This window comes from Cygnus olor, chromosome 17 (genome assembly GCF_009769625.2).
Source record: "Cygnus olor isolate bCygOlo1 chromosome 17, bCygOlo1.pri.v2, whole genome shotgun sequence".
Lineage (NCBI taxonomy): Eukaryota > Metazoa > Chordata > Aves > Anseriformes > Anatidae > Cygnus > Cygnus olor.
This window is the reverse complement of record NC_049185.1, coordinates 4,013,284-5,121,147: the sequence shown is the minus strand read 5'-3', so window position 1 is coordinate 5,121,147 and position 1,107,864 is coordinate 4,013,284. Positions and strand designations below refer to the sequence as shown.

General features: G+C 43.7%; 42 protein-coding genes, 6 long non-coding RNA genes and 2 other non-coding genes across 170 annotated transcripts; 22 read left to right on the top strand and 28 right to left on the bottom strand.

Moving 5' to 3' along the window:
* Positions 1-8,466: 8,466 nt before the first annotated feature.
* ADORA2A (adenosine A2a receptor) lies at positions 8,467-40,423 on the bottom strand. 7 transcript variants are annotated; one of them, XM_040577679.1, is made up of 5 exons: positions 40,387-40,423; positions 38,294-38,423; positions 37,414-37,498; positions 21,420-22,306; positions 8,467-14,607 (listed from the first exon to the last, which is right to left on the bottom strand). In XM_040577679.1, the coding sequence occupies exons 4-5, from the start codon at positions 21,767-21,769 to the stop codon at positions 13,647-13,649; spliced, it is 1,311 nt and encodes a 436-aa protein (XP_040433613.1). In that variant the 5' UTR covers positions 21,770-22,306; positions 37,414-37,498; positions 38,294-38,423; positions 40,387-40,423; the 3' UTR covers positions 8,467-13,646. The 7 variants fall into 7 exon arrangements, with proteins under 7 accessions (XP_040433613.1, XP_040433609.1, XP_040433612.1 ...); XM_040577675.1 differs by lacking the exons at positions 37,414-37,498; positions 38,294-38,423; positions 40,387-40,423 and adding an exon at positions 37,172-37,313; XM_040577678.1 differs by lacking the exons at positions 37,414-37,498; positions 38,294-38,423; positions 40,387-40,423 and adding an exon at positions 37,023-37,131.
* A 9,480-nt stretch (positions 40,424-49,903) lies between these two features.
* On the bottom strand, positions 49,904-115,424 carry SPECC1L (sperm antigen with calponin homology and coiled-coil domains 1 like). Of its 3 annotated transcripts, none has more exons than XM_040577134.1 (16): positions 115,242-115,424; positions 102,438-102,627; positions 96,840-96,999; positions 94,288-95,921; positions 92,618-92,825; positions 85,968-86,041; positions 85,288-85,463; positions 83,318-83,481; positions 81,532-81,623; positions 76,210-76,300; positions 74,191-74,274; positions 72,212-72,368; positions 69,236-69,338; positions 56,394-56,510; positions 55,437-55,496; positions 49,904-53,011 (listed from the first exon to the last, which is right to left on the bottom strand). In XM_040577134.1, exons 2-16 carry the CDS (start codon positions 102,588-102,590, stop codon positions 52,922-52,924), a joined length of 3,363 nt encoding a protein of 1,120 aa, XP_040433068.1. In that variant the 5' UTR covers positions 102,591-102,627; positions 115,242-115,424; the 3' UTR covers positions 49,904-52,921. The 3 variants fall into 3 exon arrangements, with proteins under 3 accessions (XP_040433068.1, XP_040433067.1, XP_040433069.1); XM_040577133.1 differs by lacking the exon at positions 115,242-115,424 and adding an exon at positions 114,607-114,965; XM_040577135.1 differs by lacking the exon at positions 115,242-115,424 and adding an exon at positions 114,630-114,945.
* LOC121079618 lies at positions 115,378-121,953 on the top strand. The gene is made up of 3 exons (XR_005825108.1): positions 115,378-115,621; positions 117,810-118,008; positions 119,875-121,953. It is a non-coding gene; the product is annotated as an uncharacterized LOC121079618 (long non-coding RNA).
* A 2,539-nt stretch (positions 121,954-124,492) lies between these two features.
* On the bottom strand, positions 124,493-219,774 carry BCR (BCR activator of RhoGEF and GTPase). The gene is given in 26 exon segments (XM_040577132.1): positions 124,493-126,363; positions 126,924-127,086; positions 128,118-128,223; positions 128,838-128,972; positions 130,505-130,644; positions 131,359-131,468; positions 131,621-131,680; positions 139,803-139,934; positions 140,623-140,720; positions 141,438-141,512; positions 142,343-142,447; positions 143,021-143,096; positions 143,869-143,988; positions 145,415-145,583; positions 145,842-145,963; positions 155,267-155,407; positions 155,762-155,814; positions 156,718-156,778; positions 158,552-158,659; positions 161,139-161,324; positions 161,837-161,941; positions 172,842-173,026; positions 217,235-217,648; positions 217,651-217,829; positions 217,831-217,900; positions 217,903-219,774. Coding segments are annotated over 26 exon segments (4,047 nt in total). The 5' UTR covers positions 218,747-219,774; the 3' UTR covers positions 124,493-126,273.
* Positions 219,775-224,180: 4,406 nt separating this feature from the next.
* On the bottom strand, positions 224,181-240,730 carry RAB36 (RAB36, member RAS oncogene family). 7 transcript variants are annotated; one of them, XR_005825107.1, is made up of 12 exons: positions 237,725-237,847; positions 236,926-237,014; positions 235,728-235,816; positions 233,060-233,125; positions 232,438-232,539; positions 230,289-230,353; positions 229,639-229,690; positions 227,950-228,031; positions 227,232-227,322; positions 226,574-226,693; positions 226,198-226,339; positions 224,181-225,289 (listed from the first exon to the last, which is right to left on the bottom strand). XR_005825107.1 is itself a non-coding variant. In XM_040577145.1 (12 exons), the coding sequence occupies exons 3-12, from the start codon at positions 236,992-236,994 to the stop codon at positions 226,275-226,277; spliced, it is 801 nt and encodes a 266-aa protein (XP_040433079.1). In that variant the 5' UTR covers positions 236,995-237,014; positions 239,347-239,480; positions 240,590-240,730; the 3' UTR covers positions 225,451-226,274. The 7 variants fall into 7 exon arrangements, 6 of the variants coding, with proteins under 6 accessions (XP_040433079.1, XP_040433082.1, XP_040433078.1 ...); XM_040577145.1 differs by lacking the exons at positions 224,181-225,289; positions 237,725-237,847 and adding exons at positions 239,347-239,480; positions 240,590-240,730 and having other exon boundaries at positions 225,451-226,339; XM_040577148.1 differs by lacking the exons at positions 224,181-225,289; positions 237,725-237,847 and adding exons at positions 239,384-239,480; positions 240,590-240,730 and having other exon boundaries at positions 225,451-226,339.
* On the top strand, positions 240,594-332,871 carry RSPH14 (radial spoke head 14 homolog). Its single transcript, XM_040577149.1, has 6 exons — positions 240,594-241,388; positions 242,138-242,240; positions 242,434-242,552; positions 329,389-329,613; positions 330,439-330,570; positions 331,283-332,871. The coding sequence occupies exons 1-6, from the start codon at positions 241,190-241,192 to the stop codon at positions 331,522-331,524; spliced, it is 1,020 nt and encodes a 339-aa protein (XP_040433083.1). The 5' UTR covers positions 240,594-241,189; the 3' UTR covers positions 331,525-332,871.
* On the bottom strand, positions 251,704-316,886 carry GNAZ (G protein subunit alpha z). Of its 5 annotated transcripts, XM_040577140.1 has the most exons (4): positions 315,801-316,044; positions 309,367-309,441; positions 291,374-292,644; positions 251,704-252,116 (listed from the first exon to the last, which is right to left on the bottom strand). In XM_040577140.1, exons 3-4 carry the CDS (start codon positions 292,094-292,096, stop codon positions 251,772-251,774), a joined length of 1,068 nt encoding a protein of 355 aa, XP_040433074.1. In that variant the 5' UTR covers positions 292,097-292,644; positions 309,367-309,441; positions 315,801-316,044; the 3' UTR covers positions 251,704-251,771. The 5 variants fall into 5 exon arrangements, with proteins under 5 accessions (XP_040433074.1, XP_040433073.1, XP_040433070.1 ...); XM_040577139.1 differs by lacking the exons at positions 309,367-309,441; positions 315,801-316,044 and adding an exon at positions 316,368-316,886; XM_040577136.1 differs by lacking the exon at positions 309,367-309,441 and having other exon boundaries at positions 315,801-316,043.
* A 6,600-nt stretch (positions 332,872-339,471) lies between the features above and the next one.
* On the bottom strand, positions 339,472-369,242 carry SLC5A1 (solute carrier family 5 member 1). The gene is given in 18 exon segments (XM_040576837.1): positions 339,472-340,521; positions 341,375-341,476; positions 341,791-341,837; positions 341,840-342,005; positions 344,715-344,883; positions 345,445-345,595; positions 346,662-346,769; positions 347,644-347,779; positions 348,797-348,990; positions 348,993-349,016; positions 349,396-349,476; positions 349,724-349,829; positions 354,798-354,814; positions 354,817-354,901; positions 355,278-355,337; positions 357,764-357,868; positions 365,427-365,498; positions 367,747-369,242. Coding segments are annotated over 18 exon segments (1,839 nt in total). The 5' UTR covers positions 367,834-369,242; the 3' UTR covers positions 339,472-340,392.
* A 1,158-nt stretch (positions 369,243-370,400) lies between these two features.
* On the bottom strand, positions 370,401-389,505 carry LOC121079484. The gene is made up of 4 exons (XR_005825042.1): positions 388,888-389,505; positions 380,671-380,728; positions 375,624-375,772; positions 370,401-370,675 (listed from the first exon to the last, which is right to left on the bottom strand). It is a non-coding gene; the product is annotated as an uncharacterized LOC121079484 (long non-coding RNA).
* Positions 389,506-400,075: 10,570 nt separating this feature from the next.
* Positions 400,076-410,199, bottom strand: YWHAH (tyrosine 3-monooxygenase/tryptophan 5-monooxygenase activation protein eta). Its single transcript, XM_040576836.1, has 2 exons — positions 409,697-410,199; positions 400,076-401,507 (listed from the first exon to the last, which is right to left on the bottom strand). Exons 1-2 carry the CDS (start codon positions 409,781-409,783, stop codon positions 400,851-400,853), a joined length of 744 nt encoding a protein of 247 aa, XP_040432770.1. The 5' UTR covers positions 409,784-410,199; the 3' UTR covers positions 400,076-400,850.
* A 6,588-nt stretch (positions 410,200-416,787) lies between these two features.
* On the bottom strand, positions 416,788-430,932 carry ANHX (anomalous homeobox). Of its 3 annotated transcripts, none has more exons than XM_040576994.1 (9): positions 429,818-430,932; positions 429,056-429,329; positions 428,612-428,736; positions 428,242-428,365; positions 426,715-426,901; positions 425,650-425,782; positions 425,086-425,384; positions 420,682-420,769; positions 416,788-418,727 (listed from the first exon to the last, which is right to left on the bottom strand). In XM_040576994.1, exons 2-9 carry the CDS (start codon positions 429,302-429,304, stop codon positions 418,697-418,699), a joined length of 1,236 nt encoding a protein of 411 aa, XP_040432928.1. In that variant the 5' UTR covers positions 429,305-429,329; positions 429,818-430,932; the 3' UTR covers positions 416,788-418,696. The 3 variants fall into 3 exon arrangements, with proteins under 3 accessions (XP_040432928.1, XP_040432930.1, XP_040432929.1); XM_040576996.1 differs by having other exon boundaries at positions 430,617-430,932; XM_040576995.1 differs by lacking the exon at positions 429,818-430,932 and having other exon boundaries at positions 429,056-429,734.
* A 28-nt stretch (positions 430,933-430,960) lies between these two features.
* DEPDC5 (DEP domain containing 5, GATOR1 subcomplex subunit) lies at positions 430,961-477,982 on the bottom strand. Of its 16 annotated transcripts, XR_005825072.1 has the most exons (44): positions 477,218-477,349; positions 475,929-476,048; positions 475,369-475,456; positions 474,592-474,638; positions 474,023-474,108; positions 473,161-473,244; positions 472,463-472,512; positions 471,728-471,797; positions 471,284-471,362; positions 470,280-470,341; positions 468,673-468,742; positions 468,230-468,302; positions 467,478-467,581; positions 467,131-467,205; positions 466,123-466,257; positions 465,582-465,643; positions 465,404-465,477; positions 464,157-464,226; positions 463,618-463,654; positions 462,767-462,887; positions 461,481-461,704; positions 459,694-459,897; positions 459,110-459,245; positions 457,319-457,416; positions 455,148-455,213; positions 453,650-453,833; positions 452,249-452,409; positions 451,119-451,236; positions 450,787-450,954; positions 449,671-449,890; positions 448,631-448,764; positions 447,736-447,844; positions 444,873-444,932; positions 443,149-443,300; positions 442,306-442,383; positions 441,758-441,890; positions 440,635-440,743; positions 440,122-440,346; positions 436,047-436,216; positions 434,917-435,088; positions 433,758-433,818; positions 432,632-432,714; positions 432,008-432,084; positions 431,604-431,751 (listed from the first exon to the last, which is right to left on the bottom strand). XR_005825072.1 is itself a non-coding variant. In XM_040576943.1 (43 exons), exons 2-43 carry the CDS (start codon positions 475,984-475,986, stop codon positions 431,456-431,458), a joined length of 4,806 nt encoding a protein of 1,601 aa, XP_040432877.1. In that variant the 5' UTR covers positions 475,987-476,046; positions 477,788-477,982; the 3' UTR covers positions 430,961-431,455. The 16 variants fall into 16 exon arrangements, 15 of the variants coding, with proteins under 15 accessions (XP_040432877.1, XP_040432875.1, XP_040432884.1 ...); XM_040576943.1 differs by lacking the exons at positions 432,008-432,084; positions 477,218-477,349 and adding an exon at positions 477,788-477,982 and having other exon boundaries at positions 430,961-431,751; positions 475,929-476,046; XM_040576941.1 differs by lacking the exon at positions 432,008-432,084 and having other exon boundaries at positions 430,961-431,751.
* Positions 477,402-495,321, top strand: PRR14L (proline rich 14 like). 3 transcript variants are annotated; one of them, XM_040576938.1, is made up of 9 exons: positions 477,402-477,434; positions 477,979-478,485; positions 479,964-480,045; positions 480,697-485,818; positions 489,179-489,247; positions 490,016-490,184; positions 490,476-490,582; positions 491,553-491,624; positions 492,294-495,321. In XM_040576938.1, exons 2-9 carry the CDS (start codon positions 478,024-478,026, stop codon positions 492,610-492,612), a joined length of 6,402 nt encoding a protein of 2,133 aa, XP_040432872.1. In that variant the 5' UTR covers positions 477,402-477,434; positions 477,979-478,023; the 3' UTR covers positions 492,613-495,321. The 3 variants fall into 3 exon arrangements, with proteins under 3 accessions (XP_040432872.1, XP_040432874.1, XP_040432873.1); XM_040576940.1 differs by lacking the exon at positions 477,402-477,434 and having other exon boundaries at positions 478,024-478,485; positions 480,697-480,762; positions 483,016-485,818; XM_040576939.1 differs by lacking the exon at positions 477,402-477,434 and having other exon boundaries at positions 478,024-478,485; positions 480,697-480,762; positions 482,143-485,818.
* LOC121079545 (melanotransferrin-like) lies at positions 489,517-518,478 on the bottom strand. 9 transcript variants are annotated; one of them, XR_005825077.1, is made up of 22 exons: positions 513,220-513,517; positions 512,450-512,506; positions 511,098-511,275; positions 510,877-511,013; positions 509,447-509,610; positions 508,194-508,293; positions 506,926-507,102; positions 506,299-506,461; positions 506,126-506,190; positions 505,312-505,469; positions 504,070-504,256; positions 503,746-503,894; positions 503,432-503,522; positions 503,053-503,118; positions 502,563-502,745; positions 501,459-501,615; positions 501,091-501,173; positions 499,650-499,834; positions 499,082-499,268; positions 498,189-498,323; positions 497,891-498,048; positions 489,517-489,646 (listed from the first exon to the last, which is right to left on the bottom strand). XR_005825077.1 is itself a non-coding variant. In XM_040576974.1 (20 exons), the coding sequence occupies exons 4-20, from the start codon at positions 510,926-510,928 to the stop codon at positions 498,274-498,276; spliced, it is 2,217 nt and encodes a 738-aa protein (XP_040432908.1). In that variant the 5' UTR covers positions 510,929-511,013; positions 511,098-511,275; positions 512,450-512,506; positions 513,220-513,517; the 3' UTR covers positions 497,257-498,273. The 9 variants fall into 9 exon arrangements, 7 of the variants coding, with proteins under 7 accessions (XP_040432908.1, XP_040432913.1, XP_040432912.1 ...); XM_040576974.1 differs by lacking the exon at positions 489,517-489,646 and having other exon boundaries at positions 497,257-498,323; XM_040576979.1 differs by lacking the exon at positions 489,517-489,646 and having other exon boundaries at positions 497,257-498,323; positions 510,877-511,010.
* PISD (phosphatidylserine decarboxylase) lies at positions 513,526-539,844 on the top strand. 11 transcript variants are annotated; one of them, XM_040576982.1, is made up of 8 exons: positions 513,526-513,691; positions 516,059-516,153; positions 520,417-520,592; positions 533,672-533,908; positions 534,054-534,186; positions 535,097-535,243; positions 536,614-536,774; positions 537,085-538,722. In XM_040576982.1, the coding sequence occupies exons 1-8, from the start codon at positions 513,642-513,644 to the stop codon at positions 537,307-537,309; spliced, it is 1,224 nt and encodes a 407-aa protein (XP_040432916.1). In that variant the 5' UTR covers positions 513,526-513,641; the 3' UTR covers positions 537,310-538,722. The 11 variants fall into 11 exon arrangements, with proteins under 11 accessions (XP_040432916.1, XP_040432915.1, XP_040432920.1 ...); XM_040576981.1 differs by having other exon boundaries at positions 513,527-513,691; positions 534,054-534,192; positions 537,085-539,844; XM_040576986.1 differs by lacking the exons at positions 513,526-513,691; positions 516,059-516,153 and adding exons at positions 529,213-529,630; positions 531,495-531,660 and having other exon boundaries at positions 520,456-520,592; positions 534,054-534,192; positions 537,085-539,844.
* Positions 535,150-569,602, bottom strand: SFI1 (SFI1 centrin binding protein). 6 transcript variants are annotated; one of them, XM_040576958.1, is made up of 32 exons: positions 569,494-569,602; positions 567,724-567,807; positions 565,821-565,997; positions 564,747-564,818; positions 562,553-562,660; positions 562,159-562,253; positions 560,559-560,676; positions 560,211-560,313; positions 559,610-559,766; positions 558,671-558,832; positions 557,873-557,943; positions 557,361-557,453; positions 556,879-556,976; positions 552,114-552,195; positions 551,038-551,216; positions 550,731-550,806; positions 549,983-550,078; positions 549,511-549,587; positions 548,689-548,791; positions 548,118-548,214; positions 547,287-547,447; positions 546,782-546,856; positions 546,411-546,485; positions 545,851-546,027; positions 544,852-545,093; positions 543,670-543,765; positions 543,217-543,478; positions 542,397-542,544; positions 541,532-541,658; positions 540,755-540,857; positions 540,092-540,228; positions 535,150-535,257 (listed from the first exon to the last, which is right to left on the bottom strand). In XM_040576958.1, exons 2-31 carry the CDS (start codon positions 567,741-567,743, stop codon positions 540,121-540,123), a joined length of 3,558 nt encoding a protein of 1,185 aa, XP_040432892.1. In that variant the 5' UTR covers positions 567,744-567,807; positions 569,494-569,602; the 3' UTR covers positions 535,150-535,257; positions 540,092-540,120. The 6 variants fall into 6 exon arrangements, with proteins under 6 accessions (XP_040432892.1, XP_040432893.1, XP_040432894.1 ...); XM_040576959.1 differs by lacking the exon at positions 535,150-535,257 and having other exon boundaries at positions 539,980-540,228; XM_040576960.1 differs by lacking the exons at positions 535,150-535,257; positions 569,494-569,602 and adding an exon at positions 568,422-568,670 and having other exon boundaries at positions 539,980-540,228.
* A 217-nt stretch (positions 569,603-569,819) lies between these two features.
* Positions 569,820-591,959, top strand: EIF4ENIF1 (eukaryotic translation initiation factor 4E nuclear import factor 1). 11 transcript variants are annotated; one of them, XR_005825074.1, is made up of 20 exons: positions 569,821-570,013; positions 570,354-570,477; positions 574,291-574,364; positions 575,172-575,299; positions 575,842-576,137; positions 576,676-576,877; positions 578,484-578,659; positions 579,949-580,084; positions 580,419-580,598; positions 582,686-582,915; positions 584,148-584,219; positions 584,576-584,759; positions 585,783-585,862; positions 586,181-586,320; positions 586,519-586,603; positions 587,491-587,623; positions 588,793-589,137; positions 589,348-589,512; positions 589,671-589,819; positions 590,075-590,208. XR_005825074.1 is itself a non-coding variant. In XM_040576973.1 (19 exons), the coding sequence occupies exons 2-19, from the start codon at positions 570,358-570,360 to the stop codon at positions 589,712-589,714; spliced, it is 2,703 nt and encodes a 900-aa protein (XP_040432907.1). In that variant the 5' UTR covers positions 569,820-570,013; positions 570,354-570,357; the 3' UTR covers positions 589,715-589,819. The 11 variants fall into 11 exon arrangements, 10 of the variants coding, with proteins under 10 accessions (XP_040432907.1, XP_040432899.1, XP_040432903.1 ...); XM_040576973.1 differs by lacking the exon at positions 590,075-590,208 and having other exon boundaries at positions 569,820-570,013; positions 589,435-589,512; XM_040576965.1 differs by lacking the exon at positions 589,671-589,819 and having other exon boundaries at positions 584,151-584,219; positions 590,075-591,959.
* Positions 591,960-593,247: 1,288 nt separating this feature from the next.
* On the bottom strand, positions 593,248-597,851 carry DRG1 (developmentally regulated GTP binding protein 1). The gene is made up of 9 exons (XM_040576993.1): positions 597,693-597,851; positions 597,408-597,531; positions 596,626-596,801; positions 596,150-596,219; positions 595,432-595,601; positions 594,852-594,982; positions 594,458-594,625; positions 593,840-593,962; positions 593,248-593,362 (listed from the first exon to the last, which is right to left on the bottom strand). The coding sequence occupies exons 1-9, from the start codon at positions 597,732-597,734 to the stop codon at positions 593,263-593,265; spliced, it is 1,104 nt and encodes a 367-aa protein (XP_040432927.1). The 5' UTR covers positions 597,735-597,851; the 3' UTR covers positions 593,248-593,262.
* A 3,455-nt stretch (positions 597,852-601,306) lies between these two features.
* Positions 601,307-605,459, top strand: LOC121079622. Its single transcript, XR_005825110.1, has 3 exons — positions 601,307-601,382; positions 601,567-601,659; positions 603,736-605,459. It is a non-coding gene; the product is annotated as an uncharacterized LOC121079622 (long non-coding RNA).
* A 714-nt stretch (positions 605,460-606,173) lies between these two features.
* On the top strand, positions 606,174-624,501 carry PATZ1 (POZ/BTB and AT hook containing zinc finger 1). Of its 4 annotated transcripts, none has more exons than XM_040577563.1 (6): positions 606,185-607,970; positions 610,367-610,430; positions 613,758-613,826; positions 616,863-617,034; positions 621,442-621,579; positions 622,924-624,501. In XM_040577563.1, the coding sequence occupies exons 1-6, from the start codon at positions 606,679-606,681 to the stop codon at positions 623,340-623,342; spliced, it is 2,154 nt and encodes a 717-aa protein (XP_040433497.1). In that variant the 5' UTR covers positions 606,185-606,678; the 3' UTR covers positions 623,343-624,501. The 4 variants fall into 4 exon arrangements, with proteins under 4 accessions (XP_040433499.1, XP_040433497.1, XP_040433496.1 ...); XM_040577562.1 differs by having other exon boundaries at positions 606,186-607,970; positions 613,755-613,826; XM_040577565.1 differs by lacking the exon at positions 613,758-613,826 and having other exon boundaries at positions 606,174-607,970; positions 621,507-621,579; positions 622,924-623,055.
* An 11,355-nt stretch (positions 624,502-635,856) lies between these two features.
* PIK3IP1 (phosphoinositide-3-kinase interacting protein 1) lies at positions 635,857-642,865 on the top strand. Of its 2 annotated transcripts, XM_040577553.1 has the most exons (6): positions 636,105-636,365; positions 636,489-636,608; positions 636,716-636,832; positions 638,822-639,007; positions 639,140-639,218; positions 641,223-642,865. In XM_040577553.1, exons 1-6 carry the CDS (start codon positions 636,287-636,289, stop codon positions 641,428-641,430), a joined length of 789 nt encoding a protein of 262 aa, XP_040433487.1. In that variant the 5' UTR covers positions 636,105-636,286; the 3' UTR covers positions 641,431-642,865. The 2 variants fall into 2 exon arrangements, with proteins under 2 accessions (XP_040433486.1, XP_040433487.1); XM_040577552.1 differs by having other exon boundaries at positions 635,857-636,365; positions 636,489-636,832.
* A 772-nt stretch (positions 642,866-643,637) lies between these two features.
* Positions 643,638-674,053, bottom strand: LIMK2 (LIM domain kinase 2). Of its 2 annotated transcripts, XM_040577550.1 has the most exons (16): positions 673,990-674,053; positions 671,585-671,684; positions 658,280-658,415; positions 656,971-657,080; positions 656,525-656,713; positions 656,073-656,178; positions 655,011-655,207; positions 654,224-654,410; positions 651,728-651,814; positions 650,817-650,948; positions 650,481-650,537; positions 650,228-650,293; positions 649,227-649,401; positions 647,737-647,792; positions 645,793-645,950; positions 643,638-645,614 (listed from the first exon to the last, which is right to left on the bottom strand). In XM_040577550.1, exons 1-16 carry the CDS (start codon positions 674,003-674,005, stop codon positions 645,458-645,460), a joined length of 1,929 nt encoding a protein of 642 aa, XP_040433484.1. In that variant the 5' UTR covers positions 674,006-674,053; the 3' UTR covers positions 643,638-645,457. The 2 variants fall into 2 exon arrangements, with proteins under 2 accessions (XP_040433484.1, XP_040433485.1); XM_040577551.1 differs by lacking the exons at positions 671,585-671,684; positions 673,990-674,053 and adding an exon at positions 663,007-663,409.
* An 809-nt stretch (positions 674,054-674,862) lies between these two features.
* Positions 674,863-688,279, bottom strand: RNF185 (ring finger protein 185). 2 transcript variants are annotated; one of them, XM_040577559.1, is made up of 7 exons: positions 688,150-688,279; positions 682,815-683,046; positions 681,222-681,240; positions 680,453-680,565; positions 679,862-679,916; positions 678,033-678,150; positions 674,863-676,569 (listed from the first exon to the last, which is right to left on the bottom strand). In XM_040577559.1, exons 2-7 carry the CDS (start codon positions 682,994-682,996, stop codon positions 676,472-676,474), a joined length of 585 nt encoding a protein of 194 aa, XP_040433493.1. In that variant the 5' UTR covers positions 682,997-683,046; positions 688,150-688,279; the 3' UTR covers positions 674,863-676,471. The 2 variants fall into 2 exon arrangements, with proteins under 2 accessions (XP_040433493.1, XP_040433494.1); XM_040577560.1 differs by having other exon boundaries at positions 682,815-683,005; positions 688,150-688,268.
* Positions 688,280-688,709: 430 nt separating this feature from the next.
* On the top strand, positions 688,710-721,001 carry C17H12orf43 (chromosome 17 C12orf43 homolog). Of its 6 annotated transcripts, XR_005825180.1 has the most exons (9): positions 690,530-692,147; positions 692,470-692,515; positions 693,397-693,495; positions 694,171-694,244; positions 694,566-694,656; positions 695,004-695,375; positions 714,483-714,610; positions 715,347-715,427; positions 718,059-721,001. XR_005825180.1 is itself a non-coding variant. In XM_040577556.1 (7 exons), exons 1-6 carry the CDS (start codon positions 691,841-691,843, stop codon positions 695,350-695,352), a joined length of 966 nt encoding a protein of 321 aa, XP_040433490.1. In that variant the 5' UTR covers positions 690,528-691,840; the 3' UTR covers positions 695,353-695,375; positions 696,314-696,386. The 6 variants fall into 6 exon arrangements, 4 of the variants coding, with proteins under 4 accessions (XP_040433491.1, XP_040433490.1, XP_040433489.1 ...); XR_005825179.1 differs by lacking the exon at positions 718,059-721,001 and having other exon boundaries at positions 715,347-716,480; XM_040577556.1 differs by lacking the exons at positions 714,483-714,610; positions 715,347-715,427; positions 718,059-721,001 and adding an exon at positions 696,314-696,386 and having other exon boundaries at positions 690,528-692,147.
* HNF1A (HNF1 homeobox A) lies at positions 696,497-714,486 on the bottom strand. The gene is made up of 10 exons (XM_040577561.1): positions 712,443-714,486; positions 705,612-705,811; positions 704,694-704,880; positions 704,139-704,377; positions 703,229-703,386; positions 701,248-701,449; positions 699,723-699,914; positions 699,444-699,565; positions 699,001-699,142; positions 696,497-698,390 (listed from the first exon to the last, which is right to left on the bottom strand). The coding sequence occupies exons 1-10, from the start codon at positions 712,775-712,777 to the stop codon at positions 698,263-698,265; spliced, it is 1,905 nt and encodes a 634-aa protein (XP_040433495.1). The 5' UTR covers positions 712,778-714,486; the 3' UTR covers positions 696,497-698,262.
* Positions 721,002-721,444: 443 nt separating the features above from the next.
* SPPL3 (signal peptide peptidase like 3) lies at positions 721,445-778,179 on the top strand. Of its 2 annotated transcripts, none has more exons than XM_040576543.1 (11): positions 721,445-721,724; positions 754,124-754,201; positions 760,932-761,020; positions 763,954-764,073; positions 767,203-767,281; positions 768,034-768,146; positions 772,881-772,987; positions 773,966-774,129; positions 775,398-775,597; positions 776,678-776,787; positions 777,549-778,179. In XM_040576543.1, exons 1-11 carry the CDS (start codon positions 721,702-721,704, stop codon positions 777,618-777,620), a joined length of 1,155 nt encoding a protein of 384 aa, XP_040432477.1. In that variant the 5' UTR covers positions 721,445-721,701; the 3' UTR covers positions 777,621-778,179. The 2 variants fall into 2 exon arrangements, with proteins under 2 accessions (XP_040432477.1, XP_040432476.1); XM_040576542.1 differs by having other exon boundaries at positions 760,932-761,026.
* A 6,065-nt stretch (positions 778,180-784,244) lies between these two features.
* LOC121079387 (short-chain specific acyl-CoA dehydrogenase, mitochondrial-like) lies at positions 784,245-797,619 on the bottom strand. 3 transcript variants are annotated; one of them, XM_040576539.1, is made up of 13 exons: positions 797,361-797,619; positions 796,798-796,911; positions 796,169-796,280; positions 795,759-795,931; positions 790,327-790,490; positions 788,656-788,805; positions 788,335-788,446; positions 787,776-787,927; positions 787,327-787,497; positions 786,636-786,773; positions 786,273-786,368; positions 786,007-786,063; positions 784,245-785,639 (listed from the first exon to the last, which is right to left on the bottom strand). In XM_040576539.1, the coding sequence occupies exons 1-13, from the start codon at positions 797,569-797,571 to the stop codon at positions 785,487-785,489; spliced, it is 1,803 nt and encodes a 600-aa protein (XP_040432473.1). In that variant the 5' UTR covers positions 797,572-797,619; the 3' UTR covers positions 784,245-785,486. The 3 variants fall into 3 exon arrangements, with proteins under 3 accessions (XP_040432473.1, XP_040432474.1, XP_040432475.1); XM_040576540.1 differs by lacking the exons at positions 795,759-795,931; positions 796,169-796,280; positions 796,798-796,911; positions 797,361-797,619 and adding an exon at positions 790,718-790,830; XM_040576541.1 differs by lacking the exons at positions 784,245-785,639; positions 786,007-786,063; positions 786,273-786,368; ... (4 more) ...; positions 788,656-788,805; positions 790,327-790,490 and adding an exon at positions 794,167-794,848.
* A 6,240-nt stretch (positions 797,620-803,859) lies between these two features.
* On the bottom strand, positions 803,860-810,598 carry MLEC (malectin). 2 transcript variants are annotated; one of them, XM_040576929.1, is made up of 5 exons: positions 810,398-810,598; positions 807,396-807,574; positions 805,831-806,007; positions 805,608-805,665; positions 803,860-804,915 (listed from the first exon to the last, which is right to left on the bottom strand). In XM_040576929.1, the coding sequence occupies exons 1-5, from the start codon at positions 810,588-810,590 to the stop codon at positions 804,686-804,688; spliced, it is 837 nt and encodes a 278-aa protein (XP_040432863.1). In that variant the 5' UTR covers positions 810,591-810,598; the 3' UTR covers positions 803,860-804,685. The 2 variants fall into 2 exon arrangements, with proteins under 2 accessions (XP_040432863.1, XP_040432864.1); XM_040576930.1 differs by lacking the exons at positions 805,608-805,665; positions 805,831-806,007.
* A 4,142-nt stretch (positions 810,599-814,740) lies between these two features.
* CABP1 (calcium binding protein 1) lies at positions 814,741-840,724 on the bottom strand. 6 transcript variants are annotated; one of them, XM_040577318.1, is made up of 7 exons: positions 839,965-840,721; positions 822,934-823,110; positions 819,326-819,356; positions 818,502-818,645; positions 817,144-817,253; positions 816,587-816,734; positions 814,741-814,867 (listed from the first exon to the last, which is right to left on the bottom strand). In XM_040577318.1, exons 1-7 carry the CDS (start codon positions 840,562-840,564, stop codon positions 814,842-814,844), a joined length of 1,236 nt encoding a protein of 411 aa, XP_040433252.1. In that variant the 5' UTR covers positions 840,565-840,721; the 3' UTR covers positions 814,741-814,841. The 6 variants fall into 6 exon arrangements, with proteins under 6 accessions (XP_040433252.1, XP_040433254.1, XP_040433253.1 ...); XM_040577320.1 differs by lacking the exon at positions 839,965-840,721 and adding an exon at positions 827,763-828,965; XM_040577319.1 differs by lacking the exon at positions 822,934-823,110 and having other exon boundaries at positions 839,965-840,724.
* Positions 840,725-860,615: 19,891 nt separating this feature from the next.
* POP5 (POP5 homolog, ribonuclease P/MRP subunit) lies at positions 860,616-870,052 on the top strand. 2 transcript variants are annotated; one of them, XM_040577324.1, is made up of 6 exons: positions 860,616-860,620; positions 868,117-868,151; positions 868,227-868,369; positions 868,954-869,103; positions 869,525-869,608; positions 869,786-870,052. In XM_040577324.1, the coding sequence occupies exons 2-6, from the start codon at positions 868,132-868,134 to the stop codon at positions 869,887-869,889; spliced, it is 501 nt and encodes a 166-aa protein (XP_040433258.1). In that variant the 5' UTR covers positions 860,616-860,620; positions 868,117-868,131; the 3' UTR covers positions 869,890-870,052. The 2 variants fall into 2 exon arrangements, with proteins under 2 accessions (XP_040433258.1, XP_040433259.1); XM_040577325.1 differs by having other exon boundaries at positions 869,722-869,862.
* A 355-nt stretch (positions 870,053-870,407) lies between these two features.
* Positions 870,408-890,350, bottom strand: RNF10 (ring finger protein 10). Its single transcript, XM_040577317.1, has 17 exons — positions 889,946-890,350; positions 884,200-884,402; positions 882,976-883,175; positions 881,857-881,947; positions 880,665-880,849; positions 880,441-880,577; positions 878,714-878,874; positions 878,016-878,144; positions 877,600-877,858; positions 877,239-877,372; positions 876,078-876,195; positions 875,641-875,742; positions 875,024-875,155; positions 874,199-874,296; positions 873,912-873,972; positions 873,605-873,763; positions 870,408-872,734 (listed from the first exon to the last, which is right to left on the bottom strand). Exons 1-17 carry the CDS (start codon positions 890,106-890,108, stop codon positions 872,658-872,660), a joined length of 2,409 nt encoding a protein of 802 aa, XP_040433251.1. The 5' UTR covers positions 890,109-890,350; the 3' UTR covers positions 870,408-872,657.
* Positions 890,351-891,261: 911 nt separating this feature from the next.
* LOC121079710 (dynein light chain 1, cytoplasmic-like) lies at positions 891,262-892,190 on the bottom strand. The gene is made up of 2 exons (XM_040577312.1): positions 891,926-892,190; positions 891,262-891,645 (listed from the first exon to the last, which is right to left on the bottom strand). Exons 1-2 carry the CDS (start codon positions 892,055-892,057, stop codon positions 891,508-891,510), a joined length of 270 nt encoding a protein of 89 aa, XP_040433246.1. The 5' UTR covers positions 892,058-892,190; the 3' UTR covers positions 891,262-891,507.
* Positions 892,191-892,516: 326 nt separating this feature from the next.
* LOC121079712 (dynein light chain 2, cytoplasmic-like) lies at positions 892,517-894,488 on the bottom strand. Its single transcript, XM_040577313.1, has 2 exons — positions 894,233-894,488; positions 892,517-892,882 (listed from the first exon to the last, which is right to left on the bottom strand). Exons 1-2 carry the CDS (start codon positions 894,362-894,364, stop codon positions 892,745-892,747), a joined length of 270 nt encoding a protein of 89 aa, XP_040433247.1. The 5' UTR covers positions 894,365-894,488; the 3' UTR covers positions 892,517-892,744.
* Positions 894,489-894,672: 184 nt separating this feature from the next.
* On the bottom strand, positions 894,673-897,970 carry LOC121079709 (dynein light chain 1, cytoplasmic-like). 2 transcript variants are annotated; one of them, XM_040577310.1, is made up of 3 exons: positions 897,917-897,970; positions 896,590-896,727; positions 894,673-895,282 (listed from the first exon to the last, which is right to left on the bottom strand). In XM_040577310.1, the coding sequence occupies exons 1-3, from the start codon at positions 897,953-897,955 to the stop codon at positions 895,145-895,147; spliced, it is 315 nt and encodes a 104-aa protein (XP_040433244.1). In that variant the 5' UTR covers positions 897,956-897,970; the 3' UTR covers positions 894,673-895,144. The 2 variants fall into 2 exon arrangements, with proteins under 2 accessions (XP_040433244.1, XP_040433245.1); XM_040577311.1 differs by lacking the exon at positions 897,917-897,970 and adding an exon at positions 897,183-897,338.
* Positions 897,971-898,104: 134 nt separating this feature from the next.
* Positions 898,105-905,391, top strand: COQ5 (coenzyme Q5, methyltransferase). The gene is made up of 7 exons (XM_040577306.1): positions 898,105-898,445; positions 898,861-899,010; positions 899,451-899,675; positions 902,488-902,594; positions 904,253-904,341; positions 904,551-904,662; positions 904,777-905,391. Exons 1-7 carry the CDS (start codon positions 898,292-898,294, stop codon positions 904,876-904,878), a joined length of 939 nt encoding a protein of 312 aa, XP_040433240.1. The 5' UTR covers positions 898,105-898,291; the 3' UTR covers positions 904,879-905,391.
* Positions 905,392-906,085: 694 nt separating this feature from the next.
* On the bottom strand, positions 906,086-907,797 carry LOC121079714 (dynein light chain 1, cytoplasmic). Its single transcript, XM_040577315.1, has 2 exons — positions 907,515-907,797; positions 906,086-906,463 (listed from the first exon to the last, which is right to left on the bottom strand). The coding sequence occupies exons 1-2, from the start codon at positions 907,644-907,646 to the stop codon at positions 906,326-906,328; spliced, it is 270 nt and encodes an 89-aa protein (XP_040433249.1). The 5' UTR covers positions 907,647-907,797; the 3' UTR covers positions 906,086-906,325.
* Positions 907,798-913,011: 5,214 nt separating this feature from the next.
* On the bottom strand, positions 913,012-914,767 carry GATC (glutamyl-tRNA amidotransferase subunit C). The gene is made up of 3 exons (XM_040577571.1): positions 914,280-914,767; positions 913,789-913,892; positions 913,012-913,372 (listed from the first exon to the last, which is right to left on the bottom strand). The coding sequence occupies exons 1-3, from the start codon at positions 914,765-914,767 to the stop codon at positions 913,317-913,319; spliced, it is 648 nt and encodes a 215-aa protein (XP_040433505.1). The 3' UTR covers positions 913,012-913,316.
* TRIAP1 (TP53 regulated inhibitor of apoptosis 1) lies at positions 914,688-915,913 on the top strand. The gene is made up of 2 exons (XM_040577314.1): positions 914,688-914,912; positions 915,292-915,913. Exons 1-2 carry the CDS (start codon positions 914,766-914,768, stop codon positions 915,373-915,375), a joined length of 231 nt encoding a protein of 76 aa, XP_040433248.1. The 5' UTR covers positions 914,688-914,765; the 3' UTR covers positions 915,376-915,913.
* A 2,573-nt stretch (positions 915,914-918,486) lies between these two features.
* On the bottom strand, positions 918,487-919,774 carry LOC121079708 (cytochrome c oxidase subunit 6A1, mitochondrial). 3 transcript variants are annotated; one of them, XM_040577307.1, is made up of 4 exons: positions 919,585-919,774; positions 919,356-919,495; positions 919,190-919,278; positions 918,487-918,738 (listed from the first exon to the last, which is right to left on the bottom strand). In XM_040577307.1, the coding sequence occupies exons 1-4, from the start codon at positions 919,682-919,684 to the stop codon at positions 918,579-918,581; spliced, it is 489 nt and encodes a 162-aa protein (XP_040433241.1). In that variant the 5' UTR covers positions 919,685-919,774; the 3' UTR covers positions 918,487-918,578. The 3 variants fall into 3 exon arrangements, with proteins under 3 accessions (XP_040433241.1, XP_040433242.1, XP_040433243.1); XM_040577308.1 differs by having other exon boundaries at positions 919,190-919,263; XM_040577309.1 differs by lacking the exon at positions 919,190-919,278.
* LOC121079715 lies at positions 919,751-926,051 on the top strand. Of its 2 annotated transcripts, none has more exons than XR_005825144.1 (3): positions 919,751-920,397; positions 921,695-924,836; positions 925,891-926,051. It is a non-coding gene; the product is annotated as an uncharacterized LOC121079715 (long non-coding RNA). The 2 variants fall into 2 exon arrangements; XR_005825145.1 differs by having other exon boundaries at positions 921,695-925,103.
* A 36,563-nt stretch (positions 926,052-962,614) lies between these two features.
* Positions 962,615-992,737, top strand: MSI1 (musashi RNA binding protein 1). Of its 2 annotated transcripts, none has more exons than XM_040576594.1 (15): positions 962,615-962,852; positions 963,133-963,173; positions 963,314-963,395; positions 963,510-963,594; positions 968,271-968,312; positions 969,894-969,986; positions 980,241-980,289; positions 982,281-982,363; positions 982,930-983,047; positions 984,629-984,709; positions 985,894-985,950; positions 988,667-988,735; positions 988,842-988,996; positions 989,432-989,521; positions 990,460-992,737. In XM_040576594.1, exons 1-14 carry the CDS (start codon positions 962,794-962,796, stop codon positions 989,495-989,497), a joined length of 1,080 nt encoding a protein of 359 aa, XP_040432528.1. In that variant the 5' UTR covers positions 962,615-962,793; the 3' UTR covers positions 989,498-989,521; positions 990,460-992,737. The 2 variants fall into 2 exon arrangements, with proteins under 2 accessions (XP_040432528.1, XP_040432529.1); XM_040576595.1 differs by having other exon boundaries at positions 962,616-962,852; positions 989,456-989,521.
* LOC121079407 lies at positions 991,015-997,819 on the bottom strand. Its single transcript, XR_005825011.1, has 2 exons — positions 997,465-997,819; positions 991,015-997,363 (listed from the first exon to the last, which is right to left on the bottom strand). It is a non-coding gene; the product is annotated as an uncharacterized LOC121079407 (long non-coding RNA).
* A 129-nt stretch (positions 997,820-997,948) lies between these two features.
* Positions 997,949-1,004,110, top strand: LOC121079405. Of its 3 annotated transcripts, none has more exons than XM_040576602.1 (6): positions 997,949-998,041; positions 998,534-998,762; positions 999,971-1,000,094; positions 1,002,377-1,002,534; positions 1,002,956-1,003,029; positions 1,003,890-1,004,110. In XM_040576602.1, exons 2-6 carry the CDS (start codon positions 998,541-998,543, stop codon positions 1,004,056-1,004,058), a joined length of 747 nt encoding a protein of 248 aa, XP_040432536.1. In that variant the 5' UTR covers positions 997,949-998,041; positions 998,534-998,540; the 3' UTR covers positions 1,004,059-1,004,110. The 3 variants fall into 3 exon arrangements, with proteins under 3 accessions (XP_040432536.1, XP_040432537.1, XP_040432538.1); XM_040576603.1 differs by lacking the exon at positions 997,949-998,041 and adding an exon at positions 998,112-998,407; XM_040576604.1 differs by lacking the exons at positions 997,949-998,041; positions 1,002,377-1,002,534 and having other exon boundaries at positions 998,414-998,762; positions 1,003,890-1,003,942.
* Positions 1,004,111-1,005,005: 895 nt separating this feature from the next.
* SIRT4 (sirtuin 4) lies at positions 1,005,006-1,010,855 on the bottom strand. 4 transcript variants are annotated; one of them, XM_040576597.1, is made up of 6 exons: positions 1,010,805-1,010,855; positions 1,010,577-1,010,707; positions 1,008,633-1,009,138; positions 1,007,671-1,007,965; positions 1,006,319-1,006,522; positions 1,005,006-1,005,781 (listed from the first exon to the last, which is right to left on the bottom strand). In XM_040576597.1, the coding sequence occupies exons 3-5, from the start codon at positions 1,009,130-1,009,132 to the stop codon at positions 1,006,370-1,006,372; spliced, it is 948 nt and encodes a 315-aa protein (XP_040432531.1). In that variant the 5' UTR covers positions 1,009,133-1,009,138; positions 1,010,577-1,010,707; positions 1,010,805-1,010,855; the 3' UTR covers positions 1,005,006-1,005,781; positions 1,006,319-1,006,369. The 4 variants fall into 4 exon arrangements, with proteins under 4 accessions (XP_040432531.1, XP_040432535.1, XP_040432534.1 ...); XM_040576601.1 differs by lacking the exon at positions 1,010,805-1,010,855 and having other exon boundaries at positions 1,010,581-1,010,794; XM_040576600.1 differs by lacking the exon at positions 1,010,805-1,010,855 and having other exon boundaries at positions 1,010,577-1,010,793.
* Positions 1,009,078-1,010,454, top strand: LOC121079406. The gene is made up of 2 exons (XR_005825010.1): positions 1,009,078-1,009,167; positions 1,009,270-1,010,454. It is a non-coding gene; the product is annotated as an uncharacterized LOC121079406 (long non-coding RNA).
* A 17-nt stretch (positions 1,010,856-1,010,872) lies between the features above and the next one.
* PXN (paxillin) lies at positions 1,010,873-1,059,728 on the top strand. 19 transcript variants are annotated; one of them, XM_040576574.1, is made up of 12 exons: positions 1,010,873-1,011,015; positions 1,013,794-1,014,138; positions 1,040,398-1,040,624; positions 1,041,102-1,041,217; positions 1,043,144-1,043,283; positions 1,043,652-1,043,853; positions 1,044,365-1,044,500; positions 1,054,693-1,054,863; positions 1,055,208-1,055,381; positions 1,055,939-1,056,020; positions 1,056,391-1,056,539; positions 1,058,093-1,059,728. In XM_040576574.1, the coding sequence occupies exons 2-12, from the start codon at positions 1,014,048-1,014,050 to the stop codon at positions 1,058,357-1,058,359; spliced, it is 1,755 nt and encodes a 584-aa protein (XP_040432508.1). In that variant the 5' UTR covers positions 1,010,873-1,011,015; positions 1,013,794-1,014,047; the 3' UTR covers positions 1,058,360-1,059,728. The 19 variants fall into 19 exon arrangements, with proteins under 19 accessions (XP_040432508.1, XP_040432509.1, XP_040432512.1 ...); XM_040576575.1 differs by lacking the exons at positions 1,010,873-1,011,015; positions 1,013,794-1,014,138 and adding an exon at positions 1,015,665-1,015,725; XM_040576578.1 differs by lacking the exons at positions 1,010,873-1,011,015; positions 1,013,794-1,014,138 and adding an exon at positions 1,016,090-1,016,179.
* Positions 1,012,109-1,012,249, top strand: LOC121079895. Its single transcript, XR_005825206.1, has one exon. It is a non-coding gene; the product is annotated as a U4 spliceosomal RNA (small nuclear RNA).
* Positions 1,012,756-1,012,896, top strand: LOC121079894. Its single transcript, XR_005825205.1, has one exon. It is a non-coding gene; the product is annotated as a U4 spliceosomal RNA (small nuclear RNA).
* Positions 1,059,729-1,060,655: 927 nt separating the features above from the next.
* On the top strand, positions 1,060,656-1,064,039 carry RPLP0 (ribosomal protein lateral stalk subunit P0). Its single transcript, XM_040576596.1, has 8 exons — positions 1,060,656-1,060,903; positions 1,061,097-1,061,200; positions 1,061,358-1,061,533; positions 1,061,626-1,061,713; positions 1,061,992-1,062,138; positions 1,062,630-1,062,815; positions 1,063,261-1,063,401; positions 1,063,836-1,064,039. The coding sequence occupies exons 2-8, from the start codon at positions 1,061,147-1,061,149 to the stop codon at positions 1,063,998-1,064,000; spliced, it is 957 nt and encodes a 318-aa protein (XP_040432530.1). The 5' UTR covers positions 1,060,656-1,060,903; positions 1,061,097-1,061,146; the 3' UTR covers positions 1,064,001-1,064,039.
* Positions 1,064,040-1,064,303: 264 nt separating this feature from the next.
* Positions 1,064,304-1,107,427, top strand: GCN1 (GCN1 activator of EIF2AK4). Of its 2 annotated transcripts, none has more exons than XM_040576571.1 (58): positions 1,064,304-1,064,370; positions 1,066,214-1,066,316; positions 1,066,954-1,067,017; positions 1,067,573-1,067,704; positions 1,068,922-1,069,030; positions 1,069,751-1,069,849; positions 1,069,934-1,070,068; positions 1,070,561-1,070,629; positions 1,070,716-1,070,824; positions 1,071,241-1,071,315; positions 1,071,573-1,071,701; positions 1,071,913-1,071,963; positions 1,072,341-1,072,439; positions 1,072,707-1,072,880; positions 1,074,412-1,074,564; positions 1,075,348-1,075,440; positions 1,076,896-1,076,971; positions 1,077,135-1,077,294; positions 1,078,229-1,078,418; positions 1,078,551-1,078,675; positions 1,079,032-1,079,210; positions 1,079,377-1,079,470; positions 1,079,906-1,080,019; positions 1,080,101-1,080,299; positions 1,080,795-1,080,950; positions 1,083,950-1,084,131; positions 1,084,397-1,084,477; positions 1,084,999-1,085,142; positions 1,085,779-1,085,906; positions 1,086,091-1,086,280; positions 1,086,698-1,086,768; positions 1,087,581-1,087,746; positions 1,088,755-1,088,949; positions 1,089,126-1,089,372; positions 1,090,031-1,090,152; positions 1,090,459-1,090,573; positions 1,091,438-1,091,617; positions 1,091,960-1,092,180; positions 1,092,904-1,092,972; positions 1,093,120-1,093,258; positions 1,093,368-1,093,564; positions 1,093,929-1,094,071; positions 1,094,837-1,094,954; positions 1,095,096-1,095,311; positions 1,095,642-1,095,806; positions 1,096,219-1,096,380; positions 1,096,827-1,096,919; positions 1,097,168-1,097,311; positions 1,098,318-1,098,587; positions 1,098,887-1,099,000; positions 1,099,521-1,099,751; positions 1,100,365-1,100,558; positions 1,101,260-1,101,374; positions 1,102,513-1,102,609; positions 1,103,523-1,103,668; positions 1,104,323-1,104,427; positions 1,105,868-1,106,086; positions 1,106,713-1,107,427. In XM_040576571.1, the coding sequence occupies exons 1-58, from the start codon at positions 1,064,353-1,064,355 to the stop codon at positions 1,106,836-1,106,838; spliced, it is 8,010 nt and encodes a 2,669-aa protein (XP_040432505.1). In that variant the 5' UTR covers positions 1,064,304-1,064,352; the 3' UTR covers positions 1,106,839-1,107,427. The 2 variants fall into 2 exon arrangements, with proteins under 2 accessions (XP_040432505.1, XP_040432504.1); XM_040576570.1 differs by having other exon boundaries at positions 1,103,520-1,103,668.
* The last annotated feature ends 437 nt before the right edge of the window (positions 1,107,428-1,107,864 follow it).

The window sequence follows — 1,107,864 nt, the reverse complement described above, 5'->3', positions numbered from 1 at the left end:
CTCCCATCTGTTGCACGTGGGTGTGACACCGAGCTGCCCGCGAGGCTGGGAGACCTCTCTGGACAATCGCTGGAGACGAGATGGGTGTTGTGGGAGCTGACTCCAATCGAGTTAGTAACTGAAACATCACTGTAAATACCAAATGTTAAGGAGCTAAAGAAAGAAACAGGCAGGGGTGAAATGTCAAGTTTGCACTACTGAAAGACACGGCAGATGCTTCCTAGTCTGTTCACTGGCACATCAATGGTAGCACGGTGACTGTGGTTCTGGCAGCCCAGAGCTTCTAGATCTGTGAGGAGAAACCCAGTCCCCCACCATGTGCTTCCAACATTAGAGCAATGGCTTCTACTCTGCAAGTCCAGCAATCCTGCTTAGAAGATGAGCCCTTCGGACAGCCCTTCTCTACCCCCCAGGCAAGCCGAAGGAAATGCTGCAAATCAGTGGAAAAGCTCAGTGTTGCTGCTGCTTCCTGGCTCCCAGCACCTACTGAGCACGGGTCTGTGCCTGAGGAGAGCAGTCACACACAGAAACTGTTGTAGGAGCCAGGCCGGTGGCCTTCCCTCCACTTGACCAATGTGCCGCCGCTTCCTTCGGCTAAAAAGCTGCATATGTAAAGGAAAAGTGGGTGTACTGAAGATTTAAGGTGTGGTAGCACCTGGAAAGCTAGGAGGAAGCCATCTTCTGAGCTGACTTCACCCTGATTTTTGGGAACAAGGATCCACTGAGACTGGCATGTGCTGGTGGGATGGACACAGCTGCACCAGTGGGCAGCTGGAAGGGACCATGGGGAGGGCAGCTGGTGGGAGTCATGGACACAGCAGAAAATGGCACCACGGGAGTGCTGGGGCTGCTGTGGCATGGAGAGCCTGCCAGAAAGGGCTGACAAGTGCTTTCAAGCTGGTACCATTTTTTTCTTTACATCTTTCAAGATGTGATTTTGGGGTGAAAGGTAGGAAAAAAGAGGGCAGGAAGGAGCAAAGCATCAAGCAAAGGAGCAATTACCTCTACAGCTGTGCTCTGCTGCCTCTTGGAAACTTCTCGAGATGGCCCTGCCTGCCTCCACACCCCCTCTTCACCCAGCTTCTCAGTCTCTGAGCCGGTTTCTCTCAGTGGTGCTGTTCCCTGCTCCCTCTCCCCTTCTTGCTCCTATATGGGTCCCTCAAAGACATAGAGAATCAGCTGGAATATTCCAAAAAGTTGAACAAGGCCCTGTGCAACCTGATCTGTGGGCAGCATCCCTGTCCATGGTGGGGATTTGGAACTAGATGGTCTTTAAGGTCCCTTCCAACCCAAGTCGTTCTGTGATTCTATGAATATAACAGGGTGCTGGTGCAGACAGATATGGCCAGTGCCTCTCCTTCACACACTGCAGCAATCAGTTTTTCAGGAAGCAGGAGAACATCAAGGGGAAGAAACAAGCAAAGAAATGAAAAGCCAAAAGAACAAAGCAGCAGAACAGACACATGAGATGAAATGGTAAAAAATACCTCAAAAAAAAAAGAGGAAAAGAAGAGTGGAGCCACCTTCAAGACATGGCACAAGTAGAAGCTGGGTAGACAGGGAGTGCAGAGAGACACAACAAACTCGGGATTTACAGGAACAAAAGGGTTTTTTTCTATTCCTCCAATTACCTCTGCCAGCAGTCCTACCCTGTTCTCCCCCTCACCCATGCAACCTCACCTTCAATTACCTCAGGAACGTTCATTACAGGAAGATGCCCTGAGTGTATCGAATTAGTGCGTTACAAAAGCTCGTCCAGGAAATATTCATGTGATCCTTATTCAGTTAGCAGGAGGGGATGGAGTGGGGATGCCAAGCGAGAAGCGGTGGAGGGGGTTGAATACAAGCACACACCTTCAGGACTGAAGGGCTGGCAGTGCTCTGCAGGCACAACTCAGAGGGACCAGATCCAGTCTGTTCTGAATACTGGTGCAGCTTCAAATTCCTTTCATACAGCAATATCATCATATTCTATAGCTGGAAAATTTCTAGCCCTTGATGGAAAGTGCCAGAATGACCTGGGCCAGGAGCCACCCATGGGGGACATCCCATTTTCATCCACATGGTGCAAAATTCAGGGTTGGGAGACCAGGGACAGTGACTAGGTTCAGTGAGCCTCAGGTGCCCTCGGAGGATGTTTTAGCTACAGAGCTTTGGTGTGAACTTACAGCATCGGAACAAGCAGTCAAGTCACCTGGAGCAGCAGTGAAGATCAAAGAGCTCCAAAACATTCTCCCTGTAGCTAGGGTTGGAAAAAAAAAAAAGTGAAATTTCCATGTGCAATACACAGATCTGCAAAATCTACTCATCAACCAGTTGAAACCTCTGCCCATGACACACTGACATGACTTCAAGGCAATTCCTCAGATGCCATACAGAGATCTCATGGAGAAGACACAGGCTGACTCACGGCAAGGAATGGCAGAGTTTGGAAACACAGCGTCTCACAGAAACTCCCCACTCTCCTGCCTGCACTGCCCCAGGGAAATGGGATGTAACATGCTGCCAGCAGCTGTGTGCAAACAAGATTGTCCACATGGCAGCTGTAGGGGGAATGGGACTGAAGAGAGATAAATTCCTGTCTCTGACAATAGCTAATGGGCTCCAGGTGGACTGGCAGCTGTAAAGCACCCAGTTCCCTGCTCTGGTTCAGATGACCAGACGCCTCTGGGACTGTATGGGTGAAGAAAGGAGGCAGAACAAGTCTGTTTCAATCTATTTTTATACTGCAGATCCATCTGCTCCTCTCCACAGCTGGCAAGGCCTGGAGCTCTGCTTAGATCCTTCCAACAAAAGCCTCTTTATGAGGCATGGGAATCCCCCACCACTATCAACACCATTTGGATTGGGTTGCCCAGGCAGAGGCTATTTTGGGCATCACAGGTGGCTTCTCCATCTTGCTGAGCACAGGATGGAGCCAGCAGATGCCTCACCACACCACCACCCAGCCAAACCACCAGGGATAAAGCTCTGATAAACCCCCAGGATCTGTGGGAACAGGGCACAGCAGAGGTCAACAGGAGGAACTTGGGGAATGGGTTTTACAGGTGAGACCAATAGTGTCCACCAACACAGTGACCTTCAGAACTGCTTTTGGGACAGAAAGATGAGTAACATCCAGGTGGAGACTGATCAGCCCCTGCCCTGAGCAAGCACTAACTCACCCCAAAGGCCCAAGATCTTTGTTTCACAGACCCCGTCCCTAGAGGGCAACCACTGCTCTGCCTGGCCAAAGCAGAAACTCCTTTTTTCCACTTTCCTCTCCATCCATAATGTAATTCCTTCCTTCATGTTAAGGCCTGATATTTACTTGCTCCTGGTAGAGAGCTCCAAGCTCTGCGTGTCCCCTGACACACAGCAGAAAGCTCTCCCAGCCTCTTGTTTCTCTGTTATCTTACTGCATGGATGCTATTTCCTGTGTTTATTTTTCTTGTCTGGCTAGCTGGCCTGGAGGGTCTCACCTGCTGGAAAACTGCCATTACTTCTCCATCTGCAGCAGTGACCAAGGCTCAGCAAAAACAGCCTTAGGTCACTTCTGGTTTCCTTAGGATGCCTGACTACCAGGAGAGGGCAAAGGCCACAGACGCTGAAAGAGAGCAGGTTCCTGTATGTCCTACCTGGAAGCTGACACCAGCAGATGCATCTCTTGAGGAAGCAGAAGAGGGACACACGTTTTACAGCACTGGCATACATCCGGTGTAGAGAGAACGCAGCCACCTGGAAAACACCAAACACGTGGCTACGTGCACAAGGACCTCCCTTCGGAGAGCGCGAACGTGTCCACGCAGCAGACGGAGCACAGCCTCTTCCAAGACCTAATTCACATGCAGGCTTCAGCGTTCGGTGTCATCCATGTCACTGACATCCTGACCCCCAGAACGCAGCCTCATATTTTTGATGGGAAGGAAAGCATTGAACTCTTCCTGGGAGGATCATGTCCCACATGGCGCTTCCAGATCAAATGCTGATCTAAAAATCCCCCTGCAAGGGAATCAGAGACTGCTGTTAGCCTGCAGAGAGCACCCCTAGTCCCCCTAAAGTGAAAATCTACAGGAATATTGATGCCGCACTTTTTAAATTATTATTATTTCGAAAGTCCAAGTAGTGCTGAACCATGGGAAAGGGACAGACAGCCCCAGCATCTTAAACTTTTTGTGCTGCCTGGGTCTTGCATACTGCAAAGGTGGGATTGTCTGCAAACGGAGAACTTAGGACAGGAGGGAACTGGCATGGGAAGCAAGTGCTCAGAGAAAGCAGGATGTAAAGATTTGTTATGAAAAGCCTTGATTTCCAAGCATTGTTTCAATCCATAAGGAAAAGAAGATCTTGGGTTTAATTCAGTTACAGATGAACATTACATGGGTTAGTTCTGCAGACTGGAAGGCCTCAGTGCAAGTTCGGGATATTACTGTATATTTCCTCTGGAAGGAAATCAAAATGCTATTTCTCATGAATTCAGAAAGGACACAGCTGTAGAACAAGCAGCTGACTCTCAGCTTTAGTTGTGGCATTGAGTTACCAATGGTGGGAGAAAAGACTATTTCTGTTTTTCTAATGCAACCTTTAGCATTTTGATCCTTCTGGAATTAGAGGATGATCTTGAGGAGGGTCTGAGATTTTTTGTCTCCACCCTATTTCTCTTAGTGCTTTTGGCATGAATATAAAGAAAGGCAGGAAACACTTGGAATACTGGACTGCTCCCAAATGGCAGGCACCTCAGAAATGAAGCAACCAGTTGTCCCTTACTTTAAGGTGCTGAGTGCTCATGCAGCCCACCCAGCACCTCGGTGCCAGTGCTGAGTGCTCCCCTCCTGAGGCTCTGCATTTGATACAGCCATAATCTTTGTGATTTAACTGCAGCTCTCCCCCCGTGGTCTCTCTGGAGCTGGGAACACACACATTCATCCCTTTCTTCCCAGTGCATTTTGGCTCTGCAGAATAACTTCACAGTCTGATATGTTGCTATCACAGAACAGCTTCAGTTCAGCAGCAAATGAATCCCAGTTGTCTTCAGAGGAGCACTGTGTATCAGCCCCTGCCACCAGGGCTAGCTCAGAAAACCTGACCGATTGCTCACAGCCACAGTTCAGTGATGGTCCGGCAGGGATTCGGCAGGCAGCAGGCAAGTCTCACACCTACCATTCCCATCGACCTGCAGAATTGGCCACATCCTCTGGATGATGGAGATGTTTAATATCACAGGACCCAGTGCGCATGGCAGGGCTGCTCTGAAGACATTACCACAGGAAGCAATACTTTTCAATGCTGACGGAAATGCTTGAAGGGTTATAAAGTAATGTGAAATGATGGAAGTCCTCCTTGCCTCAGGATTCACCCCACTGCAAACAGCGTTCTTACTTTGCAAGACATTCCTTTTCCTTCTCTGGCCCAGCAGCAAAGGGTTGTATCAGCATGGATTCAAAACGACCTTCATCCAGCCTGGATCAGCGTGGCCAGAGATGCTGGGTCCAGTGCACCTGCCTGCAGAAGGCTTTCAGCATCTGCCACTGTTCAGCCTTTCAGCACACCTCCAAAATAGGAACTTGGCAAACAAAGCTAACAGAGTGCATTGCTAAGCAGAACATTCTGCCGAGTCCCGACACCAGGACTGCATGTTATAGGGCACTTGCCAATTCCTGAGTCAACTTTATTTATTATACACTAGAAAGGTCATGACGAATCTCAAAAGATAAAATCTGTGTCTGTCAAGCCGCCTTCCTTGTTTTCATTGGCCCAGACCCTTATGTTCCACACCAACAATAACAGGACATGGGTTCAAGAGGCACTATGAGTGCAGCTTACCCTGAGATAGCCCAAGCTTGTTTTGCATTCTTCATAGAACTGATCCAGGCTGCTCAGTTCTCTCTTTATTAGGCTTTTTCCCCCTCTCTCCCCTAGATATGATCCCCACACCACACAAGTTTTTCACCCCTTGAAACTGCAAAGCACAGGCACATGAGACTGTCACAGCCCAGATGATGCCAAATGCCCAAATGATGCAGCTGCAAGTGTGCCAGCAACATGAAGCATCCAATCAAGATATGCCTAATCCCACATTTGGAAGTAATATCCCAGACTAATACCAACCCCAAAGACCCCATGACTTCACCAACAGCTGAGGCAGCAAGATACGCTGTGCACATGGGCTTTCTTCACTCTCATTCTGAGCTGCTATCTAATCTCCTTGCAATAGGTAAGAAAAATTCTGAGCTGCCTAGGGCTCCAGGTAAATCCTTGGCAAACACAGCCTGAGTGATTGCAGCTCCAGTGCTGTCAGTGTCCATGCCATCAGGTTTAAAGACTGCCCAGGGCTCTGCAGAATTTGCAGTCACCTCTCTGGAGTGCAACTGGACAGTCCCCAGGAGGACAGTCCCCAGGAGATCAGTCCCAGGTTTGGAGTTCAGTGCATTGAGCTCAGACCACACAGTATGGATTTGCACTCCAAATAACCTAATCTTTACACAGTTTACTCTGAACCTGCAGATTGAAACCTCTTTTCCGAGTCCTTGCCTTTCACTTTCTGAGAAATCACCACACTACTCTCAGCCCCAGACTTGGCTTATATCATTTGGTTTGATGCATTGCAAGGATTCCACTTTTCAAAACAAATTTCTGGTTTTCTGAGATGTGGGTAGTATTTTACTGTCACCCAGCAGAATCTCACTGATGACTGCTGCAGCCTCACAGCAGAGCAATGATGCTGCTTACAAGAGTGGTGCACCTTCCAGCCCCAAACCTAACAGTTCCATCCCCTGGGTCATATCTGAGGAAACCTCTCCGTTATTCAAGCAGCATCCCATTTTTTCTTAGAATGGCACTGAAGAGGGGACAGGGAGTTAGGAAGAATACAGCTCCACTTACTATTCAGCGAGACTCCAACCTGCAGTGAGTCACTTAATCTAACTTCGGGGATCAGAGGGGGATTCCTCCCAGTATCCAAGCTGGCAGAAGTCTCTCTCCCTGACCTGAATGAATACATGGGGAATCTCACTCAGTCACTTTAGTCAAATGCAAGACATTGGGAATCTTTCCTATGAACATAAATTGTGAGGTCCACAGGGCCACAGAAAAGATCCTCAGAACTTTTAACTCATCAACATTTCTCCTTGAAATACATGACTACAAGCACAGCAGGCACTTGTATGCACTATTCTTAGCAGCAAAGGCTTCCTGTTTGGGGGCAGAAGTGAAAAGGAAGATCCTGCTGCTTTAAATGCTGAAAAAAGCCTTTTAGCCAAAAAAGATTATCCACCCATTTGCAGGAAAATCACCATCCTCCACTATTCCATCCTACTTCAACATTCAGAAGCATCATCAATTCCCCAGTACTGCAGTAAGTATTTCACTATTGAGTTGTATTGTCCCTCAGCTCAGACTATAGCAAAGGCCCTGAAAAGTCTAGTTTCTCTGGGTGACCAAGCCAAGGTATAGATCTCTGAACTTAGATTTCCAGATGAAGCCAATTGTGTAGTTAAACTGGGAGCTCTCTCTGTTCTTCCAAGTGCTCGCTTTCTTCCCTGGGCCAGGTATGGCCATTGTTCCCCCACAGCTCCTGCAGACACCCATTGTTCCTCCCAGCTCCTGGCGTTTGATGCTGCAGAACAAAACGCACAGTGTTTGTGAAAGAAGGGAAAAAAATCAAAAAGCTTTTCAATTACACAGTTGGTTGAACAGCTCAGGCACAGCTGGCTGCAGAGCACCAGGGTGCCAGCACCTCTCCACAAACCAGGGCCTCCAGCCCAGCTGCAAAGGGAACTGAAAGAGGGAATGACCAGTAGCTGATGGTTATCTGGTGAACTTTCATTTCAATGTTTCCCAATTCCAAATGCTCCTGGATCACACAGTGGATCACACAGACCTTCACTAACCTCCCCACACACATTTAGTAGCTGACAGCTGTGAAAAGCTGGAAATTGTTCCTGCTGCTTCTTGTCAACATTGGCCTGAGAGGCACCACAGTAGCATTTAAATTCACTGCCTCCATTTCCAGACTAATCTGGCTATCAGGCTGGGGCTAGCTCAGTCTGAGCAGCATTGGCAGACAGGACAGAGGGCTGAAGTAGCTGTGGTGTTACAGTGATGTCTGATGTGTGGAAGGAGAGCCAAAGGGATGAGAAGTTCCAGTCACAGCTGGCAAGGCGGTGTTGTGCTCCAGGTATCTCCTCCAGGTCCCACTATGTAATGCTATTGTTTCTGCTGCTGCAGTGTTCAGGGCAAACACAGTGCTCTACCTTGTGTTCAGTACGCAGCTGTAAACTTTTATGGCCAAGATGACAGATCCCAGGATGTCAGGGATGTTGCAGGGCTTCCAGTTACCTGAGTTGATGTTAACATCTTCGGCAAAAGAACAGGTAGTGCCAGGGATAGATCTATGGAAAAAAGCTAATAAAATAATAAAAAAATATTTACAAAACAGGGTCAGCCAGCAGAATCTTCCTTGGACAAAGACACTCACACTCTCTTTTACAAATATATTTTATTATTTTAATGCTTATTAAGAAATGTAACCAAGACAGACTCAGCAGCACCAGTGGCTCCTCACTGCCCAGCAGTCTGATGACTTCACAGATATGAAAATTTCACAGATTCAAAACAAACAAATAAAAAAAACAACTTTGGTCAACGCACTTTAAATACATATGCATGCACAGATTCTCCCACCCCTTTCCCTCCCCTCCCACTGGTAACTGACAAACCGAGGGAAAACAACAACTATATTCATAAAACATTTAAATTAAAAGAGTGTTTCCTAGTGACAGCGTGTGCAGCAGGGTGTTCATAGTGTTTTGACTCACAGACCACAGAGACAACTGCTCCACAGGACGGGGGCAGGAATACCAGCTCCTGGGACAGAACGAGGGAAGCAAAGGATGTTCTCAGATCAACAGGTTCCAGTCTTGAATTCAACGCATGCTTGTGTTAAGAGTCCCAGCAGACGAATAAGACAGGGAGTTACACAGAACACTGTCCCCTTTTGGGGATTCTCAATCTGTTAGGTTCAGTCACCTCTCATGCAAACAAGGAACTGGTGTGATTTTAGTTACTCTTGATGTGCTTTACTGCAAAGAAGGCCAAAAGCTCAGGGCTAGAAAGACAAAGCTCCTTGGTCTTTCTCAGAGCAGTCTGATGCCCAGAACAGATAAGGAGAGAACTGACTGTTAGGCAGCTAAACCTACCAAACACCACTAGAGAGTATCATGCAGATTTAATGCATCACAGCAATTACAGCATGCTTGTCCTTCCCACAAAACACAGCTGAACTGATGAGGGGGAGAGGGGGGTGTTACTGCTCATGTTCATGAAAGCAGAAGGGCTTTTGTTACACCCGAACGCACTCATGAAATGAGACAATGCATCTGAAAATGAGATAATCCAGGAAAAATCTCTCTACCTCAGTCATATATAGACCAGACAAAGTCAACCCTCTGCAGATATTGGGGCAAGGCTGCCTCTCTGCCGTGACCCCGAGGAGCCATGAGACCACACATCCCTTCCAGAGTCGTTCCTCAGCAAGTCGTGCCCTGGGCTCATGCCAGCCCCACTCCCCTGAGACCATCTGTGCAATCCCCAGCTCCTCCCAGCACATTCCCACTCCCCCGAAATCCTCCCAAACACATACCCTACAAATCCTCTTTCCCCACCAATATTTCCCATCTAACCCTAACACTCCAGTCTGCTCTCACACCTTAAGAGACTTTCCTACATCCTCCAGCATCCTCTGGAGCTTCTTTTCAAAGAATGATCAAAGATTCAGGCTACTCCATGTAACTCCAAAGCTCATCTGCACAATAAGCTCACAAACACCAGTTGGGTCCAGTGGCAACTCCTTTCTGTCTACAGCAACCCCAACTGTCCTACTATGACCCTTTGCTAGTGCCCTCTGTCAAACAAGCATCAGCCTCTTTCTCCTCCCGCTCAGCTCTGTTCAAGAGCTGCAGTCCAAGCTTGCACAGAGCTTTGAGATACTGCTGATCCAAGAGGAAACTGCAGGACAAAGCTGTAAGTGCATTTGCACACACAAAAAGCAGTTCCCCATAGAGAAGACAGACCTAAGAAGAACTCTTGATAAAATTACTCCTGGCAACTGATCAGAATTTTACTTTCTCCAAAACCCTATAAAGCAAATAAACCCTGGAGCCTAAGAGTCTCAAGGGAATGCTGAAATTCATGGAATGCCCTCACACCAAATGAGGAACCACGTCTCTCTATGGGTTGTGAGCCATTTTTAGTAACATGTTCCAATTCAATGAAATTAGCCTCTTCTTACCCCAGCTCTTCCTTTTTGGACCCACTGCACCTTGGATTCCCAAAGAGATCTTCTCTAGCCTCTCCTGATGGTCACCTCATTCTTCCTTTCGTCTTGTTACCGTCTTTGCTTATCGAGAACAGTTATTTCATTAGCTACATCTTCAGCTAGGAAGAAAATGGGGATATGAGTGGGAGGTTAGGAAAAAATTATTTAACTTTTTAAAATGATCCTTGCCCTGTGTGGTTTGGCAGAGGTACTTTTCTTAAGACTGGAGGGCACTGGCAGAAGGAGAAAAGAGCAGACTTCATTCATAGGACCTTAAAACTTCTTTTTTTAAAAAAAGAATGGAAGCCTTGAAATCATGATCCCTAGGAAACAAATAAGAATTCCAAAATTCTGTTCAAAAGGTTCATGCTCCCCCTCCAACAACTGCTTTGGAAACATCTTCTGAAGGTCCATCTCAGACATATGTTTGCCAGAAGGCACACAGCACGTGGCGCAATTGGCCATTCTTTCTTCCTGTGACTAGACTTCCAATTCTATATAAAACATGCTGCCTCCTTACACCCACTGCACTTCCTCCTACACACATCCCCTGGCCCCTTCACATACCCTTTTCATTTCACATCTAGATCACTACTATTGAAAGGGACTGGACACACTTGGGGGGCACACCAATCAGTGAGACAGAAACTGATTTCAAGACATCTGGAAACGCAAAGTAAGTGAGCATGGCGATCCGGTTGGGCAGGAAAGTTTTGCAGAGAGACAATCTTAAGTGTGTCACATCAACATAGATCAATTTGATTCTTGTGGCAAGCAAGCAAGCAACTCCCATAATTGAGTGCGAAGAAGCCCAGGAAACAATAGAAAGCAACCAACCTACATCAGCTGTTGAAAGTCTGATGCAACATGGCATAAAATATCCCTTTACAATGGCAACTAAAGCTCAACAGGAGACACTTCTGCACTCGCGTGTGTTCCAGCACATGAGCAATGCCGGTATTTTCCCACACTTCCTTCCCTGCTCTGCTTCTTTGTGGACCTAATTGTTATTGACATGAATACCGGATGTAATCTTGTGTTATTCTTAGAAACATTTCAGCTCCCAGCTGAGGCCCAAAGAGTTCAGACCCCCACTTTTCTGACTGAATTCCTCTGCTGCTGTTTCAGGAGGCCAGAGGAGTCATCCCGCACACAACCTACAGAAATATTCTATCAAGACCGAGAGTAACAAGACTCCAAAACACCCTACAAAGGAACTACCTGCAATGTCAGTCACAGAGAAATAGCTTAGTGTTTGTTAGCGGTGCTGGAGTGATAATCCACTCCTCTGACGTTAAGACTACGTGGAAAAGCCGTGCCAAGAAAGCAGCGATTCAGCTGAACTGTGGAGTCTATTGTTCTTCATACTTGCCTGTCTTCCTGCTAAGGATGGGGGTGGCAACCACATCTTCTTATCCATCTCACAGTAAGCTTTGTGCTAGCCTAGAGCAGTTACATACTTGAGCACATTCAACATTCTAAACCACTCCCCACCTTCATGAAGACAGACTGGTAAAAAAGAAAAGCTTCTTCAAATAAAACTGACTTTCATTCTAATACTTCACAATATTTAAAATAAACATGAAATGAGAACACACAAACCTAATGTGCCCTTCCCCAAATATCAAAATTCAGTTCCCCTTTCCTTCCTGAAAATGAGATTATTTGGGTTCTGAAACATTAGTGGAGGGACATGAGGAGGACCCAGGGCTGTGGGCTGATAACTCTGATGTTTTCAGCTATGGAAAAAGTCCAGATCCCTGGAATTACCAGACTTCTAGCCTTCTTGTAGGACCATGTCTAGTAGGACTTGCCTGTCTCCCCAGAAGGCTAGTGGCATTGGGCATGGAATATTTGTCCTTGAAACAAAGACTGGACAAGATTTAGGTAGAATACAAGCTAGCATGGCACTCTGCCATCCTTGAGCTACCACAAGTGATACTGATAGAGCTAACAAGTGATAAAGGAAGTTACCAAACCGCTGTGAAACTGCTCTACAACAAAGCATATCAGTGCATACCTTTGCTGCAGAAGATTTGCCTCCCTCTTACACAGACTACTGTAGTTTCTAAGCAGATTTCCACTACTACTGATTGCTGCCAGCTCCTCAGAGTAGGAGCATCTTCTAATCAGACAGACCCAGATCTGCTGGCCTCTGCACATCAGGCTTCACAGTAAAGCACATCAGGAAACAACTGAAATCACAGGAGAAAAGGTGTTCAAATAGAGCTCATGGGGATTCCAGAAGTAAGTAATAGGTATGTCCCGTCCCACGTTGCCTTCCTCCCCCCTACCCCTTCCACCCCCTACCCTCAAAAAAAAAAGAAAACAAATCCCATCCCACAGCATTTTGAGTGAGGATGAAAACTTAGGACCACGGAGATAATTTGCATTCTGGGATCCCAGGACAAGCACAGACACAGAGGGTAAAAGCAGTAGCCAGACAGTGCCCACCGGCCTGTGGACACCTCCCTCCTGATAGCTCCCCACACCACCTGGGGGCATGACCAGCCCTGGTAACACAGCCCACTGCAAGGTCGAGCACCACATCCTGCTAACAGCCCTTTTGCTAAGGGAACTCCATATTACGGTCTCTGTTTTCATTATTTGTTTGACAGAGTGGAGAGCTATGAGGTTATATTTGTCTTGTGCATCTGGAACACTGAGCGCTCAGGGAATGAATATGAGTTCTTGCCCATCTTTATAACTTAACATAATGGAATCTAAACAAGACAAGAAAAAATGTCCAAGCAACCTGTTGCAGTGTAAGCTTTAAAAACACAAACTGAAAGACAAAATGTCATAGTTGAAGGTATCCAAAGTTCCTCTCAGGTAAATTCCTCCTCCAAACAGCTGCTGGCATCCTTCCTGACCAATAGATGTTGCTATCCTCCTTCCATTTTTTCAGGGCCAAATAATTGGAGGCCCCTCCCTGTTGCTCCTTGCAATTAAGCGAATACTTCCAGCCATGGTTTTATTTCTGTTGGTAAAGACAGCAAAACTGACGTACAACCACAGACACACAGTACAGCATAACGTTATGATATGCTCTGCATCATGAGAGTCTCCCAGTGCTGACCTTGGAATGCCATCTTTGACCTTGGCACTGCTCTTGATGAAAAGGTCAGCAATGGGTAGCGTGTCCCTCCTTTCTTAGTCCACTTCGATGGTCTCTTGGCTTTTCTCCAGTCTAGTATTTAGGGTCCTCCCAAGAGTCCTGGGTAAGGACCTCTTTCTCCACAGCAATCTGAATACACACCTCTCCCCCCGCCCCCCAGACTCCCTTTCTGCCATGGCAGAGGCCACCCATGGAAAATAAAATAATTCTACCAGGAAGACTTCGAAGGACTCATCAGGAAACATCAGCTGCTGTGAAGGCTGTGCTTTCTAGATCCGAGTAAGACACCTGGGCATCGATTAGCTCTTCGCTGTGAAGCTGCCTGTTCATGCATGCATCTGAGAGAATTCCATTTCTGCAGGAATGTGGGAGATGCCCATTTGTCTCCATGTCCAGAGCATTCCCATTCTGGTGCCATTCCAAGACAGCTTTGCATTTGTTCAAGTCCTGCTTTTCAGGATCCCTGTGAATCTCTCCATTGGTGTATACCTCTAACGCATACTCACTGATTCGTATGCTGGCGTTCTCGCCGTCCCCGCCATGGGTCGAAGTCCTAATGCTGGCTGTTCCTGCCTTGAACTGCTCCTTCCTGCCCAGGATATGCTGGCTGATGATTTTGCGGAAGGTGTATCGGAACTCTCTGATCCGGTAGGCATAAATTAGAGGATTTACCACTGAGTTGGCATGAGACAGGATAATGGCCAGATACATCAGCCAGAGGGGAGCATGGGCACAATTAGGGCAAAAAAGGGTGAAACAGTTAATAATATGGAGTGGAAGCCAACAGACTGCAAACAATCCAACAATGATGGCTAAAGACTTGGCTGCGTGGACTTCCTTCTGCAAAGTGGAGCGTGAGCGCTCCCCGTGTACCATCTTGTTCTCCATCTGTTTGAGCTGTCGCCGGGCTGCCATGAAGATTTTCAAGTAGATACCAAACATGAGGAGGAGGGGCAACAATACGCAGGCAAAGAAGTTGTAGTAGACCATGTACTCCATGGTGACCACTGCCTCAAATAGGCACACCACCATACTGTTGCTGCAGTTGATGGGAGAGGACTTATTAGTACCCAGCTCTTCAATCTGGGAGCGCTTGTGCCACCCTAGCATTGGTGTCAAGCCAATGATGAAAGATAACACCCAGCAGATGGCAATGATACCTTTGGCTCGAGAGCCAGTCACCAAGCCATTGTACCTAGAAAGCAGAGGAAAAAATGGGAATTACACCAATATCATTCAACAAGCCCCTGACACCCAAACAACGGCCCAATGCCCCAGAAGACAGCAAGAAAGGCACATGCTTCTTCAGATGGGCCTTTGAACTATGCAGAACCCACCCAGCACAGCATGGACCACTGCATGCCATCTATTTCCCTCCTCTTTTCTTTAGGCAGTGACTAGGCTACAGAAAAGCAAGGAAATTAATATAGTTTTCATCCGTGTACCTCCAACTCCACCATCCCACTTGGCTATGCACATGGATCTCACAGCCTGGATAACTGGCAGCACTGCTCTGACTCTTGGTGGTAAAAATTGCCCTGGCTCCTTCACCAAAGGCTGAGGTAGCTCCTCCTTTGTGCCAAGGGAACAGGCTTCTAGCAGAGAACTGCTCGGCCTGTCTCGCAGTTGATCTGCAAGCCAACGGCACCAAAGAACTTGGAGGCACGGTGCTGCTGGCCCCATGTCCACGTTCAGGTGGGCTCTGAGGAAGTATGTTGGTGAGTGAACTGCAGAGGCCAGGCTGGCGTTCCCTTGCACAGCACCTCTGCCCTACAACAGCACCTTCAAGGAGTCCAAGAAGTCATCACTAAACTTCCTTAAAGAACAGAGACAAGGCCAGCAGTTTCCCTCAGCAGCCCAGAAAGCTGATGCTATGTCAGTTCCTCATAAAGGAGAAATCGAGCTAAGGACAGTGCTCTGACTACTGCAATGCATGCACCAAAGGCAACCTCAGTGATGAGGATATTGACATGCCTGGCTCAAGCCTGTGCTCCTAGCAACAAATCCTCCAAGATCTGCTGAAAGAGCTGGCAAGCAACACGGTAAGAACCTGACAGTGCAGCCAGAGACCTCAGTTTGTTGCAAACATCAGCCAGTTCCCAAGGTCTCACAGGTTACCGTGAGCCTTGAGCCAACTCCACCAGTTCTTCTCTCTAAAAACCTAAATCAAGGCAACAGTTTGACATTTCAATGCAATTTCCTTTACTTGGTAATGCTCAGCATGGAAAGCAGATAGCTGGATTCCCACATTGTCCAGCGTGGGTCCCACACTGTGTTTGACCCCATGCGTCTGCAGGCAGACCACAGCAGCTCCGGGCTCCCAGTGTTTATCCAGCACTCCTTCTCCCTCCGTCCCCAGAATCCTCTCAGCAAATAAACATTTTTTCCCTCCAACAAGCCATAGAAATCTTTCCGTCTCTCAATGAAATAGCGAATCCCACAGGTTCATGCTCCTACCCCAATGCCAGTTCAAAACAAAGGCGGGGAGGTGCTGCTTTCTCTGGGCACAGCACAGAACGGAGATCACACACACACTTTAAATCCCTGCCGAAGGACCTTGGGAACAGCTTGGCTCCACACATGACCTGGCAGGCCTGAGTCTCCTTTCCGCAACTGCATTTCCAAATTGGAAAAGGAGGAGCGGGTGAGGGAGTCAACCACACAATTCCCAGCACCCAAAATACATTTAAATCCACCTTCCCAAAATCAGGCAGGGATTCAGCCAATCCTGGGAAACGAGAAGGTTTCTCCAGCAAGTGGTGGGTCCTGATCAATGCCTAGGGGTGGCTCAGGGCAAAGCATGGATGGTAGCAGAGAAGCTGCTTACATTCAGAGCTAATCAACACAGCAAAACAGCATCTGTGCTTTGAAAAGAACACTTGGGGAGCAAGAGGTTGGCCGAAGGCACTTGAAGCTTGGAAAAAAAAAAAAAATCACAAAACCATGCAGCCCTGGAATTGGCTACATCTTGTCAGAGGAATTTTGAAATTGTGCAGCTGTTATCCCACGACTAGAGATGTCCCTTCCCTTCCACTAAAAATACATTCATTACTGCTCCAGGCAAACAACCCCCCCTGCCCCCCCCCGCCCAGCTTCTCCCTCTCTCTTACCCTCTGGGGATTCCCATGCAACAAACTTTACAGAGCTTAGGAACAGCACTTAACCCAAGCAGCCTGCTGCTTTCCAGCTGCGGTGTGTCACGCTGACAGAAGGAACTCTCAGCCCATCAGTGCATTTCCATAACGCCTTGCTCAGTATCTCCAGGAGTTAAGAGTGAAAGCTCACAGCATCTAGTGACAGTGTGTGGCACTATGCTGGACAGGAACCCACTGAGGAGTGTCCCTTCACTTGGGAGAGCTTCATTTCTAGGACCTGTACTAGACACTGCCGACTGACCTGGCTGAGGTTGGGTTACTGCTGGACGGACTTTCCTGGCTGCCTTCTGTCTGCTCACTCAGAGAGCTCCCCAGGCTGGCATTGAGGAGTTTGTGTTCTTGGTTAGATGTCTGCCCAGGCTCACAGCAGCCAGGTCAAAGCTGCTGTCTGTACTCCCAGTGCTGCACAGCTCCACATGGTAAGCGCAGGGCTTTCGGGAAGCTTCACATATAGTGTGGCACCCCTATGGAGGGGGTGCAGCCTGTCAAAAGGAGCTGCTCACACCTATAGCCCATGTTCTGCATAACTGGTGAGCGGCTTTGTAGCATGTCTGATGTGTCCAGACAGCACTGGACTGTCTGTGCACGAGCACTTCTTGCGCTTCATGGTTTTTAACAAATCATTATGAACGCTGTTCACTGGGCACATCCCCCCAGTGCCCCACGCAGCTGCAGTCACAGGGGACAAACAGGAGGAGGATATTCTGTCCCTACTACATGTATCTGGAAATGAGATGCTGACAGTCGCAGATCAACTAGGAAACCTTGAGCAAGAAACCAAACCCAGACCTTCTCACGCACCAGCTAAACAACTCTTTCCCACGACTCTCAGTCAAGAAGCTTCCTCCCATTATCAGGTGTAACTGATACTGGTGCATGACTACACTGGGGGGACAGGCTAGGGGGGGGTCCCACAGACAGGCCCGGGGCTCCCAGCAGCAGCAGGCAGGCACTGTGCTGTTGCTCACAGCACAACCAGCTCCCAGACTAAAACCTTGGCAGCAGTAAGATCCACTCGAAGCCACAAACAAATAACACTGCTTTCAAAGCCATGTCCATGGTTGCTCAAAGGAAGAAGTGAATTATTCTTTCATATTAGGCTGGATCTGGCCAAAATCTGCTTGACAAGATATGAGCACATGTAGGAAATGCTTGGTGGAAGGTCAAAAGGCTTATGGTGAGCAGGGAAATACAGAAGTCCAGTGGCACTCAAAGCAGCAATGAAACATTAAGTCACCAATTCACCGAATCAGATGCTCAGATAGGCCCATTTGAGAAAGCAACCCCTGAGAATTAAAGGAACTGCTGAAACAGACTGTTCTCAGTACAAAGGTCCCTTCTGAGTCCTAGACTTTGAGGCTTTTTATCCATCTCTCCAGTTCTTCCCACCCGACTTAGAGAAGGCAATTCTTCACGTCCAGCTCCCTTAGCCCCTGGGAGAAAAGCAACCTGTCACCCCACTGCCAACCCAGGGCTGCAATTTCAGTCCCCAATACATGGGATAAATCTGACCCAATGCTCCAAGTGTCAGCACCTTAACAATGCTTTCCCAGACAAGCATCCCAGAGTCATCTCTGAAGTACCTTCCAACAGAGGAAAAGCTCTCCACGTCAGCAAGTTACTGTAGCTGGCACCAAGCAGCAAGCGCATGGATTTATGCCTCAGGTGAGCACCTGAAGCCAGCACACAGAGCAAAAGCAGCAACCTAAGAAAACTTTTCCATTTGGCTGCAGGAAGAACGACTCCTCTCTTTCCAGTGCATCAGAGCTACCTGTCCTTCACCACGGGAGTATCTGCACCGCAAGTGCATGCACGAGAGCACGTGGCTGGGCACAGTGCCCTCGCAGCATTTCCTGGCACCAAAGAGCCTGGAAAGTGGCAATTGTTCTCAGCCTGTGACTTCATCCTGGAGCTCCGACTCACAGCCAGTTTTGTTCAGAACACCCAGGGGTTTTATATCAGCGACTGCAGATTTTCAGGTACCTGCCATGTTAGGGAGACACTTTGTATTTAATCCTACACCGAACAATGGCTCGGACTCACTTCCTTGGGAGCGCTTTATTGTCACTTTCAGAGTTCTACACTTGTATTAAACCTGGCAGCATTCTGCAAAGCATTTGAGAACTTTCAGAAAGTTTTTCAAATTCTGCACAACGTTTTAATTATTTGAAAGGCAGAACCCATAAGACATTCACTAAATAGTGTTTTTGGGTTTTTTTTTGTATGTTTACATTTTTAGCTATGCATTTTTACCTTTCCTCTCTGCAATTTTTTGGGAAAGGTTCATTTTATCCACAGAAAAATCATTCCAAACATAACAACAGTTATTTACTGAGGTATCCAACACTAAGCAGAATCAGAAATCCCACTCTTGTTTCCTTAATACTTACAGTTTATTTGTGTGGGAATTGGTATCCACTGAGACGTGGTTATCTTTCTTAGGACAAATCAGATATGAAACAGTTAAAGAAGAAAAAAATAGGTTTGGCCCTTTTTCGTTTCTCTAGAATACGCAAAGGAAGTCTGTCTATTTCTAAGAGCATTTATCGAATGAATATTGGGAATGCCTCTTGTTACCTTTTCTGTCCTCTGTAAAGAGAGAAGTATTCCCAGACATTAAAGGATGGGGCAAAAGCATTGCATCCTTAGTGGCAGAATTTTCCTTCCAATCATTTGACGCACTTTTGAGACAATCAGGTGTTAGAAAAAGAAAAAAAAAAGAAGAGGATGTGAGCAGTCTGAATCATACCACATTTCCCTCTTCAGCTAATCAGCTTTCACTTTCTCAGCATGTCAGAACCTATAAATCTAGCGTTCGTTCATCCATAAATTCTTCTGACGAAAACGGAATTGACAACTTATTCGTTCCTACTGTAAAAGGACAAACCAGTATGGGACAAAGAGGGGGAGGAACCCATGGATCTACCTGTCGGTTTCTGCATCCAATAAACTCCATGATTTCTGGGGTGGAAAAGGGTGTGTTCTGTTTTTTCAAAAACAAAATAGTGAAACAGGTACACTGCCCAGCACTGGTGCAGTCATATTTTACTAAAAGACTCTACTGTGTCTATTCCAGGAAATTAAACTGCAAAGACAATATAATTAGAATAGTACCAAAAACGGGCAGAAATCCAGATTTTTAAAATCCTTTTCCTGGCAAGTCATCCTCTTAACAATACGAATGCTTAAACCATCAGCAAAAGTTTTCAGAGTTAACTTCTGAGAGATGAATTAAAGACATCAGACCTTTTCAAAATTATTTCAGACGCAAGCTACTAAAGGCTTCTCTACACATGCTTCTTTGTACTATTTATCAGTGGTGTATGAACTGAAAATGTCTATCTGTAGAAACGCAAAAAAGTGGAGACAGTCCAATTTATAGGTATATTGATAGAGCTTTCCTCTGCAATGGAATGGAATTGTTATTCCTTACAACTGCCCTAAAGCAGAGGCTGTAACACTTAAAACTGTAAGCTTGGAAGCCAACAATTAACGGTAACGTTAGAGCAGCACGAGCATGCTGGGACAAGCCTTCAGGAAAGACTGTGCTGCACTGGTCCACATGGAAAGGTAATCTCCGCAGCCCTGGGGAAAAGAATGTTTTCTATTTTTGAATGGGAGGTCTGTGTTCATCAACATAAGTGCTGGATGACCAAAATATTCACAGGAGACAAAACCAGACTGGACAGCTTGACACACGTGATTTAAACTTGACAAGAGCAAGGAGATCCAAAACCTCAAACTTGAAAGCATAATAATCAGAAATTTGTTCTGTTTTTGCAGCTACATTTCTTTTTCAGCAGGATAGGAAGCAAGTCTCTCCATTTGTGAGAGCACGCTGCATCCTCCTAAGGATGAGAGAGGAAGGAAGGAGACTCCTGTACACTCTGCCAGCGCTGGCCTCTCCTGGGGCTCTCTCTGCATCTTTCAAGCTTGTTGAACAACTTGCAAGCGTTGTCACAAAGCCTTCAAACCCAACCCACAACACGCAGTGCTGCTCTGCACCCACAGGCAGACGTACCCCATCACAAAGTGCTTCTGGGAGACGGAACTGAGTAGCTGCCCCTCTGCATGCAGCAAGACTTCCCCTTGTCCCACATCAGCCTCCCTGGTTGCACTCCAAGTAGTAGCCAGTCTTATTCAGCTTTCAAGCTCTAGTGTTTAAATGTCCTTCTCTTCCTTTAAACTACAGGGTGGAGAGCACAGAATAACCACCTTCAGGGCTGGAGTGGGGACAAGCTCCTGCCTAGGCCTAACACACACTTTGCTTGCAGATGCAGCTGGAGTTAGTCCAAGTCTTCCTAGCTTCCTCATGGCATGCTGCCTCTCCTCCCTTCACATTTAATGGACCCAAAGGGAAAATCCCCATCCATACCCTCCTACAAGCCTGCTCCACCAGCTGCAGGCAGTCCCCTGGTCTCCCCAGTAGGAAGAAGACAAGCTGACCTCAATCCCCTTTCTGTCCTCACCACGTATTGTTCTAGCTCCACTTTCCCACTGCGATCCTTCTGGTGCTGCTGGCCCTGGCTCAGAGCACAGGTTATTGAGGTTATAGCACGATCCTGTCTAAATATGGAACAGCAGCTCCTAGGCAGCGCCATTGCAAAGCCATGGACACAGGCTATGTGAGATCAGAGAATAGCAGGAAAAAGAAACAACCAGAAAATCCAGCAACCAAGGTAGGCCCCTAGAAACATGGGTTTTGCCCCCCGCCCACCAAATTACAAGGGAAAAAGCAATGCTGCTCATTTAACTTTCCCCTCCTCAGCCCACCTCCAGATCTGCTGCTTTTACTGATGCTTGTTCCTCACCACAATGCCCCCCTCCGCCTCCCAGCCCGTCCCGTGCTTACCTGAGGGGTATGCGGATCGCAATGATTCTGTCGATGGCGATAGCGAGGAGGCTGAAGATAGAGCTCTGAGTCAAGACCAGGACGAAGCAGGCAATGAAGAGGCAGCCATAGAAGAAGGCACAGAAGCCAGTGCTGATGGTGATGGCAAAGGGGATTGCCAGCACTCCCACCGCAATGTCAGCAGCAGCCAGGGACACCACGAAGTAGTTGGTGACGTTCTGCAGGTTGCTATTCAAATAGACTGCCCAGCAGACCAGGATGTTGCCCAGGATGGCCAGCACCGCAATGACCAGTTCCAGGATGATGTAAGCTATGTCTGAGAGGAAGTCTTCTTTCCCATGTACTAGCATGGTGAGAGTGACCAGGCCAAAGTGAGAACGTGCCAGAAAAGCTCAGCGTTCATATCTGCAGAGCACTGAACAGCCAAGACACCTCAAAGCTGTCCAGGGTCTGAGGAGCACTCAGCTGCCAGCCAGCGAGGGAGGCTCACCCTCACACCTTTCTCCACATGGCTGCTGAAGATCTTGGCAGGAGCAGGTGTAAAGAGAAGAAAACAGGGCCTGCCAACTCCAGCCAAGTAGATTAACCAGATGTAGAGTAATTCAAACTCCAGCAGATGAATGTACAGGAGAATACCTCATGTAGACAAACACTGCTTCCCAGGCCACAAAGTCTGGCAGGCAACACGACACAGCAAGTGTGCTGGATGGCAGCGTCACATCGGCTGGGAGTTTTTGCTTCCTGTTGACAATCACGCTGCTAGTCATGGCTTCCTGTCATACCCACCTACCAGCAACATCCTCTGGTTCTCTTTTCCCTTCTTCTGCCCAGGACTTGGGAAACGTTCTCTTCAGCTGAAGCAAACATTCGACTTCTTCTGTAGTTTCCTTTAAAAAATAATAACAACAATAAACAAACAAAAACCACATACGCTAAGTAATCAGCTCCACGGCGGAGATGGAAAAAGCAAAATCTCATTAAAGTGGCACATTAAATTGATAACGGATATTAAACAGACCTAGAAGAATACATCATTGACAAAAGTCTCACATTTTGTCTATCCTGAAAGCTGCAGGGCCAGGCCCAAGGTTCAGGAAGGCAGTATTTCACAGTGGTGATGAGAAACAAGGGATGTTTTGTTTTCGAGGCTACCAACTGAGCTGGCACTTCAGCAGCTGCTCACTAGTCTGCCCTGAAACATGAGAGCCCCATTAATTATGCCCTGGCAAGCGCCGTGGCTGCACGGAGGAAAGGTGGAGGAGCCTTTGTACATACACCTGTCTCCCTCCGGTCCCAAACCCAGGACGCGGGCCATCACGTGCTGCCCACCCTCATGTACATTGCCACAAAGGCGTGCTGCACAAATATGCTGCTCTGCGATGACACGAACATTTGTTCATTCACAAGATGACGACACTGCTGGCATGTGTTCACTCTGTTCTCGTACCTGCTTTTTCCTCCGAGTCCACAGATAGTGAAACGCAATCAGCAGCAGGGAAAATAAATAGTTCAAGGCACCCCAGAGAGTGCTTATCAGTACTCTCCCACTGAGAACGGACACCCTCTACAATGGTCTCTTTAGGTTCCTCTCCTGCAACACCACCTTTTTGCTCACATAAATACTTACCCTACAGGCAACCATTTTATTTGCTATGCCTGCATTATACACAGTGTTTTTTTTGCATCCACACATTCTGATACACTTTATAGATAAGGTCAGCTTGATTCTTCGACTACAACCAGCCAGAAACACACCCAAGACGTACCCTTACCAGAAACACACACACAGGCACAATGCCACCAGCATCTCCTGGAGTACACGTTCACGTTCCTGCATCATACAAACAAACCTGGACTAAACGTGGTGCTGTCTGCAGGGAAATCCAATCCCTACAGCTGCCATTTCACAAGAAGATACACATCGTCTACATGTGCATGTGCCTCATCTGCACACTGATCTTGTGGGTCACCTCGCATCTCTGCTTTCAGACATGGGTGCGTTTCACCCCAGTTTCAGGTAAAAATATAGCAAGAGAATACAGTGCCCTAAGCTTCGTTACACAGTCAACAAGAGAATTGTTTGCTGTCTTATCCTGTCATTCCAGAGCAGGTTTTAAACCTCGTTTAGCAGACTTTAGTAGAAATATTTTCTCACTAATTTAAGAGAACAGCAACTTGAAACATCAGAGTTGGGAGAGAGAGACATAGCGCTAACTGAAAAATGACTAACTCAGTTTCAGAAGCAACATGCGCCTCCAAACCGAGAGCTTTTTGGTACCTCATCCGCAGGTGACCTGCTGTGGTCTAACCCAGCAGAGTTTCATGCCTTCACAGTTCACTGTTTTGAATTCAGAAACCTAATTTCTCAGGACAAAATAAAAGGGTAAAGACAGCGATAATAAATGAAAATATGATTAGCTTGTGATTCACATCTGATCTCAGGAATATAATCTAATTTTAGACCTTTCATTGATTTAGAGCTCTATTGCTAATGCTGCATTTGAAAGGAAAGTGAATGGCTCTTGGTGGTTTGCAGTGGGATGCATTTCAAAAACCTAGCTTCTCTCCACCTTCAACAATCTTTTGTATGTGTTTTGTTTGGTTTGTGTGGAAGAAATGAACAGATTAGTTTGTGATATAGCTATTAAGAGGGAGATAATGATCATCCACTTAATCTTTTCTAAAGAACAACAACAAAAAAAACAAGTCTCTATATTACCTTTTTATCAAAAACCCTGTTTGTCACTGACCTTCCATAGATTGTTTCTACCTTCTGAAATTCCAGGGATATCAGTGATGTGCTCCTACATCACTTCTGCAGCATCTGATTGTCCATTTCAAATCCCAATAGGTTTGTTTCAAGGCAGCAATAATGAAAACTCTCCAGCCTGACTTCCAGAGAAGGAGATTAGAATTAATATCCGATAGAGACAAAGAAAATTGGGAGGGAAAGAAAAAGGGCAAGATGAAAGCTAAACTACAACACTTTGTGTGTGAGAGCAAGAAAGGGGCTGGTGGGGGAAAAGGCAGGAAAAAGGGGGCAGAAACCAAAAAAACAAACAAGGGAAGCAGTGGGGAAAAACAAGTCCGTAAGAGAAACACCGTGCGTGTCTGTCAGATGGGTGACACGCGGCTGTGCCTGAAGGCTGTAAGTGGTTCGGGTCCCATTTTGTTTAACCTGACTCTTTCAGTGGCTCATCTCAAACGTGTTTTCCAACAGGACATGGAGTGAAGCAGCAAACCTACACTGTAGAGGTCCCCCTCATGCCAATCATTCAGCACAAAGAGGAATCTGAATTACTGACAGCTCTCCATTTAACCTGAAAAAGCATGCTGCTGGCATCTGAAATTTGATGACCGCATCACAAACTGTTCTCTGGCACTGCAGTTTTTAACCTTCTACTTCAGCTGTGTGCTTCATGGTCTGATTTTAACTTTTTAATACAGCTTTGAAGTTGTTTGGTCCCATTTCCCATCCCCCTTCACAAACAGCAGCCTGATGGTTAAGCCCCAGCTCCAGCTATTTATCCTGAGGCAAGCTTTGAGATGTTATGTCCAGAAGAGGACAACATGTCCTTCCACCCCACTCTGCTCCCAGATGGGCTGGAAAACACTTAAGAGTTCTGCAGAGCCAGCACATCTCAGAAGAGAAATGACCAGAGCTGAGCAGGTGTCCCAGCCACAACTGAACAACATTTTGTGTCCGCTTCACTTCAGCGCCAGAGCTTCTGCAGAAGCAACTGCTGTTAGAAGCAGGAATTATTATTATTAGCCACCCAACGCAGCACGTCAGGGGCCTCACTCGCTACTTACAGAAGGTGTCACCACCCACGAGGTTCCCGTATTTGACCCAAACTTCCCTCTCTTGTTTTATTCACCTCTCACAATGTCAGCCTGCTGCAGCTTTTACCCAACGTGATGAGTCTTAAATTGCAGACATTTGCCACTTGCTTTTAAACAAGTACAGGTCCAGTCTTTCTGTGTATACGACTAGAAATTTACTGCACAGCGACAAAATAAAATGCAGACCACCTAGAAAAGAAGACGTATCCAGAGGCAATACAAAATTTATTATAGAATCATCTACTTCATGCAAGACCCGAAGGCTCAGCAACCAGGTCTGACAAGGCAAAATTAATTAACAACTTGCTTTACTCACTGGGGAAGTGTATATTTAACAGCTCAGGCCCTTAAGGGATCAATATGGCAAACCTCCTGAAACTTAAGAAGAATAACCTGTATCACACAACATGCTGGACAGCTACAATTAGTATTTCTTCTCAAGCTCATGTTTTGTTTTGTTAATTGGATTAATTCTTCCTTGATACCTTGGGCTATGTTCCGGCTTTCTCCCCATTATTAAATAAACCTTTCTTGCCACTCACAAACCAGTAAAGCTGTTGCTCTGTTCATTTTTAGTGACTTGGAACACTCTGTTCTCTCCCATATTTCAGCCTCAGTGAAAAACTGCTCCTTGAAAATTCAATAAAGCATCTGAACAGCATGTTCCCATGGAGCAATTCAGCACTGGAGACCAAGCAAGCTTTTGTTTGGCATCTCCAGTTGGCTTTGGACAAAGGTGTTGCCCCTTCACTCTCCTGAGCACCAAAAGATCAAGATCAGCTTTTGGCCACTGCTTGCTTCCAACCACCCACCTCGAACAAACTCCTTCCCAGCACTTGGCCTCTTCAGGCTGAGCTCAGTCACCTCAGCTTTGGCTTCACGCTGGGAAGACGACGCACCCTCCACACCACATGCCAGACAGACACACGTGACATGTCTGTGACACTTCCGTTTGACAGCTATTCTTACATATTAGCAAAATCTCCTGGGGTACAACAGCCCACAGGGCACTCAAGACATCTATGGGCATGTAGGTGACAGGCTGCAGTGCCCCCAGCCTTCAGAAAGGATTGGTTTCTCCTCGTCTGCTTCAGGATGGGGCTAGCAAGGCAGCAGCACAGCAGGCAGCTCAGGAGGCCATGAGGGAAGTCTTCACCAAGCCCCATTCCACAGATCACAATCTACATCTCCTCCTGACAACATGACCCTTCCCAGGTACCAGCCACATACAGATTACCTAACTCCCTCAGGGAAAATCCTTGCATTCACACATGGCTGCAGGCAGTAAAGTAGTGCTGCTCCCTCATTTGTTTCCTACTTTCTAAGGCCTGGAGGGGGAGATGCTTGTCAGTTTTTATGCTCTCAAAGCCCTTCAGCTCAAAGAGGATCTCGCTATCTTTTAAATCCAAGTTTTCAAGAAAACTTGTCTCTCCCCATTTCTTCGGAGGATCAAGCCACAATAAACAAGTCCATGTGCACACAGACACTACACAAAATGCTCACTGTAAACATAGTGAAAATAGCTGTCCTTTAGGGGAGAATGATGTGAATGGCTGCAACAGCACTTTCCAGCATTGCCCACTGATTTGCTTTCTGAAGTTTGGTATTTTCTAGTTCAGAGAAGCTTCCCCATATCCCTACCTGGTCGCATGAGCCCAGTGTGCTGGGAGCTGTTGGAGAGCAGCCTTGCTGCTTCCCTGCCCTGCTGAAGGATGGAGGGACATGACGGTGTGTGACAGGAAAGAGGGCAGGATGGAGGCATCACCCTTCTAACCATGACGCAATTTTTCTGGTTTCCCTATTCGCTTTATTATTGGCTGCTGGCTACACGACCTTTAGGTCATCTGCTTCCAGTAATAGGAGGAAATTAAATATTAATAATAGACTATTTCCCTCTAGACTGTTCTTTGTTAACAAAGAATACAAGTGAAACAAAGCAGGCAAAATTATCATCGCTCCATGCTCTTGGTTTTCAGGTACCTGGAGCACTTGCAGTTTCCCTCAGGCTTCCCTGGAGTTAGAGCCACCCAATGTCCTGGCACACCTGCCTGAGGGACACCCACACAACGGCAGATCATGGCAACAACCAAAAATCCTTGTTCTATCCCTTAGTCTTACCCTTGCTGAACATCATTTCAGACTTCACCCAAAATATTCCAAGTCACTAATGCTCTGAGGAAAAATGCAGGGCCAAGTACCTTTTGAAGTGCAGAGCTTGTCTTCCTTTGGGGAGTGAAGTCTTCCTCTGATGTAAACCCTACAATAGGGCAACGGAACAGCTTTGCAAATTCTCCAGAAATACTGGACAAAATGAAGGCTTCAGCTTTGCTGAACTCAGTCTGATCCCATCTTACAGGAAAACAGCAGCCCTCCAAGACTTAGAACTTGCACTTCACATACTTGTGAAAGGCAAAAGAAATGGCTTTTCAGATCTGTACTGCCCCAGATGGGGAAGAGAGACATTTCTCCTTATGGTTCCACCTCTGTTGCAGTTCAGGCCCAAAAGGGAGTCTATACTCACACCAAGAACAAGCACAGTGAATTTGGGTGCAACGTTTTTATCAACGAGGGGATTACTGGATACACCCATGCTACTGCACCTGTGACAGCAACAAACCTCATAAGCAATCATACCCCTGAAGCCTGTCCTGTGTCTCTCCTCTTCCTGTTTATTGCCAATATAAAGTCACGGAACAAAATAGCTCAGAAAGAGAAACCCCACTGGACAACGAGCAAAGGTCATAACACCGATGAGCTGGCTAACAGAAATGGCTAATCTGAAACCAACATTTCAGCTTCGCCTCCTGCCCTCCAAGTGCTAGGAGTGGATTAATTTTTATTGCAGTAGCGGAAGAGAAGACTGGAGCAGAACACATTTGACCATTATTTTTTCCTAAGTGGATGTTATAAATGTTTAAAAGCAAGCAGGGAAAAAAAAACTCACAGTAATTATTCCCATTCTAATGGTCACAAAAAGCCAGGGAGGGCAAAACTAAGTAAGGCTGAATGACCAGCAGTTAAATAAGCCAGATCAAACAAACAAACAAACGGCAAAAGACTCTCCTGTGTCCACTAGAATAAAGCCTTACTGGGCAGCAGGCATCATGACTTCCCACCAAAAGGCACAGAAACATGCTTGATTTTTGAGCAAACCACTTGCATCCAGGATTGGTGATACTAATTTACCTACAGTGGCATTTCAAAAAAAATAGCATTCAAGTAAACTTTCATAAAACTGACGTGTAAAAAAGCATAATTAAAACAACCAACCTTGGCCAGAAAAAAGTTACTACTGCCAATATCATCCACAATGTCTCTGAGGATCCATTTTTCTTTTCCTGTGTGAGGAAAGAACTCAAAAGCAAATTTTGCCTCCCCACAGCCCCACCAAAACCAGCTGTGTTCACACACAAGGAGCATTTCCTTCAAGAACAAAATAAGAGAAATGAGGAAACAGGATTTCAAGAAGAGGTGACCCACTGAGGAATACAGACTAGGGAGGAATTTGCTCCAAAAATATTTGTCATATTGCTAATGCATCCATTCTGGTATACTTTAAAATAATTCAGTGGACTTCTCTCCAGATGTGACTTCATCTCTCATTTTTATATGAAGTTTCCAGACAGGCAGTTCCAAATTAGGTACATCTGTTGATTTTCCTGTATTTTTATCCAGTTCCCAAAACCTATTTGCCTTCTCTAACGACAGGCTTGCTCCCCGCCAGGCCTCACGAGCCCCCCTTGCTCCCTGTGAGCTCTGTCCCTGTGCAGGTTGCAAGCGGCGTTTGCCCAGGCTCTGCCCCTAAACCCCACCGCAGTGCAGGGACTGCTGCTGTACCAGGTCAGCCAACATCCTGTCTTCCACCCTAGAAGGAATAAAGCTCTTTCCATCTCCCCTTTATGTGGCTGAAAACAACTCCCCAGCTGTCCTTCCCTATCCCAATAAAGGCACCGCACACTATGAACGGAGATGAGCAAAACCTACCTACCTCTGAGCCAAGCAAAGCTCTCTCATCTGTGGCTCATTCACTGACCCCTCGGAGCAAGGGTTATAGCTGAGGACCCACCAGGAAGCTCCGTTCCCACCCAGGTGGTTTGACTCATCTACCCAGAGCACAAAAAGCAGCCCAGCCTCCATTCGGTTGCTCACACAGCCCATCACATCCTTCCTCCCAGCTCACCCCCTTCTCTTATCGTTTTGAGCCGTGACACAGCGGCAGCACTCGGCCCGTGCCCCGCAGAAACAGCCGAAGTGGGTGCCCGAGCAGCCCCGGAGCTCCCCCATCCCCACTGACCACTTCTGCTACATGGGCTGCTCGCTGCTGGCTCCATCACAGGGATCACACGTGCAATCCTCGTGCCCTGCAACACTGGCTGGGTTTTGGCTGACACAGGCTCCCTGCTTCCTCCCGTGCCCTGGACCCTCGCACACCCGGGCTGTGCACCAGCATGCTTCACCCCGCTCGTTTCACCTCAGCTCATCAATCAGCTACCACTGAAAAAGCATTTAAACTGATGAGGCCGGTGTTGTGTTCATCCCAAAAACCAGACAAATGACAAATTTTCTGCCTGCTTAGTTTGTTTCCAGCAACTTTCCCTCTTCCTTTTTTTCTCCCTCCTTTTTAAGGTGCTTACCCTGCCTCGCTAATCCCCGTTTGCTCTGTGTCACACCTCCCCACCCCCTTAGTGTTTCTGCCTCATGGTCTCAAAGCTATTCAAGACTTTTTAGGGCTCTGCCATCCTCTGTTGGTAAGGAGGAGTTGATGCTCTGACGACGTCTCAAGGCCACGTCTCAAGGCCCTTGTCCCTCCCTCTTCTGTTTGCTATGACTTGCACCACACTTCTGTCACTCTTGCAAAATGACTTGCATTTTCACTATCAGTCAGCCCCAGCAATACAACAAGCCCTTCTAGAGGTACTCCTCAAAGCAAGCTGTTTTTTTTTTCCCCTCAAGTCCTTGATTATAATCCGATTTACGAAGAACTCTCCAGTGTTGCTGCTCATTGATCCCAAAGTCTCAGCGTTTAGCTGATGCTCTGAGGACCCTGACGAAGTCCTTCCTTCATTTCCTAAGTCCTTGTGCTGTGGTAAAAACACATCCGCTGGCAAGTAACAGCCTGCTGCTTCTGCTTGCTTCCTCCTCCGACTGCTCGGGCCAGAGACACCCAGTTCTGGTGGAGAGAGCATACGCTGCTATGCAAAATGACATTTCTACAATTTCTTTCCTTCTACATCAAACCATAGCACTGGAGAACCAGTAGCCATTCATAAATCACTTTATAAAACATTTTACTGGACTGAGCAGCTTGGTAGCTGCTTATGAGTTAGCATGCTTGTCTACAGGAAGCAGAAAGACAACCAGCAGCAAGCAGCCCATTACAATACAAACAGCTCTACTGCACTTGAGAAGTGGTCCCTCTCTTCTATGAGAACAGAAGGTATTTTACAGTTTCTGCATAACAAGAGACGATAAAAAGCACCAGCTGTAAAGGAACCTACAACCACCATCACAAACAGCTGAACCAGGATAGACAAAAAAAGGAACGGCAGCATTTGACTTCAAATACAAAAGATGTGAGTCAAGCTGAGATGGAAGCCAGGGAGGCACCCAGAGCATACATCCCCAGACTTTTAGTCTCCTGAGAGGACTGTGTCCACCTCTTGCTCGCTGAAATCACACAGCTTAGCTGCATGGTGGCTACACGGAGTAAAAGGAAGATCTCCCTTCAAGAGAGGGGTAAGCAAAACAACAAAAACCATCAATGAGTCCTCTTTCCAGTCTTCAGTCCACAAACACAGCTTCTTACCTTCTTGTATCCTGAAGAGCTGGCACCACACAGATGTACCAGAAAAAAAGAATCCCCCTGAATCTTCTAGGTCTACCCATGTTACAACCCTTAATGCATCATAATGCTCAAGCAGAGTTTGGATCAGCATTTAAGCAAGCTGACAAAGTCAGGTGCCTCAGTTTTAACAGATGCAGCTAAAGAGGCCTGATTTCTGAGAGGGGAGCACTTTTTGGAATCAGGGTATTTTAAAGAACCCCTGACCAGGCAACCCTTAGCACAGATCAGTTTTGCCCAAAACCAAAGCTGTAGAACACTTAACTTTTAAAAAGTCAGTGTGCTTCCCTGCACATGCTCCAGGAACTATAATGGTGCTGGTGCCTGCCCAAGACAGTCTGATGTTATTTTCCACCGTCCCATTGAACCTGGGCACTGATCTGTGGATTGGACGTATGTGGAAACTGTAATTATTCAAATCAATTTCAATCACGTGTCTCTCTTCTGAAGATTGTACTAAACAACCACATACTTAGCTGTCTTTTATCCTGGGAAATGTTTCCTATGGAAAATGCCAGCCTGTGCCCAAGTATACAGATCTAATACTGAAACCAAAGCTGTTATCAACACAGAATACGATACTTAACGGCCTACTTCCCTTAACTCCTTAACCTTAACAACTGATTCATACCAGGATCTGGCAATCCTATTCTGGGGAAACCTCAGCAACCGAAATGACGGGTCAGTGTGTAGAGGACTTTGTTGGTGCGAGAAGGGAGATGTGGATAACAGGGCAACATAACAGAACGGACAAGGAGAACAGAAACACTCAGGCTCCCCTCATAAGAAAAAAAAGAAAGAGATAAGAAGCGAGAGGAGGCTTTGTAAAACCAAGCCAAAATAACCCCAAAGAAGCAAGAGCAGGAGAAGAATGGCAGACACATTGAGATCTGAATACTAAACAAGGAAAGAAACTACTTCTAACAGGGAAAATAGTGCAAACTTCACACCCACAAAAAGATGCATTAAAAGCGCAAAATGAGACCAAATTACACTTCCCTGTGTTCAACAGCATTACTCACTCAGATGCACAAGGACTCTGGTGCAGAGAGATATGCAGACATGACCCCCAGCTGGTGCTGGCTCGGGCTCAGCTGAGTGAACGATCCCTCTCCTGCCCTCCTTGACAAGCTGCTGAACAAGGAGCCACAAGTGTCCCTGTGACAGGAGGCAGAGAGCACTGTATCTCAGCTGGCTGGCAGATAAAAGAGCCCCAATCTGCAAGTACCGGAGGCCTCCTGAGAATGGCTGAGTGCCTTCCACCCTGGATCTGAGTGTAATCACAAATGCTAATCGACGTAAAGACAGGAGCCCAGCATGTCATTCGTCACGTCTCCAAAGCTGCAGGAAAACCCCCCTTTCCTCTCCTTGAAGCAGCAAGGGACAGGAAGATTCCCTCATCCTCTGTACAAGTGAGCCTTTCCCTCCCCCTGTCCCTGGCTCAAACCATCTCTGCAAGTTTCACCCCCCACTAACTTCTCCATTGTCTCAGATGCATTGTTTGGAAATGTTCCCTAAAAATGCCATGGAAAGTATTCAGTATTCCTGTTTTTAGGTCTTTCCACATCCCCATGTAACACCTGGCCTTTATCTTGTTACCTGTCAGATAGTGATAAGCCTGCTGCATGCAACCTCTGACCTATCATCTAAGATAAACATGATCCATCTTGTAGCTGTCATTTCTTTTCAAATCCTGCCTTCCACTGCAGTAGTTGTAGCAAATTACTTATTTTATTTGGGCTTGAAATCGGTAACATTTCAAAACATATAGAGATAGATAAAAATAAAAATAACACTAGCTATAGCCTCAAAACAAAATTTCAAGCCTGACCTTCCTGGCACTGGATTTACTGCTGCTTTGAGAGCAAGGAGGTTCCAGTACTCCTGCTCTTGTATATCTTTTGTGATGGCATTTGCATATAATTTCTGTAAGATTCGTTGTATTTTATTCTACCTTTTTTTTTTTCTTTCTTAATTAGTCAACTAATAGGCCCAATGATGGAAAAGCAACCGTTCTCCAGAGCAAGTCAAAATAAAGTGACGGGGTTTGAGCTGATTGCTTAAATGTAAGTGGATAGGGACATCTAAAGAGCTCCAAACCATCACCAGAGCCTCTGCCATCGCTTCAGAAAGGTACGTATCTCCCTTCGGTACTGTCCTATTCTCTGCCAGCCCCACTGAGATGCCACACACAGCACTGACGTCTGCTTAAAGCACTGAATTAAACCCCGGGTGTCCTGAACAGGAAGGGACAACGCTTGTGCTCAAACGTGTGCCAAAGCTTTGTTAACACTTTTGCCTAACACCAGCGATCACCCTGAACACAGATGTTTTACAGAAGCCATCTTGATGTGCTTGGCTTTTCTCTGAACTTTCCAAAGCATTCCTTTAGTGGCTCATCAGTTCTTTTCATAAGCTCATCGCTGTGTGTTTATCTGAGCAACTTTATCCTCACTTTGCAGTCGTGCCACCATCCGGAGATGTAGCGCAGCCTACTTACCCCATCCTTCCCACGCTACTGCCGACCTCCAGCCATACAGACACAAGTTAGCCATGTTTCGTATGGTTTGCTCCTTACACAACTCAGGTGGAGGAGGGAAAGAGATCACACCCTTATGAACCGCCACTTAACAACTACCTGCATTTGCTGAAGGAGTTGTAAATTCTCTTCGCTGGTTCCTCTGTGGTTTGCCCACCATGGACAAATGAGTTACTGCAAAGGAAATTGAAGCTGGACATCAGGGTGTTTCCTGCATTGCAGGAAAGCATGGAGACTCCACCGCAGGTCTTAAGGAGCAGGATGGAGAAATAGCTGTCACAGGAAAGGCACAAGCACAGTTGATCCTGCCTTTGGGCAGAGGCATGGATTAGATGACCTCAAAGCACCTCCTGAGGATATTTTCCATAATTGAGAGTTGTATGCGCCATCTGGCCATTCCGATCTACAGAGGTTTACTTTAGAAAAAAAAGTGCAATACAACCAATAATTATTCCTGACTCAGATGCAACCTTAGTGAGGGGAGAGGCACCTTCTGATTCTACAGAAGAAACTGAAGCCTTCAGAGGTTAAACCACCTTCAGTGCACCTGCCCGGATCCACTTACCCTCCTGAGGCAAAACGCTGCCGGTTCTTTACTCCTAATGGACCAAACCACAATCCAGACGCATTGAGCATCACATTAAGCAACTTTCTCTTCCTTTTTAAAAGGAAAAGAGAGGCAAGGAACCAGTGCTGTTGTGTGCAGGTCGTTTGCCAAGGCTGTTCAGATGCTATTTCCAGATGTCAAACCCGAAGGTGATCCATGATGAAACCAAGCCTTCTGCTCCTAAGTAACAGACCCCTGATGAAAGGGGCTGACTGGCTCTCCACTGATGTGTGAGAACCCTCACTGATTCCTTCAATCACAGCTCAAGATCTCTAGTTTTTTAGCTTAGAGTCCAACAACAAAATAAAAAGAAAAAAAAAAGCTTCAATAGCCCATCTATTTTCAGATGGAAAGCATACAACATGGAAGGACCTAGAGAGTTATTTACCATCCACAGAGGATGAAGAGAATCCAAGAGCTGTTCAAAGTGAAGGACAAACTTTGCAGTACAGCAAGAGAGAGATGCCGATGCCAGCCTTTGGATGAAAAAATACCTCATGCTCGCAGCTGCGCAGAACTCTCAGGCAGAGCTTAGCCACAAAATGCTTCATTCCATTTCACATGCAAAAACATGGGTGGAAACATCAAACCAAAGTGAAGAGCTGAAGCACAGTGAAAACGTTTTGGTCGAAATATCTGTGAAACCTTAAGCATTGTGTATAGACAAGATGACACAATCTACAGCCACCATGCAGAAAGGAAGCGGTGAAGGTAGGGGTTTTCCATCCACACCAGATGGAAAAGCCGCCAGGCTCAAGACCAGAGGGGACATATATGGCCGGCCAGCCCAGATCCTTCAGAGAAACACAACTGAAAGGAAGAGTGAAGATTCACAACAGACCCTCCAAACCTCCTGCTGGACTGAGCTTTTCCCAGTGGTTCTTAAGAGGGCTTAACCACATGGCTCAACATCAAATCCACTATTGAAGATTAAACAAAAAGATGAATAGCTTTCAAAAGTTGATTACATTCAAATGCAATAGTGCCAGCAGCCCTTATGGAAACATCCTATTAAAATATCAGCAGAAATAGAAATGCAAATACAGGAGACCTGGTGGGAGGTTTTTGAACCCACTGTCAGAAGGACAGAGGCTAAAAACATCATTACTGGGCTGACATCCCCTGATCTGGCACGGGATCATGCTGATTCCAGTTTTTTAGGTATAAAAATATGTACGGAAAGAGAGACAGATTATGTACGTGTGTAAATTGCAGACTTGTCCCAGGAACTGCACTAAAGAGGAGTCTGCTTGCCTTTTTTTTTGTGTACCCTGAAATAGGTCATTTTTATTTTATATATACACATACATGTTTGCAGTGTGTACCCATGTGTTTCCCCTACAAATTCAGAGGTTCATAGCTTTCCTAGAATTTAATCCATTTGCCACATTAGACAGGATTTCGTTTTCATACTATTTGTGATTACAATTACATTTATATTGATTTTTTAAAATGGAAATTCAAAATACGATATTTTTTCCACAGGTCTAATTCAATTTAAATATTTCTCATATGCCTGTTGGTTGTTATCTTTTTGGCAATATGCCTGGGGGGGTGTCCCTCTGTAACAGCAGGAGCTGGCCATGCTTTCTCTCATGCAGAAGAATGGATTTATCAATTACTACAGTTCTTGTGTTACACAGGTCTGAGACTTGCCAGCCAGATAAGAAACCTGAAAACAAATACATCCAAAGATAGAGTTATCTAATAGTTGACCATCTGCTTAGGAAAATAATTTTAAGTAGTTAAGGCAATTCTATTAACTAGTATTTGCCAAATGAGTCATGTTGCTTAAGTTAACCCTTCCTTTCTCCTCTGTGACCCCTCTGCCCAAAACAGTTTGGGAGAGGGTGCTCGGCCACCTTTACTATTTTTAAGCTAGCAACAAAGCCAGCAGTACATCTGCACTCAAAATCTACCCAAGCTCATACCACACCAGTACATAAAAGAGCATTAAGGCAACCGAGGAGCTTCTGGACAACTCTTACACCACACACTCAAAACGGAGAAAGATCTCCTCCCAGGAACGTCCCTGCAAAGGCACCGCACACCGGGAACGCACCTGCTGCTCGACGCTCTCCTCCACAATGGGCTGCAGCACCTCCGCGAGGACAGGTCACCCCAGCAGGGCCCAGGAGCCCCGTCCCGCGGGGCAGAAAGCCTTCTCGCACATCCTTCCCGCAGTTCTGGCAGCAGCCAGCACCATGAAGCCTGATACCCCTTTTCTTCAGCAGCCCTCTCCCCGTAACGCAGCACCACCGGGCCCCTCGGGGCCTCGCAGCTCCGCCGACATCCCCGCCATGTACCCACGCCGAGGGAGCACCCGGTCACGGTGGAAGTGCCACTGCCCCAAAACTGTTTTGGTCACTTCGCACAGACGAGCCAGGGTCAGGGCTTGCGGAGTGAGGAGCGGGATAAACTGCGTGCGGTTAGTGCCGTCTACCAAGTCCCTGCCCTTTTTCCCTTTCGCCTGATTGCAAAGTGCGTGGAAATCTCCCTTGATAAACGCTACAGAGGAGCTTACAGGATGCAGGGTGCTCCTAGGGAATCGCTATTTTACAGCTGATTGCTTTCGAGCACGAACAGCAGCCGAAGAGCCAGGAGGAGGAGGAGGAGGTCTGGGTGCAGGGGAACAAAGTCCAGCGCCCGCTGTCTGGACGAAGAGCCGCGGGGCAAACAGCTCCGGGTGCGGGGGTGTGTCGGGGAATGACAGCTGGGAGCGAGCAAGGCGCGAAGAGCCAAAAAAAACCCACGCGGGCCGGGGCAACTTACAGCCAAATCTCCCCGGTCTCGTGGGCAGCGGAGGCAGCAGAGCTCCGCTCAGGCGCCGCGGGGGAAGTTGAACCTCTCCCGGCAACGGCCGGGGCCCGGCAGCTACCCCCCGCCGCCCCCCAGCGCGGGACCGGGCCCGCCTCACCCACCTGCCCCCAGGGCTCCGGCTCCGCTCCGCGCCGCTCCGCACCTCACGGCCGCGGCCCCGCTCCCGGCCGGCCGCTGCCCCACTCCCGTTCCCGCCCCGCGGCGCCCTCCGCCTCAGGACGCGGGCAGCCCGGCGGCCAGGAGCCGGCGGCTCCCCCTGGAGGGCGGCGCGGGTGGAGCGGGGCGGAGCGGAGCCGAGCCGGGCCGGGCCCCCCCGGAGCCCTCTCAGAGCCCCCGACATTACCTGGCGGCTCCGGGAGGGCAGGCGGAGGGGCAGCACCGCGAGGTCGCCGCTTGCTTCAGGAGGTCCAGGGCTTGACTTGAGGGACCTGGGAGTGACAGAAAAAGGGGCTTTTAGAGCCTTTTAGCCGAATGTAATGACAGGCAGGGAGAGGAGGGCTTTCCCTATAAGCAGCCAGGTCTTTCTAGGCTGAACTACCGCTGAAGCCCACCGCTGGACCAAGTGGCACCACACAGTACTCCCAGGATTATACACAAACAGGGAGAAATCCCAGCTCCCTCCTGTCTCAGCTTCCCCTCATCACCACCAGCAGAATGGAAAGGGGATCCCTGCACACCAACTACTCTGGAAGCGTTTAAAAACTCACAATGAAGATATTTAATATTTCACAGAAGTTTTGCGTTTCCCACTGGGCAGGCTGCAGTGCAGGCCACAGCTGTGCCCGCGGGGCCACATGTGTCCCCCGGCATCCCCTGCTCTGCCCCTGCCAGCCATCGCTCAGCTCTCAGCCATTCTGAAGCTGGGAGAGAACCTCTCAAGAATATGCACCCGCTGGTCTTTGCAGGCATCTTCTAAGCTTCTTTTTATTTCTTTTTTTTTTTTTTTTTTTTTTTTTTTTTTTAAACTTTGCATCCTAGTGAGTAATTTATCCACATTGTTCCTATTTGTTTGACTTTATGAACAGGAAAAGCCACTAGTGTGACTACACAGACCCCATAGCAGACCCCAGCCTTTTCAGACGAGGTTCATTTCCACAGCAGTCAGCCCTGGCTCCTCTTAGCAGGGGACAGCTACAGCTGTGTGCTTGCACCAAGCTTTTTTTGGTGCATCAAGACAGTAGAAAAAAAGTAGCAGACCTGGTACAAGCCACTTCAGCACCAACCTCAGAACCTGTGAGCCTCGAAGCATCAAAGGTTTATTGCTGGCAGCAGCATCAGGCACCCGTGCTGTCCTCTTCTCCACTCTCCTGGACAGGAAGGCAGGCTGGCACACTGGCTGCCTCAGCCATGCAGCTGTGAATTACAGAAGTGACAGAAAAAGACTGGAGCACCACAAAGTGACACAAAGTGATTTTAAGAACCATATATACTGACAAACCAGTTCAAGAGAAAAACAAGAACGGGGGAGATTATGAGAAATTTAGGAGCCTCATCAAAACATACTGCAATATTGATAAATTTAGAAATGCTGCCTGCCTACATGAAGTTTGCCAGAGCTTTTTGGAAAATGCAGACACCAGAAACAGGTACTGTTCCCATAATGGTCTCACTCTTGCCCTGTACAAGAGGTAGTGTTTTCCACAAAGATTTATGCTGTGCAACTGTATTTGAAGTGGGGGTGCAAGTGCCGTGCTGTAGCAGTTAGCTGCCTGCCGGGATCTGCTGTGCCTGTTCAGTGTTGCTCCTTTCCTGGGTAACGATTTCAGTTTTGTAGAGATGGCCTCTGGTCTTTGGCCCAGATCCTCAAAGCCATCCAAATGACTCTCTCCCATTGAAATTAATGAAAGCTGAGAATCAAAATACAGGGAGCAAGGCTGCAGTTTCTAAATATGATTTTGCTCCTGAATACATTAAAAACGAAGTTGTTGCAGTCAGCTCACTTTACTAAGCCATGGGGTTGGTTTCTTCCAACAGCCTTATGTTCAACGCATTTTACAAGTTTCCTGAGTCACCAATGTTGATCAATGTATCTTTGAAAGAACCCAAAAATGCTTCATTAGATGTTTTCTCCCAGTTGCAACTATTCTTTTGATTTTTTTAATCAATTTTAAGATTACGCTGATTTTCTTTTAAATCAGCAAGTCACAAAAGATGTAAAGCAAGTATCTGAGTGATTTCACAGGGCTGGCTGATAATGGTACCATAAGCTTCTAGTGTTAGAAATTACTTCTTTTCCATAAAATCATGCTGATGGATATTATTCAGTCTACCACTACCAACTATATTTGGATGGAATATTAGGTTCCCATTATCACACACTGATTTTCTCTGTGCAGCTGGGAAATCTGCAGTGTTTCAAGATTTGTTAAAATCAATATTAACAGCTCCTGGAGCTCCTCAGCCAGTTCTATTACTCTTGCTTTTACTTGCTCGTTTTTTTACTTCTGCACACGAAGTGTTTACAATTAGCAGCTGCTGTTTTATATCCCATTTAGCAGCTGGATAGCTTATCTTTCATTACTACAGTAATATTTGAATAGATGTTCCCTTCTTTTTGAATTATGAATTGCTTATTATTAATGCTATTGCTTCTGTCAAGTAACAGAACCACACCATTCTTCAGATCATATTTCTTGTGTATATTCTGTGTGTTGTCCTTCCTGTAGATTTTCTGCTTATGTCCTCCTTTATCAGCGGTCAACAACGGCAATAAATTGAGGGTTAAGGAATACAATCGGTTTTTGTACTAACTATAAAAGGTTATATTAATCATCTCTGAGGTGGGGGGCAGTAAAATAGAGCACTAATTTTCTTTCCCTTCTTTGCAACACTTGAAGGCAAAAAAACAGCATTGCTATGACTGCTATAGCCAGGCACAGTCTGAGAAGGGACTACATGAAGAGGAAGGCTGAAACTACCTGGACACGTGAGAGCTTCCAGCAGCCTCAGCAGCTACACTGAAGGTACTGCCACTCGTCTAGAGCAGGCTGCTGGCTTGAGCTGAAAGAAGTCCCGGACTGCAAGGAAAAAAGGAAAATTTCCAGTTCTCCCAAATGCAGCCAAGAAAGCTTTTGCATTCCTAAAAAGCAGAGTTGCAATAATATACAGGACACTGTCTCCTAACTGAACAAGCCAAAATTCTGAATTTTGGGCAGCTGAAAAGCAGTGATAAGACTATTTGCCCTCCTCAGACTTAGTAACTGAACTAAAGCAGTAAAACCTAGAAATACAGTGTAGAATAAAGCTTGGAAAGCTTCCCTCAAAAAGATGACAGCAAAATAAAGACTTCCCACTTGAGGCCTATCATGAAGCTCACCATTCACTTTGCTGATACTGCATTAGCAACAGCCTGCTTGGGCACATCATCAAGGCCACTGTAAACACAAAACAGACTAATATAATGACTGTAACCAAAACCAGCCCCCCACCTTTGTATGTAGCAAGATAGCACAAAAGTCACACACACGTACTGAGGTTGCTGTATGGAAAACTGCCTTACAGAAAATGATCATCAGTTTGTCTTGAATACAATCTGGAAGAATTAATGTGTTTATGTAAACAGAAAAAAACTATGTCTAATAATTCTTTTTTTTTTTTTTGGAGGACAAAATGAAGTACTTCTGCATCACACATACTCTAGCTTCTAGAAACTGTCCCCAAACAACCAGCTCTGCTCATTAAACCATAAGCTAGGAGTTGGCTATACACTTTTGCTAGATGTGACAATTTTAAATGGGCCAGTACTTGAATCGCAGCAGACCAACATAAAGCACTGACTGGATGCCACTTCAGGGTTAATGGATAAGTGACAACAGCAAGGTTGTATATCAGTGCTGCATTGAAGCTAAGATGATAGTCAATGCTTTACTCTTACAGCACGAATCCTGTATGCTGTGTACACCAATCAGCAACAAACTCTTATTGCCAGCCTTTCACATCCATGCAGGGATTATTCTTTACCAGTTTTGGAGCTGGATACTGGATTGTGAAACTTCTAACCAGACACAACCATCTGATATATGCACAACTGCATTTAAGAGATGCCTATTTTGTAAAGATGCATCAAACTGAGCATTAGCAAACATAAGTAATGTTGGTATAGAAGACACTTAAAATGACATGTTCAGACTTGTACATAATCCCATACCTACAAATACTGCCTGCAACTCCTCAAAAGCAGTGAAAGGCACTTGGCTTAGTCTAAGAGAAGAGACTGAGGCAGGGTTATTTGAGGTCCTTTGGAAACACTAGCAAATCCTTAAATACTAAATATATATTACATATATATCTAATTATTTCTCTCACCTTGTTCAACATGAAATTTGTTAGCAATTTTAAAATAAACCTAAGAAAAAAATTTTCTGAGGAGGGAGTCCTTTAAAAAAGTTACATGTGGAAAAACATGGCTGTAAAGGCCCATCACTAGCATCTTAACTAAAGGATAATCTTCCATGTCAAAGACCAAAGCCTTCTCACAAATGGTTAAATTCCAGCATAGAGTTTAGCTTAGGGAAAACAAGCCACAATTAAGGTAAGATTTGTGCTCACAAGGAAATGTAAACCCATATCCACAACCCTGTTTAAATTCTGCCATTTGCACTTACATCAGGAACCAGTGAAGGATCTTCAGTAGTTTCAAGTCAGGAATTGGACTAGTCTCCATAAAAGGCACTCCCCAAAGAGATTGGCTTCATTTCTTCAAATGCTATTCAGCGTGACAGAGAACGAGATGGAGTTCAATCTAAATTTAAGCATTCTTTGTAGACTATTAATAGAGGAAAACTGGTAGCATGAATCATCACGTGGGAGCTGTAGAGCAACAGCTATTTATTTTCTATAATAATATATAGAAGTTACCTTTATACAATACACTGTTGGAGCTCAAGGCCCAGCAAGAAGTAGTCAGATGATTCCTCTTCACTTAACACTATTCTCATTTTTTTCTAAGGAGCAATGAGAGGGCAACCCTTATTTAACTTGACAAAATCCACATTGTGTACATCCAAGCTCCTGTTACAACACAGAAGAGACAGAAAGTAGCTACTGACCCTGCTTCACACCACTCCCTCCTCAGGCTCAGAATGACTGACCTGCTCGAAGTGTTTGTGCAAAATGATAGAACTTGATACCTTTATAAAGTTCAGTTAGTGCTTTAGCACTTGTTCCAATGCTTTTATAATGTTTGTACCTCTGGCCATAAACAAAATTGCTGCATGCCTTCCCTTTAAGTTTCTTCTCTGCTGAACAGAAGAATTCCAGCTACATCATTGTTAGACCACCCATCCTCAGGAAAGATTTTTTGAAAGGACTGAACGCTTTAACAGCTCCTGAAGTGCAAAACTACAGATGTTCAGCACCCCTCACACTCAAACCTTCCAACATTGTGATTTTATTTTTAAAGCAATAGGACTGGTTACATGCACTGCAGGCTCTACCCTGGGCTAACTCCATTGCAGTCTATGGAATCTGAATTTGCCCCCCCCCCCCAAGACTCACAGTGTTAACATGCTGGCATTTCAGTACTCTGTGGGTTATTTATTTTTTGAAAAATATGATATCATCAACAGCTCAGTGAATTTGTCTCCAGACTGTTATGTCTCCTCCTCAAGTTTCTTTCATTTTTAAGAGCTTAACTTTGAGGCTTCTGGCGTGAAGAGTCTAAAATGGTTTAAGAAAAGGAAGCATAAACAAGGGAGCGAGCTGTGCACAGCACTGGAAAGAAGCACAAGTATTTCCTCACACTACGTAATCAATGCAAAAGTCTACCTGTAAAAATACTGTAAGTCACTCTACTGTGTTCGACCCAATTTTCACAATGACGGTAAGAAGGCTCCAAAGAACTGGGCCAAGAACATCTAAGAGAAGTTGAGATCTTATTTTTCAAACAGGGCATTTCATATACAGAAATTCACCTCTATAAACAGACTTCAACAAAACCATGGTGATATAGAGGGCAACGGCAGATGAAGACTAGTAAAAACCTTAACATGGAACAGGACTGATGGCATCAGTCATTTATCTACTTTGTCTTTTTAAATCATGATTTTTTTTTTCAAAACAAAGACTTGCACAGGAAAATTTTCAGAGCAACCTTTCTAAGAGAAGAGAGTATAATAACAATTTATTTAGATAAATAATTAGATAAATAAATGTTCCTCTAACCTTGAGCTGCCAGGAATGGAGAGGCTAACTAGCTAACTTTTCTGTTCATACCGTTGGGTTACAGCATCAAGCACTAATTTATATGGAAGGTACTGGAGCTTTCCACCCTATATTCACTACTTTTTGAACAATGTTAAAGAATATTATACCTTACTCAACCATTAGGACTGATAATGAAAAAGAAAACATACCAAAACATACCAAAAAAAACCAAATGCTGGGCCCAAAGGAAGATACCGTTGATACTAGCTTTTATGAAAGCTAGGCAAAACACTAAGAGAGGGAAGCTAAGAAAGGGTGAACAATGGTAAAGGCACTGCAAAGAAGCGCAAAGAATTCAGGATTATTATTTTTCTGTCTTAGCAGTAGCTGCTGGCTATTAATAACTTCCCATCTGGAGAAGGGAGTAAGCTTTTTGTGCTAAATTAGTATCTGTGTTTTGAAAAGAATTGCATTTGGGAAAAATTGACATCCTCATGAGCCCCTCTTGAATACGTGCTCTGTGGAACCACAAACAGGAGAGGGGTGAGTCCAAGTACTGGGACTTTGTAACATACAATATAACCCAAGTATCTCTCTATGGTCAAAGTCACTGTGAAACTCTTTTGATAAGAATTTGAGTTGCAAATTCTGTAATACTAACCTACTTCCTGTACAGAATTTAAGTGACGAGCAACCATGACTCCAGTCTAAGCTTTTCTGATATAATACAACGCGATATTATAATGCTGTTGCTTCTGAGGTTTTTATTTTACTACTCCAGATAGCTGCAGTTCATTACAGTACAACCTTCCAAATTATTTAACTGATTTTATTACGTTCAACTTAAACACACTTATGGCACTAGTTCTACATTTTTAACAAAATTATCTAGTGACAGCTTGTAAGACAATTGGTAAAAAAAAAAAAGCCACAAAACTCTCGTTAGGGAATGCTATTTCAGTGATTACGGGTAAGAAAAGTTGCAGCCCCACAGATCATGCAGACACTATTGTTTCAACATACCTCAGGCCTGGCCTACATCCTGCTCGCTGCTTCTGTCTTGACCTTCACGTTTCCAAGTGCAGGTGTACAAGTCACTTCTACAATGCTGTCACACACTTGCTACAGAGAAGAAAAACATCTACTTTCTGACGCAAGATTTTACTACACACTAAAACGTTTATTCTTAAGTACAGAACTGAAGACCCATGCTTAAAAACAAGATATAGATAAATTGAGAACTAAGAAGAGTTCTCTTAAATCACTCAAAATTCAGTGAGAATATTTCACCTCAAGAAAAAAGCAAGACATTTTCTTGCAGAATAACATTACTGAGTGAAAGGCATTTCTGAACAGAGAACACATCAAACCTTAAAAAAAACCTTTAAGGAACAGATATATTGAAACACATCCACTAACCAGTGCATTTAAGAATAAAGTTCAAAATAAAAGGATCCCAGCCCAAACCTCTGGATCCAGTTTATTTCAGAGCGCTCAAGACTAAAGCTCTGTAACTGTTTTTACACCATTTCAGATAAAACTGAATTTAAAAACAGTTACCATCCAGGATGAATGAGAACAAATTACATTTAAGGTGTTCTAATATTTATTTTCACCTAGAAATCTTACTTTTAGGCATCTGTTTTAAATGCACTGAAGTGTTCAAGTGATAAAATGCCCAGCTCCCCTCCAGCCCCCCTGATTTCCTGTGAGATAGAGAACACATTGCCTTACTTGGTAGGACTAAATGTTTAAATAATTTTAATCCTGCATTATTTATTCTATATTAAAGAAGTTGCCTAAATTGAAAATATTTGCTAGAACTCTCTTCTCTGTTGCTCATATTTAATCCAGACTAGGCAGATGCCTTAAATACATACCTCATACACAGAGTATTCGCCATGTTATCATTTAAAATTCTTTGGGGGTAGATATCATAAAATATGCTGATATACTGTAACAGAGATGATTTCCAGAAAATCGTGCAGTTATAGGCATGCAAATCATTGGTCTGTACTTCTCATCCGGCACATAAACCTCCACAAACTACTTCCTGTCACGTTTACTCCTGAAAAATCAGTGTCAGAAATAGTGTTAAAATATCCCTTTTTGTAGCAGCCTCACTCAAGAAAACAAAGACACATTTTGCTATTTGCAATCTTTATTTCATGAATAATTAAGAAGAAAACATGGCAACATTGGCAAATTGAAGGCATACATACTAAATACTTATACAGAATACATTATGTAGAAAGTAAATGCCCAGATCTTTAGTGGTCCTTGCAAACTAAAAGTATATTGGTCCTCCAAAAGGTTTAGCTTCAAATACGCTTGCTGACCTTTTAAGTTCCAATACCTAACAGGTTGTGCCTTTCAAACCAGAAACAGAGTGAAATACAATTAGAACACACTTACAATTTTTCCTCAAAACTATATTTCTCAGATCTAACCAGAAACAAAATACTTTTTTCCTCCTTACCTTTTAAATGCAGAAGCTACTACACCATCCTAAGTATTAAAGAATCAAGCACTTCTTGAAAGATGTTCAGTTTTATTAAAAATCTGCATATGTACATATACACACACAAACAATTGCATGTGTGTATTTATATGTACATATAAATACACATTTATGTAAAACAATGTATGTGAATGTGCAAGTAAACCATTTGCAAGGGTTTTGGAATAGAGAAAAGTGCTTGTTTAGAATGAGAATTATTAAACCCATAGACGTGCTGTTAGGTCAGTCTAACAGTTGTGTTTCAAATGAGTATAAAACCAACACAAATCAGAAAAGCAGGATGGAAGAGAAGAGCTACTGTTTTTTTATGTTATCTTTAAAGGCCATGGAAAACGAGCTTTAAATTAGTTATTTAGGAGATATTAGTACTGGCTGTGGTGTCTATTCAAACAAGGTTAGTCCTTATCCAATATAGTGCTGTGAAGTTAGACTGAGACATCGATAAAATTTTGTTTTTTTTTCATGAAGTCCAAAATTCATCACACTGTTCTGTCAATTCTGCCTCACACCTGAACTGAAAGTACCCTCACATCCATGAGCTAGAGGGTACCAATTAATGCCCTTCTGACTTTGATCTGGAGAGTTGCCCAATATTAAATGGGATCACTGATATATTTCATACACATTGAACAACTCTTGATCATTACTGACCTAAAGTGAACTGATGGTCTGGAAGCTAGCTATTCTATGTTTTGTTTCATAGTGTTATACTTTCTTTCCATTAGATAACATACAGAAGACATTTCTGTTCAAAAAACCCTTCAGATAAGTATAAAAGTGCTACTTAAAAATAGTAAAAATGACCCTACTATACATGTAAAAACAATTTCCTAACAAACTGAAATGTTGCAAGTTATGAGGATTAATTACTTGAGTATGTTACGTGTACTCGTGCCCTCTTTACTGAGCTGATTCCCAAGTAATCATCCTAGCTGAACACATGCAATCATTGGAAACCAGTAAAAGCCTCCAGAGAAACTTCAACAATGGAACAAAAAAGAAGAGCCTCTTCTTCCCCATTTATTGAAAGAGTTCAGGAAAAAAATAATCAGCTATTCCGTTATTGCAAATGCAGTCTACTGTCAAAACAGGTCAGTTCATGAACTGTGGAACCAGGACTGCCAATGGCTCCTCTGCAGCAGGAAATGTCCACTGGGCTTCGGAACTACCATATAAATACCCATGTCACATGCAATTGAAATAATACATACGCCACTAGAATAAGAATGCACATAATACATTGCTAAGCTGGGGCAGAGTAAGTTTCAAACCTTAACTTCCCCAAACAACTTGTTCATATTCTAGAACACTATGCAAAATACAAAAGCCTTAGAAAAGTGCAATAAAACTAGCTTCACAACATTTTTTAGTTTTCATAAATACAATCTCATAAAAATATTATTAAACAGAAGCATACTTCCCAGTGGAGAAAAAATGTGCCACATTTCAGCTTTGAGTAAGTGATGTTGACTAAACTGAAACCCCCTAAAAATTGGGAATTAAAATGAAACAAGCTTACTAACATCAGGCTGCCATAATATGCTGCAAGTAATTTCCCCTACCATTTTGGATCCACAAGTCCTGCTGGAACTGATGACAACTTTATCTGTAACTCTGGCAGACAGTGGCCTAAGAGTAAGGAATATTCCAAATAAAAGATGAATGTCAGTGGGAAGGAAGTCATCTAGTATTCGTAGGTGTTACTGAAGTCTCAGTGTGAGGAAACACGTCTATTTTCACAGAATGAATTCATTTATGGAGGCCAGGATAGTGGCCTCGTCAAACTGAGTTCAGGGGTGTTGTGGCCCAAAAACTGGCAAGCACATAAGGAAAAAAAGACATTCTTGTCAACATTAACAGAAATCAGAAGTGTACAAAACTTGAACTTTAGTTATTTAGTACTAATTATCAAGTGTAATTGCTACATATTCCAGATGCTCAACATAATCGATTTGACAATTACCAAGCATACTTCAACACTGATGTTGAAATCATAGGGAACATACAGAAAAAAACTTAGCTGAACGAAGGACTGGACAAGCTCAGTAAGCCAAAGAGTAATCCAAAACCCAGCTAGTCACTCTCCTTTGAAGGCAGAAACACTATTAGAGGTACCTTTCTAAATGGAGACAATTAAACGTTCTGAAAGATGCCTATGAACCCGCAACACATCTAAGGTGTTGGTAAATTTGGAGCAGGAACACCTGATGGATCCCCTGGGGTGAGGCAGACCATATGGGAGGTAAGGAAGTAAAAGAAGAGTTGAGCAGTTCTAATGTATTTTGCCAATCAACACACACTAACCTGGGAAAGCACAGCACCATGTCTAAAACCCATAGATGACTACTCTGCTTTAACAGCACTTCCCACCAAATCACTTCTCAAACTGGTTAATTTTATTAAGTATTCATACACTACTGCTAGCTTAAAGGGATTGCAGAAATAGAGCTTGGCAGAACATAAAAATAACACAGAAATAAATATTTGCCAAGTCAAGGGAAGGACCACAAACAAACTATATAGTTAAATCAACCTGTACACAAACGCTATTTTAAAATTCCATTTCTTAGGCCACCTCAACAGGAGTATTTCTCATAATAGGCAAAAACTGGTGTCAGGTATACAACTGGCCTCCTTCCCAGAAGAATTGTGCTCTCTAATAGCTCCTGCTCAAGGCAGCCTGCAGCTCGACTGTGACTGTGTTAGTTGTAATAGGCAAATAAGAGGTAAAGTCACCACATGAGTCATACAAACACAGTATTAAAGGCTTAGCTTTAGCCTGTGCATAACTTCTTGCCAGCCAGCCAGTCAGGAGGGGCAGCTTTAGAAGAGACTGTCACATATCAGTTAAAAACCAGACAGCATTCCCAAGCCGGTCACAAGCAGAACAAAGTAAGAAAAACACCCAGAAGTTTTCCATATCTCCAACTTCCCAAATGATCTTGTTTGGAACTAGGCTAAAATAAAATTTGTACTTAGGTGAAAACTGTATAGAAATTGATAGATTTGAGAAAAAGTACTGTTTTGGTCATGCAAAAGATGCAATAGAATCCAAACGGTCAGTTTTTAACTGTCTAAAGTGTTCAATCAGGGAACTGGAAAAAACAAACAAAGAATTTAACACTGAGATCATTAGCAGAAGGGAGACACCAAGGAGAACTTTTTGCCTCAGCTATAAATTGCTTAAGGCAGATCCTCAGCAGTTTAAACCACTGCACCGTGCGCATCATCAGAGCAAGTGTTTGTTTCTCCTTGAGCAGGTACGACCGGAACCTGCCAGCAGCATTAACAGCAGCTGGTGCATTAATAACCAACATATCAAAGCTGAGTTTGTTTTGCTCTGGCAAATAAAGGAATGAACAAAAGCATGATAACAAATTTCCCATAAACACAAAAACAGTGGGAATATTTTACAGAACTGGAGAGAAATCATCAATAATTATCCAATAAGTGATAAGTGTAACTTGAGGAACATATTTTATGCAAAAGAGACAGAAAACTACTTTTAAATCAGAATACGTAGTGAATAAATACTATATTCTGGATAATCTATCCACAAACACAATTTTAAAAGGGAAAATTTTGTGCACAATTTTTCAGGCATAAGAATGAAAGGTCTTTGTGACAGTCACTGAGATTCACAACAGAGGTACTGAATTAGTGTTTCCATTTAAATATACAAGACAACCACATCAAATCAAATCAAACCAAACCAACTGAAAACCAAGTCAAGTATAAATCATTCTGAAGTCACCGCAATTTCATTATTGTTAGACACTCTGTACCAAAACTTCATTCACTGACAGGAATTTTCCTGAATTACCAAAATTTATCTTTTCTTTCCATCCCTTCTTTTTGGTAAAGAAAACCCCACAAGTGTTTGCTCAGTTCATTGTTTATGATCTTGCATCAGGATGACATCTAGCCAACCCCAATGCACATCTGGCTCTAACCTGACATCTCTGTAGTCTGTGAAAGTGTTTCAGTAAACAGGATCCAGAAGATTACATAGCTGTATCTACATCAATATGCTTGACAGATCAATTTTGCCCCCACCCCTGCAGCTGGCAATGAGTAACCCTGATATACTACAGCACAGGCATTTGCAAGGCACATATTAAAATGCAGTAATATAAACAGATGATAAAATATATATATATATTTTTTAAAGTACATTCTGAAATATTTTCTGGACTGAAAAAGAGAGGAAAGTAAATCAGCAGAAACCTCGCTTTGTATGTAAAAAACCAACAGGCTGTTTCAGGATTAAGTGTAAGTAGGAACCAAGTAGAACAGTATCACCCACATCCAGAAGGACTACAGCTATCCTATTTGAAAAATTAAATGCTGTTTGAACCTTTAGAAAAAAACACGTAGTAGAATGCAGCAGGGTATTTTGTTTGTTTGATATCTTTCATTGCTTCATTATGGTCACTTGGACAGCTGTATGGCATCTTATTTGTAAAGGCTCAGATATATCTTTATAAAAAAAAATCTACTTATGGAGCCCAGTATTCCTTTACAGATAGAGGTTTAATCAGACAGACCACACCAAGAAGAAGTTTGCAGAGCTATGAAGTTCAAAATAAGATCTTTTCTATAATTACTCATAACTTCTCTCTCTCTCTCTCTGAAGACAAGCAGCTCATCTTTTAAATGAAGGTTATCTGAAAAATGCGATTTCCCCTTCTACAAATGGCTATACCATTAAGTGTTATTTTGGTTAAAGACTAGTACAATATTTTGGGTAAACGAAGTTGACAATTAGATAGAAAAAAATCAGCTTAAAAATTCAACTGGTCATTAGTGGATTTAGAGAAAGAAATGTTGTCCTTTTCATTAGAAAAATATTTTCTTAAAATATATGGCAATGAATAAGAATCACAGACAAGGATGTCTGTTCAAGGGAAGAGCAGAGATTTTTAAGCACAAATGTGCACAAACTGGAATTTAGTAGACATGCAATGTGAAACAGCAAGAGTGGGTATTTCTTATAGGACTATTCTTACTGAGACTAATTTGAAGAAGTAAAATAAAAATATTAGAAGAAACGTACGGGAGAGGGAATTGTATTTCAGACTTTTATTAAAATCTGTTAATGAAGATTCTTCATTTGAAGCCTCTCTTGCAACAATTGTCTTTAGACAATGTTGGCTCTTCAAGTGCACCAACTGATAATCTGAGGGTATCTAGCTACTTTTAGGGACATTCGGTCTAAAGAACTGTAAGGATGTATGAGACACTGCTGCTCTGAAAACTTCTCCAACGACCCTCATTGTGGATTAAGTAGTTATTTATCAACTTTTCATAATTCTCACAAGCACATTTTTACTGTGTTACAGACCTGTCAGTGCAAGCACTGTAAGAAGTAATTTTATCTAATGCTAACTGCTGAATTATTATTTTTCACGTGGGCTATGTTCTTCAAATGATAGCTTTTGAGATTTGGCAATAATTCTGAGTTAAATCTGTGCTTTTATACCATGATGAAGTTTCACAGATACCAAGCAGGGGTGCATTCACTGGGTTAACATCCATGACATTCAAACTGTCCTTAACAGTCATAAGAGCACCACAGGAATGGCAGATTAATTTTCTTAATAACAGGGTTACTGTGTTGAAAGAGCATGTGCTTATAAATAGCAGTTGTTACAGAACTCACTTCTAAAGTAGGCTTCTGCTTAATATTAATAAGACATGTTCAACTGTGGCTTAACTGCTGCTAAATATTCCAAAAAACAGGAGGCAGAAGCAATGGCAGAGTGAAGCCTTCCCTTAATTTGACAAACAAGGTTACAACAAACATTTAACAGCTTATGACAAATGGATAGATGAAATCATTCTGAGCCATTAACATTCTTCACAAAGCCCTGAAGTGCCAGGATGTATCAATTCAATGATAGCTAAGGCACTTACTTGGACTCTTTTGCCCGAGAGCTGTTACATGAATTCAGGTACATTTTAGGAAAATAAAAGCTGATCAAGACTAAAGTTTCTCAATTCCCTCCTGTGACAGTGAGTCTTTTCCACGCAATATTCAAGACTACTGGGTCTTCACACATTTCATTAGTTCCTCCACAGTTCTTGTCAGAGAACATCTCACCTTCTGTCAGTCAGATAAAGATGTGCGACATCAACGAAAAAAACACACAGGAAACATGGCAAAGCTGGATTTTGAGACAAATTACTTCATTATTACATCTTATTGAAAGTATCTTCTCTGCAGAGGAAATGCTATCCCAGTTCCAAAATTCTACCACAGATATCCATGATGTTTGCTTGTATTGCTGCGAAGTAAAGCCTGGGGTAGCTGTGCATGCTATACAGGCAAAGAAGGAAGAGGGGAAAGAACACGCCATACAAGGGTTGATTATTGATTCATTTCTGTTATCATGGAAGCACAGGGAGGTTGTGACAGATCCGTTTAAGTACAGCGTACCCTGAAAACCAGGAGCTGTACGTGGCTAGTCTTTACAATCCATAAGATCAAGTTGGAAGCCACATCGCTGTGACAGAGGTAGGCTTATAACGAAGCTTTAGAATGAAGAGTTCTTCTGTGCCAAATTATTCGAGGTATCAAGACCACTCTTCCACTCAAGTTGTCGTTATGGAACAAAAGCTTGTTTTCCTAGAATATCGTGCACATTTTGAAGGAGGGAAAATAGCAGTAAAGGCAATAACTAAATCATCATTAGAACTCCACTGTCTTGGGGTGCCATAGGCCGTGGGTGGAAGATTCAGACTCTGTGGTATCAGGACACTACAGAAAGTTCAGTAATATGATGCCATGTTATCCTTTTCCTTCTCAAAGCATTAGCTGTACATTTAGTCTCCTATATGCTACAGAATCTATTCACCTCACTCTCTTAGGAAAGAAAGCTTCAGGAAGTCTGGCTGGAAAGGCAGTACATCAGTAGTCCAGGCTCTTTAGGCTACATAATTAATCTGAATAGCTTAATAACTTGGGTTATTCCAAGCAGCGTGGCAACAAGTTCTTGCTTTCGAACAGTTGTTTCCAAGCTTAGTAGCTGAAGCAATCTGAAGCAATCCAGAACAGTGTCACTGAAGTTTGAGGGGACTCAAATGTTGCCAGTTTTCAGTGAAATGGGGATTAGCATTTCAGTAAGATTTCGATCTGGTAGCTAATGTTGGTTCTATCCCATGAATCTTTTGAATTATTAGGGTTTCAGGTTTCAAAGTATTTGTAAATTGCTGTAACATACAGCATGACATTTTGCCAGTCTGGACGTTCAGTTCGCACCATTTCATTGATGTCCTGTCACAGAAAACAGATTGGTCAAAATCAGGAATAACAATCTCGTGAGGAACATGGTAGTATTTTTACAAATTCATGTTAATGGCAAATCTGTAAAGTCTCTACAATTTAAAGTGCTGATGAAGAAAACGCTCATGCATCTGGAAGAAAATTCCTCCATATAACTTTATATTACCTTCAAAATGTAAACAGCTATGAATAGGACATCTGTGGATAGCCATTTCAATCTCAAATCAGAAAAACAGCTAACAGTGAATACTGAGCTGTGCCCCTTTTAGTACAACTAGCCATCACGACTCTACTGTTCACCAACCCCTTACATCAGCCTCACAAGCCAATGCAATCTACCCAGGAACTGAGAGGCACGGAATCAAAGCCCAGATATTAACTGAACCTAAAGCTCAAAATTTGTACCAGGATAAGAGTCAATAAATGATGATCTCACTTTACAGTAGACCTCTGAACTTGAGGTTACTTTGATAGGTATTTTTGAGTAAATAGGCAAGGAAGAGGGAAGTTGGCTTTACTGCCAGTTCAGTACGTGCAAGATTCAAAGCATCAGTGCGTGTTTAACTGATAGGCCAGTTCATGTGTTTCTTAACAACAGTATGCCAGACTATCTGGGAATAAGCCAGGCAAACACAGCCTCACTTACCCTTTTCAGCACATGTACAAAGGATAACAGTGATGTAGTTCCTAAGTGTTTTTATTTACTGTAAGGAACTGTTTTGTAAGCTTTGGTTACAAGAATCTCCAGAATTCTAGAAAGAGAAAATTTGTTTGTTTTTAATTCTGCACACGAAAGTAGTTGAACACTTTCCTATTCTGTGAACAAATAACTTCCCCTTGCATTACCACTACTATTTGCATACAGTAGTTTTCAAACCCTTGTTCACACTCCACTCATGGTCGAGGAGGAAAATGAAACAAAACACTATGCACACTACTTATGTAGGTATGTAAATAAATACTAAATCCTTAAGATGGACACAATTTGCACAGAGGATTTAATTCCTTTTAATTTGCCTTTTCAGGATGCCTGTAATTAAGTACATGGCAAAAATCAAAAGGACAAACAGCAATCACTTAGTCTAAAGCTAAATTATGTAAGAATTACACAGGTTATTTTCCACAATCTAATTCTTACATCAGTACTTGGTAAGAAACTTCCAGATTTCAAATCTCTGACAAAGCTGAAGTAGTAATACCCAAGAGCTGCATTGCCATTGTGAGCAAATACAATGGTGGAGTAAAGGCTCTGATAAGGATCAAGGAAAGTGGTATTTTTAAAAATGTCTGACTTTATTCTTAGTTGCTAACTATGGCAGCTTTGTTACAATCTAGGTTCCAAAAGTATCACTTGAGTATCATTCTGATCCTGGCAAATGCACCCAGGATCAGAATTTCTGCAATTAATCACAAAGGGCTTGGATACTCCCAATTCCCTACTTCAGGAGTCTTCCAGTAAATACTATCATATTAAAAACGAATTCCTTTAAGCTGAAATTTGTGTAAGAAAGCTTATAATGAACAATAATTGAAAAAATCTTTCAGTAACTTACAATCCCAACAAATTAAATCTAAACATATAGTTAAAATCTTGACACTTATATTACACTGAGCAAAAGAACAACTTACATAGCTTGATTTATAACTCTGGAAGTCCAACAGAGGCAAATAATTTGAAAGCAGGTTAGGGATGGGAGAAAATTAATTTATTCTTGAAGACGGTATCACTTAACTATTTCTCAAAGTATTCTAAAAAAATACATTACCTTTATTATTGTTTCTTATTATATTGAGAGATAAGTTTTTTTGAATCTTCCTTTTATAAGAGTTTATCTCATAAAACCATAGAATACACTGAATTGGAAGGGATCTGCAAGGATCATGGAGTCCAACTCCTGGCTCCACACAGGACTAATCTGAAAATTAACCGTATGTCCGAGAGCATTGTCTAAACACTTCAACTCGGTCAGGCTTGGTGCTCTGACCATGTCCCTGGGGAGCCTGTTCCGGTGCCCAACAACCCTCTCAATGAAGAACCTTTTCCTAACATCTAACCTGAACCTCCCCTAATACAGCTTCATGCCATTCCCTATTTGTCATTGGTCATGCTGCTGCTTTTGCTGCAGCAGCTTGAGTACAGATCTTTATCTCAGTCACTGTTTTAGTGAAAAAAACAGTATTAAGTTGTTGACCACACTGGGTTTATATTAGACCGACAGAGATTAAACAAAGCCAATAATGTATGGGCGTATCATTGTTTTTTCAGTCAAGTCTGATACAGGGACTACAACATCTAGCTGAGCTCATCTGCTGTTATTTTTAAGTAATAAGCATCAAAATCTTTCAAAAGTACAAAATAGAATCATTTGATTTTACAAATGGGACGTAATTCATTCAGTACGTATTTCAAACTTACCAGAGTAGATTTGATACCAACACTTTCAGCTGCCTGAAAAGCCAAAGTAAAATTTCTTCTCTGCATGAAATAAAAAAACATATTAGAAGGAGATACTACTTCAAACATAATAAAGTGGTGTTAAGAATGTTTATAGTAAAGCTGCTACTTTTATTTCAAATGGAGTCTATAATTTGACACTATTGGTTTAAAAAGAGCCATAGGAATGAACATGTCCTAATATCACCTAAAAATTTGAGTTTTTTTAAATTTATTAATTTCTTACTCATAAGATAATGCTGAAAAAAATCACTGTTAATGAAGAATACTGACTTTTTAAATGCTAAACAATAAGTGGTTTAATCTTTAAAAAAGAATAAATATAAAAATCTCTGCACATGTTCATGAAATACTATTTTATGGTTTTGGAATTACCAATAATACATTTCCAGATCGCATACCAGTAGGTATCAACAACAGCACACTACGATACAGACAGGCTACTCTACAGTCTTGACATCTTCAAGTTCTCCTTCAGTTCGCACATCCAACTTGAGAGCATAGTTACTTAGGAGTATGATAAAGTCAGATAAAAGAACATCCTTGTGATAGTTAGAGAGATGGAATAAATACTGAAAGATAGAAGTTTGACAGATTTCAAATCTTTAGGTTTAAATGCTCCTTGCTGCCAAAAACTTTAACTGAAAACATTTCCCAAGTGTTAAGGTTAAAAAAAATAAAAAAAACTCACTTAAATTTATGATCTTCCTTTTTTCAAAGATCTTATAATATTAAAAATAAAAGGGAGAGTTATAAAAAGAATAGCAGTAAGGTATTCTGAAGTGTTTCAAATATGATTCTTAGTAAGATTGCTTCTGTTTTTTTTTTTTTAGAGCTTAAATTTGCTCATTTTTCTTTATTAGCCCACATAAATTATTTAGCCTCAGTCCCTGGAATGGGATTTTTTTAATGTCATACCTTGTCCTGGCTGTTTAGCTCTTGATAGGGAATATGAGCTGGGAGGTACGTGTGGAGGACGGCACAGAAAGCTAAGCCATCATTCCAGCTGCTGCTGAAGTTTGTTATGTCGATATTCTTGAAGGGAAAAATACAAACAAAATAAAAACAACATTAAAATCATAATCTAACAAGTATCAGTTCTATCAACACTTATTTTTTTAATTAAGCCTTTGAAGAAATCAGCACACAAAGCAAACAGCCTAACATCAAAGTTATGTGGTAACAACCCAAAACACACTACTATGGCAAATAAAAAAAGTCACGGTAAAAATGTCAGTTAACTTATATATTACTTACACAAACTAGGTAACATTAAACTTCAAAAATGTGCAAACACTGTTAAAAGATGTACAAAGATATGCTAAAGAAAGTGTTAAAAGAATAGATTTGGTATAATTGTACGCTGCAAGATATAAAAGCAAACGTGTAACAGACACGTGCCAGGACTCTTTCTAAAATCCCTGAAATGGATCACGTGCTAGTATTTCTGTTAGGATAAGGTTTTACTTCTATGGTTCACCTGCATTAATATCCAGGTAAAATTTCTAATCAATGTGGAAAAGATTTTCTCTTCTAAACAAACCATTTCTATACAAAAAAACTTGCGTGTACAACATCGCAAACAAAAAATAAGTTGCCATTGCAAATAAAGATCTTCCAACAGATTTAACAGCAACAGTAGCAGGGAATCATGTTTGGGAGACTGAAACCGAAAATGAAAAATGCAATCTTGCACTCCTCATCCTTTGGTTCCAGTAGGAAACTCAGTGCTACTGGTAAATCAACCTCCTGAGACTGCATACAAGGTTACTGTAAAAAGAGGCAGCCTTGTCCAAACGAGTTATGAACAAGATGCCTCAGTGACCTTTTAAATTACTGTACACTTGGCTGTTGGCAGTCAAACAATGCTAGAGCAGCTCAGTGGATAGCAGTCAGTTTAAACTTTAATTAAGAACCAACCAGTGGCAACAACTCTTTTTTTTTTTTTGAGACCTCTATGGAGAAATATAACTATGCTTTAATATCTAACTCTTATTTGGGTTTAAGCAGAAGCTAACCAGCTGCCCTACCCAGTTTTTTAAACTTAAGCTTTAATATAGCAGGAATTATTTATAACCTCCCATCACAGAATCACAGAAATGTCACCTTTTCACAAATCACCTTTTCAGCTGACACAAAATTAGCAGGCATCACCTGCCTTTGACAGGACACCAAACTTTTCATCCCTCTAGCAGAAAAATGCACATGGGATCCATTTTAAGGCACCAAACATGCTGATGACTGAGGCAGTCACATTTCTTGTGAAACTGATGATTCGGATTACAAATGGAAGACAACTGCAACCCCCCTCCAACAGAGGAAAAAAACAACACTAAATGCAATTTCTAGAAGAATGCGAGGGAAATCTCTATTTCCTGCTCAGCTTTAGCACTTTTAATACAAAGTCCGCAAAATGCAGGTTCAGACTATGGTGACGTACGCGTACGTGCTCGCACTCACAATGCCCAGGGCAGTGGTCTGAGCCCTGCCTGCCGACCAGCCGCCTGCTTGCGAACGGAAATGTCATTGTTGGAGACCCCCAGTCTGTGGGAACGTGTTCTTCACACAGCTTCCTCAAGCCACAGGGATGGGAAAATAATAATAATAATAATAATAACAAAAAAGGAAAAAAAAAGAAGCTCTCCCTCCTTTCTCCTCAAGAGACAGGAAACTGGATTTAAATCAATGCACGTTTAAAACTTTTTTGATGTTACTTAAATTAGGCAAACAAATGCAAGACACAGTGAGTGACTGGGGAAAAAGGGAAAAATATCAGCAAGGAGGGATGCTGAAGCATTGCTGAATCTGATTAACAGTTTCTAACACACCGGTTCCCAGTCTTGTGACTTAATGCTGCTTATAGTTTCAATGAGTACCTAACGAATTGCTACTACGACAGTACATACTCTGTTTACTGTAGACTGGGAATTCATAAAGCCTGTCACTGTACAATCAAAATAAAGTTTGATAGTACCTCGCCTCTCAAAGCTTACTATTACTTTATTTATTTTACATTGATTGGCTATGCACAAAGATAACTGAGCAACTACTAGCATGATAAATACTACCTACAGCTCATCACCTGATGTTGTTTACAGCTTATACAGCACAGCAAAGGAGAATTGCAATGAGGATTCTGAAGAAGAATGAGATTTTGTGACTGGCTACAGGGAGAAACTCTCCCAGCCTACTCCACACATTTCAGAGGAGGCACAGCAATATTTATTTGAAAATGCAAGAGTTTGAGCAGGAACACCAGCATCACTGAAGCACAGAGGAGATCCCAGTACTGAAAGAGAGATGAAAGAATACGTAGCCTTCAAAGCAAAATAATCACTAAGATTGGAAATTCAGGAGTACAGAGAAAGAAAAAACAAAAAATACAGTGCTGTTAAAGCAGCGAGCTAGAACAGTGGTCTCTGCAGCAGAATTCAGGATGGGCATCAACAAGCAAGAGCTCATTCATCAGAAAATAGGATGCCTCCATGATGTGTATGAGAACAGAACCTACACCTGAGGTTTAACCCTGTGGATGAAAAAAGACTTGTGCCCAGACTATAAGAAGAAAGAAATTGACAGGTATCAAAATAGTCTGCAGGCAGTACAGAATAGACCTACAGAACAACAGTGCTGAAGACAGAACTTTTCACACAATTAAAAAAAACAGGAGGAGTGCTCAGCTCCAAACTGAAGACTTTTTTTTTTTGTAAACAGTTCTGTAAGTTTACTCACTCACCCCCACACGAGTGAGAAAACGGGACAAAATTGTGCTGAAAATAGCAAAGGAAACTAAGAGAAATTCATTTTTCCTTAAACATTATAGCTGTATAAGCAAAATATCACTTCAAATACTATTAACATCCACAGAATGTTGAATTCTGAAAATAAACATTGGAAAAAAAAAGGCTATTTAAAAAAGTCCACATGCAAGTTTGGTTAGTACTCAAGAGGAACTTGGAAAACCCCATTTTCCTAAATCTTCCTGTAGGGTCCAGCTTTTATTACTAAGACAACAAGCAGAAAACAAATCCATCATCCAAGAATCTTAATGTATCCAGAGAAGCTGAATTAAATACAACGGAAGGAAACAATTAAAAGGGACTGGTTTCTGTTTCCAATTGCTCCAAGCATTACGAATGATTATTACCTCTTAGACTGAAAAATTGTTATATTGGTCAGACACAAATCTAGAAACTGGACAAACTTAAAATTTAATCTTTTACATAGGGCTTTGAGCACATAACTGGCACTTTTAAATACAGCATAATTTTATTTCCCAAATGCTTTTAACTACTTGTGGTTTTTTGAAAAAGCGTGGTCAGTATAATGAAATCAATCTTGCATTAAGCTCTTATTTCTCAAAGACTTGACGCTAAACAGAACATCAGCCTAAGATCTCTGACATAATTTCTTCTTTGTTACTGCTTTTATTAAGTAATTGGCTCTATTAAGAGAATTCTGCTGGAATCTAGTCCGGAATTTTTCTTCAAGCCATTTCAGACCACAAAATATTAAAGCAATTGAAGGGCATACTTTCAGATAAATTTTCAAATGAGGAATAAGCCTTGCTGGAGAGAGGTGAACCAGGAGGAGTTTTATCAGTCCTTGTCCATTAACTTTTAATACTTAGCGTGGGAGTGAAATCACTTCTAGAATTATGGAGAGATTTTTCACAAAAAGCAATTCTAACAAAGAGTTAAGCAACAAGCTGTTGTGATAAGATCCATGGAAGACATGTGCCAACCAGGAATTGCAAATTGAGTTATAAGAGTTGTTTTTCTTTTCTAGAGACAAAGTATAAGCAAGAATATAACATTTCAAGTAATCGAACAGACCAAACGCTATAGTCCACCCTACAGCTCTGACAAAGTGGGAGAACAGCCAATGGCAAAGGAACACACTGGTGGACCCACAACCAAAAACATTTCAAGCGTGACTCAAGATCCTGTTAAGACACAAAGAGCACAGTAGCAGAAGTCAACATAAATGAAATAAATGAAATAAAATTCCCTTGTGCTCACAAAGAAAAAAAAGAAATTTCTTCCTGAAATAAGGTTGAAAATGTAATAGGAACAAATGGTCCATCAGCTTAGGCTGAAATATGATAGTGGTTTAACCGTAAATGAACTGAATTTGAAGATGAGTCAGCAGTGTGCGGCAATGAAGGCGAACCATGTCCTGAGCTGCATCACTAAGGCTGAGGGATGGGATTATTGCACTCTACTGGGCCCTTGTCAGGGTATACCTGGAGTGCTGGACAGAGTTTTGTCCCCCCAGCTCAAAACAGTCATTGAGAAATTAAAGAATGTCCAGCAGAGTGTTACCAAGATGATTACAAGGTTGAGGAACTTGACCAATGAAGAAAGGTTGAAGGAAGCAGGTTTATTCAGCCTGAAGAAGAGAAGTGATCAGTCTGCCAAGGCATTATAGAGAAGATGGAGCTACCATCTTCCCATGGCTTCATGGTGACAGGACAAGAGGCAATAGGCACAGTTTGCTTCCAACGAAATTCTCTCTGGCTGTAAGAAAAAGGTGTTCACCATAAAACAAACTTCAGAATAGGGTGCCCAGAGAATGGAGGAACCTCCCTCACTAGAAACATTCAGGACTGCTCAACAGGGTTCTGTACATCAGTCGAAGGGCTCTTCCAACCTATGACTTTTCTAGAATCCTCAATTCTAAAATGTTTTTTAACCAGTGTAATAATAATTTTGAAATTGTCCTATTGTGTTTTTTTTCCCCTAAATTAAAAATACAGGCTCTTTCACAATCAGAGAAAGTATTTTTTTTAATGCAAGATACAAATATCAACTATAATTCTGATTCAACTCCCCCCCCCCCCCCCCGAAAACGTTGCTGCTAAAAAAGCTATAGAAGCCATGGTTTCTAACTTACAGTTATAAACTAAGGACAAAGTTTCCTTAATTATCTCTTCAGCGGACATACCCACATCTGTCTTCAATCTCTCTGAACTACAAACATTACAATTTGGGCAGAGAAGCATACCACATAGCAACTATTTCTCCAGCCCCTGCTCTGCAAAGTAAAGGATGTTCCCACAACCTAAGTCAGGCTGGCTCGCAAATGAGTTAGGACATAAAGAAAATAAAACCATGTGTCTATGTCTCTGTTGTATTAGTTAATGAAATAAGTGGGCTGAGAAAGCAAAAGCATTAATATGATTCTGTACTATAATATATTAAACCATTAAAACGAGATTTGAGGTTTAATTTTACAGACCTTGGCAGGCTTTTTACCATGGCAGAAAATTACTATTAAAAAGCTTTTAAAAGCTTTTAAAGACACACAAAAAAAGAAGAGCATCCATAAAAAATTGGAGGTAAACTACTAAACAAGTCTTCCCGTTAAGCTTTCAGAAGACTTTCTAGAGTGTATTTTCCCTGTAGCCTTCCCATGGTATCAGTCAGTATCACCCTTCCTTTAGTAGGTCCAGTGAAACAGCATCTGGTAATGCCTCCAAGTTACAAAACTTGCTACTGGAGACATCCATCATCCATCTCCTACTAGCTGCTGACCCTTCCCAACAACACAGCACCACACACCTGTGCTTACAGGCTCGCAGCAGTGCCCTGCACCTTGTGCCAGACACTCTGCAGACTATAGGGAAGCTGTGATAGAATCATCTGAGCCATGCTTGCTCTCTGAGTTTCATCCATCTTCCTCTCACGTAGGGTTGGCTTTTCCACTGGGGAGAGGCATGTCTGTTCCCATCTACCCCATGCCAAAGCTCACCTTGGAAAAGTCTTCATGACTGCATGTGCCAATGGAAAGTGAGGGCTGCAACCAGACTTCTCCCCTGCGCCTAGGAGATCAGCATGTCTCTCAGTGGAAGCCTCACCCCACAGTCAGCACTGGGGTTAGGCAGGCCGGGCTCTTATGCTGGGAACAGTTGGGTCCATCCCTACCAGATGGTTTCTTCTAAAGCAGGGAGATCAGCTCATGTTGGAGGAAAGGTAACTATGGTGCCGCGTAGCGGTGTGACCAGCAGTGCATCCCGCTCCCACTGTCCTTCAGCTGTACCTTCTGCAGGCAGTACAGCACAGCACACCACAGAATCCACCATCTGGAAACCAAGTCTTGAAGACTTCCCCTTCCTTTCTTACTTGGTGTTGTTCAAACCAGGGTCTGTTTCCGATACTAGCACTGGACTCAGCTCGTCACCGGGCTTGAGGTTACAGACAGCAAAAGCCTGATTGCAAGTGTTGAGGAAAAGACTGGGATGTGCAAACTAGTGGTAACTCCCTGGTTTTGTTTCCTGGACCCCGCACCACATCAGACAAATTTGACTGTCTTGCAGTCAATCAGTGAAACTGATTGCCATACTAATTCTCAAATCCTGGATTAGTGCTGAGGCTGTGGGTGACACTGTGAAAGTATTTCTGGAGTAGACTCAATAGCAGTCCTGACCACTGATTCTTCATTTGCAGCTCTGAGAAGGCAGTAAATGGCAAAAATAAGCCATCAAGAGCCTTAAATATTGACTGTTAATGTTTTTTTCCATACCAAGACATGTTATTTTTCAATTTTGGCACAAAAAAGACCATAAAAGCAGCAGTCATCCTCAAAAAAACACAATAATAGCTTCAGACATTAACATTTGAAGCATTTACAGAGATAAAGACAGCTCCATAATTTGCTCTAAATTTTGTCATAATTAAGTCTAACAAGCTGACATTTCTCTTGTATCAGAATCCAAACCAAACAGAAAAAGGAAGTATATACTTCCTTAATTCAATAATTTTTGGCTAAAGCATCACAGCTTAAACCAAGGAGAGAAGTGTTTTGGCAGCCTGACTGCTTTGATGAATCAACCAGACAGCACCAGGGAATGCATGCACACCCTGGAATCGTTATTTCAGCATGGGCTTTTGTGTGCACAGCATCTTGTCCTCTTTCTGTGCTTCTTTAAAGTCAACAGAATAGTTTGAGTAGAATATAATATTGGTGTTTACAAAGACGTTTATAAAAATAATTTTTTTAAAAAGCAACCTGAAGCATCTTCTACCTTTAACTTTGTTACTCTACATTTACAATTTGAAAAGAAATTAAAGCATTTCTTAACTGAAAGGTGCATTCAACATAACATTAAGTACACATGGATGCATAATCACACTGCTCAATCACTACAAATACACAAAATACACAGAATATGAAGTTTGTATTATTATCATGTTTGAATGACAAAACTAACTATTCTTTTGGATTACTTATTGAAGTCTAGGATTGTTATGCGGCTGAAATCCTAAGTACATCCTATGCTAATCCATTTTTTTTTTTTTTTGTTCTGGCCTCTTCGGGATATTCATCAACAAGAACACCTAGTGCTGTAACTGAACAATAAACCACACAACTACCTGAAGATCGCCTGCATGCTTATTCCAACCAGCTCATTTGCAACTTATCCTCAATGGAAGCAAAACACTAACTCCAAAAATAACCTGCCAAATCTTAGCCTTAGGTAGAATCCTAAGCCTTTACTTTCTTCCATGAAATTGAGGTGAAGAAAAAGAAAACAAAGCATGTGCATATAAGAAAATAATAAAATAATTATTTTGACTGATGCACACTGAATAAATGATCTTTTGATATACTAATCACCTGTTTCTTTCCCCTCTACAGGGCAGAAATAAGGAACATATTTTAATTAGGTGGAAGACAGGTACCATTCAGTTGTCAAGAAATCTTCCACCCCCCCCCATATCGGATACTTCTCAAGGTTTACAGAGACGGTGCTCTTTCCAAAGCAAATGTTGGACTTATTTTCATAGAATCACAGAATGGTTTGGGTTGGAAGGAACCTTAAAGATCATCTCATTCCAACCCCCCTGCCAGAGGCAGGGATGAAACTTCATTTTAAAATGCAGTTTCCATTTCAGAAACAAAATATATTTACAACTACAGATACATATCAGCAATTTCATGTTACATAGTCCGCTACAGCAATAAAGGCCTAGAACACTGAGTTAACTGAGTTAAAGCCCTATTTCTAACATAATTCACCCGAACAACCTCAATTTGGTCCCACAGTAATCGCCTCTGGAAAGTCAAACTCATATCCTCCTACATAGCCAGTTTCATTTTAAAAGTGACCAAGAAATGCCTGAATTCTAACATGTTGACTAAATATAATGGAGTCTTTAATAGTGTTAGTCTATAAATAATTTTATACCTTCCAGATCAAAAAAATTTTTTTTCAACAAAGGCTCAAATCAGATGTATTCAGTGCACACAATCATTTCAACAGGTAATTATCCTATTGTGACCAAGTACAGTACTGTCACCGAATTCTCTATGTCACCAGAGTATTTAGAATACAAAACTTAGCTTTTTTTTATTGCTGCCATGTGGATAAAAAGTGTGGCTTTTTATTTTTATTAAGACATGATTTGATCTGTACAGGTTACAAGAATTAGGTGGCCTTCCCAGAAAAAGCATCATTCCATAATTAAAGGACAGGTACTTCAAGGCTACCATACGGATATCTTACAGTGCATCTGTCATTAGAAGGCATGGAAAACTTAAAGAAAGCTATTTTTTTTTGTATATTCTTGCAGCAACCTTGTGACAATTGTTCTTTTGTGTTACGCTTCTGAAAGTGAATCCTCTCTCAGAATGCTGACAAAAATGGAAAATAAATTGCTGTAGATAAGAATGGGTAAAGGATGCATGTATCCTGTTTATTGGTCCCATTCTTAACATGAAACATGCATGCTCACATCCTTTTTTGGACTTTTATTAGTTATGTACTCAAAATGAAAGTAGCTGTGTTTCAGCTAGGGTAAATGCTCTATAACAGCTGGATGGGATTGTGTTGTGCTTTGAAGATATCTGGAATTTACGACAGTTTTATGACACTGCACATATTTTAGAGGAGCCAGGAGGATTCTCTTCTCTCTGGAAAATGCAGCACTTGGCACTGAACTCTGAATCAGTATGTCAGGCCCTGAATAAAGCTAACACACGATCAAATTTCAAGTATTCTGTGCCCTCTTCATCTGAAAACTAATGGAGATTTGCTGCTCCTTTATCGACGTGCTAAAAAACAAAACAACACATACACACACACACACACCTTATCTTAAGAGACCGACTCCGCTCTTTCATGGCTTAGCGATCTGTTGAGTCCTGAATTAAACTCACACTATCTTAGTGAGTGCAATGCTGCCTGGACTGAACAGCCTCTAGATAAAAGTTGATAGGGAACCTGCCTGCTGTTAGCTCTGCAGTGACCTTCTGCAGAGTGCCAGTCTCAAAGCAAAGTGTCAAGGAGCATTCTTGCTTGCAAACAGCATTCAGACTGCATGGGTATTAAAAACAACAATATCAGATAAAGTCATACAGTTTCTTACATCAGGAAGAATTTCTTATTCTCATTGGCTGTTTTAACCTTTTTTTTTTTTTTTATTGAGGTACTCCTCAAAAGAATGCTAGGTTTGGAAATACAGTTAAATATTGTTTCATGACTACAACCTTTCTATTAATCAATTTCCTTCCAAATTTGCTTGAATATATCAAGAAAACTGCACAATTTGGTAATTTATTATAGTTTTTAAACAGAGTTAAGTACTGGTTTGTTTTTTTGTTTGTTTTTTTTTTTTTAAATCTTAAGTTTCTCACCTCTGTGAATGCATTACAATTGCTTTAAAAAATCGTATGCGGAACTATGTATTTGTCAGAATTGGAAAGTAAAGTTTGGCATAAAAGTCTATGAATGTGTATGAAGGGTTTAAAAAAATCCCCCCACTATAATGGGCTGAAATAAGAGCTCCACAATGCTATTGTCTTTGAATTATTTAGCATTCACAAAATTTCAGGCTTCTAAAACAGATACTTAAGACTTTTGATTAAATGCTTAAAAATAATTTCCTGGAGGGATAGGAGAGCAGAAGTAATTCTTTCTTTCTATTCGAGCAGACAAAAAAATACTGGTTGCTGCAAGCAATTAAGTAGTACTGTATTCTACAAAAGTACCTTATGGATACAGGAAACCTTCTGTCTACGAAACAGTACAGACCTGGGATGGTTTTTTTTCTCCCCCATTAGGATTTTCAACAAATGGAATAAAAAGCAGCTCAAGAACTACAGCTTGTCTTCGAAGAGAGTAACATTTAATCATATGCTGCTACTCATTAATAAGGGTAAGCCAACTACATCACATCTTGTTTTTAAAATTTTAAGCAACTGGCAACTCACCCATAACTCTGTATACTTTAAGCTTTTTTTTTTAATTTTAATTAAGATTTATATCTGGCTATTTGATTACTATTTGTTAGCCTATTCAACTGTTTTCCAATATCCAGTGCATAATACGATGCGTAATACAACTTTAAATACATGTATGCATAGAAAATTACACCCGTGAGACAGTCTCCAGATGAGACTGAGAAAACAAAACTGAAGTGTTTGCAGGTGGCAACTACTGAAGACATACACATCTTTCCACGGGTGCAAAGACATACTCAAATATTGGCTTATGAAGCTGAGTTTTCCTTATCAATCTAATAAGACTACTAATATGTATTAAAACCATTGAAATAATTCTGTTGTCAATTTTGTCCCACCAATAGCATGCAGAAACAAAAGCCTTCCAGGACTCCCTTTTACTCCCCCCTTCTGCATCCCCATCTTCCCCCTCAAAATCAGGGTTAAACTCTTCCAGGTCATTTTAGAACTTGTTAAATGAAAAATATGTACAAGCTGAGTCTGTAACACTGTTTTTATAACTAGCTAGAATCTGGTAACTAGCTAGAATCTGGACCTACAGCTATTCCTAGAGAACAGAGGCAGGGACATTGAGGACTTCTCTGGGCCCTCTGGCTCACGTGGTAGCTCAGAGCCAGGTGCCGGCTGGTAGCCAGCATGCAGGTAGCCCTGACAAGCACGTGCTGGCTCCTGCCCAGATGGCAATCCAAACACAAGCAACCAGTGACATAGGAGAAAGGCAGAAGTGGTACCAATGGGAAATGCTGGGTATAAAAGGGATTTTCACAGAGTATAGGACACTAGGAGGAGCTGGAGGTGTGAAAAGGTACCCTGGTGATATCTGGGGAGAGGGAAGGAGGAAGAGAACTAGAATTGAATGAGGAAAGGAGATGTTCATTATTCTGATACCTGTTTACTGCCTGTCACTTTTGAATCCACACTTTTAACACAAAATTAAAACTCAAAGCTTCTATTTCCAAAAATAGATCTGGTATTGATAATGTTTTTGAGATGTCAAAAAGGTGGATAATCACCATTCAGAAAGAATACAGTATTAGATGTATTTTTAACATTAGAACACCACTTACATGATTTCAATCAGAACTGAAATTCAGGTGATGCTGAAAAAAAACTAAATTCTTTACAACAAAGACAAAAAATGAGTATGCTTGAAGTGGAAGACATTCTTCTCCAAAAACTAACATCATGTAACCTCCTTGTATTATCCCACTCCTTCAAAAGAAGGCATAAATTAGTTCTACAGACGTTATATGCTATGGTTTCCAGTAGCGACAATCAGTGAACAATATTACAGTTGTTGAAGCAAGTACAGTAAGTGTCAAAACCTATTCTTCTACTAGCATCTATAAAGTTCAAGAAGAGTAGTTTTAAACAGCAATCTACACAAAAAAAGCTCTTGTACGTGCATACAGCTATAGAATGAAAAATTTGGATTTTTTTTTCCTATTACTTTTCCTAATCAGGTAAGGAAGCTGTCAAATTTGTATTTCATTTCAAGACATTATGGGAAAATATTTTTGCATTCTGTTTTACAGGATTTATACAGAAATATAACATCCTGCCTTTTCTGAAATGTGGGGAAGGAGAAAGGCTCTTTCCACAAAGAAGCTTATCCTCAGAAATAGCACAGTTTAGCACTAGACGTGCCAGAGGAAGAGGGGGGAGGGATTATACCACAAGCGTCTCCATTGTACTGAAAGACGACTTTTCCTATGGATGGGCGATCATCCTGTTATGCGGCTCTGAACTTCCTCCTGCATTGTGAGTCTCAAGTCATGGAAAGAGTAAAGTTCTTAAACTGAGGATTGTGTTGGGAATTCCAACCACTTTCAATACAAGTTAACCAAACAAATACATCACGGTCAGACTATTAACATCCTGGTTTAGTTTGCTGAAGCCACTATTCTTTTGAAAAAATAATGTAATCAGGAGAACTCTGGATAGTTATCTTGTTACTTCTTTCAGGTTCTGATAACATTTGGACCAATTGAAAAAAATCTGGAACTGTACTAGAAAGCCAAGTACAAAATGCAAGACAATGCAACCTTCACAAAACAAACTGTCCCTAAATAGAGACTAAATGGGAGCACATTGACAGATCCAAATACAACCAGACTAATTACCTTTCAAAAAAAAAAAATCTTTCTAAAATCCAAGAAACATTACTATACCTCCATTGGGGAGACATTAACATTTAAATTGCTGAAGTTCCAACTGTAACTGAAAGTTACAGTTTCCAAAGTGCAATCTGTAAAAGGCTGTTGTGAAGTGCCTCAATAGCAGGACAGCTGCCCCCTTAAGAAAAAAATCATTAACAACGTGGAGCAAAGTGACTAAGGAGCTATTAATGTTAGTTAGGTTAGGACTCGTAGCATGTGTTCCAAGAAGAGAGTACAGTACATACCAGTGCCATTGCAATCTATGCAGTCAACTGTGGAGCAAGCTGGCTTATGCTATTGGCAGCTTCTAATTTGTTGCAGCTACAAGTATGCTATGTTAAACAACTCTGCAGTTACCTGATAGCCTTCTGTTTTTTTCTGGCACCACTTCAGCAAGGCATTTCTCTTGGATCCTCCATATTCTCTTGCTAGGGCAGACAAGGGATCTTTCCTTTCTTCCCTAGTAACGAGAGAGAAGCACAACTTATAGCTAGTAACATATCTTAGACAACAGAAATACATATTGCAAAGTTCAAAAAAACCCAAATTATTGTCATAGTGAAAGTAGCAAGGTGCAGCATTACTGAGTGAAAAATGGAATACACGAATACCTGTAGACTTAAGAATTATTTTGGAGAAATTCTTTCATTAGCAAATCCTTTTTTCCTGAAACTAAACTTTTTTCTAGGTATTTCATTCTCAATGATATTTTCTTAAGAGTTTAGAAAATTCAACTCAAAACATGTCAAGTTCCAGCTTGAACCATTAAGCTAACTCAAGTGACTTTATTTTGTATTTAGAAAGAGAATAAACTGATGCTATCTCTTCTGCATTTCAAGGCTGATTACAAATGTCACCTTGAAACAACAGGTTTGCATATTAGCTGCACGTTGTTACTAACAGAACACTTGCCTGAGAACTGGAGTTCTCAAAAAGGCGGGGGCAGATCTGCTAGGCTGATCTGCTATTTGATACATTGGCACAACAACGATTCACTTTTTTTGAAAACCACTGCTCAGTTCCCAATAAAAGCTATCAATTAATTTCACCTCCAGTGTCAAATTATCTTAAGTCATTTCTTCTCGAAGGCAAGACTGGGGAAGGGAAGAATGATCATATCCAGGTTGGCCATTTTCTTCCACTTGGGTCTTATATTACAAAACTCTTTTAACCAGGCTTCAGAAATGAGCACTTAGATTAATATGTGTGTGTATATTATATTATATATATATATATATATATATATGTATATATATTATTTTAGCCCATTCCTCCAGCCTGTCGAAGTCCTCTGGATTGCAGCACAACCCTCGGGCACATCAGCCACTTCTGATTTTCTGTCATCCACAGACTTGCTGAGGGTGTACTCTGCTCCATCATCCAGACCATTATTGAAGATAGCAAACAGAACTGGACCCAGTACTGACCTCTGGGGTACTCCACTAGTAACTGGCCTCCAAGCATACCCTAGGCTGCTGATCACCACTCTCTGGGCCCAGCCGTTCAGCCAATTTGTAACCCACCTCACTGTCCACACACCCATCCCAAACATCAACCGCTCATCCCTGAGGATCTATGGGGCACATGTCAAAGGCCTTACTGAAGTCCAGCTCAGAGGAGGTCGAAGAAGGTAATCAAAACAAATAATGATGGGACTGCATATTTAATCTACAACGAGAATTATGCAACACTACAAGAACTTCAGCACAAAGGTTTGGGACTACCTATTAGACCTCAAATTTCAAGCTCCCTTTCTATGCTAAACCTTACTGTTTAGCCATGGAGGAGCTGTACAGCCTGTTCTCAAATTCCAGTAAATGCACATGGTTTATATCAAGTTCTCTCAGTTATGAGAACACAGCTAAAGGAAATAAATTAGCATAAGTTGTATGGAGACAATGAAAAATAGTTTGACATACAAATCTTATAAGTTAGTGTATTAGGTTAACTTAATTCGAAATCAACAGAGCCAATAAAGATTCAACTAGAACAGGAACAGTAAACTTCAAATATTTGTTTTAGTGTACTATAGCAATAACTGTTTATTTTACCATGACTTTCAGAAAAAGGTAGGGGAAAACAAGAAACTCTATCACAAAAACACACTCAAGTCCAGCAGCAGCACTGTGAGCAGTATTCCAGAGAGCCCATTCACTGCTATGCACCCACTGCTGCAGTGTGCACTGCTCCTCCTGTTATAGGGCTTGGCATTTCAGGCAGTGCTTGGGCAACATATTATCATGACTACAACTGTACAGTTACATCATGAAACGTCACATTTTCTACAGTCTTCAGGCTGCCATCAATGAATTTTATGCTACCAGTTCAAAGTTCATATATAGGTGTTTTAGTCTTTTTTATTTCTGCATGTACTTGGTCTACACTTAAGTGCTAACATAGACAATATATGTTGCTGCTGATAAAGTAACCTGTTGATAAAGTAACAGATCCAAACTCGATTTAATTTATGCAAAGTGAAAAGAGCAACACAGAGACACGTTGCAACTGATTTCAGGAAAACATTTTCAATATCATCCACAGCCGTAAATAACTTCACAATTTTATAATGCAATTATTACATATTGTAATGTCTCAGAACATTAAGGATTTAATGTTTCTGCTGTACAAAAACTCTCAAGAAGTTCTGTGTCAAATAGGCCTGAAAAAGTCATTTTACCTTTGTCTGTCAGTTTCCCAATCTAAGAGGCAAGACTATGTACATACTTCACTTGCATAACATAAAGCTTAAATACTCTGAAGTCCTTGTAACTGATAAGACTGATAAATTTAAACCTTTTCCTATCTTTAAAGGTTTATCTTTTTATCATACTAATAAGAGAGGGGTGCCTGGCCATTCTTACTTAGATTTACATTACGATTTCAAGTGTGGTACAAATAACACAGGCCCATTCAGTCCTGGCTATTCAGAAGTGTCTGGAATTAAGACCCAGTCATACTACTTTTTGTCCTCAGCCGTGATTAATAAATTTAAAGTTTATCACATTCTCTCCAAGTGCAAGCCACTCTGAAAGGCTTTTACAATACGCTGTAGCTCACTTCTTGGATTTGGTTTCATGGTATATTGAACTGATGTGATATTATTTAGTGACATAATTTAGCTTGGTTTTCTAGTGGAGCATAAAATCGTAGCATTGACCATATAAGCTCTAAAAAGTATACTGAGTTGCAGGAAGCACTTTGTTTCCAAAGATTGTTGTTGCATGGGTGGCAGTAAAATCTGCAGTCTTGGTGCCAACATTATATCCTAGATATACGCAAACAGATAGCTATGAAATTAACACTTTTTGGTTTATAACAGAAAAAGGCTTTTACCTTATTCGACTTCTGGTTGTAGGGGTGACTGATGCTGTAGGGGAAGATGAGAGCGATAGCTGTGGGGAGGTGGTACCCATTGCCATGAGAGATGCTGGAGATGCTCCATCAGGTGCACTGATATCCCGTTTGATTTCTTCACTACTTCTTCGAGACACTATACAGTGAAAAATGTCCATATATTGATCATTTGCAAACAATAAAAGCTTTTGAACTTATTCCCGCTCTCTAACAAGTGTTAGTTCAGAAACCATGAAAGGAAATCCATATACAGTCCTAGGCTTTGACATTTTTCTTGGTACTTGCCACTTAAGAAGTATCAAGTATTTCAAGTGCACTACCAACATTTTGTTTTGACATACAGGCTGTATCATAAGATAATTCAATGAACACATCTAATGGCATAATGATATTTCAATACTTCCATTTGGAAGACTTCATGAATGAAAATAAATTTTAACATCAAACCATATACTTTTTCTCTAGTCCATGCAGTTACGTAGCTAAGAAAAAATAATTTAGCTAATAGCTGCTTTGTTTCCATTTAATTTTAATCAAGAATTGACATCTATGTGATGCTCTGGACCTGAATTAAATATCAGCAGGCAAATTAAAGATTGACCTGAGACCACCCAACAACACTCCACAGAGAAAAATCTGCCTTTTTTTTTTTTGTTTTTGTTTTTAATCACAGGACAAAACGTTTTTGTCAAAAAAAAGCAAGCATTACATTCTGTAGAATGGTCACGTTTTCTCTACATGGAAGAGATCCCAGTTAACAGTATGAGGTTTACCTTTTATATCTACACAGTCGCTATTGTTTGTACGTTTGCAAACCAAATGTGTGACTCTCCACATATTTCAGAGAGTTATTTTCTAATGACTTATGGCAAGTAAATTAGTTTATAAATACCAGACACAAGAGTTGAGAAAAAATAATTTTGGGTGGAAGTTTTCAACACAAATCAAAATAAACTAAACTGCTTTTTCCCCCTGAAACCATTTATTCAAATACAGGGATTTTATATATATATATATATATTTGTGTGTGTGTGTGTGTGTGTGTGTGTATATATGTATATATATATGTGCCTCTCAAAGTGGTTCTGCCTAGTTTAACAGGAAGTACCATTTTCACATTATCCCACTATTTGTGTTACAAAACTTAAAGATTTGTCTCTAGAAACCTTTTAAAACTTACATTTTTCAATTCTTAAAAAAAAAAAAGGCAAAATGCAGAAACCACGAAGAGTAAAAACTGTAAATATTTGTAGGTTCTCCAGTCACCAAATAGACTACTGTAAAATGATTTACTACAAACTCTCTTTTGTCCTAGAGAATGGGTAGAAGTTTTGCTAGGTAACATGGGAAAATATTTACATGCATTAGGTAAGATACAAATATGCATTTGTTACCTAAAAAGAACAATCCTCCAATTTTCAAGGAGAGACCTTCTCCAGCCATTGAAAATAATTCTTCTCACAAACAAAAATGGAATAGCTCAGCTAGAGAAGGACAATATGTTTCTCTGTCTCCCTCGCTCTCTTTAAAATAAATCCTACATTCAAGCAGTAAAAGGTAACAGCCAGGTAGAATTTCTTGGAACATATAAGTCAGCTGTTACGTGCATGATTGACACTCAACCATACAGTATAGTATCTTGGTGCAAATCCGTATTTGCAACAATACTGACACTAGAAAAGCAATTAAAAAAAAATCTGTTCTGTTCCACTTGATGCAATGAAATTGCATTTCTTTATTTATTAAACCATCAGACTTAACTCTCCTTCCTCATATACTTCAACAGAAAACTCAAACACTGAAAAGTAAGCTATTCTAAATATCCAAACAATCTTTTGACAAGACCTTGATGGTCTGAAAACAAAAGGTCTCTCTTGAAAAAGTAAAATAGATCTGTAAGTACAGCACTGAAATGAGAGTTCCTAATTTTATTAATCATCTAGAAAACGTGGTATTACCCGAAATAGATTTGGCACTTTCCATAGCGGGTACTCTTGGCAAAGATGCTGGTCTGCTGGTAGAAGACGTTCTCAACAAATGTTCTAGACAAAGAAAACAAAGACAGAACACCATTAACAAAGATTCCAGTTAAATGTAAGACATTTAGGCATGCATCACGAATATTGCCTACCAATGCCAGAGTTTGGTTACTTTAATGAGAGCAATAGATTTTATCTGTACAAAAGAAAAGGCCTAAAATTTGTTCGTTACCATTGAAGTTCACTATGAACATATCATGACCTTCTTAATCCTTTTTCAGTAAGGCCTCTCTCACAGCTGTCCTGTTCTATTAAAAATGAATTGTACAACCCAAAGTCCAAGCAAGGAATCCCCATTTAGCACACCGGAAAAAATGTCTGATATGCCATTCACAGTTTGGAATGGTAAAGCAGATTGATTTGTCCCTGTTGTGAACTGTTTGGTGTCATCCTCCCCTCCTTTTTTGGTCTGTTTGGTAGACTTTTTTTTTTTTTTTAATAAAAACTTGCTTTCCTGACTTTCCCATGAATTGGGGTCAAAAAGGTGCCTTCACTTTTAGTAAGGAAAGATTGGTTCAGCCTTCTGACAATGAGTAAAATCAAGCTTCAGCAAAACTAATTTTATGTAGCATTTAATCGAAACTACCTTTTGTTAGTTACTATTTAAAATTAGTATTCCTTCAAATAAAACCTTTAAACTCCATGTATAAAGTTTACATACTCATGTTGCTGTAGATACAATTACAAGCCAGCAATTTGAGTACAAAAAATATGACAAAGGTGAACAAGGATTCAAAATCAAATGTTAAACCCACTTCACTAGTTGAAAACATGACATAAGGAACATACATTGCTTTTATATATATATATATATATATATATATATATACGTGTATATATATATATATATATACACACACACACACACTTGTGAACAGGAATTCTGTCAGACACATTCTCTATTGGAATGCTTTCCTGCTTCTGCATTTAACTAATCGTAATGAAAACACAGAAACTACATAAAGCGTACCACTCATTTTGTGTTTAAGCTTATGTCTACCCATGAACTCTGTAACAATGAAAGAACCCTAAACTATCTTCTTGGAAAGGCATTTAAATATTCCTAAAAATATCAATGTTTCTAAAATTAAAACGCCAGCTGCATTGAACAAAACCTCAATATGCATTCAACAAAAGCAAAAAGGAAATCTGGCACGAACGAACTATTACAAAATGCTACCGAAAGAAAAAAAGCACCCTTTATAAAACATCAGACTTCAGGAATACCAAACCAAGAGGAAATATTCAGTCTGGAGTCATATGGGTATTATCTTAAGAAACATCTACAAAAAAAACTAAAACAGGCATAAATCAGAGAGCTACGCCCAACACATGATAGCCATTCACTCTCACAGGAAGAGCACATTGTGAACATTTTGAGAGACAAAACAAAGTTCACACAACAGGGAAATATTGGAAAACAGATAAATCAACACTCAATTCCATTCAATTTTTTCACCTGGCTCCTGAAGATTCAATACTTACTAAGTTTATATTTTGTTATTCATGTGCAATACAATGAAAACTATCATCCCAGTTTCAGTTTGAAACACACACACACAACCCACAATACATAATGAAGCCCCAGAAGTGTGTATTTTTAAAATCTAGAAAGCAGCAGCATGATAAATCCCTAAAATCATCTCATCTTGATTTTGCAAGTGATCTCAGTTTATATACACACATTAAAAGCAGATTAATGCCCAGTTATTAGAATATAATCGTGGTTCTGTTGAAAACTCAAAAAAGCATCTTTTTGATATGTCACCATGTGTGATGAAAAGTGATGAAAAAAGTAATAAAAATATTTCTTATTTTGCATTTAGTAGTCAAAATATTTTGCCTAAAAAGCACCTAACATGATAATGATCTGGATATTACATACAATAGAAAAATTACTAGCATTGCTGAGAAGTTTAAATGAACTTGAATGAATACCTTGAACAGGGATTTCAGCGTAGCTCGGTCTTTTGTCTGTCAGTGTAGCAAGGGGTTTTGAAGTAGAGATCGGTCCACTTATGGAATGCCTCTGAAACAGAAAAATCCTTGTGTCAAACAATTTGCTACATATAAACCAAGCAGAACAACAAAACCTCTACAAAATACAACTTCTAAATATTCTTTCCGGGGGGGAGGAAGGAATAAAACAAAATACCATTTTTCATTTGTCCACATCATTGCTAGAAATTTGTTCCATTTTTTTTCACGACATGGTTCACCCTGGGGACCGTTTAATGAAGGCTTTCCCTCTCATTCTGAATGAGAAGTATCATTCCCCTCAGCTTTAACTATTGCTAGGAAAGCTGTACAAACCACCTTCTTAATATTGTCTTTTCAAATTTTACGTAAAATGTTTAGCAATTCATAGCTTCTGGCAGCTTAAAGTGTAAGTGTATGACCACAGATGCATCTTGCACACAATGTAATAACCACTGGATAACACTGAAACAAGCTTTTTACCATCACACAAATAAAAAGCCACACAAATAAAACCTGCACAATTCAATAATTACCCCTACACTTCCTGAAATTTATATCCAAGTGCTGAAGACTTAAGGAAGACTGTCAACAGATGTTTTTTGTGCTTTTCTGGTTTGCTTTCTTTTGAAAAAAGAATGATTTCAAAGAGCCTATGGCAAGTTACATTACATTCTTTACTCACCCTTTTACATTAGGTTCCTATATTTAATCATAATAAGTCCAGTAATGTGTTTATCCTGAAAACTTTCAGCTCTCCATCTGGCCCAAGATTAGGTGAGAAGGTTAAATGAGCCTTATCTTCATAAAATAACAAAGCTCAGATGTTTCTCATGCCAAATCATGTAGGCAAGACAGACATATCCAAAACTGCGATAAACAGAAGTTCACAGTATATACTTTGCAGCATCCTGTAGCACAGGCAGGATTATAGGACTACTTATTTGTCATTTAGGGCCAAACTAGAATTATGTTTTTGTGCTAGTAATCAAATGGAGAAAACAGCTATCAGCATCTAAGAACCAACTACAAAACACAGCGTGAAGAATTTTATTGCTTTATATATCAAAATCCGGAGGTATACTACAGATTTTTCCCTTAAACATGTAAATAAAAGCGACAGCAACTGTGAGCCTTGCACAGTGCTCCCCACAACAGCTTACCACGAGGGTTGCTATTTCAAAGTTTCAATACCTTTGTATTTCATTTCACCCTCTTAGGATTTTTATTTATTTTTATTAATAAAGGACTGTATCAAAATGAGAGTCTTTGTTTCTAATAAATAAATAAAGGAAACAAATACAATAATCAATGAGGTTAAAAAAAAAGTTTTCATTTTGGCTGGCTCTGGGATTGCCATAAAGACAGAGCAATATAGAGCCTTGGCCAGGAAAGGAAGGTACACACAGCACAGGCACGGTACTGGATCACCGTATAGCTTTATCACTTTCTCAGCTTCCGGGTATCACTTAAAAACAAACATCCTTTACGGATATTGTCAGAAAACGACCGTGGTACTCAACTGATAACTTGCTATATATCAGTCTTGTCTCCTTGTTATAACAAGCTGTTTTTCTGCTTTTTGCTCCTGTTGACACTGCAGTCTGGGCTTAACTTCGTTGTTGCTAGTTCCTTATTAAACATCTTACTGTTACAACTACCAATAGTAACGCAGTGACTCAGGTAATTCGAGGAAAACGATCCAGCCAATACATTCACGTATCAAGTTCCACTTGGCAGTATCTTTACCGTAGTAGAGCACAAGTGTCTCTTGGGAGAGTAATTTTTCCTGAAACATTTTACAAGTGTTAAAGACATTTTTGCTTGAGTGATCTGCTGAACTTGCAGATTCGCCACTCGCTTCATTTACAAAACACATCTGATGTGCAATGAAGCAAGTATGGATGCTACCAATCCCTTGATATATAGCTTTTTTCCTTCAACTGCAAACATACTCAAACTCGTTCAGTTGCTCAACACCATTTGGCCATTACACCAGTGTTTAGATTCCTCAACACTAAATAAAACAGGATCACAAGTTTAAAGGAATCATATGCTTTTGAGGCTACTCATTGAAATTACTAATGGGAAAGAAATTACTAAAGATGCTTTGCCATCTGCGTTCCTGGTTCCCATTCCTCCTACACTGAGGTCTAGCAGAAGGAAATGCTAGAACCTTTAAGGAGTACTTTAGATGGGATGTAATGAAGAAAATTGTTTGGAGTTAAATTAAATGTTTTTATGTTGTAGTCTCGGTATAATGCAATTTCAGTAACCGATACAATTAAAGATGTTAAGATTATCAACAGTTACTTGCCCACAGCCATTCTTAGCTTCTGCTAGCTAGCTACTAGTCATTAGATTTTTTTCTTTTTCTTTTGTAAGACAAGTAACAGCCCCAGAAGAGGAACAGGTCAGAAAAAAAAGAGAAGAACAAACATCTGACACACTAAATTTGAGGCCGAACCATGACAGGATGAATTAATCCCTTTAACTCCAAATATTTTGCTTCTGACTCTTAATTGTTGCATCTGCTGTTGGCTATGGAAAGAAACATGACCTTCAACCACTATCCAGGTACCTATTCCTGATGGGTACTTTGCACTTCACTGTGTACTTAAGTACTTCAGTAAGATATTTATGCCAATGTACCTACACACGGCAATTTCAAAACAAACATGGCTTTTTGCATATTAAGTAGTTACTATGTGGAAGTCTGACTCTGAATGGCTTGGAGCCTGAATGTTTGTATGCTCAAAGCAAAGCTGGACATCCACTGGTGAGCAGGGAATCCGAAACTACGTCTGCTTCCAAGAATCTTCCAACTACGAAACTGAAAAAGAAAGTACTCAAAGTTGGGAGTTACACCTCCTTGTCCTTACACTCCTTTCTAGGCATCTGCTTTGGACACTCCTAGAGGAATACCAGACGCAAACTTTTTCACTAAACATTTGGATGAACCCAGAAGGGTTATTTTATATTCTGAAAAGCAATCTCCTTATACATCTTTTCCTAACTGCTTTGCAATATTACTAAGCTATGGTAAATAACCTCTATGCTCCACTACAGGCTTGGACCCGAAGCCAGAAAGGGGTTTTGCTTGTTTTCAGTTGCAAAAATGTATTTAAGAATGTCTCCCCTTATCCATGCACACGTTACTGTGAAGATAAACAAATCAAGCAAAACCTCTGTAGATTGAGGAAATTCATGTCACAGTCCAATTCAAAAATGAAATGATATGCATCAGAGACCACATATCAATGCATCTGTGCTTGGAGAATCTTCTTGGCAGCCAATCCATCTTATTGCGATATCAAAACTAAGTCAGTTTCTCAGTAGGTGCCCACTTCGTATTTCCCATGTGACTGCATTTAAAAGCAGCTGAGATTAATGATAATAAGCATGGTAACACTCATACCAAGATCATCTCTTCCACCTTTACTCAAGATCTTAAACCACAGATGAGTTCTGTAAGATGAGAGCCTCTACATCAACTCATACGGTAACTACTTATAAAAATACTGCTTTTCAATTACAAGAGAGCAAAAAAAAAAAAAATTGCATAGAAGACAACAGTAGAAAACAAAGCAGTAATATGAAAATGAAGAAAAGGAAAAGATGAAAATTGTTTTTGAACCTGAACCCCTTCTTGATCAGAAAATATTCTTTAAATGAAGTTTACGTGACAGAGATCATAAATCCCAGTTGCCTTCAGGATAATTACAAATACTTCCAAGAAAACCACCTATCATCAAAAAAGACAATAGAAGCTGTTTTCATTTACATGCCTTCCCCTTTGTTTTTCATTCAATGTTTCCCAGTAATGAGTATCCAGCTATTAATGACTTGGTTCTATAACAGAATTCAGGATTCAAATAATTCTGGCAAACAGTACAACAAAACAAGATCAGTAAATTTGAGCAAGTTTGCAGTATTTTAAGACATTTTGAGTCATGGTTAATTTTCAGGTAAATAAAGTTAAATAAGCCTTAGGCTTGGTCAAGAAGTCCTCTGTCTGCCAAAGCTGTAGTCTAGCTTTTTAGAACATGAAATTAAGTGTGCTTCTTCCTACAAAAGCACAGAAATAAACAGAAATATAGAGACGGATCAATAGAAACAATGCATGTCAGAGAATATCACATTTAAATAATTTTGAAAATTGTTGCCAAGAGTTACTGAACCACAGAAAATAGCAGAAGCTCTCAAAAAGTCATTCAAGCAATATCTTGAAGGCAACGGGAGAATTACTGACATTAAAGGAGTAAAACAGAATTATTTTTTTTTTGAGAATCTGGTCCCATCTTTGTCCTTATGCTTGTTTGCTTTTGCTGAAGTCTCTCTTCATGCAGAGAGTGAGATCATAAAAACAGCAGTGATCTATAAAGCTGAGCATTACTGATGATGCAGTCTTAAGTGTACCTAGACTCCTGTAGCAGCTGAATAAATGGACAAAGCTTCAAATGGGACAGCACAAAATAAACAGTACAATCAGCAAGTGGACAAAACTCACAGTCTGTACAAAATGAACAAAGATAATCAATTTACAATGATTTAATTCCTCTCTGGTCAGGTCTGATATCAAAAGCCCGTGCAACATGGGATACATTTATACTGATGACTACTGACAGATTCTGCACAGATCTGAGTCCGTTGCCTGAAGGGGATTACTGCTGTTTCCATTCCAGGCACAGGAATGACAACTGACGAACAGCAAATCTAAAACTAAGGAATGTAGATGAAGTTTTCCTTGCAGTCTTCTCAGTACTACAGGAATAGCAAGGGTTGGGAATATTTAACAAGAATTTCCAAATTATGCCAAATCTTGTATTTACAACTTGGTTCTCCACAATGGACTCCAAAGGAACTCAAGTAGTAGGCGAGTGTTTTGTAACTTTTTCTTCAATTGCAACGCTTAAACAGAAGTTACACAAACAGGACATGTTACAAAACATACCTAAGTTATAATAACCTCTTACAAGAAAATAAGAGTTGAAGGAGATATTTCCATGTGGACCCTAGGTGCAGTGATCAGGAAGGAAGAGACATGGGCTGTATCTGTATCAAAACCAAGGGGTTTTTACATTTCTAATACAGCTGTCTAAGTGTCATTTTCTCTAAGGTTTCCTTGGGGAAACATCCTTTTGTTAGACTGAACTTAGTAGCTACTTACTTGAAGAAGCATTTTATCATTATGTCCCCCCAAAGCCAAACAATAGTAGTGGCTGTAGTTTCACATGCTCTTCTTCACAAAGAAGGATTAAACGCAGTCACAAAAACACCTACCTGCATAGGGGATACAGCAGCAGCTGGGGGCGTTTTCATGGGACTTGGACTCAGCGGAGTGCGAGGAATTGTGGCAGCAGCAGGGCTTGGAACTAGCAGGAACACAGAAACGAAACCATCGTGAGCACTGCACCATTTTGCAATGAACAAGGAGACTGACTGGCTGCATATGGCGAACACTCTCCTTGTATTTTACATTACTGGTTTTACCAGATCACATCTTTAAAAATTTCAATTAGTAACTGTCTGCAAAATCATTTAGAAGTTTACCTACACGTTCACTCCTCTGTAATTACATTCATTTTCTGTGTTGAATATATTATCCATGGTAAAAACATATTTAAGTTTACTGCAGAGTGGACACAGCTAAGGTGCAGGATACTATTACCCTGGCAGATGTAAACGATAGCATTGCTAGTTCTCTGATCTCCAGATAATTAAAGAGATGGTAGCAGGCTCCTGGGACAGTAAGATAGGAAAGATATCCACTGTCACCTGCTTCTCCTTTCTCATTTTCAATCCAAGGCCATCAGTACTACATAGTCCACAGCTAATATAGGCCTACTGTTATGTAAGAGTCTCCAGAATTTTGAATTAAACAAGTACCATGATTAGAAAAGTATGAAAACAGACAAATACTGAGCTGGTTGAGTCAGTCATCTGATTCCTTAACAGCATGATTAGGCATGAGTGCTGAAGACAACAGATACCAGCTTAAAATAAAAGGTGAAGAAGAAGGTAGAGGGAATTTACTGTTTTACCAAACTCTGGCAAGAGAGAACCTTATTCAAGAACAGATTGGAAAACCTTCTAAGTTAACTCTAGGAAAATTAAAAACTAAATACATATGAAATAAGAAAATATGCAAGGAAATAGAATCATTTACAGAATCACCAAATAATACAGAGATACTTCTATAGCATACTACATTTTCAGGCTTTAAGTGTGTAAAAATTGATTTGCCACGCACAATACAGGTACTGTAAATCTCTCTGGTAATATAGGCTACTTCCAGCAAGGTCTTTTTACTTCAGAAGCTCACAGCAACATTATCATAAGTGAAATTCAAGTCCAAAAGGCTTGGTGAGGAAAATGTTTTAATCCATACAGCATCTCACATGCAATCGAACCTAAAACCTGTTTCTCATTTCAGAAGAAATGCTTGGTTTCCTTATTCTACTCATCTATAGAGAAGGACAACAGAACCTTTTTTTCACAATCAGAAAGTTACAGTGAACTCCACTGTCTCAACAGTGAGATCCCTTTCATTTCAGAAAATACTCCTTATATCTTCTAATAGTGATGTTGGTTGGACCTTATTTTTAACTTTCATAAGCACTTTGTCTATGAAAACATAAGTTATTAAAAGAAACAAACTTGGCTCTAGCTATTCCATAGCTTTTAGAATGCTTACTTTGGCACATTATGTACACAACTTAATAGGAAGGTTGAAGTCAGCTGTGATTCCAGCTACAATTATGTACTGTGTGTTTATGTATTTCCAATATATGGGAGCACTGAATCAAAGCATCTAGCATACGAAACACTGGCACTGCAGCAGTGAAGATAAAACACAAAACAAAGAATGATGCTTGCCCTTAACCACAGTGAACAAGCTGTTGTGCAATCAAGTTTAGGTTAATTTGTTTTAGCCATCACTTATAAATCATGATGGTACAATAAAACAACTTACCTTTGAATTTAGCTAAGCCATTAGAAATGTCCAAGTCAAAATACCCAAAAAACATAACATAGTACAGACACTACATTGGTTGAAAATAATTACCTTGGGAGGCACTATCGAATGACTTGATGAGTGTTTTTACAGTAGGAGTTGGCTCTGAGGAGGTGGATGATCTGCGACTCAGGCCCATTCCCTGTCTCAGAGCTGCCAAATCTCTCTCTACGGCATTCATGTAATTGTATACTCGGCCACGTTCCTCTTCCTGCCTGAAATCGATATGCAGCCTGTTTAAGGCATTTAAAAAACATCTTAACACGCAAAGTGTTACAAAATCAACACAAATTTGAAGTCAAATTAAAATCTATGGTCAAAAAAAATCAGTCATTAACCTAGTTTTCTTTCCACTGTAATTTAGGAATAGATGATCACCCTAAATTACCAATGTAAGAGTTCTTACTATTTGTCAGCCAGACAGCTTAAGCACCAGGCAAAAAATCTATCAAATCAATACTCTAAGGCTAAATTTCTGTTCCTCTCTCAAATACATACATACGTACAAACATACAGATGCATGCATGGAAAAACTGAGGCTTAAAGATTTCACCACATGAAAATAATCAGCTCAGAGGGGAGATTTTTTTTTCCTGCCTGCACAAAGAGAAAACAATTTAAATCAAGAGTAAGGAGATGAGAATAATATATTTCTGGCATTAATCTCTAGGCAGCATCCAAATCTGTTTTGAAGCAAAACTTTAGAATTTTAGAACAGAATACTTACTGTGGTTATGGTATTCATAGTCACTCACAAGACAAAAAATAGATTTGAAGCAACCTATTTTCTATAGCCTGAAGTAATTCAACATTGTCTGATTTTTGCTTCAGATGTTGTAATACAATTTCTCACCACCTTCCCTCCAATACAGTAATTATATCATTTTCAATTCCTATGTCAATTGCCTCCTTGTTCTTTGCCTACAGTGATTCAAACGTCAAATGTTGTGTGTTTGTAGACAAGTAAGGAATATACTGACTAGAGTCAGCAAGCCAATTCTACCTTCAAAACTGCAACTGTAACCTCAAAGGTTCATTTTTGAGGAGTAATTGAATAATTACAGTTCTTGCCAAAAGGTATTAATATTCACCCTTCTCACTTTGGTGATCCTACTTCAGATAAGGAGGCTTACACACCACCCATCCATTCAGATAATTTTCTACTTTCAGTGTAACCAGTCTGCTCTTCCTACCCCTATCATGTTTTTCCTACACTTTTCTCCTAGCCTACATAGGAAGTAGGATTGGAGGTAAGTATAATGTATCCTATAAATAGCTCAAACAACAAAAAAAAACGTTTAACACATACACATTGCAAACATCATTACTGTACTTGTAAACTATTCAATCTTTAGAGACAATGCAGTCAGGATTACAATGGTGCTGCCCAAGATGTTGCTATTCTATGGAGTTACTGAGGACTAACACTCCTGAAAGACATAGGATTCAGTTTTTAACTAATTGTATGACCTAATTCAAGCTGTAATACGTCATAATTTGAAATGTTTTATTTAAAAAGTTAATTTTTATACAAAACACCTCTAATTATTCCCAGAAACAATTATCCGTGGAAAGAAAACATTACAAGATGCATGCAGAGAAAGGTTTCTTCTCAGGTAAAGATACAGTTGTATTTTCAATTGCACCAAAAGCCCTGGCTACTAAAAGGAAGTATTAATGATGGTACAGAAAAGCTAATTCTGCTTGTTTTTCATGCTGAGGAAAATTAAATCAGGTCTAGATGTTAACTGGGAAAAATCCTCCATCACAACCTGATTTACAGAAGTGCCAAACTAAATATTCGTAAAGAAATAGTATACAAAATAAAGAAACAAATATTTTTCTTCTAAGCTTACCTATTTTGACCCCCTGAAAGCCTGCATAAAGCAGCCTGTTGAAATACACATCTTTACAGTGACAGAATTTACAAACGTCCAGAGCCTCAGTAACAGTTAATATATTGGATTTCCAAAACTGTATCCCCTACAAAACAGACAATATCCCTGTTGTCTTATGCATACTTGCGTGACTTTATTTCCTCCAACTCTTTAGTGAGCTTCTCATTTTTTTCCTGAGCTTCATGTAATCGACGCTTTAGGTCCCCTATCTCTTCCTGGGCCTCAGACTTGATATCATTTGCTATAACCACTGCAGTCTGTAGATCGGCTTGGAACTGACGCCATTCTGCTGACTCCTCCTAGAAGTAAATAAAACTTCACAATGAAAGCAGCAGCAAGAATTGTCAAATTAAAGTTATCCATATTATTTATACTTTCCCTCTGCTGTTACAGGAAACAATTTAGAGGATTTATAAAGGCACTCATCTCTGGTATTATGCATAACCTAACTTACAAGTTTCATTGATCAAGTTTTGCTAGCAACTACTTCAAAGGTCATGAATTTCTTTTCTAGAAACAGAGATAATGTTCCTTTATCTTCTCATGCATAGTTTAATGCATATTTGTTTTCTTCACTATGAACATTTTCTCCCAAGCCCAACACCATATTTCTATGACACAGGATTTTTTAGAATTAGTCTTTAGTCTCTGTAGGTTAGTAAATGTATTTCCCTATGATGCCTTTCTCCTCAGAATTAACTGTATTGGTATTACATCCAACCATACCACTTTTTCACAATTTCACATGCAGGTCTTATGACATTTCAAGTTTTTACTTATTGAGTTTTTAGGTTTTAACCTACCCGGAGTCTCCTGTGAAGATTCTTTATCTCTCTTTCCATGTCATGCTTTTGGTCCTGAAGTTTTTTAACTGTATCTGAAAAGAAAGTAAATTCCCCGTACGATCTTATTTAAGGATCTATTTACTTAAGAAATAGTAACTGAAACAATCTGTAAATGTTTTTAAAAACTTACAGAATGCATTTTTTATAACCGTAGCCATCTGGAGAAAAATCATACGATCAGAAATAATTTGACAGAAGTCGTCAGTAAGTATATACTGCTCTATGACTGGTAGGGAACAGCATAGATCGATTCTTATACAAATACCAGTCTCTTCTCTGTGTGTCAGAACATTAAAATGACAATGCAATAAACTGCGAACAAAAACAGTATATACAAGGTAGGTAGATTAACATGGAAGGATCCTAAAACCATGGATATCCAGGGGCTTTTCCTCTTCAACCACAAGCTGCAGATACATTAAGCCTTTTGATTTACAATTTACTCCTCCGCCACAAAGCAGCTGGCATAACACCCACTGCTATGCCTTCAACGGGGGTAAAATCCTTACATTCTTGTCTATCAAGCTATTGTATGAAGTTGAAACAAGCTATATTTACAGCAAAGGGACAAACAGTCAATGAGATCATGTTATGAAAGAGATGGTCCCTTAAATCTGTCAGCAGCGATACAAAAGGGAATGCAGCTTGATCAGCACCAAACCCTAATGCGGCGTCTGACAGACTGGCAACTGCAATTATTATTCATTTGTTACTTGATTCAATACACAAGAACAGTGTGATTGATTACTCCATTCTTATAACTAAGCAACTAATGAAGAAGAACACAGCATAAATTTCTAATTAGCATGTCACTTCACTGATCCTTGGATTCTAGGGCGTTTCATCTCCACAGCATTGTTCAGTTATTTCCAAACGGTAAAAACGATGGACCAATTAACTGGTGGTTTTAGTTCAGGTTCAAGATCTGCTTAGAACCAAGTTTTTTCACCTTGTATTAGCAATGATCTTTTCACAGTAAGACTGAAGTGTGCCCAACATATACAGACCAATTGACACAGGTTGGGTATGTGTCTGATTTTCCGAGATGAATCACTTTCCAGTATTTGTACTTGGCTGTCAGGCCTCGGGAAAAGCACCAAATCCAGGGTTTATTCAAAGTCATTGTTCTGCCAATACCCATCAATACCAGTATCTTCCCAAGTAAGCCTATAACTTCAGTACTCCTTGTCTTTTGTCAAAGAGCTTTTCCTAACAATAAAGATGAAGCTGCTGCAGACTAACTGGAAGACAGTAAGCACTTCCAATTGTTCAAATCAAAGGCAACAAACTGATGTATGCTGATGTGTACATTTAAGAGCCTCAACTACATTCATAAGAACATTTTAACTTTCAAGTGATGGAATTCCTTCTCATTTCTTCATTAGAAGAACTTCTTGAACTTTGCCTCAATGGTCCCAACTTCAGAGGCTTTAAGTGCCACGGTTGATTTCTTTACAAGAATGATACAAAGCTCAGCTGGCCTGATAACATGATAACCTCTCAGGCTTGCAAAAGCTGAAACACTAAAGTTAGACATATGTCTTTACATATCTCCTTCTTACAAGACTGCCCATTTTAAGATGCATCCAACTGATCTTTGAGTTCTGAAGACAAGCCCAAGAGTGGGCCAACCAAACCACATGCTACCATAATATTCAAGCAGAGCTTTCCAATTTTTAGCTTCTCTCTTTATATACAACTTGGCTGAGCTAAAGTCAGCATTTAGATGCCAGCTTTAGGTCAAACTTACAAAAGTTGCTCCCCCTCCCCAGCATTTTTTCCTTTAAACAAATGTTTAAAAAAAAACACACACTGAAAATTACGTAATTTTCAACAGTGATAGCAAGTCAACATAACCTAAAGAGCTTCCAGTAGCACTTTGAAATGAAATCTAGAGCATGAACATTTTCTCTTTTACAGATAGTTCACAGACAATGTTTTTAAAAATAAAATCTGTTCTACTAACAAGAAGCTGCAGCTCGCCTAAAAATAACTACAAACCAGAAACTATAACTGCATTCAGAGTTAAAGCTTATATAATACCATTGTTTTGAGCTTTTGTGAGATATGAAACGCACCATTAAGTTTTAGTATATTTATGCTTTGAAGTAAAACACAATGGTCTGAATATTCTGCAGTTACTATAAACAATACAGAGCATTTGACAGCAGTTGTTGGAAACAGTCATTCCCCTACCCCAAATCTATCAGAGATTAAAAAAATAGGACTGGACAGAACTACCAATTAGCAACTGCAAGAATTTGAAACCTAGTGAGAAATTACGACTGAGATAGGTGATTTCACCCCGTCCAGTCTGAACTCTGTTCTTAGCACTGTGCCACCAGTCACAGCCTGAGAACTCCATCAGTCAGAGCAGGCAGAGAGGCAACAGCCTCTGCACACCTGCTTTATGGTATCCGTCCTTTGTGCATCTTCACAGCCTCCCTAATTCTTCTCTAATATGCACAACCCCGTAACACCTGTATGCACTGCAGTTTTCAGTATGGTGGGACAGGTACTTCCCTTCTACCATTATCCAGTGTCCTCCTTTTAAGGAGACAAGAAAGAGGACTGAGATAAAAGGAGAAGTAACTATTGTCTGGAGGTAAGTAAAGAACAAGGGATCCGTTGTGATAAATGAGTAGGATAATCAAAGATAGCAAATACACAAATCAGCAAGCTGCTTATGTTTTACTGCAGGATTCAATTATGTCTGCATTTTAAATCACAGTTTGACAAGTCCTTGCTTTTTGAAAGGTAGCAAAATAACTTACATGAAATGCAGACTACAAGTGTTAAAAACTACAAACTAGGGCTGGAAGCAGGAAGAAGGAATAGGATGCCATCCTAATTTTATAAGGATGCCATAGATAAAGTATCGCTGCATACTGTACCTCTTACTAGTTACAGTTAGCAGCTAGAATCCCTCACTACAAGGTGAAAATTAGCATGAACATTCAATCATTTAATTTCAATAGTCTTTGTAAAAAGAAAGAAGAAAAAAGAAAAGTTACAATATGCAGATATGTTTCTTCTGTATGTTTGTTTTTGTGTTTTGGTTTTTTTTTTAACATTTACAATATGGAGCAGTTTCACAAAATGACATTACAGTCCCTGATAGGCAATGCCAAATCAATTCATCCTGACACAGACAGATCCACAGAGGCATTTTCAAAAAGTTTTTGTACTAGCTACTTTGTTTTGCTTTGTACTAGGAGCACAGAAAAGGCTATCCCAGTATTAGGACATCTATATAGAGTTTTATCAGCCTAGCAGTTACTAGGAACTGCAGCTTCCTTACAAAGCAAGAGGCACCAGTCACAAACATACAGAGGCTCAGGCTATTTGTTTATCCGCTGAGCTTTTGAGCTCACCCCTGTCAGCCAGGAGGTCTATACAGCAAGACAAATGAACATCTCAAGTGTCCAAAGTTAGCCAAAAAAACAATTAAAAACCAACACTCGATTGACCTTTCCAACGTTATGGTAGGAAAGGACAAAATGCCATTTGTAAGAATTTCGTTTCATAACTCTTGTCAAGATCCTTTTCAAAATGAGATATAAAGCATTAAAAACAATTTCTGCCAGCCCTACAACAACTGCTTATTCACTGACCATTGGATATATCAAACATTTCACTCACCTACCCCTGTCCAAAAAAATTTCTGGCTTAAATCCTTATGAATAAAGAGAACCGCTATGTTGAACACAGTGCTAAGAGAACATGCAACAAGTGCTTTCAGGCTTTGGAAGAACCATCTGACAATTGATGAGCTAACCCATAAGCATCAATTTTCTGCAAACCAGGATACAAAGTTTTCCCCACGAATTCGTTTGTTAACTTATTGGAAGAATAAAAGGCTTCCTTTCCACCCCCTTACTCACCGAAGATGACAAACTGACAGCTTTGCTACCTGACTACTGAAAATTTTCCAAACCACACATGAAAACTTGAGCAACCACGCCACCTAGTGCAGTGCCCGGCCCCCTCCTGCTGCCATCCTCCCTCCCCTGCCCTCTTCCAGCCCCTCACCACCACCCCAGTACCCCCTGGACCCATCTCCACCACAGGCTGCTTCATCTCAGTGTACTTACAATAACACAAAACATTATGTTTTGTATTTAATGTTAATGTTTAAAATGTTAAATTTCTTAAAAAAGAAAGAATTTTTTTTTCATGTTAATGTTTCTTTTTTAGATATAACACAGAATCACTTTGCTTGCAACTCCTAATCCCACCAGTAACAAGTTCAGCTGCACTGACCACAGGTCCTGCCGCACATGGACTGAGCAGGAGCACACTGTGTGCTTTCAATCAGCACAGCCAAAATTCTGCTGTCCTTACTGGAGAGATCACCGTTTTTACAGGCACACCTATAGTAAGAGCTAAAATGTGGCAACTTCATATTCCAATCACTGTGAAACATGTTTCCTTACCCGTCCCTTGGACTTCTTCCTAGCATTTGGAAAGCCAGCGATGAAGCACTCCCTAAGTCGCAGCACTGGGGCATTCATTCCATGTTCCTGCACTACCATGTAGTGTTGATTAGCCACTAAACTGAATGCCAGCTCACCTATGAAGCATCTTACCCCCATTGTAAAGTCTGTCTTCTGGGAATTCTTTCGGTGGTAATTTTCTATCATTGAATACCTGTCACTTATCAGTTGTCTTACCACCACTTTCATTCACCCAGTGACTTTGCCATTAGGCAAACTCTCCCAGATTCTCCCGTATTTGCCCCTAGGCAAATGCAAGATTTTGTCATATTTTACAAGGTCACTGTTTAAGAGACTACCACCAAGAAATTCCTGCCCAAGCCTTAACTGAGAACCCATAATAAACAGCGTTTTCAAGCTGTCCAAGACAGTTGTGGATTTTTTTTCCTACATTTTTTTTCCCTCATTTTTGTTTTTTTGTTTAAGTTTAGATTAATACTATTTTTCAGGTGCCATCCTTTCCTATGGCCACTAGATGCCACTCTCCTTCTTGCCTACAACTACGCTGATTTCACCCCTAACCAAATCACACCAGGCTATCAGTCCAGCTGATTTTTCTGAACTATTTCTAGAGAGATGAGTAACAGACTATTGCAATTTTTGCTGAAAAATTCAGCACAGATAGAAGTTCTTCCACCAGCTTTTTACCCTTTTAAGGGAAATATCTGACAGCTATTTTGTGAGACTGCAGAAACATTCCTACAAGACATCTCTCAAAACCATTTGTCCTACCCCCAAGGCAAAAGCATCTAAAAATTAGGGCTGCCTTGTAATTAGGTATTACTAAGTAAACACCTAAATGTTTACTTGACTGTGGTGCTCTTTCCTGTATGAATGTATTTCAGTTAAGACAAAGAAAAAAAAGCAAGTAGAAAAAAAACCAAGTGTCCCATCTTTAAGTGTTTGCTACAAAATGACTTCCAATGTCGGAGCTGTTGACCATGCGCCTCAGATCCGGCTCCCAAAAAGGACCTTGCTTTCGTGTTGGCAAAGAAAGGGGGGAAAAAGAGCAGAATAAAAACCTAAACCGATTTTGTAAAGAGAAACAGTGATCGTCTTTCAAGATAAGGAAGTATTGCTTGGGGAAACTACGCTGACAGCCACATGTCTGAAGACACTGGTCTGCAGATGAATAATCAGTTTAGCTTGCTTTAAAGACTACCTTTTCTTTGATAGCAGACAAATTTAAAATACTTTCTATGAACATTTCACTCGCTGTGAAAACAAATAATGCTTTGTTTTTTCACTGTCTTATTTAGCATAGCACATATTTGAACCCTGTAAGTAGTATTGTGCAAATACAGCTCCCACAGGGTACAGTTGCCCAAGTTCTTGTTTAGATGGAGACTAATTGCAGAATTCCAGCCTGCGGTAGGAATGTCTGAGCAGGTCTCAGATCAGAGAAGGAACTAAGGCACAGACAGATAGACAAGTATACAGTAAACATGAATTTCATTACAGGCTCCAACAGTTTCTTCTCCAGTGAGTCAACAGATAATGTCTTATTTTGACTTGCTTGAAGTTTGTTAGATTCATTTTTATGTTCACAGATCAATTTCATGACTTGAGCAAACCTATGCAGAAAAAGATGCACAATACATCCCCACTGTCAAGTCAGCTCTGATATTTCCAACTTTCAGGACTTCCATTTATCCATTTCTCAACTAAAAAGATCTTTCTTCAGGTGGGAGAAATCACTTTTTAAACATTCTCAAGCTACCTGGTAAATCCTGATATTTGGACACTTGAAAAAGAGAGCATTCTTAAAAAAAATAAATCAATCATCTAGTCTCCAAAATACACAAGTAGTACACTATTATTAAGCATGTAATTACACGTTCTCCTACTTTGAAAAACACCTTGAAAACAGCATTGTCAGATTACATGTTTCTTCTCATTTCACAGGTTTTTGTTCCCACACCAACTACTACTAGGACTGGAGAAGCAAAGCCAACTTGATTTTTTTTTCTAGCATTACAAGAGCTCTGTAAAGCCCAGTCTGACTTGAATTCAGACATACAAAATACAAGTGAGAATATTTTCTCTATTTCAACATTCTGTTTCATCAGTTCTTAAATTCTCATTTCTCTCACAAGAACTCATAACACTTACTCTCTAAATCAGATATGATGAGATTGTCATGAAGCTTCACAGCACGATGCTGCTCTACTTCATCCTCCAACTCAAAGATAGTTTCTTTCATGTCACTTCTCTCAGTCTCTTTTTCATCTAGCTCTGTCCGAAGTTTTTCTAGAGTCACATTAAGATCCTCAATTTGTTTTTTGGCTTCTTCTTGGAACACTCTGTATTCATCTTCAACCTGAAAAAGAAATACCATGTGTCATAATTAAATTGATTGCATTTTAAAACACACTGAATTCTGTAACTAGCATACTTTTTTTTTTTTCAACCATAAGAAGTCCACTCCTTTGTGTATCAGTTTTAGTGCTTGCTGGATCTGAGAGGATTCATTTTATTAACCTAGTAGCAAGTTTCACATTTGTGTGTATGATGCGTGAGTTGAAGTATTACCAAGAAGAGTCTTAGAAGCCACTGATCTGCTTAGTTAAAAACCAAAAAAACAACGCACAGGGAAAGGTAGTAGACTTCTTTTCAGAAGCAGCAAGACCGTTTTACCCTGCCTTATGAAACTGCAACTTAAATAACAAGCTGAGATCAGAGTCTCTAACATTCACTCCCATGCCCAACAGGAAAAATTAGGGTCATGCCTTTGGGCAGGTCAACACAGGCAGCAATTTTAATCCACAAAATGCCCTATTTTAAATCACCTGTTTTGGTATTTATTTTAATAGTACTACCCAAGTTTAATTATTAAAATTTTATTTTAGTTTTTTAAATCTCAAATTAAGGTTGATTCTAATTGGCTGTTGATCATCATGAGTAAAATGTTGATCTGCAACTAACATAAAGCTCAGACATTAAACAAACTTTCTCATCAGGAAGATATACCTTCAAATGCATAAGAAATACGTTTGCTAGACAAAATTAGTTTCATTTAAGTCCAAATAGCTGTTCTAGAACTCAAACATTTTCATCCAAAATGCAATTAACACATAAGCTGTTCCTGAACGGATGATTATCAAAAACCTTTATGTATTTGCCATACTTAAGGATCACTTAAAAGCTTATGTATTTTTTTTCCAATTAAAACTAAAACCTTTATTTAGTAAATTAAATTACATTTGGTGAAATACCTGTCTCCCTCAATTAGTCCTTTCTCCATTAGAAAAAGACAACACTTCTCTGCCTTCTTTATCCTTAGTTTATTCTAAGTTAACTGAACCAACCTGAATAAGCTGAAACATTAAAATATTATCTCTACATCTGTGAAAGGCTCTATAAGCCATCAATAGCTGGGTTACCACCTCAAAGCTTTACTCCAGGCACTCTCTCAGTGACGTCCACCAGTTTGGCACCAACTCCTTGAAACTCTTGCAAAAGGCATGCAATTTAAGCACAAAATTCAAACAGTATTTAAGATAATGTACAAGTTTGACCCTGGACATAAGCATTGGTGTTTAAATACAGGTATTTTAAAAAGTAACGAAGCAGTTACGCTGCGGCTGAACGCACCCATGCACTTTTTTTTTTAAAAAAGCCTTCAGCTTTTTTATAATAAAAGTTAAGAAAGTCACTAATCCTAACCATACCATAATCTGATTAACCTTGTCACTAATCCTTTACTTCTGAAGGAACTACAATGTTCAACAGTAAGAGTCATGATATACAGGTGATGTTAAAGCACAGGATGTAAACCCTACCTTAGCAATGGCATCTTGCAACCGGTTGGCATCATTGCGAGTATGTGCCAGCTCTTCTTGCAGGCTGCTGGCCAATGTCTCTGCTTTTTCTTTATCCAGCCTGACACTCTCCAGCAAATCTTGTATATCTGATTTATCTCCAGAGTTGTGTATAGAATACAGCTCAGCCACTTTCTGCTTTTCGTGCTCTAACTGAGCTTTCAGCCTGTTCATCTCAATCTGGTCACTGGCAACTGTGGCTTTGTACTCCTCTAAGGTAGATGCTATTGCTGTTTTGCTTTTCTGCTCTGACTCAATAATCCGTTCCATGTGGTGATTTCGTTCTTTTAATGCCCCTATCATTTCTTGGGCCTCCTTGTTGTCTTGTTCTGCCATCTTCAACGTGTTGCTCAAGTGCTGCTGAACACCTAGCAGCTGCTCTCGCTCAAAGCGTGCATTCTCTGCGAGGTCCATGTAACGTTGCTCTAACTCCATGTAGCGACCGCTTTTCATATCTTCATCAATTACATATGAAATATGGTGTTCATCTAAAAGGGACCGAAAATACTCAATCTGACGGCTGAAGTGTTCTAACTTGTCACTTTGCTGGCACAAAGATTCCATGAGGATTACTTTTTCCTCTCCCAGTCTTTCATTCTCACTGTTTAGCTCTTGTGTTATTTGTTGCAAATCTGCAAGCTCTTGAAGCGTGGCTTGGAGCTCTTCAGCTGTACTGTGTTGGTTCTCTTCCATCTGATGTATCCGTTCTGTCAGACAAGCTACGGACACTTCACTCGCATTGCCACTGCTTCCTTTCCTAGATCTTTCTATGCTTGGTACACCTTCAGACTCTGAAGATGATGGAGCATCTAAGGCATCATCGCTTGATGTCAGTGGCTGATAAACTTCACTGCACTCACTGTCTAAATTATCCATGGAGTTACTATGTTGATTGTCCATCAAAGTGTTTTCATCCTGACTCAACAAGTCTTCCATTGATCCAGGGGCAGAACCTTCCACTGAAGACGTCAGAGTGCCACCACCATCGCTGTGGTTGCCAGCTGTAATCTCAGGACTCAAAGACTGATAGCCAAAGAGTTTCTCAGAGTTGTCCAGCCTTTGTTCCAAAGAAAAGCCTAATGCATTCAGTCTGTCTTTTAACATTCGATTCTCATTCTTCAGCTGGTTGAGCTCTTCTCGGATGGCAGTGTTTTGTTCCTGTAACTGTAGCAACGTAGACTCTACATCAGTTGGCTGATGGACAACAATGGCCTCTTTTTCTTCAGATTTTTCATCACCTTCAACTTGATCTTCATTAAGTCCCAGCTGGGCACGCATGTCCCTTAGTTCATTCCTCAGGTGCAAGATTTCCACATCTTTAGTTTTTGCTAATGTCAGAAGATCATTCACTTTTGCTTCCAATGCAGCTTTGTCACTGATTTGACTGTCTGATTTGGACTTACTCATTCGAATATCCAATTCTGGATTGGTGCGACTACGGGAACGTTTTGCCAGTACTGTATCATTGGTCCCCTGTCCAGTCAAAGGTAATTTTTTACTCTGGCTTAAACGGGAACGATCACGTATTCTCTCTCTAGAAGAGCCTGAGTCTTTATTTCCAGATGAAGTGCTACGCTTAGTTGTGGAACTTGTACCTGTACATTTTTTGAAAGTTAGGAACATTCATTTAAAATGTAGCACTGTAACGGGAGACTCTGTATTTTGTATCAGCTCTATAATGGCTGTTTTTTTAAACCATGCTGGCAAACATACTCCATAAAATAAATTTACAGTTAACATTTAAATGATCTTACTTATGAATCAATACAGTTATATTTTAATTGATGCATGCTTTTCCAGTTGCTGTATTTTACCAATATTTTGAAAATGAGTCACATCTTAGTTTAACTATAAGAGTTGCTAGGTTTTTTGTTTTCAAAAGTTTCTGACAAATTGTACAAAAACTACAGCAGTGCTATTCCTGAAAGTTCAAGTTTTTCTCTTTTCAGTAGATTTGAATACAAGCTTTTAAGAGATGAATTGTTTACTGTGATTCCTCAAATTAAAAGATTTTTTTTTCCATCACATTTCATACAGACAAGGATGAATTACTGTTACTTTATTTCCAGATGATTTATAGCTTTGCAAACATTATTGAATCCAAAACACAGCAACAGAAAGCAAGACATATTTCATCTGTATTGGTAACATACTAAATAACCGTACCTTTCTGAACAGTTTATCAAAGATCTCTATTTTTATAAAAACAATCAAGAATGTTCAAAACGTTGACTGTAACGAACAATCACATCTTAAAATTTTAATGCCTGTGCCATGGATTTTTTTTTTTTTAGACAAATTAAACTATAATTCTTTAGATTAATTACATTGTCTGATATTATACAGTAGTTACATAATCAGTACTAAAAAAAGTTAAAAGGAGCAGCCTCCAAAGAGGCAATTACAATATTACAAAACAGGATACTTCATTAGGCAGTCTGAATCCACACTACACAGCAGGAAACTAAAAATCTACCCAACTACTGTCTTTAAGGACCGATATATCCATTTACCTGCAACTGTTTTAGGCTTATTTTCCAGACTGTTCATGGCTGTCCCTGCAGCTGAAGACATTGTTGATACACAAGTGCTCTTCTTTGCCTTGACACCATTGGCCATTGTCACTCCACCGCCACCAGCCATCCCTGCTAAGAGGTCATCGTTACTCTTAGTCTGAAAGAAAGGCAAGATGTGGCTTTAAGACAGCTGGCAGAGAAGTCTGCATAGCCAACATTTCTCCTGGTAAAGATTCCACAAGTTTAACAAGTACATATTTGACTAGCCCTGTGTCTAGTTGAGTATGGTGAAGTGTAGATGCACTGCACAGTAGGGGAGTTGAAATTGAACTTCAACTACTTACATACGATTGACCATAGAAAGAAACTGCCTCCCCTCTCCCAGACAGAGGGAATGATTAATGTTTTAATACCAAGGTGAAAAAACAATTATGAAATCACAGTAATAACGCAGCCTAACACTTCTGAATTTTGACTGAAAGGTTCCTTAATTATAAAAATGAAAACTATTTTTAGGCAATTAAAACAGCAAATACCAGGAAGTAACCATAATGTCCTTCAAGAAAGTATGATCAAGCATCTTCTGGTGGACAAGTTCACAACAAAAACCAAACCAAACCAAACCGAAATCAATCCAAGATTAATAAAATACCATTTCTAGCTCAAAATGCTAAGCTACAAACCACCAGAAACAAGGACAGTATTCGGAGGGGAGGGAAGAGCCACCCTCACCGCATATCTTTGCCTTGTTTTCATGCTCCTTACTAGGCACTCTTAGAGACAGGATGTTTGGTTGATGAACTTTTTGTCTGACCTCCCAGCATCATTCCTGAAACTACTGTTAGCCACAAAAGCTGCCTGGAATGTGACAAGAGTAAGCAAAGGGACCTCAAGAGCCAGATTCCCAAACAGAGAACACATCTTTCACTGTAAAGCAAACTCTAAAAACTCTAAGTTCCTAAGTACGAATTGGCAGACTGTACCACTCTTTAAAATGCAATTTGTTAAATGGAGAAACAATCAAAATATGCTAAACATTCTTCCCATCATAAGGACAAAAAAGTTTAAAGAAAGCATCTGTGTTAGAAGCATTCCCTGAGTGACTGTATTATTCAGCTGGATAAAACATTTGAAGTCTCAGAGCCCAACTAAAAAGTAGTGCTCAGGACCTAACCAGTTGCTTTACATAATGGCTTACAAATTCTGCAGGCTTGTAACTTCTAGCTTACATACATATTTATATTAAAGACTATATGCCAGACATTATGACTTTATACATTACGAAAGAAGTTACACGGTTAAAACCAATGTTGCATCTCAAACCATTCTATAGCTTTTTACAGCTGAGTTACAGCTGAGGATTTGAGAACAGTTAGCAACATTGATCACAGTGATGTGCAAAGGTCATGGATGGGATCTGTGCCATTTACAAAGAGCAGCTGCAAAACAAAAGGGAGCTTGGGAAGATAATGTATTTGTTCTGCATGCAGCCATTAGAAATACAGATAATCATCAGACAGAAGCAGGTATCAGGAAGGGTAAAATCTGCTAGGACAAAGGTGTTTTTATTAAATCATGTAGGATGTGATATAGCCCTCTGAAGTGGATCATGAAAGGCTGGAGGAAAACATATCACTCCAAAACTGTACTTTGATGTGCATTTAAAATGCCTTTCTGCTACAAAAGAGCCACTGTTGTTCCATTCTGCTTTTCTCCTTGCGCTGCCACATGGCACTGCTTAAGCCGAAGCCTTTCCAAAGGGTTCCCTCTGCCCAGGAGCCCGATTGCCGCCGGAGCCCCGAGGTTGCACCCTGCAGACCGGCAGCTCGAAGTCAGGAGGATGGAGCTGCTGCAGGGCTACCAGGTCAGCAAAGCAGGCTCTGTGGACAGCAGGGGGGAGCGAACACAAACTGTCACCGGCTGGCAATCCCGTAACCTGTAATCCAATCAGACGTATCTAATCTAAACTTCATTTTCTGGGTGTGGGGGCAGGAAGAAAACCATTTTGTGATGCAACTGTCACCTAGAACAGTGTATTACAGAAAGACATAGATTGGTGCCTTGTCCAATTTTCTACTGAATCTGACATCAGTCGGCAAACAAGAGAGTTCAAGCGATGAGCTGTCAGCCCTTTTACCTTGTTAAAAGAGTGGGGAAATTAGATTAAGGCTTTAGACGCTTATAGTACATGTTATCAAGCCAAACAGGTCAAGATGTGACTCAGCTTGAAGAAAGAAAACAGTACATAAAACACACGCTTTCTGACATTAGTCACCTCCAGTCCTTGCTGAGCAATGGGATTTAAGACAGCCCTTCTGCCTTAGCCATACCCCATCTCTAGCCTAGGTTGGAAGGCACAGCCTCCTCCGCAGCCAGTTCGTAAACAGTTTCTCAAACCTGTAACACTACACTCTTGGCAGAGAAAACTATTTAGCAAAGCTCTGGAAAACTTACAAACCAGCAGCTCTCTTCTGTACACTCATAAGAGCAACTGTGCTTGACTGTAGAAATCAAAGTATTTTTTATAGTATTTTTATTGGAACGGAAATCAATGTCACATGTTTATCAAACAGTTTATTCTCAAGGAAGAACAGTTTCACCCATTTACGGAAAACAATGCAATCCTACTTAGCAATAAAAACTCTTCTTTAAAAATCTGAAAAATCAGAAAATTAGAAGTGCTCATCTAGACATATGCTGATTTTCCGTATAAAAAGTAAACCCCTTATAATTATAAAATTAATATACCATTTTCCCTCCACAACTTTATTCTTTTAATACAATGAAACTTGAATGGTCACCTCTATTAATTCATTTCATGTTAGTTTCTCAACATGTATATACTATTTACTGCACCTCATTCAAATCCCATATATACGTATATAATTGTTCCTACGTGGGATTTTCTTTGATGCTCACTGTTGCTATATTTGAGAGCTTCAAACAGTAAACTTCACAACAATCTGTAATTAAGTTACTGCATTTTTCAAACAGAATACTGAAGCCTAGACAGAGGAATACTGAAAACACATTCTAATTTTTAATATTCAAATGTCCATGTCCAAACCCTGACTCCTCAGGGACGCTGGATTTTGCAGTTCATTTGCATCAAGTACAGCGCCTGTCTAATTAGTTGTGTTAGTATGATCACAAGCTCATTAGCTAAAAAAAGCCTAAAAATACTGATCTTAAAAATAAGAATACATTGTTATTTGCCCAAAGTATTTTCTGACAGATTAAAAACTAGAAGTGGCGGGCAGTTAACCTTCTGCTGTAACGACACGTGGGGAGGTGCTGAGCATCTACCAAAGTCTTGGGCAAACCAATACTAACTGCAACTAGCTTCTGAAATAGTTCCTTGATATATAACCAGGCATTAATATATATACAGGCATTGCTAAGCAGACAGACCAACCCCTGGAACAGTATTCAGCTGTATAGAAGGGTAGGTCTCACATTTCTTCCTGTACTCACTGTCCAGACACTCTGGAAACTTCCCAGAAAAGGACAAATCTATGGAACAACTCAAAGCTAAAAGGTCCCCCACAGCTAAACACCTGCCTATGAATGAATCGTGAAGGAGACAAAAAAAAAAACATGCTGTAATTAGAAAGTCATTTTCAATTGCAAAGCATTATTACTGACTGAATTGAAGGTTGGTATAGTATTGTACCCATGTATTTCTATTTCTTAACAGCTACAGCTACCTTTCATTCAAAAGCCAAAATTTTTGTGTATCTCTATGCACACTTACTTTGGGGATTGAATTAAGTTACTGATTATCTACTGCCAGCCATGTTTCTCCCTCCCCTCCATGAGATGATAAATGAAATTTATAAAACACACACTAACTCATCATGTCTAAGAGAAGATCCTAAAAGCTTCTATGAGGAAAACAATATGCCAAAAGCTTAATTGACAAGATCAAATATTGAACTATGTGAAAAATGATTTTAAAAATAATACAACTGGTTATTGACACTTCTTTCAAGCCAGGAATTATACATGTGATTTGACAGTATCTATAAGCCCCAAAACATAAGCAACTAACTTTGTTGTGTAAGTACAGAACACTCAAAGGAGATAAAGTCGTCATTAAGTCACACAGCTGGCACAACAGCAGCTTAACAAGTAAAAGAAATCCAACTGTATGAGTAAGCCTGGCTGTAACACAAAGCAGAGATAAGTCTTAGTAATTAAGGGAAAATTTTTTATTGTACCTCAAACATACAATAGTCATAAATTCTAATCCAACATGCAAGCATTGCCAGAAGTGTTACTAATATAAGAAGTGAAATTGTGAAAGCATACTGGGTCAAATTTCTGTAGCGTTAGATCATCCTCCTCCTTTACCTCACCGAGAGGCATCACATAAACCCAGTAAGTACACTACACAGCATTTTTGCTTCCGTATTCTTTGGGAGATTTCTAGAAATGCAAAATGAATAGTGTCATCAACCACCAAAAGATGATTTCAAGTTCAGCAAAATTGGATGGCAGGGGTAGAAGGGGCACACAGGGAGAAAAATCTAGCCAAAACCTGGCTCGCGAGTTCATCAGCTGCAATATGAACCACCACTAACCATAACAGAGAAGCAAGACTGTAAGAAAGGGACACACCTTTTGACTTTGGTAACTCTGCATAGCTATTACAGAGAGACCTCAACTATTACCACTTCTTTAATTCTAGGTCTTGCCAGTTATTTAAACAGCCTATCTGCCTTCCTGTAGCTGATGGAGGCTCCGGCCCCAGTTGCAGACACCAGCCCTTCTGCTCGTCCTGTTGGCTCTCTCCAGGGCAGCAGAACTGCCGTAGCTCTGCACACTGGGCTGCAGAAGGGCAGGAGAAGGTGAGTCCAGCCACGTTTCCCTGCCAGGAGCAGGGGGCAGACCAGGCAGGCTCATAACATCATCCAACCCAGCAGTGTGTGCTCCCAGGTTTTAAAAAAAAAAAAAAAAAAAAAAACACACCTTGGTATGTCTTATTTTATTTGGTTGTTGAAAACGATATGCTCCTAAATCCACTGCCCTGTTTTGGTAATATAAGAGAAAACCTCTACCTTTGAACCTGTTCTAGGAGCAAGAACCAACTTGTGCAAATTGAGCCCAAGCATTACTTCTCACAAAGAAAGCCCAAAACAGCTAGAAGAATGCAGCTGCGCTGACCTGACACGGATCACCGAAGTCAAGAAGCTTCTCATGTTAAATACCTCATTAGTTCTTTTTTCAGAATTAGTACATAGCTCTTATCAAATCCCATTAGTCACAGACACACCATTCAAGCATAACACATGACACCACTAATAATGCTCATCTGAATGCAACTTCCACTCTGCTCCTTTTGCAGAACGACTAAGTTCTGCAAAGTATATTGCTTTCCATCATCGTATCACACATTGCAAAGTGAAAAATACAGCACCAACGCCACACAAGATCTTATCACCCTGCCCAGCGCTGTGTAGCTAGCCAATTCCCTCCGGTTACCTGTGTAACAAATCTCTAGCTTAAATTGCACTAAAGACATGCCTTAAAATTCTACTCTTAACTCTTTATCATCAAAACTACGAATTACCAGAATGTTCTATTAGTTATTACCTTCAAAAGGGATGCTGATGTCCCGGTTTTGGAGAGTTTTGTTACTGCAGACAATGAGGAGCCGTTCTCTGGTTTGTTTTTTTCAGTTGTTTGAGTTTTATTTACTCCAGGCACTTTGGGCACTGAGCCAACACTCCTGCTTGCTTTCTTCATTCTGGGTTGTCTGTTTATGATGCATTTACAAACAAATCTGCAAACAGAAAGAAGTGTTAAATATAAAACACATACAAAATGCAACATAGTTTTATAACACTAAGTTCAGAATAGCAGTAAGGACCACAAACTAGAGCCAAACAGCATATGTATGTGACTGACCAACTTTTTTTTTTTATTGTTGTTGTGGCTTTTTTTGCCTTTTTAAAAAAGGATCTTTTTTGAAATTTTACTTCATTTTTTTCTAGTTCTTTCCACAAATGGCACTGAACCAAGGATATTTTATAAGTGACCCGTGTTACTAAGCTCGCTCGTTAGCTAGCAAAAGCAAGGCTTATTAGGACTGCAATGTTCCTTATTTCTGACTGTGGGAAAGAAAATACCGTGGGAGCATTCAGGCAACAGACTGACTACCAACAACACTGGATCTGAGAAAAGATTACCAGCAGCTTGATAACTAAAGTACTGAGAGAGTAACAGCAGTTGCAGAGAAAGGTGTTATATAGAAACTAAAAGATGAAAAACTCAGATTCCCTGAAATCAGTTACTATTAGCAGTCACGTTAATAAACACATAGGAGTTCACGTGTATTGAATTCAAAATTTAATACTATTCAGATGATCATGAGGGCTCTCTCCAAGAAGAAACCAGAAGGAACCCAGCGTAGTCCGCAATCAGGTCACTTGCGTGCCTTTGCCTCCTTGCCTTCAAGTGTTCTGCAGCAGCAGACAACTGCCAATGCCGGCATTCCAGCCATGACGAAATAAACTAAAGCATCAAAACCAAAGCTGACTTTACACAAACTTGGAGCAGCTGCAGCAGACATGAACAGGGCAGTTGTCCCAATAACTGCTAATTCCGGAAGGCAGCCGAAGGAATGGCAGAGGAGCTGGCAGCCGTTGCTTGAAGCATGGACTACAAAAAGGACTGGACACATCAGGCTCTTCTTCCCTCTTGCAAGAGTGGGACAGCTGGCAGCTGCCTTCTTCATCTCCCTGCTGCCAGAAGGCAGAGGATGGAAGATTAAGAGAGGAAACTTCCACTCCCCTTTCAGTCTGACAGACCCTGAATGGAAGCAAGTGATCCAGTTTCTCTGAGCCCCATATCCTGTGGCTGATTAGAAACACAAAACACATCTAGTTCTTTCCATCTCTTAAAAAGTGAAGCATTTCGAAGGCATGAAAAACAGCCTGATGACTGAGTGCAGGAGAAGTGCTCCACGAACACGGTGATCAGGACTAATTCATTATGCTAAGATAATTACACTGCACATGCTCCTCCCTCCCCAGCACCACCTCAGCTGCACACAAGCATATTTTAAGCCTGACTTTTCTCAAAGTCAGTAAAACTCCAGCTTTGCATCTTCAGACCCCTACGTGCCATTAACGCAAGCAACAAGAAGTCTCATTTTAAGGCACTGAAAATATTTGTTTATAGCTTACAGACTCCCTTTAGCTCTGAAAGCTGACATGAACCAACACAGAGGACTTTGCCTGCTGCTGTAATTTCATCATCAGAATGTCAAAAATGCACCAGTCCTGCCATCCTGCTACTGGTAACCAGAACGCCTTCGCAGAAGATTAAATAACAGAGATTATTTGAAATGAGACACTCTAAAAAAGCACCGCTATACACAAATATTTCTACAGAAGCTAATATTTATAGGTAAGTTGCATTACAAATGTAAGTTGCACTTACATTTCTTGCCTTTTTCATGTTTAAGAGTCGAAAACTTACATGTGCTTTTGATCTTACTCAATTGAGAATTAGAACTGGAAAGACCAAAGAGGATGGCGAGTTCAGTAAAACCAGCACCATCACTAACAATGAAGGGTATTTTTAATGCTCTACAGACTACATAAAAACAATTGCCCATAGCACACTTGAGAAATAATTGAAAAAAATTCAGTGCACAGCTTGTTGCGAAGCTGACCGCACTTAAAAAAAAAAAAAGTTACTTCAAAGAAGAAAACCTGCATAGAAGCAGGAAATCAGAGCCCTTGCTTTCGGGCAGCCCTGAGAGCTGGCAGAGCAGTGCCACAGCGTGGGGGGCGGGGGGGCACTCAGATGGTAAAAGAGGCTCGGCCGGGGCTGGGCACAGGGTCACAGAACAGCCTGGGCTGGAAGGGACCTGCAAGGGACCTGCCACAGGCAGGGATGTGACCCACTCGGTCAGCGGCATCCAGTGGTTTAACTCACTAGCATCCAGTGATGTCACCCAGAGCAAAGCAATTTAAATAAGTGAAACTGAACACAGTAACTAAGTGTAATCCTAATGTTTCACCACAGTGTTAAAATAGCCATTAAATATCCCAAACTCTGACACTGGAAAAGACTTCTTGTGATTACTGAAACTCAAACTTGGAAGACACTAGAGGACAAGAAGGGTCAGTACCCCTGCCCCTCTGTTTCTCCCAGAGAACTGAGCTCTTATAGTTACTTTCTTACTGAAAGACAACTTTGTAATTATAGCTGAGTAACTGCAAAACAGAATGAAATGAGTCCAGACCCTTACCCTCGAATAGGGACAAGGCATCAATTAGTATGACAGATTCTAAAAGCGTTTGCTCACTCAGGCTCCTAAGTGAACATGTGACCTCCTGGTGCAAACTTCTCCTATCCCTCCTTCTCCATGAAGGAAAAAAAGGAAGGGTTTCAGTACTGAAAGCAAAGACACCAATGTTGTTGAACTGTAAGGGAGAGAAGCCCTGCTTCACCCCATTTCTCAAAAGCCCTAAGCAGCACTGCAGGCAAAGACCACCTTCACGCTCCCAAAGAAGAAAGCGTTGTTTGGAAAGCACAGCATTAAGAACCAGCAGCAGATCTGGCTATCAGCACAAAGCAGTTGCCCAACGCTACATTTAAAATAAGAAATAAGACGCTCACCGCCCAACTCAAATTTTCTGAAGATTACCACACAACACTAATAATTCAGATCAGAGCTAAAATACTATTTCACTGTTGTTTTAAAGAGCCAGTACTGCATACAGACCTGCAGCCTGTAACATGCCCTAGGGAGAGAGGAGGAGAGACTTCCTCTGCCTTTACACATGCTCCCTCCCACCTCTAAAAAACAAACACACAACCACCACTACCCAAAAACAAGAATGCAAAAGTTTAAGACTAGAAAGCTGCAGTGGCATTAAGACCTGCATCTCCACGGGAGTCCTGAGAGACTTGGGGGAGCGCACCTCACCACACCGCTAACCGAAATACTGATCCGTCAGCAGACACGAGACGTTTCTGTGACACATTTGATTAATGCTGCCATTACAATACCAATTACAGAATTAATCGGGCTGGAAAAGAGCCAAAACAAGCCCAAACTATCAGACAGAAAGACTGCATTCCTGAGCTGCAGTGTAACCGTTGCCTCTAACCTGTATCCTTTCCCGGAGGTCTCTCTTTCCACAGCACACATGGCAGAGGAAACGGCAGCCGGGCTGGCTCAGGAGCGTGCTCCCATTGCTCTGGTGAGGCATGGGAAAGCAGCCCTACGTTTTATACCGAGAGCAGCACGGCTCCATAAATAATAATTTGAAAGTGTTTTGCCCAATGGCACAGCTCTGCTCTTCCCTGTAAGCTGATCTGAGGCAGCCTCCCCAGCAACGCCAAGTGCTGTCGGGGTTACTCTTACGCACGCCCGGGGTTTTTAGCAACCCCAGCGCTGGAGGTAGTGGCAGGGGTGATTTCTTCCTGGGATCATTTCAACCTCATCCATTATTTAATAAGCTTATTTATGCAAATCTTGTTGTCACAAAGATAAGGCTTAATTACAACAGAAAAATAAGTTTCCTGTGCCTGTAAGGTAAGAGAGCATTAAACAGCACCAGCCTCTTGCCACTCACTGAAAATGCTTCATCAAGAGGCATCAAGCAGTTTTATCTATTAAAAAACTCTGATTTACTAAGAAAATGGTAAATAATCTCAGAATCTCCTTCAAGAATTCCATAAAACTACAGACAAGTGATCCACAAATTTGAGGATAACAAGCCTTTTTGGAAAAAATGAAGAACAAAACAGATATCCAAAATGCAGAGGAAAATATGTATCTTCAAACCCAAGAGCAGCGGACTCAGTATACTCACTCTCTGTTTGTACAAATTCTTTGGTTTTGATGTATTTAGGCTGACAACTTTTGCCCAAATAATTAGGGAATGACATTTTTAGGCCACTTCCACAGTCCCAAAAGGCAGAAACGTGAAGAAAAGATTACGCAATATAACCCTTTCAGCCTCCTGTAAAATACAGATTCAGAATTTCTTCAAGAAAGCACAATCGCCAGCAATTCAATGCCTGGACCATGAAATAAGCTATGTACCACGAGGCAGAGTTTGCTGCATTCACAACGTCCCCAGCTCTAAGTCAGCCTGCAAGCTGCACGTGCCACAGCGATGCCCCTTGCTCAACGTTTCCAAAAACACGCTCCTTTAACCACTGGATTTCACAAGCCCAGAGCAAGCAGTGCGTGTGTTTTACTGCTCAAGCTGGATTCGAGACTCCATTTGCAGGGAGATGAAAGTTTGCTGATGCTAGGGTTACTTAGGATACCAAAGGTAAGAGGACACTGTGTGGAATCAGACACGAGACTAAATAAAACCAGCAAGTAAAATCAGATGTAGGTATCTGCCTCCTGGGGAAGAGCAACCTCAGCTTCGTATAAAAATATGCTCTGAACTAACCAAAACTGCTCAGCGAGACTTTGGTGTTTCGATTCACAGCTTCATGAAAGCGTCGGCACAGCATTTGGGGTAAGCCAAAAGAGTAAAGCAATTCCCGGAATTACTGAGGACGTAGTACAGAGCCCTAAAGCAAACATGGCACTCAGCAAATCCATCTCTTGCCCATCTGCCCACGCTTCAGTTGGTATGTGCGGTTCTGGTCCCCTAACCTCAAAAAAAAGGATTTCTTACATACCTGAAAGGGGTCCAGCAAGGGGCAAAAATAAGATCAAAGGCACCTAACAGCTCCCATGAGACACCTCATGGCGAATATGACAAACAGCCTATCGAGCCCCCAGTGGCACCGAGAAGGCGGACGGGGGCTGGCTGCTGACTGTCTCCTCCACTCCTAAAGCTAAGGAGCAACTGCTGAAGAGCCAGGCTCAAAGAGAAACAAGCTGTATTTTAGTGCAGAATGAAAGGGTGCTGTGGCTGCAAGAAGCACAAGTAGAAGGGGAGACTGGACAACACAAGGAAGAGAAATGCCCTAATGGATGCTATGCAGCCAGAGCCCAGAAGGCTCCGAGGGCATTCACAAGTCCCCCCGGTGGGAAAGCAGCCAGGGCAGGAGGGAGGACAGAGGGCTTTGGGTTTTTTCCTTCTGCATCCACCCGCAACCTCGGCTGGACCCAGAGCACCAGGTGGGATGGATCCCTGCTCCCGTCGGGGCGGTTCCTGCTACATTCTTATGCCACGAGGAAAACAAAGATGTCAGTGATTTATGGGTGCGACAATTTTGGACTAACTGCTGTAGGTAGTTATTTAGAGAGGAAACATTTTCCTTTTACTTTCTATCTTAAAAATTCAAGAGAGTCTTTAGAATTTTCCATTACAAGTCGTGGAATTGAAAAAAAAAAAAAAAGAATTCTACCTTTAAGCTGCATTATACTTATCCTTCACTGTTTTCAAGCCACATTTACTATTGCTATTTTTCTTTTAAAACAGAAGGGAGGAAAGAAGAGAGCTTTGGGGAAGAATTGGCTGTAATATACCTCAATCCCTCTGCTCCTTGTTTGGAGAAAACTGCAGGACTTTAACTGCTGTGAGCAATGTGTAACCGTTGCAACGCTTCACATTCCAGACAAGTGACAGGAGCAGCTACAGAAGGACTCCCAGCTTCTGAAGCGTGCTCTAAAAAAGCCTTTTCATAACAAAATTAAATGAAGTCTTGTTTTCAAGCTCCTACTTTAAACAGACATTATTTCAAGCCACTGCTGAGGGGAAAAAACTGTTCATCAGCTAAATACAGCTGGTTCTTCCCAGTGGTAAAAAATATTCCTGTATCTGAAGGTGGTGGCCTGTGTGTCCCTTACAGTGCAAGCCGTAGGCTTCAGTGGGCAGAACATGATAAAGGACAGAAGGAGGGAATATAATAGGTAGAATATTAGTACAATAGTTTTGGCTACGTTGTCATTTTTCACACCTTTTTGTGAAATTCACAGCTGCATCCCAATTTTAAGCTGTGCGTGAGCTGATGATGCAATAGGTACCTATTTCCTGGAGAGCAACTACACCTCTGTGTCAGATGTTAAAGGTTTAAACAGACTTCGCAGAAATACCAGCCTTCTCTGTAAAACTCTCAGGTTAGTATCCATTAAAATACAACTATTATTTGGGCACTGTACGTTTTACGGGGAAATAAATTAACAAACACAAACTTCCTGGCCAAAGGACTGGCCACCTTTAACTACAAAACCAGCTGGTCTGAAAAGTGATACTTGGTCAGTTGTCTGCTATCGCTCCCAGCATGCTCCGGAGTTGACTGTTATTACAGAAATCAATGAGCCTCCAGTTACAAAGGGGCACTTCTGGCCACGTAACCTTAGGTATAAATCACGTTCTTTAACCAACAATCATGTTCCCCTGCACACGTGGAAGTTTTCCTCCTGCTGCCAAGGAAGTGCTTTCAAAACCAGCAAGGAGCTATCTTAAAAGCCCAGCATTTGGCAGAATGGCACAACAAAAGGTGCACGACTAACACAACAGCTTCATTTTGTTCCAAAGTGACTAGCTCAGAGGACATTTCATTGCAGCGCGCTCATCTCCGGCACAGCTGTACCCAACAGTGCAGGCTACAGGAGGTGACCAGTGGTGGCCTCTTCCCTTCTCTCTGCTCAAACCAGCTGAGCTCTGGCATTAACAGCTGCAGCAAAGCCTTCAGCAGCATAAAGGCCATCGGGAGAAGGACAAAAGGCAATGCCGTGGCTCCCACTAGAAAAAGGGGGACAGAACGCTACAGGATGTGCAATCAGCTGAGGAGCTACATCAGTGACTCCCAGCACAAGTATATTACAGGAAAAACCTGTAAGAGAAGTGAACGAATTCGACCAGATCCCATGTTCATCCAAAATACCAAGTCTTGAGTTTGTGCAAAACCAGTTTCCAACTTGGTTACAGCTATAAATCTGTTCCTACCAGCTGCTGCCTAACGCAGCCCCATCGTGGTGGTTTTCTATTGCCTCCGTTTCGGTAACTGGGAGGTGACTGGGTGCTCTCCACATCCACTTCACCGCTGCCCTGGTCTGGCAACATTCCTGAAGGCACTGCCCCAAGAAAAATAGAGCAGGACAAGCATGCAGAGATGCATCACCTGAAGGCCTTCACAGCCCCCAGGGGCTCACAGCTGGATTCCCAGCCCAGGACTGTCCTGGTCTTGGCTGGATCGAGAGAATGGCCCTGATGGGAACAGCCCACCCACAAGCCAGCCCTGCAGAGGCTGGGGGAGGGAAGTGTCTTCTGGGGATTGCTTAAGCCAGTCGTGAAAATAATTTAATTGCACCCTGCCACCAAAAGAGACAGTCCCACCCCTTCCTCAGTCCTCTCCCTGGTTTCTAGAGATCGTAACTCATTTTGGATGAGCTCGTTTTTCATCAGATCAGGACTGATCTGACTCACCTTATAATTGCTAGGCATTATGCAAAGGAAGCAGCGGGACCGTGGAACTGGGAACAAGGAAGACTCACCCCTTCGAGGACAGTAGCCCCAGACTGTTTTTAATTCAGTCTCAGGCTGCTGGGCAGAGCAACAGTCCTGGTGGAAGTGAGCCTCTTGCTGGTGCCCAACCACCACATCCCGCGTCTCACTGTTCTGTGGAGCCACACAAGAAGCTAGATGAGGAAAGAGAAGCACCAAAAGACAAAACAGAGACCACCAGAGGGTGCAAAGACCAGCTATGTGTAGGCGTGAATTCTGTGCTCCGACCCACGTCCTCCCTGTCTCCGAGACCCAACGGCAGCACACTCATCACTTCGTTTTGAAACCTTCAGGCTTGCCACACAGAGATGAGACAGAAATGCATGCAAATCCTTCCTAAACAGCCCGGTACCACTGGGACAGGAGCATTTACCTACCTCTGAGTGGAGGCCTGGAGACATGCATTTGAGTCATACAGGAGAGAAGTGTTTGGGACAGGTTGGAGTCCCCAGTCTGCAGCCACTCTTTTCCCCCACACCCGGAAAAGAGGATCAGATACTGTTTCTGTTCTACGTTTTTGTTCCAAGCCTTCTGGAAAAGGGTGAACACTGACCGGTTCACGGAGTCCTGCTTCCCCGGACAGTTTGCTCGGCGGAGCAGCGAGGCACTCTGCACAGGGACGGCAGCTGTCGCTGGCAAAAGCACTGAACAGCCACCATCAGCGGGGCATCCCTAACTGATGTGACTGCTGGCAAGCCAAAACACCACCAAATGGCAAGTGCCTGGCACTTCAGCACTCTGCTTTGTGAAACACTTCCATGCTAGTTCATAGAGAATCTCCTACACCTCCGCTTTCTGTGGCAAATCTCTGACGTTTGGCTGAAGGCCTCAGAAGAGTTTCCCCATTCCCTCCAGTTAACCAAAATAATTTGAAGCATCTAAATACTGCAAGATCAGCTAGGGATATCTTAAGTGGAGACCCTTCCACCTAAAAGGTGGCAATCCCTGTTTAAGCAATTTGGAATAAGGACATTGCTGCTGGCTTCACCAGTAACTGAAGGCCTCTGTCTTGCAAGATGCAGTCTTTCTATTCAAAAGTCTATCCTGATGTCACTGTCATTTTTTTTTTTATCACATTTACAAATCATCAGTCAAGAAATTTCATGACAACTTCCAGCAACTATACCTATTTAATGCATCCACACGTAACTGTCCATTTCACCCCAGCGACTGCAGATAAAATGAGCCCTGCATGACTCTGTCACTACCATGAAAAAGATCTCTTTTTGGGAAAAAAACCAACAAACAAGCAAAACAAGAAGTTCAAGTGAGCACAGTTCCTCTGCGATTGCTACCACAAAGGAATCCTGTCGCATCTATTCCTCCAGGGATTTAAAGGAAATATTGACCATTAACTAACTATTCACAATGCTGGGTACATTTTAGAGAAAATCAAAATGAAAAAGGAAAACCAATGTCTGCAGAGAAAAAAAAAAAATTAACTGCACCACAGATACTACTTTAAATCCATACCCATTATCAAATCTCAGTATCATTTACCTTGCTAATTAAAATAAAGTTTGAGCTCAGTACAACTTGGCAACTCGGTGAAAATAAATATATGAAATCCTATGGCTAACTGGAAGAAGCCAGGCTCCGATACATCACTCCCGTAAGCGTGTCTGTGTCAGTTAAGGCTTGTCCATATGAACACTGCCAATGTTTTAGCAACGCAGAGGAGCACGCTGCAGGACTCTCTCCAGCACCAGCTCTCACACAGCAAAGAAATTCTGCAGCCGAACTTTCAAGAAGGCTCCCTCTGCCAAAACCACCATGTGTGCTTTTAATTAAGATTGTATAGCGAGTTGTATTGAGCACACAGAAACTTTCAGGGAGTGTTATATGAACGTCAACCTCTCGGTCAAGCTCTACGTCCCCCCAAAATGCATCCCCATCGGAAATCATTATTCATTGCATGTGTACGTGCAAAATACGTATCCTACACTGGGTAAACAGCCAAAGTCCAGAAAGTATTTTCAGCATCAGAAAAATACCAATACTTGCAGGGTGATGTCATCAAATACATTCACTTTTAACACTATCTGAATACTGGAAGGTAGATGTTCAGTTTATTTTCCTAAATAAAAGTGTCTCTATATATACCAGTTAGCTTGATCATTAGCAAAAATAAAATTAGCTCAGAATAAAGTAAGCCTGATCTTTCCTAAGTGTCAAATCAAGTCTTAATGTAAAAGTTTAAAGAATATTTTCTCTCTTTAAATTTTGATTGAACGTATTTACTACCGTTTCATAAGTTAAAAAAAAAAAAAGAAAGGTAGCTCTAAGTTCAGATTTTCGTTTTTATTATTTTAAGGCACCAAAACCTTGTAGACTTTTCAAAATCCCTTTAGAAAGTCTCTTTTTAACTAATTTCACCATTTGTTTGTGAACTACTCTTCCTTTTTGTCATTTTGGAAGCTGCTGGTTCTGCCTTTTGTGTCTGTTCTTTGCAAAATTAAGTTATCCTGAGACATTTATTTACAACAACAAAGATCAAAAGTTCCAGTGTCCTTACATTAAGGGAGTCGTCTTTCCCCAAGAAAATCATGCATGTGTGTGAACACCCTAACGATGAATTATTTATCTGCTAAGAGATAGTATCCTAGGATTACTTTCTGGCTGCATTAAACTGGTAAGTGCTCTAAATGGTGGCTTTCTCTGATCGTTTCAGTTGGAATAAGCTCAAAAGAAACAAGTAATATGTTCCTTGTGACTAGTCACTTCAGGCTACGATTAAGCATATAACTCAGCCTCTTACACCCGCTTATTTTCCCTTTTTCAGTATAAAGACTAAAAATAAGATCAAATGGGGTGATTTTTAAAGTTGGGAAGTAGAAGCATAACATTTCTTATGCTGTTTTTCCTACTGAGCAATAGGGATTCCGTCATATTAATAGTATTATACGTTCCTAAAACTGGATCCTAGTTGGCAAGACAGGCTCCAAGGCTGCAAGATCAAGGAAAAAAAAAACTTCTGAAGTACGTTAGTGAAAGAAATTTCCAGAATGTGTTTTTTCTCTCTCATGGTACCACTAGAGCAAAAAGGGCATACGTTTATTTCCCTTCATCATGTTATTTGTTAGTATTTATTTATTCATACCTAAAACATTAATTGTACTGAGTAATAGATAAGATGATGTACAATGACGTTTTTGAAGCATAAAAATAACAATTCCAACACGAACTTAGACAGAAACTTATCAAACTCATTGGCTATGCCTACGTTAGTAATTAAAAGAGGCCAGAGATCGTTTTCCACTCCAAAGGAAAACTTGCACAGCTTGATCTGTGACGTGCAGCCAAAACCCTTCCCCCTGCCCCATCCAGGAAAGGGTGGCTGCGTCCCACACCCACGTGGAGAAGCCCTGGTGCATGCCACCTGTGAATGATGCCCAGGCAACACTTAGGAAGATACTGGCAGCCCTGGTGCAGCCACGCCAGTGACCAAGCTGACAATTTACCAGCATAAAGATCATGTGCCAGACCTCAGCCTAACACCCAAGTCATCTTTGATGGGCTACCATGGCCATACCAGCCATTAAGGAGAACATCCGTGCAAGCCTCTCCTCAGGCCTGATGGAGAAGCTGCCTTTGGCAGCGGTCCTGGAAGGCCACAGGGATCATCTGCCTTTGAACAAGGAAGGAAAAGGGGAACAGCACTGCGCTGCTACGCTGCAAAGTGCAACATGAAGTGCAATCCATGAGAGCCGCAAATCCCTGCGGAGGTTTGCCCACTGTGATGCTCCACCATCGTCAGGTTCTAATAAAACAGCCCTTCATACCTCTCAGGTAAGAACACAGACATTTTATCAACGCCCAAACCAAAATTTGCATCCACACATTGCTCCACGTCTTGAGTAGATAAAAGGATTGGGAAATGTGGACTGCAGGGTTTAACTAGATGGCACTGTATTTAACAGAAAATGGGTAAGTTTAAACAATTCAGATGAGATGTTTTGTTCTCCACAACCATGTCTTGTATTCAATAAACAAAAAAAAAGACATGCTTTTTCAGACATATGAAGACATCTGAAAAACGTAAGTCTTCCTTTCTCTTCCTTCACACCATCCACCAGCCTAGAAGCTGATTTTTCCACTAACAAAATTAAGCAGCATTGTTACAGGGAACAGAAGAACACTCCGGTCTCAGTTTCTCACTTTTAATCTCAGACTGTTTAAAATTAAGTGCTCTTTCCCTTTTTATTAGTTACTACCTAATTACAATCCACTGGAGGAGGGAGGAGGAACTGTACTTTTGAGCTACCGGACTACGTTACGACCCACGGAGCGTTAAAAGCAGCCACTGGGTTCAGCTCGCCTACCTTTCAGCAGCCAAAGTCCATACCATTAAATGAGCAGGAAGCACCAGGTCTGTGTTTGTTTTTGGGGTGAGCAGGGCTTGCTCAGGCTACATCCTCCGGCGGAACCTCCGGCTCTTCCCGACACTCTCCTCCCGGAGGAGCCGCAAGCAGCGCGCATTTCTGCCCCAAACCAGCAGCTTCTCGGTCCCCGGCCCAGCCACCCCCCGCCGGCAGGGCGGCGAGATGCTGAGGGAAGCCCGCAGCTCCCGGAGCGGCAGCACCGCGTTATCCCCCCGCGGACACGGCCCGGGGAGCTCAGCCCGCGGCTCGGTAACACCGCCCCGCGCCCGGCCCTCCCCCTCCCCCGCCGCCCGCCGTCACCTCACGGCGCCCGGGGGCCGGGCACAAAATGGGCGACGGGGAGGGGGCGGCGGGGCTGTCACAGCCTGGGGGCGGCACGGCAGCCCCTCAGGGCACGGCAGGGAGGAGGAGGAGGAGGAAGAAGAGGAGGAGGAGGAGGAGCCCGGGCCGGGCGGGAAGGGTCTCCCCGCGGCGCTGAGGCGCGGCCCGAGCCCGCCCCCCAGGCCCCGCCGCGGCCGCCAGAGGAGCCCCCCCCCCCCCGGCCGGGCTGGGGGCCGTGTGGGCCCGGCGCTTACCGGGAGCCGCCGCCTCCTCCCCGCTGCTGCGTGCCGCGGGCCCGGCCTGAGGGGAGCGAGAGGGGAGGGGGGGATGGGAGGGGGGGGGGGGTCCGGGCCGCGCGCGCCGCCGGTGGGAGGCGGAGGGGGCGCGCAGGGGCCGCGCGGGCACGGCACGGACCCCTCCGCCCCGCCCCGCCCCTCCCCTCGCGGGCGGGGACGCCGCACTGCGCAGGCGCCAACTCCCCCCCCCCTCCTGCCTACTGCCCCTCCACTCCGGCGCCAAGCCCCGGCTGGAGGGGAGGGGGCGCGCGGTCAGGGGCGGCGCATGCGCGCTGCGAGCTTCGCGCCTCTTGAGGGGGGGGGGCGCTGGGGTGTCTCGCGCCGCACCTGAGGGGCAGGTGGGAACGGGGTCTGGGGGCTTCACCCTGCGCTAGCCCGACGGGACAGAATTACGTTAATTGCGTTAATTACAGCCTTCCCTAGGAGCGAGGAGTAAATGGAGGCGGTTGTAGGGAATGGCTTTGTCTCCTCAGATTACAAGAGCTGTGTGAACGCAAACTTCCAGGCTTGTAGCTCCTTCCCAAAGGCCGACGTTTGTGGCTCATGGCTATGAGGGACGTCTGGTTGTTGTGAATACCGAGTGGCTGCAGTTCATAAACTCAAATTACAGCGTTGGCGCTTTGGTGGGAGGTGTAGCACGGTCTGTATTTACGGGCATTGGCTGGAAAGCGCTATGAGCACAGCAACTAAGAAAATGTGCTGATGGGACACATCCCTGTGAAAGCTTCCCCGTCAGGAGTTCTGTTTAGCTCAGACCATGGTGTAAAGCCTCTCTCCCACCAGCAATTCAGCTGTTTTATCAAAAGAAACACTTTGGTACAAGATTGCATCACAGCCTCTCCCCTGAGGTACATTCCTTCCTCAAATTCGTAGTGCTGCAGATCAGTGAGGACAAGTATAATTTACAGTCCCCTTGTTATCATGGGTGAAATTTAATTTTTAATATTGTAAATCAAAGTAAATGACATCTAGATTTCATTAGAGTTCCCTTTAAAATTGAGATGATGTTTGCTTCCAGATGTTACAACATAGTTTGATTTACTTTGTGAGGAAAACGTTCCTATTTATCTATTTATGAAACCGGTCTTTTATTTAGATGCCCTTCCCAATCCATTTCTCTCAGTCTGCCCCTCCTTAGCTGGCAGGGATTCCCTTGGGAGGTTGCTGCACGGACATGGTTTGCTTGTTTGACATTAAACAGCTCCTTTACACTTCAGTAATATTTCCGATTTGGGGTTGAAACGATATGACCAGTGCCATTCCCGTAGGTTTTTCTGATCCATGACATGTTCCAAAAACTGTTGTTCTATGTTTCTGCTTTTGGAATGAATCTCAAGGGTTATTGGGGCCAGCAGGACTAGAAGTGATTGTCCTTTTTTACATGACACTGGTGAGGCCACAGCTCGAGTGCTGTGTTCAGTTTGGGACCCTCACTATGAGAAGGACACTGAGGTGCTGGAATGCATTCAGACAAACAACGGAGGGTCTAGATGACAAGATGTATGAGGAGCAGCTGAGAGAAGTGGGGTTTTTTATAGACTGGAGGAGGCTGAGGGGAGACCCCATTGCTCCACAGCCACCTCAAAGGAGGTTGTAGCAAAGTAGGGGGCAGTCTCTTTTCTCAGGTTACAAGTACTAGGGTGCCAGGAAACGGCCTCAAGTTGTGCCAGGGGAGTTTTAGATTGTGTATTAGGAAGAATTTGTGGAGAGGATGAGGCATTGGACCGGACTGCCCAGTGAAGTGGTGGAGTCACCATCCCTAGGGTTAATTAAGAGTTGTGTGGATGTGGGGCTTAGGGTCATGGTTTGATTGTGGACTTGGTGGTGTCAGGTTGATGGTTGGATTTGATGACCTTAAGGATCCTTTCCAACCTAAATGAGTCTATGATTCCAATGACAGCATTACTTCTGTATTAGGGAATGTGAAAAATGTCTGTAATTGTTTTGTGCAATGTATTTCTCACAGCCCACAAAGTTCTGCTTTCTGTTTTCTAGCAGGAAACAAAATGTGGTTCATTCAGCTCAATGAATTAATGAGCAAGCTGCTAAATGACAATGCGTATACCTAATATCTAGTTCAGGAACTTAAAAGGACACTGAAAAATAAAATAAAATAAAAAGAATAATACTGCAGCACTATATCCTGTAATGTGTGCAAGAGCATTCCAACTGTCTGTTAGGAAAACTTTCTCAGTGTAGTTATGCAGTGGATTAGATTGCCCAAGAGGATTACAGAATCTCCATAATTGGAGGCTTCTAACAAAGAGCAGACAAATGCCTCTCTCGGGAGCAGGGCAGGTACAGCCGATCCTGTCTCAGACCGATAGCTATATGCTGCAGGGCTTCTGAGCAGCAGCTACCTCAGGGCAACCTGCTCAAAGCCACAGGAAGCAATACAAGTGCTGCCTGGAAAATGAAAAGCCACCTGCTTAGGAGTGGACTCTGCAGCGATTTGCAAGGAACATCCACAGTTAGGCACTCCTGTGTTGTTCCCCACCCTGAAGTCTTAATTCTTTCTTGTTACAGAGAAGCAGTTACTGTAAATAGCTACCAGGTGAATTTGCTCAAGCTTGTGCCCTGAGATTCAGCTTACGCTAGTAGCTGTGCTGCTCACCCAGGGTCTTCAGATGGCAGAAAGGAGCTAGGAGCAGCTGAGAAGCACACACCTGGTAATCAGTGAAGAGCTTAATGCAGCACGAGCATGGCTGTGTAAGCAAAGACCCTGGTAAGGAGCCAGCACTAGGGGTAGGATGCAACACCTTCCAGGCTCGCTCAGGGGTATCCTGGTAATATTCAGTGTGGTAGAACTACAGAAATAGGCTTTCTAATTGAGTGAGGGTCATTTTGCAGAACAATTCCACGTTGAAGCTATGTGAAAACTGTTTTGAAATTATATTACACAGATACACCATGGGCAAGAAGTATTAGTAATACTCTCTGAGTTTCCCCTTCTTTTCCCAATTTAGGGGTGGGCATGATGCATTTTTTCTTGACTTGCATCTCATTTCAGTGTAGCTTTAACAACTTTTTTTTTTTCTCTAATTTGGATATTGCATTTGAGACATGACCTTGTGATCCCAACTGGATGAGAATCAGTTTATGAACTTTCAATCAGATATTTATTTTAGAGGGGTTTATATTTTAAACTAATTTGGACTTTATTAAAACATAAATGTACTTTAATTACACTAATTATTTTAATAACATTTTATTTAAATAAAGCACAGAGAGAACTTGATTTAAATAACAGATTCAGTTTCCACATTGGTTACTACCAAACGCTAATTTAACGTAACATTTAAAGAACCGGAGGCTGAAGCTGATTTCTTAGCAAATATGTAACTACAGCTAACATGCTCTGCACAAAGATGTAAAGTGATGGGGTTTGAGACTGGCTGCATTTTGAGGGAGTACTCCTACAAAAGGATTGATACAGACCTGATAACATACCATTTTGCCCCGCTACTTCCTCCCTTCCACACAAGCTGTTTGTGTATGTCATAATTGCTTTAGTCTAATTCAGCAAGAACCCTGTACTAACCTGTAGCTTTTACTTAAGTAAGACAGCTTTTACCCTGTAAAACATAAAATAGCTTTCATTTTGAAACACCAGTGGTAATTTCCTTACCTCTAGCAAACTCAATCAAATGCAATTGACACATTCAGTTTAATGTAGGCCCAGTTTTTAATTAAATAAGACCCAAAGAACCTGACAAACATAGATACAGGAGATTTTATTTAACATTGTGTACAAAGAAAGGCTACAAACGCCTTAGACTTTTTTCCCCCAAGTACAGTTTTTGTGTCCCTTTCTCTTACCACTTATCTCAGAATATTAAAAAAAAAATAAATCCTGAATTACTATTTTTTCCCCTTTTTTCCCCCCTTCCTTTTTTCCTCTCTTCGGGCCTAAACTGAAAGATGTTTAGCAGTACAGTTTCAACACCTTTCTGGATTAAGCTATTAGGATTAGGTTTTCTTTTCAAAAACAGAGCACTATGATACTGAAGCACTGACAACAGCAGTATAAAATGTCAAAAACAGACTCTGTAACGTGGTAGAGTTAAAACAATGCCAACAATATTAACTCTGAAGAAATCCAAAATTATCCAAACAATAACAAGTTGCTTTTCTTCTACACCTGATAATTTAGCACTAATTATATAATTTAATTGTATTTATATTTAAATAAATAGTCTTATTATCTCCTTTCATTGGAATTCTTCATGGATTATAAACACTTGTAATACTAGAGATAAGAACAAACTACACAACCTACATAGGCAAGAGAAGGCTTAGTTTTATGGTTTTTTGCTAGACAGACACAGAAAGGACGACATTTCACAGTGTCCTGCTGTGAGCTCGTACTTAAATTCACCATTTCATTGTGGTGTTCTCAGTCATCTAACAGGAAGATTCCTTACCCTCTTTTTGCTGCCTTGGATAGTTCATTACCACTTTTAGTACTGATATCCCACCTTTTGAAAGATCTGTTCCTGCACAGGTAAGTTTTATCCAGGATTCCAAATTACTTAGCAATTCTACAAGTTTTTGCATGTTACTCTGAAGCCTGATGTAAGATTTCTCCTAGGCTGTGAGAAGCAGTAAAGAAGAGACCAGGGAGTGAATACATTGGAAGAGGCTGTTGTGAAGCAATGTTCTTCTGCTATGGCAGCATTTACATCGCATTACTAGCATATGGGAGAGTTTTAAGGTATACATCAGTTTTCAGCAACTTCTGTGATTCCTAAGGTTAGCGTAATCCCAATTTCTCCCAAAATGGGACTAAAATGGAGGAAATTTGAGCTTGTCTATGTAGATTGGGTTTTGATAATTCAATTAGGCACTATAAAGAAGGAACTGGATGAGTCTTATCCCATAATTGCCTTCTGGGCCTCACTCAAACTGCCCCAGGGGAGACACGAGCCTCTAAGGACCAAGGCCATCTGCTCACTGGTGGGCTCCACCCATTGCGACACTCCTTTTGGGTTATCTGCGGGAAGCTGCTATATTCTCTTCCATACATTCACGGTGGCATAAACTGGTCTTGTAACATAAATCATTTTGCAGATTAGAGAAATGATTAATCTGTAGAATGCCTTGGAATCTCAGAACATCTTACCACCGGGGAAAGAGATTGTAATTATTACGCAAACAAAAGTTCTTGTGGAAAATCCAAAAATAATTCTCCATTCTGATGAACAATTTTGACAAGATGATTTGAGCATGATTGCAGTTACAACCAAGCAGTAAAGCAAACACTTCTGCTAGGCTTGGGCACTCTGTAATCATATTAATTGAACAGGTGGAAAGAATAGAATCTTATTTATACTTGCAAAACAGGCCTGCACAAGCCCAGAGCTTTAGCAGTACTTGGTACATTCTGAACCAGAAGACTGGAAATATTTTAGTTTCCGTAAGGAATAGCCCTGCTATAAACTGAACCTCCCGCTGCGGTGGCTGTTTCTACAGAATAGAAGACATGGTTGCTGTTGGAAAAGGAGGGGGTCTTTCCTACTGAAAAGTGAAATCTGATAGTAGAAAGTAAGTGACAAGACAAGTATTTACATGGGTCACCTGCATGCTTTTACAGTTGTCTCCTCCAATTCTGCTATAACGTGGAAACACAAGGAGAATCAACAGTGGCGACAAACTAAGCCATTTAATAATTTTCTAATTCTTGGCAGTAGCATTTATGTATTTGCTTCACCTAGAAGGCCTAAATCGAGCAAAGGAGGAGAATCAAGATAACACATACGCTCCTGTTTGCTTTGGTCCTTCTGTTTCAACCACTTTATCACTATAGTATGTTGTGGTATTCTAGCCTGCAGCCCAGAAGCAGACTTTAGCTTAAACTATAGTATAACTTCCTGGTTTTGTTAGCATTTTCCTTTGCAGTGGTGTTTCACCTTTGCTAATACATGGACTCTATTGCTCCTCCCTATCTATTTCCACAGGCGAAAAAATGCAGAGAGCAGGTGATAAGCTTTGCTTTCTTAGCACTGAACTGTGAATTTTCAGTAGCAAGAAAGGGCTTGCAGCACGTCAGAACTGGGAGGCTACAGTGGCTGAATTCCTAGCGTTCCTATATTAATGTTTATTTACTGGCAAGATAGTCTTTGCTCACAGTTATCTGGGGCACAGGCCTTCTTCTGTAACTTGAAAGGAGAATTTGTGCTCTATACAGTTCCAGACGATGTAATCCGAGTGATTCCTAATTATATTTTTTTCCAGTTGTGCTTCGTTTAGAGCTTCTGTTGATTTTAAGGATGATGCATGTACTTAATTCTGAACATTCATTTCATTCTAGTTCAGAATGGAGAATTGCTAATACTCATTTGAAAGCTCCAGCATCTCAGTTGCACGTACCCTACGTTAAAGGGAGCGGACAGTATCAGATTTATTTTTCAGACTACAGTACTATCAGAATGTTAGCAAAGCTTACAAAGAAAAACATACCTGGACTACAAATTTTAAATGGAATGAACAAGTTTCTGACTTACTAACTACACCAAAAATTTGATTTGTCTGATCATATCTACTTGTCTTTTCAGATTTTTCTTCGAATGAAGCAAATCCCTTAAATCTAGCATGAATGTATGAATCTTCTGTTACTGTAAGTCCCTGCATTCTTGAAATAAAGTCAAAAGGGAATGGGTAGAGGCCGTTCTTACAAGATTTTCCATTTCTTCCTAAAATTTTTGTAATAACAATGCCACATCGTACAATATTGCCTCAGTAGATCAACAAGCACTGAAACAAAAGGAAGGATTAACAAGTGAGGAATCAGAGAGGGTTGGTTTGTTGTTTTTTCCCATCATATTTTAAGTATCTTTAAAAGCCATGTTGGTCAATTTACATTTTATACATATTTGAAAGAATGGCACATTAAGATAAAGAACACGTTGTCATGCCTTCCAGTGTTACAGGGGTGACAAGCAAATTTGGAAATCCATGTATGCTTTACAGAACAGTACATTTGTTTAAATAAACTCATAGAAAACTAACAAACAACTGTAAAACACATTTTAAAACAGGTAAAATGAATAAACTGTAAAAATACTGCATCTCCCATAAACATACTTTGTGGTTCCACCACCTAGTGGCCAACAAAAAATGTTGCAGTTTTGCTTCATATGGTGCACGCTGATTGCCTTCGATTAGTAAGTGAAAGTCACAATCAAGGCAGGCAGTGGGCATCAGCAAATATAGTGAATGCACTGCTGTATTTCGCCCTTAGCTGATACATTAAAAAATAGCAGCATTAAAATACAGCCTGAAATAGCTTAGCTACTACCTCAACTTGTTAAAATTGTGCAAGAATAAAGAACACCAGCAGCATTTTAATGGATGTGTTTCGATTTGGTTTCAGACACTTTCCTCCCATAAAAAGCACACACAACACACAAAGCTGAGACTGACCTAGTAATTGTTATTTCTTGACCATCTTTAAAACTCTTTCCCTTAGTTTTTTTTTTTTTTTTAATTTAAAAACCTATTCAGTGTTAAAAAAAATCCCATGAGAGCTTTAAAAGTTTTTAAATGCCAGGAAATGGATGCTTACTCCTCTCCTTAAACTGGAGATACACAGACTATCCTAATCACCTGAAAATTTTTGGTTGAAAGTTTTAATGTTTCACATTGACGTAGCTGAAAGCTACATTTTTAGAAAGGTCTCTCCAATACACTAGAATCAGAGCGAATATAAACTTCCAGTGCACATTTAAAGGGTAATGTTTTGCTGGTTTGCTCATATGTTATATTGTACCTTTTAATGCAGAAAAAGGAAGAGTTAGGTTTTCTGACACAACTCAGAAGTGAATACACAAGCATAGAAATCAGAAGGCCTTCTCTAAAGCCAAGTGTTGCAAGTCCCTTTATGTTTAAATATGATAAGGCTTATTAAAAACACAACAAAGTTAAAAAAAAAAAAAAAAAAAAGCACACCCACAACATCCCTGGGAAAAGGAAAGCCTTTTGGAGATTCTTGATTTCTGAAAACGTAAGTCTATTTAAAAAAGCTTGGTTGCAAAATTAAAGGAAATTCAAGAAATCAATTCTCGTATTTCAAATCAGTCCATGATTCCATCATTAGCAGTAAGATGTGCTATCTTTTCCAGCCCAAAATTACCAGCTTTGGGGAAAACATATTCATACTTAACAGAAATAATTAATGGGTTAAGTTAAATTAACTTTTTTTTCCCTGATCCACATGCCTGCATGTTAGATAATGTTACATTAGAACTGAGCATTGCAATGAGAGACTAAAAGCAACAACCTGTAACAGTAACCAAAGCAAAAGCTATTTTCTCATGGTTACATACTATAGATCAGTAATTTAATATTAAAATTAACTTCCTATATAAATAAAAATTAAAAAGTTGGGCAAAAGTAAATTGGCACAGTCATTATGGTATTGCTTTCCAGTTTCAACACTGCAAAGAGCAGCCACAAATTCTAAACACCAAAAGGAAAAGGCTATCACCCAACCACCTGGTGTAGTTTGTTGTTTTTTGTTTGTTTTGTTTGTGTTTTTTAATTTTTATTTTTATCTTTTCTTTTTAATGAAGTTAAAAACAGTGCTACTGTGTCAAATATACCAAACAACAGCTTGGAATGGGTAGGTATGCAGCTAGCAATCAAAGGATTGTTACAGAACTGCTATGGAAAAATGAGAACAAATACATAAAACCCAAACCACTGAGCATGGTTTCCTGGTCTGCATGACTTTTCTTAAGTCAAAAATTTGCAAGATTGTGACTAATTTTTACCTTCAAAAAGGCAAAAAGAAATTAAATATAAAAAATTTAAGCCTTCAAGTTTCCTTGCCTTCATTCCCTCCCCCAAAAAGCACCTCCTACTATAAACATTTTTTCTGTTTTCTGGGTTCAGAAGTTGGAATGTAGTGGAAATACATACAATAGAGAAGGAATTTCTAGTTGTACATTACATTACGAAGAAGTTTGCTCCCAGACCTAAGAAGGGATACTAAGCAATATTAAATTCCTATAAGGATCCTTACAAAGCATGCAAAATGTTGATATACTCACAAAATTGGAATTTCTATTTGTTCCTTTTTGAATTTGCAACTTCACAGTACAATAGTTTCTAATATTATGCAGCAGTCAGAATTACATTGACTACAAAACCATTTCCCTTCCATTATTTTTTTCTTTCCATTTGTTTGAAAGACTTTTTTTTTATTATTATTATTATTATATTGTTGTTGGTTTTGTTTGTTTTGGGTTTTGTTTTTCTAATTGAGAGATTGCAGATTACTCATCATCAGAAAACGTGAAATTCAGCATAACGAGGGTTGCTTTCTTCATGGTATTTCCACTCAAATGATGTTGACAACCTAACTATACCAATTACTTCTTTCAAAATCCGTCCCTCCCTCCTTCTTCCCTTGCTGATTCCTTCCCTCATCTTTGAGCTGCACTTTTCTTCTTGCCAGGATGATGGATGGTTGCCGCTAACTGGATGCTGCATAACCGGGTAGGAAGTAAAGGGGGCTGGATTACTTTATGAAAATGGAATAATTCCCACCTCCCCCAAGATGTTTGGCACAACTGTTTCATAGCCAGAATACTTTGCTCTGGATTAAGCAATTAGATTATGCTTTCAATTCCCTAGACAAATACTGCTGCCCTTTACGCCTATGTAACCCCCGTGGCTTTGACCAAGTTAGGCAGGAAAACACAAAGCTAGTATTTAGCTAGACCTTTTGTACTGCTGTATGTAGTTCCACAGAAATTTCTTCCCTGCTCTTATTTAAAACAAGGTTGAAGTTTCTGAAGAATACACATGCATGCTACTGGCTAGGTTGTCCATAAAGTACATTCTGACATATTTTATCAAAGTATTTATATCTATCAGAAAAAGACTCTTGTAGAAGCAATGTACAAAGCCTCCAAAAATTCAAGTATCAAAAGAAACAAACAAAAAGCTGTTATGACAGAAGTTTGGAGTAAGCAGCCAGCCAACCTGATAGCCACTAATAATTTGTTTTGTCCAGAAATGCTTCAATTATTTTTGCAATGATAACATCATTTCTTTGGAGTGTTGGAAATTAACAGCCTTCCCAATTAATTTTCATTAAGTTTGGCAGGGTCTAAGGAATTCAGCAATCCTCTCTGGATAGTATTGCTCCTGCTTTTATATGCAAACAAACAACACAATCACAAAGCACTGACTCAAATCCTCCCTGCCTTTCTCTAATTTGCTGTATTTATTTATACTGTAACCTTGTTGGGTCTGGGTCCCTTAACCCCCCCCAACCAAACATCTGAAGTGCAACATAGGCAAGAGCAGGGCATCTCCTTCCCTAGAGTTTGTATAAACATTTGCAGGGGAGGGGGTGGGCAAGACAAAAAAGAAAAAGTTCTAGTTGTATGCAAAACTGTTCCATTTCTTTAGAACCCTGTTCAAATCAAGATTTGAATTTCTGAGGAGGTAATCTTAGATCCCAGACCCTTCCCTTCTCTCCTCTTCTTGCAAAGCAATGCTATTTTTGTGGCCTAGAACAGTACTTTAAAAACAGCAGTTATTAAAGACACAGTTGTGATAGATCTTTTAACTCCCCCTCACCCAAAAAAGGGTATCCTAATCAAGTGGTCCAGTAGAAATCTTGAAGTTTCTTTATGATAAATCCATAAAATGAGGAATACCTTCTGTCACATTCCCAACAAGAATAACAGCCACACTCTGTGGTGCATTTGTTCAAGTGTCTATTGCTCCTTCTAGTGGAGATTCCGCACAGCTCTATCTCCAGTTCAATTCTTTCTGGTTCTACTGATCAAAAGTAGAGATTTTTCTCCTTTCTCTTCAGCTTGTCTCTGGTTAACAAACAACAGAAGCACTGAGGGCCATAATTCCCCAGGACAGGAACTGGCCAGAAATGTCTGAAGAAACACCAGTCTTCTCTTTCTCCGGAGAGGCAGATTTATGCCAAGAGCAGTTTTTTGAGTCCTGTTGGTATCACAGGCGTTTATACCTCTGTGGAAAAGAGAATGCTTTGTCTCTTGCTGTCTGGGGTAGGGATGGTCTCTAGCTGCAGGAAGTACAGAAGGACTTGAACCTGAAAAGAGAATGAAAGAGGTAAAAATAAAACCCTTTTAACTCATTCTCATCCTGGCTATTTTGGATTTGCTATCACTCAATAAAGAAAGTACAAAACTTGCTGATGAGCTAACAGCTCTGTGCTCCAATTCTCTGCACTGCCTTCAGAAGCAGCAAGGGCCAAAGCTGAATCTATCAAGGATGGTTTTTTTGTGTATCAGTGAAGATGGCTTATGTGTTGAGGAGCATTGTGGAAAAAAACAGACCATCCCTTTATCCTAGGCTAGAAATACAGCACTGTGAGACAGTTCTCAAAAATCTTACTATGTGCTAACAAAGAATGCAGGATGTGTGTGTTGTGACATTTTTTCACGTAAAGCTCTATTAGTACAGATGCAAACTGAACTGCCTGAAAAAACACAGTTCTATAAACAGTCTAAAATGTCTGTGTTGAGGTGAAAGTTGTTTATGAAAAAACTTCATTGAAACACAAAAGACAGCTGAACTACGCCTTGCTAGAGGACTGCAGTTTCCCAGCTACTGTCTTCAAAATATTCAATAGCACATTTAGCATTTTACCTGGGACATGACTTCTAGTGACCAACTATCAGTCATTGTTATAGGCTGGGTTGGGTTAGCAGGAATTTTACTGTCCTTCTCTGAAGGTCTGAGCAGTGTTGGTCCAAAGACAGTTGCAAGATTATGCAGGGACATCTTGTTGATACTTTCCCTCTCAGCAACCCTAGGAGAAGTAAAAACAGGCAAGGTGGATCTTTATAAATATCTAACTTTGGAAGTGTTCTTAAGTACAAAAACATATTTATTCCTTTTGTAAAAATTTTTGGTATAGACATTGAAGCAAGCACTCTCTCTGTATGCCCCCAAATTAACTGTATGCATAAGCATTTCTTTGATCTGACAGCCAGTCTTAGGCACTCTACAGACACAGCTTACTTGGGAAAGAGACTGCTGCTTATCGTCTGGTCAGACAAAAATGGGATAGGAATAAAGGAATGTTTTTCATGCCAGTTTTGTAAGTGAGCAACTGAGGCACATAGGGTAAAAAATTTACCTAAGGGCACAAAAGTCCACAGCAGAAACAAGTTAAACCCAGATTTCCTGGAATTTAATCCAGAACCTCAGTTACAAGATCGTCTCTCATCTTTGCAGTGACAGTCTCTGGTGTGTACAATACAACGTAAATTAAAATGCTGTGTATATATTAAACACATTTATTTTATTATTATCAAACGCATGGAAATTTTTTTCACAGTTACAACCAAATTACAAAGACATAGACAAGATCAGAAAGACTAGTCTAAGCAAGGAACTGACAACTCCAGTTAGCAGAAGGATAAAACTGGAATTGTAAAGACATACCATGTTAGATTGCGACACCTTTTGAGACAGGACTCACAAGTCCTTAAACACAGACAAAGCTTCCCAGTTTACACTAAAACCTTTCCAGATGCAGGTGCAGTTTTGTGGAGATATTGCGGCAGGAATTTGCATTTGCACTAGATAAGCCCTGAGACTTTTTTATTACCCCTTTCCTTCAGTTCTAATCTTTCTGGTTTCAGTGAGAATGGAATTCAAGATTTAGTGCTTCACTAAATGAGCATGAGACAATAGTTACCTGATGAGCATTCATAGCAAATCTGCAAATGCTTCTTTAATTTGCCTGATTCAGTGCATGTTCAAGGAACAGGCTCCACTTTCCAAAATAAGGTTGTTTTATGCATTAAATAGGTATTTAAAGGATCCAAATATTACCTTTTTAAATGGTCCAAAAGGAAAAGGAATGTCACAAGGTTGGGTTCTGGAAGTGATAGCAATAGATTCAACATGCAGCTTTCCTTTGCAACAGGATCTGAAAGTGCTACAAGACAGAAAATAATAAAACATCACCGTAGGCAGTGAATGAGAATTTGACTGACTGCATAATTTACCAAACCAACAGATATGGATGGTCCTGAATAGACTGTACTTGCATCACGGGTTGGAAGGTCAGAGTTGCACTGGATCTTTTCCTTTTATTTCTTAGAGGGGTAGAAAGAGAATCCTTTTCCCTCAAGCACTTCAAATACTTTCAGACATTTCATTAGGATCTTTTCATTAGGATGTTTTCCCCTGCATTAATATATTGCAAGGTATATCCCCTCCAAAAAGGACTTCCCTGGAAGACCGAATGAGGAAAAACCAATACGCACAACCTCAACAAGTAGGCTGTCATTCTATTCTTAACCCACCCTTCAGAAACCTGGACATTTTTGACTTATAAAAAAGCATGGTGATCGCCCATCATCAAACTTGGTGCAAGACATCATTCCAGAGCTCATTTCTGAGCTCCATTTCATTTCCCTTACAGCTTGTTCCAGGCTTCTGTCCAACATTATCAATATGTTTTTTGTACTGCTTCAGAAGCAGCCTCCTACAGGAGAGTGTCTTTAACACAGATGCTGGTTATCAAAGGTTATTTCTGCTACTACCTACCAATGCCCTCCGCAAAGTTGGGGTACAGTTCATCGGTAAAGAGCGGTTCAGGTAGTTCTCGGAAGTACAGTTTCAACGTGCCTGCAATGGCATTAACATCCATCTCGCTCATCATCACTGACACATCCTTGTTATCTGAAAGAGGGAAGAGGGGAAGTAGGGTAAATAAACTGCTGGCCTTGCATTCACTCTTTTGCTTGCTTTGACTCTCTTTGTTTATCCATTGTCTTTGCCCAAACAGCTGAGATTTTTCCTGTTTACATTTCTCCGGATTAAATGAGCTAACTTCTGATAACTGAGAAGTGCTGCACAAATGACTGCAAACAATTTCCAGCTTAAAGTTAACTAGAGAGAAGTTCACACTACCCAGGGTTAGTTATGCTGCGCCAGCAATGGGCCTGATCTGGAACAGGCTCTGCATGACTGTATTTATATGCACTTCAACTTCTTGTTAATGACCACAGTTGTTATTCCAATTCCCTGCCTCAAGCAGCTTAGAATAAGAGACTCTTAGGCTGTCTAACTCCCCACTGAGTGTAGCTAAAGAACACAGGCAATTCAGGGCTTGCATTTCAGTTCTGATGCTATTAAGAACAACAAAACCACCTCCTTTGCCAAAAACAAACAGATCAACCAGCAGAGCCAGTGCTGGTTTAATGAAGGTTAGTGCAAAACAGCATTTAATGTAAATGCACATAAGTTGTTTTTCAAAATATGAAACACCCTTACTTTACTTGCACTACTGAGGATTCATAAATCAATGTTTTTAGTAGCTTAGGGAGATTGAAACGAAAATACAGGAATGAAGAAATTTCACAAACAAACAAACAACAACAATGAACAAAGTGCAGAAAGGGTGAAATCAGGCACCAGGCCTAGACCTCATGACCATTTGCATCAAAACAGAGCTCAGTGGTCCTTAGGTCACCATGTGGGGACTGGAAGTAAGGCAGAAATTTCACTTTTTGTACCACAGCAATCTGGAGGTGTTTCATCTGCCTGGTTTTGGATGCCTTTTGGGACACACATGTCATTCCTTTAAATGCAGAGCACTAAGGAGCACTTTTCTGCACAAGATCAAGTAAGGTTTTACAAATGCTGGTATCTGATTTTATAGTCTGCACACATCAACCTAGCCACAGAGTCAAGAAAAAAAAAATAAAATCAAGAGCCCTGACCTTATATCTTCAATTTGGTAAACACCCTGTTCTTCCCAGCCAAGCCTAGATTTTTTTAATATTATTTTTTTCTGGCCTCCTTTCACAAAACGTTCTCAAACAATTTCAAGTACTTCTATTAATTTGGAGACCTCGCAGCAATAAGGAAAATTACAGCTTCTGATTGCTGCTGCTTCCCCTGAGGAAGGTATCTGCCATTTACAAAGCCTTGGCAAGGCATGCAAACCCACCACGTCATGTCTGCTGGGAGGAATAACAAATGTGTTATTTGGTATGAGGATCCATCCCGTTGTATGTCTTGGGTCATATCTGTAGCTGAAGAATATTAATAAAACATGTAGCCAGGGTTAAAATGATTCTCTGTGAGAGAAAATCTCTACCTCTTAATGCTTCTTGGGGAACAGAAGATTTAAAATAGCACAGCCATCTGACATGGAGCTCATGCAGGTTCTCACAGCACAAAGGAAAACATCAGACGCAAATACTTACTGACATCAAAGGCAGCTTTCAGAGCCTGGATATCGGTTGCAACCCCAGAGACACGGTAGATGCCCACCTCCTCCATCCCACGTCGCTCTATCTCCTCCACACACTGGCGCACTATGTAAGGCACCTTTGATCTCTCTCTCCTTAAGAAAGCCAGATAGAAGAGTTCAGTACAGCCCATGCCCTCAATTCCTGTTACCTCAGCCAGCCAAGCTGGCTGAAATCACCCTGAAATCACCCATCACTTTGCTGTGCAGACCTCTTCTGAACAACAGGGTGGGAGAAAGTCTGAGCAGGTAGTCAAAACTGAGCTGAAAAACTCCTTTTAAACTCCCTGGCCACATAGCAACACTGGTGCTTTCAGATTAATGCAGTTCCAGAGGGAGGAAATACCACACTTCCCAAACTATTTGATGGAACAAACAGGTTTCTTCTGGCAAACAATTCATGACAAAAGATCAGGGGTTAAAACAATACAACAGGATCCAAAGAACTTGAACGTTTCCGATTATGGAAAGGAAATATCACTGTTTAGTGGCTCTGGAAATTTGTGACCAAGTCAGCTAACTACTGACTAAAAGGGCAAGGGGCATTTCCAGAACTCAGAAAAGTGATATGCTGAAAGCAAACAACCCTGGGTTTCCAAGCCTGTGCGCATGTTGTTTTTTGACCCATGCAAAAAATGAAGCTCACAAAACGTACGCCATCTCCCTTCTGCAGCAACAGCCATCTGCACTACTACTCAAGTGAAGCAGACTGTACTGACAAATCCCTCAGTGGGGTAAAGACAGGTGCAACCCGCTGGCTAATTGGCTTTCTAGAAAAGCAATAAGGAGAAATTCAACCCATCAGCTCACTTGGTGACAATAGCGATCTTGACCCCAAAGACCCCTGTCTGTTTCCGTGACGGCATCCTTTTCAGGCTAAACTCTCGACTGGTAAACTTCACCGACAGCTTCACTTCAACCTGAACAAAAGAGAACAGCTGTTACATTTCAAACAACATTTTCTTTTCTTTTTTTTTATTTTTTTATTTTTTTTAATGTTGCAATGAACAGCAAAGAAATAAACCACATCAAAGGTGCAGAAGCAGTACTAACTTCTGCTTTCTGTACTTACCCCATTCATTGAGATGACTGTGCGCTGCCAGTCTTTGTCCTGCAAAGCCTGTGGGTCCAGCTGAAAAACATGGAAGTTACCATGAGCTAGGAACAGTTTTCTGAGAAGTCAGCTAGCCTGGAAGGCTTCTGTAAGTGAGCAGTGCTCTACCACTTTCAATGTGTTATTTCATTTCCACAGAAAAAACAAACATTCCAAGGTTTCTCAAGTTTTGAGTAACAGGATACTCAGATACCGTGCCATTCTCTAAGCAGGCTGATAACTCATTTGCATGGAAAATCCAGCAACGTGTGCAGTATCTGCTCAACAACATAGGAAAGTTCAGTGAGAAAAATCAATATATGAAAGCTAATAACCTCACATTTCAGAGACAGGAAGACTGCATTTATTGCTGTAGTACATGAATAGACAGCCAAATTTGTCCCATCCCAAAGGGCTAGGGGTCAGAAACGGGGAAGCAAGATTTTTGAAAATAAGGCTGATCTGAAATAGAGGAAAACTATTTGTCTTCCTCTCTCTCAAGGAGCTGCGAGTCCCCATAACTCTGAGGGAATCTCATTTGTTTTCCAATTTCTTTCATAAAAGACGCTTTGAAACTAATTTTCAAAGTTCAGAAATGGTATCAGAAATTGAGGTATGTACATATACACAGGAAACCCCTTGTCTGTCCATGCATGTGTACTTGTATGCTTTACTTCAGTTTGGGAAGCCTTCTCATAGTTTCAACAATCAAAAAAGTTCATTAAATGTAAGCACCGAAGCATTCAAAGCTGACAAGAAAAGGCTATGACCTTGTGTATCAGTTCTCTTGTACTGAAAAGCAGAACTTTTGTGTAATTTGTTAGTTTAAAAAAGCACAAAAAACATCCACAAACATCTGCTCCAAAAGAGCAACTTGGTTTAAAAAACAACTTTGTCTTTTTCACTAAGTCTAATTCTGTCTGACCTGTCTAGGCTTACAATAGAATTACCACAGGAATGTCAGACAGACACATAGTCAAAAAAAACCCACACCTTACGGTAGACACAAAAAGAGCTCTGTATTAAGCTCTCACATTTTTCGATTCTGTAGTAATTTGTAAGCTTTAGATATTGGGCATTTAAAAAGTTTGAATTCATTCAAACTTCATTCCTCACAGGACCATTCAAAATTCATTCTTCACAGGGCCAGACGCTCTTTGCCCCTTGCGCACAAGCCTGAAGGAAGACAGAAGTCTGCTACACCACAAAAAGGAGACGGTGAAGCTCACAGGCATCACGCATGAAAGAGATCACGGCTGCTGAACAGCATCTCCTGCAAGAGCTGCTCCTCCCACAGTACCATACAAAGTTCCAAATACATGGCAGAAATCAGATGCTGCAGTCTGGTCTCAACTGGGGAAAGTGGACTGCAGTCTTCTAGGGACAGCTGGGGTTGGATGAGTGTGAAATTATTGTACTGAAATAAAAAGCCAGACTTAAGAACTTTATAGCTCTTGGCTAGGAAGCTAATAGCTTCCAAGAAGGACTGTGTTCCACTGAATTCGGAAGACATAACGACCCTACAATGAGACAAAGAGAAATATAAAGTGATCCATACAGAGACGAGTAACTTTAAACAAACCAAACCTGCCAGGTTCTGACAGCGAAGGAAGCCAGCTGAAACAGAGAAAGTCAGCCCAGGAATCACGGCAAGCTGTCCCACTTTGACCTGCCTATTATTTTCACTTCACTTTGAGCACAGAGGCAGGAATAACACCTGGCCCTGCTATTGCAAGAATTCCCTAACTAGAAACGTGTTGTGAAGCAAAGCCCTGAGCTCCCATTTTCAGCCTTGCTTGACCTCCTTGGAGTGGCCAGTTGCAGGCTGGGGAGCAGCTGGCTCAAGTACTCAGACTTAACCCAGCAATTCCAGTGCTGGCTGAAGAGTCCAAACACATCTGATTTTGCTGAAGAGTGGTACTCTGCTCAAGCTATGCTGGCAAAAGAGAGAAAAGAGTTTCCTGCATGGGGGACTGCTATCAGCAACCAGAACCCAGCCAAAGCAAGCAGACTTCAGCGCCTCCTGAGATGGCTTTGGGATCCTTGGCTCTGGAACACCTGAGGCACAGTAAGAGTGGACGGAGGCAGCTGCTCTGGGCTCTGTGTTGGGAATTTACTGTTATCAGCAAGCAAAGACACCAGGGCTATTTCTGCAGCACAGTTCCTCCCTCTTACAAAATCCCATATAAAAGCAGAGTTCTCTGCAGGGCAGAAGTAAAAGTTGAAACAATGGCAGCTCCTGTATATTCTGGGAGAGCTTAGATGCAAGCACGCATCTTTCTTTCAATTCTTCAATAAATGAGCCCGGTGCTGCTGTCAGCTACAGAGATGACACATCCCACCACCCCTGCACCACTTCCCCCAAAAGACAACCAGCAGAGAGAAAAGTTTCTCCCCACGTGCTCACACCACAGAACCCCCAAGAAGCAACAGATGAGCGAGTCAGGCCAACCTTATCTCCACGCACTTTGTTACGGACGTGAGCCCACAGCGGGATGCTGCCAGCACACACATGCCTTCCTGTTGAATTGGACCGGTTCCTGTAGGTGCAATTGTGGCAGAAATTCCTGAAGACCTCTTGTAAGGAATAGTCTGCAACCAATAGCTCCCACATTTTGGGACTGCAGAAAGGTCTCTGAGGCCAACGGGCAGCAGCGCTTAGCTTCAGTGCCTCAGCAAACCCAAATAACAGACTGCTTGCCAAGAGGGTTTGCTTTTAACTCTGGCGGAACAGATCCGCCCCCGCCAGTGTGACTGGCCAAGGTCCCTACAAGTTGGCTAGAATCTAGGCTGTTCTCCCCTGAATTTCCGTGCTGGAAGTTTGGTTCCTTTCAACTACTGCATTCTTTCCCAGAAGCAAGAGGAAACCATTTCTGAAGTGTCTGGTTTCCTATGAAGAGGAACCATGCTCAGTATTCCTGAAAACTTGACCTGCAGCTGCCTAAAAAGTCATCCTGTTAAGCTGCCAAAATGGCCCTGCTGATCATGCAGTCACAGCTAATCCTCCAAGTCAGAAACAGTTTTCTATATGCTTTTAGAAAGGAGTCACCAAGAGTGTTTTATTTGTAGCAGAGACTGCTTAAGATTTCAGGGAAAGGAGGGTTTTGAATATTTGCAAAAAAGTATAAGGAAGATTCCAGCATGGCCTGGGTTATATGGCTAGATTATGAACAGGGAACTCCTACCACTGTGCAAAACAAAAGTAAGCCAATAAGACATTAAAAATATGAGTCAAAGCCCAGCTCTGTCCCCACAGTGAATGTCGTATGGCTGCAAAGAGCGAGCAAAAGCAGTGCTCTGAAGCTGAGAGCTCACAGAGAGACACTTCCTTGCTGGGTAACAACCGAGGCTGAGCAAGGACTGCTGCTATACGTGCTGCTACCCCTTGCTCCCTGATCTCTGCACTCTGTTTCAGGGCCAGAGGGACCCCTGCGCTCCCCTCCTGCTGGCTGACTCTTGGTAGAGAACAGCTTGTTCCGAACGGAGCCAGGTGGGGAGAATGAGCACTGGGCAGGGGGTCTGGCTGACCTGAGACAACCCTGCATAAAGCACTGGCAAGAGCAACAATAAAATATTGTACCTGAGGTGTTTTCTAAGTAACAAAGCCAAGTTAATCGAAACTAATAAAAGAACAAAGCTTGAGTAAGTTCTCAGCAATACTGAGTGAAACAGGAAGATCAGGTCTAACAGTCTGATAAAATCACAGTCGGAAATAACAGAGTCAACAGGAAGCACAGAACGTCATTTACACTTGGAGCAAGCTTTTGGTCCTGCGCCCTACAGATGACCGACCTTCTAAGGCCAGCAAGAGCAGCAGCAGGAAAGGGCTGCTGGAGCAGACAGGTTACAGACCAGACTGGAGACAAAGAGTTAGCGAGCGTGATGCTCCAGCATGCAGAGGGCCAGTGACAAATGGGGTCATGCTGTCTTTTGGCCTGATTTGGAGAGCGGTGACCTGGAAGAAGGAACACCGAGTGGGAGAATGCAATCTACAGAGTGCCAAAAGGAGGCTGCTCCGAGCGAGCGAGCACACAACGCTCGCTTTACCAGCCCAAAGAGCAGGGAGGCACTGCGAAATGGCTGCCTCTGCATTAATTTGACAGTGAAATTTACTGCACCTCTAAACATTTCCTTCAGTTACTTGGTCTGAGTGACGAAAGGCCCTGTCTCATCTCCACTGAAACCGTGACAGATTGTGTTGTGTTTCTACAACCTAGGCAAATAGGACAGACCTGCTAAGAGCCTCGTGGGCTTGTTCGTGCAGTCCCCACCACAAGCACATGCTGCAAAGGAAAAATACAGACTAGGCTGAGCTCCCCTGGCACCTCCAGTCCTCTTGTGGCCTGTTTTTTGGCATTTGCAGTGGCAAGCTACAGCCCCAAATTCACTAATGAATCAAGCAAATGGCTCTCTGTATCCTGCACAAAACACAATAGAACAAAGTGGCTTGGCACCACAGGGATTTCTGAGTGCAAGGTTCTAGCACTCATAGCAACTTAGCACTGAATTAAGACAGACAATTAGTGTACAGAAGTCAGCAGAGGCTGAGCGTGCAGAACACAAAGTGATGGGGACCTGGGAAAAAGGCGAACTGAGGACACTGGTCAACAGCAAATGCAAGCCAAGCACTAAGCAAGCAGTCTGTGCTCTGCCTTAAGAAACCACCACAGAGAGCTTGCTGATTTTTTTTCCCCCAAAAAAAGAGAAAAGATAACACACAGAAAGAGGGAAAAAGAAAAAAAAAAAAAAGAGCAAAGATGCATCAGTGGAAGTGAAATGCCTGGCAGCAAGAACTGAGGCAACCTTAAAGTTAGTGTGTTTTATGTTATTTACTCGCATTACTTCCTCCCTTTATTAAATCTCCCTGGCAACTTTACACTCCATCAATTTTTAAGTGTAACTGATGCGACATACATGTTGTCAGAGTCTCATTGCTGCTGGAAACTCCCAGTCCAGCCACAACCCCATTCTTCTCAAAGCTCCCCACTGACATGTTAATCTTTTCTGCCATCACCCTTTAGATATGACCCATTGCCTTCTTCATTTCCACCCAATTTTATTGCTGGAATACTGTTCTGCATGAGCAAACTGTTCAAATGAACTCAAGTGTGTAAAAGGTTTTCTGAGTTGACACTTCAGAGGTACTGCAAGTGACTGTTTTACATGGAAAACAACCTAGATGTCTGCAATTGCCATGTGCGCTGCTATGAGACATCCCAGATAATTAAGCAGATAAGAGTGATTGTTTTGCATGGCAACAGAGGAATGATGGCGCATTGCTACCACTGAATGACTGATCTAAGCTCATATCCTCTCTGATTTTCCAGCACTGCTGCGAGAGAGAAGGAAACAATTTGTCTGAGCTGATCATGCAGAAATAAAAAAAAAAAAGTAACAAAGGAAGCCGCATATCTAGGAGGCACCAACTGGAGGAGATTGATCACAGGATGAAGCATCAGTTTACTCATGCAGTCTGTTCCCAGTGCTGAGGCCAGTTTTGCTGACATATGTGCTCGCCTGGATGCAGAGTCTCAAGACCAAACAAAAGGCTGCTACACTCAAAACATGGGGAGGTGCCTGCCACAAGAAGTACAAAATTCAAAGAGCAAAAGGGCCAGCCACCCAAGTACCAAAGACAGATTGCAAGGTAACAACAGAAAGAAAAATAGTTCAAAATGAGAGGCAAACTGATGCGTAAAACTGAACTAAGCCTCATGCTTCCTGCTATAAAATGATACCTGTTTCCTCCCCCTACCCCAAACTCCCCAACAATCTCGGTTTCAGTGTACCCAGCAATGGCACCTTCTCCCTGTATTTCTCTGAAATATAAGAGAAGCCCCCATCCATGAATACACACTAGTGAAACAGCTGCGCATCCAGTGCTGCCATTCCCAGGTCCAACAAGGATTTTACTTCTCTGTGTACCAGAGGTGCTCCCATATTAAAACTTTGTGGTTTTACTTTTGAGGGGAAAAAACTTGCAGATTGGCAAACCTCGACCCTCTTAAATGTGTCTATAAAAACAGGTAAACAAAACATTCCATAGAAAGAAAAAATAGAAGCAATGGGAGATATTAAAATCACTGCCCATTCCTGGAAGCTTCTGACTACACGGACCAATTTTCAGTTTTCCTTCCTCCAGTGCCATTATGTAATGGAGAGATTCAGTAAACGTTTCACAGCCAAAACAGCCCTCATCTCCTTGATGCATTGTCTTCATCTTTGCAGCCCAGAAAACTTCATGAGTCAGAAATCCCAGAGTAGGAAGTTGCAGATTTACAATACATGGCTTAACAATACATTGCAATTTAGCCAACACAGAAATTTTCCTGTTTTAATAGCAGGAAGATGCAGACACGATTATTGATATTCTCAGAGTTTTTAACTACAGGGAATTCTGGAAAAAACTCGCCCAGCTTCACAGACCTTGCCTTTACGTAGGCTGGACTTTGGCTGAATAACAACAGTGACAACAACAAGAAGCCATGGATAAAAACAAAATGGAAAATCCTACCTACACTAGAAATTCTCAATAAAACAAAACTTAATGTAAAAGCGCCTGCGAAAATCCTGAAAGAAAATGAATATAAAACTAATGACAGGAAAAGACGATGACAGCATTAATACCGCTAACTCTAAGTCACAGATTAACTTAAGCATAAAATGCTTTAACACAATGTACACGTTTTGTGCATAGAAATGCCTATTCTCGTGGGGAAAAATGTTCAAAAAATTAAGATCTTATACCACTCTATGTAAAACATTTGAAGAATTAACAGGGTCAGTGATTCCAGAGTTCTCTAATGAGAACACACAAATCTCCAGGGCATTTTAGGGCTGAAAACTTGCTTTTTTGTAGTTGCTCAGCTCCACAGAAAATCAGCTTTTATAAGCAAAAGGGACGTGCTTATCTCTGATTAGCCTGAGAAATGTACATAGAAGTCACCCTATACTTGAAAATGTACATACAAACCAAGACATTATTTCAAACACCCACCATGCATTTGGTGGCAAGGCTCTCCCTGAAAATAGCATGGCAGCTTCAGGGCTGCAAGTAGGGAGGGAAAGGAACAGGACTCACGAAATTCATTTAGACAATGAACCCTTCTAGAGAAACAGTGAGATATGATCCTGCAAGCCACCCTCAATCAGCACTGTTTCTGAAATCCCACAAATGACAGCCTATGTGATCATCACTCAAACACTGGAGAAAGCTGAAATACAAGAAGTGGTGAAGAGCTAAAGGTAAATGCAGGAGAACTGGTGATATTTTTCAGTGTGCCAATAAGGAAAAGATATCTGGGCAGGGTCCCCGCTGCTTACAACAGCCAGTCCAGTTTAAAGAATGCATCCTCAGAGCAAATGTTCAAACACTCCCCCTAAACCTGTGCACAGACAACGCAACAATCTGGAGGAAGAGCAGGAACACATGTTCACCATGACATCCTCCACTGAGGGGCCCGATTTCTCCTGCATGGTGCTTTAGCTCTTTATCACACAGCAGCTCCCTGAGAGCAGCATCCGCTTGCAATCATCTCATTGCCTCCCCTATCATATTGCAAATTTGCCACAGAGACAAAGTGTCCCATGCTGATTCACAGTGGTGGAAAAGTTCAAATAATCCATTTATTTCAGAGGCAGCCTGTTGTCATGGACACTAAACTCTGGACACGGCAGTTATCAGGACAATAAGCCTGTCCTCCAAGGCCTCGCTAGCACATCAATCAAGTTCTAGCACATAGGGAAGATAGCGTTTCTTCAGCATGTTTTACAGAGGGGATACTATATTCATTACTTCCTCTTTTGTCACAAATGGAGTATTCTCAACAGAGCCCAGGGCTCAGTGACCGTGTAGTTACTGTATACTCTGCTAGACATTTTGAATATAACAGAGAAATCAGAGATTCTCTGATTTAATTTTCTTCTGAAAAAGCATCTTTTCTACAAGGATATTGAAGCAGACATGGGGACAAGACAAGAGGGAAAAGGCTGCTGACTTCCCACCTGTGAATCACACTGTATTCCTCACTGTTTGGAGGAAAAAATCTCCATGATTCTCAAAATCAGAAGGCGGAAAAAACCTCTCTGGGGCACTCCAGGACTCAAAAGCCAATTACGATTTGCAGTAAGGATAGCAGGAATGAGTTAAGCACAGTCTTACCTGGATCTGTCCTTTCCCCATTATGCGATCTGTGCTCTCTCCGTCCTCTTTGGTGAGCTTCATTTTGTTGTAGCACTTTTCATAGCACAGAATCCGCAGAGTTTGTGAGCCTTCCAGCTCAATTTCAAACTCCTGCAGGGTACCAGGAAAGGAGAGAGCAATGAATACACCACAGCATGACACCAGTCTCTTAATAATCAATTGAATCTCTTTAAAACTCATCAGGAAGGAGCACTTAAGGTCTGACAAAAACCTCCTCCCTAATGCAGGCAATCCAGGATTAAACTGGAATTGTATTTTGTATATACAAGATGGCCAAATCAGAGACTAAGATGCTTGACTCCTTAGCCAGGTTTCACTGAGTTTCAGTAACACATCATTCAAAGAAACAAATTCATCCATGTTCCTTATATTTAATTTTGCTCTCCAGCAGGTTTGCAAGTTGGCAATAAACAGGTACAATGTCTAATTCTTCCTGTTCAGAACAAATAAACAAGAACACCTCCAAAGAAACCTCCTCCTTCAATGTATTTTCACTGATGTCTTAAAAAATAATCATACTTACCTTTTTAAATGATGAAATGCTGGACAATGCAAGACTCAGTTTGTACTGAAATGTTTGTTTAGCTATCCAAGAAAAATCTGCCACAAGACCTGAGAGCCACGTGAACCTGCTAAAGATGTGCTGAGAGGCAGCACATGCAGCACAAGTCCAAAACAAGCAGCATGAGCTGCAGACAAAATGTTCTTTCATTTGTAGTTTTTCTGCTCATGAACTGATGGCACATGGAACAAGCCACATTAAGAAAATCCAACCTACCTCGTTCCAGTTGGGCTCCGTGGTGTCTCTGTAAACTCTAGTTTTAGCCTTGTTCACGAAATACCCAAAAGAATCCACCTCTAATGTGCAGTACAAATCTGAGGAGGGGGGGCAGATGCAGAAACTTTGTAAAAATTTCTAAAACTCGTACCTTTTCCTAAGTTTTAGGGCGTTACTTCATTTATATCTTCTCTGTATTCGTACCTGTAGCACTGGCCAAGGCAAATTTTGTCATCTGGACCAGCAGAATTACTTTTATGCAGCTGAAGTACCAGTACAGTGTTATAAATAACCTCATCACAGACAAGCCCTTCACCTATAACATGAGTCTGTTGTTTGCTTCCATCCAATATTTCCCAGATCAATCCACAATGAGCAGATGGTGTACACCAATGAGAAATGAAACTTCCTCAGGTAGATATTGGATCTCATCAACACATCAGAGCTGATTTCACTGACAACAGCATTAGCATAATATCCCTCAGAGACAAGGTTAGGGGCTAGCCATCAAAAACTCATTATCTCCACAAAGTGATTAACTATGTGGTACCTAGTGTTTTTGAAGAACTAGTAGTAAGCTGCAGACATTGCCTCTATTTGTATGTTTTAAGTTATGTTAGCCAGCTCCATTGCATTCCCCTAAATTTATACCAATATCCTGATTTCACTTCCAGTTCTCCAAATCACCTCCTCACCATCATCCCAAATGCTGCAATCCTAAATCAATCCACGACCAGCTGTCACAGCACCTGAATTACCTCACCCCTACTATCTAACCTCCGTCAACACCTCTGTATTAAAGAACTGCAACTCACTTGAACTTTGTTTGAATCCTGTGGCAGAGTGGACAATGACATTCAGGAATCCGTAGAGACCTGGGGATTCATCATCTGCACAAAAGAGGCAAGGAATTCCGTTAAGTTCACAGAGAAGTCAAGAGAGAAGGACAGTGATGAGCTGATTTTACACAAGTTTATGAGCACAGGTTTACACAGGTTTATGTTCCTAAAAACAAATGGGGCAGGAGCATTTAACCTAGCTGTTTTAGTAAAAGAGAGGGGGATACTGTTCCAGGTTCAGTGTCTATTTCACCTGCAGTATCTTCTGGCAGTTGTGGGGTTTTACAATGCCACTTTTGGGGTCAGCATGACAGCATGGAAGAGATTCAAAGGAGAAAAGTAAAAATAAAAATGCCATATCTATACTACCAGGTTACATAGTAATAAACGATGGCCTTTGACAAAGTTTTGACCTAGGCTAACCAGAATTCTTCCAAAGGATTCCCAGGCATAGTTCAAAGGTGTCCCAAGCCAGGGCTCTAACAGGCATGCACATCCCTGGCATGATGGCTGCGTGCAAAATCAGTGGACACATATTGGAGGATGTCCAGGAATATTTTACTGATTCAGATGAAGCCATATAATTTGGAGCTTGTTTCTTCTTTTTTGTTGTTGCAGCAAACATTGGGATCACTAATTGCTTTCACTCCTGCTGTTCTCTTTTCGTATGCTATCATCTGCTTCAACTAAGCTACAAAAGTTGGCTACATAAGGTCTCAGCTTTTGATTTACAGGAACCATCAGTTTGTAAATCATCACCAGGCTGAAGCCTGTAGCAGATAGAAGCAGTAAAAGCAACTCTAGGGGAAATGCACAAAGGCAGACAGAGACAGATTTTCTCTGCAGATATACCATAAGAAAGCACAAACTAGAGGTCTCACCTTCCTTGTTGATAGTGAGGGGAATGTTGTGGACTGTCTGAAGTTTCACACAGGAGTTGGTCAGCATCTGAAGCTCCACTGATGTGAGCGAGAAGCTTTTAAAGCCTGCCAAGGAGATTCAAAGGAAGAGGAATTAAAATTCAAAGCAAAAGCTGGGCTCTCCCGTTCTGGACAGGACCTGCTCCCTAGACATTGCTCGGCAATCGTACCACAGCGTTCAGGTCTGCACTGCCGCTGCAACCCATCCCCATTTAGGGCATATTCAGCTCTGTTTAGGGCATATTCAGTTACTCCTTGGAGTGAAATGTCTCAATGGTTCACAGGAAGCAAGGGGCACTCATATTCTTGCAAAGCCAAAAACCACCCATGCCAAAATAAAAGTTTCTTTGGACTGAAGCCAGGTAAAAGGGTGCAGCTGTTCCCTCCACCTGGAGCTGCACAAATCTCTGAGCTCTGGGGTAAATTGGACAATCTCTCCCCACGCATTCCCTACATGGTACTACAGTCAAAGTTCCCCTAGAGAGGCTCAGATGTGCACAGACAAAAGACATCCATGTTGCACTATAAGTTTCAATGCGTGGTCCTCTTTTCTCAGGAAACTCTGCCCAGACCTCACCCTCTGGACTCCTGCTCTTGGATCACAGTATTTGTACCAATGCCCAGCTGAGGGTCACTCACATTTCTTCTGCTGCTCCCGGATGTTCTCCCTCCACTCTGCCCTTTCATAATCCGATGAAATGAGGAACGTGTAACTCTACCCAGGAAAACAGAAGAACATTAGTCTGACACGCCATTGAGAGCAGACCTGCCTCCAACATCTCCTCCAGTGAAAATTCTTAGCTATACTGTCCTTCTAGTACTACTGCCACTTGCCCTACATCACAGCTTTGTCAGTGACAGGCAGGACTCTGGCAACGTGCCTTCTCAGCAGTGTGCCAGTGGTACCAACATGGACTCCTGCAGTCAGAGCTTTCACAGAGCTCCACCCTGCAAAGAGCAGCTGTGTCCCTGGCAGCATGGGGTCCCATGATATTCCTTGTACCAGTTGCACCATGAAACCCCAGAGTCTCTACAGCAGGCCAAGAGGCTGATACAAGCTGAAGAAGCATGCACCAGCTTGTGAATTTTAACTGACTAGTAACAGGATCTTGGGAGCATCCTTTGTCTTTGTGTGTGCAAAGGCCACAGTGAAAAGCTCCAGTACTGCCAGAGCAGGTGATACCTTTGGCACACTGAGCATCCTGTGGAGCTAAAAGGAGATTGTTCACAACCATTCAGCATCCCCGGTGCCAAGTGTAGCATACAGTTCTGAGGAGACAGCCCTGAATGCACTAAGCCTTGAGCTTGAAGGGGAGTCTGAAAGGGAGTTGCTGCAGAGCTTTTTGTTAGATGAAGAGAGCATTTCCTATTGCTCTGCCAGGGCAGGTCCATTTGTATATGGCATATACAGGCACACAGACACACACACAGTCCTTTGACAACTATCTTGTACACAAGGCCTGAGGCAGACCAGAAAAGCCACTCACCTTGCCATTGCGATTGTGTACCCGGAAGGCCATGTTGGGCGACATCAGCAGTAGGAGTGATTCCTGCTCTGAGAGCTTCTTTTTCAACCTCTCAATGACCTTGCTGCCCTTATTGGCTCTCTGAAGGGTGGGGGAGAGAGGGAGACAGAAGACATAAATGTCATTCTCCTGCACTTGCCCCCATTTACATCAACATACATTTTCAGACCCATGGTCCCTTCCCTCTGAGAGTAGCAAAAAGGCCCCAGGCAGGAGAAACGCTGTCAATGGGATTCACAGGGCTCCAGCTGCTCAGGAAGGTGTTATCTCTGCAATATCTCTGCAGCCAGACTTTGTGCCCAGTTCCAGCTGCCCCAGATGAAGGTGCAGGGGTACATACCCACTGCCCCAGTTACACCCTGTATTTTCTGTTCTAGAGGCTGCAGGCAGCATCCCATCACTGGGCAGCCATAGCACTGCCAGGTCCTCCACAAGCATCCTTAGTCAAGCAGAGTGAAGGCAACTTCTCTAAAAGCAGCTCGGAACTCTATCACCAAAATTCTCTCCCATCTGCTACTCACCAATGCATTTTCAGAGGTCACCTAAAAACAAGTTTTTTTTTCTTGGAAAAAAAACAGCCCCAAAGCCAACCACGTACATTGTTTGGCACTGATGCACCAAAGCGTGTTTCCTAGACACCTGCACCTTGTGAGTAAGAGGCTTCCACACAGTGTTCCTCCTAGTATCTCACATTTTCCAGGAAACCCTCTCTGAAAGCTATCCAGGGCAGAGGCACAAGAACCATGTTCTTTGGAAGTGCGGGGGATTTTCTTCTCATGGTACAAGCAATTTTATTCATATCCTTCTCTATAGACCAGCAGGCTTTTAGCTTTCAAAGCCTTGTTTCTCATTTGGGTGGCAAAATGGTTCAAAGTCTAACAACTCGGAGAAAACATGTCTTGCAGGCAAAGACAAGCCTGGGCCAGAGACACCATATCTGTGTCAGACTGTCCAGTCAGAATAATTTGTATGCTCTTTGTATACTTGCTGTTGCTTTGACACTGGTTAAGTCAGAAAATGCTAGAAAAGCATAATTGAGCCTGAAAAAATTCCAAAGTACACGCTTCTGACCAAAATCACTTGCAGGATCATACTCAGACAGCTAGAAGTCAGACTTCCTAAAAAGTGGTATGCCACACTCCCAGTCCTTCTCGTGTCTACAGCATAAGAGCTCCACTCTCCACATGAGTGCCTGGATAAAGCAGTTACAGGTGGTCCCATGCAAGTAGGGAAGCTACTGGCTACCATAAAGCATCTTTTGCAGTTCCTGCATCCTCAAAGGACACCATCATTCAAGTGGTGCAGTAGGATGAGCAATGATGGGCTGCGCAGCAGTCTAGATATCACTGCTAACAGAGCTGCACCACAAATCTCCGCTGGGTGGTCTGTCTCTGCAGGACTCCCCATGCTGTGTAGGTCTGGGAATGCTGCTTCTATCAGCATCTCATGTCAGCAAAGATACTGAATCTGTTCTATACTTTGGATGGAGCGCTCAACCCCTTTTTACCTTTTCACGCTGGATGTCATTCTTGATCTGGGATATCTTGATCTTCATGGCATCCAGCTCCTCATCAGGTACCAGTGGGATGTTGGGCACTGCCTCAGACTCATCCACCATTTGGAAACTAAGGTCCGTGAGTGGGATGTACCATTTACAGTCATACTGCTGGCTTTTTCTGAAAGACAGAAGTTCCAAGCCTTTACTATTACTGGCGCTTGGCAACACCCACTCCCCCTTCCCACAAGCCCTTCCTCATTATAGTTCAGAAGATACAGAAATGGGCACAGCTTCAGTGTGACTTCCAGGTGGAAAAAATCTGGTAAAAGGCTGCTCTCCAGTAAGAAACTGGAGTATTCAACTATGATTGCTGGCTAAACCGAAAACTCTGCTGAAGCTGAGATGCAAAGTACATAGTCCAGAAGGGAAACCTCACCCTCCAATCTGCTTCTTGAGCTTGGCACAGAGGAATAGATCAGTAAAAAGAAAGACATGACGTAGTTTGCGAGCCCCCTCAACTAGCTCCACCATGAAGCTGTCCTTCAGGAGCTGCCGGTGCTGGTGAAAAACAGAGAAAATGTTTTGGTTAGTGCAGGAAGGGCCCAGGTAAGGCACTGAGCCCCCTCAGCAACACACTCCATACTCCTTATGTATGACTCCTACCAGAGCCAATTCAGTAAATTGTTCCAATACAGAGGGGAAAAAAACAACAACAAAAAAAAGGCTGTTAAATGCTCCTTGTTGCAAGCTCTGCTCCCTACTGCTGCCTTCTCTCCCAGGGGCAACAATGGCCAGGCACCTCCTTCCTCGTCTGGTTCCAGGTCAGAGCTGAGGCTTGTTTCCAGCACCTGTCTCTGAGCCCGTATAATTTATGGTGAGTCATTGCCTGGCTTCTACATACCCGAGGGCCACGATTGCTCACAGCACGTCATCCCCCCCACAAACCAGTAGAGAGCAGCAAACACCACTTTTCTATCCAGGCTTTCCCTGCCCTCCCCAGGAGTCACTTCCCAAGCCACTGGATCCAGCTGAAGCTACCCCACCACTGAGAGGAGCCTACCAACACCTCCATTCCCAGCAGCAGTTTGTCAGCATTAACAGGTGAATGCCATTGCTGCTTCTTTATTATAACTGCTGTTAAGGGATGATTCCTGACCAAAATGTGTACCTAGCAAACTCCTCAGTAGTCCCTTACCAGCCTGTGTTTAAACAGGACCATCTGGATATGTCCCCTACCCCATGCCTGTTAAAAGCCTTTTTTTTTTTTTTTTTCTCCCCTCAAGTCAAATATACATTCCTCAAACCCAGATGATGTAAAGAAAGTGCCTAACACTGATGCCATTATGTCTGCCTCTGGTTCCAAGAAGCTTTACAACCTTCTACATAAGAGACACACACTGGAGGGCAGAAGCATCTCTTTCCTATTTCCCTTACAGGGACTCTGCAGACAAAAAGGCTGGAGCGCTGGCACTGAGGCGGATGGGTCTATGCTGTCACCAGCGACCAACGCAGGAGTTTCAAGCCCTGCTCCACGCTCAGACCTTCTGTTCTGATGTGTCAGGATCAATAAGAGTTTGAGTGCACATCTGGAAGAATAAACATCTCCCACTGATTTTCAAACAGAAGTCAAGGATATGAAACTCAGGGCAAATTTTATTCCCACAAATTCGGATAACTGTCCGTTTTGCCTCGCTTCATGGCCAGTATAAGCAGGCACCATCAGTGTATCCACGCAGGTCTGCTAAGACACTTTTTCCTGACTCACAGTATTTTTCCTTTCTATTCCAGCTAGGTAGGAGGATGCTCCCCTGATACCAGTGAGTGACATGGCACTCATGCTGTACACGCCATGACAACGTCATGGCTGGAGATTGGAGAGATCTAACACTGCCCAATGCTTGCCAACACCCCTCCTGCTGTTTCACTGCCAGCTTTCTCCAGGCCCATGCACGACTTGTCAGTAGGACTCGCTGCTGGCCTGCAGCATCTCTGCAATCACCACACATGCAAAAGCCATCCTCCTTTTCCAAAGGCAGCTCTGCTCCGGTGTGCAGCAGTGTGCAGTAGGAAAGCAGTTAACCTGAGCAAGGTCAAGACATCCAAAGCAGAACTGTACCTCAGTTTCTCTGGGTTACACCTCATGGGTTTTATTTGCTGCATGACATAACAAGCCTTGAACACATTTACTGCAGAGAGTGGGAGTGCAAACCCCCGCACTGCCTCTCCTTCCTCCTACCATCCTTCCCATCTTGGCTCTCCAAATGAAAACAAACCACATCAGTCCCGAGCCCAGTACACATCATGGCAGGAAACACAAGGGAGAGAAATGTCCTTGCAGACATAATTCTTGTTTCCACAGTCTGTCCTAGAGCACCCCAAACTTCCTGACATGGGCTAAGAGTCTACATTTTACTGTCTGCAGCTGCACTAGCACCACAGCAAGCTGCTGAAGCACAGATAGTGTCAGCATCTCATCTTGGGGCCACCTGCCAATGTACAGAAGTCCTGGGAATCTGCAAGCAGCAGCAACCAAAGCTGCACCTTCCCCATAGTGCCAGGAAGTTAATGCTGCTCCCTAGCAGACTCTTGCACCATCTCTGGGCATGAGCCTGTGGAGATCTGGTATCCAGCAGTGATTCAGGCTCTGAAAGGCCTGTACATATGTTAATGTTTATTTTTAGGTGGGCGTGATCCTCCTGGCTTCTCCTCGTGGTTTTGGAGAGAATGCCTGCCTGCATTGATGTCTCTGCTAATGATGTGCACTTGTGCATGCCTCCCCGCTCCTGCCCAGTCAACAAATCCCAGGTAGGCAGGAAACTAGAAACATCCAGCTTTAAAAATAAGTAAATAAGAAGGAGGTATGTTGTCAGTAATAGAAACACTCTCCACAGCTGCAAAGAATTTCATTTGGGGGCAGTAACAAAGCAGGGAAAGAGATTTTCTGAACAAGCCAAAACCCTGATCCCAGGTTGGTAGATCTGATGAATATTAATTATGCTGCAAATCAGCTCAGCTCCTCCGCGGCAATGAGAATAGCTGCATGTTGCCAGCCCAACCTCAGCCCATTGTTCTTAGGTGTAAAGATGTTCTCTCAACTCACTCACCTCTGCTACCCAGGCAGGCATGTGCCACAGTCCTGACCTGCTTTGTGTCCCCCTTTTGCCAGGCACTGGCAGTGTGTTTGGTTTTGGCAGTATTCCTCTACCATCACCTAGACCACAGTATTTTGAAGATAAGCATGTCTTCAAGTGAAGGGATGCCCATAAAGAGGCACCAGTGACTGGAAGTCCTTGTGTCAAGCCTCCACAAAGTGAGACTAGAAGAGCCCATCGCTGTTCCCTGCAGCAAGGCCACAGACCTCCTCACACAGCCTGCCTGCTCCACCCAGACGACCCCTTCTCCTGTGACTAAATTTGCACCTAATCTGCCACTGCACAGGCCTTGGCTGTCATCATCCGAGAAGAATTTCGCCAAGCAGCCCTGCTCTCTGTCCCACATCTCCCCAAAACCCAAGCAGAAAGCTCAGCTATACAATGCCAAAACAGGGGTGTGATTTAACAGCCTTCGCACTTCCCATCTGGGACTTGGGTACCCCTCCTTTGCACTGAGTTTATTTTGGCTGGCACTCCTGGGTACAAATTACCCAGATTGACAAGACACAAGTTTTGGCAGCAGGATCTCTCAGAAAGAGAGCTGGGTGGGAAGAAGACAAGGGCGTATTTCCTAAGCTTGACTGGACGAGAAGAGGTGAAAGGGATGTATTCCAGTCATCCACTCGGAGGAAAACACTAAGCTTCCTTGAGCTTTCATTCTTCATTTTGTCTCACTCCTGAGCTAGGTGGGAAGGTCTCCCACAGGGAGCAGGGGTACACTGCCACAATGAGCAACCAATGATCCAGGAAGAAGAGGACAGGAGAAAGGGTTTGCGGATCAAGTCATAAGGGCATGGAGCTTGATATTAGGTCTAACTACCAGCTTCTCTGGGAAAACAGGATTTTCATTAGGGCTGGCCACAACAGGCATGCACCAGGCTGCGCAGCATCAGTGGAGCAGAGGAAGAGCACTTCCAGCAAAGGGTCACATCCTTTGTTGCAGATGATTCATCTTGCCGGGAGGGTTCAGTAGGTCAGTGGGAAACAATAAAAGCATTTCCCAACTGGCTTACCAGATCCCTGCCAAACCCCACGGTGAGGGAGCGCAGGGCACCTTCCTGACCTCCCAGCATGAGTCAGCCCATCCTATCCCGCCCTGGGGGAGCCAGCAGCCCCCTCAGGCAGCACGTGTGCCCGTCAGGTGCCCAGGCCACCTTAGCTCCACTGGTCCTCTCTAGCATTTTGGGCACCAAAGCCCACTTTGGTCAACTCCCACCTAGGGGCAGCAACAGCTGTTCTTTCAGTGGCCTCTTGCTAGACAGGGTCTCCTGAAACACGAAGTCTTTTGGCTTGGTGATCCTGCTGTATGAGATGTACAATACCTCATGTGTTTCTTAAAGTACCCTGAAATAACATACAGGCTACAAAAACACCAAACTAACATCAACAAAACAAGGGTTTAGTATCAGAGTGGCAGTCTGGTGGCAGAGTGATTCCCTCTCTTCCACAAACGGCCCCAATACTAGCAGATGTCCAGCCCAGGAGATTAGCTCAGCTACAGAAAGATGTTTGTGGAGGCCTAGAGGAAAACCTCCCATTTCGTATCAAAATTGAGTGAATTGGGATCACCTTTAATCTCTTACACAGGGCCTGGGCAGACTGTCACCTCCACGAGGCTGTTGCTAAGCTCCTGCATTGGTGCAGTAAAATTCCCAAGTCTCCCTTCTAGACCCTGCTTTCCTTTTCATGTTTTTACCTGCTGCTTCTCCCACCCATTTCAGTGCTCTGGACAAAAGAGCTCTCCCTCTACATCCTTCAGTGCCTGGATACCTCTTTGGATTACCTACTGCTGTCCTCCTCCTCTTACCTCCATTAACAAGCATCTCCCCCTTCTCTGCTACCAACCTCACGACTACCTATGTGCTCATCTATTCATCCTACAGTGTTTTTGTGCTGTTTGCACATGATAAATCCTGCTGCTGTCACGTACCACTTAACTCCAGGAAGTGTGGCAGAAGACCAGCTTGTCTGAGACACGTTACAAAAAGTGGAATGTAAAAATATACTCATCCAGAACCACAGCTGTACAAAGAGTTGTCTCCTCACGTGAGTGCCAAGGAAAGAGCTCATCCGATGTGGTGACAGCAGAGGCCTGCAGTGTGCGTGGGTGAGAGCCCCGGGAAGGACTGGAACATGTGTGATGCAGGAGGAGGAGGGTAAGAGCAGGCGATGGGTATTGGCATATGTCAGCGAGGAAGAGGTGGTTTGGTTTTCTGCAGAGCGTAGGAAGAAAATGATTCCTCGTGTGTGTGTGCATGTGTTGCAAGACCAGCATTGCAGAATAAAGGGATTCTCTGCCTAGGGAGCTAAATTGGCTGCTCTTTGAGCATTTTAATAGCCTTTTTTTTTTTTTTTCTTTCCAAAGCTTCTGTCACCAGGAGCTCTCTGACTCCAGCTGCGAGAGAGTGTGAAGCATCCAAGATCATTTTTGAGTGCTCTATTGCCAACATCTGCCCAAGGCAGCAGGAGCAGTAGGCACCAGGCCTCAAGCTGTGCATGCCTGCCTGGGTCTAAGCTTAGCCCCCAGCTTTCCAATGGCTTTAGTTTGCACTTCTGTTCCCTTGCATAGCTCCTTTGCCCTTTCTTGTTCCTACAACAGCCTCTGCTAAGTCGAACAGGAGCCTAAAACAATGACACCCTGTCCCTTGATTGCAGTTACAAGCCACATTTAGATACACAGTATAGCAGTCTGCCAAGCAGCCTCTTCTCCTTAGTGCAGACATGGAAGGTCCACAGTAGCATAAGCTGATCCAAAATGTGATCTAGTGGACTTGTTCCCAGAAGGAACTGCCTGTCTGCCCTCTTGTGTGCTGAGGAGATACGACACTAAGCCAAGGTTTAGCTTTCAGGCAGCTCCATTCCTCCATACCACTGTGGGGTCACACTAATACCAGTACCAACACTTCAGAGAGGGTGGGACTGAATGGCCATGGGCAGGGCAGAATGGCAGCCACCACCACTCAGATTGGTTTGAACTACCCTGAAACAACACACTGCAAAGAGCACTGGATGAGCTGCAGCCAAGGGAGGGCCCCAGCATCTCCCAGATTAACTCTGTGATTTGCTGCAGTTTTAACAACTCCTGCTTTACAAGAATGGGCTGAACTATCTGGAAGCACAAGACAGCACCAGCTTCACGGTCATTTGCATCCAGGTTCAGATGAGAAAAAATACACAGTCCACATCGGCGATCTGTTAATCAGTCTCGCGGGGCTATCACTCCTTCCCTTCTAGCTTATCTGGCACATCCTTCACCTCAAAGCATACATTTTCCTGTTTCTCCAGGGGACCACCCTCTGTAAAACCTTAAACAGGTTCCCTGTTCAAGACCAGAGGATAGCAGTAAAGAAGAGTCAGTAAGCAAATAAGGTGCCTGCTCCATGCTCCTAAAAGGTGGAAGATTTTTCACCACTCCCATTCTGAGTCAGAAGATGCTGTGCTACTCAGACCCCCCTTTTCCTTCCCTCTGTGAATGTGTTTGATTATTTAGAGAGTCAGTGAAGTGGATATCTGCAGATAACCCATCAAAAATGTAAAAAATAAATAATAAAATAACCAAAGTAGAAAGGTAGGAAGAAAAGAAGCAGTAAGATAAAGGAACAGTACGGGCTGAAGGGAGACAGATCCAAAAGTCTGGAAAAAGCCCTCCTGGCTTCCTTGTGTTGTCATCTACCAAGGGCTCAAATGCTTCCTCAGAGGTACGGGGACAGTGCTGGGCCTGAAATTCTTAGGACAAGACCAGAAAAGCTGTCAAAAAACTGCAAGGCCTTCACTCCTCCCATACCCTTTCCTTTGAGTCCTACTGTGAGGACACATCCAAACCCTTCTGCAGATCATGGAGAAAACATCCTCAGCTCAAGACCTCTATGCTCTGCTAGCTAAATTCAGCCTCAGGGCCATTCCTGCCTTTTCAAACCCCAACCAAGCACACTGAGTGAACCACTCACAAACCAAACAGGCTGGGGTTGGTGCTCTCCTGGCTCGTCTGTAGCAGCAGTCCCCAGCAAACTACAAAGCAGAGGCTGGCCAGCAGCAAGGGCCAAGCTAGGTGTAGCATTCCCTCAGCCCTGGTTTGTAGGTTCAGCCCACCAATACGGTCTTCCCTGTTGTAGCTCCTTCTGTCCCTGAGTGAATGGTTTTACTCCCTTTGTACCCACCTCCTAGCACTAACTGAAATACTCATTCAGCTCCAGCAGATTAAACCATGTCCACGAATCACAGAAAGCTTTCAGTTTACATGCATTAACCTAGAATTATGAAAAATAGCCTGCTGAGCCAAGCAGAACTGGGGGGCTGGTGTGCAGGAAGAACATCTGGCATCCTGCAGGAAGATAGCAGGCAGGTCAGACCGAGCCAATGCCCCCAGAGCAGGGAACCACCTTTTGCAAAAGGGATGAAGACTTGTACTGCCTCCTGACCCACACCTCTTAGCAGCCCATCACTAGGGAGATTAGCCACTCACTTCTTCCCACAGTTCAAAAAGATCCTTAAAAAAAAGAGCTGGAGCAAAGCAGATTCAACTCCTCCCGACAATGCACTCAAAGGGGAAAATATTCTGCATAAAAGGCGAGGACTGGGGAAAAAAGATAACTGCGATCAGCACCTAAGCAATACATGAGGGGAAAAGGCTGTTTTCCCTCCTTCCCTTCCACCAAGGAAATTTCAAAGTGGTGTAAGACAAATAATGAGAAAAGCCATCAAAGCAAGCTGGTGATTCATTAAAATAAAAAAAAATGCATTATGCATTAAGAGTAGTCAATTAGGAGATGCAAACTGCACACTGTCCTGTCACCCCAGGGGAAGCACAAGCAAGGGGAGTGGGAGGAAAGGATAAGCAGAAAAGGAAAAATTTACAAGCATAAACAAAACCCAGCTATGACCCCAAGGTGAATAGCTTGTAGGAAACAGCAGCCATCACTAACCCACCCAGAGTAGCTGGAAGCTCCCTTTGTCTTTGGATTACTATGAAGAGAATGAATGTAGCTACTCTCCAGACAGAGTGGTGTCAACCAAAGCATTACTGCTTTGAAAAATGATGGCTATTGGTGCCAAATGATTGAAGAAAGTATCCTCATTCAGATTTCCAGAGTGGAAGGCTGGGAAGCATCAGAAGCAAGTACTTTTCTTCCCTGGGCTCAGTGCAAGCCACGTGTGGTGTGGGAGAGAGCACAAAGGGTTCCCAGTTCCCTCCAGCACACCTACAGCCCTCTCCTTGGATATGTAGTCATCTTTTCCTCCCCACATCATACAAGAAGTCACTACAGGGCCAGTGAGAGTGTGAGCAGGCCTGCTGAGCCCAATGCTGACAGGCCTCCCCCTTCCTGCTTCATAAGATCTGACAAACATACTGCTCCAAGAAGAGATCATCAGGATTATCCTCCTGAGCCTGCCCCTCCGCCTGGGCTCTAGCACTTCATTAGGATTCTGCATGACACTTTCCAAAGCCTGCATCCCTCATTGAGATGCTGACAGACAACCAGAGAACACAAAGTGCTCCCTCCCCTCCGAGGGGGCATTCCAGCCTGTAATTTCTGCTGTGACTCAATCAGCATCCACTTTAATGAGGCCATCTACTATCTCCAGGCCTTGGTGACTGATGTTTGAGCTTGTACCTCAGTCTCTGATTGCTCAATCCTCCCTCTTCTCAGCTGCAGTTTTCCTCGGTTAACAAAATAAGAATATGACCAAGAATTGTAAGACAAACAGTACACCCAATTCCCAGTACTGCAGCTTCTAGCAGATCTTTGTCGGCTGATAATCCGTTTAGCAGCTAAAAGCAAGCATGTTCAGCTGACAGGATCTGGGAATATATCTTGAAGGTTTGTGTACGTTAACAATCTCCTGGGCTTTGTAGGAGATGTTTTTGCATTGGCTAATTTGGGTCGCTTTTGATCAGCCAGTGTCTTTGGCACGCTGCCACAATGCCTCTTATGAATTTACTCTCCGAGCTGCACCTCTCTTTTGTCCAATCTCCTACATCCTTCTGTCTCTTAGTATTTCTGTCAGTCCTGGTGTGTCCTCATCAGGAAGGACTGAACTGCCTCCTAATGAAATTACGAGGCAGATGAATCAAGCCCAGTGAGGCACATAAGAGTTTACTATTGTGTAGGTCTATGTCCTCCTTGCTCGGCACCACATGCAGGTAAGGGAACTTCACAACTTCAAACGTCTTGGGCACATTTCAACTCCTAGCAGAGCCTAGAAGGGCTTCATCACACCCTCAGGAGTTAAATATCCCCCTTATTTTTCCCAACTCATTCCATTTGTTTTGCTTCCTAGCCCCATTTACAACATTATTCTTTAGAAATAAGGATGCAAAACTGAGTTTTATAGTGCAAATTAATATTCTGGAAAACAGCTTTTCCTGTTATGATTTCTGATGTTTTCCTTACCTTTTTCCCCTCCTAGACTTCCTGTTTGGTTTGAGTTTGCAGGTAAAATACAAATCCATTTAGTACATAACTACACATCGTAGAAATGATGTATGACAAATTATTATAACACCACTAAGGACAAAACTCTAATCACACTTTTCCTCTGGGTTTCCAAACAGAAAACAGAGAGGAGCTGTACTATATCCTTTAGAGAACAAGGACACTGCATAAACTGTTTCTTAGCAACAAACGAATACCTCAAGTTCCCAGTCTGCCTCACAAAGGCACAACCAGTATTTAGGAACCAAGAAAATAATGGAAGCAGGAAGACTCACCTCCCCCTTCTTTACAGTCATGGACTGCCGACGAGGAGTGATCTCTTCATTGATGCTGGAAAGGAAATTCTGCGAGATCCGCAGGGCATCCTGCAGGAGTGGATGATCAGGATGGCTCACTGGAGTGTGCTTGAGCAAATCCTGCCACCAGGAACACAAGCAAAGAAGAGAACCATGAGCACCACTGGAAAGCAGAAGGGTCTGAAGGCCCCTAACTAGAGCCATGGGACAAGATGGTCCATGACTTCTTACACAGTAGAATAAGGCTGTATGTGTAGAGGAAGAAGAAAACGATCCTCTGCATTTTGTAACACCAATGGAGAGGTACCATCCATGGGCTCTTCCCCCTCTGTGTAAAGTGAAGAGGCTCCTGTGCAGCATAACAGCTTAATTTTTGCAGTCCTGCAGCTCCATGGAAAATTTAAAGGGACATTAAAAGGGCGGGGGGGGGGGGGGAGGGGCAAAAAGTTTGAAAACTACCCTTCAGATACTTACATGCAGTACAAGTGTGCTGCGAGTCACTCGATCCACTGGTTTGTATAGGAGAGCTGTGGAAAAAAAAGCAATGGAAACATAAAAAAGAGGTACCTAAATACAGCCCCTACAGAGCAACTTGTCCAATGCCACTGAATGTACAGGCCCAGGTTTATTAACCAACGAGCTACCAGAACCCCTTCTCTAAGGTTAATGTGCTACACAGCCAATTAAACACACACAAACACAGAGGAAATAAACATGCTCCACGGGAAACAAATGCCCACTTGTGAGCACACCCTGTCAGACAGTGGATGAGCATCCAAGGCAGTACCGAACAACTGCACACAGCATGGCACACTCCCAGCAATTCCCTGGCAACCTGCCTGGTCCCACAGGTCAGAATCAGGCCTTGCACTCTTAAAGTTGCCAAGGAGGTCCCTGAAAGGTCGACAGTGCATCCCTCCTTCTGGAGTTCAGCATGAAACTGTTGAGTGCTTCCAAACCCTGATAACAGGCCAAAAAAGGAAGGGGATTGGCTTTTACATTAGTCAGTATGGAATCTTCATATAACATGGCTTATCTTCTACTATGTGCATGTATAAAGACAAGCACAATGAAAGCTGACCTTGACCAGGCTCTCTTGAGATGGCAAAAAACCAATTACTTGCAGGCTGACGTTTGTGCTATCACTGTGTAGGAGTCGTTTTCTTAAGAACACAGCAGTCCTTTGGTTAGCCTGGTTTTGCCCAAAGGGACTCATCAGGTTTTAAGCTGGGGCAGAGGTTTGCCCATGCATGCATGCAGTTTACTATGCACAAGCTCTACTACTTAGCAAAAGGGAACCGATTTCCTAGGTAAAGCCAGCAGAGACTCCATAATCTTCCAGCATTTAAAAAGAAGTAGTGAGAGTGGAGGTTTGGCAACAGCCCCCACACAGTCCTGACAAACCAGTCTCCTCTGCATGGATCACTCACTTTCCAAGGAATTTTTCGTCGTCTGATCTTTAGATTCCTTTGTGCTTCTAGCCTTTAGATTCTAAAAGAAAAAGAAAACCCACGTAGCAGGCAGTCAATCACCTTGAAATATCACATGGGAATGTAAGAGTCTATCTGCTCCTCCAAAGAAGGGCCTAAGTGAAAATGGAGGACAGCCCTCTCACATTTCAAGTCAGTGAAGGAAAAACATGCTTTCCTTCTTGATAACTTCACCCTTGCCATGTCACAGGCACCCACGCATCTCAAATATTAATCAGGTTTCTTAGGAGTGTATGTCAATAGAGATGCAACAAAGCAGGGAACCACCTACAGCAACAGAGGATGGTGGAATTTTTAATCACCTGTAAGAGAAAGGCATGTCCATAAGGATGCAGCCATTGTCACAGCATGCACATGCCACCAATAAATAAAGTACAGGACTGGGATTTAGCACCCCCTGGTTATACTTCCTTATATGTGCTCTGAGCTGTGCAACCTTGGCCAAGTCATTGTCTTTCATGGCCAAAAACGAACGATATCTGTGACACTTTTTTTTGCACATGGACTATGAAGCTGCACGTATTAATGTGCTGAGTGCTCTGAAATCCTCAGCAGGACACTAACACAAATGCAAAAGTATCATTACCATCATTCTAAATGCAGCAGGTACTGGCATAATTTCAGCATTATCCTTCAGAAAAAAGGAAGACTGAGGGATTGCATTTGCACAGAGCCCAGCACCCTGCTGCCCTAGTCTCTATCTTCTAGGTGTTACTGGAACACTTTCTATACACAGTACTATTAATAAATAGGAAACTCTATGGAATGCATTTTAGTACTGAAAGAAAAGTAAGCACAGGGGAAGCTACTCTACTAATGAGCTGACACCACTGGAGCACAGAAGTGATAGGGCAAAGGACCAGAACTTGGTGGAAACCCTCAGTAAAGGAGAGAATAGAAGGCACTTGCACTCCAATGAGTAGCACAGCAGATCCCAATAGGCAAGCCTTGCTTCCCTTGTTTCACAGAGGGACTGTTTCACTTTATCTCTTTATTATAAAAATCTAAAGGGACATGCAACATTGAATGTATTCATTAGCTTTTTCAGAGCAATAAGCACTCCCAGTATCATTCAGCTCTGATTATTTATTTGGTTGTTTTTAAGGACATAGATATGAAGTTCCCATTCTCTTGGCAACTGAGTTCTTCAAGATATAATTACTGCAGTGCAAACAGTCAATGAGACCATGCACTGCCAGCAAAGCCGGTGGCCTGGGAAGCCTGAAAAAGCCTTCAAAATGCTTTGACACAAAGTACTCCTCTTAAAGAGAGGAAATCAGAGCGGCCAGTAAATAATCTAGATTATGCTTGACACACTTGCCATTTTAAACAGAGTTTTCCTGTGCTACTCTCATCCTCTCCAAGACAGTGAAGTCTGCAATTCCACAGATAGCCATAACACAAGCCATTAAGGATGGCTTTTTACATCACAGTCAGCATTATCATTAACAAGAGAAATATTTGAGAAGCTCAAAAACAGCTTTCCCTGCTAGAAATGCATGCAGGTGGCACAGAGCTGGGAATTTCAAAGTAATGCCAGTTATGACAAGATTCCTTGGGCAGAAACAGCACATAAAGGCTGTCCATAGGATAAACTCTATTAGGCCAAAGTGCAAATTGCTGTAAGAACACAAGCTGAAGCAGTGAGTCTAGGGGAGTTCATAACTCCTTCAGAAGTCAGGGTGGCAAAGATACTTGGAGAATAGACAGGAATGACACTGCAGGGTACTAGTCAGATTCAGACGTCTCGTGTGTCTGAATACCATGACATTACCTCAGAGATTTCAGCAAACTGAGCATTGGCTTGGCAGCATTTCTCTGCTGTCTCCATAGCAACTTCATAGTTATCCACAAAGGCCCGGTACACTCCCAGCTGGCTGGCCTGCAGGAAGCAAAACAAAATAAAATAGTATAAACGCTAGGGAAGAAGACGGTTTGGGATGGCCAGCATTGGCATCTAAAGATCAGGTCATGTTCCTTCACAACAAAGAATCACAGGGAATGCTGAGCAGGCCCAGAAAGACAGCTCTGACCTGTGAGCTTTGCTTAACCAAGGCAGGTGTCCTATGCATCCAGCTCCATCTACCCTGAATAAGTTCACTTACTGGCCTGTGAGGATGACACACCCTTATCACTGCCATCTATTTTTCCCTTCTGAACTGCCAGATTAGTATCTATTAATATTTTAGCTCATTGATGCAACTGGAACTGCTGGCTGTTTGCCACAAAATATGAATCAGACAGGAATGATTCAGCCCAACAGCACAAATGTGACCGCAGTAAGCTACTTGTTGGCTTTTGCACGCGTGCTGGTCACACTAAAACAAACCCAGATATTAACCTATATCTGCATCAGCAAACATTGTTGTAAAGGGCAGCAGAGTGCTGAAAATACAGAAGAGATCCAGAGCACGATCTGTTTGGAAGGCACTGACTGCAGCACTTAGGTGACAGAGAATGACAGTTCAAGCAGAAGGAATACACCGTTGGTCTGGATGAAGACACAGTAGGCCTCAGAGTCTAGCAATAAACCACTGTCATCACTGAGCCCTAGCGCTGATTCTGTTTGCTAACTTATTTATTAATTGCAGCGATATTCATGCCAGAGAACATAAGATCCAGCTCAAGAAACCCCTGGGTAGCTTCCAAGCTTGTCTGGACTGCAGAGCAGTTCTTATGCTGCAGAGCTCCACAGACTGTGCTGCAAACACCTCAGCAGCTTGAATGTGCTTGCAGAAGTGTGGTCAGTACTGAGCCAACAGGTGGAGTGCTGAAAAAGACTTCTTTTTAATGAAGTTGTGTTTTTTTTTTCTCCCCAAAAAAGCTTACACTTATGATTTCTGCACCTTCCCTACCACCTCTGCCCCACAGAGGCACCAGGCAGAGCAGTAGGTGCTCTTTTCCTCTCCTGCTCTGTCATAACCATTGTGTTTCCCATTCTCTGTGGAGCTTTGTGCAAGAAATGATGGAAGAGAAAAAGGCACTCCCCAAAGAGTGCCTTCCGATACTAACCCAACAGAATCATCGGGTTACATATGCACAAGAATCAAGGGAACACAAAAATACAGTGCTACAGAAGGGCCTGTGATCACCGTCAGCAAGAAGCGGTCTTAAACAAAGGCCTAAGAAGCTGCACAGTGAGTCAAAGCTTGCTTGACAGCCAGCAGTGGTAAATAATATATTCAGCTCTTCTTCAATTAGCATTATGTTCATTATTGCACTACACTTTCAATGCAGTGAGAGGTTTCCACTTTCAGCAACCTTCTATATCTTTGCTTCAGCAACCAGCAAGAGGTGGCTTTGTCTTCTTAAACCAGTTGCTCAAATGGCATATGCAGAGCTGCTCACCAAGGCACCAGTTCAATCCCTGCTGGCTAAAACAAGCTGCCAGTGAAAAGTAGGTTCATATATTTTCATCAAGATGCTGGTGTGCATAGAAAACATCATCTTCCTGGCCTTTCTCTCCCTGCTCCATAGGCAATGGCATTGGTACTGGGCTACACAGCTGCTAACAATTGAGTGACCTTGGTAAAGTGTACTCCCCACCCAATAAACCCCTCACCGGAATGTAACTCCTACCCTGAGAATCAGAAGCACCTCAGGAATGCAGAGATTCCTTTCTTTTCTAAAAGGCAAAAAACAGCCCCTTTAATCCTTTGCTCTCTGCACATGCTAGGGGAAAGGCTAAAGGGGCCACAGGAATTTCCTAGAATGTAAACAATTTTTCATCTGACTCAGAAACTCAGCATTTTTCATTCAGCCACAGGAATATAGTTGAAATGACTTTGTCCTGTTCTGCACTCAGAGAATTTTGTTGAAGTTGTTTGAAGGAGTCTTAGTAGCAGATTGAGTGCATCATCAGAGCAGCAAGGGGAATCTCAAAAAGTGGGCTGGTAGAAATGCAAAGCTGAAGGTGACAACCATAAAAACAGAGAAACTCAGCACAAGATAGAGGAAAGCATCACAGAGAGAATGAAGTATGTGCGAGGGAGCTCAGCAACAAGGAGAAACACTTATCTTTCAGCGTTGAAAAGTAGGGATTTTTAAACACTGCCATTGTCCCATCTTTCTCTAAAGTAAATGGCTTGATGACACTGTGGACACCCTGGAGATTCAACATTTCTGTAAAACTGTATTTGTATTAGTAGCACAGCTTGTTGGAGCCTTTAAGTAACAGCAACGAAAGAGCCACTTTTGCTGTAGGCCCTTCACTGCAGTGAGGCAAAGCTATAAGCCTGTCATCTACTCCAGCTATGGGCTTTCATCCCTTTAGTCTATGCAATGTCACCATAAAGAATTAGAGCAGCACCTGTGAGATGAAGAAGAGATAAGAGAAGCTTTGGCGATAGTAACAAACTCACCAGCTTTTGGAAGAGGTCTCCTACGCGTTGCTGGTGACTCCACTGCTGCACTCGGGGAAAGAGCCCATCATAGAATTCTTTGTGGATCTCATAGAGCTCAGGCACTTTGAAGAATATTGTCTCAATCTGCTGACTAGTCAGCACAGGCTGAGATGTGGTGGCAGCTGCTTTCAAAGGCTTCATAGGCTGAAATGAGGAATGAAGGAAATCATTACCATGCAAACCGAGTACATCCACCCTTACCACATTACAACACATCCTTCCAAAGAGCTGTCCTATTAATAAGTGATATTTGCATTCATACAACTCCTGAAAGCTAGACATTAACAAACCCTCTCATGGTAATCAGCCACCCCTGGTATATGGATTTCCCCAGGATATTTGAAGGTGATTAAAATCCCTTTGCACTCAGTTTCCTCAATCTCTGTTGAGCTGTAGAGCACTGTGTCTAATAGTTAGCACTGAATACTGAAAGACGGGGCTCCTGTATGCGAGCACACTAATAACTCCTTAGTTGTGCCATATTCAGTCCTCTCCTTAGGCTTCTCTTTCTGTACTGGAGAAGAGGGGTAACAGGAACCTTTTGCACTGAGCAACTGATAAGCCAAGGTACCTGAAGTTCTGGGAAACTCTGGGCAGAAGCAGCAGTGAAAAGGCAAGCACCGATGTTTGAAATGGTGTCTGTCACCAGTGCTTACCAGCAGCAGAGCCTCCAGGTGGCTCAGGTAGGTTTCCTCACTGGCCAGGATTCCTGACAGGACCCATTTTCTCATCTCCAGGCCTTTCTCCAGATCTGGCTCACTCTATAAAGAAGTTGTTAAAAAAAAAAAAAAAAAAAAAGAAGTAGGAAAAAAAAAAAGAATGAGGATGGGGGGAAGGTATAATTCAGCTGACCACAGCATACTCAGTTATTTGATTTACTTAACAGACTAATAAAAAACAACCAAAATAAAACACCTTTGCTTAGTGTCTAGTTTCTAGAAATATACATTAATAAAAACATCAAGGAAAATTTTTATTTACCAGAAACTGATGCCACTTAGATTGTTTATGGGCGTTAGCCTTAGTCATCCAAATTTGGTGCCTCAGCTAGTTGCCTGGGATTCTTCACATAATTTAAAACTTAAAATTTCAAAACTCAAAATTTATCTTTTTAAACAAATTTTAGGGACCCTTGGTTCTGTGCAGTTCACCCCCTCCTCCCATGAGAGTTGTCTATGATCCTATTCCAAAGCCATGTGTTTCTCTATGCAGACAGGATCACCTCCCCTGTATCTACACAGATGCACGTGAATATAGAGCAGTTACAGGCTGACACTGCTGTTAAGATGGCTGTTCCTTCTCCCACTCTCTACTATTCACCAAGTTATTTTTCAGTGCCAGCATGTATAATGTCTATTTTTAGTGAGAAGATGGAATAATCAGCATTGCTTGGAATGCACATGCTGATTTTCTTATCAGGATTCCACAACGCTTTTCTTAACCAAAACAATTTAAGAAGGAGAGAGAAAAAATAAATAAGTTCATGAGCTAATGTACACACCAAGGGAAGATTATTACTTCTCTTAACACTTGATGTTAATCTCTTCTTTTGCATTTCAACTATCCATCTCAAAATTGCTACCTGAAAAATGTTTAACCTGATAAAATGAAATTGAGTATTTCCACAAACTCTGAAAATAAATTGGCCAGACAATGAAGATTAGAAATAATGAGAACACATCCCCACCCCACACTTTTACAGAACCTTATTTCCATTTCTTTTTATTTCTGCCATTCACAGAAATGGCTTTTTACAATTTTTGCACCATTATTATGTTGTTAAATATCTCTGAGAGTAGAGTCAATAGTTAGATCTGAAAAAGTAAATACTTTTCAAGGGTTTTGGGTAGGTTGTTTGGGGCTCCATCCTACTCCTGTTAATATCCAGAGGAATCTTTGGCTATTGATTTTAGCAGCAGGGAGATTAGGAAACATAACAGCTAACAGCTTGTTCCACTCTACTGGCTGAACATAAAGCCCTTCTATAGCTGATTTTAAAAAGCTCCAGTTAATTTAGGGTCCTATGCTTTGAACTCTGCAAATGTATAGATGAGGTTCATTATGGAGAGAAGGTACCTTGGCTCTAGGTAAGCTTACAGCAGCCATCACACTGAATGTGACTTTGAGCCCACGCACCACACTAAGAACGAAACATATCCTCACGCTCTCAGATATTTTTGGATTCAATCTCATCAGTAACTACCCTGACTTTCGAACGCTTTCATTAAATTTCACAAGCTATTTTCTAGGCTAAAAGACTTTGCAGCAGCTCCTTTATAAAAATTTTGTGAGGTGCCAAATAACACCAACACCTCCTAAGTGAAAGTGGCAGACAGAAGCTGTTCTAAGGAAATGAATAAGATTTACATGTATGTCAGGTACTACATGGAAAGAAGAACTTGTCTTTGCATCCTGCCTTTCAGAGAGGTTCAGTAAGAGCCACAGTGCCTTTTAAAATCTTGAAAGGGCATCTCAAAGGAGCTAGGAATTTGTACTTCAGCAGCCACATTCAGAAAATTTAAGAAAAACATCAGTGCAAAACTACATGGTAAAAGGAACACTGCAACAGATTCTGTGCATTACAGAGCACTTGTTACAGCTCAGTCAGAAATTTGCAACAATATTATGACCATTCCTTTTGATTTCTATACCAGTAGTGCCTGGATGTCCACCCCCAGGTTAGGCATGGTGCACACAGGTAATCAAGAAAGACAGCACCAAGACGTCTAACAAAGATTTCTTTCATTTAATGGGGCAAGCACTCAGCTGTCTCTGTGAAACTCCCAGGAGCTCTGATACAAGAAAAACACAAATCTCTTGGCTTCCAAAGATTTCTTACAACATTTACAAAAGAAAAATGCAGCTTCACAAAGAAGCATTGAAAAAAACTAACAGTGCTCCAAAGTCCCCACTGCTGCGGATGAGGTAAGCGGTCAATATTGACACAGCACTATAATTATGTCTAGCAGGTTCTCTTGGAGGAGGTGAGGGTTTAAAAACCAGCTGGGTATGTTTGTAACATCTGTAAAGAGCAGCACATGATGACGAGTCGTTTAAATGATTCAAACTTCCCCATCACAACTGTGACACAACAGTTTTCATTATAGCACTGAGAACAGCTTTCCTCTTCACAAATAAAAGCTTTAATTTATAAGCCAGTTCTTGCTGGGCATCGTCAGCTGACAGAGATGACATTTTCTGTCTGAATGTTAATTTCCTCTTTTAAAGAGATTTGCTTTCAGGGAGACAAACATCTCCCAGGACACACTACAGACCTTCCTTCCTGGCCATTACCACAAGGTCACATTGAGAAGTCCACAGCGTTGTCCTAATCCTTTTTATAGGAGCATTTTCCAAGTGCAATGCTTGCAAAACTGTAGCCTCAGCACCAGCCAGCCAGAGCAGGGCCTGGCTGCTTTAAGATATAGGGCAGCAGTTGCTGAAGAAACCCTCTGGGGAGTTTATTCAACAATCACAGAGCACACTGCAAGGTTTCCAGAGCAATACCTCCAATTTACATACAGATTCCTGAAATGTGGAAAGATGATCTCCTGCTGCTCCTGCTGTGTCAGGGATCAATATGCTACCATGCTGCTGCTGTCTCCATTGTGCTGCCACTCTGCATCTCCTCCTGAGAACCAGTGCCCTGACATGAGTTTCCTGCTGAGGAAAGCCTTTTCTGACAAAGTCATCTGGGGCTGCACTAGGCAGCAGCTCTTGCTGCTAGACGAACTTCTGGAGACCAGTCCCTGTTCTTCTTCAGCCTCAGGGTGCTTTTTAAGTCATGCTTGTTACGAAACTCACTCCGGGACTGAGAAATTCACTGGGAGCTGGTGCCAAAACCAGGAAGATGAGAAACAAATTTATTATTTGGTATTACAACATTTCTCACTTACAGAATTGGGAACAGGCTCACCTGCACACCCGAAACAAGTTAGAACAATTAGCAGGCAAAGATACTGTGATACTGTCCTTCCACTCTCCCCTTAAAGTACACAAAAATGTGATGCACCCAGTGCCAAGGGCATTTTCTGCTTTGGCCATATCTGACAAAAAAAAAGAAAAAGAACAAAGAACAACCCCGTGACCACAAAGCCTCACTGACTGCTCCATTCTGCACTCCAGGCATTTAAGAGAGGGAACATCCTGGGCCTAGGAACCAAGCTCCCCAGACACACACGGTGTCAGGGAGACCTGCCAAAGCTGGACGCTCACTTCCCTTACCCTGGCAGGAAGGAAGCAGTATGAAATCTTTGAGCTGTTTGTGGCAAGGGGAGGAGCTGCTACCATGTCCACCACACCACATCAGTTAGGGGAAAATAACCTATTAACCTGCTGGGATGTTCCCAGCAGGATGTGGGAGAACCCCATATTGGCAAACTCCAACCGCTCAGCAGGGAACGCCAGGTGGTCAGCAGTCCATCCATCCCAAGCTTCCTGCCTAGCTTGGTCAGCCTGTTCTGCACTTGTACAAGTCTGACTAGTATTTCATGTTCTGACTCTGTCCCTACCTCTTTGACGCAAGCATCTGTTTCTAGCCTTTCTTCGTTGACCTTCCATCTTTTGACTGCCCCTCTACCCACATGTTTAGGAATAAATCTGTCTTACAAGACTACCTTGGGGCAACAAACAGCATTCCTGTATGTGTGCCATGGCAGCTGTGAGGACCTAACAACCAGCCAGTTCTGAAAAAGAAAGCTAGAAATCAGTGCTTTGCTCCCACCCCTCATGAACTACATTTAAAAAGGTAAAAAGAGAGGCAAAATAAAAGGAAGGTGGAATACAGTAATAAAGGAAATTGCATGGATATCTCATGCCTACAGTGTTCTGCTGTTTTCTTCTCAACTGGGTGGTGCTTCTTGGTATTCCAAGGATTTAAAAACCAAAAGACTGAGTCACAGTCATAAATGCAATCTTGCAACCTGAATCAAGGCCAGTCAGAGTGGATAGAAGCACTGAAGATTTTAGAAAGTGTGCATACACTTACCTCAAGCCATGGCTGTTATGAACATGTTTACAGCTTGTCAACCTAACTACTTTTGTTTACTAACCAGGTTGGCATTGCATGTTGAATTCAATTACTGTGAGCCTGAGATTCACCAGCTCCAAGGATTAGACAACGTCAGCTCTTCCCAAGTCTGTTTAAAGAACTCAAGGCTTTCTGGTTGTTGTTTAAAATAACAGCAAGAATTGTTTTATTGCAAATGTTAGAAAAACACAGATTAAGAATCTTGAAACCACAATGTGTAAGATTTTGCAAAGTGGTTGCTGCTGGAACAGCTCTGTAAAGGGAAGCAGTGCTTCAAAGTGGGCGTATAAAAGGCACTTTAACTCTCAGACCTTCCTTTGGTACAGTGTGTTCATATGCTGTGCAATGAATGTGTTCAAAGAAGAGGTTTCCTGTAAGGACAGCTCAGAATCTCATAGAGAACATGACAGACTATGAAAGAAAAAAAACATTCATTTTAATTTTTAAAGTGTAAATATCTTTGAAAGCTTCCACTAAACAGGCTGGAGGTGTCTCATTGTCTAGGTGATATTAAACAGGGCAAATTCTGCAACCGAGCCATATCATGCTCTACACAGGGAGGGGAAGGAGCAGGGAGAGGAGCCAACTTTATTTATAACATCAGTACTGGTGTGCCAACTCTCCTCAGGAAGGGCTGTACATCCAGGCAGAAACCTTAAGCAGCACAGAGTTGGAGAAGAAAAAGGAAAAGTTGCATCTGTTGGGGGTGGTGAGAAAAAAGTAGCAGTAAATAAAGAAAAAAATAAATACAAACAAATATGGAGAGGGAGAAAAGAGAAGGATTCAGAAATGCTGGAAATGGGAGGAGAAGCCAGCATCAGCAGTAGTAAGCAGAGCTGTGAGAGAAGTAACCCCATTTATTGATGTAGCTTCAGAGGTCAACTTTTCTCCCCAGGTCTGTCAGGACTCAACCCCAGTAGGATAAGCAGTGCATATCCCTCCTGTTTTGCAAGGAAAAAAGTTGGATGAAGAAAAATTTGACTGCTTTGCTCCAGACTTGTCCCCATAGGAAGCTTACACAGAACCTTAGGCAACCATGCCAGATTTCATTCCTCTCCATGCTCTGGGGAGCCTCAGTCCCCACCCACCCTGCTAGACCCAAGCGTTAAACAACAGAGCAGATGACAACAAAAGGTACACCCTAAATATTTATTTTTTAATTAAAGCAGCACTTAACATCTCAAAGCATTCAGAGGAGCGTCATTTTATTTTTGTTGGAGCAGTTAAAATCCTGACCAAAAAAAAAAGGAAATCATCAAGGTGCCAAGGACATTCTTATTGGTTAAAAGCCACACAACAGATTTCTAGACATGTCCAAGACAGGCACACAAAGGACACTAAAAAGGCTCCTTCCATGAGCAAGTGGACCGAAGGAATGATGCTTACTATGAGGCAACAAGCCAGAGATGGCAGAGAGTCCTGGGCTGTATTTAAGAGAGCCAGTAGGGCAGCATTGCCTGCAAGTTTAAATGACACTTCAAGTTCCCCCATGGTCACAGCTTTGAAGGACAGCAGGAGACAGCTAGAAGATGCTGGACATTTTGGTATCACTAGAATGGTGAGGAACAAGAAGGTAAGTCACTGAGCCAATGACTGTAAGCAGGTTGAATTTACAACTACCAAGCGCTGTTATCCTGGAGCTAAAATGCAGCTTCCCCTCCTTGGGAACAAGCTAGGAGAAGAGTCCACAGCCTGTTGTGCTGCAGCCCTGCTTCCCAGATGGCTGCCAGGTAGTGGGAACAAGAGAATCTAGGCTGAGGACTGGCAATAGCTGCCAGTGCTGTGCAAACCAGTGGACTGCGCAGCAGAATTCTACCTGGAAAAAAAAATTCTACCTGGAAATCTCTAAGAATCAGCCAACTTCCCTTCCAAACAGAATATAAAGTAGGAATTAGTTGCTCAGAGGTGATGAATACAAAAATTGGAGAGATCCATTTTGGGAAAAAAAAAATCACCTCTTAATCTCTAGATTAATCTCTCTCATTTCCTGGTGGTGTGGGTGGGGGCATGGAAGCAGCCTTTCCACAGGCTGTCCTGCTCCCATCTCCACAGAGCCCAACACCCTCGACCCACACATCTCTGGGCCTGGCTTTGTTAACAAGCAGATCTTGAAAGGCCTTCTCATCTCGACTCTTCCCATTGCTCTAATCTCTCCTCACATGAGTAATAGCAACAGGACTATCATGACTGATGCTTCCCATTCCCTCTAAATGTCTTTAGCCTCAAAGCAACAAGCTACCTACTCCAAAGCTCTTGGCAGTAATTCTCCTCTAGTGAAGGGTGTCAGTCACTAACACTGCCAGCTGTCCCAACACCTTCCCCTGCCCCGAAAGCACTGGAGCAAGCTCTCCCTCTGTCCTTTTCTAACTACCCAAGTATCTTCTCTACTTTTTCCCCTAACTATATGAGGAGGACAGAAAGATTCTTGTTCTTTCTGCTCTAAGGGATGGAATTAATACTACCTATTACAAACACTGTCTGGCACCTACTGAAGCTACCAGTTCCGTCTTATTTGGCAAATGTACAGGTTGACGTTTTCCAAAAGGTTCCAGAATTTTGGGGAATTTCAATAACAACAGTTCAATTGTTACAAAAAGCAAGGTTCAGGAAAATTAAATAACTTCTCAAGTTCAATAAACAAACAACTTACCCTTACACATTAATGGAACCTATTTCTCCCTTTTCCTCTTTCCCCTGTAGGCTTGCTTCAGAGCAACAGTTTGGCAGAAGCACTGGCTTTATGCCAGGATATGCTTCAGCAGCTCAGCATGAGATTCTGGAAGAGCCAGAAGAGGGGGTACAGCCTAGATTGCTCAATGCAAACATTTGTTAAAGCCTCCTTACCACAAAAATGATGAGTTGGGATGTTGAGATACACATTAAAAATGCCCATGCTGTTTATGTCCTCTCCAGATCAAAGAGGAAACAGGCTGGTGCACCACCTCTTTTCACCCTCCCTGGATAGCAGGAGATGTTTGTGTGACAAACAAAGCAGCCACTTTTTATGTATTTATATTCCACCTGAAGTCCTACAGTTTGGAGGCAGACCAGCCAGTGTCTTGTAGTCTGCTTAGATGGTACAGGTGAGAGGGGAATTGGAAAACAGATCCCAAACGACAAAGTTTACGAAGTACACAAACCTTCTGGAAATCAACTTGTGGCCCTCACTTCCTGGAACACAGAACATGAGGTGCTGGGAGCTGGTCACCCCACACACTGAGGGAAATTAAGCCCCTCTGCAAGCACTCCAGGAGGTATCCTCTCATTCACTTTAGGAACAAGACACTGCTTTTGTCACTCTGCACCTTCTCCACGTTGGTGAGGTAGACCAAATGTAGACCAGCTTGACACACTATCCAACCAAATTATATAGCTGCTATCAGAAGATGGAGGGATTTAGTCAAAGACTTTGCAAAAATTATAAGGCCCCCCACAAAATATGTCAAAGCAAAATGCCCTCAATGTTCAGATATCAATGATCCAATCTCCAAAAGCAAGGCTGGTCTCATGGATAAGGCAGATTAACATCACCAGAATGCTGTTGTGTCTGGTGATGATAAATGAATTGGTCAGAATCACCTTTTTTCCCTTTTTTTTTTTGGTGGGGGGGTCATGCTTTCCATCTTCTGGGTGCCAGACTGGAGTGCTGTTAACTCTTGGTTGCAAGTGATATTAAAGGGACTTCCCTTGGATGTTAAGAACGCATTAAAAGTCAGAACCTGGTTTTGTAGAACATTAGGCATCTCACATTAAGCACCCAAAATTAGCAGATGCATTTCCTATAATCTCTCTACCTTCGTTACCTGTGGTTAGTGAACATACTATCCTCTTATCTCACAGGAACATTGCAAGGATAATTAAGACCTGTGTAGCATTCTAATAGCATTTGGAATTAATGGTCATGTCCAAAGGAAATGAGTACTTCTGTACTCAGAGCAGAGTGTGAAGTGTCCTGCAGGTAAGTTGTACATGTAGCACTAGAGATAAAACATTGAATCCGGTGAGTATCATTGCCTATATACACTAAACAATGCAGAAAGCCCATACAAAAAATAAAATAGGACACAACTCTATAACTGAAAATTATCATAAAGACTCAAGGCAAGGCTATAGGCAGAAGGCAGAAATGAATAATCAGCCATTTCTTAACTTCTGAATGACTTTACAATGTTAATATTTTGACAGTGGTATATATAGCACAAGTGTCACATTGCTGCATAATGTAACTGTTCATTTCTAGACTCTGGTCACAAAGATAATTACAATGTTCTTAACTAATTGCAGGCACTTAAGACAAGTAAGGGGACAGGGGACAACTATAAAAGCAAGCACATGTAAAGAAAAATGTTTTCTGCTAATCAGGTGTAGTGGGAAAAAAAAAAAAAAAAGACCTGCATCCTGCAATTTGAGGCTTCTGTTCCAACACATTTTTTGTGCTTGGCTCAGCACAGTGTGTTTGACACTTAATTTTGTTACTGATGTCTTTTCCACTACAGTTGAAAACATAAGTAGAGTAAAACTTGTCTAACAACTTGTGATAACAAAGTTTAACTTGTTTAGGAAATAACGTAACCATATATAAGCTAGTCTCTTCCTATTTGTTGTAGACCCTCCTTCATGAGTGGCATTGTCATTTGTGGACTAATTACAGGCAGGATCAGCTGAAGCAGTTGAGGTTCACGATTAGAAGTCTAATCTGTATCAAGACACTTCTACTGGAAACAGTAAAACATCTTTTTATAGTTAAAGAGAAGAAAGCAGCCATTTATGTTAAAGTAATTTTTTTAACGGGCAATATTCTAGCATTATTAAGATGACTCTAAAATTAACTACTCTAAAAGGTTTTGAGAAATATTCAAACAAACCAAGAAAAAGGTGGAATATTAGGTAGTGTCTCTTCCAGGCCTCCAGTTACAGACACTATGACAACTGGTTCTTTTAAGACAACTCTCAGCCATATGAAGTCACATACCATTTTTGCCTTAACCTAAGAAACATAACCTGAAAGTCTCAAGCCAATATTAAAACATTCTTGGAGTTTTTGAAATTATTAATGATCATTTCTTCATTCAAAAGGCTCTTGCATATCACAAGAATTCTCATCCTGAGAGATAAAGAAGCATATCAGAGTTAATAGGCTAAAGCAGAAGCAGCTAGCTAGATTCCATGCACTATATTCAAATAAAATAAAGCAAACCAACAATATATGTACTTCATAATGCTTTAAGAGATCTTGACAAGAACAACAACGTCTCAAGTAGGCTTCTTAATCTAACAATCAACTGCAAAAAGTAAGGAAACATATGATATGACACTAACGAATAAAGCGTTATAGAAGGATGTATACAATGAATGCTAAATAGCAATGATCTGTGAAACTCATCAGGCTCCTGAAATCTTTTTGATGTAAGATAAATAAGTGTCTGATACAGGTGATGGTGTTGATTTACATGTACATTGATATCTATAAAATACCCATCATCTTCTCCCATGACACCTTGATTAATAGGACAGAATAATACAAAGTCAACACAAATTAAGCTACTTAACAACTACTGCAGATTTCAAAGCATCATTTATAACGTGGGAATTCAAGGTTGGTTAGCTACACTGTCTTAGAAATATAGCAGGAAGGAAGTGACAGTTGTCCTTGTGCTCTTAAGCATTTTTATGAATGACTTGGGGAAAACAGAAGTCTGCAGATGACAAATAAATTCAAAGAAATAGCAGTTTGGGATTGAAGTGCTTTGCAGTTTAGGAAGCAAAAGGATAAAGATGACAAAAGGTAGAAAGGTGAACCGATCAATTCAAGCTAAATATAAGACATTTTGGACTGAAGACAGTAGTGTTTGTTTTTTTAAACCGAACTGAGTGGTAGGCTCTTTATCAAGACCAAAAAGCAACAACAACAACAAAAAAAAGTGCCAAGCTATAGCCATGCTAGTGAACCTAAAGCAAAAATAAATAATGCAAGATAGCCTGAAGGGCCACATGAAAACAGAAGTCACGCTAAGTGGTCCCTTCTGAGCTTGTAATTAATTATATAGATAGGTATTTGGTGAATAGTAAGTAAACTTCTTTATGAGAAGTGGCCATCTCCCACCCAAAGTCATCATACTTCAGAGCTTGCAATTTTAATTCCTCTTATTCCGTTTTCACAGGGCAAAGGAAATGGATTGTATATTCTGGATGTTTTATCAAAGCCATTAACCTACCAGAAAATAATCTGAATTTTCCTTGTGAAATGCAAGGACAACCCACAGGCACAGATGCACACATTGAACACACCCCCTTAATGCAACTATACTTTAGGATGTTTGGTCCAGAGTTTCCTGCCTGAAATATCTTATATTTAGAGACCCTCTCAGCAGCAATTAAGCATCATTTTACTCCAATAAAATTCAGAAGGGATGAAAACCTGAGTCTTCAAAATCATATGCACAACACACATCCCTGAAGTTTATGTTTAGCACTTGATTTTAAATACACAATATCAACCAGGACCCACTATATTGTATCAGCTAATCTGTCCTACCATGCTAGTAGCCCCTAACTTTGCCCCCTGTTAAAGCAGCCTACCCTTTTCAACTCTACAGGGCTTAGCTGACTCCAAAAGGCAGGAAAGGACTCACGGACTTTGTAGATTCCAGAGACCCTGAAGATAAAGTGTCTCGGCTGCCCCGACTCTTGGAACTGAGATGAGGTGAAGATGAAGGTGAATCATCAATATAGGGCATCATATCATGATGTCGCCTCTGTTCTTCAGCCCGGTCTGCATCGTACGCATAGCTAGGTGGTGTGCCACTGAACGAAGCATCTGTAAAACACAGGAGAAAAATCTGTCTGGTCAGAGTCAAGCTGGACAGGAGATGGGGAGACAGACTGGTCAACCACGGCACTGCCGGCCTCCCACCTATGATGATTACTTATCAGTAAATCCAGAGTCAGTGATAGTTAAATATAGACCAAGTGGAGGCGTAAATTTAATTAAACTTCTGTTGTCACCAAACATTCAATCATTTTAAGTCCTAAAAGATAAAGTCCTTTCTAATGTCTAATACTGGTGTTCATTTAAATTGCAGTTCTTTTCCCCAAGTTCTACTTCAAAAGCATTAGCAAAATTAAATCCTTTTGCAGGCTCCATAAAAGTTACGTAGGTTTAGGAATGCACTGGGTTAGGGTAACAAACTGTTTTTTCTGTGGAACAAGAACAGATGATGCCCCTGCCAGTTTAGTAATCATAGGTAATACATAGCTCAAAAGAGGAATGGCTGGACTTGATAACCTTGAATATCTTTTCCAATCTAAATGGTTCAATGGTTCTATGACTCTGTAACTCTTTTCAGACCTCTCAGAACAAGAGGACTATGAAAGAAAGGTCTTGCGTGTCAAGTGAAGCGGCCCGCTGCCAAAAATAAAATCTTAAAAGGCCCTCTTCTATTGCCTGCTGCTCCTCCTCAATTTGGAGACTAATTCCTTAAATCAACAACCACTCTGCCCTCCACTACCCCCTACCCCACCCCAAACCAACCAGCCAAACAAGAAATTGACAGTGCTATGAAAAGCCAAATTAACCATTATTGCATCAGATACCAATGAACTACTGAAGGAAAGATGAGTATCTTTGGTAGGGGCATACTGAGACTGTTTCTGCAGAAATCTGTATTGAAGACACACATTGAACAGAACAGCTCCCTTTACCATAAATTAAAAAGATCTTTTACTTCTCTGCACAAATACATATGGAAGAGGTAATTTTGCTTTCTGCACAGGGGCACAGCAGCACTTCAATCTTGTCTGGGGGAAGCTGGAGACAACCTTTGAGGGGCCTGCTGCTGCTACCGTGCACGTGAAGCACTTCCACCCACCAGTGCCCAGAAGTGGTGAGCGGTAACAGCCGTGCATGGGTCACTGAACACAAAATGGCACGGTTCCTCTGCCTCTTTCAGTTACAAGTCACAAAATGTCACTCTTCTCCCAAAACTGAAAAATAATTATAGCAGATAAGCTAGATCCACTTTTATTGTGGCAGGCAAGTCTTACAGAAGACAAAGCCACAAACTATTTTTTTTTCTGGTCTTGAGTCTAAAATTTTGTATTAATTTCACACTGGAACACAATTTTTACTTGTAGAATTAGTTTTTAGTTGTTTTCACAAATATCTAGGTTCTGCAAAACTAATAAGCAGCAGCTGCCAAGCATACTAATAATCCTGTTATACATCACTAAGGCAGGGTGGAGGAGTAACATTTTAAAGCCCACTTTCCTCCCTCACAGCAAACTTAGTTAAAGCATGACTCATTCCAGTAAAGGATGTGAACTTTGTGTGGAACAGAATAAAACTTGATCCATGTGGCTTATTCAGGAGGGAGAGCTGGTCGAGGGAATTTATGCAAACAATATACTGAAAACCCAACAATAAACTCACTGTAGAAGTGAGCCTCTGTCTCAGTTTCTACCAAATACCACCCAGCTAAATTACAGCTGTATATGAGGCCTTCAGGCTGCTGAATGCCCGTGGCAATATTATTTTAACAAACTCAATGAGTTTTATGTCACCAACCCCCTCATGGTATTACCTTGTGCTCAAGCCCTCAGAGTTCCTCAGAAGACTTTTAGATTGTGCAAGACCACAGGAATGGGGAAGGTAGGGAGAGGGGAAAAAAAATAAAAAAGTGGCACATGTTCTCTGGAATGGACTTTTATTGAGATGTTAGAGGCTTTCCGGAGTTTCTCAACTATTTGGAATACACCCTGTTAAGTTGTTTTGGTAAATGGAGGCTTGCAAGGGAGTTGCTGAAGTAAGGATAATCAGTCACAAATAAAAGTATCTAAAATATTTTTAGATATCCTGAAGTTGGATAATGCCTACAAACCTGCAATCCAACCAGATCTCATTCTTGAATTGTCAAGAGCCCTTTGGCTAAAAGAATACGGAAGAGAAGACAGCATGGCCCTCGCCTTGCACTACCCAAACAGGCAACAACACCCTGTTGCTGTGCAGAAATTAAGGCAGGAATATTTCCACTCCCAGTGTTCGCTTTCTAATTTTATAGTTTGCTCCATTTCTGTTAATGGGGGAGTGAACTCAATCTGAAACATATTAGCAAAAAAGATTGGAGTGAATCACAGTATTTTCACTTTCCTCACTTTCTCCTGCTAAGAAGTAGGACTTCATACTTCTTGTGTAACACATTCTTCTTCCTACTGCACAGGGAAACCTTTACCTGAAAGGGAAGGAAAGGGAAGGTTGGAAGACTTGGGCTTGGAAGAAGAAATTTATTCCTAGCTTTACAGAAAGATTCAGTCTACCTTTGAAGCATTCACTTTGTCTTCCTATCTATAAAAATGAAAATAAGACATCTCAACAGGGAATGAAGAGTGTCAACCCAGTGTCACCATCTGCCAAGAGATCCATACCAAGAAAGCTCCAAATACAATTTAAAATTTTAATACTATATCCTCCAAACATTAAAAAGCTTAGAAGCAGTTATAATCCTTCTTCTTTCTATTATTGCTGCATACAGCACTGAAATCCACCCCTATGGAGATTTTAATTATCTCTGAGGCAGATGGACTTTCTTGCTTTTATTCCACCATTTATTCCAACAGAAGCAAAGTATTACTGTAGCCAGATACACTATGCAAGTCCTAATACAAGTAACAGAGGTAGACTTGGATCCCTCTGATTAAAGAGACCACTGTTGCTAGGGAAACGAGGTTATTCAGCTCTCCTAAACCCAGCACAATGCTGCACAAGCTGTTCGGGCTCTACCTGGGAGCAAAAACACTGCTGCAAAGAGGCTGGAGCCAGGAGCTCACCCAACACTTCCAGCTGTGCTGGGTGCCACTCTTGGAGGTGGCAGGTGGAGACAGCAGCTAGAGGAAGATGAAACACAGGTATGACAGACAGTTGCTGACAAGGGACAACTAAGATAAAAAGGGGAGGGATATGAGGATGCTGGGCTCATGTGAGAGAGCACCAGAAGGAAATACTCAGGACACCAGCCCATGCATGCCCACTGCACCAAGGAAGCATCTGTGGAACTGGCAGATGCCACTCGGGGGGCTCTGCTCAGTTTGGTGAGCAGAGGAGGGAGCAGAAGTAAGAAGACAAGCCATCTCAGATGGTGCAAAGCACCAGCGCTGCTCTGCACACTGGGACCTGACTTAGCAGCACGGCCATTTAACCCTACAAGGCTTAACCCACAGAGCTTGTCCTCTGATAGCCAATGGGCAACAAATGCTCACACTTCTCTCACCTGGCCAGCAGGATCCTCTCCTCTATCAGAAGCTCGTAAGAGATCCCACCCCATAAAGAAGAGTGGCAGCTGTGACTCCGGTGTCGAGAGAACTCGTTTCCGTAAGAGTAGCTATTTCTACCATTGGCCCTCTGATGATCCCTCTCAGTACCCTCCTGCACCAGCACAATCTTCAGGTGCAATGAATTACTTGGGACTACAAAGGCTCTACATCAATTTTGCAAGCACTGCTAAAAAACTCAAGCAGTTACCTTCTGGTTCTGATTGCAATAGCTTCCCTGGCCTTGCTTTGGTCCAACTTTTATAAGCCTGCCTCACTAACCCTCTCTTCTCTTACTGCTTCCATCCTCTCACCTCTCTTTATTTCAGTATGGTTTGCTATAATTCAACATTCCTTTTCTCCATTTTTCTGTTCTTTCTCTCTTCTAAACTGCTCCCTTCCTTCACTGCATCAAAATTCACCTGGAGGGGGAGAATCTAACAAATCTGCAGTTAGACACAAATTCACTGCACTCAGTGACCACACAGCAGGACCGTTCCTTTGTCCTACTGCCTACACTCCTCCTGCTGTGTGTCACATTCATTCTTCGGGAGTATGAGATCAAGTTAGAGATCTACCTTGCAAGCGGAGAGGAAAAAATAAATTAACTTCTAAGTTACAAAGAAAGATTAGCTGCATCTAATCCACGGCCATGTAATAGTTCAAGTGTGTCATATTTTGCAGCATCACAGCATCCATAGCTGCTTGAAAGGCTTAACAGCAGCACGCAGAACTGCTTCCAGGCTAGCTGTGCTCCAGCTAATCTCACTAAGAGAGCGGTGAAGCCACAGCAGCACAGACCTGCCAGCCTAAGTAAATACCTAGCATCCTGAAGGGGGTGGAAGTGTTGCACCTCGTGCCAAAGCCCCACATCACTGTGGCTTCATTGTAAATGGTATCAAGACTTACACAAGTTTGCAGTGTCTATACTCACTCCAAAAACATTCCCTCAGTTGCAGGGCAGAAGAGAGCTAAGGCAGTTTGCATGCTCTGCCCATGCATTTCTGCGCCAGGGAATGTGTAAGGCCACAGTTTGACAATGCATTGTCTTGGCAGCAAGAAAGGTCTAAGGTTTCCACCACTGAGCCATAAACCACAGCATGACCCTTTGCCTCTTATCCCCTCAGCTGTACAGCCCCACAAATGGCTGTGATCCAGATAAAGAACTCAGCCAGCTCAAAGAAAAATATCTTGGGCAATTCCCTTCTAAGCTGGATCAGCTCTCTGATCTAGTTCATGGCACAGAAATCCCAACTGCGAGGCTATAGGCATGGTAGCTACCGAGTAGGCATACTTGAAGCTTGTATGGCTTTATGTAGAGCAGCTGAAAACAATGCATTAGCAAAGCACTGCTTCAGTTTCCTTTAGGCAGAAGTTCAGTCAATTCCTGGATTTTAGACCTGATTGGTTTGGTAACAAATTACCAGCATGCAACACTTTTCTTTTTCTTTTTTAATGTAACTTTTTGACAACTTTTAAGTTACTGATATACCTTGCTGTTCTTAGCTCCAGCTTTTACACACCACCATTTGCTTGGTGATAAACAATGCAGGTTCATGTAATCGTATTTCTTAGTGCTGGCCAGGCTGCTTGGAGAAGGATCAGGGATTCAGTCCCAGCGCTGAGCACATGCAGAAGTACATCTGTGTGGATGGGCTGTGAATGCAGTTGCCTAGGGAATACAGCAGCATTCTCCAAAGAATAAAGAAGTTAAACTATGGAAAACTGAGCATTTTGCTTATTTTCGTGACACCTTCTGAGTTATCTTCGAAACCAGGATGTAGCGCACTTGTACACTTTTGCACAAAACTGAGATCCACAAACAATAATTATACTGCCTACCTATAGCAGGAGCTTGTCCCAGAACAAAGGTCAGGTATGGATAAAAAACGCTCCATTTTCCATGTCATATCCCTATGGCTTTATTCTTCTCAGACTGATGAAGCAAAGGCTCTCCTAGGACACTAAACAGATTCAGAACAAATTTTCTTCTTATACGGAACAGAGACGCAGAGCTAGAAGACAGCACACCTGCATATAAAGAGGTCTAGTGGAACCTGAAGTCCCCAGGCAAATATAAAACCAAGTTCATGTAGCAAACAAACAACCAAAAAGCATTATTTCATTATTTTGCAAATCCTTTCTTCAGTGTTAGATGAGCACAAAAACAGAGAAGCAAATATAACAAAAGCTAGCTCCAAGCCTGCCTATGGCCTCAAGCATTAGTCCTCTCTCGAGCAGATGAAGAGAATCCAACTTTCTGTGCTAATTGATAGGCTCCTATTGTATGCCATAGGAAAAAAAAAAATCCACACAGGATGAGCTTCCTTCAGTGGTGGCTGAACAACCTGTTAGGGAGCACGGGTTGCAGAAGTAAAGCTGTAGTGAAACAGAACACAGCCCAACCACAGGAAACACCCATCAACACCCAGACAAGGCCGAGCTAAATGAGCACTCCCATACAACAGAGCCAAGCTGGAGTTTCCCATCTGCGGGCAGACATGAAATGGGCTCCGAAAGCAAGCTGGGTGTTGGCAACTTGCAGTGAAACATTCTTCTGGGAATAGGATGAGGGGAGCAGTACCCCAGGAAAAGAGGTTTCTAAATACAAGCCGGACCCTGAAATAACAACTTCAGCTTATACCACAACCAAAAGCGGAGTGCTGTGAACCCAAAAACTGAGCAGATTTTCCTCAAATCACCATATTAATTTCAGGTCTGTATCCTCCTCTCTCCCATTGTAATAAACCATCTTCCTGCAGAAACAACTATTTGTCACATGTAAAGTTTTACCTGATGCCTCGTTTTCTTTTAAGGATAACCATGTGCATGTGTGTGTGTATGCATGTAGAGATTGAGAACTGCATCAATGAAAACTGTATTTTTGAAGTGGAAGACAGAAAAAGCAATACTGAAGCAGCAAGACAGCTGGTGGCTCTGTCTCTACCCTCCCTCCCACAGGGGATCTCAGACTATAGACTTTAACCAGCCCCCAAGAAACTTATGTCTCTACCACAGACGAGCTTTATCCTTATAGCAGACAGTGCCCTTAAGTCGTTAGGAGATGAATTAACTCCAGTCCACTTTTAATCTTTTAGGTGTGTCAAACCCAGATCATTAGATGTCTACGAAAGAAGACCAGAGATATGTAACCCGCCCGTATGTTCTAGGAGTTCATGCAGAGACTAGAGGGGAGGACAGTTTGTGGCCGCCTGTTACTTAGACACGCTGTTTGTTGCATTTTGCTCTGATTGGAATTTTCCTGAAGACAGATTTAGCATCCACACAGTCCATGCAGACTGAGGTTCCATGATCCAGCCATGAGCCACAAGCTGGGAATACTGAGTTTTGGTTGGTTTTTCAGTTGTGATCAAGCTGAAACACCAGGAGGGAATCACAATCATTGCACACCACAAACTGGACAGGGGAGCCCAGCAGATGACAGGAGCTGTGATTAGGAGGAAAACAGGCTACATGTTTTGAAGATGTAGCCTTTCAAATACAGGGTGTCTCCATGGCAATTTGTAAGTTTTGGGATACACTACAAATGCGCTGTGTGTAACTAACATTGGAAAAGAAAGTTACCCACAGTTACTGCAGAAGGCAAGACTTGAACACTTCTCTGACAGCTGACTCTGCCTATGACCCAGTGGCTGCTACATGCCCCCCAAGGCATTTAAGGGGTTTAATCACTGTCACTTAAAGCCCTAAACATCAGTCAGTAAACACACATATGTATCAATGAGGTCTACATTCAGCATCACTGGCTACAAATATGCTGCCAAGAGCAAAAGACAAATTCTGATCCAAACTATATTGTATTCCATTCAAGGAAGAGTGTGAGAATACTTAACTTACAGGGCAGGCCACAGCCCCCCCCAAACAATGAAATTCCCGATGCCTTTTTTCTTTTCTTACTGTTTCTCCTAAATGTTTAGCACTAGGTCATATGGCACAATGTAACACCCTGTAATATGGATGAATACCTCTTAGACTCCTGCCTTGGAGACAGCACAAAGCGAATCTGTTTCCATCCAGGGTCTACATCTCCAGATTCCTCTCCTGTTCTGTGTTGTCCCAGGCAGGCTGGAAACGTTTCCATGTTCAGTTCATGTTGGCAGTCAGGCCACTAGATGTTCTTGGCAAAGCAAGTCCCAGAGCAAACTGGAATGCCTTCCCAGTTTTTCTTTTCCATTCCTCACTCAGGATTGTGCACAAAATTTATCTGCTTTGATTCACTGCAAGCCTAATAGGCAGAAAATAAATTCTAGTTCTAGTCCTTCAGAATTAAAGCCTTTTTTTCCACTACGAAAATACAAGGACAGGTAGATACATCCACAAGCACACACAGGTTTGCATGAAAGGCACCAGAAACTTTAGCACTGACTCAATCAGAGGTGCAAGCTGACTACACTGGAGAAAAGGTTTCCATGAAAAATAAGGTAAAAAAGCAAAGCAAGGCAATATAAACAAGAACAAACCACACATGGCTATAACGAGAAGAGCCAAGAAGTCAGACTAATTCCCAACAAAAGCTGGAAGTGCATTAGGAGAGGTAAAGTTTTTAGGATCCAGGCAGTTTCCATTTTCTTTGTAGGCTCCTATCCACGTCTTCCCCATTGTCCCATAACAGACCTGTTTGCAGGGAGCACAGCAAACCACAGCAGGACCTCGCCAGACTAAAAATAACTGGAGAAGAGTATTATTTTGTAACACAGAGCAGCTCCTTATTCCATTTCGCTGATTGTCTCCACAAAATGCACCAGCATAAACTGAGCAGAGAGGTGGGATGGAGCAAATGTGACTGTTCAGGTCAGTACTACTGCTGTGCTCAAACTACAACCTTGGTTTCCTTGCTAAAAAAGAAATCTAGTAACAAAGCCTAAAAGAAAACTGTATGTACTAACTCCATCGGGGGGGCTGCTTCTCCCTCACCTACTGGGGTGCTGTCATTTGTCTCATGAATGGTAAAAATTCCAGCAATGATCAACACACTATTTACTATTATGTTCTCAAGGTTGTTTCAGAATTTTGCAACCACTTCAAATAACGCTTGGCAACAGGATAATCGAGAGAAGTAGAAGGGATTAGAAAATTAATAGAAACAAAATGGACTAAATTGTCACAGTACGGTCTGTTAGAGGAAAAAAAAAAACCAACCACCAACCACAATGTATATATTCCATTTCCTGTATTTACCAAGAGCAGACCAAAAAGTACTGCCATGCAGAGAGGAAAGCACCTGTTAAAACACGGATTTAACTGAAGTGACAGGTTTGTGAGAAGGAAAGGGAGGACCAAGCCTAGGCAGCAGGGGATATTTAAAGTCTATTCAAAAAAAAGAAGTAAACATGCCTGATAAGAATATTGGTCTGTGGCCAGATCTTCATCCTCTCTCAGGATGAGCTGCTTTCATTTTTTTTCATATTGTTTTGTTTTCTCACTACTGCAGCATGGACACTAAGAAGCCAATAAAGCCGGCTGCTATTTTCCTGTTTACACTGTAAATCACGGACATCTTTCTTTTTACACTGTAAAATATATCGAGAGAGATTGATTTACCATCTTGGCCTGGAACAAGCAACCCAAGCTTCCTAGGCAGATGGCTCTGCCTACACCACTAACAACCTTTTCTGAACACAGCTGCTGCCCAAGCTCAGTGTCTTCCTGTCATCTGGCTGGAGAAAACAACAGTTTCGGTGTAGTTTATAACCACAGCAAGATAGTTACTTTTTGGTTTTGTTTTTTAAAGGGTGCTGAAGGTGAAACACAGCTCCCCACCACCATTAATAAATACCATCTTTTCCCCACCTCTTTTCCTTTGAACCTACCAGATAAGATGAAGGTAGTTGGGGTCACACGTCAAGGTTCATTCTGGGCTAGTACGTTCTCCCCTGACATACCATACCATCTTTTCTCCTAAACTGCCTGTTGTTGCTTTATTTTTCTTCAGAATCTGCTTTTGGAGGGGAAATTCTCCTCTAATTATGAGAAAAATCTAGAAAAACAGGATTCAAGCACAAGAAGTACAGCAGTGCCGGTCAAAGCTCTCTGAAGAGTGGATGAGAGGAATGGCCTCTCAGTCTGAGCCTGTGGTGTTCTCCATCAGACACCAACAATGCTGTTTTACACTTCAGCATCACCAACTTCATGGCTGTTCACATTTGGAATATGGCAGGATAAGAGGGAGCTTATTTTGGTAACACAGATGTGTTACACCACCAGTTCATTGAGTCCCACCATTCCCCAACATGAACGAGCTGACAAGTACCACGATTGTGAAGCCATGCCAAGGGGAAGCGCCACTGAACACCACTGAACTCGACCCACAGGGAAACAGGACCACACTGGTCCCAACTCAGGTGCGCCAACCTCTACAGATGATGGCCTCCCCAACAGCTTTCTTCTGCATGCAGATTGGTACCCACAAAGCAGAGCTCCTGCTTGGACAGTAGCTCCCAAAGCAAATGACCAGAGGCCCTCTCGCCCAGCAAGTCACAAAGTTGTTCCACAAGGTAACTTTGCACCAAGTGCTGAGCTCTTGTGACTCCCTGTTAACTTCACGGAGAGCTGCTGGAGGTGCAGAGGCACGCAAACCTGGGCAGTATCAGAGCCCAGCTGCTGGGGCAGACAGCTGCGACCGCCACACAGGCACTTCTCCAAGGGCACTCAAGCTGTAATTCACATCAGCTGGTGTGGGAGAAGAGGGCAGAGCAGAAGAGGAACTTGCCTGTGAAAACGGCTTCTCTGGAGCCTGCAGCAGAGAGCTTTTGCACAATGCTGCACTGCAGATGAGGTGCTCTGAACTTGAACTCAAAGGTGTTTGAACTTGAAGGTGCTCTTGAACTGTCAACAGTGAGGACTCATTCCCAGACAAGTCACACACAAAACAGGGTTTCAGGTTGTATCCCACCATCCCCACTTTCCTGCACAAGGCCTTCTCTTTCCCTAGTGCTGATGGAAGCTTGTTAGGAAAACACTTTTACCGGATACAAAACGCAAAAAAACCACTAAATACATACATCAAGTGTATACATATACACCACAGTAGAAGAAAGATGAGTTGTCCCAACTATCTAGGCTGCCCTAAAACAGGCTGAACCCAAAGGATCCACACCAGACTCCTGCTGAGCAGTCTGCGCACCAGGGTAGTTTAAAAGGTTAACCAGTGCAGCATGGACGCTCACATACAGAGCAGACACAGCCAGTGAAATGCTTGCTTCTGTTAATACTTTCATTTCCAAATTCCATTGCTTAATAAAACTGGTAAAGAGAGCAGCTGAGTAGCTAGTCACAGAATCACAGAAAGGCTTGGATCGAAAGGGACCCCAAAGACCAACCCCCCTGCCATGGGCAGGGATGCCACCCACTAGGTCAGGTTGCCCAGGGCCTTGTCCAACCTGATCACCTTGAACACCTCCAGGGATGGGGCAGCCACAGCTTCCCTGGGCAGCCTGTTTCAGTGCTTCACCACCCTCTGAGTGAAGGATTTCCTCTAACATCTAATCTAAATCTGCCTTCTTTTAGTTTAAAACCATTCTGCCTTGTCAGTGTAAAAAGTTACTCTCCATCTTTTTTTTTTTTTTTTTTTAAGACCCCTCTAAGTACTGAAAGCTGTATATGTACTTAATACTGAGCATCTACAGGGCCACCTATAGCTACAAAGATAAAAACCTCAAAATGAGGCAAAATCTAAAGTTTTCAAGCCATCGACACAGGGGTTCAAGAAGTCTTTTGTATGATGCAAGAGAACTGAACTTTGTGTGTAAGTGCATTGCAAAAACACACATATTTCTCTGGTGTGTGGTCTAGATGCTGAGATAATAGAAACCTAAATGATTCTTTGGCCTCAGTCTACTGAAGTTAACAGAGGTGGGAAAATATAAATTCAATTTCTGTTGCACTGGAAGATGGTTTTACCCCACCTACTTTCAAACAACTGACTTAGCAACGGTGTCACTCTAAACTCCTCATATAGCCCAGAGGTATTCAGACAAAGATGTTAGATAGGATAAATTGCTTACAAGAACGATCCCTCACTTGAAAACAGAAGAACTTGTCAGTTATGCACTCCCCATCAGAGGGAAAGGATCCAGGCCACGGTTTCTGTCTCGACCAAACCATTTTTGTATGGAAGAAGATTAGCCAGACACAGATACTTACTTGGAGCTAAGTTGTACACACAGCTAGTTTTTGTGCCAGTAACAGAGCACACACCCAGAAGCATGGCTGCACTCTTCCATGCAACACAGCTGCGGCTCCTGGCTGCTCTGAAGCTTCACTGCCTCCTATATTCACTCCTTTTAAAAGGAAATGTGTTTATTTATTTTAATCACTTGCCTTTCATATCATGTTTGTAGGCAAACATTTTGAGTGAAAACATCAGAGCAAAACCTAACCCTCTTTAAATGGAGCAAATGTACAACCAGAAGCAAGTAAAACACAACAGAGAAAATAAAGGAACACTTGTACATCAGTACTATATTTAGATACTGCTTTACTAGGACTTTTACAGAAACTTGGAAGACATGTTGTGTTGATGCTTGGTCCAGCCTTAAAAAGCTTCAAGCAATTTCACACAGCCCTGAAATAGAAGTTCTGACGTTTTAGACTGCGAGCTGCACAAAACAGACACTGTTCAACAGCACAGTAACTGTTTTCTACACAGCTTCTGCACACAACTACGTACCCTGGATTAATTCTTCAGTTTTATTTTCAGTAGCATTTTTAAACAGCAGCTACGCTGCCTGACAGACTAATGCACTTTGATAGGTTTGAGATAACTCAAGAATTAATGGGACAAGACAAGACTCCTGTCAATATTACTACAGCAGAAAAACAGAAATACTACTTTTGAGTCTCTGTGTGGGACTGAGGTGCCAAACTTGGGATCTGCTTGCATAAAGTGGGAAGCTGATCCCTGCCTCCAGAGTTGGGTTTGCCCAAAATGAAAACCAAAACAAAAACAAAACTAGTGAACAAAAAAACAAGACGTTTAACATGAGATTTATTTTACTTCCTCATAACGGTGCATACCACAGTACAGATTTAACACAGTTCCTACAACGCACCCACCCAGCAATATGGGCAATATGGTTTGGTTACAAAAGCTTCACGTGGCAGCAGAAATCCTGTTCAGAACATCTCCACCACAAAACAACCACCACCACCTTCCAGTCTCCTATTCTGTCTCAAATACTAATTTCTGATCCAAAACAAACAAACAAACACGTTTAAAATAGGAAAAAAAATGAAGGTATCTTGGGAAAGCGAACTAAAAGGGGAGTACTGGCATAGAACATGGGCTTGATTTTTTGGTACCACACTGGTGTCTCATAAACCCAAGTAATTCAGGAAAATAAAAATTTAGACCAAGCTACTTTTGCAAATTTTAGTCAAGATCCCTGGCCAAGAAGCTTTCAATCAAAGCAGTGTAGGTCATAAAACCAGCAGGTGTTAAAGATACTACAGAAAAGGACAGCAAGTAGCAATGGAGGAAACAGTTCACAAAAAAACAGACGACAAACATCCTTGGGTACTTTCTTCCTCTTAATGATCACAACCGTTTAAGTTGTTAGTTTCACATCAGCAACGCAGGGCTTGTGGACCACAAGTGGCTAGACAGAAGGAACTACAGGAAGTGAAACGTGCCTCTTCTGTCCTAAAATAAAAATGGGCTGGAGCTCAGTACCAACTGATCATTTCATAAAGGGCAAGCTGTCTTTTAGCAGCAGCCTGCTAGAGATGAAAAATGATGGAATAGCCACATTTTTATTTATGAGTTTGTTTTCAACAGATGGGGATGAGAGGAGAAAAGAAACAAAACAAGCACAATTCATCCCCTTTACATATTAGTGCAGAATGCAACCACCATAAAAAGCCTGCGAAGACTTCATAAACACCTGCACCAATGACCCATGTGCACTAATGGGTCTTAATAGGAGGCTGTCATGAAGCTGGAAGCAGAATTCAGGGAGCAACATGAGAATTTCTTAGGTGAAGCCAGCATTCCCTTGTGCCCACCATCTACCTTTCAGATATTAAAGTACTCAGTCCTCAGTTTTGTGTCAAGCAGATCTGGTCTCTTGCCTTTGACTAGGATGCGCCTGTTCAATAGGAGCGTGAGGATCCATACGGTGCCCAACTCTATTGCAAGATTAGGAACACTTTCTCCTCTGCCTATGACTAGCAGCAGACATTGGCAAATAGAAGGGGAATAAAAAAGAGAAAAAAAATACAGTGGACCCTTGTCATAGGGTATGACAATTCTATAATTCTAGGGTAGCCGCATGATAGCCTAGACATCACATAAAGTGGATGTGAACCAAAGGACTTGGTTCCTTAGTCACTACAACTCACTACAGGGCCTTACAACAGCCAGGTCCCTCTTCCCAAGTCTGAAGTCATGCACACTCGCTGTTCTGCCACAAAGAAGCAGAAAGGGCCACAGGAGCAAAGGTGGTGAGAATCTGAGGACCTGAAGCACTCATGTAAGGGACACTGTACCACAAAGTACTGCTGCTGTTGTTGTTCTTTGGTTATAAGGACTTGAGCCCACCACGAGCCTCCTTTCCATGGCCACCTCGCTCCCACTGGGAAGGATGAGCGCTGACAAGTCCCTAGAGAACAGGAGCCACTACTCCTTTTCTGTGACTGCTTCTTGGAAACCAAGTTCCCCATGGGACCTGACAAAAGGCCAAGGTGAAACAAAATTTAGTAACAGCAGGATCTGCAGCCCAGCAGTCTCCCAGCACACAGACTTTTCTAAAGGGATTACTGGCTATCAGCCAGCCTCGGAGGGGGCTCTTCAGATGAGGCTGGCACTTCTCCCAGGAAAAGGTGTCACGGGATGACACCGACACTAGGTAACAGAGGCATAACAAGCCAGCATGCACACACTGCATATCAACCCCCTTCAAGGATTAGAGAAAAGTAGTTACTGCAGCAGAGCAAGGGGCTTGCCAGATGACAACATTAACTCTACAGCTACTAGCAGGGCACCAAGCTGCTTAACACTTGAGCATCCCTTAAACAGGAAGCTTATGCCTTCCTCCTCCACTCCAGGGCAGGTAGATGGCACAAGTGGAACCGGTGCTGACTGGAGACCATGCCATGTCTTGGCACCCCTATGGACTAGTCTCACAAGGGCGTTACTGATGGATGCTGTGTCTCACCAGGTGAACAGAAACAACCAGCAGGTACTGCTGGCCCATGAGAGTGCAGGCAATCACGCTGTGTTTCATGCTGGGGAGCACAGGGACAGGCACAAGCAGGTATTAAGAAAGTTTGTGCATTCAAAACACAGGTGTTCAAAACCCACCGCTCAGCAAAAGCTTGGAATGATCATTCTACAAAATACTAAGCTTCCCTCTGGGTATACGATCTCTTATCCAAATCCATACTCACCTTTCAGGAGTACAAACAGCCCAGAGTTAAATGTCCCTTTCTTCCATTAAAGGCGTTTTCACTCTAATCTGCCCTCTGGACAGGCCAGGTTTGCCTTTCCCCTTTGCTTCTCCCTGACCAGAACATAAAGATTCTTCTTGCCTGGTATCCTCCAAGAATTTCACACTTTTCTCTCTTAGCCCACAAAGTCTGCTGAGATGTCAAGCCTCAAAAAGTTTTTGCATGTGAGTATTTCACTGTCCCCAGCATTTTCTCGAGACAAGACAAATGCTACCGTGTACAGCTGTCCAAGTGCCAGGATGCTTGGCATGCCACACAGCCAGTTGCTCTATGCAGCTTGGTAAGAAACAGCAAAGATTTTTACCTCAAATCCTGTTCATAACCCACGGTTCCTACTGAATGCTGCCCATCCGTTACTGAGATCCTGAGAATGCAGCAGCACGGGTCATGTACACAGCCCTCGCTCCACATCTGGAGGCCTGCAGACAACGGGAGGCCGCGGCTGCCACATGTGCCAGGAACCTTTAGGCACCGTGCAATCAACTTAGCTAGCTTTGTGGTTTAGTGCCTAGCCTCAAAACACCACATTACCATTTTGAACCTACCAAAAACAGCTCAACTAATGGGCCCAAATGCTGCACATAAAATGTATGTATTTAAGGGAGGAGAGAAGGGGGAGGAAAAAAAAAAGGCATGAATAGAAACCTTTATGTCAGGAGTTACTCCCCATCTGGTTGTTGTGTATTTTAAATCTCTCCCTTCCCACTGCCCATGGTTACTGAGTTTAATACAAGGGAACCGCCTTGGACATGCCCATCCTGCTTAGTTTCTTTAAATGGTAAGAGGTTCCCATTTAGTTTTACCACATGCACCTGAAAACTAGCATAATCCACTACCATGGCTAGTTATTTTATGTATTTAATTATTACAACACAATAACTGGGCTGGTCAAAGCTATCTCCCTGTTGCCAGTGCTAGTCTTACCCCTGATCTCGTGCTGAATATAAGAAATATGGCAGTAATATACAGTGGCATCCGATGCCAAAAACTCTTCCATTCTTTATATAGCAGAGCCCATGAAAGCAATCCTACAGAACAAAGCTCTCAGTTGGTGTTAAGAAGTGCTCACACATGGAAAAAGAAGTGGCATTTCTTGGGATGTCATTACTTGCAAGAATTGGAGCACAGACATCCTGTAGTAGTGTCCAGAAGAAATGGAAGAAAAAATTGAAGGCTTGAAATTGCAGTTATAAACAAGCAGTTGCTATAAAGGGAAACCCATCAAAATTTTTTTTTTTTTCTGCAGAAGCAAAACACTTCCAATAATTTCTGAATGCTCCTTCAGTACTCCATTCAAAGGGTCATAGTTACAGAGACTTTTACTGCATTAGAAGAATCGAAAATTTTCTCCTGCTTAAATGGCGAACATGTGTAATGTCAGCTGTGTAATAGATTATGCGTGTGAGTTAATGCCTCTCCTGGCAGTAGTTAATGGATGATCCTGGTAACATAAGAATTATATCAAAATTCCACCACAAAGGATAAAACTAACTTACATGGAAATAGCTTTGCACAGACAGAGCTAGAACTGCAAATTAGGAGGACTAAAACTTAGTTTAGGTAAGTTTCTCTCTGCAAGGGTAGGGACAAAAATTCAAAGAAGAGCGGAGGAGCTGGTCACAAACAGAGAATTCAGTCCAAAATGACAGGCCAGCAAAGAGAAGGTGGCTTCTTTGAGAATGACAGCTGGAGAAAGGAAGTCCTGGCACGCAGGAAACCCAAGGCAGAAAGCACTTCACTTTCCACACCTTCAGGACTGCTGAAAATTAGGAGTATTCCAGTAACTTAAACTCAATTGCTTATAACATTACAGCCATCTGAATGCAATCAGAGTGTTCTAGAAACTGACTAAACTTACCACTCCTTACAGTATCACTTGGGCAGCACAACAAACTCACAATTCTCCATATCTTGCATACGCACAATGTCTGGCTAAAAATCATAACAGCCGGTGATTCACAGCAATCACTGGAAAAGTGTCTAGGAAACTCTCTTTTGCAAGGTTTCACGGTGTGGCACCATGGTTACTGAGACAATACAAGGCACAAAATCCTGCTGTATATCTAATCCCTTTGTGTTTAGCCATCTGGGATAGCAATACCTTTCATGGAATAGGGATGAGCCCTAGTATTTTAGAAATATTGCTGTTCATCCAAGAATCCTCTCTAACTTGTAAAGATGTGCTAGATTTATTATTTTATTCATTACTATCAGGTCATGCAATAAAGACAACCACTAAAATTTGGGTATTTTGTTCAGCATGAGAATCGTTCAGACTCTAGGAAGAAGCAGAATAGTATCCAGAAATGTCTTGATTTCCTCCACTTTAAAATTGAGATAACAACTGCTTATAAGCAGAACTTTAAAGCAAAAAAAAAAAATCACAAAATAATTGGAGATCTTTGGGCAAAAGCTCATTATTACAGGTTAACTAACTCAGCTACTCATTACTTAGGCTAGCCACTTGCCAGGAAGTATGCACACAACAAATCCATTTCCAAAGAGGACAGGCTTTGGTAAGTGGATCAGAACAGGCTACACAGCTAAGGGGTGAATTATCCAATTGCAAAGAGCCGAAATTCCAAAGCATCAGACAGGAACAGATTTTTTGAGACAAGGAAAATTAGACACCTTTCGGTTACTATAGGAACAAGCAAAACCACACCCAACAACAGGATTTCAAAATTCCTTACATCCAAGACCCCCAAAATCTACGTGCATCCCTATCATCACCAAGCCAAAATGCACTAGTTTGTAATCAAGCTGTTATGGACACCACTCTTCAGTGTATAAAAATCAAATAGTGTATAAAATCAAAGTGTCTGCAAGGGCATGTAGGCAAACCTACATCAGTCACCAACTCATAATGTTTATGTTTTTACCCCCACATACTCCCTTAAGCTGTGATTTCACAGATACCAGTCCCAGCAGCCATTCTTGGGATGAGTTTATGCAGTAATTGATTTGGCATCTTCTTGAACACTTACACATTATTTTGTGAGCTTACAGGTATGAAGGTCACCCTATGAGGCATTCCCCTCTCTTACACATCCTCCTCTTCTCCTAAAATCATGCTGTCATAGAACATCACATCCACTGTCACGGGTGCTGCCACAGGAGGAAGCTTGACAAAGGCAAAGCCAGCTGTATGCATCCCACCACCCCCCCTCCACTCACACAGACAGGCAGCATAAAGGCATAAGTAAATGATTAAATGTGTAGGATCTGTATGCCCTGACCTCCAAGACACACAACCAGACTGCTCGCTCAGCCTGAGTGGGTGCCACTGCTCCAGGAGCCCTGTATTTTCAGTTGGGTCGCTGCCATACTGCAGCAGACCATAAACATAGCTTTAGTCACCTGACACCAATCCCAATTATTTGGTGACTTTTTTTGTTTTCTCCAATCAATCATTCCCTTTAAGTCAAATTCTGGGTTTTCCTGTTGTTAAGAACTGGGATTCGCTGCTTCAGCCTGGCTTCCTCTAGGACACATGGGGAGGAGAGATAAGCCCTCCCTTTCAGGCAGTGCTGACTACAGATAAGCACAGGGGCTTTATTATTTTCCACCTGGTCTCTACCACCAGAACACGAGCAAGGATAATCTGCAAACTTGACAGTTGAGGAGTGGAAGAAGCAACTGCTTCTTCAGCAAGTCCCAGGCTCACTAACAAGGTCTAAGCAACAGGGCACATTATTTTAGGCTCAGGAAGTAACCAAATCTTTTAATTCCACAGGAAAGAAAATTAGTTCTCCTCCCTAGCAAAACTGAGGACAAATAGCTGACATGCATCACCATTCTTCGGAGAGCAACAAGTACTGGCGAAGCTTTTTAAGCCAGCCGTTAGCGACACTAATTCCCTTTAAAATTCCCTTTAGTACATAAGAATTTGAAGACCACAGCCAGAAAGATGATGAAGCTTTGCTGTCTCATGCTTTGCAGTGAGGCATAGGTAGCAATGCTTACAAATGCCAAGGAGGGGAGGGGAAAAAGGGGGGCTGAAGGGCAAGGATTTAAAAAATATACTGTAGTTCTAGTGCTTCAACAAATGCCAGGAAATTGCAAGTCCTGCCTCCTGTTTCGTCCCAAAATACAATGGCATGATTTAAGAAGGGTGTGTAAAAAGTTATTTGGTGTACCTTAACTCTGTATGCTGTTGCCCACATGCAGAGAAACTGCACTCCATACAGCATGGCAGCATAAACTCTTCATTCCTTATTACCTCTTAACTACATTGAGACGAACAGGTTTTAGATTTGCTTTTGTTTTATAACTTGTACCCATGTCATGCTGAAGATCCTGACTGAGAAAAGTTTTTCCCCGGGGGTAAAAAAAAAAAAAAAAAAAAAAAAAAAAAAGAGACCACTGTAAGAAATACACAGGCAGATTAACTGAATTCCTAAACCCATTTCAGCAACTGTGCTTTCACTTATGCTCACGCATTGCATTCTCCAACGCTTTTAAGTTTATTGCCACATTCCTAAAGACAGCTATCAGCATGGCAATTGTCATTATAAAACTGGAGATCCCTCTTTAGACTTAAGATGAAAAAGTCTTCAAAACGAGATACAAGAAAACAAGCCAGTACTATCAAACATTTGGAAATTCTTATTCAAACAGCTGAGACAATATTTCCACACTGGAAGAATGTGCTCTGTTCATCAAAACGCTGCCTTGTATTTTATGTGGATAGAGCATTCCTCTACGCTGCCACTTCCAAGCTGGTTTCTCCTGCTAAATCAAATCCTGTGTGGATGCTCTTCAGCACTGATCTAGTAGATAGTCTGTACTTCAGAGACATTTCTAATCTGAACTCCCGTGGTTATCCCTACGCATAACACATCAAAATATTTACTGTGGGCTTAAACATTTACAGGTCTGGTCTCTCCCTTAGAATTTCCCTTCCCCCCTAATGAAAGGCTTATGATATTTCTGGGCCAGGACGAAGAAATACTATAGAGACTTATTAAAAATATATATATATTCTTGTAATTCATTTGAGAAAATTCTTTTCAATGAAGCCACTGGGACTATATTTCAGAACACACAGAAGAAACACAGAAAGACTACTACTCTGGTACTTAGGAGCACATGCCCCTTAAAAGACAAGAAAGTAATTTGCAAAATAATCCAATTTAAAACACAACAAAACCACTCCTCCAGATAAACAAATATAAAGCAAGATGCTCTCGGTATGTACAAGCAGGCACTGCTAGGATCTGCAGATCATTTGACTTAATTTGGTTCTTTATAATGTTTCTATAAAATCAGGCACTTAGGCAAATCCAAATATTTTGCTTAATCAGCGCCCCCCAACAGTGTGCTACAAGACTGCCTGTCAATTTAGGAAAAAATAAAAGTAAAGGATACACTATTTTATTTAAAATAGAATGAGGAAATGCTCATAATTAAAATAAGCAGGGAAGTACCCTTCAGTAAGAAAAAGGAGTAACCCTGGGGCAAGTCATTGAAAAGTGGTTTAGATTTGACAGGCTACACAGCATGCTCAGGGGCTATACAAGCAGCACACTCTGTGCAGCACACACAGATAAGGAAGACCACACTGCACACACATCAATGAATAGCCTACACCATGCAATTAAATATTTAGTGAAATTAAGGCCTGCATGAAGCTCTGAAGGAGCCCTTGCCTCCTTACACTGTGACTCTGGAAGAGAAGGTACACATTAGCCTTTACATAGACCCTGCACTGAGTAAGGATAACCTCCATGCTCCTGATAATGTTTTCATGGTAGTAGTGGCAGAGGAAGATGTGATGCTCCAAGTGGCCAAACCATTCCACTGATGTCTTGCACACACTGCAAGTAAGAGAAAGTTACATGGTCCCAAAGACTTATAGCGTCAGAGCTCTTACGTAGACTAGACAATCCCATTTGCATTATAAGCACGGGGGCAACACTGGATAGGAGAACATCAGCATGCCAATAATTAGGTAGTCCATCTTGTCCTGAAACAAGAGGTTTGAAGAAACCCACACTACAGCCACAGCACAAAAGTGAGATGGAAAGGCCTTTCCGCTGAACCACAAGAAAATTTTCCACATTGTGATATACAAACAAAAAGTTACCAAATATTTAAAATGTCTTACAGTGTGTGATAATGTGTGCATGGCAAACTGCAACATCAGAACTACATCTTTGATAGCATCTGTGAAGGAGCGTTTCTATCTTGCATTTAGACCACTATAAAAGCAGATTTCCTTGAGAATGAGCCTCTCAACATTGCCACGGCAGAGCAAGTAAGACCAGACTGCAAGAACTATCCAAAAGAATACAGACAAGGACATTGTGCATGCACAAAAATGGTGTGGGCCACCAACTTGCACACACGTTTGTCTGCAACTACAGCTTATTACGGCAGCAGCAGCAACATAGCTATTCAACAACTCCTGAAGACATCAGCCTCCTGGAGAGTATGAAATAGTTTCTGACCACCACAAGAACCAGCTGCCTGAGGATTACTGCAGCAATAAAACCCTTTTTCCCTATGCATCCCCTTACAGTGACAGTAAGGGCATCGAGCTGTAGGGACAATGGCCAAGCCACGAGGCTGTTCGAGTAGACATATATGGAGTGGGATGGAGGTGCAGAGTGGTTCTGAAAACAATGACCCCAGAGGCAACACAGATGAAAAAGGTTGGATGCCAGATCAAATGAGGAATCCTGCCTGATGATAGCTCCCTACATATCTACAGGTTACATGTAACAGAAAAGGAAGTGGTAACACTCCATCTTTTATATGCTGCTTCTCCGACACGTGGAATTAAATTAGGAAATCCTGTAGGTATTTCTACAGCCTTAGTTCTGAGCAGAGCAGAACTACATTCCCAGGGAGAAAACTGAACACCAGGAGACAGGAGAGGTCACTGTGTGCTGTTCCCATCAAGCTATTCCATTAACTTCCATGTATAAAGCCAGCTTTGCTGCTAAAAGAGGACACGCTCTCCCTTGAAAAGGGTATCCCTAATCAACCATCATCATTCAGGAACTTCCTGATTCAGTTGCAACAATTCAGCTTTAAAACACTCTGGAATCAAACTTAAACAAATGTGTCGTACTCTGCAGAGCAACTTCTTTTGAACAAAAAGGAGCTTATTTCTTTTTGCCTTATGTTCACATGTGCAAGTCAACATGTGAGACATGAACAGCTTTTCAGAGCTGATACTCCAAGGCTTTTCTAAATCATAAGTGTATGTGACAGATTTGGATTTTCAAGTACACTTCCAGGCACTTCAACTCATGCAGAAAAACCATACCCCCCAAAACAAATTTATTGGCACTCTCTGGCCTGTATTTCAGCAGTTACAGAATTAGGAATGTAAAGTGTGCTAGGGCTTGAATTCTGGGTGTGGCTACCATCAGACTGAAGGGAAGAAACAAGCCAATGCAAGAACCACCATCTGTTTTGCCAGTGAGATGGAAACAAAACTAAAATCAAAGTAGTAAAATATGCTACAAGGTACTAAGTGTCATCCTAAGAGGCGCTGATTTCAGATGTGCAAAACTTATAGAACCGATTGTGCACCAGAGGAAAATAAGCCATCATTCTTTCCCTGTTAACTAGTAATTTCTTGGCAGATCACACATGAAGCTTCTCGGCAAAAACATAAATGCAGTAAAAGAAAATTCATTTTTGTTTCATATTCAGAGCTTTCATTGAAAGTCTGTCCAAGCAGTAATTTTCTCCAGCTTTATAAATCCAAAGTATATTCACGTAATAAGGTAACATTTTTCTTCTTAAAACATAAGCAGATTTTACACTATCCTTAGCTCACCCCTTTGTAACCTGAGACAGCACACGCTGCAGTGCCTGAACACAACTGTAGACAGAAAGTCTTTCTGTTTTCCAAAATGATTGCTCTTTTACACGAGCCTTTACAGAAAGAGCTCCTTTGCATCCTTATTGTAACCAAAAATACTATTGTCTTCTGTACTCCTTTTCTCTACTTCTTCTCCCCAACCTCCAGCCTTTCCTATCTAAGCAAATATGGAAGAACAAAGCTTCCCCATACACTTTAATTTACAATAGATTCTAAACTGATCCAAGGGGCTGTTAAACAGAGCTGAACTTGCAGCCTCCAAGGCATTTTCTGTCTATGAGCAAATCAACTTCCTCGTATGGAACAATTCACAGTGTTGCTGTTCTTCAGAATGTATAACTTTGAAAGATACGCATTTTGATGGCAGGTTTCTCAGGAGATGCTCAGAATTAACTTCACTCTAATCCCTTCAAAAGTGACAAAAACTTATGAGTGACAGAGTACCACTGAGACAATGCAGAGTACTTCTGAAAAGCTGACCAGACCCCCAAATCCTACCCTTAAAAAATAAATAACACTTGTTACAGACAAGGCTGGCAGAGGAAATCCCATCCTGCTATGTTAGGCAGAAAACCTCTGAGGATCCAAAGGCGTTGTAGTGTATGTGGGGGGGGAAGGAACCCCTCCTGCTGCTCCTCTCTGTAGCAGATAAAAATCCAGAAACTCCACCTAGCCCCCAAGAAAGCAGCACCAGAGCATTCCCCCCCCTCCCCAGCACCTGTAGCAGCAGTATAAGTTTCTCCACTCTGGCTGAGCTGTCAGCTGTGCCCAGGAAGCGAGCAGACAGACATCTTTTGTGCATCTCTCAGCTGGCAGCTGCAGGGGAGAGGTGTGGGGGCAGGGAGGAGGGTGTTCTCCCCAACACACCCAGGGGAGAGCATCAGCAAGCATGGAGAAAAGGACTCAAATCAGGGCAGGCAACAGAAGAAGCACACTTATACCCATGTACTGACTGCTCTCCTTCCTTTCCATTTACTTATTCCAGATGCTATTTTGTTTTTAAATGTTGGGGAAATTCTAAGTTCACCTACGGTTGGGGAGTTTACAAAAGAAAAAGTGAAGCTCAATACAACCATGTCTGTCTGCAGCCTTTCTGGGATAAAGAGGAGAAAAGCCCTTTGAGAAAGCATTTTAGCCACAGTAACCCACAGCTTCCACTAGCCAGCCTTTGGCAAGATGCAGGTGATGAGTGACTAGAACAAGCCAAAGAAGCCCTGGCGTGTCCTGCAAGCGCTGGCATGTTGCCACAGGATCTCAGTCCTGCCCCACAGCTGGGCAGCCAGCAAGCAGATACCATGGTGGGGCGTGCAACAGGCCCCCATACCACAGGCAACAGGTGGATCAGAACAAGTGGCAAGTTAAAAAGCCACAGAAAGGGAGCAGCAGCTGAGCAGGTGAAAGCTCTCAGCTGACCGGAGCTGGAACCGAATTCAGCAAGTGTCCAGGGCAGTGGCAGCCGCAAATCATCTATGCAGCAGGGAAAGCTACAGTTTTCCCAGAGCCAAGTCTCCCAAGCTCAGTCCTTAAAATGAAATAGCAAGCAAAACTAGCCTGGTAACCATGGGAGGGGCAATACAAGAATCAATACAACATGCTCCGTAACATTTACCAATTTCTGTAAAGGAAGTGTGCTCCCTTTTGTAATTTTTCTGCACCTTCCCCTAGTTCTCTGTGTTCCTCTAGCTAAACAAACATTATCCCTCTTTAGAGTAACCAGTGAAACTCAAATGTATACATACCACACTCCTCTCAGACACTGGCCCATCCTGCAATTTACAAGCTAAGTACAGTTATACTCTATAGCACAGCTCAGTTAATTAACACCAGATCAGCTTTGACAGCACCTTCTGTTTTTTAATGCTGTCAGCTGGTTTACCAGCTGTTTTCTGCATGTACCCTTGCAAGCTAAAGAGTCAGGCCATGCAGCAGAAGTTTGGGCACTAAACTCTTGGATTAACAGGGGTTAAACGGGACAAATACATAAGCAGCAGCACTCTGGAAAAGTCGAGAATGGAAGCAGAGCTGCACAGAGGCCAGAGTGCAAGAACCACCCAACCTTACAAACAGACTGTGGCTGAAACTGGCAGAAACTCCCTAAAAATATACACAGGTAAATCTCTCCATCACTGACCTCATTACAGTTAAACAAACACTGCTACATAACCATACTCTACCAACCTAAGACTTAAGAAAACAAGAAATAAGCAGGCAAGTCATTCAGTTCTTCACGTGCCCTTCTGGTATCCTGTTATCAAGCCCAGACTCCCCAGCTTCCAAGGCCCTGCGGCCACATCCCATGCACCTGCCATCACCAGGCTTCGTGCAATAGTCAACGCACACAGGTGTGGGCCACTTCTATTACTACAGGTTCCAGTTTGGAACAAAAGGCTCAAAGTACTGATCCTTGTAACTTGTTTTCTCCCATTAGATGTTACACAGCTGCTTTTGGGCTCTTCATTTTCATTATCCTTAAGAATTTCCCACTGCAGACATTCCATCCAATATCCACTGAAAACTATGGTATGAAAGGAATGACAATATAAACCACCTGAACTGGCAGGATGTTTCTCCCTTCCTGGCATCCATTATCCAGTTTTCTTGTGCCCTTTAGCCTTTACCGTTGCCAACCAACAATGTGATGCCTCCTGAAATACTCCGGTGTCCATCATAACTTGCTGCCCCTCCCCTGCAAACAGTAATTCTGCTGGTGTGCTCTCAAATGACTGAAAGACAAGACGGAAGCAATGCTCAGTTCTCCCAGCCAGAGAAAACTAGGGCCTCTACAGCCTATAAATAATAAGTGAATATAAGTGAAACAATAAGCAAATATAAATGACATCTGGTCCAAAACTTAACACCTGTAGACAAGTGTTTTGTTGTTTGTTTGTTTAAAAAAAACACTGTTCAGACCACAGTTCTCCAACCACTCAGCCTTCCTCCCCCTACCAGGAGCTAGACAACCCCTTGGTAAGCTCAGAGAGTAGCAGGTCCTCCTCCTTGCCAAACCACTAGCTCTTCGTGGGGCAGCCCCATGAAAGCGGGGATTCCTTTATTTACAGTTTCTTCCCTCCCTTTCCCACCAGTTATTTTTGAGGGATTATATTTCCTGTTTTCACTGCTCTGCCTCTATTTGTCATTCATCACAGCCATTAAAGTAGGAAGGAAGTGCAGGAGAGCAGACCAACACAAACTTTATGGTTCAGCGAGCAGGATTAAATGTCACCCCTTCTCCCCCTCTACCTCGCCCTCTCTCACACACCCTCCAAGATGTGATGTGAATATGGCTTATCCTCCAGCGCATACCCAGATTCTGACAGCTTTTGCAGGTCAGAGCTTTCAGGATGGATCAGACAGGCAGCCTATTCATCCCAGTCTGCGACAGCTATTTTCCCTCCCTCTGGCCAGTCCATTTTGGATCAAGCACAGCTTGCTGCTGAAAGCCCCTGCCTATATCTTCTAGCTGGAAATGGTACCACAGCAGTTGCTGAGATGAAAGCAGAGCAATAAACCTAGATACCCTTTCTTGTTATGCTGCTGAAGACACCCCTTCCTCCCCACTCCCTACCCCCTCTTTTTTTTTTCCCCCAAAAAGGGGTCAAAAAATAAAAAGAAAAATGCTGGTAACAATTTAGAAGGACACAATCCACAGAACTTCTGCCCTTTCCTTCAGTCTTGACTTGTACCTTCCTTAGCAGCAGTCTCACAATCTGTCTTAATGAAAGCAATTCTTACTCAGCGATATAGCTGCAGTGTAGCTGCTGCAACTCCACTGTTTCGCGGTACGCTTGCAGCAATTCTGCAGCTGTAGAAGTAATCCCTGGGGACAATAAACACATGGGGCACCAAAGGTTAAGGGCAGCAGAACAACTGCCTTAGAGCAGATAAAGGGTGTTTTTACTGTTTAACACCTTTTCAGCTATTTACTCTCTCTTCATACATTCTTCTTTACCATAGCCCTACTCCTGTCAGTCACCTGAGACTCTCAAACTCGGTTGCTACCTGTGTAAGACAAACTATAATCATTTTAGCAAAAAGTGGAGCTAGAAGCAAGCCCCCCAAGTCCATTAGCTCCCTTCACCAGTTCACTGCTTCTATTCCTATGCTGCACAGCTTCCCCAAGGCTGCTGCTACAGATGCAATCTTCCCCCCTCCTCCCTCCCAGCCGCACTGCAGGGCTGCCCCAAAGGTAATAACGCATTGCATCAGCAGCAGATGATGGCCAGGGGATGGATGGAAAGGAAAGACCAAAAAGCAAAACGTAGAGTCAGAAATAAAGTGCACTTAGTTTTTGAAAAGAGCTGAGGGTATAGCTCAATTATATGGCTGAGATAGTCTAATGAGTGAGTATGCGTTTGTGTAGCAGCAAATCATACGCAGAAAGAATTCTTACCCAGGCATCAGCTAGCAATTAGGGGATCTAACTAGGCTAAGGATAGAGGAATCATCACCAAAGAGGAAACTAATCACAAGTGAAACTGACCCATGGATGTAGGTAACATGTACAGACAGGACACCAGTAGAGACTGGAACAGGAAAGAGTACTGAGAGGGGAGAAAAACACCACAAACGACTCTCAAAGAGGCAAATCGGAGTCTGAGATGACTGCAGCCAGTTCTAAGGCAAATACATTTCTGTTCCCAACTGCAGGGCAGAAGTAAACTTCACCTTATGGGCTTGCAAAAATGAACAATTCAGCAGTCAAGGAAAAAGCTACTGAAAACACAGCAAAAGATCAGGAGATGGATTAGAGTCAGTATCTGACAGGTCAGGTTGTACATCTGGGCAAGAAGAATAACACTGAAAATAAAAACAATTTCCCAGTGCAAAAATCAAGTTTTCCCTCTCATTGCATTAGCAAGGCATAGAATCCTACCAACACCAGCTCAAAACAAATGCTGAGTGCTCTCTAACAAACTGCACCATTCTGGAAGACTGTCACACCTGTAAGTCAAGGCACCCTGCTGCCCCTTACTATGATGAGTAAAGGGTGGTGCACACGCAGGAGGGCTCGCCATTGCAAAGTTAACTGAGAAGAGGTAAGAGCTGCACTCCGATGGTACATTCCCTGAAGCCTGGGTATTTCTTTTCCCTTTGAACAGTACCACCTTATTTCTTGACACTACTGTAAACAGACTCACTGCAAAGAAAGGCTTAGGGAGCTGGCGATTCAGAGCATTAGGAACTTAGGATGTTGAAGTTTTCCTTAAGAGACAGAACAAGCAGAGGGCCTGAAGAAAGCAGCTTTAGGGAAAAAACATGTACAAGGAGTACAAACAGACCACTAGATAGTGAAAACCTAGGCAAAGCTGCTGCAAGGAAGATATTGAAAATATCTAGGCTTCACTAGTGTATCAGAGTCAGAATGCAGTTGCATTCCTTTGCTGAGTAAGTACACCAGCTTCTCCCACTGATCTTACAAGAGAATGTTAAGACCTACCTGGAAGGCTTTAAAATTTAGGGGGAGTAGTGTTCTGGCAGGAACTTACCAGTTAGTAAGTCAATCTGAAACACAAATGACCTTTGCTGTAAATGCACCTTTCCAAGAAGCATAAAAAAACCACCACCAACAAAAACACACACCTCCAAAAATACCAACGTGCAGATCTGCCTTTGGACAAATGTAAATAAGAAAAGCCGGTTAGTCTGGAAGTCAATCCTGTAACAGGAAGATGAGAATTTGTTTAATTCCTGTCTCTTTCATTGTTGCCCGCTAGAGGCTGTGTTGATTTCTTACGCAAACTTGGGGGGGAATAAACTACACTTCCCTGGAATATTCTCTTGCCACAAATTTAATTTCTGTATTGTAAAGTATCATTTACTTAAGCAAAAAGTGTTGCTTGCACTGTAATAAGTGAATAAAAGCCAAAACCCTGGATTCTACTGCACTAGGTGTCATCGAAATGTTTGGAGAGAAAGACAAACATGCAGGAGCTTCAGAGGAAGGAGTCTAATAATAAACACAAACTACTTTATAGCTTCAGTCCATTTACATTCATTAGTAATTAAAAAATAGCTGTTTGTCGGGTTACATGAAAGAAGCTGTGGTCATCAGTATGGTTCTTTATCATTTAAGCAACTGTGGAACAAGCCAGTAAAACACATCAATAATGGAAAGACAAGACAGTTACGTGGATTTAACTAGCTTTTTCCCTTTAGGCCCTATCCACTGCAGGGTTCTAGCAGGGCTGGTGAAAACTACAAAGATTCAACCATACTTATCTAACCACCACAGACAGAGATGAGCCAGGATAAAGATTATTTAGCATCCATGTTGCCACCTCAGTTCACAAATGAGATGTATGTAAGTGCAGACTCAGAGATTAGGTTCTAGATTTGAGAACAAAAGCTCAGGGTCCACATACCAGACTTATCACCTTAGATGATCTTGGACACTTTAATTGGAACTATCAGTGCCTAGGTTTACCTGGGTGAATGGGGCTATTAACAGTTTAACTTCTCCATGTTCCTGAAACACCTGCAAATCCAACGAGCAGATGAGCTCCTATCATTATGAGAACACTATTAAAGATCTGGAAATTAAAATACAAATTTAATAGCACATATCCTTCTTCTTTGTTACAGATAATCTTAGACCGAGTTTTTTTTCCTCCTCACTCTTTGGGCAGATACTGGATGCTTAAATGCATTTTTAAGCCAGCCTCCAAAACAGTAATTTGCAATGCTAGAATGACAAGTTATTTATTTCAAAAGCTGGGCAAAAAAAAGTGAACCTAATCACAAGTTTCATACAGACTTTAATTATATTAAAGCTTAATTTCAATATATTTGAAACAAAAGATTAAAAAGTAAAAGGGGGGAGGGGGGTGCTTCTAATGTCTTAAACAGTGTTCATTTCTACAGGCCTCCTTCTCTGAAAAACGTTCACCCACCCAATTTTTGCCTTATCAGGAACCTGCTACATTCCTAAGGGCTGTGCTCAAGGTTGTAATGTTCTTTTCCAGGCATTTCGCTGACTATTTCACTGCCAAATACGGCACTTTGCGGGATGCACTTGTTTGCAAGAATTGAAAACCTGAGACATTAGAACAGGGCCGCACAGTATGCTGATGGGAAGAAGTAGACTCCTGTTTACTTCAGTCTAAGGGAAAAAGCATGTCACTTTGTGTATTTGTAAAACCAAGAATTGGTAACTGACATTTCCTTTCACACAATGCTTTGATCCAAAAGCAAAACAAAGTAAAGGGATACATCCTGAAGCATATCTGCCCCTGGGGTAAGCCACAAGACAACTGCATACTGGTAAGGTGGAGAAGGGAAAGAACATGAGTTTGCCCTTGGAACAGGGAAATAACTTCTTGCAAGTCATGGCAGAGCAACTAGACTTTCTGAGTATTATCTGAGACACCAAGTTACAGACAGCACGATGGTAAACAGCAGAAGTGGCTGGCTACTCCTAGGATTCCCCTATAAATAGCAAGCCATCCACTCTGCCTACGGCACTGCCTGACATCTCCCAGGCACACTTGGTATGCATACAGAGATATGACAGAATTTGACAGCAGCAGGTTTCATTTGGAACCATCTTCAAGGACATGCTAAACTATGCAGTTAAATCCACTTAAAAACCAGCAGAAGTATCTGAATAAACCTGTTAAGAGGATTATTCTACATACTAGTTGATTTCTACAACAGTTGTATTTGTTGCAAAAGCCCTTTAAATGATTATGAGATAAGGAAATCACCTTGGGGCAGAGGCCTGATAGAGCACAGAGACAGGATTCACGGGCCTAGGAGAAGAAACCAGCTGTTTGAAAAGGGGTTTGGCAGAAGGGAATCAGATCCATCTACGCTGAGTTGTTCAAACTGGCTCAGATATTAATCCTATTTCAGGAATATAAGGAGTGCTCTGGGCACAGTGAGTCAGCAGGGTGGGCATTCTTTTCCACATTTGTGGGCCAAGCAGGAACAGAGAGAGAGAAGAAAAAGCAAGCTGCAAGCCAGAAACCTAGCACCTGGATGCACCAGAGGCAGGATTAAAGCAAGCTAAAGCAGAAGAGCTCACAAACCTGTGGAGAACCTGGTAACCTTTACTCACAGGTAAACACACAACTGTGAATCAAGTAAACGTCCTCAATTTCATTGAGAAAACTTAATGATGTTTCAATGCTATAAGCTACCTGTATTTTTCCAGAGGACCCCAGCTCCCTCCTTGTTCTAGACTGAGCTTTTTAAGCGAATCATGCTATTTGATACAAGTCTTATTGCCTTGTTAGGCCAGGAGAATGAAATTTTATATTTCAGAACAAATCAGTGCAAGAGGGCTAGCAATAACCTCTAAAACTCCCCTTCCCCAAAACATTCATTAAGGGAAAATATTTACATAATACATAGTTGTAAGAGACTACTGTATACATCTTGTTACAGCAATTACATCATAAAAACAGTATGAAATCTGAGTCCATGACCACTCATGCACCATGTGAAACCACAGGCAGGTTACCCAGGTGATCCGGTCCCCTCTAAAAGCTGTGCTAATCTGACAAACACAGTCTTTCCTGATGAGTTAGCACCTGAACAATCTGCTAGCAGAAGCCAGTGGTTTTAGTTCTAGGAAAAGGAACTATTGATTTTCTTTTCTATTTTCTTCTGGCCATAAACAGTCAATGTATTGGTGAAGTAATAATTAAAAATATGTAGTACTTACAAAGGCAACTGAAGGGGAAGTCATTCACATGGACTAGGATGTCATCAGGTCTGTTTTGCAAACAACGGTAACTGTAAATGTCTTTCCTCTCATTTTCAGTTCTAGTACTCTACTTAGTGTCCATTTTGTAGAAGAAATGTATTTCAAACAGCAGCAAACCCTTAGGCAGTCGTTCCCCTCTCCCCCCCACCCAGCTGCAGAAACAAAGCATCTGACTAGGGAAAGAGGTACTCTGCTCAAAGGATACTCCAAATCTCTTCCTGAAATCCCAAAGCAGCTGCCTAATCAGAAGTGAAATTGCCGAAGTTAAACATGACTTCTCAGCAGTAATGTTTCCCTTGTTATTTGAATTACCAGCCCAGAGTCCCAACAGACGGGGGTTTAAACATACATTGTCTATCACAGCCTTACACTCTCTCCCGTTCATCACCAACCAATCGGCGGCTGCTGCAACGCAAACATCTGGGGGGGATGGATGGGATCCATGGCTAGAGGGGTTTTGTGGTATGGTTTGGGGAGGGGGAGCGATTTTTGTTTGGTTTGGGAAGAAGAGAAACAAAAAGCAGACGAATTCCCTGATTCAGTTCTCAGCACAAACCTACAAATGAACAGTTGTTGGCAAACTGACAGGGCAGCACGTCACAGCATGAAGCATTATCACCAAAGACGATTTAAATCAAGACAGCCTCAAGGGGCACAATATGAAAATACTGCAAGACGTATACAAATATATGTTGTCAGCAAAGCAGCCCTTGCTTCAAACCTTAAAAAAAGAAGAAGAAAATAGAGAGCAGAAAAAAAAAGACATCAAAACATAAGCAGACCCAAACAGCCATAGGTAAGCAAATGTAGCCCAGATTTTGAACTTAATTACTTAGTGGGGAAAACCTGTATGAGTTAATAGGAGCACACAATTAAGAAGAAAGAAATGAGAAAAAAAGCACTGGAAGAAAGCGTATGAATTGTAGAAATCAGTGGAAGGACAAATCTCCAGCAGAAGTGTGTTCAGTGTGTTTTCTTTTTACAGTATTTTCCTTTAAAAGTTATATATGAATATAAACAAATTTCTAAACAGGTACATACAGAGGACATTAATGCATTTCCCAGTTAAAAGACGTGTGGTCAAAGTTGGATTCCAGGACACTAGGGCTCACCCAAATCCAGCTAGAAGCCTGAACTTCAGCATCTCAAAGACTAATTGAGCTGCATACATCCTTGGAAATTTTCTTTCAAGTGTTTGAAAAATATTGCAAATATGACTGCTTCCCTACCAATGACAAGAAAAAAAATAAAAAAGAAAACAAAACAAGCTTGTTTAATAGTATTTGGTAGTTGGTTGCAACGTGCAAATGTCCATTAATGGGAAAAACAGTTTTTAGCATCGGAATCCTTAACCTGCTGTTGACATAAGGAAAAAAAAAAAAAAAAACACTTGCTGCTGCAAAGTTTAGGTGGAACCTTTATAAGGGTGCTCGTGTTCTTGCATCACTTCATATTTGCACATACACTGAAACTACTCTGAAACATCTGCATACAGAATAAAAGACTTAGGTTCAAAAATTCTTCCTTTTTAGATCTTTCCTGCGTACATGTAGATGCAGAACACATTTACATAAAAAAATAATCACGTCTCCTTCCTTGCTTTAAGAGGAGATCCTGAGATTTCATACAATTACTGAAATGGAGGACAGGCACTAACTATGGGAAGGTGCACAACCCTGTACCTGCAGTACAAATTTTGTTACGTTTAAATATTCGATGTAAAACAAAGCAGTCCTTAGATCATATTAGTACATATTTTAGTTTGACCAGACGTTGAGTCCACAACAAATTATGTATAGGTCAGTGCTCAACACTGAATAAATTGGGGTAGTCAAGGTCAGGGCTAGGGCATGTTTGCTGAACACAAACATGACAGGTCAGTCACATTCAAACAGCTCCCATTACACCCTGGTGTAAGAGGACTTCAGTTTGTTACAGACAATTGTCCAGCTGAGCGGATGGCACCTTGTTCTGTTGTCTTGGGTACTTTAAATATGTAACAGACATTTATTTCTCTATGCATACTAAAAAACCCTACCTAACCAAAATGCATTTTGACAGAGACCTATCTCAGAGGACTGGTCAAACTGAAAAAAGCGTATCTGATGTTTTGGTGTAAACAAGATTTTATCACTTTCTCTTCTCTTTTTGCTTCTTAAGACAGCAGAGTTAAAGTGGTGCTAAAAAAATTAATAAAGTAAAAATGCTTTCTAAACCACATTAGTGTTTCCGTAGCACCCATCCAGGAGGCACAGCAGATGCACATGTATAGCTGACACTGTTCTCTAAAAGGTAAGAAAAACTTTAAATCAGAATTATGTTTTCGAATTGCCTGTCCAGTGCAGCTCTCAACCACATCTGCAGTACTGCTGCTGAAACTGGACAGCATAGGCCGCATGCATATAAAAGTTTTTAAACATTTATAACTAGGCCTGTGAAAAGCCTATCAGCTCTTTGAAGTCAAGATCAAGACCACACCTGAAAATCACGGTATCTTGGGAAATTCTGGTTCAGGTAGCTAGGAAGAAATATACAACTCATGCTGTTTTGTCACAGCAAAACAGTCACTAGAAATCCCCTGACATCAGCAAGTCCTGGATCAAGCCCTTCATGAAATACTGTTATATCACATACTGTTACAGCACAGCCAGTTCTTTATTTACTTTAGGAGTGCTGGATTTTCTCCTCCACTGGGGTCAGCATTATTTCACCTGTTCACCTCCCAGGTGAAACTTTTCAGTATAGAGCAGAATTTCTCAGTCCTGTTAGACACTGAACACGAACAGGAATATAACAATGAAACCAATGCCAAATAGAAGACATTGTCAGGGAGCTCTCAAGCTACTAGTGGGGGGTACTTACAGAAACACTGTGATACAGCCACTGCAATATTAAGACATTTCAGTAAGAGGACAGTAAAACTTTTTAGTTCGTCTCTCTCTCTACTAAAACTCAGTTGAGATGAGATAGCCTGAGATTTACCCCTCACTCTGAGCTGCAAGTGCCACAGGTCCTTCTGTCTCATACATCTTCCTGGGATAGGTATCCCCCAACTTTGATGCTGTCTCCTCCCCAGCCTTACAGATGCTACTGCTCTGTTCCGGGGTGCTCCCCTGCGCTGCATCACTCCCCCACACATTCTCCCTGTAAAAAAGACAAGGGCTACTACTGGAGAAGAAAACCATCTTCTGTAATACTGGAGCAGAAGATGATCAGCATCAATGTGAAGTTTCTGGTATGTTTACACAGTAACCAGTGCCCAAGCCCCCACTCCTGTAGCTCAAATCTTTTGTCTACTTTAACCATCAATTCACACCAATTCAAGCAAGTAATTAGCTTAAATGGCCAAGACAAGCACACGTATCCAAACAGCAAGATTTCCCTGAAGACCAATGACAGAACATTGCCAGACTGAGGCACTATTCTGGGGTTGGGTGCCTTTTGTTTGTTTGTTTGTTTTAAACGAGTGATGACAGTGGTTTCATCCCTATCAGACTGAGAGATCCAGTGAGCATTTCAGGAGAATGCCAAGCAAGAATGTATTAGACACGAAGGGGGAGCAAGGGAACTCCCACAGTCAAACATTCAACCTAGAAGGACTGAAAGAAAGGAGATAGCCTGCAGTAGAGCTGAAGAACAAGGTGGGGGGGGTGAGTGCACACAGAAGTCTACCAACAACGATCAACTCACTTTCTCAGCATATTATTTTCTGAAACTTTCAATGATAATATCAGTGCTGACCACTATAAAAAAAGAATTAAAAAATTCAGCCACAGGAGCTAGACTAGCAGGAAACAAAAATGAAGGCTGCTCTAACTGAGAGATCTGCATGCTAACAGTCACAGGAACATGCTTTTCTGTCTTGGCTCCTACTAAGCACCATAATCTAATCTCTTCTGGGAAGCCCTGAGCCCAGCGAGGCTGACAGGCCATTACTATCATCCTGGGCAAGATCACGCAGTGCTGTGTAATTGTAGACTGCAACAGATACAGTTCTCTGCTTGCACGTTACACCTCCCTAGTGACAATAGACCAATCACACCTACTTTTTAGCAGCTCAGACATGTTTGTAGCCTGATGCACCAGGGAATGAGGTATTTTTCTTTAGAACAGATTATTCCAGGAGGCTGCTGGCCCTTTTCAGAAGAACACACAGATGAGGCAACGTCGGTAACTGATGGTTGTTTTTTTCCTTTTTATTTTTTTAAAAATAAAACACCTATCCTAACAACTAGAGCCTTCTACAGTCTCACATTGTATTGCGCGCTGAAAATGGATGCTCCTTACCCAGCTTTGCAGCCAATGCAGTATGGGATTTCTAATAACATAATAGCTGGTATATGTCCCATCAGAGAAAGTAGCTGCATTTCAGTGTTGAGAGCAGATTACTCTGAAGTCCTTAAGAAAAAGTAAACAGACAAGTGAGCCAAGGCCGCAAGTGCACTTCTCCACACATCATGGAGAGGTCACAAACACGGAAGAGCAGCCACGTCTGTAACTATGAATTGCTCACTATAAGTAACTACTGCAAAAGCTGCTTTCTTGATTGCAGACTAATGCTGTTGGATCCCAGCAGTCGCAGCAGTTGTTACTATCTGTTGTCACAGGCCAATCTGCAAATAATCTGGGGTCTTTGAATACACACTGAGAAAACCAAACATGTGCAGAAGCTCCCGAAGAGTCCGATTTGGTTTTTTTTGTGTGTGTGTGGTTTTTTTTTGTTGTTTGTTTTATGCGTGTGTGCGCCTGTGTGGTGTGTTTTGTTGTTGTTATACTTAAAATGAGGAACGGTAGTGGCGGATTTATTCTCCCTATAAAACAAGCCCTCCCTCCACAAAACAACAACAAAAAAAAGAAGCAACAAGATTGGTGAAATGGCTGCAGACAACAACAAAAGAAACAGATACTACAACTAGCCAAGGGCCTCCAATACCACAGAGACAATTCAGTAATATAAAACCAACAGACTGAACTTACCCGATTCACTCTTCCTACAGGGCAATCATTGTGGATTCTCACCACACATACTCCTCACGCGTTCACGTAGCCATGAGCAACTAATTCAGCTCCAGCTGCCACATTTGGGCAGAGCTTTTCTGAAACAGAGATTCCAATTACATTTGCAATAATTGTATTACTACATTAGCCATAACCTGGTAAGAACGGGTCTGAGAGATACCATTTCGGCAGCTGGGAAGAAGACAAAAGAGACATGCTTTTGTTATTTCAGTAACCAGGAAGATTTGCAAACCACAAACAGATTTTGGGACAGAAATTCCACCATTGCTGGTCCTGTGCAGGCCAGTTTTTACTGTTTAAATACATACAGTACAACTCAGAACAAGTTTAAATAAGTTATGAACTTGTCAAATATCTTTCCTCAGCAGTAAACAGACCCACATTTGAGGATTTACTTACGATTTATGGTTACCTTCACATACATATAATTTAAAGATATGATCAGGAAAGCAATTGACTTCATTATCAGTGAGCTGACTAAACCTGCTTTGTAACTTAAGACACTTAAATGGTTATTTTGGAAGTACTTGATTCACATGCAGTTCACCCAAGCTAATTAATCCTGCCAGCAGTTCTGTTGTCACTTGCAGGTCTATCCCTCTATCTGCACAGCAAAGTTTGCAATTCAACTTGTACCAGAACACCATTTCTTTTCCTACATGTGCAAGCAAAGAGATTACTGAAGTCAAGATATTTCACCAGGGACAGGGCAGGAATCAGGCCCTTATTGTTCTCTTCATGCTTATCTGACTGGGCAGAACAAATCAAAGAGGGGACAGTCAAACAACATGCTAGCCTTGGTTTCTCTGGGGAAAAGCAAGCTCCAGATAGGCTGTGCAGCCTGCTTTTCATGAACCGCAATATGCTTCCCTCCGGTAATTGAAATGGAGCAATTCTCCATAAACAGCTTGCCAAGCCTCACCTCATTAACCTTTATGAACTGACCTCCAAAATTCCTTGAAGCTGAAATACAGGTCTCCCTTGCCTCTGCACTATGTTATCCTTAACAGGTTGGGGAAACAGGGAGGGCACTAGGGAGAGAACTGCAAAATATGCTATAACTGGATGGTAGATACCCACTTCCAGGCTGTTACTGGCTCCCAAACCCTCACAGGCTTCTTCTCTGTCTCCTGTGCTGGGCCGTATTTCAGACAGCCTGCAAAGCCAGATGTGGATTATTAACCACCCTCCACTCCCCACAACAATTCTTTTAAGAGCCGTAAGTTAGAGCACGCTGCCCACTATTCACATAACTATTTCCTAACCCACACTTGAAGGTTTAGCAAATTTGGGAATTAAACCTTATTTGTTCCCCTTCCAAGTCTGTCACTTGGGATGGTCTACTCCCCATTCCAATCACTTTATACCTTCGTTCACATCTCAGTGACATTTTCTAGTGACAATGAGGCTAGCTGCATTTGTAGTGACAAAGGGCGCAGCTGCGTTTTCTGCAAGCAGTGAAAAAAAAAAAGCCAAGAGTCCAACAAGGCAACAAGTCCAGAAGTGACTGGATACAATAATCAGCACTTTATACAAATATCCAAACTAGAAGCATCACACAATGGAATGGAAGCACTTATGGAAGATGCAATTAATTGCACAGATCAGTAGCCACACCAACTCTCTGAAACCCCCTAGATTTCTTTGCCCTCAACATTAACTTCAGGAACATGACTGTAAGAATCAAAAGGAACGAACTTTCTGGTTGGCCTCCTCTGAAAGTCTGTATGTGGAGATCATGCCAGCTGCAAGAATCATCTGCACTTATGCCAACCACCAAAAGTCTTCAAGGTTAAAACCATACACGTGTGCTATTGCTTTGCTAAAGACAGCAAACAGAGGAGACCAAAGTATCTCATTCCCCAATGCATTTCACTGCTTTGGAAGTCCATCCCGCAAGTAAATGGCTTCATAAGCCATGGTCAGTGTTCACATCAAATATTATGACAAACCCCACCTTCTTGCCATGTTTGACTATTCCTCTACACAGCAATAGTTGTTGTTGCACAAGCACAATCCCTAACATTAGTTCCAAACCCTGATCTATGTCTGCCATCCTCCTATCCATCCTCATTTCCATCCTCTTGCTGACCTTTGGTGCTCCCTCTTTTCTTATTTTTTCCTTCAGCCACCCAGAAACAAAGCCTCCATCTGCACAGGTAGTGCACCTGCAGCAGGCAGATGCTCCCACCTCTCCCTGCCAATTCTTGGGGCAGGGATCAAAACATTGTGCCAAACAAACATCTCTCTGTTTTTCATCTGAATGCATTGGGACTGATGCTGACACCAGTGAAGCACAATGGATGCACAATACATGCACATCTGTCAGTTTGACTGTTTTGGCCATAAACTGATGCTTGTTTCAGTACTTTGAACAGAGTCAACAACATGGACCAGAAGAGCAGCTCACTCAGCCACAGACTTAATATTCTGGCTCCACTTGCCTACACATTTCCTGCTCAGATCAAAGGCATTATCACCTGTTCTGTGGCATTCACTGCAATACTTTAGGCCTCTAGTTCTGTGAAATCACCAGTTTGAAAATACTTAGCTCCAGTTGTTTAGGCATACAGAAAAAGCATTCGATGTCTGTGGTCATCACATCACAATATGGATATCCATATGGCTCTGTTGCAACTTGGTCCTACTTTAAGTTCCTGTAACACTCCCAAACTTGAAGCATGCACTGGTATTATATTTAACCAGCCCATCTGCAGGTCACTGCCTGCCTGAGAGGCCCTCATGCAGCTATGGCAGCTGCACAGAGCAGACTCATCTCTACTGCCCATAGACCACTTTAAAACTGTGGTAATTAAGCAGCAATGACAAGATTCTTTATACCCAATGCATTACTCCCAGATCTATCTTTGCCAGAATTCGTAACTCTTGGTCTACTTCCTCCATGGGAAAAACAGCCCCAAACAGAAAAAAGAGCTTTATACAGGCAGATCAAGTCACATCAGCACTTTTTAGAGTTTCCCAGTATCAACCAACTACTATCTGGGTTGGTTTGCCCTCTATTTCAAAGCAGGTGCTTTGCAACTGCAGAAGAACCTGAAGGTTGGGGTGGGAGGAGTTCCATGATCTAGGGTGAACCTAAGAAAAGCAGAAATAAATCCGTCTACATGTCATTATTTATGGAGGGCCTGAGGGTAAGGGTCAGCAACTGTTTGTGGAAGAAGGAACAAACCAAACCAAACGGACTAAAGAATACACTACAGCAGAAGCTTCACAGACCTCCCTTAAACTCAGCTGGAGGGAAAAAGAAATCTGGCAGAAAAAAGAGAGAGGGAGAATTCTTCATTCCCCTGGACTATGAAGAGGGGAGTGGTAGTGCAAGCAGCTAGATAACCTCAAAAGCTATTAAATCTCTGGAAAGCACTGGTGGCGGGAAGCATTTAAACAGCATCTTGTCTTCAGTGCTCCTAGGAAATCCATTGACCATCAGAGCAAAGGAATCAAACGTGTTTTAAAAAATAATAGCAAAATGAACTAATCAACTGTCAGAGAAAGTTTAAACTTCTTTCCTGACCCCAATGCAGTCACAGACTGACAGCAGGACCTGCAGCCAGTAGCCCTTAAAACCAAACACGTGACTGCACATTATGAAAGCTCCTAATTTCAGATCCTCAGAAAGAAGAATTGCTTACATGGGGGACTAGGAGTCTGCCTCTTGCTCAAATACACTGATTTAACAGCAGCAACAGCAACTGCATTGCCCCCATGAGTCGCCTTTATACTGCTGAAAGATTGCAAAGCACTTTTCAAACTGCCATCTTGTAAAATCCACAGAAGACAATAGTGGGCGGAAAAAAAGTGCATAATTGAGAAACTTGTCCACGATCCTAGAACTGCAGGTAACTCAGGAACAGAGCCCTCGCAGAAACTGATACAGAGCAGCGTCCTTTCATGACCATATAATGTATGCTTCCTTGGGCTTTACCAATTAAATAAGGATGATCTCAAAAGTAGGAAATTCAGATGCATGTCTATCTAGTCAGGCATTTAAGACCACATAAAACTGAAGAATCTACAGTTCTAAGCAAGTATGCACTTTAAAATGGCATTCTGCCCAGCTAAGATAACAGGAGTTTCTAGTCTTACAGTTCACATGCATAGATAAATACCCGTGCTCTTTCCTCTGTACACATCAAACTCACTAAAAGCACCAAGAACAACTGCATGCCCTTCAGAAAGGGACACTCCTGCACTCCCACACTTAGAGGCTACAATAAGATAAAAGTTACTCCCAATGAAATTAATTACACATATCCACAAACTGACTTTATATTGAGCACTATGGCTGTCGGCAGCTTTACTACAGCCTGACAGTTTCAGGAGAGCACCATCCTGTCCTCTCAAGAGGACAGAAGTCACTTGGGGCATCTACAGTACTTACCTGTAAAGCTGCTTCCTTATCTATGTGGACTGCACAAAGAATTTGCATGTTGTTATGCAGATAGATAAATCTGCTCATACACAGACCTGAGAGAGCAAGCACCAGTTTTATGAAGCAAGCTCTAATGGCAAGCAGCAACTCGAGTGTGCTCCTCAATGAACAGACTTCTACTAGCAACCAAGGCCTCTTCACTGCCTAAGGGCACTACACAGCTCTCACCTCGATTATGTGCAGAAAAGCACAAGGGGGTCTCCAGTGGGTCTAAAACTACTGTTTAACAGTAGACAGAATTAAATAAATATATGTAGAGAGAGGGGAGATTATATATATATATATATATATTCATATATTGCTCTTCCTCCAAAATCACAGTAAAATATCAAGGTTCAACGCAGAATTAAGCATTCCCACTGTAGGAAATTAATGTAACATAATTTATCTAACATAAATATCTTTGCCAGACTCCTTTTTAAGTATATTTAATAGAAAGTACAGTTATTACCAAAGCTCACCCCTCAAGCTCTCATTCTGCTCCTGGAAAAAACTGAAAGCCTACTACCTTGGTCTCATTTAAGGTTTTTGATAACCCATCTCTAAGAACCCGGATACAAATATTGACTTAGATTTCTTTCACTCCAGTTAGGTTACTTTCTTCTAGTCCTTTTTGTAATGCAAAGGCAACAAAAGTCATCACTTGACTGTGAACTCAACCAAGTATTTAGATAAAACAGCACGGTCTGCAAGCCAGCTCAAGATGCACTGGCAGGGCAGATCCAAACAGAAAGTTTGCTTTGTACCTGTCACCGCCACATTCAGCATTATTATTGGCAGCATTCTGAAGAGCAAGGCCAGCAAGCATACATAAATCTGAATGCACAAAGAAGCCAAACATTGGTGAACAAATCCCACTTGATGCTAATTAATATTAAGGCTGGCCAGAACCTGATGGGATTTAAACTTGCACTCTCTGTCCACGCACAACTTCAGGGAAGACTGAGAGAAGCAGTGACTGAACCACAGGTGCAGAAAGGCTTGGCAGATATCTGTGAACTGCCTTTGTATCATATGGTGATGCAGAACAGGCCGCATCAGTGCATGATAGTTGGGGACGGTAGCCAAGCAGCTAATCACACAGCGATTGCTCGTGACTTTTGTTTATGAAAAGGAGGTTTCTGTCAATTAGATTTGATCAAACTTCTTTCAAATCAGGAAAAAAATAAAAATAAAAAATAAAATGATGCTCAGTAAGAATTAATCCGAAATACAGTCCTCCTCAAGTCACACAGCCTTCTTGGTTAAGTAAAAAATTGCCACCAGCTAACAGGCAAGACAATACTGATTAGCCATCTGGGTGAAGGCTCCTGCTAAGCATGTTACCCCCTATGCTGCAGAAAGCAGAAGGGGCATCAGTTACATTCTGTCCTTGCCTGCAATTGTGTGGCCCACCTCAGGAACAGGCACTAGGCTTTCCAGCACAAGCAGAAATTTTAGCAACTCTGAGTTTTCAGCAGGCCCTTTTACTACCGTTGCATTCCATAAAGCATAAGCTGAACTATTTAAAAACATGATCTACTGCCTTCTGAAAGCTGAATTTGTCCTCGCGCTTCATCGACCTTTGTTGTTTTGCCCCCTTTGTTTCTTTCTGCAAAAACTGCAACTGCCAGGAGGCTTCCCAGTCATCTAAAGAGCATCAGTAAACAAGAGCAGAGAAGATGGCCTGCAGCTCAGTTTAAACAGCACTCAATCCAGCCTCGCTCCTGCATTGCAAGTGCTCCCCACAAGATACAAACATATGCATAAGCTCAAACTAGAACGCAGTAGTCCAGATAGAAAGCAGGTATGTATATGCCATCTGATAAAGAAGTCGCGTGAGACAGGATGCTGAGGTTCCATGTACAGTGAAAATCCACTACTGTACAGTTTCCCACTAATAAACAATAGGTTGCAAGGATGGCAGGGGTGGGAGGAAGGAGTTCTCCCTCTGTTGTTACTCCCAGAAGTGCTGCTGGCAAAATAACAAACAAACAAACAGCATGGAAAGCAAACCCAGCAATCTCCTTTCAGCAAAGTTGCTTTATGCCAAACTCACACAACCTGGTGCAGTGGATGGTGTCCCTGCCCATGACGGGGGGGGGTGAAATTATATGATCTTTAAGGTCCCTTCCAGCCCAAACCACTCCGTGATTCTATGAACCTGGGAAAGTAACATCTCATAGACCTCTCATTCACCTACTACTTCAGGAATTCAATCCTTTTAACAAACATTATGTTAACCCCCTTATTAAAATGACAGATTCAAAGAAAAAGGAAAAAAAGAACACAGAATAACTCACAGATTTAGAATGAAAGTCTATCAAACACCCATACCTGCTTTTTCATTCCTTGATTTAATCACTTTTCATTTACTGCACAGAAGGCTAGTGCTGGTGTTGATACAAGAAATCGTCTACAGTATGTACCTTGCCTTGCTAGATAGATTCAGATGTCCACATATATTCAATAAGTCTACCTGAATAAACATAGTTCACCTCTTCCACCAGCTGTAAATCCACTGCAGTTCCACACAGACATCTGCGTGCCTGAATAACTCACACAAGACTGAGTTCAAACATGGCCCATTCTTCCCCAAACAAAAATTTTGATTCTGCTAAAATTAAATTAAGAGCTCTCCCTCAGGGCTTCCTGATATTCAAAGTTATTCTCTCACTTAGCGATAGCAGAAAGCTTCGACAGGGTTGCACAATCATCGCCTCCAATCAGTTTAATTGAAGGATGACACAAAACAGAATGAGAAACTAGCAATCCAATTAATACTGGCAGGAAAAAAACAAGACTGTGGGAAGAGCATCGTTTCTGGTAAAACTCCAGCAAAACCTTCAAGTTGGAGCATGTTGCCATACTATCACCTCTGAGGGAGGGTTTAACTACTCAATGCAAGAATAAGAGGGAAGGAATGATCGCTTTACAACCCTGAGAAGTTCTGGCCCCTATTTACGTCAGTGTTGACACTGAAACTTTGAGAACTGATTAACGTAGGACTCGGTTGATCCTCTCAAGAGAAGCCTGAACCGACCCTTTTGGGAATCCAATCTGTTTCCAAAATGCAGTCTCTGGTGTACTTCTGCAGGACCTTCCTAGAACAGGACAACTACAAGGTAAACAGACTTTTCACATTAAACACTTGCCCCCTTTGGGTGATTCACCTAGGGTAACCTAGAAAATCTCTCCCATTCATTTCCATGATGCCACTTCCTGCTCTGTACATTAAAAAAAAAAAAAAAATCTGGTACACCTGCATCCCCGTGGAAGCAGCTGTCCTGGTGACATCTCCCAGAAGGCAAATCTCCGTCACTTGGCCATATCTGTCCTGTTTTTCGTACACCCACAATAGTAGCCTCAGACACAACGACCTGCTGCTGCCGGTGCCGTTTTTGAGACTGGGGGGTCGGTGGACTGCTGCTGTCAAAGGACTGCTGAGAGTTCTGGGATGGAGAACGACTTTTATCCCGATACATGCGGTAAGTGGTGGGGCTGGGGGAGACATGGCTGGACTGCCCTGAAGAGAAGTCTTCCTCGCTGGAGGTAAGGTTCTCATTAGAGCTACAATCAGGAGTATATCCTCCTCCAATATCTTCAAAACTCCTTGGGGAATAAGATCTCCTGGGCCAAGTGAGGTGTTTTTCCTGGTCGGTTGTACTCTGATTCTCAGGATAGGTCCTTTCCCTTCTGCCTCCCCCATCATTCCACCAACATAGATACTTTGATAGGGCTGAAAGTCCATGGGCTGCCAAGGTGAGCGGTTGCTGCCATTGGCATTAATCAGATTATCTTTGAGAAACCTGGGGTTCAGTTCAGCATCCTCGTATTCTCCATCATAGCCAAAACTGCTCTGAGGACCTTCCCCTGTAAGCAGGCCTCTGGAATTCATTGAAGCTGGGTACCACGGTAGAAGGAAGGAGTGCAAGGATTTTTTGCGTTCCATTTGCATGGCTTGGCTACCAAGAGAGCTTATTTTATCAGAAACATCTTTATCATTGACCTTCACTAGACCCTTCTCGTGATGATACTCCATGTTCACATAGAAGGGCTTTTCAACAACATCCTTGTTATCTCCAGAATGATGTGAATTCCCCTTTTTAATCCTCTCGAAGTTAGACCTTAGGGCTGCCACACTGGTGCTGTTCCCTCTGTCCTTAGAAATAGGTTCAAAAGATGCCTCCTTCTCAGCAGATCCCGCTAGCCTGCGAGTGGAAGCCGATCTGTGTTTTGAAGGAGATCCATCTGTATCGCAGCGAGTCTCTGTATCTTCTACAACTCTCTTCAGTTTCTCTTCGCCATAGTACTTACACCTGTCCTGCTCTCCCTCCCCGTGATGGGGACTGTCCAAAGGCGACAGGTCTGACCCGTCGCTCTGGGTAGACAGCTTCCGCAGAGAAGGTATCCTGGGTTTGAACTTTTCCTCCCCGTGGTGTGACTTGCTTTTTTCATATTCATCTTGGTCAGCAGACTGGTGATGATGCAGGTCCTGGATCTGCTGCTCTGCACCCCCTTCAGGCAACTGAGAAACACGTTTAAAACCCCATCTCTGTCTATCATAGCTTTTTTTTCCTCCTTGCCAAAGAGTCTGCAGGTAAATCATGCGGAACCTCTCCTTGTTGACCTCCATCTCCAGTCTCCGGATAGATGCTTTGCACATCTCCAGCTCCTGTTCAATATCTCCCACAGATTTCAGCTCCATTTTAGGAGGCTCAGAGTCTGCAAATTGTGCTTTCCAAGCCTCCACAAACCCCACAGGGTCCACCATTTTGCATACAGGAGTAAATATGTGGAGAATAAGGGAGGGAAGCTGGAGAGAGATAGCCGAAGAGAATAAAGCAACCGGATCTCACATGTAGAAGCAGAAACAGCTCCGGCAGGGTCAACTCAACGCGTCTCTTTTGCGGTCCATGCGGAGGAACTGGGAGACAAACGGCAATCCTCGGAACAATCTCTGCTCCTCGCCTCCTCCACCTCTCGCCGGCCCCAGCCCCCGTGCACTCGCTACTCTCCCCCCTTCATGACCGCTCTTTTGCTAGCGAACAACAACGCTCCCACCCGGCGATTTCAGAGCACTTCAAAGGGGAGGTGGACAAAGGAGCAAGCTCAGGGTGGGGGAGAGAAGGTAAATATCGCCCCCCACCCACCCACCTCCTGCCGCTGCCGTCCCGGCCCTGCTGCTCAGTGCAGCCGCTCTCGGCAACCCTCCGCTCCGTCCTCCCCCGGCCAGCCCCCGTGTTGTGCTTTCTCTCTTCTCTCTCCTCCTTTCCCCCTGCCCCTTTCCCTGTCTCCTCCTCCCAGCTATTGTGCTGGCCTCCAGGCGCAGGGCGGCGAGTCCGGCCGCTACCCGGCGGTGCCGGAGCGCCCCGCGGCCCCGCAGCAGCCTCCCCGGCGCGGCTCTGCAAGCAGAGGCTGGCGGCGAGGCTCCGGAGGCTGCCCGCGGCCGCCCATCGCGGCCCGGCTCCGGCGGCGCCCCGAGCCGCGGCGCTGCGGAAGGGGAGGGAAGGAGGGAGGCAGGGAGGGAGGGAAGGAGGCAGGGAAGGATGGAAGAAGGGAGGCAGGCAGGAGCCCGGCTGACACGGTGCTGGGGCCTCTTAAAGGGACAGCCCGGGCCCCCGCTGCCTTTGGAGGCCCGGCCCGGTGGAGGTGCTGGTGAACAAGGCAGCGGTGTGCGAAGCGGGGACACGAGGGAGGAGGGCGGCGAGGTGTGAGCACGGAGGGGGCTGTTCTGGCCCTCCTGAGCTCCCAGCTGCACCCCTCAGGCCCCGCTAAGGGTTTTGGGGATGTTTAAGGAGAGGCTGGACTTGGCGGTTTGGTGGGAGGCATGGGTAGTAGGGTGATGGTTGGACCAGATATCTCGGAGGTCTTCTCCAACCTTAATGATTCTACGATTCACCTCAAACCTAGGTGCTGGGTACTAGCATAGCAGACTCGTCATTCATTTGGTCCTTGCTGTGTTCAGTGCCCAGCTGGTGCTCCGAAAGCACTCTGATATTGGGAATAAAGTCTGCTTTGTTCAGAGATTAGGTGTGCTTTTGTCCTGTATGTTAGTCTAGGCAGAACAAGCGGGAGCCCTGCTCTCCGGCTCTGGGCAAAGGGGGGCAAACAAGCTGAACAGGGGCTGGCTGCTGACTCTCACTCCACCTGAAATCGGGGTACACAGCTGTGTTTAAGCCCTGTACCCTTTCCACATACTAATTCAACTTCCGAAAAAGCAGCAATGGACACACCTGAAATTGCAGTTTTCCTGTCTGAATGATGGGAAAAGTGAGATATTGTACACCTCACATCCCTCAGAAGACTGCTTCTTTCATGCCTGAGGTAGAACAAATCCCCAAAGTGAGGAATACCTTTTCTCATGCATTTTATGAGAAAAGATTGTGGAATATAGCCCCAGCAATAACTAATATAGTTCCTTAAGCATGAAAAGCACAAGTCCACAGAGCAGTACTCTTACCTTCAAAATATGCAATGTTTCATAATCCACTAAACCATTTTCCTCTTCATTCTTTTTGATATGACATATCAAATATTTTCAGACATCACAAATGGCTAATCATGCATTCAGCTTTGCATAGTTCATCTCCTTTGCTGTTCGTTTCCTGGCTTTAACCTCTTTTCCTGCACTTGTTTCCTCAGCTTCTAACACACTGGCTGATCTATGTGGAAAACAGATTATAATCAAAATCATAATGAAATCTGTATACTTAGTAATATCTATAAAGCCTTCCAGGGAATTTCCATCTTTCACAGAAAGAAATTGGCTTTTCACCATTGATACTGTTTGCCGTCATGCCGGTTTGAACAATGACATTATGACACACAAATATTTCTAGTAATATGACATTTAAGATTTTACTAGCATGATTAAAAATGACATATTACATGATAAGGATATGTTATGAATTTGTTTCCCCCATTTGTTCATAGTTTTTTTTTTTTTATTGGTTTGTTTTATTATTTCTAGGGTGTTTTCTCACACTCACTGGGCTCACTTTTTCAGAGACAGCAAGAATTCTGATGAGTCAGAGGGACTTCTGTATGCACGCTCAACTTTTGGTGAACACTATTAAACAACTGCAGCCTCTGTATTCATTGAGGTAGTACAGCATCAGAAGTTCTGGTGGCCATTGACGGGGTCTCTGAATTTTTGCTTATACTTTCTACATTCGACTGAGTATAGTTTTATCAGGATACAAAATTTCATTAGGGTTCTGGAGGCAGACATGTATCTGGGATTGGTGACAGAGCATGCTGTGACAAGGGGGCTGAAGAGCCAGCCCATCCAGCTCACGCCCTCCTGGCCCACAAGATTGCCAGTTCTTGCCAGTTGAAACAGAACTGGAACTGAACTGGCCATGGAGCTCCCTCCTGTGGGAAGAAGAGCTAGTCCGCTTAGCCTTAAAAGCGGAGCTCCAGGTTATGAACTTTATCATGATTGCACACAGGAGAATCAAGAGTTTTGTAAGAAAACAAAAAACGAAAAAAAAAATGGAAGCACATAACCAGAGTCTTTCTAAGGAGAAATAAAACATGATTTGTCATTCATATGTGGCTGAAATTAAGAAATCGTATTTTTGTATTACAAGGCAGCACACTGTGGTAGAGTCTGGCTAGGCCAGTTATCTCCCATAGTCCTGTCCAGCCTAAATTATTCTGTGAGACCAGGAACACGGGAACCCCATTTCTTAAGATTCAGAGAATGGCAATTTGTTGCCTTGAGAACAACCTTATGGCCCAAAATAAAGGAAACCCATCAGCCATCTCCATTAACTAATGCAGATTCTGCTACAACTTTAACCTGCCAAACACTTCATTTTAACTCACATCCTATGAGGATGAGATACAGTGAGAAGTTTATTGCATTTCCACACTGGTAGGCTTTGTTATACTCCCCAGAACAACTTCTGACTATTGATGAAAACCTGAAAACACAGAATACAACATCTACTCATGAAGATGAACTCTGGTTGTACCTCAGTGAGATGAGCCTGAGCTGAGAACCAACAGGAAAGGTCTGAATCACATGTGACATGATCACATGAGAATATAAAGAATAACACCCTAAGTGTCAAATAGTCACTCAAATGGCAGAAACAAAACCACTAAAGATTAAAACGAAAGGGGGTTTTATAGTAAAAATGAAATTTGCCTGCCAGGTGACTATTTCTTGAATGGCTTTTGATCCGTTATCAGTTTTTCCTCAAAGAGATATACATGCTTATTTAAACAGAAGCTCATTAACCATTTAGCTTGTACTTATTAAGACAAGAAACAGCATAACACTAATACATCTTTGTGAAGATTATTACACCTGTTCTTTAACTTTGCTTCAGACTCTCTCTGAATTTCAAGTTATCCAACTTCTCACCTGCAAATTCCACAAGGAAGCCGGTGCTGAAACCAGTGCCATGATCGCTATGAAGTTTCCAACTGGTATAAAATTATGTTTTAGCCTGCTTGTGTTTAGAGTTAATGTCAGTTGTTCTGACATTGTTTTCAATAATATTAAGGCTTCTTCAAAACAAATGAAGTTGCTGATAGAATGGAATAACATGCATAGAATACAACACAGACCAGACAGGAACATTTAAGAACTTGCAAACTGATGTTTATTTTCCCACTAAAGTTAGGTTTCCTTTGTGCTAATATGATCTAAGATTCATTTTAGATTATCAATTATTAATACCTAGTTCTTTGCACGGGAAGTCCCACTGGGACTTGAAAGAAAAAAATCTCAAAGCATCTGTCATAGATTGGATGGAGTCAGACCACTGTCAGGGGATAGTTACTGATTGACAGTTTTGCATAAAGTTTTTGGAACTACAGACGATAAAAACCAATAATGACATCAAGCAATGCACTGAATCATTAGAAAAACTGTCCCAGTTGATTTTCCAAGCAACATGACTGCATTGCTGAAGAAATTACACCTCTGATTTTCTACAAGAATTGCAGTCAGCGACAGAAGAAACCCTTGGGAGATATTATTTTATTTTTTTGAGAAAAATATAACCTGATTTTTTTTTCCTTTATTTCTGATTCATTTTGCAGCTGCAGACACTGACACCGTGACTGCACCAAAACCTAGCACCTAGCCTAGACAAGAAGACAAGGCATGCTATCCTAAAACCTATCTTTTGGCCTCCAGGACCATTATCAATGGTTCCAGGAAGGAACCAGAGCAGTTTGTCTGCTCAGTAACAGCCACGTGAAACTGCCAGAATGCGCTGTGGGTATAGGCAATTCTCAGCTGAAGGAGTACTGCTGCAGCAACGCTGAACTTGTCCACCTACAGGTACATTATTGTCCTCGGAACACCACTATCTGGTAGTGTGTGTTCAAGTTTTCTTCTCTGACATGCTCAAGGCATGTTCAAAGTGCATGACAAGACACCTGCTTATGTCCAAGAAATATATATGAAAGCAAAATTTGGTCTGAAGCTCAGGCCTATTCATCATAAGTAGCAGACAGAAGTTCGAAACCCAGTTCTAGAATAATAACTATTTTATGAATCATTTACTCATACAAGAAAGTCTTTAATAAAGAAATGAACTGAGAATAACTGAATGAAAGAAAGACAAAATTGTGAGTTTCAAATTACTTCAGAGAAAGTTTTCCATATGAAAATAGAGGACTATACTATTTTTTTAAAAAGTCACAAATACCACTTCTGTGAGTTTCTATTTATCTATCATAACCCAAGGACAGCAGTACTCATCCACAGCACAGTACACAGGAGTGGTTATGCGGCTCCACCGTGCTTCTAAAATTGCTTCTGAAAAGCATTATTCAAATGCAAGATGTTTCATATACATACATAATACACTGCAGTAGAACGATCTATCTTTTTCTACTCTCATTCAAACTCAGTGAACACAAAGATCATGGCTATGCTGGCCACTCAGTGGAAAGCATGGTACAAGCAGAGTACATGCTCATCATCTTGTGAAAGAGATTTGTGAGATGAAATACACAGAACATCAGAAGGTCAAAATATCACACATTCGGATAAATAGCTCCTTACATACCCCCACATATTCACCTTCTCTACCAAATGCTACATTTGCATCTTTGCCAACAGAATCGGTACAATTGCCAAATAGGAGATTGTCTGATTAAAGAGAGAGAGGGAGAGAGAGAGAGAGAGAGAGAGAGAGAGAGAGTGTTCCCAGATCTCTATTCATTATATTCTTTGAAGCTCCTTCATTAACAAATAGTTATCTTTATTTTCTCAGTTTTCCAGATACTGTAGTTTTTGTAATGATTGAACAAACATCTTCTGAAACTGTAACTTGTAACCATCCACAGGTTTCTTTCTGTCTCTCCACATTTAAAACAGTTGCAGTTAAGAAATCTAGAACATTACAAAAAACATTTCACTCTTTCTTATGCCAGTATAGCATGTAATGCTGGATTTGAATTTTAGAATTATAAAGTCATAAGCAGCTGATAAAGAGTTTTCTAGAGAAGCAGTCTTTCTGTTTAGTGAGATGCATTTATTTCATTTCCCTATAACTTTTATGGGATTTTTATTTATCCTTTTAACTTCTTTTCTACTTTTTGCAGTTGAAACCTAATTACCAAAATCAATCATACTAACACCGTTTCACCATATACTGAGCAAATAGTTATTACAGTAATTTCCAACAATGTTATTTGTCATTTCATTTCTGGCAATGTCATTTGTCAGCAGGAACGACTTCTAAAACAGCAGAATCTTTTGGCATCAGTCATTGCTGCCCAAGAGCGGAAGAGTTTTCTAAAGCTGCTTTACTTATGTAAAATTAAGGGGTGCCCAGAGATAATCTCTCTCTATTAGACAATGATTGCAATTTCTAAATAACTGATTGCACAAGGTTATGTTAAAGGGTATTTGAAAAGCCATGAACTGGGGCAATGATTTTGATCCAGCCGCACACCAAGTACACGCAGATGTCCAGATAGCAGGTTCTACAGTAGCATTCAGTAACGACATCTTCATACAGCAATACTGTAGGTCTTACTGAGCACGTGTCCTTCTTGGGAGAACCTCTTTTCCCACCTCTCTAAACGCACACGTACTTTTAAAAACTTTTCACAAAATGGCAAAAACTATTCTCTACTATTACAGCTTCCAGTATGCAGTGGGAGCAAATTGCTCCCAGCATAACGTGATCAAATTAATCTTGTCCAGTAAAAAGCAGAAAGAGTGACTACAAGTTTAGCAGCAGCACTGAATCTAACCTTACCAGCTCAGAGTTCCTACCACAGACAGAGATGAACAGTTCATGACTGAGACTGCATATGGTTCCAGAATCATGTTACATTACTACAAACAAACAAAAAAAAAACAATTAGAATAAAATGCCAATAATTACTCTTAGCAACATAATAGAACTGCAGTTCTTGTAGACAACCTTCAAGAAGATTAATGCAGAAAAGGATTCTGCGTCTTCTTTGGAAGACGGAATTCATGAACTCTATTTTTTCCTCTGCCACTCACTGTTACACAATCTGTTCTTCTTATTCAAGAAAGTGGAAAACTATAGCATTCTTATCTGGTAGCACTTTCAAAATATTAGGCAGCTGGGATGAAACAACAAAGTTCCTATCTGGACTTCTCCCAGCCTTGAAAATATTGAAATAACTGGGCTCTGATTCTCAAGTGGAAAAGACAGAAGCACAGATTTTTCCTGGATGGAGAAATCACAATGAAAACTATGCAGCCTGCATTTGTGTACTTCCATACCTGTTCCTTACTGTAAAAAAAAAGAAGAAAAAAAAAATTCTGTAACTGTTTTATACATTTGGAATACATAAAAACAAGTCAGAGTAACATTATGCTATGATCTAATAATATTTTTAGAAGTCAAAAAGATGGATAGCAACCTTTATTCTGAACTGCCATTTGTTTCTGCTCCCACGAGAATGCAACTTCAGTACTCAAGATTTCTAGAGAATTATCAAAACCCAACACAGTAAAGTTACCTAACATTTGACTACAAGTTTTTCTGGCAGACAGGTGAGCACATGGTGCTGGCAACATCTTCTTGCATTAAGACAAGCATGTCATGTTTCCACTACAGAGAGAAAAGCTTATCTAACGATCATACCATCCAGCACAAGTGAACACTCAGAAAAAAAAGCTTGGATAAGATTTTCCTCCCTCATTTCCAAAAATACAACTTTTTACTTCTGATTTACTTTCTGATTACTTTACTTTACTTTCTGATTTACTTCTGAGAGCTTTTGTTGTTGCAGGTGCTCTATGCAGGACTACAGAGAAGTAAGGCACTTGCAGAAGCAGTTGACAGTCAGCAGCAACTTGGACTGGCTTGAGTGTTGCCTTCTGGGATTTCCATCAGGTTCTTTTCCAGTTCTGTAGAAACCAAGAAGTTATAAAAATCAATTCACAAGAAATGATACCATCCAATATTAAGGGTAAGAACAGCTGGATGCATCCCAAATCACTCCTACATGTCAGAACTCAGGAAGACACCGAAGTTAATACGCTTGCAGCTCTGTGAGACAGGCTTTGATGCTCAATAAAATCTGCCCAGTCCTTGAGAGCATAAATGTAGAAAATACACACAAGAAGCAAAATTTAACATACTGATGAGGTTTCCCGTCCCAATTTGAGCCACATGCCCCACGGTCTTTTCCAGCTCCTTTATCATGGACTGTTCAAAGGCCAAGGCAGCAACTCGGGAAAAGAACTCGTTGACATTTTCCCCTAGGAAACAGGACAGAAATGATACATTTTTGCAACTGCACATCAGTGCATGTTCAAACATGAACAAGCGTATCTGTGAACACACCACCGATCAATACTGTGAAGGATCAGGCATTTCCAACAGTCTTTCTCTGATCACTGCAGACAGAATGTCTCTTTCTTTTCCACTCTGGAATACTGTATCCTCTACTGTACCTTTTTTTTTTTTTTTAATTAGCAACAGGGAGAATTCAGTTTTCGGCATAATTGTTTCATTCCTAATGTATCTAGCAGTACACACACGTGTTTATGTAACTATCCATGAATTAAACTTGCCTAGACATTGCACAGCAACCTAAGTAGTCCTTTCTGTAAACACGACAATGTAAGCACACATACAGATGCTCAAATAAAATCAACCATCTGAAGTTTCTAATAGCAACAAAATGCAACACAATAAATAAATAAACTGTATTGAAATAAGGAAATTTTAACTTCCTCCCTCTTTAACACTAGCCTCTGTGGTTACTTTATTTTTATATCCTTTGCAGTAACTTACCTGTTTTGGCTGAAACCGACCAGTATTCTGCCTGCATCTCATTGGCAAAGCGGATAGCATCTATCTCTGTCCTTTCACACACAGCATCTGACTGAGTAAATACCAAGAAATATCTTTAAGATAAGAAGTATACCTGTGCTAGTAATAATACAGAGGTATCCTGTGAGGTGGACAGTTTTCACAGTGGCCTTTCTGTCCTTGCCTCGTAACTTGTGTAATCATGCGTTACTGCAAAAATGTTCTAATACTTGAAAAGAAATTACTTAGTATTGCTTCTAAAATGGAAGACTCTGTCCACCTTCTACTGCATTGAAACAAAACAACAAGAAAGTTGACCACTGTATCTAACTATATAGTGCAGCAGAGAGCTGTAAAGAAAACAGCCTGGTTATTGATCTTCAAATTCTTGGTACTCTATCTTTCTCAGCAGAAGAGTTACAGGACCAAATAATCATAATGGTTCTTTTTGCTTAATCCTTGCCTCTGTCTTGGATCCTTTTCTTCTATTCTATCTATTTTTACTGTGCTCAAACACGAGCTTCTCCCCAACCCTTTTTTAATATTTTTTTCCCCCTCTTTCTTCTCTCTTCTTCTTGTTCTAAGACTACAATTTTTCCCCCTTCCACAAATTTTGCTTTCTTGTGTGTTATTTTAAGACCATTTTCCCTCTCATTTGTTTTCCATGATCAATCATACCAGTATCTTGCTATTTGCTTACCACCAAATCTTTTTTTGTTCCGACCAGAAATATGAAGCTGGAATCTGGCCCATTCTCCCTCAAAGCATCTTCCAGCCACTGTCTGAAATGCAGAAAAGAGATGAGAGTGTCAGAGGAAGTATGGAATATCAGAGGTAGATAATAGGGTCACAAAAAAAGAAAGAGGATGAACTTCTGTGAGAGTGTCAAAAGCTTCTTTTTCTAGACAGGAGGGGAACAGGAGCTATTCCAGCTCCTTTGAATATATGCCTTCCACTAATGAAAAGTTCAAACATGCCCGCTGTAGAGTGCAAATTCACCCATAATATTAACACCCAGACATGTTATTTATCAGTATAACGGGAGGGGGCAGAGTTTTGATAGAGATAAGGAATAAAAAACAAGAAGTAGAGTTAAAAATATGAACAACACAGCAGATTAGGTAAGAAATGAATAAAGAAGAGTGAAATAATCTATTCAGCAAGATTACAAGATATCTCCCTATGAAGGCTGCATGACTCTTGTCTCATAAGCTTTTATATTTTTGTTACTCTGGCAATCAAGTTCCTCTTGAGTCATCCAACACAAGTCAAGGAAGGAAGAGAGTGTGTGTGGGGTGGAAATCAGGTTCACAGGTTTCAATTATTTTCAACCAAGCAGAGACACTAATATATATATAATTTTACAAAGTCCTATGTAAATGATTTAAATACCACAACAGTACTCTAAGGGAATACACACATTTAAATAAGACAGAGTACAGATTGTAGAGAAACACATACCTGCCTTACAGTCATAACAGTATCTTAGAAATATATAAGCTCTGAGTCCGGTAACAACAGTGTGGATCACAGATCCACATTGGGTTTTGCAGCCTGCACTAAAAGCAGAACAAGTTTGCTCACATCAGTTAGTGTGCTGCTATACCCAAAACATTTCAAGTACTTAAACTAGCAAATTTAGCTATACCTATATATACACCTTGAGTTTTGTTTTATTTTTTTATTTTTTGACAGATGTATGGGACAGTGCACAGCTGTGCCAGGGAGGTTCACACTGGACATTAGGAAAAAAAAATTCTTTACTGTGAGGGCAGTCAAATACTGGAACAAGATTCCTAGAGAGGTGGTTGATTGCCCATGCCTGTCAGTGTTGAAGAGGCATTTGGATAATGCTGCCAATAATATGCTTTAACTGTTGATTAGCCCTGAAATGATCAGGCAGTTGGACTAGATGACCTTTGAAGGTCCTTTCCAACTGAACTGTTCTATTATAACAGAATCACTACAGAAACTAGAGAAAGAAAATAATATTGAGACTCTTGAGACTTTATGCATGAGATGCATCACATTGATTTCATTATCTACATCAGATGCAAACCTGTTACTCTGTTTATAGCAAATGGAGGAAAAAAAGATGCTTTTGAGATGCTCTTCATCTCTTCCTGTGTGTCTAGTTTTGGAAGGATCCAGCTCTTAGTGACGTGCCTTTTTCTCTACACTGACTACAAAGCAAGTCAAAGATGATGTTCAAATTTATGCTCAGCATTTTTCTCAGAACTATTCCAAACACATGCCTATCACCATTCATTTCATATCTCAGCGGAAAACACACTCATAATCCTACAAGTCCTCAGCAACTACAGGCCAAAGAAGGCAATTAAACCCCCTGTGAAAGCTGTAAAGGCTAAGCCAAAATACAGAAACTTACTTGGTGTGATCCAAAGTCTGGATATCAGCCAGATCAAACACTGTTATTATAACTGCAATAAAAGAAAAAAGTAATTAAGTTAAAAAGTGTATCAGAAGTCTCTCCAATTCAACTCAACTTGTGAAACAGAAAGAATGCTTAAATACAAAGTGCAACAGTAGGTTTAACATAGAGGAGGTGGGAGACTACTGATTTGTTTACTCCCCTTCCTTCTCTAGCACCCAGTAAGACTGCCATCCTCAGCCTTCAACTTTAATAGTGCTATCTGCAGACTACAGGTAAAGATCAAATAATCCTTTTATTTTAGGACCCCTTTAATTCCTGAAAAAAATGCCTCTTATGGGAATACTAGAGGTACACACTTCTCAGTCTAGCAAAAATTTTACCCAAAATTGAAATTCTTTCCCCTCTAGACACAGTTGCCATTTTTTACTACTTCATCATCGTAACATTCAGAGCTTGCAGGTGTGACAAGTAATCTATTCATGAGGTTTTTCAGTCTTTTCCTCTCTCCAATAATGGAGAGCCCATTCCATCATATTGTATCTCCAGGTACCTGTCCAAGGAGCACATATAGGTGTATGTATATATGTTTCTGTATAAAGTACAATATCCTGTCACAGCCAGGATCAGATTAATATTGTTCTCACCCTCTGCTCCTCGGTAGTAAGCAGATGCAATGCACTTGAACTTTTCCTGACCTGCTGTGTCCCATCTGTGCAATGGGGAAAAAAAAAGAAACTCCAGGTTAATGAAACCTAGCGCAACCTGAGTAAACATGCTAATGAAGCAACAGACTGGTACACGTTGGAGAAGAATGATAGCAGAGAATTGTTGCCATCTGGAACATGTTATTCATTAACTACTGATAGAAATACAGTAAAGGCCTATTATTTAATGAAGCCATTTTAACGCTGGTTTTATCCTTATTTATTTATTTTAATTTTTATTTTTTTTTCTAACTGGTCATTTTGGAGACCGTTCTTTGAAACACGATTCAAACATTCATATTTGCACGGTAAAAAAAAAAAAAAAACTTTTATTAAAGCATCATTTCCTCATCTATGTCATTGCTATGTATTCCTAGGGCAATCTAATTTTGAAACTATTTTCTGGGCTAATACTAGCTAAATTACATATTAGCCCACACTAGAATCTTGTAACTTATGATATGATACCTCTCCATTAATGACACCAATAAAGAATTAAAAAAAAATAAATAAGAAGGACAGACAGAAGGGCTTCTTAATAACAAAGATGATATACACTTCTGCCAGCTACTGCCAGTACTACAGACATTTGGGTTTTTGCTATAGCATAGCACTACCAGTCATTGGTAGTTGCAATTTTAGCATGTGTGTAAACCTCTCAGCTAGAGGGGGCACCAGTGCTTATCATACGGAAATGTTTTACCCAGCCACTGAAGAATCTGTAGATAAGGCAACCTTCAGGTTAGTAGGCTATGAACCTTCTTGCTTCAGCTGACGAAGTACTGATGTTTCAGTGTAGATTTTTAAAGGCACTCAAATTCCAAAAATCATAGAATGGATTAGGTTGGAAAGCATCTAGTTCCAGCACCGCTGCCATGGGCAGGGACACCTCCCACACCAAGTTGCCCAGGGCCCCATCCAACCTGGTCTTAAACACTTCCAGGGATGAGGCATCCATGACTCCTCTGGGTAACTTTTTCCAGTGCCTCACCACCCTCTGAGTGAAGAATTTCTTCCTAATATCTAATCTAAATTTACCCTCTTTTAGTTTAAAACCATTACCCTTTGTCATATCACCACACTTCCTGACAGAGTCCCTCCCCAGTTTTCCTGCAGCCCCCTGTACGTACAGGAAGGCCTCTATAAGGCCTCCCTGGAGCCTTCTCTTCTCCAGGCTGAACAACCCCAGCTCTCTCTGCCTGTCTTTGTAGAAGACAGTGCCTGACAGAATTTTCAAAAACAGAGTGGCACTGAAATCAGTGGGAAATTGAGTGTTTTCCAATAAATCCCACTAGCCATCTATTTGCATATTTAGGCACTGAGATTTCAGAGAAAATGTTTCCGAGCAAAAAAGTTTTAAGATTCATGCACTAAAATACTTCATACAAAGCATCTTATTTCTGCTCTACATCACACTACAGCGTAGATTCAGTAACATTCTTTCCAGAAAAAATATAGCTAGATGCTTAAAATACCAAAGGACGTCCTTAAGCAGAACCAAAGCAGGTAAGAGAAGGCCAGGATTCCCAATAGGCTGGTAAACAAAGGTGAAAATCAGAAAGATTTTTGGACTCACTTGAGCCTTCTATGTTTTAAGGAAAACCACTTATTTTGCAGTTAGGAGACAGTGAAGCCACTGGACACATTACAGTTGATTTCAATTGCTGCAGGAATAAACCCTCCCATTAAAGTCAAGTTCCATGATCATAACACACACTAAACCCAAAGGACAGAATGGAACAACAATAGCACTTGACAAAGTTTGTTACAAGAGCTTCTGCTTCTCTTCCAAGAAACTTGAGTAAAAAAGGCAGAACTGTAATGAAATGGAGCAAGACACCCAAAATTAATTTTCATTGACAAAATTTTAACATTTTTAGGACTAAGAGATCCAAGACAGGATTACGTATGTATTTATTTGTTTATTTATTAACTTAAACTGCAAGTCCAGTTAGAGAACCTGTTTTTCGTATCATATTATGCAATGGGCATTTTTTTTTTTAATCTTTATTCCATTAGAGCCTGCAGCAATTCAAACTCCACCTAGACTGTACTCTATGTGATACTTAACCACAATGTTTCAACCTACATCTGGAGATTATATGGTATTCCTACTATTTCAAAACGTTCAATTTCAAAATCCACTCCAATGGTCGCCTTGTAATGTCGGTCAAAATTATCTTTACAAAATCTGCAATGAAGAAAAAAAAGGATGAAAGGATGAAATACTAGCAACACCTAGCTACAAATAGCTGCAAAACTAACACTAGCTAGGGTAAATTATATAGAAAAGCATGAACTAACTGTGGAGTGGCTATATATTGCAGAAGCATACATAAAAGCACTGAGAAACTAATTACCAAAAAGGAGGTAACATTTTGGGTCATAAATACAAAAGGAACATGTGATTAATCGATAAGATTAAAAACTTACCAAATTCTCTTAGAAACATGGAAGAATTAATCGAAAATGTAAAGATAAACAGAAGGCTGTCATGGTGATCACAAGCTACAGAAATTCAGTGCTCTGTTCAATGGACTTGGGACACAAAATGCACAAGAGCTATTTTTAGCATCTGGCAAATACTACATTGTATTATATTTGACTGGATACATACTCAATTTAGAAAACTGAAAGCTTTACTGCTACAAGTGATACACTTTGAACTTGTGAAAGAAAAGATGCAAACCATTTGCTGAGATATACTGTACCTGTTTATGAGGCTAGTTTTCCCAACATACAGGTCTCCTACCACAACCACTTTGGATATTTTCAGCCTGTTAGAAATATTTGAAAACACTAAATGCTTTTAGTAACAATTTCAAAATTCTCACTAAAACAATTCTGACTTAGATCCTTAAATAGCAAGTGACGAATATGTGCATCTGCAACTCCAGTTTAACTAAATGCCACAGTGCTGCAGCAGGATCTTAAATTGTAAGAAAGAAAAGGTCACAAAACAAAACTCTGGAGAAGAAATAGTCCATTTCTTACTCTGTTTCTTAATATCGTTTCTTAAATATATTCCTATGGGACAGAAGCTCTTGCAAGTATATACACTTGGCAGTTTGCACACAAGACCATATAGTATCTACATCCTTATCAGCCCTTTAAAGAGTAGAAGTTTAGACTCTTCTGCCATTAAAATTAATTACAAGTTTCTCATTGACTTTAATACTACAGAATCAAGTCCTAAGTACACAAACAAGAAGTTACTGATAACAAAATAACCCACTGCAAAATTAGTCTCTTGGGAAAACAAACAAACAAACAAAAACACACAACAACCTCAAGGCTAGAGCCAATACACTTCCTGACTATCTGGAACAATATTAATCTGAAGCTGGCTTCATACAAATAATCCTCTTTGTTCTGGGTCCTCCCACAGAATACAGCAGATGGGCTTGAGGTGACTCAACCTGCGTTCTTGAAATTGAAATGTAGTGTATCTGTTAGGAGATACAGGCGGATAAGTGAATGTAACGTTATTTGTTGACTGAAACTTGGATTGACATCTCCCATGCACATGCTACAAAAATGCTTTAAGAGGTTTACTATACTATTGTATTAAGAAATAGATTTTTAAACAGGGGAAATAATCTTCTATTGAATGCTATCTCTGGTTATATCAGGCTTCCATGCGATGGTGATTTCAAGTTAGTGATTCTAAGCAGTCTAAATCTTGACTGGTGAGCTACACAGCTTATATTTCAGAAAAAGGAAGGCATGTTGTGTGCTAGTCAATGCAAATATGGTAGCCACAGGCCCCTAACCTGCTGATGTCTCTGTCTAATTAACTGTTAGTGATACAATACTGAAGAAAATCAACTAGCTTAAGGGAAAAGCAAAAAAAAGCAAGTGGTGGTTTGAAGGTATATGTTCCATTAATTCTTTCTGGAAAAGAAAACACTCCCTAGATTAGACATTTTAACACACTGATGGAATATCAAGAGTCTTAAAAATAGCCATTAGCTACTGAACTTCTCAGAGTACCTTTCCAAATGACAAAGAACTATCCTATTACTTGGAATAATGGAAAAGGAAAATAACGGTAATTCGTGACAAGTTTCATAATTCCTGTACCAAATACTCAGTTGTCTGTCCCTTCTACCACCATGCCCTGCCAAAAAATAACCTAATAATAATCATATCTAGATTGGAAAAGTGGCAGGAAAGTACTTTCATTTTATTCACAAAGCCAGAATGGAAAGCTTTTTAGCTATACTGTACATATAGAAAATAAATTAGTCGGTGTTCCAGTTTACTCTGAGGAAAAAAAAAAAAAACAGATACATCTTGGTTATGGAGGGGAAAAAATGCCTTGATTCACTAAAACAAGCCTTGCCAGCAGAATTGTCCTGACACTTGTAACAAATTTAAATGGAAGTAAAACAGTGGCTGTGCTTCTAAAAGCTATTAACTCATTGATGTCTCTCAGACAGACATATTTTGGCTTTTTTTTTCTTCAAGTAAAATTAATGGATAGTGAAATGAATAAAAAATTCCATTTAAAGATGGATATCATGACAAGTCTCATGGTAATTAAGAGCTCTAGATCTAAGAGAATAGTGAACTAACTGTCAGTATTCATAGATCTTTCACTTTATGAAAGATCTTTTACACTGGAACACAGGAGCATTTATTACTAAAACATACAGTTATGTACTTTAATGGAATAGGAATAATTTCTAACACAGTTCAGATTTCTTGCCTTGCTTCAGGAATTAAATGAGTACAAGTATCTGTTCTGGGAGAGAGATGACATGAGAAAACAAAGAATATGAAAAAGGCATAAAACAGAAAAATCTGTTTTTCAGTGCTATATATTTACTCCAGAATTTGGATCTAGTTTTAAGGAAACATTTAAAGAAAACTTCTCGGCATGTATACTATTAAAAGATTAAAACTAGATTCTTATGTGCTTCAAGGAACAAAACTGCTATGTTTAAATCTGTCCAAAGCCTTTATCAAGTGCTCATTTGGTACACTCTGTATGGAGCCTGTTTTCTCTGTTGGTGTCAGTATATCTGCCCTATTCCTTCTAACTGCTCTAGCACTTGCTTTTTGTGCTGACTTACACAGGCTCAACACTAAACAGTTGGTTAACCGTTAAAATCGTTCCAACTAAGGGTGCAGCTATTTGTTGCTAAATAACAACCTTATTTTTTCCAACTCTACTTATTCCAGCAGGAAAAGAAGAAGAGGTACTTTATTCATTCACTGTCAAACAGTACAGAACCATCATGGGGATGGGCTCAGCTGTCTTTAAATGCACTGGAGTAAGGAACATGAGGAATCAGGAAAAGCCTATAAAAGAAGGAGTCTATAAAGAGGTTAAAATACGTGCTTCATTGCACACTTGGTTTCTTACCAACTTACCCAACTGTTCCAGTGCTCTGCTGACAAGCAGTTCTGACCTGTGCATGGAAGTGCTCTTTAAACTGCAGACAGGCCTCGGGTGTGTACCACTGAAGACAGGAGAGAACAGTGACTGGAATAAACTATGTGATGTCTACTTTGCAACAAGTCAGATCAGCAAGGAAAAATAGAAAAGGAGACTACTTCAAAGAGCTTGTCAAACACAGAGGTACCATGGATTAAGAAAAGGGATAGTTTGGGCTAGAAGTTTATACAGCTGCCCCACGGGTATGCTTGTAAAAATTCCTTTGAACAGCTCATTTGACCACCTTCGAGTGTCAGCATCCGAACCCTAGCTAAACTTCCACAGCAAATAGATTTGTTCACCACTCTTTATAATAATAACTATCTTAAATTATTCCAATAATCCAAGGCACACAAGATAAACAGAGGTGAGAGCATGCCACAAGCAAATCATTCTTACTGCAAAGTCTTTAAAATCTCTTACTTGCGTGAAGCACTGATTTTATTACTAGTTTTCAATTAAGGTTAGCAGGTTAAAAATGAGGAAAACAACAGTGATGGTTTTCATAAAACAAAAAGTAAAATATGCAGCTGAGATCAAGCATGAAAAAATGCTAATTCCTATTAAAATGATCTTTTGAAAAAAAATATATATCAGAATGGTAATACTTTGTCCTTCCCTGTCCTCAACCCTTCTGTTACACTTCAAGTATAAAACTCTTTGGGGGCAAGAATGATTTTTTCTGTGTTTCTATAGTACATTTGATCTACAGTATGACTAAGGTTCCTGCACACACAGAAAATGAAAATTGCCTCAAATTCTTTAACCAAAAACTCCACATAGATCTAATTAGTCTTTCTGAATATTAATTACCAGCTATGGCTCTCATTTCCTCTCAGTGGAGGAACTTTTTAACCACAGTAATTATTAACGTTTGGCTGAAAGAACGGGTATTATAAGATAACACTTCTGTTGCAAGAGTCACTTTCTGTTGAGGTTAGAAGAAAATATGATTATTAAGTATATTAGCACTGAATGGGAAAACAAGGTCACATTCACCTCTGAAAGAAAACCTTAAAAAATCTGCAATTCTAGCAAAAGGCATCAACTGTACATTAAAATAAAATACAAGGGAAATATAGTTTAATGTGGGAGGTGCTACAAACTCTGAGCACAGGGATAAAGAATGCTTACCTTAGGAAACTGGGAGATTATTCTGTCCCTACTCACTGGGGGAACCATATGCTTTAGGCTGGACTTCATTCTCCAAATTCGATTCAATCCTACCAGACAGAAAACATGTAAAGAGAAACAAGATATTTAGAAATTGTCTTAACACAGGGAAAACATGATAAAAAAATTAACCATCCTTATGGACTCATCACCTTTTTTTCCTTTCAGTATAACTGGCAGCTCTGTGACTTTGTGTTAAAGAAAATTGATTCTCGTGTAAAAAAGGCAACTTCTGTGTGCACAACTGTAGTAAGAAATAGTGGTTTTCTCTAACAACAAAGCACTGTCTAATTCTGCAGTTGGGCAGAGAACTGTATACTTAATTAAACCTAAGTGCTAGCAGTTAAGTCCCCAAATAATTTTGCAATGTTTAGTTTAAAAATCCTGCTCATCATTATTTTAAATGCCTCTGCATAAAGCACATTTATTTATGTGAGGGGATATCTGATTTCACTAGGTCAGAAGAGGAAAGGAGGAACAATGAAGTTGCCACATTTCTTGGCGTGAAACTTTCATCCAAGATCACCTCAGAAAGAACTACATCAGTAGACAGTCTGACTTGGAAGAGTAACACACAAAAGCCACAAATGCATGAAGATATCCCACTCGAGACACTGTGTGTTGGTTATGCAATGAAGCCTTTTGGGTTGTTAGGGGAGAGGACTCTTAATAAGGTACCAATACCAATTTCTTACTGGCATTCAAAAGCATGTTTCTAATAAGAACATTCATCATGCAGCAAAGTGTAAGGAGGACTCACCGTGCAGCAGCTGATGCGGCAGGATCCCAGCCACACGACCAGCTCAGCCTGCTGCTGCGTGCCCATAGCAACAGGCTTGCAACAGTTCCCTTCCTCCCCTTCTCTCACAGATCAGAAGGCGGGGTTGGAATGGAGTAACTGAACTACACGCAGTTTGTTTTAGAACAAACTGGTCTTAGCGGTCATTCGAATACCTCTGATCAGAAAGTACTCCTTAGTAAACTCAACAGTCCCCTCATCCTAATAGCTTCATTTTCTTCTAAGGTAGTTGCATATATGGATACAAGGAGAAGGACTAACACAGCAGAGAAGGAACTAAAGGAGTAAGGAACTGTTACAGAGCTAATATTAAGCAAAATAGCAATTATAAAGGAATTCCTAAGGGATTTTTTTCAGTATTTCAACTGGATTCCATCTCCGGTTTAGAGTCAGGATGCACATGCCACCAATGAGCCATCTAGAATTATATAAATGTCTTTCTAGTCATTAGTAATCTTGGTTCCTGACATACCAAACAATAAAAACAAGAAGTAAGAAATCTCACCACTCTTTTGTATTGCCTAAGTATTGTTAATCAACTCATTACTTTAGACTGCATTTAGTATGCTAGACTGTAATTTAGGATGTTAAACAATTTTGCTGTTTGTTTCATTAGTATTTAAGCTCCCAAATTTCAGGAAAAAATAAAAACTCTCACATTCAAAAAAAAATAATCCTATTTTGATAATGCTGGAACAGGCTTGGATGTCCTAACATCCAAGAAACAAGCCTCTTCTATTCCTGCAGCACACTAAAAATTTTAAAGGTCAAATCGGTGTGGACAAGTAATTAAAAAAAACAACTGTGAAGTATATATATATAAAAAAAAAACACTCCTGTTGTTTTACAACCATAAACAAAGAATTATGCTCAACAAAATTGCCAGTCCACTACTTAGAATCAATGTTTTATCATCTTTTGCAAGGAATTACTTTGGTAAGGGATCACTTCAGGCACTCATGTGATCTCAACCATACTGAAAACAAAACAAAATATCAGATTTGTAGCTGATGAGTTATTCAGCAAAGAAGGCAGCATTACAATTTATTTTAACCATATATATATAGCTCCAGCCATCATGCTACTTTTGACTATAAAACCAGACAGACCTAGATGCTTTTTATGATGTGCTCCTGCCCTTTTGGCAAGATTGAATGATTTTAAGACAACGTTAATTTCTTGAAATAGTAATTCTGAAAACAAAAAGGGAAACTCTCCCAGCTGGTAAGAACATCACATTGTCACTTGCTTTCTCCATTTTCTCCTAGTTCTGGTTCAACACATCCTAGGCACGTAAAAATCTGTCGTGTACATAGGATGACTCACTGTTCGTCTACTAGAGCTCTTTCACAAACTAAGCTACAATAAAAAAAAAATCAATTCAAAAATCTCAGTGAATCCAAAGTCCAGGAGGGACCAAGGTAATCAAAGAGAAACATTTTAAAATTGAAAGGCCATTTTTACTTACTGAGTGTATTTAATCTTTCTCTCACACATTGAATTACCAAACCAACAAGTTAACCACACCATTAGAGGAAAAAGACCAATGATTTAAGAAACACAAAGGTGCTGAAAATACTGACAATTCTATGTACTAAGATCCACATTTTCTCTTCTTACAGAGCTTGGTCACCAAGGAGTACTGGGAATATACTGTTTCCATGGCATCATACCCCTTCTTACATCAATGATGCAGGAACAGTATCAGCTGCAGATTCTGTGAATAGACAAATGATTTAAGAAAGCCTTCAGAAACTGTGTATAATATTAGTTAATATCATGACCACTAACTAGGATCAGTATACCAAGCTATGGTGAGGGACAAGCCAGAACTCACACCAAGAGGATAAGAACAGAGTTAAAACAGGGGGACGTGAGAAGTCTTTTTTCTCCATCCCTTCTACATTGAGAAAAGTTCACATTCTTCTACTGAAATAGGGTGAACCTTTAAAAATATTTAGTTAGTAAAAGTCAAATCTAGTCTAGGAAAATAAACTCTACTTTAAATAATCTGCTCTAAAATGATACTGAAAAAAATGCATCCTTTCCTGAAGATACTTTAATTTAGTCATACTTTTTGTTCTGTGGATTTTGATGATCACCCAATGAGAATCTATTCCTCCGTTTTCTTTTAATCCGGCTGATCTGATTGACTTTGGCTTTGTAAAATCTAGTTTAAGAACTTCGATTATGATAATTGTAACTCAAATATAATGAAAAATATGAGTAACTTCTCTATTTGCAGAGAAATAACCTTTCATAGCTCAAGCTGTTCAGTTTATTGCTGTCAGGCCACACTGACAACACAGAGCACCTCGAAGCTCTGCTATAAACACTACGATATGTGCTCCCTCTGTAGTGCCCTCTGAACAATACTATTTCACTGAATCGTACTAAAAATATGACTAAACAGTGAATACAGTTATGTGAGCTTACCTAATTACAATGAAAACCCCTGGTATGCAGTCTAGCTGTTTATAGTGCCATACTGTAGAGACTAAGAAAAAAAGCTACCCAAAGCTACTACGCTCCCCTGCCTCCTTGTACCTCATGTCACTAGCCTACTACGTCACCGCCACTAACTTGATTGCCATTTGTTCAACCTGAATTTTTTCCAATTTTGTCAGGTGAAAATACTTTATGATCTGTGGGCAGGGAACGAACCTCCCTCCCGGTTTTGCAGAGGACACGGGTGTGGAGGGACCCCACAACACCATGGCAGCGCCCACGCCGTTCCCCCACGCTCTCCCGTCCCTCAGGGGCCCGCGGCGCTCCGCAGCAGCCCGCCGCCTCCCACGCTAGCAGAGACCCCAGCTTTCTATTCACCAACTACGCCGTTGACGCCACTCATTCTCAACAGCCACCGTCAAACGCGTTCGTTACGTTATTGACGCAAGGCCAAAAACAGGAGAGGGAGAGGAGCGCTTGGCTGCGTAGTGTCTATTCACGGAGCAGGGCGTACGCAAAGAGCCGGTTGCTGTGGCAACCAGAGCGCGGCCGCGAAAGGCGCTGAGGCGGCGGTGGGGGGTGGGTGGCGGCCGCCTTACATTCTGTGGTGTGGGACGGAGGTCCTTTCGTTATTTAGACATTTGGCTTGTTCTTCAGAGAGAGAAGCTGTTGTTAGGTAGGGTTGTTTTTTGTTTTCTTCACCGTGCAGCTGTTTTTTTTTTGTAGTTGAGCAGTTTTCAGTATTCAAAGCGGCGTGTTTCTGTCAGCAGCCCCGTTCCCTTGCCGAGGAAGGGGGGAGTCACTGGTCCTTTCGCCTCTTTCATAGCTTCCTAACAACGAACGTGTACTAAAATTGCACTTTCAGGAGTCAGAACAGCATTCAGTCAGTCGTTGTTTTGGTTCATTAGCTGTCTTGTCACCAGGTGCAGTCATTTTGGAGTATTTTTAGGGATAAGGACAATCCCAGGAAAATTAGGGATGGCGAGCACTCGTATCTCAGCCCGGCTTCCCCCTGATATAGACCCCACAAAAGCTCCTATTGCATTTGGAAGGAGGGCCCTTTCTAAACTGAACAAGGAGATCCAATCTCCTGAGCTGCTGACTCAGCAGCGTGCATTGATGGCACTCTGTGATCTGGTGCATGACCCAGAAAAAGTCTACCAGGCAATACAAATAGGTAAGTGGTCTGGTATCAAAAGCTTTGACATGGCGTTGGTGGCTGAGGGGAGGGACACTTTACTCTGGTGCCCTATTTCTTTCCCTGTGGTATCCTTGATGACAGAAAATAGCCATAAAAATTTTGGGGGTTAGATCTCTTACTTGTTTTACCTTAAAAGATAAAGTATATTATAATACCATATACCCAGCAGTTATTTTAAGAGTATACTCACTTTAGGATTTATCAGACGCTCACTACAGGGTCTATTACTCCCTAAATACAAAAGCAGTGCAGAATCACTGAACCTTTTTTCTTGTTGTCTAGCTAAATTTTAAGATAGACTAAATAAAATAAAAAAAATATTTGGAAAGGAGAAAAAAGTTTTTAGTTATGGTGGAGCGGAGAAAAAATGGTAGCCCTTCTCCTCCCCCCCACCCCCAGGTTGTTTGCAGCATTATCCAACACAAAATTAAGTCAATGGGAACTTTCTTCTATCCTCATCAGCTGTCAAACCAGCCAATTATTTGGGGGTAGTTATATACATTTTATTTGAATATTAAGATCATTGAGGATTGATGGCGTGGCATTTTGACAGTAGGTCTTTAAGGTTCTGCCATACTTGTAGTACGACATTGAGAGTTTCACCTGCAGGACAAGATGAAATTTCTGATTGCTTGCACTTCAAATTGTGAGGTAAAAACAAGTGTTGCTCTTTTAAACTAATGCTGAAGGTAAGAAATACTAAAATCAACTATTGTGTCTCAAAGGATTCGTGGAGAACCTGAAGACTTTGCTGCTGCATCATGACAGTACTGTACGACAAAAAACAACAGAAATCCTCTGTATAATGGCCATGCATAATGTTGGCAGGTAGGTATAGTTCCAGAATTTACTGAATGGTGTGGGAAGCAATAAAGAAGTTTCTGTAAGAAATAAAAACAGAATTTCTAAGTTTTTTTAAAGATAAGTGCGATGTAAATAAAAGTATTCAATTAACATTATGCATCTAGCAAATATTTGAGTTGTATTTTGCTTAGTTAAATCTGTCTTCCAATGCTTGTAGGCAAGAGTTGATACAAAAGGGAGTAATACCTGCCCTCGCTGAGCTCTTCGATGATCCAGTAGATATCTGTCGGAAGAACATGCACCAAATTTTTGAAATGATGGCAAAGTTCCCTGAAGGTAGGGGATTAATCTGTAATTAACTGTTCAAATCAGCAAAGGAGATAGGTAGGTGAATTTACCTAAGTTTTTCTTTTCCAGATTTATCTTACCAGTCAATTGCACTGTGCATTCCACAGATTCTCTATTAATGTCTCTTTGACCACAGGCTTGTAGGCACTGTTTCTTAAATGTACTCTTTGATATTGCTTTTAGGTGGTAAATTAAATAAAAAAGACAAAAAACAATTGGGGATGATTCAAGGAACACTGAAGTTTGTATTTTCCAATATTCTATTCAAATATTGTTTGCCCTTCAGTACCAAAAGCTAGATAATACAGTTAAATGGCCTGAAATGGTAAGATAAAAAATATGATAAATATCACTTAACTTCAAGATGCCAAATTGAGCTAGTCATCCTGTACTCCCTGCGCAGGAGACAAATCAGCATCTCCAGGGGCAAAAGGTTTGACCTATCATAGGTGGAAAGCTTAAGATTACATGAATTCTGCTCTGTTGATGTCCGTTTATTTCCAGTGAGATAAACAGAAACTAGGCTGATTACATCAGGGTCAGATGTCTAGTTTTTAAATGTTTCATGCATAGATCAAGGAATTCAAGCTGAGAATGTCTAACTCACCACAAGAATAGGTTATTTTACCTATTGTACATTATTATTTTTACCATATACATAGCTTATAGTTTTCTAAATCTTTTGTACACTAGTGGAGTTTATGCAGATTTGTTTCTTTTATATCCAGTTTCTACAGTTAATAATCCAAACCTTAGTGTTAAGCCTTACTATTCTAGTTAATGAAAATGTTTGTAGATCAGTAGTAGTTATTAAGCATTCATCCATACAGGTTATCACCTCATAATTCAGTTATAAGCCTTATTGTTATTCCCTGCTGTACTGAACTTTCTGCATAGCTCTAACCTTCAGACTACTAGATATCTAGCCACATCTAATGTAGGAGCTTACCACTTGTCTCCTTTTACTGGTGAAAATTTCAAATGTGTGCACAACGTAAAATTTAGAAATTTCACGGTTTGGGAACTGCTGTACAGAAGATTTTTAAATATGAATTTGAGACTTAAAATGCAAAGAACAGCTAATGTTCTATGTAAACACCTGCACACCTTTAGGTTCTTAGACTTAATGGAAAAAAGTTACGTTTTAAATGTCCTTTTCTAATAAAGTTTAACAATTTTATGCTGGCTTTTTGAATGCACTGCACTGATTTGATCTGAAAGTCTATGACAGCATAGTCAAAGCTGAGAGGTGCAAGCTGGAATTTTGATAGCTGGGAGTTGATACTCATTTTGGCAACAGCAAGGGATAAAGAATCATAAACTAATATTTAATCTTTAATCTGTTATCCCTAAGTCCACTATTACAAGTGTATACTAGCAATATTTAAATGCTTACTCTTAGATTTTTGAAAATGTTTTCTTTAGACTAGTATTTCAATTTGTAGTACATTTTGAAGCTACTGAAGTTAAGGACAATCAACACACATTGAATTCTGAAGCGGCTAAAATTGAAATACTTTAGAAATGTGATTGATACAGTCTGGGCAGAGTGGGAAGACTTGTTCTTTAATCCTTTTAAGGATTTACTTTTAATATTTTAATGGAAGTTGAAGGTATTTTGAAGCTTACCTACTTTTATCTTTTCTAAAATCTACTATACTTATTATTATATGGAACTATTCATTAAGGATGTCTTAGAATGCATTTTTAGCTAATAATTTGATAGTTACCACTTGTGTGAAAGTTTTGGCAGCAATAACAATAACTAGTTTCAGTTCACAGTTTGCTGGAATTTTTATACGGTAAATCTGGTAAGATAATGCAGTGTGTCAGACATTAGTATTAATTTAAGGTTGCAATATAATAGCAGAGTCCTGTTTTAAAATAATAGTATTTTATGGGGAGACTGCCAGTTTAAGTAATTTTTAAGAAAAAGGGTTACATAGAAAGCATTTTATTAAAACCATCATTTCTGTTTAGAGATGTATTGTAGCAGTAAGCAATATTCGCTCTTGGTGGTGCCAAAACATAAAACATTGCTTATTAAGAATTCCACAGAAATCAATGCTTTGTCCAAAGTAGAGGACACATAATGGAGCATCATACTGCTGCTTAGGGATCAAGGACAGGTCTATTACCCTTGTTCCATCTGTGTCCCTGCAGACATCTGAATATTTCAGCTTAGTTCAGGAGCCACTGATAGGAACTGTCATGGCTATAAAGCACTAGTTTGGTGATAAGGGGGAAAATACAAGATAATACTGTACGAGGAGGAATCATGTTGCCTACTGGAGTGAAAGGATTATCAATCTCTGGTGAGCTGAGAACTCAGTAAAAGCTGAGAGCCGGCTACAACTCTCTCTCCCCTCAGGACACTGCCTTTGGTTGAGTGCAAAAGATTCACAGCAGCTGAGGTGAGCAGAAGCCTCTGCCACAAAAAGAGCAGCTTCCAAATCCTGTTACAGTCCCAACTTAGTGCAAGCTGCTTATATTTAAAAGAAAGACTACAATTCTGAAGGGCAGCTGATTTTCAGTGACCTTTCTCATGAGCTAAGACTGATAGCTGTTTCCCTATTTTACCTTTACCACTTCAGGTACTGGTGGCAGATAAGAATCAGTTTTTTCAAATCAAGTGATCAATAACACAAACTTGTTTGAGGGAGCAGTTTCCAGGAAGTAGCAAAGGGTAATTAGTAGTATGAGGAGAGGAAAAAAAAAGCATTTAACTAATTTTTGAATTAGTTATTTGGTAAATTCTGTACATCAGTGCCTTCATTACAGTTTCCTTCTAACTGTAAGTAATGAGTTACTCTGTTAGAAACTCGGTATCTTTGTTTCGAATACATTTCTTTCCCTTCATTAATCCTCAGCATTTAGTATAATCCTGATGTATTTGCAGTGCTTATGTACTGCATGTTTATGTGGGCCAACTTATCCCCTGTATCCTCCCCGCCCCCTTCTATTTATGAAGAAATTTAAAGTGGATGTAGAGGAACTATTTACATCTGTGACGCAGGTAGAACTTTATCTTCTGATCCCATACTCAAATCTCTCAGCAAATGTGATACTGCTCACATTCTCTTTACACTTGGCTTGAATTATTGCCTTTTTAGGTGAAATTCTCTTCCAAAGCTTAATTTCTTCAGCTGTGAAATGATTGCAAGTTTTGACCATTTACTCTGTCAACTTCTGTGCTACTAAAAGCTTTCAAGACACATTCAGAATAGAAGTCCTTGCCTAGATTAAGTTAGTCTTGCATAGCATTCTCCAGACCAAATTCTTATAGAATACACTTGGACATTTTTGGAGGGGAAAATAGAAAAAAATGTGCTTCTCAGCCTGTCAGCTACATACAGTCTGTAAAATGAGTGGTGTAGATGTTGAGCTAGCACAGTGTGTTTGAAAGCATCTCTGAGCAGTAACTCTGTACTGGAGATGTTGTTCTGAGGCATGTATCCTTGTTTAGCTACAAAATATAGGACATATGCATATGTCTGTATTTTGTACGTTAAAAATATACATGCCTGCGTTTAAGGGGTGGAATATAATTCCTTGAGCAGAATTTTTATTATGGGGTGGAATCACCTACAGATGGTTTCTTACACGAAGAACAGGGAAGTGCTTAAATTGCTTCCTGTGCTATGAGGCAATTTGAGGAATTATCAGGGAGAAGAGCAAATATTTTCCAATAGGTAATAAGAGTCATTATTTCTTTATCTGTGTAATATGTCAAATGAATTGCCTCTGCCTGGTAATTCAGCCATCTTCAGCCAGTCTAGAAGCCATCTGGCTTCCTCTCTTTGTATTTACTTCTATGCTCACATCTAGGTAGTCTTGTAGCAGCTGGAGGAAGTTAGCAACTAATAAAGCATTCCCCAGCTAAATTTCTGATGTTTCCTACAACAGAGGAAATTTCCAGAGCCAAAAATCAGTATGCTCCATAGTAGCTGAAAAGGAACATAAGCTGTACATGCATTTGGCATGGAGTAAAGTTAGTTTTGTTCACTGGAAAGTGGTCAATGACTCCAGCTAGCTCTGTGCCAGGCCACCTGGTCTTTCTCCAGATAGGAGTAATTTAGGAAAATGTGGTTATCTTAAGTGAATCCACTTATAGACTACTTATGATTCCTAAATTTAAAAGTGTATAGCAGCATCCTCCAGTAACAGTGAAATTGTTAAACACCAAAGAATAGGAAACTCCACCAAGATTGAGAAAACACTGAAGGGTAGAGTAGCATTTCCAGAGGAAAGAACAACTTAATGGCAAGAAATAACAGCCAGAACAAAGACAAAAATAAGATACATGTATGTATTCAATAGAGGATGAAAGAGGCAGCAGAACCAGCGGCAGCAGAAAATTAAGAACATTGGCCAGGAAAGATTACTAGCAAAACTTTCACTCTGTGAGAACAGTTAGTTGAGATTCAACATTACTGAGTGTTATGCAATAAGTGACCTGAGCAATAACAACAAAAAAAAAAGCTGTGAAAAAAAAAAATCTTTTGCCCAAGGTGTGTTTAATAGTAGAAAAGTTTAATAATTCTTAGCCATAATCCTTTTACGGGTACTTAACCCTTCTAGGCAGAGATTGAGGTGGGTTGGATGGCACAAGAGATTTTTCAAGCTTGTCGGAACATCCGTTTGGGAAGAGTCCAATAGATTAACATTTCTCCTATTTTACTCACCCTCACTATCTCCACTATTCCACCCTTGTAAAATTATAACCAACCAAATCTGTGGATAAGGACTGTTTAAGGATACCTTTTTACCTTTGAAACCTGTTTTGTTGTATGGAATGCAAATGACAGAAGGACAGATGGCATTCCTATTGCAGCAGATGGAACATCTCTTCTGTGAATGTCATTGTTGCCCAGGTGAAGTGAAATCCCAGCTGTATTAATACTTTTTTCAGGTGGCAGTGCACTGCATCACTGATAAACCTGAGAACTGAGGATGTAGATGCAAATTTAGTTGCATCATTTGTCTAGGTGAAAGACTGAGAGCCAAGGGATTTCATTTCAGCACCTGTTCACTGTACAGACTTTCTATTTTTAACCTCCCTATACCTCAATTTTTTCTTACATAATTGAAAAATATTTTTTTCTATGTAAAACAATTTAACATCTTGAATTCTTCAAATAGAAAACAGTAATCAAACAGTAATCATGAATTACTCAGAACATCAAAATCAAAAACTTCATAGGAATTAAATTATTAGAAAGTTAATAGCAAGCCATTGCTCTTCAGAGAACATGATTATATGAATTGATTATTTAATTTATTTACTACTTTATTCCTCCCCATTCCTATGTTTTTCTTAAGCTAGATAGGAACATGTGATCAAATGCACTGCTTCACTTTTTCTTTTCCCTCCCAAAATAATCTTCATTTAATGATAAATCAAGGACTGACTCTTTTTCTTTAGGAAATATCTTTAGTCCTTTGACAAAATAACCTAGGTTCTCCACTTCTGTTGTAGGTTGCCTGTAGTACTTATGTTCTAAGGACCTTCTCAACTGAATAAAGATTTTTATACATAAAATCTCTCTTACCCTCTTCAAAATTAACTACGCTTCAGGTTCTGCTTTTCTTACTAAGCTTTCTTATCTTGAAGCCATGCTCTAACAAAGGCCAGTATTTTTCTTGTTTTTTCTTTAACCAGTCCAAAACGACCACAGTACCGCACAAGCCAGAGGTGAAGGAGACATACCATCCCATAGTGCAAACATTGAGAAAAGGAAGTCCAGGCTCATTTTATACCTTTTTCACAATTATCTAATGATAGTACATTACACTATAGCAAGCAATTTAGACTAGGAACACCACATAAGATCTCAAGTACTTTAACAGTAAACCAATATTAAGGGATTCTGGTCTTGCTCTGTGGATTGTACTATCAATTATCATATTTAGCTTTTAGTAAACTCACCAAGTCGAGCAGCCTAACTACAAATACCACAAGCAAGTAATAGTACCTCCTTATTTCCAGGAAGAGCTAAATACTCCCTACCTGGCATACCAAACCTTTTATACCCCTGAGGTGCAGCCTCATTGGCTCTTTTACTTCTGTCCTTCAGGTGTAACTGTTAACAGGGCTTAAAGGAGCTCTATGACTTCAGTACAGGGATAAAATACCTCATTACAAAATTAGATGGATTTTTCCCATTACTGATTACATCTGGACTGAAGACTTTTCAAGTCTTAACCCATGACTTGAGCCTCTGAGAACCTTTTTGGTTCCGGTTGTATTCTCTAGTAAGGTTGAAAATGATTACCGCTTGAACCACTGCCTTCAAGTGAGTTGTAGTTCTCTTGGCAGTCACAGCTCGCAACTAACTTAATACTTGATGTCACTTAGAAAAAGGCTAGTTTGAATTTAGATATCCTCAAACAGTTCAAAAGGAGGATTCTTAAATACAAGGTGAGAAAGGTTAGGACTTTTTGATGTATTTTGTAGAAATACTGAGAAACAAAGGAATGAAACTATCCAGGCACTGTAAAGTACTTTCAGCTGGTCTCAGAAGCCATTAGTGGGGTGAGGGTTTTAAGTCAAATTCTGTTTAAACTCCAGGGATATTATTTGCCTAGCGCCTTCTAACAAGTGAAGTTAAGCGAATAAAACAAGAAGCCTCCTATAAGACTGATACGCTGTTTCTACAAGAGTTGCAACTTTTCTTACATCCAGAGTTTTAAAGATTTCAGTTAGAGGATGTTCGTAAAGAACCTTGTTATACTCTGAATTGATGGAATTTTCAGGAGAACTTCAATGACAAAACATCAATGACCTTATATAAGCACTTTTAAAAACAAAAGTTGTTTTTTTTAAGTGCCCATAAAAAATACTTATATGCTTTAAAGCCTATCTTTCAAAAGTATGTGCCAGACAGAAGTTCATATTGGAGTTTGGAGGCATACAGAGTTCAGTAGTACAAAAATGTGGACTTACCATATTTTTCACTTTTTAAATAGAGGTTTAGGAGACTAACTTCATGCACTATTCAAAAATTTATATATATATATATATGCTTATACCTAGACTTGTATTTCTAAGCACAGAGATTGTGAAAATCATCAGTGCAAAGTGCCTGCTTGTGTAAGACAATATGTGGGTAAGCTTCAGAAGTTTCTTTCCTGTAGCTTCATCTTAATCTTGATCTATGACTTCTCTCCTAAAATTGCTACTAACTCCTTAAAGTATCCAACAAGAACAACATGCAGTCAGAATTTGTGAAGATATTAAGTGGGAAGACATCCCCTAAAACTATCTGAGTTGCTCAAGATTGAAATTTGCTGGATGTTAGTGAATAAATTGAAGAAAACATTCTAGAGCAAATTAACAAAATTCAGCAGTCTGTCACAGAGGAATCAAAGGTTGGCAAACATTACCCAATTAAGGAACAGCTGTATCATAACACTAAGTAATGAACACACTATAGACAAGTTGGGTATCATTTGAATTATTTATTTTTTAAGTGGACAGTTTAAATGTTGATGTTATTAACCATTTTGTTTTAAGTTTCTTGGAGCCCTTGGCTGAGATTTCTTGCACTAATCATAGTACATAGGGGGAACAAAAGTAGAAGGATATTTTCCAGTGTGCATGTGTGTCTGTGTCTCTGTATACGTATGTGCTTTACAATTATCAAACATATATTTACACACCAACTTTACACTGAAGTCTTAAAGAAGTCTTTTCTATGGCAGGGGAAAGAATCAACTGACCAAAGACTTGGGTCTATATGATCCATTTGAGATTTTCCAGTATAGTCCCACAGAGCTTCTTATGCATTCAAACCTTTGCCGGAATGTTACTCCATCCAGTAGTGTTTCTTTATGAGATGAAACCTGGAGCTGAGGAATGCATCTCTTCAGTTTCCTTGACTTCACTAAACTGTAAATAATTTAAATTATTAAATTGAAATATCAAGACATTTAGTTATTGTTCGTATCGCTCATCTTTAACCTTCTAATAATACATCACATTTTAAAATAATTAAAAACCCAACAGAAGACGACTTTGGAGGCTATATACTACACAGTCACCATGGCTCCTGCTTCTTGGGAAATCTGTTACAATAATACGATTCCCATAAGTTATTTGGAGCAGTGGAACAGAATTGTCTGTTGGCAACTTTCACATTCAGCAGTCCAGACACTACAACAATAATTTAAAAAAATGCCTTGTGATTTGTTTTTATTATCTGTATTAAAAAAGGAACACTAACCTACTTCTTAAATATAGTTTTTTTAGTGAAACACCACAAGATTTGGCAAAAAAAGATGTAAAAGAAGACTGTTTCGATGTATAAAACTCCCTAGCAGTAGAAGAAACACTGACCTTAATTTGGCCTATTCATAGATTCATTTCTTGTAGTTTTGCTGCATATTTTGAAGCCTTAAAGAGCAGAAAGGGCTGATAGTCAGTTTGGAAATCACAAAACAGTTGCACACCAACAATTCCTTTAACAGGCAAGGTGTCCATGAAAAAGTAAAGCAGAAGTGTGTACATAGTATATGCTGTGAGTCATGTGCATACATGATGTACATGTGTTTAGTTTGGCTGTGTGTACCAGTACTGTGGGTACATGCCCATTCTCTACAACTTTAAGTAGTATTTTGCTTAAGCACTCTTGTTTGTAGTTTCTGATTTGAACTAGTTTTTCTCCCCAACACAACCATTCTGCTCCACACCATGCAAATGAGTTCATCTGTCACTCACCAGCTTTATATCTTCATGTCAGTAAAATTTTAGGACAACTGGATGAAGAATTATTTCTTACACAGAACATGATAACACTCCCACTGTAGGAAATGGAATGAAACAAATGGAATAAAAGTGCAGTGACTGTGGTGAAAACATCTCCACAGAGTTAGGCCTCAATCTCTTTTTTTCTTTTTGTTTGGATTTTTGTGTGTGTGTGTGTGTGGTTTATTTTTCATTTGGGGGGGGATTTGTTTGTTGTTTTTTTTTTTGTGATGGTGTGTATGTATGATTTTTTAGAGAGGAGACTTTCACTCTCCAAAACATATATTTGTGAAAAATAATGTAACAGGCTAAGGGGGCATAAGAGGAACTGTGTACATACATCAGATTTCCCCTTTTTTCTCCTTGGGCTACTAAGCATTGCCCCATTTTTTCCACTAGAAGTGGAAGTTGTTAGCCTCTTATTTAATCGCTTCGGTAAAACAGATTAAGCCCAAGGATTCTTAGCAGAGGCCAATATATTTGAGATTGTTCTGAATGATGACATCTGTCACTGCATCAAAGACAAATTGGATGTTACTGGTATCAGTGGCGCAGGTGAAGTGTGAGTAGATCTCCTTGGTCTCCTTGTTGCGATTCAAGTCCTCAAACTGGCGCTGGATGTAGACTGCTGCCTCCTCATAAGTGTTTTGGCCTTTATATTCAGGAAAGCAGACTGTTAAGGGGATACGCCGGATTTTTTCTGCCAGCAGATCTTTCTTGTTCAAAAAAAGGATGAGGGAGGTGTTGATAAACCAATTGTTGTTGCAGATGGAATCAAAGAGACGCAAACTTTCTGCCATTCGACTCTGTAGGAGAGAAAACAAGGTCAATAATAGTCTTGTAGCATAACTGTGGAGAGCACATGGAGTGCATTATTATGCCTGTTAATGTGCAAAATCTGCTTATAGAAAGAACTTTGTTCTGTTTGGTGACTGTCCATCTTACCTGAGCGTGAAATTTCAGGAACCTTAATTCACTTATTTTGTTACAATACATTTCACAAGAGACTGGCTCTTATTTATTTATTTTAATAATTGATAACTATGAGGGCAAGTCTAAAACTAAATGTTTTGAAACAATAAGTGTAACTTGGGAAAAGATGGTTGAGTTCAAAATCAGGTTAGCAATATAAACATTTTTTTAAAATAAAAGGGATAATTAATTTCTAAGATTTTCACACTACTGAAAGATTCTGTGGTTGAAGTTTTAAAGGCTAAAATACTATAGCACAATTATAACACTACATCATTAGATGTGTGGTTTAGCACACTGTACACACTCCAACATTTTCCTGGCCTCACTTCTCTCCATTGTAAAATAGTAAACTTGGAAGAGTACATGAGAAAAGGAACCACATTCTAGTATGGTGAGAAAACTTGCATGGTGTATTCTTAAAGGTAAAAGCTGAAATTGGCCAGACATGTTTAACATCTTTCTATCTGCTGCCCTGAACAGGCATTTCTATTGATGACCAATGTAGGATGACCAACACAGTTGCATATTTGGAAGTAACAATTCAATGCTGCTCTAAACTGAAAGCAGAAATTGCCGGAAATCATCGGCTGTTTTGGTACTTCCTGAGCACCGCTCCTGCCGGTACTGCTGGTGCAACTGGAGCTGTCCATGGTACTTGGTGCTCTCAGAAGGCTGAGGTTATTGGGAACAGAACGTTTTGAAAAGTATTTGAGCTGAATAAAATAAAGATCGTTGTATTGTCAAAAGTAAATACAGAAATATCTCAATCAAGCATTTTTGCTAAAGGTCGGTGTTTTCCAGCATGTTCCAATATTTAGTCAGATATTTGTCTACATGAAACATTTCTAAGGCATGCACTCATATTTTCTCTCTAAAGGAAAGCTATTACAATTAAGCAATAAGATTTCATTCCAATCTTTTTCAATATCCAGCAATAGTTTTTCTTAATAAAACTATACACTGGAATAAGTGGACCTTTATTCTTTCCCAATTCAGCTTTTTTCCTGTACTGCTGAAAGTAGGAAAAGGCTGTATTCATGAAAGGGCTTAAAATAAATTCATATTTTTATTTTTTTTCTGTACAGCAAATGCATTAGGAAAAAAGTATAGAAACATACACAAAACAACGTATTTTAGTAAATCACTCACGCTGTCCTGGTTACAAATCAGAATAACTTCTGCCTAGCAATAACAGTTGATCACATAAATTAATATCCTTCTGGAGTTTATTATGGTTCCACAAAAACAAAATGAGAAGATTAAGTAAAATCACCATAGTTATATTTCTTGGGGATTAGCGTATCTAAAATGACTAAATGACTTGACAGAACGATTCCCTTTACCTTTCAGTGCTCCAACCTGAATCATAAATGAAAATGGTTTCCATGGGTAGGTCCTTACGCTGTTGTGTGGAGGCTTATTCCTTTTTCTGTGACATTTCCATACAAATAGAAGTCTTGAATAAAAATTTTATAGTAATTACTTGTGCTTTCCTCAGTTACACTCATTTTTATATTAGAGAAATGTGTAATGAATGTTTATTTGATACACTTCCAAACAGGCTTGAAATTCTCTCTTAAACCCATTATAAAGGGCTTAAATAGCTTAAGGACACACAAGTTTGTCCACAAACAAAACAATCTGAGAGGACATCATAGGTAGAGCAAAGGCAAAGGGTCTTCATTTTGATAGCTTAATAAAGTTATCCTTCTGAATTAAAGTCTGGGAGGGAGAGACAGTTTAGCTTTTATGTTAGCCTTAGATTTTCCCTGAGAGACTATAGATCAGATGTAACACCAGTAATATTAAACTGGTATATTTTTGTTGCATTTACAGGCCTCATAGATTTATATTCATATGCAATTCAAGCAATGCAACAGTGACCAGATTCTGTGTTTCACATTTGGGGATTTGATTGTGATTAGATGTTATCTTTTTTTTCTTTTTCTAATAAATACGTGCATTTAAGAATAAATTGCTACAGTACGTATGATAAAGAACTGTAATAGTACAACAAGGTACAATTTAAGAAACTATTACAGAAATTATATAGATTTGGAAGGTATTACAGGTTCTGAGATGTAGATAACAGGCTGAAAATTTGAATTCTTTCAGTAACGTGTTTAATTTCTTCTTCTTTTTATTTTAACTATTTTATTTTAACTGTTTATCTATTTGCCAGTTATTACTTCTTGAAAGTTTAGGTCAACTAATTTTTCAGCTTGATGATATGCTGTTAGTTATTTTAAACTCCATGTGCCATTTTCATATCAGTTACCAAAGCATGAGTTACGCTTTTTCAACATTCCCTTCTTAAAAAAAAATAAAATAATAATTAAAATAAGCTATAAACATCTATGAATTTACTGACTTCAGAGGAGTCATCACAGGAAGAGCAACTCTCTGCTTTTAAACTTTTTATATAGGGATATGCCTTGCTATCTGAAAGTAGGAGCAGATGATTTGATATTTTTTAAGTAGGAGAAAAATAATACTGCAAATGTCTAGTAAAAATCCTAGAGATTACTGAAACCTGATTTCCCAGTTTTTCCAAAAGGCATAATGAATCGATTTATACAGAACTTACATTTTTCAAGAAGTGCAGTTTCTTGAAAACAAACAAACAAAAAGCCTCGAACCAACTCAAGCCTAACAGTTTTACTGTGGTCAAAAGTATTTTGAATTGGCAGAAACAGAGCACTGTAGGGTTCCTCAAAGGATCATGTATAGCATGTGTTACTCCTAACATATTTTTATATTATTCTTTAGTCTTTTTCTCAGACCCTCTCCATTTATATCTGTTGACTGATCTCTCAACAAACAAAATACATTAATCAAAAGCTACAAATAGGTAGACACTGATAATTTTCTTAGAATCACATAGATTTTTAGCTGAATTCCTCAAAGCACAGAAGCAGTATTAACTTAAGACTGATCAACTGGTGAACCACAGACACATTTCAGTCTGTGGAATGTTTTGGTGTGTCCAGTTTTCAAGCCCTTCTCATGCATCTGTCATGGACATGGGCTGTCATACATGCCCAGATCCTGGCATTAATTTTGGAAACTGTTGCCAGATCTATCTCATTCCACAGGAAGCAACTTGTTTTCAGAAATCCCTCTTGTAACAAACAACAGAAGAAAAATTAATTTGACTTCTTGCATTTATCCCTGATATAAAATACAAGCATTCTTTCCAACTGAAATAGAAAACTATTTGCTTTTTGATGGACTTCTATGCTCAGTATTCGTTTATCATGTTGATGCAAAGAACATAAATTTTGCAAAAGTGCACAATGCTATTTACATTCATCTATCTTTGTATTTATTGTATTTCCTGCAAATAAGAAGACTGAACTGGGCAGGCTAGAAAACAGCTATGCATTTTATCACTCTTTATAAAAACACATTATGTCAGATATATTAGTCAAGTACATTTAGAGAATCAACATGGTTTCTTTTTTATAATTTACTAACAGAAAGCAGTGAAAATAAGGAATCAGAGCCAATACACAGAATTATTTGCAGATTTGTATTGTGTATAATGTAATATATTCCTCCTACCAAATGAATGTGCCATAGCATACAGTGGCAGTGTTCTCACTGTGCCAACAGATATGATACGTTGAATGTTTACGTACTTTGGATACTGGTTCTAAAACCACTATAATACTTCACTAATTTCTAGCATTCCAACCTGTTCTTCTGCAATAATTAACTCTTTTTTTCTCTTATAATGTCAACCTGTAATTAATTTACTGTTTAACTAGTATTAGCTGCCCATTCCATACAGATTATTCTCCAGGTATTGCATTCCTTTTTATATTCAACAATTTTTGCTTCTAAGGGCAGACAGGCTTCGTGATACAAAAAAAAAAAAAAAAAGTAAATTTTGTTTACAAGATTATTAGCAAATATATATGTGTTCCATCTGTCTGGCTTGTGCTTGGGGGGATGAAAATAATCTAGTCTCCATGTTGTTTTTGTTGTTGTCTGACTGTGAAGTATTGTGGCCATCATTTCCGTTCAGAAATTTGGAGGCGAGAGGCTGATTTTGGCTTTTAATAGAAGAAAGGATACGTTAGGCCTGAAAAAAAATTTGACCCCTTAAAAATGTATAGTTGCTGAAACACAAGGAGACTGTTTTACTTGAGCTTTTCATATTACCTCTTTCTTATACTTTGCTCATTTTATTTCTGTTACAATTCCTTGTCATTTGCTGTGGATCAACTTGGTCAGAACCACTTCCTCTATTCTCCAAGTTCCATTAAGACACTGATTTAGTGATTTTAATTAATAGTTCTGTGTTTATAGATGAAACCAAGGACTTTTGTCAGTTTCTGGTTATTTTAAAAGCCCCAGGAGCACAGGGGGCATCCTATGATGGCTGACACTGCCACAGCAGCAGTGTATAGCCATGTCAAAGTCTAGATCACAGGCCTTTTAAGACATACAGAAATGTAAGCAAAATTATACAATTTCTACATTTGTTTTTTGTTTGCTTCTTCCTTTGTAAAGGTGGGATCATTTGACACTTGAACCTACTTTACATACAGATAGATCTATAGATGTAAAAATGTGACTTAAAAAATCTGTTTGAGGGTTTGTGCTTTACTTTCCACAATGCAAATCATGACACAATACATAATCCACAAAAACATCACAGCTCTGTTTCCAAAGAATCATGTTTTTCTTTTTTTTTCTGAATCTGTATCTGATAAAACCTTACAAGAATTTTTTAGCTCACTTGAAATGCTTTTGCTACTAATTGTCTGGAAGAAAAAATGTTTTAGAGCTAGTGTAGGTTTTTGGCAATCTCTCAGAACATTCATGCCAGCAGGATATTGCATTTTAAGAGGTTTGTGTTTATTGCTTTATTTTGTAGTGAATCATAATACTGACACTCTACTACCAAATCTTCTGTTGGAGTTCAAGGACAAAATTACAATTTATGGAAGAGTTTTAATTCTAAAGCGTAACAAATGCTTACAGGGGCACTGACAGTTTTAAGCTAATGTAAACCTGACAATGTCATTAGAAAAAAGAGCAGTATATGTTAGAATGTGTTAAAGAATGTGCATATGCATAAGAAGGAAGAAACTGAATTTACAGACATTTTGCTTTATCTCCTGTGAAATTTTTTGCATAGACATATCTGAGCTATAAAATCTTGTCAATAAGCATAGGAGTGCATCAATATTAGCCAGAACGCATTAGTAAGAGAGACTAAAAAGACAGGAAAATTCTAGTTGCTGAAAAGACAACAAAACACGAAAGTGGTAATAACCACTTCTAGCCTTACACATTCAACCTTAATTTGTGCATGGATGTTGCAGGGCTGGACATTGTAATTATTAAAGGTGAGAATTTTTTCACAACTTGCATACAAAAATATTTTAACTATGGATTAAACTCTTAGTGTTCTTACTGTTCTTCAGTTTGTCCCCTTTCTGCATAAAATACTCATGCTCTTGTCCCTGGTAAAGTAACTATCTCACCAATGAGGTGAATGCTTACTTTTGTCTCTCTTCTTGGAGACTACATTCCAAAACATATCATCCACTCTTCTCTCTTTTTCTTATTTGAGAAATACTTGCTTAGTAGCATCAGTATGTACAATTCCAGGAAATTCATACCAGAATTTCTGTTTGAAGAGTATGCAATGTAAATTAAGCAGACCACAAAGGCAGACATAGAACTAGATATGGAAATAATTTCAGGAAACTAGATGTTTCAGAGAGAGGGAATGATGTAAACAAATACAGTTCAAAAGATGGAAAGGATAAAGAGGGAGCTACAAAGAACTGGACCAGAGATAAGTACAGATGTAAGTTTGTAAAGAGCTACAAAATTATTTTGCAAATTTTGATAGCTAGTGGGTACAAATAAAGGGATTCTGTCAACAACGAAGGGGTGTCTCAGTTGGAGTTTTGGAAAAGAAAGAAATTTTCTTGTTGAAATTTGACTTTTTAGGATGTTAGGAAGCTTCTTGTACATAAGAGAAGCCAGAAGGAGAGAAGAGTTGAAACGTAACTGAGAAAACATTGAGGATTACTCAGATACAAGTTGATCAAAAATGCATCCCTACAGTAAGGAGTAGTGTAGGGAAGCTGAGGACAAGATTTGCTCTAGCAGTAGTAGCAGTTCAAATAACCCTACCCCACCCAGCCTACTTTTCTGTCTATGCTGCATCCTCTGTTTTGCTGGCATAATTCCTGTCATGGCCACCGAGGGAGTCTGTTCATGCAATTTACTGGAACAAAGAAAAGTCTAACAAAAAAATAAAACAAAAAAAAAAAAAGGAAAGGAAAAGAAAAGAAAAAAGTAACATTGTTACACTCCCTCTTTAATCCTCAGCTTTTGCAAGAAAAAAGCACCTAGCAGTCTATCTTGTTCCTAACAGCCTTTAGAGAAATAGTCTTGTAAATACCTTTGGTACACTAAGCTGATATCCTGTCCAAATGACTAAAATGTCTCATCAAAATGGAAACTACCCTGTGTCAGCAGGGTCTTTGTCAGAATTTAGCTGTGTGTACTCAAGGTCAGCTCTGCCACAGGGCAGCTTTGTAACCCTCAAAAAGAGCTGTAAGACTTGTTGGAAGCCTGCACTTTTATCCTGCAGCTACTTTGAAGCTGAGGCGCTCACCCTTGGTCTTTGCCTGAGTTATGTTGCTGCTGTGTCTATACCTGACCACGTCCCTCACTGATCCCCTGACGTGACTTTCTGGCTTGATTCCAGACCTGCCTCATTGCTTTGGAGTTACCTAGCAGTCTGGACTGTTGGTTGAATCTGATACCTCTGATGGACCTGCTCTGCTCTTCTTTGGGTACTGGGGAACTGCATCATTCATCAGAGGTTACTGCCTGCCTTCCTGTCACCCTTGGCTCATCTTCCCTTTTAGAGGAGCTCATTCTTGCTGCTTCTTTACACCCTTTTACGCCTCAGATTTTATATAACATCCTGTGTAAGGGAGAAGAATGCTTATTAGAGCTGGCTGCACAATATTAAGACTAGAACGTAGGGGCTTAGGGGCTTTTTTAATTCAAACTTAAGTTTAATAAATCTAAAAGGGTGTTAAGATCTTAGTGATTCCAAGGGAGACCACCTGATTCATAGAACCTTTCTGTTCTACAGTACTAGAGTTGCAATTCAGACAATCCTCCTGCTCACCTACGAGGAGGATATATCCTTAATTCCTCTTATTTACCTGAATGTCCTTCTAAACACACACACACGGCCACTTAGTAAATGTAATTATATTTCTCAAGTGCAACCACAGTGGCTGGAACAAAGCTGAGAAGCGAATAAGCAGAGGCTCTTGCTAACACCACGCCTGAAATTACTTTCCAGCTAAACTGATGATGAACCACTTTATAGATTTTTCAAATGGACCTAGAAGTGCAGTTAAGAGTAATTTAAAGACAGGGAAGATGAATAATTTTTCATCAACATGAGTTCTAACAGTAAAACACCAGAGACAGCAGCCATTATCAAGGAAGGTAAAAACTCACAGTAAAGAACCTTAGCTGAAGGTTTTTCTTAGTATCACTGGAGAAAAGGGAAGGCTAATTTGGTTAACAATGTAACAATGTTTGTGGATGATTAGAAAAAAATACATTTACGAGGAAAGGAAAACTAGCAGCAATGCAAAAATTATGTGAAACAATCTAAATATGTATTGTTATTGAGGATAAAACTATTCATAAAGGGAATGGGATTCGGGGTCAGGATTCAGACAGGACAGAATATCAGAAAATTCTAGAAGAAATCTCTAATAATCTTGGGAGGAAGATGGTTGCCGAGTTGTGGGAGTTGCTGAAGCAATAAAATTCAGCAGCATGGTTCTGAGCAATTAAACAATAAATTGCTGAAAGCACAGTAGAATTTGTGTGGAATACTGAAACGTCACTCAACCATTACTGTAATTAGGTCAGATAGTGTAAAAGTCTACAGTACAGAGAAATCAAAATCAGCTGACATGTTTTAGGTAAAGGGCAGTGATTAATGAATATATATCCCTCCCAAATTTGAAAACCAAATTTCTAGAATTTTAACACTAAAATAGATTAGCCAGAACAGTGATTAAGATAATAGGATTTGGATTTTGTTATGATAATAACCTTAATCAATGCTAACAAACTTACTCAATGGAAATTAAATTTAAAGATGTGGCATTGGTAAAGCACCTTTTGCACATAACTGGTTTTCAGTAAACTGTCTGTCCTGCTTTCACAGGCAAAATGATTGTAACAGTTACATTTTTTCCAAAAAGGAAAAGTGGAGGATGTTAGTCTGAGGTGGCAAATACAAAATCTGTTTTGAAACCCAAGTACCAGGTAACTCACAGAATTTAGGTATTAAAGTTGTTGTGAATCCACTGTAATTCAATAAGGAATTGGAGAAGTAGGTCTCTATTCACCTGCTAGATATTTCTTACAAGCAGGAGTTATTTTTTAAAAAGGATTCAGCGTTATGTAGTACGAGCAAATGGATATGCTAAATGCTGAACTGCAGGAAAATGCTTAAACACAAGCGGATGAAGTTAGACTACTGCTGTCTACCCCGTTAATAATGGAAACATTAACGCATAGTTTGATTTCACTTTCCAAGTGCAATTAAATGACAAACAAGTAAATACAAAGCTAACAGAAAACAGTATTCATGGCAGTACAAGGCCTTTATAAATTTTAAGTGCTGGCTTACGATTTGTGTAGTGCATCTATCACATTTCAAAGGGCAATGCATGACATGGCTCTTTGTTATAGCCAGATGACATCTTGATGTATCTGGAAATTTTAAATAGCAAGTGAAATGTCCACAGTTCTAAGGTGAAGGCTAACGCTCTGCATCTGAGCCTAAAGATATGTGATGTATCCACTCACATACTCCTATACGCAACAAAGGTATTTCTAGTTTCGACAGTATTGCAAAACTACGTATTACAGGAAAGGGAACTTGAGAGGATTATGGCTTATGACCATTACAAAAGTAGAATAAATTACTCTACTACTCCCAGAGGAGTTATGAAAAATTCTGTTAATGTGGAGGGAAAATAATGGTTAAAAAAGGCATTTTTCTTCTCTGCAGTGTCTTGTCCAGTTCAGGAATCCTGAGGGGGGCAGATAGCTAGGTGATTAGAAAAAAATGTACTCCTGTAATTTCATAATTACACACAGGATAAGCAAGATAATGCCAATGTCTTTTCCAGACGGCCTTGTTGGGGTCTAATTGCAAACTTTTCTCCAAGCATGAGAACAAGAAATTGGCTGCTTAAGGGGAAGAATGTGCTAAGGAACAGACGGCTGCTTCTGTTCTTCCAATAGTTTCCAAACACACAAATATCCCTGGTCATCCTCTGGAACAGGTGTGCTTTGCAGCAAAGAGTTCTAGAACAACGAAGATTTTTCAAAAGGGAAGACCTTGTTACCAAGATAGCAAGTAATTAGAAAAAACCCTTGTTAAATAGACCCTAACTGGAATATGGCATCTCCTCACAGCTTTCGTGTGAAAGCTTTCTGGTCAGAGCTCGGGGAGAGACAGACTTGAATTAAAAAGGCTATTGTATGATTCATTTTTTGCAATAGCACATAGGATCAAGTAGCTATGGGTCTAAAATGGGGAAAGATGATAATTTCATGAATTACAAAGAATTATTACTTTCATGTAATAATCAAAAGGAAGAAACTACGTTTCTGTTGGAGAGAAGTAAATAGACTTAATCCACCTTACCCTCTAAATCTCTCAAATCAAGAAATGAGGAACCTCACTGAGGTATGATAAAAGTAGAATAAAACTCTATCTTTGGCATCTCCTACAATGGAGAGTGTAACCAAGAGGGGTTTGACTAGATGGAAGTGTTTTGCCTTTCTAAATCCTTTATTTCCAATCCTAGGATCCCAAACCTTTTCTGGAAAATGTTGGGAATTCTAAAATTTCAAAATTAGAAAGGGTGACTTAGAAGGGCTAAGTCCCACTGCGAATTTATTAAGACATGCTAAGTTGCTTACTTAGCAGCTTAACTTACTGTACAAGCAAACTCATTATTCCATCACCAAAGTAATATGTTACATCAGTCTAAAAGCCTGCTGGAAATCCTGACCGGTTATGTGGTAAATAAAGCAGGAAGGATGTCAGGATCGCTATTTCAGTAGTAATCAGCCATGTCAGCACAGCTGATTGCTATATGTCAAAGGCATATATACATGCGTATGCTTCCTATTTCTGTCCTTCCTATCAGAATTCCCTTCAGTGTCATGCATGTATGAGCCATGTGAAGTGCAGTAAGGTAGAAAACTAGTATGACATTTTATTTGTATACATATACTTTATGCCACTGCAAAACAGGGAAATTGAGGGATGATAAAAGAGAGATTTATGTTAGAGGAATTTCTACTACCAAATGAGCTGAGAAACTCCTGGATTTTATGAAGTGGAGCCCTGAAGGAATCTTGTGTGATTTTGGATGTGGAAAAATACATTTATACAGCGAGAACAAGAAATGCCCTCACTCAGTGTGTCTGAAACAAACTTACCTCTATTTCTTTTTTTAAAGAAATCCAACCTCAAGTCAGGAGGAAAAAATATACTTGCAAACAAAATGTGAACTACCAAATTAATTCCTCATTATTTTATAGAAAATGTCCTGTCATTGTTTCTATCTACAGATTGTACATGAAAATGTAGAACAAGTGCAGAAGGCAATAGGCAACATTTGATGCCTCTTTTTCAGAGAAGAAAGAGGAAGAAACCTGACCAAGTAGTACCTCAGCATACTGTCTCATTTGATGATTTCCTGTGGGGTATTACACCTGTCATTACAGAAAACTCTGCAGATGATAACAGAATCTGGCAGTATGAAGGAGAACTGCATTGGGACCTTCAGTCTTGGCTATTATATAGGATGACAATGAAAACATTATGAATATTTTATCGCATATGATCTCTGTGACTTGAAAAGAATTATAGTGTTACTATATAGACTGGACTAAACAAAACAGATTTAATTGGGATAATTATTTTAACAGTTCTGAACATTTATCACAGAATTTAATTTTTGCAGCTTTTCAGGTGTGCAGTTAACAACAAGTCACATATGTAAGCGTGCATGATAAGCTAAGCATTGTTACATAGTAGTTAACGTATTGGTGCCAATGATAGAATGGGATAAACTCCTCTTTAATACTATCTAAACTGTTTTATATTCCTAGACACCAGGAATAATACAGATTTATTAATCCTACTAAGTACAGTCTGACACCAAGCTATGAATATGATAAGGAGAGTGCCTGAGCTGGGGAAGATGTTTGATTAAATTTCTTGACAGGTGGATTAGATTTTGGGCTGGTGGAATTCCAAGCAATAGAACAGAACAATGGGTGCTTGTGCTAGGACTTATAGACTAAAGGGATCCTAAAGAAAGGATATAGAAACCTCTCATAAGAATAGATGAAAAGGTGACTGAGGTTCAAGGATCAAAAAGGATGAGGTGCTTCATCATTTAATAGAGGTGTTAAAAGATACAAATGAAGGCTAGTCCAGAATGTCTGGCCAAGGTTGGAATGGGGCAGAATAAAAGTGAAGATATACATGTAGATTGAGCTATTGCTTGTGACTAGCTGTACATATCTTCTAAGCAAGCTAAAGCAGGAAAATTATATTTGGAAATGATAAAATGTCATATGTATCACTTCTTTTGGAAGAATGCAAGTCCAAAGAAAAGCTACAGAAAAAGGTGTGCCCAAGATAGTAGAAATATGGGCAGTCAATATTGGTCCTGTGCCTGGTAGAGCTGAAACATAAATCAACATTTCTGGAAAGGAGTAATGAGGATAGAATGGCAAAAGAAAGACACAAAAGACACAACAGGCCAAAATATTAAAACCTGCACATAACATAGATATTGTCCAGCTAAGGTAGCACTGCCAGGCCTGTAGTAAAAGTACACAAGCTAAATTGTATCATGGAACATACCCCTTTTCACAGGACTTCATTTAATCATCAGTCAGCTGATAGCTTGTTTTTTTTCTCCTTAAAGGAAAGCTTGCAATGTTTCAGTTGCTCAGCAAACAATTGTTAACTCTCTCCTTTTACCTCCTCAAAGGTCAACAAAGCTTTACATTACATAAGCCTCTTGACATAAGAGCTATGAGACCTTGCACTGTGCTTCCCTGTGTATTATTTTTGGGGGCAAAAAGTTTTAAGAGAGCAAACATGCCATAAAAGGAACATAAAAATAAAACTTCAGCATTTTTGAGTGCAAAAAAAGTTAAGATTTCCTGAGTACAAACTAAGCTAGTTCTTAATATCACAGTTCTTGGAAATAGATGTAAAGCACCATGAAGATCCATACTTTAATTGTAAACACCTGGATGTTTTACCCTTAGATTGCATTTTATGTATGCGTATATACATATATATATAGCCAGCTTTTTTATTAGAGGACAGATTTATTTTTTTTTATATTCTTGGTAATATATTTCAATTGATTTCAATTGAAATTGTTTCATATTGTTTTTTGAATTTGGGGGTGTGTGGTGTTGTTTGCTCGTGTTTGGTGGTTTTTCTCTTTCAGGCCTTTAGATTATGCTTGACCTGAGGATAAAAGGAATGTTTCAAGTACATATTCAGCATAGCTGAAATGTTGCACTGTTTTACACATAAAGTGGCCCAGGACTTCAGCCATCCTCATTTGAGACCTTTAAGCTTAAATATCTTAGCCCTCAGTGCCTAAGCAGTAAGTAACTTAACACTGCACTGCACGGAGAGGCTGAGGAAACTGCTCCTAGTTAGGCTGGCAGAGAGGAGAGTAAGTGTTGATCTAATAATAATAAAATTGAAAAAAAATCTACAGTTACTTGAAGCATAGTTGAAAAGGTGATGAGGATAAACTCTTCTCAGCAGTATCATATTAAATACTAAGTGGCAATGAATGCTAATTGCAGCTTGGGAGGTTCAGATTAGACATCAGAGGAAAAAAACATCACTAGAAGTTTTGTGAAATCTCCATTTGTTGAGCTTTTCCTCACCTCACCAGATAAAGGTATAGCTGGCCTGATTTACTGTTGGCAATAGTTCAGCTGCAGTTGGGATGTTATACATGACCTTCAGAAATCACATCTGGCCAATCTTTCTATAGTGCTGTGAATTATAAAGGATGGAAAGGAAATGGTCAAAGAATGGAGCTATGGCCTTTCTGGAATACCCATTCTTGATTGCTTTTTGTTCTTTCAAGTTCTCTGGACCTTAGGGTAGCCCTAGGGTCCATCACCCAGACAACTGTTTGCCTTAATAGAAGTGGAACAATATATTACATAAGAGTAAATCCACGTTTTTTTCTAAAATGAGGAAAATTCATTAATTTTTTGGCATGAAATATGCACTAGTAAGCATAATAACTTGATGTAACAGAAGGACAGATTGAAAAATCTGGTGCCTGTGAATGCTCTTTCTCTGGATAAAAAAAAAAAGGTTTGGAGTATGACACATCAGTGACAAGGGTCCAACCAAAGATATAAAGAAAGGAGGACTTGGAGGACTTCTCGAGTAAGTAGGTTTTCATTTCAACACCATCAACCTAGCTTTAAAAGGCTGAATCCTCCAGGATTTTCTGGATACTTAGGAAAACTGATAGATGTGTATGAGAAGAGGGATCATTTGTAGCAACAGAATTAGAAAACATACAGAAAATGAGCAAGAGCTATCACAAGTACGGAATGGCTGTTGTATGAAAAAAGTACATATATTGTTCAGCAGAGAAAAAGAAATAGCTGACAGAACAAAATAGAGCTCATAAAATTGTGAATGGCACAGACAGGGTAAGTAGTGAATGATTTTTGCACCATTTCTTACAATGCAAACAAGAAACATCAAATTCAGTTATCTGACAGCAGATAAATATTCTTCCCATGCAGTGCATAATTAATGTAAAACTGTATCATGAGATGCTAGAGAATAATAATAATAATAATAGTCATAAAAGTGTAGTTGGGTTCAAAAGGCAATTAAAGAGCAGTTGAGCAGAAAGATCTTGATGTAATCCTTAGTTCAGTTTTCTGGTAGGATATATAGCAGGAGATATCAGTGTATGCTTGATCTGTTCCCATATTCTTTCCTAAATATCCCGTTGCCCACAGTTGGGCATCGGCTATTGGGCTACACAGATATTTGCTGTGACCCAGTACAAGTGTTTTGTATGTCATGACTGTCAGAATAGCTCATCAGCTGTTACATTCCATATTGGTGAAATCTTCTCCTTTACATAACCAATGTAAAATTGCTGCAGTTCCTCAGCAATTTTTCCTTTCCCCTTAGTCATGTCCAACTTCAAAAACTGTTTGTTTGTTTTACAAACTTTGCCATCATTTGAAGCAGTGAGTGTTTCTCACCGAAAAGGTAGGCAAAGGGACTTGGAACTAGAGGTGCTGACCTCTAGTTACTGGCATTGCCTGAAACCAGAGCATAATGCATGATGGGAAGATGATGAGAGAAATCTTTTTTTGGGAAAAACACACCACCAGAAGAAAACTGGCCCAGATTGAGGCTGAACAATAATAAACATTAAAAGCAGCCTGTTATGTGATAAAAAAGGTGAATGAGTATTTATACTGAGAAAATCACGGGGGGGGGGGGGAGGGAGGGGGGGATGAATACCCACAAAACCTGAGACTATTTATGAGATTGTGTGACATCTGGAGAAGAACACTGTCTGCTGTCACAGCTTAAACAGATGAAATTCTTGCAGGAGCACTAGCTTGCGTTTCATTGCATCTTTGAAGATATTTTAAGCAGGATGCTTACAGAGTTTGGTGCAGCTGGAGCTCATGTGGGAACAATTGGCTATCTTCTCTTTTTATCCCATCTATGTTGCAAGATTAGCATAGCATACTACAGGAGCAAGATTTTTTAGCAGCCTTGCCTACAATTCCAACAGTTCTTGCCATCATGATGGTCTTGAGGTTGCCTCCTACTAACCTAGAAGATATAAAAGACTGTAGGGCACATAAATCAGTGTTCAGAGTCAAGAATGAAGAAGAGGAATAAAACTAAAAGAAAAGATGCAAAGCAACTTCAAAGAGAGGGTCTTTATCTGGGTCTGGTCTTCGCTCTGTTTACATAAGGTGAGAGGAGCACTCAGGAGTGCAAAAGCTGCACGTGTTGTGCAGCATGAAGAAAGAATCTTGTCTTCACTTTCAGTAAATTCTTCTAGTTTTATGCAGCATTACTGGAGTTTACATCAAATCACTTGTAAGAGATGATTTCCGTGAAGTTACTAGAGTAAATTGAGAGGTTGATAGATTCTGAAACAATGCTTCTCCCATATTTTTAATGGAAGTTATAGACTGCTGGACTGCAAAGAAGTAAAAACAACTTTGGTTGACCAAGATTGAATTAAAAAAAAAAAAGCGGTTAAATGATACAAATCTCCTTTGTTGGTATAAATTACTATTGCTAAAGTTGTTCAGAAAAAAAAAAAAATTGATGTGGATGTGGAATTTGTTTAGCATTTTTTGGGATCATCTCTTCCACTTCTTGTGGACATTGAGACTGATCCACAGACTCTCTCATCAGACCATGTTTCTGATCTCTAATGGTCCAATGCTAGGCTCCCCAGGTGTCTCAGTTCTTATTTTAAGTAATTTTTGCATAACTACAGCCACCTCATTCTCCATTCTCATTGGCAAAGTTGCAGTGATCATATATTGCATAAAATGTAGTTCAGCTTATCAAAAAATCTAAACGAGCATCACCTTTTTCAGCCTTTTTCTTTTAGTGCTGATTTTACAATGCTGGCTGTGTGATCTGCAATGACTTACCTTTACTTTCAAGTTTGACAAAGGTATAGGGACCAGCTCTACTGACATGAGCTTCTTTCCCTCCTTTCATCATTTGCCTGAAACACTGACACTAATACGGATTTTTTCTTGGCTTGCAGACTCTGAGGGTTATGAAATTCTATGCTAGGGAAGTTCATATTGTTCCTTTACTAGGTTTTCCTTGAAAACAAATTAACCAGCGATCTATAGCAAAAGAAGGACAGATGCTACACTGTGCTATATGCCTGTGGCTTATTTATTAGGAAATGAATCCCAAGAGAGTATGAAAAAATAAAAACAGAAACAATGTTTGTCTCTAGGTCAAGGGCCTGCATGGGAAATTCAAATGTGATTCGCCAGAAGAAATGACCTACACATTTTACCTGGGTATTCACCCAGCAGAGGGTTAGCTACAGTACCATCTGAGTTATCAGGCCACCTCCCTTCTTTTGATGCCATTTCATAATATGCAAATTTTATGAAATTCAGCTGAATTGAGCAATGAAGTAATCATATCTACAGATCTCTCTTTTTTTTTCACCTGCAAAATGGGAGAGATTCACTGTTACCATCTGTCTAACAGATTTTGAGTCTGCAAAATAGGTGGAAAGACTACATCCGTTAAAGGGAAAGGCTGAAAGAGTCTGTTTTTGTTTACAATTATGCTGCTGTAAATTTAGAGCCATTCTAGTGATGTTACCAGGGCACTGTGAAATTGTAAACATCAGAACATAGCTCTGTGTCATACCAACAATTGCATTATGGATCTACGAATCACAGTGATTTCTCTGGTTCATTTACAGTCACCATAATATATACTAGAAGTATATTGGAAAGAAAAGTATAATTTTAAAGAACATTAAATAATTCTATCATAATGACAGTTTATGAATGAAATGCAAATATATTTAAGAACTAATATTAGACAGCGAATTTAAAACGTGACCCTTCCCTCCATTTCCATGGAAATTCTATTGTAAACAAGTCCTTGTAACAGAGATGTAAGTTTACAGTCATGTTAGAAATCTGCTATCTACTAGCTATTCAACAACGCATCATCCAGTCCAAGTTAGCAGAAGAAAAACTGCAGTAGATTTCAGTAGTATTTAACAGAAAACAATGCAGGAGATTTCTCTTAACACCACCTTAACTTTAAACACTGAATCATGCTCAAGATTCTCAGTGTTGTCTGTTTTTTTGTGAGAGAGTTAGAAATGAACTTGCCAGGAGCTAGTGACCACCACAAAACAAATACACAGAAGTACACAATATGGCACAAAGAGAGAATGAGACAAAATGAATTATACATGACATACCACTGTTGTTTCTTTGATGTATTTCTAAAAGTAATTACAATTTCAGTAAGAACCTATTTATTTACCAGAACTTACTAGAGAATATAAGTCAAGAAGGTTCTAAGTTAGAAGAACATCAAAGGTGCAAACTTAAATGTTCAAACATCAAATGCTGAAACCATGGCTGCCTATATAATGTTATTCATGGAACTCACATGTTACATCAACACATACTTTTTTCTTCATGTGCCAGTCAATATTTTCCTTTACTGTCACTACTCAATTTATAGACTCATGCTTTACTATAAAATTACTATTTATGAGCTACTGAAAAGGCAGAATTACTAGTTTCTTCTCAAGCTTATAATTATTGTATCTGAGTATTTTATTGTCTATATTTGTTTTCCCAGCATGTTGTCAGATGAAGAGGTACTGCTACCAGCAACTTATAAATGGGAAACTACACAATGAGAAATTATTTAGAAGGAACCCAGTAATTCTAGATACCCAGTGTAGCTAGTTAGAACCTATTTTTTCAGCACATGTATTTATTTAACAGTTTTAATAGGTTTTTGAAGTTGACATTGAGCTGGTGTAACAGCTCTGAGTAATTGGACCTACTACAAATCAAATCACAAGGTTTCAGATTAGGTCCCTTAGAGAAAAGTAAGGAAGAACATGGGACTACCTATGAAAATTTTCATTTAAGAAACTGATTGGGAACCAAGAAGGTCCACAGACATACACAGGAATCTAGTATAGTTATTCAGAATAGCATTCAACTCCTTTAATCACATGAGCATTCTCTATTTTCCTATAATCCTATGTTTCATTCGTTTCACATTTTCCTCCCTCTGTAGCAGATGATGGCAGTGTTCCTACAGTTGACAGTCTTATTTATCACATTAGTCCTCATTAATCATACAAAAATCATTATATTCATTGAACAAGGCCAGAAAACCCGTGGAAAAAACCATCATCACTACAGTCTGAATCAAAATATAAAGAAACAAGACATTCAAAATAAGGTTAAACCAACAATATTCTGTCATTTACTCACTGAAAATCCAGTTTAAACTAGCAACACTCACAAACTTTACAACTGATGTCACCCCCCTTTTAACATATACATTATTTAAAAAAATAAACTGTTGACATATTTCGTTGCTGTGAGTTGAACAAAACCTCTGCTACTTCTAGAGCCACAGTCTGTCCAATACCTTTGGCTTCCTAGGGCATAAGGAGTTATTTTTGCCATTTCAAGTGCATGGTAGAATCATCAAAAGAATTCACTTTTGACAGGCAAATTTGTGAATTTGTAAAGAAGTATGTACGTACATGCAGAACAAAAGATTGCCAACAGTTTTTTCAATAAGTCAAGGTTTATCTGATCTAATTCAAAGCAAGAACACCAGACATGTTTAAATACTTTGTTGAAGCAGAACAAATTCTTCTTGTTTAGAAAGTAAAGGATATGCCCTGGGCCATGATTTTTCTAGGTCTCATAACAGATTCCACAGTAAAGTTTAATAATACTTGCCTACTTTATGCTACTCAGCTTAAAGAAGCTTCTAGAAAAGCACTGCCATTCCTTGTAGTCCTTGATTCCAGAGAAATGGTTTACAGGAAGGCTTACAATCACCCTGTCTCCAGAGATAGCAATGGTACAAGAACATCTCTGCATATTTCATTACCAAAAAAAACACTCTTAATTTTTGCATACTGTATCTTATGGAAGACCAGTCATTTAACCAGTGAAGTGGACCTCATGGGATGAGCGCTGATTTGCATCTAGATCTGAAACAAACATTTGGATGGCAATTATGCAATCTTTGTTTAGGCAGAACTAAGCTCCGGTATCGCCAATCAGGCTCCCAAGACTGAAACTTTGTACTTTTTTTTTTTTTTTTTTTTTTAGTTTTACACAAGGGTAATTCTCAAAAATTTGATTTCTTCAAGTGCTCTCTTCACTTATTCACATCATCAACATTTTTGTCAATGCACTTTTCTATTTTAAATATTCATGTTTTGAGGAAGGAATAGAATGATTTGAATACAGAATGGCTTTTGTGTTCTCAGAACAAGGTGACATTTCTGTGATTCACTATGGCCTTTTTTATGCTAAATTTTCTCTTGAGCAGAATAGCAGTGGTAACATTTTAGAACAGCTATCTTCCTTCTTTTTACCCAGGAGTAAACTGAGCAAACTCCTTTTTACCTCCACCCAACTTTTATTTAACTATCACCTCAGGGAGAATTTGTTGAAGGACTGCTTTGCAACCACCATGTATCAGTGTGCAGCTGAAATCTCATCTCAGACTGGACCACTGGATATTCTGGGGAATTTAATGCCTGAATGTGAAAGACCCACTCTAGACACTGTATCCCACGGATTAGCCAATGTAGCAGATAGTACCAGGAGAAAATTCTAGTAATTTCTATGTTTTACTCTTTTATTGACTACTGTGTCTATTTGTTGGGGATGGACATGGTTTTGGGTTTGTTCATTTTTCAATAGATGCCCTCATCTTTTGCATTATTTGTGAGGGGAGGAGAGAGGGTGGTATCTAATAGTTGCTGAAGTGTTCAGCTTATTTTGTGACCACATAGATTAGAAATGTGAACACACTGTGTTCTACAGTTTCTCTTTCCTCTACTAGTAGAGGGAAGGTGTAATTACACTCAGGGTAGTAACAGCTCCAGTCCTGACTGCAGATTAAAACAGCAAGAGCTCTTTAAACAAGATAACAGGATGAAGGTGAAAATATAACTTAAGCCTCTAATATTTTTATAAAATGGAATTTTTCAACTTGACTGAGAAAAGTTGTTTTCCACTGTATACTACTTTTTTTTTTTTTTTTTTTCATTTTGCAGTTAACTTACTATGTCATTTGCTCTCTTGGAATTGCAGAGAGATATTAACCCAGTAATCTACATCTAAACATCCCCAGAAGCAAATATACTTCCTGTATTTCCATGTCCCATTCACAACCCAGTATTTAAATTTGCTATTTAAATAGTATTTGTTGGATACATTCTGCGTTTTCCTCTAACCTTTTTCATTTTATTCTGTGATATTGTACTTCATCTTGTAATCTTTGGAGATGAAATCCATTACCCTAACATGGAAATACAGATACACAACATTCACATTCTCAGTGCAGAAGATTTCTACAAATCTACAGTCACAACTGCTCCTTAGCAAGGACACATGACTTTGATTCAACATCCTCATTTTCATAGCATAATAAAAAATAATCTTGCATTGCGAGGGTACTGGCAAAATTCTGTGGATGCATGTTTAGTATTAGGCCAGCTGCTGACCAATGACAAAGTGTAATGATGCAGCTCCCTGGTAAGTTGCACATTGCCATAAAGCTCAGAAAGGACTTACCCTACTTGTGATTCAACAAGGCACTGTTGAATGGCCCTCCATTGTGCCATCACATCTGTTTGTGATGTCACATTGTAAGTGAGATCAGTAAGCTGATCCAGCAAAAAATAGCTTATTTTGGAGAATGTGAGTGAACAGCACAGGAAAAAAAAAAAGGGAGGGGGTTTGGAACTTGAACTTAGACTTGTTGCCAAGGCTCTGCTAACATTGGGCTACTGCTAAGCAATGCATGAAACAGATTGCTACGTAGTAAAATTAACAAGGGATTCAAATCAGGTCTCTGCTATTTTGTACGGTGAGGACATAACAGCATTATGTAAATAGTCAGCAAAGATCACAGGAAAAAAAAAATCTCACCTTTCCTCTCTTCCACCCACACAACCAACAGGATTTCTTCATACTCTGAAAATAAATTCTGGTGAAGAAACAGCCTGTATCCCTATTCTCCCTTGCACTAATAGAAAGTATCTATTTGAGAACTCCAGGGTGGTATCCTGAGATCCCCTAGCAGTGCCTATATGCGCTCGCTGCCAGGGACATGCTTCTTTTCCCTTCTCCCTACCCGCAGTATTCAACATCTACCAGCTCTGTATAATGCAGCCTGCTGCAGTCAGGCAGATTTTGGGTTTCCTCATTTTGATAATTCTGTTGTAATATTTGAGAGCAGTTATGGAATAACTGTATACCTCAGTGCACAGACAAATGAAACAAAAACTAAGACAAGGTTGAAAAATGGAAAACTAAACGTAGTTATTTTCTTGTTTTCTTTATCTTGACCTGTAGTATTCAAATATAGGGTTTTGCCTGATATTTTTACACAATCTCTACTTACATTCAAAGTCTTTACAACAGTTGCATGGTACTTAACAGTGCTTGTTATTGTGACAGTTCATTTTATTCCATGACACCTTCTTTAAGTCATGCTGATGCTACTATAAGCAATGAAATTGGTTCATCAGAATCTGTGAGCATTAACACCTTTTAAAATATATTTTAAAATAACATTTTAGAACATGCTAATAGAATTATCTCCAGAATAATATTGCAGAATTCCAAGCTATTTAATTAAATTTTAAAATGTCGCCTTTATAAAGTTTCCAATTTCTTTCACTTATTGCAAATAGAACATCTGATATGAAAGGCAATTAAAATTTCACCCCCTCAAAAAGACTCCCATATTTGAACTGTGAGTACATTTAATGAACTGAAATAGCCATAAAACCTCAACATTTTTTTAATCATATAAAATATAATTGGAAGCAGGAAATATATGTATTTATCTATATTTTTATTCATGACTCTTACTCAGAGTAGCTATTTTGGTTATTTTATTCATTACAGGGAGAACTAAATCCTAAGCACTACTGAAATCATCCTAATATAATAAATGGACATTTATATCCTAGAAGGTCAGCTTTTCTGATTAAAAATACAAGGCAAAATCCTTCAGTGGCCACTGTGTGCCCAGATTCCACTATGATACTTTGACCCTTGAGGAGAATGGAACACTGTATTTAACATAAGGACAATTTAAAAAAAAAATTATACAGTGGACAGACCTTTTTGAGGTATATACCTCACTATTAAAATGTTTGCTATGTAGAGACTTAGTATTTAAAAAAAAATACTCAAAACCAAATACTTCGGTATGTCAAAATAACAGCATTGTCACTTCTAGCTGTAGATGTCAAGAACATTGTACTGACGTGTACATGAAGTTACTCTCAAAAACTCAAAGCATAAAACAGATGACCAGTGCATACCAATTAAGAGCTGTCAAAATGTTTGTTAGTCTTTGCTATATAAAATCAGCATTTTTTTGGCATGTTTAACAGTAAAAATTTTTTGAAAGGCATTTGGAAAGAAGGTAACATACCACTCTGTTAAACCTATTATCTCAGCTCTGCATGCAACAAATATCCTGAGACATTTTTATGATGCAAAAAGTGTTTAAATAAATATCTCTTTCAAGAAGATTTCTTTTTATAAGCCATACATCTGTAGCTGAGAAAAGCAAGACAGATCAAGGAAGATTAAGCCACTGACGCAAGATGATAGAACAATCAAGGAAGCAGCTGAGATGAGGGTTTTATAACACAGAAAAGAAAAATTATAATACAGAGAAGTTTAAAAACTTGTAAAATCAGTACAGATAAGGTATTTTTAAAAGCATCTTTCTGTGATGTTTAATAATTAAAATCAAAAAATAATGCTTGCTGTTTCATATACAATTCTGTATTGTAATGCTGCAACTCTGGACTCAGCTCTGGGAGCTGGGATCTGTAATGGGAATATGTGATATAAATGCCAACAGTGAATTAAGAGCATTTCATAAGTAGGAACATTAAGACTTTAGCTAAACTATGTTTTATGCATAGATCTGGTGAACGCAGAAGATGTCAGAATAATGTTAATATCTATTTAATCTCATATTTTTTGTGTTGTTCAATGTAGCAACCCAAAATTAAATCAACAAAGTTGGCAGGCAGAACAGCAGGACACACACGCAAAAAACAAACAAACACAAAAACCCTATTAGATATAAGATACTTCAAGTAAACTTACTTGAGGATTTATAGAGTAACGGCTAGATTGCTTATTCTGGAAGATGCATTTCCAAGTGTCCATCGTATTACACAGCTGTTTGCAAAGGTTTGGTTTTTTTTTTTTTAGACACTATCCTCTGTGTCATCAGAGATACCACATGGCCTAATCATCAGCTGCATGGGGATGACGACAGAAATAACTGCTTTACATTTACATCTTTACTTTAAAGAACAGTAGGGATATTTTATCTCTAGGACTTATTTTCTAGGGAAACCCTTTTGTTTCCAGTTTGTACTTTTGGATCATAGAATCACAGAATGGTTTGGGTTGTAAGGGACCTCAAAGATACCTAATTCCAAACCCCCTGCCACAGGCAGGGACACCTCCCACTAGACCAGGTAGCTCAAAGATAACTAACTGTGAAATTTCCCTGTTGTTCAGAGGAGGATCATCATCTTAACAGGGAAACAGTAGGAAAAAGAAGCATTTGTCAAGCCATTTCAAAATCACTGATTGTTTCATAATGAATATGCCCTAGAATCTTAAAAAGAATTACCTATTTTTATGGCAAAATGAAAAAGCAACTGGCAAAAGCCCTCAGTGGAGAGAGGATTATAATCTGAAGATTTTAGAGGAATTAAGTTTGATTTATAACTGACTGAAATTATACTATTCGTCAATTCCACATTCAGAACAGTTTTCAGCCAAATCTGACTAACCACTCAGTTACCTTCCAGTGAAGCAAGATGCTATCAGCTTTGAAGTAAATCCTACCTCCAAAAAAAATTAAGGGCAGAACTCTTTCAGCAAAGATACAGTTGTGTAAATGCTAAATTCAGACCATGCATGAATCTTACTGCTTTTGATGCAAACTTGAAAACACTTATGTGAGCTAACTTTAATAAATAATACTTTAAAATGGGAGAAAATTAAAGGAAGAATCAAGATTTGTGTAAATACTTTATGTGTGGGCAAAGAGTTCAGATGCCAGGCAATGAACAGTGGGAAAATATTGTCTGTTATCCATATAGTAGACTGCTAAGTTCAATGCATAATCGTTTTGGGGAGCCACAACTGTATCTTCCATCTCTTTACTTGATAGCTTCACTTTGCTTGGCAGCACATTGCTGTATAACTGATGCACTCTTGGCAGAAACTGTTATCCTTCTACATCCACTAAAAATAAAGTGATATAATGATGATGTTCAAGATTAGGGATTAATTCAGTGAAATGAAAGCAATCATATTTGAGAGCAAGATTGACTTTTCCTAGTTTGATAGATAGATCAATTTTTATCTTCATAATTTCTTAGCCGTCCAATATATTTTCCCTGATATCTTTATTTTTGATACATACTTATGACCTTATGACACACTAATGCTTTTGGTTATAACTTCCTTTACTGTAAGGATTTGATACTATTATATAAACACGGCAGTTTTGCCTCTTAGCTTAATCACTTCTTGAACAAGTGACAACGAACTGGGAATTATAAGGTGCATGACATGAAATATATCTTGAACCATTATCCTGGATAAATGCATGATAACTAATAAATGGAAGTTAGAAGAAGTGGGACATTATACTGGGTTTTTACCATTAGCTAGATGAAAACATATATTCTCAAAGGATTTTCTAAAGGAGATGCTGATTTCTCCAGTGAAAATGCTGCATAGAATTCTCTAATGAGGCTTTTACAGTGAGTTGTTATTGTCCTCCCCTAATCAGTCTCTTTTAGAGAAACAAATGAATTCCTTCTTTCTATGGGCATTATTTTATATAGAAATCAGGCAAGACTGTTGCAGGACCTATAGTAGGAAAACCTCCCAAGGTATTATTATATAACATTATTTTATGTTATTTCTCATGAATAGATGGGCAGCACAACAGATTGACAAATCACGTCATTCTAACTGAAGGCATCAGACCATGTCACTTAATCAGTAAGCAAGAAAACTGATATACCATGTTAGGGCTGTTGTAAATTTTTTTACAAACTATTGGATTTTTTAAAGTTCATTTTAAAAGTATTAACACATTGGAAAGGAACTCAATTACTATGACAATCTCTGTTGTCCAAAAGAAAAACAAATTCCAATAAGAGAAATGTACATGAAAAATAGTATCTGAAATTAGCCATATACTTCAAAATTACAGTTTGATTTAAAATCAAGCTTTTTTGTCAAAGAACATTTACATTTGCATAACATGAAATTTAAAAATCTGATTACTTTAAATAAAATTTGAAGACGTTAACATCAGGCATGCCTTATCAGAAGGTGATGTTTTAGGAGGTGTTGTGATATGTGATACAACGTCTGAAAAGCTGGAAAAGCTTTGTGTAACGGACTGCACAGAAACTGACAGTTTTAGAAGTTTGTTGTGTTCATGAAAACTGTTCATAAAGCCAGTAATCTATGATGCATAATGAAAAAGTGCGATGAAGAAGGACTGAGGAGAATACAAGAAGGAAAAAAGAGGGGACTGAGGAAATAATATGCAGATGACCAAAAGTAAAGAATTCTCTACACAGAAGTGATTACATTGTAAGATTGTAAATTGGTAGTCTTGTTCCAATGTGCTTTCCTGTGAATCTGTTTTCTGTGCTTTCAAAGTGGAGCAATCTTGCATTTTGGTTATCTGTTCTCTTTGTAAATATGTTTACAGGTGATAGCTCCAGTGTTTCCTGTAGAATTATGTGACGGTTCAATTTCTCTTTCAATTTTTTGTAAACCCTGCCTCTGCTTAAACCATTCTCCTACAAGTCTGCATCCTCTTACATTGTACAAGAGCTTCCCTATCTATATCGTTCTAACGCGCATTTGCTTGATATAGAACTAGTTCCTAAATAGGAAAGTCATCTTTATGAATCAGAAAGCAAAGACTTCCAACAAGGTATCATCCAGGATCTATGCACCAATGAAGGAAACAATTGAGGAAGTGCAGGATTAGTAAGGAGAATGAACACCATTAACAGTTAGCAATTTCCTCATAGCAAATGATGTAGAAATATTGCAGGAAAGCAAAACAAACAATTAAAATATGGATCCTGGCTTTGCTCATATTAAGATCAGTGGTAATAGTATTCTCATTCACTTTATTTGAAAAATATTGTTATTAAAATTATGTCACCATCTACAGCCCAATCCTCTGGAATTCTATAGCATTTCTCTTATTCCTCAGTAAAACAAAGGCTTCAAATATTTAACCACATATATGATAGTATAAAAATAATAATTTTCGGAATCGAATTTTATATTTTGCAGAACTGTTTACTACACCATTCTTACTTATACTATTCTTAATCTACTTGTAGAAATAAAACTATAGCTGATTGTTCTAGTATGTCCATTGGGCATTTATGACATTCAGTATTTCCTACAATTTGTTATACTTCTGTCAAGCACAAGCTTTTCATTCCTTATCTGTGAACCACTGTTCTAGCATCTTCTAAGATAATGAATAATTCACTGTGATAAACATAACATAAAAAAGAGCACCAAAAAGCAGCTGCTAATAGATACTGGAGTGATGGAGAGGGCAGGAATAAGAGTAAGAATTAAAGTTAACCACATCCTACCGTGTATGCATGATCTTTCATACTTGAAAAAATATAACAAATCAACTGAGGACCTAATTCCTGTCACAAATAATTTTATGATTCTAATATATAAAGCAATCCCATTTAGAGAAGAAATTATTCATATCCTAGTGGCCTATTCTCTGACTTCTGCAGAAGAAAAAAAATGTAGAAGGTAACATTAATACTTAACCATTTGCTAACAATGCCCCAAATAGCTCATAAAAATCTAGCATTCAGTCAAATGCAGATACAGAGGTTTTGTTCCTTGTAACAACAGTGTAGATTTCCTACTTTTATTACCCAAATACACATATAACAGATCTTATAGCAAGGTTTAGTTATGTAGGATGACTTCAGCTGCTCTAACAGTTGATATATCAAAATACTCATCTGAGTCATCTACTCTTTGATTTTTCTCTCATTGCTTCTGAACATGTGATCCAACTGCATACCTTACATAGATCTGGAACTTACTGGACTCCTCTATGAGGGTAAAAATCAAAAGAATTTCAATCTGGAATTTATCTAACCTACCCTCTAGCTTTCTGTACTTATTTTTATTGAGCCTTTTGCCTTTTTTTTTTTTGGTCCTTCAGATACTCATGTAATAATCAGCTACTTAGCAATCATTTTTTTTTTACTTAACAAAACAAATTAACCTTTTGAAATGCTTTAAGTCTCAGTCTGGATTTCTGGATAGCAATGACAGCCAGATGCTCTGCGGCACACTGCCTCCAGGACATTTTAGACACAGCCACATTACATTTAGTTTTGTCAGCCTTGGATTTTTTTTCCTTTAACTTTTAGGATCCAGTTAATTTTGATTGTTTTCCTTATTGCAAGTATGTTTTGTTGTTGTTGTTGATTTAAAATTTATAATAACTGCTTTCCTTTGAAATACGAAGAACAGCAAAGGCACAGTGCAAACTGCCATTAGAACCACTGCCAGAATTCATGCTATTGGACTATACCTAATATTAAAAGGCATTATAAAATTTAGTCTATTCTGGTAAGTGCAATGACATCCCTAGCCAATATGATCAAGGCACTACTGCATAAATATTTACAGCAATGAAATTCTAACTGATTTTGGCAAACATGAATGGAAAGAAGCTCTCATTGCTATGTCACAGTTGCTGTGAGAAAGCTCAGCTTGCTAGAAGCACTGCTAGCTTTGGCAGGACCCAGCTGAAGCAAAGCTCATTGTCGACTGGTATGACACTCTACCATGCCATGTTGCCAGGGAAACAGCAGAAGAAGAGAACATAAGGTTGTTAAACTGGAGGGGTTCTGAAAAAAAATGCTCAGAGCCAGGCTGTCCTGAAGTAGATGTGACATACCTATGAGATACCATGTTATTCTATAAAATGAGTTTAGTCATAAGCCTTCTCCCCCAAACTGATGGATAGCGTGATGGATTCTTGCTTCTAAAAATGCCACTTCTGTTACATGGATTTTATGCTAGCTAGTGTTAAACTATTATCAGTAGTTTGTTTCTACTGATGATAAGTGGTTGGGGGTTGGTTCCTATTTATAAATTACAATATGACCAATCAGTAAGTAATGAGAAAAAGCACACAGTGACTGGACTGTGTATTTCGAAAGCAAGTTGTTTCAATCAGTTTAATAATGAAAAGAAAGGACAGCATCAAGAACAAATAGCTAAAAAATTAGTGACAGGAGTTTGAGAACTGAATTAATTGGAGGAGTTATTCATTGTCTGCTAATTTTGAAGTATAATCAGGGGACACTGTCATTGGTTGACAGGTCTGAAATTCAACTAAGCCTATTAATAGCTATAAAAAAAATGAATTTTGATGCTCAAAAATCTATCCCAAGAATCAGGCTTAAGTCTTTGCAATGCACAATAAACATACATATGTATGTCCATGACACATGCATATGCTGTCTCATCCATTATTTGTCATAAGAAAGAAAAGAACAGTCATCTAATGACAAAAATCTGTATAACCCCAAATCCAATCTGTGGTGGGCTGCAATTAAGATCAGGGGAAACATAAACACTTCCCTACTATTTTATCCCTCTTTTTCAAGATCTGAACTCAGAACTTCCAAGTTGGAAGCTTCTCATGTTGTAGCGTCTTAGTAGGCTTTTTTTTTTTTTTTTTTTTTAAGTGTTTAGTCAAAAAGCTTATTTGTATAAATATGCCATGAAACTATTCTCAATAGCAGTAGACAGAGTTAATGGTTAAGAAACATACAAGAAAGAAAACACACACACAAAAAAAAATGAAGAGGAGAGAAAAAACAGTCTTATAGTGCTCCACAGAACAACAATGGTCAGTGACTGGTCCATGGACAACGTTGCCCTGACAAGATGGTTCATTTGGCCCACAACTCCTCCACCCCAAGTCATTCTGGTGGTGGCAGCACTCTGCTGCCATGAGCTCTCTTATTCTCTAGTTGGTCAGCTGTGCAGGCAAGGCACCATGCACAAACAGAATGCCTGTGCTGCAGGTGTCCAGTAAAGCCAGTCACTGCTGGGAACACACAGGGCTTACTACAAATACACAGTGAAGGCCTTCAGCACACCCAGAACTATGATCTCTAAGAAGAAAGGAAGGACACTTACCAGCTGCTGCTACTCCCACCAAATAAAAATAAAAAATAAAAGCATACCTGACATGGCTAGAAAGCATTGTACATGCCGATATACAGTGGAGAATCCTTTAGATAAATATTTTCAACAAGAACACAAATACATATTCCATAGGAGAGAAGTGCTGTAATAAAGACTGAAGATACATATTTTGTAAGAATACGTATAATTCTCTCCTATTACTGGTACTACAATAATAAATTCTCAGAAAAAAAAAATAGATTTGTTAAGTGGAGTTGATCAAACACCCAGGAACCTGTATCTTGACAAAGTTTGTCCTATTATTAAATTTAGTATTCTTATAAACTCTTACTTGACTATATTTCCCTAAAAACAAAGATTACTTAATACTAAGATCTCTTCCTTTTTTTTTTTTTTTTTAATAAACCATATTTCTGTTGCTTTTCTCACCACAAAATGAAAAGCTAGAAATATATTTAATACTTTTAAGAAATAACGACGTGAAATTCCAAGAGTCTATGCACCGAAGCCATGGCAGATAGCTGACACTCATGGTTCCACATTAAGAAGACCCAAAAGAACTATGAAGACTGGAGAAGTGGATACAGAAAAACAAACCATTCCTTATGCAAGGCACGTCACCTGGGATGATAGTCATACCCAAGATAAGTTTATCCAAGGATCTAGTCCCCCAGCATGAGAACAAATGAAATTTCCTATTAAAGGATAGTGTAGCAGAATAAATATCAGAACTACTACTGAAAATATCAGTAGCAGGTCAGACTAAACAGCAGCTTTTTTATATCATTTAGAAATATATTAAATAGTGTAAGTTGCTGAGCATCTACTGCTCCTCTGCTGCCTCCTTCATTTGAAGGAGTTGTCCATCAAATCCTGCTCCTTCTATCTCTAATTAGTTGTTCACTCACAACAAACCTTCCTTTCTGTGGAAGCCTAGTTTCTCTTGGAAAGGCTTTGTCAAAATCCTTTTCGCAAAGTAAAATAATTTCATAATCTGGATTCACTTCCCTGTATGCTTCTTGATCCACTCCCTCATCTCCATCCCCCCAAAGAAACCAAACCCCAAAAAACGAAACAAAGAAATGACCACACAATCATCAACTCTAGAAGGCATGACTTCACTTTGTAGGAACTATGTTGATTTATTCCCACTATGTTTTTGTTTTTTTTTCCTCATGCGCTTGTATATCCTAGTCAACATTACCAGTTTCTCCCAGCTTTTGTCCTCTGCAGGCAGACTACCAACAAAAGCTATTCATGAAAGCTATTTTAAGCGCAGTTACAAGGAATGCGATGTTAGTAGTAATACCTTCAAGATGATTAAGTATTTGCTACACACCTTGTAATGCTTTTCAAAGAACAGGCACTTACTATTTATAGATTTCATACATGATTTTGTCTTCTCTATAATTTAACTTCCTTGTTACTAATCCTATCAAACCTTGTAGGGCTTTTAGTATTCAAGACCACTTCTTATTTTTTTGTCAGACAATTTTCTTAGCTAAAGCTCGTCAACTGTTTTGCAAGTTCTTCCGTTACCAGCTTCCAAAGTAGATAGTTTTAGTAAGTGAATGCCACAGGGCAGACGTACCCCTTTGGTGGCAAGAACAGTGAGTACTGTAGCAATTTGGGAGTAAAATTTCAGATCAACCTTTTCCCCTGTCCCCCTTACTCCCTAAAGAATGAGCAGCTCCACTAAACAACAGCAACAAGAAGAGTTCTCTACCACACTCCATTTCAGGAAGCAGTGCCTTCCTACACTCACAGGTCCAGGAGCTACATCTAATGTCTCTGTTCTCCTTTTAAGTTACAGAGCCTTTCAAATTTGCACATTGACAATAATGCATGTAAGCTAATTCACGTTAGTTATATATTTTCTAACCAGATAAGGCCAGCTGTCTACCAAGTCATCGAGGATTTCAGACACCCTGTTAAATATGTATTGGAAATACATACTGGAGAAGTGTTCTAACATCCTGGAGGGTTTTTGGATTGGCATCCCAACAGTATAGAAAGCTCAGGCGTATGCAAAGTTACACTTCTACTAGTAGAAAAAAAAGATGATAGAAGAATATATTTACCTAAAATGAGATTTTCTAATAATAGAACAAAATTCAACCACACCACCACACCAAAACTCATTGCAAAGTTGCACAAACAGTAAGAATCCTCCTTGGTTGTTCCAATCTCTGCTAGTTTTTAAGGCTAATTGGACTCTGCTATTCCCTCCAGGCCTAGCATACCACAGAGAGTTCTTACAGTTTTTAATCTATTTTTTGTTCAGCACAGTTACCAAAATAACCCAAAGTTGCTGCTTTTCCAGATCAAGATGGATTTTTTCTTTTTCTCTTAAAGTACTTAGTCCCTGCATTTATTAAGTAGACATTATGTAGTATTATGAAAATATACAAATGCTTCTCTGCCCACTTGAAAACTACTGCACATATGTTCTGAAAGGCTTGGTCATGATTGGTATGTATGTCCCACAGTCCTTAATAGTTGTTGAATTTCTTACTGTTCAAGAGGTTCTGCAAGGACAATTAAAGAATATTTTATTAAAAATCACTTATTAAAAAGCAAAATCTTGAGAGTTTCATGTAAAGATGGCTATTTGCTATAGGAGAAACCTTTATTGCTCTGGTATATTCTCTAACTCCTATATTTGCCTTATGACATATGCTCTAACTTCACTTATTTTCTGTGAGAATGTATTTTGGAAGATCTTAACTTTCCAACCCCGTTCAGTTGAGCAAGGCTGAGAAATTCAGTTCCTTTCCTTCACAAGTTAATTTCTTATTGACAAGATGCTGTCCAGATCATACAATCACCTTCTCTAGCTGTGAAACAGAAAGAGGTGCTTTCTGTTCATGCTGACTAAACTAACCAGACAGTGGCAATGGCTTTGCTACTGACTCATTACAATTCTGCAAGTGCTTGACAGGTGTCTCTTTGTTCAAACACACTACTCTAGTGGCTAGTATAACTCATTAGAAAAAAATTACCTGCACACTAGATTGATAGGCATTACTGAAATTAGTGTTTTGTTGGGTTGTTTGGTGTGTTGTTTTGTTTTTTTGGTTGCCTTTTTTTTTTCCTTTTTCTTTTATAGTTTGGGGGGTGGTAATGTTACAGAACAATGTATTTTTTACTTAAGTTCTTTTTATTTACCTGACAGTATCCATATCCCTCCACCTCCACCATTCTGAGCTTGAAGCTCATAGAATATTCAGTAGTATTCTGTCCTGTGTGTTCTGTTCTGTAGGTAGATAACCACATCAGAAGCATATGATTTTCAGTTACATTATTCAGCATAATTCATCTTCAGACTTGCAATAATATATAGTAAAAAGCATTGCAACTTAGATCTTAAGTGATCATTCTTTTACATACTTTCAATAATTCACAGATATTTACATATTTTACAATATACATGCTTGGTAGAAGCCTTCAAGCTGGAGTCTTGAATATCTCTATGTAAACTTAAACTTTTATAAGGAAAAATATATATTGCTTTCAAACAGAAAAAAAGGCAAGGCTACAATTCCATTTGCAATGCTGAAAGATTACACATATGAATGCTGAAGTTATCTAGGCTTTGCTCCCACGCAAAATTCTCTGTGAAACATCTTGAAATGGAAATGCTTTGCAAAAGCAAGAACACCTGAGCAGTTTAAGTCAATCTTTTTTCTCAGGTTCCCAAGAGACTTAGTTTGTCAGAAGGATGTTTCACTTAAATCAACATTGGCCAATATGGATTTTTACCACTGATAAAGAGTGCTGTTAACATATATATGGTCTTTATTACAATTCCCTCTCAGTGTATTCGAAGTTCAAACAATTGGCCTATGACAGAAGACCTTCCAAGCAAATTACCAGTAAATACTTGAAAGGTTTAATTATGATCCCAGAAATTTGGTTTGCATAAGGCCTGCTGCAGTCTGAACTATTTGCTGCAGTATTTTGTCATCTTTCATCTGCATCCGTCTTCCTTTGAAGATGCTATACTAAAAACATAACCTCAAAAAGGCTAAAGTTTAATTTTTTGGCTTGCAATGGCTGTAAGAAAGGGAATAAAAATTAACTAAACCCTAAGCTTCTTGCAAAAATTTTTAACATTCACATTTGTAAAGTTACTGAACTACTGCCATTTTTAGAAAAAGGAGACGTGCATCGTGTGAATTTTGTAGAATTACTGATCTCAGGAATTAAGTCATACATTCGTATTTAACTTATTCCATTATTTACTGTATTACTGTATTCTTGAACAATCTTTATTATCTAGAATGCTGTTGCAGCTATACACTGTACAAGGAAGTTGAAAAGTATCCATCATATGTAGTAGATATGAAACAAATCTGAATGCACACAAATGGAGACTTTCAAAGAAACTGCAAAACTACTTTTTATGATGAGAAGCATGTGTAGTGTAACATCAGAGAGTAAAGATTATTTAACATTCTCTAGCATCACATTAACTTAAAGAGAAAAGTTTGAGTAAAGATGAGACACATATTAACAGGAAACTCCTCCTAAGTACAGGATTCAAAGGGTAAAAGCAAAAAGATGATCACTGGAAAAGTCTAACAAACAGATGGTGGATGCTAACATTATCAAAGGCCAGAGATGACATCTTACTATAGAATAAAAAATGGAATAGGTCAAGCAGCTGTTATGGACCTTGGAAGTTAAGACAGGTAACATGTCTGATATAATAGAGAAGGAATTAGTGTGGGGATATAAAAAGCCCTTAAGGCAACCTTCTCAGAGTGCTGGTCAGGAATAATAACTTTGTTATAAAAAAAAAAAAGAATTTGCAATCATGTCAAAAAGAGGCAGCACCTGTACCTGGTTGAGTCATATTAGGTATGTGCACAGAAAGATAAAACTACGCTTGCTACATGTTAGGCAGAAAAGCACGTGTAAATTGTGGGACTGAAAATGGACACAAATCAGATTTGCAGATAACCCTAGATAAACTGGAAAATACCGTTATTCTGATGAAAAAAACGAAGGGTTCTGTTTTCCACTCATTTTTTGTCCTCACCCCCCAATTTTTAACATATTTCATAGTCATTATTTTAACACATCTTCAAAGACAAGGCTTGTTTATAGGTTTTATCCAATTATGTCAACAGGAAACATCGAAGTTACCATATTCTTATAGATTGTTTGCTTAATTGTCACTGTAAGTTATGTTTGACAGTGGATGAGTTTCATTTGGTAGTTCTCTTCACCATAGTCAGTACACTAGGAAGCATTTTAGGAACTCAGCTACCTTATTATTTGTAGGACTTCTTTTCACGAGTCTCCATATTGCAGTTCAAGTGATCTATCAGCATAGGTTCTCGTATAGTTTAGCTATCAGAGCTGTTTAACACTATTGAGTATTCAGCACACCTGGAACATGCAGTGCTCTCTCGACAGAGAAGTTATGGTTGTGTTTGGATTAAAAAAAAAGTAGATGGGCCAAATGTAGCTTTTTTTTTTTTTTTTTAAAATGAGTACACAGTCAAGTTCATCATGAAATGCTGTTAGTATCCCTCCTCCTCTTTGCCACTTAAGTGGGAGTTTCAGGAAGACAACTGTTCTCACATTTTTCATCTGTGCTCTTATTTCTCCACAGGTCAAAAATGTCTGCAGATTTTTATTTTTATATCAGCAAATACTTGGACAGCAGTTACGTACACATGAGAGCTGAGACAAAATTCTGAATTTCGTAGTTGATTACTTCTGTAAGTAGCAGCAACAAAAAACATCAGATTGTTGAAAAAGATAAAAACAATCATAGATTAGCTCTCCAGGCTTTCAGAAAATATTGATTTTTCTCCCCGTGGTTTACTTCTTTTTGATTTTTAAATCTGAAATGCAAGGCAGGAAGAGTCTGAAGAATTTCAAAAAGCCAACTTAGCCCTAGTCAGTGTCTAGATTTAAATAAGAGATGTTTTTCTCAGTCCCTCTGAAAATGAGTAGTAAGAATTAGGGGCAATGTTTCTCATGTCAAGAGGAGGAGGTTACCAAACAACAAAAAAAAATCAGATACAGTGATCTGTTACAATAGGAAGGCAGTGTCAGTACCAAGACAAGGACACACAGACAATGAAGTGCGTGTCTGCATGTAGGACAGCAAATGGTGAATCAGTTAGTACAGTACAGAGAAAGAGATGGAAGTGCAGTGGATTAGCTGTAAAAAAATCAGTACAAAAGAAAAGAATTGGGAAATACTACATATGGGATAAGCTATACCAACAACAGCAAATAAAAAGAAGCTAATTCAAGCAAAGCTGACAAGGAATTTGCAGAAATTCTTCACACACACACACACCAAAAATTTGCAAAAATCACTTAGGGGATAAAATATTCTTTGAATAGCCTAAGACACGTGGACACGATGGAAGTACAACAGAAATCTAGACAAACCTGAGAATGCCACTAAAAATTATTTAATCTTTTTCCCCTATTTCTCCCTAAAGCAATTTTCTTTGATCTGATATTTCTCATTGCCTCTTATTTCAGTCGTATGATATATAAATGGAGTTGAAGATAACTGACTCCCCTAATCTATTAAATATTATTTCAGATCTAGCTTTAAAATAAAAACTTAGCAGGATTCCAATTCCTTTTTACATCAAAGTCCTGTGCAATCAAGGCTCTTACCAGCAGTCAGTACAAACTGAATCATAAGAAAAGCTCAAAAAGAGTACCAGAAATGACTCTGTATATGAATTTCAGATTCAGACACTGGACTTATTCATCTCTCCGGATTCAGTGCATTTACTGCTAACATAACCCAGTGGAAATCTGGGATATGATATTTCATTTGCAAGTCAAATTCTATGATTAAAACATAATAAGATTAATTTATTTTCTAGCCACTAGCTTGGGATGTCTGTAGACCTTGCTGAAATGCAAATACCAACACATCTATATACTTCATTCAGGTTTTATGCCTTTTGATTAGCCACATAACGCTCTAAGTTAATTGTTTTTCCATATCTGATTGCCTTCATTAGTTTAACTGCAGATCTGCCCTGTCACACTCATTAGGAATTGTTCCTTCCTACATTCCTTCCAGAGCACTATCAAAAGACACTGTTGATCTCAGTGTAGTAGTCAAAACGTTACTGTGATTAACAAACTAAATATTAGAACTTGTCTTAGGGATGAAGAGGAAGAAGGGCTTATCTGTATTTAAATTCAATTTCCCTTTAATAGTGGTTAAGCCTATGGGTAAAGAATAAGGTGTTTTATAAAGGAGAACTTCTTAGTCTTCAATTTGAGAATTCCAGAAAATTCAGTCTAGCACATTTTCCCCCAGTCTAAGTGCTTTTCAGACCTGCTATTCATGGATACCAACAAATCGCAGCATTGGTCAGCAGAATGTGAACTTGAGAGTGCCTGCAGTGCTCTCTGCAAAAGCAAAAGTTACTACAGCGTACAAATCCAAACGGATCCCAGCATCGCAACGTCCCAGGCATGCTCCCCAAGGCAGGCAGTTAGACACAATCTATTGTGTAAGCAGTGACCAAAACCAAGACTGTTAAAGATAAGAGAGTAGTATTACGCCTCCACACAACTGAAACTACATTGCCTATTTATTTTCAAAGCATTCTTTTTTATTTCCCCTTTAATTTTCATAGGTATTTCAGTAGCAGACCTCAGAACAGAAGCATTTGAAGTTACTCATATCACGCGGACGTTATATTTCTCCCTCAGAAAAGTTGTTACATTGTAGTACTAACAGATTTTGTTCTTTCCCTGCAGACTGGAAGATGAGTGTTACATAATCCTGCACGATGTTTAATTTAATGACTGTACGTTTTTTCTTAACATGTAGAAATGTGAAGTTGCTGGAATGTTCAGATACTTGCAGCAGAATGCTCAAAATGGAACATATAAAGCAGACCATTTTACCTAGGGTAAGCTAAATTGAGCATCCAAATGCCAGATTAGGTCCTCAGTAAATATCCTACCTTCAGATTTAGAAGCATTATTTACCATTTTTTCTGGAAAGGAAACATGAAATCGTAAAGAGTTACTTATATCCTATGCCAAATAGTATTTAGAACTAGCATCTGCTGCTAAGTCTAGAATACATTTAATCATGAATAGAAGAGTTTCACATTAGTGCAGTTTTCCCCTTCTCAACCGTTATTCATCAAGTGGATTGTTGTGCACGTTTCTGTTCTGGAGAAGTACGATGGCTTAATGTGTTTGCAAACAATTGGACTTTGCCTGCAATTCTAAATCACGAGTTTGGGAAATTGAGGAAAAAAAGTACAGAGCATCTTTAGGTGTTTCTACAATAGCTTATTTTCTTACCAAGAAGAGAAGGTCAGCTGTTATCTTAAATCTGAAACTGCCCATTTTTCTTCCACAGCATAACTTTTATTCACTAAAATGTTTCTGTTTCCTTTTCTAAGTCTATTCATAGCTACAAACGTTTTCTCTGGTAAGATAGAATGTTACCTAGTAGCTCATAACGAGCATTCCATTTGGAATAAATTGGAAGCAAAATTCAGCTTAGGCAAACAATCTTGACAATAACATTTTTTTCCTTGAAGAATCATAGAAAGTGCATGCAAAAGGGATTCAACCATATAAGGCAAGCTTGTAAAACAAAAGGATTATTTCTGGAAACTATTCTGTAGTCTTGGTTCAAACCTAAGTATAATTGCTTCTCAAACTTATCACTTAGCTCCTTTTAAATAAGAAAAAAAAAATTTTTGTAAAAAACTATATTAGCAACCAGAAACTGGCAACCTAAAACCTTGACAACGGAGTTAGAAGTACAAATGGATTGAAATAATTTCACATCACTGTATGAATAATTATAATAGATTGTATAAAACGGTACTTTAACAACCAATTCCCTACATGCATGGGATGTGAAGGGAATAGTTTTATGTATTATCTTCAGTGATCTTCTCATCTTTTGCTGGTTTGAGGGGGAAAGGAATTGGTTTGTAGAACTCAGATCTTAAACAGACAAGACTTCACAGAAGAGTAAAAAATAAGCAAGCAACTTTTTAAGTTAACTTTTTGATTTTACAGTACAGACTTTAATTCTTCCTAAGGGTGGCTATTTTCAAACGCAAATAGAACATGTTTAGGAACCACGAGATGATAAAAATCATTCCATGTTCCTAGCTGACAAACTCCCATCTCTTAAGCACATTTTACAAGGCTGTCAAAAGAAAGTTTAAATAAAACCCTATAAAGTTCAACTCAAGCAAACTAAATGTGATAGCAAATACGTAGCTGCGTACATGTAAGTGTGCTTAAATACTTCCATAGTTACTGTATTTGCATGCTGTGCAAACCAGAGACTAACAATAGCATTAAAGGGGAATTAAACAGAAGTAGTTATTCATTGGACAAGGCAAATCAGCCATATAAACAAAAGCAAAGAACATTTTATATTTAAGGTTCCATTCTAATTAAAAGCTGTATTTGATTTTTTTTTAAAAAAACACTAATTTCATGTTATCCCAAATCCTGATAAAAAAATCCTAGAGACAAAAAAGAAGAAACAACTTTCACTATTTTAGATTCAAAGTTTCCTAGGACTCACAAAACAATGCCCAAATTAATCATCCTGTACACAAGGATATACACTGTTATAAGTATTATTTGAAATAATGCTTAACCAGATAAACTTGAACATTTAGCAAAAAGCACAAACCAAAAATTTCTGCTGTCATTTGAGGAGCACCTCAATAATAACATTAAACAATTACATTTTTAAAGCCTATCCAGTGGGGATAACTCTCTCAACAAAGAGAAGAGTCCGAACACTGGGGAGCGGGAATGGAAAAGGAATATCAAGGGAGTAAGGAGCAGAAGATGCACTTACTGTTTGGTTATCTTCATACAGCTTCAAGTCATATCCACTCAGCTCCACACAGAAAATTATTGCTGTAACCCCCTCAAAACAGTGGATCCATTTTTTGCGTTCAGATCTCTGTCCACCCACATCCACCATTTTGAAAGTCAGCTCTTTGAAGGTGAACTTATTTTCTACAATTCCTGTGGTCATGTCCCGAGAACGCAGAATGTCTTCCACTGTAGGGATGTAGTCCAGTGCTGCGATCCTTTCTAGGTCATTTAAGTAGTATGCAGCATTATCCTCTAGGTGGTACTCGTTGGAGCGACAGAAGCACTCCTGCACGCCAGGGTCTGCCCAGAGCCGTTTCATGACTCCCAGAAGCTCAGGGGTAATCTCGCCTTTGCTCTCAGCTGGGCCCGTCAGGGCAAAGAGCTGCACAGCATCATATGCTCTGTCAGGATTGTGAAATTCTATCTTAAGGGTGGCTAGAGCCCGAATGATGCGTGTGAGGGAGTCAATTGCATTATAGATAATCAGAGGTTTGTATTCCTTGCAAGCCTCCAAGTTAAAGCCACCACTGTGAATGATTTTCATCTGCTTTACAATAGTACTCTTCCCAGAATTGCTGGTACCCAGGAGAAGGAGCTTAATCTCTCTTCGTTGTCGCTGACTTTCAGAGCGCAGGTGGCGGTCAATCCTCCGAGACCGCCGCGCTGCCTCTTTCTCCTCAGAGCTTTGCCTACATCCCATGGTATAGCAGGCTGTTACAGAAGGGAAGGGCCAGAGACTGTCTCAGTTTATTCACGTCTCCAAGAAAGATCTGTGGCGTCTTCCAGCTCTCGTGCCAGGTACACCTTGTACGGAAAAAATCCAATACCTACTGGTCCAAGAGGCCTGTACCACCTAATTCAGTTCCAGCAGGGATGCAAACACGTGTAGATAAGCAACCACAGAAATAGTCTCTTCAGTAGATCTCATGGCACTCCCCTTTCCAGTGCATAAACAGTGGCACATTCCTGTTACTGAAGGGACACTTCCCTTTGCCACAGTTTGGCTTGGTCCATCCAATATTCTTCTCTGTTCTGCATAATTATTTTTCTGCCTTCTGTCCAAAGGTAAGGAGCCGCACTTTCACCTTCTCTGCTCTAGCCCTCGTCTTCTAATCGTATTTTCTGGTTGCTGTGGTGATGCTGCTAGATAGCGCTGACGCTCTTTTCAGTGGTGCTGTACTTGTTTTGTTTCTCTTCCCCCACTTCTTCAGCTGATCCAGTTCAGCTCAATAAATCTATGCTTTCCACCTGCCAAACAATGAGAAGAAATGAATGAAGCGAGCAACTTTGCTTCCTTGCTACTGTTTCCCAAACAGAAACTACAGATAGAAAAATACGTAAAGAAAAGCAAAAATTCAAAATCCCAGCAAAAATGTAGTGACAGCTGAAACTTGCAGACCTAAGAAAATGTGGTTTCTGAACAATAGTAAATCAAATCTTGTTTTCAAGCCTTCTGCGTTTTATTATCTAAACCTACATGAAAACAAACAGTGCTGAGCTGTGTCCCAATTTCTCCCTCAGCAAGAGTTTATGGCAGTGCTTTTCCTGCACAGTCCTGTTCTGACTGGTTTTCCTGAAGTAGAAAAATGAAACAGTCACAACTGCTTTTCCCAGTCTCTCTATTTATATCAATATCTTGTACTCAGATGTCCTCCTGAGTTTTCTTTCATCTTTACTGTTTTGTTTGCACTGAACATTTGAGCAACTAAATTAGGAAGCAAAAGGAGGTGATTTAGTTTGCTTCATGATTTTGTAAGAGTTACTGATCTTTGCAGAATTCCACAACATATCTTCCTTCCCCTTGGAGACTGGTACAGTTAAATATACTGCCTCCACCTTACATAATCAATCAAGTGATATACTACTTTAACAAACTTTGTAAGGTTCTTTCCGTAGCAATAGTGTTATTAGGCCTCTTCTCCTCCATTTTTACTACACAAGCTCTGAGAGGTAGTGAAAGTGAACAATGACCAGAAGGCAAAAGTTTCATACAAAAAGCACAGGAAATGCCATCCAAAGCAAGAGGTGAAAGCTTTGCAGTGACTGTTAGAGCAATTATTCTTTCCCAAATTAGGGTTTAAGCCTACTAGTTGGAGCTCTGCAGAAGGGAACAGCAGGAAGCAGTTACCTCTCACAGAGGAAAAACACATTGCTAACAGCTGATTGGTGACAACTTGCCTCTTTTCTAGGAAGGGCTTGCTACTCCCACTGAGCTCTGAACATGCTGGGCACCAGAAGTCATAGCTTCCAGCTCTTCATCATATGCCGACCCCTGCCCACTTTGGCACCTATCCTGCTGTCTGCTTACTTGCGTGTGGAGGGTCTTCAGTGGGTTTTGTTGTTGTTTTTTTCCCCAAACTAGACTACATGCCATTGACATACCCTCAGAGTAGGTTTTGACCCTTTTCTTAAATCTACTAAAGGAATATAATTTCCATTACATTTTAATAAGACTGTCTCTCAAATTCCATTTTAAATGTTGCCCTAGAAATTCTTCAGAAATTTTTCCTACATTCACTTACTAGCATTTCAATGTAAATGGGACAAAGCATCAAAATCCATACTGAAAAGGATGATTCCACACAGCAGGAAAGGGAGAAAATGATCCAGGCCAGATGTTTAATAGCTAGCTTTCACGAGGAAAAAAAAAAAACAAACTAACACTACTTGCAGCTTCACATACTTTGCTTTTACTTTCTTAAGCATAACGACAGAATTTTTAGTGGGCAAAAGATATTTCAGCACTCAAAAATAATCATGTGTACTTAAGTATTTGCAATGGAGCACTGGATTTAACAATATGTGTTTTTCCTTTTCTGACATCAGTTACATTGTGGGATACGAATCACTTTTATAGATATACCTTCTGTCTGCCAGCCTGATGCATCTCATTCTTAATTGGCCACACTGCCATAGTTAGAAAAAAAAAAAAAAAAAAACAGTTTTATAGCACATGCTTTCTAGGATACTGTTTTACTATTGAGAATTCCAATTCTGCATTTATCTTCCCAAAAATCAGCCATGGATTTCAGCAAGATCTTGCTTTACCCTTCCCTGAAGTGCCACCATAGTAGAGGAGTTACGCCAAATAATAGTTTAAGCTATATTTAAATGATATTAATCAAGATACAGCACAACAGAAGAGCTTCTGCAGGGCAAGAGGGGAGGGGGGCTTCACAGAAATAGATAAGGACAATTACATCAGCTACAGTCTGAAGAAGGGTTGTATGGTTAAAATAGAGAATAAAGCTCAGCTGTTTTAGTTTCCTAGCATCTTACATTTTCATGAAAAAACATCTTTCTTTGAACATTTATAGAGGGAGAGGGGTGGGAGAGTGGAGGTAGTCAATTATATATCTAGAATTTCACTCCTCGGGTAGTAGGAACAAGTGTAATGATCTCAGGCTGTCCCATTTAACAAAAGGTATTACTCTTCTTCTGCCATTTATGCATTAAATCATTGTCACAGTGGGCTATCCTAACCTTAGTTTCTGTCTTTTGCATAGCTTTCTCCCTAAAGCTTTTTAAACTTACTGATCTCTTCTAGTTTATGATGGGCTGGCAGGTGGGAATTAGAGTCTACACATCTGTTTTCAGATCTAAGTCCTCACAGTTATGCATTCCTGGGGTCTACAGTTCTGTAACAGCATCTTGGCACCAGGCAGGTTCTCCCAGCACAATGCATCCCTCTTCAGCAGTTTTCAGTACATATATAACGTGAAGCATGTGTGTACAAAAGGACAAGCAAAACAATCATTGTTAATTCCTTAGCATCAGAGAGAAAGGTGTAAAGACTAGGCAGCTTCAATGGATGAGTTTTATGGATTTGGTCCTAAAGATTCTTGGGACATTAGCCTGGGACAGTTGAGCTTGCTATCACTCACTCTTAAATACTTTCACTGATTCTATATTTATCTTTAAATCCCTTCCTAACTCTAACCCTGCTTAAGGCAGATATATAGTTGAACCAGTGTAGACCTGGATGAAACTCATGACTACCAGGATGAGTCAGCACAGGTCAGAATTGGTACCATTGTACTGAGAAGAGCATTATATTGTTGAAAAAGATTAATGGAACTCTGAGTACAAAAAAAAAAAAAAAAAACACGAACACAAGAAAATCTTCTTCCTTGCTGCCTTCCTACCATGTTTCTTTTAATTTCCATGCTCTAACACCTGCCTGCAAATCCGTCCCAAATCCACGTGCATGAAATCAGTTATGCTACAACAAGCCTTTTACAGCAGCCATCTCCAAAAATGAACCGTGACAATCTTACTCTCAGTTGTTCTAAACTAGCTATCCAATCCATACATAAGGTTACCTCCACATGACAGCTCAGAGTGCTTATATATGGACCACAGTGCATGGGCAGGCTTGTAATTTAAGGATTTTGAGTACCTTCAATTTAAAGAGGTTTAAGTCTTTTGCTCTAAATGCATTATTACCTGGTCTAAAATGCTAGAAGTCTTAATATCAGCTATGGTTATTTAACTAGTTACAAAATTTACTTCCCTTCGCACTTCAGAATGAAATTAAAATATGAAGAACAGATTAATAAGTAGAAAATTAAAATAATAGCATGCATATTAGTAGAATGGTTATTAGTACAACTTTATTCAACTGCATGAAAGAAACTGAAAAGAATACACACACACACAAAATGAGGAGCTATACTTTCTTCACATAACTGTCTTTTTCCAACGGTCAGGGGAGATGAAAACAGTTGAGGATGCTGTTTCTTGAGTAACTTTCCAGCCACACAGAAAGAATGAAATGACTGTATTAAAATAGGAATTTGGCCCAATATTTAATTATATTAGAAATAGAGCTGGATATTTATGAAGTAGTTTAACATTATACCCTCAGAGGCCTTATTTTCATGTCATTAATAAGACCATTGGTCCAACCTTTTGTTACATTTCCTACATCTCAATGATCAAAGTTGAAAAATTTTGCAAGAAACACATGCAACTCTTCTTCCACTACATTGATATTTTATCTGGGAAAGAGAGAGACTTGCCAGAGATAAGAAGCAAGTAAACACACATCCTAAAACACATAAATAATTATCATAAAACTTGACATTTTATGCCCATATAAGGTGAATAGATCTTTTTAAGAATTTGTTATTTGCTTCAAGAATTGCCCGTGACAAACTGTTTCGTAGAAAGTCACTTTCAAGAAAAAAAAACTTTTTTTTTTTAAAAGACTTCTCATACATTCTATGTATTAGTCCCTAACACACATTTCTACAGCACATTCAGATGTGTTGTTCATATCTGCATGGTGTTACATATCACTTATTTTATTTGGCATTAATAAATAAGCAATAACAGGAAAAGATAGAGTGGCACCTCCTTATTGTAGGGACGATCTGGAGTATGTAAACATTGTGTAAAAGTTTCACAGTACTGAGTTTCCATTTTCTTTACTTCTAGTCTCTCCTATCACATATATTCCTATGATTTTTGTCACTATTTCAAGTAGGAATACAATGAGGTGATTATTAAGAAATAGTATCACTGCTCCGGTTTTACAAGGCAATAATACAGTTAACTACAATAAGAATATTAAGCTTTCCCACAGGCACTGAACAGCGTCTTCCACATTCATAGTTGCTACTTCATAAAGTTTTTCTTTTTTTAAAAAATAAACTATTGTGTAAACCACATTTACTGTCCTGGCTACATGCAGATGAACTCTCTTTTTTGCTATTTCTTGGAATATGCTTGTAATACAGGAAAATAAGTAGCCTAGATTTTGTTGTTTTAAATCATATTTCATATTAAAAATGCAAGTGTTTAATGGCTGCAAGTTCCTAATTAGATAAAAGCCTTTTCAGTTACTTTAATGGAAAGCGATATTGTCTCCTTTCACAATGCACACGTCTGTCTAAATTTGGTTTAAAAGCCTTTAGTCTTTGAATGACCACATTGTGCTGTATATGAGCATCTAAACCAACATGTTTTGTCAGTGGAAGGCATATATATTTGTTCAATCTGATGATATATGTGGGCTACCTTGTCATAGCTTAATGGGTATCTCTTCCCACAAGAGAAAATTAACATGCCTTAGACTAACAGGGATCTATTTCAGTTAGTAAAGTTCATTTTTGGAGTGGGAACACTACTCAAACAGAATTCTGCACTGGTCAATTATATAAATCTATTGAAGCCCATTTAACCTAGCAGACTAGCATGCACTTCTGTCCATACTTTCACAGACAATAAAGCAGGCATTATTGTTGCTTTCATACCTAATGTTCCTCTTTCTCCCCATCCATCACTTCTGTCTTGCTCAAACCGATCTGTGTTTGCAGCCTTACCCCTTATCCCTTCTCTCAGCATGTTCGTAAGTAATTGGGAGGAGTGGCACCACAACTACAGCAAGTTGTGAGAATTTCCCTAAGGAAAGAGCCAAATACTGTCTCTTGTTGCATTAGCTACTGGCACATTAGTAGAATGTCGAGTTGTAGAATCCACCCTGAAAGATGCCCCTTCCCCAGGATTTTATTGGAAGGAACTGGTTCCTAGGCTTAGGATAATGCCAGCAGCTGTTACTATCATAGTCAATGTGGAGACTGTGCACTGTATGCAGCTAGCAGCAGGAATTTCAGAGGACATTACAGACACAAAGCTATATTCTCTCAAACGCAACCAGTACCAGTAGTATAATAATTTAGCTTTATACCACCATCCCTCCATACACACACACACACAGAGTGTGTGGAGGTAATCTTATTCAGCTTTTTGCAATATAACAAACCTAGTAAACCAGATGATGCATAAGATTTTTCCCATTAGTATGTAATTTAATAAAGTTAATTGAAATTCAGAAAGTTGTGGCAAAACTTTTCTCAGCCATTTTAGTTATAATTGCCAGCAATCTTTTTTTAATTCAGGACTGATATTCTATTTGGTGTTTCAGAATGTACGCTACCAGAGCGAAGAGAAAAAAAGAAAAACACATAGCCAAGCTATACTTTCCCAGTTTATTGGTTCTTATTGCTTCTTCTTTATCTATGCTCAGAAGATGTATTGGTTTTAAACAAAGTACTGCACTGAAAGTTTGGAGGTAGCAGACCTGCCTGTTTGAGCACTTACCCATTTAAAAGCAAATGCAGGCAAATCTAACAAAAGGTAGCACAGCACATATTTAAGACTTACAAGTGTAAGCTAACCTAATGTAATCAGTTTCTAATGATTACACACATCCACAGAGGATTCCAGCACATTAACAAAACCTTATTTTTACTTGTTTTACTTTCAATCACTTCTTACACTATTAAGGAAAGAATAAGACATGAGTATGATATATAGGGAAATACTCAAGGTAGTTCACAGAGGAAGAAGCAAGAATTCTATTAAGCAAGCACCACTTTGATAGGAACCAAAGCTAATAAAGAATGGGGAAGTCAATTCAGAATTTTAAATCCAGAACAGGTGTCCTGTTCTGTGTCCTGAACATTTGTACTCATGCAGTACAAATCCAGAGTTGAAATAATTTCACAGAAGTTAGTTTACTATTTAATGTAAGTAATTCAAGTCCATTTATTTCAGAATAAAGTTGTTTTTAACAACTTTTACAATTTTAACAATAAATTTGTTTTTAACTTTACTAACATTCTCCTTTGACAACTTTCAAAATCTAAAAGAAAAGAAAGGAGAAAAGCTAAAGGAACAAAAAATACAGATTTTTTTTTTCCTTTGTGAATCCTCTTATTTGAGGATGTAACTTTTTGCAGTTGACTGCAATATGATTTAGGTTGCTGTTTTCAGTTGAAGCCTTGGTTAAAAAAAATGGATTTGAAAGTATTTGCATCAGATATCTACCCTTAAATAATTATGGAAAATTCTCATAAAAAAAAAAAAAAAGGCTTGGGCACTTTTGGATGGAGGGCCTGGGAAAAAAGTTAATTGTTTTGTCTGTGCTGAAAAAGTTAAGACCTTATCTTTAAAACCTTTCTAAGCCTCCAAACTTTGAGACAGGAATATGACATTACGGAAGGTGAGCTTTATGGTGTGGATGTGTGTTTGCTATTCTTAACAAGCAAGAAGTTAGAGACCTTCCAAAAGTTTAGTTTTAACTGGATTAGATTCAATTCCAAATAGAACATGTACAACAAGAGAAATTGGACTAGACAGTCTAGAATGTTAAGAAAAAAGGAGAGAGAAGAAAGGGAAAGGAAAAGACATTATACTAAGGAAAAACAGAAATATTTCATATCCACTAGAATGCCTTTGTCTCCAGAGCCAAGAGCATAAACCAGTCCGATCATGCACTTCTTGCCTGCAAGTATTTTTGAAAATCCCTGATATTCTATCTTTCCACACAAAGGTAACATCCTCTTATTAATGATATTCACCCTTTCCTTTGAATCCAAGAGTTTCAAATTGAAACTGAGCTGTACAGATATCAGAATGTCATCTTGTGGTAGAATCCAGTTTAGTTTTATTGGAGAAAATCCTTTGTGAAATTTAAGATATCTTAGAAGAATATTAAGGATTAATATTCAAGTACCAAAAGTTGTATATATTAGTTATGGCAAAAGTTTTAATTACATATTCATACACTATAGTCCCATCCAAAACACAGGTTGGATCGGATCTAATGATCTAACAAGAGAATGCAACAGAGAAAGCTGTTGTCTTTGGTGGTTTGTTACCGCAGTTAAAATGCCTATCCTATCAGTCAGACAACTGAAGAAAGAAGTGATAGTGTCATGATTTAATTAGCCCTTTGTTGAGCTGGACTACTGAGTTCTACCTTCCTTTGCCATGGTGGCTCTTTGTGATGTTAATTCACTCAAGCCCATTTTTTCAAAGATGGTCATAGCTTGTGATTTTTGTTTCTTAGATGCCCAACAAGAGGTACTGCTTGTGATCAGAAAATACAACTGTAATGGTAGCTGTTTTTAATATATATGAACATATTAAACGAAGTCATCTTTTTTCACTCGATCCATCATGATCTCTAAGAAATTGAGCCTCATCTCCCTACTATCTCCCAACAGTAGGAACTACTGCTCACAGGAATTCCATTAGGTTCTCATCTGCTAATTCTCATTGTGATTTTATATAAATACTCAGACCTGCTAGAATTGCCACCTGGGCATACATGTCAGAAGGAAGTGTTGCAGGGAACTAGGAGAGAACCCAGAGAAAGCGATTACTCCATGCAGTCCTTGTGTACCTATCAGTATGTAGGCTTCACTAACAGAATACAGCATGTCACTGCATAAAATCTCTTATTTATTTGTAAGTGTAAACATCCCACATACTTCAGCAGTATCCAAATACAAGTTATGCTAGTCAATGGTATCCACTAGCTAAGCATATCAATCCTGTCACAGTTTAGCATGTAGTCTCGATCCAAGTTTCAGGGAAACATAAGAGTTGATAGTGAAAACAAAGTATATTTTATAAACCAAGTATTCAACCCCTTTTTTTATAAGGCTAGATTGTAATCTGTAGTTAACAGCATTCAAGTTTGCACCAGTGCAGCTAAGATCAAGACCACATTAGAGTACAAATACCTGCTAGTTATTTTCCCTGATAACTACACATACCTCGTTTCCTTCAGGAAGTGGGAAACAAACCATCTAAAGCATTAATATCAAAAATACTATCACCACCTTGTAGACATTTTAAATCATGACCTGTTTTAGCAAGTCCAAACAACCCCAAACTAGTGTGAAAAAGTGAGAAGCAGCATCAACACAACCAGTATGTAACACCAGCTGCTTCCTGGACAGAGCCAAAAATACAACAGTTCTGTTCTGAGTTGCGTTGATGAAAGTAGTAGTGTCAGTGACTGCGTACAGAATCTCCTGTGCTTCATAGTGATTTAACTAAGACCAGAATCTCCCACAGCAGTCATTTTAGAATTGACCTTTAGACTTCCATAAAGAATGAAATATTACAAGAATATTACAGTGTGTCTAACAGTGGGTGTGCAGGAAATGCTGGCTGCTAGACAAGGGAGAGAAGAAACAGCACACATAGCAGCTGCTTTAGGGACATACAAACATCAGACCCGTTTAAAAATTTGTAACACAGCAACAAATGAAAAGCAGCACCCACTCAGTGCTAGCATCAGTGTTTTGTAAGCAGCTCGGGTGATGACAGCAGTGTAGTTTATGGCTTCATTAGAGTTCTTACGTAGCTTTTATCACCTGTGTTATTGTAGTTGAGGTGGGCTATTCATGAACTAAGACTCATACACCATTGGAAAAGGGGGTTGCTGTTTAGGAGTCTTACAGAGCTTAAGGAGATGACTTTATTACATAAAAAACAGTAAACATCTAGTTTGGTCATGAATACAGTAGCAAGTTTGCTATTACTTGCTCAACCTTACTGCATGCAATACTTTTTGAAAGCAGGAGGAAATTGTGTTATAGCAGAAGAAAATTAGAGGGATTTGAAACAAGATTACAATATAGCCTTGTAAAGGGAAATTTCTCTGCCTGTGCATAGGAGGCCACATACGAGAGCAAAAACATGTTTGTAATAAACTGTTCCAATGACAGACGCAACCTAGCAAGGGGTCAAAATCATAATCTAGAATTTAGTAAGAACCCGAGAGCCTGGGTGCATATAACAGTGTCCTGAAAAGAAGTGGTTTTGTTTGTTTGTTTTGAAAGTTATAGGATTTAAACAGCCAGTGAGGAGTCAAAGATTGAAGCTCTAGTCTGAGCAAGAGGCAAGGAGAAGGTGCTCCAGTAAGTAGGAGCCATGGAAACAATAGATGAATTTTCTGTCATGATGGTTAGGAAAGTATCTTTGATAACACCATACAGAAAAAAATCACAGTTGTGCTTGTATGTTTAAGAGAAAGAAACCAGACAAGAGGCAAAAATTAAGGCAAAGAATGGGAGAGAAAGTCACAGAAGCCAAGTAAGATTTATAGGGCAAATTGAAAACAATATATAAACACATAACAATATATAAAACAATATGTAAACACATAAGCCAAGAAACTTCCATGTCTATGAAAAGAACAGGGAAGGGATAGCAAGAGAAGGAAAGGCGCGCTGAGAGGAATGGATGGATACATCTTACTATGTCATATTAGACAAAATCAGCAGGAATCTGTACTGTGAAGAAAAAAAGCTGGTAGAAAAGGATTGACTCAGAAGTTGTAAAGATGGATCTGCACATATGGAATTTAATTACATTAGAAAAATAAAAGGAGAGAATAAATCTACAGTGGAAAGAGTCAGTTGGGTCATCAGCTTTCTGCCAGAATGGTAGAAAAGTCAGAAGAAAAACCATTGCCCAGAGTGAATAAAGGCTGGTAGCTGGCAATGCGGACGTTGCAATGAGAGACAGAGCAAAGTTTTGGAAGGAGGAAGGTGAAATAGGAAAGTTTCAGTAGAAACTATCAACAATGAATTCACAAAAAAGCTGAGTGAAAGCATGGAATGAATGGACTGGAAATGTGATAGTTAAAGTTGGGAACCAAGCAACAGAGAATGAGTAATGTTTCACAGAAAAAAAACAGACATAGGTTGAATGAGTATGCAGGAACAGCAAATTATCAACAAGAGATGAAGTCAAAAAAAGAATATGGGAGATATGAGGAGAACAGCATACAGGAGTTCAGAGAGCTTAAAAAGCATGAGAAGAAAGAGCAACGTGATACAGGAAGGGCAAAGAGCTGATCCAAATGGAAAAGAGTAGAAGAGGAAAGCAAGACCACGAAAGAATAAAGCCAATAATTCTCATGATAGCCTGATTGAGGGAAGAACGTAAAGTAAACCTGACAAACATGCTGAAGCTATCATCCTCACAGCAAGACATAACATTGTGTAAAAGTGCCGTTTCTCACTCAGCATGAGAAAGAAATGAAGAAATAGTGCAAATATCAGCATAAGGGACAGGGCTGTTATCAAGAATCAATTTGGTGGGTAGGTTAGAGAGCAATTTCCAGCCTTGTGCCACATATGAAGTTAATCACATGAACTACATCAGAAGGGAATTGTTGATTTCCTAGGTTCCATCTTAACAATTCAAATTAAACATGAGTTTATCCTTAGAAGGGGAGATAAGGCGTGGAAAAAGTATTAGATCACAGCCCAGCACAACAACAACAAACACATGCATGCACACACACACGAGGCTAAACAGAATCCACTGTTCTATAAAATGTGACTCATGGGAAAGGACTCGTATGCTACCAAGCACAGATTACAGCTGCAGCCTACGCATGGTCTCATTCTGCTTCTCTTTTGAAATTCAGAAGATTTGACAGCCTTACAATCCTGCTGCATGCAAGAGCTTCAGCAGATACACCTCAGACTGCTGAGCCCTTACCATAGTTACGCTCCCTCTAATCCAAAGGAGCTTTTATTTGTTTAAAACAAGCTGAATGAAGTTGTCCATGATCTGGGTGCAAAACAATTTCATATCAAACACAATCTAAAAAGCAGATGTACCTCTACATCACAAAACAGAGCTCTGCAACCAGAAGCGTTTAACATACCAGTACAGCATCATACAATGCCCAACTAGCTTCTGGTTTAAAAATCTAAGCTAGTAGTTTTTGTACATTTTGCTTTGTCATCTAGATGCATAACATTTTACATATGAGGCGGTACTACAAATGAGTTTAGCCTTGAATGATGAAGGACAATGAGCATTCTTATGGCTTAAATTCAGTGCAAACAATTCTAGCAATACTCTTAGCACATTTTTCACAGCTCATCCCCTGGAGAGATCTAAATTTCTTAAATATGTTAGGGTTTTTTTTCCATATTCAACCTCATTTTTTCTAGAAGATCAAGAATATTCCTAGTTGGTACTAAATGAGGTTGCAATAAGAGCTAGAGGAACTCTGCTTAAGTAGCTGTGCTGCAACGGCAGCCTATGAGAAGCGATACTTTGGGGTGAGAACACATTCCTATTTCTTCCTCAGCAGAATAAATATCACTGCCATTGTATAAGGGAAAAATAAGAATAAAGGTCTGTGGTTATGATCTACCAATCATAAAAGGAAGGATTTTAGTTGACTTCAGTGGGCATCGATACGAGCCTGTACCTTGTTTTGACCAACAGGACAGAAGTAAATGTATTGCTTTGTATTTTAAAATATTGCTGGCAGGTTACTGAACTGCTAGCAATGAATGGAATTTTACTGATGAAAAATTACTATTTAGTGCATGATTCACACTCTTCTTGTGTATGAATATCCACAGCTTAAAATTTTTGTAAGAATAGATATGAACAGTCAAACTTTCAGCTCCAACTTTCTATATGATCTCATCATTTACTGTATTATTAGGAGATATGAAGCATGATCAGTATCATCGCATTTTAAGATTCATTTCTATCTACATGCACATGTTCCAAGCCTGGCTTCTGTTGGTATGTATTCTGTAACATTTGTTCTTATAAGATTGACTAGGCCTAAACAAATCTGACCATAGAAAGTTTGGTCATGCGATGACAAAAACAGCCAGGATATTTTCACACATTCTTAGGGCTATACACTCTTCATCGCTATCACGTTGATCACTTTCATGTAATTTCAAGTGTATGATTTTTGTCTACAACAAAAATAAGAGAGTAGATATTGTCTATTAGTTAATATTCAGTATTTTTAAACTACATAGGTAGCAAAATGAGCTGATAAGCCTAATCATCATATCATAGAAGCAGAGAACAGCTTGGGTTGAAAGGGACCTTAAAGACCATCTAGTGCCAACCCCCTGCCATGGGCAGGGATGCCACCCACCAGATCAGGTTGCCCAGGGCCTTGTCCAACCTGGCCTTGAACACCTCCAGGGATGGGGCAGCCACAGCTTCTCTGGGCAGCCTGTACCAGTGCCTCACTGCCCTCTGAGTGAAAAATTTCCTCCTAAGCCTATCTTCTGAGGAAGCTTGCACAGACTCTTTATCTGGGTAGTTGTAGCAACGTAGGAGTGCCATGGTTTAGATTTGGCTGTACAATGCTGTCTTTTTCAGCCTCAGGCAAGCCTATAAACACTTTTCCCCAAACCTAAAACATACAGTGGATTTTGGTTCATCTCTAATAACAGAAAAAATATATATAATCACATTTTTTCTCGACCATATATTTTGTTATTCTTCACCTGCGCACTGGTAACTGGACTACTACTATTAGCAGTAGCAATTTTAGTTCTAGATTTTTTAACACACAGGATTGTTTTGGTGTTTTATTAACACAAAACAAGTGGTAATTACTTCTGCTATTCAAGTTTGAGTTGTACATGAGCATGTTTTCAGCATTCAGATATTTTTCGCCCACTACAGTTTGCTTTTCTTCTGTCTGAAAATCATCTCTCTCTCAGTGTACAAGTTGTCCTATGTTGAGGTCAGAAAAGTTTCCTTTTGTCTCACATCTCAACCAGTGTTATCTCCTCTTCTTCCAAGGTACTTAGTTATCTCACCATTTTGTGATCCGTATTTCATTCATTTTGTTTAAAATAAGCTCTTGAATCAAGTACTAAGAACTGATCTACTGCTACATTTAACAATCATAAGGACTAATTTGCAGTTTTTTTTCTGTATTTAGCATTATGAAGAGCTTAAGTAAGAGTTTCACAAGCCAGACAAAGACATGACTGTAAGCACACAGTACCAGTCTTAACAGCAAGATTTCAAATGGTTGTTCTTCTTGCTCTTTATGCTCAGTGACATCTCTTTTTGACTCAAATAGCTGTGATACTACCTAAAATTATCTTAAAGCTGAAAGGTGCTAATCTAGCCTTTATTCATTATTCAGCAATAAATCCTTAGTTTTTCAATTCTCATTTCTGGTATTAGTAGTAGGCATAGTAGGTCAAAACAGTACAAAAACTACTGCAGCTGGATGGATTCCAGCTTCTAAATTCACTCTAAACCCCCCAAAGCAAGTTTACCAAAAAGGGGGCAATACCTACAATGGATAACAGAGTAATAGTTTGTCTTAAAAACTTTGGTCTCAGAGCTATCCTTGTGTTCTTCTACCACTCAGATTACTCAGCTGGGGGCAGGGTGGGGAGGTTGTCTACATTTACAGTTGTCTGCTCTCAGCTACCCCTGGTTACATATCACACCAGTTCTTGCCTGATAACCACTCGTAGCCTTTCAGGTAATTGTGCTTAGAAGTAAGAGCATAGATGGTGGTATGTAGTTCATTTACAACATACCTCAAGACCTTTAAGTTGAGATATTGAAGCCAGTATCATAACTAGAAAAAGATGAATACTGCCTTTTGATGCCTTCAGTGACTCTTAACAACAGCTTTTGCACCTTTACTGTTGCAAGACTGAAAATTCCTCACACAATTCTTCTTACAAGTAATAAGTCCTTATGTAATATCAACCCAAAAAGCTAAAAGTATTCCAGAAAACAAGAAATATAAAATTTCTTACCTCTCAGCACTAGGAAAATGCCTGATGAAATATCTTCCTACCTCCCCCAAAGGCAGACAAATGAAAGAAATAGCTGAACACTTCACCCACCTTAAAGCAATTGGAATTTTATTTCAAGTTCTACCAGCTGGCAGCAATCCCATTAAGAAGCAGTGCCACTGAAATCATACCCACTAGCAGTCTCCTCCTCCCAAGCTATCTTTTGCACCAAGTACTTCAGGAGGAAAACTAGAAACAATTTGGGTCATTCCTTTGCCTACTGAAGGTTCCACACATTAGGGAAATATCCACTATGAGTTTTAAATACTTCTGTTGTTTTAGAGATACAGGAATGGCATAGAAGTAACAGACTGTAGATGTGTCATCAAAATACAGATTTTGTCACCTTGACTTTCTGGAGATGTTTTTTGTCAGTCCTTAAGAAGGAGGTACAATTTTGGTTTGTGTTCCTCATATCTGCCATGAGGTAGTGTAAATGAGTGCTCTGCGTATGAATAGCTTTAGCTGTCCCTTCACATTTTTGGGGTTGGTTGCAGAATAGAGTCTGTCCATCAAGGTGAAATACTATTTTCTGAAATCTTTTAATATGAACCTTGTACTGCTTGTATTCTGTAGATCTCCACCTGCCTCTGGCCAATTCTAATACAAGCTGGAGAAATTATTTGTAGAAAAAAATAATATTCATAGGGATTTTGTAACTAGATAACTCTGAAATACCATTTTAAGTTATATTTAAAAAAATACGGAATCTATAATTGATGATTCTGACAAAACAGATGCAGACACCAAGTGAACCAGGTGATGAGGTTGATGGCTCTTAATCTAACTCCATCAAATATAAGTCTTCTTCACAACTTAACGTAAAGACAGATAATAAACAATATGTCTAAAAAAAATTCCATTTGCACATCATATTTCATTGCTGAATATGAACAGTGCTGTTATAGATTGACAGCTTTCCATCTGGCCTCCTTTACAAAAACATTTACAAGCGCTTTATTATTTTCTTCAATTGACTTGTTTATGTAAGCTTTCGATGAGCTCTGTGAATAATTCTTGACTGATAAATCATGAGAACATTAAGTATCCAGAATCCAAAATTAGTCATATAGATAAGCTTGGATTAATCACAGACTACCTATATATGGAGACAAGCAACACCAAGAGTAAGATACTGTCCAGGTATATCAAAATGATGTGTTTGATCGAAACAATATGTTCGAAATTCTCTCTGATATTATCATCATGTTTCACCATAAAGTAGGTGAAAACAGATCAATTTGGGGGGACTGTACACCTTCTATGTATCATTTACTTTGACATACAAATCAAATACAAGCATATACAAAGTAAGTTAGAATTTTATTTTTAAAAATACTTTTCAAAATAATTAAGATATTTGCCCAGTGTTAATCTGTATTATTTTGCTGACCATGTAACATGAGAAGCTTTTAATGGCATTTTTATTAGTTGTGATCAGAGGACTGTTATTCAACAAGAATTTGACAGCAGGAGGAAGGAAAACGCCTCAATTATTTTACTCCAAAGTTATTTTCAGTGAGGACTAACAAGTCGTACCCCCAGCAAGAGTTCTTACATTCATTCAGATTTTTAATCAAATTTAGCCTTTCTTGGTTCTGACAGCCAAACTTATCATTTGTCTCCAGTCAGCTCATTTGGTAAGCTTATTCAGGATAGCACAGGAAGGCATTCCTAGCCTAATAAAAGCTCTCTAGTTCAGAATTACAGGCTGAGTATAGAATGAGATCTGCATAGGTTTTCATTGGCAATGTCCTGTGCTTTCCCACTAATAGAAAAGAACAAGAATTCTTGCCTTTTCAGTTGGCCGCTGCCCTGATAATATCAACCAAAATTATTTTTAAGCATTTAAATACAAATGTTTTTGTGAACAGGGTGTTTTTGTTTTGTTTTCCTGTATTTAAAAGGTAGTCCTATAGATGATACTGGGTAATTGTTAATTGCTTGTCCATCTTAGAGGTGCTTTTTTGTGGGGTACTATAAACTTCCATTTAGTCAGCCTTTTCCGTTTGATTCTTATGTAAGACTGGTGGAAAAGTACAGAAGCAATGTAGACTATAGGGTTATGGAAGAGCACTTTGCAGTCTTTGTACTCACTTGAATGTGACTTCCATGAAATTCTCCCAGAATAAAATAATGTTATTAGTAGAATCATTCTAAGAGTTTGGTAAGAAGGAAGATGATTGTTCTGCTTACTGAGAAGTTCACCTATCATTTGTTAATTAACTTCATAGTATAATTCTAGAGTTCCATGTAATTGTGTCCAACTTTCCTTTTAAAGTATATTTTTGATATAATAGGCATTACACATTTCTTTCAGATCAGTTCTTACAAAAATTATCCTGCCTAAATGATTTCTGAATTAGGATATTGCAGTATTTTCTATTCGGCATTCACTGTTTGCAGGATCAGAAGACATGACTAGAAAAGCAATATGAATAAGTCAAAAATACAGAGAATCTCAGATAGTTCTAGTCCACCATGCTTAGTTTAAGATATGAATTCGGGAAAATGTTTTTTCATGATCCAACCTTCATTTTAGAGCTGTCTGTACCTGAGCGTGAATTAGAAGTTTCCAGGTATGATCCCAAGAGGCCATGATAGCAGTGGCTGTTCTTGGTTTCCTTGGCTGCGGAAGTGAGAAAAAGTGAAGAGTTTCTAGGCCAACAACACAACATGGAGAGACAAGTCTCTTGTCACAGACCAGGGGAATATTCTCTGTAAGCGTTTAATTTTCCCATATAATAACCCACCTGCACTGGCAGAGAACGGGACTGTATCAGAACCAGTAATTGAGTTCTTTTTCTCAGTGGTAGGTTATCACTTCAGCAGTGCTTTAACTTCTATTACATAGAATTGCTCAGGATGGCAGTGTAAAATCAGTCCTCTTTGCAAAAATGGAGAATTGTCATTTGCACTGTTAAGACAGAGATTCCTACCCCTTGTTGATGCTGATGCCTGATATTTTCATGTTTTTAGACCACTATATATTTAATCGACCTGTGGAATCAAAGAATATTGTACTGATATAGGAACTGTGCATTTCAGCCTAAAATCTGACCATATTTGAAACAACAAAAAATTGCTAATCCATTGAATTAATAAATTGTTGAAATTAGCATCCAAGTATTTTTTCCCATAACTTACAAAAATTGTAGAAAGGCTTCGGTATTCTATGTCTATTTGTGAACACGCTTGCAAAGAAAACAAACTTTACACATACGTAATCACAGTCATGAGGCAAAGTTCAGATCTGCTTTTGGGAGCATTCACAGCAAGAAATCAGAGGACTTAATGCACATCAAGTCAGGGAATGGAAATAATATGATAATAGAACAATTGTTCAAATTCAAAGTAAGCTAAACTTAGAATTTGAAATACCATCATAAATGTCACTGAATTACAAATTAAGGTAAGTTTATCTGTTCATGGACATAAGTGGATTGAAAAGGAGGTAAAAACATGTCTCTGAAATTAATGTTTAAGGAGAGAGTCTACCATTACTGAGCAATACAAAATGAAAGCACAATACCTTCTTACCAATTGTAAAAATATAAAAATATCTGCCAGTTACAAAATGGCTTCTATTTTAGCTCTCTGACTCTGCTAAAATTAAAAGGCGAGGCACTGAAAGGCATCTTGAGAGAAAATCTTCCTACCAAGAACCAGTTGCAGTAAAGGTATTTTGAAGGACACTGTCAACTCACTAGCAATACAGGGAGATGCTCTAGCGCAACAGAATTTATTCTTGTATATTTTAGTTTAGAATGGATTTGATTAATATCATATGCATTACTTGTCTTAGAGATTTTATTTATTTAAATTATATAAAAAAGTTATAAGTGATATCAGTTTGAATCTTCTGCCAGAGCATAAATACTAGGGACAGTCAACAGCTGCTATACTTTCTTTCCTCATAAAACATCCAATCAGAAAAATAACACTCTAATTTACATATATGTGTAAATGGTTATTATATATCTTTATCCAAATAAAATAGTATTTTATTAATATAATGTAAATATTCAAATTTTATGCCTTGTGCTGGTAGGTACCCAGAGGAAAAAATGTAATTAAAAAAAAAAACAACAACAAAACTGTAACATGAACTGTATTATTTTCAGCAAGACATCCCCTGCATAATACTTAAGTACTCTTTTGAATCATACGTATATTTCTCTTTTAAAGGAAGAGGTATAATAACCAGGTACTTACCCTATCCAAACAGCAAGCCCTCTCAGAGCTGAACATCCAGCTGTGTTTTTGTTACCATGCCATGACACTTTCATCTGAATTGATTACAATTCAGTTTCATTGTGTTTTTTCTTTCCACAACACAACTGTGTCAACTGTGTTTGTGCATCAACATTTGATATGCTGTCTGTGTTTGTGTCATTGTATTTGGGGAAGGTAAAGGTAGTTATCCCAAATTGTCTCAATAAGGTTGGAAAATACAGAAAGCAGGCATGCAAAATAAGGGTTGAAACACATCGGGAACGCACGCTACAATTACTACCTGTAGTAGTAGGAAAAACTGCGTAAAAGACCTGTGTTACTATACTATTTGAGTGGAGTCCTTCCTGCACAGTAAAATAGCATTGTTAAGATATGGTTAGAGGAAGAAAATAGTCTGCTAGCCTAGGTACTATCAAATAAAACAGGGTTGTTAGGTAGGGGTAGGAATACTACTATGTTATTACTTACAAATATTTGTGGTGAAACATGAAAATGTCATCATAATTATCTAGTTAAAATTGGTTAATGCAATACAATACAGACAATAAGAGTGGCACTCATCTGTCCAGATTTAGCATATGCACGTAGGTGGCTACCTCTCAGCTAGTCACCCTGCTTCTTTTGTAGCCAGTGGGACAAACGGTCATTTCCAGAGGTCAGTTCATCTCAGTCTAAGATAGTGATCGAAATATAGTTTGGTAAATTGCACTGTACAAATCTGGTTTTTTGCTCCACCAAATCTATGGAAAGCCTAACCAACTACCCCATACGTACATGACCCATTGTAAGTATCTAAAAGTGATGAGAATCCTTCCAACTGCAAAGTCCAGGGAATTACTATTGCATAAATCCACTATAAAAAAAGATTAGATTAACAAGTTGTAGTTCCTAAGAAATGATCTTCTACTTTCTGGTTATTATCGTTCTTTTTTGCATCTCACAACTTTACATGTATGCTAATCTCATTCTATTTTGAATGGACATATAATGACAAGTTTTGTTTGTCCCCCCACTGTATGGACCAGCTTTTTTAATTGCGTACACTTACTGGTTTCCAGGTGTGCAAAATACGCAGAGAAAATAATTTGTTAACTTTCCTATAGGCACAGTGGTATAACAGTATAATGAATACTTAGACTTTGAATTCGGTTTTCCAAATTTGCCTCTTTATGTTTTTCTATTGGCCAACATCATCACTGGTAATTTCACAGGCTATTTCTGTAGCATGGAACTGTCTGGAAATGTTATCACACTTGTCTTTTTGATGTGATGACTTAGCAATCCAGACCAGAAACAGGCTTCTGGTGTAAGGGGCTTAGAGAGAAAACAAGGGCAGAGGAAAATAGGATTTGTTGGATAGAACTATATTCTCTAGATATACATTACATGTCCAATGCTAAATAATAAAATGGGATTCTGGGGAGAGCTGAGTTTCTGCTGAACAACAGATAATGTTGTGAGCTACAGAAGTCTAAAAAAAAAAAAAAAAAAAAAAAAAGGAAAGCTGTTAACTTCTGAATTTTTTCCATGTGTTTTGTTAGTTGTGATTTAAATTTTTTTGATATTAACAAGTGTTTGGAGTCTAGGTAACATAGAAATGATGGCCATTCAATAATCTATTCCTTCCATCCTATTTCACCAATGCCCTTCAGTGTTAATGAAAAGCAACAGTTGAGAGAGAAGCCTATTTTCTCTCTAGCTTTCATTTCAAGACTTAAATTATGTTCTTGATTACACTGGCATAAAGCTAGGATGACTTACATTACTAATTTGTGGCAACTCCAGATTTAGTAGGAGAATAAATAGGGGCTGAATTTCACCATTCTCTGTCGTGTTCCGTGTATTCCATGGACCTGAAATTGCAAGGGGAGTTTGAGAAGGGAGTCAATTTTATTTGTGTTGAATCGGTCTAGTTTTTCCCTTTTGTTATTTTGAAACAAAATTTGTTATTTTGTTGAAATTTGGACTTCTTAATCACCATTCTTAGATTCTGTAAAGTTTAATAAAAACATGGACTTTGAATATAACAATTGTAAATCAAGTTCTCCTCTCAGGTAGACTGGAGCAAATCTATTGTGACTATTAATGTATGTGGGTTTACTCTGGCTACCTCGGGGATCACAAGAAACATAATTTAATCTTGTTTTTCAAATAAAAATAGGACAACTTATCTCACCAAGTATAAATAATATTATATCTAATTATGCCAGTATTTTGATTTTGAAGGGTTTTGGTTTAAGAGTTATCTTACATAAAATAAAATAGTTAACTGCTCCTGTAGTAGGCTGTTACTGCTAGAGGTGGGTAACATCAGCATTACCAGCATTTATGGGAGGCCAGTGTTTTAGCAATGACCCTACAGTTTTCTCAGTTACAAGAACATGATTAATAATCATTGATAATTTATAAATTAAAGCTTGTGATGCCGGTAAAGAGTTACTGAATTTGTCATTGAGACCATGACCTCACTGAAGTCTGCCATAAAACTGTTCAACATTGTTGATCCTAGAGGGCATGGGAGAATCTGATTGGTGAAAGTGAGTGCTTGTATTGAGCCTGGGCTCTGTCCCACTGACATTAGTGACAAAACTTCCAATGACTCCCATGAAAGCAGGACCAAACCTTTACGCAGAGTTACTCAGACTCAGTTCTTATTTTCAGTTACAAATATCTGGAGAATATCTTCTGAAATAAGTGGAATTACGGTGATTTAGCCCAAAAGAATAGAGGGAATTTTTCTTTAATTCGGGAGAAAAGGGGAGACACAATTCCTTTATATTGCCTCACTACTACATGTCACCCAAGACTCTATGTGCTGTCAAAATCATTATCTGCTTAGGTTGGAGAGGAAGAGCTGACTTCACCATTTAAGGATTTAAGCTGTTATTGGCTACTGAATTTTCTGTTATCCTTATCCCTCAGCTTATCCCCTTCCCCACATCGCAGCAGGTAGATTCCTTAAGAAGAAGGGAGAAATTACTGTCTTCTGCATCCGCCTAGATTTCTTAAAATGTAATATACCTTATTCCATTAATATGTAATCCAAACTGAGACAACCAGAACTCTTTCACTTCAGTCCTCCAGCACTACCTGGCTGGTGATTTTTAGATTATCATAGCTAAATTCAAACCCAAGGCCTGTAGCTGAAACACTGAGCTGCGCAAAAAGCTTCCGAAATCTGCCTTCAAAGCAACAATGCCTCCAGAAGAGTCCTTCAACTTGGTCCACCAGTGGTCAACGCAGTGCCAAGACCATACTCCTCAGACGGAGGCGGCACATTCTTTATGTAGCAGAGTTTATTCACCTCTGCAAGGCCCATTGCCAGAATGAAATCTCTGTGGCCTTACATGGAATTCGTCTGCCTTTTTTCTTTGTGTGCATACATATACAGGCAAAACGGGGTTCTCTGAAAATGCAAATCAGTGCTTTTGTAATGGGAGATACGAGATTTTATTCTAAATGCTCCATATAGCTAAGATGTTCTCTTGATTTCACTCATCACTGGCTTGCTGAAGACTGGAACTTCATCCTTCTGTACACACAGGCCTAGCTTGTAATAATGTCCTCTACCCAAGGACAGGCATCTGTGCTTCTGGGTGACAGCTTCCAACCAAACGATTTGATGGAGACAGACAAGTTAACAGCAAAAACCTCCCTGTTCTGCAGAGCTGCATCCCTGTACCTGTATCTCTTCAGTTAGCAAATATGTGCCCTGCTGAAAAGCCACTGCTTCTGCCCATGACAGCACTTAAGGCATCGACTTGGACTTCAAATGTCTCCATCCACAAAGTCAGCCACAATTTTCCCTAAGGAAGCACAAAATACGTGCTCATTTTTATTCCTTTATGATCCACAAGTAAGCATTCATGATACTGTGGCTTTCTACCTGACCTGCTGCTGTAACCGTTGCAGGAGAAATTCTGACAGCTGCCCGAAGGGTGTGACCCACAGTGGCGCGAAACGTGGAGCCCAAATAAAAAACAAATCGTGGGCACAACAGTATGGGCGAGTATAGAGATATAAAGAAATGCTGAATGGCAATCCAGCAAGTTTTTCACCAATCTTGCACAGGAAAACGTTGCTGAGATCGGTCAGTAGCCTCCAGAGCAAATACTGCTAGAACACATTACAAGCAGCTTCTGCAGTGAAACAGCCAAACCCGGATCAGATCAGTGGCAGTACCAGAAATGAAGCGGCCACACGTTTGCTGTCGGTCGGCAGGCTGACATCGAGGTGCCGGCTTTGCGTGCATCCCTCGCTCACCAGAAACGCAGAAGCGAACGTACCAAAAAAACTTGTGCTTGGCAGCTGCGGCTGCAGCCATCCACAGGTGCAGGTTAACGGGCTGCAACCTCGCCCTGCTCGGCACGGGGGGCGCAGGACAGAGGCAGAGCCCCGGGCCCCACCGAGCCCCCCGAGCATCCTCTCGGCACCAGCCGGGGCCGTCCCCGGCAGCTCCCGGCGGAGGTTCCCGGGGGCTGCCAGCGGCCCTGGAGCCGGGCTAGGGCAGGGCGACGGCAGCTCTACGGGGAAGGGAGCGGGCTGCAGCAGCAGCAGCCGCCGAGGGGAGGCCGGTACCCCCGGAGAAGGTCATCGGGCCGGACCCGCCACCCCAGCTATCGCTCGCCGCCTCCCCGAGCTGCGCCTTCCCCCGCGGGAGCCCCCTCGCCTTTCGGAGCCGCCCGGAGAGGGAGGCTTGGAGCACCAACCTGACGGGTAGGGGAACAGGACCGCGGCCGCTCGCTCACCCACCTCTCCTCGCCTCGCCTCGCCGCCGTTCAGTCCATCGGGGCGGGCGCTCGCCCCCGCCGCCGACTCCCCGGCCCCCCGCACATCCGCGGCCGCAGACGCTACCCCCGCGGCCCGAGCAGGAGGCAGAGCCAGCGCCTCCCCGCTTTCCTCCAGGAACACAACATGCAAAATCCTCTTTTTTTTTTTTTTCCTCCCCACTTGCCCTCCCAAAATGCGGCAGCGGGCGCGCTCGCCGTGCCCCGGCGGCAGGCAGGAGGCGCTCGGGGCTGGGGGCGCGGGGAGGGGGAGGAGAGGAGGAGCCGGGGGCGGTGAGCACCCGTTGCCGTGGCAACGGCGGGGCCCCGCGGGCGGCTCCCGGGGCGGGGGCGCGCGTCCGGCGACGCGCGTGCCCGCGGGGGCCACGCCGCGCGTATCCGCGGGGGGCGAGCACCCGGCGCCGCGGGGCCCGTCCCTGCTCCCATCCCGGGCCCAGCACCGGGCAGGGGGCTCCGTACGCGTCCCGCACCGCGCGGTGGGGCTTTTCCAGGTAGCGCTGACCGCCCTCCTCCTCCTCCTCGGCAGATTTACCCTCTTCGCGTCCTGCGTCGTCTTCACCTGGCGTCTTTCTCCTCCGAGCCGCCTTGCCACGCTGGCTGCGCTGCGGAGCCTGCAGCCCCAGCCACGCAGCGATGATGCCTCCCTGCCCCGCCAGTTTCATAACCGCGATTTATTGCTGATGCATTTCTGCTGGAGACGGCAACGGAGGCGCTCAGGCATAGGTGGAACGCAGGCGTTTTTTCCACGAGTCTAACACAGTTCAGAAAGCATCCAATTCCTGTAAATGATACTACTTGCAGTGCTGAGATTATCAGGAATTATAACAATGAAATGTTTTAGTGTAAAACACAAGGTACCAACATTATTTTTCTTGCACAGAAATAAGAGCTAGGAATCGGTGTACCGTGTGGTTCCACATGTGTGGTAACACATCTGAGGTCTTCTTCGCACCACGCGAGTACCCCACTGGCAAAATTAGTCTGGTGAACTCCTAGCATTCTGCAAAGAAATGTCATGCACATAACTGGCCTTGTTTTCCCAGCAAAATGGCAGTGTTCAAATCATAAATGTGCCCCATCGTAATAAAAAAAAAAAAAAAAAAAAAAAAAGGTGATCGATCACCTTTTCATCTCTACAACTTAATTTTGAAATTTTAGCTTCTGATATCTCACAATGTGTCTACATCCTTTGACACTTTCATATGATCAGGCAGTGGTCAGTTACATTCCAAGAACGCTGTGCGTCCCAAAGGCACTCTTTGCTTGCAGGTGCATAAAGCCCTGACATAGTTCCGTTGGCAAGGGAATGGAACAGAGCAGCGCATCTGTGGTAGCTGAGTAGTCTAGATAATGGGATGAAAGAACAATAACAAAGTGTACAGGTTTAATCTGCTCCTCCATAAAGAACAAGTAGTTACTATAGAAACTGTCGCATTACGTGTATCTTCAGTATAGTACTTCATATCTGAGAAAAGCATATTCCACACATTTACCAACTTCGGTAGAAAAATCAGCATCAACTGCCATCATCCTGGGTAGGACGGTCTTCGTTCACATGCTCTCTAGAGCTTTCAGCACTTTCAATACTTTTGACTGATATAACAAAACGCTTGCTATCTTGCAGTTTTGTGGGAGGCACCTAACAGTAGATCAGGTGTTGTACAGGAAGGATCATGAGCACACAGCACGCAAGTAACGGGGTGGGTTGTCTTCTGAGAAGTTGGATGGTTTTGTTTCAACGCCACAGTAGGGGAGCTTGCTGTTCATTAATGGCAGAGTTAAAACCCAACTCATCCAAAAAACAGAGCAACAGATCTGTCTGTTTTCTTCAACTGCACCTTGTCCTGCACCCAGAACTTCTCACTCAGGGCCTTTCAGCTCATGTTGATTGCACTACATGTTGCTAAGCCCCCAGAGGAACTTGAAGGGAAATATATGGCTCAAAATAGCATACATCCCAATGTCAGATGGGGTGTCAAAACATATTTCTTTAGCTCAGTGCTCTAAGTGGTATTCTTCTATATAGACAGCCTGAAGATATACACATATATACTGAAAATGAATAGTTTATGTTACCTTTTTTTGCCTGGAAGTAGTGATTTGCCTAGTAGTTTGAAGAAACAGTGATGAGCTGACAGGATCTCTGCTCTCTCTTCCATGTCCGTCAGATCGCACATTTTTTGCTGTTTCAGAGCAGGTTTTAATGTGAAGGGAGCAGCGTTTGGCTGTTGGTGTGCAGCTTCTAGCATGCAGCCTACTGGAACCCCCAGCTGCACAAGGATCACTCAGCCTGCCAGTGCAACTCATTGACCAAAAGCCAAGTCCTTGCCTGTTTACTGTTGCTTTCTGGTTGGGATCAATCAAAATAGATGCATTCGCACACGCTTAGTTTGAAGACAATAGTGCTGGAACAGAAACGTGCTCTTAAGTGCAAAATCCCATAGGGATTTTTCTAATCAATTACCCTTATTATACCATGACAACATCAAAATATTTATAAGCACACATACAATGTTCTTGGTGAATCTACATCTCCAAATGATAGAGGGAAAACTGAGAGGCCACATCTGGTCTGTAATAAAAATATAATAAAAGACGTTTTCTATTTCATTCAATTTTCTACCAAACACCCTCTTTTTAACAAGCAATTGTATATCTGGGTTAGATATTTATAGGCAGGTCTGTGATTCTCTTTGAGCATGAAGGACTGAACAGAACATTTAGAGAAGAATAAAAAGGCTATATTTTTATTTCTAACCCTTTTTCTCACCTGGAAGATGTTAAAATAGCATCAAGTGCAGATGACTGGAATCTGATATTTATAAATATCTGGCAAATTGTTGCTTTGTACCAGTGGCTGTGAGATGGGGGGAAAAAAATCATGAATGCACCTTCCAGGAAGTGGTATCAGCCTGAACTCCTTGCACGTTATCACTTAGGATGAAAATTCACTTTCTACCAGGTTTTCGCCTTTTTATCTTGTTCTCATATCCTTCAGGTAGCAGAAGGCTTCACTTCGTATCAACTGTTTAATCATCCTATCTCCTTCATGGGAGATACTTGAGAATGTGAGCCCAGATAATGGATTACAGCTGACGCCACAAACAACTAAAGAGAAGGACTTCTTTAGTTTTCCAACAGACAAAAAAATAAAAAAGAAAAACCAACCAAACCCTAAAAATGTAAGTGCCTCTACATTCTTTCATGGCTTTATTATACCTACTGTATCTGCAGTTCACAGTCATTGGCTTGGCTGCTGAATCAGCACTTTCCACTGAAGCCAAGTCTAGAAAAAAAAGCATTAAATCCAGCAGCTGGTGGACAGCTGCTTGGAGACTTGCCTAGAGCCCTGAAAGATATGCTGGCTTTCCTGTGCACTTAACTTCACAGCAGTTCTCGCTTCTCATAAGCATTGTGCTGGGTACGCGGGCCCTGACTCCTCCAGAACCTCCATGTGAAGAATGCTACAGAGATACCATGAATAAGATGAAGGCGTTAAGAAAAAAAAATATATATATTCTTTCCTCATTCTTTGTTATCAAGGGTAAGGGAAGGGGGGGTGGAACACAACATCTCTAACTTTAACCCCAAAAGAAACAGGGGATCATTTAGTACAGCACAGAATGAAAGATCAGTGAAATGTGAACAACTGACAAAATCACTTGAGATTGAAACATACAGATCCTTAGGGAATTGCACCCAAGGAGATGCAATTAAAGAGTGCCAGAATTATTTTAGCAAAGAAATTTTCAACAGAAAAAAAAAATCTTTTTTTGAAACCAAAGCTTTTAAAACAAAAAATACCAGCCTCAGATGTCCTATTAAAGTGCTCTGAGCAACAGGCTCTAGGTTACTCTTGGGATACCCTTTTCCCTCCTCCAGTCTTCCTGATTGAAGGTTTTCCACTTTGCATGAATGATTAAATATTCATTGAAGCAGTGAGTGGAAAGTAGGTCTCTCCCACCTGAGGTTACAGGCAGGCATTTAGGTTTTGTTTATTTTTTACAATAATAAACAAATAAAAAGAGGCAATGTCTTGATTTCAGTTTATTTTTTTCACTGACGTTTTTGCCCCTACTTCAAAAAGCATCAAACTGGGGCCTTAAAAGAATTGTTTATATATATATATATATATATATTTTAATAGATGCTTAGAAAAATAATTTTAATCCAATTTCATATTTCTTTATATCCTTTACAGATGATAGTTTTACTTCATGTAGGAACCACGAGCTGTAGCTACAACTTCAGCAGGCACTATTTTTTTTCAATTGCATTACCTTGTAATATCTGATTAACAGGAAAAAGAAGTTGGTAGTTTAAAAAAGGCTGCAAATTTTGTTTGAGGACACAGAGGTAATTCTGGGAAGCTACGGAAATGGAGCTGTGGACACTTGGGTAGCTTTACTGCAGGGGCTTTAGATGCCAGAGCAGTTCTGTAAATAACTGGATGGCTGCAGTCAGGTTTAAGTAATGGAATTTAAATAATTGTACACCTCCATGTTAGGCCATGGCTAATTTTGTATCTCCATAAAGATATCACATACATACCCCACCACCAACCGGTGGTCACTGGCAGAGATGCACAAAGCAGTGCTCTCAGCTGGCTGTAACTGGTCACTGCCCCTCGCAAAGTAGTTTCAGAGAGGGGTGAAAAACTGCACAAAGGCCAGTTCGGTCTAGGACTATGTTGGTGATAAACTAATAGAGAAATGAGTAAATGTGACTTCTGATTTTTGTGATTTGCCACTCCTACTTTAAAAGAGAGCTCTTGCTCTCTCACTGGCATGCACAACATCGATTCAACAAACAAATGGCAGTGACTCAGGAAGCAATTCGGTCTCCAGACACAAGTCTCCGGGACAGGTCCAGACACAAGTCTCTGGGACCACTTTCAGCTTTCAGGGGTATCCCATCCGCTTCCTGCTGCACCTTAGAAACGGCCCAGTGTCCTGCTGGCCTTATGTCATACCCAACAGTCCCAGACAGATGCCTCAGGTACCCAAGGATGGCTGAATTGGTGTTAGATGCCTACGTCTGGCCACCAGAATCCCTTACTGACTAACTGGGTGATGGAGCCAGCACAGTGGGCAAAGCACATTGTGCTAACTTTGCCTGAACTGACTAAATGGATAAACACCCTCTCACATCTTTCAGTTAACATAGCTTTCAGAGTTACTTGTATCAGTGTTGGTTTTAAAAACATGGTATTAAAATGGCAGTAATTTCATCAGCTGATTAAATAGCTGCTGCTATCCCTTATAACTGCTGCAAGTATGACTGTCCCTGCTTCAGGTCGTAATGTTTTGAATACACTGTATGTAATGTTCTTAAATGTAAGCACATTAGTAGCACTACCCAAGTGCATACCTTTTAATCTGGCATGTTTCCACATGATAAAAAGGTCATTTTACAGGAACACCTTTATGCGTTCACTTGGAGATCGTCATTCAGGAAAACATCTCTAGGTAGAAAGTGTATTTACTGTTAAGTCATGTTCCTATTTGTGACAGACTCCTTTCAGCCAACATCTGTGATTCACAGCTCACTGGAGGAATCGGGCTCTCAACCCAAGAGCATCCTTTACTGGGGATCACTTCAAAGCACAAATCACCCCCAGAGCAGCCCATACCTTGGTACTCAATTAAGACTTAAGAATTTTTCATTGCCAGAACTAAAATATGCACTAAAAAAATGGAAAGCCCTATTGTAGAACCTCACCCAGAATGGAAGAAATTTTCATTGAGTAGTATAAGTAGTTTTCCTTAAGAATGTGGCTTTCCACAGAAAAAGTGGAATCTGCAAGGCAGCAGGCCTGTGTGGGAAGCGGAGCGTTATCTGCCTTTCCATACAGCTGCACTCATGTTGTGCAGCCATCTGGGCCTACCGGTCTAATCGAGATGCATTTCCTCCAGCTTCGTTTCGAACAAAATTGCCAAGCTAGACCATTTGAAGCAGAAGAGGATTTCACCCACCTACAGTACTGCAGTCTTCTTTACCTAGAGATTTTATCAGTTTTAACCATTCAATTGTGCTCGTCTGGGCACAACTGCTCGCAGTGTGAACTGTAGGATAAAATTCACTTATTGCAGCTTTGCCAGCATGCTAGATCAGGAAACACAACCAGTGGGTTTGTCGGTGCTACAATTTCACCAGTTTCTTCTTTGAAATTCTCTACCATTTTTTAAAGTAGAAAAAAAAAAAGATGGAAGAAAATAGACAAAAAATGGAAGAAAATTGTAACAATGAAGAAAATGGAAAAAAGGAAGTCCATACAGTAATGCAGAATCAGAATACCAGCTCCACAGATATAGCCTTACAGAAACAGAAATTTATGATAGTTAATAAAATTATTTCTTGAACTTTATTAATATTGCTTTAGTCTTTCAGCTTTCTGTCTGAAAAGAGAGGACAGTGTGTTGTTTTTTTAAAAAAACAACAACTATTCTCTCAGCAGAAGTTCTGAAAATGGAAAACCCGCAGTTGTGTATTTCTCTTGCCTTAAAGCCTTGTAAGACAGTTAGCCTTAAAAGTTTAAAACCCTTTTTACCAGTGTAAAACCACAGTCCACCAAAGGGCAACCTTCCAAACTCTCAGGAAGCGTTAGATGCCACAGTAACGCGACCAACACCAAGACCTGCCGTGGCCCTGAGGAAGCCACCTGCCTGCGCACCGCTCCCCACTGGCCAGCCAGCCTCGGGCCCAGCCAGCCTCCCCGTCTCCCTCCACAGCAACAGGGGCAGCCCAAGGGTCGGAGCAGGCAGGGCTTCAGCAGCTTGTGTCTGCCCTCTGGCCACAAGACTCTGGCTGGGGAGCCACAAGAGCACATTGGGACCATGACACTAAACCGGATCTTTGTTATTTCTCAGCTGTTCAACCTGAAGAATTAAACAGCTTTCAGCCTCTTTCCTTCCCACCCACTCCTTTTGCCCCGTCCATAACCCACTTGGGAAATGAGCTCTCTCTCACATTTCTTTACAACAAGCCTCTGCGATGCAGCAGACCTTCCTTCTCCATAGGAATCTCTAAAGCTTACTACAATGTAAGTAATAATCACATGAACATTTGTCAAACTGATAATTGTGTTCACCTTACAGTATTCATTTTTCTGTGATTGAAACTTGCTATTGTAATTGTTAACACTTTCTGCACTCTTGGTATACTTTATTGGTATTAAACATAAAATCTGATATTTAAGTTAGTGCTTGCAGATGTGCCAGTCCAGGTTACCTTCTGAACATATTGACTGTGTCATATGTACTAAATCTACTGTTTTCTGTGAGTGATTGAATTCATAGCCAGTATTTGTGGAAGCAGTGAATTCACCAGAGTCTCTTACGGTAAAAGGTTGCACTGGTCCCTTTAGTCTTATTCTATCGCTTCATGTCTCCATTCCTGACCAGAAGACAAAAAAGGAGAAATTTTCATTTGGAAAATGCGAAATTGGGTAGGAATTCATGGCTAAGGCTCAGCTTTCTGAGAGTAGTTATCTCAAGGCTTTAATTTTCTCTCTCAGTAATTGATCTGAGGACTTTGGAGCAAGTAGTACATATGTCAGACTGTTTTCCTTCCCTCTTGCATTTTGGCAAAGTCTTCCCTGTGGAGGAAATTAATAAATTTCAGGATGCCATTTCCTTCTTTATCCAAAAGAACAAGGAAAAAAAATCCTCTGGGTTATTTTCTGTCTTTACTTTTAACAATTTATAAAAATCTCTCTCTGAATAAAGGAAATGTACTTTACCAGAGAAATAAAATATGAGAAATTTCCTCATTTGTCATCGATATGCATTGTGATCAGCTGAACCCCTATGTGCATATGCATTCGCACACTTAAGTATGTCAGATGATCATGAATATAAGTTACAAACTTAGAAAACAAAAGATTAATTATATGGGAGGTGCAAACAGCTAGAGTTCTGATGGGGAAAAAAAAAACACCACTGTAGGAAATACCAATGCTTGTACTCCAACATGCAAGAATATGCAACAATTATAGCTAGAAAAATCTTTATAAGTCAGCATTGGTTCTATTTTACCATCATTTTGACTGTTTGCTTTCTTTTATATGGTAATGTATGAATACAGATTTATTAAAAGAAGGAAAAGTTGCTTTTATTTTAGACACTACATTCTGATGCCGTGCGAATGACCAACAATCCACATGTGGATCATGGATTATTCACTACTACAACAGAGAGCATATTTCATAATTACCACCGCAGTGGTTTTGGTGATTTTCACTACAGGAGAAGCTGACAACCATCAGAAGTAGGGTACTTGTCTTAGTCAATTATTGATTTTACCCTGTAGATAATTCTTGTACAAAATCAGAATCCAATATTTATTTTTCAATTTGGAAGCTGTCTCTATGTGAAACACAGTCAACTCTGTCTAATTCATTTCCAGGGCTTCCAGAGGTACTCTGACAAAGACACTCTGTAGACCAGAATCTCCAAGGTATTTAGACACTAATCTTCTCATGGGGCATAAATGACTTAGGTGGTTAAGCCCATTGCTTTCAAGCAGAATGTCACAGGCAGTCTTATTTAGTACCAAAATGACAAATATATATGTTTTAAAAAAAAGATCATCTGTTTCTTGGATTTCTAAATTATAACAGCAAAACTAGTGCAGTTACATTAGCTGTAGGTTCTATGTTAATTATTGTCTGTGCTGCTTTGATATAACAATTTCACACATACTAAAACAAACTTTCTAAAAACAGAAACAAGATGGCACAGGAGTCTCTTTATTCTTTGCTGAGAATTAGTTACCACTTATTTATCAGACCAATCTTATCTATTCCTTGTTGCTGCTTGAAAGAGGTTTTTCAAGGACCCTGCTGACATTTTAATATTTTTATAACTTGTTTGTTTGTTTGTTTGTTTTTCATACACATCACATCCCCAAATCCTCAGTACTGGAAAAATTCTCAGTAGCTCCAACAAGAGCAGATCCCATAATGCTTAATATGGTTATACAGCTATTTACACAGTTACACAGCTATTGCATTTTTAGTTAGAATATGACAGACACTATTATTGAGGTTGTGATTTTATACCTGGTACGTCCCTAGGGCTGCCATAAGATAAATGCATTTAGCTGATGCACAGATGTGAAATAGTTTGAAATAGAAATGCTTACTATTTCTAGTCAGATCCCAGTATCTGCAGTATTTTCCTCAGGTCTCTAATGCCCAAATAGCTCTTCAGTTTATTTAAACAGGGACTTTCCACCTATCAGTCCTTGATGAGAGATGATTCTTTGCCTCCAGGCACAGGCATCCTTTGGGACACTACTGTTTATTCCTGTTTAACTTACTACAGAAAGACAGAGAATAATTGTTGCAAAGAAGAGGAAAATATTCTGACTTTCAAAGATACCAACAGAGTTTTCCTCTTTAATTGGAAGACTTGATAAAGCTGATGGGGTGCAGGCAGGTAAGTTTTATTTCATTTATTGTGGTCTATCTCCTGCTCCAAACATACTGGAAAGAAATTTTTCAAGTATTTTCATCTTTAATGTATTCCCTGACACAGCCTTAATGCCTGAAACACTGCAACTCGACATACTGAATCTTATCATTAAGTTAGCTACTACAGGGTTCTCAAACTATGCTCTTGTGACTGGTGACTCAGAAGTCTTCTCAGGGAGTCTAAAGAATAAAATATTTTTTCAATTTAAACAGTAGCGAGCAAGGAGTTATTAAGGAAGGTATGCCAGGGAGGGATCTGCTGCTGTCATCTTGGCACTCAGAAAGGCAACACTAAACCAGCACTGCCTTGTTCAATGTATATCATGTATGCTAGCACTTACTAGTTTAATAAACACGTTGTTACCTCTAAAACCGTGCTCAACTGCCAGCAAGAGAGCCACTAGGTGTAGGAATTTTGTCAGGATCATTTGGCTACTTGCAGCTCGTGAGCTCCCACGCTGGGATTTCACAGCTGCTGTGCACTGGACGCGTTGCTGGCACACCAGGATGCAGGGCGGCGTTTTTCGCTCCAGCTGCGCCTGGCTCTGCTTTTCTTTTCATTTTCTGTCTCTTCCTATGTTGAATCATTTCAGATAGTTTCTGTACGTCTCAAAGAGACCTCTGAGGAATTAACAAAACATCCACATTATATGGAATCTGTGTTTACGTACAATTTCACTATGTGGTGCTACACTGTACATCTCTCTGTGGCCATGCTTCTTATTAAAACAAACATTTAAACAACTTTGATTTGAAAACTGACATTTGTACTGAAAAGAATTTGTAATGTGATTTAAGTGCTCTATGTAATTGAAAAAACAAAACAAAACACCACTGTTATGTGCTATAAAGGACTCCTTTGTTTTCTCCAAAATTTGATTTGTTTACTTGCCCTGCAGCCATACTGAGAGGACAGAATAAATGGCAACACCTCTTTGGGTCTATTTTAAAAAAGAGTCAGGAAAGGGAGAATGAGAGTGGCCAGAGGGCTATGAGGAAGAAGAGATGAGTGCTGAGATAAAAAGCAGCCCAAAGGAAGATTACAAGGTCTCAGAGAAAGAGATCAATAATGGTGTTAACAATGGAGCTGCAAATACAACTATTTGCATTTTGAAAACTTTTTTTCCCTCCTGCTTCACTATGTCCAGAGTATCTGGAACACTCTCTGCATAGATAAAGCACCTCTGAAAGGACAGCATTTCAATGAAAAGTCAAGACCCTGAGGATGCCAGAATAGTATATGACTACTGGAAACACCAGCTTACCTTCCCTGCCCATTGCTTGTTCTGTAAGAAGTGAGGATCTGAGACTGCTCTAATTTACAAGCAGCTCTCAAACAACTCTTCACCGATTCTGTCTCCTCCCTTTTCCTTTTCACCTCCCTAGATCTTTCACCGTTTGGTTCCCTTGAGAAAACCATGACGAATTTCCACCTGGAAACTTCAATCTCACTGTTAGGTAGTCTCTTTTTTTTTTTTTTTTTTTTTTTTTTGATGGCCCTTCCTCTCCACCCTCTTTCTCTTGACACATTGAGACTTTTGACAAGGTCAAACAATCCATCTTAGTTTCTGTATTTATATCTGGGAAGCTCCCTCCAGCCGCACAATAGCATTTTGAATAGGACAGTTTGACGAAAACTGTAGATAGGAAAGATGGCCTGGTTATAAAAAAAAAAAAAGAGAGAGAGAGAGCAATTAAAAAAAAATGAAAACAGCCTGAGTGTTCATACAAAATAAGCATCCACTAGGTACATAGGGATTTCTGACCACAGAATAAACACTGCTTAATGGCTCCACAGAATAAAAGTTTAGACAATGCTCTGTACATTATTTTGCCAGCTTATGGGAACAGAAAGACATAACATGTCTTTGTTATATATTTGGCACTTGAGAATGCAGTGCAATAGCAAAGGCTAGCACCAAAAGAAGCTATGAAGTGCAAATGCAATGAATGAGAGATGGCTGAGTCAAAGAAAGTCAATAAACATTAAATGGAAGGAATAAACTCAAGGGCCAATGAAAGCAGGCCTGTCTAGTTGAATATATTAATTGAACATATTAGAAGATAAGTGAAGGACACAGACACAGAGACGTGAAACCAGAATGCTGAATACTTACAGGGAACATGCTGAAATAGCAATCAAGGGAATTGAAAAAGTCAGCAAGGAAGGCCTGTAAAAGAGGGAAGTGCAGGAAAGAAAAAAATGAAATAAAAAATGATGGGTTTAAAAAAAAAAAAGCCTATTAAATATTCAAAACCAAATGGAAAAAATAGTAATGGGAACCTCTCTAGGAAAGAAAAAAGTGTATCTACAAGCATGAGAACAGTCAACAATGCTATAGCAATAGTAGAAATGGAAAGGCAATGGTTTCTTTTGACTCAAGGTGGAATGCTGACTACTCTGTGCGAGAGCTAGCATTGGCTTATGAAATGATATGATGAAACTTGTTGTGCGACACTGTCCCAAGACAGATTGGTGTCGTGTGAATTACAGGTACCCAAAGCTCTGGAGGAGCATGGAGTTCTTTGCCACTCTTATTTACATTTACATTCAGCATGTTACTTTATATGGAAAGAATGAAATTACGTTAATGTCAAATTGTCCAGATGTAGTTGGATTTGAAAATATCACAAATTATCTGGAAAGCACCTACACAAAAAAAATCAGTCACTGGAAGGAGGGAATGTCATCTTATAACCACCCCCAGCCCTTCTATACCTATAGCCTATAATCCGAACACCTATGATACTTGTTAGTTATTAGTTAATGAGAAGTGATGGAGTCAGCTGTGCAAGCTTTGCTTCCTTCTCAGGGACCTCCCTTGGAGTCTCTTGCCAGAGCAATAGTGCAGGTTTCCTTTAGCACATCTTGTATGGGGACAGTGTGAATGGCACCTTGAGAATGTTCTTCTTTTTGTACCTCCATGGAAAATAAATATATAGTTGGGTTTTTCTACTAAAAGCTGTAATAGTACCAGCCCTGGGCATTTCTTTGCACTGGCATTAGAAAAATGGATCCTAATAAGTTAGTAACATAAGAAATTATTCAATGTCACCAAAACCTCAGATATGTGTACAGCAGAATAACCTCTAGATTAGGTCAAGAATCATGTTTTTCACCTGGTTGTCAAGTTGAGGGATTTCTCCAGTGCACCACAAAAGGCCAATAAGATCTCTTTCTCACTCATCCTTTTATCTCTAACTGGGGAGATTCATTTGAAAACACCTCGATGACTCTTACCCACAAAACTTCCTTATCTAACTGCATGTGAATCACTTCAAAAGGAGACACGTTTCTGTTGGCAACCAAAGAAGCAGCCTTAGCAACAAGACAGCTGGAGAATTTTGTTTTCAGAGAGTTGCTTGTGGACAGGTATGTTCTGCTTTCTGCTTCCCCATGGCACTGCTCCTTCGGTGTTGACTTAGTATTGTGTAAGGGTCAGTCACTGGTTCATAGCAAAGACATCACTTGCAGGGCAGATGACGATCGTTTTACCTTTGATGCTGTTCCCTTTACGAAATAGTGCATGTGTACTGACTGATGGAAAGCTCAAAATGTGATTTCCCCCATAACAGAACTACCACAAAGAAATGTGTGAGGAAGCTGATGGTTTCCAAAACCTTGACTTCCCCGCAGAAACCATAGTGGAGAATTGTATCAAAGTATTAGCTCTAAAGGCTCACATCTCAGCCTGTCTTAGCATCTGTTGTTGTTGAGAATAGTTGTATATAAGGTGTAGATAACAGTTGTTAATAAGGTGCCTTACATCTGTCTTCTTAGCAGGAATAATTCTGGGAAGAATGTTACGGTGGGGAGAACTGGAAACACAGAGCAAGTGGGGGTGTTATTTGGGCTGATGTCTTCATAGAACCGTTGGGGAAGCTCACTGAGAAAGCAATGCTAAGACGGCATTCATGAACAGTCTGGTGTTGTAATAGTTTCCATGTCCCAGTCCCACATCTGTGTAAGGAAATGAGTTATCATATATATTTTGATCCTATTAAAAATTCAAAGTACAGGCAGAAATAGAAAATGCACTCATACCTTCACCTGTGTCCCTTCTGTCTCCTCCTGCAGGGGCTGCTGACATACTGCATGCTGGTTTGATTCCCTTACTTATGTTCAAACTGAAGTCTGAGTTGGATGAAATCCAGGAGCTAATCCTAAATACACTCTCCAACTGTCTGCGTGTGGAAGCTTCCGAAGCTCTATCAAGTGGTGCCATTACCATCCTGAAGGAAAAGCTCACACATTCATCGGTGACCATCAGAAGCAAAGCAGCTCGGGTCCTTTTAGCAATGGGTAAAAGAAATCTATCTGTAACACTTAAGCCCAAGAAAATGCTAATGAACTCAATCAAGTCTACTACTGTACAGTGGGTATTCCACTATACATTGAAGCTGTTATATTTCACAAGGAAAATAATATCAGCCTGTATGCACACACAGGTTGAAGACCTCTAAAAATCCTAACTGCTACAAATCACTCAGGAAAGCAGAGGCTGATGAGAAGTCGTTCCTTCTCCTCCTATTTTTTTCTGTATTATTTGTCTTCTGGGCCATGTTAAATATTCCCCATATTTAAGAAGCTGGAAAGAAAGAGACAGAATTGACCTGAAAGAATGATTCCTTGCAGACCCCTAATATAGCAGTTGGTTTTGAATCTGTTCAGGGTTCAACAAACTGGTTTCTAACTAAATTGCCATTAGGAGCACCAGCACACTTCTTCCTACATCCTGTTCCTTGCTGCTGCCATCAATCTCCAGTGTATCATAGAAAGTAAAAAGAGAAAATCCAACCACCACCTAAAAATAGCCTTAAAATTATTAAGCCCACACACATAGGTTAATATGATAATAATCAGTATTTTATCAGCAAGTAGACTTAATAGACACCACGCATAAACAGACATCCCTCTCTTTTCTTTGCGGCTGGGTAGTGGGTGCTTGCCATCTGTCTAACAGTCAGAACATATCGACTCCAAAGAGAACAGAGAGGAGGACCGTGTCAGCACCACTGTCATGAAACGAAGGAGCGCTGCAGGGGGCCAGACATGGGGAGAAGCTGTGGGTAGTTGCATGGTTAGCAGACACAGTTCAAGAAAGCATCTTAACCATTTTTCTGCACAGTACCCATCCAGAGGGAAAAGTCATGGTAGGTGAAGTTATTCCTGTGCTGGTGAGCCTGTTAGAAGACACAGATCCTGAAGTCCAAGCCAGCGCAACAGGAGCACTGATGTTTGCTACCGTTAAACCTCAGGGTAAGAGAAAGAAGCAGTTCTGTTGGCTGCTGTCCAGAAATCCAATTTTAAGGCAACTTAATACCTGTGCCCTTGTTCTCTTCCCCCCAAAATCCTCTGTTTTTAGTAGCATAAAGCTGTGCCAGAAATTGTAAGATCAGGACATTTCATAGGCAGTTTCTCACAGCTAAAAGAGGAGTGAATATTAATAAGGCTGGTTGTTCTCTCAAGTAAGTTACAAGACGCTGAAATACCAACTGCTAAATTTTCAGTGTGATGAGTGATAATTAGATATAAAGACTCTTAATATAGTAGTTGTATTCCAACCCTCCTCTGCAACTGTCCCCCCCATCTTCCAAAGACAACACAGGCGTGGATCTCAGTGTTTGAAGTGTCTTTAAAAATAGAGGAATGGAGGATGTTCTTAAGGGCATCTAATCCCCCAAAAAATAGCTCATCCTATCACTTGGTGTCTCACACCCTTCTCAGATAATTTGTTGCAAATGAAATAATAATGTGCAAGGCAGATAAAGTCAACTAAGATCTTTTCTCTTAAAGTAAAAGCTAGCGGGCAGCTAGCTTTGGTTTTCAAGAGAAAAGCATGTCCTACCTCTTCACACTGCACAGTCTGGGTGTTCAGAGCTGTAACTGGGCAGGGAGTCAAAAGAAGAAATTCAAAATCTTGTTGATTACATGCAATAACACATTTTAAAGCCAGTTTATTTTTCCACAGGGAGATTCTCAGCCCTAGGTGCTGAAGCCATTCCACCTTTACTGAAGTTGGTTGCTGGGGAAACCAGCAAAGCCCGTCTGAGCGCAATCAAAACCCTCACCATGCTGGCTGAGCTACCGGAGGGCCGCAGGAAACTCCTAGATCATACAGACATGTTTCAGCAGTGTCTGAATGATCCCTGTGAGGCGGTGAAAAGAGCTGCCAAAATTGCCATCTGTGTCATCAAATGGAAACCTTTCTGAAGATGTGATGTTTCATAGAGATCTATTGCCCTCTGTTGTTGTCTTGCTGTAAAAGTTGCATGATTATGCGACCTTCAAAAACAAAGCTCTTTCTCAGTTACTCAGAAACAGTTACTCCTGAAAAGTCATTTGTCAACTGTTTCACATCTGTCTTACAGGTCACAAGCAGAGCAATGGGGAAAAAGGAAAGGTAGCAAGTCTAGAACTCTCCACCAGGAGTTATTTCCTGAGATACAAAGTTTTTTCTGTCATACAAGAAACTGATACTGTGTGTAGTCTTCGTATTCTCTCTTTTTTCTGTTTCTTTTTTAATCTCAGCCTGTCAGACACCATCAATAACTAATTATATTAGAAAGAAAGGTTCATAATTAACCTCTCCAGCAGTCTTGGCTGTGGTGGGAAATTGACCTAGCAAAAAGCATTTACATGAGTTTTGTTGCAAACATATGTTGAACACAGGATTAGAACCATTTAGAGCATCATCATTGAAAAAATCAATGGCAATGTCATAGAAAAGCTTCCCCTAGGGAAGTCTGAGGCTTTCCCAGCCTGAAGTATAGCCAAATTCTTTTCAGCACCGTTCTAACAAATTCTGTCACTGACAAGACTTGCCAGCAATGAATCTGGTGCAGGGCCCCAGTGTCCTGTGCTAAGAGCACCTCCACCCATCCCTCCCTGTGATGAGGTTTATACATGGGATGCTCCAATGCCCCCAGCTGATAGCAGCCACCACTGTACCTCAGTGGCCCCTTCTGAGCCCCCTCTTGCTGTGTGCCTGCAGCCCCTCCCTCAGCCTTAGCTCCAGCCATGGCCCATGTTCTTAACCTGCTGGGGATCTCAGCAGGCAGCCTTTCCCATTCCATGTGCTTGGCGCCAGGCTCGGGGTCACCATGTGCAGCTATCCACACTTACAGTAAGGAGAAAATAAGCCAGCAAGGCTTTACTGAGGTAGCCCTTGGAAAGCGTGGCTGGGGAACCCAGTGCCTCCAACAGAAGAGGGATCAGCCCCGATCTGAAGTTGGTTAGATTATGGAACAAACATGCCTCTGCATTTGGCTATTACTTGGTGTTTTGTACTTTTGTAGAGCTGTGGTCTACCCTTTGAGTAAAAAAAATAAATCAACAAATATAATGAAAATGGAGGTGTTCTGCCAGAATGGAAGAATTTTGCTATTGTGGCTCATTTTGGGGGGAGAGGGAGAGTTTGAGAGGAAAGCCAATCCTAATATTATGGTCTAGTCCAACAGAAGTTGGACAAGACAGTTTTCAGAGGTCCCTTCCACTCCACAGTATTCTATGATTAATGGCTGTCTAAACAAAGAGATGAGGAGATAAACAAAACAGAGAACTGAAAATGTCACTTCCCTAGTTGGAAAAAAGTTTTTTCTAATGAATTTTACTTCACAGAATTGAATATAACATCGAAAGTTCAAGCTGTCTGTAACAAGCCTATCCAAGAAGACATAAATTGCCTGAAGGAAATACGGTAGTTTCTGATTTTAGAGCTGATGAGCAGATGAAAAGGGAAGTTCAGTAATATTTTGCTCACTGTGTAGTCAAGGCAGGTCACTACTGATATTGTGAATTCCTCTGTCTGCAGTTGCTAGTGTGTAATTTAAGAGGCATCAAGAGAAGGCCTGCGTGAAGAAATGAAGCAAGTTTGCAGGACAATTTCTGGCCATTAGAAGCGCCCACGACAGCCGTCATGGTGCAGGTGACTCAGCTTCACAGGAAATCCCATTTATTTTCACTCAGGTATTTGCTCTCACGTGGTGTTCTTCTAGACAGAAGTTACCAAGTTGTAGTTAAACAGAAGCTGCACCTTCGTTACACAGGAGTTATCTGTCAGGGCTGCTTTTTTTTACTGCAGAAACCCAGTGTCCCACTGCAAATCATAAGCTTATTCTAGCCACTGCAGGCATGATTAAAGTTAAAAGGTTCTCTTCCATAGCTTAACCAGAAGACGACTTCCATGTCCTATAAAGATGTGATTTAAAAAGCATTGAGTCAGTTGGATTTGTTCCCTCTGGGCAGGGTCTTGGAGGAACTCTGCCTTTTCAGCACACTTATGTGCACAATAGACATAAGGCACTCACGTGTAAAACATATCAATGCCTGAGTGCATCCAGTCCGATAAGTGCGAGACAGAAGAATGGAAGTCTCACCTACACTTACAGAACTACAGTAGGAAAACACAGTAATGATAATTTTGGCTCTATTTCAAACATCTGTCACAGCCTTTGCCCTGATAAGTCAGGTATTGCATTTCAATGAGTTAGCAAAATAATTAGTTTGTTCAGATGTAGGAATAAGACCATCCAGACTGAACTGCTCTAACAAGAAAAAAAATTAGCCGACTTGGACCTTAAGCACTGCACTCTGAACATCTGCCTGATTGTTGCTTTAGAGACAATATAAACTGTTTCCAAATCAGGTTCTAACATGGCATCAGCATTCTTGTCTTACACACATGCACAGTACAAAAGTGGAGCAAAGCCTTAACTGAGCTCTGAAGTTTGGACGCTAGTGTATTTCTCAATCTCCCTCTTAAAACAGCACCTGTAAGATGGAAGATCAGAGCCCTGAGATAGTAGTGGGGAAATCAAAGCAATCAGGAAAAAGTCCTTGAAAAGTTTTTACAAATAGAGAAGATAATGGTGAAAAACTGAAAGAGCCAGGCTGACCCAAAATATATTTGAAAGAGAAAAGGAAAAAAAAAACACTCAGCGGCATAAACAGAAATTATAGGGTAAGAAGAATTAAGTAGAAAATACACAGAACAATCCCAGATTTTTAGGTTTGGAATTCTCAGAATTTTATTCTCCATTGTTAAATTAACTTAGATTCTCTAATTTAAGCATATAATCACTTAATGAATTTTCATACCTAAAAAGAAAATAAAGTCCTTATGATGAAGGATTTGCTTTCTCTTCTGAGATACCACAAAGTCTTGAAACAAAGGAGAACAAGATGTATGAAGTTATACTAATGCTGATTTATAGGTTAACCCAAGATATCCTCTGATCCTAGCAATATTTTGATTTCTGTCAGTTATTACTTAATTGCTGAGTACCACATTGCCCTTAAGACAGTGAACAAAATGAAAAACGCATCCTAGAATTCTAGTACTGACATTCCGATAAAATGAAAAGACCCCCTGTAATAGCAAGTCCAGGGGCAAGAACAGGTAGGGTTATATGCCCTAGGAACTTCCCCAACAAGACAATGACCTGATATTACGTGATTCTAAATGGATAACCTGGAGAACTGAGAGTGTTCTATGAGCATTCTCTCCTTTCTCAAATGAGGACATGCCTTTCCATCCTGCCTGCATGATTCTACATCATAGATTTAGCCCTAGACACATGTTTTTGTCAACACACAGCTGAGGAGTAGCGCCAGTTCTGAAATACAGTGCGTACAGGGAGTGCCAGGGCTGTCCACAGTTATCTTCCCACTTTGGAATGAGAGACAAACAGCCCTCAATGTTTGAGGCTGGCCAATTAGTTAGCACTCTAGGTGTCAGTAAAACAATCAGGTGGATCAAAGAAACACAGCAGAATGACTGACAAGTGCTTCCCCTTGCACTGACTTAGCTTCCAGTTAATTAGACTCAGTAATAAAGCTGCAATAGACTTCATCACAAAAACGCTAAATATCCTTTTGTATTGCTTCATACATGCTTAAATTAACATATTAGTTATATACGCCTAGGATCTGACACTATCACATACTATAATTAAATAATTGTTCAAAAGAAATGCTTTGTATAGAGCAAGTCTGCCTTTAGCACTACATGCTCTACTAACAGTGTTCTACGCTATGACAGCATCAGCACCTCAGCAGATTTTAACACATCATGGAAACAATTAGTCTTTTGGCTCGAAGCCAACAACGATTAAGGTCCCGATAAAATTAATGTGGTCCTCGGTCAATACTGGAATTAATTCGCTTACGTTCTACACAGATCAAGTTTTCAAATCAGCTGCCCAACAATTCTGTGATACCAGGAGGAGAACATGGGAGTTTCCAGGAGTTCATGGAAGTGAGACCCTCATATATACCAGCCTGGTATGCAACATTCCTCACAGGTAGAGCTCATTTTGAATGCAAAGTTTAACATCATTTTTTCCCGATAAGTTTCCAGAAAGTTAAGAATATCATACCTTTCTTCTTGCAACTACAGATTCATTTCCCTGTCCGCATTTGTTTTCAAAAGTCCAGGAGCTAGAAACCATTCTGTTCTCATATAAATCCTGTTTTGGGAAATAGCTACATTTAATCTCTCCATGTCCCAAAGCAGGGAGTGTTTTTGCTTGCCAAAACTGTATTTTGTATTAAAAAAAAAAAAAAAAGATCAAATTCAAATTAAAAATGCATAGAAGTGAGAGATTTGTCTAAAGAGCCCACAAATTTGGCTGTTATTACATTAAACCAGAAGGGGCAGAATGTGTTTTTTGTGACTACATGCAAAACTCATATGCTGAAAAAATTCAAGCCCAGGATCTATTTCTGTCAAAGTTTGTAAACTCGAGTGAGTGAAAAATGATTATAATAGTTTGTTTTAAATGTAACTTGAATAAAGTTTCTAGTCATAAGCTCTGATACTGTAAGTAAAAATGCTACATGGAGTAAGGATGAGTTCACACTTACCTGAGCTTGAATTTCTCCCAGGTACCCTAAGGAGAGCAGGGGAGCTGGCTCCAGCTGCTCTAGCCCTAAGCACTGCCAGGTGAGGAGAAGGCAGGTGTGGTAACTTCATGGAAACTGCTGCTCGTGCAGCTGGCTATGGTAGCTGACAACAAGATGTAGTGTTCCTCACCAGGAAAAATAAGCCACCTGCTTTATTAATAATAAGGGTAATAACCTGGGCACTACTGCTCATTGTACTCTTTCCATCGGAACAACGAGATGTCGGAGTGAGTCAAGTTTTACTCCAAGCCTTTAAGTTCTCTAGAACAGGCAATACACACTCCATTAAAAAATGCTGTGAATCACCAGAATTGTTTGTTGGTCCTGGAGTTGCTCATCTGGCGATGTATCGCCCTCTGTTGTTAAACCTGTGATGCTGCATTTCAGGTTAAACAAGGGAAGCTGAAGCGGCTGCTCTCTTCCTCGTTTTTTTTGCTGCCTCACAGTAACCTGCACGTGCAGAACACCTGCAGAGACCTGCAGCTAGGCAGTAGAGCGTTACATTAAAAACAAACAAACAAAACAACCACAGCAGCCCTCCTTCAGAAGAACTTACCTGTGACCACAACCTTTGAGTCACCCTTCTCTCTGCAGCGTGACCCCTGGAATATCGGTTTGTAATGCTCCTCCAATCCAGTCCTTCAAACAAATGAACTCAAGAGTTCTTCAAAGACAATAACCAAGGCTCTATAGCATTTCTCTGAATGTCAGCCAACACTAGTGATAACACGTATTATCATTTCTCTTTGCTCCCCATTCTGTGTCAGGTTTTAACTTCACATGAACATTCCTATTTTGCCAGTGGAGAAAGTGACCCAAGCAGGGTCGAGCCAATTCACAGTCGCAGCTGCTGATGTTACTCAGTTCACCACAGTCACTTGCACCTAAAGAACTCAGCCTTGGGCTAGCCTTTATTCACCATGGGCATTTTGGTCAAAACAGGCGGTGATTACTGCACATCTGTTCCAAAGTCGGTGCTTGAGCTTTTCCCTTAACAAAACAGGAATAAGACCAAGTTCTGAGTTCTAAGAGCAGAGAGTTCTCATAACCAAAGTAATTAACATTTGCAAGGTACTTGGATACATTTGTTGAGTAGTACAGAAAAATGAAATATAATGAAGAGTGGTTACCCTTTCCAGGATTGGCTTGGAAATAAATGATATAGTCGTTCTTAAATTAAAGATCTGATTTGTTTGGAATGTGTTCTTTACATAGCAGTGTTGCAATTGACTTACAGTGCTACTATGTGATTTTTTAATTGTATTTAATTTCTTTTGTATTGCTCATTTAAAATACTTTATATCTAACTAAAAGCCGTTAAAATAAGTTGTAACCCTACATCTAACCTGACAGCGTAAGCCAGATGTCTCAGGATCACCCAAGACAGAGTGTGTATTATGCTGATTTTTTTTTTCATTTACGTTTTACTATTAGCCAGGGCTACATCTGGAGTCTCTCCATTAACTATAAGTACTTCAAAATTTACAGTCATTACATGGAACAAGTATGCACTTACTATTTGCATTTCTAAAGCATGAGAAGGCCCAGGACTGTGTAAGCTACTTTTTGGGTTTGTCTGAGAGTACCCCACAGCAACAGCTACAACACAGACACAGTTCCACTGAGAACTGAAGAAAAGCCACTTTCTTCCTTAAAATCATGAAGCTGCTCTTGAATGCAATACCTACCAACCTGAGGTGGCATTTAACTGTTAATATAAAGTAAAGGTTTTATCAATTGTCCACAGGAAAACTGCCCTGCATTGTGCAATTCTACAAAATTAGAGGACTACCCTAAAGAGTAAGTCAAACTCCACATAAATATTTGAACCCTGGCCTCTAACAATATCCAGTTTTCAGGATCTGAACCAAGCAGGTTGATGAGGATGTACAATGAATGTCCGTATTAAAATTAATTTTTCAAAATACTTTACCCTGGAAAGAAAATGAAGTGACAGTGACCAATTAACAAGGAGGTCATCTAAAGACTGTTCAGCCTACTAGGATTCATTTGTGCTGTTTGTCTTTAGCCAAATGGCCATGTAATTTCACCATATTTTATTTTTGTAACAGAGCATGAACAAAGAGGGATCTGGGCAATCTCTTCTGGAAGTTTTCTTATTTGCTGTCCATTACTATTACCCAGAGCCAAACCTAGACACCAAATAAGTTTCTCTGTCTTCCATTACATATATAACAAATCCATCATTTTGTGGACACCAAATGCTCAAAACATACAAATCTTTAAATACATACAAGTCTTCATAATCCATTAATATGATTAAGTCCATGGTCTTTAAAATACTATATTACTGTATTAACTGTAAGAAAAAGGTTTGCAAGTGGTATTTATAACAGCGATGATTTAATCTGGCCTATGCAAACCCTTTCTGTATACTGCAGACATTATACAGTGAAGAGCAGCAGATCATTTGATTTTAGATCCAAATGAAGAAAAAGACACTGTCAGAAGATTACAAAGTAAGAGTGATCAAGCTGCAGAGTTAGCAGCGATGTGGTGTAGCATGGACAGAGATGATCCTGGCTTCCTATTTAGATGCACCTATTGCAAGTCTGATGCATCCTGCTATAGAATGCTGTGGAAGACACATCACACTGAGATGCTTTGCAACAATGCAGCAATGTGCAATAGCAACAAGGCATTGTGCTGTAGCTTGACTACAGCAACTGTCGTCTTCTTTTTGTACTTGATTTCCCAAGAAGCTGAATTAGATGATAAGATCTATTGCTTTTGCCTTGAAGAGTTACATCTGCCTTCTCCTGTTTATCCAGCTGGTTTCAAACTTACCAATTGGAGACAATCAGACTGATTTGGCTGTGGTCCCACAGGTGTGACTGTTCCTCCTTCAGGAACTGTTTATGTTAGCTCATACCGTCCTACTGAAGTTTCATACAGCATGAATTATATTCTTATTGAAAAGTCTTCGGAAGAAAGATTCACAGTTTTTCAGAGAAATAGTACAAAAGCTCTCAAAGGCACTGGAAAGCAAATGCAAACCAGCATTCTGATGCTTTGAGCTTTTAATGATGTTTATGGATTGTTTTGTAGTACAGTTCATAGAGAGGCAATATATTAACACCATCTCCAGGATCAAGAGGTCCTAATAACTGTAGGTAGAGATATCAACTTGGACATTCCAAGACAGGAATCAATCAGTAATAAATAAATAAATATATACACACATACATATATTTTAATACATAATATATATGTGCATATATATAATGTGCTGTATGTATATAGATATATGCATTTTGTAGTAAAAAAAGCTTCACATTCAAGTACAGTTACATATTAAAATATACAAGAGGGGGACCTTTGAAGTTAACGTTAAACAAAGAATCTATCATAAGTAGAATTCTTATTAGGATCATTGAATTAATGTTTTGCCTAATTTCAAAAGGCATCATTTCAGATGGTTAGTGTTCCACTCATTACTGAGAAACACAGCAGAATGAAAAATGATCATAGAACGTGAAAGTGGAAAAAAGCGATAATGGAAAGTTACGGATAGTGTCAAATATATCAGTATATACATAAATCCTTTACTTAAGATATTCTGTACTTGGAGGGAACAAAAGTGATTTTTTAGCTTGAATCCATACAGTCCCTCAGTTGTTTGTTTGTCTTAGTAATCAAATTATTGTAGGAAAAAGAAAAAAATGCATGATCAGAAGAGAAATGGTTGAAAATTAAAGTAGTATCAAAGATAAAAGTAGTTCAGATAGTTCACAAACCCTGATATATGGGCTCATGAATACAGTTCAAGCAACCTTGGTTCTGCACCTAAAATATGAAATGTATCACAAGAAGAGAGAATACTGGATGGAAAATTTCTGAACTTGGAATGATTCAATTTCTAAATGGAAATTCTCTCTCTTGAAATCTCAGTAGTCCTTGATCTTTAGAGTGTTGAAATTATGATCACAAAATCAGTGAGTAAATCACCCTGATTTTAACAAATTTAGACCATGAAAATACTAAATGTGTCTAACTGTAAATTTTACAAGTCAGTGTTTTTGCTTGACAATACAGTACAATTTCAGAACTGTAATCAGAGGTTTATGGCAAAAAGGCATGGCAAAATACAGCCACAGTCAATAGGATATGCCATTGACATTCACAACATTCCTCCAAAGTGGCACTTCTGTTGTGTCAGTCAGTTTCCTCCTTCAATGCTTCCTCTTCCTCCTGCTGAGTTTGGGTCCTTTTTGTTGGTCTAGAAGCCACAGAACCATTGTAAGCTTTCTTTAAGCATCCTGGTTCTTTCACCTGCCTCTGAAACTGGAAGGAATAACACACTGGTCATGAACATAAGCACAGACCACTGCATGCACTAGAAGTTCTCTATGACTGAGGACCTTCCTATATTTAATATAGCAGCTCTGGTTATGGTCTTAGTTGCATGGAAACATTTATATGAGGCAGCAAGAATCAGATAATGTGTTTTTACAGCTCAGCCAGAAAAAAAAAAAAGTGATTTTTCTAAAATGGTGCAAGAGGGCCTTTTGTAGCATGGAGACTTGATCAGGTATTTGAGAAGCAGACCATGCTGCAAAGCTTAACCTGTTATCTCCATTTTTCAGTACTTTCTACACTTCAAATTAAAAAGCCAACTAAAAATTAATTTTAGGATACTTATGAAAAAGAACTTGACCGCAGATCCAAAAGCCAAGCAAAGAAAGCTGATGGTTTTCCCAGATGGATGTCTGGCAATTCACTTTCATTTTTCCTCCCCACCACATCTTTACACCTTCGATCCTGGCTACTACGCACTATTTCCAAAAGAATTCTCTTTATTTCATTCCAACTGCTAGAGTCGTATGCAGTGTCTGCCAAGGTATACCACTTCTAACCTAAAGCATCTCTACTGTTTTAGACATAGGACTACCAACTAGCTATCTAAGAATAAGAATTTCTCCCTTTACTTCTGAATCTACACTAAGATTGATAGATTGGTAGAAGGCACCTTACTAGTCCTTTAAATATGCGGGGTTGTGTTTTTGGTGTTACTGGAGGTAGGCATGTTGTTCTTTAAATACCGTGCACGTTATTGTCCCTTCAGGAATAGAATAGGGATTCTCAAGTATATTGATAGCATCTACAGATATTGCAACATAAGTTATTTAGCAATTACCTGACTCCTCATCTTTTTCATCAGGTATGTCCTCCTCATCATCTGCATCAAGATCAATACGTTCCTCTTTGCTGTTCCGCAAGGACCAGCACAAGCGTAAAGCTGCCATGAAAAAGAAAAAAAAAAAGAGTTTACAAAGGTACAGCCTTGTACATAGAAACAAATCAGTCTGTCCAGCATACAACAAGCTGTAGGATCACGGCACCCCAGATGTCTGTGAAGTCAGCATCTAAGATTATTAGTAGTCACTGAAGGTCTGTGACAGATAAATGAAGACTATTTCCTTCGCTTTCTTACAAGGACTGTATGATTTGATAGCTGAGATGCCAGGCAGTAATAAACCAAGTAACAGTGCTTAAAACTAGTGATTTCACTTATTTCCATGTCTCTAGGAGCAGGAGTGCAATAATACTCACATGTACATCAGGAATGGGCTTAGTCATGAAGGAGACTGCCAGGATACGATGACAGAAACTCCAAAAAGAATTATTGCAAAGTAAAGATAATGAATCCCACAGATAATGAATGGACAGTTGGAAGGTGTCACACAGCTGCCAGTTCCGTAGGCAAACTCTGTAATCATTCTGCTGAGTCCAGCTAGCAGCCCAAAGATCAGGCCCCAGAAGGCACCCTGCAGACAAAGTGATAGAAGTTATCAAAATGCATAATTTCAGGCACGGAAATGAGCTCTAAGCTGTTAATAGTTGCTGGAGGAAACAAAGAGGTAGAATCATAGAATCACAGAACATCCTGAGTTGGAAAGGACCCACAAGGATCATCAATTCCAGCTCCTAGGTCCACACAGGACCACCCAAAAATCAACCCTATGTCGGAGAGTGGTGGTTCAAAGACTTGCTTGAACTCCAGCAGCCTGGTGCCCTGACCACTTCCCTGGGAAGCCTGTTCCAGTGCCCAACCACCCTCTCAGTGCAGCCAACCTTTTCCTGACACCCAGCCTGAACCCTACCCCTGTCCCAGCTCCATGCCGTTCCCTCGGGTCCTGTCACTGTCCCCAGAGAGCAGAGCTCAGCGCCTGCCCCTCCACTCCCCTTGTGAGGAAGCTGCAGGCCGCCATGAGGCCTCCCCTCAGCCTGCTCTGCCTGCGCTGAGCAAACCAAGGGACCTCAGCTGCTCCTCATACCTCTTGCCCTCTAGACCCTTCACCATCTTCATAGCCTTCCTTAAGACACTCTAATAGCTTTATGTCCTTCTTATATTGTGGCACCCAAACTGCACACAGTGCGCGAGGTGAGGCTGCACCAGCACAGAGCAGAGCAGGACAATCCCTTCCCTCAACCACTAGCAGTGCTGTGCTCAATGCACCCCAGGACATGTCCCTTTTGGCTGCCAGGGCACACTGTTGACTTAGACTCACTTGCTGTCAACTAAAGCCCAGATCCCTTTCCATGGGGCCGCTCTCCATCCTCTCATCTCTCCATCTGTATGTACAGCCAGGGTTGTCCTGTCCCAGGTGCGAAATCTTGCACTTGCTCTTGTTAAACTTCATGCAGTTGGCGATTGCCCAGCCCTCTAATTTGTAAAAATCTCTCTCCAAGGCCTTTGCACCCCTGAGGAAGTCAACAGCTTCTCCCAATTTAGTGTCATCCACAAGTTAGTATACATTCGAGTCCTGTAGTCAAGTCATTATGAAAACATTAAGGAGAACTGTCTCTAAAATGGAGCCCTGTGGAACCCCACTAGTGACTGGCCACCAGCCTGATGTAACCCAATTTCTACACCATCTGAGCCCAACTCAACAGCCAATTGTTCACCCATAGCATTTTGTATCTATCTAGCCCTATGCTGGACAGCCCTAACAAGGCTAGCAGTTCAGAGACCAACTTGAGCATCTCAAGCTCAGACTTAGAGCCTCAAGAAAGTGAACTGGAAGTGAGTTAAGGCTGATCATAAGCATCTGTTTCATTTACAGCTGCATGTCCTGGAAATAACAAACACAAAGCCAAATCATAGCTGGAAAAATAATAAAAGGTTCCAGTAATTTCACTGAAGTTACATTCATTTGGCTGTGGCTTTAGCCCAAAGTATAAAAGACACATATGTCTGGGCACAAATTCAATACAGAAAATTCTGTTTAAACGGATGATTTATTTTTATTTTTTTTATTGGAAGGGTGATTCAGCATTGGAACAGGTTGCCTAGATAGGCTATGGAGATTCCATTCCTGAATAATTTGAAAACCTAACTGACAGGACCTGAGCAACCTGCTCTTATTAATCTTGCATTGAGTTGGGGGTTGGACTAGTTCATCTGTGCTTTCCGATTTCAACCGTTCTGTGACTTTGTAAAGTCACGTAACTGATGACAGTACACAAACTTACAAATCCCAATTTAAAAATATTCGACTTTTAATGCCTGGGTTTAAGAACAAAAAAGTTTAATTATTCAATGGTCAAAGTCAGAAAGACAAGATAGTTAATCCCATTTCTAGCTAAAAGAAGAACGATTCTCAACAAGAAATACTGATATATCATATAACTCCAATGCTGTAAATTGCTTATCTTATGCAAGGCCCCACTTCTCAAAAGCTCTGATGTTTTCCTCCCCTATTTATCCAAATCGAAAGCGCGCAGTATACACAACCATGAGGATTATACTAAATTCTTACTCAGGCAAAATTCCAGCTAAAGTCAATGACAGATTTCCACGAAGGACACAAAGATTTAATCCGTTTGTGAGATATAGCCATATTGGAATAGGACATAGGACATCCTTTAGCGTATAAACCATTTTTTTTTTGGATATACACAAAAATAACCACTGAACTGGTCTTGAGGAAAAACAGTGAAAAAAGGTTTTCAGCCAAATTCAAAAAACACAAACTACATTCTCTCTGTTAGCGTTCCTCATGAAAATCAATCTCCTCAGAGCAACTCAAACAATTGGCAAGTATTGCTATTCCTAGAATTATAGGAAAGACACTGAATTCCTGAGTATGGAGTTTCAGAATGTTACTGAATGTTATAATGTATTGAGTTTTCAGAATGTTAATTGCCCAATTACTGTGACTGGCCCATGGTCCTATCAAAACACATACCAGAACCTCATGCCTTCTGAGTTACTTACTTAAATATGGATTAAGTACACATTTCTCAGTTTACTGCTCTAAGAATCAAAATAAATTCCCAGACTGAATCCTAAATGCAATTGAAAACAATGGATGGAACAACACCATGTTTGTTGAAAAAGTTTGTTGACAAAAGTATACAGTGTTCAAGATGAAGGTGAAAGGTGAGATGTTTGGTAAAATAGTTTGATGACCAATATCATAAAAGATTACTAGAGCAACATGCAGCATATTTCTTTCCGAATTTGTACTTACCTGCTCATTGACCCGCTTGCAGAAGATGCCAAGCAGGAAGACGGCAGCAATGGGAGGTCCCAGGTAGCTAGTAACTGACTGAATGTAATCAAAGAGCTGCCCACTTTGAGCTGACTGCACCACAGGAACCCAGGCAATGCTGATGCCAATTAAAAGTAACATAAATGCCCTGTAAACATAGCCAGATATTCAATTAGCCATCTGCTTTGAAGCATCTATCAACAACTAAAAAAACACATCAATTAATCATAACTTAAATACCCATTTTTGTATTTCAGCCAGCAAATCAACGAAAATGGTCAAGAAATCCAAGCTGGATTTGTCTGTCAAGTATCGGTCGGCATATAGCTAAACATGCAATCGAAACACAGGAAAACACTTCTTTCCTTGTTTGTCCTTTGAATCAATAACAAATCGGCTAGAAGACTAGTTCATTGATGCCAAGTATGGTGTAGTGTAAAGCTACAAAGATATCTTAAATAGTGTCCTTTTGAATAGCAGTAGGAAGTAAGCGCTGAAAATTAGCCACTGTCAATTAAATTGGAAAATAAGGTCTGGAATTTATTGTCTTACAATATCCAAAAGGGAAGCGTACATGGGACTGCCTGGATGGCCACAGGAGGCCACTGCTGCACTGCCTGAACACTGCAAATGCAGGTTTTTCACTCAGGCACTTTTTGGAGACTTCAGTCTGTAACGCATCTAGTTGTTTGCTACCTTTCCACCTTACCTTCCAGCCAACATAAGCTCTTTCTCTGATGGTCGTTTTCGAATTTTGGTGTAAATGTCCATAGTGAACAATGTACTAGAACTGTTAAAAATGGAAGTCAAGGAGCTCATAAGGGAGGCCAACATGACTGACAACCTCAGACCTCGCAGACCTGAAAAATGAAATATTCCATACATAAACTGAGACAGGCATTCGGTGAAGAATCTCAGTATGTGTCATAGAGCTTGTCTGACCCTTTCAAGTCAACCAGCTGTGGTTATATTTATGTGCTGATGCCTGCCTGCCACTCTCTTGCAATACAGAGCGATGTCTGCTGAGCTTTGTAAAAGCTATTTACAGCAGTGATAAGAGCAACACTTGAGCTTTTAGAACACAGGTACTTCTTTTGTGAATGCTTTCTGATTACACGCTGAAACAAAAAAAAAATACTAAGTAGATTTTCCCCAAGAGTTATAAATATAATTTCTCCAGTGCTAATTTTGCCTGTAAGCACAATTTGTAAACCAGTGTACTTGACAAAAGTTTCTTTTACTGATTAAAAATCAGGGTAAACAACTTTTCCAAACAGTATGATCTAGTCAACATAGTATGGGGAAGTACTATAGCATACAGTACAACACATTGTACAATACATTATGTACAATGGTTATTATAATACAATGGGGAAGTACAAAGAAATCAGGGAAGTACTATGGTTTGCATAATACATAATCTGTTTTTTCTAGCCTTATGAATCAGCTCTGGGGTTTTCTGCAGAAGTTTTTCTTCCCTGTATGTATACTTAGTCCTCTATGGATTGGTGCCTTATTCTCTCATTGAGCAGGCGTTATACGGGACAATGTGGATACAGGATATCTTCTCCTCCCACCTCAGTGGGTTTAGCAGAAGTCCTACAGGTGTATGCCTCCAGCTCAGAAATCCTGACAGTGACAGTCTTCTATAAACCACTGGCAAAGTAGGTTACTTTTAACCTTCACAGAAAGGGAGCACAATTACCATTTCATCACCCAGTGTCTGCCAACTGAAAGGTGATATTGTCAGCAAGTATCTATATTGCACCTACAGCCACAACTAATAAAGACTACCCCTTTGATTAATAGTAAAAATTTTTAGAAAAAAATAAAATAATAAAATAAATCTGAGATTTGGGCTCTGTTACCTACATTTACAGTCTAGCACCTTCACCTTTCCTAAAACAAATAGAGACAATGTCTTACCATTTGGCATAAGTTCTACTACCATTTTTGGATAAGCAATATTGGTACAGCCAACTGCAGTGCCACAGGCCTTCCGGCAGATATCAGGAACAACACAAGCCACCACATCTGAGAAGAGGAAAATGAGACAGGGTTAGACAAGATTATATATTAACAACAGATTGCTTCCAAATTAGTAGTTTCTAAAATTTATCTGTGAAAAACCACTGGATTGACATGCTCTATATCATTCTTAGTCTGCTAGCAGGGAAGAAGATGATTCTAAGCCCATCCTCCCTTTCCTCTGTCTAAAAAATAATAAAAAAAAAATACTAAGAAGTGCTGCAGGTCAAAAAACATCAGGATTAATTTGTCAGACCAGGACTGAATAACACAAAAAGAGCAACTCAAAAAACAAACAGAGGAACACAAAGACACTTCCCTCTAACCTGAACATCTCTCCATTGCCCTGCTGTTAAACAAACGGATGGTTACAAAAAGAAGAGAGACTGGCACTGTCCCCACACTGCACTCAGGACTATCCATGACAAAAAATATATATATATATTACAGAAAGAAGAGAGACTGGCACTGCCCCCACACTGCACTCAGGACTATCCATGAGAAATATATATATATTTTTATATATATATTAAATATATATATATATATATATGCTGTGACTGTGACCCTCTTCTTTCTATTGCCAGAGTATCAATCCTGGACATTCCACTCATTCAGCCAGAATAGGGCTATAGCAGACAAGTGGAGAGGGACACTATGGAATTTCTCTTTCCTAAAATGGACAATAATAGCATTAGCAGAACCCTTGAATCCGAGAAATGAGAAAAGCCTGTGGCTTATCACAGGGTAGTTAGTATTTGTGCACACATGTGCCTGGACAATTTGGATGACAAAATGACAATATAAAGGGACGGAGAATAGGAAATTGAGAGAAATTGGTAGCAAGAAGAAATTTGCATTCCTGTATACATATGCATACCTGTATACAAAATTCGGCTGATCATTCCAGGCATCACTATGATAAACATGGGCAAGAGCTTCAGGTATCCACACATGACACATCCAGCCTTCACATGGGACATGTTCTTGCCGGAGAGACATCTTTGGACAATAACCTGTCAGTGAGACATAGCAAGTACATCTAACTCAATCAAGAATATCATTTCCATTTCCATAAACACACTATGCCAAATTCCAGACACAAGGTACTTCTTAACCTGTGTGATAGTGGAAGAGTCTGTTTACAATTCCTATCACTAGAAAAAAACACAAGCTACATAAAAAAGACATTTAAAATAAATAAAGGAAATATAATTTATTCAGGATATATTTAAGAGCTAAGGCTCTTTCTCACAAGATGTTCTTAAAGCAGACTAAAAAGCCAAAACGGAATGAACAGTTAATTACATTGCCTTTTTAGATTTATTTGTTTTATAAATATGAAAGATTATCTTTCCCACAATTTAGAAGGCAGATGGATCACTTCCTAGAGACTGGGCACATTCACATGTCATAGCTGCAGGAGCATACTTTCCTATTCTTATGTCAGTGTGATCTCCCAGGGAAACTGGATGGTAGTCTTAGGGACAAGGAAGAAGGAGAGGGAAAGAGACTCCAGACTGAAAAAAATGATATATAAAGAATATCCTCCCAAGACTGTGCATGCAAAGATGGAAGCTGCACAAACAGAAAACAAAACTAGGATTACTGAATGGAGAATCATCCCAGTCCAACTGAGATCATTTAATGCATGGTTTCTTAAGAAAATGTTCACATTGCAACCTCTCTTCTTGGTTTTGTACATGGTCACATAGGGAGGAAAAAAAAAAAAAGGAATTATATACTGTATCTGCTGGGCATTGTATAAGAAGAATTGAAAGAATACAATTCCATTTCTTGCGTACATATGGAATAATATCCTCAAAATTGAGCCATTTAGTACACGAGGAGTGTAGAAAACAGAAGCTGAAAAATCACTGACTAGTCTATTCACTGACTAGAACTAACTGCCATTTCTGTAACCTGGCTTTGAATTACAGTGGGGAAGAGAAGAAATAAACAAGACCCCTGGATCAAACTAGACTGCAGAATTTTGTGTTCTGCATTTCCAAGGCATTTAGCTTCCACATTACCTGATCTGTGCACCAGTACCACAGAGCAATGATGCTCACACCAAAGACCAGTCCTGGCCATGGCAGATCTCCAGTGACAGGATCTCGGAAGATGTGAAAGGCATCCTCCCGAGGTGTGTAGCATGACCTATTAATTGTAATGTTTCCATCGGAGATATTGGATGGAATTGCCTCCATATACTTCTGCATAAAGCATCATACCCTCCTACTTCTTTAAATGCTGAAAAGTAGAAGTAAAAGTAGCAATAAGGTATATAATACTGAAATCTCAAATAGAGCTAGAGAATGTGAGGAGAAAAATGCTGTAATATAGATGTAAAAAAACCCTAACCAGTATGCATCAACATTTTCAGAAAACAGTACACAATGAAGGTGTCCCTTATTTCTACAGATTTTATACATTCCCCTGTACTTTGGAATGTAGTGGTCTCGATAACTAAAGGGCTTGACAACATGGCTATTTTATTCCCTGATAAATAGGTGTATGAACTGAAATCTGCTGGTTAAGATAATAGGGTTCCACACTGCAGGATACATTTCCATAGGCACTGTGGGATTTGTGGTTGAACATTCCAGTTTAATTCATCTGATTTACTTACCAAATCCCATAAGAATAAAAGATCCCACAACCATGATAAACGTTTGCAAGGTATCTGTGTAAATCACAGCTGCAAGGCCACCTAATGGCAAAGACATGTCAAAACAAATAGGTTAGTCCCTGTGCAAACAACTCAGTGAAAATCCTTTTTAATTCGTTTAAATTATTTTTATTTTTATTTTCTCACCACCTGTCTCTTTCAGACAAAGACCACTGTAAACACACACCCCTTTCAGGTTTTCATTTCTCCCCTCTTACCCACCTTTCCTGTTTTCTTTTTTCTGGATCCCCTAACTTTTTTATTTTATCACACTGCTCTGCAAACTCACCTGTGATGGTATAAAGAGCAGTAATAGTAAGCAGGATAATAATGGCCAAGTAAAGATTCAGTCCTATGGCCAGCTGTATAAATATAGCTCCAGAGAATATGTCTGCCTAAAAGATAAAAATGACAGATTAGGCAAGGCTTAAGTTCTACATGATGGCACATTACACGTTTGTGATTATGGTACTGAAATACACAACTACACTACCCTCTTAGAGTACTGCACAAAAAAAGTACAAAATAAAAACTGAGGCCATTCTACTGCAACTGCCAGTCTCTTCTCAGTACTATGGTCCTTTCGGTGAAAGAACTGTAACACTTCTCTAAGAATCTCCAAATATTTTGCAATGGCTCATTTTAGCTAGATATATTTACCTCCTCTACTGTGTGAGCTTCCATACTGAGAAACTGTTTAATAAAGAATTACTTAAAGCTAGGATTACACTTACTGCTATGTCCAAGTTATGGACTCTGTGACACCTCCAAGCCATAGCTTGGTTCTCTTCCTTTAATGCTAGTAAGTCTCTCAAATTGCCTTTATTGCTTACATACGTGTAGTATAGCCAGTTTCACTGGTTCAGGACAAATGGAATTAAAGGCAAAAATTTTATTGCTATTTTTAAGTTCCTGTCGGAGTAATTGACATGCAGTTCGCTAACAGAAGAGACCTTTAGCTCTTGGGTAAAAATGGGATTGTTCAGGTTTCAGAATAACACTATTTACTGGGATATTAATCACAGGAAGTAATTTCCTGATTTGGACATAATTTGCATCAAGGCTATTTACCTAAATTTGCAGTCAGAATAATCTACCCCAGTGCACTTCTAATACATTACTGTTAACCATCCTTTCATTAGAGGTTTGCATCTCCTCCTGAGCGTCTAGCACATGGACTCACATCCAATCCCACCTGAATGCCTTCTTTCTGTATAGCACACCTCCCAGTGCGGCTCTACAAAGGGTCATGTCCTCACTTAACAGGACAAGTCCTCAGGAAGGTTCAGCAAGCTCAGGAGCTACAAAACACTGCTTCAACCAAGGAACAGAAATTGTCCATGTGCAGGCTCTGTGAGACAAAGATGTGTGCACTCTGGGATAAGGCCTGCACACACAATTACTTCAGGGCAGATGCCAGATGGCAGCTTGCTGGAAGAGTGGGAGATTCCAAAGGCCTGGTGGTGGAATCGCAGAGCCTGTGATCACAAAAAAGTGACTCGGACTGGTTTTGTCCACAGCTAGGCTGAGGTAAGGCAGGGCAGATATACTAATAAGCGGTTATCCAGCCTGGCTAGCTGGGAGATGCTGGAAGAAGAAACCCTCTTCGTTCCAGAGATGCTGAAGCTATGTCGTGGCAGGTAACTGAAACCGAGACCGCATTGTATGACCTCACCCTCGGTTCACTTTGGAGAATGAGGAAGTAGTACAGACCTCTGCAGCAAGAGATCCCCAGCTCTGCTGCCCCAATGTGCAGAAGACAACTGAGAAGCAGCGTGTGAATCATAACACTTTGATTGCCAAAACCCTGCCATTGGAGCAGCTTGAGATTATTTGGTTTCTTATGTTTCAGTCTCAAAGTAGGAACCAGGATTTTTTTAGATCTGATCCCCCCAGTGGCTGCTAGACTGTATACTTTGTCCTAATTTCTATGGGAATATTTTTTCTAGCTTTTCACAACACTGATCAGCGTATGTCCTGGATAAGTCCTGCCTTTATTGCTCCTGGCTTTAGTTTAGCCTACATAGCATTAAATATTAATGGTTCTAAAATGACCCCCAGAAAGAAATGCGCAGTTAATTATTTAGTGTCCTGAGCAATGTATCAGCTCCTCTAAATTGCTGTTACCTTCCAGCTTCACTGCTCCTCCCTCCCAATTACATTATTTCCTTCCAATACTTCCTTGTTTCTCCATTAATACCCTTTTATAGATACTATTTAATCCTTATCTTATCTTTGATAGAGTAAATCTTTCCTTTACATTACAAGCTCTCTTTCCAAAGCCATGCACAGAGCATGCAGGAACAATTGGTAGAATGTATTATAACTAACTTGGAGACTGTGTATATCACTAGTGGATCCAGCTGCAATGTTAGTGCACCCCCACACTCCACTATTCATTCTACACTCTGCAGTTCTAAGAGGAGCTTATCTTTCTTCCTGCCCTTCCCCTGGTAAATAGATGCCCTGATTTCTGATAAATCTAATTTCTGATTTCTTCAAAAGCATTCAGATCTTCATTCCCTTGTTTTTGTCATAATTTAGTTAATTACTCTTCATCAAGATTTGTTTCACTAGACCATCTTCACTGGCATAATGGCCAATATCAGCAATACTGTTGTTGAGCAAGGTTCTGAAAGCTGCCAGGGGCTCTGCGCACACAGCACTGCATGCTTAGGAAGCATGTACACGTGATGCCTGTGCAGCAGAAATCATTTGGGCTGAATGATCACATGTCCTGATCCCAAAGACTGACACCTTGCAGCATGACCTTGCCTGACAAGCAACTGATTAGCCATGACACAAGGTAAGATGACAATAAAAATACACGGAAGATGCACAGGAAAAGACAGAAGCAGTAATGACCTTGCACAAATGTGTAAAAAGATAATCTGATCATTACACAGTGGTGGGTAGTGTGACAGAAACAGCATAACAGAAGTTACATGACCCAACATATTATATTATTCATTGGAAAGCACCCTGATAATAATATTACTAAGAGCATTAGATAATATTATAATAAATCAAGGGAGCAGCACATGAAATAACTAGCCTGGAAACAAGATGTTGTTTTTCTAGAAGGATAAGTGGCAGTAAGTATCACTGCTAGTCAAACTGCTAGGTGTGACTGCCTGTCAAGGGCAGGGCAGAAAGCCATCCTTCTATACCAAATCTCGATAAGCCCCAGTGACGACAAGGGAGTGTTTGCAAAGGCAGCAAGTCAAGGAAGTAAAATGCAAATCTCCAGGCTGGATAGGGCACAGATTGTCAACACGTGGGTATGTCTGGAGATGCAACGTGTCTCTGGGAAGAGAAACTTGCGCTAGCTCCACATAGCATACATATCTCTACACAGCACAAAGAAGCAACCTATGGTCCAGGATGGAACAGCCCTTACCTCTGTGCTCCTAGAGTTGGTTCATCTGGAGACAATTTAGGCCTGGTGTTGTATAGCACGTTATAGAAAAAACTATTTTTACTTTCTCTGACAGTACCTGAAACCTCCAAGGACTTTGACTGTTCTGCATATTCTGAATAAAACATGACAAGTAAATCAGACCTAGGCAAATCCTGCCCTACCAAATATAGTGACATAAGGCAACATAAGATATGTTGGTATACTACAGAAATCACAGCCATGTTTATGCATGGAATTGACACTGTCAGTGTTGTTCTGGGCAGATGGGAGAAATGATGGAGACAGAGGAACCTGTGCACCAAATCTTCCACTGCATAGCACAGAGACACAGTTCTGTGGCAATTCACCATGCACGGCTGGAATAACTGGGTTCATTCGAAGCTAGGATGGTAGAATGGGGCCCAGGCATTCTGCTGCTGTATGGATCTCTTGACTATTGCTTTGCTCCCTAATAAGACAGGACCAGAAGCGCAGGAGAAGGTGTTTCAGCCTCATGACCACACAGGAAGCTTAAATGGAGAACCTGTCTTGCCTGAAAGTAAGACACCCTGAGTGAAACGGTGAAATTTCATGACCAGATCCTTAAGCATGATAGAGGCTGGAAATAAAAGATGGTACATTCAGAACCTGCACAACACCTTAATGGGCTTATTGCAAATGTGTTTGCAGAATAGGACTGTGAGTCATCAGAGTGGAAGTGTTTCTCATCTGCTAAAGCTGCCAGAACTCTGCGGCATGTGCAACATAACTAGCATAATCAGAAATCCCAGGTAAGCACAACAACAGTAAATTTAACTGATCCTTTTAAAATATACTGAAATCCAGCTCTGAGGACAGCCCCACAGTACCAGCCTGTTTAATTTATAACCTTTGCAAGGATCAGTTATCATGAAGATGTGAGAATGAGAGCAAAAGGCCAATCTTTTAGCTTAAATTGCACTATTATCACTCAGCTCCCATTCAGAGGGCAAAGAGTAATCTGCCATGGCAACTTCTGAAAAACAACAGATTGAGGTATGCCTGAACTGTGGACTTCTTCAGAGGCTTGGTAGTTTCAAGATATATGGAAAATACCAGCTCCCTTCACCACTTCACAACCACATACTTAATAAACATTAACTTTTCAGCACCTTAAACTTTATAGCAACCACTTACCCATTAAAAGAATCTCTCCTCTACTCTCCTTTCACCTCAGCTATTATCATTTCCTTCCTTTGCATTTCCCTACTCCCTTATTTTCTAATTCCTATCATTCTCTTTTTTTAATTGCTCTTTTGTTCTTTTCCCTCAGCTATATTGCTGATGACATGTTCACCAGAGGATGCTAAAATGGGTAAATATGAACTCTGGAGACAAAAAAAAAATATGTTTCTTGAAAACTTAAGAGCATTCTTTTCCATCTAGAGCCAAAAAGCATTGCTAATTCTCCTTAGCCTAAGGGCCAGGGGGTTGGAGTGGGATGTTGTGTGCCCAAAGCAATGCCAAAAAGATACTGAAACTAGATGGTTAAACAAGCAGCAGCTATTATTTCTCAGAGGATTAAAGCAGAAAAAAGGTACAATCTGACAGTCTGTGACCTTTTCTTCCATATGTTTCACAGATCCCTAAGGCAGACTAATACAGTACAAGGCTCCCTCCAGTCTGACCTATTCTAGATTACACCTTAAAAAAAAAATGAGAAAGAGAAAGCCCAACAAGTATCAAGAGAAAGGCTTCTTGTAGACATTCCAGGAAGCCAAAATCTCAGACTGCAAAACAGATCTGAATACATTATCTCACTAGACAGAAGAAAGAAAACACACCATATTTTTACCACCGTAATTTGACCAAGGACTCCAAATCAGAAACAATTGAGCCAGTTTTGTGAGTAATAATGTAAATGGGAGTTTCTCTTCTCTAGATCAATGTAGGATGGAAAAAAAGTTGTAAAAGTTTTACTTACTGAGATCTTTGTGAAATATACACGATCAGTGAAAGGACTGATAGGTAGACCTGAATCCGTTTCCCACCAAAACGCTTCCTCAGATACTCTGGCATTGTCACCACCTGTGGGGGGGGTAGGCAAGGTTTCAGATAATGGGGCACAGATACACACAAGTTAGAGGAAGCTTTTGCTACTCAGATACTGCAAGAGGGTAAGGCAAATGGAGAAGAGCTGCAAATGAAGTTGCAAGGAACAGCAGCTCTAGGAATCACAGAGGACAAGGAGAGAGTATCAAATACTTCTCACCTCAGGTCTTGGAATTGAGAACCACCATTATTTAAATACATACAGAAAACATTGTACAGTTCTAACATACTCAGATCTCTTGTACTTGTACTCATAATGGCTTTGCAATACTCAAGACCTGATCCGTAATCAAGAGGAGAGAGGAAGATTAACAGGCTGCAAAGAAAAGCATAACATGCTGTTTCGACTTACCCCAGCTTTGATGTAGATGGGTACAAACAGCCATCCTAGAATAACCACAAATATCAGAGCCTGCAGTCAAGACAAGATCAGCTGAATTAGCCTCCTCTCTCTAGACAGCACTCCTTAAATCCATTTATCAGACCCACGAGCAGCTAGAGACCATTGAAACCACTCAAACCTGGCTACTGCGGGGCTGGGGTGTGCCCTGGTCTGTCCTTTGTCTTACAGTTGAAAATCTGGGAATGAAATCCTGGCCAAGCAATTTGCCAGGTATTATGGAGCATGAATTTCATGCTAGATTTCCAAAAGAAGCACAAAATATATTTTGTAGAAAAAAAAAAAAAGGATGATTTCTGCTCACTGGTTTGCCTTCTAATATCAAAGTGCTACTCTACTAGCAACACCAGGCTATCCTAGCCCTCCTCAGAGCAGGCTCAGGGATCCTGGTTGTTAAAACGTGACCAGCCCATAAGACTGCAATTTCTGGGAAATATTAAGGAAGGTGAAGTCTAATACCTGAGACCTATTTGCTAGCTTCATCCCAGAGCCACTAATGCAGAATACTTTCCCTCTTAGAATTGGGTATGCTGCAATGGTATGTTGTGATATCAGCAAACTTAGGTACTAAGAAGAGTAGCACTTCTTTTGATATCTCATTAACTGCCTTTTGCACTGGGTTTCTGTGAGATGTCTGTGCTTTTTTACAAGACTGAGTATATTACAACAATCCCACATACTGTACCACATGCATTTTGTAAAGTATTTTTTATTTCCACATCACCATTTCACATTGTATTTTGTATTACCACGTGCATTTTGTGAACTATAGATCTTACTGTATTTCAGTATTATTTTTCTGACTTAAATGGCTGGCAAATGCTGTCTGACACAGAATTGTACATAATTAGACAGACAAATATAGATTTGTATATTTTGAGCAAAAATTCTGTTCAAAATCCTGCAACAAAATGCAAAGCCACACTCTGCATTTTTTCTGTCCACACAAGAGTTGGGTGTTTTTGTTTGTTTGTTTGTTTGTTTTTAATAATATTATCTTTTAAGTTCTGCTTAGATCAAAAACATACAATAGACAAGAAAGACTGATTCAGCTCGTGCTGTCTCACTAATATAATTTAGGAATAATTTCAGTGGAATATTACTGATACACAAGCACTACAACAGTCAAACTTAGTATTTCTTTCAAGAGGAGAATTGGATTACATAGTCAAGAGCAATATTGCAGTATTGTGTCTATTAACCTGTACATTAGTCCTCTCTCCGTCATAAATATTTAAAAAACTATGTAACATATCACCCCAAATACAATCATGCATCATTGCTTCTTCCTAACAACAATTGTACGCTATATACTGATATTAGTCCATGGAGAATCTCCCAGGAGATGAAGTGTTAGAGATGGGTATATTTGAAGAAGGATATGGGTCCTAGAGCTTTGAATGCCATGAAATTTCAAGCAATGTTTGTTCTGTTTTGTTTTGCTTAGTTTTTGTGCAAAGAAAAGGGGAATCGGGTTTGTTACAGCCCTAGTGTAAGCAAATAGAGAAAGATCACAGATTAACTGTGCATGTCTCACAGAACTCATTTTAGCCTTTATCTTTCTCCTTAAATATTTATAGCACAAGTACTTGAGTATTTGCAGCAACCATCTACTTGTTAAGGAAAAAAACAAGTCCCTCATAGCAGTACGTTTCTTTCGCTGCACAGAATTAAATGCAAGGAAAGTATGAACCTATGTAATGCTCATTGAGTTCTTTGTGTCATGTAATAATCCTTCCATGAAGGTGAATCAAGCAGCATAAGGCCACTGTTATCCAGACCCACAGTGCCTGAGAATTCAGGGAAATGGACTGAATTAGCTCATCTGAACCTTTGTGCTGTTGCAGTTAACACTGCTGCTGGTACACCAAGTACACCAAGTAAATCATTTAAAGTCAGATTGAATATCTGTACTCCATACTGCAACCATAAGTGGAATATACAATCAGAAGAAGGAGAAACAAAAAAGGAAATGATTTTGGAATGGACACTGTGAAGGATATCCCAAATTTCCTACAACTTGTGAAAAAAATCAAAGCCTCTTCAACCATTTCTATACAGCAAACTGCTGTAAAAAATACTGTGGATTATAAATCTGCTTATTTCTTCCAGACATTCTACAGTCAGAGATTATTCTTTATAAATAAAAAGTAATCAAAAGACATGTACAGAGAAGAGAATCCACTGATTTATTTGGTTAAAATGCTCTCTGAAAAGCCTCATTCAATAGAAAAGTCATCTTAGTCACTTGGACAAGGACCAAGTAAGACAACTGCACCAAAATAGTAGATAACATTGGCATTTATAGGGTCTGTACAGAAACAAGTGTTGCCAAGCACAAACTTTGGCAGCCTAAAATTATTAGTCAATGTTATCTTGATTAACCTCTGCAGATAATCCTGATATCACAAATGTTCACTCATATGCATGCCACTTACATTCCATTCATATCCTCCGATGGCAATTCCTCCAGCTGCTGCTGTTCCTGCTATGCCCACAAAATGTCCACTGCCAATGTTACTGGCAAACAGAGAGGCACCAATCTGGAAACAGAAAGAACAAGATTTGATTCTTCATCCCTGTTTTGAAAAAATCACATTCATTTGGCATTTTTGACTCAGGCCTACCTATCATCAGATGGTGATGATAAGAACAATTGACAACCAACTGCCTTGACTACTTTCAAGAGTCCATCTTATTCCCCCCTGCCCTCCATTCCCCAAAATCTGAGACTCCAGCCATCGTATCTAAAACAAGAAGAATGAATACAATGCTGCACAGGAGATGATCTTCCAGATGAGGCAAACAGGTTATGGCACCAATACAGATTTTCAAATATTTGCAAAACTTGACTGACATCTGGTGATACCCAAACAATTAGACAAGAGGACTGTGGTCTGACTTGCTCAAGGAGGAAACAATAAGTACATGCCCACTTGCCAAACCAGCACTCCCAGCACTTCGTGTTAAAGTTCTGCAAACTACGTGACTAAATGTGTAATCAGTAAGAGTTGTGCAGACTTCGTAGTTGGTACAAGTTTAGTCAGAAGATATTGGATTAACTTAATTAAATTCTTCAACTTGCACGGCAGAAATATCTGCTGAGAAAAGTGTTTCCGGAAGATACAAAATCCAACAAATTACAAGCTATATTTAATGAATGCTGGATCTCTAATACCCCCAGATCTTGTACTGATCCAGCAGAGAGAACGCTGGGGAGAACACAAGAATTGCTGATTGGAGAAAGACCAAAGCCAGCAAAGGTTTATGCTAAATTAAGCCACTCAGAGCCATTCAGAAAAGAGGTTAGCCTGAAAGATCTAATTTTTCATCAAATAGCTCAGACTATAGTAAAAGATGAAGAGAAAAGGTATAAAGTTCCCTTCATTTGAAATGAAAACATCAAAGGCAGTATAAATACCAAATGATAATTTTCAAGGCCAGAAACTGAAGGATGCAGGATAAGAACTTGAGGGAAAAAGGAAGTTGGACTGGATATTGTAGGCAGAAGATGTGAGCTGAAGTAGTTCTAAGAAGAGAAGATGTGAGTGAACATTTTTAATTCACTTCTATTTGTTCTCTGTGTCCTATGAAAGCTACAAAGAAAAAATGAAACAGGATTAAAAGAAAAAGCATATAGAAAGCAGGTGAAAGAAGCTCTGCTGACTGGCTTCTAATAATGCTCTCCTTTGAGGTAGATCCCTCAAGCTGAAAAACCCCAAAATGCTTTAAAATGTTTTTAGAACCATGAATGCAGGACCTGCACCTGCACATTCTCCTTATGCAGTTCCCAAATACAGGCACTTGGAATATGCTTGGAGTTACCTTACAAGACATATCCCTTGTCTGCAACTCACTGAGGGATTCTTAGGGTCCTAAAACATATGTGAAGGGAAAAGTTACAAATTTCCAGGTCTGCAGTCACTGCAGTGAGCTCTTTGTGTAGCAGTAAAAATTAAGTCAATCTTTCTGAGAGCAGAGGGACGACTGCCTGAAATTCAGGAGGATAAAAGGGATTTCATCATTGAAATCCATCTCTGAAGATCAGATTTATTCTATAGAACTATGCCATAGCCAGGAATAGCATCCACACTCTATCTCACGATCCTGATCTCTAATCACAAAATAGATTTTCCTCCCCCATTTTTTTATATGCAACAAGTAAAATTCATCCATCTACTGCTTTCTTTTCCAAGCTAACTTTTTGCTCTTTTCCTTTGTTTGGTCTCCTAATTTCTTCTGGTCTTAGTGTAGACAAACTGTTCTTCTGCTGTGACAGGGAGCTTCTGTCTCTAGTCCACTCAGTTCTGGACTTTTTTTTTTTTTTTTAAGTCAGTTGTGCCCTGCAGAAATGTAACCAGTTTGTCACATGAAAGATGTTTCTACAGGAATCGCAAGTCTTGCAACAAGCATTAGCAAATAAGACAGAGATTTTTGGTAATAGAAAAAAACTTTTGCTTTTAACCTTTTTGTGACAGGAGCAGTATTTTCTCATCAATGATCGTGAAGAAATAAATACCATTAACAGTAGCATTAGTACTGTTGTCCAGTGCTTTTCCTGGAGATGAATAATTAAACTTAAATCTAGATTACCAGAAATGCAATCACCAGTAAAGATTAACTACATTAATCCCTGATCTTATTTAATGTGTTCCCTTTCCTGTTTCAGAAGCCTAAAATGTGCTGCAAACAGATCCAACTAAAGCAGTTAATGAAGAACTTGAAGAACTGACGGCTATAGTAGGCTTTGGCTCAGCACCTGAAAACATGGGACCTACTGTAACATTTGCTGGTAATTCTGTGTTCCCAACTTCATCCAGGGCACAGCTGTATTTTAAGAAAAATGTGAAACGCACCCAAAGCAATGCAAGATTACCACTATGTTTAGGGCCAGTGCAAGGACAAAACAATGTGAATGCACATATCAACTTCATACTGGGGAAATGTATATTACTCTGAAAACTGCAGCACGGTTAAAGCAAGAGGAGTGTTTACCAAATATGCTTATGCCCTGGCAGCTGCTGATGCCAGAGTGGAAGAGAAATTTCCCACCTGCCATTGCAGTACTTTAAGGAGGAAGGAAGAAGGCAGATATGTGGTGGGCAGATGTGTTGTGTGCAAAGAACTTACTGGTGAAACATTTCTATACTGAGGAGGCTGATCATCGGAATTGTTTGATTTGCAATTGGTACATGCTGCAGTACACCTAACGCATGACATAAAGAATGCTCTTTCTCAAAAGACTCCAAGTAAACATTTACACTGCTCCCTCACCATAGGGCCAGCATTAAAGGTGTCTAAATTCCCAGAAGTTATGTGGCTAAAATTTCTTCTCTATGATCTAAGTAACAGAGATGCATCAAGTTGATAAGATGGTCTTTTTGCCTTTGCTGGAGTGACAACAGAGCACTTAGAGGTGTAACAGGCTGGGTGTTCATCTCTGGCCTGCCTCTTTTCCCTGGGGAGCACCACTGAGAGAGCAGGTCTCCATATTTGATTTCTTTCATGTGCATGACTGTAAGTCAGAGGATGGCCTGAAGTTGGGGGAGGAAAGAGGGAAAAAAATTCAGGGATCGTTAACCATTCTCAGTGAATGCATTAGTGAACTGATTTTAAAAACAGATATAAGAGGAAAAGTAAAGAGGAAAGTTTATTGAAAGGAACAAAACCTCTTAAGAGGGAAAGAGAGGGCAAAAAACTGAACTAACCTGGAACGTGGAACATTAACTCTTTTAAAATCTTTTAAGAGGTCAGGTTTTAACAAGAGTACTCTGTTCAGGAAAAGTACCATCACACTGCAGGCAAGTGATGATCACTATGTTTTTTCCATGTTATTCATTAACCGATTCACCTTGCTCTTTTCATTAACTTTAGGATGCACTGACATCCTGGCACTTGCTGTTCCAAACCATATGCAACATACTTTGCAAATCAGTGACCACTGCAGTGATAGTGTGCAGACTTTGCAGCTTATGCCTTTCCTCCCTCCCAGGACCTGCTAATAGATATCCTATGTCCCTAATGTCCTCTTTCCCTTCTGAAAGTGTTAGCTCAGTATCAAACTCTTTTCCCCAACCCTGAGCACACCTTTCCTGTGGCAAAGAGAGGACCCACCGTTAGCCCCTCAACTGAGAATAGCAGAAAGGCTCCATCCACAAGCCTTGTTGCATGGTATAACTTCTCGCATGTGTCACCTCCAAAAGATGCTCCTCAAACCCCTCTTCCCTGGACAAATTTCTCATTCCTTTGTTCCTTCAAGGCTCTGAAACCCAAAGAAGGAAGCATAGAATTTTATTCTGCTCTCTTACTCTGCAAGTTTAATGGATTGTATTACTGCTGAACCAAACCACATTTATATACATACCTCCCACTTCACTGACAGAGAGATGGACATACAATACATGTCAAGTGAGGTGTCTCTGTCTTCTGACAAGCCTGACGGCTGTTGGAGCAGCACAGCCGCAAGCAGACTAGTCTGATACCCTTCCACTTTTGTCCTCGGAGATGCAGGCTCAGAGGTGTTCTCCAGGCTGGCTGGAAAATTCTGACAGGTTCTATAGTAATCTTCTTCATTTAACTTCTCCTTTTCTACCAAAGCTTTGCTCTGATCTTTTATCATTCTTTTTACTCTGACAACAATTGCTTTTACACTATTTTTTTTGTATGGAACTTGAAAAAATAATTAATTTCTTATTCCACTTCATCTAAGGAAAGGAAGTACACTTCTTATTCATACCAGGGTTGTCTTTACTGGCTCCTCATAACAGTGTCAGATTCAGCAAATGGGGAGAATTCTGAGAATAAGTAAAATTTAACTGGCTGCAGAGATCAGAGAAATTGTGCCAGTGATCAGTTCTGATGAAAATAATCCATGCAGAGCTGAAACAAAAACCTGTATTTTTCCCTTTAACTCTTACCTTGCTCACAAAGATCAACGCATCAATAACATTAAATAAACTGAAGGACATTTCTTTTCAAAGTGCATTATGCTCTCAAGTCTAAAATGCTTCCCACTTACTATTCAGTAAATCTTTCCAACCACAGCTGAACTTTGGATGCCCACCAGGTACTACACTTTGCCTTATTAGCTTTTATGCCTCTGGAACTGAGGCATATCAGGTAACTCATAAGTGTGCAGACAGCTTTGTCTGCAAAACTGCAGAACCTGAAAAACAATATTCAAAAGCAAAAAAAGCTTCAAAATCAAAAGGGTTTTTTGTTGTTAATGGTAGTGGGGTTTTTTGTTTGTTTTGTTATTGCTGTTTTTTAATTATTATTGTGCATGAAGTCCTGTTAATGCTTAGGGACTGGCTACTACTGAAGCTGACTGATTTCCAGTAACAGACACCTCATTTCTTACAATGCTAGAAAGTATTTTAACAAAAGAAGTTAAAAATTCAGTTTGCAATGCCCAGTGTTACAAAGCAGGCACTTATTTTGAGCTACTCCATGACTCTTTGGAAAAAGTACAGTTGGTTATGAGTATTTAAAGAGCCATACATGCCTTTCCTAAAGACATTCCCGTCAGAGCATGAGAGACCAAAACCAGTTTCTTGAAAATTCTTCCCTCATTTTCTCTAAAAACACTGTGTAAAGGGCACAGCATTCCTACCATGCAATTAACTCGTGATGGATTTAAATTTCTGGCAATCAGCGAGAACATAATTATATATCTTGATCCCTAATTACTACTGGAGCTACTGAGTTGAATCATCCACTGCATCAAGGACAGTGATTTCAGTGAAATAACACAGAAGTGACCCATGCCCTCAGCAGAACAGCCAGAACAGACAAGCTAAGGGCTTAGTTCTGTGAAATACCAAGCAACCTTTACGGACTCTGCTGGAGTGAACAGAGACAAAGTTGGACAGATTTGGCCTATGATAACTGTATTGCTTCTACTTTATACATTGAGAAATTGAATCACAATCAGGCCAAGCGACTGACAATCACATGCAAAATCGATAACAAAAGTGGGACTAACCTCCCACCCTTGAGTGCCAGACCTCCTTAGTCTAAACCACATCTATTAGATCATTTAGGTGAACAGATTCCCTTTCCCAGGCTTGCCAGTAAGAGATCCTAATACACTGCTAATGAGTCTCTTTCCCTGTGGAATCAGAAAAGCTACTTATGGCTGCCTTGTAGCACATAGAACACAGCACAAACATGGAAAAATACAATTAGTATAATGGAATTAAATTTATAACAAGTTAGTGGAAGGATTGTTTCCTTTCTCTCTGTTTCAGAAAGCAATCAATTGCATGGCAAGAGTTGTTATGCTGAAATTACAGGGAAGGAATTTGATAAGTAAGAGATCACTTACAAAACTTCCCTTACCCCTCAACCAAATCAGGTTAGCCCTGATGTGATGCAAAAATAAAGTAAAATAAAGTTTAAAAAAAAAAAAAACAAGTACAGCACTAGCTGTCACAGAATTAAGATCACATCTTTGACTGAACTTTCTATACTTTCATTGGTTTCCTAGTCACTCCAGCCCAGTTTGCATAGGTGTTTGGAATCTCTTTTCATCCGAGGCAAACTCTCCAAGGTGGTGCTGCTGACATAGTATTTAGCTTGCAGTTTGAGTGCTGGTCATTTGTTTATTTTGAGTCATATCAGGAAGAAAAGCAAGAAGGGTTTGTTTTTGTGGTGCATAAAGACACTCCTGGCATTCCAGAAGGAAGGATCGAAGGGGTGATCTTAAGACTGCACTGATGACTAGCACTTCATCCGTGCTGAGCTTGCATAGTTTGGTCAGGACAGAAAGATGATCCTAGCAGCAACTGCTGCACCACAGGGTCATCCCTTTTGTCTTCCTACTGGAGGAAGGGAGCTGAATCTGTTGTTTTTGTGTTGCCAGAGAACTCAGTGTTTGTTAACCTTCCTTGGGTCTTAGAGGAATCATTAGGAGTTTTCTATGCCTCTGCAGCAAGATAGAAAGTTCTCTTGGTGAGTTTTTCCTGCCTTATCTCTTCCATTTTCTTTTATGTCTGCACAAAAAGGTATTCATATTCACCCTTGACAGGCAGACAGAATTGCACAAGGTTAAAACCAGCCCACTGATTAAACTGACTGTTAAGCAAGTTTATTTTTCCTGCTAAATTTATGGGATATCTCTTATAATAACTTGGAAAGAAGAGAAAGGAAGCTTTACTCTATCCTCAAGCTTCCAACAGAACCTGAATTTTCTTAGATCTACTCTACCAAATGAAGACACCTTTTACTGGCACCACCCTTTAATCTTTTTGTGTCATTAAAATGGCAGCCCCAAGTCCTTCTAAAGGCAGATTGGAACTCCTTGAAGTGAAGGTGACTGAAATAGGTCTAGGTATTTGTGCAACCTACTTTAAGAAAATTCCTTAATTTTTTACAGAACAAACATTTACTCTATCTCCCCCTGGATCCTGTAACTGAATCCATGTGGGTGAATCTTAAATGAGAAGTCTTAATAATGTGCAAAGATATTTTTTGAGACCAAGCTCAAAAAGACAGCTCCAAAGACAACAGAAGTCATAGATAATATTTAAATAAATTTTAAACTACATTTTACCAATATTTTATCATAATTTTCCCAGGATTTTCTTTTTGTACTGACCAGAACTTGTTACCAAAATTGCAAACACTAAAGCAATATAAGGGAAAAAAAAGAGTATATTAACTTTTCTCTGTGATAACCTCAATATGAGTCAGTTTATTTGAGTGCAGTGAAAATACTAAATTCAAAATATTATTATTTTTAAGTGGGCTGAAAGACAAAGCATAGAATTTATCTACACTGACATCACCAATGTATCTATGTTCAAGCAAGCTGGCAACACAACCAAGACAACTCAGAGCTCAACACAATTTCCCCAACAGTTTACCCTGCCTGTCATGTGGGTTTTGTTGTGCAGTTATCACTGTATCACTGTGGCTAGAAAAAGAGTTTGAAATTGAGCAGGGTGCACCTACATGACATAGCTATCACAGTCTCCAAACTAATGTAGAAATACTCTGTATTTCTATTTCTATTATATATTTAAAGGCTAGACATACTCACATGAGGGGGATGCACATACACAAGCATCTTTCATATACACACAGAGTATTTGAACTCACCGGCCACCAAACCATGTTCCGTCCAGCCAGGAAGAATCCTCCTACTGTCCCTCGGTTGGTTGAGTACATAGCCTGGAAAAAAAGAGAAAGAAAGAACGATTGAATCAAATTCTAAGTATATTAGGCAAGCTATATACAGACTAATAACAAACTGCTAGGACAGAGGGATAAAATACACGGGGAGGGTAAAGTGGAAGAAACAAACAAAGTGGTTAGATAGAACAAGCTTACAATGAAGAAAACAATACAACTGAACAATGATTTTGTATCTAGGTCTATGTTAACCCTTGAAGTTTCATTGCTTCACTTTTTGTTACACTACAACCAAAACATCAAAGTAGAATTAAATGCAATGATACAACTGATCACAACTAAAAGTTCAGTGTACAAATTCAAACTCATGTGAACACTTTATCAAAGCAATGATCCCTTTGATTTTAGGCACCAAAGAAGACTGATTTTTAGGTTGCAAGTTCATGGAATAGAAAGTATGCAGCTTTTCTATCCAGTATTATCCATCCCTAGCAGATAACTACAAAAATCTATTTTCTTGTTGTGGTATCAACAGTGCACTCACTTCTCTCTGAAGATCAAACATAGAAGTCAGCTAAAATTTCCTTTTCACAGACTGATTTTATATTTGTCTAAGGATGGGCTTTAGAGGAAAGCTTCCTCCATTTTTCTTCATGAGCCTGATCCAAATATTGGACTCCCATTGTATCCTCTGATGGACTTTGAACAGGCAAATAAAGAAAGAAGACTTGAAGAAAATTGGCCATATCTTTTACTCTGATGCAGAAGAAAGAAAGTATACAATAGATTTCCATTTCACTACACACAGGAGCATTTGTCCAATAAAGAAAGCATTGTTGCTGGAAAGAAATGATTCCAGGCATTACTCAGAACACAATTATCTGACCTGATACAGATCAGCCCTTTTCTGTCACAGACCTTTAATAGAAAGTTCAACTAAACCAATAGCTAGACTTCCATGGAAAAGACCCCACAGACAGTTCCCTTGCATGAGACAGCAAGGTGTTCGGCTACACTGAGGATTCACGTTTTATCCAATGTTTTTGACATCTACTACCACAACAAAAAGATAAAGACTGGGTTGTGGCCATTTTGTGTACACTCCAAAATTCTGGTGCTCCTCAAAACATTGCCAGACTGCTAGGAAGGAATGTTTTTTTGGTGTTTGTTTGTTTGTTTGTTTGTTTTTTGTTTTTGGCAGCTGATTTTTCTGTTCTGTGCAATGGACCCCTGGGATGTTCCTGGCAAGCACAGGATTACAGAGGGACAATGCCTTCTCTCAGCTTGTTAATGGTCAGGCGTTCAGTTGACCAGGAGTGCTTGCCCCAAGGAAAAAGAGTATGCCTCAGAATAGCAGCTTCGAAATTCAGTGACATTCCATGGTTTACAGCTTTGTAACTCATGGTACTGGCCTATTATCTCCAAACACCTCAGCACTGAGGTTATACCAATAGGATAGTATCTGCCTTTCTCCATTCGCTGTGAAAGCATTGTGCTTTGTTTTAGGATTAGGCACCGACTTTTCCCTTGCAGCCCTCAGCATATTCTGCATTGTCTGGGAGGGAGCAAGAGGCACAGCTCTGCTTAGATCACAAACAAAAAGTGATCGCCATTTCTTGTGACCCCTGAAACTGTCCCTTCCTCATAGTTTGAATGGCACTGCTCCCTGTAGTCAACGTCCTGCTGGCAAAAAAAAAAATAGCACGAAAATAATACTGCTCTCAAATGGCAGCTACAGCCTTGACCCAACTCACTCCACTGCTGAGAGCAGTCTGTGGTCCTCGGTCTGTCACACAGTCATAGCAGCAGTTTCACACCACAGACATCAACACATATTGCCCTCCTCACACAGTGACTCCACCTCCACTATTCTCCCCACAACTCTCACTTCTCGCTGTTTCCTACAGCATCACCTCACACCACCAATTCTCACTGCAGTCTCCTGCGTTCCTCAGTGCTACACACCCTCGACTCCCTACTAGCCTGCTTTCTAACAGCAACCCTAGTTGGCCTGGTCTTTACTGATCCGATCTCTCAGCTCCTTCCCCACACAAACCCTCCTTCTCCACTAGCTCTATTCATCCACCTAAATAAATGCCTCTCCAGATCATCCTTCCCTCTCCAGTAAATACTCACATTTTCCCCACCATCTCCATATTAACTATCTCAATTAAGCACCAAGATCTTTATACAATTACACATTTGTCATTAACTGAGCCATTTTCCTAGGACTCTATAAACTACCTGCTCATCAAGCACAAAAAAGAAAAAAAAAAGCCCAACCTACCCATAGTCCCACTGCCAGGACTACCAAAAAATAGATGACAATAACAGAGATGTCCGCAGCATTGTTGATCTTTATGATGGTTTCCATCCTGGCTGCTTCTCTGGCTTTCTTCTTCTTTCTCTCCTTATATGCTTCTTGCAGAGTTCAGGTTAATGATAAACTGCTGTCATCCCCCTACGTCTTATATAATATATAACTTCAGATTCACTTGTCTCACATGGGACACAAGTTGAAGCTGCTGCTTTTCCCTGGACAATGCTTCCTTCTCAAATATTGCTCCCCTGCTACAGGTGCTGCAGATTTCAGAGTTCACTCCCCTTGCCAAAGGTGCTCAGGGTTTTAACATCAACGAGCAGATGTCTAAGAAGGAATGAGCACCGAAAGGAGTGGCTTGGCTGCAATAAACCCGCATATTTACCTCACTGTGAATACTTTTTTTTTTTTTTTTTAAGTGGTTGTACCTGTAAATCTAGTCATGGAAGACATAGTTCTTTTAGATGATGATGGTAAACAATTATCTGTGAGGAGGAGTGACTTGGCACTTGGGGAAAACCCAGGGGTCCAGGAGCTGGGACACCCTGTGTCATCTCTCAACTCAGCAGGATTACACAAGGGAGAAGCAGCCCTGTGTTTCTGGGAAGGAGACAACTTGAAGCTGCTTTTATCTCTCACATGGATGCAGGTAAAGATGCATGTGAACCACGAGACTCAGATCCAGGAGTTTCCTGTGCTGAATTTCAGGGTGTTCAGACTGGGGTTTTGTGCTCTCTGAATTGTAGCTAATCAGCTTCACATTCAAATAAGTTCAAAGTTCATCACTGCTTTGGTCTGCTCTCCCTTTATTTGTTCCTCTGACTTCAAAATAAAGCTAAGCAAAATAACTGGTCACAAGATATGAGACACACTGATTATAGACAGATCTTCACAATGCATAATAGGGAAGCTTTCCTAAACAATGCCTGTTTGAGGTAGAAGAAATCTGAAAAATCCAGGATATTTAGAACCATAGCCACTAGTGCCAGGCATGTTTCTGGGCTCTGAGGACATTCAAAAGTCCTACTCTTTGCTAGAGAATCAGTATTTATTCACAGCTGCCTTTTGGGATTAAAGTGTGCGGTATGTTACTTGAAGTCACACTGAGCAGAACAAGCAGTACAGTACATAGAAAACACAGTGGGTTTGATTGATCTTGGAGTGCTTATTTCCTCAGGAGTTGAAACTGAGGTCTGGCAATCTGTTGGCAACGAATTTTTCTCAGGTAAACTAGCCTTCTGTAATTGTGGCTAATAAAGAGCATCAAAGTCTCAGAAGCTGTAACATTTCCTTTAAGAATAAAATTAAAATATTAGTATTGTTTGATCTTCGGTACTCATAAAACAATCCTGTACTCTGACAGTTCAGGCATCTCTCCCAAAACACCTTCTTCAGTTTGTTCTGCAGGTCTGTGAAATGTTAGCTATAAAGCCAACAGAGAAAAAAATTAACCCTGGAAGCTGCTGAGCATCCAGAACTCTCATTAGCTGCAACCTTCCCTACTGTGTATTTCAGAGGAGGAGAAAAAAAAAAAAAAAAAAAAAAAAAAAAAAGGACTTATTTACTAACCTTAATTATCAGGAAACAGTTTGCCTAAGATAGGCTGTAGATGGCTCTTCTTTACAAAGATTACCAGATTCCTATGTGTTCTTGCAACTAATAAGTTTGATTTTCAGGAATTTCATTTCTGCTTCAATCTACAGAGGTAAAGGAAAGAAAATATTAGACAGGAGCTTATCTACAGTAACATATCCTGTGTTCTCATCCAGACCTCTGCAAAAAAAAGAGCTCAGAAACGCTAGGAAACATTACAGCTTCCTGTCCATAGATACTATTGTGGCTGTATCAAGACTCCAAGGCTTGAAACAGTAATAGAGATCAAATGTCTAAAAAATAACAATCATGCAACTCCCATCATTACACAGAGTGGAACCATTGACTTAATTCTGTTTTCTTTCTGAAGGCCACAAACATAAACTAAACTTTCTCTACAAGAGTACTAAAAAGAGACGGCAGCTTTGCCAAGGCTCTTAATATCTGGTCTCCACATCCTCATATCTGCAGTCCAAAGAGAATCCTAGAAGTGTTATACTCAGCAGATTACTGGTCTACTAAATGAATCACTTCATGAATTGAATGCATATAAATGGTTTCTGAAAGGTCAGCCAAGTTTCCAGACTTGAAAAAGGCTGAACCTAGCCTTGTATGAAAGCTTTTGGAAGATAAGCATGACTGTACCTCCTGATGTGAAGCACAACCTTTGCATCAGGAGGCAACAGTTTCTTTTTCTCTCACCCAGACTAGCAACATGCTTCAGTGCATGTGTTCATCATACCCAAGTATCTGGTCTAGTACAGGGCTCCAGTACTGGACAAAATGACAAAATAATTTGATATACTGTGGAAATTTCTCTACTCTCTGTTGTGAGCCAGGCCAACTCATTTAGAAGAGGTTTTAACTGGAGCAAGAATAACAATGTGTCTAAGTAGCATAACACAGGGATCCAAGTCTACAATGATTACTCTCCTCTGACCAAGTCTGACAACACTAGCATATCATGAATATCTCCATTCCTACCTGAATAGACAAAACAGACAAAGGATAAAAGCAAAAAACATGTAGTAAATTGTTCAAAATCACATACCAGATCACTGATGGAGCCTGAATGGAATTAATTTATAGATTTATAGAAGTCTTAGGTTGTCTCTATGCAAACAGTTACATATGTCACTTCCTCTGAAAACTTATTGTGTCTTTCATGACCAATATTGTTTCTGTCTAGTACCATACTGGCAACAAATGTTCTGCTTGCAAGAAACTGTACCACAAAGGCTTGAAACAGCTGCCACCCTCTGATCACAATGTCAGAATTCCAGCTCCCATGTAAGTCTTCCTCCTGATGATGGCAAATGATAAAGCAAATAGTAAAACAAACAAACCACAAACAAAGAGAACAATGCATTAGTATGCAAACTACCTCCCACAGAGGAACTGTCTAACATTCCTCCAAATTTCATTATAAAACAAGAAGATTTCTTTTGGGGATGCTCCTCTGAAATGGTAGTTTATACATCAGATAGCCTGTACAATTGATAAAGGACAAAAACAGATAAAAAATTTGCATTGTAAATAGTCACATACTATGTTAGCAAAGTCTCTCCTCCTCCTTTGCTGGTTTCCCACCCACATCCTATAAACATAGTGAGAAAAGAAATCATATTTGCAAGTGGACAACTGCATATGATATCATATTTTGCTTTCAGCAATGTTTTCCTAAGATGGTCCTAATAATACAGTACAGCAGAGCAGGAGACAGAAGGATTATTTAGTGCTTTTTTGATGCATAAGAACATTTTCTATTTGTGCAATCTTCCTTAAGTGAGCAAAATTTGTATCTAATTAGAAGAATTATTCACAGAAGGATGACAAAGATGTTGGAAACTAAAAAAGTGGAATCCATAAAAGAGGAAATGCTTACAAGGAAAAAAAGACTCAAACTCCAGTAGTGAGGTGTAGCTAACAGTAGGAACACAGTTCCCTTGCTAAAAGGATACCAGAAAGACAGCAAGGTCATTCTATTCCTATTCATTTAGAGGATCAGATCAAGAAACATGAAAAAAAATGTGGTTTTTGAAAAAAATAAAATGAACGGTATTTCTAGACTAATTTTCTACTGAGCATCTCTACTGAGGAGAAATGTCAGAGGACATAAAAATAAATTTATATGCAGATAGCTCAAGAGAATTGAAGTAAATATAGTCAGTCCTTCAGCAAGTGATTAAATTATCTCTGTATGATCACTAAATATGCCCAGCCCTGTGGTATCTTTGCCAATGTTATCAAAGCAACAGTCCAAGGACTGTACTCCTCCTACAAGATAACAAATAAGTTAACTTGATTTTATTTTTATTTTATCAATGCTTTATTCATTTTTATAATTCACGCCATCAATGCAAGAGAGTTTATGACACGAGATGCATTTCAAATTTCCCTTTGGACTATTATATTTGAATAAATTCCTTAGCAGATTAAAAAATCCTCCCCAGAACCAATGCAGGCTGTCACCAGATTTAGCCATGTGACAGCTGGGCAGACTGTTCTCCACAAGCAACTTCTTAATTGAGTAGCACTCTCATAAAACAGAAGTACGACTTTTATCTCAGGAACTGTGTAACACGACATATGCATTATTCTCATGATCCAATTCCTCTTATTTGGTCTATGTTAGAAGCTTGTTAATCCTTCTTGGGAGCTTCCTACCTGTCCCCTAAAACAACATTTTCTGAGAGACACAAGCCGATTTACTTTTACTCTAGCTAAAATTAAAGAGTAGAAGAAATTATCTAGACTGCCCGCACAATCATGACCACAACTCTCACGAACATTTTTGCCACTCATGTTTCAGAGATGCTTTAGGAACAACCATGTCTCCATTCCATAAAATGCAGGAAAGAAATGAACAGGGGATGAGCTGTTGAGGCCTTTTCCACTGAAATCATTCTCCAGTTGTTCAAGTGACCTAATGAAAACCCTGGTTATTCATACTCCATTTTGCTTGAAATAAATGTAATCACTCTCGAGCAACAGATAGCTTCAGCTTTTGCAGATATGCTTTGATTTCCCTTGAGGAATAACAAATACGTTATTATTTATTGTATTTGACAGGTTAATTTGATTAAAGAAATCCAAGTAGGGGAGGAAAAATATTATAATCTACTAGTGTAATAGCCTCATATATTACGTGTGTGTGTGTGTGTGTGTGTATAAAAATATATATGTCAAGCTACATCACCTTGCTCTACAGGGTTCCTAGTGCTCTAGCGCACTTCAGTTAAGCTTGTTTGTACAATGTTTGGTCAGGAAATTAAATGAGGAAAAAATCTGACTAATACGTTACCACTGTACGAAATACATCATGAAGGTTCTGGAAAATTGGTAAAAACAGAAAACATAGTAGGAAAGAACCCAGAAGAAACATTCTTTTAGGAATTTGAACTGAAAGACATTGTATTCATATTTGCAACAAACCAACTGATTGCTTAAACAGCAAAAGATTATCAGAAACAGGGAACAGTAAGATGTGCAGAGATCTTTTGGTCAGACTGAGTTCTGACAGAATCTTGAGCAGAACAAAGAGGACAAATGTTTTCTCTCAATTTCAAGGTTCTGTGGAAAGCAGCATTAAAAATATTAACCTATAATCCAGAATGACACAAGAGGTTTAAGGCTAAGTAAGTTAAATAACTTGATGGCTAGGACAAAGTTATCACTCAACTAATATTCGAAGCTTTGATTTAGATTATTAACTCAGAATATACATTTTTGCTAGCATATTCTTTTTATTCCAATCATAACTATAAAAGGGGAAATGGTTTTATACTAAAAGTGAGCAGATTTAGATTAGATGTCAGGAGGAAATTCTTTACTGTTAGGGTGGTGAGGCACTGGCACAGGCTGCCCAGAGGAGCTGTGGCTGCCCCATCCCTGGAGGTGTTCAAGGCCAGGCTGTACGGGGCTTTGAGCAACGTGGTGTGGCGGGCGGCATCCCTGCCCATGGTAGGGGGCTGGAACTCAATGGTTTTTAAGGTCCTTTCTAACTCAAGCCGTTCTATGATAATTTTAGCTCTACATCTCTGATTAAAGTGACATCTTGAGTTTAGTGGTAGTCTGGTAAACAATCAAATTCAGGTAGCAATATATGTTCTGTTCAAAATACTTCACACAAAGCCTTCTGATACTTTGCTGTCAGTCACCGCAAAATTCTGTCACTACTAAAACTGCAACCTCAATATATATAAATTTTATAATCTTGTTTTCACAGCCAAGACAGATGTGAAGATTTATTAAATTGATATAATTTAAAAGATTTATCATTTAAATCTCCTCCATAATATGAAAGACCTATCTGATGCAGTCTTTGGGTAAATTTTAATCATAATTTTGAAGAAAGCAGAACATTTCTAGAAGGGATTTTAGTTTGTGGACCTCCCAGGTTAACAGTTTTATACATTAGGTCTAAACAGGTATTATTTCTGTCTGTGGTATATGTGCATACCAATACATACGACATTTATTTATGTGAGGATTTAGCTGCGTATATAAGACAGTGCATGATGACAATGATGATGGGTGTGGGTATTTCTGGGAATTTGACTGAGACATGAGTTGGTCACTTACATCTTTATGAGTGTTTGATGATACCAGCACATAAAAAAAATCTTCATCTTTACAGGTGATGTAAAATTTGCTACCGTGCATTCTGCTGTAAGGAGATGAACTAGAATGTCAGACAAGCTGATGATTGCATGTAACAGTCAAACTATTCAAACTCTTCAAAGTATCCAACTCTTGCTAAAACAAATCTGCTCTTCCAGTTTTGGCACTGCTAAATCCCTAGGGTAGACAGATTGCGGATGTTTTAGACGTAGTTAAAATTGTGCTGAGAGAGCTTTTAATTTGAAACAATGCTTAAAGGCAATAGTCAATAAGACATCAGCATTCTCAAGGTTATTGACACTTGCCTTCTTTGTTAAAGGGAAGAGAACACGGGCTGATTACCACCTAAAGAATGCTCAGGCACAAGAAGGAAAATATTTAGGAATACACTGGCTTCAAAAGCCATATCTTTCCTGTTATCTGACAACTCAAAACACCCAGAAAGCCTGACTAACTGGATGAACAGGTATTCCCCAAACCGCTACAGAATACAGAGAATAGAAGTGATACTCAGTTATGGATGTTCTCCATTAGAAGAAATCTTCCTCAGGGAACAAATGTCCTGAAGCTCTTCTATGCATTCCTGAACCATACATCCCAGGATCAGCACAACAGAAATAAAAACCTAGCCATACATCTTTCTCCTTTTCTCTTCAGCAGTGTTGGGCTCTTGCTCTGTAATGTTTGTATTTATTAAAAATTGAACGTTTTTACCAAAAATAGTCATTACAGTAATATTTTCATTCATTCAATCCACTGCACAGACTGCAGCTGAAATCTAGAATACAAAATTATGCCAATACTGAAAGAAGGGGAGACAGACTCCTGAAAATCTTTTTTTTTTTTTTTCCTCCTAAAAGCCCAGAGTTTTTCCCCAAGGTTATCATATTAGTTCTATGGGGATTCAACATTTCAAGTTTTGCTCTTTGTAGCCAGAGATGAAAACAAAGTGGAAAATCAATAAGAGCATAATAAGGCTTTTAGCATCAAGACACATCAACTTCTCTTATTACCCAAGCAACTCTGCTGAAAGAAAAAACTCCCATGGCCTTCAATAGTCTTTGACAGCCCCTTTAACTGCCAGAAACCTCAGGACTCAGCATCATTGGTAATGAATACATAGAAGAGGCCGTAACTAAATCCACCTAACTCAGCAGCGATACTTATTCTATTACTTATACTTGTGGCAATAATTACCATGCTTTTAACATCATCATCGCTTGTGTCAGTAATCCGATTCCCAAGAAGCTTGCTACACCTAACACAGTATGTAAAATCCATATGTGAATATCCACCAGAAACGAAGATCGTTGAGTAAATTCATGATAACCTAGGACATACTAAAGATTGTTAATGTGAACTGGGTGGTAACTGGGCAAGGAAGTGAAGTACTGATGACAGGTTCTCTACATATGCTTACAGCAATATGTTTGTTAGCTTTAAACTAGTCTTTACTTTCACAATATTTCAGGTGTGGAACTTGTGATTGAGGTGCTGTTGCAAAGTGCAGTACACTATGTTTAAGAAGGGTGTGTTAAATTTGGAACATTTATAATTGTCAGTTAAGAAGTTTCATATCTTCAGGATGTTGCTTTACTGGAAACTTTTCTGAGGACATTAAGACTTACCTGTGTAGATCAGGTTGAATACCAGAGTCACCCCAGATAAGAATGTAGCTTCCACTGCGATCCAAACAGAACACATCCAGAGGGGCTACATAGCATTCGAGTACAAGCTCACAATCTCCTCTCAGTGATTACTCCCAGAATAGCAAGATCTGCTTATGCAAAAGAAGTGTAAATGTTTTAAGAACATCAGGCAAAGATCACTGATAGAATGAGAGATTAACATTCCAGGACATTCTGGGTGTAGTGCTGAAGGGTCAGTTAAGAACTTGAGTTTCCATTTGTACTCACAGATAAAATTTGATCTGAATTCTTTAAAGAGTAAGCAAACCACAAATTTATGTAAAAAATATGGTGAAGATTTTGTGCTGGAAAACACCTCTGTAGCTTGTGGGAATTCTTTTGTCATCTAGAAACATTCATTTTTATATTTCATTTTTATTAATTTATATTTCATTTTTATATTGATTTATATGTTGCAACTTAGAAAAATTCTAAGAGATTTCCTGCATATCAGTAATAGGATTTTCTCTAAAAAAGCTGAGTCTCCAAACATAAGAGGCTACTTTCACATGTTCATTCACTACAAATTACCTTTCTTGGCTTGAATGGTACTTTTACATACCCTTGTTCTGAGAGATCACAAGGGGTAGAGAACACTAATTGTTCTGTACAATCACAGGACACAACTGATTAAGAGTGGCTATTATTTTACTGCTTGTTAATAATTCATTCAAGTCCAGAACAACTGGCAATAATAGAAGGGTGACTCCTTTTACCATGTAAAGGCTCTTCTCATCATGATCAGATGCTTCAGTGAATCTGAACATGTTATCTCAGACCATGTCAAAAGTAAGCAGTGACCCCATAATGTCCAGTAGTTTGACAGAAAAAGTATCACTCTTGTCAGTGAGAATCAAGAAAAGCTGTGGCCAACAGTAAAGATAATTCTCTCCAGCTGGGGCAAGCTACATGAAGAAAGCCTACCACTAGCACCTGTGCATGCCTTCATACCAATGGGCCAAGAAACTTCCACTCGGCTGATGTCACTTCTGAAATTGCAACAGTAGGTTTTAAGCCCCAAACTGCCTGAAAACAGAACAATGGCAGTCACAGGTTCCAAGGCTTCCCTTCTCTCTGCTTAGTGCCAACATTGCCAAATCATCAAATAACATAAGCAATGTCTCTCCCACTCCAAAATCCTCTTTCCACTCAGTTTCTCCACATTTGAAGAAAAATCACATACTCTGGACGCTCTAGTCAGACCAAGACACTGCATACACTGAGAAATTGAAGCCCTTCAACCTTGACTTGCTTGTCTTGTCAGCATCTGAAGAAAGGTGCAGTTGTGCAGCCTTCTCCACCCATTGCACCTCCCTGTCTGTCTTTTTTTCACTAGGCATATTCCATGATAAGCAGGCACTTGTGTTCTCAGCAAAGGGAGTCTGCATGCATCTCGGTTGCTTGCTTTCAGAGGAAAAGAGCCACTTATGGGTGAGCTCCTAGGCAGTTTGATGCTGCTTTTTGCGACAGCCTGGCAAATGGTGTTTGGGAACGGTAGGTCAAAAATGGCACAGTATTCAGGCATGCGTGAAACACAAGTGTCCTTATAGCAGCCCAGTGTTTTTTCCTGATGTTGAACTTGGAGAAGACTAGTCTCAAAGAATAAACTCCTCCACAAACTTCCACATTTTTTATTTCATAGGGGGACATTCGTGAATATCAAGATGCAGCACATTTGGGTGTATCCTTTAGTATACCATGCTATCAGCGAGTATAAATACGACATCTGTGCTGTCAGACATGTACAGCTGTGAGATCATGTTTATAAGTAGAAGCCACATCAGACTTGAGCTGCTAGCAATCCAGCCTTCCCACAGATCCAACTTGCAAGACAAACAATGTTTTCTTCAGATATTAAGGCACAATTTTCTCAGTACTTTGGCCAACTTGCTGCTGCAACAGTAATTTCTGCTACTGAAATCGACTGTGTGCCCCTCGAAAGTTTCAGAATTCTCCATATTTGAAGAGGAACACATCCTCCCAGAAGCCATTTCCAGGCGCACAAGGAAAAAAAAGCGTGACTGGGAACAGTTATTGCAGATTTACCAAGGGAAAACTATGCCTGATAAATCCAACTGCCTTCTACAATAAAATAACTGGTTTTGTGAACATGGAGTAGCAGGCTTTTGCCGTTATTGTAACCAAATTGGGGCCGTATGGACTGGATGAGTGAGCGAAAGGGTAGGTGAAAAACTGGCTGCACCATTAGGCTCAAAGGCCAATGGTTCAAAGTCTAAGCTGGTTACAGGTTGTATCAGGGTCAATATCGTTTAACACCATCAGTAACCTGGGCTTGATGATGGAACAGAATGCACCTTCTTCAAGTTCACAGATGACATTAAGTTAAAGGGATCAATTCATACACTGGAGGTCAGGGCTGCCATTCAGAGAGATCTCATCCAGCTGCACGAATGGGTCAACAAGAACCTTGTGAAATTCAGCACAAGCAAACACAAGTCCTGCACCTGGGAGAGAAAATCGCCATAAAACAGGCTAGAGGATCATGGTGAAAACCAAACTAAATATGAGTCGGCAAATGCAACATTTCTTGGCAAGGGCTAAGGACATAAAAGGTTGCATTAGCGAGAGCACAGCTAGCAGACTGATGGAAGCAAACCCTGCTTTATACTTGTGAGGCAGCACCTTGAACACTGTGTCCAGTCTGGGACCTTTCAGCACCAAAGAGATGCTGATAAATTGAGAGAGTACAGTGAAAGGTCACTGAAATATTTAAGTGCCTGGACTGCATGATGCATGAGGAAAGGCTGAGGGATCTGAATTTGTGTAGCCTCAAGAAGAGAGGCTTTGGGAGGGGAATTGAATTGTTGTCATCAAATATCTAAAGGGCAGTTACAGGTAAGACAGAACCATTCTTCTTGGAGGTACACACTGAAAGGACAAGATATGATGGTCACAGATTGCAGCAGGAGAAGTTATGACTTAATATACACGGAAAAAGCAATCAGTGTGAGTGGTTAAGCCCTGAAACAGGTTGCCTAAAAAGACTGAGAAATCTCTATTCTTGAAGATTTTCCAACAGCTGATTGGACAAGGCCCTGAGCAATCTGATCTAACTTCAAAGTTCAACCTGTCCTTCATGATCTCTGGAGGCCCATTTCAAGCTAAATTATGTTATCTGGAGATCTCTGATACAGTGTTTCCTGTTCTTCAAAGACCACCCTGCTACACAAGGCTGTTTTGCAGGCTTATCCCTGCATTCACATAGGTTGTCAAAGGCTCACAAACCAGAGTTTTGACGCAGATTCTCACAATTATGCCACTAAAAAAAGTCATCAGTGTCATATGCTCATTTCTTAATATTCACTCACTGCCAAATCCTTGAAGTTGCTATCAGGCAAAGTCCCATAAAACCCAGGAGAAAGCAGAGTATACTCCAGTGCTACTATTTCATTGTGACTTATCTGAACAGAAACTGCATGCGAGCTAACTGAAACTACATTAGAGCTGTGGGGGCAAAGTCTGGAAGCACCTAGTCACTATTTGTTCAGTTCTCATATAGACCTCTCTTTGGAGCCACAGGTATGGTGCCTGAATAAAGTCTGAGCAAAGCTAACAATGGACTTCAATTTACTATAGTTGATTTATTGTATTAAACTCTAGATGACTTGGAGCCTGAGGTTACAAATCCCATTTTTTTGCTAGCTTTACCCCAATATGGTAAAATCAACACTTTTTTTTTTCCCCAGACAATGTTAATTCTCCTCTCGAATACATAAAGGATGGTTCGAAATCAATGGGACAGCTGAGAGTAAAGGGCAGTAATGACTTTGAATTCCTGATCTTCAAGCTGAACAAAGGTAGCCACAACATATCAGTAACACAAGCCAGCTTTGGGGTCCTGACTATCCATGGTCCTGGATGGCATTTCAGGAGAGGCAACTGTTTAGACCAGTCAAAAATTAAGCCAGATTCACTCCCCTCCTCATTTTTTGCTAGAAATATTTCTCAGAACACAAGCACAGTGGAAGTTTGCCACAGAGTGCCTGCGTGGCTACGATGAATTCTTCACAAAAAGTTATCATGTGCTTTGCAGAATATTAAAAAAGTAATTAATCCAATACAATTACCAGAAAGAGAAAGATGAAGAGGAAGAAACCAGCTTCTAGACTTTAAGATCAAATTGAGATTGACCAAAAGAACATTAAAAAAAGCTATAACCACATTGTGTTAATTAATTATAATGGAATAGAAAATGGATATTACATATTAAAGGGGATACTAAATCCATAAGGCAAATTTAAAATGATTTTAGTATTAAAACTTAAAACAATAGAAAATACTTCCCCATCCTCCTTCCCACATCTAGTTTTTATTTTCATATTCCAGAAAGACTCCTGGGAAAAGTAGACCTGTTCTTTCTTTGCTTGGCAAAGGCTTGCTTTCAACGTGAGCCATAATATTCAATAACATGAGCAGGATAACCAGGTGCTCAGTGGATTATCAACATGAGAGAAGAAAACATGCCCAGTCCCACATTCTCATTACTCTGTCCATACTTAGAGCTCAGTGAATTATAACTTCTCATTTCACCTTTTCATTCTCCAGTTATGTCATTTCCATTAGCTAGGAGACTGCAAGGCTATTTCATATAGGTTTCATGGCACTAATGGAGAAAGTAGATGTTAATAGCTAATATTTGTTTCTTATGAATTATGCTTCTAGAGCTTAATGGCTTATGTTTCCCTGGCAACAAACACATCATGTGCTTTTTAATAAGGTTTGCATGTGTGCTGTGTACAGGGCTATGCCAGAGATCCCAGCTGACAAGGTTTCTAAAACATTATGAATTACCCTTTGACAATGCAAGGACCACAACGGTAATTTGGCAGAAGACTGAGAGCCTTCCCTAGTGTTTATAAAATTGCTCAAACTGCAGTCTCCTGCTTTGAGAATCTACAAGGTTCACACTGCACATAAGTCAGTGATTGGTCTTTCTTCCATCAAAAGGAAACATTGTGTGACTAACCTCACTTATTTTACATCACTGTGATTCCATTAAGTTCCTGGTTGTCCACCTAAATTTCCTACAATGAAAAAAAAAGCAGGATTACAGTCCTGGAATTAAGTTTAGCCAGTAAGTCTGCACTTTGCTTTACCTTGAAGAAACCAGAGAAAAAACAAGCTGCTGATTTTGTTTCATAGTTTTCTACAGAACAATGTGTTGTAGGAAATAGGCTGCAGTCTCTTTCTTTCAGAACTTTCAACATGCTTTGGCAAATCTAAAGATCACAAGAGGGTATCCCACATCCATGACAAAGCATATGTAAAACTACATAAACCATACCGACAAAAAATCACTCTTCTGATGAATATGCATAGGCATAACTAACTCACACGTCTGAAGCCAGCAGAGATCACTAAGTTGCCTCTCTTAAGTGCATCTAACATCCTATTTCACAACAAATATAAAACCTCCCCTTGTAAATCTGAAAAGAAAAAAAGAAAAAAAGAAAAAAAAATGGACTGGGAGTTTATAGTGCCAGAAAATTCTGCTAATTCTGCTAATTTCTGGTAAGATTTTGAATTATCTCGAAACATTATTTTGAAGTGGTAATTGCACACATTTTCAGATTTTCCTCTTCATCAAAAAAATACGGCATTACAGATTTCTTATTAAAATTGTCCATATCCTTCTTGTGCAATCAATACTGGAAAAGACAATCACTTCTTTATTCTAAAAAGCAGTCCTCTACTCCAATATATAAGCAACTACTGCTTTCTCCTTCCGCCCCACGAATGGTCTCAAACCCACTGTAGATGGTAGCAATCCTGGCAGAGAGGAGAAAACTCATTTTGCAGGACTTTACAGCCTCAGGGAGACTTGAAGTGGGATAGTTTTAGTGATGGGAGTTGAAAGTTCTTGGTCATGAAGGGATGTGGATGCCTACCTCTTTATCAGGCATTCACCAGAAATTACTCACTCATTGCATGCATTGTTTACAAAATACTGATAAACCAATCACTTCACTGATTGGGCAAAGACTTCATATCTTTCTAGTACTTTCAACTAAATCAGTAGAAAGCGAAAGGCAGGGAACTCCACTTTATCATCATATACAATGCAGTACTTTCTGACTTTCGCATGCATTCCAGAAAAGCTACAAACTTTTTCAAAAAGCTCACTCTACAAACAGTTCGCCTTGCAAATGTTCACATTAAGTGGTCTTCAAACAATTTCTGTTTGTTCACCACACACACACAAATATATATATATATATGTATATATAAAAATAAAATGTCTGCAAAACAAGGCATACACTTGGAAAGAAACAAGCATGAAAGAACTGTCCACCTTCCCAGAAAACTTAGCTTGCAATTATAAAGAAGGAAAAACCAGCATAAAAACTGCGTCAACACCAATCTTTAGCAGGGACTGAAGGTGGGAAATGACGTTGAAAAGGTCACATTCTTTGTCGTGTCCCTGGAAATAAGTAATATAATTAATACCACGTAAATCTTGACTGACTCCAATCTTCATAACGCTATAAAAACAGCAACAGACAAAAGGTGGCAGGATTCTGAAACTCTAATACAAAGTGCCAGAAAATTAATTTGTTTATATTCTGAGACAGTCACTCACAGTGTGTCTAACGTAACTAGTGAAGAGTATAACCACATGATCCATAAGTACCTTGAAATATTTATAGACAAGTAATCTACAGGGCTCAAAGTTAAGGGAAGCTACCGAAAACTGTACCCCATTTTGTCATTCATTGGCAGCAGTACCAGAAATGAGAGGAAAGAGAGCTCTGTAGGATTAGAGTTAGCTTCTACTTTTTACATTTTCACTGTGGATTCAGACACATGTAACAAGCCCTTATTAACTAAGGTGAAGTTACATATGATTTACCAGTCAGCATAGACTCCTGTGCCACTGAGACTATTTGTGGAGCCAGGGACAGAAGAGAGAAACAGATTGGTGCTAATGATCTGCTGCATGGTGACATAAGAGTCGGGTTTATTCTTCAAGTGTCATCTCTAGAGCTTCAAAAGCAAACATGAAATTTTCAGAGCTATGAAATGCTCCAAAATCTACAACATGAGGAAGGAAACACCGACACAGTTCTAGAGACGTTCACTCACACAACCTGGAGAGACTCAATAAAATAAAAAGAAACTTTCTTTCCTGGCTTGGGAGTTAGTTTTGGTGCTATAACACTGCAGATAGCAACAGAGGTTCTCGGGATGATGCTGAACACATCCCACTGACAGGCCTGGAGTGTTCCTGAGAGGACACCACAGGTCCTTTCTTTCTCCACCATGTCCTTTTTTAGGGGGGTGAGGGGGAGGTGGTTTATGTTCCAGGAGACCCCTCTCCCCTCTTTCCATTGTTACAATTGGTGTTTGTCCATTTGGCTTGTTTACCCAAAGCAATCAAAACCTTCAGGAAGAAATAATTCCAAACACAGAAAGAGTTCTCTATTGTTCCTTTTGAACATGAGAAACACAGTGAAAGGATTAATAAACACATGGAAACAAGATCTAATAGATAGGGAGAAGAAAAGAAGGTGGAAGTAGCACCAAAACATACAATGGAACAATTGGCATGAAAGATCTCTCTACAAACCTTATTGAACAGAAGAGAAATGAGTAAATAGATATGTATGCAACCACTACAGCTGATATAGGGGAAAAAATAGCAAAACTGTTAAAACAGACAAGCTTGTGTAAACAGATAACCCTATTTCATTTCTCTTGCTTGTTCAGTCAGAGCACACCAGGATTGACCACTGTAACCAGGACTTCCCAACTGCTGTTGTGCTAAGTTGAGTATAACTGGACATCAAGAACATGAAAATGAATTCACATCTGCTTGCCACTTGACAAGATTTAATAGAGTTATATTCAAAACCAGCACTGACATCATACAACTGAGCATCATGAAAGTGATGAAAGGCAGCAACTTCTGTAAAGCTTGCAAAATGATGCATCAGTCACAAAGTTTCACCAGTGAATGTTGCTGTCATTGCACCATTCAGCCATTTGAAAGAAATCACCATTCCCTGTTTAACAGAGCAGCCAATTTGTAGGATCTTTCTACTTCAGAACAGAAGCGCTCGCTGTTCCATCAGTGACAGGTAGAAAGCATACAACACAACAATAAATAACCAGCTGCAATGCTCAGTTTCCAGGAACTGAAAAGTAAATTGATTTCCATATGACTCAACTGCTCAGATCAATAACTCCCCTTACTTCTTCCTGTACATACACACTTTTCTTCCTCTGAAATAACCAATATTATCTTCAGATTTAAGGAACATCTTACTGTGCTTATGATTGCACAAATAAGTTCTTCAGGGAAAAACTACCTTGAAACATCTTCTGCCTGTTAATTTATCCAGTGAAAACTTTCTTATGAGCTTTTGTGATTTCGTCACAGACAACTGTGGTGCAACAAGCCTGTATTCATATTCTTTACCCGATAGGAAGCTGGTTCCAAAAAAAACAAAACAAACAAACAAAAAAAACCTGTTACTGATTTATTATTTGAATCACGTCCATCAATATATCACAACCTCTCTTTGTTTTCTTCACCTCTTAGGACTGCAAACTTAATACAGTTTCTCCAAGATATGTCACTGTCTAAAGTTACAGCCACATCACATGTGAGGCAACTGAGGCCGCTATGAGTAAATTCCTAAAGAACATTATAAGTTGCAATTTGACTGACTAATAAATTCTTAGTAACTTCCTAAGAAAATTGAAGCAGCAAGAGCACATATATCCATTGACACTGACAGTGAGTCATCTGAGTTCAAAGGTAGTAAAAAGAATTTTTTTTAATTAAAGCTCAGTTCATAATGCACAGACTCGCCTGCACAAGTCACAATCTGCTAAAGCTCTAGATAGCATGTAAGCCATAAAGATATTGATAGTCAGAACACCCCTAGGACGAAAGCACGTACATCAGCAGTGGAATGTGCTCCCGCATGATTACTCAAAGAAAAGAATTCCTTCCATCTCTAGGTGCCTGTATATTGTGGGTATATGATGGACTGTCAAGTGGGGTTTTTTGCTTCAGTTTGGTTTCTTTTTCACCTCCAAGAAAATGCTTCTTATTTTAAATGACTACAAATGGCAGCTTCTGAAACTGCTGCTACTACAAATGAACTAACAACAAAAGGAAAACTAAAAACATTTACGTTTCTGCCTCTGGGCTCCACGTAATCTCTTTAATTGCACATTCAGCTCAGTTATTTCTACTCAGCTTCTGATGGCTGCTAAGGTGAACAGTAGTTCTTTGTCCACATGAATTATCCACTTGGGACACAGGCTATAGTGTTCCTACCATTTACAGACTCATTTCCCCCACATTCTCAACACTTAGGTCAGAATATGTGCTACCTAGAAATCTGGAGCTGTTTACTTTTACAAAAGCACAGAAACATCCCCACATAGGATCAGTTTACAAATAAAACATGGAGTGGAATACATCTTGAACTATTTTTTCCTTAACAGTGGAAGAACAACCAATGCAAATCTAAAGTCTATACTTCCTACCATTCTAGTCATTTTAAAAAATCTTATAGAACACAGCATATATTTTAATCCCTAAAAAGCCATTCCTGTGCTTTGGCACATCTTTCCAACTCCCTGCCTCCTGGCTACTGCATAATGAAGTTAAACACGTGAACAATGTAACACCTTATCAAGCACAGGTATTTCAAGAAGCTTAAAGGTAATGTTAAATTCAAAAGCTGATGTATTCTACAAAGTTAATTACTGAAGGCCAACATGGGGAGCACATCAAGATTTCACGTGAACAAATGAAGATACTTATCTCACTGTAATAATGATCCCAAAGGGCACAGAACTGCATAGATTGCGTGTAGGTGGGGCAAGGTGCACTGACATTACATCCTTTTTATAGAGGCACTGTGCTAATGACCATTTATTTATATTTGTAACTTTGTATGTTATCATCATGTGATTATGCTGTATACACACTGATATAGTTTATATACAATCCTATGAAATTTATCTAGTGCATATAAACTTGTAAATTTTGTGTATAATTTACATATAAAAATGTTATATTTAGTGTAATGATAGCATGAGAGGTAACTAAAAGGGCAGATTTAGATTAGATATTAGGAGAAAATTCTTTACTGTTAGGGTGGTGAGGCTCTGCAACAGGCTGCCTAGAGAAGCTGTGGCTGTCCCACCCCTGGAGGTGCCCAAGGCCAGGCTGGACGGGGCTTTGGGACACCTGTTGTGGGGGGAGGCATCGTGCCCATGGCAGGGGGCTGGAACTAGATCCCGTTAAGGTCCCTTCAAACCCAAGCCATTCTGTGATTCTGTGATTTGTAACAGTACTGTATCAAGTCCAAAGGTGTTCTGATATTATTACTTTTAACAACGCTGTCATAAATAACAGTAACACAGAACCAAAACTATTTATTCTCTGTACATTTTACAGTGTTCTTATTTGTACAAAGCCTGATAAGAATAATAAATATCAAAGGGATAATAATTCCATGCTGGTCTTTCAACAAACCAGTGGATTTGCAGGGAGGAATGAGAAGAATCACACAGAGAAAGGCAGGCTGGGAAGTATTATCAGCTGTGTTACAGGTAAGTTCCTCTAGAAACTAATTTAGTCCTAAATTTTCTTATCAGTCACTTCAAGGTGCTTAAAGAATCAGGGAGATGCTAACAACAAAACCAAAATGCACTATTTGTGGCGTTTCTTTTCAGCCACCAGAAGAAAAAGCCTTTCATTCCCCTAAAAGGCAAATCAGTACTGATTACAGCAGTGTCAATTGCCTCCCGCAGTGACCCTTATGAAGCACAGGCAAACTCTCATGTACTGTAGCAGCATAAGTAACACTGAGTCTACTTTTCCAGTCTTGATACTAAAATACTTCATCTCTCAATGGACATCGACCCCAATCCTGTTTGCTCCTAAAGCGTAAAGGGCCAATCCTGCAGGCTCTGAAGTCTCCTCCTGAAAATACTGTATTTCATGTCAAATCACACAACTACCCAACCAGCAAGGTAGTTTTAAATTTTCTACCTTTATTTATATTACTACTGTCTTAAATGCTGCATTTCAGGAAAAAAAAAAAAAAAAAAAAAAAAAAAAAAAAAAAAAAAACAGTTTTGATTCAAGATAGGTAGACAATTACACATCTTTCAAATGTAAAGAGCATGTAAAAGCATTTTGTGCTAGCTACTTAATATCACAAGAGGAACTATTTTTATTACATACTGTAATTTATACATGATAAATATTTGGGGGATTTTAACTATCAAGACTGGATCTCAGAATACAGCACAGAGTGAATATTGTGAGAACACAGATCTCCAGTAGATGGAAGCATTGGCCAGCAAAAGCTGAGATCATGTTGCTCATGGGATTGTCATTCCTGCAGCACTGTATGGTGCCTCCCCCTGCTACACACAGGATTTTAACATACAGATATCCCAGCTGGCTGACAGTGGTAGAAAACAAATCTGTAATTCTTTATCAGTATGTAGTCTCTAGTATTGCTATATCACAGCATACAATTACTATTTAAATATTTACAAAAAACTCATGTTGAAAGATGAGAGACAGACAGATGGATAATGAATCATGAATCTGACTGCCAATTCCAGGCAAAATTTAGAGAGATATAAGCTCCACCAACCTTTTCATGAGCTCTCTGACAGTTAGAAAGACTCAAAGTTCTTAATTTTTCTCATATTTTAACAGAAAATATGACCCCAATGTAAATGTTTACAATGTATTTAAAGATAATAATCTCATGTTGTTTGGTATAGTGCTGAAATGAAACAAACTCAAGTTCATGGTCCATTCTGAAGCTCATTTAACAGGAAAAGTAACACCAGTGTCCATTAATGGCAGAAATTAAATATCGCTTCAATATCAGATTCAACAGTATCCTAATTCTAGCAACCATAAAACCGTTATAGTCCATTAGAGTCCAGGAAAGTTGCATAATTACTGACCCACATTTCACAGTGATGCAAGTCCCTTAGCTCAAAATGGACAAAGAGACCTGATTTCCAAACACCGCTGTTGCATGTTGATTAACTAAACACTTATCAAGTTATAATTTAAGAATTTACACATAGGTCAAACACTGGCTAGTGATTATTCATGTCTCTCACCTGCCTGTTATGAACCTCTCCACACTGACTGACTGCTGCTTTCCACCTCCATTATCTGTTTTATCTCATTACCGTCTGATCTCTTATAACTTGTTTCCTGCAGCCCTACCTAGATACAGATGTGAAACACGATTTCCTTTTAGTTACTTTGGCAGAGAGGTTGAGATTACTTTTTGCAGTACACTGAGCATATCTACATTTATACAAATAGTACTTTCAAAGTATGAGGAAAGGAATACAAAATTAAACTCTAATAAAAGGTCTTTACTACTTCACCCCAAACATCAAAAAATCCCTGTTGCCACTTTGCCACCCCCTTGTTTTCCCCCATAACTAAGCCTGGAAATTCTGCTTTCTATACCCCCCTCCCCCCCAATGAAGTTAAAAAATTATATTCTCTCTCCCCTACTCCTCACCCAGTTTTACCAAAACTTAGCTGCTACCTCAATTCCAGCCTCCTCCCAACATTTCAGGAGCCCTGGCTTTCAGTCAAGATTCCAGAACTCCAAAATTTCTCAGTCCTGATATCTGGCCTGCTACCAGCACTCTGTATCTTCTTTGACAGAATTCTTGTTTTCAGCTCTGTAGTAATTGGAAGTTAACCCAAATTAGAATTTTCAACTTGAGGATCTTAAAACACAGGAGCACCACAGAATGACCCATTTTCTGGCTAACTAATGGCAAGCTTGTAAGCACAGTTTTTAGTGAACTCTGGAGCATCTGCACAGGTACTGAGAGCACAGACTCTACTGTGTGGGGACAATCACTCTTACCCATGTAGATTTTGTCTAATACACCTTTGATATGTAATTCATTCAAATTGCAGTAAGTCTTGAGAAGTTGTTTTTGTAAAAGCTTATCCACAGAGCAATTATATGTATGTTTATACACATATACAACACTCTGCCAGAGCTACTGATCTACACATCACATGCACAGACTTAAGACACATGGTTACCACTACTTACATTCCCACATCCTTACACGAAACATCATCAGCCACACACACATGCTTACACATTGTTCTGTGCACTCAATGAGGGCTAACAAACTTGTTCTTGCATACCTTTCTTCATCTCTAATGGCTGCTCCTACTTTTTATTTAACTTCTGCTTCACCTTTTGCATTGGATATTTCCTGGAACTCCTGCAATTACTAAAAACAAAAACAAAAAGCAGGTATATTTTAACAATGATGAAACAAAAGTTGGTAAAGGCAGGAAAGAAGTGGAAAACAAATTATAGCTTGCCCTTTAGAGAAACAGAGCCTGGGGCAGATGAAGCAAGCTTAGAGATGTAACATTCACTGCTAGTGCACCTCTGACATCTGCCGGGCTAACAGCTGGGCTGGGCTGTTCATCACAGAAACAAAAGAAACTGAATAGGAAAAAGCAAATAGCAACGACAGGTGGGAAAACATACTACACAGAAGCACTGGACAAGGTAGGTTTTTTCCCATTTTATTGTGTCTTGATGTTCACAGTAACATTCAACGGTAGAAATAGGTGAGCAGAATCACACAGATCAAATGAAAACCCAAACTAAGCACACTGTATCAGGAAAGAAACGGGGACTTGGAATCACAGGCAGCCCTCCCTGGAACAGAAATACATAAATAAAAGCATCTTTTTTATTGCCATTAACGGGAGCATTTCCTGCCATCCGTGAGATTACAACCCCTTTTCTCCCAGTTACCTCAGTAACCATGGCAACTGTCTCCGGTGCAATGACATCACGCAGTTTCCTGGGCAACAGTTCCCAGTGCAGTGACATCATGCAGTCACCATGGCGATGCTCCATGAGGCCAGGCAGAAAGTATTTGAAGTGGGAAGAGAGGTCAGGGAGGACACAAGGACTCAGGAAATAGAAGGGGGATAAAAGATAATGGCAGTAAAAATATGAGCTTGTGAGAAGAGGAAAGGCAAGGGACAGGAACAGAGAAGGAAGACAGGAAGCTGAAAGAAATACAGAAGGAATAAGAAAAAATTTAGGAATCTGAACTATTATTTAATTGTTTTAAGAAAAAATCTTAAATCCATTATCTGCTTTGATATTACTTTATTTAGGTTAGACTTGCTGAATGAGAGTGTGCATGGTCATGTGAAGTTTAGGTGCAGCATGCATGGCTTAAATGCTGATTTAGACGGTGAGACTTTTAACAGTCTGTAAGAAACTACCAGAAGTCTCCAGAGGGACATTAGCTGAAATCATACTACATAGAATATTCTAGCTACTTTTTCTGATACAAGGTACTTTTTCTGATACATTTCCATTCTCTCGGTGACTCAGGTGCTCATTCACAGCAATGCTAATACCTTGATGGTACAGTCATGCCTGTACAGGGCTTCAAAAGAAAATTAATTTGCCTTCTTCTTTCTTTTTGCTGTTGTTTTGTTGGTTTTGTTTGTTTGTTTTGCACTTGAGTATAAGACAACAATAACCTGAATAACTTACAAATAAAAATGCTTAACATTGAAAGCTCCTTCACCAAGATGGAAGTAAAGAGCATTGGTTCCATCTTTTTAATTTTCCAGATCTTCCAATATTTTCAAGTGTTTCAATTTACTGAATACAAATGTCCTTTCTGAATTCAATTGTCTTTGCTTCTAGACAGTCTCAGCTGGTGGGCAATGCTAACAGCAGCTTTATGTTAAGTAGCTCAAAAGCTCTGGGAAAAAGGCTTCTTGGCAAGGAAACTCTGACATTATTGATACATAACGTTTTATCAGGGTACACAGCCTTGTGTGAAAGATAAATTAACAAAACAGAGCCTTTTGAGGACAGTTTGCAGTCTAAAAACTTAGGACAATGGTGTTGAAGAAACTTCAAAGTCAATCATGCAGTATTTTTCTATCTAGCAAGGCATATTCACATATTTTCTCTTATGCAAAATCTTTAGTTTAATTTCCCCAGATAATTGTCCTCCACCATTCATTTCAGGAGTTAATGTTGAATCAGATGGAGCAACTGTCTTTGTAACATAGCAATTAAGCAATGTAATGTTGTAGCTATGACATTTTCCACCAAAAGTGACTTTTTTTTTTTTTTTAATACAGCTGAAGCTAAGATGAACCTCAGTAACACTATTCAGAACCAAATTTCAAATATCAGGCTTTAGAAAGCTACCTAACTTGTGCATAGCAGTAGTTGCAACTCTTCAGGCCAGCCCTCCAAAAGCAGAATCTCAAAAATCAATGGTAGTAGAACGTCAATCAGTTCAGTTGTCCACATATTTCAGCCAAAAGGAAGATAGTTTTCTGGGGGAAGGATTTTATACAGTCTGTAATAATGAAACAGTTTCCTACTATGAGGCCTCTGCTATTCAGATAGCAACAATGCATTTAGTATGCTGAGCACTTTCAAAATCTATACAAAGACGAGCATTAGAATACAGAAAGTCTGACTCCTTCAGAGCAATGCATTTCAAGAGGCAGCCTTACTGCAGCAAATCCCAAAGGAGTTTCATTGCAAAACTCTGCAGTCATCAGGCTGGAAACGTTCCAGGTGTTTAATCACAGGCAGCAGGGTGAGAACAGAGAGAGAGAGAAGAAAAATCTCAGTGATAAGCAGCACTAGGAAGGATGTGGTGACTGAGGGAGAGAAACAGGAAAAGGGGAGGAGGAGAGGAAAGGGAGAAAAACATCTCACACCACTGATGAACAGAAGCACAAACATCAAGAAAACACATAAAACAAGGCCAGCATCAATTCCACAAAGTTATTCTTCAGTTCTCATATTCCTCCGCCTTAAACTAGAAGATACTCAGAGAACAGCTAACTGTGTGCATCTCAAGCAAAATTCAGGCTACAATGGGCATTATCATACAGTCAAGTGGTACTACCCACCAGTTACATCTTCATGTAGTTACCAAACTGTGTTTCTTCAAGGAGAGTGGGGGAGGAAGGAAATCTTGTCAGGGACAGCACAAAATGAAGAAAAAAAGACTGCTACAGAAGAAAACAAATAGGACCGTGTGTGAGTGTGTGTGTGTGTCTTTTTCTCTTTTTTAAAGAGGCTTAGCTATGAGACTGAAATTATCTGCATTAATGAAGCAGTGTTCAAGCTGCAGTCTTATTTCAAAAATACAGGTATTTTTAAGGAACAGCGGTAAAAGGTGAATTAGTAATGCCCTTTGAGTTCTGATAAAGCCCCTCAATGAACACTGATACATACTAACAGTGAGTCAAACAAAAAAATGTTGAGAGTTGACTTAACAGTGGGAAAGGGAAAAAATGAGTCACAAGTTACACCCAAGTTAAACAAAAGAAATCTACTAGCCATTTTAAACTGTGTACCCTAAAGTCAAAAATATTAGTATGTAAAAATGTCTAATGCCTTCATTAATGTAGCAAATGCTATGGTTTACAATTCCACATTCGGGTGTTCTGCATTCATTAAAAATAAGACAAATTCAGCTCCTGTTAATATCACACAATAAAGCTTACAGGTAATAGAAGAAAGGGGAAAACTACAAAGTAATTTAGTGACAGCAAGGAAAATGTGCAGATGTGTTTCTTCAACTTAATCTGAGAACTTCAGCTCTCAACCCACTTTAATCCTAAAAGTATTATTTTTTTTAAATAAATGTTGAAATAACTAAAAGGGTCCCAAAGTAATACCTGTTTCTATTAAATAAGGAGTAAATTATAAGAGCAGAAAAGATATTTACCAGCAAGAATTAGAATAACTGTTATACAAAATATCTCCTGGGTGTTCTTGACTTTGTGTCAGCCCATCACTTGCTAATTAGCACCAAGACATTATTGTGATTACACCAGGATAACAGGATGAATAATTCATAATACCTGTACCCAGCGATCTGGCACCATTAGCAGATCTTAATTCCTAACCCCAGGAGTCAGTATACATCTTATGGCAGAATTAACAACACATATATACGTATTATATATTTTGTGAATATTTTAAGCAATTGTTTTAAACACAACTAGTACTGGGATACTAAACTAAGCTAAAAATTTCATCCACTCTTAGATTTGTTAAAAATGGCATTTCATAGCACTACGATTGTGTCAGATCCCTCAAATCTTGAGTTTTGCTTCCCCAGTAAGATGGCAATAGACAGTTTACTGTAAACTCCAAAATTCTTGCATGTCTTCTGAAGAAAAGACAGTGCAATAGAAGCTTATAGCACATAACAGATTATTGAAGATGTGATTCTAGCTCTACTTACACTACACTAGGGTTTATCTACACAAAACTTCATCAAAAAAGCTCCTTTAGAATAGTTGTTCATTCTAATCACAAGGTGAACTGTTACCTTTTTCTCAAAGAAATACTCTGGGACAAATGTACCATAAATTTCCAAGCATAGGAAAGTTCTCTTAGTATGGACTGACAGCATTCACCATCAGAGCTGGTGAACTAGACATCAATGATACAATTACTCAAGGAAAAGATTCTGGTCTAAATCTATCATTTCAAAGCCCAAAGAAAAGAGCAAGAATAAATAAATTAGTCTGAAATTCAGAATCTGTCACTTATCTATATTAAAAGTCATTAAAAATTAATTTATCAATCCACCATATTTCCTCTTTTTTTTTTTTTATCTCCCTTTGGATGAGGAGAATTTGACTTGAAATAAGTTTATCTCATTTTTATAGCTCACTTAAATCAATTTTCCTTTACCTTGTCAGATTTACAATAATAATGTAACAATTTGGGTGGAAAAATCTTTTACAAGTTGAGATTAAAATTATCATTTTTTTTAATTTAGTTTTGTGGAATATTCAGTTTGGTTTGTTTTGTTTTTAATTAAATACTGAAATCAATGAAAGTCCATGCAGGACAAGCAAACCACCTAATAGATGATTTGAAGGATGAGAAAATATTTAACGGAAAGAACTATTCCCACTGCTAGGATTTTAACTTTCCTCTTTAGTGAAATGATGCTCAGCTGTCAAAAGAGAAGAAAGAAAACCTTCAAGATGAAATTTAGATGAGCAGTTTATGGAACCTGCACATTTTTTTCTTAGCAATATAAAACATTAAGTCAAAATAGACTTCTACTGTGGCAGGTGGCAATACTAAAAGTGTATCAAGAAATCTTATAATTTGCTGACAAAGTGAAATGCTTCCCCCATATTTTCCAAATCAGCCTTGCCATGACTTACTAGAAATTCCACTCCAGTGGCTTGTAAGAACTTGCAAATGAGGTATTTTCAAACTTGGAATACCATTTACTTTTTCTACTAAACAATTTTAAACACCTGTACTTAATGATTTTCATTGCAACATTGTATACTTTACAGTGTACAAAAATGAACATTTTTAACACAGAAGTGCAGGGACAATCCCAAAGCAAGTCTCAGCTGTGAAAAGCAGGGGAATGAATCAGCAACAGCACGAAAGCGTTCTCATGTATTAAGAACACTGTACTCTGTCGACGCCAATGACGGCAAACATCTCAACTCCCCGATGCTTCTGTTTGCATGACGTTGCATGCATGACATTTTACAGCCCAAAGAGGCTTAACAGGACCTGTTTCAGAAGAGGCAAATAGCAGCCCTTAAAAAGCTTGAGGTGACAAGTGAGGAAGAACTATTCCTGCCCTTTAAGGACATGCTGGAATTTCAGCAGAAACACACTGACCCATCATGGTGGCCAGCCAGCAAACATTTGGAGTGAGCTGTGCCATTTCATGCCAAACACGGGCTTTGGCCTTCGGCTCCCATCTCCGGATTTGGGCCACTGGGACAGCGATGGGGATCATTGCTCCAGGATAGCTCTGGTTGCCACAGAGGCAGGAAGCTGCTACAGATGGTCCCCAGTTGTCCTGGATTGTCTGCATGGCACACAGACCTCCGCAACACACCCCAAATATTCATTTATTCAGGGTCAAGTTTCAAAGTTCTAGCACCCTTAACTCTCAGGTTTTCCTGGGTATCTCACTGAAGTAGCTAGGATTGTATTTAAATAAAAAATAAGCACCTGGGCTTTGTTTTTTCAGTGATTTAAACCCAAGTAAACATGAGATAAACATCAGTTTTTAATTACAGAAAGAGAATACTCTCTGTTTGACTCAGAGGGGACACCAGTTGGTTGATTACTACGTTACTACAGACATCCACTAGTCTCTGCCCTCTGCAAGAGTCAGATGTTCAAAAAAAAATTCTCATTGATTTCTACAGTGACAAAATATTTGCTGATTAACAGAACCTTACTTCAAAATATTAGAAAAATAATACTGTGTTGTCTTCCACCCAAGAACAGAGTGATCTACTGCAGCAGCTGGTTGACACTAATCACTAAAGGCAATCCCTTTCAATAGCCTTAGAGAGCAAATATTTAACAAATTGCCTTCTTCTTGGCCTTTGTTATGCTAGGGCGGAACCACAAATACATCTATATGCTTTTAGTTTATAACTCAAGTCCTGAAATCAATTCCAATTTCACTCCAAATGATGGCGTAATGGCAAGACAGAGCTTACATTGCAATGCACTTCTGCATAAATTGATTTTGATCTCATTCTACTGACAGTATTAAGAATTAGTTCAGATCTTGATTCTCTGCATCAAAATCTGTTGTAAATTGTCCATCAATTTAAGGACCGTTCAAGGTCTCAAGGAACTATAAGATATATGTGTATGTATATACTTTATTTTCTACTTTCACTTACTATTATTTAATAGATATATATAAATAACAGATTTTAGAGTATTTTATTATAATAATTATGTAGTAAAACTTCATTGTCAATCCTTTAGTTTATCAATGACATTTTAAAAAATGTATATATAATTATAGCTTATACCATTATATTTTTAATGTGCAATATTAAAATAATATACAGTATATTTCTCTGTTGGGAACTCATTCACTTACTTTCCGTCTACCGAGTCTCCCAGAGTAGATACTGGGCAAAATTTGCATTACATATGCATTTTAAAATACGCTTGTGTTCAAGGATGTGCAAAGATAAATTTCCATGGGGTATTAAATTAGCATGTGGTATGGAACATAGTTTCTAGAATTTTAAACGTAGATTCTAAAAACTCATTCTAAAATGATAAACGAAAGGCTGTTCATTTCAGCTCTAGAACAATCTTTGCTAAAAGCAAAAATATAAAATGTTTTTTAAACTTTATTTTTTAGGATACTAAATGAATGGTCCAAAATAGATTGGTTATCCTGTAAGTAGCATAACAGATTTAAGGCCAAAGTCTACTAAGTGTGTTAATTCAACCCTCAAACTGTGTAAGGTAAAATTATCAAAAGACGATCAAAGATGAGAAAAAAAGAACAGCTCATTCTGTGTTTTTGTTGATCCCATTGCTACGTAATTGTTAATGGAAATATTTTTCTTAAATGGTATTGTGTTCTTCTGTTTTTTCCTTCAAAAACAGTAATAGCAAGATAGTATTTTTTTTCATTTATACTTATCTAGCTAGTGGAAGATGGCTATTACAGTACTTATGATCTAGAAGGCTGCATATTCTAAATCAGCTTATAGTCTTGAACAGGACACATTTCTTTTTACTTGTGTTTGACACTTCATTACTGAAACAAGATACAGAGCTACATTACAAAAGAACTTCTACATGTTTTCCATAGCAATGTATGCTTTCATGGAAACCTCGTCTTGAATTTATCATAGTCTCACCTTAAGCATTTTCATCTCACCTGCTTTCAAAAACGTTTGTCTGAAATAGATTTTCTGAAGGTATTTTACAATATTCCAGTACTTAAATCTTGCACTTTCACATGTAGAAGATACACCTCCTTAAATTCAAAGCTCTCTTGCCTTCTGCAATACTTCCAGGAATATTTTACTTTTATCTGTCATCTTCATACTCCTTATACACAAGCATAAAAATGAGTCTGAATAATTATACCTATAGATCATTTTCTTACAGACATGACAATAACCATAACCAATATGGAAGACCAGTTCATATAGGACCAGTCTGGGAAAGCAATTCTATCAACTAAGTACTTGATCGCTTTTGGGGCACGCAGGTAAAGGTAGCCAGAAGCCTGGCTTACTTGATTTCTGAAAGATTATGTGATTTCTGACACAAACTAAAAAATCTACCTTGGCCTGACCTCAGTGTTTAGAATACATCTTTGTTTATCTCATAATTTATTAAAACTCAGAAGCTAAACTGCCCTAAGTTCAGCTAAACTGAACTTCAAGTACTTTGGGCTTCTTCAGAACAAGTTCTAAACACCCTGTATTGATTATACATATAAATTAACCTCACACACTGATTCAGATGCCACTGATTTCAATGAGCTTCTTCAATAAGCCTAAAAATGTATCCAACAAGTTGTTTTACTGAAGAGCATTCCTGCCATGGACTTCAGTTAATTTCTCTTGAGCAGCTGTTAAATTAGTTCAAATATATAGCATGGATAGGATCAAAAAACAAGAACACGTTAAGTTCTTGTTCTTTCTTTTTTTTTTTAAAGTTTTTTGTCTAAACTTTTATCTTTTTTCTCTGTCCTTAAACTCAAACAGATTTGCTGAAGAATTTCAGACCAGCCCCATGATGACAGAGAATATTTGATAATGTATATTGACATTAGTTTTCACCCTTCTGACTTTTGCTATTATTCTCAAGTCATTTTCATGTATGACTTAAAATACGACTGGTCATTTCATTTCCCTCCACCTGAAGTGTACTGCCATAAAGTCTTTTCTAGGTAATTGTATAGCAGCCTATTGCAGCTGCTGAAAGCAGCACATGGAGTAGGTCAGTAAGTACTCCTATGCTCCTTTGGAAATACATTTGGCTCTAAAATTCAGTCCTTCCCAGCCTAGGCATTTGGGTCACAAGTAGTGGTATTAAGGATGGCAAACAATAAACAAAAGTTATATACAACGGAAAAAGCAACACGAATCGCTTTCAAAACCATAGCCAAAGAAGTAGCCAACCATAGCCAACCAAAACCAAAGAAGTTGCTAGAAAAACATGATTACTTACCAGAGTAACTGTGGTTCTTTGATGCATGTTAACCATAATGATCTCAATCTCACTTTTTTTTCTTAAAGCTTCTTTTTGCTTAAAAAGTCAGTCTTCTGCAATGCTATAAATGCTATCGTATAATAAAGCCCTTATTACACACAGTGTAAGAAGTTTAGTTTCCTGTTGTAATGGCACATTTTGTTTTAATGTGGGATTCAAAAAGGAGGGTGGGAGGTGGTGATGGAGAACTCTGCAACAAATGCAACTATATAAAATGTGAACGCATTGAAGCAGAAGATTAGGACACAGACTGAATTTCTGTTCCTATAAAGAACATTCTATTGATGTTTGATTATCCTGTAGCTTTCAAGCTCATACAGAATCATATAAAACGCTGCTTTACCATCAGCAGCTATCAGGTTGCTAAAAATTCAAGGATACCCATATACCTTGCTCATACTACATAAATTAAGATCCTCCGAGTGACTTAATCTTTCAGCAAAGTTTGCCTGTGAAAGGCATGTCAAAGATCAAGCAAGCATTACTCCCATCCAGAACCAGCTATCTGGTAAGCAGGTAAGCATCTTATTATACCTGAAATAAGGCAGTGTAAAGAGATACAGATCCCGGGGATAGGGTGGCATGTTCTGATGTTTTTACTCCTTCCACTCCTGCTTCAGAGAGGAATGCTGTGAACTTCAGCTAAGCATTTTTGGTGAATACCTCTGGTGTCTACAGAGATGGGTGCAGCCTAGGGTTTGATTTTAGAGATTGAAACACAATAGACATGAGTTGGGGGTCACCTAAGACAAATAACCAATTGGAAAATATCTGAATCCCACGGCTCACTGAGGAATATTGCAATAATCAATATGCCCTAGTCATCTGTCTTGTTTTCATCCAGATCATTGCTATGATAAGGATTACAGAAAAGCATACAGTAATTCCATGGCCCAGAAAATTAAAATTGCTGAAATGGTAACAATATGGACTGCATCAGAGCATTTCTTGTTCTTACACTATAGAAAATGGGCCCACTGACTCAGCAAAAAACACTGACAGGAAAATGCCCTTTGTGACACTGGATCATTAACAGACAACTGCAGAACATGGGAGAAGTATCTGCTCTCCTACTGAAAAACTAACATATTGCTATACTGCTGGTGGCAGAAGCAGGTGAAAGAATTTTAACTCAGAAGACTTCCTAAAACTCGTGGTCATTAACTTATGCAGAGCAACCATGACTGTCAACACTTGGTTTATGAATTCTTAACAAAGACAGAAATGGTTTTTATGCCACAGAGCACTCAGTAATAAGACATTTAAGTTTAAAGAACTTCCTTAGCTGAAGAATTCACCTTGCCCTTAGGGAAGCATCCACTGCTATAAAGCTAATATGCAGATCACATATTTAATGAAACCAGTACAACTTTTGTGTCTGTTACCCTGTGCACACTTACCCGAACACACCCAATACTTTCACTCACCTGCCTTTAAGTTCATCACCCTCAACAGAACTTGATCATCACTTCGATCTCTCCCAATATACTGAGATGGCAGCTTGAGTAATCATATGAGTCAGCATGCAGTCCAGCACAAACACATGCCACCCATTTGCAGGAAAACAACCTGCCAGCTGTTCCTCATTAGGAATTTTAACCTTCATGTTTCAGAGGAAGTTAATCTACAAACTTAAGATAATCTTCTGCTCACCAAATTCTCCTTTGCTAGGAGCACTTTGTAGTAAGTTACCTGCATTTGACAGTTCACTGACAAACTCTACACCATTTTGTGAGTTTTATCTCAGGACATTCAATAAGGAAATGCTCACTATTCCTAAGTATTTTTAAAAAAAAAACAAAGTAAGTTTGAGGACTAGATTTAAGTTAGCTACAACAGAGAGACATTCTTTAAAAATAAATACTGTATTGTAACTGGGACTTAAATGTGTAAAGGTGATTTTTGGTTAGTACTTCAGAAAAAAGGTTTAGTGTGGACAGAAGTAAATAATACAAGTCTCTGCACCTGTGTAACAATTACTATTGCTTACTACTTTTTAGCTCCTCAGTAGAATTGCATTACAACTGCTCTACCAAGCAAATTAACTAAAACATAGCTCTGGAAACTTCATTTTTAACACAGGTGAGCAGTATCATTTTAGTTTGCTGTGTTGTGTTTTTTCATTTTAGCATACTGTTGTTTGTTCATTTGTTTTTAGCATATGAGGCAACTTCTCATTACACTTTTGATTAAACATGCTTTGACACATCAATGATATGGTAAGTAACTCAATCTTTACTCTGAACAAAAGACAGGACAGCTTATGTAGAGATAATAACCCCGAAGCAGCATTTTATTTTATTCATTTATTTCCAAAACATTTAATTTAGAAGTCCGGCATCTCAGTCATCCATCTTAACATGGGCTAATAATGACAGTGTTGTCAGAATACACAGACAACTAAACAGCCAGAATTTACAAAAAAATAAATTCATGATTCTTCAAAACAACTGCAAAAGGTTACAAGTATCAAAACTCTTAGGTAGATGCACTCCATTAAAAGAAACTGTGCACATAAGTTAGAGGCAAAAAAAATTGCTACTGAAACCTCACATTTCAAACAGTTTATTGTAAACTGATGAACAGGGCTGTCATTTCACATCAGCTTAACTGCTTTCATTGACTGGAAAAAAAATTGAGGTGGCTAATTGACTTTGCATGCACAAAATGTACTGCTTAACAGAACTGTCAGCTCATTTCAAATGGCAAAAAATTTAACTGGAATCTAATCATCCTCAACCGCTTTCCATTACTCTTCCCCTTATGTTCTAATCAACAGGCAAACTAAAAATGCCTCATTTAATACGCATCTTTCTGCACTGTTTAAGTGCACCTAAGATAAATAGGGCCAATAAACCAATCGATCCATCAATGCCCACGAAGACTCATCTGAAACTGCTTCTTGATAAAGTGGACAGCAGATCTGAACAGCTGTACAATACAGATATGCTTAGCACTAGATATTTAGTGTGACTGTGGCAAGGTAATATTGGTGATGACGGGGATTGTGAAGTGGATGAAAGACAGATCAGAGGAAAGCTTTTTAATTATTGCCCTCTCCTGCTTCTTCATCTTGCTGGTCACTCGTCCACAGAGTGAGGTTATCTCGAAGTAACTGCATGATGAGAGTGGAGTCCTTGTAGGAATCCTCATTTAGTGTGTCCAGCTCTGCTATGGCATCATCAAAGGCTTGTTTGGCTAAAAGGCAGGCTTGCTCAGGGGCATTCTGGATTTCATAGTAGAACACCGAGAAATTGAGTGCCAGCCCAAGCCTAATTGGGTGAGTGGGCTGCATGTGCTCTTTGCTGATTTCAAAGGCCTCTTTATAGGCAGCTTCTGAGGCTTCCACGACACTGTTCTTCTTCTCTCCAGCAGCAACTTCTGCCAAGTAGCGGTAATAATCTCCTTTCATTTTCAGATAAAAGACCTTGCTCTCATACTGGAAGTCATTGCAGTTCTTGATCAAGTACTTATCGAGGAGAGCCAAAACATCATTGCAGACCGTCTCAAGCTCCTTTTCTATCTTCTCCCTATAGGCCTTGACCTTCTCCAGCTTCTTCTCATTTCCATCCGCCATAGTCTTCTGCTCTATGCTGCTGATCACACGCCAGGAAGATCGTCTAGCTCCAACTACATTCTTGTAGGCTACAGACAGCAGGTTTCTGTCCTCATTTGAGAGAGGCTCATTCAGCTCAGTTACCTGAAAACACAGACAAAGATCAAATTTAAAGGGTTTGTCTAAAGAGCATGGAAGCTTGCATCATGTAGTACAAGATTCAAAATTCCTTCTAGACAGGAGACAGTTTGTAACTTTGAAAATTTAAAACTGGTTTTGCAGTCAAGACGTAACGAATACCCCCAACAGTTCTGCTGTAATAGAACTGGTATTTAAAACCCATTACAAAGCATATTCACTGAATGAGAGTGAGTCAGACTGGTGTATAACAGAGAAGCATTTGCAGGAGGGCTCGGTTCTCAGTAAGTCTTTGCTATAATTATGCAGACTACATTATTTAACAATGAATTTAAATGTACCTAGAATACCAGTTTTACGAATCTGGAACACAGCACAGACACTGGAAACTGATGCAGTTCTTGCATTTCTTTTCCCCTGCTGGTTGCTTTCATTCTACAGCAGAGATGGAAGCGCTGAAGTCATTATGATTAAGCTCTGCATAGTACAAATGGAATTAGTGTTTCATACTATCTTTCACTTAGTGAGCAATTATATAATGTAATGCAAAAATTATCTGGATTTCTGTAGACTGATGGGTGCTGACAAATTTCTGGGATAGACATGGAAGAAATTTAATACTGCATTTAGGCCTTTTTCACTCTGATGATTAGGGAAAAATGCCTTTCAAACTTAGTCACTTCAAGTTGTTCAATTTTTGCACATTTAGAAACATGAAATTAAACTGAGGAATTAGATTGAAAAACACAGCTCCACTACTTTAAGAATACTGCTTTAGCTGCATTGAAAGAAGTCACTAGAATTCTAAGGATACATACTTCCATGTGAAAGTAAGCTCGACGCTGATCACACTGCTAAAATCATTAACTACTTTCAAAAAATGTGCATATTTACACGACACATCAGAACATCTGCAAATACTTGTACACTGCAAACAACTGTCACAAATATTTACACTATTTTGAGACCTTTGGTGTAACCAGTGTACCATCCAGCGAACACATCTTTTCTAGTCTAAAGAAATAGTTTATATTATTTATACACCTTCTAGTGGAAGGTATCCCTGCCCATTGCAGGGGGGGTAGAATTAGATGATCTTTAAGGTCCCTTCAAACCCAAACCACTCTATGTTTCTATGATTCTATGAATTATCTGTTTCCGTAAGAGAGCTTACTTTTAAATTTAGTTGTCTCCAAAATGCCTCTTCCCAACAGCTCAAGGGGCCTGAATTCCCACAAGACACTGCTCTGCCTGGCCTAATATAATGACAGATCGTCTACAAAGGGTAAAATGCACAGGAATCAACTCTAATGTAGTTGTCACAAGCTTCTTCATAGCTTCCACTCAACATTCCCCTAGGCACAATCTCCACTATGATCCACCTGTATTACCTTCTCTAGTAAAGATATCAACTCCTCCTAGATGTCAAGGCTCAACTAAGAGATTTTTATTCCCTACAGTCTATTAGAACAGCATTTCCTTTTACAGAAGTAGAATAAAAACCACCACAGATTATCACTTGATTCTTGGTCTTTGATCACTTGGTCTTTCCTGCACTACTGGAGAGCTTCCCTTGAAAGGTCTGCGCTTGAAAGAACTGCAAGTTCTCTGATAATGGCTAATTTAAAGGAATCAATGATGCTTTGTTAAAACTTCAAACACCCTTTAACAATTAAACTTTTTTCCCCACCTGTCTTCATTTACATATCAAGCATTTTTCTAGTACTTTTTAAGTACTGTAAAGATAACATACTATGTTACCCATATGTTGAGTATGAAAAACTATACAAGACAAAAATAACTATGGATGCACAAAACTAACTTGAGTCTTGGTGGTGCAATAGTAAGAGATGTGCCACCTCTTGCCCTTTTAACCCAGACTCCATGTGATAGAAATGAAATCTGAAAGACTTCGACCACAGCTACCCTAATTCTTTATCTGATGCATCATCATCACAATTTTTCACCTCATCCTCCATTTATCACCTGTTTCTTACCCTCAGCTAGGTGCTACTACCTTCATATTCAATCCCTTTCCCTCTGCTTCAGATTAGGGACCCTCCTAAAGGCTAGTGTTTATCTACTAACTCAGTTATCTGAGATATACAGTCACCCTAACCCTTATTTATTTCTTATACCTCCTTAAGGGAATCTTTTAACCCTTTAAAAATAGTTATCTTCTGTGTAGTCAAGACACCAAAATGGTATTTTACAGTTTCTAACAAATACCCTGTGAGCCACTGAAAAAAATGGATTACTAAAATCTGAATTTTTACTATTCCATTCAGCTGGTGTATTTACTTACGGGGATGTAAGTTGTCAATTTTCAAAATTTCATCTCATTTGTCACAAGAGACACAATACAATCTTACAGCAGTACCACTAGCCTTGAAAGAGTATTCCAGATTTTTCTAGTCCATTCTCTCTCTGCAGGTGTTACTCATTTTCAAATGCAGAAAATGCATCACAACACCCACCCTGAAAATGCCAATTCATAAAGCCCACTTGCACAGGAGATGCAACATTTGCAAATAACCTACACCTTAAAGCCCTCCCAGCTTCCCTTCCTTAACCACTACTCAAGTTCAACGCAGGTGTTGATAAACAGCGTATTTGCAGGAATTTCTTATGTTCAAACTCTTAAATTGCACATTAATGGAGGGAGAAACTTGTGAAGTCTAGCATAATCTTTGGTAATCTTGGTTGGTTTTTATTCAACCTTCAGTATTAGAAGTGGGTCTACAGTCATTTTAACTTTCAGAAACTGCATACATGTTAACTTTCAACTGGCCAGCTGAGGTTTAGCTTGCACTAAGAAAGGTTGCTAAAACTCTCTGTAAGCACCCAACTAACAAAACTTAACCTGACATAGCAAGATTAAGAAATAGCAGGGAATACTCAAGATACATTCATGTAGAACAGTTACAAACAAGAAATAAACCATCCCTCACGACTAACTACAAAGCAGTTGTTCATATGTAGAAAAAATGCTAACTACTTAGAATATGAAAGTATCTAAGAGAAAAGATTCTTAATAGACTTTTAATAATTTAAGAGACTATTTCAGATTACCCCTAGACTGTAGGGTTTAATATTCAAGATGGCCATAAACTCACCTTGAAAACATTCCTTAAATAAAAAAGGAAAAAATAACAGAAGCTGATTCAACATGCTTAGGAGATGCTTAATAGCTTTAATATGTATCAAAAGTTACTCAGGGGTCTTGGAGAATCAGCAAAAAACATCAGTTCAAGCCTACGTCTAAACAATTGTGGTTTTTTTGGTAATAAGTACTGTCTTTTTAGAATACATAAAACTAGGGAGAAAAAACGCTAGAAGATTCTGGTCTTCCAACAAAGACTTTCAAAAATGTTTTCTAAACAATTAGTGACAAATTAAGAAACTGACTTAACTAAAGTTTTGGAGAACAGAGCAGAAACTTTCAACAACTACACATCCCGTTGTCAAATATACTGCCTTCCCAAATGCAAGCCAACAGTCAGATGGCAAAGCATCAGTCTTCCACAACAAAACTACTCAACCCTAGCACAAAATACAATTAGCTTCAAAAAAGTCAATACACTGAGGATCACCACTCAAAGTTAACTGAGAAAGGTTTGAAAGCAGATTAGTCTTCCTTTGTTTCTTCAGAATTTCCACACTTCCAGTTAGAAATAAAAATGGACATTCATATTTAATCTGCTTTAAAAGTTTTTGAAGTGAGGTTTTAGCACTTTATCAAAGGAATTAAATACTGTAATACAAAAATGAAGCTTTTAGACAGACAATACTTCTCATTTGTGAGCATCAGCCACAGCTGTAACAGATGCAACATAACATAATCAGAAGACTACACAGAGCACTGCCACAAGTCTCGAAGCACAAAGCAAATTAATTTCTCAGGTAAGGTACAGTTCAGATATCAATACCATACCATTTCTGAGCAGATCGTGTTAACAATCTAAAAACTGATAACCATTTCCAAAGCGAACAGCACCTAACGTAGAGTGCAGGAACGTGGCACAACAGATGAGTAGCTGCTCACTAGTGATTCTTCCCGGGGCAGAAGTTGCCAATGCTCGGAGTGAAACTCATTCCTTTCCAGTGTCACCTTTCAACATGCCTCAGGATGTCAGTGTCATTTCCACCTCACCTCCCTCATTTTTATTTCATTAGTCCTGAGCCATTTCCATCTCATGCCAAAGGTGATTTCTGAAAGAGAAATGGCAAACTATTCCCTATCCTAGTTGAAAATGTTGGTATTCTACATCTACTTAAAAAACACATCTGCCTTCCTCATATAGTGGTTATATTATAAGAAACTAATCTCAAAGAAAATTATTTGACCTTTAGGGATCTATCAACTGTTCTATCAATTTCAGATACATTATGAAATTAAATAAAACCAGACATTTTTGCCTTTACATGTTGGAATGTAAAGAAAAGCTTAGAATGGTGAAGGATTTTTTTTTCCTGTCCTCCATTGTACCTATAACCTTTCCTTAATAGAAAAGATCTTTGGCTCCAGCAATGTAGTTTTACTTTTTAGACCTAGGCTTTCTGTAATGGTTGTTAGAAAAAACAATAGCACTTAATAGAAAAACCTCTGTGTAGCATGACTTCTAAGTAGTAACAACTTAGGTGTTGCCCCATACTTTTCTTACACAAGCACACCTTTCACACCTAAGTTTAAACCAGAACAATTTCTTGCATCGCATAGCTTCAGTGTTTTATACCAAGCACTGGAGGCTCTATAGCTACATTTACTGTATAAAACCACAGTAAGGAAGTCATCTCAAAGCAGGGGAGGATATTGTTTATATTAAAGGCATCTCACTCATCCTACACACTTATTTCATCAACCCAAAACCAGACACTAATATGAAGAAGCTGGTGATACAGTATTAAAAATTTGGAACACCTCAAACTTAAGTCCCTTCACATACATAGATAAAGCCTACAAAGTAAACTAGAACCTCATGCAATTAGGCTTTAGAAGCTCTAGATTATACATAGACTCAATACTTCTCAGGGTGAAATAAATTTATTTCATATGACTGATTTTAAAATTACTTATCTCACCTGAGATCCATCTCCATTTTCAATTGAAGTATAAATGTCTACACCTGCTACATACCTATACTAGAAAAGCAGTATAGATTAATGAACCTTCCAAGCACTACATATGGGAATTAATACTGACTGAAATATTAAGAGTTAATAGAGCATAACTGTTCAACTATTTAGTATTTACAACCAACATTTCAACTGCATTTCTGGAATGATCTAAACCCATAAGGATTCAATGCAGTATTCTCAGTGTCTTAAAGCCTTTGTTCCTACAAGCAAAAACCTTTAATACTCTATGCCAAAAGCTTGTTTTTTTCCTATTATGTTTGGAAGCAAATTTTTACCTACCATGCAGGGTTATTTCAAATAGTTGGAATCCTAAAGCAGTATTTAATGCAATGGGACTGCCACTGCCCTTGGACAAATGCCATTTCGCAGCAGCACATTTACACATGCATGTATTTGCTATTAAAACAATTCTGGCTGAAAAAAAGAGTTAATTAAACCCATTACTTTGTAACAGCTATTTAAGTGAACACTTCACTCTCTACACATTATAAGTACTGGAACCCTTCTAAGGAAAAGAAAATTCAATAGCAATGAAAAATGTATTATTGAGCAGTGATTTCCTTACTTAAGCTACAACTGCTACATCATCTACCTTTTCTACAGAATAGTGAACTGATAGGACTGAAGAATAAGTGTTTCTCCAGCTTTATAGCAACAGCTGAAATGACAGTTTTGTCATACTTCTTCAGTGGCAGTCTCAAAGACAGCGCATATATGCTTTTGTTAAAATAGTTTTTGTCACTTTACGTTTTAGGAGCAACTATAAGGCTGCTGGCTATATTGTGGACTGTAGAAGTGTGGTGATAAGTACCTTGAACCAAAACTAACCACTTTCATTTCTGTTATACTGGAAACACGTTATTTTCATACAGGACCTTTAAAAAAAATCATGTGTTATATGCAGAGATTTTTTTAAATCAAATCAAAATATATTGAACTAAGAATAGATATCCAACTTAGAACACTAATTTCCTGTTGAAAGAAGCTTAACATCACTGGATTGCAAGATTATTTGAATATTCCTCTATTTAGAGAAAAAGTTCTCCAAATACTTATTTACAGTCATTAAAATTGAAGGAAACATTAGCTGTGTGGGAACAGAACCCATATCATATTTGTTTCATAGGTGCTTAAGCTCACGCCTATAAAATCTGCTCAATCTTAAAAGAGCATTCTGGAAACTACCATCTTAAGAGTTAACACCTGTGAAAGCCAAGCAACCAATCGATGCTACATTATTAGCACACCACATTACATGAACAGCTTCATAGGAGGAACTCACCTTTCTAATGCAGCTTTGTTTTTTGTATTTAAGTGTCTATAATGTAATGTACCATAAATGCTTAAGGCTCAGCTCACCTACAAAGCACTAACAAGTTCCCAATTATGGAAGCTCATCATTATACAATTTCTTAAAGAGCAAAAGCAGCATTACAGAAGAGAATACTATGACACAAAATGAATGAAAACTGAACAGTAGTTAAGTCAGTTTAAGAAAACAACTAGACATACACGCTAGTTATTTTTATTTATGCATTTCTGGAAGCGTGGCAAACATTCTTTTTGCTTCACGTGTTCAGAGAGCCATACATACACTATAGTTCAGCAATACTTGGAAAAATGAAAAGCCACTGTCTACACCTAGAAATTGTGTCTTGTAGACCAGCAGCATATTTTAATGACTTTTTGGTTGCATCCTTTAGAAACAGCAATGGAAAACGTTCTTGAGATGAATGAAGCTGTTACAACATTACACATATCAGAAATTCTAGTAGTAGCATTAAATACCATTCATTTTAACGTCTAGTACATCTAATACTGAGATACTCAAGGTTTATTACTGCTTCAGATCTAGATTGATCCTAATATTTATTATGCCACTGTAGGGGAAAGTTACTTGAACATTAACAAAATAAAATACAAGAGCAACAAAATAGATGTCTCTTTCCTGCCCTCATTTAAGGAATGTGACATACATCCCAGTCCCTGAAAAAGAATATTTTTGTCACAAGAATCAATTCATTTAATGTGAACTCGATTTGAAGCTGCTCTTTCAAACCAAAACCCTCTGATGTCTTTAAACAGCACTACTCTCAAGGGAAATCTGAATCCTCTTGGGGCCTTCTAGTGTTCACAAAAAAGAGATTAACAAGACTAAACCTGTTATAAACAGATACAGCAAAGATAATACAAAACGTTTACCAGCATTAACATTACCTGTAACATTCAGATTTATGTTTTATGTTTTTTTTTTTTTTTTCCAAAAAAGAAGGAACTAGACATAATAAGTTTGTTCATTCTCCGATTTTATTGGGTACTAGTACAGACAGGTCAGTACAAGTAATTTTCATTGCTTGGTTTTGAAAGGAACTGAGTTGCAACTGCAGCTTACTGTTTAAACACGTGTCAGTATTCAACTGTGTAAGGAATGCACTGAGAACGTTACCCTACAAATGAGAGGCAAGAAGGCAACGTTAAAGCTTATGAAACCGTGCCCCGAACAGCCTTTATACCCGGATGCAGCCACTATACCATCTCCGAATCGGAGCACTCACGTTTGCGGCCGAGGCCTGTGTTTCATGCCTTTTATCGCCGAAGCGTCTAGAAAAGGAAGGGGCTCCCCTTGCCGGGCGCGGCTCTCCCTGGCACCCCCGCCCAGCGCCCCCAACCGCTGGCGTGGCCCGGACTGCCCTGGAAGGGGAGGCGCACCCCAAGGTCAGACTCGTCTCCCCCTGCCCTGGTCCCCACAAGCCGGGGGTGTGGGGTGGGGTGGGGTGGCGGCAAGGGGGTCCCCATGTGGGGCAGCGCCCCCGAGGCCTCGCCCTGTGCTCCCGCGGCTCGGCGGGAGAACTGCAGAAGAAGGCAGGGGCACGGCCCCACCCCCGGGGCTGGGACCGCAAGGGGGGGGGGCCGCGAGGGAGCGGAGGAAATGAGGGAGGAAGAAAATGGCAGAGGCGGCCCCAGGTGCCGCCCGGGCCCCGACCCCGCCTCGGGGCAGCCCGGCCTCCCTTCCGCACCCTCCCCGCGCACCGCCGGCCCGGCCCAGCCCCACTCACCGACTTCATGGCCGAAGCCATATCGTCGTAGCGCTCCGCCTGCTCGGCCAGGCGGGCTCGCTGCAGCAGCTGCTCTCGGTCCCCCATGGCCGCTTCCGTGGTGGCTGCCGGGCTGGGCACTCTGCACCCCTCAGAAGGAGAGAGACGGGGCGGGGGGGGGGGGGAAGCTGCGAGCCGCGCCTCGAAACGCGCTCCTGGGGGCGAGCGGGGGCGAGAGCGCGGAGGGGACCGAAGCGGAGCCGCCGCCTCACGCCCAGCCGCCCGCTCTCTCTGTCCCTCTCTCTGCGACTGTTGGGCTTCGCCTCAGCCGCGGCGGGTCGGCGCCTCGCGCTCGCCGCGTCCCCTCACAGGCAGCGGCGTGTGAGCTGCCCCGCTCCGCCCGCCTCGGCGCCTCGCGCTGCCGCTGCTGCTGCCGCCGCCTGCGCCTGCGCGCTGGGAAGGCAACGAGGGGGCGGAGCCGAGGGGGACTGCAGGGGAGGGGAGGGGGGCGCCGACTCCCCCGCGTTCTATTTCTAGGTGACGTCACTTGCTATAAATAGCTACCCCGGGGCGCCGGCTAGGGAGGGGCGCTGGGGAGGAGGGCGCATGCGCGCTGCGAGTGCTGCATTTTACTGCTGCAAAGGTGGAGGTGGGCGCTGGGCGCGGGCACTGCGGCGCCGGCGCGGGGTTGCCACCCGCAGCGCGCGCGCGCCGCGGTGGGGAGGGGGGCAGGAGCAGGAGCGAGCGCGCGCCCAGCCCAGCCCAGCGGCGGGAAGGCGGCGGCGCGCGCCGTGAGCGCGCGAGGGCTGGCTGCAGGGAGCGGGCGCGTCCCGCCCTGCTGCTGCGCGGCGGGGCCGGGTGCGGGGTTTTAGCGTGTGTTTGGCCGGTGCCCGCCCCGCTCGGGCCGTGGGCTGCATCGGGCGTGCTGCAGCACTGGCCCTGCCGGGACCCTGCCGGCCGCCCCCGCCGCACAGAGCCCCTGGGCTGCAGCACCCACGCCCGTTTGGGCTCGCTGCTGTCAGCCCCACGGGTGCAGGGGCAGGGGACCGAGCCTGGTCCCGCTACCGCCGCTGCTGCTCTCCGCTTAGCCTCGGTGCTAATGCAGCGGAGTAGCGCCAGGGGCAGCCCTAACTCTGCCCGTGCTTTGGGCAGCTTGAGCCAGTCGAGTGTCACTGTCATTTAAGATAAATGCTGCAGTTGGGTTTTAAAAGGGACCGGAGGAATGTTTCAAAGAAATCCTGTTGCTAATTTTTAAGGAGATTGATAAATATTGATAAAAACAAGTGTTAGCTATATGTAGTAAAGTATGAAGATGAAAGGCACATGTAGGGGATTATAAGCCGATTGCCAGAACAAGGAAACAGCTCCTGCAGTACCATGAAGTACACGGTGGTACATACACAGATGCAAGCTGAATGGTGCCTTTTTCCTAACTTAATTTTATTCTTACTTTTTCTAAGAGAAGGCAGAGACATATAAAACCTTAACTGAATGGATCCCACATATCAACCCAATTCATTATCAGAATGGATACAACACTTTTAATTTGAATGCAAAACATTGAATTTACCAAAGTATAAAGGTCTTTTATCTAAAGAAAGCAGGAGCAGGTTCTTGAAAAGGAATGATTCAAAGTTAAAATACAGATTTTAACATGAAACATGCAAGAATAGTAAGAGATGGGCCAATCTAAAATCCCCTGTTCAGTTCTCCAATTTGGAAACTCTGCAGTTCAGAGTAACTCCTCAGCAGAGATTAGTCAGCCCACAAAGTGTTCCAACAGCTCTGAAAATTTGTAGGGTCTACGAAATCGAGTCTGGTGCAGCAGTTTCAGATTCCCAAGGGAAACATCACAAGTATTTTTAAAACCAGTTATTCACCCACTGAACCAAAGAATGTGCATTAATCCACCAAACATATGTGAATATATCCACACATGCACAAGAACATTCTTTTTTTGAAGTGAAGCATCTGTATAATGGCTATTTCTGAGCCTAAAGCATCTCAAAACCTCTTAATATTGAATCCACAAGGTGATTTGTAACATCATTGCTGTAAAATCGGATACATGTCTAAATCCAACACTTGCAAGGAAACCTGCTAAAATAAGGCAACCTTGTACGTAGCATCCCTAGAGCTTGACCTTAACCTAAAGAAAGTGACGAGATTGCATTTCAGACATACAAGGTCTGGGGGAGAGTACCTATATTCTCCTGTGTGGACAGCGTCTAGTGTTCTGATCTTCAGCTGTAGATCCTGGGAGCCACTGCTGCAAAGGTACAAATGCAAACAAATTAGAGCTCAGGCAAAGAGCTTTAATTCTGCTATTTTATTTCTGCTGCGGTATTTGTAAACTGGGTTACAAAAAAATAAATAGAAATTGAAATGTCAGCAGTCCTTTTACTGGAGTGCTGAATGTAGCGCCGAACACTGCCCAGCTCTGTCTCCCCTGCTAAGCTCAAATGCCAGGCATCAGGCATGGTGTTGCAGAGCCCCGCGATCCCAGCTGAGCTCAGGAATACTGCTCCCAGGAGGCAGGATTTAGAGCTGTTGGCACGGTGACCACACCCTGCAACAATTTGTAGATGGAGAAACTTATGGCACTGCAAATTGCACCATGACCTAAGGCAGTGGCTCCGCTCCACAGGCATATCTGATTATTGGGCAGCACCGACGTTCCGCAAATAGCTCCCTGCTGAAATGCCGTTCCAGTTCACTGCACGGCTCCGCGCAGGGGCACCAGGGACAGCAAAGCAGTCTCAGAGGGAGTCTCCCAGGGCTGATGCTTAGCTGAGGGGACTGAGCTACAGGGCACACTGATGAAAAGGAAACGTGATGGGGGAACAACCAGACAGCGTACCAGAGCCTTCCCGGCCCTACACCGCTGCCCAAAGCCTCCCTCTTCGATTGCTCAGTAGCAGGGGGGAGCACACGCCTTTTGAATGCACTCTTCCCGAGACACACGGAACTAAAGCAGTGGTACTGTGACGTCCCTGCCACTAACATCCACCTCGTTCCTGCAGCAAGTCATCTCCCCTCTCTTCTTCTGCAGCATGGGAATGTTTTATTTAGGGAACTGCTAAATGATACAGCCTTGGGGACAAGACACTGAAAAACTGAGAGAGCAGAGGCAACTCCACTGAAGTGGGAGTTTAACCGGCTTCCCCAGCACAGTAAAAGCAGTAGAGATGGGGACGGTAGACAAAGATGGAGAATCTGTGGGCATCTGATCTTGGAAATGGTGGGACTGGCACTTACATGGGGGCACGATGTTCAAATAGTGCTGTAAGGACAGATTGTTTCACAGGCTCAGGACTATCCATATTTTTTATTGTTAGAAGCCTGGCAGCACATCCCCGCAATGAAGTGAGATAAGTGCACATCAGGGAGGGAAGGTGTTGTAACCAATGACAAGATCAGAGCAAAAGATAGGAGTGGGTGTAGCTGAAGTGTGATGATTCTTTCCCAAACCACAAGAGACTATAATTTCAATTATATATTTCTGGCCAAACCATACACCACAGTTTAACAAGCAACAGAACCCTCTAGGCTGTCACAGTGTGTGTAAAAATATTCTACTACTTGTCATATTTCAATTTCATATTAATCTTCAATCATTCTCACAGAACCTACCTCATAACTCAAAGGTAAAAGCTAGAGTGAAGAGAGAAAGATTACACCACCTTAGTGCTGCTCAGAAGCAATGGGGTTCACGTTGTGAATTGTGATATATTGTACATCTATTCACCAACAGGAGAGCCCTAAAACAAAAGAGCAACAATTTGTACAAAAGCTCTGAAACTCTCATGCCCTCAAGGGAGAGGTTAACCCAAACCTATTTTTTGGTAGTGTCTTTAATATCAGTCAGCATTCACACTCAGTAGCCTTTTGCATGTTCAAAACCCTGTGCAGACATGAGTTGATAAATCCTCAGAACTCTCTGGCAAAATGTGCTATTTCCAAGCATTTGCTCATTTCAGAGTCCAGTGAAGAATGAGCACTATGTCTGAATAAAAGATTATGGCAGTGTTTTTACTTGCCAGAATGATTCAGGGATATGCACAGGAGGCTGAAGCATGCTCAGTTGTGGGGGTTTCTGTAAGTGGCAAGAACACAGGAGCTAACTGAAAGCAGCTTTAACTCTTCATGAGCTGCTTCAGACTACAGTTTTTGCCAGTCCTATGCAGATACAAGAATGTATTTTTGTCCTTTATGTAAAGGGAAGTAAGCAGAATTTACAAGCATAAACAGGGAAACATGAAAAAGCCTGCTTATCAGAAGCCTTCACCACAGCACCATACTGAAAAAAGGCCCTACACTTGAAAGATAAAAGGCACCTATACTAAATAAATGCTGAAAGTCAAAAATAAATAAATAAATAAAAATTCTGCTAAATCCCTGGGCTTTTCAGAGGTGCTGATCATTTGCAACCTAGAGATAAGATCAGAATTCAGATGCCCATCACTTTTGGAACCACCCCCAAGACACCTCATCATACACAATTCAGATTCAGCATCAGCAAACACATTTCAAAAATAAGCCCAGATCTTTCTCAACAAATGAATTTTTACTCTTCTTCAAACTTTACCTAAGTGGATTATCTTGACATAAAAATGGATTAAATCCTACTGAAAATGATTGATCTGAAACAATGACCTTTCACTGCAGAACATAACACGAAAGACTTTGGGGATAAGACTAACGGAGTGCAGAGATAAAACATAATGCCTTTGCCAACATTTGCAAAAGTGGCCTCTTACTCTAGGTGCCCTACTTGAGCCTCTGCATAAGTGCTCACTTCCTCTGAAAACGAGGCCCTAAGCAAGTTGAGCCAGGCGTCCAGAAGAGACTTCCTGAAATTACTGGCCTTGAAGTTCGCTCTCCTGACATTTGTGGGCCTCGGATGAGCCCATTCAGTAACCCCGAGAGCAGGCAGGGGCTGTCAAGGGGGACGAGAGCGGGGAAATCTGCTGCTCATGTCATTAATCCTCATTAGTGCTGTAGTGGATTAGTTCAGAGAAGTCATTCACAGGCAGCTGCCACGCAGGTCCTTTGTGCTGCCACTTCTATACCACATTTGTAGCTCAGAACTGCTGACAAGCATCAGCTCAGTCTGACCTCACCAGGCTTTGGGCCCATCCACCAAAGTGCCAAGAGGAAAGCTGCCCGCTGGGACGGTGTCCTCACCTCTGAGGCAGCTGATTAACAGAACTTCTGAAAATGCTCCCAGATCTCCATCCCCTTTCTGTGACCAATTAGCACATGCGAGCACTGTTCTTTGGGCCCTTTTATGAATTTTGAAATTAAAAATATCTTTGTTATTTCTATCTAGGACAAGCTCCTTTCTTTGCTAGGGCATGCTATGTTGAGGAGGAGGAGGAATGACAACAGCAGGTACAGCACACTCAGTTCAGGGAAGGTCAGTCACATGCTCAGAGTACTTCTAATTACAGCTCCACAGAAAAACAACAAACACATCCAGAGCTTGTTACATATGGCAGAATAGGCAATCCGGATCATGATGGGGATGCAGATCACAACTAGGAAATAAGAACAAGGTAACACGCAAACCAAACAATTCAAATGATGGCACGGTGTAAATACAATGTGAAGAACCCCACTGTCCCTCAAAGGACCAACTCCACCCAGCCCCACAGGCAGAGGAGGCCAGATGCTAAGTGGCACCAGTGCTCAGCAGAGATTCCTTTGCCACATGGCTATACATCCAGCCTGTGCTTGCTGACAGGTGAGGAAGCAGCAGCCTACCTCTGAACTCTGCTCAGCTACCTGTAACTCTGGTTGGTCAGATTCTGTGAGATCACCTGCAGGTACACCTGGCAAATTCTCATCCAAATGCAACTAACTCCTCAAGTGTTCTGTGCCGATTCTGTACCCAGGTGGTATGTGGCAAAGATGCTGGTGGGCTAGAATACACTGTACTTCATCCACGTGGCTTTACATCTCTTAAAGAAATGCTTTTAATTTGCTGGATTTCACTTATCAAACTTTGATTCATCTAATATAAGTTTACAAAGAAATAATAAGTTATTTCATCTGGGAAATGACCTAGAAAATTCAGTTGTCCTCAAGAGAGCAACTGTGCCAAATCTGGAAATGAAACTCATTAAATGAAGTATGAGAAAAAGCTGTTATTCTGCTTCAGCTGCAAAGCCTGGCTCAGAGTTAAGTTTGGTGAGGACACTTGTTCTAGCACTCCTTAGGAATGGTGCTGGAGTGACACCTCTTTAAAATTACAGTCAAAACACCTGTATTCTTGAACTATTTAAAAACTTAAAAGGCCTAAGGACAGTGGTATTGTTAAGGCAGTAGAACAAAGGTCAGTTATCTCCAAACCCAAAATACCTGCATTCCCTAGCATGGGCCGTTTCTTTAGAAAACAAATTATTAAATTGAGACAGGCATCTAAAGTTTCTGTACAGGTGGAGAAATATTCATCTAATCTGCATCATCTTCCTGACAGACAACAGCACTACGTATTTGAAAGCAACTGAAAGCAGTTCATGAGAGCATCGCTCCTGTACTTGAATATATCAATCTTCAACAGCAGGGAAGCGTAAAACACAGGCTTTCATCCGCATGTATTCTAATATACGATTGACTAGCTCAGTCATAATAACGGCAGTGACATGCCCTGTCATTAGCGGGGAGAAACAAAGTACCTTATGCGGCACCTCACACAAAAGTCTGTCAGGATGCCGTGTGAGGGCTGCTCACAGGGGCTCCCTCAGCACGCCAGCCGCCTCGCTGCTTGGCGCACGGCCGCGCCTTAACTCTTTCTGCCACAGGCAAGCAGAGAAGCCGCAGCTCTCGCCCACCACAGCGCCAAGCCCTAGGGGACGGATTTTACTCAGCGTGGCTGGGATGGCGCCAGCACCTCCGGCCTGCCCTGACCAGCCTCGGCCCCGGCCCCAGCCCCCCCGGCCCCTCAGCCGGTGCGGCCCCGCTAGCTGCCCAACCCCTCCCGCCCCGCCCCTGCCGCCAACGGTCGCCGCGCGCCCGCTCCGCTGTTGCTATGGCTCGGCGGGAGGCGGCAGCCAATCAGGAGGCGGGGAGATAAATTTGTCGCTGTTGCTACGGCCGCGGCCGGCAGGGGGGCCTATGGGGAGGAAGCGGGAAGCCGGCCCGCGGCCGCCATGGCGGCGGGAGCAGCGCGGCGGGCTGAGGGCTCCTCAGCGAGACCCGGCTTGACGCAAGCGGCCGGGGAGCGGCGGCGGCGGAGCCGGGAGGCCCTGCTGCAGTGCAGGGGCGGGGTGGCGAGGAACAGAGCTTTAAAAGGGAGGCAGCCCAGCAGGGCTGGGAGGGCTGGGATAGCACAGCCCTCACGGGTTGAGGTCCCCCAGCGCAGTGACGGCGCCTTTCCGCCCCGCGTTCCAGCCCCGGTTCGCGCAAAGCCCCATTGTTTAAGGAGATAAAAGTGTGAACGTATATATAAGCATTCCCCTCACCAGTGTTCTGAGCACGAAGCATCCACCAAGAAAAGGGCATTTTAAGCCAGATCCAGAGAAATGAGCGCTAGAAGTATCAGGGTCACAGCCTGAGTGCTGGGGGGTTTAAGAAATACCGTGTGTGAATAATCACCTCATACGCTTACCTTGAAAATGAACCCTTGAGAAAGAGTCATTCATAACCTTTATTTGATAACTATTACAAACAGTTCTGGAGGCATCTACTTTGTTCATCTCAGGGCAGTAGATTTGACAAAGATTACCCCTTTCAAAATACCTTGCTATTTAAAAAATACCAGCAATAGTTACAGAAAGTACCCAAAAGGCTGCCCAATGACTTAGAGCAGAAATTTTAAACCTGCATCAAAAGCCTGCTTTGCTACTCATACACAATTCTGCTTTTTAGTCTGAAAGCGAAAGAAAAGGAACAGGACTCCTGATCTGTGAGCAGCACAAGGCAGTGAGTGCAACAGGAGGCCTCCAGGCTGGGTTAAACATGGAAAAACACCGGGCAAAAAGCAGAGTTGCGCACATACCCCAAGTGGGTTGCAGCTGGAACTGCCTAACCCTGTGGAGTAAGTAGCCTTCAGCCAAATACAGCGTTAGCCCCTGCTCAAAGATGCCTACTACAGTGTGCAGGAAACAGTTCGCACAACTCACACTGCGTTGCAGGGCGAATAGGATGCACTCACCTGCCTCTGCTGAGCGTCACACTGCTGCAGACCACCTGAAGGGTGACACAATTGCCTGTGCAGTTTCAGCCCATCCAGATCAGGACACTGAAACGGATCAAGAGGCTCCCACCCTCTCCATTTATCCACCTTTTGCTGGCAGTCAGATGCAGGCAGCGTTAGCTACCAATGCACTTGTATGCCCCCCTCCAGTCCTGCAACTCTAACACTGTAATTTCTGCCATGCTCCAGTCTGTCACCCACAGCACTACAGAGCATGGAACATTTCAAAGTGATGCCCAGCAGCACAACACAAGTGCAGAGATGAGGAACAGCAGTGTTTTACCAGCACTTAGCTGAGTCCTTATTTTCCATGCCTGAGATAACCTTTATCTCATATCCAGTATCCAACTGTTGGGCAATGTAACTAAGATTTTATTCCTTCTGAGTAGAGTTTCACATGCCTTCATGGTGTAATGAAGGACTCTCACCTGACCAGTGCTATAGGTAGAACTATGCAACTGCCACAGAATCAGTGACTTGATATTTTAACGTTTACAGAGCAGCTTCAGACTGCTCTAGTGAAAACCTACAATCCACAATGTACCTTTGGTTTCTTATATTCTTTGCAAAATTCTTCATAAAACTAAAACCAACTTCATAACTATTAGAAAAGGCCTTCATCCATCTACCTCATTCTTTCTGTTCCTCAACTCCATGTCAAACTCCTCATTCATTAAAAAAAAAAATGAGAGAAAAACAGGAAAGAATAGGGTGTTTCCTGGAGAAGTGCAGACCACATTGAGCATTGCTGTAGGCAGGTCACATTTGTCCCCCAGCTGAGAATTCAAAGAGTAGCCGTGCTGCCCAGAATGTATCATCGGTTAATGGGTCACCAACTGGATCCTCCAGCACCTGAAAGACACAGGAGAAGAATGAAAGCTTCACCACATATGACCTTTAATGACACATTTGCTCAGTGTGGAAGAGCTCTTTAGGGCAGATGTACAGTGGCACAAGACTGTGAGAGGGGAGGGAATGTCAGTAGTGAAAGCTGTGTGCATGAAGTGACAAAGTCTTCATCCCCCTCTAAGTTCAGGTGGAGTAATCCATCTGCACAGGGCACGAGGGGGTAAAAATGGCAAGCACAATCTCTGTGCAATTCGACCCTTCATAATTCAGAGAAAAGCAACTGCCTTCCTTCTGCCCAAGACATTGGCTTCTATAAAAGCAAGTAAACAACGGAGGGCAAAACCAGGATGAACTAATTAAGAAGGGAATGATCACCTGGACAAGGGAGTTCTATTCATGAAGGGAAAGGAACATCTCCAAAATCGGTTAACTGGTTTTTGTTGTTGTTTTGTTTTACTCTCCTTTTAATTTTGATGGGATATATGACCCACAAAGAACAAATTGAAAGTCATGTGTGGTACAGGGAGTGTACAGCTGTGGTTCAGACATGGGAACCAAATATCCGCATATCCCTGTGACAAGCCCAGGGAAAGGTGATCCTGTAAGAAGCAGAGCACCCAGGAAGCCTGTGGAATGTTGTAAAAACATTTACCCATTCAAGCTCTTCCTTTTCCTACAGCACATATTAAAATTTGCAAAAAAAAATTGCTCTTCTGAATTCCTGAACTGAATAGCTATTACAAAGATTTGAAGATGTTGCCTTCTGACATCTGCAGGCATCACATGGTATCTTGTTCCCCATACCATATTGCACCTAGTGTCATGTTTCTATGCAATCACAAAATCAGTGCCTAAATCCAAAATATCAAGAGGAAAACACTAGCTACAGAGACTGCATACTCTGAAAATCTTAGAAAAGGCTCATTCATTATTAATGCCCAAAGCTTTCCTACTCATCTGGCTCCCATTATGGCTGGTAAAAAGGCCACTTTCCAAGATACGGATCTTTATATTGATGCTTTCAAAGGCTCAAAAGAGGTTCTGTTACTGCCCTGAGAGCTGCAGCCGCTTCCCATAATGAGGCCAGCAGATATGGTCTCCTGCTTTTCAAAATCTCTTTCAAAAAGGTTTTCTCCAGCAGCTGACATTGCAAGAGAAACAGAAATGGATGCTAACTTGTTGGTAGACCAATAGATTTGAAGCCAAAAAATAAACTTAACGAATAGCTTAAGCTACAGTTTAGATAAGGCTTTCTTGAGTCCTATTTTTAAGTAACAGTTAATTCATAGATGTGCTCCCATTCCCTTGAAAGCAGAACATTTCTAGTTTCTATTCTCTGCTGCCTTAAAAGCACCAAAAGAAGGCATACAGTTTGAATCCTGATCATGGAAGGGAAGTTGCTTCTTCTATCATTTCCTATAACAACACTGCTCTGTACACTACTCTCAGCCATCTCAGAGAGTAGTGTACAAAATCTCTTTTCCTCAGTAGTAACACAAACTCAGAAGTTTAAATTACATTAAATATTTTAACAGGTTTCAGAGAGCTGAGTCTAATTCTGCAAAACCTCTCAGAAGGGAAGGACCCACAAGAAACCATCTTCCCATCTTCTGCTTTTCACAGTGCTAGGTGAATCCTCCGTTGCTCAAAATTTAAATGATACTTTGGATCTACACAGGTTGATTTGGCCATCATTGCAATGACGTGTTTAGTAAAATCAAGGTCTGATAAGCAATTCAAGTGGCAAAACCAAAAAAAATCATCTTCTCCTAGCATCCCAGCATCTGCTGGATGGTACTCAGAGAATGCCAAGCTTACTGATTCCAAAGATATGCTTAGATCGTGTACGTTTCATACGATATATGATGTGAGATTTCACATCTCCTGTGAGAATGCTACAGCAGGAAGGTGTGTGTGGCTGAGCTCTCTTCTCTGAACATTAGGTGCGTTCTCTTACCTGGCCTTGTCCCATGGCTTGGCTTTCTTCCATGTGGGGTGCAGAAACAGGTGGGCACTGAGGCTTGCCAGCCACAGTCTGATGGGAACTGGAAGAAAATATGATTATTTACAAATGCATTTGTATCTATGCCCTACTTACTGCAGTCTGGCAGCAGGACAAGAGGGGCTGCTGACAAGACTATTCATTGAAAAGATAATGAGTTCTGTTGACTACAAACCTGTGTCATTTCTTCAAATTGTCACAGACTGAAAAAACAGATTGTGCAATGAGAGGACTAGCCTGACCAGGAGCAGTATACAGGACTGACAGCTCCATTTGCAACTTGCCTTATGCCCCTAGAACATTCTCCATAAACAAAGAGATGTCTACCAAAATGTCTCTCTCCTGGAACATATTTTAAAACCAGAGGTCCTCAGAGTCAAAACATACAAAGGTGGCTTTAGACGTAGCCACAACATTAGCTATAATTCTACTACAGATTTTCAAGGCCATCAGCCGACAGTCTGGGGACATGGCTTCCCCATCCACACCTCTCCAGGGGCTCTGCCAACGTCTGAAAAGAGTCTGCAGGCACTGGGCCAAGTAGGAGACACTGGGTACTCGATGATGGGATGCCCTTTGTCACCAACTCTGTATCTGTACTCCAACAACACTGCCCATACCACAGCCAGGAATACCCCAGGGTATGAATAGCCATACAAGCCCAGACCAAAGGAATCAGCTAATAGAACTTTGGTAAAAAGTACAAGGAACAGGGTTGTTTCTTGTCAAGTTGCCCTTCCTTGGGATCCCCTCCAGGTTTCAGCGATCAGTCTCGGGATTCCTCTGCTGGAGGCTGCATTCATGCAGTTACATTTATTAATGACAAACAGACTCAGCCCCTACCCCCACAAATTCCTCTCATCCTTTTTCATTGCCCACTTACACTTTCACATGCACAACACCCTTAGCAACAAATTCTGTGATTTAATTATGCAACATGCCAAAAAGTAGCCTCCTTTTGCACATTTGAAACTTGCTGCCTGCCAGCGTCATGCATTTGGGGTTATCTGGGGTGTGAGCCTAATGGCAGGAGGATTCCTACTGTACTGAGCTGTCATTCCAAAATGCAGGAAGAATTGGTAAGCTGCAACGAACGTCTCAGCACTGGTATTTTCTAAATCAATAAGCTGGCTCATAAACGCAGTCTGTCTTGCTCTACAGAGTTCAGTGTGCTTTGTCTGCTTGAAATGTGAGGCACAGGAGAGCCATATTCTGCATGAACCATTAGCCGGGCTACATTCCACCTGTTCCAACCAGAAGAATGAAGAGGATAAAACAACACTATCTGTAGAGGCAAGCATCTGTTTGGTGCCCCACCGGGCCCTCCAGTTCACTAGCTGGATCACACTCTCCTGTCAGGCAGCAGGAGCAGATGGAGACAGTCAGCTCCCAGCCTGGCTCCCCCTCACACTCCCACCTCACAGCCCTGCGGAGTGTGAGAGGTTTGGATACAGCCCAAGTGCGTAGGACCAACTGGAAAAAGCCCATAAAAGAAATAAACTGAAATTGGTCTAATAAGCTTTCAGGGCAAGTCCTTTCCAGATGAGCACCTTTAAAACGAGACATGCAGATCAAGGTTCCTTCGGCTGACTTGCAGCTCTACCCTGGCACTTACAAAGCAGACCAACACAGGCACTGGCGAGGCAGCGACTGTCATAGTCGAAGTCCACTCCAGATGGGTGACCCTGAATAAATAATTTCCTTCTGTCTGCTTTACTTTTATCACCAAAGCAGGGATAGTTTCACTGCCCTGTCTTTCCAGGATAACACCACTCATCTGCCTCACAGATTAAGCTGTTGGCTCCTTCTTAAGTCCCTAGATGAGTGATGCTCATTGCAACATTACTGCTAAAGATGACTCGGGTGACACAATACTCCTCTCTAATCCAATAAGTCTGTTAGAGGGCACTGCCTGATAACAGAGGTGATCCTCAGTCATTGCCCATCATTGCGCAGTGATCTCACCCAAGACTTCCCGCCCAAGGTCTGCTGGCTCTCTAGAGAGAAACTGCAAAAAGGTCCGGGTGAGGTTGCAGCCTAAGCCTCACTCACTCCTGAAAAGATTTAAGTTCCATAGCGTGAATGGTATTTTGGGGAGTTCAAGGTTCTGAGGGGAGATGGACCAGGCCACTAAACTAAGTAGGGCCTACAGAGTTCAAATAACTGTATCCTCACCAGAAAGTGTCGATGAAGCAGCAAGTCCTGCCCCTGCCAGGAACATGATAAAGGGTGTATGGATTCCTGGCACAACTGACATACCCAACAAGGAGACATTCACCATAGATTTCTTCTAGTGGTGGAACATACTTTAAAAATAAACATGAGCTCACTCTAGAGTCAGAACATGCAATTTTACATCCAGCCAAAATATTGCCAGCAATTCCTCACTCATCTTTCATAATCCTTAGCCACAGTTTAAAACTGCAAATCCCAAAACACAGGCTGAGGTGGGCTCACAATACCTCGACCTGGGTTCACCCCAGCAATTCCGAGAAGGGAGTCTGACATGAATGTGAACAACTGTAGGCACCAAGCCAACTGGGAAACAGAGGTAAAAGGCAGAAATGTTTATAGCAGGGAACTAACTGGGAGGCAAAAAAAAAAAAAAAATCTACTGATCTCTATCTCCAGTGAATCACTGCCTTCCCTTGTTGCTTTGACAAGCCACAAAGCCTCTCCCTGCCTCTGCTTCCTCATACGTAAAGCTGGAATAAAACTGCTTTTTCTGCCTACCTCTTTGACACATTATTGACAGTGTCACACTAGCACAAATGCTGGACCGGGTCAAGCAGAAGGGTTACAAAATGGTACTACTACTCCTGATCTGTCTTGTAGATCACCAGATTAAAGGAACTTTATAATCTCTGTTTTGCAGTGTTTATTTTTATGTAACATTATGGAAGTTGTGTAACACATGGAAGATGGCACGGATTTTTGTTGTTTTGCGTTCTGTGAATTTATCTCAAGTCCCAGAGAAAACCTGCTGTCTGAAACATTTGGTACAGGTGGAAAACAAAAAGGCAGAACAGTGCCTGTCTTTCTGTCTTCCAATTCGGAAAGCTTGCGCTACGGAATAATCTTGTCATGAGGTTATGAAGCTACAAAAAACTATTTTAGGATTAAGTACAGGCCCTACCAACCCAGCCTGCAGGGTCAGCTCTCACAGAGATCAGTGTAAGTTATGATTTTCTGCCAAAAAGAAAGACAGACAAATGGCTTAGATGCCAAACCTGCTTTTAAGAGAGGGGTTCGTGATGCTGGCCCTGAATCGCCTTTGTACTAACTACACTGTAAAACACAAATACATTTATGCAGCATCTCCCATTTCCAACACAGAGATAAAAATATCTTCAGAATCTGATGAGGACGAGCGTAGAGTCAGGCCCCTGGAACGAGATGCATTACCACACTGTCTGCAGCCCTCTTCAATAGGGGAATCAGGACAAGGCTAGATTCACAACATCATTGTTAGTCCTGCCTTTGAGAAGCCCTGTGCTTTCCACTCCTTTACCTGTGGGGAAGAATAGTCTCCAGGGTCCCTAGCTGTCCTTCTCTAAAGGTGAAGCTTTCAACCTCTAAATCTGACTGCCGAATGATTCTTCCTGAACTGGCCTCAATAAAACCACCTTGAGGGACTCTGCTCAAGGGAGCTCTGATACCTGCTGAAATAAACGTTCGTATTAAAGACAATTACAGATAACATGACCTCAACCTCTGACCCAGCTAGTCCCCCCCTCTTTGCTGCGCGTTCACCAGAGGTTGTGCAAGTAACAGTCACAGCACCTTCCATTCTGTAGACCTGTAGCAAAAGCAGGTGTTAAGTATCCTATCAAGGCTATTCTGAAAAACAAGGACAAGAAAAGAGATGGTGGGAACGCTGAACAAGACAGGATAGGAAGCAAACAGAGGGAGAGAGAAAAAGCAGGAAGAAAGGCAAGTGAGAAAGCGTTGCTGAAGATGAGCACCATGCTTCCAGCATCTGCTCAGGCAATCAGCACTTGCCTCTGAAGAATTGTCAGGGGTTTAAAAACCCAGAACCCTGCTAACTGGCAAGGTGAGCAGACAGCAGCTGAATGGACTCCTCCAATGGAAAAGCTAAAAGAAAGTGCTTTTCCACCTTGCTGGAAAAGCACTATCTTAAGGAGGAGTTACAGTCTTAGCAAGATAGTAGGCAAGAATGTCCGGTTCAACACCTTAAATCAACAGGTTTTCTATGCTATTATGGGAGCTGAAGATAAGCCCTGCTCCCACTTGTCATGACATGGGAAAGCCATGTAATTGAACAAGCATGTTTCCAACAAAGGGAAGAGAAGCTTGAAAAACTCTTAAGGGCCATAATCTGGGTTCATTTTTACTAACCTTCCATATTTGGGGTCCACATGGAGCCAGAGACTCCTGTGGTGCTGGAAGGGGCCTGCCACGTGGCCAGACGTTCACCTGGGAAGATAAGGGACCCACAAGAGCACACAACAAAGTTATCCAGCTGGGGGCCAGCATCAGTACTGCTTGCTGCTTCTCTGGGCTGCAGGACAGCAGAGTTAAAGCAGGTTCCTGGTTCCAGCACAGCCTCACTGAAAAAAGCTACGGGTTGTTCAGTGACATGAGTCATCAACGCCTTGCTTGTCCTTGCTTCACACAGTGCACTGCTCTGAATAAAGCTGTAGTGATGGAGGAAACAAATTAGCCAGACATATTGCTTTTCAAAGAGAGGAGACACCCCAGCTCAACCTTTGATTCCTGCCCTTGGCAGGTGGGAGATTAACTACAAGATGCTCCACCTGCCTGAAACTGGGCATGGACCATTCCCATCAAGACTCCCCAAATAACGTCCCCTGAGAACTGAAATGGAAGTCAGTTCCACGACCAAGTTTAAGGGATGCTTCATCTCTGAACTGTTATTGTAAAGACTTTTTCATACATCACCTGGATTCCAGCATCTTTAAATACATTCCTTCTGGAGACTTATCCAAATCTGTAGCTGACTGCTCCCACCCTGGGTCACAGGGCATGAGGTTTATCCCTGTCTGCTCAGAGCTGATGCCTACATAAGATCCACCTGAAAAACACAGGCCAGGCAGGCAAAGGAACACTAACAGTTACTCCAAAAAGCAATTAAATAACAGTCGAATTTGTGAAATGCAGCAAGGCCCTCTTTTTCCCCATGACTGAAGTTTGGTCAAGCTTCTGTGAAGGGGCACAGAAATACGGGGTTTTACAGGAGTGAACTGGAGCTCAGAGTGACCTATCTGTATTGTAATAATCCCCTTCATGTTCTGGGGAAAAGCTTATGAGCTATTATTGTGTTCCTTTAAGCCATCGGTGTTTGTTGGCTTTGAAAGGCACTCTGCATCCAATCCAACATTGAGAAGGCTACAAGACAGACAGAAGCAATGTGAAAAAGGCCAGGCAGGCAGAAGGCAAGGTGCTGTGGCTGTGATGCACTGGATCCCTGCTATATGTAGAAAAAAGCAGGTGTCAACATCATTACATGAACACACCGGCATCTCTTTCATCCTCTTCAACAGACAGTAGTAAATGCTGCTAACAGTGGTGATCGTTGAGATCAAAGACAAAACAGCAAGTTGTGAATTATTGCTAGTCAGTCACTAAAAGAAAGATGTGACTGATACACAGAGCGCAATCATTTTGGTCCCAAATCAATCTGCAAATTCACATCCTGATCCCAGAGGCTGAGATCTAAACCTACTGCCTGACATGTATTTGTTTTCATTTGGTGCCCCTTCTGAGAACAGCATATCTTTTCACCTGCCCTTGCGCAAGCCTTGTCAAAGCTTACTCCTCCTACAGTGACAGCCTCGAGCCAAGCGATGAGGCACTCCACTGAAGCAGAGTTCTCCAGTGGCCACTTGATCCCTCAGCATATAGATGCTGTTTCTGCAGAAGGAATATCCTTCTCTTCCTGAAGAAGTTTAAAATTGTTTTTCAGCTTTCTGGACCACATCCCAAGCCCATTAGGAAGAGACAAACCTGCAGTTTGTGGAGTGTAGGATCCTCTATCCTGCTGCTCCTTTGCATGGTGTGTCAAGGTCCCCTCAGGGCACAAGTAGTTAAGCTTTTCCTCACGATGGATACGGGATTTTTGACGTCGTCGATAATTTGCAAACCAGTTATAGACCTGAGCTGGCTGCAGGTTCATGTTCTGAGCCAATCTCTCCTGCAAACCCAGGTGGGGGGGGGGGGGATCAAAAAAAAAAAAAAAGAGTAAACCACATCCAAATAATCAGGCCTTTCCCTTCAGTTCCAAAGACAGCCAGACAAATGAGCTTTCAAACACACCGGAGACATTTGTTCTCTAGGTCTCCAATAAGTCTATGTGGATGCCATTAAGGAGGCTGATTTATAAACTCAAAAGAGTTGCTGGAAAACAGATTTCACCCTGCTCTCCTAGACAATCTGTTTGTTAAAGGAAACCATTTACTGTTATTTTATATTGCTATATTTAAACACGCAACATACTGCAAAAACCTCAGCAAAGTATGCTCTTTCCACAGAATGACAGCTTCACATCACTTGCACGACACTAATGGCATCAACATTAATGCATTTACCACATTAAGTAGTTTTCACAAACCCTGAGCAGCATAAACATCTGCAACACATTCACAGAAATAAATTCTGCTGTATTAAACTACTTGTTAAATAATGAGATGACATAAATGAAGAATGTATTGGGAAATTAACATACAAATTATTATTATAACCTGTGCTATTAAGTCCCAGAAGGTCAATCTCATTATGCTCCCAACTCAAATCTACATTTTTTTTAATGAAAATTTGGAAGTTGTTGCTGCTTTGTGAAAAGGGTATGAAATAAACCATCTTCACATTGCAGAACAATTCACCAGGTCATCCTGCATCATGTAAGAAGGGTATTGGAATAACTGAGCACCACAGGAGCAGACTTTAAAGGCTTAAGCTTTTACCTTGCAAAATAGTAACAAACAAGGGTTACTAAATAAATTCACATGTCACAGGTCACTTTCATTATATATCTACCTTTCCTGAACAGGGACAGATTACTGCATACATCAACACTGCCTTTTTTTTTCCCGTCCTCAAATTCTATGAGTTTAATGTGATAAATCAGTACAAATATACTGGCGAGCAAAATGCAATTGCATATAGGCTACAACCCAGTCAAATCAGAACTACATATCACTATAATATAGCCCTTCTGAGTGATGGTTATTTCCCTGCCTATGTTCAGTCACTACAAGATTAGACCTGCTAAAAAGCCCAGCAAAGAACTTATTTACCCTAATCTTTTTGTCCAAGGCAAGCAAAGTTACTTAGGGTTAACTTAATTTGTTATTTTTAATTTTTATTATTACTATTTTTTTGAAGGAAACCTTTAGGGAAAGATCAAATATGGGGAATTCCAGCCCCACTGGGCTTCTGAAAACAGATCTAGAATGAAACCAGCTATAGATCCCTGATCACAGAACACTGTTTTTCTGTGACAAGGACACTTGACTGGAAGAAGCATATCCTTACCCGTTGTTTCTTATTTGGATTTGTTGTCACCTCTGCAGCAAATTTGTACAGTTGCTGGCGTACTTCATCTGAATAGTTTCGATTTTTCAAGCCCTCAGGACAAAGGGAAATAGGTGGAGGATTCCTGTGCACAAGAGAGAGGAAAATAAGGATTCCTGTACATACAAGAAAACAGGATCAGGAAGGACCCCAAAAGATTCATTCATATTCAAGGGAAATATTCTTACATTGCCCCACGAGGTCAAAACCCCAAGAAAAAACCAACTCCCAGATGCAGTCATTTTGAGATGTGCAGCCTCTGAATCTCTACCCCCTACACATAAATATTACAGCAGAGAAGAAAAAACTGCTTTCTCCCATGGCATGGTACCTCTTCCTGCAACGAAATTTCTGCAGTGGTGTCAGAAAATCTCTGTGGTGTTTCTCCATAACCCTACGATAGTGAATCTCATGCCAAAGTTGCACCAGCTCCTCCTTCTCTTCTGCCCTGCAACACTAAATCGGAATGGTATGTTATAAGCCTCTATCACAGTAGTCAGAACAAAATCCTGCTTTCACAAACTACAACCAACTGCACGATAACCCAGTTACCTTTTTCCTCTCGACTGTTTAATAGTAACTGCCTGTAGCAGAGGCCTTACCCTGGGTTTCAGGTCAACCCATCCACACACATCACCTTCCTCTACTGGACACCAGCTGGAAATGCTCCACACACTGCAGATTGGGAACTTCTGTTCTAAACCTAACAACTCTAAACCCTATTTTTCTGACACTGCTTTTTGTTTCCATGAAGCAAGGAAGAACACATCCCTACCTCCAGGAGCTTGCAGGCTGTGTCATGCTGCCCGCTACGGATGTGAACAAACACACAAGCTCGGACAACGTGGATGTTAGTGAGAAAATGCATCTTTTGTTTGCATCGCATCATGGCTCCAACCAGCTTCTCCAGATTAGGGGATGAGCTCTGGAGGTCCTGGCAAAGCTGTCCTGCTAGCTCCAGCAGCTTGGTGGGTGGGGGATCCTTGTGTTTGTTTCTGCTTAACATGGCCATGAACCGCTTCATCCTGATGTCCTGCTAGAAGCCTTTTCTATGCAATGCAGAAAATTGTGGTTAGATAAAAACTATTATCTCTTATTTTTAGCTCCTATGGTATGCATTAAAAAATAAAAAAATAAAAACAATAAAAACAAAACCCTCTCGGAGGCCAGCGCAGGAGGGCTGTAGGAAGCCAGACTCTAGGCTGCTCCTGCTCAGCTCTTACTTGTGGTGCACCCTGGGGTGCTGGGAGTGTTGACAGCTCTCCACTGCCCCCAGGTCCCTGCTCTAATCCCCATCCTCAAATTGGGCACCCCCCTCCAAGCTTCGACAGGGAACACTGAGACTGCTACAGCTGAAGCCCGGAGCCATTCTGGGGAAACAAAGCAGGGTGTTCTCCAAAACAAGGCCAGGCATTACAGCACAGCCTAACTCGGACCATCGGGGCTGCTTTTGCCCCGTTTTCCTTGGGGAAAGGAGACCAGTACGATGCCCCCGTGCCCCCATCCTCCGGGCCAGGGGGGAAAAGTTGTTAAATACCTGCGAGCTTAAGGAGCAGGGCGAGGAGCAGGGACACCCCTGCGCCCTCCCGAGGTGGTGGGGAGCGAGTGGCGGCCCCTGCCTCCCGCTGCAAGGCACCGGGCCCCGGGCCCGGCCTGTAGGTAGCGGAGGAGCCTCCCCTGCTGTCAGCCTCCCCTCCGCCGGCAGCCTCCCCGTGCAGGCAGGGGGAGGCTCACCTGGGGCCGGCCTCCCGCAGGCGGGGAGAGCCTCCAGGACCCCGCTGACCTCGAGGGCCCCAGGCACGGTCTCCCCCTCCACTTCCCTCTCTCCCCCAGCACTCGCTTTGACAAAGCCACGGCTGCCCGCACAGCTACGTGCTCATAGCGAAGTGGGGGTAGAATAGAGGGCAGCAAGATATTTTTATAGGAGGGTTTCTTTTTTTTTTTTTCCCCCTTTTTTTTTTTTTTTCCTCAAGCTGTTAATGGGGATCAGACATGCCCGGATAATTTTCACACACTTAAAGGAACTAAAAGAGGAATGCAACTCAAACCCATCTTTTCTAGGTGGGTCCCATCTAATAACAGATGAGTCATTCCGTGAGATGAGCCAAAACTGAAGCAGCCATGATTTTCCTTGAATCAGGTCTGAACAGCAGTGTGAATGTGCCAGCCCTCTGCTGACTCTGCTACAGTGAGCACACAGCCAGGAGCACTGCCAGCAGCAGCAACCGCTGTGCAGCAGGAATGAACCACCACCCACACACCGTGCTGCCAGCCGCAGGTCCCAAAGCCAACCCAAATCCACATTTCAGTATCTGGCTCCATGGGACGTATGCTACCTTTCTCTGTAAAGACAAAGACTGCGTACTTGACTGCAGGCATCTGCATTTCGCTGCATATAGACATCTTAAAAAAAAACAGAATCCCCCTTTTCCTCCCCTCAGTTGCCTGTGAATCCTCCTTTGGCTCGGATGCCAGCCTAGCAGGATAGTAACCGGCTCCTTGCTCCTGCTGCGTGACACCGTTCTACATCCTGTGCTGGAGAGGACGAAGTCCCACCACCGGACTCTGAGCATTTCGTTATCATGCAGGACTTAAGAAGCAGTATTTCCTTTTGGTGATGTTCTCCTTTACACCCCAGTTCTGTCCTGCTGTCTGGAGTTACAACAAAACATCAGGTCACTTGGTTTTCTGTACTTTTACTTATTTACATGTATGAAATTTAACAGGCATCTCTTCACATTTTATCATACATATTCACACAACCAGGTACACCTCAAAAGGGAAAGATAAAGGCTGCCGTCGGGCATGGCAGATGCCAAGAGCACCCGTCATTTCCAATGATGACAAGCTGCTACCACCACACAGTGCTGAATGTAACTGCCCTTGCAAACCATTTGCACTCTCCTTTCTCTAACCGAAGTTTTGGCAATCAAGGACAGGAGCTACTTGATACCAAGCTGAGGTCAAGTGATAGGTACTGGCAAGCCAAGAGCTCAGGTTCTTTTTCCAAGGGCCTAACCAAATTCTGTTGAATATCAACAGCAATATTGATCAGGTCCCACTGGAGCCTCAAAATGAATCCAACAGAGAGGCTCTTTTCCAGTCATTCTCCCCCTCTATTTCCTTGCCACAAGGTAAAGCTTCTAGCTGTCTCCTTAAGAGATACAACCCTATTTCATGGAGCACTAGCGTGCATCTTATCTAGGCAGTCAGTCCAGAACAACACAAGCCGGCTATCTTTGTTCCAGCAAAAATCTGTAAAGTCTTTCAGCAACCGATCAGCAAATTTCTCATCCCCAGTGGCACTAGACCGCCACGTTTTCGTCAGCATGGTGTTGTAAGCCCAGTTGTAGCCAATGCGCTCTTCACAAAACATGTTCTGGTTGGTGGAGCTAGTGGAGTTGCGCCGGCGTCGCTGCTGCCCACAAGAAAATTTCCGCTTTGAATATGGCAGCTGCAGAAACACCGTCCCTGGAGGAAACAGACAGGACTTTAGCCTTAGGCAGACCTGAGTCCCTATAACTGGTAGCTGATGCTACATTCTGAAAAGGAAAATGGATTGAGTTCCCTGCCATTGCCTTTTAGCAAGATAAAATGGAATACATTTTTCCTTTCACATGCTATTTCTTCCCGCAAATTACAGCGCTGGGAGAGAGCACTTAGTCTTGCCTTTCTCTTGGTAGAAGGGAACGAAGCAAAGGGGTAGGCTCTAATCTATCTTTCTAACCTTACATCAATTTCCATTCTCTCCTGTAATCTTCCAGATGCTCTTTTCTCATCATTGCCTTCATGTCTCAGCAACACCTCTGAATGTAGTTAGTTATTTTAATGTAATACGCTATGCATGTAGTTTAGTTAAAAGTGCTGACAGATCACCAACATTTATGAAGAAAAATACCATGAGCAAGTGGATCCTAAATACTTTATCCATTTCCCACACAGTGCATACAGGTAGAGAGGCATCTACAGCTGACCTTAAGCTCAAGAGCACAGCACTGACTTCTCCCATTCCCTTTCCCTACTAGCTGCTAGATGCTGGATGCACATTTGTTTATACTGCACTTGGAATAAACTCTGACTTATTATTTCTCCATCTCCTGGAAATAAAAAGTTTCAGAGACACCATAAGGCAAGATTTCAAACCAGTGCCATTCATTAGCAGCAACACTTTGTGCTTTTCATTCCATCTTGCCAGTTTTCTGGTTTGTGTTGGCTGATACAGCTACTTGTCTTCTGACTAGGGACGTAATGAGGACAAACGTCACTGACAGAACATAAAGTGCATGTAAAATGGTTCTTTTGTTTATAACAGCCTCCACCTCACTCCCAGTGCCTGCCAAGTATTGCTCACCTGTGACATGAATATACTGGGGCTTGTTCTCAGCTGGAAAGTTGAATGCAGAAGCCGAATATTTATCTTGCACAAATCCGAATCTGAAGAAATAAACACCAAGGGAATAAAAAAAAATAAAATAAAGAGAGCCACTCCAGCTATAATTCCTTCAGCCCAAGGCAGGGGCACAAAAGAAAGTTTTACACCATTCCCCCTCTTGAGGGCAAGGGGGAAGGAAGAGAGCTGAGCCTCTCCAAACGTTCTCTGCCTCTGCTAGGTACAATGTGAAAACTTGTAACTCCACACTGTCCTAACAGGTGTCAGAAACAAGAGCCTGTAGCTCAGTTTGGGAGGGCATTGAGCAGTCTCTGGCAAAAATGAAGCAGCTGCAGACAAATAAGGGAAGAGCAATAGTCAGGAAAGATGTTCCTTGGATATATCTCAAACTGTAAGATCATTTTGTTCACTCTGGAAAACATTACATACAGAGCTTTGAGCAGCTCACCTGACACTTCTTTGCTATTTGGAGAATATTTCTTCCTCTCCTGCTTTCTAAGCTAATGAATCCATATTCCCAAAATAAACACTGTTACAAAATGCAGTCTCTCTATCATGAAAAAGACCCCGGTAGCAACACTGTGAAACAAACTGGTAGTTCAAGCACAGTGGGTTAAGGCTAGACAGTGTTGAAAGCTTGCCATAATTCCTTCTTCGCTGTGCTCAACCTTCTATGTATAGCTCGTATCCCAGTCTTTTGTCAGTCATGGGGCATCATCTAGTTCAAGACTATGTTAAATACACATGAAGGAAATAACTGTCCTTACTCACAGAGAAATCTATTTGCAGTCTATCTGCTTCTAACTTAGAAGAACAGGGCACTTTTCAAAGCCAATGTCCTCCATAAGACTAGAGACGGTTTGCTGGTGACAGGCTGAAACTCTATATACCTGTCCCCTGTACCCAACAGGGGCACTTCCAGACATTCTAGTTATATTTTAATCCAATAACTGGCAAGCAGAGTGCAGAGAGGTAGACTGTACAGAGCCCAGGTGACCCAGGAGTGACAGTTCAGCGTCACTCCTGGTCCTCATCCTATCTTATCCATGGAGAGAGGAACCTTTCAGTCATTCTGCTCCATACATACCTGTATGCTATTGCTTCCTGGAGGAGGTGCATACGGTCCCAGTATGTCTCTGGTTCAAAGCCTGAAGCAAAAAGGTAACAGTTACCTAGCAAATCCACTTTCTTTCTTTCTTTTTCAAAACCTCAGTTTTCTTCAGAACACCTTTGTGCACTTTGTATTTGCTAGCAATTTTTTAGTTTGACTGTCTTCTGCTAGCTGTCCCTTGAATGCCTGCTTATTAGAGATATGTCTTGTATATATCAATAGCAGATTCATCCCTGAAATTAGCTTTTGTATCTCTAGAGATGAAGGAAAGGAACTTAATGGGAGTTCCATGGGAGGGGGCAAAGAAGGCAAGTGGGGTGCTGTGCATCACCACATAGTGCACTGAAAATGCTTCAGTGAGGCTACAGTGACCTCACATCACATGGATTTGTCACTGCTTTTCATTGTTGTTTTGTTTTACATTTATACCTGAACATTAGGTTATGAAAATAAAGAATTAAAGGAAGGGTTAATGAAAATGAATAAAATGATCTTAACTTTTTTTAAAGCATCCTTTTACTGGTTGTTTCTTCTCACAGCGCTCTCTGATCTTTGAGCTCCCACCTGAGACTTACCACAACAGCATCACGCAGAAGGGCGAGGTCACATTGCAGAAAAGGAGATTGCAGTTTCTAGCTCAATCTCATGTGCAAACACCCTTACCACGAATGTAGCCATAGCAACAGTAAAGAGGATGGCAGTTGTGAAAGCCTAATCTCACCGAGGAGAATAAACAAATGCAGGGTACAAATGCAGAGCAGCTCTAGCCAGTATCTACCAGCAAAACGCACTTTCACAGTACAACATCGCATCAAACAGAACAACTACTTGATACAGGCTACGGAAGGGTATGCAACATTATGGCAACAATGACCACTGGGGAGGCAACCTTCCCTGTGCCTTCCAACTTCTTGCTGCCAACTTCATACACTGTTACATGCTGATTAGCCTGCCCCTAGCAGCTTCCTTTGAGTACCACCTTCCTGAGAATGGCTGTTAAAACCTAACAACAGGCCCTTCCTCCAGCTCAGGCATGTCTGGTAAAGGAGGTTCTTCATGTCAGATATCTGCCAGGAGAGACCTACTTGCAGGAAAGCATATCAAGGGGTAAACCAAAGAAACAAATATTTCTTACCATCAAACAAATGCTCACTACCCTCCTTCAACAAGCAGCTAACATTGAGTGGGATGAACAACTGAGCTCGAAGTGGGTCTCCATACAAGTAACTGGGCAATGCAAATGGGCCTTCCAAGACTGGGACTAGCAAGAAACCACAGGATGTGGCTTTACGATGCCAGCCCTGAACCTGAGAAAAAGATTCAAACAGTGAATCATACAACATATGTCAAACTGAAGAAGGGCACTTATGTGCATAGGAGCAACTCATTCCCCAAGAATAGATCAGACATGCTCAATTCTCCACAGGCTCAGCTTGCTTTGCATGGCAGACACACAGGCGTCCTTGTAAGCAAAGCAGTACAAGCACAAGACATCAGGCTTTCCTTTTTTAAGTGCCACATCAATCAGAAAGCGCTTTAAAATAGGACATTTTTCAGGAACTGATTCAGCCTACTTATCATCAGTGGCCAAGCACTGCTGCTTTACTGGAACAGTGCAATAGATTTTAAATAAAAGCAGAAACAACCTCCCAGTGCTATTTGGCTGGGTAGGGTAAAACCTGGCATTAAATAGTTTGAGTTTTACAGAAGATAAAAAAGGAAAAACAAAAACAACTAAAAATGAAACAAAAAGGTGACACAAACTGCTTGCATTTTCAATTCACAATGTTTTCAGGAAGCCAAAAAAAAAAGCTAAAAGGCATTGCTGAACAGGAGAACATATTGCCTGGAAAAGCCCTGTCATAAAAGCAATTCCACTGAATTTCAAATTGTTTAGGTTTGGGGTGAGAAGGAATGTGGTGCAAAACAAATTCATTTCCAAAAACTTAGGTTTGCCTAAGTGGCACATAAATACCACCTCCACCTGTATTGACCTTTGCACAGCGCAAATCAAGTCCACTGAAAGCAGAACACCATCCTGCAGACATAAGGACTACAGATAGCATGACAAATGCTGACCAGATGCAGCAATGCCAAGGACCACCAGTAAAATTACCTACAGAAATGATGGCAGATCCATCCCACCATCTCTCTCTCTCCCCTAATACTTCCCATCAGCTTCACATAACAATGTCCCCAGTTGTATAAGGGATATGGAGGCCATAATGGCATTGCTGTGGTGACCCAGGATACAAGGACTCTTACCATCTCAAAAAGAACAGCTGCAGTCACTGCCATCCAGTGTAACTTGATTTCAAAGGCAGCGTTCAAGGAGAAATTGCCATGGTAATAACAGCTGCACCACTCCAAACGGTCAGTGCGGTTATTCACATCCACATCGAGCGTCACTGTCCGCTGTTCAGGCACCGTGGCAGCTACGCAGCCAAGGGATAGGGGTACATTTAAGAGATGTATTCAAGAGACGGTGGGAGAGGGTATAAAAAAAAAGAAACAAGACAAACAAGCTATTTGATATGAATTTGTCCTCCCATTCCTCCCCAGATGCTTTTGGGCTAGCAGAATAGTCCCAGAATGCTGCTCTTCTAGATCAAAGAAGATGAAAAAAATTGAAGGGTTACTCAAATCAGGGGTCTGTGTCACATTCCCAAGAAGTCAAAAGAAATCTCAACTGCAATAAAGAGACAGAACCAAGAGTCAAGTAGCTAATCAATAAGCAACAGGTGGTGTAAATAAATATGACTAGGCAACACCATCTCCTTCATACCTACAATTTGGCTTCTGTATTTCTGTGTGTCCCCACCAGAAATCACAACAGAGTGCTGTTAAACAGGGCAGGAGCATTCCAGGACTTTCCATAGGTAAAGATTAGAAATTCAACTTCTTATTTCTTTTATCCCATATCAATATCCCATATTACCGCACTGCTAAAACTGCATATCCAACAGTTTTTCTAAAAGCAAGAAAAGTCAGCCAAGACTCATGCAGCAGTGTTAGAGTCACTGCAATACTTTCTGTTGCTTTGCAGCAAGTGCTGGGATAGTGCCCAAGGTTCAGCTCCCTTTGCACCCTACACCTCAGCATCCCAGTGAAAGAAAATCTCAGGTATCATGCAAAAAGAGTAACAAAAGCAAAGGAAGTGGAAGTGACCTGTCTGGTGTCATACAGTGGACTGCCAAGGTCAGGGACAGAATGCCCACCTCCTGACTTTTATAGTCCTGCTATGAACCATTGTTGTCACTTTCAACTTTTCTTTATATAAGAGAATCATTTAACATTTCTATAATGCTAAAAACTGACAGAAAACAAAGGACAGCAATACTAATATTGAAAAAACTTATCTTTTTTCCTTTTTTTTTAATCTATGCATAAGGGATGGATATTGCTATTTCTTGCTTAAACAGGGGCAGATGTGCACCCTTTTATATGGTCTGCTTTTAAACAACTGTATCATTTAATTGCTTAATGGCATTAAAAATGGTTGAAGTTCTTCCTCAAGGTAGATGGATCTACTGCAACTTGTGTGGAGACAGTTTTCAAGGTTAAAAGCAAATCTTTATATTGTCATTACTGCAGCTTAGAAGAAAAAAATCCCCAAAAGAATAAGTAAAATGGGAGAACATCACTCAGTTTTTTTTAAAAGTTCCCATTTGTCTTTGGGAAATGTATCATTTCTGAGTTTGTCTGATACAGTCAGACAGACCAGCATCTCGTGATTCTCTTTCTCTTGCCCCTTTTCAGTGGGTTATCAGTGTGAAATAGAAGATTACAGTGCCAGTTCTGTAATGAAGTATGATACCCATTTTGAGATGTTGGAAAGCAACATCCCAAAAGCTGTAAAGCAAAAGCAGCTTAGTCAGGTAGATGGCAGTCATTAGCTAAAAGGTCAGTGATAACACCACAGTCCAGTGCGTCTGAACTAGCACACTGTGAAGAATGAGCTCCCTGCTCCCTTAGACGGTTCCTTTTTCCAGATAATGGAACTTCCCCATTAGGGCTGGAGTCTAGTTCTCCACCTTGCCTGCAGACGTATTTCACAGGCAAAGCAACAGGAAGACAGTCCAGTCAGGTGAACTAATCAAAAAGACCTTACAAACTGATGAGAAACATCCACATCTCTCTTAATTTAAAAGCTTCAGATTAAAATCAATTTGATTTTGACAGAATAAACACCCCAACTTCCAACAATCTGATTTTAAGAGAACTCACCTGCTTCCCAATTGACTTGTACTAATTGACTTGTATTTAACTTATGATTTATTGAGTACATCGGAGAGGAGCAGGCAGGTTATTCTCCAGTCACAGACTACGCTACATACATGACTACAATTGCTAGTGCATGCATTGCTATAAATCAAAAGGGACAAGATTAGGTGTATCACAGGTCAGACTTCCACTGAGAAGGGAAAGGGGACAATCACTGGGCAATAACAGGGGAATTGGGAGGGATACAGATTTTAAGAGATGCATGGAGCTTGTTCCAGAGCTCCCAATGCTTGCATGCAATTTTATGTCACAGCCTGACATTTAGGGAAGGTGGGGAGGGGAAGAAATAAAAACCACAACCAAATCAAAGCCAAGAGAGGAACAAATGAAGTCACGTGGACCAGAGGTCATCTGGGTTTAGTAAAGCTCGTTGCCTCAGATGAGCTGGTAAAGTTTTTTTTTGGAATACTATTTTGAAGAGGGACAGCACAGAAACATCAGTTAAACCAGTTCCCTTTGTAAGAAAAAAGTTCCACACTGGATCTTCCTCCAAGACACTATTCCTGGAATAACAGTGTGAGCAACCTAGAGGCATTTTTCATTTATACAAGGACTGCAAATTAGTTAGAACAGTGGCATGGACATAATTACAACTGAAATGAAAGAAGGGCTACGCAGGTGTGTACTACAACACATGCTGTGGGAATACACTGGTAAAGAAAAGGTGAGAGGCACTAGAACACCTTTCAGTCTTTGCCCACTTCCCCAGGTGCAAGCTTACTGAGTCTCAAACCTCTCATCTCGCAAAGGAGGGACAGACATAGAAAAGTGAAGTGGTTTTCTTGGCCTAAGAAGCAAAAGATTAAAGCAGGAACAGGATCCAGCCCAAGCCCTCCAGCCTCCACAATGCTTTCGCCTGCCAGCCTATGTTTAAGGCTCTGGCCAACCATTGAGCTAATGAGGTTGGATACTGGCCAAGACAACAGATTTATCGTGTGACAATGAAAAATATCCTGCAAATGTTGGCTTCAGGGAATTAACCATTAGTTCAGAATTCCTATCCTTAACACTTTCCCACTTCTGATGCTGCCCCTCTTCAAACAAGGCTTTCAGAAATACACAAGGATTATTGTAACTTCAGATTTAAGAGATACTGCACAAGCAATATGTCACTTCTCTTCAGAAGGTCAAATATACAAAACAGGAGAATAGCAGAATTTTCTTTTTATCCCTAAAAGCAATAGGCCTTAAAAAGATGTATCTAAATAAATCTGAAGCTGCAGTTCCATAGCAATGATTTTTCTGGTAATTTTAAACAGGGAAAGGGAAACAAAAGCAAGTGGACTCAGGCTGGCCTGGAAATGCAACAAAAATATGACAAAGCAACAGAGTCAAACACGCACTAAGTACGTTTCACGGGCTGTGGTAGTGTAATGCTTCACACATTACAAAATTTCAGATATTACAATGGCAACTTGCCCAGCAGCAGCAGCATCTTTGATATTCAAGCCCTACTGCTTCCACACTGCACGGATCGTTTGTAGCTCAACTTCCCAGGCTTTAATATAAGGAGTCTGTCTATAAATGATTCAGACTAGTCAAGAAGCCTCCAGCACTGCATCAGAAAAGGTTTCTCTAACACATCTGGATATCACTGGGACTTGCCAACAAGAAGCAATTAAGCATGTCATTTTAGGTACAGTTTGCTTGCTCTGCTGTTCTCACAACTCATCCCTCCATGCTCATCACAGGCTGTGAAGAATCTCTCTGGATCTACGAAGAGACAGGTTACTGTCACCCTGCAGAATTCAGAGAAGATGACATGGTGGGGAGGTTCAGGAGTAACTTTTTTTTTTTTTTTTTTTTTTTTTTTTTTTTAAGTCCAGTACTCAGAAGCAAAAGTTGTCCTGCTCAGCCAGTGAAACACACCTCAGATTCATAAGAACAAGTTTACCTGCTGGTAAACAGGTACAGTTTACAAGACACATGCAAGGCCAGCATGAAATTTGTAGCTTTATTGCTGGTCCACGTGAGATCATACCCTTGGCTGGCTGCTCTTCCCCCTTCAAACTATCCCCTTGAACTTCCCCAGCTGTCACCTGTGCTGTGCATCTACCTAATAGTGCAGCTGCCTGGCTCCGTCCTCCGAAACTGCGGCTAAAGGAACTGTGCCTACTTGCATAGGAGGCTGGGCGGCTGGGCAGCCAGGGCAGGAAAAACGCTGGGATTTCCGAGTGCAGGAGCTCTTCTGCCACAAACGCCACCTCAAACCATTTCCTCTGGAAGGCGGAGAAGTCATCCATAGCAGCTGTGTGCCACATGGCAGGCTGCTGCATGCCCACTGAACAAAAAGCAAGGGGAAGGACAGATGACTGTTAGAAACAAGTACTCAAGATCAAGAAAGAGAAGTTGCTCTTTCTAAAAATAGGGAAGGAAAAAAATAGGTCATATCTATATACTTTTTTCTTTTTAAATAACATTCCTGGAGTCTAAATGTCTTTGACACTCTGTAGAGCACTGTTTTTGGTTGCTCCCAAAGTGCATTTCTGCTGCAGCACCCGTAAGAATCAAGAAAAACTAGCAATTATGCAAAGCAGTAATGAGGAACATCTTGTAATACAATTCTGACCTCGGTCAGGTTCTTTGTCCACAACAATCTTGTAAAAATAAAAGCCATAAATAAAGGTTCGTAAAGCTTCTCCGGATGCATGGACAATCAGCTGCTCTTCCAGCATTTTCTGAACAACAAAAAAAAGAACAGAACAATACATTGGAAAAGGAGAAGTCATTCTTTCAGTTACATACAAGGCTACTAGAGAACATTAGGAAATCATGGATTTTTTTTGGTATCTTTTTGTCCACATATGTGCCTCAGGAGAATACCATCAGTGTTATCTCTTGATAATCAGTAAATGTAGCCAGCCCTTATCTCCTGGAGAAATCTTACTTGAACTTTCCACAGTTGTCTGCCTTCCTCCTTTACACTGCTCTGGTTTTATAGATGGATTTATAGGAAGGTAAGAGGTCAGAAACATTCTAGGTTCTTTGTTAATTGATACAGGATCTCATTAGAAGAATGAACTTCAGAACACTTCCAACCATCTGCCATAACACAGTTCAGAGAAAAAAATCATGGACACGAGCAGTTTATCTTGCACATACAGTGTGTACACTTCAGCATCCATAAGAGAGAGGTTATATGCTGTTTGTATATGATTCATATACGAAGAATTTCATTACCCAAACTAATTAACAGAAGAAAAACCTAACAAACTAAAAATCACACTAGTGCCTTGTCATTCTAACACGATGGAGAGTTTGTGGTAACTAGTAGCTAAATGGAGACTTATGCAGAACCGTCACCACATATATATTATTTTTCCACTCCCATATTACTACCAAAGAACATGTTGCAGTTTTGTGATAGGGAATCCAAAAACTTCAAACTATTCAAGAAGAATTGAATTTGCTAGGATATAAATCAAGTAGCACTAGTGAATGCACATTTATTGTAATTTCCATCACAAACTAACATCTAACATCTAAGAGGTATAAAAAATTTTGGTGGTAGAAGTTATTTTCTTTGTTGTCTTCATGACCTCACATTCCGTTGAACACATTTTTCAATACCTATCGACAAGAGGATTTTAATGAGAAACAGGAATTATTGCTATGCTTTCCTCTACGGTTCTACTTTCTTCACAGAGCGGGGTATTTTTAGCCCTCCCTACACCCCATGAGAGTTCCCCTACCTGCATTATGTCAATCGCCATGGCTTGGGTTTGCACACCTTCCACATTATTCACCAGCCAGTGTACAACTTCTGCACTGATGAAACAGCACGGAGAGAGGCCCTTCTGTTCAGAGAGCAGTTGTATCCCTGTACTGAATCACAGCAAGTCAAACATGTTAACAGCCTGATTGACAATTCTTTTAAGTTACAAAGACAAAAATCACTGTTAGAAAAAAAAAAAAGGGGATAAAGATACAGGACAAGAAGTGCATGATGCCTCCAAAGTAACATATCATTAGTTTCTGATAAGACAAAGAGCTGACATCGACAGCGCTTCAGTGTTACTCTCACAAAGACTAGGATTCTAACAATTGAAGGCTCTGCTGCACTACTAGTACCTCAATGCCTATAAAGTTCCGTTCTGGAGAGACTGGAACTGAGTAACAAAAGGAAGCTGAAGTAACCCTTCCATAGCTGACAGGGGCTCTCCTTTAAGTGACTCCATGCCTCATACCCTCTTACAAAACTTCCAGACAGATGTTAAGCATATTTAGATTAAAAACTTACGTGGGATGTTTCATGGCTTCAAGAATCTCTATCAAGGTGGAGGAGGAAGTCAGAGAGCTTGCTGAACACTGCTGGGAGCTGGGAAATAAACAAAAGCATGTTCAAAAACCAGGGCAGCTGCCAGATTTGTTCAAATATGTGCACTTCAGAAAAACACTCTCTTTCTCTTCCAAACAACAACTTTGCCACATTTATTTCCTTTTTCATCTTAATAGGGACAAGAAAGAGGCATTAAACCCATTTTCTCCCCCTGAGGTTGTAAGGTCATTGCTATACTGACCCAATTCACACATACAGGATGAAGCCATATGACAGCAAATATTCTGAAGTTACCATTTTTTTTTATTTTTTTTTTTACTTTAATATACAACCGCAGGAAGCAGGTGCTAATATAGTTTATTTTTAATATTGCTTCCTCCCCGGTGTCTCGCCTCCAGGTTGGAACCTCCTGGATTTTATCAACCTACTACATCCAATTAGGCTCGCAGGGCCCCCTTTTGCTAAACAGACAGAAGACAGCTATCAATTCTGGTCTTATGCTAACAGATTTCAGAAATGGAATTTCTTCGTTCTTCATTTCTGGAACAATGACGATCTTTTTGGGGGTAGTAAAATCAGGCCTTGTGTTCATTTAATTCTGGAAAACTGGGTTGCAAGGCTTATTTTTACTACTGCTCTTTCTGCAAGCAAAAATGCTGCAGTAAATTCTTGTGACAAGTGCCTTCTAGTGCTGACAGACACAGCACATCTTGTTCTCAGGTTCCCAGTTAAGTGCCCATTCCTCAACACCAGAAACAGAACACTGAACAGAACTGCAGTTTAGCACTGCTGTGCTCCTCTCACCCGCCCTCTGCAGTGCCAGCTGTGACATATCCTGGGTCTGCTACGTTCTGGGAACTTCCCAAGTTCTGAGCGTTGCCCCTGTCGGCTGACTGCCCTGTGTTTATCAAGGTGTTACCATCTGAGGTTGCAGGAACTGATTGATCTATAGAGACCTGCAAGAAGTAAACATAGCAACACATTTATGAAATTTATGATGTAATCTTTTCCGCATTTCTTTTCTACCTTTCCCCCCAATCTTCACCTCAGCTTAAGTCTGTTAACGACAAGCACCACTATAAAGCAAGCACGAGCATATACAGAAAGGATAAATGCATTCTTACTTCTGTTATCACTACAGAGCTACTGACAAACACGAAATTCACGATGCCAGTATTCCATAGTGGTCCCAGTAAAAATGAGGATCACCAACCCAGCAACAAAACTAGCAATGGCAGTCCTAACCTGACATTTTCAACTTGAATGAATAAGTGTCATTACAAACATGCAATGGACAGAACAGGAAACTTAGTCACTACGAGAAAGTAGTAAGCAGTTAGAGAAAATAGTTTCAACTCCAACTCTGAGAAAAATATGCAAATGTACCACACAGAATACAAGTTTCATAATGCACAAAATCAGCTCATCTTCCTTCCTTTCTTAGGGTAGTACCAAGAGGCTGGTTGGCACCCACCCACACCTGTGTCACTGAGACAACAAGAACATTTTCCTCCCGCAGGAACGCTTGCACTATTCCATGGTAGACTGAATAGTTCAAAAATTAACATAAAATCATTTCAGAAAGAACATGAAAGATTCACAAAGTACAGTCTGTAATTGCCATCTGTCATTAACACGTATGGCTTGGGAAAGGCATATTATATAAAAGCTAGAGAGGTGGGGGAGAGGAATATGAACAGCAGAGTAACTTAGCAACTCAAGTTGGTGTAAATATGAGGGCTGATCTGCCATGATGAATCCACAGCACATGCACAGCTAAAAATCACAAAGCTGGTAGTTTGACTTATAGGTCTGATAGCCAGACCAGAGTTCTTTATTCATTCCTTTTCTCACATCCCAAGGAGATCTCACATTTGCTCTTTGGGCAGCCAAAAAGGGCAGATGCTTACATGGAATCTACAGTCCCTACATCCAGCTAAAGCCACTCTCCCTCCTCAGAGCTCACTTCAACCAGCAGTATTTTCTATGTGTACACTGCATTATTGATAACTTTTAACTGGTGTTAAGCATACAAACAGCTTCTGTCATAGTGGCTATTTAAACCAAGATTAAAATTGCATTTTCAGCCCTCACTTGTTTAAGAACCCAAGGACACAATTTGATTTGAATCTCCTCAAAGCCACCTGTCAGTCAAATACCATACAAGAAATTTAGACGAGAATGAGGTAAGTAAGCTGTTGTCACTTACTTTAGCAAGGGAAGTTGAAAAAACAGTACTTACTGAAACACAAAAAAGAGAAGCTTCAGTAGTTGACAAGACAGTACTGCAAAGGACAGTAATGCAGGACACATGAATATCCAAAGCACACCAAAAACACTGAGTGGTAGAAGGAAAGTCACATCCTCCACCACCAGTCACCGTGTTCTTTTAATGCTTTGCATCTCCCTTTCAACAAGCAGATCTGAAAACTAGCACACGGTCCCCAAGTCGCAAGCTCAGGACAACTAATGCTCTCCATTGCCTCAGTCGAAAAGCCAGAGATGACAAGACTCCATTCAAAACTAACCTGTGAGTAGAAGGTTGATGTTGTGCGTGGGCTGCGAACAAAATCCATAAAGAAGGCATCCTGAAGGCATCAGAGGAAGTAGCCCCATTAATGGCAACAGGAACAAGTAGATGAAGAAAAGCAAATACAAGGTTGTGCAAGTATGAAATGACCACAGAGAGAAAGCAAGAGGAGAATGCAAATCCCAAACAGACCAAGAATGTCACATACACCAGAGTGCAGAGAATCAGGAGTTACACACATACCTTGCTTTCTCTCTCTGTACCAAGGTATCATTCTTCCTTAGCACAGGTGCTTTTCTAAAGTTTTGAAAACCACACTGATCAGAAGCCAATTCAAAACCACGGGCTTCCCTCCGCACTTTATATGAGAAAGACTTGGGCTCTACAGTAAGTGGGTTTTCATCCCAAATGCAAAGCTGAACAGTGATACAGAAAATTGCAGAACCACTTGCAATGATGTATTCAAAGAAGGCCAGTTTTTTTCTAGTCTGACAGTCATTCAAACAATACAGAGGGAGAAGCAAAGAAACTCTTTTCAGAAAGCATACTCTTCCTGTCAAATGCAGGTCTCGTACGGTGCAACGGAAAGGGAAGAAAAATCCATCACAACGATCTTTCCAACATTGTGTTTAACACTTCATGCAAAATTAAACAGGCACTGCCTATGCTATATGTTCCCTGCCTACTTACAAACCCTGGATGAATTTATCCCCTGCTGCTATTCAAAGGTATGTCAAGATTCTCTTATCATCCAAGACAATAGAGTGAAAATTGACGACATTTTAATTCTCTATTTGGAATTTTTTATTCTGTTCCCTAGGCAAAATATTTTGTCTAGCTTGCAGTTAAGAGGATGCTTACCCTGGTACATATGCCAGGGTTACACAGCTAGCAATTTACACAGTGCAAAAATAGAGCCAGGCAACCTGTATCCATTAGGGTAAGACTCCCCAAACAGATTATGCATCAAGCCAACTTACTAAATTAAATCACTATGTATTGCCCAGTAACTGGCTGAAGTGACTGGTCAGTTCTACTCTGAAACAGAGACAAGGTGGAGCCAGTGGCTCAGTTTTGCTTTGGAACAACTCCAACACTGAACAGCATCTTCGAAAAGCCCTTGCTCCCCTGGCTGCTGACAGAGCACACAGCTGCGACAATTTGTCAGTGTTTGGACTGCAAGTCTCCAGACAGCAAATAGGCACACCCATTCTGATGGGCCCTAAGGGGATTGTGTGTACCCTGTGGGCACAAGACACACACTTGTTGATGTTTCCAAGTGAGCAAAAAGTTGCCTGATAAGGCTACTTGTTCACTGGAACCTTTCCAACAAGTGAGAGCCATCAGTTTGGAGACCACAACTGCTTCCCTCCAAGTCCTTATGTGTAAATACTTATAGGAGTGTTTACTACAAGAGTGTGAAAGCTTTCAATTAATAACACACTCTTACAGATTGTACAGTTACCCCTTCAGAGAAGTTTCTGAACACAGTTACTTTCAAAATTAGAGGAAATAGCATTTTTTTTCAATAGCATTTACTAATAGCACAAGACCTGCTTCTTTGTTTCTAGCATGCTAATGTGCCAGTACATCCAGACATTGCTAAGACAATTTTGACTTTTTTTTTCTTCTGCAATGCAGAACAACTCCATATAGCATTCCTTCTGTCCTGTGTCCTATATGGAATTTTCACCAGTTTTAGTGGTAGAAAGAGACACTTAGAATTTCTGTATTTAAAGAGGGAAGTTTGATGAAGATGATTTTCCAAAATGGCAGAAGAGGAAAATTCAGAGCCTGAATTATGATCTGGAAGTTTGCAAACATGTCTCTAAAGTCAAATTCTGCACCTACTTTTTCCAAGTCAAAGATGACCTGCTACTGATCTCACCTGTGTTTTGGAAACACACTCATTCAACAAATAGTGCCTATTATAAGACGACTGCAGTTACTCTATCATTTCAACTACCAGTATCCCAGTCTCCAGAATACGGCAACACTTGTCCCTGGTGGTGGCACAAAAGGTTGGAGGTTGAAACACTAGATCCTAGAGAAAAATACTGAAAGAGATTGTTAAGTGTCTAGACAGTTGATAGCAGGGAATCTGAGAACTTTTCCTTTGCAATATGTCAGTTGTTGTACCCAAAGATTGGTCATACTTTTAAGTGTAGTATCTTCATTCAGTTCCTTGTTACTCTTGCTGAAAAGACCTCCACACCATAATACAGAAAAACTATCAATTATTTCTGGTTGGACTTGGGAGGTGGAGTTTTGCCTTTCAAGACAGTTGCCAGGAAGGCTGAGAAATAGCACAACCTTTTCTTTAAAGCGACTGAAGAAAGCTCCAGGAAGACAGTCTTCTCCAGCCTGGAGCCCAGCCAGTGAACGCACAACATCTAATTCTTAGCCCAGGAACACATCCTCTCCTCTAAACAGAAGCAAGTGATTGGAGTTTCTGCTGTTAAAATTCCACTGGAGCTTCAACAGTCATGGTCTAGAGCTTAATTCTGCTCTGAAAGAAAGCCACCATGTAGATACAGGCTGCACTGTACTACTTAATCTAAAACGAAACCATGACTAAATGAAGTGTGCTGCCAGAAAAAGAAGTAGACTAATTAACAAATACCATTTAATTTAGCAAAGCATAAGCAAATGCTGAGATAGTATCCCAGGAATTCCATCAGTGATGAAGAACTGAAGGATGGTTGTGCCCCAACTTCTCTTTATGACTTCACACACAAAGGCACGGTACCAGTCGTTGCTGGATTTGAGAGTAAAATATGGTGAAAGATAGACATATTCTCTCTATTATTTGAGAAAATCTTATGTAAAAATAGTTGCTAAATAAAAACCATAGTCTTTACCTTACGAGGGCTGTCCATATAGGTTGGTGTGATAGCAATGCTCCCGCTATCCGAAGGCTGACCTGAGCTTTTTCCAGAAAGCATTGCTGCTTGCTGCTCCCCCAGAGTCCTAAAACAAAGGCAGAAATAAATAAAGAGTTTGTTCAAACATTGTCAGCTTCTGCCTGAAGGCAACTGTTGCAGAGGGGTATTACTGTATTTTCAGCCATTTGCTTCACTACACTCTGAAGCACAAAGCCAATCCGATGTTTTTTAAGTACTGCTTACTCCACATAAACACAAACCATTGAACTTACTCAGTTTTCTTACCATTAAATTTATTAAAATCTCAGCAACAATGTTTTAAATTGTGTTTTCAGCATATCTGGTATTAGCACTCTGAGTTTCTTTGGACTGTTCTAGATCCATACTGAAAGAGAATCTCAGAAGTTTCAGACATTTCAATAACTGTCATCAGGGCACAGAAGATATTTTCTTTAGGCTACATTCATTACCAAATGTTTATATTGAGCCTACTCTACTGATGCTGTGCACACATATTCCAGTTAAGCTCTTATACGGATATGATTGTAACAGCAAATCAGAAATGGATGACGTATGTGATGGACTGAGATGCTACATACAAAGGAGCTCCTTCTAAATTACTAGACATGAACTTCTATAGTCACCTTGTTCCTTTCCAGTCTCTGGTGATCATTCTATCATGGAAACAGAATGAAGTAGCTGGAAAAGCACAGTATGCCCCCACCTCTACCACAAGGTTAGTGAAGAAGCAAGATCCCCCACCCCCTTTTTCAACACAAAGTTGCCCCAGTCTGCCTTAGTCAGATCAGGTGGAAGATATGTAGAAAGGATATTCTAGAGCTCTTCACACAGCCTTATAGTACAGACTCACTTCTGACTGGCTTCCATCTCCAGCAGAGCAGAGAGTGCTGAGGTTCCTTTCTTCCCAATGGGAGGCCCAGACTGCTCCAGAGAGTGGGTGGGAATTGGACCAGCAATCTGCAAGCCTTTCATGGCAGACCCTTTCTAACAAAGGAAAAATAACATCACAGACTTAGTCAAACTAGGCTTAACTAATAAGCAAGAACACAACACCTCACATCAGCAGAGGTTTATTAGGAAAACTTTAAAAAGGGAGCTAACCACAGGTGCACAAGAAACGGAACAGTCTGGTGTTTTGTATGAATGCTGTTATCAAAATAAAGCAGATATTGTTCTGGTAATAAGATGGCTTTGCTCTGAAATAAATCATCCCATTCAGTGTGTGATTTTGAAATGAATTTGATACACACTAACCTGTTTCACCTGATCCTCTTAAAACTACTGTTTATCAAGAACTCACCCATATGGTTCTCTTTTCACTATCCTTTTCCTGAGTCTGCAGCACACAGCCAATTCAGCTAGAAGTTACCAGGTTCACTCCCTCACACATCTTTTCACCAATGATCTGCATCACAATCTGCAATGTGTGCAGACTAACCACAACCACTGCATAAAGCGATGCACGCTTGCAAAAAGATGGCACCAGGTTTGTGCTAAGGGCAGACCAGCTGGGTAAAGGCACAGGTATGCTGTGCAGAAGAGGTTGGCTTCTCACTGAGTGAGAAGGAACTCACTGAGTTGCAATTCTGGTTCCAGCCATAGCAGCATGATATACCCATTCCCGACAAATGTAATTAATTTAATTAGTTCAGTAGCAGCAAAGTGCTAATATGGCCATACTATTTCAGATTTGAAATAGTACATCAGTCAGCATAGCACTGTGCTGTATATCCAGGTGCACACATTATACACGCACATTTACCCCAACTTGCTTAGGGTTGTCTCAGGTATCTCTGCTAATGCTCCATTAGATTGTGCAGAAAAACCTCGAAGGATGACAAAGAAGACAAAGGTGCCTTCAGCTTCTCACCCAACTAAAAGTTGACTCACTCGAATCATTCGATCAGATCGATGGCGTCGACGAATGCGGTTCAAACCTTCCACAAAGCGAATGAATCCATCTAGGAGCTGCCACTCTTCCTCATCAGAACGGGGCTTGTCTCCGTACACATCACAGTGCACTTCTCCTTCCATAATGCGCTTTGTGGCACTGATGCAGGCAGGCAGAAGGAGAAAGCGAGTCCTCCAAAATTTCAGTGATTCGATGAGGCTGAAGGAAGGAACATGGAAGACACGACAGTTCAGTACAGCTTCTTATGAAGGATTTTACAGTAAGTGAAATATCTATCTATCAGCTGTGTATTTCAGCAAGTATAGTAAATATCTCATTCTGCTGTCCCCCATGTGAGAAGAGGCAGACATGCAATGGAGCGGTCAGCAAAATGAATACCACTGGGAAGTACTGCAACACATCAAAGAAAACGTGAACAAGAAGAGAAAACAAGGCCATCTTCAGAATAACTGTATCATGGGAATATATTTTATTTTCTGTAAAAGGTAGGCTACAAAGGCTTTTCCTCCAAAAACAAGCAAAGAAAAAGGAATGTCAGAGATATAATGTTAGAACAGCGAGCGTTTTGGTTGAGAACCAAAAAGAAACAGACACAAACACTGGTCTCACTCAGAGAAGATATCAAAAAAGCTATTGACACTAGTGGAGACATCCCACTAACGAGAAGACCTGCTCCATATAGCTTACAAGTAGGGCTGCAGTTAAGCTAGGCCTAGGATTAAAGCAAGTGTCCATTAGATTCAAAACTAAATGGAAGTTTTGAGTCAGATCCAGAAATGAGTAAGTAGCCAAGAAAAACATCTGCACGGTACAAAATGCCCCCATATTTCTTTGCATTTGTATCAAAGAAAAAAAGGTTTGTGCTGAATTTTGCTATCCAAAGTTTGCATCAAAGATCGGATAATGCAAAAGCAGCACTGAGTAAGACTCCTACAGAAGTAAGAGCTGTTAGCTGCACACAAGTGAAAGCAGGCCAGTTACTCTCCCTGGAGTACTAAGCATTTGTAGGTTGAACTCGTTGAAGAAATTTCAGGTCAAAATGGAAAAGAGGAAATTAGGACACAGAACAGCGTGGATGGAAAAAGAAACCTCACCTGAAATCCTCCGAACCAGCAGAGCAGATATACTGATCCAAGTAATTCCACTTGTACTCTTCCAGTCTCTCGTGGGAAAATTCTACCCAGCAAGAGACAAATTCAGAGTCAGAGTGTGAGGGGCACAAGCTGTAAGTGTAGTTTATCTGAGCAGATTCATATGGATACCTAAAAAAGACAACACAAACCTTTACATCAGCCTTATCAATGACAGTGTCGCTCTTTCTTCTAAAGAGGGAGAAGTCTCTACACTACATTATTTCGAGTCCAGGCAGCTGGAAAAGCACCTTCATCTGAACATTAACAAACTGCTCAACCAAAGAGATACTCACTTTGGCAGGTATCGAGTCACAGTAATTATTTTGTCTTTTAATGTTACTTTGTGGAAAGTACGGCCCATGCTCAGCCAGTACTGGTCTTCTTCCTCAGGCCGATTTCTTGATACAAGACCTAGTTATAAGAAGCAAAACACACAGCCTTTTAGCTTACTGGACTAGTCAAAACTTTGTCAACAAACCGTACCTATAGAAAGAGACTCCAGAACCAGGTTTCTGAACTCAAACTAAAAGCCATCTTTTAGTCCACATTTTTAAGGGACATGTCCACAACGAGCCTTCTGTTCTTACAGTTAATTACATTTGCTAATATTACAACTGAAGAAAGGCATTCACAATTCATACACCACCAATACAGATCTTCTCTGGGCAGGCCAACCAGAGAACAGACAACACAAAGTGTTGAGAAACTGGTGGCTACAATAGGAGCTCAGGTCCACTCTTCCTTCCTCTCTGTCCTTCATTCCTGGAACTAACCCCTACAAAAGAAGCCTTTCTGCTCATTCCCAAACCAGTGAACAACAACTACATCCCAACTGTGTGTATTCTCTGCCCTATAAGCACTGAATCACTCTTACTTGTCTGGAGAATACCCAGAAAAAGTCTGAAGTCAAACAGTAAACCAGATTCCTTCAACTGAATGTGAGACCATCTCACTCCACACTCCCAGTCCTCTGCAGTTTAACTAGGTTTAGCTGACTCATGGACAATAAAGCTTTACTTGCCTACCTGACACTGCTTTCACAGATATTTTAATGTTCGGAAAACCCTTCTAGATTAACTTTCAGATACACATATTTTGGAGGTTTGGGTCTGTCTTCCAACAGAGATGTGCCTGCCCTGCAGTCACCATGTGAATTGCGTTTAAGATGTGTTCACCCAAACTGCACTCAAGACATATTTAATTTGGGTTCCCCATCATGAATATGAGGCCAATTTCTTACTATATTTCAAAAACCCTGCAGCTGTTCCTTCATGGTGCAGCTCAGTTGTTTGTGCTGAGCCCAGATCAGGCTCTCTGCCACCAAAGGCTTCAATGAGCATCTATGCCTGAGTCATGGAGGTTACTGACATTGGCAGAAGGACAGAAAGACAACAGACTTAATTCTTAATCCCAAGTCACTCACCTCGACTGTAAAGGGGACTGCTGCTGAGTGGGGGTGGCACAGTTGTGGCTGGTTTCTGTGGTTTGGATTGCACAATAATTTGATAGCCTTGCATGAGACGCTGACAAATGAACTCCTCAAACACCTGTTGGGCTGTCATCTGCACTCCTTCCTCATCTCTCCTGAACACAAAGGATAAGAAGGAGACTAGAATAAGGAAACTGACCACACACCTATTCTTAGCTCTGTGTTTCCTAATTGAGAATTTATCCCTGCCCTGGGCCCTGTGCAAGTGAAGCCCTCTGTCTGTGAAAACCAACCTGCAGGAAGAGGAGAGAATAATGGGTGGGTACTCCTCTGTTTAAAACAGGTGATGATGAGCTGTATGACAATAGTTATTAATGCCTTTGAAAGCAGTTTTTAAACCAGTTACAGACACAAAGTCCAAAAGATTTGCTTACAACCGGTGTTAAACTTCCAATAAATATATCACTGATCACTTTTACAGCACTTTACAGAGAATCTCAGTGCAGTTCGTAAATGTTCAGCACAGCTCAGGACTGCGGGTGTGCAGGCAACACTCCATCCTCTCCCACAGCGGGAAGTCTGGAGCTGAGAGAGATTAAAAGACAGTTCAAACACCGACCAACAGCTAGCATGAGGAGAGACTTGACATGACTATGCCACGCTCTTACAACTACTTCCTCTCTTGAAATTTGCCCTCCTGCTACAAAGGGACATTTCTTTTTTTTTGTTTTGTCTTTAATCTTACTATTTCCTATGTGCTTCAATCACCCTGACTAATATTTTGTTTCGTTCCCCCAAACCAGCAACATGCACAAATCTTTATGATGTCTTAAAAATCATGGAAAATTTGAAAGATGTTTAAAAAGATAAAACAGCTTCAGGGAAGAAAAAAATACCAGTTGAAAAACAGTTACCAGAGACCTCCAACAGAAGCCAAGAAATTATATTTATCCCGCTAACACTATTTTCCTCCAAGATTCTTTAAACTAAATATCCCTGAAAGTGGAGATAAACACCTTAAGTACTATAAGTACATGTGCATTTGTTCATTCAGTTTCCAAAATACTTCACAGAAAACAGATTAACAAAGATGATAGCTCCAGGTTGATTTTTTTTTTTTTTTATTAAAATACAACAGAGCATGAAAAGAGAAGTAAAGTTTTGTACATAAACTATCTCTAACAAGATATAGAACATAATACTGTCATATGGTAACATCAGAAAAGGTGCAAAGTTACCACTGAAATGAGAAAAATCTAGGTGTTCTGCTGCCAGTTATGTTAGCAACTCATCTTTTTCTCGTATAAACTTCAAAGTATTTCTCTCCTATCAACCGCACCTTAAGCACTTTTGACTCAATGCAAGATACTTCATAAAAAAAAGCGCTGGCCAAACCTGTCAATGTCAGCCTCTGGAAGGAGATCGTAACAACCCTCGGTGTAATCATTCTGCAGACTCTGACGGTCGGGGAAGTAGTCCGTGGTAAGAGGAAGACATGCCGGAGTAGTGAGGGATTTCCAATCCACTCCAACTGTACAACAGAAGCCTGGCACTACGGGGGGAGCAGACAGTGTCAGAACTGCCTCGTTGCATCATTGGGGGAAGACAATGGGGGCATATATGGTCACCCATGAAAAAACAGGGTGCAGAGGGAGATGAAAATAATGTGTGAAGTGGAATGTTAGAAAGAATGAAGGACAAGTACGGAGTTGGCATAAAGACAACAGGGACAAAAAGGAGGCGGAGTGGGAAGGAAAAAGGAAAGTAAGACAGGAAAAAGGGAGGGAGAGAAAGAGACAGAGTTTGTTAAACAATGCAGTGCACATGCTAATTCAATCCCATCATGCAAATAGCACTCAAAGTTAATGCATTTAATTTTCTGTTGATTGAAAGCTAGAACCAACATAGCCACTGCTCTGCCAGAATTACAGCAAGTCAGGTGCATTTACATATTATTAATAAAAAAGATGAACATTCCAAGTCTGAACAAGAAAATCAGACCAGCTTTGCATCCTAGACAATTGCAGAAGGAGCTGGGGATGAGCAGAGAGAGAATGACAGACCAGCCTCTTTCCGGAATAATACAACAGTGGAAAAGGGAATATTTCTACAGTTATAAAACCAGAAGACAGAGGGAATCGGAAGACCAGAAAAATAGTAACTTGAAAAACAATCCTTTTCCACACTTTTCTAGAATTATGTTGCTGATTCAAAATTACAAAAAAAAACAGAAAACTTGAAAATTAGACATTTAAAAGCAAAGGCTAACTAAACTATATCAAATCTTCAGTTCACTATTTCACTATATTTTAACTTGCCTTAGACAATCTGTAACAAGGCACTTGGCTAACTGCTAATTCTTAACTTCTTCTCACAGAGGTCTTACCCAGTTATTTTACTATAAAGATGTTAACATTAATTGGAAGAGCACTGCACTAAAGTATTATACAGGACTGCTGTAAAGTGTCACACGCTTGTTTCTGTGTTAGATGAAGGTGCATATTTCTGAGTAAATGGTACCAAATTCAGAACTGACTGTACTACTTCTGCTTCAATTAGCTGGTGTCAATCAAGCTTTCCATATTGAGAGGCAGATAAGAGTTCAGCAGGTTTCACTTTTTGCCCAATAGTGTCTGGTAAGAAAAGAATTTCACATGTACTATGACAACTGGTTTCATATATTCTTAAGAAATGTAGAACTGCAATCAGTGAGATGTACAGTGTAGGGAGATCCTGACAATTACTGCAGGGAAAAATAAAATCCTGCCAAAAGGCAAGAAGGTTCTTCAGTTTCTTGCCTACCACCTCCTTATGCTTCTATAAACGTTCACGTCCTTTCTCTCCTTATCTTTACACCTACAAAAACTCTTTTCCAAACCTTCCTCCTTCTTACTTGGATCTGGAGAATTAGAGACAGCATCTTCCAATGAATCCTTATTCTGAGGCTTGAGGTTCATCCCTACAAGAAAGAAAAATATGTATTTTATTTTAAGCAACTATGCACTTTACTTTCATTTCAAACAAAAATAAAGAACATGCATAAATTTTAAAAATATTGCATTTCACTGCCTTTAAAGAGCTCAGGGTTCTGAGCAGCAAAAAAGAACACAAAGGCAACTAATGAGAAAAAAGACATCTTGGACAGAAATTGAACATCTCATCAGAAATGTTCAGTGGTTAAAACAAGCAAAAAACAACCTGCCCAAAATGGTGTAACACATCTTGAAAAGGAGAAGCCCTAAAAAAGCAACTTGCTAATCTCAGTCGCAGAAGCTAAAGAACTTTTAAATATATTCAGAACCCAAAACCATAATGATTTTGATTGCTTTTCCTTGTTTTATGAACAAGAGATGAGTTAGAGAAGAATAACTTCTTAAAGCACAGAATTACACATTTTTCTGCTGTATTTGCAACAATATTTGTACAATTACAGTCAAGCAAGCCATCCAACAAAGAAAAACCCAGGTTACTCTTCAGTTGGATCGGTTCCCTGAGCTGCTTCACCATGTAGCTGTATAAACAGCTGTTGTGGCACAAAAGAGGAAATGAGCAGCTGAGAAGACAAGAAAAATAGCTGACGTGAAAAGCTTTTTATCAAAACACAAACTTTGGGAGGCCTTTAAACATTTAAAGAAGCCATTTCTATAAAACTGACTTTTATAGATTTATCCAGGAAATTGATATCAACACCATACCTGTTATTCTAAACAGCATTTACTAACAGAAAGGATGGTTATCTGCTTCCATGATGATACCAGTAAAACAGCAGAGGAAATGGCTCAAATTGCTGTTCATCTTTCGCTAACTCCACTAATGCCACCTGCCATCTAGTTAGGGAATTGCAACAAGATTTATTTGCTGTGAACTACCATCTACCATCTGCTGGACAATAGAGACAGCACACAGAATGTCAGTGTAAATAGATGCAGTAATTTTTCACTCTGAAGCACATGTTGCAGCAAAACACGCTGTGGGCAGCGGAGAAGAGCCAATGAGATTCACTAAGAAATCATATTTTTGGAAATAAAAAAACCTGTTCCATTTCATATGTGACTCAAACCATAAGGGAGAAACATAAGTCAGATCACTGAGTCACACTATGGCAGCTACAGATGGCTGAGGGAGTTTAGTCAGGGAAGGTGCTCATAACAACTTGCACCAAGACAGACACAGAACAACTTCCACCATATACATGATTTATATCCAAACTACAGACGTGAAAGACTTCTATAAAATAGAAGTATGTTTATTGCCAGGATATGCTCCACATCTATGTTGTGCAAATTATATCCAGCAGCTGAAATACAGTTTAGACTTTGCTCTGGCAACTGCCATCTGGAAGGCAGAAAAAGTAAAGCATGGAAATGAAATGTATTCAAACAAAACCCACGGAAGGAAACAATGAAACAGAAATTACTTTTAATACAACTACGTGAAAACAAGATAAGACAGACACAAAAGCTAACTCTGCTAAAAAAAAACAGCTTTATGCCTCTGCAAAGTGTGAGTGGAGGGGAAAAACATTGTTTTCATCCAAATATAAATGGAAGGGTGAAATTTTTTTTAAAAAAAAAGTTCTTCAAATTGGTTTTAAAAAAAGAACAGAAGTCTTGAATGTTAAATTACAAAAGATCAAAATTCTTTTCCATGTGTCCTACCTAAAAAGCACATCCATAAAATCAGAAGGTAGGCTGCAAAATCATAACAGAGTGCTAGTGTGGCATATTGTTCCACTTACAGGATTCAAAAGAAATATTAAGAATTTCTACTGATCCAGGCCTTGGTAAGAGTAAGAAAGAACATTAATCTTCAACTGAAAGCACAAACGTGTCTTCCCTTTAAAATATGATTAAATATTTTGGGCAGCGTCAATAACGTTTGGTATAAACAGTGCCATGTTCAAAGAGCTTAAAATCTGAAGAAAGTGCTTTACTAGACAACAAGAAATGCTAGAAAACACTACATCCTAGAATTTACCATGCATAACAGGCCTGCTGCTTTACAGATGTCACTGTTAATAAGAGCTCTGTCTCCCAACGCCATGCTCAGTCACTGTTTTGTTACCTGCACCATTGCTGCCAGACAGACCATTTGAATACTCTTCTGTTCCACTGAAGCCCAGGAAGGAAGCACTGTCACCTGGATGCCGAGAACTGGTATGTCTAGAGAAAAACAAAGCAGCCTGTATTTTAACACAAATACTTTTCCACACTCACGCCATTCCATGCTTTTAATAAGAACTGACATAAATACCAAGTAATCAGCCTGCCATCTCAGCTGAGCCTTTGCAACCATGTTCCTAATGATAATTGCAGAGATGGTAATAGGCACAAAAAGCAGGACTGAAAAAGCTGTAGCAATATTCCCTATCTCTCCATATTGTTGTGTTCTTTGCCTCTAGCAATAACCAATGCACTATATTCACAGGATGGTGGAGAACTCATACATCTCCCATGAGAAAAACAAAACTTACTTAATCTGATTTCATGGTCTAGAAAACCAACATTCCAGAGTGAGCAAATTGCTTTGGATGAGTATGTCGTCAGCAGCGACCACAAAAAGATACAGAGAATTATCAAGAACGTAACAGCAGAAGACATTGGTGTTAAGACCAGAAATTTTAACACACTATGATGTTCTTATGAAATAATGAGAAGGCAATCATCTTATTTACTGTAGAACTATGGAACAAAGACTTGAGGATGATATAATATCAAAATAATGCAACACACAAAGGGATTACAGTATTCTAAAGGATAACACAAAGTATAAGATAGGACAACAATTTTCCTACAAAAGATAAATGCACGAAAAAATAATTAGACTGTGCAATTTCCTGAAGGATGGCTTGAAGACAGCAGGGGAAAAAAAATCCCTAAAATTTAAAAAGGCAGAAGATACCAAGAGGATCCTCACTCACCCTGGACGTCCTAAAACAACAGGTAACAAAAATTTCTACAAGCATGCAAGAAAGAAAATGCGGAGAAATACCAAAGTTATTGATAAAAATATATATAGGCAATTCTGAAGTTGCCTAAGGTACCAAAATGTAAACAATATTTAATAAGTACAGTGAAAAGCAAGGACAAAATGTTGTAAATAAAAGAATAATCAGATAAAAAAGAGGTAAGAGCATATTTGGAGATTGGAGAACTGTGCAGCTTGAAAAATGGCCTAGATTAAGTGAGGGATCTAAGTACTCTCACTGTAAAACCAGCCTCCCCACACCCATGCTGTAACCAGCAACAGTGGGATTCTTCCCACTTCTCAGAGCCAACAGTCAATATAAGCTTCCAACACCAGCAAAAGCTTGGTTTTTTTTAAGAGCAAATTAGTTTAAGAACACAAGTACTTTCACTTACAATCCACCCCTGACGTTCATCATAGCTGCATGTTCCTTAACAGCATGGGGAAAATAGGACTGAATGGACAAGACAAACTGCTCAACGGTTGCTGTGAGGCAAAGCTATGTCCTGTGCTAAAAAACATTCTATTCTAGGATGAAGGTCACAATTACTGGGATAAGAAGTCAAGAATTAAAGACATAGGCTCTTATAATGCAATTTTGAATGATCGTGAATGATTCATTGTATTGCTCATGTATTGCAAGCTGTGATAAGCCACTGCTTACCCCAAATTAGAGGTGAACGACCTCCAGCCTCCCCAAAACAGCTTTACATCTCAAAATAAAAGTACATGCTGCATATGCGGCACTGACACAATATATTATTCAACTTACAGATCACAGCCTATAACTGCCTTACGTATATAGAACTTCCTAACACACATATAACTTTAATGAAAAGGGGTGTTCATGCAAAGTCTAAACATCCTGATCCCTCCTGAGGACCTCACCTGCCAGTTGCCTCATGGTAAGCCAGCTCAAGCAGTTCAGCAGAGGAATGTGTCAAATCCTGCTGCCCATTGCCCTGCATTTCTGCCATATTCTGACGAGTTTGATGATGGATCTGGATAGCTTCTCCTGATGGACCTAAACAATTACAGTTTGATCATTAATCATCTCATCCGTCCTGATTTCTTGTTTGTCTTCATTCATTCATACCCCTTTTGTCAACACCACAGGTAAATAACTAATGGAAATTAAGAAAGCAAGTTTAGGAAATCTTCATGAACTTGAACCTCTGGCATCTTCCCTGAAGCCAGCAGAGTAGAATATTCTTCTAAACATTTTACAGGGCCTACTTACAAGGACTCACATCAACAGCCTCTATCTACGCTTGTTCCACTGCGACGAATGCTGCAAGTTCACCAATAGATGATAGTACTTCCAAGAGAAAAGGATCTCTGCTTTATCAAGTCTATAAATGTCAACCAGTGTTACAGTACATAGTACTTCAAGGCAAGAGTTCACACTGGTCCTCCTGTTGCTGGACAAGGAAAAATTCTTAGTTACCTAATATGCTATGAAACAGACTTACCCACAGGAAAAGTGTGCATCCAGCGCCTCCTGTTAGATGTAAGTTTCATAGGCATGCGGGATGGGGCAAATGGGTTGATCAGCGCCCGCTGGGGTGTATATCCCCCAGGCCGAATGTGCAGCATGGATTCTGCACTGCCAACGTGGAACCTCCCAGGGGCGCTGGAGTCACGTTGCTGAGACTCCAGCATGTTCTCAAGGACATCTAGAAAACACAACTTAAAGTCAGTGTGAGATCATGCAGAGGCCAAGCAAAAGAGTGAATTGCTTCGGGATATAAAGACACCCCAGAGTAATTGGGAATAAGGACAGTTGAGGAACAAGCAGGGAGATAAGCTGAAATCAATTTCAATCCAATCTGCAAGTTACAACACAAGAAAGAATCCAGACGAGAAAGAAAATAATTTCACTTGCCAGTACAACATTACTCTACACTGTGCCACTTTATACTAATGAAACCATAAGGAAATCACTTGCTAAGTCAACTACAAAGAATTACTTAGAGCTTTGAGAATTCCTGAAAAATCAAAACAAAAGTCTGAGGTGACAAATGGAAACCTCAGGATGAGTACCCGAAGACATAGCAGAAAGCACAACTGAGCAACATATACATTTGTTGTAAACTTCAGATTTGACCACTGAAATATGGAATTAATTTCAGAGGACATAAGACACAAGATCTCAGCAAGCTAGCAGTTAGTCATTACTATTCTATGTAGAACATTAGTGCAGTTATTTAGAAATAGCTGAAAGAGGGATACACCAGATGACTAAGTAGCATTTACTCTGTTCAACAAATAGAAATCCCAAAGAGAAGGGTCTCGTTTACAACTGTATACTGCTAAATCAGAACACGGGAAGAATTCCAATTACCCTGACCCTTCCCTACCCATCAGTCCTATTCCGCTTACATCCCCATCCAGTTGCACACCTTCAGCTGAGTCATAAGACTATCCTTCAAACTAAAGGAGAAACAGAAAATACCAGAATATCTATGCATATGTTAATTGACAAGGGGGAGAATACATCGAAGATAAATGTAATGTGAAGCTCCCTGTTGGAAAGCTGTTCCATACCATTAAGTCCAATTCCTGTAACAGGCCAAATACGATATTAAGTGTCAGACAGCAAGACATGAAGAGAGGCACCAGGAGCCTGCAGGGATAGAATTCTACAGTAGATCCAGCAATTGCAGGAGGAACACAATTCACCTAGAAATGAGTTGGGCTTGTGAAGATATCACATACTGTCTGAGAACAAAATTAAATTACAAGGGGAAAAAAAAGGAGCCTGTCACCACTGCTAATACACCAAGATAGCTCAGCAGTACTTTGTCAAAAGAAAGGATCCAGAAAGTGACTCTTAACGACAGTAACTCCCCACGGAGAGAAGTTAAAAGCAGGGTCCCCCAAGGCTCACTAAGGCCTATTCTCATTTCACAAATTATAGGTGACCTGGATGATAAAAGTTACTTGCATATGTCCACACTTAGAGACAGGCACAAGAGAATAGTCAAATATTAAGGAAGGCAATAGGCAAGGGAAAAGAGCAAATCACTATCAGGACACTTCTATTTAGAACAAGCCAATTAAAAAATGCAATGGAATTGGACAAGGATAAAGGCAGAATGCATACCCAGCCATAGCTGGAGCTGCAGAAAAGCTGTAGTATGAATGCTAATATGAGCACCATCTTCCCTGTGCTGGCCTGGCAGTGGCTAGCACAAACTTCCATCTTCTCTCTCCCCTCTCACCACCTAAGGTATTGTCCCATCTGCCTCAGGCTGACCTCTGGTGCTGGTATAGCCCAAAGAGCTGCTGACTTCATACTGGTGCAGATGAGGCCGTGGGATCATCAGGATGTTGGAGATCTTGCCCAGGGAGCTGTCATCGGAAGCCTGGCTCCTCACCTCCTCTGGAGGTAAAGTGCGGCTCTGGAGAGAAGGGCTGCATGAGACATCATAGGAACTAGAGCTCTTTCGTGTACGACTTTCTCTCTCCCTCACAGACCTGCTGAAAAGAAACGAGTATGTGCAGTGATATGAAATCATAAGAGATCAATTCATTCCTTCATTATCAAGGGGCTTGAACAGACCCAAGTCATGTAAAAGACTCAATAGCTGAACTCAAAAAGAGGACTAACAAGAAGCTATCACCATTTTTTGACTATGTGGATATTAAATACTTTTGTGCATTATGCAGTAGAAGAACAGAACACTAAAATGCTTCCAGCACAACAGCTGTGAAAAGAGCATGCTTGACCCTTGATGCAGTTCTACAGACATCACATCAAGCTAGTAATATAAATGTGGTCTAGAAGATACTAGAACTGAGCCCATGCTGCTAGGAAAATTTAGCTAAAGGAAAGCTACATGAAATTATTAACTACTACTAAATTGTACTGGCATCTCCAGTGTGGATTTCTACAAGCTATTCATATTAACAAAAGAGTCCACTTGCACAGATTCCTCAGATTTAGGCAATACCATTGAAAGAAGGCAAGCCAAAAAATACTTCAGAAGTTCATCAATCCCACATCCCTGAAAAAGCACTAAAATTTACACATTTTTCAATTTATTTGGCCAGGACCTGAGGATAATAAATCTTTCTTCTCAGAGGGAAGGCCATGAATTATTTCAGAACCAGTACTGAGATACTCTATTTCTTCTTTCATCCAGAAAAGCACCATTTTCAGGGAAGATTCCTCACCACTCTGTTCAGCACTAGTTACTAAGCAGTGCATTAAACTGATGTTATTTCTACAACAAGTACTTTCTTACTTAGGCTGAAAAATCAACCATAAACTTTGCCAGGGAGACTAACTTCATTCTTCTTCGCGCAAAATTAAAAATGCAACAAAAAATGCATACTTACACCTTTTCATAGATCCCACATGCTGTTTTAGAAATACAATAACAAACAACCAGCAGTAAGTTCTAGCTACAGACACAACTTTTTGTTCAATTGTAAGCTTGTGGAGCTTAATTCGCCTCATTTTTCTCAAAGCATGTTATGCATCAAGAAATGCACCATAACATTGCTGCTCTCGAACTAGTACATTCACAGTCCTCTTACCTGAAAGTGGTACAGCGCTGGGCTCTGGATGGGCCTGGCAGTCTGAACACCTGGGCATCATAGCCATCATAATCAACCTGGATAGGCAGGGCATTCTCAGCATCTTTTGGAGCCCCTAATGCTGAAAAAAAATCATATAACACTGGAACCTCTTTCAAGAATGCTCAAGATCTGCAAGGCAGAAGCATCCAACTCTCACCACTAAAAAGTATCTATTGAAAAAAACTGCGTACAACAATCTGATGAACAGAACAGCTGGAGCGGACGTCAGCTCAAGTATCAAAGACTGTGCCTCTGAATCAGAGTTGCCGAGGCTCTGATATCTTTCCCTGTATAGCCATGAGATTAAATCAATAATCAATAAAGAAATCCTTGAATGGACAGATGCCTCAGATCACACAGAGAATTGCACATTTTAAAACAACATTACAGAAATGGACAGCTTCCCTTCTAGAACATACACATTCTTGAAATTAGGTGGTATTAGAAGAATGCAGGCTTCTCCCACTGTAATCTGTGGGCACAACACTGACAGCATCCCAAACCAGCAAATGCCTTTCCTGTCCCATTCTCGTGAATGCTAGTGCTAGCTCACCTATTTCTCTACCCAAGTGACAAGCAGTCAGGATAGAAACTCCTGCCTCCCTCCTTATTAGTTATCTGTTGAGAAGGCAATTCATACGTGCACATTAACGTCCTGGATAATGACTATGTGGTTTTCACGTTTTTCTGCAATTGTCCCTTCCAGCATTTTATTAACAGTGGTTTGCTGTTAGTGCCATTGTCTTACTACAGCTGTTTGTTAGTCTGGGAGTCAGTGGGACAGATCATTCCAGAACAAGATTACTCACAGGCATCTCGGCTATTTTTTGCTTTCTCAGTCAGTGGCTGGAGGGTCCAATAAAAGAAGTTTGAAGTTACCAGGAAAAGGAGAGAGAAAAGAGAAAAGGAGAAGGGAAACAGTCAGCATATTCTAAGGAAATATCCCCCAGCATGATAAAAGCATCAAACTTAAGAGTTTATCCAGCTCACCCTATGAGACAGCCATAACACGTTTTAAGTATGAAATACTGATACTCAGTCACAAACCACAGTGTAAAACACATCTTCGCCAACACTCTTCCTCCTCTCCATAGAATTCGCCATTAAAGCACTAAGCTATTTTTATGTTGGCTAAAACACTTCTCAAATAGTTTAATCCTAGAAAAGATAGATACTTAGAAACCTGTCCCTCATTCACAATCTCTGCAACAATCCTTTACAGATTTGTTTGCACTGTCTTTTAAACACAGAAACATAGTGACCATTGTTGCTAGAAGGATTCTGATGCTTGGCTGAGAAAAGATCTGACAAGCTAGTATGAAGAAAAGATAATCATAAAGACACCTACTTTTCTCCCTGCCAGCTTGATCCGCGGAGTGAAGCTGTTACATAGGAGCTGGCTTTTGGATGTGTAGAAACTGAAATGGAAAGAGAGTGGTTAAGCTGTCTTCTAGGAATTGAACATGGCTGGTTAACTACATAGCAAACGGATTATGAATTTGAGCTAGCTATTAAATGAAGAAAAGGGGATACCTCTCTTTGCATAACATGACATCTGAAGAACACTTGCAGATGATTAACTAGAGAGAATCTATGATTCCCACACAACCTCAGTCTAGACCTCCTCCTAATATGCTGATATCTGCATTCCCAACTTCATTTCCTCTTTCTACGGAAAGATATCAGCTTTCACCGTCTATACAGTACTGCACAGTTCACATGACGCTTTCCCTAATTTACATGACAGTAATGACTCACATCAACTTCTTGAAAACTAAGGACCTCCTCCCATTTGAAGTAATTTATTCTTTAACATCTGTTTCTTGTCATCTGAATCTTTTAAATCCTGCCCTGCTACAAAGCCTTTAAACACCTCTTTCATCTTAGGCAAGGACCAGATGTCTTCCAGCTACTTGAAAAGATTGCGTATAAGCAACACTTGAATGGTTATTGGTCAGGACAGTCAGTCAATGCATGCATATAAAATGAGGTATTAAAAGACAGAGAAAAGTTCTACTGCAGAACAAGCACTGCAGAATTAGTTTTTATTCTGAGCCCTGATCTCTGTCAGTAGGGAGAGAGGAGAGAGTATTATGACACCGTGTTTAACAGAAAGCAGAAAGAAAACCTACCATGCCTTGGAGTAAAGCAAAGTAAAATTAAGCGTGTTTCCTGTAACTGTTCCAACATTTACCCATGTTATTCACATTCTCTTTACCCATAACTGTTCATTTGAGATGCATTTACTTTCACTAATAACCAACTTAGCTGAAGTGACAGTATTTTTTTTAAGCATCCTGACTGACTTTGAGCATAGTTAAGGCTACAGCTTAGTTGGAAAGAGAGCTTAAGATTAAGACCTTTTCCTCTGCAAACTGCCTATCACCTCTGACATACTGCACTGACACCCAGAGTTCTACAAGAATACTCCTAGTTATGCAAGACTACTGTAATATCTGTCTCTGCTTTGCCAGCAGAGCAGAGGAAATAAGCAATGGAAGAAGAAAGAATTCAACAGATGTACAGAAAGGAAAGCACAGCAGAAATGTTTTGAAAAGGCTGGTATCTTCTCAGAAACCTTAAGCGTTTACCTACCTATGGTTTATCCAGTGCGGAATATTGTAGTCATCACCCAGCCTGGAATCTCCAGGTCCACAGCGATTATGAAGCTGTAAAAGGAATTCCAAGGCAAAGCAACTAGTTGTGTCTATCTAGTCACAAATTCAGTAACATTTCTACTAGGAACAGAGAAGGGAACAGAAGGATGCATTACCTTAAAGAGTGGTACAGCATGCAGTGGTTGTTCTCCCATGCAGACCAAGTCCACACCAATCCCTGTAAACAAAGAACAGTAGAGTTCAGCTATCCACCAACCAGCACTGATATGCTAATCCAAAGACTGCCAACTTGAGGTGAGCCCCCGCTTTGTATTCATACCAGATTTAAAAACATAATCATACTGAAAATGGAAATGGTAACCAGCAATCCCATGATATAGCTGCAGACCAACAGTGCCAGTGGGGATATAAGAAGTGCTTCTTCTAAACTAGGTGCAGGATTATCCTTCAAGGGGAAGGTCTGCATGGACTGATGAAATGCTCCACTATCATAAATACAAATAAATACCTCCAACTTCTCTAAAAAATCTAGCCATTTCAATACAAAGTGTGGACACATGCCTTCCAGCTGTAACCCCTCTTTTCCAGAGTACAAAAGTTACAATAGATACTTTTTCAGAGCAAGAAAAGACTAGAGCTTTTCCAAATACAACCGTTAGCCTTCATAAAAATTACAAATAGTCTCTAGTTATTTACCATTGTCTATCATCCGCTGTTTGGTTAGAATCATAAGGAGGCGATCGACTTCAAACACCCCTACACCAGGTGTGATAACCACGGACATCTGGCCAGTCCGATCAAAGTTCCGGTTTATATAATGCTTGTCAAACACTAAAAGAAAGAGTCAGGGAATACTTTACAAGAAAAAGATGCTGGATGTAGTTTTCAGAGCAAAGGAGGTGACTACTAATACCAGAATTAAGCAAGTTTCCACAAACCCCATGCAAAAGTGAAAGTATTTGAATGTAGCATTGTCCAATCAATAAATGTCAATAAAGCTACAAGAAGACGTCAGTAGTTAGGGCAGAAGAGAAAATGGGAACTGGATACATCAAAATGAGTATTTTTCTCGTATGCTTAGTTGTTTGTTCTTTTTTTTCTTTAATATAACATCTCAAAAAAATCTTGAAAACCAAAAAAACCTACATCATAAACCAAAAAGGTAAAGTTCATTGATAATCACTAAATAACATATTGTGCTCTGTCTCATGCAAGTTACAAGACAGCCATTAAGAGGACAGAAAGATATCAGATGTAAAGAATCACAGAAAAGCAGATCTTTGGAAATCCCATCAAATCCACCTTCCTGCTAAAAAGATGGATCAACTTCATTCGCCAAAGTCACATTTGAACTAACCCACTTTTCAAAGGCTTACAAAATAAAAATAATTCAACTTCTGTTATAAAAAGTTTGCATACGAATACAGAGCTAGAAGAAAATGTTTCATCCGAACAAGGCTCTATAAATGGTATCTGAAGCCTGAACTACCCAATTCTTAGTTATGAGAGCCATTTCCAGAGACGCATACAAAACAATTTCTTCTGAGGCAGAAAATGATAGTTTCACCACTTAACATTTCCCTCCTTTACCTGGTGTTAAGGAACATACAAGTGTTCCTTAACAAGAGAACTTGACACCCCTTTATTGAAAGCTGCTTTAATGGTCCCTCCTCTGTACATTTTTATCCATTGTTCATAACTTACCATTGAATGAAAGATTTATGGCCTCCAGGTAGTTCCCTTGTGCTGATGTAGAATTGTAACCTGGAGGAAAGCCCTCTGGACAAGTGTTCAGAAGAAAAAAAAATCATCATCCTTGTATAAACTAGTTTAAAAAAAAAAAAACTGCATTGGAAGTAAGCCCTATTACATCAACAATTTACAGGCAGAATTGGTTCATCTCACAGAAAGACCCACGCAAAATAACTTCCTTGGGAGAGCAGTTAAGTGATGTAATACCAGACTCCAACTGAAACTAGAGCTTACAGATAGATTTCAAACAAACGAAACAAAAAAAAAAACAAAAGGATAAAAGCATTGTATTCTTTTACCTGCTTGCTCTAGTCGTACCAGCACAGGATACTGGATGAAAAGCTTTTTAATGGTCACAAGCAATGAGGTCCACTCTTCTCGTCTCTCATTCTGAACTACAACTCTAGAAAGAGCACAACTTAGTAAGCATCATGAAAGGAAGCTACACAGAAGCAATGAGGCAGCACTTTAGAACTACTGTGTATTTGTAGTAGACGTTAAGGAGTAGATGCACACATAAAGCTGGGCATATCCTTAACCAGAAGAGTTTAATCTCTTGATTATAAACAGGTAAACATTTAGAACATTACATATTAAATAATGTCACTGTTGTGCAAAGTGGTAAAATCCTTAACAAGTTTAGAATTAAATGACAGCTTCAACAGCTGCATTTATTGTGACATGGAAAAAATTGTGCTTTCAGCAATGGCACTCTTTCCATCTGTTCTCCGACTACTCAGAAATGTGAGGATCTGAAAAAAAAAAAAAGCCAAGCCTTACACAAAAGCCTTACACTCCCAACACTACAGAACTTTTAGGTTCACTGGCAATTCCAGTAAGATGCAAACAATACAATATTTACATGCAAGTGGAAGACTAACCTAGCAAACATGAGTGTGCACTCACAAATGGAACAATGTGCTGCCAGTTTCAGACAGACGCTTTTCACACTCCTAATTCTTAGCAAGGTCCTACAGCTAATAACATGATATTCTCCACAAGGGTTGTCCATACACTGAGAGACAAGAGATGAAAGAACTGGAAGACATACTTGTAAAAATCTTCATAAAATCTTCCCTCATGATCCTGCCGAATCGATGCACGATGTGTTTCAGGAAACTCATCTGAAATGGAGGCAGTAATAATTTTATCCTATGTTCATGTATAGAAACAGCTCTTGTCTTTTCTAATGAGGAGCTTTTTCCATTATAAAAGAGAATATTTATCAGAGATATTCTATCTCCTACACAGTATTTAAATTGGTTTTAAAACAATACGACAGCATGAGTAGGAGGAAGAAAATTTGCCACATATTCTTCCACGTACAGTTTTCACTGCAGTGCTGTCAGGAGAATGGCTGTGTATCCATTGTGCTTGGTAGGACTTGGGCATAAAATAATGGCAGAAAAAAAGTCACTGCCAGCCAGTGACGACCTTTCAAGAGAGAAGGAGAAAAGTTAAAAATAGTAACATGAAAATATATAATTTACTTACCTATAGATTTTGCTTCGTAAAAGGTTCTAGAAAATAGAACAACTGTCACTTCATGGCTGCAATTCTTCTCCTGTACAGAAAGAATACATGAAAAAAGAAAACCTTACACATCACACTCAGTAGAAAACTCAGTAGAAAAATGTGTACTCATGCATGGATATATCTAGATACACATACAGGAACATCCTCTTTCCCTCACACCTAGGACCTAGAAAAAAAGTGGACTGCTGTATTTATACATCTGCAAAAGTACTACATATGCCCATATGCCTCTGTGAAGTAACATAACGCTCTGTCCTGATGATTCTGTTCTCCTAGGCTATATTGTATTTAATAGAAGCACCTTTAATTACTCTTTAAAGAAACTCCTCTCTGCAGTTGCCAGGATACAAGATTTTTTGTGTGTAAAAAAATGCAGTCGACTCAATTTGTTTGAATACATAAACATACTCACTTGCAGCAATTTGATATTCTTATTTGCTACAGCTCAGAGAGATGCCCCTAACAATTCCAGAAAAATAAAAAGTTAAAATCTCACTGAACAGTTACAGTGCTGATGCACACAATGGAATTAATGAGCTGAAAAGAGCATACTGGCCATCCCCTTGAAAGGAAAAGCTTGAAAATCCTTGATCTGAGTGAGCCCTTGGATGCTCAGGCACATACCCAAAATGGTACGTATACTAGTACCAAAAGCAAAACAGGCATCTTACAGATATGTCACGCAAGGCTCCTAGTAAATGTCCAATGGAGGAAATGAAAAAAGGGGCACAATGACAAAAGGGACAAATCTGTTGCTCTTGTTGACGCTTGGGACCATCATGAACTGTCCTTTGCATAGATTGCAGATAGGTTGCGGATTTTGTATCTGCCTTGAGTACTGCTACAGTTCTCTTATTTATGTCTGCAGGAGCCTGCTGCCTAAGACATTTTCCATAGCTCTGTGGCTGAAAGGATTTCAGTCACCAATTCTGCCCTCTCCTCTAATGCAGGACTGCTAACAGCAGTTGTACCTTGCTCTGAGCCACGTCATGAGACAGGGTATGGCTCTTTGTTGTTCAACTGTAAGAGACACAGAGGCTTTGTTTTTTTTTTTTTTTTTTTTTTTGTTTTTTTTTTTTAAAGAGGCCTTTACTTCCAAGAAGTTTGCACACCATCAGTGGTTTATACACTACAGCCTGGAACCCCCCCCCCCATGCTAAACTATAGCAACACTAACCAAACTACACGATACCATGAAAGCATCCAAAACTGAATCCTGGAACAAGTAAGATTGTGTAAAACAGACTTGTGCATCACTGCACAACCACAAACAACTGTATTACACATTTAGTGACTTACGTCCAGTCACAGACCCACCACAAAACCAAAACAATTGCATGATAACACCACAGCAGATACAACATATCAGCAGTGGAGCCACATGGCACGTATGATTTACCTGCAGACCTGCAGTAACCACTCTTTTGATGCCCATGAGTCATCTCTCATAAACCCTAGCACTGCCTGACACAGCCTGGGTCTTCCTCAAAGTGGCAGACCAGTGGGTTCATTAAGATGGCTCTGAATTGTTCTTTCAGAACAGGATGAACAAAGCAGCTATTTACCTTCCATTTTGTGAAGAGATCAGCAAGGAAACCATTCACAGCTTTCTCAAAGTACAGGTCCCCTGCAAAGTAAACACACCCAAAGCATCAAGCAAACAGCAATTACTTCAACTATGGGGTATATTTAACACCGCAATTCTAGGTAAGTTATTTTTATTAGAATCACAGCAAAGTAACTGAAAGCACACTGAATGCTAATATTACTAATGCAAAGAGAGTAAAAAAAGATTAAAAAGCAGGACTGTTTCAGATGATGTAAACAAAACTGTTGTATTGTCAAAAGGACCTGACCTTTAAATCCATTTTTCCAACACATTCACAACATGCTGGGTAAGCATCTGTACTATCTTTTAGGAACGGTATTCGCAACTGACTCCCTGCTCAGCTTTGAATAGTTGCCCAGTTGCATATGCTTTAAAGCACATGGTCAAAGGAAGGGGATAGAGGTTTGCTAAAAATTTAAGCCAGAAAAAAAAAAAAGGACAACGACATAGTTAAGTGGCTCATTCTCAACTCCCAAAGTTTAAATACTTCTAGCTAGCTCCACCTGGGCTAAAACAGTGTTTTTCCATCCTGGCTAAGACACAGTCAAGAGAAATTTAGAACATTGAGACCCTCTTTGCACAGGACTTCAATTCATTTCTGGTTTCAGGATTCATACAGGCTTGCCCCTGCCCTCATCACCAAACACGTTCACATCCACAGAAAATCTTTCCAGGTTTTGTAGTCAGTTGGCCCCCATGAATTAGTCACTGAGATAAATGAACGCAGACTGTACATTAAGGACAGGAAAACTATGGAATACCGGGAGAGAGAAAGGCATGGCACTGTGAGTAACGATCTAAGAGGACACCATAGCACACTTCAGAGCAATGTCTGAGCCAAAAGCAGGACATTTTAGTTTTCTAATAGTGGCAGAAATGCATCATAATAGCAGTTTTATAATAGAGACAGAAATGATAGCTGCTGCCATTCACAATCAGGCAAGCCAGTTAACCACATACCATAGATATCAAAATCCCACATTTCACAGCTCATCTGGATAAAAATATAAACCATGGCAGAAGTGGAGCGGAAGACCACCTGCAAAGGAATTAAAGATCTTTTTTGAAACAAGGTACATCCACTGCAAGTGCCAAATGCACAATTTAACTACAAAGTAACTTATATGACTGGGCCCACTGCATCATCGGGAATTTCCCCTCCAAGGAGTTGGCATTTCAACAGCCCAAGTAATTCCTAGTGCCGTAAGTGAAAAAGCATTGAAATTTACTAATCATTCATTCTCCTCCTGAATGTTGCAATTTTTCAACTTGCAACACAGCCATTCAAATGATCCATACACATCCGCACACAAGACAGAATTACAAGAAACTTGGGAAGAAAACAAAAGGGAAAAAAAAAAACAAAAAACAAACCTCTCTTTTCCCTACTCCCTGAAATCTTACCCGTGTATCCTCACTGATGTATCCACAAGTGACTTTCTCACTCTTAACCCACAGTTCACCTGCTTGTGCCCTGGAAGAAAAAGAGTGCGTAACATTTACTAACTAGAGTGAACGTGAAGACTACAGGATCAACATTTGAGTAAATAAGGGATGTACCAAAATTATGCATTCAAGGATGACTTGAAGGCAGAGTAGAAATTTATTTGGATAAAAACTGCTCTTTAATCCAAAAGATGTCAAACTGCTGTTCCCTGCTGCATCTGCACACTTGCTTGTCCCTTTGTCATCTCAACAGCAACTGAAGCAACCCTCTTCCGACCTGTTACTAGTTTTTGGGAAGTGAGGTGAAAGGAAAATTATTTGGCATTCACCAGAAGCAGCAAGTGTGGTTGGCTGTCCTATTATTAGTTTCTTCCACCCCAAATCAGACAGAAACCTTTCCCAAACCCATGCTGCAGAGAAAAGTCTACAAGATTAAGAGAACAATAAACTGCAAATGACTTTTCACAGAAGATTCCCATCATTGATCTGAAGTCATAAGTAATAGTACGCAGTCAGAGGAATAGCAGCTGTAGATTTTCACTAACAATATATTCTTTTCATTGATTGATGGAAATGTTAAAAATACTTCAAAATACAAAGCATTTCTCTTTATACTTGCCAGTTAAGGCATAGATTTCTCTGTTACTCTATATATCTTCCTGTATTCAGGAATAAATCATATATAGCACTGACCTGATACCTGCAAATTCCACCTTTTGGGTGACATATGCACATGTGCTGACCTAAGAAAGAATAGTTACAGGTGTTAAAAGAACAATAGGCTCGGAGTGAGCAGACAGATTTGCAAAAGAATGGAAAACATGCTCAAACACAAGACTTCTGCCATAAAAAACATTTAAACCAGAACCTCTTCAAGGCAGTATGGAAAATAGTTTTTAACAGATGCTAAATTTGATTGGATTCATTTCCTTAATTCACTGTCCCTAGAAAAATCAAAGACTGCTCTTTAGAGATGCAGAAACAAACAAAAAAAATCTGATAGTTAATTATTAAGCAATATCATCCAAGGGAGGATATGTTAGCATACTTTTACTTGAAAAACAGCTGGATTTAATTCCTTCCAGAGGTAGTAAATCACTAAAATTCAGAATATGAGAAAAAACTCTCAGCAGCATTTCAGTACCCAAGGCAGTAATTAACGTTACTGCAACAGAGTAGGAAACGATGGAACTTATTTTTTTCTTTAACATTTACATTTATTTCTCCAACTGTAATGTCCTACTTAAAGCTTATGTTCCTCAGGAGTTGCTGGCACTGGTCCTGTTCTAAGTTTTTTTTATTTTGTAAAAAGCTTATTTTCTTTTACAGCAAGGAAAGAAAAACGTACATAACCTCCTCAACCCTGCACATGAGGACAGCATAGGCCTTACCAAACTTTTCTTCAGTCGCCACATATCCCCACGCCCAATATATTGATCTTTAAAAGTCAGCTCCACCAAGTCCAAGGTCACCTCCTGGGAAACAAAAGAAAGGGCTTAGATTTTACTGTTTGTTTCTAATACAGCACCCCTCAATCTGTTCTGCTAAGAACCCAATGCTACAGTGACGGCTGTTCTAGAGAAAGTCAACACTCCTAACAGACACAAGACAAAAAGGAAACCCCATCAGAACAACCACCAGAGTTATGCATGTAGCTGGAACTACTGTGAGCTGCATGAGGTGGCCCAAAAAAGCCCCAAGACTACCTGTTCTACAACTCTCAGAGCAAACTAGAAGCACAAGTGAAACAAATGAGTTTCATTGTTCATACCATTATGGAAACCTAGTTTTCTGCGAGTTTTTGTCTTGTACTGAAGGTAAGCTCTGACAGAAGCCCTTTAGCTAGTTGGACATCTACAAGAGATGCCTCTCTTACAAGGTCCTCTGGTGTGAAATAATGCAAATCCATGCCATGCCCCACTTTTCAGTGGGGCACTTACAGTTTCCTTTCTCTCTGCTTGCTTATCTTGAATTTCTGGAGTGTAAATATAGTTAAAATCTCTAAATCTCTATCAAGCAGGTCCACAGGCTTCAAGAGTGTGGGGATAGTGGGGAGAGAAGAAAGAGTCCCATAACAAACACACAAATAGTGCAATTGCACAAGCCTTATTTTCTTTGGAAAGATGGGCAAAATAAATTTCGATTAAAAAAAAAAAAAGCCTTTTTTACAACACTACTCTAAATAGAAATTCACAGAGCCCCAGTGTGAGCTAAGTGACGGGACAGATGGAAAAAAGTTTCAAAACCACATACCTTTGGGTCAACAACATTCACATGGACATCCTGGTACGGCCGAAGCCGGAACACCTGTGCAACAGTCTGATCCACGCTTATAGTTTCTGCCACAAAAATGAGAACAGAGAAAAGAACTTATGGAAAAGGTTCCAGGTGATTTGCAAGTACAAAAACAACATATTAAGGTTGATGTGAAACACTTTGGGCCTTAGCAAAAGACAACTTCTTTCAACTACTGCCCAATTTAGAATTCATTAAAATCAAAGCAGGGGAGATAAGTGAAAAGTCTAGTCTGAATTAATTCCTGCAAGAAGAAAAGACACATAGCCAGTCAAAGAATACAGGAACAAAAATGTAAGGCTTTTTTTTTTTTTTTTTCAAACTCTCCCTCACATTAACTCAACCAAAAGCAGATTTAAAGTTGGCTATTCACTTTCTGATAAAAATTATAACCCTTCCATCCCAAACTAGACAAAACACTGGTCTTCTTAAAAAGTTGAAGTACATGCATTACTCAATCACAGATACAGTCCAATCACACCACCGTTTGTGATTTTACTATGCATACCATGAGCCTAGAGTTTTACCTTTCTGTAAATCTTCCTTCAGTGACTTCACTTGTAGGAGCAGGGGGCTAGCATGCAAGAAAGAAAAAAGGTGGATGAGTTGAGACACCAACAGTCTACTCTGGCTAAATCACTTTCAAAACTGTTTAGTAACCCAGAGCAGGAGATATGCTAAACATAAACATTAATGTTTTCTGGAAAGCTTCAATACACCATCCTCTCTGCCTGTCACCCTGTGATGTTCTTCATACCTATTATAACCATAAGATACTCTTTAGGTAAAGATGATACTCTAAATGGGGAAGTAAGTCACACAAGATCTCAGAATCTCATACAGGTATACTCCTACTCTTCAGATATAGGCTGCAGTATAAACAGCTTCATAATGAAGGTCTATGTTTTTATAGCAAACAAGGAAGCTTTAATTTTGCCTATAGAATGGAAGACTAATCATTAGGTAACAGCAGCTCTACAAATAAGATAAAGACATGGATGACCTCTCCACATTCAGGTGCTACTTGCCCTATGAAAGGTCAGCAAGCACCAAACACAAAAAATTGCACAAACTTGGAGGAAGAGCTCCCACTACAGTTAACCCCTTTATTTTTATTCAGAAGAAAAAAACAAACAGACATGGCAGCCTCCTGAAGCAAAGTTATCCAAGTCTAAAAGAATTTTATCCTCTAAATTTCTAAAAGAAATTTATCCTCTAAACCTAGAAGCTGCTGAACATGAACGTGCCCCATTCAATGTTCTAAGCACACTCCACTAATAAACAGCAGCAAAAAGAGAATTCACCTGTATTCATCATTGGGATGTGCAATTTCCACAACATCTCCCAGCTTGATTTGAAGAAATACTTTAGGATTCACCACCAGTTCATCATCTTCAAGATATAAATGAACGAAGAAAACTACAGTAAACAAATATACAGCAAACACAGATACTTGCAAGTTTATACACACTAACTTGCTCTACATAAATTCACTAGCCCAGGATTAACACATTCCTAATACGCCACATTCACTACACGATACGTCCCCTGTGCAGCCGCTGCAGTCTGGCCACTGCACGTTAAAACATTTAAATACATTAAAAGACAAGTGACAAAACAAAAGGGAAAGAAATAAAATAAAGTGATTTTATTTTACAGCTCCAATTTCATTCTGTTCTGACAAATAAATGTAATTTTATTCTACCTTACTATTAGAAAAGAGCCTTCCACACACTGACTGGTGATACTGCTACAACAAAATTCCATCTTCGCTGTTTTGTTAACAATATCAGCAAATCGGTTCATTGATTTCAAATAAGTAAGAAAGTACTGGTCTCACTGTTAAGAGCCACAAGATACTGACCACTGCCTCCAAAACCCTTCTTGTGTATGACGAGCTTGTACACCTTGTTGGTTCTCATCTTGAATTCCAGTTCTTCTCAGCTGCTTTGAGTAAAAACAGTTGAAGACATCTTGCATATCTAATATGGAAATGGAAATAAACATAGACAAACATCTTATTACAAAATTATTCTTTACACTCTCTGTGTGAACAAAGGGTGCTGTATCACCGCATGGTCAAGAACACCACACCTGAAAGGCTGACACATTAGACAGTTTATAAACGTCAAACTAAAAGCTTAGAAATTATGTCTCTTCTGTCAGCACTACTATCAGAGAGATAGCACTGCTCTCTGAAGATCTACCTTTTGTATTTCAAGGACAAATTCCTAACCTTGCGTTAAATGCAGTAAAGTGAACACCCAGACTTACACCCACTGCCAACTATATCTTCTGTTTTCGTCCTTCTACTGCGCGCTCTTGTGCCACAAGGGAGTTCCCCCACTTTCTCGCGTCTTTTTCCACGTCTTTCGCAGACGCTGGATTCCACACCTGGCTCATTCCACATCGGTGCCGCACAGCTCCGGCCAGCAGAGGGCAGCTGTTCGCCCAGATGAGGCCAAGCAAACATTTGCTGCTTTGGCACTTTGTATTAAACATTTCAATTGCATCAACGACCGCGTTTTTTCTTCCTGCTGCTTGAAATGGAAGCAGAGCATACTTCGACGGAGAACCTTTACTGCTACAATGTACTTTTTTTAGAAGGGTACTTAAACCGAAAACTATCAGTAACGAGATTCTCTTCGGTAACAACTACAGACGCATAATTACAAGACAAGTTTTTCTACTTCTAACGCATGTTTGCTATAACTGTGTTCTCACAGGGTGCGCAGAGGCTCTTATATCAAACCGAGGCGCGCAGAGCAACCTGGAAGCAGCCCTCCCGAACAGCGGAGCGGAGCTGCACGCTGCCAGCCCCGTTACGAGGCACACACGCAGGGCAGGAACAAGCCGTGCGCCCGGATCGTTCCAACAAACTCCCTAGGACCGAGGAGCTCTACACGAGCGCCGCCGGGCCGCAGCACTGCGCTCCCCAGACGGGCGTGCAGCGAGCAGGGCCGGTGCCGGCCAGCCCGTCCCGGGGCGCTCAGGGCCCCGCTACGGGAGCGCGCAGGCCGGCGGCCCAGCTTCTCACCTAGCCCGGCGGCAGGCGCGGCCGTCCCAACACCGCCCGGCGGCCGCTACGGGACGGGGGAGACGTCCACCGAGCCGCCCCCCCCGGTGGCGGGGCGCTGACCTGCTGCTGCTGCTGCCGCTGCCGAGCCCCCGCCGGGCGCCACCGCCCCCAGCCCCCCGGGCACCGCAGGGCCGCTTCCGCATCCGGGGCCCGGCGCGCGTCAGGTACCGGCCGCTACCGAGCCGGGCTGGAGGCGGGGCCGTAGCAACGGCTGCGTGCCCGGCTGCGCGGCCCGGATGGGGAAGTGAGGTCAGAGGGAGGGGGCGGGAGGAGCGAGCGGGGCCGCCGCAGGTAACGGGAGCGGGGTGCGGCAGCGGGTGGTCCCCGGCGGGGGGGGGCGGCCCGGCCGGGACGGGCTGGGGGTGTCCGGGCCGCCTTGGCCAGGGTCGCTGTGATCCGGGGCCCCTCGCCTCGCCCCGCCTGCCCCCTGCACGGGGCCGGGGCCGGGGCCCTGGAGGGGCTCGGAGCTGCCCGAGGCTCCGGGGGGTGCCCAGGGGCCGGTAGGGAACAAGCGAGGCGCCTGCAGGAGCCGGCCCCGGGTCCTGCGGGCGGCTGCGGAGCGCGTTGGTTGTAGGGCAGGAGGAGGGGGAGGAGGGGTGATGCCAGCCCCGAGGTGTGCGAAAAGACCCCTCAGCAATCCCTGCCTGCCCGTGTGCGCTGCTTTTGTTGGTGAAGCCTTTGCCTGGATGCTCACACGTTTCTCAGCTCTTCTTTTAAGAAAAATAGCTGGATGTATCATCGTTAAACACACATTTGAATCCTGAACAATGAGACCTTTCTCTTAGTCTCAGGGTTATTCCTTTCTATGTTGAGTTAATGTTGCTTTCATGTTCAGGGTAAGCCGTAAAAAGCTCCAGACAACGGACCCCCCGCTGCCCTGATGCTATCAGCTGGGGTGGAATGTCGCCTTGATTCTGCCGCCAGCGGTGTAACAGAGGAGTTCTATGCGGGACTGCCAGCCAGCATCTCCACGGAGCTTATGGCTGTATCGGAGCCTACCGTTGGATTAGATGCAAAGGCTGACGTATCGACACCTGTGCCCGCATGCAGCAGCAGCCTGTCATCTGAGCATCACGGGACTTCTGGGGTAGAAGACTTTTGCCAGAAGACGGAGGAGCCGGATGATATGGTCAGAGTGATTTCTCAGGGGCCAGCAGAATCCCGTCCTGAAGAGTTAATGACGGACAGAGGCCTTGAAGAGGATGAAAAAAACAAAAGACAAAACTTTAGGGAACTAGACTGCTCTGGTGGTGGATACCTGCAAGAAGATAAAGGGGCGCAAGATGCAGAGGAGAACTGTGCTGAATGCTGTGCTTTAACACCTGGGGATTGGTCAAAACAAGTAAGCAAACAGCAAAAGTCATCCCGGTGTGATATTTTGCATTTAAGGTTATAATGACAAGGCAGAGGACTTTTTGGTTTCCTATTATTTATGTTTTCCGTCACGTGTGTCATTACTTAGGTTATCACAGGCCCAGTGAAAAATGAGAGTATATTTTAGTAGACCAACAGTATTTTAAAATACCAGGCTTTGCTAAATCCTGATGGAATGTTAGGAGGCAGGTATGTAACAATGAAGAACAAAACTGGTGACTAAAGCATCCTTACCCAGTGTCCATGTTCTGTGGGTACAGTGTATTTCACAGGTACCATCCTTGGTCAAGGTACTAATCACTGAATAATAGTTACTTCAGTCTGGTCATAGTGATTTCATGATGCAGTCTAGCATTTAAGTTTTCTATCTAAAAATAAAGATTCCTCTTCATTTTTAGAATTATCGTTTGTAATGAGGCAAGAGTTCACTGTTAATGTTCTCAAAACAAGAATCTCTCATGGTCATGGTTTGTTTTTTCTCCCCTCTGGCAAAGACTGATGATAAAAATAGTACTTCTAGGCAAAGACTTGCTGGAAAATGTGCCAAATACTCTATTAAAAATTCAAGAGTCGTAAAACTCTTTATTAAAAATTGAAATTTTTAGTGACTCTTGGTCAGTTTTCTTTAACTTGTCAAAAGTTTTCACAAACACAAAAAGAACATGGAGGAGAAAAAAGGTATTGTGACTGAACGTATACCAGCCAGGAAATAAGGTGCACAGTTTACAATTATTACTGGATGTTGCATAATACCAAAATACTTTCTGGTTTTGACTCTTATTTTTTGATTACCGTTTGATTTATTTGAAGAGTTATGAAAATAAAAATCATTAAATGTTCCATAGTCAGTTTTCCTAGATGACCTTTCACATATTTCAAATGTGCAGGTAGCTTGGTGGTGAGGTTTTTGATGATTTGCTTCTTTGTTTTTTTCCAAAGCAGGCCTAGGTTGCATGTTCCTGGGTTTATGTGTTTTTGAGCCAAGAAAAGGAATGGTACAAGGCAAGTTCTACTAAATAAAAGAAAAGGTGTGCACCTTACCAGAGGCATGCAGGACTGGTCTGGGGATGTGAGATAGACTTGGAGACTGGATTATTCTTCTGACACTCACATTTGCGACAATTTCCATTTAAGCCACTTATATTTTAGTTGCTTGCATGGGAAGACTTTACTGCTTCTAAATACAAATCTGTTCTGGATGCATCACTGTGTAACAGTGAGGTGCTGTTGGTTGATAGGACCAGAAAGGAATGGCAGGTGCTTGTGTGAACTAGTTGCAAAGCAAGTCTGCGTCTGTGCAAGGGCTGAGGTTTCAGTGTGCTCTGAGGCTTCAGGGTGTTTGTCCTATTGACCCAACCAACGTAGATGAGCAGGTACGGTCCCTGAAATGTGCAAAATGTTTCAGCAAATTGATTCAACTCCACTAATACTTTTGTCCTGTTTCAGGAGGATCCTCACCTAAACCAGCATAAGCCTAAGTCTTCAAGAAGCTGTTGCGCTGAAATAGCAGGATCTCTGAAGAACAAAGGTGCATTTTTAGTTCTACATCCCTATCTGCTCCCTGCTTCTCTCACAGATGCCTTTTTGTTGATTTAAAATTGATGAACGATTGTAAGAGAGCTCATTTACTTTGTTCTATAGTAGAAGCTATTACCCTGTGTAGTTTGAACAGTATCAAAACTTAATCCATTGCTTTTTCAAAACAGCATATGCACTTTCCTAAAGACCTATTATGTAAAAGACGTTTTAGTTACTTCACTGGAGTACTTATTTACCCCAAAGCAGAAGCTCTTTTTGTTAATAGCAGATGTTTTGCATTTCCTTATGCTTCATAGCTGGACTATATACATCTTTGCTATTACTACACTTATACCTCAATATGCCTAGTTTGATATTAGAGGAATCTGAAAAATACAGGTCTTTGGATGTCTCCTGCTCATGTGGAATGTGTGTATTGAAAAGGATTGAGTTTGTTATATTAGTTTATGGTGGGGTTGTTTGTTTGCTTTTTTTAAGGCTCGTATTAGAATTGCTAGCATCAATTCTCAATTGACTTTGAATAAGTTTTGATAACCAAGGCTACACACAATATTGTGTATAATGCTAAGAGGAACATAGTAAGCTGAATGCTTTCTCCATACAGTGTATGGTGCTGATTTGTGTTATTTTTCTTATGCAGAAGAAAACCAAGCAAATGTTCAGGTGACAGCTGAAACTCTGCCAAAGCCCACTGAAGACGTACAAGGTATGAAGACTGATGGGACTAGGATATTTAGTAAAGCAGAATACCAGAATGACAGTGTGAGTCGAGGTCTTCCACCTGATAGCAATGAATGTCCAGATGTAAACACAGTCATGGCCAGAGCTGGGGTTTCAGAAACCAGCTCGTTAGATTTTTCAGAGCCTTTAAAAGTAATGGACATTGAAACAACTACAGAACCACAACAAATAAGTGAATATAATGGGTTGAAAGCCCATACTGACATGTCATTGAGAACAGGTGGCAATGTTGTATCTATTTTGGAGACTAGAAAAGATAAGTTACCCAGACAAAGTCCTGTTAATGAATTTAGTACATCACTTGCTAATTGCCAGACTTATCAGCAGGATGAAGAAAACAATGCTCATGACTTCTGTACTGTTCCTCTACCTAAACAGAATGAACTTGGTAGATTATCATCAGTAGAAAGTGGTAGAATGCTCTCCATAGAAAGTTCTGAAGGTTTATGTTCAGTTCTGAAAAGCATCTGTTATCTGGACTCTAGAAAGATGTTGCTAGAAAATAATAGTATTGCAATGCATAAAATTATCAATGAAACCCCAAAAAAGTATCTTCCTGAAAACATGGAAAGTCAGACTAATTATGATCATGGAACTGGGTTTGTAGAAAATTGGACCTATGCATCCATGCCATTAGAGCATCTCTCAGTGGTAAGGAACAAAGGATTATCTAGTGCTCAAACTGATCGTAGGGAAGAAAATGATAATATAGGTAAATATTACAGCTTTGAATTTGAAGAAGCTGCTGAAACCCAAAGGAAAATTGCTGTGGGAGGTAACATTGAAGCTGGTAGCTTGCCTGAAGCTCCAGAGGATGCTAACTCTGAGCATGGTCATTCTTCAGTTTTTAGTTCTATTCCTTCATCTTCTGAGGATTTCTCAAAAGAAAAAATAAAAGTGGTCCCATCAGAAGTTGATAAGTGGAAAAAGGACCACTGGCAATTCTCTATCAGTGACCTATGCAAGGATGGTGCAAAAGAAAATAGACTATTGAAGGAAATGAACAGCATTACTTCCCATGAAATTAGACAGACAGAGGTATGCATTTATAATGCCTACAGTAAAATTTCTCCTCCCAGAAGCCATAGCTGTCTGGACCATACTACCAAGCTAGAAAAAAGGTCACCTGAGGTACAATTGTTTGAAAAGGAATCTGAGAGTAATACAAAGTCAGAAGAGTTAGCTGGCAGTTTAGTTGACACTACAGAAGCCAATAGTAATGACACTTTGTCCACTGGCAAAGAAACTAATTTGATTTGTACACTAAATGTAACTCTACCGCCTGTTGCACAAAAATCAAGAGAACCTCACTGTAATGAGTGTCTTCCTTGTACTACTTACGAAGTTGCAAACAGGGATAAGGCTCAGGATAGTCTATCTGGAAAAGAATCAGTTGGTGCTTCTGGGACAACAGAGGAACAAGTTGCTGAATTTGTACTTCATAGAGACAGTTTCGAGTCTTCAATAAACCCCAAGACTTTTGATGCACCTAATATGACAAGAAAAAATTCCCAAAAGTCTTTAGCAGGGAATATAGAAAGTGTGGACACTGGTTTAGAAAATGAACATAGTGACACATGGCATTGTAATAATCAGAGCGTAAAAGACCAGCATACAGTTGCCAATACTTCCTGTACTTTATCAGGGAGTACACATATAGACGATGCTCTCCCAAGCAGTCGTTCTTTTAAGGCTGACGTTGAGATGAAGATTGAAGAAAATGATAGTTTGGAAGGAGAAGCTTCACCTGGATGTAATGGTAAAAAGGCTATCGTCTTTCTGGAAGAACGCTTCCCTTTGGCATGTGGATCTCTTCCTTCTGAAGATTACTTGGGCAACAGAGATGTAGTTCTGCATGGGATAAATGACATTTCCACAGCAAAAAACATGTTTTGCTCAACTTACACTGCAGAGGAACCTACTGCTACCTTGGTAGGAGATGAGGTTTCAAATAAGAATATGAAGGTTGGAAATGTGAAACAATTTGATCTTTATAAAGTAACAGATGTCAGTGAAATTATTTGTGGCAAAGATGAGGCAAAAGAACAAATTAGCATGTGTGCTCTCCAGACAGATGAATTTGATAAAATAAGAACTGTGAGCTCTCCAAAGGCTCCTGAATGCAATTGGAGAAGTAAGACTAGTGAACAGCTATTAGTCAGATATTTGAAAAAAAAAAAATGTGTTCATAATTTTGGATTTTGCAACTCTCCATTAGGCCCGAAGATGAAAGAACTAGGCACATATGAGAAGAAAGAAGTGTCATCACTCACAGCTAACCCTTCTGAGTATAGCACTTCAATCTGTGATTGTCCGTTACTCAGCAATGTGAATATTCAAACAAGACATGCTACCAAAACAGAAAAGACCCTGTGTCCAATGGAAAATCAGTTTCTTGCACGTCAAAGTGAGTTTAATGGCCCAGTTCCAGGCAGCAAGCATCTAGAAAGTTTAAACAAACCACCAAACACAGGTTTACAATCTATGGCTACTTCTGTGGAAGAAACTAAAATATCAATTGTCTCTAGTCAAAGTGAAGAGAAACTGTTAAAAAAAGGCGATGACCTGCCTCCGTTGGTTCATAAATATGTAAGGGAAGATGGTTTTCAAGGAACTGTAAAAGAGAAGGTAGTGGATTTTGACTCTTTAAATGGTATAAGAAATGCAGACACTTCAGGATGCATGGGCTTCATCAGTGATCTAATTCAGGTGAAGACAACAGAACTAAAAGAACAAGAAAACAGATGTGGAAGAGAAGGTAAAGAAACTCTTGAAGAAAGCCTTTCTGACAGTAAATCACGATGTGTTCTAGCTGTGAAAGACATGGATGTGACCCTACCAGAAGGTGGTGACTGTGGACAGAAGTTTAAGAATGCATGTGTAGAAGAGAAGATTGAAAGAGAAATAGCTCCTAGAAAAAAGTTGCCCATACGTTCTTTCCTTGATGGAGATTTCCGATGGGCTTTGTTAGAAGGTTCAAAAGAATCTGGTAGCAAAATAGTCCCTGTCAGTACTGAGAATTGTGAAAATGTTTTTGAAGAAATCCCAAGATCTAACCTAAATTTTTCAAAAGAAGGAAAAAATACTACAAAGCTTGCACACTTAGCAGGTATCAGTCTGTGTTCAGAAACTGTGCAAGACTGTCAAACTGAAGATGCACCTGACACAGAAATTTCACCAGAATTCCAATGTAATACTACACCCCCATTTTATCCATCTATGAATATACTATCAAACAGTTGCAAAGAATCATCACCAAATTGTGTTTGCCATGAAGTGTGTGTGCCTTACAAATTAAATGCACAGAGCAAATATAATGTAAAGAAAATTACAGGATGTCAAGACACTATACCAGTTTATTCAGTTTGCAAGGAAAATAAGGCTTTAGGTTCAGAGAAACTTGATCAAGTAGAGAAATGTCAGGCACTGAAACGAAAGAAAAAGTATGAGGAGATGGAAGTACATTTGTCAGACATGGCACAACAAGAAAAGAAGTCGGAATACCGAGTGAAATCAAAAGTAACACTGCAACCAAGCATATTGGACAGTTCTGAACTTTTATGCAGTTCTTCAACTGAGTTGGTGATGGCAAGAAATACAAAGTTTGAAGGTCCTTCAGAGGAGATTTTTGCTTTTAAAAGCAACGAAAATAAACTACATAGCACTTTACAAGAACTCAAAAGGCCAAAGATTACCCCTGATACAATTAGTTCACAGTTTTTGAAGACTCAGGATTCAGAAATGAAAAACCTGAACCTTAATTTAAGCTATAATAGAATTCCTGGTGCCTTTGGAACAACAAATAAATTAAGAGGACCTCTTCCATTAAAAAGACAGCCTAGAAGGACGTGCAAAAAAGTTCCCGCTTCGTATCAAGTAGAAACTGTAAGAAAAATGAAAAAAATTAAAAGTTCAACTTTTTTGGATGCTCCCTCAGAAATGCCCCCTAACCAGGAAAACACACTCCTCAAATCTTTATACTTTACATATAAACCACCAACAGTGGAAAAGGAAATAGCCATGGGATTTGTACGTATGCCAAGGCCCTCTGCCAAGAGGTGCAATTTGTTGAACAGCTTGAAATGTAGAAAATGTACCAAAGAATCAGCATTGTTGAGCAAGCTTTCTGCAATGGCTAGCAAACTACTGGCACCTGCCAAAAGCATCCATAACATAGAACCACTGCCATGTTCTTCTGAAATCCTTCCAGTGGCTGTGCGGTACAGCCAACGTAGATCTAAAAATCTATTGGAAGCTTTGTCTTGCATTAACAGGAACTTACACTCACGCTGGGCTGACAGTTGGTGTACCAAGATGTTCAGCTTTCAGTCTTTGGCACTTTATCCTGTAGGATCTACCAAAATATCTTTTTTAGACTTGAGCAACAACTCTCCATCCTCTTTCTTGGATACCCCGGTTTTACCAATTTCTTTTCACATAAAATTGGACTCCAGTCCTGTGACAGACCTAACAGGGATTACATCTCGGCACTCAGGACATCACAGACCAGTTTTGGGAGAAACGCCGGCACCACCTTCGAAGTGGACATTCTCTTTTCTCCTGTCTCAGAGCTGTTTGGATGCAGCAGCTTTCAAGGAAGATTCCAGTCTAGATAATGAGCTGCCTTCCCCTCTCTCTGTAACAACCCCAGGGGCTGTTGCCCTTCATCCCGACCACAGAAGAAATGCCGTAGCTGAAAGAACGGGAAGTTGCTCCATGCTTGGCCTTCACACGGTGTTAGCACTTTCTTCCCCAGGATGTTACAGGATTTGGACGAGAAGAAGAAACTTAACCAGTCGTATTCCTACTGTCCAGAGACTATTTATATCCCAATTCACACAGGGTTTGAAAGGGGCAAGGTATCGAACTAATGTATCAGATGACCTCGTCTCTTCCTTGCCATACTCCTTGGGCAGGGCCCTATCCTTATGGAGTCAGCATGGTCCTGCCTGTCCCTCCGAAATCACTCCTCTTCATTCCAATCACTGCAAGTGGCAGCCAAGTGTGGGCATCGAGAACAGGTAAAACCCATCAACTTATTTCTGAGAATAAATATGTATAGGGTATGTTCTTGCTCCTTTTTGGGGGGAGAGGGTAATTGGAGCTTGTGTTGGAGGGTCAGTGTCCCCCATTCCAAATCTACACATTCTGCTCCAAAAATGGCGCAGCGTGGAAGATTCATCCCTATGGAACAGTCTGTTAGCTGAATTTAAATATATTTGCCTTCGCTTCTTTAATACTATCCTCTTTGGGCAGAATGACTAACTCTATTTTCTTCTCCTATGCCAAATATACACACGACAATATATAATGCAGAAAGGTGAGCTACTAAATTAGTTCTATTCAGACTGACTGCAGAGCAACTGGATTTCTGAGGTAGGAGAGCTTTTTTCAGAGGTCTGAGCCATAAGTGTCACTTGAATGACTGTAAAGTATTTAATATCAGGTTAGGGAGAATCCTAATGGGGGTGAGAATTCAGTTAAATCTTTAATCGTATTCCATAACTGTTCTATGCTAATTGAAACCTCTTTACATGTGCTATGCCTTTTGATAGTATGTGCTAGATGTATTGTTGGCACAAGCAAGCATAGCTCCATTTCAGGTCGGTGATAAATTGTTGTGATTTCTGTCCTTCTCAATATGAGTGGGAAGAGGACTGAAGTCTAGTTTGCATATCTCGCTTAACATTGTTATCTGCATTTGAGATCTGTTTGCTGAGAAACAGAATAAGAGAAGAGGTTCCTAGTTCTGGTAGGCGATTTTTTGCTTGCACTTGAGCAAACATTTTGCCTTTTATGTATCAGTTCTGCTACCTGAGACACCACAGGACAGTTCAGTCCCTGATCTCGCAGTCTTAAGATTCCTGGACAGAGTTATAGGTTCATGAGTGCTGCATAAAAACCAATTCGATCAATTCTTGTTTAAAATTGCAGTGTCTAGAGAACTGTTGAATTTGGCTTACCTTAGTTATATATAATTCATGCTGTGTTTTGCTTTGTGTAAATGGAGAACGTATCTAAAAGTTTAAGTATACTGATCGCTAGTATAATTCTTGCGTCTACTGAAAAGGTTTGAGTGAGCATATGAAAGAGCTACTCCATTCTGGGAGTTCTCTGCACTAAAAGATTGAAGTTGAATAATAGCATAGAGACAACTTTGCAGCATATTCTACTGGACTGAGTTTTCTAGTGTATAAATTAGTACCCTGGAAGTAAATATAGCAGTAAACTACAGTTTGAGCACTCAGCTTAAAATAAGACTTTGTTGCACTTTTTGAAAACAAAACAAAACCCCTACTTTTTAAAACTTCCATCCGAGTATGGGGTAAAATTATTATTTTGTATTGTTGAGGCATGATATCCTTGCATTGTGAGATTTGAACTGAATTATGCTCATGTTTTCTCCTGTAATTAAGTCTACAGCTTGCTACAGCATATCCATGTAACTAAAATGTAAGAGGACTTAATTCCTTGACATAAAGGATAATTTTAAAAAACAAATGTTTTGCTATTAGTGATCTTTATTCAAAAGGGAGAGAAGCCAAATCAAATCTTATCACCCTAAGTGAAAAATACCCAAAGTTAAAATACCCTAAAACTCAGTTGGTATTTTCTTCTTAAATACCTTTCAAATATATATCCCTATATGTACAGATACGTACTAGGTAGACTTAATTATTGCATTGTCCCACTCGGATTTTCTTTAAAGTGAAGTTACTGTATTGCGTTTAAGGCAGTAAGTTTAAAAGAATGTTCCCAGAAGTTTGAAGTGCAGTAAGTAAATCCTATTCTTAAAATAAATAGACAAAAAGCAAAATTGAAGGATTTGGATATAAAACAATTGAAAGAATAAAGCCTAGCCTTTAAAATATTTAACACCAATTTAGATTCCATTTTTCTAGAGATTGATAGCCTGTTCTCATCAACTAATAAGTCTTATTTTTCTTAACATATTAACAGGAACAGTGACAAAAGGATAATTGGGTATATCTCTTTTAAATTTGTGTGTATTCAAAAAAAAAATATAATCTCCTATGAAAGAAATGTCTGGCATGTAAATGTAAGAATACAAGAAATAGGTGTGCAGTATAAAAGTATTTTCAGCTCCCAGTATGACAAATCTCTGCTTGTTTTAAGATGGTTAAAAATCAGAAAAACTAAAAAGTGGCTCCTAATTTTCTGCAGGCCATTTTCTTCTGGAAGAGAGTTTGTCCACTTTAAATGGTTTCATTCACTGTCAGTTTTAAATAACCAGGAAAACAAGGAACTAGGATAGTTCTGCCTAATATCTTGTGCTGTTACTTCCACTGCCAGTAATAAAATATTCTTTAATTGAAATCCTTTTTCTAATTAATGCTTATTTGGATTCAAAATTTCTAAAGTGTGTTTTCCTCTCTTCTTGTAAATTATTTTTTTTTTGAATTGCACAAAGCAGTTAGCTCAGCCTGTAGCAAAAAGTACTCTGATGCATTGTTGGTGCAGATTCCAGTGTTGTTGGGATAGTGAGTAAGAACACTGAGAAATGAAATGTTACAGTTCTGATATTTAATGACAAATACAAGAAATGGGTCTTTCCAGCCTCCTTATATACCATCTTATCCGTGCTGCCAGCATGGTTGATTTTGATCTATTTTTTAGCATTCCCGTCTGTCTGTAACAGTGAAGTACATTGAGCTGCTAGTTTGGGAGAGCAGCAAGTGGAAGATTTGCTATTTGATGTAATAAAAGCTGTTCCAACTGACTCATTTTTCTTGCTGTTAACGGTATGGACACAAAGTAAAGCTTAATGTTAAAAGACCCAAAGATGCTGTGCTGATTTTTATTTCATAGAATTATGGTAATTACCAACCCTTACAGAAAGGCTTTTTGTTATTCCAGTCAATTAAGAGTTTTCCACTAAAATTATGGGAGTTAGAGACGGTAGAGATTGGGTCTTAAGGAAATCATTCTTTGCACTTGCTGCTGTTTCACAATAGGCTTTTTGATTTAGTGGACAAAACCTTTATGGTTTTTGTTTAATCTGAAAAGCTAGGGTTTTTGAATGAGGAATTTAGATTTACGTGGTATTAGTCCAAAAGGTGTAATTACTTGTCTCCCTCTCTGTGCTTTTATTTCCTTATCACTACCATTTTTAAGTGAAAGTAGGATTATTTCCCTAACAAGCTGTCAGTGAAATTTTGTTGTTAGTGGACTAAATGGCAGATGTGGCTTACTCTTGTATGGTTTTAGTCTTTCTTCCCCTTGCCATTCCCAATATTAGTTTTTTTTTGTGTCTTACAATCTGGTTTATATTAAGGTATTTTTCCTTCATCTTTTTTTATAAAGTATATCTAACTTCTTTTTTTTGTTGTTGTTGGTTTTTTCTTATTCTTTTGAACCAGCTATGCCATGTTACCGCACTTACCTGTACAGAGTATGGAAGCACTACAGACTGTGGGTGGTGAGATACCGTGAGTGTCTTGACTTTTGATATTTATTCGAGTAGTGCGATCATAAATTTTCTTAGAAAGAGACATCGTTTATGTCAGTTTGGCTTTCAGTTTTTGGCAGTTCAAGAATAGCTTTCTGATTAAAGTTCTAGAGAAATACACTGACCGGATCATGTCATGGGGGAGCGTAGAGGAGCATTCACACAAACACCATGTAGATCACTGTACAGAACAATGCTGTTACTTTCAAACATGTTGTGTCACTTACTATGAAATACGCATGTAAAACTGCAGAAGCTTTTTTTCTTACTTGGATATATGTTCTTTCTGCTTGAGGAACTGGAGGGTAGGTGCTGATACTTCCTTCTACTCTTTTTCAGTGTTGGGATGGCAGAGATAAAAGCTATCTTTTAAATTTATCTGTGAACAAAAAGTACTAAATTAATAGCTGTGCCAAAGAAATTTGGTGACAGAAAAGGAGAATTAATCATTTTCTATCTGTAATGACCAAATAGAGCTATAAACTGTTTAACTATATGGAAAGGAAGAGTGGTTTTAAAATTAGATGTTCAAATATACTCGCAATTTAGTTTTGGTATACTTGCAACCTGCAGGAAGTTTTTGGCTGTATTTATGTAGTGGAGAAAGTGTTTACTTAGGTAATTTCTATGAACTGCATTGTTTTTGTGCCCATATTGTAATTTAGGAACATCATATGAGAGCATGGGATGATGTTGCAGCATAAATTAGGTATTAATCTACATATATTCCTTTCTTCCTCTGTTACAGTGTGGAACCTTCATTCCTTCTTCCATTACCAAAGTCTCGCTCACTTCCAGAAGCATTGCAATCTACCCCCAGGCTTCCAGCATCTGAACTCCAGGTCCCTGCCCTTGATGAAGCTAATACTTCCATTCCGGCCTGTTTTAGATCTCAAGATAACACAGAACTGAAAAAGGTGAGTTCATTTTAGATTTGTACGTATCTCAGACTCTGGTTCCCTAGGACTTGAAGTTGCTGCTGCTGAATGTTACCTAGTAAATGGTAAACGAGGGGGAGAAAATAGGCCCCTACTCCTAGTCTGTGCTGCTTTCTTGTTTTCAAGCAGAAAGAAGGTGGCCAAACAAAGAGGAATAGAAAATTTTTATTCTATAGATAATGTATACTTAACATAAAAGGGAATTTGGTTAACTAGCATGGTAATTCCTTCATCTTAATTTTTTTTTCTCCCTTCCCCCCCAACCCCAAGACTGAGCCAGAAAAGAGGCCAAAGAAAGTCTCACAGATCCGAATCAGGAAAACTGTTCCTAAGCCAGATCCTAACCTTACTCCAATGGGACTACCCAAACCAAAAAGGTAAGTCATATGTTTTAAATAGACTTATACTAGCTTCTGATGTTTACATTTCCTGCATAATAATGTAAATATTTCAATAAATGCTTCTCTTACCACAGCTATTTTGTACACTCCCAGCTGAGTAACACCTGATGATTACTTCTGGTATAAGATAAAAGTATAGGTCTTTAAACATAACCATTTTCAAGTGAGAAAGGATGAATAAAGGGCTATTGGATATGAACGAATGTCTAGTTTTTAGGCAAAACTTGAAACTCTAACCTGTGGTGGAATGATTTTCTAAAGAAGTTTATACTGATAAACAAGCATTGAAAATAAATCTTCCTACAGTGCACAGTGAGACGAAGACTTATCAGGAAGTTCTGCTGATGCAAATTATGTTGGAGTTCTTCACTGTCCTTTCTTTTCCTGTGGTATATGACCTTAGGAAAGCATTAGTACGTTGTAAATGTGGGTAGTCACAGTGCCAAATATTTATAAAGCTTTTCCAATCGGTCATCTATTATTTTGTTCATTTCTGTCTTGAACAGAAGTGCCAGCTTAGACAAAGAAATGCATTTCTTCACATATGAGGTTGATAATTAAATGTTTATTACTAAGTTTTAAAATCAGTCTCAAGAGATGAAACATTAATGTGCTAAACTTTCTTTTCTTAGCTTCCACAAAAAAGTGAGGTGTGAATGGATTTCCCTTTCTTGTTTTGAGCACCATTATTTCAAAACATCATAGTGTGCTAGAAGGAGCACCGATCTCTGCAGAAATGACAAGTCTTGACCCAGATGTTTTAAAAACACCGTATGAAATGAGGTACTTTGGGACCTCATTTTTCATTCCTCTCTGTACCCAGTTAGTCTAAAATTCTGTTTTATTTAAGCATAGAAGGCAAACAGGTTTTGTTTCTAGTAAATCTGCTTGTTGTGAAGAGATGCTTTTTTAAATTCTTGATTTGATTTGTTCATTACTTTTTCAGGCTTAAGAAAAAAGAATTTAGTTTAGAAGAAATTTACACAAACAAGAACTACAAGTCCCCTCCTCCAGCCAGGTTGGTTCTGCTTCCTAATGAGAACACTAAGATGAATGTCGGTTGTTGGTGAGGAGATTAAACGTGTCTGATAATCTAAGGAGGAGTTACATTTGAAAAATTGCTCTATTTCACAAAGATAAGGAAACTTAATTAAAAATTAGTATCTTTTTTTATTTGGATGGAAAGCAGTGAAAGAGAATATGAACTAAGAATTTGCAGTTATCTGAGTTTGTGTATTTTTTTCATCTATTCTTTCATTACAGCCTCCATCCAAGTACAGTTCTTATTTTTTCAGAATTAAAAGGCAACTCATTATTCTTTAGAATCACAAGAATAACTCCTTAAGTATAGCACGACTATCAAGACAAGTATGTCTTTTAGTGTTCAAATCTATTTATTCTGTAAAATCAAGGGTCTACAATTGTGTTTTTGAACTGAAATACAAAGAGATTCAACCCAGATGTCTATGCAACAATAACAAATTATATAGCTAGCAGTATAAATGTGCAGTTTTCTGAAGTGTAAGCTGCAGATAAATATAGATTAGAAGGGATGTGGAGGGGCTGTAAAAATGTAAAAGTTAAAAGTGTGTTTACTTGGGTTACGGAATGAATCAGTCTCCCTGTCTTTGTAAGGTGGTTAACTGCTTCTGAAGTGTTCATGAGCTCTGTCTTTTGCTTTTACCAGGGGCTTGGAAACAATCTTTGAAGAGCCCAAGGAGAAAAATGGACACTTGATCTCTGTCAGCCAGCAGAAGAGAAAGCGGATTCTAGAGTTTCAGGACTTCACTCTTCCTCGGAAGAGGAAGGCACGAGGCAAAATCAAAGCAGTGGGTAGTTTCACCCGAGCAAAAAAAGCTGCACTACAAAGTGCAGAGTTAGATGCCCTTCTGAGTCAAAAGCTAATGGACCTAGAAGCCTTTTTTGCAAAGGAGGCTGAGCAGGAGCAGGCGTCTGTCATCCAAGGGAGCCATTCAGCTGAATGTGGTCCAAATCAGCCACTTTAGTATTTTAGTCCTTTGGGGAGAAATCTACTGACTTCTTCATACCTTACTCTACCACTCTCTTCTAATACCTGATGATAAGTTATTGGCTGTGTCCCTCTTTAAGGTGCTATTTTTTATTTTTTTTAATGCTACTGGAGGGATTCTCTTAGGGTCCCTGTGTGAGTGTAACACAGCCATGTTAAGACTTACCTTCCTTCCCCACCGTCTGGAAGTTATAGCTAATGTTTAATGATGTTTAACGACCTTTTGAGGGTAGAGTAGGAGTATAAAAGACAAAGTAGTGTATCGTCAGTGATGCTAGGACTCTGTACTCCAAAACATTTGCACATTTGAATCTGCTGTTACTACTGTAATGGCTATTTTGAACAACCTGACAGAAGAGATACGGTGTTTGGTAAAGATAAGTTTTAACAAACATGTTCTTGATATACCACTAACTTTTTAATAATTAAAAGTAGCAGTCTGGGCTTGCTTTCAATTATTTCTTCCTTCTGTTTACTTAGAAGGTTCCTTCTGACTTTCTGTGCCCTTCCTGGCTTCAGGCAGCAGAAGCCCCACATAACTAGAATTTAAATAACTTGCACTTTGTATATATTTGTTTATTTGCAGTATGAGGACACCTTTTAACATGATCTGAGATTTTTTAAAGAATAATATTTTCAGAAAAGAAGGTGCCCAGTGCTAATTTTTCCCCAATAGCAGAGTAAGTTTTTACCTAATAGGCTGATGCTTTATACCTCTTCTCCAGAGGCAAAGCCCATGAGGATGTTAAGTCGCAGGATATGCAAGTAGAGCTTTTAATTTAACTGAGCTGAGCTGCTGCATAGTGGAAACACCAGCAAAATCTTTGGTTCTCATTTTTAAGTGATTTTAATTTCAGTAAAAATATCAGCTTCATTTTAACACCAACAGGAAAAAAAATCTGTTTTGATTTTTTAAAAACATTTTAGTTTCACAATCCATATAGCTCAACATTAGATGTCCTTTGTACAGCACCGTTGTACATAATAGCTGGTGCTGTACAAAGAGCCTCCTAGCATGTCAGAAGCATTTTTTTTTTCATTATGTGAGGCCATTTGTAATTATCTGATGCAGCACTGGGCAATTTCTCAGCCATAGCTTTTAAAGGAAGAGAGCTCCCTTCTGGAATAACTTCTGTTAAACCTACTTGAAGCATGATTCAAAATGAATGCTAGCTGCAGTACAGGTAATTTCTGTCCTTTAGTGCCTATAGAAGTTATTCATGCAAAGCTGTCATTGCTGGGATGCTCGAATTTAATTAGTCTATTCTTTTATTTGTCACTTAAAACTTGCACTTTCTTATTTACCTGCCCATATAATGAAATTCCTATTCACCTTCAGAATGAGCAAATATGTAGTGGGTAGGTATTTTAATCAAGTCCCAGTAAATGTAGGACTGAAATACCATCATTATCTTCTGCTGCTCTGCCATTTCTGTTACTGGCCTAACAGGAAACTCAAAATTAACACGCAATCTGTTGAATTCCAGAGCTTTGAAAGTAGAGAGATGAAATACTCTGTGCCTGAGTCTTGAGAGAAATGTATTCTGGGTTTGTTTTGCTCTCAGCTTACGTGCTGGGATTCCTGGAAGTTTACATTCTTGTTTTGGAGGCTAATTATCTTTAATTAGGAAGACTGAAGAAAAGAGAAGAGTGCAGACTTAGTGCTGTTTGGGTTTGGGGGATAAAATAACAAGGTAGGCAAACTTTGAACATATTAACATACTATTTCAGCAGCAAGGTCTGGTTAACCTATTTGAGCTGCTGTAGAACATTTTAATTGATCCTCTTTATTTTTATAAAAAGAAATACCTAAAAAAAAATAAAGGTCAACCACCTTTTCAAAAAATATTTGAAACTTTCCCTACGTTGGTTTATTGCCCAAATATCGACTGGCTGGAAGCTGTAGCAAGAGTGATGTGTGTGTGTGTGTATGTATGTATATGTGTGTGTATATATGTATGTGTGTATATACATATATATAACTTCTTATGGTTTTAATGCTGTAGAATGGGATTGTGGCACAGTGTTAATTGACCTTCTATTAATATGGCAGTCTTCTAGTGCTGTGACACAATTGAGCTGTAACCTCACTGGGGCTTTAAAAAAAACAAGCATATGGGTGAGGAGGGAGGAAACTTGGGTCCAAGCACAGTTCATACCTCTAGTGTGCTTCAAAACATGGAACTTGTTGTTTTTTCCTTAGTGTGTGGGTTGTTTTGTTGTATTTTTGTCTGCTTCCTTGCTCTGCCTTATTTCCGATTGCTTTGAAATAACACGATAGCTTTTTAACAGTTACAGGAGAGGGAGCAGAGGAAAGAAAATACCAGATTTTTATTTACAAAAACTGAAGGAGTTAGAAAATGATGTAGCAGTTTCCTAGCTTGTCTCACACCTTAGAGTTTGTGGAAACCCAGATACACAGCATTATTCTGTTTTGGTTTAGTATTTGTATGATAGAGATGCAAACTAACTAAGACAAAGCATCTTTTTCTTCCTCCCCACACACCCTTCAGACACAGATGTCAGTCATTCTTGTGCACTTTTCCTTTTTTTCCCCTCCCACTTCTTTCCTTACTTACAACACTCACGGAACAGTCTTGTTCCTTGTGGCTGCTGCTTTTAACTGGGAGTGAGGATGGTGCAAAGGTAGGTATTTGCCACTCTGAGCTGCTTCTGTCTCAGGTAATTGAAGGAAAAAAAAATATAGAGGAGGCATATTTTGGGGTCTTAAATACTTCCTTAGCTGAAAGATGTGTACACTTGCCTTTTCGTAGAGAGAACCCACTCCAGTGAGGATTTTTTTTTGTATCATCATGGAAAGACATTGTATATATTGCTCACAGAATGCTGACTAGAGCAGCATGAGAATTGCAAATTGCCAGGTACCATCAGGTAGCAGTATGTTTTTCAGAGCCAGGCAGCTTTTTGCTAAATTTGCTGGTTATGGGAGGTAGAAGGATCACTTTCCTAAAAACAAAATCTTACTTTCATCATGCTACAATTGGAGCAGCTAAGGCTACTTTATATGTGTTGCAAAGTTTGCCTGACTGTCCTTGTGGCTGCATACATTTGAGTTCTGATGCTTGCTGATTTTCTGCAAGCAGTTTTCATTTATTGTATTTCATTTGAGATGGGCCTTTGGTATATAATGTTTCAGGTGCTCTTCTAGAATATGGATGCTAACTGTGGATTAAATGTCTATATGATGCTATCATGTCAACAAATAGCTCAATGAGAATTTGTATGCCTGTGCCATTAGCCTCCATCATGCTCTTGGCATTTTATTTCTGTTCAATATTGTGTGAATCTAAAATTTTATTGTTTCTTTTGTGTGTGTTTTTAATTTATGGAAATAAATTTTTCTGAGGAACTTTCAGCCTTGTATTAGTAACTATGCATGATACTTCTGTCTTACAAACATGGTGGGAAGAGGTTGACACCATTAAGTAACGGGGTGAGCTGTTAGGGAGCCATGCAGCAGCAATTCAACACTGCAACGTTCAGCTGTAGCTATATTTTACCAGGACAGACATGGGGCATTGTAAACACACTCCTAACTACTATTTACATTGCTGAGACAGGATCCATTTCTTAAGGCAGTAGAGTAGTACCATCCAGACAGCACAGACAGTACCCACTAGGCTTCAAAGCTGGAAGAGGCCTGTGGTTCACACACTGCAAGTCTGTGCGAGACATCAACCTACTGCTTTTAAACCGAAGCAGAAGCATAGGAACACCAAACAGGGCTATTCAAGCCTCTGTAATATATAACAGAAAATAACTCCCACCTCCCACAGCCCATAAAATCTTGCATATAACCCCTGTTTTCAACTCGCTGCACATTCAGCTGCATTGTTCTTGACAAAGCTAAAAACTGGCTGTTGCACTTCACCCTATTCTCGTCTTTCTGAAAGTGCAGGGTTACCTGAGTCCTGCAGATGGCATGTAAGCTGCAGTAAAGAAAGGGAGTAAGCGCATCAAGACTTAAACTAGGCCCCTGCTGTTCCCCCACTTCAAGGCTACAGCTTGCTGTCAGCAACGCTGTATGTGAAGATTTTGCTCTGCTACCATACTGGGACTTGCCTACACTCGTCTTCTCAACTTTCTTCCTGAAAGGTAGATAGATGAGTTTGGATTTGCATCCACTCTCTGCTATTGGCTCAATCAATGCCAAATGATGTGACAAATGAAGTAAATAAACAGTCTAGATTCTGTGCATCTTAGCACAGAATCAAAAACCCTTACTGGTGCTGGGAGTGCAATTAATTTTTTCCTAGGGAAGGGAAAAGAGGAATGAGAGAAACTAGTGTAAATCAAATAAGGGAAAGACAACATTGGCACAAAACTAACTGTTTAAAAGAAGGTAGTTTTAGCAGTAAATTTTACAACTGAGTAGTTTTGGTTCCTGGTGATTAGTTTTGCTGTGTTGAGGAGTTTTATTATTTTTCTGTTGCTGCTGTTGTGCTTTAAGCTTTGTATGGCAAATACATTTACTTTCTCTACTGCAGCTGACCTGTCTTCACTATTTCCATTCCATTTATTGGTAGCTGTGGTTAATGCAACTGCATTATGTAACAAGGATGGGAGTGTTTGGGGTGAAAGTTGTGTTTCTGATGAGTTTTGGTGTTGTTTTTCATTTTATTTATTTTAATTAAAATCACTTGGCAGCATGAAAATAGAAGCTAATAACACTGTTGTTGCAAACTAAAATGAGCCCTGCCCCTGAGTAGCCATCCACACAAAATCTTTTATCCAGGCAAAACAAAAACATGGTGCACTGTGGGCAGAAGACTTCATATGTTCAGATAGTTTCTGCTTGTAAAAACAATGTTTGGTTTAATTAATAATTCATGTTTAGACACTTAAGTGTCAAAATACAATGTAATGGTTGATGCTTCTGAGAAGGATGTATATCCATTGTTTTCCTTCACCTTAAGGCTGCAAGAATCCAGTTCTGCTGGCTCTTAGATGTCTGAATACATTAATTTGAGAGACAAATATTTTGATTTACCAGTATAAACCCATGGTTAAAAAAGCAAATACAGTCTTCCCAATTAAAAGTAGAAAAGACTGCTGCTTCTGATAACAATTGTATACATAATGCATGATACATATGCATATTCAACACAGACTGCAAACAAAATCACAAATATAGGTTAATGTTGCAACTACCAAAATATCAGTTGTTTTTTTTTCATTAAAACAGTTTTTAAAAGATATAATAGGAAAAGCAATGCAAACTGCTACCCACTAACCTGTGCCCTTCATGACAGCTTGTATTTTAGTCCATTGCATTGACCCTCTCTTCCCACAAAAATGCTGAATCCTCTATAGTAGTTGCTCAGAATTGCTGATCCCAGTTCTGTGCTGTGGGTTAGGCAGACTGGTGTGTGCTGTTCCACATCATGCCATGCTCCAAACAAGAAAAGGATGACATGATGACATATGAGTAGTATTACATGATCATAAACATAAAATATGCTTTTTTTAAAAAATAAAGATGATAACAAAACGGTATTCAGCTTAGGTTTCTAGAAGTGACAGTTTCCTTACTGATTGCTTTGGATAGGCTGGACTTCTGTATTTCCTTGTTTTCAGCATTGGTGGTGGTAGGTGCCTTGCAAAGTCTTATTAGCCATCAATTTGATGAGGATGTACAGATGTCCTGTTTGCAAAAGTCTAAAATGCCTACAAACCAGTAAGAGAACACATACTTAAAGATGCTGTCAGCTGTGAAAATTACAAGTTCTCCAGCTACTATTCACTGGAACAGAGCAGACGTCAAAGTCCCTTTTTGAATTTCAGTTCTTTAACAACTTCTAGACTTGCAGATGTCTAATTCACTGCATAATCTTTATTTACTTCAGTACAGATTTTCAGATCCCAAAACAGCTTGACCCTGACTTACAGGTAGGGTCAGTTTTAGTGACAGCTAAATGTACACTTCATACAAGAAAATAATGAAAAAAGCTGTCCATAAGAATATAAAGGTTTTGATATTGAGTTCTTTAGAGTGATTTTTAGTGCACTCTTTAAAACTGAAATTATTTGGCTTACTTTGAGGTTAATTTAAGAGTTAAATATAAGAATTCTTATCTTTTTCCCAAGCTTGTCATACCCAAATGAACATTATATTCCCTTATCCCAAAGCTGATCATTGGAGTAGAAGGGAAAAAAAAAATCAGTGGAGTAAAGCAATCTTACAGCAGTAACCTTGTATTTGCTCTAACGTGTACTGTTTATTCCATTCCTGCAGAGCTCCAGTTTCAGTGCTTATGAATGGGGGTTGTAAGAGGCTCTAAAGGAGCTCCAAACACTGTACTCCTTTTACTAACAGGCTTATGTGGAATGTACCTCTCTGTTCAAAGTAAACAAAAGGGCAATATCTATGCACAGAAGATCTCCTGCTTTGCATTTTTGTCTCAGAACGAAGAACTAGACTTTACCTGCAGGTGTACAATTAAACACTGATTCTGCCAGCTGAAAGAAAGGCACTCCAAGAATTTCCTGATAGCTCATGTGACTTGCGCGAACAAGGTACTGAGTAGTGTCTTTGAAAAGCAGATCACTTTCACCATACTTCTGTGACTGAAAAAGATGGAATTCAGAATCCAGCTTGGTTCCCAAAAATTCCTAAACAGAAAAGAAATAAGTTCTGCAAATTGGATTATAAATAACAAGGTTAAGTTAGTGGCCATCAGTTTTATAGCAGAATCTAGAGAAAAAAAAAAATGTACTTTCACCTAGCACCATCCATTATTACTTCAAAAAGATGCAGTTCTGTAGTGGCTTATTTCTCAGCAAAAGTATGGTTATTTCAGAATGGCAACTGGTGCCCTTTAGAGAATCCAAATAATTATTTTCTCAACCTTCTATGAAAATTTTTAATTATTTCATATCAGACCTGAAGACACTATATATTTAGTATATAAAGTTCTTGATCTTGAAAAGGTTTTCAGAAGTTGCACATAAAAAGTGATAACATACTAACTTTTTCCCCATTATCTGCCTTACCTGGGATTTCATTAGGAAGTCATAGATTTTAGTGACAGTGACTGGCCGAGTCATGACTGTGCTGGGGGGAATAGGGCCAAGGTTGCAGCCTGCCCATTCTGTGACTGCAGCACGCGTTCCATCCGGACACAAGAGTTCAAAGTCAATAGGGGTATAACCTTTAGCCCAACCAGAGCTATCCAGATCTGAAAAGAAGATGAAGTGAAAGAAAATCATTTTGAAAAACAAAAGCAGGAGACAGTGTGACTCTCATGCAGTTTTAAAAATTTAGAGGAAGAAATTGAGTGAATATGTTCACAAATATGCAGCATCCTACACATTCATTTATTGAGAGTGCATAAGGAGCAGCTCAGTGTTTTCACTGAGGAAACAGGTTAGTGAACTGAAGCTGCACCTATCTTATAAAAACTAGAGTAAAATGAAGGCATACAAACAGCTCATCATGCTTCCTTTTCATCTGTAATCAGATCACTTCCTGAAAACAAAGCAATTTGGCCTGCGTGTCTTTGCTTCCCAAAATAAACTGTTCATTGCTGCATGAACTCCTGTGCATTTCCAGGTTCTTATTCCTCTGCTTGATTTTAGAGAGATTTCTCTCCTAGAAGGGTCTCTTCTCCCGCTACTGAGATTGCTTAAAGTTGAGTTTCAGTGTATTTTATCAGACTGAATAAAATGGGGATTCCCTTTATTCTCATCTCTATGAAAAGGTAGCACATTGGCTGTTAGACCAGTAGGAGTAATTTAAGAGATTGGAAGGATATCAGCTATTGTAACCAAAACCGCTTTGATCAACAAAATCCAGTAGCTCGACTGTTGCAAAGATCAGTATTTCCCAGAAGAAATTAACCATTTCACACTATAGTAACAATATTGTTTTAGAAACTGAAAGACAAAACAGTTTGCTGTATTTTTACCTACTAAGCTATCTGGACTGTTTATTCCATAAGTGCCTGTGAAACAACATGAGGAAGTTACCATGTCACAATGAAGTTGTAGAACATCTCCCAGCACAAATAGCCCATGGTATCTCTCTATTTGCTATTTTCATTCTTGAGAATGACTACAAACAATGAGTACATGCACTGTAGATGCCTATGGATGAAGATGTGGTGGGAACAGTTGCTTACTTTTCAAAGCTTTGAGTTTTTCAAAAACTAGTGCAGACTCCAAAGATGATTTCCTCTCCCACCCCCAACACACATCTTGATCTCTGCACTCAATGATTCCTCCTCTTTCCTCTCTGAAACAGAACACTACCTGAATTTTGAGCTTTACTGCAACATGTACAGGCAGGAAAGTTCTTGCAATTTTCCAGTCACAAACACAACTTCATGGACCTAGATTAAACCTGTAAAAGCTGATCAGGAGTCATAGTCACAGCGTGGGAAGTAACTAACGCTAACAAACAATCTCAAATGACATGAGAATATCTGCATCTCACTCTCTATGTTCCGGAGTAGGTTTGAATGCTCCAGAAAAGCTACATCTCCAAAGCTTCTTCCACTGGGATTGCCAACTAAGCACCTAGTGCAGGGAAAAGAAAAAAAAAAAAAAGTTATCAGAGACAGCCATTACAAGATACCTTACATCTTTGGAAGCAGTGTCTTGCTCTGGAAATGGTGTCATGACTGTTTTAAAATCACAAGCCATAGAAACTGCAGCCAAAACAAAATACACGCTAGCCATACTAATACAGACATTTGCTAATAAAAAAAATAAAAATAAAAAAATCCTAAGAAAACCACCATCAAAATAATAAGCCATTTCTGGCTATTGCTCTGCCTTTCTTATTCAGAAGAAGAGGGTTACCTGAGAGCTCCCATATTGCCATAGTAACGTTCGTTGTGACCTGCAGTGCATCTGCTAGATACTCGAGCTCCTTCCACCTCACTGTCTCCAACACATACTTTGCACAGGTTTCCATCTGCTCCTGGCATGCAGCCCTTCCAAAAGTAATTCTGGTAAGCTGAATAGAGAAAACTTAGGTGAGATTAGGGCAAGGTATTCCAAAGCCTCTTCTTCCATGGAGAAAAAAAAAAAAAGGAATTGGATTCCAATCTAATAACGGGTAAGAAGAGGCCTAAATAGTATGAAGAATCACATAACAGGAACTGCTTCAACACCTTCTGAGAGTGCAATCATCACTTGCTGGCCAAATCCCTAATTAACTTTTTCTTGGGTAAAGTGGCAAAATATTAGAACTAAGCAACCCAAGAAAGCAAAAGAAGCTGTGGAATAAGAGGCTGTTAACTAGATCGTAATGGAGGTGGCAACATCCCTATTCATACTTAACTCTTGGAAGCATTAATTAGCAACTTGAAGAACAGCACATTTTTCCTGTAGCTTGAAGCACAGAGAGAGGAGACCATCATCCTGCAGGTTTTGGAGCACCCACATGGATAATCAAAGCTGAGCACAAGACAGCAGGATCAAGACACAAGGCAGTGTGTTAAAAGCATAAGGGGAAGAAGAGTTTCTATTACAACAGCATTCAATACCATTAAGATAAACCTAACCCATAACTTTTTACATCCAAAACACAGACAAACCGACTTGAGTTAGTTGACCAGATGATTTAATCAAAAGAGACAAAGAAACTGACTGACTTTCATCAGACAGACACACTGAGCTCTAGGGGTGTCTGCTGATTATCCTCCCTTTTTGCATGTAGACATTGATACAACTATTGTTTATGGTGCATCACTTACTAAGGCATATCACGTAGTCTAAGAGAAATCCACCACTAAAGAGCTCTGTACAAGAACACTTCAGAGCAAAGATGATTATCTTCAGTGATATGCAAGAACAAAGTCCTTCTTCTCTGTCCTCATGGGCCCATTTCCTTTTTACTCCCAAATTTTGGGTTTCAGACTTCCCTGGTCTACTCAACAGATACACCAGAGCAGCCCTTACCAGACCCAATGTCACAGCCCTCAGCAACATTCTTCAGAGCTCCCACTGTATATCTGGACAGAAGTAACCATCCTCCAGGACTATACACGTGGCTGTGGCATGATCGCCTTCCTCGAAGGTTATGGATGTTAATCTGTTTGGCATTTTTCTTAGCTAGGGCTACAGCATAAACAGGTGACAGTGCTGTAAAACAATGACAGCAACAAGTTATATGAAGGCAATGAAGTATTCCAGACACGTAGACACCCCCTCACCCCCATCTTCCCTCCCTCATCGTGTCATGTTATTTTCACTTAATGGTAGATCATCTGCATTCTTTGCTAAGCCACAGAGCTCTTGCCCTGCTAGCCCTGCGTTGTATGTAAAGCTCCTACTGAACGTGCAAAGCAATTTATTTCCGAAATGAACATGCAAATACATTCCAACATAATTCCTACAGGGAGCCTCAGGAAAATTGAAACCTTTCATCTTCCTAAAGTTCTCGCATTACCTTTGGGCTTCAGATGAAATTTCCTCATTTCCTCTGTGCTCTCAGCAGCTGGGCCACACCTCTGCTCTAGAGAGGGGAGACAACCATTAAGGACCTTGTGACTGCTGACATTCCTATTACATGACAGCACACCACCAAAAAGCTTTATAACCTTGCAATCTTCTTGAACCACATCAGCATCTCTGCCCCTTTTATAGAATAGATATAAAACCAGACAAAATGCTACAGCCAGTTAGTGGAAGAGCTGGGTAAAGTCCTTGAACGTGTGTATTGATTCCTGCTTTCATCATAAACCATCACAAATTGTTGAAATTTAACTATATTTTTATGGTGCTTTTTTGATTTGCTCCCTTCTTGCTAAGGTCACACAAGAACTTACCATAACATTCTGCAGCTACAGGCACCAGTCCACATCTCCCTGCAATGTAGACATGTGTCGCATCCAGGGTAACTGCATCAGCCTCACTACTCTGCCAACAGCATTACAGAAAATAACACAAACAGGACTTGCATGAATTGTGTAACCAAGCAGCTGCACTTCCCCACTGGCTGGAAATTCCCCTGCATAAATTCCCTCTCCTTCCCACTGGTGCCTCTAGTGTACAAGCATTCTTTCCTCCTGTTCAGATTAAACAAGGACATACGTACCCTGTATGGCCTTATCACATACTCTGACCAGAGGATCTCTCCTACCTTGATCATTTCAATGCAGTTGGTCATAGAAGTTGCCTGGACACAGACTAACGGGTCAGATTTGATGTTCAGTGCCCACTCCTCACATTTGCGAAGCTCAGCATTGCTGATGCAGCACCAGCGCACAACACTGTTGTCCAAAGAGCTCCCTGCATTAGAAGGAAGGAGCACAACGAGATCATGTCAACCATACACCAATCTGATCTTCATTGAGGAGATGTTTTAGTCTATTCACTTGTGCCTGGCAGGGAAGAATAACATGGAAAGATAACTTTTTCTTCCCTTTCTTTACAGAAAGGTACAATCCTCCAGAAGGTTTCTTACCTTCATGGCCTAGTCCCTTAAGGAGAGCTACATAATCCAGGCCAAGGACATAGGCAATCTCTAGCTGCTCCTCGAGAAGTTGCAGGTGCTGAGTGTCATCCCGAAAGAGCAAGTTCCTTCCCCCAAATGCTGATGAATTGAAGAGTTCAAATCTGGCTCTTTCTTTTCCTTTTTGACCAAAGAGGCGCTAGGACAAGAACAACACTTAATTGCAGAAAATAAATTCATCCTTTCAGTGACAGGCAGCCTCATCCTCCTGTCCCTTCATACCAATGGTTTGTAACATAGCACTCAGGGTTCTAATATCCATCACACTGGGACAAAGCCCACAGGTTACCACAGTGGGTAGAAGGTTACAGTCCTTAAAAGCATTATATGGCCTGCAACTCACTTCTTTTCAAGAATTTTGTCTTTCCCATATTACTTATTCAAATTTATTGGGCTGTGCTCAATGTTTTCTTCCCTAGAAGGGCAACTAAGGCAGTGTGGCTGAGTGGAAAACCTTTCTGATAGATACGTGCAGTAATGGGGTGCAATATACCTTGTGTTTTATGGTGGGAAAGTACTATATGCAAAGTAGATTTGTTCAGATTGATGGTACTGGAAGAGAAGAATGCACTGAGAAGTATACTGGGAACATTGCTGCACAGCTACTGTTACATATGGGGAACACAGCTAAGATATGTGTTAATAAGTCAACTGAGAAAAGATATATGAAGATCGCTAAACAAACAAGATTTTGTACTCTTACTATCCGCTAGAGTTTGCATGACAGCACAAATCAGCCCACTGGATTGAATTATTCACTGTCTGTTGGACCATTTTAAGAGCATTTTAAATACTTTAAATAGTACACATTTCAAGTTCAAGTCCAAATAGGTGAGAGAGAGAGAAAGAAAGGTGAACCCTGCTTGAACTTCTGTGTCTCCCTCTGCTGCATAATTCACCTAAGTTCCAGAGCAGTATGAAAATCATTAGCTATTTTCCATTTTGTCTGTTAAGGCATCTTCCCCTTTTTTACTTATTTATTCACAGCCTTCTACAGAAGAACACTTTAGAGAGAAGTAAGACATCACTCCAGAAGCCAGTACAGGATCCTTCCCCAGAACAACCAATTTTGAATGCTTTGTTCACGCTAACCATAAATTTCTTGAGAAAGATGGCAAACTGGGTGGTGATCTCCACACAAAGCTGGAATAAAATCCTGAGTACAGAGATATATAGCTTATAATATCCACTCACTTGGATCATGCTAAGAAATTTGTTGGTGATCTTCTGGAAGTTGCGGCGAGTGATGACGCCACGGCCAGGACCCCTGCCCAAGTTACAGGTGCTGTATTCGCTCAGCTCAGCAGTAGTCCCATCAGGACATAGGAGTTCATATTCCTGGTGTTCTGACTCTAAAACAACAGGACATTCGTGAATCTATGAAGTGAGACATGGCTTTTCAGCAGCCACAGAGATGAAAGGTAAAAGTTTTTTCAGAGGAGTTTGCTCAAATATTACGCTAGCAGCAGTGTACCAAGCACACCTGGAAAGATGTCTTTGACATGCTCTTCTCTAGCCAAAGAGAACAACCTCAGCTAGAGTTACTCCAAAATACTCTTAAAACTGTAGCTCTCTAAACATGTTTGTTTAAAAATACTCTTCTGCAACTACTACAGCCTTCCAAGATGTTGATACAGAGCTTGACTAAGTTTGAGTATATGGGAACTGTCCATTCTAGCAGCTCAATACACCAAAAGTTAAAAGAAATCTTAACAGTCAGTAAAATCAACCAGCAGCTGCATCAGAGACTTTAGGCTAAAGAAATCACCTGCATAAAAATGTCTGTCCCTATTCTATGTCTGCTCCCATTCTACGAATCTTCTGTGAGCAGTCTCACTTGTGCTTGCTCACTTTGTCTCCTTTTCCATTTCCCTCTCGAAATACAACTGAACTGCTTGCAGGGACTGAATTTTCCCAGAAACAATACAAATATAGGCAAATCCCCCAAACCCCCATGCAGGAAAGAGCACAGCCAGAGGTTAAAAGGAATCTGATTTTTTAAGATTACCTGTAGCTCTCATAATTGTTAGATGATCTAAAAAGGCAACATCTGCTACTCCATTCTTCAAGCACCTGCAGGAAGACAAATGCCACCCTATTAACATGTCACCTTGCTTTTTCCCCCCCTTACCAGTACTTTTTCCCCAAAGGTAAATTCAGTGTAAGTGACAGAGAGCTTACCTGAAGGCTCCCTCAGAGTCATAGAAGGGTTCATTGCTGCTTGTCTCACAGAAGTGGTTCTTGTCTCTGACAAAGGATTTTTGGCCTTGGCAGAGAGCACACAGTTGAGGAGCAGCAACACCAACCCCAGGGATGCAACTTGCATTGAAATACTCGCTGATTACTGCAGATGTAGGGGGAAAAAAATCAAATAAAAAAAAAAAACACAGAAGAAAAGGGGCCATACATATCATGGATGTAATTAAGACTGTGCTGCTTTAAAATAAATTTCTCTTCAGGAAATGTGGCTTCATTGCCTAAACTTCAAATTTTAAATATTTGCTGGAAACAGAGTGATCAAATTTTGCTTGTTTGAAATCATCTTTGTGCCAGCTAGGTATTGCAAAGCGTTGTTCCCTGTTGTAAACAGAACAAAGATTTCCTGTTTTGGTAACATTCTCTGCCATTCTGAGAGATTTCTAGAAAGAGTTCTGAAGGAAGCTAAGAGCCAGTTTCACAAACAGTCCAAGAGTTTATCTCGTCAACAAAACCCTGAAGTTTCCACATAGCTCAGTTCATGCCACATCTGCCTCCATTTCAGTCACTCTTGCTGAGGGCAGGGACAAAGCTATGGCTCCTGTCACCCACCTTGGCTCAGAGGTTGTGCCTCATCCCAGGAAAGATCATTTCTTGCAAGTAGAAAGCCAAGTGGAATATTCCAGCCTGATGTCCATCTGGCTCCATTGTGGCAGCTGCGCACACCTCGTAGCCTCTGGATATCCAAAGTTCCTCGCTTGGCAACGGCCACAGCAAAAACACAATTTCCTGTGTTAGGACAAAATATGTAACAGGAATAACTAAAATCCCAATTCTGCTTCCATCTGTGTACAGATGTTCAGTTACCTCTCCAAACATGGCAAAGGAAAAAAAAATCTTAAGCATATGAAATACAGGAACTCATACCAGGAACTTGGCTGCATACTGGCTAGATGGCACTTCGACAAACTCAGCAATAACAGTGATGTGCAAAGCAAGAATGTAAAAATCTGGTTGAAAAGATTCACAAGATCATCCAGCTCCACCATCCAATGAAAGTGCAAAGTTGCTTCTCAGGAATTTTGAATGTTTGTATCACACAGTTTTAGGTATTGTAACAGAAAGAACTCCTGTCTTCTCCTCAGAATGTGCTTACCAGACTGAAACATATCATTTCCACTATGATTTCATGGTTCTTCAGCCAAAATAAAACTCATTTCTGTTCTCATACTGTGTCCTTCTTAGTCTCTTCCTACATCCATCTGTAATTTGGCTTCTCTCTTAGTCATGTCCCTCAAGTATTTTCTCCTGTATGCTTGATTTTGGCTCTCACTTATTTATCCTCGCCTTATAAATCTGTCAATGCACGGAACGCTCAGCTGTACAAGGAATGAAGAGGAATCTTAATATGACAAGACTCACCACCTTGTCTCTTTATGGTGAGGAGGTGAGAATGAATTAATGACAGAAAGTGGTCTCTTAAAGAACCACTAATAAACATTCAATCACACAAACAAAGAGAATGGTGTAAGAACTAACGTGAATGGAATAAAACCCTTCTTATTCCCCATGAGATGTAGAATTCCAGAATACCAGTGCTGTGAGCAGGGGTAGATACAGACAGTTTGTTGTTGACACAATGGTACCACAGGCAGAAAGGCTACTAGATACGAAGCACCACTGATATTTCATTCATCATTATGTGTTTTACATATACTAATCTAAGGCATATGTCATTAGTCACCTTCTTACTCCCATAAGTAAACAAAACGTATAGACTTTTTTTTCCCAATAATTCTTGAGAAGCTTTGCCTTTCCCTGCACAGCAATTCATTAGCCAAATCAGAAGTACAGCTTATTCTTCTGCTTTGTGAACCTACCTTGGTCATAGATCTCCTTTGCCACAATTGTCAAACCATATAGCTTTACAGCAGAGTAAACATCTCCTGCATCCAAGGCAGCAGCATCTGCTTTATTCACCTTAAAAACAAGAGCAAAACCCCCAAAACAAGTGCGTTTACAGGGCAACAAACAGAGCAGCTTTTCAGGCAGGAACTCTGCTCTTGAAGACATTGACATATACAAGCATTTGCTTTGTTTTTAATTGAATCCCTGCTATTAAGCATACTGAAATGTTGGCAATTAAGGCTGTTACCTTCAAAAAAAACCTGTTTTTTTCCAGTAACTTCCTTTCTTGACTCGTCTTTGATCTTTCCATTCAAAATAAATAAATAAATAAACTAAAAACAAGCAAGCAAGCAAGCAAACAAACAAACAAGAAACACAATTCTGATGCCAACTGAAGAAAAAGGCAATCCTTTTTTCTTCCTACAGTTCCCCCAGAACCTCAAAACCTTCTCAGATTTCTTCTGGCTGTAATAACAATCTGAAAATAGAACTGAAGCCTATTAACAAGGGTCACAGGACTGAATGAAAACATGAACTAAATGATTCCCTGAACAAAGCTTTTCTGTGTTTTATTTTCCAGGTCAGATATGGACTCCATTGAAACAACTAGAATTGAATGAAAAGAGAAACTGAAATTCTCTATCCCAATCAAATTTTAGATACACTAATGGAATTATTCTACAGCAAATGCTTGTCTTTCTTTTCCATCAGTGATTTTTTTTCAAAGCATATAGCATTATGGAAATGTCATTTCAGTATTAATATAGAGCTTACACCTACAAATGGCCTGATGTCTAATTTTATTCAAATTAAGGATTTTCATATGAAAAAAAGTCTTTTGCCCTTTACTACAGGAAAGATATACTTGGGAGTTAAAAGTAGCAGGAAAGGAAAGGAAGAGAAAATATTAATTATAGTCAGAGTAGAACCAAAACCTGCAAGCAAGAAGAATGCTCTGAGTAGGTTTTAATTTATTAGTTTGGGTTTGTCCATTTATTTTCAAGCAGCTTTCTACTTATTTCCTGGAAAACGCAAGGACATTAGCTGAGGTAAAACAGTATGTCTAGTAGAAAGCTCATGGATTTGAATTCTTACCTCACTAGCTACCTTGTACCTTGTCATATGTGAGATACCATCATTTCACTCTCCCATTAACTGTTTTCCAGTTTCTTCTTCAAAAGAGGATTTGACTCAAAATAAGTTTTAAAAATCTCTGTGAACTTACCCTGATTTTATCAATGCAGTCGTATGTATTCTGGGCTCTGATGCAAGAAATCCTAGCAAACGAGTTGATGGTAGCAAGGGGCAGCACAGCTGTAAGTGCTTTGGACAGTTCAGCACACTTTCTCTGTTCTAGGTCAGAGAGGGTGCACCATCGAAATTTCTTCCCTGTAGGATAAAAAAAAGTCAATATCTGTAGGACCTAAACGTTTCCTCAGCAATGACAACGAATTTGTTGGACTTCCCTCAAAAGAGAGGTTTAGCTTCCATAACACCCACCACAAAAGTTAGAAATTAAGGAAAATTTGGTTATTGAGAAGGAAGAATCATGTAATATGCTGAACAGAGTATTGAATAAACATTAACAACAAAATTGTCACAATCCTACCTCTTCCAAGCAGGAAGTTAGTAAGAATTATCTTCATTTCTGGATGTCAAAGAGGTTAAATGACCTGCACAGGAATGCTCTGTAAATTTGTAGCAGAACTGGACTATTCAGTTGTCTGATCTTTTTTCAGGTGAAAACTAAGTAACCAACCAACCAAAAAGGTAGTGATAGCAGAAATAAGGGGTTAGGAAGGTGCAATTAGAAGTGGAGGAGAAGGTGAAACCTCCTTTTCCAGGGGAAGCTGGGTGCTTGCTTGGTGTAAATTGAAGATGAAGCTACATTTTAAGGGAGTGCAGACATTTCAACAAAACTTCTTTTGCTTTAGGCTCTGTAGTTTTTCCATCTCAGATGTGCTATGACTTATTTTATATTCTTCCTATTAAATGCCTTCTACTCTAAAATATATTCATATACATCTCAAGAAGACACTATGCGTTTAAGTAGGAAAAAGTTATTACATATGAAAACAGCCTGCAGTTATGTAACTTGACAGAATCCCATACCACATACTTAAAAACAGGACTGAATGCATAGAAGAGACTGCTACTTCTCTAACATTGTCATTTCCAGATGTTTAAGCATTTGGTTTTCTAATAATCTGTTAATATATATAAAAAAGGCTTGGAATAAATAAAATTGAATTGAAAAAATAAAATTGATCATTGAAGTTTTTATTCCTTCAAGCATAACATCTGACAGTAATTCAGAGTGATTCCATAAAGAACCCATTGTAGTTAAAGACAGGAGAAGCTTAAAATACACTGATTGATTTTGACAGCTCTAACGAGTACGCAGATGTCACCTACTCAAAGGAAACAAATCTTCACTGCATTGCAAAGAAACTAGTATATCAAACTGAGACTAACAGAGTCACCATCTGCCAACAATCAAACAGTAAAAATACAGTCAAATGGAAATCACAGGCACAGTTGTAGCTGCAACTTCTTTGCACAGCAGAAAACAAAACCAAAGCTTATTTTAGAGTTTGTCTCCTAGTAACTCATCCAGAGGTCACCTTTCTCTTTCCCTCTCTGCATCAACCTTACCTGAAGACAGCAAAGTGAAGATGATTAGGACAATTATGAGAACTGCCTTCATGATTACAGCAATGCTGCAAGGATCCACTCTCTACCCGACGCTCTGCCTTCTCATACCAGGAATTCCACAGTGGTGACCAGTGCTTCTGGAAGATAACAAAGAGGCTTTAGGCATCAACAGGGATAAAATGAAATTTTTTAAAAAATAACAACAACAAAATCACACAAACCTGTCAGAGATGGGATATCCTTGTATGAAAAGAATAAAGGGACAGTGTCCTATCTGTAACCACAGATGGAAAATATCAGTGCATTTTCTGCTTTATTATGAACAGACATAGGATGAAATGCAAGCCTCTGCTTCTGAAGTAAATTGTGCTTTTCCTGTTTCAACAGTCACCAATATGCCTTCGGGAGATAAGCAAGAATTACACCTACCTTAAAAAAAGGGTATCTAAAGTTAAGTGAATTGTCCAAACAACCAAACTTCCCTCTCTACAGAATATTGAAGGGTTCTTCTTACTTTATTCTTTTTTATCTGATAAAGGTTTATCTACAGAGAAATGTTAAACAAAAAGTAAGCCTATGCCCCCATAAGAATTCAGAACAGAATTGTGGTTTTCTCAATTTTCTTGACTCTCTTCATTTCCATTCTAGCACAACAGTTTCACATAAAATGTTTTATTTCTGTTTCCTAACACTTAGGCTAGACTATTACCTCTTAATTACCCTAAAGCAGCCATGATTAACACAACTAGTTCTATAGCAGGAGAAATATACGTATATATGTTTAAGCAGGAGGGTGCATACTGAATTGATCTGATGAAAATATATACATATATATTGCTATTATGCTTTCATCTTTCCTTTTCAGGAGAGAATTAATCATTCCCAGAGTTCTGGAGAAAGAAAGCCTTTTTCCTAGTTTTGTTTTCCTTCTTCATCTTGTGGACTTCCTTAGTACTCTCACGGCTTTGTGTATTTTTGCCAATACTTTACCCAGATTTCTGTTGTTGCCTTAGTACTGTTCCCTGAGTGATTCACAGTCCTTATTCCCCACCTGCTTCTTTTGTGCTCATGTACATGGACTCCATTGCTCACCTCTGCTGTTTCGTAAGTTCCCTCACCAGATCTCCAGCATTTGTGGAGATGTTCTTTCCCCTTAATCTGATCACAGAAGAAGTTCACATTTCTCACTCCTCCCTGCACTCCCTGAACAAATGTTCTCAAGCCCAAAGACCTCTGTTCTCTCACTTGCTAAAGGAGCTCTTTTATTGTCCCACCCTTCGACATGGTACACTTGCACAGGTCTAGCTCAGCTCACAACTCTCTGGGAAGTATGTTTTATTCCTCAGTGAGTACAGTCTATATCATCTTTTGATATAATATATTAATAGATGTAAACATAACAAAAAATCACTATAGAAAAGATCACACAATAGAAGTGATTCTAAAATAGTTATAGGTCCACATATTTACTTATAATGCCAGGAAGAAGGATTAGATCAGGCCAGATCACTAATCAGTTAAGTCCACGCCAATTAAAATACACTATAAACAAGCGTGTTTTATTTAACTATACCTCAACCTCTGAATCACTCCTGAATCACCTCTGGGGAAACTTGTCTGTCAGGCCCACCTGCAGGGTACAGTTAGACATCAAAGCCAGTGGCTTTTGCAATGCCTGTAACAAAACATCTGACAAGATCTATCCCACCTTTTTTGCGGTTGTACTTCCTGCCAATCCTACCGTTATGTTAGCTCAGGATATATGTATATCCCAACAACTAAGTCAGCTAATATTATTAGTATCACGTGAAGGGTGCATCTGGATCTCTGTTTAAACTATACATCTTTTAAAATAACAGGCTTTTCTCTATATGTCTAAGGTACAAGATACGCAAAGAGCAAGCTTCAGCTTATATACGTACTTATATATTGTTCAGTTTATAAAGATGCTGCTGTTTGTGGTGACATGAAAAAGAAAAAAGCAGTGACATGAAGATTTTGTAGACTTCACGGAGTCCTGGTCAGGAAAACAAACAATCATTAATCACAAATGTAATCAGGTCAGCTGAGAGGACCATGTCCTAAAGCACCGAGGATGTGGAAACGCAATAGCAAGACTCTGGAATTCTTTTCCTACTGATTCACTCTGTGAAACTACCCACCTACCACCACGGTCAGAAAAAGATAATTACCAACTTCCCAGTAATGTTGCACATATGCATCTATCTAGAGATGCATCTAAGGGTGCGGAAGCCAGATAATCTTCACAAAATCCCCTCTGTGGTGTTACGATACAAGCAAGCAACACCCAAGCCTGCACTACCCTGCCCAACGTCTCCTCACCTGCAGGAGCAGCGCTGCCTCCCCTCGCCGATTAAACCCCCTGTCCTGACATCTCCGGTGCTCCCATGTTCAGGCTCAAGCACTCCCTTACCCGCTCAGCAGCAACCCTGAGGCAGCTGAGCCCCACAGCCTCACACTCAGCTCCCCCTGGCACAGCGCCATGCTCAAGCCATGCCTCCTCTTGGGGAACACCCTTGTCGCCCCCCCAGTTCCCTTCAGGGACCAGCCTTGTCCCCAAGCCCCCTTCCCCTCAGGGACCGGCCGTACACCCGCCCCCGCCACCCCCTCAGGGCAGGGCCCGCTCCCCTCACGCCGCCGCTCTCCCCTCAGCCCCGCCCCTCCCGCCTCTCTCCCTCCCTCTCTCCCTCTCTCCCTTCCTCCCGCCCGGGACGCCGCAGAGGACGCGGCGGCGGCGCGAGAAGATGGCGGCGGCCTTGGCACGGCGCGGCGCGGCCGCGCTGCAGCGGAGCAGGTATGGTTATGGCACGGCACGGCACGGCGCAGAGGGGCCGGGGATGAAGCTGAAGCTGAAGCAGCGGCAGCTGCTGGCAGCCGGGACGCTGGGGGCGTGAACGGGAGGGGGCTGCCCGTTCGCTACCGTTGCCCCGCCAGTGCGAGGGGGCTCCGGGCTGCCGAGGAGGAGGAGGAGGAGGAGGAGGCAGAGGAGGCAGGCTTGGCAGGAGCAGAACGGAGCTGCGCGCCCGTGCGTCCTGGTTTCGGAGCTCTCGGCTTGCAGACTCCTTGGCTGGCCTTCCCCCCGAGAGCCTCCGCTCCCCTGCCTCCCTGCCCTGGCCTCCTGCCGGGCACCGAAACCGGCCCCGGGGAGAGCGCGGGGCTCGGCGGGCTGCCGCTCGCTGCCCCTGCCCTGAGCCCGGGGTGCCCGGCCCCGAGCTGTCAGCACGTCTCGGGACACACCGGTGTTGCAGGCTGGAGCTGGTTTTCATATTTTTATACTCTGCTTTTTAGTGTTCTACGAGCTTTCTGGTAAATTTAAGTCTGGTGCCACCTGGATTAGCTTTGTGTAGTTTTGTGAATCCATTATTTGCAGCCCACAGGCTCCTAGCTTGCTGACAGGCAACCACTCCTTCTCTCCCATGTGTCAAAATATGCTGTAGAGCAGGCCCTGTATTACAGCAAATTAGTGTAGTCTACATCAGGTGACTTTGTTATTCCTGTTCAAGTTGCATCATGTTGCTGTGTAAAACATACAGGTTCTGCAGTAGCATGGGATGCCTCTGGGTTTGTAAGGAAATAATGTCCTGGGTGATGATGCAGCCGTGTGGCACGTTTGGCACCTGGTTACAGGAATCTGTGTTTCGGGAAGGACTGTGCTGTTGTATTTGGGTTAAAGTAATGGTTTTAAGAAGCTGCAGCATGGAGTGAAATACTACTAACATTGCGTTATAGGGAAAATTGAAAATTATAGCTAGTTATCCTTGACGAACACACTAAAACATTGCTAGCAAGTGCCCACTACTACCCTTACATGACTTCTGGACAACAAATATACTATTTATAATTTTTCATAACTGAAGAGAGAAGGTCTGTATGTGACTCAGTAGCCATCTGAAATTCATTCTTAAAAATCTGGGAGAATTATAATCACTTCCTGGGACTGAATCATCCTAATGATGCAGTAGTTTTTAAGCTAATGAAGTAATTCTTTACTCAGCATGTTTCTGATCAAGAGCAGATGAAAGGTCTGAGTGCCAAATGAAGACATCCCAGTTGTCACATTTGCATCTCGGGAATGAGTGCCTGGCAGTCACTTACTTTTCCAGCTATACCAGTTTGTCTAATAATCTAAATTACTTCTCAGAATCCATAACTCTTCTATGTTCTCCCCCTCCTTACCATCGTGGTGAGGAAGGAGATGCATGAACCCAGTTTACGATTGTCTCTTAAAATAGTTGCTGTTCATTTGTAAGTTCCTAAATGACACCTGTGTAGCAGGCCAGTGGAGATATAATGAGATCGTTTAGCACTTGGGATTATTCCAAAATTTCACCAATACTTTTACAAGCAGAGTGTGGTTTGATCAGCGTGACTGAACTCACCTTCATCCATTATAAGTATTACCTTTGGATGGAGTTAAATACTTCTCAGCCTTATTGTTGCAGAAGATGATGTTGATGCTTGTGCTGTGTACCTTCCCTGCAAATAGACAAATGTTTTAAACATTCTTGTTTTCTCCAGCAAAACACAAGTCATTTATTGAGCTTAAAGTAGTTGTTTGCATGCTGTTGGATAATATTGGTTTATATTAGACTGGAAGCAGATCTAGAGAGGAGTAGCTCTCACCAATTTTAGTCTTTTTTTTTTTAAATAACAAATAGATTGTTGATCATATAGGCCAGGACGGTACATAAAAGATGACATTAGACAATATTAGCTTGCTCTTTTAAAGACCCAGGTTGTAGTCACTATCAAATATATTAGAACTCCAAACAGCCCAAGATACGGTACACGACATCATAACCAGTTGCCCAAGAAGCGCTATTGCTAAGATCAGCAAACACAGTACTCAGAAGAACATCACCATTATGATAGAATTTAGTTAAAAATACATATGTCAGTGTTCTGATAGGAAAAAAATGGAAATATAGGAATAAGAAGAATCAAATAGATGCAGCACTAAACAATGAGGTATCTGCAGAAGCAGTTGGATTTCTCATGGAGATGAGGATGTTCTCCTGAAGGAGGGAATAGGATTTGGTAGCAATTTTATAGTACTTGAGAGTTTTTCCCTCTTTGTTGTTCAGCTTCTGAATACTCTGTTTACATTTGCATTGTAAAACATCTGTACTTAAGCAACTGTTTCTTGTGTGTTGTTTTACAGTTTGCTGACTAGCTGTAACTTCCTCATACATGAGAACCTGTGCGTTAGAACTCGAGTCCTGTGGAAGCAGCCACCTTCTAGGACATTTTTCAGTGGTAAGTGCGTCCTTTATCTAACCCAGTGTTAAAAACAGGGTTACTCAGGATCAGGCAAATTCTGCTCACATAACATAGAGTATAAAGTTCTTGAGGTTAAAGCAGATGCAAGTCCAGAGTCAGAGAGTTACTTGATTCACCAAATTTCCATAGACATATGCTTGCAAACGGTGCTTTATACCTTTTGGTGGTTTGTTTTACAGGCAGTAAAAGAAGGATGTTTATCTATTCTATAAGATTTCTTTATGAGATATTATTCATTGTTTCTCAACTATTTTGGAATACTTGGGTAGCAAATGTTGTAACAATATAATAAAAAAAATTACAGAAATCATTTGCTTTAGCAAAGAGGAATATTTTGGACAAATATTCCTTAGCCGTGGCTGAAAGCTTCTCTCTTCTAAAGAAGTGCCATCTGTTCCACAGTGATTTTATAGATATGAAGAACCTTGCAGAGAAGCAGATTTAGGCAGCGGTTTAGATGCTGTCATTATCCAGAGCAGTGCTTGGCTAAAACTGGAATTTGGAGGAATGTCAGCCTCCAAATTAGGAATACCGATGTTGGAGCTTAATAGCCATGTAACTGTGTATTTTCTGTTGTTTTATTTTTTCCCCTCATTATCTTTGTTCATTCTTATACTGCGTCATTCCTGTGTGTGTTTTTTGTCAAGAAATTGCCTTGTCATTGTGACACCAGCTGCACTAACAGTCTCTTTTAGTGTATCCCCTTTTTTAGTGTATTTGCCTTTTTTAAGCTTCTTTGATACTTCAGCACTCATCCTTTTCATTGCAACTATCCCTTCTGAAGAAACCTGTCTAACAGGGCTAGCAGAAGAGAAGCAAAGATGTTAAAGTGAATGGCAGCTTCCCCCCGGCCTTTTTTTCCTAAGGGAAATGTATAAATATATATTTATATCGGGATCTGTTTCTGTTGTCTTCCTTGGTAAAGTTTTTTGCCAAGTTTGCTATTTAATTAACACGTGCAAGCATTGCAATAGTCAGGCAGCTCTGCATCCTTCGTTAGATGCCTCTTTGTGTGTAAATAAAATTCAAATTTCAAAAAATTCATCTTGTATTATTTTCATATTGGAGCACTAATGAAGCAAGTTTTCCCTTTTAGGCATTTTTGTACAGCTCTTAACATATAGTAAACTTGAGGTTAATCATGTAACATTAGTGTCAATTTCTTGGCTTCATCATGTCATCTGTATGGAAAATGAGTGTTTTCATGCTTCCCTGTACTCGCTAGTTTTAACACCTGGAGGGAAGCAGAATATTTTGTAACCCAGATATAATCAGCCCGTGATCTGAGTGCTTAGAGCAATGCTGATAACGTGCTAGAGGAAGGAGGTCTCTGAGGAAGAGCATATACGATGGAACCTCATTACCTGCAGTTTTAAAACTTTTCTGAGCATCTAAAATTTTCCTAGTGAAGATGATCATAGCAAATTAAAACCAATTGACCACACATTTATTTTTCTTAATTACCTTCTGCAGATTACTTAGTTTTCTGAGGAGTCTACAGCTGAAAAATGTGTTTTTAAGAGAGACAATACAATTTAACAGAGAGATTCATGTTAGTACAGCGTTTTTATATATTTAAAAAAAAAAAAAGCTTTAGTAGTATTAGTATTTAGTAGGAGCCAGTATTTCCTGTACTTTACATACCTACGTTGTATCAATCACCCTCACTTAGAAACTTTTTAACATCAGTTTAATTGCTTACCATGTCCTGCAACATTTCCAAGTGTTTTGTTGCTGTTGAGTGTTTCTAGCAGGACCACACAGCCGAGTGCCAGGCCGGGCACTGTGTCCATCTCTTGCAGGGTGGTGTCAGAAGGGGATGCGAAGGCATCTGCGTAGATGCTGGCTGAGGGATCTTTGCAACATAGTCAAGAAATGAGCTTGACAGCTAAAATAGCATCTGTTAGCAACATGAAATGCAGAGAAATAATGTTAGACCATGAAGTGACTGACTTTGAAGGGAGGCATCAAGCTTAATCTGTAATGGTTAATAAGAAAGTACCAGCATGTACCAGGTGGGAATTTGCTGAAAGCTGTTCAGTTATGTTACCTTCTTTGTGGTGTAATGCACCTTGAGATGCCTGTGGAAGTCAGACTCCAGCAGTTTAATGGGCATGGAAGAAAGAAAAGGCCTAAATAACCTTTTACATTTCTATCTGTACTTGTAATTTTAATAAATCAGGAAATTGAAGTAGGATTACATTAAATGTTTAAAGCCTGATTAAAATGAGATGCTTATGCTTGGAATTACTCTAGCTGGACAAGGCTGTGAAGAGCAAATGCTGATTTTTTTTTTTTTTTTTACCAACAATTTGTAAACTGTAGCCTATGTGTTGTCATGGTAATGTAACAATTGCATAATTTGTAACAATTGCATAATTTGTAACAATTGCAAAAAGAAGTTATTATTAATTAATAAAATTAATTTTATTAATGCTGGAGATGGGAACAAACAGCTCTTCAAATCTTTCATCAGCAAAGTAGATTGTTTGCTGTGGCTTGTGAAACACGAAATGGTGTCTCGCAGAGGAAGAGGAATGTTCACGTAGGTGGAGAGCCTCCAGTGGAGGCTCTTGAAGTGGAAACAGTCTCCGGACACAAACCAGAAAAAGCTGCTCCCGCCAAGGGGTTTTGCTATTTGCTAGCTGTGGTGAAATTGCTGAGCAGCTTTGCCTACTTAGAACCCAAGATGTGGTGGGAAGGCAATTAAAGGCTTTAGGGCTAAAGAGCATCATTGGTCTCTGTACAGATATTTCTGTTGAAATGGTGCTGCAGCTGTCTAGGCAGACCAAAGTTGAAAGGTTGTAGTCTTTGCAAACTTAAATGTCTATGAAGAAAGCCTTTTACTTAGGTGCTCTACCTGATCCGTGTCCTTTCTTGAGCATTTTCTTTAGGACAGTTTTCTAGAATCTAACTGTAGTTGCTTATTTGTTTTGTTTTTCAAATATATGCATAATATTTTTTTTTCAATAAGAATAAAGCTGTTTTCATATTATGATGTATTTTCAGACGTATAATTCAAACAATGTTTTAAATCACGTATGTAGGAAAAAAGTGAGCAAAAATATTTTGGTAAAACAAAATATGATCAAGAATTACTTCTATTGGACATGTTCTTGCAGCATCATAGCTGAAAAACACATGAATGCAACTGATCTTTGCTTTGTGTCTATGCATGCTTAGAACTAGAGCTGGTGTTACTGATTATTTATTTTTTTTTTAGCTGTTAATTTGTTCTTTCAGAGTCAAGCCCTAAGCCTGACAAGGATGGAACAAGATACAGTCCATTGTTTTTGCTTCCTGCTCATCCACGTTAAGGATTGTTGTGGAAATGACACCAATCGGTGCCTGAGAATGAATTCCTTTGGGCAGCATTTTCTCTGTCTGGCAGTGACTTGTGCTTATTGCTGGGAACCTTCAGACTAATACTGACAGGAGAATTTGCTTAGCTCAGGACAGGAGAACTTACTTAGCCCATTATGCCTGGAGGACTGTGAGGATTTGGGAAGGGAAATGCTTTCCCACTCCTGTGATGGCTCTGTTGCTTAGTGACTGTGCAGCCTACATGTCTCACGCAACGGCGTAAGGCTTGGGTTATGCAAGAGAAGCTTGGTAGTTCTCGGTAATAATCTCGGAATAGATGTAATACTAGATGTCACTTTTTCCATGTATTACAGCAGAAATGTGCCTATTATCCTGTTTACCAAACCTACACTAAAGCAGGTGGTCATTTCCTTCCCTATTCCAGCTGGGGAATTCCTGAATTGTGCGGCTATCTATAATGAAAGCTGTAATGACTGAGAAGCAAGAGGCTCTACAGTGCTACACGTTGTTCCCCAGTCACTGATTTTTCTGTATGGTAACAACACAGAAAATCTCATAGTTGGGAAGTTTCATAGAAATCCAGAAGTGAAGTCACGAGAACTGAATCCTAGCTCCTGGCGCTTTCAGGCAGCTCATTTGGTATACTTTTGGGGAAGAATGTTGGAAAGATGCAGGGAGAGAGGGGAAGAAGTTAAAAACACTGATGACCAGTTAGTGCTAATCAACTGAGTGTCAGTAACTTGGTAAGGTGCAGTAACTGGAGCGCTTAGGACTGTTTATACTTTCTGTGTCATAGATATCTGATGACATTTACATCATCTGAGCTGATGTCCCTTGCTGCGCGTGTTAGCTTTGTTTGCTTTTTAAACAGTGTAATTGTTCTCTTTCCTTAAAGTCTGCTTTTCTTTGTTACAGACAGGAAGAAGTTTCATACTGCTCCGGTAGGACAAGCCTTCCGCCTGCGCCCCTTCCATGTTTTGGTGGCTACAGGTGGGGGATATGCAGGATACAGAAAATACGAGGATTACAAGTTGGAACAGCTAGAGAAGAAGGGCATAGAGCTGCCTGTGAAGCTTGCAAGCGAGTGGGAGGTAAGAGACTTGTCGCAATTGTTTCTTATGTTTGATGCAAAGCTCTTTCTCTCTTTCCAACACGGAAACATGTAGTTTGTTCTCTGTGGCTGATGCATTTCATGGAATTAAAGTTTCTGTCTGTTAAATAGATATCATTTGTGCTACAGTCGATATAATGATAAATTGGGAACTGCTGGCATCTCCTCCATCCTTTAGTATGGCCAGTGCTTTTTAAACACCTCAAATCAAAATTACAGGAGGTAGTTAATCAGGTGATTGTATTAAGTATTTTGGAAAAAAAAAAAAAAGCTTGGTAAGTACTGAATCATTCAGAATGGAAGTCAAGTAGTCTAACCTCCTGCTTAAAGTAGGGCTGATGCTGAATTCAGAGCAGGTTACTCATGGCTTTGTCCACTTGGGTCTTGAACGTTTCCAGGGACAGAGATTCCCCAGCCTCTTTGGGCAGCCTGTTCCAATGCTTAAGTATCCTCATAATAAAAAATATTTTCCTTATATCCAGTTGGAACCTTCCCTGCATCAATTTATAGCTCTCGTCTCTCCATCTCCCTTAGTAAAGAGCCGGTTCCATCTTCTCAGTAAACTTTTCTTAGACATTAGAAGGCTGCTGCTAGGTCCCTCCTAAACCTTCTCCAGGCTGAAAAAGTCCTTAACCTGTCCTCACAAGCCATGCGCTGCAACCCTCTGACCGTCCTGGTGGCCTTTACTGGACATGCCCAAGTCTATCAGCATCTTTTTTAATTCTAAGAAAACTGGATACAGTATTCCAGATGTGGTTTAACATGCACAAAGTAAAAGGGAATGACCTTCCCTTGGCTTCTGCTGCTATATGCTGTTGGCCTTTCTCACTGCCAAGGCATGTTGCAGACTGGTCTTCAACCTACTGCCCACCTGCACTCCTGAGAGAGCATCAGGCATGCATCTGCAGCAACTCTGCAGGAGCTGTTGGTTCTGTTTAGTGCGGTGCAGTGTCTCACTTTTCCCACCTTGAATTGCAAGGTAGCAAATTACGCACATTTTATAATTTACAGAATTAAATGCAGAAATCAAAATCAACAAGACTGAAATTACATATAATAGGATTCAAAAAAAATTTAGTGCTGAGTATGTCCTAGTAGTTTTAGCTAAGGGTACAGCGTGTGCTGTATTTGTGGGTTTTTTTAATCTTCTCACTGACTGCTCAATCTGCGCTACTTTTGGCACTTTGCTAACTTCCTATGTGCCTTTGTGCCATATTTACTTTACAAGAAAGCTGAGACTGAATTAATACTTAATTAAAAATCTACCTGTTTTCTTTGTGAATATGTAGCAAGACCTTTTTTTCCTTAGGTAACACCTAGATGTATAATGACATTTGCTAATCCTGAGGAATTTTTTACCTTTTTCTGGATTCCAAGGAGTTTAGAAATTTTTGTGGAATTGCAGTGTGTATATCTGATTCATAGGTCAAATAGCCACTGCAGCATTGAAGTAAGAAATATTTCATAACTTGATGTAACTGCTGTATCTCCATCAAACTATTAAGGAGATATTGTATTAACACAGTGTTAAGCAGAGTTTAAAGTACATGTGGTATTCCAAACAGTGAGGTGAGTGTCAGTGCTGTTTTTGAAGTCAAGGAGTTAAAAATTCTAGGACTGTAGGATTGTGTAGGAGATGCTTCAGTATGACCTTTAGCATCCCTTTTCTTTGCATTCCTAAGCACACTGCAAGTCTGTGAGTGCTTTTGGCCACGTGCCTTTAGGGGACAAGGCTGGAATTCTTAAATTCATTTTCACTAGTGACCCAAATCAGATATGATCCAGACAGGCCAGATGCTAACAGTTCAGGCTCATAGTTCCCAAGGAATTTGTCTGTAAATCTGTCTTCTGTATATTCTTGTCCTGCTGAAGTGTGTCTCAAACAGGTTTTATGTTTTGATTAAAGGAGAAATTGCTAAGCGTCCACGGAGTACTTTTTAAAAAGGCGCTGTCAATTCAGTTGTGATACTTGAAAACAAATTCAATTTTATACCTAAAAGTATGAATGATAATTTTTAAAAAAAGTCCTTTATTAAATTTGCTTTATTTTGTTATGCTGCTGTGGTGGTTTGTTATTACTGGTGGTTATTTGGTGAAGCTGCAAGTATTGCTTTTGATGAAGAGGCTCCAAAGAAATCACACAAAGCATTTCAAACCAATAAGGGCTCCAAATGCAGCAGATACTACTGGGAGACACTAACAAATTTTCCTGGTCATTCCGTATATGCTTAGGTTTTGCTGACTGCTTCTGTGGGAGGGAAAGGAAGTTTGACAGTTAAGAGGGAAAAGAAACTGTTCAGACATTGAAAGAAGTATTCTAAACAATGAAGGATTCAAGAAAAATGAGAGCTGTATTGTTCTTCTTTATTGGAAAGTGGAGGGTCTTTTTTGCTGAGCTATCACTTTCCGTTATTCTTCTTTTTCCATTATTGCATCCGCAGAAGCACACTTAGGAGTGGGGAAAAGAGGGGCGTTGTCTTGTTTTTAGAGCAGAGGCATGAGCCTTTGCATAGGTAAAAAGAGACCAAGTGTGATTGACAGGGCTTTGAAAGTGGTACAGAACAAGAAATTGCTGCATGTTCCTGTGCTGCTGTGGACATCCAGTTCACCCGTACCAACCTTGTGTTGATGGGAGAATACACCACCTTCCACCTGACACTCTGCGTGTAAGGCAGATTCCCTTGCTTCTGAGCAAAAGACAGATGTGAAATAGGTAATCATCATCATGTTACGCAGGCAGGGAATGTCTCCCTGTTGCAGACGTACACAGCAGATATCACTACGGAAGTGTGTATAGTTTCTGAATGAATTAAAGCGTATGTTCCTATATGGTTTTGTTTCTTCTAACTTAATAAAAGAGTATAAAAAATAAATTTGTTTTAAACCAAGCATCTCTTCAGTTTTTCCACAGGGAAAAATAGAACAGTTGTTTCTTTAGCACAGACCTTTTCTTCCCATAATTTTCTTAGAGACATTATGTTGCTAATAGCTTGAGCTGATTAACGCCTTAGTGTGTCTCTTACTGTGAATACCAGTGAGGATCAGCTTTCATTTAATTAAATTAGATGAGGTAAAGCAGAGGGCTTGGAGGGAGACAGGTATCTATTTATCAGCTAGAGTGAAGCTTATTGCTTCAAATCCTTGCTGTGACAGAACATTTCCTGGCCGGGATCTCCATGCATAGCATGCCATACATATGCTAACTAAGGCCTCTTGCATCTTTTCCCCTAGGCAGTGTTGCTATAGGGTGGCTGAATTATTCAGGAAAACCTTGGCCAAAGAGTGAGTTAGGATGAATAGAGTGACCAGAGTTTCTTTCTGGAAAGATGAATTTCCTGTAGCTGTCCCTTGTTTCCATAGTTTGTTCTGGTCTGATAAAGTGACATAAAATACTGGGTTTGTGTAAGGGTCTCTTTTGTTGGAACGACAGCACGAGAAAAAACACAATGAACCTTTTACAGCTCGGTTCCCTTAGTGACATCTGGTAAGTCAGATGACAGATAATACACACATTAAAAATGACTTGATACAGTGAGGAAGTGCTTGAATATAGATCTAACATCTTGATTCTCGAAGGTAAGAACCCAATTTTTCCTATTGATGTTAGAAACTCCTGCTATTTGTGTAACGGGATACAGGATGATATTTTGGCAGTACAACACAGAAAGCACTTTTCTTGGCCCAGAGGAGACATTCAGGGTGAAATTGAGAGGTGTGTATCCAGTTCAGGAAAGAACTAATAATGGAAAAAAGCCTTTTTCTTTCAGTATCCAACTTCTGTTTTGGAAGAGTGAAACACAATGGGTGGTGAATTGTTTTCTTATTCTTCATTCTTCCTGTGTTCTGATGTTTTAAATTGTATTTGAGAAAACATGTGATTACCAAGTATTTCTTGTAGAGCTGCCACATGGTCGTGATGAAGATGGTCAGAAATGTGAAAGGGGGGCGATATTTCAACATCAGAATGAGGAGGGTGTGATGATGTGTATTTTTTTTCTCTGCTCTCCGGAAAACTTAGCTGAGTAAAATTATGTTTTTCTATCCGACCGGTGGGACGGATTTTTGAATCCGTGTCTGCCCGGTCTCACACGGCTTCCTGAGCATCCTGCTGGGATTACGGGACAAGTTACGAGTGTTTCGGGAGTGCTCTGAGGCTGCAGTGCACCTTCTTGAAACCACGTGTTGGCTTCAGGGGCGGCCCCAAGGAGGAAAGCGTGCGGGGCCGGGACCCCTGCCTTTTCCCGGGGAGGCCAGACGAGGTTGTGGCCGCGTTCCGGGCCCCTCCGGTTTCTCTTCCTCTTCGTTTCTCCTGCCCTGGCTCCTCCTCCTCCCGGGGCTACGGGAAGGCGGCCGCTTCGGCGCGCCACTGGCTGGGGGCGAGGCGGGGCCGTGCCGCTTCCTTAAGGCGGGGAGCGCCGAGCCGAGCCGTGCCGAGCCGGGAGGTAGGTGGGAGCCGGCCGGGAGAGCCGCCAGTCCGCGGCCGGCTTTGTTCGCGTGTGCGGGAGCTGCCTCGGGAGGGCGGAGGGGCCGGGAGGAGGAGAGCCGGCTCGGCCCGGAGGTGCTGCTACTGCGGCTGCCGGCCGCGGGGCAGGGCTGCGGGCTCCGGGGGGCGCAGGGCAGCCGCTCGGCGGTACGGAAGTTTCGGGGGCGGCGTTGCCAAGTCTGGAGTCCTTCGTGAGTAAGCCCGGAGGCGGGGAGGGACAAAGGCGGCCGGCTGGAGCCGGCTCGGAGGGCAGAGTCTCGGCGGCAGGTGGGGCCGGGGCCGGGGCCGGGGCGGCTCCGGGGGGCTTCGGGACGCGGGGTGCGAAATGTCCCCGAGAAAACGGGCGGCAGGGGGCCCGGCTGTGTCAGGTTTTGTGCTTCTGTGGTTTTTCATCTCGCTGCAAAAGTAAATACCACTTTTTTCCTGTTTGAGAGAAGAGCTCTTTGAGACTATTTAACAGATATTTTTTTGGAACGGATTTAAGTTCAGAATAACAACAGCAAAAACCAAGCCTACCTTATAGCTTAATATACCGCTCTTTTCCCCTCCTATTTATAGGATGTAACTAAAACTGCAGTATAAAAAAAATGTAAAAACAATCAAAAGTTTTTTCTTAATAAATTAAGAAATATTGGAAAGCCTTTCTGCATTTTTAAAAGCAGAGAATTTCAGAAACGGGTAAAGATGGGTAAAGCAGAGCAGGGTGCATCTCGTTACCCAGCACCTCCACGGAGCACGGCACGCTTGGCCAACTTGTCCCCAGCCAAGCTGGAAGAAGTGAGCGCACTACTCAAAAATCACGTGGCTGTGGCGAGCTCGAAGCCTGCTCCTGGGCTCCCCCCGGCAGCAGGAAAGCAGGCAGCTGTGTCACAGGCACAGAGTTCAGCAGCTCCCGGCTGGGTGTGCAGCACCTTGCACTCCTCTCTCTGGGCTGACTCCGGAGAAGCGGCTGGGAGCTGTGTCTGAAATTAGACTGCTGGGGAAGGAGTGGAACCGTTAACAAACCGTGCTGTGTCACTGCGTACCTCTCCCTTGACAGCAAGACCTTGTTTTTGCTGGCAGTTAGGCAGAATGCAGCGCTGGGAGTGGCTTTGCAGCAAATTTGGTGGGATGTCCACAGTGCATTTTTTAAATGGCAAGTCTGTTACCAAATGTAGAAAGTGTGACCAGAGGGCTCGAGCCCTCCGACGGGTGCATTCCAAGCCTAATGATTCATGTTTAGGATTTAAAACTGAGACCACAGGTTTGAAGTACAGTTGTATATTAGTCTTCCTTGCAACTGCCTTTGCTTGCTGTTTATAAAAACTTGAGGGTAAGGCTTGAGGCAGTAATGAGAAGACAAGTAATTAAACAGGGTCACTAGATTTGATGCTTATTTGAGCTGACAGAGCAGAATGGTGTTGCATAGCTGGCAGATTAGCAGTTCACTATTAGATAATAATTCTCCAGGGATTTGTACCTCATGGTCACCGCTTCTTTTATTTACTTAAGATGCATTCTGGATAAGTTTAGGCAGGTGAGAGAGTTTGGCACAGATGTCCAGGCTCCTAGAAACCAGCAATCCTAAGATTCTTTTCCAAGCTAGTAACACAGGTTTTGTGGCATTGCCTGGATCTCACAAAGTCCAGCCGTTTTGAAGCTACTATGCGAGTTCCTCCACCAGTTCTTGTTCCTTTCCCCATGGAAAACAGCTAAACTCAGGGTGGATTTTTCATTTCAGCCTCCTCACACCGGAGGAATATTAATTGCTGCTGAGGCAGCCACAGTAAGAATGGCAACTTGCCATGTAAGTCAGCAGTTAAGCAGGACTCACAGATTTGCATTTTGGTGCGTGTAATGAGGTCAGTAGAACAGAACGTAGGAGAAACATAAGTTGTCATACTCATCTGAACTGAGTTTTTTGAATAAGTGGATGAAAAAAACTTATAATGCCAATATTTGCCCCATCCTGGAGAGGAATCTCTTGAACCACACTGTTTTGGGTTTTTTTGATTTGATCTGAAGGGTGCTAGTCCCCATTGCATTGGGCAGGAGAACATTTCAATGTCCGTTCATTTTTAGGGAGCAGAAGAGATACATAACTTGTTCCACGTTTTCACAGAATCAGGCTTGCTCAATCTAGAATATAATTCCTTGAAAGCATTTGGGAGGATGAAACTGAACTTCTGTTGAAAGAGGTCATGGATTTACCTCCCTAATCCTTGAGAGAAAGGTATACAATGTAGGTAAGGTGGTTTTTGTGCTGTTGGCCTTCTGCAAAGCCATGCACAGGTGAAAGAGGCAGTTAAGGGGGAGGTGGAATGGGGGAGCAGGGCGCAGCCAGGACACATGAGCTGCTTAGACGAGGGGCCATCTGCCTGCGCCTGCCTGGCCTCACCAGTGCCAAACAAAGTGTTTTGCTAAGATTCATGCTCTGTATGAAAATGATTTTCATCCGATCTGATGAAGTGCCTTTTGAAAAAGCGTTGTTGATTTTTCCTTTTTTTCTATTCAAAATTTATTTTGTTATTCCCAACATCCCTGGCAAATCAAGAGAAATAATTCCCTGTGCTCCTTGTTGCCTTTCTTTGAATTTTGATGGGATTAGTATTTTCAAAATGAAAACAAAAAAGCTGATGCAGGGCTTGGGGAGGAAGGAGTATGTTTTTGAGTACTTTCAACTGATCTTAAATTTGCCATCTTTCAATTAACTGTTTTTGTTGTTGTTGTTGTTTTTTTATAAATGCAGTTGTTAAAATTCAGCTTGAACAACAAAATAAACACAGGTTTTGGAACTTCCTGTGATTTAGGACATGATGTAACCGTTTTCTTTTTGAAAAAAAAATACTTTCATACAGGCATTTCAGAGGTGTTTCTTGGGAATATCTGTAATATTTAGAGTTGAAGGCCAATCATAATACATGATTCTTGCTGGAATATTTTCCTTTCAAGGCCTGGGTGGGAAGCCTTTAGCTAGTTATTTCTAGATTTTCATGGGGTCCCTCCCATTTCTCCTGCCTTATCCCTAATAAAATATATCCCCTTCCTTTATATTAGAGCATCAGTGTTCTTTTTGATCTCCTCTATAAGGCATACAGCTTTCACTGTGTTTAGAAAACTTTGGAAAGAAGTATATAACAATATTTATATATTTCTTTTTTTAAACCCAGCCTTTAACAGGAGAAAAAAAAAAAACGAGAGAAATAGATAGCCACTACAGAGTTAGCCTCTAAACTATTCTGGGTATTTGGTTTAATCTTGAGGTGAGACATAGCTAGCTCACTTCCCCTTTCTAAACTGGGGTCCTGTTTCAATCTGCTTTAACAGTCCAAATCCAGACAAGAGGAGATACAGATAGGTTTGAGATGTAGTCTGCAGGGTCAAAGAGGGAAACTTCTCTGCTTGTTCAGAATGCTGAGATAGAAATACTGTAGTCCTTTGTCTTTAACAAACAAAACAAACAACAACAGCAACAAAACAACTTCCTTTACACACGTTTTGCATTTTAGTTCTACCGGATGTAAAAAGCGTGACAGTACACATAAAAGACATGTTAACGCCTCTTTTATAACTCATTCACAAACTGGCCCTAGAGCTGGCTTATTTAATTCACTAAGTATATGTGTATTAGTAGAAGAATGTCCTTTACCTGTTCCCTAAGTGAGTCTTTTGAGATGGGATGAGGTTCCAGGAAATGGATGTTGGTGTCTGGCAAGAGTTTGTGAAATGGAAAGATGTTCCTTTTCTCTCTGTTTGCTTCCCAAGTTGGACGTTAAGAGCAGGAAAGGATTTTTGGTGCCCAGTAGTCTGGAACTGCCTAAGCTGCAGCTGCTGCACTGCAGAATTGAAGCTGGGAATTATCTCCTCCTCTACTCCGCCCCACTCCTCCTCCCAGCCTCAGATTCAGACTGGCTCTGGGGTTAGCTGTGTGAGGCCGGCTGGCTGCTCGTCTGACTAGGGCATCAGTGCTCAGCAGCCTGAGACTGCAGGGAGTTCTTTGGAGAACTGAGTTTCGATGGCGACCAGGACTAGGGAGAAGCAAGGAGTGCTTATACGGAGAGCTTGTTTTTGTCTTGTGCAGAGTCATCTGTGTAGTGGGATGTTGAAATATGACACAATGCCTGTTTGTTTGCAATAGCTGCAAGCCTCGTAGCAGAGATTCAAGTGGGAAACAGAGGGGGAATCCAGAGACAGACCAGCGGGGGAATTAAAAACTGTGACGTCGTGTCCTCCCTCCTGTGCCGGAGCAAGCAAAGAAAGGAGAGGTAGAGGAAAAAAAGACTGAGCCTTGCAACCAACCATCACCTTGGCGATGTGTCAGTCAAACACCCTGCAGGGACCAGATCTGCATACAGGGAAATGGTGAGATGCTATAAAGCTTTATCTAACCCTCCGCCCTCGTGCTACAACCTCCGCAAAGTTAAAATTCATGTCCGGAGGCTGCGTTCAGGGAACGGTGGCAGCAGCAGCTGTGCCGGGGACCAGCACTCACAACTGGACAGTCCAGGCCCGGCTGGCTCTGCCGGTGGTACACCAAATAGGAGAACACGTTTCAGGTACTGTTCGGTGTTTTCTGCTTTGAGAGAATGGTGACTGAAGGGAGAAACGAGGGAGGGAGGACGGGAGGGTTTCTGGGCAGAAGGAGCGACAGCCATCTGCAAAGCTTTTGTTTGGCCTAATTACTATAAAGCTCCTTATGCATTGAATTGGCAGAGAAGGGCATGCTGTTATATGACAAGGGGAACAAGGAGGGGTTCTTTTTCTTTGCTTTAGCCTATTCTCCATCACTAGGAGAATAGAAAAAATAGCGAAGGGACTGCTCTGAAACCAGGCCAAGGCAGTGCGAAGCCTGGGGGCTCTGGAGTGAGCTGCCAGGATGCAGCTCTGCCGGGATTGGTCCACGAGCGACTGCAGTGAAGGGGGGGAGAGCAGCGGCAGGGGGAGCGGTACCTCGGCGTGGTGCTGGCAACCGCGGTCTGGCCCTGCCAGCCCTCGAGCAGACCGCGGGCTCACGGGTGGTGAGGATGGGAGGAAGAACATGAAGTGCCCCTTCCTATTCCCATGTTGAGTCAGCCCCACCTCCTGCTGAGAAAGCCGGCTTTACCTCTGCTGAGACAGCACTTCATCTCCTTAGGTGTTCGTTGTTTTTTTTTCCTTCTTGCATTGCAATGCATAGGTAATTCTTTGTTTTTTACGTATTAATTTTTTTGGGAGAAAAAAAGTTGTATTTGCTGCAGGGAGAATCCCTGAGCCAAAAGCACCATCTTGTATCCCAAAGTGGTGACAGTTGTACCTGGCTGTGTGTTTCTTAATTCTGATCCAAATTTTGAAAAGAACATGTTGGCAAGAAAATTTCCCTTTTAGTTTCCTGGAAGACTTGAATATTTTGCCCTCAGGTAGGCAGTGGGGTCCTGGAGAGCCTCTCATGCAGATCTCCTACAAGGATCTGAACTGAGACACACAATTACCTCTGCTAATAAGAGGAACAGTTTTTTTTTTCCCTTGGAGAGCTACAAGTTCAAATACTGCCTACAGCCATTAGTACAAAATGAGTTTGCTTTCAGTCAGGACATCCACATAACCAACTGCACCGATGATTTTTTTTGTAATGAGGCAAAGGAATGATTGGGGCTACAGAGACTAGATAATCTTGCAGCACTAGCAATATCAGCTTTGTTCCACATGTTCCGTGTTCAGCACCAAGGGTACCCAGTACAAGATTTAAGACCTGGAAAGACGTCTTTTGGAATCAGTTATTTAAGCATTGTATTAATTAACACAGGAGTGCCACTCCTGTTGTTTCCCAAGTAAGTGCTTGTTTCCTCAAGTCAGTTAATGGCCAACAGGTCCGTGTAAATTTGACTCCAGTATTTTTTGTGTTACAAAATACAACCTAAGATACAATCTAGTCAAGATGCCTTCAACACAACGAACCCTCCGAGGGATGTTGATTTCTTAGATTTCAAGGACTTCTTTAATCAGAGTATCTGCTCGTTCCTTAATGTTGCTCATCCATAAAGTTCTGGAATTTAATGTCGCAGCATCACAAGAGTCCTGGCCTTCAGGGTACTGTTTGCTGTCTGCTTTGACTATCCAAGAACCAGAACAGTCAGAAGCAACATTTTCTGTGTAATCTTCTGACATTTGGAAGAAGAACCTATGCTGTCTGTTATTTGTATTGTAAACTATCATATTGTGTTGTTAGTTGGATGAAGGATACTGTTGGTTGGGTTTGTTTTTGAGGTAAGGCGGTTTTCTATTTTGGGAAGGGGAAGAACTTGCCAAAATAAAGGAGTAAGGACTTGCAGAATTGATCTTTACTTAAGGATGAGCAGGATTAAATCATCCCCAGCTATCAGAAGCTGGCAGTTCTGAGGCTGAGATGGCTGACCCTCTTATGTTGTGTATGTAATCTTTCAGGTTGCAATTTCCCCAGCTGGCCCTGAGGCGAAGGTTGGGCCAGCTAAGCTGTATGTCTAGGCCTGCTCTGAAACTCCGTTCTTGGCCTCTGACTATTCTCTATTACCTTCTGCCTTTCGGTGCTCTTAAGCCCTTGACCAGAGTGGGATGGAGGCCTGTGAGCAGGGTAAGTGTGAGCAGGTCTCTTCTGCTTCATGTATGTTAGCAGTATGATACTGAAAGGAGCTGGCAGCAGCTGGGTGGAAAGATATTTAATATAGAACAGGCTGATGATCACTAGCATGAAAGCAGAGAGGTGCAATTCACGTTTCCCTTTAGTTTTTACTGTTTATAATTGTTGTGACTAATTGCTTCACAGACAAGTGATTTTTCGGTAGTGGAAAATTTTTGTCCTCTAATGGCCATGGTTTACCCTGAAAAAATGACAGAAAAATTTTAGTTTATTCAGTCACCTCAAAGTGTCAGGGCTAAGATAAGACAGACCAAACCGCTTGTCCAGTTCCCTTTCCTGGCCACACTGAAATGGTCTCTTGCCTCTTTTGTAAAGAGAGGGTTTGTTCCTCAAGTTCTTTGAGCATTCAATCCAGCCTGTCCAAATGATAGATTAATGCAAATCTCCGCTCTGATGCTGTTGAGTAGTGTGTAGGAAATTGTGCAAGTGGATATTCTCTTTAACTATCATGTGATTGCAGAATGCAACAACCACATTAACATTTTGATAGAAAACTGTAACAGAATCACAGTTCTCAAGATTATTTCCTTTAAATAGCTGTTCTGTTTGATCCCGCCAACTTGAAAACCAGATGCTTTTCAAGAGGAGGTTTACTAGGAAATATTGACAATTTTTGTGACATTACAATTGTACCTGTATATTCTCAGTGTTTGTGGAAAACTGTGCAAAACTGATTTTAGAAATTAACACTGTATGAGGCACGTCAAATAAAATGGCAAAGCATTTTTTCTTCAGTACTTCAGATTATATAACCAAAGGCACTGTTGATTTAGAAGTTTTTATCTGAATTAAGATTAGGTTGATCATTTCTTCCTGAAATATCACTGTATTTTAATGCAGGATGGTGATTTCTGAGTAAAATCTTAATTCACTGTGTTTGTTAGGATGGACAGTCTTTCAGCCAGCATGCGCTTGTTTGTGTTTATGGCTATATTCTGCGAGACCTAACAATGAAGGATATGATTAATACTGAGAATAAATGATGAGCCTTGCTAAGGAAAAAAGACAAACACTTTTATATATATACATATATATATATATAAGAATTTGGAAGTTAAATGTAGCTGAGTTGCACTGTTTGAAAGATTGTACTAGATTCAGCAGATTACTACTTATTCAAAACTGGTCTCAGAAGGTTCAGTTCCACTGCTACCTCCCATATGATCATGCAAGGTTTTGGGCTGATACTAAGTACCACAGACCTCAGAAATGCTACCTGCTGGAATTGCCAACAGGAAAAGGCTGTCATCTGTCCAATTACATCAGTATTATGTATACCTCTTACCAACATTGTTTCATTTGTTTATTCTTGTTTCTAAAATACATGCTTTGATGTAAGTCCAAAGGTAAACATATTTTTGCAGGAATAAGCTTTATTTTTGCAATTAGCAACTCCCATTGCTGCAAAAGAATCAGTAAGGCTGGCAAAAGTTTATACCAGGTTAGGTGCATACACATGGGTTGGGTATGCTTCTTCAATTATACAAGTATCGTTAGAGATAACGGGATGTAGAAAATACCTTCATTAGTAGATATATCTGAGAATTGTGTTATCAAATACTGAGAAATTATTTTTCAGTCAGTTTTCATTTGGTGGTTCACAGAGGAATACTGGTAATGTTATGCTCTTCTGATAAGTATTCTACTAGCACATGTATTTTTCTGTAAGCCTCACATTGGGCAGTTTCCAGTAATTTGAATCAGAAGCTTCTGGCTTCAATATAAGGTTATAGGAAATTTCATCCTATCCCTTATTTGCTCTCATCACAGTGCAGGGAGTGAGGATGTAAGTGCGATGTTGACTTTTTGCTGACTTAAAAGCTACTTCACGTGTGCTAAGGGAGTGTTTAGCAGAACAGCTTGATCCTTTTCGTTTTATGTGAAGAAGTGAGAGAAAATCATCAATGGGAAGAACTGAAGGACATCGTGTTAATTCTTTCTTCAGGTTGCTCTGTACAAATCGGTACCAACTCGACTGCTCTCACGAGCATGGGGTCGCCTGAACCAGGTGGAGCTGCCTACATGGCTTCGGAAGCCTGTTTACAGCCTGTACATTTGGACATTTGGAGTAAACATGAAGGAGGCAGCTGTTGAAGATCTGCATCACTATAGAAACCTCAGTGAATTCTTTCGCAGGAAGCTGAAACCACAAGCACGGCCAGTCTGCTGTTTGCACAGTGTGGTGAGTAGAGGGAAATGAAGGCTTAACACTACGCTACCAGCTTCCTTGCTTCCACCAAAGAAACGTGTCTGCCTGCTCTGATGGATGGAAGGATGAGGAATGCATGAATTCCTAATCCATTTCATTTTTTTCTTCTTTTCTGTAGATTAGTCCCTCTGACGGAAAGATCCTTAACTTTGGACAAGTAAAGAACTGTGAAGTGGAGCAAGTAAAAGGGGTTACTTATTCACTGGAATCTTTCTTGGGACCTCGCATCAGCACAGAGGACTTGCATTTTAGTGAGGGTAAGTTTTGATCAGTTGCACCTGTTCTGCTCTGTCCATTACAGTGTTCTCAGAGATCAAGAAAAAATACTTTTTTTTTTTCCTCTCACATTTCCTTGAACAAAAGCAGTTCTCGTTTTTGTTCTATTTGGGGATAAACATGTCACTGTTACAGTTCTGTTTGTGCATCAGTAGCATTATACTGTCTGTTTTGTTCTGATTCATCCAGTTAGATTGCTTAGTTAATTTCTATGTGGTTATATTAACAATTACAACTGATTCCAAGGTCTGCCACTGTAACAATGCTACAGCTTTCCTGATGACAGACTGAAATGTGCCTGAGCACCTGGTTAGTGAAGATGGTACAAGCTGCTCTGTAACAAGTTTTGTGCACGAGCACTACACTCTGTTGACTTGTGTTGTCACCGCTTCTGCTGCACCTTGAGCAAGGCTCAAGGCTTTGAGTTTTGATGAGAGCAACATATTTGCTAAATTGGACGGGGGACTAGAAAGACCAGGTTCTGCAAACAGTTATTTTCTACATGAGCACAAAAGCAACTACTTTGTTTTATAAACCTATGACCTTTTCACAAATTCTGTTCTCAAAAGGGTGGCTTTAAGAAAAGTTTGGTGTTAACTGGATTTCAGTTTCTGCTGCTCTATATTTAGGGAAAAGTAAACTCCAAACCGAATGAATATCCAAAATGATTGAAACAGTACAGGCTTCCCTTATTATAAAGCGAAAAGAATACTTCAAAATAATGGATTCCTGGCCTTAAGGCTATCTTTTTCTAGTCTTACTGAAGTATGTAGACTGCATTTAGTCCTCTGTTATTAGCACAGTTTCTAATGTAGAGTGCTCAGCTATGGTAAATAATGGCCATAGAGTATCTGTAACCCCATTCTTTCCATGGTTTCTTTGCAGCCTCACCTGGTAACTCCTTTCAGCAACAGCTAGTCACAAAGGAGGGGAATGAGCTCTATCATTGTGTAATCTACCTTGCACCAGGGGACTACCACTGCTTCCACTCGCCCACTGACTGGAGAGTGTCACACCGACGTCATTTTCCAGGTTGGTTTCTGTTCCTAGAAAATAAATGGATGGAAGCAATGCTGTAAGCCACTGCTGAATGAGACCTGCTAGCGGAACACTTGTACCTGATGGCTAATGGGAACATAGTGATTTGTCATATGTGTTTATGAATAGGTAATATAGTTTACCAGAACAAGTCACATGTGAATGGTGAAAGAAGTAATATTCTATTCAGGCTGTCCTAATTCCTTCAAATAATGGTCAGTGGATGCAGATCTGACTTGTTCCCAGAAAAAAAAAATGTTCAGTTTGCATGTGAAATATAATTCTGCAAGTCAGAGCAAACACTAGCCTTTAATATGATCTCTATTCCTGAGCTTTGAAGTTCTTCCTGTAATAACTTTTATTTTTCATCTGATTGATGTTATTAGTATTTCCTGCTCAGTTCTAGCTAGCTAATAGGCTTTCTTCTACAGTTTTAGTAACTACTTTTATGCATTTACCAAAGAGAACTGGAAGGGCCTGCTCTCAGGCACTGGATAGTTAACCAGTGAAAACACATTTCTAAGCTGTAAGAAGTCATTTAGCTTCCTTTTAGTAGCCTGTAACCTTTAATGTGACATGTTAGATGTATCTTAAGTGGTTACTTGAAGGCTTCTTTCAATTCTGTCTATTAGGGCTGAGACTAGAGACTAGTTCTTAAGGTTCTGACCCTGATCTCTCTTTATCAGATGACAATTAACAGTAGTCATCATTTGTGAATTAATAGATGAAACTGAGATGAAGTTGGCTGGATCTTTGGTAGAGGAATAACATCAGATACTGAGTCCCTGCACTTCCTTTTGGTAACAGAGGAGTAGGTATGCCTGATGCTGGAATAAGCCTCAACAACAGCAGATACTTTGAAAGGGACTCTTAAGTGCAGCTTTTGTTCCTTACTTTAAAGGCAGGCCTTCACTGTTTGGAAACAGTCAAAAGTGAAAGCTGTAGAAGGGAATAAGTGAAAGCCAGGGAGCAGAGGGAACAGGTCAGCCTGAAAAGAACAATTTCTGGTTATGAAAACTTAAACCCTTTTTTCTCTAATAGGGAAAATTGTCAGTAGTGCTCCAGATTGCATTCGAGCCCTACAGTGAAGGAAAAGAATGGCTTTTGGTTTCCCAGTGACTCTGCTAGGAGAAATATAAAGTAATATGAGCCGTTCCGGAGCAGTGTTGATCTTTCTGCAACCCTTTTATTTTCACTATAGCCTTGTTTTTTAATTGCTATGCCTGAATTTCTCTCTTCCCACAAATATGTGACAGAATTGCTTACTGGATCAGCTACAGTTATACTGAAAATACCATTCAGATAGCATTACAGTACTGCTACAAGACAAACAATTGAGTTTGAATGTTTTTTTGCTATTGCAGGCTCTCTGATGTCTGTGAATCCTGGAGTTGCTCGCTGGATCAAGGAACTGTTCTGCCACAATGAACGGGTTGTCCTTACAGGTGACTGGAAACATGGCTTTTTCTCTTTAACGGCTGTAGGAGCAACAAATGTGGGCTCTATCCGCATCTACTTTGACCAGGTGAGTAAGACAGTAGTAGACAGCTTTCTGGTTTTGATGTTTGAGGTTCGTAAAGCAGAATGGAAAAATGATAATAATCTTGTGAGCCTGAAATTAAGATGTTTCACAGCCATTGATGTTCCATGGTGAGTTTTAAGACTGATTCTCAGGGAATCACCTGCAGTATAGACTTTTTTTAAATATTACTCTTGCACTTCTTGAATTGTAAGGTCCTGCACTGAAAATGCCTGGATACCCAGAGTCTGCAGTTGTGCTGATGAATATAGAGTACTGAAATCCTCAACTAACAGTTTCTTCCTTCTCTGTACAGGACCTGCATACCAACAGTCCCTGTTACTCAAAAGGTTCCTACAATGACTTCAGCTTCGTATCCAACAACAACAAGGAGGGAATACCCATGAGGAAAGGAGAACATTTAGGGGAATTTAATCTAGGCTCTACTATTGTACTCATCTTTGAGGCACCTAAGGACTTCAAATTCCACCTCAAAGCTGGACAGAAAATCCGCTTTGGAGAAGCCCTGGGCTCTCTATAGAAACTCACGCAGCAAGAAGGTTTTATATACAAGGGGACTTTTATCACATCACAGCAAGTTTCACTTAACAAGCGTATATCACTCAGCAGGACCTGGGTGAGGAAAATGGAAGATGTCATTGCTATGTTCAACTTTGAGAGTATTTGGCCTATATTTACATATTGCTGCTGAATGCAGAAAGAGAATTGAATGAACGTGTATGTATCAGGTACAGCTGCCTTTAAAGATGTTGACTATGGAGGTTTCTGTCCTACCCTGTGCCTGTAGCGTTTGATGTTCTCCCCCTCAATGTGCCACAGGATATCTATGTTCACAGAGCTTAAAAATCCCTTTTAAGCCTTCCTAGACCATGCAGGTGCAATGGGGAAGGGTGGAAATAGAGATTAGGTTTATTTAAAGGGACATTAAGAAGTTGAGTCAGACCTTATACCTTTGATCTGCTGTATTTCTTTTTCAGACCTTGAGTAACAAATGTATTCTTGTCTTTATTCTAAAACACTTCTCTGAAGTCCTTGTATAAAATACCTGGAGAGCCATTAACTAGTCCAGTTAAATGGACTATGATGGCTTCACAGTCCAAACTAAGCAAAATGCACAGACCGCATGAGTAAAGTAAGTTATACATCCAATTTATTTCCTAATGTTAGACAACTTTAATTCTTTTACCTAACAATGTCCCTTGAAAAATGGACTTTGCACTGTATTTTAAACCTGGAACCACTGTGTCTACATTCCATACAATGAAACTGGTCATCGTGGATTTTTTTTTTTAATACTAGCAGACAGATCCATATGTCCAATTCCTAATCCATGCTTTTATTTTGCTATTCCAGGCCTTAAAGATCTTGTTTGTATTTAAGAGAGAGTTCACCTCTTGAATTAAGGGTTGGAAGACAAAGAGAATGTTTCTCATGTGATGCTATGTATCTTCAGTGTTGCTTTGTCATTGTTATTGAAGAATAGTTCCTCTATTTACAGGGCAGTTTCAGATACTTCAGGACCAATTTTTATCACGTGCAGTGCAATGCCATATGTACTGACAGTACATTAAAACAACAGCTCTTGGAAGCAATCCCAGGTTGCCTCCCAGGTGCCAACTTGGCCATCCTGTAATGCACTGGCACCTATTTTGTCTTATCTAAAATATAAAAAGCCACACCTGCTCTGACTTCTGCCCTCAGACTGATTTTGCTAGGAATGTTCTGGGGCCTGAAAGCTTTATGCTGGAGTTTCATCCTACAGCAAAACCTCAGAGCCTCATTGTAACTTAACGTCAAGAAGAGTTAACAAAACACCTTGGATCTCTTGAGCATGGCACCAAAAGCACTGACACTGGTGCCAAAGTAAAGAAGAAGAACTCTGTTTTAAAGCAATGTAACAATTATTTTTAGAAAATAAACTGTTTCAAGTCCAGCTGCTCAAACATTTTGAGTTGAAGTTGCTGTCCAGCACTTGTGGGAGTGGACATGCTTATGAAACTTGCCTTTCTGATCTCTGAAAGATTTCTCATACTACTTCCTTGCTTGAGCCTTGGGTGTTTTTTCTGCTACTTCAAGGAGATGATAGGCTTTGATCTGCTGTGACTTCTTTAAGAAAAACTTACCTTCTTTATATGCACTGCAGAAAATAGAATATAATTTTATTGTACAAATGTCCAGTTTGCCAAGTCCTGTATGCTTAGCTTGTCATCAGGAATGAAAGGATGATGAACTGTATGTAGCAATGTAGTCCAGCCATGACTCTTAAGATGATGGTGGCTGTTCAGGTGACAAGCAGGAGAAAATTCATTTGGCTCTGAGAGTCAATGTTTCCTCACTTTACATGGGGAGGAGTTTGAAAGCTTGAAGTGGCTGTTCGCCACCTATCTTGTTAAACTTCTTGGCAGTAGCAAGTTTACTCCTGCAGCAGTATATTACCACATATAGGTTTCTAGAAATGTGCACTTTTAAACCACCGAGAGTAAGAAATACTAAGGCAAATATCAGCCACAGAGGATTGAACTGTGACTAGCCTCAACTTCAAAGACATGTTTATAGCAGACAACAACTTAGTTCCAGTGGATGAGAGAAGAGAGAACAATCTCTTCTCCCTTCTCCACTGGGGCCCGTGGCATCCCGATGTAGCCAAAGCAACTTTAAGCTTTAATTTCTTGCTACTCCACATCATCATCTGCAGGATCTGAAGGTTACTGTTATTCAGTAATGGAGGATGTATTAAAGCAAACATCTGGCAACCTAAGTCTAAGAAGTGGGAGAGGATTCAGCAATGCAAGTAACTGGTTTTGCGAAGGTCTTAATACTGTGCAGAGCTAGCTGATTAACGAACATTACTTGTGCAGTGGTCAGCAATTACTCTGAAACTGGAAGCAAAGTTCATAGAGGGTACTGATAATGCTGTGAATTTCTCCTGCATGGAGAATCCATTGAATTCTTCAACTGTATCAGTAGCACGGTATTTTTGTATGTCAAAGTGTATGACTTAATGACATTAACTCATTTAATTGCAAACATTTTGAAATAAAGAGTCTTATCTGTGTTGCTTATCTTTCTGAAATGTCAGGGTAACCTAAACTAGGTATTGTGAGTGCAGCATGAGGTATGTTTAGCTCCTGATATGTTTGTTTGTTTTGTTTTTTTTTAAAGCAGCTATGGTCAAAATAAAACAAACAAGAGTATTTAAGTTAATTTATAAAATAAAAATACCATACGTGGACTAAGAGAATGTACACATCTCTTCCATACCCCCCTGCTATGAAAGGGGCAAGAACTGAAGACATTCCTACCCATCAGTTGGAAGATTGGTTCACGTGAATTACATATCCAGAGCAATCCGAATGTCATGCAGGCGGGCAACCAGGTTCTGCACGTGATGTCTCTCTTCTTGTTGTGCTTTGGTGAGAGTGTTGATCCTCAACTCCAACTGAATGTAAAGAAGACTGCATAAGGTGTTTGTACAAGATACTGTTTAGTCTCTTCGACTGAGGAAGCCTTTATGTTATCGTTATTAAAAACCACAAAGTAACAGGATTGCATCACTCATAACCAGTTAAGTACAGTCACTTTAGAGGTCTAAGTGCAGTACACACACACAGACAGCTGTAAGAACATAGGAACTGACAGCAGTACAGATGCAGTCAGTGTAGTTTTGTTACACTTATCTGAGAGCCCACAGAAAGTTTTAAGACAAATTAATTAAGCCGCTTATGTAGCTTGAAGTGAATCTTACATCTACTGGAGCTACAGTTACGTATCTGAACAAGTAGGAAGATGCATCTACACAGCAGTCTTTGTTCCACTCAACAGCTCACTTCTGATTACAAGTTTCTCTTCTCTTGATTTTGCTTACCTTACTGCTGATTCCCCACAACTAGCGCTACACTTTAGGCTAAGCACATAGCATAGTGATAATCACTTAAGTAACTTGAATTTGTTCGCTGTTTACCCACCTGATCCAATTCTTCCCGAACTTTTTGTATGCTGTCTTGGTCCTCTAGTTGTGTGCTCATTTCTAGCCACTTACATAGAATCCGTGCCTGCTGTTGACAGGACCTGATAAAAGGGATTAGAAGGATTCTTATCCCAATTAGGAGCTCAACAGTGTAAGCCAACTTAGACAAGAAATTAATGCTTGCAATAAGACACTTTTTTTGTTTGTTTCAAACCAGTGAGTCAAGTCTAAAAAGGGGGGAAAAGGATGCTGAAAAGTATAAAAATCTGTATGAAAGCTCCTGTCTTCACATCCTACTCTTGACAGTTAGAACCTTTCAAGCCCCCTTCTCTTTCAAACATTTTTGTAAATTTGTTCTACTGGAGAAGTAATCTGTTATCAAACCCTAGCTACATTATTATTATTATTATTGGAACTGACAGTTAAAAAAAGCTAAAGTCTTTACCCCTCATGGTAAAAGAGTTGAAAGGTAAATTTCAGCTGCTCTGCCAAATTCATTTGCATTGCCTTCAGACTATGCCCAGTGACACTCCTGTCAAGGTTTCTCCAGTAGCTGCCAAAAGTATAATTAAACCAGTTGCTGATTACACAAGTTCTTCACGTACCCTCTCTCTCACCTCAAGTGAACTATTAAAAGGACAGAATTCTTCTCCATTTAATTCACAGTTCTGCTGTGAAAAAGAACGGTTTTCAAAGCACAAAGAATTCACACAAAGAACGCAATATTGTGTGGACAGCATGAAGAAAGGCTGGCTATAGGGACTTTGTAACATACTTGAGTTCCTGCTTCCTGGTGAAGTAGTACTGCATTTGCTGTTGGATGTGTCGGAGCTCTGCTTCCATCTTTCTCTGGAACAACGTTTCTTCTTTGGAACTGTGCTCCCTCCTTTCTTCCCATTCAGCTGAACAGAAGATAAACAGCACAAGCAAGGAAAGTAAACTTACTCTGTTTCTTCTTATCAGGGAAAGTCAGGTTAGTAGGCAGGAAATATGGAACCCTCTTGAGTTATTTTCCCATTCTGTCACCACGTGATACCTACCTGTTCACCCAACGGATGAGGTACAGTGAGAGAGAAGGAGTCCTGACAGCATTGCAGGCTTTCAAGACTCCAGTTTCAACACACCAAAGATGAGAAATGCTCTAGTCAATGGATTAGAACTGCAAATGCTGTTTACAATGTAGTGTTTCACATCTACTCTATAAGTCTGGCCTCATGAAAAACTTTCATGCCCTTCGCATCCTGAAAGATGCAGCATAGAGGGATGCTTAGACATCATCCATCCCCTGTAAGTTTTCCCAGCAATTACAGTACTGGGTGAATTTTTCCCTCCCCAAGAAAGTTCAGCTCCATATTCTTGCCATATGTACATGAATGCCCCAGCACTAGAACACAGTGTTGTTAAAAACCTGACCCCTACTAGTTCCCACCCTTCAATCACCAAAACAGGGCTTTAGTCCCCTGCCTCAACAGAGTCCACACAACTGTATTGCCAATCCAAAATAAACGACTGATTCTTCACCTACTGATGTTGGCATACAAGAATGCCTTGTCTCCCCTGTGTTTTGGGGAGTTGACTTGCAGTCTTGCATATATTGGAGGAGAACATGTAACTGCTGCAGCTTACAGCTGAGAACCTACCTGCATTTTGGCGATTCTGTTTTCCAACTAAGTTTTCAGGTGACAGCAACTGTGACTTTAAGTTTGGTCGCAACTTCTCCAACTCTTCTCTCTGTTGACAGCTTTGGGAATGGGCTCCTGTGTGACCATGCACAGGCTGACCTCCTCTCTGCAAGATCAGAATGATATTTTGTTCCTCAAAGGAGCACCTGACCCAAGCTACTAAGCCCTGCTCACACCAAGACATCACCTGTAGTTGCTGAGCCTCTCTCACAAGCACTGCTGCTTCTGTGATATTTCAAGAAATGAGCTCTTTCCTTTCTAGCAGGAAGAAATTTCATCTAGAATAACACCTCCCTTTCTGCATGAAACAGAGGAGTTTAAAATGCAAGTACCTACGTGCAGGTAAAGTGAATTTCAGTTTTTGAGACTCTGAGCTATAGCCAAAGCTCCTAAACTGAGTTACTCTTAAATCCCTATAATCTGGTTGACAAACTGTAACTGCTCTGAACTTGTAGAAGGAGCTGCACTCTCAAGTCATTTTCTAGGAGGAGCATCCTACTGTGAAGAACACAAGACCATTAAAAAGGCATGAATTACAGTACAAAACATACAGGTTGGCCAGCAAGTGAAACATTGCTTTGGACGTTTGGAAAAAAAATTCTTGAGCATGCAGAGACAGTTCATTTAATCAACTTCTAAGATGACAACTAGTACAAGAAAAAAAATAACAACTGGATGAGCAGTTCTGAGGAGTCATAGGAAGAAACAGCAATAAGCAGCATGTGGGCTGACAGGAGCCCAGTAAACACACTAGTTTTTCCTTCCGCAATACGCTCACCATTTCTGATCCAGCCTTCTCTTGGGGCATAAAAAATGAAGGAGACCGTAGCTCTGGCTTCTGCACAGCACGGTGCACATCACGTGTCCACAATGGTACAGATGGGAGAGCAGTGTGTGTCAGAGATGAGTTGGAATGAGTGGTACTGCCCATCTGAGAAAGCCATTTACAGGTGCTTTCTTCCATTTCAGTTGTTGGCATTAAGTTCCCAGTCTGAGAAGAACATTTGTTCCCATCTGTTTGCTGAAAAGGTGTCCCTGATCTGTTAGGGGAGAAGGAAGGCACCTGTACATTTCAACTTACTAGTTTTATACTTCACAGTCGGTGAGGGAAAAAAAAGTAAAAAAGGAAGAATCTTGCTGTTCCCTTGCACACTGAAATAACGTCCTGTCTTGTGGGGTGTTAGCTGGCTTCCTAAACCACCAGCAGTACTAATAAAAACAGATTCTCTACCTCAAAAAAGGAGTTCCCAGCAGTTCCTTGCTTTCTAGAGATTCCAGAAGGAAGTCAGGTCTTTGTGGTGGTAATCTTGCTTGTCGCACAACCTTCCTGAAAAGAACAAACAGAACCAGTAATGACATAGATTCATAATTATTTTAAATTGGTATAAGCTGGCACTACAGCTAAAGAAGCACTTTTATTCTGTCATTCTACCCCACCCTGCAACCTTGCTCTTGCATGCAATAACTTTTAAAGATTAGATTTCAACCTGTATCAATGCTGCCAGCTGGTTCACTGTATGCATGACTGTGCATACACAAGGATGGGTGGAAGGGGCAGAACTACTTTTGGCAGCATATGCTGGCTTAAAGAAATGTGAAATTTCTACCTTACAGCCCATAAGGCTCCTGTCCTGGGCTCTCAAGATTCATGGAAGATTCTTCCTTGCATTTGCCCCATGATCAAGGAGAATTTTTTTCTTTTTAAGGAATAGTTTTCCCAGGGAAAAGAAGAGGTCAAGAACAAAGCCTTGTTTCTACATTGCCAGAATCTTGATCTTTATCATTTCATCATTACTTCGGTGAAAAAAGAAGAGTTTCAGTGACAGCTCTAAGTCACTTGGGCAAGATAAGCTCTCATAATGGTACAAAATCCCACCACTCCACATCTTTCAAATGTTTCTCTGTGTAACAGATCCCATGACAAATGACCAATACTCTACAAATTCAGAGTTGCATATTGAGAAACTCCTAGAAGAAAGTATATAGCTGAGCTGATTCTACTCATCACCAGTATGGAAGTGAAAGTCACAAATTCGTTCATTATTCGATGGCCAATGTATACATTATGTGGCAGCTCTTGCATAACTCAACAAAGCCAGCCATTTGGTGAAGCATCAGAGAAAGGGAATTTGCATGGAACTAACGATCATCACTGTGAAAACTTGGAAATATAAAAATGAGCCTGAGGTCTATATCTACCTATATATAGTCTCAGCTGAACTAAAGGACAGGGTGTTTTGCTTTGAACCGTAAACAAAAGCATATGTCAGATCCAAACAGGAGCTGAGACACAGGGCTCCAAGACATGGATATAGACATGTAAATATCTAGATAGATGGATACAAAGCGTATGCTATGGACTACACATATATACACCAGAGTAATGCAGGAGAGACTGAAATTTTACACTTACGGCTCACTGAGAATTGAGTCACCACCAGCAAAGTGAAATGGTAGATCATTGCATTTTGAAGGCCACAGCTTTTCCTCTGCAGAACGTCCTCTTGTCTCAAGGCTAACATCAGGTATTTTAAATGTCACTTGTTTTTTCAGAGGTGACACAAAAGAACAAGGCTTATTTAATTTCTCGTAGAGAGCTTTCTGTTTCCAGAGCATTGCACAACGATAGACTGTCTGGTGAAGATTGCAGGCTGCCTGTCAACACAAAGAATAGCAGAGCATTTGATGGTTGAGAGTAGACAGTAACACCACACTACCTAGGGTGAACAGCACCACAGAAAGGAACTGCAGTTTCTGATGACCTGAGAGCCGTACCAGCTCTCCACACTAAATTAGCAGGTCCGTGTTAACATTCAGATAAAGAGAATTAACTGGGTAATTCTGCAAAAAGGCAGGCTGCACACAAATAAACAGAACAAGAAGTGTCTTGTAAACCTGGAAAAGAGCTGGAAAAGCTGACCAGGAACAAGAAGTAATCAATACATGCATCCCTATCTTCCTTTCCACACACAGGGCTGGACAAACATTCAAAGGCACAAGTGACACTATAGCCCATTCTTGCAGGTCTAAGCAGTACTAAAGCTAGGGCAGGATGAGATGCAGCTTCTAATGCTTTACGTTAACACAGTCCCAAGTTTAAAAACCCTAGTTACAGGCAAAAGTCTTATCCAGCTACATCGTCTATGGCAGGATTTGGCCAGTTTTGAAATAGCTTCATTAAGAAAGGCTCCCAGTTACCAACACAAGTCTCAAGCACTCTATGTTCAGTTGGGGGAAAAATAAAAAGGACAAGGTGTTTTGCTTTGAACCACGGGTAAAAGCATATGCCAGATCCAAACAAGAGCTGAGACACAGGGCTCCAAGGTCTATACACACTCACACAGACACACTTCAAATACAGATCGGAGATTGGTGCCCTGGATGTATCTGAGTGTTCACTTGTCTCTTTCACCTTCATCTGGTGCTGGGCTTGGAGCTGTCCCCGCAACTGTTTCATGCCAGCAGTGTACCTCAAGATCCAAGTTACACCTTCTCTCATGAGGGCAGTACGATAAACTCCCATGGCTTCTTCAATGCGATCTTTCCTCTCCTGTTGCCCTTGGACAAATCTCAGCCAAGCACTGAATACCTACAACACCAAGAGCAGACACCTGGGACTATTACAAAGACAAGTTCTGGGTTAGGGACTCCACTCCCCCTGCAGACAAGAACACTCTCAGTTCCATTGGACAGTAATAGGCAGAGCGACAGCAGGACAAACACCACAAGGACAAAGGAACAGGGATTTGAGTCAGCTGAGTCAGGATGGGAAAAACATGCAATTTTTTTTTTTTTTTATTTGGAAAACAGGACATGGGGACAGTTTTCCAGCAACCCAAATCAGTATTTAGGACCCCAAAGAGGAAAGGAAAGAGATGAGCACGTGCACTCTGCTGATTGCAGTCAGACCTGCGTATCAACCACACAGATCCCAAATGCATTTGCCTGCCCCCAAGCCTTCTACACACTTACCTTCCTCTGCAACGAAAGAGACCAGTACCACAATGCTTGCACTGTCTTCTGCTTTTCCCATTGCTGCTGCAACAGCTGTTAGAAAAAAATATATATATGCATATTGTACAGCAATCAGGTTAGGAGTTTACATATGCCACACCTGAAACACTAGCCAAATCAACCAAAGAGGAAGTGCTGGTGGAGCCTTAGCAGAATAACCTACCCCATCTACCCAGTATATGTAAGGTATCTCTTGCACTAGTGGAACCAAAAATCCAGAGAACATTTAAATAGTTTTGTTTGCTCCTCATGTAAATGGAATATGAAGGAGAAGAAGGGGTAAGCATCAGCAAGCAGCTATATACTTAACCCAGAGGACAATTCCTTACCTGTGTCTTCCAGCAGGAGAAGGAAGTAGAGCAAAGTCTATCAGTCATTAGCTGATCTGCCTTTCTCTGTAGCAGCTGTAAGACAAACAAAATAGAGAGGCGCTCGCAGTCAAACCCCATTTATGTGAGCCAAATGCTACTAGAGCAGAACAGGTACTAAACAGCCTTTACCACCCTTTGTACTGTTGAGGCCAGCCACTCTCAATATCCAAGTGCTCTATGGTGTAACCCCACCTGCAAATATCCGTGAGCCCACAAGGATTTCATTAACAGTAAATGATCCCACACATGGCAAGCCTGACTTGTCATCTGTTAAGTCTGTTAGTTCTAACTGAGACTTCTTCAGGCAAGACACAAGCATGTTCCTTCTTCCTCAATGCACAATGCTCTCATGCTCTTCCTCAGCCAAGACTACTATTCCCATCGCTAGGAAATGTCTGGCTCCTCTACACCAGCCACTTCCCACCCTGGGTGACTGGCTGGGGAGGTTGCTGATCCTTCTCACCATTTTCCCAATGCACCACTGATGGTATTTCTTCCATTTTTCCAGGTACTTCTGCAGTAGGTGCTGCTGGTGGTGCTGCACTGCCCTGTGCTGCTGAGCCCTCAGCATCAGTGACTCCCTAGTAAATTCCTTCCAGTGAAGAAACAGGGTCTGTAAACGCACTATCAGGAGAAGAGAAATTAACTACCATACTACCATGAAAGAGACACTATTAATCTCAGAGAGTATCTAGTGATCAGCTACTCTTCCAGATTGTTCTGGCAATACTTCACACTGACTGTACTCAGCACTAGGAAGACGGTAAGTGGAGCGTTTCAGGTATCAGACAGTGAGCCTTGACTTGCAAGTCTTCCCTGATATCACTGACATTCTTTATAATCTTTCAGAAATCATTTGCCATCTTTGTGCTTCAGAGCCATCAGCCACATCATTTACATGAAATCATGAAAATGTTGGCAGAGTTTGAGCGCCTTTCCAAACTAATTACTAGAGAAAGATCGAGGCAATAATTGATAAGATTACTTTCATGACCCTCAGATCAGAGATGTCTCAGCTTCTCAATGTTAGTAATGGGAAATTCCATTGAGGAAAGAAGTGTTATCATCCATTATATAGACACGGAAACAAAAGAGGCAAAAGTCACAGAAGAAGCCTTCAATAGAACACTGGAGTCCCAGGTCATTCGCCGTTCAATGGGGCTTGTCCATGTAGTCTTAATATCCATTCATCTGCACAGATGATACAAAAGACTGCCCTGCTAAGCCACATCCTTCTAAGGTCCTTATGCAGATAGATAAGTCTTTTGACAGTTTAATATTCCCATCAGCTCACCCATATCCAAATGTTTTCTGGCCTCCGTCACAGCTGTCATCTTCTGCTGACGGTAATGCATTTGTAGTAAGGCAGCGTACCTCCACTGTAGAAACACCTAAAGGTACAATGCAAACAAGAGACAGGATAAAAGACCGACATTACAACATCCTTTAGAAGTACCACATTCTTGACACCACAATCATTTTCCACATTCAGAAAAATGGTGCAAATTTCCTAAAAAAAAAAAAAGAAATAGAGCAGTATTTTAGAGGGTCCCCCTGGCATTTTTCAGGCAATCTTTTCTGTCCCACCCATAGATAATACTACTATGCTGTATCAGACTGTTTTTCCCTTCCAAGGAAATACGGAGAAGGAAAGTAAGAAGAAAAACCATGAGCTCACTCAGAGACAACTGTTTCAGAGATGCCTGTAGAAGTAACCTGGGACTGGGAGTTTGGAACTCCCAACTTTCAAGACTTTTCTTGATTGTTGCTCTTAAATTAAGTTTTTGGTCCTTCTAATTGCATTACCTGGCCCCTGCCTAAGCTAGCATTCATACAGACCTTGGTATCTGCTATACAGAATATACCTTTGACAGGATTACTCTCCTGTAGTGTGCATCTGCTCGTGTAGTTGCCTTAGCTTCACAGATAAGGGCAAGGGCATTTTCTCTCCATTTATACAGAAGCTGTCTGTAGGCAAAATGAAAACAAAACAAAACAGAAAACATTAAGAATTATTCTCACTTGTTCGTCTGTTACCTTCCCACTCACAGGGGAACCAAAACCAGCTGCCTCTATAAACTCAGCCTTGCAAATCAAGTTCTGGTTTCTGCTGAGAGAAAACAGAAGGCAGTGCAAAAGCAGAATACAACCTTAAATCAAGCATCTTAAGGTAAGTCAGACCCTGCAAGTGGCTCAAGCTGTATAGCTCAAAAAACAAACAAACCAAAAAAAAAAACAAAACGAGTTAGTTAAAATTAAAGCAACTACAACCAATATATAGTGACTTAACCTTAATCATTCTCCTTACTATAATGTAAGAAAGTCTCTACATATTCCAGGCTGCTTTAATATTACAGCAGTCAGACTATGCACTGCAGGGAACGATGTAGTTTGCTGTCTTGAGTCTCTCATGGGGCTAAACACAGATAAAGTCTGGCATGTGCAATAGGTAAAGTCAATGAAACAGTTTAAAAAAAAAAAAAAAAGTTAAAGCAAAACAGATGGTGATCCAGTAAGAGGTTGAATTCTTTTAGTTAGTTGACCAGCACAGAAATAGCAATGCAGAGTAGACAATTCCCACCACCAAACGCTCAAAATTTTACACAGGTGGCAGCAAAAGAAACAGAGTAATTTGACTGCAATGTAGTCACTTCTCTCTCATGCTGCTTAAGAAAATATGGCCTTACCGCAGCAGTAGTCTAGTGTGCAGTTTCTCCTTTTCAGCTACTTGGTATAGAATGCATTGAATGTTATGTTGATAACTCTGTAAGAAAAGCAATGAGACGTGAGATTTCCTAAACTGCCAGGACCTTTGAGGAGAGAAGATATCTGGAAACTCTTAACAGCAGCTTTAGAGTTAAGAAAAAAAAAAAGCTCCAGCCACAGGAATCAAATGCAGTTTTTCTGAGATGTGTAGTCATTATATACTTGTTAATGCTATTATTTATCATTCACCAACACCACAAGATGCCATTGCCTCTTTTGCTCCAAAGAACAATGCTAGAGCTCACACTACCCAGCTACAGTAGCTTCCATTCTACTTTGCACATTTGGTGCATAAGCACCTGGCGTGAAACAACACAGCAGCTTGTTATTTCTCACTGAAACATTTCAGCACACACAGACAAGTTCCACAAAGAAAAGGGCATTCTCTCTTACCTTCCAGGCTGCCAATGTCTTGCTCAGTAGTGTGTGCCGATAGTGCATGTCTGCTTGCACCAGCCTTGTCCATTTCTCACACCGATGTCCCACATACTACACGGAGAAAAAAAAGGAAAAGATTAGATAGATATGTGATGGAGGGAAATCTAGCAATGGCAAAGAGCAGAGGGAAAAGGACCATTCCTAATCTCTGGTGAAACAGCAATTCTTTTTCTTGCTATGAAAGGTTCTCAAACTAGTGCTGCACTCTGCTATTGCTCTCAAAAGGGCTAGTTGAGGCCTTTTTTCCAATCCTTTTTCAGGAACCCTCTTGCAGATGCATTTGCTACACCATGTCGTGGCAAGAGATGGCATAAAAGTGAAATGCCTTCTGATATTGCCTGCTATGACCTGTGCATAACTACAAGCCACACACCACAGACTTACTGCAAATTTCTAACTTAAATAAAGCTTTGCAAAGGACATACTTAGTATTGACTAGGAACAATTTCATCACACTGATGCTGATTACATTCTCAGATAAATCTCCAAAGCTCTAGTTCCATTCTCACTATCCCTAGACAAGCGAACAAGAGGAACTCCCTTTATTCCCTACACAATTCCTGTTCCAGCCACACTGAACTGATTTTATCCACCTGGCAAGAGATGAAAACTTAGGAATGACTAGTATTTAAAATCAACCATTTCCTTTAAGGGGTACAAGCAATCCGATTTCAAGCATTTACCCATACATTAACTCTCTCACCTTTCTCCACTTGTTCCAAGACTGCTGCAGACACTTTGAATAGTGAAATCTTAGGGCTTGGCTCTCCTTGAGCCTCCTATGGGAAAAATAATTGAATTATTTCTCCTCCAATACAATCCATGTTACTAGACACCTCTAGCACAGACATGTCCATGCTCGCTATTTTCAGTCTGCTAAGTAAAAGACAAACCAGTACAATCTAAAGCACAAATAAGAAGCCAGTGACTAAGAATTAAATGCTGCTTTGTCAGAAATGGGCCACCACAAGGCTAATCCAAGTAATTCTCCCTTTTTAAAAACTTCTTACTCCATTTTTCTCTCCTGAGTTTTTTGTTTCCACAGACAGAAAGCCTTTAGCAGCAGCGAGTCGCTGTAGTGATCTCCTGCACGAGCCAACCCCTTTTGCTCTTCCAGACGTGCAGCTGTTCTTCTACACCAGACGCACCAGAAGCAAACCAGCAGTTGCCTTTCAAAATGAAATACAGCCTATAACGGAGAGAAGGTGGCAATGAATTTGTGACACAGGCCAGCTGCAAACAACAGAAGACAATTCTTCAAAGTTGACAGGCATAGAACTGTCCCCCATGTGTTTTCATCTTTTTTATTTTGAACAACAATGGACACGTCAAAGTCCCTTTGCTGTGTGAACAGTGTTCTACACATTTCTATGTATGTGGATGGAGAAACTGTTACCAGAAAACAGAAGACCAAAGAGGAAACACAGAAGCTGATAAGCAGCTTGTGAAAGACTCCCAAGACCTGATAAGCTCCGGAAACAAGGCCTGTTGAATATGTATGAGCAGATAAACTCAGAACACCAAGAGCCAGCCCTATCTCCACAAGGCCACCAGCACACACTACCATTGACTACGAGTTGTGCAACTCGCCACATAAAATAAGGCAGTGGCTGATATATAAAAAACTACAGGATTATATATACACCTTAGGAAATGTAAGACCCCTTGAGGGACTTCCTGGACACCTACCTAGAAGCCACTACTGTGTTTGCACAACCCTGTATTTATAGCTAGGGTGGTGAACTAGCTGAGGTGACTCCTCTTTATTGTTTCAACCAGGTAACTATGAAACAGAATGAGAGCATATACACACACTATGTGACGGAATAAGAGAACGAATAGCATCAATAGTTATCTGCTAACAATAACAGTTTGATTCTATTTATTAATAAGCAGCTTAACTTAAAATGGTTTTTAGCAAATATTGGTTGCAATGCGTCCCCTGATTGGATTCTCCACCACCACCAGAGAAAAAGGTATTTACAACATCAAAGCCCATCTCACGTTAACTGACGTTCACAAACAGTGACTAAGAAATCATCCTCTCTATTTCCTGAGCAAGACCAGGTAAAAGAATTACTTTTACCTTCTTCTCTTCCATTCTGTATTCTTGCTGCTTGCACACCTTCAACAACCACATGTCAAATACCCGTCTCATCAACATCTTCCTGCAAGTAAAGAGGGAGAATACCAGCACAGAATATAATTCCTTCAGACAACTTGTTTTATGAATTTCAAAAGACCAATCCATCTACAACTTAAATAGTTACTTCATTTTCTAATTCATGCGAGCTAGAAATCAGGCAGCTCTGTCTCTCTACAAGTCTCTGGGTTAAAAAAAAAAAATTTGTCTCCTGAAATCCTATGCAAAACACATGGGACAAGACTAATGCATTTACTGAAGTTATTACAACTTCCTGCTTTCATTCAGATCATTCAAAAGATCATTCCAACTACTGATCAATTAATTTATTTTACTTACACAAAAATATATAACCTTTTACTTCTTCTCCATTATAAATATATTCTGCTCCCTCCTCCCTTGGAAATCTTTTGACGATACTACTCTTTCTTTTTTTTTTTCTTTTTTTTTTAAACAAAGAAAAACAAACATTGTAATAGGACTTGAAAAATATTATGACAACAAATAATAAAAAGCAGAGTGGTCTGGTGTCAACACTGAATGAATTCTACCAAAACCTTTTTATAAACAAGGCAAAGTTAGTTGCCATCAATATCAAAGCTTTTTTCTTTCTAGATGGAGATAATCCTTCCTTTCTAGCCTGCCTCCCTCCCAGGGATGCACAAGACTTATTATCAAATAGTATCCCAAAGTTGCAACAAATACGTATTTGTGATTAAGAACTATACACTCTCACACAGAACACACATGGTAGAAGTGTCGTAGTCCAGAAGTTTGAGTTAGTCTAGTAGAACTAACACTCACTCAAAACTACATCTAAAACATTTCTAAAACTCAGTCATGTGGGTATATTAATTAGATTGTCAGCAAGTCCCAGCCCTTCTCTAGTTAGCCCAAAACACATTTTGGACTCTTAGCAGGTAATTTTTAGTAGGTAGCTATTACAGCTCATTTAAAATTTATGGTAAACAACATGAGCTAAGTGAGTCTTTCTGGAGGGTACAGGTAGCTGCCAACAACAGCATCTTTGCTCTGCAGACGGTCACAGATCTCAATTGATGGCTCTTCTGGGGTATCTCCTGATCACCAGATGCAGCAGCTGGGGCACTGACTTATGAAACAGCACATAAGTGCATCAGAGATCAACAGGGAAGTTGAGTACTGGCAAACTGTCATGAAAGTTCTACTTAGATCTGGTTGGAAAACAGCCCCAGACCTCTGAACAAAGAACACGCTTCTTACAATTGCATGTTCAGGAAACAAGACTTCATTTATACTCTTCTAAAGAGAAAAGATTGCACACAAAAATATTTCTGGCTTATGGAATCAAGGTACAGCTACAGAGTCGATGAAACCTTTGAACCATGTATTTATTCATCCTCTCCCTGGTGAGAGAGGCATAAATTACACCGCCGTAATTTCATGCTACAACGCATTTTCACTGAGCTTATCCTCCTGGGACTTTCAGCCTTCTCTCTCTCCTTGTCTGCAGAAGATAAGCTAACACACCACTGCTGCACTCTAACACAGGGTGGAAAAATTCCCACTTGCTTGCAGAAATGCTCTCCAAACCTACTTGTGACTCTCCCAAAAAGCAAGCCAATATCCAATGAAAACCAAGCTTCCTGCAGCTTGTTTTTCAATTGTGAAACCAGGCTTCTGACAGAAACACCGCAATCTAAAACAGAGGGTGTGACTGTCCTCTGCAAATGAAAGCTGTAAGCTCCCAAGTCTACTAGGAAAGAAGATTCAATGTTAAAAAAAAAAAAACATTTTTTCCCTCCCAGTTTATGCAGGAAAGTGTCCCAGGAGGAGATTCATTCTAAGAATGTTTCCAAACATTACCCTTCCAAGAGAAGAAAATAAAAATTGTTAGTTTTCTAATAAAGAAAATGGGAGATAGGGTTTAATAGCATGAGAAGTTGTGACCCTAACTGAAGGGTTAGGGATGAGTCCAAGGCTAAGAATACAAACCAAGGTAAGGTCTTTAAGGAATCCCAAAAAAGATGAACATTTTTTTCTCTCCATCAGTATTTCCACCCCCCTCAGATTTCCACAATGAACAAATGCACAATCTTAGAATTGCTGAGCGTGTCTGAGGCTCCATAAAAGTAATCAGTAAGATATGTCATAGCCTGAGACAAAGGCTAATGGCTGAATTTTTAAAGAGGTGATGAGAACCCATGGCATCCGTTTACTTCAACAGAAAGCAGAATCATCAAGCAACTCTGAAACTGCAGTGTGAAATTACTGGAAATCTTGCTAACTTAAACTGGAGTAACTCTAGCAATTGTAACCGATTTATTTTGGCGCAAGACCACACTTGTGAAACAATCAATATCATCATTGTGAGTTTGGGTTCTATTCCTATGAGTATCACACTGGTCTTGGAGCCAAAATTAAAGCTTACAGTTACATCTTGTTTGTTTCTTATTGAATCTAACTGCACATACTGCAACTGACTGTAAGGTAGGTAACCAGAGTAATATTTCTTCAGTGACCTCTGAACAAAACCAAAGTGATCCTGAAGTCAAGACATCAAGCAATCAGTTTTCCACAAATTAAGAACAAGCAGCTAAGACTCCTGAAGAACTCTTTACAAGGCGCATTTCTATTTTCATCAGGCAACCTAAGTGAATCTTATAAAGCCTATAGTTACTAAAGACTCATTGAAGCAGCCCAAAACACCATTCGTAACAAACTGATTTCATAAGAACAATCATAAGTCTGTGTGGAAGAACAGTAACATTTTTTTCATCTCTCTCCAGTGTTGTTCACAGTTCTTAAACTACTTCCATGCCTGAAAGGCTGTCAAGATTTTATTCCCCAAATGTCTATTAGTTTTGACTTATTGTCTCTAAAGAGGCGCAACAAGCCTGATGCCTTTTCAGAAGATTTCCACAGTCTCTATTTCCTAAGGGATTTAGAACAACACTATCTGAAATAAATAACCCTAGTTAGTTCAGAATAGATTACAGACATTTGTCTTTATGGGTTTGATTCTAACATTGAAAATACATTGATGACTTCTCTCAAGGAAGGAAAGACAAAATAACCTGTGCCTCGTTAATGCAATAATAGATGATACAAGTAGCTTGTAATCATTTAGTTTGGATATTCAGTGGCTCATGTAATCCAGTGCTATTCATAGGGACTATGAACATTGCTATGTTCATGACCTGTAAGAGAGGTCCTGAAATCAAAACCAAAACTGCATTGGGTAAAAAGACAATGCCTAGTGATGAGTTATTACAGCAAGGAAGAATTAGAAGAAACCATCCAAGTAGTTGCTAAAGAAAATAAAAATTAAAAAATGCATAAAAATATAAAAATGCACAAAAAAATATAAAAGCTACCCTTCACCAACAACAGACCAGCAGAACATCATTTTTCTATTTTATTTAACTGACTAAATTGCAGAAGTATTTGTAATTTCAGTCCTTTTAACCTTTCCTCCCCAAAACCAAGCCAAATGATGTGCAACACTGTTATCCACTCCAAGTTAGACGCCAAGCTTCACTCTGAATCTTGCACCTGAAGAGGCTACTTTGAAGCAGTCTAACATAAAAGCCAGTACAATCAAATTACAATTGTTCCTCTAGACTCAGATGCTCAGATGGCATTAGCATCATCTGCCCTGCAGAGCATGATAAAAGCAAGCTGTCAGTAGAGGATTCAGAGAAAGATGGTAGCAGACTCTGTTCAATAACCCATGCTCAGCAAAACCACTATCACCTATGCAGTCCACAGACAATAACATCTACTGAAACACTAGGGAGACCCCACACCTGCCTGAACTTTCTCCACTTGACATGAGAATAGCCACAGCTTGAGAGATTTGTGCAATAACGATGCCCTGAAAATTAAACATGAATCAACTCTAACTCAGAACCAAGTATACCACTTTCTCTTGTAATATTAGTCTCTCTTAATCAAGGAAGTTTTACAACTTTCAACCAACCCTGCTGGGAGGATTAGAAGAAATGAGACAGAGATTTGATTGTGTGGAAGATTCTGATTAGGCCACAAGGTAGTTCTCTGAACTGTAGAAAAATCAAATGTCTTTTTGAACGCGAGGTGTGCTAAACAGCTAAAGAACATCACCTATAAGCATGCATGGCACAGCAAGGCCTCCCTTCATTTCCTTGTTACTCTGCACCTCATTTAAACCAGGCAAATCTATGTAGTTTATTGCACTAACGTGCTCACTTGGGGATATCTCAATAGGCTTCATTTGTTTGAGAGCAACACCACAATACTGTGGTTGAAATGTTTTCAGTTTCAGCTCTAGCTTCAGGATCTGTGCACTGTACAAGACAGCATGCTGCACTGAGTAGCACAGACCTGTCTGGTAAAGGTCTCGCTCTCCCCTGCTAAGCTTCATCCAAAAATCAAAATCAAAAATCAGAAAATCTCCCAAAGTAAAGTAGCAGCAAGAACTTTGAGCTCTGTCTACCTACTGCTGTTACAAGACAACTTCCATTTTTTGTATCCAGTATTAAGAGTCTCATAGCTAGGCTTAATCCATCTCCCCCTCACACTTCACAGAGAAGCAGGAGCTATCAACTGTCTATTATTCACAGAAAACATGAGAGCAATTTGCGTCAAGACGATCATGCTCCTAAAGGTATTAGCAGATTTTAAAACTGAACCAAAGGCTCACAAATCCCACATTTGTATAAACTTATATGAATATTTCTCTGCATACCTGTAACGTGCATGAGCCAAGGATGTTAAGGCCTGCTGTTGTTCTTCCTCCTTCTCTTCCAAACGGGACTTCCAGACGTTCCAGAACTTCTGCAGCACCTGAAACGGAACAACAAAGATATGAAAAACATAACTATAAAAGGAAGGAGAAGAACGGAAAGAGAGATTAAGTGTCCTAAGAAAACTGCATGCAGCAGGCAACCATTGTTGCAGCATGCTGCACTGTTTCATAACACAAACTTCTTCTATGACCTGCTATAATTTGTTCTGGCAAAATAAAAAGTCATGATAAACATTAAAATCAGAAAATTAAAATAACATACCTAAGATTGACAGTCGACTCAGGCAAGAGATTTTCTGTGGCTATTAGCATTTAGAACAAAGCCACTGATTTAACAAGCAATATTTTGTAGCTGGAAGTAGACACCAATAGGACAGCTCAAGAAAAACCCTGACACAAGAACAGTACAAAGTCAAACTCACTGTAATCTGATACTGACGGTATGACAGATTTTTTCTCATTTGCTGAAGACGAGCGTTCATGACATTTTGCTGAAGACCCTTAAACCCAAGTTTCTGTAACAGAAATAAATGTACACAACTTTCACAAAATCCAAGTCAGCAAGCACTCATCGGTTTAGAACTGGCTGCATATTACGGACAACCTACATTTGATGCTACTCCTTGTAATATCTAAAATTTACAATCTTGCCATCAACAAAACCATGCATCAATCTCCTCTCACAAATCATTGTTTCTCTAGCTAAACTAAAATTCCCCTCCACGTTCCCAGGGTTTTACTGTGAGACAACTAACTTTCCCATCTGGATTCAACTGGCATTCTGTAACATCTGGAACTTGGAAACCTGATTTGGAAACTCACCATGGCAAAAAACATCCCCCTGCACCATTGTTAGTGTTCATGGCACAATGCCAGTCACAAGTATTTTAATTCTCTCTACCACCTCTTCCACCTGACGTAACGGTGCTCTTACCAGTAGATGATGCCTGTGATGTTTTTCAGCCAGCTCCCACTGCTGGTTCTCTTCCACACACAGCACAACATCTGTTACTGAGTTAAAGCATCTTTTACACAAACACCCATCCTGATAAATACACAATCTCCTCCCACAGAAGGGAACTACATCTTCATCTAAAAGTACATTTGAATTTCCTGCACTGTTATTTGTAGGGAGATATTTTGATTACAGTCAAGTTTTAGATTTTGCAGTCTTAATGCAATACATTTCTGATTCACTGTTCTGTAGTAGCCAACAAGACAGCTCAAGAAAAATTCTGACACAAGAACGGTATAAAAATCAATCTCATTGTAACTTATGCTGACAGCATGACAGATTTTTTTTATCATATGCAGGCAGATTTTTTTCCTGCAGGCTCTTAGCTATCAAAAGGCTAACATACTATGATTGCAAGTTTTATTAATTGTTAATACAGCCTTACATGCATCCTTCTAACGATACATTTGTTACCCATGTGTGTGGTGTGCATCCCTAGCCTGCTCGCTAGCAGGACAGAGTGAGAAGCTGAAAAGTCCTTGGCTTGGTGTAAGCACTGCTCTACAACAATTAAAACATCAGCATGTTATCTGCGCTCTTCTCATCCTAATCCAAAACATAACACCCTACCAGTTACTAGGAGGAAAATTAACTCTGTCCTAACTGAAACCAGGACACCATGCTACTACATGATATTCCTGCTTATTAACCAGATCCTCCCACTGCAGTAATGCTCTTAACCTTAGTAATGCTAGCAACTCAATAGAAAATGGATACAATGCTTCCAGCGTGCAAAAGCTCTCCATAAAGCAATCCTTGCTGATAGTTTTTCGATCTCCTTTTGGTGAGCATGTGCTCTTCTCCTGCACTCCCATGACTGCCGCCAATTTGAGAAACACTGACGGACTATCCTGCCTTGGTGATGCTCTTGAGCTAGCTCTAGAAAACAAACACAAATTACTCATGAATTATCCTGTCCTGGACTCATTTATTTCAGGTTCCGAAGTAACAGAAGCTCCTAGCACTGGAAAATGGTGGTAAGAATTCAGTTAACACTCAGCTATGGACTACATTTATTTTTGATCACAAAGGCAATTTTAAAGCAGAAACATATTGTACTGATTCAAGAAGGGAAATGAGTTTCCCTTGATTTAACAAGTGCCACTGTGTCTCTTGTTCAATAGACACAAGCTCACATTTCAGTATTCTGCTGTTACTAGTTTTCTGATAGCCAAGCTGAAGTCTTTCCACTACCACCAATCAAAAGGCATTCACACAAATGTCTGAACTTGTCCCAGTGACTTCAAGGGAAAAACAAAAGAACTGGTGTAATAATCTTTACCATCCTGTAAGAGCTGCGATTTGTCTAATTACCAAGAAAATCTTCACACAGATTGACTGATAATAGCCCCAAATACATCCTTCTCACACATCTTAGAATATAATCTGCAATGTGCAATTTGTCTGCAATGTTTCTTCAAGGGAACAGTAAAGCATTTTCTTTTAAATCACATGGAAAACAAGTGATCTTCCTCACAGTTCAGTACAGAACCTCAGCTAGCCAGGCCTGTGGCAATGTACAGCCCAAGTTGCATCTTACCATCTGTTGGGACAGCAGCAACAAGAAGCACCACAGTGTCTCCTAGAATAAACATCGCTGTGCCCTAAGCGAGGGGGCTGAGCCCTATTCTGCCCTAACTCACCATTTTCACTCACCATTCTGACATTTCTTAGCTCTGTGGAGTTCTAAGTATCCCAGCCATGCTTCCATGCTTTTCTTCAATTCCATGTGCAGATGGTGAGTTACTGCCTTAGTCTCCTTCTGCTTGTCGTTCTGGATGAATAAATACAGCTCTCGCCACTGCAACCAAGCCTGACAGGACAATTGAGGGAGGCCAGCAAGGGGGGAGAGGGTGACAGACAACATTAGGGAAGTAGAACAAAGAATTCTCTCCATAAGTACAAGAGTGGAAGCCATGAGCAACGCGGTTTCGCAAGTAAACCATGGACCCTGACCTCCATCCTTTAGGAGGCTGATTTTATACCCTGACATTCCTTCTACATTTATAGCCTGCCCTCTCACTCCAGTCCATTAAAATATCCAAAGCAGCATCAGCGTAGAAAAGGTAGAGACACAAAGAATTTCCATAGCAAACATTTTTCCTTTTTTTTTGGTGTGTGTGTGTTTTGTTTGATGCTTTCACACTTCTCCCATGAGAAATCCAACTTTTTTTTTAATTGATCTGCAATGTATTAGTCACATCTGTGTGCAATTTAAACATTAGAAATGGTAGCAGCAGGAGTTCTTAGGACTTACTCGAAACTGTAGGCTCTGGGCCCAATGCTGTAGAGCCAAAACATTCATTTTACGTCCAGCATGTTTCTGATAGCATCGTCTTCTCCACACTGCCCATGATATGCTGCCAAAGCAATGTTACAGACATTCAAAAGCAGGTTCCATAGTTTTGTGCAAGAAAACACCTTCCTCTCACTGGAAAAGGTATGAATAACCACCTTTTAAATTCACAGTCTATAGGCATACTAGAAGAATTCAAGTAAAAATCAAACATGAAACAAAGCCACTGCAGGAAAAGATCACAGAACATGGGGTAAAAACACAGCCTTGTGGTCAGTGTCTCCCTGCCTGTTTCCATTCCATTCTTACCGCAAACAGCTTCTTTCCCTGAATGCCAGTGCCACAGTCTGCATACTTTGTTTTGTCCTTTGAACATCAACATAAATCAGCCAATGCTGCCAGGTCCTGAGCAGTTTTTGCTTCTTTGCTGTGCAAAACAAAAAATTACAGCATCGTAAGTTCAAGCAAGAATTTGGCATTTTTAAGCACCCTGTAAACACCATCCGCTGTCGACCTCCAGGCCCCCAGCCTGCAGTGACACCTCGTGGGAAACCCTGAAATGACAGCCACCAGAGTTACAGCTGCAACCATCCACCCTTGGCAAAGGGAGTCAAATGGACAAGAAACAAAGATAGGATCATGCCACTTGTTCAGAACGGTGTGAATTATCAGAGTACGTCATTGCTTTGTCTTCGGTTCTGACAGGATGTATAATTGGATAACAATATTCAGCATAACAATCTTCCTAAATGAGAATTGCAGGATTTTCTTTGGTTAGTTCAAAAAAAAGTTCATCTGTAACTTTTCAAGTTATTCTCACATCACAGAGAACTCAACCAGAAACAAGCCAACTTTGTTTAGCAAGCCAGTCACACGGCTAAATCAGAGGTGTCATGAATTCCAGCTTACCACTTCATCCAGTGTGCTGCCCTGCCTCATATAAGTCTGGCTTGTCAGAACGGATATCAGTGAAGCAAAGTTATTAGAAAGAAATCATCAAAAATGTCACTGATTTTATGCTACTTCACATTTATACCTCAAAAAATACTTTTTTTATTTGGAAAATTTCTTTCTGATCTGGTAAATCAAGTTTTGACCCACCTTAAAACAGGTCACTTTTCTGTCATTTTGACTAAGTAACACACAGATGCTCCTGTAATTACTTTAGTCTAGAAAGTCCATCAGTTTCTTTCCAAAGATGCCAGAATACATAATATTCCAAGGCAACATTCATATGCAAAGAGACCAGTTATTTTGTAAATCAACACAGAACAAAATCATGGTATCATCTTTAAAAGGGAGTCATCTTTCCTTTCATGGAAATTGATATTCCCTAAAACTGAAGGAAGTTGCAATCAGTATAGGCAACTTCACTAGCAGGACAAATCCAATGCAGAAGAAAGGAGCTATATAAGACTAGGAGCACTTCAAAAGCTTGGGCTTCTTTTCAACTGCATGGCAGAAGCTGGAAGGAATAGTGAATACAGGTAGAATACGTGTGGCTAAGTTTATACCATGAGGAATCAGGCTCTAATTTCTATATGCACAGTTGATGAAGAATTCCAATAACACATTCTATTCAAAGCTATTTGTTTGAACACATATTGTGATAAAGTTAAAAACAAACAAACACAAAAATGCAATTGAGACCAGATGGAGAGGCCCTTAAGCTTATTCGCTGACGCCCCTAACTAGCTACATAGCTACACAGTGGCACATCAAAAAGAACCCCCTCGCCAGTTCTAGACAGTCAACCATCTGTACCTAAAAACATTGCGCTTTCATAGGGTAGGGGAGTTAAATGCACAGAAATATGGAAGAGACAGAGATTCTGTGCAAACATTTCCCTTGGAAACTCCTATCTCAGCATGTCCCCAAATAAACGTAATTACCTCCCTTCTACACTTACCATGAGACTCTGCAACACAATATTTGTTCCTCTTTCCCTGTTGCTGGCACACATAAGCTCTCCAAGCCTTGAATATCAAATTGCGGAGTAAGTGCCTGAAAAATAATAAAAAAAAACATTTGATGTAACAGCTACCAATGCCTAGACGTAGGATTCTTTTAAGTTCAGCTGCACTCTGAAGATATGCCGGATAAGAAATTTTTACTGCATCCTAAGAAACAAAAAAAAAGGGGGGGGAGGGAAATATTAAAAAAACAATGAAGACATTGCTCTTGACCTAGATGTATCATTTTACTATATTAATCGTTCATTGGTATTAACAACTTCTTCAGAACCTAAGGAAAATTTCTCATATAGCTATATACACACAGTAACAGAAAGCAATTTCACAAACCTGTAATGGCTGTCAGCTCTGAGTATCAACTTCCCTTCTCTGCAAACAGGCCACCGCTCCTTCCACACTCTGAACGTTTTTTGAAGAATCTTCTGGTCATAAAAGCATCTAGGCAGGCGAAAGATTTGGACATGGGAAACTTCAAACATGTTTCCAGGTTGACCACCAATACATTCAATGCAGATTTTCATTTTGTCTGATAAGCCTAAGAGCATCTAATTGCATGCTACCCTAGCGTGACAACCTATTCCAAGACTCTTTAAGTATGACAAGAAGCAATCAGTTCATTGGCTCTAAATACTAAATGATGCAAATATTTTCCTTGCCAATTTTGGTCTTAGTTATTTTAACATAAAATATTTTACATATCAAAATAAATACAAAAGCTGCTTGCAGATTTCATAATGCTTTGATATTTCCATCATGTTCTTAGAAGCAGCACACTGATCTCAAGTCATCCCAAATGTAAGATCTTCCCAGAGAACACTTAAATAAGCTTAAAAACTACTTCAGGAAGTTGCACATTATCCATGCCAAAAATGAAGCTGTTTATCTATTCGTTTACCTTCTCCTTCTGCATGGATGCTAACGCACAAAATGGATTTACAAGTCACATATGGCCTCCAAATCCTTTGAACCCCAGAAGAACAGCCTCTACTTCTACACCCAAATTTAATTATCACACCTGACCAGGTAAGAAGTGATGCTACTTTTCAAGTGAACTGCGAACAACTAAAAATTCAGGTAGAAGAGAATCAATATGATGGAATTAGGATTTTGATCGCCTATCTCATAGGATAAAATTCTCTTTAACTAAAAATAAGGGTCCTCATCTATTATTCAAGCAATTCACTTTTTTATTTTTAAATATTCTCTGAAACATTTTTCCATTTGGTCAAAACGACCTGACCAACATTTTACAAACGTGGAAGTTTCATCAGCTGGAGTATGAATGCTTTCCAAAATTTTCTCAACTGTTTGTATTTTGGATGGAGAGAAGGAAAATGGAAGGACCCACAAAACACACAAGCTAACAAACAAAAAGCATAGAAGAAGCCCAGACTAACTTCATGAAATTGGTCTTGCCTATAATATGAACAGGATTAGGTCCAGAATACCTCGATGTTTGTCAGTGAAACATACAAATCCTTTCACAAGTTGCAATTCATAGCTACCTACCCCAAGTTGCTAAGTCATTCCAAGCACTCAAGCAGGAAAAAAAATAAAGAAAAAGAAGAAAGAAAAGAGAGGAATGAGCTATACATTTTTTTTTTACTTGGTGCACTAATATATAACTAACATGTAAATAAAAGCTATGGAGAACTGACAACTCCTGATTCTAAAAAGGCATTTAATTATTGCTTATATTCCTTTCTCAACTTTAGAAAATATATTTCCACTCATTCTAAAAAACAACAACAGCAACAAAAAAAAATTGTCCTGAATTTACACAGCCAAAGCAAGTAATGCAAATTCAGTATATGGGATAGCAAGAACAGCAAGGTTCACAGGACAGCTTCCCTTTACCAACTAAGGCAGGCACAGTCAGAATACTTTTAGCAGAGTACAGTGAAACTGGGCAACAAAGGGCCTGATCTTACTCTGACTGAAACAAATGCATGTCTTTCCACTGGTAACTGCCTCAGTTCCCAGGGGCATGGTAAAACAAGAATGAACATGCAAATTAAAACTAAAGCAGAAAAGAGTATCAAAGTGTTGATTTTTTGTAGCTGAACACTAACAACAAAAATGAATCATCTGCTACAGGTATTTTGAAGTCAGATGCAAAGTGCAGCAAAACATATATAGATACACACATTAAGAACAACACTGCAAACAGTGAAATGAACTGAAGATCAAGATCTATTTGTGTTCCAGATTATTTATAAATTTGAAAAATCATTACATTTAAAGCATGTGTCACATTCATACCCTATCATTTGTATGCACGTACAGTTCAACTTCATCAAGACAACTACAGGTCCTCTGGATATGGTTAGTGAAGTTTAACCACAACTATTAAAACAACAAACAGGAGTAAGAGAAGTATTCAAATGATCTCAAAAGATACCCAAAGATTTTCTTGACAGCCAGTCATCTCTTAGCCCAATGTTACAGTACTAAACCATACTAAAAAAAAACAAAAACAAAACACAAAACCAACAAACATCTAAATTTCTGGAACTTCATCTACCTTGCTTTGGAAGGAAGAACTTGTCCAAATGTCTTTTTTGCCCACAGATAGAAGAACTTCCTTGCTAGGCATCTGGAATATAAGAAAAGTTTAGCATCCTTGGACTCTACCACTGTTAACTTCCAGGCAGCAGTAAAAATACGAACTTTTAGGCTAGTTTCAGTAATAACACTAAGGGTCTGACTCTACAGAGATCAAATGCATATACAAAATATCTACATCCTGAAATTAGTACCTTTAACAGGTCTACTCAACAAACATAATGAGGTCAGTGACACACTTGCCTAGGAAACCTAGGCTGACAAGGTATTTTCAAGCAGCCCAGTTACACTCAGTGATACTGAATAGCAGTCTGCTGGTTAACTGGGGTGCCTTTTTCATGATTAGAAAAGGTAACGCTACTATTTCTCTGGTCAACCAGCTGTGTCAGACATATTTCCAGAACAGTGAGCCAATCTAATGTTTACCCCTGAAAGAGGGAGATGTTCCTTCTTTCCACCTCCCCCACAGCAGTTCTGCTTCTCCAGATGCCTGTTCCACTCACTCATCTACGACTGTGATACTATCACTTTTTTTTTTCAAATGGATTTAAGAGTTAATTGCTTCACAGATGGCCCCCATAAGCATGAAAGCTGACACAGCAATTAAAGCGCACAGCCATGAAGAGGGCCTCCCTCTTTCAGCAAGCCTGAGCTGCTACATCAGCTCCATTTGTTCAACAAAGTACTAGGCTTTTGATCTCCAAACAATTACCATCCCATCTTTGTCAAGATTCCTTCAACAAAGGAATATAAAGAAACACAGGAGGAGAGCAAGACTACATTATTATACCTGGCAGTCCACTAGTAACACACAGTGTTAAACAGTCATTGTTCACATTAGTAAATCAAAAATGTAGGAAATTTGAGCTAATACATGTCTTCACTTTACCACAAGACATCTTCAGAACTGCCTGACAGACCTGTGAATAAAACCTTTGCCTTAGCCTTCACTTCTACTACTAAACCCAAACTTCTTCAGGGGTGACCCCCACCCCTGCTCCATTCAGTAAAAGATATGTAATATACTTATCACCTGATCTGGAATTCTTTTAACCTTCTTCCTCGATTCCAGGTATACCCAGCTTGATGCAGACAGTCACAACCTCTGTCCTGAAACTGTCCGTCAGGCTGGGAAGCAACGGATTGCCCAGCTGCATGTATTTCAGGCCTAGGTAGCGGTTGGATTTCATGCACCTCGAGGCACTTTAATCTTAAAGAAAAAGAAGAAATATTTTGTGTAAAGCTATGTTAACTGAATTATTTCAATAAATTAATTTATAAAAATTTGTACAATCACATATAGAAGTTAACAGCTACACAATGTTAAAACATATTTATTGTCTCTTTGTCAGGCATTTTTCATTATCTTCATCTCTGGAATGTTAAGGCCATTTCCCCAGGATGAGCAGTAAGACAACTCAGTGTAATTGAGATACAGACAATTCCTTTCTCCTCTAAAATTGAAATGAAAAGGTACTAAAACACATTTGTGCTTCCTCTCCCATGTGCGTATACAATAAAAATTAAGGCCTTCGCAGAAAGTTTTGAATGTGTTTTTCTGCCTTTTTATTCTTGAGCATATGAAGCTTTTCTGTCTACAGCTAAAAAACCATCTCGAGGACCAGGGAACTGAGGTGAGAATTTCTCAATGATCATTTTAACTGGAAATTGACTTATACATACCGCACTTTTCCTAGGAGCTCTTTCCTAGCCTTGCTTATATTTGAACTAAATGTAACTTTTGAACTAAATGTAACTCAATGAACTTTTTTTTATTCATAAAAAAAAAAAACTTCCCATTTTCGCAAATCCATCCTTAAAAAAACAAAATTAAGCATATTTACCCATTATATAGTTTACTTTCACATGTACTTCTGATCTGAAAAATACCTTATGTTTTTATGAATTCTAAGTATTTTGTCTTCATAAATTCCTGAAAACAAGAATAATAAAAAAATCTAACCAGATAAAACTTGCTGGACCAGTTGTATTGAAGCTTCTTTCCCAAAACAAATACTGCCACCACCCTGAAAATTTGCACATTAGAACCACAAACACATTCTTGAACTCCGTAACAGGCAACAGAATAGAACAGTCTCAAATCTCACCCTAGTAACTGCCTGAACTGAGCTAGAAAAAACATGGCTACAGTTAGAAAAAAACAATCTTGTTTCCACAAAGTTATTGGAACAATCCATGCTAATAAGTTTCAGGAGTTCAACAGAATGAGTATTCACAGCATGAAGAATAAATCACTGAAAACAAACAAACAACGCAGTTTCCTACAGTTTATTAGTTAAAACCTCCTAGGAGGAAACAATATTTTTGCCTTGTTCCACCCAGCTGCAAGGAGATAAAACAAAACCAACAAAAGAAAGTGACCTATATTTTGCAAGAGACAGAAATCCTTCTGCTCCTATAAAATATTGTTTGAATATTTTCTGAAAGAGGTAGGCCCCATCTGGAAGACAAAAGAATTCTCTGCACATAAAAATATGCAGTAAAGGCAACTGTATGCACCTTGAAGAAAAGGGTTTAAGGGTCTTGTAAAATTATGTTAAGTAGTTTTCAGCCTAAGGTTTTGTACATGTCTATTAGGTCCAATTACCTCTAAAACATTCCAAACTGTTCCAAAGGCAAGTATTCAAGCTTTGATAAAACATGTAGAAGCTTTGCATTAAAGTCTAAGGATCAAGGAAGATTTTTTTTATACTATAGTGCTACGATAATGTAAACCCCCACAAAGTCATCCTTTTGTTTGCCTTTTGTTGTTGCTTGTTTAATTATTATTATATTTATCTAGAAGAGGAACACATTCTGGTTAATAACATTCCGCGGAGACTATAACTTTCTGCTATCCCATGGAATGCATAAGATGTCATAACGAAAAAAAGTAGCCAAGGTCTTTAACAAGACAGCATCCTATTATTACTTACCTGCTTTGGGATTTCTCCATTTTGCTACAGTTCCAAGTCTGCAGTAAATAAATGCACTTGCTGCACTGGAATGTTGTTTATTAGCTTTGGACAAAAAAAAATAGTTCTTGTTATTTGTCATGAATTTATCAAATGGATTTATGCTAAATGCACTCTCTGAAGAAGGACAGGAATTCATCTCACCCAACCTGCATACAAACTGTGCATTGTGCATTTCTAGGTGTTTAATATGAAAAGCATCCATCTGCACAGCCTTGCTGACCTGAATAATACCATGCTGACACAGTCTGTTGGTAACGGACAGGCACAACTGTTTGGATCCTAAACCAGCAACTGTGCCTAGCTAAAGCTGTGCTGGAAAGATGGTAGAAAATGGAGATGACTGGAAGTTATGTTCCCCAATTTAGAACTAAATCAATAGTCTAGGTGTAGAAAATCAGTACCTGCCCGAAGTGATTTCTTTTTTAAACTACTGGCCTCCGCTGCCTTCAAAAAGATAAAAATTAAGAAAATGGCAAATTCCTGCCACCTGCAGCAAATCCTTCTGTATACACAGCACCTTACACCTGCCAAAGGCCTCAGAGGAAGTAGGACTGTGAAATCACCTGAACTTATAACCAGCCGCCTACTTGTAAACATGAGATCCAGAATGTAAATTGCTGCGAGGCTAAAGTTGTGACAGAAAAAAAAAAAAACACCTCACTGCAGCCGACCTGAGCTCTCCTGGATGAAACCCCTTAGAGGCAGCGAGCCAGAACCTAATGGCTCGGTGTGCTTGTGGAGGAACGCCGGAGAAACAGGGGACTAGACCAGCCTCCCTCAGTGCCCTGCGGGCTAGGCTCTCCCTCCTCACGAGGAGCCACCTCAGACACCCCCTCAGACCCCCAGGCGCGAGCCCGCCGACGGGACGCGGGGCGGGGCCTCAGGCCCAAGCCCCGCTCCCCGCCACCGAGAGGGGCCGGAGCGTCGCCCTCGGCAGCGCCGCCGCCGCAGCGTCCCCCAGCGGCGGAGGAGCGGTGCCCGCCCCGGACCCGCCGCCGCCGGGAGGTGCAAGCTGCTGCGGCGGTCACCGCGGACAACAGCCGGTGCCTTGCACACGCTTCCCCGCCCGAAGCGGCGTGCCGGCCCGCCGGGGCAGCGCCCGTGGAGGTAGCGGGGGAACGTGGAGGCAGCTCCCCCCGCGGCCGTGCAGCGCCGCCCCGCCGCCCCAGCAGGCGCTCGGTGAGCCCGCTGCTACGAGTCCTGCGCGGAACGCAGCGCTCCGCCTAGTAAGACAAAACCGAGGAACGTTTGTTTATTTCACTCCGCTTTGTAACGCCGATGTTCGACCGGAGATCACAGGGAAAAATAAAAAAATAATTAAAAAAAGCACGCCGTTTTTATTCACCGCAGCCCCGCTTTTATTCACCCAGCTCCGCGGGTCTGCGCCCCTCAGCGAGGCGCCGCCGCTCCTCTCGGCGGCCGGGCTGGCACGGGGGCTGGGGCCGGGGATGGGGCTGAGAGGGGCCCGGGGCGCTGACTGACGGGGGGCCGGTGCTGACGGGGCCCGGAGCTCTGACTGACTGACTGACAGGGGCCCGGGGCTGACAGTGTCCCGTGCCGCTGCCTGACGGGCCCCGCAGCCCTGACTGACTGACAGAACCCGGTCCCCGCTTCCCGCCCTCCCCTCACGCCGCCGCCCCGCACCCCGACCGCTGCCCCCCCCCCTCCGGGCTGCCCTCCCTCAGCGCCTGCAGGCCCTCAGCGCTCCCCGCGGGCTCCCTCACGCACCGCAGCGGCAAAGCGACGGCTGCTCGGCGGGGCTCGCCGTGAGGCACCGCATCGAGCGGCGTGGCGGCGCGGCCCCGCTCCCTTCAGCGCCTTTTTCCAGTCAGGCGCCGCGCGGGGGAGCCCCGCCGCCAGCCCGCGGCTCCGCGCCTGCGCGTGGGTCGTTAAATGGGTGCGGGGCGGGCGGCGGAAGGCCCCGGTTACGGCGGCTGAGGGGAGCCAGAGGCGGGCGAGGAGCTGAGAGGGCGCGCGAGGGGCTGGGGCCGCGGCCGCGTGAGGGGGAGCGGAGCGGAGGCGGGCGGGAGGACGGCGCCGGCCCGGGGCGCCTGAGGTGGAGGAGGAGGAGGAAGGAAGGGGGGTGGGGAGCGAGCACGGCGCCGCCGGGCTGCGTGAGGGGGGGAGCGGAGCCGGTGGCCGGGAGCAGGAAACGCCGCGGGCGGCGCTGAGGCCTGGAGCGGAGGGGAGCTGCCGTCGGGAGGCCCGGCGCGGTGAGGAGTGGGGGTACGGCCCCGGGACGCGGCAGGTGAGGATCCGCTGAGTCACCTGCCCGCGCCGCTGTCCCGGGATAGGGCCTGGGCCGCGCTGCCCCCGCTGGGGGGCCGCTGCTCCGGTGTCCCGGGTGCTTTTGTGCCTCTTCCCCGGGATCTTCGTGCTGTTAACGCTGCTGGGCCGTGGGGCAGGGCTGGGCTGGGCTCTGGGAGCGCGGTAAATGTTGTAGGGGGTGCAGCTACAGATTGGGGGGGGGGGGGGGGGGGGGGTGTTTATTCGGTGTGTCTAAGTGCTTAAAATAATCGCGAACTGGAAAAAAAGTGTGCCTGCTAGAAGTGTGTGTCTCAGCCTGATGGTTTGTTTGGTTTAATTAGGTCCATGGTCAAAGGCTTGGAAGTAGCCATGGATAAAAAAGGAGGCACAACGGAAGCTGAAAATGGTGATGCTTTCCTGGAGTTGAACAGAACTGCGACAAAATACCCGCATCGTTACACAAAAGTAAGCTGTTTCTCTCTTTTCTTCTAAGAGATGTACACGGAGCTGTTGGCCTCAGAAGTAAAGGGGGAGTAGAGGTTTCTGTGAGGTGGGAGCAGTAAGGTGAATTCTAAGAAGCCTTTGCACAGATTAGGATTTGCCAAATAATGTAAAATGAGCAACCTGTTAAATGTGATATAGCTGTACAACCCTGTCCTTGATATGCTTTTGCTTCCCACCACCTTATTTTAATAGCCAAGCACCTCAGAGCATGTGCTTGGGAGGTTGTGATAGCAGCTGAAGTATGTTGTTCTACAAGCTTTCCTGAGCACTTGCATTTCATAGTATTAGTTCTACTTTCAGCAGTGTTCCTTTAAGAAGCTGACCAAAATATTTCCTTAAAGTAGATGCCGCTTCCTTGGAACATATAGCACACCAGATCTTATCAGCAGCTTTAGTATGTGTCTGAGATGCTTTTCATAGTCTTAAAGTTGTACATATTTGAGTGTTGGAAGCCTAAGCACCTATGAATCCAACCAGTCCTTAATGTTAAAAACTATAACACAGGTGCTGTAGTTTAGCTGTGATAATTATTGTTTTTCTCTTCATGCATATACTTAAGTAAGTAACTTGCAAATAAAGATGCTTTCAGCCCTGAGGAAGTTTGATATTCTGTGGTATTTAAGATTCAAATTTTGTTTGCTGAAGCATGGTTTTAGAAAACTCTTTAATGGTGGTGGACTTCCCTGTTGCTGCAAGCTGTGGGAACAGGTGGTTATTGCTTTGTGTAGAAATCTATTAAGACATGGTACAACAAATGGCTTGAAACGTGGAACAGAATGAAACAGTGTGTTGTTGCTGATTGTGTTATCTTGCTTGAGGAATTCTGAACTGTTGGTGTCCTAGTAGGTTGGGTTTTTTTAAGAAAAAAATATCATTGTGACTTTGTTCCCCTGAGATAGCAGGGCTAGCTTATTTTGACTAGACATCAACAATAAGCTAAGTACTTTGGAACAGGCGAAACTTACGTGGGAATAGCATGTCTCTCCAATTCTCTCCCTTTTCTTAGAAAAGGTGTGCATCTCATCTTTCTAAGATGCAATGTGTAGTATGGTTCTGAACTTTCAGCTAACCCTGAAATGGAGGAGAGGTGGTGTCTTTAAACTTTTGCTGTTGGAAAAATCAGTATCTGTCCTTACTTAGTATTGCTCAACTCTTCCCAAGAGGAGTGCATCTTCAAATTCTGACTGCTTTTTGGTCTGTATTCAGTTAGTACTGGTGGTAATTGTACAAAGGAACTGATGCAGTTGTAGATTTAGTAACTGTTAATTTAGTGCCTGTAGTTCTGATCAGGATAAAAGCTGGAGAATTAGTGTCAGAAGGCTCTAATAAAGGTCTCCTTTAGCTATTGGTTTCCAAGGAGTTGCAAATGAAGAAACACTAGAAACCAATCTATTAAAGTATGAGTCATATTAAGACACTTTCTTAAGCATAACAACTTAAATACACCTGATCATGTAATCAACATCATAAGCCACTTTCACATGTTCCAATTTCATACCATTTAAGGGTGGGAGGAACACTGCTTCAGGACATGTACTGCTGGTTTGGAGTGGGGACTGAGTTCCTTTAACAATTTATATTAACTTTCTACTGGTAGGATAACAACTGGCTCACGCCGAATCCTTGTAAACTGCTTGAATAAAACTGTTTAACAGCTAAAAATCCCTTTCTTCCACCATCTTAAAAGTAGTACTGAGAATTAAAAAAAAGAAAAAGAAAAAAGCAGAACAGAAGAAACAAAATAAACCATGCTGTGGCAGTGACATTAATTTACTCTTATAAGAAAATGTTATGTATTCCAAGCTCTGTTTCTTCTAGCTCTTTGGAAGCTGTTGCTCCAAGGGTGCACAGCTCATAAATGAAAGCCAAGAAACAATTCAAACTCTTCACTTCAATAGGAAAGCTGCAATAAATTCTGATTGGAAGTCTTTGGACTCCCTCTCATGGCCAACAAAATAGTAAATTTCCAAGTCTGGTAATGGACAGTGCTGTTAATGCTTATGTGATAATGTTACAAGGTTGATGTTCCTTGTACATCAAGGTTTATTTTGGGAGACTGTGGGCAGGAAGGCCAGTCTTTTTGTTTAAACATTTGCTGTCCTGGCTGTCTGATCTTGTTAAGAAAACAGATTATTTTTTTGCGGAAGACTAGTAGTGGGTGATGCTGGAGGCAGGGAGGAAATACATGTGCATGTTAAGGTGTTGTTCAGCTACCAAGCTGCACCTGGAATATTTCAAGTATCAAGTTTTCATGTAGCTAGTGAACTGATTTTAGTTGCACAGAGATAATGATGTGAAAGCTCTTGTTCAAATACTGTGTTCTCAGGAGAATGGTAGAGAGATTCCCTTCTTCTGTTTGGCTGATGTGTTATCTGCTGTTAGGATCTCTTTATCCTTCCTGCTTCCCACCAATTTTTGTACAGCTCTGAATCAGTTCAGTATAGCCAGGAGTGAGGCAGATTGAAGAAAGGTAGTGTAAGGAAGATCAGTAAATTTAATTAGAAATGTGCATCTTTGCAACCAAGTTTATAAGTCAGTAAAGAATTGATGATCACACTGTTACAATGCTTTTTAAATGTGGCAAACTGCAGCTAGATAGTAAATTGCTAGCCTACATTAAATAATTAGTATGAGTGTGCAATAGTAAACTAAGGACTAGATTTGGAAGCTGGCAGAAAGTGGAAAACTGAAATAATCATTCAGCACCAATTTGGTGTTGGGTAGAGTGGCTGTATGTGATATTTTGGAATTGGGTGATGGTCAGAAATGGCAAGCTTGGCTGGAATTTCCAGATCTACATCAGCAACTGCTGTTGTGTAATGCGTTTTTTACTACCTGAATCTTAGATGGAATGAAGATTGCTATGTTCAGTGCTGTCTTGAAAACTGTCTTGAAAATTTACTAGCTCCAATATCAATTAAGTCTGTCTTCTAAGCTGAATTAGAGGGAAATGGGGAAGTAAACATGTATGATGTGAGCAGCCTCTCAAGTGTTAATGAGGATTGAACCTGACCTAGTAAGACTTAGTGCTTCAAATAAGTGTGAATATTAAGAGTTCATGTTCCTTAGATTAAAAGCAGACTTGATTTTTCATGTAATATGGAGTAGACATGGGAGGAAAATGTGAATCACTTGTAGTGGCAGTGCCTAGCAGTACTGTCCTACTGACTTGTCGCTTAAGACTGCTTTTTGGTTTTCATATTTTCTTTAGAAACTAACTTTTAGAGTCTTTCAGACACTTTCTTTTGGTGCTAAACTACTTACAACTAAGCTTAAGATCTGTTTCTGGAAGTCCTATACAGACTTGTATAAATGCTTTCACAAAAAAATCTAAATACTTGGGTTAACTCTTTGAATGTTTCACCAGTAAAATTCCTTTGACATTTGAATCACTCAGATATTTCTTCTGTGTTGATATGAGTCAATAACTTGTTCTGTAAAGTATTAGTGTTATAGCTTAGTCTCATTCTTGATTCCCAAACAGCCATTACATTGTCTCCAGTGTTGTAGGTAGAAGAAATGGGAGGTAGGATCTATAGTTCTGATTAATGGATTACTAAATCCTCTGAAATGGTTTGTTCAGTGGCCGCTGGTAAAAGAACTGAATAATAAACTGTCTATTGTCAACTTTTCACTGTAGTATTTAACAGGAAATAAAAACATGTTGAGAATCTTGGGTTGTCAAACTAGATTGAAAGGGCAGTCTGGAACATATTTTGGGTTACTTGAATCTTGTCCGGGTGAGAATTGGAGCTAACTTCTTCCTTCTTCTAGGAGGAACTGCTGGATATTAAAGAGCGTCCCTACTCTAAGCAAAGACCTTCTTGTCTTTCTGAAAAATATGACAGGTATTTTCTTGATTATACAAAAAACTATAGGCATCTATTCTAAAACAGAAGTTTAAATAGCAAGAAGTTCTTAGCTGAGAAGTTACTGAATTTTGATGCAAGTATACTATTTTCACAAGTACTGATCTAGTAGAAAAAACTGAGTACTTCAGGGAATGTTGTGTTTTGAAAAAATTGTAACAAGATCCAGCAGAAAGTAACTTCACACAATACAAATCTTGCAAGCCTGCAAAATCCATGCTTCAGCATGGTTTTAGTGCTGTCTTCAGTTTTAGTAAAAATGCTACTAAGAATATAGATGGATACGTAGCACTAATGGGCTTGTTTTAACAAGCTGACTTGCTTGATGGATTACTCTTCCATGTTGACCATTTGCCCCATCTAAAAATGAAAATGAATGTTCTAGGCTTGAGATTCAAAGTTTGATAAACAGCAGGATCTATAATATCAAGTTTTATTGTACAAGTAGGAGAACCTTCAGAATGCCTAAGAACAGAGACACTTGATCTACTTGAGTTATTTTTATCAGTGTACCAGGCAAACTTCACTGATACCTAGTGGGACAACATATGTTGTCCCTTCTATGATCCGATATATACCATATACTTCCTTATGCTTACAAAAATGATCCAGAATACCATATATGAGGTCATAAAGTGTAATAAGTCAAAGATTTAGAAGCTGGATATGAGAGATGCATCTCATTCGTACCAATTGCTAGTGAGTAAATTCTGGTTTTCAGCAGCAATAGTAATAGGAATTATTACATTATGAGTAGTAGACAATCTTGCAACTTTATTTTCATAGTGATGGTGTCTGGGATCCAGAGAAGTGGCATGCATCTTTATATCCGACTTCAGGAAGAACTTCACCAGTGGAAAGCTTTAAAAAAGATTTGGATTCAGATCGGACTTCTCTTATGCGTAGGATAGTAGGTAAGTGCATTCTTACAGTACGGGACTCCAAATCGAATGTAAGCTCTTGACAAAACCTTTCACTGGGGATAACATAAATGAGACAGAACAGTCTGAAAATTAATTACATAAAATAAGTATCAAGGAAATCTTGGTGGTTCTCAGTATAACCTTGTTCCCAGTATTCTGGTAACCTATCTAAGATAAGAAACATAGCAGCCAGTTGTTACATCATACTATTCTTGCTATATAGTAGTAACTACACACATAGTTGTGCAATTGCAGGGGGTTACTTCCCTGTGCTTCAATATTAAGTACTTAGGAGGTCTAGGTGGGAACAAGCATGTACTTCCTATGTGACAGAGCAATGATTCCTTAGTATCCAACTAATGTTCATTTTTTCTGTGGTGTCTGGCTCAATTAGCCTCACAGAAATAAATCACATGTATTTTTTTCAAAAAGTTCTGGGCTAGCAGCAAGATTGTGGGGTGGAAGGCTATTCTACTGATAACTAGCCTGTGTTTACCTAATAGCTGGTCTTTCTGTGATTTTTTGATTTGTAGATCCAAGAGAGCGAGTGAAAGAAGATGACTTGGATGTAGTCTTAAGTCCACAAAGGCGAAGCTTTGGAGGTGGCTGTCATGTAACTGCAGCTGTTAGCTCACGTCGATCAGGCAGCCCATTAGAAAAAGAAAATGATGGTGTCCGTGTTATTGGTGGCCGGAGGATTGGCAGTGGAAGAATTATCTCTTCTCGCAACTTCGATAAAGACCACCGGGGTGGTGAAAAAGACATACGTGATTCTAGAGATGCAAGAGACAGAGATCGTGAGAGGGACTACAAAGATAAACGCTTCAGGGTTTGTTTTCTCTTTTCCTGATTACATATTAAATCAGTTTTTGGACACTCCACACTAAAAACAACAGAGCCAGATTAACTGCATTACAGTAAAGTGTTCCACACAAATAGGCTATTTCTTCTTAGAAGCACTGTTATGGTCCAAAGGGTGAGCACTCAGAGCTTCAAAAAAGTTTTCAATCCTTCTGACAGACTAACTGTGGAACATCCAATTCTGTATATCCTGCAAACCTCGTGCTAGATTTATTAGGTATTATGTAGTCTAATAATTCATGGTTCTTGACCTAGCTGTTGTCAGCAAGCACTGTCCTTAGCTTCAGCAGATGGAAGCTTTTCATGATTTAAGCCATTCTTTTTCTGAAAACAAACACAAAACCTTTAAATTTCTGCTTTATAACACTGAAGCTTAAAATTGAAATGCTTACTGAGCATGTTGAATGCTCACCTTAAAGCATGTAAGGTGGTGTTTGCTTTGGAGGTCAGGGAAGAATGTTATGAAACTGCATTTAATGGTTAATATTTTTAATATTCCACTTCAGAGGGAATTTGGTGACAGCAAACGTGTCTTTGGGGAGCGGAGACGGAATGACTCTTATACTGAAGAGGAACCTGAGTGGTTCTCTGCTGGTCCTACAAGTCAGTCTGAAACCATTGAGCTCACAGGCTTTGATGATAAAATTTTGGAGGAAGATCACAAAGGGAGAAAACGTACAAGACGACGCACAGCCTCGCTAAAAGAAGGTAATGGCAAACTTAACAGAAGCTTTGCTTGTCTGGTAATATTGCTGGATATAGGGGTGATTCTGTGATACATCCGAGGCAAGTGTCAAGAACAATGCAGTTTACCAACCTCTGTCTTAAACTTGCATAGCTTTTGATCATCCTGAAGCAAAAGACAAGACCTGTGAGTGATCTTTTTGTTAGGAAATAATATTGGATCACTTAAAGGTATCTGCAATCTGAAAGGCAGAGCTGAGAAGCTGGGGGGAAAAAATTGTATGGGTATTGAGTGATATCAGGAGTTCATAAACTACTAATAAGGCTTTGTTCACTTCCGTATTCAGTTGGCTGCTAAAGACTTGGTTTAAACCAAGTGAGCTCTTTGAGATACTTCAAATATTTTTTTTCTTGCGGCGATACTTGCATTAGGAATGCTGGGCTGGACATACAGCTGTACCACTGCCAGTTAGATAACTTCAAGCTGAATTTGGAGACTATCTGAAGTTTTTGGTGGTCATTGGACTTCACAAGTCTACTGTTATTGCTGTAGTAAAGCTTGACTGAGGCTAGAGAGATCGTTTCTTAATGCTAGAAATTCTACAGGTGGGCAAAATAAACTATTTGGATTTAAACTGTACTACATTTTACTTAAGTGAATACAGTTTCACACTAGGTTTGTAGTCATGTTACAGTTCTCTTGCAGCACCTGTGTGAGCTTTGTAAGCCTTTGTATGCACTCTGCTCCTGCTGGTGGATTAGGAGTAATACTTGTCATATCTTCATAATATTAAGGAAGCTCATGTCAAGTACCAGCTTCCAGGGAGACTGGTTTCTGGGGTTTCTAGGAAGAAAGCAGGAGCTGCCAAGGATTTGTCAAGAAAAACAGCTGCAGCTATTAACATGCTGTGACAGCTATATCTGCTTGCCTGCTTAGTGTGATATAACATCTGATCTGTCCTATGTACTTTCCTTGATCAGGATGGTTAATTACTGGTTCAGCTGTAATCCTCACTTTCATGTTTTGAAGTAGGTAGTCTTAGTTACAGACTAGAAGCTCTCCACCTGAGATCTAGTGGATTGTAGTTACTGTTGTAGTAGGCTGCAGCCAGTGTTTTACAGAATTCTTCAGCTGGAAGAGACCTTCAAAAATCATCTAGTCTAACCGCCTCACAACTTCAGGGCTAACCGAAAGTTAAGCACATTAACCAAGAGTGTTATCCAAATGCCATGAACACTAGCAGGTACAGGGCATCAACCACCTCTGTAGGAAGCCTGTTTCAGTGTTTGGCCACCCTCATGGTGAAGTTTTTCTGTAATGTCCAGTCTGAACCTCAGCTTTGTGATTCTTTGTGCTATTCCATGCATCCTGTCATTGGTTACCAGGGCAAAGAGATCAGCACAGTGTTCATTCTTATCAGGAAGAAACCTCATTGCTCTCTATGCCTTATTTCTCAAGATTAGGTGACCCAACTGATATATAACTGCTGAGGAAGTATCCCATAGGTGGCTAAACTACTTTGGTCCTATGTTTGTAGTTCCTAGGCAAATGTATTGCCTGTTAGGCACTCTTCCTACAGGAAATAGTTAAGTTCAGTGACTCAGCAATTATTTGATTTTTCTTTTTAAGGGATTGAATGCAATGGTGGAGTGGCAGAAGAAGATGAAGTGCAAACTGTCATTGCCAATGAAACTCCAGCAGATCAAGAAGTTCCTAGGGAAGCTGTCTTACAAGAACCAGCTCCAGGAGAGTTTGACTTCAATGAGTTTTTTAACTTGGATAAAAGTGTTCCTGGCCTGGCTTCGGTGAGTTTTTTTAACTGGATGTACTTGTGAGAAACAGTTCTGACTTCTGTTGTATTCAGTGGTAGCAAAAACTTCTTGCTTTGAAAGTTGCTTAATGCAGTGTGGAAGTCTAAAATCAACTTCCAAAAATTTAGTTCTGAATCATGAGGGTGTTACTTCCAAACATTATCTCTGAGACAAGCTCCATCTCCAAAGGAAGTGTGAGAGGCAAACAAGCTGATTAGTGGTAACCAAAAGAAAGGAGAAATAAAGACCCCAAATCAGCATCTTAGACAGATTTTCTTTCATCAAAATGAAATGGGTCAATACTATCTTCTTTTTTTTGCTGTTAAACAAGTGATGCTCAACACTATTTATTAGAGAAAGCAGATAGTCTGGAAGAGAAAAACTGTTATTCTTGTATATAGCTTAAAGTAAACATGCTGTATGGTGAAAGTGCGCTTGGGCCCATGAGCAAACTTTTAACTGGAGTCTCTTGTAAGGTAGGCCAAGTTCTACTTTAACTTAAATCGTAGAATGCACTGCTCTTGAAGCACTTGTAGTGACTAGTGAAGAAGCAAACAGTCATTGTGTGGTAGTGACTTCTGATAGACCAGCTCAATTGAGTACTGTTCAGTGAACTTGAGTCAGCCTGAAGAGATAAGGTTCTGGCTGCTGCTAAGCTGATGGTGCAGGCTCCATTGGCTTGAAGAATGCAGCCCCTTTAGTCAGAGTGGTTCAGCATGTGAAGTGCAAGCAGGTAGCTCTTAGCTGCTGGCCTTCTACCTCACCCCTTGGGGGATACTCCCAAGCTGGGGAGAAGTCTCTGCACTGCATTCAAGGCGCTGTCCTTTGACTGTGCTGGAACTGAATTGAATCATGGTTGCAGAAAGGTCAGCTAATTAAGACTGACTTGTGTATAGTGATAAGGACCGGTCTTAGTCCCTATCTAGTCATTTGACTTTCAGAATTACTAGGCTGTTATAATTTGCTCTATTTCTTGAGGCAAATGCTCCCTGCTTTTTTCACATGTCCACTTTAAAATGTCATAGTTGTAGTTGTTAGATGCTCTGCTGTTTCAGTTATACCAAAGATTTTTTTCAGATTAAAACTATAGAAGATGTACGATGGGTTTTGCCAACACTAGTTAAACAAATGTTACTACTATATTTGGGAAGGAAAAAGCAGTTCAAAGCTTATAAACCCCAAGAGCACAATATAGTTGTCTATAGCAGTTATATCTTGGTTTCACAGTAAAGCTTCTCAAAGATCTTTCTGATCTTGCTTTTGTTATTTTTCCCCTAATCTAGATGATAGAAGACGTGCTGGGGGAAGGTTCAGTGTCTGCCAGCAGGTTCAGCAGGTGGTTTTCTAATCCTAGTCGTTCTGGAAGTCGGTCAAGTAGCTTGAGATCTACACCACATGAGGAACTGGAGAGGCTGGCAGGTAAGACTATAGGACAATGCAAGGTCAGATATTCTTCTTCCATCTTCCTTCCTATTTCTTTAATAAGAACATGGCAGATAGAGCTTTAGGATAGTGAATTCTCCCACAGTTCAAACATGTGATTTTCTTTTGGAAGCTCTTAGAGTAAGCAGCTATAAGTTCTTTTTTGTAAATATTCTTGTCATGCTCATGATGACTCTCCAGCTGATCTCGGGCAGGGGATGTAAGGCATAACATCTCATTGACATATTGAACTTGGTTACCAGTGTATGTTCATCTTGAGACATTGGGTTGGTAAACTGATGTGGCAGTGCTCCTGGTTTTGCTGTTTCAGGTCTAGAGCAAGCCATTCTCTCCCCTGGCCAGAACTCTGGAAACTACTTTGCTCCTATTCCATTGGAAGACCACTCTGAAAACAAAGTGGACATCCTAGAAATGCTACAGAAAGCCAAAGTGGACTTAAAACCTCTTCTCTCAAGTCTTTCAGCCAACAAGGAAAAGCTTAGAGAGAGCAGTAAGTGCCTCTTCAGATATTGTGGAGTTCTTGTTGTACAGTATCTCAAACCAAGAGGCTTGATATTCTGGAAACATCTACTGTCGAGTCCAGAAGTAGGAAGCAGTATATATTTACTGACACTATAGATCACCAAATACTCAGCAAGTCTCAGCTAAGTCACTATCATCACTAATTCTTTTCATCCTACTCACGGGATGACATCAGGACGCTATCAAACAGTTTTACTGGCCAGTTATGATCGTAAGTTATGATACAAGTCTTCAGCCGAGTCTCCAGCGTTGTCTCTGGCCTTTATGTATTTTTTTCCTATTGGAGACTGGTATTATCAGTTCTGAAACTGGGGTATCTAAACTTTGGTTAATCAAAAACTTGCATTTTAAGTCATTCTTGCAAGCATCTATAATGGATCACATCCATTAAGTATCAGTATCTAAAAAGATGAACAATCACTTGAGGGTATCAGTATTTTTAAGTGTGCACTGTAAAATTAAGCTTCTCAAGACTTTTGCTAGTACTTGAACAGCAAGCAGATCACTGATTCAGTGTTCTAGTAAATAAACATAGAGCTAAAACACAGGAACAGGTTTGTCTCCGTTATGTTAACTTGAATATAGAATCATGGAATTACAGGGAACTTCTTCTGTTAGAATTCACTTCTGCTGGCATTTGCTGTTCTAAAGTGAGTTCAGGGTTGACTTTAAACTTTATTGAAGGGCACCTCCAAGTCAGGGACTTGCATGTTTGAGACTGTAGCATGCATGGATGGTAAAAAAAAAAAATAAAATGCATGTTCTTTTTGAAATCTCAAGGTCTAATTCCATGTTAGTTTCTTTTTTGGCAAGCAGCATGTATTGCCACGTGAAATGGACTGCACAAAATGTAATGCTATTCCATGATTTGTGTGAAGAGACAGGGTATGAAATCATCCAAGAACTGCAAATATTCCTAAGCATCCATTTTAGGAATAGGAATTGTTTTAATACATGGAAAAGTTTTCCTTAATTTGACTTAAATCAAGCTACAAGTCTTTTCTATGTTCTGCTTGGTCTGACTTTCCTACTAAAAACTTCCTAAATTTTGATCCTCGCAAAACAAGGATGAAAGAACAGAACTATGGGGAAGCTTCTATTCACTCTCTAAAAGTACCTGTTGTGCATTAAATATTCCCATAAAATGTTCTTCAAGTATTATGGAGTTTCTAGGCCAATTCCTCTCCACCAACATACTTCTTATGTTCCATACTGCATGTCTGAATCATTGTTTCTTTTTTCTCACCATCTTGACCAAATTTCCAGTAAGTCTTGTTTCTTTGGATCAGCATCTGCTACAGCAACCCATAGCATGCTTCTATCTCTTTTCTCTTAAGGTGTCATACCTTGTGCCAAACAAACTGGTCCATAACACTTGTCTAACCTTGATGTCAGGCACTGATATCAATTTGTATGTATGCATACATACACAGGATAAGTACTGCTTATTAATACTCGTACCGATTATGCTGTCTTTCTATAATGGCTCTAACTTTGGGGAAAAAGATTACTTCAAACTTTATGCACACCAAAGTATGTGTGCAACTGATTTTTCCAAAGCATCCTGATTTTTCCAGGTATGTATTATCTGTACCTATGATGGCTTCAGGCAGCTTGACATCACTTACATTGTGGCTGTAAGACCATCTGGTTTCCTGAACTGTAAGATTAATTCAGAAAGTTGTGCTTAATTAGGGCACTTTCAGATGAATATTCTCTGTTAAAAGGAGATGAAATCCTAATAAGCTGTCAAATGTAGTAATTGTGTATGTATCTCACAGGATAAATGAAAGGTAACGAAAACTTAATCAGTTGAAATGTAGATAGATTCTTGTGGTCTTGCATGCCCTGATATGTGCATGACAATACTTCTAATGTAAGTATGAGGATGTCTGTCTAAACAGTGGTAAGACATAGTTTGACAGTTGGTATGAATATCAGAAAAGGCTTTGGCTATTACCTTGTTTTCGAACAGCTTGTACTCGACACCTGTACAAGAACTAAAACTTATTTTTAAACAGAGCTGTGGTTTACCAGTATTTCTGTATTTCCCAGCACATTCAGGAGTAGTACTTTCAGTGGAAGAAGTTGAAGCTGGGCTTAAAGGCCTGAAAGTTGATCAGGAAGGAAAAATTGCTACTCCGTTTATGGCAGAGCAAGTGGAGGAACCATTGAACATAGCAGGCTCCAGACAGATCAAGAAAGATGGTGATATGACTGCCTTTAACAAACTAGTCAGTAGCATGAAGGCAAGTGGGACTCTACCTTCACAGCCCAAAGTCAATGTAAGTAACAGCTGGTTCTGCTCAACTGTAAATGGATCTGTGCTAAGACACAGGATACAAACTGAAAACCCCTTACATGATGCTTCTGATAATGTGTTGGCTTGATTGGATCCAGTGGCATGGTTTTAAATAGTAATTCACATTTAGAATGTTGGTTGGAGGGGGAAGAAAGCAATGATAAAACAGAAGTGCTTTGGTCATTTTCCCTAGCCAAAGGAAATTTTCTTCATTTCAGGGTTCACGGGGTTTATTCTGTGTTAATATTCCATGTTAAGTTTCTGAAAGCCCCAGAACTCTTAATTCTGTGTGAGAAGTCTAATTGGTTTCTTGAATGTGGACCATTGCGAGTATCTAGTTGCTTAATATTTGAAGACTATAAATGCTTGTCCCCCATATAAACGATTCTGTATGATGAAAAGATTCTGTTATAGAGGACTCTTTGATTAGTGTCCAAGACCTCCTATGCTTGAACTCATCGTGCCTGAGCCTTTTTTAATAAAAACAAATCTCTGTAGAAGAGGTACTGTCTACATATAATAGGAATCGGTCTATTCTCTATAGAAGTCTTCATAGAAGACTTGCTGGTGCTGGTTGCCTCTACGCTGATATTAAAAGGAGTGTCTGTTAAAATAGTTTAGTGTAGGTATAATTTACACTTAGCAGAAGCTCTGATGTCTTGCTTTAGTGGCTTTTGTTTTAAGAGGTATGTCAGTGTACAAACTAATACTCTAAACTGGGTTTTAAAATGTTTAAGAATAAAAATTAAACTGAATACTGAAATTGTTAGTTGGAAGACTAGTATTAAATGGATGATGCTCAGCTTTAGACTGAGAGATTGCAGCATGAAATTCATCTTGCCACAAGCTGCCTAAACAATGTGCTTGACCCAGAAGCTACCAATAGCTGCTTATGGCACTATAAAATACTTTTTTCTAAAAAGTCTAAAGCATCTTTTTTCTGTTGAACTATATCCAAGGAATTGTTAGCTTCATCCTCCTTTACTGAAAGATAGTGAAGAATGCAGATTTCTCACAAGCCAAACTTAAACAACGCACATTGAACTACTTGCATGCAGTCTAGCACTAAGCATTGCCTTGATTAGGGAAGATCAGTGAGCTGGCTCAGCCCTGAACTTTGCTGGCATTTTATTTGGCAGATGAAATGTGTGACCTGTCTTTTTATTTGTATGATGCTTGTCATATCTATAGCTTATAATGTTTCCATTTCCTTAGCAGAGCCTTGACAGCCACTTAATGTCACCTCCAGAGATGCCAGGCCAGCCTCTGTCAAAAAATATTTTACAGGTATTTCTCATTGATATGCTTTTAAATAGTTTTTAAATAGTTTTAAGATAGTTTGCGATATTGAAGGCAATTACAAGATCAGTAGTCAGACTTCTCCCTGTTAGAGGAGAGGCCTATTCACAGAGCTAAAATGCGACTGAATTTCCGTCTTGTGATGCTATTTTCCACAATTACAACTAGAAAATGAATAACTTGGCTAATGCCTAATTCTAAGGGGATTCCAGAATTTGTCTAGTTGTGTAGGTCAACCTTGTCTGTTTCTAACTTGCTATAAATAGCATAGCATATGGTCTAGTAAAATGAACTCTTTTGCGTAAATTGGTCATATTCTGAACACTCTCATTACATATTCTTAGGAACTTCTTGGCCCACCTATTACCAGACCAGCTTCATCAAATGTCTTAAGTGGCCTGATAAGTGGATTGGAACCTGGAGCCTCTTTACTGGGACAAAGAGCACCTTCTCCTCCTATTCCACCTGTGTTTCCAACTCGAGCTGCTTCAGCAGATTACCTGCGTCACAGAATATCTTCACCCATTGGTGAGATTTCTTGAAAAAAAAATTCTATTTTTTTAAAGACTTGAGTTAGCTTTAAATACTACTTCACAGAACAAACTTACTGGCAGTTGTTGGGCAACTAGGTCAGTGTCTGCCTCTTAAGATGTTATATTGCACATAAACTCAACGTAAGAGACAAATGAGTGTATCTCCAAAAATTTAGAAGTCTCTCAGCCACACCTTAGTAAATTCTGGTGTGAAGTATTGTTCTTACTGTATAAGAAACCAATTTCAAGGATGTAGCAGGTTAGTCTGAGATAGCTGCTACAAAAAAAATTAACTAGTATGGTGCTGTGTTCTAGGTAGGTGACCAAACCAGTGCTGATAATGCACTATTTTAGCTATTGCTGAACAGTTTTAGGTATTAAGTCCTCTGTTCTCACTCTGCACCCCTAGTGATTAGATGGGAGATGTGTTTGTGCAAGAGAGTGGGTGGGGAGGCAACCATGCAGATGACCCAAACTAACCAGAGATGCTTTGTGGCATATAAAGTAATACTCAGCAATAAAAAGGGAGAGAGTGAGTTTAGGAAGGATAGCTGTCTTTTGCTTGGGAAGTGGCTGGGGATTGGTCTACTTGTAGGAGGTAGATGACTGATTACCTTTTGTTTTTGTTCTTTCTCTTCTACTTTTACTTACTAAACAATTTTTATCTTGACTCACAAGTTTTCCTGCCTTTATTCTTTCATCCTTCTCTGCCCTGTGGGGGACTGGGAAGGTGGGGAGGGTGCACAAGTAGCTGCTGTTTAAGCTGGCTGCTGGGGTTAATCCACAGGAAGAGAACTTGGACACTTGTATCACAAAAGGCTACTACTAACCTCTCTGCTCTTCCTAGTGACAGGGAAGAGACAGCTCTGCAGATTCTTAAGTGGTAGGCTGAGAATTTTCACAAGGAGTCCTTAATGTAAAAGTGGTTAACTTAGGTATATATCAATACTGGGCGTGTGAGGGAGAAGGGGAGAGAATCTGTTAGTCCTTTTGAACATAACTGAACATTTTTCATTAGGTTTTGGACAAGGTTCTCAGCAATTGCTTGGTGATCCATTTCCAGGTGTAAGGAAGCCCATGAGCCCAGTTGCTGCCCAGGTTAGATTTAAATGCTTTTTGCTTAATGTGTATTCATCTGTTTTTCTTGCATTTTGAAGTCTAGAATAGTCTTGTTTCTGCAATATGCAGATATTAATGTTACATTTGCTTGCTCTAGTGAACTCTGAGCATGTGGGTGCAGAGTCTTAGTACCATCTCAAAACCTCGTTGCCATTAGACCCATCTTAGAGTACCTTAAGACCTTTTGAAGCATCTATCCTCTGTCAATGAAACGGCTGTTGGTGGGCAGTTGTTTTGTGAAGACATAGTGGTAAGCCTTTAGAATCTTAAGCTTTTTTCAATACATCTCCATTTCAGATGAGTCCCTTGGAAATACAGCAAGCTGCTTTAGAGGGACTAGCATTACCACATGACTTAGCCATACAGGCAGCAAACTTCTATCAGCATGGCTTTGGTAAACCACAAATGGACAAAAGCAGAGATGGCTACAGAAACAGGTGAGTATCTCCAACATGTACGGGGCACCTTGTCAACTGATCTCGAGTATTTGAACTGATCTCAAGTATTTTCTTTCATAAGATACTAAGATACTCATACTAGTGTCTCATTTCAGCTTGTATTGGTTCTTAGCAATCCTGCCTTTCATTCTGTGGCAAGAGTAGAACTACCTCAACTTCCTGTCCTTTCTTTAACAGGCAGCAGCGCATGACTAAATCACCGGCACCAGGACATAGAGGGAATGCGTCTTCTCCAGCCCCTACAGCATCCATTACTAGCATGGTCAGTACATAGTGTGTAATGATTGTAGGAAAAGCTGTAAAGGTGTCTGCAGTAACTAACTGTAGCAACCATAATCCTTAGAAGGATATAAGGTTAATATTCTTATTATCTTAGTGGCTACGTGATACAAGAATGGCACTTGATATTTAACTGAATGTCTTCACTTTGGAAAATAGCCTTTTCTGACTAGTATGTTATCTAGAACTGAAGAAGCCTCACTGTTAGCTTAATCCAGTCTTCTGAAACCAAAGGAAGGTAACTGGGAAAATTACCTATACTTAGGTACCAAAGCTTTCAAAAGACGAGCTGAAAGCTCGGGTGGGTACTGTAGAGAACACTGGTCTTCAGTACAGGTATGAAATGACTCACCTAAATGTCTGTAGGCTGAAATATTACCTAAGAGCTTCAGGATTGCTTTCAAAAAAAAGCCTCAAAATCAAAATGTTGCCTCAATGTCTTCAGTGGTATGTAGTGGTATGTTGCTTTGATCTAAGTTTTCCAATTATTTCATCAAGTGCTTACAACTTAGGGCCAACTTAGGCCATCAGATACAAGTACTTAGTTTGTATAACAAATGAGTAGCTTCCATTAAAATTATGTAGTGTTGGTGGGGGGAAAAAATGCAAATAAGGTGGTAGTTTTCTATAGATCTGTCATCCCTGAGTTAATACAAATAAGGCATTAGACTTCAGCAAAAATTAGATGGAGAGAATTGCTTAAATGATAAAAATAAAGCTATGAAATGAGGTGAAGTTAAGGGTGCATGAAGTAGCCCATTCAAAAGAGCTTTAAATGGAAAAGATATGTTAGAATTGGAGTCCCATAACTAAAAGTGGGGCTTCAGTAATCAGCACGGAATAAGACATGGCTTCTTACTCTTTCTGCAGTTGTCTCCTTCCTTTACACCTACCTCAGTGATTCGCAAGATGTATGAGAGCAAGGAGAAGAGCAAAGAGGAGCCAGTTTCTGGGAAACTGAAAGTCAGTGATGGTAAAGATGAAAATCAGAGGCCAAATGAAGGTATTGTAATGGCTTTAAAATAACATGCATGAGATTCGGAATAGAATTCAAGAGCTTCAACACATGCCTGCACTAATTTAAGATGCTTTTGATTTGTGGAGTGGAAATGGGTGTAGAAACGGGCCTATAAGAAGGGTTAGAGCTATGAAGGAGATGTGCTCCACAGGGCAATCTTCCAGCAGTGTTGGGTTTAGATCCATTTTCATTTTTTCCTCACTTGTGAGCAGTAGTGACACTAAGAGGCCTGGACCAAAACTGTTTGTTTGCAACTGGTCTTGATGAACAAGCATATTAACAATAATACTTCCATCTCTCTCTATACCAGTAATTGAATACAAGCAACTCATAGCCCTCTTGAGACATCTTAACTGAACAATCAGAGCTGAGACCAATTAACCTCTTCTAAATGTAGCAGATTAAGGAAGCATTTTGTCACCCTAACTGATGTAAGTGGCTATAAAAAGGAAATGCTCAATACCAATTGCCTGACCCAGTGAGACTAAGGTTCCCAATTGCCATGACATTGTACTTCAGTACTACCAGCAGAGAGGTAGTTTGCAGTTCCTATTAGGATGTTAACTTTTTTCTTTTAGCATTCCAGCTATTACTGCTACCTCAACTTGAAGCAGATAGTTCTCAGATATCTTAGGCCTAAGTGGTCTAGATAGTCTGGAAGTATGTTCTTGAGGCGCTTCAGTGTACAAAATATTACTAAGCAAATGTCAGATGTAGAAGGCTGCTGCTAATCCCCAGACACATGTTTACACTGAAAAACCACTTAGGGCTGGATGCCTGGCACAACTCCACCTCCAAGTTATAGTCTCATTTGGGGAGGATCCCTTGTACCTCCTGTCTGCTTTGAGACTGCCTCATCCATGCTGCTGGTTCAAAAATCTCAACGTATGAGGGAAATAAGAGTTAAAGGTGGAATTGTTGCTAATTCTGTCATAATTTAAGCTTACAATCAAGGGATTTCTGTGTATTTTTCCTTCTGTTTTGACATAATTTGGCCAAAACATTCCAGGAGACAGAAGTTTCCTGTTGAAAATGGAAATGTGTATATAAGTTCAGCCAGTCCTGGAATCTAGCAATCAAATGCAGGTATTAGCTTTAGTTTTCATTAGATCCAATCTCTAGCTGCAGACTATAATAGTTGTATTCAATTCTAGCTACAGATAACCTACTGTCTAGTTCTGTGGAGAATGCAGATCAAGAAACTTTGCCCACCTTAGGTACCAAACTACCTGCACTGCAACGCTCTGCATGTTCCACACCTCTTACTCAAGCAAATCGTTGCACCAAAGAGCAAGACTACAGGCCTAAATCAACTGGCAGAAAGACTCCTACAATGGCCTCCCCAGTACCAGGAGGCCCTTTCCTCCGTCCTGTTCATCAAGTACCCCTTGTTCCCCATGTTCCAATTGTGCGACCTGCTCATCAACTGCATCCAGGATTGGTCCAGAGAATGCTGGCACAGGGGGTTCATCCGCAACATCTTCCTATACTGCAAGCAGGTAATTCATACCTTTTTCTTTTAATATGTATTCCTGACTGGACTCAAGTTGTGTTAGGGACAGCACAGATAAACATGGCCAGTAATAAGTAACTATTACTTCAAAACTCTTAAACAAGTAATAAATTCTAGCCTATCTAAATACATAAATGTTTTGCTTCAAGGTCCTTATGCCTCTTAAGTAAGAAGCTTCCTCATTGTTGTTCAACAGGTATGCTTCCTCCTGGAGTGGATCTGTCTCACTTGCAGGGAATATCTGCTCCAATCCTTGGCCAACCTTTTTATCCATTACCAACAGCCAGCCATCACATCTTAAATCCACGCTCTGGGACACCTTTGCAGCTAGCAATGATGCAACAGCAACTACAAAGATCAGGTAAGCTAAAACATAAAACAGGAGTGACTTTTAAAATGCTGAAAAGCCTGTTCCAGTTAGTATACTTGTTGGCCTGTCTCAGTATGCTGGACTAATAGGAGGCTACTTTGATACCTACTCAAGAATAGTGATTATGAATATCTAAATTGCCAGAGTAGTTTTGGCCACTGCAGGTTCTCATGCCAGAAGAAAGTCCAAGTGAAGCATTCAGTTTCAAGATGTGTTGCTATTGACGGATCTGCGTTTTGCAGCATGTGTGCAGCCTTTCCTTCCTTGCTGGGTGAGAAAGATCACCCACCTACCTCAAGTAAGATGTTCTTTGATACTGGTTTTCCAGTTAACCTACATGATACTGTGCCCAGAACTGGCAGTGTCAGGCAGTTTATGGGAGTACTGATGAGAATAAAAACTTGGGGTCTGGATTTCCCAGGTCTAATAGAATGAGTAAAAGTCATAGCTTATGTGCTGAATGCTAATATGCATTAGCAGATAGTTGCTCTAGGGCAAATCTCAGCATTGGGTGAACTCATTACTCCACCTCAAATAGCTTTACGTTCCACAGGCACTGGAGCACAGGGATCACCTGCTGGTGTGCAAACAACCCCTCAGAACGTGCCATCTCGGACTGGATTATCTCATGGGCACACACAGCTTGACCATCGCCCCAGCCAGAGAAGCGGCTCTCCTATTGGCCTTGCAAAATGGTTTGGTTCGGATGTCTTGCAGCAGCCTCTCCCTTCTATGCCATCCAAAGTCATCAGTGTAGATGAACTGGAATATCGGCAGTGAACAGTGACCACTGGGTGGGACACTTGTGATTCTTTAGACTGGATAAAAATGTCCATAGTCAGGACTTCACCTCTTTGTTTTTTGGGGCTTTTATTTTTAGCACTCTGTGCAAAATTTCTTTTTGAGAGACTAAAGCACATGGCACCTGTCCTGGTCTCATGTCTGCATCAAGACTAAAGGATCCATTATGGCTTGAATAGTGAAGCCTGAAGAAATTTAGATGCAAGACAAAGCCAGTTTAATTCTGGAAGTGTCTATTTTTTGTTTTTGTACGATATGTGAATGAAGTGCTGATATTCTCTAGCGTAGAGGTAGCAGCTATGGGTTCCTCCTGCAGAAAACTAAATGTATAGACCCTTGTGTACAGACTTATGTATAAACAATCTTTTGTATATATACACATAGAATAGCTTTTTTGAATCTATACAGCTGTACATAAGAGTAGCTGATAACAATTGAGCTTTAGTTGTGCCTATGGTTTGGATCTTTCTCCATTGTACATGTGGGACTTTCTTTAAGATTAAAGTTGCATATCCTAAGTGTGAGTGAACAGGATAAAGTTGCTTTGCCTTTTCTTGCTGCTCATCTCCTCTAGGTCTCCCTCAAACACATCCTTTTGTCACGTACTGTGCACTCAGTGTAGCTAGTGTCCAAGTAAAAAGCCCACATCTTGCTGTCTGCGTAACAGAGGTCTGATTCCTTGTGCATGTGACTCTTGCCATCACATGAGAGAATTGTTTAGTCTTCAAATGGCCTTGAGGAAGGGACCTGGTACAGTACTGATAAAGCCAGCTCTTCGTGTCTGCCATAAGCAGAGACTGTAGGTACCTACTGGGCATAGGTCTTTCAAGAGGGCTGGTGCTGGTCCTTGTTTAGCTGCAGTATTTGCCTTGTTTTAATCTTTCAGACAAGTTACTAAAGGTCATCAAAATGGCGCCTTTGAATCCTCACCCTTCAACTCCTCAGTCATAGCTGTGGTATGTTCTATACTGCCTTCCCTTCTACATGTAGAGGGGAGTTCCAAGAACTGTCCCAAGTCTAGTGTGCATCTACTGATGCAATTACTGTGAAACTTGCCTTTGCAGTCTTGTTCTGCGGCTTGAAAGGGGGAGGAGGGGATAGTTTTGTGATCTTACTGTGTATATTTGGTTTTAAAAATACTATGTTCCTTTTAAGCCTGTTTCACTTTCCTGAACAGTTAAACGTTCTCTTCCATCCTTCTACTGCATGGTTCCTCACTTCACTTTCTCACTTGTGTTAAGTCTAGTACTGCTGTCATGTCTTCTATCGAACTTAGGCCATTGTGCTCTTTTAAAAAAGGTGAAAGCAAAACCAGAGTTGTCACAGACTTGCTCTTTCTTAAGTCTCACTGAATGCAAAACCAGCAGCAGGAAAAAATCACTTGACTGTATTATAACAATTGCCAGCATGCTGTGGTGGGTTTGGTTCAGTCTAGCAGAGACCATGTTGTACAGAAATAGCAAGCTGCAGTCTCTGATGTGGAATCTGTTGGGGGTCACCCATACTTTCTAGTGATTGTTCATAAAACAATCTATGTAAAACATGCAATCACCAGCTTGTCCTTGTAAGACTGTTTTCATACTTTTTTAACTTGACACTTTCCCAGTAACATTCTGTAAATAAAGTCGATTCTACCAGCTGTCTGTATCATCTGCTCTTGAAATTGCACTTCCACTAATGTTGAGCATTGTTCATGTATGTAAGCTAGAACCTTTGTCTGAGCTGAATCTCCACAAGAAAACCTCACCTTCACTAGTTTGGTCTACAGGTGTGTGGATAGGTACCTTACCTCATGGTACCTTACCTCACTAAAGGCATGGCATTGTCAGCTGGAGGGGGGCTGCTGTACCAGTAGTTGAAAGGCTGATCTTGAACAGCCAGGGTGAAGTGTAAGGAATGAAACTCTCATGTACCAGAACTCAGAGCAGATGCTGAGCCCAGTATCCTACTAACTAAGCAGTCATTCTAGAATGAGTTGAATGAGCTTCCACAGCACTCTACTTGTGTAACTATTATTCAGCTTGCATAGGACTACTTACTGGCTTTGCAAAAACTAGTAAGAAAAGTGGAGTCAAGGCTGAATAGCAACCACTTTTGCAAGGACTTAGTCCTTGAAGAGATCTGAAACTGCTGCACTTGTTTCTTTTTAAACATGCAGTGAGATCAGCGTGTATTCCTCTTGACACTTAAAACACCCCCTACTTCACTTCTGTAGGAGAGCATAAGCTAGCGGGTAACACTAGGTAAGTTTTCTGTGCCAGCTAGAGCTCCAACTTTATTCATTTCTCCTAAAAAACACACAACAAGAGCCCCTGCTTTAAGAGCAATCTATTATACAACTACATTTAGAGAAGTCAAATAAGCAGGAACTTCTTTTAAGAAAACTTAAAAGCTTCCAGTCACTATCACAGTTGACTACAGCCCTTGAGTTTATACTAGTGAAAATAAACAACTGAAAGTGACTGCTCATGATCAGAGTCCTGCATTTATGGAAAAGATGCTGGGTTATTAATAGCCTTGAAGTATTCGAACAGGAACAGCTGAGATTAAGGCAACTAGAACTTCGTCCTCCAGCCCTGTGTTGTAGGATACAGTTCACCAGCCTGTTTTTCATTTTATGTTAATTTCTAACAAAATAATTCCTGCTGAACTTTTTTCCAATTATGGAGATGTATATGCAGCAGAAAACTTATCACAGGCATCAAAGCTTCCTTGTAACATTTTGCCCTTGTGAAAATGGCTTGAGATCAGCTTCTCACCTGTAAGTTCTGCTAGCATGGGCCACTGTAATACAAGCTGGCCAGAAACATCACTTTTTCCATGCAATAACGTCCTACCATAAAAAACAATATCCTTTTCTGTAGGTTTGACAGAAGTGGCCTGTTTCCTGCTTGCATTGTTAATGAAAAAGGCAGGCAGGGGTAAGTTATAAGAGCAACTTTATTTCTTCACAATCTGAATGACATCCTCATCTTCAAGAGTGTGGTCTTTGCCAACTTTCTGAGGGTTGTGTTTAACAGATGAACCCCAGACCAGTGCACTGAAAGAGGGATAAGAAAAATCAAATTAAGAAGGCACAGAAGTATAATATGCAGACAGGAGAACAACAGCTATTTCTGTCACAAAGCTAATACAGAAAGCAATGCTTAGGAGCTATTTTTATTCTCCTCTAAGTACCTGGATGAGTGGTCTGTGTGAACAAGAGTTCAAGCAGATCAAAACACAGTATGAAGTCATCCAAAATACTCTTGCATATAGGATAGTGGCCTATAATATTGCACCTAGTGTTGCTTTCAAATCTAGAGAAAATAACTTTTGCTATAGAAGAAACTTGTCCAGGAAAGAGCACAGAAACATCAAATATAACTTCTGTAGTTGGTTTAATTGTAGGAAGATCTATTGCCTTCAACAGAAACTAAATCCTGTGTTCACTTCTACCTTCCTAAAGAATGCAAGAATACAGCATCAGGCAGATTACTTTGTTCTCCAGAAATTACTCTTCTACAATAGTACTTACTATTTAAAGTCTTTAATGAGATTTTTGTGGATCTTCATGCAAAAATCCTCCACCGTTGTTTTGCAGTAAGGTAGGACAACGGGAGAGGTGTAGTCTGGGAGCTGCCCTTTAGGTTTGGTGTAGCTGTAAGACAGATGGAGCCCTCAGTCAATGCGAAAACCTCCTCTTCTCTTTCAAATCATGAAGTTTCATAGGTTATTTGCACCACTGCCCAAGGTGCTTGTGCTGAGTTCCACTATTTCAGTGTGGACGATGGATACCCTGTAAATGGGCGTTCATGAGCTGAAAATGCATCTGGGTAGCTAAGGGCTGCAACAGGTTCTCCCTTGTTAACTGCAAAGGTTTATTACTAGTGAACTTTCTGTTGCTGCTTAAAAGATGACAAAACAGAAATAGTTGATGGGAAAGAGTACCAAGTCTCATGGTTGTGGCCTTTTCTTTTGTGTTTTTTTTTTTTGTGAGAAGCTCAACACGTATTAGGAAAAAAAGTGACAGTGTCTGTAGCCCATGTACCAAGTAGAAAATCATTAATTAAAAATTGTCATTCACCCATTCTTAAGTAATTCTTCAGTCTCAGCCTTACACTTAACTGCACAGAATACAGCAACTGGGACTCACATTCGTACTAGCTTCAAGTAGTCCCAAATTTTCTCCAGCAGATCATCAAAGTTCCAGCGATGATGAGCAGATATAGGTACACAGTGGGGTACTTTGTAAATGATATCTAGTTCCTCAATGGAGATTTGGTCAATTTTATTTAGGACATAAATGCATGGGATGTAAACCCTGCAAAGAGAAGAAAATAGTGTCACAGCAGCCTAGCAGCAGCACACTGCTGTCGTCACTGAAAGAAAAAGCATCATTTTTGAAGAGGACAGTAAGGTGCCAAACAGTATCTGTTGCTATCACATTACTAGCTCAGCTTCTGTGGAAAGCAAACCTGGAAGGCAATTCTTCTCTTTGGAATATAAATTGCAAGTGTGACAAACCCAGGGTCTCAACAGTACGGTACCTGTTTCCTTCAACAACATCAATTAGGTCATCAGCAGTGGCATCGCTGCGCAGCGTGACATCAGCGTTGTGGATTTTATACTCTGCTAAGATGCTCTTCACTGTTTCAGTATCCAGCTCGCTCTGAGGACACTGAACATACACAACATTAAGGAATGGAGAAGTTAATCGTCAGATCGAGTATTACAATTAACAATGCTGTCAATAAACATAAAGGTTACTAGAAATAATAACTGCATTATATATTATTGGACTTAAATGTTTTTTTTTTTCCCCTGTCCCAAGGCTAACTATGGCAAAATCACAGTCAAGTCCTAACAGCTTTATTAATATTAATGCCACTGATGGCTGCAATCAGACATTTCCCAAGTAATGTTTCCTGTTAGTCTGGGACCATTTTCAATAGAAACACGCATATCTACTAGTAGATAGAGATATCTACTATAGTTTTAATATCTATGAATATTTCTATGTTTTTAAAGATTCAGTGTTAAAGGAAAATGAGGTGTAATCCAGGCTGGAAGGCCAGCAGACCGTCTTCACCCATTGGTTTGGTTTGGTTAAAAAAACTTCCAACTTACTGTGGCTGTAAGGTTAATGCCTCCTTTATCCTTTTTTTTAAAGCCGATATTGGGGGGCTTACTATTCAGACGTATTCCAAATCCCTCCAGTTCATTCTCAATGATTTTCTTGTGACCAAGGGGTTTCAGCACATCCAGAACAATCAGAATGAGATTACAGGTTCGAGCAACTAAAAATCAGAAAAAGCTAACCCTCAAAAAAGTATGCTCACACAGAGACAAAACAGCACAAAAGATGGTTCAGTGGACTGATGACAATATCAAACCCATTAATTCAGCCAGTTAATTTCTGATTTTTAAAGTTCAGTCCAAGACTGAAGTTTGTAATGCTGGCCCAACAGCACTGACAGAAATACAGATCCTTGCACAGTGCTAGAATCACAGAAAAATCTTCCTTTCTACCTATGTTCAGACTCAGAATGATGCCAAAAAGCTATGTAAAGAAGGCAAGACAGAAGCCTGGTGTAATAAGGGATCACATCTGCTTTTAAAGTTGGTAGCAGTCATTCACCGCAGTGTCAACACAGCACAAATGCATAGTCATAACTGAAAACAGAGCAAAATGACAATGGCTACTGCTTCACATCAGGCAGCTCAATTCTAGCATAAATTACAGCTTTATAAAGATATCAGAGACAGTGATTCATCCCTTCATTCTCATAAGCCATACCAACTGAACCAGTAGTAGGGTGCTGTCTCCAAGCTCTAATATACTCACCTGCAATGACTTGTCGTCCTCTGCCTTTACCATCCTTGGCACCTTCAATAATTCCTGGCAGATCAAGTAGCTATTTGTTCAGAGAAAGAAAATTAACTCAGAAAAATATTTCTCTTGACAGAGAAAACAAATTGTACTTCTACCTTTCTTCTTAAGCTGCTGAGTCTACTGCAAATCTGAACAGAATAAAGCAAAGATGTTTCCGTTTGGATTCTTACGTATTGTATTATCCCTGGTGCCCTATTTGTAGACTGGAACAGATCATCTCAGAGTATGAGAACTACCACAGGAACTTTTCTCCAGAGAAAAGTGAAAAACGGGACAAAATTAGTACCTCATGGAAACATTTCCAACACATTCTCCAGCACTTCTACATATCACTTCTAACCTACTAATGTCAAACTAGACTGTTCAGCCATAATACCATTTATACCTACATACACAATCTTACCTTCACAGACATAAAAAGTTCTCACCTGTATCTTTGCTCCTTTGTATCTAATGACTCCAGGCACAGTAGTTAGTGTGGTGAATTCATATGCTGCCACTTCAGAATACACACCAGCAAGATTACTTAGAAGAGTAGATTTTCCCACTGATGGAAAACCCACAAACCCAATCCGGGCATCACCTGTCTTTGCAACATCAAAACCTGCAAATAAAGAAGTAAAATTAAAAAAAAAAAAAGTATTTAAAGATGGACATTTTCTATCTTCTAAGCTTCTAGATAGCGAGCGATCCCTCAATTAGTTTTAATATTGTCTTACTGAGACAGGTAAGCTTACCTGATAGGGGGATATGAGCAGGGACTAAAGACTTCATGATCTGTATTGCTTTTAGCACCTCATCTGCATGACACTCCACAACACATACACCTAATAAAGCATGGGCAACAGGGATTCCCAGTAGCCTATACTTGACTTGAGTGCTGATGGAGCATTCACTTTAAGCACTGCAACTTACACCACTCACACCTTTACATAAAGAAACAGGTAACTACTGCAAGATGCTTCTTCATGCAAAACCCCTAACACTTCTCCAAATACATGCCTGCACCAGCCAAAACGCAGAAGCTCCCTCGTTTACTCTTCAACGAGGGATTCACCCCAAAGCCCCAGCCAGAGCCACGAGTACCCGTCCTGCACCGGGCAGGACGCGACGGAGAGCGGGCGGCTGCTGCGATCAATTCCGCGGACAGCGACAGAGACGGCCCGGAGCCCTCCGACCGCTTCCCGGCAGCGGCCGCCCAAGGACGCACCTTCCCCGGGGCCGCCGCCGCCGCCTCCCTTGGGGGTGATGAGCTCCCGGCGCAGCTTGGCCAGGCGGGCCTTCAGCAGCCCCAGGTGGTGCGCCGTGGCCTTGTTCTTCTGCGTCCGGGCCATCTGCAAATGCAACCGAGCCCTCAGCGCCGGCACCGGCCCCGCCGAGCGGGAGCGGCCTCCCCGCGCCTCACGGCCCCGCCGCCCCCTCACGGAACGGCCCCGCTCCGGCCTTTGGCGTGCCCTGCCCCCGGCGCCGAGCGGGCAGAGGGCCGGGGCGTTACCTCCGCCTCGATCTCGGCGATTTTGGCCAGCGTGCCGCTCATGGCGGCGGCGGCGGCGGATCCCGGTGCGGCCCGGGAGTCACCACAGCAGCGCCGCTCCTCAGGCCCCCGGCGGCAGCGCGCAGGCGCACCGCGACTTCTTGCCCTGATGGACGGCAACTCTCGCGAGAGGACGGTGGGCGGGAAAGAGCCGGCGGCGCGTGCCGGCGGCATTGAGGAGGCTGGAGGCGATGCGGCGCCCCCTGGCGGCACCGCTGAGGCGGCCCCGGGAGCGGCAGAGCCGGCGGCTGGAGCTGTGTGAAGCCGGGGCTCTGGTACCCGAGTTCTGTCACGGCTCCCTTCGGTAGAGCCCTGGCCGGGCTAATTAAATACAGAACAGTTTGGTAGTTTGTTTTTAATGGCTCCTTCAAACGCTAGAGCCATACATCTTCAGCTTTGGACAGTACCACAGGAAGGCAACTAGTTGGATTTGGAATAAAGGGTGATTGTACAATACGAGGAAATACATTTTAATAAGGTTTGAAGGAATTTAAAGTGCCGTGTTTTTTTTTCCCTGTCATATTTTGTCTGCATTGGAATAATTTATGGAAACCTTTTTTTTTTCTTCCATATTCAGTAACCTTTCCAGGAAGGCTCTTCTAAATCAATTTATGACAAAACCTGCTTTTATTCGATGCATCTAAATGTAAAATTTTACATGTTTTAACAAAAAAAAAATAAAATAAAATACTCTCCTAGGCCCTTACTATTGAAGTATTTATAATGACACTCTTGCAGAACCACCTGCTACATCTTCAGCCTGGATTCTGAGCACTGTAAATTTAAACCTTACCTCAGTTTTGGTTATAGAATTGTTAGAGATCATCAGGTCATCTCTAACATATAGTAAAAAAGAAAAAAGGAGATAACTAGTTCAGTGGAAACTATGCAGCTGTTTGCTATCTTGTTTTTCCTCCTCACATCCCCTGCTTGTCTCCTCTGAATCCAAAAAGACATCTTTCATGTCATGAGCTCCGTTATAGCAGGAACTTTCATTAATATATGCCTATATAGAGCTTAGTAAAATAGAATCTCAAATAAAATGAGATTACTCTTCCTGGTAATGTTAGCTTAGCTAAGCTAGGGTAAATATAAATGCACCTACCAATGTATATTTGTTCATGGTATTCTAATTATTCCTTGTGAACAATATCAGTTTTCAACATCTGACATAGTAGGTTTGGTCCTGGTATAGGTTTTTTCCTTCTTACCTCAGATGGAATTAGACTTGTTTAAGCTTCAGCTGAGTTGAGCCATAAAATCACAAGATTGCAGTCCCGTCTAGTAACAGGAAAAACAGTGAGAAAAATGCAAATTCTGAGTGCTTAGTCAGGCCACCTCTATTTTTGCAGTATGTGTTGGCTGACTTCAGAACTTGATGCTAGCAACAGTAATAGCTGTTTTTACAAACTAATTCTAAATCCCATATACTGTGTCTAACTAAATTATTTTTCCAAGTGTTTGATGAACGAATAGAGATGTCAGTAAATAGCGTCCTTAAGACAATACTGCTTAGTATACAGTCTTAAATCCTTTTTTTTCCAGATAGCTACTCAAGAAAAGGTCCTCTAAGGATCTAAAGCACTTAGAAACTTCTTTTAGTGTTGACTATTCTCCTTAATGACCAGAAGGGAGTACAAGTTTAATTGAGATAATTTGCCTGATTATTTTTCCAGCTAAATGAACACCTTCTAATTGGTTTGAATATTTGAAGTAGTTCATATTAGTTTATAACGGAACCCTCTATTAAACTTCAGAAAGGCTTATCCAGTTGAGGTTGGATCCCGCTTGTGAATAATTATTTTATTTACTGTGATAGCTGGTGTGAATTTTTTGTTATAGGGTATTTTATATTCTGTGGCACTCTGGAGAACAGGGTGGTTATGGACATGGGGAGTTAGATGTGACAACTGGAAAAGTGACTGAAACGTGTCCTCTGAAGACCACGGTCCAAAAATGGAGTTCAAATTACAAAAGTATATTAAAAATAAAAATAAAATAAAACAAAACAAAAGAAGGAAAAAAAAGCAAGGAAAATATTTGTAGGAAATGGGATATAATGTCAGAAGAGGAAAAAGCTCCCAAAGGAACCTGAGAGAAAATGAAAGGAGCTACAAGAGACTGAGATCTACTTGTAAGGTTAATTGAGCTTTATAGTGGGCACTGACGGAAGAAGGAGTGTGTAAATTGCCATTTTTTCTTTTTAATTGACAGAATTCCATTTAGGAAATCTAGATGAAGTGAAAGAGGGTATCTATTTCCAAAGGTTGTACATTGTACTACAGCTGTGAAATCAAACTCTTAGGTGTTCACCTGCCTACTGTGTTAGGCAACACAGGATAAAGATTCAAATTTGCAGTGAAAAAAAGCAATGATCAAGTAGTTACATGGATTACTAACAGATAAACTAAAAGTGTATAGCATAAGCAGTTCTCTCTCTCACTTTTAATAAAGTAAAGAAAGCAATATACTACAGGGTGTTTAGAAATTTCAGGAAAACTACATCTGAAATAAAGGCTGTCTCAAGAAACATGACACTATATGGAGTCAGCAATTGAGAAAAACTAGGAATTTGTGTTTCATCAAGCTACAATGACAGGAATGTGACCAAAATGGCACATACCTCGTTAGCAAGATCTGAAAGATGGAGCACTGTAGTAAAAACAGGTTTCAGAGATCCTTATTCAATACACAAAGTCCTGCTGACTCAAGAATTTTGAAAAGTCATTTCCTCTACTTCTGTTTAAGTTTTATTTTTTTGCACAACAGGAATGTGCACTTGCCGCAAAATGATTGAAACTTTAATGTTTCCATAGCACTACCCTGCAAGTATGGTAACTGTAGATCACTTAAATAGGAGAGCTAAGTAGTAAATCTCTTTAGTGTGTTTTCTGTCAAACTACCAATTTTATATAAGCTTCTTCAGTATGGGCCAAATTTTGACGTTCTTTCTGGAGCAGCTATTATCTTAGATTGGTTATGAGTTTGACTTCTGTGAGATACAAAACAAATGTGTTATCTTAATGTGGCTTGCAGGTCTTTTATTGCAAAATACATGATAAAAAACAGAGTATTAAATTGATGTTTATAACTTCCATGTAGCGTATGCTTCATTAAAATCACAGATTTTACTTTGAGTGATAAAGATTACTTTAAAATTAGGTATTTTAGGGTGTTTTTTTTTTTCTTTTTTCTTATTTCTATTTTGAAAAATAACTTCAGAGTCAGAATACTTGGAGATAGAATGTCTATTCACAGCAAGAAACTCTTTTTGGCTTAAGAGCCACTCTGGTTTTGGTAATTCACCTTGTGACAGAAGCTGTAGAATATACTGGGAAACAGCTGCGCTAATGCTACATGTGTGTTTGGACTTGTGAGGGACTGCATTTCCAGCTTAGTGCTGGGATAATACGCATTTTCTGGAGGATTTAAAAAGTGGGAGGGAGGTGGCAGGGAGGAAATTTAATCATGATTGCAGGTGAAACAAGGCTCTTGAAATTTCATATCCCTTCAGAAATTATCACCAGTCCGGTAAAAAATAATCTGCATCAAATGATAACCTTGACCTAAGGACATATGATTTTAAGAATTATGGGTATAGGACTGTAACCAACCTGCCAGGGTTCCTTCATGAGAAAGGGTGACTGGCAGGTAAGGCATATCTATTAATTTTAAGGCGTTTTTTTTTTCCCTTCCATTTTGCAATTTCACTCAATTATGGTGTTGGTGTTTTTTTTTCTCTCTCTCCTTTTTTGTTTGTTTGTTTGTTTGTTTTTACTGAATTGTACTTTGGTTTGAGAATTGGCCACTAATTAACATTATTATCGTACTTCAGAGAAGATCTGGTAGTGCTGAAGAGGAGATGAACCTTTTCAAGCTGGTGATAATGAACTGGAGGAATGAGATTCTGAGAACCCTCTGTCAGAAGGTAAGATTTTGAGATCTGAGGGCGCGGGGGGGGGGGGGGGAGCGGGGGCGGGAGGAAGTCTTGAATGGAACTATAACATTGCTTGCCTGAGGGGAAGGGTCTTTGGAAGTTGACACAATTTACATTTTAATTGAATCTTGAAATTCAATAGACAAAATTATTTATATTTTGAGTATAGTAAGAAATACAGATGTATCAGTTCTTAGCTGATGTCCTGGATTAACTTTTTAATGCCAGTGTACTTGGTATTTCTGAAGAAGTCCTCCTCAGAACAGCACAGTAGCTTAGCTGTTAGTCCGTAAATACCAAACATTCACTACTTGTATTGTTTATTTAGGATCGCACTGTACTGTATGTTTTACATGAGAAAGTTGTCTACCATATTTCCTTAGCTAGATATGGATGCCTAATTCATGGGGAGTCGATTCGATGGAGCAGGAAGCCGAGATTGTATTTCCATTTTGACCAGATCCTCAGCGTAGCAATCTTGTTTTGAATGGCTCAGGTTGCTTTGGTTCCAGACAGTCTAGAGTAAGTTAAGATGGGCAGAGTGAAAAAACGAGGGGAACAAAAGGGAGATTAAGTGGCAAAGGTTGGCTTCAAAGCCTGCTTTAAATCAGTTTAACAACAAAAAGTTCTGTAGTTTAGCGTCAACTCCCCAGACTTTGTCATGGACCTCTAGGCAACAGATGGGCTAAACAACACGAGTGCAGCGAGGAGATAGAGCAAAAAGAAGAAAGGCAAAGAGTGTGATTTCCCCTTCTTATAATATCTCTTACAGCATACTTTTCATAGCATCATATACCTCCCTACTAGACGTTGCTGTAGTTTTTGTGAGAATACTAGGTATTTTTAAACAAGAGAGTTGTTTGCTTCTAAAGGAGAGAGCTGACAAATCACTAACCTGTGTCTGGATTGCAGAGGAAACTGTGCTGCCTCCAAGTCTTGAATCCTTGCTGCTAGGGTTAGCATTCTCATGGGATGATTCCCAATAAAAAATGGAGTGAGTTTCAAAAACTAAATTTAAGTAACAACCAACCTAACAAGTAATGAATGCTGAATTAATTGCTTGTTAGATCGGTCTCAGTTAATTAAAATTCCAGTGAAAGCTCAGAAAAAATGACAGCTACTCACTGAAATTTGCAAGTATGCCATGAAAACCTTAATGTTACAGATTTCTGTTCTCTGCTAATATTATAAATGATGTGAAATGGTGACTAACCTTACAGAATATCCTAATACAGGCTATTTGGAAAAAAAAAATCAGTAGCCAGATCTACAGATTCATGATCTGAGCACGTTCAAGAAATGTCTCAAGTCTAATTAACATATACCCAAGTAGATTTGAATAGATTCAACTGTAATACAGTTTTTCTGTAGCCCCCTATATTTGCAGTTCCAAATTACTTTAAGGTCTGAGCTTCTGAGTAAGGCCAGTAGCAACTGATCTGCTGTGAAGTGAGCAATGTACACTGTACAATCCCAAATGGCACACACATGTTCAGAGCAAAAGAGAATTTTTACTACTATTGAGATACCAATCAAAGTGCTTCAGCAGGGACCAAACAGCTGCAAAACATTTAGGGACAGCTCAGGAATTCCCATGAGCCGAAGTGAGGCAGGAAATAGTGAGAAGCTGAATAAAGTAGCTGAGGAAAATGCCTTTATTTAAAAGAGAGAGGAATGCAGGAGAAGTTCAACACGTCCAAGTGGAGAAGATGTGAGAGCAAATAGATCAGGAATCATCCAAAAAGGGGAGGGAATTTTTTATACCGAAAATGTAAATTTTTATATTCATTTAAAAGTCTTCCATCTGGAACTTGGTCTTTGAGACATTAACTATTAGTCCAGATGATGAATGAATCCAAGGGTAGTCACACCTGTACACTTGCATAGCTAAATATGGGGAAATGACACTTAGTCATCACATTACATTTAGAGAATTTCATCCTCCAAATCTCTTTATACAGGTGATCCAAATTTTGTCATAGTTCTGCACGAATTGTATGCTTATTTGTAAATAGAGGGAATCTGGCTATGTTGTAACAAGCACTAATTGAATGACTGCATCTACAGGCTCGTGTCCTGGGACAGGATAAGTTGGGGACCAGACGAAGTTGGCTCAAGTGGGCCTCTAAATGCATTGGCGAAGCCGTGGAAGTGGCGGAGAGCGGTGCCATAGGAGCAGAACTGAAGTGAGAGATCCAGCCTTACTGTGTGAGGGGACAGGGAGCTAAGGTAAAGGCTGTGCTGGTCACCTTGTGATCTCCCTGGGAGCGCTAAGTGCTGGGGGTCATCTTTACCGAGAGCCCAACAGCGTGCTCAGGGGACAAGCTCCCAGCGTGCTAATCCGGCATTCCGAAGGGGAGCAGGAATGGGGCGCTTGCCGAGAAACATGCGTGCTTGGGGGGGAAGTACGTAGCATTTACCTAAAGCAGCAGGCAGGGCGTGTCGGACGGTGCTTTTTAAACAGGAGGGCTGGGAGCTGAAACCAGAACATTCCCTGGCAATTGGAGAAAGTTCTGAGGAAAGTGCAGTGTGAGCGGCAGGACCCCCTCCCCCTGCCTAGAGTGGAGACAAAGAACAGGCAAGGAGGGAACTGAAATAGGAAGCAGGAACCATGTCAGGAGACTGGGGACTAAAAGAAAGCAAATTAAAAAGCCAGTATGAACCGCTGGGGGGAAAGGCACGCAACTGACTGAAGCCACTAGGAAAGATAAGCGAATTCCAGATTCTTTAACTGCTGCAAGTGTGTGCACATGCAGCCTGGCTAGTGTGTTTAAATATAATCCTTTTCTTCACCACAGCAAGTACAACTCTTGGTTTATGGCACACTAACAGACTAACAGGATGGGAGCACTGCATTATACATGTAATAGAGTGCGTGTTCATCAACATCGCTACCACTCAAACAACCTCAGATTTCCCAAAATACACGTTCATATCACGGCACGTGCATACGTAATGCAGTAATAAAAAGCTACCGGCAGTATTCTGCCTGCGGTGTAGTCAGCTTCCAGCAGAAGGAAGAGAAACCCAGCATACAGGCTGAGGGCAGCGCGTGGCCTTAAGTGTTAATGTAATATAGCATTTTGGAAGTTGGAAGCTTGGTGCGCTCATTTGCACATCAGTACCCAGAATGCTTTTTCGGTTCCACCACTGTTTAATTCAAGTGCTGGGTTCAAGCTCTTGGAACGCTCCAGTTTGAGATGCCCTTGCATGTGCTGAGTTCAGTATTTTCCACTGAATAGTTTAAGTGACAATACTGGATTGTGAATGGGTCATCCAAGGATTCTTAATTAGCCTTGATGTTCCACATGCAAAAAACTGCCCTTGAACGCTTTCAAAACGCATTGTCTTTAACAAAGCAAAGAACCTAGTTTTGCAAGAGCGCGTGTTTGGGGGAAAACATTTATTCAAAAGTAAGCAACAATTTTTCTGAGACGGAAAGCAAATTTCAGCTGAACGTGACTGATGATAATGCTGCTGCTGCTGCTGCTTAAAGAGGAGCTCTTCGTACCGAGCGCGTGATCACCCAGGGGAGGTTCAGCACCGGGCCGGTGCAGGCAGCCCCCGGCAGCGGCCCGCAGCCTTTCGGGGCGGCTTCCCCGGGGCCAGCGGCAGCCTGGCAGCGCGGGCGTGGGAACGGCGGGGCAGCGGAGGCCCCGCGGGGAGGCCGTTCCCCCAACATGGAGGCAGCGCTCGAGGCTGCGCCTCCCGCAGCCCCCTGCCCGCGGGTACCGCTTCTCCCAGCCGCTCCTGGCGGGGGGAATCTCTGCACCGGGGGAGAAGGGGGTGAAGGGAAGGGGGTACCCCAAAAAACACGCAACGCCTCGCTTTTTTGGCCAGGCTGAGAGTTGCTGGGGAGGGGGGGAAGAATGCAATGAAAGGGCGGGGGAAGACCGCAGCCCCCGGCCCCTCGGGGCGGGGAAAGGAGGGGGGGGCCGCTCGGCGCCTCTGCAGCTCCGGGAGGGTTTGCATTGGCCGCTCTGCGCCTGGGGAGGGGGGGAGGCTGCCTGCAACCCCCCCCCCCTTCTCTCCAGCCCCTCCTCTCCCCGGCGGGAGGGGGGCCCGGGGGGGCGAGCTGCAGCCCGGATATTTGGGGGAGGGGGCGAGCGCAGCCCCCCCACCCCCGTGTGCCGAGGGGGGGGCCCCCGGCTGCCGGCTCGGCATTGGAGGAGCGGTGCTGGGGGAACGGGGGGGCTGCAGCCCCCAGCCCCCGCGGGCGGGCGGGGTGGGGGCCGGCCTGCTGGCTCGGGCTGCTCGAGCATTGGCGGATGCGGGGAGGGAGGGGGGCAGGAAGCGGGGGGGCAGGGGGGAGCCCGAGCGGCTGGAGGGGCGGGGGGGGGGGGGTCTCTATGAATAGGGTGGGGGGCTTCTCGAGCAAAAGAAGAGCGGAAAGTTTGCGGCGCCGGCGGTGAGGGTGCGGCGAGGCGGGCGGGGCCCGGGCCGGAGCCGGCGGCGGCGGCGCTCGGCGGGGGAGCAGCAGCCGGGGGGCCCCCGCTGGATTTTTGTAGGGGGGGTGGTATCGCCCCCTCCTTCTCCTCCCCCCAGGGTGTGAAAGTGCAAGAGGAAGTGCAGCCGCTGCCATCTTTCCTCCGCTCCAAACACACAGGGACGGACGGGAGCCGGCAGCCCGGAGCCGCAGCCGCCGGAGCCCCGTCCCTCCCGGCTCGCTGCAGCCGCGCCGCGCACGCCCCTTCCCGCGACGGCCGCAGCGCCTCGTGGCGGCCGGGCCCGGGCGGAGCTCGCAGCGCTCGGCGGCGGCCCCGCGCCCCTCCGCAGCCCGAGCCTTTTGTCTCGCCCCCCCTCTTCTTTCTTCCCCCCCCTTCTCCCTCCGCCCGCCATCCCCTCGCACTGGGCAGGGAGCGGAGCGCGCACCGCCGCCGCCGGCCCGGCCAGGGGCGGGGAGGAGCAGGAGGAGGAGGAGGAGGAGGAGGAGGAGGAGGAGCAGCGCGCCGCCCGGCGGCCCTGAGAGTGCGCGCCCCCTGCGGGCGCCAGCGGGGCGGCGCAAGCCCCATGGAGCGGGTGAGCGAGGCCGCCGCTTGCGGCCCCTCGTCGGGCTGCTACACGTACCAGGTGAGCCGGCACAGCGCCGACATGCTGCACAGCCTCAACCAGCAGCGCAAGAACGGCGGCCGTTTCTGCGACGTGCTCCTCCGCGTGGGCGACGAGAGCTTTCCGGCGCACCGGGCGGTGCTGGCCGCCTGCAGCGAGTACTTCGAGTCGGTGTTCAGCGCGCAGCTGGGCGACGGAGCTGGCGGCGGCGGCGGCGGCGGAGGAGAAGGGGGCACGACGGAGGCGGCGGCGGCCGGTGGTGCCGCGGCGGCGGCCGGCGGTGCCGCCGGGGGCGGGCGGGAACTGGAGATGCACACCATCAGCTCCAAGGTGTTCGGAGACATCCTGGACTTCGCCTACACGTCGCGCATCGTGGTGCGGCTGGAGAGCTTCCCAGAGCTCATGACTGCTGCCAAGTTCCTGCTGATGCGCTCGGTGATTGACATCTGCCAGGAGGTCATCAAGCAGTCCAATGTGCAGATCCTCGTGCCCCCCGCGCGCCCCGACATTATGCTGTTCCGCCCGGGGGCTGCTGACCTTGGTTTCCCTCTTGATATGACCAATGGTGCCACCTTGGCCCCCAATGGCAATGGCATCGCTGGCATGCCCGAAGATGAGGCCACGCGGGCTGCGCTCACCGCTGCTCAGTCCTCCCTGCCCGTTCTGCAGGGTGTGGACCGCCTGCCCATGGTGGCAGGCCCCCTTTCCCCACCACTGCTGGCCTCACCCTTTCAGAACGTTGCTGCTAGTGCCCCCACTTTGAGTACCAAGAGGGGCAGAGGGCGTCCCCGTAAAGCCAACCTCTTGGACTCCATGATGTTTGGTGCCCCTGGGGGGCTGCGAGAGGCTGGCATCCTGCCTTGTGGCCTCTGCGGGAAGGTGTTTACGGATGCTAACCGTCTTCGTCAGCACGAGGCTCAACACGGGGTGACGAGCTTACAGCTGGGCTACATAGACATCCCACCCCCGAGACTGGGTGAAAATGGTGTCCCTGGTCAGGATGACCCTGATGCCCCCCGAAAGAGGAGCAGGACGAGGAAACAGGTGGCCTGTGAGATCTGTGGCAAGATTTTTCGGGACGTGTACCACCTGAATCGGCACAAGCTGTCACACTCTGGTGAGAAGCCTTACTCTTGTCCGGTGTGTGGGTTACGGTTCAAGCGGAAAGACAGGATGTCCTATCATGTGCGATCTCACGATGGCTCAGTGGGAAAGCCCTACATCTGCCAGAGCTGTGGAAAAGGCTTTTCCAGGTAAGAGAGTACTTATAAGGGTCATAGACACACACACAGAGACCTAGGAAGTTGCCTTTCCCATCCCCTGGGAAACAAGAACAATTTGTGCATAGGGTAGTTTGACTGTTCCAGTTTAAAATGCCTTGAGAAATGAGACTTTCATCATTTCCGCTGGGAGGCTGTTCTACAGTCACTTGAGAGGATTTAAAAGTAATTAAGATGTAGAACTGGGAGTCAGTTGGCTTCTGGGTAACATTCCCGGCTTTGTCCCAGACTTGGAGTATGCGTGTCCTTGGGCAAATCAGTTAGTCTCTCCCTCAAACGACTCTTCTGTGAAATGGGTATTGAAATAATTACCTACCTCACATAAGTGGCTAGAGACTACTGATTTGTAAGTGGTTTGAAGGTGCTGTTGAAGTGCAAAATATTAATACATCTCAAGTTTATTATTTTTCTCGTATCCATTTTAAATTTTCTTTTTCTTAACTTCCCTTCATTTCTCTTAGTTCGTAATGTTTTTTATCACCCAAATGTGAAGGAAGAGGTGAGATTTCAAAGGCTGCAGCATCAAGTATCTTTTAATACATGATCTTTGTGTCCTTTGGGTTTACATCCTTCTGAAGGGGATCCTGTTTCTGCCCTGCAACATACGTAAGATCTGTGCATTTAATGTTGCTGATTTTTTGTTGTCGCTGTTTGTGGGAGTTAATTTAATATAAGTAGTTTGGTACACGTAGTCATGTTAGTGGTATCTTACAGTCTAAGTTAATGCATTTGCAACTTTTTTTTTGTAAGTTTGCTGCTCGCTTTCAGGCTAGAAGTAGTGGGGGAGGGGGGATGCCTACACTCCGCGTTCCCTTTGTAGCAGCCGCCGATTTTCTACAGCAGTTGGTTTGCTCCAACAGGAGAGGAGGAATCGAGGCAGGAAAATGAATCAAAAGGCTTCTAGGGCTAGAATTGTCCCAGCTGTATAAATGTAGGAATTGTGCTCCTGCTAGCTCTCTTGTGGGTAGAGGAACTTTTTGTTACTGAAATAAAGAAAATGCAGATTTTTCTTTAAAAAATGAATAAAAAATCAGCAATAATTAGGGGATGCACTGTCTTCGGCACTGCAAATTTAGTGGAGGAAAGTCATAAAACAGGAAATTTCATCTGTTAGCTAAAAGTGAAAGTATGCTTTTTACTATAGTACTACCTGAGATCATCTGCCAATTTTTATTGCTTTTAGTCACGTTTAAAATTTTCTGTTGCTGTATGAAAGATTTTTGTCAACAATGGGAGGTGAAAGATACGTGTCGAACTCTCAATTATCCCAGTAATTTAATACGAAAAAGAAGGAATAGCGTTACAAAAATGAACAAAAGTGTCGATACATCTTTGTAAAATCCAAGTAGGAAAGGCAGAGAATCTTTCCTATGTAGAAGTATTCAGTTATAGGAGCAGCCAAAGGAAAGCTGGAAGCGCAATGTCTGATTTTGGTGTCCTTTCCTTCATTCAGTAGCACAGCACATGAGGTTACCAGGCTTGAAGCACCTGGAAGGACCCCAGCCAGGCTTTCTGGTTGCACAGCTCCAGCCCCCGTGCTGGAGCATCAGGTTTAACAGCCTGCCTGCAAAGTTCAGTCAATTTTCTGTCTGCCTTGTGTGAATTCCATCCCGCGTCCTCTCATTGGCGCAGCTGGAAAGCTGGGGGAGGAGAGGGTGGAGAACTTGTTTCCAAGCAGTTTGGGCCTCATACAATGAAAAGCTTTCTTCCCCCTAGGAGAAACTCCCACCAGGAAAATCTGCAGCTATTCAGTCTTCTCTTCAAACTAGGCTTTACTGATTGTGAAGAACGGTCTGACTTTTTTTCAGTAATAATTTGCTCTTCCATTGCACCTTCTAGTTGGGACCTCCAGAGCACTTATTTGTATTAATGCAGTCTCCCCACCAAGTTGTGAGTTAGGACAGCATTTTTTTGTCTTGCTGATGGATAACGTGTCACAGCAACAGAGTTAGAGTCAGTCTTTTTGCACAAAGGTGCTTAAAGTTGGCTTCTTACATCCATGTTTGGGACATAAATCAAAAGGGACCAACTTTCAAATATTCAGCAACTGTAAATCAAATTTCCCTGATTGTCAAGATCTGAATAGGATTTTGGAAGAAGACATGCAGGTTTGAAAATTGTAGCTTGCATTTCTGTTTTCTTTGGTCGTTCAGTCATAATTTCTTCTTGAGAAAATGCTGCCTTTGTAGCAAGTTGGAGAGAGTACTTACCAAGGTAGAGTGCCAGTTGTTGGTGATCTGGTTCTTGCAAAGTTAAATGTCGCTATATTTGGAATAGATCCACCACAAGGATTGTCTCTTTTTTGGTTAAAATTGTAAGTTTATTTTTAGTATTTGTTTTAAGTGTGCATATGTGTATTTTCTTTTAAGGCCAGACCACTTGAATGGACACATCAAACAGGTGCATACCTCAGAGAGACCTCACAAGTGTCAGGTAGGAGCTGGAGGGGTTTAGACTGACGTATGGGTAATCTTTTTGTTTTAAGGCACTAGATTTATGAGTATGCAGAGAATTATGAAGTATCAATAACAATTTGTGGGACTACGTGTGTGAGGTTGGGACAAATATTTGTAAATAATGGTATTCAACAGCGGTAGCTTTACAGTCCTCCTGTCCCCCAGCCCCTTGTGTCAGCTGCTGCTTTGGTCCTCCTGCCTCCCTCCCCATCCCCAGATGTTCTCCCTGCTGCTCTGCCCCAGTCTCCCCCTGGATCTCTTACCCAGCCACCGTGTCCCTGGGCTTAGAGCCAATGACAAAGGCGATGCCCCCTTTTTTCCACACCCTCTTCCACATTCACGGTGGTTACCAGCAGGAGGCTCCAATGATGACTTTTTTTTTTAAAGAATAATTTCAAATAAAATTGGTGAATTAACATCAATTTCCAAGATGCTCTTTTTATCACATAGCCTTCAGAACATTGCACTGAGCAAAATTGGAAGCTTTTTTTTTATCCCAGTGAGAGTATAGATAATATTAGCACAATACCGTTTGTGAGGTAATATCATAATGCTGTATATAGTTTTTTGTTGTTGTTTTTGTTTTTTTACAGTCAATAAACTATTTGTTGGGGTTTGAAAGAACAAATCACGAAAGATATTTTGTAATTAATTTGTATAGAGATTTAAAAGGTGCCTGGAAGTGTTAATTAAGTTGAGAATCTGCTTCCATTATCACCCACTGTATTCACATATTTGTTGGGCAAACATCTAAAGCATATGTTGAGCGAACAGTCTCCATGCTTGTTCTCTGAGGAAAGGCTTAGCTATCTATTTATTTTAAGAAGGTTTGAGCAAGATAACTTCATTTTCTTTGAAGACAGTGAAGGTTAGAGGATTTTTTTTCTTTAAAAATGTTGACCACATTCTATAAACCAAGTCAATCCTACGTGACTGCTGCCTTCTCATCGGCTTTATTTTTCCATCTCTTGACGCATCTTTGCTATGTTTCCTCCAAATTGTGAAAGTTTTGAAATGTTTTTGCAATTTTATTAATCCAGTGAACAGATTTTCATATAGAGAGAGCTATCTAAAGGTTTCTGTTGACTTCAGCAAGATCTGTGGGAGCTCAGAACCTTTAAAAATCAGTCCACAGAGCCTTCGTGTTGATTTTACATCTTGCCCTATCAAAAACCTAAGACTCATTTAAACTTCTTAAGATGATTTAGGGCTGTAGATTCATATAAATTGGGAAATTCTGCTCTCAAGAAAGACCACACAATTTGGAGATAGCAAGGCGTCTGTGTATAAATAACACAGAAGATAACTGAAAAAAATTATCCATAGAGCATTTATTTGTGTACAGATACAAAAATTAATATTTAGGTCCCCACATAACCGGGAAGTCATCAGTCTTTTGCCAGTTCATATCAAGGTTACTGAACGCGTGAAATTTATGAATAACACTGATGTGTATGAATTGTCCTTTGCCAGCTGATACCTGATAATTTTTTTACAGTTTTCTGATTGAATTAAGTGTTAAAAATAACCTCTGCAAATGTGAATCAGAGGGTACACTAAGAGCTAGAAAATCAAGAAATACAGAAGCTAAGATTGTACAGCCAAACTCAACTCTGTCTCCTTGCACACATGTATTTTGTGATAGCATTTGCTAAGAACAGTCTTTCTCACTGTGTGTTTGTTTTTTAAAGTACAGTAATGTTACATGCACTGTTCATTTCAGTTAAAAGATATAGGCTATAGGGTACAAGCATGAGGGCAGGGTTGAGGTTGTCATTTCAGGCTTGGTTTGTTGCTGATTTTTGACTGCTTAACCTTGCAAAGTTAATTTGTCATTAATCTTAAACAATGGGTAGAATTTTTTTTAAAGAGCTGTCATGTGTCTTCGCAAAAAATACTTCACGATATCCTGTCAGATTAAGAAAGTCTTCTTGAGTATGCACAAATCTGATGCACATGTTACAACCACGGAAGGGATGGTATCACTGAAAATTTGTTTCAAATCTGAAAGCTGATACATAAATTGATAAAGTTCTCCTTCCGATTATCTCATAACCAATAACACTTCTGTTCCATGACGTGTATCTAGACACAGAATCTGGCTGCTAGGAAGGAAAATAGCTTAATGTTGACATGTTGCTTCGCCACTTTTTGTTCAGTTTGTCATTGATTTCTTTCAGCAAACTATCCCCCATGAGAGTAGGCCAAGCAACATTGAGCATCATTTTTGAATCTGTTGAGTTCCTGTTGAAAATTCCTGTTATTGTCACACTTTGTTTATATTTACTGCAAAAGAGGTTCTTTAGGTAAACAGAAAAACCTTCCAGAATCCTCTGTTCTAGTGGAATTCTTGGAAGTACTCTGCTGCTGTGATCTAAACAAAATCCAGGCTGTTTACCTGAGTCCTCATGTTTCTTGGCATACTGGTGAATATCTAATGTTTTGTAGGGGTGGCAATGTGGCATCAATGTACGTTTTGGACTGCCAAAACAAAAGAGGTAGGGTGTCAACCCAACTTCAGAACAATAAAATGAAACCCTGAGAAGCAGGACAGTTGTAAGCTAAATGTTACTGCAGTAGTGTAGCTTGGCATGTAATCCTGTGCTCATCTCCTTAATGTAATGGTTGGGCTTCACAGGTCTTTGAAAAACTCTCCCAGCCTCCAGCACCTGCAGCACGTGATGCCAGACACAGACCTGATTCCAGCTTTTTCATTACTGTTAAAATAGATTCAGAATGGTGAATGCCTCCACAGACCCAAGGCATCTGAAAAATCAGATCCAAGAAATTGCTTTGGTGTCCAGATAATGGCACTCTGGCTACATTTCCCCTGGATTGTTGCACTGTTGATATATATTATTATTTTTAAATCTGACAGTTGAGTTCTGGGTAAAGGAGAAGGGGTAAGTTAGTTTTCTGGCCGTAATGGGATAGGTCAGTTTGTTGGCTCATCATGGGAAGGGGTAAGGCTGGATTGTTGGCTTTTGAGGGTGAATGGTATAAAAGCTAGGCTGCAGTTTGGGAGGAAACTGATCTGAAAGTCTGTGAATGGGAAAGAAAAAGGGGAGAAAACAGAAGTTTGCTCCTTCTCTGAGAGAAGAGGCAGGTTGTTCCTCTGGCAATTTAAATAAATAAAATAGAACAAAGTAGGTTAAATTAAAGCATAACCTTTGACAAAGAAAAAGATCTATTTATTTAAATAAACATAAAATTGGCATCCCAAGTCCAGTGCTTTTCCCATTGATTTCAATGCAGAATGAGTTTCTTCCTGTCCTAATTTTTCTTACTTCCTGCCTATTAGCAGGAAAATGGCAGCCACCATGGAATAAGCTCAGAGACATCCACAGCCATAGAAAAGTTGAAACTTCAAGAGGTATTTCTTCAACCATGTTTTTTAAACTTTATATATATTCTTTTTGATCTATTTATGTACCTGTGCAATGTTTGATAGGAAGGCACTGGATTTTTCTTCTGTGATTAACAATTAATGATAAATACTTAGTACTCACTTAGCACTTCACATCTTCTATAAAATAAAACTTTTTACTTTTTTGTTGTTGTTTTTGCTCTATACCTTTTATAAATATTAACTATTTGGATATTAACTTTGGGGTTTTCTTTAAGCATAGTCCTGTCTCCCATTGTTATGATTTAGCTAAACTGATTCTTGCTTTCTCCACTGGACTGATTTTTTTTAAGATTCTTCACAGATATATTTGCTATATAGATTATCCAAAGGTGAACTTTGCAAAACTCAGCAGCAACACAGAAATGATTATATTGCCTTTTCCTAAGCTTTCAACTTGATCAGTTCAATATGGGACAGATACAGTTTTACTTCTGGCATCCCTGTATTTGTGTGGTTTGTCTCTGGTCTGCTTTATAAACTAATGCACTCCCAATGCAGTTGTATGGACGCCTACTGTGGCTCAATATTACTAGGGTAACTGATGATGGATCTTTTGGCTGTCATCCTTGGTTGTCTAGTTATATACCTTCAGTTGATATCCAGCAGATTGATTAGTGTCAGTGCTAGAATCCTGGCTTAACTGAGGGTTTACCTCTAATAACATTTAAGTAAGTGAAAGCTGCACCTGTTTTGCTCAGCGCTGTGTCCTGAGATTTCAAATGAAGAGAAATCTTTCACGTTCAAGAATTTGCCTCTTGATCTTCACTGCTTGTGATTTATGATTCCTTGTCTGGTGAGCTGAGTCAAATCTCTGTGTATCATGGAAAACCAGATAATTTTACTGTTGCCTTTTTAAGTACATTAAGTCCTGATCCTGTGAGGTGCTAAGTCTTGTGCTTGCTGCAGGGTAGCCTCAGCTCCATGGGAGTTTATCATACTTAAGTATCTCAAAGGATCAAATCAGTCTAAAGCCTGTTGAAATTGGTAGATACTTTTCAGCTACCTTCAATGTTTTTTTTGGATTAAGCTCTGGATTAACTAAATTTCATAAAATTACGTGGGTTACCCTCTTTTGTATTTGTCGAATCCATTTATCTGAAGTTATTACTTTGTAATTTTAGTAGGTTTGTTACTTTTACAAGTCTGTCTCTGGCGAAGATTTGTCTAATTACACACTGATACTTGAAAAGACAGAATGTATCCAGTTCCCATATCACTTAATATTCTCATGTTATCTCATAAGGGACTCTGGTTATACATTTTAAAACTCCATTATTTTATATAAAGGGGTGGTATAAACCAAACACTGTACACTCTGGAATGTCACTGTTGCCCACTTGGTCTGGTCATTCTAACATATGCTTGCTTTTGTTTTCGCTCTTCCATTTGTGAGCAATGGTTTTGGAGTATAACAACTCGCACAGTGTATTACTGGTAGTTTATTATTTTAATTCATATTAGAGGTACAGCTAGCCTTTCAGAACTGGCAGGCCATTGTAGTGGGCCATATACATAGCCTGTGTGCCTGTTGACTGCTATGATTTTAAAATTGGGAGGGAGCCTTCCCTCATCTGTCATATGGATTGCCTTTGGGAAGTGAGCAAGTAGTACACCAGATCAAAAGCTGGGAAAAAATAAGAAAACCTTGAAGAAAATAGGGAGGCCTGTAGCTTGTGTAGCCTTTTAGCTGAAAGTAAGAGACAGGTAGCCTTGAGCTAGCAGAAGCAAGGAAGATAAGGGATAAAAGGTAAAAAAACAAGAAGGAGAAAACCAGCTCCAGACTGACCTATAGTAACCTTTTGCTCACTAAGGGTCGTTAACATATTAAAAATCACACCCATCAAACGCTAATGTATGCTAATGTGGGATTTGGTGTTCCCCTGCACTGTTCCTCTGTAATGCGCAAACTCAGTAGAGATAAGTTAGGTGAGCTGTAATGGCCAATCAAAAGTAGCCAAAGAGAGAGTTTTCACAAGTATGCTGTGTATAAATGACGGTGATTCGAGTCAGAGGTGTGCTCGCTTTGTGAAAGATCGCCAAGCATCTGACTCTGCAGTTATATAATTAATTCTTTAATTAAAAGACCTTTGTGTGGGTTATTGGAGTTTTGGATTGGATTATTCGTGTGGACCCTCTGTGTGCTTATTGGCATGGCACACTGGGCACGAACCTACGGACAACAGGCCATATACACAGCCTGCGTGCCTGCCGACTGCTGTGATTATAAAATTGGGAGGGAGCCTTCCCTCAGCTGTCATATGGATTGCCTCTGGGAAGTGGGCAAGTAGTACACCAGATCAAGCTTGTTTCATGATAGTAAGTGGAATATGATAACTTGATCAGGGGTAAGTTGTCACAGATCAGTGTCATTCAGTTATTTTGATACCTGCTCACTTCTGAGGCTTCACTCCCACACTTTGTCTGTACTGCTACTGTGGATACCAGAATGGCTTTTACTGTCTTTTGTCCTCTCATCCCAGCCAATTCTCTGATGCTTCCTTATATGTCTTCTTAGCCCAAAGGGTTTGATCCTCTGTACTGGAGTCAGATTGCTCAGATCAAAGAGTAAAATTTAGGAAGGTGACAGAGAGGACATTTTGAGTGGTTTAAAGTGATTGTAATGGCTCAGTGAGATGGCAGAATTCACTGTAACTGGAATGAATTGGTTTGTGCTATTTCTTTTACTGAATATTACTCAAAGTGTTAGTATCTTCATCCTCAATGAGGGGCTATGGCCTTAGAATTCTATCTTAAGTTTTACTGTCTGTAGTATGTTAGAGCTATTTTCTTGCTTCCTTAATTCTTTTAAGTAGTAACATCACATCTTCTGCAGTATGTTGGTGATCTGAATTGTTTATTTGTGGGGAAATGGCTTGTGTATCATGTCATTTGCATACACAGGGTCTAAGGTATTTACTCTAAACAATACATAACAGATTTGACAAATATCAGTGCTTTGAGCAGAGCTGATGAGTCACATGGTTCTCGTTGTACCTGCAGACTTGTAATGCTTCCTTTGCCACTCGTGACCGACTGCGCTCACACCTAGCATGTCATGAAGACAAAGTTCCATGCCAGGTGTGCGGGAAGTACTTGCGGGCAGCATATATGGCAGATCATTTGAAGAAACATAGTGAAGGACCAAGCAATTTCTGCACTATCTGTAATCGAGGTAATGAGGAAACTACTTTTTTTTTGTTTCAGTGGAATGGGAAAGTGCTTGAGGGAAGCTGTAAGGCTTCGTGACCCTCTGCAACAGGAGGAGGTTATACCATATAAGTGTATATATTCTTTGTTTTCCTTATTGAATGCTTAACCTTGAAACTGATGGAGCTATAGGACTGGCCATTTTACATGGCTGATAGTTCCTGAAAATACTTGGTTTAAATTTAAAGGAAATTATATTTTTATACAGTTTTGAGAATTTTATTTGCTAAATAGCCAGATGCCTATAAAATAACCGTGATATGTTGCTTTGCCACTGTTCATCATGCACATATTTTCCTATACCTGGTTGGAACTGAGTGCCTGCATTCAGTCTGGAAGAAGAATCTCTGAAATAAACATGAAGTTGAAAATCACATACTATACATAAAAGATCTACATTGTATTATCGGTCTTGCCTAACCTCCTGGTGCAGTAGTAGAATGAAGCTGCTTCTCTCTCTTCACCCAAGAAATTGGTTTGTATTAATGTACATTTCCAGAACACATCTGGTAAAGAGCACTAGAAATGTGCTTTACTTCTATTTGTGTAAATACAGCTTTGAAGCTTTTCCATCTGTTTGTGGTACCGTCCAACTGGAAAGAGAGTTGTAGATACAGGTTGTGTGGGATGTGAGGCAAGCTGGGCAAATTTCAGAAAGAAAAAAGTCATTTTGACTTACCCATGTCTGTTTTGTTTTATTTTGAATGATTAATAATCAACTTCAAAGTATATTGCTGGCTCACACCCGTGCACGTACCTAGTAAGTGTGGGATCAGGTTGCTGCTGTGTTTTGTGATCTCGTTTTTTCTGATGAGTTGCTTTTTGTTAATGTGTGTTCACTTTTATAATTTAAGAGAGGTGATATCTTTTGAGAGAATAAAGCTGTTCTGTACTTAATGATGTGAGGATTTCAGGAGCTTTTAGATGACTAGGAGGTGATGAGTAATGAGAGACATTAAATTGTGAGAGAGGTGTTTCCAGTATTTGAACCATATGTTAGGTCCTGAAAATGATACTATCAGTTTGAGTGCAAATGTCATCCGGGTTGAAAATCTTCAGATTCTGAAGCTCCGGGCAGATGGTTTGAAATGAAGCTTGGCCTCCTCTTCAGCTAAAGGCCTATCTTCTGAAACACCCCTTAGGCTTATCCCAATCCTCTCTGTGGTAACAACATGGAGGACAGTAGCCAAGATCCAGGTGCTATCCTGCTCTCTTTCATCTGAACATGGTGCTAAAGAAAAACTCACATGGGGTGCGCGAAATTGTCACCTTTCCAGGGCTCATAAGCTTGAGTTTCAACTTAACTCCCACTGGATGTCGCTGCAGCTCTTTCGAAATTTAGTCAGCATGACAAACAAATGTTCAAACAATGAAATGATTGAAAAAATTTTTCATATCTTACAAGTTTAAATGTACAGTGGAAATTTAAATAAAATAGGCACTTTGGTGTGGAAGGCTAGGGAACCTGTTGTATAGCAAACTGTAACCAGCTACTTTATTCTTACAGTTCGTGTATTTCTTACGTGTTGCTGTGAATTTCAGTATAAATCAGCACTTACAAACCATAACTGAACTGTTGAATAATTGTTAAATATTTACCTTCTTTTAAAATTCATGGGAAAGGGAAGTTACAGACTGGCATTGCCAAAATAATGGTATTATGAACTCATTATGTGCCGTGAATTTTGATTACAGATTTATGATCTGTGATACTGGGATTTTTAATCCAAAATGTTCTAGAATCAAGTGAGTGTTCATTGTTTGAAAGAGATATCTTTTAGATTGCAGAGGCTGGAGACATGAAACACAGTGGAAAATGTATGAGTTAGAAACCTCTGTTTCATAGGCATTGGTGCAGCCAGAAGCTATGTGCTGTCCTCCCAGCTGTGATCGTGCCATGGCTACAGTGCTCGTGCAATGGGATTTTTGATTTATTCTTTCTCTTGCTGATGTGCTGGTGTATTGAACACGAAACCAAAAATGTGCATTGTTTGTTTCACAGAAATCAAATGAGTTAGGAGATGAGTGTATATTCCAGTCACAAGTAGGATGAAATTTTTTGCAGTAAAATAAGTTCTTGTCTTTTGCATGGTGGGTTCAGAGTTGATTAAAAGCGGAAGCATTCTCCAGATGTTCTGGCTAAATCCAAATCAGAATTTTTGAAAAATGAGTATTCTGCAGCTATTTCTGTAGTCTGTCTCCTTGTGGATGTTAACTGAGACATCAAGGGACAGATCCCATCTATCAAAAGCAGACCATTTCCTTTGTATGCATGTTTTTAATGTTGTTTTCTCTGGAATGAAGAAATAATCTGCTCTGCAGAGCTGTGAGATGAATATGGGTAAAACAATGAATACATTACATTGAAAAATACTGCCGCTTTATCCTCTGCATTAGCCCGATTTTGTTTTTAAAGAGATTTTAAAAAGCAAAGGATTATTGACTCCGAATTTCCCCTGCTCCCCCCCCGTCTACCTAGGACAGCTATTCATAATTAAGACCTACCAAAAAAAAAAAGCCAGTGCTGAGTGCTTTAGGAAAAAAAAAAGGATGAAATCAAAAAAATCTCACTTCAAACAGCTTCCTATGAAGCAGTTGGCATTCGTACTGCTTGATGGAAGTTGATGACTCAAGTGTTCATCTGCCAAGTGTGTGAAGGGAGGCTAACACACTTTGCAGGCAGCTTTCATTATACAAAACAATGTATTCTACAAATAGAATTGCAGAGTTCAGAAAAAATATTGTATAGCAGAGATTACAACTCTAGATTTTCCTGTGTCAGTTGTACAGAAAAACACTGAATAACTTTATGCAGTCCTTTTTTTAATCGTTGGCAGTAGGATTCTAATGTGTTGCTAAAACGCGTTAGAAAGAGGCTTATCTCAGCATGCATTTGGGTTTCAGACACATGTAGGAAGTAAGGGAAGTAAGTACCTTACAATTGGAAGCATTGTTGTTCCATCTTTTCTCTACTGGACAAACACCAGTTCTTTCCATATCTACAGTGGATTTTGGTAGTTGGAAAAATATATTCTCCTGCAGCCCAGTGACATTCAGTACAGCATTTTGTGTGTGAGGGTAGGTCTTGTCTTATTTCAGAGGGGAATAGCCGTATGTTAATTCCCTGGATGACTTGGCCTCAATAGTTCTGCTCCCTTGTATTTTGAGAGTAGTATGTTCTTGGTTTCTTCACTTGTGCTTTTCTTGCTGTATCTATCTACTTCTCTGTACTTCTATCTTCAATTCAGGGATCCACAGCAACCATCTCTTGTTCATTCTCAGCAGCCTACCCTTTGTCCCCACGAGCAAGTTGCTGTGGAGTTTGGTCTTGCTCTGCAGGTCCTGTATATATAATTATTAATAACCCCTGGATAGTCTTTGGTCCTGGCTTCTGAGCTAACTCTGTGCAGAGGGTTATTCTGTTGGGGAGCCACAAGGAATTCTAGTGTAAAGCCACATTCATTATTAAATTCAGCACCTGAAACTAACAGCTGCTGTCAGAAAATCCACCCAAGAAGTGTGCCAGCATTGGTTTTGCGTCCTTCCTAATATATTATTTTATCTCACTGAATGTAAATGCAATTATATCACCATAAAAGTAGGATTACAGTACAGATGAACAGATTACAGCATATCTCTTCATTTTTAAAGTGAAGCATTGACCTGAAAGTTCTGTTTCAAGGGCTTGTGCTGCAAATGCTGTATTGGTTTAATAAGTCTCAGGTTTTCTCTATCCAGAACACGAACTGTATCTGTGACCGTGAAACATGTGTTGTGCTCTCTGTTCTTAAAGCAAAATGTTTCCAGCATGACAGTGTGATGATATTCTGTCAAAATTTAATTTTAAGAAATGGTTGTTGAAAGTCTTTAAAACTGTCTTCCATGTGCCTTATATATGGTCCAAATATTTCTAGTATTAACTGCAAAGCTTATTAAAATCTTATTTAAAAAACGTTCCAAAATACTTGTGAGATAATATATTACATTAAATGAAAAGTCCTTATTTGTGAGAGTTAATAAATAAATAAGCACATGTACAAATGTTTAAAAAAAAAAAAAAAAACTGTTTAGAAATCTGAGTTTGAAATATATGTTTTTAATTTCCATAGTTTGGGCTTACAGATCAGAGCTAATAGAAGTACTGAAATTTGATTTTGAAATACTTTTTTGCTAACCACAGACAAAATACGAGTTTCAGTATGTTTTTTTAAAACTCGGGATGAGCTGAATGGGGGAAAGATTTTTTCAAAAATTATTATTTAATGGCAAACTTGTAATAGGGAATATGAACAAGAGAAAGATATAAAGAACAGGGAAGGCAGATGTGTGTCTTTGCTGGTGGCAGGATCTCATCTCCTTTTATCTTGTTTAGGTTTCTCCTCTGCCTCCTACTTAAAGGTCCATGTTAAAACCCACCACGGTGTTCCCCTTCCCCAGGTCTCCAGGCACCAGGAATCCATCCCGAATGGGGGAGCAGCGTTCCACTGCGTCAGGACCTATGGCATCAAAGGCAAGAGACTCCCTGCTCTGCACCTTGCTGCTCTGTGCAGAACTTTGTGTTGTGGGTTGTTGGGCTGGGTGTGAGAAAGGGAAGGGAGGAAGGACAAGGAAAATACTGGAAATAAGCTGAGGGAGAATAAGTGAAATCAGTGTGTGTAATGTTTGCCCTTGGATAGCTGATTTAACAAGTCTGGGGGAATGACATAGGCAGATGAGAGGACTTGAATTTTTGGCAGCTTCTTAAATTTTAGAGATGGGAAAAGCCGTGCTCGTTCATCTTGACCTAGGAACCGGCAGTATTATGGGTTAAAGAAAGTCTGTATCAGTGAAAAGCTCGTTTTTTTTTTTCCTGTTGGAAGTCCTTATAGAGTTACTACAGAAGCCCTTTGGTTCTGGGTGGTGTGCTGATTTAACAAGAGATTTACTCCAGCTCAGTGCTGTGTTGATTTCATGCATATCCTGTTTGGTTCATAATGCCGAGTCCAGAGCAAATCTGTCTTTTGGGTTGTGCCAAGTGGTTCTTTAGTCTTTTAGAGTTAATAGTAGATACAGCTTATTTGTATTCAGAGGCTTGTTTAGGGAGTATGTCTGGGTTTCCCACGCTCATTCATATACACTGAGCAAAAAGTGTGGACAAACTTCCTTGGCATAGTGCCAGAGGAGAATGGGGAACGCTCCAAAAATACCAATGGCTTTGCCAGGATATGTATCCAAATGGCTTAAAATAGTGTCTCAAACTCCTGTTTCACACTACAGTGTTTAAACATGAAATAATTTTAGATTATGAAGATCGCTTCTAACAGTGTTGCACTTAGCATTTAAAAAAGAGTTCCCCAGGATTAAATGGAATTGCACCTCTGAAACTGCAGTAGCTCTCTACTGCTGTGCTGAGTGAATGAGTAAAATATGTCCAGGTTTTTTCACATCTTCCTGTAGCTTATTGTAGTTTATTAGGTTTCTAGGCTCTCCCTCAAAGTATCAACTGTATTTCAGAAGTGTGGGGAGTGACTTCTACAGTTAAAACTCATAATCGGGTCCATGTATTTGTAGTGCCTGAGGTATAAACTTTGTGAGACACCTTCTGGGATTCAAAAACCAGAGACATGTTATGGATGCATTCACTATCACTACAAATCCATGTTAAAAACCTGGATCTTGCTGTGATAGCAACTCTGTAGTTTGGAAAGAGGACGTGCTCAAGGGCTTCAGAATATGTGGGGTTGCAGTGCTAAGCGTGTATCATTCTAACATGACAGGCATTATTGAATCAGGTGGTAAACAGTATCATCTGTCTGAATGCATGTGTTTTGGGAGATAAGGTTCTGAAAACTTCTCTCTTTTCTTTTTCCCACAGAAGGACAGAAATGTTCACATTCGGACCCGATTGAGAGTTCTGATTCATACGGAGACCTCTCTGACACCAGTGACCTCAAGACTCCCGAGAAACAGAGCACCAATGGGTCCTTCTCATGTGACATGGCAGTCAGCAAAAACAAAATGGAGACGGAGGGAGAGAAGAAGTACCCGTGCCCTGAATGTGGCAGCTTTTTCAGATCAAAGTCTTATCTGAACAAACACATACAGAAAGTTCACGTCAGGGCCCTTGGTGGCCCACTGGGGGACCTTGGTCCTGCTCTAGGATCCCCCTTTTCACCCCAACAGAACATGTCTCTTCTGGAGTCATTTGGGTTTCAGATCGTCCAGTCAGCATTTGCATCATCCCTAGTGGATCCAGAGGTCGACCAGCAACCAATGGGGCCAGAGGGAAAATGAGATCAGTTTGACCTTAAAGCAAAGCAGCAGTCTGGCTATAATGATAAGATGCTGTGAATGAAAGAGGAAATAATGAAATTTGGTTCTATAGCTGAGAATTTTTTATTCATTTTAGCTTCCCTCTTTGTCTCATGCTCTACCCCACCATTAAACCTTCTCTGGGGAGAGGGTAAAAATGCTTCTTAGCTGATAAATTACAGAAGACGGTGACCTTGGATAGGAGACATGATTTAAAACACCAAATGGAGCTTTAGAGGCTGCAGTGGGTGTTTTGTCATGATTTTCTAGAATAAAAAAGAAGTTGCCAGCACTGATCTGAGAATTAGAGACAGTCCTAGTGACCAAGGCACATGGGGAGCTACAGCTACACGGAGCTATATTCTGTTCCCTCTCTATTCCCCGTCTTCCCTAACCCACCCCAGAAAAACACAGTAAATTTTAAAAACAGACCCCTTATTGACTGAATATAACATTAAGAAAAATGTCCCATGGTTACAATGCAGTTGTCCTTTTAAAAACAAAAAAAATGTGAAGAAGGTGAGAGAATTTGAACCCCTTCTGCCATTTGTGAGGCTGTGAGTGCTTCAGCAGAACTGAACTGCTGAGAAAAATCGCCATTCAGAACAGGTTTTGTTATTTTTAACCATTGAACTTGCTGTCAGGTTTTTAATTCTCTATTATTATTATTATTTTAGGACCTGTTGTAGTGAATTGCTACTGAAAAGCCAGTCTAAGGCAATACACAGAGCACTCTTAAAGCAGCAGTCACATTAGGGTTAGTATTAATTTTTTTTTAGATGTACCATAATTAATAACTTGGCTAGTTGATTGTTTTAAGTCTATGAAAGAAATAGTTTTATGGGGAAAAAAAAAAAGGAAAAAATACCATTGCAGTCTGGTTGACTGGTGCTCATTTTTCTTGTGGGGACCTAGGGTATAAACATGATCAGCTATCGGGTTAACACTATGTACCACTGACTTGTTTAGTGTGAATAAACCCAGGGGTTCACAGAGTGATTTTGGTTTAATTGGATTGGACTCTATTAAAGAAGTTAGTATGTTACTTTGCATCCCCTCGTTTTGTCTGGTTTTTGAGCAATTTAGCCACCTGTCCAAAAGGTGTGCAAATGAGAACCAGTAAATACAATATTAATCCCTCTCTCCATTGTACTGTACTCTCAGTGACCTGGGCTTTTGGCTACAGTCATGCTCTCCTGATCTGCCTTTAGTCAGGTTTGCAAAAGCCAGTCTTACTCATTTCTTTTCTGAGAAGGGTTTGTACTATAAGAGATGGGAATTGTGAACAGCAGATCTCTGAAAAAATAATTGATAACAAAAGGCAAAGAAGCAGCGCTTCTAGGCTGTTCGAGGTTCCATTTAATCTGAAAAAAAAACACTTGTGCAGAAATAGTGTCCTTTCTTGGCCTTCCCTCTCCTCCCATGTAGTTTTTCAAGGTCTTTATGTACCAAATCCAGGTATAAATGTTGTTTGATTAGCTCAACACAGGGTTAGGAGTTAGGAATACTCTGAGTTATAATTATGGTTCTGCTATTGATGTTCAAAGTCGTGTAGGGCAGCTCATTTAATTTATTCCTTGATTTCCTATCTGCGAAGAGTTTTCTCTACATCACCAAATAGTTGTGAGGGTTAATGAAAAAAGGTTAAAGTGATTTGGTAAACCAAACTGCTATGTAGGTACTGAGTATTTCCAGAAAGGCCATTCTGAAGAGCCCAAGTCCCACGCCATTCTCGTATTCTGTGAAACAATAGCATTCATTCCCCATCATTAATGCAGTGACAGGACAGACCACTGCAGACCAGGACTTACATCCTCTGTAAGAGGTATGTCTGTATTAAATGTGAACGTAGCCACAAACTGCTGCTATGGCACTTTGTGTATGTACACTTTGTGTTGTGCTCCTAATCCAAACCCTGCAGCTAATCTATAACTGAAGTAAGATGTTGTGGGATACATTCCTCTGTTAATTTTGTGTTGAAAACGTAGAACGTTTTGTAAGTATATAGGTTTTGGAATGTCGTTCTAAGCTCTACTAAATTAGAAGCACCAGCTTCTCTCATGTAAGAAGCTACATTTTAATGCCTACTCTTGAGTATTTTAAGCGGAGGATGAATAATCAATGGTTTTCTCTTCACAGTACTAGCACTTTCTAAATTGAGAGCATGTAGCAATGGGCTTGACATTTTGCTATTAGTTTAGGTTGGGAGACTGAAAGACATTATCTTCTCCATTCATCTTCCCCCAGAATCCTGGGAATAGGCATGAGTCTTATTTAAAAGTGAAAGAAAAAAACACAAAATAAACAACAACAACAAGAAAAAACACTCACCCACCCCACCCCCAAACCAAAGCTTCTATTGCTGTTGCTATACTGATAAGCTTATTTGACAAGCAAAAACAGGACATTTCAGAAAGGTAACAAAACAGTTTAAAATAACTTACAAATCTAGACCATGGCAAGGCAACCCTGTAAGCTGCCAAGCAAGTCAAGATAGAGCAGGCTTCCCACTCAGCATAACAATTCATTGGGATTAGCAAATGCAACTGCAGGCACACTGATTTACAGGTAGCTGGTATTTAAGCAGCGAGCAGCAAGCCATCAGCAAGGTTTCTGTTGAATTGAGGCTGTATTCTGAAAGATGCAAGAAGTTGGTGTCACCATTGTTCCTATATGCACTTGAAGAACATGCAGTAGTCATAAAATTCGAGACCAGAATAAAGGTCGTTTTCATCCTAGTTTTAGCTCCCCTTACTTCAGCGTTACTAGTGGGTTGAATTTTGGCCATGTGTATTGGAATGCAATTTTGAACAGTAGATATTGACCTGATGAAACAAATGAAAAGCCTTGAACAAAAAAGGAAGCCTTCTAAAACACTAAGTATGCATTTTGCTTGTCAGAGAAAATGCTTACTAAATTGTCATGAATAAAATGAATGGAAGCTACATAATTCTCAGTCTAGTGAACAGGAAAACAATTAGGCAGTAAGTTAACAATCCTGAAATTACAGTTCTAGGTCATTCTAGTGTAAATGGGAGAGATTTGCACCGACACAGAGATTGGTGCAGACTAGCGAGTTGGGCAGATCTTCAGCAGAGGTGGGTATTCAGAGCTCTTTGCTGCTTTGGAGGGATATTACTCAGTTCTGGATAGGAATTTAATCTATATGCAATTTTTTACCTTCTATACTTTGGCAAGTGTCTGCTGCTCACAGATCAGAGGACAGATCCAAACAGAAAACAGCCTCACCAGTTCAAAGTTCAAAGGGAAATACTTAACATGCCCCAAGCTGCAACCTCACTTAACTTGTTTCTATTATGTTTTTAATTGGCATGTCAGTGTATAGATGATAACTTTTTTTTTTCTTTCTTTGCTAGGACTGCAATCCACTGTTTGAGTCAGTGCACTTCCCTGCAAAGAAAGGAACTTCAGTTCATGCAAATTTTGATAATCAGAGTAGTAGTATTTCTTTGTATTACAGGAGTGCTTAAACCCCTCAACTGTGGCTCAGGCCCTTGTGTATTAGGTATGATTAAAATATCTTCAAACATTTATATTTTAAGCATTAATGATAGACAAGAAAGGAATAGATGCCAGCATTTTATAGGTGAATGAGTGAAACACAGGTGAAGGACTGAAAAATGATTGTATGCATGCTTAAATGTGTCAAATGTAGGAGCTTAGACTTATCGTTAGGCTTTTCCTTTTGCCTAAAGTAATTTATGTCCCCAAGAAATGCAAGGTAAAGCATTTTAATATGAGTTTATTCCATACTGAGTTACATTAAGTGACATTACCTTGCATTTGCCACCTGCTAGATGTGTGCAGACTTACAAGTGTGGCTTGTTTGATGCATGGTAATGTGATGGTGTGTGAGCTTTCAGTCTTAAGTGGTTTGCCCATGATGTTGTGGGAAATTGATAGCAGAACCAGAAATTGAACACAGAATTCCCTTCTCTCAATCCAGTGCCTTAACTATAATAGGGCAAAGTATTATGTGGTTTGGGGGGAGGGGGGAGGCTGTTTTGTTTGTTTTTTAAAGCCTAGAACCATAAGATTGTGTGGAGTTGGTCTTCATTGCAATCTTTTGAATAATTGCAAATGCCCAGTCACAATTTTAGACCTACTTGAGTGCCAGTGACTTAGGGAATATTTGTGATTTCCCGTGTATTCCCTGAAATTGTTGTTCCTCCCTCAACTGCTATCAGCAGTAAGGAATGACTTGAATAGAAGAGCTGTGTAACTGAATGTCTATCTAACTCAACTAATTGAATTGATAGTATGAAAGCTAACCTAGATTTTGTAGGCTCTGTTGTAACTTTAGTGTCTTGTTTTTTCACTAAATCTTTGTTCCTAGAAATCAGTATCTGAATTTATGTCTTGAGTCTGGAGTGGGGTACCACTTTCAGCTTTAATTTTTTTAAGGTGCTTGCTTGAGGACGTAGATGCCAAAGTAAATTTGAAAGGAACTCCGGACTTCGGTGTTGGAAGAATGAATGGAGAGCAAGAGCTCTCTCCAGGTTTCATGAGAGATGAATGGACAAAGTTTTAAAAAAAAAAAAAAAAAAAAAAAAAAAAAAAAAAAAAAAAACAGCAACTGAAATTTAAAGTAATGAAACAGGAAAGGCTTTTCTGTATCACCAACAAAAATAATCTAATATTTTTGATTGTTCAGGATGGCAGAAACTCTGAGAGCAAGTGCCAAACAAAACCATGGAATGTGTTGGCTTTTTCAGCATTATGAATATACCTTAACAGCATTATGAATATCTTAACGCAAATTAAGCCAGCTTTGAACTGTTCACCTTTTGCCAGGGCACAGTACCTGAGTTTTAATTGAATAGAACATAAGCTCACATTGAATCACTGAGTTTATGCTGTCAATTCCAACCCAAGGAACAAAACAAATAAGCAAAGAGGGGAAAAAATAAGAAAATTTGAAAAAGGAAAGTAGACTGTGGAAGAGTCCCGTGCCTCCTGAGAGAGTCCCGCTTTTTGTCCCGAACATGCTTTTCAAAACAAGATCCTTTGGCTGTTGTGAATGAGCCTTTGGGAACAGATTTGGCCTTCAGCCCAACCTGCTGCTCCGTGTGCCTTTAAGAAGGCGGTGTGTTTTGGAGCTCTCAGCCTGGGACCCTGGCTGGGATGAAGCCTGAGGCCACCCTTTACTGTTGGAGAATCAGCAGCAGCGTTGGCATAATGTCTTTGTGCCTGCTCCCTTGACACCTTCACCCTCCACGCATTCCTTTGCCCAGAGTGTTTACTTACTCAAATACGTACAGCTCTGCAAATAGCTGTTGCCTGTAAAACAAAACAGAGAACTATTTGGCTAAAGAGAAAAAATAAATTAAAAATAGTTATGTGACATAGCTGCAAAGTGGTGCAGAACAGAAGCAAGAACCCTGGCTGCAAGGGGTTGTGGAGATGGCTGGAACAGTTAAAGCATGCTAGTGGAAAACCACAGTTGTTTGCTCTGTGGTGGCGGGTAGTGACTGCCTGCTTATAAAGAATTAACACCTTGTGTCATCTCTAGCCTCTTCCTGTGTTTGGTTCTCATGTATAAAATTAGATGATAATCCACGAGTAGGAATGATTCAAGATTTGATTGATGTGCCAAATCGTGCTGCACAATTGTGCTGCTGAACTCTGCTACAAACATTTGGCCCTGCTGACTCCAGGCATGATGAAAAGTTAAACATTTGGTTACATTCTTCCTGAAAGGCAAAATATTTAAATTAATTTAAAGACTGCCTGGCATTATTGATCTGCTCTCAGGGTTTATGTGAATGAAGCTGTTCCTGGGTGGCTTCTCTACTTGTACTGCGGTTTTGGAGACCTGGAAGTGTTCTGAGCTGAGAAGTGCTGAAGGAAGGAGGCAACTGGTGTCTCTCTGATCCAGTGACTCCCTCTGAACTCCTGGGTTCCATGTGGACCACGGGGTCACTTCATACAGCCACCGGCAGCTATAAATGCTCTTGAATTTCCTGCAGTCACATAGTGAGCTTGGGTAAGTGCTTTTGGAATAAATTGGTCTCATTCTTGCTGATAGCTTTTTGGCTCCTGTGTCTACAAACTGGTGCCTTCTCCAGGCAGTTTTTACGTGCCCTTTGCAAAGTTGTCAGACGGACTGCTGGCTCTTAAAAAATCAGAACTCTTGGACTCAGAATTTCTCTTCAGTACTTTTGTAACCTGAAAGTTTGCTGCAATTAGTGCTAATACACATTGTAAGAGAAAATAAAAGGCTGTTCTCAGTGTCCTGTAGAATTAACAACTGAAACACGAGTGTGGGATGAGCCAGGAAGACTGGCATTTTTTCCTGGCTGCACGCTATGTGGAAGAGACAGTGCCTTGGAAGGGAAGGAGCAGAAAAGTTTGACGTTGACTCTGATGAATCCCAATCCTGCTTCTACTGAAGTTGTTGGGAATCCTCCCATTGTCTTCAGTGTGAGCAAGAAGGGGTCTTAGGTGAGGATGGATGACTCTTTCCCTACTTGAATGAAGTCTCTTGCCTATTTACGGGCCTGCTTCTATTGAAACCGAGCCTGTTTTAGCCTTTTTGGGTTCTTAGGGACCTGTTTGTATAAAGCAACTTACCTACCTATCTTTTTTTTTTTTCTATTGTGTGTATTTTTTGTATGTTCTGTTGGAAGGTGAAGCCTCTGTAGAAGGGGGTGCAAAAACTGATTTTTAAATAGTAATAAACCAAAAGAGAATTAAACTCTGCAGGCTGCATGCATTCTTTTCCTGGAGACGGAGAACAGAGACCATGAGTGCCCAGAGACAGCCTGTATTTCTCATACCTCCAAATCTTCCTCTTTTCAGAGGTAGTTTCTGCCTTTGCTCATCTCCACAGCACTGTATGAGAACCCATGGGCAGGCTGCAACATTGTGTATCAGGATGGTCTTCTTTTGATCAGCAAATCCTTTCTCTGGGGCTGTGCGATGAGATTTCTTTCATCCTTTTAGTGTAAGTGATGGAGTAGCAAGTATCTATGTGAAATTTGGTATTGTCCTTATTGAATACGTGGAAGACAGTGAAAATAAAAATGAGATAGAATGTATAAATATATTTTTGCAATGCTTCTGGCCTGCCTACCTCAGGTGTTGGGTCATCAGTCAAATGTACAGCATTCCAACTCAACACCATTGTATTTTAAAGAATTAAGTGAAGTATGAGGTGAAACTACTAATCCTTTGTTCCTTCCAGCTCTTTTTGCCTCCTTATGGTTTTAACAGTTTGAGCCCTAACTTTCTAAGAGAATGGCAAACTCAAGACCAAAACAACAACAAAGGTTTGCCCCATTCTATAAATATATTTAAGGAACAGGGTCTTTGCTTTTGCAAATAGACATAAAAAGTCCACGTGCATTTATAAAAGTCATGAAAGAGGCTATCCCTGCATGCCTATGGTACGTGTGCAACCCACAGAGAAAATAAAGAGGTTTGCCTTTCTACACAGGAAAGAAAGGGCAACTTCCCAAAATAAACACAACCCCTCCCACAGCCTTCAGGCAAACACCTGTGGAGAGAGAGGTCTTTCACAGTATCTGTGTGCCAATGGTTTTATCTGCTTTCAGGTCAGCTAAGGAAGTAAAATCCGGAGGTGAGAGCTCTGCATTTTAAATGTCTGTGAATCCTGCGCTTTTATGAGGAAACACTAGTAGCTCTGCTGAAAGGTTTGGTCTTTGCTCCCATGTTGAATTACAAAGACAGCTTGGATCTGAGTCCTAAAACCCTAGGTAGATAAGAAAATTTCTCTCTACATATGTATTTTTTTCTCCAATGTGTACAAGTTAATAATCTCATTGACTTTATTTTGGCACGGGATATGGGAGTTACTTGCTTATAATGAGTGTTTTTGCTTTTTAGAGGCGGTGCACTTTCCAAAGGAACTGGAAGTCTTGCATATTTAAGTGCAACTCTGTAACCTCATTCTTTCCACAGTGGAAGCTATCTCTTTAACAATATTCCATGATTACTGAAGTTTAAGCAGCATTGTTTTGGGCTATCACTTCTGTTTGCTTGTGAAATCAGTTCCCATGGTGAGTAAAGGATTGGGAGAAGGACACTTAAATAGTTCTGTCCAATTCACTGGAAGTTTAATTGTCTGTTACCCAAACAGAAATCTTTATTCCCTCTGATTCAAATCTCCAAATATATCGGTGCTGCCTTTTTCATGCATCTCATCTGTAGATTTACATCAGCATTTTCTAAGTAAGGATGTTGGTTTAGCTGACTACTTAGCTTTGCTAGTTACTGGCGTGCACCACACTGAATGAAGAAATGGGAAAGCTACAAAGATACTTCTCATATTTTTCTTCTTGCATTAATATTTATTTGTGCTCTTCATCTAAGTCAGCACTATACACATAGATAACTTGGAAACATCTTATACCTTCTATGCATATCCCTCTTCATGATTCCTTACCCTTGAATACCATTTGATAAGGTATATATTACATATTTGAAGCTTTCAAAGCACTTTGCAGACATGTAATCCTTTCTCCCTTCTGTGATTTAAGTAGTATTAATATGACAAACTAAGGCAGAAGCTTGCCTAAGGTCAAACAACAAATCAGTAGAAGAATTTAGAGCAAGGCCCTTTTTCTTCACTCATAAACCTATGTATTCTCTGATTCCCTTCCTCCACCCTTAAACATACATGTTCTGTTTTTTGTCAACAGCAACCTGTGTTTGTACAGGGAAAAAAAATAGTGCAAATGGAGCCGGAAACCTCTTCAGCTCTACCTTATTCCTAGCAGTTTTGGTACAGTTTTATGGTATCTTGCTAGGACACACACCCACTGGAAAGCAGGTAAAAACAGTATCTGTGATCTATATGCTGATTTCAGAATGCTCCAGAAAGGGGAAAGAGTTATGGGCCGTGATCCAATCTGAGTCCTTTACAACAGTTGCAATGGACCACTGTGAACACAGATGTCTGTGGGCAGTTGGGCCTGTCAAAACCACTCAGGGAACTGTGGTAAGGCAGTATGTAGTTTGTTACAAAATGGACAAAGGGGTGTTGCTGCTAGAGAGGACTCAGTGTGTGAAATTTCCGAAATCAGGGATTGCTGAGAGTATTTAGTGCTAATCTCAGTGCTAGGAAAGTGTAGCTGCACTGCTTCTCCCCCGGTAAACAATAGGACCCAGATTGCCCTCCTGAGGCCCCTGTCCTTTTATTACAGCCCACACAGAAAGCTCATCTGAGAAGGCACTTTGAGTAAGTAGAGCAAACTCTGAACCAGTCTGAACCAGTTCAAATATCACATATGGTTGTTTTGCTTCTGCAGACTTCCTTGTTAGTCCTTGGAGGCTGTGGCTGGCATTTACTTAGCAATAGCTCATGCTGTCAAATCGAAGGGGGAGGGGAAGCCTCTCCTTGAACATGTCAGCAGGGGGATGCAACAGTGCAATCAGATATTTCTATCGCTCCACACTGACTCCTTTGTAGTGACTGTCTCTGTCTTGAGTCGTAGTTATACTTAGCTCACAATTTCATAGATTCAACATCTGATCTGCTTGTTCCAACCCTGATGTTTTTCTTCTATGCAGATTATTTCTAGGCTAGGAATAAAACGTGTTTATTTCTGACTCCTACATCATTGCTTATGGAAGGCTTTTCACAATTGAGAACCACAGTTGTTATGATCCAGACAGAGGCAACAAAGGAGTAAAACCCCCTTTTGTTGGAGTTGTAAGTACTTAATAATGTTTGGTAGCATTTGATAGTGTTTCAAGCTTTAAGAACAAATTGCTCTAATACTCTGTTCATGATGGATGAGGCCTCAGTTTACTATCTTTGGCATCACAGTTTATGAAGTAAGCAGAAAAATTGGAGAAATGGTAAACCAGGATGAAGAGAGCTTTTGAAAAACTAGTTTTGAGGGAAACATTTGAAGAATTACTTTGATTTGCCTATAAAGAAATGAGAAGTGATAGGAACATGGTCAATTTTCTCCATATCAAGCAATCCATGTTAATTTGTATGGGAAAGAATACTTAGATTATGAAGGTGATTTTGCTTACTCCCCCCAGTATCTTTTTTAGTAAGATTAAGTAATAAAGCATGTTAGTTCTTTCAGTAGGAAATTAGATGAACTTTTGGCTGGGAAGATCTGAACGTACTTGGCTGTGGCCAGAGAAAAAGGGTGGGTTTGATGACTTCTTGTAGAGTCCTTCCAGAACTGTATATTTTTAGTTGTCTCCCTTTGTGTAACGTGCTTTGCTACATGTAGCTTCCTTGTAGTTTTCTTCTTAAAGAAAGTTCTCTACACACATTGAATTTGTCTACAGGTAGGGAAAAAGAAAAAAAAAAAAAAAGCCCAACCGAGAGGCAGGAGAGAGAAAGCAGACATTTTCATTCTGGAACTTGCATAAGGTGAACAGCAGAAAGGTACCAGCTCACAGCTGAAACTGGTTCACACTGAGCTTAGGGAGGATGCTTAACCTTCCTCATTTCTAAAGATGGCTTATGTATTCTGTGAAGTGTTTGTCAGTGTGTGTATGCATTTTGGTGCACGTTTGTGTATGTACATACTGACTTTTACATTTAAACTATGTGAGGGTATAGTTATAGGGCTATTTGCTTAGTTAAAGTTTGGGTAGTTCCTTTAAAATCAAGTCCTAGGAAGTAATGTCAGGTTTAATCTCTGAAGAGCATAGCAAGAAGAGCAAAGCCATGCCCAAAGAGCAGAAAGAACAATTGACTCTGCCCTTGACAGCTGCTACTGGCAGCCTATTAAACTTAACTCCATGAAACTGCCAGGCATAAATCATCCCTCATCCTGGGGAAAGCTAGTGATGAAAGAAAAAATGATGCTTAGAAGTCAGTTCTGGAAAAGACTTTGATCTTTACCGTTAATATGATGGTTTTTGCATTTCTCCCAGATTCCCCACTGTCCTTCTATGGACTAAAAGCTCAAATTGTTTGCTGGAACTTGGCTGCGTGTAATGAGAAGTGCAAATTTATCTTGTTACATAATAGGAGAGAGAACTGAGGAAGGTCAGAGAACTGAGGAAGGTCTGAGAACTGGGAAGGTTTGAGGTTTGTTTCCACAGAGATTACTGCCTGGCCTGCAGTTCTTGGGTCAGGATGTACAGGGAGAGATGCCTTCTGTGCAAGATGGCATGGAAGCTTTAGTCTCATGAAATGAGCTAAAAGAAATTAATTGTACAGGTTGGCAGCCCTCTGCAAACTGTTTTGGACAGACTGTGCCTCTGGATGCATGTGTGGCCCTGCAGTTTCTGGCTGAATGGATTTTGTCCCATAAAATCTCTTATGAATAGCTATTACAAACAGAAGGTCTGATTCAGTAGCCCTTAGTCAAAAATCTTTCTTCAGTTAACATTGCCTTTACGGAGGGTAAGCGGAGAGCATATTGAATGCAGTAACTGAGTGTCTGTGCACACAATGAGCATAACGACATAAAGCAGACATTTTAGCTGGTGATGTTGGTCAGTACTGACACACAGGATTTTTCCAACCTAGCAAGTCTGGCTGGATTTTTTTTTTTAATTTTAATTTGATGTTATTAACCTAAACTTAATTTAGTGTTAAATTGTATTGTTAAAGCGTGAATCACACGCAAGTGCTAAGGTTACAGTTTCATGTTCAGTGGTAATGCAGCTTAATTGACCTGTTTCTGTCATTCCCCCTCTGTCATGCGGGTAAATCTGCTTTTTGGCGGTTGCATTGTGGACTGGATCCAGCAGCCAATCTGTCTGTACAGGGTTAAAGTGTGTGCGACCTGGTAAGAAAGGGGTGAGAGCTGGGTTGGATCAGTTCTTTGAGCCTGCTTGTCACACCTGTAGCAGCCTGACAGAGAGCACTGCCAGGATGGAAACATCTGGGAGTGGAGGGAAGGACTGCCGCTCCAGCCAGCACTGCCCTGCAAAGTGATTCATCAAACACTGAGTACAACACACAGCTTCCTGTCATAGAAATACTTTCTGTGTGTTCAATAGTTTCCATGGGATTTCAAAGCACCTTAAAAGAAGGGAACTTCCATATCCTTTTCAGAGGAGGAAGGTTTGATTACCCCGTATTTAACAGAAAGGAAGGGAAAGAGCGAAGAAGTGAAGCAGGCAGACTGACCAAGGTCGGAAGGAATGCTGTGGGAAAGCCAGAAATAGCACCTTGTGCTGCAGGCCTGGGCCTTGGCTGCAGCCCCATCGGTTGGCCCAGGCCATCCGTGTGAGCTCTGTCGAGCAGGTCTGAGGATTCAGCTGCTTGTTTTTCACTTTGTCAGACAGAAACCTTGCTGGTGACTCCAGGTGCTTTTGTACGCTCGCTGGCATCGCAGTGTCTGAATACCTCTGCCTGTTTGGAAAATGGGTACTTACTGTAACTCCTTTTAAATGTCTGCAGAAAGGCATTAACATGTGGCTGGATGCCTGCACTATAATTAACGTAAAGCATTTGGGGGCTGTTTACCTTGTTTTTCTGTAAGCAGGCAGCTCTCCGAGTACGTGGATTCAATGAACAGCAATAGGTGAGCGTGTGCCCCCCATGCACCCGACTGGAGAATGTACTCCTCGGTGCTCCTTCTCCAGGGGCAATGGCCATTTTACTCCCCGAGGCCAAGCACGGGTCGTGCTGCGACTCTCCCCCTGCGGCCCCAGCCCTTCTCACGGCTTCCCCGCGGTCCCGGAGCTCTGCGGACGGGGCTGTCCGGGTGCCCGGCTCCTGGCCGTCCCTTGGCGGCCTCCCCTTCCCCTCCGGGGGCTCCCCACCGGGGCTGGGAGCCGGCAGCCGCCCGGTGGCGGCAGCGTTAGGACCCGGCGGCGGCTGCGAGGCGGGAGGGGAGAAGGGAAGAGGAGGGGGGGGGGGGAGCGGAGCCCGGCGGTTGTTTACCGGGGAGGGGAGAGCCGGGGCAGGTCTCGCCGAGCACAGCCGGGGCTGCTCCTCGCTCTCCGCGCCGAGGATGCTGCGCGGGGCCCCGCGGCTCGGCGCGGTGCTGCTGGGCTCGCTGCTGCTGCTGGCCTCCGCCCGGGGAGCAGAGGGTGAGTGGACGCTTTGTTGGAGGCTGGGGGGGATGAAGGCCGGCCCCGGGGGGATTTAGGGGACGAGGGGGGCAGCAAGGGCTGCCCGGCTCTCCCCGCATGCCCGGCCTGCTCTCCCTGCAGAGTGCCTCCGCGGCGACGGCGCGTCCTACCGCGGGAGCCGGAGCGTGGCCTCCGGAGGAGCCCCGTGCCTCAACTGGGGGCTGGCGGTGCGGAGCGGGCCCGGCGCCGAGCTCCCGGCAGGTGGGTGCGAGGGGTCTGGTTTTTTGTTTTCTTTTTTTCGGGGTGGGGCGGGGGGTGGGGATCGGGCCGCGGAGGTCCCCGTGCTGACGGCCCTGTGCCTCCCGCAGCCGCCGAGGATCACAACAGCTGCAGAAACCCCAACGGTGCCGCCGCACCCTGGTGCTACGTCCGAGGTGCCGATGGGGTCCCGGAGAGGAGACCCTGCGACATCGCCCCGTGCCCAGGTAGGAGCGCTCCCCCCCCCCCCCCCCTTCCCCTCTTTGCTGCCCTCCCCTGGGCTTTGTTTTTCCCATCCTACCGCTGGGGTTGGGGTTTGTCATCAGGGTGGGGTCCCCCCTGCACACAGACAGCCCCAGCTCCGCCAGCCTCCACTGCTCTTCTCCGGGAACCCAGTGTACCCGGGGCTCCCCTCCGGCCCTTGTCTGCACATCTGCCTCCCAGCTGTACCTTGCTCCACCCCTAGAGCTTTTGTGTTGGCACCAGAAAAAGCCTGTGCAAAGCCTTGCCCCCCACACCCATTTTGCTAGTTGCTATAGGGCTGTTGGGTCATGTTGCAAAAGGCTGAGGTCTGGACATCTAGGAACTACAGAGATGTGGGTAGAACATTACCGTAGGGCATGTTACAGCTGTCCAAACAAGTATGCAGCTGCTAAATGAGTGCCAGGGTGAGTCTGGGCATAGGTGGGGGGAATAGAACTTGGTAAAAACAAGAACTGAAGGGAGGACAGTAAGAAACAGAAAACCCCAAGCATTAGATTCATCTTGGATGGTCAGACATGTCAGGGTGTGAAATAACCTGCTGAGAGAAGAACTGTAGTTGAGAGCCTGCTTCAGGAAGAGAAGATATTTCTATTGACTGAGGCCGAAGTAGCCACTTGTTTTTTGAACTGTTTATCTCTGAGAGCCCCTCGAGATTTACACACTTCACTGTCCCTTGGGATCGCTAGCCTTGCACGTAAACAGTTTTCCCCCACACGTACTTCCTCCACTTTTCTTCACTGTGCTTGTCTTTTGCCTGCTTTTCCCTAAAGATAAAGCAAAACAAATGTTCTACTGCCAAGATCTTTACTCAAAACAGCCCTGCAGCTTTGGGACCTGGGGAGTTAACTGACCTTTCAGCCAATACATGATTTGCATGTTTAATGGTTTGGCTATTTTTATGTCTCAGAGTGGGTACCTTTTTATTGTAGTCATGTCCTGCAGCTTGCCTTAGTTCAGCTTCTCTGGCTGACTTTAAATACAATAACTATGCAGTGCAGGGGACCCTGATTTCTAACTCTCCTTCTGTACTTCCATTTCACATTCCACTGAGGACTCAAAATGGCTGCAGATAGAAAATCCACATGGAGTTATTGCCAGCTGTGGGGTGAGATCCAAGGGCCTACTGAGAGATGGAGGGAGTTTTCAGGTGTGGATGCATACCGTGCATGGTATTTCCAAAAAGCATTATTATTATTTTTGTTTGTTTGTTTAGGACAAGTAGTAGATGTTTACATTCCACTGCCATAGCTTTTACTGTTCTACAGCTTCCATGTTAGCTGTGGTGTGAAAGAAGAAGAAGTCTTGAAGACATCCATCTTTATGCACCTTTCTTTGGGCTCTGGCTGAGGAGGGACTTGCTGTACTTAGGCCAGTCAGTGACTGTGCTGCCTGAAGTGTTGCTCTGAATTAGCCTGTCTCTAATGCTATATGGCTGCAAAGAGGGGCTGCATAAGAATCTCCCCAGGTTGTTCTTCCACCAGCTGGAGTCTCTTTCCATCAAACTTTTCTGTGTCAGAAAGATGGAGGCAGAAGAAAGATAAAGACTCCTGGGAGATTTGGGATGGAGATCCTCATCATCTTGTTCATGTCTGTTCAGCATGATTGAAGCTGCAGCCTGTATATTGATCTATAGACTAAATGAGGTCATTGTGCATCCCCTGGACTCATGCCCTGAACCTGGGTTTCATTCTGCTGTCTGACTTCTGTCTTGTCTGTGGTGGTGCCTTACACTCCTAGCTAAATAGATTCATGTCAGAGGAAAGCAGGGGGAGGAGTACATTTCTCTTGGTAGGATTTCTGGCAACAACTTAAGAGGGAAGAAGTGTTTGTCAGCCTACTTCGAAGGCAGTCCGGTGATAGCAGTCTAGATCTGTCCCACTCACAAGGCACATGTTATGCTGAAGTACTCATCAATGCTCATTATTTTGTATGTTTCTCTTTCTTGCCAACAGATGCTACTGCTACCACAGTCCCGGTCCCTACAGCAGAAGTTAATATTTCTCAGGAGGTCAACCAGGTGTTTGAACCAGCTGATACCTTGCCCTCCCGGAGTGAGGCAGCCGCTGTGCAGCCAGTCATTGGGATAAGTCAGAGAGTGCAGATGAACTCCAGAGAAAAGAAGGACTTAGGGACACTAGGTACAAACACTGGATTGTGTGCTGGATCCATTCCTGTAATTCTGGCAGGATGGACTTTTTTCGAGGCTCTGAAAGCAACGCTGTAACTGGATCTAATGCCTCCAATTTTGCCTCTTTCTTTTCTCTCCACAGGGTATGTGCTGGGGCTGATCATGATGGTGATAATCATTGCCATTGGAGCTGGCATTGTCCTGGGATATATCTATAAGAGGTCAGTGGCTACTCTCCTTTGTTCAAAAACTGGTTGCATGAAGCAACCTATATAGATGAGGAAAGTCTGAGCATCTGCAGACCCAACCAGATCCTAGTGAAAAGACAGCTAGGATGCTGTCTTTTCATACAAGAGTTTCTCTTGTCACAAGAACTATTTAAAAATTATTTTGTTTTTGTTTTATTTTGGGGCTTGTGTGTGCAGGCATGTGTGTGTGCTTTGATGTGGCTTTCTCAGGTGCTCCCAGGGGAGCTGACTTTCAGGTAAGAGCTGGAGAGAGCAGATCCCAGGTGTCCTCACAGGAAATTTCTTTTGTGGTCAGAATAAGAAGTGATCCTTTTAGCAGGCCACCTGTTCCCCTGCTTTTTCTAGTGTAGGTACCTTTAGAAAAAAAAAATTGGCAAATTCTTTGCATACGTGCATTGTATTCTATGAAGCTGCATATCAAGTAGCGCTCGTTTTGAACAAGTTCCTTTTACCAAAGCTCCTGCCTGCTTTAAGGTCAGTTTTGATTCACGTGTAAGTTATGACTTGTTCAGCCACTTCAGTGTGTTGGAAAGAAACCTTTCTGTAGCTCAGCAGCGTTTGAGCATCAGAAGGGTTTGTGGTAACAGCAAGCAGCGTAGTTATTTGTAAGGCACAGGGCAGGATTAACAAATACCAGTGAATATGGTTTTCAGCAAGTGAAGGCCCGGGCTGTCTCCTCTGGAAGGGTTTGTTCTGTAGTTTGGCTGTTTGACAGCAGTCTGACACAACCAAGCAGAAGGAGCCCTCTCCCAGGCTGGGACACGTCTTTATGTAAGTGTTTATAATAAACGCCGGCAGAAAAAAAAACAGAGGGAGGAGTGTTACATAAGGGGCAAAACACAGAGCGCTGTTTGTCGAAGAATCTGATTTGAGGTGTCACTTCAGAGAATGCTGTTTCATGTGCTGGCAGGAACAGCAGCCACTGCTACATGTTTGTAGGCAGCTTTGAAAAGCTGCCAAAATGCTTATGTGCTGACTGGAAGCCCTCAGCAGCTCTGCCTCTTTGGGATCACCAGCCCCAGGAGGCGCTGAGTGGTGCCTGTCACACCTCACTCCTGTCTTCAGCGGGAAGGAGCCAAAGACAGAGGCTGAGCTTTTTCCAAATGTAGCTTTGCTTCTTCAAACCCATAGAGCCCACTGCAGGGTTGCGGTGCAGGATGTTTCCTCTCTTCCCTGGTGTCTTGCTCTCCAAACTGCATGTGCAAGCTGGCAGGTTTGGGTGGGTGTGGTGAGAAACCTCTGATGTGTTTAGCAGCTTTTGGTATACACGGTTTTTCTGGAGACAACGTGCTATTAATGCCATCCATTTTTAAAGCGATGCAGTTCTTCCTTGGCACAAATTACAGAGGTGTCATCTCCTTTAGCTACAGGCTGTAAAGTGAAGTCAGCTTGAGAAGCCACTTGTGGTACTAAGCTGTTAGCTGCAGCAGAGCCAGCTCTAAAGTAGACTTTAATACTTTCAGTAATGGTATAATTTACTACACAGGTTTGTTTGCTGCAACAAAAGGCAGATTCTGTCACCACCTCTGATGGTTGTTTTCTGTTGGATGAAGCAGGCTACAGAAGCTCTTTTGCACAGCAGTGGGCTCTGCACTGTCTCACTGCTTCCCTGGGCCTGCATCAGGCAGTGCTGTGGGACTGCAAGGTATTAAGTAACATGTCAGCTCTGTGGCTTGAAGGAGAAATTTGGCTTTACAGTCATCATTTAGTCGAAGCACTGTCAGTGAACAAGCCAGTTAGAGAGAGGGACACTTTACTTGGCTGCTTTTTTTTGTAAAGGTTCTCACATAGGGGCCTCTATTTACAATAGGGAATGTTTCAGGGACCACTGTATGTAGCTGGAACATCTTTTTGTTAAAGAAAGAGCTAAATCTTCCTTTCTAGTATATTGCCTTCACTGGAACTCTGCCTCTAGGCAGTGGCACTCACCCCATGCACATACCTATGTGTGTGTTTTTTTTTTTTTTTCTTATCTAGGGGAAAAGACCTGAAGGAAAAGCACGAGCAGAAAGTTTATGAGCGTGAAATGCAGCGCATCACACTGCCACTCTCAGCGTTCACCAATCCTGCCTGTGAGCTTGTAGATGAGAACACAATTGTGGTGCACACTAACCAGACACCTGTGGAGGAAACGCACGATGGTAGTGGCCCACTTATGGGGCAGGCAGGTACCCCCGGTGCCTGAGCAGCTGGGCCAGGAGAGGTGCAGGCTGAGCGAAGCTTCCAGCTTCCCACTGTGAGTGTGGGGGGTGCGTGTGTTCATTTCTATTTTGTTTTCTTTTTGATGAAAGCCAGATGAAGGTGATGCAGAGGGACAGAGCAATGGGCTATTCATCACAATCTGTTTGAGGGGCACCATTCAGTGCATGACCAGCTGGGGACTGGTGGGGTGGACCCTGCTGCTTCCTCCCACCTCTCTCCACAGAGTGCCAAGGAGCTGGAGGGGATGATGGGCCAGGCTCGCACCTAGCCACAGATCCCATAGCCCAGAGTGTGGTCTTGGCTTCCTTTTTCTGTTCCTTTCCTATTTAACGGTGTGCACTGTTACTTACGTTTCAGCCTGGAAGCCCAGGAGGGAGCAGTACTGCAGGGACTGAGGGGAGCTTCACGTCAGACTTAGCTAGATAATTACACTCTGATTATAGTTCCTGCCTTTTTGCTTTAGTGGCTGAGAGCTGGAGCCGCTATCCAGAATCCTGCTACTAGAACAGGGATTGTTTTTTTTCTTGTTTGTTTGCTTTCCCCAAATAAGTATATTTGAGGGATGGCTCTGACCAGGAACAGTATGTTTAGCCCTAGTGTAAAATTTGGAAAAGCTCTTCTCAAGCTCTCAACAAATCCAGGTCTTCCAGGGCTGAGGCCACTTCTCCATTTTCCTGCGGTGCTACATGCACAGCCACACTTGTAGGTGTCCAAGTGGTCTGCTTCCTGCTCACTTACACAGATCAGGAGACCAAAAGGCCAGCAGCAGATAGTTCTGGAGTAAAGAGAAAAAAACCTGCACCCTTCTGTTACCTACATCAGGTTGAGCACTGAGAATAGACATCTAAGTTCCCTTGACTTTCTGCAGGGCTAGCTCTGGACAGAGAGGCCAAGCCAGCTGTAGAGGTCACGCTGACCACGAGGCAGCAGCTCCTGCTCTTCTGGCTGTAAGGGCAGCTGCTCTTGCAAGATCCTGAAGTTACAGCATGGCTTCTGGCCCAGCCCTCTTCACCCACAGCTTGTGCAGCAAGCCTGCTTGCTTACAGAGCCTGGCCTTATAAGAGAGGTTTTGTAACAACTTTTATCAGCATTCCAGGGACTTTGGAAAGGATGGCTGCTGCAGCATCTCCCCGATGGCACCGAGGCAAGGCCAGTTCAGGGAAACATCTATCCCCACCTCAGGGGAATCAAGCCATTCAAGTAAGTTTTCTAGCCATCTGCTTTACAGCTGAGGGCCTAACAGGGAATAGCACTTGGCAGCAGGGGTTTTAGTGTTAATGTTTGATTCAGGAAAGGGAAACATTTTATTTTTAAATGCCTTTGAATACCATTTCTTTGTAAATGTTTTAAATACCTCAGTATGAGAAGGTGCAGATTGTGCTACCTTGTATTAAAGCTTAAAAGAAAAATGCTCTGTAGACATGTGTGGACTGTGGCTCAATCTCTACATTCCTGCCTGCCAGAGCAGCCTCCTTTTGCTTATTGCAGACTTCAAACTGAGAAGGGAAGATGCTACTTCAGTTTGCCAAGCCCAAAGGTAAATCCCTACAAGCAGTGCCTCCACTCACCAGGACTGAAGAGTGGTACAGAACTTATCTCCTTGCTGCCAGCAGTTAGCCTATTACTGGGACTGTTCCTGAAAAGCAGCCGGGGGCATGCAAGCTGTGCTGACTAAGCAGGCTGGCCCGTGGGAAGACTGCTCTCAGTTACAGTCCCTTCCTGCAGTGACGCAGGTCAGTTGTGCTTTGGTGCTACTCAGCAGCAGCTCCATCCCTTGGGGCCTTGGACTGGAAAGTATGATGGAGACAGATCGCAGCAGGTTATAGGAGGCACTGACGTAGCTAGCATTTTCCTTCTGTCCTGGCATCAACAGCTGCCTCTTGAACTACATATTTCAGAATGTGATGTTTCCAAGAATGGGCTGTGTTTTTATCCCTAATTCAGAAAAGGAAAAGAGGGAGAGGCTCCATGTTCTGCTGCCCTGTGTCAACTCTTGAACAACAACAACGTCACCTTCTTCCCTTTCCACTGCTCCAGGTGACTAGTACTATAGCACACTTACACTGTATCTCAGTCATCCTGTGTGTGGTAGAGCCCTCTGGCTCAATAAAGGGAGTTCTTAGATTTTGTGACAAAAAACAGAAACAAGTTATAGCTCGCTATTTTATGCACCACACAGACGACACAATCCTGTTTCCACAGCATACGTTTACTGTTTCTTAATTTAGTTAGATCATGGAGCTGTGCAAATCACAGTTCATAAACCTCACCCACACATGACCCAGGACCCCCCCTTCAGAGGTCCCCTCACAAACCGGCCTAAGGGGGGGAGGTGGGGAATCCTATTGACAATCCTGAATCCACTGGACCCAGTTTAGAGAGGCTCCTTCACTGACTCACAGCACAAGCCATTCCCCGTGTTTCTAAAACACCATTACACAGACTAACCCCCCGCCCCCATGCACATTTTGTCAGGTGATGACTGGTCCCATGTCATTTTACACGACACTTTGAACTCATGGGTAAATGGTGGAAATCAAAGTAACTGAACACCCATTTCCCACCATTCAGCACTGAGAGGGATGGGGGGACACAAGGAGAAAGCACACTAAAAATCCAGTTAAACCAAGAGGTTCGTAGAACTTAAGAGCAGGACTTGAGCCAGCTTTTTGTTCGGTTCTGACAACCACATGAGCTACTGAGACAGTAGCTTGCTTCCTTCTCCTTCAGCTGAAGAAGTGCTGGAAGAAAACAACCCCCACCCAGTGACTCCAAGCCCTTTTTTCTCCCCCAAAGCAGGGAATGACCTTGAAGAAAGTTTCTGCTTGGACAATCAGCTCAGGGGCTACAACAGCAGCTGCAAGACGACCTTCAAACGGAGCAACTTGCACAGCCTGCAGGGAAAGATGAGGTAATGGCAACTGAATTATTAGTTCTCCAGCTGCCACTCCTGACTGGATGGGACAGTCTCCATCACTTTTCTGTTTACCAGTAAGTCCATCCTTGAAGTAGCCTTGGGCATGTCTCATGCACGAAGTCTGAGCCACTTCAGACCTTCAGCTTCCTGAAGAGCACCTTCTGCCACCCTTTCTGTGACCTCATGTCCACAGGCCGAGCACTCCAGCAGCTTCATCTCTCCATGGATGACCTCAGCCAGTGCCTAGTGCAGTTCTACACATTCAGGTTCAAATAATCTCACATAGGTTAAGGTCCTTGGGCAGGCAAGACTTGCTGTGCAGGCTCAGGGTCTGAAGATGTTCAAGTGGCTCATCTGCTGCCTGCCTGGGTCAATATCAGGAGGGGCAAGCAGAGCTCAGTCTTAGTGTTTCAGGCTTTTGGAGGTATTCAGAGAGAGAGGAAGAAAAAACCAACAAAACCAAAACAAAACCAAAACAAAAATGCATACACGTTTTCCCATGAGAGTTGCCCAGTTCCTAGGCTTTTTCACTCCCTGGACACTGGAGGCCAAAATTTCAACAGGCTGTTGTGGAAAACACATGCACAAACACACACACACACACACACACACACACAGTCCTGGTGGGGCCTTTTGCCAGATGTCCAATTTCCCCAACTTTCTGAGCAGGGTAGTCAGTGGAAGGAGTTCCAGAAGTTCCAGAAGTGCTGGTCTTCACCCAGGAGAGTTTCCTATAGCAATTCCCTCCCTGGCGGACAGGCCGGGGTGGCTTCACAGCTTGCAGCCAAGTTCTAAGGCACCACAGTAAAGAAGCCTGAAAAGGCCAGAGAAACATTTCTCAAGCCAGAAAAAGAGTGTTGAGCAGCTTTCATAGGTGCAGTTGGCAGGAAACAATACTTTTTGCTTCTGAAACATGCCAGAAATCCACAATGAATCAGGGTTTCCAAGAGGAGGAGGGTTGGGTGGGGAGAGAGAGGCAATGCAGCGAATGCACAGCACGGTGCCCCTTTAATGCCCTGGAAGTGGCTGAAGTGCATCTCCCTCCCCGTCACTCGACTCCAACAGAAGTGGTGCAGGCAGCAGGACAACCTGACTAGGTTGTGTTTTCAGGGAGCTTGTCACGGTTCAGTCCATACTGCACACTCACGTTGTGGTCCAGCTCTTCCAGCTCAGACGGGAGGGGGATGGCAAGTTCTCCCAGGTAGAGAGAGAGAGCTTCGAAAGAATCTTCCAGCTTGGAAAAAGGGGGCCTAGAAGCAGCAGTGAGGAAATGTGAGTGCGGAAGATAAAGCAGAACAGCATGTGGAATAGCTGGGCCAGTTGCCCAAATATAATTCCCCCCTCCTCTGCTGTGCAGAGCAATCCTTCCACCAAGGGTGGAACATCCTCCAGGCTTACTAAGGGGGGTGCTCCCAACACCAAACCTACCTGCTCTCTGGTTCCAGTCTGCAGCAAATGGCAGCCAGAGGGAAAAAGGCTGGAGGACAGTCAGCAGGAACAAACTTTTCCCAAAACAGCTTAACATTAAGGCCAAAATCCAGTGTGCGTGGGAGACAGTCCGGGTCAGCATAAACCTGGCCTATGATCTAGGGAGAAATGAGAGGTATGCTTAAGAACAGTAGCAGTCCTAGAGCGTTAACAAGCAGAGAACTCCAACATTAGGCAGGGAATCCTTCAAAGTTTTAGGTTGGAAGAGAAAGAGCAGAAATGCTGTTCCTCCTCTCCAACGGGACTAGTTGCACACAGGAATAAGCAAGGCACTGCATACAGGCAAATTTCAGGTGAAACTTTTACAAGACCTAGCACATGGTCACTGTTGTAGAGGAAGGCCCAGACACCTCTTGTTTCTCCCCAGGGTTTTTTCTGCTGGATAGGACAACATGCACGTCCCAAAGAGCTCAACAGTGTTTCACTCTGATGTACGGTGCTGGGGGATGATGCAGCCCCTCCTGGTCACAGGTAACAAATACAACCTGCATCCCCATCCCATCTCTCCTCTTCCACACAATCTTATATCACCACCAGCAAAGCTCCTTTGTCATACGGAACTTGATCTAGGAAGTGCTGTAATTGCAACAGCACAACAGATTCTGAGCTGCTCAGTTACTGGCAAATTCAACCCACCCACACCCAGAGGGTAGGGAATAGAAAGAACAACCGTAACCAATGCCTAGGAGGTTGCAGACAAGAGCCAGTAGAGGAAAGGGATGGATGGAACAAGAAGCCCTGCCCCAGCACTCGAAGTCCCAGTTCTTGCCACTGAGGTACGCTCACCACCTCCAGTGCTAGGGGACTCAAAGTACACTAAGAGGAAACATACCCATTGCAGAGAGCTGTAGGGTGATCTGGGTCCAAAGGAGGCCAATGTCAATACAAACTCTCATATGGGAAGAGTATTAGGTATAAAGTCTCATCAGGTATCACAGAAAGGGTGTTATTTATAACTACTTATGCTTTTCTCTGCCAATAAACTCAGCAGTACAACCACATCCTGTAACTAGTTAGTGGACGCCCATTATGTATTTTGGCAGGGTTACTTCCTTATCTTTTGTTTTTTTTAAAGCATCTTGATTTTGGTAACAAGTGAAATGTTCGTATGCTACCACCCCCTTTGTCTTTTCTTTTTTTCTCTAGATAAAACAATTGTTTTAGTTCCACAAACAGATTTTTCACGTTCCTAAAACTATCGGTCATAACCACAACATTCTCCAAAATGAGGGCCCAGTACAGACAGAGCTCCAGATGAGGCCACAAAGATTTATGCACAGTTATCTTCTGTCCCCTTCATCCAAACACTGAAGATGAAACTGTGCTGGTCTCTCCTGGTGTTCCTGTAAGTGCTGTGTTCCCAGTACACATAACACCCCAGCTTTCATCTGTACTTCCACTGTCTTTTAAAACTGAAAATACCTTGCAGCTTAAGTGGTGCTCTCTGCTCTGCAGACAGAAAAGCCCAATATAATAGTAAGAACGTGCACTGACTTGAGATATGCTAAGCCAGCAGACTTCAGGGTGCATGCTTCATTAATCCACCTGCAAAGAAGTTTCAGTTTCCTCTTCTTTGAAAACATATGCCATCCACAGTGGAGGCCCTGAATTTACTGAGATTATACAGCTGACTGTTCTTTTATTGAGGCAATATGAATAAATAAATCACAGTTTTGGGGAACATCTCTTCCAGCAAAATGGATACCAGGGCTCAATCAGAACCTGACAGAGAATGGATGCAGGGTAAGCTTTGTACTCCCTGCCTAATTCACTGCGCTGTCACAGGCTGCATACTCAGCCACAGGGAACTGTCTGATACAACGTGTGGAAGGAGATAGCAATGGAAAAGTCCACTGAAGATGCCACGTAATGTCCTGGACTTACCTCACAAAGAACAATCCCAAATGAAAAGATGTCCACTGTCTCATCATAGCTCTGTCCTGCAGGAAACATAAGGCATTCAGCATTGTGACAGACAATTCCCCACCCATCTATTCCAGGAGCTGCCAGCATCTGTCTTGGGCTTGGCCTCCAAAGCTTAACTAAGCCTATTCCCTGGAGGGCCCTACAAACAGGATACAAAGCAAGGTTTAAATCTGAGTAGGGTCAGTTGCCCCAAGACATGTATAGGAAGATGCAGCTGGTATACATCACCTCCACTTATTTTAAACTCTGCTTCTTTCTTCTGCTGGAGAAGAAAAGGACAACGCAGGGAAGCCTCACATATCAGAGGTCAAAGCAAATGCTAAGGATGACTATAGAAAGCCCATTTCCATTGACTGCTGTTTTAGTGCCTCTCTACACAGCAGTAAGTCAGTGTTCAGCTTCCCCAGCAGCGAGTCCCTGCTGCAGTGACTGCAGAGGTAATAAATTACGTACCAGCAGCGCTTAGAATCTGGGAACATAGACTGGCTCCAGCATGCCATTCTGTGAGTACAGACACACCCCTCCCAAGCCAATATCCGGTAAACAGCCTTTTTTGTAGAGGTGATGTCAGACTGCATTCTTGCTATTCTCCTGACAAATGCCAGGTCTGAGACAGCCTCTGAGAAGCAGCCTCAGACTCAGACGGGCCTGTAGGCCTTGAGAGGAGGAAAACAGGAGAGTACCCAAGAAGGTAACGTGAAGAACTGTTGAATATTGGGGAGAAGAGCCAAGTCCTCCCTTCTCCAATGGACTACGTCAGGCAATACTGATCATGTAGGCAGCCCAACTGCTCAGCCTGGCCAGACAGACCTGCTCATTGGGAGGACATGGTATCCATTGTATTTCACCTTTACCTAAATTCCTGCAGGGACATTTTTTTCCCCTAAGGGACATAGTTCATCCTTAATGCAACTGTGGGCTATATGCCAAAAAACAAACAAACACGGTTCCCTGCACTTGGGCAACCCCCACCCTCACCTCAATCCCAAGATTTCAGCAAAGCTGGCAGCAGATGGCTTTTCCCTGGATCTACGCAACCACACACATAAGCCTCATCCTGGAGTTTAATGACTCCCAGTTCAAGGGGCAGCTACAAAGCAAGTGACTGTAACAGAAATTATTCTCGGGTTCAGATTTGTTTCAGGCCTCTTCTATCTTCCCTGATACTGGACTGTAGCAAGTTTAGGTCTGCTGCCCTTCTGAAGAATCCTGCTATCTGCCAGAAACGTTACCTCTGATGGTACAAGGGCTTATCAAGGCAGGTACTGCAAAAGAAGTGCAGCTAGGGTACCTGTGTGTATAAATAAGCTTGTGTATTAGCAGGTCTAAAACCATAGGCTCTAATAGGTTTGATTGTTACAAGGGGCTGGGAGCTTTCAGTAATCCTATCATCCCTATACCTTGACACAGGCTGGCTCCTTGCCTGTACCTTGCTATCAGTATCTTACCATTTAGCATTTCTGGGGCCATCCAGTATGGGTTGCCAACCACCGTGTAGCGCTTCTTCCTGTCACTCTTCCGCAGGGTTCGTTTCTTGGCAGATGGTTTCTCCAGAGTGGGCTTTTTTCTTTCCTCCACAATTAGCCGAGACAGACCAAAGTCAGCCACCACCACCGTCTTATCCTACACAAGGGATTTAGATTAAGCCACTGATTCTCCTCAACTTCTTTCAGGCGCAAGGAGGCTGCAATTCCTGTTCACTGTCAACTACACTGTAAGGGCTGCTAGCAAGGTTTCCTGCATCCAGATGAGTGTAGCAAGCTGTCTAGACAGGTGTATGACACCAAATTCACAATTCCAACCTATCATTTCCTCTCATTACTTTTTCCTTATGTGGTCGCTAGCATGAATCCCATTAACTTTGCTACACTCGCTGGGGCAAACTTGGACCTTTCTTTTCAGACCGTCCTATTCTACCTGGCCAGAAATTAACTGAGCCTTTCATCCTGGATCACTTGAAGCCTAGATACTCATCTCATATTCCAGTCAAGTGAAAAAGGGCTTGAGCAAATGAAGCTACAAAAAAATCTTGTGACCTAAAAGCAGTTCAAAAGAGAGTGCACACACGTGCACACACCTGCACACTTGTCTGAGTCCTGAGCAGTAATAAAACAGTCAGCAAGAACTTCAAGACTACAAGAACAGAAGCAGCTGTAGAGCTGTACATTTCATAGTTCAGATGTACTAACTCTTATAATGTAACTGTTAATAGATGCTACCACAGGAAAGGGGGGGAAGAGAACAGAATGAAGAAACGGTAAAAGCAAGATCAATCTGGGAAATCCCACGTGAAGATGAAGTTCCCTTGTTTAGGGCACTAAAGCCTCTCTGAAATCAGTCCCAACCTGACAAGATGGGGCTCTGAACTCAACATCATGTGGAGAAAACCAGGGTAGGAAGATGACAAGGAATGGAACAGCAAGCTGTGGAGAACAGAGGTATAGCTCACCAACTTAATTAGGCAATTGTGTGAATTCAGGTCTCTGTGAATAATGCACATGGAGTGCAAGTAAGCCTGGAATAGAGAGAGAGAAGTCATTGTTAGGGATTTCCAAGCAAGTATGTCTCTTTACATTTACAGGCCTCAACAACTATTTGATAGTAGTCACGCAGGATCCACAACCCTTTATAAACCACACTGCTGAAGCTGCTAACCCTCACCCTGGAGGTTTGCTCAGTGATGCAGGAACCGTCTGACTCACCATTCCAGAAGCAATTCCTTTGGCAAAGCTGACCTTCTGCTGCCAGGGAAACGGGTCCTGAAAGACAAGTCCTCAGTCAGGGTCTACCTTACCAGCCAGCTGGTGACAGCAATTCCTCCTCAACAGGGACCCCTACAGCAGTCAGAGAAAGACGATATAGCCCCAGGAAGAAGGCACTTCCTGCTCCAAGCCACCCAAAGCTAAGAAAAAGCTTTTCCACACAGCTCCAAAACAAAAGACTACCAACAAACATTGTAAGGTTGGCACAACCACAGCACACTGTCAACCTTGTTCCACAATGAAGGTCTACTAGGCTTCTCCTCAGCACATACTCACCGCATTGCGGAGGAAGTCCTTCAGGGTGCCACCCTCGATGTACTCAGTGAGGAGATTTAGCTTCTTGTCCTTGTACAGTACACCGATGAACTTCAGCACGTTGGGGTGATCCAAGCTGCGCATCACTTTCACCTGGGAAGCAGACATCCCACCCCAAAGTGCAGAATGGAACAAGTCCTGACAAATTCTGTCTGCAGTGATATTTGTACTGCTCCTGCCCCAGCAGAGGACAGCGCTCCCATCCTGGAAGTCACCTCCAGGCCCCACAGAGTACACTCAAACCCTAATCTTAAAGCAGTCAATTACATGTTGCCTCTTCATTTCCACACTGTGTGATTAATCTGATCTTAGTCTTTAAGGAGAGCATCCTTGGGTTTGGTTAACTTTTAAGAGAGATGAGAGTTCTCCAGGGCAGCTATCTGTTCCATATTGTGCATGCCAGGATCAGAATAGCAGTGTCAGCTGTTTAGGGAGCTGCCTGCTTTTAAGCTAAATCAGACTTTGAAAAACATGGTAGGCAGCTACCAAGAAAAAAGTTTAGTTTAAATACAGCAGGAGTCTTAAACATCTTATGGATATTGGCCCTCATCACTTGTATTTGTGCACAAGGCTCAGGGGATAAATCCTTTATGTATTTGCACAGCTCTATTTGCTTCAGACTCAGACCACTTTTTATCATTGAAAAATTAATGAACTGGGAGCTGAAGTCATGCCTACTGCTCAGTTTAAGCAAGTCACACTTCACTGCAGCAAACGTTCAGCTGGTGTCAGGCTTTCCCCAGTGTAATGTCTCCCTCCTTAGCACCTCAATTCCTGCCAGTCTGCTGGCATGATCGCTTTCTCACTGGGGGAGATGGAAGAGAGTGCCGCCATACTACTGGCTTGGTAATTTTTGGAAATCTTGCTCCTACCTCTGTCAAAAAAGTCTTCTGTGTTTCCTCATCACAGCGAATCAGCTCCTTCATCACCATCACCTTTCCCGTTGCTTTGTGAGTCACCTGGTGGAAACAGACACCACAACTACAGGCAAGGTTCAAGAATACATAGCTCCAAAGCTCTTGCAACTCTTCTGAAAGAGAGGGTAATATTCCCCTTCTATCTGGAGAAGGATATACAGAGGAGAAAACTCAAGAGCCCAGGGATCTGCAGAAAACAGCATAAAATTTCTCCTTTCAGAATTCAGCAGAGATTCTGTAAGAGAAACAGAAATCTCCTAAAGCTGACAGAGGGTCATACCAAGAGACCAACAGCATCCCAAGAACCAGAGCTGAAGTCTCCACTTTAGGCAGCATAAGGTTGAGCTGTCAAAACCTCTGAAGGAATCAGTTCCATACTTGTGCGTGTCTCAAGTTCCTTTAGGGAAAGCACTTGCCCAGCATGATGCTTACATTTTGTACACAGGTCCTAACAGCTACATTTGTATCAGAAAGGAACCAATGTTCATTTGCATCAGAAATGAAACCCAGCAATGCAAAAATACATTACCACATGCTTTGGTGTTAATGGTGACTCTGAAGCTCACTCATTTCTAATGAGCTTATCAAATTTAGTCGTGCAAGAACTAGGATGCACAGCGTATTCAGTTAAGGCGGGAAGCAGTTGTTTCACCATGCTCCTTGGGTACAGTGTATTGCTACCTGCAAGGAACATCCCAATATGGTGGCAAACCCAGAAATCCACACAATAAATATTCGGCAACACATTTCCTGGCTCTTGACATTGAAAGCATTTCAAATACCTCAAGAGCTGCCTGTATCCAACTAGTTTCTAACATTTTGCTGTGTTCTAGAGGTTTCTTTTAATCAGCTCTGCCTTATTTGCATGAGGTGCAGGAATAAATAGAAAGGGGCCAAATTCTGATGAGCAGGTTTTACTGGAAATCCTCTGCCCCTTCAGTTGCTTTGCTTGGACAGCTCAGTCTCCCTAAGATCTCCAGGTAACTAAACAACCGCCTTTTCTCTAGGAACAGAAGGAGACTGTTCTGACCGGACACAGTACTTGTTACACCAAAAACATTCCATCTGAAACTCAAGGAAGTTATCACTTTTTTTTGCAATCATACCTTTTAAAATAAAAAGCCTTTCAGAAAACCTCCAGAACTGTAACCCAGAACACAAGACCAGTTACAGGATTTAGAAAGCTTGTGAGCTCTTGCAAACTCTGTGGCACAAGAGTTGTTTGGAACCATTGGACATAGTAAGGCTGATACAAGTAGAATACAATTTATGGAATAACAATAACACAACAGAAGCAGGAGTACAATATTCTTCTGCTCCCATCTGAAATCAAGCATCCATATGTAAGTAGCGAGCCAGGGAACACTACACATTTCAGCCAGGGACATGAAAGCCAGGAATATCTAATACCCAAAGATAAAGGGAAGTGAAAAGACAAAGACAAGACAAGGCTAAGTGGAGTTCTTAAGCTGACATACCAGCAGAACTGAAACAAGTGTCATCATGAAACTCTAAGAGGGCAATTTTAATTTCCAGAGCATGCACCAGGATGGCTATCAGGTAATTTGAGCAGAAAAGAAATGCCTTTGTGCCATTAACTGTGGGGACGCAGATGACAAAAGCATGCGACAGAGGAAGGGTTCTGCTTACCTGGACCTGTTATTTGTCTATGAGCAGAGGAGAAGAGAAATATGCTCATTAGTATAGATCAAAAGCATTGGGTTTGTAGTACTGGCTCACCACCATCCGTGGAAGCATGAGATGAACAAGGTATAAGGAGAAAAGTCCCATAACATGGTGAATAGCAATCTAAGTACTGAGGAGCTCACAGCACCTTTGGTAACGCAGAGACAGCTGCCTCCTGATGCTTTCAGGGATGCTAGGAGAAGAGCTCCTGAGCACCCCTAGTCAAGATCAGAGAGCTTAAATGCAAGAGAGCAGAACTGCTATTAATGGAGATTTTAACTATGAGAGTCATGCAAGACCTGACAGCTACCACCACATTTAGGCTCTGCTGGGGGTTCAGAGTTCACTACATCAGCCTCGCAAACCCTTGGGTATGCCACACTAATGGTGGGTGAGAATGTGTTTAACTCCTCATTCAGCATCTCCTCTTCACAAAGATTTTTATAAAAGCAAGCGTAACTTCTTCCCCATTCTCCCTCCCAACCCAGGTGATTGCTGTGACACAGGCACTCTAACTCAGGAGATAATCATGTATGGCCAAGGTCGACATTCAAATAGGACAACGTCAAAACCATCTGTAGCTAGAGATGCTCATGGTCAGGGAAGGAAACAGGGAAATGGATCTCACTGAGCAACCCAGGTGAGTTCTGAGACTGACCACTATCAGCAGAGCAAAGAAAGGCTACTGGGACAGTGGCAAGTTTCTGAGACATGCAGACACTGCTTAACCAAAGTAACTGATGAATATTTGGGGAGCTCCCTCACCTTGATTGCTTGTCCAAAAAATCCTTTTCCTAGTACTTCTCCATGAATCAGGTCGCAGGGCCGAAAGATTTGCTGGGAGCAGCTAGAAGAAGAACGTAGGGATTCAGAGCGACTGATGTCACGGCTCAGAAGGAGCGGTTCCTTCGGAGAACTGGGGCCAGGAGACTTAGAAATGCTGTTACTTCGCCTAGAAAGCAAAAGAAATGAGAAGGTTAGGGAAGTTGCTAGGAAGCTTTATGAGTCAACATATACCATCATTAACTCCTAAGAGACCAGTTTCTAGATGTGCTTCAGTGCTCTTCGTATCTCAAAAGCCAGATGCTCTCCCAGCACCACGGAAGCTCTTTGCAAACCTAGAGCAGCCTCCAAGCCACGGTTGCCCAACAACATTTCACGCAGAGTCAGAGGTGGAGCTTCTGAGAAGGAGGAAGCTGTGAAGATGCAGCTCTTATTACTTCTAAACAAAGATTAAAATACTGGTAAATGACTGAATGAGCAACTGAGCACACCAGCCTAGGAAGACAAGATTTTTCCCAAATACCAGGCCTGACTCATGTTCCCGTTGAGGACACATTCTTTCCCAGCCATTTTGTTTTCTAACTGTAAAACCCTGTATCTTTCCTATAGTAAAAGTAGAGCTCCTCAACCGCTTCACCAATGGTTCATACTATGGCTCATACCACAGATTAGTCACGTCCCTGCAGTCATTTTCAATCACAGAGCAGCCCAGCCAGGTAGCACAGGGCAAAGGCAAGCAAGGTCAGAAGCTGTGCTTTCAGGTCTTTACCTGAGGGATCGCCGGCGGAGTGTTCCTTCCAGGTTCTCCTTGATGTCCAGTGGAGAGATGGAGCGGGGGGAAATGGGTGGCTTTATGTGGCTGGGAAGCCGTGAGTCCAAACGAAGCCTGTCTAAGCGCTGTGAGACAGGGTCATGCTCTATCAGCAGCTGAAGTGTCTGGCTTGTCTTGCGAATCAAGTCCTCCACCTGCAACCAAACCAAAGAACAGGATGATAGCAGATAGGAGGAACATGAATAACAGCAGATAGAGGAGACAGAGAAGAATACCCCTCAGAAATTGTTCAGTGAGATCACTCCATAGTTGTGGTTTAGTTGCACACACCACAGTTGTCTACCAGACAAGCCAAGAAATTGTGACAACACAGAAATTTCTCATGCTATCCAAAGTCTCTTCTGTTCTGGTTAGCTACAAGAGACCAAACATATTTATTTTTTCTGAGAAGTGTTTGAAAACTACTCAAGATTCTATCCTGAACAATGCTGTAGAAAACAGCTTTGCAAAAGCTGTTGTGCCCCTACTGTTCTGTTCAATACCAACAGAAAATAAAACCTTTGTGTAGTGCAGGTAATGGTGGTCTCACTACACACTTGCAGCATCACCTGATAACTGTACAAAGCATTTAATTGTAAATATAGACACCAAATACTTTTTTTTTCAATGGGAAACTCACACCTGGGATCAACTGAGCCTTTGTCTATTACCAGCTGCCTCTTAAGTGATCAGAACAGCAGACTTCACTAGTAATACATGGAGGGTCTTCGCAGCCTCTGTCCTCCAAGATGCTACAGCCCTACCTATACTTCCCTTATTTTCCTTTGTGACTGAATGCCACAAATTCAAAACTGCATCCTAACTGCATTTCCATTTGTTATATTTCCCTCTTCAGCTGGGATGGGCAGCAGAGTTTGTCTTCATGTCTGTTCGTACTGCTAGCATGAGTACTATGGTTGTACACACACACCCTACGCAGGGTGGGAGAACAGTGCCAAGAGACAGAAAAGCTCTAGAAAGACGAATGAGAAGGAGGCTTCAGAACGGAACTCTACATACCTCCTCCACCTGTAGTGTACGAATAGGAGCTCCATTAATCTCCAGGATACGGTCTGCAGGGTGGATGGCATTTCGGACATCTGGGCTGATGTGCATCCTGTTAACTCTAAACATGGGAATTATAGTGGGGAGAAAAAAGTCATTTTAGGCACAATTATCAAAAATACTTGATCTCTGATGCTTCGTTTTGAATTGGTATTTTGAAGTAAAATCTCTATTACAAATACAAATCTCTACTAGAGTAAGCGTTTAGGTCTGAGCTGGTTTGGGGAGAGCTCTTCATTTGTCCAGTTGCAAAATTTGAAAGTCCATTACAATTCTCAAATGTTCCTGTTCCACCAAGACCGATCCCCGCATCAGTTAAAGCAGTTGGCAGAACAGCAGTGCTGCAGAAGATTTACCCGCTCCCTCTGCACAGGCATGAGCTTTGCACACAGCGTTGTCATACTCACTCCTTCACTTGGACACCAGTGGCATAGCTGGAGCAGCCACCCTCAACAGATACGGAGAAACCTCTCTTGCCATCAGTAGCTGCTGGCATGGAGATGAGCGTCAATGTATAAGGCAACTGCTCACGCAGAGACTCAGTGGAGTGTTTTTCTACCATCGGTGTCAGCACAATCTGGTTATGGCATTTTCCACTAAAAGAAGTGAAGAAAGTCATTATGGCAGTGTCCTTCCCCTCCCTGCCAACCTCACACTTCTAAGTTCTGTCACTGACCCTAATCCATAGTTTTTGTGCTCACTCCATTCCTTCCTCCCTCCCACAAAAGGCAGCTTCCCAGCATTCCTTAGCGTGGCATTAAGCTGAACCACATGGAGCCAGCTAAATGTGCTTTAAACATACAGCAGGTAACAATGCAATTTCCCAGTGGCAAAGCATTCAGCTCCATCTTACCAGTAGAGAGTGGAATGCTGCACGAGCGCATAAGTGTCCCCATCTTCAATGATCACTTTGCAGCTCATGCAAGCAAAGCACTCGGGGTGATACTTGTATTCGCCAGCCACCTACAGACAGAAAGGGGAAGCGCTTAGTAGAACCAAAATCCATCAGCGGCTGCAGCTCCTGCTTTCCTCTCATTAATTTGTTCATTCAGATCTCACAGCCAAGTGGCAACTTTTTACTGGAGAGTTAAATTAGCCCAGTCTACCTTTCCTGAACCTCATCCTTGGCACCTTGTTTGAACAACTTCTCTGAAACAAACATGTCAACACGCAAAGCAAAGCTTGTGTCCCAGGAACCTCTGTTATATTTGGCAGCTGCTCAACTATCAAAAATAGTTGATAGCTTGCTGCAGACTAGTAAACAAGATATTAAACCTTCCTGTTCAGTTGCTCTTGGCATGACAACTAATGCTACGCCTGAATTAATAAAGCTGAAAGGGCTTTTTTTTTGGCAGACAGGCAACGCACAAATTTATATACTTACTAGTCAGCTGACAGAAAAAAATAAGGCAAGCTGAGACAACAAAATACCTTTAAAGAGTATTTGTATTCATTGAGATCTGTTTTTCTATTTTCCTTGTAATAACTTCCCTTATTGATGATACTTTGCAAAGATTCAGGCAGACAATGAGAAACGGTCTCGGTACTGAGTACCATACTGCTTTTATTTAGGCCCTAGAAAATGATGGCCATGTTTCATTCTGAACAGTTTTAAAGGTTAAATATTTGCAAGGCTGTGGCAAGGAGTGGAACATTTAGGTGAGCCCCATATTGTCCGGACAGAGTTCAGTGTTTCAAACCAAATGGGACTAACACCATTTAAGGATACCATTGGCCAGAAAACCACTCTGGCTATAGCCCAGGTGGCACCTGGATGGCAACCTTCCCCAAAGCCACAACCCGTCGCTTATCCCAAGCTGAGAGGTTTTCACTGCAGGGCAGTGGAAAACCTCCCCATGGACACACCAAAGCACTGTGCTACAGAAACTGAACAAGTGTCCCATTAATCACCCTTCTATTTCTTGTATCTGTGCGTTTCAGCACCTTGCTCTCTTTGTTGATAAGCTTCACATCCTCACAGCACCCTCCTTTAAGAGTTACTCCTCTTCAAAATGAATCTTCATCTAGACAACGCACATACAAACCTCTTTGTTCACCTGTGACACAAAAGCTGAGTAGCAAGGAGACTGTTACTTTCAGTTTGATATTTGAATAGCTAGGACAACTCCCAGCCAAGGACAAGGAGTTGTCAGAGTCCTTACCATCACAGGACCAGTCATCAGCAGAGAGCAGCCATGGCAAGATTCCCCAAACTTCCCCCAGTAGTCTTTGTGGCAGTACAGTTTCCCATCTTTCTCATAGTACCAGTTCGTGAGGGGATCCTGACATTCAGAGCACCTTGAAGGAAACAAAAGAACAAGGTTCCTGTTAGCAACAAGTCAAAATTCAATGGAAAATGTTCTCTCCTACATGGAGAAAACACATTCAGCAGCAGCTCACTGCTGGCTGTTCTGGTCACTGACGTGCTAAATCTGACCACTTAGCAATGCATTTTCAACTGAAGATTAGCACCAAGGTTTGTAAGGAGGGTTGGTACCAACCAATTCAAGGGCAAAGATGAACTTTCAAAGTTTCAAACAAATCCCATCCACTTCTTAAAACACATCAGCTGGTTTACAAATTATGCCATATAAATTTTACTCCTTTCTCCCTCTTCCTGGGAGTATGCAGGTTTCCAGTTGCAGGCTCGCCCAGCACTAAGATGGCTCTGCTACATTTCTGCCTAGTCAGTGTTTCTACAGCCTCAAACCTTCTTGCACCAGAGCACCTGCCTCTCAGACATCAACAGCAGCTCCCTTTTCAAGAAGCGATTATTCATCCTTTATCTACAAAAAGGAAACAAACCAAGCCCCCAAACAAGGAAAGAGATGCAGCAATTCTGTTGCAGATATCATTTCTGCAAATCACAAGCAGAACCCAGATCTTCAGGCTTCCTGAACACCAAATAATCCTGCCTCAGCAGGACATACTGGGCAAGGGAGTTTAAATTCTGCAGCACAGAGGTGTGACTTAACAGAGAGATAAGGCACAGACAGGACTACATTCCCTCAGCCATTGCATCACTGGAGATTATTCCATTAGCCCTGGGCAGCATGTTCTCAGACTTTACAAGAAAAATTAGTCTGGTGTTGGCCATTTCTGAGTGCAGCACTTAAGGCAGGTTAGTAACCATTAACTGGTTCAAAGGAACACCTCCAGGATCAATGCCTTTGTCAGCACAGTGCTTTCCCAAAGATAGCAGTTTCTTCTGCCCCTACACCAACAATTGGCTCAGTTACTACGTTGGAGGGTAACTCGTTGCACTGGTGGGAGGGAGTTTTTAGGTGGAACTGTGCCCTCCGGGCAGCATGCCTCTCTCCACAGCACCAAATGCACTTAAGTCAGCCAGTGGCAGTGGAGGAACACTTCTTACATGCTTCATTTCTAAGAGGGCTGCTACTGGTCTCACCTTTCACAAGCTTTCTAAAAGCTTATTTGTGCCAAAGACATTCCTTGTAAACTCCACCAGCTTGTAACAAGCATAGTGGTATGAGAAGCTGGTTGTGCTCCAATATAGAGATGTTCTCCAACATCTCAAGAGACTGCCGAACAAGATGAAGCTGCTTGTAAGTAGCCTATGGTGTTAGGGGAAAACACACCTCATGAAGTATTTAATGCCATACCCTACCCTCAGGAAAGCTGCTCCTTCTACTTTAGACTGTTCTCCCAGCTGAGCAGCTCCCAGTCCTGTTCTTCCCCCTCCCTGTGACGGGAAAGAACTCCAGCACGTGCAACGGGCCCTGCCAATTTTGCCTGAGCAGGGGGAGCAGTAAGTGAACATCATGATACCAGGTACGTGCATTATTATAGCCTCAGCCTTGGGGCACTGTCAGGGTTACACCCTGCTCATGGTATGCAAGAGACCTGGAGGGCATTGCAATGCATTTTGCCTTCAACCACTAGTCTTTGGCTTTCATTTGCAGTAAATACCCCACGCTGAATGATCAAGTAGGTGAGTGGGAGGGAGAAAAGAGCAAGTGGAGACTAACAGCAAAGATTTCTATCACCCTGTGGCAGGAACATCTGGCTCAGCATGGGCAAATCGGATCCCTCAAACTTATCCAACTTCTGTGTGCATGCCTGTACCAGTGCATGCTCCATGAGTGATTACATCTTCAAACAGGGAGCTGTGACCAGACCTGCACTTGGGATGCAGATAGCAATACTGGAGTCTGGGGACTGCTCTACCAGGACTTCAAGACCTGGCTTTCTGACTAAGTTCTCTCCAAGCAGGTGGGTTATTTTATTTATTTGTTTTTAAGCACAATACCTTCCCTTCCTCACCCCTCTCCAACTTCAATTCCCTTTTCTCCTTAAGAAAATCTAATGTTTCCTCAAAAGCAACACAACTGCAGTTTGTTTTAGACAGGTTCCAAAGGATCACGTACACTTGTCCTCCCGTTGCCTTTCCCCTACTTCTTCATCAATTCCAGCCTTACAGCACTTTGATTACTTTGCTTCCATCCGGAAACAAGCAATGGTATCTAATTTGCAACACACCCTCAGTGAAATGAAGGTGAGGGGTGGAGCCAACAAGCAGTCAGTTCTTTGCTATGCAATTAAACAAATCTGGACAGGACAAGTTTGCAGCTCAAGGCTCAGAACCCCACCCTGGGCAGTGAGGCAACAGGAACAAAGCAACCAGCCCCAGAGAGGCTAGATGCCAGTAATGGGTCTAACTGGCTACTTTGTTAAACACTGTCACTTAGAAAAGGCTTTAGATTTGTCAGGTGTTGAGAACTGACAGCACACAGGTATAGTTACAAGAACTGTTTCAGCTGTTTCAGTGTCTTTGCCCAAATGATAAAAGCATCACATGCTAGTTCCACAAGACTCTCATTGAAGAGATATGTCAGATTTTTATCACGGAAGACACAAGCGTTAATACTCCTTCCTTTTTCCTCCTCAGTGGAGCATGTGGCATCACTGCACTGCCATTGCTGGAGTTCACATCAGCTGAAACAGGAATACAATTACTTCTAGAGGTATTAAGCAAGCTAATCTTTGCCAGTCACCACCACCAAAAGAAAGGAAGATTTCCTCCTCTTCTTTTAGATTAGGAATGGCTAATCTTTTCCTAAATGATTTGGTATTCTTATTACAAAGTAATGAAGCATGGTAATCAAATCTCTTGGAGGACTGCTAACAGCTATACTTAATGCGTTTCCTCTTGCAACCCAGCCACCATTTTCAGACTTGCAGAGCTCTATTCTGATTATACAGTCCCATACACTATGAGTCTTCACTTCCCATCCTTGGTAATCAAGAATAAATTAATCTGCCTTCCATAGTCATCCTCCAGGAACCCCAGGCAGCATCTGGAGCGCAGTGTTCAGCCCTGCTCTGCATGATGCTCTGTAACACAGACAGAGTTCACAAATCGGTGCTTGATGGCTGCTTGGTTTCGCAGGTAGTAGGAAGATCAGGTCACAACAGGTAACCAGCTTGGTTTTCAGCAAGATGGAGATTCAATCCATGTGGCATCTCTTTTACATCTAAATGAAAGCCAATACCCTCATGGAAGCAAAGACTTCCCTGGCACTGAAGAGCTGATCCCTTTGAGAAGGGCTCATTAATAAAATCCACCCCCCCCCACACTGTCAGGCTAGATCAGTTAACGCTAGACAGGCTTGAAAGAGCTGCGGTTCCAATTCTACAAGCAGAGAGGGGAAGAGGACAGTCATGCAGACAGAAGACTGCAGAATAAAGCATAATCCCAGCCTGCAGCTAACCCAGAGGCTTCTCACCCAGGTCTAGCAGAAGCGTGTGCACTAGCTACATAACAGATGTTTGCCAAGCAAGAACAGATGCTAGAAAACACAGACTAAGTACTAGACCATGCAGTATTTCAACTCTGACTATGCAAAACCACCTCCACACCACTTAGTAAAGGTGCATCTATGGCTTAGCATGATGCCCTGCATGTATTACAGATAATGAAAGGCTGCTCCCTTTCCTTCTGAAAGTGGGTGCTTTTTCAGAAGGTTGCCTAATGAAGCTTCGCAGTTGCACAGCAGTATTTACTCCTATCATAGATTGTTTTAACAAAAGGCCCACCAGCCCCAAATCAGTACAACAGTGTAGGAACAGGATCAACAATAATGAGCAAATACAAGCACAGGGGATAGCACAGAGACAATGAAACTGCCAGCCTTGCCTTTCCCCATACATTCACCTTATCAGCACATCAGCATCCGTCACAATCCTGGCTGTGCTCAGCCCCACTAACAGTTTGCACCATGGAGATGCAATGCAATCAAAGCCTTACTCTCTAGCTATCACCTTTCTCAAGCCTTACTTGTTTGACTGAGCAAAGAATGTTTGTTAATGCAAACCAAAATATCACAGGACAAGAATCCTTTCCATGTAAGTGAAGTGTGCTGCTAGCCCCTAGTTACCTGCAAAGTACTTGATTTCTTTCTTAAACAAGATTACACACTGCCTCGTTGCAGATTACATCACCTTCTCGAACTCTACAGCAGCATGTGGCACTCCCTCAGCCTGTACTGTGCACAAGCAGCATTGGAAGAGACGCAAGCAGCAGCAGCCATGGCAATCTCATTCCTCTGGCTGTGGAGCAAAGCACAGGGGCACGGGGCAAAGCAGCGCATAGTGTCGCTCCGAAAGGGAGTCTGCTCGCCCCAGGACACACAGACACTGCCTTGCAACACAGGTACCATTCCCTTGTACCTGAGAGCCTTTACCAGGGAGGCTGGTAATAAGAGTCTCCTCCTCAAAGCGAGACAGGTCCCTGCTTTGAGGCCAGCTGCTTCCTGCACACAAGCACCAGACCTGACTTCGCACCTCACACACGCTAACTGCTTAGGATAGCATTACAGGAGCAAAATGACAGCTTGAAGATCCACTGCTAATCCTGTGCAAAACTTACCGAAAGGGATCCTTGGGAGCGAAGTAAGCAGGGGCAGACAAGTAACTTCCCATCTTCAATACAGGATAAACCGGCTCAGCCACAAACTTGTCCAACTGCCTGCGAACAGCTCTGTTCTGCCAACATGGCAGCAGCCAGTGCTCATTTCATCTTGCGCTGATTCAGATACCTCACCTCTCTTTCAAGCTGCCCAAGGAATGCCAGGTCTCTCGTCTGCTCATTCCTTTTCAGATTTTTCCTGGCTCCCATGGCTATGACCATCCTCTCCTGCGCTCAGCAGCAGCGGCACCCTTGGGAAGGATAGAATAACTGCTAACCTGGCTAGTTGGACATGCTGCTGCAATAGTTCTTGCAAGCTCTGTTGCTTGCTAACTATTGTCAAGTTTTCCCTTCTCTGGTTCCACCCAAGGGTGGGAGGGGAGGAGGAGCCATTGCAGGAGGACAGCGTGTGGCTACAGAGCCTGAATAAGCTCTACTTCTTCACTAGGGGTGGAGCTTTGATCCAAAGGGGGTTTGCATTAGTAACTGCTGAAAGATAGTAGCTTTTGCCAAATGCATGAGTTTGAAACTGCTCTTTGCAGCAGTGGTACATTCTGATGGACAAGTCAAGGAAGGCTGAGTCTGTTGAAGACAGCTAGCCACGTCTCCAAACACTTCAAATTAATGTTTACTACATACTTTCCCAAATCCTTCACAGTGAGCTGGGGTATACTACCTTAACAGTACCTTCAATATATTTGGTCATCCTCTTGCAGGAGGTAACTTCCTAGTGTGCTCCATCCAAGGAAAAATAACTTTCTTTCCCACACTTTTAACACAGAGATCATTCAGTCATTTAACTGAATCTGTACCTCCTGAAAGGAAGCTGAGAAGTATAAATCAGCACAGATGAGTACTCTCTCCTGCTCGCAGCACATGTAGCTGTATCACTTTGCTTGCTCTGAAGCCAAGCATGATCTCTAGTGGCCAAACCAGCTAAAACTGTTTGCAAGACACCGAGCGATGCAGCAAACATATGCTGCTGCACTAAGCCTCCCATTTTTGTACAGTCAGCAAAGCCTGGCATGCCTGAACACAGCCTGAAAATCATGCTGTTCCAGAGGCAAGAGTACTCAAATGTGCTTTTACTGGAGAAGCTCATTCTGTTGGCATATTGTTCAAGGGATGCTTGGGGCTGAGACGAGGCAGTCTTGGCTACAGATTTGACAGCTGCTGCTTGCTATTGAAGTAAGCAGAAAACCAGGCAGCTTCTCCCTGTCCCCCCACCTTTATGAAAAAAATAATTATCATTTTCCTCCTTTTCTCCCATTCAATGCAGCTTCTAAGCCTGGCTGTAAAAGCACAGTGAAGCCTAGTGCAGCAGAGCCCAACATGATTGTCAATTCCAGCACGGGTCTAATTCCTTCTAACATTTCACACAGCTCTACTGGAAGCAGCAACACGGTGAGTCTGTGTCTAGGAATGCACTCTGGTCTCCCACATTCTCTATATGTTGCGTGCTGAAAATGGGCCAATGCTCAAAATCCAGCGCTCCCTTGGTTATCAGCACCACCCCACAACACACACATACCTCTGGTGCATCGCAGAGCCTCTCCCCTGCCCAGTATCACCTACAGACAAAAGCTTTTCCCCACAGAACTGCTACCATGGGCTGAACTCCCTCCAAGGGGGATTCCACGTGACCTCATAAATCCCAACTTTTCAGACAAAACCTTTGAAGTTTTGATCCACAGATGTGATAAGCAGCCAGCTAGTCTGTGAACGAAGCCAGCAGATAAAGCCCAACTTCAAAGTAATAAAAACCACCCAGACAGCCAAGCAACTGGGAAGGGATTTTGCTTGAGACTTCCTTAAAGCCAAAGGACACATAGTCCAAATATCTATTTAAACAGGAAACATCTTATCAAAATGATTTTACTTTTGCAGCAAGCCCCAGCAGCAGTCAGTAACTTACCTTTTCCTACAGAGTTCTGGTTACTTCTTGCTTTTTTTTTTTTTTTTGTCTATATGACCTATTTGAAAACATAATAGCCCTGATAAAAGGGCTCTAGAAAAGGTGTTAATCTATTCATTCATTCTAGACCTGAATTCCTACCAGAATGAGTGTACTTCAGAAATGCTGATAAACAGGTGGTGGGGGGGGGGGCAGACCTTTTCTGAGTAATTTTACTGATACCATCTCTGAGAGCCAAAATGCAAGGGAGCATGAGCCGAAGTCAGAGATATCCATATTTCTCTTCTGAAAATGCTGACAGCATCTCCACTACAAACACGCAGCCACCACAGGGATTTGCTTTCCTTACTATGGTTTGGAATTGCATAGTCATTTTTGCCAGAGATAAAAAGCTGAACATTTTAACTGGCAAATGAAGGGGACAATTGCAAACTTCAACAAAGACTTAACATGAAATTTATTGCAAATTGAATTGCAAAACGTCATAGATTTTACAATTTTATCCCCACAGAAATGCGTCATAGCTGTTGTGATATTCAAGTCATTATGATCTTTAGACAGTAGGGGTTAGGTTGCACATCTAGACACCCTATTTACCATGGTTCGTTCTGTCCACAGACAGATGCATTGACAGAATAGCATGGCTACAGACAGATGCATTGCTCAGCATATCTTACCAGCCCTAAGATATACAAATTTATCCTGGCACAGGCAGGCACTTCAGTATGTGTGTGGGACTGGTATACGCTGGGGAAAGGCATCTGCTTGATGCCTCAGAAGGCTGCAGCAAGTCTTTGTTTCAGCATGGGTGCAGTTTGGAGGCATTCCAAATCCTTCAATACAATCCCAACACCTCATTGTATTTCCAAGGCACTTACACCTAACATATGCTTCACTGGTGTTGAAAGACAGAGTCAAGCTCCTGACATCAGGTACTGAAACAAATACTGTTTTGGTATGCATGTACCTCTGAGTGAAAGCTCTTGCACACAGCTCTTGAGTAAACTAAAACGACCAGCGAAGTGAAACTCATCTTTGTTACAGCACCTTACTTCTAAACAGAGGCAGGACCGATGCCACCTTAGTATCCAACATCACTAAGCACATTAGGATGGAGAGAGCGCTTTCATCTCCAGCATACTTATCTGCCTGCAGACCTACTGAATTTGTATAGGCTGAGAAGCAAACTAAAGTAACGCAGCCTACTGAAACTTCATCGCTTATACATATTTTTAGAAGCAGTGACTTCTGATCTGTAAACGCCTCGCAGATGATTGTAAGACTGGCACTTGCACCACTGCACCTTCACTTGCTTTCTAACTTGCTGCTTTCGACTGTGCTGACTGCTAAACTCTTCAGGGGAAGGATTCTGTCTTACTCATGTGGAAAGCCCAGCACACACTGGGCTGTGTGAGTAATTCTAATTATATTGATACAAGAATGCTCTGATAACAATGCCCAAAGGACAAGGTGCACAAGTTAACTAAGAAGTTCAGACTGGAATGCCCAGCTCCTTAAGTACAAACAGTTGTCGTCTATGTGCTGTAGCTGATAGATTGGCCTGAGGAATGTGACCATGTCCACCTGCAGAGCACTTTGCTGTTCCTTTGGATTTTTAAGTCCTGAACTTTTATGGCCATCTGTGTGCAAACAGGCACTTAGCAACTATTTCTCCCTATATCAGACAGTGAGCTGCTGAATTTCAATGCCCATGGAGACACCATCAAAGAGGTATTTCCAGGAATCCGCAGGATTAGTGGGGAAGAGCTTTCACCTCTGATGCCCAATTAGCTTTCTGTAACTGCCAGAAACTAGAGAAGACCTGGAAAAAGAAAAGATTCTTGTATTCCTGCATTTACTGTATTTCACCTACCTTTTATTACTACTCATATTTCCCCTGCTCTCAAATTCAGCTGTTGCATGTACAAACCTGCGTTCACAGCTGAAAAGTTCAAGGAAGAGTCAAAGTAGCAAATATCTCCACATTTCCAATGCATCTTAATAACACCTTTGTTTACATCTTTATCAGTCAACATTTGTAGCTTCATATCCTGACACTCTAGATCTATTTTTCCAGTTGTCTATGGAGAAAAAGCAGCTCTTGGAAAATGAAGGCCTGTACCAATCTGAACCAACAGAGGTGAACCAAAGGCTAGAAAATACAGCCTACGAGGAAAACCTAGATCCAGGGCTGCTTCAGTCTAGCAGAGACTGACAGGTGACATGATTGCTGCTTACAAACTGGCAAAGGGAAGTTGAAGTTTAGTAGATATCCTAAGAACCACAGAAAATAGATCTGCAAAATAGCCCTTGGAAGTCATCTAGTTTATCCTCCAACCCCCATAAGATATTCAACTATACATAAACAATTCCTAACGCAGGTTTGCCAGGCTTGCCTTCCTGGGCCCCCAAATGTAAAAAGAATCAAGGTGATTCACTAAGGTTTTCTGGGCAAAAAATGTTTCTATAGCACACAAAACATGCTATTCAGTATAGGAAAATCAAGTCTTTGTACGAAAATCAAATCACTAGAATTGGCAAATTAATAGTGGGTCTCTTTCTCCTCCGCAGCCGGGAGCTCAGGGCACCCCCTCAACGCACAGGACAGTGAATGCAGTTCTGTTTTCCCAGCGGACACTTGTCACGCTGCAGACCACACAATGGGCAGGCAACGAGGGATTCCGGGAAGAATCCACTTTTAACCTTGTTCCACTACTGAGAAATGGGCAGAAGGAGAACTTGTTTCAAATTCACTACACAATACCCATAGGGGACAGAGCCAGAAGTTGTTCTGCACTCTGCCAAAACCGGTCTGCTTTTTAAAGTGTTCGTTTGGAGCAAACAGGCATCTGGTGGTTACAACACTGTGCATTTTAGTTTCTAGCTGCAGTAAAGGTTAACAGAAATTTAAAAGGTTGGGTAACAGGTTCAAAAAAAAAAAAACTGCAAGCACTTGAATGCAAAACAGTCTGTCAGGTGAATTGATTTAAGTAACAAGGCAATTTCTATTGTGATTTAAACAAATTTTGTTTTACTACTTCAGACTTTTTTAACAAGTATAAGTAGTTTCTGAAATATTTCAAGACTATATTTAATTGTAGCCAGTATGTTCTACTGGAAAGTCAACGTGCTACTTAACATTGCTTAAATATAATCTTGTAACCCCTAATCAGCATGAAAAGATTTAATGTATGCTTAGATATCAAAAGCTTACACTTTTTAATCAACTGTTTATATGATTAACTTAGCATCAACTATTTCATAATATATTTTAAAAAAAGAATTCATAAAGCCGTCAGGATTTTTCTCCAGGTCAAACTGGGTTGCATATACATAAAAATCGGGTATATTAAGCAAAAATGAAATTCTTGTCTAAACTGAATTAATAGTTTATGGTCACCATCATCTTCAGTCCCTTGATTCTTTAGGCCTACTAATGAAAAAAAAAAGTATCAATACAGAATTTCCCTTTTTTTTTTTTTTGTCTTCCATAAAAAGGAAGATGAACTTTTCCATTCTTCAAATTCCTGATGATTTTCTGTTTTTAATTAACTAGTTTGGGGTATAAACTAAATAGTGGATATTTAAATCTGTGACTGTAAAATCATTAGTAATCCATTACATTCAGTAAATTTGAGTATTTTGAAGTTACACTTTGGACAGTTTTATCTCTAATGTGGTGGGTTTGGCTTTTGTTTGAGATTCCTGCAACAAGCCTGTGTTACTTGGCTACTTAAATTAGGTTTTATTTTTTTTAATAGGCCATAGTAATATACATCCTCTGTTATTTCAGTTAGGAAGGAACTGAACCCCAGCTGTCTTCCTTCCTAAAAAGTTCTTACGAAGCTTGCTACAGCAGGGATTCCTACCACTATTCCCAATAATTTTCTTCATCTGGATCGAAAAGCATTTTTCACCTGAATGCATTCAACAGGCTTCAACGGAATTAACAGTTTTCAAGTGATCAAAACTACGTTTTTCAAAAATACTGTGTCCATAACAAAACCATGCAGCTACACATAGGTCTTCTCATCCCATCCTACTCAGATTCAAATACACAATATTCGTATTAAAAAAAAAAAAAAAGGAGGGAATTGTTTTTAATTGTTTGTCTATCTGTGGGGTAAAAAACACCAGCAAAACAATGTACATCAAAGGGAGTATGAATACTTTATTCAAAGGTATAATTTAAGGCAGTATCATCTACTTTGTAAGACGAAAAAAATGGACCAAAAGCAGTAAGAACAGCATGGTCTAGGTTAAAAACAAACAAACGCACAAAAAACCACACAATCTTCTTCCAATAGTCCCCTTAGGTTAAAGTGATCCAGACCTAGGAAAAAGACAACTTTCTTTCCTTATCTAGGTGGAGAGTTTAAATTTTTGTGCAATATTTGTTCCAAATCCAGTGGAACTGTATATCAGTGAAACAACAATGACCTTTGAAAGTGAATGCTATCTCAACAGAATTCAGAGGCAAAAAAGTACATTCAGAGTTAATTCACAACAGATATTGTGACAGAAACATCCAAAAACGTCCTCAGCCAGATCTAACCCACCAAGCCTAAGGATCAGCTAGCCAAGGAACAATTTAAAATATCCAAGCTACACGAATTGGGATTTGTTTGGACCTCCAGCCACAGCAGAGTAAACGCAGGTTTCAGAGACAAAGCTCCTGCACATGCAGTTTGAGGAAGGAGGGAAGTGACAAAAAACTTAAATCCTCAGAGACACGCATGTACGTCAACTACTGCCAGTGCCAAGCATGATCAGCAGCCCAGCCTGACCAAGAATAAACAGAGCTAACGAGCCTGGAGCAGTGCCAATCGGCATTAGAGAAATTATGTGCCAGGCCAGAGACTCAGCTAATCCACAGGAAGACTGTAAAAAACACTCCACAAGAGCTGCCGGAACTCACAGCTACCAGCTGCCAAAGGCTCCTACCATTAGAGGCTTTTTAAAGTTTGGCTTTGGGATATGAAGCACAAGACTGCAACCCAGCATGGCTTGGGGATAACAGAAGAGAAGGGAGAACAGAGTGCAAATTGGGAATCTGTTTTCATGTACAGTCCTAGCCTGGAACAAGGAAAAAGGGAAGGGCAGCTTCCTTTAGTGCAGGTTCCAATTGTTCACTCAGCATGGCAGCTTAGCTGGGTGTTGGACGTAGCCAAAAGCACAGAGTTTAAGAAAAGTGCATCAGCAAACGCAGACGGTTACTACATAGCTCAGGAGAAAAGCTGGAATCTTCACTTGTACAGAGAGAGAGGGGAAAAAAACCTTTCATTTTACAATTCTCTGCAAGGTTCCTTAAGGGCACGATTTGCCTCCAGCTCAGCTGTTAATCCACCTCCACAACGAGAAGCACCCAGACATTCACAAAGCAAGACCTACATCAGAAACAGTCAAAGAAAAAGCAAGAAAGACAGACTTGCTGGCACACACAGATTTGAATTTGGCTAACTGGGAGAATTTGGGGAAGTTTAATAACAGGACACTGGCTTGTTAGAGAGGAGAGAAAAACAGGGTTCAGGAAAGCTGACTCAACATAGCTGAACAGGAATACTCAAACCAATAGAAACCAAAGAGACGGGGATTTGCAGTGATGTAAAACAGTAACTGTGATCAACAAGTCATTCTAACTAACTGCATTTTCCAAGTCAGAGCTAGCACTGCTTTGGCAGCCAAATATGCCTTTTTTTTTTTTTTTATTTTAAATGCACCAATAACCACAATACTTCATCAGTCTTTTTAAAATTAAACAACAAACAACCACCAACAACAACCAAAACCGACAAGAAACCACAAAAGGACAGTAAATGCTTGTGCTGGCACAGCAAACATTCTTCCAAAGCCACGCTTTGACAGGGTCCAAAACATCAGCCTCTCCAGATTCAAGCCACAGGTACCCCTACACAGAAGCCAGTAGAAGCTGCAGGTACCCCACCCCTCTCCAAAATATAAACCCTTTCAGAAATGGGATTCTGGAGCATGAAAACTCGACAGAGTATTTATGAAACACCCACAGGAGGCATTACTCCTGCTGCCAGGATGCAGAGCATGTCAGAGAGCCTTTTTTGTCCTTGCTGACAAAGGTGTCCAACATTATCGAAAACATTTCTGGCAAGTTTGCATGGCTTAGCAGTCAGACAAGGAGATGAAGCAGAAAGCAAGAGCTCCCTCCCCCAGATCAGCAGCTTTTTTCCCCAGCACCCTGCTATCACCCTTGCACCTACCACATGTGGAAGCAGCGGCAGGCTATCCAGATTGCCCAGGCACTACTCCGGAATGCAGCTGAAGACAAACGCGCAACCCATGGCTTCTGCTACCGCCAGGAAATCAGAGCTTTCATTTGTACTTTATCTGTGTTCCCGTACGTGTTTACGTCAGCGTGGCAATGCTTTGCCAGCAGCAGCCGACTGTTAGAACTGAAGGTCAGTTCCAAAGGGCTGCTGCAGACACTGAAGCATGGCTGCGACCCGCAGCATGCATTTTCTGCAGGAGGCTCCAGAACAGTTCAGACATAGAGGTGATAGCAAGATACTGCCTCTAAACTAACCTCCTGTTAACGTTTTGAGCCAGCTGAACAATCCCAGGAGAGTTTAAAAAGGCTAAAATTTTACCTACCGGAAACAGGAGATATGCCAAGCTTCATTAACAGTCCTGTAGAGGCGCTGACCAGCAGCAATGCTGTCCCCGCATCCTAGGCATCTCCAGACTTCTTCACCTGTGTGCAGAAATAAGGTGACATATAGCAACCATTTCACATCAAGGAAAACTCAAGGATTGCTGCATCCCCGATAAATAACAACCTGAAATTACATAGCTTGACGTTAAAGGCTTCACACACACACAGCGATAAGCCAATACCAGGCATTTTTCAGCCCCAGAGAGTAGAGTTCCCAAACTGAACCCTAACATCTATATGTTTTTGTTTTTTTTTTTTCCCCTCAGACCTGACATCACCACGTGCTCCTTCATATTCTGCAGAGGAAAGCAATATTACTTTTCACAGAAAACAGCTCGGTTACAGCTCTGCTGCTCTTTAGAGCAGAGATTTCAGGAAGAAATTGGCCCAGTGTGACAGTTCCTACAGAGAACCATGCTACGCCAGAAAGCCACGTTACCATTTCCCCTCTGCCACTGACTCAGCACCTAACATTTGCACTCACTTGTATAATTAATTGGATTTCCCAGAACAGAAAGAAAGGAAAGGCAAACTTTACTGTCAGAGAACTTGACTACCAGGAAGGAATTACACACTCGAATGGATATTCCTGTAGAGGCTGTACACGCAACGCCACACTAGAGCCAGACTTGGGAAGAGGGGTAGATACTACTGGCCTATTGTCCCTTCCGAAAGTGTTGTGAATAGTCAGAAAGTTAAAATATCTTCTCAGAGAACTGCCATAAAGCCCCAGAGACATCTAGAATACATACAAGCTAGGAAGAAACAGCATGAAAACCCTTGCACAAAGTGCATTTGGCACACAGATAAATGCTATGCAAAGTAAGAGTCAAGGATCTGGGTGGGCACAGGATGGCGCAAAAAACCCATCGTGGATCTGGGCACATCTCAGACCTGTTTCTTTGTGCTACCAAAAGCTTACTTGCAGTTAAGTTGCATAAGGAAAGCGTGCTTAGAGAAGGAAAACCACTAACCACTGACTTCCAGTTTCTAAAGAACGTTAAAACTCAGCAGTTGCTCAGGCGATCACCCCTTCCTTCACTGAAGGGGACACGTTTTTCTCTGAGGTCAATGGCAATTACCAAAAACTCGCGGCAGGGTGAAGCTCTACGCCTGCTAACAGCATGCGGTCAGATGCAGCCTGCTTCCTTCTGCAACTTCACCCCGAAACATACGACAGCTCTTCTCCTACCACATCAAATCGCTACTCTAGTCAAGCCAGCTAACTCTCACTGTCCAGAAATCACTCTGCTGCAGCAGTCAGTTGTGTGATGCTGGAGAAGGAAGATGCAGAAGATTACTAGTTCAGCACTTAGGAAGCATGCCTCTCATTCACGGGGAGGATGCTTTCTTTAGTCCATAGTCTCTCTTCACCTTCATGGTTTAGATGTAGAGAATGTTATTGGTAGATATGATTCAAAGAAACAACCACGAGGTTACACGTTCAGCAGGGTAACAGTAAGAGGTGAGAAGACAACACGGAGTGACTCTGTGACCAGTTAATGAAAGCCTCTGTGACAGCAAGCAAAACCTGCCCGTCAACGCATACCACGACACAACACTACGGTTACTGCAGCGCGAAGGAGCGGAGCATTGTCTTGGTGGGTGACAGCACCCAGGAGAACGTAGAACAGAGCAGAGAGCCAAGACCCAAGCCAAAGCAAGGGGTGAGAGAAGCTGAGTTTAGTGATTAGGCACACAGCACGGATCTGTACAAGTGCCCAGGGAGAACCAAATCCTCCTTGCTCACCGGTAGCTTTCTAAAAATTGTCACCAAGGCCAAGCTCCTTGAGTTATCCAAACCTAACCTGGTAACTCCAGCAAGTTCATGCCCAGTTTTAAAAGCTCCAACACCCAAAACCACCCAGACCTCCGGGCGCTCTCACAGCGAACTGTTCCAGACCAAACACCTCAAGGCCCGACCGCAACCGAGCGCCCCGTCCCCGGCCGGCAGCACCCCGCAGGTCAGGGCGCAGCCCCGCGCCGCACGGGTCCCTGCGGGGTGGCAGCGCCGGGCTGACCCAGCGGCTCCACACCCGCGGGGCAAAGCGGCCCCGAGGCCGTCCCGGCGCAGGGCGCTCCTCGGGGCGGGCCGCGCCGCCCTGCCCCTGCCCTGCCCCTGCCGCCGGGAGCCGCTGCCCGCGGCCGGGCCCCTCCAGCGGGACGCGGGGCAGGACGGCGGCCTGCGGCGAGCCGCGGCCGGCGGCGGAGGAGCCCGGAGCAGCCCCGGGCCGAGCCCCCCCGGAGCGGCCCCGCCCGCCCGCAGCCCCCCGAGCCCCGCGGCGCCCCCGGCTCCGCCGAGCGGCGGCCCCGCACCCCCGGGCCGGGCCGGGCCGGGCCTCACCTGGCGGCGCCTCCATCACCGCCCGGCGGCCTCGCGGGGCGGGGCGGGCGGGGCGGGGCCGCCGCGGGACTCGCCCCGATCGAAGCCCCGCCCCGTTCACCGCCGCAAGCCAATAGGCGCTCCGCCCACCTCACGGCTACAAGCCAATCCGCCACGCTGCAGCGTGGCGCTGACCGCGGCGGGCACCAATCGCAGCGCGGCCACGCTGTAAGGCCCGCCCCCCGTGCGGGGCTTGAGGCGCAGAGCGAGCGCGGGGCGCGAAGGAAGAGCGGCGGGGGCCGGCGGTGTGAAACGGGTGGCGTTTATTGTTCTTGTAAGTCACCGTCACCGCGGTGAAAGGCAGCGGACAGGGCGGGGAACGGCTCCAGCCACGGCCCGTCAGCCACCCCTGGCACGCTTCAATAACCCAGCCGTTCACACGCTGCGCTTTAGATCAGAAACGGTTCGGCCCCTCTGACCCCGTTACACGTCTGTGTCCCCAGCAGGAAAAGGCTGCACCCGAGCTCCCCTCAGCACCAGGGGTGCTGCCCCGGGCCCGCAGCAGCTGTGAGCAAGGCGACCTCCGGCCTGCCGCCGCCTCCATTTCTTGTCCTCGCATTACGCGCCTCAGAACCACGTGGAGATGAAGGTGAGGTTCTACGCACTTGAGAAAAACCCTGTGCAGACCACAGTAACATTCTGGAAACGCCGTACGACAGAAGTCGAACCAGCACTTTGACTGGCTTCACGTGAGTGATCTGTTCGGCCAGGTGAAGTCAGGTATAAGTCTGACTAGACGTGACACAACACTGCAGATGCTTCTCAGACTTCTTCCTGCCAGGTGGAATTTTGGAGGCTGGCAAGTTACACATCAGTCATCCTCTGACACGCTACTCAAAGTAAACATTTTATAGTTACATAAATAAGCTTCTACAACAATTAATCAAAGTGCCCTGCCCGTACACATACCTTATCCATACACGAGAAAAAGTCTAACTACTGAAACAAAGTTTCTATGAGTTGATTTGTTTTGTAAGTTGTATGTCTGTTGTGAGGAAAGTCACAATATTCACCTTGCAGGAAATCATTATGACTATTGGCGATCTGAATCAAAACGATCTAAAAACAGTAAAAGAAAAACATGGAATTGCCTCGTCAGAGAAATATCAAAATTGTTCATCTTGTTAGGAAATCCATTGTATCTGCTGTTCTGAAGGAATCTATACAAATACATCAGGAATACTTTTTAAAGCTGTATATCCAACAGGATTCCGAAGAGGCTACAGAGTGCTCACCTTCTGAAATATTTTCCCCTCAACACAGAAATGGTTGTGGTGTCCTCCAGCACTTCAAATGAATATCTTTGGTAGATACTGCAGGGACTCTCACACAAGAGCCATTCTGTTGTGGCGTGTTGTAGCTGTACACAGGTGCAGAGAGAAGCTCTTCCAAACGTTCCCCTACTGTGGCACGTGCCAGCAGAGGCAGTATCTCATTTTTCCTCCTGTATAATTTTACAGTTTGACAAATTTAAGCTCAAAGCTCACTTAAAGATGCCCCTTGCTCCTCTCCCCAAACAAGCTGATCTCAGGTCTGTTACAGGATTTTATTTGGAGTACATGACCTTGCGTAGAAAGTCTCACAGCCCTGGGAAAAAGAAACATAGCTATGGTGGCAAGGTTGTGAGGGGATTATCCATAAGTGCAGCCAACGGCTGCTGCACAGAACCAAGGAAGACAACACTGTTTTGTCAGTAGGGAGCAGGGCTGGAGGAGGCAGACAGGTATGTCATACTGTTCGGCCTCCCCACCCGGCTTCACCAGAGAATCTTCCAGTGTCTGGCTCCATCAAATTCAGGCTTTAAAAAATTGCAGCATAAAGTTGTATCCCTTCTAACAGCCATTAGAGCTGCTTCAGGCAGGAGTTTTCCATCACTCTGGGAAAAAACAGCAAGAAAAGAAACCAGTCTCCACGCCTGGTTCCATTTGCTTCATGTGCTGTGCCCAAGGATTCCCAGCAGTGCTGCAGATGATTTCCTGAAGAAGGCCGGATGTTGATGTGAAGACAACGAATAACACCCACAGCTCTGGCAGATCCGTCACATTTGCCAAGCACGAGATGCTGTTCACACTGCAGAGTTTCCTTACCTGTCCAGCCTACCTTGGGGCAACTGTCTTTCACATGAACCTGTTGTAACTGCTTGGCGCAGGATTTCAAAGCAGCACTCCTTTTAGGAGCAGAGCTCAAAGCCAGGCCCATGGTTTGTGGCAGGAACCTGTTGTACAAGACAGCTGAGCTGAAATGCACTTTTTAACCAATGTTTAATTTCCAACTCCGGTGCAAAATGCGAGATTCTTCACTGTGCTGTGGTACCACCAATTTCCGAAACCCATGGTTAGCTATGGAACCAGACACCAAGAGGTTTAAAATGGGAATGGGGATGCAGTTTGTAACTGTTTCACTGGCCTTGCTGGCCAGGAATATACAGAATAATGGAAGAGATTTATGCAATCAACAGCCAGAACATTATCACCAGAGCCACAAACAGGAAGAGGCGGGATAGGAACTGCTCATCCACATATTGAGGAGTCCCTGGAACAGCTGGAAAACAGGAAGTAAAAAACAGTTCAGCACCTTCCTCTTCTCCAGAATATTGTGTATTCTGCATATACTACATTCATAAATTGAAAAATATGCAAGGAATCCCCCTGCTGAAAAACTGTTGCTGTCAGTATTTCCTACCCTTAGATTGGCCAGCCGTGACAGAAAACAAAAAGGAAGACAAGCACGAGCTCCCTGGAGCAGGACCTGCGGAAAGCCTGCTCATGACTAATAGGAGCAGGCCGCTCCAAGCGCTAGAGTATGCACAGGGCTGTGCTGAGAACTTCTGGGGACAGCACTGAGCTAAGTTCACTGCTGCCAGGTGTCTCCATCCTAAGGAGCCTTACCACTTCTGCCTGAGTGCTCCTTCCCCTCAAGGTGAAACATCTCTGAATAAGCAAGCGATAAAACAAAGCTGCGTGTGTACCCTTGACTAAGAGAACTAATGAGAAGCACACAAGCTTAAAGCTCAAGACATGCCTTTCTGGAACTGCTGAATTGAGACCACAGATGAAAAGCAGATAAGGGGCTTTGTTAAACAATGGCTGTTACAGCAGCATACATTTTCATGCTTCTTTGCTCTGTCATATCTCCACACAAATTTTCAGTGGAGAGTGAAGCGCAGTTAATAGGCAAGTTCATTTGACTGAAAGACAACACAGCTCCTTGGCAACACAGGCGTGACATGAAGAACGTGCTGCCAGTTCTTACTATTCCTGGGCCATATGGCATATGGAAGATCTGCCAGGCAGAACCTTTCACAGCGGAAGTCCAGAAAACCCTGGGCAGTAGGTTTTCTCTTTCAAAACAGGTAGACTCAGTTTGTCTACAGCACAGGTGGGGAGGGGGGGTTTCTGGCGATCACTTAATTTTTAGAGAGACAAGACTAGTTGAAGTAACCAGATGTTTTTCCTTAATTAAAAGCAGTGAAGTAATTTCACCATAAAGTTATTTCTCGTGGAATGCAGATGACTGTCTCTGAGGTAAGTTTCTGAAAAAAAGGATCAATCTTCGCTTTCATTCTTTTGTGTTACAAAGCACCAGTTTAATTTTTTTTTGTTTCCACCTTTTATGTTATTTCAAAACATGTGTCTCCTGCATACACCCCTACTGACTCTTTATTACTAGAAACTCAAATCCAACTTGCCTCATTTTTCAGAATTAAAGGAGAAAGTCACCAGTGTCACCGTCCCTCCCTCGTTCTGTCCTCTCAACAGGGCCTCCAGCAAATCATATGGAAGTGACAAACTTGTTTCTTATATAAGCCCTCATACAAAACATGTAAGAAATAGACTGTGTTTCTCTACTGGGCATTTTCCCCTCATCCTGTGTTTCTACATACAGTACTGATTTACTTTACCATTAATGTTTCTCATTTAATAGGCTATTTGTCTAAGTTACGAAGGAGTTTGTAAAATATCTGTTTGCAATAGGACCCTCGGAGAAGATAGGACGCACGGTACCTGGAGGAGGTCGCCCGTCGTTTATGTTGAACGCTGTGGCAAATATACCAAAGGGAAACGCCCCAATTCCGAATGACATTTGGAAGCCACCATCCCCAAACCCGAAGCCCTGGAATCCCTGCAGAGAACAAAGCAATGGAAGAGGAAAAAAAGGTACAAATAATTTAAAGTCTATTTCAGAATATTTTACAAAAGTGCAGATGCTCCCTCTCACTGGCTGTCTTTAAGCTCAAGGGGTATCATGCAGCCTGGCAACTTTCAGTCTGCCACTATTGTTAAATACTTCCTAAGTTCTCATGGGTAAAGTGTTTTACACAGTAGCAAACTTGCCAGAGCAACCCAAGAGTTTGAGAAAATGAAAAGTAGGAATCACGCTTCTTGCTTGAAGGCTGCAAATTAGAAGTGTTTCTATAATTTCTTAATTTAAAACAGTATAATGTGTATACGTATGACAATGTATCAAAAAATCAACATTACCAATTCTTTTTAAAACATTTTAAAACTATCAATAATTCTGTATTAATAGCTATTAATCATATTGCTATAAGATATTGTGAAAAATAATCTGCATTGATTTTTCTGATACACGTGCATCATCTAAAAATTAAGTAAAAAAAATTGCAAGTGGGATGCATAGATCATCATAAATAAGAACAGTACCAAAAAACAACCAACCAAAAAACAAAACACACCACCACACCAGGATTCTAACTGAGATGCTGTATAAAGTCATCTGGGACAGGAATGCAAGATATGGATAAAAGAGGGAAAAAAATTAAAAAATAAAAAGGAAGATTTACAGTGCAACAACATTGATCCCAGTAGCTCCAGACTAAAATTCCATGTCAAATCAAAAGGTAAGTGTTCTGAATTAAGATGAACCCTGCTGTATAAAAGCAGTGTACTATTTGGGAACCAACTGTATATGAATCTATGTAGTTGTGTCATGTCTGAATACTGGACAACTCACAGTTCTATGTTCTAAAATCTGGACACCTGTCCTCTGGTTTCAGAATTAAAACAATGATTTCCACTCTGGAGATGATAGGCCAGAATGGTTTTTCAAACAGTGGAGGACAATTAGGATTTCACTCGTACAATAAAAGCTAGACATTTCTGGGCTGATACTTGATTTGATGAGTTAAGTCTTGACCGCAACTCTCGTCAAGTGTTCTGTCACTATCTGAAAGGGACAGCAAAGTACCTTGCATGGCAGGTCCTGCCTTTGTAGGAAACAAGAAAGCAGCATTGCTGCTGCTGTCTTCATACCAGACTCTACTGACTTCCTGCAGCACCAGCAAAAAGGTCGAACCAAGCACAGCAAATGATTTAATAAGAAAGCAACTCCCTGGTGAGAGAGAACAACTAAGATGTTCCTTAATCACACCCAGCAGAGTTGTTTGCTTGAATCGTGAGGTACATGCTCTCTGAGGACCCTAGGCTGAGTTACACGGAAATATGCAATTGTTTCATCAGGTCACTGCCATCATGCTAGAAAACACTGTGGTCTGTCCTACTGGCTTACTCCTATGTCTTCACCATATGCCAGCTGCTGCTTAAATTCACTCTATGCAATCTCCTCAACAAACCACAGATCCCACTTCAAGCGCAATTGAACTTAGCCCATTCTTTAAGATGCTAAAGAGTACTATGCGAGTGGAATTTTCTGCCACACAGCAGCTATCAGTTACTCACAACCAACCTCTGGCGATCTCTACAGGACCCTCATACAGGACCTTCCACACACACTGTCCTCCAAGATAAAAAATACAACCTCAATAAAAACAACCTGATTGCTCAAAGTTTCCCCCCCCCCCCCCCCCACTTACCCCTCTGTTCTCTGGTTCAGGTCTCTGTCCTTGGGGTCGTGGCGGAGTTTTCTCTCTGCAGGAAGTTGTGGAATTAGCTCAAGTGCAAGGATGCATTACAGCAGTATCTGCAATAGCCTGGCTAATAAGAGCAAACATGGAGCATGCTCTCACAGGGCTGTGCTGCAGCAAAGCTGGAGGTAGTGTGTGACCAACTCGACCCACCAGCTACATGAACCTTCAGGATCACATCCTTAACCTAAGATATTGCACTTTTGAGTAATAAAATACTCCACTGCAAAGGCTGGAAACTGAGGACCAATGAAGGCCATGAACTTTTTATATAAGCTTCTCCAGTCAGATAACATAATTCCCGGCAACCTACCATTTATAACTGATAATTAACACTCAATTCAAATTAAAACAAATTGCCAATTGAACAAGAAATAAGGTGTGTAGACCCAAGCCCTGAAAGAGCCAGAAATATTTGGCAGAGTTGTCAGTTCTGTCCATCTTTTGGCAACGTATCTCACATTGTGAATCAAACACTTCGGTAGTTTTATCTTAAATCCTGGTAGTTTTCACACAAATAGTTGTATTTGGGTTTATTACCTGGGGTCCTGTTGTCCAGTGCTGCCTCTTCCGTACAGAGGAATAACTTTATCTCGACTGATTCCTGCTTTGCACACAGGGCATACTTGTCTGTTTGGCCTGGTTTCTAGCCACTTAAAAAAAAGAAAAGAAGGAAATTACAAGAAGACTAATAAAAGACCATGGAAACAACAACATGCAAACCTAATTTGCATCCAGGCAGAGAGATTTAGCAACTTCTCAGAAAGCCATGGAGCAAAGCATTATACTAAATGCCAAGTACTCTCCAAGTGTTGGCATTTTGCCTATTGTTCTGCCATAATCTATTTGCTGATGCATACAGATTCAGAATGGCACTGGAGAAAATGTGAGGAAATAAACAGTACCAACAGTCCCGCACAGGCCAAGGGCTAGCACAGATACCTTCCTGTCATCTTCCTTTCCTATAATGGTACCACAATGTACAACACTACATACGCAACAAGTGCGCTCAGCATTTAAGCCTGTAAACTACACTTCTGTGAACAGCCTACAGTAATTCTCCTAACAAAACCACAAATGTCCAGTGGTTAATTAAATGAAAAGTCGGAGGTAAGCAGAATAGAATCTACGTTTTCTTTTTTTCTAAAAGATTTGATTGCAAGTTGTTGCACGTGAAGTTGCATTAGCATACTGCAGTTGCCCTGGAGAGAAAGAAGCGCATTTGAAGAGGGGGATACTCCAGAGTACCAAGGGCTTTATTGAGTCATTGGAGCTGATGAAAGACAGCGTAAAAAGAAACCTGTCTTACCTGGTGTAAACAAGGCCAACTGTGAGCATTCCCAGGACAATTTGTTCACAGAGAAGAGAAAAAAAAAAAAAGGAAAACACAGAATTAGTTACTGACAACTCGATCTGACAAACATATAAAGTGTACCATGGATAGCACAGCTTACAGACAACAGAACCCTGGAATCCAGCTGGGCCAGTTCCATAACCTGCCATTAAAACAATTTTTGAAAGCACAGCCCAAGCCTGATCTCCACTGGTCCTTTCAGGTTATGCAATCTAGCTATGTTGCTAACATGATTCTCTCCGTATCGCCTTTGATTCCTGCATCTTCATCTATACCAAAGCCCCATACAGAGGGGGGACTCTTTTTAGAGAGATACAATTTATCTTATGGTGTTTACTGCAGATTTTCCCTACTGATCCCAGGGAAGATATCCCTGAGCTAATATGCAAATTAGAAAAATACCAGTAATGAGACTCCAGGACCTTACCAGAAGTCATGCGAGAGACATTTAGCTAAAACATTGGGCACGTTCATCAAATTACAGGATAATTCAGGCTGGAAGGGACAGACCTCAGGCAGCCTCTAGTCCAGTCTGTTGCTTAGGACGGGGTCAGCTGTGAGATCGGACCAGGTTTCTCAAGATAGAGAAAACCCCATTACACAGTACTACTCCTAAGGTTAAATTAACGTGGCAACTTAAAAAAACATTGAAGGCAAACAAGAAAACAACAAGATAAAAATGATAAGTAGCCATCTGCTTTCAGAATGGTCTTTCCAACACTATTTGAACAAGATACGTGCTATTTTTTTACAGTTCCATTCTTCCAAATCCTTTTGCGTTATTAAGATAAAATTATTGCAATAGCTGCTATGTCATTATCAAGTGATTTTCCATCTCCTTTAGATTAAAAACCCATACCTTTAAATGTTATGTATATTAGCAGAGAAAATAATAAAAGGAGGCCTAAAAGATCACTTAATAAGCATAATTTAGCTTCCACTATAAAACAAACAAAAAGCCCAACACATTTGGACATGTCAATCCTTCATAAGGATTGACCAAGCTACTTAAGCAAATGTGACATGCTTAATATACTTGTGCAACACATAACCAAATCAAATCAAAGAACTGAAAATTTAGTATTACAACTGCATACCATGGGTAAAGAGAATTAGATCACATGTAAAAGCATGTTTCTTAAGAATAAAAAAATAACTGCCTTCAGATGTAGTTTTAGGTATGCACAGGTTAGAAAGAATTTAAATGGGAACTAGATAACTATGCTAGACCAGGCAACGCAGATTAAACACACACAACCAGTCAACACTGAACTGTCTAAGGAGGTTTGCTCGTTTGTTTGCTTTTACGAAATAATCCAGAAGGTTTAAGATGCAAGAAACTCACTCCTAAGAACATGAACATTTAATAGATAAAAGCAGTTTAGATGCAAACACCAACTGCTTCTAACCCAAAGACATGGTCCTTATTCAGCTAAAGACAAACATTTTTATTTGACATTTAGAATTATTAAAAAAGAAAAATAGGCTTTTACATGATCAGAGAGGTGCATGGTGTTCTGATTTATCTGTGGGGACTTGAGTACTTACCAGAAGAGATGTCCACACAAGCTGATAACTGCATCCTTGGCAGTGTCTAAACAGATGTTACATTCAAAAGTGTTGTCCTGATTCGCATTTTCCCCAGCACCATTACTGCTACTGCTGCCACTGGTCCCTCCAGTACTGGAGTTCTTTGTTGATGTGGAAGTCGTGGGTCCTTTACTTGCCATCCTGAGGAGCTGCGCAGACACAAGATCAAGAAAATTTTCCTGTTGGAATCCTAACAGTGAGAAAGGGGGAAAAAAAAACCAAACACGTTATTGGCATTATAGCATTGTATTCTTGACCTTTTACAAACTGGCAGTGATTTACCTAGAAGCACCTGAATCCTCCTGTTGATGGTTTTAATTTAACATATCCAGGAGATAACTTGGTCCTTTAGTATGACCTGGCTTTAAACACCACTTTCTGTGAGAAAGATGAGCTCACCTAGTCATACTTTCAAACTATCAAACATTTCTAAGTGATAAACTTCAATGTGCTGCTGACATGCTTTCATCTCTCATGATCTTCTTTGATAAATATGAAGATAACTTATTTCAGTAGCAACAACCTCTCCAGTCTAATTCCTCAATATACAAATTCCATAGTACTTGAAACTCTGAGATTCAGCACAAGGCTTTTACATTTCCAGAAACACTTTTACTATTTCAAGACTTAAATGCAGGAACTATAGACAGTTTCAGCAGTTACAAAAATTATTTAACCAAAACAAAAATGTTTAAAAAAATTCCACTGTGCTTTTATAAATCTGATATCATGCTGCCATTGCAGGGATACGAATATCTAGAAAAGGTTGAGAGAAGGAAACAGGTGACTATCTGAACCATTTGCAAGTGCAGTTAAGCATGTGGAAAGGGCACCCTAAATTTTTCAGAAGCTAATTTACTTACAAACTTACCCCACAAGCTTTAAAAGCTTTCTCAGCGTTCCCTCTTTGTAGCAGTGCTGAAGTACAGGTGTGGGGCAGCAAAATAAAACCCCAGCATCTCTAGCTGTTACTGTCAAAAGCTTTTTTATTAAAATATAATCCAACTGCGCCGTCAAGAAAGCATCGTACTCGAGTGTCACGAAAGTACTGCAGCAATGACACTAAGTTACAGCAAGAGAGATGAAATTTATTTCTGTAGAGGTTTTTCACTCAGTTACATCATTTCGCACAGTGTCCCAGAAGGGCAGCTCAGTATTCACAGACGCTGTACTTTAACATACACTGCTTTCAACACTGCTGACTCTTAGCATTTCACACTGTGACCTCATCTACACTCAGCAGCAAGGTAGCTCATTGTACAAAATCAAAATTCATGTTAGTTCAAGGCAGATAGAAATGCTGCCAGCCCACAAACTACACACTAAACGAGCTGAGTTTTCACACACAGTTACTACCAGAATCTTTAGTAGCATCAGCCTATCTTCTTCAGTAATGTTTGAAAGCTTACCAGCTCAGACCAATACATGTGTGCTGGGAATTAATATCAACATTAAGAAAACCTCCCTAAAACTAAGTAGATCAACACATTGTAAAAAATGCTGGCATCATTTTACGGAATGGGCACAAGAGATGCCTGGATCTTGTATCTAACCATATAACATAAGGTAAACATGTACAGGAGGCAAATAAATTAACTTGTAAATCCCTAAAACGAATGTGGGAAGCAAAGTTCTTTTCTCCAAATTAAATTCCATATATTTAACCCCAGAAATGTGAAGAATCATTAAAAAATAAGAAAACCTTTATCTTCACAAACACCTGCTGAGAAAACTAAACCAAACAAAAAAAATAGCCTTCAGTAACTATGAAAAATGAAAAGAAAAATCAGCAACTTATGAAGACGGATGATATAGAGAAATCCATAGAAGTATCGTTAATGCAACGGAATAAAGATGGCCGAGACAGAAGAAAGATTAAAATGACATAATGTGACAGGCACTGAATCTACTCTCCTGGAAAGTCATTTTTACTCTGTACTGGAATCCTCTCTTAATTCATTCTCCATAGGCTGATGGGGCCTAATGACCTATTAGGATTTAAACAATTTAAAATATCAAAAATATCAAAATACAACAGTAAAAATGAATAATCTTATTCTGGAAAGCCTTCACAATCCTTTATTCTTCTCTGTGGAATATGGCTTAACATAACTAGGTCCATAGCAAGTGCCGTCAGTGGCTGTTGATCTGCAAAGCACACTGGACATTTACAAAGATGCAAGCATGAAACAGAATCCAATGACTAAAACGTACATTTGATAATTGTGTATTGTGTCACTTGCAAGTGTAGTCTGTGAATCCTAAAGTAGAAGTTCAACTGCAAATTCAACTTGTTCCAGATGTAGAACAAGCTCAAAATTGTTGAAATAGCACTTGAGCTACTTAAACTCCAAGACAAAACTGAGGGGGGTGGAGGCAAACAGAGCAGGCCAAGCAGACTCCATCTTCTGTTCAATAGAAAGCTCAGGAGGAAGACTGTGAGTGCACTGGGCTATCTTACAACTTTAGGAGCTAAGTTAACAGAATTTAGAGGGGACTGACTGGACAGATGCCAGTCCAGTTCGCTAAACTCTTGTCCTTGATCAGCTGTCCAAATTAACCCTACAAGCATGATGAGTTGCAAACAAAACAGATGAAAAGATATAAAAATCAGCTGTTGTTTAACTACAAGCACTCAAAACTTTTCTTTTTTTCCTTATTTCTTTGCTCTCTAGATATTTATAGGAAAATAGTATCTTTGAAATAAACAGCTTGTATAAATGGCTTTTAATTAGCATTTTAATCATCACCTCTGTGATATCCCAACAGGCTGCTCTGAAGGTGACCGAATCACTGACATTGACTACATCAAGAGAACCGAGAGTGGCAACAGATGAGTGGTTAAGAAACAAAAAAACATCCTCAAGTAGTCTTCCTAAACTGGCAAAGTCTGGTGGAAGTCGAAGAAGATGTGGAAGGAAAGTTACATGTTTAGGGATCCAGCATGAATCCCACTGAGCTGTGTAAAGAATAAGTGTGGCTGAACAGAGCTGGTGAAAGCAGACCTCCAAGAAAGAGATGGCACACTGGGACCTGAATGTTTCGTGACAGCTGAGAGCTGCTCCCTGAAAGAATTAAACATGGGAAACAGGTAAGGTCTGTGGACTAATATAAATCTCACTAACAGGCAATAAGAAAGAAATTTTACTCAAATACTTTAAAAACTAATCTGTAAATCTAGTGGGAGAAACTGCACACCAGGAAAATGTAAGCTCAATAGATACAGTAAAAGATAATATTTATGGACTCAGAAAATTAAAAGTGAATGTATTTGCCAAAATACACTGACCTGACTCTAAAAATACAAGAAAAACTGTTCAAGACAGACTGGGAGAGTTTCCACCATAAGTTAAAGCATACAAAAAATTCCATTGGAAACAGAGGAGGTGAACAATAATTCAACCTGAGAAAGACAGAGAGAGAATGTAAATTAGAAGCTGATGTCATCAGTGTGAAACAGTTGTAGAATATGTTCACAGCACTACAATATTAGAATGTTTGAAGTATTTACTTTTTAATCTTTGTTCATGAGCCATAAGTAAAATATCCAGTGAGGAGATAGGACTCTGACTAGATTATTTATAAAAGCTAGAATTTCTTTCTTTTTGCAATGTCTAACACATAACAATGAAATAAGAGGTGCCTAGTTAGATTTAAAATTCCACTAGAAAGACACTTTTCCATATTTCTTTGCCAATGGCTCTTATTTTGTCTGGGATTACTGAAACAATCCAACTGTAGTTTCTTTCTGAAAGTAGTTTTGATTTAGTTTCTGAACTTCTTGCTGTTCAAATGGAAAGGAAAACGTCAGCTTATTTTTCTTATTACCACAATAATAATGGCATTTTTAGATACATTATAAATTATATAAAATGAATATTAACATTAGAAATTCTATCTAAACCTACAAATAAACCTACAAATATTATCAGAGTTTGTATAAATACCTCCCGCTCATAAGTGTAATATGAATCTGATTCTTAACCTATTACAGTTGTCTGGCCTTGAAGTAAAAGTAACAGATAACCTTAGCTGGTAATCGTTGGCAGTGCCTGGAAGAAAGTACATTTACTTCTTGACAGTCCCTTTAAGATAGATGTTAGGAACTACATGACTGTCCCACAGTTAATCATTAAATACCCATTTATCTCTCACTACCTTTTTACTCTGTCCACCAAACACGTTATATTTTAACTCCTCAGAAACATTTTCTGCAACTTCATCTTTTCACTTCCTGTAAGCTGGCCAGCATCACGTAGCTGCTTTTTAGTATTGCCAAAAAGTGCTCCCAACATACAAGTGTGTGTGATCACTCGATCTTTCAAGAGCACCCATTTGCCTTACAAACCAATGTGCCCTTGCTTGGCCTCATTTCGTTAATTGGGATTCTGCAGCGCAGGTCTGGGTTAGTCGCTGCTTCCAGGGTAAGAGCTGAAAGGCGCCTTTGGCAGCTCCGAGGTTTCAATGTACCTCACAAATGCCAGACACTGTTACACACTGTCAAAAAAGGAAGTGACTACAATAATCCTCTTTCTTTAACCATTCCCTAAGAGTGTAATATAGACTCCAAGAAAACGTTGCACAAATCTTTAAACAAAGATTTTATCCTCTTACCTCACAAAGTCTACAGGAGGAAAAAAAAAGAGAGCAAGAAAAAGAAAACTGATATAACCAGTTGGGTAATACTGCCCCAGCATTCTCCTGGTTTGGAGTGTTATGTAAAACATTAAGCGCTCCGTGGGCTAACCACGTTAACATCACGATGTAAAAAAAAAAAAAAAAAACCTAAAACTAGGTTGAAGGGGCGATAGGCAGTTCCCGGCCGAGCACCCGAAGCGGCACAGATCCCTGCGGCCGCCCCGCACCCTGCCCAGCGCCAGGCGCCCCTCGCAGGAGGAGGAGGAGGAGGAGGAGGAGGAAGGTTTCGGCTCGGCCGGGGAGGCTCAGAAAGCCACCAAAAACGGGAATTTCGCCAGAAAACGCCGGCGGGTGGCTCCGGGCCCAGCGCGCCGCCACGCCGGCAGCACGGGCCGGAGGTCAGCCAGCGAGGGCGGCACACGTCAGGCTGCCGGGACCAGAGCCGGGGCTGTCCCGTAGCCCCCCGGGACCGGGGCTGCCCCGGGATCCCCGAAGCCCCCGCCCCGCTCCGCCGCCCCCGCCCCGCTCGTTGAAAGCGGGCGGAGCGACCCCGGCCTCCCAGCACTGCCTGTGCCCGGCCCCTCCGGGCCGTCCCCGGCCGTCCCCGGCTCCCCCCCCACCTCCCCGTGCCCCCTCCGCCCTCGGCCCCGCTCACCGGGTTGCCGTCGCTCCCCCGAGCCGCGGAGCCGCTCCCCTGCCAGCGGCCGCCGTCACCTGACCGCCCGGAAGCCCGGCCCCGGCGGAAGGGACCGGCCCGGCCTCCCTTTCCCTCCCCGCCGGGCCGCGGCGCCGCGTTCCGCCCGCACGGGGCTCGCACGGGGCTTCCCCGGGGCTCTCCGGCGGGCAGCGGGCGGTTGGTGCCGGCTGCCCGGCCTCCCCCAGGTCCCCCGGGCCGTACTTACATCAGCGGGGCTGCGCTCTGCCCGGGCTCAGCCGCCACAGCGACGGCTCGGTCTCGGCTTTCTGCTCTGACGTTTTGCTCTGCTTTTATTGCAGCTTGGCAGCCTGTGGGGGCAGCGTCCAGATGTCTGCTTCTGAAAAGAGCAAGAAGTGCAGGTCACCAACCACAGCCAATGTTTGGACCGGTCGGGGGAGAAAGGAAGGTGGCGGCTTTGAGAGGAGACAGATTGTTCAGATGCGTGCAGTGCTAGGATCTGAGCAGAGGAGCATCTCCAGGATGGGAACAAAGAGCTTTATAAAGGTATTTACGCAGCTGAGAGATGCTTTGGAAGAGGGAGAGGAGGGGGCCTAGTGTCTGAAAGAGCTGTCAGAGCCAAGGTGACACCACCGGAGGGTTTTGGCCCTGCTGTGAGGGCACCCACCAGTCCTGAGGACGCTGAGGTGGAAAACAGCTTGGAAGTGCTTGCTGTTCTACCTGATAGAAAATGGGTGAATCCTAAGATAAGGTCTCCTGCTAGAAGTGAGCCTTACAAGGGAATGGGTAAGGTAACAAGTGGAGGTTAGTGCCAAGGGAGCCTTTCAGAGAGAGAGCAAGGATATTGCCTGAGGTTTGTCCACTGACAGAGATGGCCTGTGACTATACAGGTCTCGTGTGTGGGTTTGAACGTCCCAGCTGGGAAGTGTTCGGCAATATAAAAAGATGTGCTGAGCCTTCATATAGCTTACAGTAGCACTTAGGCTTGGCAAAACCCATAACAATGCAGTCATCCAGCAGCCCTGCTGGAACTGCTGTGCATGGTGATGGATTGCACTGGGAAATTTGTAGCTGAGGTGCAAATGAAGATAGTATCTGAAAATTATAGTGGTTATGTCCTAGGACACGCATTGTGAGGCTCCACTACCCACACTAGCAGTGTATTTACTGTCTGTGAAAATTTCTCTAACAAGACAAGCTTACTCACTTTCACCAAGACAGTAAAGCAGCATGGCTTGGCACAACTTCAGCATGTAAGCAAAAATTTGGCATCTCAATGTAGTATTGGATTAATGAGAAGTTAACGAGGCCCCAAAGGTATAAATGGTATCCTCCAGATGCTGATTAAAACAAGGATAAGTTTCTGAAATTTGGACCAGCTTAGACTAGTCACCATGTATGTCTACAATCAAAGGAATTTCAGTATTAATAGAGGATTTTTTTTCTCTGGTATTTTAATCATGGGAGTAAGAGCAATGCTAAGAATAGTCTTTATTGTTTGGGTATCTTATGATAGCAAAAGCAATCTGTAAAGACATAGTTACTGCTGTAGACAACACAGCCAGGGAATATTTTCAATGCCCAGTGTTCATTTTAACACTTTCTTTTATGTCTCAGAAAAAATGGAATATAATTATGCATTTCTATAACGCCTTATTTGCAGTACCCTTGTTCCACTCCTAGTGAGTATTTTCTTTTAAAAATGGAGAATATCCAGAGAGAGACAATGAATAAGATTGGGTGAGTGGAAAGGATGGTGTACAAGAATATAGACTGTAAGCGTTAATCTTGTTTACAGATAAGTCTGTTCCTGTCCGATTAATCTTATTTAAAACAGCAGGTAAACTCAGATTTACTCCCACCGGTAAAGAAATTAAATTGAATGGCAATAATAAGCGATGCAAGGGAATACTTTCCTTGTTGAAGCTAATAAGTCAGCTAAATATCACTTGCACGATAGGGATATAAATGCCATTAATGTTTATGTATACTCTAATGGTGTTATGTGTATTATTGTTCAGTGTAGCTGGTAGTCAGTAATTGATTAGAAGGAGAAAAAAAAATGTAGCCTGGTTGCCAGTTCATTCTCATGGTGTGAATGAGAATAAATTACTTTGATTTATTCACTTTTTCATGATCTAAGTCACAAGACTCAAACAATGGTTATGGCACTATATATGGGTGCTATGCACAACCTCCCCTGAAATTCTCATAATTGTGAAAGTCATGCATCTATCAAGAATCAAAGACATAGAACTTCACATCAGCATTTTTCTCATCAACTCTTTGTTTTACTTGTATTTTCGACCTAATGGTATCTTAATTCAGTATTAAACCACATTTGGGAATATTCTTCCTTCCTTAAAATTTGCATGCAAGGGTTTCTGTTTGGGAGTTTTTTGCTGTTGTCCAACCAGAGGAGCAGTTTGCAAGACCTCCTGCTCATTTCACTTTTCTGTTTCACCAAAAAGGTGGGAAGCCATACAGCTGTTTCTGTTACGTGACATGCTTCCATCTGTGGTTTGGTTTTTTTTTTTTTTCCTGTACTTTTGTCTCTGGGAACTGACACATTTCAAAAACCAGGCCCGTAAGCACACTGAACTCTGCCTGATCTGCTTGAGTAAAACATACTTTGAAGCATCTGGTGCTTTGACATCTGTGAAGCAAAATAATCAAGCTGAAATAGTGTTACAAGCTGTGAGAGAAATCCCCGTGCCTGTAACAGCTAGAAAGAACTAGCCCCAAGGACTACTGCTAGGCTGGGATGAGATATCCACCAAGCCAAGCTGGGAAAGCACTGAACAGAACAGCTGCAGTGCAATCTTCAGGTTTTGTGAGTTAACGATTTGATGCCTTTGTGGAGGTCAGTTGGAACTTGTCATTCTGTGTTTGTGAAAGGCCCAGGCAGAGGAGATGCGTCTCGTCTCCCATGTCTCAGATGTTTTTCACTTATCTTTTACTAAATAGGCGAGGTGTTCTTGCCTGGTGCGTTTTACATATCTTAATGAACCTTGCATGCCTAGTACCTTTTCTGACCTGTTTTTGAAGATAAATTCCTACAGACAGATCCCATCCTATCAGATGCTTAATGGTAGAAGATCTTTGTGCTTTCCACAACGTAAGGCTGTCAGTCCATCACAAACTTCCCTTTGAGTGCTCTGTTCAGTAGCTCTGAAGCGGTGAAGTTACAACTTCAAAGATGCCACAAAGCGCGGTCAAGTGCTGAGGATGCCATTACGTCTGCTCGCCCGTCCACACCCTTAATCGTAGAACCACTAAGGTTGGAAAATAGTCTGTCTTCCTGTAAAAGCACAGGAGCAGCACAGCTTTTTGGTACCACTGGTTTTGACTCTTGCTGCCTTTGCACAAGCCAAGAGACACGAAGGTGATCCCTGTGCTGCCTGCACAAGGGCAGCTTATCTGCAACAGATGGATGTGAGGACAGGCCACGTTTACTCCCACCACGTCCCCATCCGTGCGCACCGCTCCTCGCAGCAGCGCAGATGCAGACAAAAGCAGGGGAAAGCAGCAAGTGGGCCCGCTGGCTCCTGCACAGCAGCCCCAGGTGCCTGTGCCGCTCGCCCTCGGGAGCCTCGCGCACACACTCGGTCCGAGCCGGCATTTTCCTGGCACCTCGCAGCTCCGCGTGTATCGCCCCGTGCCTGGCGTTACGCCTTCGTGCCGGGGCTTTATGGCTCGGAGGAGCGGAGGAAGGGCTTTGGGAGAGGCGGGGTGCCTGCCGCCGCCATCTTGTCGGGCAGCTCCCTGCAGGCCTACAGCCCCCAGCATGCGCCGCGGCCGGCGGGTGCGGTGCGGCAGGACTACAGCCCCCAGCACGCCCCGCGGCCGGAGCCGCCCCAAGATGGCGGCGCCCAGGGGCGGCTCGGGCTCGGACCCGGACTCGGACTCAGACAGCGGCGGCGAGGCGGCGGCGCGGTTTCGGGAGGCGGCCTGGGACTGCGTGAAGCAGGCGGCGGTGGGAGCGGAGCCGCGCGGTGGTGAGGGCTGGCGGAGGCCGGGCTCCGCTCCCCCGGCGCAGCGGCCTGTCGTGGCCCGGTTCCCCGCCGCCTTGGTCGGGCCCCTCCGCGGCTCCGCCTGCCCCGGGGCGGCCGTCAGCGGGGAGCGCCTCTGGAGCACGGGGAGGGCCTCGGCTCGGTGCCCAGGGTGGTGGCGAGCCTAAAGGTCTGCCCCAGCCGGGGCGGTGGGAGGCTTCCCTTTGCCCTCGTAAGGGTTTTCTCCAGCCCCTGTGTCTGGAGGAGGGGTAAAGAGGTCCTGGCCGCAGGTCTCTTTCTCACATAGCTTTACTTCTTTCTTTGCTAGGTGGCTTTAAAAAAGATCGGTTACAGTCTGCTCAGCCTAGCCTAAGGTATTTGTGCTTCTTGTTTCAGAGTTGTGTTTCTGTGAAGAAAAACCTAAAGTATGTTGCATTTGTGCTACTTACAGTTAATGCCTTGTGGTGCTTCCTACTGGAAGATCCTAATTTGTCACAGGAATTGGTACAACGGTAATCTGGAATGGTGCTTAAGTGTTTTTTTAAGCTGATAGCTCTTTTAGGAGTATGTTTTTCACCCCTCTCATAGCAAGGCAATATAGAATTTGAAAACAAATGACTGCTGACAGTTATAGCATTAGTTCAATTTGTCAGAAATGTCCTATTAAGGAATTAATATTTATTTGTAACAATTTAATAAAATTTAAAATAGAGGGTTATATGTAGGAAGGCATATTTAAAATATTGCAATTGCAAAGCCGATCATTTGTAAGCTGGGAAAGCAGTGCCTAAGTTAGGAACCTTGCAATGGAGGTGATGCTGGCCTGTCTAAGTTTGCAGCATTTCTGTAGCCTCAGTTTTGAAAGCTGTCAGCCAGGCAACTTAGTAAAATCCTTTGTTGGGACAAGATTTACATGAATTGTATCAGTGTACACAGGAAGCACATACTAGAGAAGGGATGTCCTGACATCATTTGTTTGCTTTTGTAGGCTATTTATAGGCTATTTTGTAGGCCATTTCAATGACAGAATCATTCAATTACCAAGTGTCAGAGCTAAATAACATGAAGTTCACTCTTGGGAACTGAACTGTTACTGTTGAGCTATTTTCCACCTTTCTTAACAGTCTTGCCTAGCGACTAAGTATAAATTAGTTCCTACAGAGTGGGAGACTTTACAGTCCCTTATCTCCTGTTTGGGTGAGAGCACTGGATGTTATTGCCCTTGGAAGAGATAATCTATTCTTATTTTAAACAGGCGTGAGGTGAATGGTCATGATGAGGATGGAAATGAGCTACAGACCACACCGGAGTTCAGAGCACATGTTGCAAAGAAACTGGGAGCAATGCTGGACAGGTATTGGCATGTGATACTTAGAAAGCTTGTTCTGTGGATAAAGTACAGAGACGCTTCTGTTTGCTAAAAGTAAAAAATTAAAGGTCAGAGCGTAACCTGGATATGGAGGGGAAGCTGTTTCTCTTCTCATTTCTTTCATTCCTGTATTTAATGCAAACTTCCAGTATTCTAACCTGGCCCATCTGTTGTGTCCCCCTGTTAAAGACTTACCTCTGCAGCACCACCAGTCTCCATTTGCTTCTGCGGTAAATATGTTGTGGGAGGAAAAAGCACAATTTGTCTGTCTTAGCGCTTTGGTCATTTAAAGGCCAGCACAAGAATCTTCCCTTTGTTTTTGTGGCTTAAAGCAATACTCGTTTCAGGGTCGTGCTGGCTGTGTGCATCTGACTGGGCTGCTGCTGTCTCTATTATGTGTGTAACTATTGCCCTGAGAACTAGAATTCCTGGAGTTTAAAGTAGGCTTTCAGAAATGTGAAGTCATTCTTGTGGCATGTGTTGCTAAGGAGAGAAGGCATAGTCTGCTTTGAGAGCAGAGAATTGAAATATTAAGGTAAAAGTAAGTAAAAAAATATCTTCCTCTAGGCTTGTTTCCTAGAAATACCCACCCAATGTTAGTTCAGTTTGTACAAAATGAAGACTTAAGTGTGTAAGGTCTGACTGGGGTTTTCTGTTTAGTTTCATCACTGTCTTGAAGGATTCATCAGGACCTTCACAAACTTATGTGCAGCAGCCTGACGGTGGAGATGATGGTGAGTTCTAGTCACAGACCTCGTGGTTCTTTTGTGATCTGGTTAGTTAAATGATGACAAGTGGGATGGATCTTGTCCAGTGCCAGTTGTACATGCAGCTGCCTAAAGAGCACTTGCAGTAGAAGATTTTGTTAGCACCAGTGGAGGTTGTTACTTTGTTCTGATTGCTGTGCCCTAAGTCCTCACAGACTGTTAGTCCCAAATAATTTCTGTAAAGCCCTCCATTATCAGCAGTGAGGCTTCCTAGTGAGATTACTGTTGGTTGCTCTCACTTATTTTTTTTTATCTCAGCTAAAATTCCTTTCTAAATGAATATTTTAGGTTTTCGCCTCTTCTCCTCCTCTGTCCCAGGAGACTGTGAGAAATCAGAGTGTAGCCGAGCCTCAAGGAGGAGACAGCCATCTAGCTCCAGGTGAGGTGCTGTCAGCAGTACTTCACACCGAAGTACTGTTCTAATCCACATTTCAGAAGCATCTGGGACTCCCCCATGGGAACAGGAAGCTGTTTTTTGCCTGAGCAATGTTTTCTATGGCTCTGATATTTGAGTATAGCGGACTTCTGTTTCTTTTTTAATGCTGGTGAACTAGAAACTTTTGTGGGAGGTACAAACTATTTAAATGCTAACTGTGGGTACTGGAGTCCTGGAGCCACTGGATGTTTACCAGGTGGTCTGATTTTAGATTACTCTGCTGTCTGTGCGTTGGATTGATTCGAGGCAAGCATGTAACATAATTTCCTTCCCTTCTATTACCTTTCCAGTGACCTGGACAGTGATCAAGAGTGGCAAAGGTACCAAGAGGCTGCTGTGTCAGCTGCAGACATTTTGAAGCAAAGCACTTTTCCTGCTCTGTCCCAGGATTCCAGCCAGAATCCAAGTCAGGGTTATGTAGAGCACAGCCAGAAGAAAAAGAAGAAAAAGAAAATTAAGGGAGAGAACAAGACTGAAAAGAAATTAATAGACTCAGCAGAGTGTGACCAGGTCAGCAAAGATTTGCCACACTTGTCTGCAAATGGGCAGCATAAGAGACAAGACAGCAATCATACAGAGAACACAGTGTTGCCCGGAGCTGTGAAGAAGAAGAAAAAGAAGAAGAAAAAAAGTGAATGAAGGTTTTGCTCTGCAAATGACAGGTGATTGTGATGAAGAATGCAGAAAATAAAAACTAAGAGTTGCTGTAGATGAGTGAAAACTAATTGGCAGAGCTTTTGTTCAAAAGTTCAGTGGCTTGAGAGTCTAATTAAGTGAATTCCTATGTTGTTGGCATCCCTTGCGGAAGGGAACATTGTTCTAGTGCAGTGTTTACCTATGCTGCTGCTTATGCAGACCCAGTGCAAAAGGATTAAGTACTGCACACAGACTAGTGTGGCAGAGGGATATGACCATAGCTGTATCCCTCCTGATCTGTTCTTTCATGTCCTGAAGCCAAATCTTGTGTCATGGAGAGAGTATATGATGATTTGAATTTGGTTTACATGGCAACAGGTGATCAGTTCCTCTTTGCTTGCTCCTAGATGCCTACTAAGAATAGCTCTAGCCTGTGGCAGACTCATATATCAAAAGCATCCTGGCAGATGTCAGGGCCCCCTTATTTTTTTTTCCCCTTGTGATCATCATAACAATCTGCTGTTGAAACCTGCCATGTTACTAATCCCTCTGTAGTCTGCACCTCTTCAGGGCTCCTGCATATAAACAAAGGGTGTGCAGTGAGCTTATTTTGGGATCGTTACAAATAAGTAGTTCTGTTCAAGTTGTGTCCTTTGAGATGTCTTTTCATATAGAGTGTTTTCTGTGGCTTTTTTTTATTAAATCTTACTACACTGTTAGTCTTACTTAATTTGGCAGCTTTTTTTTTCTTGTTGCATTCAAATGGCTCCCTCAGCAGAGAGAAATATGGCTGAAGATGGCTTTTCAGTTGGTTGGTGATCAGTGCTATGAAATTGCTACAGGAAGAACTTAAATCTTAGTCACTGTATTTCGGACCTTATTTTGGTTGACTATGACTTTTGTCTCTGAACTACAGTGCGCTTTGGTAGTTTTCAGTATGGTTCTTAATCTGTTTATATTTCAGCTCCAGTATTTCAGGAAGCAACCTGTTATTTGGATAAATATTTGGCTTCTGGTTTTAGGGCTGCTGGGTTTCAGTAACTAACTCATTGGCCTTAGTCAGGAGACCTAAAAGCCATGCAAGAGAAGTCAAAATAGTGAACTGTTTTTCTTTGAGCATGGGAAAACTAAAGGTGCTTGCTTTGCTACTGTAAAATCCTTGCTGTATTTCACTCAAGAAAACACAGTTGGCATCCAAAAAATGGAGAGACTGAGTAGAAAATGGGCTTGTAAACAAAATGAATGTGACAAAAAAATTATAGCCAGTTAAAATTTCAGTATACCGAAGCTAGCACCTTGGGATTTCAAATATATAGTGGTCTAAACATTATTTTTGCCTTGTTTTATGATGACTTTTTTTTTTTCTGACTCAATGTATGTGCAAGTAATGCACATAGGAGACTAGGAAGCCATTCTAGGATAAAGTTCCTCAGGGAATGTAATTACTGACATTAATTTCTGATGCTTGACAGTATCAAGAGGAAGCTCTTGTCAGTAGAAACTCTAATGGACATCTGCAATATTGACATTTCCAGATATGATATCTGAAGAGTTCACCACTGGGCATTTTCTTTTTTTTTAATTCTTCCTTATATATTAATCTGTTATTAGTCTTGGGCATATTTTATTGTCAAGGAGTTTTGTCCCTTTCACAGCAGAAGGGATAGCTCTGTTCCTGTCACAGTAGCAGGAGCGTGTTGATTGGGGCTTTTCTCATGTCTGGCTAATGACGTATCAGTGATGTAAAGGTTCAGAGTAAATACAGACGATGTAATTCCTCTTCTAATTATTTATATAAGCAGATCTTTAGGGCTAAAAGCCTCCACTTAGTGCAAGCAAGACTCTTAGACTCCAGGGAAATTGTTTACCTATCAAGATCTATAGAATCTAGCCTACAAGGAAGCTAAGAAAGAACAATTTTGTAAAATTGATCCAAGTTGGCATCTTTATAGAGAACAACTGAAAGAACTACTGCTGCTTGTGGAGCATGGGAACCCCCCCCAGATGTTGTACATTGTCAGGGACCTGTGGAGAACGACGCCCCCGTGGTTGTTGAGCAAGACATGCAAGATGTCCATGTGGTTAACGTAGAGAGCTGGAATCTCCTTGTTGCTGTTAAACTTTAATTTCTGCATTTAAAACAAAGCAGAGCTATATCAAAAAATAACCAAGCCATTTGTACTGGGATAGTATGATTTTAGAATAGGTCATTTTGAGCTGGGACTGCTTGGGATTTGTAGTTAACTAAAGGATTTGTGGCTTGTAGTCACGGGTTGTGACCACAGCTTGTACTGACAGGCTCTTGCCCAGCCATTCCCGATTCAGTTTCTGGGTGATTTTCATTGCAAAGTCAGAAGCCAGGTTCTCACTCTTGCCTCCAAGATTAAGCAATTTCTCGTTAATTCCCACCTGTGTTTCTTTACAGCACAGGAGGTGAGTGTTCTAAAGGTGGTGTTCCTTTTTTGGCAGCTCAGTTTTGCTCTTTTCTGTGTGGCTTGGTTTGGTGTTGGCAGGCTTGTACAGGCCTAGCCTCGTGAAGGCTGAGCAGGATGAAAGTCCCATCCACGCCCCGGTGTTTTTGCCGTATCCCAGTCAGATCCCTATCTTAATAGGACTCCTTCGGCAGCCACGAGATGTCTGGTCGTTCTAGGCTGGCTTGTGGGGTGGGGTTTGGTGGGGGGGCAGTGGGTTCTAGCAGTGCCAGCATCATTGTTCCATAGCTCCTGCTCTGAGCCTGCGCTGCCTTCTCCCCTGGAGGCAGCCGAATGAGGGGTTTGTGTGAGGCGTGGGGGCTGGAGGTCGGCGGACCGCAGCCTTGTCTTCCTGTGGAAGGCAGTGGTGACAGATGGCAAACGCAGTTGGAGTTGCACCTTGCGTGTTGGTCACGGCAGTCCCCCGTGAGCTGGTTGTCGGTTACTGAGTGGAGGAGGCCATCTGCGTGGAGATGAAGGTCTCGATGACATTGTGAGAGGCTGGCAGCAGCTGACTGTGGCTGTTGGTGGAGTCAGAGCTCTGGTACAGCACCAGGCTGCTGGAGGACACTGTTGAAAGCACAGGCATAAGTATGAATTTTCACTGCAGTCTCTTTCTCATGTGTGCCCACATTTCCAGCACAACTAAAATCTCCTGGCATAGTGGCATAATTACTTTTTCTATTTAGTGTGCCATTATATACCTAGCTCAAGTCCCGAGCTAGCTTGAAAGTGTTGTGGGAGGCAGCTCTTAGGGAGTTTGGACTTGAGGATTCTGCTTGGTTGTTTATGTCCTAGTTAATGTCTTCTCTTAGGGAGAAAAGATCTGACTGGAGTCTCTTAATGAGAGAGAATTAACCTTTCCAGCCCTGAAAACTACCTGCAGGACTGGCTATGCATGGACATTGTTTTTGCCAGTCTTTATAAGGTTATTTTCCTCTCTCAGTTCTGAAGAAGGGTCTCATTTCCACAGTCTGGCCTTATACAGCTTGCACAGACTGTGCTAAAAAGCATGTCTTCGTACCACCTTTTCAGCAACCCCCATCCCTCCCCAAGACACTGGGAGAGCCCTCATAGAGAATGCTGAGCCCCAGGTGCCATTTTTGGACTGGGTTTTATAGCATTGGCAAGAGCAACTAGGCAATATGGGGTTTAAGGTAGTAGTGGCTGCTCTTCTTACCAGCAGGGCTTGAGGTGAGGCGAGGGCCGGGTTGAAGGTGCTGGATGGTTGTGTCTTGGTTCTGTAAATGTATCGTCGGTGCCTGTGATACCGGTGTGTGCATCCCAGACTCTGTGTGGGTTTCTGAGTCAGATGTGAACGCCTAGAGGAAAGAAAGTTAGCGGTGCCTGGTTTCTGCATCCCTGCTAACAGGCACACAAGAAGAGTATTAGAAGGAGCGAGCAGGTGCTGTTTCCAAGGAGATTAAATTCTCCTTGATGATGCAGTGACCGGTTTGCTTTAATGCCTCCAGTATTGCAGCTGCTACCAGTAAGGCAAGGAGATGAGAGGTTGTTCTGCTGAGATGGCATAGACCACACACCCAAAAACTCTTTGACAAGTGAGGGGCTCCCTGCAGGTGTGTTCGTAAGGCAGGGAACAAACAAATGTGCTAGAGGCGTTACCTGTTTAGTTGGTGTCAGGTTAGTCAGGGCGCTGAGGTTGGCGGTGTCTGTTATCACCATGGTTTGTGGTAAGAGGCCTGTATGTGTGTACTGGGCCACCTCGGACTTGGGGCCGTAGAGAGCTGTGCACGAAAGAAAACAAGATCATGTGGGTGCTGGAGCTGTGTGTGACATTAGCTTGGCTGAGCTTTTTCTTCCTGCTGCCTGTCTGTGTCTGCAAATGCTCCAGAACAGAGCCTTTTGTTTGTTTTGTTTGAGCAAACAAGTTCACGCTCTTACCGTGAGGGTTCTGTATCTGGGCCATGGTAGCCATGAAGGGGCTCTGGTTTATGTGGCTCTGGACCTGCTGCATGAGGGGTTGCTGGTAGGACGGGTGCAGCTGCTGGGAGAACTGGACAGGCTGCAGGGTGGTGAGGCTGCTCCCCATGCTGTTTATCACGGGAACGCTCTGGGGCTGGGTTGAAGTCAGGCCTGAAAAACAAGGACTGCTGTCAGTGGTGTCTCACGCTGTGGGAGGAGTGGCTGCTCTGCAGCAGGGCCTCTGAAATCGTGGTTGTGGCAGGTCTGTTGTAGCAGGGTGAGTTCAGATCCTGCTTTTCAGGAAATAAGTTGGTAAGCCGTGATTATGAGTAGATTTCATGCCTGTGAAAATGAAGTGGGGCTGTGCAAAGCATGTAATGCACACAGGTACCATAAAACCCCCTCTGACTTCCCGTGTTTGCTCCTGGGTTGCATCCCTTTGTAGCAGTATAGATCACTTGCCAGTTTAGTGGTAGCCCCGTGTAAAGCTCCACTGGAGAGTCCTCACTCAGAGAGGAGCTCAGAGCTACATCTCGGTGTCCAGCTCATTCCTTTATTCTTTTTTGTTATGAAATTGTTGGCAACAGAGATTACTATGCTGTAGTTGTCCAGCCACGTGAAATAGAGATTAAACTCATTTTGTTTGGGCTGCCAAATTTTGGAACTTGAACCAGTGAGAAAGAGGTAAGAGGTTTCACACATCAGTACTCACTTCTCTCCGGACCCTATTTGTGTAAGTCACCAAGTCTCTCTAGCACTGAGACAGTGGTAATGCTCTGGGAATCTTTTTTCCTCCTATTTCTTTTCCTTTTTTTTTTTTTGCTTGCACAGAATTAGAAACAATGTCATAATCTTAGACATAAATGAGGAAATGGAAATTAGCTCACAGTTGTCACCATGGAACAAATAGGACTTCTTTCTTCCTGGGAAGAAGGTATAAGAAGAGAGTATACTTTTTATTTTCCTTTATCTAATGAAATGCGTTTTGGCAGTAGACTAGTCCTGGAATGAAAAGTAGTATCTTAAGTCCAGAAGAGCCGTCAAAGTAAAGAAATGTTTTTACTGCTGTAGGTTCCAAAGGCATATGCTGCTTTTTACAAGAAATAGAGCAGGATGTTTTGTCTTTCAAGCACTAGGAACATGTTTCAATTTTTGTAGTTTTAAGGAGGTATTATGTTTGTCTTTGGAAGGTGCACAGGAGTAGGACAAAACATTGGCATGGGAATAGATTGCAAGAGTCCCATGCTCTCAAGACTTGGGTTTCTGTGTAACCTAATTCTAATATGAATAAGGAACATCTGCCCCTTAATTACATGGGTACTTGTAAGTAGTGCAGTTGAAGATCGTTAGTGTTTGTAGCAATTTCCCCGGGTACCTATCACTGCCAAATTAGTGCTTTTGTCCCTGAAAGCAGGGAGGTAATGCTGACAATTACACGCAGCTCTCTATCTGAATCCCGATAAGCAGTCATTCCAGAAAACAAACAGCTGAGTACACTACTCACCTATCACGAGGGTGGAGGCACCTGTGTTGGTGAACGCTGGTGCTAGGGATGAGGTCTCACCAGCTCCAATTGCCATAACACCGGGCAGTGATGCCATGATCAGGTTCTGAGTTTGCTGGCTCAGTGCGTGTGGATTTTGCTCCAGGCTATGCAAGGCGGTCAGGGTGCTGACAGGGGGGAGAGTTCCTCCAGAAGCCGAGATCTGTGTGGAAGGAGGACTGTGAAAAGGCCACCTGCAGCAGGTTGAATTGGCGAGTCCCAGGGCTGTGATACACTGCCTGCCCGCCCTTGGCCCCTTGCTAACTAGAAGGACTTCATGCTTGCTTGTCTGCAGTTTTCCTGTTTTCTCATGCTCATCAGTTAACTACGAAAGGTCAACTGATGAATTAATAAGAGTAAATCCTTGCTCTGTTTTATTTTTTTCATACTTAAGGGCTCAGAAGGGCTGTACACATGTGAATGAGGTCAGTCCAACTGCACTCTGTAGGGTAGGTTTATCCTGTGCTTTACAACTTAGGGTAGAAGATGGTGCCCAGAGAAATTAAGAGGCTCAGGTAATTCTATATGATGATTCTAGCTGTGAAGCTCAGTACAGAATCCAGGAGTTCCTCTCTTTTTCATCACCCTTTCATCTGAGAAATGCCTGTACTTTCCCTTTCTCTCAGCAAGTCTTTTGTGGCCAGTGGGTTTTCAGACTGAGACCTTAAAGGGGTTGCTGAAAAAATTCTTTATATCTCTTTCCACATATTTTCTTCAGGCCACATTAACTGACAGTTCCCTGTTCTTAGAGATGAAGCATATCTATTGGGTAGAACATATTCTATGCTTAGATGTCTTTCTGATTTAGTTTGTGACCTTGAGTCACCAAGAAATTTAATAACTATTTTCTCAGCCCCTGAAATGAACCACATCACCTCTGTCCATGCTCTAACAGGGTTTTGAATTTGCAAGGCCCTTTAGAGATCTGTAGTTAAAGTACTGTGGAACGCCAAAATATCATTCTAATAATTCAGCTGATAAAGAAAATTGTCATTTATACTACTTTTTTTTTTCTCCCATCAGAAAAAAATCTATAAGGACTCTTTAGGAAGAGCAAGCGCTAACAGGTTAAACAGTGGGACAAATCATCTTGATAGCAGTTTTAGAAGACAGCTTTAGAAGAAGATGTTCTGCACCTCATGAAAACATTTTTTTTTCTTCAGGGAGAGACCAGAAAACCAGCAAAGTGAGTGAGCGACTGCAGAGATTTAAATCATACTCATTTATAATGAACTCAGCTTTGCCTCAGGCCAGTATGTGCAACTGCTGCCAACTGATTTCCTATAGGCAAGGGAACATGCGCAAACTGAAGATGGCCAGTCATGTAGTCCTAATGCTTAATTGTTAGTTATGTGGAAGGAGGTGTAGTCTAAAACAAAAAAATCTCAGAAGGAAATTTGCTTTGAGAAGGTAGGTTGCTGCAATCTAGATATCTGGTATCTCAATGGTGTGTGCTGCGAACAGGCTGTTGGGCTTAATTTTTACGGGCAAGTAACTGGTCTCTGGTCTGTTAGTCTCAATGGTGTCTGATCAACTATCCTGAGATGTGTAGAGTTCAACTGACAGATGGAGATGATGAGAGAGTGTCAGTGGGGAAAGGAGAAGAGAAAAGAGTCTCCTGGGAGGAGGGAAATCATGTCATACCTTGAGCTGTGTTCTTATTTTTTATTTTTTTTGCCAGGACAGACTTTTTTTTATTAATCTTAAGGAAATGGCTGTGGTTCTTGCTTTCATGTTCTAATGCTCACCCTTCCCATCAGTCACAGGTATCCCAAGAATGATCATATTACACAGCCAGTGCAAAGTGGCTCTGACCCTTATCTGTAAGAAGGTGGCTTTAAGAGTATTTGAGGAAATACCGTTTCTGAGTAGTCCAGATCGTGACCACAGGCAGAGGACTTGACATTGTCTAGGCAGCAGTACTTCAGTGTATGTCACTTACCAGCTTAGTGTCTGTGCTCAGTAAGTTCTGGCTGGGCTCCAGCCCAGGGGGAGAAACCTGGTGCAGGATGGTTTGGGTGGTCACCATGGAGTTGTTCCCGTGGTGGTTGCTGCTGGAGGACTCGGCCTCGCTGGCTGGCTGTTGGTTGTACCTCACTCCTGCATCACAACAGGGGAGAAACCGATCATCAGAAGTGAGAAACGGAGCAACTTTGGCAAGTGCTAAATTCAGTTTCCTTTGTGGGCACTTAACTTCAGTGTTTAGAGACAAGGTGGGTGGTAGGGTAACAAGAACAGGCATTTTTACCAGTTTGACCTGGCTCTCTTCTGTAACTTGGCCTAGCTCCTTCCTCTGATCCTGACTTTAAGGTATGGCTGTGTGCCTTGCAGGGAGCAAGCAGGGTGCACTGGAAGCCCCCTCCTGGGATGCAGGTGTAGAGAGGAGTCTCAGCAAGATCATCTCTTCCCAGAGTGAGAGCAGTTTACCGCCTCTGGCCTATGAAGCTGAAGAAGCTCTGTCGTTCTAGGGTGTAGAATGACCTTTCCTGATGCCTGAAAACTTAACCACAGTGCGTAATGGTGCTTATATGTATTGGAGAGAGCAATAGGCATGTGCAAGAGTGAAAAGATACAGAATTAACCTGTGGTAGCAGCCCAGTGGATAACTTCTTGAAAGGCGATTACTGTCTGCCAGTCAGGAGGGAGTGCAGGATGTCAAAGAGTAAGTGAGGAGATCTGGCTGAAAGTTTTGTTACTGAATTTAATGTCACCCTGGCTTTTCTAGCCACTTGGAGACATGATCTCTATGCTTTTTCTATCTGTGAATTCACTTCCGGAAGAGTGAAGTTTTAGTGACTGAGTTTGGACAGGTTTGACTGCCTCTTTCAAATCTCCTTCTGCTTGTTTCTTACCATGAACTTTGCTGGGTGAGAGAGCGGATGGTGGCTGGAGGGAGGATGAGTTGTGAGGAGTTAGAGGGGGAGCAGAGGTGGGCTGTGGCCCGCTGAAGGTGTCCATGGCCAGCTTGTGCCGGAAAGCCTCCTCCTTCCTGCGATTGGCAAACCAGTTGTAAACTCGCACCTCAGTCACCAGGTTTGAGCCCAGGCCCTGGGCCTGGGATGGGGAAACTCCTCTCTGAATACACTCTGCTCTGTTAGGAGAAAGCACAAAAGGAGTCTTGCTGAGCTCACCTTAGTCAAAGAAATAGAGTTAAGTGCACAGCCCCAAAGTGACTGTGGTCTTGCACACCATGTGGAAGGATCCTGCAAGGTGTAGCAAGATGTGTGGCATTACTGGATCCTGTGTGAACAGGCGATGTTCATCAGTGGCATTTCATTCAAGTGTGGCTGGTGGCAATGGTGACATCCACTGCTGTGCCATTATTCTGCCTCTCACGAGCTCTAGCATACCAAGAATGCAGAGGGACCCTGCTCTGCCCTTCCTCAAAGCCAGACACCCAACTTTACCTGTTGCACTCTTCCACCAGTGCCTCTCTCTCTTCTTTGCTGGGGTTTTTCTGTCTCTCGTAGGCTTGGAACAGGATCTGTTGTGAGGCAGGGCCCCACTTAAAGCGGTTTCTTCGTCCCTTCTTGGTGGGCAGATCGTCTCCCATGGGCTCCTCTGTCAAGATACCCTGGCCAGCATGTGTGAATTCTGCAGGCACAAGAGGGCAAAGGAATTTGCTTTTGGGAAGCAAAAATGACAGGCTGCCTGTCATTTTCTGCATGGATTTTATCTTTGCTCACACCTTGGAGGAGTGAAAGCCGATGCAGGAGACTTTAGAGTAAGTATGACTGGAGTCCTTTTCTCCACAACAATCTAAAGGCCAAATGTCTCATTTTACTTGTAACCCATCAATACAAAATTAACTATGACCAATTCCAGGCAAACTTTTGTAATACAGAAGTGCATGCTGCAGGGATGGGTTCCCAGCGGGTGCCCATAAAGAGAGGTCTTAGAGCACACAAGGTGACAGCCAACAGTGCTTTGTTGCAGCAAGTACAGCAGCATGCAGCTTTTTGCTGCTAGGGGAACTTTTGCTTTAGCTGAAACTGCAAAAGCCTCGTTCTCTGACAGAAATTTTGTCTGTCTGCTTACACTGTTTTAATCTGAGGATGGGTGTCAAATGGTAATTGCAAATGGATAACATTAGGTTGCTTCTCTTTAGCCAAATGAGGGTTGTGGTGCAGGATAAGTGCAGGCTGCTTCATGAGGGGGTGTTTTTCCATGTACAGTTTGGTTCACCTTACTGAATACTGACATGGACTTCTCTAAGCTTCCTGCCAAAAGTGGCTTCTCCTTGATAGAAACTGGGAGCAAAGATTAGCAAGGGAGAGCACAGGCTTTTACGGAGTTACAGACGGAACAATTGTTGCCATACTTACGCTGGGCCACCTCTCGCTGCTTGCGGACGTACCAGGTGTAGAGGGCTGCCCTTTTTTGGGTCTTCATGGGAGTGCCCTTGTTGAGGTGCTGTGAGAGGTGAGATTGGTTCAGACCAGTAGTGTCCACCACCTCGCGCTGAGGGATGTTGTGCTGCTGGAGGTAGGATTTCACCATCTTCGCTACCCGCCAGGGATCCTCTCTAGAAGGAGCAGAAAACACTCCTCAGGAGAACTATCTCTAATGCCAGTGCTCAGCAGACCTGGATGCCACGGATGTGCACTGGAGCTTCCTGAGGCACACCCTGCACATCAGCCATCACCACTGCATGTGGTGAGGCAAGAGCGTTAACTGGCTGAATAAGGGAAAGGTATTCCTTTGTGTCCTGAACCTTGTTCAATTTTGGCTCTGTGCCATTCTCTATGTACCTTTTCTTCTCTATCCTCCTTCTTTAAGGCATAGGCGCTGGGGTAAATGTACTTCATTTTCCTGGACAGATTCATTGTGACATTAGGCTGAACCTAGCTCATGCTCTGAATCTTGTCAAGGAGGAGATCCTGTGCAGTGGTGCAGGAAACGAGAACAGGCTTTCATCACAGTGACACACAACAGCTCTGTATGCATATGTACACCAAAGCATCCAGGGTTATGGTCTTGCACATCAGCTATGTTGTGCAATTCCATTGATACACATCTAGACCCACTCAAACTTCTACATGCTTTACAGAAGAACAGGCAACCTATTAATTCCTCTTATTGCCACCTTCATTTGGGGTAACAGCTGAAGGAATAGACAGACCTACTTGAGACCTATTCACAAAACTTGACGCTAATCTGATTTGGGATTTTATAATGACTGTGAATCTCTGATTGTTAAGATCATCTGTTAGAGTATCCATGGCAGTTCCTAAGGGAAATAGAGAAAACATGATTTTGTGACTTTTGTGTGTATCAGTTTCACTAGCACTGAAAATTACAATAAAGATAGACGTGAAACCATGAAGTCTAGAACCAAAGAGTGTAGGAGGCTCTCTATGGAAAAGATTCTGGTTTAGTTTTTAACAAAGAGCATCCTGCTGTGTATCATCTGTGAAATCTCCAGTGGAAGTGGTTTGCATGCTGTAGAAATACAGTGGTGTCGCATCCAACACCAGCATCAAAGGAATAACAGCAGGGGAAAAATGTACCTACGATTATGGAGAAACTGTTGCAAGAGCACACAGGTCTAAGCAACAGGCAACAGCTGTACTATTCATGGCTTTGTTGACTCAGTAAGTTGCCGGAGGCTGCAAAGTGATAAGGAGGACAAAGTCCACACCTGTTCTCTTAGTGCAAACACCCTTATCTCTGTTCCCCTCACAGTCTCTTTCCCAGTGGCTGGATAGTCCAAGGAACAAGCTCTGCTGCAGTTAAAGTATGACAGAAGCAGTGTCAGTTATAGCTCTCTGAAGACTCTGTTTTCTTAAAATAGAACAGTTTGCTTCTCTTCTATGATGGTACAGTTGCTATAGAGGCTTCTATCTTCTAGACTCTTCCCTTAACCATCTTTGTCTTTCAGAAGCCTCAAGTTGGGCTGAACTTATGAAAGCTTTCCCTTTCTCAGTGTCTTTTTCTTCTCTTACCATCCAAACCAAGGATCAATCTCTTCCCTCTGTATTTGTGATAGTCTAGCCAGCACATGTACCCTGAATTTGTTACGCAAGTTCCTGTACAAAGGAGAAAAGGCTCAGACTTGGAATCTCTGATCTCTTAGATTTGAGCTCTGGTTCAGATGGGGGGAGGAGGGACTGTTATTACTGATGGGAACCTCTGTTACATATTGATTTCCTTCCTGCACCCTGATCATGAGTCACTTCTATCTCCTCTGACAAGGAGTTTCCTTCTGTCTTCCTTACTTCTTTGAGACAGAAATAAAGCAGGAAGAACCTGTGAGTCTCTTTTTACAGTACTTCAAAGCCTTGCGTATTTTTCTTTTGTTTTGAGACAAAGCAGAAAGAGTTCTGTGAGGTAAAATAGTGCAGGGGAGTCTTAGCCCTGTATGATTTCATAGGACAGTTGTATGAAATCCAAGCTACTCTGTATGCTGTCAAAACACAGGCTGTAATATCAATGCAGCAATTTTTTTTTTGGCCCTAGGCTACATCACAGAACAAGTGGTGGCAGTTGGTCAGCTGAACCTCACATGAACCATTGCCCAAACACCTAGTTCCATGTCTTTATCGTTGTCTAAGACACCATAAAGTGAAACCTTCACTGGTGCTAAGACTAGTTGACTGTCGGAGGGTAGGATTTCACTCTAAACCTAGTTTTCCTGGCTGTAGGTGCACTAAAATCTCAGTTCCTGAGTTAGAACTGTAGGAATGGGTCTGCCTTTCTCAAACTCTCTTTTATCTGCAAGCCTCTTCTGTTTTTTATCTTTTCTTTCTTCCCAGATGCAAGCTGTTTCCCCACTCCTCTCTTGTTCTCCCAGGTCTAATTTCTGCCTGCAGATTCTTCTCACATAGTTTTTACTTCCTTCTTCCTAAGTCTTGCTGTCCTGCTGTCAGCTTCATCTCGTCCTCTGAGCATAGCCCCTCTCCCTGACTCATCTCAGCCACAGGGGCCTGGGTCCTCTCTGCATTGCAGCTTCCAATTTTCTTAGTTCTGAGGTCACTTTTTAAGGGCGTTTTCACCTCCCTTTTGTTACCTGAACAATAAGTAACCCAGGTAGTTAGTTATAAACTCAAAGGGAACAAGAGGCTGGTTGATAATTTATAGCAACATCTCAAATTTAAATGGAAAGTAAATATCAAGTTGTTAGCATTAAAGAAAACCCATTCCAGAGAGCTGGAGATGTAACATTCAGGGGACCTTCTCCTTCCTTCGCTATTACTGACTTTTCTTTCTTTTGTTCCTTTCTTTCCACTCCTCTTCCTCATTTTTTCCTTCTCTCCTTTCCTTCTTTCCTGTTCTCAGATTCTCAGGTAAGAGAATCCTTTGTTTCCTCGAGGTAGGTTCTGAATTTCTGCTTTGGACCAGACCTCACTTAAGCAGAGGTTCAGAGCCGGGAAGTTCTCAGGACCATCCTCTGGCCCTTTCCTGTGGAGCCTGCCAGACAACCCTCACTGATGTCAGTGGACAGACTGGAGCCGGGCTAGGCAGAGAGCAGGGAAGGTAAGACCATCCGGCAGGGTTCCTTTCTATTGAACTTGGCCTGGTTTGCCTCATCTTGGTTTATATGTGGAAATGAAAGGGGTGTGGCAGCTTCATCTCCAGATTCCCCAGCTAGAGCCATTCTAAGACGCGCTGTCAATGGGGAAAAGATTGACCCTTTATCATCACATCTTTGTTTTCTTTTTCCCTTGTGGAAAATACGCTTTTATCCCTGCCTCCAGGGGAAATCTGTCGCTTATCTCCATTGCTCTCTTTCCTAATGGAATTTTACCCCTTGCCCTACAGGTGAATTGTTGCTATACCTCTCTCTATTTGCTGTACATGTAGTAGTACGATCTGTCCCTTCTCCCAAGGTAGCTTCTTTCTTGCCTTCTACTCTAGGTAATACCTGATAATTACTCCACACAGCTCTACCTTACTAGTGAGTTATTTATTCTTTACCATAGATGCAGTTCTTTGTGTAGAGTGATTTAGAAAGAATGTTGTTAGTCAAATTGCAAATTTATGGAAGATCAGTGAGACAGATTTAGGGATGAAATAGAATATTAATTCCTCACTAGAGAAGCCTTTGTATGAACTTCCTCTGTCAGCTGTTCTCTGCAGGAACAAAATGTAATAAATGCCCATAGGTTCACCCCGTTGTGTGGATGTCTCTTGTCTACATCCTGTTTTGCTCATCTGTGCTTAGTGGTTCTGAAACTGTGGCTTCAACTTCAGTGGTCCTGTGAGGACGTATTTGGTCTCTTGATGCTATCACTCTTCCTTTCCACCACCTGGTAAGCCTAGCAATGGTTTCTTTCCTGATACTACTTAATGAGCAATGCCTGCACTTACCACAAAGACTTTCTTCTATCGCTTGTAGCTGCCCACAAGTCAATCTTTCTGTTCAAATGTGGTTTACAGTGTTAGACCAGGAATTGTTAGGCCAAAGAAGCTTCTATCTGAAGGCAGAAGTGCCTCCATCAGGTTTCTAGATTTGAAATCCTCGTGTGGATGCTGAAATAGCTTTGCAAGCATTAAAGTTCTACTGTGGATACCTGGGCTTGGAGATTAGTTCTTGCCTTCCTTCCTTTTATTTGTTGCTGGCAGTAATTTCCACTAGAGACTGTTCTGCCCTGCCTGTAATTATTTGCAATATTATTTTAAGGACATTACCTTTTGCCATATATTAATGGAAAGGTTTGTTCTTAAAACCAAAAAGATGTTTATTAACAGGTAACAATGGCTTAGATATTACCAAACCCTGATACTGGTTCAGATGCTTTGAATAGATTCCCAGACATACAATTGCTTTAAATACATTTATATATATCTTTGATCAGAAATTTGAAACTTGACGATACAGACTTCCTACTATCTTCACTTTATCTTGAATAATTTTGATCTATTATATTCCTTCGTAAGTGTGCTTCTAACTTTTTGGCTGAAACTGGGACTTTTGGTCCCCTTCGTACTGTCTTGAGCAGCAGAAGTAAATTACTCTATCCTGTAACACTGGGGACTGACGAAATAAAGCTTTGAAGTTCAGAACAAAGCTTTGCAATTAAGACCTAGTACGAGGCTTAGAAGATGCTGGTTCTTGCCCAGTCCTCTCTCTGCTCTCCTAATGTTTTAGGTAAATCCTAGAATCCTGTTCTGTAAAAGGGGAATGCTGCTCAATTGACTGTGTGCAGAGAGATGGGAGACTGTTGATTGGAAAGCATTAACGTTACAGGTTTGCAAGAGAGGTAAGTGTTGTGCTGAGGCTGGTAATAAGCATAGGAAAGACCAGTAGCAAGTTCCCAGAAAGGCAGGGAGGGTCAGAAAACAGATTTCACACTGAATTGAAGGTGACAGGAAGGAATTCCTTCCATCTGCGAGTCTGTTCTCAGATCACAGTGGATGGCATGTTAGTCCTGCTTCACCCATTCATTAGAAAGAATGGGACAAAGCCAGGTGTTCCTCTTCAACTTCCATGGCTGCCTTTGTGGAGAGATACCTGATCAGAAGTTAATGATCAAAAAGCTTATCAGGGGCTTTTCATCTATAAATTTATAAGACAAAAGAGAAATAATAAAGCCATTGGATAATTAGTAACTAGCCAGGGCCCGCCCGGTGCCACTGGTCTCAAACTACCCCAAGACCTGTACGCAGACTCAGGGAGACGAGAAGGAGACAAGGATGAGGGGAAGGAAACGAGTGTGGAAAGGAGAGGGAAAATTAGCCAGAAAGACATCAAAATGGGAGGTCTAGCAGCAGAGACAAAAGTGAGAAGAGAAAAGGGAATAGTGAAAAAGAACAAGGGAGAAGAAAAGTAAGGGGAACAGAGGAGACTAAAAGATGTGACAGAGCTGGAAGGGGGGGAAGACGAGAGGAGAAAGAGACTTACTGGTCCAAAAAGAGGACTGAATTGCTGGGAATGCTCTCCCCACCCAGGTAAGAGCTGATCCAGTGAATTTACCTCTCTTGGGTACTGCAGAGTCATCAGCTCCCAGTCTACCAGGGAGCTTTCATCTCTTAAGTATCTACAGTGAATTGAAGCTCTTGACATGGTGTTTTTTCTAGCTCTGGCCTTTGTGGTGGGATTTTAAGTTTGCTTCTTGTTGTTATCTTTTGTATTAATTTTGTTTGCTTATGAAGAGGAGTGACCAGAAAGCCTGAGAAATTCTCTGACTGGATTTTAGTTTTAGTGAAGATTTTAAGTGCAGGATATTGCTGCATCTTGCGTCTTCTGTCAGCTTGTGATTTCAAAATACACACCCCCAAAACAGATGGGCAAGATTCTGCTTCTGCTATGCTAGATAGCTTGGGATGGACCCGGTCCTTGCTTGGGCAAACCTCTTAGCTTGCCCACAGGAATAATATCCCAGGAAGAATCCCAAACAGGAATCTTGGTGAATGTTTCTCTGAATCTGTTATAAGGCTTGCTGGCTCAGGGAACTCTGCCTGTTTTTTGATTTCAAAAATGCCTGTGTGCAAAGGCAAAATTGTGTGGCAGTAAAGCCTGTAATTGTTGTTGTTTGTGTTCTGTTGTAGTTGTGACAGGCAGCGGATGGTAGAAGCGTAGTTTGTTCTGCCTAGGTTTTAACCTCTGCATCTATTTGATTTGTGCTTTTTCTACGAGAAAAATCTCCGGTGAAGTGAGGAGAACTTTGCACTCGCAGGAGTGACAAGAACAAGTTCTCTTGGTTTGTCTTTGACTAATAATCTATAGCAAAAAATGGTAAAATTAAAAATATTTATCTCCTTAAAAATAGCAGGAAAGCATTGCAACTTCAATTTACCATGAATTCATAGGTTAATATGATACCAGTTAAGAGTGACCATATATATTTTATTTTTTCATCCATTGATGACTGAAATTGTGAATCCTACAAAAATGTAAATCTTAAAAACTAGCATTTAGTCAGAGAAGTAAGTTATACAGGCCCCGGGCTGTTCTCAGGCTAGATGATATAAGCGTTTCAAATATGTAAAGAGGGTCCGTGGCTCCCTTTATGCATTTTAAGTGAGATTAAAAGAGAAAATTTGAGCATCTGTAAGGAATTGGGGGAATGTTTTGGGAGAGTTGCTAGTCTGGGCATGGTTGAAGACTGTCTCTCCAGCTAGATCAATTGTGAATACCAGGAACATTGAGCGGAAGGGGTAAGGAAAAGAGATTTAGAGGCAGAATACAAGAAAGCAGCAAAGAGGAGCCTTACTGTAATAGTCTTTCCACCACAGCCTTCTGGTGAGCAGCCTCCTCAGGGCTCAAGTTTTCCAGCTCCTTCATTATCGGAGGGGTAAATTCCTCCCCGTCATCAGAGGTTTCATCTTCCGATAACCTGGATTCCCCCATTCCATTGGGGAGATTAGGGATTTCGGGACAAGATTCCCCTTTCTCTGTCTGGAGGGCATTGATGGCGCGCTGACTTTCACTCTGGAGCATGTAGGGTTCCACTTCGCTCAGTGCCTTAATCAGGGTCTCCTTGGTTAGCCCCGACTCCAGCAGCGCTCCCAGCAGCTCCACTTGAAGATGACTGAGCTTCGAGACCATGGTCTTCAGGCTGGTGTCCCTTGGATCTGAATTCCAGGTTATCCCGCTTCCAGCTTCCCTACACCATGTTCCTGAGGTAACGCGCCCGACTGTCAGCAGAGTGGGCACAGCACAGCCTCCCGTCTTTACGCCCCCCCCAAAAAAAAAAAACACAAAATACAAAATTGAGCCACTTCAGACCCCCCACGACTGTCCTGAGCCAGTGCTGATAAAGGGACCCTTGGCTATCTGTTTACATTGGAGCAATGTAAATTCTCCAAGGTTCATATTTATCTGTGTGCTTAGCAAGTTACTGAACTTTGGACTTCAGCACTGCAGCAGCAGTTCACAAAGTGCAGAGGGAGAGAAAGCAGGGGGAGGGGGAAAGGGAGGGAAGCAGAAGGGAGAAGGTGAGTAAAATGAAGGGATAGAAGTTCTGCCAGCATGGAGAAGAAAAGTAAGCTATGGAAAAAGAAAAGGGGAGAATGAGAAAGGGCCAAAAATAAGTCATGCTTTTCCTATCGGATTTAGAGAAGGAAGAGATGGAGTACCTAAGAGGAAGAGGCACGTTGGGCTCTGCCTGGTTCAGGAGAAGGTGCTGCTGTTGGAAGATGGCAAAGCCTACTCAGAGCTCTGGCTGTGGCGAAGTTGAGCTGCTCGCAGCCCCTTACGAAGGCTTTGGGCTGAGAGAAAGCTGCTTGAGGCTGAGAGAAAGCTGCCTTGGCAGCCTTGTTAGTCTTTGTGCAACCCTCCATCCAGTAGAGAAGAGCAATGGCTGAGTTTATATAAATGTTCTCAAGACTCACAGGACATTCTGGAGATCCAGCTGACTTCTGTGGCAGAGCATCAAGTGTTAAATGACTTTTTCACTTCTGCCTTTTTGCTTGCTGGGTATCTTGATATACAAATACCAGTCCCACCATTATAACTTGCCATGTTTATTGCTTAACTGATGAGCAGGTGCAGTGTACCCACATAATTCAGAGGATTACAGGGATTGTCCTGTTGAGCTTGTGATTCAAGCATATGATAAGGAATAGCCCTGGGTGTTGGTATATGCTGAAAGTCCCTCTCCTATCTTCAGTTGCCCTGCTTCTGAGAAGTGCCATTTTTGGTTCCCATTTATCACTCCCCCTTGATACCAGCACCGCTCTAATGTTCTACTCCCACCTGTTGGGTGACTTCTGAAAGCATGTTCTTTAGCTAAGCTGGAATTATTTAGTGCAGTTCTCAGGGAGTCATTATGACAAAGGTCTCTTCTGCTCTGAAAATATATAAATGACTCTATCTGCTTTGAGTGGCTAAATTAGGAAATAGCTTGGTGTGGACTTGATTGTGCATGAGCATCTTGTGCAAACGATTCCTTCTTACATGATCAAGAGGATTTAAAACCGATGTTTTAACAGAAGTTTCCTAGGGGCAGCTATTTGTCTCTTTACACACTCCCATCAAGCCCAAGCTAAGAGGAGCCCAATTTCAAAACTCACTATTTCCAAAACTCACTAGTGTCCTGAGACAATGCTGCAAGGTGACCTTGGCTCCTATTTCCCTTTGTGGGCAGTGTTAGCCATGCTCTCCAGGCTGCTGTGACAAAATGCTGAAGTCAGCAGCTGAAGGATAGAGCTCTTTTTCAGACTGGACCCCTTCTTCCGCAAAGCAAACTGCGGTTGGACTGCTGGGTTGACCCTTTCAACCAGGACTTGTTAACCGTTAGCTTTTGTTTCAGATGGCATCTACACCCAGAGTACCACCAGCTCCCCTTGCTGCAGTGACCTAAAAAAAGTTCAGATGGCTACAGAAGACTATGAGGCAAAAAAGAAGTAACCATTTGGAGTCCATGTAAAAACACTTAATGTAAGAAACTTTCTTGTGAATGTTAATGTAAAAATACGTCTTTGGTTTCTAAAGGTTTGTTTATTGTTATACTGTAAGAGTATTTAAGGAGCGGTGAGTTTTTTGGGATCGTCCTATCAATGTTTTGATACAATTTGTGTGTTTTACTCTTGATTTCAATTGTGCTTATTTTTCTCCTGCAGTAGGCATGCCAATGCTGGTCAATAACAGTAATTGTAATTCGTAATTATAGTATCCAACTGTGATATGTCTTATTCACGATACATCTTTATAATTTAAAAATTTTGCAAATGGGGATAACAGATTGTGAGTCTTCTACCATATGCGACAGAAGATTCTGTCATACTAGGTTACTTCTGTTTTTCTGTGGCATGGTGATTTCTTTTATCTAAACTAAGATGGAAAATATCATTGTTATTTAAAAGATTGTCCAATCTGTTTTCTGTAAGTCTGTCTCTTGTATGCTTGGGGAGGAATGGGAGGGACAAACAACCCAAACTTCAGGCAAAAACGGCAGTCTTTGTCAAGGGAAACTGTAAAGAAGAAAACACAGCAACAAATTATCTGTCTATATTGTGTGGTTTCAAGGATTCCTTATGCATCCAAAAGCCCTTTCCCTGTTGCTTCTGCTTGCCCTGGAGATCTTCAGTTGCAGGGGGTTTTAAAATACCCTGTTTTGAAACTGGTGAAATATGAAGACTTGAGAAACAGAAACGAACATCTGTTTGTATGTTAGGACCTCACTGAATGCTACAACCGGATGCCATATGGAGAATCGTGAGCTGAAAATGGAAACCTTTCAAATACTGAGGAGGAGGTAAATATTCTCTATCGCTTTCACCTGAAGTGCTTTTTCCCTTGGTCTATTAGAGTTGCCCATTTTAAACTGTAGTAGCCTAGACAATTAACAAAACATGAAAGAAAGAAACTTTCTTTCAACTTCTACATCACCTTTACGTTCACTGTAACCTGCCAGACCCTGCTAGTTAATGGTTCAGGACTCCATTAAGTATTTCAGGTTCTTCAGTGCAGGAAAACTAGTGACCTTTTTAGTGTTTCTTAAACGTTACAAATTGCTAGCAATCAGACTGAACACTTGGGAAGTAGACAGGAGACTGCTGCTGTGAATTACTCCTATTTTAGACGTGGACAATAAAGACTGCAATATCGTTTTTCTCAGATTATTACAAGTGCCACAATATGCTGTTCTGAGGTAATAAGGGCAGCAGAGGTCAAGGGTGGAAGCTGCAATGTGCTGCAATGCTTTAACCAACTAAATTATAGTTCTAGTAGGAGAGCAGGAACTAAATAGTAGAGTGTCATAATCCATAATACTCTTGTAACTAAGTTGTACCTCACAGATTTTGCCTTGAGAATGAGTATTTGAAAGAAAAGGAGTTTGTTGCAATTAAGGAAATCAACATATACTAAGCACTGGTAATAAATGAAAATGGGTATAGCAAAACAATTTGCTGGGCCATTACTTGATTCTTAATTTACCCAGACTAACATGATCTTCGTAATTGTGATAGGGCAAGTTTCTGAAGTTTGAAAACTGAATGATACTGCTGCTGCTTCTCATGTTTGCAATATCTGTTTCTGTTGTTCTGCAAAATTGCTTGGTTTTCCCTAGGTGTAACTAATATGGAGGCTGAACTCCCTCAAATTCAGTGCTTCAGTGACTAGATGTAAGCAGCTTTACAACACTAAACTGGCCAGATTAACAGCAGGCTCACAAATAATGTTTTATTATCAAATTGGTTTGGATTCAGATTGCAGAAATATATCAGTAATCACAAGAAGTCTGATTTCTATTTTATTTTAATGTCAAGTTTAATAAAGATTGTTTAAACACATTTGAATACTTTGCCTTGTCCTCTGTGCACTTTAATACAACTTTGATGCATTTTTCTGCTGTTATTTTCTTCATTTCTCCTGAAGTAGTGGGCAGTCTGATAACAGTGTATGACAGCCATTTCATAAAGCTGGGCTCCTGGCATTCTCCAATATAATATATCTCCAGGGTAGGCATTCCTTGCCATTTGAGGCACGGATGTCCATGGTTCCTCCAGATTTTTTTATTGATGAATAATAGTCTGTCTCAACTAACTGTCCCAATGTAATCCTTTCTCCACTACATGTAATAAAGTGGATTATTTAATACTGAGAACTAGTGCATGAAGGCATAAATAGGTAGAAAATAGGAAAGTTGTTCTTATTTTAGATTTATTGGTCTGTATTCTGCTTATTACACTCTATTACCAAAGTAATAGATTGTAGAGTCCAGTGAGCAGAATGGAAGACAGATAAGACTCCTAAAGCCTGAATTCTGAAATCTATACATCTCTTACCTTTGTTTCCATTTATTGAATTATGTCTGTCATTAAGTGTACATCATGAACAATACAGCAATATGCTGGGATAAAGCCAGCCTAATGTGACTTCAAGAAGCATACAGGGAAAGAAAGAAATCCAAATATTTTCATGATAGAAGTGCTAGTAGAGGCAGCCTGCAGAGTTCCATGAAAAGGGTGGTAAAATTGCCATCGGCAAAAGAAACACAGAGAAGCGGTTCTCTTAATAGTTTTTTATTTATTTACCATTTTACTGTTCTTCCTGCTGAGATTGCTAAATGCTTTATTGGCCTGAATGACATTAACATCATCACCTCTGTGATATCTGAGTTGTTATATGTTCACCCCTATTTCTGTGCTTGGGGAAGATAAGGTTATGCAAGTGACAAAACTGATTATTTGTGCCCTGGGAGCTTGGCACATGACTCTGAAAAATCCAAGGTAATTGTCATTTATATATTGTTTTCATAGGGTTGGATTCCAGCTATTTGTGCAAACCCTGAGTATCTCAGTGGGAAAGAACTTACTTGAATGCATGCTTTTAATGTTCCCAATATATATCCATTTTATGCTTTGAGTAGTCTGTTGTAAATATGTGATAATGTAACTGAAAATGTGATTTTTACAGAGGAGAGCGGTGTGTGGGTTTTTTTGGTGCCTCCTTTCCTACTTTTGAATTAGAACCACCAAAAATTTTCAGAACCAAGAGGGGGAGGCTGTCTTTTGACTGAGACACAGGCATAGCTTCACAAGTTTCTCCTTTCCACCGTTTGCAGTTACATTCAGAAGAATGAATGTTTTCCTCTTTATCACCAAAGATTGTGTTTGTTAAGCTTTGGGACCCTCAGTGACACTGAGGCTAAGGTGTAACAGCTATTAAGAACTGAACTAACTGGCTGCAGAGCTGGAAGGTATGGTGTGATAATGCCATAGGACATAATAGGTTTAAATTATAGGCTGGCTGTTTCTCTCTCTCTCTCTCTCTCTCTCTCCCCCCCTCTCTCCATTCCTATTCTGGCAGGGAGAAATAGGGCTGTGTCATTCTCGTTCATTCCTCCATTTCCCCTTCACTTATACACTCTTTCTATCATCAGGGTGAGGATGAGTTGGAGAACAGGAACAGCTCTGGAGTTCAGTTAATGAAGGAGTTTCCCACTAGGTGGTAGTGAAGAGAATCATGTCACGCAACTGGTCAGTGCACACTTTAATTATTTTCTCAACAAGGGGAATCCCACAAGGATCTTACAAGCAGAACAGCCTAGCATAGACAAGGATCTTACAAGCAGAACAGCCTAGCATAGCTGTGAGCTATACTGTCAAAACTGGATCTCTTGATTTTTGCATTCCCTAGTTGTTTCCGTGCCACTTGCTGCTCCTAAAACCAACCTGCATTAACAACTCTACCTGTCATGTCCTTTCCTGAAAGGTGAAGTGAGTCTACATGAATCTGCTCTGGTTTCTTTCCACCTCCATTATAAAGGCATCAAGACATGGTTAGTTAATGTCATCTAATGACATTTAAGCTCTTTGGAGCTGAGGACTCTTTGTAGCCAGTACTTTCATCTGATTCTCCACCATACATTCCTGTGTTCTGGGAACTACGTAAAAGAAAATACATTTTTTTTGTTTGCTGCTAGTTTTGAAATACTTTGACAGGTCTAGGTAGTGCATCAGTCTACATCCAAGACACCAGAAAGAACAGCTATTTTGGAAGGGCTTTGTAATGCCAGAGTAAATTGTCACTGAAATTCAGAGTAAAGCTCTCTTGTAGGTCCAAAGAAAGTATACACAAAAGAGATGCTGGGAAAGTTATCTGCAGAATACAAGCTGTGCTCCCCTTTAGAGTGAGGGCAGATGTTGAGTCTGCAAGGACGAATAAGTTTCTCCTGTGAATTCATCTGACCACTGTAACATGATAGAGCAAGCTTGCAAAACCATTCAGTAATTTACACACAAAGCCTGAGATGCTGGAAAAAAAAATACTTTAGCGCTCATCAACTAAGAATCACTTTTGTCAAATTAATGCATTGCCAATTTTGCAAGACTGAGAAACTGGAAGCTGTTTCAGTAAGGATACAAAGTAGGGATATTGTTTATAGATATCAGTGTCTTTTACATTGTCTCAGAAAAAAACTAAGAAAGGATATTTAGTATCAAGACAATATTGAAACATTGATTTATCTTTCCCTGCGTTGATTCAAAAGTTTTTTCTCTTGCATTTATTGTATTAGAACCATTGAAAATGGTAGCATTAACACACATCCAAGATACTGGGATAACACCGCAACAGAGTGAAGATTCTAAATTATTTGTCAGTTTTCTAATTGTTAGTGTAGATTCTTCTGCTGCGATGAGGAAGGAGAAAGCAAGGGGACTTCTCCATTGTGCAAGTCCTATCACCAGTCTGAACATTTTTAATTTGAAAGGGGGAGAACTATAGTTTCCACACAAAGTGATTAACTAGGCTATGTACCCTACAGCTCAAGGTTTTATGCATGACTCGCTCCTCTCTGTTTATATCCAATCCACCACAGCTTTAATTCTTACTGAGATAAGCACAAGTATTGCGTATGGGGTGTAAATTGGGAGATATATATGGTCAGCGGAGAATTTTTTGCAAGGTAGCCTAGCCTGAGCTGGGTGAGAGATGTTAGTGTTGCTGCCTAATCCTTCCCCTGCATATAGCAGCCATGACTGACCCCAGCAGGAATCCCAATAAGCCAGTCAGTCATGATGCTTTGATTATTCACACCACCTAGTTGATAAATCCAATTCCCAAGCAGATTTCTTAAGTGTTGATTATGTCAGGAGCTCTAAGGTCATTCCTGTCCACAAGGCCAAAGGACTATGAAAAGTGCAGAGGATTTGTGTGTTAAGGTGTGACAACACCCCAAAGCTGTGAATCACTTGTAAGACTCCAGAAGAAAATAAGGGGAGAGAAGATGACTTCCTTCCATCTCCAGTGCAACTCCTCACAATGTTTTCAATGCATGCACAGCGTAGAAGCTTGTGAAGCTTCGTACTAAAGCTTGTTTAAGTTAAGCACAAGAATCCCTGGCATTCTGTCCACCAAGAACTCTGCATCTGCCCATGCAACATCTTCCACCCACAGTCCCCCCCAAACTTCAGGTGGCTGGAACATGATGCATTTCCTCTTTACTGATGAGGAAACCAAGCTAGCAGAGGAGAAGTGAGCCACCCAGGATTACACAGAACTGAGAAGAAATTATTTGTTCTCAACTTTTAATCCTGTCTCGTGACTACATACAAGCCTAAGTTTTTTGTTTTTTTTAACCCCATTTAAGAGAATAAACAAGCTGAGCAAAATTAGGTCATATATTCTATCCACTACTAATAAAAATAAGCTCAGGTGGGCTCTAGAAGCCATTTTGGAGACACGTGATGCACCTGTAGATGCAAAGATATTGTCCTAATCCCCATGCTGTTTTTTGAAGATTTTTGCAAAGTTATATTAAGGCACAGAATTTCTACATACCTCAAAACAAAACAAAACAAAACACAACCAAACACCTATTTTTACCAGACCTGGGCGTTATTCTCCTACTTCTGTTTCATGCGGTTACCTCACCTCCAGCTGCAAGCTAAAATCAGCTCGCCTCCCTCCCACACTGAGAGGAACAACGAGTGAGACCGCATGGCCACGCTGAAGTCAACTGCTCCACAGTGATCGAAGCCCCGCTCACGGAGGCGTATGGGACGTACCGGGGGGGAGGATCACGGTACCCCCGTGGGTTACCCGGGTGAGCAAACCTAGGCTGGGCCCTGGCCCTGCGCTCGGCAGCACCGTCACCAAGGACCGAGGAGTCGGCAGCAGCACTGGTGAAGCTGCTCATTTCGGTTAGATCGGGCTCTTGAGTGTTATGTTCCCTGCTGCGAGCCTTCCTAAGAAAGAAAAAGGCAACAAAACCCCACAATTTTATCATCGGCATATTTTTTTGCTGTTTGTGACCTAACACAGCCCAGACGAACGAGCCTCCGCAAGCACCCCACCACAAGGGGGACACCCGAACCCTTACCACCCCCTCACTCCCCCCTGCAGGACCCCCTCACGCCCCCTCCGGGCTCCCCGCCGCCCGCAGCCCCCCAGGGGCCGGCCGGGGCCCCCCACCGCTGCCCCCCCCCGTCGTTCTCCAGCGGAGGAGCCCGAGGCGGCCGGGGCTGCCCTCACCCGCTTCCCCCCCCCTCCAAAGCCGCCCGCCCGCACAGCGGCGGCGCGGCCGGGCCCGCCAACCGCCCGCCCTGTGCCCGGCCGCACGCCGGCGCGGTGCCCGCGGGAGGCGGCGGCACGTGAGCGTGTTGTGGGCACGTGACGCCGCGCGGCCCCGCCCACGCCGTGCGCGAGCGCGGGTTCGCGGCGAGGCCCGGCCAGGACCCCCCCCGGCCTCCTCCTCCCCACCCCCCCGCACCTCGCCCGGCCCCGGCCCCGTCCCGCCCCTCCCCGCCGCCGCCTCCCCGCCGGCCATGAGGCCCCGGCGGCTCCTCAGCGCGGCCCCGCGGCGCGGCTGCTGAGCGTCCGCCTCCCGTCGCCACCGCCATCGCCCTCCCCGCCCGGGCGGGGACCCCCCCCCGCTCCCCTCCCTCCCTCCTCACAGCCGCCGCCATGTTGGGCCGCCAGCCGCAGCGGGGCCGCCGCTGAGCCCCGGAGCCTGCGAGGCGGCGGGCGGCCAGGAGGAGGAGGAGGAGGAGGAGCCCGGGGCCGGCCGGCCTGCCGCAGCCATGGCGGAGCAGACCTACTCCTGGTGAGGCGCCGGGCCGCGCCGCGCTGCGGGCCGCGGGGGGGGGGGTCGGGGGTGTGGGGGGATCTGTGAGTGTGAGGGGATCTGTGTGAGGGGGGCGATCCTGTGTGCGTGAGGGGGGGATCTGTGTGTGAGGGGCGAACCTGTGTTTGTGAGGAGGGATCCTGTGTGTGTGAGGCGATCTGTGTGTGAGGGGGGGATCCCTGTGTGTGAAGGGATCCTGTGTGTGAGGGGCGAGCCTGTGTTTGTGAGGAGGAATCCTGTGTGTGAAGGGATCCTGTGTTTCTGAGTGGGGATCCTGTGTTTGTGAGGAGGGATCCTGCGTGGGGGCTGCTGCGTGTGTGGGGTGCTGTGTGCAGGTGGAGGGGTGCTGTGTAGGGCTGGCGTGCTGTGGGGGGGAAGGTTGGGGTGTCCTGTGTGTGTAGGGTGGCAGTGTTGTGTGTGGGGTTGGGGTGCTGTGTGTGTTTGGGGTGCTGTTAATGTGTATGTGGGGTTGGGGTGCTGTGTGTTTGGGGTGCTGTGTTTGTGTGCATGGCGTTGGGGTGCCATGTGTGCATGTGCGTGCTGTGTGTGGGGTTGGGGTGCTGTGCTCCCAGGTTCTCTCCCGGCCCTGGTGCCTCGCCAGGTGCTGGGGCTGCCCGGAGCAGAGGATCTCCTCCGGCCTCCCCGTCCTGGAGCTCCTCGGGGCCCTGCTGCGATGCTCGCAGGTCCCCGGGGGCTGCCTGAAGCTTGGCACCTGCCTTCCCCGGCTGTGTGTAGGGCTGGCTGGGCCCTGTGTGTGTGCGCGGGGGGGTTCGCCCGGTGACAATGGGCTTGTTCTGTGTACAGGAAATAGAATGAGGAGGAAGAGACCAGTTCCTGTGGGAAGACATCAAGTATAGCAAATCAAAGCAGAGGGCATTTTTTTCGGCGTCCTGACACTGTGTTGGGCCTAGCTGGCGGTGGGTTGAGGAGCCGGGGTCTGTTTTCTTCGTGTAATGCTGGATTTTTGGTATTGTCAAGGATCACAGCCGAAATACATCAAATAATTTACAAGTGCATCCGCTCTCTTGACCTGGCCACTGCAGTGATTTGATTGTGATGCTCTCACTGCATTTAAAATTCATTCTAGTGATAACATTCAGGGTTGTTTCTTGCATGTTTTTTTTTTCTTTAAGAGTTATGATATTCTTATTAAAAAAAGGAGTTAAATCTCAGCTTTTGACCTTGGTGTGTGCTGGATGTGCAGAAGGGATTTCTATTCTGAATAGTTCTGGAAATCTTTCCTATTACTTTTAAAACTTGGGAGTCAGCGGGGATTTCTGTTCTGCCACATGCTGAGACTTTGACAGCCCCCACTCCTGACTTCTGTCACTTCTCTCTCAAGAACCAGTAGATGTATGGGGCTTTTGCTCCTGGCTAGGAAGAGGATTAACTCTTCTTTAGGTCAGGTTCATTCGGGAAATGAAGCTGGGATTTAAGTTTTTCTTCACTGCTTGTTAGACGGATCTCAAGAGCAGCAGCTCTTTGTTGCAGATCAGGTTTGTAGCAGAGCAAGGATGTGAGGCTGACATCTCAAAACACTGTAATTTTGTCGTGTCTGTATTCACTGACGTGTCCTATTTCTGAGGTTTCTGTCACTTCCCATTTAGCCTTGTGATCAGTATTATCTGGGGGCTGCAGAAAGATCAAAAATCCAGTTTCATCCTAAGGAATCCTGCCCTGTAACTTGCGCGCTCTTGTCTGCGTACGTGTTTAATTACTTACACTTCTAGCAATACTCTAGCATTTGCTTATTTTTAATTATGGCAATACAGCTCTGCATAAAATTGGCTAGTGCTTTAGTGCTTTTAGGAAAAGTGGGCATGTTAAGTTGTCAGCTAAGGAAACCGATAGTTCTATAAAGGAATTGTGCAGAACTGTGTCCAGTAATTCGTGCTGCTGTACAGTTTGGAAGTTGGCAGGTTTTATCCTGTCCATTTGCTGGACCCGGTCCTTTTTGTGTGTTGCAAAGGCTGCTTTCTCAGAACGAGTGCTTTTCGTGGTCCTCGGTGTCGTGTGTAGCTGCTGTGAAGATTACGTGTTTTCAGAGGTGTCAGATCGGGTATTTGACATCAAGAAAAATCCTTTCATGTACCTACTTTTTGGACAGATGTAAATTGAGAGTGAGGAAATGGGTTCTTGGCCTCAGCAGTGCTTCCCTTTTGTCCAGAAGTCTGAGGCTTGATTGCTCCTTTTAGTGCAAAGCTATCAACGTGCATCATCAAATCACTGCAGCTTCATAATAAAATTGTTGCTTTCCTTTTCTGAATTGTCTCTGATGTGTTAGGAACACCTCATAAAAATGTACTTTCACACTATGATTGCTGGACATCAGCACTGCAAACATTTACACAAAATAGGCCTTTCTTCAGTGACTGATGTCTGCTAGCAATGTTACTTTGAAGAGCTGAGAATTAATTCTGATTTTGCTATTTTTTTCTATTTAAAAATCTGAGATGTTAAGGTTGGTTTATATCTTTAAATTAATTACTAAGTGAAATTGATTGCAAGTATTTTCTTATACTAAAATATTGTAAGAAGGAGGTACCCGTACTTTTCTCCCATGCCTCTCACAATTTAAATAGATAAATTGTCTTCTGGCACTACTCTTGTGTTACTTCTTGCAACAACCTCTTTTGTTTCCTTTTTTTCCCAGTAATGCCCACACCTATAACCATCCGTACTTTTACTTAGCTCCTTTTTAAATCTCTTGCCAGGATCTCAGATACAGATGTGTTATCCCTGATGAGAGGAACTACTGAGAATTTTGCCGGTGAAACTGAGTGCTGTCACCCTGGAAAAACTAATTTTAACATGAAATGTGGGATAAATGCCAGATGGAAATGCTCTCTCAAAGGATATGCACTCCTTTTAAAGAGAAGGTGTTTGAATAGAATGCCTGTCAGTAGTGAATAGAGACTTTTTCTTTGCCAAGTACCTGCAATAATAGAAGGAAGTTAGGAGAGCTGTGTATGGTGCTGCTATTACTCAAATGTGTAAGCCACAGAGAAACATGACTGCAGCATCATAGGGTTGCTATCGTTTTCTGTGTTAAATGAGAGCTGAAATGAGTTTTTTGCAAGTGGAATGGATTGGGAGAGGAAGGAGGTCCTGGAATACCCACCTGCCCGCTGCCTCCTGTCTGGGTTCCAGCAAGGAGATGGATCTGGGTAGTGACAAAAGTTCCTGCTGCAGCAGGGTCAGGGGGAATAATTTGGGAAGAGTTCACCCAGTACCGATGTGGATGTGTGTGGATAAGAGGTTTGTAAATGGCAAGGATCTGATTTTCAGACACCCACTGTTGGAAATATTACAACAGATGAATCTGATCTAGATCACGACCCTGTGCAAACCTTGTTGTTCCTTTATTTCCAGTGCCTCGTGGTGACGTTTTTGCACTAGGTGCCATTTAGAGACCACAGCAGCACGTGTATCTTGTTTGTCTTCAGTCAGAAGGTGTTCAGTGTTCTTCAAGGCCTGATGTAACGCCCCATCCCTTTTTACTGTTGCCCAGCCTGGCAATAGAGATTGCTTTGTGTTTTTTGTTTTGCCCTTTGAATGCACAAAAGATTTTCACAGCTTCTTTCATCTGTGAAGAGAGGAGGAGAATGAGAATTCTCCAAAACCAAATATATTTTTAATTTGTCCTTTCCCAGAGTGTTGCCTAAGAGTAATACGGGTTGCAGCGCGTGCGAGCCCATCGGGGTAATGATCGGGGAGAGACGGGGAGGCTCGGCTAAGAGAAAAGGGAGCTGCTGTGTTGAGTCACTAATCTCAGAACCGACTGAACTCCCTCTTAAACATTTTAACCAGTGGAATGATTCTTGTGTTAGCCATCAATTGTTTGATGACTGAAGTGGTGATATATTTGGAAACTTCTCTACGTAATGCAAAGGGTGTGGGAAATTAAATGTAATGATGTGTCAGAGTAATCCATAAAGCTCCCATGTCCTGGGCTAAGTGTAGATGTACAATGCCATCTTTGTTCCTGGGAGAACTCCTATCGGTTGTTGCTAAATGTCTTTCTGGGCTCAGAGGTCTGAGAATTCGCTTTCCTTGCGTTTAACACACTACTGCCGTGAATTAAAATGTGATCTCCTCCAGAAGGCTGGGGGTTAGTGCTTCGAAGTCTTCACTGGCTGGCTCGGGGGTGTATGTGGGAGGACAGGGAGTAAGGGGATCTGCAGCTTGTTGGCAGAACTTGTCAAGCACTAGTAAGATCATTTTATGCATTCAGGTTTTTTACTTGCCTTGCTCTGTTTAGGCTGAGAGGCCCTAACCATCTAATTAAGGTGTTTTGAGGCTGGGAAGCAGCTTACATCAGAAACAAACAGAACCATTCCCCTGAATTTTCCAAGTGTTGCACTTTTTAGGAGAAGAACTGCAGAGCGCCCAGATGAAGTTCTGTTGGGCATGCTGTCTAAAATCTTTTCTGAGAGCTTGGCATCCAACCTCAGAGGTTGGCCTTCAGTCTTACCTTTTTCAGGGGCTGGCCATGTCCCATTGTAATGCTTGTCAGAAGCCTCCTGAGGACAAGGATGTCCCTGTAAGGCATCAGAGAAGTGACTTAACCACAGTAGATTTGAGGATGTCGGATTTATGGTTAGTGCGTTTGTCTTTCGGTACCAGGCTCACTTCACTTGTTTGTTCTCCTCCCTCCAGCTTTTGATAGCTCAGACGGTACGTTGTGTGGGCAGGGACTGTCTGCAGTGCTGGACTGAAAGACAAACAAAGCAAAGAGTGTGAGATTAGCTGCAGTTTACAGTTACTCGAATGTCCGTGTATGTACAGTGACTGATTAGCAAAGGGAAGAATCTTGCTACATCAATGCAAAGGCTGCATTTGGTAATCTAGTAATCATTCTTCAGGAAACATCTAAAAGTGGAGACCATAGACCGATGTGTTCTTGATGCTGGGGTGCACTCCGTGTTTTAGTTTGGATTTACATCGGTTCTGCCTTTAGCCTTTTTGGAGCATTGTAGCAGTGGAAGTTACTGGTTCCTTGCTTTTCCCCAGTGATTTCCCAACTCAGCCAGGACGCAGGAGATCAGTTCCGTCCCCGAGGGTTTTGGAGCTTGCATCCCTCACTTTGCGAGTGAGTGCTCATCACCGAACTGTGGTATTCAGAGGCCGGGCTTTGTGTGTCCTTCTACATCTGTTCCATTTCACAGGGAATGCTGTGAACATGTGCTGGGCCGGGAAGCAGGCATCGGACTTAATGGCTAAAATACCGATTGCCGGGGACCTGGGCTCCCCTTCCTGCCTTGATAAAATTATAGTTTGAAAGAGTGAAGGGGCTGTATTCTGTGGGGTAGCTAGGCTGCTTCTCTCGAGATGAAGCTTTGGATTCCCACAGGCAAGGCGGGTATGATTTCCTGTGTCATAGGTAAGCGAGCTGGAAGGTGTGGGGGCCTACCACGGTCACTACTTCTCTTCCGGTTTTGTTTTTGTCAGGCTAGATGAGGCCCGGGAGCTTCTCTTTCTTTTACTGAAGGATGTGATCCAGAGTAATTGCTTTTTTGTGAACCTTGGGATTTTGGTATGAGTTAAGCAACCTGATGCTATTGGAATTCGAGGGATTGTGGGGAGGATACTAGATAGGACAAATTAATTGAGGATACTAATTTTGACAAAACACATCTGATCTCAGAAGAATGCCACAGTTTTAAATATTAGATTTAGGTGCTGAAATCTGTCATTGTTTGTCACTGAAACGCAGTGCCAAAAAAAATGTATTTTGAACTATGTTTTTTAAAATATGGTGATGTAGACTTCCTGAAATTTGGAAGAAGAGCAGAACCAATTCTGTTCAGATACACAAAAAACCTACTTTATTTCATTGTTTCAGTGATATGATGTATCATCATCTTTGGCATAAGTGCCACCTTTGTTATCATCTTTATTGCCCTTTGGCATTTTATGATGATGATAAACATTATAATATACTCCAAAGCAAATAATTTACACAAGCCATTTAGTCAGACAGTCTGATTTAATTCTGGTGACATCTGAGTAAAGTTTCCAGGAAGAACCAAGGCTGAAATTGGTTAAAAGAGAAATTGTTGTGCACATTTTCTTCTTGCAGCTACATTGTTTTAGTGTAACTGATGAGGATTAAAATTGGCAATGATTCAGTCAGTTATATGGGGTGAGCGAAGCAGAGTGAAACACAAGTTAGTGCGCTAGCTGAACTGGATCAAGGCAATCAAACTGACTTTGAAAGGTGATAATTTAATAAGATTAATGGGGCATATGTGTCATTACATTACAGCCCTTCCTGATCCCCTTTCTCCCTCTCTAATTCTTCCAAGGATGCTAACATTGGTGATCTTTTCTCCTGCACCTTTCACAAGTGGTATCTGTGCTTGAAATGCTTCGATCTGCCACGTCTCCCCTCTACAGGAACGCCGCTCTCGTGACACAGCAAGTGTCTTTCTGTCCACCAGAAGTGCCACAATGAGATTATCCTGGAACTGATTAATTGTGTAGATCTTGTGCTGTCATCTTCATTATCAGATTCTGTTGAGGGTTTCTTTTCAGGGCCAGCTCTGAGCCTCAGGTCCGAACTTCACTTGGATAGCCTCTGTGTCTGTATGTGACATTAAACAGTGTGGAACACAGAGGAGCATAAGAAATAAGGATGGTTTGCTGCCTTTTTGGAAGTCTATTCGGTAACAGATAACTTACATTTTTGAATGTTTTTTAATAACCCACCACAACAAGTATGCTAAAGTAATATATATTATTAAATGAGGCTATCCTTGTACTCGGCTTGTGGAGACAGGGATTAAGGATGGAGTGACTTATTTTTTCAGGATGTCAGAACAGAGATTCCTTAAAATCATCATAGCCAGCCTCCTCAAGCCAAGAACACACTAAGAAAGGCTGTGCAATAGCGAATCATTTGTGCTCAACATGCCTCCCTTGTTCCTGAAGTTGCCCACGTAGAAGCTGGAGAGAGAGAATCATATCTTACAGTTTATGTGTGTTAGCATTTTTCCTTAACCAGCGGAATCTGAAGGAAAATGATGGTGTTGGGCTCACTTTTTCTCTCCTTCTGCCTTCTGAAAACAGTATTTTCTTTTGTTTCTCTTTCTGCCTGCTTTGGATGCTCTTCCTTTCCTTTCCATAGCTAGTTCAAAGGTTTTTACCCAAGAAAGTATTTCCTTGTGCAGCATGGCTACGGAGCTGAACTGTGGAATGACTCCTTTCCATTTTTACACTGTAGCTGCCTTTCTGCAGAGGTGGCGTGGGGGAAGCGGGAGTGACCCACAGGGTTCCACCCTCTGTTCACACAGAGTCTCTGACTTCAGGCATGAGCTGGCAAGCTTATCTGAAGGAATAGGCTTGAATCTAGGTTGGTCTTCAGTTCAGCTGCTAAAAGAAGAAACTGGGCTGTGTACTGGGAGCCACTGGTTTTTCCAGCCTCCAGTCCTCTACTGTTACCCGTTAGTTCTACCCTGTCAGGCCTTTTCTGCTTGCAGCTTTTTGTCTTGGACGCCCAGATTTACTCCTTCACTCCTATGGACTCTGCTGTACTGGGACAAAGGTATCTTTAAAAATCCTGTTGTTATCTGATAACTAGCCATAAGATGACTTCTAGTAAGCTTGTACTGATTTTTCCTAACTCCATACATCATTTTAAATAGCTTTAAAATTTTGGCAGAAGTTCACAGAGATGGTTGCTAGCGTTCCACTGAATCCCAAAGTTTGGCAACTGCTGGCACGTGCCATTTTTCCATATCAATATGTTCCCAAATATTGCCACAAATAGCAGCTTCAAGCTATAAGAGCAGGAGCACTGCACAAATGGATTCACAGCGCAGCCTTATTTCAGATGGTAGCAGAAAACCGAGTGGTCTCACCCATGCGTTTGCTGCACCCGTCTCCATGGTGGCGGTGCACAGGTAACGTTGCAGGGGGGTTTCCGTGCAGTTGCAGCTAGCAGCAGGTGACTTTATTTTAATTTCAGTAGATACTTGCATTAGTAAGTTCACTTTACTCCACTTTAAAGCTTGATTTAAATCTCTTTGGTAACTTCTAGGGCGGTTAGAAATACAACGTGAATTCTGAATTGTGTTAGAATAAGCCAGTAGGACCTCCTACCTGTAAAAACTTTGCCAGCTGGTGATGCAGATATGTTGGACATAGGAGACCAGAGCTTGGTGGTAGTGGTTATACAAAGGGCCATTTTTACAAGTCCAGTTTTCCTGCTTGCAGGGCTACAGTGGTGGTTTATCTCAGCAGCATCTGTGTCAGACCCATTTGGCGAGATAAAATAGGTGTAACATGACTTCAGCCTGGTTAGTCATTGGGAAGTCCATTCTGCAGGTGACTGTTAGCTAAAGGTGAGGTTGGCGAAACAGCAGGAGGCAAACAGAGCTGGGCTGGATGGATTTCTGCAGCCAGTACTGCCAGCTGGTGAGGTGAGCGTGTCTTGCTTTCGAGGTTTGAAGGCACGAGGTCATTCTGGTCCTTTTTGGACGTTCAGATTGGTGGTGGTTTGCTGGAGGGAAGATTGTCTGCTCTGTGAACCCTTTTCTTGAGATGACTGATCCTATGCCTTCACTTGAATTGCTGCTCCGAGAAGTTAATCACAAAGGGCTAAAAGCTCTCGTGGGGAATATTATGAGCTCTGTACGGTTTTGAAGATGAAGAGTAGAATCTAATTAAGCTTTTTGGTTGAACATAGTTTAAAGAGCTTTATTTTTTTCTTGAAAAAGGAAACTTTAAAGCTAAAGAGCGAAGAGCTTTTTTAAAAAAAATGCTATGAACTTGCCTACTTTTTAGGCAGATGCAGCTGTAAGCAGTTACAGATGGTACAGAACAGAAGGAACCTCTTTATCATACTTAAGTGCCTTACGAGACCCCCAGTGTTAGTTTTCCAACTAGTTATCTTTCTCTTTATTTTTTTATGTTTTTGCAGACGGAGCATGGAAAAAAAAAGCTACCTTAAAGCTAAATCAAAAGATGAAAAGTCTGCCATAAAACAGAAATACTTCTTTGCAGGGTGCTTCTCTGCAAGAAGTTTCATAAGAATCCCAAAGCACCATCTCTAAAGATTGCTCCTACTTGTTGTTGCAAGCAAAGTTTTTTAGATATTGGGCTAGAATTTGTTGAAAGCTGTCCCCATCTGCTCTCCTGCTGCCTGTTTCTTGCACGTGCAACTGAAACCTGACAGGCAGTGTGTCGGCGCACTGTGCTGCTCTGGCGTTCGGGCTGTAGGGCAGGAATCGGGCCTGGCCCAGTCCTACCCTGAGACAATTCCTCTCATGCACGTGGTGTGCATATCTATAAACTGGCCGCATTTGCTCCTCACGAGACTTTTTTAGTTTTTAAGTCGGCCTCTCTCATTGGAAGCAGCAGGACCAGGGTGCCTGTTTTGGTGGGCTGGTGCTTTGTATTCTCATGGCAGCCGAAGCCCCTCTCTTTGCCAGTTGCAGGTGGTCTCATTGGCTGCAGAGTGTCCCCAGCCGCTGTCTGACATTGGTTTGTCTTGGTGCAGGCCTGGTACCAGGAAAGCTGCCCGACCTCATCTAGGCACACTTCGGCTACTCTGCGGCTTTGACTCGTACATTAACATGCTATCAGCATTGTCGCTGAAGGTTCGTGGCTTGGTGTTGGTGGTGTCAAGTCGTTCTTTTATGGATTTCTTTATGAAAATAGGGTTTAATTCTATCCGTGCAAGTCATGATAATGTATATACCATAACTCTATACTCTGTGGGTAAGTGAGCTCATCAACAGTACACACAGCTGCTCATGCTGTATGACAAGGTTGTGTTGATCAATTTGACTTTGATTTTGGCTTGTTGATTCTAAGACCTAATTGTTAAACACTTTGATTGAATGGTTGGCTGGCTTTACTATTCCTTAGTACTCCTTAGTACTCTTTAGATTTTATTTGATTTTGGTTACTGTTTGTCTCCAATACTGTTTCAGTTTTCCTAGGCGACAGCAGAGTACTGGTGTTGCTTTCTGTTCTGCTGTGTAATCTGAGTAGCGTTGAACCTGAAGACTCTTGTTCATTTGCCTAGCAATAAAACAGAGTGGTGGTAGGGACGGTGGGGCTGTTCCTGGTGTCTAGGTGGGAGTAGCACAGCAGCTTGTCTTGGCTTTATGCTCCAATGTGCAGTTCTGCAACCATCAGGGTTACAAACATGAAGAAAAATCAGAATCCTTTAGGCTATTTTAGTACCCTACGTCTTCTTCCCTTTGTTTCTCCATGCCTCTGGGAAATTAGTTCCTCTCAGTGGTGCCTGCAGATGTATGTCACACGTTTCTGTAGCAGTCGTTACCAAAATATCAGTGTTTCATGGATAAACCAGATGTAAGGTTCTAGTACAAATACTCTTGCATTTTCTCAGTCTCTGGACCACTGAGAAGTGTTGGTTGTTGCACTTCCTTTACGTGCAGACAGTGACTTACATAGAGGTGGGATCTGCTGTGTGCTCTGTTGCCAGAGTTCGGCTCTGTTTGATCAGCTCTATCACTTCCAGAAAGAAGCGTTATGAACATGCATAAACACCTATTTTATTGAGCTTTGGCTCCAAGGAGTGTTACACGAACAAGGCTAGTGGCTGAGTATCTGCACTGCTGCACCTGGGTGTGTTGGTAGTTACAGAGTCCACAGCTGGGTGCAGATTTACAGTGGCCTGGGGCTGCTGGCTATTGTGGATTGAAGCAGGACCTCGCGGTGCCCATGCAAGACGAGGAGCAGTGCTAGAATGGGAGCCCAGCGACAGAGGGTGGAGCTCATGACGGAAGTCGGGTATATAGAAACAGGCACAGGACGTTTTTAGGTGGGAACTTCGAGAGTGAGTTAGGCTGCTCAAGATGGACTCCCCTGTACAATGTATGCCTTGAGTGAATCTGTACAGGTAGAAGAGGACCAGCTTAACCTTCTGGCTCCTGATGAGATCAGATATATCAGTGGTATTCCTTTGTACATGTGTGATGAAACCTACATTTTTTCTGTGTTTTTGTCTGTGTTGCTTCAGATGGGGATACTCCCTTCCTTAGGTCTGACCTTCTTTGCTTTGGTCTGTTACCTGGCTCTCTGGGTCCCACAAGAAATCAGATTAGAGGTTTGTTAGAGGTTTATTGTCTTAAATACTTAGATGTTATTTTTGTTGAGTGTCTTGTTCCCTGTCCCAGCACAGCTGCCAAAATGAGTATATATTTGTCTCAAAATGCTTTTCAGTAAGATTTTCAAGGTGAAGCCGTTTATTAGGTCCTCAGAGGCAGGACGGGCTGTCCCGTGTAGTGCTAGATGATTTGTGCTTAGCAGCCGAGGAGTGCCTGGTTAGCTCTTGCTGTACCCAACCGAGACTCGCTCCGATCCACGTAATTAAGCCACGGGGCAGGTGCCTGACCGCTGTGGCCGTGCTAAATCCACACAGCATGGATGGGCTGAGGACAGGCTCAGCACAGAGGTTCTGGTGTGGGGCTCTGCTCTTCGCCCTGGGATTTCTTTTGCACGCTAGCAGAGGTCCAGGAATTTCCTTGAATATCCTGAGTCCTCTCTTTTTGTCACATAATTAACCTGTTTTCTTTCGTCATTGCCCTTTAACTGCTTGCTGTCACTGTGACTGCCATGGCTGTGTTGATAAATACGGCTGGGACGATGCGCAGTGTGTCAGCTGCGTGGTCGGTGAACTTAGCCCTGGATCTTCGGAGGAAGTTGGGTGTTTGGGTCCTAATGGTGTAAGAGGAGCAAGAGGAGGAAGGTGAAATGGAGCTACCAGTTGTATAGGATATTTATCTTGAACAACCTTCTTCGGAAGAATGGTGGTTTCTGTACTTGGGTGACTGACAGCCTCCGAGACAAGGCTGAATTGCATTACTAGAAGACAGGCTGTGCTTTCTAATGTGGAAGACTCAATTTTCTGGAACCTTTTTCAAATAACTTATTGCTTCAATTTTGGAAAACACTAATACAGTTTCTTTTCATCATGGTAAAGCGTGAACATTTGTTATCCCTTGTTACTAATAGTAGCCATGAATTTGCTATTTATAGTTGAACTGTTGCGGGGCTGATTTTTTTTTGTAATGGAAGTTTTCAGTGCTATTAGGAGACTTGCTGTTGAATACCCTGTATCCTGGTAATGCGAAGGAAATGGATAGCTTTGGATGAAGAGGGTTCCAGAACTCCATGGCAATTTATTAATAGGCTCTAGATGAAGAATGTGGAAAGGCTGCAGTGCCATAGTCTTTCAAAATTTAGACCTGCTTGTTGAAGTGAGATAATGGAATCTTCTGACCCCACTGGACATCAAATAAATTCTCCAGTCATCTGAAGGGATCCAACATAGTCTCCTTTTCTCTGCCTTACTAATTCTTTTACTGGCAATTTGTGCAAGAGAAAGAAATAAAGGAAGTAATTTAAAAATAGTTGTAGGGAACTACCTGAACTTATGATTCTTAGGAAGTATGGTGCCTTGTCATGGGAGTGGATGTCCCATAATTTTTCCATGCAAGCTATTCAACACTGTAAAATCAAAGTACTATTTAGGTTTTCTTAACGCGGACACCTGAGGACAGTGACTCTGCAAAATGCCCAACTAATAGAAAGCCATGGTGCTCTCTTTTTTTTTTTTTTTTTCCAACGAAGGTTGCTTTGAGTAGTAGATGTTTTATAACTAAAAGTCTTGGGTCTTAATATGTTGACATATTTTTAGAAATCAATGCTAAATGGACTTTTTCTTGATGATACAAGTAACTCTTCAATTAAATGTTTAGCACATTGCTGACAAAACATTTTTATTAGTCTTGGGATACTAAATTTAAAGCCCTTCTCCACCCATTTCTGATACAAGGCAAGTAGGGACCATAAGGCCAAGTAGTAATAAAAGGTCTGCATAGCTCTGTAATATCATTTGCAGTTTTCATAATAAAATTCCTCTTTTCAGATCTTTTTGTTGTGGTATAAAGATACCAGAGGCATATCCAGAACTTGCTTGTCACTTAGCAGTTAGGGCAGTGACCAGCCTGTGTCGGACTGGGGCCCTGTCTCTGCAGGAGGACAGATCCCGTGAATGTGAAGGCGTGCGGGTAAGGTTCAAGAAGCGTGCTGTGTTTCTGCTGACATGTGGTTAGCTGCAGTTCCTAGTTCTTCTTAGGGTGTTGCTCCATTTTATATCAGCTACAAAACCTTGCTACCTATGCCTGCTGTGCCCTACCCACAGGGGAGTTGCAAAAACCCTCTAAATTTCTCCAAGAAACCCTTTAAGTAACTGTTTTGGTCGGATTTAAGGTCTGCATTGTTGTTTTCATAATACTAAGAGATGGGAAGTCTGTGGTCTGAGCAGAGCTTAATGGCAAGGTAATCAATCAGTTACCTGCTTTGCTAATTGACCAAGCCATTGCGTTCTGCGCCACATGTAATTGTCACCTCAGGCCAGTTCATTGCTATAGGTGAAACTATACATTGTGTTTTGTGGAGGAATTATTTCACTCGATGCAGTAGTCTAGGCCTAGAAATGGTAGAGATGCTTATGTTTTTTCTTTGTCCTTTTACTAATAATTTCTCAGGTGGTGTATTTCTAGCCAGTGCCTTCTGTTTGAACTTTCAGGGAAATCATCATTCTGTGCACTTGTTCCCCTATTACCAGGGCAAATAACTCATGCTGCTAATTATGACACTGTTAGAATGGCACAGAAAAATGGGCGGGGAAAGAATACAGCCTAATTATACTCACAATTTATCTGTCTTATAAATTTGTAGAATTCATGCCAAGGTAGCTCACAGCTTACAAATTAAAATACAACCTTCTGACACGTGATATCTGCATACTGAAGGTAGAAGAGAAGAGTCCCATATTCTGAAGTGTCCCCTTTTGCCTGGTACATATGGAGAGATGTGGTAAGGAACAACACCTTGCATGTTGTGCCCCAAACTAGATTCACATTCCACCAGGGAGAAACAAGTTCAGAGAGACCCTTCTGGTTAGTGGCGAGGGCCTGAAACTGGGAAGGCCATGAGTTCCCTAAATAGCTGGCTGCTGGCAATTTAATGCTGAGCAGAGTTTACCATGCAGGGCTCAGAAACCACAAGGAACCGTTTTTGTAGTTGTGAGCTGAATGGGAAGCCATTGCAATGTCTGGAAGTAGATAAGAAATCCTATTTTTGTGTTGGTTGGAGTTCACAGAGCTGAGGAGGCCTAAATAAGGTATGTGCTAAACATCTGGGAAGTAGCAACAATGAGGAAAACCTACAGTAGTGTCTTCACTGTCCACATCTAATACCGGAGACTCCAAAACTAATGGTAGCTCTGTGCTGTGTTGGGACTGCAAAGCGGATAGCGTCTTTTCTTATCCTCCTCTTATAAAGTGGAGTAATTCCATCTTGTCTGAGTGGTGATGGATAATTTGTGTCCTCTTCCCCATCTTCATATAACATTATTTGTAATTCTTTTTTAATATGAAAATTTGAAGATCATCAGCATTGCTAATGCCCCAGAGTCTAAGATGTCCTCAGTATAAGAGTTCACACTGCCCAGGATCTGCTACTGGGTATTGCTGCCTCGTACAAACTGCCTGGTGCCGGAGAAAATACGATGCCTGATGTTAAAAAAGGAATTGCTTTTCTAGTCTGTCTTCTTAACAAAAGATACCTGTTTTCCTTTGTCGAGGACCTATGTGATCAGATATTTATCCTCTTTCATTCCCAGGAGAGTGGACACTGTGGTTCATACTTTTTTAGTCCCTGTGTGTGAAACTCAATTTCATACAGATGATTACATTTCTGGAATCTCCGCAGCTCTCTTCCTAACAGGAATTGATAAGCAAATTGGCCTTCTAAAACATGAAAGAAGCCTAGAGCAAATGCTTCATCATCACATTCCTGATCATGTCCAGCATTTGCCTTCCGCAGAGTTCCTGGTATTTAGTAATGTCTGTGGTTTCCCATGGGGCTGCTTAGCTGAACATAGGAATTGAGAGCTGTTCAGAGGGAAAAGAATGGAGAATGACTTCACCATAAGTTAAACTGGGTGAAAACTGTTTTGGATTGTGTATATGTTTTGTAGTTAGTTTTCCAAAATCATACTAATGTAGACCCATATGTTTCTTACTTTCACAGTAAGTTATTCATCAGAGAAAGAAAATACCAACTATTATACAAAGTTTATGTAGATTAATTGAATCATTACTCATATCTGCTTCAGAAATTATTCACATCATCTAATTTTAGACTCCAAATTTAGGACTGTATACATACCTGAACTGAATGGAGAGACCGGAGGATAACACAAAACCCTTGGTAGCAGAATGCCTCTGCACTGACAACTCGGGGAACTTAAATGGTGAATGAAGTGCTGAAGATGCCCTTTGTAGGAGGACCTGAGTAACTGCTGTATCCATTTGCTACAACTCTGTTTGAGTGAACATCTCAAGTTCATAGAGAATATGACAGTTGGAAAAAAAAAAAAAAAAAAGGTCAAGTTTTCCCCTTCGTGTAGTGAGGTGTCAGCAGGTACTAATTAGTCTGGAAACCTTGCTCTGATTTGCACAAATGCAGTAATTTAAGCATCTCTTGTAGGGTCACAAATAAATGTGAGCCCTTGTCAGAAGAGATGGGCCTTGTATGTGGCCCTGTAAATGTTTAATATTTTTAGAACTAGTTTGGGGATGAAAATGTGCTTCCTAAGAATTGTAGTGCTGTAGTGATTTCTGGAGAGATTAGAGGAAGACAGTTGAACAAACCAGTGTTACCTCCTGGATAAGGAAAAGTTCAGTTTTTCATCCAGAAATCCCATCTGCCACTTTTTTTGTCACATAAAGATGTCTCCCAACTTTATTCCTTTCCCAGGAAGATTTGTGTTTTTTTCTTGCATTTCAGATACCTTGATTTAGATCGCTTTTAAAATACAAGAAACCAAACAGGCAGGAAAAATATCTTAAGCTTTGTGCTGATGGATTTCAAACTGCTTGAGCCTGTGCTTTGCCTCATGTGAAGTGCTGGAGCAGCTCGTGCCTTGGTGGCAACCTCTGCTGGGCTCCAGGGTGTTAGAGAGAGAAGCCTAAAGGGGAAGTCTTTGCGTGTGTGTGTGTGCTTCTTTCCAGATATAGTACCATGGGACTTCAGTTGTGGTTTGTGCCGGCACTCGGGGAAGCTTCTCCAGCCCCGCTTTAGTCTGCCCCCGGACTAGCATCACTTCAGTCTTTATTTGCTGCTCTTGGCAAAAATCTGGCCTGAATGATCTGGGATCTCTGGTGTAAGTCTCAAGCAGTCACTTGGATCTGGGGAGAAGTAATGCTTAATAGAGATGAATGCCAAAGCGCCTTCTGCTTCTCATCCAGAGGCTTTTGTATTGCCATACAGCAGCTAAGCACTAGTGGCAATTAAGTGGTTGTCTAGTACCGATTAGTACTCATATGTAGACTGATTCACGCCTCCCATTCTTTTGGTTTGTTTTTTTCCCCAGCTTGGGATGAAGATGTGCAGAGCTGATTTTTATTTTTTTTACCTTCTTGATAATTTAATTTAGCATGAGTTTGTTCTAGCTAGATATTACTTAGAAACTTCTTAAAATTATTTTTGAAGGTTGAGAAGCAGCAGCACATTTCTTCTTCTGCGTTCTGCATCTCTGCTGCTCTAAACTTTTGGAATTGGTAAATGAAATGTATTTAATTTACTTTTCTGTCTCTGATTGTAATATTTGATTTATAACTTCAGGCATGGCCGATGAAAGTTAATCACTTACATATGGATGAAGATCATTTTCTCTTCTTGCATTTCAAAAATAGCAAAATCTGTTGCTTGTGTGTAGACTCTTGTAACTTTTGTTGAGCTGAGGTTATCTTCCTGTAGTTCTGAGCTGAGCACTTTTGCCTGGGGGGCACACTTAGAGTAAAAGAGCGTTGCAGGGGTGAATTGTGTTATTTTTAGGAAGGTTAAACGTCTGGATGTTTACTACAAAGCCTTTCGAGGAAAGCATTTTGTTCCTGAGCAAGAAATATCAGCAGAAATATAAATGTAGTACAACAGCGTGTAATCTCTGGCTTCCCAGGGGACCCCGGTGTTTTCAGAACAGACTGTTGCTTAAAGTAACTGAGGATTACTGAAGGATATCGGGAGGATTTACCTCTGTAGTATTTTTGTAGGTGGCTTTGAGACATGGCAATCCAGACCAGCTATGAAACTGAGCTCAGGTGCCAAGTGAGACGGGAAGGGCTGGGTACAGGAGACACAAGAAATCCAGTTGTAATGTTTCTGAGACTCCAGGTGTCTGCGTTCTGGCTGACAAAGTTAGATTTTGATTGAGATAGGTTGAAAAATGTCCTTCATCTTTTTTCTGGATTCAGAAAATAGGTACGGTGTAGGCCTGGGGAAGGAAGTCATAGAATGACAGGACCACAGAACGGCTCGGGTTGGCAAGACCATGGGCACAACACCTTCCCCAGCCCAGGCTGCCCAAAGCCCCATCCAGCCTGCCCTAAAAGCTTACCTGTCTCTCCAGTTGTGTGTTAGCTGATCCACTGGGAGGTTGCCCCTCCCCACAGATACCTGCCTGCATTGTGATGGCACCAGACTGTTCCTGAGTTGTGTAGATATATTGCAGGTACTTTCTTTAACAAGTCAGTTATGTTTATTTGTCTCATTCAAATCTGGTCACTTTCTTTTTTTCTTTTTTACTACATATATTTAAAGAAAATGTAAATTTAAATTACTGCTGAAAGATCAGTATTTAGGTTTCCAGCAGGTAAATTTTCCTGGAAAGCTGAGTCCTCTATTATAGCATCTGCAGCATGTCTTCAAAACCAGGCCATATTTGTTCTATAGCAGCTCCTAGATGCCAACCATACGTTACGTCCTTCTGAGCCTGCTGGTCCATGGACAGCCATACCAAGCCCAGTGGTTCTGTATTTTTCCTAATAGTATTGAGCTGTTATTTTCCTAATCTATAATTACTGTAAAAATTAGAAACTGCGTTGTTTCAGTGGGCTTCAGGGTTCATGTAAAAGTGCCAGCTTGTGCTTTTCAAAGCAATTCTGTTAAAGATGGGAAAAACAGAAGTTAACCTGACTTGTATTTGTAAATTTTCCTTGCCCTTGTGGTTGGGTGTGTCACAATTTTTAATAACACCTGAAAATCTGATATGTCTGCTCCTAGAACTGCTGGGTTAGCCTTCTGTCTGGTTAGGGTTCCGTTGTTGGAGATTTTATCTGATTCTGCTGTAACATTTAATGAATACATAAGCAAAAAATGGTTTTGGAAGTGGCTCACTGCTCTGATGTGTTCCAGTTTGTCTAGCACACAACACCCATTCAATTAGAATAATTTGAATAAATGAAGTAAAAGGAAAGTTAAACTAACAGGCAGATGTGGAGAGAAGTTACCATCTTTGGTCCTTTTGCGTCTTTTCTGGTTTGGGGTGACCACTGCAAGTTCAGAGATAACCTCTGAAGAGAAGGGAACTTAACTGCCCTGTGTAATGTTACCTGGGTGCCCTTTAATAGAAGTTTGCCTTTAAAAAGGCAAACGTTACACCCAGTAACAATGTGAACCTGCTCTCGTTTGAAGTTTCTAGGAGCTTTTGAGCCAGTTCCCCCTCAGCCTGCAGAAGTATTACAGGCTCACCCTCTGTGTTGTCCGACTCTGGATTTGGTGTGGACATCTCAGTTGTGCTTGTAGAAGACTGGAAGGTAATGAGATGACGATATCACTGATAAAACTAGGTAAAATTGCAGGTGGGTGTAGTAATGGTCACGTTCAAATTTCACTTGGTCCTATACATGAAGATCCATACACTTCGATTTGTCCGAAAAGGTGATGTGATGTAATATTGCAGACAGCTGTTTTATGAAAATTTACTGTTGGTAAGCATTGCAGCTTTCAGAGGGCCAGGTTAAAGCTGAACATGTGAGTTTCCCCTAACAATCCACCCAAACATTATTGCTTCATTAGACCTCTATTAGTTAGAAGAAGTGCATGCAAAAGAGCGGTAGGGCATGTTCTCCTTCTCCTTCTTGTTTCTCAGGATGGAAAAAACATACTGGGTAATAGGGTTGGAGTGGGTCCAAGTGATTTTTTCCCCTTTTTTTTTCTCCCAGAAAGCACAGTGCACAGAACTGGAAAAACTGCCATCTCTTGTGTTGCCACTAGCACTCGTGGGACTATGGAGATGTTAATCTGAAAATTAACTCAGATTTGATGGGGTGGGGGGAATTGTTCAACTAGATCAGCACTTTGGTTGGTGTCAGGAAAGTGTGAATTCCCCTATTGCTCATAGAACAATTTGGGGTCGTTCTAATCCAGTAGTTGCCACATTTAGTGTTCCTTTTTGCATGCGTGCCCACTTGTCCTCTTACTGTGTATTTTTCTAGACTAAACAAACTCAGTGCTTATCTCTCCTAATCATCTTAGTAACTCTTTTCTGCACTCGGTCCAGTGGCAGGCTGATAATTCTGCTCTCAGGAAAGCTATACTCACGCTGAAGTGCCAGTGGCTGCCTTCCCCTCCCTAGCCCTCTTTTCTTCCTGTGCTGTCTTTATTGTTTGCTCTTACGAAACAGGATTAAAAAGAGAGATGATGATGAGAGAACACCTCAGGAAAAATGTGAGCGGATAAGTGTCTATCCAAAATACTAACATTAGGTTCCGTGGTATGGGGAAATAGTAATGCTCCTAAGTTAAAACTAAATTGACTTCTGTACTGAATCATATGCAGTGTTAACGAGTTAATTGCATTAGAGTCTGTTCAGATGCATTTAGTGCCGTACCAACAATTCAAGCCCACGTTCTGTTTTCTAGCTTTATGCCACACCGAGTCACCGAGCCTTCGGTGCAGGTACCTTGGAGACGTGCTGCACTGATTGCTTGTTTCTTTGTGGTGTATCGTTTTGGTGCTTTATGCATAGAAATGGTCTTCCTGTAATAAATACACATACCCCTCTAATTCATCTGCTTCTGTTTTATTTTGGTACTAAGTAAAATAGTCATTCGTTCTCTTTGTGGTGTGTTGTGTGCTTGTGAGTGTGAGAATTTTATCTCCAGTTAACTGAGAGTCAATGACTTGCATCAGAACAAGAGCAAAGTTCCAGTTTTAAGCTTAATTTCCCCCTCCACCACCTCAGTTGTAACTGAGCTAATCATGGGAATCAGTGTGTGTTGAGGTGCAGCTTTGTGTACGTCTTTGGAGGGAATCCGTTTAATAGCAGAAGACTGCTCTTTGACATACCAGTGATGTAGATCTTGATGGTATTTCATTCCTGATTTTTTTTTCCATTTAAAGGAATTTATTCTTTGTAAAGAGTTGCCTTACATTTGCTTTTTGAAATATGTATAGAAATAAGGAGTTATACTTCTGATTTTGTGGGCAGCAGAGCATTATTTATCCACAATGTAGGGGGACCATGTAATATTACCATTACAGTATTACAGAACAGGGGTGTTATTCTCAGCTAATGCTTTTGCTTCAGTGGATGAATTAAACATACCTTAAATTTTCTGGGTTCAATTGCTGGTCGTTTCTTGACTCATTTATGGCTCATTTTTTCCATCTAGCACTTTCTTCCTGTATTATCAGGAGCAATGATGATACTTTCTGCTTATATCGATATGGCTTTTGATCATACTGGTATGTTTGGAGAATAGATTGATTCATCTTCAGTGTTTGATATTTGCACGTGTGTCTGTCCCCATGTCTGCCAAAGTCCTTTGATGCTGTTGGAGAGCTTTCAGTCTCTTACAGACCCCGGGAGCTTCTCGCTGTTCTTGAGCTGGACAAGCACAGAGCTGTCTTACTATCACCTACTTTCCTAAATTTAGAAAAATGTAAAGTATGAGTGGCACAGTTTTACAGTACTCAAAGGTAAAGCTAGTGCAGCATGATCAATTATGTGAGCTTATTTTTGATGCGCTGGGAATTGTTGATTCTTCGAATGCGTGGGAGGCGAGGTTTGCTATTTATTTATTGTTATAATTTTAGGCAGCCATGGCTTCCCTAATACCTTGTTTAAGCTTGATTTTTTTTTTCTTTCAGTGAAGACATACATTAATTATTTTTTGTGCAAGACACTTTTACAGTTCATATTATTGTTAGAGGCTGTATGCTAATTCTTTGGCAATAGCTTGAGAAATCAATGTGAATCTCTTAACATTCGCTCGCCATCCTCTTCCTGATCCAAACAGAGCAGCAGTGAAGATTTGGACAAATACTTGCTTTCAAATAACGAAAACTCCCCTGTTTCTCAGCTGAGACAGCTTCTAGTTACGGCTTGGTTCCTCCGAGATGCTGGTGGCTGAAAGCACCGACTCCTGCTGCAGCACACGTCGTGTCAGTGGCGCTGGGTCATGCCCCAGCCTAGCTGTCAGTGTTGTCGCTGCTGCAGCAGCTTCTGCCCTCCTCTGAGCAGGTCTTCCTGCTCTGGCGGAGCAAAACTCCCCACTGCTCTGTGTCATGGCCATCTTGCTGTGCCGCTGAGGACCGGGCTTTGTGAACAGGTGGCAGTTCTTGTAGGAGAGACCTGGCCTTTGAGCAGCGAGTGGATTTTCCTCCAGACAAAGTAGGAAGCATCCTCGTGTTTCAGGTGATGAGAGTTACTGTTAATGAGCTTCTCTGTTAAGTAGAAAAAGGCTTACAGAGGTCAAAACTTACAATGTGGGAGCCAATGCTGAAGACTTTGAGGAAGTTTGTAACTTGTCATTACTAGAATAAAATTAAATCTAACACTGCACAGTCTTATGGCTAATGCAGAGCTGTGCTACCAAGCGACTGAAAATTCCAGCTTGCGTATGTGACAAGGATATAAATGGATACCTCTATAGCCCCCAAAGGTCTTGGCTGTCAAAATTCCAGAAGACTTTCCTGCACCGGGGATAACCATTAACATCTCCAGCAGCTTCTCCTGGAAGCGCAGTGTTGCTTGGATCATGGTGAGGCTGTCTAGCATAAAAGCGTAGGCAGTCTGCACAGTGGTTCTCTGTTGATTTAAATTACAGTAACCACACCCTTGATTTGCCTTTTTTTCTGATGTAAAAATAGGCTATTTATGGAAAATTCATACAGTTGCAAGTGGTAATTCAGACAGAAGAGCTGTTTCAGCAAAGCTTCGGGGTAGGCTAAATATTGGACTGACCTTTGCAGAGTTCACTGCTCTGGTGGAATCTGAAAATTTACATAAAGAAATATGCTTGTGGCTGTGATGAGAAGGGATTGTGCATAACAGATCTCAATTTGACCTCTTCCCCCTCCTTCCAGTCCTTCTTTTGATTATTTGTGGAAAATGGAAACAGTTCCACGGGAGGAAAGTATTCCTATGCGGATTGTGCAACTTCACTTCATTCTTGTGGTTGAGCCATAACCATCTTGCCTTGTCAGATAGATCATGCATACGTGTATGTATGTTTTCATCTTTATATGTTTACTTCTTGTCCTAATACTTGCTGGTTTTCTCCTTTCCCCGAAAGCACTATATTCCTATTTTGGTTTGGCTGCCTGTGTGATGCTAGGGCAACACTTAATCTGTCCTCTGCAGCATGAATTATTCTTCTTGCAGCTGAATTCTTCTATAAATCAATAGACATGAAGACAATTACAGGCCGTACAAGTGCTCCACTTATTCAGAGATCAGCAAATGAGTCTAATCTCTTCCTCTCATTCTCATAAACACTTTTTTATTTAACATACTGATGGTTTGTCCTTTGCGATGCAGTGTGGTTACTTTTCCTATCCCACTGTATACTGTGCGTGCCAGCGATGCCCAGGTTGACCTGGCAGTCTCCTTGCTGGGTGGCTGGCACCTCAGGGTGCTGTGTTGTGGCAGCACCCTGCAGCTGCAGTAAAGGGATCTGGAGAGCTAGGGGTCGGAAGCCTCTGTGTGCTCAGAGGGCTTATGTGGACAGATAATTTTATTACAATTTTCAAGAGTAAGATGGATGTTGCTGCACAGTGCAACTAGGGTTTACTAGCGAAAACAAATGGGAAAGGCAGCCAAACTCAGACTGTTCCAAAGTGCCATAGGTTGCAGGAACCTCGGTACCTGAAGTCTGTTTTGAAAACTAACTTAATTAAAGCCGTGTTAGCTTCTGTGTAGGCAAATAGAAGTAGGAAGGTTAGTTTTGTTTAATTTACTTAGCTCCAATACCACTTGGGTTACAGATGTATGTATTACAGTGTGCTTAATCAGACCTAACTGCGAGCTGCTCCTGGAGGAGTTTCAGTCCCACCTCGTCCCCGGCCACGTTGACTCCTTTCATCTTTGTTTCACGTCGAGTAATTGTGCAACTGCTGGCCGGAACGAAAACCTTCACAGGAGCGATAAGCTGTCAGGGTGCCTTGCTGTTCTGCTGGTGTCATTTTTCTACCTTTGTCATTTCCTTTCCATGAGCAAAATAAGTTTTTTCTAGAGAAAAAAAAAAAACAACTTGTAAGGGCAAAGATGTGAAAAGGGGGTTTTGTTGGCAAAGCTCTCTTAGTGCTGCTGAAGTCAGAGGTGAGCTAACCTAAGGCGGCTGAAATCTACAGTGTAGGGCTGCTTCTGAGTCTCCTTTGCCTCAGACATCTGATTTTCAGGCCAGCACAACCCAATCCTGTCTTGAGCAGGTGTCCTTTGCTGCAGCAAGTGTCAGGAAGGGGAAGAAGTACTACTCGTTTTCACTTGGAGCTGTCTCGGCTCGGCCGTGTGCTGGGGCTGCTCTGCAGTCGGGAGCCAGCACCCTGGGACAAGTTAGGTGGTCTGGAGCAGCTCAACTGAAATAAACCTGACACTGTGAAAATATGGAGTTGAGTAAAACATGCACTGTTATCAGGCTGTGTGTTTTGATATCAGATGTGTTTTTTCATATGTTCTTGTTTGGCTTAACTCATTGAAATGCTCTCTATTTTCTTTGATAGGAATCCATTATTGCAGACATCGTTGTACGGATGTTTTGCTTACTTTTTCCAAAAAATGCCTGCAGTCATTTATACCTGTGATAAAACTGTAAAATCTTTTGTTGGAGAGGATTCCCTGGCTTGTGGTGGCATATTTGGCAGTAGAAACATGCCCTGTTTATCAGGACATCTTCTTCTTTCTTTCTTTGAGAAAGAAAGAAGGGAAGATTCCCTGGTCTTTTTTTATTTGTCCATTTAGCAGCAAAAACCAAATCAACCAACCAACCAGCCCTCCTTAATAAAACAACCGCACAAAAGTTGATTTATTTTTATGTTTAGGAAAGGGGTGAAAATCCCCTCATTCAGTCTATAAATACATAGTATGAAACAACAAAAGCCTGTATTTTCTATTTCAGCAACGTGAAGGACATTCAGTGTCTCCTGGATGTTTATTTGGCTGCAGGATTCTCACACAAATATGTATGCCCAGTACAAATTATTTGAAGATGCAATTTTTCTCCCGAGTTTGGGGGGGGGCATCACTGGGGAGGTCGGCAGCTGACGGTATTAGCATGCTTTTGGGGTACAGGGATGTCGTTCTGTGCTGCTTGGAAATAATGCTCTTTTTAGTGAGTATTCTTATGCGTTCGCGCAGCGAGTGGAAGTTGTGCTCTCATTCCTGCCTGGAAGTGAGTGCTCCAAGCTGAATGTGAAATCTGGAAATCTTCCAGTTGCTGTGATTCTTAAACACAGTGAAACATATAATTCTTTGTTCTGTTGGCAAACAGTCTGCTGAACCGAAAGGGTTGCTCAGATAATGTTTTTAACAGAAAATGTGTTTTTGCAAGATCGCCTCTCCTGATGCCTTTCTGAATGTACACTTCAGTTTCATGTCACAGTGAGCTCAGAGCAGTTTCCTCTTAGCAATTTAGTCGGGAGCTCAGCATTTGTTTGGAGGGGGAGAGCTTTAGGAAAGCAGCTTTCTGTAAAGGATAGAAGAGGGAATTGCTTTTCTTAACTGGATGTGTAAAAATGTAGGTTTGGTACCTAATAATGTGAAAATGTTCAGAGATCCATGTGTGATAACCAGCAGGATTATCTTGTTTGATAACTTAGAAATGCCTGCCTGCATCCTGGCCAGGCCCGCATAGGAAAATATGGCTTAGTGGGATGTCTCACGTTACTTGTTTTCACTTCAGACTTTCTTTAATTTTTTTTCCCCCTGATATGAGTTTCAGTAAATTACTCAGACTTAGCAGAGCTTATCTGTACATGACAATGAGATGAAATGGTAAGCTTACTTTAGAAAACAAGCTATTCCTTTAACGTAAGTGAAGCCATAGCAATTTGCTTATTTTTCCTATGAATCATCCTAAAGAATGGAATAGTGTTGAGATATGTTTACAGCTGTGGGTGCCATGACTTCATGCTTAAAATTATACTTTTAACTGTTACACTCAGATTTAACTTTGGTTTGGCATCAGGCCTAATGGAGGCTCTTAAATATGTATATATCTTGCACATGTAAGGTGGTTGAAAGAGGCTTTTTAGTTATACCTTCGACCTGGAATCCAGTAAAGGAAAAAAGTCGTGTTGGCTTTGCCTATGGAGGGAGTCCGCCCCCAACCAAAGCGAATATTTGCACAATGAACTGTAAACGGTCTCGGTACAGCGGTGGTGTTCTTCTTGAAGGTGCCCCAGGGCTCTGCTCGGGAGCCCTCGAGTTTGCTGTGCTCCTCTTAATAAATTAAGGATTAATAATTATTAAAATAATTGTTACAGGGACTGCTCACCAGTGACTTGTGCTGTAGCATGGAAAACGAATTGCTCTCAACAATGAGCTGTCCTGATCACTCTATTCTCTCGTCCTTCTTTTAAGGAATGAAATAGTAGAATGGTTGATGAAGAAACAGGAAGAAAAAAAAAGTTTCCTCTGTGAGTAGTATACTTCTATATGATCAAAGGTGCAGGATTGCTGCAGCCAGGTGAGGTGCAGGTGCAGGCTGATTCCTGCCGGCAGCTGGTGGCTCCCAAACCAGGGGCGGGGCAGGGGAAGCGCATTGTGAAATGTTCTGCTTCTGGTCTGGGATTTACCAACGAGTATTTCTTGACTTTCTGTTCACGTTTTCTCTGTTACAATAGCAATCACTGATGCAATAAGTGCATTAAATGGCTTTTGAAATAGACGAAACCCGTGGAGGAGTGGGAGGCGGGAGCTTCTCCCATCCTTGATTTTGTCACTGCACACCAGCTTTCCAGCAAATCTTTGTTTCCTGGTTGTCTTTGAAAGAACTGTCAGTCTGCTGAGACAGGACACCCAAACTGAATGCTGGCATTCAGCAGGTTTTGAAAATGAGTGATGAATGATAGGGCAGGGAAGGAGATGCTTCGTGGCTGCCCTTTCCGTGCTGGCACCTGTCTCCGAGGAGTTCCCTTTGGAATAGAATGGAAATTGGAAAAGGAGGATATGTGTTTTGGTGGGCATGGGTTATTACCACTTACCTGGCGAGGAGACAGTGGGCATTTGATAGAAAAGTAATATTTTAAATGTGGATGAAAAGTACCGTGTTGATTAAATAAATAGTTGTGGCTTTTCATGTGGGCTGGAGAGCCTGTGAAGCTTTGTGTGGCCACTTCTCAAGAAGCCACATCTTTCAGAAGCTAAAGCATGCAGATGGACTCATGGCTGGATCCTGCTTACCCCAGTTGTGTCTGGTGTGACACGGCCCCCAGGAGTGCTGAAGGATTTTTGTGGAGGAGAATAAGTATGGACTGGAGCTGTAGTCAGAAGGACTTCCATTAGGTGTCACGACAAGCCTTGTAATTTCACTGGTGGGTTGTTTCAAACAAGAGGTGAGGTAAGTTGTGACGGATCAATTGTCTTCCCCCAAAATAAGATCAAATTATAACTCGATGAATTAAATGATCTGACATTCCTATCAGTGCCAGTTTCTGTGATTCTATCACAGATGCCTCCAAGTTGTAGATTTGGTCACTTTAAACAAAGCAAAAGCTCTGTCATATTTTAATCCATCCTTACACTAGTCCATCTAGCACGTTTACCTTCCTTTTGTAGTTTTGTTTTCCTTAATCTTGAATCTGGACATTACAATCACTGACAAAGGAAAATACCTGATGCAATGCAGTCTTCTGTCTCCATGCAGACTGGGGTGAAGTTGGTCCATCTAATGCACTTCTCAAGTTGGGGTGAGCTATTTGCTGCTCTGTTGTTAGCGCTCTGGTGTATGTACAGCAAATGCAGGAGTTTATCTTGCTGCTGTTATAACAACTTTTGTGTGAGGATGATTCACGTCCAAGGCCTTTGGTGTGCATTGCTATGGAAACTTCTCCCTCCACCTCAGCAGAATTTTTCACAATGATCTCTTGCACCTGGAACTCAGAGGAACGGCTTTTGCCCTGAAACATTGTCCGAGGGGCCGAATTTATTTGATTCTACATGTATTTGATGTCTTGTGCAAACAAAAAGAGTTTTTTGTTTCAATTACACAAAACTTTTCCTGATCTCTGAGGAGTTTTGGGGTACTTAAGTCAATGTTGCTGCTGAAAAGTTTTTTCTCCTTGATTTGTATGTCCAGCAAGGTGCCAGATTAGGAATCTGAAGCATTTGAGAAAACTTTCCCATCCTTTCCATTACTATTCAAGCAGACAAGTCCTTGATCTAGTTTTCCATATAGTTTTGCAAATGCTTGTGCTGGCACATGTCAGTGATGGAGTAGAGATGACTGGTGAAAGTTGAAAATAAGCTGCTTTTGCAACAGTGGTGCTGGCTTGTGGTCACATCAGGCTGGCCCACGGCAGGCAGGTTACGTAGCAGGTAATGCCCCGTGCTGTCATCGGGACACACGGGGTTCCTGCTTCTGTCTTTTTTGGCTCATCGCTGAACAAACGCTCAGTGCTCAGCACAGGGCAAAAAGAGGTCCCTGGCTTTGCCTTCAGAAGGGCTGTTGGGACCCTTGGGAGAGTTTCAACAACTCTTATTTTTTGCTGGTAAAAGAGATCTGCAATGTAAAACCCTAATATTTTAATATATTAAATTCCTCAGCAGCCAGCCGGCAGAGCCCCCACAAGGTGAAGGCTCACAGGCGAAGAAGACAGGTGATGTTGGATCTGGGGCTGCAGGGCAAAGAGAGCTCACAAGTGTCTGTAACCCAACGTTGCTGCTCTTGTTGCCGCTTGTATGAGCTGGTTGCCATTCTGTGGAGCTAGGAGTGAAGTGGGTCTCTGTTCCCCTGGGAATACAGAGGTTCTTCTCTGCGTCCCACAGAAGGGCAAGGGCTGCGTGGCACGCCAGCTGTGCCGGGGAGATGTTTTGCGCGGCTGCTGGGCAGCGGTGGCGTGGCTGGGTGTCCCTGGGATCCTCTGTAGGTAAAGGCCCATGGAGCGGCCCGTGCCAGGCTGGAGGGCTCGCTGCTTGGATTGTTGTGGGGACAATGCTGGCACTGTGGAGCTGCGAGGCTGACCCGTGGAATATGTTGCAGAACAGTGCTTGCTGTGTCTCTGTCTTGGCATGCCTAAGCAGGCTCTGTGCTGGAAGCACTTGCCCGTGGAGCTGCCAGGAATAGTCCCCAGTGGCAGGGAATTCACTACAATCACACTCGGCCCCGGAAAGGTGCGGGGTCAGTGTAGGATCTGGAGTCCTGGAGCAGGTCTTTGGGAAGTCCCCTCTCTGCCATTGGCTGGTGTCAGGAGCTTATGGAGAAAAGTTCACCACCAGTGTGGTTGGTTTTATAATGTCCTTGGTCTGACAGTTGGTTGTAGTTATTAGTTACTTCACTGATGTAGCAAGAATCTGCCCGATAGCCCGATTTAAATGACTTACTTCTAAACCAGCTTCCTCACAGGGATGTCGAATTGTGGGTGGGCTAGTCTGAGAATTGTAAAATGTTCTCAGCTGGGAAAGTCAGCGGTGTCTTCATATTTTGAGCAGTTCTGCATATGTAATAGAGTTTAGAAATGGGTTGGTAGTTCTTGTATTATGGCACGCAGATGAACTGCACGAAAATAGGTCCTTCAGAAGATAGCAGCCATTAGCATAGTCTTAGGATTAATTTTCAGAACAAGAATGAAGAATAACAATCATTTCTTTGTATAGTAAGTACCAAGAATTGCTTTTAAAAGTAGTATTAAAGTCAAAGGACAACTTCTATGCACAGGCATGCCATGGGCATTTTCTGTGCATGCTTCCATTAGTTCTGAGAACAAATTTTTAATTTTATGAAAGTACTGTAAAGGAGGAAAATGGTTTCATTTTTATATGCACAGTGAAAGGCAGGTAAAATGTTAATGCACAACGTACATTCCAGCTCCCCAAAAATTTCCTAAGTGTGGGGTTTTTGTTTTGTTTTTGGCTGACACCGTTTACGAAGAATGTGGCACTGACGCTGTGCTTGGCGGTGGAAGTATGCAACTCATGTACTTGAAGCGTGTTTTAGGAGAATCCAATTTTATGCGTATGGAATCCGTTGGATGGTTGAGCTGTAGATAATCACTTAAATTTCAGTTAAAAATGCAAATGGGCTTGCAGATTACTGTCTGGCATTTTATATTATATTCAGTACGTTGAAGTAATCTTCTTTCTCAAACTTTCATGTGTTTCTGTCACCTACTGATTCTCTCGAGTCCAGATTAATGCATTAGAAAGTGTTTATTTGGGATCAAGGTTTCTAGTCTGCTAGTGAACTGTCCAGTGCTTTAGGATGCCAGATTTTAGGAAGCAGTTCTATTTTATGCAAAGCCTTTTATAGTTTAGGGAGACAAACTATTAAAAAACCCAGGGTTTTATTACAATGAGACCCACTTCAGCACTACAAACTTATTCCTGGAGTTTGCTTGCGGGCTGCCTGCGTGGGACACCTGGAATGGAAGCTGGATGTTCCCAAGTTGCTTGCTTCAGACCCACAGCTCAGGTACTCCTAGGCTTGCCATGCTGGGTGCTTTGCATTGCTCTTTTCCAACTGCATCCTGAGGAAGGGAAGTATGAATATTTGCTGCCTTGACAACGAGAAGGAGCTTTCCCAGGCCGTATTTGTGATACCAACAGTGAGATTTTAGGTTATCCTGCTGCAGATATCTTGAGAAGTCAGGAAATATCACTGGGTCTGCAGTGGGCGGATCAGTACCCTACTGCACTTCTCTCGTGCAGAATGAGAGGACTTGAATTCTGGCTTCTTCCTTGCACAGAAGCAGCAGATAGCTGCCCTAATCACCGCTGCAGTGTATCAGTAGGGTTATATTGGGTCACAGTGTAGAATGGGTCTACGTATATTTGGTTTCTTTTGTTTTATCAAAGGGTCTTCATTTTTTAATACAAAACTCCATGGATTATTCCAGGACTGATCCACGATCCACATATCACCATTGTTTTATCTGTTTTACCATTCTTTCTAATACTTACAACCTTGTTTTGACTACTGTTTAGTAATCAGGATGAAATGTAATTTTAATTATCATAGCTTCCAAAGATGCCACTGAATGGTGAATTGTACAGAAAACGTTGTTCTTCTCAAAAGCATGTGCCGATTTATGGATATAGAATTTTATGAACATCAGTTCATAAGTGTACTGCATAACCCTGGACGTGTTTACACCCAGCTGAAATTCCGTTCCCTCATTTCGCTTTTCTTACACATTTGGCATTCCTGAAGATTCTGTTAAGGGAGAAGTTCCGCTATTAATTCTCAAATCCAGACAGGACACGGTTTCCTTTGCCTATAGCTCAGAGTTGGGTGGGGCAGTGCTTCGCCCTGAAATTGAAGCTAGTAATAGGACATAGACCTAGTACATTCATCCGTCAGCTGTTTCTTCTGTCTGCTTACTTGCAGTCATTAGCTAAAGCTAATATGCTCTGATCTGTATTGTCTACCACCTGAAGGCCATTTATATAAACTAACTGTAAGTGCTTATTTACATGCCGTATTTGCAATTAACTGTTTTCATCTTTCTGGATGCTTTTAAGGCTTCTGATGCACAGCCTTGAAACTAAAGGTCAAACAAGACTGAAATGAATATAAAGATGATCTTAAGCTTTATAGATATCTGTTGGTCTACTATGAGCAAATAAGACTTCTGTTTTCACTGTTACTGGGGGGTAACATTGAAGTTATTCATGGTAATTAACAAAAGCAGTTGGGTTCCCGTTTCTTAACAGCTTACTGCACAAGCATACAATTTCATCTAGAAGAGCAGTCTTTTTCAGCAATATTTAATATTAAATTTCTTTAGTAGAAGATCATATTTGTGTTTATATATTTAAAAAGTATTTTTATGTGTCTGTCAAGTGGTATAATTTTCTCTAAATGACTTCTAGATTGGCAGCGGAATTGCCTGATTCTGTAACTGTCTGGTATCGTCAGTTTTTATTTGCTGACATATTTACTTTGGAACTATCACATCATTCAGCTGTCTTTGTTCCATATCAATAATCTTGTAGAAATTAGGCCTTTTAATTGGCTTTCAGAAAGGTTTAGTGATCTTTTTTTGTAGTATGAGACTAATGCAATTAACATTACTCCTTATTCTTTTCTGTTACTTCAGCACAAGCGGCTGTAAAACTGCCGGGAGTTGGACTGTGGCTCCTGAGCCTCTCCTGTCACGTTGTGCCCCGAGAGTCTTGGTGCCCCTCTGCTTGTCTCTCTCCAGTTATTGGGGCTTTCTCTTTTGGGGCCCCCAAAACTCTAGACACAGCTTCACGAGTGCTAAGTAGAGGGTGAGATTATTTCTCTTGACTTGCAGGCTGTGTTCTTGTTGCCTTGCTCCTCAAGGCCCCTCTTAAAGGTTTCTCTGTCCTCAAGTCTATCAGGCCCGCTCTTCCCAGCTGGGAACTTGCTGAGGTTGCTTTTGTCCCATTGTACGGGTCAAAGAAAGTTTTGGTGTAAGCTACGGAGTACGGTTTGGTCTGTCAAGGATAGGAAAAAAGGGGAAAACATTAATATTTACATTTCTGTGCTTTAAACATCTAAGTACGTTATATTGGGAAATCCATCTAAATAAAGGTGGATTTTAAGTTTCCTGCTGAAATTGCTATCAGAAATCCTGTATCTAGTGGCGTGCAAGATGTAATAGGGAAATAACTGCGTGTGGTTTAATAAATGCAGATTGCAGCTTATTTTGTTTGTGTTTTTTTTCTGTACTGAGTGAACCTTGACCTCAGCTGCCATATTGCAACTTAACTGTTATCAGTTAAGGCATAGGAAAAACAGAGATTAGTGTTATTTACATGCAAGATGGCATGCTGAAAGCAACTCTAACATGTTTGTGGAAAAAGGAATCTCAATGCAGTGAGTTGAGAACAAATTTCTACAAGGCTTTTTGAGCTGTTCATTGACTGTTGTACAGATTTTGTATGCTGCAGTCTTGAATATAAAAAGTTAACTTACAAGCTACATATTTTATATTCCTAAATGATATGAGAACTTTAGAAATAGTTGCCATGAAGATGTCATTAAGTTCTCTGTTTGTATAATTCTAAGAAAAAGAATTCACAAATGGTACTGGAGAAACGGACACTCAGGATAACACACCTGCCTTCTCTTTTCCCATTCCAGGGCATATTCCCTTGTGGACTCCAGTCAAGTCTCTACTTTCCTGATTTCTATTCTCCTCATAGTCTATGGGAGTTTCAGGTAAGATTATTCTTTAAGGCCTTATGGATTTTTTCTTTTTCAAATAAAAATGTGACTACAAGTGGTGGTTTATAGTTTATGCCTTTTGTTCTTGTTGTATCATTGTTAGATTGATGGCTGATGTAAATGCAATAGTTCTTGGTTCTGAAAAGGAAATAGAGAAGGAAGAAAAAGAAGCCAGTTGAGGTTTCTGAAAGACATAATTGTATGACAAGTTGCAAGCACATTTAAGATAGCTGTGAAGTCAATCCTTGAAGACAGTTCTGTAAAATTGTGTTTTGGAGGGTATAAACGACCTGTTGAGAGATATATGGAGGTAATGTTATCAGTAGCAGGCTTTTAGATACAGTGTTTCAGTGTTTGATTCAAAGTGTTCCTGCTCTGATTGTAACCAAATCTGGTAAAATAGAGATTCCTGAGTGTAACAGCACAATAGAGAAGTGAGAAACACATCAGTGCTGAATTGTAGCAGTGCCTGAGACCAACTGCCGATTAGGTTTGAATCTTCAAAAATCAAATTTTCCCCACTTCAGGAGACTTGAGTATGTTTAGAGAAAACTTTGTTATCCCTCTAAGCTTGCATCTTGTATCATACCCAGCTTTTAATGTAATGGCATATAAGGAAAGAGGTTCATACTGACATACCAAAAACAATTTACAACTTGGAAATATTATTTCTTTGAAACTTAAGTTCAGGATGTTTTTCTTCTCCCCTCTTTTTTTTTTTTCTTTGAAGAACATTGCTTCATTTAATAAGTCTATGATAACAAGCCATCCATATAGGATGAAATCTCTGCACCACGTTGAATATTCCTGAAATAGATGATAACCATGGTCGTAAGTATGATGTAAGCTGCAGCTATTAGGATAAGAGGCTTTAAATCCCAGTCATAAGTTAAGCAAATCCTAAAATGAAAGAGCCAATTTTTGATAAGAGCTGTCTGTTTTTGCTAGTGAGTATTAGGTAACAGCACTGCTGATTAAATTAAAATAGAAAGCTTTAGGAAGACAAAATCTAGAGAAACTGCAAATAAAGAAATAAAAGGTTTCATTTGAATACCAATTGACAGTGTTTTTTTTCTTTTCTTAAAGTTCTGAGTCAGTCTAGCATGTAGTTGAGGGGCTACTTCAATCTTTAATTTAATTCATGCAGTTGAGTAAAAAGGAACTATGCATATGGCTGCAAGACCTGTAGCTTTTATTAAAATCAAAATTAAATTGAGAAAACATAATGCAATATGAAACAGCAGGAGTGCTTGAACGTCAATTGCCTCTCCTTCTCAGAGATTCTAAGCTTTTAAGAATTTTCCCTTGCTCTTTCCTGTCCTGTTGCTATATACACGTGCTCTTTTACCATCTTCTCCTATGATTACATTTAAAACCGCTCACCTTACAAGGACTGCAAACTTCAGAAGAACCTAATCTGTTGGATGACATGGTAGAATGGCGATGGATACAAATCAGTTGAGGAAATGCCCTCTTCTAGCCCACTTCTTTTTCATGTATCCTAAGGACTCCAAGACGCAAGCTATTGCAGACCAAGATAGGGCCTGATAGTTTTGAAACTGATTTCTGATGAATGACCTATATTTAGCTTCTTTAGTAGATGTCTGAGCTGAAACCCACAGTTTTGATGATGACTTGGGTAAACTTCCAAGCTGTTTGGTCAACGAGTGAGGTCAAAAGCAGTTTTTTTACAGAAGACTGTGAAGCGCTGTTAACAACAGCGCCCAAGATACAATTCAGATTTGTAAGAAATTTAAGTGTGGTGGTAAGTTGCAAAATGACACTTATCTGGAAATTCCCAAAGTAGTAAAATAAAAACTTCAGGCAGTGGGTGGATTTTCTTAGAATAGCGACTTGCCGGAAAGACAAAAGTTACTGCTTAGGGTGCTCGTTCTCAAATGAGAACAACATCTTCATCTAGATTTGAGTGCTTCATCTCAAATGGAGCCATGGTAAGACAAAAAGAAAATGGCACTCCTCACGTAACCTTCATGTTGTGGAAAGCGGGCATGGTTTCCAATTTCAGTCTGAAAAGAAACAAGTAGTTATTGTAGAGTTATTGTGATACTGCTGGCAAGTCACAGAAACAGAAGTTCAATAATAGGATCAGAAAGAATTGGGTGGGTGAGTCATTAGGATAAAATCCTTGTGTGTGGTGGATCTAATCTAATGCAAGAGGTTTCAGGGGAACAAAGGAAAGCCTGGTCCAGCGTCCTTATTCATACAAGTAGCATTTGTCCAATGACAATAAATAAATAAATAAAACCCATACCAAGCAACAAACAAACAAACTAACAAAAACCACCAAAATACTCAGAAGAATGTCTAATAGATCCTGGATAAAGTCTGCCTCCAGAATGAAGGACAGTTTATACATTTGAGATCCCACTTCTCTTACTATGGCTGGAAGAGCATTTCCTTCCTGCATTTGTGCAGAGTCAGGAATTTTAGCTTCAAGCCCTTCTAAACATCTCCCATAAATGTTCTTGCCGTCTCTCAGCCCTTGTACTTGATACGCTTTGTTGTTGGCTGTCAGAGAGGCAAGTGTAATCTTTCAAACATTTACAAGATGTAAACAGCAGCATGCAAATGTTTGTTCTAGTTATGGATTTTTAAAGAGAAGAGCTTAGCTGGAAATGGGTTGTTTTCTGGGGGTTCTTCCCATACAGTCACCCATTGTACAGGTGCTTTTCTGGGACTGAAATGTTGGAGTTACTTAGTAGGCATGTAGCAGCTAAATCTTTTTCTATCCTATCACCTACTCAAACATGGTTATGTAAAGCCTGATTTAACCCATACTCTACCTGTTCTAGTTCCTGCTTTTAAGCTAAACTGCTACTGGATTCTCCTCGATCAAAACGAAGCCCAGTTTTATTCTGCAAGTATTTGCAGAGGATTGTTTGCCCTGCTTTTAAATAGTTTTTGTTTGTTTGTTTGTTTGTTTTCAATGCTGCAACATTTACTGTTTATAAGGTGGTTTGCTCTCCAGAAACAGGGACTGCAGGTCCTCACAGATCCTTGCTGTCGTCTTTTAGCTAATGCAGAACTCAAGTGCAAGCTTTATCTCCTGCCTGCAGATGAAGACTGACCTTTCTGTACCAAGGAGTCTCCAGTCTTCCCATATTAAGTATGCCATGCTTGAGAGCCCTCAAGACCAGAGAATAAATCGTGGTACTGAAGAACAATGCATATTGGTTTTATTTTCCTATTTTTTCCCCACTCTATCTTGCTTATTTAAGTTGTAAGTTTGGTGGTCCTTCTCTTTGGTGGTTTGTAAACAGTGCCAACAGCCACGACGAGTCCACCTTCCTAATCCTCGTTAGTTAGCAGGGTGTCATGCATGTGTGTTTGAGCTGAATATGAAATTTCAAAGTAGGTGTAAGAACCCTAGATTTATCTCTACGGCAGTGGCTCGAAATGTTCAAATAAAACGTGTGACTAATTCTGGTAATAGTGTGTGGAGTAATAAAAATAACTTCTTACTAAGAGAAAGGGTGTGTCTGGAGTTCACAAGCATCTGTAGCCACAGCGCTGGCAGGGCGGACGAGGGGTCTGGAGAGCCACAAAGATACCTGCATGCGTGTGAAGCACCTGCTGGGGGTGAGATGCTCGAATCAGAGTCCTGGGACTTTGGCATGTGTGGCTCTGCAGGCGTAGTCAGGAGCCAGTACTCCATCCAGTCAGTGAGAATATTTTTGCATGGACTTTCTGCTACTATTTCTCCTGTTCTTATTCACACTCCAGATCTTGCATTGCAACTTGTTGTTTAATCTCACAGGAACACTTTATAGGCCGCTGTGGCAATGTTAGATCGCATAACGCGTTCTAGCCTCTCTCTCCATAATACACATGGAGATTTGATTCATTTGAATTAAACTATCTCAGCTCAGTGTCTGACTGTAATTTTTTATGTAGAGCAGTTGAAATCTGGCAATTCTCAAAGTCCCAGAGCTGTTCATAAGGGTGACTGTCTTCACTGAGCAAAGCAAGAAGGAACTTCTCGATATATTGCCTCTCCTGCTGACTCTTTAGAGATACGCTTGCTTTCAAATTTCCTCCTTTGTTTCATAAGAATATTTTCCTGCAGGGTTTCCCCAAAGCATTATTGCAATGGAAGTGATCCATAGTTGAATCTGAACTTTCATGATAATAATGTGCCAGCAGCTTACTCATTGCTTTGGCCTCAGCGTAACCCTACTGAGTGCTTCCCTGTGGGAGGCTTGCTTTGAACCACTGTGCTAGAAATCCTACCAGCTTGAACTGCTGGGGCCCCCAGAAGAGACAACTGTAGTTTATTGCCTGACAGGAGACGCTGAGTGAATGCTGCTTTTGGAATCCAGGCGAAAACTTGAACAAAAAAGCAGATGCTTCTCGACTTGCTGTTTCCTTCCAGAGCAGTAATTTTCAGTATGTCTTGTTTAAAAAATACGGTTTTTAACTTTCATGGAGGATGTTCTAGTGATTGCTTCTCATTTTTTTTATCATGTTAGTGATAATTTGTACCAGAGATAAGGGCCAAATCATAAAATAGGTGCTGATGATTCAGAAGTTGGCTTGGCCAACTGTGTTGCTAAGTGACCATAATTTCATAGTTTATGCTTAATTTTGAAGTGAGGATGTTTACAGGTAATAATGTAGTAATTGCTGACTTTATTGAAATGAAAGCAAATGGGCTGAAGTTGTTTGTGAGCAGTAGGAAAAATAGTTTATTTTCAGTTTCCTTTGCTGATAGCCCCTTAAATTTTGAGGAGTTCCCCGTTGCCACAGTCAGAATGATGGTGTGATGCTCTTGCTAAGCTGAGCTAATTTACAGAAGAATGAAATGCTGCTCTGAGGAAAAAAAAAAAAATATATATATATATTGTTTGGCTGAATCTTGGATCCAGCCCTGGAGGGTTGTCAGCCATCTCTTGGATTTTTATAGCTTGAGAGGAAAATTGTGGGGATTTATGGGGAAAAAGGAAATGTGAATGAAAGATAAAAGCACCCCACCCAAGCCAGAATCACAAAATGTCCCGAGTTGGAAGGGACCCACAGGGATCATCAGGTCCAACTCCTGGCTCCCCACAGGAGCACCCCAAAAACAGATCTGCCCTGGGCAGCCTGTACTAGTGCCTGGATAACAGACATATTTAGAACTGATCCATTTGTTAGAATTAGTGTTCTCTGTTGCCTGTTTGTATTTTTGCTAACTTTTTAGCTGATGCCTGTGTTCTGTGTAGAAGTAAGTCTTCTTCTGTAAGTCTAAGCTTAAAGCTTCCTTGTATTTTTTCTGAGTCCAAAACCGGCTTTAACTTCATACTCGGAGCACTTGCATAATAGAAGCAGAACAACAACATAGTTTTAAACTGGAAAGCCTTTTTTTCTTTTTAATTTTATACCGTAAAACTACTCAACCTCACTTTCTTTAATATACCACATCTGTCTAGATACTGTAGACCCATATGTGCTTGATTTCAGGCTGTATGACTGTGGCACAAAATTGCTTACCTCTGCATTGCAGTGTACACTAAAATGAAGTAACTTTGATACAATCTTTGATACAATTCTGTAGGTGTTGTATTTTTTCCTTGTCTGTCAAATTAATAGAATTTGCTTACTTTGCATAGTGCGGTTGCTTGCAGCTCAACTTGAAGGAAAAAAAAAAAAAAAGTCGAATGCCTGTTGACCTGGAAGTTGTATCGAAATACTTGGTATTTGCTGCTGCTGCAGACTGAAGGGAAGAGCTGTACTGTGCTTCCGATGGTTCTCTATAGCTTAGTTGAGCAAATAAATCTACAGAGAAGGCATGGACAACTTGCATGCATGTTATGATAATGAGAAACTGTCATGGTAATCTTGATTGCTAATATTTTTATATAAAACAACATAGCATTTTATCACTTTTGCCACAGCTCGTCACTTTGATGCAACTTCTAAATTACATTCTAACAAATTTTGGTTAACTTTCTGAAATGGGTGAATTTCATTTAGGATCTGTTTTGGACAGCAATTAATTTTATGATTAAATTCTGTGTTATTTTGGAATCTTTTTGGTATATATATCAAAATGAAAAGACGAAGAGCTGGGTACACTGGGAAATGTCAGCTACTATGGATGAACTAATTTGTACTGAGTATTCAGAGCTTCATATAGATATCTGTAATGTTTATATAGTTATTTTCTAGGCTTTGCTGAAGCTATTTCAATTAAGTAAGAACTTGCATTCAGCAGAGAATTACTTATAGGCAAATTTTGGTCATCATTCATTACAAGAGTTAGAGGAAGGAAACAATGAATATGGTTTTAAACATGAAACCAAACAGTTAAATTTGAATGAAAATGATCAAAATGATAACTTGGAAAGAGTTCAAATATATCAGAGAATTCAAACTTTTACTGTATTTCCATCATGTTGTACACTTCCAAGTAATGCAGATAAGTATCTTTGTTGTGGTTTGTTGTCAACACTTAGCAGTTCAGATACTACAGTGAGTCGTCTCAGTATTAGACCAAGTGTGATTTCATGCCTCATCTGTAACTGTGGGCGTTGTTTTTTTTTTTTAATTTCTGGTACGTATGTTTTTTTCTGTTTTGTTTTGTTTTTTAATAACCAGCACTTAAAAACCAGGGCTTTTCCAGGGAGAGGGTGCTGCAGTAGTAGAATGGTAATGAGACCTTAGCTGATAAACCTAAATAGGAGTTTGAAATTTGCCTGTTAAGTTTGCTTTTTTTTCCCTGCAGGTCTCTTAACATGGACTTTGAGAATCAAGACAAAGAGAAAGACAATAGCAGCGCAGCTGGGTCTTTTAATGGCAACAGCACCAATAACAGTAAGGGTTAGCTTTACTCCTTATCTTTCTTTCATCACTTCAGTGTGTTGCATCTTCTTTTGTTTCATCCGGTCATGTGTTTCATGCTTTGTAGATTCACCTGATATAATTGAACTGTTTTGTCTAGGCACTTGACATTTTGCTTTGCACTGATGCTACTATCTAGTTCATGCTCATGGAAGCTAAATTTAAAACATCAGTGTAATGTTTCCATAATGCATAGAAATTGCATGCTGTGCAATTTGTCAGGTCTTCCTGGAAATGGAAACTGCTTTATTTTTAAAAATACAGTTATGGAAGGGAATGTAATTTCTCTTTGTCTGCTGTTTGTCACTCTGACATGACGTATTAGCCTGCCTGTAGACAACTAAAGGTTTAATCTCATGGTATGCTAATGAATCTGTAAGGATGATTCAGCTTTATCAACACAGAAATTGAAGTATAGATTTCACGTGGCTTTGGGTGACTCATTTAAAATGGACAACAAAGTATGCGTCTACACACAATCTATTCAGAGTGGAGATTAACTTGTCAGCTCTTATGCAGTGATTGTCCCCTCTGTTACTGTAAAAATAGATTCCAGACAGCTTGGCCATTTGAGATGCACTGTTTTGCAAGCAAAAGCATACATGTGAACAGTTAGAGTGGACTGTGTTGTACACAATGTGCTGTAAATTCATGCCTGAGTTTAATTTACAGTAATTTATGTGGCTGTACTCTGAGACTAGACTCTAGAATGAAGTTTCAGTGTTTTCAGAAAACAAGACTGGGACGTGTGGGCAGCCCTGCACACAAAACCTTGAATGCTAAGGTTGCTTTGTTTAAAATGAGAAATACAGCTTAAAAATTACTAAATAATAACGTATAGGGTGTTGAATGTGTCATACGTTTTTTGCTTTTTGTTTTTAATTCAGTGTCTTGCAACTTACATTGTTGTCAGATGACCGTTTCCGTTGACAGCACAGTTACAGAAAGAGGTGGTTAGTGATTCAGCAATGAACAGTTGAGGCTATGGGAATCTGGGAAGTAAGAGAAGACAGTCTGGGGTTGGGGAACGAGCACATTAATGGGATTAGCTGTCAAAATGATCAGAAATGAAATGAAGAACTTTGACATTTTACATTGCACGCACTAATTCCCATATGCTAGGGTGGTTTGTAATATGTCATTTCTTGTTTTTCTCTTGGGAAATTGAAGGGCATGTGAATAAATTTTCTTTTTCAAAGCAGGAGGAACTAGATCTAAGGCACAGATTAGAACATAGGAATTTCTGTCTTAGCACTGTTCTCTCTGGACTGTCTATATTTTACCATTTTGTGTCACACCTCAGTAACATAGAAATACCATGACTTGAGTTCTTCTGCTTCTTATTTTAAAATGTATTGTGCTACTTATGTTTGAGAGTAAGTCCTTGGTCAGAAATAGTAAATGACCATGCAACATGTCCATGCTCATTGTTCAAGTTCTCTTTTTTATAAAAATGGTGAAATACAGCAGAAATTAGTGAGTGTATTTCGCTTGTGTTTGAGGCTTTTTGACATCCTTAGATAATCTGATAACTGTGAGTTGTAAGTAAGCCATTACCTAGACAACTTGCCACTCTTCTACAGGAAAAGATAAACACACATTTTTATATGCATACACACATGCTTACAACTTGTGTGTATGTATATACTTGTGTATGTTTGTGTATATGTTCATACATACATATATAAATATTCTGCTTAATAATGTAAAAGCTTATTCTTAAAATCATGTAACTGGTAAAACACTGCTTTATACAGCAAGGTCCAATTACTTTGGGATAATACAGTGATATTAGGCTGGTTTTAGGTCTCACTTGGTTCTGAGGATTGTACTAATTTTGCATTAGAGGCACTTTAGATACTAATCAAGTGACTGGTCCAGATGTTACCTGTCATTTTAATGCTGTACAGGTATAAGTATGTCTTGTATGGTTCCTCCTGCCCCGTCACAATTAAATGTAAATACAGCTACAAATACTGGTTAAATATTAGTATGATTTTGGAGGATAGATGGTCTTTCAAAGCCTGATCTTTGGTTAGTAATTCTAAAAACTCATAGTGAATTATAGTAAAAAGCGTCCTGTCCCATTATTAATAAACTGTGTAGCCACTCTGCGTGGTTGATTTGGGGGAAATAATCAGAATAAAATCCTTTAGTATCTCTGCACTCTTTAAAATTGCTTCCAGCTATTAAATATAGGCATGAATTTTTGTTGGTTTTTAGGATAAAAGGTGATTATAGTGCATTCTGATCTGAGTTAGCAGTTTCATAAACAGGTAGATGACTTGGGTGTTTTTCAAAAAGTGCCCTGTGTTGGTAGGCTTGATGTTATCTGGTGATTGCAATCAGTGATACAATTTGAGTGCATCACTCAAGCAGAGTTTGGAGCTGTAGCACCCTTTGCATGAGCTAGGTCAGCCTAATGCTCTGCAGCTCTACGGCTGATCAGGCTCTTCTCCTCGTGCTGAGCGGTTAAACTGAACCTTTGGATGCTCTCTTCAACGTGTACATGTGGCTTAGGGTAAAACATGGCACATAGATCATGTGCTACATGATTCACAGTCCCTAGCTAATGTTAATTTCTAACTTATCCACTCTGTCTATATGGCACAAGAAAAAAATTCCGAGATCTGTTTTCAACTTGCCGTTCTTGAATTGCCGTGAAGCCGGCGTGTTGGTGTACACACCCAGCTGCTGCCAAAGTGCTGCTTGGCTGTAGTAATTTTGTGCTGGCTGCAGTGCCTGGGTGTGGCAGTGCACGAGGATCTTAGCGTCGATTTCTATTGCACTGGCACTGAAGTGAAGTCTATTGTTAAGGGCCTGAATTAACATTGGTGAGGACAGGCTTTCAGAATGTGTGTGATATGAAGTAGCCCAAATTAAATGTCACGTTCTTTCCTCCACAGGTATTCAAACCATTGATTCTACCCAGGCATTGTTCCTGCCAATCGGAGCATCTGTGTCTCTCCTAGTTATGTTCTTCTTCTTCGACTCAGTTCAAGTTGTCTTTACAATATGCACAGCAGGTGACTAAATTTTCTTCTCTTTGTAATAATTTGAGTAGAACAGAAAGCACTGATGTAATTAATTGTTGGTGATAATTATAATGCATGTCATAGTACGTATTAAGCAAATTAACTAGTTTTCATGATCGTGTTTTCATATCTCTTTAGCTATGAATAAAGTGACAAATATTATTTGAGAAGTATTTTCCACTTAAAATTTTGCTAAATCTAATGAACTATAAATTGCAGGAGTCTTGATAGATGCTGGATGTGTTATTTTAAGTAAATAGTTCACTTGTTATAAATCAGTACTCAAAACTGTTCATGCTATTTCATAACGCAGGTACTTTGTAGGATCATAGCATAATTCAGGTTGAAGGAAAGCTCTGGAGATCATATCCAGACGTCTTTTCCTAGTTTAATTTTGGATTTTGCACTTACACAAAATTTTCTTAGTTTCAAGGATACTTCGTGACTCCCTATCATTTTCAGTATTATTCTCTTGCACTGCTTGAATTTAGAACAAAAATGAGATGATTGTCTGCAAATAAATTACAAGTCCTCTGATCCTGTTTATTATTATTTACATTTTGTCATTTAAATATCACAACTTTGATTTTTGGAAAATTTTAGCCTTTTGATCTTTCTGCAGCTTTCCCAGAGACCAGCTGCTGTTCAGGGAAACGAGATTCTTTTTAACTGCTCCAAATGTGCAGAAGCTTTTGAAAGTTGTCCTTAGTTCACACGCTGAATCTGTGAAGACTTTTAAACCCTTAAATACTTCTCTTCTCCTATTTCATGTATACACAATGCATGGTTTTCCCTCATTATTTAGCTCCTGAACTCTGCATCCTCTCCAGCCTCTGAAACAGGGCTGATGGCAAGGGGTGAAATCTAAATCTCTCCTCTGGAAATGAATCTTGAGACTCCTGCCTCTAATTGTAGTGGCACGCTCCTGCTGGTACTACTCTTACAGCTTCGGCCTCTGTCACATGCATTCTTCCCTACTGAAAGTAGAAGATTACTTCAAATAAATTCTAATATACGCTAGATACTGGTGATAAGGGAAACTTTATGGCGAGAAAAAAATGTTAATGTCAAGCTTATTGCTGCCTGTATTTCCAGAACGACCCTGACATTTGTAACTTTGTTTGTGACACTGGTGGCGTGTAGTGCAACCGCGTTGTGTCAGCTGGAGCATGCTACAGGTTTAAGAGGATTGAGCCTACTTGGGTTAGTGCCCTGGGGTATCTTTATTCTTGAGGCTGTGTTTATGATACTGTTTCTCTGGTCTTGCATTTGAGGGTGTCATTAAGCACAGAGGACCTTGGCCCCAGGAGCTCTGAACTTTGTGACTTTGGAGGCTCCAGGGCTGGGCTGGGGACCTGTGGCTGGGGGCTTGGCCCCTCCGAAGCTGCAGTGGTTCTGTTTGGCATCCTTCTTTTTGTAGATTTTAGAGGCTGATGTGGGTGTGTGCTTTTGAATTATAGCTGGTGTCTGGTTTCTTAAACCACTCGTAAATCTGACTGCCTCAAAGGTTTGCCTTTGGGGAAGAGTTGGGAGCAAGGGATGACCTGCAGGCAGGCTGAGGTGCAAGGAGCAGGCAGAGCTGGAGAGCTGGTGGCTGCCTGTAGACAGGAATTAAGCCGAGGGATTCCCAATCGAATGATGGGTGCTGAGACTGAAGGGAAACAGAAGCACCCAGCTGGAAGCCTGGACAGTAAGGAGCGAGGTCGGATACTCCTAGACAAATGTGTCCTGGTGTAATTACATCTGAATTCTTGTCTGCTCTGGGAGAGCCCGGCTGCGGGCAGCGGTGGCTGAGAATGCCAGGACAGGAGGTGCAGGGTCCCCTGATGAGCAGAGCTTGGGGGGAGAAAGGGAAAGACACGTTTCAAGGCCAAAGAGGATCGGTTTGGGTGAGAAAACATACAGAGTTTCTACACTCTTCATTCTTTCTCTATCCATTCTGCTTTTTTTAATATTTCCTTTCTGAAATATTGATAGAACTGTGAGTTTCCATGGTGCTGTTTGCTGACACCTTTTTTTGGTGTGAATTTATTTGTTTATTTTATCTTCCCCCTACCAGAAGGGGTAGAACTGAGAAGTGAAGAGATGTGGTTTGACCAAACCAATTTTTGTCCAGTTGGCTCAAGCTGTGTAATAAAGAGACTGATTCCTCACCATCATCTTAGCTTGAGAAAAGAAAAAAAAAATAATTCCTTCTAAAAAGCAAAAACTAAGACCACGAGTTTTTAAGGAATGAGTAGAGAACAGCATCCAGAAAATATCAAACGATCCTTCTGTTTTCATGTTGGTCTGTTCTTGCTACAGCAGTTCTGGATGCTGTGTGAGTGCTGCTGACATGTCTGTCTCTCGAAGCGCTCAGTCTTTTAAACAGCCCTTAATACAAGTTCAGTGCTATTATTTAAAAAAATAAAAATAAAAAGGAAAGAAAAAAAAAGGAAGGAAGGAAAGAATGATTATAAATACCAGCAGTTACTAAACGTTTTTGCAGATGTTTGGGTGGAATAAATATGCTTCTTGAAGAAAAAAAAAAAAGTATGGAAATAGTCCTTTTTGTTATTTATGTGGTTTTATCATTTTCCCTGTTTTCAAAAACTTAAAGCACTGCATATTTTACCAATTCTTAAGTTGTAATATATTTCAGTAGTGAGTAAACAGTTATGAGTAAGAAGGGAGAAAAAAGTGACTGAGTTGAAAAGCCAGAGAACCCCTTTATTATGCTGCCTTAGTCTGTCCTATGTTAAAGAATTTTAAAAGAATCTCACAACCAGTTTGTAGCAAGTTCTTACATTTTTGTTGACTCCTTGAATGTTTGGAAACTGTTTCTTGCTGACATGATCACGAACAGCTTTGAGACTGATTTTTTTATTTTTATTTTTTTCTTTTTACATTTGGAGATAGGAGCATTTAATGCCTTTGAGAGCTTTTATTTTGATTGCAGTTTGAAAGCAGTAGAAGTTCTGCAGAAAACCGTGGAGTCTTTAACTGCTCTTGCTTTAGTAATACTGCAGCATATGATAATAGGACATTGTTGCAAGAGCTCTTTCAAATTGGTGGAACTTGTTTGTGTACTGTAGAAATCAGGCCTGAATGTACTAATACTACCTTTTCTTCCTTTTCTAGTCCTTGCAACAATAGCTTTTGCTTTCCTTCTGCTCCCGATGTGCCAGTACTTAACACGGCCTTGTTCACCTCAAAACAAGTAAGGACTTGAGAAATGTTTTGTTCCTCTTCTCATATGCTGTATTCATTTTTTTTAATGAGAGTTCTTTAACAGAGTCTTTGGTTATGAGCGTTAACCTCGGGGCTGAAGTTCGTGCATATTTTGTGTGTGTGAACACTGTGTTTCCACTTTGAAACTAGGGAGCACAATTTCTGCAAGTCACGCATGCTTGCCAGCCTGGGAAATGCAATACAATTGCAGGAGACTGGATTTCCCAACAGCAGCATTTAAGAAGTTTGGGTTATTTGGGCTGAGAATTCAGTTTCAGAATTAGTACTGGGTTTTAATGTTTGTTAACATTGAACTATGGATGTTAATGCTGGTTTTTCAGGGATTGTAGTTATGCCAGTGAAAATGACGGTTGTTAAAGTCATGTTCTGAAACTAATTTTTTCCTTACCTTGTGACTGGAGTTCATGCTCCAAAAAGCACTATCATAGATGGTACTAGGAAATACCGTTCATACTAATGATTTTAAGAGAGGTGCCAGGATTTACAGGTTGTTTTTTTTTTTTCCATCTTCGTAGTTCAGGCTTTACACACATGATTTGAATGTGAGGAAAGCTTGTATTTTGTTGCTGTTTCGGTACCTACTTGTGGCAAAGGAACTTCCCCTCAGTTGTTCTTGGCGTCTTTCATCAGCAGTTGAGCTCTGTTCCGGTAGCATCCATTTTCTGTTCTTTAAATGGAAACATAAAAGTCTTGCAGCTTATGTTTACATGTTGTTCCTAGGATTTCCTTTGGCTGCTGCGGGCGTTTCACTGCTGCTGAGTTGCTCTCATTTTCTCTGTCTGTGATGCTTGTACTTATCTGGGTCCTCACTGGCCACTGGCTCCTTATGGATGGTGAGTATGTGAATCAAGGGATTTGACTACAAGTTTGTGCCTGTTCTGACACATCCAGTCACCTGGTGATGATTGCTGAAATTTGCTGTTATTAATGCCTTGCTGGATTGTAATGTTTGTGGTAGACTCCCTGAGAACAAGCCCTGTCAGAAACACGCCAGGGTAATGTTCGGGACACCTGTTTTTCTGGTTTGGAAAAGCTTCCGAGGAATTGCCAGAACATCCATGAGAGATGATCTGCACTCGTGTGGTGTAGGGTGAATTGCCAGTTTTAGTTAAAGATGTGTGGAGACAGCAGTTACTTATGAATCATAACTTGGTCTCAATAATCTGGTTAATTTTTGCTGTGGGTTGTGTTGGGTTTTGGTTCAGATGATCAAATAATTTGTTGTGAGACAGTTCACAGTAGCTAGCTGTCTTTGATCTCTTTGATGCTTGCCAGTTAGGATGGTGAGATGGGTGAAGCTGGCAGGTATCCAGTTGGCTTGAAGGTGTGATTTATTTATTTTTTTCCTTCTGGTTGAACTGAACTTACAGCTTACTGTTCCCACAAGGAGCTTTCCTCCTCCCCTCCTGCCTTCCAAATCTCTTGTGCTAGCTCTGGCATTCATTTAATCACGTGGCAAACTGATTCAGCTCACTAGAATGGCAGCGTACTCTTTTGCCAGGCTATTTTTCTGCTGCTTGCAGTGAGGTGAATTGGATTGTTGTGCAGTCAGGTATGTGCTAGATTTGGCAAAAGGTAAGTGGTGAGAGGACAGAGTGGATATGATAGCAAAGGGATGAAGGGGTAGCCTGGAGCAGGACCTCCACTCCTCAGCAGTGTCAGGCAGCTAAATTGGCTGAAGACATCTCGTGAAGTGGCACCCTGAGGTGGTGATTGCTTGAGGAAAAATAGCCGGAACAGCATTACCTACCCTTGAATTTGCTTCTTGTGATAAAAAAGCCTACGTCCCATCAGCTTTCTAGCTCCTCCTAAATGAGATGGCAGCAACAAGTCCTTAGCACTGGAAGCTGTCATGGCACCTTGAATATTTCTCTTGTATATGGGGATTATGTTTCATTCATGCTTTTTGCTGCTGTAAAAGCTCCACCTGTTATATACTAGGGCATACCTTATAAAATACTCAGATACTAAACAGAAAAGTGTGGGTGGTGTTTGGTTTGTTCAAAGCAGACTGGTCCACCATGAAATCAAGGGTGCTTGTTGTTCTGCAGCAGCTACGCAGGTAAATGTAACTTCAAGTGTGGATTTTGACACAATCTGAAAAGACTTGTCTACCCTGAGAAGCTGACAGAAGCATTGACTTAAAATAGTTATTTTAGTGAGCACTTCACTCTGAAATAGCGGGCTGTGAGGTAATTGCAGAGTACTGAACTGGCACAGAGTGGCTTCTGGGGTTTATTTCTCTGTGGTTGTTTATGATTTATGTGTAGCTTTGGAGTATTTAATGTATTTTATATTAAGTGAGATTGTACAATATAGGTAAGCCTCCTTTAGTTTGTTTAAATGCAATTACACCAACATTTGTCAGCGACATTGAACAGAGAACAGCATTTATTGGCGTTCATCAGAGGACCCAGTCTGCCGGTTTACTCCTCATGCTGTACTGCTGCAAGCGGGATCACGTCATCTCTGCCTTTACCCTTCTCTTCTCTGTAGCTGCATACTTGAGACCCCAATTCACCTTGTTTGGAGCGAAGCGTGGGCAGGAGGTGGTGCTGGGTAGCACACGCAGGCGGAGCGCTTGCTAGCCTTTGAGGCTGCGTCTGCTCACGGCGCTGCGATCCAGCTCCTCCCCTGCACACACTGTGTTAATGTTCTGGTTTGCTGTCAGCAGAAATGAAGCAGATGTTGTGAACGTGCCTCGCATCGCTCAGGCTGCTGGCTGGAGGGAGAAGTGGGGCAGTGCTCATTGTGCAGTTGGTTCTTTAGGAGAGAGTATTTCTACTTCAGGGCTAAGTAAAAAGGAAGAGAAATACTTACTGGCCTTTTCCATTTCCTGCAGAATCAAGGTACAGTGCTTCCTGCCAGAACAGCCTTCGTTGTGCAAATACCACAGTTCCCTCATCTCTCCAGTAGCTGGTCAAACTGTCTCTAAAATCTAGGGGTGTTATCAGATAGAATGACAAGACGTTGTCTCCAGCAGGTTGCTCTGGCCTGTGATGATGTACATTCATGGGTCTTGAAATGCTGATTCTCAGAGGGGACGGGCTGATGACAGAATCATCAAGAGTGGTCGCTGTCAGCTGGTAAAACCCGCTTAGAAGCTTTCCTAAATAGTGGAAATACCCAGAGATGAAAAATGGGAATGCAGTAGATTTATGCGTATCCACCCATAGCTATGGGGTGAACTGAAGAGTCTGGGATACCCTGGGAACTGCTACAGACCTTAACTGCTGCAGCAACTGGGCAGAAGCTGCTTCATGACGTGCATTCTTATTTCCGCTTTTTAAAACATGCTTTGAGAGCTTTGTAGATATGTAATTAGATCAGAACTTCAGCACCCATTTGTTTCAAAGGCTAACTGGTGGCTTATGGGGGAAGTTTAAGCCCTGCCAGTTTGCATAATGCTTTGTAAGCCAGAAACCACAGCACCAGAACCTCAGTAGTTTCATCTGTTCTGGCTGCACTAGTGCAATAAGACTGAACAATACACTGCGTCTGAGAGTCTCATCACATATGCAAGAGTATTGTTAATCCTCAGAATATCCTTATTCCAGAAGAGTGTGCTTGCAGGGACTTAGAAGTCAATCCATTCACTTGATTGAACGTTAACCCTTTCAGTTAATTCTTTCATATTCAGCTCTGAGGAGCAGTGGAGCAGCACTTTGAACTGAGCTGCCATTTGTGCAGCGTGCTCCCCTTCTCTCCTCCTCTCTGACTTAAAGTGCGTTTCAGTGGAGATCTGCCTTACGTAGTTTGTCAGCACCATCCACGAACTTGGGTATGGTTGACTGTTTCTAGTGTGATTGCTGAATTTTTTCATTGGAGAAGGAAGCTGGCTTCGTTTTACAGAAGCACGTTGGTGGCTTGGCTGCACTTTGGCCTGTATTACTAGCACTTGCTCTTGGGCATTCTGGCTTCCCTTTTGTTTTTTGAATTTACCAATATTTCTTAAAGCAGTTGCAAAACTGCATGATAATTAGTGTGTGCATTTCACTGTGATGTAAAGGAGTTTTTTCCATTCCCTTTTAAATCCAGTACTTGCTTAGTATGATGGAAGCGTGTTGCATGTGTGCCCGTGTCCATTTCAGTGACACAGAAATTGAATGTGTGAACAATAGCTAAAACTCCACGTTGGTTAAAATATTCCCACTTCTAGTTAATTATAACCTGGAAATCCTCTCCTGAATATAGGCTAGCTTGAGCTATTATTAGCACTGGCTTTAGAGAAATCTCTTTGATTTAAGACAGACTGTTCCCTTGTATTTGCTCCTCTGCCAGACGAAGTTTGTAACTGAAGGCTATATTGAATTACTGAAAGCAGTTCTTTTTCTTGCTGCTTTGCTGTGTCAAATTTTTTAAACCTCAATAATTTGCTTGTGTTTTATAATGAGTTGCAATTATGCAGCGTGATTTAGGGTACATTTTTGTCTGAATAATCCTATTACTTCATTAAAACTAGCAGCCATGCCACTTAGAGTTACGTTAAGCTTGTCAATGCAAAAGGTAAGGTGGGTTTGGCAAAGTTCTGACCAGGATACAAGCCCTGGGCATTGCAGGCGGCCACCTTGGCAATTGCTTCATGGCAGCTTTATCTCTTGAATCTGCACTGAAATGATTCCGTAGTGTTTTGGTGCAAGAACTCCACATCTTACAGATGAAATGCAAGAGTAATACCTTTTTATATTTCCATAATTATAGTGTTAGAATGTTAACTCGTGAGCTTGGCGGCTCAAGCTGTCAGGCTGGTGGGCTTATTATTTTCCCTAAGGTTTCACTTGGTCAAAATAGGATCTGATTATTTTTTTTTTATGAATTCTATGGCGTGTTAAACGAGTGAATTTTGTTTAGAAATGTCTGCGTACTTAAGTGAAATCTGGTCCCAACAGGGCTGCGTTATTCCTTGTAAACATATCAGAGATGAAAGATTTTGGTTTGGCTTGTTTTTTTCTCTGGGGATTTACTTGTAACCAGTTGAAATGCATTTATTGTCCGATGAGTATCTTTGGCATCTAAGGTTAGGCTCAAAGAAGCAGGAAATCACAAATATGTGAAAACTGGGATTTTTTTTTTTTTAGTGTGACATCTTAGTTTTCTACTCTGACAAAATATATAGGGAATTGGATTACAGCTGCAGAGAAAGGGCTCCCCCACCTCCCCTATCTGAACATGCAAGTTACATTTAAGGTTTAATTTTGCATTGCACGTGTCTGATCATGGAAGAGAACTGACAACGCTGAGCGTGCGGCAGCGGTCAGGTCAGCTTGTCGGTCTGACTGAAAGCTAGGCCCTGGGAGAGAATTTAGAAGACTTGCCTGCATTTTTTTTCCTATTGTTGGGTAGGCTACATTCCTGAATGTATTTTGTCTTTTCTTAACTCTGCTAAGAAGAATTTCACTATCTGGAAATATTAAAAAATATACTGGAAAATAATCTAGTGTGTGCAGTGCTGCACAGATGCAAACAGGTTTCTTTTGGGTGTTTTTTTGGGAAGGGAGTGTTGGCTTGATTTTGTCGTTGTTGCTTTTTTTTTCTTTAATGCACTAATTATGTACTTGCATTTGTAGCTCTGGCTATGGGCCTGTGTGTTGCAATGATAGCCTTTGTCCGGCTGCCGAGCCTGAAGGTTTCCTGCTTGCTACTCTCCGGGTTACTAATTTATGATGTCTTTTGGGTAAGTGTTTTGTTTTGTTTTGCTAAAACTGTTTTCATCCTTTGTATTTGTAGTTGGCTTTGGGCCATTTTTACACGAGATGTACCAGTATGAAATCGATGAGCTTCATTGCTCCATTCCGAGAAGTTGAAGTCTGCAGCAGAATACAAAATGATCTCCTCACTAATTACTTAACAAAAGCAGAAACGTGATTAGAATATTTCAACTTTGGCATATTGTAAGAAAAAGTTAGACCTCAAATTTTGAAACCTTGGCTGCAGATCAGAATAAGTGTTTCCAGGTAAATGGGGAGCCTTATCCACGCTCGTGTGGTACGTGCGTGCCAACTTCTGATTAGCAGTGGAATCTGCAAAATAGAAATGCAAACTGATTTATAGCCAGTCAAGTTGGCATAAAATCTTACAGCAGTTTTACAAGAAACCTGACAGAATGATGTCCTTTGTAATACTGAAAGGATTTGGTTTTAGCTTTGCATAACAGCAAGCGCTGATTCAGGAAGGCACTTGTTGACAGCTCTGGCAGTGAGTCAGTTTCCCAGCACGATGAACTGTAGTGTAAAGGCCTATTTGAAATAAGTGTTGCATCATGCATTTTATGAGTGAGCACTGTACTCTCTCTTCTCTCTTCCAGCTTTCTCATATTTTCAGTGCCCTATTACCTGCCTTTGCTGGTGCTTGTAATCCAGAGAGATCCTTTGCTAAAGGATCTCTATCTGTTGATCGGTATCTTGATATCAGACGGTATATTCCAGTTATTCTTCAGGATTAATAGTGTAAAAAATTTCATCTGATTTTTTTAAAATACATTTTGTTTTTTGTTATCAAACGTAGAGTGTTTGTGTCTGGAAAAGTAGATAACATCCTTTCTTTCCTTGAATAAATGAAGCAAAAAGAAAAAAAAAAAAAAGAGGAAAGCAAGCCACTTATAATTGCTATACAATTGCAGTTTGTCATTTTTAATGATTTCCTTGTTCTGTAGGTCTTTTTTTCTGCCTACATCTTTAACAGCAATGTTATGGTGAAAGTGGCCACACAACCAGCTGATAATCCCCTTGACGTTTTATCCCGGAAACTTCACCTGGGACCAAATGTGGGTAGAGATGTTCCCCGCCTGTCGCTGCCTGGCAAACTTGTATTTCCAAGGTAAAATTGGCAGTTCTTTTACAGTACTATATAAGAAAAGTATTTCCTGACTATACTTTTTATTAGCACTAACTCTATTGGAAAATACCAGTGTAGTTCCCTGTTTAGTCACTCCTGCTTCATGATAAAAATTTATAAAATAATGAGTTGTAAGGTTTGGATGCTCTGCATTTGCTGTCTCATAGCATGCAGATATGATCCTAATTGGGTTAAAAAGTGGCCTGTTTGGACCAGGATATGTTTTTTGACATAAATGTGAGTTCTACAATTTAATGGTCACTGTTGTAGTATGACCTAATGCTTAAAAGCAAAAAGAGCTTAGGTTTACTATAACGTTAGTCGTGATTAATGCATAATTGTGGGACAGGAGTTAGAAACTGATCTAAGCAACAAAGGTTACTGGGTTAAATGCTATGTTGGAGAGAGATTATTCCACATCTCTCTACTGCAGGGGCTCCTTGATGTTTCAGATTTTGAGCTAGATACGTGTAGGTCTGATACAGCAATAAGCTCAAGCGCTTCAGAAGTCATGCAGTAGGTTAAGTTGGCTAATTTATTCTTGTTTCTTTAGAAGTTGGGGCCCTGAAATCGCAGGGATTAGGAAATTATTCTCTGCAATTATAAGAACAAAACTGTTTGGTTCATTCTGTGACAAATTAAGTTGGTATCATTTCATGAAAAAGATCTTGGGTTTAGGATAATGGCTGGTTTTAGTTCTTAATCTGCTTAGCAGTTGGCTGTTTTCTGGGAATCTGATAAAGCTGTAGGTTTATGTGCATTTTGTCTGAATTAAGCCAAAGATCAGAAGTCCATAAACTGACTTACTGTCACATATTAGAGGTGATCTATTTACACTAGAAGTGCAGTGTTCATCAGTGTTAGTCAAAGAGTTTGGTAAAATTGTCGGCTGGTACCTACCTCCCATTCACATGTAGAAATATGACTGATATACTGAGCTGATGGATCTGTTACATCGAGTGACTTACAGCAAAGAAGCTTAAACACTGCTGGTAGAAATAAACAGGTTTGGAGCAAAGTGTTATTAGTGTCAAAATAGGTACAATTAAAACTGAGCTGGAAGGGTGATGATGTCATGGGAGGAAAAATCATTAGTAGCAGGTATTTATGTAGGAGCTTCTACTACATAAAAGGTGGCCAGTAGAAAGTCAGCCTGCGCAAAAAAAAACAAAGCTCAAAAACAAAGTGGAGGTGTCTAGAGCATGTCACCCTACGTACTGGGCACAAACTCAATTTCAGTTGCTCTCCAGTTCCACAGGCAGCCACTTCTCTATGCTGGGGATCGGAGATATTGTGATGCCGGGTCTTCTGCTCTGCTTTGTCCTGCGTTACGATAACTACAAAAAACAAGCCAACAGTGATTCCTGTGGTGCCCCAGGACCAGGGAACATCTCTGGACGTATGCAGAAGGTCTCTTACTTTCACTGCACACTTATTGGATATTTTGTAGGTGAGTAATTGGTTTAATATGAATAGCTGCTTAGTGAGCAGGAGTGGGATTATTGTAGTAGGTTTAAAAGATGATGAAACAAAGGGTAAAGAGGCTTTGGGAGACTGCTTGGTTATGTTCTTTTTTAATCTTCCTCTCTTGGTTTTCATTGGCATGGTCTAGGGAGAAAAACTCTTCTAGAGTTCTGTTTTAAATTATTTTTGGTGTATTTTATTTAGAGGATGAAAGAGATTATCAGTGTATTTCTGTGAGCAACTTTTTATACCTTGCTTTACTAGTACAGAAGGTGTCATAGCTCACAGCTGGGTTATGCAGAAAAATATGGGAGTTTCTAGATGGGTTATGCCGTGCAATAGTACATCTTGAGAATTCATTTTACATATTTCCACCATTTTTGTATTCTAGTGTTAATGCTTATGATCCTGTGACATTTTAGCACATGCAGAAAATCGTAAATAGCCACAACTAGAATGCTGTTTATAATTTGAGGTAGCCATCCCTTTCCTCACTAACACAACATAGATTTTCCCCAAAGGTCAGGATATGTGTGTGCATATCCGGAACTCGTGTAGTCCTTTAGAGGATGAAAAGGAAAGATCGTCTCCTGCTTGCCTCCCCCCCTGTCGTCCCCTGCCTTTCCCCCATATGTTCCTTTTGGGCACATATCCAGGAAAAGCATTCCTGGTGTGTACAGTCCTTTCTCGCAGCCCCTCATTTCTCAGGCGAGGGGCCTCAGACCAACAGTCTCGAGAGATACCGGTACTGGAGGAGCACGTAAACCAATTTGGCGTGTGCTTTCAGCTTCCTCCCCTTTGCCTTTTGTTATGTTTGTGTTGTGTTATTATTAGCTTAGTTTTTGAGATTCAGAACCAAAGCAAGTGGCTCAACAGAGCCTAATACTAAAATAGAGCAACTTCCCTTTTTGCTTGTTTTGTATCTCTTCAGGAAAGCTAAGCACAAGCAGGTAACTTTTCCATAGACTGTCTTAAAATGGTGGGGAAGGAAACCACCTGTGAATGAAATGATAGAGAACATCCATGTGTTACTAAAGATATTTATAGGCACTTGTTTCTTTTACAGGTCTATTAACTGCAACAGTAGCTTCTCGTATTCACCGGGCAGCCCAGCCTGCCCTCCTGTATTTGGTACCTTTTACTTTATTGCCGCTCCTCACCATGGCCTATTTAAAGGTAAGATAGGGTTATATATTCCTGGCAGGAAAGTGGGGGTCAGCTGGAAGCGAGTTCAGTGCTCGTGCACTGGGCACCGGTTCTCACAAGGATGCTGCATGCCCTTGCTCCTCCTTAACAGCCGCAGCCAAGAACTAAGGTACTGCTGCTGCTGGGGAGGATCTTCATTTTGGAGGACTGAGTAACAGACTTGTTCCTGAACTAGAAAATAATCTATGCATGTAATACTTCTGAGCTTGTTTAGTTTATGTTTACTCGTACTTTTAAGTGCTGTTTTAATTAAATAAGTGAATTTCTCCTCACCCAGCTGGTTGTGAAAGAAAGCATTTGCGCAGAAGCTGAATAGAGAGGGGAGAGGCAGATCCTTATTTACCTATTTCCAGTCACCTGTTCTGAAGTCAAATTTTAAAATGTTAACTTTTACTGTTTCATGACTATTGTTGAGACACACATCTAGCACTCTAGATTGAAGCATAAGACAGGGCAAAATTTTCCACCCACATAAAATGGTTTTCTGATGGGAAGGAAATACTTAGGTCAATCTGTTGCAAAAATAAGGCATTTTGACCTGACGTGGGAAGGATGTGTTTTATGGCCCTTATTGTAATCTGCAAAACAGGTGGAGAATAGATTTGCTTTAAGATATGCTTACGTGCATTTTACGTATATACGTGTATATATGTGTATTTTTAAATACGAATTCTAAATGGGCTTTACGGTTTCTGAGTGAATGGTCCTTCTGCTGTTTCACTGCTGTTTAGGGCGATCTACGTCGCATGTGGTCTGAGCCTTTCCACTCCAAGTCCAGCAGCTCCCGTTTCCTGGAAGTATGATGGAACAGACAGAAAGTGACCTGAACTTCTGCCTTGGTCCTTTTCACTTTAACTCGTGGCTTTGTCATCTCCTAAAGCTGGTCAGGCTGGTACTTGGGAAGGTACCAATTACAGGACTTTTATGAAAGGACTTTGCATTGAAAGGAGGAAAAAGAAAAGCTAAGGTTCTGGAGCTCCATGCGACTCTGTATCTCCCTGCAGATGTGGAACTGGGGACCCTTTGTGCAACTGCAGCCACTTTCCTCTTTTCCTCGCTCTAATGGATTAGTACCAGACTATTACCTATGTGAGAGAGGAAGAGAGACTAGAAACTGAAAACGGCTTGAAGTCGTTCAAAAACTTGTGAACACTAAAAGAAAAACGGTTAGGCAAACTGAAGCTTCTTCAGCAAACGCTCATATACATTGGGACCAGTTTCCTGTTGGACTTCGGTTTTGAAAAGAACTGAGACAGAAGGTCTTCTGTCACAATATTGTTTTTTTTCGTTTGTTTTTGTTTTGATTTATTAAATATTTCCTGTGGTGTGAGGTTACTTATTAAATCCACAGACATTGAGTGACTTCTTGCAGTAAACATATAAAAATTTGTTGTAACAAGTTACGTTTCCACCCAGATGTCATGTTGCAGTGAAAAAGGGCACGATTTTTATACATATATATATACACACATATAGATATATATATGAATAAATAAAAAGGAAAACCTGCTAAGATCATGCTATGTAGCAGACAGGGGCTTGCTGTAATTTTTAGCATGTAGAGCAGTTTACTCTGGCTTTCTTGTATATGAATCTACAATGAGCTGCTGTTTTTCTCCCCCCTCCTGAAACTGAACCTGCAGTTTAAAAACAAGTGTAGTATTTGTATTGGTTGTACTCACGGACTTTAGGGGATATTTGATTTTGATCAATGTAGCAAACTAGGGAAGAAAAAAGTTGAAACCCACCCCTGTTGGTTTGAGGGGGGAGGGGATGGGAAGGGTGTCTTTTTTTCTTTTTTTTTCCTGTTTTTTTACAAACAGCTCCCTTGCAGGTTTTTAGTAGATCCTTCTTGACCCAGTGCATGTATTATAGCAGCAATTGTCTTTGTGCTTTCTGATCATAGTAATGTATCACTTGTAAATACATTTTTTCTATTTTCTATTTTTTTGTATTTTTTTTGCATTTTGTTTCATTAGTGTGCTGTATTTTTTCCATGCCCCTGCCCCTTAAAGAAAAAAAAAAAAAGGAAAAAAAGAAAAAGAAAACTGTCCTTTACTGTTGTGACTGGTCAGAGTTTGTGTGTTGACTGCTTTGTACCTGACAGCCTGTTAAAATGTGTTGTGTTGTTTTTTTAAGCCAGCAGTTCCAGTTAGGTTAATTTATTAACTGAAAGGCTGCCCCAAGATAACCAGAACTTTCGTCCATTAAAATATTCTGCCAAATTGGGTTTGGGGAGCTCTGCTAAGCTTGTACCTCTTGTTAGTTTGATGCCAGTAACTGCTAGTTAAGCAGAAGGAAAGCAGGATGAAACCTGACTGAGCAGTGAGCTCCCTCGGGGTACCGCTGCTTGCAAACAGGTAAGGGAGCTTCGGTGGAACCTCCGATCCTTTCTGCTCTGTTCGTTCTTACAAGAAGAGCAAATTCAGCGTGGTAGAAAATATCGTCTGTCCATGCTTAGCAATGCAGCTGTCTGGCCTGTTTTTAATTAACGTGCTCCTCTCTCCTCCGCAGGCAGGTCTGTCACTGCTCACGGGCCCTGGGGCTGAAGTGGCCGAGTGGCCCCTGAACCGTCTGTGAGCGCTCTGACACAGGTAGGGCACAAAGAAACGTTGGAAAGCAGCATGGCAATTCGTGGGGGGCTCTAAGGTTTTTGAGGTGGGTGGGTGGCAGGGGGGATGTTGTGATTCTTATTTTTTCCCCCAGTTCCTATCTTTAAGTCAGTTGAAAGCATTTCCTCTAGCATGTGTCTGCAATGCTCATCATCAGCTAACTCAGTTTTGATGAAGTAAATCTTTTTTAATTAAAAATTTGCATTTACAGTTAATAGCAGGTGTAGGAGCCCAGACTTGCAGTCAGCTTGGGCCAAAAGGAGGACATTGATTTTTCAGCTACACACCTCAAACTTAAATTGAACAAAATATTGATAAGGGTGTTCAGAAGGAAAAAACACTTTTTTTTTTTAAGTGGTAGCAAGCAGTGGGATAACATCTCTAGATCCAGTATCCAACTGATAGTAATGCACATCTCAAGTGCTTGCTGTTTCTTGGGAGCTTCCTTCTGCCTTTAGAATTAAAATAAATGGTCTTTCTCTGGCTTTGCAATGGCATTTTCTAGTCCATTCCAGGAAAGCATCCTATGAGTGATTTTCTACACTTAAAAGGCATTCTGGAAAAAGTTCTTAAAGTGTAAACTGACAAATGCTTAATGAGAGTTAATTTAGCTTTCCAGAAAAGTCTTGGCCTTCCTCTTTTAAGCTATATTGCCTTGTGACACTGTGTGAATCCGAGTTGCACCAAGATTGCAAGTCGCTTGCACTTTACAACCAGTCGGGTTGTAAACGCAGCCGTTTGTTTCTGAACCTACAGGTGGTGCCTGCTGCTCTGAAATGAGTCCCTGGCTTCCCAGGTGGATGCTTGCAGCTCCCAGGTGAGCAAAACTGAACTGACAGATGCTTGCTGCCCCTTCAGCGTGGAACAGCAGCCACCGCTGGTAGGAAGAGGATTTGGTGCTTTGGAGGGGTTAACTGAGGCATAACTGTTCTAAATACAAAGCTGTTACATCTGCAGAGGCGCAAAAACATTCTCCTGTTATTTATTTAAGTTAAAGCTGTAAAACTTTGTCCCACAGCTCTCCTGTCAAGAACACCTCAACTTTTTGGGTGGATTAGAGCAGGTTCCTACCTCAGCACGCAGCTGCTGGCACCCTTAGGAGACATACATACCTTCTGGCCTTGTTTCTTCAGCCTGGCCAGCTGCACATTTTCTCAGCTCAAGGATGAAACTATACAAACTGCTGGGTCCTTTGGCTTTCTGAGGGTGCTCTAGGGCCTAGATTCCCTGTCCCTGTTGGGTCCTGTTCATGCCTTCTTGGTTTTACATTTTGTTACACTCCTTCATTAAATACTTGATACAAATTCGTGCAGTGTAATCTCCAGCCATCTGCTCTTTCTTGTGAAAAATTGTTAGAAAGTATTTGACTAATAAAAGCTTTTATGTAGGACCTTAAAAGGATACTGGCAATAAAAAGTGATTGACGCATGTGTGTTTATAGCAAAGTTAGGACAGGGACCAGAATTGAGAAATGCAAAACTGTTAAAAGTTCTGGAGCCAGTTTTCTGCTGTGCCTTTGGGAACAGTCAGCTTAGAAATGTCACTTTTTCTCTCTTGAAGTTTTCCCTAAGGTCACACCCTTAGTCTTGAAAAAGATTTTGAGTTCAGAAAAGACCTGGGACTGTTTCACCAGCCAGTGCAGATGAAGTATTTTACAACACTTCTATACTTTTACAATACAGGCTGGTAATTCTGTGTCTGTGTTGGCCCAGCAGGAACAACCTGTGAAGCCTCGAATCTGTGCCTGGACCTCTGCAATATCGCATGGTGCTGCCTGCACAGGCTTAGGAGCACATCAGAGTGCCAGCGTTGCGGTTTCCATCGTGTCACACCCAGAAGCCATTTGTGGAGATGAATGTTTCCTGTCTTGAGCATGTGGGTATGGTGTGCTCTCAGAGAGAAGGGGAAGGAGTCGCTGAAGCAATGAGGAAACACAAACTGACTGTTGGGTGGCTTCCCCAGCTTAGGGTTGACCCTTTTGGGGGGGAAGGGGATGCACAGCTCCCAGGTATTTTTGTACAAGTAGTGAGCATGTAGAATTTGATATTAATGTTTAGCTAAACAGCAGTAAGCTGCATTTTCATTCAAGTTTAACACTGCCAGATTTTCTTATCTCTATTCCATTTCTTCTTGTTATTCTTACAAGTATTTTGCCTTTTAACTTCAGCCTGTCTTTCACATTTGTTATTTTTTAAGCCATCCATGATCCCTAACAAAACCAGAATGTGTGATTGTGTTGTCCGTGCTATTTAATGAGGGCTCTCCAGTTAGGCAGAACAAAATTTAATTTAAAATCAAAATTAATTGTCCTATTTTTCTTAGCAGTAACGCTGTCAGAAAAGACCAGTAGAAGTGTTGTGGTGTGAAAGCAATACTGCAGTAACTTCAGCTGAGTCCCAGCAAAACATTTCATACACCGCTTAAACATGGAAGGCTGAGGGCATTGCTTGGTTTTGTGTCTAAGTTGTGTGAAGCTGACAGAGGTGAGCCCCATCCCTGTGCTGGTAGGAATGGAGAAGTCTGAGAGAGGGCTCCAGGCTCCGGCAGCTCCTTGGTGCCACACTGGGCTGCAAGGCTGGGCCAGGAAGGATGTGGCTAACGCCTGTGCTCCCCAGGAAGAGTTCTGTGCTTCTCCCCTGTGTGTACTCAACTGTGACAGCCCAGAAGAGCTCGTCTTCTCCTTCAGTCTGCTGAGAACTCATGAAGGGATTGTGAGCCATATATATATGATACAAAGTGTGTCAACTCTAACTGGTGGGTGAGGGGAAAGCAGCACCCCATTCCTGTAACTGTGTTTCTTCTGCTGAAGAGTTTGTGTTAGGGCTCCACAGGAACTGCTGGAGCAGGAAATGTCAGACAGACCTGCTGCCATCGTGTGATCAGTCCTCCTGCCCTGGAAACTGGTCTTCAACTGGTGAGTTTTTAATCTCCAACTGGAAACTTCCAAGGTTTCTCCTGCTTCATTCCCTGCAGTCTGTGTTGTAACTGATCTAATGTACATTTAGACCATTTGGGGGGCAAAAGTGTCCTTGAAAAGTGCAGCTGCGCCTTTCTTTCCCATTCTAACTTGCATGTGACCCGATTTTCACATCTTGGTGCCTTAACTTTGCAACTTTAGCTCAGTTTGTAAACTGACAAAAACTTTCAGCTTCAACCTGAAATAGAGCCTTTTCTGAAAGGAAGCCTGGCCCTGCCTACCCTTGCCAGGGGAGCGCTCTGTCTGGGGGCAGCTCTTTGTAAGAGCTCTCTATTTAATGCTGCAAAACTTGTTTGTGTTTTGCTCTCTCAGCAGTTCCCTTCTGTAACAGCCCCGAGGAACAGATGCACATGTGTTAAAGCGAAAATTACCTGACAGCAGCAGAGAGGAGTAAGATCTCAGCACCGTGCTCAGGAAAAAGCCAGCTCTCTGGGAGCTCTGTGGAGGTCTTTGTGTTTAGTAACAGGTAACTGTGCTGTTTAACCCAAAACATTGCTGAGAACAGTGCTCTGAGACATGTTACAGATCCCTGTCTGAATCTGTGGCAGCAGGGAAGGTATTGGAAAAGCTTTTGTTTGAAAGACTTTGCACCCTTGCAGCATGTTTGTTTGTTTATGTAATAGCAAAAGGGAACTCTGTAAGAGGCTCTGAACACATTCCTAGGCTCATGAAGCTGATTGTCACACTGTACCTAGACCAGTGATTTTTGACCAGCTGCACCCTTGCTGTAATTTGATGATGTGCAATGTAATTGATTACAGACTATGGCAGAGGTGCAGCACTCAGCAAATTGGCATCAACTATGCAGCTGGTAGCCTCAGTTAACATGTTCGCTAGGTCAGCTGTCATGCTGATGTCAGAGCCAGCAGGAAGCTTGTTAACAAGGCACACAGCGCACTCTCCAGTTCCCAAAGGTGGGCTGTGGTCACAGGTGCAGCAGCAGGGCTCCCTTGGAGCAGGCAATTACTTGGTGCTGCCCCTGCGTTCTCTGCAGAAGGGCCACGGGATTCTGGTGCATGCAGTTTGTAGTTTTTAGCGGTGTGCTGATGGTTGAGATGTTCACAGCTGATCTCCTGCTTTGGTTGGCCACTGTGAGCATGCGGGGCAATTCCACTCTGCTCTGAAGAGAAGCAGCAGTCATTTAACGGGGGTAAGTGAGGGGGTGTGAGGGGGAAGAGGCACAGGCTGAAAGCAATGAAGGTGTGGTAAAGTAGATCTGAGAAGCAGCGAGATGAAGAGAAGCAAAACAGCAGCAGGTGCGCCCTAGGAGTGACTGTTCTGGTTCACTGGGGCTGCAGCTGGACCTCAGTGTGTGAGGTCAGAGAAGTCGAGCAGGGAACAGTAATGGTGCGGTCCCAAAGTCCTCCCTTTCTTGCAGCAACCAGGCCTGCAGCACCTGCTGCAGCTGAGGGGGAAAAAAAAAAAAAAAACCACAGCCTTGTGTAAAATAATCTCACTTGCTCCTCCACAGCCATGCAAACAAGCCTTCCAGTGATACAGGCAGAAAGGAAGCCCGAGGAGTGTCTCATGCCTAGAAGCCTTTCATAATTCACAACATAGGTGAAATCACTGCCTGGCTCAGTTTCTGGTCATTGTTGGGTCTGAGACCTACGAGGAGCAATGCAAACCTTTGCCCCAACATGCCATTGCCCTCTAGTGCCCTGCAGAGGTATTTGTGTTACGGGGCCCTCTGCACTAGCAGACACCCTCTGCAGCTCGAAGTGGTGCAACTGGTGTGCGCAGGCCAGGGTGGTTTACGCCTCGATCTCATGGGACTGGAGAAACTATTCTACAGGAACTCACATTTGAACTAAAAAAAACAAAGTGGGGAGTGGTGGTCCTTTAAAAAAAAAAATCAGGTTTTATTTGTCTTCTCTGCTCTCTTTTATGTAATATAATTTGCTGTTTTTTGGCTTTTTTTTTTAATTTGCCACACAACTTACACAAATGACACCACAGGAAAATAACCATTTACATCTAGTGTACGCATTGTTTGGACAAGGGTGTGGGCCACACAGGTTGTAGTCTTAATCCTGGCCCGCTTTTCCTGAGTTTAGAGCGTTTTGTTCGGCTGTTTCATCGTCTAAAGGTCAATTTTTTTGCCAAAGACTAAGTAGTTGAGGATATGTGCTACTGCAAAAGCTTCTTGGTAAGGTTTTCTGTATCACCTGTGCATTTCCCAGTTGTTGCCCAAAATACATTATAGACTAAAGGCTGTTACTGCCACTTCATGCACGTTCCTGTTAGATAGTTGTTTGCGGACTAAAAGCAGGCTGGGGAACATTTATTGTCAGTTTCTTGTAAATATGTCTCAGCCATTGCAGCTTTTCTATACTTTGCTTTTACAGCTACAGCCATAAGGGCCTGAGCAAACAGGCTGAGGGCTGTGCTGCGCAAGATGGGTTTTTGTTTTCCTTACCTTTGTTTTTACACCCACACACGCAGCATCACAGCCTGTGTCAGAGTCCTTTGTGTGTCGGCAGTACCTGTGGCCTCCCCTCTAGCTCCTCGCCTGCTGGAAGTGGGGAACAGTGCGCATCTGCTGCTGCTGTACTTCTTGCTATGGCCTGCGCTGCACAGGGAGCCCACCACAGAGCATCCCCCACCTGAAATTCCTTATTCCAGCAGCCAAGGCAGCTTAACCTGCAGCTTGGGACAGCACAGAGGGCACGTCCCAGTGCCTCGAACCTTGGCGCTGGGTATCACACACACCACGTGTGACAGAGCCTCACGAAGGAAGCAGGAGGGAAGTGCACAAGGATCGCAGCTGACTTTACTGAACAGCAAAGTCACTCGCTGTGCTACCACAGAAAAACGCTCTGCTAGGAAAAGGCCTGTGCTCGCCTACACACAGGGTGCTTCCTCCCTCCTGCACTCAGGCCATTGCTTACCAACCTAGATAGGGCCGTCCATGCACCATACTTTGTCCAAAGAAGAATCAGCACATTTTTAACACGAAGGGCAGTTAATCACTGGTGAGGAAAACTTCCATCATTGTCCTCCTTCATGAGGGCCAAGACTGGACTGCTGTTGTGCACCGCTAGAAGGCACTTTGGGGCAGCGTGGTGCTCTGAGGGTCTTCAGCCACGGTAAGCCTTCAGCAGTTGACCTGCTATCACCAGTCTTTGGATCTCGCTGGTCCCCTCGTAGATCTCAGTGATACGAGCATCGCGGTAGTGACGTTCTGCTGGCATCTCTGTCACATAGCCCATCCCACCCAAGATCTGGATGGCCTGAAACGGAGGCAGCAGGTCAGTCCCAGGACTTTGTTCTCCACAATCCCCATAAAAGGCGCTAATCCTACCTGGAAGGGGGCACATGGGGCTATTACAGTTGCTGAGTAAACAGGATTAGAGCTGGTTGTAACAGCAGTGACAACCCAGGCAGCAAATGAACTACTTCGGGGTAGTTGTTAGTTCTTCCATGGGCAACCCAGGGTTTTTTTATTTTTTTATTTTTTTATTTTTTAAAAAGACATATTCTAGCAAAGATTGAATCATCCCCTGCCTTCCCCCCCCCCCGGCCCTAGGAACTTTCCTCAGCTTGCTGTGTGAAATGGGGAAGGACCACAACCCAGCTTCCAGCATGCTGTGTAGTTACCTGATGAGCGATGTTTGTTGCAGCCTCTGATGCCGCCAGCTTAGCCATTGCTGCTTCCTTTGGGGAAGGAAAACATCACTGAGGATGCAGCGATCACAAAAAAGGGACACCCCAGTTGCGTGTTTAACCCACCTGCCGGTGGTTAAACACCAGCAGCACTGACTGGGCACGAGCTCAGTGCAGCACTGCTGTACATCACACGGGTTTCTTGCCTCCAGCCTGTGTCCAGAGCTGTCACAGCTAGACAGATGGAAGGGTGACAATACCTTCGTGAAGGGCTTCCCATTGTCTTTCAGCATTGCAGCTCTCCAGGTCAGCAAGCGCGCCCCCTCCAAGGCCACAGCCATATCTGCTAGCTTAAACTGCAACGACAAACACTGCCTTTGGCCGAGGTGGCTGCCTCTGCCTGCACGAGCACATACACCAAAGCGTCCCACCTCTGAGGCCAATACTACTAGAAAAGGAGCGCCTCCAGCTTAACAGTCTGTTTGAAAACATAAACAATTACCTCGCTTACCCCAGTCAGTGCAGCGTGCGCTGTGCCCCCCGGAGTGAAGTCCCAGTGCCCACGTGCATTTTCCTGCCAACCCCAGCAATGTGAGCACCTGATGGGTCAGGCTACCTCGTACCTGGATGGCCTGCAGCTTGGTGATGGGCGACCCAAACGCCATCCTCTTCTCAGCATAATCCACAGCACAGTCCAGGGCTGCCTGCGCTATTCCCAGCGCCTGGGAGGCGATGCCGATCCTTCCTGCATCCAGAGTTTGCTGAGAAAGACAAAATATGTGTTAAATCAGGTCATAACTGACCAAGTGGTACACACAGACACACATACATAGACGCACATGCAGATGCACAGACAGCCACAGACACGCGTGCCCTGGCTCTGATTTCATCCACCTTTAGAGACAATCCAGGGCATGCCCTGTGCACCCAGGACAGCTCTCCTTGGCCAAAATATTTAGGGAAAATGCAAGGTTTTCCCTTAATCTATGCATACAAAATGGGAGGCTAGAACATGGACAGATGAGAAAAATTAAACTAAAACCATCCCTGCTCACACCGTCAGCATCATTCCTCGACTGGAGAACTGCCACGCTGGGTCTATGAAAAAAGCGCTGTCAAGGCTCTGTGGTAAATTCACCGAGCTCTGTGAATGCGGTCTCACGTGCTGCCCAGAAGGGGCTATGCCTAATGTTGCAGCTCACACTGGCAGCTCTCATCATCATTATCCTAAGTCTGAAAATGGATTTGGAAATGGCCAAGCTGGGGAACTACTGCGTCACACAGCCACAGCTGCAGCGCTGAGCCACCTCTTACCATGGCGATTTTGAAGCCCATTCCCAGCTGCCCCAGCAGGTTGGCCTTGGGTATCCGACAGTCCTCGAAGATCAGGTTGGCTGTGGAAGAGGCTCGGATGCCCAGCTTGTCTTCCTTCTTCCCCAGTGACAGCCCCGGGGTTGGCATGGGAACGAGGAAAGCGCTAATGCCCTGCAACAGGAGCCAGACTCTTAGGAATGGTGACGACTTTGCACGTACCTGGGTGTCAGCAGGCTTCCTGCAGACGTTTTTTCCACAGGAGCCGTGGGAACAGAAAGAAGGTGAGGGCCGAGGAAGTACAACAAAGCCCACACACATCAGCCCCGCCCTGTGCAACGCCTGCACAGCTCAAAATACCCTGCATAGCCCCCCCCGCACCCCTTCAGAGTGGTGCTCCCGTCACTTCCTTTACTCCCAAGTTCTTTTCCCAACCGACTTGCAGAACACACCTTGTGCTTCAGGGATTTATCTGTAGTAGCAAACACCACGGTGGCCGAGGCGTCCCAGGCGTTGGTGATCCAGGCCTTGGTGCCATTCAGGACCCACTCGTCACCATCCAGGCGTGCCACTGTGGATGCTGCTCCCGCATCGCTGCCATTTCCTGAGCAAGGCAGCACAAAAACCATTCAGGCGATCAGCGGCAGCCTATAGTGCAAAGCCAGCGCCTGCCTGCAGCCCTGCTGTCAGCTTGTGGCACCACCTGGAACTGCGTGGTGTCACCACTGTCACTACCACCCCGCCCACAGTGGCTCCAAGCAGGAAAGGGAAAGGTCAGTGGCAGAGATGCCGCCATCTCCAGGGCTCTGCTCGCACAGAAGGGATGAAAGTTTTCAGCACGGACCGTGTGGTGCCACACGTACCTTGGGCGCTGAGACTTCATTTAAATGAAGTGTTATAACCCACCTGTCTGCAAACTGTTTAGGCCTGTCAGACCTAAAGTCCATTCTAAACCTGACTAAGGAAGGTTACCCTACGTCCTTTGCAACAGCACGGGAACAGTCACATCACCTGGCTCACTAAGAGCAAAACATCCGATTTTATCCCCACTGGTGAAGGGAGCGATCCACTTGTGCTTCTGTTCTTCAGAACCAAACTTGAGTATTGGCCCTAAATACAGAGACTTTGAGAATGGAGAGCTGAGTTAGTGCCTGCTGAAGGTATGAGCAACCTATAAACCCCCAAATATCTCAGTGCTCCCCAGCACACCAGAACCCACCACGGGAACAGCTCCCATTTCTCCCGTTTCTCCCATATGCCCCTCTCCAACCACCACCCTGGTGCTGGCTCAGTTCCAGGCCTGTCCCTCCGGCGCAGCCCCGAGGCACTTACGTTGTTGACGCTGACAATGACGCCCGTGGACGCGCAGCCCCTGCTGATCTCCTCCACCGCGATGGAATAGGCCAGGTAGTCGAGGCCTGCGCCTTTGTACTCCTCCGGCACGTCCATAGCCAGCAGCCCTAAGCCACCCATCTTCTTCACCTGCATGGGGAATGGAGAAGTAAGGCGCTCTGCTCCCCCGGCGTCCCAGCAAACACATCGTGCAGACAGACGGCGATAAGGACGGGCCATGGCAGGGCTACACACAGGTGAAGATGTGCTAACTCCTGGTGAAATGGGAATGTGGCTGAGCAAACAGGGAGGTGTCCCTAGTGACTTCGACAAGAGCTGTACATGGTCATTGCTGGCTAGGATGAGCTCCTGATGAGATAGGCAGCTACAGCCTCACCAGAACTTTCTCAGCCTCCCACCAACATTTTCCCCTCACGCTACCCCTGTCGGTTGGAAGCCCTGCATGGGAAATCTAGCTGATAAAAATCATCAGAACTTTACCTTTGAGTCTGCTGTGCTTCAGCCTAGGACTGCACAAGGAAAGAATTTTACAGAATGAATGACCCACAGAACACTTCGCAAGAAGACAGTTTTTCATTCCATTATAGCCAGGTCTCACTTTCCTGAGAATTTAATTGCTGGTCACGTTCCAAATTATTCCAACCCCACCTTCCACCCCTGGCTTAATTCAGAGCACTGTCTCACTCTACATCCATCTCTTATTAATACCTGGCAATATACAAGAGAAAAACAAGCTGTCCTCTATTTTTGTATTTAAAATGCAATATAACAAATTTAGCCCAATCTTTTGGTGTTGCAGAAGTAAGTGTATTACCAGGCTCTGCTTGCTTTAATACAACCTGTGAATTTTTAAACAAATGTTTTTCGTCCTGTACAGACACCCAAAACACTCATCCTTCACTTCAAATCCAGAAGAAGGATGAAGCAGCTAGTTCTACGCATGTTGCTTTATCTTAATAAATGCTGTTTACAATTTGAATTTTCCCCTACGCATTCATGTGAAAATGTTCAAAATCAAATGTAAAAATCTCAGGTAAGACCAGTGAAGTAAGATGGCAGTTATTTCTTCCTTAGAACAGATATGACTTTCCTGGCTATCTTCCTTACTCCTTAACAGGAAGGAGGAATGTAATAGAAGGAATACAATAAAAGGAATATAACAAAACTTGCATGCCTCTGACACTGCTTGCTTGGAGCCTTTTGGCTAACGTAACTGTTTATTTTTCTTGGGCTTAATATTTCACCACAATGCAATAGGTGCATCAGTCTGCTCAACACAGCACAGACTTGCTGCACTGATTCGCACAAGCCACGGTTTGAGCAGCACCCCCATTTCTTCACAGCCCTAGGGGACGACCAACATCTGCCTCCTGGCCTTTTCTCTCCACCACCAGAAACGTGCTCAGTTCTCCTAGGGCTCCTCACTACGAACCACGTTATGGCTACGTACGTGCAATAAAAGCGTTTCAACAACTTGAGAAGGCAGCCTAACGAGCATTTCCTGCTATGAAGTACGAGCTGCAGAGGATGTTTCGTGCTAGAGAAGCCCAGGAACATCTCTGCGTGCTGAGCACCAAAACAGGCGGCGGTACTCGTGTTAAAACGCCCGTGCGGGTTCTGCTGCAGGCCGGGGGGCCGCCCGTCACGCACCTGCTGTGCGGGGAAGCGGTGCTCCTTGTCCAGCTGGGCCGCCAGCGGCATCAGCTCCTTCTCGGCGAAGTCGCGGCACGTCTGGCGCAGCATCAGGTGCGTCTCGGGCAGCTCCACGCTCTGGTACACCGTGTGCAGCCGCCGCAGCCCGACCCAGGGCAGCGCTGGGAGCGGGGCAAGGCGTGAGGCGGCGGGAGGCTGCCCCGGCCCGCCGGGGTGACACCGGGGGGTGACCCCGGCCCGGCCCGGCCCGGCCCCAGGCGGCGCTGCAGGGCCCGACCCCCCCCCCTCAGGCCCTGAAGGGCACCGGGGCACCCCCCCCGCCACCACCCCCCCCGCCACCACCCCCCCCGCCCGGCCGCTCCCCCCCCCCCCGGCCCCTCGCCCTCACCCCGGGGCGCGCCGCGGGACAGGGACAGGCCCGCAGCCACGACCGCCGCCATCCCTCAGGGCAGCGCGCACCGCGCATGCGCCAGATGCCGAGGGCGGGGTCGGCTTCGCGAGAGGCCCCGCCCCCAGATCCGCCCAGCGCCCGTGCAGAGCCGGGGGGGGGGCGGGGCGGGGCGGGGCGGGGCCCCCCAGGCGGCAGCAGCCCCAGGGCCGCGCTGCGAGCCCCGCCTGCTGTAACGGCACCGAGGGGCAGCAGCGCTGCAGGTCGCTCCTCCGTGCGGCACAGGAAGAGGGGCAGGACGGGCGGGCACCGTCCCGGGGCTGTGCCCCCGAACAGCGCAGGGAGGGCGGCGCTCAGGTAGCACGGGGCACAGCCCGCTGTGACAGCGCACAGGGCACCGCCGCCAGCCGAGGGTGAGGTAGTGAGACACGGAGCTGAGAGCTCACCGCAGCTGGACCTTATTGCTTCGCCACCGCCACTTCCCTCGTTCATTTCTAGCTTGTAACCACTTTATTCTTCCCAAACCCTCAGGCAAGCAGGTAAACGTCCTCCAGCACCAGAGGGCAAGCTGCTGTCGATGCTTCTCTGCAGCGAGAAGCCTTGAAAATCCTAAGGAAAGCACGCGGAGGAAGACACTTCCTACCGAAAGCAGGGGACAAGGACAGCAGTGCCCAGCCCGTGACAAGGGACACCTTCCTTCACGGATATTCCTCAGTCAGTCCCGAAACAGCTGTCCAGAAAGTTCGCTGGCACGAGTCCAAAGCACTCGCCTCAGAAGTGTGAAAAAGAGGTCCTGGTCCTAAGAGGACAAACACCGGAAAGATTTAGGATGTGTGGGTTTGGTCCCTTTGTTAGAGCGGAGCACAGCATGATCCCAGCCCTCTTCTTCCAACTCGGCACAAGTGACCTGAGAAGCTGCCTGCGCAGGTACCCGTTCTCTTGCTCAAACTCCGCCTGACATTAAAGCAGCTCCCTCACTGTCAGCACCCGGCTGGGACCGTTCACCTGACAAGGGTGAGATCCTACCGGAATTCCTCCCTAGCTCACTGGCGTGGGAAGCTTTGATCCATCGTTACAGCATCAGAGCACACAGAACCGAGGGAAGATGCTCTGTTAGATCACTTTACCAAAGACATCACCTCTGCCTCAGGGATGAGTTCAGAAATCCCTGACCTTTTGGATTACAATCACCCTTTTCAGTGCTGGGTTGCCCTCTTCTAGGGCCTTATTTCTGCAGCATGCTTTTTGGGCAAAGACCTTCTGATCTGGCAAAGCAAACATCCATCTAGAAACTGTCTGAGGGCTGCTAGCGCTGCCTGCAAGCCTCCTGGTTTTCCTCCCGTTTTCCTTTCCTTATTGCTGAGTAGATGATACATTCACCAGTGGGAAAGCCACTGCCTCGATGCTTTTTTCTCATCGCGACTGGCTGAGGTAATGATTGCCTAAGACAGGAATCAGCTTTCCTCTAAGCATCCACGCCGTATTTATGCCCGGCAGGGTGCTCAGGCTGGCCAGTGGCACTTCGCAAGGCAGCGGCTAGATGGCAGCCACGGCCCTACAAACGCTCCCGGCCCCGCAGAGCTGCCTGCCGGCCGCCCGCGGCTCGCACAGGTCGGTACGTGCCCGTGCAGCAATTCCTGCTGCTCGCTCTGGCAATGGTCTGTCTTCCTCTAAGTATCTTTACTCGGTGACACGGAAAACAGACGGGAAACGTCACATCCATAAGAAAAGCAGTTTGCTTCATACAGAAAACGAGATACAAGGAACATCTAAAGGCACCTGGATTTATACTACATAAAAATTCAGCTCAATATGCTAAAATGTCCTGGGAACAGCTAACAGCCTCCTCTGACCCTACCTGAGCAGCTCAGAATGCTCCGGGGTGGAAAGCACACCTCTGGGCAGCTCTGCCTTGTCACAAGCAAATATTCTTCCAGCAGAACAAAAGTTTCCCATCTCAACAGCGTGGCATGAGCCCGCGTAAAGACAGCTGCTGCAGGAGGCACCTCAAGCTCCACTTCTACTAACCCTGAAATAACTAACCAAGACCCCCTCAGTGCCCTTGGAGATGCTGGAGCGGAGCGATGGCAGCAGAACTGTTCTTCGTCTTTCAGCCACACAGCCCTTGCCCCTCCACATTCCCAAGACGTTTGTTGTGGTTGCTCATGATTAATGCTCCACCCAGAACAGGTCATTTGTTGTGGTTAATCATAATTAAAAATCCTTCCCAAGAGCTGGAGATTCTTTCGTGACTGCCGCCCCACATACTCTCACTGCTTACACTGCTGCTCGCTGATCCTCTACGCCAAGGCTCCCATCGTTAATCTGTGAGGTAAAGGCAGCGGCTTCCTATTGCTGTCTACGCATGAGCAGGCTGTGATGTCCACCCCAATTCATCCTGCTAACACAGAACCTACGCTGAATCGGCCTTAACACAGCAGGTAACCGACTGTACCTGCCAAGGGGCTAGGTTTCAGCTATCTTGGGGAACGAGTGGAACTAAGACCAGCAAGTGTCTCTAGTCCAGACACGACCTAACTCCCCTGCACAGCAGGCAGGGCTGGCCAGCCCAGCAGAACCACCAGACTTGACGCAGAAAACAAGCAGAGAAGGGTTTTGGTCACTGAGGTTCTGCATGGTCAGGAGCTGGGCACCAGCGCAGTCACTGAGAAGCAGAGCTCTCCTCTACCCAGCGCACGGTGCTACTTCCTATCGCCAGATCCCAAGCGCTGCTGTGGAGACACCCTCTGGTCTGGCAGTCACTAACTCAGCAGGAGACTTCCTCAAATATAAATAAGCAGCCAAGTACGCAAAGCAGTGATAGGAACTCCGACAATTAAAAAGAGAATGTCAGTTCTCACGTTTTGGTCATTACGAATCCCCCTCTGTAACACTGAATGATTTGACCTGGGGTTTTTAGCTTCTAGTACCTCAGCAGAAACAAAGCAAACGGTAACAGCACCGTCTCTCCTTCCAGCACCTCCAACATTCAGGTTTAAAAGGTTTAAAAGTATTCAGAGATTGAAGCCCAGGAAGCTTTGCTTCCTAAGTGTTTTTCAAGTGATTTTCCCCATTCTCCCTTTCTCCTCTAAGCCCCACTAAACCGACACCTCCCCTGCGCCCCAGCTAGACTGACAATGCGCCATTGGTCCAAAACCAATACATTCCGTAGCAAGAGCCAAGAAACCTACGCAAGGGGAAGCAAGAGAAATGATAAATATACTGAGATTAAATTCAGCTCTAAGGTTGACCCTTGAGCTCCAAAATTCAGCTATTTGCTTGCAAAAGCTCAGACAGAAATGCTATCAGACTGACTCAACGACCAAACTGGATAAAGCCTCTTTTTTTCCCCCATCTCTTCTCCCTAGTGACATCTCTGATCGAGCCATTCCCAGGGGGCTGCTCAGACCCCTGGATATAGAAATAAGATTCCTGCATCACTCAGAAGCTGAATTAGTCTCTTATTTTATCTTTCCCACTGGAGAATATTGGGATGCACCCTAAAAAGCAACCTCAGCCATGCTACAAACTAAACCACTATGCACGGAAGAGACGATCTATCCAAGTGAAGAAGAGATCTGCTCTTCAGGTGTCAGTGGCTACCCAAAGGGGGCAAATTGTCCTGCTAAGAAATAGCTTACCCGAATAATCTGACCTCTTGAAAGAGGGTAGTCACCCAATAGGTGAAACATGAGAAGCACTAAAAGTGCAACCTAAGCTATAAAAACTGTAACAGCAATAGTTTTCTAACAGTGCCTCTGATCCATAACCTAACCAGGGTACCAGAAGGTATCCAGAAATGGAGAATGCCAGAGGCTGGATATGTTAAGAGTGGTGGATAGTGAAGCGTTGCAGGGAGAGTTCCTTTACTTTTGGGAGCTGTCTTCTTTGCTTCATGTGTTCAGCCTCACGCAAGAAAAAAAGGTTTGACAAGAAGCCTTGTTGCATGAGACAGCTCCAGTCCGGTCCTGGACATCTGGAATGGTAACGGCAGCACGGCATCCACGGACACACATGATTACTGTCCTCCGTTGTACGCGTAATCGGCCTTGTTGTGCATTATCAACTTGTTGTCCACAAAGTAAAAGCTGTCTGAGCGGGTCTCGTATGGATTTTCAACCATCAGACGGACTGTGAAAGAGAAAGCTCAATTACATTCAGCAGCCTGCCACACTCCAGTGGGCAGCACGAAGTCAGAATAAAAAGGGCTCTGCCACTCTGCTGGATTTACCAGGCTGATGCTCTGCCCTATCCAAGTAAGAGAAGCAAACCACACTGCTGGGCACGCTTCAAAGGCTCCAGCCTGCTCTTCCTATTCCCAGGACAAGCACTGCCAAAAGCAAACAAATGGGTGGAGTAATCTCTCACAAGACATGGAAACTGTCAGAGCCACCGCTAAAGCAAGCAGCGATCATTGTCTGTAGGCAGAGGCTGCAATCCGCAAATAAAAGCAAGTGGCTGCACTCCCCACGTGTACACAGACGCGGTGCAAACACTGCGCCTCCTCCCGCGGCCAGGCAGCCACGGAAGGGCCCACACCACACGCCCCTGCTCTATCCAGCCCCTGAGGTCAAACATAGCCTGCACAATGTGTATTTGCAGAGATCTTGGTCGGCTCAAAAACACACCTCTCAGAGAAAAGCCAGTTCTGTTCCAAAGCTGGAGGCTCAAGCCGTAACAAGCAAGTGCTGAAAACAGCCGTGTGACTACTGGGAGAACCCTTTTTCAAGGTTTTCTTACTTTCTGGACTACATTGCCGGGCATTAGGCACAAAAGCCCTGTAACTGACCAATTCTTCTTGCAGCCTGTGACGTGACAGTACAGGTTGCCTTAGGCTTTCATTCCAAAGGTGGAGAATTTGCAGCACAAATGTGTGACTCAGGATTAAACACAGCCTAAACAAGGAATGTGTACCTACTTACTCCTGTCCCTCCATCCCACTCACAACTCTTTGCACAAGCAGAGAGAAAATGAGAAGGAAAAAATGAGCACATATGCATACACAAACAAAACAACTCAGTACGGAAAGGGAGGTACTTACTAAGGTCTTCTGAGAGCTGAGGGAATTCATAGATGTGTTCGCATGTGTTCCTGCTACTGGGGATGCAGAAGCCAAAATCAAAGTCAAAGTTCTTCAGCAAGCGATCTCGGAAGTAATGTCTCTCAATCATTCGAAAGTTTGACACTGGCTTTTCTCCCACTGTAAATTCCACTCTGTAAGCCAAAAGTAGGAAAAAAAAAACAGCTAAGACAACCTTCCTCTCTTCCTACTGAGAAGAGCAGAGCCTTTGACCCAAGGCTACAGAAGAATCCAACAGATCGTTCCAGAAAGAGACGCTTAGATATTCTTAGTGCAAGACAGGTTTTCTCTAGTCCTTGATTCTAGTTACAACAGTCAGTGACGCTACATAAACATCTCATTCTCCCCTCTTTTTATGAACTCTTACTCACGTTGCACCAACAGTCCGAAGACGAAGAAACGCTGGGGTGAACTGGTAACGAACAAAGCGGCCTGCACTAGCATCAAGTTCACTGTTGTCATCTTCACCCTCATCGTCTTGCTCTAGAAAATGCACCAGCTCAGAGTTACTCTGCCAATAGCATACATGTAAAGTAATACTGGCTAGCAGGAATATCAGGACAGCCTTGCTATTACTTAGGCATTGAACATGAAGATATTTAAGAAACGGTCTGAGACTCAAACTAGCACTAAGAACTACAGAGAATATCTGATAAGACAGCTGGCTCAGCCTTGGTGGTTCCGGAGCTAAAACCGCCCTCAATCTCACAGGATATCCCCCCCTTGTAATTACCAAAACACGTGTAAGAAACTCTGTGCCCCGGCTAGCCAACAAGGGAAGATTTGCAGCTGATAAGATTTCCCCCGTCACGCTATAATCACATTTTTATGACAAAACTAGGAAATTTCACAGCACGGGAAAACTCAGTGTTGAGGTAAAGGAAAGGGATTTAGTCCCCAGGACATACTGAAAGACTTTTCTGCTTAGCATGAGCCCTGCACTGCAGCTTCTCATTTCCCTGAGTCCCTCTAGCCTCTTTGCGATGTTAGGATAACATACCTGAAGCAGAAGGCTTCGCAATTTCAAACAGCACTGTTCCAGTCTCGAGGTCCCGGATCTTGAACCTGGTGAAGTCAATGTTGTAAATGTTGTCCTCAGGTTTGCATAAATAATCTAGAAGAAAAAGAAAACACGTACTAGCATTTCAAATGATCTCCGAGTAACTACCAAAGGAATTTTTTTTAAACTAGCCCTTTAAGGTACATACTGCAAATTGTTTTTTTCAGAAGCTTCAGGCAAGCAGAACAAAACTGAGGCTAGAAGAAACAAAAGCGTGCTAGGTGCCAAGGAGAAGAGCAAGAAAGGAATCTGGTCAGAAAGGCAGAGAGCAGCATCCCAGAACAAAACCAACAAAAAAAAAACCACACAACCTTCTGAAAGTTGTAAGAGAGCCGCGGGCAGAAGCGGGCAATGCAGCCCCGGCATCCCCGGTCCTCAGACGGCAGCGGCACCGAGCCTGAGGGGCACGGAGCGGCATGAGGGGGCCCCACAGCGCTGCCCCCTCAGCCCCTCACAGCCCCTCAGCCCCTCACAGCCCCCAGCCCCCCTCAGCCCTCACTCACTCTCCGTCACCCGGCACAGCCCCAGGACGTGCTCGGGCCGGACGGTCTCCAGCGCCAGCAGTTCGGATTCGGTCCACAGCGTCCCCGGCCGCGGCGCCGCGTCCCCCGAGCCTCGGCGGCCCCGCAGGCGGCTGAGGGCTCCCCCGGTGCTCGGCGGCGGCTTCTTCTCCGGCCCCGCCGCCGCCGCCGCCCTCGCCTTGGAGCCGCTCATCGCCCCGCCGCCGCCGCCAAGATGGCCGCCACCGCCCGCGGTAGCTATGGGAGCGGCGGGCGGCGCTGCGCGGGTCAGAGGGCGCGGGCGCTGCCTAGCAACGCCGAGGGGGTGTGAAGCTAAGCAGGGCCCGCCGCGTGCGCGGTCCGGAGGGGCGACCGAGAGGGGCAGTGTGTCCCCCCCTCAGGCAGTCCCGGCACGGACCGGCCCCGGTCCCGGTTCCCCAGCCCCGGTCCCCCACCTGCTGGGCGGCCTCGGCACGGTACGACCCGGCTCAGGGTGCCTGCCCCCGTGGCAGGAGGCCCCCCCCGTCCCGGAGCTGTGCTGGATGGCGCTGGGGCATGCCTCAGGGAAAAGCCTGGAATTATCTAGGGAAATAAAAATTATCTGGGGCAATAAACCCCAACCAAGTGGGAAAATAAAGCCACTGAGCAGGCAGCGTGGCCCCGTTTCCCTGGCACAGGGCCAGGGCCGGCAGCACCACAAGCCAGCCCCCACAAAGCGGGAGCTCCCAGGCCTCGCCGCGAGGGAACCCACGTCTCGTTAATTGAATCACGGCCTGGATCCCGCAGGGCTGCGGGTTAATTACAGAGAACAGGAGGCCTCTGTGCTCCGGGGAGCCCTGCTCCTTCTAGGAAGCGGCAGCACGCACTCCGCTGTGTGCCGAGGCTGCAGGCCCTGGGGCTGCGGGGACACGGAGCCCCCAGAGCCCAGCCAAGGCTCAGTGTGCAGGGGGTGACTGGGAACAGAGCAGCGGTTAGTGACATCTGCTGCTGCTGCTCATAAGCAGCTACTGCCAACAAAATGCTCTTTCAGGAGCCTGCCCATGCCAGTGCTCCCAAATCCTCCTGGCAGGGGTGGGTTCAGTCCCTCCCAGCTGCCAGCAGCACCTCAGAAAAGGCACAGGGCCGCTGTGAGAGCATGGGGCCAACACCCCTCGTGCCTCAGAGCAGCCGGGAGCTGGCACCCCGGGGACGAACGCACCACGGTCCCTCTGCTCCACCTACAGTCCCTTCCGACTGCCGTCGTTTCAAGCCAAGAGCGGGACAGCTTGCAGGCAGATGGTGTCTCTGGCGCTCCTGAGGCGAGCAGGGAGCAACGAGGTCGGCAGCAGTGCTGTTAAGAGGATGCTGCAGAGCACGGGTCATGCTCCATCGCCCCAAAAAGCTGGGAAGGTGGCAGCAAGGCAGTGTCGGATGAGGAGCAGCAGGGATGGAGGCTCTGCTGTAGGCTCAGGACTGCAGCGGTGCCGGGGGGCATTGAGCTGCGAGGCAGGGAGGGCTCCCCCTTCCCCAGCGTGACAGAAGACCAACCACCCCATCCGAGTGACAATATAATTCTGTTTATTTTCCTTTAGCACACTGCTGGTTAAAACTGCCAGACAGTAGATTTCAGAACGTTCCCTCAACCAAACATCCTGGGGAAATTAAAAAATAAAACAGCTACCGTGTACCAAAAATAAAATAACCCACCCCCACACCCGTCTTTTCCCCAAAACAAGTCTCTGCAAAGCCAATGCAATCAGAAATAGACATCTGTGCTTTTCACCCAGGGCCCAAGCTTGCTGCAAAACAAACTAAAAAAAAAATGTCACTGCAAGTTGTTATAACACAAAGCAATGGACAGTAAAATAAAAAAAATCCTCCTCCAAAATCCTTTGTACTGGTGACAAGCGCAGGTGGGGATCCCTCCCCACACTGCTTCAGCCTTCACAGACAGCTCAGACCTACAGCTTCAAGCAGTTTGCGACGTGCCCTTGATGCCATCGGCACAGGTCACGGGGCCAGCTACCAGCATTAAAGACACCACATCCACGGCACCCGAACGTTACCGCTGGAACCAGGCCAGCATCTCACCGTCCTGGCCACTGCTTCCTGGCACGAAGTGCAGATCCTGCCTCTGCTCCTTCTTTCTCCAGGGCCGCTTCACCAAGCAGGCTGGTTTCTGAGTCGGAAAGCCCTGAACACAGGAAGTCCCCCGTGGAAGCCCCGTAAAACACCAGTCCAAATTCAGCAGCCAGTTTCCAAATAATGTTGCGCTCCAGCATGGGAGCTAAGACCTGTTACAGTGTGACAAACGGCCGCGGTAGGACAGGCAAACACATCCTCCCTGCATGCGACTAGGAACAACTCCAGGGCAGAGATCTCACGTTTCCTAGATTCACTCACCCCAGTTAAACTGGTTCAAGCTGTACTTTGCCCCTTGCCTTGAAACCTCCATCGCACAAACTCTTTAACAGAGACCTTTGATGTTTGCAAAAGATTATTCACATTTTCTAATCATCCAGCACTGTTTCTAGGAGGGAGGAAAGCACGGAGGAAAGCACTTCTGTTTGTTGTGTGGTTTTTTTTTTTTCCTTTTTTAATTTTTATGTTTTTATTTTTAAATAAAGCACTTTTTGGGAAAAAAAATCAAAACCTATCAATAACCTGCAGTAGCATCCCACTGATCAGCCTAGGGACAGTGCTGCCACATCCCTCCCCCTCCCGCATCTTCCCCCCAATCTCCAAAAATAGTATTTAATATACAGCAATAAACTCTGAGCAAGCCAGAGTCCCGGAAGACATGGACCTGCTTTCACCTCTCCCACCCAGCCCAGCACCGTTCCAACGTGCTTGCTACAATGCTCCTGGGACGAATCCCTTCAGATCCAGGGTGAAACGCACGTGCTCCAGCCCCGCTGGGCCAGCGCGCAGAGCAGGGACGCAGCACGGGAGGCCTATTCCACGCAGTCACATCTGAGCCTTCACAGCCCCAGCCCAGCGTTGTGTTTGTGCCGTTGAGAATCCTCAGCTGAGCCTACGTGGGACTAGCCAGTGAAGACAGACTGGTGCAACCAGGCTGACGTTAAAAAAAAGCATCCTTGAATTGTATTAGACTTTGGCATTTGTTGCAGAGATGCAGAAGCGCCAGTAGGTAAATTAGCTCAGCGCTGGCCCAGCTCCCATTTCCCTTGGATTCTCAGCAAGGATATTTCCCTCCCCACCGCATAAGTGCATGAAGCAGACATCTCTCCCACATTTAGGCACCAAACACTTGGTACTTCGCAGCTGCTCAGAATCTGGCTCACATCAAGGGCTGAAGCTGCTCTGCTGGTCCTCTCCCCTCCTCCTGCTGTTTTCCATCAACAAAAGGCCTGTTCAGCCCAGGCTTCCAACACATTTCCCTGGCTGTTGCAATTTCAACTTAAAGGAAGACCAAGGGACAAAGCACGGGTTCCTGCTCCCTGTTCAGACCCCAATGGGGCAGGGGAAGCCCTCGGCAGGTGAGCTGGGGGAGCAGGACCCCCCAGCCACGCTCAGCAGCTCTACGCACCGCACGACTACCAGGCCCCAGCTGTGACTCACTCTGCTCCGAACTGCACAGACACGCAGGCACCAGGCTGTCTGCAAGTTCTCCATCCTGCCTTCAGGAGATTCCTGGGGGAGACCAGACCTGAAGGAGCCCTTCCAGTTCTTCTGTTCCCTGCGATGTTTTGTTTTTTTTTTCCACTGGCCTCAAGGGCTGGCACCAAAGATACTCGCTTGCAGTTCTGGGCTTCAGCTGTGATCTCCGGAGCCGGCACCAAGGGACAGCGAGACAGTCCCCAGCTGATCACAGGGGCAGGGAACACCTGTCCCTTGGGGGGAAAAAAACAAACAAACAAAAAAAAAACCACAACACAAACTCAGAAGCTCCTTAAAAAGAGAAGCTTCTTCAAATGGACTTTTATTCAAAGCCCGACACAAAGGCACCAAAAAGACAGGAATTCATTTGGCTTTCTGCTCCCTGCCACTTGGGATACTCAGAAGGGTCAGAGCTGTTGTTTCAGCCGCGCACACGGACGTGGGAAATGGCCTGGCCTAAAGACATGGAAGCTGAGAGCACAGACTGTGAGACAACTGCCAGCTGCGCCCCTGCACGCCCATGGCAGAACAGAGGGGCTGATGAAGGGCAAATTAAAACAGCACTGCCCTGAGGCTGGATGCAGGCGCAGAACATGACCGACAGCGTTGCCTCCCCTTTATTAAGGGGAAGCTTTATTCACATTGCCCTACCTGCCCCTCTCTACACAAGTGCTCCAGGAACTGAGTCGGGCTCTGTCCTGATGCAGGGACGGGCGCTTCAGCCGCCTGCTGCTGGCTGGAGGCAAAGCACAGCCAGGCTCATCTCTAACTGGCTTCAGTTAAACACTGCCTCGGATATTCCCTCAAACACCCGCGCTGGAAGCTCACAGCCAACCCAAATGTCTCCTTCCCGGAGCCAGGTACTTCCTTCCACCCATCTGGCCACCTTGCAGGTGCCAGGCAGATGACAAGGGCAGCCAGCCTGAGCGCGCCGCTCCCAGCGAGGTGCTGACTGGTTATCCCGTGTCCTCCTGTGTACCCATGTGCTTTGTTTGAAGGCTCCTCCTGAGTCAAACCTGGCAGAGGGGACAAAGAAAACTGCTCACAGCACCATGACGGGGTCAGGAATGCCCCAGTCACCCAGAGAGCTAACATCAGCTTTGCAGCAGCGACAAAAATGCAAAAATCAGAGCCAAAATGACTAAGCTGAAGCCAAGACTGAACTATTTCTCCTCCCTATTCTTATTCAAATGAGACAAATTCATCTGAACTGAGAAACTAGAAGGCAACAGACCAAACCCTGCACAGCTTTGCCTCAGGGTGCCGGTGGCACCAAAGAGGTGCCCTGGCTGCCAGGAGAGGCAGGGACAAACCACCCTAGAAGACCTGGACACCTACACGCACGTCCCTTTTCTCATGCTGTGCAAGCTGCAGAGATCACTGGGTAAGCCACAGGAAGCTGAGTGATTCCTTGCTTTGAGGATGCTCAAAAAAAAAGGCAACCTAAAAGGCCTGGAGGAGAACACCTCCTTACAGAGGATCCTGCTTTCAAACCCAGGTTCTTTGCTTAACAAATTAGGGCAGTTTATGCTTCTCAAACTGATAAAGATCTAAATGCCTCTGTGCTCCAGTTAGAGTAACCCAAAAAACACCCGGGAAGTCTTTGCAGGCACTGTCACTAAACAAAACAGAGCTCGCGCTGAAGGCTCATATAAGCACTAGGATTTTAACAGCAGCTAGAAGATGAAGCAGACAGCTTCAAGCCTCTTCATCCTAGGGTTTGTTCTTCAGATCTGCTCTCTAAAGCTTGCCTTTTCCTTCCAGCGTGGCAGGGACTTGCACTTCTCCCAAACTCTGGCTGTTACCACTCGTGTGACTGGAGAGAAGCTAATTAAGGTTCAACGGCTTGCTTTTTAGCTCCCTCAGAATTACGGCCAGGCCCATAGCAGTGACGAATGCTATCAGAAAGCTCAGCGACACTGCCGCAGATACCAGCACAGTGACACCTCCCCTAGCTCCTGTTCCAGGGCCCATGAGCCGACAGCTCATATCGCAGCTCGAGGGTTAGGAAGAAACAAAGGCTTCAGCTGCTGGGGCCCAGCAGAGCAGAAAGGCTGCCCCTCACATTCTGCTGCCCCTTCTCAGCTCAAAGAAAGGCTGAGCTGCTGCAGCGGACCAAACCCAAGAACAACCACTAGGAAAAGTCAGGTCCAGGGAGGAGCAGCAGCAAGGGGAGCACCGCTCAGAGCAGCGGCACCAGGTGAAGAGAACACTTGTGAGAACCAGCCAGCACGAGGTAAAGCTCACCAGGACTGAAGCTGACCCGAAGCTGACCCTTTGTGGGCCAAATCCTTCTCCTGCGTGCAGACCCTCTCCCTGCCACCACCCAGAAGCGCTCAGCACAGCGGAGGCCAAGGGCATGGGAAGGCAGCTCCTCAGAGCCCGCTCCGGGCCCGAAGGCACCGCGAGGGCTCTCAGGGCTCTGCTCAGCCTCTGTCAGGCTCTATATGTGGAAACAGAAACCTCCTGCAGAAATCCCCCCGGGGGACAGCGGGTGACCCGGCTGGCCAGCCTGTCACCAGGCAACTGGGGAAACTGATGGGCCTCATCTGCAGCGCTCTGCCTGCTTCCAGATCTCCGGAGAGCCACAAAGCACCTCACGCTACAGCGCTGAAATGTCAGACATCTGCCCCTCGATAACGCACAGTAACGCAGACACTGATGGCTCCGCACCTCTCACCACCGCAGGCAGGCCTGGTCAGCACGACAGAGTGAGAGCTCGCAGGAGCACCCACCACATTGCCCTGCTCTGTCCTGCAGTGCTCGTTGTTCACAGGCATGGGGCAGGGAGGGGACCTGACTGGCAGGAAGCTCAAGGAACAAGAAGTTCCTCTTTAGGTCTTCTGCTTCTCAGCTTCTTCTGAAGGACAGGTCGCTTGCTAAAGAGGGCAAAACAAGGAACTGGGCTTAAAACGAACCTTTGAAAAGAAAAAGATACGAAAGGAAACAAAAGCCATAATCAATACAGAAAACAAGTGCATCTGATCAGACGCAGACGCCAGCCTTCTGCAGGCTACATCGGAATCCCTCAGCCACGGATCTAACATTACAATTGTCAGGCTAGGAAAGTCTCTCCCAGCTGGTGCAGCACATCAGGCCAGATAAATCCCTCTGCTCCCGGCGCAGCTTGCACTCTTAGGAAGGGAAAGGTCCCCCCAGAGGCTGAGCAGCCAGCTGGAGTCTTGGTGTCTTTATGCAGGCGAGTACCATACATCGTGTTGCACATTCAGGGAGATGCTGAAGAACCAGCCTCTGTCCTCCACGGTCGTCAGTCACCCAACGGCACCACAACACTTCCAGGCTCCCAGACAAGATGTGTACCCAGGCCTCATTTTATGAGCTGCGTCCCTGCTTAGAGAATCGTGTTCCACCCAGCAAAGGCTGAGATCTTGCAGCACATGGCTTTCTTTCAGCACAGGACATGGCCCAGGACCCCTAGCATCAGCTTCCAGTAGCCCAGTACACAGCCAGCCAGGACTCAGTTTGCTCTTGGATGCGCCAGGGAGGATCAGAGGCTGCATGTGGCAAAGGGGAAGGTGAGGGCCTCGCTGCTTGTGGGCAGGGGGAAGGTAAGTTTCCTCTTACCTGGACCTGCTATTCATTCCAAACGAATCACCTTTTTTTTTTTTTCCTTAAATTATGAACAGTATGGAGAAATTGAAAGCAACCGTGTTTGGTCCAACTCCTTCCCTCCCAGCCCCTCGGCTGATGCTCTGTGGGGCTTGCTCTCACAACCGGCAGAGGCAGAAGAGGGTAGGAATAAAGACACCAAAGGCCACCAATATAGGGAACATGAGGCTGCTGTTGTCCGAGGCATAGGGGTTTGGTGTGCGTGGGCCTGACTGAACCCGGTTCTTATTTGCCTGTTTTTTAACGCTGGAGCCATCATCATATTCATCCTCATCATCGTCGTCCTCTTTTTTCTCCAGACCTGGGTGTGGCTGTAGCTTTGGAACATCTGTTGAACAAGACCAGAGGTTGCAGGATTAACCCAGGAAATCACCCAAGCAGCCCCCTTCCCGACCCACCACGCACACCAGGTACAGAGCACTTGGCGATCCCTGAACACTACTAAGGCAAACTGAAACACCAGTCAGAGGGATCCTGAAACTCCCCCATTCAGGAGCTAGAGGGGCTCCAACTCCAGCATAGACTTCCACAGAGGTTGAAAGAGCAAGGACTCTGCTACCAGAGGAACTGAGATCTGAAAAAAAAAAAAAAACACTGCCTTTTCTTCAGAGCTGAGGAAGCAAAACAAAGCTCCAGGTAAGAAACACTTAACTACCAGCTAAAAGAGCTCCATAAACTACTTGTCTGCAGGGCCACTGCTGACATCTGAGGCCAGAGGGAATTCATCTGCAGCTATAACCTAAGACTGACCAGACATGTTCCCTTCTCCTCTACCCCATACTCAGGAAGCCCTGAGCCAAATTCACACTATTCATTCCGACAATGATGCAGCTTTGTGCGCTTACAGAGTAGGAAAACACTGGCACCTATCTCATTCTGCAACTGCACCCTGTGGGAACTTGCTGAAAGAGAAACAGTTTTGGCAGAGGTGGGTCAGCAACAACTATGATCTCATGGTCTGAGAAGCAACAGGCTGCTCTCCAAGGGGAAGGAGCCCTCTGGCTCAGGAACTAAGCTCACCTTCCACTGTTCCTTGCAGGATGTACAGGGCACAGATTTTCGGATTGTCATAGTAGCCCTAGAGAAAGTGAAGAAGGAAATCAGTGAACACGAGAAGTAATGACAGAAGAAATAATCTCCCCACCTTCCATCACCTCTCCTCCCCCAGCACAGAGCTGCATCACATGGCTGGGGAAGAAGGGGAAAAGGAATCTCAGGGCTCTGACCAGCAAAGCTTTATTACCTTTACAAACTCAATGTGGAGCTTTCCTGTGAACGTGGAAACCTCTCCCTGGACACTCAGCTTCCCCTTTTTGATGCTCATGGGAATGATCTCATCGTGAGCTGTGCTGTGTCCAACTCTGTCAAAAATGTCCAAGTCCTTCACCACTACGTGGCCATTCAAGCGAACATCAAAAACCTTCAGGGTGGAAGAAATGACACTGTCAGAACAGATTCGGGCATGCAGCAGTTGAAAGGGGAACACAAAAGGAAAGGTCTCTGCTCGTTTTGCACCCAGAACAAGCAAGCATTGCAACACGCACTGTACCACCATGCATGCTCCACTCCCTTGGGAAGGATTCAGAGGCCAGAAGCAGCCAGAAAAAGACACTGAAGCATTAAGGTTTCTTTCAAATACCCTGAAATTCACCTCCTAGTTTTAACATAATTCCCATGCCCGCGGTTCAGCACTGAGGACAGACCAATTCTGCTGTTTCATTCGTGCTTTTCTTCCTCAACTTCACACCTACTGGCTGAGGGCCTGCTCCTACCACCCCAGGGAGGATGCGGCACACCACACCCGAGGGAGTTGGGCCATTTCTAACGAACTGCCTGAAGCAAAGCAGGGAACAGGAAACACGTTGGTGAAGCTATTGACAGGATGCAGGGGCTGAAGGAGGTAAAATGCTGAGCTGCTAACCACATCTGAATTCAAAGTGAAAGTCCTCCTCGGGGCCATAATGAGTCAAACTTCGCTCAGCACCTGGGGAATCCCAGCAGAACCACATGAAGAAGAACTGAGCCAAAGATGCCTCAGCTCTTCAGTCTAATCTGTGGTTGTTTTTTTGCATCCAATCTGTAAGCCAGCCCCACCAGTTCTGTTCCCAGAAGTACTTCCCTGGCAGGAAGGTGGCACCCTGTTTAAGAAGCAGCTGACTGAGTGGGGGAAAGCCAGACTAAAACACACACCACTTCTCTCCCAGTTTATCACAGGGCTTTGAGTTCTTTGTTCTGCTGCTTCCATGTCTGCACAGGAGGGATTTCAAAAGTGGGCAAGGATTATTAGCTCCAAAGAGCTATAACGAGGGTTGAATTTAACTCTGTGCTTCTACAGCCAGTTTGAACCGTTATCAAGTTTTACTATATTTGTAAAATTTGTTTTGAGGATTTTATTTAACCCAGACCACTTCCCTGACTCACTATGTTCAATACTTGCTCCAGCACAGTCATGCAGTTGCATCAGGAGCCAGCGGCCAGGAAAAAGGTAAAAACACTTCTCAAACACAGCACAGCCTAAACACATCATAAGACTACTGCAAGTCATGCAGAGTTGCCTGTGTTTGTGTGAACACTCCTTTGTAACGCAGTTTTCCAAGCCAAATGTGTATTTGTAATGTGAAAGGGAGCTCCAGGTTTCAGACCTTCCTCTTAAGAGCTCTGTGGATGAAGTTGACCATTGGTGCCTCACCTCACACCTCTCTCCATGCAAAGCATGCAAAGCAGCAGAGGCAACCTGGGCTTGCAGTCTCAGCCAGGAATTTGCATCAAACAGACAGTAAAACGCAGTGGCACAGAGCTGTTGCTTACCTTCTGCTGAGACTGTGCAAAATACACTTCTGCAAACTTCAACACCAGCACATAGTCACCCTCCTCCTTGATGGGAACTTCATAGCCAAAGGTTTCCTCGTTGTAACGCTCCGTCTGATACAGGATCTGATCTTCTGCATTGGACCGCAAGATCGGCAGCTTCATGCCATAGTCGGAAGCTGGATTTAAAGCACAGAAGAGTGAGAGGAATGGTTAATTGGTGAGGCACATGGAAGAGACACTAGTTACTCTTAACATGCTTAACTCCCACCATGGCCTTAGCACTTGCTGCCCCAGTAAGACCTCTCTGCCGCCCTGGGTCTGACCAGGAGGAGGCACTACCGGAGCAGAAGCAGAGGTAGCCAAAATCCCAGAACCTGGGTCCTGTAGAAAAACAGGTCTGGACCTGCTGCAGTCTAAGAGAGAGTAAACTCACTCGCACCATTTCAAAAAGAAGACTTGGTTTCACAAACAGGGCGCAGAGCCAACGGACTTGGCCCTGGACTCCTGCTTCAAAGACGAAAAACGCCTGGAATATTTTTACAACATTTCCAAAGTACAAACACTGAGTGCAAAACCAAAGCAGTCACTTTAGGACTGACTGGACTCATTCATTCAGCACATCTGAAGTTCGGAGGCAATGGCATCAGGTTTTAGAGACGTGACCTCCTTCAGCGAAAACCTGCAGGGTGGCAGAAGGGAGAAAAGCATTACACAGATCTTACGAAACCCTGTCTTCTCACCACAGCCACACAGTACGCAGCGGCTTGAAGACAGGAAAAGAATGCAGGAAAGGTACCCGAGGGTTTCAAGAGCACCAGCAGCTCCATCAGCCGCTGCTCTCACAGCTGCCCAGCCGAAATGGGCACCATCTGCAGCTATCTGTAGAGTCCCCAAGAAGGGCCCAAGCAGTACTACCAAATAGGTTTTTCTTTTTTTTCTTTTTAAATGATTTCTGTTATTTTTTCAGGTATTGTCCTTTCTTGCTCACTACATTGCCACCTCTCAAGCAGCCCTCAAAAGATCTCACCCTGACGTGGCATCCTGTTGTGTCAGGGTTACTGCCCAAATGCAAACTGGTGCATGCCCTGAGAGCTCAGGATCCATCCCCCAGCAAAGCAGGGCGCAGCGAACACCCTCTGCCCACTGGCACTCCCCTCAGCAGAAGTTGATCCTGACCAAGTTCTCCACTGACACTTGCCACTTCCACCCCTATTTCCATGGGAACAGACACGGCACCGGCCAAGACAAAGCAGGAACCACTAACCCAGCACACATTGCCGAAGATGGAGCCAATGCAAACGAGCAAGAGGAAATTAATACCAGTTCTTAGTCTCCTGTTTCACACACAGCTACTCAGGCGGTGTTGCACACAGCTGCTCTTTACCACTCAAACCAGGGCACAGAGACTGGAGGCTGTGACCAGCAGAAATACAGAGGGTGAGAAGCTGAACCTGTCCTCCCACCCGGACGTTTCCGGCCAGGTCATAGCGATAGCAAGCTCGAGACTCCACGGAAATCAGCTCCTGTTAGAGGGATGCCTGCGTATGGAGAGAGTCCATTAATAGCCACGGAGGTAACTGGAGAGGAAGAGTCGTCGGCCACGTAGCAGAGGTCTGTTGGCATAGCTGTGGCAGTGAGCTCGATTTCACAGCATTAGGTGTGCTCGGGGTGGCTCACCAGGCACAAGCCGTACACACTTTGTACACGTAATCCCCACCACACGTAGTTGCCATTGGTGCTTTTTGTCCTTTAGGGCCCAGCACCCGGCACGAGGCTCGAGAAGCCCAGAGGCGACGCGCGGCCCCTCGTCCTCCCGGCAGCCATTCCACGCCTGCCTCCCCATCGAGGAGCCCAGCGCACACCAGGACAGTGGTGCAATAAAAAGCCATTGAGGGAAGCGCAGCCCTGAGCTCAAAGTCTCCTCTGCTGTGCCTGGCACCGTGGGCTGGAGCAGGGCTGCTGTAACAGCCCGCTGTTCAGAGGGGACAACGTGGGCTGTCCCCAAAGGAGGAGCACGTCACAGCGTGCTCAGAAAGGACCCTTTTTCCTCCTCAGCTCCAAAATTACTCGTTCAGGTCCACAAGGACATTCTAGTCACACATGTGAGGGGGCTGTGAAAGGAAGCTGACCTGCAGCAACCAGCATACCTCGTGCAACTGAGGCACAGGAGAAGAAGACTCCTGAGAAGAGATGATGTTATTTAAACGTGACCTCCTCTGCGCCCGCGGTGCCCGGGGGGCTCTCCGTACGGGGTGGCACCGCAGGGCACGTGGCGGCAGTCCCAGCTGCAGGGCACAGCACAACGCTCACAGCCCCACACGGAAACAGCCGAGGCCAGGCCCAGCGCTCAGCGCAGAGCCCGTCCCTGCGCTTCAGGCTCACCTGCAACCGACGGCAGGGCGGCTAACTTCTCAGGGCGCTAACTCGCCAGGGAACCAGCCGCGACGGGCCGCAGCGATTAAGCAAAATCTATCCGTGCTGAGCGGCCGCAGAGGGAGCGGGACGAGCCCAGCAGCGCCAAGCGTGGGGCTTGCCCTGCAGCCTCTCCTCACCGGGACACCGACGCCGTCCCGCGCAGCGGCCGCACCGGCCGAGCACGCCCCGCCTGCCTCCACCTCTGCCCCCGCCGTGCTCCCGGCCTCCGCGCCGGGCCGGGCGCAGCCCGGGGGAGCCCAGCAGCACCCTCCCGCCGCCGGCCTCGCGCCTCAGCTGCGGGGCGTCGCGGCGAGCCCGGCCCGGCCGCACCGCGTGCTGCGAGCCGCGGGGAGGCGGCGGCAGGCTGGCGGCCTCGCCTTCCCGGGGGCACGGCGCTGCGGGGGGGGGCCCGGCCCGGCCCGGCCCGGCGGGACAGCGGTGCGGTGGGGCCGGGGCCTCCTGCGGGGGGCACCCCGGGACCGGGACACGGCCGGTGCAGGCGGGCCCCGCACCCGGCGGTACCCCCCCGGCGCCGCTGTCCCGGTCCCCGCCCGGCTCCCCCCGCTCCCCCCCGGTGCCCTCACCTCGGCCCACGCGGCCCTCGAGCGGGTCCTTGCGGAAGTGGATGCCGTTCACGTCCACATGGGCGTCCCCGCCGGCGTTCACGGCCCACACGACGCTGTCGGCCAGGCCGCCCGCCGCGCCCCGCACGCGCCCCGCCGCCACCAGCAGCAGCAGCCCCGCCGCCAGCGGCAGCGGCGCCCCCGCGCCCCCCATCCCGGGCTCCCGGCGCCGCGCCCGCCGCCGCCCGCCCCTTCCTGCCGCCGCCAGGGGGCGCCCGGCCCCGCCGCCGCCGGGGCGGGCCGCGCCTCAGCCAATGGGAGCGCGGCGCTGCGAATATCTTAACTGCCCGCCCGCGCGGCATTGGGTGGAGGAGGGGCGCGTTTGCATATTCATGAGCTAACGGCCAATGGGAGGAGGGGGAGGGAGAGCGGCTGTGGGGACGGCGGGAAGGGGGCGGGGCTCCCCCGCCGAGCCGGGGCACAGAGAGCCCCGCCCACCGGGTGGAGGGAGCCCCGCCCCCGTGCGCTCCGCCAATCGGGGAGCTCCAGCGCGGCCGGCGCGCGGAGCAGTGTGGGATGGCGGCGGGAAGCGGGGAGCCCGGCGGGTTGCCGGGGCAACGGTTGGGGGGGGGCGGTGTGAGGGGGGCGGTGTGAGGGGGGCCGGGCCGGGGCTCGGGGCGCCCCGCGGTGCGAGCGCCTCCTGTGCCCGGCCGGCGGGGGGCCTGGGAGCTCGCCGAGACGCGCAGGGTTCCGCTGGGAGCTCGCCCAGCCTGCCCGCTGCCTGCGGGGCGTCCCCGGGGGCTTCCGTGGCTGTGCCAAGCCCGGGTCCCTGTCAGGGGCTGGGGGGTCCCTGCGCATCCCCCTGCCACACGTCCGCGGCTCTTCCTTACAGAATCACAGAATCACCTAGGCTGGAAGAGACCTCCAAGATCACCGAGTCCAACCTCTGGCCTAACACTAACAAGTCCTCCACCAAACCATATCACTGAGCTCCGCATCTAAACGTCTTTTAAAGACCTCCAGGGATGGCGACTCAACCACTTCCCTGGGCAGCCCATCCCAATGCCTAACAACCCTTTCAGTAACTTCCTAACATCCAACCTAAACCTCCCCTGGCGCAACGTTAGCCCATTCCCCCTCGTCCTGTCACCAGGCCCGTGGAAGAACAGACCAACCCCCACCTCACTACAGCCTCCTTTAAGGTACCTGTAGAGAGCGATGAGGTCGCCCCTGAGCCTCCTCTTCTCCAGGCTGAACAACCCCAGCTCCCTCAGCCGCTCCCCGTAAGACTTGTTCTCCAGACCCCTCACCAGCTTCGTTGCCCTTCTCTGGACTCCTCGAGCACCTCCATGGCCTTCTTGTAGCGAGGGGCCCAAAACTGAACACAGTACTCGAGGTGCGGCCTCGCCAGAGCCGAGTACAGGGGGACAATCGCTTCCCCCCGCCTGAGCACTCAGCCCTTGTAGTTACCCAGTCACTGAGCACCGCACCCTCTGTCAGAGCACCTCCCAGTACTGCCCTGGGTGAGGGTTCCCCACAACCACCAAACCACGGATAGTTTGGACGCCCGCTCATGCCCCAGATGCCCAAGGCCCCGCACCCTATCACCAACCCGCTGAGCCACCCAGCGCCTGGTGGAGGCCACATCTGTGCCAGTAACCCACCGGTGAGAGGCTCGGGGTTCTCTTCCCACCCCCCTGGGCCAGCTCCTGACCCCACGGGGCTCCGGGACCCAGTGCCCGGCCGGACCCGCTCTGCCTTGCTGCCTGGAGCTATTTGGAAGCCTCCCTGGTACGGGTTTGAAGATGAGAGCAAAAGGATTGTCTCTGGAATTAGATTATTTAGATTGGAGCTCTAATCTCTGACCCTGCCAGCACAAGAAAGTAGTAAAACTCCCTGGGATTACTCGGGTTTTCTTACGCAAATAAAACCAGGCTTGCAGCAAGAGCTTCTGCTGGAAGAAAAAACTGAAAGCTCGGAGATCTGCCCTGCGTGACCTGCTCACTGTATCACCGCAAAAACTGTCAGAAAGGAGCTATGGGTCATTTGGCATAGGCTCAGCGTTCCTTGAAAGCAGCTGTGGCTCCAGGACTGCCTCTGCAATGACACAAAGGTGCCCTGTGGCCACCCTTCCCCTAACACCAGTGTCCCCATTTCTTGGGAAGACAAACACAGTTCTGCCAGGCTACAAAGGCAGGGAACGCCGATGTGAAAAGAACAGGACTTGGCTGTGATGCTGCACTTGGGGGTGGGAGGATCCTGTGCCACGCAGATCAGGGCAGCCTCCAGAAATTTACGTTTTTCAATAAATTAAGACTGTGCCCAGCCATCCGCGCTGCAGGCAGAGGGTCCCACTCGGAGCAGGGCCCGACCAGGAGCAGGCAGAGGCAGCCACCGCCCCGTTCCTACTGACCATCCGTCGGGCTCCTGCACAGCGCATGCGCCCCAGATTGTCGCTGGTCCCCGCGGGCACGGTCACTGTGGCACACGTGCCAGCAGCACAGCCGTCCTCTCGCTCAGCACACACACGAGCTTCTTCCTCAAGGGGCTCGGCTGTACGTAGAGCAGTTTGTGTGCAAACGCTCCCCGTGGCAGGCACAGGCCCGCACAGGTCCGACTCCCTCCCCAGGGTGAGCACAGGCAGCAGGACTCTGGACTCTGCCCAGTTTTATCACCCTGGTCTCCTGAGCACCATACAGCTGCTGTACCCGTAAATATGGAGAGCTGTAAATATACATTTTCCAATTTCTTGGCTCGCGCCCACATTTCTAAGAGTGGGCCAGCTACACAAAGAGAGGCACAGAGCCCGCATACACCCACTTGCAGATAAACCCTTCTTCTGCTGCACTTACAGGTACCTACCTGCGTTCCCTGCTTTTATGCGTGCACACACAGACCTTTCCCAGCGCACATGGCTGTGCAAACACAGCTACACACACGCACAAAGAGAACCACAGTTTTTCCACTGCTGGGATATCAGTCACTGCTGCAGCTGCGCTGGCTGGCACAGCAACAGGAAAGCAGAAGAGAAAATCCCTGTTTGGGACACGGATTTGTGGGCCCTGAGAATTTGAGAGGAACCCAGGAAGTGAGAGATCTGAGATGAAGGAAGCGGAAGGATATCAGTCCCTAATCTCCGAGTTGGAGAAAGTAGGCAATTGAGAGGAAAACAACTCCCATTTACACTGAGAAACCCACAGAAATGTTGATGCCCTTTGAAGCCGAGCAGAAATTAGTCCCGGTGACTTGTGACTGTGACTGCATAGAGAAAAGGGACAACTGCAAGTCCAACAGGGTAGGGGAAGGGAGTGGGAGGTTGTGAGCATCCTGGTGAAAGCGGGGGCAGGATGAGCATCCACTGTGCCTGGAACCAGCAAGTAGGACATGGACGCTGCAGCCGCGGTCACTGCTGCAGACAGGTGCAGCACTCTCCAGCGGGATGGAGCCGCAGTGTTACAGCGCAGAGCCCACAGCACGGCCCCTCTCCGTGTATACGCTGACAGCGGTGTTTGAAATGGTCTGGAAAGGGAGGTTTGGCTGTTGCTGCCTGTCCCCCTCCCACCCAGCCCTACTCCACGCCATTTCTCCCACTGCTCCTTACCCCAAGGCCGCAGGGCTCTCATCTGCCCCCTTGCAAACAGGGTGGGAAGGAGGGGTGGGGGCCCTCCACGCTGTCCTCACCTCCAGGCCCCTTGGCACGGGGCCAGCAGAAGGCAGGGCAGAGCCCAGCTGCAGGCCTCATGGCCGGCTTTGTTTCCACGTCCTGCACCAAGGACTCGTCCCCAGACCCCAGTGCAGATGCCCCGGTATCCATCTGCCCCAGCCCCTCTCCCCCAGCCCCCCCGCCTCTCACACAGACACCCAGGCTCCACGTCATTTCAGCGTGCATATTTATCGCTTTCCCCCCGCAAGACATGTATTTGAATTTTCTCTTGGTAAACATAACCACAGGAGATGCAAATATGTGCCGAGGAAGCATAAATAACCCCACACAGATAGACACACACACAGACAGCAAACACAGACACGGTTCACCAAGGGAAACCAAGAAGTGCAGAGCACGCCCTGAGGCCGCCACCAGTCCCAATGGCTTTGTTCTCATCCACCAAGCCAAGAGGATTTCTCCCGCTCTCACTTTGCAGCAGCTGGTGGGAGAATAAAGCTGGGGAGGAGGAGTCTGAAGTTGCAAATATCCCATGAAAGCATCATGGCAAGTCCTGGCTCTGCGGTTTCCTGCAATCATCTTGAAGGAATGGTTCCAGTTGTAGGAAGTTGCAAGTCTTTCACAGTGTGAAAGGGTGGAGGGGCATGGGGACCACCGTGAGGAAGGAGCAGCAGGTCATCTTGCAACGTCCCAGTTGCAGCCAGCCGATTAACCTTCATGTGGGAACATCGGGGCTAGATGCTCCATCTAGGTCCTCTTCTGCCCTCTCTAAGGTGCTGATTCTTTAGCTGAGAATAATCTTCAACGGGACATCATGCGAACAAACTCTGCAACCGACAAGAAAAGACAGCCCTGAAGGAAAAGACATCCCCACCCAGCTCCCACTCCCTGGTGACAGCACGCAGCCAGGGTGGAACTGGGGAAACCGAGTCTGCACGGCAGGTCTGTGCCGCTCCGTGAGCGGCCCTGGAGAGCCCCCACAAAAGGGGCTCTGATCCTTGCGTTAGATACGGCGATACGACCCTGCCAGCAGGGCACTTCATTGCTCCGACTCCTTCCCAGCCAGCGTACACACAGGCAGTCTTGTTTGTAACAGCAACCCCTTGCAACACATTGTGGCAAGTGTCGCCTCCCGTCGCCGTAATTTCAGGGAACACTGATTTATAGCCTTGGGAGCACAGCGGTTTCTTAGTGAGCTTGCCACTTGAAGGAGACACCGGTGTTGGAAAGCACACTAGTGTTTTGGTAGGTACCGGTGCTTTTGCAGAGAAAAGTTTACTTTGACGGATTCCTTGCTTTTGAAGATACAGGTTAACGGTAAGGACACCCTGGATCTATTTCTTCACCACCCTGCAGCTTGTGGAGTCAATTACAATTGTTAAAATTGAGGGTGGATGCCATCAAGTATAAATGCGTTTTCACTCTGCACTTGAATTGCCCAGAAATTAATAACTCTGCGAAGAGGAGGGCAGTGGAAATTACCCCCTTGACTTCTCTTTTTCCATTGATGGAGCTGTCCTTTGACAACTAAAGCAGCAGCTCACAGAGAAAATGATACTGGGATAGCATTTCATGTATTTTAACTGTCTAACATAATTTAGCTGTGGGAAACAAGGAGAGCTACTGTCAGGTAATCAGCCAGTGCGTTAGAACTGCTGCAGCTACCAGATACTTTCTAGGGAGGCATTTCCAGTTTGTAGCATTTCCAAAGCCCTCAGAAACTTCAGGACTGAGACGCCTTGCCATGAAGGAGATCCAGGAATGCCTCTCAGCCAAAAAATTACATCTATTTTATTTTAACTCTGTCGTTACTGTGCTTCACCCTTATTGCAAAGGGTTACACCAGGAAAACAAGCAGCCTGCCACGCTCTCACACCTTCCAGCTCTATTATCCTCTTAGTTGTCTGATGATATCAACTGCTTCCCTTGCCAGGAATCCTGAGCTCTATTAACATCACTCCTGCCACAGCTAACGGCTAGGATAGTAGCCGAACTGCTCTTATTTTTTCCGACTCCTTCTGGCATGGAAAGTGAGAGAAGAAATGAATTGTCTGTAGGATTTAACATGACACATCTAGATTAGATATATACAGTGCTACTGAGCACATCTGGCATGTGACCATCTCCTGGCATAAAGGTGCAGAAACAAATTCTCTATAAACCCGGATAATAAGGTGAGACAGAGGAAATGGAAGGTGCAATGCTTTTTCCAAACAAATACAGCCTTCTCACAGCTCTTGCAATAGATTTAATGGAAAGGAAAATGCCCTGTAAAAAGAAGTCTGATGCTGCATGGGTACAGCAGAAGCTGTTTCTCTGTGGCAGGGCATCTCCCTTTCCATGCTAGAACTATGGAGACCTGACTGAAATTGAGGTGCAACAAGAGAAGACACGCGAACAAACACTTCAGCTGAAGAATTGTTTTTTTTCTCCACATTTTGGATACCTGGGCCCAGAGCATGCAAATCTTCCCTTCTGCTTCCACCTCCGAGCTGAAACTGACTCACACTAGAGCAGATGGACAGGGAGCACTCATCCCCTCTCACCTTCAAAATCAACACGCCCATCGCCATTCAGATCCACGTCCCGGATGATCTCTTCGATATCCCGATGACCCACCTGCTGCCCTAGAAGCTTCTTCATGGCTTCTCGCAGCTCACTGGTGCTGATCTCCCCATCGCCATTGGTGTCAAACTGCAAGTACATGAAAAATACCAGCAGGGGATACACAGTTAATGGAAACGGATCTTGCTCTGGGTTGGACTTTGTACTGTCCTGCTCCTGAGTGCCCTATTTTTTTTGCATTCCTTTGTGTCCCTCCTTTTCCTCTTTCAGGTTCCTTTTGGTCTGTATCCAGCCTGTCTTTTCTCCTCAGAAACCCCTCATTACTGCTGTGACTGCATCAGTTCCCTCCTCCTTGCCTCAAGGACTCCCTTATCTTAGTGACTTTCTCTGCTCCTCCCTTGTTTCATGCCTGGCTTGACTCTTTTTCAGTCTTCCACTGTGCTGCTCTCTCCTCCTCTTCTCTTCCCCAGTGAGTCTTCTCTCTTTCCTGTCTCCTGTTGCTCACCTCTCTGAGGGGCACACGGTAGGGAGCACTCACCTCTCGGAAGGCATCACGGAGCTCTTTTACACCAATCATGTCTGCAGTTTCTGCCAGCAGCTTTGGTCCCATCAGCTCAACAAAATCTTCAAAATCCACATGGCCACCCACTTGGGATAAGACGAAAGATTGCGTGTAAGAACTCCATACATTAGCCAAGCCCAGTGCTCACTTTGCAATTCTGTGTGCCCCAGAGGGCTTGGTTCTCCAGGAAGCAAAGCACAGAAGGTGCAGGATGGTAGAAGGAAAAGCAGAGGTAGTTTTACACTGTCTTTTGTATTTTCTGGACTGTGGGATATGCAGAATGAGCCCAAGCTACTCCAGCCTATGTTGCCATGGACTGTCACATCCTTATGGCATCATGTCCTGAGTATTAGAGGTTTGGACCCACTAGAGCTTATAGCAACCCTCTGCTGCACCTGTGCCAAAGAAAATGGCAAGGGCACTGCATGACATTCCTGCATGGCTTGGGCAGTGCCCTGCAGCAGTGGTGGAGTCTTGGTTCATTAGCAGTGGCTAATGTATGTCCAGCTGTTTAATTTTCATATTTATCCTTTTTCCTGTTTGTCCCCCATCTGACAGCTGGCAATAAAACTCTCAAATTCCTAACTCCTTGTGTGCTGTGGTTATCAGCTGTTTTTATGCGTGAGCGGTTGTGTATGTCACAACTACTTCCATTTCCTTGTCCAGGTAACTCGTCTTTCCTACGTCAGCCTATGTCAGAAACAACATGCACTGAGTACCCCTTCTCCCACCTGGCTGAGGGCTAATATCCCGCACTGCCACAGACAAGTCATGACAAAAAATGATGGTGAAAGACAAGAGGCACAAACACAGTGACTCCACCAGCTGCCCCCCACCCGATGCTGCCAGCACAACTCACTTGCAGCCCATCCACAGGGGCACAGCAGATCCACAGACACCCACAGCAGTGAGCAGCCCATCCACCACCCACTCTGACCAAAACATCTCCATCTTCCAGTCGTCGCCTTCAGTCTGACATCATCTGACACCAACCTCAGCACGATGACATCCACGACCTGAACACCAATGTCTACCTGCCCACATCGAGGGCAGCTTTACACCTGACAGCATAAGCACGGAGGACAACTCTTCCACATGCTGCTCCCATACAGTACAGTCCACACAGTCCATTCGTCTGATAAGCAAGAAAAAAGGGCATCGACTGCTAGGGCTACAAATGAACAGAGGGATGAGAAGGAGCGAAAATGACAACCAAAAATGAGAGGGAAAGGAAAAAACACCAAGTAACAGAGACAGCAGGAAACAAACAGCCCAAAGTAGCAATGCGGGGCACGGCAGCCACAGAGAGGTTCAGCAAGGTGGATATTACTCACGGTTCATGTTGATCTGCTGGGAGAGTTCTATTAGCTCCATCTCAGTAGGCATGTAGCCCATGGTTCGCATGCAGTTCCCCAGGTCCCTGCAGTTAATAAACCCATCCTTGTCTTTATCAAACTCCTTAAAGGCTTCTCTTAATTCTGCGGGAATGGATCCAAAAAGAACAATATTGTCAGAGACAGCTTGAAACACCTTTTCCAAGAAACCTCCCCAGAGCCAGCACTTTATGAGGCCAGTCTCTAAGATACTGCATATTTTCCCAGCAGATCTCGCTGTGAAGAAGCAACGACTGGAGCAGTGTCAAGCTCTTCTATCAGCAGCACTGCCGACCCATTCCTTACAGGAAAGCGTGCTTTGACTACAGAGGCTTTGAAGTACCACAAACTGATTTTTCCTAAACTGCACTCCTTAAAGACACTGGAAGCAGTAAGTTTTCCCAACTTTTATCCCTACACAATATTCTATAGCCCTCACTGTAGGGATTAGCAGGTAAAACAGCTTTCCTAGAGCCATACATTCATATCACCCTTTCACAACACTTTCCATGGGAGCTGGGGCGTACAGCAGTTCTCTGACAGCCAATATGCCGTTACCTCACTTATCCTCCCACCTTGAAGAAGCTGCATGAGATGCAAATTCCTCCACAGTCAGCACTCTTGCAGTTTTACATATTATTTCTTTTGCTTGGGCTGCCAGGAATTATTCCAGTAATCATCTCCCTTGATTTGCCACAAATTATTTTACCACCCCTTGGGGGCCAACCTGGAATGACCAGCCTGGACAGGGAGAAAGGTGACACAGAAGGAGCGACAAGTTTTACCTTCGATTTCTTCTGGACGCAGTTCTCTATCCTGCAAAAAGAGAACACACTATGTTAAAGTCATTGGCTTGCCACAGACAGTTTCAGAACAGCGCTTTTTGGTGCAAACAGTTCTGGGACAAGCCAGAAAGTGAGAGAAGAAACAAGAAGGTGATGACATGTTTAATACCATCTACCTAGCAAGGCTTCCCCAGCATTCCTCCCCACCAGGGCGGGTTTCAGCCTGCACACTTCCCTGTGGAAGCCCCTCTCCTTGTCTGCTGGATGGGGGGATGACAGACGCTCCCCCAGAACAGAAGAAACCTGGGCCAGCGCAGGCCCTGCGTGTGGCCTCCCCACCTGGTGGTGCCCTGAGCACCTCACAGGGCTCCTGCGTCGTTCCCCAGCACCGAGTCCTGGAGCAGAGACCGGCGCTGCAGCAGCTGCTCTAGAGCTGTGACTGTGCATCCTACCGGAGCTCCTGCTGGAACGGCCAGATCAAACCAGCTGGAAGCTGCCCCTGTAGCCAGAAGGTCTGTAACATCATCTGCCTGGGTCCCTGCTTGATTCCTGTCCTGCTGGCAGGACAGGGACAGCCAGGAGCTCTCTTACATCCAATGTCCCAGTGCCATCTCCTAGAGTCCCCCCAAGAAGGGAGGCACTTCCCGCTTGTCCCCAGCCTCAACTCCCCATACAAGCATTTTGAAACCAGGCATGAAGGCAGACACGCAACATATACATCATCAAGGTCATCTACAAACAAAACAGGACGAGGATTCACCATGTTCAGGAAACACTGCAACTTCAAACATCCAATTTCAATTTCTTGGAAGGAGGGGGAGGATATAAAAGAGCATAGGAAAATTCCACCACTGCACCAAGAAGAAGAGATGAGCATGGAAATGCACTGCTTTCTGGTTTAAATGCCCTTTCTAATTCCTCTCATGGCTCCCAGGCAAATCCAAAACATCTGAGAATTTGGAAACACAGAAACGCCATCTCTTTTGTCGGCTGACTCTTGGCTTTTCCTCTCAACCGTGGGGAGTTTCTCCTTGCCTTCCAGGTGTCCTGCTGCCTCCCCACACGTCCCTGGAGCCAGTGTCCTTGACGGGTTTGAGGAGGATGATCCTTTGCTATTTAACCACGGGCTCCTCTGGAAACTAATGGCGGCTGCTCAGAGTGCACAGCAAACTAGGACACACGCTGCTTTACGTCTGTGCAGAAGTGGGCTGTGCCAGAGAAGTGACCAGCTTGCCACTCATAACCTTCCCAGAGGCATCTCTGTGCTGGATGGAGCTGTCGGAGCGCGCTGGCTCCGCGGCTTCATCCCTCACAGACCTGGTATTTTCAAACATGTCATCCCATTTGTTCTGCTTTCATCAGCGCCAAGAAATAAAACAGTTCCCCCCCTTGGGCCGGGCGCAGGAGGCCTTACTGCCCTCCCGCCTTATTGCAGCAGATGACAAACGGTCCCGACACCTCGCGCACCTCATCCCCAAGGGCTCAGGAGCATTAATCCTGGGGTCACCACCACGGGCCGGCAGCCGGTGCAGCGGCAGATGCAGGGTGAGGCTGCCGCGGTGCGGAGGTGCCGGACTCACCGCGGCAGCTGCTGTCTGGTGAGAGCGCCCGGGGCAGGACCCAGGCCTTCCTCCAGCGCAGTTGTCACAAGACCGTCCTCCTCCCCGCTCACCGAAGGCCACGTTGCGACCGACACGACCAACACGTGTCGGGAACGGGGGCTTCAGCACCGGCTCGAATGTCGCACACCAAGGCATTGGCGCTTGCAGGGCTCTGCGCATATCTTTGCACATGCGGCTCCGATCGTCACAGAGCCACAGACTGCGAATGCAGAAGGAGGGGGAGGGTTTCTGTCCCTCCAAAAATGTGACTCAAGCGGTAACTAACGTCACGAAGAGGTTTTCTGGTTTAAATTTGAAAAAAAAAAAGATCCCCTAAAATGATTAAGGAGGAAAAGCGCTCGGGAAGAAATGGGCTGAATCACTCTACAGCTCTTGGAGAACATATGGAAAGAGGAACAAAACTGTTCACAGTTTAGAACCTAGATATGAGCAGAGGTGACCCTCAGAGAGTCACGATACATAATGGCCTTACTCTCATTTATTTCTGCTCTATGCACAGTAAGTCCTGCTGGTCTAGAGTCAGTAGAAGTAAAGCTGTTTATCAGGTACACTTATTCTGCACCAGAGTAGAGATATCATCTCATTTTGGAAACTCCTTGGGGTACTGTGAGTTCCCAGGGCCTGAACGGGATGGATACCTGTCAGCGTGAGCTTTCCGCTGGAAGCTGGACCGATGTCCTATGGTGGGGAGCTCACCCACACCAGCACTGGTAGGTGCACTGCTGTGAGAATACCATGCCCTGTGGTTTAGTGAACTGGCTCAAGGCACGTGTGATCACTTAGCGGCTGAAGGTTACGAACAGAGGCCCTTTGATCCATAATGACTGACAGTTCTTTTTTCGGTTAATGGCTGAAGATGAGGTTTCAGAAATAAAGCTCTAGGTGTCTCCTGCAGCTGCAGATAACCGTGTCAATGCACAGGGATATGAGACATTTCTTATGGAGGCGAGAAAGCCCTGACTCTCAGGAAATTGGGGTGAGCTTTGTTTTACCAGAAGGATATGGAGTGCACTGGATTAATGTATAACAACACATATCCACTTACGCATATCCATAAAACGTCTGTTAATGGTTTCTTTGCATACGTCTTTAAATTCATGTTACTGTAGAAATCTAATGCATATGTGCAGAAAATATGCTTTACTGCTTATAAAGATATTGAATTTACATGAAAATATCTACTTTCTTTGCTTATATATAAACATTTACATCAGATGCATATGAGCACAGTTACAAATAGGTGTGACTGAGTGGACAGATGTGTTTCTCTATTTATCTGTGTGTGTAGGGGCAATAGCATTTGGTAGCCTGGCACTATTTGCAAATATGAGGCCAGACTGATGTTCTTTGATTTATTTGGCTAGGATCGCTGCAGTGTCAGGCTGTGTATGAAAGCGTACAAGAGGCTGCATTTGGGCTTCTGTGAGGAGGCAGATGCATGCTCATTTCTGCTTGTATTAGCGTGCTCACTGGGAGCTGACAGGAACAGTAACAAATACGGGCATCTCTGTGGGACAGCTTGTTCCCAATACGGATACTCTGATTTGCATGTAAGTGGCTACTTAGGCCTTAAATGCTGATTTGAGCCTCTGGGAATGAGATGTGAATGTCTTGTTGGACCAACAGCTTTGAACACAGGACTCCTCCAGAGTCCATTTGATTACATAAGTCCTAGGGTCTTAAGTCCTTCTCCTGAATCCATGTGACTACATCTACTCAAGTGTAGGCTTGGATCTATCTTCCATAGCTGCATTTATTTTTTAAAAAATCATCCTTTCTTGGTGTTTAGGCACAGGGACATCTCTGCACATCCTTCAGCTTTGACATTTGCCTGTGACTGTGTTAGCTGGAGCCGGGATGCTCAAGGACCCAGGGCTGGGGGTTACGGAGCTCCACGCACAGGGACCACATGGGCAGCTCCGCGTCCCCGGCTCGCATCCATACGGCTTTGTGCGTGTCTCGCCCGGCTGGGTGTAACTTACGTACAGGCTGCCTGTTTTCTGCGAAGCCCTTCCTCAGGAAGATGCATGCTGGCCCCAGCAGGTTGTGCATGACGGCGCAGTTCTGGGCCAGCACCATGAGCGGACCCTGGTACTCGCAGGCCGACGGCCCCTCTTCGCTCGTCTGGACAGCCTTATAGCACGTCTTCTCCTCATGGCGGATCTTCCCAGCCAACCAGCAGCAAGCAAACAACACAACAGAGGATGTTACCTCCCCGTCTCGCCCAGCCTTGCCTCTGAAGTTTTACTGAACCGCCTCGCAGAGCCATTATTGCTAAATTTCCTTCATCTGGTTCACGCCGCGTCCCCCCCACTGACCTATTACGGTTTGTGTGGAAGCAGTAAGTCCGGGAGTTCACTTTCAAAAGCCGATAGAAGTACAGCCAGCCTGGAGAATTTCGCTTTGAACCGACATCAAACCCTCAATGAGCTGCTCACATCTACCCAGAAACAGCCCAAAGGGCTCCTGCTACCAGCCCTGGACTTAAGGATTCCTCGAGCGAGCCGCCAGGAGCGAGCGCACCCACGGCACTGCACGTGCCCGGGGCCAAGCTGCTGACGGGCCGGGGCCTCCCCAGGAGGCGAGGCCGAGCCTGCGCAGAGGCACCGCGTTGGGCTCCACGCTACATGGCAGCAGCACAGCGTTGTGCACTTGGTAACGTTATCACAAGGCCGCTGGCAGCATCGGGCGGCTCTGCCAGCTGCGGGCTCACATTGTGCTCCTCTGTAATTAGTTACATCCTCGGGGTCTCGGGCACTCAGCGCACTGCCCTCTCCTAATCGCTTACGGTTCGGGGCGGAGGTCAGGCACGAGCACGGTTCGGTCGGTTTGCCTTTGCACATTTCTGTGAGTGCACACGGCTTGCTAAGCTGGGGCTCCAGAACACAATCCAGCACTGGATTTTATAAGGAGGCACTGCTTTCCTTTTATAGAAATGCATTTCCCTGGCTCTGCAAGAAAAGTCTTATCCTGATATTCCCATGCAGCTATAAAAAGCCAGCACAACCCACAGGACCCTTGGTTTTATAGAATAAACATTAATCATACATCAGATTCCTCTTCAGGAACTATCCTACTTTTACAGCCGGTGTTCCCAGGGGTGATCAGAGAAGCTCTGTCAATTGTCATTGTCTCCTTTATTAACTCTTTCCTTAAAGCCTGAGCTGCTTTTTCAGGCTAAAACACCAGATACGCAGGCACACCCCAGGCACACTTGTCCAAACCTATCGCATCTCCTTGCTGTGTCTGCCATGTGCTATTATATTGTGCACACAGTTTGCATTTTATACAGCCTTACGCCAATCTGCTCGTGTATAACGTCATGTGAATATCAAGCACCAAAACAAAAACAACTCAAAAAGCAAGCCACGAAGAAAGAAAATGATGAAGCAGAAAAGCACTTTTGTCGCAGTCGTAGATGAGGAGGAAATCTGTCTCTGATTAAGTGTGACACATCGGACACTTGTCCTTAAAAACCTGAGAGATGAGCATCCGTCCACAAATGGCATATTACTAGCTCAGCTAAATGTCAGGGCATCTGTGTTGAACTGCATAGCTTCATGACATCAGTGCAAAGTATTTGCAAAAATTACCAGCTTTTTTTCTTGGCACATTTTTGAGTTTAATATACCAAATAATGTGACTCACTTAAAATAGCCCACATCAGTTCTGCATTTAATTCCAGTGAAGACACATAAGCTTAAAGGTCCCATAGCCTCCACCTAATCCTTGTCTGCTGACCCTTCCAGGCAATTTCTGACCTAGCCACACAGCAGCACCAAAGCACGGTCATCCCGTTATTTTCCTGTGTGGATAAAGATTGCCAGCTTGATGAAACGGTTGCCCAGAGCCACAGAAGGTGGCTGCCTTGGTGAGAGCCCGACGGGGTCTCCCTGCCCTGCAGCTCCAGGCAGGATTTACAGCAGGTGATGCTCCCTCTGCCCAGCAGCCTCACAGGTTTCTCCCGCAAGCACCCTCAAAAATTTCCTCCACCACATTCCTCCTTTATCCAGACAGAGCCGGGAAGGGAGCTGTGATACGGGTACAGGGCAGAGCAACATCAGGTGCCTGTTACAGGGGAAACAGCAGCATGCACAACGCAGAAACACAAGGAAAGGACAGGGGAGCTCAGGCTTTCTCTGTCTCTTCCATGAGCAAAGGAGCACTACCATGCCTGGCTGGGTCAGGCCAGATCTTGGAGGGCCTCTTTGAGGGACAGGCACCCAGGCTGCCAGGGTCACCGGGGGAAAGCGAAGCTGCCAGCAGCCAGCACTGGGGAAAAAAGGCCTGAACGTTGTCACCTGGATGGGCAAGGAACCAGGCCGGCCAGTGCCTGGAAGTGGTTCCCATCCTCCCGGTTGAAATCACGTATTCGAGGGATCACATCCCATCACCCAGGTTCAGCTTTCACCCACACATCGCCTACAGTCCCTCCTCACCACCTCGGCAAAACTCAAGAAAAACATAAGCAGGTAACGTCCGTCCATCAAGCCTCCTGGGCAATGGGTATCATGTGCAAAAGGCCTTCACATTCCTAAGGCATTCCCCTAATCATCTTAACTCTGCTTCCACTCGCTGCGGCAGGGCCACATGGCGGAGATCAGAGCGGGAGGAAAGCTGTGCCTGCCGGTTCTGGCTCAGCAGCGCTCAGATGCGGGCAGCTCCTCAGTCCCAGGACATTCACGCTCAAAGGAGCTTTAGGGAGACAGGGGTGGGGTGAGGACAGGGAAGAGCAGCAGGCAGAGAATGAGGGCTTCCTCCCACTGTAACTTAGTACCACCCAGGGCCCGACTCCTTGTCTTCCTCACTGAGTTTCTTCTGAGCTTGTCCCAGGTAACATCTGGGAAAAAAGACCAGGGTCACAAAGCAGCCAAGTGAAGCTGTGCGGTGTAAGGCTGACCTGCGAAGTATCCCCATAACCACGCATGTTGTAATCCAGAGGTCAGCACAGCCCCCAGGAGTGGTGCCCGAGGCTAGAGTGAAGTCAGAGAAATCCTCTAATCCAGCTCTGCAACTTCCTCTCTTTAGTCCTGCCATCCCAGGCCTTCTAACGAGGCACAAAGTGCATCTTCTGAAGTAGTTTTTAGGAATGAAAGCATAAATTACCTAAAAAAGACTGATCACACAGAGTTTATAACTTCTTCAGTCCATTGCGATTCAAGAAGCCTGGCCACATTTCAGGCTTTAATTGCAATCTCCTTGATCGTGTTGAGCACAGCTGCAGCCAACTCCTTTTATTGCAAGTTGGAGGCGACCTAGGAATAGCCAAATTGCTTTTTTCACATGTGTGATATTTGGGTAAACCTCAGCTATTCCTGCCTCTTCCTGGGGGTCACCCTGACACAGGGCTGGTCTCGGCACCGTCAAACTGCTCGATGATGAATTCCCTCCTCGTCTATCCCAGCACTCCTGCAGCAGCACCGAGCCATTACTGGCCTTGTTTACAGCAGCCAAGATAACAAGGAAACTGGTTTTACACGGGAGAGGCAAATCTGAGGCCAGAAGAAACTCCCTGCCAAGAGACCCTCTCCATAGCAGCTTTCCCTGACGGCAAGGCCTCCCGGTGGAACAGCCCCATGGCAGCACTTTTACCGCCAGCAAGGTCTCCCCAGAGCTAGCTCTTCATTGCTATGCTTGGGATGCTTAGCGAAACTTTTTCATTCATGAGGAGAGAATTGAACAGCTTTTTGCTGAGTTATTAGATTTTCAGCAACACCAAGTGAGATCCGTGTGGCTGACAGGTACACGGTGCTGCAACACCTCCCTCAGCCAGACAGGAAACATTACTGGGGCAAATCGTTCCTGCTCGTCCCTAACAGCAGAACGGCTCCTGAATCTAATCGGTCCTGGGGTTGTTTTAAAAGCCTCAGCAGCGAGCAGTCCGGGGATTGCAGCCTAACAGACACGCAGGGCAGCTTGCACACGGAGCAGGGCCGGGCCCAGGCCCCTGTGCACATGGGCTGTGCTGCCGGGCACACGATGGATGCACACAGAGGTTAGGCCCAGCGTGTCCCCTCACAGGGGCACGGCCAAACATGTCACAGGAAAACATGCTGCTGTGCCCAAATGCATACACCCAAAGCAGATGTGTGCGTACGGAAGGATAGACGTACACAAAACCACATGCAGACTGCTGCGAAGACGCACCCCAGCACATGTACCGTGTGCGTGCAAGCAGGGAGAAGTGTGTGACACACACAGCTCCCCACGTACACACACAGCAAGCACCGCACACCTGCTCACACCCCTCTGGATGGACGTGTAGAGACACAAACAGCTGCGGACACGCACATACCACAGATATGCTCCTGAAGTGTGCGTGTTCTTACACCCCGGCAGGAACACACACAAACACACGGCCACTCACGTGCACATGAATGTGTCCCTGTAGAAATAACACACGCGACAGGACTCGTGCAGACACCCTCGACTGAAGCACATGCACGCACATACACAAGCTCACGTGTATACACATACCTTAAGCTGCCTGCACAGACAACGTGTGCCAGCATATCGTGCACATCAACGAGCACAAGCCTGCATGGACACAGTGGGCATGCACACACGGAGCAGGACACACGCCTGCTCATGTATACGCACGTTTATTTACACACACGTGGTGGCATTCAGCATCCCGGGCTCTAGTGGCTGCCCTTGCACGAGCAGCTCTTACAAAAAAGACTTGAAAAGAGAGCTGAGCCCCTCGCACACACCTCTGCGGCAATCCCACCTCCCTTTCCTGTCTGCCCACGACATCACCCGTCCCAAGAAGCAGGGCTGGAAAAGCACAATTCACTTTGATTTAGGGAACATACCTTTTTTGAGAGGTTTCTCAGTGGAGACTTCACACAGTTGCCCATAATATGTTGAGTCTGCCTTTCCGGTGAACTTGGTTATAAAGGAACTGAAGCAAATGATCCCATTAAAGGTATTCCTTGGGAGCAAAGCAAGAAAGGCAGCGCCAGGCAAATCCAAACAGCTACTGGCTGCTGGGGCTTCCCTCTTCGGGGAGCTTTTTCTCTCTCTGCCTCTCTCTCTCCGTGTTTTTACTTTATGTTCACTTTCTTGAAGAGATGAAGCAGGAAGGAGAGGGAGGGGAGAGAAACAGACAGAAAGAGGGAGAGAGAGGGAGTGAGAAGGGGAGAGAGAGGGAGGCGGATGTATAATCTACATCAGATTAATGTTCAAATCCCTCCCACCCCCCTCAATCTGCAGGCAAGATTGTTTCACTCATGGGAGAGAGCTGATTCAGGGAGAATTAAAACAGAGAGGCACCGCAAGAAGTGATTTTAGTGATGAGTTCAGTGAATCCAGCTAGTTTGGGTCCATACAGCCTCTGAACACTGCAACCCTGCCCACCCCCCTCCTACCTCCTCTCAGCTTTTTCAATCACCAGAGAGCAAGGCTGGCCAGAAGGCAATCCACTTAGGGGCTTGGGGCAGAGTCCAGAGCTCGTTTTGGAGCAGAAAGGGACCATTTAGCTGGGTGGGACCTGTTTCAGCTTATAAAGACTAGCAGACCTGCAAGTCCCTCATTCTTTTCCTGCCATGGTGGAAGCAAGCCCGGGGGCAGCAGTGCAGGGTCCCTACAATGCTCTCAACCCCAGGATAGAAATTTTTAACCACAAGGGAGAGACCTTGAGCCAGTCTTAAAGTTTTTTTCCAACATTCTGCAAGTAGAAACCAAGCGGAGGTTTTCCTGTACAAGTCTGCCAAAGACAGGCTCGCACCCGAATCCTAAATCCAAACAGCCCCAGGCTGGGTAATGTGAAACCAAGAATTTGGGCATCAGACCCAAACACCTGAGTCCTGGGATAAATAAGGGGCTCCTAAACCCAGACCCAGCTCTGAATTCTGAGCTTCAGGCCTGTTGAATCATTTCTGAAAGAAAGGGAATGAGACCCCAGTACTTCTTCCTCTGTTCTCCGGCTGCACATAAGAGCATTCAGTCTGAAAGGAGATTTAAATTGCACAAAAAACTCACCATCAGCCCAGGCAACAGGACCTGAACAGGGCAGTGAATGCATCCCCAGCCATGAAGCCACCACCATGGCAGCAGCTCAAGAAGGTAAGAAGCCATGGCACGAAGAGCTACCTCCTTCAAGAGCTGCGAAGGCCAGGCTGACACTGATCCTACACCTGTCCATGCAGCAGGCTGCCTGGACACTCTGATGTTCAGCTCAAAGATTTCACAACTTTTTTTTGCAAGCATGGTCCTAAACAGATGGTTCTGCAAAGACCAGCCCATGGGCTGAGCACTCGAACCACAGGATTTCTTCATGCAGGAGCCAAAGACTCCCTGTCCTGGCAGCTGTAAGACAGGGAAGGATGAACTGTCAACATCACAACAGAGCAGGGCTTTCTCTGCTTCCACCCAGATGGTGCTGTGGCAAACTAAGTATGACTGTAAGGTGAATCAACAGTTGCTTTAGAGCCTAGAGCCTTCTTCCACCTGAGGAGATTAGTTTAGGAGTCCAACCATGACAAGAGCCAACAGCTTCTCCAGTTCCAGACACAGCCAGGGTCACAAGGCGATGTGGGCTAGTGTTTCTTGCTCTTCCTTGTAGTAGCCACTTTCCAAGGGTGAAAGCAGTGGAACAGCCTCCCCTCCTCTCAGATCTCCTCCATTCCTTCTTCACCGCACGGCCTGGGAGGAGCTGCACGAAGGCCCACAGTTCCTCCGAAGTAAGAAGCTGCAGTAGCAGACACTGGAAGATGCCTGTTGTACCCAGAGCAAACAGACTGAGGGACAGGGGGGATGGGGAAGCTCTGGTCTGGAAGGCCTCCGTATCGGAGCACAGCCATGGTGGGCTGGGAAGCAAAACCTTTCCTAAGGGGGCCCTACCACCTCTTGCCACGGTTTGACGGAGGGGAAATACAGAGTCACCCCTTGGGGGCTGGCACAGCCCGGGGCCCCTGCAGCAGGAGACCGCAGGAGGATGCCAAAACTCCCAGCTCCTCTCGAGGCTGCCATCTTTGGCTCTATTTCTCTTTCCCTTCTTAAAGCAGCTCATGGGAGGCTGATCTACCCTTGGCCGAAGTGCTGGTCGTTAATAACGTCCTCTGTCAGCTGGAGCCGTTCCCCAGGCTCCTTGTTTATTGACGAAGTGCTTGTCTCCCTTGAGCAGAAGCTGCCATACAGCGAGCGAGGCGCCTGGGCTCCCTCCCGAGACAAATGACTCCAATTCCGGAGCAGAGAGGAGAGAGAGCATCACCTCCCTGCCGAGAATAAATCTCCCCTTGGCAGGCAGCGCGGAGGCCAGGAACGCCCCGCAACTGAGAAGTGCCCATCTCGAAAATCCATCGCAGCCCCCAAACTGCCGGGGGGGCTGTAAAAGAGGCAATGAGCATGTCTTGCAGAGCTCTCGGTGCCCCTCAGCAAAAGTTGAGGTGGTCACCCCTAAATAGTAGCTTGTAGCAGGGCATCAGGAGCCAGCTAGCGCGGCAGACTGCCGCATTTCCCTGCTCTCCTACTTCTCTTCCCTGCAGTCGCAGCAGTTACAGAAAACGCGCAGGGCAGAGAGAGAGCGCTGAAATCGGCTGCCAGGTTCGGAAGGGAGTTCACAATCCGGGAAGGGAAGGGAAGAGGCAATGGGTGGGAGCCCACTCGCACCAGGTTTGCAGCACAGTCAGTCCTTGGACTCTGCAGGAGCGCTGGCAGAGCCGCAGCGGGCCTGAGAGATGTGGTCGTAAACAGTTTCTTTATCCCCTCATTTACCCTGAATCCCTTAAGAGCAACGGGGCAGCACATCACTATCGAGCAGACAGACCCTGCTGACCTTCGAGGAGGAAAATCACTTCGACATTGGGATCTTGTTCATCGCCACCAAGGGCAGCTTAGAGAGATGCAGGGGAGTGGGGTTGGTGGAGAGGTCATCAGAAGATTAGGTTAGAAGGAACATATTTTCTCCCTTCCTCCAAATGAGGCTGCTGTGAGAGAACAGGATGCTGAGAATAAGTGTGTCAAAAGCATTTGTGTGTAGGTGCTGATCTGTGGGCATGCCTATATCTGGGGTAGTCAGGGTGCGTGTGGGAGGGCTGCACATGCATGTATACTGGCTTTCCCACACTGTTCTTTGTGGCAATCACACTGTTCTTTTAAGGCCTGGGGCTCTGTTGTAAACTTTCTAAAAATCAGGAGGAACTGTGCGAAATGCGAGTCTTTGCCTTTGTGCCTGCATCCCCTCCTTTTCCCTGAAACCCACAGTGGAGAGCAGAGACCTTCGCGGATGCAGTTTGGCACAGAGTGAGCTCTCAGCTCCCAGGCAAGGAGTTTGGCACATTGACTGACCTGGGTAAGGAGCAGGGAGGAGGCTGGATGACTTGGCATTGCCAGGGAGTGATTTAGGTGGTTTAATACGCTTGGATTCTTTAAAAAGCAGCAGTGCTTTACTTCAGGCTGGCACCATTGGTACAAATAATTATTCCATAGGGAAGCGTTGGATCCCACCACGGCTAATCACTTGGTAGCTGCAAGAGACTTTATCCAGCGACAGCAAATATCCAACCGCTCCAACAGAAAGAACAAAAGTCAACCCAAAATGTGGGACTGCTTATCAGACCGCAGCCTTGCTTGGCAAAAATTTCCAGTGGAAGTACAGAGTTGTACAGGAAGACTGCTCGGATGCCAGGCCCGTTTCAGTACATGGACTTTCAGTTGCTGGAACGTCAGATCAGGTCGTTGCTTGTAACACAATGCTGCAAAGGGCACCCTCAGTACCTGGGGGTGGGGGTAATCTCTGAGGAGAGTACATAGTACAGCATTCCTAGCATCTTTTCATTGAAATCCACAGTTTTATCTAAGAACTCATTGCATGCTTGGAAGATTTAGTATCTTAAAATATGCCACCTTATTTAATTTCTCCTAGCAGGCTAAGAATTTTTCATCTATTTTTTCTATGCCAGAGCAGAGAGTGCACATACTGATTATTAGCTTTCAAATCTGCTCCCAACCACCCTTTAGCTGACGGCCATAGATCTGTATTTTACAAAAAACAGCCCAGTCTTGTTTACTGGATGACCTCAGATGAGCCTTAGCATTTGGATTTATTAACATCCTTCCTTTGCCAGCGCCGTCAAGAGCCTTGCTTCAAAGCTCCCAGCCACTGGAACACGCACCGGCACTCCAAACCTCTGCGACTGGCTTCCCCTTCGTCTGCGTCAGGCTCCCGAGTGCTTTTACCGCATCCTGAGTCGTGTCGTCTAACCTCGAATGAACCTGGGATGGTTCCACATTCCCATCAGGCAAGGACAGGTCCGTCTCAAGCAGAGGCACCAGCAAGCATTGGCAGATGCAGCCCATCCCCTCAGCTGGGAGGAGGAATATTTCTGCAGAGAGTTTGGGAACTTTCTTTGCTGTCAGCTGTGCCAGAAAGAAAGTGTTGCTGACTCATGCTGTGCATAATATTCTCCTCCATTAGAGCAATTGGATCATATTCAATCACAAACAACAGAAAGGTTATTAAAAAACCAAGGATGCTTTCCGTCCCTCTCAAGGTAACAAACCCTGAAGAGCCAACTTCCGTTTCGCACAGCTTTGTCTGTAATTAGCTAGCTTTATTCCGCGCTAGATGAAAAGAGATGGGGACGTGCCACCTCCTGACACCTTCCACGCAGATCTGGTGCTCGCATTTTGCACTAACCCAACAGAAGATGTGCTGGCCAGAGCACTACGTGCTGTGGGTGTGTCCTGCTTTTAAAGACCATCAATGGGCTACAAAAAGACAAGTAGAAGCTTGACAGCCCACAAGTTGCTAGAACAGTTTGCCAGGTATATGCAGTATGAAGAGGGTTTAAAACAAGCCTCAGAGGCTCCCTTCCCTTTGTTCAGAAGTACGAGAACTGTGAATCACTCTGTCTGCGAATCCTGCAAAAGCAGCTGGTGCTGCCCTGGGACTCTCACCTCTTTCAAAGGAAAAAGGAGCAGGGGCTCAGCATCTGGCTGGCACGCTGCGGTGCTGCAGCAGGTGTGGCTGACTAGTGGGTGAGCAGAGCCCTAGGAATCCACACCAACCAAGTACTCCAAAATCCAGTCCTGCAACAATACGTGAGATAGACCACCATAAAACTGAGGTCTGTCTCCTTTCTGTTCTGAGGAGGGACCTGACAGCACCTTCAGAATTGTCACAAACTACCTAAATTACTTTTTTTTGTTATTTCAGCAGAATACAGAGGGGTTGTTGACCATTTTCTGCTTCCTGCCCTCAGCTGTTGTGACACGATGCCTCACAAAGGTACATGGTTGCTTGCTTCCTTCCAAGAGCGGAGAGTGTATTTCATCTGAGTGGGATGAAGCAATGCTATGTATTCTTTCCAAAGATGGCTGCAAGGTGCGAAGCACTCTAAAGGAGGAATGGATAGAAGAGAGATTAGAATATTGCTAATGACTTCATTTATACATTGTATTGAGCTTGTGGTCTTATGCCAGTGCAGAAGGCTCCTGAAAAACTCAATGTGACCGCACAAGCTACGACAGCTGTTTGTCTTTATGTCGAAGAGGGGCATTTGACTGAAACTGAAGGATTGCTCAAGCTCATGGGCACTGCTGCTGCTCTCTAAGGTCACAGGAATGTCAGAGGATTATTGAAAGGGAGCCCAAAGTTAGCTAAGCGCCTTTTACTGGCTGCACACCACATAGCTGCTTGTTATTGGAAATCAATACCACTCATGGACTCATCAGGGAAAGCCATCTCCTGAAGCTGCGATGCTAGAAAGAACCACAACGAATTCAGCTGCCAAACCTGCAGCCCATCCACTACATCTACAGCTAAACTCCTCCCTGACACTTTGTTCAAAGCCAACATTGCATCAAACAAAAATCAAGGCAGCATAGGTTGGTGGAACACACAGAGGGCTAATTTAAACGATGGTTAATTCATTATTGAAAGATTTTATTCTCTCACAAGATAAGCTGAACCCAACCAGAAGGGCTGTGCGTTTCAGTGCATTAGCTCATGTTGCTGTATATTTCATGAACTGAATATTTAATGAATGTTCCTTTAACTTGGTTTTATTTTGATGTCTTTCCATATCCTTTTAAAACAGATTTGTTTAAAAGTAAATCACTGACAAAGATTAGTGTTTGCTGGCAGACCCACTGCAGGCAGCAAGCTTATTCACTGCCCCTCAGTGATTCTGTATGTCTGGCTCCCATCCCTCAAGCTTTTTAGAAGCAATAAATGTGATTTTTTTTTCTCCAAGCTGAGCAACGGGGAAGCTGGGTGGATGTGCTTAAGTGGAACACTGTTCCTCTGTATCCATGCCCGTTACGTACAGAAAACACATGAGCTGCACCTCATATGGCGGTCTCAGCAGGCAGGGATGTCCCTGTACACCGAGTATTTAAGCACAGGAATGCGTGTATGCACAGAGGTGCTTGCATAGCCACACCGAAGATCTAGCAGAGGACACACAAAACAGGCTGTAGGTCTGCAGACACGGCGGTTACGTGAAGGCTCTTTATGTCAGGCTGCATGCATGGACGTGGGCTGTGCCAACACACGCAGGGCAGGAAGCGCGGAGGCCGTACGAGATGCATGCAGGTACCCGGACCGCTGCGAGTAGGTGCCCGGCCATCAGCACGACGTGTGGTTCCCCCCTCGGACCGCGCTCCTGGCACCGGTACACCTGCAGGCTCCCTGGGCACTGACAAACCCAGGGCCCCAGGGGCGCGCCAGGTCCCTGCTGGGCCGGGGAAGGAGCTTTTAGGGGCAGGAGCCAGGCCCTCGGGCTGGTTCCTCCCTGCCCTGCTGCAGCCAGCGGAGCAGGCCAGTCCCGTGCAGGGCCACGCAGCAGAGGAGGATTTGTGAGCGAAGCTGAAGCACTGCTGCCCTGGGACTGAGTGTCCCGAGCACCCCTGCAGGGCCCAGCAGCAGCCCACGCCTGTCTTCCCTTGATGGGCACCTTGAGGATGCTTCTGGGGGTCAGAGCAGGCTCTCAGAGGTGTCCGAAAAAGAGGAAGCAAAGTAGGAAGAGGGAATGCAGAGTTTCTTTGGATTTTGTCTCTTCTAACCTGTGTGCCTTCAGAAGCAGTAAGCTAAGGCTACGCAGCAGGGTCAGCGTCCCTGCAACGCCGGTCATTTTGAGCCATAGGAAAAATCTGGTTGCCCCAAGTTACTCCGTCGATTTAACACTGTAAAAGAATAGCTGAGAAACTGCCCCTGGTTCACCATGACCCCGGCTCATCAGCGCTGCCTCTGCCTTACAGCACGGGGCAGTGCAGCACACGAGAACTGCAAGCACATTTCACCTTCACCTCCACCACCCCACAGCGCTGCATCCGACAGTTTCCACCACCGGCCCAGCGCACAGCAGCCTCCCTCGCTGGTACACGGGGGCAGCCGAAAGCTTCCATCACGGGGCCATTAGCGGTGCCCCCCTCGGCTGTGCAGGGCTGCCAGGCTCTCTGCTGGCAGAGCTCCACGTGTGGAGCAGCATCTGCTCTTAGGCAAAATCCCATTAGAGTCAGCTGGAGTCGAAGGCACTCGAGGGAACAAGGTCGTCCTGCGGGTGAGGAGACCAGCCAGGCTGAGAGGCTGGGCAAGGCACATTCTCCTTACCCAAAAGGATGCATTTTGCACCTGCTTCCCACACAGGCAGCCTGGGGACATGTCCTGCCCCAAAACAGGGCCACTTCCGACATTCTGGTTTGCTCCAAGGTCCATTAAAACCTGTTAATATTAACTAAAACTTATGAGTAAAGGAAGATCAAGCAGTACCAGAAAAGGAAAATGGGAGATGCAGAAAGATTCCTTCCCTATTTTAATGGTAATTCGGATACCGACATTAAAATGGCACTGGGAGATGGTGCAGATAGGAGTGCCTTTTAACTGCCTGTACAAATAGAAATACAAAAGCCCCTTTGGCCACAGTGCTAACAGCAGAAGCCCGTAAATATTTAATGATGCCCTGTGGCATTATTTGACCCCCCTGATCCCCATGCTACCAGAGGCAATTGACAGAAAACTGTTGGGGAATCACTTCACTGAAAAATTTAACAGGCGGGCAGGGTGTGAAAGCTAAACGGCTCTGAAAACGGTCAGGTCTCACATGGCAGGATCGCTTGCAAATTAATATTGCATAGCAAAGGCCACAAAAAGCTCTCTTCAAGGTGCCAGCCAGGCCGACCCCGGGGCACAGGAGTGAAGTGCAGAGAACCGGCGGGCTGCGTGCCGCAGTACCTGCGCTGCGAGCCCAGGGCCAAGCTGCTGTGCTGTAGGTGCTGCTGCCGCGTCACCGCTGCCCCGGGAATCCTGCTGCCACACAACTGTTGCATCGCGGTCCCCGCTGCCACCGCACTGCTGTCCCAACCTCTGAGCTGCTCTTGCTGCTGTTGTCACATTAATAACTCGCCTGCTGCCACTGCACTGCTAGCCCGGTGGCCGAGGTAGCGCTGCTCCTCTGCTGTTACAGGCGTGCTTTTGCTTGGGACGGCACTGCTGCTACCCTGCGTCCTGGAGCGACCCTACGGGACGCTCCAAGGGGTGACAGCACGCTCCTTTTTCCTACACCACACTCCTTTGCTTCTTGGCCACTCCAGCACTCCCCTGCTACAGGCCAGAACGACACCATCACCCTCCCCACGCTCCCTCTTTGCGCCACTTTCCCATGTTGCTGCACGACCACACGTTATCCTTGCCAGCTCCACGGTGAGTCAGTGCCCAGCTCTCGCTGCTGGATGGAGCTGCCGCCACTGCAGTGCCTCCTGCAAACACGGCTGCCCGCTGCCCCACGCGCGGCACAACCGGCCGTGCTCCCGCAGTCACCGTGTCTCTTGGTGGCACTGCCTTCGTGCCAAGTCCCGGTCGTGCGACCGAAACTGCAGCACGGCGATAACGCCTCGCTCGCTGCCTTCTGTGCAGCGGGGTGGTGCTGTCACGCCGGCACAACCCGTTGCTAATATCACGCCCGAAGTAATCACTGCTGCACGGAATAGCTCCCACCTGGAATATGGTATTACCGCACCGTCAGACCGCTCAACTCTTCTGTCAAGCTACAGCGCTCCACTGTTAGCACACCCGTGCGCTGCCAAACTGCCGCCGCATGGCACCGGTGTCACATCCCTGCTCTGCCACGGGACTGTGTTCCCACACCGCTGCGCTGCCCAGGCCGCGTTCTCCAGCTCGGGGCTGTGCAGCACTGCAGAACCCCCCTGACCAACAGGGTGCTTTCCTGCAGCCGCCTCACCGACCTGCTGTGTGGACGGGTCATTACCCCAGGATGACGCCCTGGCTCCCACTAAGGCATCGTCACGCTCCCCTGCGTTCAGTAATTCGTGTAATGCTCAGTTACAAAACAGCCCGATGTCCTAAGAAGAGTATTACTGTGGTTTTTTATATCACGGCATCACTGCACCAATATAGCACGAGGCTAATTAATAAAATATCACTGCATCCTGTATCCCGGCAGTATCTTAGCATTCTCCCGGAGTACACACGCAGAGCGCACCACATCGCTGTGCCAGTTATATAAACGCGGCACTTCTGCCTTCGCTCTTTTCTCCTGCACAGCTACAAATCTGCCTCCCTCAGACACAATCCTCCAGTCCTGGACTGCTCGTTTTGCTCTGACTGCAGTAACGACATCCTCTGTGAAGTCATTCCTGCAATGTTTTCGGTGCATCTGATCAGACCGCGGTGGTGTCTGCATCTGCGGCCACGCACCGCACCGCGAGGGGAGCAGGATGGTGCTCGCCGGGTGCGCAGCTGGGACAGGACGTACTGGTGCTGCCGGATCACGGGGCGCTGCTGCTGCAGACACGCATTGCCGGGCTCCCCTCCTTGTACGTGCTGCAAACTTACTGTTTTAACTGTTTCACAGCGGGCTGTGTGGGCTAGAAAGAAGTTCTCGAATTAAATAAACTGTCTGCTGAGCTGTTGTTGGCTTCTAATTACGAGGTGCAGACTGGTGTTACAGCACCTGCAGCTTTATGCTGCAGTCCTGGACACTTCTGCGCCTGCGACCACGGCTCAACCCAGGCTGCAACTTGCACTCCCGCAGGTTTCAGTCCCTCTCTGTCTCAAGATATTTTTACACAATGCTTAGCATCTATCTCTTCACTTGCAGAAACAAAATTTCCTTACCATGACAGAATTTCCCAGTTCTTATCCTAAGACCCATATCCATCCCAGGATTCTGAGATCACTACAAAAAATCTCCACACCTCTCCTCCTGCATACAGCCCTTTGCATATCCCATATTGTAGTTCCCCTTTTATATCCACGAATCCCTGTACTGCCCTGCTCCTAAAACCTCCACTAGATGGTCGTTTCCTCATGGTTACTTCAAAGAAAGCAAGTCAGAGCTGAGTACAGAGAGAAATGGGAATAAATAATATTATGCTCCTAAAGAGAGATGCTGCTGGTTGCTGTTTCTAAGCTCTGGTGCTATGCACTGAGCGCAAGAAGGAAAACGAGAATTGTGTCTGTCCCTTTTCTGTAAGCAGCACTGTTCTGCACTGGAATTCAATTTTGCTAAGTGTGCGGCATTTGGGAGCGGATCACGGCACTGGAATGCAGCACACCAGGTGAAATGAAGGTGCCGTTCGGGTAAGGACCGAGCTTGAAACCAGAGAGGTTTCTGCGAGCAGGAGCCCTGACACGGGTTTCTTTGTACTTCAGCACTGGGGGGACACAGCTCCACAGACTTAAAATCCATTCTCAGATGTATCTTCATGCTCCTCAGAACCACGGAGACAGCACTGGTCAGAGCTGAGCCCATGGATTTCAGTCTGCAGATTTTCAAACAATATTGATTTTGTGACCTAGCTGAGCACCCGACCACTCGCTAGGCCCTTCCTTATCGCTGCTACAAAATTTTAATCTAGGCTCCTGGTCCATCATGGGCACGGGGAGGGTAATATTTGTCCCGAGTTCAACACAACGGTAATGTTCATAAATAACGGACCATTAGTGAGGATGCAAAATTGTTGAGGAGAGCAGAGGAGGTCTGATTTTTCTCTTGAGAAGTCAGGATGAACAGAAGTAGACAACACTTCCAGAGAGCAGAGCGAACAGGTACAGGTGTATCACATCCTTCCCCTCAAATCACAGAAATTCTTCTTGTTACCTCCATAATCTCAATTTCAGTGGGCATCCTGCAGAACCTCCCAAACCCGCTTTAAAACGAGACACACAAAAAAATCACGCGACAACAAACAACGAAACCCCCAAGTCATATTTCTGGGTTAATCGATCACTTCCCGGGCTGGAACTCAGCCACCCAGGCTGCTGGCTTACACCTATAATTGTGCTTCTGGGAGACTGCAGTTACATTAATCTTCCTGGAGATTACATCTCCCAGTAACATCCCTAAATGGCTCTAAAAGAAAATTTCAAGCCGGTCTTCCCTCTGCCTTTTCATTTTTAAAGGGTAGCCCTGTCGGGTAATTTCACTACCAGAGGCAGCTAAAAATGACAGTTTTGTACCGAAAGCGCTCGCAAACACCGAAAGCATCTGTTCCACCCTAACACAGTGACTGGGAAGGCTTCGGAATTGGGTCAGGATTTTTTTGTCGTCCTCCCCACTACCTTCCCCTGACAGCTTCTGCCATCAGAAATGATTCATATGCTGATCGCACAGAAACGTACCATATGGAGATGTAAACAAATACAGCAAAGCAAGGCGGGGAGCCAGAGAGATGGAACCTAATAAAGTCAATATATATATATTTAAAAATAAATAAATAAATAAATCGCTTCCCTGACACTCACCCTCACCAGGCAGAGCCACAACTTCCCCCGGCTCCAGGGTTTTCCCCCGCCGGCGAGCGCTGGAGCGCCCTCCGCAGCGGCCCCGGGGGTCGTGGCCGTGCCCGGCAGCCCCGGGGGGTGGGCACCGAGCCCCCGGCCCCCGCTCGGAGCCGGCTCCGCAGCGCCCCGGCGGTGCCGCAGCGCTCGGGGAAGTTTGGCCCCGGCGGGCAGGAGGAAGCGGTGTATTTGCAGCCCCGGAGCAGCGCAAGAGCGGCCGCCGGCAGCGGGAGGGGATGCAGGGGGCGGCGGGGGGGCGCCTGGCTCCTTACCTGGCCGAAGACCGAGCTGAGCATGGGGTGCAGCTGGTGGAAGAGGGGGTCCGCTTCCACCGGCCGCTCGCTGCCGCTGGACTTGGCGGAGCACTTGCTGCCGGCTCTGGACGGAGGCGAAGCGTTTTCGGAGAGCTTTAGGGACTCTCTGCTGGCCCTCTGCCTGTGCCCGAAGAAAAAGTCCTCCTCCTCCTCCTCCTCCTCCTCCTCCTCCTGCCCATCCCTGGCTGCGAGCTGCTGCTGCTGCTGCTCCGGGGGGTGCCCGTGGCTGCCGTGCGGCGGGAGGTGGCGGTGCCGGTGCCTGGCTCCCCTGCCTCCTCCTTCCGCGGGCTCCTGCTGGCCGTCCCCCCCGCCGGCCGCCAGCCTCCCCAGTCCCCTCGCCCCGTCCTCCCGGGCAGGGGGCTGGCACAGCGGCCTGCGGGCGCTGGGCTCCCCGGGGAGCGCCTCGGGGCTCGGCTCCCTCCCCGGCTGCCCTCTCCCAGCCCGGGCGCGGCCCCCGCGGGGTTGGGGCTGGGGGGGTCCCCCCGGCGCCCTCCTGCTCCCCGCCGCTCTCAGCAGCGAAGTGCGGGACTCGCTTTTCGCCATGGAGGAGCCGCTCATCGCGGGGCCGCTACCGCCGCATCCCCGGCCGGGCGGAGCGCTGCCGCTGCGGGCACGGAGGGCTGCGGCGCGCCGCTCCCGGCATGTCCTGCGGAGCCCCGCTTAAATCCCGCACCCGGCCCATGTGACGGCGCCACAAAGGCCGCGGAAGGGGCTGGCGGGCACCGCTGCCCCCCCCCCGGTCCCCGTCCCCGTCCCCGTCCCCGTCCCTCCCCAGGTGAGCCGGGCGGCGCTCCCGCAGCGCTGCGGGGAGGGGACGGCGGGGGGGGGGGGGAGGGGGCCAGCTGCCGCCCCCCGAGCATCGCCCCCGGTGGGTGGCACCCGGGGGTGGGACCCCCCAAAAAAAGAAAAAGCGTTGCCCGTGGAAGGGGTGGCCCCCAGACAGAGCCCCCCTCCAGGGTCGCAGCCCCCAGGGAAGCGCTGCCCCGCGCCCACCCCCGGTGCCCCCGGGAGGGCTGGGACCCCCCCCGGGCTCTGCCTTGGGACCTGCTGTTGGTGTGAACCCTGGGGCCTCATCCGTACCGCCCCGGGGATGCGGAGCCGCCCCGGCACACAGCCCGGACCACCCCAAGTTCAGGAGCGGAGGCTCGGTGCTCAGCCCCTGCCCGCCCCAGGGAACACGCTCGGGAAGTTCTCATCCAGCCTTGGAAACGGGCACGGAGGTTTCCTTAGGGCACGGCAGAAAAGGATATAGAACCGAAGGAGTTTGTGCAAAAAAAGCAGATCATTTAACGTCTTTGTGTTCAGACGCAGGTAATTAAGTGGCAACAGGTGGTTCAATAACGATGCTCTGTCTAAAAACAGTACAGGATAATGGTGTCAGCTCCAACATATGCTCCCGCCGAGGAGAGGACCCCGCTCCTTCTTGCTCAGCTGCAGACAGCGCTTGTGCCTTGCTGCCAGCCCTGGATACCTCGGCAGTGCGTGCACCCAGCACAACGAAGGTGTGATTACCTCACAGTGAGCTTACCCACGCTCGCTGCGCTCTCGCTGGCACGTGCCCAGCAGTTACGACGCGATGACACAGGCTCCGGTGCAACGACCAAAGGGCATCTCCCCTGCTACCCGGGGTCCCGCCACGGCTACGCACGCTGCTAAGGCCAAAGCTGCTGCGGTCCTGGCCTCAGGGTGCTCTGCCCCCTCCTCAGCCGTGCAAGCAGCACCAGGTGGGTGGCAGCTGGGTGTAAATCTCTGTACCAGGGGCCTTATGTCCATCCTCAGGATGGCAGGGAGGAGAGGCTGGGGGTCCCTCTGCCCCCTTTCTGCTCTGGACGCTTGGCAGCAGCTCTTGTGGTGCCTGAAGGGGTTGAGTTGCAATGTTCCATTCATACATGGAGTGCCAATTCAGCTCCTAATTACAAGCAAGGTGTGTTTACTGATGTATTTTTCAGAACAGGCTGCTCCTCTTTGGTATCGCGAGCCCAGAACCACGGCTCCGGGGCAGCCCCACTGGATGAGCACCAGCCCCGGCTTTCACTGCTGCAGTGCTCGAGCCAGGGCTGCTGAAGGGGTCCTTTGGCTGGGAAGCTCAGGGGTAGCAGGAGGCTGAAACAAAACTTTCTGACTACTTCCCTGTGCTGGGGAGGCTCATTCTGTTGGGATGCAATAGTGCTTCTAGAGAAGCTGCCATTTCTGGAGTCGCAGCCAGTGCTATAAGGCACAGCTGTAAGGATGTTCATGCGGGTAAGATTCCTGCCTAGCGCTGACTAACACTGCCCTCAGCCTCACTGGGGTCTTTTGAGCTGTTCCTGAGGACTGTGGGGATATTACTGTCCACAGGTGGGTTGTAGTTCCTTGCCTCAATCAATTGAGCCCTGCAGAATTTGGAGCAGATGCCTCATTAGTGAGCAGGGACTAAGTAGCGCAGGTGTGATTCATCGCTTTGGAGAGCACTTCAGGGATCAGGGCAAGAAACAGCTCGCCTAACAGAGGCAATAACAATGCAGGCAAGGGCCGTGTTACAGAACAGAGCAACTAAGAGACAGCAGCTGAAGCAACTGGGAAATAGGATGGCGAGAGCACAGACTGGAAGCCTACTTGTCCAGGACACCCACGTTTGGGTTTCGGCTGGGAAAAACCCGGCTATTCAGAGAATTCCTGAGTGTACCCTCCTCCCAAATTCATTTCTGAGGTTTTTCATGAATCTCCTTTTCTGACAAGTTAATCTTGGGATCGCAGTGCTTGTGTACCAACCACTGCAAGCGAAACAGCCAGCTATCTGGAGCCAGATGCCAGGGAACAACAGCGCCCGGTTGCGGAGAGAAGCTCATAATTCCAGCCCGGCTGAGCAGCGAGATGCACAGGGACATCTCTCCAGAGGGAGCGTGGCTTCTCTTCCAGCTGGCAGCACAGAACAGGACAGGCCCGAATCCTCAAGACACCAAGATTATATTATGTAATATGTGTGCTCACTGCTTCCAGAGATGGAGCTAAGTCAAAACTATCAGGGCGGTTCGGGCAGAGGGAGCCGCGCTTCGTGCCCCAACCATGGGCACTGGGGGTGAGCGAGTCCCCGGCGACTCTGGTTCCAGCCTGGGATTACAAATACACACTGCCTGCAAGTGTGACATCCTGTCTTTCCTTAAAAAAATTAAAAAATGGTGCATGTGAGCAAACGCATGAGCATTTTGGGGGGAAGGATTTGGCCAGTTTTTTTTTTCAGCCCCACTTATATAGAGAAAAATTTTGAAAAAAAATTAAGAACACAAGGCTTCATTGCCTGCCCTGGACTCAGAAGGGTCTATTTCGATTCCAGTTAAAGACAGCAACCCAGGAAAGGAGTTTGAGAGTGAAGCGAGTGAGAACTGCTCAAAGAAAAAGAAAAACTCCAGCAAACTGCTGATGGGAAGGCACAAAGGGCCTGATGTTCTGGAGCAGTTCTCCTGGTAGCAGTTTTTCAGTCTTTATTATTTCTCTCACCTGCACTTGCAAGAACATCATCGTCGAGGGTAAACATGATATCATACAATCTGCCAAAGCACAGTAACATCCAAGCTGGACTGGGCTGAGAATCAGGATACTAACCAGGAAGCTGTCCCCTAAGAGATGATGAGCTGCCCAGCCCTCGTTTATGGCCTGCTTTTCCCTTTACTACCTTTCCATCGCTTTTAAAGGGCCTCAGAACCATGGCATTTTTCAATAAAAGATGCCAAGTATTGGTCTTCTGGCATATTGTGTTTAGACAGGCATGTGTCTGCCTCCAGAGGAAGCAAAAGCACCGACAGCTGGAGATTCTGTTTGCTTGAAGACTTGGTATTGCTCTTTAGGTTTTACTCCACGGGAGAGGAATAATCCCGACAGCATTACAAAGGCATTATTGTTCTGGTTGTAATCCCCGTGTTCAAATCCACCCCGGTTACTTGCTTCCTGATTGCAAACGGGGAACTTCTCTGTGTAATTGTCAGGATGAGGCTGGCAGATACTTTGGAGGTCGCTTTGCTACAGTCAGATAGCGTTGACGGGGGAAAGGCTGCAGTGCGATCTCATAATAAGCCTGTGGGCATGGGGAAGGAGGATGGGACAAAAAAGTCCAGAAGAAGAAAAGAAGAGCTATTGGAAGGGAGTTGGAGGAAAGCAAGGTGATAGAGATGTGGGGGAGAAGAAAATGTGCAGGGACAAAGGACACTACACATTATAATACAAAAACAAAGGGCTCACCAGAGGCAGGACCAGGCTGTGCCTTCCTGAGCTTCACACCAAGGCGATGCCCCAACCCTTTCCTTGCTTCCTAAATGAAATAACGTGAAAGGAGACGCAACAGAAACCGCTGCTCAACGGGACAAACACGTCTGAGCTCCCTGAGCTAGTGTGCGTGGCCAGGCTCCAATGAGAACCAGCCTCTGCTCTTCCAGGCTTGTGAAAAAAAATGTCATTATTTTTTTCTGGGAATTACGTCTCACCTTACTTGCTTCCCTCATGCCATTTCTGAGTCTCATGGTCTTCCAGCTCACACAGCTAGGAACACAGTTAATTAAGCTGGTAAAGCTGGCTCAGCTTTGCAGTTTTATGTGCCCACAGCTGGCAAATGTCACCTCTTTCATGTCAGACATCTCTGTGCCAGACTAGGACCAACCCTTCACAGTCACATCGATGTGGAAGGCACCGCTCTGCGAGTGGAGGAAGACCCCAGGGCAGGCGGGAAGCCCACTAAGGTGGAGATTTGGGTACAAGATGAAAATACTCGGACAACCACTGAAGCAAGACCCATGTGGTTTTAACAGTGAGAGTGGTGCCTCTCGCTGACAGTCCGAAGGCATAAAATGACCATGTGCCGAAGAGAAAACAGCAAAGGAATGCTCCATTAGTCGGCCTGTCTTTGGCTGAAATTGAGACCAGCAATTAACATTAGAAGGAAAGAATCAAATCATTTCATATTTTACTACTTTTAGATGACTTTGAGCTCTCCCTGGGAAGAGCAAACCTTTTCGCAAGCATATGCGGATGTTTTACAGTCACAGTAAGGTAGGTACACGAGGCAGTGATCTCTTCTTAAAGCAGGATCTGGACCACAGGACTCTGGCTGCTTCTCAGAGGGACAGGTGGACTCTTCAGCTGCATTACATGGATCCCTGGTTATCAGGGAAAGAGCCTGTATTTTTTCTGACTAGGATCATTTAATCTTTGCCGTTTAAAAAATTAAAAAGGTTCTTTATCAACAGCCTAGAGAATTAGTTTGAGGGAACATGAGGAAAAGAGAGTAGCACTGAAAGCCAGGTACTGGGGGTCTGTGTTGCAAGGAGAAATTAGTCTGGGGACAAGGCTGAATAAATTGCTAAACATTGATAAATGTTTATTGCAATAAATTGCTATTGCTCATTGCCTGGAAGCCTGATCTTTGACCAGTCTCCTGGCAGGGAAAACCTCTTGCTGCTCCTGTGGGAGAGGGCTACTTTCAAATGCAAAGGTTATTAAAGTATATCAAGACTATGACAGATCAGGCCTCATATTTTATTCTGCCAGTTCTGCGGTACCCGAGGAACCAGAATATAAGTAGCTGCTGCTTTTCATCTTTTGACCAACTAAAATGCGAGCTACCAGCATGAGACAGCTCATGTTATGCAACAGAAACTCAGTTATACAACAAAGAGGCACGAGTAGGAAAGAAATACAGGAGTCCCAAGCCACCAGTACTGCCGGGGGGAAGCGGGTCAGGAAGGACGGACGCCTTGTTTCAGTAGCAGAGCTGCCCAAAACCATGAGAGCATGCCTACCGACCGCACCACCGAGTGTGAGGAAGTGATGTGCCTCTACCGCTGTCACTGACACAAGAAACCTAACACGCCCGAGGATTCATAATGTCGGGGATCTAATTTTTTTTTGCAAGAATTTAATAAAAGTCCTGACATCCTGAATAAATTACAACCGAGGTAGCGACGTTCTGCCCAAATTAGCCTTCAGTTTCTGATTAAATCATTTGTCAGTTCTCCGAGCGAGTTAGTTGCAAAATGCTTTTCTTGTCTCATTTCAGAGGGTTGCTACATTTTGCTGGTTGCTCTAATATCTCATTAGTACAATTATCTAGTGAATATATATACTGAATGGATATACTGAATGATTTAGGTTTTTAACATTTTCCAACAAATCCTGTTAAACATCTAGAGAAGCATTTCCACTTCATACTTACTAAGGATGACACTTCCTAAAGGATCACATTAACTCCTATGGAATGAGTAGTTTTCTGTAGGACATTACGAGTGATTTAACTTTTAGACAGAAACACAACAAACAGATTGTCTTTCTTCTCAGAATTGTACAGAAGGGCCCAACCCAAGTCAGCGCGGTGGCGACGACCAGCTGTCCAGATTTCAGGGACGCAGCTTATACACCCGTGTATGGAGGCTAACGCCCATTTCCAAAGGTCTTCTGAAGTCTGGATTTAAGGATTTCTTATCAGATACACAGTAGAAAGCGTTGTGGGCTTCTAAAAACCATTTAAAGCAGCATAAGCAGAAGGTGGAATAAAAAAATGTTCTTCTGGATGTGCCTTCTAATTGCAGACTGCAGACACGTGCTCATACATTCTTTATCTTTTCACGTGGGATTTAAGGAGAGGTTCGGATTTGCTGTCAGAAGCTCAAGTTCATATCTCTCCTTTATCTGCTCATTAACAACATCTACCTCTATTAAAGCAGTTGGTTTCCTACATCAGTTTACAGAAAGGCTCTCTGTTTAGTCTCTGGGCTTCGCTCAGTCTGAGCTGAAGCAATCTCCTGAAGAAAATCCCCTTCAGACAAGTAAACACGAAGGTTCCTCTAAACATGCCAGTTAGTTAGTTTTACAGCTCACTTCTCTCTTTGCTAAAATATAAAAACGTTGGGAAAAGCGTGCAATTGCCTGAAAAAAATGAAGCCGTTAGAGCAGGGAAAGGGACGATCATCTCCAATGAATGAAAATCTCAATAACCATACTTCAAAAAGGCTTATTATTGATTAGCAAAACCGCCTCTCTCTTATTTCAGTGACTGCCTGGGATATGCACGGTGAGGAAACAAGTAGTTCCCAATTCCAGGTGTTCTTATCTATTTACCTGTCTCACAAAACCTAATTCGTAGTAGGATCTTGTCAACACTGGCACTTTATGAAATATCTTAATTGTCTCCATATCCTATAGCTTTGTCCATTTTCCAGACGATGTAGAGCTGCATACCAAGGCCCCTAGAAGATTTTATAGAGACTTTTCTAACTATGTTGCTTAAATCTCTCTATGACAGCAAGTCACACTCTTTCTAATAATATCAAATATTTAAAAATATACACTGATTGAGCTTAAACATTTGAAATGTATTGTTAATTTCTAATGGCTTTGTGCATTAAAGGCAGAGGACTAATGACAGACTCGGCAGATCAAACAGTTTTTTCCTGACACTCCAGCTCCAAAGGACTTGAGTATGGATAAGACTGTTATATAAGGCAGGCTTTTGGATATCACTGGAGTGCCTTACAATTAAGATGGAATATTAATAAAAGACTTAAACTGAAAACCTCCAGCTATTAGAGGGATTAGGACTTTGCAGTAGGCTAAGGGAACACACGCAATGTCAAAGCCGTCTTCTTGGCTCTGATCAAACGCAGCGGAAAAGGATCTGAAAGAAACAGCATCTTGGAGGCAGGGGAGAAGATCATCACAAATAATAATAATAATAACAACAACAGCTGCAGACATTGCAATCCACAGCAGCAAAAGACAAGAAGCTAGGGGTGGAGCCTGGAGCTGCTTCTCTTGCTCAGTAATGTGCACTCTGACAGCAGGTGTCCCTGCAAACAGGGGAAAGGATCTGCTCGTTTGCACCCATGCGGCTGCACTGGCCCTCCTTGGAAAAGCACATGAGAACTGAATTTGCACTCAGTGTGTTTGTCATTCAGCTGCACCCTCAGCTCCTACTAGCCATGCAATGGCCAAAAGGAATTAGCACCACAGCTCCAAGAGCTCAGTGCTATTTAAATAAACCGGGTTTTACTAGATCTATTTTCTGGAGATTGACTGTGTTTCTCCAAACCAAGCTCCTCGACGCAGTGCCCCAAAGGGAATTTCCTTTGCGAGCCCAAGCCATTTCCCTGAGACTCTCATGGGAACAATTACTTGCTGGCTTTCATTCTGTTCTACAGGAATATCATTTTGTAATATATGGCAATCAGGCACATAATATTGAGTGCGTTTTCAATATTCTTCTTGCTTATGAGATAACCTCCTTGTGGAGACACCTGGGGACTGGCCCCTCTGCAATATGCCATTCCCACTCAGTGCCCTTGCTGTAAGGGCCGTGCCTGGAGTGTGTTCCCTCCCAGGCCACAGCCCTGGCAGCTGTAACTTTACATGATTTAGTTGCCCCGATTCAGGAACAGAACCATGGTAAAAGCCTTCATTCTGTTAAGCAGAGTTGGCTGGGAATGTGTCGTTAATAAGGAACAACTTTTTAAGCAGTTTGGGTGCAGAGGGATTACCGAATGCTGTATGGGATCAGAAGTAAAGAACGTGAGAGTGTAACCTGAATGGAAAGGAAGAAGCCACGAAGGTGCCCAGAAGAGCTGAAAGTCTGAAAATACAGAATGCAACTGGGAAAATATGAAATTGCTTGTGCATATGCTAGAAACCCATGTTTATCTAAAAGCCATGTATGGCAGTAAAAAGGGAGACAAATCAAAAGGAAGCTTTATTTTTTCATAATGCTCAATTTTCATCATTTTGAAACTTTTGAAATGCTTAAGAGGTTCCAGTCAACTGTGGCAGTGAAAACCCCTTAAAAATCTGTTAACATTATGAGATATTGCACTTCACAGAAAAATGAAGCGTAAAATGTTTTTTAGGCAAATATAAGAAAACGATGTGAAACTGAAGAAATACGTGTGTCAGACTGATTTTTACCTTTTCAAAGATTACTAAGGGGTGTCTCCTGGGGGATTTTTGCTGAAAATTCAAATTATGGCCTGGCCTCTTATTAGGCAACTGGTTTTCCCTCAAAATATTCAAGGCTGATACAAGGTCAAAGAACCAATCTATGGCAATCATCCAGTCTAGAATTAAGCACAGGGCAGATCTAAACACAATGAAAACACAAAATACACCAAGAAAGAGATCCGAGGAAAGCATGTTAAGCTCAAAGACAAAATCATGTAGAATCAAACGCGCGACGACAACCAGCATGGACCAAGAAGACACTTGGCACATGGGAGAAGATGCAAATGTCATGGATCAGACAGTTTCCCAAATGTGGCAAGCAGCAGCTGAGCTTGCACAACACTGACGAGATCGTTGCCTTCTACCTCAGGTAAACTGTTCATAGGAAAAAAGCTCAGTGTCGTAGTGATAAATGAATATGCTACCAGCTTGGAGGAAATGAAACATTTATTAGGTTGGACAATGACACGAGAGTGTATGATGCTAGAAGCAGTCCTATGCACAATATAAATAAATAAATGAAAAACAGAGAGCAAAAGATATCCAGGTAAAATTCTGAGATTACACCGATAAGCCTGTCACCATTAAAGGATTATAGAGACGAGATATCTGAGTAAATAGGAGACTGAAAAACATCTAAGTGGCTAAGACTACTGTTTACTGTGCCAAAGGCACAACAAATAGCAGACTTGAGCAACTGACAGCACACATGGGAAAGTTAGTACATGAAAAAGGAAAAGCTCGATAACGATTTTCCAGCTGAAAGACGCCAGATGTATCTCTAAGCCTTTCCAATGCAGGCAAGGCTTATTGCTCTCAGAGTCGCCGACTAAGGAAAAGAGACAAGGGAGAGAAAACAACCCAACACAATGCTCTCCCAGTGGTATTGACACGGCGTTCTGCCATTATAGATAACTTCTCGTCTCCATTATCCTCACTCCAGCAATGTAGTGGAAACCAGTATTAAAATAAAAGCTAGGGGTTATTGATAAATGCTGCTGATAAAACCGGTGTAGTTGTGTGCTGATATGTATTTTCTATTAGCTTGATGTGCAGCTACTCAATCCAACGGGTAACCCACTGAATTCACAACTCACACCTTTGTCAAATGGAACGCTGGGGACTCAGGAGAATGTTCAACCAAAATATGAATAAGTGTTACTAATACAACACAAGAAATCCAGAACAATGCTGAAAGAAGAGAGTATTAAAAAAAAAAATTACAAATATATGTCTGCTTCCTTTCTGTGGTGACCAAGCACAGTGTTAATGAATCAGTTAATTCTGCAGTAAAATCTCCATGTTTCCAGCAGAAAGACTAGACAGAAATTTTAAAACTCTCTTTTTATTCATATCTAGGTCAATTTCTTTTTAAGCCACCAGAAAATGTCAATTAGATGTCATTTTTTACAATCCAAAGATATATAAGAAAGGACTTGCCTGTATCAAAGGTGTAATAATTAGCTGAGGCTTTCAGGCTAGGCAGTATCTACTGGTCCATAAATTAGTGCTCTTTTCTACCTTACAGACTTACCATGATTTTATTAACACTTAAATTTACTGTTCCTGGATCAAAAGCTTGGGGATTATTGACAAGTTTGAAATAAAAATACTATCACAAGCAGGAATATGTTAACTAAATAAAGTAAATAATTTCTGATATGCTGTTACTGTATTTACAACTAAAATTTCAAAATATGCTTTATGTATAATTGTATTTATAAGCTTATAGTCCATTTTGCAAGAAATTTTAAAACCACACTAACAGAATAGGGCATCTCACCTGTAGAACATGTATTTAATAAAACAAATAATGAGAATTAGAGTACCTATGCTGAAAAAAGCTGAAGTCAGAGGAACTGGGATTTTATAAAGATATATACAACAGAATAAACCCGCAAGCTGCATCTTGTACATCCCCGGATCCACCAGCTTTATGAGACTGATGCAGCACACATCTACAATGAAAATCAATAGCTCTAGCCAAGTATTCACAGGACTCTGTGGACATGCGAGGTTGTCCTGGAAGTCAGCATACGCTGAAAAGGAACGCACAATACATTTCCAGCTCCAGGAACGAGATTTTTATTGACTGAGGAAGAAACACCTTGGTAGCAGTTATAAGTTGAAACAACTTAATCTAAACGTGGTATCACCAAATGGGCTTCGCACACCCTAACAACAGCGGTTTTACACATTGCGAGACATTGTCAAGTTCACACAACTCTGTACATCCTTCAGAAAACAATGAGGACCTTCAGCATGCTGGTTATAAGTGTTTATTACACCATATATCATAGAACCATTGCTCTGTTCATTTTCACTATGGCGATGATTTGGCTTGGATAGAAGGATGAGATAGATATTGAGCGTTTTAAGTTTAGCTTCCCCAACACGTGGTGGCCAAGCAGCTGAAATTCTGACTACTGAATATTACGCAAACAGAGCCGTTGCACAGTTCCCTACAGTGATTTCTGCTAGTAGGAGAGGCTCGAAATTGTAATGAGAAGCAATACTTCTTGATTACAACAGCAGCAGCATGCACTGTACACATGTTCAAACCAGATGTCTATGGTAAAGACTGCTGACTACCTGCACACCATTTCAGCCTCTAACCCCACTTCTTAGCCTTGGAGTTGCCCCAGCTAGAGCTGGGGACAATGAAAGTTTTCCCACAGTGGTTCCCCACTCCAGTGCTATTCCTGGGTGCACGGTTTGGTCATACTACTTGCATCCCTATTTGCAGCAAAAACACTGATCTGGAACGTGGCATTAGGACCCCTTGGAACAGCAAATCTTTTACAGGTCGTCCTATGACCCAACAGCCAGAAGGACAGCATGGGAGGAATCATCAGCAAGAAAGCCCTAAATGAAGAAATGAAATACATTTCCCCTGGAGAGGAGGCTTATTGGAGTGTAACGAAAACAAGCCCCATCCCTCCTCCCCTGCGCACACACACACACCCTAGAGGCTTTTGCAAAGCCACAGGAACGGAAATAATTTTGTTTGAATCCATCAAGCATTAAAATCCGTTCGCTGAGGGATTGAAGTGAAAAATGAGCCGGAGACAGGAATTAGAAGCTCACCGCCTGGGCTGTCAAAAGGGATTTTCCCCAGATAGAAAACAAGCAATTGGAAATGCAGGGAGGTAAATCCCTTCCAGCCTCTGACATGTATGCACACTCCTGGATTCCCTTCCTGGCCCTCTCACTTCTGGGTTTGTGGAGCCAAACCTGGACACATCTCCTTGTGTGCTCTCCAGCTGTAGTGCCCATCCTTGGGATCCCCTGCTGGGGTCTGCTGAAGGCAGTCATAAGCCTCGGGCAGAGGAGAGCTGGCGGTGACACGCAGGGGGGCTGGCTGCACTTCACACAGTGTATGTGAGCTCACGGGTGCCTAAGGCACCAAAGGGAAGACAAGGCAGTCGCTGAAAGGATAAGCCAAGAGCTCTAAGAACCATTTTATCTGCTGTGTAAAATTTCTGAAGAAAGAGACAAGGAACATAGTTGACATTACTCTTATAATCACTACACATCTTAGTTTACCACTCAAAAATAATGAAAGTGACACTTCATGTCCCTGAAACATGGTCTTGTTCTCTCAAGACTACTACAAACATCTCAGCACCAGCTACATTTTGATGAGGTTTCAGAGGCTTATTTGCAACCACAAGAGCCATAGATCTACCTTTTCCAAAACGAAACTGAGATTCAGAAAAATAAGGTGGCAGCTAGGGAGACTTGGGGCTACTCTGCAGAGGCCACCTCTGGTCCAAATTTTTAGACGAAGCATACAAGGAACATCTCACATCCACAAGTCTCTACAATCTCATAACTGGGCTTTGAGAAAGAAATGGCTGTCACAGCACTATTTCATTTAATGCAGAGTAGACTTCCCCTTTAGATAGTTGCCAAAACCGAAGGCAAGAATTATTTATAGTACAGCTTCTGTATGAAGATAATAAATACAACCCACTGCAAAAAAAGGCCAGCATGCCTCCGGGTCTATAGCTCAGTGATGCAGGACAGCCAAAAGAGAAAATGCCAAAGAAAGCTACAGATCTACCAAATGGCCTTGATGAGACGCTGAGACATTATATTCATCAAATTGTACACTGGTTGTGTACTGAGAAGCCAGTTATCTAAGTAGCAAAAAAGGAGTAGGAAGAAGGAGGTAGAAAGAAGAAAAAGAGAAGCTGAGGAGCTAAATATGAAGCATTTAAGCCATGGGAAGAAGCCTATGGAATGACAGGAGCCAAGGAGCCCTCTAACCACCACCCAGTTCCAGACACAAACTGGTTTAACAACAGGGCAGATGTAGACCAAGAACAAGGTAAGCGTGCATGCAACAGGGTCCCCTTTGAATTCAAAAACCAATTAAGAGAACAGGCAACATGAAGTTTAGCTTAACACAAAATTCCAATATTTTTACTGTATGCTAATGTGGTTCAAGATAAAGGCCACAGTTACCTAGATACAAAGAGGTATGTGTTCGTAGTAAATATTTTCTTTTACACCTGCTGTCCCCTACTGTTGTGTAGTATGCTTTCCTATTGTTCTGTGACTCTTTGGTAATAATATTACCACTTAGGTGGTGTTTCATAGCTGCAGATCACACTGTGCTTAACCCAGGGGGTATCATTATCTCTGTTTCACATATGGAGTCATGGAAGCACCTAAAGATGTAATGAGTCCGTGGCAAGATCAGAAAAACAGCTAAAGTTTTATAAATTACAGTGTTAGCTTGTATATATAAGAGAAACCTCAGGAGGTTTAAATGGGATTTGCTGGCAGCGTGAAGACTGTTTGAAAACACCCATGAAAAGAGCTTGTCTTGATGGTAAGCCAGGGACAAACATGGACTGGGACAGAGAAAAGGTAAGGTGATAATGCCTCGGCCACGGGTCAGACAGCATCAGTAACAGCTTGTCTAATAGCTACAGCAGAAGGAGTTTGTGTTTCGTTCACACTGATGGTATTCATAGTTGTCTCCCTGCTCTTTGAGGAGCTGAAGAGTTATCAGCAGACTCTTATGCTGGGACCAGAGCACCCAGCCAGCTGAGCAAAAGGCTTGGGGAAAAGGGCTGGCTGAAGCCAGCCGGTGGATGTGAGGCTCTAGGGACGATATTGGGGCGGAGATTCATTTGGATCGGAAAAGTCTTACGTGCCATCCCCATTTCTGTCCCCCTCCTCCTGCTGAAGATGCTGCTGCACTGAACCTGAAAGGTCTGGTTATAAATAGCTTCTCCCTGCAGCTCCTCAATGAGCCACTGAGGCGGAATGAGTCAGCTCTGCCGGCAACGTGGCCCCCCCAAACCGCCTGCGTCAGGTTGGGAGCGTGGCTGCCAAAAGCAGTGGTACACGCTGTTCTCTCTCAAAGGGCAGTGGCCTTGGGGGACAGGGACACTAAGCAAACTGGCTCTACTCATTACTCAGAAGCACCCAAAAGCCACATCGCTTTGTGAATAAGAATAATGTAAAATCTATCAAGAGCACTTAGAAAGCGACACCGGCATTTCGGCCCCCTCTGTCCATCCTGTTATCCATGCCACTTGGTTCTCAACCAGAGCTTCTAGCCCGCTAATTGGTTTGTTATGGAAATGGTTGGGCACCTCTCTGAATCTCTTATTCTACTCGTAATGAACTTCGCCTTACCAAGATCTGTTGACATCTGTTCAGTGAATGTGTGCAGCAGCTAGACGCTAGACCCTTACCTGGCTACTAAGCACACCCAGGTATTACCTAAGAGGAAAGAAGATGGGAATCTTAACAAGAAAAGTCACTGTGAGAAATATCCTGGTGCTCAGATAAAGAGATTCTAGCAGTTATTTGCTTTGTTCACGGGCTTTCATCAGAGGCGAATGGATCTGTACTGAAACTTGTCCTCTCTCAAGCCCAAGACAATAAGGATGGATGATTCATGAACTTTAGTATAAACATCCACGTTAGCAAGTAATGCACAAGTCCTAGCCAAGACAAAAAGATATCTGTAATGTACCAAATTTGCTGTGATTGACAGAGATTAGAGGGCTTGGGAGTGAGTACCTATGGTAGGAGAAAATCATTTAATCCAATACTGAGTTAAAAGGAAGAAAAAGATTATCAGGAAGGGAAGACAATACAAAGTTAATGCCAAAGAAGAACAATGATGTGATCAAAGTGATTCTGTTATGTTTTCCATAAACTACCTTTAATGACTGTGACCTGTGGCTCACCCAGACATTGGGTGAGGAAGCAAACTCTGGACAACAGTGAGAGAGGACAAATACGTCAGGCAAGCAAGAATATCTTGCGGTTGAGCTGAAGCCAAACCTTTGCAAGTAGTACCTTGAGAAGGAAAACTCACATATGGCTCTCATTAGAACTGAAAATTGGTAAGGTTGATGAGGATCCAGACAAACAGCACAAAAAGAGCAATACATTTCAGCTCCCCCAGCTTTTCGCTGTTCAGTAGTAGTGACAAGAGCAATATTCCCCAGCTACGTGGTCACTGGACTCCTGCAAGTGATCCCCAGTGCTGCACTTTGCGACAGCAGAGGGAATGCTATCTGCTTTCGGGTCATGCTGTGATGCAAAATGATGACAAAGGCTGGCAGATTTTTTGCTACCAGCAGAGGTGACACAGCGTTGTCTCAATGGAGGCAGAGGATCACGCAGTTTTACATTAGCTGCTTTTCCATTTTCCCTCCAGTTTTTAATCCACCATCAAATCAACGAAGCACATTCTGTTAATGACTTTGTTCTGATAGAGTTTTAAAACTAACAAGTTCATCATGTGCAGCCTCATCATTCCTATATTTCTGTCCTCCTGGAATATTTTATCTTTGAATAGATTTCTTCAAAGGCACTTACTCCATAGAAGAACCAAAACCTTGAAAAGTCCTCTACTCTGCTTTCTACCTTCCTTAGCAACTAGAAAGTTATTTATTAGTACCTGGCACCAAGAAAGGACAATTTTCCTTTCTGTTATCACCTCTACCCTCTTCTCCCTTTCCTCATTATTACCTCTTCTCAGTCTCCTAGCAAGGATACAAAGAAGAACACCTATTTTCTCTTGCCTTGCTCCCAAATAAGTGAATAAAAACTGAAGATCCTCACCTCCTGGCTTCTCACTGTGCGGAAGCGACAGGCTCACCACCTCTTCTCTCGTCTCTACATTTTCCAGTAAGAAAAGAACTAGCCACATTGCTTTTGGTCACCGTATTCCTTAGCATTTATGTGGAATCAAAGCCTCACAAAGGTGGTACAACTGCAGACTAATCGTATAATAAATTTGCTGATCAGTTGAGATGCTTAACACTTTGCTCTTTTGTTGTATTTGAATCTTATTACAGGTTATTTGGCCATAGTTGTAGTCCTGTTACTTGCCACTTGAATGCAGATAGACAGGCCAAGATACACGATTACAGATATATCTCAATATATAAGAAAGCAAATTCTTACTCATTTGCAAAGACACAATTCCAATTGCTTCCAGAGATACGGACAGTGTACCCAGAGGGAGCATTTGAGCTAACAGTGGTAAAGGCTACACTCCGACTACTCCACAAGAAATAGGACAGTGGTTCTTATACCCTAAATAGTACAACGTACATATATTTTTTTAATTAATGAGCAAGGGAATAGGTTAGTAACAAGATAATGAGGTATATCGGAGGCAAGAGGATCATTGAGGGCTGAGATTTTGACGGGAGCAGGGGAAACGATGAAGAAACACAATCTCTTTCTCTAAATATTTGTAAAGGCCAACACATTCCAAAACACCCTTTCAGGACAAGAAAACAAACAAACAAACAAACAAAACAAAAAAAAAACACCAACGGCTGTCCCAGTTGTCCCAAGACTGCAAGGCACCCTTTTGTTATCATGCACACTGAACTTGGAAATTACAGATACCGAAACCAATGCCAATAAAATAGCTACCTCCAGGAAAGGATGAGAACTTTGACAGGGCAACTGAAGATATATAGCTGCTACTAACTGGAAAGATCTGCGATTTTCAATCTTCGAAGAAGAAATGAGAGATAGAAAGTATCTCTGAAATCAGTTTCTTCTCTTAAACTGGCGTTTGAGGGATCGTATATAGAATATAGAATTCCATCTCACCTGAGACCAGGTACCTCTCCAACATCCAGGTCTGTTTAATCCTCTTTCGTCATTCCTGGGCTATTCTGAGCAAGGGAAGTCCAGCTCCTAAAGAAACAAATTGAAGGAAGCAATTAGTCCAAATGAACCCAGGGCATTAACTACAATTGCAGGTAGGTACTCTGGCTTTTAGTCTGGGATTATACAAAGTATTATATACATTCTCTACAAAAGCAGGCCTTTTTAAGGTTGTAGAGGCTGCCTGCCAAGCTCTACAGAAATTCACATAGGCTTTCATTAAACATCCCAAACAGGGAAGATTTCTGTGGGGCTTGCACTTCTCTCTCAGGTTGTGTGGTTTCACAGGTCAACCCACGAAGAGCACGGCATACAGAAGTGGGCAGAGGGAATCAGATCCTTTTCCTGAGCTCCATGCCTTACAAAGGACACAAATTCATCCTAGTCAAGTTCTAAATTGGACACAACACTTGGAAACTGATGGAGGCAATGTTTTAACTGCAAACTTGAAGAAATGGGGGAAACAATTCAAAAAGAGTCAAATCAACCTAGCGCACGCTATAACAGACAAAACTATGGAAACGGAGCGTGCTAGGCTCAGGTAAGAATAATGCAGGACTCTTTTCTTTCCTGCACTCTTTCCCCAGTGTATTTTTTCTCCTGTGGCCATGCTGTACAGGAACGGCTGTGGTTGAGGTGCGCTGCTGTCCTACCCGATTCCAAGCAGGATTTTAGATAATGACAGGAACACAAGCATTCATGTCTACTGTCAGCTTTGCTTAGCAGAAAGAAATATATATATTCCTTTTAGGCCGTCCATACATTTTAGTAGGATCCAGTTTAAAAAAAAAAAAGTGCAAGAAACAGATTATTTCACTGGGGATGGGAATATGGAGGAGGTCACCATATGCGTAGGATAAATATTCTCCTGCTGCAAACTTCCACCAGTCAGTCACCATCATCTGCTCTGCGGGATAAAAATGTCTCAGATACTGCGCACTCAAACATCGTTAGTGCCCAGCTCATTTACAGTGCTCACTGCAGTCCGGCAGGATCAGCCATGAAGTATAAGGTGATTTCTTGTTCAGCCCATTTCCCTTTCCTTATTTTCTTTTTTTACTTACTATTGAACCTTCACCTTCCCCCCTTCCCCAATGTTAAAAGTAAAACAAAATCTGAGGAGACAACAATAGTCATGAGAATTGCAAAAGACCCTATCTTACTCTACTCTTAGGGGATTTGTTGGTTGCTCTGCAGAACTTTGACCAGATCTGCTCCAATACTGCTTTTATACTGTCTTCCACTCATTTTGTCACAAAGCATCGAAAAGACATTGCAGACCCACATCTCAACCCAGCGTCAGCAACAGAAAGTCACTCTGGCCCAAGGGGAGGAAAAGGAGTGGCTGAAGAAGAGCAAGGAGATGAAGGGAGGAGCACAGGGAGGAAAAAAGGTCAAGCAATAGCTGAAAACAAAAATCCCTTTCTTTTTGCTCTGCGTAACTTCTTTCTCACACTCGGGTTCCCCCTGCCCCTTCCCAGGTAGTGGGATAAAGTGGCTTGGACTGCTGGGGTGTAGCTACAGCTTTACATTGCAAATGAGTCCAAAAATGACTTTTCAATTTCTAAAGCTGTGGAAAGGAAGGGGCAGGAGGTAAGAGCATCCCTGAGGAAGCAAGGCTTCTCTGGCAGAGCTGCTGCAGCAGCAAAGCTATTAATAAATGTTTGCAATCTTTTAATCGTTCTGCTAAATTGCCATCATGTTCTTGCAAACCCCATAGTGTGTCAGTGCAGCTGCCTCCTCCCGCCTGCCTCCCCGTGTTCGTGCATGTGAGTGAGGGGGAACATCAGGAACATGCTCATATCCGAGGGCTGCTGCAGCATTAGAGGGAAAATGATTTTGACAAGTGACTTTTAAAATCTTCCCTATTCCAGAGTAAGCAGCCCTATTAGTTACATCTATTACCCACACCTTCACCTGGTTTCCCTTCGTGGCAAACCCTGCCTCCTCAACCCAGACATTGAACTTTTCTGCGTGGAAACATCACGTCTGATCTGCTGTGGCTTGGGACCCGCTACCTGGGAGGCCACGTCTCTTGCCATGCCATTGCCCTGTGGTTGCAGCCAGCAGTCACTGCCTTAAGCAAAGAGACTCCCAGCAACACAACATTTTTGTCCACTTTACCCAACCCACCAACGAGCTGAAAAGCATCAGGATACAACACAAACATACACTGCTTTTCAGGCTCTTACTGCAGGGTCAGTTGATCAGAATATAAGTGGACTAGAAAGCTCTGATCCTATTTATGGCAATAGATAACGTTTCAGGATGAAAAGGATTAATACTTTTAAATAAATTGCCTGTTTTCCTCTTCACGTGGCTGAAGTGTACCCATTATTGTCCAAACTAGCATATAACAGACAAAGAAACCTTCCAACGTCATGGTGGAGATCAGCTTAATCCTTTGTCTGTTTCCTCCCCCGGCTCAAACTCTCATCTTTGTCCTAATTATAATAGCATTTGAAATTATCATGGTTTAAAAAAAGACGCCAGCTTATATAATATTCTTATTGCTTATTAATGATTCCAGGAGGGAGAGCCTTGCATTGCGGGAGTTATGCAAAGCAAGGCTGAGCCATACCTTGCCGGGCTCCACCGACTGCTGGTTTGGAAGCCCGATGCACGAGGATTACCGTGTAATAACGGATGTAAAGGCTTTTAGGGAATGACAGGCCCGCCGCACGCACTTGAACGAGGAGACATGACAGGCGTCACATTTCACAGCGATTAGCCTTGGGCACTTTTCAGAGGCAGAAGACTCGAGGCGAAGTGACTTTAACCGCTCTGCAAGTGTGATAATCCCCAAGACGGCGCAGCCTGAAGAGTTTGATTGCTGTTTGGAATGGGAGCTTATGAATAATAATAAAGAAAACATCAGACTGGATACTGGTGACACAGTTACACAGCTCTGACAGCCAGAAAGACAGTCTGCTTGGATATGAAGTCCTTAAGTCCATTACTTAATCTAAAATTACTTGTATCCCGTCCTCTGAACATCATCTCCTGTATAAAGCCGTAACGTGTGAAAGGCTTCCTGAAGAACGGAGCTGGAGATTTAGTATGTGCTTCACATGGAATGTTTGCTGTGTTTGTCACTATGGTATCCTGCTGTCGGAGAATATAGGGTAGAGTAGGAGGGAATGTGAATGGGAGCAGGAGCTCCGGATCCATGTTATAAACTCCTGCAATTTTATTAAAAACGAGCTTCAACAGAAGGTGACACCATCAGTCGCTGCTCCTCACAGACTAGCAAAAGACTAATTAGATTTCTTGCCCCCACGCTTACAGAGAAACACCTGCATCCAGCAAGTCCCCAAACTAAAAAAAGCTCAGTATGTATAATTTAAGTAAATTAATTAAATTATGTTAAAATGCTTTCGTTAACATCTGGGATCTGAGTCAGATGCCGATAACCTTACAATGCAGATTGTATAATAGAAAGTGTAGCTGCAATTCCAAGCGATAGGTCTGTACATGTATATAGATAGGTAGCAACGCATATCAAAATGCTGAGAGCTGCAGTTGGAAGTATGCTGTAGAGGAATCTACTAAGCACTTGAAATCATCCCCTCATGGGTTTGGTTTGTTTATTTAAATCCTACATCTTCAAAACCACTTCACGATTACTACTTAACTGTCCCTCTGATTGCCATGTACAAAGCTGACGGAGTTTTAGTCTGGCCACGCAGCTAGGGTGGGGAAAGAGATGGAGCAGGGACGAGTTAAAGAATCGAAAGTGAAGACCGTTCACAAGATGTAGAGAATTTCTCCCACAGGCGCATTTAGCAATAAATAGTGAGGCCATGCGGAGAGTGGTGGACATGCAGAAGTTTTGCTGGGCATACCACGTCCTCTGCTAGGCTCGCTACTCCACCAGCAGTGCCCACCCTGTCACTTACCCTGGGAAGTCCCCAGGTGCCCCTTAGGGTATCAGGGAAGAGGAGGCAGGCGGTGCAAAACCACTGGCTCCTGTGACACTGCAGGATGCAAATTTTGCTGCCTCTACACACCCTACGTGGGGACACACACATTTAACTGGCTGTGGCTTAGTTCTGTGACCTGTAAGCACATACCGGTTTTAAGCTACACAGCCCACAACACCACTCCTTGAAGCATCTCACGTTCTGCCCCCACAATCTTGAACTTTGCTGGCTGGCAGAGCGCTGCTTGGCTCGGCTCTGAGACACCGGCAGCCCTGGGTGCTGACATACAGCAGGCACATGCTGAAACGGGGGGAAAAGTGAGCTCCCTCAGGAAAGATGGAAAATGAAACCAGATGCCACCAATGCTGAGAGAAAGAAGAAACTAGATCTGATCCTTTAGATGACTTGATGGAAGCTGCTCATGTTCAGAGGCGGTAGGACCAAATTCAGCTCTAATTAAGTCACTACTGTTACAGCAGGATAAACATGATCTTTTAAGCATCACAGGTATGAAACAGGGACAGAGAAGGTCACGTAGCAACAACTGCTTGGGTTCCAGCACGTGCACTATGGAATTTTACTGAGGTGGCCTGAGGGACGTGCCCTCGGTCAGTTGTCCCCAGCTCATCTCACTGCATCAGGCGCTCCAAGAAGGCTGCTACGTGCACCACCAGGAGCTTGGGACCAACCAGCAGCAGGCAGAAGTCATCTCAAGCACCAGCTCAAACTCCCATGCCCTCAGGGCAGCTGGTGGAATCAGCCTAGCAAATGCAGCAAGGTATTTTTTTAGTTTGTTTCTGTCTTCACAGTGTGCACAGTTAGGAAAAGCGACAAATATTTACAGCCTCTACCTCAGGTGCAAACTCATCTTTTAAAAATAAGATAAAATAAAAACAAAAAGCCCCAGCAAGCTTCCCAAAATAGGTCAGGTGCTTCTGGCGCTTTTTGTCTTCTGCAGTCTAGAGCAGCCGTGGCCTCCAGAGACGTGTTTGCACTCACTGGTCTCTGTGAGCAGCCCCAGTCAGCACAGCGGAAATAAAAGAGTCGCTGCTGATTCTCCCCCACCCAAAGCTGCACTCGTACGCTGCGCCTCGCTCTGCTTCTGAGGGGCTTTCGCTGGCTGTGCCGGGCAGTGGGGTGCTGCAGCTAAACGTGGATGGAGGCTAGAACAGACGGGTGGGGAGGGAGGGCGCTGTCAGGCTGGGTCAGGCAAAGAGCTGAGATCCGCGTGCCCCAAGCAGTCAGTGACTGGCACGCTCTTTGCTCCGAGCTGACACCAGTCCACGCCGAGACCCTGAAGCTCCCCAGCCCTACCCCTCTGAGCAGCTCCCCGCAGCTCCTCTCCTCCGTCACACGCTGCTGCTGCCCTGCTGGAGCCACGCAGCGGCCATGGGTTATGCAAGGCTGCTCCAGGAGGCCTGTCCTCGCGCTCAGCACCGCTGCTGCTGAGCGATGGGCGTGCAGGGAAGTGTTTTCCTTCATCTCCCTCATTACGGAGACGAGTGCTCTGCGGCAGACATCTCTGCTCCTATGCTGCTCGAGGCTGCTGGAGCTGAACATAAAGCCACGCAGAGAAACGGGTTGTTCAGTACACGGCAACAGAAGCAGATGCATCTCACTGCAAAATAGGGCCACAGGTTAACCTGCACAGAGGAAATGAGGGGAAAGAAAAAGCAGAGCGCAAAGATCTGTTCTGTCCTTGGAAAAATCATAATTCTTCTTTCTCACCTTAATTCTAATATCTGAACATAGTCTCCACTTTTGGCAGGCACCTCTGCCTTCTTGCTGCCCCACAGATGAAGTGCTGCTTCCTAAAGAGGTGTAGGCTTTTGGTTGCTTTTCTCCTAAAGCTTCCTTCCCAGACAGGTAAGCTGAGGGGTGTTTGTTCCTGGAAGCTTCCCGATGAAAAGTCTCGCGGCATCAACAATGACAACCTGCCTCGCAGATTGCATCTTCTGCTGGAGCACCATTCAGCGCAGAACAAGACAACGAGCCCTGCCTCGCTTGCATGCTCCAAGACCTGTTGTAGCTGAAAACACTGCTCTCAAGTGCAGGCTGGAAACTGAGAAAACCCTCTGAGGCCATTCTTAGGTTTAGAGCAGCCTTTGCTGTACCTCCTGGGACGGCATACTCCTCCCTATAGGTGGCAAGAAGCTCAAATCCCACTAATGCTACTGGGCTCTCTGTGAAGGAGCAATTTTTCAATTACTCCTAATTAAGAGCAATTACGCTTTATCTTCAGAGACCAGAACAAAGAATAATTAATCCATCTTAACATCCCCGCTAAGGAGGCATTAAGTATGGGTTGGGTTTTTTTCCACACAGCAGATCACACAGCAACTTACGTTCGGCGCTCCCTAATGCAGAAAGGGAAGGGAAAAGAGAATCCCAAACTATCGGAACAAATATTCTAGGTTTTGCCTTAACGAGTTCGGAAGCCGCTGTTTGCTTCTTGCAGCAACCTGCTGCACACGAGGAGCGTGCTGCCTACAGATTTCATAGATAGAAGCAGTTTTACTATGTTTGATAATTAACAACATTCAAGTAAGCTTTTTACTGATGTTTAATGTATGTCTGCCAGCAAAGTATTTGCAATTATTCCCATTGCAGAGCTTGAGAAAACGAAGCTCAGAAGTTTAGGGCCAGCTTCTCAGCGCACGCGGTCACTATTAACCTGAACAGAATACTCCTGCTCTTGGCTATTCAAAAAAAAAAAAGAGTGAGTTTAATATTTTGACCTTCCTAAAGGAAGTAGTCTAAGATCATGCTGCGAGCTACTGAAATAGAAATAGAATTTGCTTCAAACTGCACACTCGTGGCTTTGCGAGACCAGGGTACCCAGGCCCCAGCAATTCGGAGCTGCCCTCAGCTCTGCCCTGAGCACGAGGAAGCACAGGGGAAAGTGCTCTCAGGACAGTTCTGGAAGAAGAAAAAAGAAAAAAAAGAATCACAATAACACATCCTACTTCAGCTCAGGAAGGTTCAAATGCTTAACACATAAGAAAGTTTATGATTAGTGATTATGTGTTAAGATGATAAAAAAGGATAGATTTTATTCTAAAGTACATTGATCTGAGGGCTCCTGAGCTAAAAAGGGGGGCGTGGAGAGGTGCAGAAAATGAGGGAGTGGGAAGGAAGGGACCAAAGGGAGAGGGAGGGCGTCCCCTGCGTTAACTGAAAGCATCTGCGTGAAAGGAAGGCTCCAGGCTCACATGCTTGGAGACCGCACTCTTCTGTCTCGGAGACCTTGTGGAGACAAACTGAACAAAAAGCTTCGGACGACATCGGACAGAGAATTTAAGAAGCAGTTTTAATTTTAGCCAGATTGTTGTGTATGTGCAGCTGCGGGGTTATCTGGGGACGCAGTGTGCATCCAGTGGAACAAACCATAGCTGTCACTCTGATGCCACACCTAATGGCAAATTTAGTTCAGTGCTTCCAGGGGGAAGCAAAATCATGGCTTGGGCTATTCGAGGAAGATCAAATTGTGCTATCACAAGGATGGAGAAGCAGCTCGGCCTAATTTTACCCCAGAATGTAATTACTTGGCTGAATCATGCGCAAGCAACATACAGGACTGATGCTCCAACACAATATGCTCCAATATGCTGGTTCCCTCTCCTCACACGACGCCCTTGCTCCAAATCTCCAGTCTGACAGCTATTTACTCTGAACAATTTGTGTAATCCCTTTGTACCTCAGTTTATTCATTTACAAAATGCAAACCTCCTGCCTAAAAAGAGTGCAAAGATTCAGTAACTGATCTCTGTCTTTTCACTGAACACATTTGCTGGCAATTTTAATTATAGAAAATACTTAGAAATTCTAAGAGCTGGCTGCATACAACAGAAGGTGTGCATTAATCACCATGTTTATTGCAGCTTATTAGCACAATTAATTGTACACAATACAAATGTGATCTAACCCATAATCTAGAGATTACGAATGCTGTGTAAATCCAAGATGAAGGTGTAGATCTTCAAGTAAAATGTCAAGTCATGAATGAAAATGCTAATAACAACCAGGCCTGTTTGGGAACAACCCCTCCACGTGCATACTACCGCACATGACAAAGGTGAGCTTGGAAAATGACCTCAGCATCCCTCCTGTACCCCCCAGCATCCAGTCTAAAAGCATAAGGATTTGTTTGAGCACCTTCCTTGAGGCGTGGGCTGCTGGGCACCGAGCTGCAGGGACACGGCAGGCCGCACAGCCCAGCACTCAAAGGCCAGCCCCGTGGGAGTGGACAGGCGCAGCGCCTCTGGAGCGGAGCCACCCCAGAGGCCAGAACTCCATTCCTGCAGCAGATGTAACCGCACCCATTTTCCAGCCCCACTCCGCATCTCAGGTCAGCCAAGGAAGGGCTGGTGGGCTCAAAACCCACTCGACTATTTCTGACGGGTTTTTAGGGCATTTCCCATTAGGCTTCTGTTACCAAAACTCACCTTCCGAATATGCATCCGCTGCTCAAGTCCAGCTCTGCGACAGCCCATGAATCTGCTGTGATCTGGGTACTGGGGGTTCAGCAGGGGATTTGCCTCGGCCCCGCCAGGTGGTCATTTATCTAAAGCAACGTTCACTGGAGGGGCAGCTGGATACAGAACACCCCAACAAGCGGGCTCACACACCTGCTCTTGCTTGACATAGTGACTGTAACTGTTCCATTACTTAGTGTAACGGTGTGTGGACAGAACGCGCTGTCAGTCCAGAGCCTCTTTCTCAGCTGTTCATCTCTGCCCAGGGCCAGAATCGAGACAGGCAGTCTTAGAACAGCTACGGGATACGGAGGGAAGGAAGTCTCACTGGTGAATCTTTGAGGCCTCTAAAGTAGCTGAGCAGTGACGGCAACATAGGGCCCACACAGCTCCAAAACATACTTTGTCCTGCTCTTCACAACACATCAATACCAGCCATTTACAGCATTTACTCTATTATTCTTGAAATAAAATCAATATGCAGACCAAGGCCAGAGAAATTCAGCCCGGGAGTTTAGCAAATTCCCCACGTTGTCGGACAATCATTGATGAAACGATTATTCTTTATGCACTGATAAAGAATCTTCTATACAAAGTTCTCAAATTGCTTTATAAATTGTCTCTAATGCATATAGAGAGTGCAACGTTATTTCCCCCTGTCCTGGTACACTCTGTCCTTCATAGTTCCAATTTCATAAGCTGTTCCAAGGCTATATTGCCTCTCCAGGTCTGCAGGAGAGACATCCATCCTCCCTCTTGGCAGGTGTCTTGACCCACTCTTTAATTCAAATTGCATTTTCTGAATTTTTCTCTGTCAGATCTTTTCTTAGGAGACAGTTCTTTTCCACCTTGACTGTATAACTCACCGTCACTTGTGACAGTCTCTTGAATCACTGACACAAATCAATACAGCAAATCTTACAGAGGATGGGGCGAGGAGGTAAGAAAACAAATGTGAAGGTGTTGCAACCTTTTAAGTCCTGTGCTGTCAGCTCAGCACACCGCGAAGCCTGACTGGAGTCACACAGCTGGTGCTAACACGAGCGCTGACTGTGCAGGGAGCTGTGGAGGCTCAGGGCTGCTCTGTGCATCATCCAAACCAACGACAGGGAACTAAAGGCAACGTCTTACGTGAAACGAGGCAGGGCAGGGTTCTCTCACAACACTGCTCTCTCTTTGCGCTGTGTCTCTCCTAATCAGCTTTCTGGACCGAAAACCGAGGCTTTCGCTGTCCATAGCGCCGAGCCAGGAGCACGCACAGTGCACATGTCCTATTGGATTACAGGGCAGAGTGCACTCACGCGGGCTGCCTGTCAGGGACCCAGCTGCGCCTCTGCAAAAGGAGGGAAACGAGGGAGGGCACGATGAACCCCGTCAGATGGCAGGAAGGGGAACGCCACCAGACCATGGAGGTAGCAGCCGCGCTGGGAGGCTCACCCAGGGTCTCACTCCTCAGAGGAAACACGGCCACGTTCACAGGCTCGTGTCTTTGGTATCACTCAAAAATGTGAGAATAGCTTATCACCAAGGAGCTCGATGCACCGACGAGTGGAACAGCTGATGGTTAGATCCCTGTCACGGATATTAAAGCACAAAGCAACATGGCAAAAATCCATCCAGCGCAGTCTCTCCCAAGAAAATGCTTCTACGCACATCAGCACCAGAAGGTGACAGATTTCCCAGTCCCTTTCTTCACAGTCTCACCAGAAAAGGTCTCTTTCTACAGAGCCCGTACTGGACTTTGTGCTTCTTTCTCTTGAGGCAACTCATATTCTGCAGTTCTCAGAAAAACATGACTGAAAGTGTGAGCACAGGCGAAGGAGAGAGATGAGAGTCAGAGAGACGCAGCGGGCATCCATTTCAGAGGGCAGAAGTTTATCACCCAGGACAGGATTTCCACCGGCTTTATCACCGTGTTCTTTGTCTAGAATTAAGGCCCTTAGAGGAGATGTTTCCACTCTGAATTAGCAATGAGGCCGTGCTCGCAGCCCTGCCACGGCTCCTCGGTGCTCAGCAGGTGCAGGCAGCACAACACAGGGCGCGCCCCAGCCTCACAGGTCTCCTCAGCCAGAGCCTAAGGAGCTCAGTACCGTGAGGTGTTAACGCTGGAACTTACAATAATATTAATGCTGGAGCTTGTATTAGTACTGGAGCTTAATTCTGTGAAGCAGCAAGGGACAGGAGCCCTCCTAGGAGGGCTGGGCTCACATTAATGAGGTACAAAAGCACCAGCCCGAGAGACAGAAGGGACACAGCCCAGAGAGCTGAGCCTGCTTTATAAAAATTAGCTAATTAGCCCCCAGCAGGCTCAGCGGGCCGTCCCGCCCTGTGCCCCCCGCCGCCCCCTCACAGCCCCCTCACAGCCCCGGGCACCGCGCGCCTCGCGCGCCCCCGCGCGGGGGTTGTCGGGAAGGCGGCGGGGTCGCCCCGAGGGGGGACTGCGCACAACGCGCATGCGCGCAGCCAGCACCTGGAGGAAAGGGCAGGGCGGCCCTGGAGGCGTCAGGACGGGAAGTCCTTCCTCTATCCCCGCCTCCGCGCGGCGGCGATTGGTTGCGGCGCGCGGAGGCGCTTCTCCCATTGGCTGGGCGCTTCGTCAGTCCGGCGGCGGCATGGTTCGCTTCAAGAACAGGTGAGCGGGCGGCGCGGCGCCGGGTTCGGGCCCGGCCGGGCCGCCGGTGACCCCCGGCCCCCCCCCCCCCCGCAGGTACGTGCTGTGCGAGGTGGTGGCCGAGGAGCCGCGGGGCCGGCACTGCATCGAGGACCGCGCCGTGGGCATCGCTGTCAGGGACGCCATCGCGAGGGCCTACGGGGACTACGGGCTGGCCTGCTGCTCCGTGTCCTTCACAGGTGGCGGCGGGGCGGGCGGGACCCCGGGGAGGGACAGGGCCCCCGGGGAGGGAAGGGACCCCCCCGGGAGAAATGGACCCCCCCGGGAAGGGACACGGACCCTCGGGAAGAAAACGGGAGCCCCGGGACGGAAGGGACCCACCCCCCGGGAAGAAAAGGGGGCCCCCTGGAAAGGAAGGGAAGGACCCCCCGGGAAGAAAGGGGAACCCCCCTGGGAAGAGGGACCCCCCTGGGAAGAGGGGCCCCCGGGAAGAACAACCCCCCCCCCCCACACACACACACACAGGAAAGAAAGGGATCCCCTCAGGAAGGCCCCCCAGGAAGAAGGGGCGACCCCCGGGAGGGAGGAGCCCCGCGGGAAGGAAGGGGGGACCCCCCTGGAGGGAAGGGGACCCCCGGGAAAGGAAGGGATCCCCTCGGGAAGGGACCCCTCCCCAAGAAAAAAAGGGGACCCCCGGGAAGAAAGAGCCACCCCCGGGAGGGAGGAGCCCCCCCGGGAAGGAAGGGGACACCACCCCCCGGGCAGGCCCCCCCAGAGGGGCCGGGGGTCGGTGCCGGCGCCGAGCGGTGCCGCGTCCCGGCAGTGAAGTACCTGAACGCCTACACGGGCACCGTGCTGCTGCGCTGCCGCAAGGACTTCCACCGGCTGCTGTGCTCGGCGCTGCCGCTCGTCAGGCAGCTGGAGAGCCGCGGGCTGCGCTGCCCCTGCTTCCTCAGCACCCTGCACGTCGGAGGTGAGCCCCGGAGCGCGGCGGGCACTGTGCTTCGTTACACGCGGCTCTAAATAAGGGGCAGCAGCCCCCTGTGCTCAGACCCTCAGTAATGCTGCAGGAGTCTTCGTTACAGCGAGCAAGCAGAGCAGTACATACTGCGTTACATTAATTTAAAAAAAAAAAAACATTTTCAAATTATAGCATCATCCCTGTCCTGAAAATTAACCGCTAGGGACAAAGAAGTGGCACTACTTGTTAGAAATTATTGTTATCATCACATCATTGGGGAAGCACAGTCTAGACATGCTTCTTATCACTTGCATTAATAAAGCTGGTACCCAGGGTATTTATTGTGTGATACAAAGATCTTCATGCTTTATGTGATAACGCTTGGTTTTATGGTTTCAAAAATTGTTACATATCATTCTTGTGACTCTTATAGGTACCATAAGGTCATGTCAGAAGTTTCTAATCCAGCATAACAGAAGACAGCTGCTGACGTTGTTGCAAAACTGTACAAATGAAGGTGAGTTCCTCCAGCCGCTTTCCTGAAGAGCAGCCTGAATTGCTGGAGCTCTTGTAGGACGTGCAGGGCTACTTCCAGCTCCTGGAACTGAGAAGTGTGCCTTCCTTTACAAGTTGAGGACATTCAGCACGTGTGAAGAGATCACGTAATGACCCTCTGTTGCGCTCTTGCTTGCAGAGGAAAGACAGCGCATCCGGCAGTCGGTGTTGAGCTGTTCCCTTACAGAAGAGGGGTCTCAAAGTGGAGATGAGGAAGAGGATGATGACACAGAGACAGACTGAATATTACTTGTTACTATTCACCTCTATTCTGTACTGGTGTAATCAAGATGATACCAATCATTTTCTGTAGTAAGTAAAGCAAGGGCTGGGAAAAGCACCTGTCCACATTTACACTTCCTTTCCCCATTCCAGGTGTTCTTGAATAATAAAATGTTTTGTTTTCTTAAATTGTGTTATACTTAAGTGGGTTACTTGTCTGTTTTACTCCAGGAATCAAAACCTTGCACACTCCTAAGGAGCATAGTAGCTCAACGTGATCTTCATGCTGAGGTAGAAGCGAGCTTTAGGCAGTTGGCACAGACAAGGAATGAAGTTTTTCTCCTTCAATACAGAGAGAGCATTAACATCTCTTAGTTTTGGACCTTATCTTCAAGTGCACCTGTTATTTGTAGCGATATCCGTTGTTTTGAGTCACAAAAGCACCAGTTGCATATACGGCAGTAGAAAGTACAGGGAATGCACAGTAGAACTTCAAGGCTCACCGCCGTCCAACCCATTATAAAACTCATAGGTACGAGTACTGCTTAAATATTTATTAAGGTTACACCAATCAGTTACAGGAAAGTAACACTGCTGGTAGCATCCCTTGAATCCATAGGGAAAGGAGATACAACTTGAAGATGCTGCCCTTCGGAGACTGCCCCTGCAGGAGGGACAGGTCCCTGCCTGCATTATTTTCCCTTACTCGTTCTAGTGAGAAGTGGAGGTGAGTTGTACCAGCTCCAGCTACTCCCTTTGCCACCGCAAAGAAAAGTTGACTATAACGGTGTAGGGGTAATAAACAACAGATAATGGTTAGACACTTAAGTAGTTACTCCTGTTTCATGACTTAAAAATACTGTTACAAGTAGGAAACAATAGCATTGTGAACATAGTTAACTGCATACTTGAATCTTTCGTGCTTAGTGGCTTTCCATTCCCTCACCAATCATTTCCCACTATGCGTTTGAAGCATTAACAAGCTGTGCTACCACTTTTAGGCACTTGTCTTAGTTTCTTTGCACTCTCTTGACAAGCTGTGCTGTCTTTCCATCAAGTGTAGTTAATTGTGACCCAAGTGTGAAATTAAGCTGCTTTCAGAGTGTTTTGCAAGCATTTCCTCTCTCCTCCTGTAGTAACAAACATTTTTTTACCTCCCCAGTCGCCCCCCTTCTTTCTAGTTAACAGCTGCGTACGGTGTCTTGTGAAGTGTGTACTCTTTGGTACTAGCTTCCCTTGCACACACGCCTTGAGGAAGCACTTGTGTAACAGGGAGCCTATTGTTTTGAAATCAGGCATCGATATATTGACAAGCCTTTTAAAATAGGGACACACCCCATGACTATACCAGCAGGGTCAGAGTGAGCAGTCTGCTCCTTACTGGAAGCACATGAACTTTCCAAAACCTCTGTGAGTGCAGGCAGCTCACTTCTTGGTGCAGGTGGGGCTGAAGATGCATGTCAGTCTTGCCCTGTAAATCAGGTGGTACTTCATACCAGCTCCCTGAAAGGAAATCTGTCAGGAGGATGCTAAGGTTTAAATGTGTTACTGAAAGTGGTGTTACGCTTTGTGTTGATGTAAGAGTTCAGGTTACAGCTCAAGAAGTCTGCAGTATTTTAAGTGTGCGCATATGATTTATTGCAACTGTTGGCCTTGACTGGTACATTACACCTACAGTTCATTTTATTTAACAAAATCCACACCACTTAACTCATTAGCTTTAAATCAAACCACAAGCAGTGCAGAATGCGACCACCCAAAAAAAGAGGGGGCAGGGGTCCAGAAGAGGCATGTTTATAACCCGAGGTGCTTAGTGCAGATCAACTCACATCCCAGAACCAAGCAGATGCAGGCCCTTATCCCAGTGCAAAAAACCCATCCGTGTTCCTTGCTGGGGGATAAAATATCTGGACTCCAGCTATCAGTTGGTCTTCCAATTCAAGAGGAGCCACTGTCGTAACATCATTCATGTAGTTACCAAGAGCCCTAGGGTGGAGTGTTTATTCTAGATGATCTGGTTACAAAGGATTTGTTGGCCATGGTTGGCAAAAAAGAAAAAAAATTAGCAGCCTCACTCACCCACATTAAAACAGAGTTGAACAGCTGCAATAAGCCAGGAGTTCCTTCTACCACTAGTGCCAGTATGCATTTTGAAATACACAATTTCAGCAAGAGTCACTTCAAAACCAACTAGCCAAGTTCTGCTTTACGCTCACCTCAGCTTTAAGTCTTTCAAAGCCAGGAGAACAGGAGGAATTCTTGCTCTTTAGAAAAAGAACAGATAGCAGCTAACACTTTAAAGCCAGGAAGCTCTTTTGCCCATTCCCAGCTCAGAGGAAACCAGTTTCTGAAGAGAGCAGTTTAACAGCTTTACTGAAACAGTACTGCTGTCACAATCAGACAGACTGCTGTGCATGAATACTTCTGGGGAAGTAAAGGCTCTCTGCCCCTTCGCTTAGGCAATACTGCAGCAGGCTGGCAGTGCCACGCAGATGTAAACACTTTCATACTGCTTATTAGGCCAAAAGAATTGACATGGCACAGACTAGAAGCCTTGGCTGAACGGTCTCTGGGTTGTTTCAAAACTTTGTTTCAGTATAAACCGATTCGGTAAGTTGGAATAAAAAGATCTTACTTCAGCTTTCGCTGTCATGGTTTCCTCCTGAACCCTTAGAAACCCTGGAAACACAAGTTTAGTCTGTCCAAATTCAAATACTTAAACTATTAGCAGCAAAACAAAGCAAAAGGAAAAGAAAACCAGGAGAGGAAACTTCTCTTGAATAGCAGAATCACTTTGTGTGAACAACAGAGGTGCTGAACAGTAGCTTCTGCTTCTGTTTCTTTCTTTTCTTGCCTCCCTTTTCCTCTGTGAAGAATTAAAATGATATTGTCACTTTTCTCATGGAACAGGAATGTCACGCAGGAAACAATAAATGGTCTTCCCTTCCTAAATGACTTCATCAGTTTGTGACACTTCCTGTCAACTCACTGACCACCAGGCAGCTTATAAAAAAAATTACTGCAGACAAACTAAGAGACTACCACACCTACGTGCACCTAGAAACATGCCGAACCGATTCTAAAGTTGCCATTGCAATGGCAGACTCTAGGACTGCAAACATGCAGCAGTTTGCCTTTCAGACAGATACTGCTTTCATCCATGTCCAAAAACCATTACAACTGGAGCTTAAACGCACTGAAACTCCCTGCCTCTTGCCTCCAGTTCTCTGTCACTCAACGCAGCCTCCAAACAGAACCCAAAGCTAAAGAGAACCAAGCATTATAAATGAGTTTTATCAGTTTATCTCAATTTGTTTCAGACTCCCTAGTCTGAAATTCCAGCTAGCGGTATCTTGACATTTTGGTCAAACTTCAGTGGCAGTTCAGCTGCTCAGCAGGCTAGGCATCTTTGAAGCGCATCACCTAAACGTCCTCGAGATAAAGCTTAAATTAAGTTCCAACGGAGATGGTAAACATGATGACCAAAAGACATCTTTGCCCTAACAGGATTCTTTGCTAGTTGGAGATCATCTCAGTGCCCTCTAAGAGAGCTGCTTTAGGCTAACAGAAGCCCTAATCAAGATGCTCATAAAAGACAACCTGATACACTTCAGACCTGTCCTGCAGCCAATTTTTGGTCCCCCAAATTCCTTCTCTCACTTCTATCAGAAGGAGATATACTATTTTTTTTTCCTACTTCAGAATTTCTTCACTCTCCCCCAACTCCCTCCCTTACCTGACAAATGATCAGCTGCAGACGGTTTGTCCAGCTTCAGGAGGGCTGCCTCAATAGCTTGGCTGAAGGAATTCTGAAAGCTGGGCACAGGCACGCGGTCAGAGCTGTCACTTTCTCCATCACTATCCGCTGGCACAGGGAGTGCCAGAGCGTTCTCATCTGAAAGAAAGGAAAGGAGAGGGCTTTATAAAACCTTGGCAGTGCAGATGCCTCTCCACACTCCAGATGTTTCCTGTGAAACTGTAAGATTTCTTAAGATTTAGACGCACAGAAAGGAAGCCAACATAGCAATACCAAGTTTTCTTACCTCTAGCCTTTGGAGCAGGTTTGGGCCACGTTTCCGGTTTTGCCTTTCCAACCCTCAACATCTATCAAAAAAGTAATAAGATCCGATTAAACCCCACGCACCAGAACAATCCTGCATATCCCAAAGTGGCAAGGGTATCTAGGCACCCCTTCCAGCACTCAAAGCCTATGCTGTCTCTGTAAGTTTCATCCCACATTGTTTTTGTGAGGAAGCAATTGTACTCTGAGACCCAACCCTAACTAAGACACCAGTAATTCCAACAAGATTTACTCTGTCACGTGGCTTACCTGGGCAAAGGATGGGAACGGAGAGTCTTCTTCTAAGCTCCCACAGAGCAACGGGCTGGCCTGGCTGGCAGCAGGTGACAGTGGAGTTGCAATAGACTCTACAGAGAAAAGAAGCAGTTAATTAAAGCCAACAGCATTTGGCAAAGGCACTTATTCTGCAGCTGCTAATTATGAAACAAAAATAAAAGGTTTTCCTATTTTCTGTAATTAACCGTATTTATCCTACCAGTTCCATCCATTAATCACACAGTGGAAACTCCTGAATTTCCTCACTGTTTTTATTTAAGGAAGATTTGCAGGGTGATTTTGTTTTTGAATTAGTTTTTGGGTGCCTTTTGTTTGCTCGTTTTGAAAAAAGCATTTAAGAATAGCTTCTATTTAATGTTTTTTTTTTACGAACTGTAAGGTAAAACATTTGGCAAGCGTAACTGGACAACAACCTGAGTGCTTATCAGTTATGTTTTATTCTACTACAACATGAAGGGAAGATGGAGAAGGTAGAAAGAAAAAATGCTAGTGGTGTTTTTCTGGCATACACACTCTTCTGCCTTCCGTCAATCCCATCCCCTTTGTTCTCTTCTGCCTCGGCAAAGATTGAAAAGGTATGATAACTACAGTGTGGGTATCATTGTCACTAAAGTAGAAGCAGTAAAAAGCAGACAAACAACCAGAATCTCAACACTCTCAGTCTTCTGTGTATGATCTCGCAGGCCATCTAGGAGAGTCGTTTTTGGTCAGTATTAAGGAAGTTTAGTCTGATGACCTGAGCAGTAGATCCCCAGAGAACCACCAAGAACTGGATGTAATATTTTTGCAGATGCTCACCTGTCTGAAACACAGGGCTTCTGCCAAGAGGAGAAGGACAGAAGCTCTGATGATCAATGCTGGTTTCTCCATGGCAAGATGTAAAAGCAGGAAACTGCTGCAGATTCTCTAAAGCAATATGGACCTCTGGATCTAGAAAGAAGCTTTGAATTAAAGCACTACACAATGTGGGGGAAGACTGTCAATACGCAAACTTGTTTCAGAATTCAAGGAGATGCCAGCTCAAATATTTTCTTCCCATCCACTACTTTGGAGACCAGTACAAGCCCAGCTGCTGGATGGAAGCAGCTCCCAGGAAACTGTTTTGGCCTTCTTCACTTTCCACTCTATACAGTGATTACTATAAAAACAGAAATCAAGAATCCTGAGAGCAGTATATACCAAGGAAAAATAGTTGTGCCCTCGAATGCCATCTCTCTCCCATAACATCTAACTATGCAGGAATAGCACATCATCATTTAATGCCCTAAAACTGCATTTCTTTACAGAGATTGGTCCTAATACACTGTAATCTCACTAAGTACACCCTACAAACTAAAGGCCTTGGAGTTCATCCTATAGCTCAAGAAATCAGCTCAGCAACTAAAGGTGAGTGGGAATCCACCAGCAAGACTTACATTTGCCCTGTTTCTTGTTTTCTTCTATCTCAATTCTGCGTTCACGTCGTCGTTCATCACGAGCTTTCTTCTGCCGTAGGCGTTTCCTCTTTTCGATGTCATCTAGGAGCAACACACAACATTGGATATAAAAGAACCACACCGATACTTTGGCAATGTTTTACTTTGTGAACATGTTCAGTTACAACACGTTAGCAACAAGACATGCTTACAAAACAACATATGCTGTTCCAAGTAGTCAGGCCTTTTTATTCTTTGCATAATTGTTATCGTTACGGTAGTGAATTGGGGTTGTTCTGACTAAACAGTCAGCACACAGTTGACGAAAAAGGAGTAAAGCTGCTCTTTACGTTCCTTTTTCTGCCATTAAGGGAGAACTACTCCCACTTCATCCCCACAGATCCACTGACAGAGACTAGTGGAAAGGTAGTACCAACCTGAGAACAACTCCAAAGTCTCCTTAGAGATGATAGGCGGCTTCAGAGCCAGTTCACAAATGCTGAACTCACAGGTGAGGGGCAAGTGACAGAGGTAACGATGACGCTGTCTTATATCCTGATGTAAAAAAAAAAAAAGAGCAGATACATCATTGCAACAAGGTCTAGAGGCTGCCACACTGATGAATAGCTGTGGAGACACAACACTTACCCTTCATCACATCAAATGGAAAAAAAACCACAGCATAGTAACACAATAATCATTTTTATAAAATACTGAAGTGTGAACGATGCCTTGAGTCAGAACCAAATGCTCCAAAACCTCCAACCAACTACATCATAATTATATTTGGATAAAGTTACTCCAGTTCAGTTATTGATCTTCTTGTTATTCCTCCCTTTTCACATCACTGGAATAAAATTCTACAACACCTGTCCTCTGCTGCACTTATGCTTGCACTAGACTGAATATGCCTTTTGCACTTAAATTCTTTTGTCTGTCAACCTCCACTTTGCTTGATGGAAACAAGCTGAGTTTAGTATTCTTCCCTGCAGAGAAGAAAAACTTGAAGAGAATTCACTATCTCTGCATCCATTCTTACTCAAACATACACTCTATTAAAGATTAATTAGGAATTACATGTAATGGTTATTGCATATGCCAGTTCTTAAGTAATTTAACCAAGGCAAAGGAATTCAAGATCCATTCTGTTTTCTAGAACTTCAATGTCTTAAGCACCCTCACTGCCTCAGAGATGCCTCTATCTCAAACACTGAAGTTACTTTCCACCCTCTTATTTTACCTAACATCCCACCTCTACCCTTGATGCTCAGAAACAGCTGTTTGCTGAAGACAGATGCTGCAGAAAACTCCTTCAGGTTCAGAAAGATGTGCCTAGTTCAAGCTGCTCTTAAAAACAAACCAATGTTAAGCTTACAATTCCCTTACTCCTAAAACTTCCTACCTTCTAGTAGGAGAAAGCAAGTTAGACTGCAGTCTGCTTATCAAAATCAACTTAAAGTACTGCACCTTACACAGATGACCTTCACAGATAAGCACGCCTACCCATTCATAGTAATTATTTCTCATTATCGAAGAGAAACATCTCACCTGCCAGCTGCAAAGATCAAATTACTAAAACACGAAGATGAAATAATTACCTCTGTCATTGAGTAGCCAGCTATCTCCACTACAGCTGCAGTTATCTTTTCTGGACTCTTCTCCAAGCTGCCATATTCACGAACAAGACACCGAACATTCACAGGGTGAAGATACATACATTGCCCATCCTCCGCTGTAAGACAAGGAGTCATCAGTTGCTCTTTGCCTGTTAATTTTTAATACTCTTCTCCCCACCTCAGTCCATTCACCAGTAATGAAACTAAAACTCCTTTCTAAAAGTCTAGAAGTTGTATTTCACAGAGTTTAGCTGAATCTATTGACCTGGCAAGTGCCTTCCCCAAAAAGGATCCCAAAGGATGCACCTCTGCCCCCATGACTCCAGGATTTCATTGCACTTACCTTGATAGAAATAGTAAAAAGGAGAATTGTTATGATGTCCACTGCTAATTGTATCTTTACATTCTTGGTAGCTTGTTTCAGCTGGATTTAATTCTTCTGTAGTTTTCACATCAGGTTCCCCTACAGTATCCACCTCAGGTACCTCCTCTTCATCCAGCGTTGCCTCTTCTGATTCCACAGGAGGCAAAAAGGAACTTGCCAGATCAGAGCAAGGCTCCACAAGCTTCTCATCGAATGCAGACAGATACTCCATGCCACACTACCACAGCGGAGAGCATACAGTTAGTACCACAATCACCTCTTTCAAAAGGTGATCATTTCTGCAAAAATCTTTGATACCAGTTCACCCTGCACTGCAGTGTAAAGTCGCAGGACTAGGAATCAACAAGATCCACCCAAACACAACTGTTACACACCTTTTTCTCATGGAGAACTGCAGGCTCCGTAGACTTGGAGCTGTCTAGGACCAATTCTTCCACAGCTGCACTAATTCCAGCAATGCCACTGCTTTTATCCTTGTCAGCTGAGAGTGCTGTTTCTCGCTCCTACAGGTCATTCAAAGAGAACAAGTTGCAGTTTCCTGTTTTAGCCAGGAGACTATCACCATAGTTATCTTTAGCCTTGTTCTATACTTCAAGTTTTCATAGATCTACAATACATCTGTGACAAAGACAGACCATTGAAGAGTAGTCCTCTTCTACTGCAGGACACATATAGGCTTCTTTTAAAAGGAATATTCTATAGGCTTGCTTATGTTTGTTTGATAGGAGTTATCCCAGGAATTACTAGACCTGAAAGGGAAAACTATCATCCTTTTAAATGAGAACTCTTTCGCATTTCTGGGAGGAATACCATTTTTTGGAAGGAATACCATTTAATAAAATGCATTCTGTTCTGTTATCTTGAATGTCACATCAGATACCAGGAGCCCAAAGGCTACAATCTCCTCCAAGGTTCATATTGCTATTCTAGCAGTAAACATCACCATCTTGCTAGTATGTACATCAATCACGGAGACCAGAATAATCACACACAACCACTTAAGCAGCAAAAGATAAATGCTCAACATACTGTTAAAAATAATGTTACTAAAAACATCCAAAGAGGTTCTCACCTTCAGTTCCTGGATAGCAGCCTCAATAAAGCATGCCTCCGGGGTATGTTTTTCCTCCTCATACTGTTTTAGCAATGCTGCTTTCTCCTCCAGAATCACCAACTGCAGGACCTGCTCCCTGGATGCCAGAAGCAGTTTGGAATACTGGCTGTGCTGGTCATCTGAACAGAAGGAGCACCAAACTAATTAATATCTTCATGTAGAGGCACCCGTTTGAACTGGCATCAGGAACCGCCATTTCTTCTGCAGGTTCATTACTGCTCAACTTTGAGTTAATCCACTGCCAAGTGGACAATATTTAGAAAGAGTTTGTATCAAACTCCGCATGTTACTTTATACCACTGATGACACAAGCTCCTGCCACATACCTTCTCTGCTACACGAATCTCCCTGACACAGCAGTTTATCTGCAACTTCACAACTCAGTTGCTAGGTATCAAAAAATCAAGTCCAAGCTGCTTTTTTGTGGAAGCATCTCCCCTGAGAAGCCCTGGATGGCCAAAGCTTCCTCACAATCCAGCCTGCAGCTTCTTCCTCTTCTCTATATACTCAAAAATACTGCAACTGGAAAGTTTTGCAGAAGTGACCTACCTCTTTTTAGTCTCAAACTAGTTCATAAACCTTACGTATTCAAAACCTGTACAAAACATTATTAGTCTTTTACAGGAAGCACAGCAGAAACAGATAAACTAAAGAATTCCAAGGTTCAGCAAAAATTAGTCATCTTGTTACGAGAGCACTTGTCTTAATGATAAGCTTTACAGCAAGTACAGAATCACATCACACACACATTCACTGGACCCAGGGGTCCAACCTCTTTTAAGGACTGTGTCTACAGAACATCCCATTAATGGTAAGGTTTCTTGGTTTGGAATGATCTCAAATCTGGTACTGGATTGAAGGATAGAAGGGTTTGTTGTTTTGTAATAGGATTTAGAGTCCTTTATTTTCAAAGGCTGAGGGACATGTAAGCACACGCTCTGCATGCTGGATACCCATCGTGAGTTAGCAGACTTGACTTTTTACAGAGAGCTTAAACATATACAGCTTTTTGCAAATGCGGCTGCAAACTGAAGCGAGCCAAGACAGCCCACAAAACAGCAATGCTGAGTAAAATTATTTCTTTAGTCACCAAATTTTCATGATACCAACAGATAAGATGATGATGCATTAGTCACAGTACTTGACTGGAGAAAACTGTAGAAGTCAGGCAACAGATGTTTGGAATAGGTTTGCAATAATTTTGACTATTTCCCCAAATCGTTCACAGATCTTAGTCGATAAGTGAAGACGATGAAAACCTTGTTGAAGAATACATCCTTGAAATAGCTTAGACACTGTTATTTTTGCTAAGCTGTAGAATGAGGAGCCAGAAGGCAAAAGTTAAGGACATTGAAGAGCCAACAAAAGCAGCAAGAATGACACCAATGACTGTACAAGAAAAAACGCACATCAAGCTATAACAAAAATTGAGAAGACAGGAGTGTGCAGTGCAATCAGTTGAAGGGAAACAGAACACAAGTTAAAGTCTTAGAAAAAACAAAGTATGGGTAGATTGCTTATTATTAAAATGTGGTCATTAAGGTTTTCAGCTACCAAAACCCATGCTTTGTGGCGTGAACTATTTTAAGATGGCAGCATGGCATTGCCATGGGAAATCTTCTTTAGACAAGTCCAAGCCACAGCTAGCAGCAGGATGCCGACCACCAGTACTCAGATATACTCACCTCCAACATAAACAGGCTGCACCACATTCATCCACTGAGATTTGGGCAGTGCTATCAGAACACCTTTCTCTCTTCTCATAAGTTGCATCGTAATGACATCACCAATTGCATATTGGCGCGTTTCCATAGCAATAACACTGCAACGTAAGGAGGAGGTTATTATTTTTACAGGGTAAAAATAATATTTCAGTGATATATATCACTTAATAGATATCAAGCCTCACCTCTTAAGATCCTTCTTGTGAACAGAGCCGTAACAAATAGGGCACTTACTCCAGGTCTTCTCACTCAAGGAGAGATAGTGAAGGATACATGCCCAACAAAAGATATGCCCGCAGCGGGTGATCTTTGCTGCTGTAGGCGGGTACAGACAGATTGGGCAAGAGGGTACTTCATGGCTACAAATTCGCTGAAACAGCACACGAGAGGAATAGTACAAGTTATAGACTTGGAAATCATTCTGTAGCTCAGAAACTAAACCTGTAAGATCTACTCTAACATTAATCTTCCAGTTCTTCAGGTTCTGCTTATTTACCAGGAAATTATGTACACCATGAACTAAATAACCATTTTGGTCAACGTGGAATAGCCTTCAAAGCCAACCCATCTATTTTTACTCTAATGACATGAAAAGAGCAACTCTTCTCATGTCTTCCCCTTGTGTATGTCATCTCTTAAGAGCTAGCAACATCATCGCCATCTGAATTCAGACACAAAGAAGTCAGCAAATGAACTGTCACCTCACACCAGCACAATCGTGCAGTGCTGTTTAACTGAGAGACTGAACTTACCTATTTTCATGAACATTCTAGTTTAGTCAGATGTTCTGTTAGCATCTGTATGTTGCAGAGACAAAACAGCCAACCAAGCACCTGATTTTTCAGTTCTCTCGCAGGGTCAGGTAACGGTAAACGTACCTCCCCACCAGCTACACCATCCACGATGACTAGTCTTCACAGACTAAGTTTCTACTTGAGGTAACCCAAAGTTCTGGCCACAATTATCAAGAGATTTTCCACTTTGTTGCTAGGCAAGATGGGCCACCTATGCACAAGATAATTCTTCAAAATTCTACACTCTAGTCCTCTTTCATGGACTCACGCCCAAGTTTTCTGTTAATATCTCGATCACAAGGACTGAGTCTACAGAATGTCAGATACTATTTTTGATGAGCTCCCATCTGCGAAAGCAAGAAGAAGCTGCTAATTTTCCTAATAGATTTTAACACTTCTCTTTTCCTGTCATCAAAGTACTTCATAATATATTCCATGACAGATCATTCCCAGTATTGTGGGAGTGACAGAAAAGGCCTGAAGCTCAGAAACAGCTGAGTTTTACGTAACATCACAAAGAAGCAGTTAAAGACAGATTGAGTTTCTTAATAAGAAAAAAAAAATCTAGCCCATCACAACTGACCACTTGCTCCACAAAGTCCCAGTTGACCAAGGTATCTGGATCAGCAAAGTGGACTGTGTAGTCCTGTTCTTCAGAGACAACAAACTGGCAGCTGGGGAAAGGCAAAGAGACAGATGATCCACTCAGTTGTTTCTAAAAATTCTTGGAGAACTATCCCATAGGATTCTCAGAGTTTCTTCTTTGTCCAGCATAAAACTACTGGACACAGTTTGGTAGAAGTTTGGTAACTTCTACCAACAAAACCCAACAGAGTTCAGTTCACGATCAGATTCCCAGAATACAGATATGTCTAATTTCAGTTAGACATAGCATCGCATGCTACCTACAGAGGGAGCCGGGCAGAACATTTGTTCAGAAAAACGGAAGAAACAGAGCCAGCTCCATCAAGGATCTCTTAAAAACAGGGAATCCACAAGTGGAAAGAGCATGCTTACAAGAGGTAGAACTACTAGAGATCCTGCAAGCAGACTTCACTACAGTAAGTGAAAATCAAGTCACAAATCAATAGGGAAAAATTAGAAGCATTAACACTGAAAATAGTTTTTATTATATTTAACATGATCAGATATGGGAAGCACTTCAAATTTCAGTGAAAATGACCGTTACTACCAGTCAAAAGAAATTCTGCTGCTGGATTACCATACTGATCATTGTTTGGGTTACTATTACATACTTAGGGACCTGTGATGTGAAGCCAACCTGAAAAAGCAGTTTAAGAATTAAGAGACCCATACGAGTAATTGCTTCTGGGACTTAAATTCAGATTAGCTTTAATCCAGAAACTGCTACCCCTACCATCTCAACATGCTGTTTTTTTAGAAGAAACGATAACCTTCCGTAAGGGAACTACATAAGTCTTCCCAAACAGAGTGTCATATTCCACAAACGATGCTGGAAAATTAAGGCAGAAGACTAACTGGCTCGTGTCCAAAAGACTCAGGCAATCAGATACCTTGTTAATATATTTTTTCCCTTCCAAGTATAGTCACAAGCACTAAAAACACTAGAGGTAACTTTACCCTGGAAAAGTATTCAAGATCAAACAATTCCCTGGCCGATTATTCCTTACGGCTTACTGTCTCTGTAGAAGTCTGAGAACCCTGCTAGTCTTCCACTCACTTGGCCTGTAGGAAGAGTTCCTTGTTGAAAGGCTTATGTCCCCACTTGTTCCTTTTCCCCCAGTTGCCATGTCCATTCCCGTCAAAATGGCCTGCTTGGCCACGGGGTTCAAAAGTGAAGTTCAGTAAGTGGTTCAGATTAATCTTCTTGGGACCAGAGAACTGGGCAGGGCTGAACTCTGCCCGTTGAGCCTCTGCTACCTAAGAGACAACAGCATTTATTAGAACTTGCTAGAATTTACTGCAAAATCATCAGTACAAGTTGATACCCAGGCCCCAGCAGTGATTATGCACAGAATACGCAGCACCCACTGACTCACCTTCTCCTATTCCCATTCCGCAAATCAAGCACTGCAGCGAAAGTGCATGAGAACCTGAAAGTTAGAACTGAGTGGTCTTACCCCACACAGATGAAGTGGAGGAGAGCATAAAAACAACCCAAGTAACAACAAGTAAAAGCCAACAATACCTAGTAGTCGAGGTTAATAACAGAAGAAAGTTGTTGAGATCCTGGCAGTATTCTTTTATATGGCCAGTAACACATATTTGACTACTATTGCACAAATGATACTCGTTTGTAGTTAGTTTTCATATAACAAAGCAGAGAATGAGAAATGAACAGAGACAACAAGTGAGTTTTGACAGAGTTAGCGTTTTAGGTAGGCAGCTTTGCTCATCCACTAAAACTGAAAAAAATCAGCATCTTCTGTATCAACGCAAACCCACCAGTGATCTACAGTATTCATACCCACAGCAGCATAAGAAGCCCCGGTGTGGTTTTACTCCATCTTGATGTCACCAAGGCTAATTTGATTACTTTCCCAATGCCACTACCACGTGCAAATTTGTACACTCAAGTGGTTAGACACAATCATCCCGGACTTTTAAAAGCTAGAAATTGTATCACTACATATTGTCATGAAGGACCTTTGTTTCCTGAGATATGCACGTGGCCTGCCTAGGTACCCATTCCTCAGGTGGCACTTCCACTAGTTTTACTGTTCCTTTTTATTGCAAGTCTCTCAGAGCAGAGAGCACTCCTCTTCTGTTGTTGCAAAGTTGTTCTGCTCACACTCAATGTGGCATCTCAACGATGTTAGCACCTCTTATCGCTCCTTCCCTTCCCAGCCCAGGAGCTGAATACAGAAGACCTATCTAGGCAGGTCAGAGTGATCCTCTCGTCCCAAGAAAGAAGGCCTTGGAGACACGGCATTACAATTCTCACCTCATCTCGTCTTCCACCATTACAAGAGCTAAAAAGTTTGCCACTTCCGCCGCTAACTCCCCTCTGAGGGGGCATCTTGTTAAAAGCTTTGCTTTTCTGTGAATTGGAGCGACGGGACTGAGTGGAAAAGTTCTCATTTTTGGAATACGCAGTTTCTCTTTTACGATTATAACGCTGTTTGGATCCATTCGCATTCTTTCCATCTGAAAGAGAAAACAAGGATCAGACGGGCAGCCCCCGAGCTCGCCGCACGCGCAGCGCCCCGGAGGCAGCGCGGCCTTTCGGCCCGGCACTCGGTGCCAGCACCGCTTAAAGGGCTCGTGTTTCTGCCAAGACCTCCTCCAGCCCACAAACCGTTTCACTCCTATTACAGTCCAAAGAGCTGGTCAAAGAGTACGGAAGGATTTATTTGCTGTGCTTTGTATTTGCTTAGAGCAGCTCAGTTTTCTTCATCCAGATCTGGAATCATCATCGCCAGACATCAGCCTGAGGTGTCACCTGTGTGTTAAGTGGTAAACACCAACGCTACATCTTAATGCCCAGTTGTTGTCAAGTTTTGTAACAGGGCCATTTTTCATTCCATTTCTGAATATCCTATATAAATATTCTGAATATCCTTATATAAACACTGCAGCCTGCGTTTGTCTCGAAGTCTCCCACTTCGCAGGACCCCACTGCCTATTTGCACTCAGTTCCACCCCTATGCGTAGAAGTCCCCAACAGATCCAATTCCGTTCTAAAAACGCCCTTTAGCTTTCGTAAAACCAACAAATGCTGATCGATCCTGAGGGATGAGCCCAGCGCTTTGGCCTTGTGGGGCACAAACCCAGCTCCCAAGTACCAAGTCCACCGACCCAGGCAGTGAGGAGTGTTTGCCTGAGCGCGCTGCGCACACCCCTGGCCACGACACGGGGCACAGAGGGGAAAGCACAAAGCAAAACACCGCAGGATCGAGGCTCACGAGAGCAGGAAAGTCCATCAGGGTCTTGAGAGGTGTTTCCTGCATGTAAACAGCTGCCTCGTCAGGCTGCCAGAACAGAAAATGAATGCTATGAAGACACTTCTCATAGCCCTAACCTAACGTCAGAGGTGTCTCAGCTACACAGCAGGCTGCTCGCCCACCCGTTAACCTCCGAAAACGGTTAACCGAAACCTGCCGTTTCAGCTGTAACAGGAGTTAGGCCGAGAAACCAGGGAGGTGAACTCCCCAGGCCCAGCCAGAGGTCTGCGCACCCCAGCCATCCCCATCCCCAGACACCCAGGGTTACGCACACCAACGCCTCACACCGGTTACAACATCCTGATCCTGTCCTTAAAGGCCTGTTAGTTTCTCCTTTCCCGTTTCGCAGTCCTCCCCACCCCAGAAAATAAGCCCTGTGTGGCAGCAGACACGTCCCGTAACTCCTGGCCGCGTTACTCACAGCAGTTTTCATCACCAGTGCCTCCAGCTCGGCCCTTCCCCTGCACCACCTCCTGAGCAGTCACAGCAGCTGGAACAGGACCCCTCACAGCCTCACTTTTTTCGGTTAGTTTTAGTTTTCTCTCCCACCGACACCCCCAAATCGAGGGGGGCAATGGGGCGGAAGGCCCGTGCGTTCCTGTACATCACCGAGAATCCAACCATGTAGTAAGTCGCTCCACCAGAGTGCCGTGACAGGGCTTTGAGGGGGCTGTTGCTTCTTGCTCATGGCAGACTCCAATCTTTGCCTGCAACTAGAGCTAGAGAAGTGAAAGGAGCCTCCTGCTGCTCTTGCATGATGCGACAGTCGTTTTGCAAGCAAATTTTGTCACCAGAGCTGATCACTTACTCTGCTTTCAAATGGCCAACCCCTTAATTCAGAACTAAACCAACCCCCTGAGAACCATGGCCATGCTCAGCCCCGCAGCCTGCAGCAGGAGTCAGGCTGGAAGCACTTGGGCCCGGTGTTATCAGGAAAATACACACCAGAAGCTGCCAAACACTCAGGGTGTAACCCGGTCTGGCTTGGTGATTATTTAGATAGACCTTTTTTTGAGAGTGTTTGTGGGAAAGAGGCTACACCACCACCCCTCAGGCTCTGGTCACAAATTCAGCCATTTAGAAGGGGCTGGAGCACTGCTTCTGTTAACTATGAGCAGAGCCTGGCACCTTCGAGCTCAACCGCCCTCTGAAATCTGCAGTCACAGTGCACACCCTAGAGAGGCACAAGCCTGCTGTGCCTATAGCGACTTGGCAGCTCCTTTTGCAACCACGAACTGGGGGAAGGAAACAACTCCAGAGGACACAGCCTGAAGTGGGTTCTGATGATCCTTCACGAGGTCCAAGGGCAGCTTGTACCTGCAGCTAACAGGAGAATTTCCTAACCCTTGTAGTTTCCATCAAGTTAGTGACCATCAAAGGCACCAACTTGTCACCAGCTGGTTTACACACATTCCTGGCATGCTGCCCCGTCTCAGACAGGCTCCTAGAGCCTCTGCAAGCCCCTGTAAGGACTCTTAATTTCATAGGGAAATCCTCTCCACCTGTGCCTTCCTTAGGAAGGACCTCACAGGACAGCCTAAAAACACTTAAACCTGATTTTACTGATTGCAGTTTCCCCTCCCAGAGTAATTATTTAGGATTACTTTAGAGGATTCTGGGCCATCAGCATAGCAATGAAGTAAGTCAACAGACAACCAGAAGTTTGAAATAGGCGTTTGTAAACTGGAACACCTCTTTTCTTCCCCCCCGTTTGGATCTGGGGGGTTCTTTTCCCACTTCTTGGCAAGTTAGAAACGAGCAGCAGCAGTGCTGGTGAGGTATTTATTCTTGACTCAGGCCCTCAATTAGCCCTTCTGCACCTCTCACGAGGCTGAACCTATAATATATTTACCCGTTCACACTGCAAGAGAAAACTTACAAAGTAGTGTCCACATAATTTCATAACACCAGCAACTAAGCTGTCCTTGCCTTTCGGAGCGAGCCCTACAAACTGGGTTCTCCTGATGGACACCACCTTCTGTTAGAGGACCTCCTCCTCCAGGGGAGTTCAAGTTCCCAGGCCTAAAGGCAGCAGCCACAGGCGACCAGTTTGGTCCTGGAGCTGCAGCACTGGTTGCTGCCGGGACGAGGACTGCAGTTTCCTTCCATCTTTGCATCTTCAGCTGAGCAGCGTTCAGCAAATCGCCCTGCACAAGGGGGAGCTGGGTGAGGGATCATGCTAAGCCCCCAGGGCGCTGGCATGAAAGCACATCGAAGAGATTTGTGCTGCTAAGGTAAATATCCCGGTGAGCAAGGGGTGAATAAGCAGCCACGCTCCCCAGCAAAGTATGTTTGCGCTGTAATACAAAGGCCCAGGAATGTCTACAAGAATTCCTGCTGTCCGTCAGGTCCCAAGGACCGCCCCGAAACCCAACAAGGCAATATTCCCTTCGCTACTTTATTCCATCCTCATGGGATGGGACTCCTAGTGGTTCAGCACTATAACCAAAAAATACTTTTTCTGTTGGAAAGTTCTGAGTTTAATTTAGTTCCTAAGACTAAGCTTGAAAGGTAGCTGGAACACAACTTCCCCAGGACGGAGAGCCTACATGGCTGCAGGAGAGGCCATTTCTGCAATTCCTCGGCTGGACTCGACCGCAGCAGGTAGCTCTAAAAAGCACATAAAGGACAGAAGCTTGACGGGATTTAACAGTGACCACCGGTGCAAAAGTGAAACAAAAAGTCAGCCTTCTGGAGACGGGCTGCAGTCCATCACAAATACTTTCCATTTCAAAGGAGACCCAAAGTTTTCAGAGTACCTCCTGTACGGTTCCTGAAACAGGGGAGAAACCGGGCGGGCCACACCAGCTACAGGCAGCCACGCCATTTGCAGGTGAATAAGGAACCGGAGAAAGAAATCCTGTGCGGTGACATGCCAGCGCCTTGCACTCAACAGCTACCAAAACATACCCACCCTTTAGCTCGGCCGCAGCCTGGGTGCTCAGCACATGGTTGTTGGCCCCCATCTGCCCAAGCGACCCTTCTCGTTTTAGTTTTCACTATGCTGCAGTGAAGAGACTCCCAAATATACATCTACGAGAACAGCTCCTGTTTTATACAGGCCTCTTCAGTGCACTGTAAGGGTAGCAACTCATCCCAGATCACTTCTTCCTCCACTTCAGTTAAGAAACAAACCTCTCAGGGGCGGAACTGTGTCGTGCCAAATAATTCTGCTGTATTAAAAAAATAGTCTTCAAAATAACTTTTTTTTTTTTTTTTAATTAAAAGTTAGTCTATCGTATTGGAGTAGAACAGCAACACGTGTCAGGATCTACATCCTCACTGCTCCTCCTCAACTTGTGACCTTGCCCGTAAAATGTGGCAACCCACAGGAATCCTTTAATAACCCTTCCATTTGGGGCCGGAATGACAGAGAGCCTGTGCTTCCTTCCTCACTCCAGGTATTGTTTCTTCTACACGCAGGCACACCAGCGCAGAACAGGCCAACTTAACTCCCCTGCTGAAGAACGTTCGTGTTCTGTGAACAACCCTCCCTCCGTACAACGTCACACACCGCTAAACAGCGGCTGTCGTACAGAGGTACCCCTTGGTAAGACGGGGACAGAAACCAGTCCTCTGCAACGGGAAAGCCTTGGGTCTGCCAGGCTTTCACGCTACCCGTCACAATGTAAACAGAGAAGTTTATATGCTTTTTTGTTCCATCTGAAGCCAAAGATCTTGTTCTAAAAACTCCCGCTGCATACCTAGCATCCGGCATCCCCTGCTTCCACTGGTCTGTCCAGGGAAAACGGAAATAAGAGACTGAAAAACAACAACAGTGGCTACCAGTAATAAAAGCCCTGCATGAAATCCTGCTACTCATGCCAAAAAATTGCAAATCCATTCCAGATTGCAACATCTCCCAGATACCAACTCTGTTAACCCTCTGCAAATACCATGACTGTTACAGAAACAAAGCACTGCGGAAGGAAATCAGTACGGCGATGGTGCTGCAGCAACCTGTAGGCAGTCTCCTCATGCTTCTGGGACTAAACCCACTCCTTTCAAGCACTACCGCCCCGTTTTCAGGTTTTGGAAAAAATGCAGGGATACCAGGTACTTTCTGCTCCTGATCAGCTTTAGGGAACTGGAGGCGGTTTAGGTCTTACCTTGAAAAAATGCATGACAGGGACCATAGTGGCTCATCACGACCGCGCTGTCAGCAAAACTGGCTGTTTGCACTGACAGCTGCAACACTTTGATTAAAGCACCAGATAAGCAAGTAACGTGCACTCTGAACTCTTCCAAAATAAGTTACCAAAATACAGCCTGTAATGGGAATGCTGGGTATGCTGCGAGACCTCCTTAGGCAAGACAGAGCACTGCACTCAACTAGAGTCCAGGAAAAAGTTAAGGCTCCTCTACATGGCAGAGGCCAACATGTTCTTAGTGCAAAATCAGAGCTTTGAGCTCTCAAACTGATTACTCCAACGCTAGTGGAAATCAAACATGCCCCTTCAGACAGGGGAGGAACCGCAGCTCACCGAACAGGAAACGAGGCTGGAAGAGGAAGGAAAAAGAAAGCAAACCCCAGCGGTGGCCTGGAGGGAAGCCTAGCAAGGGCCAGCTGAGAAGCAAACAACGCAACGGGGGCGGGCAGCTCGGCTCCGCCATACACCCAAGCTCGACACCGGGGTGCCTGGAGCCCGCTGCTGCTCCCTCTCCGTGGCTGCCCCCGGACCCTTCCCTTCCCTTCCCCTTTCTCTCCCCCCTTTCCCTTTACCCTCCCCCCCCCCCGGCGCTCACCGCCGTTGGGCTTAGACTCCCCGGCGGCGGGCCCCGCCGACGCGGACCGCGGCTGCTGCCCTTTGCCGCCGGCCGAGGAGCCGGGCGCACCGGAGCCGCAGGGGCTGCTCTTGTCCATGGCGGGGGCGGAGGCGGGGGCGGCGCCGGGCGGGCTCTGCAGCATCAACGGGCGCCCCGGCGGGCGAGGGGCGGCCCTGGGCGGGGGGGCACGGCGGGCGCTGGCGGAGCCGGCGGGGGCCCAGGCTCATGGCCCGCGGCGGGGAGCGGCGGGGGCGGCGCAGCGCGGCCTCGGCCTCCTTCATGGCGACATCTTCTCGGCGCTCCGCTCGAACCGGGGGAAGGCCGCGGGAGGCCGGGCCGAGCCTGCGGGGCTCCGGGCGAGCCGCGGGGGGAGCTGCGGAGGGAGGGAGGGAGCCCCGCGGGGCCCGGCGCCGCCTGCCCTGCCCTGCCCTGCCGCCCGGCGCTGCCTGCCGCCCGGCTGCTCCGCGCCGCCCCGGCCCCGGCCCCGGCTCGGCCGCCGCCGCTGCCCCGTAATGGCGACCAGGCGCCCGCAGCTCTGCCGGCACCCGGATGGAGCCGGGCGCCGCGGGGCACGCCGGGAGTTGTAGTGCCGGGCGGCCGCGCGGAGCCTGCTGGGAGGCGGAGGCGCGGGGCACGCTGGGAGATGTAGGCGCGGGACGTCCCGCGCCCGGGAGCCCCGTAAGAAACGGGGAAAAAAGAGGAAATAAAAAAAGAGCTGCCCATTCTTAAGCGGGCGCGATGTGACAGTACTGGGAGTTGTTGTCTGAACATCAGTGTCTGAGAGGACGTGAAGGATCACCTTCCTCCACTGACCTGTAACATTTGTGAAAGTTCAGAAAGGCTACAGATAACACTTCCTAACTTCTCCTTCAAAGCAAAAAAAAGTTTAATACTTAAAAGGCACCAGAGATTCTAAACGCATTTTGACGAGCATCCATGTACCATCCACACCCACTGAGCGTATCTGCTGATCTCTTTCCCGTTATTTTGGGGGCAAGAGCTCAAAGTTCACTGGGACAGCAGTTCGCAGGTTTCTTCAAAAAAAAAAGTGGGACTCAAAGAGACAGAATTAACACATAACCCTCTTGTAGGGGCCACATAAGAGGGCTTTTAACTCCTGCTCATCCCTAACTGAGATTTATTATTCTTAGAAACATTGACGAAGTTATGAGTGTGGCTACCACAGTGCTTACGTGTTTTGGATTTGAGATTTGTTAGCGAGTCAGCCATTCACACTCACAGGGAAATAAGTGGCACAACCAACACTATAGAAAGAGAGGAAACAGCCATAAAACTTTCAAAGGCCGAACAACATTTTTTATTGGCAAAGAACCTGGCTGTGGAAAGAAAGTTAATACAAGGAACGGTTATTTTTGCTATCCTCCCCTCAAGTACAATAAAAACACCGATCACCCCAGCAGAATCCCTGCCATCACCCATGAAGCCCAAGATCTGTTTCCTCGGTAAGGCTGCAGGCGCCAGGCTCTGAGTTAGCACACAGCTGAGTCACAGGAGGACAGCGCGAGGAGCAGTCCGCGGCTCTAACCACACTTGAAGAGAAGCACAGCAAGGTGACCCAGGTAGACGAAGATGAAGTGATTGGTCTCGTGAGTGACACAGCTGGAAAAATCCCTGCCCACAACGCAGTGCCACGTGGGATTGTATTTCCTGTCAAACTCCTGCGGGAGAGACCGCTGGGCACTTAGCGCTACTGCTCGGGGCTGCCGCTGGGGAGCGGAGGGAAGGACTTAAAGGACTCGTGAAAGAAAAGGGGGAGGGAGAACCCCGAGAAGTACGCACAAGGGGCACAGAAGGACACGAGCACACACAGAGCCTGTCCTCGATTACCTCGCATCCCCGGGACTCGATGCCCTGGGCTACTTACCCACCGGCACTCCCCCTCGCTGGGTTACGGGTGCCCGCGGGGCGCTCGGCAGGACCCCGGGAGCGGACATTTACCCTCTTGATGCGCGCCGCCACGTCGAACTCCACGCCGCGCTCCTCCAGGGACCGCAGGGCGCACTGCACGGCCTGCTGCTGCATCTCCTCCGCCATGTCCGTGTCCTTGATCACCGCCTTCTGCTCGCCCATGGCCCCCGCGCCCGACACCAAGCCGAGTCCCACTCACGGGGGGGGCCCCCGGTGTCCCTCACGGTCCCCTCAGGGGCGGCTGCAGCCTCCCCGCGTCCCGCGCCTCACCCCCGCCGCCGCCCGCTTAACGGCCCCGCTCGCGCCGCTCCCGCCTCCTTATAGCCCTAGCCCCGCCCCCTCTCCTCATCGCCCGCCAGCTATTGGTCACCGCCACCGCCGCTCCGCGCGCTCATTGGCTACGACGGACACCCGGCAATGGGCGGGCTGCCCGTTCCGGCCCGGCATGCCCCGCGCGCGTTGCCATGGCGACGGCGCCGGGCCAGGCCGCAGCGCCCCCGGGCGGCCCCCGGCAGCAGGGGCTGGGGGCGGGGGGCGGTCACTCAGGGGGCTGAGGGGCACAAACTTCGCTAGGAAAGAAGAGAAAATAGCCCTAAAGCTCTTAAAATAGCCCTAGAGCTCTTAAAACACGTAACGTTTTTATTAACTAAGAAGCTGACTCTGGAAAGAAAATAAATACAAAGGACTTCTGGGGCTATTTCTCCCCTAAACGCAGCAAAACCAGCAGGAATGCCCCCGATGGTACCCGTGCCAAGGTCTCCGTCCCCGGCGAGGACACGTCCACCGATGTACGTGTCGCTGTTGGCGTGCCGCCCCGCAGCACGCGCGGCTCTGCGAGCAACGCACGGCTCAGCCAGCTTTGAACAGGAGCACGTTGAGGCCGCGCACGAGGAAGAAGATGAAGTGCTTGGTCTCGTGGGACACGTAGCTGCCGAACTTCCTTCCTACGACGCAGGGCCACGTGGGGCTGTATTTCTTCTCAAACTCCTGCAGGAAAGACCACTAGGAATTTAGTATTGGCGCAGGCCTCACCCAAACGCTGACTACATTTTCTGACCCGATGTCTCCACCTCACAAATATCACTTTTTGAAAAGCAATTAAGAAGCAGCAGGAGCTGTTAAGTACAAGGGTTGTTACTGACTTCTCATAGCTCACTTGCTGCTTAGACAACAGAAGAAAACAACAAAGCCTCAGCACTTCCTAGCTGAGCAGGAGTAACCTCAGGGATTTCCCCCTGAAACGTCAAACCACGACCTCACACTATACCTGTTAAGTTTCAGGTCATGCAGTTATGTTCTCCCATCATCCCATCACACTGAGGAGCCTGCCACACTTAAAAAAATATATATATATATGTATATATATATATATTTATACAGGTCTATTAAAGGCAGAACATTCCAGTTGGCAATCATATGCTGTCATATCCAACAGCTCTCAAATGAGGAAACTTTCTGTGGGAGCACACAAGCGTTTCAGATCAGGTATTGCAACCTTGGTTAAACGCGCTCCTCAGGTTCCAACTAGGAGCCACATGGAAAATCCAACAAACTGTGAACCCTCTGACCTGCACCAACAAAGAACGTATTTCTTGCAAGTGGAAAAAATAAACCTGCTGGTAGCTCTGTTCGGATGGCAGAAAGGAAGACGTCCCCAACAGAAGTGTTTGTGCTATTTAGCTGAAAGAGCTTTCCAACAGCTCTCCCCCTCAGACCCACAGTACCCTTAGATTTCTTTGTTCTCCTGAGGTGGCAAAGCAGAAACTGCATCAGAACTAGATCTTTTGCACAGGCATCATTCTTTTTCACACATACCTAAGTGCCCCCAGACTCGGGTTTTTAGCATGGTTCAGCACATAGAAAGGGGGAGCAAACACAAAAAGTTTTGCAGAAAATTACTTTTTACTGCAAATTTTGAACCTGCTAGTCAATCCTGCACAACTAGTACAGGAACACGAGCAGAACCTTAAGACCAATTTGAATAAAATTTAAGTCAAATGCTAGGTGAAAAAGGTGAAGAAAGCTCCAGCAGATTTAAGTGTGCAACCAACTGGTTTCTACCAACCAGCCGTGGGACAGGTCAGCAGGCTCTCTCCTGTCTCCCGCGGACAAGGAGCTGGTGAACCAACAATTTAAAACGAAGGCGTTGCAAAAGAAAACAGGCAGAACGAGGAAGGGGGTGCGTAGGGGTGGGGGAACTGAGGGAAATGAGCCCACAGCCCCACGTATCTTGTGTCCGTGGAACTCGCTTTTCCAGACAGCGTGACAACACCCACCCGCTGGGCTTCTGCTGCCCACACAGCATTCCACGGCAGGCCAGCAGGAGCAGACATTGACCCTCTTTATAAGGGCGGCAATTTCTCTTTCCAGGCCGTACTTCTCTACGGCCAGAACGGCGCACTGCACGGCCTGCTGCTGCATCTCCTCCGCCATGTCCGTGTCCTTGATCACCGCCTTCTGCTCCCCCATGGCCCCCGCGCCTAACACCTCACGGCAGCGGCTGGGTACCCGGCTGGGTGCCCCGCGCCGGGCCCCGCACCCCCCCGCTCCCTCAGGGCCCCGCAGCAGGCCCAGCCCCGCCCGCTTCACGGCGCCGCCCCCCGCCCACCGCCAACGGCAGCGCCCCGTAATGGCGGCGCAGCAGCGGCCGGGACCCGGATGGAGCCGGGCGCGGGGCACGCTGGGAGTTGTAGTCCCCGTCCCGTCCCGTCCCGTCCCCCCCCCCCCCGCAGTCGCCCGCAGCCCTCCCGGCGGTGCGGAAATAAGGAGCTGGCAGCTGGGGTGGGGCTTGGCGTTTATTTTCCAAATCAAATCTCCAAGAGGCATCAGCAGAAAAAGAAACAGCTCAGGCTCTGCGACAGCATAGCCGTGGTTTTTAGTATATCCAGCAATACAAGAAAATAAAAATAGGAGATGTTTGGAACAGGGAGAACAAAACACCGTCAGTACTCACACAGCACGAGCAGAAATGAGGCAACACTGCAGATGGCTAGAGAACTCTTAAAGGCCGAACTCCTCCAACAGCTCTACTAGCAAAGATGAAGCCTTTTAGAAAAAAATAAATACAAGGAAGACTTTTTTGGTGTTTTTCCTTTTTATATCCACAATGTAACACCTTCTGCCATAGCATAATCCCTGCCATTGCCCTTGAAGACCAAGGTCTGCTTCCTCAGGAAGGCTGAAGTAACCAGTCATAGGAGCCAGCGCAGTCCTGTAACCAGACGCAAGTGTCAGGAGGAGTCCACGGTGCTAACCAGACTTGAAAAGAAGAATAGCGACTTGGCCGAGGTAGAAGTAGATGAAGTGCTTGGTCTCGTGAGTCACGTAGCTGCCAAAGTTCCTTCCCACGATGCAGTGCCAAGTGGGATTGTATTTCTTGTCAAATTCCTGCAAAATAGATCACTCAGAATTAAGAACGCTTCTGAACAGGTATTCACTTTGAGCAAGGCAGTTAGAGGAAGAACAGATGCTTTTAAATACTAGGATTATCTTATTTACAACTTACTCACCTGCTGCTTAGTCAGACAAAACAAAAACCCCCACAGTGCTTCCTATCAAATCAGGAATAAACTCAAAATATTTCCTTTGCTCAGGGAAAGTAGTATTCCTCCCCAGATAATACATACCATAATCTGAAACTGTAACCCCCGAGTAAAAGCTTCGCCACTAGTGTTATATCTGTGGGGATTAAGCCCTTATCTAGACTTCATTGTTCCTCTGCGACATGGGTGCTAGAGGGACTGAGGGACAGTTACAGAAAAACTCTCTGCTACAAGCTCTGTAATACCAATGCTATGAACAAATCTACATGACGTGTTCACGCACAAACTTCTCCAGAAGCTTCCAGTAGCTGCCACAGAGAGTACCTGACACACAGTAGGCTAAACTCCCTCTTCTCTGCTATCTTAGCAATTTCCTGCATCTGGGAAAAAAGTGCCTCTCTCTACTATGGGAACAGCAAAACAAGTTTTCTCTAGTGAAAACAACCATTCTACTTAGCTGAGTTACTTTTAAGATAGCTCTTCCACTCAAATCAGTTTAACTTCCACTGAGATTCCTCCATTTCTCCATTAATCTGAATTGATGAAGGAAATATAATCAGAACTAGATCTTTCCCACCTATTTTTTAGAATAGGATTAACAGACTTTGCAAACAGAAAAAAAGACGTTGGTGGCTGATATATATATTTTTTGCTTTGGTCACTACGTAAAGAAAGACGTGAGTAGAGTAGACTTGCCAAAAACAATGTTTCCCTGCAATTTTTGTTTCACAGGTACAGAACTGAAAAGATCCTGAAGATTAAGTTCAACACCACTGAAACCAAGAACTACGTAAAACAGGCTTCCTCTCAGAGAAAAGCTGTAGGAGAGCTCAATAGAGGCAGTGTTTTGTCCTGGCATATCAGTCACAGAGACAGGTCAGCTACCACTTTTTTTGTTAACCTAGACAGGGAGATAATGGAGGAAAATGCTTAAGTGGAAAGTTTTGCAAGGGAAGAGGAGAAGGACCACAAAAATCAATGCAAAGGGTGGGGAAAGGAATATAAGGACACCAGCCTACAGGGAAAGCCCAACTTGATTATCTAGTATCTCTGGAACTTGTTTCTCTAGAGCTACTTGCCTAGCAACGTTCGCCTGCTGACTTTTCATGCACACAGAGACTTCAAGAGCACACCCCACAACCAGACCCTCACCTTCTTGATGTGCGCAGCGATATCCTTCTCGATGTTGTACTTCTCCAGGGCCTGAGTGGCACACTCCACAGCATCTTGCTGCATCTCCTCCGACATGTCCGCATTCTTGATCACTGCCTTTCGGTCACTCATGATTGCCTGAATTGAGGCAAGGAACAAAATTCAAAGTTACGGGCGCAGCCACCTGCCGAGCAATCTCCCAAGGTACCACCACCCCTCCCCAGGGGTTCTGGCAGCGCCCAGCCCAGCACCCCGCCGTGCCACGCCGCTTGCGGTGCAGCAGCCCCGCAGGGCGGCTCAGGGGCCGGCCACAGCCTCGCTCGCAGCCGCCTCAGCTCAGCGCCTGCTGCGAGGCGCCTCAGCCCCAAGAAGGAGAGCCCAGCCGGGCCTTCCCGACCCCCGCAAGCCCCGCTCCGCCCCGCCTCAGACCGAGAGCCCCCGGGAGGGGGCGCAGCCCCCCCAGCCGCTCCCCGCATCCCCCCGGGGACCACGGGGGGGGGGGGGGGCCGTGCCCCGCCCGCCTCCCCTCGGCCTTCCCGGTGCCTATCGATCCCCAGCCCCTCAGGGCTCGGCTCCCCACACCCTCCCCTCACCGTTCGCGGTCGCGGAGCAGGGGCAGCCCCGGTAGAGCGGCGCGCAGCGGGCGGGCGGGGACTGGAGGGGGCGGACGCGCACCTCAGGGGCTCCGCTCGCGCCGCCGCCGCGCGGGTTTAACCGACCCGCGCGCGCCGCACCCGCCTCCCTCAGCCTCCAGCCCCGCCCTCTCCGCGCCGGCCGCCGGCTATTGGTTACCCCCGCCGCCGCTCCGCGCGCTCATTGGCCAGGAACATGCAGTCTCGCAGCGTTTTCTCTCTGCGCTTTCTTTCAGCCCGGCGTGCTTCGCGGCCGTTGCCATAGCGATGAGCGGCGCTGTGCGGACGCCGGGCTCGGCGGGGCCCCGCTCACGGGCACGCCGGGGCTGGGGCCGCTCAGGTGCCGCGCAGCCTCCGCTCGGCCTCCCCTTTCCCCCCCGTCATGGCTGAGCCGCCCCAACCGGCGCGTCCGTGCGGCCGGTTCGTGAAGGCAGCGTGCGAGGCTCTCCCGGTGACTCCTCCGGTAGGCACCGCTCGTGTCTCCCCCTGGCTGAGGCACCTAAAGGATAACGTGTGGTGCTGTATGGGGCGCTGTGCTGTGAAGAACGCGGGGCGAAAACGGGGGCGTTTGGCCTAATTCCGCCCGCAGGACGCGAGGAGGCCCCGGGGATGTGAGGGCGGAGGGCGGCGGCTGGAGCCCAGCCCGAGCTGGGGGAGCGCAGCTCCGGGCCCGCTCCTCAGCGCCGTGACCTCACCTCCCGGCGTGACGCATGGCTCGGAAACTCCGTAACCATTCAGTAACTCCTTATCCACAAAGGTTCAAAGGCCCCTGGATGACTCAAGCGGTGCGCAAGCAGGGCGTTCGCTGCACAAAAAAGCTCACCAGAGAACTCCCCAGATCGTGCTAAATTCCCTAAATCGCGCTAAATTCCCCGCGGGGGACTAAGACCCCTCCCGCTAAAGTTCCTGACAGGGAACCAAGACCCCTGCCGCCTCCCCTCAGCACCGGGGACCGACAAACAACGGGCGTGCCGCGGCCCCGGGGGGGTTCACCGGTGAAATTAAAATCCTCCGGAGCTCGGCAGGGCCGCGGGGCGCCGGCGGCACCGGGTCCGGTCGCGCCCTTCAAAATGGCGGCGGCGGGGCTGGGCCCGACCCGGCTGTTCCTCGGCCGCCGCCCCGGGGCTCTGCGGGCGCTCCTCGGCCTCGCCCGGGGCCTCGCCGCCGGGCCGCAGACGCATTTCGGCTTCCAGAACGTGTCGGAGGAGGAGAGGAGGGAGAAAAGTGAGGGGGCCCGGGGCTCGCTGCGACGGGGCCCGGGTGGAGCCGGCCGGGGCTCCCGGCGCGCATCGGTTGTGGGGGTGAAGGGGCTGCCGGAGGGGTGGTGGGGCTGGGCGCTTGCTTCGAGACGTTACCGGGAGCCTCGGTAAGCACTATAGCCTTGTCCCAGCTCGATCCTTCCCCGCGGAGTTCCGGAAGGGTTATGGGAAGAGGCTGCGTTTCTCCAAACACACCTTTGTCAGGCAGCAAGGTCAATGGGATTCTGTCGGTTTTTGGTGTAAAGAGTTTTCAGGTGATCTTTCTCAGTTCCACATGGTGGCAGACCTCCACCAGGCAAAAAAAAAAAAAAGGACACGTTTCTTTCTACATGAGCATTTTTAAGTAAACTGCATTTCCTTCTTATGTTCTTTCTTTACAGTTTATCAGGTCTTTGAAAACGTGGCCGAGAAATATGATGTAATGAATGATTCAATGACTCTGGGGATTCATCGGGTGTGGAAGGATATCCTCGTGCATAAAATGAATCCTTCCCCAGGAACGCTTCTTGTTGATGTTGCTGGAGGAACAGGTAAATAATTTGGGTGAGTTCCACATGACCACACCATGCTATCTTCGAACTGTTTGAGATTGCTCTGACTTGAGTTGCCTTTTTTTTTTTTTGTCTTAGTTTCCCTGTCTTTAAAACCAGTAAAACATCTGATTTACTACAATATTGTAGCAGATTTACAGTGAAGAGAGGTTGAGAGCTAACTTATTTGTGTTTTGAAATACCTTACTCCAAGGCTCTGAAATTATTACAGTAATGCCATAACACACTGTTAAAAACTATTTCCTTTTGCAGAAAGTTTTGAACTGTTTGCTTTTAATATATTTCCTTTACTTATATACCTACTGTACAATATGTAAGTTTGATGTTCAGAATTTTATGTTCCAATTTCCTGGAGTGTTAGTACTTTCACGTTCAGGAAACATTCTAAAACACGTATCTTTCTTTTAAAACAAATGCAGGTGACATTGCCTTTCGATTTATTAATTATGTTCGCTCCATACGAGAACGCCAACTCCAGCAGAAGCTTAAGCGCCATCAGAATTTGTCGTGGCAGGAAATTTCTAAGAGTTACGAGGAAGAAAAAGTTAAGCCACTAGGGGATTCCCAAGTTGTGGTCTGTGACATTAACAAAGAGATGTTAAAAGTTGGGAAGCAAAAAGCACAGCATCTTGGCTACTCTGAAGGTAAGTCGTGCATCGTACCATTTCAGTAATGTGCTTGGTAGCAAGAATTTGATGCATAATAGCCACGGGGTAATCACCGCTTCAGGATTACAGTGTGAACTATATAGCCCTGGTATATACCAAAGCTGTGCTTTCATATTTGTCAAGGTAAAATTACTTTTCCAGTGCGACATGCGTAGTACGAAGTTCAGATATACGGTGATCCTCTTGAGCTTTTAGAAATGGAAGTGTTCATGAGGTCCGATATCTAGCAATTGGATATTCAAAACTGGCCAAATAACCTAAGCTTGCTCTTTATATTTGTGCAGACTAATCGGATTTTATTAAGGCAGATAATACAGCAGAGCTCAGCCCTAGAATAATTGCACTAAAGTTCTGAGAATTAAGGCAGCAAATAAAAAATGCAAGAGTGGTAGTATATTGTAAACCTACAAAAATTTCCACAGTTAGAGAACGTGTTAATAATATTCAGAGAAACTGAATTATATTAAATGTTAGTTTGCAGGTCAATGGATTAATTTACCGATATCTAGAATTTGTTGTGGACCGTACCGGTTCTGACTAAGAGCCTGATTTTAAGAAGTAAGATATAGAAAAAGAAGTCCTGCTTTTGCGGTTCAGCATTTGTATGATAATAGTTTATTCTCTTGTCACTTATGGCTATTTACCAAATATTTTAGCGATGTTATACAGGACGTTCTCAGACTTGTTTTCCTGGGTACCCACCATTAGGAATGCCCTGGGCAGCCTCTGCATGTGTTGTGAGATGTCCTGTGTGTCCTTTCACTGTGCTTTGCCCCCACACCCCCATCGCAACTCCACTAGCAGCTGTGGCCAGTGACCCACCTATCACTTACCTCTTGTTGGCAGCTCCTGGTGCAAGGTGTGTGGGTACGTGTGGAGCAGACGGGGCCATGCAAGAAAGGCCTTCTAGGCAGATACAAGTGAAGTTCTTGCCTGGAAATTACGTAGGCTGAAGGACATAAAACAAAGCTCAGTAGCGAAAGGGGCTGACTGAAAAGCTGCTGACACGGGTTCTCTCAGCTGCTCTCGTTCTCAGCTGGTGGGTTACTCCAGGCCATTGCCTGTCTGCCTCCCCCTCTTCTTTTGGCATAGTAAGCTGATTGTAAAAGCATTGGTTCTTCCAGCTCTGGCAGGCTGCATGCATCACGCTCATCTGAGCAGCTTGCAAGCCTGTCCAGAGCTCTCTATGCATCATAGTTTGGGAACACTGTACCAACGCTGTAAGTATAAGTGCTTTATGGCTATAGCTTAGGATCTGAAATAAAGCTTTGATACTGCCTCCCAGCTACTATAAAAAAAGCATTTTGTTCAGTTGGCTTCAATTTTTAGGTATTTTTGCGGCTTATATCGTACCGAGTTCTCAAAATACATATATTTAGTTTCTCATTTTCTTTCTCTGTACAACATAGTTGTTGAAGCTCAATTGTCATCTTGCTGCCTGGGTTGCCTTCTTCCCTACTGCACCACAATTCTGACTTCTTACCTCTTTCTCTCCCTTGTTCAGCACATACCCGTTGAGTATGTCCTGCCTGCTGTGTGATTCGTCCCTGTTTTAGTAAACTCATTTCTGAGTTTGTTTGCATGCTGATCGTCTGAGGTCTGAAATTTGTTTTCCTTAAAATTGTAAGGGGCTTGGTGTTCTTTTACTGTTTCCCAGCGCATACATTTCTATGTATTTGTTAGCCAGCAACGGGATCTGTGCACACTGAAAAGAAGCACGCGTGCTGCACAATTGCTGATCGTGCATTTTGGCCAGCAGGAGTGGTAGGGTGCGCTGCGTGTGCCTCGGTTCCTCGCTTAACACCGACAGCCCTTTCATCTATCCCCTTACAAACTTCTGGCCTGTGATTTCACTGCAGTGTATTCTGAGGGGTAGTTTTCCTGTTGCTCAGAACCTTTTCTTGGTACTCACTTCTTAGAGGTCTATTTAAACTGCCTAGGTTTAAATAATGCTAATAATTACTGCTTTAATAATGTTGTGTGCATCTTTTTACACTACTTTCTACAACTGTATCTACTTTGTAAAAATGAAATTTGAATGCCTCCTGGCAGCAGCTGAGGTTTTCTGTTGTGTTTTGTTCTCCATGCCTTTTTCTAGCAGACTGTCCTTTGAACTGTTGCTTGCCATTGCAGAAAACTCCTGTTTTTTTTCTGTTAGGATATTTTCTTCTGCATCAGAGTCACCAGAAAGTAACCTTAAGAAGAAACTTAGCAGTTTTACTTTGGCACAAATAACGTGAACAAGCCTAACACTCCACAGATAGACGCGGCCTTGATCCGTTGGTGTTTGGGAAACTGCACAGCTGCAACAGGACCACATGCTGATAGTGCTGATGGAGTGTGGCTTTTCATCTTCTTCAATCAATGGAAACTTTCTACCTAAATTTCTTTAGTGTTTTAGCTATTTTTGCATGGCAAGATGTTAGTTGCTGTCCGTAGTCACTCTTTGAGAGTCTCTTCCTGCAGCTTTGCAACAGCCAGCAGCCAGTTTGTGTGGCTTTCCACTACAATGAAAGATTTGGGTGAAATCTTGGTGGCAGACCAAGGCACTGTGCACGCAGCATGCACGTGTGCAGAGGAATGTTTGGGCAGATCTGTTGCAATACAGGGCACTGAAAGATTTGTGAGTATAGACCAAAGTGTTCTTTCCTCCATCAAAAATGAATCACTGCTTTTAAATATCTATTTATTAATAAATACTTCGTTCTGGAATAGAGAAGTTCTAGTCTTTTTGGACCAGCATTTATATAAGGCCTGTTCAATACTGTGTCCTTGGCTTTCATTACAGGCTTGTCCTGGGTGCTTGGGAATGCTGAAGAGCTGCCCTTTGATGATGATAAATTTGATGTTTACACAATTGCCTTTGGAATACGAAACGTAACTCGTATCGATTTGGTAAGTTGCTATAGTGTGTGTTGGCACAGGGTCTTTACAATCCATCTGATGCTTTTTCTTCCAGCAGAGGAAGCCAAGGAGGAACCCCTTTGGATAAAGAAACATCTTTGTCTACTCCTAAGACATTTAAAATAAGTGGCACATATTGTGCAGCATGTTTGAATGAAGAATGTGATTAAATGCTCCACCTTTGTCATAAAAGTAGGATTTATACTGGTTGCACCCAATCTTTCCAGCTTGGCAAGCCACACAATGTCTTCCTAAGGCAAAAAGGGCTGAATGCTCCATTCCTTATCTTTTGACCTATGATATTACAGGACATACACTCATGCAGCGCAGTCAGTCTGCGTGTCTTAAATCTTCCTGAAGCACCTGACCTATATCCCACCTGCAGCAGGTCGATTCTTCCTGCCCCATTCTGTTTACCTGCTTGAGCCAGCAGAGCTTCCAGAGAAGAAAGTGGGAAACAGCTGGCTGCTGCCACCACTACTGTCGAATTAATCTGTTCAGCCCCGTTTAGTGTCTTTACACTGGCTGGTAGTACAGTTCCCCATGAAAAATGAGTATGATTTTAATTAGGAAGAGTTCTCTGTGCTCTAAACAGTATCTGTCCTTTGGAAACGACTAGCTGTCTTGTGGTTAAAGATAAGGTACATCACCTGTGTCTAGTTGGCTGGTCTGTGTTTTGGAGGAGTGTGTTAATCTTGGCAATGCTCCTTCCACGGGAGGTGTAGCATTTGGATGCAAACCACCTTGAACTGTATGTATTTGAACTTCTTCAGTGCAGGTGGTCTTTCACGGTGCTTCATCTGCACCCTTCTGAAGCACAGGCTCCTTGCCTTATACCTCTTCAAGGAAACTGGATACAAAAGTCTGGTAGCATGGCTCCCTGGAGACTTGATACAAAACACATTCAAGCGTCTAATTCTTTTTCAGAGCTCTTGTCATGCATGTGTACTGTTTATATTTGATCCCTTAGGAACGTGACGCTTGAAGCCAAGCAGATGTAGAACCTGCAGAGGCTGTTGAATATAACTCTGTGTTCTTGTATGGAAAAACATAGTTGTCAACAGAATGTTTCTAGTTGTTCTTGGCTGGTTTGTTTCAGATATAAGGTGGAATTTTCTAAGTAGCTCTAAGTTTCTTTTCTTCCCTTTCTTTTCTCCCTGTTCTCGCAAACTGCTCCTCCAAAACCCAGAATCATTTCTTCCTTGATCCTTTGATGTGCCTCACAGTTGAATAAAGTCTTGTCTTTTGATTAAAAATATATTTGTATCATGCCCTCTTTTCAGTTTGTTTCTTCTAGCTGAGTCACCTTTTCCTTTCTGGGTTTGGTCTGTAATTACAAGAACTCTGCTGGCAAACATTCATCAACTGAGAGCAGGGAAAAAGAGAAGGAAAAAAATGCATCCCTAATATCATCATTTCAACATAAAGCGTGGTATAAATCTATTTACGCAACACCAGGAGTGTTGTGGGTTTTGGTTTTGGTTTGGTTTTGATGGTCTTAGGATGCTTCTCTACAAGTAGATACTGGCGGTTGCCAGACAGGATTCTCTTTACTCCCCTCAGTTCATCGCTGAGCTGTTGTCATCTGGCATGATAGTAGACAGGTGCTGTTCCACAGAAACAAACTCATCACATCTGCTTTGTCTCAGGCACTTCAGGAGGCCTATCGTGTGCTGAAACCGGGAGGGAGATTTCTCTGCCTTGAATTTAGTCATGTCAGCAACCCTCTTCTTTCCAGGTAGGAACATAGTGACGCCGTATGCCATGTCACAAGACTCTTACTTGCACTCAGCCGGAGTAAGAGACAGAGACACTTTGCAGCCTTCTCATTGTGCACTTTAAAATCAAATTTGGACATAGCATAGTGGTAAAGAGATCAACGTACATTGAAGAGTCTTGGTTTTAAACTTGTTTGTATTAATCTGTGCATGATTTCTGTCTCTGCAGGCTCTATGATCTCTACAGTTTCCAGGTTATCCCTGTTCTGGGTGAGATTATCGCTGGCGACTGGAAGTCTTACCAGTATCTTGTGGAGAGCATCCGACGCTTCCCCCCTCAGGTAAGACAACATTTCTCTGGATGCACCGATACACAAGACACAGAACCGGAAGAATGGTGGCAGCTGGCTTAGAGGCTTTCAGGTGGTTGTAATTATGGAACTATTATTTTTCAGGAGGAGCTGAAGGAAATGATAGAAGATGCAGGGTTTTTTAAAGTGGATTATCAGAATTTATCCTCAGGCATAGTTGCCATTCACTCAGGTTTCAAACTATGAGCCTACTATGTAGCAAAACACAGGAAGTATAATTTTCCTGAGTAATCTGAAAGCTTGGAATTTTGACTCTATGAAGATAGAAGAGGAAAGCTTTAAGAGCTGGTGCAGCAGATACTTGCTCAGTAGACAGGCCCAGAAGAATGTCGGCAACCTTTTTTCCCCTCAAGACCTGAGGATGAAGTGATTTTTGTGGTCGGTTTTGTACACTTGCGGTTCTTCAAGTCCACCACAAAGGACATGGCCAAAACTGAGCATTACTAACTAATGGAGAAACTTCAGTTACACCTGATGTGGGTACACAAATGGACTGACTGGTCTTCAAATGAGATACCTCCTTTCTTTTCCTCAGCCTCAAGGGGGCTGTCATAGCAGTGAGAAGTGACTTGGATTTATTAAACCTGTATTAAGTTGTCATTGTCTTTCAGTCGTGTGGACTTTAAGGGGCTTTTCCATGGTCCTTTTACTTCTTTCAAACAAATGGAAGGCTTACAAAATAAAATAGCTATGCATCAACTACTTTTCATTTAAGACAGTATTTTAATATTTTTAAAAGAAAGGAAACTTTTCCGAGGGATAATAACTTCATAACTATTCTGGAATGTGATGATGTACGTTTGCCTACATATCAAATCAGGCGAACGTACATTTCTTTTGTCGATGCCGGTTGTAGAACGTCTCCATAAAAATTCCACACATTTGCTTCTGATCTTTAAACTATTGAAGACTTGATCCTTCTGTTGCAGGATACATTTAAAAAAATAGGAAGAGAAAAAAAAAATAAACTAGTCAAAGCTAGAGAACGAGTTACATTCTAAAGCGACAGCTGTGTAATAAAAGAATGAAAATCCCTCTGTTCTGAAGAGTAGGAAATAAAAGGACTGTTGCTTTTATTCACCACTTTTCCCAAAATCAGAAAAGCAACTTCATTCCACCACAACATAGCTGAACTCTAGAATTTGCACTGGAGGTTATACATACCGAAATGCTTATCGAGACTCAAAGAGCAGTCTTTTTTCCATGTTCTCTCAGGAAAAATCCTGTTATTCTTCCTTACTGACTGACGATGTATTCATAGATTAGCTCAGGATTCAGATGCTGTGGATTTAGGGGAAAAAGGGGGGTGGGGATGTTCCTTCCTTCACAGGGGAATAAAGAGATAATGCAAGCACTAAGACAGCAGAAGGGTAGATAAGAGTCTTAAAGGACAAACTGTTCCAGTAGTTTTATTAGCAAAGAAGCTGTGTTTCGAAAGAAAATAAATACAAGGAAGACATTTTCATAGCCACAATGAAAATAACAGCTACTACAGTAAAATCCCTGACCATTAACAATACAACAAAAGACCTGAAGATGAGGCCTTTCCCCAGGAAGGCTGAAGGTAGCAGGCTGTTTGGGTTTAGTGTGCAGTCCTGTAACCAGACGCAAGTGTCAGGAGGAGTCCACGGTGCTAACCAGACTTGAAAAGAAGAATAGCGACTTGGCCGAGGTAGAAGTAGATGAAGTGCTTGGTCTCATGAGTCACGTAGCTGCCAAAGTTCCTTCCCACGATGCAGTGCCAAGTGGGATTGTATTTCTTGTCAAATTCCTGCAGAAGAGAGAACTCGGAATTTAGCATTGCTTGTACTAACATTTATTTTGGCACTGATATGTAACTTGTTAGCAAGTATCCCTCTCTGAAGAAAGCAATTAAGGAGCAGCATATGCTCTTAAGTGCAGGGATCATCTGTTGTCTTAGTACTTTCTGCTGCTTACCAAGGGAAAAAAAAAAAGCTTCCTAACAAAGCAGGAATAAGTTTAAAATGTATATGTTCAGGGAAAATAATTTTTCTGCAAAAGTCATACCGTGACTTCAAATGGAAACTTTTAAGAACTTTGTTCTAAATCTACGGAAATTAAGCCGTTTATTTATCTTCACTCGCTAATCCTTAATAAGGATGCTGAAAGGACTCTTAATGGAAAATTCTCTGCTGCATCCTTAATATCATGTCATGAGAATATTTCTTCTACCCATCATACTTGGGAGACTGCTGTGAGTTTTAGATAAACTCGTACCTATGAGGCTTGTATGAATAGAAGCTTACAGCCAGTGCCTGTGTATTGTAGTGTCCCACAGCCCCGAGACGAAGGGACTTTTTGTGAGAGCATGCAAGTTTGTGTTCTGCTCATCTCGATCTTGCAGCTTGAACTTACAGCTCAATCTGGCTCCAAGTAGGAGCCGGAGAAAAACTGACAAACAGCAAGTGACGAGCCATCTGTTCTGCGTTTGTGTGAACAGTTTGTCTTAAACGTGGTGGGAAGGGAAAAAAAAAAAAAGTGACGAGGTCAGCAAGCCAGCGCTGCTCAATGGAGCCAGCGTTCTGTCCCGGCACGTCAGCCCCAGGGACAGGTCAGCTGTCACTTCTGTTCGCTTGGGCAAGGAGATAAAGGAGGAAAGTGCTTGAGCAGAAAGTTTTGCAGGAGCAGCAGGACCACAGACCTCCACAGGTAGGAGGAAAAGGAACGTAAGGCCACCCGCCTGCAGCAATGCCCGACCTGACGGTCGAGTGTCTCCGGACTCGTTTCTGCAGAGCCCCGTGCCTAGCTGCCTGCACCCTGCCCGGCTTCTCGTGCGGGCGGGGACCCGGACCGGGGCTCACCTTCTTGATGTGCGCGGCGATGTCCTTCTCGATGTTGTACTTCTCCAGCGCCTGCGTGGCACACTCCACCGAGTCCTGCTGCATCTCCTCCGACATGTCCGCGTTCTTGATCACCGCCTTTCGGTCGCTCATGGCTGCCCGCGGGGAGCGAAGCCCAGCGCCGAGTTGCGGGAGCGGCCGCCTGCCGAGCAGCGCCTCACGAGCTGCGGCGGCCCCGCCTCGGCCCTCCCCCGGCCCGGCCCGCGCGGGGCTCTGCGGGCGCTCGCCGCGGGCCGCCGGCAGCGCCTGGGCCCGCCCCCGGGGCCCCCCCTCCGCCGATTGGGCGTCGCCACCGCTCCCCCGAGCGCTCATTGGCCGCTCCGCGCGGCCCCGGCGGGGTTTCGCTCTGGCGTTTTCTTTCGGCCCGGCGTGCTCCGTGCCTGCGTCCGTTGCCATGGCGACGGGGGGCGGGCGGGCCCGGCCCAGCCCTGAGGGGTGGCGGGGGGGTCCCTGCCGTGTGCGGCAGAACTGCTGATCCAGGGCAAAAAATACCCGTTCTGTAAAATGAGTTCAGCCTCCAGCACGTCTAAATATGTCCCGGTTTCTGTAAAACTCCTTCCTGTAGCTGATGCATGGCCCCCAAGGCCATTTTGTTACTCGCCCCAGCCCAGGTCGCAGCAACACAGAAAAACTTCACGGAATTTCCCCTCAATCTCTGCAGCAGGCCCGCTGCCTCCCTGTGAGCCGGCATCCCTGCCCCCGAGATGCCTCTTGCTGAGGGGAAAGCCTGCCCACGTCACAGGAACGCGTTCCATAGCTTATAAGTCACACTTGAACAGTTTTCCTATCAATATATTTCTTTTCAATTTGTCACTGTCTTTCAGACTAAGTGATCTCTGATAAAAATCTTTTACCCCTATTTACTGTGATCAAGTGAGCTCCAAACTTTGTTCCTTTAATGAACTGAATCCATCAGACTTAAGTGTCATTTGAGGCACCTCTTTCAGACCTCAGAATTTCTGCAACTCTTAACTCCTGCTTTTTTTTTTTTTTTTTCTAATGAAGCAAGATGTTTGGGGAGATCCACAGTGCTCTGTTTTGTTAGTTTCACTCTCCCTGGGGCACTTTCTGCTTATACTCTCATCAGCAGCTACAAAATTGCTGTTGAGCGTTCCACAGCTGGTGATCTGTTAATAACAGGACTCTGAGCTTTGTCTATAGCAAACAGCACAGCCTGACTTAAAAGAGGTTTTAGAAGGTTGATTGGTGGGACTGCCATTTCCTTGTAGAAATAAACTCCAGAAAAGTCATCCACCTCACTGAAAATGAAAATATTTTTAATGTTAATGCGGTATAGTTACCTGCTCAGTGTCACTCATAGCAAAAGTAGCATAACTGCAAGAAACCTTTTGCATATTCAAGCTCTGAGGCAACCTCAGAAGAATATTCTCTCCCCCAAAATATTAAAACTGGATAATGTAGTACTTTTGCCATTCTACAGTATCTCATAAATAACTTTCAGCTTTAGCAGCCAGGTTTTAGCATTACAATTAGATGAGATATAATTCACAGCTTTGTTTTCTATACCACCATCATCAGTGTGTGTTAGGAACAACTTTGAAAGTTATGAAATTAAGGGAACTTATCTGATTTAATGCAGCAGGTGAAAGGGTGTAAGAAACCTTGTGTGCTAACAACTTAAAGAAGCAGCTTTGGGATAGTCTTGGGGCCACCATAAACAATTTACAGAACTGTCTGTAGCCTCTGCAGCACTAGCAATGGTTCTTTAAGTACTAGACAGTTTTGTGCTGACAGAAACGAACCATTTAACAATCTTCCCAGTTACATCTTACAATGAACTTTAGAAACACCCATGAATCTCTGAGGAGGTGGTTGTTTGGTAGCTGCAGGCACATTTCTGTGTATTTATTAAGAAATGGTTAGCTGAAGGAACAGATGTGATGACGACTGCAAGAAATGTCAGTGTGGGTGAGATACATGGCTTTAAAGAGAAACATAAAAGCATAAGATACATAGCTTTAAAGAGAAACATTAGAGCTTTACTTGTTGATCAAGAATGTAAAAGTGTAATTTCCCTCGGGATAGAGCTGCAGGGGAAGGCAGAACAAATACATACAGGAGATGATAGCTGGAGTAGAAGAGGTGCCAAAGAAAATTGGGTAATGGACAATGTATATCATGAGACTCCTGTTGCAGTTGGAGCTTAGATTGCAAGCATTTTTCAGTTGAGGCTTCTTTTTTTTTGCTATGTTGAATATAGTATCACTACAGCTAATAGAGATTTTTTATCCTGGGGCTCCTAGTTACTACCAAAACATGAAATAATCATTATTATCAATACACCAACTTCAGTTGTTGTATTTCCATGCAACTAAAGAAACCTCCCCCTTGAAATTTTCTTTGTAAACCTGGCATCTATATGCTAGGGCATCTAATAGTGTATTATATCTTACAGATCTGTATAATAATGGAAAAAAACTTAGCAGGTGTAAGTCAAGCTATCTCCATAGTCTCCAGGGGACCTAGAGACATTTACAGCAGCTCAGTATCTGCCCCGACCCCCCCCCCCTTTTTTTTTTTAACTGAATGGACTATTTTTCTTTTTGTTTTAACTACTAACCATGGAGAAAACACGAGTTGTTTTACAAATACATATTATGCAGTTAGGCAGAATTTACAGGTCACGGTTTTGTTATACAGCTCTTTAACTTTAGCTACTCGCTTGCCTGGGTTTATAAATTGCAACGTGGCAGAACACTGTAAGGATGTGAGCCAGCCCCAGAGCTGCTTGTGCTTTGAACCAGCACCACGAGGGGCGTCTTGCCCCTGCCTCAGGGTGTCACCTGGGCCCAGAGGGGGTTCACGCCATCCTGTGGGGCACAGCACCCTCCACAGTACACAGGCCATGGGACGCCAAGGTACTAACGTATGCTGCCCCGTAGGTAGCTCGTCTGGCCTTTGCAAGGGTTCCTCATTTGGTGGTTGTGGCTGTCTGAGTCAGGGCTGTAATTCCCTTATTAGTGGTGACGTTGTAACAAACCCCTTCATTACGGAAATGTGTGTTTGCAACTTCTAATGCAGTTTAGGCTGCAGGGAACAAGCATCGGGCAGTCTGTTCTCTCACTGGAGTGTGTGGGTAGGGGAGCAGCAGCGAACCGGCAGTTTTAAGACTAGCCTCTGCTGCATGGGGAATGTGGGATCATCTTTGTCCAAATTGTTGGTTTGATTGTTGCTTTTAAATAGTTACTTGATGATACCTTAGGCTGGTAGCTCCTGCAGCCATGCAGTTCACTCTCAAATTCCTCTCCCTTTTTCTATGTAAATAATGTTGTCCCCATTCTCTCTGATAGTCAAAGGAGGAGGCCAAAAATGGGCAGAACGTGTGGGTATTTCTCAAACTGGGAATTCTCTGCTAACATGCTTGTTGTATGGTACCCATTGAAATTTCTCCTCGTGATTTATGTATGCATCATAAATTACTTTTAGCCTGAGCTTGTATCTTTGTGAAGGTTTATGATTTGCAGGGTCTGAATCTTGAAAGGCCTGACACTTAAGCACAGTGTTACAGCTTTGCAGTGAATTGGATTAGTGGGATTAAAGAGAAGCTTTAATTCAACACCCTTTAAAGAATTCAAGTATCAAAGCAATTGTTTTATGTGAAGCTCAAACAAATAACGAAGTAACTGCAAAAAGGCACGATAAGAGTGGAACAAGTGTTTGCTCTCACTTCCTGCTAGACAAATATGAAAAAAATCAGCTCCAGACAGTTCAAATCCTACTAAGCACACAACCTTTCAGGGCAGCAAATGAAAACAGAACCTACTCAATGGCTGTGATTTCTTTTATCAGCAAAAGCAGCTGTGGTCCTTTTCACTCAGCCTAGGTTTTCCATGAAATACATGACAGACACACAATGGCCTGAGTGGGAGCTTGCCAAAGCAGTTTGTGTACGCAGCATTATGCACAAGCCACTAACGGCTGAACCCAATACCACCACTATTCAAACTCTCAAGCATTTTTCTCAGTGTTTTTCAAATTATGATACTCCTCATATGCATGGTGTCCTTTTGAGATGTTGAGAAACAATGCACGTGTATCATGAATCGCTAATTTATATTACCTGTTCTTTGCAGGATTGTAGAATATGCAGTTCACAGGAGAAATAGTTACGATAATGGTCATGCTCAGGACTTTGTCTGTCAGGCAGATGGCAGGACCTGAAGGAGCACATGCATGGAGCTGGTGGTGTTTATTACACAGAAGTACAGGGAGACAGAATGGGAGTAATGGCTTTTCTCTGCAAACGGATTCAGAACATGCACTCTCATGAGGTGAGTTCTGCCCTCGGGGAAGCATGTGCCAGCACAGTCATGGAAGACCCTTCTTTCCCTCTGGCATGCTCTCAGGAGCCCTAAGAGCAGACTCAAACTGGTGATTAGCAGTATCCTATTACAGTAATTACAAGGGTCTTTTCTAGCACTTCGTGGTTCAGCATGTCATGATCTCTTCTAGTGCATGGCATTACAATTGGAGTAAATAAATCTGGATTCTGAAATCTGTATTTGAAGGGAGCACCACCCAGGAAGAAAAGTTTGTTTTTCAGGCTTTTACAGTGCTTTTTATGCCTGGAAGTGAACGGTCTGGACTATTTGGTTCTGGTTTGCTGTGGTATTCTTCTTTCAGTGGGTCTCTAGTTTCCCTCAACGAGCTTTGTCTATCTCCTCTGACTGGTAGACATTCAGCAAGGAAGCTCCCTCTGCCAGGATGAGACAGCGGTAATGTATTTTGTTTGCTATAGCAGTCCTCCCCATTTGGCCAGCACAGCTCTTCTTCCTGTGATGGTCTCCTGCCCTCTGAGCCACTGAGGCAGAGTGTGGGGGGCTTGTGTTGATCTTGCAGCTGAGCAGCTTCATAACAACCCCCTTCCCATGGCTGACCTTCCTATGACAAACATCCTGTCTGGGAGCTGACGGCCAAGGTGTCTGCTCCAGAGATTTCCTTACAGAATTTCAAGGAATTGGCACATGACTGTTACTTGAGGGTAACAGGCTAAGCCCTATAGTTGAACCCATTACTCTTCAGCACCATCTTACAAAGTACTTTTCATACACAGACATAGCTAATAATCTAAAATTAAAAATCTTTCTCACATTTTGTACAAATCTAGGTATTTAATTTGTGAGAATAAAAATACAAGGTGGGAACTAGAAAGTAACCCATACAGACATGGCGCACAGAGATACAAAAAAGGAAATATTCAGTGCAAGCAAAACATCTGAGTCAATCATCTTCTCAAAGTCCTTTTTCTTCTGTAATGAAAATCTGAGTTCTGTCTGTACTTGACAGAGATGCTCAACAATGTTACCGACTCCTCTGCCATACCAGGCTTTGTTACTTCTGACTCTATCAGACCCAGAGTTAAGCTAAAGGTGATACATAGTCAGATACAATATTCCAACCTCTTTTGTTTTACTGACAAACCAGTTCAATAAATTTATTTTTTTTTAATCATCAGCTTTTAATGTTCTCTCTGAAGCTTTTACGTCACTCAGTATCTTAAAGAACAGCATCAAATACACTTTGCTAAATGCAAGTATTAAGGTCATCTCTCATGCTGCCTTCCAGCTTCACAAACAGTGAGTATTTCAGTAGCAAGACAATTTACAGCAAAAGGATGTTGTAAAAAGTTTAGCAGTGCAGTTGCTCTTCTTTTGATCAAACTAAGTGCGAGGGTATTTCAGTTGTGACTGTCCAAACCTTAAGTTTCCCAATAAAATCAGAAGTGACATTTGAGTTCTTTCACTAAGAGTCCTGTAGGAAAGTCTCCCGTTCTTCTAGCTTTGGTAAAGGGATGTTACCTGATAGAAAACAGAGAGTTGTGTGAGACCAGCTGTAAGTCACATTCTGGGCAGCACAACTTAACATGAAAGTGCCTCTCCAGTTTATTCTGAGTACATACAGACAGCTTAAATTTCCTGAGCGAGTACAGAATGTAAGAAAGTTGTCTAACTAACTTCCTGTAAATAACAACTCAACGTGTGCAGCAGCTTTAAAGTAAGACTGGCCTCTCTACTGCTTTTAGACCACTAGACCGCAGTCTGTTTCTGGTTTGGTGGTGGTGTTCATGTGTTTTAAACAGGTGACTACAGTTACTTATTTTAGTATTTCATTATTACTAGCTAGTATTTCTGAAAGTAAAGTCAGCTATGGCAATTTAAGTTTGTCAAATTAATTCAAGCAAGATTAAGAGTTTTTTTTATAAACAAGACAATACCTGGTGGGGCTACGAAATATTCCTCTACTTTCTCTCTGGCATTATTCAGCAGCTCTTTTGTGCAGTTGCCTTCTGTAACGTCATCTTCTCTGAGGTACAGACACCTGAGGAACAAAGATTACTGGCTTGTCTTTAAGCTGTTCTATGAGTTTGAAGCATGCATCTCTAAAGCCGGTTTTTGGTCTTGGGTAAGCAGGAAGGCAAGCGTTAGGATGTTCCGAAGCAACAAAGAATGCCACTGAACGATGTTTGGGGCGCAGTGCGTGCGGATCATTCATGATAGGTAAGATATAGGCAGGAATGGGGGTGCATCATTGCTATGCTTACACGTTAAGGTGCCAGTGCCAACTTTCTTCCACACAAAAGCACAGTAAAACTTTTCTGTAAGAGGGGCGAAACGCATACGTAGGGTGACCCCCAGAAAGCAAGTCATACAAACAAACAAAGGGTGGACGTGTTACCAGTTAAAAGCAGGCCCCGCGCCTCATTACCTGTCCTCTAGTACCGAATCCATCGGCTCCACGCCATCGGTGTTAACTTCGCGGAGCTGGTCAGCGAACCGGACGGCTTTCCGCAGCCTCTCCACGCCCTCCCGGTCGCGGAAATCCACCAGCGCCAGGTGCTCCAGGTGCCGCAGGACCTCCCCGCTCACCGAGCCCCGCGAGAGCCCGGCCAGCGCCCGCCCGCCCCCCCCGGCGAGCCGGCGGGGACAAGGGCGGAGCGACGACCCCCCTTGGCCCCCCGGGCCGGCCGCGGGGCCGCCGCCACGTACCCGCTCCCGGCGCTGCCCCGCCGCCGGCGGTACCGGGGGGCCCCGCGGCGAGGAGCAGAGCGCGGCGCGGGCGGCGGGGAGGCACCGGCACAGCCGCATCGCGCCCCGCGGGGCTCCGCGCGTCAGCTCCGTGCGACGGAAGCGCCGGGGGAGGGCCGGCGGAGGGAGGAGGCCCGGAGGAGGAGGAAGGGGGGAGGCCGCCGCCATGAACAGCGTGGGCGAGGCGTGCACCGAGCTGAAGCGCGAGTACGACCAGTGCTTCAACCGCTGGTTCGCCGAGAAGTTCCTCAAGGGCGAGAGCGGCGGGGACCCCTGCGGGCAGCTCTTCAAGCGCTACCAGCTCTGCGTGCAGGTGCGGGCACGGCGCGGCAGCCCCCTTCCCCTCCCTTCCCCTCCCTTCCCTTCCCTTCCCCTGTCCCCACCAGGGGCCCGGCAGCCCCGCTCCCTGCTGCCGCCGGCCCGTGCCAGCAGCCCTCGGTGCCCCCGCTGTTTTTCTGCCTGCCGCCGCTTGCCAGGCACAGAAGCTGCCGGCTGCGTGCTAGGGTCGGCAGCTCCCTGTGCGTATCGGGGCATTCCTGATGTTAGGAGGGCATCCCAGCCAGTCTTGGGGCTGCTGCTTGTAGATGGTGTTTGGTACCAAACGTTACGTCATTTAGCACTATAAAGTGCTGTATAAAGCACTAAAAACACTTCAAATTTAACTTTCGTTTGTTTGTTTTTCGTCTTCCCAGAAAGCAATCAAGGAGAAGGACATACCCATAGAAGGCTTGGAGTTCATGGGCGCAAGCAAAGCGAAAACTGAAAACTCCTCTTGACTTCAGCTGTATGGATGGAGTCACTTACGCAGGCCTTTGGACTGAGCACGCCACCTGCATAAGACCTGTGTTTTTAGGAAGCAAGGAATGCTCTCACTTATAAAAGCAAACTGCCACAGAAAAAGACTGGATCACGTGGTAACTTCTGCCTCCTTTTGAATGAATTTCGGTGGTGGTTCAGCATCTAACAGTGTGAACAGACGGTTTAACTAACTTCCCGTTGAATGTACCCTGTGATGGGAGAATGCGTATTGGGATGTTGAACTTACTAGTAGTTGGTTTATGACTCGTTTCTCTTGCTTATTTATATAACACTTGACAGTGTCTAAAAGGAATATGAAGAAGGTTAATTTCCTTTCTCATCTCTGTGGTGCTGGATTTTGGTGGAAGAAGTTTGATTTGTACGATCCCGAATGCTTAGGGGCTAAAGCATTGTTTTGTGTCAGCAACAGAGATGGTAGAAAAGCACTTTTGCTGGACCTGCAATAACTTACTTAGCTAAAATAAATATAACCCGGTTATACTTTGTTCAAGCGGGCACCTGTCTAGTAGAACCTGATTATGACCTCCAAGGGGGACAGAGGTGGCCTGCAACAGAAGCTGAAGAGAACACACTTAACCTAGAGGCTGCTTTCTTTGGCCTTTTCTGAGGTACTGAAACAATCCTGAACTTGAATTCTCTCCCCTTTAGTGAAACTGGGCGGACCTGGCCATCTTTCTGCACACTACCACAAAGCACCAGGTTGGCCACAGTCCCTGTTAGGTTTTTGCTCGATGCAGTTAAAACATCTCTTGAAAGAGAGCAACATTGATTGAAGCTTGACGAATGTTAAAAGCTCCAGCTGCCTGTCTTGCTTCTTGGGGAACCTCACCTGCTCGTGAAACTGCCCCTTGACCATGTAACTAGGTGTGTATGTTACACCTAGTAGAGAGCTGGCTTGTAAAATACAGAAACTCTGAGCAAGTTACTCGTTATGTAGCAGGAGTGACTTTTGACTGGTTGAAATGCTCGGCTGACTTGCCAGATACCCCATCTGAATGAGCTGTGTGTGTTACTCCTCTGTGTAACCTGACAGCGAGCAGTGGGCACTTGTTTGTTTTTCCTAAAACAGTTATCTGAAATCCTCTTCCTTTGAATGGCAGTGGAGGAGTTAAGGAAGCTTCTCAGCGGAAGGTTGCTGATGGTGGGTACTTCTTGTGTAGTTGTGAAGGAGTTGTTAGGAATTACCCTTTTCCTCTCCAAATCTGTTTCATACTTTGTCCATCCTGAGATATTTCAGCAGCAGAGCTTTACTCCTGCAGATCTCGCAGCAGCTAGAGGAGGGGTGTTCGAAAGAGAAGTGAGGGATCAGGACCCACTGCACCTCACCCAGTGGCCCGCTGAGCACTGGGGCAGGAATCAGCCAAACTGTCCCCTCTACACCAACACAGCTAAAAGAGTACAAAATATTCTGGACCGGGGACGAAAGAGAAGTGAACTTCCTAATTGTCCTAGAATAGCAGCGAGAAAAAAAGTGAGTATCATGCTCTTAAGCACTATTAGAAGGGCCATTCAGAGGCTTTTTTTAATTAAAAAGTTGGAGTTCTCAAACCACAGCTGGCTTGTCTGCACCACAGCTGCTGAGTAACTACTGCAAACGCAGAGCAGCCTGGTACTTGTGCAGATCAGAAACTACAGCACACTGGGGCTACACACACATTGTGCCCCGTGTCTTCAGCGATGGCCTAACCATGAGCAGTCACACAGCCCGGGTTAACCACGCTCGTTCACGGGTGCATCAGACAGCTGGCAAAGCAATCTGTACAGGGGCTGAACGGAGCGCTTACCAAATAAGCTGTTACCGCTTACTGCTGGGTCACTCAGGTGTACGTAAAATAACTTTTGGTTGGTAAGTTAAGGGACGTGTCTCCAGGAGCAGCACAAATAGCATCTTAGGGTCTGTCAAGTAGGTGGTGGCGTGGTGGTGTTTTTTTAAGGAATAATACGTACAACCACTTTGCTTTTCTATAATCTTCATGTAGGAATAAATGTGGTGGTATTTTGCCAGCTAACTCTAAAATAACTGTGCCCATTAGTGCCTTGTTCTTTACATTTTAACATATAAAAGCTTGTCTGAAGTCGTCTCACTACAGTGTTCTGCTGAGCTAAGTGGATGAAATTTGTACTGAAGCGCGCACGGGGCAGGGCGTCCTGCAGCGCCCGCTGCCGGATTTCGCCCACCTGGCTCACGTGACACCCACCCCTTCTGCCAGCAGCGGGGCGCCGGGTGGGCTGCTGCGTTCTTCCTTTGGGGGAAGAACAGTACTAGCAGCGAAGACATAGCTTCTCTTTTTCATGCTGTGCAAAAGAATGTAGAAGCTGCAGAGGGAACTGGAAAACAGTTGACTTGGAGAAGAAAAACTTCAAAGTTAACATCGTATTGGAACAGACTTGGGGCCTTAGAATTGTTATCTGTGGAAGATAATTAAGATCTCCTAGGTTCCCCTTGAAAACTGTAACTAGCAAAGCTAAGAAGCTTCTGAGTGACAATGGTATATATTACATAGACATGCAGTGAAGCAAAAACTGTTTCGGTGTGTAGCATCTGTATGAGAACGTTGTACAACGAGCCTGCAGCTTTATGAAAAGCAGGGGTGTGAACAATAGCTGCGCTGATGTGCCAGAGAACTTGAGAGCTAAAGATTAATGTTGTGAAGGCACAGAGAGCTTAAGTTAAACATCTCTGCTGGAATTCCATCTCAGGAAGGGCTGCGTAAGGGAGCTGCCTCGTGCCTCCTAAATATCCCAACAGCTGACTATGCAGGACGTGCCTCAGTACATACTGAATTTTTAATCAACAGATGAACAGCTATTAGGCTAATATTGAATGTGGGATAACGGAGATCATTTAAACCAAACATAATACTACATTCTATGTTTGATTATTCCGTTTCGTGTTCTTCGTGATGAACGCATGACTGTTGTCAGTGTTACCGCATACAGGAGCGGGCGTCAACATTGGGTTGGTCCAACCCTCTGCTCCTGCACTGTCCTGTGGGGAAGCCTCAACGCTAAAATATGGAACTTCTAAGGAGTCACAGGATAACAAAAGAGTCAGATCCTGAATTCAAGTTTGGAATTATTTATTTAAAGGACCTCTACACAAGTACAGGTGGAGCATGCACCACCGTTCAACTTGACTGTAGAAGGAATGTGGTTTTTCTTAAGTGATGGTTCCCACAGAGCAGCCTGGTCCGAACACAGGGAGAGCCAGAGTCCTGGCTGTGGTCAGCATCTCAGTTTTCATCTTCATAACCGGTTGGGAGAGCATTAACGTGAGGGTTGTGGAATAGAGTTTTGTTCCCATCGCCCCAGGGGAAGGGCTGTTGGAAGAAGAAAGAAAACAAGGCCCTGACAGATAGCTGAAGGATCTAATGCAGCACAGCAACTGTGGGCTCAACAGCACACATGGACTCAAGCAAGTTGGCACCGCTCCCAGGCTCGAGAAAGCAAGAGCTAGCAAATAATCTCCATTAGCTGGAAGCCTCTAGATAGCAAGGTCACGGCTGTCACTTAAGCATATAAATCCATTGTACCATACCACAAGGACCCCCTGCTTTGAGAATTGGGGATCACCTCTGTTAGCTTGCAGGTCTGCATCAGTAAGCAGAGCAGCTCCATGACTTAACACTTTTCGGCAGGATTACTTGGGGATGCAGCTCTGCATTAGCCTGAGGTAAGCAGAGCAGCTCCATGATGTAACGTTTATCAGCGAGGCGTTAGTGGGATTGTTTGGTGCTGGGGAGAGGCCTGTGGGTACAGCGGGTCCCTCACCTGAGCTGCGAGGAGCGTGCTGTGTCAGACAGCCGCGAGCTCAGACCGTGGCTACGCACAGAGCGCCTCGGGAGCTGAGGAACCAAGAGCTGAGCTCAGCTCGGGTGGCACCGCGGTCACGGCGAGGAGGAGGAGGGGGGGGGCGGTGAAACAGGGGCGCCCGTACCTTGGTCCTGATGCGGAGGTGCGTGTAGGGGACGAACTCGGGCCGCTCGCCCTCGTGCTGCGCCTTCAGGTAGCAGTTCAGCATGCACACGGCCACGCCGGGCAGGGCCACGACGAAGGTCAGCGTCCTCCACAGCCGGGCTGCGGGCACCGCACGGCTCAGGCCCGGGGGCACCGCGCCCCCCGCCCGAGGGCAGCTCCCCCCCCCGCCCCCGTCACCGCCCCGTTACCTCCCCCGGCCTCGTGAGTCGCCGCCGCCGCCAGGCCGCGTCCCGGCACCGAGCTCAGGGCGGCGCGCAGCAGCCGCGAGCCCTTCCCCAGCGCCGCCATCTTCCTCCGCCGCCGCCGGAACCGGAAGCGGGCCCCGGGCCGGGCGCTGCGCTTCCGCCCCCCGCCTGACCTTGAGCTGCGGCGGGCTGCGGGCTGGCTGCTGCGCATGCGTGGCCCGGGGATTGGGGGGGGGGGTCACGTGAGCGCGCTCGTGCAGCCTCACTGAGGGAAGGGGAGGTGGCGCCATCTTGGCGCTGGGGGGGTGGTTGAGGGTCGGCGGCAGCGCCAAGGCGGGGGTAACAAGGAGCGCCTAACAAAATAGGGAGGCTTGGAGGCTGTAGCTGAGGGAATAAGGAGACCTGAAAGAAAATAGAGTGGTAGCCTCGTGCTAGCAGAAGCAAGGGAGATAAGGGATGTGAAGGGTAAAAAGCAAGGAGAAAAACATCTGCGGGAAGGCTCCAGCCTGACCTGCTGAAACCAGGATGGAGTCCTGTATCCTTAAAACAAATTATAAGGTTGTTCTGCAGCAGGAACTACGTTAACAAAAATACTCTTGTTTATGGCAAAAACAACTGTAAGCAAGCAACAGACATCAATGCTTCCAAAGCTGTTTGTGTGGTCATTTGAGATCAAAGGAGAGAAAATAAAATTTAAAAAAAAATCAGTAAAACAAGTAGCAAACCGTTGCCTATGGTGAAGAAATAGACATAGAGTGGGACTCTAAAAAAGATTTTGAGCTGTGCTGCTGCGATAGCCTCAAAAGACGGCATGAGGTGAGAGCAGCCAAGGTGTCCTTCTCCCTGGTTCCCCCCAACACCTTTACTCCTCTGACAGCCCTGAAAGTGCTCTTCAGGGAAGAGAATGCTCTCAGAGAGCTTATTCAGTACTGGCAACTAACTCTTAGCGCAGCTGCCCCGGGTTACAAGCAGTTCCTTGTGAGTGCTGCTTCCACTCATGGAACTCCAGGGGGCTTGTGGAGAGCACTGCAAATGGGGCTCAGGTCTGTTCTCAGCCTGAGCGTGCTGACGGTTTCATTATGGGCTCACTTAAAATGGGATTTTCTCTGGCTTTATCATCCCAACAGCTGCAATTAATCTCTATATTAGGTATGTCAGGAGACTAATGGGGCTGATTCACTCTTCTTTAAAAGTAGCGTAAGTTGGGAGCGACTGCTTAAATACACAAAAGAGTCCATGCAAAAATTTTCTTCTAGCTGAAAGAAGCCAGACAAGTATTTGAAGAAAACGAGCTATTCTAAGAATAGAATTGTGAGGAATGTTTTGATACCCTTTTATAAAATATTCTTAACTGTACAATGTGCAATGGTTATCATCACTGTGATGATTCTGTTCATCACGACAGCATAGATTTATACAGAGGTTTGGGGAAAATACTGGTGAATGAACCCAACCCTGCCGCTGCCTCAGTAGCTACCTTTGATTACTGGCCTATGGTGTGAAAGCCACCCTTTGTACTCACTGGTGCCTTACAGAACAGACTGAGTTTTTTCCCAAACAGATCTCTATCACTCGATTTAGAAACTAGCTGGTCACCTTTAAAAATGTGATCCTAAATCAAATACTGGGAGCCTTCTGAGTGCAGAAATGCTACACAATTTACTTAAGAGATAAACAAAGTGGTGGGAGCCAGTCACTTTCAGAAAGTTTTTTTTTTTTTTCAGTGTGGTGGTGGGATAGGTGGAGATCAGGCCAGGACTTCTGTAACCTGACTCGGATATCCGCTAAGCACCTCCTGTTGGATATGCAGCATCTGTCCGATTTGAACACTTTGCATTGTGTTGCTGTGCAGTTCAGCAAAAATCTGAATGGTTGCAGTGAGCTGGTGTTCAGCAGAGGTGGAGTTGACTGGCCAAGCTGAAAGGAAAAAAAAAAAAGTTTGTAACACAAGAAAGTTTAGGCTTGTTCTAAGCATGGAAATGCTTATGGAGGCAGGGAGCGTTAGCTTTCAGATAACAGTCCTAAAAGCGAGTTCTGCGATAGGTTTCACTTTATTTCACAATCAAAGCCCATTCTCAAAAGTCTTTTGCCTTTTTTTTTTTTTTTTTCCTAGCTGCAAAGCTGGATAGCAGGGGGAAGAGAACATGGATAATGCATGAACCGGTGATGAGCTGAGATTTATAAAAGCCTTCCATACTGTCAGAGGGGGCTGGAGCCTCCTGGAGCAATGCCGGACTGGCCCGCCTGGTGGCAAACTGCTTTCACTGGAGGCACCTCTCTGCTTAGCAGGTTTGGGAACAACAAATGTGCTCACTGGGAGTGCAGGCTGTAATCTCATCTCTCTGTGTTTGGAGGTTTTCAGGGGCCCGCTCGTCCCTCCGGAATAGCAATGTGCCCTCCATCAGGTACTGACCTGGGCACCGTCGTAACTAATGCAGAGTTGGTGCTGCAGAGATCGTGCTCGTGTCTCAAACTTCACAGAGTTTCTGGGGGGTTCTTCATCTTCCCCCTGTAGTCCTGGAACTGCGGAAATCAATATTCTGCCATCTGTAAATCCTTTGTTCCCCTTTTCACCAGGGCTTTATCAGCTTTGTAAGTGAAGGGGGGGGGGAAGAGGGCGGTGAGAGAGCCATTGTCCCTTCTCTCGGGAATGATCTGGAAGTGCTATGCAAATCTTCATTTGAAGACCCTGGGAACTGGGGGAGGGCTTTAGCTGCAAGCTCAGTAGGAGGGGAGCTCTGCATCCCTGCTCACACACTTCTGCCTAGTGCAAGTAGCAGGGAAGAGTTTTTTTGAACTGCCAGAAGAGACGTTTTGCGCTTTGTGCGCTTCTGTGAGGTTTTGCACTCCTGTCTCCTGCTTTGTGCTTTTTTTTCTGCCTGCTTCTGCTAAATTTTTGCATAAGAATTGGGTAGGGGAGAGATCCAGGGGCTGCAAGTGGTAATTACGAGATCAGCGTGGTGCAGGGTGCACAGACACAGGCTCCCTTCTCGCACATTGATCTGGGTTTCCTGCCAGGCAGTGGGTGCAGCCCCAGTGGTGCTAGCCTAGGTGCCCTGTGAGCACAGCCCAGCTGCTGGCCTTAGCACAGAACGCAGACACGTTTTCAGTAAGCAAATGGTTCGGCTGTTAAGGAGTAAGGGGGTAAAATAGTTTGCACTTCTCAAATTATCACATTGTAGCCACGTCTTAAAAAGCCCCCTCTTACTGGGGCAAAGACTCGGAGTCCAGTACCTGCTTTATGAAACCCTGCAGTCTGCTCGGGCTTGGCTCGGAGATGTGTGTCACCTGTTTTGTATTAGGAGGGGTCACACTAACTGCCAGTTTCCTGGAAACTGTGTAGGGTCCTTCTTAGGCCTCATGGAAAGGGAAATGTCCTGGCTAGGTGGACACGTGGGTGAACAGGACAGCGGGGAGAGAGAGTATGGATTCAAAACTAGGCATTTTGGTGTTTATACTCTTTATGCATGTAAAGGCAGTCAGAGCATTTTTTGATTTCCTGACCATTTTCCTGGCAGCAGTCCCGTTGTTTATTTTTCAGTCTTTCGGGGGGGGGGTGGGGGGGGGGTTGTGTACCAACAAACTGTAAAAAAAAAAAAAAAAAAAAAAAAAAAAAACTTTTTTACTTTCTAGTAATGACAGCTCTGGAGAATATCACGCTATTCTCTGTATCCCGGGCTGCTGAGAAGATGCAGCCTTTTAAAAATCTCACGTTTAGTTAAGGAAACATAGGAGCACATGCCATAAGGCTCGAGTCTCTGCTACTTTCCACGTTGTATCCAAAGCAATGTAGAAATACCATTTCTGCAAGTACTCCGCTGCTCTATAGAGGGAAAGTGCATCACAGGCATACCCTCAAGCACAACTGGGTCTAAACCTGCTCTCGTTTTTTCCGTGTGTAACTCTGGAGTGACTCGGCTGGCTCTGATGAAAGTCCTCTGGAACTGTGCTAGCTGGAAACCAGCCTGTATGTCCCCCCCACTCCCCTAAGTGCTCCGGCTACCTGTGCACACTCACGCGTCCGTGCAGATGCTCTTCCAAGTGCACTCGTCTGCATGTGGGCTGGGGTGCGAGTGCACGTTTCTCTCGCCCACCCTTCACATATGCACGCAAACACACGCACTCTCAAGTGCACACATCCAGACCCCTTCTCTTGTATACATTTACGCACATTTACAGACCTTTCTGAAAGCTCCTGTTTTCAGCAAGGATTTATTTATAGGTCCTGCCTGGTTGTGAATGTGAAAGGGAGAAAGCCCCTCAGAGGGTGCCTTTCATGTGTAAATCAGCCTCGGCTGAGAGCACTGGGGTCACTGAGAGGAGGATTTCTCTCTTAATTACTCAGAGAGAAAGCAGGCAGGGGACTTTCTCAAACTAATAGGGTTGTTCTCTGCTGGGGAAAGCAGCTCGAGACACCCAATTTCTCTTGCATCAGACTTCGGGCTCTGATTCACAGGCCTCTCCTGCCAGTAGCAGAGCCACTGTGTATATGGCAATAGGAACAAGCAGATCAGCTTCCAGAACAGTTTACTTACTGAAGATGGCTCTGTTCATTCTGATAACTGGGTGTTCTTTGGAGGCCGGTGGAAGAGCTGAGCTAGTTTCCTTCATTACAGTACCGCTGTTCTTAGTCTGTGCTGTGTACAGCTGGGACTCCATCCGAGTACCTCAGCATTCTTCCAGACATACCCGAAAGCTTCCTGCTCTCTGCGAAGTAGAAAAATGTTGTTGTATAGAGATTAATGTAGTGAACAGGGCTCTGAACTTGGACTCAGAAACAACTCTGAGTTCGCGGTTCAGCCACAGAATGCCTTTGTGGCCTTTGACGAGCCCATGTGCTCACGTACCCTGCTCCAGCTGCGAGCGGCATCATCTCCTCTCCAGAATGGGAGAACAGAAGTCAACGTGGATTGTGATGCTCTTTGTTTTAAAGCTGTGAGTGGAAACATAAATGTGGGTGATGAGCAGTCTGAAGAGATGGGTCTTTATCTTGGAATGCAATACACGCATGTGGATTCCCCTGCTGAAGTACCGCTGCCACCATTCAGCCTTCAACACAACACAAAATCGAGCCTGAAAATCTGCTGCAGAGGCAAGAACACCCCAGTCACGAGCCACTCAGTTCTCTGCAGGAGCCACAGGACCTACCTGTAGAACCACGCACAGCTGTGTAGAACCACACAAGATGCAGCTGCCAGCAGCTGCAGAGAAGAGATTCGCTGTGTTGTCCAGTGCACAGGTGCCCACAAGCAGGTGTATGTTTTTTTATCTTCATTTTACTCAGTTAAAATTACATCCTCTCATCTGTCTCTCCTTTCCACGGGGCTGTTTCTTTCCTGGATAAGAAATAAATGCTTTGAGGGCTCTTGGTTCCCAGCCTATGCACGAACAGCCCCCTGGAGCCCTGGTGCAGGATTCTTGAAGCTGCCTTAGTTCAGCTTGCCCAGGAAGGCTGAGGTTTTATTCCGGGAGCACCTGTTTGAGGAAGCTCGCAGCAGCGGTGGGGGCCATCAGCAGATGAGGTCAGCAGTCTGAAGCGTCTGCAGAGGTCAGAGAGAAATGAATGGGTCATTTCTTTTGCAAATGAAGAGCTGCAGCCTGGAGCAGCCTTAGCAGAGCCCAGCATGTGGGTCCAGGCTGTCCCTTTTATGAGCTGATGGAAATGGGGCCCAAAAGGACTTCCCTGATGGAGTTCTGTCATAGCCTTTGTTAGCTTTGCCTCCCGCAGCATGCACTAGGCATAGAATATGGATTGGGGGTTATCCTGGCTACCAGCACAGTCAAGAGGATGCAGGCTTTATGGCTGGAGAGAAAACCTAAGGCTGCAGGGTATCCTTATTGCTGTTCCACCAGGAAAATCTTGTTTTAAGACGTAGAACACATATTTCTCTCTGCTTTAGTGCTCCTTCTTATCCAACCTGCAGTAAAATGACTAAGACCAAGAGCTGCCTGAAAATAATGAACATCAGTGAGTAATAGGGACTAAAAGGCCTGGATTCTGTTCTTTCTGATGGTCAGTTTTCACTTTGCCAAGTCCTATGAATGCCTCATGCACCACTATTCCTGTAAAGCACTGAAGAACAGTAGTATGTTCTTTTTTTTCTAAGGCATTTTGAGAATTCAGGGTGCAGAGTGCTTTATATATGCAAAGTGTTGCTATTAAGTGGCACAGTCTGTCAAATAACTGCTTTTGTCTACTTTCTTATGCAACAGTGCTATTTTCTCCAAATTGTTGATTTAGAGTTAACTTTATGCAGTATAAACAATGTCAGTTCTGTCTTGCCATTTGCTCCTTTTGCTGCTCTGCAGACCACCGAGGGACTTGTTTTGCTGTGACATTGTGATGGGAGGTGGAGACACCTCGAGGAGAAGGTCGAAACAGACGACAGCAGTTACAGCAGTGCCACCTTGGGCTTGAGGAAATCCTGCCTCAGTTATGGTGTATGTACAATCTCTGCCATCTTTCCTACATACAGGCACTTAAAACACGGCAGGACACGGCAATAACTGTTTCGCTCGCAGGGGCTCTAGGCACAGCTCTCAGTGACTGCAGGGTTGGGCAGGGTGGGGGTTTTAGGGGAAGGTGGCTAAAGTCCCAGTAGCTGTGCTCTGGGGTTTTCCTCACTGCTGTAAGGCTACAGCCAGGGCCATGGCAAGCAGCTAAGAGTTAGAAGAGTCATGGGACTTGCACTACAGAGAAAAAATGAACTTAAGTTTAGATTTTATTTTTCAACCGCTGCTATGTGTGAAGGATTGTTTTTTATGGCTTTTATCTCCGTTTTCCTGTAGAAACCTCAGGAGGACCGTCCACCCTTCAAATCTGTTTTGATGTGTTTTTAACTTCATGATATGGAGCACAGCCACGCTCCGTAGGTTGCAGAAAGAGGACATAAAACCGTAATAAGTCTTCGGAGGGGTAAGCGTGCTCTTTATTTCCTAGAAACATCAGCCAGGTTTACACTGCTTCGTAAGAAGAGCTGAAAGAGAAGATGAATGTTTCTGACGGCTTGGGGACGGTTTTGTGTTTGGGGTAAGGCTGAGGTTAGCCATGAAGCCTGTGTCCAGGCAGTAATTTGACAGCAGACATGGGCACACAGTAATGCAGCCTCTGAAAATCCCAGAAACCTGCTGAGTTATTGTGAGCTGGAGGAGCTCTTCTGTTTGTGGGCACATGGGTCTGCCGGCCTCGCATTGTGAGGGCCTAACTGAGACATGAAGGAGGCTGGCAAATTGCAGAACTCTGGTGGAAGGGGGGGAGAGGGGGCAGAAGAAGGAAAGTTCAGAGTTTGTAGCTCAGGGGTAGTTGTGAATTCCTGTCAGGTAGGTGGCCTTGGAATGAAAACGTTTGTTAAGTAAGGTACTGGTTTAATGTGGGATGAATATCTGCAAAGGTTTTGGCATCCTATTTGCAGTGTGATTACGGTAAATGTTTGTAGTGAAAGCAGTTTGACTTGGTACTAAGGTCTGTGTTTGTTTGTGTACCTGAACTATACAGGGCGGGCTGTGTGTGCGCCATCACAGAAAGTAACACAGGTGACACTGTGGGGTACGGGCATACAATGTCCCCGCAGATTATAACTGACCCTGAAGAAGGCACATTGCTTTCCTTCGGCTAACGCCCCACCGTGCTGTGAGCGCCGCTGGGCCTCGCATCAGCAGCACTCTGCTGTGCCCGGCTGAGGGTCTCGGTTCCCTGTTCCACAGCCCACCCCTGTCCCACCCTGGGCAGCAGCTAACGGGTGTTGGCCTTCTTGGAGGCTGCATTATCTCCTCTCCTCGCTCTGGGGCCTCAGTAACGTGATGTAGTTGCTTGGCTGTAGGCAGCAGTGGCTGTAATCCACATCCACACCGTGCCCACGGCTGAACCGGTGCATTCCACAGCGCGCAGCCGGCAGCTCCTCTTGTCCGTGCAGATCCCCTTTTTGTTCTGTCAGGGCTCCGCCAGTGAGCGGAACGGGCTCCGTGTGGCGGGTTTTAGGCGACTCCACACACGCGCGCGCCCTTCCCCCCAGTATCCTACCACAGCTCTAGCTGCTCCACAGGACCGTAGTGTTTTGGGATTGGTGTTTCAGATTGTTTTAAACTTTCAAAAGCCTGTTCATCAGCCTTAAACCATTCCCATGCTGCAACGTTGTGAACTGATTGCCAAAATTCACAAGCTGCTGTTAGATGCGTGCAGAAACTAGCTGCATAGTTGGCCGTTCCTGTAAATCATTGTACTCTTCATAAATTTCATTCCGGGCTTTTCCTTAAAAGCACTCTCCCAAACTGGACACAAGACAATGGACACCAGCAGGCGCAGCTCCCAGTGACTAGGATATTGTCACATATCCAAAAGCCTGGTGGGAGGAGCAGACATTAGGTCTGAATTCAGCCTAGCAGGGAGATTTGGCGGGGAGAGGAGGAAAAGAAGGTCAGAGGCAGCTCCAAGGAAACGGCTTTGGTTTAAAATGTTTCATTAGAGTTTTCACACTGGAAATATAAAGTACAGAAATACAATTGCTTGGCAGAGGAATCACGTTTATTAACAGTCCTGTATACATTCAGTACTCTGTACAGAAGGAGACAAAATGTATCCCTGGCCAGCTTAGCAGAATTACAGGTCCCTGTTGTATATGTGACTTTTTTCCAAAATAGCTCTTGTATTCTATAGATGCTTTTTAGCAATATTGATAAAAAATGTTCTTCTTCCAGTAGACCATTGCTCTCTGCTTTAGCCACACAGTTTTTGCAGGGCCGACTATCTTTATCTAAGCGGTGTATCAGTGTCAGTCCAGCTGGGAACACTACTGGGATACTCATCTCACATTGTTTCCCTTCCCCTCTGTGTCTGCCTTTGAATTTTCCTGTTGTAACTCAATAAGATAATCACAGTCAACCTTTTCCAAAGGGTTATTCTTCCCCCTGTTGACTTGACAAGCTCATTTTTTGAAGATAGTTCTCACCTGCCACTTGAGCTTTGTAGCCTGAGGATGTTTTGCCTCCTCATGCAGGCAGGGTTGGGATTTTGGACTGGAGCACGTACCTGTGAGATCTGGCCGATGCAGGGTTATGGCAAATGTCACCAGTGAGGAGGCAGGAAAAGGGATGCCGGTGTGTCCCATCTGCTTTCTCCTTTTGGGGTATAGTTTGGCCAAAAAAATGAACATTCAAAGTGTCACAGAGTATTTGGTGTGGGTGGGTTTTTCCTGGGAAGCCAGGATTAGTTTACATTTGTTTGTTTTTTTCAGTTATGGGTGAAAAACTTGGAGGGACTTTGTCATTACACCCCAGTGGCAATTTTAAAATTATTCTGGCTTTGAAAGAAGTGTTTCCCAGCAGAGTACCAAAACAAAACCACGCAGGCAATGCCCTACAAATGTCAGTCCTGACCAGACCCTGACACATCTGAAGTGTAGATTGTCAGCCCCTCACACTGCCAACGCTTATGGCACGTTTGTACCCAGGTTCTTTTGTCAGCACTTCAAACAATTTTTGTGTTCCTCGCCGACTGTGCTGGGCAGCGTGCAGTCAGGGCTCTGCGTGTGCCGGCTAACTCTGCAACCTCTTCTCCCTGCCCTACAGGTCTGGCTGCCCGTGTTGGAGGTCTGCCCTGATGCGGTGGGGTGTAGCCTGGGACCCGAGTGCTGTGAGAAGCCTGCTGGGGCCTCCCCGCTTCCCCTGGGAGCTGCAGCACAGAGCTGTCCTTGTCTGGGGTAGGCAGTAGGTGTGTTTGTGTGTGGCCCTTGCTGCCCCTGACTTGACTTTCTGGCTTGGCCTCGGACCTCCAGGGGTGTTTGACGGGCACTGGGCTCCCGGCTAAGCTTGGTTACCGTGACCAGGCCTGCTCCGTTCTTCTGCTCAGGCACTGTGGCCCTGCGCCTGTGCTCACTGAGGTCCCTGTCCCTGCCTGCCCTGCTGTCACAGGCAGCCAGGCTCATCTTTGCTCCTCGTGCTGCCCGAGCTCTCTGCAGCTGCCACGCTGCCCTGCTCCCCACACTGACATCAGGCACAGCGTCTCTGAAAAGTCAGGGCAAGCGGGCAGCAGTACAAGAGGCACGGTGGGATCACGCCCGTTTATTGCTACGACAAAGAGGCGTTGCATTAGTTTGGCCTCCCTTGATTTCCAGCTTCTTAAAGACAAACCGAAAATGAGGTCTGTTGCCAAGGGCTTGGACTACTAAGAAAACAGCCGGCAGGAGGAGCCCTCTAGACGTTTCGCTTGATCATGTTTCAGTCATGGCCGCGTGTTTTAAGGGCATCACTTTAGAGCTGCTTTCTTGCAGAAGACCCAGACAACTTCGTGGTATTGTGACTGAGCAGCTTCAGCGATTTGTTTTTCTCCAGAACTTCTCAGGTTCCTTCTTCCATCAGGATGTCCTCTTCTATTGTTTCTGAAACTTAGTGCTGATGAAAAAGTTAGGGATTCATTTTGGTCCCTGGAAGGGGACAAATGTTTTGTATTCCAAGAAAAGTAATGTAAGATTTTATGGACAGCATCCTAACCAGAAAGAATTCCAAAGCAATCCTTGTCTTTGAGTAGGAAGATCTCCACCTGAACTCCTTACAACCTACAAGGGGACCTCTAAGCAAAGGAGCTCTGAAATGTATCGGTACCACTCTGAATATTTGTCTGGCAAGGTTGTCCAAGTAATTCTGTCTCCTTGTACACAGTTCATCTTTTTCTTCTGTTGGAAACACATCTGGAGGGCAGTAGCCATACTTCCCTGCACAGCAGGGTGTTCTCATTGATTAGGTGCAAAGTATCACCGTGCTTCTTAAGGCCAGGCCTGGCAGCCCGAGCGTAGCTGGGCACTAGGGCCGTGCCTCTGCACTGCCTTTAAACGAGAATTCTTTATTTTTATTTTTTTTTTAAGTGTGGTAGGCTCGATGCTTTTTTAAGTCTGTCCTTCATTTAGTTATTAAATGGGAACTAGGTGCCTTCTGGTCCTGAATGTTGCTGTAATAACTATTTTGATTCTGAATGCGCCAGAAACTATTCTAATGCATATCAGGGTAAATTAAGTCAATAGAGATTCTTCAAATTTATCCTGGTGTTTAGAGAATGGAATTCATGCACTTCAATTTACAGCTTATTAAGTGATCAGAATTAATGAACTCACAGTGACCTTTTCTGTTCCTGTTTACACATTTTCTTCCTATTCACTCATAATGTACATGATTTAGAAAATGCAGGGAGTTGAAAAGGCAGTGTGTGGGTCAGATATGTCCCATGGAGCACAGCATTGTGCTTCAGGCTTCAATCACATTTGCAAAGCTGCTATGAAGAAGTGGCACCTTCTGATTCAGCTGATGCATAGAAATCCAGCTTGATTTTCAGAACCCTCTTTGCCTTCTGGAAGCTAGAAAAATATTTGTACTGAGGGACAGAGATGATGGTCTTCAGAGTCACTGGAATATAATAAATACAGAACAATTTTTATTTTTTTAAGGTAATTTTTCAGTGTAGCACCTGGAATCCTGACAGAATTGGAGGAGAACAAAGATCCAAAATTAGGAGGAAAAGGAATGATGGACATACAGCAATCCTAGTATGAAGGAGCTGCAGGTACCCTGCTGCAGCAGCAGTGTAGGTCTGCACAGAAAGTCTGACTGATGTTTAGAGGACCCTTTTACTCAGCAAAAGGAGGTAGATGGGACATTGAGCTGCTGTTGTAGGAGAGAATGAGGAATTCCCAAAGAGGAGAGTGGGAAGAGGATTCCTGAAGGGGAAAATGTTGGCATCACAGCAACCCGTGCACAGCCTGCCTGTGGGCACACGCATGCCCAGGGCATTAGAGAAGGAGGCTGAGAGAGGGACTTGGAAAGTGGCACACGAGGCGTTTGTGAGGTGGGGGAGCGTGGCTTATGCCTCGTACCAGCGTTAGGAGATGAGGGAGGCCCTTGGAGGAAAGAGTAGTGAGGTGATACTGGACTCATTCTGAGGACTTGTAAAATGGGGAAGAGGATAACCCAAGGCTGCACTTGAGGAAGGTAGAGTGTGCCGGGTTCACAGGACGCAGCTTTATGTACTGACTTAAAATGCCGATTGAAAAACAAACGAGCCTTAATGTGTTTCAAGTACTGCTCTGTTTTGTGCAGTTCTTAGCTTTCCTTCTTCTTTCCTTAGTTCTGGGTGTTCAAGCTCACAAAGCAATAACTTAACAACGCTGCTGGAATTTCCAAGTTCTTTTTCTTTAAGAAGTTCATAAAACTTGTCACAATATCCCGGTAAAGCTCTTTCTGCTGCACTATCTAATCCAAAGTACTTTATATCAGATTTATATTCTGGCAGCTCTGTGATAAACTTGGACTCTAACATATTACAAACACAAAAGATTACTTAAAGTTCTTGTTGTTGTTATTGAATTTGAAGGGCTCCTTTGTTTCATGCAGTCCAGCACACTCAAACCAGGGGCGTGATCTCCATGGCTCCGCACCTCATACATGTACAAACTTGGGCAACCTGGGATGAAGACATTTCCACCAGTGACAATGTAATATTTTGGTAGATTTAACATGTTCTTCGTGTTAAAGCTGTGCATGTCTAAACCACAGTAGAAGACAGAAAGTAATCCAGAATTTAGAGATGTCTGCTATTTTGACCAAAGGATCCTTGATATATAAATGCTAGGTTTCTCCTCTCTCACATAAGCCCCCTTAAACCTAATAGCTCCATTATAAGGCTTCCCTGAAACTCCAGATCAACCTTAAGAGATTCCTAGAGAAAGAGAATTATACACAAAACTATCAGACTCTACATTCTCCCAGTGTGAGGCCTTGCAAACTTGAGCCTGAAAACAAAGAGGAATGAAACCGGGATGTCAGTCACACCCTCAACACAAAGATTATAGGTGTAACCAGCGGAGGAATTCATCACAAAATCTCTGATCTGAAATCAAGCAGCGCTCTGGAAACAGCTGCCAAATACCCAAGGCCAGAGACCGCTCGTCCTGGGGTCAGTTCTCGTGTTACCTAGTGGTCTAAAGCTTGTTCTATCCCCTGTTTATGGAAAGAGGAGAGACTGGTAATATCCTTTATAGCAATTGGAATATTTTGTTCAGTCTGTTCTTGTTGTTAAAATTAATCTATAATTAGCTGATGAACGATAGTTTTTCTTACTAAGGCTACGGGACAAAAAGACATTGCCATCTCCCCGCTTCCAAGGGAGAAATTCACCTTACATCAGGCATACCCTAACACTAGCAGAGACTACCATCATTACTAGTACAATAGTCTGTACTCTCTAACTGGCCCTGGGGCAAAAGATCAGTGTAATCATTAATGAATTCATCTTTAGGTTACTTGTCTTGAAAATGTTACATATATTACTTGTGTGTGACCATGCAGTCTGGTCTCTATATTGTTTTTCTACTCGTGACCATCACCATCTCTTTTGTGTGTTTATTGTCTGCTTCTGCTGACACTAACAAAGCATTCACTGAATTTGGGAGTTTCCTTCTAATATTATATTCCAAAAACATGACCGTGATTCAGTGGGACTCTGGCGGACAGTCACTCTGTGTTACTCCAGGACCTGTCAGATGTACGGGGGTGCAAAGGCAGCAGCTGAACAGGGACAGAAAGAGGACACCAAGAACTTCTCAGCTGGCTTCTTATTTCCAGCCCTGTGCCCTGTAATGTTGTGTTCTGCAGCGAGAATCCTTCAATTCTTCTTCCATTTGGGTCTTTAATGCTAGCAGATGGAAATCCAGCTCAACTTTCAAAAACTCTGAATAATTTATTAAGTACAAAATTGTTGGGTCTGAGGGCTGGTTCCTTCTCCTTTTCTCCTTTTTTTCTCTGCAAACTGCCTTTCAGAGGCAAAGTTTCTAATTACAGGTCAGAGAAGCAGGTTTAATCACACAGCAGAGCCCTTGATGCAGCATTACAGTGTTATTTATACACCTGAATTAATAGGGATGCAGCATTTCAGTTGAGAAGAATAAGGTGGTTTTCAATTTCACTCTTTTTATGTGAAACAAGCCACATCAGATTCATCAGGCTTTTTGACCTAAATTATTGAGATTTTAAGTAACTAACAAGTAACTGCTGTGCGGAGCTAGAGCAAAAAGAAGCAAGAATAGAAGACAGAGAACTGCACACAATAGCAAGGGAACAACAGACGCAGGATCTATCAGAAAAAGCCAGGAGGGGACAGAAGGAGGAAGCCCTCGGGAAAACCGAACAGGGTAAAAATACAAAAATGCTGCTGTCTATCCCAGGGAAAACTTTTGGGGAGCGGCAGCATCCACGGAAACTGAAGGGCAGTCTGTGATGTGTTGGCAGGCACCCAGATACTTCCAAATATTGTTCTCTTAAGGCCAGGAACAGGAGAGGTGAAGATGAAACCTGAAGCATAGGAGGACTCCCTTGTACTCCGTGCTGCAGGGAATGGGATCCCTGCACCAGCAGCACTTAGAGTCGCTGTCAGCTTTTACTGGAGGTGTTGGCTCCGTAGTACGGAAAAGAAGTGGGAAATCCTGCACAGGATTGTGCCTGCAGTGTCCTGAGCTCCAATGTGACTTATTTTATTAGTACAGAGATGATTTTTCTCTGCTGTTTTGGATATGAAACTCACATTCCCTGCTGACTTTTCTCCGGTTTTACCTCTAAGCTGTGTAGTTTGGCTTCATGACTGTTTTTTGCTTGGCTGCTTGGAAAGTCTATAAGCATTTCTAGGACCTTCCTGGACTTCTTCAGGGTTAAATAATGGGAGGCTTGTGCTTATGCATCTGAGTCTCTGAGTTATGGAATACGCTGAGTTGACTGAGATCCTGATGCCCAGACTCTTCATCTGGGCTCTGCAATAGGTGTGTGCTTCCCACCAGGTGGATGTGGTGATCCGTGTGATGGGAAAAGGCCCCCAGCACTAGGCTGGTGCCTTCTAGCAGCACTTTTCCTGGGTGTAGTTCACTGATAAGGCACCCACAGCGTGCCCAGGATCCTGGCAAAATTATGGAGCTCACCGTGACCTACCAACCCATCATACCTGCCATGTGAAAATCCCAAAGCAAGGGAGAAAGAGAGGGAGGACATGCTTCAAAATGGCTAAAATGCAAGTTCTGTGGGTATGGAGCAGTGCAGCAGCCAGAATACTGAGACTTATGCTTTGTATGTGAGACTTGATGGGGATTTGGGCTCCTAGCAGCTGTATTTTGCTGTGGGTGGTAGATGCCTAGACACCAACCACAGCAGTCTCTAAGCTAAGAGACAGATGAATGCAGTGCAGCCAGAACCTATATGATATATTTCTTAAGGCAAAAAAGGTTATCTACTTTTGTAAATTTACTTTCAATCGCAAGATTTTTTTTTGTTTAGATTACATAGACTGTGGACCTTGTTCTCCTGTTTGTCTGCAAATCATTACCACGGTACTGGAGTGGTATGTGCAGGGAATAGGAGCTGATGCACCAGGTACAGAACAGAGCCTCACGGTGCTCCGGCCACTGGACGCTGCACTTCCTTCCATCCGGCTGGGTCTCAAGCTGGGATCCGAAACTGGGTTGCAAGCTGGATGGAGACTCAGTTCTCAAAACAGGGTCATGGGCATGAGAGAGCAAGCAGAAGAAAAGTCTTCAGCTGAGAAAGATGGAAAATGTTGCTCCCCAGGACACAACAGGAGCCACTCAGCTGTGCTTCGTAGACCTTGCGTTGCCGACAGGAGGCTTCCTACCAGGCTGCAAAGAAGGAGGACGCGAGGTCCGTGCGTGCTCTCCCTGTGACACCGCCGTTATTACTGTCACATGCAGATGGCTGATGCCTGCCCTGTCAGAGGCAGCCCAGGGTCAGGTGCGGTGCTGCGCAGACAGCCTGTCGGGTGTGTGATAGCCAGGCTGCCCTTCCCGTGGGGGGAGGTTTAGAGCTGTTGTTGCTTTTTGGTATGCATGTGGTTTTCTCCTCCAAAAATAGCCAGCTATCGAAGTGGGAGGATTTCAGAGGAGGAGGAGGCTTGTTAGGGAGAGGATTAACAGTGATAACATGGATGGTCATATTTCAGGGCAAACACCTGTAAATCAGCCTAAGCCTGCAAGTAGCAGCCTATTAAACTGGGTTCACCTCAGCAGCGCTCGCCCTGTGCCTGTTCAGGAAGGCTGGAGCCAGCTACCCAGCCCTGGGAGTACGGCTGGTGCTACAGACTCAGCCTCCTCCCATCTTATGCACCTGTGGGGAAACTACAGATGTTCGCAGCTGACAAGGCAAAACACTTGGTGGCATGTAAAGGAGGTGATGCCATCTTTTTAATACATCTTTCCACGTTTCTGCTTTGCTCTTTCCCATTTCTGACCCTTCGTAGAGCTCTGATATGCTTTCCTTCTTGTTTGCTTTTGATTTTTTTTTTATTAGAGAAATTATTTTTAACAGAGATTTGGTCAAGTCTCCCTGTGCTGCCGCTTCTGTTCAGCAGAAGAGCTGCTGGCAGGGGTGTGTTGCCACATTTTCTGGAGGTGATGCATACAGCTTTTCTATAGCATCTCGTGCCCTTTCACTCTAGACATGGAGTGAGAAATCAGGATATTAACTTGACTTCTCTGTCATTGCCACTGGCTTCTCATCTTTCAGAAAGGATTCTGCCATGGGGACTTGTTGAATGAATGCTGCAAACTCTCCTTTACTGAACTTCATATAAAAAAAAGTGTATGGAAAACGTTTACTATTGATCCATGACTTAACTACACTATAAACGATAAGTTATTTTGGAAGAAACAGTCTGTACCTGTGGCCCAGCAGTGAAAATGCTACAGGGACACAGCACAACCAACTTTCAGGGTGTTTTCCAGCAATCCAGTATTTTGGTGACTGGGTATCCTTATATTTACTGATATTTAATTTGTCCGTTAGCTGCTCTCCCTTTTATGTAACTTTTATATAATATATATATATATATAACATTTTATGGAATTTAGGTAACAACTTATAACTTTTGGTGAATATTGTTGTGAAAAAAGATTCAGTCATTTCAAATGTTAGGTTTTCATTGTGGTTTTAAAGTTTTCTTCCCTTTTTAAAGGAAACTGGTAAAGTTCCATCATTCTTACTAGCTTATTACTGATAGATTGAAGTGTAGGTTTACATAATGTTTTCTTTGTTACAGGAGCTAGTGGTAGATACTTCAGAGAAAGTATCTAGTATAAGAAAATGTATAAAGGGAAGTCATTTGGATTTCTCACCTGTGAGGGAATTTTCTCCTGTAGGCGAGGCAGGTGAATATCCAGCATGAAGAGAGGCTCCGGCTCTGATCTCGGCACGTGAGCTGGTCCCACAGAGGCCAGTAAATCACCGATTTCAATAGGACTACATTCTTGCTTCAAGTGAAATTTGTTTAAGTGATCTTAAAATCTAGGACTATGTCTACTGTTTAACATAACCAGCTGTTAAAATTACTGTTATAAATGCCTCTTTCTGTTGTAGAAATACTAATACGAAGATGCCTAACTGGCCCATATCTGAAATCCTTCAGAGCACAGTGGTAGCTTTAGATCTGCTGGAGAGTAGCAAACTGTGTTTAATCTGTGTGATACAGGGCACACAGTGCAGCTCTGGATAATGCAGGACTAGACACATTTCCGAGTGCTCACGACCCTCCCTCCCTCGTGTTTCTTTTTCTTGAAGAAACAAGCCTGGCTCACCTGATCATGGCAGTTGTGAAGTTCACCAAATTACGGAGCTATTTTCTTTTGTCAGATGTTCTCATGATCCTGCAGACGTTGCAGGTGATCTCTTTGCTCCAGGCTGGCTGCTGTCTCTGCCAGGTAAACACCAGGAGACCAGAACAGCCTGTTGTGAAGGATGCAGAGCTGGTGTTTCCTTCTGCCACTTTCTGTATTCACAAATAGTAAGATGTAAAGGACTGAGAAATACACCCAAGTAGGTTCAGGAAACGATTGAAGTTTAGATAGACAACATAGGTCTGTTTGCACGTCTTCACACCCATGCTGCGTCTGCCTTGCCTGTGAGTGTAGGGATTTTAGTGGCACCGAGGCTGAATTTTCCAGAAGGGTCTGCGAATGAAGAAACGGGACAGGTTCAACAAGGCATGTGGGCCCTGTGCATTTCTACCGTTCCCATATGAGCTCACAAAGATAACTGCTGCAGATCTAAAAGGTTCTTAAGCATCACCGCTTCTTCAGGCCAGTTAAATACACCATTCTCACAGGAAAAATTGGCATTCACAACAGTTTGTATCCAAGGAAATCAAAGTGAATGCCGTCATTCCTGTTTTACAGATCAGAAACTAAGATTTCAGCAAGTGATTTATTAAGAGAAAAATAGGAGTCAAATCCTGAATAAGGATGCCCTTGCAAATACTGGTCCTACGTCTTCACTAATAAGTGTGTAGTGTTCCTTCTGGCTTTGGAGTTTGGGAATTGCTGGGAACAATTGGTGTGCCTCAGAGATGCTGCATTCATCACTTCAGGTTTGTGCTGATAGGCACTTTTCTTGCTGAAATGTGTTGCCTTAGCTTCATTCCAGGAACTATGGCTGATAATTTCTAAATAAACTTTCATTAAGTGTAATGTAAGCAGCTTGGGAGGAGGAGAAGAAGAATCAGCTGCAGCAGAAAAAAATAAAAAAAGATCAAGTTCTGCACGTACAGAACAACAACAACAACAACAAAATCTGTTTGTTGTAAAACCATGCTCCCAATTCTGTTGGGTGTTTTTGGGAAAGACTGCACCTCTGTGGGAAGCATGGTGGGCCTGGGTGAGCTGCTGGCATACAGCTGTCAGATAAAACATGCAGTCTATGCCATTGCCTGGGTAAAGAACATTTCATTTTCTGGTAGGCATAGAGAGTTGCCAGTGTCATTGAAATTTTGTAGCTCTGAATAGTTGCTGTAAATTTCATCTGGGCAATATCCCCAATTGTGTTAGATATAATTACATTCAAAGTTCTTTTTAATCATTTATTTGGAACATGTCCCAAGATTCAGCAGTTTTGGATTGGGGTAGAAATTGAATTATTTATTATCAATTAGAGGTTGTCAGAGCCTTTGACACCACGTCGAGCTGGCATTGTTTGGTATCTGTATTAATGATCGTATAGATAAAAGCATGAAATTATTGGTTAGGAAGCTTTTATTCTAGGCTAAGAAGGCTAGTTTGCATACTTGGCTGGATGCTTCCCTACACTCACTGTCATTACGGCTCTGTTTAATCAAGTCAGCCTTGCCTGTGGAATTGCTTGCCCATAAATTGATGAATTGAGTGTAAGAATAATTCCCCCTAGATGGAACCCAGTTGTGACTTCCCTTGCCATCCCAGCCCAGCGCATTTAGACTCTTCTGCTTTGGCTGTGGTCTGCTATAGACCCTGGAACAATCTTTGTCACATCTGTTCTTTTCTTACGAGAGCCGTTTATTTGCGGCTATTGGTGCTATGGTAATGCGGGATGCTGAGCTTTTGTTCCCCCAGGTGAGGGGATGGAGAGGACAACCTCACAGGTGTTCCTGAGCTCTCTTCACAGCTCTCTTCTGCACCCTTCCCTCATCAGTGTGGGTCTTAAAAATAATGTTTCTTATTGCGTTTTGGCACTTTGCAAGAAATCTCAGCTGAAAAGAAAGATCCTGTGGCAGGAGACTGCGGAGGCTAATCCCACATGCATTGTTGTGCATAGGGAAAATTTTGGGAAATCGGGGGAAAAGGAGCACGGAGAAGATGCCACTTCTCTCCTTGAGACAGAAAAGAGCAGCAGAGGAGAAACATCGCGTGAGCAGCCTTATCTCACCTCTGTGTCTTCTGGACTTGGCTGTTACCAGGGTTAGTACAGCCTTGGTGGGAGAGAAAGAGAAAAAAAAAAAACACCTTCCGAGGACATATCTGCAGTCTTTTGTGGCAAATACGTATTTTCTCTGCCTGTACTCCGAGCTGCTGGAAGCAATGTGCGTTGGCCCAGTGCAGACACTGATCTAAGACACATGTTTCAAGGTAGGATTTGAGCAAGGCCACGAGGAGTTACACGCTACATCCAGAGTGAGCAGGAACTTCTCATGGGATGGATACAATTCACGTAGTAACTCCCTCACCACTTCTACTCCCCGTTGCTCTGGTTTCCCTCATCGTAATCATCTATGAATTCCAGTAAAACTTCTTGAAATTTATGTCATTTTCTCAATGGGATCACTGGTTTGTTAGGGTTTTTCTTCTACTATTTTTTATGCCTCACATTCGTTTATCAAAAGGAGGGCTGTCTTGCTGTCACAAGAAAATTAGCACATACTCCTCTTTTTAAAATATTTCATTAGAGCAAAGAAAACTGGAACTAGAGGACAGAGTTCTCATTTTCCTAGGAAATACTGAGGTGTCCAAGTCTTTTCCATTCCAGAATGAATCACGTTTTAAATTAAGCTTTCTTACAAAATGAAACTCTGAATACATTGTTTTGATCAGGTAGTTCCTCTGATTTCGGTGTCTTTAAATTTATACAACTTCATATGACTTGTTACATAATCGTGTATTTTTGTTGTTGTTTCAAAAGCTTTTCTAGACAATCCCTAATACACAGAAAGTGCCAAAATAGGTCTTTGACATTATTGAAATACCTCATTTATTTCGTTGAACAAAAGTGATGTTTTCCAAAACAGTTGCATTTCAGCAACCATATTTTTTAATTTCACATTCCTCCACACACAAACATTAATTATCTAGACAAATATTTTAATGCTCCCATTTAATACATAACTCCCATTCTTTTAAAATTGGTGCTTATATGGTAAGAAGTCCCTCTTCCAGTGAACTCATTTGGAAAAGCCGGAGCTGCGTACACCCAAACTCGGGCTCAGTACTGACTTCCACACAGGCATGTGTGCAACTGGAATTCCTGGAACAGATTTCCCTCGAAGTATGTGTTATTCTGTACCAATGCTGATATTTCTTAAGCAAACAAACAAACAATCCCAAGCCAAGCAAAGCCCAGTCCGTAACAACAAATCAACAAAAATGAAACCTGCTTTTGTTATAAATCAGCTTTTGTCTTGACTTGCAGGAGGTGCAATGGCCCCTTCATCCTCTCAACACCTACTTAGGGGAAAAAAAAAAGGAAAAAAAAAGTGAAATGGAGAATGTGGAATGTCAGCCCAGAGCACAAACAAGCCTCAAACCCTGTGAGTAACTTTTCTTTCTCAATCTGGTAGTGATGTTTTTGATTCCCAACCTCCCTCTTTAGAAGCTGACAAGCAGCAGCAACTCTCAACCGAGGCAGACTTGGGAAATGACTAATTAAACAGTGATTGCAGGCTTGCTTCCTGACCTGGGTATCAGACCACAAGGGTGAAGCTTCATAAAGATAGAGTGAATGCAGGAAGCAGTCCTGCATATTTCCACAATGGGGGCATTATGGAGACATGCCCCGGAGGCTGCTTGAGACCTCGCTGAATGGATTCTGATACCATCGGGGAATGGAGTACCTGCTAGTTCAAAGCAAGCCTGAATGCAGGTTTTAATCCCTTCTGACAATTGTTGAGAGGAAATGGCCTTTCCTCTGACCTTATCGTTGTAAACAACAACTAGTCATCAGGTTTGTCCTGCTAAGGGAATAGTCAAGGTCTATGCAAGGATTTTACTTCAGATTTTTTTTTTCTCTGATTACAATGGTTTAATTCTCTGGACCTGAAATGCCTTCTCACCCCTTAATATACTGGCTTCAGGTACATTCTTTGTTAATTATTGAGTCCATACAGCTCGGTCTGGTTCAAATTAGCTTCTTGGAGCTGTGGGCAGATATCCTGTGGCCAGTTTCAGTGCTGAGCCTTGTGGCTGTTTTTGTGATGGGTGTTGTGAGATGTCTTTGGATACACCGGTATTCCCAGAACCGGGTGTGAGACAAGCTGACAAACACTCCTAGCATGACAGAGAATAACTTACAGCTATTTTCAGATGGCCAGCAGGCAGGATGGAGGACTTGCTGCTGGGCACCATTAGCGTGGCAGTTTGAATGCAATCGAGTGATGCGTATACTCGTGGAATTACAGCAGTGGGTGGATGTAACTTTGGGGATTGGCATGGCTTTCAGTGCTGAGAGAATACAGATGACAGAGGAAATGGGACAGTGGCTTTCGGTGCTCCTGGAGTTAGAACCAACTCTCTGTAACCAGTAGGACAGAGTGACAGCGCAGAAGAGGGCTTACCTACTGCACTAGGAGAATTTCAGGATGATGAAATCCCCTTTCCCCCAGGAAAGGGGCCACACATCACTGTGGCCACCTGTAGGCATCCCCAGGCCCTTTTCTCCCTTCCCAGCTGCTGTTCGTCGGGTGCTAAGTGGTATATCAGAGATCAGTTGTTAAAGCCCCACCAGAAGGAAATTTGCAGAGCTATTAAGAGGGCTTGTCTGTGCCTAGTCATAGGTTTTGGCAGAGTATAGGAGGTTGCTGATGGCTTTGTGTGAATGACTTTTTAATTCCAGTGGAGGTTATGGGTAGCACTCACATATCTGCTGTTTAGTCTGCCACTGTAAGCCAGACAGGGAGCTAGGAGAGAGATTTCTCCCTCGTGCTGCATGGACTGGCTAATCACTACAAAAAGAGGGAAGGGCTGCACGAGTCGGTGTTCCTGAGTTCTCTAGAAGTTGCAACTTTTTCCCGAGAGCAAAGGTAAAGACGACTTCTGCAGGTAGAGGGAAAGACTTCTTCCCCTGGTAAAGACAAATAGCTGTGTTTTTCCGTGTTTCCTAGTTGACACTACTTAATTTCTGCTTTTCTAGCTTGTAAGTATTCTTATTACCTGCTTTAACAAGAGAAATGTGCAACTGTTTCCCAAGTGCATAACTTCCAGTCCCTGCTCTAGGATCTTTTGGAGATCCACAGGCCCTTTTAGGGATAAAGGATAACAACCAAAGCAAGTCTGTTTTTGACAGGCTGAAATTCATTATACGTAGCTCTGTATCTCTCATGAGAAGCGTGTAGGGATCTGCAGACTGGAAAAGTTAAACGCTTTCCATGGTTTTGGGATGTGGCGGGCTAAGGAGGGACTGGCAGGCTTCTGTAGAAAAGATGACTGGTTTTAGTTGTGTGTCACCTGCGGTAAGCTTGGGCTGCTCTGTGTAATGTGTTTGTGAGCAAAGGGAAAGGCCTGGACGCTGGGGGGAGCAGCTTCTGAAGGCCACACGCCCTCTGCCAAATGGATGGTCAAGGTCAGGTCTCAAGTGCTGAAGGAAATGGGGTCAGATGTGCCCCGAGCTTTGTCTCTGGGACCCAGGTGTGTGAACGTGCTGTACCCAAGGGCAGGGATTTCTCTGACTTTTATTAGGGAGCTGTGGGTGGAAGAGGGCGTTATAATGTATCTGTGGTCTGTCCTGCAACCACATTACAGTGTTTTGTTTGATCCATACCCAAATGTGCTAGGATCACTTTGCTTTTCGTTTGGCTTGGAGCACAATTACATAAGGCTATGGCCCACATGTGAGACCCGTGGGGCTGAGGCATGAGTAAAGGGGAAAGATCTCAAGGAGCTCTGACGTGCTATGTCTGAAAGGATTTCCTTTCCTCCCGCCCAGGGGGTTGAACCTTGTGGTAAGGTCACGTAATTGGGCTGCTCTGGGATGTGGTGGCTGGGTGCAGTGTGCTCTCTGTGCCTTGCAGGACACCAGCAGGCCGAGGGGAGCAGTCACATCATCCCAGCTGCATCGCGCCCTCCGCATCATCTGTGCATCCTCTGCGTCAGGGTCGTGCTTTCAAAAGGCTGAAAGAAAGCATATTAGAGGAAGTATTCCTGTGTAAGATTAACGGGATTAATGCAATTGGGATTAATGCAGTCATTCCCGAAAGAAATGCTCTCTTTCCAGCCCACCCCTTCTCCCCTCTGAGGCTTATTTATTTATTTACTGGCAGCTGCGAACTCTGCCTGGCTGTTGTGTTATTACCTGCGCTAAGGAGAATCATAAAAAGCTCAAGCACTTATTGATTCGGTGGTGGGAACCGTTTCAACAGTGATAAAATGTTTCTCCTTCCTCAGTTATGGAATAGCTGTCACAATTTTTCCTTCTAACCCGTGGCTTCCCTTTAAGACTTTTTGAATTATTTCCTCCACTTTATAGAGCTGTAACAAAGGATGGGTGGCTGGATCGCTCTGCCAGCTTCACCTGAATAAAAGGGGCCACAGAGAGGCTGAAAGGGCGCCTGTCAGCAGGCTACTAATTGCATGTGTCCATCAGCAGGTTGTCCTTACGCTGAAGAATGTTATCTTGAGACGAATCCATGGGCAGCGCAGAAGGGGCTTGTTGAGAGAGGCAGGCTGAGGAGCTACAGAGTGCTGGTACTTAGCACGCTGCTCTGCCTCGCGGTGATGGTGTTAAAAGGGAGTACACTTTGCTTTTCTTTGTCGTAAGGGACCGCTTGCGTTGCGTTTTGAGCTCATCTGCAAGGTTTCTGGAAGTCTGCAGTAAGTGGTTAGCATTCTGTGCTGCGTGTTTGTGGTGAGTGAGTGCTGCTTTCCTGCTTGTTTTGTCCCGCGTACGCTGTGCTGTGACACTTCAAATGCACTATTTGTAAAGAGGAGCAATGTTTTGGTTCAGGAGCTTAGTGAATATCATCATGCACTGTCCTGACAGCTCTTCGTACCTGAGGACTTCCCCGCCCCCCTCCCCATACAGGAGCATGTTTTATTCTTACGCGCAACCTAAGCTCTGGAAATGTCTAAATATTCTTGTACAGTTCAAATGTTCTCTGTGGCCTGTCTGGGAAGCTTCTCACTGAGGGCAGTTATTTAAAAATATTCACACGTGGTTAGGCTTTTTCTTTTCTGATCTACTGAGAAATAATCACAATCACTTCCAGATTGTTTCTTTGACTCAAAGAAAGCGTTGCCAGAGCTGACAAGGTCTCATTCTCAATATGGTATATATGGTAATTAGGATGTATATTGCCATCAGCACCATGGGACCCCAGGAGAACATGAGCTGAGGATTTTGCTTGTCTGCCCTTACTGAATGCATGTGAGAGTCTCATGAATATTTTTGAAGCAGGTTAAATACTTGCCATTGCAAATCTGTGGAGGCCCTAATGAAAGCAATCCTTTGAGCAGGAGTGAAGGTGGATTTCTCCTGCCTTACAAGAAGACTCGAGGAGTTCGGGAATAATTTTTAAGCAGTAGGTAATGCCTGTGCAGTGGGTTTTCACTCTGTAGCCGGCGAGGTGAGGTTCCTGATTTCCATCCAGCTGCAGGCTGGTGCTTGGCGCATGTCTGGGGGCATTGAGGGCGCGAGGCAGGACTGGGATGGCACTGATAAACTCCCATGTCGAAATTGAGACGCTTCCCAAGAGCAAGGTGTTGATTACATAGCAGCAAACAGCTTGGTGTTGTGGAGACTTGGGGAAGGTAGAATCCCCTTCTTTAGTCATCTATACTTCCTATTATTGCTGTTCTTCTTTAGAAGCACTTACAGCAGTAAAGGAGCAGCTGACAAGTATCACTGCCCAGCACATCAGATGTAACCCTGCTGGGGTGGGAGAAACAGTGGAAGTGGGGCAGGGTGTCACCCCTTGATTCCTCCAGACTGAGGCAGAGGAAGCCAAGAGATTTATCCCAGGGCTCAGCAGCAATCCTAGGAGTAGAAACAGGCACCAGCAGAGGAACTTGCTTTCTGCCCGGAGAGCCTGGCAGTGGGCAAACCTGTGCTTCTGAGGAGCCTGTATTTAGCCATTTGTGCCTTTGGGCTGTCAGGAATGGTGGCCAGGGAATTTCTGGTGTTGAGCCAGTGCTCCCCCAGTGGCCAGGACCAAGGTTTGGTCTGTCTCAAGCTCACGCTGCCATTCCCAGCACTCATGTTGCCGAGTCTCCCTTTCACAGTTTGGTCACTTCTCGAATCAGACTGAGTAGAAGATGCGCAGCTGGGATCACTCATCCTCCTGCACGCGTGGTGCCCAGGGGCTGGAGCTTGGTTTCTGCAGCCCTGGCTGTTTGGGGATGGAGACATTGCTGGAGAGGAAGCATTTTGGTGGTGGCTCAGAACAGGCAGGTGTATTCAACAACCTTTTCTTTTTTTTTTTCCTCTATTCTTCAGGGTTATATCCAACAAAGTAGACTTACTTTAGATTTATTTTTAAGTGAATAATCTCTGGTCTGACCTCAGTGCAGGAAAGCTCACCCCCAAACTCCCTCTCCTGTTGGTTTGCTTGGCAGTGGCTTACAGCCAGGGAGGGCCTTTTTTGTAAACTCCTGCACAGAGGAGGCCTGTTGCTGTGAACTCTTGCATAGTAATTAGAGGAAACAACTTTGGGCTCCCACCACTGGTTACGCAACGGGGCTGGATCTGGCCGCCGTTTGTCACTGTGCAGCGCAGCACCAGGGAGCTGGTGCCTCTCTCCAGAAACCCCTCCTTCGCCTCCCGGGGAGCCGCTTTGCAGCCCGCGAGAGGCGGCGGGCGGGAGCTTCTGTCCCACAGTCAGCTCCCAGGTAAATCCCGTCTGGGACCTAGCGGGGAAAATCGTAACCCCCTCGGCAGAAACGGTCCAAGTTTCCAAGGCAACTACCCTCTAACCCTATTTTGAACGCTGCCTCGTTCCCATAGAAAGTTGCCCGATAGTCTCGTCGGCAGCTGCTGCGGAGAGCACGCCACCTCCAGAGGAGCCGTCCTCGGCCGGGCTCTTTATTCCTGTAACGAGCAGCCGGGGGGGCGCGGGTGGCATGTGCTGCTCGGCACTGCCGCCCCCCCGGGCCCTGCCGAGCTCGGGCAGGGCACTGCAGACAGCCCGGGAGATGCTTTGGAGTAAGCGGTGGGGTGGTTCTGCCCCTCTGCCTTCCCGGGCAGAAAGAGAGGTGGTCGGGGCTCCCTGGAGGTGCACGGAGTTGGAGGCTGGAGCACAGATGGGGCTGCTCGTCCATTTTTTGGTGAGCTGGAAGGTGACAAGTGAAGAAAAAGGACGCAGCGTTTTATTTAATTAGAAAAACCAAACTCCCTAAAACTAGCCTCCAAAGGGCCTCCGTTGTCATCAGCTTCACAAAGAGCTGTGACAAATGAAAGGAACTGAGCAGAGAAAAGGCTGCTTTCTCTTTGTGTCTCTTTCCCAGCTTCTGTTTGCTTTGCTGTCTCCCTTGCTCCCATTGATCAGGCATGTGGAAACATTCCTCCTCCTGCGCTCCCATTGTGGCCGCCCGGTTGCCAGGCTGCCGTTGGCTTGAATAACTTCACTAAGCCAGGCCTCTCCAAAACCATGCCATCCGGCGCGCTGGACGCGGGGCCAGACGCTGCCCTCCCATCCTCCTCCTTCCCTCCCCCTCCCAGGCAGCGCAGGGGCAAAGTGAAAAAATGCACGGAAGAACAAGGGAGGCAACGCGGAGCCCCAGCTGGCCCGGCCAGGGGGAGAGGCGAGAGCTCGCCCTACAAAAATAGGGCCTGCAAGGAGGGGACAATGGCCGGCCTGGGCTGCTGCGTGGGGAAGGAGCTGGGTGGTGGTGGTGGCAGTGAGGGTTGCTAGCCCAAAGTTTCTGAGCAGAGGGGACAAAAGGGCATCCTTCCAGGCCGGTACGCCTGTGGGGGCACAAACTAGCAAAGCACAGCGAGGTAAACTTGTTCCCCTCGGAGGGGAGAGGCGGCGAGGACAACACAGGAGGCAGCAGGCAGCCGGCTGTGACTGGGAGCGATTCGTCGCCAGCTCCCGCTGGCTCGCCACAGACGCACCCCTTCAGCAACCCGGGCTCCTTGGGCCAAGCTGCCGCTGGCTCACGCAGCGCTGCTTGTTTTAGCAGAGCTGTGTTTTAGCAGAGCTGCACCGGCTCGTGCTGGAGGTGACGCTGGTGCCAGGGGCGGCACGGTGCAGGTGGCCGCTCTGGTGCGGGGCTGTACCCCCAGGACTTACCCCTGGGGTTGTCTTGGGTGAGCCCTGGCACTGAAGACGCCGGACTTGGGCACGACAGCTTGGGCTTGTGCCCCGCACTGAACCCGAGCTGCATCTCGCAGGGCTCCGCTGCCTACGGTTGTTATGCCGGGTACAAATCGGGCCTGTTGTTTTTAATGCTATTTCTCCATCGGTGACATAGCAGTAAGCAGTCTGTGCTTCCAGACGTGCTCATTGACTCAGCATGGCCAGGGCTGGATCCTCAGCTGGCGTAAAGCAGCCCTGGCCCCTCAGCTCACGGCATCGCCCGCGACCCCCTGTCGAGTCTTTGTCCCACTGGCAGCTGGGGCCAGCGGTGCGGTGTGACCGTGGGCTGCTGGCAGGGCAGGGGCACCCCTGGTGGTGCTGGATGGCCCCGGTCTGCCCGCAGGGCTGTCCCCTGTGTCCCCAGGGCCGGCAGTGGAGGAGATGTGGCAGGGCAGCTGGAGCCAGGTCGCCTTGGCTCTGCAGAGGGGTCCTGGGCTTGTGCTGGTTTGAAGGGCAGGGACTGCTGAGCTCAGGTGATTAACATAACAATCCTGGGGCTCTGCCTTCATCCCGAGGCTAAAGCCTGGTTTGCTCAATCCAATTTCCAGCCTCTGCCCTTTCTTTAGCAGGCTAATTACACCGGCAGGACAGTGGAAGTGACCTTCTTAAAGCCACAGTGCCCCTCGTCTACTTACCTGTCAAAACACAGGGGACAGAGCAGTGATATCATTGAGAGCAATAACATGTTTAGGTACAATGAGCAAAAATACTGAAGTAGCAAAGCACCCCCCAGGAGCTCACAGTGGTAACTTGTACCACCACTACTGACAAACACCTTTCTAAAGATCTGCCCGAGCAAGGCGCACGGGCTGGTGGGGCCACAGAGTTGTGGTTTAAGGAACAATCAGCGTGCGATATGACACCAATAAATGCGCAAAGTATTGCCGTCCTGCACAGGAACCTGTGAGGGCACTGGACTGGAAAGCTGCTGCAGCGCTGGTTTCCCTCATTAGTCATCCTAGCCTCATTCTGTCGCGGTAAGATGTAGCACCCTGCTCTAGCGCAGCTCTCCCTGTCCTCCTCCTGGGCTCACTCGGACGTGGCCTTTGGGCCTGGAGCTATTGTGCGTGCCCCGATGTCCTGTCCTGCAGCAGCTACAGCCTTGGCGTGGGCTGGGGCAGCAGCTTGGGTTTGGAGCCTGCCAGAGGCAGCAGTCACAACTGAAGAAGCTCAGAAAGTTTCAATCTGTATCCCTGCAGGCAAGTTGTAGAAAACCCTTGGGCTATGCCCAAGGTGCTGGGGTGGCCATCTGCAGAGCGAAGCCCTTGCAAGGCTTGCTTGTGTGCTGGAGCAGGAATAGGTGATTGCCAGGGAAGGCAGAGCATGCTTCTGACCAGCCTCGTAAAGACTTGTGCTGGAGGTGGTCTTATAACTCTTGAAACTGTCAGCAGCCATATATGTCTGCCTCTTCACAAAGGATAATGTGAAGTTAAACATGGACCTGACCGGTGGCTTTGCACAGGATGCGTCTGTTGTGGTCCTGTTGGAGCTGGCAAGGTCAGCTGATGTCTTGGTAAGGCTGAGTTTTGCCCAGGGTCACCTTCATTTGGGTGATGTTAGCACCTGCAAATCAAGAGGCAGTCTTCTGCTTCCAGGAACACCTGTGAGGTGAAGCCAGTCTCATTGGTGGAGCAGCCATAGCTAAGCACCTTCCGGAGCTGAAAAGAGGGTTTTGCTGTCTTTCCTGCTTGGAAAGAAGGAAACGTGGCAAGCATCTGGAGGTTTAACGTAACAAAACACGCTGGGAATAAAATTAACTGGATAGCTGATACAGATGTGTCAGTCACACTTTGCCCCAAAGCCACTGCTGATTGCTGAGATACCTGTTCCATCAGGAACCGAGAAGAGGTAGGAAAACAATTTTCAATTTATGGCAGCCTTAAAGAGACCTGCTGCATACAGCAAATTTGATGCTGTGATAAGTGACACTGTTTGTGACAGACAAATCTGGGGCTTGTGTAGTGGAGCAGCTCAGAAGTGCCGGCTGTCGCATACCAAAAGGCTGTGGCAATGGTACCTGCTAGGATAGATGTTGTAAGAGGTTGTCAACTATCAAAGGCATCTGCAAAGAGCCGTAAGACAGCAGCAAGATTTCTGAGCATTATGGAAGATTTAAATGTAAATACATGTATTTTTCCAAAAAATTGGCATTTGATGGTCTGATTCCAGTGGAAGCTACAAAATGGGGGGCTGCTGAGAAACGAGGAGGTATTGGGAAAACCAATACTCCTGCACTGAAGTATAAAGACAAACTGAACACGTCTGAAAGAGAAGGAAGCAATTACAGGAAAGGCTGTTACTAGAAAGCTGCTGGGAGGAGGGCAAATGCATCCAGCACAACAAGTCTAGGATAAATACTGGGAGCAGCCTTGGAGGCGTGCCCTTGCCCATCCTTACCATGACAGCCTTTTCCTTGGTTTTGTAACTGGGAAGATGATCACTGGAGTTGTTCTGTCTCTGGCACTGCATGCAGGACTGTAGGACACAGCCCAATTACCGAGTCCTCCACGGAGCAATGTGGCTTTTTGAGGAGGCAGGGATCGTGTTTAGAATTGTGCACAAGAAGATGGACTTGCAAATATTACTGTTGATGATGAAGAGCAGCTGGGTGCTCCAGGCAAGTCAGATATTGTTTGAAATGATGCCTGTGGATTAACAAAAGCTCATAAAATGGAAAAAAAGAAATAAATCTGTCTGTAACATGTATGCTACCTGGAATGCAGATGCACCTGTGAGAAGGGGCAAACTGAAGCGCACAAGAAACATTCCTTAGAGAAAAATTCTGTCTCTAATGTGACTTTTTTTTTTTTAATTCATCTTTCCTACATGAGCATTCCAGGGGAGACTCCCTTGCTGGGCTGCTCCTGTAGGGCAGGGCTTTCATGGTTTGTCACTGGTCAGGCAGCGACAATAGGCAGCTTGGCGGAGTCAGAGTGTAGACTTTGCACTGTTAAAAATCAAGGCAGAGTAGAGTTAGCTCTTCTCCCTGTGTGGTTAAGCACTTTCTGTGTGGCTGGTGCCAGGCACTGTCACATCCCACTGCTCACGAATGCCTTTGCCAGGTGGAGACCACGTCTGCTTTAAGCTGGAGTGAAGGACCAAATGAGACTTCAGCCTCTGTGTCACTTCTAAGCGATACTTAGGCTCATGTTTCAGGAAGGGAGTTTAGAGAATTGGATTCTCTTCCTCTTTCAATAGAGGAATTCACTGATCTTGTTTCCTCATGCCCTGAAATGCGTGAATAACCCACGTGTATGTGAGAAGTACCCCATCCCACAGCTGGGGCAACGGACAATCTTGTGTTTCCTTCACATTTCACAACAGACTCCGATCAGACAGTCTCCTAAAGAGACGCCACCACGGGAATGCTGCTTTCAGCATCCAGCACTGTCCTCGAACAGAAGTCTGAGTCCTCCTGTTTAAGTCCATACAGTAATTAGTTGCAGTGCCCTTGCCTTGGAGGAGATTAGTGCCAAGGCTAAGTCTACAGCTGGAGACTGCAGTTTAATTTTGTGATCAAGAATTAGAGCGAACCAGTAGGCAGTGCTTCCTGCATAGAATATCTGCTGCAGAAGTTGTCCGATTTAAATATAGATGTAGCATTCTCCTGTTTGGAACTCCAAGAGAAAATGTGTTAGGGTTAGTGTTTGCTGGCAGTACTTTTGGTATGTCATTCACTTATATCTATAAATTCCAAATGTAATAGGTAAAACGGTGTTAATGAATTCTCCTGTGAGGTACAGGACTGATGGAAATCATTACACGTTTGAGATGTGTCCTGCATCAGCCCGTGGCAGCCAGCTGGCTCACAGGTACCTGGGGTCTCTTTCATGAAGCAGGCAGCGTGCCGTGCCTCCTGCAATGCTGCCTGTGAAATCTCCTTAGCTCCCGATTACTCCCTTTTTCTTTCACTCACAAGGACCTTGATTGAGCTACGTCTGCGGCAGGCTCCTAGTAACAAAACTTGTGTCTGAAACGTGCTGTCTGGCAAAACAAGCGGCCGCTCTCGCGAGGTCCTTCCAAACAGGTTTCTCCTGCTGCCGTCGTTCCCCGCGCGCAGCCCCGTGCCCGTCCCGGGATTTTCTTCCTTCCTCGTGGGGAGTGACTGTGTTATTTCGGAGCACAGGCTGACAGAGCCAAGATAGAGGATCTCCAAGGGAAGTTGTAAGTGTTCAATAAAAGAAGGAATGCGGCAAGAAAAGAAAGCCCTGACTCGAACGGCATCATTCTCTTCCCCTCATCCCTTTGAGGTTCTCCTGCCTTCCCTGCCTGTGGGTGACCTCCCTCCTCTCCCAACCAGCCTCTTTCTTTTTGCAGCCTCCGTCCTGCCCCTCACCCTCCTCGTTCATTGATCTCCCGTTAGGCTTTATTAGTGACTCCCCCTCCCACCCTTTCTCTCCCTGGGTTTTTCTGATTCTCTAACGTAAGACAATTGAATGAGGCCAGACTCCTAAGCCGAGGCTGGGGGTGTGGGGTGAGAGGGAAGAGGCGTTAAGATTTAATGATATTGCCTCTTTAAGGAATCCCTAATTCCTAACACCCATCTCCTCCCCCACCTGAGAACCAATTAAAACTCAATGAATTCAAGTGGAGGCTTTTGTGCATCACATGTGCTTGACTAACAAAGCCTTCTCCATGCTGGAATAAAAGCTTCTATTCAGCAGCCAGTTTGTTCTAATTCAAATCACTTCCACTCCAGCATCCTCTCCCTCCTTGCTGCTCCCCAGTTCCCAGGCCGGAGCTCCCTGCTCCACCTCGCAGAGCCCTGCCGTGGTGGTGGTGGAGCAGAGGGCAGGAGATGGCCTCCCCGTGGTCGATGGGGTGGGACGTGGTGATCGCGGCCCCATGCCTGGGATCCCGCTGGGAGAGCCAGCGGTGTGCCCTGCCACGCAGGAGCTCCAGCCTTGGGACTCCTCTGTGCCCTTGGGGAACAGCTCGTGTGTGCGCAGTCCTCCGTGTGGGGACGGAAAACTGCCTTGTCTTTAGGCGGGGTTCAGCCTTCTTGGCACCGGTGGAAACTCTTGCCTTCCTTCTCTGCTGTAGGGGTTACGGGGGTGTGACGGGGTGACACCTGAAGCGAAAGAGCAGTCTGAAAGCTCACAGAGGCTGAGTAGTTTCTCCTTCCACTTTCAGCAGCCTCACTCTATGAATTGCACTACCTGGGACCCTGAGTGTAATTTCCATCTTCCACCATACCTTAAAAAATAACAATAAAAAAAGGTGGGGGGAGGCTTGGATAAGGTTGCCTGAGAGATAAAATATAATTCTCACTATTCATCAGCTTAAAAACAAAAAGCACGTATGCTTTGCAATCACAGACCTGTTTTTTGGGTGATTTTATGTAGGGAGACATTTCTCTGTCCTGCTGTTAGTGATCTTTCCAGTGTAAAACACCGCTCGGAGCTTCTACCTGTCCTTTGCTGCTGGCGGTGTTACCCGAGCTGCTCACGAAGCCGTACAAACGACACTAACTGGGCTATCTTTTCCCTGTTCCTGCAGTCTCCTATTTGTAGAGACACTTGGATTTTTTTTTCCTCTTGTGAGAAATCTCTGGTAGAAGCAGGTTGAGTGCTTTGCTCTGAAGGCAATGAGGTTTTTACTCCCTCTAATCTCTCCTGAGAGCGAGCTCCAGCACGGTGGGCCAGCTGCCAAGAAAGCTATCTGCTCTGCTCCAGAGCCCTGTTCTGGTACATGGCAGTCGCATCGCTCCTGAAAATCGTGGCTTTGTCAGGGAGTCACGAAGAAGAGGTCTCTTGGGGAGCTGGGACCTGTCCCACAAAGAGCTCTGGCAATTTAGATGAGCTCTCGGAAGCTGTGTTGCTATTTACAGAGGAACCAGTGGTGAGAGCAGAGCTGGGGTTTATGTGTGGTTAGGGACCTGTGGTGTTTAACGACTGGGGCACTGCGTTTTGAGCTCATCTCAGAGTCTGTAGGACTGGTAATTCTTTCTACTACAATGCTTTGCAGCTGTCAAGCATGGCAGCGAACAAGCATTAACTCACATCAGGGTGTGTTGCAGGCTTGTAGTCAAGTTTTATCAGAGAAAGGCTTGAGCATCGCTGTCCGAACATCCCCCAGCAGTCCTGTTCCTCTTTGTGGCTGTGGTCTCACGTCTCATCACCAACCCCAACTACAGCCAGCATCTAGAACTGGAGATGTTTGGGTGTTCCCAAAGGGCGTTTTGTTCTCTACTTGTGTCTCCTTCATGTTTTCGTGATATGGACGCTGAATGTTCATTTACTTTTTAGTAAATTGGCACTTTTTTCATCCAGCTTTTCTCTCGTAAGTGCAAGTTGACCTCTTGTCATAGCGATGTGCATGGGTTTGTGCTCTGGGTAGGTTTTCTTTGGCAAACCCAGTTCTATGTTCACGTAAATGCAAAAGAGTGGGGACTGAAAACAGGTGAAATGCACCGGGCTCTCAGACTCACCCACAAATTGTAGCGAACAGCTCTTCAGGCGACAAGTTACTTTCAGGCAGCGTTATGCAGTGTTCTGACAGCATAATCTCTGTCCGTGAATATGGTGAGGGGGAAGAAGATCAGATCCAAATCTGTTGATTTGAAAAAAGTACTTCTTTCCCTGGGAGTTAGAGAAAGCTGACTATTCAGAGGAAGTTAAAAAGTATTTTCAGGTTATTTTCTGCAGCATGTTCTCTCTGAAAAGCTCGAAGCAGATCTTGAGGTAGGGACGAAAAATCCCAGCTTTCAAGCAGAGAAATGGAATTTCTTGCCCCAAATCACCTAGTTAATCTGCGAGAAGAGGTAGGAGCGGCACCAACACCTCCTGAGCTGTACTGAGAGCAGTTCTCTTCCTCGATCCTCCCACTACGTGCAGCTACTGTGTCATAAACTCTCGGAGGTGGGGGGCTGACAATGCCGCGGTGCCTGCTCGGGGACTGGCACAGCCTAGTTGGTCCCTCGATGGTTTTGTAATAAACACGCTTAATTGAAGGGAACGGAAGAGCTCAGCTCAGGCTCGTGTGGCTCGGCGGGCGGAACAACCCCTTCCTTAGCGATGCAGCCGAGCTCTCCTTGTGTTCGGCACTGACCCTCGTCTCGGGGGCTCTGCTGGGTTGCTGTTTCTTGTTAGTGAAACAAGTTTGATGGTCTCAGACCCTTCCTTGCTAGTAAATGGTTTCAACTTCAAAACAAAGTGCAGTTAGTTTGGCAGGAGAGTCCCTGGGCTGACCTAAAACTGAATTACAGCTGACCCTGAGACAGTGAGGCCCCTCCAGGTCAGGGACAAGGGCATTGTCAGGACACTGGGAGCTTGCACTGTAATTAGCAGCAAAGGTATCAAATACCTCTGTTTCCAGCATTCCTGCCCTTAAAGCAACACAAGCAAAAAATCCCCAAATTTCTCCTATTGCAGCCTCGCTTAAAAAAAAAAAAAAGAAAAAAAAAAAGGAGGTAAGGCTGAACAAACTTTCATCGATTTGCCTTTTCTCTGTTCTGCAGTAAATCTCTCCCCATCTTGATTCTCCTCCCACAACCCCTCGTTCCCCCAGCATCTGGGAATGAATTTACCAGACATTACATTGCTTGCAGGGCTCCAGAATGACCAACAAACTTGAGCACATTCTGTCTGACTAGCAGGAGTGTGTAAGAGGAGCTTTCCCACTTCAAAAATTTGCTTGGCTCCAGAGCTGCTTTCCCAGCAAATGTCTCTTCTGTCCCCAGCTTTCTTCAAACACCACAGAGGCTTTTTTTAGGTTCACCCTCCAAAATGTGATTTGCTTCAAGTATGTTTTATAAGTTGTAACAGGAATGCGACAATAGGAAAATATTTGTACTAGCTTTCTTGGTGTCTAGCTGAGTGCTGCAGAGCAGGAGACAGGGTGCTGCTGCGGCTGAAAACGCAGAAGGTAAGGATTATCTGAACGTCCTGCTCTCAACCTAGTCCCGTTTGCCAAGAATGTTTACTGCATCTCCAGCTTTTTGACTCAAATGCTCAAAAACGACGGGAACTTCTGAAAAACTGGGCCTTATTGCCTCACTGTTTCCATCCATCGCAAGTGGGCAGCTTCCAAATCCCCAGGGTGTCTGAAGCAGCAAACTTGGTGATCTCCAGAGGGGAAATGCTGGAGCAGGACAGGACACACTGAACAGGGCTTCCAAAAACACCCATGTAATCAGATTACAAGTCTGGTGAGTCAGGATTTCATAAGCCTGACTATGAACCTACTGTTTCCAGTGGAACTCGTGAGATTCCCCTTCTCTGGAGTCTCCAGAGCTGCCCCAGTCGTTCGTTCAAACGTGAGAGCAGAATCTGTTCGCTGATCAGTCTGCAACATGGCAGGTAGATGGAATTAAATATTAAATGTAAAACATATAATTAGATTTATTTTTTTCTAGGAGCTTTAAGATTTGATAGTGGTGTTCCCCGTTTTGATACGTGTGTCTGACAGACTTGGAATGGCAGAGGTTACGGTTTCATTCCTATTTCTGGTAAAGGAAGGGTTCCGATACCTATTGTGTACCTCCACCATGAGAGAGGTTTCCCACTGCTCCCCTCATCCCCCCGGTTTTGGCAGTGTCTCCACGTTGCCCACGTCCCAGCTTTGTGCTGAGGAATGTCCCGGGCGGCTGTGGGGTCGGCCACCAGCCGGCTGGGAGCTCTGAGGGGTGCAGTGGTGGAATCTGCTCCGGGTGGGAAAGGGGTCGGTGCCTCGGGTTGCTTCAGCTTGTGGATCGCCTGGGTGTGAGGCGGGTGGGAGAGGGCTGTCTGGAGCAAAAAAAAGAAAATGGCATAAGGACCCGAATGTAGCAAAATCAGCCTTGAGGGAAATCCAGAGCAGGCAAAGGCGTGAAAAGATAAATGCTTAAAGGCTGTGAAAATTGAGCAGAAGATACAAGGGCAAGAACAGACAAGTAGCGGCAGGAGCAAAATATTTCCCACTAGGTTATGAGCGGTGCGGAACCGGGGCTTGTCTTCAGTTAGAGGTCAGCTCGCTGGTCTGCGGGCAGGGGGAATCGCTGTGTCCCGAGACCAAGGGGCAGCTTTTGAGCCTCTTTCAGCTCTAAACATATTTAAAAGCTGGTGTAGGTTGCTGTGACTGGAGTCTCTAGCAACAGTCCCCTCGTTTCACGTTCCCTCGCCTGAAAGGATCAGCGGCCCGTAAGCCTGAGTGAAGACGGTGTGCCCTGGGGGGCAGATAAAACCCGAGGATACCACTCCTGGCCCCGGAGCATCTGTTCTGGGCGTGCTGCTATGGAAAGACAGGAGTTCCCCTCCGCACAGCACCCGCTGGGGCAGTTTGTGCCTCGCTCAGTGAGGTCCTCGTCGAGTATTCTTCTATGGCAAGTGGGAGGATGACCAGAGAGGATAAGTGCAGCCGGACCCTTGCGGTCTCCCTTGTGCCTCCCTGCCCGGTTCAGCAGGAAGGCAGCTCGGGCAGGAATTACGCGCGCAAAGCAGCTAAGCTGCTCCTGCAGTCTGAAGATGGGAGCTTTGCCCGGGAAGACACTGGTGTCCGTCTTGATTAGGCTGCGATGCCTGATGCGAGTCATGTGGCAAGTGCAAACAAAATACCTTGGCAAAACCTTGAGGAACCAGGACAGGCTGAGCTGCTTAAGGAGATTTACAGTGTGTATTTCTGTCCCGTACACTTGCCTTGGTCTGAACCTTTCCTGCCTCAGGAGCTCCAGCACATACCTGGGATTTTAAAGAAGCTCTTTCCTGTTCGTTCCCCAAATAATCTGTAAACCTTCTAAATTTTGCGCTGTTAAGTTTCAACAGCGTAGTTCCAGTTGCTTTACGCCACCGTAGTACCAGAATGCTATAAAGATGTCTTCTGGGAAGTGCTGTTGGGATTTGTGGAGCAAAGGTCCCGTCAGCTTAGATTAGAAAATAAGTCTTGAAGAAATGGGAGAGTTAAAAGCCAGCGCGAGTGTTAGAGCAGAAGCAGGAAATTGATTATGTCCTGAAAGAGCGGGGATGGAGAAACAGCTTCTGCTTGCTCAGCTCCTGCTCCTGTGTTGAGCCAGAAGTTCTCCGCTTGCTCCTGTAAATGCCTTTTTCTTCTGGTGCTGCTCTGGGGCAGTGCCAGCACCCAGGTTTTCTGCCTCCTGCGAGCAGCTCAGTGGAGGATCCAGCCGTCCTTCCCCTTCCCCTGTTCCCTTGGGCTCTGCTGTCTTTAAGGCAGACCTTAGAGGTCCTTGCCGTGGTGCTGACTTCAGCCCCAGATAAATAATTCACACGTGTGGCAGACCTGCAGAGGATGCACAGAGGGACCGATCCCGCAGCATCGCTGGGCCCTGCCCGAGGAGCTGCTTTGCAGGCTGGGCTGCAGGGTGCCAGCTCTGCCGCTGGGGAGGCACTGGAAAAGCTCTCCGGGGTGGTTTTTCACTGGGACACGGGATTTTGCTTTCGTACAGAACTTCGACGCTTCCTTTATGTTAATGCAGAAGCCCGTTTTGTCTGAGATACCTGGCAGCCCTTGCACTGGCTGGTGCTCTTAAACCTGACCCAGACCTTTTTCTGTTAATGACGTTTTATCCAGCCTGATCCCAGACCTTCCCTGCAGCCCCGGTGGTGTTTGATGCAGCCCAGCCCCATGCTGTACTGTGCCTTGCCCGACACGTGCCTGCAGACCACATCCTCTAAATTTCTCCTTGTTCTTCCTCTGAAACTGAGGATTAAAAGCAGTGCCAAGATGTCACCTCTCTGCGATAAGCAGATTAGTATAACAAAATAATAAAATATATACATAACAAAATATAACCTCATCACCAAACTGATGTTTGCTTAATTTGTCCTTAAAAATGTTCATGGATGGGGCTTCTTCAGCCTTCCTGGTTGACCTCTTCCATCTTCAGCCATCCTTATAGTTGTAGGTTTGTCAGGATACCTGAGACCTTTGTCTCCTCCTGTGTTGTGAGCTGATCGTCCTTTCCCCAGCGAGCACAAGGAACAGTTTAATCAACGTCTCTTCACAACAGATCTGGTGGATTTCTTTTGCACGCGTCCTCCTCTCCTTCCTCTGAGTGGAGAGATGGGTCCCTCCCTGTCACCACCCCATGGGAAGCTCCGAAATTCCTGCGAGGAAGGGAAGAGCAGAGGCAGTGCTCTGCTCCTGGGTGGGGAAGAGCCTGGTAGGAGCGGGCTGGTGCTCTGGGAAGGTCCCCTCTGCTCGGGTTGATGGAGGGAGGGCCAGGCAGGGGTTAGGTAGGAGCAAGGACGGAGCGGAAAGCAGAGACTGATGAAATCAGCGACAACCGGTAACTGAGAGATGGGTGGGAGGGATGGTGATGCTCGGGGCACGTTTGAGGAGAAAAGCTCCGTTTTTCAAACTTGCTGTTGTTTTCCGTCACTTTCTACGTAACTTTTGGAGTGCTGCATTGAGAGAAGATTGATGGGAAGTGGAGGTGTTTGCAGCCCACCTTCGGGGAGGGGAGCCCTCCGTGCTGCAGAGAGCTGGCACCCGCACCTGGTCAGGGGGGCAGCTCCGCGGTTGGTGGCTGAACAGTCAGTCGGTGCTTCCTCCCTCGCTCGCTGCCTCGCTGCAGACAGGGTCGTGTAGAGCAGTCACCACGGAGGGGTTGTTGGGGCTTGTGGAGAAGGAAGCAGCAGGAAGGGCTCTGATTTTTCCCGTGCCCATCGTTTCCAGGACAGCAAGTGGAAGCCTGTGGTGTCCTGCTGTCCTTCAGAGACCTCTCCTCTTTTGCTGTTTTATGCTGCATCCCTGTTCACTGTGCTACAAGCTCTCTCGCTTCCTTTCTTCTCTCTCTGAGAGAGCCAAATTATGTTTTATTTTCCCTTCCGTGCAGATGAAGTTCAAGTGTCTGAAGCTCCAATCCTTCTTACTGTATTGTGGTAATTGGGGTCGTCTCCCCTTCTCTTCTCCCTCCCTCCTTTCTTCCAGTTATCCCTGTTGTGTTTATTTACTCTTCATACTTCCCTTTATTCACCCACACATATACTTCTCCTCTCTTTTGTCTTGCATGCAGCCCTGTTCCTCTCCTGTGTTCTTTCCCACCTTCCTGTTTGTTGTTCTGCACCACGTATCTTATTTTCTTGCTCCGTGAGGTTTCTTAGCCAAGAAATCCTTGGTGCCTTTAGCCATTCCTCTCTGCCTCTTGCTGCATGTGTCCTTCCCCCAACATGAATGGAGCCGAAATACTTTGAGTTCTCTAAGTAGTTCTCCATGAACACGCCTGACTCTTGCCCCAAGCCGGTTCCCTTTGAGGCAGACGCGGTGGCTGCCCGTGCACAGGGAAGTTTTGCCATCAGCCTTTCCAGAGGGCCAGCATCACTCCGCAGCACAGGAGCTCTACAGGAAGGCGCTGCCAGCCTGGCATTGCCCCCAGGCCGCCGGCGGGGCTGCAGCTAATGTCTTCCAGGTTTGCTTGTTCAGCATCGTAACGCAAATATTACAAAAATGATTTGGATTCCAATTCAAGTTTGTTTATTAACTGTCCAAGCGAAATGAAAAACAAAACTTCTCAAAGTACCTGACTGCCAAAAGCTCCTGGCTCCTGGACAGAGACAGGTCTCCAGGACTTGATCTCTCCTTAAGCCGTGTATGACGGAGTAAAAGAGGCCGCCGCTGCCCTGCCCCTCCCCTAACCTCCACGTTTTGGAGCCTCCCTCTTTCCATGAATAACTCCAGTGTCTGCCACTGGTGCTGGGCAGAGCTTTGCCAATCATCGTCTGCAGCAGGAAGTGGACATGATTTTGATAGTGTCACTCTACCACACACGAGACACTGAATAGCAGCAAGAAAACTGAGCAGTTTTGTTAATCTCGCTGGTGTTTGGCAACCTCTCAGCAGCAGCCACAGAGGCACTACAGCTGTCTGTCTGCAGCCCCAGGAACACAATGCTGCATTATTTTATATTTGGAGATCATCTTTCCAATCATAAGGTCTGGAATGTTTTATATATTTACTTCTCCGGGAGGAAAGCTTCCTACTGTCACTAATCAACAGATTTTTTCAGGACTTGCTGTCTTGCGTGTTAGAGAGAGAAATGCAATGATGCTACCAAAGCGCTTTGGGGTCCTAAGGTGGAAATACAAAGTATTACATGTATGTTTTGGAAAGGGCCTTGGAATAAGTTACGTGGTACAGCGTACCATCTTCCCTGGTGATGCACGTCCAACCACAGCCTCCATCCAAACCCTCCTGAAGACTCATGCTTTTTCCTCTTGTGTTCACAGATGTTAACTCACATTGATCCCGTTCTCCCTTCTCCAATATTATTTCGGTGAAGAAGAGACTAAAAGAAGAAGCCTAATGCAACAAATATATATGATGAAGCGTTTTAATGCTGTGTCTCTCAGACGGCTTTACTTTATCTGTCTTGTAGATAATACGCATTTAAAATTTAAAAACAATGCACTGGTAGTAAACAAAGGGGTGTTGTCCTTTTGCATGCCCAACACTGATCTCCTGTTTCTTAGCATGCCTAACACTGATCTCTTGTTTCTTTTATTTTTTTCCCTTTCTTGTGTTTAATTAGCATTACTACTCTGCCTAAGTTGGACGATCAATGGAGCATGAAAGCTGTGCTAGGTGACTTGCAAAACATTAGCTCCCCATTTGGAGTATTTGCCATCCAAATCAGAGCAGGTGCCAGGAGGCAGCGCAGCAGCAGTGGGTTTGGGCAGCATGGCAGGCAGCGGCAGTGGCTCTCCAGTGGCCCAGCTATAGCCCATTTTTGGGGGGATGTACAAGGGGAGATGGCAGAGATGCTGCCTCAGCACCGCTGCTGCCAGCCGTGGTGCCACCTCGGTGTGTTGTTTCTGTTTCTCTTCCGCAGCAGCCCAGCTGCCTCTCGAGGCACCTCCACCCAGCGCGGTGATTTCAGCCCTGTGGAATGAGTGGGTTATTGCGGAAGCAGCTCAGCCTGGGCTGGTGGGAGCCGGGGCTGCTCTGTGGCCACGACTGGGATGCTGCACAGCTCAGTCCCTAGGGGTGGCTGCCAAGCCTCTTTTTGTGAGCGTGTTGCTGCGCCCAGGTACAGGGCCAGGAGATGGGACAGTGTCACCGACCTAGTGTGGGAAGTGGAGTGGGTGAACGGGGGTTTGGAGAGCTAACAGAGGGGATGTATTTAACTCATGGTTGCACCAGGGGCTCTGGGATGAGCCCAGGTTATGAAAGATGCTACTAGGTGGTGTTACTAAAGCAAGGTGTCCTGGCTCCTGTCCAGGAGGGAGACGAGGTGTGTTGGCACATGAAGTGATCGTGGAAGAAAGGTCAGCTGAGGCAGGTGCTGACCTGAGAGCCGTTTGGTGCCTTGTGTGGGGCAGTAATGGAAGGTACAGGGAAGGCACGTGCTGGAGGGAGCGGAGCTGGAGATGCGCATGGAGAATATTTGGCAGCATCGTGGCCCTTGCTAGAAGCCCACAGCCCGAGACCCTGCGATACCCCTCTGTCTTGAGACGGGCTCGCAGCACCAACCAGCAGAGGTTTTGTGTGCTGCTGTGCTCCGATGTGCCACGGATGCCAGCACGTGCCCCGTCTCAGGGCGATGCCCTGTGCAACCAGCAGAGAGGCTCCAGCTCGCCTCGCTGTAGACTTGCAGGCGACAACCCGCGTTTCACTTGCTCCTCGCTGAGCTCCTCTAGCCACCCATGCCGGGTTGCCCAAGAGCTGAGCCGAAAGCGCACGAACCTGCTCTCGAAGCCACCGGCACGGGGATGAACCCCGAGCCAGCGGCGAGAGGCTTGGCACGAGCCTGTTCGTTCGCAGGAGCGAGGGATCTGCTGGGTGACTTGGGGGCCGCCGCGCCGCCGCCCACGGAGGGCCGAGGAGGGCGCAGGCTGGGGTCTGCGTGCCCACGCTTCGGTGCTGCCAGCGGGTCCTTTTCAGGCCGCGGCAGGGGCTGGGCACTGCCCCCATCCTGCCGCCCGCGGGGGCCCGGGAAGGAGCCGCGGGGGCTGCCCGGTGCCCGCGGCCCCGCCGGGAGACCCGAGGGCGGCCGCCGCCCCCCGGGGGGGTCCCACCGCGGCAGCCCAGGCCCGGCCCGATCCCCCCCGCTGCCCGCTCGGGGGGGCTCCGAGCAGCCCGGCCCGGCGGCGTCCTCGCCCGGGGGCGGCCCCGCGGCCTTTGTCCGGGGCCCCGCCGCAGGTGGCGGGGACAAAGCGGGGCCGGGGGCCGCTCGGGGCCGCCCCGCTCCCCCCGGTGCGCTCCGGGCGCGGCTCCCGGCGCTCGGCCCCGGCGCCGCCGGCGGGTTTTATGCGTGCGGAGCCCGGCGGGGGTGGGAGGAGCCGGGCAGGTTGTGCCCGCCGGGCCCTCCTCCCTCGCTCCCTCCCCGCCCGGCGGAGAGGGGTCGGGGGAGGGGGCAGCATGGCCTGTCCGTCCGGCCCCTTTTCCAGCGCTCATCTGCCCCGGGAGTGCGGCGCCGCTCCTCGCAGGGAGAAGAGGTCCGAATGGAGACAGACGGCAGCCAGCCCGGCCTCGCCTCCCCGGACTCCCCGCACGACCCCTGGTACCGGCGCGGCGGCCGCTGCCGCCCCCCCCCCCCCCCTTTAACCCCCCCCTCCCCTTTAACCGCCCCCCCCAAGCTCCCGGTCCCGGTGCCGATCGCGGCCGCCTCCTCCCCCCGGGCCGGGCCGGGCCGGGCAGGCGCGGCGGCGGCGGCGGCGGCGGTGCCAACATGGCCGATCCGCGCCCTCCCCTCCCCGCCCGGCCCCGCCGCCGCCACCCCCGCGGGGCTCGGCGGCCCCCCGGCGCGGCCCCGCTCACGGCTGTCCCCGTTCCTCCCGCAGCAAAATGTTCATCGGGGGCCTGAGCTGGCAGACCACGCAAGGTGAGCGCCCGGCGGCCCCGCACCTGCCGCCGGTGCCCGGTGGGGGCCGGGGGGGGCGGCGGGGCCGGGGTTGGGGTCGGGGGGGCGGCGGCGGCGGCGGGGCCGCGCCGGGACACCCACGGTGGGCGCTGTGCTTGCAGAGGGTTTGCGGGAGTACTTCAGCCAGTTCGGCGAGGTGAAGGAGTGCCTGGTGATGCGGGACCCGCTGACAAAGAGATCCAGGTGAGGAGGCCGGGCCCGCTCCTCCCTTCGCCCCCGCCGCGGCCCGGCCGCCACTTTAACCAACTTTCTCTCTTCTCTCCGCATCCCCTCTCCTGCCCGGGCTGCGGGGCTCAGGGGCTTCGGGTTCGTCACGTTCATGGACCAGGCTGGCGTCGACAAGGTTCTGGCCCAATCCAGACATGAACTGGACTCCAAGACGGTGAGATGACTTCTCTCATCTCAGGGGTGCATTTGCCGGCGGAGCTCGGCTGTGCTCAGAGCAGCCATCGATTGCGGTGTTTGATTTCCAGTTAGAGGTTGTAAACTATCGATTACTGATAAAGATTGATCGGCCCCTTCTCCACCTCACTTATCAGCTGGTAGCGTAGCTGCTGCCCGAGCTCCGGGCTCGCTATTGACCGCTGACCCAATGTCCGGGCATCGATCCGCGGATCCCGGCGGCGGTCGTCCTCCTGCCCGCCGATCGCAAGGCCCCTCCGCGCAGCCACCGCGGCCCCCTGCCACGCCGGGACACCTGAGCGCGTCTGGGGGCGAGGATTCGCGCCGGGGGACGGCCGTGCGGGTGCTCGGGGAGAGGGGGAGCCGCCCCTCGTGCTCCCCGGGGGTGCCGTGCCCCCGGCGCTGCTCCCTCCTCGCAGCCTCCGAGGCCCCGCTTCCTGCGGCCGCGGCGGCCTGTGCTTGCCCCTCGGCAGGGAGCCTTCGGTCCTCGCGCCCCACGGCTTTCCCCAGGCGAAGTTTTGGTAACGGTCGCGGAGGTTCAGGACTTTATTGTCTCCGAGCGTGGCCAGCGCCCGCCCATGTGGGCCACCGGCGGCCTCTCGGAGCAGCGGCCGTGGCTCCGGCTCTCTGCTTGAGAGCCCCCCCGGGAGGGTGCGCGGGGAGATTTCGGCGGCTCCCAGGGCCGGAGGCGGATGGTACCCGGTCCTGCCTCGCAAATCTGTGGCGCTCGGGAGATGTGCGGGCTCGGTTTTGGGGGGGTGGGGGTGAGAGGTGTCTGAGTGGGAGGTCCCTGCTCTGCAGTTTTGGTGACTTCCCTTCCCCTGGATTCCTTTTCCGCGTTGCTGCCCCGGGGGTGAAGGTGAGGGTAGGGCTGGGGAGCGGCAGGGGCTGCGAGGGGCTGACATGGCGAACGGCGACGACGTTCCTGTTCCGGGCATGGGTGGCCGAGGAGTCCAAACGCACAACTTTATTTCCAGCGCGTGGCTCGGGCATCCTCGCCTTTATCTCGGCAGAACGGAGGGGGTGGGAGAGCAAGACCCCCTTTCTGCGGGTTTACGGCGCGAGTTGCAGCGAGATCTGTGTCTGTTCCTGTTTAACCGCCTGGATCGCTCCCTTTGATGTGCACAGGTCCTTCCTCCCCCTGGGAGCTCGGGGTTAAACCTCTCCCAGCCTTCCTGGCCAGGCCTGGGTCCCCAGGACCCCAAACCTCCTCCTTTGGGAGGGATGTAAAGGGAGTTTTGCTCTGGGGCAGGGTTACGACAAAGTATTTTGAGGAGGACCCAGGTTTTTCTTTTTTTTCTTTTTTTTTTTTTTTCCCCCTCTTTCTGTTTTGCTAGCCTGTGTAAACACGGTGTCTGATCAGCCAGTCCCGTCAGCAGCCCGCGGGCTGGCGTGGACCCCTCTTGGAAAGGCAAGCGGTGGGTGGCAGCGATCCTGACGGTGCTTGGGGCCGGGAGCGAGGTGAAATCCTGGGTCTCCATTCTTCTCTGAACCACCGCTGCCTCCGCAACGCTGCTCCGTGGCCCACGAGGGCAGGGAAGGGAGAAGAAGGGAAGGGAAAAGAAGGGAAGGGAAGGGGTGGGTGGGTGCTGCAGGAACAGACGGCCTGGTGGCAGAGGGCGCGTGGGGACCAGCCGGCCATTGAAATTCCCGGCCGCATCTGCTCCGCTCGCCCTGCCGGCGCCGCAGAGAGCATGGGGGCTGTTTCGCCAGGGTCCTTCCTTTGTTAGGAACTTTGATCCTCTTCCCCGTCCTTTTTGGTTTTTATCGCTGGTTGGTTTTCAGCCGGGTCAGGTGTTTTGGGGTATTTTGCCCGGTAATTGCCAGGTGAGAGGTTGGTGCTGCATGGAGCCTCCATGCGCCTTTTCCCTGCTGAGCTGGAACTGCTGCGAGTCACGGGTTAAATGACACAAACTCATCTGAATCCTAATTTAGGGTTTTGAGAAACTTTGGAGGAAAAGGCCCGGTGTCCTGAAAGGGCAGCCTTCTCTCGAGGCTCGGTGTCTCCTGGTAAACAACACTTGATCGATGGTGTCTGCCCAACTTGTTGCTTCATTGTTTTCCAATTCTTCCTACCCTAACGAGCACTGTTGGCCTGATTCTCCGGGGAAAGCTTGTGCTTTTGAGACTTTTCTTTGTCTGTAAGCTAGATAGCAGCAGCCCACGGGGTTATTTATGGAAATGCTTGATATGAGAATTGGCTTGGCAGTCTCAAGGTAAAAGATTTGCGTGACTTTGTAAAGCTGCAGCTGGCCTCTGCCTTGAGCTTCTTCTTTCTGTCTGGGGGAAGAGCAGGCTTGGTGGTGCTGGGTCACTCGCTCGTTTCTTTGTTGCCGTTCCTGACTTTTTGCTGGGTTTGTCTTTTGTGGTGGAGAGCGTGGCTCTGGGGGCAGCGCTGGCTGATGGAGGGAGGGCAGCCGTGGAGGTGCGATGAAGGAACGAACCCAGCCGTCAGGTTTCGTGGGTCCTGCCCTGCCCTGGCCCTGCTTTGGGGCACCGATGCCAGCCAGGTTCGCGCAGGAGGTGCAGGATGGTAGCTGGTGGCATGGAGAGCGTTACTGAGGAGCCCCCCGTGCACCTGCACCGGCAGGTGCCCCACATCAGGGGGATTCCTCGTCCCTACAGCCTCGTGGGGTGAAGTGAAAGCGGTTTGTGCTCGGCTGACTTCCACTTGCCATAGCCTGATAAAGGGTTTTTTTGTTTCTTTTTTTTTTTGGATACAATCGGAGCAGTTCTGAATGCTCTTACTCTCAGCAGATTTCTATCTAGGTTTGTAAAAAGGATCCGTGACGTCAGTGGGTGACACTGAAACACAACTCCTCTGGGGCTGTTTGTTTTAACACCAGAAACGAGGGGGAAAAAGGTACCGGTGCTTTTGCTTTAATTAGAAAGCCTCCTGCCACCGAGGAGCAGTCCACTTTTAGTAACTTGAGGCCGGCACTGAACTCGCTCTCCTCCGCGTGTTCCCAGGGCTGCCCCTTCAGCCGCTCGCCCGGGCCTCCCTCTACCTGCAACAATAGCTGCTTGTGCAGAAGAATTCGTGCAGCGACTGCCTGCTCCCTCCAGCCAGGAGGACGCGTTATCTCTGCCCAGTTGCTCACACTCAGGGTAATGAGAAAATGAGGCCGAGCTTAGCATTGCTGAGTGTGAAAGCATCTTCTTGGCAGGAGCTGAATGACACTGGCTGAGAAGTAAAAGACAGTAGATTATTGTTTTTGCTTATTATCTGCCATCAACCTCCTGCTCTCCTGCTGTCCCCCTGTCCTCAAAATTCGCCGTGGGTGCCTGCGCTGGCCGGGAAGCGGCAGGGCGTGCGTGCGTGCGTGCGGGGAGAGGGGGCGCGGCTCAGATACCCCAGAGAGGCACCCAGAGGGTCCTCTGATCTGCCTGCTCGCAGCCTGGGGAGGGAGGCTTATTTTTGAGTTTATTTGTGCTCTTCACTTTTGCCTCTGTTTGCTTAGGTGCCGAGTTTATTTATGTTGCAGGCCGTGAGTCAGGACGGAGGTGGGGAAGGCAGGGAGAGGAGCTGGTGGAAGGGCCCGGGGAGGCCGAGCTCCGGGGCTGCGTGACGAGTGAAAGGGCGCGGGACGGGAGGGCGGCCAGGCTGCAAGGCTGAACAAAGCAGCGGGAGGCGGTCGAGAAACACAGCTTCCTTTTGGGCTGGTGGGACGATGCTCTGGGCTGCCCTCCCAGCTGCACGCCCGGCCAGGCGCGGGGACGAGCCAGCCCTGCTTGTACCGCGGGTCTCCTTAAGCTGATTTGTAGGTCTGGATCATCCCCGCCGTGATGTAACTTCACCGGAGTTGCTGTAAAAATAGGCGATAAAGAAAGAGGTGGAGGCAGAGGAGGAGCGCGGGCTCCATGGGCGCTGGGCGTGCGGCTGCGTTCGCGTCGCCCCGGCTTCGTGGTGGCGGTGGGAGGCCGACGCAGCGCGCGCTCGGCCGCGCTGACCCCAGCAGGACACACGGCACCTGGATGGCGGCAGGTCCGTGCGGCGGCTGAGCAGGCACAAAGGAGGGCTCAGCGCGCCGAGGGGAGGCACGGCTTCATTGTGCGCGCTGCAGCCCGCGGGAGAGGGGCGGCACGCTGCCCCGCGGCCACAGCCCCTGCGCTTCTGCCACGGGAGGCTCTGGGCTCCTGGGTTTATTCTGTACCCTCCTGGCGGCTCTTTTGTTGCCTTGCCCTCTGTTGCGGGGTGAAATGTGTTTGGCTTCTCGCGCGCCGCCTCTTTTCCGTCCTGTTACTAACCAGGTGAGCTCTGTGCTTGGAGGTAGAGTGAAAGGGAGAGCAAAAAGGCAAAAGGAAGCGCTTTTAGCGTGACGCCGGCGATGCGGGGCACCCGGGGGCAGGCCGGGCGGGAGGGTGCAGCCCAGCCCGTTAATCCCGGCACGTGACGGGCTCCGGGTGCCGCCTGGCCAGCGCTCAGCCCGAGCCGGACCGCTGCATGCTGGGACTTGTAGTCTCCGTGGATTGCACCTTACCGAGCGGGGGAAGATGTCTGCGGCCTGCTTCGTTTTGTGCTCCTCAGGTAGATGCTCTGGGTTTTTAGCAAGGTGTGCCACGTGGGCAGAGACGGCCGTGCGCACGGAGGAAATCCTGCGTTTGTAAAGAGGCAGCAAAAGCGTGCTCACCTCTCCTTTCCAACGTCTCTTTCAGATTGACCCGAAGGTAGCGTTCCCCCGCCGAGCACAGCCCAAGGTAGGTACTGCGGCGGCCCTCAGCCCTCCGATGGGGCGAGTCGTGGCGGTGAGGTTCTGTCCCCTGCGCGAGGTTGCCAGCGCGTGTGGCGGAGTCGCTCCCTGGGGTTTGCTCAGGACTCGTGTGGGGCATGATCTGAGCCGGCTGTCAGGCGTGCAGTGCAGCGCTGGGGGGTTGCGGTGCTGGAGGAACCAGCAGGCCCCTTGGTTGTACTTCAGGGTGCAAAGGTTAGAAGCGCTGAGATGCACTCTGCGCAGGGGGAGCCTCGGCCGTCTGAGGTGGCAGGCAGTGTCCTGAAGCTGCAGGAGACACAGAACAGCTCCATGCTGTGATACACGAGGAGAGAAGGGTGTGTGTGTGTGTGCGCGCACATCTGTGTGTGAACAAGTGTATGGCAGGGACGGGGTAAAGGATTTAAAGGATTTCATTTTGTGAAATGCCCTTGTGTGCTTCGGCACAGGCAAAGGTAGAAGGTGTTGGACCTTAGCTGCGAGAGGCACTGGTGTTGAAGTGAGCAGTTGCAGGGGCTCTGTCCAGGTGTGCAGCCAGACTTTCAACCGAGGAGCCACCAGCCGGCTGGAGACTGCTTTTAGGCTTTGGGTGTCCCGTCAGGTTTGCTCTTGGGTGGGAGTTTTAAAGTTCGTTATCTTGATTCCAAGTGCTGTCACGGGAGGAGGAGCTGGAGGGAGGCACAGAGGGAAGCGGAGGCTGGTGCTGGGAGGGAAGTAAGGGGGGTCAGGCCCTGAGAACAATCGGTGAGCAGGTATCCCGAGTAACTGGAGCCAGGAAGCACATGGTAGGAATTGGGTTAATTCCATTAAGCAGTTTGGTGACAGAAGGTGCTTTAGTGTTAGAACGGGCTGCTCTCCAAGGCAGGGAATTGCTGCGGATTAGCCCCATGCTCCTTGGGGTAATTAGGACCATGTGTTCCTCTGAGAGCAGGGGTGTAGCCAAGCAGCGAAGGGGAGGATGCAGCTGGAGAGCCAGTTCAAAGGACGTCGGCGTGCCTCTGCCTGGCAGCAGCGGCCCCTCTCAGGGCAGTTCGCTTCTTCCCTTGTCCCAGTGGCACGAGTGAGAAGTGGCAGAGGGGTCTTTGCCTCCTTGCAAAGGCAAAGCAGGATCTAACTGGGACTCGTCCGGGCTCCTTTTAAGTGAGTGGGGAGCGGGTGCACGATGGGCCTTACTCCATGCGAGACCGGATGCTGTGCCGTTTGCGAGACAGGATGGCAAAGCCCGGGGAGCCTGCCTGTGCTGGCCCCGGGGGAAGCAGAGCAGACTTCTTCGGGGGAAGGCTGGGGAAGCAACACCCCGCTTCTCGGGGTCTGGGGGCACCACGGGAGCGGCAGCGGCTCGGCGAAGGCTGGAGCCTGCTGTCCGAGGAGGAGGTGTCGGTGAGCTGGTGTGCGCGTGGAGGGAGATGCCGTGGGACCGCGCCGAGGGTGCTGCGGCAGGGCTGGAGCTCGGCTGCCGCAAAGGGGCAGCCGCTTGCTGGCAGCAGAGGGTGAGCTCGTGGCCTTTTGAGCCCCGTTCTCCGCTTTGCTCTCGGTTTATTTGGTGAATTCCTGTCCTTCCCTTTTCCAGATGGTGACCCGAACGAAGAAGATATTTGTGGGTGGTCTGTCAGTGAACACTACTGTGGAGGATGTGAAACAGTACTTTGAGCAGTTTGGGAAGGTAAGTCTCTCGAGTGGCGTCGGATCAAAGCTGTTGCTTCTGGGGCGAACGGGAGTTTTCTGAACTTTTTTGGAGGTGGGATTAGGAGCCTGCGAGGCTTTTGTATGGGGTTAAATAAATCGAAGGTCGGTTACAGAGGTTGGGTAGCTGTAATGTCTTTGTAGCGGACTTAGCCCTGTGTTGGTTTGAAACAAAGAGCTTGTGCTTGTTTCTGGAGTCTCTGGGACCTGGGCTATGGGAAATGGTTTTCCATTTTTCCCTATCCAGAGGGCTGTTGGGCATTTTGGTCCCACAGACTTGCAGTTTGTTCAAATGCTGAAGGAAGGAGTGTAGACACTCTTAACAGGGCTGCTGCAGCATCAAACCCGTGGTTTTTGGCCTGTTTCTAATTCCAAGCCTTGTGATTGATATTTCTGTGATCCTTCATTAAATATAAGCCTTTTGGTCCCGAAAGTTCTCCTGCTGAGTCTTGGGCAGGTGCTGATGTTGGTTTTGGATGTTGGGAGAAAATCTGGCATGTTGGCTGTCCCTTGTGTTGGCCTGGGTCTTCTGTGCCGGCTGGTGGCTCGGGGGAGAGTAGGCTTCTGTGGATTGAAGTTGTTTGTGCCCCTGCTCCGTGACAGCCAGGTGTGCAAATCACTGGTCGCAACGGAGCTGGAGGATGGAGGAGGCTCAGTCTTGGCCCTTCGGCTGCATCAGGAGGCTGTGGGCCTCCTCAGGAGCAACAGTATTAGACTGGAGGATCTAATTTTAATGAAGTTAGGAACTGGTGGAGATCATTGTAGCCAAATACTGAATGTGGTCGCTTCTGAAGCAGGGCGCTGTGTCTAGTTCACTGTTGCTCAGTGGTGTTGTGCGCTTCTTAGCTCTTTGGGGCAGGAAGAGTTGGAAACAGTAGCTGTTGGGGTCTTCCCACCTGGCCAGGGTGGCAGAGCGCGGTTTGCTGCGTGATAATCTGGCCAGGATGTTGCTGCTAGCATCCTGGATGTGGCACGAAGTACCACAGGAGCTGTGAAGAGTGTGAGGGATGAAGGCTTTAGTATTCGTTTTCTTCTGAAAGATGGTGCAAAAGGGTGATGCTACTTTAAGGAACGTTAGCAGGTGAAAAGGAGGGGAGCTTTGAAATCAGTTTTGCCAGATCATTGGAGCTTTCGGGTAGAAAATTTGGAACGAGTGCTTGTTGAGTACCTCTGCTCAGTTTCAAAAGTCAAATCTGTGTGTGCCTGGGGTGCTGTCATGACTGCAAGATGAGACTTCTTTCTGTTTCTGTTTAGCCCTAAGAGAGTGATAATGGCAAAAGTCATCACAAATCCTCGTGTCTGAGAGTCATAAGCTCTGTGTGGTTTTTATTTTCTGTTGGAAATAACCAAACTCTGTTTTGTCTCTGGGAGCTTTTACATGGTGTCACTGAAGGGCTCCACGAAAGGTGGTGTTGTCCATGTGTCTGTGTCTGAAGGCTGTCAGCAGCATGTGTTTCTGTGCTTCTACTGCTGGATGGGTTCGATAGGAAGCTGAAATGTCTTGGGGGTAATCCCCTTTTAACCTGAACTGTACCCTTGTTAATGTGAAGCAGAAACATGTCATGTAGTACTCGGTTTACAACCAGTTACGATCTTGTTGCTCCAGTTTGAGAAGTACTTTCCAGTTCTTTTAGAGTGTTAATCCTGTTATATTCCTCTTGTTTAACGGTCTTGTGTTGACGGTCTTGACCTTGCACCAGGAGACTGGCAAGGAGCGGTTGTGTCAGATTGTTTTCGTAGGACTGGGCAGAAGGGAGAGTTCTGCACAGCTCAGTGCATTCATTGCCCAAGAGCCAGCATCCCGGCCGACATCCGGCGCTCAAAGTCTGCGTTAGGTCGATGCAGCTGGCCTCTCGGCTCTCGGGAGTTTCCATGGGGAGAGGTCAGGGCTGGTCACATTGATCCTCTGGTTTTGGGGCTGTTTTCTGACTCATCGGGCCGTTTCAGCTGAGCAGAGGCTCCTCAGAGCTCTAACGCGAAGCATGCTCCCTGGCCTTTAACCATCTTCCAGGCCAAGCCTCAAATAATTCATCGAAGGCCAGGAAAACTGTTCCCTGAGAAATTCCCTGCAGTTGGTAGTTCTGTGTGGCTGACCGGGGGATCGGTGGGAGCACACATTGCAGAGGAAAGCCTCTGTGGCCATCAGCGCTGGGGTTCTGAGCTCTGAATGTGCTTCTGTGGTTTCTAGGGCTAAGAAAAGCCTGTTGCCCACAATTTCAGATGTGAGTCATTCTTACGGAGAGCATGACTTTGGTTCACAGGCTCTTTGTTATGATACTCGGGGCCTCCTAGATTTCAGAGGTTTCCTAGGATCCCTTCTTCAGAGGTACGCTTGGCACCTGATTTTGTGGTCTTCCATCTCCTTAATTTATGGCATCTTTAAGCGAGAGGTGAGCTTCAGTCAGGTGAGCCTCATGGTGGAAAGCCTCTGTTGTGTAAACAGAAATGTTGTCTAAGTCACTTGGGACAGTACGTCTTCTGGAGTCGGATTGGGATTGGCTGGAAAAGAATTGTTAAGGACGCCCTTCTTGGAGGACGCGCCCTCCAAGGAAAAGGCTTTGTCTCTGTGCCCCCTTCTTCTGAGCAACTAGTTTTACCAGGATCTGGCAGGGACAAAAATCATTCTTCTTTCCTCCTGCCTGTTCAGGAAGCTGTGGGAACAGCCATGGTTAGACCCTAGAGAGGAAGGAGAGGGGAGCACAAGTCACGCTGTCCTGATTGCTCAGTGTCGAGCTACCAGGCTCCTGGCTGTGCTCTTTAGTCAACCTTTGTGAATCCAAAGGCAGGCTCAGTTTGGATCTCAGCTTCGGTGAGAGGCCATCCTCTGCTTCAGAGGACAAGGGTGCACGGGCAGCTGCGCGGCTTTGCATGGGGGTTATCTTCTAGGTAGCCCTGAGGCTGCAAGCCTAAGCATGGGGTAGGTATGCCACCGCTTGAAGCCGTTAAATCGGGAGAGATGCTATTTGAAAAGTACACTCTAGTCCAGCCAGAAAGCATGTACGTGCTGTAGGAATTAGGAGAGGAAGTGCTATGGCCTGCAGTACAGACAGGGTCAAATACGACTATTGTAACATTCTGTCATCCAAATTTGTGTACTGCAGTTCACAAGTCTACCAAGGTAGCCGGTATTGGTGTGTCCCAGATCAGAGCAACACTTGGAGCTTTGTATGTTCATTAGCTGGGAAAAAAAAATGGAAGTTTGGTTGGGCTCAAAATGAAACGGTTTCCCATTTCAGAAAACAAGATCACTGAGTCTGACTTTCCATTTTGTCATTTCTGCTTATTGTCCTATTTTTGTTTTGTTTTCTTTCCTTGCTGAGTCCAAAACCTTCTCTGAGCCTCGTAAAATGGAAGTGACAAAAGAAAAATGAAAATGTGTGAGAAGGAAATCCCTGAGCTTTACTTAGGGTTAAAGGAAGAAATGGAGAGGATGGCACCCCCATTCTTCATATTGAAATGCTTGGTTTTGACAGGGGAAAAAAAGTGAAGCTTCAAAGAGGATCCCAAATACAGTGTGAGAGTTTCTCTGGTTCAAAGGACAGCTTTCTTTTTTTTTTTTTTTTTTCCCCTTCCAAAACTGTAAATGAAAAATATGGGCTGATGTTTTCATGAGGAAAAATATGGTTTTCTTTTTGTTTATTTGTTTTAGTACAGTAAGAGTGACTGAGAAGTGCTCTCAAGCCAGCTTTGGTTTGTCAGGTGCAGCTGCTAGGGCGCTGAACATAGTGGGATCTCTAGGAAATACTTCTGGCTCCAAAACTCAAGTGTTTCTGAGATGCAAGATGAGACCATGCACATGCTTTCTAAAGAGAAGATTTTTTTCAACTTTAGGATAGAAGTCCAGGAAAGAATTACATTCACAGTATGGGTGGCCAGGTGTTTCGGCCTAAGGTGGAGTGTTGGAGATCTTGAGGCTTCACAAGGAAATATTTCAATATCCTCTCTAGATTCAGGCTACCACCCTCACTGAAACCTGAAACAGGAAGAGAGGAGAAAGATATCTTGTACCCAGCACCTCAGGCATAGCTAGTTCTCTGTCTTGCTCAACACGTATGAGGATGCCTCGGGAGCTTGAGTCCCAGCTTCCTCCTTTTCTGCTTCAACCCGTGGGAACATGTTGCTCTGTATTATTTTTTGAGGATGAAGGGGCTGACCATCAGAGAAATTTCTTTGGGCTGTTGGGTCTCTGAGCTTATAGGCAAAGTTATTTATTTAAAGTAATAAGGGAAGAATTATTTTGGATCATCTTTCTTTTCCAAGGGTTGGTCTGACGAGGTTTTGGGGTGGAGAGGGTCAAATAAATTACAAGGTAAGAGGCTCAAAACGGATAAGGTCTCTTTTTGTCATGGAGCTCATCTAAGCTGTGAAATCTTTGCCCCAGGATGTTGTTGCTGAAATTTACATAGGCTCCAAGATGATAGGACAAATTCATGGAGTGCCTGGTAAAGATACAGACACCCCTTCAGGTTTGGGAAATCCCTGAATCACAACTGGCTGGAAGCCGAGGGAGTATCCTGGGGTCTGTCATAATATCTTTCCCTTCTCCTTCTGTTCTTCCAAAGGTGCTTGCTGTTTGTCTGTATCTTGGGGAGTGTTGGGCAATGTGGGCCGCTGCTCTAACGCGGTGCAGCCAGTCTCGTTTGTCGTTAGGGGGGGAAGTCGTTCCTTTCAGAAACTAGGAGTGCAGAGGTGCTGGATGAAACGGGGGCCTGGGCCCAAGTCTGGTGTTTCTTGTGTGCTTTTGCATTTAGTGAAGCAGAAGTGCAAAAAAATATATTCACAATGATGCTTCTGCATGACTCACTAATCAGTTGAGGCTCCAAGAGTGCTTGAAAAGTGCTTAAAAACAGTCTGCATCTGTCCCTGGGCTTGCAGGTGATCTGCATATTTGGATGAGTTGGTCACGAAACCTCCGTCTCTCAGTGCGGTAGATCGTGCCCAGAGAGAGACCTGCTCTCTAAAAATATCCTGGAAGCAAACAAGAAGGAAAATCTGCTGAGGTCTGAGTGCGATTCTGACCTTTAGGTTGCCATCTAATACTCAGTCCAAATTCTGGACCGTTTGCTTAAGACAGATTCTGAGATCTCACTCAGGCGATGACTCCAGTGCTGTCCTGACCAAGGCAACAAACACTGGATCTCGCACGCTGGGTTTAATGGCAGTTTGCATGGCTGACACAAATACATATTCATGTACACCTGCCAGAAAAATGGTGTGGTTGACTCGGGTATATTAAATGAGTTTTCCCTGCTGACTAATTGGAGAACCTTTAGATACTGATAGGGAGTTTCTTTAAGGGAATACTTGTTCCTGTGCTTATGGGTAGGCATGATTTCCCTCACTTTGCTTTGGGAGAATGTTAATTAATCTTTAATCTGCTGTTTCTGGAAATTTCGGGGACCAAAGCTACTTGTCAACCTGCTGTGGATTTCCAAACTGGATTTTGGATTTTCTTCCGCTGATCAGAGGGCAACTTATGCAAATTCTCACACGTAACATGGTTGTGAGGAACAGATGGGGAGGGGAGGAGAAGGGGAATCTGATCACCTCTCTTGTGGCAGTAGGCAGTTCGGCTGGTGGTAACAAAGCCTCTGGAACAAAGGGTGCTCTGTGCTCTGCATCTGGTAGGCAGATAGCCAAAAATGGGCTAGCATTAATGGTCATTCAGACCTTTGGTGGTTCATCTGATATTTGCCAGGTGCCCATGGTGCAGTGTGAGAGCAGGCAGGAACACCTGGGCAGGCTGACCCACTCACCTGTGGCACGGAGCGGGCTCTGTCTCTCCGTTTTGTCTTGTTCCCACTGAGAACAGTTCTGCAGAATGGGGTAAGGAGGGTCAAAAACCTGGTGCTGTGTGGGCGCAGCATGCTCACCCCATGGCACTGGGCTCTGGGCCGGTGCTTTCTTCTCCCCAAAATTAGCCTGCCCTGTCAGAGCAGCCAGCAGAACCTCTGGGGTGGCTAATGCCCTCCCTTTGACAGGATGGCCGAGCGGTTTCTAGATCATTTGGTTTATGTTTCCCGTGTGGAAGCTGTCTCACTGGCTATTATTCTTCAGCCTGGTGTTTTGTTTTTTTTCGCCCTACAAATATGTTGCCATGGTTCCTTCTAGGACCAGCCAAGCAGTCTTTAGTTGCTGTTCAGGTGGAAGACACCTGTCTCTGCAAAGCCTTTGCCTGAATATTTACAACTTTCTCCAAGATCTGCCTGTGTGGAAGTGCATCCAGTGTTTCTCATCAAACTTGTGTTGGAAATATTTATTTATTTAAAATCTGCAAGAGGCTGTCATTGGCTTCCTCTTTTGTAGAGAGACCTATGACTGTCCCAGGAAGACTGAAAGGTGGTAGGGTGGGACTAAGCTACTGAAAAAAGTCAGGCCTTTTGGCTGAGCCCAGGTGGATTGTACTGCATTTTGTTTTGGTATGAAATGTCTCCTGTCTGGGCACCTCAATGTTTTGGCTAGGCTGAGGGCTGCTTTGGTGGAGAGTCTGTTTGTGAACCTGTCACTTTTCCTCCCCGTTACCCCTACCTCGCTGATATCAGGTGCTGGTTCCAGAAGGGCCTCTCAGGAGGGTGCTGCCCGCCTGCAGCAGGGGCAACTCCATGGAGGATGGGAAGGAGTTCCTCCTCGGGGGATTTTTTCCCCCCACTTCCTGAATGTGTAACTTCCACTGAGCCGAAGCCTTTCTTTCTCCCACTCCCATTTGGTTTCCAAAGCTAGAGAGAGCCTCTGGAGACAGAATGGAGAGGTGTTAGCTTGGGTTTAAGGCTCGGGGATGTGGTACCAACTCCCTCACTGCCAGAAACCTGTCAGAAAGTGATCTCTTATGGTAGGGTTCCTTGGGAAGGACTCATCGAAAGAGCAAGAGGTACAGCTCCTGTCACCCCTCTCTTCTTGACGGTTCTGACCCTCGTGGCCAAGCACAGGGAGAAGCAGCATCTCTCCGAATTAACAAACCTTGAACTTGTAACCTCAGTGCTGGATAACTGCTGCCTGGACCAGCAAGCTAAATAGTTCCCTGGGAGAGAGCCTTGACCACTAAGCTAAACAGTTCTCTAGTAAAGTGATCTGCTTCTTTGACTGTGTTTAAAGAATTGAAACAAATATTTATTTAAGGGGAGGGGGGGAGTGGGAGAAAGACAATTCACCCAGCGAGAAAGCCTTTGTTCAAGTCCAGTTATGATCACAGATTACTTCCACACCCTGTTAAAATGAACTTCGGGGTGCTGCTGAGCCTGAGTGCTGTTTGCCGTGCACTTCTCCCACCTGCGTTTCTGGCTGGTTTTAGCCGAGGTGTCTCTGCCACCCTTCAGGGGCCGGCTGGAGGTGCAGGGCCGAGATCTGTGTGAACCACAAAGAGTCCTTCATCCGCCCTTCATCCTCACCACTCCTCCGCCTGCACCCCCCACCACAAACACCCCACTCGGGCCCCCCATGGTCAGGGGCTGAGGCGAGATGGCGGCCTCTCGGTCGGTGCAGAAGGGAGGCGAAGCCCGTTGCTTTTTCACCTTTTCCTTCGGGAGAGACCCGCCGGGCCCTCTCTCCCTCCTCCGCCCCGAGCCCCCCCAGGCTGAGGAGAGCGGGCGCCGCGGGGTGGCTTTGTGCGGGCCCCGCCGCTCGCTCTAATCCGGGCGGCAGCTGCCAATGGCGGCCGCGTTGCCGCGGAGACGGCTCCCGTTGGCGGCCGCCTTTGTTGGGGCCCACCGCGGCCCCCGGCGGGCGGCCATTGTGGCGGCGAGGCCGCCGGGAGAACCCCGCCGTGACGGGCCCGACGCAGTGGGGGTCTCCCGGCAGCCTCGCCGCCACAATGGCCGCCCACCGGGGCGCTTGCCCCCTCAGCACCGCCTTCCCCACCCGGTGAGCGCCGGCTCTCTTTGTCCTCGGCTCCCGAGCGGAGGTGCTGGGGCTCGGCCTCCTCTCTGACCCGGAGGGCTGCGAGGCCTGAGCTGCCTCCGTGGGGCCAAGGGGAGGCCGCTGAGCTCGGCTTTGCCTCAGGGAGCTGAGCCAAGCAATGCTGGTCTGAGACCACCAAACGCATCTCACCTGTTGCCTTGGGCAGGGTGAGAAGGGGTGGTCGTGCGTAGGCTTTTCTGGCAATAAAAACCACCGGTTGTAGCTCTGCATAAAGTTTGGGCCCTAGAGTTGGGTGGGGTAAGACTACTTCACATACATAGTATTCATATTTACATATATACACTACACGTACATATATATTTGTCCATTTCAGTTTAGCTCATGACAGGAGACAGCTTTCAACAGGGCACGTGTTATCATAAATAGGTTTTCACAACACAAGCACGTTTCAGGGTGCTGAGCAGACACCTGATTTCAAAGCACTGGCAGAAACTTGATAAAAGGACCAGGCCGAGGCAGGCTGCGGCTCTCCTCTCAGTGTGCAAAGCGTGGTTTGGGATGAAGCTGCTGCCCTTTTCCCCGCTCCAAGTGCTGGAGCGCTGCGGGAGCGCAGCGGCCGCTGCCCAGGCTGGTGCCTTGAGCTGGGTTTATGCTTGTACGGGTGGGGCTCTGCCACTTGCAGCTGCTCCTTCTTGCTGGGCTCTGCAGAGGCTGCTGGGGCTGATCAGATGCGGGAGGTCAGCCGTGTGCCCAGCCTTTCTGTGAGCTGGGCAGGGGAACGGATCTAGCTTAAAAAATGCATAAAAACAGCCAGTAAAAACTTAAGCCACATCAGGTTTCCCCTCCATCACAGTCATGAAGGGAAGTAGTGTAGGGGCAGGAGCGAGGGGCAGTAGGGAACAGCAGTGCAGGGAGGTGTTTTCAGCCCCCAGCTCTACGTCTGCACGTTGGGAAGCTGCTGAGGCATCGCTTCAGATCTGTGTGAAGCCATACGTGTCCCGTGGCTCCGGCTGGGTTGTTTGTGCGTTTCGCAGGTGGTGGTGACTTTGCAGAGGGAGGCAGAGCCGGGACAGGAAGAGCGCGAGATGAGCGGGAGCCAGGTTGTCTGTTGTCACCTCACTCTTGTAGGGCGGACGTGTCGGACAAACCCAAGGGCATCGGCGATGACGTCTGTCTGCTCACGATGGCACTGGAAACGTTAGCAATGGCTCCTTCTCTCCTCGGGGCACCGAGGTGGAGCCGGGTGCCCTGTTTTGTTTGTGGGGAGCTGAAGTTAAGAGCAGTGCCCATGTCAGCGGGCTGTCCCCTCCTGCAGACGCTTGCTGGGGAAGAGGCGAGCAGTAACCCTGCCGTGGAGTTTGGGTGTTCGCTGCTCGGGGAGCAGCCGCCTCGCACGCAGGAGCACGGCCGGGCAGCTGCTGGCCGAAGACTGCCGCCGCCTCTCCCGAGCACTTGCATGTCCAGTTTCATAATCGGATTAAGGCAGTGGTATTAGAGAGGAGGGATGGGTCAGTGGGACAGGTTTACACTGGGGCTTACACGGAGGGGATTGAAGTGTATTTTTTAACCCTGCTCCGCCTGACCTGCAGCGTGGTGCAGATGTGTCTCTGCAAGGAAACGCCCAGTGGGAAGATGGGGGGGAAAGTGGCACCAGGCGATGAGAATGCACTGGGCGATGTGATGCACGGGGCGATGCACTGGGTGATGTGCTGGGCGATGCATTGGCCTCGCCATGGAGGAGAGCAGCCCCTGGCCGGCTGGGGGATGGGAGCTGGCCGCCCCTCCCCCCGGGGAGGCAGCCCTCGCTCAGGCCTTGCAGTAAATTTGCTCTAATTACAGCCTCCAGCAGTGGGAAACCTCACTTAGAGGAAAGGCTCCTCCGGGGTGGGGGCGGGGGCCGCTTCCCAGCTTTCCCAGGCGGGCTCTGTTGTCTGAGGCCTCCGCTTCCCCCGTCGCTGGGAGGCCCCTTATTCCTCTCCCTTCTCCAGCTTTGCTTCTCTCCCCCCCTTTAATTCTCCTCTCCTTTGAGGCTGGGATTTGGGAACAATGCCTTCCCTGCTCTTTGCCCCCCGGCTGGAGCCGCAGGCAAACAATTGGGGTTGCTGGCTGCAGCGTGGGGAGGGGGGAGCCGGCAGGGACCGGGGCCGGGCGAGGGGCTCAGCCCGGCAGCACCTGCCCCAGGCTGAGGGGCTTCGGTTTTGGCAAGGGGTGCGGTGGCCCACGCGGTGGGGATGAGCCTGGTGCGTGCACCCTGTTTCCGTCTTGGGGATGGGAGGTCTTGTCTTGATTCCTGCTGGTTTGGGGAGGCCGGGTTTGCGCAAATATGTCGGCGATGCTTGCGGCAACAGCAGTAATCTGATGGGAGCCCTTCCCTTTGCAGGTGGACGACGCGATGCTGATGTTTGACAAGACAACCAACCGACACCGAGGTGAGAGCGGTCTCCTGACTGTAGGAGCGGGAAGCAGGGAGGGTCCCCCTTCTGCCCTGAGCAGGGAGGGGTTAGTATCCCAGCAGCAGGGCACGCGGCTCGCAGCTGCTCTTTATCTTGCCTCCAGTCGCCCCATCCTTCTGCATCTGCATCCTTTACCAGCGTCCCTTGCAGCACAGAGAGCTTTTGTCCAGTGCGTTTCCTGTGCTGTAAACTCGCTGAGTTGCAGATATGTGAGAGGAGGCGGCCCCCTCCCCTTCCCGCGTACCTCCGTGGCTCCAGCCCGCAGTGTGTGTCTTACCTTGTCCTGTGTAATCCGAGCCCCGGGAGCGCTGACAGAGCCTGAGGAGTGCCTGCCTCTCACCCCTTCCTCGGCTTGGAGCCCACTTGTGCTCCCAGGTCACCTTTTTCTTACACGAGCCCTGCCAGAGTCTGGTTACAGGATGGGAACAAGGCTGTAATGTTTGTGAGCTCCAGACCCAGCCCACCCATGGGTGTCCTTGCCTCCTGCTCTCCGAGTGTGTCTGCAGACTGCCTGCCTCAGTGCATGGCACGGCTTGACACCGGTATTGCACCAACTCAGATTTATTGGCAACAGCTTAACCTACAAACTTGGCTTCAGCATCTTCCAAATCGGGGCCAGTAGCAGCCTGGTGCTGGGCCACTGTCTGTGAGCTGTCTGAAGCACCTCCAAGCACCTCTGCCCCCACATCAGGAAGGGGACACTTCCTTCTGCTCTTGCTACACTGTGTGCCCTTCAGTTCTTTTTGCTTTTTTTCGAAAGCCATTAGATCTGTTCTGTTTGCCTGCTTTGGGATGTTGTTCCAGCTTCATCTTAAAAGGGAAGAAACGGTCCAACCCCTATTCCTCTATGGGTACCCTTCAGTCACTAGTTAATAAGAGAGTTGTTGGGTATTTAAAGAGGGAGCAGGGAGAGCTGCCTGCCACTGTCAGCAGCGTGGGGCGCAGCAGGCCTGGCAGAGGTCTCAGGACTGGTTTTGGCATCAGGGTTTTGCTTTTGGATTCCTGAGCCCCTCCACACGTGGGTGTTGAGATGAATGGTGTATAACTACCTGGGCACGGGCAGACGGGAAGGGTTTGTGGAGAGAGACTTCTCCTGTAGTACGGAGAAAAAGTGGATCCCTGTCTGTTCCTGAAAGTTATTTTAAAGCCCCGTGAAACCGGCCATTCTGGAAAGTGGAAAGCTCTGCTTAATCCCTGCGTGGTTGTGATGCTAGCTTGAAGAGATCCTTTAACCTGCCTCAGTTTTTCAGAAACAGCTGTAGTCAGCTGAATTTAGTCTGCCCACCCTAGCTGGTGTTCGCCAAAACTGTCAGCAAAGGGTTTAGTGGGAGAAAGGAGGTGCGAGCGTGGGCCAGGGACGTGCTGTGTCTTACCCCCAGGACTAAACTTTGGTGAAGCTTTGCAGATCGCTTTGCTTGTGCGTTATCTGTGCAGCTCTGTCTCGTTCCCTGTAACCGTGTTGCTGGTACTTGCCCGCTTATGCAAGGTTTTATGACCAGTGGCTGAAGAGGAAATGAGCAGGGTGTTACTGCTGGTGTGGTGCCTCCAGCAAGGATGGGATGTCCTGGCAAGCAGCTGTTCGTTTCTCTACCAACTCTCTTTGTGTGAGCGTCTGCTGGGATCCTCCCCAGCATTATCAGCCATGTGTTTTGCCTTGCAAATAGCAAAATTAAAAAACAAAACAAAACAAAAACACTTGGTCTTGAGAACAGTTGGGTTGAGAGCAGAGGGTGGGAGGTACAGAAAGAGAAGGCAAGGGCAGTCCGTAAGGGATGGTCTCGTTTTCTTCTGCACAAAGGCAGGAGTTGCTGGAGAGGGAAGATGAGGCACAGCCGTTTTCAAAGGCTGATTGTACTGTCCTTGAAGCTTGTGGCTCCTTCTCTTCTCCTGCCAATAAGAGAATGTAGGTGATGGGCGCAAACTGTGCAGAGCTCTCGCCTGACCACGGAGCTTTGCTTTTTCTTCAGGGTTTGGCTTTGTCACATTTGAAAGTGAAGACATTGTGGAAAAAGTATGTGAAATCCACTTCCATGAGATCAACAACAAAATGGTGAGTGTCTGGGGCAGAGGTACCTGATGGAGAGCAGGGCAGTGGCGCAGGGGCGGCGTGTGAGGCACTTTCTTTGCAGCGGGGGAAATTGAGTCTTCTCCCCCAAAATCACAGCAGCCAAGCTGGGAAAGAAACACGCGGCGTGAGGTGAACCAGCACGATGCTGGCATTTCAGGAAGATCTGTCATAACTGTACCTGGAACTGTGCAGTGCCTGGAGGTTTTGAAGTTACAGGGAAACCTCACGGTGGCCTGGGAGGGGACAGAGTATTACCTTTATTCAGAAATGAGGAAAATGAGGCTTTGAGGTCCTGGTGCAGGGCCAGGCAGAACATGGAGGGCAGGAGAAGAGCAGTGTTTGAGCTCCTCTTTGCCCGTTGTGGCTGCAGAGCGAGGGGAGGCTGGCAGCATGCAGGACAGGGGGAAGGACAGCGGGACGGGCTGGTGGCACTGGTGGTGGTGGCCGGGGAGAGCTGTCCTGGTGGGCAACCTGGCTGGGCCCCAGCCCGGGCGCTGCGCGCTCTGCGCTGGTCGCAGCCAGGTCTGATCTTGACTTTCTTGTGGCAGGTGGAGTGCAAAAAAGCCCAGCCGAAGGAGGTGATGTCCCCGACGGGCTCAGCGCGAGGGCGGTCCCGAGTGATGCCTTACGGGATGGATGCCTTCATGCTCGGGATCGGCATGCTGGGTAAGCCCCGGGACAAATCTCGTCCCCAGCGTCCGGTCGTGCCCGGCAGCAGCTCAGAGGTTTTATTGCGAGGAGCCCAGCGGCGGGCAGGGCGGCCAAGGGCAGCTCTCCCTGGTGCCGGGCTGGGGACACTCGGGGAGCGCCGGGACCTGTTTGCGATCACGACTTGCCCTCTGGTGGCACCTGGAAAAACTGCAAACTTGTCGCTGCTGTCCTGTGACAGCCGGAGGAGCTGCCTGGAGGGAGCCAAGTGCTGGGAAGCTCTGACCCTCTGCAGCTCAGTGCACCTGCAGTGTGGTGGCGTATAAACGGTAATTCCTAATGGCTCTTGTGGAACAGGGCATAGCTACAGAGCTGAGCCAAATGTGGAATAATCCATGCCCAAACATTTTCCTCCTGTGCTTCTACAGGCTTTCTGATGGATTAGTTCCTAGAAGAGCCCCAAAGTTTCCACTTGAAATAGTCGCCCTTATAGATGTTCTTACTGCTGCTTAAAGACTATAAAAATGCCCTTAACGTTTCAGTTAAGCTTTGTCTCACTTTGTTCCCTCCCTCCCAGGGACAGCAAGTATCTGGTATTACAAGGAAAATGGTACCCGTATTGTGGGACTGTCTCGTAAGGAGCGATCAGTGACAAGCCAGCTGGGTTTCGTGCCCCTCAGTGATTCTGAGGTGGATACATTCACATACAAGATTTTAGTAGCCTCCACTTCCAGGTGTACAAAAGCCTCGTGCCTGGATCGGAGATACGAGCATGAACCTTCCAGCATGGCCGCTGTTCCCAGCTCTCCTCCCTCCCCCTGCTCTGGCCAGCCTTGAGCCGAACCAGGAGCACTCTGTTTGCTCAGGATCATCGCTAGTGCTGCTGAACAGGCTGTACTCAGCCTGGCTTTCCTTGCTAAGACTGCCGAGTAACAGACAGTCACTGAACAAAACCCCCAAAAGGGCATTTTTTTCCCCAATGTTTTCAGTGGACTTATTGAAGGAAAACAAACCTTCAGCCTGTGGTTTGGGCTTTTGCCTTTTCTAAAGTAGCAAGGCTCGAGCTGAGTCATTGCAGAATCCACGTATTCATTTCTTGGGAGATCTCAAATCAAATATTCATTTCTGAGTCAACGTCCTGTGTTCTCACAGGCCTGTGCTGTAGAGGTGGGCAGCTTCCTGGGAATGGCAGGCATTGTCCCCCTGCCCGGCTCCAGGAAGAAGTGCTCTGCCTGCATTTGCCAGCATCTCTGGTGCGAAACTGACTCAGAGCTTTCAGCCTTTCAGATGCCACCACCTCCTTGGTCTGTCCCTAAGTCCAGCTGACGTGTCAGAAAGCCTTAGTCTGCGGAGCCGTGAGCTTCCGAGAAGGAAACCTTCGTGTCCTTACATGTTGGGAGCGAGGGAAAAAGTAAACGGGCCTGTTAAAGCACCGACTCACATGCATCCTGTTCTCTGCCTCAGCAGTTCCCTGGGTTTTCTGCTGTCGGTTGTGTTTGTTCTTTCTAAGGCTAATGGTCACGCTGCTCGTGAGCAGCCGGGCACCGAGGAGAGGGACCCCGTGGGGCTGCAGTAACGGAGCCCTTTTCTATTCCCCAGGTTATCCAGGCTTCCAGGCTGCCACCTACGCGAGTCGAAGTTACACTGGCATCGCACCCGGCTACACTTACCAGTTCCCTGGTGAGTGCTCCCCGCTCCTTTTTTCGGCCTACCTTCAGGTGACGGGAGTCCTTGGCATGATCCGTGACCCAGGCTCTGCCCCTTTTACCCTTTTTCCCCCCCTTTTGGTCTCTCTTTAAATTGGAGACGGATGTGGAAGGGGGAGGGGAGAAGCCCTGGAATAGGTGGGAGCAGCCTGTCCTTCATTAGGATTATCCTCACACCCCGGTGACCGGAAAAGCCCTAGGCTGCTCTGCTGCCCTTTATGTTAGCCTCCTCCGTAGGGCTGCTGCTCTTACCCAGGAGGGCCCCCGCAGCTCTGCCTGTCTCGCTGCCTTTGTGTGTGTCTGTCTCTCTTTACCAGAGTTGCCACCGCTCTGAAAGTAGCAGGGGAGTTTGAATTGTAGCTTGCCGTGGGCTGGGGAACCCCTCGGCACCCAAAACACAGGCGCCTGCGTGCTGCGGTTGCCTCGTGAGCCGTGCCTGGACCACTCGCAGCTCCTGCAGAACCCCTGCTGGGCTGCGGGCTGCCCGTCCCTCCTGTTTGGGGGGGTTTCAAGCTCCCAGCCCCGCCGTGCGCTCAGGACACGGCTGCTGCCATCAATGGCTGGAGCCTGCTGTGCCGCAGCTGCCAGAGCTGCCCGGGGCCTCTTCTCCCTCCCCTTCCCTGTCAGCCCGGGGAACGAGGCAGAGCACGCTCAGAGAAAAAAGACCGCCTCGCTGTTTTCTAGAGACGTGGCAACTCTGAGCATCCCCTCCTTACCTCCCCTCTCAGTCTCACGGTTCTTACACGAAGCCTTGGCGGCAGGGGCTGGGAGTGGGAAGTCGGCTCTTCCCCCCGGCAGGCCCGGGCTGGCTGTGGCTGACAGTTGCTGTTGCCTCCTGGCTGCCTGGAAGCTCTCTGCGAATGCCGTTTGTGGCTCTCGGTCACCGTGGCTTCGAGTGCCTCGCTGTAAAACCTGGGCCGGGCTGCAGGTGAAGCTTGTGCTTGCCCTCCCTTGCCAGATTTATGCTAAGGACAAACGGATCCTTTCAGTGTCTGGGGCGGGAGCCCAGCACCTTTCAGCACCAGTTACAAATTAGTTTAAAGAAGGCACTGGCCCGGTCGCAGCCTGCTCCCGCAGTGGCCCTGGCTGCCGTCTGTCTGCGGGGTCTCCCTCGGGGTGGTTGATGAGTTCCTAAGCTGTCTTGCATTTCGTTTTTAGAGTTCCGTGTAGAGCGGACCCCTCTCCCGAGTGCCCCCGTCCTCCCTGAGCTCACAGGTCAGTCCCGCTCATTTCCTAAACTCACAAGCTGGGAAAAGGGGGCTTTGGGCTGTTCCGGTGGTGTTGCTGCTCCACAGCCTGATGCAGTTAGACTGGAAGTGTTCCTTATTCCCTCCGTGCAAGCTCCATCCACAGCTGGGGCTGGAAAGGTGGAGAGGGAAGCAGAGCCCTGTGCGTTGCCTTTGAGAAGGGCAGTGCAGGTCACACCAAGTGAAGGCGTGTAATTCCGAAATGGCATTTCCTGCTGCTGGCCTCTTTTTTAGCTCCTCGCCCTGGGCTGGGTCTAAGTCAGATATGGAAAACTCCAGAGAGCAGGGTGACTTCTCAAAGGTCCACGAATGACCTTAACCTGAGCTGCTGCAGGGACAAGTTCTGGAGTGCTGGGAGGAGGGAGAGGGTGTGGGGCACTCCTGGTCGCTAATCCTACATCCCTGTGCAGGAGGCGTAGGGTCCCTCAGTTCCTGTAGGGTACTGTGGAATGAAACGAGGGCAGAGGGCTGTTCTCCAGGGCTAGTCCTGGCTCAGAGTGTAAATACCCTCTGGATCCTCAGCCCCTGCATCGTGTGCAGTGCCTTCTCTAGGCGATGCTCCTTCCGTCGACTCTCCCTCCCACGGCCATGTTTCCCTCAGCTCTGTCGTGTCCATGGTATCTGTTGTAGAAGAGCAGCTTTGTGTAGCACCCCGCGCCCCGTGTGCCATCTCATGTCCATGGTGGTCCTCCTCTCCAGCGCTTCCTTGCCCCCACCTGTTTCAGGGTGTGAATCTCTGCAATGGGGGTGTGGAAAGGCTTCTTGAGAAGCTCCCCCCAAACTATCGGTACGAACAGGGCTGAAAGGGTGGCGCCAAACCATGTCGGTCCTCAGGGAGTCTCTGCTCCGCAGGATGCTGAGGTTGGCAGCCACCAATGAACAAACTGCCCTGAGGGAGGTAGGAAGAGTTTAAATCCCAGCTCCCTCTTAACAATATCCCTCCCTGCCATCAGGGATGCAACTGCATAAGCATCTGACCCCGTCTCTAAGCCTTTTGGTTGCCAAACAAAGGAGATTTGGGTTCAGTGTGTATTTGCGTGTGTGATTTTTCCAGGGAAACCTACAAAATTCGTAGAGGAACATTGGTGACTTGACAAAAAAAGTACTCTTCCCTCCGAGGTCCACCCCGGGCTGCACCATGCCCCTCCTCGTGGAGGTGGATGGCCTGGGGCCCGCTGTCACCGGCGGCTGGGGTGCCCCAGGGCCCTGCACAACAACAAGTTCTTAATGCTGCCTGCCTGGCTGGGTGCCACGCCAGCTTCCAGTCCTGAGTGTCTCGCTGAAGTACCAGCTGGGGATCGTGGCATTCTTCCCTCCCCGTTACGCTTACCTACTGCTAAGCAGTCGCTGCGCAGCCTCTTGGCGAGGCCGAGAGGTTCCCATGTATAGGCTGGAGCCGGTCCCGCGAAGTGCGGGGCCCCCTCGGTTCCTACAAAGGCCCCGCGAGCTGCGCAGTGCTGGAGGGCCCTTGTGCCTCAAGTGGCTGAGCGCCTGTAAATGGGCTTGGCAAGTGGAGCTGAGCTGAGGGGATGGCACAAGCGGGGCTGATTGCTCCAGCGTGCCGAGAGAGAACGTGCAGGTGCTTTGTCATCACAACGCCAACCTGGTTTCTCCGTAGACAGCCCGCAAAAGCGAGAAGGGATTTTCCTGGAAAAAGAGAATTGGAGTCTTTGAGAAGGCCTGGCCCCTGTTCTCATTAAAACCGTATTCATTCATCTGTTCTAGGGCCTTGAAGCAACGGTGGGGCAGAAGGGCGGCTGCCAGCAGCGTTTCCTCCCCAGAACAGTGTCTTTGGGGGCGATGCGGAGCTGCAACATGCTCGCCTTGGCCCAGGGCCTGCAATGAGAGGCAAACCCAGATATAAGCCCTCTGTGACGTTTGCTTGAAACAGGCTGGTGCCTGCTACTAAATATTCCCTTATAAGCTAGCCTGGATTTCAGCCTTAACGTGATTGATTTGTTCTGACCTCTTTTTATGGTGCTCTAAACAGAAGCACAGTGAATTTCACATTCAAGCATGAAATGCTGACCCAGTCATTTTAAGGGCAAAGAGAAACAGGCTGGCTGGATGCCTCCTGCCCCGAGGGCTGGTTGCCTATGGCAGTCGAGTTGGGAATTAAAACTGCTACGTATAAATTAAGACTTACTGTTTTAATTAAGCCATTTTTAGTTCCTGCTCCCTAGGTATATGTTTCCTGCTCTTCTACAAGGAGCAGCAAGGGGCTGAGCAGTTCAGGTGTGAAAGTGGGGAGGATGGCGTGTCTTGAGCAGAGAAATGGGTAGAAAGAGGCTGTTAAAATAATAGTGTCAAAACAGAGGGGAGGGGCTGAGCCTCAGATCACTGAGCTGCTGGGTTTCTCCACGTTTATAGCCAAAATTTGTGTCTATAATAGCTTTGGATTTAACTATCTTTCCGGTTCAGCTTTTCCACATCCCTCAGCTACTCTGGGATGTGGGGTTAGCAGAGCATGGCTCGTGTCCCCCTGGGACATTCGCCGTGCAAAGGGTACTGGGAGAGGCAGGGCTGGGCGCTCCCCTGCTCTCCTCCTTGGATGTCCTGCGCGCTGCACGAGGCCGATACACCTGTGTGGCCCTGGAATTTCGCAGCGGGGAAATGAAGGCTCCCGTTGAGGAATTCCCCGTGTAGCCACCAAGCCCCTGAGGTGCCTGTCCCTTCCTTTGCAGCAATCCCCCTCACTGCGTATGGACCAATGGCGGCAGCAGCGGCTGCGGCAGCCGTGGTGCGAGGGACAGGTAACTGCCACCTTCCTCCCCGGGGCGGCGCACGGGCTGCGGGAGGGGGGTGGGACGGGCCTGCGTTTTTGGGATCTTCACTCTGTAGTTTTGCTGCCTCCCCTAGGTTCCACCCCGAGTCGCACCGGCGGATTTCTGGGCACCACCAGCCCTGGGCCGATGGCAGAGCTTTACGGAGCCGCCAACCAGGACTCGGGGGTCAGCAGTTACATCAGCGCTGCCAGCCCAGCCCCGAGCACCGGCTTCGGCCACAGCCTAGGGGTGAGTGTTCCCTGGCGGGCTCTGCGCAGGGGGAGGATGATGGCAGGGGCAGGGGAAGGGGCCGCGTCTCCACGCGGTGATGGAGGCGAGCAGGGGGAGCAGACTGCTTTCTGGTCGGGAAATGCCACCTGCCGTGCCACCGCTGAGCCCCACGCTGCCTGCCGCTGGTGCAGGATGCAGCAGCTCGCTGGGAGCCTGCTTCCCTGGGCTCCGCTGGTTCTCCCCAGCCACGACTCAAGGTCCTGATCTCCAGACCTTCCCCTTACCTGGCCCAGATGTTCCAAAAGCTCATCTTGGCCCCGACGCAGTGTCCAGTGGGTTGCTGAGCTCCTTAGTCCTAGCACCTGCAACTGGAACTGCTCTCCCAGCATCTGAACCGCGACTGAATATGTTTTGGTAGTAATTTTCTTCACTTCTCTTTTGTTTGCTTAACAGGGGGTTTTAACTCTTTCCTCGCAGGGTCCCTTGATTGCAACAGCTTTTACCAATGGGTATCACTGAAGCTGGGGACCACGGAGGCAGGAGGTAAGAGAGCTTCAAACAGGGACGGGTAGTTAGAGAGGTGAAATTCTGAGCTTGGGCTCCCAGCAGGAGCTGTGGAGGCTGCTGGGAGGCTCGCTGGCTTGACTCAGCCCATGCAGGGAGTCCTGTGGCCAGCCCAGGGCTCTGTTCCACACCAGGGACTTGACAGGTTGGCTTCCTGCTTCCTGCTCCTCGGGCTGGGAGTGTTGTGGAGGGATCGCTTCGTGTCTGGGTGCAGAGGGGGAGGAGATGAGAGCACTGACAGGAAGAGGGAAGGTCTGCAGGCTCGGCCAGAATCATGACCCCGTGGTGATCCTGAGACAAGCCTGGCTCACCTGTGTGGCTGGGGGAGCCTCCTCCGTGCGGCTGGTTGTTCTCACTGCTGCTGAGACCACCTCTCTGCGGAGCACGGCTTTCCTCTCCTGTCTGGGAGAAGAAGGGCAGAGGGGAATCTGGGTGTGATCAGTTCTGTTTCTGGTCCTCAGCTGGGCCTGGGAGGGAGCTGGTGGATGGTCGCTGGTTTGCAAACACGGCTGAAGTTTCTTGGCCTAAAAAGAAAAAAATAAACTTTTTAAAAAGGAGGGAACAGCTGGCAGGGAAGGGTGTCCGGACAAGGCCCCCGGAGCCTGGCAGGGCGCTGAGCTGAGTGCTGGAGCAGTGTCTGGACCCTGCCTGGCTGCAGCCTCCCCGGAGCCAGGAGCTCCGCAGGTCGGGGCAGGCCGGCTGCACGGCGTGTGGAGCCTTGTTTGCGAGGCCTGCACGTGCCGTTGAAGAGGGAAGCAGCTCTGCTGTGCCCCGTTGCTGTGCCAGCGAGGTGCAGGGCAAGCCCGTGTCGGGGCAGGTTGAGTATTCCTGCCAGGTAACCCTGGGAGAAAGCCCCGAGAGGAAGGCTGTTGGTCGTTCTAGATCCTGTCCCTTCCTCCCCCTGCTGTGTCCCGCAGATTCCCCAGTGACCTAACCGAGGACAGCGGCTGGAGGATCTGGTGAGCCTCGGGGGATGAGCCACGGTTACCTTTTTCTCGAGTCAAACTGCACACCGCCGGCTGGCTGCCAGGCTCCTGCCGCCCTGCCCTGATCTCTCCCTTTGACCAGACCACACTGGACTGAACCCGAGGAGATCATCTCGCTTTCTTACTAACCACCGACGGTTTACGCTTCCCCCTTCCCTGCCCCCAGCCCACCGGTTCTTCTTTTATTTATTTTATTAGCTGTTAGTTTTATTTTTTTATTTTATTTTTTTATCTTTTTTGGGGCTCCCCCTTCTTTTTGTTGTTTGCTCTTTCCCGAGCTAGTAGACATATTTTATGAATTGGCTTTGTGATTGTGTTAGGTAGTTTTTATTGAGGAGTATTTTTATTTGGCTTTGAAACTGTTTTGAATATTTTCAACTCTGTTGTTGTTGTCGTCAGTGTTTTTAAAGCACGGTATGTAACAAGAATGCAGTTCTGAAGGAAAGAAAGAGACAGAGAGAGCAAAGGCTGAGAGGAACTGATGTATTTCTATTTTTTTTAAAGAAACTGTTTTTAATTGTTTCTGTTTTGTAAATGTGAGGCTTTGAAAAGTGTGAAACTCCAAGGATCCGAAAACGTTGGACATCGCTATGGAACAAAACAAATGTATATTTTGCTAAGTGAAAAACACTATCTTACAGCTGAAAGATTTTTTTTTTTGTTTTCCTAGGTTTAGTTTTACGTGGGATTTTCTTTTTCCTTCTGTATAATATGTAAATATCGCGAGCTGAACCTGGCTGCCACGTGCAGCCTGGCTCCGAGGAGCAGCTCCAGGTCCTGGACTTGGTGCCGCAGTGTGAGCAATACTCTCCAGCAGAATCCTGACAGGACTCCGTTCTTTTTTTGTACACCTTTTACTGTAAGATTTTAAGACCTCTGATGAGATGAAAGGGGGGGTGGGGGCGGGGGTGAAACGTACCGGCCATCGGCTGTTTTGCTGAGCGGGTTAAAGCTGCTTCCAATCGCTCGATGTACAGACTCCATCACTGGGCTCCGCAGTGCCAGCGTCTGGTTTGGCTTTAGGTAAAGGGCTTTGCCGCCACTGTTTGTCTTGGTTACTTTGAAAGGAATCCACTCTCCAAACACTTATCGCTTGCGTCAAGATTTCCTGGGAAAGGGATCCTCCTCCGGAGGCGAGGGTATCGGAAAGGGGAGGCAGCCAGGGCCGGGGGGAGATGTGGGTGGTCGTTCTCTGAAGGGCAGGGCGCTGGGTTGGGGAGGCGTTAACGGGGAGAAAAGCATTAGGGTGGTGATTTGGGGGCGGGTTAAGGGCTTCTCAGGGATTATATGAATTATAGAATCGCAGCTTCCCATTTGCTTTACTCTGTGTTCTGAAGACTGTGGGAATTTGTCCGTTGTCCCGTGCGGAGGTGGTGTGGTCCCTTCTCCAGAACCTGCCGGGGCTTCCCCTGGCACCAGGCCCCTGCTGAGGAGCGCCGTGCCAGGGGAAGCCTCCCGCAGGAGCATACGGGGTAGGTTTGGGTCTGGATTTCAGTGAACCAAAGACCTTGTTAAGGGGGGTGATTAAGCCTTTTATTAAGATGCAGCCAAACTCTTTTCCCAGGGAAATAACAGCTTCATCTTAAGTTTTAAAAATCATTCCCTCTCTTCCCCCAAACTGAGCCCTTGTAAGGGAGAGGGGCTTTGAGGAAAGGACCGGGAGGGCCGCCGTGCCCACAGGGCTCTTCTCTTCCATCCCTCCCCTCCCCGTGTGCCGGAGCTTGTCCTGACCTGGGCGATATGTTTGGAGAGTTCTGTTTAGGTAAGAGGGTACTTAACAGATCAGTACTGAAAACACAAAGCAATAATTTTTGTTACTGAGACAAGAGTCTGTATGTCTGTTTTTTTAAATATTTCCTAAGTAAAGAAGAGCTGCATTTTATTGGGTTTATTTTTATTCTATATACTTCAAATTTGGGTCTGCGGACAGCGCTTTCCTCCCTCTTGGTATATGCGCTGAACTGCTTCCGTGCCCCCTCCAGACATCCCAGGCCAGCCGTGCTGCTGCTGGGCTGCGATTCACTCTCTGGCCAGTGCTGCCACTGCCTGGAGGCTGGGGCTCCGGTTTCAGGGTGGGCATTTTTTTAAAAAAATAATAAAGCTGTGTTTTTAAGCCAGTAAGTTATTACACTCCAATGTTTGTTCTCTCCACACCTGTAACCCTTTTTCCAGATTTCAGTTTTAAATTCCTAATAAATTATTTGAAAACTGTCCTCTCTCGTTATTGGGGCGTGGGAGACTTTCCAATGGAGGAGAGTGCAGGTGAACTCGGAGCTGGCAGGAGGCGCATCCTGCCATTAGGATAAAAGCCCCAGGGCTCTGACTGTGTGTTCTGCTCCCGGCCTTTGGCAGCGGCCCAGTTTATAATGTGAGGTGGATCCGGGTTTAGCAGAGATTGTGCCTCTTTACATTACAGAGGGTTTGTACAGATATTTATAGGCTCGAGAAGGGAGGAGACACTGGGGTGCTTAGAAGGTTGGCTCAGATATTCTTTGGATTCATTGACTATGGTGAACCAAGGAGGCTAGATCTAAGAAAATAAAATGAAGAGATAGGAAGAAAATTCCTTAGTAGATAACACTACAAGAGAACAGTAAATTCCAGCAGTGTAACAGACCTGTTCTAGCAGGTCTTAATCATAGAGAATTCTCAGAAATAATATAAGGCTCAAGCCTGTGAATTTAGGAATGAGTTGTAAATTGAGGTGTCCTCAAAATCATACTGAGCACCGGCAGCTTTGTATATTGTACAGGTTGGGGAAGCCAAAAATAGCTTTGGTGGAAAAATCTGTACCCTTCTGGGAGTTTTCTCATAACGCACTCTTGTGCTGCTCACATGCTCACTTTCCCACTCTGGGTGGTCCTTTTGTTGAAATCAGACTATGAAATCCAAAATATGACAGCGTTTTAGTGACTTAAAAGGCCAGTGTAATAGAGGTTTTCTTGGCAACATCAATAATAAAGGAGAGTGAGAAATGGGGAGGAAGGAACCACAGAAGGAACCTAAGGTTCATTGGTAAAAGAAAAGAGAAATAAAACATTAAAAAAGGAAAGGTAGCCAAAGGAGAATGAGAATATCACTTAAATGGATATTGAAGGGAAAGTCAGCAGATTGATCTGTGGGTAAAATATTAAATCCTTTTTTCTACATAAATGGGGGCACCGACTTTTTTTACATCAGTCTTTAATGTTTGTTTGATGTTCTCACTATTAGGACACTGGAATCTTGAGTCTATAACCCAGCACCTGTTTGGCCTTAGCTAACCTGTGAGAGGGGAATCTTGGGGCATCAGAGAGCTTGTGAGCAACCAAAAAAGTCGAAATGGTTCTGGTCGCTCAGCAGCAAACCTAGCTTTAGCTAGATGCCCTATGGTTGTGTCAGCACCCTGGGTGCTGTGGGCACCCTGATGTAGTTTCAGCCACTCTGGAGGGGAAGATGTCCTCACCATCGCCTACAGAAACGTGCATTTGATCCTACTGAAGGGTGCTGAACCCTACGTTTCCTGAATAAGCACTCTGGATTTTAGGCTGTTTTCTCTTTCCTTACTCTTAAAACTGAAGGCTTGATTCATGCTTTAGAAATAAATGCAGACTCTTACTATCAAGGGAATAGTCTACAATTAATATCTCGAGTGTGTAAAAATGCCAAACCTGTAGCCTTGGCAGCATTAGAGCCTCCGGGGTCTGAATACGAGTGCAGTATTTTGGACTCCCGGCTGACTGCAAAAAACTTTCTTACCCTTTTTTGGATCCAACTCACCTCGTGCCTTGGTGTAGAGAACCAAAGGGCCTAAATGGGCTCTGCTTTGCTGATGTAGAAACTGCTGCCTGAGCTATGGTACGCTGTGTACCTTGAAACTTCTAAGCACAGGTCGTTTCTGGCATAACTCCTCTGAAGTCATGTAAGCCACAAGTCCTTGTTTAAGCCAGGTAACGTTGGCTTTGCCAGAGGGATGTGTATTGTGCCACCTGCTTGCATCTGAAATCAGCTGGCTATCACCAGCTAATCACTAGTTATTTCCATTTGCAATGTTACCATTCACCTGGCGGTGGGTGTGAAATGGATTCAGCAATTACTGGAGTAAGGCTGGCCAAAGGCACACAACCTGGAGGGAAACTATTTTATCCTCATATAAGTATATGAGTTAAATCTACAGACTATCTAGTATAAAAATTAATTTTGCTAAACTTGAAGAACAGAGGTTCTATCTCAAAGGAAGAAAACATAGTTTCTTCTGGACAGGCATTGTATTAAAAGGAAGACCTGCATTTATCAGGCAGATTTTGATGGATGGAAAGCAAAATGGATAGTTAAAGGGAAGAAACTGCACAGCCAGCACGCTCTTCTTTTCCAGAGGGCTGCAAATGTAGCTGCTTTGAAGATGGTAAGTCTAAACACACAAAACATGATGGCGATTTCAGGAGCCTGATGGCAGCATAGGCCATCAAAATACGATTGCCTGGAGGCTTCTCCAGTTTCACCTAGCTCCACTAGGTTTGCCGTGTACCTGGTGATGTGGTAACACACAGACCTTGACTGGATAATGCCGTGTCTGTCCCTGCACTCCAACAATCCTTCTTGGTCCTCTGCATCTCTGAAGCCTCAGGGAAAATCCTGCTGAATATTTCAGTTAATATTTCCCACAGTCATCCTACCACCAATGTGTTACCATCTCCTTGTGTTCACACTTTCCTTTGTCGTGGCTGTTATGCTGCTTCTCCCGAGAAATTTCAGAGGATTTCCACATTGCTTGGCTCCTGGTTTTTGCCTAGTAGTACTTCTTTCTCCTATATGGCTTCAAAGTTAAAACTAGTTTATTTATTTATTTTATTTTTTTCTGCTCATGCCAAGGATCACTGGGGATAAGTGAACAACTTGTATCTCGTTCCCTGAATTAGGCCAGGTGAATCAATGCAGAGATATAGGAAGAATGATAAGTGGGATACCATAAAAAGAGTATACAAGTATTAGTAACTGGCTGTTAGTGCCAGTATTCTCCAGCGTAACTACCACGTTGCTATATTTTTTAGTAGAGAGCCCTTAAAAATGTCCAGATCTTTCAGGCAGTCTTCTAATACGACCATTAAAATAATTTAATCGCAAAAATCATAGGAAGCAAATATTTGCCCTCTTGGCTTCCAGAGTTCGAACTCCACTGGCCTTCAGCTGGTCGTGTCACAAGCTGCTGTCTACAGCCCCTGATAGAAGAAATCTGCATTCAGTAACATAAATACTGGCTTGTTGACCTCATTTCTATTTCAAGGTGAGCTTGTAGTATAAAGAGCTGCATTTTCTTTAGGACCAATCTCATTGTCAAGACCTGCAACAATGAAGTCCCTTGCCCTGCTTTTCCTGCTGTCAGGTGCGTAGGTGGCACTCGCCCCTCTCAGCGTGCCTGTGACTGGTAATACCATGCCTAACTCTAACCGTTGTGTTTCTCCTCAGTGGGTGCTGCCAGTGCCGATGTCTCACCTCGTGCAGTGTGGCAGCTGCGCAGCATGATCCAATGCACCATCCCAGGCAGTCACCCTCTGCTTGAGTTTGATGGCTACGGCTGCTATTGTGGCTTGGGAGGCAGTGGGACACCAGTGGATGAACTTGACAAGTTTGTACAACTCTGCTTTTACAAACATGTTTCCTAGCTTGCGCTTTCTCATTTCTGCATGCCTGCGTCTCCTTAGCTGGCCCTGCATGTAAAAAAATGCTCACAAAACTCTCTGGCTGCTATGGATAAAGCGTTCTCCCAAAGACTGGTTCAAGGAAAAAAGGTTGTGTAGTATCACACCTGAAGGTCTTATTACTAGGGTAAAATATAACCCAAGCAATGCATTCTGCTTTCTCTTCTGTGGCAGCTATGTTGCATTCATTCCCACACTTTTTTCTTTTTTCTTTTTTTTTCTTCAGCAGTGCTGTCCTGGCAGCCCAGACAGCAGTTGTGAGCCCACTACCCAGTGCTTGACCATTGACCTCTTAGGGCTGAGCTGCAAAATGCTAAGAAGTAGCTTGCCAGTTTGGAGATCACATTAGACTGATAGCCAAGGTGCAGTGGATTGTGCCAGCTGTTAGCTCGTCAGCTGCCAGGCTGCAGTAACCACACGTGTACTTGGAACATTAGCTGGCAGAGGAGGAGCTGAACTCAATGATCCTTGTGGGTCCCTTCCAACCCAGGATATTCTGTGATTTTGTGTCCCTTTGAGGTCCTTTGTGTCCTCTCCCTCTTATCACTGGGTATCTTGAGGGTTTTTTTTTTGTTCAGCGCCTTGTCAAAGCATATTTGTAAATACTAGCATATTTACATGTCGTATAGGTCAGCTGAGTTTGCATTTCTGGTGTTTTCTGACCTCTTCCTCCTTGTTTTCCAGGTGCTGTCAAACACATGATAACTGCTACTCTCAGGCTGAAAAACTGTCATCGTGCACCACCTTAGTGGACAACCCCTACACAAAGACATACAAGTTCAGCTGCTCTAGCAAGGAGATTACGTGTAGCAGTACGTCCTCCTCCGTGTCACTCTGCTTTGCTCAGCACTTCAGCTGCAGTTAGGATAGGGGCTGCGTGACTTTGAATCCTTTCATGGCACGGAGGCGCCGCAGAAGGCCGTGCCGGGTGGGCTGGCTGCAGGCACCGCACTCAGCGCTGCTGTAGATGCCTCCGAGGTGGCCCAGAAGGCTTCAGCGCGACGTGGTGCTGGAGGATACGTGGGCTGAGCACGGGGACCTGTCCCCTCCTCAGGGGGATGAGTCCCTGTGGTCCCACAGAAGTCCGTGGGGGCAGCGGGCTGGCTGGGGAGCGCTGTGCAGACATCCGTAATGTAACGGCCAAGCTTTTATGGCTCCTGAACGGAGAGAAGTAACAAACAGCCTGTCAGGCAGAGCTGCAGAGAGGGAAGGAGGGAGCATGGAAGCGTCAGGGCTGGGGCACGCACTCGCACAGCACCTGAGGGGAGCTCGGGGGCCGGAGGGCGCGCAGGGAGCGCACCTCACGCCCGACATGGCGGCGGCGGCGGCACAGGGGGGTTGAAGGGAGGCAGGCGAAGGCTCTGACCGTCCCCGCTCCCTCCCTCAGGCACCAACGACGAGTGCGAGATGTTCATCTGCAACTGCGACCGCGCGGCCGCCATGTGCTTCGCTAAGGCGCCCTACGACCCGGGCCACTACAGGCTGGACACGGCCAAGTACTGCAAGTCCTCCTGAGGGCCGAGCACGCGGGCGCCCTTTAATAAAGACCGCCTGACAAACGCAACGCCGCCCCCGCGCCTCTCCCGCCGCCCGGCCCTGACGGGACGCGCGCGCCCCCGGCAGCCGTTAACGGCCGCGCGCGCGACGGGGTTGGGGGGGGTGGGGGCAGGGGAGAGGAGGGAGGACGGGAGGCCCCGCCCCCTCCGCTAACGGTCCATTGTGGCGCGTGCGGCGCCCCCCCCCCCTTCACCGCGTTCTTTGATTGGCTCTGAGCAACGGCGGGGGCGGGGCCGGGAGGAGGTGGGGAGGGAGCGGGGGAGGGAGGCTGCGAGCAGGTGCGCCCCGCCCCCACCCTGCCCCTCCCTCTCAGGCGGCCCCGTTGGGACACGGGTTCGAGTCCCGATTCCGCCCCGTCCCCTCACGGCGCCCCCCCCGGCTCCCGGGCGAGCGGGGAACGGCGGCAGCGCGGCTCCCCCCGGCTCCCCCCGGCCCCGCCGCTCCTCCTCCGGGCGCCCGTCCCTCGGGGCACGGCTCGAGGCGTTTGGCCGTTCCCTGCCCGCGGGGCCGCAGCCGCGGGGAAGGGGCGGCGTTGGCCTGGAAGCCAGGGGCGGGCTGGGGGAGCCCCTGAAGGACCGTGGGCTCCTGACCCGGCCGGGACGGAGCCCCCCGGGGCTGCTGCCGCCGGTGGGGGCGGCCGGAGGGTGCGGGTGGGCTCCCGGGGCTGCCCGTGGTTGAGGGAGGGAGCCCTGGCTCCTCGGCAGCAGATGGCTGAGCCGTGTCCCTCAGCATCAGGAGAGCGTGCAGCCCGCCCTCCCCTCTCTGCCCAGGTAGAGGATGGAGACCCTGGACGAGTTTGACAACGAGTACCCCCTCAGCATGGCGTTTTGCAAGCAGATTTCCCCAGAGGACTTTGAGGAGCAGTCCGTGTCCTACACGCAGCAGTGCCTGCAAGAGCTGTACTCGACCATGGAGCAGAACCCGCGGGTCTTTGAGAGGGCTTTGAGAAAGCAGAAACAGGTGGAGAAGGAAGAAGCTGGCTTGCTGTCTTACATAAAGGTACTTGCGGTGTCTTCGTAGGGAGGAGCCCTGGATCTTGGAGGCTATCAGGATGATAATGAGATAGGATGGTGAATCACTTCCTTTTTTTTTTTTTTTAAATAAAATAAAAACTGAGTGTGCGAGTCTCACAGCCAGATAGTCCATGTTGTACCGATACTCATTTCCTGTTTTTCCTCAGGTGTCCATGTACATGAGTTTTCTGGAAACATTGAGTGCTCTGGGTTCTCTGAGGAAATCTGGAGGCTCCTGGATGTGTTTCCATCATAGTGCTAAGATGAATCATTTCTAGGGATGGAAGTGCAAGATGAGGTCTGTCGTCCTCACACACTAGCTTTGATTCTGAGGTCATTGTTTGTAGAGCAGTAAAGGTCTTAAGTGTTACTGAAATCCCTTTGTAGGGATACATAAAAAGCATTGTAGAGGCAAAAGTAAAATACCATCACTATGTAGAAGAAGCACTGTGCTTTTGAGCTGTACCATCCCGAGCAGGGAAGAGAGCTGGGATGCAGTTGGAAGCATTTCAGAAGCTTGCTATAAGTCTTTCCCTGTAGTAGTAACTCTAGGTTTGAGGTGGGTAGTACATCTACTCCTGCTGCTGGGCCATTCTAGCATTCCCTAGATACTTTCAGTGGATAGATGAGAGCGCCAACTCATTCTATGCCTCTCTTGCCCCATACACGTTTCTGTAAGCCTACACTTACGTTTGGACCCTTGGTCATGTTTCTTATTTACATAGATTTGGTGGTGCAGAAGACCTAACAGTAGATTTAACAGCCCCCCCCCCCCCGAGCAAGCCCTTGTATAGGGGATCTTATCACGTAATGTGAAGTGCTAGGCCCTAGGCAATGGCCAAAGTGGTGGTAGGGTTTGAAGGGGCTGTGCAAAGTTACTCTTTAGGGCTTTAAGGAACATTGTGGAAAGCAGAGTCTAACAGCAGTCCAGTGGTTCCTCAGACTGGCTTATTGCCAGCTGATGGGGAGAACAAAGAAGATATGAACATCTTTTGCCATGCCAGTCTGTGCTTCTGTTCCAAGACCAGAAGCAGTAACTGAAATAAAATATCCCTGTGGTCACTGAGCACGGGAGATCTAAAGCTGTACAGAGCTGGCATGTGACATGCTGGAGGGATGGTGCCTGTGTGGGTTTATGGTGCAGAAGTGAACTCTCAGTGTCTTATCTTTGTCTTCTCTATTGTTGTTTTCTAGGCCAAGATTTTTTGGACTCTGCAGGGAGAATTAAATTACTCTAACTACATGGACATTGCAGAGATGAAAGAGAAAGTATGCCAGCTGAGACGAGACATGAAGAGAGTAAACAGCTATGCTCAGGGTAATGACTGTTTCAGTTTCCATTTGTGTCTAGAGACCAGTACTAGACACTTGTACTGTTACTCTTCCTCTCAGGCTCAGCTTTTCTTCTTACCTGCCACTGTATACTTAGTGATGCAGAAGAAAAAGCACAGATGTGTTAATTAGGTATCTTTCCTTAGTGGGAAGGGAGAGGTCTGGGGTCTGCACACAGACTTGCAGATATCATCTGTGTCTGGAACTCTGGTTTTAAACCTTGGCTAGCTTGACTCTGCCTTTCAGCTTCCTGAAGCAGTTTTGTTTCTGGTCATTCAGGAAAGATCTCGGGGAGAATAGTGATACCAATCTACTATCTCATTTATGAATTCATGAAAAATTCTCATGAATTTTTCAGACACACCGGAAAGGTGTCTCTGTGGTCTTTCTACTACCACAGATCTGCTGTTTTGCTGCTGGATACAGTATTGACGCCCCCTTTTCTATCAGCACCCAAACTGAAACCGCTTGCTGCAAGTTTCTGTAGGAGAGGCATATTCGCTTGCTTGTCAAGATACCTGATTTATCTTCCATTTTGCAGGGCATAACTGAAACTTATTTCCTGGATTTTTTTGGGTGGTTCTTATGAGCTGCAAACTCCATGTTTCATCACCCCCTTTAAAACAAGCTTTCCTCTTTGATCAGCTATTCACAACTCCAAGTTTCCATCTGACTGAAAGGTCCAATCACCATAAATCTGGTAGAGCTTTAGGAACTGTCTTCAACCCATTTGGCTGTGTGCAGCTCAGTGAATGGAGGTTATTATTCCCCTTCATGCTAAGCTGTGAAAACACATCAAAAAGCATTTGCTTCTTGTCTCAGCTCCAGTGCTGTTTTCCCCAAACAACAAAGGGACTCATCTTAGTGAGAAGGCAGCCTTAATCTCTGGCTTTCCTTACCTGCAGGTACAGCTGCTTTATTGTAGAAGCAGTAATTGCACAGGCAGGCGAGGAGCCTTGCTGCAGCCACAGCCAGTTCTGTGCACAGACACAGGAGTCCCTCATTACACCCAGTAAGCTCTGTCTTGCCAAGTGCTAAAGGGGTTGTAATCTGATTTTTGTCAGATGCCACCTGCTTGATTAAGGAACCAAGCATTGCTTCCCACCAGCAGCAGTTTTTGTCAGACTGTGAACTCTGCAATGTTGCAGGTATTCCGTTTTTAGAATTACAAAGTCCAGCTGGATTTCTTCTCCTTGGCCCTTGCCAAGTCCACACTGGACATTTGGATGCAGCATGTGTCTGTCTTTTGATACCTTTTTTTTTTTTTTTTTTCTTGGAAGACTCTTCTGATAAAGGAACAGCAGAATGTCCCAGAAGAGCTCTCATATTAGCAAAAATGCACCGTTTCTGATTTGCATGTGCTGAAGCTGCATATGTTGTCAGGGTCTCAGCAAGGGCTAGCAGCTCACGTGGGTCATTCACTCAAAGCTGCTTGCCTTTAGTTTGCAGGAGTCGTGCTGTATACTGTGAGGCCTTTTAACACAATGGTTTTTTTTTAATCCTCCTCTTTTATTTTTAGCCTTATTGTTACCTGCCTGGCCAATTGTCAGTGTGAGCAGGTATGAATTTCTTATTGTCCATCTGTGTCCTGTATCTACCAGGACTTGGGTGCACAGGTGACAGAGCACTCAGCTGTGCAGCCCCCACTGGGGACCCTTCCACTTAAAATCTCACAGAAGCAATATGATACGTGGAAAAGGCTTAATGGGCTTCTTTGTGTTATTTTGCCCAAAACATCATCCAGATTTTTTTTCTAACTTTAACCAGAAAAATCAAAGCTGTTTAACAGCCCATATATCAGAACTTCCTGGCCTTTTCAGAAAGAAAGCATCAGCCAGGAGAAATCTGGCATCTGAAAGGTATTTTCACATGTATTATATGTGAATATGTATATATCAGTGATGAAAATGGCCAGACCAGTAGGACTGGAGAGGCAAAATCCTCTCTTGTAAATTTATTCTCTTGCTACTTTTCTGTAATCTAAAAACACAGCTGCTAAGGCTAGTTTTAGATCTCAAAACCCCTGCACTGTGCAGACTGTCGTGACAAGAAACACTAACCTCAGGTGTTTTCCTTTCCCATAGGCACCAGAAAGCCTCCCAGGATGGTTGCTTTCAGTTGCTACTTACCTGGGGCTGCCCTAGGGCAGGTTATGTGAGAGGAAGACTCCATCTGTCCTGCCCAAGCCCTGGGTTTTGAATGAATAGACTGAGGAAACCAGTAACTTGGCACTGATTTTTTTTTTCCTTTTTTTCCCCTTCCATACAGGTGCAAGAACTAGGAAAGGGCGACATCCAAGGCAGTTGTGGGGAAAGATGCGTACTCTAGAAGGTGGATTTAGCCCCTTGCGCTCCAAGGCTCCTGAACCTCCCAAGATCACAATGCCCAGGGTCTTTGGCCCTTTTCCAAAAATCACAAATAAGCAGGTTTGTCAGTAGGAGCAATCTGACTGTAAGAGGTGGGAGGCTGCGCTTACACCATTCCCATCAGGCACAGTCTTCCCGGCCATCTCCCGGGTGCTGCTCCTTCACTGGAACGCAGTTTGAGAGACATCTCTCATCCTGCAGGACGCTATTACAAAGTTTGCTCTGAGGGTTTGCCCAGAACTGAAGGCAAGGCTTGCCAAATAGGAAGTAGCTTTTGTTTGCTCTGGGTAACTCCAGCCCCCCTTTCACAGGAGAGGGTACTCACAACCTTTGTAAGGTACTCACAGCTCCTCTAGACAAACCTCAGGAACCTGTCGTGGTAGGAACAGCTGTAAGAAAGCACAAGCTGTTGATTCAGCTAAGTTCATTGTAAAAAACTGTCCTTGTGCTGTTGTTTAATGTGTGCTTTTACCAACCACAGATGGACAGAACTACAATTTCAAGCCCTGATCTGAAATACTGGTGGAATGGTGCAGCAACAGTGAACCAGAAAAGGTAGGAGAGCACTGAGTCATGTAGGGGATGATCAAGGCTGGCTTAAAGCAGACAAGGTAGCTAGGAAGGATCTGTGTTTCCCCCTGGTAATGGGGGAAGAGATCATTCCTCAGGCTCTGTAACACTCTTTTTCTGTTAGTTTCAGCCGGTGGTTGATTTGTGTCCTATACTGCTCAACCCTGGGGGTTTCTATAACTCCATCCAGACTGGAAACTTGAGAAGCTGAGAGACTTCTCAAGACAGGTCTTTGCTAGCTACCTGCAATGGCATAGTCAGCTTCTGATAGCCGTTATCTCTCTGCATTGCTTCTTCCTCCACAAATAGTGCCAAAGGAGTGACAGGGGAAGGTGTCAATCAGCATTAGAGTGGTGCAGAATTGGCTTTTGGTTTGGAACTTTAGGTTTGCTGTGGCATTTCTCAGTTGAGCGATCTTATTTCCCAGTGGTGGTGGGGGAACACGTTAGGAGATTAAGTGTTCTGATCCTGCTGTACAAGAAGTCAATTTTAGTAGTGCTGGATCAGCTTGGCAGAAAAAAAGGAACAACTTTGTCTCAGCCTCACATGCTTGTTATGTGTATGTGCTCGCTACCATATAGTAATAAACCATGCACAGGAAATTTACTGTAAATGTTTATCATTTACTGTAAGTCGCTGTCCCTAGCGACTTAAAAGCATATAGTGCAATATATAGTGTAATCTGTGTAGGGTCAGGGTAACTACGCCTTTATCAGTGATGCTGAAGATACCCTGACTCCCACGTGCTCGGCTGCTGAATTGGAGGCAGGAATGGGCGTAGCAGGTTTAGTCACCTGTCACATTGGTAATGCCCAGTCCTCACTGCAGACGTTTTCTTCTTTCAGACTTCTTGGCAGTGCTCCCACGCCTCCTCCTCAAAATGCTGGCTCTAATGACACCAAACCGGCAGCCTCCGTTTTTAACACACCTATACAATGCACATTTCAAGGTGGTGCAGAAGATGACATGGATAGTGAAAAACCTGGCCCCAGTTCCTCTGCTAAAGAGGCATAAATGTCTCTTCTAATATGGAAAACCTAGGTGAATAAACACTCTGTGCAAGTGCCCTGGTTGCGTGTGGAGGCTCTGCTATGCCTTAGCAATAGTTTCTGCAAAAGCTTTGGTTAGCAGGACAACAGTATTACGCAAAAGATTACTGACATCTATGAGCTTTCTTCACTACCAAACAACAGATTTCTAACTCACTGGAAAGTAGGACTGCCATTAAATGGGAGCAGAATGCAGGTAGGGGTCCTGAACTTACCTCACATGGCTTTTAAGTGAAGCAGTGTCTCCTATGACCCATTATAGCTAAGTCTTGAAACACGTTAAGTATCTAATTTCCTCCACCTTCTGCAGAATTGGGTCCATAAGTATCCCTTTGATTCTGTATTTTACTTGCTCCTGAAAGTGGCAACAACAAACCCAAGAATTTTGCATCGTGTGGACAGATCTCCTTGCTTTGTTACTGCCATTTTAGTAAATGACTCTGGCACTCTTTCTTCCAAAAAAAGTTCTTGTCAAAATCATTCATATAGGACATGTTATGTGAGGAGTGGGATTGGGGCATTTGGAATGACAATTACACTCCCTTGTAGCCATGAGGGGAGTGGTAGATTCATATGGAAGGCTGGGTCAAAAATGTAATGTTCTAGTCTGGGCAAGATTCTCCACATATGTTATAATGTGTTAAGCTACCACCCTAAGGATTACCAAAACACGGCTACCCAGTAGTGACAGATCTGTTAGGAGTGTGCAGAATCACATCTGTGAATAGCTCGAGCTCAGTCCTGAGGGAAACCTATTGTGCAGATTTAATTGTATCTCTCTGTCAATTCATCAACTGTTAGTAATTACATCCTGCATTTTTGCAATGGAAAAAATGAATCTAAACTGGCTATTGAGACTGTACTTAAATAAATCACAGGAGGGAGAGGAAATTGCAATGCAAATAGTATCAGTCATGTAAACAATTTTAATTCGCTACTTAGTTATTCATTAATTAAATAACATCTTTAAAAAATGCATTCTAGAAAAGGTAGCAGCCACACTGAAAGCAGCTCTGGTCAGATATTAGCTTAAAGTAAATCCTCTGGCATCTCAACAATATTCCATTTTCAAAGCATTCAGATAGTAAGCAGTTTAACTGGTCAACTGACAGTCGAGAGAAGCGCTGACTTCCCCTCTTTGCTCAAAGACATCAACCTTGTGGCCTGTGCTTTCAAATCATTTCTTACAAGAGTAGTATCCTTGTTCAGCTTCTCTTTTTAGCCATTTTTTTTTTTTTTTTTGAAAATGGCAACTGCAAATCCTCTTGCCTCCTTACCCTCTTTGCATGCCCACTAATGACAACAGATCCTCCAGCTGATACTGTGGTGTTCCACATTGCTCTCCTCTGCTATTCTACCTCAAGTTACTTGGTCAAACTCCCTGCCCCTCACTCTTCTCTTGGGACAACTATTAAAAAAAGTGTTTTGTTCTCACATGTCTGATTATCCTGTCCCAGTGAGTGCAAACAGAAGGCACTGTTTACAACGACAAAGTAAGGCAGAAAAGACATTTTTTCATCATCATTCTCCTTCCTGGTTAAGTGGAGATGGTGTCAATGCAGAAAACAAACGGGTCAGGTTGACATGTGCGATGCTTGCTGCCCTCTCCTGGTGTCATCAGGGGCCACACATAAGGATCTCACAGATGCCCCTCAGATTGAAGTTTTCCACTTTTGAGATGGTAAGTCCTGTAGGAGTGGAGGTAAGAAGCTGCTTTATTGATGGAATTGAACATTTACGTTATCCACATTTCAAAAGAGCAGTGTTTTGATCAGCTGGATAAATTCAACCAGGCGTAGCTTTCGAATCGTCAGTAAGAGTATGGTGATTTGAGAAACGTTTGTGAATTGGTATGTTACAAAGAAAATTGTGTGCAAAGGTAGCAGCACTGATCACGTTCTCTGAATCTGTATGTGATCCCTTGATCCCCTGTACTTTTCTGTTTGTGACAACTGGATTAGAAGTCAACATTGCCAGGTTTTCTGGTTTCCTTTGCCTAATTTTCTGGGAGCATTTGCACCAAGTATGCTTTCTGTTTATGATCACGGGAAGCAGCATCATGGCCCATCAGATCACACCAGGTGCAGATGAAAATTTGTAGCCAGGCTTTGATGGGAACATTGTGGGAACATCTCTTTAGTCAGTACATCTCAGTCGCAGCATTTAATGGATATTCAAACCCATCTTCTTACCCTTTAAGGTGACTGACCAGGGAAGGCACTCACCTTGGAGAAATATTTTTACTCCTGATAGCTGCTGATGCTCAGCTTGCTGGGTCAGTGTGCAACAATCAGAGGCAGCAGCTCTCCACAGCGGGAATTCAGTTTTAAGGATGCAAAGTGGTCTAACCTTGTGGGCCCGATGTTAAGGATTGCAATAGGCAGCTGCTTCTCCCGAGCAGCAAGAGCAAACCTGTAACCAGAGTATACCTGCAGGAATACCAGCAGACAGAATTATTAGCAGCATAGGCAAAGGACAGCTACAGAAAGGTCTAAAGAAAGTAAAGTAGTTGCTGTTGGCAGGAAATCGGGGCTGTATATACACACTGTTTTATGCAACTGCATTTAATTCAAGTAGGAGGTTTCTTCATTCAGGAGTGCACAGAAGTGAACAGCTTTTGACCTCTTATCAGTGAAGGGTTTCCATTTTTGTAGAAAATATATACATTGAAGGGGAAAATCCTTGTCTTTTAGTAAATCTCTGCAGCAGTTTTTATTAGTTATCATAGGTACTTAAATGCTTCTGCTTTGATGGTTCTCACATGGCCCAGCTTAGGTACTACAAGAATGAATGTAAGGCATTTCAATCATTCTAGTACAAAGGATTATGTGCTTAAGAAGTGCAAGCTCACGGAATTTGTCTCCAGTATCCTAAAGTGAAGTGAATTGCAATCAGCCAAGCCTTCATTTTATGCCTTTCTGGAAAGCATTAGAGTAGTTTTTCTTAATGTAATAGAACATGTTCCTGGAAAATCTCTTACACAAACTCTATTCCAAAAGCTTTCACAGGTTAAACACCAGGGTTTTCTAGACCACCTTATCTTACAGATAAAATATGGTTCACAGAGAAAACATGGTGTGATACAAAGGACAGTCCTAAGCAGCAAACAGAGACTTCTGCTCTCTTCTTCAGAAGCTTAATTAGAAATTAGAAGTCCTAAAATCTGGTATTGCATACAGCTTTCCATGAGGCCTAGAAAGCTGGCAAAGGCTAAAAAATTCAAGGAAAAAAAAAAAGCAGGGTGGTGATGTTGCAGAACTGAATTGTGTCAGTATCCTGGCTTTATGGGCAACCATGAGCCTACAACGCAGTGATGGAGGAGGCAGGAGAGTGAGGTCTGAAGTGTGACTGGGGTTATTTACAGCAGCATGACAGAGACTGGTCATGGAGTTACAGGGAAGCCCAAACAGGACAACTGTACAGCTAAATCCCATCAACAGAAAAAAAAAAAATTACCAAGAAGCTCTGAAATAGCTGTGGTGATGGCAAACAGCAGTCCTAATTTGTGGGACCAAGGACTGTTGCCAGCAGAGTAGCACAGAAACAGGAATGCAGTGTGGGAGGAAGACCTTGTTACCTGCATAGAGGATCCTGCCACCAGCATGGAGTCTGACTCTGCCAGGCGTTGGTGCACAAAATCCACCTTTTCCCGGCTCACCGTGTCTCCAAAGAACGTCACGTCGGGCTTCAGGATGCCGCCGCATTTACTGCAAGCTGGGACTTGGAAATTGTGCACCTGCTCATCCGTCAGGAAGACGTCCCCATCCGGAGCCACACCGAGTGCTTCAGCTTTCCAGGCAGGATTCAGAGCTTCAAAATGCTCCTGAAGCTCAGAGCGCAAGGTTTGATCTCCACAGCCCAGGCAGAAAACCCTGAAATGCAGAGCAAAGTTGTAATGGAGAGAGAGCTTCATGCAGCTGAAGCTCCGGAGCCAGGAACTTGTTCCTTAGAAGCCTGGAAAGTCTGTTGTCATTGCCCCCAGTTATTTAACAGATAGTGAAGGTCACTGAGCTGTCTTTCTGCTGTTGCTTTGCAGGGATGCTCTAGGCTAAGCACTTTAAACCCTACCATGCATCCCATCTCACAGTTAGGGCTGAGCTTTTTCATCAGGAAATTCTGGGTGATCACAGGCAGACTGTGATGGCTCCTCTCCAGACACCCAGCCTGTGCATTTCTGGCACTACCCTCTCTGCTTAGCCCTGGACACCCTTTGCATCCTCGTGATCTCCCTGCCTTTGCTAAGAGCACATTTACTGCAGCAAGGAAATGGGAGGTTCTGACTGATGTAGGTTCTAAGCACGATCCAAACAGCACTCCAAAAATTGGGGTGGTGTCTGTTTCTTAAACACTGCTCTGTGAGCAGCACTGGTGCATGATCCTCTTCACCCCAGCACAAAACCACCCTTGAGCACGCCATCTCCACTAACATAGTGCGTTTACATTTTGCCTCCTTTTTCAGCAGCTACCACTGCACTTACACGTTGGTCACCCCGAACGAGACACGAGAGCATTAGCCATCCTCCTCTCCCCGCGGGGTACCTGTGTGTGCAGCCGTGCAGTTCTGTCACGCGCCGGCTCCCAGCTTTGGTGTGGAGGGCGTCCACGTTCTGGGTCACCAACCAGTGAAGCTTTCCCAGCTTCTCCCAGTCTCTCAGCACCAGGTGTGCTGTGTTGGGCTGGTGGGAGGAGAACTGGGGCCAGCCCACGAAGTTCCTTGCCCAGTATCGCTGCCGGGCGCTGGCGCTACGAACAAACTCGGCGTGCTGGATGGGCCGCCTGTCTGTCCTGGCGTAGAGCCCGACTCCTTCAGAGCGGTAATCTGGGATCCCCGATTCAGTTGAGATTCCAGCCCCGGTCATTACAAAGAGCTTCTTGGAGCTGGAAACAAAATGCTGCAGCTCCTCTACTTCCGCAGGATCCGGGGGAAGACAGGCTGGCACAAAAGCCAAGTTTGGAGAGGTCCTGGACACCGAGTGGTGTCTGAGGTGATGGAGTCTGATGGCTCTGCAACCTCCTGACAACCTCCTGGCAGAGAACATGCTGAGCTAAAAGCCAAGAACAGAACACAGGGCAGGTAAAAGAAAGCAAGGAGCGTATCCTTGATTCTATGTTCTTGAGATTCTCTGGAAAACGTTGCTGATAAGTTTTCTTTGCTCTTTTTTTCTAACAAAATCAGAATTACTTTGGAGCTGTTAGGTAAACCCCACCGTGCGAGGACAGTGTTTGCATGTCCCTTTCACAGAGGGTAGCAGAGGAGTGCTGAAGGTGTGAAGGTGTTAAAGGCAGCTGGAGGAGGGCACCGAGCACCTCACAGCTGAGCTGTTGCAGTATGGGGGCAGTTCCTTAAAGGCTGCCTACCGGCAACTTGCCTGTGAGACCTGTGGCAGCTCTGAGAAAGCTCTTCAAGTAGCAAGCTCGTTTGTCTGCAAGGCAGGCAGCTTGCTCCTTCCAGGGGCCTGAGCTTCAGAGCCTGGCTGGTTTTTAGATTCCTGCTCCGTCTGAGTTGCTTTGCCTCAAGTCCCCAGTCTCCCTCAAGTACCAATTCTTACAGTAAGTGGAGCAATATCTGAATACACTGAAAGTCTGGATGTTCAGCTGGAAGTACTTTGATACTAAATAGATGCTGGTGGCAAACAGTAAATTTGTCTCAGTTAATCTCCAGCACTTCATCCTCAGTCGAATTACAAGGCGGGCTGCCTGGACTCAGGGCCATGGCACCATACCCCAGTAAATCAGACTGAAATCACCAACGCCCTGACAGAGCAGCCATGCCAGTGTTTTTCAGGGCTGACTGATATCAGGGCTGAATCTAAGCACCACGTGCAGGCTTATTCTGGAAAGCCTTCCCCTATAGTCCTGAATTCTTTTTTATATCAAAGCAGAGGATTATGTTCATGATTATTTGCCTTTTGTTGTTTAGCAAGAGTAGTGTCAGGCCTTCCTTCTGAACAGGTTTAATTTTCCATATTAATTAGAAGGGACAAAGTTTCCCAATAAACTGTAACTTGCTTTGAGAAAAAATCCTGTCATGATGCTCTCAGAAGACTGCTAAGCCAGTTTGATGGTGATTAAATTGTTTTAACTGATGAAAATTCTCCATCCCTGCCCCTTATAGTCAAAAGATCTCTCAGAAGGAAGTGTTTTGAGGGGGGAATGAAATGGAGCTATAATATAGGGTGACCCACAGGAGAGAGAAGGCAGCGGTGGGCCCAGCAGCAAGAACAGCACATACAGTTGAGGGAGGCTCTGAAGCGTGGAAGTCAAAGAGAAACTTATAAAGGACTGAACGCTTCCTGTGAAATGCAAGGCTGCTGTCAATATCAAAGGGCTCAGATTTTAAAAAAATAAATAATAAAATAAATAATAAATAATAAATAAATATAATAATAAAATAAAAAATAACAAAAAATATAAAAAAAATAACAAAACAAAACAACTCACACCAAAACCCAACCACACTTATGTAATGCTCCGTACACGTACCTACCAAGGTCCAAGGCTAGGGTTTGTTTTCTAACACACATCCAAAAGCTCCGCAGGAAGAGAACAGTGTAGGCAGAGGACAGCTTTCTCCAGGCCAGAAATCCAGAGCCGTGTCACCCGAGCCTGTTCTGCTGTAACAATGACACGGTGGGGGGAGAGGGGCGGTGGGCACGGTGCGCACAGCCAGGGAGATAAAACACGTTACGGCGAATAATGCCCAAAACTTACCCCTCATAGCGCTGCCCTGCCGACCTCCGGAGGCCCGCGGAAGAGGAGTTTGCTGGGAAATGTAGTTCGCAGGAGACCAAGCCCGAGGAAACACTACAACTCCCATGCTTCAAGGAAACAAATCGCCCACCTTCCCGAAAGTGGTGCGTTGGCAAACGCTGCGCGCTGCCCTCAGGAAGCATAGGAGAATAAAATCAGAGTTGATGCAAATGTAAGTAGTAGGTAAGGTTTTGTAGGTCCGTGTCCTTATGAAAGCCTGCATTTTCCGTTCACTGCTGCTAACGTGGCAGGTTTTAGCCTCAGAATGTGGCTGAACAAATAATGGAAGACAAGTCCACTGGGGGTGGTTAAGGACACCGCGGTGGGGAGATGTGCCTGGTTGGAGTGTGAGGGGACACGGGGACGACATGTCGGCCCCGCTCTCGTGCCCTTGGTGCCTCCACTCGGTGCTGGCCGAAGTGAGCCAGGCTGGCGGTCCTGATGGTTATAGTTGGAACGACAGGAAAAAGTCTGGGTGAGAGATGTGGAAACAGACCAAGGCACCAAGGGCAGACAGATGCCAGTCTGGTCCGGTGTGTGGGATGAACGTGGCCAGGCCAAACCCCAGAGGTCAGCACGTGACAAGCGGTCTCTGTACACCTCCCAGAGTACGTGTGGAAGAGACGTGAAGGGCCGTTATATTTTTTCAGCCGCTTGCACCTCGCCCTGGGCACAGCCCGAGCCCTGAACCCCTTCAACAGTCAACTTTTTGCCACCGAGGGGCTTGCTCCACGTGGTGGTCGTGCAGCTTTTTTGTTGGCGTTAGGTTTGGCCAGCCGCTGTGCCACGTCGTGCCGTGCCTGGGCAGGCTGCTGCTGGCCTGCGGAGCCGAGGTGACGACGGGAGCGGTGGCACGAGGGGCACGGAGACCCCCGGTTCCTCGGTGCACGGTGCTGAGGGAGGGCAGCCAGGCACCCAACGGCGCGCTTGGTCTCGTGTGTTGTCCTCTGCAAGGAGCCTCCCCTTGAGAGGAAACTGGTGGTTTTTGGCAAAAGCCGGCGGATTTTCTTCCTTTTTGCCCAGGAAAGGGGCGAGTCCCCCCTCATTACCATACCGCCCTCCCAGCACCCCCCGCGGGCCTCCCGGCCCCTCCAGCCTCCCTCCTGCCCCGTGTCCCTCCCGTTCCCCCCAGCGGGGGCTCAGGACGCGGGCACGGCGGGGCAGGGGGTGCGCGCGGCGGGGACGCGCGGGGGGCGGCGGGGGCGCGCTCTGAGCTTGGCGGGGGGGCGGCGGCGGGGTGGAGGCTGCGGGGGGGGAACACCGGCAGCTTTGCGCAGTGGCAGTATCGTAGCCGATGAGGTGAACCCGAGGCGCGATTATTGCTGATTGAAAACTTTTCCCAATACCCCGCCATGACGACTTGAAATACAGTCGGCATCGGCAATTTTTGAGGGCCTCTCCGGAGGCTGCTGTGAGCTGGTTAAAAAATAGAACGGAAAAAAGAGGGGGAGTCTGTCGCCTCCATCCCTATTTAGCCTCGGTTACCATTCAGCCTCCATATTCGCTCAGCCTCCATCCCCGCCCTGCCTCCGTCTCCATTCCGCCTCCGTTCCCGCTCAGCCTCCATCCCTATTCAGCCTCCACCCCTTCCCTGCCTCCATTCCCATTCAGCCTCCGTCCCCGCCCTGCCTCCACGCGCAAAGGGCGGGGGATCCCGCGCCACGGCGGGGCGCGCCAAGTGACGTCACACCAAATTTGCATGCCCCTTCCCAGCAAGCCCCTGGGCCGCCCCGCCGCTCGGTACGGGGGGTGAAAACGGGGAGCCCCCCTCCCGGGGAGGGATCGGGGGGCACCGGAGGGCGCGGGGAAGATGGGGGGCACCGGGACGGGCGGGGGGGCGGCGGCGGGGGGCTCGCCGTGACCGCGGAGGCGGCCCCGGGGCGAGGGGTGGTGGCGGCTGGAGGACGAAGCCAGCTTTGCGCAGTGGCAGTATCGTAGCCAATGAGGTTAATCCGAGGCGCGATTATTGCTAATTGAAAACTTTTCCCAATACCCCGCCATGACGACTTGAAATATAGTCGGCATTGGCAATTTTTGACAGTCTCTACGGAGACTGAATTTGGGTGTGAAAAAATAGATTGAGGTGGGGGGTTTGCAGCTCGCCCGTAGAGTTTTGGGTGGGGGAGTCGCGGTCGCAATGTCTGCGCTAGACTACAAGTTTTTTCCCTCAATGTATGCCAGTTTGTGTGTACTCAGTGGCAGTCTTTGCCTCAAAAAATGGCTCGTCCTTGCCAAAGAGCTCCCGGTCCTTTGCTCTGCAAAAAGCAGCTGCTCGCTTTGGTGTAAACCCCAAACCCTCTATGAAAACCCCATCCATTTCTACCCTCTAAGTTAAATAAACCCTGTCCATTTCTAAGCCACCGCTGTTGTCTAACACCTAAGCACACCCCACAGAGGGGACCTGTGACCACCAAACACCAGCTTCCTTGGCCGAATCTCTGCCACAGTGGGAAGCAGCTGCCCTCTGTCTTTTTGTGTTCGTTCGACGTGGTTTATGCTGCGGCCAGTTACCTCTGAAGCTCTCTGTATGGCCACACGTGCCATCCGGGTGCGCGTACCCTGCCTGGACGACCCTGGGTTAGGCGGTTGTTTATAACAAGGCAGAGTAGGAAAATTAGTAGCAGACATTGATATTCCCTCTTTATCAGGTTTGTAATGTCAGCTGGGCTGGGGTGTTATACACAATGGTGACTGAAGAATGACAGTGAAACCTCCTAGATGGCATTTGTCCCCTGTTTGCACTCCGTTACCCGCAATATCCATTTGAAATAAAACCCAAAGCGATGGGGTGCCGTCACCCTTTGTCAGAATGAGGCACAGCAATAAGCACCGAAGTCGTGTGTAGTTGACAATGAGTAATGCAGTTCATGTACTTGCTTGGTTCATATAAGCAAGGTTGGTTGATAAGTGTCTTATCTTTTCCTTGACTGATTCTCTTTCCTTCTAACAGAACTATCTGCGACGATGCCCCCCGAGTGGTTCCTTCATCCAGTATCGCCAAGCCATGTCCCTCACCCTGTGCTAGAAGTAGTTTGCTCCATTTGCTGTACGAGGTCCTTCCAAGCGTGAAGTTGGACCTTGCATGAGGGAGCCACATGTTGAAGTGTGCTGCTGTTGCCCTAAGCTAATGGAAACCTTCAGGCTTGAGGCTCTGCCCGAATTTTCCTTCTGTGTCCACCCGAAGAAATAGTCACGTCCCCTTGCATGATGTCCCTGTGGCACAGCACAGAGGACGCGCTGCAATTCAGTTATTCTCTTCACTCTGCAGTTTCAAGTCACTCTCTAAAGTGCACAGGTAGGCTCTAAATATGCCTTACAAGTCTTGTAGCTTCGTATCTGTTCTTCTCCAAAAAAAATTTAGCCTGGTGCTTTTCATAACACCTCTTAGGAAATGAGTTTGGATTTCTCCAGTCTGAGATTACTGACCCCAAGTGGGCAGGCGGAGATTTAATCCATACAGTTTCTGAGTGCCGAGTGTGTGGAGGCCAGTGGGTTAAACCCCCCCGAAGAGTTGTGGGGCCGGTCCATAGCTGGTTGGCTACACTTTGATGAGGGGAAAGATGCCTTGAGCAAGCACCCTGAACACCTGGGCTGTGTGGAGGCAGGAAGTCCTGAAGTCCAGCCTTAAATTCACGTTGACTCATTGTATGACTTTATTTCCGGCTCCCAGCCCTGTTTCCCATCTGTAAATGAGAACAACAACTTCTTGTCACAACTTCTGTGAAAGATAAGGATTGAGTCGTACCGTGTTGTAGTCGCGGGGCAGCATGCAAGAAGAAGCACTGCATACTTCTCTGACGCATGACGTGCCTTCGTTCCCCAGCACTTCCCCAGCAGCAGCAGCTATGAGGGCTGCAGCTGCACCCCACATAGCTTCCCCCTCGGTCCCACCAGCTGCCTCTGGGCAAGCCTTGGGTGCTGCCCTGCTGGGGAAGAGCTTGCTGGGGTGGCTGTCCCCAGGGAACTGCAGCTGTGCGTGCACAGGGCTTGAACATCAAGCAGATGTTCACAAGTCCAGGAGCATTTCACAGGTAGAGAGCAGGTAGATGGGGAGCAAACAGGAGTTACAGGGCACTAGGAAGGACAGAGGATGGTGAACATTGGGTGGGTTTTGCTTGAGGCCACCCCTCTGAGCAGCTGTTGTAGCAGCTTGGGTTTTAACCTGCCCTTCTCACTGGGAAACCACAGGAGGGTAGGGGACTACCAATTTTGGGTAGGAAATGTTAGGGTGTGAAAAAGAATTCAGCTGTAAACAGCACCTGGGTATGACAAGTGCAATGAGAATAGGCTTGGTTTAAAAGCCGAACAACTGGAGGATCATGTCCCTTGTACGACAACTCTGCCTTCCACCTCAGTCACCCTTCCACAGCAGTGCTTAAGCCACAGGGAGAAGCTTTAGGGGCAGAGACTCCTTGTCTTTACATTAAGCCGCTTGGACACAACCTATTTCTTCTGCATGTATCCCTATGAGAAGTTCATTTTTGCCCTGAGACAGAAAAAAAGCTGTTTTGTTTTGTTTCATTTTGTTGATTTGCACTCGCTGCCACACTCACAAAGGATCCGGTAGGAAGCTGGTGATGAACATTGCGTACCAGGCTACAATGCAAACAGAGCACAGCGGAAACTTTATTCACGCAGAGGTAGAGGTACAACCCAAGCCAAGACCGCTGCCTGCCGCTTGCTGCTGGAAGAAGCACGGATCACGGGAGGGGGCCTGATCCTGACCGCCCCAGTTCTGCTGGGCTACCAGCAAATGATGCCAGTGGTGCACGTCGTCCAACCCGAGGGGACACATCCCGAAGTTATTGCTGCTCAGTCGTGGAAAAGCAGCGACAGATGCTGAGCACAAGCCCCTCTCACGTAGTGCGGGAGGCACATTTATGTACATACGGCACACAAGTCCCTTCACATCGTGTCTTAAACCTTGCTGAGGGACCAGTGAGGAGGTGTCAGGCAAGGTCCTGGTGTTGAGGTGACGCACAGGGTGGGGCCGTGGCTTCCTGAGGGGTGCCGGGCGCGGGTGAGGCCTGGCACGGGTCCCCTGGGGGCTGCTGTCAGCTTACGGGCACCGGGGCTGCGCCCAGGCCCCTCACCACGGCTCTCACTGCGGCCCTTCCTGACGAGAACCGGGCGGCCTAAGGGGGCTGAGGGGGCCGGGGCCGCGCCCGCTCCCGCCGGCAGGGGGCGACCGCGGGCACGCGCGCCGAGGCGGTGTCGGGGCCGCGCGGAGGCGGCCTCGGGGGCGCGCAGGGGCGGGGCGGGAAAGTTGCGAGGCGCTGAGGAGAGCGGGCGGCGGCGGCGGGGCGGGAGCGGCGGCGGCACCATGGACGACCTGGGTGAGTCCCTGCGCGGCGTCCGGCGGTGTTTGGGCCGGGGGGAGCCCCCTCAGGGCACCCCAAGACCCTTCAGGGTCCCCTAAGGTCCCCGGTCCCGCTCGGAGCTCGGCTTCGCCCCGCTGTCCCCCGGCTCCCCCCGTGGGATCCCCTCCGTGCTCTGGGGGCCGTGAGGGCGGCCGAGTTCCCCTGGTGCAGCCGCCGAGACCGGCCGAGCCCCGTTACCTGCGGCCCCCCCCGCAGCGGGCAGCAGCCCTCCTGGGAGGATGCACCGCAGGAGGGTCGCTGCCCTACTGCAGCAGCCAGAGCCTCGCGGTGCGCTGCCGCCGTAGAGCCGGGGCTCACACCCCCATAAAAAGGGCCCTGAAGGGGGCTGGCGAGGAGATCGGGGCGGCCGGGAGGCCCTCAGCTGCTGAGCAGGAATTCCTCCTGGCGGGGCGAAACCTCTGCCCCAGCCCGGGCGCGCTGGCTGGTGGCACAGCCGTTGGGTGCCCGCCGCGCTCCCGCCAGCAGCCGCCGTGTGCTTCAGCCAAGGCGGATCCGTTTGCCATTTCTCCCACCCCTCAGCACAGTTATCTCTTGGTGCTGCGCCCACATCGTGTTCGTAGCGCGCTGAGGAATGCGTGGCCAGTCAGGACAGGACCCGCGCAGCTGGGGCTGCCTTGCCGAGCGGCCCGTCGAGGTGAGCCCGCACGGAGCGTCGTGTAGGCACGGCTCGCGTCCCGCCAACGTGCTCCGACCGACCACCAGAGCTGTGCCCTACCAGCTGCAATTGTTGCATTCCTTAAATTCACGGGAGCTGGGTGGCTTTCCAGTTGGCCAGATCGGCTGCTGCAGCTTCAGCACGTTTTTTTTCTTTGCTCTGTGGGAGGATTAGAAGTGAGCTGCAAAGAATAAATTGGAAAAGGTCTGAATTTGTGCGTTCCTCTGCGGTGTTGAACGTTACTGCCATCAAAAGTGAAAGTTTTAATCTGATTTTTGAAATAGAACTTCTCATCTCAGCAACTTTTTTTATCAAGTCATGGTCACACCAGGTCTTTCTCAATTTTTGTGCAGCCTTTCACATTGGACGAGATCTGACTATCTTAACAGTAATCAGTTGAGCAAGAAAAGTGGAACATTTCTTTCTGAGATAATTTCTTTGGTCTGCAGAACTCACCGTAAAAGATCACGCTACCTATTTTCCCTTTGCCAATCGTTGTTAGTCCGCAAATCTCACACTTGTTTTTCTAAAGGCGCTCACCTTGGGATGCATAAGTAAGGCAGCAAGGCTGTGCTGATACAGCTCTGAAACAAGTCACATTTTGAACCGAAGTGAGCGTTGTTTGTTTTCATCCCTCGTTATCTCTGGGTGGATTATCCAAGTTGTGGATTAACCATGCCATGGATCCAGACGGCTGTGCTGGCTCCAGCCGTAGCCAGGCTGGTCCTGCAGGGCTTGATGGTTCGGGCACGATGCCACGCACACGTAGATGTGCTGCTGCCAGGGCTGCTTTTGGCCCCGGAGTAGTTTAGCATTGAACCTGAGCGAATGTGCCTCGTGGGTTCGGAGCTGATGCTGTGTAAAATGAGCCGAGATAAATACTCCTGTACGGTGCTTCTGACCCTGTGTGGTGCGGACACAACTGGAGGCTGACGGACGCGCTGGGCACGAGGGAATGCCTCACGGGGCCTGTTACGCCTGTGTCCCTAACTCCCCAAACTTACAAACATGTTTTAGCTGTCCCTCTTCCTTCCAGAGGCTGGAGCTGATGGGGTGTTGATCAGCGTGCGTTTTTGCGCTGCAAAATGGAGATGCAGAAGTATCTTGGTTTTATGCTGGGCAGGGTGGGTTTTCTCACCCCTGTGAGGAAGGGTTTGGGTTGCTTTGGGGATTCATCTGGAACTGAAAAAACTTTCTGTTTTTTGTTCCCCACCGCCAGCATTGGAGAAGTGGTGTTAGGGTGCGCAGTTCATGCGGGGAGCTGCTCCAGAGCTCTGCCCCAGGGGAGTAGTTGGGGCACGGGGCGCCCGATGCTGGCTCCCGATGGAGCTGGGATGGCGCGCTGTAGGGATGGGGGGAGGAAGCCCTGCGTTCAGGCAGCCCACCAGACCCATCCAGATTGCCTTCCGTCGGTCTCGGAGGAAGCGCGCCGTGCGGATGTGCTTGGAGTTTGACAGGAAGCTTGCGGCATGAGTTTGTCGTTCTGCCGCGCTGGGAATTGGCGCCGAGAGTGGAGCCGAGTCCTACAGAGCACGCATCCTGGCTCGGGGGGCATCGCCCCTTCCCGGGCTTTCCCAGGGGGAGTTGTGTGGTCACGGGCTGTAATTCCAGCAAGCCAGCGATCGAGCCTGTACGTTTGCCTCGGGCAGTTTGAATTAGCTGTTGAATTCTTGGTTCTGTGGAGCTGCCTTGTCTGAGCAGAGTGCGAGCAGGCCGCGGGGTCTGCTGGCCGTGGGGGAAGACGTCGCCGTCCTGCAAAGCCTCCGGCCTGGGGAGAGAGGGAGGAGGGAGGCTGTGCAGTTGCTGTAGTCAGATACTGCTCGATTTTTGACTTTGAATGTTTTCTTACAGCTTCAAGGAGTTCTCTTTCAATAAAAACAAAAGACCTTCAGTGTTTTTCTTTTAAGCTCATTTTCCCTACTTGTTTTTAACTTCGTATATTTACTGCGGGGCCAGTATGGTTACTGTTTAGTTTTGTGGGGGCCAAAAGATTAATTTCACTTCTTGTACGTCGTCTTGATTTTCAAGAGCTAGCAAAAAGCTGTAGTGGTTTGGTTTCGAGGATGAGAAAGGATTTCACAGCTTCAGGAACTTTCATCTCTTATTTTTTTGGAAGAAGTTGTTTGCAAACACTACTGTGAAGTCTTTGTTTAGTGTTGTTTTATTTTCATTATTTCTTTATTTATTCAGAGCTTTGGTAACTCCAGACAGAAACGGTGTCGCTTGTAGCAGCTTTCTTTTGGTGGCTTTGAAATTCTTGCTTGTCTGCTGCTTGGTTGTTTATTTTTTTTGAGGAGCTCAGACTTGTTTTTTTTTAACTGGAGTTTGCAATCAAGAACAAAACAGCATTCAGTAGAGCTCGTGAGAGGTGTTTTACAAAGAAGTTGTTTCTGCTGTTTAGCAAGAACATATTTATGGCAGTGTTTTGGCTGTGCGTGCAAAGCGGTCTGTGAGCTTCTTATTTTAGGTGTGCTTGCTCACTTGTAGAAGATTTGCCTGTCGGAGGATGTTTGTCTAGCGACGTGGCTTTAAGCATTCTGGGCACAAAGACTGAGCACTACAAGAGCTTTCACTTCAGAAGGTGTTCCCTCTGTTTCAGGAGCTGTCACCCACCCTCTCTTCAGGGCTGAATCCTCTCCAGACAGACCTGCTGCTGAGTTTTGGTGGCAGCGTGGAGGGGGGGTTCCTGCCTGCCGTCTCTGCCAGCGCTCGGGGGTGGCTGCGCCCCACGGGGCTGTGCTCTCGGTGCCTCTTCTGGGGAGGAAACACCGGCAAAGCCGCCAGGTCCCTCGGCTTTCTCCTGGCTCAGGTTCCCGAGCCGTTCCTGCTGCTGGGCGAGAAGCCTGTAAACAGGACTAATGCTCTGCACAATGGGGTTCTGACTTGTTTCAGCTTCTTAGCTGCTCTGACCCCTCGTGAAACAGGGGCTTCATTGTCCCGAGCAACTCAGACAGGGAGTCCTCTGCCTCGAGCGGCGTGCGATGCAGAGAGAGGCTTCTTTTCTTGTTGCTCTATTTCCATGGAAAGTCTGGACTCCGCGCTGTCTTTAGCTCCTTTGTCTCTTGCTGGGAGAGGTCAACTTATCCCAAGTGTTCAGCTGCCCTCCTGGTTAAAATTGATCCTCTGACACCATCTCTACCAGCAGAGAAAGGAATGGGTAACCTCTTCGAAAACTCAATTCTGTCTCTCTTCTTTCCCGGGGAATCCGAGCACCTCAATTTCTCTGGACCCTTTTTTCCTCATCCCTTTTCCCTCGACCTGTATGGCGTGGAACATGTTGCGAAACTCCGCAGTGACAGGGAGAACTCTGAAGCCTGGCCGAGGAACAAGCAGGAACAGTGCACTTCTGGTTGCACGAGAGCAGTTTTTCTGATCCCCTGCAGCAGATGTGTATAAATTCCGCGAATCGAATCTGTGCAGCAGCTGCGGGGGAGCAGTACACAGTCCATGGCCACAGAACGAGTCTCTTAGAATCGGACTGCTGCCTTAGCTGCGACACCCAGGCTCTCCTGCGGCTTTGGAGGAGGCCAGGCCGGGTTCTGGATTCAGTGGTGGTGGGGAATGGCCGTGAGTGACTGGGACCTCGGGTCCCAGCTTCCCGCTCTGCGTCCCGGCCTGCGCCTCCCCGCCCTTGTCTGTGTCCCTCGTTGTGCGCTGCGGAAGCTGGTAATGAAGACGTTCTTCTGTTTCTGCTGCCTGAAAATGAGACATTGTCTGTGGGAAGCTCCCACAGCGTACGATGAGAAGATGGGGCTTAAGGAGTGAGTTTCTTGCTCGTTCCGGCCCGTCCTAACTCACTGAGGTTTAGTAACACCCCTAGGAGTACAGGATGCCATGACTGCTGGGCTGTTCCATATAAAAACGCTAAGCGGGGAACCGTGGGGACCTTTGGGCCCTGCTCTTGTTTTTCAGTGTTTGCAAAGTCTCGCTGCACATCTCCTTCAGTTTAGTTTCAGATGCAGAAGTCAGCCAAAAATGGTGATTCCTGCTTCTCCATCTCTTGCGTCCTTGCTGCTTACTCAGTGAGTAATCGGGCTGCAGAGCGAATCGGTTCGGATCGCGGGTGTGCTGGAAAAGCGGCCCCTTCGCCCGCCCGCTCACCCAAGCCGAGCAGACGATTTGCCATGGGGTCAGTAAGCTGCGCTATCACGTCCCGCGGCAAGATAAGTAGAGCCAGTGCCGCGTGGAAGCAAGGAGGGGCCCCGCTCCTTCCCTTTTGGGCTGAAACTAAACGGATTGGGGACAGCGTGGAAGTTGTGATTTCAGACTGGGTTAGCCTGATCTAAGTGCTGGCTGCAGCACTGCTTTTCCCCATCTCCCTTGGTTGTGTCAGCGTAACCACTGCACGCGTGGCTGGATCAGCAAGCCGATTCCTCTGAAAATTCTTATTTTAATTGGTTTCTTTTCAGCCAGATCCGCTCCTTGCCCTTTTTGGCCACGTGTTTGTACAAATCCTGGTCCTGACATAAGGGCGTGGGCAGGGGACTGGGGACTGGGTGAGGCCACCTCCTTGAGCTGCACTTGACGTTTAATCCAGCATAAAGTAACGATCGATTTACAGCTCCAGAAACTTGCCCCGACTGTGGGCATATCGCTCCTCCGTCCGTGCAGCGGGGTAACAGCTCCCTACCTGCAAAGTGTGCTTAACGTTTGTGCAGATCGCCGTGTTTCTAAAATAGCTTCCAGCTGAGTGTCTCAGAATAGTAACTCTTTGAAGCTTCTCCTGTTTCCCTTGCTGGAAAAGCATACAATGGCAAGTTTGGATTAGATTTAAAAGTTTTTCTTCCCTTCTCAGCTCTGTTTATGTTCCCTCTCTGCCTTGCTGATTGCTCATCCTTTCTTCAGCCTCTGTTATGACAGGCTGTGTGAGCAGGGAGAAGAGATTTCCTTTCCCTTCCAAGTTCCCCACAGCAGTTCTGCTCGAGTCTTTCCCTTTACCACAAAATGTCGTGAAGTCATTCAAAGAATGTCGTGTGCTAAAGATATAGCATAAAAATAGGAGGTGGGTAATGACTGTGTCACATCACTTGTGCTTTTTTTTCCCCATTTATGTTCATTCTCGCTGCAAATGGAACCAGAGCCACGCAAACCGGATGGCTGGGGACAGCCTCCCTTGATTGGCTCGTGCTAAAATCCCTGCTCTCTCCTCTGTGCTAGGGTTCTGGAGCACTCGGACACTTTGAAGTACGTTTTTAGATCTTCATAGAGCTAACAAAGTAGAAACAGCAACTGGAGTGAGAACAGCTTCGGTGGTTTTGATGTTTCAGTTAGAGGAGCTCGAGTCCCTGAGGTTACATGCTTGTACTGTTTAGGAATCTGGTAAGCTTTTTTTTCTGCTCATAGAAATGCAGCTTTTTCTTGGAGCAGCCAGTAATTATTCTGAATTTACATGGGAAATTTATCTAAGGATAAACTACAAGCTGAGGATCCCAGTGAACTTGTGGGAGGCCCCAGGAGGCAGCCTGCAGTGTTAGTTCCCGACTCCTTTTCCCTGCGGCGGTGTGCCTCTGCGCCGTGAACAACTTTAGTTTGAGTTATTTAAATGAGGCTGGGGCAGTTGGAAGACTTCAAAAGCAGTTTGGCATGGCACTTTTCACCGTGTTCCTGTTGTGTGCGAGTTCAGTGTCGAAGGCTTTGCGGGGCACTGCTGAGTGTGTCTGGCAGCAGGCGCTGGAGTGTAGCTGGAGTTCTTGTTCTTTTTACTGCTCATTGCAATTGTTTAAACCTCTAACGTTTTGCAAATGATGTAAAGAACGTTGAAAAAAGTAAATGCCGCTCCAGGGAATGAACTTTCTGAATGACACTTTGCATGGGGAACTGTGCTTTAAATGGCTTAGCTATAAATCAAACTGTATGGGGTCTCCTGGAATAAAGCGATGCCGTGTTTTTGTCGCAAAACTGAGCTGGCAGACAGAATTAGCCCGTGTCTGACTAGATCCCTGAAGGACCTTGCTTTATTTCCATCCTTGAAGAGCAAGGTGAGCAGAGAACTTCACCCCCTGCTGTAGGGAAGTTTGCGGTGGCTCGGGGACTGTGTTTAGGTTGGGTTTTTCTAATAGCAGGAGAGGGCAAAGAAAGCTAGAAGTAGAAAAGGTCACGGGCAGGAGGGCTGTAAGTGATTTGCTGGTGTAGGGGGTTTAGTACTCCCTTGTTCTGCCCTATTTCATGGGTCTAAACAAGCTCGAGGCTTCTCGATTAAAAGATTTCTTTTTAGGTTGGAGCCACTAACTTGAACTGGATCATCAGACAAGGGGGCCTGAGGCTAACTGCACATCCCCTGGTTTTCCTGCCAGGTAATGGGGTTCTTGGTTGTCTCCAGCAAACGAACCCTTTGGGGCAGAGGGAGTGAGACGCCTGGGGAGAGCTCTGCCGGGCTGCAGCTCTGCCTCCTGCTCCTTTCACGTGGGAGACGTTTCTTGGGCTGCGTAGGTCTGGCTAGGCAGCGTGAGACACAGCTGGAACCATTCTGCCTGGCTGCGAGCAGCTCCGGCAGTGAGACAGGATCCCTGCAGAGAGCTGGAGCGCGGGGGGAGGGAGCGAAATGCCATTTCAGCCACGTCATGAAATCTCTTATCAGCGGCCAGCTCAGGGCTGTGGGTGGGTGAGCGATGCTGGCCACAAGAAGCTGCCTCCGACTTCTGCTGTGAAACGTGAGGAGCTCGGAGCTGTCAGGCAGGCCAGGCCGCGTGGAGCTTGGGATGAATTTGTCAGTCAGGTTCTCAGAACCCGAAACTTGGCGTGTTCAGGCCGCCCTGCTGGTGCTTACTCTGAGGTTTGCCGCTTGGCTGTCCTGAGCGGGTCCCTTGGGCAGTGCCTCACAAGCACAGCTGCTCTGGCATGCTGCTCCTGTGCTGCTTAATTGCTTAAATCTGGCGCCTCCAGCACCTTCTGCCTCGGGATGGTGCTTGGAAGCCGTGGCTATGTGAGTCAGAGACAAAAGCTGTTAGGTTACCCTTCGTTTTCCTCTAAGTTACGGCTCAACTTGCTGGATGCCAATTTGCCGTCGGACACGAGGGAGCACGCTACATGAACAGCTCACCGGGGCACTGCTTGTCGCGTGAAATGCAGCCCTGCTTGGGCCGGCTGGGGTCCCCCGATGGCATTGCCTGGCTCTGGGAAATGTCCTTTATGAGGTGGCACAGCCGGCACGATGCGAGGTGCTGGGCGCTGCCTTCTGCGCACCGCTGTCGCTCACCGCGACCCCGTCCTCGCACCGCGGACTGGGGAGGAGGGCTGGAGAGAAGGGGCTGGGGAGGAAGCTTTATGTAATTCTTGGCTGGCTTCTGAGTAATTGTTTTAATGAAATGGAATGCGGTGTATTCTGCGCTGCTTGGCAGAAACAGCCTTTTTTTGTATTTGCTATTTTGGGGGGGAAGCAGTTGAAGTTAGTCTGTTTTCCAGCTGCTTTAAGCAGTTCAGCTTGGGTTTGCCACAGAGATGGGAGTAGAATATTGCTCTCAGCGAGGGGACAGTTGCCCTGGTGTGTGTGTGTGTCCTCGTGCGTGTGTAATTTAGTGTGTAAGTGACTGAGCCTGGTCCCTCTGTGCGGTGTGAACACCGCTGTGGTTCTGAAGAGGGATCAGCTCAATTTCAAAGTGCCCAATAGTGACGTGTAGGTACCTGTGCTTACAAAATACGTATGCGTCTAGGACCTTGATAGGGAAAAGAATCAAATTTCTACTGTGCCCTAGCTCAGGGTACGGCAGGAATGTGATGAGTTGAGACAAGGAAGTCAACTTAATTTTCAGCGAGGCAGAAATGCAGGAGCTGGGAATCATGACTTCTGTAAATGAGTGCAAAATACCCTCCCCAGTTCTCTCGGAACGGTTGGGTGACTTGTATCTTAGGATTAGTGGAGGGCCAATTAGGGATCACGCTGAAAAACCTTTTTCAGAAAGTAATTTGAAGAGGGATTCATTTCACGTACCTATGAAGGGAAGTTTATTCTCATGCTGCTTCTATTTCAGTATTGCTGGCATTTCCATTTTTGGTCAGTGCTGGAGAAGGGTCTCTTTTACTCATCTTCTGCCTCTCAAAATCTACTTTCTACTCTGCCTTTATCAGTTTTTTATTGCGGTTTTCTGTAGTCATGAGTTCTCTTGTGAGTAAAGCAGCCTTCCGTTGGTAGGATGAAGTGTTTCTTTGGCTAATAAATTCTGGGCAGAACACTGAGATGGAGAAGCTGTCGGGCATTTGTTTGCTTTGTTAATGCTGCTTCTGGTAAAAATAAATCCTTGGTATTTCTCTTGCAGGTGGCGAAACAAGCAAGATTCTAGTAACTGTTACTTCTGTCCTGATGGCAGAGGATAGGTGGAAGGATAGGTTGCCTATCTTCTCACAGCAGGAAGAGAGGGGGAGCCTCAGACAGATTCTCTAGCTCTTCTCAGTTCACTGGTTAAAATATATTCTAGTTCTAAAAATGTTAGTTTTCTGTCTGGCTTTAACAATTTCTTTTCTTTCTGTGGCTCTTGGGCACGGCATTGTGAAACTCCTAAGCCACATTCCTCTGCCCATGCTGAAAAAATGCAGAGCCGTGGAGCTGTCAAGTCATCAGCGAGCTCCATCACGTTGCCACCCACATCTTCTCCCAAAGTAACTGGGGGGCAGTTCCCACATTCATTTCTACAACACTGTCCTCCTTCCGTTCATTCCCAGAGGCTGCTGTTGAAATAAAAAAGAAGCTGTTTTAATTAGATTGTCAGCCATGTGCTCATGGCACCCTTGTACTCTGCGGTCTTTTCTAGGGGTTCTTTCAAAGATGTTGCTTGCCCACTCTGTAATTACTTGGATTATCTTGAGGTTTTAGGAGAATGCTCATTAGATTGAAAGCTTCATTTTAAAACTTTCTACCTATTATAGTTATAAGTGGTACTAAGATCAACATGACTGAAAAATGTTAAATATTTTGTTGTCATTTCCCCTTGCCCTGCTCTGTGAGTTTACATTGGGCTTTTGGCAGTGCTTTGTGTAAAGTCAGTTCCTGATGATGACTTACACTTTTTGGCTCACAAAGAGGTCGGCGTTGCCTCCAAGTCTGCTCCCACTCTGTTGCAGAGAGCCCTTACAGAAACGAAAACTTTTTTAAAAAGAGAGGTCCACCATTTTGAGAGCATTTTCTTGGTAATTGAATTTTTAAAAAGCCAGTTAAACCAGATGCCATATTTGACAAGAAACACTAATTTCTTAAGAAAAGGGGAGCATCTTCCCTCAAAATAGTTGGCAAGTCAAGCCAACAAGTCTTTTTAACTCATCTTAATTTATATCTCCATACACTAAGCTTTTACTTGGCATCCTCAGTATCTGATATTTGCTAGGACTTTGTTTCGTCTTATAGGCATGGGCTTTTCCAACTTGACACAGGTTGTTTTTTAAGGGTAGATCTGCATCTGTTGGACTTTCTTTGCATTCATGTTCATGGGAGATACGCTTGCTACCTACTAAGGGAAAGTTGTTGGAGTGTATGCAGAAATATTCTCTGGAAGGGCTAAGATCTGTCAAGCCTGCGTTATGGCCTCCCATTTCAGAGCCTTCAGGTTAGGTGTGTCTCAATAAGGCTGTACTAAACAGGGATAAGATTGCAGTGTCTCTTCAGTGTCCCCGTTCCGAACTGCTGGCCTCCTCCTTTTGGTAGCCGGGGGTTCTGTATTTCGTGGGCAGAATTTGTGCTTCTTGTGCTTGTAATTAATTCAGAATTCGTTCTTATATTTCTTTCCTTCATTTCATCATCTTTATGTGTGGCTCAAATTTTCTAATTGGCACTTTGCCTGGAAGAGTCTATATTCAGATCTGTTTATGCTGCTTGGATAGGGTTTCCACAGTTTAAAAGATGCTTTTTTTTTTTTTTTTTCCTCCGTTAAGCTTCATGCCTGTTCTTGCATGACCATGCAAATCTTATCCTTCCCTTTATTGGTTATGGGGTCCACATGGTTTCCTGTTTCAGTTACTTAAAAAAAAAAAAGAGGGATAATTAAGTTAGAACGTGCAAGCTCTGACAGTATTTTGTCTCTGGCAGCGTCCAACACCATTACATATGCTGATGGATCTGGTCATAGTGATCTTTAGCTGAATGAGATGCTGGCTCTGAAGTGAGTCCTGCAGGCACTTGAGCCTGGCTCGGTGTTGTGGCCTAGTGCCCCTGGAGGGGGGTGGCCTTACCTCCCTCATTTTATGCCTTCCATCTCCTGCATCCTCTGGCTCTTTGGACATACCCCTTCCTTTTTGCTGACCCCTGTGCTTATCTCACTTTCTTAACTCAGAAAGTCTTTCTTTTTTTTTTTTTTTTTGGGGGGGGGAGGTGTATATTCTGTTAAATTGGTTCATGGAGGGGTCTTGTAAAAGCCAGAGCCAAGAGAGGTAAGTGGCAGCAGCACATGTCTGGAAGAGGGAGCGAAACCTCTCCATTTTTGGCAGTGGCGAGCTGTTAATTTGCCGTTCTGCATCCTGTGAAACTGTATCCTCAGCTCTGGTGCTCACTGTCCAGTGGAACTATTGTTCTCTGTTCCCATGTAAGCCCTGATGTAACATGTTTTTCTTCCCCAGATGAGTAGAATCAGCAGTTCCCAAATTATGATCTGCGAGCGGTAAGTGCTCCACAGCTGTTGGAAGGTGTCCTTTTAAATAGTCAAATTTACAAATTTGTCATTTCTACCTGAGGGCCCTGAAGTGCAAGCAAATGAGGGTTGCCGTTGCCTGCAGATTTGGAAGCCACTGCCTTTTTCAAGCTCTTCTGATGTGCCAACACGTATGGCACGGGGCTAATGCTTAGAACCTGCTGAGAAGAGTTATCTGCTACCAGATTGGCATATATTGTCACTTCAGTGCTGCTTGTAACAATGCTGAGTTCAAGTCAGATCCGACTGCTTACAGGTATGCAAATCTCAACCAAACACAGTCCACCTGGGGCTTTTAAAAAACGCATTTAAAAATGTCCACCCTCATTTCAGTGGGTGTGTGGAGAGTTGCTGGGAAGCGGCTGGGTGCCACACACCTCTGCACTCGGTGGTTTCCTCCAGGTCCTGTAGTCTGGGGCTGAGCAGTGTCCAGCACATGACTGAAGGGAGTTTGTTTCCCTCTTGCCTGCTGTCTTTGCACAGTTCCCCAGAAAGACCTGAGAACAGTTTGCCCAGTCTGGTTACATCCTTTCTGAAGGAGGAAAGGTTTTCTGCTGGCGGAGACATACACGTGCTGCCAGGGAAGAAGAAGGATAGGTAGAGGGAACCTTTCCTTTCCCTGCACGGGGAGGGCAAATTGACTTTTGCCAAGATATTCACTATATGGCATCCACCTGGTGTGTCTGGCTTGAAGAGAGCAGCTTGGCTGGGGGTGGCAGCACTGCAGGCTACGATAAATTTCCCAATGCTCTGATGCTCTTACTGCCCACTGGGACTCGTTCCCACAAGCATTTGCCTGACTGAACAGCCACAGGACTAGAAGTCCCTGAGCTTCTCCTCCTTCCCTTTGCCAGAGCTGTACTTTAAAATCTGGTTTCCTGAGGTTTCTGTACCCATCCTTGGACTCCCTGCTCTCTTTAATGGAGGCCTCCCTTGTACTGGACTTGGTAGATGTTTGTAAAATGGCCGTGTGCGCTGCGTTTGACCTACTGATCCTTGTGGAGTAGCTGCCTGCTGATGTAGCAGGAAGGGTCTGGTTCCTCAGATAGCTGGCTTGGCTGAGCCCCTCTTCCTGTCAGAGTACAAGGGACTTGGTATTTTGATCAGAGGCTTGGCCCTGGGAAATTGTCCCTGAGGGGTCAGCTCAGTGGCTGCTTGTTTGGTTTTCATGAATATTTTTTTTGTTTTGGCAGAGGAGAGCAGATCTTGTTGGATTTTTTTTTTTAATGTTGTTCCCTGTTTCTAGAAACTTTCTGAAGGAAACCAGCCGCGAATAAAAATTCTTAGGACATGTATGGGGAGGCTTTACTTGCCCTTTTTTGCATGCAGCAGGGTAGACAGAGGGCTAAAGGTTAGTGCACTGGCAGTTCATTTTTCTTATTTTTTTTTTCCCACCCGAGATGTTGGCTGCAACCCAGGCCGGGTCAGAACTGAACTGGTAGTACCTACTTAGTCACTTGTGTAAGACACGTACACTCGTTCCAGTCTCTTCCCACCGAAGGAGGGCAGGGTGCCACTTCGCTCTTGTTCAGCCCGAGCGGGGCCGTGTTGTAGCAGAGCTCATGTCCTTCAGCTCTGACTGAGCCAGCTCGCCTCCCTCGCAGGGACAGCTAGGGCAGTACTGGCCGTGTGCTAATGCCTTCGTCTGGGACTTGCTGGGAATGCCTGAGGATCTGTTTGCTCCCAGGCAGAGATCAGAAATAGATCTTGCACAAGAAGAGCCACGCTAGGAGAGGACTGTCAGGCTGTGCTTACCCTGCTTGGAGACCAAAGCTGTTTCCAATTTGGTACTTGAGAGATGGAGACTCTCTAATTTGTGCAGATCGTTGCTTCTTTTAATCGTTCTTAGGGCTAACTATAACAACCTGTAGGAACACGGGTTTATTTGCTTCTGAAAGGAGAGGATTCTGACAAAAGACTCGGTAGCAGGTGGGGCTCATCACAGGCTGCGGAATCAGGCTGAGAAATTCCAACTTAAGTATTTTTAGTTCGGGCCTGAAGGGCAGCCTTGCTTTCTATTCTGATATAACACGGACTTGCCGTGTTATGTTGGGCTGTTAGCTGCTGCGTATCACTTCTCCGTTTCTGCAGGGCAGATGACTTTCCTGCTGTCGAGGGGATTTGGGCGTTGTGGTAAGGATCCTGCTTTGCTGAGCCCCGTTGGAATTCGGGTGCTGTGGCTGCAGGCTTTGTTGCTGGTAGTTGCTGCAGGTCACAGCCTGTTCTATCAGATGGAGGCACTCGGAGGCTTAGGTTTAAGGTGTGGAGCTATCAACTGCTGCGACTGAGAAATGTGGCTGAAAATGGCCTCCAGGTCTGCCTTGAGCGCCTTAACTTGTGGGTAGGACGATCGTCTGAGGGCTGTAGTGTTTCAGTCAGGAGCAGCTGAATCACTGGAGGTCACAAGCTCAAACGCTGAGTAAAATCTGGCTAAATCTCTGAAGTGTTTCACGTACTGCAGAAATCTCTTGTGCAATCTCCAGCTTCTCTGCTCAGTAAGCCAGAGCCTGGCTTTGTGCTCCGAGGCAGCGTGCAAGCGACGAGATGAGCTCTGCCCCCTGCTTTTGTGCGCTGGTCACAGGATGTGCCGGAGCTGTGACTCGCAAACTTTCCAAACTTTTCCTCAAGATTGTTCGTAGAGCAGTGGAAGAATTTTTTGACCGAGCTTATCCATGTTTGGTAATCATTTCCTGTTGCTCGGGACTCGGATTGAGAGTGCAGGGAATCGGGGAGGAACCACGCGAGGGATTATTTTCTCTTTTAGCTTCACCCAACTGGGGTTGTCTGCGAGCTGCTGTGCAGAGGCATCCAAGGCTTGTGTAGCTGGGGATCTGGTGTGCCCAGCAGCCTTTGGTAGCTGTGAAACTGAAAACATTCATCTGCCTAGTGGGTCGGAGCATGAATTTAGTCCGAGGCACCAGGCCTTAACAAAGGGTGTTTTTTCCCGGGACGAGCTCGGTTTGCTGCTCAGGACTGTAAATTCAAACAGAGGGAAGTAAATATAAGATGGCTCCTTTCACTTCAAGTGTGGGGAAAACCACGCTATTAAAAAGAGGATGCTGTATACGACAGGAAATAGCTCTTCCCTCCCACCCTCCCCAGAAAGTTCTGGAAATGAGCAATAAATAGGAGGACACACCTTTGGGTGGGAGCAGCTCTGAAACCGGAGATGTCGCAGCGTTGCTGGTAGGCTCGAGCACTCTTCTCTGGAGGCAGTACGTGAGGAACACAGCGGGCAGCTCAGGCTGGGTTTGTATGGCCCTGTGTAGCTGTAGGTGTCCTTAAATCCTCTGAGCCAGTAAGAGCTTGTTGCTCCCGGTGTTTCTGTTGAGAGCTTCCTACTGAGGTAGCCCCAGCCACGGAGTGGACAGCTTGGGATAGTTTAAAGGATTTGGAAAGGCTTCCCTTTGGTGGCATTTTGACTGGAATAGGTTCTGTTCCAGGGACATCCAGGATTCACAAAGCCATATTTCCTTCTGGATGTTGGTCTGGTAACCTTCCTGAGCCTTCTTTTTCAGGAGCATCGAGTACATCCCTTCGGAAGGGAGATACTTAAATCCCAAATCACTTCCAGAGGGAGGATGCTCAACAAACACATACTGAGGAATATTTCCCTCTGATCGTTATGTGCCTTGTGAGACTTGACTACTGTCAGCACACGCGTGATCTGCCTGGTTCCACTGAAGTATAGCCTTAGCATTTTCAGGGGGTTAAAAAGTTTTAAGGGTAAGTCTGGTTTGTGTGAAGTGAAAACCTCTACAAAGTGTTTGCTAATGACAGAGATGATGTGAGGCGCCCTTCTGAGCTGTTCTGAGATAGCAGAAAGGGCGTGGAGATTTTTCTAGGGAAGCTGGAGGAAGGCAGAATGACTGTGCATTCCTCTGGTAGGTGGTGGTTCGCTTCCCCCAGCCCGAGCTGGGGTCTAATTGAGCGTTCGAGAGCTAAATGGAAAAATTCTGGTCCTACAGGAAAATCTTTTGTGGTTCCTTCACACTGCTTGGACTTTAGGCGTTGTTTCATCCAGGAAGCCGTGCTGACTCAGATCTTTGAGGCAGTTGCAGCGTCCGCCTGTCAGCCTGCGTGCTGCGATGACGATGCCGTGCCCTGCGGGCCTGGTTAAGAGCAGGTCACCTTCCTGCCATCACCTTCCTGCCAACCTGGGGAGCGAGCGGAGCCAGCGCTGGGAGGATTTCCCCGCCTGTCACATCAGCGATGGCAAGAGGTGGATGGGAGCTGCTCCCTCAAGGAAGCGGCTCTGGTTCCCTGGGACTTGCGGTGTCAGCTGCTCCCTGCAGCCTCTGCCCGTGTCCTTGGAAGCCTCGCTGCTCGGTCACACAGGAATTAGCTGCCCCTCGTGATGCTGGCAGCGTCACGCCTCCAGCCTGCTGACAACTGCCCCGTGGCTGAGGTTACGGGGCAGTTAGGCGTTTCAGTGAAATGTTCCTGTGAATTGGAAAGGAAGTGGCGTGGCCGGTTCCAGGAAGGATCTCGCAGCGACCTTTCTGTTTTCCCAGCAAACGCACAGACAGCTCTCCTGCCCGCGCCCCTCAGAGGGATGCTGTGGAAGGTCTAAGCTCACTTACTGCCTTCTCTTAGCATTCTGAGTTGGCTTTTCATCAAAGTTTTATGGTATGGAGTAGTGTGTGTCAAAAGCTGCCCCTTAAGCTGGGTGGCCCGTTTGAGGTGTGCAGCACAGCCCCGGTACCTGCACGGTGTTGGCAGCCCTGCTGGTTGAACCGTATGGCCCTGGGGCTGCAAGGCCGGAATAAAATGTCAGCGTGGGCTCAGGGGAAAGTTGCTGGTAGTAGTGAGGGATGGCTCCAGAACTTAAGAGTGGTGGAGTTTGCCTGAATGTTCCCTTTTCAGGCTGTGGCTTTTGCGGTCTGCATCAGAGGCGCAGAACAATCATGGGAATGGGACAGGAGGATGGGCGGCTTCTTTCAGCTGATGGCGGGACGGGGCTGGATGTCACTTCGTGTCCTGGCCTGAGCTTCGGAGGTGGAGGTCCAGGGTTTCCTGTCCCAGGCAGAAGTTTTAGTCTGACAGTCTAGAGAAGGGCTGAATTCTGGCATTGCTCTCTTTAGGCAGCTCTTAGGAAATGTTTTAAGTCGTAGAGTGGCTGGGGCTACGCTTCCAAGAAATGTAGTGAATCTATCTAAAAAGAATAACTTTCTCAGAGTTACTAAGCTGGAATAATTTCGGAAGCGTCTGGCTTTCAGCACAGCGAGCTCCGGGAGCAGCGTGGGGCTGCGTGCTGGGGAAGTGGCGATGGCTGGGCCCTTCCCTCCGCCGGCAGCGTGTGCAGGTGGCAGCTCTGCAGAAAGTGCGGCCGGAGCACTCGCAGGGTTCAAACCTCATCCCTAAATGCGTGGCGAGCAGTAACAGATGCCCAGGTACCGAAATCCCCTTGAACTGGCCGTGCTTGCGTGCTCCTACCGCCCTGTGCTGGGGCGGTGAGGAGCAGTTAGCTGGCCACAAGCCCTGGAATAAAGTTTTCTGCTTGGGTCTCAGCGGTTGGGGCAGGAAGCCACAGTCATTGCTGCAGCTGACGGCGTAGACCACATCCCAGGGCAGTGTCTTGTCTGGCTTTAAACGTCTGCTGCTGGTGGTCGGAGCTGGCTGCGTGGGCTGCTGGGCTGGGGCAAGCTACCTGCTCTGCCTGCCCCTGCTCGAGTCACGGGGTGTGGAGGGCTTCGGGGCGGCTGTGCCACCAGGTGACGTTGAAAGCAGGGATCACGAGATGAGCTCTTGTGGCGGTTGTCTCTGCAGCCTGGCGGAGCTGGGCACGACAGCTAGATGGATGCCTTGTTTTGTCCACAGTTCGGGAAGTCAGGGCTCCAAGCACATAGCTTTGCGTGTTCTGAGAGGGTGGTGTTTCAGAGAACAGGGGAGCTTTGGGGGTTTTGGTGCCTATTGTCTCCTGCCAGAGCTGGCCACGCCGTGTGTCACTACTAGTCCCGGCATTCCTCTTTGGGAGCAACGCACCTGGGACCCGAGGCACGGCTTCCACTGCTCCCTTGATGAGGAGAGTGCAAGGCTTTGAGTAAACCTCCGTCGCTGGCATGCATTCAGACATGGCTGAGTGGTTTTTTTTTTTGACCGTGTCACTGTAACTGCCTCTGGGCAGGTCCACACAGTGTGAAGTAAAAATGCCACTGGCTGCTCTGCACTGGCAAATGACTTAGCTTTGTCTTGAATTGTTCTGCCCTACCCAACAATATGTCCCTGTGCCACCAGAGAGCTGTTACGCGTCCTGTGTTCCGACCACCTTCTCAGTGTTACGCCTAAATTTTGGAAAGCTTTTAAATGTCTCCTTCTCAAAATGTTTTCGAGAGGAAGCCATCCTGTTTTACACGCTTCCTATTTATGTAAGCCCGTGAACTTTGGGATTTTAAGAGCATCTATTGACGCTTCCAGATTTTCAGGTCTGACTCTGAATGTAGTCTTGGATTTTATTGCTTTTGTAGTTCCTGATCTTTTTGGCATTTTAAAACATTGGCTAGGATATAATGCCGTAAGAACCCGTTAGTACATTTCTTATACCTGGAAGCTAAAGCCTGCATTCGCCTGTTCATGGATTTCCTATTTCTGTTAATTCTGTTTCGTTGCTTTCTGGGGCTCCCCCCCCCTTCCAGACTCGAGCTCAAAGGCAGTGAGAAGTCCTGCAGCAAGGCTCCAGCAAGTCTTCGGGATGCAGCTCTTTGAGCACTGCAAATGTTTCTTCTGAAAGGCTGCTTAATAGGATAAATATACCCAAGCTCCCCATTCCTCTGCAGTTACTCACAATGTAAAACTGGCTTGCCAAGGGTTGGGTTACCGCCCTGAGCTGTCTCCCTGCATGCGAGCTGGGGGAGAGAAGACTCATTTCAGCCTAATGAGATTTTAAAAGTTTGCATTCAAGGATTTTGTGAGGAGCCTGCTGAGTGAGTTTGAGAGCTCAGGGCTCGGTTCTGAGTGTGCAGCTCCCCCCATTCTTTTAGGGCAGCAGCAGCAATCAGAGATCTGGAGTCAGCATCTTAGAGCTGTTAAGAAAAAGTGGCTGGAGGACGGCATGTCATTCTGCAAATGAGGGGTCTGCAATTTGTCCTGTGCCAAGTGAGACTCGGTTATCACCTCATTTAGACCAGTCCTTGCAGCTCTTTTGCTTTCTATTTGCCAGCTCACTGGCAAACCTGCTGCTGCCTAAGGCAGGAGAGCCTGGAGCGGCTCTGGTTATTTGGATACGCAGGGGCGTGGAGAAAAGCAGGAGAGATGCAGACACCTGTCCCTGCGGCTGCACAGAGGAAGTACTGCACTTTGTGCTCAGACATCTCACCCTGTGCCCGTGCCCGGGCTGTCGGGGTGCCCTGACAGCGTGGTGGAGCCGCGAGGGGAGGCGGCGCGCTGTGGCTGGACGCTGAAGGCATGTGCTCTGCGCGGTGGCTGCTGGAGCCGGGATCCTGCAGCCACCGTTCGCTTTCCAGATGTCCCGTGCGAGAAGCGGAGCCCCAGGCAGCGTGCGGTTTGGGTGTGCAGATGTGGCTTTCAGCTGCTGAGAACAAACGGCTGATATCTGCGGCATTTGAGGTATCCTGCCTCAGCCATGCTTCCATTTCCTTCCCAGCAGAAGATGAGCTCTAGAAGAAAATGTGACCGCCACCGTTTTGATCTGCTTGCTGCATTGACAGTGCTCTGACTTGCTGTGTCAGCATGGCTTGATAGCTCAGCCTCGGCTCTCGGGAGAGAGGAGCTCCACATGGAAACCGGAGGGAGTTTGCTCTCCTGGCACTAACGCTGTCATCTTCGTGCTGAGCATGCTGAGTTACGCCGGACACTCAGTAGCAGAAGGCTTCTCCTTAATAGACCAAAGCAAATTTATGTTGATAGTTCTCTCTCACGTCTAATTTTGTAGCTTCAGGAAAGTTAGCAAGTAGCTGGCAAATTGGCTGCGAGTGAAGTGCATGCAGTGGTGTGTGCTTCTGACTGCCGACGCCTTTGAGCTGGCGGTTTGGTTTTTTACACTTAGTGCTCTGCAGGTTGGTATGAGTGTCACTGGGTGGTGAGAACAAGTAGGATGGATGGCCTCCCTTTCAAAAATAAAAATCCTACGCCGCTGATGAACGCAGTGGCAAACAATTTACTGCTCAAGGTAAAATTAGTGTTAAATGCTGCTTGTTGCTGACTGGCAAATGTGAGTTGCCGATGCCTTGTCACGGAGGTTTTTCCAGAACTAGTTCGTGGTGTGTTCTGCTTCACTGCTCGCTTAAACTGTGGGAGCATTTGTGATGTGCACGGGGACAGGGGAGAGAACAAAGAGCACGCTCTGATGTGCATGGGAAGATGCATGTAAATATGTTTTTTAATAACTTCACTCAATTGAAGGGGGCCAAGTGCAGCTCAGACTTACAGAAAAGGGGGCTGCTGTGAGCATCGGTACAAAGGGTCCCCATGTTATCTGTCCCTGTTCCTACCTCTGAACGGCGTTGTGCTCCTGCTCTGGCATCGCTGCTGTGTATCAGACAGAGCTGGGACGTGGGAAGCTGGGAATGCGCTCCCACGGCTGCACACGAGGCTGCTCCTGGGGACGGCGAGTGCTGGCACGCGGCAGAGGAGCCCCGGGAATGCCGAGGAGCTGCGCCTCTGGCCGAGGAGATAGCGCAGGAATGTGCGCTGGGTGCTCGGGGGGTGATCGCTCCTTTCGGTGCAGCTTGTCCTGCTGAGTGGGACTTCCCCACGGTGTTGGCCTGCGCTTGCATCTTGCTGATCCCCTTCGTAAGAAGGGATTCCTCGAAGTGGTTCAGTGTGTGGACGGCAGCTCCCTTTTCCTCTGTCCTCTAACCCTACAGACAGCTGCGCTGTGGTGAGCACTGAGAGCTAAAAGCGAAATGTCCCAGGCAAAATGACTGGCAGGGCTTCGGCAGGCGCTGGAAGCGACGCAGTCGGCATTAAGTGCCCCTCGTCTGTACCTAATGCACATGCAGAGCTGTGCGGGGGATTTGGAGGCCAGAATCCCGAGAACCCTGTACTTAATAATGATTTTTTGCAGAAGGGGAGGAGGGCTGAGCTAACGTGCCCAGACTTCAGATACCTGGGAGTGCTGTGGAGTAGGAAAGGCACCAAGCGTGGAGTCTTGAACTGTCCCTCCTCCGCAGAAAAATCAGTACAGAAGAGCCACTTGAACGTGAAGGCAGCCGTCCTCCCGTGCTGGGGAGGATGTGGGTTGAGCAGCCCTCGGCCTGAGTGTGCTTTCACTTGAGCACGGCGCTTGGGTGGCTCCGCGGAGGGGGGAGGAGGAGGAGGACTGATTCTGTGCTGCAGCATCGCCGGGTGCTCGGCCGGGTACCGGGGCACTGCAGCATGTGGACGATGCCGAGCGGGAGTGTTGGGGCTGGTGGTGTTTTGACGCATATCCCTCGTTTTTCCCCGCCCTGCAGCACTCTTTTAACATAGCGTAAAACACAACTTTCTCTGCGCCCAGGCCGTGCTGGCAGTTAGGCTGAGCCCTCTGCACTCCAGTAACCAGATTATTGTGCCGTTCCGCTCCGTCCGCGTGCCTGCGAGTTGACCTTTGTGCCTGCGGGTTGCGTTGGAGCCCGTTTGGGGCAGCGGTGAAGCTGCGGCGGGTGCTGTGTGGTCACTGCTCGAGTGCTGGGCGGTGGCCCCCGAGGTGCCGCAGCGTGTGCTGGGGAGGTGCAGCACACGGGGTTTTGTGCCCCTGCAGTAGGGCCAGGCCCCTGCCTGTAGGGCTGACCACGCGAGGTGGGGTCGGTGCCAAGCTGGCCCTTGCTGCCCGGTTTCATCGCTCCGTCCTTGTGAGGATGTGGTGGTGCCCTCTGACGGCTGCCGCTGCGCCACCGGGCTGCCTCCCGCCCTCGGCTGGCGGACCCAGCCCGCTGCTGGGGGCTGAGCGGGGCTGCCGGGTGCTTTACACCTCCTGCAACGCTGCGCCGCAGGAGCCACCGTGGGAGGGACCGGTTCATTCCCCAGGAAATCGATAGAGCCTTTACTATTTCTGCTGAAGAACTGAGTATTTCTATTTAAGGAGCAGGCACCGCAGTGACGGCGCTGCGCAAGGCACGGCTCCTTTGTTACACCTCATCGGGTGAGGGCTGTCTGGTCCCGGTGGTCCTTTTGTGAAAGCCAGAAGGGAGCAACGGGCCTTTATTCCACTAATTAAAAAAAAAAAAAAAAACTCCCTTCTTTGCCCCCTTCCCTTCTCTCCCGTTACGTTCCGATAGCCTTATAAAGGTGAGCGGATCCCAAACGAGTGCCCGGTGCTTTGGGACATGATGCTGGGTGGGCATCAAAACGTTGATCCCCTCGATGTTAATCCCCCCGGCTGGTTTGGAACGTGGCCGGGGACGAGCTTCCCGGCGTGGCGAGGTGGCTCCGGGCGGGTTGGCGTGAGCAAGGGCATGGGGCAAGGCCCCGTGCTGTGGGGAAACTGGCGTCTGCTGGGGCCGTGTGCTCCTGCCTCGGGCCCAGCTGGGAAGTTGAGGCAGTTGGAGTAAGCCAGCGATTCCTTCCCCAGCCTTTTCTCCTCCCTCCGCTTCCTGTTCCTCGCTCTGCCTTGTTTGCTCAAGTCTGGAAGGGGGAGGGCATGGGGGAAGTTAATCATTAACTGCGATGTCTTCTCCTTAACTCCTTCGCAGCCTGGGGCGCGGGGCTCCTGGCAGCTCCAGACCCCTCTTCTGCAGGCTTGGCGGAGTGAAAAGCTCCATTTAGCTGAACTCCTCTGTGCCCTCAGGAAAAAGCAGCGGGTTTCTTGGGTTTCTGTCCAGTGGCTCACTCGGCAGAGGTGCTGGCCCGAGGAGGCGAATTTTGCGGTGAGATGGTTACGTCCGTCTGCCCCGCAGCGAGGGCTGGGGCTGGAGGGTGGCAAAGAGATTTGGGGTCCCCCTTGGAGGGCTGGAGGAACCGTCCGCCCTCACGGGATTTTTACTTCCTGGTGGAGTTTGATTTGCCTCTGCCATTGGCGGGGAGCAGCACAAACCCCACCTTCCTGGGTAGCCCTGCTCTGGAGCTGTGTGCACCAAACCTCCCGTCGCAGGACCTGCCCGCTCCAAGGAATCGCGGCTCCTTGGTCCCCGTGAGGTATGTGCCTTCCCCTGGGGAGTCCACCAGCCCCTCTTTCGCTTAAAAAGAAGCCTAAACTCATTTTTCCCCAGCTGCAGCAAGCTTGTATCCCGTCAGAGAATCCGATTCTGGGGTATTTTGGTCCCCCTAGGAGGATGCCGTGGCTTAAATGCTTTGGAGCGTCTTTCTGGCTAAACGACTGGTGCACAGAGTTAATTTAACGCAGGATTTAATTTGCTGCTGGCTGCATTATGTTCTCTGAGGGCAGGACTGCTGCTTTTCTCTCTTTTCCCTTTTATGACGCTTCGGTTGGTGGAAGAGAGTGAGTGTAAAAGCAGCACCTTCCTCATCTTGTAACGCGATAACGCCGTCCTCCATTTGACCCTCGAGCGTGTTTTCTGAAGGGCTGCCCAGTGCCTTGGCTGCTGTGGGCTGCTCTGCTCGGAAGGGGCTTGGAGCTGGCAGGTGCCTGCCATTAGGGCCAGCGTGCCCTGCAGCTTGTCGGGTGCCTCCGGATCCCTGCAGCCCCCTGTGACCCTGGCTGGGTCCCCAGCCGTGGTCCTCAGCCCCAAAACCTGAGTGTCGAGGCGCCTGTTGTGCACGGGAGGAGAAAGGCAGGCCCTGCTCACCTGAAGGGCACGAAGGCAGCGGGGTCTGGCACCGAGTAGAGGGAGGTTCGGTGCCAGTAAGGGGGCTTCCAAGGGCTTCTCCTCCCAAAAGTTTCCCAAAGTTTTCTTCCTGGCGTCTGGCTGAATCGCACATCTCCCACGGGTGCCGCCAGGTGTGTCCTGATGCCCTTGTCCCGGAGGGCACCCATGTCCCTAGCGGGCCGGCTCCTCCCTAAGCAGCCCTGCAGAGGTGTGCTCCTGCCTGCGGGCACCCGGCCAGCCGGGCTTTCTGCCGAAAACGTGCACGGTGCAGACCTGCAGTCACTCGCGGGAGTTTCCCCGCAGGGTGGCTCACAGGGCGGACGCCCCACGAGCTGGGATTTGCTGAGAGTCACAGCAGAGGAGCGCGGGGCGCACAACGGGCAAAGGAGAGTGTGGGGGGAGAAACCCAGAGAGGTGGGTTGTCTCGTCCCGTCGGCGAGGGGGGAGTGTTTTCCCTGCTCTGAGGTTTCCGAGAGGTGCTAACCTTGTGACGTGGGTTCCTCTGCCTGGCACCAGCGCCGGTGTTTTTAGCGGATGGAAGGTTTTTTCTCTTCTCTTCAGGAATTTGCGAGCAGGCTCCACCCAGCGAGCTGAGAATTGTTTCCAGGAGAACAAACTGCGTTTACCTGGCAGGCTCTGGAAACCAGTTAACTGTTTGTGCGATGTACTGAGGGGGATTTTTGTTAGGAAAGCCGAAGAACGTAGTCCTGCTGCCGCGCCGATGGGCTAATTTGAAAGTTGCGTGCTTCTTGCAGTGCCTGAAACTCTGGAGAAAACCCCTCCCGAGATCTTGTTTCCTGCAGAAAGCAGTGCCTGCGGCCACGTGAAATGACTCGGTGATGATGTGGGGCCTGTAATTAGCCTGTGTCAATATCCTGTTGCGGGTCAGTCTCTAGGCAGGTTCCTCCTAGGCTGCTCTTCTGCAGGGCGCAGACAGACTGCGGGTCCTTCGTGTTGGGTGGCTTCCCGTTTAAGACAAAAATCTGAGGCTGACTGAGTTTTTTCTGGTTGCTCTGTTCCCCTTGATGTTTTTCTTTGTACCAGAAGCCCTGAACTGCAGCAGTGTTTCACAGTGCCTTTAATAGATCACCCTAGATGAAAACTCTTCCCAAAGACCTTCTGATGTGGACATCCTGAATAACGAGGCGAAAGAGAAAAAGCTGTTGTCCAGGATTTTCACTTTTTTTTTCTTCCTTCCTGCAGACGCCTTACTGGCAGACCTGGAATCCACCACCTCACATATCTCCAAGCGGCCAGTGTTTCTAACGGAGGAAACGCCGTACTCCTATCCAACTGGAAACCACACGTACCAGGAGATCGCTGTGCCGCCTCCAGTGCCCCCGCCGCCTTCCAGCGAGGCCCTAAATGGCACTGTGATCGACCCCTTGGACCAGTGGCAGCCCAACGTATCCAGATACGTCCACCAGCAAGTAAGTGAGCACGTGCCCATGGAGATGGGGAAGGTGCCTGCGTGTTTGGTTGCTGCAGTCCTCTCAGGGACACAGATGAGGGGAAGGAATAGCGAGACGTGAGGATGAGGTTGGATAAGCACAGAGTGGGGAAATGGGGGGAGGTGGAGGTTTTTAATAGAGCTAACCAGTCGGAACAAATGGCGAAGAAGAACTCAAAACCCATTGTCGTTTCAGCAGTGGTAGTGTGGTGACATTAGTGTTAGTCATCCGTCTTGCAGACTGGGGGTTTCCAGCGCAGATCTGCAACTCGTAGGCAAGTCTGAGGCAAGTGAGGAGCGGTTGTCCCTGGTGCAGCTCCTCTCCTGGAGGCTGGCTTGGCTGCGTAACAGACAATTGTTGTGCTGCTGGGCTTTCTCCTGCGGTGTGTGGGGTTGCGGCGCAGTGCGTGTACTTGTGTGGCGTTCTCTGTTTCTAACGCAAATCTCATTTCCGCAGCCTCAGTCCCAGTCGCCTATATACAGCTCTAGTGCCAAAAGCTCCAGTGCCTCTGTTCCTAGGGACGGGCTCAGCTCTCCTTCTCCTCGTGCCAGTGAAGAGGAACACGTCTACAGGTATCTTGTCCCTGTTAAGAGAGAAGCCTGACTCACAGCTCGAGCTGCCTTCTGTAACTGGAAACAAACGCTCTGCTCCTTGTATATGTTCTGTTGCCCAGTGTTGGGTTTTGTTACCTTGTTTGTAAGGGGCTGCGTTACCTTTCGTACCTGCTTCAAGGGTTAATGTGGGCCTTTAGTTTGCTCAGCTGTAGGAGAGGTTAAGGATCCATCAGACAGGACTGGATCTGGATTGGGTTGAAGGATACAATCCAGGGACAAGTGCCAAATCCAGCCCCAAAAGTTCTTGAGGAGGTGGGTGGCCTTTGAGTCGGTTGCCTCAGGGAACTCAGTTACCCGTCACCTGGCAGGATGCACGATGATTTGAATTTTCATGTAAATTTACATTTTCTAACAATGGCTTTAGAGCTTCCCTGTCACTACTACCGACTACTTACTGTTTTATACTCACAAAGACAGCTCAGAGGTTGGCGGGGCAGCCTCTATGGTAGGCCTGCACGTTCTGCTGACACGGGGCTGAGAGGGGAAGAGGCAGTCAGAACTTCGTCTCTGCTGGCCCCACGCAACGCGCTCTGTCCCCAGTGCCTTTTTATGGTGGCGTTTCACTGGTGTCATGCCCTAACCATGCCTAGCTCTTCCTACTGAGCAGAAAGTTGCTTGCAACCAGAACTGCTTTTGGATAGAGCCAGGCGTAACCAGGGATGGCCCAACAGAGGCAGTAACTGCAGTTTTTCAGAGGGCTGCGTGCAATTAGTACAAAATGAAGATAATTAGGGCCCTGAATCCTTCTGTAAAAGGGCCTGGCATGGCCTGGTTCTGGTCTGAATTGCAGCTTGTGTGCTTGGGCCAGGATGAAGTACGCCCTCCTCAGACGGCATTTGTGGACTTTGTTTTCAGTCTGAAGAGAGATAAGAACTGCCTTTATTGAATTTCATAATTGTTGCTGGTGCAGTAGGTGTCAGAGTGATAAAGCCTGTCTTGTGTTAACTTTGAGCAGAATCTGGGAGTGTGCAGGAAACAGAAATTCCCTTTTTGGATTTGGAAGGCATCATTTTGATGCAATAAGAACCTCTAGAGCATTACGAGTTATTTGTCCGTTTGTAAAACTAGGAGAAAAGTATTTCCCTGCCATTGACGATGGGAAGACTGTTATTACAGTGTAGTTACTGTAAAAAACACTGCGTGAGTCCTCAGTTTTGCTTTGAAACAGCTTGCAATTGTGCGTAGCTAAGTGGGATCACCCTTACAGGATAAGCAGTAATTACAGCTAGTGCTTTATATATGCTTGTGCGTAGGTAAACTTTAAAGGCCCATGTTTAATGTGGTGGAAAATGCTTTCAAATTACTTCCTTATAAATTGGTTACAATTCCCCAGATTAAAGGTTTGAGGACTTAAAAAGAGAGCTTGTGTGCTGCAAAAGGTTGCCATGTAACCTGCCGCTTTTGGCTTTTTGTTGCTAGCTTGAGATTTGTACTTTGACTCTTCTCCAGTCTGTACTGGCCCTGCATCCCCTTGTTTCAGAGGAGTTATTTGCTGCTTGCTGTGATGTCAGCAGAAACAAGTAATTTTCCCGTATGCCAGCTAATGGTTCTGCTGCTGTTCTGTGCATCTTGGATCTGCAGACAGTTAACTCTTTGCTACAGGGCTGTGTAGCACGCGGTCCTGAAAATCCAAGCCCCTGTCTATCAGTGCTATTTCTTTGTAACTGATAAATGAAGACGTGGCTGAGCAAACTGAAGGTGTGGCTAAGCAGCAGCTCTGTTGATAGTCACTTCACAAAGCACACATCTTTCCCCACGGATCTAAAAGCCCCAGTTTGAAAATAATACAGTACACGTGTAAACTCTACCAACCTAATACAGATTTCCCTCCATTCTTCTGCTGTATCTTGAAGTAGAAGTTTTGTGCTTCCCTTTTGTCTTTAGTTTCCCAAACAAGCAGAAGTCTGCAGAACCATCTCCCACGATGACCAGCACCTCTCTGGGCAGCAACCTCTCAGAACTGGACAGGCTTCTCCTGGAACTGAATGCTGTTCAACATAATCCCCCAAGTGGCTTCCCAGCAGGTAAGGAGTAGCAAGACGTTTGGTATTAGTAGATAGTTTGCTTCCCAAAGTAATAGCCTACTTTCTCCTTCCAACATCCCTTCTGAGGGAGATGCCCCCAGCCCTGATCAAAGACTCATTTAGCATGAATGGGACCTTTTGAGGTCCAGTACCATACTCAAACTCGGGCCAATTTTAAAATTGGCTCTAACTGCACAGTTTCAAAGTTAGATTATGCTGCTCAAATCCTTGTGCATTTAAGTTCTGAATATCCTCAAAGATGAAAATTCCACAAGGTTTCCGGGCAGCTCGTTGCTCCTCCCTCTGATCTGCATGTGTGTATGGATCTATGCGTCTGAACTACTCTTTTCTGCTCCTCCCTTCTAAAGACGAGGCCAGCAGAAGCCCATCACTGCCCGGCGTGACTGGACCTCACTATGTCATCCCAGAGAGCAGCAGCTCTGTGGGAGGGAAGGCTGCACCCCCTACAAAAGAAAAACCAAAGCGGAATGGCGGGCGTGGGATTGAGGATGTGCGTCCCAGTGTGGAAAGCCTGCTGGATGAGCTGGAGAGCTCAGTGCCAAGTCCAGTGTAAGTGGTGTTTTGGGGACTGCTGGCTTCCCTGGGGCTGGACGGGCTCTTGTGGGAGTAGTGAGGCAGGGGAGGGACAGATGCTGCGGGGCAGTGGCGGACAGAAGATGGGATTTGTCTGAAGGGTGGGAAATTCGACAGGCATATGAGGATGCTGGTGCTCTTCTATCTGCTGCATCTCTTCCTGGATGGAAAAAATAACGTGTCATGTAACTAGCAGCATGTTGAACTTGGATGTATAGCTGGTCACAAATACCCAAATGTCTGGTGAAAGAAATGTTTGGTTGTATTCCGTGCCTTCATGGCTGAGGTGTATGTGCGTCTACAGTTGTGTTAGACGTGGCAGAGAGAGGAGACCTGTTTCGTGTGGAGGTTGGATGTGGGGGGAGGGCTGGCCAGGGTGGGCTGTGCTGATGAAACTTGCTGTGCTGTGCTTGTTTTGGGGGGACAGTGGGACTTTCAGTCGAGGAGGGCTCCCCCGTGCCTAAATGCATTCTTTTTTTCTTGTCAGCCCTGCAATCACTGTGAGCCAAGGTGAGGTGAGCAGCCCCCAGCGCGTCACTGCCAGCCAACAGCAGACCCGTATATCTGCTTCTTCAGCTACACGAGAACTGGATGAGCTGATGGCCTCCCTCTCCGACTTTAAGGTGCCCCATCTTCACAACTTATGCTTCATCTTGTCCCTCCCCATGTCCAGACACTCTTGCCTGTTGGCCGCGTCTGCTGACCTTATTTGGTCTCCCAAATGGCCTCTTTACCTCTCATCCTTACTGGGAGAAAGTTCCTCTGGGGGTATTTGCACTTTGTGTGCTGCTGTAGGTTCTTGACTTCTATAAATTCTCATCACTGGCATGGGTAAGGCAGTTCTGGGGTCTGTTTTTCCTTCCATCCTGCAGTTTGTCTGTGTTTGGCAAAGATAATGAGCTCAGTTACTGCTCAGTGCAGGGTGAATTATTTTGCTGTGCTGCAACTTAACAAGAAGTAGGGGAGCATGGGACACCATCTGCTTATTGACAGAGACCAGGCTCTCCTGTTCTATGGGATGGCCCCCTCTGGAATGCATTTTTACCCTGATGTGCTTTCCCTGAGGAGGGTGTGTTAGGGGCTTAAAGGCGTGTGGTATGAACACCGAAGCCCTTGCATCAAACAGCTGGAGGCTTCAAAGGTTCCCGTCTTAAAACAATGTCACTTGTTCAGCTCAAAGTAGGGTTAAAGATTGGGCTTCCTGGGGAGTGGAGGATGGCAAACAGTATTCAGAATTGTGTTTACAAGTCAACCAGTTGTATCGCAACGGAACCGCTACCGGTGCTTCAGTCGTGAGTGGCACATAGAAAATCCCATAATAGGAGAAGCAGGGGAGTAACTTGCCTGTGGTCATCTTGATACATGAAGTTTTTGGCATATGTCCTTGGATGACTTATAAACGCAGAGATTTCTTATTCATAGAGGTATGCTATTGTTCTGACGCTAGGTGATTAACTGTGGAGTTTGTTTTCATGCTATTTCGTTTACCCACAATCATAGCAAAAATGTTCTTGCTTTCTACTTTCAGCTGGTTTGCTTAGAGCCTTACTGAATTATTTGCTTGAATTTATTCTGAGGTGGAGAAGCAAATAGCTAACATATTCTGTATGTTGTCATTATTGGGTGTGCCTTTCTTACATGTACGTGTAAGTTTGCTTTGTAATCCTAAGCAAGTCCCTAACTCACAGGGCAGAATCTGCTGATGCTTGGTGTTTCTCGCCTGTGCTGAACTCCATCTCCTCCTGCCATGAGTTTAGGTTTGAGGCAGACAGAGCTGAGCAACACTTTGTGAGAAGTAAACAGGACAGTCAAACACAGCTTTGCTGTGGTTATTTGTGGTGGTCGTTCTCTCTGTGCCACGTTCGTGTGAGTACTTCCAAAGCGTGCTGTGGATTTCGTGGAGATCCCTACAGTACCCGGAGTTTTGACCAAGCGTGTGAGCTCAGAACCCAGCAGTGAGCATGCATGCTCCACGGGACTTTACTTGCCCTGTACTTGCTGGGCTTTAGTTCAGTCTGTGGTCTGTGACTCGTGTACACGATTTTGTGAGAATGAAGGAGTTACTCACTGTTTGCTCTGGACTTACTGTAGTTTGTATGTAGTCAACTGCAAACAATGACACCTTCCTGTTGCTTTTTTCTCCATATTAGGTCCTGGGGTAGAGTGCAGGATATCCACAGCTATCTGTTCAATCTGTTCGCAAAATGGCACAACTGGGAGGCCGGAGAGTTTCCACCTGTGCTGCTGGCAGCATACCTTGCCTTGCTCCTTCTACACGCTGTGGGAGTGCCAGGGCCTCGTGCCCCTGCCGTTCTTATCAGGGCTCAGAAACAAGCTCAGGGTGTGGTTGTTGCCACAAGCCTTTTGCTCCTTGGTGAGCTCTTGGCAACTGGGAATACCCTTGCTCAGCATTGACTTTTTTTTTTTTCAAGATACAAAGAGGGGACGTTTCTGAGTGTGGGTGTTCAAATGCTTTGCAGTCTTGGGAAAAGGCCTGAGATTCTTTGTGTAACTCCATTAAAATTGCATGACAGTCTAGCTGCTTTCTGTAATGCTGCCCTCCTTCTTGGCTTAGTTTCTGGTTGGACTTTGAGAACAAACTGAAATGCAGCAAAATTTTAAGATTTGAGCTCTATAAACACAGCATTAGGATTTTTGGAAGGCGTTGAGCACATCTGTATATGAATATTCTTCCCCTAAAGCACCAACAACATGGTTTCTGTGATCACTTCCCTGTTGTTAATATTGTCCATGGCTGCTTTTAACAGCTGCTCTCCTTCTTCCTGTTCTCCATGTTGCTTCATTTTCCTTTCAGTCCTTCGTGTTTGTTTTCACCTCCCGTATTTGTGCCAACTAGTGGTGTTAGCTTGTCTGTAAAAATGGACTTGTGGTCTGTTCCAGTGGCAGGATGGAAGGGAGAGAAGTGGAGTCTTTCCTAAAAGTGGAAGATGAAAGGCTGTTGTTCGAGTGCCAGACCTGCGTGGGGCTGCAAGAAATAGGACAGAAAAACCCAGTCCAGTATGCAAATAGCTGGAGCTGGTACAACTGCAAGTTCCAGCAGATGGGGGTGGGAGAGGTGGCAGCACTGATGTTTAATTTCCCTCACACCCCAGGGTAAAAGCTGCTGTAACAGACTGATACATTTTATCATCATTTTTCTCACTTTAATGAGTTGCTCATTCTCTTTGCTTACAGAATCCATTTGATTTTTGGTTATCTAGCTCATCAGCGGCCATGGAGATTACTTAATGCACTTGGTTTTTCAGCCTCTGCCATTCCTGTGTAATACGATGCCTGCTTGCTGCGTGGTGAGGTGCTTGCCTTTAGCTGTGAACTGCTGTGTGTGCAACCTTGCTCTGAATTTGGAGCTAGTATGTTTTTAATAGGCTGGAAATACTTGCTTTTGAGCAAAATGACAGTCTTGCTGTCAAAATGACCGGCTTTAATTTTAGAAAGCCTAGAAACTGAGTAAATATGAACCTTAGCATAAAAACTGGTTGCTTTTATGGGTACATCTGGGGGGTATAAATACAGGGAGGAGGGCAATATTGGCAAACTTGTTATTTTAACTGAGGAATGTACTTGCTAGTTCTTCTCATCTGGCCGTGCTCCTGAAATGAGGAGCAACCTGTGATGAATTGTGGTCCCCTACCACGTTCCAAGTGGTCTCCCTGTAGTGCTACTGCTGTGACTTCACAGATTTGTGCGCTTGCCATCTCCTGACCCCTTGGGATGGTAGCTGCTTAGGCCAGCTGAAGGGATACGTCTTTTCCACCTTCTGGCAGATTTTGTGCATGTTCTGGTTAATTTTAGCCTTCAATTCATGGCAAGTGTCCCAGAAAGGTAAGTAAAGACTGAGATACTGTGCACGGGCTTAGAAAGTTGTGTGCCCTGCTATGTGAGAACGTGAGCATCTAACTTCTTAAAGCTTCTTTGGAAAGCATGGCGAAGAATCAGAGCAGCTCTTGATAGCTGTCGGATGTGGGAATCCTTAGGCTAGGTTTTTAAAACTGGCAGGACAGCGTTGGCCTGAAGTTGGCCTGGCTAACCCGCTGTTCTGATTGCCTTTCTTTAAGGAAAGGGAGAAATGCCAACTTGTCTCCTAGAGCTCAGCCAGGAGCCACTGGAAACAGGGAAAGGAGGATCCGTGATCTTTTTTTTTTTTTTTTTAAAAACACCCTCTAGTCAAGGAGAACCAAAAACTTGGTATCAGTCACTCTTGTTAGAGTGTATTTTGGATTAAAATTAATACTGATTTTGTTACAATGTAAATGTGGAGATGGCTAGATTAGCCTGTTCCCCTTAGGCCACAATCAAAGCAGAGTTTACAAGGGCGTAGAGCGACTGCCAGGCTTGTTGAGATTCAGCGTGTCACGTCCAAGGTGAGATTAATGATGTGGGAAGAACAAAGCCCATGTCATCTGTTCTTGCTGTGCTTGCCCCGAAGCTTTGTTTTCATTGCCATGAACGTAACCAACTGCAGCACGCTGTTAGTGTATCAAGAAAAAGAATGTCAGGGTTTGTTCTGTTCATTGATCGCTTTTTTCAGCTTCGAAATGTAAAGTCTACATGGCTGGCTGTGAGTAAGTTGCTAATGTGACCTTTACTCACAGTCCAGACATTCCTGGGTTTGTTGCTGGCTTCCCGGCAGCTGTCGCGTGCCCCTGTCACAGCTGTAGGTGAACACGAGGTGTTGCTTAGGAGGGCAGCATAGAAAAAGGATCTTGATGGATGTAGAGCTTCATATCCTGTGATCTCATGCAAAGATCAGCACACTGTCACGTTAGTTCTGCTCTTTGATATTTCGTTCTCTGATGTAAGACCCTGGATCGACATGGCTCCTTGGTTTGGAGGTCACAGTTGTTACAATGCTGTATACCATGCTTTTTTTTTTCCCCTTTCTTCTATGTTTTTTTCTCCTTGTTCCTTCTGTCTCCTTTCTTGCAGACTAGTTCCACTATCTCTCTGATTTCTGAGCCCTCCCCAGAACTGGTTCCCAACTCAGCAGACGCAGACTCCAGCGACTCTCATCACAGCTTAACAGTGCTTTCCTCTTCCAAACGCCCTTCTCCGAGTCACAGCGGGGACTTGGCAGCACCAACATCTGCCCCCTCAGCAGTCCTCCGCGCTGGGGAAGGCGGTCACGTTGTAGCTCTGCCTGCTTCAGGGCATTCTGCTGCTCCTCCACACATGCCTTCTTTGCCACAAATGGTCCCCGTGCCCCCTCCGCGCGTCTCTTCTGCTGCTCGTGGGGAGCAGTTGACCTCTGCAGGCTTGGTTAGGCTGAGCAGAAAGCCTGACTCTTCTAGAAAGGCTTCCCAGGCCGTGCCAGCTTCCAGCGTGGAGCTTCTGTGTAGGTCTGCTGAGGTGGAGGCACAAGGCCTGGAGTTGGCGAAAGCGAGTGAGAAAAAGGAGCAGAGAACAGACCCCAAAATCTCAAGTGTCCCAATTTCAAATACTGGAATAAATGGTCAAGGGAACGGGCAGATAGCTAAAGACCCGGGCCAGCAGGGAGCATTCAGGGATAATTCAGCCCTTCCTTCTCAGGGCAGAAGTGTGGAAACAGCTTTAGATGAGCTCTGGGCTCTGGAGCTGGCTGAGCATCTGCCAGAAGTACACGGAAAGCATGAGAAGGTTTTGAGTCCTGTGTGTGAACCTTCTGTCACAGCCCTGGATCGGCAGGATGTCTTCCCAGACACTAAAAAACAGTTGGGATTCGTTGTGGAGCAAGGACAGGAGCTAAAAGCTGAAGTACCACGTGAAATCCAAGTAGATGGCTGTCCTGATCTGGGCCAGAAGAGGCAGAGCAGAGGGAGAACTCCTAGGAAGGCAGGTGCTGCTAACATGACCAAAGCCAGAGGAGAGCAGGAAAACGAGCAGTTCACAAGCTCTGCAGTTGCTCCCCAACCTCCTGAAAACATTTGGAAAGCCGAATGGGATCAGCTGCACGTCTCCAAACCACCCATTGAGAGGATCTCTGCGTCAGGCCAGGCAGGCACCGCATGAATGCAGGAGCAGGATGAGTCCAGGCGTGACCTGACAGCTCACTAACGTTTGTGTGTGATGTGAGAGCGCCTGGGCTCGCCCGCACTAACAGCATGCAGTGCCGAGCAGCGTTACTGACAGCTGCATGTCACGGGCGTGTCGAGTCCCCTGCTCTGTCCTGTGGCCTCCTCTGCATGTCGGTCAGCAGGACGGAGCATGGCAGGCTGTAGGGACTGCCCTGTGAAGGGGAGTTTTATTCCCCAACTGGAATAAGGCAGATGGCCTCTGAAAAGCTGAAGGGCTGTTTCATGCCTCCGGAGGATGTTCCCGACTTGGGATGGCAGCTCCTCCACTCTGCGGAGCCTTTTTAGGTCTTGTTGCTAGACCTGTCGGTGTTCCTTCCAGCCCTGGAAGTACGCTTTGTGCACCAGCCATCTCTGACCAAGAGTCTTCTCCCTGTAAAGGGCAGACACAGAGAGGCTGCCGTGTGTCCTTGCGATGCCGAGGTTTCTTTAATGCTCGGCGGAGCGGTCGTGCTGCACCTCCTATCTTGGCTTCCTGCTGGGTAATCTTTCCCTTCCTTTTCTAGATAGTTATTTTTGGCTGCAGTGATTATCCTTACGGGGTTTTTCCTTGCACTGAGTCACTGTTCTGGGCTGTGCCAAAAGGAGTTTTGGCATTGTGGAATAAATGTCATCACTCTTCCTGCTCTGCTCACGGTTGTCACTAATAGCCTGAGTTTGTGCTGTTGCATCTTGAGGCTTGCCCTTACCTTGCTCTTCTCTGCTGATACTGTTACCTTTGTCATTTAGATTAAGTCTTTAATCAAGAGGACAAAAGAGACCTCGAATGTACATCCAGTGAATCGGGACCTCTCTCCAAGGCGTAAGCTAGGTCCTGCGATATTTCACAAGTCAGAGTCCCAGGATCACTTGATTGAAGAGCTGCAGGACAGACTGGGCATCGCCAAGCAGGAGGAACAGGAGGAGTGGAAAAGCCAGGATGACTGGCTGACAGAGGGGGTCGTTATCACTGCCACACCCCAGGGAGAAGAGCAGAATGGTGGACAGCAAGTAGAGAAGGTAGAAAGGAGGGGCATGTCTTGGGAAATTCCAGCATGTCCCTCTGTCCAGCATTGCGTGGAGGTGCAGATTCAGTCTGAGTGTCCTAAGCAAGACAAAATGAAGAACTAGCTCTTTCTGCTCACCCTTGCCTGACCTGAAAAGGGAACTGGCTCTCGGGTCCTAGTTCTCCCTGTTTAAGAATTGGAGTAGTATCTGAGGGCCCCGGTAGTGGAATCTGTTTGGGTCTGCTGCTGTCGCATATCAAATATCCACGTGGGGATTATTTGAGAGCCATGCTGAGAGGCCTGGCATGGAGGCAAGCTTTGCTTTCTGCCTCTGCAGGAAGTTCTGGGTGGAAGATGGTGCTCCTCCTCAGAGCGACACAGAGAAACAAGTTTTCTAGTTCCTTGTCCCTTGCTTTTTTGCTGCTTTTTCCCCTTAGATAAAGAAGGTAAAAAGCAGCAGCCTCTGTTCTTACCCACTTGTGCGTGGCTGTGGCAGTGAGGCTGACGTCCTGTTTGTGCTCGGGTGCGCACCCAAGGAGGTTCAGAAAAGGAAGGGGGAGAGCACTGGGCGGTAAAGACTGGGTTATCGTCTGGTCTGCGCTCCCAGCCTTCCTGGTGCAGGAGGTGCTTGTTGGTTCCTCTTTGGATTTATTCACTCTTCTTCTTCCTCCATGTCTTTCTAGGTGGTTTTCCCTCCAGAGTCCCCGCACCCCCCAAGGAGGACGGTCTCTGTTTCAGCCTCTCCCCCGCTCCAGCCTTCCAAAGAAGCTGCAAAGACAGCCCCTGCTAACGCTGCTCCCCCTCGTGTCCCTGGCCCCGTACCTCTCCTCCCTCTCCCACCTCAGCCTTCCCACCCACCGTCTACCTCAGCTCCTCGTCCAGTCTCCTCCTCCTCCTTCAGCTTGGCTCCCCAGCCTCTCTTCCAGTGGGAGACTTCTGCTGCTGATTATCATGAGCTTTCTGTTGGGGGCACCCCTCCTTCTGAAGATCCTGGGCACTCCTCTCCCCAGCCTTGGACCCCTAGCACCAAGACAGTTGTTTCTGTTGGCTGTCAGACTGAAGATGAGGCTTTCTTCCCACAGATGCAGGCAGGCTTGTCTTTTCTGTTTATTTTCTTTTTCTTTTTAGCAGAATCTTGTCCAGTCTAACCACTGCTCCCAGCTTGGTAGCTCAGCAGATGTTCAGGCAAAGGCTGGTGCTGAACCGTGTGGCAGGAGAGCAGAGCCGTCGGTAATAACAAATCAATCCCAGCAGTGCCTGTCTGGCACTGCGAAGTGCACGTCTGTGCAGTAATCGCTGGGGTGCGTGTGCTTCCTGCCTGCCCTTTGTACAGCAGGGATCACATTGGCTGTATTTTCCTCTGACATGAAAAAGGTGGCTCTGAAACTAAGGCTCAGCTCCCCCTGCCAGAATTGTCCTTGAAGTAGGGAGAGGGATGAAAAAAGACACCAAAATCTCAACCCTTCCTGTGGTGGTCCGTGTGGCTAGCTGCCCACAGTGCGAGTGGGTTTGGGGAGGAGGTGGTGTGATCAAGGGCTGTGCTCTGCACCCCCCGCCAGGGAAGCGCTGCGGCTCCAGGACGCTGGGAAGTCTTAATTACATGTGAGCAGCGCGGCGGTGTGCCGTGGGGTTTGTACAGGTCTGAGCCGTGAGCAAGCCTCTGCATCGTGACCTGTTGTGCTTTGCAGGTGACCTCTGCTCCTCCCCTCGTCGGCAGTGCCAGTCTGCTGGCTGCTCCAGCACCCCTGGGCCCCCCCAGCCCCGAGAAGGCAGGACCTCCTTTCTCTTTGCATGGCGTGCCCTTCTGGGGGGTGCACGTGCAGCTCCCAGTGTGGGGAAAGTAGCTTTTTGTAGAGCGTGGCGTGTTGCTTCTCGAGCTCTTAGCTGAATATGAGTGGTGGCAGGTCTCATGGGTGCAGGGCGGGAATTTGAAGGGCCTCTGCTTGACGGATTTGTGTGGTGCTGTGCTGGGTGTCCCCTTAAACAGCAGGCACTGGAAACAGGAGGTGGAGGCAAGCCTTCCTCGGTGGGGACTCGTCTGTGAGCTGGATCCCCAGGCCAGGTAGATGCTGTGGTGTCCCCAGGTCATTGTGCCTGCACTGGGGTCACCTGTGGCTTCTGGAGCACCCCAGGTGAGGGTGTTGCTCCGCGTTGAATTCATCTCCTATCTCTCCAGGTGGCATTTATCACTGGTCTCTGCGCCTGCCCTGCCTGGTGGCCACAAGCCCCTGGCTAGTGAGGGAGGGAGGATGTGATCCTGCTCCGCCCAGCCCTTTTCCTCCCGCTGTGCCGTGCAGGAAGCCCTGGCTTTGCCCCAGGACTCTGGCCTGGTGTTGTGCAGGGGCCTGTGTCTGTCTCCTGGGGAAGTCTCCCTGGGGTGCTGAGCTGTGGGGCAGTCGCCGTAACCGCTCGGCAGCCGGCAGCGGCTGGAGGCGGAGGGCTGCGGGCACTGGGGCTGGGCTCTGCTGCTGGGGGCCGCGGGGGTGGCTGGGAGGGGACAGCTGTGCGTTAGGCTCCACCAGGGAGCTAAAATTAACGTATGGCCTGAGAAATTTTGTACAAACAAGTGGAAAACAGGGTTGGCCGCTGGGTAAACTGGCTGACTGCAAGTGGGAGCAGGACGAGGAACAGAGCTCCTCCTGGGGCTGGAGGGGGTGGTTCTGCCAAGCTCTGCCAAGGCTCTGAGGTGCTTCAGCATGTCCTGCCCCCCGGCTGCGATGGCAGCAGGCTGGGGGGGTGTTTGCAGGCACAGATTTTGTGTCTGTGTTTAATCTGTCCTCTTAGTAGGAGAAAACATGCTCCAGACCGACGTCTCAGGGAGGGATTTCTTTTGGGTCTCTCTAACCCTGGCAGTAGGTATCGCAGTGCGGAGTCAGCTGAGATAATCTCTACCTCGTTGTTGCAGTTTGCCTGCAAAGGGGGCTTTGGTGTCCCAAGAGCACACATACTTTGTTCCCAAGTTATGAACCTAAGTAAAACTTCTCCCCCTGGCCTTCTTTGGGAAGCCTTTGTGAGCTGCTTGTGCTGTGAGCTCCAGAACCTGCCTCTGAGACAAGTACCGCGATCCCCTTCCCCGATCCCCTTCCCCGGCACCCCGCGCGCATTTCCAACAGACGTGGCAGTGTTTCCTCCGCAGTCTGCTGCCGTGGAGGCACTGCCCTCTCTGTAGGTAAACACCAGGCAACTCCGACTGTTTCCTTCCTGCTTCCACTTGCTCAGCTTAGGCGTGGGATGAGAGCCACCTGATGGGGCGAGGGAGACTCGGCAAGGAGCGGTGCGGACGGAGGGAGGGAAGAGCGAAGGTGCTTTGGCTGAAAGGGAGGTGGAGCATGGAGAGGAGAGGGGTCTCTGTCGGAGAGGACGACAGCGAGCAGCAGCATAGGAGCAGAGAGAGGTCAAGGGGAAGAGGCCCTCGGATGGCGTCTCTGCTTTGTCAGCTGGCCAGGAGCTGATGAGGTGAAGGGAGATTTTCGGCAGAGGCTTAGAGAGCGCTGTACCGACTGGTTGGGGTCTGCTAGTAACTTCTGCTCTGTGCAGCAAAGGAAAGGCAGATCCTTAGTTCGCAGCTCAGCTGTTACACATCCCAGAGTCTCTGCATGGGCAGAATTTGTGCGTACTTGATCCTGGCTCTCACCAGCTTCTGTAGCTGTCTCCTAGCAATCTCCTGTCTCTGCAGAAGAGCCGCTGGCAGCGACAGCAGCCCTTTTCCTGGTCAGGGCAGCACCGCTTGCCTTACAGCCTCTGTTTTCTCTTCCCTGCAGTTCATGGCGCAGGGGAAAGCTGGCAGCAGCTCCCCGCCGTCCACAACCCCCAAACCTGGCAGCCAGCTGGACACCATGCTGGGAAGTCTCCAGTCCGACCTGAACAAGCTGGGAGTAGCTACGGTTGCCAAGGGCGTCTGTGGAGCCTGCAAGAAGCCGATCGCTGGGCAGGTGGGTCGAAGGTGCCACCCCGGTGCTGAAGCTTGGGCTGCAGCTGGGCGTAACGGGGAGGGCTTTTTCGTGAGGCTGAAGAGACTGGAGATGCTGGAGAAACTGAAGTACTCTATTTATCCACTGGCTAGGTACGCTGTAAGCTCCTCCAGTGACCTCTACCCTGCCCTTGAGGGACTGCCCTCTCCTGAGATGATAGGTAATTCAGTTTTCATGCTACCCCAGTCCAGGGCTCACTTGAGTAGTAGATCTTGTCATTCTTGCTGACCTCCAGCTGGTAACTTGTCATGTGGTCGAGGGGAGAGCGAGACAGAGTTGTCCTTCATAAGCTGTCTTCCCAACAGGTAGTTACAGCCATGGGGAAGACCTGGCACCCTGAGCACTTCGTCTGCACCCACTGCCAGGAGGAGATCGGCTCACGGAACTTCTTTGAGCGGGATGGGCAGCCCTACTGCGAGAAGGACTATCACAACCTCTTCTCTCCTCGCTGCTACTACTGCAACGGGCCGATCCTCGATGTGAGTTCTGGGGGGTTACGAGCCCTGACACGAGGTGCCGCAGGCCTCGGTGTTTAAAAACTCCACCCATGCGTCCTGGGTGAAAGATGTTGTCTGGGGACTTCGATTTTTCCTTTGCACTGGCTCTGAAAGGGAAACAACTTGACCCAGTCCAGTTCTTAATGAACTTAATTAATGAGACGGGTTAGTCCCTCTTGCCTTCACTGAGGCTGTAATCCCTCAGAACGTGGCTCTGTCATTCTGGTAACGATTCCCCAGCTCCTGCCTGTTGGTAGCCTGTAGTAAGAGGCACCAGTGTGCTAGTCCTGAGAGCTGGACGGGGCCCTGTGTAAGGGAGGAAGCTGTGTGTAAGATCCTTTTAGGGTAAAAGTGTGCTGTGGGGAAAGCCCGAATGAGCCAGAGTCAGGAGAACTGACTCAGCTCTGTAAAGGACAGTCTATTTTAATGCACGCACTTGTCAGCACCAACATTAATGTGTTCTTCCACCCAGTGCCCCCTTGTTCACCTCCAAGCTGAACCCATGATTAACATGATTGTACTTTGTTTCTTCTGAACAGAAAGTGGTGACGGCTTTGGACAGAACATGGCACCCTGAACACTTCTTTTGTGCCCAGTGTGGAGCTTTCTTTGGACCTGAAGGTATTACTGGTTTATGCAAGGGGAAAACAATCTCTTCCCTGAGCTGCAGACAAGTGTGTAAGGCAGAGCTGCTACTAGGGGCCAGCCTGAGAGATGACGGGAACTGCTGAAGGCAGAAGTTCCAAGGGAAATAGCTGTTTATGCACAAAGGATACCACCAGGAATTTTTTCTCTCTCTCTCAGTCTCTGGAGAGGAAAAATATGCATGTGCATGTGTGCGCATGGGACAGGAAGGGCAGCAGAATGAGGAACAGCTGCCTGCTGTGCGTGAGGGGGCGGGAAGGATGATCCTACCCGCGCTGGTTTCTCCAGAGCTTGGCTGGCCATAGGTGAAGGTCAGGAGCTGATGCTCTCTGTTCTTCTTTGGCAGGATTTCATGAGAAGGACGGCAAAGCCTACTGCCGCAAGGACTACTTTGACATGTTTGCTCCCAAGTGTGGAGGCTGTGCCCGGGCTATCCTGGAAAACTACATTTCTGCCTTGAACACCCTGTGGCACCCTGAATGTTTTGTCTGTCGGGTAAGAAGCCCAAGGTCCTTTGGGGCTGCTCTATGACCCCTGTCATTTCCACCCTGCGGGCCTCTGGTCCCTTATCAAGCAAAATGTGTCTGTGGGGTCATGAAGGACAGCCAGATAAAAACACGTCAACACCAAGCACCTTCTTGTTCCTTTCCCGGTTTACAAGAAACTTTCTAGCTGCTTTGCTCTTTCTGTTCCTGCAGTTATGGGCTTCTGCAGCAGCTCACAGATAAACAGAGGCATTTTCTGTGGCCTTAAACAATTATAAGCTAAGCTTCTCTCTGAGCACTTGCCTCAGCAATCAGATTTTGAGGCTCTTCCTCCCATGCTCCATCTGACAATGTAAACTAATGAGACTGACCTTGTTCAGGCAAGGCAGTGAAGTAGCGGCAGGCTCCATGCAGCAGGCATAATAAACAGGAATACTGCAGATTAAATGCTTGGCGCTCTTTCAAAGTGCCTTGTGAATATTAACTCTTACAGGCCCCAAGAGATGAGCAAATACAAGCCAGGCTTTCCTACAGTGGGAAAGAAAGGCAGAGACCAGACTGAGCAGCAGAATCGCGAGCTGCAGGTTCGTGGTGTGACTGTGACCCAGCGTGGAGCGTCGAGCCGCTGGTGGCCCTGCATGCTGGATGCTGTGCACACAGGTCCGGCTGCGTGTGATCCCACGTGATCCAGGGGATGAGGAAGGTGCCTGGGCTGAGCAGCACCAGGGTTACGGAGATCTGGCTTCAGTGGGCCTTCCTGCTGCCACGTTCAGTCCACGCGGCAGGATGTTCATCTCCCCTCCCGGGCCATCGCCTCAGTTCACTGCTTGCACGAGGAGGGGAATCTCCCCGGCCTTGCAGGGAGGATGGGGGCTTCTGCCGCAGGTTCTGCTGTCACGTTCTCAGCTGCCTGGTACTGAGGGCGATGACGAGTACTGGACTCCAACAGGCACATGGCGGGTGTGTCCTCGTCTATGCAAAATCATTAGCACTGTGGAAAAAACAAGGGTTTCTCCCAGTAGGGATGCGCGTGTGCCTGGTGGAGGTATTTCAGGGTGGAATCCAAATCCTACACAAAGCGTACCTCCGTCATGCCAGCCATTCCAGAGAGCACTTGTAAGTAGGAATTGTGCCTTGTTTTCCCAGCTGGACCTAGTGCCACGTTCGTTAGGTTTCGCTGTAGGAAAGCCTTTGTTGGTCCCTGCCTTCCGCCTCCTATTGTGGGGAAGCCAGAGTGAGATTAGGAGAAAAGGGGAAGGTGCTCTACTCTGTTTCCTGTCTTGAGGGAAGGAGCAACATTCTTCGTCCTGGCTGAACGCATCTGGTAACTCCTATTTTCTTTGTGTGAGAGAAGCCAGCTGGAAAGGGCTGTGGTTATTTCCCTTCCTTCTGGCTCTGTCCGTCAGCCTTTCCTTGGAAACTCTTCCTGATGGACAGACTTCGGTTCTGTGGACAGCAGGATGATGTTGAGAGCTCGTGCCACGGAGTGGAGGAGATTTGTGGAGCCTCCCACATCCCCGGCTTGTTACTGACTCTGTCCCCTTGTGCTTTCTCCCCCTGCAGGAATGTTTCACACCGTTCATCAACGGCAGCTTCTTCGAGCACGACGGGCAGCCCTACTGCGAGGTGCATTACCACGAGCGTCGTGGCTCGCTGTGCTCTGGGTGCCAGAAGCCTATCACAGGACGCTGCATCACTGCTATGGGCAAGAAATTTCACCCCGAACACTTTGTCTGTGCCTTCTGCCTCAAGCAGCTCAACAAAGGAACCTTCAAAGAACAGAACGACAAGCCCTACTGTCAGAACTGCTTTCTCAAACTCTTCTGTTAGAGGCGTCCTAGCTGGGAGCTAAGCATCTTTCTGCCTCCCCCCGGGCAGTTCTGTCTCTCTGAACGTTACTGTGATTTCGAAACCTTCCCAGGCAGGGGAGAGGGCGGGTGGGGGGTGGGTGGTAGTGCTTGCTGCTGCTGCCAGGAGGCAGCAGCTCCAGAGACGGACCATTAAACTGGAAATGCCCTTGCTGTGTCTCAGCAGAGAGAGGCGAGTCCCCTGGTCCCTGTGTGCGGCTGGGTGTGACTGACAGCTGAGCTTAGCCCGAGGGCTCCACCAGGGAGCTTCTCCTCAGCCCCCTCCTGGCAGCAGGAGCCTTAGCCAGTACGTTTCAGCCCGTGTCAGCGCTCTGAGCACACCCTGACACTGGCGGGCAACGCAGCCCTCTGTCCTGACACCTCTCTGAGGCTCCTAAGCGCAGCCCGAGCGGTAGCACAGCGAGGGCACCCTGCGAGCTCAGCACCACCCTGCCTCCGCTCCCTGGGGCCGCGGGCACGCCTGGCTTACCAGGAGCCTCAGCGCAGGCAGCCAGGACCCTGCAAGGGTCTCTCCAGTTCCATTACACTGTAAGGAGTTGATACCACTTTTTTTTTGTTGTTTGTTTGAAGAGGAATCAAGGTATTACTGTGTTTTTTTTTTTTCTTTTCCCCTAGTTGGTTATTCCCTGCCCTCTCCAAGCCCTGACCATCCCTCCGTGCCGCTGAGCGCCCCTAGGGTGACGTGCGGGGCCAGGCACCTCCCTCAGCACCCACTCCCCTCGCCTGCTGCTCCCAGGAGAGAGGCAGTGGTGGCATCGTCCCTTCTTTAGGAGCAGGGAGGTTAGGGACAGCCTTCATCACCCATCCCCGTCACGAGTGCCTGTGGTGTGCGTGCGTTTATCTGGCCTGAAGCTCTCCCACCTACCAGGCCCTGCGCTTGTCGCAAGGTCGGGGAGAAGCGGAGGGGTTTAAGAAGCCAGGGAAAAAAAAAAAAATCCACCCTTTGTATGCTTTCTCCTTCCTCTCTTTGCTAACGAGACCTGTCAGCCCTCGGTATTTCCTTTCTGCGCTCCTGTTAAACGTGTTCCACGGAGAGATGCTAGAGCAATAACCTTTTGTACTGCCTGTTACCGGCATAACAAGTCCCCGGGGTCGGGTGTGTGAGGCACACTTGGTTTTACTATCGAAATGAATACTGTATCCTGCCTTTGATAAGATTTCTACACTGATTTTGAATTCATATCTAATTTGCTTTTAATCCTCTTATACGGAAATTGGTTTTGAAGTGATTTTAAGAAAGCGCCTTTTATATCTCGAGCTGTGCTGTTCCAGGCAGCGTGCCCGCGGGGCTGCCCGCCTGCCTTTGTAACCTCGACGCTGTGTTAAACCGACCTGCCCTCGCCTGCTTCTTTCGGGGGGGGGGCGGGCTGCGGCCGGGGGCAGGGACCATCACCTTTATTTTATTTTATTTTTATTTTATTTTATTTTTATTTCATTTTTTTCATTTTATTTCATATTTTTCATTTCATTTCATATTTTTCATTTCATTTTTTCATTTTTTCATTTTCATTTTTTTCATTTTCATTTTTTTCATTTTATTTCATTTTTTTATTTCATTTTTTATTTTATTTCTTTTTTATTTTTTTTTTTATTTTATTTCATCTTTTTTCATTTTATTTCATCATTTTTTTCATTTTATTTTATCATTTTTTCATTTTATTTTATCATTTTATCATTTTATCATTTTTTTCATTTTCTTTTATCATTTTTTTCATTTTTTCATTTTATTTTTTTTCATTTTATTTTTCATTTTACTTTCATTTTACTTTTTTTTCATTTTATTTTCTTTTATTATTTTTTTTCCCCCTTTTATTTTATTCTTTAATGCGCCCAGGCGGGTGGGCTGTGAGCGCCTGGGTCACCTAGGCGCGGGCTTTGAGTGTCGCTATAAGCTGTGACCTGCTGGCCGGGGGTCGCCTCGCCTCCGGGAGCTCGCGGGGAGCCGTGGGGCGATGCTGCGGGGCGGGGGAGCCGGGAGCCCCCGCTTCTCATTTCCCCAGCCCCCTGCCTGCACCCTGGGGGGGAGGAAGGGTGGGGGATGCAGGCCCTGCGCTGCTGCGGGCGCTCAGCCCGCTCCCTGCCCGGCCCCGCCCCGGTGTGCCCGGCTGGGCGGTGGGGCGCCGGGGTCAGCGGCGGGCGGGCGGGGGGCGTGGCCTCAGCCCGGGGGCGTGGCTTCAACCAGAGGGGCGTGGCCTCAACCACGGGGGTGGGGCCATCCGAGGTCTTCCTGCGCTGCGCGGTTACGGTGGGGGCGTGGCTTGCCTTCAGGGGGCGTGGCTTCCCCGCCGGCTTCTCCTCCGGCCACCGGGGGGCGCGAACCCCGCCCCGCCGCTCCCGTGAGCGACAGGCGCGCCGCCCAACCAGCGCGGCCGCTCCGCCACGGCTGGCGGCCGACCAATGGGGTGAGGCGGAGTCCGCCCGTGGCTCGCCGCGATTGGACGCGGGCCGCGGTATAAAAGGAGGCGGGCCCGCCCTCCGGCCTTTCTTTCCCGGAGCCCTCGTGGAGGTAGGAGCGCGGGGCGGGGGGGGCCGAGGGGGGCCTTGGGGAGCCCTGAGGGGGTCCTGGGGGTGGTCCTGAGGGGTCCGGGGAGGCCCTGGGGGGTCCTGAGGGCCCCTGAGGGCCCCGGGGAGGAGGAGCGGGAGTGGGAGGCGGGCAGGGCGCCGAGCGGAGCCGCCTCACCCGCGCCCGTCCCCCGCAGGCCTCAGCTCGTCTTTAAACCCGCCGGGCGATCCTTGGAGCACCGCCGCGATGCCCAGGGAAGACAGGGCTACGTGGAAGTCCAACTACTTCATGAAAATCATCGTGAGTCTCGCTGCGGCCCGGCGCGGCCGTCGGGAGGCGCCGCCTGGGGTCGGGGAGCGGGGCCGGGCCGGGCCGGGTGGGTTTTGGGGCGCGGCGGGGCCTCCGGGCCGCTCTGCCCTGCGCCGGCTCTGCCTATACGGTGCTGTTCTCGCCGCAGCAACTGCTGGATGATTACCCGAAATGCTTCGTTGTGGGAGCGGACAACGTGGGATCCAAGCAGATGCAGCAAATCCGGATGTCGCTGCGCGGGAAGGCCGTGGTGCTGATGGGGAAGAACACCATGATGCGCAAAGCTATCCGCGGGCACCTGGAGAACAACCCTGCCTTGGAAAAGTGGGTGACGGGTGTCTGAACGGCCTCCTGGGTCCTCCCTTTGGGAGGGGATGTGTGAGGAGTGGTACTGAAGGCTGTCATCTTTCCTTCAGGCTGCTGCCTCACATCCGTGGGAACGTGGGCTTTGTTTTCACCAAGGAGGATCTGACTGAGATCCGGGACATGCTGCTGGCCAACAAGGTAGGGGAACGAGCCCTCGCTGCATCTCTGAGCTGGGTGATATTGAGGGAAAAGTGAAACTGAACTTTTAAGAGGGGATACCTGGTTATCAGGAGTCCTTGGGGATTGGGAACTAGGCCCCTGCAGCTGTAGCTGAGTAGCTCTTCCATTGCTGTCTCGTTCGTGTGTGCCTGGGTGATGTCTGTCATGCAGGAGCATTTTGGGAAGGAGTTGATGCCATTGCAGGGGATCTGAGAGGTAAGCATTCCTTTGACGTACCTTGTTTCTTCTTTCTCCAGGTGCCAGCAGCTGCCCGTGCTGGTGCGATTGCTCCTTGTGACGTGACTGTGCCAGCCCAGAACACCGGTCTCGGACCTGAGAAGACCTCCTTTTTCCAGGCCTTGGGAATCACCACGAAGATTTCCAGAGGAACCATTGAAATTCTGGTCAGTGAGCAGTGTGGCGGTGGTGGTGTTGAAGCCCTCCCTTGATTGAAGGGCCCTTGCTGCGATACTGCGTGGAGTTGTCCTTACATCCAGCGTTCATGTGGAGGAACAGGAGGTGTAACGATCCAAAATCCCATTCACGCTGAAGTACTGTATGAACAGTCTGCTTGCTTCACTTTGGAACTTCTGAGGGCTTGGTTCGGGCATGCAGTGGGGTGGGGAGAGGGATTTACATTCCTCTGTCAGATCTGAGCTCTTCTAGAGGAATTCACGAGCTACCCATAGGGAAACAAGGCGGTGCTCATCTCTTGGTTGAGCAGCACTTGCTTGTGTGGTCCAGGTCTCTTTAGAGGTGAACTCTGAGCCCATTTTACCTGTGCTCACCTGTTCCTTTATCTGTTGCCATTAGAAACATGCCTTTGTGTCACTGCTGCGTTGGTTGGCCTGAATTTCTTTGTGCACATTCACTAATTTTCCTCCTCTTCCCTTAGAGCGATGTGCAGCTCATCAAGACTGGAGACAAAGTGGGTGCCAGCGAAGCCACCCTGCTGAACATGCTGAACATCTCCCCGTTCTCCTTCGGGTTGGTGATCCAGCAGGTCTTTGACAATGGCAGCATTTACAATCCTGAAGTGCTGGACATCACCGAGGATACCTTGCACAAGCGTTTCCTGGAGGTCAGTGCCTCAGCCTTGTGTTCGTTAGGTTCAGCTCTTCGCCTACGTGCTAGAGGGAAAACGGGCAGCAGGCGCTGCCCCGGAACGAAGCGTCAGCTCTGGTGTTTGCCGCAGGCTGTAGAGTCTGAGTGCCCTGGAGAAGCAGTCGCAGAGCACCTTCTGTAGGTGTTTTTGACCAAAGCAAAGGAAAACGTACTGGACGTTCATTAAGTGGGGTGCGTGGGATCAGTGAGTGTGTAAAGGTGGTGAAGCGTTTGTGCAATCTGGAAGCTATTTCAGCGAGCGTTTGAAATCTTTTAAATCCTGATGTCTAATGCAGTGGGGCTAGGTTCCTTGTGCACGTTGTGTACCGTCCTGCGTTGTGTTGGCAGCACAGAGGCGTGCTGTCACGGTTTCTCGTCCCGGTTATTTCTCGCCACAGAAACACGTCTCTCTCTCCTCACAGGGCGTTCGTAACGTTGCCAGCGTCTGCCTGCAAATTGGGTACCCGACCATTGCTTCTGTGCCCCACTCCATCATCAACGGGTACAAGCGGGTCCTGGCCGTGGCGGTGGAGACCGACTACACCTTCCCGCTGGCCGAAAAGGTAACGGCAGCGTCCGCCCCGCAGCCCAGAGCCTTGTTAAAAGTGCAGCGAGCACTGCACAGAAACACCGTGCCCGCTGCCTACCCTGAAGGGACTCGGAGCTGCCTCTGGGCACGAGCAGGACGGAGCCGTGTGTCCTGCGGAGGGCGCTTGGCTCTGTGCGATGAGCATGGAGGCAGGAGCCCCGTCCCCTGAAGCCCTGCCCGCCCAGGGCTGCGAGACTTGGGTGCAGGGGGCAGCCGGGTGCTGGCAGCCCTTGGGCTGCAGCCCCGCGGCGACCCCGCGGGCACGGGAGGAGCGAGCTGGGCCCTGCCTGCCCTCCACCCCTAGGGCAAGCGCCTCATTCAATGCCTGCCGAGCTGCACAGCCGGGGTTCAGCCCCTGGGCGCGCTTGGTGCTTCCCCCCGTTACCTTACCCCTCTCTCCCCCCGCAGGTGAAGGCCTTCCTGGCAGACCCCTCGGCTTTCGTGGTGGCCGCCCCGGCGGCAGCCGAAACGGCCGCACCCGCCGCAGCCACCGCCGCCGCGCCGGCCAAGGAGGCGGCCAAGGAGGAGTCGGAGGAGTCGGACGAGGACATGGGCTTCGGCCTCTTCGACTAGCGGCGGGCGCGGGGCGCGAATAAAGGCTCTTGGACCCTGCGTGTGCCTCCGCTGCCTGCCTGCGGGGGGGCTGGGGGGGGGTTCGGAGCCGTTCGGGTGGGTTCGGAGGGGCTCGGCGGGGTTCGGCGCCGGCGTTCGGATGGGTTCGGAGCGGTTCCTCTCGACTCGGCGGGGTTCGGCCGCGTTCGGCCCCCTTCGGCTGCGTTCGGCCCGACCCGACGGCGTTCGGCTCCACCCGGCTGCGTTCGGCTCGCCTCGCGGCGCCGTCCCCATGGCAACGCCCCCTGCCCGCCGGCAGCGCGTGCGCCGGCCGCCCCGGAAGCGCCGTCTCCTTCCGGGGCACAGCGGCGCCATGGCGGCCGACACGCAGGTGAGTGCGGGCCGCGCCCGCCCCGCCCGCCCCGGCCCGGCCCCGGGCGGCTCCGCGCCGCTCCCCCCGGCCCTTCCCGCGGGGGGACGCCGGGGCTGAGCCCCGAGCCCCCGCTGGGCCTCGGAGCGGGGCCGGGCGGCGAGGCCCGGCGGCTGCGGCGCTGGGGGCCGGGCCCCTTCCCTGTGAGGAGCCGGCCCGGGGCCAGCGGGGGTCCCGGTACAGCCCGGGGGGGCCGGGGGGGGGCCGGGGGAGCCGCGCTCCGTGCCCTCCCTGGGCAGCAGCCCCGGAGCTCCGCCGGGGTTCTGGGTTCCGGCGGTGCAGGGGTAGCTCCGGCAGGTTTGTCCTGTCCGTGTCGCCTCGCCGGGGGCTCAGCGGCGTGAGCGAGTGCGGCTCGCCCCGAGCCTGCGGGTGGTGGAGGCAGGTAATGGGAAGGCGTTAACGAGGGGTCTCCAGCGGCTGCGGTGACCGGCATCTGCAGGCAGGAGGCACAGGGAGAGCCCAGGGAAGGAGGAGGCGGTTGGGTCACGGACACCATCTCCAAATCCTAGGCAGCCCTCTTCTGAAGGGATTCCCTGCCTCTGTGCCAGCAAAGAAGCGTTACTGAAAGCAGCTCTTCAGAAGAACGGAGACAGCTTCTGCTTCCCAAACTGCCGGGCTTCCTCTCTTTCCAAAAAGACCTGTTGTGGAAAAACTGGGAGAACTTTGCCTTAAGAGGGAAGGAGCGGTTTTAATCAGCTTCTGAAGACACGTTTATTTGCCACCCTTCCTAAAGATATCCTTGTTACAAACTTATGAAGGTGCTCGGTGTAAGAGGTGAATTTCAAAAGCCGTTCCTGTAGCCCTGTTCTTTTGGTTTATGTAAATACAGAGGACACCTGGGTGTAATCCTGCCTGAGCCCTGTTCAGGCTCCACAGAGCCTTTTGTGCACTTCTGAAACTGGAAAGTTCACTGGAATGGTTTCCAATGTGCAGGTTTCTAAAGGAGCAGGTCTCTGAGAACACACACTGCTGAAAAAAAATAAAGAAGTTTATCTCACCATCTCCATATCCCTTGAAAACTGACACAAACTATTTACAGAAAGTAAACTTGGTGGATTTCAGGCCCTTCTACAGCCTGCAGGTTCAGGCCCATGACAGACGCAGCAGTACAGGCATGGCAAACACACGTTGAGTTGTGTGATCTGTGGTTTTTGTTTTCCTTGGGTAACCGTGGGCGCTACTGACAGCACAGGGAAGGAGTTTTATAGCGAGGCATATCCTTTGTAACCTGCCGAGTCCAAGGTACAGAGCCCCTGAGATGTGTGTGCCAGTTCTGGATAAGAACAAGGCAAGCTGTTCATTTTTTCCCCTCCCCATGCAAGTAATTTCCAGCAGCAGTGAGAACCTGTGACAGCCTGAAACCAGGGGTCGGTGTTCAGGAGGTGAGGTTAGGCACCGTGCTAGGCCATCGGCAGTTGGTGGGTGGCTTTGGGAGATAACACCCCCTGCAAAGTTCCTCTGCATTCCTGGAGTGCTGGGTTTCTGACTTTTGAAGGCCCTGTGCTCTAGGGCATTGATTTTACCTTTCACCCTGTCCTCTTTTTGGAAGGGTAAATGTACCTTAGAGAGTGCCACGATCACAGGTTAACCGACAGAAAACAGTCCTCCTTCAGCCGAAGGGGAGCCTTTTGAGTTTCATTTTGCGTGATGTAGTGACTAGTGACCCATCCCCACTCAGTAAGACCACAGATGATCACATCTGGCCAATACGTTTGTGCAGCTGCACAGGACGTGCTTGCCCTCGTTTTACGTTCTGTTGACATCAAAGCCAGCCTGATGTTTTCTCCTCTGCCTGTGCCTTTAGATTTCTGATACGCTGAAGCGGTTTGCAGTAAAAGTAACTACAGCCAGCGTGAAGGAGCGGAGAGAGATCCTCAGCGAGCTGGGAAAGTGCGTTTCTGGGAAAGGTAAAGACAGTTTCGATCACCGGGGTGGAGAGCAATGTTCAAGTGCTTTGTTTAAAAGGCAGAGTGAAACTCGTAGGGTAGGTTTTAGATGTAGTGGGGTGGCAGCATTCGGAGTATGTGCTCCGAGTACAGCGTTAGTTCCAAGCGTGGCTTTCGTAGTTACTTCAGTTACTTACATGTGTGCTTTTTCCAGTAAGGAGCTGTAGCACACGTGTATTAGTTTTTCATCGGCATATCAGACACCTCTTTCTCTCTTCTCTTTCAACTCTTCTCTTGGTTTTGTAATGATTCATGGAGTATTTATAGGCACACATGTATAAATATATGTATAGAGAGAGTATACAACCAGAAGACTTTACACAGTCCTAATAAAATTAAATACATTTTTAAAAATCGTTTTGATATCTCTCATTCTCTGAAGGTGGCTGGAATAGCATGCATTCCAATTTTGCTGTTATTTAAAAAAATGCATGAAATGTATACACAAAAGAGAGAATTCTGAATGTGGTCCTAGCAAACGCTTCTGCATGTATGTATGGGCTGTGGTCGCTTCACTGATTTTAGTTGCAAGGTGCTCGGGTGCATTAAAGACCTCAGTGACTGAGAAAGAAATATGCTGAAATCCAATCTGTTGCAGATCTTCCAGAGGGTGCAGTGAAAGGCCTTTGCAAACTCTTCTGCCTTACTCTGCACCGATACCGGTGAGTAAATTGATGTGGAAAGGCTGTACTATTTAGTCTCTTAGTAAACCCAGGTTATTTATCAATTGAACAGGCACGGAGCATCTGGGAATGTTACCGTGCAGTGTCCCAGAGATGCGTGTGACACGGAAAGATGACGCCTAGTAATTAGGCTCTCAAGTTAGGCTTGACGTTAAAAAGTTTCACAACGTTTACCTTGTGCTTCACTTTTATTTGAAATTAAAACTCGTATCCTGTAGTTCAGTTGGGCAGTGTCCTTGTGAAGCCAGAGCAGGATGCCTTTTGGACTGGGTTAAGCTGTGCCCTGTTGCAGAGGAGCTGCTCAGGACCTGTGTTGTCTTTTGCAACCTGCTGGAGGGCCTCAGTGTAATCTCTGCCAGCCGAGGAGGGGAACGGAGCTTTCTGCCAGAAACCTCCACTTCTCAGAGCAGCAAGGATAAAACAACTCTTAGCTGAAACGGGAAAGCAGAGCCCTTCGTGTGACACAAGGTAGTAATACGTGCGATGTTGGCAGGGTTTATAACTTCACAGAGATCCATTTTTCCTTCCCGCCAGCGACGCGGCATCCCGCAGAGCCCTGCAGCTGGCGCTTCAGCAGCTCGCAGAATCCCAGCCAGACGCAACAGCAAAAAACCTTCTGCAGTCGCTTCAGTCCTCGGGGATCAGCGGCAAGGCCGGAGCTCCCAGGTGCGGGATGAGTTGCTTTGTGTGGAATCACTGCTGAATTGCTGGTGGTTATTCCTGCCTTCGGAACAGTTGCTTTGCTGCTGCTTGCCAGAGCTGTTAAAAGCGTTCAGGGATAATGTAATGACTGTTCAAATCTTACTTTTTTAACCTCTTTCTTGTTTTCTATGAAAGCAGAATCTTCTTGGTGTTAGTGCTGGTGGATCGGGCCCAAGTTACAGTTTTATTTTGTTAAGCTTAAGCCTGGAGTGATGAGGAATAAACTCTTAGGAAGAAACAACCTCCAAAATGGTTAGGAAAGGGGAGTTCCTGCCCCATCCCATGTTCAGCTGCTGGAATTCAGGGCCTTATTATTGACAGGAAGATGATGAAGTACAGATGAGAAACAAGCTGCTGTTGTATAGCAGCAGCATCTGCAAACACCAGCTAGGGAGTGTTTCCGAGAGGTGACTTAGGGTTTTGTTAGGCTGATGGAGGCCCCAGAGTGCCATCCTGCACCTCCTCCGCCCACCTCTTGCCTCCTGGCTGAACAGAGGTGTACCTCTAAGAAAAATACCTGATCTTGGTGTAAAGGTTTGCAGTGACGCAGCATTTACTCCTCAGGTGACTGTCAGTACATCGGGTGACTTGTTACCTTATTTCACGTTGTGAGAGAAAGATGAAAATGGGGTGGGGATCCTCAGCGAGCCGAGAGGTGGGATCTGCCACCTGAAGGGGAGGAAGGAGGGAGAGTTGGCATAAATCAGCTGAGTGGTGTGCCGGGGGGAACGTAAGCTGCGAAGTGATTTGGCAGTCTCAGGCTGTGAAGCTCTGACAGTAAAGATGATCAGCAGATGAGAAATCTTGAGTCACTTTTTGGGCAGTCCCAGTTGTCGAAGTATTTAACTCATTGCTGTAATGCCGCTGGAAAGATCCAAAAATGATCTTTCACACGCTAAGGCTTCTCATTCCCAGCAGGTGAGATTTAGCCTCCCCTTGCCATTCAGGAGTTCTGAGTTTAAGCAGGAGCTGAAACAACAAACAAAAGCCATCGGAGCTTACAAACACCAATTATTTCCTTTAAAAGTTGAGACTTTAGCTGTATTTTGTCTGCTATAAGATAGCCTCAGTAATGAGGTGGTGTTTTGGGGTGGTGTAGATGAGCCAGTTCTGACTTAGTAGGAGTTATGTAGTGTTATCCTGGGGGCTGTGGATTTACCTGCCTTCTGTTTCCACTACAGTAAGAGCAGTGGGTCTGCAGCTCTGCTGGCCCTCTCCTGGACGTGCCTGCTGGTTCGCACAGTCTTTCCAACGCCTGACAAGAGACAGGGGGAAACGTGGAAAAAACTGGTAGGTTCTTCTTGGTTTGCAGCAATACCCTTTGGAGATGAGGACTTGAATGTTTCTGATGTCTTCAGTTTGCTGAAACATTGCACGTAATTGTGAACGTGACTAATAACATCACGTTAAAACCCGGGTTCATAAGATGATCTTTGCTTTCTGGTGCATTTTAACCTCTCCTGTTCTGCTGGGGAAGGCAGGAGATATAAAAAGCAAGAGATTGAGGCAGTCTTGCACCTGAGCAGACTTGCTCTGCACGCTGTGGTGTATACCTGTGTTTCTAGCCTAAGTTGTGCCTCCAAGGTTGCTGTCTGAAGCATGCTGTGAACTCCTTCTGCCTCCCTGCCTTGCCCGTGATATTCTGTCATGTGGTCTTAAGTAGCCTTTTGCTTTCTTTTTTACCTGTGTTAACAATCTGTCCCTGGGACCATGCTCACAGCACCTTGGAATATAGTTGGAATACACTTCAAGAAGAGGTGTAACTTGATATAAATTACTGTTTTCCAAGTCAGAGTTTCCAGAACTGTTATGTATAGTTCTGCAAAGTGGTACATGTGGGGTGAAAACAGTGGCAGCTCCCTAAATGTGCCTGTTGGAAGAACTTACACAGCCTAAGAACTTCTTCATAAGCAGATGGAGTTAATCACAGGCATCTGACAGTTCTTGTTTGATAATAAGCTCTTTGAGAAGCAGGTTCACGAGGGCTGTCTTGGTTGTTTCCCTTGGCAGGTGGAGGTTCAGTGTTTACTCCTCTTGGAAGTCTTGGGAGGTTCTCATAAGCAGGCAGTGGTTGGGGCTGTGAAGAAACTGAACAGGCTGTGGAAAGAGGTGAGGTATACTTTCTGTAACTTTATTCAGTAGCAGTTCTAGCTTCTGTTGTGTTAATGTTTTTTTTTTTTTTTTTCTCATTAGAACCAAGATCTGGTGGATCAGTACCTGTCTGTCATTCTCGGTCTTGAACCAAACCAGAGCTATGCTGCGATGCTGGGACTTGTGGTGCAGTTCTGCACAGCCCAGAAGGAGATTGACATCATCAAACGCCACAAGGTAAATCTGCCATACTGCTTTTTTTTTAAATAAGTAGCATTGCTTTTCATCACAGAGAAGGTGGGGGGACAGATGTGTCAGCGAAGCTGGTACTTTCCATCTGCCTCTGGTTTCATTATCGGTCAATTCAGTAGTAACAGAATTGTGCTTAAACCAATGGGATGCGTTTAAAAAGGGAGCTGCCAGGTATGTGGGTCTTTGCTCTGGCCTGTGCTTTTACACAGACAGCCAGCACTGCAGCTTTCTGCCTTCTTCCTTGTTGTGGGAATGAAAGGCAGCAGCTGGCTGGTTTGGGTGGCGTTTGAGTGTTGGGCTGGTGGGTACAGCAGAGAGCCCTGATCTCTGCTCGACCGTCAAGCAAAGCTTCTGCTTGGTGGTTAGGGCTGCCTTCCAGAGGAAGGTGAGGCAGGGTGTCAAGCCTGGCTTGCCAGTGGCGTGCAGGGAGCTGTGTGGGTTGCAGCGTGGCTGTAATCGGTGTTTCTGCTTGTTCAGAGCGCTCTTCTGGATTTCTACATGAAGACCATCCTTATGAGCAAGACAAAGCCTCAGAAGCACGTGCTGGTGAGACGAACTCTTCCAGGGCTGTCGATGCTTTTGTCCTATGTGTGGTGTCTGCTGCTGTGCTGAGTGCTTTGTTCCCTTTGCAGGACAGCTGTTCCCCAATTCTTCGATACGTCTCTCACGCTGAGTTCAAGGACTTAGTTTTGCCAACACTGCAGAAATCCCTGCTGCGAAGTCCTGAGAATGTAATTGAAAGTGAGTCTGTCATCTCTGTACGCTGCTCTGCCAAAGAGCCTGAACAGTTGTTCCTTAGAGTCCTGGAGTCGTGGGGGGTGTACATCCCTCTGGACTATGCTTATAGGCCTGTGGGCATAGGCAGCGGGATTGTCTGGCGTCTAAGAGCTGGATGTGGAGAAGCAACATTTGTGGTGTGATTCCAAGTGTCTGGGTATGTGGTAGCTGCAGTTTATGCTGAGGACAGAATTTCACAGCTGAGGGCTAAGAATAATCCCGAATTAATCTGTTGATTGGGCATCAGTTTCCGTGGTTTTCCTCCCTAGTCCTTACTGGCCCTGTCTGCTCTTGATGTGTACTGTGGGGAAGGAAGTATTAAAATGCTAAAATCAACTTCTTAACAAAATATAATATCACATTATCTCTTCTGTCTTCAGCGATCTCTTGCTTGCTCCTATCTGTGAACCTGGATCTTAGCCAGTACGCTCTGGACATCGTGAAAGGACTGGCCAGTAAGTACTTAATTCTGGAGGGAATGATGAATTCAGAATAAGGCTTTCTTCACCTTTATGGCTCTATGTATAACAATTTGATTGCTGGTGTCGAGGTTGATTTATTTGGGTGGGAGGATGATACTGTAACTTGGCACTGGAATAGTTCACATGACATTCCAGAAGCTGAGTCAGGCCACATGCAAAGATAAATCCTTGTCTCGCTGCTTTTATACAGTTTGTGATAGAGAGCTCTTAGCTCGTGCATCATTTTCTAGGTCATCTGAAATCCAACAGTGTGCAGCTGATGGATGAAGCAGTTGTTGCATTAAAGAACTTGGCTCGACAGTGCAGTGATCCTTCGGCTGTGGAGTCACTGAGCAGACACCTTTTTGCCATCTTAGGGGGTGAGTAAATTGTACGATAAGCAGCAGAGGTGAATAAAGGTTTGTTGGCTGCAAGGAGTTTTGTGGATGTTATTTTCTGTTGCTTTTGACTGTCTGTATGGTAAGGGCTGCTCAGCCTGGATCAGGGGTATTTTAGAGAAAATACTTGATGTAGCACGTTGCGATTGCCTGTCTGTGCGTCAGCCGTCACCCATTTGTTTCTTGTTGGCAGGCTCAGAGGGGAAGCTGACAGTTGTTGCTCAGAAGATGAGTGTCCTTTCAGGTGAGGGTCCTAAAAGAAAGCTGCTTCTCTAGTGGAGCAAATCCAACAGATGGTTGAATGAGAGGGATCTGTATTTGAGCCTTTAGGAATCCCTGCCTGGTTAGTCTCTGTTGGCTGTGGTTAATGTCGTACAGGGTGCTGGATACTGCATGCAAATTCTTGACTTTCTCTTCAAGGGAAATAGTTGGCTAGTAGGCTAAAATGTTTTCTGCAAGGAAGAAGGTGAATGTATCCTGTAACGTTGGTTCATGGTGGATGTGATCCAGATATAGTGACAAGAAAGAGATGTCTACGTGAGGACTGAAATGCAATTGTTTTGAGATTTTACAGCAAGTGCTGGTACTTTGGGAACTAATGAGAGATGTTTTTCCTTTCAGGGATTGGCAGCCTTAGTCACCACGTGGTTTCTGGGACATCTAGCCAAGCTCTGACTGGAACCGTGGCTGAGCTTTTCATCCCGTTCCTGCAGCAAGAAGGTGAGGTCTCTTCTGGATTTGTTAAGTTGCTTTCATCTTGAGCAGGCTTTTCATATGGCCTGTTATTTAGGATAAATCCTGATTCTTGCCTGTTGTGCTGTAAAATACATCGCACCATTCTGAAGAGCAGCCCTGTGGAGACAACACTACGTGTTAGAAACATGCACTCTTTTCCTTCCTCACCCCAACATTATCTGCTTTCTGCTTTATGTCTTCCTGTGTTTTATGCAACTGCTGTACTGACGTGAGCTCTGTGTTACTTCCTAGTCCATGAAGGCACGTTGGTTCATGCAGTCTCTGTCCTGGCTCTTTGGTGTGTTCGGTTCACCACAGAAGTCCCTAAGAAGCTGGTGGAATGGCTAAAGAAAGCCTTCAGCCTTAAAACCTCCACTTCAGCTGTGAGGCATGCCTACCTGCAGTGCATGCTGGCCTCTTTCAAAGGTAAAACTGCGCAGCTATTAATAACTCTTGACTGTGTGGCTTAAGAAATGAATAATCAACTTTTGTACTTGTTGATACAGTAGATAACTGTGTGGGTTAAGAAGGATTTTGTCAGGTGATACCTGTTCATTAACCTTCATCTTTCTCCTTGAAGTCTCTTCTGCTTTCAAGCCTTTAAAGATAGCGTATCTCCTTGTGTAACTACGTATCGCCATTCGTTGTGCTGTCTTTTCATATACCCCAAAGTAATTTGGGATTGATTCGTTTTATAGATTGTAGTGTTTCTAGCTAAGGGACCACGCTTTTGCTTCATGTATCACCCATAACACTGGGATTGTGCTCTGTGGTTTTGATGCTCAGGAGCTTTTTTTTTTTTTTTTTTTTTAAAGAACATGGTTTTGAAATCTTCACAAATTCTAAACTTTTGGTGATCCTTTTCCGATTTGCCTCTGTTGGTTGTATCCTCTGTGACTTCAGCTCTTCATCTGCAGGTCAATAGGTGATTGGTCTGATCTCCATATGTGAGATCTCCCTTTCTTGTTGAGGCAGTATGAATCAAAAAGACGGTACACATTTTCTTGAGAGATGGATAACTCAGTCCATTGTATAGGTACAATGGATTTGCCATTTTTTTCTCAACATGGGTATGAGTAAAAATAGAATTACATGTTTTTCCATTGTAGCTGCTGGGAATTTCTGTGTTATTATAGGGCTGAAGAAAACCACCATCCACTTTAAAAACTAGTTAGGTATCACAAGAGGCTGGTCCCTTCAGAGAGATTAGTATGGGAAACCTAAAATTGCTCATGCTTGGCAGGGGCAGGGAGGATTACATGTGTGAGGTGTGCAGCTGTTCGAGGGATCATGGCTTAAGACATTCATATTCCAAAGCAATTTACTCAGCACTGGAATGCTGGCTACCATTGCTTTGGCCCAGTCAGTGAAGTATCCAACTTAAAAAATAAAGATTCTAACTCTTATAGGTTTATGGTTAAAACACAACCTGCAAATACTCAATGTACAAAATCATGGTGTCTTTTGATCCTTTTTTTTTTTGATATTGTCTGAGGTGTTGCTTCTGGAAGTAGCAGGAACGCCTAGCTCAGTTGCCTTGGAAGCGAGGGTCACAGATCAGCGGGATTCCTTGGCTTCTGAACGTTTGAGATGGAACAGATGGTTGTGGCTTGCCAGGAACTTACTTTTGCTCTCTCAGAGAAACATAGTTTTAACGTCAGATTTCCTGTGATTTGAACTAGTTCCTTTTATGTAACTGGATTAGCATTTTCTTTTGCATCCCATGAACAGAAGCTTGTAGTGGGATGGGACCCTCTTACCTGTGAGGAAAGGACCAGAGTGGTTGTCATCCTCATAGCTAAAGTTTAATCACAGGAGTGACTGGCAGTGCTTTGGGAGTCTTCCCCGTCTGTGTCTGGTTTGCTTCTTGTGTCGTAACAACAGAAGAACCGTTGATACCTTCGGTTTAACGTGTGAAGGATTTTGTTTTGCAGTTTGTCTCTGTCTGTCTCTTCAGGTGACACGTTATTACAGGCAATGGACTTGCTGCCAATGCTGATCCAGACAGTAGAAAAAGCGGCATCCCAAAGTACTCAGGTTCCCATGGTAACCGAAGGAGTTGCTGCAGCTTTGTTGATCTGCAGGATGTCTGTAATTGAGGGACAAACTGGTAAGATCACAAAACATCTTGGCAGAATCCAATATGAGCAGGCTCTGAGGAATAACACTTTTTCTTGACAGTGTGCCTCGGGTTCTATTCCTTAATCCATATATTGCTTCTGAGTAGAGAATCACTGCCCTTTGGTAAACCAGGGAAGGATTTATTCTGATCTCTCCCGGTTCTGTCAATGAGAAATTCTTGCTCTTCTGTGGCTTTGCAAATTCCAGCTTCCATTCACTTGGGGCAGTATTTCTCTTTGCTCTGACAAAAAATTCATTCAGACCTTACATGCTAGGACATGACTGAAGTGTTAAAAGTGTTGAAGCATTAAAAGTGTAACTTGTTTGCCATTTATGTAGTATTTTTACAAACTGTCTTTGGAAAACTGCAGCACTGGAATTCTGTTTTCCATTAGAGCATATTGCAAGAACTGTCTGAATTCATACATCTGCCAGGATATAAAATCCAGATGTGTTCTGTCTGTCAAAAGCAACACATCAGCTTTCTCCTTTTCTTCATTTTTAGGGAGGCTTGCCCTATGAAAATTAAGGTGAAACAGATTTTACATTTCACAAGTGTAAGTCAGAGAAATATATTTTTTTCAACAGGTGTTTTTTAGACATGCTTATAGTTCTGAATGAGAGATGAGAGGCTTTGTAAGTGAAGACAAGCAAAAGCTAGAAATAGCTTCAAAAATTTCAGGAGGCAGAATTTTACTGTATTCTCTGTAACCTGGTAAGTTCTTACTCATTTTGGTAAGTCCTTGATAGACATCTGTTCTTTTCCTGTCAGAGTCTAAGCTGAGCAGCTTCTGGCAGCTGATTCTGGATGAGAAAAAACAAATTTTTACATCTGAGAAGTTCTTGCAGTCCGCTTCAGAGGAAGGTAAATTATCAGTTATTGTGTATCCTGTTACTGTTTAATTCTATTACTTAAGCGAGCTACTTTGCTGTTAGCCCTGTTCTGTGGTCCTTGGGGATCCAGTTTCAGATTGAAATGAGCAATGCTCTCTTTTAGAAGTATATCTAAATTAATTGTAACCTGGCAGTGAATTAATTTATTTCTAATGTTTCTAGCCTATGTTATCAAACATTTACAATTCCAAATCTTTATATTCAGTAAAAGTCTTTCCAATCCAAAAAAGTGTGTGGTGTTCCAGCTTGTAAGTAGATAGTTGTGGCCAATCTAAGGGACATGGATAAGCATAAAACTAGAAAGAAGATGGGGAAAAGTAAAATAAGGTTGGAGAAGAATACATGCAGAGGAAGCTTGTAAGATAATGTGGAGGAAGTGTAGTAACAGATAAGAAATCAATTGGGTTATACATTAGTCTATCCATGCTCTATTTTGTTCTCTTGTGTTTAAAGATTAATTGGAAAAAAAAAGTGCCCCACAGAAACATCACTGACTATCTTTTAAACTGAAAGCCTTGCAAATGAGTTCATGAATCGTTTCTCCAAAATGAGTTCATTTATCTTTTGTACAAAGCTTTGAAGAGGTAAATGGGAACTAGCATAATTTCTTTGCTTGCTGTGATCATTATTTGCTGAAGGCAATGTGTATATCCAGTCATTTTCCTTCCCAAGTCTGCAGGTATCCTGAAACAATATGATCTGGGAAATTGTATATTGGTCCATTAGGATGTTAATTCCAAAAACTAATGCTGGTAATTTTGAGAGTAAGCATTGTCATGATTTGTTATTGGTTATAAATGAGCAAAAACATCCAGCTGATGTGTTTAACATCCCCAAGCTATCTGATGATTTAAATGTCCAAAGTAACCTGTTATCAAACTTAATACGGGTTATAACCTACTCCACGTTTCAGGGCTTTCTGCTCCTGCTTTTATGATATGGTTGGACATTGGTATACAAACCAAAGGGCCTAGAGACAGTAGAAGCTCAGATGATAGTATGAGGTAAAATACCAAAGCTAGCACTCCCACAGCATTATACACTTTTTTATTGATTCATTACACATTTTATTGTCACTTAAGACATTTCAGCAGTGCTCAGGAATTAACAGTATTGATGCAGTGAGTATGGTGCTTCTTATTTGATTTGCTCTGTTTGCTCACACAAAAATAGGCCTCTCATACTGGTTAAGGAAATTCTGCTGGAATGAAGCTAACCACGTTTCTCTTAGCGCATGGTTCTGTTTCCAGTCTTGTCAGATCTGAGTTGGACTTGTTTCTAGCTTTATTGAGAAGCTTATGTAGAGGCTCAATTTTGGCAGCTATTTTATTATGTTCTGATTGCTGTTTATTCATTCTTAAGTAAAAAAAAAATCTCCTTCCTTATGAAATCACATGCTATTTTAAATATTTGTCTTTTCCCACAGCAATGTGTACCGTACTGCAGCTGACAGAGCGTCTCCTCTTGGATCATGCACAGCGGCTCCCTGAAAGTAAAGTTCAGTACGTAGAGTGCTGTTACTGATCTGGGTCTGATCATGAATGTCTATGCAGGAGAGGGTGGGCCTGCGACTTTGTACAAAATGCTGAATGCTTTGGGCTTTTGTGGCTAGGTGGTTTGCAGAACTACCTCCGTTGCTCAACCTGTTTATTTCTCCATTTTCAGGCAGTATCACCGTGCCCTTATTGCAGTACTGCTGAGTCGGACCTGGCATGTTCGAAGACAGGCCCATCAAACAGTCAGGAAGCTCTTGTCCTCTCTGGGAGGGTACAAACTGGCCTATGGACTCTTGGAGGAGCTGAAAGTGGTTCTCAGTTCTCATAAGGTGAGTGGTCAAGAAGCCTCGTCCCTGCTTAGTTGTTTGTTGCCAGTCAGCTCCCTATCGTAGGTTTGCTGTTAACATTGGCATACAGTGTGCTAGGAAAAGGATTCAGGTCCAGCTTAGTGATCTTCTAGAAATGCCACTTGTTACTAGATGACTGCTATTATTTTGTTAGTGTCCCTGGTGTGTGAGGATGCTTAGTCTTCCTTATATGCACAAAACCCATGTTATTCCAAATTAATCGGGGAGGAAGCTGCAGGTTTCCCTGGTCTTGTATTATTTAAATGCAAGTTTACTCCCCAGTGGAAGACCAACTATGTAGATCCTTTCTCAGTACCCTATTTTTTTGGCCCTGGCTAACAGTTCAGACTGCCTATTTAAAACAAATGCAATATAAATACTTCAGTAACAACTAGTGTCAAAAATGGAAGGGGGAAAAAAAAAGGAAATGTTAAATCCTGTATTATTGGGCATGCTGCTAAGCCAGCACCATGTCAAGTTGCTAAATAGGTTATGTTGCATTATTTAGGTACCAAGGGTGAGACTTCATAAACAATACCTCTATGTCACAGACAAAGCCTGAAGAAGGTATTTTTGAAAAGATGCTGGGTAAAATTAGACAGCAGAAGCTGGGCGTACTGTTCCTAGCCAACCGCTGAAACCTTTTCCAAAGTCCACTTTGCTAAAAATGATAGTTTTAGTTTTATTTTACCCTGCCTTGCCAAATCTAGTATAGTCTTCTGCTCTTAGTCTTTCCATCACTGTCAGCACTCTGTGCTTTGGCTCCATTATCATCCTTTATTTTCTTGGAAAACTTCAGGTTGCTAGCACTTTCAGAAGGAGCTGATTTCTGGTGTTCAGTATGGTGTTCCTGTAGGAAAGTGTGCTCAGGGCTCAGGAAAGCTTGCTATGATGTTTATGAAAAATTGTCCCCTAGGTTATGCCTCAGGAGGTCCTGGTGATGGAGTCGGGAGAGTTGTCAGAGCTAGGAAAGACATACATTCCTCCCCGTGTACTTCATGAGGCACTGTGTGTCATCTCAAGTGTGGCGGGGCTGGATGTGGATTCCTTTGAGACAGAAAAGCTGGCTCTGGAGATGCTGCTGGTGAGCCATCATCCGTCTCTAGGTAAGTAAAGGGATGAAACCACTCTCATGGACAATGTATGTGGTATTTTTTTTTTAATTTATTTTACCTTTTTGTTTCATTGTATTAGTAATGTGCTTCATATTTATTATGTTTATTTATTCTTCATGCTAGTGGCGGTACAGCCAGGTCTTTGGCCAGCCCTCCTCATCAAGATGAAGATAGATCCCAAAGACTTTATTACCAAACACCTGAACGACATACTACCCAGACTCACTGCCTACGCTCCAGAGAACCAGGTGATAAACTTCTGCTTTCCTGTTGTTAGTATAAGGAGATACTTTGAAACAAAAGAGTTTTTTGGAGAAGTGGTCTATCAGAAAGCAGATGTGTCTATAACGTGGAGAAAAGGCAGGTTCAAAGAGAAATCCAGTGGGAAAAAAAAAGAGCTGGGATTTAAGGCTGCAGGGAGAATGTGTATCAGCAGCTGAGTAGAATTCTAGATAAGGTTTTGATACCCACTGGATGAGGAATTAGAACTTGAAGGGTGTTGCTCTCAAAGAACACAACATGGCCTGCTTCAGCAGGGCATAGTCTTTTGAAGCAGTATCAAGGAATACTGATGATAGTGGTTTTTCCTTCGTTTTCTTGATAGTCATCCATGAATGCAGTGGGATCTCTCTCCCTGCTTTCACCTGGCAGAGTGCTCCCACAGCTCATCAGCACCATCTCCGCATCAATGGAGAATCCAGCTCTGTGCCAGGTTACTCGAGAGGAATTTGCTATCATGAAGACACCAGAGGGAGAACTGTATGACAAGTCAATAATACAGAGGTAAGACTATCATTTCTTTTTTCTGTGAACATGGGGATTGATTCCTGCTGGCATCTTGTCAGTGAGTGAGTGGGTTTGGGTTTGTCAGATACTCTTTTCTGCACAGAAGTTCCTGGATTTGTATGCTTTCTTCAGAATAGTGCTGATTCTTTGCTTTCTTTCTCAGTGCTCAACAGGACAGTATGAAAAAGGCTAATATGAAGAGGGAGAATAAAGCTTACTCTTTCAAGGAACAAATCATTGAGCTGGAGCTGAAGGAGGTGAGGTGATGGGAACAGGAAAGCTATTAGTGATGGCTGAGACACCAAGCTATCTCATCTGTTTTGTGCATAGCTTCTGGCATACCTGTGTACAGTGTTGGGAAAGATTCTCTGTATTTCTTTGAAATCCTAAATATTTTATTTTCTTGTATCTGTGTATATCAGTTTCTCTTACGCCTGTATATGTATCAATTTCTGCTGTATTCTATTGATTTTTGAGTGCACTTACTAGTTGGTAATACCTGTTTTTCTCTTCATCTCTTGTTCAATGCATCTTGTGTGAGTTTCCCAGTAGGGGTCATTAAACAGGTGCTTCCATCCTGTTTTAAAAGTAAATTCTAAAAAACAAGGTGTCGAACTTACTCCTCCACCTAATTGAGGGCTTAAAGTTAATAGTTCCCAGTTAATAATGTCCATGGCTCTCTCTATTTGCAGGAGATAAAGAAGAAGAAAGGAATAAAGGATGAGGTGCAACTGACTAGCAAGCAGAAAGAATTAATGCATGCACAGCTGGAAAAGGAGTCTCAAATAAGGAAACGACTGAAGGAGGCAAGTTTTGATGATCTTTTTTGCCAGCCCTGCAGCTACCAGAGTAATTTATGGTAATCCTTCAAATTGTTTCTCTTACAGCTTGATAATGAACTGGAAACAGCCTTGGGACTCCTGGACACTGTTATCAAGAGAAAACCTCCTGGTCTAACTCAGTACATTCCTGGTCTCATCAGCTCCTTCTTGCCACTTTTTAGATCGCCTTTGGCTGCTCCAAGAATTAAGGATCCTTTTCTTTCCTTAGCTTCCTGTGTCATGCCTGCTCGACTTAAAACCTTTGGTTAGTATTTGCAGTTGCTGTTTAAGGACAAGGGTGCATGACTTTTATGGCAGGGTGGTCAAAATCCTCGCTCTTACAAGCTGTGGATCATGACCGTATACCACAGATAGGTAAGAGGAAAAAACACTATGGAACAGTGTTTAAGGAGGTGGCTGCAGTGTCCTAGTGATCCCACTGCTGGACAGGTCTTGGTTTGGCTGACATCTTTAGAAAAGCTTGGAATTACTGAAATTTCATGACAGATGTTGCAAAACAAGAAGAGTTTGCTCCTTGTTGGAGGGAATACACAATAGTGTTCATACAGCAGAAAGTGACTCTTCTGAAGGAAAACGTCCCCTATAACCCTTAGGGCTGTGCTTCCATCTCTGCACATCTTTTGCAGCCTGGGATGTTTCCTAGAGCTTTGTTAGAATTCTTTGGTCTGTGTTCTGGGGGATTGTTCTCAAGAAATGTTTGGTTTTAGTCTTCTCATATTTTTTTATTCTTTCATACCAGGTACTTTAGTGAGCCATGTGACCTTGCGCCTGATGAAACCTGAATGTGAATTGGATGATTCCTGGTGTCAAGAAGAGCTGCCAACTGCCCTCAACAGAGTTGTTAGCTTGCTGCATGCCCACACCATTCCGAGCCGAACAAGCAAGGGAGAAACAGGTAAAAGGCACTGTAGATCTTAACCTCCCTGCTCCCCCCAAATAACTTAGTTGTTTTAGTTTTCTGGGTTTGTATGTTTCATAGGTGAGACTTCACTTTTTCTCTTTTTAAATCCAATAAGTCTTTTCATAGATATGAAAAACTGTAACTTCCTCATTAATTTTTTTGTGTGTGTGGTGGCAGTAGTGGAAAATATATTACAATTACAGTTAAGTGTAAAAATGAAACAGAAATAACTTTTTTCTTAAAATGGTTCAGACAGAAATAATAGTAGTGAAATTAAGACTCATCTTTGCTAAGGACAGTTCTTGCATTTCACCACCATTTAGCATAAGTGATTCAGTGAGACTAAGTGGAAAGACAAAATAATTGCTTGTTATCTGAAATCTCAGCAGAGAAGTGCCTGTGGCGGCTTCTTGTTTTCTATGTAGTACTGCAGTTCATGAATATTTTATTCTGGCATGGTTACAGAAGAAGCAGTTCCTTTCTACTTCGTAACATAAGGGCAAGCACCAATATTTTTATAGTTCAAGAATATGATCTGGGCTAAAATGAACCCAGGGGTTAGTTTTAAAATAGATCAATTCCAAAATCTGCTTTATGATGGGGTGTGCAAGTACTTTTATCACTACATGGTAATAGATAAGAGTTCAGAAGAGGTTGGAGAAGTCTGCTTCTTTTGGAGGCAGGGATGACTTAGTCTGTCTTTACATATGCGGTGTTCTGTAGTGATAGAGGTGGTTCACCCAGGCTTTGGAGCTGATCATCATCTAGCTCGGTCAGAAACTGCTGTGGTAGACAGTTTATAAATTTTTTAAAGAAATCTAGGATTCCACTTGGTCCCTTACCCCAGTAGTTCAATTCTGCCCTTACAGTTCTGTCGCCAGTCGGATCTGCAGTTTTGTGACTCTGACGTAAATAATCTTTACTGTAGAGCAGGAGCAATTGACCATGTTGAGCACCACTTTAGTGTTCAACGTCTCTGTGATAATTCAGTGTCTCTGTTATGTCATACATTTCCATATTAATTGCAGGATCGTTAACATTTGAATGCTTATTTCCAGAAAGCAGTGGAAGTATTTTGAATGTTCTGCCTTCAATATTTCTTACAGTGCTTATTTAAATGAATATCTGATTTTTTTTTTTACTTCTCCAGCAAGAGAAAGGCAGTAGGTTCCATAACACTTTGTTGGACAAGTCAAGTTGTATTCCCAAATAATTTTTCCTCAAAGTTCTTAAAATGCTTTTGAGTGCGGTCTTACACAGTACTGTTTAGTGGAAGTTAGTTTCTTTAGTTACCATGATACTTAGGAGAGACCACACGTCTTTATACTGTACATGGTAAAATTTATCATTCATTGCTGAAATGCCAAGATACATTTTAAAATACCAGCTACTCTTTTAACAGAACATTTATCTTCTCAGATAAAGCCTTCTCCTTCCTGCTGCATATAGAGGGACAGTTGCTTAAGCCTAAAAATATCTGGCCAATAATTAAAAAAAAGCGTAAAATCAGATAGTGAGCAAACGGATAGTGAGAAAAATCTCACGTCTGAGATAGCGGGTTTTTTACCTAAACTATTCATGTTAAATAGTTAGGAGCTCACAGTGTGTTTGGTATTTAATATTTCTGTCTTGAACTACTTCTGCAGTATGTATCTATGCCCTACATAAGCTGACTAATACTGCAGTATTGTATCTGCAGTGCTCTTCATCTGCATCTTAGAAATCTAAATTGTGGCGTTCTCTGACAGCACAGATAGGATGTTGAAAGCAAACGTTTTCCCTAGATATCCAGTACTTTAGTTTTAACAATATGTAAAAGCATGACTCCAACTAGAGGCCCACAGGCATATGTTCAAGAATACATTCTACACTTAACCATATATATACTCAGCAAGTAAGTAGTGCTGACAGTTTAGCTTGAAATCAAAAAGAATCATTCTTTCTTTTTCTTAATTGTAGCATTCAGATTTTCTGTAAACTTTTTGCTTTGGACTAACTGGAAGACTGAAACAAGCACTTGTTATGTCCCATAGCCAAGCCCTGGTGAGAAGGAAGAATCAAAGTCTTTAACAACAGGAATCCAAAAGCTTTAATTTTTTCTAGGGCTAAGAGGGTTTGAGCCTTGTGCCAGAATTAGAGAAACCTCATTCTCAAGAATCCAAATGAAGGCTGGAGTGACAGGTTTTGTTAGGTTGGTAGGAAGTGTTTAAAGGGAATACAGCTGGCAAATAAGCTGCTACTTTGGGACAAAGCAACTTTAAAAATGAATTAGTTAAATAATATCAGATCCCTGTGTGGATCCTGTTGCTTAGAATAAAATTGACCGTAATGTTTTTTTAGTTTAATTCAAGTGAATTCTCAGAGAGTGTACATGCAAACTTAATGCAATTTAAATATTAGATTTTTAATTTCAACACTGATTGTGTAATGATTTAATTTTGTGATGTCTCCCCCATCCCCTGAGTATGGTCTGTATAGACAAAACCATGGTTTTGCATGTCCATCTACTTCAATCCATTGAATTGTTTCAATGGATTTTGCTCAGAAAATTGCATTTGCTGTGTGCGTTTTCTGAAATATTATAGTATTGGAAGTAATTTGTAATTCTAATGTGGCTTTAATTAAAGCCAGCTCATCGATATAGCAAGCAAGAACATTAGGTAGATCTGAGTGCCAAATGTCAGTCTTGGAGCCCTAATGTTGCTGCCACTAAGAGGCAAAGTGATAGGGACTCAACAGGTGGCAGGCTATGCAAGCTGCCTTCAACAGGCTAAGCGTTGTGTCTGTATGGGCTAAGTCCAGGTACACGAGACATCATCCCGTAGACACTGTGTTTTTAGGGGCACAGAAATACTTAGAGTCACTTAACAGGTTTGTATGTAAGATTGAAGCTGGCAATATCTGTTACAACCTACAAAGTGTACATTTTGCATCAGTCAGTATTATAAAATGGTGAGCAGTTGTGCTCACAGGATTCTTTTTCCTTTTCACAGGTGTTGCCCCATTATCAGCTCCAGCATTTTCCTTAGTTTTTCCTCTCCTAAAGACTGTTATGATTGAGACGCCCCATAACAGTGAAGACAAGGAGGAGTTCCTGGTCAAGATTCTGCAGATCCTTACGGTTCACGCTCAGCTGAGATCATCAGCAAATGGCCAGGCTTTGCTGGTGGATGAGGTAAGTGAGAGCTGTGGGGATGAGGTGACCTTCCTCAACAGCTGTACAGCTGAGGGATGGGATGAAACACCTAATGTGTAAACCAGACAAAGCAGATTAATTCTACTAGTTAGTTAACCACGTACGACTGTTTTCTGTCATAGGTTTTGGCTGTGTGCCTAGACCTAGGTTTTTATTGTGGTTCTTAAATAAGGACGGCCATACACAGGCATAGTTCTTTGGAGTCACAAGACGTAAGGGTTTTTCTCCCCTCCTCCTCTTTCAGAATGGCCCGGAGTTGCTGCCCCGAAGGGACATGTTGCTTCTGCTGACCCGGGTGATAGGAACAGGTTCTCCACGTTTACAGGTGAGTCCTGGGCTTCATAACCACCGTCAGGATTCTGTCTCAGTTTCATCAGCATCTAACCGAGGGAAATACATCCACCTGGTCCCTGAGGCTGGTGGTTGATATATTATCATTTGTCTCCTATGTTTACGGTATTGGGGGGGGGGGAGGGGAATAAAATACCTGTGTCTTTTTTTCCTGTGAGTTTTACGCATCAAACATTCTTCAGTTTTCCCCAGGTGTCACTTTATTCCTTCTCTAAGGCCTTGTTCAGTTGAAGAAAATCTGTAGTCACTCCCCGGAGTGACCAGCAGTAAAGTTTGATCAAAAGGATGAGGTGGCAGAAAGACAAATAGTAACAAAAAGGCACAGGATTGGACTGAACTCTTCAGTTCTTATTTCCATCCTGAAGCCGTGTCTCTGTTCTTTCAGAATTTCTTTGCTTGTGATAGCACTCAATGCCCACCTGTGCTTCCTTTGATCAAATGCAGAGAAGAAGAGGGCAGTGGTGGAATCTTTAATGCTTCCTCTCGGCATTTCAGGTTCTGGCTTCCAATGCACTGACCTCCCTGTGCACAAGTAGCAGTGGGGAGGACGGCTGTGCCTATGCGGAACAGGAGGAGATTGATGTGTTACTGCAGGCCCTGCAGTCTCCATGCATGAATGTTCGAGATGCAGCCCTCAGGGTAGGTGGGAACAACTCATGGTTACACTGACTTCTTTCATTTTTGGGGAGGTGAATCTTCTCCAACACTGTTGAAGAGAGGCTTCGGCTGTGATCCTAGTCCTTGGGTGATATGTCTGCAGTAGGAGGCTTTAGCTGCTGAATGTTAATGCTATGAGTAATGCTTTTTGTGCAAGATTTACCTGGTGGAAAGGAGTATACTCTGGGTCTATCCACACTTTTGTTTTGTTAAAACAAGTGTAATTACAACAGCTTACCATTTTCTATTTAAAATTGCATAGAGCTTAGTCTCAAAGGGAGAAGCTGTCAAAAAATTGCTTTGTCTATATTGGGCCTGGTGTTTTTGGAAAGCTTCAGGCTTAGTCACTTCAAAGAAGATGAAACCAAAAAAACTGAGGGTGCTTTCTTTTTCTTTGCCATCAAACAAATTTCTTTTTAGCTCTCCTGAGCTAGTTTCTCTGTTCTCAGGAACAGAAAAGACTGTAGTCACCAGAGCACAACCTAGTGCTGCACAAGTGTGCGTGAATTTTGATACTTCCAACCACTGAGAGCTTGACTTGGCAAAAGTTTTAAGTGTTTTAAAGCATCTGTTTCTAAAATCAGATATTTGCACTGATTCTACTGTAAATTAATTCAGGGACTGATGGAGCTACAAATGGTTCTACCAACCCCAGACAGTGATGAAAAGAATGGACTGAATCTGTTGCGTCGCCTTTGGGTAGTAAAGTTTGATGTGGAAGATGAGATACAGAAGTTGGCAGAGAGGTGAGAGTTATTCCCAGCTGACTGGATTGTAAGGGGGCCTCTCTGCTGTTCACCTTGTGAAGCTTTATAGGCAGGGGTTTTGCCTCCTGGAGGCGGAGGGCAGGTTTGGGTCAGCCTTATATTGCACGTAGCAGTGGCTTCTCTACCTGAAGGGTGATCTGTTGCCTCTTTGTACGTGCTGCAGGTTGTGGGAGTCCATGGGTCTGGAGCTGCAGCCTGACCTCTGTTCTCTGCTGATCAAAGATGTCATCTACCATGAAGAGGCAGTGCGACAAGCAGGTGCTGAAGCTCTTTCCAGAGCTGTAGCTCAGTATCAAAACCAAGCAGCAGAGGTTATGAATAAACTTACAGAGATTTACCAGGAGAAGCTCTATGTAAGTACTCTTGTCCCAAAGGGTTGACAGGCCCAAGCTTTTGCTATATTTTCTATTTTTTAAAGATCATTTTTCCTTTTGGCTGCTCTGAGAATATGCATGAAGCTTACTGTTGCTGTTTGAGCTTATCACAAACTTTAATGTATTGGTCCTCAAGTTAACAGCAAGTAATGGCACCATTGCACAGGTGAATGATATGGCTTAGGTGATACAGGAAGACTGTGGCAGAGCAGGGACTATAATTAAGTTTTTTTGGTCCTAAACTAGCACTCTGCTTGTTTTTTATTATGCTCTTCTGCTAGTGGTATCATTACCTCTCTGCAGTATTTTAAAAATGGCATTGCAGGTATGCCTGACAGTATTCTCTGCGCTTGTGTCCTTGGAAAAGGCATTCTGATGAAATTTCCCTCCTTGCAGAGGCCACCTCCAGTTTTGGATGCTTTGGGACGAGTGATATCTGAATCACCACCTGACCAGTGGGAAGCAAGGTACAGTTATCTTCATGTTTATCTCCTCGCTTCCTGTGCATCCAAATGCAGTGTTCCAGATTTTTATTTATATATCCAGGCAGTGTTTCTACACTTGTATTTCTATAAGGGAATGTTCAAGGACAAAATACATGTAGTTGTATTGACTTGCTGATTTCATGGTTCCTTCTTGTTAAGAATATTTGTGCCCCTCAAGCAGGCTGGGCACTCCGAATTGAGATGCTCTCACTTCCGTCCAAACACTTGGTGCTATCTTCTCTATGCCCTTCTGTTAAGAACAGGATCTTTCCTTGTAGTCTCTCTGAATCTTGTCCTATGTTAATGGATTCCTACCTCTGTATGGACAAGTGATTGTTGCAAGAGAAGCAGGCAGCAGTGCTAGCCCTAATGAACTGAAAAAATTCCAGTTTACATAATTACTTTTTGTCTACTTGCATGCCCTATACAGGTCTAATTGGAGATCTTGTTTGCTCTCTTAAGCTAATTTGTTTAGTGCTGATGTATGCTGTGGTACAGCTGCTGTATTTCAGCAGTAGATGAAGTGATCCTGATGTCTGTGTGTTGGCCCAAGTATCTGTAACGCTTAATCAGCATAAAAGGCATTATTTGGCTGAAGGATTGTTGTCCTTTTGGGAACCTGCAGCATGGGGTTATGTAATGAAATGCACTTAGCTTGGACACTGAAGCCCTCTAATTTCATAGCATCTCTCTCTCTTAATTTCTTTAATGTACTGTTGATAGCAGATATGTTTGAGACCTCAAGCAAATGCTGTCAAAAGTCAGTAAGCTCACTCAGCTCACCATCTTTACAGGTGTGGCATAGCATTGGCCCTTAACAAGCTCTCACAGCATCTGGACAGTTCTCAGGTGAAGCCACTCTTTCAGTTTTTCGTACCGGATGCCCTGAACGATCGCAGTCCTGAGGTCAGGAAGTGCATGTTAGATGCAGCTCTTTCAACACTCAACACTCATGGCAAAGTAAGTCTGAATGCTTCTCTCTCTAGCAGTGGGAACAGGTGGGATGAAAATATAGATACCGTGTTGGAACCCATTTATTTATTTATTTTTCTTAGATGGTGGTGTTACTTGTAACAGCTGAAACTTTCATGTAGTAGGATTTTTTTGATCAGTGATGTTCTGTTAGTGACTAGTGTTGGCTACAACCATGATTCTGTCATTGATATAAAAAAAGAAATAGCCCTGAATTAACTGGAGTTAAAATGATATACCACTAGAGTAATAAAAGTAAAATCATACCACCAATCTTTTAATTCTGGAAAGGTGATATTTCCCTTTCAGGCCTCATAGGAAGCAAAATTTAAAAGCTTTCTGAACGTTGGCTTAATTAAACTTCATAACATCTGAAATTATTCCAAAAACTAAGGATCATGACCTTCCTCACAAAGATGTGTTAGATGGGAGAGGTTTAGGGGATGTAAATTGCTCGTCTCCTTTTTTCCTCATGTGCCAGTCACCTCTTCTGGACAGTCCTCTATATTCACGTTAAGCTCAGTGTTTCTGCTCTGTTATCACTCTTGTGTCTCGCAACTGTCTTTATGACTTCTCTTGACAGGTGATGACAGTCAGAGTATTTTTATTATTTTGTCTGCCCTTCTGTTTCTTAGAAAAGCAGTGTGAAGTTTGCTTTACCTTTCTGTTCTTTCTTTGCAAATGGAACGAGCAAAAGAGCAGGCACTCACATTTAGGCTAGCAGTCTTGCCTGGTAACTTGCACTGCTTCTGGCAGAACATTGTGCTGACAGCTTTGGGGATCTAATTTTTAAGGACTAACTTCTCTCTAGCAGGAAATATTTGTTGCCTGTCAGGATGACACAAGGTTTTATGTGATGTGGCATATTAAACGAACTGTAAATACTGTCTGATTGTTCGGTTTGTTGGCTCAGAGAAGAACAAACAAGTCCACTGAGCATAGCAAATCTCATTCTGAGTGGACTCTAGTGGCAAGTTCTGTGGTTTTGTTTTTCAGGACAATGTTAACTCTCTCTTGCCAGTGTTTGAAGAATTCCTGAAAAATGCTCCTAATGATGCCAGCTATGATGCTGTCAGACAGAGTGTGGTCATTCTGATGGGTTCACTGGCAAAACATCTGGACAAGAGTGACCCTAAAGTGAAACCAATTGTTGGCAAACTGATAGCAGCCTTGTCCACACCATCTCAGCAGGTGGGTGCCTTCTTGGAGGAGTCCCCATGTTCCACGCAGAGGCAGGTTAACACTGATGTCAGAGAGATTAAAAATGGCTCTGGTGACAGACAGCTCTCATCGTGGGTGCAATCTCGGGGAAAGTTACATTAGTGATCAGTATTTTGTGATCTGACAGCTGGCGGATTGTTTTACAGGTTCAGGAGTCAGTGGCAAGCTGTTTACCACCACTGGTGCCTGCAATTAAGGAGGATGCAGGAGGAATGATACAGAAGCTGATGCAGCTGCTTTTAGAATCGGATAAGTATGCTGAGCGCAAAGGTGCAGCTTATGGGCTGGCAGGCCTGGTGAAAGGCCTTGGCATCCTTTCTCTCAAGCAGCAGGAGATGATGACCACACTAACCGATGCTATCCAGGACAAGAAGAACTTCCGTCGGCGTGAGGGTAAGGAACTTTTCCTTCTGAAAGGCTTTTCCTTCTAAGTACTTCACCTTTATCTTGTATCTACTACTGCTATGGTCATGTTGAATGATACCTTGTGCTTTTCTTTACATTTATTTTACAAAAGTTTGCAGCATAGGAAATGAGGGCTGTCTGTCATGAAGCCACTAATTGTGTACAGTGTCCTAAAACTGGTCTGTTTGCGTTGTGGTGGGAGAAGGTTATCTGGTCCTAGACAGTATGTTTGTACTCCTGCCTCCTGTTTTCAAAGGCAGGTGTTCCTAGGTGGGCTTCTGCCTCTTGAGGCAGTACATACTCAGCTGGTCTAGAGTGGCTTTCAGAACCTAGTTCTTCCTTGTGATGCTGGATGTTTCCTGTCCTTATTTCTGTTTACCGAAGCTAGGAGTCAGGACTGTTACATGGGTTTAATGCTACTGGGCCTCTTGCTGTTCTTTCTGAGACCACAGATCTCCACCACAGTGTTTGCCACAAGTGCAAGAAAGCAAGAGATTTTCAGGCTGAGATTTGAGGGATTTTGGAGGAATTCTACAGATGTCTGGCAAATTATATGTGCTCTTTCCATTCTCTTTAAATGAAGTTATGTTTCCCCCGACTATCTTTTATGTTTATTTTCCTCTGACTATCCTTTATGTTTATTTAGGGGCTCTGTTTGCCTTTGAGATGCTCTGCAGCATGCTTGGAAAGCTCTTTGAGCCGTACGTGGTTCATGTGCTACCTCACTTGCTGCTTTGTTTTGGAGATGGGAACCAGTATGTGCGAGAGGTAAGAGGCCTCAGATTTCTGACAACATGCAGTTAGGAGAAAACAGAAATGGGATGGATATGAATGCTGTTTATAGTTAGGCAGATTGAGAAGGTGACACATGCCTTGAGAGGCCACTAATATAACTTGATCTTAATAATTGAAAGCATTTTATTTTAATGGCCATTAACTGGGAGCTACTTTTGGCTAGTTGCATTGTTGGACTTGGACACAATTTTACTTGAAGGCTTTGTTCCCATTGAGTCGTTGAGTGAAGAAGGAAAAACCATGTTGTGACTCCTTGTAAATGTTCTCTTCTCCTTGGAGGCTGCAGATGACTGTGCCAAAGCAGTGATGAGCAACTTGAGTACTCATGGAGTGAAGCTGGTTTTGCCATCGCTTCTTGCAGCACTAGAAGAGGAATCTTGGAGAACCAAAGCTGGTATGGACCAATATCTGACTGACATGACTGACAGTAACTCAGTTACTTTTGTTGTTGTTCCCCTTGCTTATTCGTGCATCCTTACAGATGTAAGGATGTAGGAATAAGCACCTAATAATAAGTACCTAAATAAGTACCAATAAATACCTAAAGGGGGCTACAGGAAAGCTGGGGAGTTGGGGTTGTTCAGCCTGGAGAAGAGAAGGCTCCAGGCAGACCTTATAGTGGCCTTCCAGTACCTAAGAGGGGCTAGAGGAAGGCTGGGGAGGGACTCTGTCAGGGAGAGTAGTGACAGGGCAAGGGGTAATGGCTTTAAACTAAAAGAGCATAGATTTAGATTAGATACTAGGAAGAAATTCTCTGCTGAGAGGGTGGTGAGGCACTGGAACAGGTTGCCCAGAGAAGCTGTGGATGCCCCATCCCTGGAAGCATTTGAGGCCAGGTTGTTGGACGGGGCTTTGAGCAATTTGGTCTAGTGGGAGGTGTCCCTGCCCACAGTGGGAGTTAGATAATTTTGAAGGTCCCTTCCAACCCAAACCATTTTATGATACCTGAGCAAATTCTCCTGGAAGATGCAAGGGATGCTTTTTATCCCTCATCTCTCCAGAAGGAGTCCAGAAGCTAGATGTTTCCTTTCCCAACCCCCCTGTCCCACCCTTCTTTTCCCTGGTACTAAACAAAACAAAAATAGTTTTTGTATTTTAAAGTGCATAGAGTGGCTTAATGGATTTCAGCCATTCTGTGTTCTCTGCTGAGACCACTTGTAGATTTGAGTTTGAGGTGAATCTTCTCTTATTTCTTCTTAATGTTATGTATTGTTTTGCAATTTTTTTCTTTCTTTCTTTTTGTGTTCTCCATGCACAGGGTCAGTGGAATTGCTGGGAGCCATGGCATACTGTGCTCCCAAACAGCTCTCCTCCTGCTTACCCAATATTGTGCCAAAACTTACTGAAGTGCTCACAGACTCTCACGTGAAGGTGCAGAATGCGGGTCAGCAAGCTCTCAGGCAGATTGGGTCTGTCATCAGGAATCCAGAGATCCTTGGTAAGAACTGTCTGCATCTCTAGTGCCGAACAATGACTAGGGTTTATAATAGCACAGTTTATGTTCACTGCATTTAGGATTAAATGTGAACTTCTGTAGAAATGAAGCTACTTCTATAGCAGTATAACATGGAAGCTTCACAACAGCTGTCTGCTTCAGAGCTTTTTGTGAATACTCCTTTCTGTTTTGTCAGCTAATGTTGTTAGGGTTTTCTCTGTTCTATGCTTCTGAATGCTTTAAGAGGATGTAAAGCATCCTGTGAGAGAACACCAGCTCACTCTGGCATGTGCTTTTGTTTTATGTACAAATAAAGTCTTTTCTCTCCTTTTTAAAAATGTTCAGCAATCACTCCAGTTCTGTTGGATGCTCTCACTGACCCTTCCAGGAAGACTCAGAAGTGTCTGCAGACTCTGCTGGATACCAAATTTGTCCATTTCATTGACGCTCCATCGTTAGCTCTTATTATGCCAATTGTTCAGAGAGCTTTTCAAGATCGTTCCACAGACACGAGGAAAATGGCTGCGCAGATTATTGGGAACATGTACTCCCTGACTGATCAGAAGGTGCAGTACTAAAGGAGCTTTCTAACTGTGTGCTATCTTTACTGTGTAGAAGCTAAGGGAGAAAGCACTGGGGTTAATTTATTTGGTTTGGGCATTTTGTTATTAAGGTAAACAATATTAGAATCCAGGCAGCTTTAATTAAATGTATGTAAATGAACAGGCAGTGGCTATAAAGGCAGTGAAAATTCTCAGGAGCTTGAGACTGTTAGCTTTGCACTTGCCTCATCTAGGTATTACCAGATTTATCCCTGCAAAAGAAGTCTTTTAATTTTTGCCATATATAAAATGCCCTAACAAATAAACAAGCAAAACTACTACCAGCGAAACACAGATCAGTTGCTTACAAATGGATCCTGGGTTTGTTTGAAAAGTACAACCTCACTGTAGGCTAAAGAACCGTGTTTAATTTTTGTGCTGATAATCTCTATATTTAAACCTTGTGTAAATGTTAAGAGTGTTGGATTTTCCTTAGATACAAAGTGCTAAGTTATGGCTGAGCATCAAAAAGGTTTCGAGTGGTTTGCATGGAACTGGTGTTCTTTCTTCTACTTAGAGAACAATCCAGCGTACTCATTTGCAGGGTTTTAAAAAGAACTGATTGAACTCTCGAGATGTTAAGGGTGATTGCTAATAATAAGGGGCTGAACTGCCCGTTACATAAAGATGATTTAAGTTTTTCTCATTTTTGAATCTACTACTTAATCTTTGGGCTCTTTGTTTCAGGATCTGGCTCCTTACCTACCCAGTGTGACTCCAGGACTGAAGGCATCTCTGCTGGATCCTGTACCTGAAGTAAGTCTTTTTGTACAAATACCATTTCAGTGCATTATGTTAAACTTTATCATCATCTTCTGTAGATCTGTAGTAAGGCTGACGCTTTTCTGTCTTAGTAACTTTGACAGGGTATTTTACAAATCTCTTGTTTCTCTTGTCTTTTAGGTGCGTACAGTGTCTGCAAAAGCACTGGGAGCCATGGTAAAGGGCATGGGAGAATCATGCTTTGAGGATTTGTTGCCATGGCTGATGGAGACACTGACATATGAGCAGAGCTCAGTGGACCGATCTGGTGCTGCTCAGGGTGAGGACAGCTGTGTCTGAATACGGAGCTCAGGCTTTCTCCTACTGAATCAGATTAGCTTTGTTGTTTCTGGCGTTTATCAGCTCTGTTACTTGCTTTTTTTCTCCAGGTCTGGCTGAAGTTATGGCTGGTTTGGGGGTGGAGAAGCTGGAGAAACTTATGCCAGAGATTGTAGCTACTGCCAGTAAAGTGGATATTGCTCCACACGTGCGCGATGGTTATATCATGATGTTCAACTACCTGCCAATTACCTTTGGAGACAAGTTCATTCCCTATGTTGGTCCCATCATCCCTTGTATCCTTAAGGTATGTAGCAGAGACCTAAAGAGTTTTGTTAGCAGATTAAAAAATAAAAAAGCCTCCAGAGTATTTTAAGCGTCATTTCCAGTAGTTGTGAGACAGGTAGATATTTGTTCAGCATTGCTGGGCTATAAAAATACATAAAAGAATTTAATTTATAAATGATTTATTCTTCCAAGTTATTTGCTTGCTGTCTTTTGTAGTCACTAGTAATTTCTTGAAATCACCTTTGTCCATTCACAACTCTATGGTTCGTTTACTTTTCGTGGCTGAGAGAAAACATCTTTTTGTTTTCCTTCTTGGTCTTGTATATTGTGGTGGAAAAAGAAAACAAAAACCAGGTTTCACAGACACTTCTCTCTCTGTTCAGGCACTAGCAGATGAGAATGAGTTTGTGAGAGACACTGCCCTGCGCGCTGGCCAGAGAATCATAAGTATGTATGCTGAGACTGCCATCGCGCTTCTCCTGCCACAGCTTGAGGATGGCCTGTTTGATGATTTGTGGAGGATAAGGTAGGGTATATCTTATCCACAGACTTTCCATGCTTAGAAAACTGGTGTGATTAAGACTTTGTTGCTTCTCAAGCAAGTGCAGAGACCTCCTATGAAGCAAAAGCAAATGTCTCTTTTTGCTTGATGATTGAGTATGATGCCTTATAGCACCGAGCCTGAGAAGCCCTGCCAGCCATGGATCAGGTTTCCTGGTACCTGCAAAGCATTCCTACTAGATTATTAATTCTGACAACAACCCTGACAAGCACTTCCAAGGTAGCTGATGTGGCAATATTTAGTCGCAAACATATTGTTTCTCATTTTTCAAAGTGCTGAGTAAGGTATTGTTCACTTGTGTATGGAAATGTGCAGTGGAGCACTCACAGCTAATAGCAGTTGCTCAAAAATTAGTTGTACTAAGAGGCTTTTGTCAGCTGAGTGCTGATGGTTGCCTTTATCCCAGGTGAATGTCTTTTGGGTTGGCACAGATACTGGCAAAGTCATCTTCCTTTTCAGAGTCCACACAATTCCCTGATACATTACTTTGATACAGGAGCTCTCTCGTCCTGTCTGGCTTGGAATTCATTCCTTCCCCTTCTCTCCAGCATGCTTGTTCACAGTCATGTAGGCAGAATGATCTTATGTATCAGCCCATACAGCATTTCAGTGCTGACCTAACTCTTTGCCTTGCATTTTGTTCATGTTTCTATTTGATGTATTGCTATACTTGGACACGGACTGCCTGATTACTCTGTTTGTAACACTTGACTTGCTTTCTGTTGCCAGGTTTAGCTCAGTTCAGCTCCTTGGAGATCTTTTATTCCATATCTCAGGAGTGACTGGAAAAATGACCACAGAAACTGCCTCAGAGGATGACAACTTTGGAACAGCCCAATCGAACAAGGTAAAGCTGTTCCTGTGTGTTGTGCTTTTTTTAAAATCAGCTTGGAAAGCCTGCTGGAAAGACATATTGAATAAGCATGTATCTTGTTCTTTTTGGAAGTTTCAGGTGTGGATAACACAGTTCTGTGCTGTTTCTTTTCAGGCTATCATTAATGCTCTTGGTGTGGAGAGGAGGAACAGGGTGCTGGCAGGGCTGTACATGGGCCGCTCTGACACCCAGCTGGTAGTGCGTCAAGCCTCCTTACATGTCTGGAAGATTGTAGTCTCAAACACTCCTCGCACACTGCGTGAAATTTTGCCAACCCTCTTTGGGCTTCTGCTGAAATTCTTAGCCAGTACTTGTGCAGATAAACGAACGGTGAGAAACTGAGTAATGCATTCCTGTTACTGCAGACCTTATAAACTAATTCATGAAGAACACAGGAACATTTTTTTATGAATCACTCTAAAGCTATAATGAATTTAATTGGACTGAGAGTGAGTATAAGAGTTCTCTCTTTACTGAAGGCAACTGTGATGACAGTAAAACTATTTTTTCTATGACTACTTGTTAATAGTGCTGTTTCCATTGCTGCTACTCTGTCTATACCATAAAAGGTAGTTTGTAGTCAAAAGCTAACTTTGCTCAAAATTCAGCTTCTTAAGTTTTATAAAACAAGAAAATAATTAATTAATTTTGGGGGGATAGGTTGCGGCACGGACATTGGGAGACCTTGTCCGGAAGTTAGGAGAGAAGATCCTTCCTGAAATCATTCCTATTCTGGAAGATGGACTGAGGTCAGACAAGAATGATGAAAGACAAGGAGTCTGCATTGGGCTGAGCGAGATAATGAAATCTACCAGCAGAGATGCGGTAAGTTAAATAAGGAAGGTGAAATTTGCCATTTCCTAGGTATTTGTTACAATGCTGCTGTTGCAGTAGAGACACAGAAATATAGTGACAGTATTGGACTTCCTTTGTGGACTAAATTCAGGACTTAAAACTAACATGAGTTGCTGTTGAGGCAAATGTACACATTTGCATCTGTTGATATATTTAAACCATCGCACAGTTCTGACTTTTATGAGCTATCATAATAAAAAACATCCACATGGCATCCCTAGAGCACTGTGAATCTTTGATTAATCCTTCTTTTCTTCCGGTATATTTCAAGCAAACAGAAACTTAGTGTCTGCTGTGTAAATTCCTGTTCTTAGGTATTCTACTGAGATGCACGTGTCCATTGTGCTTTAGATATTCTGTAATTTTATCTCTACGTTTTCAGGTACTGGTTTTCTCCGAGTCCCTAGTTCCTACTGTGAGAAAAGCTCTGTGTGACCCTCTGGAAGAAGTCAGAGAGGCCGCAGCTAAAACATTTGAACAGTTGCACTCAACAATTGGACACCAAGCTCTTGAGGACATCCTGCCATTTTTATTGAAGCAGCTGGTAAGCATTACTCAGTGTTAGTCAACAACTTAATGATGTTGTGGGACAAGTTTTGAATGACTAGCTTAAAGGAGAGGGAAGCTTGCATTGGCAGACCCTTCCAGGGAGTGGCATCTCTACATTGTCTCCTCCTAGTCATGCTAGCCATCAGCAGGGCAAGTCTTGTGGCTAAAGTACAAGCCTAAGAATTGCTGCATCTGGCTCTGCTAGGGAATTGCCATTGTCACCTCCATAAATTGGCCACCATGCCTGATATGTCACATCAGAAAAATGTGACGTAAGAGCTTGTTTAGGTTTTAGCTATATAATAGAAGAGCATTTTTAGATAGAAGGACCTGTGTAAGTACTGGTTATATGATCACGTGGTGAATTGTCACTTGAAACAGGGTTTAGCTTGGTGTGTCACAAATCATGTCTCAGGTTTATAATGTTCTTTCTCCCTGTAGGATAATGAAGAGACATCTGATTTTGCTGTGGATGGTCTTAAACAAGTTATGGCTGTCAAGAGCCGGGTGGTGTTGCCTTATTTGGTGCCAAAGGTACAACTGGAAACAAATTTTAAACTTAGAGCTATGTTTTTATTCTATTTTCTGCCAGATTTCTTTGGACTGATGACAAAATATTTTGAAATTTTCTTCCGATTTTATGCTCAAAACATTGTCACTGTGGTTGTGATGCACTCATACTTAAAACTTTCTCATGTTATAGATGACTTAAAATTCATTCCTTCTGAAGAAACTTCGTGCTTGTCTCATTTTTTATTTTTGTTTTGTTTTTTTTTTTTTAGCTGACTACTCCCCCTGTGAATACCCGTGTGCTAGCTTTCCTCTCATCAGTAGCAGGGGATGCTCTGACAAGGCACTTGAGTGTCATCCTGCCTGCTATGATGTCTGCACTAAAAGAGAAGCTGGGGACTAGTGAAGAGCAACTGGCAAGTAGCACGGTTCAGTTCTCTGTTATGACTGGTTGCCTGAAGATAGTGCTTTGGGTTTATTTCTCAGCACAGAATCTGTGTTCTCTAGATTCACAGATTGCATATTCCATCCACTAGCTTCTTCAGGCTGAGTTTTCTTGCCTGGTGGCATATTGAGAGTTGAAAAACATATGCTTTCCAAATCCATTTGTATCCGTATGAAAGTCTCTTTGGCCTGCAACAAGATGCAATTCTCAGTTTACTTATTCTTGGAGAACTGCCAGAGCGTCTAGTTAACTTTATTTATTACTGGTATAGAAGACTGAGAGATTAAAGGGCTGGAAGGAGAAAATCTCCTATTTTGCACGCAGCACTCCTTCTTAACTGCTTTCAGAAACATCTGTTATTTGGACTCCAGAGAACATCCTGGAGCTGTGACTGAATATAGACATGTACACAAGTTGGTGAATTGGGAATGTTGGTGATGAAGTCCTCTTTTCTGTCTGCTGTAGATGCCCTTTCACTCAGCTTCTAGATGTGCTTGTAATTAGTATTATGATGCAAAGCCTCAAACTACTTAAATAAAAAAAAAAAAGTTATCTGACAAGACCCATGGTGTCTGGGCGTAAATAAGATCAGGCAGACTGAGCTAGTCTAATTTTTGGAAGTTAGCCCCTCTGTAGCTGCAGAGCTACCTGTGCAACAGTTCAGGTCACTTGTTAAATTTCGAGAGATGATTTTATACCTGTCTTTGCTCCAAGACTAGTGACCCATTTATAGCTTTATTTAACCCTAAAATTTGTCACTAAGTAAGTATAAGGACTCAAATATAAGTGGGAAATTGGTTCTGAATTGAGCCTTTAATGGCAGTGTGACCAGCTATTCCATAAGAAAAGATCAGCAAGTGGGATATATTGTAGTATTTATCTAAGAGATAATGCTCTGGATAACACGGGCAAACCTGGTGCTAAATCTGGCTTTATTCTATTTGAGAGTTAATGTAAAGTTAATTTGGACTCTTTAGGAGATGGCAAACTGCCAGTCTGTAATCCTGTCCGTGGAAGATGATGTTGGACAGAGAATTATAACTGAAGATTTGCTAGAAGCTACCCGCAGCCCTGAGCTGGGAATGAGACAAGCAGCAGCTGTCATTCTGAATATCTACTGCTCCAAGACAAAAGCAGACTATACCGGTCATCTCAGGAACCTGGTTTCAGGCTTGATACGACTATTTAATGATACCAATCCTGTAGTTTTGAATGAAAGCTGGGATGCACTTAATTCCATCACCAAGGTAAGATGCAGCTTTAAAAGGTTACGGTGGTAATGGCTGGCAAGGAGAAAGCGGGGATAGAGCTGCTAAAATACTGCCTGAATTGAACCTTTTGTTTTGATTGTAAATGCCATTTACATTTGCAAATGCTGCAAAGATTTGAGAGTTACAGGCTGAGCTTGACATCAGCATTGTGGGTGAAGGAGCAGGCCTTTGGAAGAGGCAGGAAATAGCTGCCTTCTCTTGATACACCTGAGAATTCAGAAAGAAAAGCTGGTTGTGATGTTACCTCATCTTTGTCTTACCCCTTTCTCCTGCAGAAATTAGATGCTGGGAACCAGCTTGCCCTCATTGAGGACCTACACAGGGACATCCGGGTTGTAGGGAATGAGGCCAAAGGAGAGCATGTGCCAGGATTCTGCATTCCTAAGAAGGTAAAGGATCAGACTGAGCATGTGATGCAAAGGTGGAGTCATCACAGCCACCCCCACCTTTTGGGGGTTTGATTGATAAGATGTTACAGCTATTAGAAATACTGAAAAAATTCCAAATCCACATGTTGGAGACTTTTTGTAGGCTACCCCTGCTCTTGAATTACCTTGCAGGCAACTCCTTTTGTAACAAAATCTTTGACAATTCTGTTATGCTTGTAAGTCATGATTGCTGGCTGCTTCTTGTGGAGGTGTAATGCTGGACTTGTGTGCCAAATTTCTCTGGTTTAAAAATTCCCTCATCCACCAGCACTTTCCTCATAGCAACTGGCTTAGCAAGGCGTAGATGCATGAAATCAAGCTGAATAAAAGTAGCTCTGTAAATGTGGAAGCAGGCAGCTGAAGGTCAACAGGAAATTGAGAGAAACTCTCCAAGCTTGTTCATCTGGTGTATAACAGGAGCAAAAATAAGACATTTTTTGCATCAAAGCTTCTGAGCTTTCTTATCTAATTGTCATGACAGGGAGTGACTTCTATACTCCTGGTGCTGCGGGAAGGTGTTCTAACTGGCAATCCAGAGCAAAAGGAGGAAGCAGCAAAGGCCTTAGGGCTAGTTATTAAGCTGACTTCTGCTGAAGCTCTTAAACCATCTGTGGTAAGCATTACTGGACCACTCATTCGGATCTTGGGAGATCGGTTCAGCTGGAATGTCAAGGTGGCTCTGCTTGAAACATTAAGCCTTCTTTTAGCCAAGGTAAGATTCAAAGTAATTGACTCTGATTTGTGAACATATACCATGATAACCTTCCTAAAATCTGCTGCTCTTCATTTAAATACAGCTAGGATAGCTGCTGGTGTAGATCTGATATTTAGGAATGGCATTGGAACTGGCCAACTGAAAAAAAGCCCCCAGTTTTTGAATCACTAGGCCTCTTAGAAATATTGCTAAATGCTGGTCCCACTTTCACATGATTAAAAACTACTATGTAATTAATTTCCCTCCTGCATTCTCCCCGTTTTGTGAAATGTTAAGTTCAAAGATGATAATCTCATGCATTTGAACTGAGCTGAGCTTTTACTCAGTGCTCTGTACAGAAAAGAACATTCATGATGGTGTAGAAATCTTTTAACACTTCCCTTGTATTTCAGTCTACAGAAAATAAGGTTAGATTTGAAATGAATAAACATTTCATGGTAAAGCACTGTTTGTGTTCTTCCTGTTTTAGTAGCCTGGTAGATCTGAGTAAGGGCTATTTGCTACTGTGATAACTGACTGCTACAGAAGTCATGCTGCTTACAGGCCTTGATTTCTAGCCACTGTTTCAGACTTGTCTGCATCACTTTTCCTTCTTTCATCTCTGGTATAGGTTGAGATTGCCCTGAAACCATTTTTGCCTCAGTTGCAAACAACCTTCACCAAAGCTCTGCAAGACTCTAACCGTGCTGTTCGGCTCAAAGCTGCCGATGCTCTTGGCAAACTCATTGTTATCCACGTAAAAGTGGATCCTCTCTTTACTGAGCTATTGAACGGAATTCGTTCCAGTGATGACTCTGCCATCAGGTAGGGTGGAGGTGGTACCTCAGACTTCGCCGCTTATTAGGGATAAGGGAGGGCTAGAATGGCTGAGCTACTGTAGCTGTTTGAGTAGAATTTCTTCCCTCCCTTAGTTCTGAGAGTAAGATTTACTTACTGTTAATCAAGACTTGTAAAACCAGGGACGTGGATGATAGGTACTTTCTGGGTCAAAAGCTAAGCCCTGATATATTACATCAGGGAGGTGTTACTTGGCATCTGCTCAGTTCTTCTCCCTTCTAAATCACAGAATGTTAGGGTTTGGAAGGGACCTTGAAAGATCATCTAGTCCAATCCCCCTGCTGGAGAAGGAACTCTTCAAGCCCCCCCCAGCAACCACTGCAACCCACGTTCAGATACAAGACTGCATCAGTTGCCAGTTTGACCTAAAGTAATGCAGTTACTCTTGTATCCTAAGTATACAGATCCCTAACAAAATAATTTCCTGGTTTATTTCTTAAAAATCTTTGAATAGTCAGAAGATATTTATGTTGTAAGAGACAGACACAAACATGGAAATATTCTCTAGTGTGGAGCTCTTATCAGCGGAGGGAACATCAGTCTCCTAAACTGCAGGGCATGTTAATCTAATTGCTGCATGAGAAATTCTTACGGGTGTCCAGAGCTCAGTTTATTCTTTAGCGTGAGGGAAGAGGCAATCTCTGACTGTATGTTGTTATCACTTCTAGGGACACGATGCTGCAAGCTCTGCGGTTTGTGACACGAGGAGCTGGTGCAAAAGTAGATGCTACGATTAGGAAGAATATCAGCACGGTGCTTCTGGGGATGCTGGGACATGATGAGGTATTGCTTCAGACAGCTGCAAAGGATCCACATTGTGGACAGCCTTATTTTTAAACTTACCATCTGAACTTTCTAACAAAATTATTTTCTAAAACACCTTCTGGGGGAAGAAACTTACATAAAGAAGCATTTTAGTTGGGCATTGCTCACCAAACAATGCGGTCTGTAAAATCAATCTTGTTGGAGCCTTGTACGGTTAACTGAGAGCCAAGTGCAAGAATTGGAGATCTCTAGCCAGTTACTTTTAACTCTGAAAACCTGTTAGTTTAATGTTTCCTTAGCAACCGTATATGTGGGTTTGACCTGCAGTTCCTCACCGACATGCTTGAGAAAGATCTAAAGTCAGGATTTGCTTTTTATCTCAGAGAAAACCTGCAGTACCTTCGCTGCATGCACATACATGTGTCTGTAGGCTCTCATGTGGGGGTTGTCATTTACTGTGAGGAATTCTTTGCTAATGACAGATTTTTCTCCAGTAAATAAGAAACACTAAGTTTAATATAGTGTTTTCTGTATATGACAGCAACAGTATCATGTGTGAGATTAAAATAAATAGGGTTTTTTTTGTGTGTTCTGATCTTTGCAATGCAGACATACAACTATTGTCATGCTAGAAACAGAAAAACAGAAAAATTCCCATTGGATTTTATGTTTCACGGTGGAGAATTGCAGTCATGATACAGTTGCATAAGAAGCCAAACCTACAAAAGTCTGGAAGCTTTAAATTTAAAGTACTATGGGTTTATTACAGAGATAAGCTTATCTAGAGATGGCTAGAAGTAATGCTTATTTTCTAGACTGAATCAAAATGTGTTAACGTATCCTTTAAAACTTTCACTTTCATCTTTATGACTTTTTCATTTAACAAGTCAGAATTTACGTGAGACCTCTAATTCTTCAATCTCTGCTGGCTTTTTTTTATTTGACTGTGGAAGAGGCTTTAAACTCCATTCCGTACAACAAACCTCGTGAACTGACAGAAATCCACAGGTAGCAGGAGTGAAAGGGTGCCTACTAGTATGTTTTCCCCCTTCTCTTTTTATTTCATATCATCCTCTGTCACTTGCTCTTCTTGCTCCTGATCTGTGATGTACATTGACCCCCACCAGCATTACTCTCTCCCTCCTTCCCTTGTTAGGATGCCACCCGCATGGCCTCAGCTGGCTGCTTGGCAGAACTGTGTGCATTTCTGTCAGAAGAGGAGCTCAGTACTGTTCTCCAACAACACTTACTGGGTAGGTGAAGTTACTGTGACCAGAACTGAATCTGAAAAGCAGGGGAAGATACCTTCTTAGCCAGCAGTTTGGGAAAACTTTGTGACTAGTGATTTAGGTTCCTCCTCCTGATCTTAAACCTGAATCTTGAGATTTCCTTGTACTTTTCTTGCTCGTGGCTGTTCATGTGTACACTCTGGTACACTGCTGAGCACAGGATAGTGGCTGTAATTCAGGTTTACCTGTATTTTTTCTGGATTTGTTTTTAGGTGAGTTGATGAAAGTACCAGCATGGCCAAGTAATTGCTTAGTGCTGACGCACAGAGGATGGGAGGTGACAGGATGTTGAGGAAGGGTGGAGGGACGGTTGTCCCACCTTAGTTGATGACACTGTCAACTTAGATTGGCTTACACTTATTGCAGACCAAATCTGGTGGCTTCGGATGCTTTTGGAAAATTAATCTTTCAGTTAGACAAATGCATGAATTTTGTAGGAAACTGTAGGTTGGGAGTGCTGTGGTACTCTGTGGAATTAAAAAAAGGGAATCTGTTACCTGGTTTCAAATTACGGATTACTTTTACATTTTTATTAGTGTCAAAGCTTATGTAATTCCAAAGGCAAGTTGCTTCATGCACTAAGTGATGCGGGTCTGACTACATGTGACTTAGAAGACCATCAGAAATAGCCAGGTTCAACAATGCAGAGTCATTTCTTTGTGTCAGGTTTCCATATCTGCCCAGAGGGTGTTCCTGTCTGATAGTGGTGGTGTGTTTTAGCACAGTTTGTAGCTCTTTGGGAGGAGTGGAGAAAGGAAGATGCTGCTTTAGATGCTGTTAATTATTTAATTTTATGTAAGAGGGTTGACAAACTGACAAATATTTTCTCAGATGTAGCCTTTTTAGAGGTAGATTTTTTTTTTGTCATTTCTAGCAGATGTCTCTGGAATTGACTGGATGGTGAGACATGGACGAAGCCTGGCCCTCTCGGTGGCTGTAAACGTTGCTCCTTACAGGCTGTGTTCCCCCAAATACTACAACAGTGTTCAGGAGATGATCCTCAGCAATGCCACCGCTGACAGGGTAAGCACTACCTGAGGGTGGGCAATTTCTGTTCAGGTGTTTGTGGGAGTAGTTTTAAAAGGCACACAAGTCCACTGTAATACCAAAAAAAAAAAAAAGGAACAAAAAATTCCCAAGTGCACTATGAATGTTCTCCTTTGACTAGATGCAGTTGTATAGTGAAATGACATGAGTGTCCTAATTCTTTGAGTTCTGGTCTCTGTGGAGATGAAGATTAAATAATCTTCAGCTGTGGAGCAACTTTCACTGGGAATAAATTACACTTCTGCTGTCCCATTATAGTTCTCATTCACGGGCCAGGTTTACAAGAAGTGCAAATATTTCAATTTAGGAGGAAGATTTTAAAAATAGGGTTGCACGAATAACTTAGCGTTGAGAACTTGTGGGCCATGTAGGGTCTGCCACCATATTCCATGATGATTTTTATCATCATATTCCATCGTGATTTTTATAGTACTTATCCAATAACATTACATTGTTTTCATGAGTTGCATGCTACCATTGTTTTAAAGATCTGTTTAGCCTTTTGCAAAAGCTCACCAGTCTGTGGGCCTGCAACTAGTACAGACTCTACAGAGTCTCTAACTATGGGCCTAGTTATGAAGGCTGTTGAACTCTGCTGTAATAACACCAGTTTCTGTTTTTATGGTGAAGATACCCATTGCAGTTAGTGGCATCAGAGGGATGGGCTTTCTTATGAAGTACCACATGGAAGAAGGAGGGAACCTGCCTCCAAAACTTTCCAACCTCTTTATTAAGGTAAGACCGTTCATGCTACCTGGTATTGGTTTCCTGGGATCTTAACTAGTGTCATATGATCTTTCTTTCACCTAATTCATAGGTGGTTTTCTGTATAAAATATCTGTATCGTAACGTAGCATTAAAGCTGAAACCTCAGCTCCCTTATTTTGGGAAGCTCTAAATCCCTTGATGCTTGGAAATCTAGGTCAGTCTTTTTTGTAGCAAAGCACAGACAGAATAACTTTACTAGCCTACTTTGCAGCTGCAAACACAATACCACCATCTCTGTTGTAATGTGGAAATTTGACTTTTGTTCTGTGTTCATTGTGATTTTTTTTCCTTTGCAATAACAAACAGCTGGCAGAGACAGAAAACTGTAGCGGGGGAGTTGTCAGTTTGTTTTTTAAGGTTGCTAACGGATTTTGTTAGAAAGGTACCAAATACCAACTCCTTTCCTCCGCTGGTTTTGCTGTGGTACTTTTCAACTTTTTTTTTTTTTTTTGGAAGGGAGTAGCTCCTACAGCCTGGAAGAAAAGTGAATATTGAAGTTAATGCTTTTTTTCAATTCATATCTATTTAAATAATCTACCTCAGAATTCCTTTCTTTCTCTGATGTTCTGGTTTATTTTTTTCCCATGAAAGTAGAAAGAATCTGATTTTGAACGTTAGAACCTCAGGATCTTTTTTAATGTCTTAGAAAAGGTAAGGGAAGATAGAGTGAGAAGTAGTGCTGGAGCAGGTGAGCTGCTGTTTTTTATTTTGTCTGTTATCTTTATTGTAAATAAAAATGTGTTACATTTTCAGGTTTTACATTTCAGTCTATCAAACGTGCAAGTTGACATGGAGGCTTTAATTCTTCAAAGCAATCTTTTTGTTTGAAATTCTACATCCATATGTTAATTTGTATCATAGAATGATGTTAAAATATAAGAATCAAAATTGTCACAGGACCTTTATCACAGTACTAATTGTTGACATTTAGATGTTAGCTTTCATGTTTTAATATGTTGAGATTAAATCAAAAGTAAGCATCTCTCAATTTTTTATTTTAAAACAAAATATCCTATTGAAATGCACCTTAAACGCCAATCAGAGATTGACTGGGCTGTTTCTGCTAATTGAATGTATTTTATAGATGTCCTAACACTGTCAGCTTTTGCTGCATTCAGTGGTCACTGTCATTTCCTGAGACTGCTGAAAGAGAAGCATGTGACCCTGCCAACAACCACATTTTAAGAAGCTTTCTTTTGAAAAAGTATCTTGTTTAATCTTCTCTTACTGTTATACATAAGTTTAGTAAAAGTTGTTTATAACTAACATGTTTCTCTCTTGTGTATCTTTGACTGCTTGTTTTTCTTGTTGTAGCTTAAGATACTTGAATTAGAAAAAAGGTAAACGTGTGCTTTAAGTGCCTGTCCTTGGTATGTCTTAATTTAAGACCATCTTTGTCTCCTTCAGTGTCTCCAGAACTCATCCAGTGATATAAAGTTAGTTGCAGAGAAGATGATCTGGTGGGCAAATAAAAACCATCTTCCCCCACTGGATCCTCAGACAATAAAACCAATTCTCAAAGCACTTCTGGACAACACAAAGGACAAAAACACGAGCGTAAGAGCCTACAGCGACCAAGCCATTGTTAACCTTCTGAAGATGAGAGCGGGTGAACAAGTACTTGAGGTATGAGACAGAAGAAAATGTAACCACCAGTAGTAGGCTGTGTCACGTGGCTCTGCCTTTGGTTGTTTTAAGTGTTGGGCCTGGAGTCTCAGAAGGTGCTGGCAGTCTCTTCTGGAATAGATGGTGTGGGCTGTTCCTATTTGCATTTAAGCCTTCATCACTATTCTCATGCTAAGCTTTGAAGAAATATGCAAGTTATCTGATACTGTACAATCATACCGTGAAGTATTGTGAAGATCAAGGTGTTTAATGAACCCTTAATGTTTACATCAGTAGACTTGCTTTCAAAATGCCTGAAGCCTTACAGTGCTGTAGTTACCTCAGCTAGAACTGGTAGTTTATTGCTGTTGTCACCTGTATAGTCCTATTGCAGCATTAGTGGTGCTAGAGAGAGTATTTTTAGGATGGATGGAATGAATACCCCTTTGTTACATCCATATCCAGACCTCTTTTCAAAGTCCTAGCTGGTTTTGGATAGTTCTCATGTTTGGAATCATAAAACCAGATGAAGGCTTTGGGCATATTTGAAAAATTGTAGACAGATATACCTGGTGAGGCACTTAAATCTGTTATTTTGAATGGTGTATCCTAAGGAATTGGTAATTGGTGTTGTCTTCTTTCCACAGTCGGTTTCCAAGATTCTGGATGCTGCCAGCTTGGAGCTTCTCAACGAAAGCTGCAGGCGATCTCTTAAGAAGCTGGCTGGCCAGGCTGACTCTGACGAACAGATAGATGACACTATACTGACGTGATAATAAAGCTCGAAAAGACAAGAAAACACTGAACCAACCGCTGCATCAGCATTTCAACTCAAAACACCTATTTTAAATGTTTTCATTTTTGAAAATGTTAATTCTGATGGGATTTCATGAAAAGGACTCCCAGAGAGTATTTTAGTATCGAATATACCAGAATAGCCTTAATTAGACCCACATTAGCTGAAAATTGAAAATTTGGTCCCCTTTTTGAAACAGATAATGCGCAAGAAACAGATATACTAATCAATACTGGTAAATTACGGCCAATTGTGAGGTGTGGCTAGAGCACATCAGGCTTAAACTCTGGTGATACCTATTTCTTTTCCAAGGTCTCTGCAAAAACTCCAGTATTCGAAATACTGTTGGTCTTTTCCAGAGACCCTGTGAAGCTGGAATAGAACTCAGTGAAAGTTCAATCGTATTGTTTTTGTGTACTGCTAACTTGCTGCTTGTGACGGTTCTGAAGACTGAAAATCCCTGTAAAACACAGTATTTAAAACAGCCTTAGAAATCACAGATACAAAAGGGGAATTAAATGCAGTCTGTTTAAAGAAGGAACATTTAATAAAGGCTTTGACTTTGATCCTTCTGGTGTAAACTGTTCTTAGAAATTCATTTGTCAACAAACTAATACTGTGATTTACTTTTTGGACCTGCCTTTTCTAGGGCATACGGTTTGTAGAGTGGGTAGTGCTGCAATCTATAAAAACCCTTTTGCAAAACTGAGGAGGCTAGGGTTTAAAACCAAGCCAGAAGTGACATTTAATGAAATTTGTAATTACTCCTGTTCATTTCCAAAGTATTTTTGACTACATCCAGCTTTTTGTTATTTGACTTGCGAAAAGTCCTCTATTTTTGTCTTCAAAGGCTTTGAAAGATACTTGGCACTTCCAACACATGGATTTTTTTTGTCAATGAGTTGTACTGCCCCAAGAAAGCAGTGTTTTATTTTACCTGGCCAACTATGCAATTATGTGGTTTCTTTTTTTTTTTTTTTAATTGACTAATACCTTTAATGCC

Excerpts from the sequence above, each read along its gene's own strand:
- HNF1A (XM_040577561.1), bottom strand. The coding sequence starts at position 712,777 with ATGGTCTCGAAGCTCAGTCATCTTCAAGTGGAGCTGCTGGGAGCGCTG. Across the intron at positions 699,566-699,722 it reads CCAGATACAGAACCCTCACG|CTCTCTACGGCCCCAAGTCC; the intron begins GTAAGAGCGTGA and ends TTTCGTGCACAG. Across the intron at positions 698,391-699,000 it reads CCTCACCTCAAGCCCTGCTG|TGTCCTCCAGCAGCCTGGTG; the intron begins GTAAGAAGAGCA and ends TGCTTTCAACAG.
- LOC121079545 (XM_040576978.1), bottom strand. The coding sequence starts at position 510,928 with ATGAAGGCAGTTCTCATAATTGTCCTAATCATCTTCACTTTGCTGTCT. Across the intron at positions 508,294-509,446 it reads ACTGCATTGATAAAATCAGG|GTGAATAAAGCAGATGCTGC; the intron begins GTAAGTTCACAG and ends CTTGTTTTTAAG. Across the intron at positions 499,835-501,090 it reads CCTACTCCGGAACATAGAGA|ATCTGGATAGCTCTGGTTGG; the intron begins GTGAGATGCAGA and ends TCTTCTTTTCAG.
- LOC121079714 (XM_040577315.1), bottom strand. The coding sequence starts at position 907,646 with ATGAGCGACCGAAAGGCGGTGATCAAGAACGCGGACATGTCGGAGGAG. Across the intron at positions 906,464-907,514 it reads TCGCCGCGCACATCAAGAAG|GAATTTGACAAGAAATACAA; the intron begins GTGAGCCCCGGT and ends TCTCTTCTGCAG.
- C17H12orf43 (XM_040577555.1), top strand. The coding sequence starts at position 691,841 with ATGGCTCGGAGGAGCGGAGGAAGGGCTTTGGGAGAGGCGGGGTGCCTG. Across the intron at positions 692,148-692,469 it reads GGGAGCGGAGCCGCGCGGTG|GTGGCTTTAAAAAAGATCGG; the intron begins GTGAGGGCTGGC and ends TTTCTTTGCTAG. Across the intron at positions 692,516-693,396 it reads TCTGCTCAGCCTAGCCTAAG|GCGTGAGGTGAATGGTCATG; the intron begins GTATTTGTGCTT and ends TATTTTAAACAG.
- RNF10 (XM_040577317.1), bottom strand. The coding sequence starts at position 890,108 with ATGCTGCAGAGCCCGCCCGGCGCCGCCCCCGCCTCCGCCCCCGCCATG. Across the intron at positions 880,850-881,856 it reads GGGACTTTGTGGAGCAAGTG|CGAATTTGTAGCCATGAAGT; the intron begins GTCAGTTGTGAT and ends GTGCTGTTTCAG. Across the intron at positions 873,764-873,911 it reads ACCTGCTCCAAAGGCTAGAG|ATGAGAACGCTCTGGCACTC; the intron begins GTAAGAAAACTT and ends CCTTTCTTTCAG.
- LOC121079712 (XM_040577313.1), bottom strand. The coding sequence starts at position 894,364 with ATGGGGGAGCAGAAGGCGGTGATCAAGGACACGGACATGGCGGAGGAG. Across the intron at positions 892,883-894,232 it reads TTGCCGCCCTTATAAAGAGG|GAGTTTGAGAAGAAATACAG; the intron begins GTCAATGTCTGC and ends TCTTTCCTGCAG.
- ANHX (XM_040576994.1), bottom strand. The coding sequence starts at position 429,304 with ATGAAGCGGTTCATGGCCATGTTAAGCAGAAACAAACACAAGGATCCC. Across the intron at positions 428,366-428,611 it reads AAATTTCGTTGCAGGAAGAG|GAATCCTCCACCTATTTCCC; the intron begins GTACCATGCCAT and ends TCTTGTGCACAG. Across the intron at positions 420,770-425,085 it reads GTGGACCCCAAATATGGAAG|TTCCCATCAGACTGTGGCTG; the intron begins GTTAGTAAAAAT and ends ATTTTCTTCCAG.
- GNAZ (XM_040577139.1), bottom strand. The coding sequence starts at position 292,096 with ATGGGATGTAGGCAAAGCTCTGAGGAGAAAGAGGCAGCGCGGCGGTCT. Across the intron at positions 252,117-291,373 it reads TGTATGAAGATAACCAAACA|AGTCGAATGGCAGAAAGTTT; the intron begins GTAAGTGCATCT and ends TCTCTCCTACAG.
- YWHAH (XM_040576836.1), bottom strand. The coding sequence starts at position 409,783 with ATGGGGGACCGAGAGCAGCTGCTGCAGCGAGCCCGCCTGGCCGAGCAG. Across the intron at positions 401,508-409,696 it reads TGGCTTCGGCCATGAAGTCG|GTAACTGAGCTGAATGAGCC; the intron begins GTGAGTGGGGCT and ends CTGTGTTTTCAG.
- RNF185 (XM_040577559.1), bottom strand. The coding sequence starts at position 682,996 with ATGGCAAGTAAAGGACCCACGACTTCCACATCAACAAAGAACTCCAGT. Across the intron at positions 678,151-679,861 it reads CTGAACCAGAGAACAGAGGG|GGATTCCAGGGCTTCGGGTT; the intron begins GTAAGTGGGGGG and ends TGTTCTCTGCAG. Across the intron at positions 676,570-678,032 it reads CGACGGGCGACCTCCTCCAG|CTGTTCCAGGGACTCCTCAA; the intron begins GTACCGTGCGTC and ends CCTGTTTTCCAG.
- LOC121079710 (XM_040577312.1), bottom strand. The coding sequence starts at position 892,057 with ATGGGCGAGCAGAAGGCGGTGATCAAGGACACGGACATGGCGGAGGAG. Across the intron at positions 891,646-891,925 it reads TGGCGGCGCGCATCAAGAGG|GAGTTTGACAGGAAATACAA; the intron begins GTAAATGTCCGC and ends TCTCTCCCGCAG.
- RPLP0 (XM_040576596.1), top strand. The coding sequence starts at position 1,061,147 with ATGCCCAGGGAAGACAGGGCTACGTGGAAGTCCAACTACTTCATGAAA. Across the intron at positions 1,061,714-1,061,991 it reads ACATGCTGCTGGCCAACAAG|GTGCCAGCAGCTGCCCGTGC; the intron begins GTAGGGGAACGA and ends TTCTTTCTCCAG. Across the intron at positions 1,062,816-1,063,260 it reads TGCACAAGCGTTTCCTGGAG|GGCGTTCGTAACGTTGCCAG; the intron begins GTCAGTGCCTCA and ends CTCTCCTCACAG.
- LOC121079709 (XM_040577310.1), bottom strand. The coding sequence starts at position 897,955 with ATGGTTACGGAGTTTCCGAGCCATGCGTCACGCCGGGAG. Across the intron at positions 896,728-897,916 it reads GCCATGCGTCACGCCGGGAG|GCAATCATGAGTGACCGAAA; the intron begins GTGAGGTCACGG and ends GCCTCAATTCAG. Across the intron at positions 895,283-896,589 it reads TCGCTGCGCACATCAAGAAG|GAATTTGACAAGAAATACAA; the intron begins GTGAGGGTCTGG and ends TCTATTTTGCAG.
- LOC121079708 (XM_040577307.1), bottom strand. The coding sequence starts at position 919,684 with ATGGCGGCGCTGGGGAAGGGCTCGCGGCTGCTGCGCGCCGCCCTGAGC. Across the intron at positions 919,279-919,355 it reads ACCTCCGCATCAGGACCAAG|CTCTTGGTTCCTCAGCTCCC; the intron begins GTACGGGCGCCC and ends AGCTGAGCTCAG. Across the intron at positions 918,739-919,189 it reads GCACGCTCCTCGCAGCTCAG|CCCTTCCCCTGGGGCGATGG; the intron begins GTGAGGGACCCG and ends TTCTTCCAACAG.
- SPPL3 (XM_040576542.1), top strand. The coding sequence starts at position 721,702 with ATGGCGGAGCAGACCTACTCCTG. Across the intron at positions 772,988-773,965 it reads TAATTTATGATGTCTTTTGG|GTCTTTTTTTCTGCCTACAT; the intron begins GTAAGTGTTTTG and ends CTTGTTCTGTAG. Across the intron at positions 774,130-775,397 it reads GGCAAACTTGTATTTCCAAG|TTCCACAGGCAGCCACTTCT; the intron begins GTAAAATTGGCA and ends GTTGCTCTCCAG.
- PRR14L (XM_040576938.1), top strand. The coding sequence starts at position 478,024 with ATGCTATCAGCTGGGGTGGAATGTCGCCTTGATTCTGCCGCCAGCGGT. Across the intron at positions 480,046-480,696 it reads AGGATCTCTGAAGAACAAAG|AAGAAAACCAAGCAAATGTT; the intron begins GTGCATTTTTAG and ends TTTCTTATGCAG. Across the intron at positions 490,583-491,552 it reads GGACTACCCAAACCAAAAAG|GCTTAAGAAAAAAGAATTTA; the intron begins GTAAGTCATATG and ends TTACTTTTTCAG.
- MLEC (XM_040576929.1), bottom strand. The coding sequence starts at position 810,590 with ATGGGGGGCGCGGGGGCGCCGCTGCCGCTGGCGGCGGGGCTGCTGCTG. Across the intron at positions 807,575-810,397 it reads CGAGGGCCGCGTGGGCCGAG|CTTCCGACTATGGCATGAAG; the intron begins GTGAGGGCACCG and ends CTTTAAATCCAG. Across the intron at positions 806,008-807,395 it reads TTGCACAGTCTCAGCAGAAG|GTTTTTGATGTTCGCTTGAA; the intron begins GTAAGCAACAGC and ends TCCACCCTGAAG.
- PATZ1 (XM_040577562.1), top strand. The coding sequence starts at position 606,679 with ATGGAGCGGGTGAGCGAGGCCGCCGCTTGCGGCCCCTCGTCGGGCTGC. Across the intron at positions 610,431-613,754 it reads AGAGACCTCACAAGTGTCAG|CAGGAAAATGGCAGCCACCA; the intron begins GTAGGAGCTGGA and ends CCTGCCTATTAG. Across the intron at positions 621,580-622,923 it reads CAGGACCTATGGCATCAAAG|AAGGACAGAAATGTTCACAT; the intron begins GCAAGAGACTCC and ends TTTTTCCCACAG.
- RAB36 (XM_040577145.1), bottom strand. The coding sequence starts at position 236,994 with ATGAAGTCCAGCCTAAAGCATATGGTTCCCCCAGTGAGTAGGGACAGA. Across the intron at positions 229,691-230,288 it reads TTACTACCGAGGAGCAGAGG|TTATAATAACAGTGTTTGAT; the intron begins GTGAGAACAATA and ends CTTTTATTGCAG. Across the intron at positions 228,032-229,638 it reads CAGACTTTGGATCACACCAA|ACAGTGGCTGGAAGATGCTT; the intron begins GTAAGTTTCTGT and ends TCTGCATTTCAG.
- ADORA2A (XM_040577679.1), bottom strand. The coding sequence starts at position 21,769 with ATGCTAGTACATGGGAAAGAAGACTTCCTCTCAGACATAGCTTACATC. Across the intron at positions 14,608-21,419 it reads GCGATCCGCATACCCCTCAG|GTACAATGGCTTGGTGACTG; the intron begins GTAAGCACGGGA and ends TCTGCTTTCTAG.
- COQ5 (XM_040577306.1), top strand. The coding sequence starts at position 898,292 with ATGGCGGCGGCGGGGCTGGGCCCGACCCGGCTGTTCCTCGGCCGCCGC. Across the intron at positions 899,676-902,487 it reads GCATCTTGGCTACTCTGAAG|GCTTGTCCTGGGTGCTTGGG; the intron begins GTAAGTCGTGCA and ends CTTTCATTACAG. Across the intron at positions 902,595-904,252 it reads ACGTAACTCGTATCGATTTG|GCACTTCAGGAGGCCTATCG; the intron begins GTAAGTTGCTAT and ends GCTTTGTCTCAG.
- EIF4ENIF1 (XM_040576964.1), top strand. The coding sequence starts at position 570,358 with ATGGTCAAAGGCTTGGAAGTAGCCATGGATAAAAAAGGAGGCACAACG. Across the intron at positions 584,220-584,575 it reads TGTCAAAAAATATTTTACAG|GAACTTCTTGGCCCACCTAT; the intron begins GTATTTCTCATT and ends ACATATTCTTAG. Across the intron at positions 584,760-585,782 it reads CAGAATATCTTCACCCATTG|GTTTTGGACAAGGTTCTCAG; the intron begins GTGAGATTTCTT and ends ATTTTTCATTAG.
- DRG1 (XM_040576993.1), bottom strand. The coding sequence starts at position 597,734 with ATGAGCGGCACGCTGGCCAAAATCGCCGAGATCGAGGCGGAG. Across the intron at positions 597,532-597,692 it reads TCGCCGAGATCGAGGCGGAG|ATGGCCCGGACGCAGAAGAA; the intron begins GTAACGCCCCGG and ends TTGCATTTGCAG. Across the intron at positions 593,963-594,457 it reads TACTTGAAGCTAGTACGAAT|CTACACCAAACCTAAAGGGC; the intron begins GTGAGTCCCAGT and ends TCTGTCTTACAG.
- LIMK2 (XM_040577550.1), bottom strand. Across the intron at positions 657,081-658,279 it reads TGATGACTGGTCCTGTGATG|GTGGCTGGCGAATACAAGTA; the intron begins GTAAGGACTCTG and ends TTCTGTCTGTAG. Across the intron at positions 645,951-647,736 it reads TTGGGATTGTTCTTTGTGAG|ATCATAGGCCAGGTTTATGC; the intron begins GTAAGTCCAGGA and ends ATTTCTCCCTAG.
- GATC (XM_040577571.1), bottom strand. The coding sequence starts at position 914,767 with ATGGCGGCGGCCTCCCCCCTTCCTCCTCCTCCGGGCCTCCTCCCTCCG. Across the intron at positions 913,893-914,279 it reads GATTCGGTACTAGAGGACAG|GTGTCTGTACCTCAGAGAAG; the intron begins GTAATGAGGCGC and ends TTTGTTCCTCAG. Across the intron at positions 913,373-913,788 it reads ATATTTCGTAGCCCCACCAG|GTAACATCCCTTTACCAAAG; the intron begins GTATTGTCTTGT and ends GTTTTCTATCAG.
- TRIAP1 (XM_040577314.1), top strand. The coding sequence starts at position 914,766 with ATGAACAGCGTGGGCGAGGCGTGCACCGAGCTGAAGCGCGAGTACGAC. Across the intron at positions 914,913-915,291 it reads GCTACCAGCTCTGCGTGCAG|AAAGCAATCAAGGAGAAGGA; the intron begins GTGCGGGCACGG and ends TCGTCTTCCCAG.
- SIRT4 (XM_040576597.1), bottom strand. The coding sequence starts at position 1,009,132 with ATGTTCTCTGCCAGGAGGTTGTCAGGAGGTTGCAGAGCCATCAGACTC. Across the intron at positions 1,007,966-1,008,632 it reads CTGCACGGCTGCACACACAG|GGTTTTCTGCCTGGGCTGTG; the intron begins GTACCCCGCGGG and ends TCTGCATTTCAG. Across the intron at positions 1,006,523-1,007,670 it reads TGGCAGGATCCTCTATGCAG|GTATACTCTGGTTACAGGTT; the intron begins GTAACAAGGTCT and ends GTATTCCTGCAG.
- PISD (XM_040576986.1), top strand. The coding sequence starts at position 529,434 with ATGGTGAGATGCTATAAAGCTTTATCTAACCCTCCGCCCTCGTGCTAC. Across the intron at positions 533,909-534,053 it reads TCTGCTGTTTGCACAGTGTG|ATTAGTCCCTCTGACGGAAA; the intron begins GTGAGTAGAGGG and ends TCTTTTCTGTAG. Across the intron at positions 535,244-536,613 it reads ACACCGACGTCATTTTCCAG|GCTCTCTGATGTCTGTGAAT; the intron begins GTTGGTTTCTGT and ends TTGCTATTGCAG.
- PXN (XM_040576573.1), top strand. The coding sequence starts at position 1,023,421 with ATGCCATTTCAGCCACGTCATGAAATCTCTTATCAGCGGCCAGCTCAG. Across the intron at positions 1,054,864-1,055,207 it reads AGAAGCCGATCGCTGGGCAG|GTAGTTACAGCCATGGGGAA; the intron begins GTGGGTCGAAGG and ends TCTTCCCAACAG. Across the intron at positions 1,055,382-1,055,938 it reads GCAACGGGCCGATCCTCGAT|AAAGTGGTGACGGCTTTGGA; the intron begins GTGAGTTCTGGG and ends TCTTCTGAACAG.
- CABP1 (XM_040577318.1), bottom strand. The coding sequence starts at position 840,564 with ATGAGCGGCTCCTCCATGGCGAAAAGCGAGTCCCGCACTTCGCTGCTG. Across the intron at positions 823,111-839,964 it reads TCAGCTCGGTCTTCGGCCAG|ATCCGCCATGAGGAGAAGAC; the intron begins GTAAGGAGCCAG and ends TTGGCTGGGAAG. Across the intron at positions 817,254-818,501 it reads CCAGCAGATCAACATGAACC|TGGGTGGCCATGTGGATTTT; the intron begins GTGAGTAATATC and ends TCTTATCCCAAG.
- RSPH14 (XM_040577149.1), top strand. The coding sequence starts at position 241,190 with ATGGCGAGCACTCGTATCTCAGCCCGGCTTCCCCCTGATATAGACCCC. Across the intron at positions 241,389-242,137 it reads CTACCAGGCAATACAAATAG|GATTCGTGGAGAACCTGAAG; the intron begins GTAAGTGGTCTG and ends TGTGTCTCAAAG. Across the intron at positions 329,614-330,438 it reads TCGGGTCCTTTTAGCAATGG|GTACCCATCCAGAGGGAAAA; the intron begins GTAAAAGAAATC and ends TTTTTCTGCACA.
- SPECC1L (XM_040577133.1), bottom strand. The coding sequence starts at position 114,632 with ATGGTATGGACTTTGGCTGCTGAAAG. Across the intron at positions 86,042-92,617 it reads CATCATATCTGATTTAGAGA|ATACAGTTAAAAAACTTCAG; the intron begins GTAAGTGTTATG and ends CTTTCTTTTCAG. Across the intron at positions 69,339-72,211 it reads ACAACCAGAAGTCGAATAAG|GGAAGAAAGGAAAGATCCCT; the intron begins GTAAAAGCCTTT and ends TCTCGTTACTAG.
- GCN1 (XM_040576570.1), top strand. Across the intron at positions 1,080,020-1,080,100 it reads TAAGGAAACGACTGAAGGAG|CTTGATAATGAACTGGAAAC; the intron begins GCAAGTTTTGAT and ends TTTCTCTTACAG. Across the intron at positions 1,095,807-1,096,218 it reads AATCTACCAGCAGAGATGCG|GTACTGGTTTTCTCCGAGTC; the intron begins GTAAGTTAAATA and ends CTACGTTTTCAG.
- DEPDC5 (XM_040576943.1), bottom strand. The coding sequence starts at position 475,986 with ATGAGAACCAACAAGGTGTACAAGCTCGTCATACACAAGAAGGGTTTT. Across the intron at positions 471,363-471,727 it reads ACATCAGTGAGGATACACGG|GTGGTCTTCCGCTCCACTTC; the intron begins GTAAGATTTCAG and ends ATTCCTTTGCAG. Across the intron at positions 463,655-464,156 it reads TCAAGCTGGCAGGGAGAAAA|CCACTGACTGAGAAAGCAAA; the intron begins GTAGGTGTCTTT and ends TGGACCCTCCAG.
- MSI1 (XM_040576594.1), top strand. The coding sequence starts at position 962,794 with ATGGAGACAGACGGCAGCCAGCCCGGCCTCGCCTCCCCGGACTCCCCG. Across the intron at positions 982,364-982,929 it reads ATGAGATCAACAACAAAATG|GTGGAGTGCAAAAAAGCCCA; the intron begins GTGAGTGTCTGG and ends TTCTTGTGGCAG. Across the intron at positions 988,997-989,431 it reads GCTTCGGCCACAGCCTAGGG|GGGGTTTTAACTCTTTCCTC; the intron begins GTGAGTGTTCCC and ends TTTGCTTAACAG.
- LOC121079405 (XM_040576602.1), top strand. The coding sequence starts at position 998,541 with ATGGAGACCCTGGACGAGTTTGACAACGAGTACCCCCTCAGCATGGCG. Across the intron at positions 998,763-999,970 it reads GCTTGCTGTCTTACATAAAG|GCCAAGATTTTTTGGACTCT; the intron begins GTACTTGCGGTG and ends GTTGTTTTCTAG. Across the intron at positions 1,000,095-1,002,376 it reads AGTAAACAGCTATGCTCAGG|GTGCAAGAACTAGGAAAGGG; the intron begins GTAATGACTGTT and ends CCTTCCATACAG.
- PIK3IP1 (XM_040577552.1), top strand. The coding sequence starts at position 635,872 with ATGCACCCGACTGGAGAATGTACTCCTCGGTGCTCCTTCTCCAGGGGC. Across the intron at positions 636,366-636,488 it reads CTCCGCCCGGGGAGCAGAGG|AGTGCCTCCGCGGCGACGGC; the intron begins GTGAGTGGACGC and ends CTCTCCCTGCAG. Across the intron at positions 639,219-641,222 it reads CTGGGATATATCTATAAGAG|GGGAAAAGACCTGAAGGAAA; the intron begins GTCAGTGGCTAC and ends TTTCTTATCTAG.
- POP5 (XM_040577324.1), top strand. The coding sequence starts at position 868,132 with ATGGTTCGCTTCAAGAACAG. Across the intron at positions 868,370-868,953 it reads CTGCTCCGTGTCCTTCACAG|TGAAGTACCTGAACGCCTAC; the intron begins GTGGCGGCGGGG and ends GCGTCCCGGCAG. Across the intron at positions 869,609-869,785 it reads GCAAAACTGTACAAATGAAG|AGGAAAGACAGCGCATCCGG; the intron begins GTGAGTTCCTCC and ends TCTTGCTTGCAG.
- SFI1 (XM_040576958.1), bottom strand. The coding sequence starts at position 567,743 with ATGGAGAAATCCCAAAGCAG. Across the intron at positions 543,479-543,669 it reads CTGGGAACTCCTTTTTTGAG|ATCAGGGACACCTTTTCAGC; the intron begins GTAGAGAATCTG and ends CTCCCCTAACAG. Across the intron at positions 541,659-542,396 it reads ACAGAATCGCCAAAATGCAG|CTGAATGGGAAGAAAGGAGG; the intron begins GTAGGTTCTCAG and ends TCTTCTGTTCAG.
- LOC121079387 (XM_040576539.1), bottom strand. The coding sequence starts at position 797,571 with ATGAGCGGCTCCAAGGCGAGGGCGGCGGCGGCGGCGGGGCCGGAGAAG. Across the intron at positions 788,806-790,326 it reads ACCGCTTCCCCGCACAGCAG|GTGAAGAAGATGGGTGGCTT; the intron begins GTGCGTGACGGG and ends TTCCCCATGCAG. Across the intron at positions 786,774-787,326 it reads TGGGCTTCAAAATCGCCATG|CAAACTCTGGATGCAGGAAG; the intron begins GTAAGAGGTGGC and ends TGTCTTTCTCAG.